General features: G+C 54.3%; 61 protein-coding genes, 4 long non-coding RNA genes and 3 other non-coding genes across 110 annotated transcripts; 42 read left to right on the forward strand and 26 right to left on the reverse strand.

Annotated features, from left to right (window-relative positions):
• Nucleotides 1–23054: 23054 nt before the first annotated feature.
• On the forward strand, nt 23055–26951 carry IFNLR1 (interferon lambda receptor 1). The gene is made up of 7 exons (XM_066564999.1): nt 23055–23166; nt 23792–23915; nt 24157–24338; nt 24727–24869; nt 25311–25467; nt 25749–25873; nt 26070–26951. The coding sequence occupies exons 1-7, from the start codon at nt 23055–23057 to the stop codon at nt 26949–26951; spliced, it is 1725 nt and encodes a 574-aa protein (XP_066421096.1).
• Nucleotides 26952–30137: 3186 nt separating this feature from the next.
• On the forward strand, nt 30138–36676 carry IL22RA1 (interleukin 22 receptor subunit alpha 1). Its single transcript, XM_066565026.1, has 7 exons — nt 30138–30180; nt 32353–32485; nt 32796–32968; nt 33844–34028; nt 34486–34621; nt 34813–34934; nt 35711–36676. The coding sequence occupies exons 1-7, from the start codon at nt 30138–30140 to the stop codon at nt 36674–36676; spliced, it is 1758 nt and encodes a 585-aa protein (XP_066421123.1).
• Nucleotides 36677–43951: 7275 nt separating this feature from the next.
• Nucleotides 43952–65671, forward strand: MYOM3 (myomesin 3). Its single transcript, XM_066564847.1, has 36 exons — nt 43952–44058; nt 44199–44273; nt 44853–45018; nt 45383–45540; nt 46880–46975; nt 47600–47688; nt 49179–49223; nt 49421–49561; nt 50060–50221; nt 50473–50614; nt 50703–50902; nt 51160–51213; nt 51356–51483; nt 52083–52266; nt 54100–54274; nt 54818–54939; nt 55462–55649; nt 55760–55886; nt 56286–56464; nt 56539–56653; nt 56924–57080; nt 57393–57502; nt 57943–57987; nt 58110–58246; nt 59295–59439; nt 59923–59982; nt 60650–60717; nt 60947–61057; nt 61678–61765; nt 62383–62421; nt 62585–62690; nt 63425–63588; nt 64146–64182; nt 64291–64313; nt 64401–64456; nt 65375–65671. Exons 1-36 carry the CDS (start codon nt 43952–43954, stop codon nt 65669–65671), a joined length of 4296 nt encoding a protein of 1431 aa, XP_066420944.1.
• A 1397-nt stretch (nt 65672–67068) lies between these two features.
• LOC136565804 (fatty acid-binding protein, liver-like) lies at nt 67069–69029 on the forward strand. Its single transcript, XM_066564611.1, has 4 exons — nt 67069–67135; nt 68118–68290; nt 68599–68688; nt 68979–69029. The coding sequence occupies exons 1-4, from the start codon at nt 67069–67071 to the stop codon at nt 69027–69029; spliced, it is 381 nt and encodes a 126-aa protein (XP_066420708.1).
• A 3845-nt stretch (nt 69030–72874) lies between these two features.
• SRSF10 (serine and arginine rich splicing factor 10) lies at nt 72875–83236 on the forward strand. 5 transcript variants are annotated; one of them, XM_066565012.1, is made up of 7 exons: nt 72877–73094; nt 74843–74947; nt 76618–76721; nt 78226–78388; nt 78664–78717; nt 78892–78993; nt 82040–83236. In XM_066565012.1, the coding sequence occupies exons 1-7, from the start codon at nt 73030–73032 to the stop codon at nt 82056–82058; spliced, it is 612 nt and encodes a 203-aa protein (XP_066421109.1). In that variant the 5' UTR covers nt 72877–73029; the 3' UTR covers nt 82059–83236. The 5 variants fall into 5 exon arrangements, with proteins under 5 accessions (XP_066421108.1, XP_066421106.1, XP_066421109.1 ...); XM_066565011.1 differs by lacking the exon at nt 82040–83236 and having other exon boundaries at nt 72875–73094; nt 78667–78717; nt 78892–81618; XM_066565009.1 differs by lacking the exon at nt 82040–83236 and having other exon boundaries at nt 72876–73094; nt 78892–81618.
• A 232-nt stretch (nt 83237–83468) lies between these two features.
• Nucleotides 83469–87356, reverse strand: PNRC2 (proline rich nuclear receptor coactivator 2). 3 transcript variants are annotated; one of them, XM_066565017.1, is made up of 3 exons: nt 87213–87356; nt 86164–86365; nt 83469–85688 (listed from the first exon to the last, which is right to left on the reverse strand). In XM_066565017.1, the coding sequence occupies exon 3, from the start codon at nt 85668–85670 to the stop codon at nt 85248–85250; it is 423 nt and encodes a 140-aa protein (XP_066421114.1). In that variant the 5' UTR covers nt 85671–85688; nt 86164–86365; nt 87213–87356; the 3' UTR covers nt 83469–85247. The 3 variants fall into 3 exon arrangements, with proteins under 3 accessions (XP_066421114.1, XP_066421112.1, XP_066421113.1); XM_066565015.1 differs by having other exon boundaries at nt 86164–86368; XM_066565016.1 differs by lacking the exon at nt 87213–87356 and adding an exon at nt 87070–87143 and having other exon boundaries at nt 86164–86368.
• A 5968-nt stretch (nt 87357–93324) lies between these two features.
• CNR2 (cannabinoid receptor 2) lies at nt 93325–99181 on the forward strand. The gene is made up of 2 exons (XM_066564943.1): nt 93325–93430; nt 97893–99181. Exon 2 carries the CDS (start codon nt 97959–97961, stop codon nt 99006–99008), a length of 1050 nt encoding a protein of 349 aa, XP_066421040.1. The 5' UTR covers nt 93325–93430; nt 97893–97958; the 3' UTR covers nt 99009–99181.
• A 1276-nt stretch (nt 99182–100457) lies between these two features.
• Nucleotides 100458–104924, forward strand: FUCA1 (alpha-L-fucosidase 1). Its single transcript, XM_066564890.1, has 8 exons — nt 100458–100806; nt 101446–101580; nt 101772–101909; nt 102530–102635; nt 102979–103179; nt 103320–103510; nt 103694–103793; nt 104680–104924. The coding sequence occupies exons 1-8, from the start codon at nt 100463–100465 to the stop codon at nt 104818–104820; spliced, it is 1356 nt and encodes a 451-aa protein (XP_066420987.1). The 5' UTR covers nt 100458–100462; the 3' UTR covers nt 104821–104924.
• Nucleotides 104925–105129: 205 nt separating this feature from the next.
• On the forward strand, nt 105130–110309 carry HMGCL (3-hydroxy-3-methylglutaryl-CoA lyase). Of its 2 annotated transcripts, none has more exons than XM_066564892.1 (9): nt 105130–105745; nt 106270–106359; nt 106568–106675; nt 107026–107121; nt 107642–107790; nt 108086–108149; nt 108510–108698; nt 109341–109466; nt 109745–110309. In XM_066564892.1, the coding sequence occupies exons 1-9, from the start codon at nt 105695–105697 to the stop codon at nt 109844–109846; spliced, it is 975 nt and encodes a 324-aa protein (XP_066420989.1). In that variant the 5' UTR covers nt 105130–105694; the 3' UTR covers nt 109847–110309. The 2 variants fall into 2 exon arrangements, with proteins under 2 accessions (XP_066420989.1, XP_066420988.1); XM_066564891.1 differs by lacking the exon at nt 105130–105745 and adding an exon at nt 105875–105944.
• Nucleotides 110310–110922: 613 nt separating this feature from the next.
• Nucleotides 110923–114482, forward strand: GALE (UDP-galactose-4-epimerase). 2 transcript variants are annotated; one of them, XR_010784937.1, is made up of 11 exons: nt 110923–110962; nt 111693–111818; nt 111898–112013; nt 112192–112305; nt 112427–112603; nt 112725–112838; nt 112918–112984; nt 113058–113143; nt 113255–113332; nt 113427–113584; nt 113661–114482. XR_010784937.1 is itself a non-coding variant. In XM_066564769.1 (11 exons), exons 2-11 carry the CDS (start codon nt 111698–111700, stop codon nt 113714–113716), a joined length of 1044 nt encoding a protein of 347 aa, XP_066420866.1. In that variant the 5' UTR covers nt 110923–110962; nt 111693–111697; the 3' UTR covers nt 113717–114482. The 2 variants fall into 2 exon arrangements, 1 of the variants encoding a protein (XP_066420866.1); XM_066564769.1 differs by having other exon boundaries at nt 113470–113584.
• A 303-nt stretch (nt 114483–114785) lies between these two features.
• On the reverse strand, nt 114786–122031 carry LYPLA2 (lysophospholipase 2). Of its 2 annotated transcripts, none has more exons than XM_066565021.1 (10): nt 121952–122031; nt 119793–119896; nt 118986–119017; nt 118343–118408; nt 117963–118010; nt 117720–117790; nt 117438–117511; nt 117231–117332; nt 116943–117119; nt 114786–116516 (listed from the first exon to the last, which is right to left on the reverse strand). In XM_066565021.1, exons 2-10 carry the CDS (start codon nt 119868–119870, stop codon nt 116466–116468), a joined length of 699 nt encoding a protein of 232 aa, XP_066421118.1. In that variant the 5' UTR covers nt 119871–119896; nt 121952–122031; the 3' UTR covers nt 114786–116465. The 2 variants fall into 2 exon arrangements, with proteins under 2 accessions (XP_066421118.1, XP_066421117.1); XM_066565020.1 differs by lacking the exon at nt 121952–122031 and adding an exon at nt 121561–121752.
• A 278-nt stretch (nt 122032–122309) lies between these two features.
• On the reverse strand, nt 122310–124486 carry PITHD1 (PITH domain containing 1). Its single transcript, XM_066565022.1, has 6 exons — nt 124275–124486; nt 123545–123588; nt 123336–123413; nt 123102–123206; nt 122696–122804; nt 122310–122582 (listed from the first exon to the last, which is right to left on the reverse strand). The coding sequence occupies exons 1-6, from the start codon at nt 124455–124457 to the stop codon at nt 122481–122483; spliced, it is 621 nt and encodes a 206-aa protein (XP_066421119.1). The 5' UTR covers nt 124458–124486; the 3' UTR covers nt 122310–122480.
• A 505-nt stretch (nt 124487–124991) lies between these two features.
• Nucleotides 124992–139874, reverse strand: ELOA (elongin A). 2 transcript variants are annotated; one of them, XM_066565019.1, is made up of 11 exons: nt 139722–139874; nt 134731–134787; nt 134004–134122; nt 131990–133196; nt 131092–131206; nt 130596–130748; nt 130134–130231; nt 129311–129491; nt 128755–128866; nt 128360–128511; nt 124992–127852 (listed from the first exon to the last, which is right to left on the reverse strand). In XM_066565019.1, exons 1-11 carry the CDS (start codon nt 139791–139793, stop codon nt 127791–127793), a joined length of 2328 nt encoding a protein of 775 aa, XP_066421116.1. In that variant the 5' UTR covers nt 139794–139874; the 3' UTR covers nt 124992–127790. The 2 variants fall into 2 exon arrangements, with proteins under 2 accessions (XP_066421116.1, XP_066421115.1); XM_066565018.1 differs by having other exon boundaries at nt 130596–130751.
• Nucleotides 139875–141365: 1491 nt separating this feature from the next.
• On the reverse strand, nt 141366–144218 carry RPL11 (ribosomal protein L11). Its single transcript, XM_066564774.1, has 6 exons — nt 144173–144218; nt 143649–143799; nt 143217–143323; nt 142735–142866; nt 142301–142411; nt 141366–141441 (listed from the first exon to the last, which is right to left on the reverse strand). The coding sequence occupies exons 1-6, from the start codon at nt 144176–144178 to the stop codon at nt 141412–141414; spliced, it is 537 nt and encodes a 178-aa protein (XP_066420871.1). The 5' UTR covers nt 144179–144218; the 3' UTR covers nt 141366–141411.
• Nucleotides 144219–147577: 3359 nt separating this feature from the next.
• PPT1 (palmitoyl-protein thioesterase 1) lies at nt 147578–153455 on the forward strand. The gene is made up of 9 exons (XM_066564662.1): nt 147578–147684; nt 147921–148030; nt 148780–148907; nt 149436–149506; nt 150195–150297; nt 151711–151801; nt 151911–152009; nt 152180–152251; nt 152574–153455. Exons 1-9 carry the CDS (start codon nt 147585–147587, stop codon nt 152694–152696), a joined length of 897 nt encoding a protein of 298 aa, XP_066420759.1. The 5' UTR covers nt 147578–147584; the 3' UTR covers nt 152697–153455.
• Nucleotides 153321–166847, reverse strand: CAP1 (cyclase associated actin cytoskeleton regulatory protein 1). Its single transcript, XM_066564661.1, has 13 exons — nt 166786–166847; nt 161416–161528; nt 161096–161196; nt 160625–160702; nt 158255–158398; nt 158081–158166; nt 157472–157577; nt 157217–157388; nt 156198–156373; nt 155887–156010; nt 155704–155786; nt 155086–155229; nt 153321–154692 (listed from the first exon to the last, which is right to left on the reverse strand). The coding sequence occupies exons 2-13, from the start codon at nt 161507–161509 to the stop codon at nt 154609–154611; spliced, it is 1392 nt and encodes a 463-aa protein (XP_066420758.1). The 5' UTR covers nt 161510–161528; nt 166786–166847; the 3' UTR covers nt 153321–154608.
• An 8257-nt stretch (nt 166848–175104) lies between these two features.
• Nucleotides 175105–185798, reverse strand: MFSD2A (MFSD2 lysolipid transporter A, lysophospholipid). The gene is made up of 14 exons (XM_066564741.1): nt 185671–185798; nt 185459–185581; nt 184677–184801; nt 181562–181685; nt 181335–181413; nt 180927–181099; nt 180720–180810; nt 180164–180285; nt 179608–179691; nt 178322–178405; nt 177308–177420; nt 176613–176756; nt 176080–176256; nt 175105–175741 (listed from the first exon to the last, which is right to left on the reverse strand). The coding sequence occupies exons 1-14, from the start codon at nt 185746–185748 to the stop codon at nt 175684–175686; spliced, it is 1575 nt and encodes a 524-aa protein (XP_066420838.1). The 5' UTR covers nt 185749–185798; the 3' UTR covers nt 175105–175683.
• Nucleotides 185799–190952: 5154 nt separating this feature from the next.
• Nucleotides 190953–194418, forward strand: MYCL (MYCL proto-oncogene, bHLH transcription factor). Its single transcript, XM_066564966.1, has 2 exons — nt 190953–191531; nt 193853–194418. The coding sequence occupies exons 1-2, from the start codon at nt 191027–191029 to the stop codon at nt 194416–194418; spliced, it is 1071 nt and encodes a 356-aa protein (XP_066421063.1). The 5' UTR covers nt 190953–191026.
• A 3386-nt stretch (nt 194419–197804) lies between these two features.
• On the forward strand, nt 197805–211806 carry TRIT1 (tRNA isopentenyltransferase 1). Of its 2 annotated transcripts, XM_066564723.1 has the most exons (11): nt 197805–197966; nt 202929–203069; nt 203460–203558; nt 203742–203890; nt 204665–204807; nt 205046–205157; nt 205237–205349; nt 206334–206411; nt 207959–208068; nt 208372–208486; nt 211215–211806. In XM_066564723.1, exons 1-11 carry the CDS (start codon nt 197811–197813, stop codon nt 211352–211354), a joined length of 1356 nt encoding a protein of 451 aa, XP_066420820.1. In that variant the 5' UTR covers nt 197805–197810; the 3' UTR covers nt 211355–211806. The 2 variants fall into 2 exon arrangements, with proteins under 2 accessions (XP_066420820.1, XP_066420819.1); XM_066564722.1 differs by lacking the exons at nt 202929–203069; nt 203460–203558.
• Nucleotides 211807–215730: 3924 nt separating this feature from the next.
• On the reverse strand, nt 215731–225190 carry LOC136565989 (CYFIP-related Rac1 interactor A-like). 3 transcript variants are annotated; one of them, XM_066564912.1, is made up of 13 exons: nt 225044–225190; nt 222514–222598; nt 221895–221975; nt 220680–220759; nt 220078–220199; nt 218400–218505; nt 217922–218058; nt 217740–217817; nt 217516–217632; nt 217342–217421; nt 217120–217246; nt 216383–216453; nt 215731–216302 (listed from the first exon to the last, which is right to left on the reverse strand). In XM_066564912.1, exons 4-13 carry the CDS (start codon nt 220750–220752, stop codon nt 216239–216241), a joined length of 975 nt encoding a protein of 324 aa, XP_066421009.1. In that variant the 5' UTR covers nt 220753–220759; nt 221895–221975; nt 222514–222598; nt 225044–225190; the 3' UTR covers nt 215731–216238. The 3 variants fall into 3 exon arrangements, with proteins under 3 accessions (XP_066421009.1, XP_066421010.1, XP_066421008.1); XM_066564913.1 differs by lacking the exon at nt 220680–220759; XM_066564911.1 differs by lacking the exons at nt 221895–221975; nt 222514–222598; nt 225044–225190 and having other exon boundaries at nt 220680–220864.
• Nucleotides 225191–227689: 2499 nt separating this feature from the next.
• HPCAL4 (hippocalcin like 4) lies at nt 227690–232213 on the forward strand. The gene is made up of 4 exons (XM_066564685.1): nt 227690–227794; nt 229855–230025; nt 230128–230343; nt 230977–232213. The coding sequence occupies exons 2-4, from the start codon at nt 229864–229866 to the stop codon at nt 231172–231174; spliced, it is 576 nt and encodes a 191-aa protein (XP_066420782.1). The 5' UTR covers nt 227690–227794; nt 229855–229863; the 3' UTR covers nt 231175–232213.
• A 1729-nt stretch (nt 232214–233942) lies between these two features.
• NT5C1A (5'-nucleotidase, cytosolic IA) lies at nt 233943–243974 on the forward strand. The gene is made up of 6 exons (XM_066564775.1): nt 233943–234105; nt 239906–240073; nt 240869–240998; nt 241259–241381; nt 241813–241997; nt 242587–243974. Exons 1-6 carry the CDS (start codon nt 234010–234012, stop codon nt 242953–242955), a joined length of 1071 nt encoding a protein of 356 aa, XP_066420872.1. The 5' UTR covers nt 233943–234009; the 3' UTR covers nt 242956–243974.
• Nucleotides 243975–257955: 13981 nt separating this feature from the next.
• HEYL (hes related family bHLH transcription factor with YRPW motif like) lies at nt 257956–266692 on the forward strand. 3 transcript variants are annotated; one of them, XR_010784948.1, is made up of 6 exons: nt 257956–258210; nt 261713–261779; nt 262129–262212; nt 262666–262747; nt 264123–266254; nt 266367–266692. XR_010784948.1 is itself a non-coding variant. In XM_066564915.1 (5 exons), exons 1-5 carry the CDS (start codon nt 258131–258133, stop codon nt 264800–264802), a joined length of 993 nt encoding a protein of 330 aa, XP_066421012.1. In that variant the 5' UTR covers nt 257956–258130; the 3' UTR covers nt 264803–266692. The 3 variants fall into 3 exon arrangements, 1 of the variants encoding a protein (XP_066421012.1); XR_010784949.1 differs by having other exon boundaries at nt 264123–266238; XM_066564915.1 differs by having other exon boundaries at nt 264123–266692.
• A 3591-nt stretch (nt 266693–270283) lies between these two features.
• On the forward strand, nt 270284–284656 carry PABPC4 (poly(A) binding protein cytoplasmic 4). 2 transcript variants are annotated; one of them, XM_066564935.1, is made up of 16 exons: nt 270284–270362; nt 270643–271204; nt 276580–276773; nt 277563–277678; nt 278145–278284; nt 278463–278557; nt 279152–279289; nt 279876–279971; nt 280431–280703; nt 280941–281028; nt 281761–281877; nt 282365–282492; nt 283064–283157; nt 283251–283381; nt 283459–283558; nt 284304–284656. In XM_066564935.1, exons 2-15 carry the CDS (start codon nt 271012–271014, stop codon nt 283543–283545), a joined length of 1890 nt encoding a protein of 629 aa, XP_066421032.1. In that variant the 5' UTR covers nt 270284–270362; nt 270643–271011; the 3' UTR covers nt 283546–283558; nt 284304–284656. The 2 variants fall into 2 exon arrangements, 1 of the variants encoding a protein (XP_066421032.1); XR_010784952.1 differs by lacking the exons at nt 280941–281028; nt 283251–283381; nt 283459–283558; nt 284304–284656 and having other exon boundaries at nt 283064–283156.
• On the forward strand, nt 279586–279721 carry LOC136566073 (small nucleolar RNA SNORA55). Its single transcript, XR_010784980.1, has one exon. It is a non-coding gene; the product is annotated as a small nucleolar RNA SNORA55 (small nucleolar RNA).
• Nucleotides 280216–280343, forward strand: LOC136566080 (small nucleolar RNA SNORA55). The gene has a single exon (XR_010784987.1). It is a non-coding gene; the product is annotated as a small nucleolar RNA SNORA55 (small nucleolar RNA).
• On the forward strand, nt 281977–282109 carry LOC136566072 (small nucleolar RNA SNORA55). Its single transcript, XR_010784979.1, has one exon. It is a non-coding gene; the product is annotated as a small nucleolar RNA SNORA55 (small nucleolar RNA).
• Nucleotides 284657–286319: 1663 nt separating the features above from the next.
• Nucleotides 286320–290261, forward strand: PPIE (peptidylprolyl isomerase E). Its single transcript, XM_066564692.1, has 10 exons — nt 286320–286383; nt 286461–286559; nt 286974–287017; nt 287577–287603; nt 287784–287865; nt 287977–288077; nt 288184–288307; nt 288423–288608; nt 289684–289826; nt 289924–290261. The coding sequence occupies exons 1-10, from the start codon at nt 286353–286355 to the stop codon at nt 289990–289992; spliced, it is 906 nt and encodes a 301-aa protein (XP_066420789.1). The 5' UTR covers nt 286320–286352; the 3' UTR covers nt 289993–290261.
• A 1459-nt stretch (nt 290262–291720) lies between these two features.
• LOC136565898 (bone morphogenetic protein 8B-like) lies at nt 291721–304176 on the reverse strand. The gene is made up of 7 exons (XM_066564776.1): nt 303777–304176; nt 297504–297696; nt 296433–296581; nt 295690–295884; nt 295046–295125; nt 294622–294732; nt 291721–292892 (listed from the first exon to the last, which is right to left on the reverse strand). The coding sequence occupies exons 1-7, from the start codon at nt 304174–304176 to the stop codon at nt 292743–292745; spliced, it is 1278 nt and encodes a 425-aa protein (XP_066420873.1). The 3' UTR covers nt 291721–292742.
• A 1429-nt stretch (nt 304177–305605) lies between these two features.
• LOC136566045 (microtubule-actin cross-linking factor 1-like) lies at nt 305606–447265 on the reverse strand. 4 transcript variants are annotated; one of them, XM_066564996.1, is made up of 100 exons: nt 447188–447265; nt 445707–445980; nt 413080–413141; nt 411827–411916; nt 408928–409005; nt 407457–407549; nt 401330–401496; nt 400616–400728; nt 400417–400523; nt 399923–400042; nt 399722–399817; nt 399353–399480; nt 399177–399270; nt 397808–397962; nt 396502–396778; nt 395900–396028; nt 395595–395672; nt 395332–395493; nt 394684–394788; nt 394061–394156; nt 393606–393731; nt 391534–391686; nt 390900–391054; nt 390429–390555; nt 389813–389996; nt 389065–389234; nt 388506–388684; nt 388176–388314; nt 387494–387687; nt 387193–387355; nt 386637–386720; nt 386440–386547; nt 385691–385789; nt 385378–385530; nt 385189–385277; nt 384673–384808; nt 376739–381994; nt 376090–376239; nt 375535–375750; nt 375303–375452; nt 373881–374114; nt 372438–372581; nt 372119–372352; nt 371382–371597; nt 370402–370917; nt 369929–370105; nt 369352–369475; nt 368846–369054; nt 367774–368091; nt 366531–366697; nt 365282–365438; nt 364520–364637; nt 363206–363268; nt 362248–362489; nt 361400–361529; nt 360401–360600; nt 359232–359727; nt 357198–358669; nt 338320–338481; nt 338022–338192; nt 336813–336979; nt 335715–335874; nt 334976–335302; nt 334178–334262; nt 333004–333245; nt 332719–332925; nt 331724–331843; nt 330545–330652; nt 330001–330219; nt 329231–329434; nt 327061–327292; nt 326034–326260; nt 324647–324769; nt 324458–324559; nt 324025–324126; nt 323750–323923; nt 323499–323654; nt 323157–323354; nt 322689–322817; nt 322215–322388; nt 320963–321118; nt 320636–320842; nt 320404–320523; nt 320040–320209; nt 319764–319923; nt 319202–319396; nt 318462–318590; nt 318238–318381; nt 317947–318135; nt 317520–317637; nt 316886–317049; nt 315682–315844; nt 315439–315593; nt 315129–315203; nt 314412–314429; nt 312392–312509; nt 310890–311101; nt 310273–310383; nt 308467–308590; nt 305606–307294 (listed from the first exon to the last, which is right to left on the reverse strand). In XM_066564996.1, exons 2-100 carry the CDS (start codon nt 445924–445926, stop codon nt 307038–307040), a joined length of 22392 nt encoding a protein of 7463 aa, XP_066421093.1. In that variant the 5' UTR covers nt 445927–445980; nt 447188–447265; the 3' UTR covers nt 305606–307037. The 4 variants fall into 4 exon arrangements, with proteins under 4 accessions (XP_066421093.1, XP_066421089.1, XP_066421090.1 ...); XM_066564992.1 differs by lacking the exons at nt 373881–374114; nt 375303–375452; nt 375535–375750; ... (6 more) ...; nt 445707–445980; nt 447188–447265 and adding exons at nt 316534–316548; nt 404016–405176; XM_066564993.1 differs by lacking the exons at nt 373881–374114; nt 375303–375452; nt 375535–375750; ... (6 more) ...; nt 445707–445980; nt 447188–447265 and adding an exon at nt 404016–405175.
• LOC136566046 (microtubule-actin cross-linking factor 1, isoforms 6/7-like) lies at nt 341200–344626 on the reverse strand. The gene has a single exon (XM_066564997.1). It carries the CDS (start codon nt 344391–344393, stop codon nt 341250–341252), a length of 3144 nt encoding a protein of 1047 aa, XP_066421094.1. The 5' UTR covers nt 344394–344626; the 3' UTR covers nt 341200–341249.
• A 5453-nt stretch (nt 447266–452718) lies between the features above and the next one.
• Nucleotides 452719–453877, reverse strand: NDUFS5 (NADH:ubiquinone oxidoreductase subunit S5). Its single transcript, XM_066564885.1, has 2 exons — nt 453593–453877; nt 452719–452971 (listed from the first exon to the last, which is right to left on the reverse strand). The coding sequence occupies exons 1-2, from the start codon at nt 453806–453808 to the stop codon at nt 452867–452869; spliced, it is 321 nt and encodes a 106-aa protein (XP_066420982.1). The 5' UTR covers nt 453809–453877; the 3' UTR covers nt 452719–452866.
• A 2815-nt stretch (nt 453878–456692) lies between these two features.
• LOC136565805 (proline-rich protein HaeIII subfamily 1-like) lies at nt 456693–465854 on the forward strand. The gene is made up of 5 exons (XM_066564612.1): nt 456693–456749; nt 457829–458140; nt 464506–464704; nt 464871–465164; nt 465397–465854. Exons 1-5 carry the CDS (start codon nt 456693–456695, stop codon nt 465852–465854), a joined length of 1320 nt encoding a protein of 439 aa, XP_066420709.1.
• Nucleotides 465855–466442: 588 nt separating this feature from the next.
• AZIN2 (antizyme inhibitor 2) lies at nt 466443–475314 on the reverse strand. Of its 3 annotated transcripts, none has more exons than XM_066564865.1 (11): nt 475201–475314; nt 474529–474642; nt 472923–473097; nt 472674–472847; nt 471788–471960; nt 470772–470903; nt 470106–470271; nt 469823–469985; nt 469184–469296; nt 468687–468907; nt 466443–468025 (listed from the first exon to the last, which is right to left on the reverse strand). In XM_066564865.1, the coding sequence occupies exons 3-11, from the start codon at nt 473019–473021 to the stop codon at nt 467884–467886; spliced, it is 1383 nt and encodes a 460-aa protein (XP_066420962.1). In that variant the 5' UTR covers nt 473022–473097; nt 474529–474642; nt 475201–475314; the 3' UTR covers nt 466443–467883. The 3 variants fall into 3 exon arrangements, with proteins under 3 accessions (XP_066420962.1, XP_066420961.1, XP_066420963.1); XM_066564864.1 differs by lacking the exon at nt 475201–475314 and adding an exon at nt 474804–474962; XM_066564866.1 differs by lacking the exons at nt 474529–474642; nt 475201–475314 and adding an exon at nt 474804–474962.
• Nucleotides 475315–476569: 1255 nt separating this feature from the next.
• Nucleotides 476570–483421, forward strand: AK2 (adenylate kinase 2). 3 transcript variants are annotated; one of them, XM_066564948.1, is made up of 7 exons: nt 476570–476683; nt 477077–477202; nt 478993–479103; nt 479206–479300; nt 479870–479942; nt 480440–480635; nt 483015–483421. In XM_066564948.1, exons 1-7 carry the CDS (start codon nt 476570–476572, stop codon nt 483329–483331), a joined length of 1032 nt encoding a protein of 343 aa, XP_066421045.1. In that variant the 3' UTR covers nt 483332–483421. The 3 variants fall into 3 exon arrangements, with proteins under 3 accessions (XP_066421045.1, XP_066421047.1, XP_066421046.1); XM_066564950.1 differs by having other exon boundaries at nt 482592–483127; XM_066564949.1 differs by lacking the exon at nt 483015–483421 and having other exon boundaries at nt 480440–481507.
• A 2120-nt stretch (nt 483422–485541) lies between these two features.
• Nucleotides 485542–512792, forward strand: RNF19B (ring finger protein 19B). The gene is made up of 10 exons (XM_066564876.1): nt 485542–485618; nt 498815–499500; nt 504794–504999; nt 507320–507464; nt 508126–508288; nt 508716–508830; nt 509281–509421; nt 509579–509786; nt 511251–511382; nt 512004–512792. Exons 2-10 carry the CDS (start codon nt 498926–498928, stop codon nt 512476–512478), a joined length of 2160 nt encoding a protein of 719 aa, XP_066420973.1. The 5' UTR covers nt 485542–485618; nt 498815–498925; the 3' UTR covers nt 512479–512792.
• Nucleotides 512793–513706: 914 nt separating this feature from the next.
• Nucleotides 513707–515832, forward strand: TMEM54 (transmembrane protein 54). The gene is made up of 6 exons (XM_066565007.1): nt 513707–513719; nt 514232–514425; nt 515007–515066; nt 515200–515388; nt 515464–515598; nt 515740–515832. The coding sequence occupies exons 1-6, from the start codon at nt 513707–513709 to the stop codon at nt 515830–515832; spliced, it is 684 nt and encodes a 227-aa protein (XP_066421104.1).
• Nucleotides 515833–516480: 648 nt separating this feature from the next.
• Nucleotides 516481–517831, reverse strand: HPCA (hippocalcin). The gene is made up of 3 exons (XM_066564840.1): nt 517408–517831; nt 516784–516889; nt 516481–516592 (listed from the first exon to the last, which is right to left on the reverse strand). Exons 1-3 carry the CDS (start codon nt 517783–517785, stop codon nt 516495–516497), a joined length of 582 nt encoding a protein of 193 aa, XP_066420937.1. The 5' UTR covers nt 517786–517831; the 3' UTR covers nt 516481–516494.
• An 8738-nt stretch (nt 517832–526569) lies between these two features.
• On the forward strand, nt 526570–541727 carry FNDC5 (fibronectin type III domain containing 5). The gene is made up of 6 exons (XM_066564953.1): nt 526570–526681; nt 534853–534968; nt 535266–535464; nt 536860–536952; nt 539307–539440; nt 540051–541727. Exons 1-6 carry the CDS (start codon nt 526603–526605, stop codon nt 540090–540092), a joined length of 663 nt encoding a protein of 220 aa, XP_066421050.1. The 5' UTR covers nt 526570–526602; the 3' UTR covers nt 540093–541727.
• Nucleotides 541728–551468: 9741 nt separating this feature from the next.
• On the reverse strand, nt 551469–552855 carry LOC136566017 (uncharacterized). Its single transcript, XR_010784957.1, has 3 exons — nt 552522–552855; nt 552234–552331; nt 551469–551562 (listed from the first exon to the last, which is right to left on the reverse strand). It is a non-coding gene; the product is annotated as an uncharacterized lncRNA (long non-coding RNA).
• A 1996-nt stretch (nt 552856–554851) lies between these two features.
• Nucleotides 554852–560350, forward strand: YARS1 (tyrosyl-tRNA synthetase 1). The gene is made up of 14 exons (XM_066564761.1): nt 554852–554914; nt 555016–555080; nt 555480–555626; nt 555706–555881; nt 556767–556896; nt 557147–557227; nt 557503–557595; nt 557790–557925; nt 558099–558184; nt 558518–558653; nt 558969–559063; nt 559176–559369; nt 559464–559605; nt 559724–560350. Exons 1-14 carry the CDS (start codon nt 554899–554901, stop codon nt 559832–559834), a joined length of 1608 nt encoding a protein of 535 aa, XP_066420858.1. The 5' UTR covers nt 554852–554898; the 3' UTR covers nt 559835–560350.
• A 164-nt stretch (nt 560351–560514) lies between these two features.
• NHSL3 (NHS like 3) lies at nt 560515–582509 on the reverse strand. Of its 3 annotated transcripts, none has more exons than XM_066564758.1 (7): nt 582302–582509; nt 566379–566534; nt 566120–566175; nt 564962–565079; nt 564491–564607; nt 561554–564403; nt 560515–561334 (listed from the first exon to the last, which is right to left on the reverse strand). In XM_066564758.1, exons 1-7 carry the CDS (start codon nt 582507–582509, stop codon nt 561312–561314), a joined length of 3528 nt encoding a protein of 1175 aa, XP_066420855.1. In that variant the 3' UTR covers nt 560515–561311. The 3 variants fall into 3 exon arrangements, with proteins under 3 accessions (XP_066420855.1, XP_066420856.1, XP_066420857.1); XM_066564759.1 differs by lacking the exon at nt 582302–582509 and adding an exon at nt 575444–575635; XM_066564760.1 differs by lacking the exon at nt 582302–582509 and adding an exon at nt 567924–568165.
• Nucleotides 582510–588969: 6460 nt separating this feature from the next.
• Nucleotides 588970–595056, forward strand: SYNC (syncoilin, intermediate filament protein). Its single transcript, XM_066564645.1, has 4 exons — nt 588970–589075; nt 590305–591736; nt 592873–592997; nt 594492–595056. The coding sequence occupies exons 1-4, from the start codon at nt 589032–589034 to the stop codon at nt 594553–594555; spliced, it is 1665 nt and encodes a 554-aa protein (XP_066420742.1). The 5' UTR covers nt 588970–589031; the 3' UTR covers nt 594556–595056.
• Nucleotides 595057–595402: 346 nt separating this feature from the next.
• RBBP4 (RB binding protein 4, chromatin remodeling factor) lies at nt 595403–604790 on the reverse strand. 3 transcript variants are annotated; one of them, XM_066564647.1, is made up of 12 exons: nt 604656–604790; nt 603359–603503; nt 602952–603097; nt 601799–601972; nt 600564–600679; nt 600116–600276; nt 599080–599206; nt 598895–598972; nt 597573–597649; nt 597401–597458; nt 597194–597304; nt 595403–596496 (listed from the first exon to the last, which is right to left on the reverse strand). In XM_066564647.1, exons 1-12 carry the CDS (start codon nt 604669–604671, stop codon nt 596431–596433), a joined length of 1275 nt encoding a protein of 424 aa, XP_066420744.1. In that variant the 5' UTR covers nt 604672–604790; the 3' UTR covers nt 595403–596430. The 3 variants fall into 3 exon arrangements, with proteins under 3 accessions (XP_066420744.1, XP_066420743.1, XP_066420745.1); XM_066564646.1 differs by having other exon boundaries at nt 603359–603506; XM_066564648.1 differs by lacking the exon at nt 604656–604790 and adding an exon at nt 604317–604426 and having other exon boundaries at nt 603359–603506.
• A 136-nt stretch (nt 604791–604926) lies between these two features.
• ZBTB8OS (zinc finger and BTB domain containing 8 opposite strand) lies at nt 604927–611441 on the forward strand. 3 transcript variants are annotated; one of them, XM_066564695.1, is made up of 10 exons: nt 604927–605122; nt 605228–605327; nt 606370–606392; nt 606432–606558; nt 607866–607890; nt 608715–608836; nt 609026–609108; nt 609366–609418; nt 609586–609622; nt 610239–611441. In XM_066564695.1, the coding sequence occupies exons 4-10, from the start codon at nt 606471–606473 to the stop codon at nt 610323–610325; spliced, it is 495 nt and encodes a 164-aa protein (XP_066420792.1). In that variant the 5' UTR covers nt 604927–605122; nt 605228–605327; nt 606370–606392; nt 606432–606470; the 3' UTR covers nt 610326–611441. The 3 variants fall into 3 exon arrangements, with proteins under 3 accessions (XP_066420792.1, XP_066420791.1, XP_066420793.1); XM_066564694.1 differs by having other exon boundaries at nt 606370–606558; XM_066564696.1 differs by having other exon boundaries at nt 605228–605239; nt 606370–606558.
• Nucleotides 611442–613682: 2241 nt separating this feature from the next.
• Nucleotides 613683–621553, reverse strand: LOC136565876 (zinc finger and BTB domain-containing protein 8A-like). Of its 3 annotated transcripts, none has more exons than XM_066564743.1 (4): nt 620566–621553; nt 618208–619175; nt 615979–616148; nt 613683–614745 (listed from the first exon to the last, which is right to left on the reverse strand). In XM_066564743.1, the coding sequence occupies exons 2-4, from the start codon at nt 619145–619147 to the stop codon at nt 614413–614415; spliced, it is 1443 nt and encodes a 480-aa protein (XP_066420840.1). In that variant the 5' UTR covers nt 619148–619175; nt 620566–621553; the 3' UTR covers nt 613683–614412. The 3 variants fall into 3 exon arrangements, with proteins under 3 accessions (XP_066420840.1, XP_066420843.1, XP_066420842.1); XM_066564746.1 differs by lacking the exon at nt 620566–621553 and adding an exon at nt 620241–620365; XM_066564745.1 differs by lacking the exon at nt 620566–621553 and adding an exon at nt 619920–620009.
• A 362-nt stretch (nt 621554–621915) lies between these two features.
• Nucleotides 621916–630344, reverse strand: LOC136565817 (zinc finger and BTB domain-containing protein 8A-like). The gene is made up of 4 exons (XM_066564638.1): nt 630224–630344; nt 628216–629198; nt 627500–627669; nt 621916–625715 (listed from the first exon to the last, which is right to left on the reverse strand). The coding sequence occupies exons 2-4, from the start codon at nt 629168–629170 to the stop codon at nt 625383–625385; spliced, it is 1458 nt and encodes a 485-aa protein (XP_066420735.1). The 5' UTR covers nt 629171–629198; nt 630224–630344; the 3' UTR covers nt 621916–625382.
• Nucleotides 630064–633209, forward strand: LOC136565819 (uncharacterized). Its single transcript, XR_010784932.1, has 2 exons — nt 630064–630375; nt 630597–633209. It is a non-coding gene; the product is annotated as an uncharacterized lncRNA (long non-coding RNA).
• Nucleotides 633210–634542: 1333 nt separating this feature from the next.
• Nucleotides 634543–642697, reverse strand: ZBTB8B (zinc finger and BTB domain containing 8B). The gene is made up of 4 exons (XM_066564639.1): nt 642636–642697; nt 641106–641975; nt 638503–638681; nt 634543–637042 (listed from the first exon to the last, which is right to left on the reverse strand). Exons 2-4 carry the CDS (start codon nt 641971–641973, stop codon nt 636731–636733), a joined length of 1359 nt encoding a protein of 452 aa, XP_066420736.1. The 5' UTR covers nt 641974–641975; nt 642636–642697; the 3' UTR covers nt 634543–636730.
• An 81-nt stretch (nt 642698–642778) lies between these two features.
• Nucleotides 642779–651609, forward strand: BSDC1 (BSD domain containing 1). The gene is made up of 11 exons (XM_066564683.1): nt 642779–642810; nt 643614–643674; nt 644218–644334; nt 645013–645180; nt 645262–645316; nt 645860–645975; nt 646168–646236; nt 646383–646464; nt 647155–647676; nt 648792–648895; nt 649906–651609. The coding sequence occupies exons 1-11, from the start codon at nt 642800–642802 to the stop codon at nt 649936–649938; spliced, it is 1338 nt and encodes a 445-aa protein (XP_066420780.1). The 5' UTR covers nt 642779–642799; the 3' UTR covers nt 649939–651609.
• A 722-nt stretch (nt 651610–652331) lies between these two features.
• Nucleotides 652332–673121, forward strand: KPNA6 (karyopherin subunit alpha 6). Its single transcript, XM_066564676.1, has 14 exons — nt 652332–652381; nt 661722–661831; nt 663118–663213; nt 664076–664175; nt 664455–664549; nt 666088–666219; nt 666392–666480; nt 667757–667856; nt 668635–668798; nt 669425–669503; nt 669594–669719; nt 670228–670355; nt 671145–671323; nt 672913–673121. Exons 1-14 carry the CDS (start codon nt 652378–652380, stop codon nt 673095–673097), a joined length of 1587 nt encoding a protein of 528 aa, XP_066420773.1. The 5' UTR covers nt 652332–652377; the 3' UTR covers nt 673098–673121.
• Nucleotides 673122–675083: 1962 nt separating this feature from the next.
• On the forward strand, nt 675084–694215 carry LOC136566041 (alpha-taxilin-like). 3 transcript variants are annotated; one of them, XM_066564989.1, is made up of 21 exons: nt 675084–675270; nt 676272–676405; nt 678060–678374; nt 679399–679490; nt 680632–680802; nt 682188–682382; nt 683031–683150; nt 683331–683405; nt 683753–683845; nt 684032–684127; nt 684687–684802; nt 688623–688771; nt 688905–689059; nt 689569–689723; nt 689826–689848; nt 690033–690280; nt 690658–690801; nt 690899–690958; nt 691502–691919; nt 692508–692617; nt 693241–694215. In XM_066564989.1, exons 2-21 carry the CDS (start codon nt 676297–676299, stop codon nt 693355–693357), a joined length of 2961 nt encoding a protein of 986 aa, XP_066421086.1. In that variant the 5' UTR covers nt 675084–675270; nt 676272–676296; the 3' UTR covers nt 693358–694215. The 3 variants fall into 3 exon arrangements, with proteins under 3 accessions (XP_066421086.1, XP_066421085.1, XP_066421084.1); XM_066564988.1 differs by lacking the exons at nt 688623–688771; nt 688905–689059; nt 689569–689723; ... (5 more) ...; nt 692508–692617; nt 693241–694215 and adding an exon at nt 685181–686582 and having other exon boundaries at nt 675086–675270; nt 684687–684791; XM_066564987.1 differs by lacking the exons at nt 675084–675270; nt 688623–688771; nt 688905–689059; ... (6 more) ...; nt 692508–692617; nt 693241–694215 and adding an exon at nt 675752–675929 and having other exon boundaries at nt 684687–685174.
• A 708-nt stretch (nt 694216–694923) lies between these two features.
• TMEM234 (transmembrane protein 234) lies at nt 694924–698490 on the reverse strand. Its single transcript, XM_066564991.1, has 5 exons — nt 698461–698490; nt 697215–697366; nt 695990–696056; nt 695772–695864; nt 694924–695249 (listed from the first exon to the last, which is right to left on the reverse strand). Exons 1-5 carry the CDS (start codon nt 698471–698473, stop codon nt 695188–695190), a joined length of 387 nt encoding a protein of 128 aa, XP_066421088.1. The 5' UTR covers nt 698474–698490; the 3' UTR covers nt 694924–695187.
• EIF3I (eukaryotic translation initiation factor 3 subunit I) lies at nt 698472–703981 on the forward strand. The gene is given in 12 exon segments (XM_066564990.1): nt 698472–698508; nt 698511–698602; nt 698808–698900; nt 698985–699072; nt 699559–699624; nt 700462–700611; nt 701342–701469; nt 702088–702198; nt 702476–702565; nt 702982–703055; nt 703239–703331; nt 703618–703981. Coding segments are annotated over 12 exon segments (1104 nt in total). The 3' UTR covers nt 703700–703981.
• Nucleotides 703982–705038: 1057 nt separating this feature from the next.
• LOC136565964 (myotubularin-related protein 9-like) lies at nt 705039–710030 on the reverse strand. Of its 2 annotated transcripts, XM_066564881.1 has the most exons (11): nt 709849–710030; nt 709599–709658; nt 709319–709427; nt 709037–709162; nt 708769–708942; nt 707713–707930; nt 706202–706363; nt 705983–706124; nt 705685–705905; nt 705442–705593; nt 705039–705336 (listed from the first exon to the last, which is right to left on the reverse strand). In XM_066564881.1, exons 1-11 carry the CDS (start codon nt 710028–710030, stop codon nt 705152–705154), a joined length of 1731 nt encoding a protein of 576 aa, XP_066420978.1. In that variant the 3' UTR covers nt 705039–705151. The 2 variants fall into 2 exon arrangements, with proteins under 2 accessions (XP_066420978.1, XP_066420979.1); XM_066564882.1 differs by lacking the exon at nt 709599–709658.
• A 1583-nt stretch (nt 710031–711613) lies between these two features.
• On the forward strand, nt 711614–712763 carry FAM167B (family with sequence similarity 167 member B). Its single transcript, XM_066564977.1, has 2 exons — nt 711614–711886; nt 712230–712763. The coding sequence occupies exons 1-2, from the start codon at nt 711614–711616 to the stop codon at nt 712491–712493; spliced, it is 537 nt and encodes a 178-aa protein (XP_066421074.1). The 3' UTR covers nt 712494–712763.
• Nucleotides 712764–714608: 1845 nt separating this feature from the next.
• Nucleotides 714609–725095, forward strand: LCK (LCK proto-oncogene, Src family tyrosine kinase). Its single transcript, XM_066564689.1, has 13 exons — nt 714609–714663; nt 718576–718682; nt 718803–718884; nt 718969–719059; nt 719223–719321; nt 719691–719794; nt 719889–720038; nt 720908–721060; nt 721958–722137; nt 722923–722999; nt 723100–723253; nt 723525–723656; nt 724893–725095. Exons 2-13 carry the CDS (start codon nt 718581–718583, stop codon nt 725093–725095), a joined length of 1527 nt encoding a protein of 508 aa, XP_066420786.1. The 5' UTR covers nt 714609–714663; nt 718576–718580.
• Nucleotides 725096–726126: 1031 nt separating this feature from the next.
• On the forward strand, nt 726127–744533 carry HDAC1 (histone deacetylase 1). The gene is made up of 14 exons (XM_066564968.1): nt 726127–726221; nt 731420–731532; nt 731922–732039; nt 733242–733316; nt 735521–735659; nt 736923–737064; nt 737993–738085; nt 738617–738725; nt 739576–739716; nt 741318–741426; nt 741514–741644; nt 742996–743142; nt 743387–743456; nt 744394–744533. The coding sequence occupies exons 1-14, from the start codon at nt 726173–726175 to the stop codon at nt 744419–744421; spliced, it is 1464 nt and encodes a 487-aa protein (XP_066421065.1). The 5' UTR covers nt 726127–726172; the 3' UTR covers nt 744422–744533.
• Nucleotides 744534–751940: 7407 nt separating this feature from the next.
• Nucleotides 751941–754781, reverse strand: MARCKSL1 (MARCKS like 1). Its single transcript, XM_066564941.1, has 2 exons — nt 754657–754781; nt 751941–753939 (listed from the first exon to the last, which is right to left on the reverse strand). The coding sequence occupies exons 1-2, from the start codon at nt 754717–754719 to the stop codon at nt 753376–753378; spliced, it is 627 nt and encodes a 208-aa protein (XP_066421038.1). The 5' UTR covers nt 754720–754781; the 3' UTR covers nt 751941–753375.
• A 7359-nt stretch (nt 754782–762140) lies between these two features.
• LOC136566002 (uncharacterized) lies at nt 762141–764432 on the forward strand. Its single transcript, XR_010784951.1, has 3 exons — nt 762141–762241; nt 762693–763074; nt 763843–764432. It is a non-coding gene; the product is annotated as an uncharacterized lncRNA (long non-coding RNA).
• Nucleotides 764433–764551: 119 nt separating this feature from the next.
• Nucleotides 764552–766673, forward strand: LOC136566019 (uncharacterized). Its single transcript, XR_010784958.1, has 2 exons — nt 764552–765747; nt 765899–766673. It is a non-coding gene; the product is annotated as an uncharacterized lncRNA (long non-coding RNA).
• A 2954-nt stretch (nt 766674–769627) lies between these two features.
• On the reverse strand, nt 769628–786414 carry TMEM39B (transmembrane protein 39B). Of its 2 annotated transcripts, XM_066564602.1 has the most exons (10): nt 786371–786414; nt 783480–783550; nt 775696–775880; nt 774020–774239; nt 773669–773752; nt 772934–773088; nt 771890–772226; nt 770880–771067; nt 770243–770363; nt 769628–770026 (listed from the first exon to the last, which is right to left on the reverse strand). In XM_066564602.1, exons 3-10 carry the CDS (start codon nt 775821–775823, stop codon nt 769790–769792), a joined length of 1470 nt encoding a protein of 489 aa, XP_066420699.1. In that variant the 5' UTR covers nt 775824–775880; nt 783480–783550; nt 786371–786414; the 3' UTR covers nt 769628–769789. The 2 variants fall into 2 exon arrangements, with proteins under 2 accessions (XP_066420699.1, XP_066420698.1); XM_066564601.1 differs by lacking the exons at nt 783480–783550; nt 786371–786414 and adding an exon at nt 778240–778260.
• Nucleotides 780557–802479, reverse strand: KHDRBS1 (KH RNA binding domain containing, signal transduction associated 1). Of its 2 annotated transcripts, XR_010784930.1 has the most exons (11): nt 802215–802479; nt 796800–796927; nt 795509–795625; nt 793982–794128; nt 792575–792711; nt 790664–790883; nt 790079–790146; nt 789279–789337; nt 786371–786566; nt 783480–783550; nt 780557–781885 (listed from the first exon to the last, which is right to left on the reverse strand). XR_010784930.1 is itself a non-coding variant. In XM_066564603.1 (9 exons), the coding sequence occupies exons 1-9, from the start codon at nt 802477–802479 to the stop codon at nt 786469–786471; spliced, it is 1239 nt and encodes a 412-aa protein (XP_066420700.1). In that variant the 3' UTR covers nt 785116–786468. The 2 variants fall into 2 exon arrangements, 1 of the variants encoding a protein (XP_066420700.1); XM_066564603.1 differs by lacking the exons at nt 780557–781885; nt 783480–783550 and having other exon boundaries at nt 785116–786566.
• A 12740-nt stretch (nt 802480–815219) lies between these two features.
• On the forward strand, nt 815220–828989 carry PTP4A2 (protein tyrosine phosphatase 4A2). The gene is made up of 5 exons (XM_066564813.1): nt 815220–815763; nt 817307–817399; nt 823540–823670; nt 825497–825571; nt 826338–828989. Exons 1-5 carry the CDS (start codon nt 815668–815670, stop codon nt 826444–826446), a joined length of 504 nt encoding a protein of 167 aa, XP_066420910.1. The 5' UTR covers nt 815220–815667; the 3' UTR covers nt 826447–828989.
• A 59228-nt stretch (nt 828990–888217) lies between these two features.
• Nucleotides 888218–926021, forward strand: ADGRB2 (adhesion G protein-coupled receptor B2). 7 transcript variants are annotated; one of them, XM_066564619.1, is made up of 31 exons: nt 888218–888324; nt 895569–896370; nt 903045–903128; nt 904879–905043; nt 908333–908500; nt 910998–911162; nt 911238–911339; nt 911894–912000; nt 913047–913241; nt 913353–913421; nt 913537–913645; nt 914305–914451; nt 915166–915241; nt 915311–915413; nt 916451–916494; nt 918209–918335; nt 919048–919151; nt 919823–919925; nt 920168–920318; nt 920945–921014; nt 921147–921213; nt 921317–921402; nt 921960–922058; nt 922822–922993; nt 923066–923161; nt 923292–923331; nt 923463–924121; nt 924386–924421; nt 924708–924812; nt 924952–925005; nt 925096–926021. In XM_066564619.1, the coding sequence occupies exons 2-31, from the start codon at nt 895584–895586 to the stop codon at nt 925288–925290; spliced, it is 4485 nt and encodes a 1494-aa protein (XP_066420716.1). In that variant the 5' UTR covers nt 888218–888324; nt 895569–895583; the 3' UTR covers nt 925291–926021. The 7 variants fall into 7 exon arrangements, with proteins under 7 accessions (XP_066420716.1, XP_066420719.1, XP_066420721.1 ...); XM_066564622.1 differs by having other exon boundaries at nt 911001–911162; XM_066564621.1 differs by lacking the exon at nt 888218–888324 and adding an exon at nt 889500–889507.
• Nucleotides 926022–929845: 3824 nt separating this feature from the next.
• COL16A1 (collagen type XVI alpha 1 chain) lies at nt 929846–956530 on the forward strand. Its single transcript, XM_066564805.1, has 71 exons — nt 929846–929886; nt 930729–930841; nt 933339–933401; nt 933517–933634; nt 935300–935423; nt 935506–935781; nt 936245–936325; nt 936762–936893; nt 937766–937819; nt 939199–939234; nt 939575–939601; nt 940113–940175; nt 940307–940348; nt 940434–940478; nt 941042–941077; nt 941214–941276; nt 941387–941431; nt 941520–941615; nt 941749–941787; nt 942041–942085; nt 942679–942714; nt 942909–943028; nt 943109–943144; nt 943225–943260; nt 943337–943411; nt 943537–943581; nt 943665–943700; nt 943792–943845; nt 944167–944283; nt 944378–944413; nt 944523–944630; nt 944718–944861; nt 944933–944986; nt 945088–945129; nt 945213–945248; nt 945398–945451; nt 946331–946399; nt 946493–946537; nt 947272–947298; nt 947378–947443; nt 947527–947580; nt 947654–947707; nt 947783–947836; nt 947933–947977; nt 948064–948180; nt 948814–948849; nt 949006–949080; nt 949199–949243; nt 949532–949576; nt 950667–950720; nt 950820–950873; nt 951452–951505; nt 951634–951678; nt 951770–951823; nt 951912–951947; nt 952453–952515; nt 952647–952718; nt 953156–953209; nt 953289–953333; nt 953542–953586; nt 953672–953725; nt 953806–953859; nt 953943–953993; nt 954152–954241; nt 954337–954372; nt 954477–954521; nt 954603–954791; nt 954946–955012; nt 955124–955300; nt 956150–956227; nt 956328–956530. The coding sequence occupies exons 2-71, from the start codon at nt 930766–930768 to the stop codon at nt 956528–956530; spliced, it is 4842 nt and encodes a 1613-aa protein (XP_066420902.1). The 5' UTR covers nt 929846–929886; nt 930729–930765.
• Nucleotides 956531–957604: 1074 nt separating this feature from the next.
• Nucleotides 957605–961019, forward strand: PEF1 (penta-EF-hand domain containing 1). The gene is made up of 5 exons (XM_066564825.1): nt 957605–957641; nt 958240–958405; nt 958969–959124; nt 959575–959718; nt 960216–961019. Exons 1-5 carry the CDS (start codon nt 957624–957626, stop codon nt 960443–960445), a joined length of 714 nt encoding a protein of 237 aa, XP_066420922.1. The 5' UTR covers nt 957605–957623; the 3' UTR covers nt 960446–961019.
• A 2129-nt stretch (nt 961020–963148) lies between these two features.
• Nucleotides 963149–971171, reverse strand: TINAGL1 (tubulointerstitial nephritis antigen like 1). Its single transcript, XM_066564867.1, has 11 exons — nt 970859–971171; nt 970156–970219; nt 968523–968615; nt 968327–968441; nt 967227–967350; nt 966835–966985; nt 966041–966224; nt 965739–965784; nt 965185–965308; nt 964271–964316; nt 963149–964156 (listed from the first exon to the last, which is right to left on the reverse strand). The coding sequence occupies exons 1-11, from the start codon at nt 971169–971171 to the stop codon at nt 964016–964018; spliced, it is 1401 nt and encodes a 466-aa protein (XP_066420964.1). The 3' UTR covers nt 963149–964015.
• Between the last annotated feature and the right edge of the window lie 3782 nt (nt 971172–974953).

A 974953-nucleotide genomic window follows, 5' to 3' on the forward strand; every position in this document is an offset into this window, starting at 1 on the left:
GGATTAATCACTGCCAGTGAAAACTGCTCTGATTTTCAGCATAGAATGAAATAATTTTAGGATAAATTAGAAAAATCTAATCTGAGTCCGAGCCAGGACAGCACAGCCCCCTTCAGACTCAGTGGAGAGGCAAAGTTGGAGAGTGGGCCCAGATAAAGGATGCCAGATGGTTGCTGAAAGCCTTGCTCTAAGAATTTCAATGTATTTTATCCATTCTTGAATAAAAGGTGAGAGAAATGAGACCTGAGGCTCCCACCTGGCCTTGCCTGTGTCTCCACTGGTGTCCCTGCACCTGAAGGTGCTCAGGAATGGGACATTCCCTGCCCTAGGTCTGCAGTGCCTTTGCATTCCAGGGATGGGATGGATGGCAAACCTTGCCCAGGAGCAGGGAGGGGAACACAGCACGACCTGAGGAGCTTTCCTTGCTCCCAGCTGCTGAATCCACCCCGTGAGAGGCTCTTTGGGGAGCCCAGCCTTGACCCTTCAGTGGAGACCAGGCCAGACAGGGCAGTGCAGGGGGTTCTGGAGTGGGGATGGTCCTTCCCTCCCACACAAGGACACAGTGCCCCTGGCAGTGGCAGCTGGGGGTCCCCGGGGCTCTCCCCTTGACCCGAGTGTGACACTTGGCTGACATTGCTCCAGAGCCCATCCCTGCACTATCTGATCCTTGGCCCTGTGATCTCCCAGCCCCAGCGACCCCGGGCAGCCCCCCTGGCTACCAGGAACCCAGATGGGATTGTGGCCCCAGGGGAGGCTGTAAAACAGCCCCAGAGTGGCCCGAGAGGCAGATGTACCAATTAGGGAAAGCCTGGGTGGCAGTTCCGAGCACGGCGCTTTTAATAACTGCAGGGATGTTGAGAGGCAAATAAATTATATGATGAAAGTCTAGCAGGCTGCAGAACCCAGATATGTAATAAGCAAGACTGGCACCAAGACTGAAATTTTGCCCCCTGGGCTTGGCATTTTGTCTGATTGCCTTTGCAGATGGGAAGGGATCCGGAGCTTCCGGTCCTGCTTGGCAGGAAGGGATTTCTCAACAGCAGCCTGGAGAATGCTCCTGGGAAGGCTGGAATGAGGGAGCTCCCCGGCACTCAGGGAGGAACAGCCGGGTTTTTCACCAGGAAAGAGGGGACAAGGTTTCCCTCCTGACTTTTGGGTTCAAAGCATGGATTGAAATGATAGAGAAGCGTTAAATGGGTTTAATATTGGAGGGAGGCAGCTGGGTAAGGCTGTGTTGTTCCCCTGCTGGTGCACAGGTGAGGGCTCCAGGGCTCTGGGTTGATTGATCTCCATCTCCTCTGACCCCATGGGTGCTCCATTCTCTCATGGCTTCTCTTCCCAGCACTCTCAGGGCAGGGACACCTCCCACTGTCCCAGGTGCTCCAGCCCCAGTGTCCAGCCTGGCCTTGGGCACTGCCAGGGACCCAGGACAGCTTCTCTGGGCACCCTGTGCCAGGGCCTATCACCCTCACAATTCCTTCCTAAAGGTGACTTAATCCCCAAAATCACCACAGCTTTCACCCAGGGTGGATTCTGCTCATAATCAAATTCCCCCCAGTCAAATGAGGAGCAGCTCTGCTCCCCTGCCCAGGAGCCAGGCAGGCTGGGGAATGTCCCTGCCCAGGGAAGGAGCACAGCAGTGTCTGCAGCCCCTCAGAGCTCCCAGCCCAGCCCCACACCGTTCTTGTCCATGGCAATTACAGCTCTTCTTTCCAGGGCTGGACAAGGAAAGGAGGAAGAGCTGCCCTGGCTTCATTGTGCCAGGGAAATCTCTGCTTGGACAGGTCTCAGCCCACTCCAATTCACTTTTAATTCTCCTGTAGGAATAACACAGGGAGCCTGTGGCCTTTGCACGGGGATCTGGGAGCAGCACCTGTTTTGGGAATAATCAGCCCAGGAAAAGTTTTTCTCGAGTATTTGCATTTTTGACCTCGTCTGAGCACGATAATGGTGCACTCTGTCAATCTTGCAGGGCTCTGTGAGTGACTCCTGCCTGGCTCTATTATGATTTCTCAAAAGACCTCCCATAAGGGTTAAATGACCTCACATTAGCTCTAATTTGGGGCTAGCTTTCCTATTCAGAACTTAACAAAGCCACGGGTGTTTACCCAAGTCCCATAAAGGGACAGGGACCACACACAACCCTCAGCACTCAGCCTGGACACTGACAAATCCCTGGGACAGAGGGGGATGGAAAAGCTTCACCCAGCCTGAATGAACACCCAGCAGAGACCCCGAGGGAGCTGTGCTGCTGTCCCCAGTGAGAAGGGACAGCGGCCACTCCTGCCCGGACAGAGGGGATGGAAAATCTTCATCCAGCCTGAATGAACACCCAGCAGAGACCCCGAGGGCGCTGTCCCCAGCAGGGAGGGCCAGCGGCCCCCCCTTTGTTCCCCTCCATGCCCCAGCCCGCTGGGTCCTGGAGCATCCCAGCACTCCCTGCCTCATTCCTGGGCTGGTCTCGCTGTTCTCGCTGAGCTCCGATGAGCGCGGTGTTGGTAAATCACCAGCACAGCCAAAGGGTTCAATGTCTCACTGGGAAAGGCTCAGGGAAAGCTGCACCTTGGGAAGAAGCATCTCCAGCCCCATCCCAGCTCCCGGCCGGGATTGGTGCCACTCGCAATGGAAATAACAACAAACCCCACTCGGTGTTCCCAGCACCGAGACAGAGCCGGGGCTCTGCTCCAGGGAATCGGGGCTGAGCACCTGACAGGGACCCGGGACAGAGCCGGCTCCGAGGATGGAGGTTTCCCCCTTCCCGCTGCAATTAAAGGTCAAAAAAACCAAATAAAGAGGGAGCACAAACATGTTATTGGCCGGTGAGTAAACATTTCAGCCCTTGTGCAATCGCTAATGACAGCGCCCGGCGTGTGTGAACTTCCTGTCACTGTCCTGCACTTCATCCTCCATTCACCACGGCAATTAGGCTGCCTTTTATGCAAGGGCTGAAATTCGCCCGGATTGATTTAACGAGGATAATTTCCTCTCTGGGACTGCTGGAAATTAATCATCACTTCTCCAAGCTCCATCTGGAATTCACTCGTCAGCACTACGCGGGGCTCTGCTGGTGGCACCTTCCTGCTGCCCCACTGGGGGTGGCTTTGGGCAGGGATTTCCTACACTGGGAACAGCAAAAATCCCAAATATGCAGCAAAGTCAACGACCTCAGAGCAGCAGCCAGGCAATAAACCCGATTCTCTCCCTGTTCACAGCAGTTTTCACTGAAGATGCAGTTTATTTACACTGACCCTAATTTGCAGCAAGTGAGAGTGGCAGAAAGAACTGGTGGAGTGTCTGAAAGAGAAATTAAATATACACCTAAGCAGTTACATATCCAAGAAGCTGCCCTTGCACATAGAAATGTCAATTTGTGCATGCAGAGTGGGTAAGGAGGCAGCAATTCCCCATTTCTAGAGCTCCCTGCCCTGTTTGATGTCCAGGTGAAGGATTTGGGGAGCTGAGAGCAGTGAATGTCTCTGAGGAAGGACTGGACTCCCAAAAAACCATCTCAAACTCAATAAAAACCTAAAAACTAAGTCAGAGGAAGGAAAAACAAAAGGAATCATAGCATAGGGAGACACAGTAAGGGATTGGCAGCTAGAAGGGCAGAAAGCTCTGGAAAGAAAACTGTTTTGTTTATTAAAACAATTACTACAGCTTAAAAGGAAGAGCTCGGGAGGAGTGTGAATGAACTGCCCTGCTCAAAACTGAGGTGTGGCTGCTCCAGAGGTTTTCCCAGCATTTTGGTGTCTTTTGATGTAAACCACAGAAACTAAACTATATGAATTAAAATCAGGGCTCCTTAAAATTCACCAGTTCCAGGATTATTCTCGGGAGCTGACCCATCCCTGAACACCCCACAGGGGTACAGTCACAAAGGAACTGACATGAAAGTTGCAGCAAGTCTTTGTTGACTTCTTCCACCCCAATGTTGACCCATTTCCAGCCATCAGGAGTTCTCAACCTCTCTTAGATGAAGAGCTCTCTAAATTTTCCATTCTTCTCCATAAAACCAGTTCAAGCCAACTGACAAGAACCTTCCCTTTCCCAGTTACCCCCTGCAGAAGCCAGGCAAACCCCCTGGGAGTCTGTGGTTCAAGGAATTGATCCCCATCCCTCTATTCCTCCTCTCTTGGGAAGAGCCAGGCCTTCCTTCAGAATAATTTTTCTCTGGGCAATAAAAGCTCTGCCTCAGAGAGCTGCAGATTGGAAATGCTCTACCTAATCAAAGATTGCAGCATCCCTGGGATATTTATCAATTCTTGATTCTATTGGTAACTGGGAAAACAGAGTCACAGCTGAGAGAGCAGCAGAGCCAAGATAACAACTCCTGGTTTCAGATTGTGGCTGGGACTGGGGGGAAAATCCTCAGATCTTCCTTCTGCAAAGCTTCTGCCTCTCTTTGGAGCAAGGACAGCTGGAAATTAAATGAAAATATCTTCCTCTTAAAAGACCTCCATCCAGTTTTGCAAATAAACACACGAGCAGCCACCCAGTGGGGGAACAAGATCATAACCAGCTGGGGCTGGGATGCACAAAGGTGTGGAGGAAATGTTTTTGAAGGATGGCAAAAAGGGATGTGTAGGAGACGGAATTACAGACGTTCCTAATATGGGAAAGGAAAGTCTGAACTTCCTGTGAAAAATGAAAACCACAAACAAATCTGGGAGATTCTCAGAGCCGGGGAGAAAGGAGAGGCGGGGTAAAACTGCCACGGAAAACGGAGCTTGAAACGTCTCCCCTTTTGTCTGGAGGGCTTTGGGGAAGAATGGAGCGAGAGGGAGTAACGAGCAGAGGCGCTAATGGCGTGGAGCATCTCCGTGGAGCTGCAGATTAAAGCCCGCAGCACCTCGGGGCAGAGGGAATCTGTAGATCTCGGAGTCAGTCTGTGGGGCAGGCAGCTGCAGCCTTTGTTACCGACCTGCCTCCCTTCCCCATCTGATCGTGGAAATGAGAGCTGCGAGTGCTGCAGCTTCCAGCCCCAATGGGAGCCGGCATCTCTGCAGAGATGGGTTTATTTACATGTCCCGAGTTATCGCTGCCCAGCATCTGAGAGGGGCCCTCCACATCTGGAGAGCCCTGATGAAAGTAAAAACATCACACTGGGGATTTCTGTTTGTGCTCCTGGCACTGAAGGGCAGAGCCTGAGCCTCTTCCACACCCCCAGCAGCAGCTCTGGTTCCTCTGCTCCCAGAGCACCTCCTGACACTGAACCTGACTTTTCAGGGGACAACCAGGGCCAGGTTTGGTCTGGTTTGCTTCAGGGACCCCCCTGCCATGGCAAAGGTGGGAGAACCAAGCAGGGAGAAACATCCCCGGCCTCCAGCTGGGCTCTGGGAGTCACCTGCCTGTCCTGGCTGCAGGGTGAGGGCAGCCCAGCACCGCTGCATCCATCACTGCTCACACCATTGTGTGTCCTCTGCCCCTGCAGCCCTGCCAGGATTTGCTTTTGGAGAGTCCATGAACCCAGCAGGGCTTTCCCTGCCAGCAAAGCTTCAATCCCACCCTGTGCCTCACTGCCAGGACGGGAGCAGGGCAGAAAAAAGACAAAAGCAGGACCAGGAAAACAGAAAAATCTCCACTAAAGCAGCCCCTGAGAGCCTGTGGAGCTGTACCAGCAGGGCTGGCAGGCATGGCAGTGCCTCAGCAGGGCCCTGCCTCTCTCCAGCAGGAATTCCCAACTTTTGTCCCCATCCCAGGCCACTGAGGACCCTCCTTTACTCAGTGTAGAGCCCCTTCCCAGCCTGGTGCTTCCCCAAATCCAGCACCCAGCAGAGCACACACAGAAACTGCCGGGGCCTGCAGCAGCTCCAGTCCCTGTGGATGCAGAAACTCAGGGGAGCAAATCCTGGATCTCCTCCTTTTCCCATGCTGCTCCTTTCCCTTCTGGGTGGATTGCCCCACAGAAATACCTGCTCCAGAGTCACTCACACCCTCCCTGCCTCACTGGCTGCCACCCTGGCTCACAGGACATTCCACAAGCTGCTTGTACTTCCCTCTGCTACCACAGCAGCCACTCCTGGGCATCCTCCTGGGTGCTCTTGCTTTCCATAATATTTTTTCTTTGGAATGAAAAGATTCCACGTGCTTCTCTCCAGACCCTTGCAAAGCCCTCAGCTGGAAGGGAGTTCTCAGCCTTATTTACTGGAAAGGAATACAAAATCTAGACCCAAAGAACAAATAAGGCTAAATTGATCCCACGGTTTCCACAGTGTTTCCTGACAGGGTGGGCTCCTATGGGGAGCTGTGTCCAGAGCACAGGAATTTGCAGCTGCAGGAAGGAGACTGAGACAAACAACAACGTTTGGGTTTCAAACTGGAGCTGGAAAGTTTTACAGCTGCAAATAACACTGGCAGTCCTGTAACCCAAGGGGAGAATGGGGGTCATGAAAGCTCCTGCTTGAGGGCACGAGCTGGTGGCAAGGGAGGAATTTTTCCTCCCATTCACAGCATTGCTCAAGTGGCTGGGTACATTCTGCAAGAGTTTCACCATCCATGGAAATACCAGGTAAAAGACAAAGGTCCTGCACTGGACAAGCCCCTGGCTGTGGGACTGATTTTAAATTCCCACCTTTGGTGCTTGAAGACTGGATCTGTGGCTGGATCTGGGCTCCTCCTCCTCCTGAACCCTCCCCATCGACTGACACAGGGAGGGCAGGAGGTTTGCTGGGTGTTTCCAGAACGTTTCATCTGTGGTGGGCAGAAAAATCAGTCAGGGTCATCCTAAATTCACTTCAAATTCATCACATCACAATTGTCCTTCCTCTGAAAAGTGTCTTTTCCCCCTGCCAGAGCTCAGAGATCCCCAAAGCACTCCCAGGCCCTTCCCTGCTTTTGTTGTCTCCAAATTAAACATTCCCTGTTTGTAGCTGATCAGTTATTAATCCCCGAATACCTGAATTTGCATTTTTGTGCTTTGAATGCCAAGTGTCTTCTGCTGCTCTGGTCCTGAGGGTGACTCTGCTCTTTTCACAGAATGCTCTGACTCTCCCCTGCTTTTGATGATAAAATCTGGACAAGAGTCATCAGATTTTATCAGTCCATACTAAAAAAAATGCATAAAATTGAGGCCAAAAATTATCCTGGAAGTAGCCTTGTTCCTGCTCAGTGCTTTCCACATTTACCTGTGGGATGAATCCCTTTGCCTCAGTTTTCCTGAATGCTTTGAGTGAATTCCCACATCCAGACCAAATCCCATTCTGACGAGGTCTCAGGCACAGGCTCCCCCATAATAAACAGATTAAACCCCAGGCATGAGGACTCGAGAACCCCACAAGCTCTTGTGCCCCAGAACACTTCCAGCAGCCCCAAAGCCACGGGCATCCAGAGGGCTTGGGTGGTTTTTGGGCCCAGCTTTCCCTGCAGGGCCCCAGCTCTGTCGCTCATCATTCCTGTCAGGCCAGTTCAGAGCTCTCTGCCCTGATGGGCTGGATTAAGGGCTGCCTGAGCAGTTCTTGTCTCCTGCCTTGTTGTTTGGAGATGGGGCTGCAGAGGGGAATGGATTACAGCAGGTAAATACATCCAGCTGTCACCCCAGCATTCACTGGGACCTCCTGGAATCAGCGAAATGGCAAGAGAGGAAAGTGCCACAGAGGGAATCTCTGCTCTCCCTCTCGTGGATGCATCAACACAGCCATCGTTTTTCTTCCTAGTAATTAATTTCAGTGTATGGTTAATTGTAATAAGCATCAATGTCTAATGAACACACGGGATGCTGGAGCACAGCTGTCCCAATTAAAGTAACTGTAGGGTGCCCTGAGCAGCGGCTCCGTCCCTCCAGCTCCTCCCTCCAGATCCCAGCCCAAAGCTCTCATGGCCAGGGAGAAACCCAGGAATTCCAGGGTCTCTGAGGATGATTTCATACAGGACTTGGAGGAAAAGTCTCTTTCCCTCCATCCCAGCTGGTTTATTTGGAGGGCAGCTTGTTCAGAATGCAGGGATGATTCAAATGTGAAGCAAAGAGGATCCAAAGGTTTCCAGGATCCACCATGGGCTGTCTGCTGAGAAGAAATGTCCTGGGGAATCCTGCTGAAAATGTCTTCAAAAAAAGACCCAAGTTAGAGCCACAGAATCACAAAATCATGGAACCACAGAATCCCAAAATCATGGAACCATTAAGGTGGAGAAATATCTCCAAGGTCATGGAGTCCAACTGTGACTGATCCTCACCTTGTGAGGTGAGACCCCAGAGCTCTGAGTGCCACCTCCAGGGATGGGCACTCCAAACCTCTCTGGGCAGCTCTGCCAAGGCCTGAGCCCCCTTTCCATGGGGAAATCCCTGCAGTGCCCACCCTGGCCCTGCCTGAGGCCGTTCCCTCTGCTCCTGTCCCCGTTCCCTGGAGCACAGCCCAGGGCTGTGCCCTCCTGGCAGGAGCTGTGCAGATGTCAGGAGGCAATGACACAGCTGAGGGCTCAATGCAGACTCCCAGAGGGGTGTTTGTCACTTCCCCTGCACGGCTTCATCAGCTAGAACCAAAACAAGGGATTGCTCCATGTGCCATCAGCCTCCTGCTCCTCACACCACGCACACTGTAATCAAACACAGAGAAACAAGCAGCAATTACAGCATAAATATCTTAGTCACTGGCCTGATCAAAACAAAAGCCAGGAATTCTAGCACCAAACACTCCAAGGAGAAGCAAGAAAGCTGCAGGAACAGGTTGATGACACATCCCATCGTAGCTGAGCTCTTTGGACAGGGATTTCTGAGCTGGTCCAGCTCCAGACAGGGGTCCTGTGCTACAACAGCAATTAAGTTCCCATTAAGGTACATTTCCTCATTATCAGAGGTAATAGTTGTCATTATTACAGCAAAATACACAAAGGCAAGTCAGTAAATGTATCAATTAATGATTTTCTTCCATGTTGCCTCAAAGAAAACATTCTGGGAATGGCATCAAGGAGCCAAAGCAGTGAAAAAGATCAGTAATGTTGGGGGCAGAATTAAGGATGTGATGTTGGAGCACATCCCCTACAGAGCAGAAATGCTGTCTGTGTGAGGCTGTGAGGAGCCCCCCTGCAGATGGGAGCATTTCCTGGGCTCAGGCAGGCAGGAGCTGCAGTGAGGGGGGGTCTCCCTCTCCAGGATTAACACTTCAGGCAGGCAAAGATCCCAAGGGAGAGGTGTTCTCTTCCCTGAGCACCTGCCAGCACTGCAGAGCAGAGATGGGCACTCACACCCATCCACATCTGGATCTGCAACAAATTTCAAGCTGTTTTCAGGCCAAGAAAATTGTTTGGTTTAGTGAAACTGTGGTGGTCAATGGACAGAGACAGAGTGGTGAAGTGTGTGCCTGCCAGCACAAGCTCCTGGGGTTTTCCTGATGGACTCCCAGGCTGGGAGCTGCCCTTTGTGTTGGCTCACAGGGGAGGCCAGGGCAGTGTGGCCTGAGCTGGGCAGTCACTGGCTGCTTGGAGCTGTGGGCAGCTCTTCCCTTACTCATTTCCGTGCTCTGACACTGCTGATTTACCTGCCCTCAGCAGGTACAATGTTATCACCTCCCAGAGTTGTTTGAATGAAATTTTTGGGCTCTGCACTATGACCCAACCAAATGGTTTAGAACAACAGGTGAATCTCAGGATCTGAGCTGTTGTAACCTCCCTCCTCCCCTGTGAGTCTCCTCCCCTTTGTTTACTGCAATCCCTCGGATTTTGGGGTGGTTCAAGCAGGGCTGTACTACCCTCGTTCCTCCTGGGCTTCATAAAGAACCATTTGCATCCAGTGGGAGACTTCCCTGACCCAGGACTCGCTCAAGAGCGGTGGGATCAAGATTAAACTCATTTGCATACATGTAAATTTTTGCCATTTGCTGTGCAAAAAATATCCTGTCTCTGAGATACGGGAAAACAGGGTTCTGACTCAGAATTGATGCTATCGCTGCTGTCAAGATTAGAGTCTGAATTGTGCAATCCAACTTAACTCTCAGTATCACTTGCTATGCAAAAGACAGTGTTTCATACAGAGGTGTGGCCTTTCCAGTGATTGCAGCAAATCCACACCACAGCTGGCACTTCCATCCAGTACAGTTGGAAAGCACAGCCAATTCTTCAGCTTTGATCCTAAAAGAACTTGATTGTTCCTCGTGAGGTACAGGGAAAACCGTGGGGGAATGAAGAGGATGAAGAGATTTGTAACACCTGTCATGAAACTGTCCTTGGAGAAAAAAAAACAAAACAAAACAAAAAACCAAACCAAAAACCAAACAGAAAAGGTGAAAGCACTTAGAAAAAAAAGAAGAAGAAGAAAAAAACCTTTTTTCCCACAGGAAACTTCCATCAATATCGCATTTTCCCTAAGGACATTTCTGTATCTGTCACTAGAAATTACTGCTGTCAGCGGGAATGCATCAGCCCAAAGCAGAGGGCTGGGCTTTGGTGGGCTGAAAAGGGACATAAACCACAGCTGCTTTTAACCACCAGCTCACCTTAGCTAGAGTGAACACCTTGTTTATGCAATAAATCCAATTTTGTCTGGAGGAAAAATGATGTTGGAAGGGCAAAGGGAGCTGCTGTTTTCACAAGCAAATGCCTGATGCCTAATCAAGGCTGAGAGAGGCATTTCACTCACGTAGGGCTGAGAAGGTGCCAAAACACAGGTAGGAGAAAGGTATTTCACAGGGAAACAGCTGCAGGTGGATGCCAAAACATCCAGAAACAGCAAAACTCTCCCAGCAGAGCCCCTAAATTTGTGCACTCCAATTGGAGTGGCAAAAGAAACAAGCCTAAAACAGATTTCCTCCATAAAGTGAAATGACACCCTAGAAAATTACACTCCAATAAAAAGCTAATGAAAAGGTGCACTGGGAACAGTTTTGCCCTCCAGATAACTTGTCCCTCCTGATCTTAATGAATTCACTGGCAATTCTGACAAGCTTTTATTACAGTGGTACTCAGTGCCCTGGAAGCTGGGTGCAAGTGCTGTTCAAAGGGATGGGCTTTGTCCCAGGGAACACGGGCAAATCCTGCAAAAGGCAGGGATGGAGGGTGCTGATTATTCATTGTCTGCACAGGGAATAAAAGAGGTTTATATGGAACAGATGTATGGGTAAGTGTCAGTGTCATTAGCAGTAATTAGAGTAAGTGCCTCTGTGATCCTCCTCTGGTATATCTGAGGCAGGCTTCATTTCATAACTACAGGTTTGGCTGCTCAAAATCCTCTTTCCCAACAGAGAGCCCATGGCTGCTGCACCCTGCTCTCCTCTGGGCTCTCACTAGAGGGGGGCCACAGTTCTGTTCTCCCCTCAGATGTGCCCATGGAGAGTTTTACACTGAGAGGTTTATTGCCAGAAAAGTGGAATTCAAATTACCCAAGAGAAGGGGCAGTGGAAGGCCCTGACCTGGTTTTGTGCAGGTCCAGCTCTCCTTCAGACAGGAGGAAAAGTTTCCTCTGCTCGGTGCCTGTTGCTGGGGAAGGGCAGGGTGAGATGAGATGGAGAGGGACAGGGAAGGGGATCTGCCCGGGGGGCTCAGCACCATCCCCGGCCCCAAACAGGGACAGAGGTTCCCTCTCTGAGCCTGGAGAGCTCCAGACACCCCTGGGGCTGGGTCCAGTCCCTGCTGAGTGCTCTGCATGGACCAGGGCAGGGGACAGAGGGGACAGAGGGGACAGAGGGGACAGAGGGGACAGAGGTTCCCTCTCTGTGCCTGGAGAGCTCCAGACACCCCCGGGGGGCTCAGCACCATCCCCTGCCCCAAAGAGGGACAGAGGTTCCCTCTCTGAGCCTGGGGCTGGGTCCAGTCCCCATGAGCCGGTGCCAGAGCGCTCTGCATGTCCCAGGGCAGGGGACAGAGGGGACAGAGGGGACAGAGGGGACAGAGGGGACAGAGGGGACACCTCTGGGGGGCTCAGCGCCATCCCCTGCCCCAAAGAGGGACAGCCCCGGCCACCCCCGGCCACCGTGCAGGTGCCAGGGCAGGCACTGTGCAGGGGCCGGGGCAGGAGCGGGGCAGGAACCCTGCAGGTGCCGGGGCAGGAGCGGGGCAGGAACCGTGCAGGAGCGGGGTAGGCACCGTGCAGGGGCCGGGACAGGAGCGGGGCAGGGGCCGGGGCAGGAGCAGGGCAGGCTCCGTGCAGGGGCCGGGGCAGGAGCGGGGCAGGCACCGTGCAGGGGCCGGGGCAGGAGCGGGGCAGGAGCAGGGCAGGAGCGGGGCAGGAGCAGGGCAGGGGCTGGGGCAGGAGCGGGGCAGGAACCCTGCAGGTGCCGGGGCAGGAGCAGGGCAGGCTCCGTGCAGGGGCCGGGGCAGGAGCGCTGCGCTGCCCGTGCCCACCCCGCGGCGCCCAGGGCGGGGCTGTTTGTCCTGCAGGGCACCCCAGGAACCCACAAAGAGCGCGGCCCCAGCGCCCCTGAGTGCCCTAATGAGGTTAATTAGAGCAGCTAATGGGCTGCCCGCTGCTGGTTGTGCAGACGCTGTTGTAATCCCTCGCCTTGTTTTGCAGAGGCTGCGGGAAACAGGGAAAAAAACCCACGTGGCTTAGCCAAGGAAAAAAGGACATTTTTGTCCAATTTAAGGCACTGACCCCGTAGAAATGAGGGCTGGTGATGTAAAACTGCAAATATATAATTAGCACTCAAACAGCCCCATTCATCTCCAGAAGAAATCTCTAACACACAGGGTGGGAAACTATAAAAAAATTTGATTTTCTGTTTTTGCTCAGAAGGAGGGGGGAAAATTTAAAGGAAATTTGTCTTCGGTATTTATTTCTTTTAAACAACAACTATAAAAAATTGTTTTACCTTAAAGTTTTTTTACACACTTTATATAATAGGGGAAATACTGCTCTGATAGGGCAGTGGATTTCCCAAAACCAGAAAGGGAGGAAGGAAAACCCAATGGTTTCACCCATGAGGAACACAGAACTCCCTCTGCCACGTCCAAGCTTTTATAGTGACAAAAATACAAAATTACAGCATTTAATGGCACTTGAGAAATGCTGCCTTGGGGTGTAAGGCATTCCCAAAGCAGCCCTTGCTGTTCCCATGCTTTGCTCACAATTCTGCTTTGGGCTGGGCTGCAAACCAAGCCTGAAAGGCTCTTTCAGAGTTTTCCCAGCAGAACCACTTGGCAGAGGACAAAGCTGCTCTCCTGAGGCTGAAATAACTCTGGTGTCCCTGGCCAGCCCGCGGGTGCTCCCAGTCACTGTGCTGAGGTGTATCCCAGGGTGAGCAAACACCAGCAGCTCCCAGCTGCCACATTTCTGCACTGGGGCTCAGCAGAGCCCAGGGCACACATCCAATGTTGTCTTTGTGTCTACAAACCCACCACAAAAAAAAAAAAAAAAATAATTCAAGCACGAGGCCTGATTTTTTTTCCTTAGTTCCTTTCAAGAAAGGTTAGAAGCGAAAATCTGAGGCCCCTTTAACAACTCCCCCTGGATTATTTTTGCAGGACAGGTGAGGCTTTAGATTTCATTTCATTTTCTCAAGAGGTGACATTTTTGTTGGCTGCTGGAAGGGGAAGGTGTCTCCTGCCTTTCTAAAGATCTTCTCATGCATGAGCAGGGCAGGGAGCAGGCACAGCCCCTGCCCTGCCCACCAGAGAGGCTGGGACTGCTCTGAGGGGCAGAAAAAGCTTCTGAGCAGGGTCACCAGGAGGAAAAAGCAGTGTCTGGGGTGAGGGCAGAGGGTTTGCCTGTTTGCTGAGAGATCCTGTGGGATTTGTGGCAAAAGCAGGGTGGGAGCAGCTGTGTCTGTTCCTGTGCTCAGGAATGTCCCTGAACTCAGTGGCAAAATCCAGGCCAAGGCTGCTTGGGCTCCTTCCCTTCTCCTCATTTTCCACCTTCCCCCACACTGGGAGGTGCCAGGGGCTGTCCTGGGTGCCAGAGGGGTACAGGACACAGCTGGGGCTGATGTTCCACTGAGGCAGCTGGGACGGAGCTGCTCCTAAAGGACAGTGACAGGAAATCCCTGCCTGTCCCTCCTCAGGCAGGCTGGGCACGGCCCCTGGGAGCTGCTGCTCCTCTGTCCCCACTCTGAGGCCACAGGAATGTCCCTCTTGTCCCCCTGCTCTGCCATCAAGGCCCAGTGGCTGTTCTGGGGTGCTTCCCAGAGCTCACACCAGCATCTCCCCCAGTCTGGCTGCCTCACTCCTCTCCCAAGGAGCTGAAGGCTGTGAAAATCTCTGGAGGTCCAGAGGAGTCTGTTCAGATAGGCCCTGAAACTCCCTGAGCTTGGAGGATATTTAGGGGAATAATCTGAGTTCATGGATATCATTTAATTTAGGTCAGTAAAATGGCAGTGAACTCAGGGCAAAATCATAACCAAGCCATTTAATCTGAAATCACTTTCCATTAAATTACAGTAAATCCAAGGAATTCCAGCTGGATTATTTTATTCTAATTGAGCCTCCAACTCTAATGGAATCCAGAGGGATTTGAAGGGCTCATTTGGAGTTCACACTTCTGAGACACTGCCAGAGGAAGGCTGGAAAACACAAAATGTTCTCAAAGAAGGAGACAGAGAAGTGCAAAATCCCAGAACGGGTCAGGCAGGAAATGAGCACTGACCAGCAGCTATCAGGATGAGCTGGATCCACGAGGAACCAGTGGCAGCAGGGAAAAATGATCATATGGGGACCCCACTGAGCTGAGTTCGAGGCACCCAAGCCTGGCCACAAAGATTTTGTGTTCCCACAGGTGCCTCACCTCCAGGTTAACCCCAGACACCTCCTGCACAACAAACCTGTGTAAGAAATGTGTGTTTTAATGCAAACACATTCCTAGGAGCACAGGACATTTCCTCCTTGCTGGGTGCTTGCCCAGGTGCCATCGGCACTCAAGAGCCTGGCAAGATCCCTCCTTTGGGGTGGAGATTGTAGGGTGATTCTCAGAGATCAAGACCTCTCATTTCAAATCTCTGACATTTCACACTTCCAGTTCAGCTGTGAGCTTGTAAAGTCACTGAAGAAAGTGAAAATCAGCACCAAAAGAAGCAGAAGTAGGTGCAATTTCCCTCTCAGCCTTGGCAATGCCCCTGCTCTCACTTAACTGAACTCTTGAGCAACTTTTTGTCTCTGACCATTCCCAAATTGGTTTCTTACAACATCAAAACTGATTTTCTTTGGGACTTATCTGATAGAGTTAAAAGAAAACACCCTGGCAATGCCACTGCATCACAAGGGAGGCTTTGATCATCTGGGGCTGCCAACGCACCTTGGAGTGTGTTAAACTCATCTGATTGCATCTGCCTCTTGCCATCAAGTGGCCCTGCAGGAGCCACCCTCGGGGAAGGGGCACCAAGGGCACAAATGACTTGGCCTTGGGTTCCTGGGCACTCCTGGAGGCTTTTCCTAGGAGGAACTTGAGGACTTTGTGCTGAGCAGGTCACCCAGCTCAGGTGAAAGTGCATTTCTGCATTTTGGAAAGAGCAGATCTTTGAAAGAGGAACCTCCCAGCAGTAAAAATCCTCTGTGGTGCTCATGTAATCTCCAGGGATGGGGTTCAGTCCCTGGGTCCATGTGGGGGATCCAGAATTCCACTGCAGTGCTGGGGATGGATCCCTCCCATCCCCTGCAAAGACTCTCCCAGCTAAAACCAGCTCTAAGCCAGCCAGAGCACAGATTTCAGAGTCAGCTTTGAAAGGTTCAGATTAGGGGAGCAGATACGAGTGGGAGATGCACTGCTGGTGAAATGCTGACACTTCAACTCAATCCTTGTGTTTCAGAAACCACAGTTTTGGTTAAAAAAGAAGAGTAACCCATTTGCATCAGCATTTTATTCCCTGATAAGGGTTCAAGACGTCTCCCAGTTACCCTCTGCAGCACAAACAGCAGGGGCACCCCATGCCCTGCCCTGGGGGAGGAAGCAGGGGAGAAGGAGGCTGGGGTGCCATGCAGAGGATTCTCATTAATTTTGGAAGGAGTTATAAAAAGTGAGCTTGAAAGTCTGTCCCAAAGAGGAGGATTCAGCTGATTGAGAACTCATCTGCCTCTATCTCTTGGCTAATCGTGAATGCTGCTTCTGCTGTGTCACTTCAAAGGCCCAGCACAGCTGGGAGGGTTTTCATCAAAGCTCCTGCATGTCTGGGGGAGGTTTTCCCCCCCATGAATATACATCACTGGAGGCTCCTTTTCCCAGCTTTTCCCATGCCTCTCTCTGATTGATCCTCATTTCATTCAGATGAGCTCTTCCTCTCTGGATGGCTAAAGGGCAAGAGACAGCTCTCTCCAGAGCTTTCCCACTCGCCTGGGTGCCTCTCCGAAAGACTTTCCTCTCATCACAGTGGGGGAGGGAGGGAGGGAGCTGTTCAGACAAGAGATTGAGCCTTTAAATTAAATTCTTGTCATCTGAGGGCTGGGCCTGATAGCAGCGGGGGTGGGAAGAGAATTCTCCCAGTATCAGGATTCTGGCCAGAGCCCGGTGCGGTGTAAATGTGCCATGGACTGATCTCAGCAGTCCTGTCATCAAAACTCTGAGCTCTCAGAGGTGCTGGGCAGCAGCTTGGCAGTGACAGCAGCCTCATGCCCCGTGTGGCTGCCCCGGCTTCCACCTGGGCTCCCCAGGCTCAGAACTCACTGGAATTGCTCAATTCCCCTCTTTTTGCAGTGGGGAAGGAGGGCCGGGCAGCTGGGAGGAATTTCAAGCACTCAGGCACCCTCAGCCAGGCTGGGATTTCACAGGAGCCCAGACCCTGGGTGCACCCAGCACGTGCAGAGCTCCTGGAGATCTGGGCCCTCCAGAGCTGGGATGGGAGCTCAGCCCTCCTGGAACCCCTGGGCCCGCTGCCACTTGGTTACAGCACGTCTGTCTGTCTGTCTGTCTGTCTGCTGCCTGGGGGCCAGGCAGAGCTCAGCCCAGTCCAGCCCAGTTCAGCCCAGCCCAGCTCAGCCCAGCTCAGCCCAGCCCAGCTCAGCCCAGTCCAGCTCAGCCCAGCTCAGCCCAGCTCAGCCCAGTCCAGCCCAGCTCAGCCCAGTCCAGCCCAGCCCAGCTCAGCCCAGCCCAGCTCAGCCCAGTCCAGCCCAGCTCAGCCCAGCTCAGCCCAGCCCAGCCCAGCCCAGCTCAGCCCAGCTCAGCCCAGTCCAGTCCAGCCCAGCTCAGCCCAGCTCAGCTCAGCCCAGTCCAGCCCAGCTCAGCCCAGCTCAGCTCAGCCCAGTCCAGCCCAGCTCAGCTCAGCTCAGCCCAGTCCAGCCCAGCTCAGCTCAGCTCAGCCCAGTCCAGCCCAGCTCAGCCCAGCCCAGCCCAGCTCAGCCCAGTTCAGCCCAGCTCAGCCCAGTCCAGCCCAGCTCAGCTCAGCCCAGCTCAGCCCAGCTCAGCTCAGCCCAGTCCAGCCCAGCCCAGCTCAGCTCAGCTCAGTCCAGCCCAGCTCAGCCCAGCCCAGCTCAGCCCTGCCCTCCAGCCTGTACTTTCCTGTTCCCCAGGGCAGAGTGACCCCAGCCCTGCCAGGTCAGGCCACTGCTCCTTCCTGCAGCCCACAGCCATGGAGGGCGATGGTCCTTGTCACAAATGTCACACATCTCCTGAGCAGGGACGATGCCTCGTGGCCCTCAGAGAGGGGAGATGATGGCAGATGTCGGGCATTACCCATGGCTGGGTGTCCTGTGAGACCTTTCCCCGTTCCACTGCAGCCCTCAGCAGTCAGGGACCCTCTGTGGGGGCACAACTGCCACACTTGTGTCCTTACAGCCTCCTCTCAGCTCAGAGTCCCACAAACCCCACCCTGGAGCTTTACCAGGAAGGTCAAACCAGGTCCCCAAGGATGTCACCCTCACGGGGACCCTTCCAGCACCAAAACCTCTCCTGGCACTGGTAAATCCTGTGGTGTTCCCTCCACAGCAGGATCCTCTGGAGGCATTCAAGGCTGGTCACTTTATGGGATCAGGACATTCCTTCCCCCCAGCCAGGGCTGGGATTTTCCCTCTGCAGCCCCAGAATAGTTACTGGGACTGTGAATGGTTTATCACTTCTTTCACTGGGGTGTGTGGCTGGATTCACTTTGACACAAGCCCCTTTCTGAATTGCAAGTTGGCAACAATAAAAGGGAGAAGTCTTTAATTAGTTATCTGGCTAATTAACTTTTACAGCACTGCATAGCTTTGGCATCCAAATACTGCAATGCAAAACATTGCAAACATTCAAAGACTTCCCACCCCACCAGGGAGCTGCTGCCACTGGTGGTTGCGGGGGAAAAGCATCTGGAAATGCTCCCTGGGCTCCCTGCACATCCTCCTCTGCAGGGAACTCACCTGCTCCTGCTGCTGTTCCCCTTAAAGACACAGAGCATTCACGGCATGCCCGTGCTCTGGAATCCTCAAGGGTGGAAAAGATCTTTAAGATTGTCACTGCCCCAGCAGTGCCACCATGTCCCCAAGTGCCACGTTGACCTGAACACTTCCAGGGATGGTGACTCCACCTCTTCCCTGGGCAGCCTGCTCCAATGTTTACACCCCTGTCAGTGAAGAAGTTTTCCTTAATATCTGATCTAAAACTCCCCTGTGCCACTGGGAGCTGTTTGCTCTTGTGCTGTCCCTGGGAGAAGAGACTGAAACCACCTCAGTGCAGCCGCCTGTCAGGGACTTGTGGAGAGTGAGAAGGTGCCTCCTGAGCCTCCTGAGCCTCCTGAGCCTCCTGAGCTCCAGGCTGAGCCCTCCCAGCTCTCTCAGCCTCTCCTGGTGCTCCAGCCCCTTGCCAGCTCTGTTCCCTGCTCTGGACACCCCACTCCTCCTTCCCAGTGTGTGCACTCACTCTGCTAAAATCCACGCAAGACCAAGTTTATCTCCTGCTTGTGCAGAGATCCCTGCTCCTCCTGCCACCCAGGCAGGGCAGGGTTTCCCAGCCAGGAAATTCCAGCTCCCACTGTCCCGAGCCAGGAGAGAAACCCCTCCCAGCGAGGTGACACCAGATCCCCAGGCAGGAGATGCTCCCAACGCTCCGAGTGCTGTGGGGTGACCCCAGGAGCGCAGCTTGGCTCGGGGAGCAGCAGAGGCTGCTCTGAAGCCTCTCTCTGTCGGGACATGCAGGGTCCCCAGCCGCTTTCCCACGCTGCTGGGGGAGGGGGGTTTCGGGAGTGCCCCGGGGCCGTTCCGTGGGGCTGGATCTGCTCCCTGTGGCCAAGCACGTGCTGTGCTCCCCCGGCTGGGCTCCAGTTTCGCCGGGGCTGCGTGTCCAGGCAGCTCCCAGGGCTCCCAGCCCCGCTGCAAAGGCAAGGGAAGGGAAGGGAAGGGAAGGGAAGGGAAGGGAAGGGAAGGGAAGGGAAGGGAAGGGAAGGGAAGGGAAGGGAAGGGAAGGGAAGGGACAGGTTTCAGGGGAAGAGAGAGAAGCAGCCTAAAGCAGGTGATCAGCTGGGGCTGCCCTTCCACACATCCCAGGGAAAAGTCTGTCTGTGAGCAAGGCATGATCCTAACCTGTCTCGTCTGTTGTAGTTTGGACTTTAAGTGAGACCTGTTTAACTGAACTGTTCAGTGGTAGGAAAGGATTCAGCTCATTGCAGAACTCAACCAGGAGCCCCCTGTGCCAGTCCCTGTGGGATCTGGGAATCAGCTGAACTTCCAGAGGAGCTGCCTTTGCTGCCCTTAATGTTCCACAGACACTTCCAGGATTCCAGATTCCATGTTTGCACACCTCAGATTGCACCCAAAAAGCTGCAGGTCCCAGCCAAGGTAAATGGAGCCAGCTCAGAGCTGCAGCACCAACCAGGAACTGCTGCTGCCAGGGGTGCAGGGCCCTCCCAGCATCCCAGAAATGTGGCCCAAATACTGTCCCATAAATCCTGACTACAGGGTCCAGGGGTCCTCAGAGCATTCCCTGTATTCTCCTCACCTTTAGGAACTCTTAAATGTACAGGCTCTTTAATCATGGCCAGCTCCAGTTCCTGTGCCCAGGCAAAGCCCCAGGTTCCTGTAAAACCCTTCCCCGGAAGAAAAAATAAAGGAGATGAAATGATTCATGGCATTTGTATGGGGAACCAAAAGTATGGGGTTGATTTTGCTTTTGCTTTTCATTTTAAGTCTTTTCAGACTCAATTTAAAAAACAAACCAAGCCCATTCTCTTCCCTTCCTCCTGGTGACAGGCTGCCCAAATGCCTGTCTGGGTCAAGGGGACACTGCTGTATTTTGTTTTACCATCTGGCATCCCCAGCTCTGCAGATTTTTTTAACCTTTTAATTCTCAGTAGCATTTCATCCTTTGCTAATCCCATCATTTCCCCTGTGTTTGCTTTGTGAACCTTCCATAATAATTCCACTCAAATCCAACCATCAGCAGCCTGTGTGTCAGGGCTGCTCCTGAGCAAGAAGAGGGAAAAAATTCCACATTCAGAGTCAGAACTGAGCCTCCAACAAAGATTTCCCAGGGGTAGAGAAGAAGGCTGAGGCTCCCTGCAGCCAGGATGGGGCTGCTGGAGCTGCTGTCCCTGGGATCTGTCTGCTCCTGCCAGGGCAGGGCTGTGTCCAGTTCCTGGGTGGCTCCGGTGTCTTGGCTGCACAACTCATCCCACAGAGCCACAGGAGCCAGGGGAGGGAAGGGAGAGCTGGCTGCAAGAACTGCCAGAGGTGTCCTCTTGGTGCCCTCTTGGGACAGGGGAGAAATCCGGGGACTTTGTGTTGTTTGAAAACTTTCTGCTCTTCCCTTAATGTGTGTTCAGTATGTTCTACCCCAACATTACAAGAGAAAACTTTGGAGCTGAGTGAGGTCTCACTCTCAGTCTCAGAATATGTATTTTTGTTTCATTTTGGGGCTAAGGGATATTTTCTCATGCTCATTCACTTATGGATCAGGGGTTTGGTTTCCCATGGTGCCATCTGTACCAGGAATGCCCTGTTACAAGTTTTAATCTGGTTTTTTGATGCCTGGGCTCAGTCTCTGTGCCCAGCTCCCAGCTTGCAGCACACACAGCTCTGCCAGAGCAGCTCCTGGGTGAGCTGAGAGCAAACAGAAGGAGCTGGGGTGGCATTGCAGCACTTGGTGCTGCCTGCTGCCTCCAAGGGTTTCACAAAGCCCAACCAGCGTGCCTTCCTCACCCTGGATTTCCTGCAGTGCCCTTCCTCAGGAGGGCAGACACCCAGCACTGACTCAGGGAGGGTTGCAGGGTTTGCCCTCCTGTGCTGAATCATCTGCTGCACGCAGGGAGGGAGCAGTGGAAAATGGGGGGAGTCCCCTGGGGATCCTGGGAGTCACAGAGCGAGGGTGGGTGAGACATTGTGCCATGGAATGACAGCCAAAGTCACCCCAAAGCATTTCACAGCACCACAGAGGGACTCAGGGTGGAAAGGGCCACAGTGGGGCCAAGCAGGGTCCTGCTGAAGCCCAGTGCACAGGATTGTGTCCAGCTGGTTTGTGGATAAGAATATTTGAATATTGATGCTCCACAGGAGTGCACCAGTGGGGGCACAGCTGGGTGATTTGCCCAAGGCTGAATGAAGGCTGTTATCAGTCCTCTGCAGCAGCACCATCCCCGCCTGCATCCTAAAGGCACCACGAGGCTCCATCCACAGCAGGTCCCAGAGCACTGATGGTACAGCCCTGTGTCCTCCTGTCACACACAGGGCACGGTCCCGCTCCTGCCAGCACCCGATCCGGCCCCTTCCTGCCCCCCAGCCAGAGGCAGAGGCTGGAGGGGCAGGAGAGCAGAGCCCTGGGTGCGCTGTGCCCCCTGTGCCAGGATGCTCCGGGAATCACCGCAGCCTCAGCAGGAGTTTTTGCTGTTCCCGGAGTTTTCAGCCGCAGTGGTTTGGAGAAAAGCACGTTTTGTTTGACAGGCAGCGACACCTCGTGGCATCGGCCACCCCAGCGCGGCGGGGACAGCGGCACCTCGGCCCCTCCCGGGACAGCCCAGAGTCCAGCGCGGCTGCTCCACAGGAGAGGACGGTGACGATGGTGATGTGATGGTGATGATGGTGATGTGATGGTGATGATGATGATGATGGTGATGTGATGATGATGATGATAAGATTCCCCTCTTGTGAACGCTTAATAAAATCCCAGTCACCTTGAGGCGGAGCTGCCCGAGGGCTCTGAGGCAGAACCGAGGGAGTGGCCCTGGAACCGCCCCCGGTCCCGTCCGGGCTGATGGGGAAGCACAAGAGCCGTGGCTCGGGTGTGGCTCTGCAGTTCGGGTGCTGAAGGGGGACGGACCCTCCAGACCCTTCACTTTGCTGTTTTCCTTAGAAAGGATTACAGTTCTTCTTTTCACAAGAAAGTCCATAAAAATTAAATGAAATTCAATTAAACAGAGGTAGCAAAACAGCCACGGCAACAGAAACCCGTGGTGAGAGGAAATGGAGATTTTTGGAGGAAATGGAGACTTTGTACCCAGAAGCTGCCACTGCCAGGTTCCAAGGTTCAGAGGGTTGTCAAGGGCTGCCTGCTGGGCTGGGAGAGTTTTCCACCTGGGGAAGACCTGGGAAAACCCCTTTGTCCAAGCTGCTGTAACTCTCCTGTGAGGTGAATTCACTGATCCATTCCTGCACTGATGGCTCAGGCCTGGGGTGCCTGTGATGGAAGGCAGGAGAGCTGAGGTGCCAAACAATCCCTGCTCCAGGGATTTCCCCCTTTCCTGCAGTGGCACAGCCATCCCAAGCACACGCCTGGCACCCTGCACTTGGCAGCGTGGCAGAGATCCAGGTCCTCTCGTGTGCCCACATGGGAGGGGGCAGATCCCTGTCCTATCTCTGCACTTTACCCCCCCAGCTGTAAAGTGCAGTAATTCCCTAACTCCCAAAAAACATTGTGCTACCATAAACTAAGAGCAACTCTTTGATCTCCTGTAAACACCAGGCTAGAAGAGTCTCCCTTCCCGCTGCTTTTATTTTTTGTTGCTAGGTTATGAATAGCTCCCTCCTGCACTGAAACTTTATTTAAATGCTATTAATATTTCACAGCCACAGGTAAGTACCAAAGGTCAGAGTTTTACTGAGGTGTCTCACAAGATGAGGCAGCTCTTCCCCTGTGCCAGGGCTCACTGGAGGGTGCAGTGCTGCAAGTTTCACCTTTGCTGTCCTCCAAAAGCCTCTCTCACCTGCTCCTCTGCCAGGCACACGTGCAGGGCTGTACCAGGAAGAGGGGCAGGGCGCATGTGTGCAGCTCCTGGGCTCCTCAATCCTCTGGAATTCACACAGGAAACACGATGAGAATGGATCAAGGAAAAGCGTTGATGACAAATGGGAAGCTCTGCTCTGTCCTGTGTGGCTGGAGAGTGGGAGCCCTGGTGGCTCTGTGTCTCCTGCAGCAGGCTCGAGGTATGTGAACACCTGAGTGTTACTCTTCATTATATGGCTTTGTTGGTAGGAGGAGGGAGAAGTTTGGATCAGTTTAAATGGGAATGACTCACATAAAGTGAAATATTCCGTGGTAAAGAAGTGACAGTTTAAAATCTGTCTGTGGGAGGTGTCCTACTGAGGGCTAGTGATGGACATGGTGATCTGCTGGAAAAAAGAGGGGCAGGAAAATATACAGGCCAAACCTGCAGCTCTGAACTCCTGGTAGGATCTGCCCTTGGAGGATTGGGATTGTATGAGAAGCGTGGGACAGCCGTGTCTGCCCTGTCCAGGGAGTCAGGCAGAGTTTGTGGGTTGTAAATCACTGAAATGCAGTGAGAGCACAGGGAAAGCAATTGGAAATTATAAAACATATTGTTCATAGAAACAATTCTAAATTGAGTCCTAATTCTAAAAGCTGTTGAGATGAAGATGCTTTATGAGAGACAAGGAAAACATTGCACCACATCTGCTGCCAGAGCCAATTTCCAGCCTTTAATGAAAGGCTCAGCCTCAGATATTGACACCACCTTAGTGAGAACCAAATGGTACTTCCTGTCCCCAAAGATACTTTTGAATCATTCACATAATTTTCCCTCTTGACCAGGTCATGTTCAACTTCTCCCTCCTCAAAATGTGACCCTGCTGTCCAAGGATTTTGCCATGATTTTGACCTGGGCTCCAGGGGAAGGCTCTCCCCCAGATGTGACCTACACTGTGAGGTATGAAAGGTAAGAGCTCCAAACCGTGTCTGATCAAAGGGGTGGCACAGGGACAACCACTGGGCATCTCTCCTGATTAATGAGTGTCCTAATCATCAGTGACCTTCCACCAAAAGAAAACATCATCCACGTGGGAAACGTTCCAAACTCTGAGCCCCCCTTGCTCCCCACCCTCCCAAACCCCTCCTTCTCTTGCTCTGTAAATCCCAGCAGAACGTGTTTCACATTTTGGTGTGGCTGTTCCTTCCAGCCAGGATCGCCTGGACAAATGGAGGAAGGTTCCTCACTGCAGAAACATCCCCAGGTCCTCCTGCAATCTGACTTGTGCCCTCTCCAACCTCTACGTTAAGGTCCGGGCCCGGGTGAAGGCGGTTTGGGGCCGGTCCCAGTCGCCCTGGGTGAAATCCCAGTTCAAGGATTACTACTCAGATGGTGAGTGCCTGCCAGGTGACAGCCTGGATGGAAGGAATTCCCACAGACACACAGACCACACCCCACAGCCAGCCAGGAGCCTTAGGGCTGGCAGAGACTTGAGTGAGCAGGAGCAGTAAGGGGCTGGGATCATTGAGGATGAATTTTGTAGCAAGTGTCAGAATTTGTTCATCAGCTGAGCAAAGTGGCTCCAAGGGTGTTTTAGTTAAAGAGGTGTCCTCTGTGGCTGTGAACACTGTCCCAGGGCTCTCTGGGGTATTTTAGATAAAGAGGTGTCCTTTGCTTCCCTCTTATCACAAGATAACAGCTGGAAGTGAGGCCCAGCCATCACTGCAGGAAGGTAAGAGCCAAGCCAGCCCCACTCTCACTGCTGCTCCCTCCATTGCAGTGGAACTGGCTCCCCCTGTGCTGACCCTGAAGGTCAGGGACAATTCCATCCTTGTCAGTGCCTCCTTCCCTCTGCCCACCTGTGTGGAGAACCTCACCTGGAAATATGACTTGAACCTCTGGGAAGCAGGATCTGAAGACAAGGTCAGTACAAGTGGCTCTTTTTAGATGAAACTGAGGAACTGAAAAAGCTTCAAAGTCTGGGCAGAGAGAGAGGGACTGGATCCAGGGCCTGGAGGAAATGAACCAGCCAAACCCGAGCTAACCAAAGCCAGAGACAAAAAGTAGAAGTGTGTGTATGCATCCTTATTTTTTTGGTAGTTCCCTGTTTTTATCAGGAAGGGGAGGCTACACTACAGTCAGTCTGAAGGCCTGAGGTTTAAAACAACCAATGCAGGTGCCACTGGCAGCATTCCCTGGCAGAGCAGAGCCCAGCACTGCTGCAATCCCCACCTGGATCCATCGGCCCTGGGGGAGATGTCAGACATGGGGTCACACAAGGGATCCATGGGCTGAGGTGATACAGAAACATCACCCCAAAAGTGAAAGAATCACCTCTCAACCCTCTGCTTTGTCTCTCAGCAGAAGAAATATGAGGGTTACTTCAGGAAGGACACAGTGACCATCAACACCACTGCCCTCAGAGGCAATTACTGCTTCAGTGCCAGGGCTCTCTATGAAAGCATCGACTTGAAGCACAGTGAATTCTCCCAGCCTGTGTGTGTGCTGTTAAACCACAAAGGTATGGCCCTTCTCAGGAAAGGATGTGGGAGACATTCAGTGGGATGAGGGCAAGGCAAAGATTTCCACTAAAATCAGGTTTTCACCACAAAAAAAAACAACTTCCTGTTAAAGGGACTGGTTGGATTTTCTGGTGAGTGGTTCCTGCTTTCTGTAGAAACAGTTTCATTTTAAAAAGCCTGAAATGTTTTCTGTAAACTCTGAGTATTGTATGTCAGTGTAGAGCCCATAATTCCTATAAAATTACCACTCACAAGAGATTATTTCTGTCTTTTTCATCAGCACAGTGGAAGTTCCCACTTCTGGTTGTGATCCCTCTGTTTGTCCTCCCCATCTTTGTGGCCAGTCCCTTCATCTGCTGCCTGGTGAAACAGGAGGCCAAGCAAAGGAAGATGCCTCAGGTTTTGGTATGGCCCGAATTCTGAGGTCCCCTCCTGAGCCAGAGTCTTGCTGGTTTTCAGAGGGTAACTGGGGAGGAGTGGGGGGTTCTGCACTTCTCAGTTTTACATTTGTAATTCCCATTTTTGAAATAACCTTTCTGACATCCAGATTTTTCTTTTGGAAGCATCACAGGCTCACTGTTTGATTCCTTCTCCCTGGTAGGATTTCTCTCAATTTAAAGCTGCTGGACCAACCTTCCACGTGGAGCTCGGTGAAAAGGAATTCTGCAGTGACAATCTGAGCTGCTCAGAGAAGCCAGTGCCTCAAAGGAGGACAAACAGAGCTTTAGGAGGACACCAGCTGCTATGGATGGCTTCTTTCCCATCATCATCATCACTGTCATCATCGTGGTCAGAGGATGAGGAGGAGGAAGACAGCAGCACTTTGATCCCATACCGTGAAATGCCTCGGTATCCAAAGAGAGGTCTCAGCTCTCAGCCATGCCCAGCAGCTCTGGGGGGAAGCAGCCTGGATTCAGGATCTGGAGATCCCTCTGTGGCATCTGTGCTTGACCTCAGAGCCCTGGGTTTCACCCTCTTTGCAGAGAGGAAGGGTGAGGGGGACACCTCGGGGTCCCAGGCTAACGAGGAGCCCTCCCTGTATCTCTGCTCCTCCTTGGAAAGGATCTCCCTCACTGAGGTGACATTCCCAGGTGCCCCAGAGCAGGGCCAGGACGATGGACACAGGGAGGAGAGGCTGGGAATGAGCCCCCTTCACCCCCTGCTGGGGGGGATTGGTGCTGAAGCCCACGAGCTGAACCCCAGGAAGGCTCCTCATTCCTGCAGGGGTTACCAGAAATGCATCCTCGATCTGCAGCTCCAGGAGGATCCCAGCAGGCAGCTGCTCATCCCCCTGTGGACACTGCAGCTGGCGGAGGATGAAGGCATTGCCAGTGACTGTGGCAGTGACAGCTTCACAGAAGGGACCCCTCCCGAGTCCACAGTGCTCAGTGATGCTTTGGGGACTTCAGTTACAAAGGGAAAAGGTGATCCAAAGCTGCAATTCCCAGGCTACGAGCACTCACATTACTTGGGAAGGATCTGAAGAGCCCAGCAGGTCTGGGGAGTGCCTGGAAATCCTGGAGAGCTCCAGATATCCGAGCAAGGATCCTTGAACAAAGACAAAAACTGATATCTGGCCTATCAAGGCAATGGCTTTAGGGACACAAAGGTGCATTTTATTGCTAAGTCACCTCTGTACTGCCACTGTCCCTCTGAAAAGGTGCTCAGCCAGGGCTGAGGGAGGCAGGGACATCTCTGAGGGGCCACCCAGCCAACAGGCACTGCCTGGGGCTCACCTCACAACAAGGGCCAGAAAATGCAGTGTTGTGCCTGCACGTGGATTTGGAGCAGATCTTGAACTGCTTTGTGTCACTTTTGCTTCCTTTAAGTCCAGAGCTTGAGTGGAAGTTCCTTACAGAGACATTCAGCAAGATGTGGTTTTTGTGGCATGAAGAGTTCTCCACCTCATCCTGCAGAAATCACCTTCTGTGTTCCAACAGAGGGAACCAAAGCCAAAGTGTGCAGCATGCTTGTTTATTTATTTTTATTTTATATTTATTGAAGTTGAAATTCCTTCTGCTGTGCAGAATGTCTGAGAGCAATGATATTTTGATATAAATCTCCATGTGTACGTGGTTTTGTTTTCCAGAGCTACAAAGGGGGACTGCAGCTCATCCTGAAAAAAAATTACCTCTAAAACAGGACCCCATCCTGGGCTGGGGTGGGATTCTGAGACTTCCCAGCCAGGTCACTTTGGTCACTACTGAACAAAGAATCACAGAATGGTTTGGTGGGAAGGGATCCTGAAGTTCATCCCACTGCACCCCTGCCATGGCAGGGACACCTCCCACTGTCCCAGGTGGCTCCAAGCCTGTCCCTGGCACTGCCAGGGCTCCAGGGGCAGCCCCAGCTGCTCTGGGCACCCTGTGCCAGGGCCTGCCCACCCTCAAAGGGAAGGATTTCAGTCCAGTATCTAATCTAGATCTCCCCTCTGGCAGTTTACAGCCATCACCTTTGTCCCATCACCTCATGTCCTTGTGAAAGCATTTTATACTCCAGTATCAAAAGGAGCCTTTGTGTAAAGGGCTCACAGGAAAGCAAAGCAGTAAAAGAAAGAGGAAAACACTCCCCAGCCATTCTCTGCACTCAGGGAGAGGGCTCAGATGAGGGGAGGCTGTTGATGGAGGGTATGAAAGCTGAAATCTTTTGAGAAGCAGAAAAAAAGAAGTGAGGGGTGGTAGGAGGGAGTGGGAACTGCTTTGCAGCAAGATGTTCTCATTGAGGTCCTGAATGAAGTCCAAAGGAGAGGTGGGGGAAGGATTCACCAGCTGGACTATTCCTCTGCCCTCTGCAGTGTCCTTGGGTTCATCCTGCATTGTTATCCCTCCAGTTCATTTGGAAAGACACAGATGATGCACACATAATCACCACCCAATTTCTTGTGCAATCCAGGAAAACCCCCCAGGCTTTGATTTACAGGAAGCTCTGCAGTTGAGTAATGTCTACAGAATGCTTTTGACATGTCCCAGCTCTGCAAACTCAGCCTGGGATCAGTTCTTGCCCTGTCCAGGGGGCAGAGGGACAGGCTGCAGGCCAGGTGATGGCAGCATCCAACTCTTCATTTCCTTTCAGCAGGGCTTGAGAGCTGCTTTCCTCTGCACAAGGGTCAGTCCTGGCCAGAGCACAGTGCTCCTCTCCCAGAGCAGCTGCTCCAGCTGTTATCACAGCATCAGGGAATCATTTCCTTAGGAAAACACCTTGGGGATCATCGAGTCCAACTGGGAACCCACCCTGTCCCCAGGGCCACATCCACACATGGAGGGTTCATGCCCAGCACTCACCAGGTTTGCTGCAGTCCCCACACACCGGGAGGAAATCAAAAGTTTGAGAGAATTTGGAAGATAAAACCCTAATTTTAAACTTGAAAGTCGAGTTTTGGACATCTTCAGGTCCCCAAAGATTCAGAGAGGTGTGTCCTGGGCTGTTCAAAAGGAGACACCTTGCTAGAAATAAGGGCAGAAGTAAAGTTTGAAGTTCTATTGTCAGAACTGAAGGCTCAGGTGCACACCAAGGTCCCTCAGCTCTGCCCCATCACCCAGCAGGAGTGTGAGGCAGTGATGTGAGGGAAGGGAAAACAGAAATACTTTTATCAGGCTGTTCAGGAAACACCCTGACAAACAGTTGTGCTTAATTAGACACTGGTGGATAGGTGTGTCTGCTCTAACAAACCTGAGGCCTCTGCCTTTGTCCAGGTGAGCTGAGAAAGACAAAATGCCAGCGATGCCCCATGGCAGGGCTGCAGGCACAGAGCCCTCCCACACCCAGGCAGGGCAGGGAACAGAAACAGCATCAGGAAATCCACAGATGAGGAGGGAAGCAGAAGGGGTTTGTGAATTCCATCACATGTTTGGCCACAAGGATGGAGCAGTGAAATCAGCGTTCAGAAGCACGCAGGGTTTGTATTTTGAAAACATAACAACGCCCTAAAAGCTGCACACGTTGTGGAAAAGGGACTGTATCCCTTTCTTCCTGTCCATACAAACTCCCGGGTCTTATCACGTGGATTCAGTAACAGGACTTTACACTGTACAACAGCCACAAAAATAAACATTGTAGGTGTACAATAGTCCCTGCCAAAAGCTGTGGGACAGCAGCTGCTCCTCCTGTGGAAAGGCCACCACTCTTCTACCTCTTGCCCACATCAGGTGAAAAACCCCAGTGCTCTGGTTGACTTTCATTGTAAGAAAGTATTCAGGAGTACTTTTGGAGGAAACAGGTGCACTGCTTGCAGCAGGTATTGAACCAACCAGGTGCACAGCTCTGAGTTTTAATGTCTAGAGTTGTAACAAGCTCAAGTTACTCGACCAGAAAAGCAAACCTCAAACCCCAGGAACCTCAGGGAGGGCTTTCAGGCAGGAAGCTCTCAGCAAAAAGGTATTTGGCTCTTTTTCAGGAGCTGGGGATTTTCTCAGCCTCTGGCTCGTGCACCTTTGTACAGTCAGGTGTGCACTGGAGGAGAGAAGTGCTCCTGCTGTCACTCTGCAGTGTCACACATGCGCAGGGCTCCGGGCAGCCCAGAGCCAGGGAAGGCAGGACAGGAGCTCTGCTTTGCTCTGTTACTGAGCAACAAATCCAACCTGGCCTGGCAAGAGAGAATTCAGCCAAAAGGTGATTCACCTGCACACAGGAGCAGCTGCCTGCTCTCACAGCCCAGCCTGCAGAGTCATTCATGAAGGGATTTCTGCTCGTCCTGGCTGGAGTTTCAGTGCTGGGTAAGTCCTGAGCTCTCCTCTGCTGTCGCTGGTTGTGGGATTCTGTTTGATACTGGACTCTGCACTTCACTCCTGTTTCCTGAATTATCACCTGGAGAATGAGCTGCTGTCTGAGTTTTCTTCTCAGTTCTCTTCTCTCTCCTTGTAGTAACTCCCATGTGTGGCTGGTATGCTCGGCACTTAAGGGATTAGTAGGGAGAGGGGAAGATTCAGTCACTTCAAAGGGTTTGTCACTGTGCTAGGACCCAAATCCTGCAGCAGTGAAGGACATTCCCTGGTGTCAGGGGGCTTTGGATCAGTCTCCTCATGTCTTCAGCAAAGGCACAAATGAATACACCAACAGTCCTGATTTTAAAGGAGGTACAAACAAATAATGGAATCTTAAAGTGAGGGAGTCATCGTAGAGTGGTTGGGTTGGAAGGGACTTAAAGCTCATCTCATCCCACCCCTGCCATGGCAGGGACCCCTTCCCCTGTCCCAGGCTGCTCCAAGCCTGTCCAGCCTGGCCTTGGGCACTGCCAGAGATGGGGCAGCCCCAGCTGCTCTGGGCACCCCGTGCCAGGACCTCCCCAAACAATTTCTCCCTGATATCTAATGTAGATCTACCCTCTAAAGCCATTGAATCCTACTCCAGATGTGGCAAGCTCACTGCTGGGTGAATGAAGGATAAACCTGCTCTTTCCAGACCCCAGCTTTTCAGCATTCAGCCGTGCCATTCATCTGCTGTGTCTGCCATCTCACCCTGTGGAACTCCTCAGCCCAAGGACTGTATTTCACATTGTAAAATATCCTGGTTTTCCCCTGCCCACACTTGACTGTGCTTGTGTTATGCTGCTTTGCATAAGTGTTCCAGCATGGATAAATATGGGAAGACAGATTTCCTACTCCTGATAAGATCAGGGTACTTGTGACTCAGTTTTCAGGGTGCTCGGAGAGGGGATCCCACTCCTCCATAGCCACACTGCTGCTCCTGCTGAGCCTGGGGTGGGCAGAGGCAAATGTGGAGCTGCAGATGAAGTCAGGACAACATCTGGGGCAGCCAGCAGCCCATTTCTGCACCACCTTCCTGCCCAAATGCCACATACAGGGCTGAGAGGGGATCTGTGCCCCTCTGCCTAACCCTCCTCCATGCAGCCAGCAGACTGAACTGCTCACACTCAGTTCTGCTCCATGGGGGAAAGCCTGGAGCGAGGATCCAGCTGGGATTTATAATCTCTGCTCAATGTGATCTTGTCCAAGGCAGCTCCATCCCAGTGCTCAGTTTGCCCATCTGTGCTATTTTCAATTGCTCACTTTTTCACCATTTTTCCCATTGTTCACTGCAGGCTGAAGCCCTGACATGCCCCAGGTGTTCATCAGTGCCACAAGCCCAGAGCTGAATAATGTATAAATGCTTTACCTTTGAGGGTCTGCCCATAATCTGAATTCAGAGTTTATAAATCCTGAAGTTAGAAACTCTTGTGGATCAGCCTTGGGAAAGATTTGCACTGTGTTTTCTCTTGGTAAGAGAGACACAAAATCCTCGAGGACTTTTCTGCAGCAGCCCAGAGCCAGTTTGCTGCAGGGGGGCCAAGGTGGGGTCCTGCTGTGCAGGGACGTGTTTGCAGGGACAGGTGACATTCCTGACCCCAAGGGAAGAGCAGCAGGGCTCAGAAAGCAGGGAGCTGGGCTGAGTTGTTTGCTGTCACCCTGGCACACCCAGGCCAGAGTCCAGACACTGGGTGTCACACTGTACAGGCACTTTCCATCCAATAAAACATGGAGCACGAGAGGAGAACAGAGCCACATCTTCAGGAGGTGACACTGAGCTCTGCATGTCACTTCCTTGAGCAGGGGCAGAAAGCAGAGACATTCACAGACCTGATTCTGGGCTTGAAAACAGATTAGTGGTCTTATTTTACCACCCATGTAAAGGCTCTTAAAGAAACCTAGCTAGAATTCCAGGATTCTCTTTCTGATTTGTGTTTTTGAGGCTTTTCTGTATAAATTCCTGATTTCTTTGGGATGAGTCAGTTGTCTGCAAGAGTGTGATGTGAACACAGTTTGAAGTCTTGTTCTGCTCAAGCTCCTTCTTTTCAGCCCAGCTTTAGCAAAATACCACAAGATCCATTTTCATCTGAGGGCTGAGATGTCAGAAGAGGTTTTTTAATACCAGTTTCTCTGCTCCTCCAGGTATTGGGACTACAGAGAGATCATCATGTCTGAAACGTGCAGCATTTTCTTCCACAAACTTTGAGAACATCCTGACATGGGAAACAGAGGCAGATATTCCCCCTGGCACTGTGTTTGATGTCCAGTACAAACAGTATGTGAAGTTTGCTTCTTTTGGGCTGTTCTTAGGGGTCTCAGAGAGAGAAGGGCCAAGAGAGAAAAGGTGATTTTGCTGTTTATGGTTTTTGCTGTATTATGGTTCATATAATGGTTCATATAATCCTATGAATATTCCAGGATTATTCAAAGTGGGGGATGATGCTCATTTAAGCAAATATTTTCCATCTTGGGTTGCTTTGCTCCATTACCGAGCTAGTCACGCCTTCAGCAACTTCCTTCTCTCTATTCCATTTTCCTCCACTGCTGTCCAACCAAACCACTCCAAATCCTTGTTTTGTTCTCAGGTATGGAGAGAAATCCTGGCTCACCAAGCAGGAGTGCCAGAGCATCACCCAGCTCTTCTGCAACCTCAGCAGGGAGACAGAGAACTTCACAGAGCATTTCTACGGGCGGGTGCGGGCGCGGGGCTGCTCCTCCAGCTGGGTGCGCTCCGAGCGCTTCGAGCCCCGCAAGGAGAGTGAGTCCCAGCTCCCAAAGCTCCTGCCCCTGCAGGGCAGCATTTCCCCACCGTGCAGACTTGCAAGGCTCTGTGCTGCTGGGGCAGAGTGAAACTTTGGAGGTTTGGTGTTTTGGGCAAGGAGGTGAATGAGAAATGGGCAGGGTCCCAGCTGGGAGCTGGGGGTCAGAGAAAGGAAAGGCCTGGTGTGATGGGAGGGAGAGCTGCTGGTGAGAGAACAGAGAAATGAGTGAGGGACATCATGGGCAACCTGGGGACAGGGAGTTCCAGCAGCTGTGAAATGGGAACACTGGGATAAGCATCCATTCCAGTGGGTACTTGGTGTCCCAAGCCCAAAGTGAGCCCTACTGCAGACAGAACGCAGCCCTTGGGGGCCTCATTGGCTCTGTGGCTAAAACTTCCCACTGAAAAATCACCAAGAATAATTCAAAGTGGCATCAGCAGCCAATGCTTGTGTAGAGCCTTCAGATCTTTGCACCAAAAAAGCTGTGAGAACTTAAAGCTCTTTGCAGTGCTGGGTGTAGTGTGTGCCTACACCAGAGACCAGTGCAGGCACAAATCCCTGTAAATCCGGTGTAGGACGGGAACTGGGATTTGGGCAGCTGCTACCTGAGTGCCTGTGGTGGGATTTCACATACACACAAAGGAGGACACCCTGCACAGGGACAGGGAACATGGAGCTGGAAAAGCCTGGGATGAGAATTCCTGGGGACAAGAACCCCAAACCACCTCTGTCTGCAGTGTCCTGACTCCTGCCGTGCTCACACAGCTCAGACACCTTTTGGACAAACAGAAAGGCCATTTCAGCGAGCCTGGGCTGTGTTTGACATCAGCTGATGCCAGCACGGCTGACAGAGCCTGTTGTGCCTTTCCAGCCATCATAGGGGCCCCCCAGGTGGAACACGTCCCCCACGCCCGCTCCATCAGGTTCCTGGTGCGGCCGCCCCTGACGCCCCTGCGGGGGGAGGACCAGCAGCCGCTCACTGTGGAGGACATCTACAGCAAATTTGGGGCTGTGGATTATCACCTGACAATATTCAACCAGAGGACACAGCAGCAGGTAAAGCACAGCCTCGGGCTCTGGGATGCTGTAAATCCCATTTCAGATCAGCTGGGGAAGGATCTCAGTTTACACAGGATGGGGGAGATTTCTGATGTACAAGGGAAAGTCTTGGAGCCTTTGACTTGCAGGACAACAGGACTTTAAGCTTTCTTCTTAAACCCAAAGGACTTTCTAAGAGTACTGTATAAGTAGCAAAAAATAAAACCATTGGTGGCTAAAAATTACTTAAGAAGTTCAAGTCTTAAGAAACTGAAATGCAGAATTAAATACAGCAATAATGGAAAGCAAAATCATATAAATATGATTCAGAAAAAAATCAGAGTTCCATACACACAGAATAATTAGAGCCCTGTAAGACCTCATTAGTAAATAATATTTTATGCTGAATTTTGCAATCTGAATTGAAGAAAATTTCATCTTGCCCAAATACAGATTTTACCTTTCTTTTCAACAGTGGACAAAGAATGAGCACAACAAAGAATTTGAAGTTTCCAACTTGGACCCAGACACTGAATACAACGGGACAGTTTATATCTGCCTGCTCCAGAGAAGGAGCAAACCTCAGGTGTTTTGGGTCAAAACACTGGCAGGTGAGGCTGTTAACTCTGCTGAAAGCTGGAAAGTCCAGCTGGGATATTGCATACACAAAATGCATTGATTTTCAGCACAGAACATTTTAACAATTTAAAAATTAATTCCTGTGAGACTAAACCTGTGACATCACCTAGCTAATTGTGACATTTTTCTAATCCAGCTCTTTTTCCACTTGTTCTTTCCCCAGACAAGACGTGGATTCTCTACTGTCTGGTGGCCTTGGCCTTCTGTGCTGGGCTGGTTTTTGCTGCCACTGCTTATGTGAGCTACAAATACATCAAACAGCGCAGTGCCCAGCCCAGGGCCCTGGTGAGTGCCCTCAGCCACTGCTGCAAATGCTCAGGGATCGAGCTCAGCTTGCAGATCACAGAATCAGCCCTGCCTGGGGCTGGCAAGGTCATTTAGTCCATGCCACTGTCCCAGGTGTTCCCAGCCCCAGTGTCCAGCCTGGCCTTGGACACTGCTGGGGATGCAGGAGCAGCCAGAGCTGCTCTGTGCCAGGGCCTCAGCACTCTCTGAGTGAAACATTTCTCCCCAGAATCCAATCTAAACCCACCCTCCTTCATTTAAAGGGTTAAGGAGCTTGGTCGAGGCAATCACTGCAGGTTACTGGTATTTTAAAGTGCTCAGAACCTGCCCCAAACTGAGCCCCTCGGGTTAGGCAGCTAAACCTGAGGCATCCCAAATCCCCAGCTCCCCTTGAAACCCTGGGATTCTCACCTATCCCTCATCTCCCACAGCAAGAATTGGGTTTCATGCTGATGAGCTCAAGGATTTTCATGCTACTTTCATGCTGCAGGGCTTAGGACAAATCTTGCAAAAGTGAAAGCAGGAGATTTTCTTCCTCATATTTCAAGGCTGCTCAGATAATACACACTGAGAAATGTCTGTGTTCCTGTGAATGGTCATTTTCCAGCAGAAAAAAGAAAAAAAAGCAGAGCTCTTTAGTCAGCAGAGCAGATCCCTGGTGGCTGTTACTGGCTTTTACTGACACTTCTCCAAAGACAATGCTACAGTAACTACAGCAAACCCTCGAGGTCACAGCTTCTTGGGAATAACTCGCGCTCTTTTATCTACTCCACCAGGACTTCAGAGGGATTCCATCGTTCCAGCCTCTCACACTGACGGTGGAGCACATCATAAAGCCCCTCAGCTTCTCCAAACCTTCCCCTTTCATCCCTGAAGTGCAGCTGGCCCAGATGAGCCAACACTTGGACTGGTCCCTGGAGCCAGCACGGCCCTCCTGTCCCTACCAGCAGCAGGTGGCTGTTCCAGCACTGCAGCTGCCCCCTCAGCCCTGCCAGGTGGAGATGCCAGCCCCCATCACTGCCTACACTCCTCAGAAAGCTGAGCAGGGCATTGCTGCTGCCCCAGGCGGCTCCAGCCTGGCCCTGACCTACGGGCTGTGCGTGGAGGGCACGGACAGGAGCTCCCAGCCCGAGCAAAGGCTGAAGGAATCTTCTCCAGATCGTTCTGAGGATGCAGAGCTCCGAAGCCACGTGCTGGGAAAGAGCTGCAGCCACTGGGATTACAAAGAGCAGCAGCCAAAGGTGGCCCTGTGGAAGAGCAGGGACAGACTGGAGTCGGTGGTGATCCAGGGGAGCCCTGGGCAGACCCCGCTGCTGCTGCAGAGCGAGGAGCTGGAGGATCCCGAGCTGTCCCAGCTGTCCCTGGCCTTGCTGGAGCAGGGAGGATGCTACAGACAGCAGGCAGCGCTGCCCCTGCCGCTGCCCGCGGGGAAAGCCGCCCCAGGCTACGCTGCCCAGCAGGGGCTGCTGGCACCTCTGCTGCTCTCGCTCCGGACTGGGGGCCACGGGGAGCGCTGGGAGCTGCCGGAGCCCTTCCCACGCCCTGCGGCCCCAGCACAGCTCCCGGCGACCGCAGCCACGCAAATGCTGCCAGCAGCGAAGGGGCCGGGCTGCACAGAGCTCGGCGAGTCCCCAGCCAGCAGCCCGGGCCGCGACAGCGACAGCGCCACTCCTCTCACCATGCTCTTCAAGGATTTGGACCTGAAAGTGCAGTGGGATGAGGAGAGCACGGAACTTTATTAGGATGACTTAATGGTATTTAAATCCAGATGGTGTTTTCTTGTATGGACCAGAAGGAATGCAAACCCACAGCTGATCCTGGCTGTACGAACAGAGCTCAGGGCTGTCACACTGTTCCATTGTCACACTGCTCCATTGTCACACTGTTCCATTGTCACACTGCTCCATTGTCATTGTCACACTGTTCCATTGTCACACTGCTCCATTGTCACACTGCTCCATTGTCACACTGCTCCATTTGGTGCCCTTACTGATAGAACTGCTCCTTGTTACACTGCCATGCTGTACCTTTGCACTTAAACAACAGGTCTTTATTTCTAGCATATTCTCAAATTGATTATGAATTGGATTACTTTAAAAGATCAGTGAAGATTCAATTTTCCATCCCAGCTTCAGTTTACTGAAAATTTAGCAAAATTCACAAACTCTATGTGCTCTTTACCAACACCTAAGATAGATGTAACTCCCTTTGAAGAAATTCAGGTATGCAAACCTAGAAGTATTTCATGTACCACGCTACAGTAAAAGAAGTAAATAGTTACTGGTGTTCTATCCTTGGATAAATGACTTGGAAAAGAATATTCCACCTTCCTGGAATGGACTTTGCCTCCAAAGGAGTCATTGAAACTGAGTAACAGCTCCTGATGCAGCAGTTCTGTGATATTTGTCCCTGTCCCCTGTGCTTTTTAATACTTGTACAAAGATAAAGCCTTTTTTAATACCTGTACAAAGATAAAGCCTTTTTCATCTCAGCACAGATTAATGCAGCCTTGCCCTAGTTCTGAGCTTTCTCAGCTGCTGCTCCTTTCTTCCTCTGCACATTCACACATTCTCTTCCTCCCCTGAGGTCCCCAGGGATGGAGCGGCTGGGATCACACTCCAGGCAGGCAGGGATGTGAGGATTGCAGCACTCCCAGTTCAGCCCTCAGTCCCAGTTTATCCCAATCCCAATCCATGCACCAGTGATCCATGGAGGAGCCCGGGGAGGTCTGGAGCTCTCCCTGCTCCCCGTTCCTGGCACATCCTCCAGAGCTGCCATGACCATTTTTTGGGAGTCAAAATCCTTGGAGCACTTGGACCCCCACCCAAAGGAAGGTAAATTCTAATTCCGGGGCCAGAGGAGGTGATTATTTTTCATTCAGAGGAAAGCACAGTTCAGCCTGTTCATTTCCACTGCTGTGGTGGAAAAAACGTGTCTGAGGACATTGGTTTTAGGGAAGTGAAAGCATTTACAGAAATAAGCAAGGTTTGACTGGTATGGGGAAGTATTTACTCAAAGAGACCAATCTGACCTGGGGTAAAATTCAGCTGCTCCCACTCCAAATGCACTTGGGGCTTTTCTCAGCCCAGGAAAGCTGAGGCTAAAGGTGAAATTCCACTTGCTTTGGGGTGATTTTGCAAATAAGCCATAGGCTCATGAAGTGAAGATTTTTGATGATTCAACCCAGGATTAAAGGAATAGTCTTAGAAACTTTACAGGCCAAGGTCCAGCCCTGAGCTCCAGCCCCAACAACTGCTGAAGGACCACAGCCCTGTGAGGCCAAAAGGGCAAAATTCCAAGTGTGCTGAAGAAATGTGAGGGTATCACAGACTGAAATAGGTGCATGGCTTGGGCAGTGACCAGCAGGACATTCCCAGGGAGCTCCCTCCATTCCATTCACCACCAAAGGCTTTGTGGAATGTGCTTTGATCTGGTTCCTGTACTCTGTGCCCCAAAAAACAACACAGAGAAATGCTGCAGCTCCTGGAGCTGTTCCCAAGGACTGGGAGACACCAGGGGTAACATTTTTTTCCACTAAACCCCCCTGGAGAGGCATTTAAAGGCAGTGATGCCAATTACCTTGTTCAGAGTTGCCTGTGAGCTGCATATCTTGTGTCAACACCATTCCAGAGATGCTGCCCAGGGAACAATCAACATTTTGGGTTGTGTTGTGAAACACAACCCCCAGCAGAGGATGAGTATGGGCAGAGTCGTGTGCAAGGGATGGGGCCCTTGGGAGAGCATTGGAATCTGCTGCTAAAATGAGGTTCTTTTCTATTTTAAAAGCCTTTCCAAATCCCTCCTGCCACGGGGTCTGATCATGCCCAGACTGTAATAAATGTCTCATCCTGCTGGAGGACAGGTGGAGAGCCTGGGAATGGATTTTTAGAATGCACAGAGGTGCCTAAAGAAGCAAAGTGTCCCCAAGCTGAGACATCCACCTCCCCTTCAGGCCCTTAAACACCTTCAGGGCTGCATTACCCCTGCCTGAACGAAAGGCAGGAATGATTGCAGCCCCAGCCCATCCTCCCAGCAGCTCCACTGCCCAGAGATCACAGGCAGGAGAGCCCTGTCCTGCTGCAATATCCTCAACTTCCTGCTTTCGTCATGGCTTAGTCAATATTGATTTTTGAGGCCTGGATGTTCTGAGCTGAGGGAAATTGATTCTTGTCTCATGAGTCACCTCCTAAATTTAACACACAGATCATCCCTTCTCATGCTGCTTCTCTTTGGAAAAGCTTGGAAAGAAATGTTGATGCTGTTGAATTGTATTGGAGCAAGGAACACGTCATCCCTGCTGACCTCACTGCCATCTTCTGAAAAATCCTTTCCTGGGGATTCTTCCTCCTGAGAAGCTGAGAGGCCTCGGGAACAAAATGTAACCAATGGCTATCTGCTGCTGTGGGATGCAACAGGTGCATCTGGGATTGGGCTCATGTGGTTGTTTCTAATTCATGGCCAATCACAGCCCAGCTGTCCAGACTATCTCAGTCAGCCACAAGCCTTTGTTATCATTCTTTCCTTTTCTATTCTTAGCCAGCCTTCTGATGAAATCCTTTCTTCTATTCTTTTAGTATAGTTTCAATATAATATATACCATAAAATAATAAATCAGCCTTGTGAAACATGGAGTCAGATCCTCCTCTCTTCCCTCATCCTCAGACCCTGTGAACACGGTCACCCTGCTCAGAACCAAACAGATCCATTTGTGTCAAACAGCTGCTCCAGAACCTCCTTTTCTCCATCTCCTCCTGGGTAGGAACATTTCCAGACAAACAGCAGGATTTCAACATTGCTCCAAAGGTCTCCCCATGCAAGCCACGTGTGCCCAGCAGTGCTCTCCTCTTCAGCCATTCTCTGAATCCAGCTCTGAGCTCTGGGCTGTGGGAACCCAGCACATCCCTCTGGCTGCCCAGGATGGCCAAGAGCCCTGCCAGGGGGATCAGAGACCCTGGCACAGAGCCCAGAATGCCCCTGTGGTTTTGATTATGACCTGTGGAGCAAGTTACCAGCCTTAGATGAAGATCTGCAAGCCATGACAAATTAAGTACAATAATAGTGAAGTTATCACGGGGTGGAAAAGTAGATTTTGGGGTTTTTGGTATGGGGGTTCAGGGGGCAAGATGGAGGGAACTGGGCATGTCCAGCCTTTCTCCTTCTTCTTCTTCTTGGCCTCCATCTCCTGCTGGGATGGTGGCACTGACAGATTGGTTTAGAGTAGAAGCTCACTGTCTAACATGGGTGATGGGTATTGGGAAGTTATTGTAAACATTGTAGATGTAGTTTTTAGAATAAAGACATAACCCTGCCCTGGGGCAGGCAGAGTGCCTGGAACTGCCCTGCTGGACAGACCTCGGCAGGGCTGGAGAAAGAATTTTATAGATAAGAAACAATAAACAACCTTGAGACCAAGAAATGAAGAGCCCTGACTCCTTCTTCAAGCGCCAGGCTGGGAAAAGAGATTTTGGAACTTTTCTCGGGGTCACTGTGAGCAGCTAAAGATCCCACACTGGGCAATAAAAGCTCCCCTTGCCTCAGGGAGTGCGTGTCCCTGCCCATGTCCCAGCGGTGACAGGTGAGCGCCGCAGCCCCGCTGTCACAAGGCCAGCAGAGCAGCAGGTGGCAGCTGTAACCCTAGAGCAGAGCTCTGCTCTTTGTCTTCCGCGCTAAATCTGGGAGTTGGCGCTGCTCACCCCCTCCCCAGCAGCCCCGAGGGATCCCTGCCCAGGCCTGAGCACTCTGCAAGCCAAGGATCCCATTCCCCCTCCCTTTTGTTCCTTTCTTTTGGCACTGGAGGGTGTTGGAACACCATGAAAAATCACTGGTGAGTTTTTAACAAGTTCTAGGAGGAAAATCTTACACAAGGGACAAAAGGAAAGCTCCAGGTTCTGGAGACAGAATGAAGGAGAGCTCTCAGAATCTCAGAATTTCCTGAGCTGGAAGGGACCACAGGGATGATTAAATTCAACTCCTGGCCCTGCACAGACACCCCAACAACCCCACTTGTGCTTAGAGCATTGTCCAAGCACTCCTGGAGCTCTGGCAGCCTCGGGCTGTGCCCATTCCCTGGGCAGCCTGGGCAGTGCCAGCACCTCTGGGGGCAGAACCTTGCCCTAAATCCAACCTAAACCCCCCTGAGCCAGCTCCAGGCATTCCCTCAGTCCTGTCCCTGCTCACAGTGACCAAAGATCAGTGCCCGCCCCTCTAAATTAAACAAATTTTGTAACAGAGGGTTGATGTGACAAAATGAAAGAAATTGTTGATTTTAAGCAGAATAGATTGTAATTACACATTACTTCTCATAATGCAAAATTCAGGGAAGCACTGGAGTGGCCATGGATTCAAAACCAACGAAAGGGGAGTGCTCCTTCCCTTTGACAGCTCAGCTCACCCCAAAGTGCTTCAGACACGCCAGCCCATCCCTCCTGTTTATTCTCTCCTAGGAATGTCACAAACTCAGCCACCAAAGGGACTTCACAGCTGAAGTGTGGTGCTGATCCTGCTGGGTTTCACCTTTGTTTGGATGGTGAAGCAAACAAGGTTCCTAGAAATGGCTCCTACTGGTGCTGTGCCAGATTTGATGGTGGAATTCATTCCCACACCTCAAGAACATCACCTGCTCCTCACGTTGCTGGGAAGGGTTTTCCCTGAATTCTGGAACTGCAGGAGCACCTCAAATAAATGGAAAATCAGCAATCTCTGCAATCTGCCCCTGCCCCAAACTCTCAGACACCACCACAGGCTGCTGGATACACAAAGCTCCCCTGCTCTGAGGCACCAAGCCTTTGTTTGCTGGAAAAAGGAAATAAAACAGTGCCAGCCCACCAAAACCTGAGCTGCTGGAGCTGCTGCTGCAATCAGACACTGCCAGGATTTGCCTGGAGCTGGCATTCCCTAAAGAGATGTCAAAGCAAATGCCTTCCCTCTGTCAGGCAGCAATGGCGAGGTTACCCCAAGGCCATTCCTGGACAGGGTTAACATATCCCGAATCCAGTTCAGATGCTCTGTGAGCTGTGTCCCAAAGGAGCAGAGCACAGGGCAGTGCTGTGGATTCGCAGGCACCTGTCCCAGGGCAGGGACCGGGCAGGGGGCGCTGGGTGGGCACTGCAGGAGCAGTGAGTGTCCCCAGCTGGGCCATCCCCATTGTCCAGGGAGGGCTGGCAGGGCTATATTTGACTGCAGGGTGGGCACTCCAACATGGGCAGCATTCCTCTGGGGACAGTCATCCTCGTGTCACCAGCAGGACAAGGAAACCTCCTTTGTCCCTTGCCTTGCCTGGGGACAGGGGCTCTCCCTGCAGCCTTCACCGGTGAGTTGGGTTTATCTGCCAATAAATTGCTGTTTATGCTGGATTTTGTAGGATCTCCAGGGCAGCATCAGTTGTTTTTGTGACAGCTTTGCACTGCAGAAGTGGATTGTGCTTTGTGATTGTATCTGCTTTAATGATTGTTTTTCCAGTGGTGTTATGAAAATCCTGGTTTGCTTCATGTTTTCTCACCAGACGCTGCTCTGCTTTACTGGCATGTTTAGAAAATAATCTGCATTTGAACTGAAAAGTGTAGGTTTTAATAGTGATTATAAAACAATGAAATTTGTTCAGGGAAAAATAAAACCCATTATTTAGTAAAAATGAATCTGTATCAGTAATTATTCATGAGCATGGAAACAAGGCTCTGATGCCCAGGCTGACAGGGCTCATTCTGCAGCTGAATCACTTCTGAAGACAGCAGAAACTATGAAATTACTTTTTTTTTTTCTCATAAAAGCCTGCTTCATTTTCTTCTTTTACTTGTCAGCATTTGTTGTTTCTTCCAAAGTTTGTGCCCACAAAGCAAACATTATCAAGATAATTCTGTATTTTCATTTGCATGTTGGGATATTTTGCATTTACCACAACAACCCTGCTTTTCCATGGACTGTTTATAAGAAATTTATTTACATCAACAGAAGCCTGTACAAGTAAAAAAACTGTACAAGAAAATTATACTGGGAAAAGCTGAGGGTCTGTATTTTTATCAGGTTCAGATTTGAAAGCAGCAAAGCCCAAATCCAGGTGGAAAATTTGCCAAGGGAAAATTTCAGTCATGGAACACGAGCTAGGGAAAGATTTACAGCTATGCTTGAACAAATTCTATTCAGCAACAATTACATTTGCAAAGCTGCTTTTCCAAAGTAACCTGAGCTTTTAGAGCCTGTGAACGTGCCAGGGCCAGGATCCTGCTGGGTGGTTGGGATTTAACTGTAGGGACAGGGAGATGAAGAGGAATCCACTTTAAAAATTGCCTTTAATGCCCACCCATTAGTCAGAGACTAAAAGCAGAGAGCTGTGGGTTCCAGAGCAGAGGCTGGGAACAGGATGGGAGCCAGGAGTGCCAATGTTTGCCCCTGTGCTCCACCTGTGCACTGGGATTTCTTTGGGAAGCTTTCCTTGGGAAAATCCTGCTGCTCCTGAGCCCTTCCTTGCAGGCTGACATTTGGGAGGATGCTGTTTGCTCCATGATCTTTCATCCTTTCCCTAAGAGCTCAGCAGAAACACTCAGTGATCCCTCAGGATGCAAAGGACTGCATAAAGCATTTTCCTCTTGGAGTGCTGAGCTGGGACTGCTCTGTGTGCAGCCTGGCCAAGGGGAATCACACATCTGTACCTGGGGCAGGAGGGAGAGCTCTGCTTCAGCACCTGGAACTGCTGGAGCAGCCTGGTTTGGTGGGAGCTGTCCCTGCCCATCAGATGGGCTTTAGCTTCCAAGCCAAACCATTCCAGGAGTCCTGATGAGAAACAGGAGAAACAGGAGAAAAAGCTGCCTTGAGAGACTCCATTCCTCCCCCTGATCCCACTTTCCACAGAAGCAGCATGGAGCAAACCCCTCTCACAGCATCGATGTCAGAAAATATTTTTCTATGAACTTCACTCACAGCCCCTGAACACCAAAGCCAGGACTTTAAAAGATTCTGTTGAAGTGTCTGATTTGAATGTTTTGATCTATTCCAGTAAGAAAGTTTGGCTTTGACATCCCACCATGGGAACCAGAGCCTTTTTCCACCACAGAGAGGAGGAGCAGAAGGAGGAGAGGAAACACAGCTTGGAAATGAGCTCCACAACCACGAAAAAAAGGTTTAAAACCAGGTAAGTCCCAGAGTCAGGGACAGGTTGAGTCCATCAGGTGCACACAGGCCTTTCTACACATTCATGGCTTTGTAGAATGCTGAGTTTGTGAAATGATGGAACATTATCTGGATTCTTTTCCATGAACCTGCACCTGGAAGTGAGGAAGAGGAGACCTTCAGCCTTTCAGACCTGTCGATAGCAGCTGCCCTTGCCTTGACCTCTGAAAGAGCTCAGTAAGTCAGGAATTACTGTAACTCCAATATAACCATTGTGGGCCACACTGCAGCTCTGCACCAGGGGCACAGCTCCCAACTTATTCTGCTGGAAACAAAAAGAGCAGGCTCAATCCAGAGGTTCTTCCTTTAAAAACACCAGGCCTCAACTAAAATGCAGGAAATGAAATGATGCTGCCATGTGATAATGAGGAACATTGCCCTGCTCACATGTAGGGCTGTGAGAGAAACCAGATTTTAAAGGAATAAATGGAAAATACTGACAGATTTAATTAATGAATAGTAACAAATGGGACTCTCCCTCTTTCCCAGAAAATCTCAGCCACATCTCTCCTCCCTTTGATCCTTTTCCCAGCTTCCTCCCCAGGATTAGAAGTGGCCAAACAGTCCCCACGGAAATCTGATCTCTTCTGGGGGTGCTGGTTCCTGTGGGGGATCATTCCCTGACATTCCTCCCCACACTCCATCAGCCGGTGGTTTTGTCCTTACCACTCCTGACTTAAGCAAACAAAAAAACACCCCTATAAAAAGAGAAAAAAAGTTTTATCTTGACTTCTGTTGGCTTTTACCATCATGCAGTTCCAGGGAGTACAACCTGAGAAGGGAAGCTGAGCTCCTGGAGCTGGAACAGAGGGGGCAGAAGAGGACTCGTTTTGGGAATGACATGGAGAAGATGGAAGAGGAGCTCATCAGGATCTGCAGGCAGCTCCGAGTGAGGGCTGACAGGAAGGGCCTGCGCAGGAAGGTTAGAACAGACCCCTCTGCTGGCACCAGCAGGGCTAAAGCTGTGATCCTGCACCAAAACAGGTGTTAGGACAACCCCAAAATCTGGCACCAGATGCCAACAGGGCTAAAGCTGTGATCCTGCACCAAAACAGGTGTTAGGACAACCCCAAACTCTGGCACCAGATGCCAACAGGGCTAAAGCTGTGATCCTGCACCAAAACAGGTGTTAGGACAACCCCAAAATCCCCCAACCAAAGGCCTTGCACCCCTGCCACTGAAACACAAGCAGAGGTCCCTGGTGTCAGAGAGTTTGTGTGAGATCCCCCTGCCCTGGCCTGGCCTGGCCTGGCCTGGCCTGCCCTGAGCCGTGTCTCCCTGCTCAGGCTCTGCACAAGGCCTGCCTGCAGAAGGAGCTGCTGGAGCTGCGCGCGGCGCGGGCGCCCCTGCTCTGGATCCCGCTGCGGGCACACGCTGTCTGGGAGAGCATGGATGTCACCCTGGCATGCACCGCCCTGGGCAGCCCCCTGCCACAGGCCACCTGGTATGGCACTGCCAGCACAGCCTGCCCTGGCACCGCGAGGGAGGGAGAGCTGCAGGGGGCACAGCAAACACCTCAGGGGCCAGAGGGGTTGGAGCAGCAGGGACATGGGGGCCTGAGCAGTGACAGTCCCGTGAGATCCTTCTGGGACAGGGCTGGTGCTCATGGAGGATTCCCTGGATATTCCTGTGGGATCCTTCTGGGACAGGGCTGGTGTTGGTGGAGGATTCCCTGGATATTCCTGTGGGACCCTTCTGGGACAGGGCTGGTGTTGGTGGAGGATTCCCTGGATATTCCTGTGAGATCCTTCTGGGACGGGGCTGGTGCTCATGGAGGATTCCCTGGATATTCCTGTGGGACCCTTCTGGGACGGGGCTGGTGCTCATGGAGGATTCCCTGGATATTCCTGTGAGATCCTTCTGGAACAGGGCTGGTGCTCATGGAGGATTCCCTGGATATTCCTGTGGGATCCTTCTGGGACGGGGCTGGTGCTCATGGAGGTTTCCTTGTTTCCTGAACACTCCTACAAGGCTCATTCTGGAACAGGGCTGGTGCTCATGGAGGATTCCCTGGACATTCCTGTGGAACCCTTCTGGAACAGAGCTGATGGAGGTTTCTCTGTTTGCTTTTCCCACAGGCAGACTTGGGATTTAAGTCTCAAAAAGCAGAACCTCCTCTCAGCACTAAATCACCACAACCATGCCCCAACAAGGCCTGGCTGCCTTGGACACCATGAGAGTGTCAGCATTAAACTGCTGCTGCTTCTACAGTTTGTAAAATACAACACAACTGTCACTTACTCCCTTTGTATATTAACCAACCTCAGGGGAGAGTGTTATGGACTGTGCCTGAGTGCAGCACACTCCATAAATACCAGAAATAAATGAAAGATCACCTCGAAAGCCCAATTTGCACAGTGTATTTTGATCAGTTTGAAGCGATTGGCCATTCCTCCTCTGGAAGGTTCAAGTGTGCAAACATTTGCATTACTAATGACTCGTGGGCAGCAGCTCTGCCACTGTGGGAGCTCTGCATGTCCTGTGTCCTTCCAGAACGACCTCCCTGAATTATTCAGAGAGCAAAGAGAATCTGAACCTCCCACACATCCCTGGGAACACAAGGAAGAGACATCTGTGAACTCACTCACAGGAGCTGCAGGGCAGGGGATGTAAAGCCAGGGCTGAGCAGCCACACAGGACCATGGAGGGCTCTGGGTTTCACTGCCAGACTGGTTTGGATTGAAGAGGGAGATCTGTAAAAGAGGGAATTGTGTCTGCTCCTCTTTCCTGCGCTGTTTGATGTGGGTCCTTCCCTCACAGCCAATTTCCTTCTTTTCCACCAGGTATAAAAACGGAATCCCCATCGATCCCCGCCGAGCCCCAGCAGGAAAATACAAGATGAAGAATCAGTTTGGGATGCTGACCCTGCACATCAGCAGGTAAGGGCTGTGCCCTTGGCTGAGCTGCTCCTTCAGCTGAGTGAGCCCTGCTCGCCCTAAATTCCCAGTCTGTGTGTGATAAACAATCCCAGTAATCCTTCAGGAATCCGACCTTGCCTGCCTTTAGGCTGTTGTGTTTGAGCTAAACCTTTGCTAATCTCCACAGCAGTTCACAAGGTTTAAAAAATCTATGAAAAATAAACCAAAACCAAACAAAATTAAATTGCTCAATTTACTTCTGCCCTTCTTTTTATGTATCAGCAACACGTTTTCCTTCAGGGTAAGGAATGCACATTAAGCACTTCATCAGACAAAAAAATGTGATTTGGGATGGATCAGTGTAATCAGAGCAACATTAGTTCTGATCTATGAATTATCAGTGACAGACAAATGCAAATCTTCAGTGCAATCAAGTGTTCCACAGGCCTTTTGCTTCTTCAGTACTTAAAATATTTTCCTTCTGGGTCTCAAGAGAAAAAATTGATGACAAAGTACCAAAAATCCTTGTAATTGAAAGGAAACGCAGCTCCTGGATGAAAAGCAAACATCCCTGGGATTAAAGGTGAACCTCTTTGAATTTGTCCTGTGAAATATGAAGGAGGGGAAATTTATTTTTTTTTTCAGATGCTCCATGGAAGATTCTGCTGAGTACAGTGTGGAGGTGAAGAATCCATATGGTGAAGCTTATTCCTTTGCTACAGTGCTTGTCAGGAGTAAGTACAAATATTCTTTTGGGTTTCAACTTTCCAACACTGCAGGGTCTTCCAAACATTTCCATTATTGGATAGGCACACACAGGCACTCTGGAAAAGGACAGAACAGCTTCTCTTCCTCAGTCACTTCTGGGCCCAGCCAAAGGTTTTCCTTTCAGATTCCATATGGACACAGATGTCCTTTCAGTGGGATAAAATTGTACTAAATTTAGGTGCTTATTTCTTCTATGAACCAGCCCCATGGTGGAACTCAACAGGCTCAAGAGAGTCTGCTAAAGATAAGCAAGAAATGGTTCCCCAAGAACTGTGGCTCTCAGTGGGACCTCTCAGGGCATTACTGCAGAGAATGTCCCATTCTTTCCTGAAATCAGCACCTACCAAGGGCAAATGCAAGATTTTCCTCTTGGATTTGGGCTGTTCTTAAAATGACTGGCACAAACTCCATAGGTACAAACCGTGCACAGCCAAAGCCAGACGTGGGGAAGGAAGTAAATAAACCACCAGCACTTAAAAAGGAAAATAATCTCAAGCTTTAGGAAATATGCAGAGCAGTCTTGCAGGATCACGGTTTAGCTGTTCATATTCCATCTATTTTTATTCCTGGTGCCCAGGCAGGCCCTGGCATCTCCTCCCCTGGCCCTGGCTGCCTGCAAAGGCCTCGATGCCAGGGGAGGGTCCTGGGATCCCCTTTCCCTGAGGCATCCCCGAGGGTCTCACAGGGCTCTTTCAGCTCCAGGGCTTTGTATTTCCCTCCTCTCCAGTGGTCACACTCCCCCTCATTGTTTGGTCTGCTACAGCCAAACTTCACCACTGGAAGCACAGGCTTTATTCTATGGGCACTGGTTGTGACTTGAGAGAAAAGTGCCTCAGTTTCATCCTGAGTGCAGCAGTTCTTGGCTTTCAGGCCCAGATGATTTCAGCATCACATTGTGCTGTGATGCCAAGAGGCCAGAGCAGGTGGAGGAGCTGTGACACCTCCAGAGAGCCCAGAACAGCTGATTTGGGGACATCCTTCCCTGAGCTCCAGAACTGCCTCTGTCTCAGCACAAACAGCCTTTCCTTTGGTTAAATCCTGAGCTCCCAGCCACTGGTGGTTTCCAAGAATCCCACATCATCCTCTGGGAATGCTGTTAGAACCCAGGGGTTGCTTTACTCAAATCTTTATTTAATTTGGTTTTAACTTGCCTGCTTGAAAAGGCAGAAGGCAAAGTGACAAAGCCCTCCTTAGCTCTGAATAACTGAGAGCATTTGGAGCAGGATTGCATCCCCTGGAACATTCATGGAACAATTCCTCTGCAGACACATCCCCAGAGGCTCGTGAAGGGCATCAGGGGTCAAATGAATTGAACTTTGAGCCCATGGTGACACTTTAAAGGTTCAAATCAAGGGCTGGCTTGAGGGAAAAACAGTTTGCTGAGCATCACTGGGTGTTATTAAGAAGATAAACACTCCATGAGATTGGCTAAATGTGTTTTCCTCTTCTCTTATAGAATATTATGGAAAGGCATCAGGATTTGATTCAGAAATATACAAAAGTGAGTAAATAATTGGTGTTATTATTAATTATTTTTATAGCCTGATGCAATTTGATTATTTTTTTCCCTGAGAGCTTTTCTTGTCAGCCTGACTGCACATGCAAAGTGTGCAAGGCTCACTCTAAATATATGACAATAAAAATACTGCAGGAGGAAGACTCTGAAGTCTCTTCATCATGCTGACTTTCATTGCACAGGATCCCTTCTGGCCAGAGAGGCAGATTTTGCTTTTCCACTGAAACCCTTATTTGCAAGAGAAAAGGAGCCTTTCACCCTCTCCTGTTACTTCTCCTCTGATTTACTGGAGCACCAAGGAGGCATCACCTGGTTCAGAGATGGTTTGTAGGCAACAGCTGAGTTTATGTGCATTTACCTCTGGGAATACCCCACTGGAATTCACAGCTAGGATTGAATGTTCACAGAAAAAAAAAAAAAAGAAAATTATTAAAATCCAGGATTGCTGAGCTGTTCTCAGCTCTGCTCAAGCTACAGGTGTTGCTATTTAATGTTTGTCTTTTCCCCATTGGTAAAGGATGATGCCATTGAAACGTTTTGGAGGTAATGACATTCCTGTTCATAAGAATATTTGAAGAGCCTTAGTTTGAAAAGCCTGTGGTTCTCCTGTGAGAAAAACTTCTGCATTCTCTGTGTTGTTCTGCTTGGGTCTTTCTGTGGATCAGAGTCCACAGCTGCAATTTGGAGGCACAAAAATAATCCAGGAATGTCTTAGAGATCCCTCATCCCATTTTGTGCTTTTTGAGGCATTTGGGAATAAATATCACCACTCCTAACCAGGCAAATCCAGGTGAATTTCCTTCCCCTTCTCTGCTCCACAGGGGAGCTGCTGCAGGACTCAGAGGGTCAGGAGCTGAGGTGCCAGGGGTCTGAGGCCTCTCTAACAGTGCTGTGTGCTCACAAGGAGGACGAGGGCTTCTACACCATCCGTGTCCCCTCGCTGCAGGGATACAAGGAACAGACCACTTATGTGTTTGTCAGAGGTACCTGCAGATCTCCTTTCCTAAGGTCTTGGCATAAAGGAATTCCTCCCCCCACACACAAGGAAACAGCTCCTAATTTTGTGTGTGGATACAATTATCGCAATGACCAAATCTTATTTTCATTGATGATTTCAGTATTAAAACATTGTGTTACTGGGATAGGCCCTTAAACACTTAAAATTAATCTCCTCAATGAAAATTCTGGAAGAGAAAAGAACAGAAGCTACCCAGCCTCCCCTGGTGTTTTGCAGATGCTGCAGCACTGACAGCTGGTGCCCCAGGATCCCCCCTCAACGTGAGGTGCCACGATGTGAACAAAGACTGCCTGGTCCTTTCCTGGGTAGCACCCAGTGATGATGGGGGAAGCCCCATCCTGGGCTACCTCATTGAAAGGTCTGTAAGGCATCGTGTCAGAGCTAAGAGCCCCCATTTTATGGTGGAAATAGAAGCAAGGAGCCCCGTGGGCCGTGTGTCCTTGCAGGTGTGAGGCTGGCTCGGAGCAGTGGGTGCAGTGCAGTGCCCAGCCTGTGAAGGGCTGCAGGTGCCCAGTGCTGGGCCTGGCAGAGGGACAGACGTACCAGTTCCGGGTCAAGGCTGTCAACAAGGCTGGCACCAGCCACCCTTCAAGGGCCAGTGACCCTGTCACCACCCAGGACTCCAGCAGGGACAAGAGAGTGACAGGTTGGTACCAAACCCTCAGAACCACGGGAGGCTGCAGGAGTAACTGAGTGCAGAGTGTCCAGATCGTCCCCATTCCCACAAAAGCCTCTGCCGAGCCCATCTTGGGAGTATTCTGAACAGAAAGAGCTCAAAATGCCATTGTTTGTGACATAAAATGTCTATAATTGTGCACAGAACCAATGAGCCAGCCCTGGGTTCTGTCTTTCTCCCCAGGCACCTCCTGTGGGTGGGTAATTCTGCCCTGTTTGTCATTGCAGTGATTCCATATGATCAGGGCAGGACCATAGAAATATCCAAGGATGACCTGGAGGGTGAGTTCAAATTTCCCCAAAGTGTTTGTCTCCTTCTTTATACTGAAGAATCTTAATTTATAGTGGGAGAACAGAATCCACTGTAAAAGAACTTTAATTTTCCTGCCACATTATCACTAAAGCCTTTTCTGCCTTCCCATAGGACACATTAAAATTCCCTTGCCACCCACCAATGTCCGTGCAAGTGAGGTCAGAGAGGATTATGTGGCTTTGGCCTGGGATGAACCAGATCCAAGAGGCAGAGAGCCACTGAATTACTATGTGGAAAAGGTAAGAAAATAATAACATCACACAGGAGGGGAGCTGCAGAGCAGAACCATTTCTGTCTCAAGCAGGACATGATACAGGTGAGGCCATTCCCAGAGAGGAACTGGGGAGATCCAGCCTCAAATCCAGCTGGTTCAGCCTCCTCCAGCCCCACAGGTGCCCTGAGCCATGGCCCTGACTCTGACACAGCTCAAGGACTAATGATTAACAAGGAATGGACGAGGAATTTTAACACCACAGAACAGTGGCAGAATTCTAACAGGAGGAACTGTTCCTGCCCTACAGCCCTGAAAGTGGAAAAGCTGTGAAGAACTGAGAATATCTCACTGTCCTGTTCCCCACTAATCACTCTGTTGGTTAATTAACGTCTTCTGCCCGTCTCCATTTATGCATCCTTACTTCTAACCTCCTGTAGCAAAGGGGCCCTCTGCTGCCAAGGGTGAAAAGTGTGGGTACATCAACAAGAAATATATAATTTATGGCTTTGGTTTGTGTTTTGGAGCTTTTTAAAATTCCTTTCCTACAAAGCCCAGCTTTGTTATTGGTCAGGAGGGTTTTGTGCTCACTTTAGGAGTTGTAAATCATCTCCTTTTCCTTTGCAGTGTCTCGTAGGCAGCAGCTCCTGGCAGATGGTGAACCTGGAGACGCCAGCGAATTCCCCAAGATTTGCACTCTTCGGGCTGGAGAAGGGAAAATCCTTCCGGTTCCGCGTGCGCTCCGTCAACAAGTTCGGCATCAGCAATCCCTCGGTGCCCAGCGCGCCCGTCCCCGCCGGGACACAGCCCGGTAACAGCAGCGCTGCTCTGCCGTGCCTGCGCCAGCCTGCAGAGGGATGGGCTGCCGGGAATGAGGGAATTCCCTCTAAACCTCATGGTTTTAACTCCTGCACCAGCCTGCAGAGGGATGGGCTGCCGGGAATGAGGGAATTCCCTCTAAACCTCATGGTTTTAACTTCTGCACCAGCCCTGCAGAGGGATGGGCTGCCGGGAACAGGGGGGGATGCTCTCTAATTTCATGGTTTTAACTTCTGCACCAGCCTGCAGAGGGATGGGCTGCCGGGAATGAGGGAATTCCATCTAAACCTCATGGTTTTAACTTCTGCACCAGCCCTGCAGAGGGATGGCCTGCCAGGAATAGGGGGGAATTCCCTCTAAACCTCATGGTTTTAACTCCTGTACCAGCCCTGCAGAGGGATGGCCTGCCAGGAATAGGGGGGAATTCCCTCTAAACTTCATGGTTTTAACTCCTGCACCAGCCCTGCAGAGGGATGGGCTGCCGGGAATGGGGGGATCCCCTCTAAACCTCATGGTTTTAACTCCTGTACCAGCCCTGCAGAGGGATGGGCTGCCGGGAATGAGGGGGATCCTCTCTCTAAACCTCATGGTTTTAACTCCTGTACCAGCCCTGCAGAGGGATGGGCTGCCGGGAATGAGGGGGATCCTCTCTCTAAACCTCATGGTTTTAACTCCTGTACCAGCCTGCAGAGGGCATGGCCTGCCGGGAATAGGGGGGGATCCCCTCTAAACCTCATGGTTTTAACTCTGCTCTGCCGTGCCTGCCCCAACCCAGGGATGGGGGGCATCCCCTCTAAACTCAGGGTTTTAACTCCTGCACTAACCCTGCAGAGGGTTCCTAGTGCAAGGCAAGTAAAATAAAACTCCAAACGTCACGGTTTTAACTCCTGCACCAGCCCCACAGAGGGCTGGGCTGCCAGCAATGAGGGGGATCCCCTGCCCACGCTCCCCTCTAAACTTCATGGTCTATGGTTACACAGCAGTACTTTGATATAAGGAAATCTCTTGAAGCCCTAAATCCTCCTTTAATTGGTTTGCAGTTGGTCAGGGCAGTGTTAATCTGAGCAAGCAGTGAGCGGGGAATTACATTTAATAGAACAGGAACAGTGGAAGCCTGTGTTTAATCCAAGGATGCTTCCAGCATGGTGTGAGGGAGGTGACAGTGTGGAAGGAATGCCAGGAGCCTCTGCAGGGCTGCTTTGGGCTGTTTTCTCCCTGGACTGAGATTACAGAAAGAGGGCCACAGGCTCCTGCTGGTGTTTCTCTTCTGCAGAGGGATGAGCACTGATCTTTATTTGTGTGCTGTCCCACACTGAAGCTGCTCCAGGGTTCACTCATAGATGGAAATGCAGAGGGGAGCAGGTCCCAGTTCAGGGTGGAGCCAAGGACAATCAACAGATGAGCTTTGTTTTTCCTCTGCTTCAGAGGAGGCTGTGTGAGGTAACTACAGGAATCAGTGAGAGAGGAAGAAGTCATCTGGCAAACCAAGCACAGATCCTGTAGAGTAGAGACCCCTGTCCATGGCATTTTGCTCTAATTCCACTGAATCCCAGAATGGTTTGGGTTGGAAGGGACCTCAGAGCTCATCCACAGGCAGGGACCTTCCACTGTCCCAGATTGCTCCAGCCCCATCCAGCCTGGCCTTGGGCATTTCTAGGGATGGGGCAGCCAGAGCTTCCCTGGGCAACAATTTGAAAATGGTGCTGTGGAAAAGGTGAATAAATCAAACAGGCCAACTTATTTATAATACTTTGGACTTTTTTAAATTATAGATTTTAACCCTCACTACTTTTGTCTTGTGTTTTTTGTTTCTTCCCTTTTTTAGCTCCTCCACCTCCACCATCTCAGGTTTTGGCCTTCAGAGACACCAAGACATCTGTTGTTGTGCAGTGGGACAAGCCCAAGGAGGGCCCAGAGCCCCTTGGGTATTACATCTACTGCCGGGAGACGGGCACGGAGCAGTGGCAAACAGTCAATAACAAACCAGTGACAGGCAGCCAGTGAGTGCAGCTCTCTGCTCTGCTGAGGGATGCCAGGGGCCCAACCTGGATTCCTCTGTTTCTGCCTGGAGTCGTGTTTCAGATAAAAAAAGACCTTCCTACAGTCCCCAGGCACAGGCTGGCAGGCACAGCAACAGCAGGGCCTCTCAGAGGGTTCAGGATTGCTCCAGGCCTGGGCTGTACAGCCCCACTGAGCCTGGGGCACCAGCAGAACCACATTCCATGGGTTGGCCTGTTTTCCACTAGAGTAAGTTGGTGTCAGTCACATGCAGAATTTACAGTCACTCTCCAGCTGTGGGGGTCACATAGCAAGCAGAAAAAGTCCATTAAAAAGTGCTGTTTATCTCCCTGCCCAGGGTGATTCATCTCCATCTGATCCATACCCACTGTGAGTTATCTGGAGCCATTTCATGTGACACATTCATTTGTAATGACAAATAATGATTTTGCAAGAACTAAGCCTTATTAAAGTGTGTTGATATCTGTTTCAGCGCTGTTTACCTGTGCACAGGCAAACACAAACATATTAATTTGCTCTCCCAGATTTACTGTTCCTGGGCTGCAGCCTGGAAAGGAATATGTGTTTTGTGTGAAATCTGTCAGTGATGCAGGACTGAGTGAGAGCTCACCAGAAACAGATCCCATCGTTGTCAGGCCAGCAATTGGTGAGTAGTGACCAAAATGAAACCCCTCCAACCCTACCTGTCAGGCACAGCCACCACTGCCTGCTATGGTGACAGTGTCTGAGAAACAAAACAAAAGGGAACTCATTTTCCTGTACCCTGCAGCTTCTGCCATCAATTACACTTGCCAAGCGTGGACAGAGTTAACTAATTAGCATTTTGTCCTAGCAGTGTGTTACATCTGTGGTGTTAACTTGGCTCTGGGTACAAGTGACCATTTAAAGTGCTCAGTTGTGTGATGTCTGGAAACCAACATTGGGAATTTCCCAGGAAAATTAGAAAATCCTACAACGACACCATCCATGAGCTAACCCTCCACGTCCCCCATTTTATCAACCCCCTGCTCCCACCTTTTCTGCCACACAAACCCTAAAGCACCAGGCAAGGGACCTCGTGAGACACATCCGAGGCTTTTGCTGTGACTCCCAGGTGAGACCGTGGACGTTGTGCTGACACTGCTGTTCTGTCTGTCCCCTGCTGTTCCGTCTGTCCCTCTGTGCCCAGCCTGTCCCTCGGCCCCTCGGGACTTTGTGCTGCTGCACTGTGGCAAGGCTGAGATGACCATTGGCTGGAAAGCGCCGAAGCACAAAGGAGGAACAAAGATCCTGGGATATTTCCTGGACCAGCACGAGCACTCGGAGCCCGACTGGCACGAAGTCAACGCTCGGCCGATTCCTGGGCGCGTCTGCACGGTATCCATCCGGGGCACAGCTGGGAACAGCTGCACCGAGGGTGAGCTGGGCTGCTTCTGCTCCTTCAGTGTCCTGCTGGACTGACCATGCCTGTCCTTCTGCACCCCAAGGTCAGCAGCCTGCAGGAGGGGCACCTGTACGAGTTCCGTGCCCGTGCCATGAACAGGGCTGGAGTTGGGGACGTGTCCGAGCCCAGTGACCTGTTCAGATGTGAGGAATGGACAATGCCAGAGCCAGGTATCCCTCGTGGAAAACCATCCAGGAAAATGTCACCAGCTGAGCTGGTTATCTCCTCACTCTTCCAAGGGATTTCTACCACAGAAATGGTTGCTCCCAGGACAGAAAAGCACAAAACACTTCCAAGGGTGTTGTGATGCAGGGTGTTGTTCCATACATAGAGCACCCAGGTATTTTTAATAATATTGTTTCCAGAGAATGAAGAATCAGGATCTAAACTCTAAATCCTTTTCCTTACACCACAGCAAATACCATTAAGGCAGCTGGTGATGCCATTTCATAAACCTACCCCTAATTACCATAGAAACCATCCCCTACAGACCCACTACTCAAGTGCTACCCCAAGCTGTGCTCTCTGACCCCAGCCCAACTGCAGTTTCCCTGTTCCCTCTGTGCCAGGCCCTCCTTACGATGTCAGGTGCACGGAGGTGAGGGACTCCTCCCTGCAGCTGCACTGGGAAGCTCCTCTGTACCTGGGGGCAGGGCCGGTCACAGGGTATTTCATAGACCTGTGCGAAGAAGGCTCAGAAGAGTGGAAACAGATGAACAAGCAGCCCACAGCCAGCACCCACATGAAGGTCTGTACCTGCCCTTAGTGTCCTAGTGCTGCTTGTCCTACTCTGACATGAATTCCTGGTGGTGTTCCCTGCAGGTGTCACACCTGGAAACAGGCAAGTGCTACATTTTCCGAGTACGAGCGCTGAACAAGGCTGGAGTTGGACCCCCTTCGCTCCCCTCCGACCCTGTGGTGGCTAAAACCAAACCTGGTATGAAGCTAAAAGCCATGAGACTGGGCCACTCTGTAAATAAATGTATGACCTGGGTGAAAATCTGCTTTGTGATGCATCAGCTGCTTGTTTCACAGCAAGAAACACTCAGTAAAACGATGATGAACAAATCAAGCTGCCCAAATTAATTAGCTCTAACTGTGCTCTGTGTGGTTTGGTTTTGGGGGTTGTTTTTTGAGTCAGACGTGCAGAAGCTCAGCCCTGATCTGCTTTGGTAAGGAATGTTTTGTGGGTTTTTCACACATCCAGGCACAAATGAAATTGAAGTCGGGGTGGATGAAGAGGGTTTCATTTACATGGCCTTTGAAGCTCCTGAGAAGAATGACTCCTCTGAATTTATCTGGTCAAAGGACTATGAGGGACCTCCAGATCCTGAGCGAGTCCAGATTGAAGAGAAAGGCAATAGGTGAGTATCTAATGCACACTGAGAAAATGCACTGGTGAGTAAAGAACACATTGAACACCAAGAAAAGCCTGAAGCCAAAAGTTTCCCTGTCCCTTCCCTGACTGCCAGCCCTGGAGCCCATGAATGAGCTGGTCAGTGCCATCTGGGAGTAGCTGCCATCCTGTCCCCAATATCTTTACCTTGCTCCTCAGAGTCAGTTATAAATTCCAATGAGTTCCACACTTCCTGTTCTGGGTGTATCAAATTCTGTCCCAGGAGACATCATTTCTGAGGAAAAGATATAATTTTTGCTATTATTCTTTTTACTTCTAGATCAAAACTGATACTGAAAGAACCCTCAGAAAAGGACCTGGGTGTGTATTCAGTGGAAGTCACAGATGTAGATGATGATATCTCTGCCAGCTGCACTTTAACAAAAGAAGGTAAAAACTGCTAATTGCCAACAACAAAAAACTAAGGTGCCCTCATTTTCTAATCTTAGATGTTTAGAGGAAAGTTTCCTGCAGAAGGATAGTGAGTGACTAATGTCACTTAATGGTATCACTAAAAAGATGTTTCCCATTCCTTGAAGGCTCAAGGGCAGTTTCTTTTACAGTCCCCTAAGGAAAGATTCCATGCTCCTGCAAAGTCATTTTTCCACTGCAGTTCAGATTTCACATTTGGCTACACTGTGACAATGATTTATAACTTCAGCACGCTCCCTGAATTGATCCCAACAATTCCCTTCACCACCTTTTCTAGTCCTCCCCATTACGGAATGTTTTATCTTCTCTTTGACGTGAAGTTCATCAACCAATTAAATTAAAATGATACAATTAATTTGTTTTGGCTGAGTGTTGACTTTTAATTCTCTGCATTTCAGATCTGGACAAGTTATTGAAACGTAGCCACGAAATCAGGAACCCACGTAAGTTGAAGCGGCAAAAAGCCACGAGCAGGGGCCAGCCTGGGAAAAGGGAAGCCAGCAGAGGCCTGGCTGGGCCAGGAGCTGGGCCTGGGATTCCCCTGGTGCTTCTCTCTGCTCCCCAGTGATCAGGCTGATATCTGGCTGGAACATCGACGTCCTGGAGAAAGGGGAAGTGAGGCTGTGGCTGGAGGTGGAGAAGCTGTCCCCGAACGCTGAGCTGCACCTGATCTTCAACGACAAGGAGCTCACCAGTACCCCAGTAGGTTTTATTCTGCATTTCATCCTGACTTACTTCCCCACTGCTGGACATGGCACATTCCCAGTTTTCTGAATTGCCATCAGATATTTTGATGGGGATTTTGAACTGAATGCAGGCAAATCTCATGAATTCTAAGAGCAGATGGGAGAGATTTATTTCTCAGTCCAAAGCACTGAAAATAACCCTGTGTGTTACAGCACCCTCCAACCTCCTCAAACATCCACAAAAATGTTCAGGCCTCCTCCTTGTCCTCCCATATCAAATTAATATTAGAACATTTAAAAAATACTTGGAATGAGAGGACCAGAGGGGAGAACAGTTGAGAATGAAGCACAAATATAAATCATGGGCTGTCAGCTCAGTGCAGAGCAGCAGTGCCCAGACAACAACCAGGACCCCCAGAACAAAGGACAGGTCCAGGCCAGAGCAGTTCAGAGCTGTCAGTGCCCTGCTGGGGGGGTTAAATCAACATGTAACACGTTCATCCAAGGCTTTATCTCTTCTAAAATCTGTCTCCTCTCCACTGGAGAGCTGACAGGGATCTGCACCGTTTATGAGGCTCCTTGCAAGGACAATATTTGCTCAGAGCAAACAGGCAGTGAGGCAGAGTGACGATGTTTGTGTTCAGGCACTCCTGGTGCAGGAGCTCAGTGGTACCTGCACCTCAGCAAGAGGGGAAATATTCCTCACCCTGGCCAAGTGTGGAAGTGCACATCACAGATTACAGCCAAATGCAACACTCCCATGCCTCTGACAATCACAGCTACTCTGGTTTCAGCCCTGTAGTACCCATGAGGGAAGGATGGTCTGGGTTAGGTGGTTTTCCAGGACTTTGTCTCTGCTGGAAGCAATTCTACCATTCCTACACACATAAATAACAGATGAATCCCACAGCCTGGCACAGCACAGAGCTCTGCCTTCCTCATCCTGTAACATGAGGGGAGTTTATAAGGATACAGGTATAAAATAACTGCAACATCTGCTGTGCCAGGAGCAGCTCCACTGTGGAAATCTCTTCAGTTTCTCCTATTTCCTCTGTTTTACACAGACACACAAAATCAACTTTGTGAAAGAGAAAGGTCTCGTGGAACTGATAATCCAGGATTTCTGTGCTGATGACAAAGGGATGTACACAGCCCAGCTCAAAGATGGGAAAGCCAAAAATCAATTCACTCTTGCTCTCATAGATGAATGTAAGTGAAATTCAGGATCAAATATAGACTGCCATGCTCAGTGGAAACTTTGTGAGGCACTTAAGGCGCCAAAGTATTTCCAACAGTTCTAATGGCACACTGGGAATGGGGAGAGCAAATTTTAGCCCAGATTTAAAGTCCAGGAATCATTTAAGAAATGATCTGAATCTCCCTTTACCATAAATTAAAGCTTTTAGTCTTATAAATAGGTGCTTGATGATAAAAGCAGTGTGCTGAAGTGGAATGCTCAGTTCTTCCTTCCAAACATTTTACATATTAGCTTGCAGTGGTGAACTGTGCCTTGGCAGCAGAGTGGAGACTGTGTAGTCATTTATCTCAGGGCAGGATCAGCCTGGAAATTCAGTGTATTTAGCAGCAGGTTCGCTGCACTAAAGGTAATAAGGACAAGGAGGAAATATCTCTATTGTAGAGGGAATATCCAATAATGGGGGGTTGTTGACTTTGTCCTTTGCTGTTCCATAGCTTTTGCTAAAGTGGCAGAAGAAGCTGAAGCAAAACGGAGACAATGGAAGAAAAAGCAGGGTAAGGTCAGCCAGAGGTTAAGGACTTGTCAGAATGAGGCCAGGATGGCAAAAATGAATTTATTTCACTCCATCATCTTTTTAAACACAGTATTCAAGCTGATTAGGACACCAGGATAAGACTCCTTGTTTTCACATACTTTGCCCTGCCCTTAAAAATCAAATAATGAACTAGTTTTAGCCAAGCTAGGCAGATTTATCAGTGGAGATCTTCTGCACCAGTGCTGTGGCACTGAACACTTTCAAACTCTGAAAACTGCCCAACCTGAATACACATTCTGTAATTAAAAACCGGGATTTCTAGCTACGTTTGTAAAGATCCATGCATTCCACTTTCACCTCCCATCTTATGTTGATAAATAAAGAAGTTTATAAAACAAGTTCATTGGAAAAATACCACAATTGGAAATGTGATTCCCTGCTAGTGAGGCTAAAAATATTCGCTTGTTAGTGCCTGTGACAGCACGTTATAAATCCAGTCTCTTCTCGGGTTCAAAGCTGCCCAGAATGGGGTGAAAGGATCCAAAGGAATTTATTTCAGCTTCCCCTCCCTGTTCGCTCGAACCTCGGGAATTCCCAGGTGCACTGCGGGAATCCAGCACTAGATGGAACCATTCCCGCAGGAACTCGCCAAAGGCACCACGAGAGAGATTTCATTTCTTTTCCAGGTCCACATTTCATAGAGAACCTGACATGGAAAGTTTTGGAGAGCTGTGAAGTGCTCCTCACCTGCAAGGTAACAGAATTCCTTCAGCACTCAGTTTTAGGTGCAATTTTCAGAGGATATGAGCAGTGCAAATGCTTTGCTGCAGTGACTTTAAGGAGATGGTTTCTTTTGGGCAGAAACTTTAACAAAGAAGGGAAATTCTCAGATTCTGGAGTAATGTAAGTGATGATTCATATTAGGACATCCAAGAATTAAGAAATCAAATGGATTTTGACTTCTAAATATTGACTTCAAACAGGCAACAAACCTGAGGAAGGACACCAGCTTCCAGTGGTTCTTCAATCACAAGGCACGAGCTGGTGGAGTGTTTGATCCACAGACTGGGATGGGAACTCTGCAGATCCCAAAGGTGAAACACCAAACAGCTCAGGGGTCCACAGGAAAATGGCAAAAAGAAAAAATGGGCTGGTCTTATTCATATTCCATGTGGGTTCTGGGCAATGCCCACTGAGTGAAAGAAACGCTGAGAAAAGCAAAGCAGGAGAAAGTTCTCATGTTCCAGTCAGGCTCTGAATCTGAGGTCAAATGCAGTTCGTGGCAGGGGGTTGGAACTAAACAATCTTTAAGGTCCCTGTCCAGGCTGTGGTTTGAAGCTCCTAATAGGAAATCAGATGTTTGTAACAGTGGGTGGCCGTTCCATGTTGAACCCACCCTGAGGGGCTGGAAAGAGCCAGTTTCACACAGGGACTGAGGCAAAAGCTGAGCTACTGACCCCCAAAACCAACAGCTTCTGAACCAGACCCCCTCTCCTTTCACGGGAGCTTTTGGGACAAATTTACCCTTTTCCCCCTCATTTCTGCTCAGTTCAACCAAACTCACTGGGAAGGAATGAATCTCAGCTTTTTCCCTTTTCCAAATCCTGCCCTGTTTCAGTGATAGGGGAGATTTCTGTGGGAGGGGTGTTGTTTGTTTTGGCCTTTGTGTGGGTTATTTCAATCAATATTACACACGCACACACGTGTTTGGTAGGTAACCAAAGCAGACGAGGGCCTGTACAAAGCAGTGGTTTCAGATAACCGAGGAGAGGACTCCACCCAGCTGGACCTCACCAAAGGGGGTAAGAGCACCTTGGGTCACACAGTAAGACACGTTCACACCCCTGCCGTGAGTTCGTTTTGGATTTAAACCCAAATATCCTCACTTTCTGTAAAACCTACATGTCCTAAGTGCTTTTACAGGAGTTAAAACCCACACAAAAAAATGACTGGTCAAATTTAAAGAGTTTCCTGCTCTACATGCTGCTGTCATTTCCACCTGCAGTCATTTCTCCAGCCAGGACTGCATCATAAATTCTGCCAAGCCCCACAGATAAAAGCTCAGGGATGTTTCAGTCACTCCAACCCAGAATCAATCAGAAGGTTCTGCTGCCCAAGATTAATTGCTGCCCCCACATCTGGAATCCATCCTGTGAACCTGGTACATAAATCTCCTGTCTAGGAGGCACATGGTGAGTGGGAAGGAAGATAGGAGCATCTAAATTTAGTAAGAAATGCCCAGCATCTGAAAACAAATGAATCAGAGGCAAAAACTCCACTCCCAGTGAGCTCTGCCACAGAAAAAGACAGCAAATAACCCGTGGATATAAAACACCCCAAGCACAGTGAAATTCATTGGCAGATTGGAGGTGCTTTGCTGTGATTTGTGTTTCTAGACACTTCAATCTTTGTCTTTCAGCCTTTGAGGAGCTTCTGAAGGAGCTGTGCAGGATCAGCGGTACGTGAGCTCCCAGCAGAGGGGAGAGCTGGGAAGGCACAGCCGTCCCTGGCTGTGGAAGCAGCACAGCTCCAGCCCTCCCTGCTCCTTGGCTGGGGTTTTGTCCTGAGCAGGGCAATCTGGGCATTCCTCCTCGATTTCAGTCTCTGTCTTACACCACCAGCTCTTTCTGCCACACCTCTGAGAATTCAGCCTACTGAGGAGGGCATCAAAATCTACACAGATGTCAAGTACTACACAGACTACATGAAAACCACCTGGTACCACAAGTAAGTCCCAAAAAATATCTGCAAAGCTTCTGGAGGGCTGTTCCTTGGAACTGTTTTTCCAAAATTAAACATTTGGGCCTGAGCCCATAAACTTTTTCAGGCAGCTGTGGATTTGTCTGAGTAAGGGCTGAAATCCACAATTCACTCCCATCCTGGAACATGTCTGGGAATTCCAGAGTGCAAAGTCATGTTATTTTTATGGTAGCACTGCAGAAATATTTAGAAGTGATCATCTTTCCTAGAATAATAATGATGCTGCACTTATGATACTGCTCAGTTACAGCCTCCTTGGTTACAGACAGAATTTTTTCAAACACTTTATTTTTACTACTTCATCTTTTCCTAAACCACTTTCTTCCCCCACTCTGAATAAAAAATATTCCCAAAATGACAAAATTCTTCCCAAACACTGAATAATTTAGCCTCATAACGTCTTCCTAAATAGAGAGCTGGTGTTTTATTAGATACCACCCACACATGTAGATAAGGAGGTGAACTTTTAATAACATTCAAGGGCTAAATACTTACAAATATTCAACATCTAAATGGGATTTAATCCCTTAAATAAGAACGAGGAGGTCTTTTGTAGAGTTTATGAAGCTCTGGCAAACTGCCTCCAAGTCCAGCCCCATGGGATTTCCTCTTTCCATGAAATGAATCCGGACTCCCACTAGAAAAAAGTGATTTCTCAGCTCTGCTAACCAGGACTGAAATGCCATCCCTCGCTCACTCAGGGAGAAACAACTGGAAAGCCGTGACAGGACGAGAGCTGGGAGCACCATGAACCAGATCTGGCTGCACATCCTGGAGCCCAGGGAGGCTGACAAGGGCAGATACACCCTGGAGATGTTCGATGGCAACAGCTCCCACAAACTGTCAGCAGACCTGGCTGGGCAAGGTGAGCTGAGGCACTCCTGAGCTGCTGTCCAGGAGCCCTCAAAGCTGGGCAGGGATTCCCCTCTCCCTTCTGGAGCTGGAGCTGATTTCCAAGTGGAATCCTCGTGGAATTGGGGTGAGGAGGACAGGGAAGAGGCCACAGAACATGGAGAGAGGGGAAGTGGGCAGGAGAAAGGACTGAGGCCTTTAGGGAGCCTTGGCAGTGCTGGGGAGAGGATGAGAGCAGGGCAGCTGCTCCTGGATGGGTCCAAACCCTCCCCTGGACAACGGAGCTCACAGGTGGCATCTGGGAAAAGAGAACTCCCAGGTTTACAAAGGCTTTCCCAAACTGTTGGAGGTTCTTTCTCCTCTGAACTTCTCTTTGGGAAGAGAGAACTCACTCCCACTTATTTCAACAGTACACAGAGCTGTGATTCCTTCAGGCAGGGGCAGGTACCATCTAGAGGATAATTACATTTATCCACGTAATCCCAGCACTGGTAACAACAACATAATGCTGAATCTACTGAGTCAAACAAAACTAAAGGCAACTTTCCCTAAAACCTTTCATTCTTGCAGCTTTTGAAGATGCCCTGGCTGAGCACAAGAGGCTAAAGTAAGTTCCTCCTAAATATTTTCACAGCTAAATCTATTTGGAGTCTCACATTGTACATTAGTATAATGGCTAATAAATAAAACCACAATCATTTTCTCTCCCTTTCAGGGAAGCAGCAATAGCAGAGAAGCGTAAGTAAATGAATCTCTTCCCTTCAGTGAAACAAAGGCAGGTTTGCTGATAAGAAAAACCAAAAGGTTCTATTTGTTCACTCCCAGGCCGTGCCAGAGTTGTTCAAGGTCTGCCAGATGTTGCCACCATCATGGAGGACAAGGTAATATTGAGTAACTCCATTCATTCCTTGCACAGCCACAGAGGGATCACTGAGGGGAGGAAAGATCCTTCCTGCAGCTTTTCTGAGCTGCTGCACTGCCTGAGGTGGGAAGTGGTGCCCTCCTGGCTCACCTTCACTGCCAGACCCTTTCTGTTGTCCCCCCTTTTCACAGGATTGGACTCTGAAGGCCTTCAGGTGCTGGGCCTGATTCTCCCATCAGCCCAACTCCCTGCTTTCATTTCTGAGTCACACTTCCCTTTACTCAGGCAGCACAAAACCCCTGCCAAGTAACTGCAAACTCACCATGAGCCTGTTTCAGTGCCACCTGACAGCACAGGGAGCTATAAAAAACCAGTGAGACAAACACCAGTCAGGCCCAGTGAATTCAGACAGGTTAATCCTGATTGTACTGGAGAAAATCAGGAAAAGGAATATCAGATATCAGTGTTGGAATGTCACCTAATGAAAATGTGAGAACGGATTTTTATTGTTCTTCACTTAAAAGATGTGTGGATGTGGCACTTGGGGACAAGGTTCGGTGGTGGCCTTGGCAGGGCCTCAATTTTAAAGATTTTTTCCAATCTAAATGATGCTGATTCTATGAACTGAATTTCCCTGCACATTTACAGCTCCACAATCCATTTCTGTTCTATGAACTGAATTTCCCTGCACATTTACAGCTCCACAATCCATTTCTGTTCTATGAACTGAATTTCCCTGCACATTTACAGCTCCACAATCCATTTCTGTTCTATGAACTGAATTTCCCTGCACATTTACAGCTCCACAATCCATTTCTGTTCTATGAACTGAATTTCCCTGCACATTTACAGCTCCACAATCCATTTCTGTTCTATGAACTGAATTTCCCTGCACATTTACAGCTCCACAATCCATTTCTGTTCTGTCTCACCACAGACCCTGTGCTTAACTTGTTGTGTGTCTGGAGACCCCTACCCAGAGATCACCTGGTTCAAAAACGAGAAGGCCATCGAGTTCAAGGACAGATACAAGATGGATGTGAAGGGCTCAATGGTCACAATCACCATAGAGAGAGTCTGCAATGAAGACACAGGAAAATACAGCATCTATGTCAAGAATAAATATGGCTCTGAAACAGGGCAGGTCACCATCAGTGTCTATAAACACGGGGAGATCCCAATAGCAACAGAGCAGGAAGTCCCAGCTGGGATTACCACAAAAAAGCCAAAATGAATGAATTGTTTCCTTGAATTTGAAAGGAATTTAACTCCTTCAGATGCCTTTTGGTGTCTGTGTTTATTGTAGCAATATTTCAGTGGTTTGGCAGTTGTTACAGAACAATTCTGTGTGTGTGTGTGTGTGTGTGTTCACATGTGTGTACACTGCATGTTCACCTTCCACAGAGACTCTGCCCTGGTAAATCTGTGTGGGAAATACCAGAGGATCCACACGTGGGGCTTTCAGCGGAGGGTTTTTGTATGAAATCACTACATGTAACAGATTTTCTTGTAGCCTGTGTGTGTGTGATTAAACTCAACCCCTTGGTTACACCTCAGCACTGCTGTGAGTACATCCATGGTGAAATCACTCCACCTGTGGGTGCATGGGAAGTCAGCACATGTTCCACACATAAAAATGACCCTGCAAATCAGGAATCCTCACAGGTAAATGTAATTACAAATCTGGTTCTTTCTGTGTGAACCTTCTTTAAAATTACCTACTAAAAAAGGGGGGTGAGTTGGTAAGAGAAAGCTGAGCATTGGGTCTCTATTTAAATAGAATGAAAAGCTAACTTAGAGAGGTCACCCACCCCTGGGATACAGGCTCTGTTTGAATTAAGCAATCTAATTGCAAGACACATCTAATGAAAGCCTTCCAAAATCAACAGTGAGGCCTGCACAGACAGCAAGGAACAGCACTCGAGAGCTGGAGTGAGTGAAGAAATCCTTGTGCAGTTGGTGAGAAGAAAAAATAACACATCCTATTTGCTTCCTGCATTCACTCTCCAAGCAATGTTCCATGTTTTATCTTTTATCTTCTATTAAAATAAAAATTTAAAAGAAACTGAGTTGAATTCAATTCCATTAGATGCACATCACTGACATCTGCTGGATAAAATCATCATTCATGTCCCACTCCAATATGATTTTGCCTGTCCTCAAGCCATGGGAGGCCCACAATTTTAAAAGAAATAGAATGATTTTATTCATTTATTTTATTCTTTCATTAAGGTTCAAGTGCTCACAGCAGAGAACACTGTTATAATTAGGAACTTCCTGCTGTACAATACCAATCACCTTGATCCACTGTAACTTTATCTGAAGAGTTCTACTCAAGACACAGAGGATGTGTTAAACACAGAAGTTGTGAATAAAAAGCAAACAAATGAAGCTGCACTGCAACACTTTCCAACGAGGCTGGACAGGAGGTCAGTAACCCACAACCAACACAGCATCCCAAGCCTCAAGGTAAGAGCAGCGTGAACCAGAGGTTATGATCACTCAGAACAAATAACTCATTAATGATTGCTGTGCCCAGTTAATCATTAGCCCTCTGACAGTCGGGGCTGGCCTCTGTGTTTCCATAAGTAGCATCCCCGTGGGCAGGGGCAGCCCTTGCTGTGTCCCACCATGGCGTTCGCTGGCACCTGGCACATCTACGCTCAGGAGAACCTCGAGCCCTTCCTCAAGGCTCTGGGTAAGTGCCTGCTCCTCCCCGATCACTGCCCCCACAGCTCTGACTGCTGCACTTCCATGGATCTTGGCCTTTGCTTTCTGTGGCAAACTGCCCTGCTTGGTTCAGGCTGTTTGATCAAATTTGGATGTGAAAAGAAGCTGAAAGTTGCATAAATTGATGGAGAAAGGTTACAGATAACCCCCAAGGAAGAGCTGCTGTGTTGATTACCTGTAATTTTATAAACACATATAAGTAGAAACAGGCAATCCATTACTTATTCAGCCTCCCAATTATTGGTAGAGAAGCCTTTTGTGAGCACAAATGTTGTCAGTAATCTGTGAACAATTAACACGTGGGGAAAGCGGTCAGTAACCTGTCAGTGCTTATCCAGTGTGCTAATGTCAGTAATCTCTGAGTGATTATCAAATCCAATCTGTGAGGATTAGGAGGTGCTACACCAATAAATGTGCACTTACCTTTGCCAACAAAACGTTCCTGTTGGGGTTTTAGAGTCAACAGGAGATGTTCAGGAGAGTGAGATCCAGTTCCAGCTGAAAAGCCTGGTCTGACAGCGTGACAGAACCAAACCCTCTCCTGGTGACAATGACACCTTCAAATCATGCCAGGGACACCCCAAAAAGGGAGTTTGAGGTACTCCCACTGTTCCAGCTCTGACTGGACAGAAAATCCCCCAACTCCCTGGGAAAACAAAGCAATGCACATGTGGTTCTTTTCATGGAGCATTGTCACCCCATGGGCAGCCCTTAGGAGAAGAAACTGCAGAATCTGCCACATCACCAAATATCACAGCAAAACCTAACCAGACTAGAAGGAATGGAGCAAAAAACTCCTAGAGAACAGAGGAATCCAAACCAGGATTTGTCTTTTAACTTGGACATCGCCTTCCAGTACTGCTGTGGATCTTTTGTGCCTTTGTTGGAAGGCACAATTTGCTATTTTGCTATTTCCATAACAAAAAGTTCTGTTTTGCCCATTTTTGCAGGGTTGCCAGATGACACCATCAAAATGGCCAAAGATATTAAGCCTGTTGTTGAAATACAACAAAAAGGCAACGACTTTGTTGTGACTTCCAAAACACCCAACAAATCTGTAACCAACTCCTTTACACTGGGCAAGGAGGCTGACATCACCACCATGGATGGCAGGAAGCTGAAGGTAAAGCATTCCAAGGATAGGACATCTTCATTTATCCCTAAACCTCAGACATCTTCATTTATCCCTAAACCTCTGTTTATGTGTGAGTGGAATTTGTTTGTACCACTTCCATTTGCAAATATTTCTACCACTTTAACAAACAGAAATGTTCCTAAAACTCCTATTCAAATGCTGTGCTCTCTAGTTTAAATTAAAAGCTGTCCTTATGAAACATCAGTGTAATTTATTTTCTATTTATTAGTCCTCTACTTACTCGAATTGAATCCAAAATCTAAATTTTTAAAAATGTTTTTTAAATGTTCCAACAGTGCACTGTGAACTTGGTCAATGGGAAGCTGGTGTGCAAATCAGATAAATTCTCTCATGAGCAGGAAGTAAAAGGAAATGAAATGGTGGAGGTAAGTGCAAATAAGTGAAAATAAAGGCACTTGCAGAAAAATGCTGAAGGAAAAAAATGTTGATTAGCTCATAGTGCCTACAGAGTGTCCCTGTGGATAAAGGCTGCTCCGAGGGCACAACCAACTCCAACTCTTCCTTCATGCAAATGTTGTACATATATTTAAGTGTTGTACATATATTTACAGGCAGGTGCTGTGATTGTGTTTTCTTGTGGACTAGGATGGATTTATGCATGAATTACAGACACTTCTGCCACTTTGCTATAAAAATGTGTATTTGTCTCCCACAGACCATAACATACGGTGGAGTAACACTTGTCAGAAGAGGCAAGAAAGCCTAAAGACAGATCCCCTCCTCTGTGACACCTTTACATACCTGAAATAAAGTGCACTTTCCACAAGCTGTGATCTCTGTTTTATCTGAACAAACACCATAGGAAATCATGATGATTTCTGCTCTCCTTTCTCACAGCAGCCCCTTGTTACAGGACTGTGTTTTCCCCTCTGTCCTCAGAGTGACAGAAATTTGCCTCCCAGACAACCCAAGCTGGACATAAATCACACAGCTCCAGCTCAGCACAGTAATCCTTGGGAGCAGCCAAAAGCTACAGAAATGCTCCTTGATTTCTCACACCCAGACTGAACACACTCAGCCTTGGTCCCTGCTTCTGTTGAAGGTTAGTCTTTAACCAAAGCCCTTCTCTATGACCTGGCCAGCACAGAACAATCAGGCATTTGTTGAGCTGATCTGTACCACATGGCCCAGCAATAAAACAGCAATATTTGAAAAGCTGTGAAGCACTCAGCAGTCATTAACAATAGGGATGGCTGTTCTTAAACTGAATTACACAGAAGTACAATTAAGAGGCACTACAAGAGCAAAGAGAATTAAACATTCTTCCAATTTGCAGTGAACTCCCGGAGTCTTGTCATGGCCCAAGTCTGTGAGGCTGAAGTAAACCAGACTTTGCTCAGACCCTGTGTCTCCATTAAGTATAAAACACACAGGAGCTGTGCCTAGAACCATTTCTCTGCTGATTAGATCCTATTAATGTGTTAGCAGCCCCATTTCATAACTGAAGTCGCTGCAGATTTGTTAGAATTGGTTTGAGGTGCAAGACCTCCATGAACAAAGTTGCTGGACTGCTAATGCCATTTAAACCCCTCACGGGGAGGTTTTATCCCAGGGGAGAGTGCTGAGTTCCCATCTCCCCGTGCTAGAAGAGCAGTTGGTGAGGGGAGAAGTTGTGTTTTATTAACAACACAATGGGATACAAGCAATTTGGGAAGTGTATTCTCATCCTGGGATGAGGCTGCTCTCAGGGGGAGTTTCACTGGCATAAAGGATCATTGTGCTCATTCTGCTTCCCAGGCAGCTCCAATGCCAAGCACAGCCCTGCAGCCAGAATTCAATTCCATGTGAGTTACACAGAAATAAGATCAGCAGCACAGAAACCGGGGCTGGTAAAACCCAGGGAGGAGGAGGAGGAGGAGGAGGAGGGGGGTGCTTTAAAGCTGCTTTAAAGCACTGGTGCTGCAAAAAGCCACGCAAGACCTCAGCACCCTTCTCTCTGGGAGTTGCTGGGGAACTGCTGCAAACACACCCTGAAACCAAACCAAACCAAACCAAACCCAACCCACGCTGTGGTTTTCCAGCAGGAAATCCACAGAATGCTGCAGGTCTGCAAGGATCAGAGGCTGTGCCTGCAAACTGGAGCATGGAACATGCAAGACACTTCAGGTTTATTTCTAAACCAAGGCAGAGATCCTCCATTACTCATTTCAAACCTGTTACTAAAGGATTATTGGAGATACCACACACAAAAAGCACAATGACCTTATTTAGAACTTCAACTCAGGCCAAGTAATTCTAATGGCTAAAATTCTAAAAAATTAAAAGAACACTTCACCTGGCTTTCTTCACAACTGCAATGACTTCATTTTTCCAGCAATGGTGCCAATCTTTCCCATCCTTCTGGCAATGTCCTTCTGCCACAGGGCACCCCAGACTTGGGTGGAATATTCAGTGCAGGTCCTCATGTGAAGCAGTCAAAACCTGAAGGATTTTGATCAGACTGAGATCTGTGTCCCATGGCCCAAAGGAATGAACATTCCTCAATGGCAGAACAGCCTGGGATGGCAGCTCTGGATTCACTATTCCACAAAAACAATTTTTCTGTGCATTTTTCTGTGAAGGACTCCACTGGAGTATTTATAATTGAACTTGGATCTTGTTCAAAGTTTTGATTCCCAATCTGACAAGCTCTGACAAGGTAATCCTGGCAGCATGGATTCCTATCCATCAAAGTCCACTCTCTGGTAAATTAATTGTTTTCAGAATGTCTGTAAAATATTTTTTTTTCTTTTTTGTTCTGTGCCAAGCACTCCCACCACAACTCCAGTCTCTGATGCGTGCTCTTGGCTTGATTTTTAGGTTCTTTTAATGATTTGTGTGAGCAGATCTGTGTTTATATTGCACAAGGTAACAACCCGACCTGCTGCTTGCATACAGAAAAATGCTAACTGTAAATATTTAATGCAAAAAACATGGTCAGAGATCCTCATCCCTTCTCTGTTGAGTCCTGCACACAGACCATGAACATACAAGCACATAAATTCCTTGTTTTGGAGGTGTATATGTCTGCACATCTCCTGTGTTAGTGACTGAACTTCACCTGCCATTCAAACTTGAATCATCTGTCATTCAAAACCTGTAAAAATCAGGCACTTCTTAATGTGAGATTGCCAAGATATGAACAGCAATGTCCACCCACCAGTTTTCATTCATGAATATTAAAAATAAAGATGAAAATACCCTGGTGGCAGACACCAGGGCTGCATCAGCTCCAAGTCTTTCTGTCCCTGCAGGAGTTTGCTGAAAATCCCTCACATGAAAATGAAAATACTTCTCACTGAACTCTTCACCAAACCCTGTGACTGTGGGGTCAGATGTGCCTTTTATCCACCTTTATGTAAGTCACACATGAGCATGGTGAGAAATAATCTCTCCACCCAGCAACTGGATTGTTTTCATCACACAAACAACTTTAATGGAAAGGGCTGGTCCTGTGCAAACAGCCTGGTGAAAACTCCTGGGGCTCAGCAGGACAGTGGGTAACAGTGTTCTCCACAAAAATTGCATTAATTACTCCGTGTGCAACAATAGCTACACACTCCAGAGAGACACTGGTCATTTATTTCAGTGTTGCACAGCTGGGGACCTGTGGGATTCCACAAATCGAGCTCACCGATGATCAAAATTTATTACTATTTACACATTTTAGCAAACAAAGGAATTAGTGTCCCTTGGCTACAGGTCACATAGTTCTGAAATAGTATTCTATCTTCTGTTGGTTAATTATTCTGTGGTTTCTCATGCTAACTAGTCCCGTTCTGTCCTTTTGGGCCAGTGGTCTGTGGGTTGATGGTCATGACCCACCCCTGCAGATGTAAAATTACATTTTACCCAGCTGGAGATCATTTCAGCACGGTTGCTGAGTTGGGTTTATTAGTTTCTTCCTTATCTTCAGAGTTCTTGCCAGATGGCCCATAAATTCTGTATTCTTTGTGTCCTCTATCAGCGGGCATCCTTTTTTCTCAAGCTTTGTTAACCTCCCCCTAGGTCCGAGATCATCGAAGCATGTCCAGCCCTCAACTTTAACAAGGCAGTTCTACCAATCTGTTATTCTAACACAGGCACATCGCTTAGAGCTCGTTGCCTGCCGTTTCACGGGTTACATCTGCCTTCTTGTTGATTAGGCTAGAAGGCATGAAAACCTCAAACATCAAAGAACACCTTTTCTTAACAGAACTTATACATACTCCACATTTTGCAACAGCAATGCCACGGGACAGCGATCCCTTGAGCCTCAGGAAGGGCGTTAGAGCCCGAGGCGGTGTCAGCTGGCTGCACAGGAGGGAGCCACGGCGCCGTGAGGAGGCCGCACAAGGCCGGGCCGCGCTCTCCCCTCACGGCGGGGGCGCCGCCGCCATCTTGCCCCGCGCGCGCTCCCCCTTCCCGCTCTTTCGGCGGGAAAAGCGAGAGGGGAGGGAGGGGGGAGCAGCGCGCATGCGCGGCGCGCGCCGGCGGACCCGCGAGCTCCCGCGCGGGGCCGAGGCGCATGCGCGCTGCCGGAGCGGGGCAGGATTTTGGCGCCGCGTTTCGCTCTCGCCGGAAGCCCCCCCGGGAAGTCTCGCGAGAGGCGGCGCGCGGGCGGGCGGTGCAGCTCCCCCAGGGTCGCCTCAGCCGCTCCCGCCGCGCCCGGGCCGCGCTCGCTCCTTCCCTCCCTCCTTCCTTCCTTCCCTCCTCTCCTTCCTGCCGTCCGCCCCGGCGCTGCCGACATGTCCCGCTACCTGCGGCCCCCCAACACCTCGCTCTTCGTGCGAAACGTGGCCGACGACACCCGGTGAGTGGGGGCGGAGCGGGGGCTCGCGCAGGCTTTGGCGGGCTCGCTAGGCCGCGGGCGCGGGGGTCCCCCCGCAGCCGGGGGAGGGGAAGGAAGGGGGCGAGCCCGGCCCGCTCCTTTCCTCCGCTTTGCCTTCTCCCTTCTCCCTGCCCTGCCTTCCATTTTCCTCGCGATGCTGCTGCTCGCTCCCCGCCTCTCCACGCGGGTTCGTTTCCAAACAGCGTCCAGACAGAACAAAGCTGGGCCGCAACAAAGTGAAACTCCCCGCAGCCCTTGGAGTGTGTCCAGCGGGATGTGGCACCGGGGCCATGCCGGACAGCCGCTGCACTTTGGGATGCTCCTCTGGAATTACAGTATTGCTGCTAGATGGGAGGAAATAGAGCGTTTGTGCCCAAAATTCTGGCGTGCCCGGTCCCGTTAGTGCGGGACTGCTGCCGGTGTGTTCTGCCGTGCTTGTTGTGTACCGGGGCCTCTCGGGACGCTCAGTCCGGAGTCGAGGGAAGCGATGCTTGGTCTCCGTTATAATCGTGTGGTTCCGAGAGCCCGTAAGGACTAAACGTGTGCAGTGAAAGAACTTCTCGTAGGGAGTTGAAACAACAAAAACAGAGCGTTGCACAGGTTCTTATTTATTCCTTATATGCTTTTAGTGAGCTGCTGGTTTTCTTCATTTCACTTGGGCAGTTTAGTGACCAAAACCACCTTTGGTGTTTGTTATTGTTTGTGGAACATTTACACATCGTCCTGTGGGCACGATGGAATGGAGTGAAAGTAAAATTTTTACTTTTTTTTTTCCCCTTGAATTTGTTCATTTTTCCAGTAGTTTATTTTACTTTAAGAACAGCTGAGGATGATCACTTCCAAATTCTCTACAATAATGTGGATCCTGTTGAGGATTCACCTCAAGCACTGAGTTCTTGGAGGTGTTTTCATTGTGAGATCTCCATGCTGGTGGTAGTTCCCTTCTGCCAGCACTGACTCTGGAGATTTGTTTCCCAACTGGTGCAAGAGAAAGGAAAAAATGTTAAAACCCAGTAGTAACTCTCACATACCACCTAAATATGGTATTGCATCAATCTTCTCGTGCAGGTTTTTGTCCTCAAATTAAATGTGAGGAGCTGATGTGAATAAGAAGCCTCTGTTGAGGAGAGGCTGTTGCAGGGCTGGCTGCAGCTGAGCAGTTTTGTCTCAGCTCTCTAAAGCCAACTCTTTGGAAAAACTATCCCGAGGGCATGAGTGGCTGCTCACTGAGATCTGTTCTGTTTGATGTGGTTGTGAGTATTGATTATTCTATGGAAATGAGTTTGGGTGACTGGTTTGGTCTCACAATGTTTATTTGGATCTCGTAATTGATGTTTGTGTGTTGCAAAATCACTGTCGAGGTGCTTGAATAATAATAACGATAATTTAATCCTTTCTTCCACTTTCTGCCAACCTTGCATTGAATGAAGTGGTGTGCATCGCTTCTCAGTTGACATTTTTGTTTTAGGTTGTGCTGAAGGCTGGTTTCAAACTGCCGGGGTGTACTTGAGCATCCCGAGGGTTTCAGAAAAGCTCCGTGTGCTCCCAGCACTGCCCAAACGCTTCTTCCCCCAAAAACGCCACTTTCATCCTCCACCAAATGCTTCCAAAACCCAAGGATGCTGATATCAACTGTCGATTTGATTTTTTGCCGTTCAGTCTCATTCTGGTGGGTGTTTTGTGGCACTCAGGCAGTGCCAAAGCCATATCAGGTGTTTGTGGTGTTGCAGGTCCGAAGACTTGCGCCGGGAGTTTGGGCGTTATGGGCCTATAGTTGATGTTTACGTTCCCCTTGACTTCTACACTCGTCGTCCCCGAGGATTTGCCTATGTTCAATATCCTTTCTTCAGATGGCTCATTAGTGAGGGGTGTTGAAGTTTGAAATTCAAGTTTGTGTAAGAGGTAACCAATCTCCATGAAAAAGCAGTTTACTTTTGTGTTGTATCTAATAAGTGTCTTACTTATGTCATGATGTTTCGTTATTTTTGAAGATTTAACTTCTCTCAATTGTTCTTTGCCTTTTTTGCAAAACTTAAATCCAGTAATATAAAAGCTTGCTTATGCCACTGAAATTAATACTATATGATTTAAATGAAAATTTATCACTGACTCAAAATTGTCTAGCACGTTTTTATTATCACTGGTGTGTAAGTAAAGTTGTGCTTAGCAAAATGTGGCTGCTATTCATTGTTAATTTAACAAATGGAAACTGGAATCACTTGATCAAAATCAGATTGTATAAAAAATGAGGTGAACTTCTTTCTTTAATATTGTCCCCTAATTTGCTGTCCTCTGTTGTTGCCTCAGAATGTAAAGCTGTACAGTAATGGCGACCCCAAAGAGAAAGCATGAAAGAACCTTTAGAGTAGAGTTCAACAATTAAGGCAAGTAGACAAGCCAAAGACCTCTTAAGGATCAGGCTTGAAGAGAAGGGAGAGTTTGGGAAAAGAAAAAATAAAGAAAAGCTGGAAGAAGGACAAGCCATAATGGGAGACAAAGCTGCGCTTTATCTACAAAAGGGGGAAAAGGTTGTTTTTCAAAGTTAAAGATAAAGCCATCTGTCATTTTTGGCCAAGCATCTCATGACAAGTCCTTCTGACAAGCACTTAAAGAGTTAAAGGTCAAGATGAAGTTGAATGGTGGCCAAGATTAAAGGAGTCATACCTGATGTATCCTACAGAGTAACAGTTTTTCTTCTGTCTGTCATGTAAGCAGTAATTTGATGAATTATTCTGGTTTAGTCCATTGACAAAACCTGTAATATTTCTCTTGTGAGTGCTACTGTAACTGTGGTCTGAATGAAATGGAAGTTTCTCTCCTGCAGAGATGATGCTGCTGAGACATGAGTGGCCTGGAGGGGAAAGGCAGCTCATTGTTTTGGGTCCCACGAGCTGGAATTAGGGGTGTAAATTGCAGCATTAAAACAAATGTCTGTCACTGTACCTTGGCCCCGAGTGGCAGTGCAGGGCTCCCAGTGTCTGCTCTCCTCTCACACTGGGGAGGCTGTCTCTGCACACAGGGCTGTGACATAGCATCAGTTAAACCTAAAATCAGTTGTTTAAAACAAAAAGAAAAGCTTTATTCCAATTCCAAAGTCAGTAGTTAATATTTACTGTTGGTACGTCCAACATAATTTAAGAACTAGGGCTTAATTTTAATAAACTCAATACAGTGGAGAGAACTAAATGACCATTAACAAGTGTGTTTTGAAAGGATACCTTTGTTTTCTTTGCATAAGTACAAGTGGGAGAAGAAAAAAAATTAAGAGTATCACATAGCAAGTGCTTGCTGATGGATAAATTCATGGTCATATTACAAGATTTTAATTTTATAACAGGAGTTCTCAGCTAGCTGGTGTTAATTAAAGAAAACATTAGTGTGTAGAGTAGCATGACTAAAAAACTTAAACCATGGCTGTAAAATGAGAAAATAACTTGCAAATTTTTATTTTAAATACCAAATGTGTTAAACTGCTCAAATTGCCAAGTACCTTAACACTGGCCACATTTGAAGATGTCCGTGATGCAGAAGATGCTCTCCATAACCTGGATCGGAAGTGGATTTGTGGTCGGCAAATAGAAATCCAGTTTGCACAGGGGGACCGCAAGAGTGAGTGCCTGCATTTCCTCCTCTCCCTGCATTTCCTCCTCTCCCTGCATTTCCTCCTCTCCCTGCATTTCCTCCTCTCCCTGCATTTCCTCATCTCCCTGCATTTCCTCCTCTCCCTGCATTTCCTCCTCTCCCTGCATTTCATCTCCCTCATTTCAGCACCCAGCCCTGCACGTGCTGCTCATTGTTGTGATGTGTTCTTACTGTATATAAATAGCACATGGATGTTCTGCCTTTCATCCAGTGACTGTTAATGACTCGTTTAATTATAAATGGCTAACTAAGTACAGCAGTCACCACAGTCATTCTTCAGAGCTTTCTGTGCAGCTCTCTGTGATTTCCAGGATTGAGGTAATGTCTTCATTTTCATTTGGCTTCAGGATAAAAGTCAGTTTCAAGTTATCTCAATTCAAGGTGGAGCAGAACTTGTATTTTCTGAACAGATAAATGCAGAGAGAATTTGGGTCTTTTAAATCTGTTGTTTGTGTGCATAGTCTTAATTTGCAGGGAGATACAGATTTGTAAAACCTGGCTCAGCCCTGTTGGAATAAAGCAGGACTGTAATACTCATGTGATGCCTGGAAATAAAGAGACCTTAAAGGGCTTTAGTTACAGCTCTCAGAGAAACAACCTGACTGTCCAGTTCTCCCTCAGGTCCTCTCAATTAACTTTAATGGAGTCAGTGGAAATTCTACACTCCAAAGGACAACTTTCTGCCCTGTGTATAAACATTGGGATTTCTAACAAGTTTCTGAGCAAAATTAACTAAATCCACCTTAGTGTGTTGCAAGCAGCACTAAAAACTTGGAATTTGAAGCTGTTTAGTACAGAGGATGTTTGTTCCAGCATGTTTAAATACTTAGAGCATGAATTTCATACAAAGGAAGGATAGCTGTGCTGCTGAGAGGAAATACAGTGGAAGACTAATAGGTTCATTCATTCTTAATTACTTTAATAACTAAGCTGCAGAGTGAAAGTGAATTGTTTTATTGGGGGGTTCCTTTTGGAATCAGACTTCCCTTTGTGTGGCATCCACCAAAGCCTTTGTGTAAGCTGGGCCTTTAATCATCACAGACAGCTGTGGATCAGGTGTGAGGATGGTGCTGTGCAGCCAGGAGAAAGTGTTTAATTAGCTTTCACTCACTGGGTAAATTCGGGAATGTCAGAATGTGTCAGTCATGGCTCTGACCTGCTGTACCAGTTTCCAGCTGGCCTGAGATCACCTTGGCCAGCTCTGTGTTCTGGTTTTATGGAGCATTAGTCCTTTCTGACTGGTTTTGAGGTTTTTTGTTTGTTTGTTTTGCTTTCTAGATTTACAGTGCCCCCAAGGCTGCATTAATTTGTGTCCAGTGGCTCAAGTGGCACAGAGCAGCCTCTCACCTGTCCCTTCATAAGCATCAAATCACAAATGAACCTTTCTGCTCAACACCAAATACACGGCTTAAACCTTGAGGGGGAAAAAGTAGGGTATCATCTTCACCTGCAAATATTGCTATTTTTACAGCACCAAACCAAATGAAAGCCAAGGAAGGGAGAAACCTGTACAGCTCCTCTCGTTACGATGACTATGACAGATACAGGCGGTCTCGGAGTCGCAGCTACGAGCGCAGGCGGTCGAGGAGTCGCTCCTTTGATTACAGCTACAGAAGATCCTATAGTCCCAGAAAGTAAGTGTAGTGTGTGGGGCTGGCCTCAGCTGCACAGCCCAGACACAGCACGCTCACTATTTCATTGGCACACTTTGCAAGAATCCTTTTTTTCTATCGTGGGAGTTGCGTACCTTGCATGCTGCATCTGATCAGGAATAATGAATGAAACCTTTCTGTGCTGCATTGGAGAGTAGCTAAAAGCAAATGCACAGCTTGAAAATAGAATGTGTAAAGTATTTGTACGTTTACCTAGGTATTTGTCACCGTTTACTTTTTCTGATGTACCTTTTTAGCAGTAGACCTACTGGAAGACCCCGTCGTAGCAGAAGCCATTCGGACAATGATAGGTAAAAATCACTTTTTACACCCTTTAAATTGCAAGCTAGATCACTGTATTCCTTTAACTATAGGTTTAAAAAAAAAGTTTCTCCTGCAAAAACGGTAAACAATTTTTAATGTACTAGATGTCTAAGAATAGTGTTTTTACATTCAAATCTCCTCTCTCCCCTTTATTCTGCTAGGTTCAAACACCGCAATCGATCTTTTTCAAGATCTAAGTCCAATTCAAGATCACGATCCAAGTCACAGCCCAAGAAAGAAATGAAGGCTAAATCACGGTCTAGGTCTGCATCTCACACCAAATCTAGAGGCACCTCTAAAACAGATTCTAAAACACACTATAAGTCCAGCTCAAGATATGAGAAGGAGTCGAGAAAAAAAGAACCAGCTAGATCCAAATCACAGTCAAGATCACATTCTAGATCTAGGTCAAAATCCAGATCGAGGTCTTGGACTAGTCCCAAGTCCAGTGGCCACTAACAGTGTATCCATGTTGGTTTAGGCATGTAAGATTCATTTACACACAGTTCAGTTTACTTAAATTATCAGGAATATGATGTTGCAACAGTGCTAAAAAATATTTTCTTTGTCAGTTTTCCCTGTAGCCGACAATGGTTGAAACTAAAACAGTGTTGAGAAGCCACAGAGAGAGAGAGAGAGGGAGAGAGATTGTCCACTTGGTTAAATGTCATGGGCAGCTACTGATTTGGTTGTGGTGTCTCTATGTATATTTTTGTAAAGATTTGCATTTTTAATGCTTAGATATTTGGTGATGACTTGATTGATCGTAACTTGCAACATTGTCCTTTTACAAATGTCACACCCATAGAGAAATTGGTACCAGTTTGTGCTGGGCAGTTAAACCAGCTGTTGAACTGGTTCTTCAACTCACTAAACTTTGTGAGGAAAAGGAAAACTGGACAGCTGTAGTGCAACACTGGCTGCTGGGAAATCAGCCTGGCAGAGTTTGTTTCCATGGCTCCAGGGCAGGTTTCGGTGCTCTCCGTGCCCCCCAGCCCCAGCAGGTTGGCACATGGAGCTCTGTGGAGGGAGATTTGGGAGATTTCTCTTTAGCCTGCTGTCTGGAGAGATGGTACTAACCTTGCATGTTCCACACGGGCAGAGAGAGCTGCTCTTGGAGCTCGCTCAGAGCCCCGGGATAGAGGAGAGGCTTCACTGCCTCTGCCCTGGCTGCTGGTGCTGAAAGTGAGGGAGAAACCCACCTTGAAATGGAAAATCGAAATTCAGATTTCAGCAAACGGCAGAGAAACTAAATATTAGGTTGTGTGTACATTTTATGCAGTTTTTTGTATCTATTCTCAGTTTTAGTGAGCAGTTAACCATAAAGTTGCTTAGTTTTCCTGCTGTTAGATACAAGTAGATCGTTTCGAGTTGTGTGTGTACAGTATATAAGAACTAAACTTTTATGCCAATGACTCCTGTGGTTAGTTGGTGTATTCATAGGTATCAAACTGTAGCCATCTCCCTGGGTTACCAGGCTTGCTTGCTTTTTACACAGCAAAAAAAGCAGTTGGTCAAGCAAGCCTGAATCACTCCTTCCTCAGAATGGATAGTGGTTTGGTTAAAAGATTTCATTTTCCTTCAGAACAAATGTTTGAAGTTGGATATGAACAAGAGCTGCATCTCTAGTTATGTAGTTTATCACTAATACAGTATATTTAGAAAATTGAACGTGAAAAATAACAAACCCAGTGTGTAATCTTACCAGTATTTCTCTAGGAGGCAAGATCCTTTGTTATGGAAATGGCTTTTGGCATTGGTTTTTTTTTCTCTTTACCTTCAAAAGCCACCATCAAACACTTAATGTTCCTCGCTGTCTGATGTCTGTAGCATATAAAGACATTGATTTCCAAAAGTTCTTTTTTAGAGAAATGTTTTAGGGTTTGGGTTTAGTGTTTCAGCAGGGCCTTTAAAGAAGCGCAGATGGCTTTGGGGTCTCGTCAGCGGAACGTGCTTAGGGGTTGATCCTAGAACCTTTGTACATTTAATAGTATTTCTAACTTTTTCTTTACTGTTTGCAGTTTAATGTTCATGTTCTGCTATGCAATCATTTATATGCACGTTCCTTTAATTTTGTAGACTTTCCTGGATGTATAGTTTAAAAACAGCAAAAAGTCTATTTAAAACTGTAGCAGTTAGCGTGCAGCTCTAGCAGAGGAAAGTTGTGGGATTAAACTTTGTATTTCCTTTCTTATAGAGGCTTCTAAAAAGGTATTTTTATATGTTCTTTTTAACAAATATTGTGTACTACCTTTAAAACATCGATGTTTTGATCAAAATAACTAAAGACCCAGCTTATTTTCTGCTTGCTGTAAATTTAGCAAACATGCTGTAATAAAAAAATGAAGGAAATACTGATCCACTGGAATTATTGTAGCATTAGAATTTGACTCCAGAGCATGGTTAGGAGTAGAGCTATGCATCCCTTATGGAGTAAAATCCTTGCTATGGTATTTCAGTAAGGGCAGGAATTTTTCATTTAGTGTCTGAATAAATAATGTCACTTCACATTTTTTAAGGGGTACAAGACAAACTGAGAACACTAAGCATAAGTTGTACTCTAATATATTGAATTTTCTTTGCCATTAACTTTCATTATTGCTGGATGGACTTGCCCCATAGGTTATAATTCAGATATTATTAGCCAGGTTATGAAACTACTTAAAAGCAAAGACTAAAGGTTCATACAGAATCAAAATTATGGTATCACCATAACAATTTATAATTGCCATATCCAAACTGATGCCAGCAGTGGTTCTGTGGGAGGTGGCAGCAGGGCTGGAGCTGCCTCCTGGCACTGGTGTGTGCCCAGCTGAAGGTTCTGCCCTGCAAGACAAAAATCCTCTGTAAAGCACTGCATTGCTTTCATAAAGCCACTGTCACCCTTTCTAAGTTGAGCTGTGATTATTTCTGCTTCTAGCAGCAGAAACCCCCACTCTTTTCAGCTTTATAGAGTTATATACATATAAACATAGTCTTCATGGCCAACTGCTGCTTGAGAGGGGTCCTGGTGCCTGCGTGGTGGGGAGAGCGTGGCTGTGTCTGCCAGGCCCTGCAGGGATTGCTGTGCTTGGTGCTGCTGCTGCTCCAGCTGCACTTGGAGCTGGAAGGGTGGGAGGAGGGAGGAGAAATCTCCATGTCCAGGCAGAGTAACAGTAACTATTCCTTAACTGTTGTGTCAGCATGTCCTTATATTGTGTGCCTCAGCGTTTATGTATAGCACAGTTTAATTTTTGTTTTGAAAAGCCAGATCATTGCAAGTATAATGTAGTGTCTGCCAGTTCTGATGGTTCTTTCTTTCTCTCCCAGAGGTAGGACTAAACTTTGACTTGACTTGTGTATATGAACAAGCCAGAAAAGCCGAACACAAACCCACGATGTTTCAAGAGTGCATGAATAAAGATGTTGTCCTAGTTCTTGCTCCCATGGAAAAATTGTGAAGAAGCTGTTCTGTGGGCCTTTCAGTTGGGGACGAGTTAGCAGGATGTGGCCAAAAGGGCAGGGAATGTTTATGCATTCATGCAAATCAAGCCACAGCCCATCTAGATAACATCTCCCTTCCTTGATGCAGGTATCCCAGTCCTGCCCTAAAAAAAGCAGGAGCCTGTCTTGTGCAAGCTTCCTGCAGGTTATGCACAGCTGGAATGCAAGAACTTTGCAGGCTACAAAAGATCATGTCTAGATATCTTTCTTTTGGAGTCTCAAGAACGGTGGGAATTACGTTTTTCTGTGGTAAATCTAGATTTTGTCATTCCTGCAAAATTTGTAGAATTGAAGTAGTGTGTATAAAAAAAACCTCTGCTGAAATTAATGGCTGTGCTCCAAAATATCTGCAGCGAATCGATTGGTGTCAGCAGTCATAGAAGGCTCTATTGGAACTTCTTTTTCACCTAAAGTCCATGCACCCACCTGGTAATTAAAAATCTTCAATTTAGTGGTTAAGTAGCTGGGTGTTTAATTAGGGACTCTGATAGACTGGTCTCTGAAAGCTCAATGTTATCCTTTCTATGTCTTCTCAAGATGTTTAATGTACAGTATCATGGTTTTACTCAAAGTGGAATCTTTTGGTTTCAATGTTGTTTGGAGCTCTCTGCTTGGACAGAGCTTTTTTTCCTGCCTGTTGATTCTGGTGCCAGCTGGGGTGTGCTCAGAGCAGGGCAGTGCAGCCTCACCCAGCACTGCTGCTCGGGCCTTGCCAGGCAAGTACAAAGGGATACAATTGACACATTTTTAGGACATAATCACCCATTAAGAATTGCTGGTTTTCTCCATTTATCTTGTAACTTGCTTAAAAAAGTCTGTAGTCCATTGCTATAATTAATATTTGTCTAAAGATGCTCTTGCTGCTGAGACTATTGTAGGAAGGGAAGACTCTGTACCCTGTAGTGTGTTTGATCGGAGATGCTGATGTTTTATTCACCCACATCCTTTCTTCTTGAGTTTTGTGTTCCATCTGTGCAAATAACCCTGTGAATTGGGAATAAAATGTACAAGTTTTGACTATAACTTGAGAGCACCTTCTGACTTAATTAATCCAGCTGTAGTGTGTGGGAGATGGAGCCCCAAGCTTTTGGTTTTGTCAGGAACGTTAATTAGTGTTAATTCTCCAGCCCTGTGTTCCCTAACCACTGCAAAGGCATCAAGAGAAGGCTGCAGTTAAGGAAACCTCCCTTGAGAAGGGAACTGCCAAAATGAGGTCATCCCACTTTTCCATTTCCATCTGAAAACAAAGGAATGCTTTTAGGGGGTAAAAAAAAAAAGTTTATTTATGTTTTGTTTCCAATTTGTACAAACATCATCAGTAATTGACAATTTGAAGTAGAGAATAGATAATTAACTGGGATACAGCTCAGACTCTGGTGAAGGTCCAGGTCACAACACAAGTTTAGAGACTGCCAATTCCGTGTGATTCGGAGCAAGAATTTTGTAAACATTCAGCTCAGCTGCCACTGCATTTGGAATGGACAGAAAGACACCTCCAAACATTTCACAATCTGCAAAAGGCCCGTTCAAATTAAAGCACTTTGGTTTTTTTAGTAAATCCTTGTCTTTTGAAAGAAGCCTGGTTGCTCCTGAGCTGTCACCGTCCAGCTGATCCTGCCGGGGGTGACAGCTCAGGAGCCACCTGCCCTGCCCCTCTGCCGAGGGACTGCAGCAGACTGGGACAAAATGTTGTTTTACAGAGCAGTGATGCATTTCAGAAACACAGAATGATTCCAATCCTTCAGTTTTATCCAGCACCTGAACCCAGGCATTTGCATTTCTTGTGAAACACTTGATTTGAACACTTCAGTGGTTTTTTCATCACTGAACACACTCCTCTCCTACACATTCACAACAGGAGGATCTGGGATCTGAAACTCCAGCAGCTTTTTTTTTTTAAGTTTTTTTTTCTTTAATTAAAAAAAAAATCTAAATAAGCATTTTTTCACTGATTTTACTTAAAAAAAAAAAAGATCAGAACCAAATACAATGTGCATATTCATTGCATGTGAAGTGCAAGGGCACAGCCACAAATGTCTTTTTTTTTTTTGTTAATTTTTTTTTTAAACAAAATATCATTTTTTTTAAACCAGGCCACGTACTCAACATGGTCATCTTACATTCAGCAGTTTTGTACTAAAAATACTTCTGTGCAGGAAAGCCCAGCAGAAATTTACATATGCTACAATGTTTTACATGTATTTACATGGCTCTGTCTTCCCTGTGAGAACATCTAACACCTGCCCCAAACTATTCATTGTTACAGGGGAACCAATTTAACACCAAACTAAAGAACTACTCCACCTTTTTTATAAAAACTGATAGAAAAATGTGGTTTGGAACTCCTCAGTGCAGTGGGCACACAAAGGATCTGGGGGAGCTTTTTTGGCAGTCACCTGGCAATGCAAGGTCTTTAGCTGGCACTCATGGAGATTCCTGGGAAGCACAGCTGGGTCTGCCCGGGGAGTTCTTCCACACCCTTCCAGAACATTCCAGATGGGAGTCAGGGGCTTGAAACGCTCACCCACCACTGCAGGAGTGCCACTAAAGCTCCCAGGGCAGGGCAGGGATCAGCTGTGCCTCCCCGGGTGCCCAGGTGGAGGTTTCTGCTCTGCAGAGTGTTTAGCAAATCTCACACCAGCCTGAAAAGGAGCAAATCACCTGACTAAAGTTTTCAGTGCGTTTTTATTTTCAGTTCATGCTGCATTAAGTTAGGTAAAAGGTGGTTTTCTAACAATTCAAAGCCACAATTCCAATTTTGGCACACAGTCCCATTTATTCTTAAATACAGTAAATGGTGACTGCTCAGGATTTGATTGATTTACAAGAAAATATCTATTTCACAGTGAGGTGAACACAGCACTGAACTTTTGAGGTAAAAGATGAGGGGAATGTAAACTTTCACCCTCTCCAAGTGACTAACTACATGCAGCAAGAACACCTGGTCCTGGCACACCTGGAGTTTGGAATAACAATGCTCAAATCTGAAACCCTGACAGTTGAAATCACTTCTGAAAATCACACAAGTTGTACCTCAGGCCTGGACTTTCAGTAAGGTTTTGAGCTGAAATGTCATTATTTCCTTATCAGAAGGTTTAAAAGAAACAGGTACCCAGTGGCTTGGTGGCTTAGGCAGAACACTTGGGGAGGGTGGCTCGCTGAACTTGGCTCCAGCATAGTTCTGGTTGCTCTGAGGGGTGAACAACAGGTTGTGATTGGACAGAGCAGCATTCCAGTTGGGATTCTTGGGGAAGTGAACGTTGTTCTTCCCCCCTTTCTGCATGGCCTGCCATGCACCAGGAGAGGAGCTGCAGCCGTGGCCTCTTTCCTTCTTCACGTAGGTTTTCATCTGAGAATTGGGGTCTTTGCTCTTCTGCCTGTTTTTAAGTTGCTGATGGTTCTTGGTGGTGTTTCTAGACTGGGGAACGGGAATGTTGTATCTTTCTCCACCGCCCATCTTCAACTTAAATGTCACCTGGAAAAACAAGGGGAGTCAGGATAAGTCTTTATTACTCTTTTATTTAAAACAAAGTATAACAGAGAATGATTAGATTTCAAGCAAAGGGATAAAAAACAACCTAACCAGAACTGGCTCTAAACACACCACGCCTCTCCTCAGAAAAGGTCTAACTGGAGGAATGGGACTGACAAAACCTTGGCCGGAAAAGGCAGAGCCAGATTTTATCAGTCAATATTGAGTGCTGGAGACATTTAAATTCAGCCTGTTAGCACCTTAAGACTGGGCAAAGTTTGCACTGATAAGGCCACTGCCCAAACTCCTGGTAACTGTAAATTGCTCTGATAAACTCAAAATGAACCGAAAAGCACCTCAAGTGGAGCAGATTACGTGCAATTCCCAAAGCCCATGTCCAGCCTCCAGCACAGCATACTCAGCACTTCCCTGCTGGCTCTCCTGCAAGGTTTATTTCCCCTCTCCCACCTCCATTTACCTCTCAGTGGTCTTCTCCGATTCCACACTCTCCAACTCTTGTCCCCTTTCTTGCTTCCAAGCCTGAAAGAAGAGGTGCTGCCTTGTGCTGGACTCCTTCCTTTGGCTGGGAATAGAAGTTCTCATGGGCTGATCTGCTGTCTTCAGCCAGGGAGCCGAGCCCAACATCGGATTCTCGGCACAGAAGCTCCAAGGGAGAAGTCCTGCTGCAGAAACGAGAAAAAAATTTCAATCCAGATTATGGAAATAGTTGTTTCACTTCGGGGTGGAAAGAAGAGCAAGCGGAAATAATTCAGAGTCTGCTGTTCTGTTTATATGTTAAAGACGACAACATCCTACAAACAAAACCCCAAAACCCCACCCAAAAAAGACACAGCTTTGTCTTTCTCTACTTACATAAAGTTCACGACCATATTTAGCATATCCCAAGTAACATTTTGCTCGTGCTCTGTCTTACAAAGCATTTTAACAGACAAACAAGAACTTTATCCCTTTCCTTTTAGTAGGGAAAAAGTAAAGTACAATTTAAAATACTTTGGGAACTGGGACAATACAGGAACTGCCCACACACTGCCCAAACCTTCCCCAGCCATTACAGAGCTCCATTTGTCTCTGTCAGCTGTTTCTTTAATCTTCGTTAGCCAAGTAATTCCTTAATAACTCTTACACTAATTTCCTGTTTTACTCATGCCTAGTCTTTCCTGGGATCTCTGAGATTTTAATCTTGACACACTCTAGTCTGTTCAGCTCCTGTCGCTCCCCAAACTCAGCAGCCCCCTGCCCATCCCTCACAGAGCTCCAGAGGAGCCGCCCATCTCCATTTCCAGCTTCCGCCTTGTTTGGACTGAAAGCAAAAGCCGAGATAACGTCACCGGTCCCGGCCCAGCTGCCCTCTGCTCCCGCTGACCGGAGCTTCTTCGCCTCCGAACTTTCTCCCTTTTCTCACCGACACCTGGGGGGAGCCGGGACCCCCCGTTCCCCCTTCCCCAACAACGGAGCACAACATGGCGGCGGCCGCGCCCGGCCCTTCCCGCACCGCTCCGCCCTTACCGACTTCTGTCCGCTCCGCTCTCCCACAAGCACGGACACACACACGGCCCTCCGGGAACCGACCCCGCGCTGCTCCGCCGTCACCGTCCGACCCCCGCCCCCAGAGCTCGCTCGGCTCCGCTCCGCGCCGCCCCTCACTCTCCCTCACAAAATGGCGGCCGCGTCCTGCGCCGTTTAACACCCTCTCCCTCCTCCCTCCTCCGCGGGGCCGCGGGGCCGCAGCCAATGGGAGCGCGCCTCTTGCGCGCTCCGCCAATGGGAGCCAAGCCCCGCCTGTTGCCAGGCGGGCCCGGGGCAGAGGGGCCGTGGCGCGCGGGCGGGCGGGGCCGCCATTTGAATCCCCTCACGGAGGGCAGCGCGGGAGCGGCCGCTGCTCTTTGTCCCGCCCGGGCCGGCCCCGCCGCCCGGCACCGCCCGGGGGCCCCTCCGACCCCTCGCCACAGCCCCCGGCCCCGCTGCCAGCCCCGCCCCGCCCGCGAATTAGCACAACAAACATCGCGGGGAACGCCCGCGCCAGCTGCCGCTGGGGGCTTCAAAGAGGTGAAATAATTAACAACAACAAAAAAGAGAAAGGCACAAAAAACACCCGGCTGTGCGAGCGAGGGGCGTCGAGAGAAGGGATTCAGCGAACAAAGAGTAAAATCCGGCCCCCCGGAGATGGCCGCAGCGCTCTGGTGTTAAATGGACGGTGTCGGGTGTGTTGTACCCATTCCCCAGCCTGCATTTTGTTAAACTATTTAATGTTTAAATTTAAAGTATTGAAAATGTTGTAGAGTGATATTTCAGGTCAAAAGACAGGGAAAAGATTTCCCAGGTTTAAAACAGAGCTGTGGGTATGCGGAGCCCCTGCCAGTGGCTGCACTTTGTGTTTATATTCACATTCCCTTATTGTGCCTCAAAGGATCGTTTCAAAGAAAAAACCTACACTTTGCCATGTGTAGAATGATTAAAAATTAGGTATACATAAGAAATTCACACATGTGAGACTGTTCCCTGCCCACCACTGTGAGGCCAGTCTAGCACTGTGCACCACATTAAAGGCTGAAAAAAAGAAGTTTCAAAGAAAGTGGAAAAGAAAGAGTTCAGTTCCAACCCCACCAAGTCAGGTTTTGAAGTAAACCCTCTGGTTTCATTGAGTAACCCTGCATTCTTAACTACAGAAGGGAAAAAATCCTGTTTTATCCCTAAAACAAAACTGTTTCCTTACTGACCTGGTGTTACAGGGCTCTGACCCAACCCAGGACAAGGTAAAGAGTCTAACAGAAGTTTGTATTCATCCTGAAGTTATTTAAAAAGCCAGCATATATTTTAATACACAAGATGTGTTGACATACCTAAGCCCAGACCTTTGTTCCTGTTCTTTATTGTACGTTAGAACAAAGCCAGCTGAAATTAATTTGTTTTTCTCCCTTTGCTTTGGATTTCTTGGCACAATGTAATAGCTGAGGTCCTTATAGCAGCTTTTTTTGCCTTTACATGGAAGACAACAATATCTGCTGTAAGCCTGGAAATTCCACTCATTAATTAACAGCTCTCCTCCAATGCACATCGGCAGATTTTTGCTTTGTTTCTATCTCCAGTGTGTTTATTTCTGCTAAAGCACGATCTCACCCCAGCGTGTGGAGGTTCTCAAGCCAGGACGTGTCAGTGGGATTGAGAAACAGCATTTTGCAGGCTGCAAATGTTCTGCTCTTGTCTGGGCAGCACAACAGCGTGTACTTTTCAGTTCAGAACAAGGATGACACAAGGTCTGGCTGTTTGTCCTCACTATCTCTGAGATAATTAAAGAAACGTCTTTCAGAGCTGGTTTCGGGGTCAGGCTGACACATTCAGCCTGGGGGAGCAGGAAATGTCAGTGATAAGCCGTTCCTGTATTTGTGCAGGAACTGTTCCACTGAAACAAGTGGAGTCATTTGGAGGCCAAGCAGGAACATGAGGGTATTTTTTAAATCAAAGGGACAAATACCCCAAACACCACAAAGTCCAGCTTCCAAAGTTCTGATTCACCCTTCAGCTGTTCGAGCCCTGGGCTGATTTCCTCCCCTGCAGTGGAAGGAAAGGAGATGTTCCTAGGGCTGTGGAAATCACAACACAGAGAGAAGCACTCGAGTTCCTGCTGCATCCTAAAGACTCAGCACAGACTGAACCCTGAGGTTCTGTCTCAATCCTTTATCATCACCACCCGAGATTCCTTCAACAGGAGCGACTTCACTCCTTCAAATGCTGATTTTTAAACCCCCTTCCTTTTCAAAGGTCTCGATGTAACATCTGTGACTCCTAAGCATGTGACACTACATCGACCTCAGGTACTCACGGGCAGGCTGGGATGCTGTAGCTGCTCCAGGATCGTGCTGTGCTCACCCTGATGTCCTGCAGCCCTGCAGGTGCTGCAGACCCAGTTCCAGAGGCAGAACCCTCAAACGCTGCTGAACAGGACAGTGCTTCCAAACCCACCCTGCTGTGACACGTGGTGCCACAGACTCAGTGACCTCCACTGCATCCTCTCGTAACCTGCACACAGCACAGGCAGGAGTTTTCTATTGTGCAAGTGTCTGCCCTGTCTGGATGATTCCACTTCCTCCAGGCAGTCCAAAGATGGCTGCAATAAATCCCAGCTTCCCTCGTGTTCCCAGGGAGCTTTGTTACCCAAATCCTCCTCAGCTCCCCACCACGCTCCTGCTGCCACAGTGACAGCACCTCAAGGAATTCCCCAGCCACTTTTATTTTTCACTCAGCACCTCCACTCCCTCTCAGAGCAAACATTAATCCAGCTCAGGGATGCAGCTCCATCTGTGCTGGCACTGCCCCAACCAGCAAGACCCAGTGAAGACAAAGCCTCCAGAGCTTCATTAGCCCCAAATTAAGATGCTCCCAGCTGTGGCTGAGCTGGATCTCAGCACACACACACACTCCTGGCCGAGTGTTTCAGTGGAGCTGCTGAGCGTGGATGCTGCAGGAAGTCTGCAGCACGGATGACTCATTTGTTAAATCAATAGTGAACCATTGCCCCAGTTTTATTTCACAGTGACGAGTTTCCGGCAGTGGGTGACTTTCAGTAAACCCAAGATATTTACATTTTGTGGCTCCAAGAGCCCCATGACACACTTGAAACTCGTTAGACGTTTCCACCTGAGCCAAACATTAACCAGATTGTTAATCTAAGTTTCCTTATGAGGGAAACGTGTGAGCTTGTGTTTTCTTTAAAATCTGCATGGAAGCCCTGGGTGTACAGTAATGTTTAGAATATCCTTTATTCTGCCTGGCAGAGGACCCGTGTTCATTAAATGAAGCTCAGGATATTCACAGCAGTGAGCTACAGGAACTGAGCACACATTTGAACCTCTGCAGGGTAAATAGAGAAGAGGCTCAAGAACCCAAACAATGTGATAAAACTACGCATTTTTATTGTTTAAATCTCATTATAAGTATATTGATATACGCTTTAGACGTGAATTAAGGTGGTGTCCACCAGCACCTGAGTCAGATCAGCTCCAGAACACGAGTTCCATCCTCTGCACTGCTGGATCTCGTGAGTGTGAGATCACATCCAGCCCTGCACTGTGCGTTGGTGCGTGGGGTGTGCACAGCACCCAGCAAACAGCACCAGGAGTAAAACCCCCCTGGACACCGACAGAGCACTCAGCCAAAGCCCGAGCCCAGGGGGTGTAAAGGGCTTGTGCTGAAGCAGCTTTGTCACAGCTGACAGCTTTTCCCACTCTGGAAAACAAACACATCCAGGCACGACTGCCGAGTCACACCCTGTTTTCTGCCTCAACAGCGCCTCGTTCAGAACCCACACCGGCTCTGAGTCACAGAGCCCTGCAGGAACCTTCAGCCCATGTAAATCAATATGCCTGGTTCACGTCCTGTCAGCAGGGAAAACAGTTCTACCTGAACCCTCCTCCCTCCACGAGAGCAGCAGAGGTGTTTGTGCACAGGAGAATCCCTCAGCCAAGCCCCAAACTCCTGTTTGCTCTCAGGAGCTGTGCTGAACACGGCAGTAAAGATGGGTTGTTGTTTTTTTTCTGAGCATTTTCACTATGAGTGCAGTAGAGTCACTCACCATGGCTCTCTGAGTCACACCTTATCAAGGTGAGCAGTGCCCGACCCTCAGCCCTATCTGCACCACCCAGTTTTTAAATTCAGCCCAGCAAACACAACAGTCAAAGGAGGAGGAGCAATCCCTGTCCTCCCACAGAGCACGGACACCCTTCCAGCAGGGGCTGGTGTCTGAGTGTCCCAGCACAGCCCCAGGGCTCTTCACTCTGCTCTGGGACAGAAACTCCTGCACTCCTGAACGATACCAGGCTCACAGTCCCTTTCCTTGAAGCATTGCTTCAACCCCGAGCATGGGGCTGTTCCCACAGCAGGCTTATTCCAGCAAAAACCCTTTACATTACAACAATCAGCTCTGATGGTTTTCCTTTAGTCTGGCAGGACAATTTTTGCTATAAATCAGAGTCAATTCAAAAGCTTCTAACTATGCTGCCATAATAATATATCTTTCCTGTGACACAACAGTTCTCCCTGCAGACAGAGGAAACTTGGGTGCATGTTTCACAGGATGCTGCTGGATGTGAAGCTGTGTCAGAGCAGGGAATGATTTGGAGCTAGGTGCTGCTGTTGGAACTCAGGACCAGCATAAATAATCTTTCTGTTTCTCACCTGCTCTTTACAATCTTGCACCTGCTCCTGCAAAATTTCTCAGTTCCTGGAAACAAGAATGGAAGAATTATTTTTTAGGACAGAGCTGACAACCCATCATCTCCTGTGCTTCCATCCCAGCCCGTGATGCCTCTCATGGTTATTGTGGTTTCCAGACCCCCTCCCAGCCCCGGAAGGCTCGGGCAGTTCCCTGCAGAGCCGGGGAACCCCCTTTTCCCGGCCGGGGGCCAGGAGGAAGCGCCGAGTTCCCGGTTCTGCCTCCTCCTCAAGCTTTCCCCGGGCGCTGTCCGGGTTTCCCTGGAGAGGGCAGCCGAGCACCGCTGAGCTCCGGCGGCTGCTGCCGAACCCCGGAGCCGCACGCGGTGCTCGAGGGCGAGGAGGCAAAGCGGGCTTTGGAGAGGACGGGGTGTAACCGCTCGTAATGCCACCGAGTGAGGGAACTGGGATGCCAGCAGGAGGGAAAGTCGAGTTCCCAGCTGGGGAACCGCGCTGCTGGGGCTGGGATGGGGCTGTGGGGTGGCTCTGAGGGTGGCAGAGCCAGGTAAGGAGCAGCCAAGGGTTAAAGATCACGTCCTTGCTTCGCCTCCAAGGTCCTCACTACAGCCTGGATGGTCACATCCAGCCACAATGCGGCCAGCTCCTTTGGGATTTGGGGCCAGCTTGCCTGTCCCCGCTGACCGGTGATACTGTCCCAGGTGTCACCCAGCAGGGAAAGCTGTCCCTGCTCTCCAGCGGCACCAGCACAGCCCAGCCCAGCCGAGGGGGGAAGTGGTCACTGGAGGAAGGATGGATGGATGGATGGATGGATGGATGGATGGATGGATGGATGGATGGATGGATGGATGGATGAGAGCAGGTACAGCAGCACTACAGCCTCTGCAGCCCCGGGTCCTTCCTGACCACACGGATTGTGGAGCTGAAGACCTTGATTTTCCTTCCACTTGAAGAGAGAAAATCACCTCGTTCCTCTGGCATGAGTGGACTGTGTACAGAGATATTCAGGGGCACAGGTGAGGTTTGTGCTGCTCGTGGAGCTGCAGGCACAGACAGCAGATTTCTGATCCTGCCCTTAGACCTGCACACAGCCAGGTACATCCAGATTCTTCCACATCTGCCTCCTTGCTTTTTTTCCCCCCCATACTTTTCCATGTTCCCAGGGAAATCAGAAGGAGGACCTGAATGTCTCTTGCCTCAAAGTCTGCAGTTACAAGGAGAAATGAGAGGGACTGGGAGGACAATTTCAGCAAGCCGGAGGGTTTGGGTGGTTGTAGATGTGGCACGAGCAGGCAGCAGAACACAACACCCAGAGGAGAAGGGAGGAAGGAAAGAAAACCCGACACACATTCTCCGAAAGAATGTGACAGAGAGCAAGGAAGCAGAGGAAGGATTCACACTGATGGATTTCCAACCCAGGGGAATAAACCAGAATGGTTCAAGAAACGCAGACGAAACCAGAAGTGCCGTGAGAGGAGAGGGAAGCAGGCGCTGTCCGCAGCTGCAGCAGCTGCCCTGAGAGCCCGAGCCATGGGAAGCCCCAGAGCATCGGTGGGGAGGTGAGTGGTTTGTGTTTGCTGACCCACAGCATCCTGCAGCCCTGAGCCCTTTTTTCATATCACCCCTGAGAGCCCTCGGTGCTGCCGTGCACAAGGCAGGCTGGGGAGACTCGGCTGCACGGGAGATTCCTGGGATTCTCTATCAGCTCTTTGGGATGAACTGCAAGGCAATGTGTAACAGAGGCTGGGAAACTGGTTTTTAGGATGGATCCTTTCTTAAGGAATGAAAAGTAAGTGCTTCATAGCAGGCTGTGGGTTAGCTCTTTACAGCTGATTTTGGGAATTGTTAATGTTGGAACTGGAGTGACAGGACAAGGGGGAATGGGTTCCAAGAAATATTTCCCTGTGAGGGTGGGGAGGCCCTGGCACAGGGTGCCCAGAGCGGCTGTGGCTGCCCCTGGATCCCTGGAAGTGTCCAAGGCCAGGCTGGATGGGGTTTGAAGCAACATGGGATGGTGGAAGGATGGCACTAGCCAGGCTTTAAGGTCCCTTCCAGCCCACAGCATTCCCTGATTCTCTGGCAGAGGTATTTCCAAATGTCTCACAGGGATGTGACGCTGAGTTCAGTGTTTGTGATGGTTTTGGTGCAGTGAGAGCAGCCCTGGTTTGCCCTGCTTTGTACCCAAAGTTGCACTTGCAGCTGCTCTGCACCCACCCCGTCCTGGGTTTCACTGTCCCTCAGGCAGGCACAATGGGCAGAGCTGATAAAGAATCAAATAATCTTCAGTGTGGCATTTGAGGCAGACAGGTCTTACATCAGGGAGGGAATTCCACTCGGCGTCATTTAATGTGGTCAGGACAAACCAGGATGAGCAGCTGATTCCAAAATAATGGAAAAACTTCTGCAACTAAACCAGGAAATCACATATAAACTAAAATGTTTGTAAAGCAAAAGATACTTTGTTTCTTCAGCAAGTGAAATTTGCAAGCATTAGTGACAATTTTTTGCATAAATCGCTGCACATGTTCGTAGTAGGTGATCATTTAGGACATTTTATTTTACTGTAAAGCTCAAAACTCTCAGATATTCTGAACATGAAATATTCAAGAGCACTTTCAGAGTGCTGCAGGCACAATGCACTGGCTGATTGCAGCAGGAAAATTTAATTTTACATTATCTAAGCAACTGGTACATAACTTTTTAATCAGCAGGATGCTGTGGTGGCTCTGTGAGGGCAGAGCCATCCCAAGTGGAGCAGGATTGGTGCTGCTGTGTGCAGGGCACTGCCAGCCCCACAGCTGGAATCAGTCACAGCGAGGCACTGAGAGGGAAAAGGACTCCTTCATTTGGAAATTGAATTTCCCCCAAAGCCTTTGGAGCTGTTAGGCTGGAGTGAGTGGGCTTGCAGCAGATCTGATGGGAGGGGAGGTTTCCCTCTGCAGTCACTGGGGTGCATCAGGAATATGTTGCATTCCCAAGTATCTGATCTGGGCTCTGTTCCTGATAACTCACTCCTTGTTCATTCCCTGCTGTTTGCTGGGGCTCTGATCTTGTTGCCAAGGGGGTCTGATCTTGTTGCCAAGGGGGGTCCCTATTGCAAGGCCACCTTATTTTGGCAATTATTCCCTACCCTGGGCCTTCCTGCTGGCAGGAGATGCCGTGCTGTGATCAGAGAGTTCATCCTGTGCAGAAGCCCAGGGAATCTCAGCTCCTCTGTGCCACAGCCCCTGGAGCTAAGGGCCAGACTTGGCTCTTTCTTGTGGAGCTGAGCTCTCAGCCCATGGGGCTGGGACTCCCTGGGCTTGCCAGGCTGGATGCACAGCTATGCCTGGGGCTGGAATTCCTGAGGAAGTGGAGATCTGCTCTTGGCAAGGGGTTTCCACCCTGGAAGTGGGACTTGTCCCATGGAGGATGCTGCAGGTCAGCTCTCCCCTAGGAACCAGATATGGGCTGGCACTTTTCCCAGGAGCTAAGGCAGGCAGGGGGCAGAGGCCACGGTCAAACAAATCCAGGGGCCCATCTGACAAGAGGAAAATGTCCCCTGGGCAGGGAAAAGCAGCTTTGTGGCCAAAAAAGCAAAAAAAAGGAGGGACAGGCAGTGCAAGGAGAGGAGCTCTTGGCACTGCCTGTGTTTTCATGCTTGTGCAGAGGAGACCTTTAGCTGGAACAAGCTCTGTGCTTCCCTCATGGACACAGGAGCTGCAAGGAGGGTCTGGGGAGCAGAGATCTGTCCTTGTTATTCAGCCTGAGACAGAACAGATGTGGAAGAGGAAGATCAGGGCTGGCTGATTGCTGTGAGCCCAGCACACGACTTTGAACTGAGCCTTATCTGAGTTTTTACAGCGTAGTGGAGAGAGCTGGGCCAGGACAGGCAGCACAGAAGTTATTTTAACATTATAAGCAGGTTCTCTCCCCTAGCAGCATAACATCAGGGATGGCATTTTGCTACCTTGACTCCCTTGCCTGGTGTTCAGTGGTTTCCAGGCTCCTAAGGATGTTAGCTGGATATTGCACAACTGCAGGTTTGAGGATTTATGGTGGTCCTGGGAATGCTGGCTGCAGGTAATGGATGCCAAGGTGATGCTGGAGGCTGCTTAATGAAGAAATGTCTTGGTTTGGATGCTGGGGTTTGGTTGGGGAGGTTTGGAAACTCGAGGCAGTTGGTCCCTGGTGAGCCCTGCTGTATGAGAAGTCCATCTGCCTGCTAAATCCATCTCCCTCCAGAGGGAGGGATGTTGTCAGGTTTAATAACAGCAGTTGGTAATTCCTGCTGCCTGGGAGGTGTTCCTGAGAAGGGCTGCAGGAAACAGCAGCACTGAGATCTGAGGGCAACATCCGCTCCTGTGTTGTTACCCCATGCAGGAGCCTGATGTAAGAGGAGGGCAGCTTGCTGCAACACTCAGCCCAAAGTCCAGGACTCCTCCAGCCTGGAACACCAAGAAATCCCAGTCAGGAAATCAGGATTGCCCTGCTGTGCCTGAAACCTGCACTGAACAGCCACCACTGTCCCAGCCCTGACCGGCAGCAGGAGTCAAATGTGGGGCTGGGGCTCTTCTCTGTCACCTCCTGGGCAGCCTCTCGAGTCATTGGGGTATTTTGCAACTCCTGAAACACAGGATGAGAGATGAGTGTTGGTGGAATCAGTGGGGAAGGAAGTCCCCAGGCCAGTTAAAACACCCATGTTTTATAAACCCATCTCTGCTGAGATGTCACGGACTGAGGTTTGCTGGGCAGTGCTGGCTGCTGTCACCTCCAGCAGCAGCTGAATTTCACATTGCAGGCAGGAGAGGGGCACAGGAGGCTGGAACCCACAGCCCTGCCCTTGCTCTGTGGCTGTCACACATCCTGGCCGTGCCTCGGGTGTTTGGGACATTTCCTCTTTCACAAGAGAGCCCAGGGCAGCGAGGGACAGTGAATTGTTTGTTCTGGGGGAAAGGGAACGCTGTCAGCTCAGTGCTCTCCTCCAGCAGAGGGAACTCACGATCCCATTGCCTGCATGAGGGATCCTGGAAGCTTTTAGGAAGGGGGGTCCTGTTCCATGGGCTTGGGCACAGCATTTTACTGTAATCCAGGCAGGTTTGGGGTACCCCACAGCTGCCTCTTCGCCTGCTTGTTGTAGTGTGTTTTTACACAAGTGTGTTTTTACACAAGTCCACGATGACCTTGTTCCCTGAAATCCAAGGCTGCACAACTTGCTTTAAACACCTTTCTGTGCAATCCACAGAAAGAATGGGAGAAAATAACACCTCAAGGAGAGGTTATGAAGATGAAGGGGGTTAAATTGAGCTGCAGAACTGCAGAGAAAAACCCAGCTCTTGCTCAGAGTGCACGGAGTAGCTCAGCATCTGCCCCGTGTAAAATCAGGCACTTCCTTCCATCACACCTCTGCTGAAGCTAAAAGTGTTGATGAAATTACCCTCATTCTGGGTGTGGACGGGGGTTCTTAAGCTCAGGTGGTCTCAGTCCTGCATGTCCCCATTTGTATGTCCAAGCTGTACTCCAATATCGATCTCTAATTAATCTCTAATAATATCTATTAATCACTCTGACAACACTAATCCTAACCCTAGGCAGGAAGAGCAGTCCTGGCCTGGGGCTGCTAGCAATGAAAAAGCCGTGCAGGCAGCCATGTTGTGGCAGCTTTGCACTCCCCTTGGGATGCCTTTCGCAGCTGTGGTGTCCCCTGAGCCACCCCTTCCAGTGCTGCTGGCCCTGAGCAGTGAGTCCTGGAGGAGTGGTAAGACCTGGCTCAGGATTTGTACAATTCTCAGGGGTGCTGCTTCCCTCTTGTGGTGTCCCACCGAGGTGGTACAGCCAGGGTTCCCCTGGGCTGTAGGAAATGGGTCTCAGCCAAACAACCAGCTGGGAAAAGCATGGAAGTTGGCTCCAGTGGTTGGGCAGTGGACCTGAAAGCAGCTCTCTGTGGGCTGATTTCATTTTCCTTACTTGCCTCTACAGGGAAGAAAGTATCTTGGGTAAATGTATTGCTTGTTAAGTCCTCTTCACCTCCACCTTTTCCAGAGCACCTGAAGAAGTGCAGAGGGAAGCAGCAGGCTCTCTGTGAGCTCCCAGCTCCAGGTAACCGCCATGGATTCTTGCAGGATACCTGCAAACGCCTCCAAGTGCAGCGGGAACACCATGGAGTGCTTCATGGTGCTCAGCACGCAGGCACAGAAAATAAGCATTGGTATCCTGTGTGGCCTCTTTGGGACAATGTGTGTTTTTGAGAACTCCCTGGTGCTCTACCTGATTTTCTCATCCCCTGGGATCAGGAAGAAGCCTTCCTACCTCTTCATCGGCAGCCTGGCCCTGGCTGACATCCTGGCCAGCATCATCTTTGTCTGCAGCTTCGTGAACTTCCACGTGTTCAACGAGGCTGGTTTCTCCAAGGAGGTGTTCCTGCTGCAGCTGGGAGGGGTGAACACGTCCTTCTCTGCCTCCCTCAGCAGCCTGCTGCTCACAGCCCTGGACCGCTACCTCTCCATCAGCCGGCCCTCGGAGTACAAGCTCCTGATGACCAGGAAAAGGGCCTGGACAGCCCTGGCCGTGCTCTGGCTGACCTGTGCCATCATTGCTGGCCTGCCCCTGCTGGGCTGGAACTGCTGCACGCTGGATTCTGCCTGCTCCGAGCTGTTCCCCTTTGTGGATGACAATTACCTGTCGGGCTGGATCTGCTTCGTCGTGGTGCTGCTGGGCTGCATCGTCTGCGCCTACGCCCACGTGCTCTGGAGGGCTCGCCAGCACGTGGCCTACATGGAGAAGCACCAGGCACAGGCAGAGAGGCAAACCAGCCGCATGAGGATGGACGTGATGCTGGCCAAGACCCTGGCCATGGTGCTGGCTGTCCTCATGCTCTGCTGGTCCCCCGTGCTCGTGCTGATGATCTACAGCATCTTCGGCAGGCTGAGCGACCGCCTGCGCAAGGTGTTCGCCTTCTGCAGCACCCTCTGCCTGCTCAACTCCATGGTCAACCCCATCATCTACGCCCTGAGGAGCAAGGAGCTCTTCTCCTCCCTGAGGAGGGTGTTGTCCCACTTCAGGAGGCAGCTGAAGGCCCCTGAGGAGAGCCCAGAAGCAGAGAGCACCCACAAGTCCTCGGTGATAGAGACCGTCTGCGAGGACACTCATGCCATGTAGGGAGGCACCGGGGGAGATCCACCCACTCAGCCTGGAAGGAACAATCTGGATCACTTTTCTTTTTATTTTCCCTTCTGATGGGAGTTGAGGGAAGCTGTGATGGGGAGACAGCTCCTGCTGATGTCACCCTTCAACACTGGGGCATGAAGTGCACAGACTTTACTCTCAGGCACAGGTTGGGATTGTTGGGGTGTCCTGTGCAGGGCCAGGACTGGATGGTCCTTGGGGTGTCCCTTCCAGCTCAGGATATTCCATGATCCCATGATAATCTCCCCCCAGGGAAGGTTCAGGTTGGACATCAGCAGGAATTTCTTCATGGAAAACCTTTGGAAGGAGCTGCCCAGGGAGGTTTGGAGTCCCCATCCCTGCAGGTGTCACCTGGACATGGCACTCAGTGCTCTGGGCTTAAGGACTTGGCCAGAGCTGGGGCAGACAGGACCTTGCAGGCAGCACATTTCTTCCAGCAGATTTCAGGAGAACTGACTGAACCACACAGGTGTTTGTGGGATGTTATGTGATTAAACATACAAGCCATTTTCCAGGGTTTTCTTCCTTTTCTTTCCTGGTGTACAAAGTTCTCCAGGTGACAAGTTTAAGCCCAAACTGGGGCAGATACTTTGAGCATGAGGAACTCGTTTGGGGTTGTTTTTCTGCAAATTACGCAAAAGCAGCACTTTTAGCTGACGGACAATGAAGTGGGACAGGGCCCTTCGGCGGTGACCTGGAGCAGCTGGGCTCCTGCCAGCTCCAAAATGCCTCCAGCAGGGATGAGCCTGGCTGGGGCACGGCCTCGAGGCCCTTGCACTCTGCCCTGTGTCCCAGGGGATGCACTGCCCAGGCTCCCCAGGGAACGGGCACAGGCCCGAGGCTGCCAGAGCCCCAGGAGTGTTTGGGCACCGCTCCAGGGATGCACAGGGTGGATTGTTGGGGTTATCCCTATGTTCCTCCATCCCTTCCCAGGATATTCCTCAATTATTTGGGTTATCCCTCCATCCCTTCCCAGGATATTCCCTGGTTGTTGGGGTTATCCTCGAGGTCTCTACATCCCTCCCTGGGATATTCCCTGATGGTTGGGGTTGTCCATGATGTCTCTCCATCCCTCTCTGGGGTATTCCCCGATTTTTGGGCCATCCCCGGTGTCCCTCCATCGCTCCCCGGGACATTCCCCGATTGTTGGGCCATCCCCGGTGTCCCTCCATCGCTCCCCGGGACATTGCCCGATTTTTGGGCCATCCCCGGTGTCCCTCCATCCCTCCCCGGGACATTGCCCGATTTTTGGGCCATCCCCGGTGTCCCTCCATCGCTCCCCGGGACATTCCCCGATTGTTGGGCCATCCCCGGTGTCCCTCCATCGCTCCCCGGGACATTCCCCGCCGTGCCCGCGGGCAGCGGTCGGGCCGCAGCCTCGAACCCGCGGCCCCAGGGAGCCGCGGCGCTGGTGACGTCACGGGGCCATGGCGGCGCTGGCCCTGCTCGGTGTGGCGGCCGCGCTGGGCCCGGGCCTGGCCGCGCCCCGCTACCGCCCGGACTGGGCCAGCCTGGACGCGCGGCCGCTGCCGGCCTGGTTCGACCGGGCCAAGGTGGGGGTGTTCGTGCACTGGGGGGTGTTCTCCGTGCCGGCCTGGGGCTCCGAGTGGTTCTGGTGGCACTGGCAGGGCCAGCACGATGCCGCCTACGAGAGCTTCGTGCGCCGCCGCTTCCCGCCCGGCACCACCTACGCGGAGTTCGCGCCTCATTTCACCGCCCACGACTTCCAGCCCCGACAGTGGGCACAGCTCTTCCAGCGGGCCGGGGCCAGGTCAGCGCCGGGATGGCCGGAGCTGGGGACCCTGAGGGGATAGGGGTCCCTGAGGAGATGGGTGCCATGGCCGGGGGTCCCTGAGGAGATGGGTGCCATGGCCGGGGGTTCCTGAGGGGATAGGGGTCCCTGAGGAGATGAGTGCCATGGCCGGGGGTCCCTGAGGGGATGGGTGCCATGGCCGGGGGTCCCTGAGGGGATGGGGGATCCCTGAGGGGATGGGTGCCATGGCCGGGGGTCCCTGAGGGGATGGAAAAGCTTGGGAAGCATATGGGGCTGTTCCCAAGAGGATGCAGGGGTCCCTGAGGGGATGGGAGGGGCAAATCTGGGGATTCCTGAGGGATTGGGGGTCCCTGAACAGTGCTGGGCGTCCCTGAGTGGTCGTGCCCAGGGTGCTGAGGAGATGACAGGTCTTGGTCCTTGCTAAGTACTTACTGTTCATTCTTTCCCAGCATTAAAATCCACTGAAAGCCTCTCTTATTCTTGTATTTGCTTCTAAGTCCAAGGGATAGTGTCAGAGGGCTCCTCACAGCGTGGTTATCCAGTGCCTTGCTGTTTTAGTGACTGGCTTTGCAGTGGGGCTGGGAAATGCCTCATTTGCTCCTTTGCCATCCCAACCAAGTCCTTTTCTCCTCTCAGATACGTGGTCCTGACCACCAAGCACCACGAGGGCTTCACCAACTGGGGGTCACCAGTGTCCTGGAACTGGAATTCTGTGGATACAGGGCCCCACCGGGACCTGGTGGGAGAGCTGGGAGAGGCCCTCAGGGAGAGGTAAGGCCCTGCCAGGGAGCTCTGCTCTGAGAGCAGTGACGCCTCCTGGCTCTGCCTGACAAACAGCAGAAGACCCTGTGAAAAATGGAGTGCTTGCAAATGATGAAAAATTATAATGCCAGTAATTTAATTTCCACTGCTTCTCAATCCCCACTGAAGCCTCACTCTTCCCTCTGTGTTTTGTCCTTCAGCAACCTCCGTTATGGGCTGTATCACTCCCTGATGGAGTGGTTTAATCCTCTCTACCTCGCTGACAAACAAAATGACTTCAAGACCCAGAGCTTCGTTTTAAAGAAGACGATGCCAGAACTTTATGACCTTGTCTTAAAGTAAGAGCCACATCCAGTTCAGAATCACCAGCATTTCCTGGTTTCAGTTCTCTAGAGAAAGGTGCAAAGTGGGTGCAAAGAAGAGAAATGTTGATTTTTGATGAGGCAAATTCTCTTTGCTAAGCAGTAATGATTTGTGGTAATTAGAAAAGGGGTTCACTTTTAACCTGTGGAAGGTCTAATCTGTAGAATAAGGCAGGGACAAATTTTTCCTGCAAAAGCAATTCCTTTTAATCCTGCCTTTGTGCAGAGGGGCTGGAAGTGGAACAAACTGTTCAGTATTTAGTAGACTAGAAAAGTGATTTCACTGGGAATTTACATCCTTGCCTTGCTTCCCCTTGCTGACAAAAATAAAAGGCTTGGGCTTGTGAGTCGTTGTCCCAGCTCAAGAATGTGCACTTTGAGGTGCCAGATTCTGGATTTTTGGGGAGAACTGCACCCTGTTTTGAGCTGTGCATCAACACCTTGTTCTTTGCTGCTGCAAGAACCTCCCTTAGAGCTTTGTGTGAAGCAGAAAATGAAGCAAAAACCTCCTGGTGATGCCAGGCAGTGGGAAGGGGAAGAAACAGAGTGTGGCAGGAGCAGATGAGCCTTTATGAAACAACATCTGTCTCCCTTAGATACAAACCAGACCTGATCTGGTCGGATGGGGATTGGGAAGCTCCAGATTCCTACTGGAATTCCACCTCTTTCCTTGCCTGGCTCTACAATGACAGCCCTGTCAAGGTACCAGTGCCTGCTGCCCCTCCTGGCATCGGGTGGGTGTGGAAGGGCAGGAAGCTGTGGGGTGTGTGATCAAACCAGAAACCTCCTTGACTTTTGCCAAATGTGTTTTATTCTCTGACAAAAAGAGAACCTTGACTGTGCTGCTGGGACAGCTCCACCGACCTTTGATGGATGCTCAGCTTTGTTGCCTCAGCTCCTACCTGAGCAGAGGGAGGGATTCAGCCTTCTCAGGAGGGTTTCCATTACACAGGGCATTTTTAGGGGCTTCCTCAGGGGCGTGGCTGCCAGCTGGACAGCCCAAGAACAAAGGGATCTGTGCCCTGAGCTGTTTTCCTTCTCTCAGGACACCGTGGTCGTCAACGATCGCTGGGGTCGGGGCTGCTCCTGCCGCCACGGGGGTTTCTACAACTGTGCTGACAAGTACAGGCCAGGCACCCTGCCAGAGCACAAGTGGGAGATGTGCTCCTCCCTGGACAGGCTCTCCTGGGGCTACCGCAGCAACATGAGCCTGCCTGAGGTGATGGATGAGATGAGCGTGATTGAGGTGAGAAACCTGACATCAAAACAGCCTGGGGGAGGATTGCTGGGAGTGAGGGGCTTCTGGAGCAGCTGATGAGGGTAAAACTGCTCAGTTTCTGTGTTGTCTGAGGTGAAGATAATGTTATCTTGCGTTATCTGCCACAGGAGCTGGTGCAGACTGTGAGTCTGGGTGGCAACTACCTCCTCAATGTGGGACCTACAAAAGAAGGGGTGATTGTCCCCATCTTCCAAGAGAGACTCCTGGCCCTTGGGAGGTGGCTGGACACCAATGGGGAGGCGATTTATGAATCCCAGCCTTGGAGGGTGCAGGTGGAGAACACCACAGACACAGTCTGGTAAGGGCTCTGCTGCTCAGACAGCTGAGCTGATGTTTATTTCTCCTCTTTTCCTAAATTTGGAGTTGGGGGCAGTGGGTGACCCCTGTGTGGTGACAGAGGGCACAATTGTGTTCTTGTGCTGCCTGGAAAGGTGGGGTTTGTGTCTGGTGCCCTTCACCTGCTGAACTCCTGCTCTCCCAGGTACACCTCCAAGGGACCAGTGGTCTTTGCCATCTTCCTGCTCTGGCCTCGGGACAATGTCCTGCACCTGTCCTCACCCATTCCATCCCCAGGCACACAGGTAAGGGACTGAACACACACTGAGACCCATCTGGGAGTGTTTGTGTGTGGGAAGGGCCAGCCTGGATTTGTTCAGGAGCTGGGGGAGTGGGGAGGTGTGGTGGTGTTCACAGGGGTCTTAAGATGAGGGAAGAGAATCTTGACTCCATGTTTCAGAAGGTTTGATTCATTATTTTATGATATATATTATATTAAAACTATACTAAAAGAATAGAAGAAAGGATTTCTTCAGAAGGCTGGCTAAGAATAGAAAAAGAAAGAATGAATAACAAAGGCTTGTGACTGACTGAGACAGTCTGGACAGCTGGGCTGTGATTGGCCATTAATTAGAAACAACCACATGAGCCCAATCCCAGATGCCCCTGTTGCATTCCATAGCAGCAGATAACCATTGGGTACAGTTTGTTCCTGAGGCCTCTCAGCTTCTCAGGAGGAACAATCCCAAGGAAAGGATTTTCCATAAAAGATCATGGCTGCAGGGAGGTTGTGTGCCCTGGGCTCCTTGCAGCACCCCAGGCTTTGGCTCACGTGGCCCAGGAGCTGCCAGCAGAGATTCCTGCCCTGGAGAGTGTTGATCCTGTTGGTGCAGGGGAGGGAAGCAGATGCCCCCCGAGCAGGAGGGGCTGTGCTGCAGCCCGGGTGCAGTGCCCTGCTGCTGGCAGATGGCGCCGTGACGCAAATGTCGCAGTGGCCTTTGCTCTGAACAAACAGGGGCAAAGCATCAGCAACAAACAAACCCCAAACAACAAACTGCAGCCTGCTGCGGCCTCCAAACACCCCGTGTCACCCCTGTGCCACGTGAGCCGTTCCTGGGACCTGCAGGGGCTGTGGGCTGTGCAGAGGGGCCTGCTGAGCTCCAGCTGAGTGTCCCCTTCCTTCCTCTGCAGGTGACACTGCTGGGGTTTGCTGGCACTCTGGAGTGGCAGATCCAGCCAGGGACAGGGATGCTCATAACCCTGCCCTACATGCTCCCATCTCCTCTCCCTCCTCAGTCTGGCTGGGTGGTGAAGCTCGAGGGTGTGAAGTGATGCCTGTGGGGGGATTACAGCATCTCCCACCGCCTTTCTTTTTGACTGAACCCAAGAGGATTTTTATGTTTCACGTTGAATACATTGTTTTTCACTTGAAAGGATCTCTCCTCCAGTCTCTGTTGCCTTGTGTTACTTCAGTGTTGGTTGGAACAGTTGTGATCAGCTACTTCCATGATTAATAAATCTAATGGAAGCTTGCTGGAAGAGATCATCTGTAAAAAATATACAAACCCATGAACAAACTTATATTGATATTCTGCTGGAGACAGCTACAACAAAAGGTTTTGTTCTTAGAGAATTGAAGAGACTCCACCGCTGTGAATTGCACTGGTGACTTCTGCTTGCACTCCTGAACTTGTGAACTTTGAGTTCCAGTGAGAGCAGGGCTCCTGCGTGGATGTTGAGCTTCTCATGAAGGGTTGAACAATGTGGGTGTGAGCGATGGGACTGCTCCCAAGGGCACAGGTGCTTGTGCAGGCACCACAGCATCGCAGGCAGGCTGTGTTTTGTTCCTGTCCCAGGACACTCCGAGCTGGGCTGGAGCAGAGCCCCGGGGCAGGGCCGCACGCGGAGCCGGTGCCGTGGGCGCTGTTACCCAAGCAAGGGACAAACATCACCGGCCGCGAGTGCCAGCACCCGCTCGCGGGAGCGCCGCCGGTGGCGCCGTTACAAACAAAAAAAATGGGACAAACAGGGACAACGGAGCGATGGCCTCTGCCTCACTGCCCCATCACCGCTGCCCGTGACCCCTGGCGCGTTGCGGGGCCCGCCCCAAACAAACAGCTCCGTGTTTACTCGGCGCACCGGGCACCGGCAAAGCGCCGCTATAAGTGCGCGGCGGGCGCGGCGGCGGGCAGAGGCGCAGGGGAAGATGCCGCGCTGTGACACGGGCTGCGCGCCGCGGGACGGCGCCGCGGGACAGGTACGGGCACGGAGGGGCCGCGGCGGCAGCGCCGGTGCCGGTGCCACGCGGGGAGCGCGGCGGGGGCTGCGCTCACGTGACCGCGGCAGCCACGCCCCCGGTGGTGTCACGTGCCGGGGGTGTGTGCGGTCACGTGAGCGCGGCGGACATGGCGGCGGCGCGGAGGCTCCTGCCGCGCTGGGCGGGATCGCTGCGGCCCGTGAGGGACCGGGGACACCGGGACCGGGACAGAGGGACCGGGACAGAGGGACCGGGGGGATTGGGACCGGGGGCACCAGAACCGCGGGCAGAGGGACCAGGAGGGGATCGGAACCGGGGGTACCGGGACCAGAGGGGATCGGAACCGGGGGCACCGGGACTGGGGGATCGGAACCGGTGGCAGAAGAAGAACCGGAGGCACCGGGACTGAGCCAAACGGGGCCAGTGTGGGAGTATCGGTACCGGGCCAGGGCTAAACGGGGCTGTGGCTGGGGCACAGCGGGGCCGGGGCTCCGGGGCTCGGCTGACTCTGCCCTCCGTGCCAGGTGAGCTCCGCTGCGGCGGCGAGCGGGGCGTACCCGAAGCGAGTGAAGGTGGTGGAGGTGGGACCCCGCGACGGGCTCCAGAACGAGAAGGTAACGGTGGCTCCGGGCTCCCGGCACCTCCCGGGGGCGTTCTCCAGCCCAATCCCCCAAACGCCCCCCTGTGCCCGCCAATGGGGCAGTTTTTCTTTAAATGCTTTTTTTATGTTGAAAATTCGCTTTTTTTTTTTTCAGTGGTGGAAGAGTTTACTGTGTAAATAATAATAACTTTAAGTTATTTTTCTTTTCTTGTTCTTCTTAGAATCTTGTGCCCACCCCAGTGAAGATCAATTTAATCAACATGCTGTCAGAGACAGGGCTGCAGGTCATAGAGGCCACCAGCTTCGTGTCCCCCAAGTGGGTTCCTCAGGTCAGTGTTCAGACAGGATTTGCAGTGCTGTGCTCTAAAAGTGCAGCAATCCCGTGGTTCTACTGGCTCCCAAGTCTCTGTTACTGGGCAAGAACCAGCAGAGGAGTTAAAATATCCCAGAGCTTCCCTTTGGACCCTGCACAGAGCAGAGGGACAGACAGGTCACGCACAAACACTGTTTGTGTCTGGCTGGGTGACCCCTGACCCCTCCCAGGCTGCAGCTCTGTTTGCTTGGAGAGGCTCTGTCCCTACACATTTCTGTTCCCTTTACAAAAAGGAGTTTTTGTGATGATTTCCTGGCAGGCAGAAGGGGCAGCTGTGACCCCCACAGATGTTTCTTTGCTTTGCAGATGGCTGATCACACCGAGGTCCTGCAGGGCATCAAGAAATCGCCTGGGATCAGTTACCCCGTGCTCACCCCAAACCTCAGGGGCTTCCAGGCAGCGGTAAGGGCTGGCAGCACCCCAAGATCCACCCTGGGGCTCTGCACTCCCCCCTGCTCCTTTGCCCCTCTGCCTTCACCCTCTCCAAGGCAAGCTCAGGTGTGCCCTGGTGGTTTTGCTGCAGAATGAGCTGAGGGAAGGATTGGGTTGTTTGGGGCAGAAATGCTTTTGTAAAATGAGAGAGCTGTAGTCAGGGATTGCAGATCACATCGAGGAGGAGAAGAGCTCCAAGAGCTTCAAGTCTAAATAAGCAAGGCAGATTTATTTGGGAACAGAAGAGCCTCTGAAGGGAGATGTTTATGGGCTGGTTTGAGACATCCCTACCAAGAGATTCCTCTGAAACCCTTGAATTAACTCTTGGCCGTGGAATCCTGAAGTTGTGGCTCTGTTTGTCATTTCCCTCACAAGAGAAATCCCCTGGCTTTGATTTAAGTGCTGGGGTAAGGCTTGGACCTGCTGATCTCATCGCTCTTTTCCAGCCTCAGTGGTGCTGTGGTTCCAGGTTGGGATTTTTTATTTGCAGGTGGCAGCAGGGGCCAAAGAGGTGTCGATCTTTGGGGCAGCATCTGAACTCTTCACCCAGAAAAACATCAACTGCTCCATCGAGGAGAGCCTGGAGAGGTTTGAGGAGGTGATGAGGGCAGCGAAGGAAGCCAGCATTCCTGTCAGGGGGTAAGGGCTTCCTGCTGGAACTCACCCACATTCATCTGGGATCAGATTTTCTTGGCCAACATCCCAGATGGAAGTGCACAGATCACACCCCCAGCAGCCCTCTGGGCTCATCTTGGCAAATTTTACACCCATGGAAGAAAAAATTGGTGAAATCCTGTAACCTTTGGCCACTGGAATATAAAATTGATTCTCCCAACTTACAGACATGGAAGATGCACAAGTCCTGACTGGTTTGGCCAGTAGAATCCCATTTCTCCTTTCCAGCTAAAAGTTTGTTTGTTTTTTTTAACCACAGGTATGTCTCCTGTGTCCTTGGATGTCCCTATGAAGGGAAGATTTCTGCAGCTAAAGTTGCAGAGGTGAGTCACTCATAAATACAGCCAGGACTCCTGAGGGGGTTCTGATTGATTTTGAGGGATGTGGAGTGGGCACTGGGATATAAGGGGGGATATATAAGGGGATATCCAGGTTCTCAGAGGCTGAAATGGGGAACTGAGGGGGGTTTGGGCACCTGCAGGTTTTTAATCTCAGAGAGGAGTGCCCAGGGCATGATGGTGCAGCAGGAATCAGCTCTGGGAGGGGAGGAGGAGTGTCCAGGGAATAATTGCACAGCAGGAATGAGCTCTGGGGAGGGAATGAGTGTCCAGGGGATTGCTGTACAGCAGGAATGGGCTCTGGGAGGGAGGCTGCCCTCTCAGTGCCCTGCTGCTCTGGCCCAGGTCTCCAAGAAGATGTACTCCATGGGGTGCTACGAGATCTCCCTGGGGGACACCATCGGCGTGGGCACCCCGGGCAGCATGAGGGAGATGCTGGCAGTGGTGATGAAGGAGGTGCCCGTGGGGGCTCTGGCTGTTCACTGCCACGACACCTATGGCCAGGCCCTGGCCAACATCCTGGTGGCCCTGCAGGTAGGATCCCTGCTCTGCACCTCAGATCCTGCCAGGGTTGGGTTGGAAGGACCTTAAAGCCCATCTAGTGCCACCCCCTGCCCATCTCCCACTGTCCCAGTGTGACAGTGTCACAGGGGTTTTCAGGATGAGGGAAGAGAGGTAGATTTGACTCTATATTTCAGAAGGCTTGATTTATTATTTTATGATATATATATTACATTATAACTATAGTAAAAAGAATAGAAGGAAAAGCTTCATCTCAGAAGGCTGGCTAAGCTAAAAACAGAATAGAAAAGAATGAAAACAAAGGTCTGAGGCTCAGTGAGAGCCAGCTCTGCTGTGAGTGGTCACTAATTGTAAACATCCACACCAGACCAATCCCAGATGCACCTGTTGCATTCAGCAGATAACCATTGGTTACATTTTGTCTCTGAGGCCTCTCAGCTTCTCAGAAGGGAAAAAATCCTAAGAAAGGATTTTCATAAACGGATGTCTGCGACATCCCAGGCTGCTCCAAGCCCCACCCAGCCTATCCTGGGGCACTTCCAGGGATGGGGCAGCCACACAAATGGAGCAGCTTCCCTTGGGGGATTTTGGGCTTGCTGGGAATTGCAGATTTTGTGCTCCCAGAGCAGCCCCTGACTCGGGGTTTGTTTGCAGATGGGAGTGAGCGTGGTGGACGCCTCCGTGGCCGGCCTTGGGGGGTGTCCCTATGCCCAGGGAGCCTCTGGGAATGTGGCCACAGAGGACCTGGTGTACATGCTCAACGGGCTGGGCATCCACACGGTGAGTGCCACCCCAGGCTCTGCTCAGGCCTCAGCTCGGGGCAGGAGCCTGAGCGTGCTGGGGACAGGACAGGGGGAATGGCTTCCCCTTGACAGAGGGAGTGTGAGATGGGATATCAGGGAAAAATATCCCTGGGAGGGTGGGCAGGCCTGGCACAGGGTGCCCAGAGCAGCTGTGGCTGCCCCTGGAGTGCCCAAGGCCAGGTTGGACGGGGTATGGGGCAGCCTGGGATGGGGGGAGATGTCCCTCAAGGCATGTCCTGGGCCTTTGCCATGCAGGGCGTGGATCTGCAGAAGCTGATGGACACAGGAACCTTCATCTGCAATGCCCTGAACAGAAAAACCAACTCCAAGGTGTCTCAGGCCTCCTGCAGACTGTGACACCGAGTGGGAATTCTCCTTGGATCAAGAAATCGAGGATCCAGCCCTGGCTGGGATTCCTGTCTGACCTCCTGAGCTCCTTCCTGGCTCAGCATTTGAGAGGAAGCTCAAAATCCACCAGAATTAGGAAGAAGTGAGAGAATATCCTGTTAGATTGTGTTCTATTGGACCTTGAGGCTGTCCCCATGTGCCTTGGAGAGGGGAGGACGTGGAGGGGCAGAGGAGAGGCCTGGGCAGAGCAGCAGCTCCTGCCTGCAGGGCCAAGGACAAGCACAGATTTTGCAGTTGGAGCACAGCTCCAGCTCAGCCTGGCCTTCCTCCCTTCTCCCCTCCACAAACAGCCAAAGGCTGAGCCCAAACCTCCCCTGGTGCCACCTCAGCCTTCAGGGGTGTGCTGCTGCACTATGTATCTGTTGTAAGATACTCATCACACCAGGACTAATAAACACATTATTTAATAGTCTGAACTGTGAAAAACTTGATTCAGCTGAACCAGCACAGGAGCTTTGGCTGCTGGTTTAGTTCCAAGTGCTTCTTGTACATGGAAACTCTGCACCATCATGGGCTGGGGGTGAGGAATTCCTTCCACCCTGAGAGCTGAGAGTGTGATACTCCTCAGGTGATCAGGTCCTTGGGAACCACCCCCAACTCTTCTTTTTAAAGTAATTTATTGAGCAGTTTATTTGTGAGAATGGAGAGCACAGGAGCTTTGTCCTTTCAGGGCGAGAACAGGGGTGAGGCTGCGTGTGCCTCCTCTCCACAGGACTTCAATAAACTGTAACAGTTACCAAACCTTCGCTAATGAACGCCGCAGAAAAGAGGCGGAATGGGGCAGTAATTCGGGGTTTGGGGGTAATAATTCGGGATTTGGGGGCAACCTCCTCCTCCGGTCCTCAGGGGGCGCTGCGGTCCCGAGCTCCCCGAGGTGGCTCCGCCCCCTCCCGCGCGCACCAATGGCCGCCATCGCCCGCGGAGTTTTGTCCCCGCCGCCGCCCCGTAGCCCTGACACGTTTCCATGGAGGGGCCGCGCGCGTGGCGCCGAGGGGCGGGGCCAAGGCCCGGCCTTAAAGGGGCCGCGCCCCTCACGGGGCTGAGCGGGAGCGGCGGCAGCGGCGGGTGAGAGACCGGGGGGGAGCCGGGGGGGAACGGCAGGAACGGGCAGGGGGACGGGTGTGCTGCCCTGCCCTGCCCTGCCCTGTCGCTTTTGGTAGGGACAGCCCGAACCCCCGCTGCTTGGGGCACCCCTGGGCTCTAGAGCGATTCCAGTCCCCGGGTACGTTCTGCCCCCCGGCCCCGGGACCCTCCGCTCCTCCCGGGCCCGTCCCCGCTCCCGGCTGAAATCCGCCACAGTTTTGCCTTTCACCGGGCCCGGTGCTGTTTCCCCAGCCCCGGGAGTTTGGGGTCTCCGGCTGGGGCCGCAGCTCCGGAGGGAAATGTCCCGGTCCGGGTCCTCCCGGTGCTCCCGCCCCTCCCCGGGCCGGGGGTCCCGCAGGTACCGCCGGCTGTCCCCGAGCCCTTCCTGCGGGGCTGGGGAAACAGGGAGCGGCTGAAGGGCAGGGCTGGTACTCTGCGGAGACCACCCCAATTCATTCATTCATTAATGAATTAATGAGTTAATTAACAGCGAGAACTGCTGCCCTGAGGGGCAGGGGTGAGCCCAGGGCTGGGTTTAACAGGAACAACCAGGGCTCATCTCCGGGAGGTGCCACCCCCGTGTCCGGGAGGTGTGACCGGCCCTGCCCCGCCCGTCCCTCGGGCAGCACCGACCTGGCCGGGCCGGGCCACACCGGGCGGTGCCGTACCTGGCCGTGCCGTGCCCACCCCCGGCTCTGGGCTTTCCCCGCAGGAGCCATGGCCGAGACCATCCTGGTGACGGGCGGCGCCGGCTACATCGGCAGCCACTGCGTGCTGGAGCTGCTGCAGGCGGGCTACGAGCCCGTGGTCATCGACAACTTCCACAACGCCATCCGAGGTACGGCAGCCCCGTCCCGGCCCCGTGCCCGGGCTGGGCCCGGCTCCAGCCCCCCTCACTCCCCTCCATCCATCCCCAGGCTCCGAGGAGCTCCCCGAGAGCCTCCGGCGGGTGCAGGAGATCGCGCACCGGCCCGTGCTCTTCCAGGAGCTCGACATCACGGACCGGGCGGCGCTCCAGGAGCTCTTCAGGAAGGTGAGAGCAGGAGCTGCAGGGCCCGGGGTCCCTGTCAGGGGTGGGAGCCACGGGAGCAGGGAGGGAACGCAGTGCCCGCTCCTGTGGGAGCGCCCCGGGCTGGCCGGACGGGGATCCTGGGGGGATCCCGGCTGGTTCCTGCTGCCGTGCCTCTGATCCCAGCCCGTTCCCCCTGCAGCACCGCTTCTCGGCCGTGATGCACTTTGCGGGGCTCAAGGCCGTGGGGGAGTCGGTGCAGAAGCCTCTGGAATATTACAGAGTGAACCTCACCGGGACCATCGGGCTGCTGGAGGTGAGAGGGGCCGGTGGCGATCCGGGGCTGCTCCCTCTGCCCTGCCCAGGCCCTGCCAGCGCTCCTGGAGGGCTGGCACAGGGCACAGATCTGCATCAGTGCTGCCCATTGCCCCTGGCAGACCATGAAGGCCCACGGCGTGAGGAACATCGTGTTCAGCAGCTCTGCCACCGTCTACGGGGACCCCAAGTACCTCCCCCTGGACGAGAAGCACCCTGTGGGAGGCTGCACCAACCCCTACGGCAAATCCAAGTTCTTCATTGAGGAGATGATCCGGGATCTCTGCAGAGCAGAGAGGGTGAGGAGCCGCCCCAAGGGGCTGTGTCCCCCACACGAGGGCTGTCCCCACACCGGGGGTGTCCCCACATTGGCTGTGGCCCCACGGGGGTGACCTGGCAGCCCTGTCCGTGTGTCCCCAGGACTGGAACGCTGTCCTGCTGCGCTACTTCAACCCCATCGGCGCCCACGAGTCGGGGATGATCGGGGAGGACCCTCAGGGCATCCCCAACAACCTCATGCCCTACGTGGCTCAGGTACAGCCCCACAGCCCCTGGGGGTCCCAGGGAGGGGACACAGGGTGCCGGGGCTCCATGGGGCTGTCCCTCTGTGCAGGTGGCAGTGGGACGCCGGGAATTCCTGAGCGTCTTTGGGAACGACTACAAGACAGACGATGGAACGGGTGCGTCACGGGACAGGGGGAGTTTGGGATTCCCAGACCCCTGGCCCTGCCCTCACCCTCTGTGTCCCCTCAGGAGTCAGGGATTACATCCATGTCGTGGATCTGGCCAAGGGCCACATCGCTGCTCTGAAGAAGCTCAAGGAGAACTGCGGCTGCAAGGTGCCAACCTCGGGGTGCTGCCAGCCCTGGGGGCGTGTGGGGGTGCCAATGGGGGCTGAAGGGGCACCTGGCCCTTCTCCCCTTGATCCCTGTCCTTTATCCTCCTCCCAGATCTACAACCTGGGCACAGGCACCGGCTACTCCGTGCTGCAGATGGTCCGGGCCATGGAGAAAGCCTCGGGGAGGGAGGTAAGGTCAGAGCTGCAGGCTCACGGGCAGAGGGGCAGCAGCTGCTCCCCACAGGGCCTTGCTCCCCCCGGCAGCCCTGGCACCGTTCCCTCAGCCCCCTGGGACCCCCCGAGCCCTCGGTGCTGCTCTCCCTGCAGATCAAGTACCGGATCACGGCCCGGCGCGAGGGGGACGTGGCCTCCTGCTACGCTGACCCCGCGCTGGCCGAGCGGGAGCTGGGCTGGAAAGCTGCCTTTGGCCTGGACAAGATGTGTAAGGGCATCCCCTCCCTGGCACAGCGGGCGCTGCCAGCCCCCTGCCCTCCCTCACCTCCCTCCTCCTGTTCCAGGTGAGGACCTGTGGCGGTGGCAGCTGCAGAACCCCACGGGCTTCAGCAAGAACTGAGCTGTGACCAAGGGCTGGCTGAGCCCAGGGCTGCTCTGAGCCAGCCCTGCCTCCTTCCCCGAGGGTTGTCACCATCCTGGGAGGGCACTTCCAGCTCCCCCTCCTGCCTCTGGCACGGGGCAGGAAGGCTGGAGCATCCTCAGCCTCCCCCCTCCTCATCCTCATCCCCCAGGTCTTTGCATCTCACAGAGCAGAACCACAATGAACAGAGAACAGAGCCAGGTTTGGCACCACGGGCATGGAACCCCCATGGGAACCCTCAGGGGCTGCAGCCAGCTCGGGCTGGGAGCTCCTGGGCCCTCCCTGTGCCCTGTGCATCCAGCACTGGGACAGCAGAGTCCTGCTGAGCCCAAACTGTTCCCTCCTGCCCCACCTGGCTCAGGGGGAGCCCAAGGCACCTCTGCCCCTGCCCTGGCACAGAGAAGGCACCAGGAACCTCCCACAGGGACCACTCACATTCCAAGGCTTCCTCCACTCCCCCTCTTTATCCCAAGCATGGTTTTGGGGACCAAAATCTCATCTCCCCCCTCTCCTGCTGAGCTGGAGAAGCCCCTGCCCAGGGCTCCTGTGGCAGCCACTCCCCAGAGCCCTTTGCCAAAGGCTGCCAGGAGCCAGCTCTGCCCTCCTGTCCCACACTGCTCCTGTTTATTTCTGGCAGCTCCCAGGGCAGGGATGACGCAGCCGGCCCCGTGTGCTGTCGGCTGGATGAATAACTTATGAATTGAGCTTTTGATTTGTTTTTAAAATAAACTTTCCTACTTTCTAAGTGGCAGCTTTGTTCTGCTTCCCCTCAGCCAGAGCTGCTGCCTCTAAAAATGGCACCCTGGGGCCTCATGGAACCGAAATCCACCCCAAATCTCCCATCCTGCCTGGCCAGGGATGACGCCAGCTCAGCTCCGGGATAAGTTGAGGATTTATTTCACCTTGGTTCTCTGTGGAACGCACACACACACACAAAAAAACCCCAAACATGTACAAGGAAGACAAGAGAGAGAAGAAAAACAACCAAAAAAACAAAAAAACCAAAAAAAAAACCAAACCCAAAAGAAAAAAAAAAAAAAAACAGAAGAAAAAACCTAAAGCTGTACTGAGGAATGGAGAGAAGCCGTTCTCCCAGCACTGCTCGGGCAGGGAGTGAGCAGGAATGCTCTGCACAGGGATGGGCCCGGGCCCCCGTCACACACGGTTCCAGTTCACAGTCACACAGGTCAGTCTGTCCATCTCCAGCCCTTGGTGTCCCCAGGGAGCTGCCATCCCACCCCTGCCAGCCTCAGCAGCATTAAAACACAGCATCCAAGAGCCCAGGGCAGGGCAGAGCTGGGCTGCCCCCAGTGCCAGCAGCAGCTTTGCTGCTTTCAGACTTCCTAAAAGGAGCAAAAATGAAAATCCCAAGGCCAGAGGCCAGGCAGGGTGGGCCCCACGATGCACTCTCCAGAGGGCAGTTATTGCTTTGCACAGCCCGGGCACGAGGGGCAGGGCTGGAGCAGAACTGCTGGGGCTGAGCCCCCCCGGGCAGCCCCCACCTCTCTGGCCCTGGGGCAGGGCAGGGGGAGCAGGGCCAGCCCTGGGGAATGTGGGGGTGTTCTAAAAGCCGTGATCAGCCCCGAGTGGGGGCTCAGCCCAGGGAAAGGGGGGTGAGGGCAGAGCTGCTCCACAGCCACTGCCCTGGGCCCTGTGGGAGGGGAGGGTCAGCCAGGAGCCCCCCCAGAGGAGACATTCGGGGCCCCAGCACGAAGCCAGCACTCGGGAGGGGACGAGCCACAGGTGATTGTACATGGGGGGGAGCAGGGACACCCCCGGGGGCACAGAGGGAGGAGCACAGCAGCACCCAGGCTCAGATGCTGCTCAGATGATGGCTGGGAGCAAAGCTGCTCCTTCCAGCTGCACCAGGAGCCAAACCCGGGGTGCAGGGACCCCCCCTCCCCGAGCCAGCCCAAGTCCAAAGGGAAGGACGAGTAGCAGCAAGAGAAGACATTGAAGACGGGGCCGGTGGCTCCTTGAGTGTAAACGAAGCTTTGGGGCTCCCAGGTGCAGAGCTGGGCTGGGAGGAGGGGAAGATGCCTCTAGGATGGAGATTGTAAAAGCAACAAGAGGAGGAGGAGCAGGAGGAAGGAGGTGATTATCTCAGGAGCTGCCCCGATGGCTGAGGGGAGTGTGCGTGTGTGACAGGCGGGGCCGTGCGGGAGGTGCGGGAGCTGCGCTGGCCCTCCCCGCCGGCCCCGGGCAGCCTTTGGCGGTGCCAGCCCAGGGCCGAGCCTGCCCCGGGGCCTGCAGGCGTCCGCAGGGGAGTCCCGGGTTCCTGAGCTCTGACTGAAAACCCCTGAGCGGAGGCCAGGGCAGAGCTCCGAGCCCCGGGGGTGCCCCAGCCCCGCCCCGCTCCTCCCGCCGCAGCCGGGCACGTCCCGCCCCTAATACTGGTACAAAAACCCCAAACCCAAAACCTCACCCGCGCCGTGCCAGCCCCGCGGGGCGCCGAGGCCACGGTGACCTTCCCTCGGGAACCGCCCGCAGCCAGAGCAGGAGAGAAAAGGCCACTCCCAGGCTCGCCTTAGGCAGCTCCGGTGTGGGCTCCGGGAGCAGCGGGAGAGCCGGGCACCCCGGCCGGGGGGGACGCGGTGCGAGGGCGCGGGCACGGGGGGTGCGGCGGGAGGTGCGCTGGGGGGGCCATGGCTTCCGTTGGCAGCGGGCGGGTCACAGGGACACACGGGACCTCGGCACCCTCCCCTGCGACAGTCCCGAGGGGCTCGGCTCAGATCCGGGGCAGCAGCTTCTCGATGAACTCCTTCACCGCCATCATCTCCTGCGGGCGGCGCACGGCCGTCACACCGGGGCTGCCCAGGCCGGGCTGGGCCCCGGGAACGGGGCTCTGCAGCCTCCCCAAAGGCCAAGAAGGGGCACATGGGTTCTGCAGCCTCCCAGAGCAAGTCAGGAACAAATGTATCCCATGTGTTCTCCACCATGACTGACCTGCAGTGCTGGGGTTGGTCCCAAAGGAAAGGGACCCACAGGGATCATCCAGCCCAGCCCTCCCCAGACCCCCTCAGCGATCCCTGGCAGCACTGCCCAAAGGCTCCTGGAGCTCTGGCAGCCTTGGGGCCGTGCCCAGCACCCTCTGGGGGAAGAACCTTTCCCTGAAATCCATCCCAGCCCTCCCCAGCACAGCTCCAGGCCATTCCCACGGGCCCATCCCTGATCACCACCCCCTCCCTCCACGGCCAGCACTGACCTGAGGACAGGAACTGTGCATCACTCCAGGGTAGGTTTTGAACTGCACCTTGGTGGGGGTGACCACAGACTTGAGCTTCTCGGCAGTGAGGGCCCCGAAGCGCACGGGGATCATGGGGTCCAGCTCCCCGTGGCACTGCAGGATGGCAATGTCCTTGTTCACGCCGTTGTTCGCCGCCTGCCACCAGGAGGGAGGGGACACTCAGGCGAGGGGTGCTTTGTGCCCCCAGCACGAGCCAGCAGACCCCTCCTGATGAGGGAGGGAGCAGCATGCCCAGGGCAGGGGTACCTGAGGGAAGGCCTTGTGCAGCGGGAGCCAGCAGCTGAGCGCCACGATCCCGGCCAGCTGGTGCTGGCACGTGAGAGCCGTGTACAGCGACAAGGCACCGCCCTGCAGGGGGAACAGGCACTCACTGTGGACCCACGGGGGTGCAGGGACACCCTCAGGCCCAGCTCACACCCTGGGACAGGTGCAGCAGGAACTGGGGACCCTCACCTGTGAGAAGCCCCCCAGGATGATGCGGTTGGGGGGGATCCCGTTCTTCATCTCGTGCTCAATGATTGCTTTAACTGGAAGGAGATGGAGAAACGGGTCAGCGGAAAGGGAAAAGGGCTGAAAAGCATCATCCCATGCTTCAGGGTGCACATCAGGGACAGGGGAAAGGTTTGCTGGGATCACAGGCCAGCAGAAACAAAGGAGAGGTGGAAGGACCTGCTGCAGTCACAGCAAGGGAGAGGCACACAGCAGCTCACCACCTCCCCTCACACAGCTCCTTACTGTTTTCTGCAGCTTTCTTGATCCCAGCTTCATCCTCAGGTGCATCTGGAGTCAATCCCATCAGGTCAAACCTGGGGGAAGCAGCAGGGTCAGCCAAAGCCTCTCCCAGCACCCGAGTGTGGGGAGGCAGGAGCTGGGGGTGCTCTGCCCTTCCCTGGCCCCCACAGGACAGTGGATTTTGTCCCCCCATCCCTCTCACTCCCCAAAAAGGTCCCACCCAGCCCTGTCCCCCAAAGCACTGACCAGGAAGGCATCACCATCTTCATGTTGAGGGTCACCGGGATCCGGGGCCTGTGGAGGAACATTTTGGGGGTTGAGTCAAGTCTGAGGGGAGCAGGAAGGCTGAGACCTCTCCCCTCCCTGCTGAGCCCCCTCCTGCCTGAGCAGGGATGCACAGGAAGCTCCAGAGCCTTTGTTTGTCTCTCCCTGCAGCCACCAGGGATAAACAAGACGGGAAGGGAAAGAAAAGAGCCTCTGGTGCTGCTCACACTGTGGGAGCAGCTCTGCCTGCAGCAGGAGCTGACCATGGCAGCAGAGCTGGGCAGCCCTGCAGGGCTCAGGCCTCCCCCAGCAGCCTTGGCAGCCTCAGGGCCCCCCAAGAAGCCCCCCAGGGCAGCACTCACGCGTGAGGGCAGATGTACTTCACGTAGGGGAGGCGGATGGAGGACAGAGCATCGGCCCAGCTGTGCCTGGGGAGGGACAGGAGAGGAGTCCAAGGCTTGTCTGAGCCATTTTCCCAAACCCTGCTGCCCCCCAACCCCTCCCCTGAGCTTCCATCAGCCTGAACCCCCCATGAAACCCCCCAGCACTGACCCCATCTGGGGGGACACCACAAAGCCCCAAAGCTGCAGGCAGGGAAGACAGGGAGGAGGGAATGTCCAGACAGGGATGTGGGAATGTCCTGGACAGGGAGGAGCCCTTTGTCACCACCACGGAACCCCCAGGTGGCCTTGCAGAGCAGGGATGCCCTCGAGCAGGCCCAGCCCAGCTGCCAGCCCTGGAAAAGCTGCAGTGCTTATCAGCAGTGCTTATCAGCAATCCCCAAAGGCAGCACAAAATCCACCCGCGGGGGGTGGGGGGCTGCCAGGCTGCCGGGATCATAAATATTCAAGAGCAGACAGCTCTGCCAGCAGCAATTCCCTGCCATTCCCTGCCAGGCTGGTGCAGGAATGGCTGCAGACCCCAGCCCAAAGCCCCACACAGATCCTGGGATCTGCATCTGGCAATCCACACATGCCAGGCAGAGCCAGCTCCAGGGACACTCACCCCGTGTCTCCAAGGCCATGGAGGAAAATGACCTGTTAAACACAGAAGGAAGGGAATTAGCTGGTGTGACAGTCACAGGGGGCAGGGCTGGGCTGGGCTGCGCTGGCAGGGAGGGAGGTGGCAAATGGACACTTAGTCACCAACGGGAAGAGGCTGAAATTAGCGTGGGGCAGCTGATGGGTGGGTCAGGGATGTGGTGTCATCCTGCCAACAGAGCTGCCACGGGCAGGTCCCAGCTCCTCTGCACAGCACAGGGACAAGGAGTGACAGATCATCCCACCAGGACTGGCACCAGAGCACAGGCCCAGCCTGAACCCCAGAATGGGCTGGAAGGGATCTCAGAGCCTCTCCAGTGCCACCCCTGCCATGGCAGGGACACCTCCCACTGTCCCAGGCTGCTCCCAGCCCCATCCAAGCTGGCCTAGAACACTGCCAGGGGCAGCCACAGCTGCTCTGGGCACCCGTGCCAGGGCCTGCCCACCCTCCCAGGGAGGAATTCCTGGAATCACAAATCCACCTCCACAGGCTTTTCATCTCAGGCTCCAGCAACCCCTAAACCTCGGGGAGCAGAGGGGAGGCAGCCTGCAGCTCCCAGGGAAGGACAGAGCAGGGGGGGGGTTCCTCTGGGAGATTTGCTTTTAAAATCTTAAACAGCCCCACCAGCCCTAAGCCCCAGTGCCTTGACAAGCTGAGCTCCCACCCTGGAGCAGACAGCACAGAGCTGGCCCTGCCATGCTGGAGCTCATGGAAGCAGCTCTGTTTTCCACGGGGGAAGGAAGGAGGGAGGGAGGGAGGGGCAGCCCTTACCGCGGCAGTCTCCCGCTCTGCCCCTGACACGGTGACAGCGTCGGCGAGGAGAGGGACAGACATGTTGTTACCACACATACACCGAGAGGGGTCGGCACTGGCACCTGCGGGACACAGCCTGAGGTGAGGCAGGAGAACAAAAAACAAACCTCCCACCCCCCCTTCGGCAGTGCTGCACCCACAGGCTGGGGGGAAATAAAGAGCAGGTGAAGGCTCTGATGGTGGAACACCCCACGGTGTGGCCTGGCAGTGCTGGAGAGCCAGGAGCAGCCAACACTCCACGCGTGGGGTGCTGGAAGTGTTAAAATTAGCCTGGAAATTACACCTCAGAGCCAAAGTTGTTCCTGTGGCTGCACCAGCGTGGGCAGAGGGTGGTCAGGCAGCCCAGCCTCAGCATCCCTTCATCCCTGCAGCCCTGCCCTGAGCTGTGCAGGAGCCTGACCCACATCTGCTCCGAGCGGGAAGCAGGAAACCCTCAGCATGCAGCAGCACAGGCTCTGCTGCCCCCACAAAGGTCCAGCCCTGCTTTATGGGGCTGGTTAGGATGAACCAGAGCACTGGGAGCTGCTCTGAGCCCCCCAGTGATGGAAGACAGCCTTGTGGCTCCCCAGGGCAGCAGGCAGGGTCACCACTGCTGTCCTGTCACTGCCAGATGCCACAGAGCACCCAGCCCTCAGCCACGACAGCCCACGGTGTTTGCTCCCACGGCACCACAAAGCACAGCTCCCCACGAGGCTGCCCTAACCCCGCTGACCCACCAGCACTAATTAGATCAGAGCTTGTTTAGGGCACTGCCTTTATCCCCCAGGAACAGGATCAGCCTCCAGAGCACCATCACAGAATATCCCGAGCTGGAAGGGATGAAGGATCATCCATCCAACCCCAAACCCTGCACAGATGCCCCAAAAACCCACCCTGAGCATTTCTGATGTCCAAACACTCCTGGAGCTCTGGCAGCCTCAGGGCTGTGCCGGCACCCTCTGAGGAAAAACCTTCCCCTGAAATCCAACCTAAACCTGCCCTGGCACAGCTCCAGCCTCTCCAAGGTCCTGTCTCTGTCCTTTCCTCATCACACTCTGCCCCAGCTTCACCTCCCACAGCAGCACCATCCCAGATCACCCCAAAGCTTCCCAAAAGTGCCAGCAGCCAGCCTTACCCAGGAGAAACAGCCTGCTCTGTCTCACAGCCCGGCCAGGACCTGCCCGACTCGTTCCACCCACTGCTCGTCAGCAGCTTCCCCACTCAAATAAAAATAAAACACCGGGAACAGAGCAGCTCCCCGGATCTGACACAGCCACACGGCCCACGTGCAAAACAACCGGCCAGGAGAGAAACCACACCTGCCAAAAACCCCGCCAGGGAGACGCAGGGACAGCCAGGAATAACAGCACCGTCCCCTGGCAGGGGTGGGACACGGTCCCGGCTGGGGAGGCTCCAGGGAAACCTGGGATGCTCAGAGCTGCCCCAAACATTCCTGCTGGAATTCCTGCTGGGAATCCTCAAATTCCTCCTGGGAATCCCCAGAGATTCCTCATGGGAATCACCACGCATTCCTCCTGGGAATCCCCAAACATTCCTCCTGGGAATGCCCAAAATTCCTCCTGGGAATTCCTGCCCCGCTCCTGGAGGGAGCACAATGGGGATGAAACCCCTCAGCTGTGCCCGTGTGGGTGTAAAGGCACAAACACAGAACCAGGAGGTGAATTTGGGTCCGATCCCCGCCGTGTCGCACCACGGGTACCACCGGACATTAATTAGCGTTAATTACCGTGCCTCAGCCTCGCCTCCGGCCCCACAGCCCCGCAGCGAGCGGAATCCAGCGGGGGCTGCAGCGATGGAGGCGGGATCCCCACAGCCGGGAGCGCCGGTTTTCCGCCAGAACCGGGGCTCCCTGCAGGCTGCGAGATCCCGGGGACGGAAAGACGCAGCCCCATTATCTCACCGAGGCCCGCGGAGCCAGAACCGCGTCCCTGCACCGCCGTTAATCCCCGTTAAAGGCCCCGCCGCCCCCCCCCATCCCCGCGGCCCTCACGGAATCCCCCCCCACCCTCCCGCAGCAGTGGTACGTCCCCCCCGCCGCGCCGCCGCCCGGTTGCACCCCAGCCGCCCCCCCCCGGCAGTGGCCGGTGGTACGTGCCGCCCCCCACTCCTCCCCGCACCTCTCCCGGGCCCGGCGCGCGCGCTCCTCGCGGCTCCCCCGACGCGCTCCCACAGGAACTTCCGGCTGCGCGGCGGAAGTGACGCAAACAGCGCCGGGAGAGACCGGGCGGCCATGATGGAAACGGGAACCGGATCACGCTCGGAACCGCGGCCGGGCCCTCAGGGATTATCGGTGACACGGCCCTGCCACGCCCCTCGGAACCGCGGCCGGGCCCTCAGGGATTATCGGTGACACGGCCCGGCCCCACCCTTCCCGCAGCGCCCTGAGGCGGCTGACCGGTTACGGGGACCCGCCGCTCTCCCCGCCTCAGCGCCGGTGCCACCCAGGAGGGCCGCGACTCAGGGACAGCGCACAGCTCTGCACCGCAGCGTGTTTATTGTCAGTCACAGCCGGTACCGGCCCCGTACACGGCTCGGTGGAGCCTCCAGAGCGGCCCCGCCGCCCCCGGGATGCCTCGCACCGACCGCGCCGCCGTGTCTGTCCCACAGCCGCGGAGCTGCTCCGGTCCTGCCCCGGGCGGGCTCCCGTTAGGAGATGAAGTGAGTCTGGGGGGTGATCTGTTCCAGCTTGTGGTCGGCCGGGTTCGCTGAGGCTTCGTAGTTGCAGATGGTGACTTCGTGGCGATGAGCCTGGGTGGAGACGGGACGTTTAAAATCCGGGAAAAGCAGAATCCCACTGGGAAAAGCTGGATCCCACAGAGAAAGCAGGATCCCAGCCCCTCCCACACTCTGCTCTCACTCACCTCCGTCCACTCCCCCTTCAGGCCTATATAAAAAATCTTGGTTGTCTCAGCTCCGAAGTTCTTTGGGAAGTGCATGGAGAGGTGGTAAACGTTGGAGAAACGGGCAATTCTGCAGGAAAACACACCCTGAGACCAGAGCTGCTGCTCCTGCAGCCCTCCCTGATCCCAGCAAGGGGGGTTCCCACACACCATGATGGGGGTACAGGACACCAGGATGATCCTTCACCCCAGGAATTCCTGCCCCAGGCTCTGGGATGGAAGTTTCAGAGGACAGGACAGAGCTGGGGAGGATAAATCCTCCTGAGGGCAGCTGGGAGCTCTGCCCTGTGCTGCCCCTGCCCCAAATGTGGGCAGAGCTCCTGTGGCAGGCAGGAGCAGCCCCCAGGGCCCAGGGTTTGGCTCATACTTGGTGGGATATTCCAGCTCTCCCAGGGGATCCCGGCTCAGGCTGAAGGTCTGCTCTGGCTCCTTGGCTGTGTCATCAAAGGACATGTGAGGAATGTTCCTGAACCTGGCAGGACAGGGAGTAATTAACAGCAGGTTAATTGGATTGCATCCATTAACGCTGCCCAGCTTCTTCTCCACAGAGAAATGGATTTATTTTGTGTCCCCTGTGAGGAGGGGAGCTGGTGTTACTCACAGCCTCATCTCAGCTGGGTGTGTCCCATCATCCTCGCCCATCACAATGATTCCTTTCAACTTCACACTGCCTGTGAACCTGCTCACACACACGGAGAGGGTGCTCAGACACACGGAGCAGGGTGCTCACCCCTGTGCTCTCCAGGCAGCCCCAGGGCAGGGGAAGGAGCCCTGGCAGCAGCCAGGATGGTGGCAAGGGATGGAACTCACGGGATGTTGAAGAGCAGCTCCTCATCATCATCGCTTTCCACGAACTGGGGACAGAGAAGAGCAGGTCAGGGCTGGCCTGGGGTGTGCAGGGGGTGGTGAGGACAGCTGGAGTTTAGGGGGCCCTGATTCTCTTGCTCAGAGAATCCCAGATGTTTAGGATTGGACGGGACTCTGGAGCTATCCCAGCCCAACCCCTGTCCAGGCAGGGTCACCAGGTGGCACAGGGACACGTCCAGGTGGGTTTGGGATGTCCCCACAGAGGGAGACTCCAGCCCTCCCTGGGCAGCTGGTCCAGGGCTCTGCCACCCTCATGGAAAGAAGTTCTTCCTCACGTTGAGGTAGAACTTGTGTTTTACTTTATGGTCCTTACTCATTGTCCTGTCCCTGAACAGAGCCTGGCACTGTCCTCTGACACCCCTTGGGGTATTTTATGGGTTTATGGGATGCCCTCTGACACCCCTTGGGGTATTTTATGGGTTGTCCTCTCAGCCTTCCCTCCTCCAGACTGACCAGGCCCAGCTCCCGCACTCTCCCCTCATCAGGGACACGCTCCAGACCCAAAATCATCTTTGTGGCCTCCTCTGGACCCCCTCCAGCAGCTCCTCCCGTCCTGAGCGGCCCAGACCCGGACACCGCGCTCAGCTGAGCCCCCCTGGGGCCGAGCCGAGGGCAGGATCCCCTCCGTGCCCCGCTGCCCACCCCGCTCCCCGGGCCCTGCTCCCGGTCCCACCTGCGAGCGGTCCCCGCGCTCCTCCCAGGGCCGGAACACGGTGGCTCCGGAGCCCTCGCGGCGCTCGTTGAGGCACTGCAGGCGCTGCCGGTCGATGCGCAGGTAGAGCCCCCAGGCCGCGCCGCGCTCCGCCGCCTCCTCCCCGCAGCAGCGGCACCGGCCGGGCCCGTGCCCGTGCGCCATGGCCGCGCCGGCACCGCCCAGCGCGCATGCGCGACGCTCAGACACGCCCACACGGCAGCGAGGGCACGCCCCTCTGTCACCGAAACCACGCCCACAGTGCGCATAGGGCACGCCCGTCTCGCTGACGTCACATTATAGATTAATTGGACACGCCCTTGTACCCATAGCCGCGCCCATGTAAGCCGGTGATTGGTCCGATATGTTATAGTCACGCCCACATGGGCGTGGCCTAGCTCTGCACGTGCTGAGCCCGTGAACCGCCCGCTGCTCCCGGGGAGGGGTCCCGGTGCTCCCGGAGAGAGGTCCCGGTTCTCCCACCCCGCCTGGGGAATGGCGAAGCTGCTTTGCTAGAAAGGCTCCGGCCGTATTATCCGCGGGGATCGTTCCAAACAGCGCAGGAACGGAAGCAGCACCCCCGCGGGGCTACCGGGAACGGGATACCGGGAACGGGATACCGGAGCATCACGCTCCGAGTAGCCACGGAGTTCCCCCATGGTGTGTTGTCGTTGTGAACGTCAGGAAAGAACGAGCAGGCACAGTCCAGTGGTGGGCTTTTATTGAGACATGATTCTCCTCTTTTTTCATATAACTTATCTAATTAAAATATTCATCTTAGTTACCACAAAAAAAGGAACATAGAAAATTGTATATATACACAGTTTGGGACCAAAATACAAATACGAGTCCGAGTCACTCCCCCTCCTCCTGCCCTTACTCATCCTGTATGGGGTGGGAGGGGGAAGAGGCAGCTCTGCTCCACCTTCAGCGTGTGGAGGAGCACAGAACAACCGCACAGTGTCACAGCCCGAGCCCGGGAAGGAGCACTTGGATCCCAGACTTTGCCTAGAGCGTCCCCCAGGGAAATATCCCTGCTCTGCTCCCCGCTGAGGGCCGCTGCCCGCCCCTCCTCAGGCTGGATTTAGTGCCTGGGCAAAAGAAAGGGAAGGAGGAGGGGCTGGCATCGCCCCTGTGAGAGCAGAGTGACACCAGTGTCACCTCCCTGCAGTGCCACAAACAGAACATGGACACAGCTGGCAAAGCCTGGAGCAAAGGGGGAGCTCTGAGAGGGAAGGAGCATCTCCCCAGAACAGCAATGCTCACAGCTGAGTGTGGAGCTGTGAGATCAATTAATTGGCAGTTTAGCAGTGCCCAGAATTGTCCTTGGGCATCGTCCAGATCCTTTGCTCAAAGCTCCACCGTGTCTGAACAACACCAGGCTCTGCTTCCCTCCCCTCTGCCCCCACCCCGAGTACAGAGGAGAAATAAACAGTAGCACAACGGTCAGCAGAAGAGAATATATTGTTATCTAATTAAAAATACAGCAAAATTAAATACAGCAAAAACACAGGAGAGTAAGGAGCCGTTATCTTACAGCACAACACGCACTGAAATGCTGCACGGGAACATTAAAGCATCTGGGACTGTAACAAACTTACAGCACATGAGAGTCTGAGAACATTTTTCCAAGAATTCCAAACTAAACAAAGAACACACCAAATAAACAGGAGACAGGTGTTCAGAATGGTTTTAAAGAAAGACATGTCTTTTAAAGGAGGAGGGAAAAAAAAGGAAAGAAACAAACAACTCAACAGAAACCAGAAGCAAAACAGGGATTTTTCTAGAGCCCTCCAGGGAGGACCCTTCACAGCAAGGTTTCCCCCGGTCAGTGCACACAGACAACTCCACCGGTTTGGGATTTGGCAGCCACGGAAAGCCAACAGCAGAGCTTCTCAGGAGCTGCCAACAACAACAGCATCCACCACCAGCATCTTTTCCACCCAGGCAGCAAAGTCCTAGGGCAGCAAATATGGCTTGGAACAGGAGAATCCCTCCCCTCCCTGACCCTGTCAGACCCCAGAGCCCTCCCAGAGAGGCCTGGGGTCTCTCCCCAGCCCCATCCTGTGCTTGCAGCACCCCTGGGGCTCCCTTTGGGGCAGACAAAACACGAGCAGAAACCTTCCCCAGACACACCCCACAAGCAGAAACCTTCCCACAGCACAGCACAGCTCCTGGCTGTGTCCAGCCCTGGCGAGCCCAGCTGCCATCCCCACATCCCCAGCAGGGCTCTGACCTCTCCTGGGGCTCCAGGGCACCCCCTGACACCCCCATCCAGCCCCTTCTCCTTCCTGAGCTCCAGCTCCTCACACAGCAGGCACAAGGGAGCCTTTGGAACTCCAGCTCTGAAGGACACACACGTGTTACGACAGCCACATCCCCTTGCTCACTTCCCTCCAACCTCATTCAAGTGGTTTCAGGTTCAAGGACCAAAATCCTTGGATTTTTCCAAAGAAGGGACAGAGCAAAACCTACAGGGAAAAGACTTTAGGATTTAGGCACCAGCTTCCCAACTGGAAATAAATCCTTTGCAATTCCACACAGAAAACAAGACAGAAGAATTCCTTCCTGCTTCCCACTAAAAGAGGCAAACGATGCCTTCACTGGTATTTAAAAACTGGCTTCCATTGCAAAGTCCCCTATCTCTCTCCAGATAAAAAGTTAAAATCTGACTTGATGCACAGTAAAAGTTCTCCCAGATCCCTGGCAGTTCCATTCCCAGTAGCCAGCAGAAGACAACAGCAGCAGAGGAAACGTCCCCAAAGCCTCTTGGCATCCCTGCAGGACCACAAAAGCACCTGTACAGGATCTACAGCAACAGCACAGAGAGGGTCAAGAGCTCAGATTTTATTGACACACACGAGCAGGGAGCAAAGCCTCAGGGCTGGATGCATTTGCCAAAGGACTGGCAAGTGGCTGGGCCACTGGTCCTGCCTGTCCCAGAGTCTCCAGGTGAGACTTTGGGCCCAGCAGGTACCAGGTGACAGGAAAGGCTCCTGTGACACCCAGTGTCCACTCAGATGGATTCCAGCTCGAGTCACCAAGGCTGACCCCAGGGCTGGGTTGGGAGGGGAGGGACTACTGGGAGCAACATAAATAATGCAACAGGGTAGAGGGGCAAAATATTAATTAAAACCATTTTATAATTTATTAAGAGGTTAAATAATTGTAAATAAGTCTCTGGATCTTCCATTCTCAGCAGGTGCCAAGATTTCACATTTTCCTGTGTCAGGAGATTCTGTACACCCTTCTTTCGAGGGATGACAAAGCCAGAAACAGAATGCTGGGGACAGGGGGTAAAAGAGGGGGGCTTGACACTGAGAAAGGGACCAGAATAAAAGATAAAATACTGTGCCGTCATCTTGTGCAGATCAAAGCTTCTCCCAGCAGCTGCAGCCTCCAAAGAGTTCAAAGATAAGGAAGGGCTGTTTGGGTGCCTTCTCCCCCTCCAGTGCCACTCCTCCCCAAGAGAGAAAGGCCCAGCTCAGCACTGCAAACTTATCTCCGAGAGAACCTGTTTTTGAAAGCTTTGATAGTCTTTGCCATCATTGGTGCAATTTCTGCAAAAGAAAAAGAAAACCAAACCACCTCTGAATCAAACAAAAAAGCCCCCACATGAAAGGAAAAGTGATAGAGGAAGAGCAGAGAGCAATTGGAAGCTGCAGCCTGGCAGACAGGAGTGTTTGAGCGGGGCCCATCAGAGTTTTTAGGTCACAGACTGAGGAGGAGGCACTGCTTTCTGCACTGCACCAACACTGATCCCTGGTTAAACCCTCCTGAGACAGCTGCACTCCAATTCCAAACAGCTGGACAGACACAGGGCAGCAGGAGGACAGACAGAGGTTCTGCCTCACTGGCACCATCAGGACAGGCTGATCCAGTCAGCTCTGAGTGGGTGAATCAAATATTTCCCTTTGCTGTTCCTCATGCAACAAGTTTGAACAGAGAGAGGAGAGACACCAACACCAACCCTCGGGCACAGCCTGGAATTCTCCCCCAGCAGAAGCAGCTGTTTGGGCAGGAGAAGCTCTAAGAGGCCACAGGGATGTGCTGAAGGCTGTACTTACTCTTCACAGGGGGTTTCCTGGGGTCGTAGGAGGAGAAGGTGCTACCTGAAGACGGGACCGAGTGGGCGCTGCTGGTGCTGGGCCCATCGTAGGACTGCTCGTCACTGGCCCGAGCGTGGCTTTTGCTGGGTGTGTACAGGACTGGTTTTATTCTGGAACAGACACAGGACAGGCATTGCCATGAAGGATTCACTTTGAGGGATTCTACAGATACAAGGCAGGTTTGTAACAGCAGCAGGGCTGATACAAGGTGGAACCAGCAGTGACCCCGATCTCTGCACTTCCCAGGCGATTAGAGTTACAAGTTTCCCTGCAAAAGGAGCTCCCAGACACACAGTATCCTCTCCTGAGCTTCAAGGGGCCCTGAGCAGCAAGTGCTACAGAGAAACACTCACTTGGTCTTCTCTGGCAGAAGAGGGCCTCCAGTTCCAAACTTCTCCTGTCTCCTCCGAACGTCCCGAGGGGGCTTCGCTGCAGAGTTCACAAACGCCATCTTGGCCACTCTCCCTGCAAGAGGCCAGAGGGAAACGTCACTTACATCCAGCTGGCTATAAAGGAGGCTCCTCACTGCTTGTCTTACTACTGATACTTCATCCACCTCTCCCCATTCCATCCATTCCAAAGAAATAGGGACAGTTTCCTTCCTAAGGTCTGGACCTCTCACAGTGAGAAATCAGACTGATCAGCTCAGCAGTTCTCATCATGTTCACCCAAAAACCAGAAATGTTTTCCCCCACCCTGGTTCTTTTCCATGCCAGCACGGAGAAGCCACATGGGAACAGGAGCCTGCTCATCCATTGCTGTAAAATATTGAGCTGCATCAACACCATCGTGGATGAAATCAAGACACCGCTAAACCACGAAACAAGGGAGCACACAGAGCTAAGCCTGGTTAAACCTTCCAGAGAGAACTGGACCGGTTTTAACCCAGCTGGGCTCCCCCAGCCCCACCTTTGGGTTTGTTGGCGTGGGCAGAGCCGATGTTGCGCGCCAGCATGAGCAGGCGCTGCTCGCGCGCGTCGTGCAGCCGCAGGTACATCTCCCGCCACGACTCGAACTCCTCGGGCTTCTCGTTCTTGAAGTCTCGCAGGCAGTGGTTGTGCCACAGCTGATCCGTGTCCTCCACCAGCACCTGAAGCAAACCCACACAGAGCTGGGATCCCTCCTGATTGCTCATTTCCCTCAGCACCAGCTCAGTGCTGGTGGAATTCCAGCAGGGCCCATGTGCTGCAATGTAGGAATGTGTTTTCTCACAAAACTGTCTTTTGTCTCTTTAAAAAGGAAAAAGCTCAGAAGTTTCTCTCTTTGATTAGGTAAAAAGACACCTCATAAGACCTGGGGGACTTCACCTCAAACTTAAGGATGGCCAATTGGACAGGAGCCAGAAAGTCCCACCTGAGCAATTTAGGAGAAAAAGAAGGTAACAAATAAACCAATTGCTTTTGTGAGGTGTTTTACCAAGAACAAGAACCTCTTGCACCTGGCTCAGTTCTTCTCTGTAAAGAGTTTTGTTATTTTGCCTTTTATTAAAACTTTTCTGTTTCCAACACTACCACAGAAGCCATCCTGCTGATTTTGTGCCTTCTAAGGTAGCTGAGCTATCTTGGGTGTCATATAAATCTCCAAGAGCTTATGAGACCTAGCTCAAGGAAAGCTAGATATCACTGCAATGCCAGGAACTCAGGACTAGCAAAAGCCAATGAAAAGAGCAATGAAAAGCTCTCATAGGTGAGGACAGCCCTGCACATCCCTTGTCCCAGGCCAAGGCACTCACATGGTTGCATTCCTCGATGCGATACAGCTGCTCCGGGGTGCACCTCTCCAACACCGGCTCCAGCACAGAGAAAGGGACACCACCCACTTCATAGATTGCTAGAGAGAAGCAAGAAGCACAGGGTATTAATTATCCTGCTCCTTCCTTGCCAAGGAAAGGGCTTGACACCTTGAAACACGGTGAAAAAACTGCAATGTTGCACAACACCATTCAGGATGAGGGGAGGAGAAAGGAACCTCAGGCACTAATATCTCCAAGTTGAGAAATATTTGTGCAAGCTCAATTTGCCATAATTCCCAGTGCTTTAGCATTGCTTGAAAGCATTCTTGGTGCTGATCCCTGCAGCACCTGGGCTTCCAGTGGGATTTATCCCATATTTGTACCAGGGGGAACTGCTGGGGTCTGTATCAAGTTGCCAAAATGTCAGTGCACAGTGACTCAGAGACAAGGACAGGTACTCACAGTCGATGTTGTTACTGAGGACCCTGATACACTGCTGGTACAGGGACATCATCTTTGGGAGGTAGGCAGTTTTGGAGCCAGAGTACACCTGCATTTTGGAATTTAACCGGCGGCCTGTGAAACCAGCTTCGCTCTCCTCCACTGGCGAGGACACTGCTGTGGAGGGAAACCATTGCAGTGAGGAAGGGACAGAGAAAAGAAAGAGCCTGTCCTGATAAATGGCACAGGAGCCACAAATTGGAGTCACCCAGAAGTGACCTAAAGGGCAAAGTCTTCTCCAAGTGCAGAGCAAGTTCAGGAAGGGCAAGCCCAAAGCCTGAGTGCCAAAGAAGCGTCAGTGAAGGATTTTTCTTATTTCTGATGGAGCACGTGGGAAGCAGCTGCTTTTTTATCTGAAACCTCTGACCCTGGCAGACCCCAAAGAAAAGACTTGAAGCCACTCCTGCTCTCTCCCCCAGTCTGGCTCATTCCAAACCCATTTTCCTGCCCAACATACCTTTCCTTTTTGTCTGGGAGCAGGTGATGGACTCGATGGAGGGAAGAGGACGATAATTGGCCTGGATGGGGGGCAGGGGGATGTCTGGTAACGTTGGGACCACATCTAAAATTATCTGGAAGGAGAGCATGGACATGGAATAAGAGAAGGAATACAGCAGAATGTGACATTCCACAGGGTACAAACAGCACTGAACTGTGGGGGTTTTTGCATATTTTGAATAAGCCACTCAATGCTGTTAAGTTTGCACCAGGGAACAACCTCAGGGGGTGGCTGCCAATAGGAAGAAGCCAAAATCTGGGATCTGAATCATTCCAGAAAGAGCCATCCATGTTTTTAACCTATTCAGGACAAGCAGAAGCATTTCCTTGATCTCAAACACTCATTTACCAGTTCTGCCTCTTCTCCTCTTCTGTAAAAAACTTTGCACTGGTGGAGGAGAAGGGAACCTCAGAAACTGAGGGAAAATGAAAACTTTGATATGGAGTTTTATGAAGCACTTACTAGAATGAGTGGCAAAGCAGGATTTGTAAGTTAAACCTTATAAAAAACACTTTGTGAAGAGCCAAGTGTTTCAAAGTTGAGTAAAAAGATGAAACAGTAAAGATTTTACATATTAGTCCCTATTTATACACCAAACCCTGGCACCCATGTGACAAAGGATCTGCACAGAAATATTGCTCATTTTCCAGGCTTTCACAAAAGAAGGTTTGTCTTCTGGAATGAACTGCCTTGTACTACCAGTTCTCCCAGTTCTGACCACTAAAAAAGGTCCATTTTAGAGAAGCATAAATACTTGAGAGGGGAGACATGGGAACCTCTTTAGCAGGAGATGCACTGCAAACTGGGCTGGATTCTAAGCTCACATCCACAGATACTCTTTCTTACCAAACCTTACCCTCTTTGGTTTAGGAGGCTCTGGGGTTTTCTTCTCTGCCTTTTTCTCACTTGTTCTCTTGTGGCTTGGACTTTTCTGACTGGAGCTCGAGCTGTTGGTAGTGGCTTTGGATCCATTCTGTTTGCTGTGCCCTCTGTCTTTGTCCCCAGCTGACCCAGCTGAGGGTTTCACCACTTTCTTTTTCTTTTTCTGGGGCTGGTCATAGCTGAGATATGACTCAAACGACATTGTAGGTTGTTCAAACTCATCCTCTGCTTCCCCCTCCCCAGAATTTGAGGAAAAACCCACTGATTTCTTGTCCACATCGGAGATTTTGCGCTTCCCCTCCGAAGACTTTAAGCTCCCAGAACCCCCCTTTTCCTTGACCCTATTGCCTGAGTCACTCTCAGCTTTCCGTTTCTCTGAGTTAGAGCTCTCCAGGCTCTGCTTGGACTTTTCCAATTTGCTCTTCTCAGAGTCCCGATGCTTTTGCTTCTTGACGTGGTTCTCCAAAGATTCCTCCGGGTGCGGCAACGAGTGCGGCTTCTCCTTCCTGGAGGCGCCGCTTTCCCGATTCTTCTCCTTTTTGCTGCCCTCTGACGTCCTCTGCTTCTCCTTGCTGCCTGCTGCCACGGGGGATTCTCGGAGCTGCTCCTTAAAGGAAGCCTTGTGCAACCTCTCAGGGCTGAAGGCAGAGCTCCTGTCATCCCCTCTGCCATCGAGCCGCTGCTTCTTGTGCGAGGATTTGTGCTCTTTGCTCCGGCTCGCGTTCCCTTTGTCGCAGAAATCGCTGCGCTCCCGGCCTGCCCCGAGCTTCTCCTGGAAGCTGTGCCCTTTATTTGCTTTCCTAGGGAATTGTGCTGGTTCTTCCTGCTCCTCAGAGGCATAAGGGTCTGTGTCCACATCCTGAGGGCTCTCACTGGGCTCAGGGGACACAGCTTGCCCACAGTCCGAGTACTCCTGGTCTGAAGAGAGCACCGGGGAGGATCTGCCCCAACCCTTCCCCTGGTGGCTGCCATAGCTGTAAGTCTCATAGGCTCTCTCAGGCCTAGGATATCTTTTGGACTTCTTTTCCCTATGATCTGGGCTATAGGACTGGCTGCAAGAAGGCTGGAAGGGTTCTGAGTATTCCTGATCAGCCTCCTCATCCTCCCTGAGGGAGGATTCCTGATGCCTTTTGCTTGAGCTGCTCCTCTCATAGTCCCGGTCTTCAGAGTCCAGGTTATTTCTGAAGGGAGAAGGAACCAAAAAGAGTGAGATTAATACTGCCCAACATGAATGAAAAGAGCCATTCCCTGGACTGGAACACCCCTCATGGAAGACCAAGGTTGTATTTGGTAGCTTTGTGTCAAAAATCCCACTAAATCTCTTAAGGAACAGCAACAATCAGGGATTTAAAAACTGCACTTCTAGTGCAAGAATTGATGAAGCATTTTTACTAGAACTAGAGACAGAACCTTGTCTGTGCCATCACACACTCCTGGCTGTGTGATGCTGTGGGAAATGTCCCCCAGTTCCCCAGTTCAACACGTGGGAATACCACTCCTTTAAATTCCCATTAATAACTGGGCTTTTATCACTCAAATCTGTTTGATCTCTGCTGGGTTCAACACAGCTTTGTTACTGCCACATGCCTGCTAGCAATAACTTCCAGTTTCCATAGGATTCTGGCTCATGAAAGCATTCTTTCAATTTACTTGGGCCTAGAACTTCCTGCCTTCAGAATCATAAAATGGGAAACAAGCAGATTGCATCTTTTGCTTTATTAAAGGCACTTTTTTTGGCATCTCCTATTAATTTCTTCATCAAACTGCAAATTCTTGAAAGTTGGCCCCAACTTCCACATGAAACTGCAGCTGTCATCATCCCAACACTCCAGAGCCAGCAAAGGCAGGAAGTTTCTGCCAAAACAAGGCAAAACCCCCAGGCAGAGTTCACATATTGGTTTTACAAGTTTTTCCAGAGCCTTGGCCAGAGAGGTTTGAACTATCCACTGAGAAAACATTCCCCAAGCTCATCCATAGGGCTCACTCACCGCTCTGCCTCCTGCGCCACCGGCACCAGCTTCTTCCACCTGGCCACCAGGTCCTTGGCAAAGTCTCCCACCAGCTCATGTTTCCTCAGGCTGTTCACAGTCTTCCCAACTCCTGTCTCCTTCAGGAGAGAGCCAGGAATCCATCTTAGCAAAACAGGAATTCTCACCCCTGCTAAACTCCCTAAGGAGTCAATGAAATCAACACACTCCCTGCTGCTGTGAGGGAGAAAGTTCCTAACAGCAAAGATATCACTTTTATTATGTCTTCAGCTGCTTTGTATCACTCACTACTTGTAAATCAAAGGTTAATTCCACCTTAGACAAACAGTAATTATTTGTATTAATAACCCAAGTCAGTACTTACCACGAGAGCTGGCAAGTTTGAAGACAGAAGCTATTAAAACCTGTAAGGATTAGCACTTCCTCATTTCCTGCTGATTTGTTATTGCTGGGATCTGCTCCAGCTCCCTTATCCCAGTCAGGTGTTAAGCTTTTGGGAGAACTGAGCGTGACAAACTGTCCTCCGTGGCTTCCCACCTGCCCTGGCATGCTCCTTCCATGTGCCTGGCACTTGCAGAACCTTATCACAATTACACCTGTGTCACTGGGCTGGAGCAGGTGGCTGAGACAACACACCCTGTTCCAGGGAAAGCAGCATTTCATGGGAAACAGCCCTCCCTGACTCCACAGACACGAGGAAAAGCCCCAGAGATTTCACAGCTCTTACCACGAGAATGTCAACTGTGATGGGTAACTCTGACAGCCTCTTCAGACTCTTCAGCAGCTGTGGAGACAAGAGGAGAAGGGTGCAGAGTTGTCACACAGAACCACAGACAGGGATTGGGGAGGAAGAAAATGCTGCACTGCCTGAGAGCTTGTTAGGAAGATGCAAGTGGCTGACAGCTGCTGTCTTGCTCCAAAAAAGCTCCTGAGAAGCTGAACATGAGGGCCAACTGCAAAAAAATCCCATCTCTACCCACAAGAACCCACCAGAAAGTCTTGTAACACACCCAAATATTAACGTTTGCAGCTTCAGTCTGGCTTAAAGCACTGGGAACACAAAAACACAGCAAGAGGAAGAAAGGACTTGGAAGCCTCTCAGAAGGTGGTGGTGGAATCACAGCCCTTGGCAATATAAAGGGGAAGGAAGATTTCTAGATGCTCTTAAAGACCTAAGAGGGGAACCTGTGTCTCCACAGCCAACAGGCTCTCTTCAATCAGGTGCTAAGACAACACCTGATCCCTTCCAAATTCCCTCCCTCTTGCTCCACTCTTTTCTCTTCACCAAACACCAGAGAAGTGTTTTTTCCTCCACACACCCCAAGCAAGGTTCTGCCAGCATCTTCAGCTGCTCCATGGGACAGGGTGGGACAAGGAGCCCTCTCCAAGGAGGAGCTGGAGGAGTTTGACAAGAAAAAACAGCCTCAAGCTGAACCAGGTGAGTTTCAGGTTGGACACCAGGAGAAAGTCCTTCAGGAAAGGGTGGCCAGGCATGGGAATGGACTGCCCAGGGAGGTGGTGGAGTCACCATGCCTGCAGGTGTTGAAGGATTGACCAGACACGGGGCTCTGGGCTGGCTGACAAGGTGGGGATCAGTCACAGCTTGGACCCAGTGATCCTGGAGGTCCTTTCCAACCCTAATGATTGTGGGATTCTAAGTGAAGGGGATGTTCCTGTACCTGTGTGAGCCAGGTGCTTTGGGACATGGCCTCACCACGATGCCTGTTGGCTCTGTAGCTACAGTACATGGTAGAACACATCTGACAGCACTGTTGCCCCTCACATCATTTCCCACAGCTCAGCTATAGCCACAGTCCAGCCTCATCAGCATTCCCATTATTATAGCCCCTATACAGCCCAGGCTGTGCTCAGCACTCCTATGCTATATGCCATACAAAGGGCTGCCCCTGATCCAGAAGATCTTCTCTTTAAAGCACTGTGCTCGTGCTCAAATCAGCACTGTCAGCCTGAGCTGACACCCAGGCACCCCCACAGCCACCCTGCAAGGCCCAGACAGGTCTGCAGGTCTCCTTCCTCTGGAGGGAAATGAGTTCCTTGAACCTGTTTGAGGAGGGTTCTTGCTTTCAGAGAGGAAACACTCCTCGACACCCAGAGAAGGGTTCCACTGACATAAGCAAAACCACAACTTCTGCTCACTAGAAACCACTCCTTTATATTTAGGACCTAATAACTGTGACAGAAGGTTTCGGTTTTCTTGGTTTAGAAGAGTGAAACACTGATACCAAGAGTGGCTGCTGTTGCCTTGCCAGCACAGCTGCTCAACAAGTGCACTGGCAACTGAAGCCACCAAAGCAAAGGCAGCAGAGACAGAGCCCAACTCTGCTGCCTCTCCTCGGGCTGCCTGCCACAGTTCAGGGGTCAGGATCCCTCTGGGAAGGCCAAAATCCTTCTGGGATTGGTAATAAAGGAGTTTGGACTTGTGTGCACAAAGGGGACAGGAAGGGAAATAAGGATGGATTTTTGTACTAGATAGAAAAAGCGTAAACCAGGACAATATTAAAGCAACAGCATCTCTGTGTGTAATTAAATTCATAGAAAAGTTTCTTCAGAGCTTACAAAATCCCACTGTGAGAGTAAGAACCCAAGAAGAACTCATTCTGATGTCCCTAAATATTTTCTAGCTACACCCCAGTGTAGCATCTCCCACAGTTCTGTTTGCTCTTTAGTTATTTGCTGCCTTCAGGGCTGAATTCCAGGAAGAGAAGTGCTGCTCTCAATGGGAATGCTGTTCTCAGTGTGGTTGCAGACCAGGAGAGGCACACACTTGATCCAGAACATGTCTCACCAGGAGCTGAGTTATTCCACAGCCACTGCAGTCAGCTCCTCCATGGAACACAGGTCCTTCTGCATGAGATGCACCAAGTGAGACAACTTGGATGCAGTGAGGCTTAAAAACTCGTACTAAACTTCATTTCCTTTGGAAACAAGCTGATGGAGTTCATCCCACTGAGGCTTACAGGGACATCAGGAGGAATTTTGGACAACAGGAGGAATTTCTTCACAGAAAGGTGGTCAGGCATTGGAGGGAGGTGGTGGAGTCCCCATCCCTGGATGTGTTCAAGAAACAACTCAGTGTGGAACTCAGTTGATATGGAAGGGTTCCATCAAAGGTTGGACTTGATCCTGGAGGTCTTTTCCCACCTGTAACAATCTTGGGATTCTAAATCTGGCAGCTCATCTTGGGAATAACCAAGATCATACAAATCCCGCGAGGAAAAGGTGACCAGGTGGGAGACAGAAAACACCAGGCTCATGTCTTGTGAGACACACACGACAAAGCTCTTCTAAAACACCCCAGAACAGGGCAGGGCTTCAGTCAATCAAGACACAACCCATAAAACTGAGCTCCAGCTCCAATCAAGTCCTGTTGAACATGGGTGGATCGTTTTCTTTCCCTGAAAGAAGGCAGCCAGACCGTTTCGACACTACAAACACACTCTAATATCAGATTGCTCCGGCACAGCCTGGCCTCCATGAAGATGCTCTTGTTCATGTTTTCCTTCTCCTCTTTCTTCCCATAGCCCTGGAGCAGAACTTGTACCTCCTCTGCTGGAAAAAAAGGACATTTTCCAAACCATGACAGCACTGTCCAAGATTTCACTCGCACTGTTCTGTGCCAGCAGCCAAATTTTTACCCAAAACCAGGAATAACAACACTTTACACCTTTCAGCAAGGCAGTGAGTTGTGCATGATACTGGGCAAATATTATTCTTTCACATTCCTGATAAAATATTTTGAAACGATCAGGCAAGAAAAGTGAGGACTGGAAATGGTGTAAGGGTGGGCAGCACCCAGGGATGCTGTGGATTTGTCCTGCTGATGGGGTAAAATTTCTTCAACAGGAAGGTCCTGACAAGATCCATCAAGACAATGCAATGGCAACTAAATTCAGGCTTTAAACCACTAATGCTTCCGAGGATATGGTTGGAAAAGTATCAGAAATAAAGAATATAGGTCACAGGGCCTTTCTGCTGCAGAAGAAAAGAGCTTTTCAAGTCATTACCCTGCTTTACCTCCTCTGCCTGCCCTTGCAAAACCGCCCAGGATCAACAGAGCAAGAAACGACTTCACACCACGAGGTCACTGCAGAAAGAGTCGGGCTGTGCAAACACTGCCCGGGGCTTGCAGTGCTCCAGAAACACTCCAGCACTTCTTGCCCCGAGCTCACACAAGGGGCTGGGAACAGTAGAGCTAATTCTCTGTGCACAGAGTGCTGAAACAATATTACAAGTCTTGCCCGTGATCTCAGAAAGCTCAGACCCCCTGGATCTGCCTCCTTGGCAGTCCCTCAGCTCCATTTGGGGCTCCACCAGTTAAACCCTGCTCCGGTCCTGGCTGAGAGGGTGAGAAGAGTAATCAGATCCCATTGCATCACCCCCAGCCAGGCTGGAGCTCCTGCAGGGGCTCCCATTTCAAAGGGTCAGCACTCCAGCATCCTCTCCTCCTCCTGGGTGGTGGGAGATCTCGGGAAGCGAGTTCTGCAGGTGTTTGTTTCGGCGAAACAGAGTCAGCCCAGCACGGAGCAGCTGCACAGCCCTGCCTGCCTCCTCTTTCACCTGAATTACACAAAACGCGAACCCGACACGTGTGAATACTCCCAGCAGATGCTCCCCCTTTCAAACAGGGGAATGGAGTAACAGCACGCCCGAGTTCAACCAGAATTCCAAATCTCACTAGAAAAACCAGCTCTGGTGCCCGGCAGGACAGTCACTGTCACCAGCCGAATGTCACCGAGCACAGCGAGGCCGAGGCAGGTCGGGGCAGCACCGCAGCTGCTGCGGGCAGAGCATTTTGGCAGCGGGCACGTTCCCTCGTGGAGAGGGGCGAGAGGAGCCAAGCGATCCCCCAAGGCCAGAGGGAACGGAGGCGACAGGAGGGGGAGCCCCGGCCCCCAGCCCCGCGGCGGTGCCTCCCTGCGTGGGCTCACAGGCGCCGCGGCTCCGCCACCCAACACGTCACCGGGACAAGGCTCTTCCGGAGAGTTCTCCCTCCGCTGCCCAGCCGGGCCCCGGCCCGGCCACCGGGCACCCCTAAAGGGACCCCGGCACGCTACTGCCAGGGGAGACCCCAAAAGGGAAACCCCAAAAGGGACCCCTGCCTGCCACTGCCACGGGGCACCCCAAAAGGGAGACCCCAAAAGGGAAACCCCAAAAGGGACCCCTGCCTGCCACTGCCACGGGGCACCCCAAAAGGGAGACTCCAAAAGGGAAACCCCAAAAGGAAGACCCCAAAAAGGACCCCGGCCCGTCACTGCCAAGGGACACCCCAAAAGGGAGACCCCAAAAGGGACTCCTGCTCGTCACTACCAGGGGAGACCCCAAAAGAGATCCATGCCTGCCACTGCCAAGGGAGACCCCAAAGGGACCCGTGCCCGCCACTGCCACGGGGGGACCCGCCACGAGACCCCTGCCACCACCCCAAGGCTGCCGCGGGGGGACCCTAAAAAGGGACGCCCGCCCACCGCTGCCACGGGGGCACCCCCCAAACGACACCGGCCCGCCGCCACGGGACCCCCAGGGCCGCGAGCCGGGCACAAGCCCCGGGCAGCCCGCACGTCTCAGTCCACGCAGCGCGGCCCCGGCCGGGCACGGAGCTGCCCGCAGGGAAAGCCCCGGCGGAGGGAGGCCCTGCCCCGCGCACTCCCGAACCCCGTCCCCACCGCTGGCACCCCGGCGGGCTGAGGCAGCCCCCATCACCTTCTTGGGCTCGGCGCTGCCCGCCAGCCGCGCCTGGAGCCGGCCCACAACTTCCAGCACCGACTCCGCCATTTTTACTGCTGGAGAGCCGGCGGCGGCGGAAGCGGCTTCAGCGGCCGCCGGGCCCACGGCGCTGCCCCGCCGCCGCCGCCATCTTGGCTGCGGGCAGGAAGCGGAAGCGGAGCCGCGCGGCCTCGGCCATGGCGGGTGAGGGCAGAGGGCGGCGGGCGCCATGTTGGAGGCTGGCAGCGGCGCCATCTTGAGTGCTGGCAGCGCCGCGCTGAGGGGAGCGCGGCCCCGCGGCAATGCCGGCCCTGCCCTCAGGAGGGGCTGCCACAATCCCGGAGGAGCTGCGGTTCTGGAGATGTCCCAGCCCAACCCCTGCCCAGGCAGGGTCACCAGGTGGCACAGGGACACGTCCAGGTGGGTTTGGGATGTCGCCACAGAAGGAGACTCCAGCCCTCCCTGGGCAGCTGTCCCAGGGCTTGGCCACTCTCATGGAAAGAAGTTCTTCCTCATGTTGAGGTGGAACTCGTTGTGTTTTATTTTATGGCCATTGCTCCTCATCCTGTCCCTGAACAGAGCCTGGTACCATCCTCTGACAGACCTTAGGGATATTTTATGGGGTCCCCTCCCAACATTCCCTTCTCCAGCCTGACCAGGCCCAGCTCCCATAGACTGTTCATCGAGGAGATTCTCCAGTCCTTTAATCATCTTTGTTCCCTCTTTTAGAACCACTCCAGCAGCTCCTCATCTTTATTGACCTGAGGAGCGCTGAACTGGACATATTTTTTCCCAGACCCAATGTCACTTCACACCTATTCCTGTTGCCTCCCAATGGCTGCTTTTCTTTGGGATGTTTGGCAGCTGTCTCAGCTGAGTCTGGACCTGAGTCCAGCCCTTTCCAGGTCTGAGTGTGGATCTGAGTCCAGCCCTTTCTGTGCCCCTGGGACTCAGTGAGGGTGGCTGAGCTCACAGCACCCCAAAAGGCTGCTGGAAGTGTAGAAGTGATAAGAGTACTCAGCTGGCTGGGAGGATGTTGTATGGGGAAAGCTGAGGGTCTGTGCCTCAACCTGCAAATCCTGGTGTTAGGCACAGCTTCCCCCTGCACAAACCTGTCTGAGAGCAAGGTAAGAGCAGCCCCAGCCTGTGTGTGAGTCACAGAGAGCCAGGACACACCTGGCAGCACTAGCAGAGACCTTGTGTGGGGCTGGGAGCTGCTGAATAATGGAAAATGGGGGAAAAGCCTTTGTTGTTTTCTAAAACGGGGCTGAAGGAATTATTAGCAGCAATGGAGTGCCTGGAGCAGCAGTGCCCAGGTATTTTCCAGGCTGGCTGGGAGTTGGCTGTGACTGAACCCACCTGCAGGAAGAACACCAAGCTCAGGGGTGTGGGACAGCTGGCTAAGGAGGCACACTGATGTGTGGGGTCACTGCAAACTTTGGGAGCTAGGAAATTGTCCCCTGAGCTGCCTCCATCTCCATCTCAAAGCTGAAGCAGGGAATGCAGACACAGAAGAAATTACAGAAGAGTGTTTCTCCCCAGGCTGCAGCACTGGATTGCAGCAGGGATTGGAAAATACAAAAAGGGAAAAAAGAAGGACCCTCACTCCCATCAGCTTCCCCACAAAATTCACAACACATGTTAGGGGTTAGAAAAATTTATTTACTTCTCTGGCAACAGGAACTGCTCATTTACCAGGAAGGATGATGCCATCATACTGTGAGGGGAAGAAATAAAAACAAAGAACCAAGTGAGAAATCACCATGAGGTAAAAGTACAGTGCTGCTGTGCAGAAAACCTGAATCACCAGAGACATTCCAAGCCAACATGGACATGGCAGAGCAGTTTTCCTGCAGCCAGCTGCCTCTGTGCTGTAATGTCCAAGGGGCTGTGCTCAGATAAAATCCCTGGAACAAGCAGCCACACCCTCCACGGGCTGGTCGGAGCAGCCCAAAATCTGGGCCCTGAGGGCAACTGTGCCACATTAACACAACCAGGCAGGATGGGGGAAAACAGGAATTCAGCAAGATCAGGCAGAGACCTCCCTGACAGGGTGTGACCTGTGTGGGTCAGGCAGACTCCACACTTTTTATTAAAAACAAAAACCTAAGAAACTATCAGCAGTCCCCACCTCTGAGATTTCCAACCCAGCTTTCAGCATCTCCCATTCATTATATGGACAGATAAGCCCAAAATTTTGTTTTATTTGTGGATCTCTCCATCCTCCAAGTGTGACAGCTGAGCCTGGAGCTGTGTCAGACCAACAAATCCTAACCCTGCCTCCTCACTCATGATCCCCAAACTCCAAAAACTCTGGGAGCCATTTACACAAGAGCTGGTCATTCCTCCCAGCTCTCCTGCCAAGAGCTGTTCTCTCAGTTCAGCACACCCAAAAAAAGCACAAATGTTTCTATTCAGTAGCAGCAGCTTCTACTGCTCTGGGACAGCAAAATCCACATTTCAGCACTCATCAAGATGTGACCAGTGATTTGCTCCAGACTTTCCAGGAGGCAATCTGCTGCTCCTTGGATCCTCTTGGGATACTCCAGGGATACAAACTGGAGATGGGACTGTACCTTCTGCTGGAACCAGCGCATGGCCTCCTCCTTCCCAATCCTGTGCTTGGCCCCGATGTTGCCAGTCCTGCGTTTCTTGTCAGCAATGCTGAAACCCGGCCTGCCCAGCACCTGCAGGACAAAGCCAACAGCACTGCTTCATCCTGGCACCTTCTGCTTCCCTAAACTAAATTCCAGTTTTCCAGGAGGGAAGCCTGGAGTTTCCTCATCAGTGATGCCTTGCTGCCATTTCTGTGTTATCCCAGGAGTTGCTTCTGAAGAAGCTTTGTGAGATTTGTCATAAATCAGGGATTTTACGGCAGCTCTGGGAATCTCAGATTAGAAAAATGTCAGCAAAACCCAAATTTATCTTCCAGCAAGTCCATGGGAGCCAGTGCTCGTTCCAGGCTCCTTCTGGAACCTTCCCACAAGGCCAGCAAACAGGGAATACTCACCACGTAGAAATCCAGGCCGTAGATCCCGATACTGGGATCGTATTTAATGCCCAGATCGATGTGTTCCTGGATCCCAAAGCCAAAGTTCCCCGTGTCTGAGAAGTTGTTTTTCCTCAACTCGTATTCTCGCACCTGAAACGTTGGTTCTTGGTTGTTATTTTGTTCCTGACTGGAAGCAGAATTAAAACTCCTGCCCACTGCTACCAGACCCCCAACTCGCTCACAAGCTATTGACTCTTTATCCCAAAAATTTTACTTCCAAATCCCAGCAGCAAAGACAAAAAGCAAAAGAAATCAGCTGCTGCACCAATTAGTTCTTAAATAAGGCCGAAACAGCACCCAGATAAACAGTGTGAACACTTCATACCGTGTATCTGACCTGTGCCTAAAACAGGTACAACATTTCAGAGCACACACCCCTTCAGTCAGAAAGGGAAAGTTCTGTGATTTCACAAAGCAAAGATCCAGCCCAAAATCCTCACCTTCAACCCCTTCTCCAGAATCTCCTCTGCTTTGGCCCCACGAACCGTGCAGTGAACAGCGATTTTCTCGTTTCTCCTGATCCCGAAGGACCTCACCGTGTACCGGGCTGTGGGCAGCAACAGTTACACTGAGGGGACAGCCAGAGAATTCCCACCCGGGGGATGCGGAGCTTCTCAACACCCAATAAATTCAAGGGAATCACAAAGAACGACGCAGCCCCACACTTCGTGTTAAGGGATGCTGGCAAAGTAGCAGCCTGAGTTTGGAGACAGAACTAGAACGCACAAACGCGCACGAATCCCTGAATATTGAAGCCCCCCAATTCTCCAGCAGCTCTTCCGACACAAGGAGCCCTTTCCTGGGAACCGCACCCAGGGGAAAGGACCGAAAACACCCGAGGGAACAGCGAGGGCTCCTGGGCAGGCGCTCACCTTTGGAGAACACGGGGGTCTGCCCCGTGAGCTGCTCCAGCACCTTGGCGGCGCGGGTGAGCCGATCCCCGCTCTCCCCGACGCAGATGTTGAGGCAGAGTTTGCGGATCCGCAGCTCCCGCATCGGGTTCTCCTTCTCACCCTGGTCTTGCTGCGGAGAGACCACACCGGGGGTAACCGGGGCTGCCCTGGCCGCGGCCCGCCGCCCGCCCCGGCAGCCCCAGGACGCTCCGCCGGGGGTCCGCGGAAAGGTTTCCGCAGGCGGACACCGCGCCCCGCTCCCCGCCGAGCCCGAACTCCGGCACCGCGGCCCCTTCTGGAGCGCCGCCGCCACTGGGCGGGCCGCGGCCTGTCACGGCAGCCGCCCCACCGGCTCCTCCGCGCCCATCCCGCCCCCGCGCCGCTCCCGTCGGCCTTCCCCGCTCCCGCCCGCACGGGCCGCGGCCGGGCGAGCCTCTCCGAGCGCGGATGGCGGCGGATGCAGACGGCCCGGCCCGGTCCCGGCCCGCGGCTCCGGCACTCACCGCCATGATGGAGGCGGGGAAGAGGCAGGCGGGGCGCGGCCGCGGGGAATTGTGGGAGCGCGCGGGGCTGCGGCGCCCCCTGGCGGGCGGAGGGCCGGGTTGCCATGGCAACCGCCGTTAATTAATGCTCATTATTGAAAACAAAGCCAAATACGGTAATTACGGTAAATATTGACAGTAATTACAATTAACCGAGAGAGGAAAAAACAACCCGAACATGCGATGGGCAATGCAGTTGTTCACCGCGCTCTGGTTGATGCCCAGAACTCTTCCTGAACCCCAATTTCTATGCTGGGAATGACTTTCCCTCTGTGGGATATTCCTTTGTGATCAGCTGTCCCAGCTACACTCCCTCTCGGGTTCTTTTGGGAACCCCCTCACTGGCACAGCATGAAACCAAAAAAATAGAAAAGAAGAAATAAGAGTTCTTGACTTAGGATAGACATGACTTAGCGAAAATCCAAACCAAAGTTCATTCTTCCTTGGAGCAAGGATCAGGGGAAGTCAGGCTCAGATCCCCAGAGCAGTTATAGTTTAATACCATTTAATTCATTGGCTGTTCTCACCCAAAATAAAATCCCCAGCAGCAGCTTTGGTGGGAGATGCTGTACCCAATATTGGAGCAGCTCTCAGCGAGTGTGGTAATTAGAGCCTCTCACACTCTCGCAGCCCCAAATTCCTTGAACCAGACCAGGAACGCAGTCCAGTTTCACTTCAGTCTTTCAGGAAAGTGCTGGTGGGTTTCAAGAGCTCAGTCTGAGATCTGGATCCTCTTTTTGTACCACTTGGGAGGCCGGCAGCCCATTCCCTGCTGCACTCAGCTTCACTCACACCACTTTGGAGTCCAAAGTTCTCTTCAGTGGCCACATCCTGAGCAGAAAATGCCTTCAATGAGGCTCACACTCAGTGAGGATGGCAGCAGCTCAGGGCTTTCCCTGTTTATCCCCTTTCCCTGCCTCCCCAAGGCCGTGCTCAGGGCTGCCAGCTCAAGCTCTGTAATGCCATCAATTATTTTTTGCCTCAGTTGCTTTTAAGCGGGGATGAAGGATAAATGAATAACCAGCTTGTCTCATTAAGGAGAGGAAAAAAAAGCGTCAGGAGTCTCGGTGCAGAGGGTGTGAAAAGCCTCTGGTTAAACAGTAACATTGCTGCTTCATTATGGATTTCCTTCATCCAAGAACAGCTCTGCTGGAAATAGCTGCAGGCTGGGCTGGCTTCCAGCTCCCAGCAATCCATGGGTCCAATGGATTCCAGCAATCCAGGACCAATTCCTGTGGGATGTGGCTGCGCTGCAGGGCTGCTCCCCACGGGCACAGGGGGCTGGGGGTGCTGTGCTGTGCCCCCTCCCCTCTCCAGAGCAGGGCTCTCCTTTGCCCAGCAGGGATGGTCTGGCTGTGGCCAAGATCAAAGAAGCTGAGTGTCACGATAGGACAGGAAAGAACACAAGCACACACTGCTGCTCTCAAGGTGAAGAAAAGGGAAGTTTATTTCCTGACTCCAACATTTATAGTTTTCCAAAAGCAACAGTGGATTGGAGGGTGACAGTGCCATCTCTCCAATGGAGAAACCAACAGTCCTTCAGATTTCTCCTCCTCCATAAAAGAATGCAAAACAATCAGTTATTTACAGAAAGTGTGTGAGAAAGTTTGTTACAAAATGTCAACATCGGAAGGCTTAGAAAATCTTAAAAAATCAAGGCAACAGCTGAGGGCTGCAGAGAGGGAGGAGGAATTGTTCCAGCCACTCTGGGGATGCTGGGGGACAGCACGGAGCTCAGGGTGTCACCCTTCCCTTTGTCTCTGTGTGACCACCCGATGGTGTGAGCTCATCCCATCCTCTGCTCCTGACTCCTGCCAGCAGCAAAGAGCTTTGCTCGACTCCAGACACAGAGAATCAGAGAATTATGGGGTACTTCAGGTTGGAAGGGACCTGAAAGCCCCTCCAGTGCCAGCCCTGCCATGGCAGGGACACTTTCCACTGTCCCAGGGTGCTCCAAGCTCCATCCAGCCTGGCCTTGGGCACTGCCAGGGATCCAGGGGCTGCTCTAGGCACCTCTGCCAGGGCTTTGCGCCCTCACAGGGAAGAATTGCCACATCCTCTCTTGCTGCAGAGACATTTCCTCCCTTGGCATTTCTCTGCTGAATTCAGGAAGCTTTCCGTGCCTGGCACAGAGCTTCCCACTCACCACTCCCTCAACCCTTTCCCCATCTCCAGATCCATCCAGATGGGTCCCACAGGGAGCTCTTCCTGCTCTGAGTCATCCCTGTCCCCAGAATAGTCCCGAGCTCTGCTTTGCCAGGTGCCACCACACATTTTCTCTGCGAGAGGGGGTGGGCTCCGTGTCTTGATTCTCTGCAAAGAAAGGAATTTTCTTCTTTCATTGCTGAGAGCAGGTTTGGGTTTATCCAGGGATGTGCTGCTGGTTTCTGGCCCCAAGTTTTCACCTGGCTGATGAGAAATCCAGCTGCAGGGCAGCACTGATCCTGCCACTGTGCCAAAGGAGTTTGTGAGTCCCAGCAGGACAGAGAGAGAGAGCAGAGATTTCCTGAGCGAGACAGGGAGAAAACTGTCACAGGGAGGGAGAGGAGCGGGTGCTTCCTGTCCCTTCCCTCACTGCAGGAACGCTGCCTGGGGCGCTGAGCAATGTACCTGCCAGAATGGGGGGGATTTTAAGGCTTTATTTTATGTCCCTGCAAGAATGGGGGGGATTTTAAGCCTTTATTTCACCCCTTAACTTCCAATGCCAGCAGAAGAAAGGGGAGAGCAGGAATTGCAGAGGGGCTGCAGGAATTGCTCGTGGGACAGGAAAATGGAAGGACACAGAGCCAGAGAGGGCAGAGATGTGCGATATCCACGTGTTTGATGTTGATGCCTGCCCCTGGCACGCTGATTATTGCCAAGGCCACTTGAGAAGGACCAAAACAACCGCGGGACTGCAGCCAAGGCACCAGGGAGGGGCTGGGAGCAGCATCCCCCGGGAGGAAACGGGAAGTGCTTTACAGCAGTGTGCTGGAAGGGCTGGCTGGCCGATGAAGGCTTCTCCTCCCTCGGTGCTGAGAAAAACTTCCCGGCGGCTGCAGCGCCGAGTGCCGCCGCTGCGAGAGGAAACCAGCCAGGGTGTGCCCAGCCCATTCCCAACGCAGGCAGGGCACAGAGGATGCAGTGCCACGTGGGCAGCACGCAAGCAGCGGCCTCGTGGGTTTCCCGGCTGCGTGTCCCGGGGGCAGCGGGATGCGGCCGCAAATTTGGGCAAATTCAGGATTTCTGGGCGCGATCGGGACCGGCGGGACTCGAACCCGCGGTCCTGGGGAGCCCCGCGGCCACGCCCCGTTTGTGATCCACGCCCCTGATTGGTCCCGCCCCCAGACCCCGCCCCTCCCCTTGCCGCCGGCGGGTCATGTGACGAGCCAAGATGGCGGCGCTCAGGGCGGCGGTGCCGGTGCTGGCGCTGCTCGGGCTGTGCCCGGGCCCCGCGGCCGCCGCCGCGCCCCTGGTGATCTGGCACGGCATGGGTGAGCCGGGACCCTCCGCCAGGGCCGCGGGGGGCGGCGGGGCTGGGCTGAGAACCGGGCAGGACCGAGGGGCGCTCGCTCCGGTGCCCCCTTCCTCCGGACCGCCGGTCTCGGCGGGCACCGGGAGGTGCTGGCCCTCCCTCTGCCGTGGCAGCGGGGCTGGCGGTGTGTCTGTGGAGGTGAGGTGAGGCCCGCGGCCGTGGCGTGGTGGCGCATCTCGGTGTTCTCTCTGGCAGGAGACAGCTGCTGCAATCCGGTGAGCATGGGCTACATCAAAAAACTGGTGGAGAAAAAAATCCCGGGGATTTACGTCCTGTCGCTCAAGATCGGGAGCAGCCTGATCCAGGTGAGCCGCGTGTCACCCGCGGGGTTGCGGGCGGGGTGGGGCTGAGCCGCTGCAGCTCGTGCTTCTAACAGGATTCCACCGGGATTCCTGCCCTGCTTCCCGGCCAATTTTCTGTTCTCGCTGAGGTAAACAGCTTTGACAGGTAGAACCCGATAAAGTCCAGCTAATGCCTGCAGAAAAGCACTGGGGGAAAACAAATCCCTGACCTAAATTGGATTAATATGCAAATCCAGTGATTAGCACACTCAACCAGTGCAGGTAGTGCGTGGGGTGGAGGCTGTGCTGAGGCAGGGATTTATCCCTGGTCATGCTTTTCCATCTGCAAACATTTATTTATTTCAGTGTAATCAATCACACGCTGCTGCACCTTCATGGGTTTTGACAGGTTTTTGTAGTGCTGTGGAATTTCTTTAAATAGTTTCTCAGGGTAATGTGGGGTGTAGGTGGTTTTCTGGGTTCTGGAGAAGTTTGATTTTTAATTTTTATATTGATATGAACAAAATCTGAAGCGATTCAAGTTGAGAAGAAGTTTGGGGAAATGTCAATTCCCCATGTGAGACAGTTCTGCCAACCAGAGCAGGAAGGGAAAGGGAAGTGGAGGTAAAGAGAAGCCTCAGAACAGGAATTTCACTTCTGTCCCTGCCAAAGCTCAGGTCCCCTTGGTAAACCACAAATGTCAGTGATGTGTTTGCAGAGCTTAGAGCAGCCACAGCCAAGGTACAAATGCTGCACCCTGCTCTGATCCCCAGGACATGGAGAACAGCTTCTTCATGAATGTCAACGAGCAGGTGAGCGAGGTGTGCAGGCAGCTGGCCCAGGACCCCCAGCTCCAGCGAGGCTACAACGCCATGGGCTTCTCCCAGGGAGGCCAGTTCCTGTAAGTCTGCACTCTGCTCCAGCTCAGGGGCTCTGGGGGATTCAAATCCTCATTTTTGACCCTTCAGAAGTGCTCAACAGACACAAAATGTTAAATTCCTGAAGGCAGGAGTGCTCCAAGGGGGCAGGTTGTATTTCCCTGCTCTTGGAAGAGCAGGAAAATTCCAGGGCAGGGTTAAATCCCAGTGGCCAAGCCCACACAGAACCTGCACAGAATAACTGTCACAATCAGAGGACACAGGCTCAAGCTACACCAGGGGAAATACAGGTTGGATACCAGGAAAATTATTTTTACACAAATGGTGGTAAAGTTCTGGAATGTTCTGCCCAGGGAGGTGGTAGAGTCACCATCCCTGGGTGTGTTTAACAAAGCCTGGATGTGGCACTGGGGGCCAGGGTTTGGTTGAGGGGTTTGGGCTGGGTTGGACTCCATGATCTTTGAGGTCTTTTCCAACCCAGTGATTCTGTGATTTTGTGAATTCTCTGATTCTGGGCAGGCTCAGCTCAGCTCTTTGCTCTTTCCCCACAGGAGGGCTGTGGCCCAGAGGTGCCCTGCTCCTGCCATGCTCAGCCTCATCTCCATTGGAGGACAGCACCAAGGTAGTGTCTGCCCCCTGGCACAGCTCCTGGGCACCTTTTGGGGCTCTTCCCTAAACTCTGATCACTTTCTCACCGATTAAATTGTCCCTTTGTTCCTGGCTGGATCTGGTGATGTGTTTGGCCCAATTAGTGTTTGCTGATTTCATTATCTTGATCTTTCTTAATTGGCAATGGAAAGCTCTGCTCTGCTCTGCTCTGTCAGCAGCTGGCTTCTCTGCCTGGGTAGGATTCTTACACATCTTGGGAGCTCTTGGGATGAGTTATTTTGTGGGAAATTACTACAGGAATTGTGAAAATTCTCCAGTTGTGAAGCTGAACCTCCTGGGTCACGAGGGTATTTTACAATCAGCATCCTGAAAGGCCAAAGCCCCAAGGAAAGGGAGTTGTGAAAAGGAACTAAAGGAGTGGGGAGTTAAGAGTGTCTGGCAATGAATTTCAGATACTCTGCCCTGAGAGTCCCACAGCTCCTGGAGTTGTTTGTGTGTAGTGGAGAGGGAGGATCCCTCCATCCCCTCCATCCCTTATCTGTGCCACAGCTCCTGGGGCAGGAGGGGCTGTCTGAGAGCTTGCAGGGCTAAAACCTGCCTGATTACCTGGGTAACTCTGCTCCTGCTGTGCAAGAGGAGGTTCTGGTGCAGCAGGAGGGCTGCAGGGCCCCAGGTTGGTGACTGGGCTCTGTCCTGCCCAGGCGTTTATGGATTCCCTCGCTGCCCTGGGGAGAGCTCCCACCTCTGTGACTGGATCCGCAAAACCCTGGACCTGGGGGCCTACAGCAAGGCAGTGCAGGAGCAGTGAGTACATCCCCAGTATTGCCAATCTTCCCCCTCTGGAGCTCCACAGGCTCCCAGCTGCCAGTGGAGGTTCAGCACAGAAACAAAAGGCAGCAGCACGGGCCTGGGGGGGAACTGGGGGAACTTTATTTGACTTTATTTAACTTTATTTAATGGTAAAACTCCCCGAGTCCAGGATCCCAGGCCCCAAACTGAGGGCAACACTTTTTTGTCTAGGGGTATTTTTACTTGTTTTGTGACTAGGTTGATAAATCATAGCTGGAGGGTTGAGAGTCAGGGTTGGTTGTGCTGGTGTTCACAGGGGTCTGAGGATGAGGGAAGAGACGAGGATCTGACTCCATGTTTCAGAAGGCTGATTTATTATTTTATCATATATATTATATTAAAACTGTACTAAAAGAATAGAAGAAAGGATTTCATCAGAAGGCTGGCTAAGAATAGAATAGGAAAGAATGATAACAAAGGCTCTGTCTTGGACTCTCTGTCTGAACCAGCTGGGCTGTGATTGGCCATTAATTAGAAACAACCACATGAGCCCAATCCCAGATGCACCTGTTGCATTCCACAGCAGCAGATAACCATTGGTTACATTTTGTTCCTGAGGCCTCTCAGCTTCTCAGGAGGCAAAATCCTAAGGAAAGGATTTTCCATAAAAGATGTCTGTGACAGTAATTCATCAGTTGTCTAGGGGGGGTAGTAAGAGAGCTGGGAATGTTATTGAGATGAGAATTTGTGGGATTCTTAGGAAGGATGGGCTTGAAAATCAGCCAAAGAAGCTTAAGTTCATGGGGGTAGTGCTTGGAGCAATGGGTGGTTTGCTGGAGGGGGGATTTATTGGTACCAATGACAGAGGTTTGGGTCAGATAATTAAAGAGAAAATGAGTCATGAAGGGAGCATGATAAAAAATCAGGGGCTGGGGTTTAGTTGAGGCATACCTAGTTGAGGCATCCATAGTTTGAGGGCAAACAACAGTTTATAAACAGGGGGAGGTCTCAGGGGAGGATAAAATCTCTAGCTAGGGGTGGAACACAAGGCAGGGAATACAATGTGTAAACCAATGAAGGATTGCAAGGGAGGAGAACAGCTTAAGTAAACTAATGGGGTTTGGAAGGATACAAAACTGAGGGAGAGTAAGAAAGGTTCTGGGGAAAGGGGCAGGAGGAGGGGGTTTGAAACTTGGCAGGGAGTAGGGAGGTAACAAACAAAGAAACTAAACTGAATAACTAAATAACTAAACTGAATAACAAGAGCAAGTCTGTGCCACTCTAAAGACAGGGGGAGGAAAACACAGAGGGATTACAAAAGTACAAATTAAACAGCAAACATGCCAAATAAAAACAAAAACACACTACAACACCCCAGGGCAGGCCAGGCTCAGGAGCAGCTCTGCCTTTCCATTGTCCCCTCTGCAGCTTGGTGCAAGCAGAGTATTGGCATGACCCACTGAAGGAGGAGGAATACAGGAAAAACAGCATTTTCCTGGCTGACATCAACCAGGAGAGGGTAAGGACACTCTGCCCTGTGAGCAGCAGCCTGGGAAGGCTCCAGCTGAGGAGTTCCCCTCTCTCTGGGCTCTCCAGTGGCTTGGATGTGTTCTCCTGCTTCCATCCAGGGCATCAACGAGACCTACAAGAAAAACCTGATGGCTCTGAAGAAGTTTGTGATGGTGAAATTCCTCAATGATACCATGGTGGACCCTCCAATCTCTGAGGTGAGGAAGGCAGAGCAGCTCCTGGGGCTTCCCTGTCTCTGGTTTGTCCTTTGGTGGCAGAGGGGCAGGCTGGGCACAAGCACAGGCCTGACACTGTCCTGGAAGCCTGCTTGGGGCTCCTGGGAACCCTTCAGCAGCTCTTCCTTCATTTTTTATCCATTTTAATGCAGTGGTTTGGGTTTTACAAAAGTGGCCAAGCCAAGGAGACCATCCCACTGCAGGAGACCTCACTGTACAAAGAGGTGAGTGAGTGCTGGGGGCTGGGGGCTTCTGCTGTGTCCCCTTTCCTGTCCCTGGGGTCCCACAGCCCTGCTCCTGTCACTCCTGGGGCCTTGCCTCCCCTGCCAGGAGCTGCTTGTTTGGGGGGACATTTCCCTGCAGCTATTCCTGGCACTGCTGGAACCCAGGGAATGACACTGGAGGTTCCTGCCTGGCCCAGGGTCCCCCTCAGTGCCTCATGAGCTCTGCTCCTGTTCCAAGCTTTGCTCCAGGAATCCCCTGGAATCCTTTTTCTCCCTCCACGAGGAGGAGAGCAGAGGTGGAGTCTCCCCCTTCTCCCCACAGGATCGCCTGGGGCTGCAGGAGATGGACAAAGCAGGGAAGTTGGTGTTCCTGGGGGTGCAGGGGGATCACCTGCACTTCTCAGAAGAGTGGTTTGACAGCACCATCCTCCCCTTCCTGCAGTGAAGCTCCCTGGGCAGGGCTTTCCACTGTAACCAACACCAGCCACTGTGCACAGCACTCAGTGCATCCAGGCCTGCAGGGACTTGGGGAGGGGAACACGAGGGGTTTGGCTCAGGGGGCTTTGCCAGGGTGGAATTGCACTCCCAGCTGGGCTGAGCCTTGCCCTGACTCTGCCCCAGGGCTGGTGAATCCACCCCAGTGCTCAGAGCTGCTCTCCACCCCCAGTTCCTGCAGGGCACCCTGGCAGTATTAACCCAGCTCACTGGTGCAAGACTCTCATGGGCTGTAGGCAGGGCAATCATGTCACAGCCCCTGCTTCAGCAGGGGGGAAAAGGCCAAATTTAGGGGTTTCTGGGAAAAAAAAAAGGGTTTAGAATTCAGCAGTATTAACAGCTTGAACAGTTTTCAACTAATGGCTTGGTTTATGTTCTTTTGTACAACTGAAATCAATAAAGAAGTTGCCATCTAACCAACTAAATAAAAGCTTGGACAACTGCTGACTGTGTTTGGAGGGAGCTGAGGAAATTCTGGGAATATTCCAAGGAATCAAGGCAGGGTCAGGCAGAGAGGGGGAACTTGTCCTGCCTGAGCTCACTTGTGCCCCCAAAAATGAGACAAGAGCCACAGTAATGAGCAAGTTGGCATTAACTTTATTCTATCTTCTGTATAATCTTAAGTACATAAGAAAGGTTTTTTCACAAGCCTCAGGAGAAGACAAGTACAAGTCACAGGACAGTTTCAAAATAAAAAAAAATTGCATAATTCTTCCTTTTTTTTTGTTTTTTGTAAGTTTTGTACTAGAGAAAAAGAACATTGACACTTTACAGAAGAAATGCATTTCAGATATGCTTATGCCACCCGAGGCATTGGAAAAATGAAGGTCAAAGCACGTGCAGCTCCCTTTGTGGGTCAGTACAGTACTGTGTGATCCATCCCTCTGCTCCAGGGCCCTGGAACTGAGGCTACAAGCTTCCACCAAAATAAAGAGCCAAGCAAGAGGAGGGGATAAAAGGGGGAGGACTCAGAGGGGGCTGATTGCAGATGAGGAAGAGAGTGATGAACCGACTTGATCCAACTCTGGTATTTACAGCTCTGCACTGCTGACCTGGAATGGAGGAGCTCCTTCCTCTGGGGAAGGGCACAGCTTGAGAAAAACCGTCCTGGCAGACTGAACCTGAGCTCAGCTGCTCCAGGAAGGAAGCCCTGGGGCAAAGGTTGCCTTGTGAAGGTGGAGGGCTCATGGAATGAGAGGTGCTCAGCTCCAAGCTACCAGCCAGGCTGCTGGGTGGCCATGGTGGCACCAACTGCAGCCTTCCTGTGGCACTGGGGCATGAAAGCCTCCTGTCATGGCACAATCAGGAATGCACTGAGCTAGTGGGAATGATGGAAGAGAAATCAGGGTGGAATTGGCCCAGGTCCTCAGCCTTTGGTCCGACAAAACCGTTCCCATGTCCTGTGGTGCCAGCAGCTGCTCCAGAGAGCTGGAGGGAGCAGCCTGCAGGAGCTTCCCAGGACAGCTGGGTGCTGTGGCCTCTGACAGACACTGTCACTTGTTAAAAAAGGGGACAACATTCCTCTCACATGGAACAGTTTTGCTTAAAGGCAATACAAAAACAATACTCTGGGAGCCAACTGCCAGGACTGGCTGTGAAGTTCACCGAGACTCTGATCGATGGGTGCAGTTAGATGGGACAAGGGCAGAGAAAAAGAACCTTCCTGCTGAGAGAGGTGACAACCACCACCTACCCCAAGCCCCAGGCAGAGGAACCTCAGTGATGGCAGGCAGCTGTGTCTCTCGGGTAGAAGAGAAGCAGTTTGAGAGCAGAAAGGTACAAGAAATCTAAGAGAATCATCTGAAAGCAGATTTGTCCCACAGCAGGGCCAGGGGAGGGTGTGAGCCTTGGAGCTTTTCGGCTTAGCCAGCAATTTCTGTCACAGTGGTAACCAACTTCTGACCATTCCACACTGTCTTGAACTGTTCTGGGACAGGGAATTCAGTCTGGAGGGTAAAAACAAAGAACTGTTGTCAAAAATCAGTTTATGGCTGACATTAGTAACCACTCCCACTGCTTCAGGCATTTCTTTTCTCAGCTTTGTGCTGTTACCTCCTGTACCACCACTGGTGCCTGTTCTGCCCCTAGGAGATCCTGAGGAAGAAGCAGCTCTCACAAACCAACAACAATCTTATTTACAGATGGTTTTTTGCTATTTTTACAACTCAGATCATCATTCACAACCTCCAAACTCCACAAACTTCCCCCCGCTGTAACTAACACTCCCCGCAGGGCTTTGTCAAGACACAACTCCTGCATCCCCCAGCCCCAGCAGGGCTGCAGGAGGATTCCAAAGCAGCATTTACAAAGTTTTCCACTTTCCCAAGGACTGCACTTACAAAGTCCCCCCCCTCGGTGGGGATGAGCACGTTCATCTCCGAGGACTTGGCACTGACGATCTCGCAGTCGAGGGAGCTCTTGCTCAGGTACACGTGGCACCCATCTGTCTTGTTGATGGAAATCGTTGGCACTTTACCCATGACCTGGCAGGGCCAGAGAAGAATTAGCCTAAACTAGACAGCCACAGCATTTTTTTGGGGTGTTTTCTTTCAAGGCGAGAGGTTTGAGTCCAAGCCCTCCCCGTGACGATCGCACAGGATTCAAATATTCCCACCTTTAGCAAAAATCCAAAGATTTGTTTGTAATTTTCCCCAATTTCTCGTTCTGATCTCTTTAGAACAAAACCTGAGCCAGCACTGGGCAAACTGACCATCCCAAATCAGATGGCCAAGCTAAACTGGAATAAAACCTGCTGCTGGCCTCCTGCTTTGGCAGCCAAATGTGCTCCCTACCTCACAGAGCCTCAGCTCTTACCCAACCCTGAAACAGCTCAAAGACACAAATTTCAGCCCTTTCCCAAGGGACAGATGGTGTTCCATGGGTATTCTCCACAGCTGCACACTCCTGGTCAGGAAATGCAACTGCTCCAGAGCCAGGAGAGAGCACAGGGCACTCACCTGAACTTTAACGTCCCTGCTGTTGATGATCTCCACAATGCCCACCACGTCATCAAACACCAGACCCAGCTTCTTGCAGTTGTCTGCAAAGAAAAGCAGATCAGGGCACAGAGGTTTTGGAGGCTCCAGCTCCTGCACACACAGCAGCAGGCAGGAGCAGCTCTCAGGGCTCTCCCCACTCACCCAGGGTGATGGAGTTGATCTTGCCTTTGATTTGGAGTGTACTGTTTGTGCACTTGAAAACATATGCTACCTGCTTCAGTTCTGTGTCACTGATGACCAGGTTGGTGGCATTCTCCTGGTTTTCCTGAAAAGGCAGGGGAAACACACTTCATTTTCTGAATGCAGAGCAATTAAACAATGAAAATCCCTTTAAAAACAAACAGGTGCCTTCAGGCTGGTGTCTCTTAGGAGAAAGTTCTCCACAAGAGCCCCCTTTGCTTCTCCAAAGCTCCCATCCCTCCAACCCACTCCTGCCAGCACCAGGCACTCACCACTCTCCACTTTTTGCCTTCTAATTCTAGCAAAGGAGGTGCCTTGGGGGAGGGATTTGCATTACAGGCTGGTTTGGGAGCAGTGAAAGGTTTGGGGCCACTTCTCACAGGGCCCCCCTGGTTCTTCAGGGCTGGATTCTTGTGGGTTTTCATGTCATCTGAGACGTGCCTTAAGCCTGCAAGAGAAGGCAAAGCTGAGAGCCAGCTCCCCTCCAGGAATGCAGCTCCCCAAACACCAGGCATCAGAGCTTACACCAGCCAAGAAAACTCTTGTTGAAACACAAATAAACTCCTGAGGCTGGGGCTAAGTTGAGCCCAAGTGTGAGTGACAGGAAGGGAAGGAGGAAGCAGGAAATGCTGCTGCAATATTGACAAGAACACAACATGAACCACAGAACCAGAGTGTGCCACAGCTCTTCCACTCTGCAGCTGGAAAAAGCCCCAAGCCCAGCACCTCCTGAACTGATGTGCTCACCAGGGGACACAAAAAAGGGGAAAATTCTGTGCAAGCAACAGCTGCCAAATTGCACTTTTTGTACCAGAAAGATGCAGGCAACCAAAGGGATCAGCCTCAGGTGTTTCCAGCTGGAAGTTCATGCCTTGCTCCACCTGCCAGATGAGGGTGACAATCCTCATCTCAGTAACATTCCCAGCTCTCTTACTACCCTCCCTAGACAATTGAATCACTGACCCACTCTCAGCCCTCCAGCTATGGCTTATCAACCTAGTCACAAAACAACTCATAATACCCCTAGACAAAAAGGACACAAATGAGACCTAATTTTAACATCCCTCATAATCTTCCTCCTACTCATTAACCTCCTAGGGCTGCTACCCTCCACATTTACCCCACATTTACCCTACACATTTGTCCCTGGGAAAGCGCCAGCCCCAGCCTGGGACCAGGTAGGATTTTGAGTACTTTTTAAGCAGGTGCATTGAGGGGCAGCAGGAAACAAGGAGCAGCAGCAGCAGGAGCAGCAGCAGAGCAGTCCCTCCCTCCCTGAGCCCCCACATACCCGAGGTGATCCCTTCTCCCCGGTTGATCTGCGCGAAGAGCGCCGAGCGCGAGGCCGAGTCGTCTGTGCTGGAGCTCACGGGGGCAGGAGGAGGGGGAGGCCCTGGAGGTGGGGGTGCAAGCCCAGCCGGGGGGGCAGGCGCTGCTTTAGCCCCTGCTGTGGCCACAGGACCCTGGAAGAGCAGGGAAGAGGAAAGGAGGTGGCACCGGCTCTGCTGCTGCCCCACTGAGCCCTCCCTGCTGCAGCAGCACTCACTGTTTTGCTCCAGGTCAGCCCTGTGGTGTGGAACTCTTTGATGTAGGCCTGCAGCTCTGTCCAGATGCTCAGGTAAGCTTTCACCCAGTCCACTTGTTTTTTATCTCTGAGAACACAAAGAGGACGAATTAAAGGCTGAGGAAAGCAGCTGTGGGCAGATGCTGGAGCAGTCCTGTCACAGACACCTTTTCTGAAAAACCCTTTCCTTAGGATTTTTTCTCCTGAGAAGCTGAGAAGCCTCAGGAACAAAATGTAACCAATGGTTATCTGCTGCGGTGGAATGCAACAGGTGCATCTGGGATTGGGCTCATGTGGTTGTTTCTAATTCATGGCCAATCACAGCCCAGCTGGCTCAGACTGTCTCAGTCAGCCACAAACCTTTGTTATCATTCCATTCTTTTTCTATCCTTAGCCAGCCTTCTGATGAAATCCTTTCTTCTATTCTTTTAGTACAACTTTAATATAATATATATGATAAAATAATAAATCAGCCTTCTGAAACATGGAGTCAGATCCTCCTCTCTTCCCTCATCCTCAGACCCTGTGAACACTCACACAGCCCCAGCTGGCCAAGCTCAACACCAGCCCTAGGAGAAAAGGTGAACTTACACATCCTTGTACTCCTTGAGGATCCTGTTGGTGTAAAACATGGCAGCATCAGTCATCTCCTTCACGTAAGGACCGGGCTTTGGAGCCTAGAGCAGAGAGAACACGTTGGCCCTGAGCAGCCCACCAGAACCTCCCCAGCAGCCCGAGGAAAAGCCCTTCCCAAGGAGTCCTCACCATGGCCACCCAGCCCAGGGCTGGGATGCTCTCACTGACTGCTGACAAGTGGTTGAAGAGTTTGCTGCCACGGTTCTTCTCCCTGAAGTTCTGCACAGCCTGGATCTGCTCCGAGATGGGCTTGAGGAGCTCTGAGAAGGCGTTCTGCAAACCACACACAGGGACAGCGACAATTAACGAGATTAATTAGCACGGCTCTGGAATGGCTGCACAGCTGAGCTGATGGAGACTCAGAACAAGATTCCAACTGGCAGCAGTGACTGCTCAGCTCCTGTCCAGGCCTGGCCCTGTCCAAGCCAGCCTTGGTCCCACAGCCCAGCTCCTCCAGGCTGAAGTCATTGCTCCCATCGGATCGGCACCGTGGGAGAACGCCAAGAACTGTGACTCATGTTCAATCCAGGAGACACTGACAAAGCTTGTTAGTAACGAGGACAGAAATAGCATTTGCCTTTCCTGGGTTCCTTTGTTCCAACACAGTTTGTTAGGTTTTTCCTCTCCTCCACGAACCCTCAGAGAAAGGGGTGCTGGGCAGGTTTGGCACCCACAGCCTGACCCACAACCAGAGTCCCAGCAAGTCCTAAGGTCACCCCCACCAAGCCAGATTTGAGGATTCCAGTTATTTATCAAGTCAATCCTTCAGTATTTGGATGGTAAAAATTTGTTCCTGTGTGCTGTTCCCTTGGAATGCTGACTGGAAGTGCCAGAAGCGCTCTGGGGTCAGAGCACAGCAAAGAGCCAATTCCACATCTCCAGAGATGCCTCTGAGGAAACTTTCCCTTCCTTTAGCACCGGAGAGTCTCCTGCTGGTGGCAGCAGAGAGAGACAAATTTGGGCAAAACTTGCCTTCCAAAACCTCAGCTTCTGCTTTTGCTGCTTTTTTCATCTCTGTTTAGATGAAAACTGAGCGGTCCCAAGCACTGCTGGCCAGGCCACACTTTCAGAAGCTGCAGCCCAGCAGCACATTCCAGTCACAGGATGGGGAAATTCTTCAGCACAAGCACTGAGAGTTCCTACACATTTTGCATTTTAAACTGGCTGCTCCAGAATTAGACTCCTGCCAGACAACCTGCACAAAGAGCTACCCTAGATGAAGGCTGTTCTTTGTTCATAATCCTTTATTTAAATAACGTGTCCCTGGGATTTGTCAGCAGGTTCTCAGGCTAGAGGCTGCACAGAGCTGCATCCCAGCAAGCCTGGTGGAACATAACAACCCTCCAACGCTGACTTTGGGGGAAAAAATGCAGATCTATTTTGCAGTGAACAGGAAAGGAGCACAGAAATCCAGCTCCCACAATGTAACAGTAGAAGCCACGACTGAGCGAGATAATAACTGCAAAGAAAAGCAAGGTGGGATCCTGTTGCTCAGGAAAATACAGTTCTCAGCAGGGAAAAGCCAATGCATTCAGGATCAGATTCTCAGCCACACATCCTGCTGAGAAGCAGCAGCCCAGGGTAAAGTGTTAAATTACCTGCTAAGGACAAATCAATCCTAAAAGCCCAGCCATTATTCAGAGGCCATTCAGCAGAGACAAGTGTCTGCTCTGCTCCTGGAGGAGTTTGATGCCTGAAAGTCTCTGAGCAGCATCACATATTGAAAAGCAGGAGCTACACAAATCCCAGGGTGGCTCCTGGCTCAGACAAGCTCCTGTCTGCAGCTTCTCAGGGAGCACTGATTGAGCAGAGCTGGTGCCAGGTGAAACTGGAGACAGAGGCTGGGAGCTGAACAGCCCCGGGCTGCTCTGACAGCTCCACAGCTGCTGTAACAAATGGGAAATGCCAGTTCTGCAGCTCCCAGAACCAACATCCAGGGTTCTGCCCAATATTGGGGAGCACCCAGAGCAGTTCATGCCTTCAGAGTGTGGGAAATCCCTGATCAGAAACCTCTGCCCTAAGGTCAGGGGTAGCTGTGAGTGTTGGGGGAACCTGGGCTGTCACAGCTGGGCTGTAGCCATGATATTTTATGAAAAATCCTTTCCTCAGGATTTTTTCTCCTGAGAAGCTGAGAGGCCTCAGGAACAAAATGTAACCAATGGTTATCTGCTGCTGTGGAATGCAACAGGTGCATCTGGGATTGGGCTCATGTGGTTGTTTCTAATTCATGGCCAATCACAGCCCAGCTGGCTCAGACTCTGTCTGAGACACAAGCCTTTGTTATCATTCCATTCTTTTTCTATCCTTAGCCAGCCTTCTGATGAAATCCTTTCTTCTATTCTTTTAGTATAGTTTTAATATAATATATATGATAAAATAATAAATCAGCCTTCTGAAACATGGAGTCAGATCCTCCTCTCTTCCCTCATCCTCAGACCCCTGTGAGCACGGCCACAGCTGGGCCAGAAGAGGAACTGGAGGAGGAGTGGGGACACTCACCTCTGCTGGCTGCTGATGCTGAGATGCCACCACCAGAAGAGCCCTCTCGCTCATCAAGCCTGCATGGACCATCTCAGCCTGAGGACAGACACAAACGTGAGGGAGGTTCCCTTGTGGCACGTGAACAAATGACCCCAGCTGTGAGGAACCGGCCACACCGAGCCCAAAGCACATTCCTGGAGGAACCCATCCCCAGAGGAACCTCAGCAGAGCTGCACAGCTCAGGGCTGGGGGGCTTTCAGGCCTCCTAAAGGAGGTCTGGACACAGCCAGGCACTTCAGGATTTCCAGAAGTTTGATTCACCCCGAGTGTGTAGGTGGCAACCTGGAGGTTATCCGGGCATCTGCTTTGAATCCTCTAAAGGTCCTGGGATACAGTGTTAGAGGAATGCAGACCTGACAGCAAATTTGGCCCTTCCAGCCCTAAGGAGAGGCAGCACCTCTGGAGCAGGGGGGGAACGGGAGTCCTTACGTGCTTCTGCACATCCCCACCAACTTCTCTGCTGATCCTGCTGTACTCAGCCACTGGCCCAGCCAGAAGGGCATCGAAAGCCTGCACGTACTGAGCCACTCCTGTGGAAAAAACCAGAGCACAGAGATCACCAGGAGCACCCCACAGGCTGCCACAGCCCCGGGCTGCACCTCCCACCTGCAGGAGGCTGAGCCCAGGGCTGAGGAAGTGCTGCAGGCACGGAGTTTTCATCCCCACGGGGCAGCCCCCTCCAGCCTGGCTCCCCCAGAGCGAGCCCTGTGCCAGCTCTGCACTGCCCTGGGAGGTGCCCTGGGCCTCACCTTTGGCAGAGGCATCTCCACACATGCCAGGGCCTTGGCACACGTTCTCCAGGCGCTCCACAGCCTTCTCCAGCCGCTCCACCAGCCTCTCCATGTCTGCTGCTGTCCACAACCTGCACGGACAGGACACAATTACTGCATCCCCAGGTGCCACAGAGGGTTTATGGCTGGCTGCTACAAGCTCTCCCAGTTCCAGGAGAATCATTCCAGCCCAGCTCTGCACCCTGAGGAGGGCCAGCAGTGCACCCTGCCATTAGCACAGACAGCTGGGTTACACAACAGCCTCTTGCTGTTGCCACACTCGCTCCTTGATAGTTTCTATTCCATTTTAAGGGCTCCTTACATGTGTAAGGACATGAAACTCCCAGCATCTAACCTGGTAGTGACACCACTCAGTTACACAAGGGTCTGCCCAGGCTCTCACTGCAGTCAGCCCCTGGCCAAAGTCCCAGCTGTGAGCACACGGTCACTGCTCTGCTGGGAGCTCACACACTCCTGGTGAAAACCACCGGGTTTGAGTCTGCAAATGCATCTGCAAGGACCTCCCGGAGTCCTGAATTGCTCCCAGGAGCATCTGTAAGCTCAGGATCAGAGCCTGAGCCACCCTGGCACACGCCAAGGGAGCAGCTGCATGAGCTGAGGCAGCAGAGCTGCTTCTGCAACAACAGCCCCTGTTCTTCCTCTGCAGCTCTGCAGAGCCTCCTCTGCAGCCACCACACAGGAAAGAGGCCCAGGCACGCAAGCCATTTGCTGCATGTCATCTGGAAAAAGTCTTAAAAGTCACATAAACTTTCCATTAATTACTGCTTTGCACCGAGCAACAAGACAGGTCAGGCTCCCTGCACAGTAATGGCCAGGGAATGCAGGGAGGGAGCAGCAAAGTCACTGGGGCATTTTTATCTTATCAGCACTCATCAAAAAGATTTTACAGCATGAATCACTACGGTGGCCTGGACACAGCTCCCTTCTGAAGGGTTGCTGCAGCCTGCAGAAGCTCAAAGCCCTGTCTGGAGGAGGGGATCCTTCCCAGAACATCCCCAGAGTGCTCCAGGAGGAAGGCAGGGTTTACTCAGCTGAGCTGACACTGGATCCCCTCTGAGAGGAAACCTCCAGTTCTCACTCTGAGTTTTGCTTTTGTTCACAAGCCCTCTCAGCCCTGCTGCTTCAAAAGTGCACGTTTTCACCTCATTTCCAGAGGATGTGGGGCAGATCCAGCATTAGTCACGAGCCCAGCACTGATGTCACAAGACAAACAAGGCCTTTTTCCACCCCTTTGCTGCCTGCTTGCAGCAGGAGAGGCAGCTCTGCTGCGGGGGGCAGGGGAGAGGAGGAAGAGGAGCAGCTTCCTCCTCTGTCCACACTGAACCAGGGGACACACTGTGCACAAAACCCCACTGGATGGCTTCCAGATCCACGGCAAAAAAGAGTCCAGAGACGCTGAAACTCTGCAGCATCAGAGCAATGAACAGCTCTGCATCTTTAATTGGGAGCCCTGCATCTTTAACTGGGAGCTCTGCATCTTTAATTGGGAGCCCTGCATCTTTAACTGGGAGCCCTGCATCTTTAACTGGGAGCCCTGCATCTTTCACTATTTGGGGGCCCCGCATCTTTCACTATTTGGGGGCCCTGCATCTTTCACTATTTGGGGGCCCCACATCTTTCACTATTTGGGGGCCCCGCATCTTTCACTATTTGGGGGCCCTGCATTTAAGTGTTGCAGCAGATGGAAGTGAAGCCCAGAGAACAGATTATGGTTGTGCTTGCAGGATCCATGAGCAAAGTAGCACTGGAAATGTCATCACAGTGATCTCTCCAAACTGATTTGCTCATGGATCCTGCAAGCACAACCAGAATCTGTTCTCTGGGCTTCACTTCCATCTGCTGCAACATTTAAATCACATCATGGCCTTTTACATGGCCTGGTCATCCAGAGAGCTGCTCTGGAGGAGAAATCTGTCCAAGCTCTGCCCCATGGTCTTGTTTGAGATCCCACTGTCACCTCTGCTTGGCACTACCAGGAGAGCTACCAGTTAATCTTGGCTTTGCCTTTGTGACAGCAAAACTGGGGAAATTTGACACTTAACAAAGCACCTGACTTCACTGGCAACCAAATTATTATTGTTTATTACAGGTTTTTGGGGGCTGCACATAGCTGTGGTCTCCTGAGCAAATCAATCTGAAAATGCTGTAAAGACCAGTCCCCTTCTGACCACACAGCAGGGCAGCCTGCGCTGAAATCAGCTCTCTTAAAAACCAGCCTGACTGAAACTCAGATCAAACTGACTCAAACAAAGCTCTGCAGCACTGATCCCCAGCAAGGCTCTAATCTGATCAGCCCCACTGCCCCAAGTGCAGCTCTGAGCAGGATTACTGGGCAGAAAATCCAGATGGAGAACTGGAAAACTGCTCCCTACCCCAGCAGTGGCAAACTGCAGCTCTGAGCAGGATTACCAGGCAGAAAATCCAGATGGAAAACTGCTTCCTACCCCTGGCAGCAAAGGAAGCTGCTGGAGGAGCACATCCCTCAGCTCTGGGTGGGATTAACACCCCAAAGTCACCAAAATCAGCGTTTCTTGGCACTCCCATGCTCCCTCTCCCTGCATTTGACAAGTCCTGCCTTGTTTATCCATCAGCTCCCAGTGCCCCACAGCAGCTTGGCAAACCTGCTGCTGTCAGGCAGATGGTGAACTCATTTTAATTTCCTTTTAATGGGTGGCATTAGGGCAACTTAAAAGATAAGTCAGTTGGTAAATTGGCAGCAAAATGAGAGCTAAGTGCAGGCAACCCAAAGTCCTGGATGTCAGTCCCTCCTCCTGACTCACCCTCCCTGTGCTCTTTGCCCTGTGGATGAAGTTATTTCTGCTGCCTGGATACCCACACGGAGGGAAATAAAACGATTGAGCTGTAACTAAATCAGAGATTAACACTCAGCAAGGAAAATAAAAACAACCACACAGCGGACCTGCCCCGACTGCACCTAGACAGTGTTTTGTCTACTGGCCTGTAAATATAAAATAATTCCACAGAAAGTGACAAATCAACTTCACAGGTCTCAGTGCAAATGATCAGACCTCGTTTCCCTTCTCTGAAGAGGAAGATGAGACACACAGACCATCCAAAAATAATTTTTTTTTGTTGTTGTTCTACAAATCATCCAGGAGTAATTTTTGCTGTGCACATCACCCAGTGCTCCAGAGGGATGAGGGAGACCTTCCCAGCTCCCTGTGCAGCGCTGGGATGAGCTCTCCCTTCCAGGACAACAACACAGGATTTAAATCTCGTTCCAATTCAATTGAACTCTGATTAGCAGTGGAGCAGAAGCAGCAAACACAGTTTCACCCAGGGCCAGAGGGGCCATTCCTTTTCACAGCACATTTGTTCATCCATCAACTGCCCTTTATTCCCATCTCAGCCTGGGACATGCTGTGCCATAAACAGGCTGAGCAGAGCAATAAAATAAAAGGATTTTATTGGTAAAAACATCATTTAGCCCAAACCCTGCACATCCCAGCAAGAGGAGCTTCCTGTTTAGGGAAGGAGCTGGCCTGGTCCCAGCCTCAGAGTGAGCAAATTCTCAAAAAAACCACCAAAAAATGAAATTATTTCCTTGCCTGAGACAGCAAATGAACCTGAGCCCTTCCTTAGACGTTCTGGAAGACAGAAATGTTGGTTTTATAGGCAAAGCAAGTCAAACCTACGCTTGTGCTCACACCGAGCCCGACACACTGCTGTCAGCACCACCACATTTGCATCAGCTACTTCCTGTTTCTACAGGCAAAAGAAATAAAGATGGGACAACTAAATTAGGAACATACCACAGTTTATTTCTGAGCTGACACTGGAATATCTCAGGGGATCAGCTACCAGATGATTTCCAACGTTTAGATCTGCCAAAAGCCAGAATAGTTTTTTTTTTTCTTTTTTAAACAGTTCAGCTCCTCGAGGCAGGGATGATTTGAAGCGAGGCAGGAGTCAAAAGCCTGAATTTTGCCAGTGGTCAGGAGCAGCCATGAACACAAGACAGCTATTGCTGGTCCCAGCAGCTGCCAGGACAGAGATCTCAGCTGTTTAGAGTCCAACAATACTTGCTGACACTGCGCCAGAACCCGTGCTGGCTGCTCCTGCTATTTCAGACCCACTTTATTTAGAAAACCAAGAGTGCTTTAAAAAAAAATTAAAAAAAAAAATCCATCTGGCCCCTGTTCCAGCTTTCCCATACAACAAACCCTCCTGAAGCCATTGAAAATGTTATTTGGTGTTTTACTCACAGGTTAAGAGAGGGTTAAAGCTCGGCACTGGAGCAAAGGCTCCTTTTTCAGCACAATCATCTGAATTAGGAGGTTTGTGCCTGCCAGCCTCAGCTGCCACCCTCCTCTCACTTCCTCTCCCTGCCAGGGTGATGAATCCACCAGGGAGGTAACCAAGGATGTGGGCTCTGAGCAGGGCTGGGTGCAGCAGGGAGCTCCAGATCAGGAATTCCGAGCCTGGGAGCAGCTCAGCATCCCTCCCGTGCCTGCCCCAGCACGGGCTGAACTCTCTGCATGAATAATTTGGGGTATTTTTGGCTTTCAGAGAGCTCAGCAATATCCCCGGGACACAGGGCTGGCCCTGGAACAGAACGGGCACACACAGCAGTGTCCTGATGCCACGGATCCCCGGGTTCTCAGGGCACCTGGGGGGATTCCAGAACCCCGGGATGTGCCAAACAACTCTGGAATTATTCGAATTTTCCCTTTGGCCAGCACGGAATGCTTTGGAATCACAGAATGATCCCATCCCAGGCACCCGCACAATGCAGAGGAGGAACCGGCAACCACCCGGGGATGGAGAGGGAGCCTGGGCCGTGGGAGAACAAAAATCCCCGCCGCAGGGTACGGGGAAAAACCGGATCAGCCACGCCTGCCCGTCCCGGTGAGCCCCGGTAACCGAGAGAGCCCCGCGGGGGTGTTCGCACTGTTCTGTGCCAAATTAACCCCAAACCGCCGCCTTTGGGGGATCCACCCCCATCAACCGGGCCGGGGCTTCTCCCGCCACCCGGCCCGGCATCGCCCACCGGCCCCGGGAGCGGCCGCGGTCCTGCGGTCCCCGGTCCCGGCTCGCCGGTCCTGCTCCCGGGGCTGGGCCGGGTCCTGCGCCCGGTGCTCGGTCCTGATCCCGGTGCCCGCCCACTCTCGCCGGTACCGCCCCCAGATCTGGCCGTGTCCCGATCCCGATCCTCGCTCAGACCCGGCCATGCCCGGTGCCCGGTGCCGGTGCGGTACCGCTCACTCCCACCCACGGACCCTCGGATCTTCAGCCCGGGCCGTGCCGGGTGCCGGTACCGTTCACGCCCACCCTCAGATCCCCAGCCAGGCCGTGCCCGGTGCTCACCCCCGGCCGCTCCCGCTCCGCCGCTCCCGGCGCCGCCCAGCCCCGCCGCGCCCGCCGCTTCCGGCCCCCGCCCCGCGCGCCGGATGTGCGCACGGCGCGGCGCGGCGGGGGGCGGGGCTTCAGGAGAGCCGCCACGCGATTGGCGGGCGGGGGCGGAGGCGTGGTCATAACGGTTGAGGGGTGTGGCGAAGGGGGTGGAGCTTCGGAGCGGATTCTGCCCTGCGATTGGTGAATTGAATGGAAGGCGCGGTTCATTAATATGTGGGCGGAGTCATGGGCGTGGTCTCGTGTGTGGGCGGGGCCAATGGGCCGGATGGGGCCCGGGACCCCCGGGGGATTCGGGACCCTCGGAGGGGCTGGGGGGCTCCAGGATCAGTTCAGGGTCACACTGAGGGGCTGAGGGGGCTCCGGGACCCCCGCAGGGTCACACCGAGGGGCTGGGGGGGTCTGAGAGCCCCAGCAGGGCCAGCTGGGACCCCCCCCCGGGTGGGCTGTTCACCCCCCAGAAGGGGCTGCTGGGGTAGGGGGTACTCAGGAGGTTTGGGACCCCCGAAAGGGGTTGGGGTGCTTTGGGAGCCTCCGGGAGAGGGGCAAGGCTGGAGGTTGGGGGAGGAACGGGACGGCGTTCCGGTAAGGATCGGACGCTGTCCGGTAATGGCTGGGACACGTTGCCAGGCTGGCGAGCAGGAGGAGGAGGAGAAGCCGCGGCCGCCGCTTCCTGCCCGGCTGCGCTACCAAAGATGGTCACGGCTCGGGGATGGGGCTCGGAGCCGGCGGCGGAGCTCTGCTGACACCCAGTGGGACTCTGAGACACCGGTGAGGCTCTGCTGTCACAGACATCTTTCATGAAAAATCCTTTCCTCAGGATTTTTCCTCCTGAGAAGCTGAGAGGCCTCGGGAACAAAATATAAACAATGATTATCTGCTGTTGTGGAATGCAACAGGTGGATCTTTGATTGGCCCATGTTGGTTGTTTCTAATTAATGGCCAATCACAGTCAGCTGGCTCAGACAGAGAGTCCAAGACAGAGCCTTTGTTATCATTCTTTCCTAATTCTATTCTCAGCCAGCCTTCTGATGAAATTCTTTCTTCTATTCTTTTAGTATAGTTTTAATATAATATATATCATAAAATAATAAATCAGCCTTCTGAAACATGGAGTCAGATCCTCATCTCTTCCCTCATCCTCAGACCCCTGTGAACACGGTCACACTCTGCAGCTCCTGGCTCTGGAACACGGAACCCTCCGAGGCTTCGATCTCCCTGTGCTGCCAGGGAGATGCGGGTACGGGATGGGGGGCACCCAGCTCACGGTCACCCCCTTTCCTCGGAGCATCCTTCCAGCTCCCCACCCTGCCCTGGCAGAGCTCTCAGAGCCCCGCAGATCCCCCTGCCCGCAGCTCCCACACTCACTGAGGCTTTTTGCCATTTCCCTGCAGGTAACGAGGGGGTTTATTCCTTTATTCCTCACTCTCTGCAAGGAGAGACTCTTCACACTTCCATTTTTCCCCTGCAGGGTAAACAGACTCAGCTGTCACCTCTGGAATTGTCCCTGCAGTCCCTCCTCCTGCCCCCTTTGCTTTCTGGTTTTCTCGGCTCGTTCTCCGCCTTGCCCACGCCTGCTGTGCCCCCTGCCCCGTCTCCACCACCACGAGACGTGATGCAAAATAGAAAATAAGAAATAAGAAGAAAATAACTTGTGTTTTTCAGCATCCTAAAAATCGCTGTGGGGAAGAAGCAGCCAGGTGCAGGGGGGAATCCAGATGGGCAGCACCCGTAGGGAGAGAAAGGAGAAATCCCAGAGAACAGGGAGAGAACAAAAAAATAACCCGAGAATGGGGAAGAGGAGAGCAGGGCTGCCCTGCCCAGGTCATCCTCCGTGGTTCCTGGAGGAATTAAAATTGAGTTCCTGGAACAGCTGGGGCACGGAGGAGTGGCGTGTGTCAGTGACCTGCTCCATCCCTGCCCTGTGCCTGGTGCTCATCCCCCTTTTCTCCAAGCACCCTGGGAATATTTGCTTCATGTTTCACCCCTGGTTTTTCTAACACGTCTCTGCCTCCCTCAGACAGCAGCCTTTGGGTTTTTGCAGCCACAGGAGAGGAAAAACCCAAAGGTTTTTGTGTCCCTCGTGGTGGGGTGATGGGGCACTGCAGCCCAGCTTCATCCTTGGGAAAATGAATTTATTTGTTTTTAATTTTTTTTCAGCAGGAAATCACATCACTGCCCCATCGTTTCTGCCCATGTGCAGCAGCCCTGGGGCTGCTAACAAGCTTGGGAACAGAGGCTTTTGCAAAATATTAACCAAAGCCCACCAAAACACGTCAGCCCGTGTTTGCAGATGACAAGAGTGACCTCAGTCTGGTGGCACAGACAGGGTGACCCCTGGGGACAGCTGTGACACCCATCCTGCACAGCTGGGCTGGGTTAACTCTGCTGTCCCCAAGTGGGCACAGAGCCCAGCAGAGCTGAGCTCCAGCATTCCCACTGCTCCTTCCCTGAGCTGATTTCCAGCTGGATCTGTCCCCCGATCCAGCCTCCCTGGGGACTCTGGGGTGACATCCCTTCCTGTGGGAACCTGTGCTTGGCTCAGCTTGAGGTGTTTGGAACCAGCCCTGGGCAATTCCTGCTGCTCCAGGATCCTTCCAAGCTCAGGGAAATCCATCCTCACCCCTGGGGTGTTTCACAAACCCTGCTGCCAGATAAACCCCAGGATTTTTACCCATTTCCTGGAGATCAGGAGGGGGTTTATTCCTCACCTTCTGCAAGGAGAAAATCTTCACACTCCCACTTTTCCCCTGTAGGGTAAATAAACTGTCACCTCTGGAATTGTCCCTGCAGTCACTCCTCCTGCCTGAGCCACTGAGGTCCTGCCCCTTGGAGTTCTGCAGGTCCACGTGCTGCTTTTTTGTTTGATTTTGTCCCCTTTGCACTCATCTGGTCCCCAGAGCAGACCAGAACCTTCTGCTCCCCTCCTGCACAGTCCCCCCACATTCAGGGCTGGCTCAGGAGCCTGTGGGACCCTCAGCTGGGATTCAGGGCTGATTTCCAGCCCAGCCCTGAGAGGCAGCTGGAAATGCACCCTGCTTTTTCCACCTCCTGCCTCTGATTCCCTGCCCCTCACCCCAAGGATGTGGCATCCCTGGCACCCCAGCTCTGCAGGGAGATGCTTCCCAGCACCTGGATGCATTTTCTCTGTGCCCAAGGTGTGTCTGGATTAAGCCAGAGCACAGCTGTAGGTACAGGCAACACCTCCCTGTGTGGCTTTTTCCACCCATTCCTTCTCTCTGCTTGGAGTGAAGCCCTCTGTGTCCAAACTGGAGCACAATCCCAGCTCCCAGGCTGGAGCTCTGCCCAGGGCTTGAGTGTTATCAACTCTCATGGTCACTCTCCCCCCCACACATCTCGTTTTCTTCAAAGCCTCAAACAGAGGAGGCATGCTTAGTGAGGAATATCCCACAGTTCAAGCTCCTCTGGATGGTTTTAGTCTCTTGGGCTGGCTGAAAAAACCCAGAGACTCCTCCTTGTGAATTCCACAGAGCCAAAAAAAACAAGGAGGCAAAGAATAAAGTGTCCCTTATTTCTGTCTTTGAGAAAAAACAAAGGCTCTCAGCAATCTTTGCAAGCCTTGGAGCAGCAGCACTGCCCACACCCTTCAGAGGCAGCCAAGTCATGGCCATGGCTGGGATAACTCCTGGCCAGGAGCAGTGCAGGGTCAGAACATTCCCAACAGCCCTGAGCTCTCTTGGCTGGGGCCTTCCTCCTCCTCCTCCTCCTCCTCCTCTTGCTGAGGATGCTCCTGACACCCACCTGCCCCACCACAGGGGCTGCAGAGGGAGCTGGCTTTGTCCCCCTGCTGTCCTGCCCTAGAAACTCCCCAGCCCCAGCCATGGGGCCCTGCTGAGCACAAAACCAGCTCCCATCCCTCATCCCCCATCCCACCCCTCTGCCTTTTTTTCTGGGAGCATTCCCAGCTGATCCCTCTGGCTATTTTTATACCCCATCCTCATTCCTGTCCTTTGTTCCACATTTGGGTACAAAGGATGAGCCACATCCTTCCCCCCAAACTCTCCACTCTCAGCTCAGCCCCGGCCCCAGCAGCTTCTCAGTGTGACCAATGGGCTCAACAAAAGGCAGCAGCCCTGGCCCTTTGGGGACAATTCACCCCATCCATGGAGGTGGCTGCTTCCAGCACCTTTTCTCCAGCCCCACTTGCTGCCAGAGGCACTGGGGAGGGCAGGGCTCTCCCCCTTTCTGCTGTGGGAGCAGGGAATTTGAGGGGGGGGGGGGGTATAAATATCCAGGGAGATTAGGGCTCCCCAGCACTCTGCCAGTCCCTTAACTTATAATTTAAAAAATAAAATTAATTAAAAATAAATGAAAAACAAAATAAAAACTGTAAAGTGCTGTAAAAGTTCCATAAAAGGAAGTGCTGTAAAGCATAACTGTCATAAAACTGCGTAAAGCACACCAAAATAAAAAAATAAAAAGCTTTAGAAATAGAAAAATTAAAAATAAAAATGAAATAAAAAATAACTTATAATTTAAAAATAAAATTAATTAGAAATAAATGAAAAACAAAATAAAAACTGTAAAGTGCTGTAAAAGTTCCATAAAAGGAAGTGCTGTAAAGCATAACTGTCATAAAACTGCGTAAAGCACACCAAAATAAAAAAATAAAAAGCTTTAGAAATAGAAAAATTAAAAATAAAAATGAAATAAAAAATAACTTATAATTTAAAAATAAAATTAATTAAAAATAAATGAAAAACAAAATAAAAACTGTAAAGTGCTGTAAAAGTTCCATAAAAGGAAGTGCTGTAAAGCACAATTGTCATAAAACTGCATAAAGCACACCAAAATAAAAAAATAAAAAGCTTTAGAAATAGAAAAATTAAAAATAAAAATGAAATTTAAAAAATCTTATAATTTAAAAAATAAAATTAATTAAAAATAAATGAAAAACAGAATAAAAACAGTGAAGTGCTGTAAAGCACAACTGTCGTAAAACTGCCGTAAAGCGCGAGTGACGTCGTGCCGTAGTGTCGTAAAGCGCGACTGTCGCAAAAGGTGCCGTAAAGCGCGACTGTCGCAAAACTGCCGTAAAGCGCGACTGTCGCAAAAGTGCCGCAAAGCGCGACTGTCGTAAAAGGTGCCGTAAAGCGCGACTGTCGCAAAAGGTGCCGTAAAGCGCGACTGTCGCAAAAGGTGCCGTAAAGCGCGACTGTCGTAAAAGGCGCCGTAGAGCGCGACTGTCGTAAAAGGTGCCGTAAAGCGAGACTGTCGTAAACGGGGCCGTAAAGCGCGACTGTCGCAAAAGGTGCCGTAAAGCGCGACTGTCGTAAAAGGTGTCGTAAAGCGCGACTGTCGTAAACGAGGCCGTAAAGCGCGACTGTCGCAAAAGGTGCCGTAAAGCGCGACTGTCGCAAAAGGTGCCGTAAAGCGAGACTGTCGTAAACGGGGCCGTAAAGCGCGACTGTCGTAAAAGGCGCCGTAAAGCGCGACTGTCGCAAAACTGCCGTAAAGCGCGACTGTCGTAAAGTGTCGTAAAAGGGGTCGTAAAGCGCGACTGTCGCAAAACAGCCTTAAAGCGCCATAAAGCAAGACTTGCAAAACTGCTGTAAACCGTGACTGTCTTTAACAGAGACTTTTAGGACACAGGTGTTTAAAGCACTTTATTAATATTTCCTGCCGGGCCATGGCTGCCGGGGAAGCTGCTCCCAGCTTGCAGGGCGCTGCTTGAGCCGTGTTTGCTGCACGGGGGACGCCCGCAGCAGCCGCCCCGCCGAGCTCCGCCCCTGCTGCGACTCCGCCCCTTGCCGCCGCGAGTCTTCAACAGGACACGCCCCCCCCCTCCCGTCGGACCCCACGGCTCCGGTACCCGCAGTCCTGCTCGGCCCCGCCCCCTGCCCCCCGCTCCCACCCTCCCCGCCTTTGCCATCCCGTTGGTCCCTGCTGTCCCGGCTGTAGTGGTCCCCGCGCCCGGTTTCGCCATCCTCACGGCCCCGTCCCTCAATTCCCGCCTCTACGAGCCCGCCCACCAACGTCACCGCGGCCCCACCCCCTTCCCCCCGCCGAGCCCGCCGCTTTCCCCTCCCCCGCTACCCCTGAGCTCGGCGGCTTCTCCCGCCCCCCAAGTCCCCCTCGCCCCCTTTGCCGACACAGCGGCGCCGGTGCTGCCCAGGTCCCGTCGCTGCTGCGTCCTTGCAGTCCCCTGCGGCTCCCGGATCTGCGGTGCCGAGCACGCCTGGCGCGGCCGCGCTGGCGTCCTCAGCGCCCCCTGCGGACGTTGCCGCGGGAAGCCCCCCTACCCCGGCGTTCAAGCGCGCGCAGCGCACCCCGAGCTGCCCACGGGCTCCGCGCAGGGCAGACGCCCACGGCTGAACCCGCCCCTGCCGGCGTTTGGCCGCAATCCCCCGGTTCCGGCACGGCACCGCTTGCGCCGGGACCGGGGCGCCCCAGCCCGCTGAGCCGCCCCGTGCCGGCGCCGCGGCATCCGCACCGGTGGCTGCAGCCCCTCCCGTGCCTGCCGCCGCTCCTGCCCAGCCCCTCCCGTGCCTGCCGCCGCTCCAGCCCAGCCTCACCAGCCTCCCGTGCCTGCCGCCGCTCCTGCCCAGCCCCTCCCGTGCCTGCCGCCGCTCCTGCCCAGCCTCCCGTGCCTGCCGCCGCTCCTGCCCAGCCCCTCCCGTGCCTGCCGCCGCTCCTGCCCAGCCCCTCCCGTGCCTGCCGCCGCTCCTGCCCAGCCCCTCCCGTGCCTGCCGCCGCTCCTGCCCAGCCTCCGGTCCGCGCCGCCCCTGCCCGCCGGGCCAGCCGCCGCCCCAGCCCCCAGCGGCTGCACGCCGCGCTCCAGCCGCCGCCTCCCCCGCCGCCCGCCATGCCCCCCCCCCCGCAGCAGACTCCCGCCGCCTCCACGCCGCCCCTCCCGGGATCATCTCCCCGCCTCCCGCCACCCCGGGATCATCTCCCGCTGACGAGGCCGCCCCGCCGCCTCCCGTGGTCGGTTTCTCGCTCCTGCCGCCGCTCCATGGCGGGCCGAGCCGCGTCTTCCACACCGCAGCCCCCGCTTCAGAGCTGCTGGATGGCGCGGCTCCGCCGCCTCCTGCAACCACGGACGTCCCGGCGTTCCGGCCGCAGCCGCAGGCGCAGCTCCGGCTCCCGTTCCCGCAGCTCCGCCACCTCCCGCGCCCGCCCGCCGTGCGGCCCCCGCCCGCCATGGTTCCCACGCCGCCCTAGTGACACAAGCCACGCATTCACGGTTGCTACAACCCCGCACCAGCGATGTCCAACCCCAGCGCTGCTTCCGGGATCAGCCGCACGCATGCGCAGTTCTATCTCCACGGCGCCGCCGCCACCCCCCCACTGCTTTCGCCGCAGCTTTGGTACAGCCCGGTCCCGGTTCCGAGCCGCTGCGTGCCGCTGTCCGGCCACAGCGGCCATCCCTGTGCCCTGTCGCGCCGCTTCCGCCGCCACCGGGTCCGTACACGGCACCACAGCAGGCGAAAACTGCAGCGCCTGGCATGTATCCTTCCGCGTCTCTCCCTCTGCCGGAACTTGAGGACCCGGGCGCGGCAGCATCACCGAGAGATCCCTCCGCAGCGCGGGACCCTGCACACCCCACACCTGGTGTGCCTCCGCGGGACCCTGCACACCCCACACCTGGTGTGCCTCCGCGGGACCCTGCACACCCCACACCTGGTGTGCCTCCGCGGGACCCTGCACAACCCACACCTGGTGTGCCTCCGAGCTTTCGCCTTCAACACTCCTAGCACCGAGTGGGACTACTTTGTGTCACGATTCGGCCGCACAGCCACATCCACGCACACAAACCGTGCAACGGGGGGGGGGGGGGGGGGGGCTGGAATATGACAGCTGCTTTAATAAATACAGGACAGACAGAGAATTATTTCGCCCCTGCAACTGCCAACCCTTTGATCCCAACACAAAAGAATTTGGAAAAAGAACTGTTCCCAAATACCTTCAGAGTCCCCCCAGTGTCCCTTTCTCTCCGCTCCCCAGCTGCCTCTCGTGTTTCCAGCCTGGAGTTCACAATCCCTGCTGGCAGCACTTTGATTTCATTCCTCCCTGCACCCCCCTCTTGAAAAGGAGGAAATAATGGAGCCTTTGTTGGGTGCAGGCACCGAGCAAGGAGCTGCACGGGGACAAGGGGCTGAGCACAGCCTCCTGCCTGGATTATGGCATTCCTGCACCAGGGCTCAGGAAAAGTCAATCCTGCACCCCATGGTGTCTGAAGGGACCCTGGGCTTGCTGACAGCCGTGAAAAATCCCGGCTGAGTGAAAAAAAGGAATTCTTCACGCCCGCCGCCGACTTCCCCCACTTTAATGTAAATTAATATTAACAAGTCCTCGGGTTTGGGCTTTGTACAGATATATACAATCAGGAAACACCTCCATATTTACATCATTAAGTTAATTAGGCTGTGTAAAAAAAGCACAGGTCTCACATTAGTGCCCTCTGAAGAGACAGCAGAGGTGAGCTCACGTCCTGGGCACAGTGTAATGTACACTAACGATCACCCCCAGGCAGGCAGGGCACTGGGCACAGCTGATCCAGGCAAAACCAACCCAGGCTGGGCTTCCCTGCCCTCCAGAGCCCCGCAGGGAGATGCTTGTCCCTGGGGAGGCACCACCATGTGTGTAATGTACACTACCAGTGCTCTGTGGGCCCCATGCAAGGCACAGGACAGGCACAGATCCTGAGTTCTGGGCAGTGGATGCTCCCCACGGCTCCTCCAGCACCTCCAGGGCCCCGTGCAAGGTGCAGGACAGGCACAGATCCCGAGTTCTGGGCAGTGGATGCTCCCCATGGCTCCTCCAGCACCTCCAGCCCGGGGGGGACGAGCCCTGGGGCGGCCCAGGGTGAGCAGGCAGACCCAGCCCGGGTCACACGATGCTGGCCAGTTCTGTGTTGTCCGACTCTGAGCTGCTGTTGCTCTCCTCCCTGGGGGAAAAGAGTTGGGAATGAGGCGTGGATTAACCCACAGGAGCGAGGGCTGCAGCCCAGTAATGTTTGCCTTGGGGAGCAGGAGCTTCCAGAGGGATGTCAGCACCTCGTGGGGTGTGCACCCCACACGAGCAGCTGGGGCAGGTCCCTGCTGATCTCCCAGCACTTCACACCATCCCTCTGGGAGCTGGGATTGGGAAAACAAGTCAGCGCTTCCCTCACACCACCGCCCACGGGGCCTGGAGGATTCCTGGACAAGCCCCAGTGTGTCCCAACCCGCCTGGTCCTGCCCCCACACACACCCCCACAGGCTGTGTTTGCTGCCTGGTGCTCACCTTAAATCCTGCAGGGCTTTCTTGTTCTTGCTCCTCTTCTCCTCGTCGATGGGGTAGAGCTTGAAGAGCAGCAGGCTCAGCAGGATCAGCCCCACGGGCACAGCAGACACCAACATCTTCAGGGTGAAATGCACCTGGCCAGGCTGGGAGCAGCCCCTGGTCTGGTACCCTGCAAAGCTGTGGGCACAAAGGCACCTTCAGACAAAGGAAATGGGGTTTGCAGGGGCTCCCTGGGAAACCAGGGAGAGTTTTGGGGTAACAGCTGAGGTTGGAGCCCATCAATCCCCTCCCAGAGGCTGGGAAGCGCCTCCCTCCCTGTCCCCCCCTCAGCCCCCAGGCAGGAACTCAGGTCTGGTACCCTGCAAAGCTGTGGGCACAAAAGCACCTTCAGACAGAGGAAATGGGGTTTGCAGGGCCTCTCTGCTCCCTGTGGGGAGGGTTTTGGGGCAACAGCTGGGTTTGGAGCCCATCAATCCCCTCCCAGAGGTTGGGAAGTGCCTCCCTCCCTGTTCCCTCCTCAGCCAGGAACTCACTCCAGGCTGAGCGTGGAGATGCCCAGGGACACCCCAGCAGTGAACTTGGTGAAGAAGACATAGAAGGAGAAGAAGATGGCCTCGTGGCCACGGGAGCTGGGGTGCTGCAGCTTGAAGTCATCGATGACATCTGGCAGCATGGACCTGTGCAGAGACAGGGACAGTGACCACCAGGGCTGGCACAACAAAGCCACCTGTCGCAGACATCTTGTATGGAAAAATCCTTTCTTTAGGATTTTTTCTTCCTGAAAAGCTGAGAAGCCTCAAGAACAAAATGTAAATATTGCTTATCTGCTGCTGTGGAATGCAACAGGTGGATCTTTGATTGGCCCATGTTGGATGTTTGTAATTAATGGCCAATCACAGCCCAGCTGGCTCAGACAGAGAGCCAAGCCACAAACCTTTGTTATCATTCTTTCCTATTCTACTCTTAGCCAGCCTTCTGATGAAATCCTTCCCTCTATTCTTTTAGTATAGTTTCAATGTAATATATATCATAAAATAATAAATCAAGCCTTCTGAAACATGGAGTCAGATCCTCGTCTCTTCCCTCATCCTGAGACCCCAGTGAACACGGTCACAGCCACCCCCTCTCTGCTGAGAGCATTTCCCTCAGGAGCCCCACCTGGGGCTGCAAACACTGCAAACAAACCCTTCTGGGGGTTTCTAAGGCTCTGGAAGCCCCTCAGACTCACCAGGGCAGGAGGAAGGCGGCTGCCACGCTGATGCCAGCGGCGACGGCCACCAGGTAGGTGACAAAGAGGTTACTGTCCAGGACAACCACGAGGATGAGGAAGGGGATGGCAGACTGCAAGGGGGACAGAGAACAGGTTGGCATCCCCAGGGCCTGGCCCAGACCCCCTGGCTTCCCCCTCTCCCACACTTCCCAGCCCTCCAGGGTGCCAGAGGTGCAGTGTCCCTCCCTGAGCCCCAGGACAGCACAAACAGCAGCAGGAGGATGTCACCATGGTGTTGTATGAAAAATCCCATCGCCAGGATTTTTCTCCTTAGAAGCTGGGAAACTTCAGCTCCTCCATGTTTTGCTACTTGGGAATGTGATTTGGAGAATTGTTTACCCAGCATGTGAATTGTTTTAATTTAATGTCCAATCACAGCCAGCTGTGCTGGACTCTCTGAGTCTGTCACAGGTTTTTATTATCATTCTTGTCCAGCCTTCTGATGTCTCCTTTCTCTTTCTTTAGTTTAGTTTTAGTATATCATCTCTTTTGATATAATAAATAAATTTATTATTATATTTATTATGAGATATCATAAAATCATAGCTATAATAAATAATACAATATCATAATATAATAAACAATATATATTTATATATTTATTATAAATTTATACATCTATATAATAAAATAATATACATTAATATAATAAATAATGTGTATTTATATTATTTATATTATATATTATATTATCTATTATTTTATTATTCCATAATATAATAACTATTATAATATTTTTATTATATATTAATATGATATATATTGAATATAATATTATAATAAATCAGCCTTCTGAGAGCTTGGAGTCAATTCTCATCTCACCTCGTCCTGGGGACCCTCACAAACACCACCACAGGAGGACAGGCACCAAATTGGCATTAGCAGCAGGGGGAAACTCTTTTGGGGGAACTCTGCTCATCCCTCGTGGTAAAGACCATCCCCACATGCACCCCACACTGAGGGGACACTCACTGAGATGCCCACGTAGACAGCTCTCTTCTTCCCAAAACGGGTCAGGAACCACTGCCAGAAGGGAATGGTCAGGGTGGCCGAGAGCTGTGGGGACAGAAGGGTCATGGAGGTGCCTCTTGTCTGCTGGAAAGGCCCTTCCCAGCTCCTCCCACCCCAATTCCAGCACCTGGGATTGCCACACGCTCCCGGGGCTGGCACGAAGCCACACGTGGCCTGTGGGGCCACGTCCTCCCCCAGAGCAGAGCCCTGGCACCACACCTGCCCTGAGAGAGGAGGATCTGACTCAGTCCTGGGGGCTGAGAGGGGACCTGTGTCACAGACACATTCTATGAAAAACCCTTTCCTCAGGATTTTTCCTCCTGAGAAGCTGAGAGGCCTCAGGAACAAAATGCAAACAATGGTTATCTGCTGCTGTGGAATGCAACAGGTGCATCTGGGATTGGGCTCATGTGGTTGTTTCTAATTAATGGCCAATCACAGCCCAGCTGGCTCAGACGCTGTCTTCTGTCATTCATTCCTTCTTTTTCTATACTTAGCCAGCCTTCTGATGAAATCCTTTCTTCTATTCTTTTAGTATCGTTTTAATATTTAATAATATATATTTAATAATATATAATAAAATAATAAATTATATATATTATATAATAATGTATATCTTAATAATAAATATATAAATAATATAATAAATGTATATTTAATATAACAAATATATATTAACTATATATTGTTATATAACATATATATTTGATAACATATACCATAAAACAATAAATCAAGCCTTCTGAAACATGGAGTCAAATCCTCATCTCTTCCCTCATCCTAAGACCCCTGTGAACACGGTCACAGACCTGATCTTGTCACCTGCCCACACATGGCCAGGAGCCAGGCTCTGTGGGCACCATGGCACCTTGGGCCTTCCCACCCCACGAGGAGAGGCTGGGAAGTGCTTCCAGGAATGAGGAAAGCTGCAAAGAGCTCTCAGGGAGCTGCTGTGCTCTGTGTTCCTGGCAGCAAACACTGAGATCCTTTTCTCAGAGCAGGGAGGGGAGGGAGACAAGTGGCAGGATTTGGACAAAAGGCTCCCAAGGCTCCTGGTGTCCCCCATCTGTGGCCTTGCTCACGCAGGAACAAAGGCCCCGCTGTTCCTGCCAACCCACCCGGCCTCTGCAGGACGTCTGGCAGCTTCTTCTCGCTGCCCTTGTCCCAGGGGATCACTGTCCCTGTCCCTCAGCCCATGCCAGCCCCCAGGGAGCCCCCCATGGCCTGCAGGACAGGGCCGTACCCACCATGATGGCCAGGAGAATGTTCTGGAAGTCGTTGCGGAAGCCCAGGGTGTAGGTGCAGAAGAGGGCAAAGTTTCCCTCCAGCAGCTGTGGGAAAGGCACAGGCAGGGCTCAGGGGGGACACGTCTGTCCTCACAGACAGGACAGGCACAGCCCCAGTGCAGGCAGGGTCAGGGGGGACACGGGGACACGTCTGTCCTCACACAGCCACACTCCCATCACAGACAGGGGTCAGGGGGACACGTCTGTCCTCACACAGCCACACTCCCATCACAGACAGGGGTCAAAGGGGACACCCAGACACCCTGGGGGGACACGTCTGTCCTCACAGTCACACTCCTAGCACAGACAGGGGGTTGGGGGGACATGTCTGTCCTCACACAGCCACACCCCCAGCACAGACAGGGGAAGAAAGCAGCCATTGAGCCATTTACCGAGGGCAAGAGGCCACATCCTCTTCCTCCTGCCCGGGGCAGCTCTGGCTCACCCACCACGTGCTCCCAGCCCCTGGGATGGTCCCCACAGCCACCCCCAGTGCTGCTCCCTGTCCCCAGCTCACCATGAAGGCCAGCGAGGTGAAGAGGAAGCCAGCGATGAGCTTGATGTAGGGCCCGTGGTTCATCACCAGCTTCAGCCCCTGGAAGAAGGAGACAGGCTCGTCCGACTGCAGCTCACAGGACTCTGGGGAGCAGAGATCAGCCCAGCGTTAGAGCCCCCCCAAAACAGCACCCAGGGTGCCCCATCCTGCTGCTCAGCACCCTCCAGAACCCCTGCCCACCCACAGCACCCTCCAGAACCCCTGCCTCACCCACAGCATCCCAGCCCCGGCCCACCCAGGGGTCCCTCAGCCCCATGGAGCAGCCTGGCTGATTCCCCCAGGGAGAGGGAAGGACACAAGTTTGGATATCACATCCCCCCGGGATGCCCTGGTTGGCACTGGCAAACTTGGCCAGCCAAAAATGGGTGAGATAAAGGTTATCTAACAGACCCCAGAGGTGCTCTGGCCTCCTGCAGCACCTCCCCAGACCCAGAGCTCAGCTCCACCTGCCCCTCTCCTCGTGGAGACAGGAGCATTTCCACAAATCCTGAGCATTCCAAGCCCTGTCCAGCCTCACCTCTCCTCTCCTTCACGCCCAGCACCAGGATGAGGGCACAGAGGATGTAGAGCCCCCCGATGACCCCTGCAGCGATCATGTAGGCATTTCTCTGTGCGAGAGAGGGAGCAGCAGTCAGGCCAGGGGCTCAGCCCTGCAGCCAGGGGAAAGGGGAAGGGGCTCAGCCCTGCCCCAAAGGGAGCACACATCAGGGCACCCCCAGCTTACAGTGTCTGTGAGACCCCTGGTGTCGTGGGTCATGTTCAGCTCCTCCATGGCCACCGAGGAGTTGGTCAAGCCAAAGAAGAAGGGGCTGCCCACGCAGGGAGTGTCCACCTTGCCAACGATCTGGCCCTGGATGGCAGTGCCCAGCACGGTGCCCAGCACCTCCACGGTCATTCCTGCAGGGAGAGGCCAGCACTGAGCACAGCCCCTGTCCCCAGCAGAGCATCCCCAGCTGGGATTCACTGCCCTTCAAGGGGAGAAACGAGCTCCAGATCCCCGAGGGATAAAGGGAAAAGGGACGGGGGGAAAAAGGGAAGGAAGGAGGGGAAAAGAAAGGGGAAAGGGGAAAGGAAAAAGAATAAAGAAAGGAAAAGAAGGAAAGGGGAAAGGCAAAGAAAGGGGAGCTCTCACGGTAGGCAGTGGCCGAGTCCCGCTCGCTCTGCTCCCTGCTGATGAACATGGTGAGGGCTGAGTAAGGCACGTGGAAGCACTGCAATGGCACAAGGAGAACTGGCTCAGGGAGGATACCACAGCCCAAGGAGGGACCTGGGGCAGGGTGGTTTCTGCCCCTCTGTGCAGCTCAGGCATTGGCAGGGGCTGGCAGCCTCTGTGCCAGGTGTGAGCAGAGCCTGACTCACCGTCACGAGGGTCTGGAAGGCACAGTAGAAGACAAGGTACCACATCACTTGTCCTGTGGAGATGTCCGGCACAAACCAGATGAGGAAGTAGGAGATGATGGCGAAAGGGGTGGAGAACATGATCCTTTGAGAGAACAATGTGTCAGCCTGAGCAGCCCAGCTCTCCCCACACATCCCGTGAACTTCGGGCAGCTGATCTGGGGGCTCCTGAGCTGCCCCAGGGCTGATCCGAACCAGCCTGGAGGCAGCGGCTCAGGTCTCACAGGGTCAGAAGAGCTGACTCAGAGTTCCAGGGAAGAGCTTTCCTTGCACTAACAGAGGAGTCTCCTTCTACAGAAGTGATTGATCTGCTCTTGCCTTGGGCTTCCACCCCCAGTCCCGACCTCTCCCCCAGGCAGCACTGCTGTGTTCAGCAGGATGTAATCACCCCCCTGGTCCTGGCAAGGGCCGGGGAGCAGCTGGGGAACAGCTCAGCCCTGCTCCCCAGCAGCCAAAAACCTCTCACCAGCTTGGCTTTGCTGCCAAGGCCCCCCAGGCCCTGGTCCTGGGGTCAGCCCTGCTCTGCTGGCAGCAGTGGAGTGAACCAGCAGCAGGCTGGCTCCTTCCTCCACCTCTGCCCAGCCTTCCAGAGCTGCAGGAGCAGGGACATGGGATGCAAAACACAACAGAGGATCAGAGGGGACTGCTCAAGTGCTGGGCCTTAGCAGCAATTCCTGCAGGATCTGCCAGCAAGGGCATCTGCCCTCTTCATCCCGTGGCTCTCATAACCCCTGCCCTGCTGCAGGACAGCCAGGACACAGCTCTGCCCTGCTCCAGCACCCCAGGGACACCCCAGGCACCCAGGGCCCCCCATCCCTCAGGGGAGGAGGGGAGAAGGAAGGAGGGAAGCCAGCCAGGTGCTGAGGTTAGACCCACATCTGTTTAGAAGATGGATTTTGCTGGGGAATTTGTGAGCACCCTGCGTTCCACAAACCCCAGGACAGACTGTGAGGTCCTGGAGCGAGTCCAGCAGACCTGGACATGGGACAGGGCCACTCATGGCCTGAGCTGGCCCTTCCCCTGCCAGGGTACAGCGAGATCTTTCCGAGATCTTTCCGTCTGGGCTGACGTACAGGACACAAAGCTTAAAGTGAAAGTCAGGGAGGGAGCGGGGAGAGCGAGAAACAGAAACTCCATGGATGGAGAGCAGCGACAGAGGCTGCACAGGACCCAACACATTTTTGCACACCCACGTCACCCCTGCAGGGGAAGGAGGGGGGAGGAAAGCGCCCAGCAGCTCCAGCCCCTCCTGCTGCTGCTTATCTGCCCTCCCATATGCGGAGCTGAGGGAAACACGGAGCCAAATGCTGAATGAAAGCACCGGGAGAGGACAGAGCAGCATCATGCTGGCCATCCCATGAGCGTCAGATGAGCCAATTCCCCCCAGCATCGGGCAGCTGAGCCCCAGCCAGGGCTGACCACAGCTCCTGGCAGGCTGTGGAGTGACTGAGAGTAACCCCTGACCCAGGGCGAGGTGATTAAGGAGCTCGGAGGCGGCTGTGACGTGCCCCGGCGCTCATTGGCCCCGCTGGATGGTGTGTTCCTTTGTGCCTCTCGCACACCCCTTCCCAGCCAGCCCGAGCTGCTGGAAAACGGCTGGAGAAGGTCAAGGCCAGGGGTTTCTCACTCACAGACACCTCAAGGAAAAAGTTCAGTCAGCGGGAAGTCCGCTGTGGTCACGGAAATGCGGATCCCAGCTCGGAGCTGGGCACAGGCTGGGGGGAAAGGAGGAAGCAGACAGCGTGGATGAGCTGGTGGATGGAAATGTGCCAAAAAATGCGTTTCAAAGAGAGAGCGCTGAAAGGCAGAGAGGTGGTGGCCCTCAGGGAAGGCGTCCTCTCCCTTCCAAGGAATGGAACAGCCACAGGCTTTGTGCTGGAGCCAGCTGGGCTTGGTCCCACAGATCAAGCCTCACACACGGCAGGGTCACACCTCACAGGTGCTCAGGGTTGGGGTCAGGCAGAAGCCTTGAGACCACCCCAGTGCCTGCAGCTCCTGCCTTTGCACACAGGGAAACTGAGGCAGCCACAGCGGCACCACCAGCCTGGGGCCGGCAGAGCCAGAAAAACCTGGGTTTAAGAGGTTTAAAATCAGCTCGGCTCCATCCAAATGGGGCTCAGCGGGCAGCCCTTGAGCCATGCACAATAGCAGCGAGCTGTGGGGCCCAGCACAAGCAGAAAGAGCTCTGGCTAATTTTAACGAAGCAGGAGCTGCTCGGAGGAATGCGGCCACTTCAGTCCCACCCCCTGCCTGGAGATTAGGGCGAGCGGAGCCGTCCCCGCACGCCCAGCCTGCCCCGCGCTAATCTCCGGACCCCAGACCCTGCTGCAGGCAGGCAGAAGCTATTTCAGGCCACGTGTGTGCAGCCTGCCTTCACCAACTGCCTGCTGCTGCTGCTGCTGCTGCCCAGAGCTATTCCAGGAAAGCCAGGAAGCAGAGGGTATAATTCTGTGGGGGACAGCACTGCGTCCCTGCAGCTCCACTCACTCCCCCCGTGCCCACCCTCGCTGTGTTTCAGCCATCCCACAGGCACACGAGGTTATTTTAGCCACCCTGTCCCCTGCTGAGGCATTAAAGCTCCACATCCCATGCAGGAACAGGTGTTCAGGGATGTCCTGAGCCATATGAGGGCTCACAAAGCCCATCCCTGCTCCCAAGGGCACAGGGAGCACCCCGTGCAGACACCCAGATCCAGCACAGCTGTTTCCCTGCAGTCTCGTGACTGTCAGCCACCACCACGGATCTGTCACACACACCCCCAACCCTCCTCCCCGTGGTGCCACCTGCCCTGGCTGCCACCACGGCACCACAGGAACAAAGTCCACCACGTTGGAGCTTGCAGGTGCAGTGACATTTAGGTCAGCCAGGCTCAGCAAGAGCAACGGGCACAAACTTGAGGCCACCCAGCTGTCAGTGGCACCCGGGGCTTTTTGGAGCTCTTGGCACCACACCTGGGCGAGCCAGGGCGTCAGCACATCCTGCCCTGCACTGCTACATGCCAGGAGATACCCAAAGCTGACTGGAAGAGCTGTGACACAGCAGGCAGGGAATGCAGGGTGCTACCAGCAGCTCTTACCAGGGCATCAGGCGGCCGAAGCGAGTCCAGGAAGTTTTGCTGATGAAGAACCCCACCATGGGGTCCGTGATGGCATCCCACACTCGTCCCACAAATAGGATGATGGAGGCATAGAAAGCGTCCACCTGCAGGAGGAGGAACTTGGGTCAGGAAATGCAAACCCTCAATGCTCTCAGGGCCCCTCCTGAGCCCCTCAGGACCATCCCAGCCCTACCCACTGTGACCCCCCCCAACCAGTTGGGAGCAGTCCCTCGGTCTCTCCCCTTCCTTCAGAGGGATTTGAGGCTCCCAGAACCTCCGAGTGGAATTCCCACATCTCAGAGCCGAGTCCCCAAACCCAGCACAAGGCAGCCCAGGGGTTCGCCCTCCACAGTTTCCTTCCCTCTGCGTTTCACACTGACCCGGCCCGCTGTAGGATGGGTCCTGTGCCCCCCAAAACCACCACCACGACCCCGCTTTGTCCCGCACGGCAACAACAACACGCGTGGGACCGGCCCGGGGGAAACTCGCAGCCCCCGGGGGTCGGGGCAGCTCCATCCCCGGGGCAAAGCGGCACCGGGGGTCGGGGCAGCTCCATCCCCGGGGCAAAGCGGCACCGGGAGCTCCGGGACCTGGGGCAGCTCCATCCCCGGGGCAAAGCGGCACCGGGAGCTCCGGGACCCGCATCCCGGGGGTTGGGGCACTACCAAGGCCCCGCAGCTCCATCCCCGGGGGCAAAGCGGCACCGGGAGCTCCGGGACCAGCAGCTCCGGTGCCAATCCCGCCCTCCAGCCCGGCCGTACCTGCGCCACGTCCAGGAGGTAGATCTGGAGGAAGAAGCCGAGGGCGCAGCCCGTGATCTGGTACGGAGCCCCCCCGACGGCGTAGCACAGCTTGCTGCACACCGACAGCCGCTCCCGGCTCTCCTGCAAACCGGGACGGGCATTAGCGACCCCGGGCAGCGCCCCCCGCCCCGAACCGGCCCGGATCCCCCCCAGCCTGCCCCGGGGCTCACCCTGCGGCGGTGCTGGCGGAGCGCGGGCGGCAGGAGCCCCCCGGCCCCGGGCCGCTCCGCTCCGCCGCCCCCGGCCATGCCGTGCGCGATGAATGGAGCGAGCCTCCGCCCGCCCGACCGCCCTTGTACCGGGGGTCCCGCCCCGAGATGGGCAGCGCCGGCCCGCCCCCACCCGCCTCCGCCGCCTCCTCCTCCTCCTGCTGCTGTCCCAGCCCTTCCCGGCGTTCCTCTCCCCTGAGTCCTGGTGCTTTCGTTGCCTCTCGTCTGTCCCACATCCCTCCAATCCCCCGTTCTTCATCCCTCAGCCCCCCACTCCATCCCTGCCCTCCATTCCCCCGTTCTTCATGCCTCAGCCCCCGCTCCCTCCCTGCCCTCCATCCCTCAGAATGGCAGAACGGTTTGGGTTGGAAGGGGCCTTAGAGCCCATCTCCTGTGACCTCCCAGCCAGGTTCTCCGAGCTCCATCCTCCCTGGCCTTGAGCACTGCCAGGAATGGAGCATCCACCACCTCTCTGGGCAGCCTGTGCCAGTGCCCCACCACCCTCATCCTTAAAAACTTTCTTTATATCTCACTGAAATCTCCCCTCTTTCAGTTTAAACCATCACCCCCGTGTCCTGTCACGACAGGCCCTGCTAGAAAGGGTGCAGGGGACTCTCAGTGTCCTCCCTGGCTGGATGGCCACATGGAGCTCCATCCCAAATCAGAAACACAAAACACCCTGAAACAAGAGAGGAGTGGATAAAGTTTCTCTTTTCCTCAGGGAAAATCTCTTGCCCAGGAGCAGAGGGGACTCCTGTGGTGGCACCTGACCGTGCTCTAGGGACCAGACTCCGCAGCTGTGTGTGACCCCAGCACCATTACCCTGTTCCCTTTGTCCCAGGGGCTCCTCAGCTCCTGGGAATGCTTTTGGCATTCCCGTCCTTGAGCAGAGCTGCCTCCTGGGCAAACAGGGCTTTAGGGGAACAAAGAGAGGCCTTTGAGACAGAGATTGTGCAGAAAGACCACAGATAGGGGAGCCCAGCCTTGCATATGAACAGGAGACGTAGACAGACCAGGATTTCCCTGGATTAGGAGGATTTTCTCCCCCAGATCTGCTATTGCACAATTTCCTGTGGGGGATTTGAGCCCTTCCTCTGGGGGCAGGTGCTCTGGGGGATCCTCATGGTGATAAATGACCCACCAAGGGCTGACCCCAGCAGGGATGTCCCTACAGCAGCTCCTGCCAAGCCTGGGGACTCTGGGGACCCACAGTAGTTGGGGTAGGGCCACTCACAGGGTGACCAGAACCACTTCAGTGACACCACACGGGCCTGGCCTCCACATCCCCCAGCTGGGGACACCTCTGGGGCCTCCTGGGGGATGGGTCCCAAATTCTGGCCCTGGGGACATGGAAGGGTGGAGGCTCCAGTGCAGGATGCCATCCCTGCTGCCACCCACCCCTCCCACTGTCACACATCCGGCACAGCCTGGAGCAGGATCTGAGCAAGTGTGAGAGCACCCGAAACCAGACAGCCCTGCCAGGCTGGGCCAGCCCTGCCAGGGAGCGTGGGCTTGGGGGCAAACAGCACACAGGTGATCCCAGAGCTTTTGGAGGCCTGAGTGTGGGGACGGCACTGCCTGACACCACAGAGCTTCCCCAGGGCTCAGGGCACCTCCTCTGTCGGGCAGGGAGTGACAGTGACAAAATGAGTGGAGGGAACGAGGAGGCAGCAGGGCTGGAACCAATGGTGCATTTTCCTCTCCTCCTTTTCTCTGCACGCCCAGGGAGCTGGGGCTGGTGTGACCCCGGGGCTGTGGGCACTGTCCCCATCCCTGTCAGGCTGGGCAGTTTTTAGTGGTGTTCCTGCAGCCCACAGGGGTTTGGGATGGCATTCTGCAAACCTCCAGCCAGGCTCTGTGCCTGCTGCCCAACAGCTTCTTGGGGACAAAGGGGACTCATTGCAGGGCTACACGTGGTGTGTCACAGGGCAGAGAGGGACAAGATAGGGCCAAGATGTGTTGGCACAGCCTCTGCTGTGCCTTTCCTGGGCATCCAAGCCTCCCATGGGCATGGCAGAGTGGCTCGAAGGCTGCAGTGGGTTGGGGATATGTCACAGACATCTTTTATGAAAAATCTTTATTTTAGGATTTTTCCTCATGAGAAGCTGAGAAGCCTCAGGAACAAAATGTACCCAATGGTTATCTGCTGCTGTGGAATGCAACAGGTGCATCTGGGATTGATCTCATAGAGTTGTTTCTAATTAATGGCCAATCGCAGTCAGCTGGCTCAGACTCTCTGTCTGAAACACAAGCCTTTGTTATCATTCTTTCCTATTCTATTCTTAGCCAGCCTTCTGATGAAATCCTTTCTTCTATTCTTTTAGTATAGTTTTAATATAATATATATCATAAAATAATAAATCAAGCCTTCTGAAACACGGAGTCAGATCCTCATCTCTTCCCTCATCCTCAGACCCAGTGAACACGGTCACAGGGACATCCAGAGACAGACCCCAGGACACTCCTGAGACACCTGCCAGGCTCTGGGGGTGGCTGCCCACTGTGGGGAAGCCCTCTGGGCTCTGCAGCTTCAAACCCCAGCTCTGCTGGAAGTGGGGATCCAAAGGGCACGGGGCCACCAGGAGCTGCCCTTGCATCATGTGTGGAGCCGTGCCAGCTGCCAGCAGGGCCACGGCAGCTCCCGAGGGCTGTGCCAGCACCGGGGACACGCACTCGGCGCTGCCTGGGGACCTGTGCCAGCACCCTGCGGCAGGGACAGGTTATTCTGTCCCTCTGTCGCTGTCCCCGCAGCCCCCGGGGCAGTCACACCCCCCTGTTTGCACAGCCGGCGGCTCTCGGGGCTGTTTGCCCAGCGCTGGAGAGGTGGGGATCAAAGGGCTCCGGCTCTTCCCGGCGCTGCTTCTGCACCTTCAAAGCACCCGGAGCCCCTTGGAGCCCGGACAAGCTCCTGCCTCGCCCTGGGAAAAGCTGGGGCCGTCCCGGAGGCCACGGGGAGGAAGGAAAGGAGGGAGGAAGGAGACGTGGCCGGGCGCTATAGGCTGGGGGAGAGCGTGTTCCTGCTGGAACAGGCAGCTCGGAACGGGGACAGTGCCAGGGTGTCCCCAGCCATGGCCACTTGTCACTGCAGGTGCTGGCTCAGCACAAACCTGGGCGGCAGCTCAGTCCCTGCCCTCAGTGCAGGGCGATTTGTTTCCTAAGGGAGAAGAGAGAGCTTCACCCGCGCTTCCCAGGGAGGGAGAAGGGTGGCAGCAGACCGGAGGTGGCAGGGCTGCGGCTGGTGACACCCTGGGGACACGCCCGGGGCTTCCAGCGTGGGGACTGGGGGCAAAGCTGAGCCCGGAGTGCAAAGGGAACCTCAGCCCGGAGCCCACCGGGATTCCCGACCCCGCAGCTCCTGCCCCATCCCGCGGATTCCCGATCCCGCAGCTCCTGCCCCATCCCGCAGCAGCTTTGGGATGCTCGGGGCTGCTCTGGAAGGGCCAGGAGAGCATTTAGGGCGCTGCGGCCATCGCGGGGACCCCAGAGCTGGGAAATCTCAGCCCCGAGCCAGCGATCTCACAGGGGCTGGAGCTGGCAAAGCTTTGCGGGGTCCGCCGAGCCCCGAGCTAGCAAGGGAAGGGCCGGAGCTGCCCCGGGACATACCGGGACACCCCGGGACACACCGGGACACACCGGGACAGCCGCCAGCCCTGCTCCTCTGCCTGCCCAGTGCCCGCTGGCGATGGGGAAACTGAGGCACGCAGTGGTGGCAGCGCTGTCCCCCTGGCGGGGGGCGCCCGCTGCGGTGTCACCCGCGCGTCCCCGTCCCCGCCGCCCCACGGGCTCTGCTCCCGGGGCCCAGCAGGTGGCGCCCCGAGCCCGGCGGTGCCGGCGGACGGGGACCGGGACCGGGGGGAACCGGGGAGAACCGGGGAGAGCGTGATGGACCCGACTGGGCTGGATTTGGCTTGTTTGTGCTGGTCTACACTGGACTGAGTGCACTGGACTTTACTGGGCTGTGCTGGTCCATGAAGAGCACTGCAGTGCTGGGCTGTACTGGGCTATACTGGGCTGTACTGGGCGCTGGACTGGGACAGTTTTCTCCCTCCAGAACTGGTGCTGCACCCCGGGCACCAGTTCCCAACCTCCCAATCCCTCCGGCGCTGCCGGCTGGGGCAGATCCCGTGGCCTCATCAATGCACACTGGGTGAGAAAGGAGGGTGCTAGGGCTGAAGTGGGTTCACTCGCACTGTGAGGGGAATCTGTTGGTTCAGGGTGGACTTTGCACCTCTCTGTGCGTGTGTGAGTAACAATTAAGGGCAGGAGGGAAAGCCCCACTGTGTTTTCACAACAATTATTGCCCTTTCTAGGAGGAACTTGGCATTGGAGAGATGCAGCATCCTGTGCTGCATGGGCAAAATGCTGCTGGGTGGGAGCTCTGTGTGTCCCAGACACCCCAACTTCCATCCAGCCTGTGGCTCCTGACATCCCCAGGGGCTCCCAACCCCTCCATGGCCCTTCCTCTGTGCACAGACCTCATTTCTCATGAGCACTGTGGCCCCCAGCTCTGTTTTCCTGGTGTCCCCACAGCCCCTCCGTGTTCTAGCCCCTCCTTTTTGCTGAAGTTGGTGCCTTTCGGGGGAGGAATGCTCCCAGCTGGGCCTGTCAGGGCTTTGGGGAGGAGCAGGGATGTCTCCAGGTGGCATCCAGGGTGGCACCGTGAGCTGGACACAAGCACTGAGTGACCCCAATGCTGCCCCGTGCTGAGGCCCTCTCCTGCCTGTGGTGTGAGTAGCGGTGGCTGACAGCCAAGAGGATGAGAAAGAGCCCTCAAAAATCATCCCCGCCAGCACAACGATGCCTCCTTGTGACTTGTCCCCTCTTCCCCAGTTGGCTTTGCCCCGGTCCCCGGGCTGGTGGCTCAGCTGCGTGTCCCTCCCCAGCCCTTGCAGAGGGGGATCCCCCAAACCCTGCCCCTCTTGGGGGTCCAAGGACGGCGCTGGGAGCCCCCGGGGCGCTCCTGGGGGCGGCGAGGAGCCCCCAGCCCAGCGCACGGCGGGGCTGCTGGTCCAGAACCCCGTGAGCATCCCCGGTAGCTACACCGGGGACCCCCGGGGGGACCTCGCACCCCCCTCCCCGTGTCCCTTCGGGGGGCGGGGCACAGAGCACGACCACGCCCTTTATGCAAATCCTCACGCGGCGATTGGCGGGGGCGGGCCCGGGCTCCGCGGCCGGGCTATAAGAACGGGGGAACAATGCGCCCGCGGTCCCGGCTCGGGGGCTGGCGCCGGGGTGGGGGTCCCCCCTCATCCCTGGGGCTGCCCCTCTTCTGAACGCCCGCTCTTGTGTCGGCCGCCCCCTTTCCCCGTGAGCCGAGATGGAGTTTGACTCGTACCAGCACTACTTCTACGATCACGACGCCCAGGAGGATTTCCACCGCTCCACGGCGCCCAGCGAGGACATCTGGAAGAAGTTCGAGCTGGTCCCCACGCCCCCGCTGTCCCCGCTGGGCACCCCCGGGGACAAGGGGGGATGCTCGGGGGCGGAGGAGCGCCCGGGATGGCTCTCCCGGTACTGCCTCGCCGGGGAAGAGCCGGAGTATCTCATAGGGACGGGGCAGATCTTCGGGAACCTGAGCGCTTTCATCCTCAAGGATTGCATGTGGAGCGGTTTCTCAGCGCGGGAGAGGCTGGAGAAGGCGATGACAGAGAAACTTTCCACGGGCACGCAGAGAGCCACGCCGCACAAGCCGTCCTTCGCGCAGGATTTTGGCTTCAGCAGCTCCGTCAGCGAGTGCGTGGATCCCGCCGCCGTCTTCCTTTGCCCGCTGGCCGAGAGCAAGATCCCCGCATCCTCGGGATCCGAGGGCCAGAGCGATTCCGGTAAGGGACGGAGCTGGAGCCCGGCGCGGGGAACACGCGTGTCCGCACATGTGTGTGCAGGGAGCCTCCCAGCCGGGCTGCGCCTTTGTTGAGACTCCGAGCGAGCCCCGGTCCCGGCCCCACGAACAAAGCGGGCTCGGCTGTTCCCCTTTCCCGCGGGGTCTCTGCTCCGCGATCCCCCGTCCCCCTCGGGAGGGTGCGTGGAGCTGCCTCCGGCTCTTGCGTGGGACTCTGCTGCTCCCTTTCCCTCGTCCCGGCCCCACGGAAACCTCGTGGGGAGGTTGAAGGGCAAGTTTGCATCTCGCCGTGCGAAGTTTGGGGCTCTGAGCGCCGCACCGCGCTCTGCTCGGCCCGGGAATTCGCCCGCTCCCTCTTCTTCCTCCCACGGCCCACCCGGGACGGGCTTCCCTCGGGACAAAAGGCAAACTGTGCCCTGTGGGCAGCAGGTTTGGGAGCAGCGGCGCGTCCCCCGGGGCGGCGGCTCGGTCGGACGGGCAGGAACAGCCGCCCCGGTTGCGGCGCGTCCCAGCCCAGCCCCGGGGCGCGTCTGTCCGTCTGTCCCGCGTGGGGAGCGTGCCGGTGTTCACACGGGGGTCCCGCTGGGACGGGGATACCCCCGAACCCCCCCCACAGATGCCGCTGCCCCGCATCTCTCCAATGTCACGCCAATTTTCGGTGTTTATTTGCAAACACCCTGCGGCTCTGCGCAACCCCGCAGCCCCGCCGGGGCCCGTGCGTTGTTTCCGTGGCTCCCGCGGAGGCCGGGCTGACTCGGAGCTGCCGTGGGAGCGCTGCCGCGGTGCCGTGACCCCGTTAATAAATCTGCCGGTGGCCGCCACCTGCGCCGGTGAGTCACGGCGCGGGGCTTAATGCCATTAGTAGCCCGGGAACTGTAAGCCAGGTCGCGGGCCTTAAGAGGCTTAACCCAAATATGCGGGGGCCTTCGGGGGCCGCGGGGATGCCGCTGGGGTCCCGGTACCGCGGGGGTCCCGGAGGGGTCCGGCCGCGCCACGTGGGCGCCGAACAAAAAGCAACAGATTGCAAACAATGAGAGGGGCCGCGCTGATGGACGGGAGCACGGACCAATGGGGTGGCAGGACAGCCGGCCGGCCCCGTGGGACAGCCAATGGGAGGCTGCTGGAGGCGGGGCTAGGCGGTCTGAGTTTTATTAATGAGCGTGTGTGTGTGTACGGGGCTGGGACCGCGCGGGTTGTGACACTGATGAGTGTCCCCAAGCCCAGGAGCTCCAATATCGGGGGGTTTGGGCTTCCTGGGCCGAACCCCAAAGCCTGGAGGGTTCGGGGCATCGGCTGGGGTCGCCATCAGAAGCCCAGAGCTGTCACCCTCGCAGGGGAGTGGGGACCAGGCCTCTGCCCACGATGCTGGTGAGGGTTTGAGCGTCTCAACGTTTTGCGAGTGGCTGTGTTTCCCCCCTCAAAATTAAGGAAAAAACTGGAGGCCCATCCCCTAAAGTGAGGGCAATCACAGCGGATGTGTCCGGAGCCTGCTCACCTCCCTGTCCCCAAAGCCACTGGGCTTTGCTGGGATGGGACAACAGCAGTGCCAACAGGCAGAATGGGACCAATTATGCTTTATTTAGGTCTTTCTGTTTCTGGGCTTGAGATGCCTTTGAGGTTCAGAGTCTGCTGTAGGGACCTCTTCACCTCTCGCTCCCTCCCTGCACAGTGGGGAATTGTCCCCTCTGTCCCCGGGAAGCCGGGCCTGAATGGGCTTTATCACTTGTGAAAAGTAACAAGTCACCGAGGTGGGAAGCTGCAGCCGAGGGGAACAAAGGGTACTTCTGCCCTTATATCCCTCATTTACAATTCCAATGGGCCATGAAAGCACCCGACCGGGATGAACTTTGGAACTAGGCTGTCCCAGCATCCTGCTCCTCCAGCTTCCCCCCACCTCGCGGGAGGGCTCGGGTGTTTCTTTCCTGATGATCCTTTATGATGAACACATGTTGCTCCTGGTGCTGAAGTGAGGCGGAATTAAAGCCTCCCAGTCCATTTTTGGGGGACCAGGTGCATGAAACAGGGAGGGAATTCCACTCCTTCCCACGTGATGGTATTGAAGGGGCACTTAAATCACTCAATCCCTTCTGGATTTCTAGTTTTCCTCCTTTTAAGTGGTTTTAGTGGCAAGGAAGGGCAGAGAGCCCTGGCTGGGCTGGGAGAAGGCTTCTGGAGGTCGCAGAGTTTGCACTGCATGAGCAAACTTTAGTGGGGACATTTTCCAGGGAGCTGTGGAAAGGTGACAAAGGGTGACAGAGCATTCCCATCTGATGGAGTTTCGTTCTTTCTTTTCCGCGGGAGCAGAAGGTGAAGAGATCGACGTGGTGACGGTGGACAAGAGGCAATCTCTCAGCCTGAGGAAGCCAGTCACCATCACACTCCGTGCCGACCCCCTGGACCCCTGCATGAAGCGTTTCCACATCTCTGTCCACCAGCAGCAGCACAACTACGCCGCCCGCTCGCCCCCAGACCCCTGCCCGCCTCCCGAGTCCCCCCAGCAGGACCAGGAGGAGGATGAACCACCCAGCAATGTGGAGCCAACCCCCGCCGTGCCCCTGCCTGAGCCTGGCTTGCCAAAACCCAGCAGCAGCCCCGGCTCCGACAGCGAGGACGTGGCCAAGAGGAAAAACCACAACTACCTGGAGCGCAAGCGGCGCAACGACCTCCGCTCGCGCTTCCTGGCCCTGCGGGACCAGGTGCCCGGGCTGGCCAGCTGCCCCAAGACCCCCAAAGTGGTGATCCTGAGCAAATCCTCCGAGTACCTGCAGTCCCTCATCAGCGCCGAGAGGAGGATGGCGGCAGAGAAGCGGCAGCTGCAGCTGCGCCGGACCCAGCTGCTCAAAAGGATTGCTCACCTTAAGGGGCACTAGCATGCCGTGTGCCCCCCATCCTGGTCCCCACAAACCCCCAGCTCCTTCTCAATTTGCACATTTTTTCTTTTTATTTTTTGGTTGCTTGTGGAGTTGTTGGCCCTGGGGGCTGGAGCACGTGGCAGTGGTTGTGGGAATGGGTCCACAGCAGAGACCCCAACAGTGTCACCTACCTGGGGTTGGTTCCTGGCACTGGTTGTTCCAAGTTTTCCCTTGTCCTTGCTGTGAAGCTTCCTCAGTGACTGCTCCAGTTCAAGAGCTCAGATTTATTCCCCCTCTCCAGCAGCCTCTGCCACCGACAGCATCGCTGGGAGCTACCCCTGGGCACCCACCAGCCCTAAAAACCCCAAGCAACCACGTCTGTCTTGGCTCCTGGAAGCAGGGCAGACTCAGAGCCCAGCACGGGGCTCACCTCTGGAGAGATCCCATGGAGGTGGCGATGGCAGGATGTGCCTCTCACCCCCTTGCTCGGCTGGACCGTACCTCACTTCCTTGTGTCACTTCACGCAGTAGCTGGTCCTGGATTTTATGTTCTAGAAACTCTGCTGCTGTAACTGCGAGTCTTATACTGGAGGCTGTGTTTTTATACTGTATTTTTGTACCACTTTTTGAGAAGTATTTGGTAAAGAGTTTGCTTTTTTATATATATATAAATATATAAAAACTTTTTTTTTTTAAGGGGGATTTCCTGCTGTGGGGGAGGGCTCAGTCCTGCTGCACTTTAGGGAGATCAGGAAGGGGCTGGTTCCTGCTGGACCCTTGAGCTGAGTCCTCGCAGAGGCCATTCACCCCCTTGCAGCTCTCCAAACCACCCATTTGCAATAACAGGGAATTTTATCCCTTTCCCATCCTTGTGAGCATCCTTGTGATCCCTTTTCCCACCTTTGTGAGTTCTCTTTCACCAGCAGCCACTTAAAATCCCCAGCAAAGCTCCGGGTTTTGCAGGGGGCTGCTCTGCCTGCCCTGTCTGCGCCCTCCTGCTGCCCGGTCTGGGGGTGTGGGGGTGGCAGAGTCCCCTGTCCCCTCCCATGGGTGCTGGCAGGGGTGGTCCCGCAGGATGGCACCCTGGGGTCCCTGCTGACCTGCTGAGGACTGTTAGAGTTAACACTGGTTGGATTTAGCACTTTCTTCATTACCTCATACTTCATAAATAAATAAGTTTGCAACAGCCTGGGTTGGCTTTTTCCATGCTGTGGGTTTCCATGCATCACCTTAGTGCTCCTGTGGGGGGGCTGCTGTGGCTCCTGGCTTTTGGGGTATCCTGGACATTAATAAAAATTAATGAATCTATTTTTTCCCCAAGGCTCAGCTGCATCAAGACTGAGCTCTTTGTCCTGGTTTTCTCCCGGCGCTTGAAGAAGAAGTGGTCGTGGTGGTGGGGCCAGGGAAATGAATCACCTGGATTATTTTTCCTCCTTTCAAGTGGTTTTAGTGGCAAGGAAGGGCAGAGAGCCCAGGCTGGGCTGGGAGAAGGCTTTGATGTAACTGTAAACCCCCCCTAATGGGGTTTGGGGCAGGGGGTGTGGGGTGATCACTGCCCCACGGGTCAGGGGCTGGGGCTGTGTCTGGCAGTAACCCTATAGGGAGTGGGGAATGCAATCCACTCGCTTCCAGAGAGCTCCACATCCCAGATCTGCCAAGTGGATGAAATTATATATATGTGTGTTCTCCCTGCTGCCCCCAAACCTGACACGTTTGGGTTTCCTTTGTCCTGGCAGCAAAAGTCTTACTCTAAATGCAGGAGGGATGTGGGATTATGTTACTGCTGAGGACTCAGGAGCCAGGAGCTGCTGCTGGAGCCTCAATCACCAGGGGGAAAACCAGCCTTAAACAGCAATGGTGCTACACAGAAGCCCTTAAACACCCATCCCCTTCGTTGCCAGCAGCGTTTCGCACTCTGTGTTGCATCACACGGTGTCACAGCCTTTCAGAGCTGCATTAAAAGGTGCTCCCATGACCCACAGCTTAACCAGGGAGCGGGGTGACCTAAATCTGACACCTCGCCCATGCGCAGGAGACACAGCCCAGATGTACCAGCCCCTCAAACGGTTATTTTTGTTGTGGTTTTGTGACACTCACACTCGCAGTCTCTCCTCTTTTCTCAGCTCAAGGTGACCCTCCTGAAATTCCTTTTTGTGCTGAAGGTACCTAGGAAGTTTAAATCATTAATTATCTTTCTTGGAAGTGATGAGCAGATCCGCAGCCTGAGCCTGAGCAGGAGATGGCCCCAAAGCCCAAACCAAACTGAAGAATTGAGTTGCAGTTTGTAAACACCTTTGGGTTCTCCTGCCTAAAGCCTGCATTCATGTGCATCTACCTGAAGCTTCCCTGGTTACTGGAGCACGTGTCTCCTCTCATATTGTCGCGGTCAGGATGAGGGAAGGAGACTGACAGTGCTGTGAAGTGAAGAAAATAAGCACACAGGGCTTTCCTTCTCGCCTGTTCAGCACTGCAATTTGTGAGTGTCAGCTGCAACCATCACAAGTCGGCACTGCCAGGGCCTGAATTAGTTATTTTTTTAATGCACCCTGCCCTGCTGACACCCTGCTCTTTGCTGTGCCCCCCAAACCACTTCTGCTTGCCCACCACATCTTCCCTCCCATCCCTGTGCTGGCCCGGGGGTGTTGTGGGCACGATGCCGCCTTCACGCCTGGGCTGGCAAATTTTTAGGACAGTTTCCCGAGGCGGCGATAATCCCTTCCCTGCCGAGGGGGGCCGCCTGCCCGCACCCCCCTGGCCCGCAGCCTCCCTCTCCCTGTTGCCATGGCGAGGGATGTGTGTTGCCAGGGAGAGCAGCACCGCGGAGGTGCCTTGGCAACGGCCTCCCCTTTTCCCTCCCCTCTGTTGCCACGGGGACAGCGGCCCCTCTCCCCATCCCCTCCTGTTGCCGTGGCGATGGGAAGGACGAGCCTCCGTGGAAGCTGCGGTCGCCACGGCAACACGCTCCTCTCCGTTGCCATGGCAGCAGCCCCCGCGCATCATCCTACTCTGCCCCGTTGCTATGGCAACAGCCCCGCTCCCCATCGCTTTGCCCCGTTGCTATGGCAACAGCATCCTTCCCACTCGCTCCTGTAAAAGGGACCACGGGCCAGAGCCCCACGCCTGGGCAAGGGCGTGAGAGGCTTGGGGCGGTAACGGGGGACCCGAAAAGGGCCCGCGGGACTGGGGATGGGTTTGGGCACCCGGGACACCGCGAGGGGACCGGGCTGGCTGTGGGGACCCGGGGCACGGAGTGGCGGGGACACAGGGACACGGAGGGGGCTGGGGGGGAGAGGACCCCGGGCGGGCAGCGGCGCACGGAGCTCGGGGCCCGGCCCCGTCCTCCCCGCGGGCGGCCCCGGCCCCGGCCCCGGCCCGCCCCCGTCCCGCCCGTGCCCGTCCCCGGCCGGGCCATGGCGGCGGCGGCCGCGCTGTGCCTGGGCCGGGCCCCGCGGCCGCCGCTGCCGCTCGTGGTGATCCTGGGGGCCACCGGCACCGGGAAATCGGCGCTGGCGCTGCAGCTCGGGCTGCGCCTCGGCGGGGAGATCGTCAGCGCCGACTCCATGCAGGTACGGCCGGCGCCGGGCACCGGGGAGGCCGCGGCCGGGCCTGGGCCGGGAGGAGCCGCGACCGGAGCCCGGTGGGGCCTGGGCCTGGGCCGGGGGCTGGGAGGCGGCTCGGCCTGTACCGGGGGCGGCCGGGGCTGCACCGGGAGGGCTCCGAGCTGTACCGGGGGAGGTCCGGCCTGTACCGGGGCCTCCCGGCCTGTACCGGGGGCGGCCTGGGCTGCACCGGGAGGGCTCCGAGCTGTACCGGGAGGGCTCCGAGCTCTGCCGGGAGGGGTCTGAGCTCTACCGGGAGGGGTCTGAGCTCTACCGGGGGAGGTCCGGCCTGTACCGGGGCCTCCCGGCCTGCACCGGGGGCCGCCCGGGCTGTACCGGGGAAAGTCCGAGCTGGGCCTGGAGGGGCAGCAGGGCCCGGTCGGGGCCTGGAAAAGCTCAGTCCCGGCGGCTCCGGGCAGGTTCCCTCCGGTTCCTCCGGGCCCCGTGTCCAGGTGCGGGTAGGGGAGGGCCCACGGGATGGAGGCTGCCTGTTGAATGCGCTCCCGGTGTCGCTGTCCTGTCCCAATGTCCCTGTCCCCGTATCCCTGTCCTATTCCCAGTGTCCCTGTCCTGTTCTCGGTGCCCCCGTCCCAGCCCTGGAACCCATCCTGGTGCCCCTGTGCCAGGTCCAGTGTCCCTGTCCCAGTGTCCCTGTGCTGTCCCCAGTTCCCCGGTCCCAGTGCTCCTGTCCCACTGGGCAGTTGTTCCGTTACTGTGGCAGTGCCTCTGTGTCCCCTCCCTGCCCTGTGGGCTCTGAACACAACCAAAAATGCGGAGTTTGTTCAAAGTGTTTGTTTAAGCCCCCCCATCCCCAATAAATTCACCTTTTGGCATGAAACCAGAGCGAAGGTGTTTTAATTTTAACCCACCAGAAGCTGCAGGGAGGTGTAAAGGGTTGAGTAAGGGGAGGCAGCAGCTGGAGTAACTTGGTAGTGAGCAACACACAGGGTGGTGTCCTCTGGCATCAGCAAAGGGACACCAAGAGATTTGGGGAAGAGTGTTAAAAATTATACTTTCTCCTTGCCAGTGACAGTGTCTGTGGTCTCATCTCTCACTGCAAGCAGCAGTGTGGAATATATCAGTTGTGTGGTTGGGATAAATCAACAGCAAGGAGCCAAAACTCTTTTTTTTTGGTCTTAATTTTGTTCAGCTACAAGAGCTTTGCCACAGGATGGACATTTCAGCCACCACAAGAATAACAATTTTGCTGTTGCTTAGCAAAATATTTTCCTTACTGATTCACACTTTCACTGTTTGCGTCCTATAGGGTGTGAACTTTCCATCAAGTTTAATGTTAAATGTGTTTATTATTCTACATAAAAAAGTGTTTTCTGCCAGCAACACCCTTTGTGCTGCTCAGAGATCAACTCCCACTATCCTGTGCCCACCTCCCTGTTTCCTGGTCACTCTTTGTGTCCCACTGAGCTAAATTTAAAACCTCACTCTCCTGAATTTGGGGCAAGCAATCAGAAAGCAATTTCTTGGAATATTTCCCTTAAGCTCTTGGGGAAAGAGTGAGGCCTGAGCTGAACTGAAATCCTGAGAGGGCAAAACGTGAAGAGCAGGAGCTTTGCCCATCTTTAATATTGCAGGAGTGGCTGCTGGCTTGGGCCATGCTGTGGCCACGAGGCTCCTGCTGCATCCTGAGCTCTGCAGGTGTGTTTGGAGCCTCCTAAATGTCTGCTGGTGGATATTTAGGAGCTGAATCCCTGCTGGTGGATGTTTAGAGCTGAATCCCCACTGGTGGATATTTAGGAGCTGAATTCTGCTGGTGGATGTTAAGGAGCTGAATCTGCTGGTGGATGTTTCGGAGCTGAATCCCTGCTCATGGATATTTAGGAGCTGAATTGCCACTGGTGGATATTTAGGAGCTGAATTGCCACTGGTGGATATTTAGGAGCTGAATCCCTGCTTGTGGATGTTTCGGAGCGTGCGTTCTGTGCCCTGCTCCTTTCAGGCCCCACCATGGGAATGCAGGCAGTGTGGGGAGGACCCTGCTGCAGGCGCCCGAAGGCATCCAGGCTCCAGTGGCTCTTGTCCTGCTTTCCTTTTAATCTCATTCTAGCGTGACTGTGGAGCCAGGGCCCAGCAGCTCGGCTGCTTTATCCCGTAATGCAGCGTGCTGCCGAGGCGGGGCAGCCCCCGGTGCCCCCCAGCCGGGGCTCCTTTCTCTCTGCCTTTGTTCCCCGTGCCCTGTCCCCCTGCCACGCAGGGCTGGCTCTGCTGTCCTCGCAGGAGACTCGCCAGGGTTTGGAAATCCCGTTGCTGGTCGGGGATTGACAGCTGCCAGCGACCGTGTCGCCCTCAGCCCCCTCTGTGCATTCATTGCCGGGCTCTGAGCAGCGCTGACAAATGCTGGCAGTGTTTTGGGCAGCTGCTGGAGCGGGAGCCAGGCCGGGGAAGGGGCTGGGGAGCCCCGAGCCCACCTGTTCCCACACACAGGCACCCCTCTATCCATCTCCAGGGTGTTTTCGTCATGGCTCTGAGTCGCTGTGCTCAAATTACAGACTTAACTGCTGCCTGCTTGCAGCTCAGGAGCTCTGGTTAATCTGCTGGCCTCTTAATCTTTCTTTTTGTCCTTTCTGTTGCTGTTTGTCATCCCAGTGAGTTTGGTTGAGGAGTAAATAATTCCTTGGAGAGCCAGGCAGGGTGAAGCCAGTCGTGTTTCTTCATTTCTTCATTCCTGGCAGTGAACGTGCAGGGATCCCTGTGCCAGCTTGAGGAGGGCCCCATCCACTCATGATCCCACTGTGCCTTCTAGATTCCAATGTCCCATCTGGATCCCACTGTCCCTTGGGAGTGGTGATGCAGTTGCTGTAGCACACGCTTGCCAGTCAGTGTGTGCAGTCAGGACATCTCCAGAGCCTTTGCAGGAATCAGGGCAGGGAGTCAATCGTGCTCTCCTTGGCTTGGGTCCTCCATGCCCCTCTCCAGCATGGCCCCTGTGAAATCCTGATGTTTTCCTGGCCGTAGATACTAGTGCCAGAACAAAGATTTGGGAGAACCTGCCCTTCCCAGGCCTGCAGATCCTAAAAATCATGGGGATTTACGTGTCCTGCCTCAGTTTCCCCACCTTTTCCAGAGGGGCAGCTCTGCCCTCCCAGCCCAGCACGGGGGCTCAGCGCAGAGGCGGGAGGACGCCCTCAAGGCTAAGCATCTTTAGTGCTGCCTTGTGCTCCGTGTCTCGGAGCCCGGCTGCTCCAGGCTGCTGCTAATCTGTTTTGGGGCCTTAGAAAGCAACAAAGGCTTATCTGAGCCGCTGGCTGAAAATAGAAATGAGTGTCAGGAGGACGTCTCGGTGCGAGGCCCTGCCGACAGCCAGCTGGTGGAAACCTTCTCGGGGCTTACTGCCTGTGTGTAAAAGGCTGCCTTTGTTTCCTCCCAGCCCACACACTGACACTGCATTCCTCCCCTTGTTGCCAGATATTCCAGGAGCTCTCGGTGTTTAATCTCCAGGAGAAGCTGGGGATGGCAGCCTGAGTTCTGTATCCTGGATGTGCCCGTGCGGGGCACTGGGAGCTGCTGGCTGACTCTGAGCAGCCTGTCAGCCCTCTGTGCTCACTGGGGTTGCAGGCAGGCAGTGGGAATTGGAGGAGCTGGAGGGTTGGGAATGGGGAGAACAGGCAGGGAGCCAAAGCTCACTGAATTCAAAGCCTTTCTGTGCCGGCTGGAGCCCGTGTTGAATGGAGCTGCCAGCCCAGGGATCAATAAGCTGCCCGCAGCCACGGGGCACGTTGGCAGAGCTGCCTGTGGGCCCGTCCTGCCTGCTCACCATCCCCTGGGGCAGCTGCCTTTCTGCAGGCTTTGGTTGCCCTCCCTCTCCCCCTCGCTTCCTGCCCCCCGGGGGAGCCTTTTGGGATGGGAGCAGGAGCCAGCCCTGCCTCTCCCAGGGCTGCAGTTGAGCAAGGTGGGAGCAGAGCTGGTTCAGCAGCTCCAGCAGCTCCTCGCATGACTGCTCCAGGCAGGGCTTGGGCTTCCCTGCTCCACTAACCTCATCCCTCTGTGCCTGGTGCCCGTGGGTCACCTCTGTGTCACCTTGTCCTCCTGTCTGGGACCAGGGGAGCAGTGGGTGGAGGCCACGCTGCAGCAGGAGGCTTGGCAGCTTCTCAGAGGGGATTAAGGGGAAATTTATTTCTTGTAGTCTGGCTGGGGTGGTTTCTGGGGGGATGGAGAAGGAAATGAGTACAGCCATTTCCAGTCCTTTTCCCCATCATCCCGGTTTATCCCATGCTGGGAGACTTCTCTTAAGCAGGAAGGCTCTGAGAACGAAACACATCCTTCCAAAGCACCTCCTTTGCCACCTCCTGCTCAGTCCTGGGCACAGCACAGAGCTGGGCTGGACACAGAGGCTTTATGTGCCCCACTGTGAGCTGCCAGTGCTGAGGAGGGTTGTGTTTGCATGGGAAGCAGGGTGAGGAGCTGTCCTCATTTCCCCTGCCTGGAATCTGCTCTGTGTTGCAGGCAGCAGTGATCCTTGTCCCCACAAGGAGAACAGCACACCTGAGCTTTTAGCTGCAGCAGCAGATGAGGGGGTGGCAGCTTGGAGGCCCTAATTCTGGAGCTCTGTGCCAGGCTGGTGACACTGCCAAGGCTCTGGCTGCATCGTCCAAGAGCTCAGTCAGCCCTCCCAGCCCTAATGACAGAGTTGTGTCAAAGCAGGAAAGCAGTCACGAGCGGTTGGACTCCACGGTTCATCTGCTGTGGGCAGGAACAAACAGCAGAGAGAGGCAGCTTGGCCCTGGCAGGAGCAGGTGTTGGCAGGATTCCTGCTGCCCTGCCTGAACGTGGCACGTGCCCCTGCTGTGCCCCTGCTGTGCCCTGCCTGTGCCGCCCCAGCAGGGGCTGGGAGGGGTGACTGGCACAGGGGGAAGGGGTCAGTGCAGGTCTCACAGGACACAGAGGTGAAGGACAGGCTCTTCTCTTCCCCAGGTGTACAAGGGCTTGGACATCATCACCAACAAGGTTTCCCCTCAGGAGCAGCGTCTCTGCAGGCACCACATGATCAGCTTTGTGGATCCCCTCGTCTCCAACTACACTGTGGTGGATTTCAGGGACAAAGCTGTGCCTCTGATATCCTGTCATGCTGCAGCCTGCCTGGCTGAGCAGGAATGGGCTTCCCACCTCCATGGCCAGAGGGATGCATGTTTGGGCTCTCCACATTCCTCTGTTTTTCCAGAGGATTCTGCTGGTGAGAGGGACTTGGGGCTTCTTTTGCCCAGCTAACCCTCAGGACAGCCCAGGGAAGATCTGTGCTGAGTGTTGTCCTCCCTGGCAGTCCTGGGGTGTCCCTGAGTTCTGGAGCTGACAGAGAGCAATGAGAGATGAGGGACACCTCTAACCCTGTCCTGCAGCCTTACTGGCTCCCTGAGGCTGGGAGAGTGGGATCTGAGCCCCAGCCTGCTGCTCCCACAGCCTTCCCCCCCTGCTCTCCTCTCTGCTTCTGCTCCTTGACTCTGGCACATTGAAGATATCTTTGCCCGGGACAAGATCCCCATAGTTGTGGGAGGAACCAACTACTACATTGAGTCCCTGCTCTGGAAGGTCCTTATCAACACCAAGGTACTGTGGGGGGCTGTGAATCCCTCTGGGAAAGGATGAATCCCATGTTTAGGGCAGACTTCCTGCAATTTGGCACGGTACTGTCCCTGCTGGAGAGCGGCAAGGAGACCCTAAAGCCCCTCCTTCACCCCATGGCTCTGAGGGATTGTGTTGCTTGGTTCAGGGCTGTCCTGTGCCCCACAGGAGAAGGCCAGCAGTGTCCCCAGGCCGGACAGTGACAGGAAAGTGGAGCTGGAGCAGCTGGACAGTGCTGAGCTCCATCGGCGCCTGAGCCAGGTGGACCCGGAGATGGCGGCCAAGCTGCACCCCCACGACAAGCGCAAGGTGGCCAGGTGAGCACCCCTCAGCCCTTCCTGAGGGAATTGTGTGCCTGGGAGCACGGCAGGATGAGCACTCCCACCCCAGTGGGTGCTCCTGGGCTCTTGGTGCTGGGGACTCTGTGGGATCTGAGCCCTTTGGCCACACAGCCCCAGCCTGAGCTGCCTCTGGGGTGCTGGGCTGTGCTCTGGGGCTGCTCCTGCTCCGTGCCCCAGCAGCAGAGGGTTTGTCTGGAGCTATTTAAAGAGCAAGCTGCCCTGCTGGCTGAGTTACATAGCTGAGCTCTGTGGGAACAGCACGGCAGCAAGACCAGGCTTGCTGCTCCGTCCCAGCCGAGCCCTGGCCCCGGGGAGCAGAACACCGCCCACCCCATTCGCACGGTGCAGGGGCATGGAGGGTGGGGCACCAGCACAGCTCCCTCCCTGCCTGGGCTGGGCAAAGCTCCACAGCAGCATCTCAGCGCTGGTGCCGTGTCCCTGCAGCCCTGCCTGGCTGGAAAGGGCAGGGCTGGAGCCAGATCCCTGTCCCCTGCAGGACTTGTCCCTGTGCCAGGCAGGAGTGGGTGGCTGTGCTCTCGGCTCCTCGGGTGCCAGCACTGCACCCCCAGGACCTGGGTGTGCGTGGATGCCGGGCACGGGACGGGGCTGGGACCTGCCCTCCCCCCACATGAGAGGGTTGGATCTCGGCGAGTGTCTGCGGTTCCCTCTGCTGGAGCCCCCGGGGCTGCTGGGGGAATGGGAACGCTGGTTCTCACCCAGCCTCTGAGCTCTGTGTGTCTCTGCTTCCAGGAGCCTCCAAGTGTTTGAAGAGACGGGGATCCCCCACAGTCAAATCCTGCACCAGCAGCAGGAGGAGGAAGGCGGGGGGCCCTTAGGTGGGCCCCTGAAATACCCACATTCCTGCATCCTGTGGCTCCACGCAGACCAGGCAGGTGAGAGCGGGCTCCTGGCTGGCTGAGGAAGGGCTGACTCCCTGCTCCTGCCCCAGCCTCCTCCCTGGAGAAGGCAGCAATTCCTCTGGCAGCAGTGGGTGTGACAGAGAACTGCCAGGCTCTGCCTTCCTCAGGTGGAGCAGCAGCCTGGCAGTGCTGACTCCTGTCCTGGCAGGCTGTGCAGCCCCCCAGGACATGGCTCCCTGCAGCTCAGCCATGTCCTGCTGTCCTCCTGCAGCTCTGGATGCACGGCTGGACAAGAGGGTGGATGACATGGTGGCTGCAGGGCTGCTGGAGGAGCTGCGGGACTTCCACCGCCGCTACAACCAGCAGAAGGTGGCAGAGAACCGGTGGGTGAGCAGCCAGATCCTCTCTGCTCCTCCCTCTGGAGGTCTCCCACTGTGAGCCCTGCCTTTGGTTCTCCTCCAGGCAGGATTACCAGCACGGCATCTTCCAGTCCATTGGCTTCAAGGAATTCCACGAGTACCTCGTCAGCGAAGGGAATTGCTCACCCGAGACCAGTGCCCTGCTGCTGGAGAAAGGTGAGGGCAGCACCTCGTGTGCCCCACAAAGCTCCAGGTGACACCACAAGGTGCTCTAAACCAAAGTCACAGCCCCAGCTGCACCTTTCTCTCTGCATTTCCCACTTCTGCCAGCCCAGAGGGGCAGGGACTCGTTTTCCAGTGATTGGAGAGCATCTCTGAGCACACCCAGAGCAGCCCTTCCCTCCCCTCAGGCCTCCTTGCAGGGTGCACAGGGTACAGGTGACCTGGGATCTGGAGCAGGTCCACTTGGGCGATGGGATCCCAGCTGGGGTGTGAATGCTGTGGAGAGCAGGGCTGGAAAAGAGGAATGAAGCAGAACTCAGCATGTCAGCAGCTCTGTGGTGGTGAGGAATGTGGGGATCAGTCAGCAGGGATGCAGCCTTTGGTGCTGTGTTATTGTGGAATGTCTGGGCTGATGTTGGAGGGGAGCTGCTCTCCACACAGGGAGGGCCCAGGCAAAGTCCATCCGTGCCAAGGAGGGTTCAGTGTGGAAGAAGAGACTGAAGAAACCACAGAAATGATAAAAGGCTTGAAAACAAGTTTGATGCAGAAGGAACTTGTTGTGTCTGCTCAGGAGACGATTAGGAGGGATTTGATAAGCCTGGTACTAAATATTGAGCAGTTGTAGAGTGGTAAATCATCCTCTGCTGGGTGGGATGAGCAGTCCTGGGCTCCATTGTGCAGAGAATTGGGCATTATGAGAGCAGTGCAGCACTTGAACAGGTTATCCTACCTGCTAAAGCTTCAGGGTGGAGGGTTTGGGCTCTTTGCACCCTCTGTTTATTCAGGGATATTTGGGGTACCTTGTCCAGCCCCTTCTCAGTGCAGGCACAGACCCCCAGACTGACAGTAAAAATAATTCTCATAGTGCCACCCAGCATAAACTTCTTTCTTGTGTGATTTCCCTCCCCTGGAGCTGACAGCCTCTTCTCACTGACCTTTGGGGTTTTTTTTCCTCCTGTTTAATCCCCTGTTCCAAAGGGATCCAGGCCCTGAAGCAGGTGACCAAGAGATACGCCCGGAGGCAGAACAAATGGGTCCGGAACCGCTTCCTGAAACGTGAGTCCTCTGCTCCCAGCTCTCCTCATGCTCCATCTCAGCTCCACCGGGGACTCTGGGGCTTTGGGGCAGCCTGTGTTTGGGGGTCTGCTCCCAGCTAGACCCTCCAGGAGCCACCCAGTGTCCCCATCCACCCACAAGGCTCTGCCTTTCCCACTGGTTTGGGTTGCAGAGTGGATCTCCTGCCCCTCCTGAGATGTGTCCAGGCAGGATCTCCTGCCCCTCCTGAGATGTGTCCTGCCCACAGCCTCTCATCCGAGACACTCAAGAGCCAGCTCTGTCTCCTGTACCCCTGGACCCCATCCCCTCCCAGCCATCAGGAGGGATAAATCCCAAGCAGAGGCTCAGCCCCGTGTCAGGCACTGTTAGATGATGATGATGATGATGGTCACAAACATCCCTGCAGCTTATCCTGCCAAATGCTCCTGAGGGGCTCAGGGAGGGGGTCCCCACGCACCCACACATGCTCCTGGCGGGGAGCAAGCAAAGCCCATTTGACAGCTGCCCTCCAGATTAGGAGCAGCAGCCCCGTGGCCATGCTCTGGGTGGTGGCAGGGAGCCAGCAGGACTTCCCCATCCCAGCCCCAGCCTTGGAGCAGGGCCAGCAGCAGCAGCTGGGAGCCGGGCACTTGTTGAAAGGTGCTCAGTAGGGGCAAAACAACAATAAAATAAATAATAGTAAAAAAAAAAAAAAATAAAGAGAAGGCAGGGAGAAACTCGAGTCAAAAAAAGACGGACTTTGAAGGAGGCCGCAGGAGTTTTGGCAGAGTGGCTCAGCTCACCTTTCTGGTGGCAGGTGTGCTTCAGATGGGCCTGTCAGGGGCTAGTTTGTGGGCACAGCAATAAAAGCAGCACCTGCTGGGGACTGGCACGTGGAGCCTTTGATGGCTTTGTCCAGGCAGGGACAGCCAGGGCCCGTGGAGGGCAGGTGAGCCATGGAGAGCAGCCAGGTCACCCGGGGAGCAGGTGCTCTCTGCTGGCAGCTGTTCCACCCTGTCCTGGCTGCAGCCAGTGCCCTGTGTCCTGGCATTGGGCCAGGGCAGACCAGAGGGGTGGCTGTGAACCTGTCCCTTGTCATTAGCAAAGCATCTCCTGCCAGGAGCCAGGAGCATCAGCCCCTGCACAGTCAGTTCCAGCTCTGAGTGGGAATCTGCACGCTCAGATCCCTCATCCAGGCTCCATGCCTGCATCTCCTTGTCAGCCTGCTGTGGTGGCTTTGTGCCTGCATCCAGCTCTTCCATCCTCCCAGCCTCCTGTGCACCAGGGCTGGGCTGAGGTGGTGGTTGTTGTGATGGGCTGCTGGCATGCTCAGATTCCAGAACATTCTCCCAAGGGCAGCCAGCTGTGAAGATGCTTCCCTGAGTCCTGAGGTGTTCCTGCTGCTTGCAGGAGGGAATTTTGGCTCTGGACAGCCTGGTGCTGTTGGCTTCTGAATGCTGATAGGAAAAAGCAGATCCCTCTGCTCCCCCTGGGTTCTGGAAGGGGGTGCTGAGGGTTTCTGGTGCTGAGGGTTTCTGGTGCTGAGCTGCCTCGTGGTGTTTCTGTAGGTCCTGGGCCCAACGTGCCCCCAGTTTATGGCTTGGAGGTGTCTGATGCGCATCGGTGGGAGGAGGATGTGCTGAAACCTGCCCTGGAGATCGTGGAGAGCTTCATCCAGGTACTGGGGAGCTGGCCTTTGCCTGCCTCACTTCTCTGTGCTCTCCAGGCCCCCTGGCTTGGCACACAGTCTGTCCCTGGAGCAGGGCTGGCTGCTCACATGCCCAGCCTTGGCATTTCCTTGCAGCAGTAGATTTGTTGTCTCAGCTGAACATTTTCCCCAATGCCCAGTGCTGCGCTTGGTAAAACTCTCTGTCTACCTTGCCAGCCCGTGTCTGAGTCTGCCAAGCTCCCATCCCAAACTCTGTGAAAGTGAACAAATTTTGGTGGCAGAGCCCAGCTTGAGGCATTATTTGATCTGCAGGGCCGTGAGCCCCCGGCAGAGCCCCTGAGGATGGAGCAGGACGAGGAGAACAAGCGGAGCCATCGCGTGTGTGAGCTCTGTGCCAGACTCATCATCGGCGACAGGGAGTGGGCAGGTAGGGCCCTCACAGGGCACAGGAGGGCACCTGGGAGGGCTGAGCTTCTGTGGGCTGCTGGAGCAGCTGCCCTGTGGCCAGATGACCCCCAGCTCGTGATCCTGGCCTCGCAGGGGTTGTTTGCAGGAGCTGTGCCACAGGAACCATCTGTCAGGATTCCCTCCTTCCCTGGGCTTCCCCCCCTTCCCAGCACCCAGAAAACACAGAGAGCATCACACCAGGGATCTGTATGTGGCATCAAGCTCAGAGCTTGATGTTTATTCAGGGCTCCTGGTCCTTCACAGCACTGTGGATGCTTCTTCAAAAAGCACAGAGCAAATCTCCTCTAAAATTCTGTTGTGTAAATGAAAATTTCATAATGTTTCTAATAGTTCAGCTCTAATATTTCCTACTTATGTGTGGGGTTTTTTTTTCTTTTTAAACTATTCCTAGCTGTAATAGAAAGGGATTTTCTATTTTCCATAGACTTACTTTAAAAGAGCTCAGCTGGAATCAGATTAAGTCAGTGAATTTATCTGTGCTGGGAGGCTCATGCTGAGAACCAGAAACAAAAAGTCATGGAGAAACCTGCTGCAGAAATGAAACTGGTAAATCTCCATGTGTTGCCCAAATACAGGATGTGCAGGGTCATGGTTTAACCCCAGCATCTGAGCCCCCCACAGCCACTCCCCCACTCTCTGTCTCTGGGAGAGAGAATTGCAAGGGTAAAAGTGAGAAAAATTGTTGGTTGAGTTAAAGTTTAATAGAGAAAGCAAAGCAAAACTAGGAATTAATTCACTGCTTGCCATGGTTGGGCAGATGCTCAGCCATCCCCAGGAAATCTGGGCTCCATCACATCTGACACGACATTGGGAAGACAAATGCCATCATCCCCATGTCCCCCCCTTTCCTTCCCCCCAGGAAGTGTGAGCTGCATGGCCTGGGCTGTCCCTGGGGTAAGCTGGGGTCAGCTGTGTCCCCTCCAACCCCCTGTGCACCCCCAGCTCCCTCTCTGTTGCTGTGAGGAGCAGAAAAGGCCTTGACTCAGTTCCAGAGCTCCCAGCGACAACAAAACATCCCCGAGTTATCAACCCTGTGCTCAGCACGAATCCAAACACAGCCCCAGAGCAGCTACTGTGAGGGAAATCAACTCTGCCCCAGCCAAAACAAGCAGATGAGACTCAACCAAAGATAAATTTCCCAGGTTGTTGGGTTTGAAGGAGTTGCTTATTCCTGATTGAGGTAGGGAAGTGCTGAAGGCAAAGGCTGGAGCTGCTCTTTGGGGGAGGCTCCTTGCAGTGAGATCAGTTAAGTGCAGTTGTTGTTTTATCTATTTTAGCCGTCTCAGGAGGTGCTTTGAAGGAGCTCTGTTTGTCCAGAACTGAAAACTCTCCAGGCCCCTGGCATCCTTTAGGTCCAGAAAGTTCTGTGACTCAGTGGGAGCTCCTTGGGGTCCCCCCAAATGCCTCCATGTCCTTAGGGATGTCACCCCAGACACCAGTCAATGGTGACAGTGCCTCCCTCAGCCAAGACCAGCTGTTATTCTCTGTATCCAGCTGAACTGGGCTCAGATCCACAGATGGTGGGAGAAAAATGCTCCAAAGCCTGGGTGTTACTTGTACCTGCAAAATGGACAAAAAGGAAGGTGAAAACAGTGGTGGGAGCTGGGTGGATCTGCACTCTGGTCTGTTTTCTTAGGTCAGGTGACAGAGAGTTTTTGGAACTGCTTCCCAGCACCCTGCTGGCTCTGGGGGATTTTAAAATTGTATCTGATTTTACAATTTATATGGACTTCAAGAGCACAACTCCCAGACAGCTGCAGCAATTGGCACTTCCTCAGCCACTGTAGCTTTGGTGTTGCTTGTGACAAATTGCAGGAGGTGAGACTTTATCTCAGGGTGAGGGTGACCCTCCAGCATTGTGATAAAGCAGCTGCTTTGCATGTGATTTCATCCTTTGGGAGAAAAAGAATGGCTGGAAAACACCTGAGGGCCTTGATTCAGCAGAGCACATACCCTCATTTAATTAAGGCCCTGCTTGAAAAGTTTGTGCTTTAATTGCTGCTCTGATCTCTTGGAAAAGGCAAAACCACCCTGCCAAGATGGTCAGACAAATCCTCCCCTGAGATAAAACCGCTGATAAGGAGGTTTGGCTGTCCTTAAGGATGTGATTTCATGGAGAAATGCAGCTCCTGCTGCTCCAAGCTGAATCCCTGGGATTACCCCTCTGTTTCCATCTGACTCCTGCTGCAGTGCTCTCATGGCTGGGGCACTGCCCTGGAGTTATCCAGAAGTTTAATTCTGCTCCAGGCTTTTCCCTGGCTGCCCTGTAGGATGCACAGCATCTTCCCAGTGCTGTGGTGCAGGGATCCAGTCCTACAAATGATCCTGGCAGCTCTCCATGGGGAGCAAGCAGGGAGTTGCACAACCTCACCTGCAGCCTGCAAAGTGCCACCTCTTGGGAAACACATTCCCACTTCCCTGGAGAGGCTGGAGTGACAGCCTGGAATCTTCTGCCCACACAGAACCAGGATTTTCCCCTCTCTCAGTTCTTCCTTTGTCCTCTTCTGAGCCCTGATAGTTTGGCCTGGAAGTGTCCAGAGGAGCAGCCAGGGCCGGGTTTGGGAATTCGCTTTTCTCTGGGAGTGAATTGTGCTGGGAAGGGAGGGTGCTCTGCCCTGCGTGGGGGGTTTGGCTGTTTCCTCCTCCAAATTCCACAGATTAAAGGCTCTGTTTGCCTCTTCCTCCAGCTCACACACGTTCCAAATCCCACCTGCACCACCTGAAGAAGAGGAGGAAGCTGGAGGCGTCCGGCCGTGCCGGAGGGACCGTGGGGGACAGTGGGGACACAGAGAGCTCGGACGAGGATGGCAGCCTGCCTGTGCCTTAGGCCTGGAAAAGGGAGCAGCTGTGCATCCACCTGCATGGAGAGGAAGCTCCTTAGTGCTGGGCAGCCTTGAACCAAGGAGCTGAGTCATTTTTCTGGGGGGTGAGGCAGGTGTGTGACGGCAAAGGCTGCATGGGATCCTCTTCATGTGGCCTCATCCCGCTGTGTTCCCATGCTCCCCCAGCCCTGCCTGGAACGGGCTGGGCCCCGGGGCAAGGCTGCTGGGAGCCTCCTCCCATGCAAAGTGTGAATTCCTGCCAGAGCTGCATCCTTGGAATGGCTGAGCTGCTGCTCTGTGGTTGTGTGGATCTCAGAGACAGAAATACCCCGACTCCTCCAGCTTGGCCGGGGGTGCAGCTCCGGAGCCGAGCGAACTCTGCCTGCCTTTATTGTGGAGAGGATTTTTTTTTTGTTCTTTTACATGCAAATAAAGTTGCAGGATTATTGTGGGTTTCCCTCCCTGTTAACAAGCGCGGTTTCCTTGCTCTCTGATTCTACCTGGCCCATGTTCCCTGCTCTGGGCACAGGGCAGGAGATCTGGTTCCTTCTCCCAGTCACCTTTTCCACATCTCCTGAGGGAGCTGAGCAGATGTTCCCAGCCTGGTGGGGGCAGGGAGCCCTGTGCACACAGCAGGTGCAGGAGGAGCCTGGCACCTGTTAAACAGGAACTTGGAAATGATCTCATCGAGTTTGCAACAGATGAGCCTGTCCTAGTTAAGGCAGAATTCCCGGGGGGTTACACTGTGGTTTGGCACTGGGAACCAGCCCTGAATTTGAATCCAAAGCTACTGAGCAGCAAATTCCTGGTGCTGTGTCCGCCAGGCAGTTGGTGTCCCACTGTTGTTCCTGGAGGATGTGAGTGCCATTTGTGCCTGGAATGCTGCTCTGGTGAAACCAGGACAGCCTTTGGGATTCTCCTGGCAAATTCAGAGTCAGGAGGGTTTGAGGGTTGGTAGAGCACAAGTTTTTCCTTGTGCTGTGCCATGTGGCAAGAGCCAGGGCTCATCCTGCCGGGGAAGAGCTGCGTGGGTGGATTTGCCGGCGTGGGCTCTGGAGATTCCTGCTTTGGTGGGGATTAGATTAAACCTCCAGTTTGTGTTCCTCAGAGTGGAATTATTCCTGCAGGGCCCCGTGGGGTGCCTGCCTCGAGCTGTGGGAGCTCATGTGCAGGAAAGAGCTGGGAATTTGGCACTGGGCAGAGCTGGGCACCAGCTTTGGAATGCTGGGCACTGCGGTGCTGCTGGGTCTGTGCAGTGCCAGCTGAGCCTCTTCTCCAGCCCAGACTTGTTTGCCATCCATGCTGACTCAACCCAAGGATGTGGGCTCAGCCCAGTGCTGGAGCACATGGGCACGAGGTCGTGGCATGGAATTGTGTTCTCCCAGCCTGAAGTGTGAGCTGGGAGTGCAGGCCCGTGTGCTGAGCTGGTTTGTGACAGACAGCTCTGAGATGTTGAGTCATCTCCCCAGGCCAGGCTGGGATCACTGGGGCAGCACTGGGAAGGAGGGCTGGGATTATCTGCTCTGGCTCCTGAGTGCAGTCAGATGTCCATACTGTTAGAGGTGGATTAAATATCCTTAATCGGTTTAATATGAACTTTGTTATCCCCACAGATTCGTGTTATTCCTCTTGCCCAGCAGCCTGTTCTCTTCAGGAGCCTGTTTGGGACGGGCTGTGCTGAGCAGGGGGAGGCAGGGGCTCCCAGGCCTTGGTTCCCAGGTGTTCCAGGTGAACAGGGTGTGCCACACTTCCTTGTCCATGCAGTGGAGGACGGACACCTGCCCTGATCCTATCAGCACCACAATACAGGTGGGATTTCTTCCTTGGAGAGCTGGGGGCTGCCATTGAGAGCAGGTGATTTGGGCAGAGCCAGGGCAGCATTCCTGCCGGGGGTTGCTCTCCAAGGGAGGTCACTCTCGGTGCGTTGTGCCTCTGCTGTTTGCAGGTCTCCAGGCAGGGGCTGGGATGGAGCTCCTGGCAGGGTCACACCAGTTCTTGGTGCTGGCAGCAGCTCCTGCTGCTCTGGGCCCTGCAGAAGGGACAAACAATGCAGGAATCGCTCGCCAGTCCCAGCCAGGGCTCGCTGAGAAAGTTGTTGTGGTCTCAGGTTTCAGGCTGCTGTCAGTGCCGGGAGGTTTGGGAATGGGGAATGGCACTTCACTCCATCTGCCCTCCGCTAATCCCCAGACAAACGCGGCTCTTCCATCTGTGCAGCCGGAGCCGCCGAGCCCATCACACCAGCCACTTAATCTAAATGGCTTTGGCCAAAGATAAGGTCATTAATTACACTGGGATTAGAAAACAGCCCCGGCGTGGCTTGGCTCGCCATCAATTAAAGCCCTCGGCACCCTGGTCTGGCTGAGCATGGAGCCGAGAGCCTGAGCTGGGGGAGCTCCCTGTCCTTGCTGAGCAGGCACCATCCCGGTGGTGGCACTGCCTGTCCCCGGGGCAGTCCCCTCCCTTGGACACCGGCATTTTGACACGGTGCTGGCAGTCTGGGTGCCAGGCAGAGCAGAGGCAGATCCAGGGCTCCAGGGGGACTCAAATCCTCGTGTCCAGCAGTGAGAGGTGCACGGGCAGCACCTCCCGATCTGCATCCTGCTGTGTGCTGCCTCCAGCAGCCCCTGCCAGGGCTCCAGCCCTGACTGCTGCCCACATGGGTGGCACTGTCCCCAGAGCTCTGAGCTCTGATGCTCAAGGTGCTGTACATCCCCTTTGGTTCCCTTTTCTCACCCGGTTTTGGCTCTGAAATGCTCCCACAGGAAAAGCCTCACCCATGCAGTGCTGCCCTTTGCCAGGGTGGCACATGCCACCTGCTCTGCCCTGAAAATGCCACCTTGGGGACAGTCAGGGCTGGGACGTGGCACGAATTTGGCCTCATCCCTCCCCTCACGAGCAAGGGGCACCACAGGGGGGATGTTATGGGCTCTGTGCCAGGGCCTGACCGGCACAGGGACACTGGGACACAGCTGCCACCTTCTCCCAGCACCGGTGACCAGCTGGTGTCTGTGCCCACACCCTCTGGTGGCTTTAAAGCATCCTGGTGGCGAGTCCCGCGTGGTGACGCTGTCCTGCCTCTTCCCAGCCCGGTTCCCACGCTGCAGGGACACTCCTGGGATGGGCCAGGGACCGTCTGGGGGACGGTGTCACTTAGGGACAGCAGCTCCTGCAGACACACGGCAGCTGCAGCCACCACAGAGCCTGTCCTGGCCCCGTCCTCAGCTCCCAGGTGGGATCCTTGTCCTGAGGGGGGATTTAATGGGACCCTTTGGGCTCCATTTGGGCTCAGCAGGGCTTGGCTGGCACCGCTGCCACCACAGGGCCAGTGGGTCAAAGGAACTCACGGGGAAACTGAGGCACGAGCGTGGAGCAGCTCGGGAGCAGGGCAGGGCTCTGGGGAGCCCGTGCCCCATCCGATGCCTTGGCAGCATTTCAGGTGGCTGTGGCAAAGCCAAATGTCGCAAGAGGCTAAAAATAAAAGGAGCTGTTGGCCGGGGTTGTGCAAGAGCCGTGTCCCTGTCCCGCCCCGCGCGGGAGCTCGGCGCGTTTGGCGGCAAAGCCGGCCGGGCACGGCAGGATCCTGGCACCAATCCCGGGAAATGCCGCTGCCCAAGGGGCTGGGGGCTGTCCCCCCTCCTCTCTGTCCCCTCTGGGCAGCCCTGGGGCTGGGGAGGGGGTCCGTGGAGGTTTGGGGTCCCCATGGCGGCACCCTGAGGAATTCCATCTCAGGGACGCTGCCCATGTGCCCCCAGCACGCACGGGGGGCAGCGGGGAAACTGAGGCAGAGCCTGCCAGAGCCGCCTTGCAGGAGGCTCTGGGGCTGTGGTGTCACCCGTGGGGTGTCATTGTCATCCCCCGGACAGGCAGGACAGAGAGGGGGGGTCACGGTGCCCGTTCCTGCCCTGTGCCAGGCGGGAAAGGCGGCGGGAAGGAGCGGGCTGGCAGGACACCAAACCCCAGGGCACCCGATCGGAGCCACCCTGAGGGTCCCCTGGGGATGGGGGCTGTGTCACCCAGGGGCTGGCACGGGGTCCTGCCCTGGGGGAGCCTCCCCCAGCTCGGGGGGCTGCGGGTGCGAGGCCGGGTGGGCGCCCCCAGGGCTGCCTTGGCACGGGTGGGGCCAGCCGGGCTGCGCTGTCGCGGTGTCACAGGGCCATCTGCCGGCAAAGACAGCGGCCCCGGCAGCCAGAACCGGCCTCCAGCCCCAGTCCTCCCAGTCTGCAGCTGCACTGGGGAAGGAGGGAGCTGGGCTGGGCTGGCTCGGGGGGCACCTTGTCCCTCTTGTCGCTCCTGGTCACTGTGGGAGGTGGCGTTTGTCCCGCAGGGTGTCACGGAGAGGGGCGACGGTGGTGGCACGGGATGGGACACAGCTGCAGCCACGAACAGATTAAATGTCATTTTATTTCACACCCAAAAAAAAATGTAGAAAAGAAGAGGTGAGTGTGGATTTAATTGCTCATATTAAAAATCTACCAGGTGAGACTGAGCCGTTTCCTCCAGAGTCAGTGCAGATCCACAGGGATACTTCTTCCTCCTCCTCCTCCTCCTCCTCCTCCTCCTCTTGGGGACCAGGATGGGGACAGGGGCACCACCTGCCCCCTCCCCAGGGTGCCCCCGTGCCATGGGCACCCTGCTGCCAGCCCCACCAGCATTGCCTTGCCCGGGTCTCTCCTGCCTGGCCTCTGTCCCGTGTCCCCACGGTGCCACCCACACCTCGTGTCCAGGAGCAGGTGCTGATTTGGGGGCGGGAAGGGGAAGGGGAGAGGGGCAGGAGCCCAGGCCCGTTTTGATTTGTTTTTAGCATTTCTGTGCGTTCCTCGCTGTCCCTTTTCCCTCTGTACAAAATGAGCTGTATGGTCATGGGTGACACGGTGACTGCGGCCCCGCCCTCACTGCAGCAGGGCCCGGATCTGTTTGGACGTGGTGTCGTCGTTGAGGTGCCGAGTGGTGTACCTGGATGGGGAGGGGACACCGGTCACAGCCCCCCGCCCTCTCTGCTGTCCCCAAGCCGTGTCCCCAAGCCCCCGTCTCACCTCAGAGCGTTCAGGAGCCCCTCGGTGCTGGTTGAGGGTTGGTCTTTCAGGACTTTAATGCAGCCTTTCATCTGTTGGGGGCACAGAGAGGGGCTGTGATGTCACAGACACATTTTACGAAAAAATCCTTTCCTTAGGATTGTTCCTCCTGAGAAGCTGAGAGGCCTCAGGAACAAAATGTAACCAATGGTTATCTGCTGCTGTGGAATGCAACAGGTGCATCTGGGATTGGGCTCATGTGGTTGTTTCTAATTAATTGCCAATCACAGCCCAGCTGTCCGGACTCTCTGGTCAGCCACAAGATTTTATTATCATTCCATTCTTTTCTATTGCTTGCCAGCCTTCTGATGAAATCCTTTCTTCTATTCTTTTAGTATAGTATTAATATCTAATATCTATATTATATATTATATAGTAATATATAATAATATACAATAATATATAATAAAAGATTTATCATAATAGTAAATTATAATATAATAATATATCATAATATATATTATAATGTATATCATAATATAATATATATCATAAAATAATATATATCATAAAATAATAAATCAGCCTTCTGAAACATGGAGTCAAGATTCCCATCTCTCCCCTCGTCCTGAGGCCCCCAGTGACCACCACCACCCTGAGACCCCTGGGATCCCCCTTCCTCCCCATCCTCAAGCCCAGGGATCACAGCTGCTGTGGCACGGCTGTGACCCCACAGCTGTGACCCCAAGACCACTCACATCAATCTTGGAGGTCTTGGCAAAGGCCCCCACGGGGTGGACGTGGTCGTAGAGGATGATGACACCAACCATCACCCTCATGCAGAAGAGCAGGGTCTCGGTGTTGGTGAAGCGGCTCCGGTACTCCCTGGGCGAGCAGAGAGGCTGCCTGAGCCTGGCAGGGGTGGCACAGGGACCCCAGGACCAAGATGTCCCCCCCAGACCCCAAAGTGGGGCACTCACGGGGTCTCCAGCATCACCCTGCACACGCAGGCCATGGTGCTCAGGCAGTCGGTTGTGTCCTCGATCGGGAGGGTCTTGTTCTGAAACCCAACAGGTCCCAGCTGCTCTTTCCCCCATGTGTGGTGGCTGGAGGGGGTTTCTGCCCCTCCTGAGGGTCCCCCCAGCCCCCCTCACCTCTGAAACGAACTTGGTGGTGGCGTTGCTGAGGGTTTTCAGCATGGGGGTGGCCTCGGCGTAGAACAGGGACATCCTGTTGGCCATCTCGTTGTTCACCTCGCTCTCTGCATCCAGCTGGGGGGGTGTGCTGGGGGTCACTGCGGTGGCCAAGCCCCCCCCAAAGCCATCCCCAGCCCTGTGAACCCCTGGGGGAGGCCGGGGGAGCAGCAGAGTCCTCCCACCTGCAGGTTGTTGATGCGGTTCCGGCTGATGGTCCGTCTGTAGTAGCTGAAGTCGTTCTGGATGGCAGGGTTGGTCATCTGAGGGGGGGACACACCAGGGTTAGGGGACCCAAGGGACTCTGCTGGTTCGCAGGGTCCTGGTGTGGGGACCCCCCTCGCTGTCACCCCGCACGGGGAGGCACCTTGAGCTCGTCGAAGCTGAGGGTGAAGTGCAGGATCTCGGCGAACTGCTTGGCCAGGGCCTGCTCCCGCTCCAGGTGCTGGGTCGGGGCGTAGGGGGGGCTGGTGAGCGCCTCCAGCAGGCTCCGCAGGGCGTTCTCTGGGGACAGAGCACCCCCGGTCCCCCTCTGCACCGCCACCTCACCTCCTCCCTCATCCTGCGGCCCCCAGTGAGCACCACCACCCTGAGACCCCCGGGATCCCCCTTCCTCCCCATCCTCAAGCCAGGGAGAGGGACCCCAGGTATCCCAGCTGCTGTGGCACGGCTGCGACCCCACAGCTGTGACCCCAAGACCGCTCACATCGATCTTGGAGGTCTTGGTGAAGGCCCCCACGGGCCGAGGGGAAACTGAGGCACGGCGCAGCATCCCGAGCTGAGCAGGCGCTCCACGGGCAGGCCTGGGGATGCGCAGGGGGACGCAGGGGAGCTCGGGCACTCACCCAGCCGCAGGGAGAACTCGTAGAAGCGTTTCAGCTTGGCGACCAGGGGGCACACGGCGCTCCAGGCGCGCTCCTGCAGCCGCAGGTCCCCGGGGTTCTGGATGGCCTGCGAGGGGAGCGTTGGGGAAGATGAAACAGGAGAGCCTCATAAATATGATTGTCTGGCAAAGATTTTGAGAATATGGAAACTACAAGCGAGATTGAAATGAAAGCAAGCTTTGAGATCCCTCAGTTACTGAACAATGAGAAAACAATGGCATGGACAGCTGAAGGTGATCCCCTTTTGATGAAACAATACCCTCTGCTTGCAGGCAGCCCCAAGGGTCTGAGCAGACCCTGCCAGCTTGGCAGAAGGGGCCCAAAGAGGAGTTTTTAGGGTTTAAAATGTAGCACAGTATGGTAATGTAGTGATTCTTATAGGCTGTATAGAAATGCTATAGAATTTGTGTATTGTACTAGATTGGTTCGTAAGAATCAGAATATTCAACACAGAAGATGATTTATTGTATTGTAACAGGAACTTCACTCCCTTGCCTTTTACTCTCTTACCCCTTTTACTCTCTTACGCTTTTACTCTCTCACCCTCTCATCCTCTCTCCCCCTCTCTTCTCTCAGGCCTGCTCCGAGCTGTGCCTGGCAGCTCCCAGCAGGGCCCAGGCCCTTTGCAATAAACCGCAAGTTCCACAACCTGGCTGCAGAGATCTCTCATCTCCGTCTGTCCCGACCGTGCTACCCCTGATGCTCCTACAGGGAGGGCGCCAGCGCTTGCCCCGAGCCCCGGAGGGTGTGCGGGCCCCGGGGCTGCGCTGAGGCAGAGTGGAAATTTTCCAGGGTAGAAATGCATTTTTATTTAGGTGAAATGTACGTTTTTGAGTCGAGTCTGTGGTTAGAAAGCATAGCTCTGTAGCCTGACTGCAAGGCCTAGGCTCAGAGAAACTGCTTCAGTGAAAGACAAAGATATGGGGGGGAGAGACAGAAGGTGATAGAGAGAGACAGAGACTGCTGTGAGAGCAGCTCAACCTGTCCTAGGAATTCTTTCTGATAAAGAAGAACTAGCAGCAAATGTCACACGAAATTCATAAAAATGAATATGTATGAACCTATTGTGAAATTGTGTGCATATGTATTTGAGAGGGGGATAAGAAGAGACCTGAAGTTCCCAGAAGTACACATGACATTTTAGGGGAACGATTCCCACATGCGTCCAGCGCTGTAATAAACACACCTGTGATGGTGTTCACAGGGGTCTCAGGTTGAGGGAAGAGACGAGGATCTGACTCCATGTTTCAGAAGGCTGATTTATTATTTTATGATATATATTACATTAAAACTATACTAAAAGAATAGAAGAAAAGGATTTCATCAGAAGGCTGGCTACGAATAGAATAGGAAGGAATGATAACAAAGGTTTGTGGCTTGGACTCTCTGTCCGAGCCAGCTGGGCTGTGATTGGCCATTAATTAAAAACAACCACATGAGACCAATCCCAGATGCATCTGTTGCATTCCACAGCAGCAGATAACCATTGCTTACATTTTGTTCCTGAGGCCTCTCAGCTTCTCAGGAGGAAAAATCCTAAGGAAAGGATTTTTCATAAAAGATGTCTGCGACACATACCAGCTTTACAACTTTCACAAAAGTTGTCGAGTTTTGATTATCTCCACAAAACAGCACCCACCTCTCGGATCTCCTGCCCGGCGCCTGTGTAGGACTGCAGCTCGGCCAGGATGGTCTGCGCCTCCTCCAGCACGGCGTTCACCTGGTTCCACACCGCCGTCTCGGCCTCCGTGGGCTGCGCATCTGCAGGGCAGCGCCCCGGGGAGAGAAACCCGGAGGGCTCTGAGCGGGGCCCGGGGAGGACAGAGCCAGAGCGGGGTGCCAGCACCCCCGGCCGCGGCTCCCCCGCCGGCCCGCAGCCCTTCCTGGCCGGATTTGCCCCTGCTCCGTTCTCCTTGCCCCAGCTCAAGTCAAGCCGTGGAGCGGGGGGCGGCTGGGGGTGAGTCCTGGCTGCCCTGTGCCCGCGGTGCTGCTCACCACGAGGGATCCCCTCGGCCCCAAGGGGCTGCAAAGAGCCCCGGAGGGAGAGGTGAGGAGCGACAGCCCCCGGCCACGGGCCTGGCCCCCCTCCCCGGGGACACCCCCGGATGGCAAAGGTGGGGGAGGACGTCTGGGATGGGCGCGATGCGATGGGCGACTGGGGACAAAGAACTCAAAATGGTGTGGATGTGGAACTCAGGATTAAGTACGGAACGAAAACGGAAAATAAAAATCCCATCTCACTTTCAAAGTCAAGGAAAAAATTAGGGCCTTGGTCAAGTTCGTTATAAGTCAACACTTTTAGAAGGTTCCCCATGTGAAACCTGCAAGAGAAGAAACAAGAGGAAAAAAGCATGATGGTGAGGTGGAGCCCGGGGAAGAGGTGCTGGGCTGGGGGCAGCGGCGGCGGCCGGAGCCCCGTCCTCCCCCCGCTGCTCCCCGGGGGTGACCCCGCAGCCGCTCCCGGCCCCGGGTGCAGCCTCTTCCCCCCCGATGGTGATGAGCGCTGGCGGATGGGTGATGGAGAGGGAGGAGCGAAGGGAGGAGAAGCCGCCGAGAAATCCCTGAAGTCCCTGGAGTTTGGCAACAGCCAAACCCCTACTCTAGTGCAGAGGGGTCCTGGGGAGCCCCCAGAACTGTGCCGGGGGGCTGTGGAGGGGGCTGGAGGCAGGAGAAGGTTGTGCTGCCTCAAAGGAGCCAGGAGGAGCAGGAAGGTTCCTCGCCGTGGGAGTGGGGGGCTGTGTGTCCCCAGCCCTGGGCGTTTTGGGGGGTGCTGGAGTCAGAGGTGGCGCGGGGAGCTGTGCATCCGCTGGGGATGGAGCTGGGGCGGGCAGATGCCACTGAACTCTTTTCACCCTCCTCAATCCTGCTCTGAGCTGTGCCCTGGGAGGAATTGCAGGAGCCAGGGGAGCCCTGGGGCCTGGCATCCTGCTCCCCCATGCCCAGCCTGGGAGGCCCAGAGCTGTCCTTTCCTGGCCCTCAGCCCCGATCCACGGGAAGCTGAGGCAGGTCCCTGCTCCCCTTCCCTCGGTGCAGGCTGCAGCTGCCGCACTGACCTTCCCAGCAGTGCAGGTGGCACGGATCACTCCCTCCTCCTGGATCACTCCCTCCTCCTGGATCACTCCCTCCCCCTGGATCACTCCCTCCTCCTGGAGCACTCCCTCCTCCTTTCCCCGCCCGCAGGCTGTCCCTGTCCTGGCGCTGTCACGGGACATCAGCTAATAGCACTGGGTGTGTGCCTGCTGCATCCTGCATCCCACCACTCTGCCAGGACATCTGCCCCACTCTGAGGGATGGAGTCCCAGAACCCTGCCCCATTTTGGAGATTTTTTCAGGGCCCCAAAGCACCTGGAGACATGGGGCTGCTTGGGGACACTGTGGCTGTCCCCATCCTCTGGACAGCAGCTGCGGTGGCAGCCCTGGCGCCCTCCCCATGCCCACCCTGCTCATGGGACTTACTTTCAAAATCCAGGAAAAAATGAGGACAGTTTTCTAAATCTTTGCCCAATACCTTTATCAGGTTGCCCATGGCCAGCAGACCTGAGCGAGAGAAACAGAACAGAGTGGAACAGCACCGGTGCCACCAGCTGGACACCCCAGCACCCCTGAGCCCCCAGGGGACACGAGCCAGACACCCCAGCACCCCCGAGCCCCCAAGGGCCACCACCATGGCACCCCCGAGCCCCCAGGGCCACCACCACGGCACCTCCCTGTGCCCACCCCGATTCCTCCTGGCCGGGCACACAGCCGTGAGCATTCCCTGGAATGTGACAGCTCTCCCAGCACTTCTGACAGCTCCAGAGGTGGGAAGGGAAGAGGGGTGAGGGCCTTGTGCTCCTGGGGCAGCCCTGGCCAGGCTGCCACCCCTGAGACACCCCAGTTCCCCAGCCCTGGCGTCCCCAAGGGATGGGGGGCTGCCCCATGGTGTCATGGCATTCCCCTGGGTTATGGGGCTGGGCATCCCCCATGGACAGGGGAAGACCCCAATGGGAATTGTGCCCCACAGACCCTGTTTGGGGCTCCGCTGCCTGTGCCAGAGCATCCCACCCACCCCACAGCCCTGCTCTCGGGTCCTTACCTCAGTGCCTGGTGTGGCAGCGGTGGCTACGGCAGGAGCAGGGGCTGTGCCACCCACCCGGGTCACTTCATGGGCCAGCAAGGACCTGTGGGCAGGAGGGCAGGAGGGTCAGGGCAGCCCCCTGGGCACCTCCCTGTCCTGGGGACCCATGGGTGGGTGACCAGGAGGGGAAGCACAGTGGGACACTGGATGTCCCCTCCATCTCCTGCTGCCACCAGCCTTTGCCTTATTTCCCTTGGTTGTTTTTTACTGGCACCGGGAGCTCAGCAGGCATCGGGCTGAGCGTCCCCTGTCCCTCATCACCCCTTGTGGGACCTGCCAGCAGCTCGGGGACAACTCCAGAGTGGAGCCATCTGTCCCCATCCCTCCTCGGAGAGGCCAAGATCCCCAGGGATGACTTTGCCAGCTCCAGTGCTTGGGTTTGCTCTTTCCTGAGCGCTGTGTGAAGATCCCTTTACGCTGCCGATGAGCCACAACCCAAATCCTGCAGGCAACGGGGCTCTCCCCCAATTCCCTGCACCCCACCTTTCCTACATGGATGGAGGGGGTCAGGATTGGCCCCACGGTGTCAGCAGGCACCAGGAAGCAGCCACGGGACTCAGCAGGTTGTAATTAAGTGCTGGGGTTTAATTAATGAGGCTGGGGAAGGGGAGAGGCAGAGCTGGAGCAGCAGGGGAGGGATGGGGTGGCCTCGTGCCTGGAATGGGGCTGTGTCCCCCCCAGCCCAGCCCAGACCCTTGGCATCAACAGTGATGGCTCTGCCTTCCTCCTCCTCCTCCTCCTCCCAGGCCCACTAAGTGGTGGCTTTGCACTGGGGCTGCACAAGCCTGAATGCAGCTGGATTTTGGGGTAACTGGGGTGCACCAAACGCACCGAGAGCTGCTCTGGTGCGGTGACCCCGAGGCTCATCCTGCTGAGCACTGGGCTGTTCTTAAAGGGTGCTGGGGAGGTCCCTGGGGTGCCAGGGGGGTCCCTGGGGTGGGAGATTGGCCCCTGGCCCTGGCACACAGGCTGTGACCGGCGTGCGGGCGTCCTCGTGCCTGTGCCACCGTTGTCCTTGACGGGCAGCTTGGGGCTGGGATTTGTCACTGCTGAACTCTGCCTGTGCCCAGGGAAGGGGCACGGGTGGGTCCTCGGTGTGAGGACACCCCGGGGTGACCCCAGAGCCCTGGTGCAGGGGTTTGGTGCCAGGGGCTGGTTTGGGGATTGCTGCAGCCCCTGGGGTTGGGGTAAGGGGAGCGCCCCTTGGGGTTCAGCCCCTGTTTTACCCCTTTTCCTTGGTCCCAGGTGCTTAAACCCCCCAGTGACACTTGGCCCGGGGGGCCACAGCACATCCCTCCCAGGGGGGCTGCGGGAGAGGGCGAGGGGCTCCCCCCAGTGCTGCTCACTGCTGAACTGGGGGAATTGTGCACCCCAAATCCGCTGGGAGAGTCACCCCCAAACCGGCAGCGCTCACAGAGGAACGCGCTGCCACAGGAGGGCTGGGAACAGCCGGTTCCCTGTCCCCAGCCACACCCGAGGTGGCCCCGGCTCCTGTCCCTCCCTGCGGTGGCCTCGTTGCACCCCAGCCCCGCTCCAGACCCTGCCCCCGTTCCCGCAGCGCCGCCTCCCCCTGCTCCCCACGAGCATCCTGCCCCACGGGGACCCACGGCGGTGTCACCTCCATGGGGACAACCCAGCCGGCGGGCTGAACCCGCACTCCTGCTCCAGGCAGGACCAAATGCTGCATCCAGGAGCATCCCTCCCCTGAGCCGGCAGTGCCCGGAGGGGCAGCGATGTCCCCGGGCTCAGGCCGTGTCACCGTTTTAGGGCTGTGTCCCTTTGCAGCATCGCCCTGGGCACCGCAGCCTGGTGCAGCGCCGCAGCCCCGGCCGGGGGCTCCCTGCCCCTTCCCCTTGACCAGGCCCCGCTCCCCGCAGCCCCTCGCCCGCCCGGTGCCCACCGGGTGCCCCCCGCCGCCGCCGCGCCCCCCCGGCCGCTGCCCCCCGCCCATGGCCGCGCCGGCGCCGCCGCAGCCGCCGCAGGCTCGGACGAGCGGTGCCCGAAGGATTTTCAATGGGGGGAGGGCACAGCTCATGCCGGGAATGGGTGCGGGGGCCAGATCTCACCCCAGGATCAACCGGGGCAGGGTGGAGCTGGGGGTCCCGGCGCGGTGCCCCCTCCCCGCTTCGGGCAGCTCCGTGTCCGGAGGGATGAGGAAGCTGAGCCCCCCTCGAGTGGGGCCGGGGGGCTGCGGGGCTCCCCCGTGCCCGGCTGCGGCTGCGGCTGAGCCGCGCATTTACCGCAGGGCCGCCTGCCGGGAGCCGAGCCGCAGCACCCACCGAGCGCCCGCACCCTCCGGGGACCCTGCAGCAGCCCCGGGCGGGGCGAACCCAGCCCGGCATCGCCCAGCCCGGCATCGCCCAGCGCCCCATCCCCGCTCCCGGGGCTGCAAAGCGCGGAGAGGGGCGGCTCTCGGCGGGGTCCCTGGGGGACACCCCCCGCCCTGCCCTGTCCCCGGGCCTGCTGGCAGCCCTGTCCCCGCGCTCACCGTGGCCGTGGGAGCCCGCGGCGTGGGCAGGCGGTGGCGGCGGTCGGGAGTGCGCGGATGCTGCGGGACGAGCCGCCCGCCGTGTGCGTGAGCCGCCCTGCGCCAGCTGCCGAATGCACCACAAAGACCACCATAGCCCCCCGGCCCCCCCACGCCACTGGTGACGGTGACGTCTCAAGTGTGAGCGAGACGGGGATGTTTAACCCCCTGCGTGCCGGCCGGCAGAGCGCTGCGGCCTGGCGGGGAGAGGGGTCTGCGTGCTGCTCGCTGGGTTTGGGGGATGCGGGGACATCGAGAGGGTCGCCCCACATCAGAGCCAGACCCAGCTCACACAAGGGGGAGGGAAAATCCAAATATTCCTTTGCTCCTGCCCCAGCCTGTGGGTGGCGCCGCTTGGTCCGGTCCCCTCTCAGGGGAGGGGGACAGGCACCGACCCCACGTGGTGCCACCGCAGCGAGGACAAACCCGACCCCCGTGCCAGGACCCCTGTTTGAGGCAGGCAGCACCTTCTGTGCCTCACCAGCTCCCCCAGGACGGGGCAGAAAGGGTTTGGGGGCAAGAACCAGCACAGAGCTGTTCCCTCAGGGGTGATGAAGGAGGAAAGGAACCCCCAAATTGGGTTATTTCTGCTTTTCTACCCCAACTCCCCCCTTTTCCCAGGCCAGCGCTGGGCATGACAGTGGGGACATCAGGAGGCACCCCCAGTGTTAGGGTCACCCCGGGTCCAGCTTGCCCAGTGGCACCCAGAGCTGTCCCTCAGGGCCATGGGGTGGGTGACAACAGCTCCTCACTCCTTTACAGGCAATTTTGTGCTGGGGGGGGGTCTCGGAGGGCCTGGCAGTGCCCCGAGCACCGGCAGCGTCACCGCTGGCTGAGGGACAGGAGCTGTCGGGATTCTGGGGTAAGCAGCCGTGATTCCTGCTCCCCAAGCCCCCGCGGTTTGTGGGGGACTGCGGAGGCAGAGGGGGCTGCGGGGTCTCCCCCATCGGGCACAGCCCCCCCGGGCCGTGCTGCTGCCGCCCGCAGCCGCTGGGGGAAGCTGCAGCCCTGTGCATTCCTCGGAGCCGCTGCATGGGGAGGTTTTGGAGGTTTTCAGGAACCGGCAGCGCCCCGACAGCTCCGCGCCCCGGGGGTGGGTGTTGGGGGATGCTGCTGCAGGAGTGGGGAGGGAAAAGCTGTGGCTGAGGCAGCGCTGCCCGCACGGCTGTGTCCCCTCCAGACACCCTGTTGTCCCCTCTGCAAACCCAGGGCCAATATCCCATTCGGACCCGGGCTCATGCAGGTTTTGGGGTGCCCCAGTTTGGGTGCTGGGCTCAGCTGGGTGCTCCAGTGGGTGCTCTGTCGGTGTGGTCAGCCCTCCACGACCCCCAGCACCGCGGCTTGGGGTGTCAGGGCCCCAAAAGGGACATCCCAGGACCACACCGTCACCCTGATCCTCATCCCAAGGGCATCCCTGGGGCTCCCCTGCCTCTCCCAGCCCCTCCGGCTCCCCCTTCCCGTAGGCTGAGCCGGGCCGCTCTCAGCCCTGGCAGCCTGCGCTGCTTCAATTAAGCCCTCATTAATTTTTCAGTTCCCCGGAGCACCCCGGGCACGGGCGGTTTGCAGAGCTGCTAACTGGTGTCTTCTCTACTCCACATCCCAGAACCGCCCGAGGGGCCGGGGGGGCTCATCCCTCCCCCGGCTCTCGGGGACGCTCACGGAGAGGCTTTGGGGCCACACGGAGCCCAGCAGAGGCTGTGGAGGTGACCCAAAATCCGTGGGGCAGAATCACCTCATTCCAGGTGGGGTCCAGCCCTGGCCGGGGACATGGCACAAGGATGCCACGTCCAGCCCTGGGGGGGAGGAGGATGAAGCCCTTCAGCCCCACTGCTACAAAAAAAAACACAGATATTCGTGGTTTTTGTAACCCAGCCCTGTCTCACCTGCAGCTGGGGCATTTTCTGCTCCTTCCTGCAGCCCCCAGTGCAGAAAAGGTGGGTGCACCTGAGGGCAGCTGCCTTGGAGAAGGGCTGAGCACCCCATGGCACCCCACAGCTCACTGGGGATGAGATGGATGGGATGGGATCCATGGGATGGGGTGGGATGGGGTGGGATGGGGTGGGATGGGGTGGGATCCATAGGATGGGATGGGATGGGGTGGGATGGGATGGGATCCATAGGATGGGATGGGATGGGGAGCAGCCCTGGCTGGCCAAAGACTTCATGCAGGCCCGGTGGGCAGCAGATGCAGAGGGGCAGCTTCGGACGGGCCCAGTGTCCCTGGGATCACAGCAGGACGCCAAGGTCACCGGGAAAAGCGCTCGGCGATCTCCATGGAAACATTCCACGTTTGGTTCTGGAGATCAAAGTGGTTTTCTTGTCCCTGTCTCCTGTGTGCTTCAGCCGCGCCTGTGCCAAGCCATGAGCCCCTGGCGTGTCCCAGTGTCCCCAGGGCAGGCGGTGAGGGGGCGGCATCCCCGGGATCCCACTGCCCCCGGTCCCTGCATCCCGGCCCCATTTCCCCTCCCAGCATCCCAGTACCCCCCAGCACCCCACCTCGACCCCCACCCCCGGCCCCTCCCGCCTGATTGACAGCTCTCCCAGCCAATGGACGAGCGTCGCCGCCGGGGGGGCGGGGGGCCCGCGGCTACAAGAGGGGCGGGAGCGGCGCGGGCAGAGCCGGCGGCTGGACCGCGGCCCCTCCGGTACCGGCAGCGGCTCCGCGCCCCGCCCGGCCCCGCCGAGCCGCCGCCTGCCCGCGCCGCAGCACAGGTAAGGGCTGGAGCCGCACCCGCGGGGCCGGGACGCGGTTCAGCCGTCGGAGCAGGTGCCGGGAGATGCTCCCGGGAGCCGCTTCCAGCGGGGGTCGGGGCCGGTGGCCCGGAGCCGTCCCATGGTGCGGGTGGGGAGAGCATCCCCGAGCCCCCACCCAGCCCCGGGGCCCGTCCCTGCTCCCTGGGTGCCATCCAGGGGTGCTGCTGCAGGCTGGGGGGGACACCCGTAGTGCCACCCCTCTGTCCGGTTTTGGGAGCAGCAGCTGCTGAACAATTGGTGCTTTGGGGTGAGCGTGTGGTTCCCTCCTGGGCGCTGTCCCCTGCCCTGGCATGGCTGGGTGCTGCTTGGAAAAGGGATTTGAGGGCTGTGGAGCTCAGGATGCTGCTCTGGAGTCCCAGCCACTGCATCCTCCATCCGTGGGAGGACTTGGATCATGGCAGATCTGCCCGTGTAGAGTGCCTGGCATGGTTTATGATCAATGCCAGCAATTTAGAGCCAGACCACAGTGCCAGGGGGGGTTTGTGGAGCCGAGCTGGGGTCGCTGGGGATGCCTCGTGCTCTGTGGGTGTCTGGACACTCCCGGGGCTGCCAGGGCTGGTTGGGCTCCGTGCTTCCACGGCAGACGGTGACAGATGCTGGTGGGATGATGGGGCAGGAAGGAGCTGCTGCCTGTGGGATTGGCTGGGAGCACGAGGAACCCCACATCCTCCATCCCAGGGTCCCCCCCATGTGTCCCTGGCCAACACAGCCAGCACAGCAAACCCCTGGGAGGACATGGCGCTTGGTTGGGCTCCAGGTGAACTTCTCCTCAACTTCATGGAGAGAGAAGCTCCAGGAGCTCCCGGAGAACCATCTGCTGCTCGGGCTGAGCGGCGCTGGCAGCCGGGGATGCGTGGGAGCGGGCACGGCGCGTATCGGAGCGGGCTCTGCTCACTGCCCACACAGCCAGGGCCTGCCAGGGCTCCCTGCTGCTGCTGCACACCACGGACCAGGGCTGCTTCCAAGGAAAAAGCTGTGGTAGAAGCCATGTTGTGGCAGTTTTGGGTTCCCCTTGGGATGCCTTTGGCAGCTGCAGGGTGCCTGGAGCTCTGGGCTTTGTGGTTTAAAAACCCTAACCCTAACCCTAGGCAGGAATAGCAGCCTTAGGCTAAGGCTGGTTCCAAGGAAAAAGCTGTGGTGGAAGCCATATTTTGGCAATTTTGTGTTCCCCTTGGGATGCCTTTGGCAGCTGCAGGGTGCCTGGAGCTCTGGGCTTTGTGGTTTAAAAACCCTAACCCTAGGTATAACCCTAAACCCTAACCCTAGGCAGGAATAGCAGCCTTAGGCTAAGGCTGGTTCCAAGGAAAAGGCCATGGAGGCAGCCATGTTGTGGAAATTCTGTGTTCTCTTTGGGAAGCCTTTGGCAGCTGGGGTGTGCCTGGAGCTCTGGGCTTTGTGGTTTCCAAACCCTAACCCCTGGTGTAACCCTAAACCCTAACCCTAGGAGTAACCCTAGCCTGAAGCAGTAAATGGAGCCTTACAGACCCTGTCTTCCCCAAGGAGGAGGATTGGCATCTCTCTGGCCAGTGGGATGCTGCACGGCCTGTGGCACCAGGGACATTTTTACATGCCCTAATAGCAGATTCTTTGTTGTCCCACCCTTAGAGAAGGGCTGGTCAGAGGTGTTCCTTGTCATGGCAATGTGGCTGGAGCTAAATGAGGTCCTTTCCAACCCAAACCATTCTAGCATTCTGTGATTGTGCTCTGGCAAAGGCAGTGGGAGGAGTTCTGAGTTTTCAGTTGCTTTCTGAGTGTTTTCCTTCAGCCCAAAATGAGCCCAGGGGATGGGGTGATGCTGATGGCTGCCCTGGTGGGCTGTCCCAAGGCCAGCTCCTGTACACCTCCAGGAGCAAAGGCCAAAGCCACATCTCCATTGCAACAGCTGCTGTCCTTCATGGACACCCATCAGCCAGGTGGATCAGCTCCAGCAAGGAGAAGAGGGATGCAGGATCATCCAGGCTGGATGAGGGCCTGGGAGGAGCATCCCTCTCCAGCCTGGCGTGGATTTTCCTTTCCAGGGGGCAGCCATGGGCAAGCACAGCAGCAAGCTGGCCCCGGAGATGCTGGATGACCTGGTGAGGAGCACGGAGTTCAGCGAGCAGGAGCTGAAGCAGTGGTACAAGGGCTTCCTCAAGGACTGCCCCACCGGCATCCTCAACCTGGAGGAGTTCCAGCAGCTCTACATCAAGGTGGGCTCCAGCTGGGGCTCTGAGTGCTGCCTGGGGGGCTGGAGCAGCCTCCATGCCGAGCTCCCCCTCCTCATTTCCATTCCTCTTCTCTCCTTCCCGCAGTTTTTCCCCTATGGAGACGCCTCCAAGTTTGCCCAGCACGCGTTCCGCACCTTTGACAAGAACGGGGATGGCACCATCGACTTCAGGGAGTTCATCTGTGCCCTGTCTGTCACCTCCAGGGGCACCTTTGAGCAGAAACTCAACTGGGCCTTCGAGATGTACGACCTGGACGGGGATGGGAAGATCACGCGCCTGGAGATGCTGGAGATCATTGAGGTACCAGTGCTTCAAACCAGCGGGGATCGTTTGTTTTTCCCAGGCTTTTCACACATATGGGGTCCCTTTTAGCACCAAAGAATGAATTTTCCTACCCAGAGCTGTGACCCTGTTCACAGGAGTCTTAGGATGAGGGAAGAGACGAGGATCTGACTCCATGTTTCAGAAGGCTTGATTTATTATTTTATGGTATATATTATATTAAAGCTATACTAAAAGAATAGAAGGAAGGATTTTATCAGAAGGCTGGCTAAGAATAGAAAAATAAAGAATGATGGCAAAGGTTTGTGGCTCGGACAGAGAGTCTGAGCCAGCTGACTGTGATTGGCCATTAATTAGAAACAACCACATGAGCCCAATCCCAGATGCACCTGTTGCATTCCACAGCAGCAGATAACCATTGGTTACATTTTGTTCCTGAGGCCTCTCAGCTTCTCAGGAGGAACAATCCTAAGGAAAGGATTTTTCATAAAATGTTTCTGTGGCGCAGAGCCTTGTCTGAAAGGTGCTTGGTGTGGATCTGGTGGAACAGGGTCCCAACAGAGCAGCAACCCTGTCCCCATCCCCTGCCTTGCCCTGGGGTCTCGTGTCCTTCCAACATTCCCTCTGATTCCCGCTCTCATCCTCCTCCAGGCCATTTACAAGATGGTGGGGACTGTGATCATGATGAGGATGAACCAGGACGGGCTGACCCCCCAGCAGCGAGTGGACAAGATCTTCACAAAGATGGACAAGGACAAGGATGACCAGATCTCCCTGGAGGAGTTCAAGGAGGCCGCAAAGAGTGACCCCTCCATCGTCCTGCTCCTGCAGTGTGACATGCAAAAATAGAGCCCTGGCGCTCAGGGCTGGACTGGCTGCAGCCAAACTCTGCCCCCTGTGATGGTTTCAATCCCCTTTTTTCCCCCCATTTGGCCCCAGGCATGAGCCACCTTCCATCCCTCCTGCTGCCCCTGCTCCGGCTGCATCCTGGGCAGTTGCACACCCTGGAGGTCAGAGCTTGCTCTGAGCACTGTCAGCCCTCTCCCAGCCTGGAGATGGATGCCCTGCAGCCCCTGGTGTGTCCTGGCTGACCAGGGCCAGCTGTTCCCACATCCCTGCTGCTTTCTCCCTGCTTTCCCCCACTGCTCCACCTGCCCCATTCCCTGATCCTAACTGAGACCAGCTCTGTCCCATTTCTGCTGTTTTCTCCCCTCTTCTTGGCTTGTGAAGTCTCCAGGGAGGCTGAAAAGCCCCAAGTCCTGCTCCTGGTCCTTCCTTCACTGGCAGTTCCCTGGAAGGCTGCCTGGAGAGGCCAGGGCAGGGTCTTGCACCAGCTTTAGCTCTTCCACCTCTATTTTCCCTGCTGGGAACAGCCAGGCTTGGTCAGGACACTCCAGCAGAGAACAGAAGTGTCCAAAGCCAGCCCTGGATGTCCCATCCCAGCAGCCACCCTCCATCCCATCAGGTGGGTGATGTCCCCATCTGCCCTGGGTGCTCTGTGGCATTTCTGACCCTCCTGGAAACGGAGGTGAGGCCTGCAGTCCCAAGCTGGAGGCAGGCTCAGGGTTGTGGGTGTGGAAGGCAGGTCCTGGTGCTGCTCCTGGGTGCGTGGCACTGCTGTGGGGACAGCTGGCTGCTGGGTGGGGGCTCTGGGGAGGTGTGGATGGGTCCTGTTCCTGCTGAGCCTCCTGGAAAGGCTCTGAGGCCACAAGAAACAAATCTGTCTCCTTCCTCCCCGCTCCCAGCCTGCTGCATCCACCCCTCCTGTCCCAGGTCGGTGTTTAGTCCGCACATTGTGGTGTTGGTGGCTGTGGTGTCTGTTAGGAGATGGTGAAGTCCTTACTTATTTTTTTAAGGGAAAAATAAACTGTTCCCTGTGTGTGGTGCCCCCCTCTGGATGGTTTATTGAGGACAGTGAGGTGACAGCACTGCACTGCTGAGAATATTTTAGGGGTCTCATCCAAGCCTGTGACACCCCAAGGGGTGGAGAAACCCTTGGGGACAGCACAGGCTGGGGAGCCTTGGAGGTTGAAACCCTTCAGTGGTGCAGGCAGCTCTGGGGAAGAGAATGTCCCTTTTGGGGTGGGGAGCCTCAGAGCCCAAACCTCTCTGGAAATGGGTCTCCTTTGCCAGCCAGGAGCTGGCCCTGGCTGTGCCCTTCCCTCAGGGCTGGTGGCTTTGTCCTGGGCTCCACCTGTCAGCAACTGGGCCCTGCTCTCTGTGCATCTTTGTCCTTCTTTCCTCCACCCCCATCTTCCCAGCCCAGATTTTCCTCCGGCCGCTCCTCTCCCTCAGCAGCCTGCACAGACAGTGACTGTTGCTAAGGAGCTCTCACCAAATTTTAATCCTTCTCTGGAATCAATCTGGCAGGGCTGGCTCCCAGCTCACCCCATCCCACCTGCATCCTGCAATTCCCCAGCCTTTGGTGTGTCCAGCACGGGATGGGGAGGGTGCCAAAACCACGGCAGGGAGGGTATTTTTAGGAGAGCTGCTGATGGCAGAGCTCTGCCCCTCGGCTTTGGCCGCTGTGCTTTCCAGGAGCACGTGTGAGTTTGCAGCTCAGCAGTGCCTGGGGAAGAGGGAACAGGGAAGGTTCTCCCACCCTGCAGGAGCTGGGGACGTGCCAGGGCTGCTGCCTGAAAGGGCAGCAACTCAAAAGCTCCAGAGAGAACGCCAAGAATAGCCTGGTGATCCTGGAGCCCGCCAAGCTCCCTCATTGCACCCCGAAGGAAGCTCAGGTGTTCCCCAGCAGGGAGCTGCAAAGGCCCTGGGGAAAGGAAATCTGTGAGGCTGAAACGGTGCTGAATTCCCAGAGGGTTTGGGGCTGCTGGTGCCAGCCCTGCTCACCGGCACACAGATGGCTCTGCTCTCCTCGTTTGGACCTCGGTGTTGGATTGGTCTCATGGACCATACAGGGCTGTGGTCTGTAGGGAGGGTTTTTCTTTAGCTGGAGCACAGGGATTTGGGTAAAACCCTGTCCTGTGAGATCTCCATCCCTTGCCCCTTCCTGGCTTTTGGGTTTTGGTCTCTGGGATGCACCCCCTGCTCCCCAAGGGTTTCTGGGGGGCTGCTGACGGCGGTGGAATTTTTAACCTGAGCTGAGCGTGCGGCTCTGCGGCTGCTCCCACCAGCACTCCCGGCAGAGGAGAGCCTTAATTAACACCCGCACCACGGGATCACCATGAACCAGTGAACGGCACAGGTCACCCTGGCGCGGAGCGGGGTCCCACCACCCCTCTGTCCTCCCTGAGTGTCCCCCCTGTGCTCCCAAGGATGCCCCAACCCCAGACCCTGGGGACAGCAGGAGCAGCGACCAACCGGGCACGGAGCAGCGTCCCCAGAGCTGCCCCACCGCTCCCGCTCCGTGTCCTGCTGATGCCACCTTTGTCGCCAGCCCCTTCCCCTCGCTCCCGGCCGTTCTGTGCCCCGGAGCGGGGGCTCCCCCCGCCTCAGTTCCCCGCAGCTCCCCGGTGTCACCGGGCGGAGCGCGGCGGCGAGGAGCGCTCGGTCCCGAAGAGGTTAACGCGTGTCCCGGCGGACTCAAAGCCCGGAGCTTCATGGGATGCCATATAAAGCGCGTTCCGCCGGGCCGGCCCCGGCTCCGGGAGCTGCCGGGACGCGCGGAGCGGAGCCGCGCACGGAGCGGAGCCGCCGGTGCCGCCGGTGCCCCGGAGCTGCCGGGCCATGGAGCCGCCGGGCCCCGCCGGGGCGCCGGGCCGGCCCTGGGATGAAGCCAAGGCTTTCTACGACAACCTCGCCCCCAAGAAGAAACCCAAATCGGTGAGAGCCCCCGCGCTCCCCGCCTGCCCCATCCCCTGCCGGGGCTCTCCAGGTGTCCCAGCTCCTGCGGGTTCGCATCTTCCCTGGATTCCCCCATGGAACCCCCCGGGTGTCTGTGGGTGCCCCATCTCCTCCAGGATCCCTCCTGGTGCCCCATTTCCTCCAGGATCTCTAGGATCCCTCCCGGTGCCCCATTTCCCCCACGAGTTTTGGGGTCCCCCGAGTGTCTCCCATGTTCCCCATTTCCTCCAGGCTCTCTGGGGTCCCCCCGGTGCCCCATTTCCTCCAGGATCTCTGGGGTCCCTCCTGGTGCCCCATTTCCCCCACGAGTTTTGGGGTCCCCCTGAGTGTCTCCATGTTCCCCATTTCCTCCAGGATCCCTCCCCGTGCCCCATTTCCCCCACGAGTTTTGGGGTCCCCCTGAGTGTCTCCATGTTCCCCATCTCCTCCGGGCTCTGTGGGGTCCCCCGTGGTGTCTCTGGTGTTTCTCTGACCCCCCCTGCCTCCATCCAGCTCCTTGGGGATGCCCCAGCTCTCTCCAGGTGCTCCCACTGGCTCCTCCATGGCGTCGCTCGGTTCCTGGGGTCTCTCCAGATCCCCCCGGTCTCCCTGGGTTCCCGCAGGTCCCTGTGGTGCTCCTGGCTCCCTCCTGGGCTGAGCTGTCCTTGCAGAGTGGCCCGGTGCCCCATGAGCTGCCTGTCCCTTGTGCCAAGGCGGGAGGCCCTGGCAGGGACAGGAGGGGTGGCACTGACAGAGCTGGGGACAGGCAGGAGCCGCTGGGCCAGGGGTGTCACAGGGTGTCACAGGGTGTCACAGGGGTGTCGCTGCCCCTCGCTGCCCCGGGAGATCAGAGGGACAGCCTGTGTTATCTAACGAGGGCTGAGCTGCCGCCTTTAACCACGGGAGTGCCTGGAAGTGCGGCCGTGTCCCGCAATGGCAGCGAGGCTGGCAGGGCTGGGGGCTGTGCCCGCCTGTCCCTGCAGCCTCTGAGCCCCCCAGACACAGCCACAGCCACCCTTGGGGCCGTGGGACCCCCAAAACCTGGGGTCTGGCAGAGGGGCTGGACCTGGTGACAGCTGGCACCTCCTGTGGCACCTCCTGTGGCACCTTCTATGCTGGCACCTCCTGTGACACTCTCCTTGCTGGCATCTCCTGTGGCAAAGCCCTGGGTGTGAGCTCTCCACGAGGGGACACGTCCAAGCCCTCATTTGGGGCAGCCCTTGTGCCTTCCCTTCCCTCAGCCCTGTTGCTGGACCCTGTGCCAGCTGACATTGCTGCTGCCTGCGCCCTTCCCAGAGCAGGGGCACAGCCTGGCTTGGTGGCAGGATGCAGCTCCTGCTCTTTCATGCCCGTGCTTTGCCCATGGATGCCAGCCCAGGCTCCTCCTCTTCCTCTCCTTGGAGCCAGCTCGCTGACCAGGGGAAACTGAGGCACGGGGAGGGGGGCAGCCATGTGCTTTGCAAAGTGAGATCTGGGCGCTCACATCCTGCAGCTGGGCTGTGCCCTGTGGGGCTGGGGGTGATGCCAGGCGCTGTGCCAGCCTCTCCTGGGGGCTGTGGGCAGCCAGCTCAGCTGCCCTCACACAGCTGCCAGCCCCTGATGGACGGCTGCAGGGCGCTTTTCTGCAGTATAAATAATGTTCTTGGAAAACTCCAAACCAGCCTGAACTTTAATCTGATCCCGAGCAGGGGGCTGGTGGTGCCCGGGGCTCCTTCAGGAAATGGGGTTTGGTGTCATCTGTCTGTGCCCTTGGGGTGCCAGGTCTGTCTGTCTGCCTGTCCGTCCTCCTGGCCCTACAGGAGCAGGAGAGAGCTGGGAGGTGATTTTGGGAAGCCATTCCTGGCTGGGGAATGGGTTCATGGGGCATTCCTGCTTTGCAGTGGTCGCAGCTCTGCCCACAGCCTGGCTCCTGCCAGGGAGGTCAGCAATGAGACCTGTCACCCTTCAGCAATGCTGGAAATGTCCCCAGCCTCTCTGGTGACAGTGGGAGCTGGTTTTCTGCTGGCTGCCTTCCTCTGGGCGCCCTTTGGGACCCATCCCTCTCACCCACGTGCGATTTTTGGGATGCAGGAGTGGGGACAATGCTTGACCGTGGAGCAAACCCTTCTTCCTCCCTTTCCATGTCCAAAATCCTCTGAATATTGAATTAATCACTAGAATTTGGTGTTCTGCAGCACCCAGGGAAGTGCCCAGAATTCCTGCAGGATTTTAGGATGGAGTTGGGTTCAAGCAAAAGGATCCAGGGGTGCAGAATGGGGTCCCCAGTGTGGCTCCTCCAGGGGTGGCAGTGGAGCTTCTGGGGTTGGGTGGTACCGAGGGCACCTCTGGCTCTCATGGGTGGGAGGACACTGCACGTCCTGGGAGCCTGTGGGATTTCCAAATATCTGCCTCTAATCCTTGGGGGGCTGCTGGGGATTTACTGATTAGAGCAGCGATTTAAAGGCTGCCAGCTGTTGGATCTGCAGGCAGAAAATTGGGCTGTTTGCAGTCACTCCTGAAATGCACCTTCACCCCAAAACTGGGGGGTTTGGGGTCTGGGCTGGGGTTTGCACTCAGTGGAGCTGGAGCCTGCTGGAAAGGTCTTTTTACACTTCTCAGGTGGGGTTTGGGCCTTGTGGACCTCCTGGAGCTGTGCCGGTGGCTGATGTTCCTCTGACATGTCCCTGGTTGTCCCTCCTGTTTGGCTGAACCTAGGGATGGAGCCAGGATTGGGATGGGACCTTCCCCACACCCTCACACTCCTCTTAGACCCATCATTAATCTCTTGCTCAAGGTTCAGGAGGGGGCTGGACCTGACCTTCCCATGGGAAGGAAGAGGAGCTCACCACGAATCCCCAAATTCAGTTGGATTCAGCTGAGCAGAGCCTGGACTTGTGTTGGATGAGCTTTCACCGACCTTGGCTGACCTTGGATGCTGCTTTGAGGGGAAAACAGAGTTTGTGATTCAGCCCAAAGCCTGAAGGGCTGAGGCAGCCAGAGCAGGAGGCTGTGGTGGGATGGAGGCTGTGGGACCAAATCCAGCCCAGCCAGGGCTGGGAGTGCGACCCCTCCCATGCACACATTTCCTGTTGCAAAAGGAGAATATTTGCCTTGAAACATCTCAATTTCTGGGGAAAAGTGGGGTTGGGTGGGCTGTTAGCAGCACTCAGAGGGAGGGTTTGAGGTGCTGTGGTTCCTGAGGCTTTTTAAAGCTCATTTTGGAGCATTGCAATGACCATCTGCAGCACTAATGGGGACAGAGAGGCATCCAAACAAGCTCGAGGAGGGAATGCTTCCAAATGAAATCCACTTCAAAGAAATGTCAAAATGCAGATCCCTCCTCGCAGTGCAGAATCGCCTCATTTTTCCAAATGTCAGCATTTCCCAGGGAACAGCAGGGCTGTTCCAGCCCAGCCAGAGCTGGGAGCTGCCTTAGCACCCGCGTGAGACTTTCCTGCCCCGAGTGCTCCACAAGGTGCAAATCTTCCTTGGCAGGATCCCATTCCCAGAGCTCCCTGCCCTCGGGCCCCTGGGGCTCCAGCTGCCCACGCCGGGGCAGAGGCAGGGCCTGGAGCCCAGGGTTATTTTTATTGCTCTGTTTATTGCCTCTTAAATGAACCTCCCCGAGGGCTGGTGCCTTTCAGAGGCGGGGAAGGGACCTTGAGCAGCCGGGGCTGTTGTGCAAGGTGTGGAGAGGGAGGTGGAAATTCCCTCTGGGCGCCCAGCTTGGCTTGTGGCCCCAAACATCCTTCTCACCCCCTTGAACACGCCTCAGTGCTGTTACATCTGGGCTGCTGACCTGTTTTCTCTCCTGGGAATCTCCCTGCAGGGCTGACCCCGGTCCAGGATCAGGGAGCAAACACCTGGAAGATTTCCTGGCCAGCCAGCACTGCAGGGACTCTGGAGCAGGATGGAGCAGCAGGACTCCAGCTCATGGCCGGATGTCCCAAGACCTTTCAGAGTTATTAATATTTTCAGCTAATAAATGGCCCATGACTCCAGAGTTACTAATTAATGAGCTGAAGTGCCAAGGCTTGGCCTGTGACCAGTTAATAGCTGACACTCCTTGGGGACCTGGCTGTGGTTCACTTGGAGCAGTGCTGGTGTCATGGATCAGGTCCTGCCTGTCCTGGGGGTTGCTCCCCTGCTTTCCTAAAACAGCCACTTCCAAACAGGACCTGATTCCCTGAAAATGCTGTGGGAGAGGGATCCCTGTGCCCACACTGATCTTCTCAGCCCCAGCTAATCTGGGTCTCGTCCTAATGCCCGCTGTTTAACCGCTTTGCTGGGGATTTGGGGGATTTTGGGAGTGGATGCAGCCTCTGGAGAGGTGCCTGGGATGGATCTGCTGTGGGGCTGGTGCTGGGAATGTCGTGGAGGCTCCCACTGACTCATTGCTGGGTGGGGCTGGGGGCAGAGCCAGCCCCAGGGCGAGCCCAGTGTGGATGGGGCACCCTGGCCTTGCAAAGTTCAGCCCCGGGCAGGGTGGGAGCTTGAACTTTGGAGCACCTGGAGGAGGCACCCTCCACCCTGAGCAAATGGCATTGCCAGGGGATTACTCACGGCTCAGAGGATCCTGGAAGGCACAGAGGAGCAGGGGGTGAGGTGTTCCTGCAGTGCTCACAGACAGGATTTCTCAGAGAGCCCCCAAGCCCTGTCCTGCTCGCTGGACTCCTCTGCAGGGGACAGGAGCTCCCTGTGCCACTGTCCCTCTGTAGGATTTGCTGTCCTGGCAGCCAGGATTGCTCACTGGCCATCGGTAATTAACTTATTTTTGTGCTTGCAAGTGAGTGATGGGGATTAACAGGGGACAGAGGGAGGGTGGGTGGGGGTCAAGATGAGCTTGACTTTCCCTCTGTCCCCTCTGTCCCTGCCACGTTCCTCTGGAGGTGCCTCACTGGCTTCAGCTGGAGGAGGTTTTGGATTTGGGTTTTGGATGGAGCCCTCAAACATCAATAATAATGACTCATAAATCGTTGCTTGCACCACCTGTTTGTCATGTTTCCACCCACAATAGCTGTATCAAGTGTTTGGAGGAGCTGAGCTGGCACGGGCTGTTTGTCACATCTGGACGGCATCACGGGATGCGGATCTGGCTCAGCCGCAGAGCGCGGCTCGTTCCTGCCTGGGGGGTGGGAAAAGCCACACAAATTCCATCTGCACGGCCTTCAGCAGCTCCTCCTGGGGTCTGCACGGGTTCTGGGAGCCTGTTTGCAGTGGGAGGGCTTGGCAGTGGGATCTGAGGTGTCCCAGATGTGTGGGGATGGAGCATCAGGGCTTTGTGACCGTGTTCACAGGGGTCTCAGGATGAGGGAAGAGACGAGGATCTGACTCCATGTTTCAGAAGGCTTGATTTATTCTTTTATGATATATATTATATTAAAACTATCCTAAAAGAATAGAAGAAGGGATTTCATCAGAAGGCTGGCTAAGAATAGAATAGGAAAGAATGATAACAAAGGTTTGTGGCTTGTACTCTCTGTCCAAGCCAGCTGGGCTGTGATTGGCCATTAATTAGAAACAACCACATGAGGCCAATCCCAGATGCACCTGTTGCATTCCACAGCAGCAGATAACCATTGGTTACGTTTTGTTCCTGAGGCCTCTCAGCTTCTCAGGAGGAACAATCCTAAGGAAAGGATTTTCCATAAAAGATGTCTGCGACAGGGCTTCATCTGTGGAAGTGCTGGGATGCAGCCGCTCTGTCCTTCTCCAAATCATTTCAGAGGTGTCACCCACCTTGTGGCCTTTCATGCTGGGGGATCCACCTAGGGGCTTCCTCCCTAATTTGTCCCTCCCTAACTGGTCCCTGTGCCCACAGCCCAAGCCTGAGAACGCCATCACCATCGCCGTGTCCTCGCGGGCGCTGTTCCGCATGGAGGAGGAGCAGAAGATCTACACGGAGCAGGGCGTGGAGGCCTATGTGAAATACCAGCTGGACCACGAGAATGAGCCCTTCCTCCCCGGGGCTGCCTTCCCCTTCGTCAAGGTGAGCAGCCACAGCTCCCCAGAAATCCTGGGGAGGGGACAGAGCTCATGTGGGGCCAGGATGGACACGAGCCACGGAGCAAACGGAGGGCAGACAAACCTCCCAGCAAGTGATGTGCTGTTTCCAGGGCTGGATTTTTCATCCTGAGCCCAAGAATTGAACAAATCATCTCCTTGGATCACATTTAAAGTTTCCCTTTAGGGAATTGTCTTTTTTTTTTTTTTTTGTAGTTATGATTATTATTACAATTTATTTATTCTTGTGAATTGGCTGAGTTTAGCCTTGCTCCCGAGTCGGCCAATTTCTAATCCTGACATGTTGAAATGATGCATTTCAAACTTGAAAATTATTTTCTAACTCCTGTAGCAATTAGTGCAGTTTTGGGAGCTGGAGCCCATTCCCAATAAATAGATTAATCAGCTCAGTGGGGCAGGACTTGTTTCTGATTGCTTGAAAAACACTTTTCTGTAACTTGGAGCTAATTTATCCTCATTTAATAAATCCAAACCTTTTATGTTTAAAAACAGAGAAGTTGCTAGGTGGAATTTTTCTTCCCCCCCACTAAAATGAATCTATTTTTTCCCAGCTGATGCCAGCTTGGCTCGGGGTGTAGTTGAGGTGGGGATTTTGGTGACCAGGAGCATTTTGTTGATGGGAAGGGCTGAGCACCACACCTGGGGCTGGCCAGATTTGTGGATTTGGTGACCAGGAGTGCTTTGCTGGGTGGGAAGGGGGTCAGGGCCATGCCTGGGGGGGCCTGGCTGACACCCACCCCCTCTCCCTGGGGTGCTGCAGGCTCTGGAGGCAGTGAATGCTCAGCTCCGTGAGCTCTACCCCGACAGCGAGGAGCTCTTCGACATCGTCCTCATGACCAACAACCACGCCCAGGTTGGGGTTCGCTTGATCAACAGCATCAACCACTATGGTGAGATGGGGACACAGCTGGCCTTGGTGGCTTTTGGGTGGTGGCATTGCTGGGCACCAAGAAAAGGAGATGTTTTCTCCCGTTTTTTTACGCTTCTCCCGGATTTTCTGGGCGTTGAGCAGGAACTGGATGGTGGGGAGGAACTCTGGCTGCTGGCCCTGCTGTTGGGCAGCAGAACCAGGATTAACCCCAGCCCTCCCAGCACCAAGGCTGGGTCTGGGGGGCAGCCAGGCTCACCCCAGGGTCCCTCTTGCCCCCAGATCTGTTCATCGAGAGGTTCTGCATGACGGGAGGGAACAGCCCCATCTGTTACCTCAAGGCCTATCACACCAACCTCTACCTCTCCTCCGACGCCGAGAAAGTGAGTGGGGCCATTGAAGAGGGTGAGTCTGGGGTCCAGCTCAAGGAGGGGGGCAGTGGGGGGAGCCTGGAGCCCTCAGGGGGTTGTTCCCAGGAAGGATAACTCCAATTTCCATGTCCCTAATCCAACGTGCACTTAAGGTTTGCCTCGCCCCACATCTCTGACGCTCCAAAGAGCCTCCAGTTTCCATAGAAATGAGCCTTTCCTCCAGCTCCACAGCTCTCCCGAGGCAAAGGAGGTGTTTTTCCTCCTTAATTCTTGTATGCAAAGGGTGATTTGTCATCTGGGGGGTTGTTTTTGCTGTGGAAGCTCTCGGGCCTGAGCTGCAGGGGCTCCTGCTCGCGTTTCCTTGCGGCGCTTTGCTCCCAGCCCGTCGTGTTTTGCTCTGCTCCTCCGTGGCTGAGCCACGAGGCCGGATCCTTGGATAACTGCCACCTCCTGCCTCATCCTCAGGGATTGCTGCAGCCACCATCTTCAGCCCCAGCAGAGACCTGGAGGTGTCAGAGAAGCAGCTGAGGGTGGCGTTCGACGGGGACGCCGTGCTCTTCTCGGATGAGTCGGAGCAGATCGTGAAGGCTCACGGCCTGGACATGTTCTTTGAGCATGAGAAGGCTCACGAGAACAAGCCCCTGGCACAGGTACAGCTGGGCTAAGGGCAGGAGAAAGCTCTGGGAGTGAGGCAGCCCCCATGGGATGCTCCAAACTCTGGGATCAAGCCACAGTGGGGTGCGAGGTTGTGACCATGTTCACAGGGTCTGAGGATGAGGGAAGAGATGAGGATCTGACTCCATGTTTCAGAAGGCTTGATTTATTCTTTTATGATATATATTATATTAAAACTGTCCTAAAAGAATAGAAGAAAGGATTTCATCAGAAGGCTGGCTAAGAATAGAATAGGAAGGAATGATAACAAAGGTTTGTGGCTCTGACTCTGTCTGAGCCAGCTGGGCTGTGATTGGCCATTAATTAGAAACAACCACATGAGACCAATCCCAGATGCACCTGTTGCATTCCACAGCAGCAGATAACCATTGGTTACATTTTGTTCCTGAAGCCTCTCAGCTTCTCAGGAGGAAAAATCCCAAGGAAAGGATTTTTCATAAAAGATGTCTGTGACGCGAGGTGGTGGCACAGGGGATGGTTTGGGGTCGTTTTTGGGGCGGCTCACAGGGTGATGACATGAAGCTGGTGATTGAAAGGCTGACAGAAGGTTTCTCGCTCTCTCAGGGCCCTCTGAAGGGCTTCCTGGAGGCTCTGGGGAAGCTGCAGAAGAAGTTCTACTCCAAGGGGCTGAGGCTGGAGTGTCCCATCCGCACGTACCTGGTGACGGCGCGCAGCGCGGCCAGCTCGGGCGCCCGCGCCCTAAAGACTCTGCGCAGCTGGGGCCTGGAGACGGACGAGGCTCTGTTCCTGGCAGGGGCTCCCAAGGGCCCTCTGCTCAGGAAGATCAGGCCCCACATCTTCTTCGACGACCAGATGTTCCACGTGGAGGGAGCGCAGGAGATGGGCGCCGTGGCCGCCCACGTCCCCTACGGCGTGGCCCAGAAGCACAAGCGGCCGGCGCAGGAGAAGCAGCAGACCCCAAACAGCAAATAGTGGGGTTGGGGGGATCCCCCAGAGCCCAGCGTGGACCTCATCCCGTGAGCCAGGCTCCCTGCTCGTGCAGGGAGTGTTTGTTCTGGGAATGGGGGCTCATCCCCCCCGGGTTAGGGGCAGGAGAGAGGAGCAAAATGTCCTTGGTGCCTCTGTTTGCTGCTGTTCCTCCTGGGGCTGGGGGCTCCTCTGTGCCAGGAGATGTTTTCCCGGTTCATCTGTGCACTCTGCACTTGCCTCGGGCAAAAACCCCTCGAGGATGGGTCTGCCTTGTGTGGAATCTTTGTGCCAGGCAGGTTTAACCTATTTATTTTAACCTATTTATTTAAAACCCCCAGTGACTCCCAAAGCCTTCTGGCTTTCCCAAGCAAATGTTTAGGCTGAACTGGAAAATTGGGAGCACTCAAAAGCCTTCCAAGCAGCTTTGGAACAAAATTTTGTCCCTTTGAACTGGAATTAAACCGTGATATTGTTCCTTCACAGCCCCAGCTGCTGCTCTCCAACCAGAAAATACTCAGTGTCTGTCCTTTCACCAAGATTTTGCCAGCTTAAATCTGGAAAAATAGAAACAAATACTTAACATACTAAAAAAAAAAAAAAAAAAAAAAAATCCTGTTTCCTGCTTGGAGCTTTGGGCTGGAGTATTGTTGGGCCAGGTTTTTATATTTGGGTTTCACACTTGCATGGTTTAGCACTTAAAACTAATAATCTCAGTGAGCACCCAAAGCCCAGCTTGTCCAAGGGCTGCAGACGCATGCCCAGGGCTTGAATTAAGTTAAAAGCAGGCCTTGATATATTAGGGACATCATTTGAAGTCCATTTAGGTAAATCTGCACAGAATTTCAGCCTGGGGATTTCAATTAAAGGATTTTTTCCTCCCTTTCCAGGCTGAGCCCATATGAGTTGATAATCTTTTTCTCCTCAGCTTCTTAAAACCTCTGGTGTTTCCTAAAATAGACACCTCTGTTAGCGACGCTGTGAGAGAACCAAATCTCTGATTAAAAAACAGGATGGGAAATCAATGGGAGAGAAACTGGTGTGAAAATCACGCTGACATTTCTGCTCAAAGCCCTGTCCCAAAGGAGACACTCGGGAGGAAAATGTAAAGATTGTTTCTTCCTCGTGGGTTTTTCTTTTCCTCTCTTTTTTTTTTTTTTTTTTTTTTTTTTTTTTTTTTTTTTTTTTTGCACAGCATCCCATGGCTGAGCAGGAAGGGTGCTCAATATTATCAGCCGGTTTTCTACAAATACCATGGGCTGAAATTTTCCATGTTGTGTGTCTGGCTCTTTCCAGGGAAGTTTCAGCTCAGACAGTGAGGCTGGAGCTGGAGTTATCACTCTTTTGAGGAATATGTAAATAACCAAGCTGGTGTTGCCTCCAGTGGCTCTGCAGATTTTTCTCATTGCACTAAATCCTGCTCTAGCAGTGAAAAGCAAATTGCACTTTTTTCCCCCCCGAAAAAAAAATTCTTTGGCAGACTGTTAACTGTCACATCTGGGTGACAAACACCTCGGAGGAAGGTCTGAAATCCAAACAAACAAACGAAAAATCTTGGGAGAAATGAGTTTCTGAGTGTCACATCCTCCAGCACTCAGGTTTATAGACAGGTCTCGTCTTTTTTCATGTGAACCCAGGATTTTGGGATCTGAGCTGGATCTTGGAGGCCTCTCTGGCAGCTGGGAGGGGGAGCACAGCCAGTAAACATTTCCAAGGTGTTTCCTGAAGATGGTGGAAGCCCAGCCGAGCCCAGCTTGTGCAGGGGAGAGGATGCTGCAGGAGGAATGGGATTGTCAGCCAGCCCTGGGGAGCAGGGCAGGGTGCCAGTGGGGCTGGGGACAGGGGCATGTGTCCATGGGATGATCCAGAGGTGATGCTGCTGCTGGCAGGGGGAGATGGATGCCCAGGGAAGCGCTGGGCTGTGGTTTTGGGGTAGAACCCTGGATCTGAGCAGATTCCTGCTGCCTCTCCAGGCCCTGAGGTGCGCAGGGAGCTGGGGACAGGCTTTCAGTGACCCTGCTTTGGGTCCTCCTGCTGCCAGGGCAGTTCAGGGGCCCCCTGGGAGGTGTGGGGCTCAGGAATGGGCCCCAGCTGAGCCAGACCTCCCCATATCCCCCCCAAGCAGGGAGGATTTTCCACTCCCACCATGGCTGCCCCTTTTGCTTTTATCCACGTGGCTCCCTCTGCTTTTGTTTTTTTTATTTTTCCTCCTCCATCCCTGCAACTGGAGGACAAGGACTTGCTGTTTGTGCACTTCCCTCAGGTCCCCTGGGGCTGGGCAGTGTCCCTGGGGTCACCCCCTGGGATGGGCACTGCTCTCACAGGGCCCTGCCTGTCCTGGCTGACAACTGGACTTTTCCTGCTGTGTGTTGTTGCTGTGGATTTCGCTTCATTGTCCCCCGGTGGTTTTTTGCCATGTAAATGGGATCCCTCGGGGTGTTTTTCCATAATAAAACCGTGCTGGTCCCCGCCCTGCTCCCTCTGTTCTCACAATGCGTGTTTGGCTCCCTGCTTGGGACCTCCCAGGTTTTATGGTGATGGGGCGGGTGTGACAAGAAGGAAAAAAGGGGTTTTGGGGGTTTAAGGGAATTCAGAAAATGTGATTCAAGCTCCTGCTTTGGGACTGGAGACCTGTGGGAGAGGTGGGATTCCAGGGGTGGGATGTGCTGTGATCCAAACACCTCCCTGTGCTTCGTGAGCAGCTTCTGTGGGGCACCTGGGCTCGTGATGGAGCCCTGGATAAAAATACAGCTTGGCAGGAGACTTTTGTCAGCTTGATCTTCTCCCAGCCAACAGGTGGGAGGCAGCACAGGCTCAGCAGAGGAGATTTATGAGATTTATGGCTGCTCCATCCGAGCAGCAGCGACACTGCAGCTCCTCCCTGCCAGTCAGGGGAACAGATGGACTGAGGGGAAGCAGCGAATTCTCCATCCATCACCAAATATAGCCAAGGAATGTCCGTGGGCCCCGGGGCAGCATCCCTGCTCTGGGTGTTCACTGAAGGGATGGATGGCCCTCAGCAGAGTGTTCCTGCCTCCCCCCAGCCCAGCCCCAGCCCTGCTGTGTTCTTCCACCAGATGCTTGGAGGGGGGAAAAAAATAAAAATAAATCAAATTCCAGCACAGATTCCAGCCTGTGATGCAGCGGGGAAAGCCCAGGTGTGTCCACGCAGCCCTGGGAGGTCGGGATGTCCACAGCAAAGCCAAAAGCTGCGAGGACAACCCCAAGCCCTTGGTTGTGAGACACCGAGGGACAGGGGGAGCTTTGTGCAGGTGGATTTGGGATTTGCTGCAAGCCTGAGGTTTTGATTCTGCTGCCTGTCCTCCAAGCTTTTCCCTCGATCAGGCATGGCAGGGCTTTGCAGGGAGCGTGCTTTGAAACGAAGCCCGTGCAGGAGGAGGAGGAGGAGGAGGAGGCGGAGGCAGAGCTGGTGGGAATTATGCTGCCACTCAGCGATTGTCAGCACAGATGTTCCCGAGGTAATCACCACCCTGAATAGCAGGAGCTGCTGCTCATGACAGATCAGGATTTAACCCCCAGGACTCGTGGGGTGTCTTGAGAGAGTGGGACACCCCTGATGAGTGTGGCAGGGAGGTTGGGCAGAGCCTGGACTCTGCTCTCCTGGTCCTTTTCTGGGCACCAGGGGGGTTGTGAGACATCCCTGCCTCAGTTTCCCCATCACCGTGGCAGAATCATGGAATCCCAGACTGGTTTGGGAAGGGAACTTAAAGATCACCCAGTGCCCCTTAAAGATCACCCAGTGCCACTCCCTGCCATGGGCAGGGACACTCCCACTGTCCCAGGGTGCTCCAAGCCCTGTCCAACCTGGCCTTGAGCACTTCCTAGGACGGTGAATCTAAATCTGATGAATGCTCCAGAGGGAACAGAGGATGATTCCAGCTCCTTAGGGAGGGAAAGCAGAAACCCAGAAGTGCTCTGGAGTGCAGTGCAGCCCCTGCAGATCCTGGTGTGCGGGGCTCACACAAATCCAGGTCTGTCCTGTGGCCCAGCTGGGAGCCCCTCTGCAGCATGTTCAGTTTTACATCCTCCCTGGAGGGCAGAACAGGCACCAACAACCCCGAGCAGGAGCCTGCAGGATAAAATATCAGGGCAGGGGACCTGGTGACAGGGTGACAGAATCGCCCCGAGCTGGAAGGACAGATAAGGGGACCTGGAGGCAGGAGAACAAGCAAAGGGCACTCGCTATCAGCACCGCCGGGGCCGTGCCAGGATTTGAGCAGCCCGACCATCTCGTCCCTTCAACACCGCTATTTTTAGCCGTGCTCGCTGACACCTCTGTCACCAGTGCCTAAAATGGTCCCCCCTGAGCACAGCCAGGGCCACCATCGGAGCCGTGACTCAACGGGGCGGGCGTGGAGCTGCTGCTGGAGCCTCCCTGCCAAGAAGCAGCTCCGAGCTGGGCCAGCTCCTCGGGAGATGCTCTCTCGGGAGTTCTGCTGTTAATTGAGCCCCCCCCAGACACGTGAAAAGTCTCTGCTTCCACCCACACGTTCAAAGAAGGAATTGGAGTTCTTCAGTTTTCGGTCTCAGAGTTGTTTATTGTATCTTATCTATAAAAATTTTTCTCCTGTCCTGTGACGGTGCTCACAGGGGTTCTTGGATGAGGGAAGAGATGAGGATCTGACTCCGTGTTTCAGAAGGCTTGATTTATTATTTTATGATATATATTACATTAAAACTATACTAAAAGAATAGAAGAGAAGGTTCTCATCAGAAAGCTAGCTAAGCTAAGAATAGAAAAGAATGATAACACAGGCTTGTGGCTCGGACAGAGAGCCCGAGCCAGCTGGGCTGTGATTGGCCATTAATTACAAACAACTCTATGAGCCCAATCCCAGATGCACCTGTTGCATTCCACAGCAGCAGATAACCATTGTTTATGTTTTGTTCCTGAGGCCTCTCAGCTGCTCAGGAGGAAAAATCCTAAAGAAAAGATTTTTCATGCAAAGATGCCTGTGACACTGTCCAGCCGAGGTCTGCTCAGCAGGGCAGCCAGAGGCACTCTGAACATCCTCTTTATCCTTTTGTCTCTTTATACTACAAACCACATATAACGTGTTTACAATCACCTATGTTAGACAGTGAACTTAGACAGGGATTTTGGTATGGGGGTTATGGGGACAAGATGGAGGGACCTGGGCATGTCCAGCCTTTCTCCTTCTCCTTCTTGTTCTCCATTTTCTGCAGTGCTGTTGGCACTTTGGGGTTGGTTTAGAGCAGAAGTGCACTGTCTAACACAGGTGATAGGTATTGGGAATTAAGTGTAAATATGTTATATGTAGTTTGTAGTATAAAAGGACAACACCACCCTTGGGGCGGTCAGAGTGCCTGTGGCTGCCCTGCTGAGCAGACCTCGGCTGGGCAGAAGGAAAATTTTATAGATAAGAATTAATAAACAACCTCAAGAGTGAAAAGTGAAGAGTCCAGACTCGTTCTTCAGCCGCACGGGCCGAAGCAGAGACACCCTGCACATCTCAGGGCAGCAATCAACAACCAAAACCCGAGAGGGCTGGAGCCAGAGGGCAAAGATCTTGGACACACAGAGCAAACCCACCCTGCTCCCCCTTCCTGGAGATCTCCTTTTAGGAAAAGCTGCCTGGTTTTCCCAGCTCTGCCCACGGGGGCGGGGATCTGCCCGTGCTGGCGCTTTCCCATTCCTGCAGCGAGGGCTCCGTTACCGGGGCTGCGTTCAAAGCTCTGCTGGCAGCGCTGTGCCGGATGGGGCTGTGCCATAATCCCCCCTAGGAGGGCAGCAGAGCAGAGCAGGGGGGGTCTCGGGACCTTCTGGGGCTGCAGGAGAGCTGGAGAGGGACTTGGACAAAGGCACGGAGTGATAGGGTGAGGGAGAGTGGGTTTAAATTGAAGAAATGTAGATTTCGATTGGATATTGGGAAGAAATCCTTCCCTCTGAGAGTGGTGAGGCCCTGGCACCAGTTGCCCAGAGAAGCTGAGGATGCCAGGGGACGATAAATGAGAGAAAATCTGCTTCTAATGCACTGTGAGGGAAGCGTGGCTTCCCCGGCCTGCGCTGACTTTTGGTGGGAGTCGGAGCACGAGTGGACATTGCTGTCCGTGCTGGAATTCGGGCCCACCCTGATGGGGATGCGTCTGCCCAGGGATGGGGACCGGGACAGGCACAGGGACAGGGACAGTTGTGGTGCTGAGCAGGTGCCACGAGAGGGCGTGGAGGGCTGCGAGCGCCGCCAGGGGTGACCTGGTGCCCGATGTCCCCTCCCTTGGTGCCCTAATGGCATCCCCGCCCTCCCCTGGTGCTCCTTCCCTTCGGGTGCGTGTCTGGGGCGTGTGAACGGGCATCTCTGCCACCTGAGCCCCCGGAATGTCCCCAGCCCACCCCCCTCCACGGGGAGGGGCAGTGCTTGAAGCCCACCAAGCTGGGCGAGCAGAGATTTTCCTCAGCGCCAATTCTGGCGCGGGGCACGCGTCCCCTCGAGTGGCACCTCAGGCACTTTGTCACCCAGGGTGACCCGGCTGGGGGGGCTGTGGGGCCACCCCATATGGCAGGGGCGGGGTGATGGGGGCTTGTCCTGCTGGCTGCACAAACAGGCCTCCTCCTCCTCCTCCTCCTCCTCCAGGTGCGGCTGGGAATCATTAGGAGCTCTCTGCGCCGGCTGAGTGTGGGAACTGGAAGGGAAAGCTGGAGAGAGGCCTTCTTTCATCTCCCCACTCCCTCCTCCCCCCGTGTCTGCCAAGCCTGGCTTCCTTTTGAATCCTTTAGCTTGTGCCAAGCGAGGGAGAGGAGGAGGAGGGGGGAAGAAAGAGAAAAAGGGAAAAAAAAAAAAAAAACAACCAACAACCACAGGAATGTGTCCAGGGATCTGGCTTCATTCAGGCTCTGAGCCCTGAATACCCCGGCTCCACTCGGGGAGCTGGAGGGAGGCAGCAGTGGGAAAACAAACAGGGAAGGGCTGTGATGTGGGGACAAAGGGTATCGGGGAGGGGGACACGTCCCCTGCCATGGTACCAGCAGTTAGCGTGCCACGGGTCCCATGCTGGGAGCAGAGCTCCGTGTCTGGGTGAATCCTGGCTGTGCTCCCTCCCGGGATGGGGACACAGTGCCCACCCCACCACCCTGGGGACGCGGTGCCCCTGTGCCAGCCTGTCCCTCTGCACAAAGGCAGCGGGGCTGCTGCCAGGGGAGCCTGGGAGCCTTTCCTCCAGCACATCGGGAGAAGGATGGTCTTTGACTCGCTGCCGACTTTATTCCCAGCAAATTAATAATTTCCTCTTGTGGCAGCAGCGTTGGCCTGAGCGTGTGCGTGCTGGTGGCTCCCACTGCCCTCCCGGAGGGTCCGGGCCGCACCTCCCTCCATCCCCATCCTCAGCTGGGCTCCCTCCAGCTGTGCGGAGCTGTCAGATCCAGCCCAGCTGTGCCGGCCGCGGCCTCGGGAGCATCCCGGCGGGAGCAGGGGCCCGGCTGTGAACTGATGCTGCGAGTGCCGAGCGCCGGAGGTGGCGGGGAAGCGCCTTGGGTGGCGGCGAGGGAGGCGCAGCTCCAGGAGGGAGCTCTCGCTGCCTCTTGGCTTCGCAGCAGCTCTGGCAGCGCTGGGAGAAACGGGGGAAAAAGCAGCGAGGGAGCCGCCAGCACAGCCCGGACTCTGTCCTGGGGACACGGGGCGGCTGCTGGACAATCCCAGCGCAGGGTGGGAGCGCTGGGCACCCCGGCAGAAAGATGGGGTTTGGCACCCGAGTCCTCGCGGAGCTCCCCGTGCGCTCGCCGCTCCTCCCCGTGCGCTCCGTGCATCCCCTCCGCGCTGCCGGGGCTGTCCGTGTGTCCGGCCGCGGCACTGACACCTCTCCCCGGCGCGGGCACTCGCTATCGGCATATCTGCTGGGAACGCCAGCCACTCCTCGGGCAGCGATTGTGTTTTGTTCCTTATTTATATCCCCGGGGTGGTGCCACAGGTGGGCGATTGTTCCAGCTGACAGCCTGGAAGGCGAAGGAACGAGACTGAACTTCCTGCTATTCAATTAGAGAAAGTGAGCATTCAGCAGCAGCTGCTGGCTGCTGGCAGCAGCCGAACCCCGGTGGGCGCAGGAAAAGGCAGGAAAAGCTGCCTGATGCCATGGGCACGGCGGGCTCCGCAGCACCTCGGGCTGCCGCTGCTCTCTCCTCTGAGTTTGTATTTTTAGGAGGAGATTTCCTGATCAAAGCAGCTCCATGGAGCAGAATTGGGATGAGGAGGAGCTGGGGGGGCTCAGCCTGGAGAAAAGGGGGCTCAGGGGGGACCCCCGGGCTCTGCACAACTCCCTGACAGGAGGGGACAGGCAGGAGGGGGGTCAGGCTCTGCTCCTAGGGAACAGGATGAGAGGAAACAGCATCAGGGGAAGTTTAGATTGGATAATAGGAAAAAAAAAATTCCTCACTGAAAGGGTGGTCAGGCACTGGAATGAGCTGCCCAGGGCAGTAGAGGAATCACCATCCCTGGAAGTGTTCAAAACCACACAGATGTGGCACTCGGGGACAGGGTTTAATGGAGAGCGTGGCAGTGCTGGGTTAATGGTTGGACTCGATTTTAAGGGTCTCTCACAGCTTTAATGACTCCGTGGGAAGCAGCAGCGTGGAAAACAGCAGCGTGTGGTGGTGGGGGACACTCTGAGTGGGGAGAGGCCGTGCCAGGAGGCAAAGCCAGGAGCTGGAAGTGCCGGAGGCAGCAGCTTCCCCCCGGGCCTGCAGCTTCGCCCCTGCCCTGAACTCTGCGTGATCCCTGACCCTGGGGCCTCTGTGCTGGAGGGCTGGTGGCTTTGGAAGCCCTCTGGATGTGCACTTCCCCTCCTCTGTGCTGGAGGGCCCGGGGGATGATCCCTTTCCCTGCTGGCTGGGAGCCTCCTTGTCCCTGTCTCCCCAGACATGTCTGTGTCCCCTCCTGGAGGCCGGCAAGGGAGGGAGGAGTGTGTGCTCCTGTGAGCTCCACATGGGGAACAAACCTCTCTCCCTCCTCCCCTCACTGCCTGGGTCCCTTTTGAAGCACCCAGGGCCCTGTGGAAGCCCCTGCAGCACCCAGGGTGCAGTGAGATTTTAGGGTCTCCATGTGCCAGGAGCCCAAGGCCATCCCTGCTCCATTTCCTTCCCTCACTCTTCCCCTCCTGGGGCCGATCCAATTGCAGAGGAGTCTCCTGCTGACGCCTCTCCCTGCCCCTTCCCCGTGCCATCTGTCCCCAGCACGGTGACAACCTCACTGGTGGCATCGCCGCTCCAGAGCCTCCCATGCACCCCCGTGTCACAGACGTGTTTTATGAAAAATCCTTTCCTTAGGATTGTTCCTCCTGAGAAGCTGAGAGGCCACAAAGTGCAACCAATGGTTATCTGCTGCTGTGGAATGCAACAGGTGCATCTGGGATTGGACTCATGTGGTTGTTTCTAATTAATGGCCAATCACAGCCCAGCCATCCGGACTGTCTCAGTCAAGCACAAGCCTTTGTTATCATTCTTTCTTTTTCTATTCTTAGCCAGCCTTCTGATGAAATCCTTTCTTCTATTCTTTTAGTATAGTTTTAATATAATATATATCATAAAAGAATAAATCAAGCCTTCTGAAACATGGAGTCAGATCCTCATCTCTTCCCTCACCCTCAGACCCCTGTGAACACCATCACACCCCTGAGCTCTCTGTTTTCAATCCATCTGTTCCCCCCGGGCTCGGGGTGTCTCCCAGGCTGGCTGTGATCATCAGGACATGATCTGCACACACAGAGAGCCCCAGATGCCTCCACGCACGCCAGACCCGCAGCTCCATCACCCCGAGGGTGGGACCGGGCTGAGCTCAGCACCTCGCACGAACATCGAACATCGGTGACACTGCAGCCGAGGCAATCAGCGCCAATTAGCCCCTTTTGGGAGCTCGGCCTGAAAGCTGCAGAGGCTTTTCCGTGCGTGCCGATGCTTTGGAAGTGATGGGGGTTGGACGTGCCAAAGCTGCGGCCACGTCTGAGCAAGGCTCGGTGCCTCGTGTCACTTCCAGGAGGCTGGGAGGGCTCGGGGGTGATGTCTGTGAATGTTAAAGGCACTTGTGTAGCCAAGCAGCACAGGCACATGCTGTCACTGCCTCTGCAGTGCCATCTGGCCAGCAGCGACGCAGCTAGAACCAGGGCTGTGTGCAGGAGAACATTTTACAACAGAAAGCAATTAACAGAATAAAGCCCTTTTTAAAATCCAGTAATTAAAAACAGTCCCTCCCCCTTGTTTTCCTTTTAAGCTGAAAGTTGCTGTTTACTCATTTGCTTTACAAAGTGTGCCTTGTTGTGGCTTCAGAAGAAATGAAAGTTTGAAGTGGTTAGAGAAGAAAGGCTTTGGGGCTGCTGCGTTCCAGGCAGGGCGGAGGGGCAGGGGCTCTCCAGCCCGGCTTGTTTGTATTTGTTCTTGTCTACTCACAAGATCGCTAAACACACATTTAACAAGTGGTGAAACTGTCTACCAGCCCGATCTCTCCCAGGGTTCATGAGAAGAGGCCTGGCACATTAGCATTGCTGGGGGAAGGGGGGGAGGACAGGCCTTTTGAAGGGTTGGTGTTTTGGGGCTGAGCAGGGAGGGAAGGGCTCCTTGCACAGGCCAAGTCCCAATCAAAGGCATTGTGCTCCCCGGAGCCCTGGGGACTGGCCCCAGGGGAAGGCCAGGACCTTGCCTCACCAGCCACGGGTTTTCCCATCCCAGCTCCTCTTGTTTCCTAGCAGGAGTGCAGCCCTAGGGCTATCCAAGGCTCTCCAGAGGCGGGAGCGGGGCTGGCACCTCCAGGGCTGGTTCATCCCATCCCTGAGAGGGAGAACCAGGGCTGCAGGATGGTCATGGGGACCCTCACCTGTGCCACAGCAACTCACCTGTGCCCCACCACCCTCACCTCGTCCCCACCACCCTCACCTTGTCTTCACCATCCTCATCTTGTCCCCATCACCTTCATCTTTTCCCCACCACCCTCACCTTGTCTTCACCATCCTCATCTTGTCCCCACCACCCTCACCTGTGCCCCATCACCATCACCTTGTCTCCACCACCCTCACCTTGTCCCCACCACCCTCACCTTGTCTTCACCATCCTCATCTTGTCCCCATCACCTTCACCTTTTCCCCACCACCCTCACCTTGTCCCCATCACCCTCATCTTGTCCCCACCACCCTCTCTGGTATTTTGTACCCAGTGTCCAGTGGCCACAAGTCTTCAGTCCTCTCTGGGTGGCCACAGGGGAGCCCTGATCTCAGGGGGTTCCTGGACATGCAGTGACCCTGTCTGTGGGCAGGTTTGGTGCAATATCAATTATTACTCGTTGTGGCTTCTCTGTAAAGCGAGTGCCAGCAGCACCATTATGGGTGGGGAAACTGAGGCACAACCCACGGGTGGTGTCTGATGCTAAACCATCAGGATGGTGATCCTGTCCCTCAGCCCCACCACCCTGGTGACACAGGGTGGCACAGACTCAAGGGGACAGCAGCAGCTGCAGGGTGTCCCAGCTGTGAGCTCAGCAGGTGCAGCCTCTGGAGCCCCATCCCATGGGATTGCAGGGCTGAGCCACATTCCCAGACCCGCCGTGGGGCAATAGGTGTGAGGACACAGCCAGCCCTGCCAGGGTGGTGAGGGCAGCGCTGAATTCCAGCTCCCTGTCCCTGCCTGGGGAAGGGTGAGGCCACGGCTTTGTGGGAAAATGTTGTTTTTCCCTCCCCTGGACTGCCCGTTGCAGTCGGCTGGGCGGGCTCTGGATTGCGTGGGCCGGGGAAGTGGGGGGGACTTTGCAATTGTGGTGCCTCTGGCTTGGAGCAGAGCCACGGCAAACAATCCTCTCCTGGCCCTGCTCCAGGCCTGACAGAGCACCGAGGTGATACCGTATTCATCCCTCCACGCTTTCATCCCAAATCACCTCCTGAAAGCCCTGCCTGGCTCTCCTGCCCCTGCTGGATCTGCTTAGCCACAGAGGGAGGCAGCCTGTCCACAGCCAGGAATCCTGCCCAGCATCCCTGTGAGGCCTCTGCCTTGGAAATTACAGCTGTGGGACCTGAGGTTAGGAGGTGATGTTGACTGAAGATGTGAGGACAGGGCATTCCAGGCACGCACGGGGTTAAATCAGAGGTGTCAGTTCACAGGGAGGTAACAGATAAGTCCTGCTCCTCGGCTGCCTCTGGCTTTCCAGAAGCCTTGCCCTCCCTCCCACATTCCAGCTGCTGCAGCTTTTCACAGCTGGCCGCTCTCCTGGGACATTTCCCAGAGCTGGGAAGGCAGGGAGGGGAGGGAGCAGCGTGGTCCCGGCCTGCGAGGAGGGTTGGTGGCTGGGCTGACCATTGCTCCTCCAGGGACACTTAGTCTGGAGCCTTTCACCCCCAGGACAGGCCTGGCACAGGCAAACCCAGGCAATCCCAGGTCCCTGGCAGGGATCCACCCTCAGCCCCGGCCCGGAGAGTTTTTCCTGCTGCAGAGAAGGGACATCAATCTTTGCAGCTCACTTATTCCTTGGCCTCTGAAGCAGGGTAGCCAATTAGTGCTGGGTGTGATGGATGGCTTAGCCCCGTCCTCGTGACACCCATCCTCTGGAAACGGTTCCCACCATGGAGAGGCACGGCCAGCCAGAGCAGGGGACAGCTCTCAGCAGCTCCTGAGTCCCTGAGGGTCTCGCAGGGGTCCCAGGGATGGGGACAGGCATTGCAGCAATGCCTGCTGTGATTGAAGAGGGGAAACAGCCCCGAGCACGGGGCCAGCGCTGTTAATTCAGGGCTTGGGGAGAGATTTCCTCTGATAATTCCCTGGCTTGGCTGTGGCAAAGCCTGGAGCTCTCCAGGGAAGAGCAAATCAGCACTGGGCAGAGGTTGGTCACCCACTGCTTGTGGCTCTGCTCTCGGGGTCACTGTACCGTGGGAATTGGCTGCAAAGACGCCCAGTGAGAGGCCAGGAGGGGCAGAACCCCCATTTCTGCACCCCTTGCCCACAGGGGGGACATCTGGCTGCTCCCTCCCGTGGGACGTGGGTGACACTCCCAAAACCAGCTCCCCTCACACAGCTAAGCCCATTTAATCCTTCCCTGTCGTCTCCCCTGAACCATCCCATGAGGGGTCTCTGCTCCATCTGGGGTGGCTCAGATGTCCCTCTCAATCCCCCCTGGGATCCCTGGGGTCGATTAGAAACGACTCTCCAGGAGCACAGGCTGGAGAACGGATCCGATTACAGGAGAAGTGGGTTTGGGGGCCCCTGCTCTGTTCATAATGAAGTGTAATCCTAGAAAAACATGTTGCCAATTACACTTCAATTGAACCCAGATAATGATGCTTAGACAGGGCCCAGAAAAGATGGAGTCTGGACAGTGAATTCCTTTCTAATGGAGAAGAAAAGTGTTCCTCTGTGGCAGGTCTGGGCTCGGCTTGGTTCAGGCTCGCTGTGATATGAGCAAGAGCCTGAAACAACCAATCTCAGGATCCCATTTAAATGGTTTTATCAGTGGAAAGAGTATTAATCTCTCAAAAACACATGTTTATGGGAAGTTTGGTTTGGAGATGTATGTGTTTCTAACTGAAATCACTTTGGAAAGGGAGGAGGAGCGGGTCTCAAAACTGCTAAAACAACACTTTTCTAATTCTTCTGGTTCAAAGTAACTCTTCATTTGGAAATGTAAGCTAATAACAGCTCGGCTTCTTGACCACTTCTCACAGTGAAAACAAAACACCAGAATTAGAGTAACAAAGTGCTGTGACCTAAAGGTTTTACTCCCTTTTTTTCAGTTTACAAACACTGCCGAGATCTCCGTGCTCCACTCCAGCCCAGCACGGCTGCTTCAGGTCCCCTCTGCTTCACTTCAGAAGGGAGGATGGTGCGGTTCAGTCCCGAAAACTGCTCGGGGGTGGGTCTGTGTTTTGCTCAGCCGGGGCAGGCGTGGGCGAAGGGCAGGCAGGAGCCGGGATTTGGCTTTTCCGGAGCTGCTGGGGAATCGCAGACACCTCGGTGGGTGAGCTGGCAGAGATGGCTGAGGGAGATAGGGAGCACCCCGGGAGGCGACGGGCTCTTATCGCCGCCACGGTCTCTGCAGAAGGGCTTTGGGAAACCCACGTGTTGCCAGATCTCAGCGCTGATTATTTTCTTCAAAATAAAAGGCATTATTTTCGTACTGGGAACCCCCACTTCAGCGCTCTCCCTCCTCCCTTCTCTCTGTCTCTCTCCCACACGCACACGTTTTTGCTGCCTTGGGGGATTTTAGCAGCAGCAGCAGCAGGGCTCTGAAAAACAGATTCCTGCAGGAGCGGGGAAAGGGAGATGCTCGCTCGGTGCAGGGCCGTGGGTTAAAGTTTCCAGCATTGTGAAAAGAGACCCGAAAACAGCGATTCATCCCAGCGTTACTAAGCCTAAAGTTGGGCTTCGGCCGTTTTGTCTCGCAGGGTAGGTGTCAAACGCCCTGGCAGCGCCGGGAGCTGGCACTCGAAGAGGCTCCAAGGCTGTGGGAGCGTGGCAGGGTGCCGAGCTCCCGGTGGCACCAGACCCGGCCCGAGCGCGGTGCCACCGCTGCCACCCGGCCCTCGCCGTGGCCACCGATTGATGGCAGCGCCTTGAGCGGCGTCCCCGACCCGAAGGAGCCGCTCTCCATCCGAGCCCCGAGCCCCGCGCCGAGCCGGGCAGACATGTGTGTGCGTGTGGGGCTGGATGTTGATTTTTCCCTGAAACAACTCAAGGCTTTATCAGTCCCATCTCTTTCCCACGGTTTTCTGTTGCCAGTGAGGTCACTGGTCCCTTTAAACTGGGGCTGAGGCCAATGTGCAGCGGGTGGAAGGGGGGCCGTGGGCAGGAGCGGGGGGGACATGAGACGGTTCACACAGACTGTTCCTTTTACAGGAAGACTTGGGATTTCGACCAGCGAGCGGGAGGAGGCGGCGGGGCGAGGAGGGGGGGCCCTGGGAACCGGGGAGCGCCGGCGCGGCCGCGTAATCCGTCACTCCCGGGAGATGGTGGCTCATTAACCCATTACCCGGGAGGTGGGGACGTGCCGGGAGGGAGCCAGGCAAGGAGAGCCGGGGGTGGGAGAGGCACAGCGGGCAGGGGAGGAGCCGTGCGGGGCCGGAGCGGCGGAGCCCGGGCAGGGACAGAGCGCTGCCCCGAGCGCGGCGGGCAAGGACGGCGGCGGCCACCGGGGCCACGCGTGGGGCGACCTCGCCGAGCCCAGCGGCCTCTCCCCGTGCCAGGATGAAGCGGCTCTGCGAGGAGAGCTCGTCCGACACGGAGTCTGACGGCACCATCGACGTGGGCCGGGAGGAGGAGTACAGGTGAGGGCAGGCTCCGTCCCACGCGGGGTTTGGGGTAAAAAAACCCCAAAACCCCAGCACCGCTCCCCGAGAGCTGCGAGGGGCGGCAGCGCTCGGTGCCTGCCTGGGCACGGCACGGGAGGGGCACCGGGGCTGCCACGACTGCACCGGGCACGGCACGGGAGGGCACCGGGGAGGGCACCGGGGCTGCCACGGGAGGGCACCGGGTCTGGCACGGCTGCACCGGGCACGGCACGGCTGCACCGGGTCTGGCACGGCTGCACCGGGCACGGCACGGGAGGGCACCGGCGCTGTCACCGCCGCACCGGGAGTTCCCTCGCACCTCGCTCAACCCCTCGGGGTCGGGCTGGTCCTGCGGGGACCGGCAGGATGAGCCCAGAGTGCCGGCCAGGGCTGGTGCTGGCCATGGGGTGACCCTGCAAGGAAACCCAAGTGGCCATACAAGCGTTAAAGCTGCGTTAGGAGCTTCAGGAGAATCCCATCAAAGCCAGCGCGGTGGCTTCTCCTGCCAGGTGGGAGAAGGGCAGTGGGAGCCCGTTCTGTTCTCTGCACCCCGAGATGGGACAGCCCCCCAGAGCAGAGGCACCCACAGCCCTGCACTCAGGGAACCCGAGGGCTCCCAGGGAATGTGGAAGAAACGAGAGGGTTTGCATGAGAAGAACGCTTCTGCTGTGCTGATGCAGTGGTAAGGCAGCAGCTGGGGCTGTGATGTGCTAGGGAAGGGCTGCCCCGGTGCCCCTCGGCAGCGCAGGCTCTGTCCCATCACTGCTGAGCTGCACTTTCGGCTTTGCAGTTTGTGAGGGAATGGTGAGGACAGGAGCCGTGTGTGGCTCCCCAGGCGATGCCCTCAGGCTCCCCTGGCACCGGGCATCCCAGGCTGGGTCAGCCCTCCCAGGCTCCGAGGGTGCAGGAGGCACAGGGGATGAAGGAAAGGCTCTGTTGTTTGTTCCCATCCAAAAATCAGCTGCTTTTGAACTCTTGTTTCAGTAGCCAAGTGTTTCCCCTCCCTCAGCGTCCAGCGAGGCCTTGGATTAATTCATTCCCTCTTGCTCTTTGGTATCCTGAGTGGAGAAACTGCCTGGCTGGTGCCAAGCTCAGCTCCTCATGGGACTAAATTCATGAATCTGCTTCTGATACAGTCGCAGCAGAGTCGGGCACATCTTACACAAAATGTCCTGCAGAAATTCCCCGAGCCCTTATGCGTTTCCGAGTGCATCAATATTTAAGCTGCTTTCCTGCTGCAGCTGAAATGTATCCCACCTCCTCACATCAGTGTAGCACAGAGTCCATAGGACCCAGAGGGATAAAACACTGGAATTGTCACAATATTTTATTTTCATGACCAGTAATGATGAACTTTTAATCACTCTGTAGTGCTGCTAATGTGTTTGCCTTCTCGAGCCAGTGGTGGAAGCAGGCTGGCTGTGATCTGGTGATATTTGTATAGGTGGATGTTGTTCCTCATGCCACGCAAATCTACGGCCAACAGAGCTGTTCCTGCCCTGCTGGGGTCACACCCCAAGTAATGCCAACCTGCATGGGATGCTGGTGCACCCAGAAAAATCAAACATTTCCAGGTGGGGAGTGAGGAGGAGGAGTGATTAGAGCAGAGAGAGGCTGCCTGGCTGGGGTTGCCAGCCCATTACCCATCGGTTGAGTGGTTTGGGCAAACCAGTTTCCCTGTAGTGAGGGGATGAGTCACGCCGGGTGTGAGGCTTGGATCAGTGCGTGGAGCAAGTTTAGGCTGCGGGGTCACTGCAGAAGTGCAACATCTGCTCAGTTCACAGCCAAAGTTATGCTGTGGGTGATAAAACCAAGCAAAGAGCCATGCAGAAATTTTAATCATTGGAGAATATACTCATGCTATCTTCTATGTGGTTCAAATGCACCAGATGTATTTTTAAAATACATTTTGCAGTGAGATGGGTGTTGAAATCCACATCACCAAGAGCAAAGCATTCAGACAACTCTACAAAGAGAGTTTCAAAAATCCCTATTCCTCTTTGGGTGCCTACTTTGCATTTCCAGGTGAATTCAGCACCTACCCCCTGCACCTAAAACACCCTGGTGTCCATACAGAACCCGTTTTCACACCAAAATTGCTCATTCTCTATGTGTCTGTGTAGCTGGTGACGCATGTTAGTACTTGTGGAGCCAGCCAGCACCTCTGCTCAGAGAGAGCCCACCCAGCAGACATTCAAATAGGGGACCTGTATGGAGATGAGCAGAGCAGGCAGTAGGAGAACGTGTTATTGTGTAAAACCACTTCTGAAAGCACCTCGCTTGGGCCTATTTTTAATAGGCTGCTCTGGGTCGGCTCGCTGCAGACAGCACTGTCTGTGCAGGAAAATCCTTAATAGACTCTTATTAAATGCTTTGTCAAACTGAAAAACATTTGGACTGGGGTGAACCCAAGTGCCCCTTTTCCAGATTTGGGTGTGTGACACCAGCTCTGCTCCCTGCGGCGCGCTGGGCCGGCCGGGATTGCAGGCGTGTTCGCATCCCTGCTCCGAGTGAGTTTCGTAAGGCACAGGAACAGCCCTGGGCCAGCTGCCCTTTCCAGAGGGACAAACCCTGCTTGGGGGAGGTGGGAGGTGGCCCAGCCAGCCTCATCCCCCTCCTCAGCCTCAGGGTTCTTGCTGCAGGGAGTTTCCCATGCCTGGTTATCCGTGGTTATGGAGACTTCACCTCCATGGGGGCCTGAGGGTTGAACTTTGCCTTCCTCTGTGTGCCTTGTGCTGACCTTTGGTGCTTTTAGCCAGGCAGGCACAGGGTGGTTTGTGGGGCCCTGTCCCTTAGATTGTCCCCACGGCGTCCCTGGTCCCCTGAGCAGAGCTGTGAGCCAGCAGGAGGGTCCCTGCTCTGTCACCTCCTGCCAGGTGTCCTCTCTGAATGGTTCAGGGGTGTCCGTGAGTTCAGAACATCCCAGCCCACCCCGAAAATTGCGGTTTGGGAAGCGACTGCTCTGGGAAGCCCTCAGAAACCACATCAGTGCCAGCACTGGCCTCACCCCGAGGAGCAGCCAGCCCTCCCTGGGTGGGAGCTGGGATCCCAGGGCTCAGATCCCTCCTGCTATCGCGGTTCCAGGATGCAAAGCCCTGCAGACAGGGCAGGCTCAGACACGAGAGACGGGAGGTTCACACATGGAGGAAAAAAGGCCGTGACTCCAGAGCTCAGATCGCTGCTTTTCCAGCCCCGTGGAGATGCCATCACGGGCTGGGATGGAGGAATTGTGCCTGGGAGTGGATGGACAGTTTGGTGCAGAAATCTGTCCCAGGCTGGTAGGAGATTCTCAGAGGGGAGAGAGCGGGACTCAAGTCTCTGCTTTTCTCCCCATCCCCAATTCCTGAGCTCTGTGTTGTGGGTAAAAATGAGATGGGAACCACAGAAGACATTTTTTTGGGGTGGGGGTTGGAGACTGCAGATGGCAAACGTGTGTAGAACATATGTGCAACAGAGGTTGCTCTCCAGCCAGAAATGATCCCCTCTCCTTCCTTTCCAGCCATGTTTCCAGGTCTGTGTCTCCCACCACGACATCTCAGATACAAGCCAGGAAGAAGAGGAGAGGGGTGAGTGTCCTTTATGATGATCAGGGCAGCTGTGTCCCCTGGTCAGGCTGGCCCTATGTGCCAGGGGAGCACTGGGGAGCTGTTGGCCATTCCTTACTGTTAAAATCACCTTTACACTGCTCCTGCTCCACCTCCTGCAGAACTCTCCCAAAAAGCCAAAAAAAGGGCAGAAAAGGGGAGAGCAATTTCACCTGGGCTGACCACACCAGCCCACGTTTCCCCACCCAACTTCTGCACCCCAAAACATTGACACACACGGCCCTTCCAAAGCACCTGGAGGGCTTTAGACCTGTGAGCTGTGGCTGTAAGTGACCGTGGTTCCTTCTGTCTGCTTGGGAATCTCCCACAGATCATCGAGAAGCGGCGCCGTGACCGCATCAACAGCAGCCTCTCAGAGCTGCGGCGCCTGGTGCCCACGGCCTTCGAGAAGCAGGTGTGTGTTTGGGCTTGGTGAGCCCCTGGTGCCCCCTGGGACGTGCAGGGTTTGGGGTACAGCCCCCAGAATGAGGCAGTCTGGAGCAAGGCTTTGCCTTTCTTATCCTCCTCACTGCGGGGAGTAAGTAGGTGGTGGGAATGGGGTGGTGAAATGATATTAGCAAATATTCAGGGGCTCTGGGGAGGATCAAATCAATCTAGGAAGTGTTTTGCAGATATGAGGAAGCACAGAAATGGGGTTTTTTCAATCTGCATCATGAAGGAGCTCTTTTTTCCTGCTCACTTGATGTAAAAAGCAGAGCCCTGGTGGATGCCCTGCGCCATTCTGAGCACTCCTGGGCTTCGGGGAGGTTTCAGGGAGGAAATCATTGGTCAGGCCCTGGCTCCTGAGAGGCACAAAGCCCTGGACCATAAAATGACAAATGGCTTTTCCTTTCTGCTCCCAACACAGGGGTCTTCCAAGCTGGAGAAGGCAGAAATTCTGCAAATGACAGTGGATCACTTGAAAATGCTTCACGCCACAGGAGGAGCAGGTAAGAGCTGCTCTTATGAGCACATGGGTGAGGTGAAGGTGCAAACCTGGAAGGAAAATTCCTCACTGGAATTTGGGGAGCTGCCTCCAGCCAGCTCTGCTTGCTTTCCAAGGGAAACACCTTTTGAGGGAGGGCAGATGGGCATTTTCCTACAGATGGGTCAGCATCCCATGCATGCATTTGGGAGTCTGGGGTATGTGAGATGCTGAACCCCCAGCCCCACAGGGACAGCACTGTTGGTGTCACACCCCCTGCAAAAAGCTCTTTTGCCAGAGACTCATTTATTCCTGCTCAGAAATGGAGCCTGCTTCCAGAAAAACCATATTAAACTCTTTACCTCCTCCCTGGGATACATTTCCTGCGGAGGCTGAATTCTGCATGAGGACTCTGCAAATAAACAAGGCTTTTTTTTCCCTTTCTGTTCTTTTTTTTTTTTTTTTTTTTTTTTTTGTCTGTGTGTCTCTTGGTTGTTATAAGAAGAGAGAGGGAGCCCTGTGCAAAATCCAACAAAGGTCTTATTTGTACTGAGACCTCAGTACAGACCCTCTGTCCTGTTCCAGTTAACAGGATGGAGATCACAGCTCCAGTAAAGAAGCCTCTGGCTTGCTTACCACCCAGTTTTGGCTTGCTGGGGACATTGCTGGCATCCAGGCTTTGGTTCAGGGCTGTAACTTGGTCTGGAACATTTGTTTAGATATTCAGTTTGACTGCACTGCAACAAAGGGCTGCATTGTCACGAGAGACCCCATCAAGCACAGTGGTCCAGCACTTCACTGTGCTGTGACATTCTCTGCTTTATTGCTTATGGTCTCATGAAACTGCAAGTTGGGAGCAGAAGCCTGAAAATCAGCGGTCGGTTGGTGATTTCTGTGGCTTTGAGCTTTCTCAGCCCAGCTGCTTTGGTTCTGACACTGCTTTAAAGGGTGTGTAAATTTTGGGAGCCAGGCAGAAGGAAATGGTGCTCAGCTGTGCGTTGAGGAGACACTGTCCTGAGTGGAATATCCCACTGGCAAAGGCAGCCCAACCCCAGTGCCCATCTATCCCACAGCCACATCTCCAGCATCACTGATAGGATCCAACAGGAAAAAACCCTTCCCTCCTGAGCACAGCTAATGAAACCTCCTTGTGGTCTCACAGCAGTGAGAGGCTGCCTGACCCTGGTGGGTTTATCCCTCCGAGATAACCGCGGATGCCTCTCTCATGCACACAAACCTCCAGTCCCTTGGGACACCCACTTGGCTGCCTGCTTCAGGAATATCACACGGCAGCAAAGTGCCTCAAGTGAGATACACAGTGCATTAGAGAGGGCACTGAAATCCAAGCACATTCCTGAGCTCTGCACGGTTTTACTGTCACCCATGTCCTCTCCCTCCAGGCTTCCTGGATGCCCGGGCTCTGGCTGTGGATTACAGAAGCATCGGCTTCCGCGAGTGTCTCACCGAAGTTGTCAGGTACCTGGGCATCCTCGAGGGCCAGAACGCCGCCGACCCCATCCGGCTGCGACTCCTCTCCCACCTGAATAATTACGTGGCAGAAATGGAGCCTTCCCCCGTGGCCACCTCCCTGCTGCCCATCCAGAGCTGGCCCTGGTCCTTCCTGCACAGCGCCGCCGGGCCTGTGCAGATGCCCAGGAGGGAGGCTGCTCCCGCTGCTCCGCTTGTTTTGACTGCATCTTCCCTGCCTTACCCCAGCCCTGCAGTGAGGCCGGCCCCTCTCCGCCGTGTCCCCGGTGAGATGCTGCCCTCCCGCCGGAGCTTCCTGGCCAGCAGGATGGGCTCCTCCAGCCGGAGGGCCCGTGGTGCTGGCTCGGCCACAGCCGTGCCAGCCGTGCCAGCCGTGCCCAGGATGGCATCACCAGCGGGAGCACTGAGAGAGGGCTCATCCAAGAGCAGCCAAATCGCCACATTCCTCTTCTCCCCGGCCTCTGCGGGCATCCCTGTGCCGCCAGCTTACGCGGCACCTCCCGTCTTGGGCGCTGCCACGCAGGGATCAGGGATCAGGGTTGGGACATCCAGGATCTGCCGCTCCTGGGCGACGGAAATCGGGGCTTTCTGACCCTCCCTCGCCCTCCGGAGACAGGAGTTCTTCAGTGTTCATCACCCACAGGGCTGAGAACAAACTCGGTTGAAAAGGCATCTTTCCTGCTTTGCAGAAGCCAAGGATCCGTAGAGAAAATTCTCTCTGCTCTTGCCTCCCTCCTTGCGCCGCCCTCCTCGCCTCACCATCACATGTCCTCTCCCCTCGTGATGCCTGCAAACATAAATCACATCCAGTTCCATGCACTTGTCTTGCACGAGGCCACGCTCCAGACCCTTCTGGATACGAGGGAGGGGGCACAGGCAGATCCCAGCCCCGTTCCTCCTCCAGCAAACCCCTCTGCAGAACCCAGCCTCGCTCTCCTCTGGAAAACAGCCAGCCTTGAAATCCTGTCTTTATTTCCCCGGGGACTCGGAGCTGCCAGCCAGACTTGCTCGTGCTGATTCCCTGCGACACATCCCCCAGCTGCAGCACCTAATTTTGGTGTGGTGGGATGGACACGGCTCACACCCCATGCCCAGCACTGCTGGCACCCTCAAGGCAGGCTCCAGCCCCCCCCCAGCTCCCGAAGAGAACTGGCTACCTGCTAATCCCTGTGCTTTCCTCTCTGCATTACCAGCTTTTCCCACTTATGTGCCCTTAAGGTGGAGTGAGGCAGCGGCTTAGCAGGACTCGTTCCCACAGCCTGGCTGAGATCCTGCCGTGGCTGCAGGGCCTGTGCTGAGTTTCCAGCACAAACCCTGCTGGAGAAGCCGGCCAGGCTGCCTGGGCACAGCCCCTGCCCCGCACTGAGGTGTGAAGAGGTGAGACAGAGGATTTCAAAGGGATGCCTGTCACCGAGGGGAAGGCTCTATCTGCCAAAGTGAGAAGAAAATGCCTTTCCCTCTGCCAGCCTCCCTGCTGGAGCTGTCTCTCCTCCACCCCCTGCTGAACAGCCGTGACTGCAAAGGGGGAAAATGGGTTGGAGCAGCCTGAATTTGAAGTGCCTCCCTTGTTCTCTCTGAGCTCAGCATCCCTCACACTCCCCTCCCACGATGTCTCTGTTTTCTTTCTCCAGCACTATGTTTGGGTCTCATACATCTCAGCCCCTTCCTAGGCCGGGACCAAAACGCACTGAGGTGTCACTGCACTTGTCCTGAGCCCTGAGAGCTCTCCCTGCCTTGCCCTGTGTGCCCCATGATGACTGCCACAGCAGATCACAACTCTGCTCCAGCAGCTGGCCTCCCCTCCTCTCCTCTTTGGGCAGAAAGAACAGAAGCTTGAAGCTTTCAAGCCACGCTTGTGCCACATCCCATGGTGGCAGGGCAGGGTGTCCCAGTGCTCCCCCTCACCTGAACAACACCCTGCATTTGTGCCTTGACTTGCTGGGATACACGTGCAGAATATTCTGGACCCAGCTGCATGCCCAACACTTGCCCACCTCTACAGCACTCCGACGTGGAAAGGGAGAAGAGGTCAGTGCAAAGAAAGGTAAAAAAGAGGGAGAAGATCTCTTTTGAATGGGAGAAACTCTTCCCATGCCTCAGGTGAGAGGTGCAGCCAGTTGGGCTGTGTGGATGAGCTGTTGATTTCCTTCCTGCAGATGGTATCTGCCTTGTGCATGTCAATGTATGTATCTGCCATTGTTTGGGAAGTGAGCCCCTCCCAGCTGTTCTGGTGGAAGTCATCGCACTTAACACACAGAAATGCCTCTGCTGCTTTTCACCCTTGTCCTCAAGCGCTGGAATCAGCCAGGAACAACATATTCCCTTTTAATAAAGTCACAGGAGGGAAATCCTCGTGGGCCCTGGCTGTTCCTGCAGCTGGTTTGTGCACTAGAGCTCACGGCCTCACTTTACACTGTGCAGTGCTCTTAGATTCACGAGCTGTGACATCAGCAAAGGTGTCAAATAAAGTCTTTCAAACCCCTGTTCTGGTTGTGCAATGTAGTGTTGAAGTGAATCCAATCTGCTGGGATCACGGAAGGGACCTGGGAAGGTCATTGGTGAGTAATTTTGTGCCAGGTTTTGATCTCTGAAAAGCTTCAAACAAAAGGTAAGATGCAGATTTTAAGGTGACATCCCCTCTGATTGTTTTATAGCTCTTGGTCATTCTGGCCCCAAGACTTTTTACTTTGGCAAACGAGTCAAAATCAGACGGGTATTCACCAAGGCTTGCCCTGAGATTGGCAGTAGAAGAAATAATTTCATTTAATGTCTAGAAAAGTGTCAGGGAAGAGATGGGGTCTGGCAGAGCCTTGCAGCCAGACTGAGGGCTCGCCCTGGTCTCCTGACCCTTTGCAGCCAGGACCAGAATAACCCCTGTGGCATCTCACTGTGGGGAAATGCTTTGGACTAAACAAAGAGCCACAGCTGAGAGCCTGTCTCTGTTTTGAGGAAAAGACCAGTAAATGATCCCTCTTCGTGAAAGATGCTGGGGAGAATTTTACTGGGGAATGGTGGGAACTCAACTTCCTTTCCCATAACTCCTTCTCGCTGCAAAATGCCTTTCAAAACCGCCCATAAATCCCTTCCTTAAGTGCCGTGTGGGGAATTGCTGGAAGGGAGCAACTGCAGCTGTGATGGAGTAATGCAGCATCCGTCTGGGAGCGGGGAGAAACTTCAAGAGCAATAATGGGGCTATTGATGAAGGCTCGTCCCGCTGGTGCCTGGGCTGCCCTGACCCGGCTGGAGGTGGCGGTGGGAGCTCAGTGCTCTGCTGTGGCCTCGGCCAGAGAGAGGAACCAAAACCAAATTCCCCTCCGTGGGAGGCAGCCACACAAACCGGCCCCGCGGGCTACAGGGCTAAAACAAAACAGAGACAGTGGAAAAAAAAAGAAAAACAACCAAACCCACTTCCTGATCTCCGCGGATCAAACGGGAGCCAGGGTGGGTGGAAGGGCATCGGTTCAGGCCCGTGGGGTTTTCTCCCCACAGCAACACGGTGATTACAGAGCAGTAGCTCAGGACTGCAGCTTCATTTTATTATTTTTTTTTTCCCAGGGTTTTCTTTAGCCTAAACCCTAATACATCCTGGCAGCTTTTGATCTACCCTGCAGGGGAAATCCCCGAACTCTTGGTGCACTCCCTTCATCCTTGTTCTTCAGGCAAAAAAAAAAAATCCTGATGGAGAAGGCTGTGGGAAGGCGTGGGCAGCTCGGTGGCACAGCAGCGTTAAACAAGGCTCCCACCCAACATGGAACAAAACAGGGTCCTGATGAACGAGCTTGGAGGGGACAGGGACACTCCCAGGCCGTGGGAGATCTGCTGTGCAGCAGGTGCTGCAGGAGCCAGCCCTGCTCTCCCAAATTCCCCCGCATGACAAACATTGCTTATCTCAGCTCTGCCGCTGGCTGCCCCGGGTGAAATGTTCTCCCTCCTCCCTGCTCGTGGAGCAATCCCGCCCTGCCATCTGCTGGTGAAACCCTAAAGCCGAGGAGGAGAAACCCTAAACCAGGGGCAGCATTTGGTGGAAAACCGGCCATCTGTGCTGAGAATTGGCTGATCTTTCAGGGTGACCATCGAGGGCTGAGGCACAGCTCAGACACACGGTGGCACAGCAGCTTGGGAGGCCTCTGGATGATGGATGGGTCACCCACCAGCACCATCGATGGGCATGGATTGGCCAGATAAAGCCATTAACAGATGTCCCCTCTGCTCCAGGCGCTGCTGAAGGTCCTGAGAGGGCCAGCTGGGAGCATCTCAGGTATCTCAGGTCAACAGGAGCAGCTGCACTCGTGTGCTGAGGGCACCAAGAGCAGGGGGTCCCTGGGGCAGTTTTGTACCCCCAGCCTGTCAGTCCGTGTGGGGAGTGAAAAGGATGGAGCAGGACACAGGACTGTGGCTGTCTGCACCAAGTCCCCTGGGAGGGAGCACAAATGTCACTGAATATGTTTCAAATCAGAGCCACAGCGGCTGCTGCAGCCAAAGGGCGTTTTATGTGGAAACATGCTCTTTGAGCTGGGCTGTGTTTTGACTTTAGCTGTCAAAGCAGGATCTGAACACTTGCACAGCGACATGCCTGTGTCATGTCCCTGGTTTCCCAGCAGAGGAGGTGCCAGCTGTGAAGGACGGAGCACAAAACAGTGGCAGGTGTGATCCCACCATTGCGGCCTCGCAGCACCCTCAGCTGCTGGGAGAATGATGAGAGCAGGAGGAGGAGGATTTGTGTCATTCGTGTTTTTCAAGACAGAAAATATTACAAATCACTACAATTTGCTTTGCTATTTTTACCTTTTTTCTGCTGCTCTTGATTATTCCACTGTAGTGGAAGATTATTCCACTGAAGGGGAAGATATCATATCCCATTTTTATGATAACGTTGTATCCCGCTTTTAAAGCAAATTAAAGGCAATTTAACAATTGAAAAGCCACAATGCCCAGCTAACCAGTGTCTACAGATTATCTTAGTCCCCCTTAACAGGACAGCCATAGAGCCTGAAGGTCACTGATGAATCACTGAATCCTGCACTGCTGTGTCCTCACACTCCGCTGAAGATGCTGGAAATAGATAATTACGGATCTCCCCGGAGCTGATCTCGTGAGTGTGAAGCCACGGGACAGCAGCAGAGGGGGGTGAATCCCTCTCCCTTTCCAGCAGCTTTCTGCTGGGAGCTGTTTAAGCCTCACCCTGGGAAGGGGGACTGACAGCTCACTTTCCATGGGGAAACATTGGGATAGGGCAGCCCATGATGGGAGCTGGCACAGCACCAGGGCTGCCACAGGAACTCGTGCTAATTTGGGGGAAAATGATGCTCTGAAGAGGAGGAGGAGGTTGTGGGAACAGCTCCAGCTCCGACCGCTCCTCATCCCACTGCCACTGACACCTCCAGAACCAGAGCTTGGAGCAGCAAGAAGAAAAATCCCAGAGGAATTGTTCGCTCTCCTGGTGCATTCCTCTGCTCCATGGCCCTGCTTTCCCCAGGATGCTTCCCTGGACTTTTTTGTGTTTTATGGTGGGACTGAGCTGTCCTGTGAGGCATCTGCACATATAGGGTGGGGTGGGAGTGAAAACAACCCCAGAAACTCTTCTGGGGTTTGTTGCTGTGGATCCATCTCTCTGCCAGCTGCCCACAGGGGATTCATCCCTCAATCTGTTGAGATGAAACTTGTGTTTTAGCTTATGGCTATTGCTCCATGTTGGGAACAATGAACAATCTGGCACATTCCTCTGTGGAATTTTATGGATTTATGGGATCCCCTCTCAGCCTTCCCTCCTCCAGGCCCACCTCCTGCAGCCTCCCCTCCTGAGGGCGATGCTCCAGACCCCAAACCATCTTTGCGACCTCTGCCGTACCCCCCTCCAGCATCTCCTTTCCTTTATTACCCTAAATCTAATCACGCAAGCGACACCGTTTCCAAAACAATTAACTTTAATCATTCCCAAAGCGGCCCGTTCTCCTGCGGCGCCCCCGAAATGGCGGGAGCCGGCCGGGTCCTCCCGCCCGCTGGGGAGCGCTGCGTGCGGCGCGGGGCGCTCCGGCCCGGGCCCGGCCGCCTCCTCTCGGCGGCACCGCGGCCCACTCGCGCCGCCGCGGCGCCTATAAAGGGCCGCTCGCCGCCCGAAACCGCTGCGTCTCCGCCCGCCGCGGCCGCACCGCGTGAGTCGGGGTCGGGACCGGGACCGGCGCCGCCGAGCCCGCCCCGGGTCGGCGCCGCGGGGTAGGGAGCGCTCGGGGGAGCGCAGCGCGCTGGGAGAGCGCGGCGGCCGCGCCCTGCCCGGAGCGCCCGCCCGCCCTCAGGCCGCCGCGTGCCGCGCTGGTTTATTTATAATACCTTCGGGCTATCAAGCCGAGCCAGATTTAAGAGAAATAGTTGTATTAGTGCGTGTTAGAGCTTTATTTATTTGTTTATATAGTTGTTTGTTTTTTATTTCCTCAGAAAATCAACGGGCCGCCGCTCTGCAGAATCTGGGCTAAATCGAAGCGAAAGATAAAGGGACGTTGGGTTTTTAGGAGGTTTTTGCCTCAAAGCGCTCGGGAGCCGGCGGATGAATTTTGGCGTCTTATCCTCTCCAGGAGGCTTAACTTTGGGGTGTTTTTGCTGATTTTTCAAGCTTGCACAACCCTCTCGGCTGCTCCGTGTCCTGGTGCCAGCCCCCCTTGTCCCAAGCTTCTGCCGGCCGCAGCTTAGGCTTTAATTAAGAGTTTTGAGTGTTCCCCCCAGAATTAATATTTCTAAGAAGCTTGACTTGAGACCCCCCCCCCCCCCAAGTGAAAAACCCCCGTGGTCGAGAGCGCCGAGGGGAAGATGAACACGGCCGCCAGCAGTTACCCCATGGCCTCGCTGTACGTGGGGGACCTGCACCCCGATATCACCGAGGCCATGCTCTACGAGAAGTTCAGCCCGGCTGGCCCCGTGCTGTCCATTCGGGTCTGCAGGGACATGATCACCCGCCGCTCCCTGGGCTACGCCTACGTCAACTTCCAGCAGCCCGCAGATGGTAAGTGACAATTGCAGCCACATCCATGGCTTTTTTTTCCCCTTCTTATTTTAACTCGTTTTTCCCCACTAATTCACGTAGCTGCCCATCACAGCGTTACAGGGTGAGTCGTCTCTTTCTGGTGATGGGAGCTGGAATATTTTTTTTTACTGCTTGGTGTCTACGAAATACGCTTCTCACTAACATCTCTAATTTTAGACAGGCCTGTTTCTTGCACTGATAGTAAATTTCAGAGATTTGTAGTTTTTCCTCTCATGAGAAAATAATCCCCGTGGTGTTTCCCTTCATTCTGGGGTAGTTTGGGGCTGTTTCTGTGGGATTTGTGCAGCCAGTCCTAGCAGAGAAAGTTCAGAGTAGGCTGAGTGCTCAGTTAAGTGACTGATCTGTGGCTGCTCCACACACTCCCAGTTTAATAAATTTAATATCTCCTGTTGTTCGAGCAGCTGGATGTGCCTCCCAGCTGGGGAAGTGGTGTTATTGCTTTAAAGTGAAATAAAACACTTTGTTCAATGTGTGGAGAACCAGACTGTCTCATGTGCAGAAGCCACATTTGCTTTGCTCTTGCCAGACTCTCTTTTTTCCACGCTTTGTTTCCTTCTCAAAGGCAGGTGTTGCAGAGCTGAAGCAGCACATGAAAGATGGGACAGGAGAGGTCATTTTGGAACACGTCTTTTCTGGAAGGAAAATGGGTCAGCGTTTTCTGCCCCAGTTTTCAGAGCTCTGCCTGCTGACTGCTGCAAGTTTATTGCTCCGTGCTGGGATTTAGCAGCATCTCTGTGTGATAGAGGCATCCAAGTAGAGATAAGAGTGATCTTTTCCCTTGAGTTCAGAATGAGTTTACAGCAGCACAGATTTCAGCAACAAGTAAACTTTGCTTTACATTTTTGCAGAGTTTCTATCCTCTCCCAGGGCAGTTCCTTGCGATGCCATTTCCTTGGGCTGGTCTGACTGAGCACTTTCTTTTGGTCCTTTCCCTTGTCATGCTGATTAAAAGCTGACTTGCACCCCATTGCATAATTTCTCATTCATAGCACAAAAAAGCTGCTTTTTTTTGTTTTGTTTTGTTTTTTGGCAGTGTATTTGTGTTTTAAAGATTCTCAATGAGAAGGAAGGAACCTGAGGGCCTGTATAAAACCACCTTGGTCCATTTATGTCCTGAAAGTTATCCCAGCTCACCTGCCTTCCTTTTAGGCTCTGATCTCATTTTGCAGGATCACAGACATAAAAACAAGCAGCACAAACAAAGCCAGGAAGGAACTCCAGCTTGAATTAGATGAATTTTGGGGAGATGGGCTGCAGAAATGTAGCTAAAGTTCTCTCAGAGCCGAGAAGAGTGATCTCAGAAGGGATCAGTGGCTTGTCCCATGTGCTTTAGCAGAAGCACTCTGCACCTTGTACAACTGGGGCCTTCCCAATATATTCCAAGGTAATCTTTTATGGTAATAAATAGGCAGGAATTTAGGGGGAGGTTGCACCATTCTGGGCTGCTGGGGAGGCAGCAGACATTTTAGGAAGCTCCTGGGCTTGAAGTGATACTTGGAGCTAGTAGGTGGTGTCTTGTTACTGCTAGGTCTTAGAAGGTCAAGTGGTTTAAACCTAATCATTGAGTGAATATTGGGACAGGGAAATGGTCAAACTCCTCCTGCCCTCGTGAAGAGATGTGAATTTTTGAATTTCTCCTGTCAAACTGCTGTGTGTGTTACCCTGCATAAATAAAAAACCCAGCTGCTGCCCTCCATGTAATGCAGCAGGACATGGAGAGAGATAGTTTGGAAAAGGGCTGTGGTCTCTCCAAAACAAACTTGACTATGAAGAATATAATTTTTTTTTGTTGTAAAATGCAGAAATTTGGACTGTTTTCAAGGTGGCACTTGCCTGCATGAGGCTTCCTGAGGAGGAGGGGGGATTCTGTGTTTTCTTCCAGGAATGCATAATCAGAAATGCACTTGGCTTCATCCCACTAAATCTGAGAAGCTGAGGGGAGCACTGTAGGATCTGATTGGATTTATGGTTGAGAGTAGGTGCTTACAGTAATCAGGAGGCTTTGTGCTCTGCAGACTTCTTGTGGGCACGTGGTACGTCTGAACTGGTAGGTGTTAAAAAGGTTGATAAGTGATGGTTTGCATTTCCCTCGCACCTTTTGTGGAAGGGCTTTGTAAATCTGAAGAAAGCAGTGGTTTTAAACTTTATTTTGGTGTGTTCTAAAGCAGGACTCTGCCCCTGTGTCCACAGAGCAAATCAAGCAGTCAGAACTTTTCCCCATTTCAGGGCCATGAGGAGCTCACTGTCACATCCTGAGCATGCTCTGCCCTTCCAGGTTCCTGTGTCCAGAAACTGGGCCAGAACTTGTGTTATTTTTTACAGTTTTTTTAGGTGCTGGAGTGATGCTGGACAGGCATTGTCTAACTGGCAGCAGTCTGCTGCAGAGAGGTTATTTTTAGGGAAAATGAGCTCTGCTGGTTTTGATTGCAGCTCCTCGCTGTAGTAACCAGGGAATGCTGAATTCTGAGCCTGTCATCCTGTGATAGGCAGGGTGAGGAAACACTTCAAAGTTCTGGCTAGTTCAGGCTCAGCAGTGGTTGTTAATATTTATTCTTTTTGACTGTGCGGAAGGGAAAGAAAACAAACTCAACAAACAAGCTGAATTTCTCTTTTCATGTGTTCCATGGAATTGGATTCCAAACATTGACAGTCACAAAAATCAGCTCAGGGCAATGAAGCAGAGAAACTTCAGTTTGGCTGCAGAGATAAGGTGTTCTGAAAGTGTAGGGAAAACAGAATGTTTCCCAAGCTGAGGAGGATCCCAGGGCTGGAAATAGATCTGTGTTTCTGTAGGAAAGGGTAAATAAACTTGTTTGTTCTCCTCCTTGAGGACAGTGTAAAGGAGGAGCTGTGTAAAGCAAATTGTGAAGTTCAAAGGGAAGAGTTGGTACTGCCAGAAGTTTCATTGCAGCAGCATTTTGTTGTAACCTCAGTGATTGAGGAATTTAATTCTTTTGAATATGCACCATCTCTTCTTTTTAAAAAAAATAAGTGGCTGAATTTGCTCTGGGTGGTTTCCTTGTCAGGACTTTTTTTGCTGAGTGACCTAAGTGAGAGCCTGGAGGTTTGGGGAGAACGAAACTCCTTGTGTGGAGTTTCTCCTGGGTGAATCTTGGGGTGTGAGGTTGGTTATTGATCTTCATGCTGTTCAACCACAGCCACTAATTCCAGCATTTTGTTAACTCTGCATCTAAGGGAGGTTAATGAGGTTTATTGCTCTTGAGGCCTGAGGCAAACTGCACTGAGCGTTCAGGTGCTCTCCCTGTCCAGAAAGGGAATGAAAATCAAGCCTGAAAGGGGCTGTGAGTGTTTTATGTTCTGTATGAGCCGCAGTTGAGTCTGCTGGAAGGATGACAGGAACCAGTGGGAGAGAAACAGATACAGGAACTGAAATGGCTGAAGCTTTGTGGCTTAAATAGAAGAAAACGAGAAGGTGTTTGCTCAGATGAAGGAAATGAATCAGATGTGCTTGGTGTGAGTCATTCACAGAGCTCTTGCAGATCCTTCGCAGGTTTTCTGAGGTCCCGGTGTAGAGGGGTTGCACCTCCACCTGTGGGTGTGGCACAGATCCCTGGGGGAATCCTTGTAGGGCTTTCACAGCTCACCACAAGTGCCTGGGTGTAATAATAGAGTGGAACAGTAGCGACCTGTTGAAAGAGCAGTGCAATAGTATCTGCTCGGGGAGAACCGGGAGGAACTTCCTAACACCTCTGGAGTTGGGTGCTGGCTGTGGAGCCATCGCACTCCTCCTGCCCACAGCCACTGCCTGATCTGCTGTCGCCTTCCAGCAGCAGCCCGTTCCTGCTGCAAATGGCATTATCCACCCAGTGGTGCCCTTGCCAGCACATGCTTCTGCAGGACCTCTGCCTGCTATAAATAAACACTGCCAAATTTGACGAGCTGCACCGGCTCTCCTGCTGAGCTGCCTACACCACGAAAGGACTGCAGGAAGAGCCTGGCTTGCATGGGCTTGGAGCAGCAGCTGAGGAATCGTTTTAGCCTGGCAGTTAATTGCATTTAACACCTTGGTCTAAGCAGAGCTGTTGGAGTCCTTAAATTATTTTTTTTTTCCCAAGCAGAGCTTGTTTCCAACTGGATTTGTGTGTGGGGAGAACAGTGATGGTCTCACTTCAAGTTAAGAAGCAGCAAGAGCAAAAAACACATTTCAAAGCACATGAAAAATTCTGAGCAACCTCCATGCAGTAGTGGGGGCTGGCATTGGGGGTGGGGAGTGCAGGCTTTGGTGGGCAGCGTTCCATTGGAATTCCTGGAGGTACTTTTGGGACATGCTGAGTAGTTAACCAGGCTGCACGAGCCAAGTCACGTGCAAGGTGTTCAGATTGGCTTTTTCCTTGAATTTCCTGCTCCTGAAATCTAATCAGCAAATACCACAGGGTGAAGGTGGCCTGGGAGAACTGAGCCAAACAAATTTGGAAAACTTGGGTTCTGCCCTGTTAATTTTCCTTGATTTTAATGCATGTCTTTCCATCTCTTTCCCTGCTCCATGCTGGGAATTAAGACTCTTTCTTTCTTCTCTGCTCGCTCCATGCTGGGAGTGTTTCCTGGCACAGAACAGTGCAAGCATCTCAATTTTATGAACAAGATCCTGATGTGTGTATGTAATGATCCTTTTAATACACCAGTAGGCAGCAGAAATAGCCTCGTGGAGGGGGGTTTCAGTGCAGGTTAGAATGACAGTGCTGGTGTTTGAGAGCTCAGATAAACACTTCCCTGTTAATCAGATGGGGTGTACAGACCTTTTTCCCCCCCAGAATTTTCTCAACTCTCTTGTCATCTTTAGCTTGAGCAACTTGGGAATCATTTTTTGGCCACATAAGTTATGTAGAGGCTGACTCATGTCCTCACAGCCAGCCATGTGTTTGTGCACATTTTCCCTGACCTGACAGGGAGATGATCCTTCTCTCTGAATAGAAATGAGGATGGGGAGATGTGAGCTTCATGAAAAGCAAAACAGCTACAGAGTCACTCCTTTTACTTCATTTTTTTTACCAGTTTCCTGATTTTTCTTTCCTTCTTTGAGTGGAGTAATTTACCTTTATAATAATTCAGAATATGACTAATAAACCAGGCATTTTGATATCAGTTTTGCTGTGGTGGTGAATATATTGGTATAATATAAATTTAAAGTCTGTGAAACCTTTAGTGACTGTGCTGCAAAGACTTCCCTTGAAACATTGAGTTAAAAGTCATTGATCACCTCTGATAATAACCCAGATGAGCTGAGTAAAATTCAAAGAAAAGAATCACCCACCCACTGGAAACCTTCATTTTCTAACCAACCACAGAAAATCTGTTCTTGGTTTCTCTTGCAGCTGAGCGAGCTCTCGATACCATGAATTTTGATGTGATCAAAGGGAAGCCCATTCGCATCATGTGGTCCCAGAGGGACCCTTCCCTGAGGAAGTCAGGAGTTGGGAATGTCTTCATCAAGAACCTGGACAAATCCATTGATAACAAGGCACTTTACGACACATTCTCAGCGTTTGGAAACATTTTGTCCTGCAAGGTGAGGTGTGGTTACATTGTCCAGTTCTTTTAGGGTGGGGACATGATCAGAGATTTGAGTGTGGGTGGTGAAAGGGACACAAGTGTAAGGAGCAGAATTACAGAATATTCTGAGCTGGGACACACAAAGCTCATCAAGTCCAACTCTTTAAATGAACCGTGCCTACAGAGATCAAACCTTGGTGTTAAAACAGAATCTCTGAAAGACAGGGTTGACCAAAAGCTGAAATTACATCAGATTTGGTCATGAAGTGCAGGAATCTGACCCTTGTCAGGAGCTGACCCTTGTCAGGTGTGATGGTGTTCACTGGGGTCTGAGGATGAGGGAAGAGACGAGGATCTGACTCCATGTTTCAGAAGGCTTGATTTATTATTTTATGATATATATTATATTAAAACTATACTAAAAGAATAGAAGATAGGAGACAGGATTTCATCAGAAGGCTGGCTAAGAATAGAAAAAGAATGGAATGATGATAAAAGCTTGTGTCTCCCACAGAGAGTCTGAGCTTGTGTCTCGGACAGAGTCTGAGCCAGCTGACTGTGATTGGCCATTCATTAGAAACAACCACATGAGACCAATCACAGATCCACCTGTTGCATTCCACAGCAGCAGATAACCATTGGTTACATCTTGTTCCTGAGAGAAAAAGATCCTAAGGAAAGGATTTTTCATAAAATGTGTCTGTGACAGTGGGGATCTGCCCGGTGCTGCCCCTTGGCAGTGACACATTTTCACCCTGTGGCAGAGGAGGGACGCTGACAGCTGCCTTTGCTCCCTCTCCTGCAGGTGGTGTGTGATGAGAATGGCTCTAAGGGCTACGCCTTTGTGCACTTTGAGACGCAGGATGCTGCAGATAGGGCCATCGAGAAGATGAACGGCATGCTGCTCAACGACCGCAAAGTGTGAGTGTCACAGGCGGCAGCAGCAGCGCTCACATGCTCCGGGATGCATCTCGGTATTAACAGGGACACACAAGGCACTGGTTCTCCTGGCCCAAGCCTTGGCCTGCTGCCTCTCCACTCCAGGGCTGGTGAGTGACCCTGCCCAAGCCATGGCCTGCTACCCCTCCATTCCAGGACTGCTGGGTTTCCCTGACCCAGCCTTGATTTGCCACCTCTCTGCGAGCGGGCTGGGGTGGGTTCTGTCTAGGGCCACTGGGACTCCTTGGCCAGCCACAGCACAGGTGATTTTTCTGGTTGGTCTGTGGCCTGTTTGTTGTCCTCTGCTGTCACCCTTTCTTGTCCCCATTCCCAGCTCCTACTGCACACTCATTTTTTTTTGCCTCGCCGCAAGTCACACATTATTTTTTTGCTCTTGGAACCAATCTGTTTATTGGGATTTTCTTTTTTTTTTTTTTTTATCTTACAGATTTGTTGGGAGATTCAAGTCTCGTAAAGAGAGGGAGGCTGAGCTGGGAGCCAAGGCAAAGGAATTCACCAATGTCTATATTAAAAACTTTGGGGATGACATGGATGATGAAAGACTAAAGGAGCTCTTTGGCAAATATGGTAAATACAGAAATACTTTTATTAAGGCTGTGAATTTCATGAAATGTGGTAGATTGAGTGCTGCTGTGTAGTTGCTACCTGGGTCACTTGAAGGCTGAGGACATGAGGAGATATTACATGGAATTTAATAATCTTGAAATGCTTTTGATATTTTACTAACCCTGTCCCTTGGTAACAGGTAAAACTCTGAGTGTTAAAGTGATGACAGACCCCACTGGAAAATCCAAAGGCTTTGGCTTTGTAAGCTTTGAAAAGCATGAAGAGGCCAACAAGGTATGACCAGTTTTTATGTTGCTTAGATAACTTCAGAGAAGAAAAACTTGGTTTATCTTGGGAGCCTGTTTCTGAAATGGAAGGAAATTCTGCCTAGGGCATGACCTCTTCTAGATGTGGGAACTTGGAAACCTTTTGCACCTTAATAGCTTGACATTCAAGGGTAGCTTGGCATCCCTCCAGTTTCCTAGATCCACACAGTGGTATAATCAAGAATGTTAATTGCTGAAGAAATACTACAGTGCAGGGCTGGAGGAGGAGGAGGAGGGCACCTAGAGTGAGAACATTGCTCAAAAATGGTCTTTTCTAAGCAGAATGCTCGTTAAAGTGTAGTTTTAATTACAAGAAAGAGAGAGGATGAATTTCCAAGTTAGTTCAGCACTCTGTGGCGTGTCAGCTCGATCTGTGTGGCAACTTCAGCTTGTCTTTAATGAGCCTGTTGTTAGCAGGAAAAGTGCAAAGGTAACAGGCAAACTCTGATTTATTGACTGACAGGCAGGGACTCAGTGTCAGCCCTGGGCAGTCCTGCTCTGACAGGATCAGGGGCTGTCCTGCTGCAGCAGCTGAGAGTTTCCTCTTGAACCCTCTGTGCAGGCAGTGGAAGAAATGAATGGGAAGGACATCAATGGGAAAATGCTCTTTGTGGGCAGAGCACAGAAGAAGGCTGAGCGCCAGGCAGAGCTGAAAAGAAGGTTTGAACAGCTAAAACAGGAGAGGCTCAGCCGGTACCAGGTGAATAATGTTTATTTTTCTCAATTTAAGCACTATTTTTCTGATCTGTTGAAGGAGTTCCCAGAGCAGTTATTATCCTGTGAGACATCCTGGCTTAAAGCACAGAGGTGTCTCTGTGGTATTTGGTGGCAGAGGGGGCATCAGGGCTTAGTTTTGGTACTGAAAATGTTTAGGAGGACAACAGGCATGAAGTCTCCTTGACTTTCAAATGGAGATCCCTGGAGGGATGGGAAGAGACAGCACAACTCTGCACTGCTCTCTGTAATTTGTGGCAGAACTGGGTCGTGTCAGGGGTGGCATCTGAAACTCCCCCACTCCCTGAGGTGCACTGCTGGGCTGGGGACATCTCATGATGCCACAGGAAGGCAGAGGAAATCCAGACAAGTTCCCTTTCACCACAGTGGGACTTGTCTCTACGCCTTTGCAACATTTATCACCTTCAGCTTTGGGTGGTGTGGAAGGGAACATGATGCTAAATTAAGAGTTTTCAGATAAATTACAGCTCTGGCAGATGGATAACAGTTGATGTGCTTAAGAATTTTTTTTTTTAATGTTGTGAATGTCATGCTGTTCTTTCCCTTTCCAGGGTGTTAACCTGTACATTAAAAACCTAGATGACACTATAGATGATGAAAAACTGAGGAAGGAGTTCTCACCTTTTGGGTCAATAACGAGTGCCAAGGTACTGTGGGATTTTGGGGGTCATTTGGATTTTAAAGCCTGAAGAAGGAATTTTTGTCTGCCATGGGATTAAAGGGCTGTTCTTAACCTGTGGCTATTGTGATTCTGAAAACACCTTGGCTAGTAAATAGTAGGATTTTACTAAAAACTTCATTCCCTTACTAAAAGGGGAGGAAGGAAGTGGCAACCATGCTTGCTTGAGGTGGTAAGCATGAAATGACACTTTCCTCTGTGCATTTAGGACTGCACCAAATCTTTCCCATTCCTTACTGTGCAGTGTGGGCCTGGGGACACATGGTGCTGACAGCAACGCAGAGCAAATCCAGACAGGTGGCTCTTCATGAGAACCTGTCTCTACACCTCTGCAACAAGTTATATACTACCTAAAATCTAAAAAAAACCCAGAGATTCTTCAGCTCAGTTGTACTGCTACCCCATTAGCAATTGATCTTTACTGCAGGTGATGCTGGAAGATGGACGGAGCAAAGGCTTTGGCTTTGTCTGCTTTTCCTCTCCAGAGGAGGCCACCAAAGCCGTGACAGAGATGAACGGGCGCATCGTGGGCTCCAAGCCCCTCTACGTGGCTCTGGCCCAGAGGAAGGAGGAGAGGAAGGCCCATCTCACCAACCAGTACATGCAGCGCATCGCTGGCATGAGGGCCTTGCCTGCCAACACCATCATCAACCAGTTCCAGCCCGCTGCTGGCGGCTATTTCATGCCTGCTGTGCCCCAGGTGAGCTCCCGTGGGGTTTTTAACCTGTGTTAATCTCACTGAGCCCTTCTCATGCCTGGAAGCAACGAGTCCTAATGAGGGGTGCAGCAGTGGAGTTAATTCTGGGACTTGCCAGCTGCCTGTTCTCTTAACCCGACCCGAGTGTTGAGTCCTGGCAACGGCTGCCAAAACACGTTGTAAACAAATGTTTGTGATGCACTTGGATGTTGCCTCTGAGCTTATCTGATCTTCCTCCAGGCTCAGAGCAGACCCACTTACTATGCACCCAACCAAATGACACAGATGAGACCCAACCCACGATGGCAGCAAGGAGGGAGACCTCAAGGTGAGAGTGCCAGAGGCTGTTTTGGTTGTAGAACCCTTTGGGAGCTGTACTTCCCAACAGGAACAATTGATGCTTTCCTTTGTGGGAATGGTCCTGTGCAGGGCCAGGAGCTGGACTCTGATCCTTGTGTGTCCCTTCCAACTCAGCATATTCTGTGATTCTCTGATGCTCCCTGTGCACTGTGGTGTGGTGTTCACAGGGGTCCCAGGATGAGGGAAGAGAGGAGAATCTTGAGTCCATGTTTCAGAAGGCTGATTTATTATTTTATGATATATATTAAAATAAAATTATATATTAAAACTACACTAAAGAATAGAAGAAAAGGATTTGATCAGGCTAGCAAGGAAAGGAAAGGAATGGAATGAAATGATAATAAAATCTTGTGACTGACCAGACAGTCCGAGACAGCTGGACTGTGATTGGCCATTAATTAAAAACAACCACATGAGACCAATCCCAGATGCACCTGTTGCATTCCACAGCAGCAGATAACCATTGTTTACATTTTGTTCCTGAGGCCTCTCAGCTTCTCAGGAGGAAAAGATCCTAAGGAAAGGATTTTTCAGAAAATATCATGGCTACAGTGCACCACCCCTGTAGCTGACTGTAGGAAGGGATTTTTCAGAAAATACCATGGCAACAGTGCACCACCTGTAGCACACCCCTGTAGCTGACTGTCCTGCCTTGCCAGCTGGTTCTCTTGTGAGGATTCCCCCTCTTTCCCTCCTTTAGGTTTCCAGGGAATGCCCAACGCCATGCGCCAGTCAGGGCCCCGGCCCGCCCTGCGCCACCTGGCCCCCGCCAATGCCCCGGCCTCCCGTGGCCTCCCCGCTGCTGCCCAGAGAGTTGGTAAGATGGGGTCTCTTCCTGGGCTTTTGCCCTTCTCTGGGAGGGAGGAGGGTGCTGTGGAGACTTGGCTTCTTGTCCCAAAGATGGTTGTTAGAGCCAGCACCTGCTGCTTTCCTGTTCCTCGCTGCGCGGTGCGGGTCTGGGGGCACTCGGTGCTACAGCACAGCAGTGGAAATCCAGATGGGTTCTTCTCCACTGGTTTGGGACTTATCTCTACACCCCTGCAACACCACCCAAAAATCTCTGCGACTTAGGGGTTTTGCTTTCAGAGGAGAGCACCCAAATTCATTTTTTCCCTGCTGGTAAATAAAAGGTGTGGAATCTATGGATCGGTTCTAGGCAGAAGAACATCCCCTTCTTGAAGTAGCCAGCTACACTTTCTAAAGAAGTATCACCATGCAGGGCATAATTTGAATTAAAACCAGGCATCCCACCTTGTTAGCATGCTGCTGCAGGTGTTTGTCACAGCGTTCTCCTTCCTTTGCAGGTGTTGGCACAGCAGCACAGAATTTGGCTCCCCGTCCTCCTGTAGCTGCCCCTGCTCCCAGGGCTGTCCCTCCTTACAAATATGCCTCAAGTGTCCGCAGCCCGCACCCAGGTGTCCAACCTCTGCAGGTACCACCAGGGCTGGGCTGGGCTGGGAACTCCCTGCAGTTTCACATGCTACTTTTATAGAGACTTCAAGCTCCTTTTATGACCCAGACAATCCTAATTTGGAATTTAAAAACCTGGCAGTTGTGCCTTTGCCAGGGGCACCCTGCTTGGTTTATCTGTCTCGTGCTCACGAGCCCTTTTGTAGCCAGACTGGTGTAAGGATTTTTTTTTCCTTGGTTCTTTGTTCCTGTTCTGAAACCATTTAAGTCTCTCTCCTCTTTGCCAAGTTCTCACTGGGGTATCATTAAGAGAAAGAGTACCATCTACACCTGGCTTTCTCAACATCTCATGATGTTTGATCCAGTTTTTTGCAAGATATTTATGGTGTTCCTGTGTGGCATTCCTGAGTTTTGAGCTCAAGACTTGCAGGGAGTGTTTGTGAACCAAGGGCACCTTACCTGCCCTTTTCTGAAGCTGAGGTGTTCTGTAGGCTTGACAGAGATTGTGTTTTAGCAGTGAGCATCTTAGAATTGTCTAAATACGAAGCAATCAGCCTCATCCTTATTTCAAAGCCCTCATCTTCCCTTTTCAGGCACCTCAGCCTGCAGTGCATGTGCAGGGCCAGGAGCCACTGACAGCCTCCATGCTGGCTGCTGCCCCTCCCCAGGAGCAGAAACAGATGCTGGGTGAGTAAAACCCCACTCCTCACCCATCATTTTTCATCCCTCGAGGTTTCAAAGATCCACGCTCATCCACCTGAACTCCTTTTTCTCCCTCAGGAGAACGTTTGTTCCCTCTGATCCAAGCTATGCACCCCAGCCTGGCTGGGAAGATCACAGGAATGCTGCTAGAGATTGACAACTCAGAGCTGCTGCACATGCTGGAATCTCCAGAGTCCCTCCGCTCCAAGGTGAGCTGCTGGGTCCCTTTTGTGTCTAGAAAGGGCCTCTGAGCAGGGAGAAAATCTCACTGGGTTTGTGTCCCCAGGTGGAGGAGGCTGTGGCAGTGCTGCAGGCTCACCAAGCCAAGAAAGAAGCTGCCCAAAAAGTGGGTGTGGTTGCTGCTACCTCTTGAACCAGGATGACTGGTGAGTGTCTCAGTCCTCAGCTTCAGTGAAAAGCTTCCAGAATCAGTAAATAAAACACAGTTGGTAGTGAACAATTCACGTGGGTCTGTGACCAGCACTCACCTGATTGCAGTCCACTCTTCAACAACAAAAAGCTCCTGATGTAGTTTCTCCCAGCAGAATACTTGTGTAGAAGTTAAGAAGTGTTCATTCTGATGCTTATTTAAGGGATCTAAAGGTATTGAAGTCCCTGAGGTGTTGTGGAACTGCTAATGTGGGAAATAGCCACATTTTGAGGCTAGGCAGGCTCTTAGTGCCCATTCCTTATCCTGGAAACCACCTGCCTTCAGGATATAATAAATGCTGAAAATGTTTCACTGGATAGGTCTGTCACACAAGTGGTGTCACCTGTGTTTGGGGTTGGCTCTTGTTTAGTTTATGAATAAGGATTTTGCCTCTTGTGTTTCTCATGATCCATTTTTCTGTGCGTTGTCTGGAATTGCCATCTCCAGGACTTTTTCTGCTGCTGTTTATGATCAGATGTCACAACTCAAGCTGGTGAAGAATTCTTATTTTCACTGGGTGGTCTGGCAAAAGAATTTGAGTTTCTTGTGGATAATAACAATTTCTGATCATCTGACCACCACGAGCAGCTTCTCTGTACCTTCCCAATTATATTGGAATCCTTATTCCTTGCAATGCTGGAATATTCCCTAGCCTGGAGCAGGGATGCTGTGAATAACTTCTCTCCCTTTTTCCCCTCTAGGATACAAAGAAGCCAAATAGCCCCTTCCTAGACATCAGCTCAAGATGTTTGAAGATCCTTCACTGCCCTGCAGATCTCAAGGCCATGCATTGTATCACATAGTTATATTGCATTTTGTAAATTAATCTTAAAAGATCTTATTTAAAAAGCCAACTCTGAAGCTTGAGGTTTCCAAAACCAGAATCTGGGGGGTTTGCAAGCTTTTCCTTTGCCAGAACAGAGCTGCCCCTTGTGTCTTCTAAAGAGGACGTTGAGGATTTTAGGCTGGAAGTATTTTTGTGAGTTTGTGTTTAATTGAACAATCCAGTTTGGAAAGTTTGGGAAACATTTATCAATAAAGGAATAAACTTGCACTGTGTTTGTCATCGTTTCTCTCTGTTGGATAAATAAATGTGGTGTGGTTTTGTGAAATTGAACTGATGGGCAGTTACTGGGGGGGTGAACACATTAAGCAGGGATTTGACTTACTCTGCTTGCTCATTTTGGATAATGAGTATTTAAAATCATGCCTGGGGCTGTGTCTCAAGGGGTGATGGCTGTAAACAGTGATCTGAGAAGAGCTTGGGGAGGTGTTTTCAAGTGAAGGGTTTGGCCTGGTTTTGTCGTGTGCTGTTCCTTGTTTACAATTCTGCATTTTCAGCTGCATTTTTAGTGGTCCTCTGCTATTTTATACTCCAAAGCTGGCTGAGTTTTACCACGGGCATCGACAAATCCTTTACAAACTTATTTTGGGTGAGCCTTTTGGATAAAAAGCATTATTCAGACAAACACAGAGCATGCACTGAGCTGGGAGAAATCCTCCCCAGTCAAAGCTCCACCACCTCACTCAGGCTGGAGCTGAAGGGCTCGGAGGCTTTGGGAAAGCCTGGGATGGGGTGGAAGGAGAGTGCAGCTGGGAAAAACACCAATCACTTGTTTTAAAAATTTTAAGTTTTTAACAGTAATAAAATGGTTATAAAAATAGCAATATAATCAGAGTAATAAAAATTTTGGACTATTTGATTTAGGACAATATGAGACAATAGAAACAAAGAGTTATGGACATCTGGGTACCTTTTTCTGGGCAGCACAAGCCCAAAAAAGGACACAGGTTAACAGAGGATTAACCCTTAAAAACAGTAACCTGTTGCATATTCATACAGCTCATACATGATGCATAAATTCCATTCAAACACAGGATTCTGTCTGGTCAGTGTAAACTTCTTCCTCATAATCCTAACAGCATCGTTCTGGCTGAGCAAGGCAGGAAGAAATTCGTTTCTCCTGATAATGGAGCAATGAATTCTCTTTCTCTGAAAGATTCAGGTGTCCTGTGGCTTCTACCTCGCCTTTCTTTAGGAAAAAAGTATCCTACATAGCATAGTTTCTATTTTAACATTTTATTATAACCCAAAACTATATTTACCCCACTGCTTAAGAGAATTAACACAGCATCACTTTCTAACACAACACATTAAATATTCATCTTAATATTTGCAAAAAGCCAAGCATAAAATACGCATTTTTTTTTTCACACAGAGATGTGTGACCGTGTTCACAGGGGTCTGAGGATGAGGGAAGAGAGGAGGATCTGACTCCATGTTTCAGAAAGCTTGATTTATTATTTTATGATATATATTATATTAAAACTATCCTAAAAGAATAGAAGACAGGATTTCATCAGAAGGCTGGCTAAGAACAGAATAGGAAAGAATGAAAACAAAAGCTTGTGTGTCGGACAGAGAGTCTGAGCCAGCTGGGCTGTGATTGGCCATTAATTAGAAACAACCACATGAGCCCAATCCCAGATGCACCTGTTGCATTCCACAGCAGCAGATAACCATTGGGTACATTTTGTTCCTGAGGCCTCTCAGCTTCTCAGGAGGAACAATCCCAAGGAAAGGATTTTCCATGAACCATGTCTGTGCCGGGGGTGCACAGCGCCGCCTCCGCTGTCCCGTGGCCGATCCGAGCCGGGCTCCATCGCTCGGCGCCGGCGGAGGGCGGAGCGCTGCGGCCGTTCCGGGGCGGGCCGAGCCGGGCCGAGCCCTTCCGGGGCACCGGGGCACGATGGCGGCCACCAAGCGGGTGCTGTACGTGGGTGAGTGGCCGGGCTGGGGGACCCCCGAGGGGCCGGGGCCGCCGGCGGTGCCCGGTGACCGCTTGGCCGCCCCGCAGGCGGGCTGGCCGAGGAGGTGGACGAGAAGGTGCTGCACGCTGCCTTCATCCCCTTCGGAGACATCACCGACATCCAGATCCCGCTGGACTACGAGACCGGTGCGTGCCGGGGCGGCTGGAGCGTTCCCAGGGTATTTTGGGGTGGCACCGTCCCCCGTGGGATCGGCCCGAGCATCCCCGGGTGCGGGTTTGGGGTGGGACCCCACCGGAGCATCCTCGGGTGCGGGTTTGGGGTGGGACCGGCCCGAGCATCCCCAGGTGCGGGTTTTGGGTGGGACCCCACCGGAGCATCCCCGGGTGCGGGTTTGGGTTAAGATCCCCCCATAGGGACCGGCCCGAGCATCCCCGGGTGCGGGTTTGGGGTGGGACCGGCCCGAGCATCCCCGGGTGCGGGTTTGGGGTGGGACCGGCCCGAGCATCCCTGGGTGCGTGTTTGGGGTGGGACCCCTGCCCCACCATGGGGCCGGTGTGTCCGTGCTGGCCCTGACCCATCGTTTCCTTCTTTCCCTCCAGAAAAGCACCGAGGATTCGCCTTCGTGGAGTTTGAGCTGGCAGAGGTGAGTGCTTGAGCCATTTGGGGGTTTTGGTCCCCTTTGGGGTTTTGGGATGGATCCTCCTCCTGCTGGAGGAATCTGTGAAATTGCATATGGGTTACCCACCACAACGTTCAGATGTTGTTCTGCTCTTCCAAGTCTCCACTTTTCCCGTTTTCTCCTGGGCTGAATTCCCACTTTTCCTGTTTCCAACCCAAACTGCTCCCCTGCTACCGTCCCTGGCTGGGTTTCTTGGTTTCATGGGCTGTCATATATTTGTCCTCTGATTGTCTGTCCTGGGTTTCATACACAAATCTCTCCTCTCCCAAATGCTCATGGCAGCAATAAAACATCTTAAATACAAGGGGTTAATGGGTTTTTCAAATATGAGACCCACATGGGGTTTGGAAACCCCACATGGATGGCGTTTGGATATGGCTTTTACAAAACCCATCAGTTCATACATCCCTGGGATAAATGGGGTTTAGGAAAACTTGGCAGTTGTCTTTATAATGAGATGTTATGCTGGACCTTCAGAATAAATGTTAATAATTATTTTATTTTGATTTTTTTTTTTTGGCAGGATGCAGCAGCAGCTATTGACAACATGGTATGGACCCTGCTCCCACTCCTGCTCCCTGCTCCTTGGGGATGTGTGGCTTTGCTGCCCTGGGTGCTGTGGGCTACAGAGGGAGCAGAAGCTCTGTCCTCTGAGCTCTGCAGGGCTTTGGGGGGCACGGTGGTTTTATACCTTTTGGTGGGCTTTGCTGTGCTTTTTTCCCCTCTGCAGAACGAGTCTGAGCTCTTTGGCAGGACAATCAGAGTGAACCTGGCCAAACCCATGAGGATTAAGGAAGGATCATCCAGGCCTGGTGAGCTGGGGAACAGAACATCCCTGGGCATGCTTGGAGCTCTGTGCATAAACTGAGCTGTGGCCCTTTGGGTCAATTCCTGTGCTCTGACCTTTCCTTTTGTGGCCACAGTCTGGTCAGACGATGAGTGGCTGAAGAAGTTTTCAGGGAAGACTTTGGAGGAGAACAAGGAGGAGGGAGGAGCAGAGGCCCCCAAAGCAGAGGCACAGGAGGTAGGAAAAACAACCAGAGCCATCTGTATCCCCGTTATCCCAAAGGATGGCAATGCAAAGCTGAGAAATGTCACCTCAACCCGCTTTTCTTTCTTTCCCTGCCCAGGAGGAGCCTCCTGCCAAGAAATCCCGGGTGAACCCCCAGGTTTACATGGACATCAAGATTGGGAACAAGCCCGCGGGGCGGCTGCGGATCCTGCTGCGCTCCGACGTGGTGCCCATGACTGCAGGTTGCACACGCACACACCTCACGCCTGGTGTGAGGAGAGGGCTCAGCCTCCCCTCCCGGGCACCCCCAGGGGCGCCCAGCTCTCACCTCCCTCCCCTTTGCCCCCCAACGCACAGAGAATTTCCGCTGCCTCTGCACCCACGAGAAAGGGTTTGGCTTCAAGGGCAGCAGCTTCCACCGCATCATCCCCCAGTTCATGTGCCAGGCCGGAGACTTCACCAACCACAACGGCACCGGCGGCAAATCCATCTACGGGAAGAAGTTTGATGATGAAAACTTCATCCTCAAGCACACAGGGCCAGGTAAACCCATCTCCAGGAGAGAAAATGGCTCAGCATCACATGGGGCTGTTTTAGCCGTGTTGATAGCAGCAGTCCTGAGTTATAATTATAATTATAATTATTATCATCTGCATTGGCCAGATTTTTCTGCCATATTCAGACCCTTGTGTCACAGATGTATTTTATGAAAAATCCTTTTGCCAGGATCTTTTCTCCTGAGGAGCTGAGAAGTTTCAGCTTCTCCATGTTTTGCTGCTTTGGAATGTGACTTGAAGAATTGTTTACCCAGCATGTGAAATTGTTTTTACTTCATGATCAATGACAACAGCCACCTGTGTCGAGGCTGTGAGCAGTCACAAGATTTTATTATCATTCTATTCCTAAAGTCTTGTGAGATTTTATTATCATTCTATTCCTACAATATTATGAGATTTTATTATCATTCTATTCCTAAAATCTTGTGAGCAGTCACAAGATTCTATTATCATTCTATTCCTTTTCCTTGCTAGCCTTCTGATGAAATCCTTTCTTCTATTCTTTTAGTATAGTTTTAATATATAATTTTCTTTTAATATAATATATATAATAAAATAATAAATCAGCCTTCTGAAACATGCAGTCAAGATTCTCATCTCTTCCCTCGTCCTGAGACCCCTGCAAACACCACCACAGATAGCAGCAACCCTGAAATTATAATTATTATCATCTACATTGGGCAGATTTTTCTGCCACACTCAACCCTTCTGTCTCACCAAATGCATCGTTCCCTCTCCATCCACTTTATCTGCAGTATTACGTAAAGGAAAAACAATTTCAAAGCTGCTTTTCCTGCTTGATTTTAAACGAGGAGTGTCACAGCACGACTGTGAAAGGCAGGAGCAAGCAAATAGGTTTATCTCCATACAAACAGCTTTGCTGTTACTGCAGCTAAAAATAGCTGAGCATCTTTCACACTTGCAAGTGTTTCTGAGCATAATTGAATTCCAGGAGTTTCTGTGGATTTTGATATCCAGCAGCGTTCTGTGGGACATGGGAAGGGGCTGGGCTGAAGGAGCAGCTCCTGACTCAGCCCTAACTCTGCATTTTCTGACCCCAGGGATGGTGTCCATGGCAAACTCGGGCCCAAACACCAACGGCTCCCAGTTCTTCATCACCTGTGACAAAACAGACTGGCTGGACGGGAAGCACGTGGTGTTCGGGGAGGTGACGGAGGGCATGGACGTGGTGAGGGAAATCGAGGTAGGTGAGGGCAGGGGGGAGCTGGGGGCAGAGCCCACTCCCTTGCTGCCCTGAGCATTCATTCACCCCTGGAATTGCTGCTGCTGTTTCCTCCAAGGCTCAGGGCACCAAGGATGGGAAGCCAAAGCAGAAGGTGATCATCTCGGACTGCGGGGAGTGCGCCTGAGCTCGCGCTCGGCGGGGCTGCATGGGGGAGCCTGGCCTGGAGGGACAGGGAACCAGCAGGGATGGGGCACCCCAGGGACCCCCCAGCACTGCCCATCCTGCAGCTTCCATAGGAATTCCCCTACCTAGGGGGGAGGATTTATCCTTCCTGGGATAAATCCCAAATCCCTTCCCAGCCTGCGCTGCCCGAGCTGGGCTGGGCTGGTCCTGCTGCCGTGTTCTGGAAAAAAATTATGTTTATGGTAAAAATAAAACCTAGTTTTGAAAATACTGAGGGCCTGGCTGTTGAATTGACTCTGTGGAAGGCTGGTCTTTGCACAAAGATTTTTTTTTTATTTTTATTTTTGTGTATTTGCCCTCATCTTTGTGAATCCTGTGCCTAAATCCTGGCTCCGGTACCTGTGTGAGGGAGAGCAGAGCAGAGAGCAGAGCTGAACCTCTCGTGTTTGTTGCACAGCAGCATCTCCTGGAGGTGTTTTTGGCTCTGTAGTGTCCTTTTCCAGCAGCAGAGGGAGGCAGGTCCCTGGCTGGTGTCTCTCCTGCTGGTCCAGCTCCATCCCCATCCCCGGGGGAGGGCGTTCACTGGAGAACACCAGGAAACGAGGGAGCCCTTTGGGTGATGAAGAAGAATAAAAACCCAGAGTGGTGAGGCTGTGGGAAGGGATTTCCAGCCTGCAGAGTGGGATAAACCACATGGATTTGTAGTTCCTGTGGTGGGCAGCCCTGGCTTTGCACTTGGAGGTGATTTTGGGTTTTCCTGTGGAATTATGGAAGGGGTGTTTGGTTCTGAGCTTGTGCAGGTATTGGCAGGAGGGATTGGGCTGCTGAGGTGGAGAGGAAGAACTGAAGTTCAGATTTTGGGGATGTTTGGAAGTGCTTGTGCCATTGAGGATTTTGGGGTTGCCCAGCCCAGCCCCTCACAAATGATGGTGTTGTTTTTCCATAAAAAAAACAACTTTTCACTGCCTGGTTTCCTAGGGTGGCTGTGGGCTGTGCATTGTCCTAAAACTGAGACAAGGTGAGATTCAAGGATCTGATTCCTGACAAACCAGCCCAGCTTTCCCTTTCCTTGCTCCCTTCTTTTTGTTTAAATCCCACATTTTTTAAAGTCAGCCCTTGCAGGCGCCTTCAGCAAGACCTGAAAGGGAGAATCCAGAGTCAGTGCCAGGCCTGGGTGTTCTCCCTGCTGGAGGCACCGAATCCCACAGAGCCAGGATTGCATCCTGAGCTGGATTTTGTGTGGAATTCATATTAGAGGCATGAGCCCACTAATTCTTAGTTAATTAATTATTAATTAAATACCCAGAGAAGCAAAACCTTTCCGTGGGAAGCTGGGCACTGACAGGGAGCAAATCTTGGGGTTTTATTGGGATTTTTCCCTGACTGTGCCAGGTTCTTTCCTTGTTTATTGCTGTAAGGTTCCCCAGGTATCCGAGCTGAGAACCAGGACAGGCCTTTTCCTTTTAAAATCAGAGCAAATAAATAATTTAATTGTGCAAATAACCTGGGGAAGCTGCCTGGGACCGGTCACAGCCCAGCCGGGAGCCCACGGGATGGGCACAGCCTGACCTAAAACTCACATCAGGGCTCATTTTCAAGCAAATAGGTACAATTTTAGCCAATTCTGAGTCTTTTTTTTATTGCAAAAGGCCCTCTGAACAGAGCCCTGTTGTGCTGTGACATTAAAAAACAAAGAGCAAGAGAAACTCCGTGTTTACTTTCCAAACTTTGCGTTTATTTTATAACAGTGCTGTAGCTCAATATGGATATTTTATTCTTTTTTTCCAACTGGCTGAGTTTGGTGAACTTTGGGTAAACAGGAGGGGGTTAGTCAGCCAGCTACTTAATTGGCTGATGATATTTTCATTAAGGGAATTAAAAGCACTTGGGTAGAGGTGGGTTAGTGGAGAAATACACAGCTAGAAACAGCTCAGTCCCAGAGCAACCTGGATGCTGCCTCCCCCCTCCAAAAACTGCCTCCAGCACAGGGAAAACTCATCAGTCACAGATAAAACAGAATCAGCCAAAAATCCTCTCTTTCCTATATATATATATGTGTTTGTATATATCTGTGTGTCACCAAGCAGGATAAGAAAAAGGAAGTTTTATATTATTTACATCCACTTCTAGAAAGGGGTGGGAGGGGTTTATTTTTGGCTTTTATTATTAGTTATTATTATTATTATTAAAGGATTTTGCTCTGATGCAGCCCACAAAGCTCCTCTTCCATGCATGCAGCAGAAACCCAGGGTCACATTGCTCTGGAGGGAATGGGAGGGGACACTCAGGGGTGGGAATGGGACATCCAGGAGTGGGAATGGGACACCCAGGAGTGGGGATGGGACACTCAGAGGTGGGAATGGGGCATCCAGGGATGGGAATGGGACACTCAGGGACGGGAATGGGACACTCAGGGACGGGAATGGGATATCCAAGGATGGGAATGGGGCATCCAGGGATGGGAATGGGACAGTCAGGAGTGGGAATGGGACACTCAGGGGTGGGGATGGGACATCCAGGGATGGGAATGGGACACTCAGGGACGGGAATGGGACACTCAGGGACGGGAATGGGATATCCAAGGATGGGAATGGGGCATCCAGGGATGGGAATGGGACAGTCAGGAGTGGGAATGGGACACTCAGGGGTGGGGATGGGACATCCAGGGATGGGAATGGGACACTCAGGGATGGGAATTGGGCATCCAGGGATGGGAATGGGACACTCAGGGGTGGGAAAGGGACCTGTCCATCAGTGGCAGCCGCAGGATTTCACCACCATGTTCCGGTGCTTTTTGAGGATGACGTTGTTGTTGCTGTCGTAGTAGAGGACAGAGGTGGCACTGAGCTTGGTGGGGGCACAGCACGCCTTGGGCACGGCCTCAGGCTTCATCAGGTGGACCTGGGGGATGGATGGAGCCCGTCAGAGCCAGCAAACGTGGCTCCAGGCAACAACCCAACCAAAAAACCCCGGGTGAATGGGGGGATTATTTCCATCTTTTTGCAAAAATATTTGTTCTAAACTCCAGGCAGTCCCTGCTGCGGTTTATATTGGATCAGGGCTCATGGCACTGCGTGGGCCAGGCAGCCCCTTCATTAATTTGGGATTTCAGGGCCCTTTTTCTCACAAAAATAGACAAATGAATAAAAAAACACCAAACCCATAAATCAGCGCAGCGCGGGTCAGGCTCTGGGGTGGACGGGGGGCGCTGGGTGTTGCTCCAACAGAGATTCTCCCCCCCAAACTTAAACCCTAAACTCCACAACACCTCTGTGAGCAGGACTGCACTCGGGGATGGTTTTTCCCTGCTGGGGCCAGGCGTTATCCCGGATTTTCCCTGCAGGGCAGGGGCTGGGGGAGTCTGGCAGGACACGGGAGCCCCGGTGGCTGCCCCGACATGTGCGATTCATTTACAGCAGGGGCAGCCGAGCTCTCCCAGCTCGGAAGTCCGGTGTTTTTGCTGTCCAACCCTGCTATTTGCAGCTCAGGCTGGGGCTGGCACGGCTCCACAGCCGCCTTTGCCCTGGCTCTTCCCAGAAGGGCTGGATCCAGGTGATTCACATCCTGCCCCAGCAGCTCCGTTTTGGGAACAGCGCTGGGTTTGGGGGTGATGGGTGGGCGTAGGGGGGGTGAAAAGAGCCCCTCCCTGGATGGTTCCCAGCCCCTGGAAGTTTTGTTAATGTCAAAATTAAACCCAGCCAGGCGACACCTTCAAAGGCTGGGCCGAGGGCTCGGCGCTCCCTGTAATTAACCACGAGCACCGGAGCCGGGGTGGCTCTGCCATTGGGAAACCAAAACACTCACAGGGCAGGAAATTCCAGAAATTAAAGCTCTGGCTGGGATGTGGGGTGGGTTTGGGAAAAAAAACAAACCCAAGGCATTAAAGCTTTTCTTGCTGGGAATATGCTGAGCCCAATGTTTGGGTGCTGGGGTTGTGGGTAAACCCTCAGGAACAGCTGGAGAGGAGGATGCAGGGATGACACTGAGAGTTTTTTGGGGGGCTCTGGTGTGCCCTGGGCTTGTCTCTGCTCCCCAGCTCGCTGCCAGGGGAGAGGAATCATTAATCTGCCAGAAACCATCAGTTTTGCCCCAGCTGCTGCGAAACTGGAGCAGGATGGTGTCAGAAAATTAAGAGGTGAGGGGGATCTGGGATGACAAAATTCTGCTTCTGGTTGAGGATGAGGGACAGAGCTCTGTGCCCTCACTCTGGGTCTGTCCACAAATGCCTTGAAATTCCATATTGGAACCTCCTGTCACAGCCTGTGGTGGGGGCCAGCCCGTGGGCAGCCACCCAGATGTGTGAGCATTTACCCAGATGGGCACGAACCCACCCAGATGTGCATGAACCCACCCAGATGTGCGAGCACCCACCCAGATGTGTGAGCACCCACCCAGATGTGCATGAACCCACCTAGATGTGCGAGCACCCACCCAGATGTGCATGCACCCACCCAGATGTGCATGCACCCACGAACTCTTTATTTCAATCAGGAGCCCAACTGCGCCCTCCCAGCTGAACGCCCTCAAGCCCAGCCTTGCTCTTCCCAAAATCCCAGCTCTTCCTCAGGACCTGAGTGCTCCCCAGGAGCCTGGAAGTCCCCCCAGGGCTGCCCTGGTGGGCTGCACTGACCAGGGACTGCAGGATGGCGTGGTTGGTGGCGTTCATGCAGGAGTCCAGGGGGAATGCACACTCCCCCTCACAGTAGTAGGCTGAGTATCCCTGTGGAGCAATCACCCAGTCCTGCAAAAATAACCAAAAAAAAAAAGGATTACATGGAGGGCTTCACCCTTCTGTGCCCCCTCGTCCATTCCCCACCTGCATAAACAGCTCAGCAAGGGTTTATTTTGGATTTTTGGATCAGCCATGAGTTTGTTCGGGGTCGCCGGTGGGGTTTGGGGTTGTGGCCGTTCCTGTTTGCCTTCCCAGCTCCTGGGATGGTTTCATGGGCAGGAGAATCCAGCCTGGGAGGGAGCCCAGGATGGGGAAATGGAATGATGGGGAGTTTTTTGGGTTTGTTTTTTTTTGTCATTTACTTCTCCCAGCAGACAAGTACCAGCCAGCCAAGGTCCTGGAAGCTGACGTAGAGCTCGTGGCGCCGGCAGACCTGCCGCCCATCCGTGGGGTGGACATCATCTGTGGGAAAAGGGGACAGGGATTTCAGCCCTGGAATTCCCCCTCAGAGGTGGGATTCAGCCCCTGGGACTGGGATTAGCCCGGGAGAGCCAAAGGAGAGGAGCCTTTGCTGCTGCACAAAGGGAAAAGCAGCTCCAGACTGGCCTATAAATTGATATTCCAATATTGGGATAAAGGAATTCAGCCTTGGAAGGGCTAAACCCCAGCTTTGCTCACTTTGAGGGTTTCCCAAACTCAGGCCTTCCTGCTCCCCTCCTGCCTGAGCTTTCTGGAGCTGTGACACCTTCCCAAGGCTCCAAAGCCAAGGGCAATGAGGCAAAAATTCCAATATTCAGTAATCCTGACACGCTCACAAAACACCATTTCCTTGAGGGCATCCAACCCAAACCCTCTCTGCACCTCCCATACTTCAAAAACCTCCAATCCTAAAACCTCAGAACTTTTCGCTCTGTTTCCCTTGGGCCAAAAATATTGGGACTTCAAGGTGCTGACAAGCAGAGCCTCGTGTTTTCCACAGGGGCATCCCTCCTCCTCCTCCTCCTCCTGCAGCAGAAAACACCTCACCAAAAATTCCTGGGAGCTTGTTGGGGTGGGGGAGGTCGTTGGATTTCTTGTGCTGTCGCCTCCTCTGGGGTTTGGCTGCTCGTGTGACACGGGAGGGGCTGGGGCTGGCCCGGAAAAATGTCACCATGAAGGGCTGCTTGGAGCGGGGTCCCCTTCGCCCCAGGAGCCCGGCTGAGCCCGGATCCACGCTGTGCCCTGCGGGGACAGGACCATCTTTGGGGTTTGGCCTCAAATGGAACTCGTTTGGTTAAAGCAGAGATGAGAAATAGGGGAAATCTGCAGCAGGAGATGTGGTTTTGGCATGCCAAGGGGTTGGAGCCTCCTGTTCCAGCATGAAATGGTGACACGGGGCTGTTCAGGGGTTAAAAGGGGTTTTGTCCTTCACCCCAAGGAATGGATGGGGCTGTGATTCCTCCTCCCATGGAAGAGGAGCTGCTCTCTGTGTGCCTTCCCACCTGGAAAAGGCACTGCTGGAGCAGATTTAATCCCGTGGGGAAAAGAGGGTTAATCCTCTGCCCCACACACAGAGGATGCCTCCAGGTAAGGAGTTCATTAACTATTAATGAGGTTAATTACAGTCCACGCCATCAGAACCTGCAAACCCAGACTGCTGGCACCCATCAGAGCTGGAAATTTAAAATTGCACTGAGATCAACCCCCCCCCAGCACATCCACAGCACTGAGAGGGCTCCAGTTCCTGGGAATTTGTCCCCAAACTCTGCAGGGAGGTCGGGCAGGCTCACCATCATCTGTCTCCACATAGAGCCGCAGCCCCAGGGTGTATTTCTGCTCCACTGACCAGTGGTTGCTGGCAGCTGTGACATCAAACACCAGCCAGCCCTCAGTCCCAGCACACAGGTCCTGCACATCCAGCAGGAACAGGTCAGATTCCCTGCAGGAACAGGGGAAAGGAGCGGGTGAGTAACAGCCCCCGAAGGGCTGCAGCAGGAGGGGTAATGAATGGGGATGACTCCTGAGAGCTGTGTCTGGGCAGATCCCAGCTCCTGGGTGCTGGACACCACGGGGGTGTCCTGGGAAAAGCTCCCTCCCTGGCCAGGTGGGGATGCCAGGGCGTGGCACTGCCCTGGGGAAGGTGTGGGAGCCGCCGGACACGGCGGGGCCGCTGCGGGTGGGGTGGGGAGGGACAGCCTGGGGCTGCTCCCCATTCCTGCCTCCATCTTCATCCCAGTTCCCATCCCCACCACCCCACTCCCCTCTTCTTCAGCACCATTCCCATTGCCTTCATTTGCATTCCCATTCCCATCTTCATTCCTGTACCCACGCCCATTCCCATCATCTTCATCCCCATTCCCATTTTCATTCCTGTACCTATCACCATCCCCATTAACCTTGTTTCCATTCCCACTCCCATCTTGTTCATTCCCTTACCCACTCACATTTTCATTCCCACTCCCATTCCCATCATCCCCATCACCTTCATCCTCACCCCCATTCCTATTATCTTCACCCCATCCTTGTTCCCTTCCCATCTCCTTCATTCCCACACCCTTTTCCACCCCCATCACCTCCATCCTCACCCCCATTCCCATCATCTCCACTCCTATCCCCATTGTCCTCCCATCCTCTTCATTCCCACCCCCATCACCTTCATCCTCACCCCCATTCCCATCATCTTCATTCCCTTCCAATCTCCTTCATTCCCACCTTCATCCTCACCCCCATTCCCATCCCCATCACCCCACACCATTTTCTCCACACCATCCCCACTCCCCCCACCTCCATCCCCACTCCCACCCTCCTCATCCTCATTCCCACCCCCTTTCCTGCCACCCCTGCCTTTCCCAGCCCCTGACCTGTTGGAATGCTGGGCAGCCACCTCGTAGATGCTGACGTGGAGGCTGCTGTTGCCGTGCCTGGGGACGCCCCGGGATTTGTAGATGCGGAACTCGGCGGCCGTCACGGCCTCTCCTACCGGCACCTGGGTCAGGTCGAACCTGAACTCCTTCCAGTAGGGCTTGGGTGACAAAAGATCCCGGTCCTGCTCCACTGAGGAGAAAACAAAAAGGGCTCAGGGATGGCTGAGCCAAGCCTGGAACCTCCCCACTGAGCCCCACCAAGTGGATTTTGGGGATAAACCCACGGGTTTTGAGCCGCTCGCCCTTGGTTGGAATCTCCCGTCCCCTGAGGGTTTGGATCTGGATCAGCCTCCCCTATTTCTGCAATTTATTTTGATGCAAACCCACCAGCTTTCCCTCCCAGCCCTCTTCCTTTATTATTAATTAAAATAAAAATAAATTAAAATTAAAACGCAAAGGCTGGCTATGGGAGGAGCACAGGGAATGTGACAGGCTTTAGGAGCTGCTTCACCAAAAGGTGAAAAACACGTTCAAAATGTTGAGATTTTGTGGCTCAGCAGGGCCATCTGGAGCAAAAATTGGGGTTTTCCAAACTTTTCTTGCAGCAGACAAGCCCAGGGCTCATCAGGGCCATCACTGGATATCACAGGTCCACAAGCAAAGATTTGTCTACAAGCAAAAACTTAGCCACAAATAAAAATTTTTATCCTGTGTGTTTTTGGGGAGTTGGGAGGGATTATCAGGTCACTCTTCTGTAAAAAAAACCCTCACTTTTTCCTGCAAACACCTCATTTCTCCATCACACTGGGATAGGAAAAATCTGATTTTATTTTGTTCGTCCATAAAGAATAAACCTTCCTTTCTCTATGGTAATGCAACCCCCACAGTTTTGCTAATGTGCAATTATTTGCTTCAAATTGTTCTTTAAAAATACCCCAATCTTCCTGGTCTGAGTGTAATTAAAGTTTATTATTAAATATGATTCAATGTGACTAAAGCTTCTCCTGCTTCAGGCTCAAAAACAACGTAACCTGGCACTTACTTTTAAATCTAAAACCAAATAATTAACTAAATAAAAAAATAAACATGTAAATCCATTTTTAACCAATTCCAGGGGGGAAATATTCCAAATTTAATCCACCATAAGCTTGCCATTCCCATATATATATATTATATAAATATATAAAGTTTATGATTGAATCATATTTTATGTGACTAAAGCTTCTCCTGCTTTGGGCGCAAACGTAAATCTGGTGCTTACTTTTAAAACTAAAACTAAATCAAAAATAAACATTTAAAATGCATTTTTTAACCAATTCCAGGGGGGAAATGTTCCAAATTTAGTCCACCATAAGCTTGCCATTCCCATATATATAAATATATATATATATATAATATATATATGTATATATATATGAATTATAATATATATTTATATATTATATATTATATAAATTATAATTAAAAATTTAATTTAAAAATAATTTTAATTTAAATATAATTTTTAAAAATTTATAAATTATAAAAATATATAAATAAATATATTATATATATAATTATATATACATTATATATAATTTTATATATTTATATATTTGTATATAAATATACAAATATATAAATAATATAATTATATATAATAAATATAGTATATATTTATATTATTTATATATTTGTATATTCATATATTTATATATAATCTATATATTTAAAATTATATTTTATATAAATATATATTATTTTGTTTATTTTATATATATATTGGATGGAGCAGTGCATCCCTCCAAACCCAACCCCGAGATTTTACTTACATACCCACAAGTTTTTTTTTTCCTTCTTATTTTTTCTTCCCTTTTTTTTTTTTTTTTGCCCCTTTTTTTTCCTTTTTTCTTTTTTTTTTTTTTTTCGTTTCGTTTTGTTTTGTTTTTCAAATCCCACATTCCCTGCAGCTCCCGGCCTCACCACAAGCCGTGTTATAAAAAGAGCGCGGGGCAGGGCGGATGCGGAGAGCGCTTCCTGCCCTGCTGGTGGCTGCCAGCTGGGCCGGAGGATGCTGTGGGCACCTGACCCAGCCCCTGTCCCCCTCGGGGGGGGACACGGAGCCCCCCCAAACCCTCTGCAGTCCCTCAGGCTCTTCCCTCTTTCCCATTTCTTCCACCACCCCGTCCTGGGGTGGTTTTACTCCCCTGGATTTTTGGTGCTGCCAAAGCTGCCGAGGCCTCGTGGTGCTCACAAAAATCCTTCAATTCCCCCCAGAATGTGAGTAGAGGAGTCACCTCTGGTTTTTTAGCACTGATAATCCCCCTGATGTGAGTGTCCCACACCAGTCCAGGGGACTCTCCAGGGGTCCCCTTGTGTGTTTTTGGTCACTTTGCTCCAAAATCTTTGGCTGCAGCTGGACCCTCAGCCAGGGATGTGCAGAAGGGTTTTTTGTCAGAGCCACAGAGGTCACAGAGACCCCACACCACATAAAAAAGCCAAAAAGGTGATTTTTGTCCCTAGAGAAGAGTGAAAGCCTCTGCTAAAATTTTTTTTTAAATGAAAATTTCCTGTTGCTGTGGAGGTGATGGAGGGAGGGGTCCAGGGGTGAAGGCAGAGGAGGGGATTCGGTGGGAGGGGAGCCCAGGGACACCTTGACAGCAGGAGAAATGCAAAAATCAGATGAGCTGCAATTAGCTGAGCCCTTTGAGGAACCAATAAGCTGGATCTGTCTGGGATGGAATCCTGGGAGGAATCCCTGAATTCTCTGCTGCTTCAGAGAGGAAAAAAGGGAACCCCTTTGGAGGGGGAGGACTGAGAGAGAATCTTCGCCTTCTGTGCCACCACTGGTGCACAAGCAGCAGCTTGGAGCACCCCAAACACGAGTTTGGAGCAGTTTGGAGTTTTCGGAGCAGCCTCAACCTCCCCGTGCTCGCTCCTAAAATCAAAATTGCTGTGAAATGAGAGCCCTGCAGTCCCCCCTGAGCACCCAGCAGAGCTGTGGGTGCTCAGATGCTGCTGGGGGTGCGCTGGAGGTGCCCCCCCGGGTGCTTTGGGGAGCCCAGGGTGCCTGGGAACCTGCCCCTGCTCCGGGTTGACTCAGCCACACCACCAACCCTCAATTATCTGTGGGTGGATGATCTGGATTGCAGAGGAGAGGCACAAAAAAAGCCCAACCCAGGAGCTTTGCTCTCCTTTCCCCTTCCTTTGGCATCATCCCCAGGAGCTGCTGCACCTTCCCCCCAAAGCTGAGTGCCCTGCTGTGCTCCTATCACCCCCAAAAATAATATTAAAATTATTATAAACGAATATAAACAGCCTTTGGGCTGCTCCCCTGGCAGGGGATGCCCAGCTCCATCTCAGCTGAGCCTCCTGGTGTCTCCCAGTCCCTGAGCATTCCCAGATCTCTTCCCAGGTCCCAACCCTTCCTCCTGCTCCCCAGGTTATTCTTAGCTGCACGTTTTTGCTTCTATAAACTTCTACAAACCGTGCTTCAGTCGTAATTACCAGGCCTGGCTTCTCCCCATGGGTCCCCACGATCATTTTGGACACCAAATTAAAAGGAAATGCCAGGATATTCAACCACATCAAGTGCCCTGCATCCTAAAATAGGTTTAAAGGAGATGCAGGGAAGATGCTGTCCTTTCCTAGCAAGCAGGGGAAAAAAATAAGCTCTGGAGGCTTTCTGAAGTGGGGAGGGATTTAGGAGCTGTCCCAACACATCCAGACTCCCACTTTGCTTCCTCCATCCTCCTGGGATGAGCAGCGGGAGCTGCAGGACACAGAGCTCAGCCAGGAGCGCCCTGTCCCAGGTGGATCCCAGGATTTATCTGGGAAGTTTTTCCCATTAAAATGCACGCAGAGGGTCCATGGAGGGCACCGACACCTCTGCACAGGATGCTCCCAGGAGAGGAGGCTCCAACGGCTGCAAAATGGAGCCAGGGCTGGGAAAATCCCGACAGCAGCTGGGTTGCAGTGGTAATTGTGTGGGGTGATGGCAGTGAGAGGTGAACTTCCAAAGTGGAGTGGAGCAGCACTTCCCAACTCCTAAAATTCCATTAAAGAGGCTGCCCTGAGCTCCCACCCCACACTTGGGGTGCCCTGGGGTGCTGTGGCTGTTTTTGGGTTCCTCTCCAGTGTTCCCTGGATTTTCCAGGATGTTTGGCTGTGGGCACATCTGAAACAGCCACGGGGGAATCACAGACTCCTTTGGGTTGGAAGGAACTTTAAAATCATCTAATTCCACCCCCTTGCCATGGGACACCTCCCAGTAAATCGGGAGCCAGCAGGGAAAGGGGAATGTGTGCGCTGTGGTGCCCTGGGGGCTCAGGAACGCTGGGAGCCCTCACCCCCTTCCCGCCCCACATCTCCCCGCTCCACAATCACACCCTGCCCGTATCCACGGCCCACAGCTGAGGAGAAATCCCAAAGCCCATCCTCACCCCGGGCTTAAAAACCCCAAACCCCGCCGGGCTGCTGCAGGGAGGGCGCAGAAACAGCACAGACCGGGCTTCGTCCCCGCTCCGGGAGGAGCAGAAAGGGTGGCATGGGCGGATCCACCGGCCCGGGACGCAGCTGGGGCTGCCCCTGTCCCCAGACCGGGCCGCGTTGTGGGATTTTTGTCACTCCCCCTTCCCAGGAACAAGGAGTGCCTCGGGACCGGCTCACACAGGTCCAAAGAGGTCCAAGTGCCCAATGGGGCACAGACTTTGCCCCATTTGCATGTCCCCATCGGGATAATTGTGCAGCTAATTATGCATGTAAATGAGAGCTGGCCTTCTCCCACAAAAAAAAAAACTTATTTAATTAACATGAAGGGGCTGAGGAAGCCGCAGAAATCAAAGCCATTCAAATGGAAGGCTGGAGCTGTGCTCCACAACTCTCCTGGCTACTCCAGGAGCACTGGGAAGGGCAGCAGTGCCCCTGTACCTGCAGTGATCCCTCCCAAAGGCTCCCCTGAGCATCCCACCCTGGTTACCACCAAACCTGACCATTTTAAAGCCCTTTTTGGTGCCTGGGTGTTGTCCCAAGTGCCGAGGGGATTTGGCGCTTCAGTTTTTGTCTCCATCGCTCTCAGCTTTCCCAGGATGCGGAACTCCACCAGTTCCCTCAGGGCTCTGGGTGCCTGCACCTGTGGCTCTGTCCCAGGGAGATTCCTCACACCCACACGTGGTCCGGGGGGCGTAGGAATGAGCAGGAGAGACCTCCACAGCTCCTCCATCGCCTAAACCTCCTGCCAAGGCTGCAGATCCCCCTCCCTGCCTCCCATCTCCAAGGAGGGATTCTCCCCATCCTCAGAGGTTGTGGGGGATTTTCTGCTTGGGGCACCCGAACATCCCTTAAAGCAACGAGCAGGGACAGGGAAAAGCTCCTTATCCGAACTCCTGGTCTGCAAATCCCACTGGGTTCAGCCCTGGGAGAGGATTTATCCCACCCCGAGTTTTTGTGGCCCCGCTGATGCTGGGATCAGCTCTGTTGCCTGGAAATACGAGGGATGCTGGAGCCTGGTAACCAGCTGGACGGGATTCCAGCAGTAATTAGCAGCCTGGAGGATTTTATTTGGAGCCGTGATTCGGTGTCCCACCGAGGGTCGCCCTGCTGCTGGCACCAGAGCCGCTGTCCCGCCTGCCCCGAGCCCCGTTCGCTGCCCGCCTTGTGCCCGCTGAAACGGGGACAGCGGCGTGGAGGAGCCTCCCTCGGCTCCTTCTTGCTGCAGGACGTTCCCCTTCTCCATTTCCCCTTTTTAAGGGGAGTTGGGATTCATCCCGGCCACTTTCAGCCGACACTCGTGTCCCTCACTGCCACCGTGTCCCTCACGGCCGCTCCCCCGTTACTGAGCTCAACTTTGGGCAAAAAAGTTCCTTATTTGAGCAAGGGCTGAGAAACCACTCCGAGGGATGCTCGGAGCTGCCGGTGCCACGGTCACGGACCAGGAGTTGGGGTTGGGTCAGCTCAGCCCCGTGCCCGTCCCGCCGGGGCTGTCCCCCGGTGTCCCCCGGTGCCTTCCCGGCTTTGCCGCCGCCTCCTCGCCGGTCCTGCCCGTCCCCTCCTGTCTGCTTCGATCGCCCCAGTCCCTCCGTGTGCCCCGGTCCCCCCCGGTCCAGCCTAAACCACCCGGATCATCTCGGTGCGCTCCGATCGTCCCGGTGCCCCCGGTCCAGCCAAACCCGCCGGGATCCTGCCCGCACATCCCGGTACCGCCGGTGCCCCTCGGGGCGCTCCGGTCCTCCCGGTGCCCCGCACATCCCGGTACCCCCCCGGTACCCCCCGGTGCCCCGCGCCGGTTCTCACCCATATTAACGAGGCTGACCACGGTGTCTGCCCGGCTCACGACGCTGCCGGGCGGGGGGCTCTGCGTGCTGAGCCCGGTGAGCACCGGGCGCGACACCGCCGCTTCCTCACCCTCCTCCTCCTCCTCCTCGCCGGCCACGGCGTGGTACAGATCGAGCATGAAGAGCGGCGCGGCGGCGGCGGGGGCGCGGGCGGGGGCGCGGGGCCGGGGCCGGCCGGGCAGCCCCAGCACGGCCAGGATCTCCCGCTGCACGTCCCGCCGCTCGCCGCCGCTCAGCCGCCGCTGCGGGACCCCGGCGGCGTGGAGCCGGCGGCGGAGGACGCTGCCGCTGCCCAGCTGGCACAGCACGGCCGCCACCCAGAGCAGCGCCACGGCCCCACGCCGCCCCCCGCGCCCCATGGCACCGCCGGGACCCCCCGCCCGCCCGGTGCGGAGCGGCCCCGGGCACCGGCACGGCCCCGGCTCCGGCCCCGGCCCGCCCCGGCGGGGAGAGGGAAAGGGACGGTCCCTGCAGCGGCACCGCCCCGGCCCTCCCCGCCCGGTGGCTGCGGGGCACGGGGAGCATCGCTGGGCATGAGAAGCGGCAGGAGCTCAAAGCTGTGGAGACCCAAATTCATGGGAATCCACCCCTGGGGATGCTTGTCCTCATGGGCACCCAAAGCTGTGGAGACCCAAATTCATGGGAATCCACCCCTGGGGATGCTTGTCCTCATGGGCACCCAAAGCTGTGGAGACCCAAATTCATGGGAATCCACCCCTGGGGATGCTTGTCCTCATGGGCACCCAAAGTCGTGGAGACCCAAATTCATGGGAATCCATCCCTGGGCATGGTTATCCTCAGGGGCACCCAAAGTCGTGGAGACCCAAATTCATGGGAATCCATCCCTGGGCATGGTTATCCTCAGGGGCACCCAAAGTCGTGGAGACCCAAATTCATGGGAATCCATCCCTGGGCATGGTTATCCTCAGGGGCACCCAAAGTCGTGGAGACCCAAATTCGTGGGAATCCATCCCTGGGGATGCTTTTCCTCAGGGGCACCCAAAGCACTGGGTTCCCACCCCCACTCACACCCAAAACCATCCCTAGGGATGCTCCTGCTCAATGGGTGCACGAATGCATGGAGATCCATTCCTAGGGATGCTCACCCCATGGGCACCCACCTCTAAGGAGGCTCCCCCTTGTAGGCAACCAAACCCAGGGGCACCCACCCTCACTGGCACCCAAATTCCTGAACAAACACACCTGGGGACACTCACCCTTGAGGGAAACCAAATCACTGGCACCAAAATCCATGGACAAACACACCTGGGGATACTGACCCTTGTGAGAACCCAAACCCAGGGGTACCCACCCTCACTGGCACCCAAATCCATGAATACTCACACCTGGGGACACTCACCCTTGAGGGAAACCAAATCACTGGCACCAAAATCCATGAACAAACACACCTGGGGATACTGACCCTTGTGAGAACCCAAACCCAGGGGTACCCACCCTCACTGGCACCCAAATCCATGAATACTCACACCTGGGGACACTCACCCACCTGGGAATCCACTCCCAAGGCCACCCAAACTCTTGGACACCCCCTTGCATCCCTTCCCCTCACAGGTAACCACTTCCCCACCCCACTGAACACCTCACCAGCCCCACCCACCCACCTGGACCACTTTAATTTTGGGGCTGGGTGGTTCCCTGCTCCATCCCACAAGAAAACCTGGGTGCAGTCACCCCCTGCCTTCCACAGCCACTGCCTTCCCAGACGGGATAAGCAGCTCCAGCTCATCCTGACAAAGCTAACACTGGGGAATAAAGCAGGAGGCAAGATTGTTTATTACCGCAAGCAATTTTAATACAAAAATGTGTCTGGTTCTTTTAAACAATTCATTGGTAGAGCTTCGGTTTTGCCTCAATTTGAAACCAATTGAGAGAATCACACAGCAACATGGTCGGAGCCGGAGAGGAACAATATTTAATAAATACAGGAGCTGTGCAGAGCCCTCGTCTCCTGGTCACTTGGTCAAGTTGGATTTTATTACAAAGAAAAAGGAGCGTACAAAAGCGAGACAGGACTTGCAGCGAGTGTGCTGGTGAGACTCATTTCAAGGACAAGCAACTGTGCGTGTAAGTCCAGATTTCTCCTAGGAGCAGAGTTCACATCAATCTCAGCCTGGCTGGAAGTGGAATGACCAGTTAAATAATAAATAGGAAAACAAAGAGATGCAGATAAAACAGTGATTGTGTAAGGAACGCCTCGGGGCGGGCTGGTTAAGCCATCAATCCAGAAGATTCCTTGATTTTGGAGGGCCCACCACCTCTAAGGGATGCATCCCAGTGATCCAGACCTGCAATCCTACCCCGCATCCTCCAGTGTGAAGCCCCTCCTCAAACCCCTCCCCAAACCCTTCACCCTCGGTTTGTTCTCTAAAAACAAAGTTGTCAGGACAGTATTTTCAAGACAGCAAAATTGTCACGGCCTTTGCTGTAGTGTGTGCAAATTTTATTAAAGTCAAACTCCGCTTTCTTCAGATAAAACCACATAGCTTTAAAAAAAATGGAAACATAAGCCCCAAGTCCCCTCACCTCATGTTTCTCTGGTTGAGGTATCTGTGATTTACAAAAAGAGAGTTCCTTGAACACTGCAGGATTCAGGTCTTTGCTTTTAAATATAATTTACCTTGCTGAGACAGCAAGTTAAGTTTATAAAGATGCATTTAGGAAACAATCCTAAAAGATAAAGCAGGTTCACACCCTGCACCGCGCAGAAATCCTATTTATATTTTAGTTTTTCTTTACACTTTCACATCTTGACCTTTTTTTTTTTTGCTTCCTTTTTTTTTTTAATCTTTTTCTTGATTTTTTTTTTCTTTCTCTCCCACATTTCAGTTTTCCAGGCCCCTCTCTAAACAGGGGTCACCGAGAGGCAATTTTTTTTTTATCTACATAAATATTCACATGAAAATAGTAACTTACAAAAAAGAAAAAAAAAAACCAAAAAACCAAAAAAAACTAAAAACAAAAAAAAAAAACCCCAAAAGAAATAAACCAAATAAGGCAGCTTCATAACACAACTTTTCTTTTACACTTTTAACAATATAGTTTCTCCCATTTAGAATAAATATACATCCAATGTAGGGTTAAAAACTGGACACAGGTTGGGTGCTTTTTTTTTTTTTCCCCGTTTGTTTTTTTGTTGTTGTTTGTTTGTTTGTTTGTTTGCTTCTCCTTCCTCTCCCTCGGGAGGGTGGCGGGTACAGTATTATCTCTTAGGGCCGGGAGTTTTTGGGGTGGCAGCGGGCGTTTTCTTGGACATGGTGGGGATTTTGGAGGGCTTGGCGGCGGCGCCGCGGCGGGAGCCCTGCCCGCCGGCCGCGCTGCTCTCCGAGGTGTCCGAGCAGGCCGACTGCGTCTCCAGCAGGTCGAAGTCGGAGGCGTCGCTGCCCCGCCGGCTGCTGGCCCTGCTCCCCGTGCGGCTCCCGGCGCGGCTCGTGGGACGGCTGGCGGCCTTCTTGGGGTCTGCAGGGAGAGCCCCCAGAGCTGTGGCAAGGAAGGGCTTGTTCCCCCTGACGCCCTAAGGTTTGTTCCTCCCGCTGCCCTAAGGTTTGTTCCCCCGATGCCCTTTGTTCCTCCTGATGCCCTAAGGTTTGTTCCTCCCGCTGCCTCTGGTTCCTACTGATGCCCTTTGTTCCCTATGATGCCTTCAGTTTTGCTCCTCTCCACGCCTTTTGTCCCACATGCCCTAAGTTTTCTTCCCCCATGCCTTAAGTTTTGCTCCTCCCGAGGCCCTTTGTTCCTCCTGATGCCCTAATTTTGCTCTTCCTGATGCTCTTAGTTCCTACTGATGCCCTAAGGTTTGTTCCCCCCAATGCCCATCGTCCTGATGCCCTAAGTTTTGTTCCTCCCAATGCCTTTTGCTCCTCCCGATCCTTAAGTTTTGCTCCCCCGATGCCTTTTGCTCCTAATGATGCCCTTTGTTCCTCCTGATGCCCTAAGTTTTGCTCTTCCCAATGCCCTTTGTTCCTCCTGATGCCTTAAGTTTTGATCCTCCCAGTGCCTTAAGTTTTGTTCCCCCTGATGCCCTAAGTTTTGTTTCTCCTGATGCCCTAAATTTTATTTCTCCCGATGCCATTTGTTCCTCCTGATGCCCTCCCTAAGTTTTGTTTCTCCCAGTGCCATTTGCTCCTCTTGATGCTTTAAGTTTTGTTCCTCCTGATGCCTTTTGTTCCTCCTGATGCCCTTTTTTCCTCTTGATGCCCTAAGGTTTGTTCCTCCTGATGCCTTAAGTTTTGCTCCTCCCAATGCCCTTTGTTCCTTCTGATGCCCTAAGTTTTGTTCCTCTTGATGCCCTAAGATTTGTTCCCCCTGATGCCCCTTGCTCTTCCTCCTGATGCCATTTGTTCCTCCTGATGCCTCCCTAAGTTTTGTTTCTCCCAATGCCATTTGCTCCTCTTGATGCTTTAAGTTTTGTTCCTCCTGATGCCATTTGTTCCTCCTGATGCCCTCCCTAAGTTTTGCTCCTCCTGATGCCTGAAGTTCTGTTCATCCCAATGCCCCAAGTTTTGCTCCTCCTGATGCCCTAAGCTGCAGAGCTGTGCCAGCCTCTCCTCCCCCACCACCCATCCCTCAAATATTCCGTATTTCCTCCAGTGCACCGGTGGGGAGTTTTTCCATCTTTTCCCCTCACTCACCTGCCCGAGTGGTTTTGGCACCTGTTGAGACTGGGGAGGAGCTGTTACTGGTGTCCCCAGCCAGGGAGGTCCGGCTGGAGTGGAAGGTGGGGCGCTTCAGCTTGCTGCCAGCCGAGGGGGTCACCTTGGGAGGAAGCACACACAGGACATCCTTCAGCTGTCACCTGCACCCTGGCAGGCCCAGGTCACAGCCCAGATCAGGTCCTCAGCAAAAATCCGGGCATTTAAGGAACCCCCATCTCAATGGTCAGGGAAGGCACAAGCTGCTGTTTCAGTGGTTTATAAAAGGGAAAAGCCCAAATGCTGAGAATTTGGAGGGGAATGGCAGTTTGTGAGCTGCAGGCTGAAAAAGAAAATTCTGAGTAAAGCTGTTAAGAGGCAGCATCAGCCGGGCTGGAAGCCTCCACAAAGGGAATGTGGAATATGGGAAAAATAGGGATTTTAGCATCCAAGCAGCTCAGGAGCATTTTGGAAGGTCAGGTACAACTCGGGATCTTGAGTAGCACAACCCATTGTGGGCAGAGGTGCAGGGACACCCTGGTGCTGATGTTCACACCGCTCCCAGTGCCCAGAGGCAGCCAAATTGGAGAAGTGATGGACAGGGACACAAACCACAGCAGCTCAGCTCTTTGCACGGTGCCTTTCCCGACCTTTAAGATGTTGGAAGTGCAGCTGGTGTGGGGTGAAGCAGCACAACAGGCAACTCTGCTCCCACTGCTGCTGCAGGAAGCCAAGGGGAAGGTGCCAGCAGGGCGAGGGCACCTGGATCCAGCTGGAAAAGGCAGCTCCAGTTCCAGTTCACCATCCAAAGCTCTGGGTTTGGGGCAGAGCTGCAGGAAAGTACCTGCCTATGGTGTCCCCAGCCCTGGGGTTTTAGGGGTGCTGCATCCCTGGAGAGATGCACAGATCCCACAGGGCATTTCTCACAGCTGGAGGGGTTTTCCTCCATCCCCTGCAATTTTGTGATTTTTGGGAACCTCAGAAATGTTGGAATGTGATGAAACTGGAGCTGCAGGGAGAGAGGGGCAGCTGAGGGAATCAAAATCCATTAAGACGCGATTTTCGAGGTGCCACTGTCATCATCAGAGATTTCGATTCTCATCCTTGATCCTATTTTAAAATAGGCAGCAAGCATCAATTTGGGGCAATTGGGGAAGTGCTCCTGACCTCCTGGTGAATCAAATGAATCCATTTTCCACATGGAAGCACCGCTGAGCAAGACATAGGGAACCACCGGGACCTACCCGGTGCTTCTCATCACCCACTCGGCAAGGGCAGGAAAAGTCCATGAGGAGGCCGAAAACTTTAGGAAAACCAAAGCCTCAGCCCAAATTCATCCTCCTGGGAGCATCAAGGCGGTGGCTGGACACACCAGACGTGCTTGAACACGGTGATAAACACAAGCTCTCCATAAAACTGAGGCGGGTGTGCTTACGGTGCATGCGCTGTAGCTGATTTTCAAGTCTCAACTCGGCCGCTGGATTTCAATTTTTGGGAAGCCAAACACGGCCCCTTTCCAATAAAGCTCGGAAAATTAATACATTTTTCAAAGCACCAGAGGATTAGCACTGTTTGGAAGCAGGTGAGGGTGAATTGAAAGCGTCGTGCTTCACTTTGAAGCTGATACTTAAATTTTAATCCGAGTTGGAGACTCGTGAAAAACCAACAGCCGGAGCGTTAGCGGTGCTACAAGCGCTGCTCTACCAGGAGGAAAGCGTTAGGAGCAGGCAGGGCAGTGGGATGGCTCCGTGCCAGGGGCACTCCAGCCTGCCAGCAGCTCCTGGGGGCTGGCAGACCATACTCTACCTCAGTGCTGGGGAGCTGGAAGTCGGAATAATCGATTCCCCTCAGGGGGGTGCTCGCTTTACTGTTTATCAACCAGGGTTTGTCATAACATCGGGAGAAGTGGTGTGGAGTCTGTGAAATGGAAAAGCCAAGGAAAGGGGGGGGAGAGGTGGGATGAGTGGTAAAAAAATGAAATAAAAAAAAAAAAAAGAGAAATGGGAGAGTATCTGGAAAATGAGGGGGGGAAACGGCACTAAAATGGAGCGAGAACCAAACAGGAATTACATAAATTAAAATAAAGGGAAAAAACCCAAAAGGTGATGAAATAATGACATGGTGGGGAAGGAGAGATGAGGGGTGATGGTTTCCTTCTGACACCACAGCCCTGCCTCGGGCACCAGGAGCCTTCAGCTGCACGGCGAGCGCTGGGGACCCTCCTGTGGAGCCACAGCAGGGCTGGAAACCTGGAAATCTGTCCTGCAGCATCCCACCCCCATCCCACCTGGACACCAAGGAGCACCTTCCAGAGCCCTCCTCAAGCCCCCAACCTTCCTCCTCCCTACACCTGCAGCTCCTCATCTGGGTTTTGGAGACTTCCAGTCCCTAAAGGGAAGGGAAAACGTCCCCCCTGCTCCCACCTTGGCTCCACTGGCTGGGGTGGCTGGAGAGGAGGGCATGGAGGCGCAGCTGTGGTTGCTCTGGCTGGCACTGGAGCTGGATCTGGTTGGGGAGGCTGCTCTGGAGGAGGGTTTGGATCTGCGGCCCCGCGACCGGAACGGGGTCATCCCCTGCGAGGCTCCCTCGGGCAGGATGAACTTCTCCCGCAGCTCCAGGTTGGTCCTTCCCCGTGCTGCAAGGGAGAGAGGAAGGAGAACTCAGCTTTGGAGGGATTCAACATCCTCATCAGGGCTCAGGAGGCTCCAGGGCTGGGAGCAGCTTCTTTGGGCATTTCCCCAAGCCCATCTCTGAGAGCAGCAAGGTTCTCCTGCTCTGCCTTAAAACCATGGATCAGCTCTTTGAGAAACTGGCTGATTAAAAGCTGCCCCAGGGCCAGGAATTCACACAGGATGCTCAGTTCCTCTCTTGTGGAAAAGCATCCTGATGGCTTTTAAACTCACCATGTCACAACAGCGGCCAGTGTGATCTTTAACGTGGCTTAAAAATAGCAAAAGCAGCTTTGAAGAGTTGGGATTCTTGAGGATCTGAGAGAGACTCTGCTCTCTCACAGCCCTCCACTCATTTTTCGGGGAGGGAGGAGAGAAAACCACCTTCCCAACTTTTCCAACCAGCCACTGAAAACCGACTTCTCAAAAATCTTTCATCCAAACGCCTCAAAGAGCTGGAGGGTCTCCTTTTGACAAGCAAGGGGGCAACCAAGCAGGGAGAAGGTCTGTGGGCTTCAGCTGACATGTGCCAGAGTGCTCCATGCTCAGGGGTGCTCAAACAGAGGGCGAGGGCATGCACTGAGCCTTACGGGACACCGGAGGAATTCCGGAGCCAGAGAAAGCAATGGCAGGAGGGAAGCACCACGCTGAGATAAGCAAGGGACAGAAACAACCTCGATGTCAGCGCTGCAGAACATCTGCTGCAAAGCGTGAAGGGCGGAGGAGGAGCAGGAAAAGCCTGAGGGCTCTCCCCGGAGCTCAGCTCGCTGTAAATCATGCTGCTTTCAGCAACAGCCGTCGGGCAGCCGGAGCACGGAATGCAGCAGCTTGAACAAGACACAGCCGAAGCAATTAACACCCCAGAGACCCCAGGGAAACACGGAGCACTCTCCAAAACACGCTCCAGTCCTGGCCAGCCCCTGGCTAATCCTGCTCTGCCCCCTGGGCATGGCTCTGGTCCAGCCCAGTGGCTCTGATCACTGCCAAACCTCCAGGTTTTAGGGAGGAGGTGACCCCAGTTCCACTTGCTGAGGTCTTAAAACCAAGGAAAACACAGCCCTTCCCTCTTTGCCTGGATAAACACTGCCAGGTTAGCTGCAGCATCACCAAATCTGGTGATTCCAAATTCTTGGTTTGCTTTGGATCTGTTTTTTCCAGCTCCTGCCCATCTGGACAATGACCCACGCTGGTGACCCAGCCACAGCATCCAAACTCCCCTCCGTGGGTGGGAGGACTCAGACTGCATCAAGCCTTACCTCTGCACGGGTCATTCTTCACTAGAAACTCATCCAGGGCCATCCATCCTCCTCCCACACGGACCATGACCGTGCTCCTCAGGATCCGGACCAGCCGCAGCTGCTGGGAATCGCCGAACTGTGGGGCAAGGAAAGGGTCAGGGAAAGGGGAACAGCCAGGGCCACACGGCCCCTTCCCTCCCCAGGCTGCACCAAAGGCTTTCAGCCACCTATTCCTCAGTTTAAAGGCTTCTCCAGACAGGTTCTTCTGGAATAAGTGAGAGGTAAATCCCCAGCTGATGAGGAGTTTTCCTGCTTGGTTTGAAGATGATGCAACCAACCCAAATGCTTTAATTTTAAAGCTGTTAAAGGAGATTTTAGAATTTGGGGTTGGATGGGTTTTCTCAACCAGAATTCTAGGTTTTTTTCCTCTTTGTTTTTTTTTTTTTGTGTGAAGGAAATAGAGGCTGGCAATGCCCTGACCCTCCTGGTGCAGCCCACGTGGGAAGGAGCCGGCTGATTCAGCAGGACAAGCCGAGCCAGACACCTCTGATCACCACCAACCAAGTCTGAAATCCAGGGATTCCCCTGAGCCTCAGACTTGACCCCACCAGCCACAAAGCCCCTGCTGCAGCAATGGCCCAGTGAGGATGTTTGGATGAGTGCAGAGTGATGGGAATCCAGGCAGGAGTCCCCAGCAATGCTGATTAGTGATTGCGATGTTCATTAGTGGTTTGAAATGCCTGTGATATCAAAAAAAGTGCACCCCAGATCAACAGCATGTGTTTATAAAGCTCCCCTAAATCTCCTGGACACCCAAGCCCAGGCTCCTGGGTGTCTGCCAGACCTGGGAGGGACATGGAGAGCCTGGCTTGGATGTGGCAGCTCTGCATCCAGGTCTGCAGAGCACCTGCTGGGATGAGAAGACAGGAGAACCAGGTTTTGGAGGCAAGACCCTCTCCAGAATGATTAAAAAAAGGGGGAAAAAAATCCCAAACAGGAACATTTTCTGTGGGTGGAGACGTAAAATTAGAGATTCAATGAAAACAGAGAATGCAAAGTGTCTGGGACGGGTCAGGGCAGGAGGTGACATCTCTGACCCACGGGGATAGGGGACCTGGACCATTGGTGGATCTCCCTGCTCGAGGGTCCTACCAAGCTGTCCTTGTCTCAGTTAAAGAGCTGCCACTGTGCTCACAGGCAGGAAAGGGAGCAGGGAAACTTTTTCCCTCTCTCCAGGCTCCCCAGGAGGTGCCCTTCAAGAGCCAACCCCAGGGACAAATCAATTCTCATTGTTTTTCAGTTTTTGTTGAAGATATTTCTGTAATCACTGCCTAAATGAAAGCCAGAGCTCTCAGGAGTCATCCACTTCCAACATCCAAGTTTGTTTCATTCTGGGCATCTTTTGGGGCATCTTTTTGGGTGGGAACCATCACTGCATATGAAAAAGAAGCTTTTTTTTTTTTTATCTGGGCAGGGGCAGTGGGGACATCAGAGGGACACAGGGTGCTCCAGCCCTGCTCAAAAGGAGGCTGGGCTCATTTCAGGTCACAACACTCTCAGGATACATGCAGGTTCTGGGAGGGGTGCCCCAGTGAGGAGTTACTCAGTGGGAGTAGCAGGGATGAGGGTTTAGCTGTCCTACAGGATTACTCGGTGCTCTCATTCCATGGTGATTGCAGTCCAAACCCACCCCGAGCCTGGTGCAGGTTGTACCCCCTGGGCTGGCTTTGCCCCACAGGAGAACACATCCAGTGACCATAATTCACCACCATGAACAACCCCAACAAATCCAGGGGAGGATCCCAGAGAGAAAAATCTCTGCATTTTTGCCAAATCCTGCTTTTTCCATTGAAATTTTTCTTTTTTTTCTGCCCAATCTTGTTTATTTTTGGGGGTGGCACTCCTCTGTACCAGGCTCTGCTGAGCAGAGCTCCCAGATCACATCCTCCCACAGCACCACAGGACAGAGCAGCATCACAACACACAGGGGTTAAAAAAATTCCAGAGGTGAGAGACAGCACCACGAGGTAAACTGTACCTGATTGCCGAGGAAGAACTATGGAGGGAGAGGGAAGGGGGAGAGGGGAGGAAAGTCCAGAGGAAGAGGAGGGGAAAGAAAAAACAAGAAAAACATTTATGGGATTAACAGTGCAATAATCATGAAATCTGTTAACTGCAGGAGTTAGAAATCCGGGGGGGTTTGGGCTATCTGGGGGGAAGGAGAAGCTCTGGGAGCTTGGGGCCGGTGCTGCTGGAGGGGGATCAGCTCCTCCCAGCTGGAACATCAACCCCAAACCCGGCTGGGGCAGGAAAGTGGGAATTCTGCCGCCACTTCACCTCGGTGAAGGGTTTGAAACGCAACCAGCAGCTGGTTACAAAGAGATTCTGTCAGGAAATTCTTCTCCCTTCTTCGGGAGCGAGCTAAGAAAAACACAGGCACAAGGTACACTCATCCAGGAGGGAAACTTCAAGGGCGGCTCCAGCCCAGTGAATGCAGCATTTCATGGGGCCCCTGGGCTGCCTGCCCCAGAACAGGGACACTTTTATGTTCTCCCAGCTCAGGGAACGCCCTGGGGCCAAGGATGGAGCTGGGAAAACACATCCCGGCCACCTCTGCCAGTGCCAGGGAACAAGGTCTCTGCCTCACCCCAAGTCCCCACCCTGTGCCAAGCTGGGCACCCCCTGGGTGATGCCCCCTCCCTCAGTGGGAAGGGGGAGGAGGATTTGGGGGGGTTTCCATCCCCCTCTGCCTTACCCGGTATTTGTTCTCGCCGATCTGCTCCACTTGGAATCTCTTGGCACACTTGCACTGGGCCACTTGCCTGGTGACCTGCCACCACCAACACGAGAGGTGAGCAACCAGGATTTTGGGAGCCTCCCCCAGCACAAATCACTGCTCTGATAAAACAGCCCCAAGCAGCCTTTCCTTCTCAGTTCCAACCAATTAACTTGGCTCAGCACCACCCAAATCTTCTTTTAATCGAATTTTTCTCTTCCCCACTGCAAACCTGCAGCCTGAAACCACCCCCAAACCTGCTGTGCACCCCCTTTTTTTGGTGCTTCACCTCATCCTCGATCTTGTCAGCATCAGTGGTGGGTCTGTAGGCGTCCTTGTTGGGATGGAGGGCAGCCACAAACTCGTAGTAGTCGATGTAGCCGTCACCATCACGGTCAAAGATATCGGCCACCGCCGTCATCTCCAGCTTGGTGGTGGGGAATTCTGGAAGGAGAAGGAAATGAGGGAAGGATGAGCTCCTCAGTCAGGGACAGGCATGCAGGAGCAGCAAGGCTGTTTCCCAGGGACTCACTGGAAGCCAGGATGCCGTCGATGAATTCCTGCCGGGTGATTTTCCCGTCCTGGTCCTTGTCGATGCGCCGGAAGAAATCCATCACCCGGGACTTCTTGTGGTTCATCCAGCGCATGTACTTCTTCCTCCACACGTCAAAGTCGAAGTTTGCAAACTCCTTCAACTGGAAGGAAAACCCAGGGGGAGTCACTGGGGGAAATCCCGAAGGAGCAGCACTCACAGATCCACCCCAAAACGCCCCTGGGTGAGCTCCCGGCGCCACCGCTCCCTGCCTGCCCTCCTGGGAAGCTTTATCTGGATTTTTCCAGACAATTCCCAGCGAGGGCTTTGCCCAAACTGAATTCCCAGCACAGGAGACACAGCGGAGCCAACAGCCAGCAGGTGGATTGTGCATCCCAGGAGCTGGGGATGCAGCGCTGCCCACGCTGCTGTGGGGACACACAGGCAGGGAGGATCAGCAACAGACACACACACACACCCCGTCTGCTCAGCCTTCCTCACCCCAGCGACTTGCCAGGGAGGAATTCCCACTGCCAGCATCAATCTGGGCACAGATCTCCCCTCTCCCTTTCCCTCTGAGCAGCCAAGAAGGGATTTCTTGCTCATCTTCCAACTTTACAAGTCCCAGCCTAACACCCTCCAATTCAAACACCCTTCTTATCTCCCCACCCCAAAAGGACCCCATCAGCTCAAGCAGCTCACACCAAGGTAACACAACAATTTTAAGGGTTTTTTTTTTTTTTGTCTCTCTCTAAACATTCTTGGGGTGAAAAGCAACGAAGAAAAAACATGGATACGAAGGAACTGAACTGACCTACAGCAAAAGCAACAGAAAACAAAAAAACCACTCACTTCTGGGCATAGCTGCTTTGTTAAGCATAAATAAAAACAAAAATGACATTAGATGGTTGGATAAAATAGAGACAGTAATTGTTAAACTAATTACTAGGAGGAAAGCAGGACCTGGCTGTCATTAACTCTACAGATACCAAATACAGGGGCATAAAGCTGGTTAATGTGCAGTTAATTACTTAATCACCAAAGGGTTTTTTTAGCCTTAATATTTTAGGAATATTTGATTTCTGAAAAGGCAGCAGGAACTGCCTGTAAGAGCTGGGGCAACACTGCTTTAAAATGCTTCTTGCACCTCTCTGGGGATGAACTCCCAGCTCCCACCCTGCCCAGAGCAGCCAGGGGCTGTTACCTCCTCCAGCCTGTCCAGGGCATCGTTGAGCTTCCTCTGCCTCTCCAGGGCCAGCAGCCAGACCTGCTGCCAGCGTGCTGAGAGCTGGTTTATCCTGGGATTCTTCGTTTCTGACTGGGAGATAATGGGCATGCTGGGGGGAGCAGCCTGCCCCAAGCATTTCCCTGGAAAAAAAGGGAGAGGAGTTGTTTGAGGTGCTGTTCGTGGCGTCTGAAGAGCAGCAGTGAAATGTGTTTTGGTTTTTTGGAAGGGAAAACCTCCCACAGCCTTGCTGGCTGCTGTCCCCAGGTAGGAGGACGGGGTGACAGACAGCTCTACACCCACATCCCCCAGCACTCAGGAATTCACACTGGACTCTGGCTTCGAGAAACCACATAAAAAGACCCCAAAACTTCATCTCAGAGAGAGAGAGAGAGGGAGAGGGGAGCAGTGCTGGCCCAAGCACCCCAGGAACAGGAACAGCACCCCCAGCACGGCTGCTTTGGAAGATGTCACCTGGATTCTCCCCTCCTGACGAGGCTCAGCGCCTTCCTGGTGGCTGTTAGCGCAGGATGCCTCGTTAATTGATAATCAAAGCTAATTATCTCCCTAGGAATTTCATTTCCTGCCATCCTAGGACCCAAAGCAGACTCACTGTTGCTGCGGGATTTGTCGATGAAGGGCCCGTGGGGAGGCTCAGTCGCTTTTCTTTTGTAGGTTTTCGTCACCCGGTCCACGTCCGGCTGTTTCCGTGTCATCTCCTCCATAAAGGACTGTCAAAACACAGAAAGGATAAAAAAAAAAATCCCTTTGTAATTTCAGCCTTTTTTTGCTTTCCAGCCCTCACTGGGACATGCCAGGCCTGTAGAGGGAGGTGAGCATCAAGCACCAGTGATTGGGGACTGTGGCTAAACTGCTGCTCAGGGCTGGCTTGGGTTTGCCAGGGCTGGAGATCATCCCTGGGCTGGTTTTGCTCCAGTTGGGAATAGGGAATTCCAGGAGAAGGCAGTGCCTCCCTCACCCAGGGAGCCAGGGGAAGCCTCCCTCCCCTGCCCCTCTCCTGAGCTCAGCTTGGGGCTCACCTGGTGCTCAGAGATGAGCGCTTTGACCTGATCAATATTCTGGGGGATGGGGTCCTGGTCTCGCTGGATCAGGGTGGTCTCAGCCCACTGGATCCAAGCCAGGAGCTCCTCCAGAAGCTCTGCATTGGCCACCAGCTCGGAAAGTGCTGACTCCAGCCTCTGCTGGTGCTGCTTTGCCCATGTGAGAACCTGTTGGAAACACGGGGTGACCACTCAGTGTAGGAAACCTGGAGCAGGACCCAGGACTCCCTGGAACCACCGCCAGCCTGGAACTAGCCCTGCAGGACTCACCTCCTCAAACCTGGCTCGGATGATGGTGATCCAGTGCTTGATGGTGGTGATGCAGTCGGGGTGGCAGGCGCCCAGGATGACCTCGCCCATCCCCACCGCCGCGTTCACGTCCACCCTCTTTTCCTCCACTTTCTTCATGAACTCCTGCAAGCCACAAAGGAATTATTTACTGATGCTCCCGCCTCTAAACTTGCCCTGGATTGTGTTTTGGAGCTCCCCTTTACCTTGTGGGCATCGATGAGGGCCTGCAGGGCCTCGGCGTCGTCGGGCAGCGCTCCCCGAAAGCGCAGGGACTGCTCTGCTTCTGAGAGCCACTCCAGCAGCATGTGCACGGCTGTCCTGAACTCCTCAGCCTGCAGCAACAACAGCACAGGCTTTGCTCAGCCCTCCTCCTCCCCAAACAGGCTGCTGCATTCACTCCTGGCAGCTGGAGGGCTGAAAAGGGCTTTAAAAATACTAAAAAAGGGGGAAAAAGCCCTGTTTGGGGCTGCCGGGTACTCTGGCACCTCCCTCCCCTCAGCATCAGCTGCTCTGAAGAAGGAAATGTTTTTAAAAACAGCACAAGTGCTGTATCCTGAGCAATTTGGCACCTGGGTAGTTTATTCTGTAAATTGCCTACTTGAAGTAAAAGCTGCTTAAGAGCCTTTGACCTTTTTGGTTGGTGGTTTTTTTTCATTTTTTTTAGCTCCAATCGAGTCTCTCTGGACAGCGGCAAACACCGGCCTGGCCTGTCTGATCACTGCTGTGCGCATCAGTGAGATCTTTCCATCCTCCCTTTTTCAAACCAGCCTTTATCTGCTCATTTTTTGGGAAAAAACAACCAGGAACAGCCTGATACCACGCCACTGCTTCACAGGAGCCACTGCAGGGCTGCCGTGTCCTGCCTGGAGAGGACAAAACCTCTTCTTCCCCTGGAGCCCGGCAAAGCACCCCGAGAGTTCCCAGCCGTGGTTTTTCTCCTCACCTGCTTGAGGGCCTGCTCCAGGCGGGTTTGTTTGGACACAGACAGCTTGCACACCGTGTCCCAGCGGTTGCTCAGCTCCTGCAGCTGCACCTTCACCCAGGTGGTGTCGTCCCGGCTGTTGTCGATGAGCTCCCGGCCCGAGCGCTTCAGCACCTGCACCGTCCCCGTGCGCTTCCCCAGCTCCTTCTGGAACACCTGCGTGGACACAGCAGAAGCTGAGCAAGGTCAGGCAGCTCCACTGCTGTCACCTTTCCACTAATGTGAAAGTTCTCCCCGTTTTTTTTGCTGTTTTTTTCCTCTTTTTATCCACTGCCGGAAAGCAGGGCAAGCAGCAAAGCATCAGCTCTGCGTCTGCTCTTTGGCTCTTGGGGAGGACGAATCAATTCTCATTATTTTTCAGTTTTTGTTGAAGACATTTCTATAATCACTGCCTAAATGAAAGCCAGAGCTCTCAGGAGTCATCCACTTCCAACATCCAAGTTTGTTTCATTCTGGGCATCTTTTGGGGCATCTTTTTGCCCCAGTCAGGACTTGGAGAAGAGCTGGGGAAAGCTGCTCTCACCTTGTGAGCGTCCATCAGGTTCATGACCAGATCCAGGTCCCCGTGGACAGGCTGGTCCTCAGCTAACTGGGGTTCCACCTTGTAGAGCCAGTCCACCAGAGCCTGCAGAGCATCCATGAACTGCCCAGAGAACAGGAGGGCCTCCTCCAGCTTGTGCTGCCTGGAAAACAAACATTCCCAGTGAACATCATGAGCAAACTCACCTCTTTCTGTCACACCCCAGGGACACCACACCCTCCCTGTGGCACTGCTGGTGCAGCTTGGGGCTGGGCTCACCTTTCCACGGATTTTCCACACACTGTGTCCCACTTATCCCGGACTTCTCCCAGCAAATTGTCCAGTTTTTGAGTGTCATCTGGAAGCAAGGCTTTTTCTTTGAGGGCTCTGCCTGTCCTGATGGTGGTGTCATACACAGGCTGCTTCCCACCCAGCGTCTTCTGGAACTCCTGGGAAATGGAGAGAAGACAGAACTGCTTCAGAAAGCCTGGAAATCCTGTGAGGATTCCCAGATTTCCATGGCAATGGGAGGCATGGACAGGCTTTTCTCCTGTCCTGCCAGAGGAGATGTTACCATGCTCATCCTCCCAACAGAGCCCCTTCCACCCCATCCAGCACCAGCCTGGCTTTGGCAGAGCTTCACCTTGTGTTTGGAGAGCTGCAGCTTGATTTTGTCAGGATCATTGGAGATCTCCAGCTCTGAGTCCAGGTGATTCTCTGCATCCTCCAGCCAATCAATCAGCTTCTTCCAGGCTTCGTGGAACTGCAAGGCAACGCAAGCAAGCCTGAAACGTCACACTGGTGGTGTCCCCAGGCCCTTTATGGTCCTGCTGGCCCTTCCTTGGGGTCTGCCACACCTTTCCCATGCCCCTCACCTGCTTGGCTCTCTTCCTGGCATCATCAAGAGCCCGTCCCCGCTCCACTGAGCGCTGCACCACCTTCTCCCAGCGGGACTGGACGCTGACCAGCAGGTTCTTGATCAGCACCACGTCCTGCTTCTGGCTGAGGAACTTCAGCTGGTTCCCAGTCTGGTCCAGCTCGATGATGCGATCCCGGTGCGCGTTCACCTCGTTGGCGAACACCTGCCAACACCAAAGGGTGTCCCACGTGTCAGAGGGGATGGGTGTGACCTCCAGGGGCCAGAGGAGAGGTGAGGAGCCACCCTGGCTCCCTCCATCTCAGGGATGGAGCCCTTGGGGTACCTTGTGCTCGTCGATCTGGGCCAGCACCGCGGCCAGGATGAGGCTGGGGGGCGGTGCAATGTTCAGGCTCTGCTCAGCCAGGGTCAGCCAGTTGATGAAATCCTGGAGGGAGTTCTGGAAGTCTGTGGCCAGGGCCAATGCCTCCTCCAGCTTCGCCTGTGGCAGCGGGGAAGGGGGAGAAAGAGAGGAAAAAACACAACACAGAGGGGTGAGAGCTCTGATGTGCACACAGAGGCAGCCTTTGTGTCCCTGCAACAGGAACCTCATCACCCCAGCCCAGAAACGCCACTGCTGTGCCAAGGGAGGGGGCTGCACTGAAAGGCAAGGCTTTCTCTCCAAACAAGAATGGTCCCTGAAAGAGGAGCCCTTCCTCAGCACACGAGCAGCTGCGTCACCCTCAGCTTCCTGGGAAAGGGATCTCCGTGGGGACAGGGCTGGCTGGATGGGGGATGAGGTTCTGATGGCAGCAGCTGCAGATTTATTCTGGGCCCAGGCCACCACGGCCCTTGTTTTATCTCATCCCCAGCCAAAAGCTGACGATGGAGTCAGCTCGGAGGAGGGTTTGGCTGGACCAACAAAGCCTGTCTTTGAGAGCTGCAGGAGGCTTCTTCCCACCTCCCTGAATTAACCCAAAACACCATTTCACCCTCATCTTCTGTGTGATTTAACCAATTCTGATGACTACATAAAAAACCCCACGCCAACAGCTTGACACTCAGCACCACCTGAGAAACAGAACCAACCTTTACAACCAAGGGAGATGGATTAAAAAACCCCAAATTCCAACTTTGTGTGGGAAAACAGGGAGCAGCTGCTGTCAGACCATCACAGACAACTTTTATGAAAAATCCTTTCCTTAGGATTTTTCCTCCTGAGAAGCTGAGAGGCTTCAGGAACAAAATGCAAACAATGGTTATCTGCTGCTGTGGAATGCAACAGGTGCATCTGGGATTGGTCTCATGTGGTTGTTCCTAATTAATGGCCAATCACAGCCCAACTGGCTCGGACAGAGTCTGAGCCACAAGCCTTTGTTATCATTCTTTCCTATTCTATTCTTAGCCAGCCTTCTGATGAAATCCTTTCTTCTATTCTTTTAGTATAGTTTTAATGTAATATATATCATAAAATAATAAACCAAGCCTTCTGAAACATGGAGTCAGATCCTCATCTCTTCCCTCATCCTCAGACCCTGTGAACACCGTCACAGTCAGACCATGGGGCAAGGCTGGATGCATTTTCCCCTCAATGTTACCTTTCTCTCCTCCATCTTGGTGCTGACCAGGCACCATTTCTGCTCCAGCAGGGCCACGCTCTGCTCTGTCTTCGAGCTGGAGCCGGAGTCGTCGCGGTTGAGCAGCATCAGCCTCCCCTTGGCCAGCAGCTGGCTGTAGACATCCTCCTTGGCTTTGAGCTGGCTGTACAGCTCCTGCAAAGAGCCACCAGCCAAGGGTTAGGCAGAGAAAAGCTCAGGGAGGGAACATGTCGTGCTGCAAGGCTGCAGGTGATGGGAACACGAGGCTGGGAAGTGACAGCAGAGCGACACTTTGAGCTGAGGTTGTTCCAGGCATCAAATGCAAAATGATCTCTAAGAGGAGACCAGAGCAGCCTGTTCTCCCCATCACATACAGAAAGGAGAAGTTTTGATGCTGATATGTGACAGACACTTGCTGAATTAAAAGCTTTAAAGAGAAAAAAAAAAAAAAAAAAATCTCTCCTGAGAAATTACCATGTGGGCATTGAGCTGTTCCCGGGCAGTTTCTGGCAGACCTCCCGTGGGTTTTGAGGCTGACAATTGGCTCTCCATCCTCGTTAGCCACAGGAGGAAGTCTTCAATCTCACCATGGAAACCCTGAGCCTGTTGGGGAACAGAGAACCGGCCCCGGATCAGATGACATCAGCCACCATTGATCAAGCGCCAGGGGTAACGCTGTGTTTGCTTTGAAAGCAGATAAAGAGGCAGAGCTGGACGTGCCAGCGTGCTCAGGAGGGTGAAACTGGTGTGTCCACAAGCCACAGGTGTGCCTGGTCCCCAGTGCACTTCTGGGCAGGCACTGAACCACAGCAGTTACAGAAAAACTTCCACAAAAAAGTCCCAGTGTTGTCCCAACCCTTTCCCCCCTTTTATTTCTCCCTAAAACAAAGGGGGAAGTGGCGCCCACAGCACAGGGGGGTATTCCCAGTGCCTCTTGCTGACCTGCTGGAGGGTGGACTGCAGCTGCTGCTCCCTCTCCTCTGTTTTCTGCAGCACTGATTCCCAGCAGGAGTTCAGCTTCTCCAGGCGGTTCCGCAGGCTGCTGGCATCGTCCCCTGCACTCGACTCCAGCAGCTCATTCCCTGCTTTGTTCACTGTCTCCACAGTTGCTTGGTGGGCCAGGACGTCGTTCTTCAGCACCTGCACGAGGTGGGTTAAGGTTGGACACCTCTCCTGGACGTCCTGCTTGCTCCCAGGGATCAAAACAGCTCAAATCCTTCATGAGAAATTGAGCGCTGCCGTGGATATGGGCTAAAAACGTATCTGGAGTGGGAAAATACTCACGTGGTGCTTTGCAAGTTCCACCTCGATGACTTTTGGGTCCCCATTGATGGGTTTCTGGGCATCCAGCAGCTCCTCAGTGTGGGTCAGCCAGGCCATCAGCTCTGCCAGGGCGTGCTGGAACTGGCCCAGTGCCAGCAGGGCGGCTTCCAGCTTGTGCTGGGCAAGGACAGGGATGGAAAAGGGGAGTTTTAAAGGGTTGGGGAGCACCAGAGCCAGTTTCATCCTGTGGCAGCCCCAGGTGTTCACTCTACCTGTCTGTGAGCAATTTTCTCGCCCAAGTTCTCCCAGAGATGCTTGAGCTCTGTCAGTGGTTCCTTGATGATGTCTCTGTCTGTCTCATCCGTAGCCTTTTTTAGCATCAGTTCACCTTGGTGATTAAGCTTTTCCATCTCAATCTGCTGCTGGTAAACCTCCATTTTAAACTCCTGCCAAGACAAGCAGGACAAAAACCAGAGGCAGAGTGAATCACTGGAGCTCTGTGAGGCAAAGCAGCACCACAGGAACCTCTCCCTCCCCTCCCAGGTACCTTCATCTCGTTCATCTGCTCCTTGACCGTGCTCAGGTCGGTGCCCACAGGGGACATGTTGCACAGTTTGATCACAGCGTTGTCCAGCCAGTCAAACATGGCCTGGAAGGAGCAAGGACAATGTGAGGGAATGGCCAAGTGTCCCCCCTGCAGCTGGTCAGGGGATGAAGATGAAACAGCCATGACACTCCTCTGTCAGGGCAGCTCTGTCCAGCTCCCTCCTGCCTTCCCTCATCCTGAACCAAGCTTTGGGAAGAGCAATGCAGTCAAATATCTGCTCCTCCTCAGGCTGAGCTCAGGCTCCCTCTGAGCTCTCACCCAGGAGATGTCTCCTGCTTTATGGCAGTGCAAATCCCAGCACAGCTCCATGGAGAGGGCTCACACTGGTGCTCCCAAGGCCCACCCACTCCACACCAGCAGCCCTGCCTCTTACTTGGAGTGTGTCTTGGTACTGCACAGCTGACTGCATGGCTTCCTCCAGCTTCTCCAGCCTCTCCTTCCATGTCTTGTTTAGGTTTTCCCACGCGTTGTTCATCTGAGCAACACAAAACCCGTCAGGCTCCACAACCAGAGCTCCCACTTGCTCCCACCTGATTTTATCTGGAGGGGAAGCTCTCCCTACCTCATCAATGCTCTTCTTCACTTCTGGCTTCTCAGTCTCACCACAGGCAAAGATGAGATCAGTCCCCAGGAGGCGGATGAACTCCAGCTCCTCGTGCAACCCGTCTGTCTCCTCCTTGATAGTCTGCAGAGGCACAGCCACAGAAGGAAAACTCTTTTTGATCAAACCCTCTTCCAAAACTGCTCCATGAGCAGGAGGGTCCTTCCTGCTCCAGTGCCCTGCACCTTGGCCAGGAGCCCAACTCCAAGCCCCAAGAGCAGGTGACACAGTGCTGCTGCTGAGATGGTCACACAGAACAATTCTGGAAATAATAAATTCTGAAATATACGCAATTTCAGAAGGCTTCTCTCATCACTCTCTGCTTCAAGATCCCCAAATCTTGATTGTAACAGCATGCTGTCTTTTATACCTTCCCTCAAAGTTTATGCTTTACTCACTGGTTACAACAGATCAAGACAGGGTTCATTGGTACAAAGCAGTTTCCACCACTGTTTTCAGCTAACAACCAACTGCAGGTTTCTTTCGTTTATCTTTTTTTCTCCTCAGTTTCCATGTCAACAACCTTGGTAGAATTCCTTTCAGGGGTAAATGTGAACCTTATCAGCTTCTTTTTCTGCTAACCCTTGCTGGCTCACAGAGCAGCTGTCAGCCCCTTCCACAACAGAGAGCAGGTGGCCACTTTTGTCACCACCACCACCACCCTGCTCTGCTCCCACCTCTGGGACTAAAATAACAACATCTGTATTTAGCTGTGAGCCTGAACTGTCCTGGCTGAAGATGTTGTTTACAGGAGATGGGTGTTTACAGGAGCGTTTTGTCAATACAGGAGTGAGGGTTTTGAGGTTCAAAAGGTACAAAGCAGAGTTAGAATGGTTATGAAAAGGGAGCAGCAAGGCTAAACTTAGCAAAGCATAAAGAAACAGCCCTGCCTCTCAAGGCCTGAGTCAACTCAAACCCACCTGAGGTGGATTTTGCCACTTGAAGCAACCAGCAACAGACAAATCCAAGCACTTATCTCTGCTCTGACCAAAATCTAAATATAATCTTCCCAAGCCAGCCAGCCTCTGGCTTGGGTTGGGAGCAGAGCCCTGCAAGCCTCCACATCACTGCAAGCAAGTGGGCACAGAGCTCTGACCACACAGAGCTCCGTGTGCTTCCCAAAACAGCAGCAGATAATGTGATTTAAGGTGAAGGATATGTGAAATCCACTTCTGTTTCTTTCCCTGCAGCTCCAAACTGCAATGGAAGTAACTCTTCATAATCTGCCTGACTGCCCACAAAACTGATTTACCTCTGGGCCACAGTCATGATCTAAGATCTTCCCAATTTAGCAGATAAGCTGAGGGCAGACAAGCTCCAGACTGAGGAACTGCCCCATGGGCCTCACCTCTGCTGCTTCCACCTGCTGCTTGATGATGGAGGGGTCAATGCCTGGGCTCTCCAGGTCGTGGACAATGTCCTGGGTGTCCTTGATGGTTGTCAGGAGCGCTGCCATGTCGTACCAGAACTTCTCTGCCAGCTCCAGGACATCAAGGAACTTCATCTCACGTTCCTCGGTCCGAGCTTTGATGTCTTCCCAGAAGAAAACCATCTGATCCAACTTGTCCTGGATGACTGTGGAAGGAAATTAAAGTGTTCAGTGAAGAAGGAAACCTTTTGACAATGCAAGAGCATTTTGAAAGCACTCAGAAACAGCCAACAGAATATCCAGAGGGGAATAAAGATGGCCAGGGCTATCAGAGCATTAACTCAGAGGGACGTGAGAAACTCCAGCTTGCAGAAAAGCCTTTATTTATGTGCAAGCTCAGGGCAAATTTGCCCACGCACTCTCCCTCCAACAAACCTCTGTTCTGGCCACCTCTAGCATGAAGTCCCTGCTCACTCAGTGCATGAGCTGCCTGTTGATCTGCCAAAGAAGGTGCCAATTAGTGCCAATCGTGCTGACGGGCTTTTTGTGCTGGGGGATGTCCCTCTCCTCCATTAGATGCTGAAGGGACAGCAACAAATCCTGTCCCAGGGGCCACCAACAAGAGGCCAGCTGGGCTGAGAAGCCACAAATGCTTCTTTTCTCTTCTGATTGATGCCAGCCTGTCTGCTCCAGATGGAAGCACATCCATCCATCCATCCATCCATCCATCCATCCATCCATCCATCCATCCATCCATCCATCCATCCATCCATCCATCCGACTCATCCTTGGTCCTAAAGCCAGGAGAACCTCCTAAATCCATACAGAGGACCCAATCTTGGTCCTAAGTCTAGGAGAACCTCCCAAATCCATCCAGAAGACTCATCCTTCCTCCTAAAGCCAGAAGAACCTCCAGAACACGCCCCTGTGACATCAAAGCCTCGCCAGCAGCGATGGAGCCATGGTTTGGGGGAGAAATCAGACACTTAAATCCACCCAGCGCTACCTTTGGCTGCCAGGTCCTTGTCTGCTCCCTGGGAGCGGGCGATGAGCTCCTCCCCACGGCGTTTGAGGGCCTCGAAGGAGGGCTGCAGCTTCTCCAGCTCCACCGTGGAGTTTTTGTTCTCGCTGATGCACTCGCGGATCTTGTCGACCTCGGCGGGGATCAGGGGCGGCAGCCGCAGGCGGGAGGAGAGGCTCTCCAGGGTCTCCAGCATGGGCTCGATCTTGTCGTGGAACTGCAGAAGAGCAAAGCCATTAGGGCAGGAGGGAGGGGACAAAGTGACACTGCAGAGCCACCAGCACGAGCGACAGCCCCGAGTGCCGCGCCGCCCCGGAGGGGGGACGGACAAACGCCCGCGACAGCAGCAACGCCACCTCTGCAGCAGCAACGCCACCTCTGCAGCAGCAACGCCACCTCTGCAGCAGCAACGCCACCCCTGCAGCAGCAACGCCACCCCTGCAGCAGCAATGCCACCCCTGCAGCAGCAACGCCACCTCTGCAGCAGCAACGCCACCCCTGCAGCAGCAATGCCACCCCTGCAGCCTCCTGATCACACCTGCCCTCCTCCAGCAGAGCCCACAGACACTCACGGAGCACCTGTTACCCAAACACGGCAGTGCCCTGTAAATTTTTCGCTTTTTTTTGCCACTGTCTCTGTTTTGGTGGCTGGGCACAAAACCTCAGTGTTGGTTGAGGGAATAGCCAGACGAAAAAAAAGCTGCTGGAAAAGCGCCCGTGTTTGGTGCTGATGGGAATCTCCACATGGTGCAAGGCCAGTGGAAACCCCTCCCAGTTTTTTAGGATTAGCAGGAGCTGCATGCGGGTGGGGAGGAGCTGCCATGGAGCTGCGGCCTCAAAAGCAGAACCAGAAAGCCAGGAGTGAGGGAGGGAGGGGGTCTAGCAGGGTTTATTTTTTTTTTTTTTTAAGAGAGAAGTCAACTTTGGCCTTAAAGATCCCAAACTGTCTCTGCTGGTGGGAAGGACAGCTCAGCACTGGGGCTGCTCCTGTCCCTCTCCCAGTTCCTGCTGGGAACACACCAGTGCAGGTGCCCAGCAAACCCCAGCAGAGAAGGGCTGGGGCTCTTGGTGCAAAGTTGATCAGGACAGACTGGCTCAGCCAACAAGCAGGAGCAAGCCAGCATATCCAGCTGGAGCAGTGTGAACCCTTCCAGAAGCAAAACCTCTGCCCTTCAGGAAGCATTCCCAGCAGAAGCTGAGACCAGGCATCAACGCAACCAAAGCCATCCCAAAAATGTGATTCCAGCCCCATCCCCGGCGTTAAATTTGAAGCAAGTTCTGCTGAGCTGTGCATGGACCAGAAACGAAAGTCTAGGTGTCAAATAGAATCAGGCCAGGGAGGGTAAATGAACATCTGTGGAGGGGGGACTCGCTTACCTCCGAAATCTGCAATGGTGGGGCGCAGTCAACACAAGAATGAAATGGGACCATGTGGGGAGGACGGGCACAGGCAGCAACACACACAGACAACACATTCCACAATGGGAGTGAGAGATGAGAGGGGAGGGGAATGTGGGGGGGGGAAAAACTCGGAGTTAATACAAGTGCAAACCAAGAGAAGTGACTACACAATACAGGAATTAAGAAAATAAACACCCAGGACGTGACAAAAACCAACTGCGCTACGGTAACACGGGGTGAAATGAAACAGAGCTGGGGGTCAGCAACCCTCAGCAGCAGGAGCACTTCACCCCCCTTCTGGACTTTACCACCTCCAGTCTCTGCCCTTCCTTGCCTATTTCTCCTCCTGCACTCACCCACCTCCTCAGGAGATGCCCAGACCCCAGAGACATCCATTACCTCTCCCATACAAAGCATCCCATGGCTGCTCACTGCACTCACAGCTTATCACAACTGAAAATTATCTCTTCAAGCTCTTTCAAGAGGCCCTTCCAACCTTGGGTGGATGCCAGAGCAGCCCCTTTGAACCAGCATCATTACTGAGGTCATAAAAATTTACGACCCCATTTACCGTGTGGAGCCTCAAACGCCTTCTCCTCTGCTCCCACAGCCACAGGAAACTACCCTGGAGGTGCCTGACCATGTTATCCCTTATAGAGGGCTTTTACAGGGGGAATAAAACCACATTCCAGAGCACGTGGCTCTCCCAGGGGGCTGTGGGAGGAAGATTCACCTCCCTGGCACCCTGGCGTACCTGGGTGGACTGTGAGAACGCCTCGTCCAGCGCCAGGGCCCGCAGGCAAACCTCCTCCTTGATTTTGGCATACAAGGCTTCAGCCCTGGAGTATTTTTCCTGCACCATCTCCCCTTCCTCGGGGTTGAGGTCCTTGAGCTGGGGCCCAATTTTCAGCAGCTTGTCGATGTGAGGTTTGTGCTCGGCGATGGACTCTCTCAGTTGCTAGGGAATAGAGGGGGGGGGGGGGGAAAAAACACATTTGTTTAGAAATCTGCTGCAAGCCACTGCCTATTTATTCCAAACAGCACTCCAAGAGCAGGGATGGTATCTGGGAGGAACTCACACCCTGGATTTCATGCCCCAGCATCTGCCAAGCACATGGCACTCGGCTCTTCCCAACATGGCTATGGCACAGTGCCTGGCACGGGTCCTTCCCCAGCCTCTGACCCTCCCCACAGCTCCACGGAGGACGCCACTGGGAATTTTTTGCTTTGCAGTCTCTACCCAAAAAGCACAAAGTGTTTTTTCTTCCTGCCACGAGCAGGAAGGAGATCCAAAAGCAGCCAGGTTTCCTTGGAAGCAAGCTGAGTTTTGGTAAGGAGTGTTCCAACATAACAAGGGATTTTCATGTGGCACTCTTGCATAACACAAGCAAACCCCCCAAAAAGAACAGAAAAGGGGGGGGAAATGGAGGAAAATTCAGAAGAAAAAGGTGCTCTTGCCCTGTGTTGATGGACAGGAGGCGCAAACTCTGCATCCTCTTACCCTCATGCTCTGCAACCTCTTACCCTCATGTCATCCTGCTGCTGCTTGAGCTGCTCGTGGTCGATGGCTGGGGGTGGCAGCTGGGAGATGAGGGCTTGGGTCTCCTCAATCCATGGGTTCAGCTCCTCGTAGGTCTCCCAGAACTGGTTCACCAGGACCTGGGCACGCTCCAAGCGGGCGTAACGCTCCGAGTTGAGCTGGCTCACAGCCTCATACTGCTGCACCAGGGACTCAGTTTTCTCCTAAAAAAAATAGGGAGGAGTAATGAGGAGGGATGCAAAAGGGCCCAGGAAAAGGGCCAGCTCCATGCTGAGAGCTGGAAAGGAAGGAGGTGCCTTTGGTGGCCTTCCACGCTGTAATTCCAATTCAAGCAGCCTCGGGAATCTCCCCCTCCCCATCCCCAAACCTTGCAATAAAAACAGGCAATAAAGGAGAGTCATAAATGTAAAGAGATTTCTGCTAACACTGGTGGGAATTACTGAAGATGGAGTCATTTTAAACTCCTCCAGCCCGTGCAAGGGCTGAGGATTCACCTCTCTGTTGCAGTCAATAGCAGAGGGGGCTCACCTGGAGAACAGCTTTTTGCTCCTCCCCACAGGTGCCAAAGATCTCGTGGCGCTGGCTGAAGAGCTCGTCCATGGAGTCTTTGTGCCGGATGATGTCGATGGAAAATGCCTGAAAAGAGAAAGGGGAGAACTCAGAGCTGAGCCCAGCCTCCCCCCAGCCCATCCACAGCACCCTCCTGCCAAAGAGACCCTGCAAAACTCAGAGCAAGCATCCTGTGGCAAACTGAAAGTCTGGCTGAGAGTGCAGATTCCTGCCTGTTTTCCTCATCTACACCAGCTTCTCTCTTTCAAAAACCCAAAACCAGCTCTTAAAATTAGATATAATCCACACCCAAGGTCCTCAGTGGAGGAAAAGCTCCATCATCCATTTGTTAGTGAATGTTATCCCACAAAATGATGCTCTCCAGAGCTGCATCCACCAATAACTTTGCCATTCCCAAGGTCCACGAGATTAACAGTGGGAAGCTGAGCTCAATTTAACTTAATGCTCGATGGTTCAATCCCCCCTCTCTTACAACACTGTCTTATTTTCCTTTTTTTTTCTTTAATTTTAAATCCAATAAGCCTGTGTGCTGCTCTGATCGCCCAGGCAGAGGGAAGAAAAGGGTTTATTTAAAGTCCACGTTCTTTCAGGCATGAGCTCATCTCAAAGATACATAGAAAAAAAACCAACAATCCCAACCCCTCCAGCACCTCTTTGTTCCACGTCTGGCTGCTGGGAGGGAACTGTGGAGTCCCTCACTGCAGGGAACAATGAGCAAAAAGCAAATGGAAACCACCCTCATTAATCAATATATACATTTCTCTAAACCCTGCCTGCTGCCAGCTCCGGTGAGACCCTGGCAGAGCTTGGAAAGGCTTCCATAGGAGCAGCTCTCCCAAGGGAGACCAAAGCAAAGCACCCATCAAGCCCTAAATGGCTCCTGTGAACAGACAGGAAGCTTTTTCCTTTGGTAGCCAAACACTTGGATGATTTACAGCACTTTTTTCCTTTGTTTTTTTTTTTTTTTTTTGTTCCTTTCACATCTCAAGGACAAGTGCTGCATCTCTCCTGCTGCTCTGAGCTCAGCGCTGCACACCTCAGGGTAAAGCTGCTCCCCCAAAATGCATCCCATGACCCAAACTGGACCATCCCTCCTTGGTGCCCACCCCCAGCAGCCATCAGGGAGTGCACACAGACCTTCTGCACCTGCAGCTGAGCCGTTGTCTGGTCCTGCTCCAGGCGGATGGGACCCAGAGCCATCAGCTTCCTCTTGGTCTCAGCCACCCAGGCCAGCTCTGCATCAGCTGCCTGCTCATACTGGCACAGGGGACAGGAGGGGCAGTGGTCAGTGCTGGGCAGCAGGGATGGGGCACACGGGGAGCTGGGGACAGTGGGAATGACAGAGGGACCCAGCAGGGACAAACTCCTCGCCCCAGTGTGGGGAGAAGGGGACACTGGCGTGGGGCTCAGGTTTTGTGGCTCCTGCAGTTGGTTTTGGGGCAAGCTGGAGCAGCCACCTCTCCCCACACCCTCCCTGCCTGCAGGGAAAGGGACATGCCTATAAACAGGAGCATTTCCTTGGCTCCTCCATGGAGAACTGACTCCAATGGAGTGAGGTCAGATATTCCCAGCACTCCACAGCCTCCAGTCCATGCAGGACAAGCCTTTTTGGGGAGGACTGTTGGCCTGGAACAAATCCCTGTGCTCTCCCAGTGGGGGATGATGTTTTGCCAGCTTTGACAGTCACCCATCACCAGTTTCACACCATCCACATCACCCCTGCAGGCAGAAGCTCACAGGCACGACAACACAGCGCAGCTCCAGAGTTATCCCATCCCAAAACCACACACCAGGACAGGTCAGCCACCCCAAAAACACACACCAGGACAGGTCAGCCATCCCAAAAACACACACCAGGACAGGTCAGCCACCCCAAAAACACACACCAGGACAGGTCAGCCACCCCAAAAACACACACCAGGACGGGTCAGCCATCCCAAAAACACACACCAGGACGGGTCAGCCACCATCCCTGCTGCCACAGCTGCTGCTGGGGTCCATTCCTTGGCATTCCTGATGGGATTTGCCCTTTGCCTGTGCCTGCCATCCCTCCCACTGCCACTGGTGTTGAGCAGGGCCTGGCTGCTGGCTCCTGCTCTCCCAAGCAAACCCTGCAGGGGTTCTTCACTCACCTGCTGAGACCTCTGAATAGCAGCATCGATCTCCTCCACCCTCTGCCTGATGGTGTCACTGACCAGCTTGTAGCGCTCGTTGGTGTCCGACACCAGCTTGTCCAGCCCCTCCCGGGCTCTCCAGGGAACCAGCTCCAGCAGAGCCCTGCTCACCTCATTCACCGTGTCCAGCACGAGCCTGTGCTCCATCACCTCCTTCTTCAGCTCCTGTGGAAGGCACCCATGGATGTGTGTCCTCCCCAGCCTCCCAAAGCAGAGAACAAACCACCCCTGCTCCTCTCCCACCTTTTGTCGCTGCTGGAACTGGGGGATCTGCTCTCCAGCAGGGGATTGTGCCCCACTGGAGGCCAGCTCCTCCTCCACCTTGCTCATCCACCCAGTGAGCTCCTCGTGGGTGGACTGGAATTTGGTGGCCAGCTGCCGGGCCTGCTCCAGCGTGCGCAGGGCCTTGGAGCTGGCGGCGGTGATGTCGGAGTAGCGGGTCTTGATTCCATCCAGCTTCTCCTGGATCAGCAGCACCTCCTCCCCTGCAGCAGGGGGAAAATGATGCTGGGCTCCGGGGCCTTCAGGAGTCACCCCAGGAGGCTTCAGGAGCCACTTGCTCTGTTTCTCCTCCTTTTAATTTCAGCCTCACTTTTCTTTGTATTAATGCGGCTTCAGCCTGGTTTTAGTAAGAGTTGACATCTTCCACCAGCACAACATCCACCTCATGCCTGGGATGGGATGGGATGGGATGGGATGGGATGGGATGGGATGGGATGGGATGGGATGGGATGGGATGGGATGCAAAGCCTGGTTTTGTCACAAGCCACCCCAAACCCAAGCTGGTTCTCCAACCCCAACCCAACTCAGTTCTCATCAACGCGTCACAGCTCCAAAAGGGTCAGTTCACCCCTCGCTGCTGTTTCCAAGAGGACACAGAGCTGCCTGCCAAATCCTTTGTAATCACTCTTCCTGCTCCACAGCTCCCACAAGGACACAGGGCTGTACATCTGCTCTGAGCAGACCACATCTGAAGGAAACGCAGCGCCCCGACCTCTCTTCCCACTCATAAACACAAACTCACACCCACGTGGCAACAGCCACAACTGCTCAGTCTGGGAAAGCAGTATCAGGAGAGGGCTGGGGGTATTTTTAACCTCTTTTCCATGTGATTTAGCAGCTGGCTGCAGTGAGAAAAGCCTCCCTCAGCACTGAGCATCCCCACAGCAGCAGTGGGAATCACCCACTCCCCAAGCTGGGAGGTTGGGATTTTGGGACCAAGCAAATCTTAAGCTGGGGTGCTTGTGGCTTAGCATCCAAACCTGGATGCAAACCAGCTACTCTGGGAGTTTCCAAAAGGAAATGAAGACCTGAGGGAGAAAAGCCTCCACCCAACAGAGCATGGACTTCCCAAGGAAAGGCATGTGGAGGATGGATTCCCAGACCCCCCACATTTCCCAGATCTCCTCTGTGTTACCTGTGGTTTGCTTCAGGAGAGCTTGTCCATTTCTAATGGCTTGGTCCACATTCTTCTTCCTGTTCACAATTTCATCATTCAGAGCCTGAAGAAAAAAGGCAAATTTGGGTTACTCTGCTGCAGGCAGGTTCCTGTGTCCTGCCAGCCAGAGATGCTGTGGGGAACATGAACTTCCCTACTGAGCACAGGCAGGCTGGACAACCCGTCTGAAAATTGTCCAGTCATTCTGCTATGGGAATTATTGGGGTTTTTGGGACTCAAAGGCCCAAATCCCAGAGCAAACCCAACCCAACCCAACCCAACCCAACCCATTGGATCTGTGTCACCAAAGGACTCGCCCTTGTATTAGACAGAACCTCACTCTTGAAAAGAGGCTGCACAGCCCCAGGGAGCGGATGCAGAGGCTTCCTCAGTGGCCAGCCCAGCTCCAAAAACCCACCAGACTTTTCCAGCTCTCGGTTTTGGAAACAGCATCCAGCTTTCTGAAGGCACAGGGTGGCCAAACTGGCTCAGACACTGTTCACAAATCAAACAAACCATCTGAAGTTCTCCCGCCTTGAGAAACTCATTTTTTTTTGGAGGGGGGCTGGGGGCCACAATTGTTGTTTATAACACATGAAATCTCTTTACACTCCTCTCCAAACCTCAGACAGACCCAGCAGCAGAAGGAGCTTCGCAAAATTAAAACCAGGCCCCAGAAACATAAACAAAACCAGCTAAAATGCAACAAAACAAACAACACAAACATGGAAGAAGAAAAAAACAACAAACAAAAAACCAAAAATAAAGGGGAAATACCAGCTGGTCGGCATGCTGCTTCTGCAGGACGTCCCGTTTGAAATCCTTTACGGACACTGAGCCCAGCTTGTCCTCCACCTCAGCCAGCCAGTTGAGCACTTCCACCTCCTCCTCCCCAAAAATCCTGGCGTTGGCCAGAGCCTGGTCCAGCAGTGCTGCCTTGCGGCCGCACCGCTCCCGGACCTCGCCGTAGCGGCTCTGCAGAGCCTCTAATTTCTCTGCCAGCAGCCTCTGCTCAGCAGCACAGCTCAGGGAGGACAGAGACTGCCCGACCCCCAGCGCCCGAGACACGTCGGTGGAGTGGCTCTCTATGTCCTCCTCGAGAGCCTGAATGGTGGAGGGTAGAATGGACAACAGGGGAAAAAAAAACATGAGCGGAGAATGAGGAGAATGAAATAAACGCAACTTAAAAGGGGGAACGCAACAATGAACGTAACTGAAAAATGGAGGAGACATAAAAGCCACCCCTGAATGGGTAAACTGAGGAGAAATTAAAAAGAAACACATGAATGGGGATGGTTTTTTCTATCCAAATCTGCTGGGAGGTGCAAGGACACCGGTTTAATGTTTACCCACGCTGGTGGGTCAGGGCTTGCAGCCTTCTCTGTACATAAAACAGCCTGGATAACTCCTCCACTCCTTGTTTGTGCCAAAACCCTCTCTGGTTGTGGTGGAAACAACACCACTGGAGCGGGAACTGACTCCAACCACCTCCATCCTGCTCCTGCACGGGTCCTACCTTGTGGCGGCTGATCTGCTGCTGGATTTTGGCAGTCTGGGTGCCAATGGGCTCAGAGTTGGCCAATTTCTTCTCTGTCACCGACAGCCAGTCAGACACGGGCTCCGTGGTTTCGTGGAACTGCTTTGCCAGCACCAAGATATCCTCCAGCTGCTTCTGCCTATAAAAAGTAATCATAAAATTAGAAGGAAATAATTGTTCAAGGCCAGGTTGGAGCGACCTGGGGAAGGTGTCCCTGCTCGCAGCAGGGGGTTGGAACAAGATGGTTTTTCAGGTCCCCTCCAACCAAAACCAGTCTGTGATTCTTTGAGTCAGTGAAAACCCTAAGGAGCAGCTCCCAGTTGGAGCCAGGCATGGGAAGCAGCTTCAGGTATTTGGAGGAAGCAGCTCTGTTCAGAGCAAGGTGAGACACAATTGTCAGGCAATCTACAATGGCAAAGATAAAAACCAGTGTGGAGGAACTGCAAAATAAGCTTTTCCTGCAGCTGTGCCTTTAGTTTATTGCTCTGTGAAGGTAGCAGGAGGGCTTCCCCATTGTGCAGCTCTTCATGAAACAGTTTGAGACGGAAAGGACCTTGAAGATCATTTAGTTCCATTTGGTCCACCCCTATCACTGTCTTGGAGATCCCTCCACCAGGCTCTTGGTCTTTCAGAGCTTCTGGTTAAAGACAATCCAGGATGGACAGTCCAGCTTGCTGGCAATGATTAAAAACATGGAGAAAGGACCAATCTGGCCTCAGAAGTGACTTCATAACCTCAAACATCAGCTTAGGTAGAAATAAGTAACTCATAAACAAAATTCTGGCAGCATAAAGGTGTCAACAGGATGTTGCTTTAACAACAATTCCTTGTTAAAGCTTACAGGAATAAAAATAACATCCCTCCCCTGCAGGGAAATTATTTAATCTCAGCTCTTCCCTGCCATTGTAAACCACTGCTATCAGCACCAGCATTCCCGGCCAGCCTTTGATTCCTCGTGTTTTCCAGCTGTTTCCAGGATGTACCTGCACCGAAACCTCCGCCAGCTTCCCCAACGCTGTCACCCCATGCTCCAGGGCACGGGGACCCACGGGATGAGCTGCTCCCAGTGCCCCTCACCTGGCAGCTGCCCTGCCCAGCAGCCCTGCCCAGCGCCGGGCCAGGCTCTCCAGCTGCCCCACGATCTTGTCCCGGTCCGCGGGCTCGGCCGACTGCGCGATCCGGTCGCCCTCGGCCTGGATCATCTCCACCGTGGCTTTGCGATCGTCCAGGAGGCGCTGGAGCAGCTTGGGGCAGGCAAAGGAAGGGGGAAGTTACCAGATTGGGGCAGCAGAACCAAATCCAGCCCTTGGAGGGGTCACATCTCTAATTGTGGCTCAGAACTGCTGCCAGCACAGGGCTGAGACCAGGCCCAGCCCAGGGGCACGGCTCCGCCTTCAAAACCAGCTCAAAAAATTATAGAGTTATATTATATTGTTATATTACATTATAATAATCACATGCTTTGATTTGGGCAGCCCTGAAGTGGTCAGGCAGCTGGACAGGGTGATCATTGTACGTCCCATCCAACTTTCATTTCATTTCATTTCATTTCATTTCATTTCATTTCATTTCATTTCATTTCTTCTATTCTATTCTATTCTATTCTATTCTATTCTATTCTATTCTATTCTATTCTATTCCATTCCATTTTCCCTTTTCACTTTCCCCTTTTATTTCCCCTTCCTTCCCCCTTCCCTCTCTTACACTACTCAAGATCCAAACCACTTCTGTGCCAGAAGAGTTTTCCGAGTCTTTCCCACCAACCCCCTCCAACTTATCAAGTTTTTAACTTCCACTTGAAGCACATTTCCTCTTGCAACCTCCACAAGCCTGGGTAAGAATTCATTTCTAAAATATTTCCCCATGACCACACTTGACCTCCCCTCCTCCCACTCGGAGGGCAGGCGCCGACCCCGGGCTGTTATCTCAGCAAACACCGGCACACCTTGGGGCTGCTCTCACACTTTGTAACGTTCCCTTTGTCCAAACACCCAAACCAGGCCCTGCACCACCACCAGCTCGCTCCTGACACAGCAGAATTATCAGCACAAAGCAAAACTCAGGGCTGGAAAAACACGGCCAACCAGCAAAACCAACTTCAAGAGGCAGCGGGACAACGAAGGGACGCGGTGATTTAGGTGATGGAGATTCTTGAGTGTGGGCAAACTGCTCTTTGCACTGGGCTGTGAGGAACTGAGATCCACCAGGAGAGAAGTATGGACATCCCAGCTGGACCCCCAAAATCTTGTCCGGTTGTCCTGAGCTCCCTTCCCAGTGCTCACTCACCTTCTGCTCTTGGATCTGGGCTTTCACCACCTTGTACTCAGCAGAGGGAGGTTTCTGGTTGGAGATGAGCTCCTCGGTGTCTGCCAGCCAGCTCAGCAGTGGCTCCAGGGCATCCTGGAACTTCCCGCAGTGCAACAGGGCCTCCTGCAGCTGGGCCACTCGCTGGGCCACCTGCACCCCAAAAACAACCCCACTGCAGTGTCAGGCACTGGCACCAGAGCCTCAGCTCCCTGCCTGGGATCCCCTCCTTCCCCCAGACCCCAGAAAAGCCAGGAGCAGCTCCTCCCCATGCTCCCACCTTCTTGTTGAGGGTGTTCCAGCGGGTGTTGATTTCTTCCATGTCATGCTCCAGCCCTTGGACATCACAGTTTTTCCCGGCGCTTTGGATGAGTCCCTGACCAACTCCATTGACTTGCTGCAGCTTTAGCTGGAGGGGATCCACTTGCTCCTTCTGGAATTGCTGTGGGGTGGAAAAGGTGGGAGAGAAAAGGTGATTTATAAGCTGTGAGCTGCTCTTCCAGCCACTCAGTCTTTCCATGGATACAACAGGCTTTCCTCTCTAGGGAAGATGCAGAGCCACTTGCACTGATTTTACTGGAATTGTGCAAGTTTGTCTAAACTCCTCCCTTGCCTTGACCTAGTGACACAGATGTCACAGGAATCTGCTGGTTTGGAGCACAACTCAGTGTCTATCCACATCCACCTCTGGTTTTAAATGGGTAAATCCCATTTTTCCTGGGAAAAGCACTGGAGTGAGGTAAAAGGAGAAAACTGAGGAAGAAATGAGAGCATCGTCTCCAACTCGCCATCAGATTGGGAAATAATGCTCCTGGGGAAAAACCCCAAGCAATTCTCACAGTGAAGCTATTGAGAACAGAGACCTGACATCATATGAGTTTTGTTAACCACGAAATTACAGGCAGCGAGGAGCTCGCTGCATTTCGAAAGACAAAGGCAATAGGCAATTAATGTGCGAGTCGTTCACCACGGATTTGGCACGGTCCTGCCTGGGAATCCTGTGGGGAAAAGCTTTCTAAACCGAAAAAAGATTTGATAGGGAAGGGGGAGGAGAGCGAATGAAGCTCCCCATTGTCAGGAGAGGCAGGAGGGAGAATCCTGTTCCTCTGGAGGAGAGAAATGTTCTTTATCAGAGCTGGGGATCTGCTGGAACCACGCGTGCTGCCCGTGCAGTCCTTCCCCACCAGTCCCAAGGGACAAGCCTGCCCTGTGCCCCACAGCAAACTCCCCAAAACTAGGGAGCAGATTGCTGGCTGGCTCTGCTGCCCTGGCCCAGGAGCCCATGCAGAGCACAGGTCACCCCACAGCCAGCACTGGGCAGCAGCAGAGCCCTTGGCCCTGTCGTGTTTTCCCGTTGGGAAGCAGAGGGGATGGCAAGCAGCCACCTGCTCCCTGTGCCCAAGAATGCAGGGGCACCGCCTGCACTGAAAAATTCCTCCTTGGATGCAAGATCTCCCCCAGCAGAGCAGCAGCTCGTGGAGGACACAGCTCTCTGCGCCCAGCGATCGCTTTGCTCCAGAGGAGCACGAATCAAAACTCCCTAAAAACACCAAAATCCCCCAAAACACACAGGCACAGCTCCCAGCCTGAGCAAGAGGCACTGCTTCGACTTTCCCTGCCTCATTTCCAAAGGAAAAAAAAAGCTACTTTTTCCCAGCAGAGCCCAGGAACTGGAGGGCAGGGAGGTCCCTCCAGGACAGAGCGAAGGGTGAGCTGGCAGACACTGTCCAGAGCTGTTTGCTCATGGAGAATTCTGCCACGGTTGTAAGAAATAAATGGGGACTTGGAATCGCCAATTCCTGGGCTGTTCTCCTGTTACTGTTTATATATGGAGCTGCTGGGTACAAGAGCCAAACCCACAAAAGGATCAGGCTGATAAGCCTGGCATGCCAGGCTGGTCTGAGCTCTCCATGTACTGCAAAACAAACTCCAAAGGAGCCAGGCAGGGAGGGAGCCCTGTGGAAAAGCCTGGATGATCCAGCTAGGGGTACCTGCAACACAGGTATCAGCCAGCTTGAGAGCCCAGAACTCCCTGAGGAGCCTGACAAAAATAATCCCAGCAACAGCCTGAGGGTGAGCGTGTCCAACACACTTGTTTTCCTTTGCTCATGAAAGATTCCAGTGATTTAGCTCATTAACCTCACTGTGACTCAGCTTGGAAACAAATATTTAATGACTCCCCTTTGCTGTGGAGCAAGGTGTCCTGCCTTGGACAGACATTTGGGGAGAGCAGAAGGACATCTGCTCCGCCACACCTCCTCCTCCTCACTCCCAGAAAGGCTTCCCAAAGCATCCCTTTGCTTTCTGCTTCCCTCATCTCCCTTAACCCCTCTGCTGCTGGATTGTGGAATTCCAGGAAGCATCTCCAGCAATGCTTGGAGCAAGGGGGAAGGTTTGTGGGGTTAACAATCAGAGGTGCTGAACCTAAAATAAGGTTCCCCCTCACTGAATTTCAAAAAACAGAAACAACTATGGCAAGGACCCAATGGTTTTTCCCTCACCCAGGTCCCCTCTGGGTGTCCCAGCCTGTGCTCACGTGGACCCCCATGTGAAACCACCTCTCCAAGCCCCTCCACGTGCGTATCTCAAAGGGGTGGTACAGCCCAAAGGATGAGTAATTGCCACCAAATCGGGATTTTTGGTGCTGACTAACTTCTGATGTCTCCTTAGTGATATTTCTCCTGTTCCAGATGGCAGGAAATCAGCGCTGGGCTGTGGGAACTCCAGCACCGAGGTCTCTCCAGGCAAGAGAGCAACACAAATCCCCAAACACCAGAGGGAATCTGAGCCCCTTCCCAAGCACCTTCTGAGCCTCAGCACCTCAATGCTCACAGAAAAAAACTACAGGCAGCGATGACTGCACAGGGCAGGAATTGCTTGCACTTAATTCATTTTACAGGTTTCTCTTCCCTGATAGATTTTCTGCTTCAAAGATGGGAACTCCCTGCCAGGAGCCAGCGAGAAGGTTTTTTTCTAAAGTCCGCGATTTCCATCTGAGTGACCACAATGTACTTTAATAAGCCAAAAAAGTGTAAGTCAACATTTCAGGTCATCGAGCAGCGAGAATCTTTTGCCTCCCTTACTTACACAATCACACAATGCCCCCCCCACACCCCACGCCCCCCCAGAAAAAAACCCCAAACTTTTTTGCCTGCCAAATTCAAGCCGATCTCAGGAGGGAGAAGGCTGTTTGGAAGCCCAGATCGTGCGTTACTGAGTGGGCTCCCACCTCCCACCCATCCCTGGAGTGCAAAATAAAGCAAATTCTGTGCCTGGAGCCCCGGCTGCGGGAGCCTGAGCAACAAATACCTCGTTATCTGGAACGAATCCATCTGGGAGAGCTGGGGGCCCTTCTGCCATGGCAGCAGCACCGAGGGGTCCCTCCGTGCCCGGTGTCCTCTGTCCCTCGCTGGGACAGAGGGAAAGGGCACCCCCACAGCTGCGGGGACGGAGGGGGCCCCTCAACACAGCCCTGGGGAGGGTTTGTGCCCTGGCTGCTGTGGAAAAGGGTGTCCCCAGCACCCTTCTGGGGCCTTCTGGGAGGGGTGAGAAGGCACCAGGGGGACCCTCCCAAGCTGCCACCCCTGCTGCAGGTAAGCTCCCAACGGGGTCGTCCTCCAAAGCCACCACTTCAGCAGGCAGGTGCTCCAGGATGGGCGGCACAACCGTGATGGCAAAGTCATCTGTATCCTCCAAGGAGACCACCAATGGCACGGGGTCACCACTGAGGTCCCTGGCACCCGAGGTGAGTGGCTCAGCTGCTGGTGGTGGCACAGTGGCAACAGGCACGTCAGCAAAGGGCGGTGGGGCTTCCAGAAGCTCCTCCACCATCAAGGGCATGGCGGTGGTGGTGGCCCCTGGAGGTTCCTCAGCATCCATGGTAGGATCCCTGGTGGCTGGTGGCATCCCCTGAGCCTGGGGCTCCAGGACAGCCACATCTCCTGCTGAAAGTGGGTGGGTTGGAGCAGAAAGCTCCCCAAAATCCCACGGGATGGCAGGCCCTGCAATGGACAATGTGCCAGGAAGCTCTTCAGGGGCGGCTGGGCTGGCAGGACATGGAACCTCCCAGCTGGGGGCAAACAACAAGTCCACATCTCCTGGCTGCAGGATGGCTGCTGGTGTCCCCCCATGTGTGACCATGCCCTCTGTGTGGGCAGCCCCTTCCAGAGACAGGGCATGGCCCAGGGAAACCATTTCCCATGGGAGGTCCTCAGCAGGCACTGGGAATGTTGTCGGAGCCTTGGAGCCTGGCTCTGATGCAGAGCCAGCGTGGAAAGGCAGCAGAGAACCACAGCAAACATCCCCACTCCCTGCTGGACGAGTCCAGCCCTCAGCTCCACTCCCTGATCCCAAATCTGTGGCTTCATCCTCAGAAACCAGTTCTGGGACATCCCAGTTGGCGACCTCAGTCCTTCCAGGCAGAAGGTGATGGGTCCTGAAGGGATCCATGTCCTCAATGCCAGCCTGGCTGTGCCCTGGGGGGGACCCCAGCTCCTCCATGGCTGGGGCTGGGGGCTGGCAGGGGGACACTGGGCCAGGACAGGTCCCCTCGGGAAGCAAGTCTTGGTTATCTTCACCCCACCCCTCTGGAGCACTGGGGTACCCATCTCCCCCCAGTCCAGCAGCTGCATGTGCCCCTGTGCGGGATGTGACCCCAGCAGCCACAAACTCCGGGTCCATGAGAGGGTCAGGATCAGCCTCCCCCAGCAGCGCTGGGGAGCACTCCAGGAGGGACCCCAGCCCTGCCATGGCCATGGGGCTGGGGGAGGCCCCTCCGTCCGAGTCTGTCGGGGTGACAGCCAAGGTGTCCCTTTCTGAGAAGGGCTCTGTCAAGGGCTCCAGCGTGCTCAGCACCTGGGAGCTGCAGGTGATATCAAAGTCCTCCAGATCTGACACAACGGCAGAGTCTGAGGCGCTGATATCCAAGGGGACCCTGTGTTGACCCCCTTCAACCACCAACCCAGCCAGCTTGGCCGAATCTGGGTCCAGCCCCTCTGAGTCCATTGGGGACATCTGAATCTCCAGGCAGCTGGGGACAGCTCCATCACCCCCGTCCTCATTCAGGCACTGCTCTTCCAGCTCCAGGAACATCTGCACCGAGTCCGTGTCGGACAGCTCGGGGCCCGTGGGGCTGGTTGAGCGCTCAAAAACTGGAGCAAAGTCCTCAACCCCGCATTGCACCGCCACGTCCTCCGTGCAGCATGCACTGCCACCACCCCCAGGGGACGTGCAGGGCTGGGAGGTCCCCGGGCTGGGGGCAGAGCCGTCCTCCGGAGCAGTGGATTGTTCCCTTTCTTCAGAAATATCTGCCAAGCAACAGCTCCTCTTCTCCTCTGCCAGCAGAACAGCCTTTCCTCTCTCTGACAGCGTCGCCTCCTCCCACTCCTCCATCATCACCCAGCGCTCGTCCTCCTCAAATCTCAGCTCAGACTCCGTTTTCTCCCTGAGATTGGAGGTGATGAGAATATCCAGTCCCGTATCCAGCAGCTCTTCACTAAGGCACGGAGAGAGGTTGACGTTCTCCACTGTAGAGTCCGACTCGGAGGCCTCCAGGGTCTCCTGGTGCCCATCGTTGAAGTTGCCCCTGATGAAATTCTTCCTGGCCCGTGGCCAGGTGGCACTGGGGAGCCGGCGGGCCCTGGCCAGGTCCCTAGCACGGCTGTCACCGGCGCTCAGCAGGGCCTGGCACTCGTCCCGGGGACCTCCATAGCCATCCACGCTGAACTGCTTGGCCCCCAGAGCCTCTGCCGCGCCAGATGCCTTGGAGACGTGCTCCAAGGTGAGAAACTCCGACATGGGCTCGCCGTGCTCGGGCTGGCCCGGCTGCTCGGCCAGCATGGCGCTGGAATCCCGCTTATCCCGCAGGGAAGGGTTGGAAGCGCCCGCCTCCGACACCTCGCTGAGAGAAGCCCCCATCCTTTCAGCGAATTCAGTGAAGTTGGGAGGCATGAAGGACTTCCACGAGCGCCGGTTGACGTTCTCCTTCTTCTCGGGGTTCGGCCGCCGCTTCGGCGGAGCCGGCGCCGGCTTGGAGACGTCGCTGCTGAGCTTCAGCTGGTCGAAGATGACTCGCTCATCCAGCTTCTTGGGTTCTGGTGGCCTGGACTCGAAGACGTTGGCAGCTCCCAGAGTCCCATTGCTGGATATGGTGCTGCCATCCCCCTTGCCCAGGGTGCTCTTGGAGAGCTGGTTGAGCTTCGATCCCTGATCGATCTGCTCGTTAATTCTCATGGTGTCGTATATCGATCTCTGGGGCACGTAGCAATCCTCTATATAACCATCCTCATCCTCGCCCTTCCCCAGGCAAGTGCGGTTCTGCCGTAAACAGTCTGGCCGGCTCAGTGGTTTGCCCATACTCTCGTCCTTAGGGATGACGGAACCACCCCGGCAACCTTTCGCCCGCCACGGCAGGAAGCATCACACGGCCAGCAGGTCCCAAACCCGCCGCCAGGGCAGCCTCTAATCCCAAAGTGACACTGCGGGGATGGGAAGGGGGACCGGCTCAGCAGCCCGAGCGGCAGTCCCGAGCAGTGAAACAACCCATCTCATCCGCCCGGCCCCCCTAAAAAACCCCATCCATCAGCGGCTCATCCAAAATCCAACGGCTCCGGTAAAAATATTCCAAGCGGCTCGCGACAGAAACGGCGGAAGAGTTTGAAGCTCTTAAATTATCCCGTCCGTCCTTCTTTACTAACAAAGGCACTGCTTGTCCCGGCCGCTCCCGGCTGGCAGGGGCGAGCGGCTCCGCGCGTTTTCTGCCCAGCTCCGAGCGCCGTGCAAGTCCAGCTGGTCCGAATTAGCCTCTCCCCCCGACTCTCGTGTTTTCATTTGAACCGAGCTTGTCAGCGGATATTCGTACAACTTTAAACACAGGAAGTTCTTCATTCAGGGCAAACTCAGAGGTTTCCTGTCTCAAAAACATGATGGCATTGTCGCTGCCGTCACCTCGCCCGGTGCCACAGCCAGTGGCGGAACCCCCAAAATCCAGCCGGTGGGTGCGCGGCGGCGGCGGCACGGCCGCGGACTCCGGAGGTGGAGGAAGGCTGCTGGGTCTTGGCTTTATTTTTTTTTTTTTTTTTTTGCTTTCTCCCCAGGGAAAAAAAAAAAAAATTGGCTATAAAACGCATCCAAAAATGGCAAAGGGACGGAGCGGGATGGAATCCCCTGAGTTGACTCCGGGAGCCGACGGGGGGGACGGGGAGCAGCCGCGGCTGGAGGCGGCTGTTGCCGCCGCTGCTGCTGCTTCTGCTTCTTCTTCTTCTTCCTCCTCCTCCTGCTGCTGCTGCTGCCGGCCCCGCTCTCACTAACTTTCCCGGCGGCCGGTGTCGGGCTGCGGCGGCTCCGCGCCACCGGGCGGCCCGGCCATGGCGGGGCGGGGGGCGGCGGGGCCGGTAGCGGCGGCGATGCGGGGCGGACCGGGGATGGGGCGGGTACACACAGACACACACGCACACACCCCGGGGCCGGGGCCGCCCTCCCGTTCCCCTTCCCCGCCGCTCTCTCCCCTTTTGTGCGCGGCTTCAGCGGCCGGGCCGGGGGCGGGGGGCTCCGCGCCGCCCCCGCGGGCAGCCCCCGGCCGGCGCGGCGGGATGCATGGCCGCTGCCTTCCTCCTCCTCCTCCTCCTCCTCCTGCTGTTCCTGCTCGTCCTCCCGCTGCCGGCCGCCGCCGCCCGCTCTCCTTCCCGCCGGCGGAACAAAAGGCCGAGCCGCGCAGGCCGCCGCACGCCCCGGCCCCGCCGCCGCCGCCAGCACCGGCTCCCGCGGAGCTCCAGCCCCGGCGGAGGGCGGGGGGACGCGGGGGCGGGCGGGGGGCGGCGCCGCGGGGCGGGGCGGCAGCGCCGGGGCCGCCCCCTCCCCGAGCGCCGCGGTGCCTCCCGCACCCCCCCCCAGCACCGACCCCCCCCTCCCCCGGCGGCCCCGGGATGCGGGGAGCGGAGCGCGACCCGGCCCCGGGGAGCGGGGGGGATGCTCGGAGGAGGCAGCGCGGGGGTGGTCCCCGCCCGCCCCGCCGGGGATGGCCCCTCCTCCGGGGGGAGGCGGCAGCCCCCGACAAAGAGCAGCAACGCCCTGGCTCGGCGGCGGCTCCGGCTCCGGCTCCCGCCGCCACCGGCCCCGCTCCCCCTCCGGCCCTTTGTCCGCTGCTCCCCGAGCCGGAGCTGGCAGGGAGATGGCGACCCCGCCGCACACACACACACATCGGGCGTCCCTCTGCTCCTCACACCCGCCCGCGCACAAAGAACCGAGTTTCGAATTCAGCGGAGAAACGCACCCGGAACACCCCCAAACTACCAATTCTGCCTCCCCCCATCGCTCTGCCAAAAAGCCACCCGCGACTCGCCACCGTTCCCCTCAAGCACTGCAGGCTCTTTTCGTAAAAATCATGATTTTTATAGCCCCAGCTCTTGGGTAGCATCCTGCTCCTCCCGAGTCCTGTCACCCTCTTTTCCTCCCCCAAAACCCTTGGGTTTAGGAGATGGGGAACATTGGAAGTGGGGAGGGAGGCAGCCCGGGTGCGTGAATCACCGCTGCGAAGTGATGCTGAGGGAAGTCACAGACTTGGGAGAGAAAACAGGAGGGTTGGGAACAGCCTCCACGCATCTCCAGGCAACAACCCGCCCCACCAGCCACCCGGCCTGCTACTTTGGGATGAATTATGGCATCGGGATAAAAATACAAGGTGTTTAATACAGAAAAACGTGCAGCATTGCACTCCAAAAGCACCAACACTGCGAGAATCAGAGCTCGGTCTGTGCCTTGCTGTGCCACAGCTTCACCAAAAGCCTTCCCACCTGGCCATGGAGAGCCACAGCCAAGGAAGATGAAATCCCGAATATTTTTTGATGCACTGCCATCCTGAGAACACCGAGGCACTGCCAAAGCCATGGTATGGTGTGGTGGGAGCCCGGCTCCCACATCCCCAAGCTCTCAGCCCCTGCATCCCCACGTCCTGACACCAACTGCCCATGCAGCAGCTCCAGCACGGCATTCCCAAAGCTTTGTTTTGCTTTGGAGAGATGGGAACGGATGTTTTCTGGAAGGGGAGGGGTCGGGGGAAATTGCCCATTCAATGGCCCGAAGTGCTCCTCAGATGGAGATTTTTGCACAGTGGGAAACCTTTGGAACCCCTTTTTTCCACCATCAAATATAACCAAGGGAAAGAGCAGGGGGCAGGGAGGGAGTGGGGATCTGAGAGGGGATCCCAAACATCCCCCAGGGACCCCCTCTGCCCATCCAGGCCCTGTCCCCTCCCGGTCCCTCCCGGACAGACAGCCGGACATTCATCCCTGCAGCCTCCTCCATCCACCCCCAGCTGCCAACACTGCCAGAGTGTCCCCACGCCTGGATTTCTCCCCTTGGCGGGGGACACCGCAGCTCCTGGTCGCTGCTATTAATCCAGAGCAGCTGAAACAACAAGAGGACAACGGAGCCGTGCCAGCATCGCCGCCCCGGCTGCTCCTCAACCACCTTGGCCGGGAGCTGCCGGAGCTGCTCCGTTACCGCTCCGGGGCCCCTCCGCCAGGAATCCCAGGCATCCGGGCTGGGGCGAGGAGGCTTTTTTGTTCCACTGCGAAGAAGGAACGATCTCTCTCCTCTCTCTCTCTCGACGTGGAGCTGCCCCGTTTCACAGCCAGAAATTCTTTTCCCATTTCCTCACCGAATCACGTGCCAGGAGCGAGCCGAGCCTTCCTCAGACACATTCTCCCCCCAACCAATAATTTCTGAAAGCATTAGGGAAATATTGGGCAGGGATGAAAGCCAACTGGAAAGCCAAAGATCCCAGCCACAGCTCCTGGAGGTTCCTCAAATCACGGCTTTAAGCCTCCAAGTGCCACCCCAGTGACGGGGACAGGAGCCAAACAGGACTGGGAATTGCAAGGTCAGGGCTTTGCTTGAGCTTTGTGTCGGTGCAAGGGATGGATGTGGAAAGACATGAAGGTCCTGCCTGATTTTTTGTCCTTTCTGGTGTTTCCAAGTGACCACCAAGACCCCAGATTTGGCTTTTGCTCTGTCCCCAAACCACTCCTGTCACCTAACCCAGACCTGCACCTACCACAGGTCACGTCCTGCAGATAAAACACCCTCAGCTAAAAACCCACCCAGAGGCTTTCCAAGACCTTTTCCAAGCAGGAACATCCCCATTTGTCTCCTGAACCTGCTGATTTCAAGCTTTCCTCACACGGCCACCAGCCCCAGCGTGTGGGGCTGCGTGCTGTCCCTGTCACAGGCTGGTGTCACCCTGTTTATGGCTGTGCTGCACCCCCTGCCACCTCTGCCACTACTGTTTACATGGCACAGCACTCTTTGGAAAAACCAATGGATTTTTAGCTTTCTTTTAAAGCCTCTCAGCAGCTGGAAGCGAGGGACCTGTTTTATGTGGGGAGCAAGAGAGATCAGAGGCAGCTCAAAATCTCTGATGGACGGGTCATTTATGAGATCAGGGTGAAACCAAGGGTCTCCTTCACCCTCAAAGCTTCTTTAAAGTCCACCTCGGTGCCCTTCTGCCCTGGGAGTGCAGGCTGGATGGAGGAGAGCTCCTAGCTTGGCACTATGAGCTTTGTCCCTGCAGGTCTTGCTGACCATGTCGTAAAATGGAATCGTTTGTGTTGGAAGCACAGGAAAACTCATCTTTGTCCCACTCCCTGCTCTGGGCAGGGACACTTTCCACCAGACCAGCCTGCTCCAGCCTGGCCTTGAGGGATTGCCCAGCTTCTCTGGGCAACCTGCTCCCTGTGTCTGCCATCGTGTGGGTCACTGTGCCCCCAGATGTGACTCCACGAGTGCCACCCCGGGGCTGGGACACTGTGCCACGTCCAAGCAAGGCAGAGTGGATCATCCCCACTGCCTCCAGCCCAGCAGAAGGACTGAGGGCGCGTTCCACCCTCCCTCAGACACTGCAATAAAAGCACAAAGCCAAATCAAGCACACACAAAATCTCCCTTAGAAACGGCGCTTTGGGTTGCGCTGGGATATTTTAGCAGAGGATTCATGTTTTTTAAAGCTTTTGCTGCATTTGTCAGAAGGTCAGAGGGACTTCTTTCTTTCCCTCTTGCTCTCCTCCTAATTCATTCCTTTTCCCAAATCTTTGTGATTGCCATTCCAGCTCCTGACCCAGGCAGGAGCACTGGGGCTATTCCCACCCCGCTGTGCTGCTCCGGGTGCTCCCTGATCCCTTTGGCTCACAGCTGACTTCAAACCAACCTCACATCAGGGCTCTGCCACCACTCAATCCCTCTTCAAAGGCTCCAGCTGCTCGGGATGCAGGGAGCCAGCACATCTTTAAATCAGCCATTTGGAACCTGTTCATTCAGGACTCTCCTCCACAGGGCTGTGGGAGGAAACCTCAGCAGGCACTGTGGGGGTCTGCACCTCCACGGGGAAACTTTTAGGAAGAGGTTAAAATCCAAACTCCCAGAGAAACCTCCTGCACTTTGGATGCACAGCTGCAGTAAGTGCTATGCAAAAAAAAAAAAAAAAAAAAAGAAAAATTAAATTAATTTTGCTCTTCCAAGAGTGCAGGAGCTGCGCTGCAGCGCTCTCCCTGCAAGGCAGCTAATATAGATGTTGGTATAAATAATTCTCCAGAATGAAGCCTGGAGCCCACGTGTTACAGCAGAGCTCAGGCACAGCCCCACAGCACTCAGCGTTCCCATGGAACCCCCAGAGCACCCCAAAACTCCCTGGCAGCAACCTGAGATGGACTGTGAGACAAGGGCAGAGCCAGGGCCCTCAAAATGCCCATTTTTGTCCTTAGCTGCTCCATTTCTCTGCAAATTGAAGCACCCTGGGCACCCCACTCCCACCCCACTGCCCACAAAATGCAGAAGCTGCTCCCCAGAGCAAAGGGGGACAACAGGGATGGGGTGAGTAACAAACTGCTCTGAGGCTCTTTAGGAAGTGAGGTAAGTGTGTTATCATCCTGAGAATCCCCTGGATAGGAGACATCTGAACCACTCCTTCAGCAGGAGAACTGGCAATTGTTCTTGAAAGGCTGCAGTGACTAATCCTAAGCCTGAGTCCTTCCCTGCTCAGTGGCCACGTTCCCTCCCTTCCCAGGCCTGGCTTGGATGCTGTGGGTGATGGCAATGCCCCCACAGATCCCCCCTCCATGGCTGCATCCTGCCAGGACCAGGCTCCTCTCCCTCCTCTGCTCAGCCCTTGCAGACAAAAACCTTCCCATCTCTCCTCCCTCGGATCCTCAGCTCTCCTGGTCTTATGCAAAGCTGGTATTTTTAGTATCTCCTGGAAGCACTGTGAAGTGTCATCAGCAGCAGCTAACAGAGCCCTGGGGAGAGGACATTCCTCTGGCCATCCCCCTCGGCTCAGGCCTGCCAGGGTCACCAAAGCATCTGCAAGTGGGTGGCTTCTGGAGCCCTGACCCAAGGCAGCTCCTGAAAGGCACCATTTGATCATCGCAGCCTGATTGTTTCACGGTCAAGAAAAGAAAAGGAGGAGGGAAAAGGAAAAAAAAAAAAAAAACTACGATTTGGTTGATCTCAGCAACTCTTGGCTTAATTCACTCTTGTTCTCAGGATCGGGGAAGCCTCTGCTGACACGTCAAGGTCAAAGCCCACCCGTGGTTTGCTGATGAACCAGCACACAGCAGCTTTCCCTCTAGGAAGGAGGAGCTCCAGGGCTACCTTTGCTCTTCCCTCACTGCTAAAATTTACTCCCAAGGAGAGAAGAGGCTGCCAAGGCCACTGGTGCTGCTGTGCAAGCACAAGATGGCCAGGTTAGAAATGAGGGCCAGGTTAGAAATGGGGGCCAGGTTAGAAATGAGCCCTACCAGGGCTCTGCAGCTTGGGCCACTCTCCCTTGGTGACAGCCCTGTCACCCAGCACAGCCCCTGCTTATCACCCCCATTTATCATCCCCTTCCCCAACGAGAGGAGATGGTGCCTTTAAGGCAGCTTAACAGCTGTCAGAGAGGAGGCATTTCTGCCTGTGCTGCTGATGCTGAAAATACAAGCCAGAGATACTTTAAGTAGGTCTGGAAAGCGTTCAGCGAGGAGACACCGTCACGCAGCCTGTCCCCACTCCCAGCCCAGTCCCACCCAGCTGCTCCCAGCCCCACGACTGTCGGGAGCCACACGCATTCCTCCGGGGGCACACAAGGGTTAAAAATACCCTGGGGCACAGCAAGTGGCAGAGCGTCCCTTCCCTGCCACATCCCATTCTCAGAAACCCACCTCCCCTCGCCCACCTGCCGGGGGTTTGGCTGCTTGATGGGGTGGGGAGGGCCCAGAAAAGCTCCTGGCCAGCCCATCCCTCCATCACCAAGGTTGTTTTCCCCTCCCTGTGGTTCTCCCAGTGGGAAATCTCTGTTTTCCAATAAAACTAAAGTGGCTTTATCCATGTTCCATTCTAAGAAGCCATTACCCAAATCCAGTGGCAGCATGGTCTGGAAGCTCCTAGGTTGGGTGCTGGGTGCCTGTGTGACCACTTGTCCTGCCCAAGGACCACTCTTGTCCTGCTGCCTCCAGAAATCAAGGGTTTGAGTCTCAGTACCTTGTGCCATCAGCACATGGAGTCACTCTCCAGTCCAGCCCTGCAATCCCAAAATGGGATGCTGCTTTTCCTCTCTGCTCTCCTTCGGAGGGCTGGAATGAGGTGATCTTTAAGGTCCCTTCCAACCCAGACCACTCTCTGGTCTCCAAGAGAAGCTCTGCAGTGGCAGGAGCAGAGCTATCAGTCCTGGGGAGAACCACAAAAATCACTGAGGCTGGAAAAGACCCTCAAGATCACCCAACAAAGGAAGGTCACAAAATGCCACTAAGGGACCACAAGCATCAAACCTAAAGGGGCTAAAACTTCTAGGGGGAGAAACCCAAACTCTGATCCTCCTGCAAAATATCCTCAGTGAAACAGTGCAGGATGATGGATGCAGGATGCTGGGCAGTCCCCATCCCATCCCTATTTCATTGTGTTCCACCCCATCCAATTCTCTTCCATTCCCATTTCATCTTGTCCCATATTGTCCCATCCCATCCCATCTTGTCCCTATCCCATCCCATTCCCATTTCATCTTATCCCATAACACCCTGCCCCATTCCATTCCATCCCATCCCATCCTCTGACATCAATGGCTCATGAGGTCACATCAGTGGCAGCCCCCTCTCCAAAACCTCTCCAAAACCTCAGGCAGTGACACCTGGGACATTTCTGACATCACCACTGAGTCAGCTCCCAGGTGGAAAGGTTGGGGGAATTACGAGTCATAAATGAAGCGCTGAGAGAAGCTGACAGCCCCCAGGCAGGAAGGGGGGCAGGATGAGGGCACAGGAGCCTGTGTGGGCTCCCCAGCCCTGGCTAGGCTGCTGCCTTCTCCAGGGAGGACCTGGAGCAGGGTCAGACAGCACCACTGGAAGAGCCAGATGAGTAATTCTGGTCTGGGCCTCACTCAGTGCATCACCACTCCCGGGATTTCTTTGCTGATTTTTTTCTTTTTTTTTATTGAAGCAGACAAAGAGGGTGCTGGAGGCACAATGGCTGTGTGGGCCCTGGCTGACCTGACCTACTCTGAAATAAAGCACTGAGGCTTCAGTTACTGCTGTCTAGGGATTCTCCCTCCCCCTCTTCATCATCCAGCATTAAACCTTTATTGGTGTGACACAGCACTGCCAGAGTTCACCACACTGAGCAACTCCAGTTTTCAAAAACCTCCCCAAAAACGCCAGGATCCCAAAATCCCATCTCTTCCCTCCTCTGCCTTGGCTAAGCCATCACCCACTGAAGGCTGGATGCTGGAGACCCCCTCCTGCTCCTCCCTCCTCTCTGGGGTGGGGTTTAATTAACTCTGGGAGGCAGATTTGGGATAAACAGCCCGGCTGTGCCAGCTGCAGCAGGTCCTGGCTCGCCACATTCCTGTGCCCTGCCCCAGCGCCACCCAGCTCAGCTGTGGTGACAGCAGGAGCCACCAGCCAAGCACAGACACCTCACCAGGTGTCCCCCCCATCAGCCAACTGCACCTGCAGCCACCCCAAAGCGATGGCAACCTTTGGCTGGGCCAAGTTTGATGTTATTTTTCTCCTTGGGTTTCATTTTGGGGGAGGTTTCATTTTGTGGCTGTTGAGCACAGCTGGGAAGGAATGCAGAGTTGGATCCTGCTCTCATCTTCCTCACAGGGACAAAGTGTCCCCTGGCACGATACAGCTGAGATTCTTCCTGGAGGAAATGCCCACAGAAGCTGCCTCATCCCTGGAAGAGTTCAAGGGCAGGGTTTGGAGCAAGCTGGGAGAGTGGAAGGCGTCCGTGCCCCTTCTCACCCAAACCATTCCATGGTTCCATGACTGGGGAGGCACCAGGATCCTTCACTCCTGAGCACTGTGAGGCAGAGAGCCCAGAAATCCCTTCCAGCTGACCCAGGGCCGAGCTTTAATGCTGTGAATCTCGTAGGTGAAATGTGACAACGTTAAGGGTTTGTCCAAAAACAACACCGTGAACCAAGAAGGGTCCCAGCTCAGAACTGCCAACGCCAAGCACAAGCCACGCTTTGAAACCCAAGTTCAAAATCCACTGTGTAAAAGATAAACAAAAGCCAGGCTTAGGCTTGCTTAGCCAGGAGGCCAAGCTACCCCAGCACAGATGTCTCCCCCCAGAACACCCAAGAATTTGATTCCATCAGCCCTGTGGCCCGGGCTGATGGGTTCTCCTTGGCCAGACAGGACAAGCCCATGCCTGGGGCTTTCTGGCACCTCTGCTCCCAGCCAGAAAAGCTCACCTCTGCTTCTTCAGCGTGTAAAGGAGCCTGAGCCACTTGCACTGAGCAGCACAAGCTCCATCCCATTAGTTCCACCTTTTTTGGGGTGAAGAGTTCTCACTTAGGGTTTTCCAGCTGATCAGGGGCTGCTGATGATGGAGACAAAGCAATGCAGAAACCCCCTCTGCCTTCACGTGAGTGACCCCCCTGTCTCCTCTGTACCTGGGGAATCATTTCCCTGGGGAATTCTGCTGTTTGCCAAACTGAATCCACAGAGCTGTTATGTTTAGAAACATCTCAACTGTAGCTCATTTGATTCCAGTCATTAAAATTTAATATTAGCGTAAGCTTTGAGAAACCTGAGCTGACAGCAGAGACAGTGGGGGGGGAAGAAGTGCCCCAGCCTGGAAACTCCTACAAGCAGCTCTTGCTGCTGCCTGGCACTTGTCCCTCGTGCTGAAGAGCCCAGCTTGGCTGTGTGAAGCTCAGCACAAAGGTCCTCCTGACTTTCAGCACCTTTTTACACAACACAGAGGCTCCTCAGAGAGGCAGCAATGGAACCAGAGCCACTTGGGTTAAACTCCTGCTGGAGATCAGGAGTTAAAGATGAGGTTCCTTTGCTCTGACAGTTCTACATGAGCTAAACTCACATTATTTCTTCTGTGGCACAGCTGGATCTGAAGCGATCCATGGGGATGTCCATATAAGCACAGGCTCCAAACCACAGAAATGCCTTTCAGCTGCACTTGATCTCACCAGAAAACTCAGGGCTCAATCTGATGACCCCTTAAAGTCTCCTCCAGATGGGCTTTCTTAACAATCCAGCTACAACCAACCAGTCCCTGCCTGGTTTTCCCACACTCCCAGAACTCCAGCTCCACCCTGGATCCTTGTCCTGGCTCCTGATGGCCGTGGGAGCTGGTGAGGACCTGTCCCCAAAATCACATTTTGCTGAAGCAAAATCCCCTCCTGCAAACAAAGCTTCCCCCTGAGCATGATCTGACAGCTGCTTCCCAGCCTCCTGCCTCGGAGGAACCCAGCCAGGAGGAAAACTTACAGCAGGAGAGGGCTCATCCATCCCAAAGCCAGGATTAGTCCCTCTGTGACCTGGGAAAGGGGCTGGGGGGATAGAGAGGAAATGCACAAATGGCAGTTTTCCAAAAGTTAAGGAGGTTGTGGCCTTTTGGGGAAAGAAAAGGGAAAAGAAAAATACATGGGAAGCTTCAAATGTGAGCTGCTTCCAAAGCCATCCGTTCCCAGCCTCCACCAGAGCCTTCAATGTTTCTTCTTTATTAAAATCTGGACACAATGAGTCCAGAAGTGCCCACCTTTGTCAGGGCTCTATTGGCAACTTGCCTGGAGCCCCCGGGGCCATGCCTAATTTGCATCTCATTTACACAGATGTTCATTAAAATTAATGCCTTAAGACATAATATCTGCCTGCATTTGAGCCTTCTGGACAGACAGAGCGCGACCGCTCCCAGGGAGCCCCCGTCACCCCATCCCTCACCCCATCCCTCACCCCATCCTCCCCCCAGAGCACTGACAGCATGAGCAGCTCCTCTGCTCCACCAGGACACTCCGGGCACGCCCCTGGTTTGCAATCCAAGGAGGGCAAGAGTTGTGATATTGTCTTAAGAGAGAGAATTTGTTGGGAAATAAAAGGCGCAAGCACGAGGAGCCCCCCGAGCTCCCCACAGGGCACCAGCCAGGCTTTTGCACAGCCAGGCTTTTGCACAGCCAGGCTTTTGCACAGCCAGGCTTTTGCACAGCTCTCCCTCCAGTGCCTGCTGATGCCCTTCCACGTGCAGATCAGGATCTGGGACTGTATCCCCCTCAGGTAGGAGCAGGAGGTGAAGCTTTGCCAAGATCAGCTCTGCAACCTTTAGGATTTGTGCAGAAATCCCCGGGGATGAGCCTTGCACGGGAGGAAAGGAGGAATGAAGGAATGCTGCTGTAACCACGATTGCTCCATCCTCCAGCCCTGCTTCTCCCCCATTTTCACTCCCAGCCATTACACAGCAAAACCTTCCCACCACTGCTGCCACTTTCACTTTCCCACCCACAAAGGCCCCAAATGCTCCACGTGGCCTCGATGGCCAGGGAATGACTTTTGGTAAGGACACCTCAGAGCCCCAAAGCCCCTTGGCTCAGGTCACCCATGCCCTAAGGGGTCATCCTCAAGGTCACTGAGCTGTGCACCACGTGCAAAGCCCACGGTGGGTTCAGCTGCTCCTGCCCAGCCTGGGTTTTGTCATCGTTCCTAATGAGAGCTGCTCAGCTGGGAATAATCCCATGTTCTGCAGGAAAGGTTCACTGATTTTAAGGACTAAAACCTCCTTTTTGGATGTATTTGTTCCAAGTGACTCTGTGGTGTTTAATGGTGAATTTAAATCCTTTCCACTGATATCAGCTCAAAGCAAACTGCCCAACACAAGCAACACCATCAGGTGAGGTTGAATTTGTCCCATAAATACACTTCAGCTCTTTTTTTTTTTGGATAGGCAAACCCCAAACCAGAAACACCTTGTCCTGGTGAAGGTTCCACAGAGCTGCTCAAGTGGTGGAACGGGATCAATTAACCATGAGATGAAAAGTAAATGGCTGTAAAACTGCCTCTCCCTCCCACCTCCCCATTAACACCAGGAAACAAGCAGCCAGATGTAAATCAGCCCAATCATCAACTCCTGAGCACATCAGGAATAAAAGTTTCACAGCAAGAGAATTTCTAAGCCGTGTTAATATAATTAATGGAGTGTTACAGCATGACCCAACATGATAATACTGTATAGAAATATATCAAACACACTCCAACTCTTCCCTCTCTCAGTGCTTCCTGCAAGCCTTGATGGCCTCCATCAGCTCCTTGCTGGAAATGTGAACAGCCCCATAAAACTTCACCTTGGTTTTATTTCCTTGTCTCACAGTTTATCTGCGGCTCTTTTTGTACCCAAGGATCCCAAAATGGATGTAATGTGTGACCCAGGTGGAATGAACAACAAACAGAACAGTGGGCCAGGCAGAGCCAGACCTACAGGATGACCTGATGTGGGCTAGACTCTCAAACAGTGCAAATTCACAGCTCAAGTGGACTCAAATCCCTCCCTTCCTCCCCCAAAATCTAAATGCCACCCACCTCTACCAGCCCACGAGCTGCTGGCACGCCAACCTCACACATCACCAGGAGAACGGGGATTTTCCTGCCAATCCCACGATCTTTCCACACCTTTTCACCACAGACTATCAAGTCCACCAGCAGGATTTCACACCCTCCAGAGCAAGGACGTTTCAGTGCAAACCCACTCAACAAAATCACAGCAACAAAAACCACGGAGACGCCACGGCTTGAAACCCACCAAAAAAAAAAACCCAAAAAAACCCACAACGCCAAAAACCACTTAAAAAAAAACCCCAAAAAAAAAACCCCAAAAAACCCCCAAACCATCATGGAATCAAACTTACCTTGAAGTCTGCCAGCTGCTGGTTGATGGTTTCCACCTCTGTCCCCACCACCCACTGCAGGGCCTCGTTCTCCTCGGCCGCTGTGGTCATGTGGCTGAGCTCCTTCAGGCGGCTGTAGAAGTCCTCCACGCGGGACAGCGTGGTCTCCACCTGCTCCTGCCGGTTCCTCCCCCTCTCTGTCAGCTTGCTGCACTGCTTGCTCAGCGTCTCCAGCTCCCTCTTCAGCCCCAGCAGGTCGGGGCTGCCCTCGTCCTCCAGCATTTTCTTGCACTCGCTCTCGGAGGATTCGATGTCGCATTTCAGCCGGTGGAGCTTGCCCAGGAAGGCACGGACGTCCTCAGCCTGGGACTGGAGGCTGTCAGAGTCTCTCCCGATGGGGCCCATGCTGTCCAGCTCATCATCCAGATCTGCCAGCTGGGAGAACATCTCCCTGACCCTGCTGTTGAACTGGCCGATCCCTTCCAGCTTGTTCTCCATGAGAGCGCAGCAATCGTTGATTTTCTGCTTCACGGCCTTGAAGTCCTGCTGAGCCACCTCAGCTTGGCTGAGGAGCTGGGAGCAGTCGGATCCATCTGGAGCATCTTCTACCAGGCCTTGAGTGAGGTTTTTCAGATAATCCACTTGTGGCTCCAGCGCCTGCAGCACCTCCTGCTGTGCCCTGAGCTTCTCCAAATTCTTGTTGCTGCAGGCTTGTGGCCCCAGGGCATCGTAGATCTCCAGCTGGTGCTTTGCCCCTTCCAGCTTCTTCTCGATGTTCTTGAAGCTCTCCTGGAACTCCTTGAGCCTCTGGGACATTTCTTCAATGGAGCCAGTCTTGGTTTGCAGCTCTTCTGTGATGGCATCCATCTTCTGGTTGATGGCAGCCTTCTCATCCCGGATGTCATCCTCGTCCGTCTGGGAAGCGTCAGTCAGGATGTCAGCAGCACTGTTGAGCATCTCCAGCAGGGACCGGCGCTTCTCCACGTCACTCAGCATGGCCTTGGACCTCAGAAGAGTGGCCTCCAGCTGCACTGGATCCAGGGTTACCTCCAGCTCTGCCATCCTCGCCTTGCAGTCCTCCACCCAGGGCAGGAGGTCGTCGGCGTGCCGCTGGTACTTCTGAGCTTTCTGCAAGCAGTCCTTGAGCTTGGAGTGCCTGTCAGCAGCCTGCTTGCTGAGCTCCTCCCAGTGTGTTTTCAGGCTCACCAGCTGGTTCTGCAGAGTGGTCTTCTCCTCCCCAGGCTGGACAGACAGCAGCAAAGATTCTCCCTCGGCCACAATCATCTCGTAGGAGCCGCTGTGTTGGTTGAGGCTCTTCTGGAACTCTTCTTGCTCCTGGATTTGGCTCTGCAGCCTCTCCAGCTTAGCAGAGATCGGTTGGCTCTGGGCTTGCTGGCACCTTTTGTCATCCAGCCAGGTCCTGAGCTCATCAAACATGTGCTGGAACTGCTGGGAGCTGGCGAGCGCAGTCTGCAGCCGGTTCATCCGGTCGGCTGCAACGGCAACGAGATTAGGAGGCGACAATTAAGCTCAAATCAAATAAGCGAAGTGCAATTATTTAAAATCATCTCAGATGCACCAACTGTGTTTTGATTAACAGGAAGGAGCTTTCCATTGCATCACCAGCCTTTTTTTCCCCTAACTGATTCATAAATTTCTTAAGTAGTAAGAGGCAGCGGTAATGCAGAAGTCTCAGCTCTCCTGACCAGTCTCTAAATGTGAACTCTGAGAAATCAGGATCAGAGGGTGGCCACTGGGGTTTCTTCATGCCCCAATCTGAATTTAGGAACCTAGGTTTTTTTTCCAAGCACATGCTTGGTGAAGTCATGTCAGTAGGGCTAAGCACCTCTGCTCCCTCTCCAGGCTCAGGTATTGCTGCAGTTGGAACTCTCCCATGCTTAGTGCCACATAAAACACCCAAGAAAAACCCTAAAAAGTGATAAATGGTGCTTCCCCTATTATTTTCATAAAGCCAGTGGTGGGAGAGCCCTTTGGCAAAGAACAGGGGTGCAGCTTGACATCCTAACATCTCAAGCAACTTCTCCTCTATCTCACCTGCCAGATCTTCCAGCCCTTTGAGGGGAAGTGCCACGGTCTCCAGACGTTTCCTCAACTCATCCTTGAGGTACTGCTCCCCAATCAGGACGGAGAGGTCATCACAGAGGGTCTGAGCCTCTGAGATCTCCTCTTCCAGCTGCTCCAGGTCCGAGCGGATCTCGCTGGTCTCCTCCAGCTGCTGTTTGACAGCATCAGGCTGGGTGCTGATGGCAGACTGGCTGCTCAGGCGCTGCCCAACAGCCTTCACCTTCTCTGAGAGGCCCTGGAGAAGCTCCTGGTACTGGGTGCTCTTTACTATGGCTTGGTCAATCTGGCTGGAGCGGGAGTTGAGGCGCTCGGTGAGCTCGGACCATTTCTGGTTGACCCCTTGGAGCTCATCCTGCACCTGGCTGGTGGATGGGGAAACATCTCCAGGGCCAGTCAGGATGCTCTGAGCTGCCTGGTTGAGCTGCTCGTGCTGCTGTCGGCGAGCTTCGAATTCCTTCAGCATAAACTGCAACAGAAATAACATAAAAATGTTTGCATAAAAGTGACAGCTCCGAGTACACACAGTCAAAACAAACCAGACCTCCAGGGGCTTCATCCAGCCCATGGAATCAGCAGGAACGGGCCCTGGGGTGGGACAGCAGTTGGGCTGGGTAGCCCAGGATTTACTGTGACCTTGGGAGTTAAAAGCTGGGAGGGGTCTGTGACTCCTGGACTTTGCTCTCTCTCTTATTTGTCTTATAATGTAGCATAAACCACTTAGATGAGATGAAAATCTAATTACCTCCACTGGGGCTTTTTTTGCTCCATGATGTGGCTGCTTAGAGCCATGTTAGGATTTGGAAGCAGGAGGAATGGAAGGGCCAGGCTGGCAGGCAGAGGGGCAGCATTAGCAAGTCCTGCAGAGTGTCAGCACAGGCCTTGTTTAAAGCAATTTCACTCTCCAAGAGGGGCCAAGTGACTCACTGCTGAGTCAATGCAGCGCAGGAAGGGAGCTCAGCACTGCACCCTTTTCAAGTTACTCACAGCAGTTTGGGGTTTGGAGGACTTGGAAGAGGAGCCATGAGGTCTCTGAGCACTCAGAGTGCTCACAAGACCAGCACAACCTTCCAGGTCCCTCCTGGGCCAGACGCTCTCCTCCATCCTGAGCCCCACCATGATGGCACAAACCCCCCCCTTACCTGCACCTGCTGCTTCTGAGCATTCAGCATGTTGGGGTCGATGGAGAGGGGGCCCAGCACGCTCATCATCAGCTCCTTCTCCATCAGCCAGGGCCTCAGCTGGGCCTCAGTGGCCTGGAACGTGGCCAGCTGGGTCGCCGACTCCTCCAGCTTCTGCTGCCGTGCAGCCGTGGCCTGGCTGGCCCTCTCCCACCTGCAATCTGAAGCATCACCTCTGTTGGCCGTGGTCAAGCTCCTGGCCAGCCCACCCTTCCATCACCAAGGCAGTTTTCCCCTCCCTGTGGTTTTCCCCATGGGAGATCTCTGTTTTCCAATAAAACTGGAGTGGCTCTATCCACTCTCCATCTAAGGAGCCATAACCCAAATCTAGTGGCTTTCTCCTAGGAGCTCCTGGAAGCTCTAAGGAGAAAACCCTGCAAGCAGGATTTCTGTGCTCTAGTCACTGCTGCCATGACCTTGGGTGAGACATCTCACATCCCTGATAAATGAGGGTGCTCTCATGTGTACCCATCCTCACACAGCACACTCAGAACTCCTGGATGGAGTCAACACATTCCTGATACTTCAAAGGAGGGAATCTCTGGGCTTCTTTGTGAACACACAGCCTTGTTTAGTCAACACTTAATTACCTAGGGTAGCCTCACTAATGACTAGAATTTTATATCAAGCAGTGAAGCTTTTAATCAAAACAATCAACCTGTGCTGCTAACACATTCCACATTCCCCCCCCCCCTTTTTTTTTTTTTTTTTTTTAAAGGAGCAATTTAAGGAGGCAATCCTTTAAAATCCACATCCATCACTGAGATTTCATTAATCACGACAGGGCTCATCTCAGGAACACCTTCCACACCAGACAGCTCAGAGATAGGTTTGCTGTTTACTGAATTTTAATTAGAAGTGACTCTGCTCTAGCGTGACTTTGGGATTGCCCCTCACTCCTGAACCACCTCTAACGTGATGTCTGGAGACAGAAGCCTCATTAATGCTTCAGGCACTTACTCAGGTCTTCCTGCATCTTCTTCCAGTTCGCTGCTTCTGGGGAATCTGGATATTTCTCCAGCAAGCCAGAAAGTGCTTCCTTCACCTTCTGGATCTTCCCAGAATTCTGTTCCAATTCAGCCAGAAATGCCTGGAAAAGAATGATTTGAACTTCCTCAGGTACAGGGCAGAAGAATCAACGAGCAGGAACGAAGCAGCACCTACAAGCTGGAGCTGGATGATTTCTGTTCTTTGCTCTTTAGTTAAATCACTTTTTTAGCACTATTGTGACCTAACTTGGCTGCAAGGGCAGGGAAAGGCTGGGAACTGCTTTCCAGGAGAAGTTGGAGTGACCCAGCAGCAAGGGCTCCAAATCATCTCTTTTTCCCTCAGCCTGACATCAACAGGTCTAAAAGCAAAATGGAACTTTGGGAATCTGCCTGGAATTCACAGAATCACCAGGCTGGAAAAGACCTTCAAGATCATTGAGTCCAACCCAGTCCTAACACCTCGACTAAACCATGGCACTAAGTGCCACATCCAGGCTTTTTGAAACACATCCAGGGATGGTGATGGTGACTCCACCACCTCCCTGGGCAGCCATTCCAGAACTTTATCACCATTTCTGTAAAAAGCTTTTTCCTAATATCCAACTTACACTTCCCTTGGTGCAGCTTAAGACTGTGTCTGGGAATGCCCTTCTTTAACTCAGGGCAAATTGTGCTCATTTGTGGCTTGTGGCTAATTCTGTGCAATAAAGCCCATCCCTGGGATCCTTTGGGAGATGCACAGCAGAGGGGTGGAACTGGATGACCTTTAAGGTCCATTTTGTGATCCTGTGACCCCAGGAAGTCGGGAAGAGCAATCACCTTGTTGTGCTCAGCCTGGGCTCTCATCGTCTCCGTCTTGGTGGGCGAGGAGGAGGCGTCCAGCTCGGACAGCATCCTTTCCTTGGACTCCAGCCACTTGAGCATGGAGCTGGCCTCCTCCTGCACCTCCTGCATGCTGTCCAGCATGGCTGAGAGCTGCTGCAGGCGCTCCTGCAGGGCTGCACCCAGAGCCTGGTACCGCCGGCTCACGTCCGACACGTCGCACTGGATCTCCGTCAGATCTGCACCCAAAAAACCAGCCCAGGGTCAGCACCACTGCCCCCAGCCTCCACCTCAGACTATCAGGTTCTAACCCAGCCCCAGGCAGACACAGATAGCTGAGATGAGGAGTAAAGAGGCCACGCTCTGCCTGTGGAGTGACGTCGCATCATCCTCACCTCTCCTGCCACGGGGGATTTTCCACTTATCCCCCCTATGCCCTTTGACAGTTTACAAACAAAGCTCTCTGTTGGTGAGCTTGATGCAAACTGAGCCCCCTTTTCATAAAGCCACTGCTAATACAAGGTTAAACAATTTGGCAGCAAGATATGAAGCCATTTTTATGCACCTATTATCTCGTTGAACCAGAGAACTAACAGCAGATAACGGGCAATAATTAAAATTGCTCTTCAAACTAGAGGGTTGGATGCTGTTATAATCCCACAGAACCAATAAATTTAATTGCAGGCCTTAAAATGATCTCGCATTTATCAGCTCCTAACACCACCTGAGGAGGTGTCAGGGTGCTGTCACTCCCCAAGGCTGCTCCTCTCCGTCCTTCAGCCCGACCTCCACCCTCCACTGCAGCAGCTGAGAATTCCCAACCCCTTGCCAAGCTCGTTTCCCTTCTGCTGGGATGCTGGCAGTGCCACACTGAGGTTTGCATTCCCAGGGAATGGAAATGCATGGATGAAGAAGGGACAGGGGGATGGCTCTGTGGTGCTGAGAGCCAGCTCACCTTTGCAGGTGTGGTATCCGTTCACGCTGCCTCCTGAGCCTCCTGGAGTGGGCAGAGTGGCACCTGGGCAGAGGGGACAGGGACAAGAGGGACAAGAGGGACAAGAGGGAAGTGTTAGGGATGCAGACAGCAAGTGGTGAATGGCTGCTGCATGACAGGGACCACCAAGCACTGACGTGGTGCCTCCACCACCCACCTGCCCAGCACAGGGCATTAATTTGGTTTGGAGCTCCTTTGTCTCTACTCCTCCTGCTCCCCTCACTTTCCTGGAGCTGTTCCTGCCTTTCTGGAGCTTCTGGAGCTGGGCAGCTCTCCCAGCATCCCAACATCACCCAGAGAGTAGGGATAATGTGGGCTGGGGGACCACAGGCGTCTTGCCACTCCTGGGAAGCTGCTACCCTGAGCATGATTTTGTGACTTACACCCAATAAAACTGCTGAATGCCTTCCCTGGAGGGATTAATTCCCCCATATCCTCCTTTTTTATGGGATGAAACTATTCAAAGCAGCCCTGTGTTCATGCTGTCTTTGCCCAGAGATGCAGGATGCACCAGTGTCCCCTTCTTTGGACACCGGATCTCACAACCAAAGGCAGATTCACATTTTCAGGCAGGTCTTTCTTTTCTAACCACATATTTTAAAGCTTTCATGGACATAAGGGGCTGCACCTTTGGGCACCCTCAAGCCTCTCCCCACTTCTCCTGATGGTTTTCCTGAGAACTGCTCATGAACTTAATCCTAACAAACAAATCCAGACCATAAATTGCCATAAATTCTCATCAGTGATGAGAGTCCAGGGACTTGTTCTCACAAGCTGGAAGACATCTTTGAGCTGGTTTCCAAATGAACCAGACATAATCTCATTGGTTCACAGACTTGAAGCCAAAAGGGAGACCAGTAAATCACATCTGACTATCACAGCCCCAAATGTCATCCAGATATGAAACTCAAATGCTGGAGGTTGATTAAAACACCCCAGCCCTCAAGAGGCTGAAGAACATCACCAGGAGAGAGCAGGAGCCACTTCCATGAGCTCCCCAGCTCTACCAGAGAGTGATATGTGTCCCCAAAGCAAACACAGGGCAATTCAGAGCTCGTTAGGCTACAGTTAATTAAGCCAAGTTAGGATGATGCATTGAAGCAATGAGTGACAATGACTCAACCACTGGGCTGAGCCTCTCAATACTCAGATCACCACAGGCCCTCTGAATTTGGTTATAAGGAGGAAATAACCCCATTTTTTGCTGAAGGCAGGCTCAGAGAAGATGCAGTGCTGACAGCAGGGTTGTCCTCAGGAGCGCTGGCCACAACTCACCTGCCTTGGGAGGGGTGTTGGGGGCTGTGATCTCCACGATCAGGTTCTCCAGGAGGGTCCCTCTGCGGCCAATCTCCTCCACCTGGGGGCCCTTCCCCTTCCACTCCTCCAGGAGATCCTGCTCAAAAGCCAAGTTTGGGATTGGAGGCCACACTTGCCCGGCCACAGCCCTTCCTTCCCTGTCTGTCCCCTCTCTCTGTGGTGACACCAGGACACAGCAGGCAGGGAACCAGCTCATGGCTGCACTGGGGGAAGTGGGTGTGACGCATCTATTTCTGCCAGGGGGGGAACCAAACAGCAAAAAAAGCTCTTCCCAACTAATGGGTCTGCTGAAGGAAACCTTCTCCCTCCCACCATTGTGGGGACATCCCTCCTCCCCCTCCCTGCAGAGCCCAGCATGGCTGAATCCTGGGTGCTGAGGGGTGTGAGGGCTGCGGATGATTCAGCAGAGCTGAGTCAAAGCCCAGCACATCCTGATTTATCACATCCCTCTGCTGGAGCACAGCGGGGGCTCGGGTGACAGGAGGCCACCTTCCACATCCACCATGGGAAACACTCATTAAAAACCAGTGAGTTCAGGTCCTAAATCCCAACCAGAGCAGGCACAGGGAGTGACAGGAAGCCAGGCAGGAATCTCTCACACTGCTCCCTGCTCTGCAAGCCACTGGATGCATGCTGAGACCACCTGCAAGCCTCTGCTTCCTGGGGTTTGTTTCACATTCCAGCATTTCAAGGCCTTCCCAGTGTGATTCCAGCTCCCACCTGGATCTGCTGCCTGTGCTGCTGCAGCTCCTGGGTGCCCAGGGAGGTCTCAGCAGGAGGAATTTTGCCTTCAGTCTCCCTCAGCCACTTCCTGACGGCGCCAACCAGATTCCGAAACTCATCCAGTTGCTCCTGGCAGGATGAGGCATCCTTTTCTCTGGGAGTGAAAAGGTTTTGGAGAGTCAGAGCTCGTGCTCTGCCTTGTAATTACCCCCTCCCGAATGTGGCACGGTTGTGTCCTTAGGAGCCCTTTTTTAAATTATTATTATTATCAGATGTTGCCAGGGAACAGCACAAAATGGGGTGCACCCAGTGCCAGCCCCTCACTGCTGCTGACCCCCTCAAGTCCTGGCTGGTGGCACTTTTGGGCACTCCAGTGGTGGCCAACAGCCATGGGACCACCACTGCCAGCCTGCCCAGGCTCTTTGTCCTGGCAAAAGTGACACTTTTGGGAAGACAGGGCTCATTCATGCCGTGTCCCCCCAGGCACCTACATCCCTGGGGAGCTCAGGCTGTGCTGCTCCTCCTCCCTGGCCATAGCTCCATCCATCCATCCAGCCCATCCTGGGGGAACAAGGCAGCCCCTGGATGGGGGTTCTGAGCCCTTCTGGCCCATCCTTGCTGGCCACAGCTGTGAGCACAGCCCTGAATTACTGGGGATTATTGGGAGTTTCATCTGCCACCTTCCCTGCATCCCACAGCTCCATCCATCCAGCCCATCCTGGGGGAACAAGGCAGCCCCTGGATGGGGTCATGAGCCCCTCTGGCTCATCCTTGCTGGCCACAGCTGTGTGCAGCCTGCACAGCCCTGAATTACTGGGGATTATTGGGAATTTCATCTGCTTTTTCCCCACCACCTCCCCTGCATCCTGCAGGGATTTTGGGCATACAGAGAGGGGTGGCTCCCAGGGATGCTGCTGCTCTGACCCTGCTCAAGCTCCCTTTTACCCCCATTTCAGGGCACTCCAGGCTGCTCTGCTGCTCCCCATCCTCCCAGCAGGATGCTCAGGGCTGGAGCTGGGAAATGCAGAGCTCCTGCTCCTGCTGCAGCACCAGGAATTTTTCACAACGCCCCCAGCCAAGGCTTTTTTTAAAGCGTCAGCTGGAGCAGAGCTGCCTCAGGATCCTGGCGTGGGAGGAGGGTGGCAGGAAGAGCTGGCTCATGGCCCCCCCTCCTTGGAAAGGAGATCTCCACAGGGCCTTGCTCGGACCATGAAGCCACCCCCAAGCTCCCCTCCTTGGGGCTCACCTGTCTTTTGCCACCTTCTGCAGCTGCAGGAAATCTTTCTTCAGGCTCTGCAGCTTCTCCTGCTGCTGGAAGGAGCTGGGGGTGAAGCCACAGGAGCTCAGCTCCTCAGCCAGGTGCTCCAGGGTGGCCAGGTCCTCCTGGTGCTGCCTCATCTCCGAGTTCAGCTCCTGCCAAGAGCAAAGGGGTGATGCTGGCCACGTTCCCCAGCAGCAGAGGGGATGGACTGGGCACTCCCACACCCTGCTGAGCTCTGTGGGCAGTGCCACGTGTGGCACCAGTGCCAAATGTTGGGCACAGCTCGCTGCCACCTGCTCCTCCAGCTCAGCAAATACTTGGAGCAGCTGCAGGGGCAAATCCCACTTTCCCCAGTGCTGGTGACTGGGATGGGATGAGATGGGATGGGGGGCCCCAGACCAAGGCAAATCAACCCCTGCCACAGCACAGGTGTCTGGTTTCGTGTCATCTTCCAGCATTTCTGAGTGGATGAAGCACCCCCTGTGCCAGGACACTTGTGGGAAGCCAGAGGGAGGAATCCTGCACAGCCACCATGGCCCACAACACCCCTGGAAATATCCAAGGCAACCCTGAGCAACCTGGTCTAGTGGAAAGTGTTCCTGTCCCCGAGAGGGGGCATGGAATGCGATGATCTTTAGGGTCTTTTTCAACCCAAACCATTCCAGGATTAAAACACTCCAGCCCTCAGGAGGCTGAAGAACATCACCAGCAGAGAGCAGGAACCACTTCCATGAGCTCCCAAGCTCTACCAGAGAGTGATGGCTCTGAAACCTCCAGGGTCTCTGGCTCTGAAACCTCCAGGCTCTGTGGCTCTGAAACCTCCAGGCTCTGTGGCTCTGAAACCTCCAGGCTCTGTGGCTCTGAAACCTCCAGGCTCTCTGGCTCTGAAACCTCCAGGCTCTCTGGCTCTGAAACCTCCAGGCTCTCTGGCTCTGAAACCTCCAGGCTCTCTGGCTCTGAAACCTCCAGGCTCTCTGGCTCTGAAACCTCCAGGGCCTCTGTCACATCCTGCACTGCCCTCACAGGGATATTTTGCTGTATTAACCCCATGGAGGTCTTTAATTGATAAAATCCTGCTACATTTGGACTGGATCCTAAAAGACCCCATCGGAAAACCAGCCTGGGAAACACCACCCCCCTTTTCCCACAGCTGGGAAGGGCTGGATCCCGCCAGCCTGGACCTTCCTCAGAGCCCTGGTGCAGGTGGAGCTCCTCCCCAGGGCCTCACCTGGATGTGCTGGGAGAAGTGAGCGATGTCGTGGTCCGGCTGATTCCCGGACGCCAACAGCCGCGTCCTGCTCTCCGTGAACTGCTGCAGCTTCTCCCACAGCTGCTCATACTGCTCCACCTTGGGCAGGAGGCCCTTGAGGGCGTCCTCCCGCTGCTGCTGCTGCTGGCACAGCCTCCCAAAGTGTTCTGTCACCTGGGCCAGCTTGTCCTGCAGCGTGGAGGCCGCGGGGCTGTCGGCGGCCTCGGTGAAGCGCGTCACCATCTCCCTGGTGGCTTCCAGGCAGCTCCTCTGCCTGGCAATGTCCTGCTTCAGCTTCTGTGGGGAGCACACGAGGAGAGAGAGGGATTTTTAAGGAAGGTTCCACAGCAGAACTAACTGGGCTGCCCTCGGGAGAAGCAGCAGGTGCTTTGACACAACCAGAGTTGGGAAAAAATAGTTTTGTATCCCTGTTTTCCTTTCCTTTCTGACATGCCCAACATGCTCTGCTTTTCCCCGTGTCTGAAGTCTTGTTAGCAAAGAAAAAAGGAGATTTTCAACAAGTCTGTGACCTTGGACAGTTTGCCCAGAGATGCTGGAGCTGCCCCCATCCTTGGAAATGCCTAAGGCCAGATTGTACAGGGCCCTGAGCAAGCTGGTCCAGTGCAAGGTGTCCCTGCCCATGGCAGGGCGTTGGAATTAGATGGAGTTTACGGTTCCTTCCCACCCAAACCATCCAGAGATTCTATATAAATAAAATAAAATAAAATAAAATAATAAAATATATAAAATATATAAAATAAAAAAAAATAAAAGAATAAAAATAATAAAATAAAAATAAAATTAAAAAAATAAAATAAGATAAAATAAAAATAAAATAAAAATAAAATAGAAATAAAAATAAGATAAAATAAAGAAAAATAAAATAAAGAAAAACAAAGAAAAATAAAATAAAATAAAATAAAATAAAATAGTTCTAGTCATATTCCTTTTTAGGGTTTTTTTTGGTGCTTTCAGCACTCAGCAGTTACCCCTGCATGGTGCAGGTGCTGCTCTGGGGTGTTTGGTGTGAGGGAGCCAGGCCAAGCCTTACCACACTCGTGGCAAGCGAGTCCTGGATGGAGGCAGAGGTGAGCACAGCTGGCTGGTCCTTCTCCAGGCTCTTCTCAATCTCAGCCACGGACTGGAGGAGGCTCTCCAGGCTCTCCTGGACGCTCTGGGACTGGGCAATGGATTTCTGCAGCAGGTCTGAGCGCTCGGACATCTGCTGGGAGAGGCTCTGGAAGCGGCTCACGATGGCATCTGCAGGGTTCAGCACAGAGGAAACCCAGTGGCACAGAGCTCCAAGTGCTCAGAGAGCAGCCAGGGTCACCTTTGGCTCCCCCAAAACTCTCAGTGATGACAAATCCCTGTCCCCAAACTCAGCAGTGGGACTGGGGGACGCAACACAAGCGGCCACATCCCTCTCCACATGCAAGCCCTGAGGATACACTGCCATGTGATTACCCCCAAATTCCCCCAAAAAAGTGATTTCTTTTTGCCCCCTCTGGCTCGTTCCCACTCTCCCCAGCCCTCCCTGCCAGCTGCTTTGCTCTGTACCTGTTGTTTCCTGGATGTGGCCGTGGTCTGGGGCTGGCTCCCCTTGGATGTCCAGCAGGGTCCGAGCTGCTTTCTGGAGCTTCTCCACTGGCACCTGGTGCTCAGCCAGGTCTCCTTGCAGTTGCTGTTTTCACACAAGACAAGCCAAAATCAGAGATGGGTCCCAGGTGGGATTGCCACACTCGTGGAGCTCAGGGCTCCTTTTACACCCTCTGAGGGATCCTCTGCAATTCATCACTGAATCGTTAAGAAATTATGGAAAAATCTACCTTGACACTGCAGGCAGAGCTGGATCAGAGGGTTTGGGCTGTCCCAGTGCTCTGGCACCCTCATGGGGGAGGAATGTCCCTCTCTATGTCCCTCTGGGGTGTCTGTGACTGCAGCCCCTAAGCACCTCTCCCAGAAATCTGACCCCACCTGAACTGCAGCACAGAACCTGCTACACCTGCAGGCGCATCTTTGCCCTCAACCAGCAAAAAAAACCACCAAGGGGTGAAGTCTCCCTGCTGCTGACTGCTCAGAGCAGCCAAATTCCCATCCAGGCTCCAGCATTTCCCAGGAGATCCCCCAAGAGTACCTTGGTGCTGGCGAGCTGCTTCTGCAGCACGGCCAGATCAGAGGAAACTGTCTCTGAGAGCAGCTTCCCCAGGGCAGCTTCACTCTCCTGCAGCCACGTCCTGAGAGACTCTGCCACCTCCTGGAACTGCTGGTAGTGATCCAGCAAGGTGTTCAGGTGGGAGCCCAGCTTGGAGCACTGCAAAGGAGCAACGAGAGGTGACAGGGATGCACATAAATGCTGAGCAGTCCCTGGGAAAAGGAACAGGAATCAGCAAGAAAGAAAAAGCAATTGAAAAAAAAAAAAATCAATCTTGCCACAGGTTAAATGAATTACCAGGGGTAGCATGCAGACCCACAGCAAGACAAGGGTATTGCCCAAGCCCTGATGAAGACAATCCTTGTCCTACAGTCTATAAATGTCCTGGCAGCTGGGACAAATATCCCTCCCTGCCTAGGAGGCAAAGAGCCCCCAGCTGACAGCCCTTCCCATACCTTGGAGTGCAGCGTGGTGTATCTCTGCGTGGCATCCTCCAGCTTGCTCTTGACCACACTCCTGGACATCACCAGCTGGGATTCAGCATCCCCAGCATCCCCATCCAGAAACTTCTCCCCCGACATGGTGACAAAGCGCAGGTCACCCTTGTGGGAGATGACATCCTCTGCAAAGCTCCCCTGGCGCCGCAGCAGCTGCCTCAGGGAGTCAGGGTCACTGTCCCCCTTGTACATCCCCTGCAGGTCCTGCTCTGCCTGCTCCAGCCAGGCCTGGAACTCCCCGTGGTCCTGCAGGAACTTCTGGAGCTCCTCCCTGAGGAGCTGCACCCGTTTCAGCCGTGTCTCAGCGTGTGCCAGCGACGCCGGGTACCGCTCCCGCAGCTGTGCCAGCTGTGCCTGCAGCCTCTCCTGCTCCTCCCCTGCCAGGCTGGGCCCCTGCTTGTCCAGGAAAGCCTGTGCTGCCTGCGTGGCCAGGATGACGTCCTGCTGCTGGGACAGCAGCTCCCGGTGCTGGGCCTGGAAGATGCAGGGATAAAGGTGAAGCTCGGTGCTCAGGGGCTCTGCTCGCCTCTGCAGTTGTGGCTGGGCCAGCTCTGGAAGGGTTTAAGGAAAGAGTGGAGCAGCCTGGTCTAGTGGAAGGTGGGAGTGGAACAGGATGATCTTCAAGGTCCTTTCCAAGCCAATTATTTTCATGATTCTGTGACAAAGCATCAGCAGGGTTGGGAAAACTGGGAATGTCCCAGGTTGGGCTACAGGAGTACAGAGTGAGCCCTTCTGTGGCCATCACGGGCACCTGCTGGACCCTGATTCCACCTTGTGGGTGGGCACACACCCACCACACATCCTGCATCTCCTGCAGGAAGCTGGGCAGGGCCTTTCTGAGCTTCCCACATGGAGAATCCCATGCTTCAGACCCAGCTAACAGCAGGGACAGGGCGTGGGGCAGGAGGCTTTGGGGGGGACAAGGTGTCAGTGCTGACCTTCAGCCTCTCGTAGTGCTCATCCAGGCTCTCAGCAGCACTGTCTGCTCCCACAGTGTGGCCATCAGGGACATCCCCAGTGCTTTTCCCTGTGCCTGGACTGACAGGGTGTGGTCTGTACTCTGGGAGCTCTCCCTTCTGCTCCAGCGATGCCACCCAGCTCAGAAGGGAATCGATCTTATTGCTGTTCTCCTCCAGCTCTTTGGCAGCTTTCACCTGAAAGCACAAGGGCTCCAGATAAGAATGACCCAGTTCTTGCAGGTTCAGCAAACTGCTGCACGGGGGAGGGAGACAAAAATCAGCAGAAGGAGAAAAAAAACCAAAAAACCCGAGGAGTTTCCCAGCCTCAGCAAATGCCTGAGACACCTCCAGACCCTTTGTGGCTCTCTGGAAGGTGCAGAAAAGCTGTGAAAAATCTCAGCCTCGCTGCTACATTGAATTTCTCATCCCATACGACCCAAAGGGGCTGGGATGTGATTGACAAGCCTCATCCATTAGGGGTCACCCCAAAGGCAGAGTAAGGGACCTTTTCCTCCCCCATTCCCTCCACAACCAGCTCATCCCTGGCTGCAACTCCCAAAACATTTAAAGACAGAAATATCTGGGGGAAACCTCACCTGGGGAACACCCAGCAAGGAACCACAAATTGCTCTGTGCTGCATCACCCAGATGGGCTCCCAGGACCTCACAGCCCCCTCGAGCAAAGCCTGGAGGCTCTGCAGCTCCTGGCACGTTACCTTCTCAGTCTCCTGCTGCACTGCAGCACTCACAGCACTCTCCAGCTCCTTCTGGGCCACCTCTGTCCTCTCCTGCAGGGACTGGTACTGCTCCTTGGCACGCTGCAGGTCCTGCTGCAGTGCTGCCAGCTCCCCAGGCTCCAGCTTGGCCTTGTTCTCCTCCAAAAACTGCTCCGTGCTCTTCAGGACACCGGCAAAGGAGGCGGCTCTGCTGTGCATGCTCCTCTGCAGCTCCTGCGTGGGTGAATTCATGAGGCCCTGGGCACTCCCGAGGTGAAACCTCTCCACCTCTGCCCCCCAAAATTTAAATATCGCCGACCTTAACATCGCTTTGCCTCTGCTGCAGGGCAGGCAGGTCCCCTTCTGCTCTCTGCTGCTCTGCCAGGGTGTCCTCAGCCTGGCCCAGCCAGCGGCTCAGCTCGGCCAGGCTCTGTGCCCGGGCTGCCTGCTGCTCCTGCAGCGTCTGTGGGCACAGCAAAGGGGACAGGGGGACAGGGGACAGTCAGGGCCAGCCCTGCACCTCCTCTCACGCTGCTGAAAGGCAAGGTGAGGTTACAGCTGGAGCAGTTCCTGGAGGGGAGGATGCAGCACAGAAAACTTTGTGGCTCTCCAGGTGCTCCCTGTCCGGCAGCAGGTGACACTCAGGTCCCTGCCAAGCTGGTGGCACCTTTGTCACCACTGGAGGTTTCTCTCTGAGCTGCAAGATGGAGCTGCACTGCTCTCCCAGGAAAACTCAGCCACGAGTTTCTGCGCATTTTCCATTCCACCTTACAAACATTAAAACTGCAGCAGAAACTCATTGAATGAGAGGCAACAACGGCCTGGGTCAGGCAGCGCCACTGTGGAGCCCCAGAAAACCCCAAATGAGGGATTTTTTTTAATGATTTGGGATTGGAAAGGGAGCCCTGGAGAGGGAAAGTGTTTCTGTAGCTGATCCAGCTCCTCCTTTTGCTGCCAGAGCACAACACAGAAGCGCCTGTTTGAGCAATTGAGCATGATGTGACCTGAGAGTCCCTGTGACACCCCTGTCCCCCTCTGCCAGGGGGGATAAAAGGGTTCTGAGATTTTCACTGGGCATTTCAGCAAGGTGATGTACAAACTTGTGCAAAACACTGTGCCTGTTTCTCCCAGTCATAAGATAAAACAACAGAAGCAAATTGAAAGAGCCTTCTTAAGAGCTCTTCAGCTGCAAAGCGAGTTCTTCCTGGGTTAGGATGGGCTCAATCTGAAAAGGCAAAGCAAACTGGTTAATACACACACACACTCCAGAGAGGACAGGCAAGAGTTACAGAGAGCAATTGTTAATAAAAAAACCACATTAATCCTGTCTTGGATGAGAGGATCCATGCAGTGCTGGGTGCTGCTCAGAGATCTGAGGACTTGTTTTTGTCCTTGCCAGCTGTTTCCCTGGGACAGCAATGCCTGATGTGTGCAGTGGAAATAGGACATTGGGTGTCTGGGGTGGCCCTTCTGCTCAGGGATTTTGGGGGTAATTACAGGGTTTACTCCACCCAGCCCCAAACAATTCCATATCTAGCAGAGAACTGCTACCCAGACCTCGGCAGGGCTCCACATTTTGGGAGCAAAGCAACTTTCTGTCTGGTAGGAAGAAGAAAGACTTTTAGAGGAAGCTCATGATGTGCAGTGAGGACTCCTGAACTGGGAGTGGCATGCAGGGGAAATCCCAAGTTGGAGGTGCTTTAGCTGCTGTTCCTGTGGCTGGGAAGCACTTCAGCAAGCAAAGGAGGAGACGTCTCACAACCTTCACCTGCTCCGTCTGCTCCACTTGCTGGAGACAGAGCTGCAGCACCTCCAGCCGTGCTGTCACACGCTCTGACAGGTCCCTGAAGGCTTTCTGCAGCTCATTGAGCAGCCTCAGCAGCTGCCTGCTCTGCTGGGGGGTTAAATCCTGCGCGTGCTCCGAGATGAGGAACTGGATGTCGAAGGCAGTGGCGTCCAGCTCAGCCTTGGTGTCAGCCAGGGGCTCCTTCAGCTCCTGAATGGGAGAGGAAAAAACAGCTAAAATGACCCTAAAAATGACCAGGGTTCTGCTGCACTGCTTCCCATCTGCAGGTGCCACATGAAATATATTCCAGAAACACCAAACTCTCCCAAAACAGCACTCAGCATGGAGGTGAGTGTCACAGACATCTTCCATGAAAAATCCTTTCCTTAGGATTGTTCCTCCTGAGAAGCTGAGAGGCCTCAGGAGCAAAATGTAACCAATGGTTATCTGCTGCTGTGGGATGCAACAGGTGCATCTGGGATTGGCTCATGTGGTTGTTTCTAATTAATGGCCAATCACAGCCCAGCTGGCTCAGACTCTGTCCGAGACAGAAGCTTTTGTTATCATTCCTTCTTTTTCTATTCTTAGCCAGCCTTCTGATGAAATCCTTTCTTCTATTCTTTTAGTATAGTTTTAATATAATATATATCATAAAATAATAAATCAAGCCTTCTGAAACATGGAGTCAGATCCTTGTCTCTTCCCTCATCCTGAGACCCCTGTGAACACCATCACAGGTGAGAGTGTCTCACCACAGGGATTTTCCAACCTCCCTCTGCACCAGGTGCTGGAGGCACCTCACCAAGAGGTTCCTTGGATGTGTATAGGGCTGCCCTTGGGTCTGAAGATGACCCAGACCCGGCCACAGGGTCTCCATGTGCCACCACCAGCTCTCAAAGCCTTCAATCCCCTGATTTCCATGCCAAGATGCCACCACCAAGCTTGGAAACAAATCTTTATAGCCAGAAGATGGATTAGGAGACTGGGCTGCTCGTACAGGTGATGGAGACCAGGGCAGGTGTGATGGAGCAGCCACCACCAAACTTGGAAATAATCTTTATTGCTAGAAAATAGATTAGGAGACTGGGCTGCTCATCCAGGTGATGGAGACCAGGGCAGGTGTGATGGAGCAGCTTCCCAGAGGCTGCAGCCTGACAGGAATCTCCCCAGGTCACTCAGCCACCACAGGAACACCCCTGCACAGGAGCATTTCAAACAACCAAACCAGGCTGTGTATTGTGGAAATAAATGCCTTTAGAGAACACCCAGCACAGCAGCTCCTGCTGCAACACAAGCTAAGGGCAAACCCTGGGAGAGAAGCAGGATTAAAAGCTTCTCCTCTGTGCAGAGGGCAGCAAGTTCATCAGGCTGCAGGATTAGGGGCATTGCCATGGTTACCTTGTAGTGCTGCAGGCAGTGACTCAAGCTGCTGCCATCGGTGGCCTGCTGGAAATCTCTGTCATCCAGGGCCTCCGTGGTGCCAGAGACCCAGCTCAGCAGCTCCTGCAGCCTGCCCTCAAGAGCCTCGTGCTGGGCCAGGATTTTAGCCTTAAAAGCAGAAATTCATCGTTTAAAGGAGGAATTTTAGGGAGCTTTTGGGGCAGCAGGGGGGGGCAGTTGCCAGCTCTACCTTTTCAGCTTCTGCTGCCCCACGAAGGTTTTGCAGCCGGGACTGCAGGACTTCACTTGCAGAGCTCAGAGACTTCTGGAGGTTCTTGGCATCCTTCTCCAAAGCCTTCAGTAACTGCTCAGGGACTTCTTCAGGGGGGTTGGCCACAATCCTCTGCACAGCATCCAGCTCCTGATTCACTGGGAAGCTCAGCTCCTGCAGCTCAGAGCCCAGAGCCTGAGACAAAGACAGCACGAGAGGGTGACTTCACCTCCCTGCTGCCAAAACCCAGCAGGGGCTTTGGAGAGGCAGCTCCAAACACTCAGCCTAGAAAAATTCATCCCACCCTCCAGCCCTGCTCAGCTGCCAGCACTCTCCTGCCTTCTCTCCAGGCTGTAAAATTCCAGTCAGCCAAGCTCAGGTTGTTGTAGGAGGGATGAGGTTTGATATAAAAGCCTATTAAAGCTGAGACAAAACTCCCAGAAGCAGGGAGGGGTGCAAGGGCTGTGCAGGAAGCTGGGGAGAGGGGGAAAAGCTCTGTCTAACACCAGCCAAGCCTGGCCCAGCCTCACTCACCTCTGCTTGCTGCCTCAGGTCGTGCAGGGCTGCCAAATTCTGCTCTGCTGGCTGCACACGTTTGATTCTCATCTCGATGTCTCGGAGCATGGAGAGATAAGATATCAGCCTCTGGTCGTGCTCCAGACACATCTTCTTGCTGAACTTGATCTGCAGAATCAGACAGGAAATCAAAGCTTCAAACTTGGGCAGAAAAGAAGACAAACTGTTATATAAAATCCTTTTTTTTTTTTTCCCCAAAGGAGAAATTTGTTAATAACATTCCCGCTCATGGACTCGCCACTTGCCAGCCTTATCTACAAGATTTACTACAGGAGAAATAAAACACATGGTTCTTTTTCCAACATAAGCTTATAAATGGCAAGAGATCTCTTGGTGTTGCAGCAAAAGTGCCAAAAAAAAAAAAAAAAAGAGTTCTACTTGTTAGTCATTTAGCAGTAATGCTCCAGCAAAAGGAGCCACAACTCAGCCCTGAGTGTTTCCAGTTGTACATCACCAGCTCCTTTGCCAAATCCACTGCAGCTGATACTGCAACATCCACTCCTCGTGCTTCAGCTGCCCTCTGTGCCGAGGACCTCAGACAGATTTAGCACCAAACGTCCACAAATAGCTCAGAAAAATTGCCTAAATAGCAAAAATATTCACTGACCTGGGCTGGCCTCGTGGACTCCCTCGAGGTTTCCAGCAGCTCCCCCTCCACGATCACAGGCAAGAGCAAACCCCGATCACCTGGACCTGGCTGCCTGCTCCTCTCTTGGAGGGGTTCTTCTTGGGATTTTGGGGGAGCAGAGGCACCTCCTTGGTCGGCTCTGAGCTCAGCTCTTTGCTCGTGCCGTTTCTCCTCTCCAAGCTCCAGGACTGAGGAGGTTTCCTGAATTTCCGTGGGCTCCTCTGTGATAATTAAGTCCTGGGGCAGCTCCTGTGCCATGGTGGCTGTGCTGGGCACATGCTGGGTGGTTTCCATCCTCATGTCTGCCTCAGCCATTCTTTCCTCCAGACTCAGGGCCACCAAGGAATCTTGACCATCCCCGGTCACACCTTTCACCACTTCTTGAGCTTCCCCATGCTCAGGGGGCACAGGGAGCACCTGAACCTCTCTGGGCGTTTCTTTATCTTTCCCAGGAATTGTTTTCTTCCCTTTTCCACCCTTGTGCTTGGCTGTGTCTTGTGCCAACCCAGCAGCAGTCTCAGTGCTGGATTCGTGTTTTGGCTCTGGCACCCGGGAGACAAAGTGCTCCTCCTCACCCTTTTTCCTTGGAATTTCTTGGGAAACCAGAGAAGGAAGGAGCTGCTTCTCTGCAGGTTTCTCTGGCTGAATGCTGTCTCCTGGAATGCTGCCCTGCTTCGCTTTCTTTTTCTTGCTTTTCTTTTTCTGGGTAGGTTTTAGCTCAGTTTCACTTGTTTTTTCCTGATCAATGGCACCTTCTGTGTGAGGGGTTTCTCTTCCTGTGTGTTTGGCAGCTTTTTTCCCTGCAAGCTCATCTCCCACAGGAACACCAAGCTCAGGGGGTTCTCCAGACCCTGCAGGACTCATCCCTCCCTTCCCTGGGCCCACACTGACAGATTCCCTTGGGGCTGCTGGTGCCTCCTGGACCACACTGGTCACTCTCTCTCCTTGCCCAGAAATCGCCACTGCACCTTCTCCACCTGCCACAACTCCCTCTGCACTTACAAACTCTCTCCTCCTCCTCCTCTCCTCACCATCCTCCTCCTCGTGAAGCACCTCTGCGCCCAACTGCTCCTTCTCCAAGCCCAGTCTCTCAACTTTCTCTGTCCTTCCATCCACTTCTTCCCTCAGTTCCTTGCCCTGGGCTGCTCTCACCTGGGAGATGCCTTTTGGGATCCCTTTTTCCACAGCCCCTGCCACCTCTGCCTCTTCAGGAAGGGACACTGTCCCCAGCACTGAGGGGTGCTCTGGAGTCGCCTCAGCCTTTGCCTGGGGGTGATGAAGATGATGATGTTCATCTTGGGGATGGACAGCACCCTCTGAAGCTTCCTGGGGTTTTAATTTCCTTTCTGTCTGTGCTTTGGGGGATTTCTCAGTGGCAGCAGCTGCACTCTGAGCTGTGTCATAGCTCACAGCTTTAGGATGAGCTTTGGGCTCAGCACCATCAGACCTGGCAGGGAGGATGACACCCTCCTCTTTTGGAGATAGTTTTTCTGTTTTTTCCTGCAAAAGTTGCAATTTTTCTACTTTGAAGACCTCAGAGCCAACTTTCTCCTCGGATATTCGCACATCCCGAAGACCAGCAGCTAATTTTTGGCTAATCAGTCCCTTTCCAACAGCTTCCTTCACAGTCAACCTTTTCCCACCGGGGGCATCAACGATTCCCCCAGCCCTGAGCTGGTTGGTGGCGATGACTTTGGCCATGGCCTCATCCAGCATCCCCTGCTCCACAGCCGCCCTCAGGGACAGCCTCTTGCTGACAGAGCCCTCCACCACCCCTCCACTGTCTGCCTGTGCCTGCAGCAGCCTCAGGGTGGGCAGGGGGTCCACCTTGCCCAGCCTCACCGCCTCAGCACACGGCAGCTTGGTCCCCGTCACCTCATCCCCGACGGCCTGGAAGGGATGGACCTCCAGGTACCTCTGGCCGGATTCAATGTCGATTTTACACTTCTTCAGGAAATCTGAGTAGGGGGTGATCTTGCAGGTCTCGGGGTCTACGATGCCTTCTCTCATTTCTGGAGATGACAGGGCTTTCTCCACCACCTGCTGGGGCACCAGGCCCTCCTGCACCGCCTGACTCAGCGCCAGTCGCCGGCCAGAAGCTGGATCGAGGATGCTTCCACTCTCAGCCTGGATTTCCTGCACTTTCCTCTGGAATTCTGGGCTAAGGAGCCCCAGTGACACTGCCTGGGGCAAGGGCAGCTTCTCCTTTGTAGCTGGATGCACAAAGTCCTGCAGGACCACACTTTCAGCTTTCCTGAGCTCCTTGCACAGGTCTGGACTGATCAAACCGTGTTTCATGGCATTGTCCACCGAAAGCCTCATCCCAGACACGTGATGGATGATCCCCCCATCAGCCACCTGCTTGGTCAAGAGCTGAAAAGCTTTTTCCTTCTCCAGGAGCCCTTTTTCAACAGACTCTGCCACAGTCAAAGGCTGTTTGCTTGCAGGATCCACAATCCCACTGGTCTCAGCCTGCAAATTAATGAGCTTCTGCCTGGTCACCTCATCAGTGCCTTTCCCCTTGGAAGCCTTCTCCAGCTTCACCAGCTCTGTCTGATTCGTTGGCTCTATGAGGCCCAGATTTGAAGCCAAAGTCACTGACACCTTTTTGCCACGTTTCAAGTCAACAATGCCCCCAGTAACCACCTGCCCTTCCAAGATCCTCATGGCTGTCTCCTTGTCCAGAAGGCCAACAGCAGCAGCATCCTTGATGGAGTAGACAAAGTTGTTGCCCGGGTCAAGGACACCACTTATGGCTTTGTCGGACGTGAGGACCTTCTGGAGCAGCTCCTCATCCATCAGACCTTCTTCAATCACGTCCTCAGTGGTCAAGGATTCACATGCCTGAGGGTCAAAGAAGCCGCTGAACATCCTCATCCTCTCCATGAGTTTCACAGCTGTGTGGCCAGACACCACTCCAGAGGCCACAGCCTCATCCAGCAGCAGGGTCCTGCCCGTCTGCTCATGGGTGATGCCACCACTTTGGAGCTGCATCAGGAGCTTTTCCAGAGTGTCCTCTGCTTCCTGCTCCTCAGGGGCCGCCGGGGCTGGTTCCTCAACGCCCTCATCACCCAACACTTCTTCCTGCTCTCCTTCTTCCACTTCCAGCACAGTTTCCATGTCCTTGCTTTGCCTCTCTGCTGGTGCTGCCTCCGCACATGCAGGGCGCACAGTCTCCTCTCCTCCCAGCACACCATTTTCAACTGTTCCCTCCTTCAGCAAATAAACCTCTCTCACATCTTCTGCCTCTCGTTCAGGCTCCCTCACACCCTGAGACCTCTCTGCCACCATTTTCAATCTGTCTCTACTTTCTGGAACACCCATTGTTATGCAGATTTCACTTTTCACAACCACTGCCCCACTTTCCAATGCCTTCTTCTGATATTCAGGACCTTCCACTCCATCTGCTGCAGGAGGCTTGGACTCTTCTTCTGCCTCAATCATCATTTCCTCTTTTTCTCTGATTAATCCACTATCAAGGTCACTGGGAGGTTCTGGCATCAATAATTTTACCTGATGTTTATCCTTGGTTGTAAAAGTCACCTGTTCTTTTCCAAATTCAGTATCAGTTTCACTCCTCATGGTCTCCTGTTCAGTGGAAATCTGCTCCTGCTCTTCCACATGCAGGAAATCCTCTGCATCCTCCAAGAGGAGACTTTGAGGTCCCGCCACCACCTCTCCATTCTCCAGAGCAGTTCTGGGTGGTAGGATCCTCTCACTTTCACCTTTTGAAGGAGCAAATTGAAGCTCAAGCTGCTGCAAAGCCAAACCATTGCAAGGTTTGCTCTCAAGAGCTGCCTCTGCCTCTGTCTCCTCAAAGCCTTCCAACACCTGTGCACAGGATCCATTTTCCTGGCTTTGGATGAGAGCTTTAGTGAGGTTGTTCAACTCTGCATCCACCAAGAGCACCTTCTGGCCATCGTGGATGTTGATGTAGCTGTGTGTCATCAAGTGGAACGCCAGCCTTTCCTCAGCACTCCTCAGCAGAGGCTCCTCCTGACCCGTGGGGCTCCTTCCAGGGGAGCTCTGGCCCTGCCTGCTCCTGCTTGGAGACCCAGAGAGCTGCACGCTGGCCAGGACATCAGGGATGGCTGTTGACTTCAGCTCCTTCGCCACCTCTCTCTCCAGGATGCCCTGCTCCACTGCCTTCTGCCAGGACACCACCTCTGTGGCGTCCGGGATAAAAACAGCCTGGAGGAGCTGCCTCTTGCTGAGAGCCTCCTCAATCAGCTCCGTGGAGAGCATCCCCTGCTCCAAGGCGTCTGCAACAGGGATGATCTCCCCCGTCTCTGGCCACAGCAGCCCCATGAAGGACCACAGGGATTCCAGGACCAGCAGCGCAGTCCTTGGAGCTACCAAACCCTTTCTTAGGGCTTCATCCATGGTCAGCCTCTCTCCCATGGTGGTGTCCACGATCCCACCGGTCCGGAGCTGCCGGAGCAGGAGCGTGCAGGCCAAATCCTGGTCAATCAAATGATGCCTGACAGCCTCATCCACAGTCAGCCTGTGGCCTGTCCTGGGGTCAACAATGCCACCAGCAAAGAGGTGGGCTTCCAGCAGCCTGATGGTCACCTGCCTGTCTATCAGCCCCTCCTGGACTGCACGGAAGATGCTGACCTCCCTGCCTGACCTCAAGCTCACCATCCCACCCGCCAGCTGCTTGACAGGGAGCAGCCTCAGCCCAGTCTCTTGGTGGATGATGCACCTGTCCAGGAGCTCAGGCAGACTGATCTTCTCAGCAGTGTTGGGGTCAATCAAATCCTTGCCACCCTCCAGGTGAGACAGGAGCCTGGAGTGAAGCTGGGGGGGAAGGAGCCTTTCTTGCTCTGCTGTCTCCATGCTGATTCTGCCCTGCTGGAATCTAAAGCCCCCAGTGAGGAGCTCAGCCTCAAGAATCTTCAGCCCAGCGCTCTCACTGATCCTCCCCTCCGCTATGGCAGCAGCGACGGGGAGGAGCTGCCTCCCTTCACATCTGATTTCTTCCACCTGCTGGAGAGCATCCTTCAGTTCCTGCAGCACCTGGAATGCCCTGAGATCAATGATGTTTCTTGCCAGAGCTTTCTCCAAGGAGAGTTTCTCACTGGTCTCTGGGACAACTAAGTCAGAGGAGATCACCTGGGCCTCCAGGAGGACCAGGCCTGTGTCCTGATCTATAAGACCTCTCTGCATGGCACCAAAGACAGGGAATATTTCTACCGTGCCAAGATCGATCACTCCTGCCACGGCTTCGCTGCCCTAGAAGAGAAAGAGAAGGAAAAGAATTAAATCAGAATCCAGCATTTCCAGCACTCACTGCATGAGTTTCAGGGAGGTCTCAGTTAAAAAAACAAAACAAAATAAAACAAAACAAAAAAAAACTTAAAATCCCCAAACAGGCTAGAAAGTCCTAAAGTGTTTGAAATCTAGTCCATCACCAGGGCAGCACCAAGATGCTTCCAATATCCACCAGCAGTAATGCAGCAAAGCAGCAAGCACCAAAACTCAGACTCATTCCTAATGCTCCACAGAAAAGAGGGCAGGAAACCAAGAAGCACAACAAAGCCCTTCAACAACTCCAGCTTCAAAAAGTAAAGACAACACAAATCCCACTCATGGGGAAGAAACCCCCCCAAAACCACCCACTGTGGGGTAAAGAGGAACCTTTCCCAGCACAGCCTCCATGCTGATTCCTGCCATGCTGAAAATCCTGCACTTCCCAAGCAAATCCCAAGTGCCAGGATGGGTGGGGAACAGCACAGAGCCCCGTGCCATGGAGCAGCTCCCAGCCATGCATCAGGGCAGGAGCAGGACAGCTCCCCAGGCATGGCCATGGTCCCACTCCAGCACCTCTAAGCTGCTCCTCAGACAGGGCCAGGGGAGAAATGGAACAAGTTGGAGGTTCCAGCATGAAAACAGTGACAAACTGGGACCACACCAACTACTGTGGTGTTTTTTGGAGGGGCTTTTCTTGCAGCTATCCCCACAGGGAGGGTGATAATTTAGGTGAGAAAGTGTCTCTGTTCACAGGCTCTTTGGACGTTTGGGTTTCTCCCAGTGCCACTGGCTGGGTATAAGGCTGGCCCAAGCACTCCAAGATTTTTGTGGGGACAGCAAGGAGGGAATCAGGACTATGGAATGAATTCCTTTTGCATCCCAACACCCTGCTGTGGGGACAGGAGGAACCTGCTGGGACAACCTCAGCTCTCCACCACCATCGCCAGACCCTGACGTGCATACTCAGAGACATGGAAAGACAGAGAAAAGAGGGAAAGGGGGGAAAACAAAAGAGCAAGATCAAAAAAGGAGATGGATGGGAGGGAGGGGAGTAAAAGGCTTTTACTTACCGACTTGCAGGGTGTGCCTTGAGCAGTTAAAGACAGAGCCTTATGGAGCAGTTCAGCCGTATCACACACAGTGTAAAGCTTGGGGTTAGCGTCCAGCATGCGACTGTTTTGCTTTGCAAAAAGAACCCCACACACAGGTCCGTCCTCTTTCCCTTTTGTGTGTTTTGTTTGTTTGTTTAAATCCCAGGGGGGTTAGTTAAACTTGTAAGCAAGGATGTCAGTTAATCTTAAAAACAGTTGACATGAAACACAAACCATACAGGGACACATCATGCTCAATTTAGCGCGCTCTGCTTTGCATTTTTCTGGTCTTTTGTAACTTCTTTCTGACAGTTGGATGTTTCCAGCAAGCAAATGTTAAAGAGTTCTTCATGCTCCCTCTACAGTGAAGCAACAGCTCCGCAGCAGAGCTGCAGGGATGGTTTTGCAGATGGGGATTTAAGGTGAAGCCCCACTGCCATCTCTTGTTTTGCTGCCTGGGCTTCATCAAATCTGTGAGTGAAAACTGTTCCAGCCCCAAAGCAGCCTCGTGCTGTACCAAAACAGCTTGACAAGCCCTGGAGAAGGCTTTTGCTCTAAAATAATTTTCCTGACCAAAAGGGAGGAAAAGGGAAAGGAAAAAAAAAAAGCATCCATTCCACAGGGAGGCTGCACCAAATCTGTGATGGCTTAACAAAATGATTTGTTCACCTTTCTGCTGCCAGCACAAGGGCTAAAGGGCTTGCAATAAAATAAATCATTTCCTGCTCTGAAACACCTGGAACGTGCTGTAAAGTCCAGTTTGGAGCAAAACACTACATTTTTAGGTTAAAGCTGGACAGGAAGATCTCAAAAAAAAAAAAAAGCAGCTCTGCCACCTTCTCCCCATGAGTGGCTTGAACAGGGCTTCACTCACAGACCTGAGAGCCAAAACCTGCATCTCACAGCCAGATGTGAGCGGGCTGTTGCTTCAGGGTACAGGGAGCCAGCAAGCAAACACACAAAAATATCCATTGACACATGAATATACACTTAGAGAACAGGCACACGTAAATCTGTGAATGACAGCTGGAACAGAGGCAATAAGGATGTGCTTCCAGCCCTCCCTGCAAGGATGGGGCTGGTGGATGCGAACAGGGAACAGGTCCTGAAGGTCTCCCAGCTCAGCTGAGGGGCTGGATAGTGTAATTGCCTTCCACATGGAAGAGCTGCTGAGAAAAACCCTTGGCCAGACCCTGAGTGAGTCCCACCTTCCTGCAGCCCCTGCCCGCAGTGGGACCGAGCCCTCTGAGCTCACAGCCCTCAGAGGACACAGATTTCCTCAAGGGGACATTTCCAGGGCAGAACTCCTTCTGCCACCCTGCTCACCAAGCACTAACAAGCCTCGTGCAGAGGGCAGGGCCCTGATGGCAACCAAAGGACAACTCTCACAACAGCTCCTGCTTGGCCTCCAGGCACCACCAGATGCTGTGGGTGACCATGAACAGGAGAGAAGGCTCGTGCAAGAGGCTGTGAGTGGCCAGTGGCCAGAGAAACCCAACAAAATGAAACCTTTTCCACATCCTGAGGAGGGAAGGTGAGGAGTGAACAGGGCTGAGCAGGGAGCAGTACCTTGTGCTCTGTCTCCTGAGCCAGCTGGCTCTGGAGCTGCTGGAGCTGCTCCGTGGAGTAGCTGCAGAGAGCCTGGTAGGTTTCCTTCAGAGCACCAATCTGAGCAGAAATCTGGTCCTTTTCTGGTTGGGAAAGCCTGCCAGGGGAAGGGGAAATATCTCAGGGTACTGCCCAAACCACAGAATTACCACATCCTTCCAAGCACAGGAAAAGGCCAAATCCACCATGAGTCCCTTCCTCTCCCTGCCCTGCTCACTAAAACCTGCCAGGTTAACCAACCTGAATTGTAACAATCAAATCCTCCAATATATGTGTCTGCATCTCAACTAAAGAGGATTAATACTGTCCCACAGCATAAATGAGTGCACATTTCACAGATCTCATTGCAGACAATAAAGAAGAAAACTGTGGTGTGCAGCTCATTGTTTTTAACTGGAGTCAGGCGCTGGATCCCATGGACCCACAGCTCTAAGGAATCTCATCTCCAGCCCCTGTTCTCTCCCTGGTCACACTCACTTGTGGCTGTGTTTTGCCAGGAAGATTTGGGAAGTTTTGATGGCCTCAGAGACCTGCTCCTTCTTTCCAATCAGCTCCTCATTCAGGGCCTGGAAAAAAAATGTAAAAAAGAAAGAAAGCAGCTTAATGCAGCTGTGAAAAAAAAGAGCAGAAGTTAAACCTCAGGGTCTGGTGTCAGCCCTGCTTTACCTGCTGCTCTGAGATGGATTTCTCAATGTCTCCCAGCTCTCTGCTCCCAGCAGCAGCTGTCCTGCCCTGCACACTCTGCTTCAAGCCCAGGGCCCAGCCCAGGAGCTCCTTCACCTTGTCCACGTGCTCCTGCTTCTCCTCCTCCACCACTTTCTGCAAAAAGAGGAGGAAGGAGCAAGACAACCACGTCAAAAGGGACCTCCAAAGGGGGAGCAAAGGGAGATGCTGCTCCCTCAGCACGGAGCAGCACCCTGGGGGATGTGGGGGATGTGGGGGATGTGGGGACAGGCCCAGGTGTGCCCCATGCCCTCACCTCCTCCTCCTCCAGGCGCCGCAGAGCGTCGCTGATGTACTTCACGTGCTGGGTGGTCAGAGTCACCAGGGCCGTGTAACGAGTCCTCAAATCCATGAACTGCCAAGGGACAGAGGGGAGAACAGAGGGAAAAGGGAGTGCATCAGCCCTGCTGGCAGATCCAGAGTGTCACCCTTCACAGTACATGACATGGATGAGGCACCTCTGGCTCAGGAGCCCCCCAGGGCACCTGGCAGAGCCGGGATGGCACCAATGGAATGCAGCCAGTCTGCTGGGGAGGGTGGTGGTGGCCACACAAGGCATGCTGCACGACACTGGAGCGAGGGGACACTCCTGCCACGGACACTGGGGCGGGTGCTCGACTCTTACAGAGGGCTGCTGGGATCTCTGATATATCCACACAGAGCAGACAGGAGCTCGGGGCCCTAAAAGGTTCTCATCCCAAAGATGCACACACAGCAACACTGCATGGTGCTCTGGTTATTTACCTCGAGCAAGGCTGAAGGGCTGAGCCGACCCTGCTGGATTTGACCCAGGGGTTCCCAGGAGTCAAGGTATGGCATACCTGGTGCTTAGGGCACTAAGCCATCCTCTCTGGCTATTGGAAAAAACAGCGAGGGTGGAAACTTTATTTATACAAGAGAGTTCAGCAGGAAGGAGCTCATTTCACAGAGGCTGCTGGGTGGTTTTGCTGGGCGTGGAAGAACACCCCAAAATTTTCCCCCTGCTGAGCTGAGGTGGGTTCCTACCTCCTGGGTGATGGCATCTGAGGAGGAGAGCATCCGCCGGCGCTTCATGGGCGACTTCTGCTGCGACTCCACGAAGGCCCTGTAGGTCATCAGCTGCAGCTCATAGTCCTGAAAAGGTGGGGAGATGTGGAGCCTGTGAGATCTGCAAACTCTGCCAGGGCTGCTCCTGCCCAGCCCACCCCAGCCAGGAGCTGTACCTTGACAGCAGCCGAGTACTGCTGGGAGAATTTCTGACACTGGTCCAGCTTGGCTTGGTTTTTCTCAATTTCTGCAGCCAAAGCCTTCAAGGAAATTCAAAGTAAAAATGGTTGTCAGAATAGATTGGCTGAGTTGCTGCCCAGAGAAGCTGTGGATGCCCCAACCCTGGAAGCGTTCAGGGTCAGGTTGGACTGAGCTTGGAGCAATCTGGGATAGTGGAAGGCGTCCTTGCCCGTGGGAGGAGGATGGAAACAAGACAATCTTGGAGATCCCTTCCAACCCAACCTTTCTAGGATCCTCTGACAGCAGCCATGGGGACGTGAGCAGAATTCTGGTTCACATCCCTGCACTTTTGGGTAAAATCTTTACACTCTCCAATTTTTCACACAAGACCTCATCTGCACCTTGAGCCAAGCAGGGCTCCTCCACTTCCCAGACACCCAGCTCAGGCCTGCAGCCCCTTCCCTGCTGCTGCTTTTCATATTCCCAAGCTCAGAGATGAAAAGAAGTGACACGGTCACGGCAGCAAGGAGACATCACGAGGTCCTGCCTCACCGTTTGCTGGCTGAGCTGCTCCGACAGCACCCGGCTGTCCTCAGCCTGGCCAGGCTTCATCAGCTCCTGCTGGGCTGTGATCTCCTCAATCCACTGGATCAGGGCGCTGTGGCACTGCCGGTAATCGCTCAGCACCTCCTGGATGCTCTCCAGCTCCGTGTGGCTGAGAGGAAAACCACCACAGGTAAGAGGAGAGGGGGTGAAATCCCAGCAGGAAAAATTTCACCTCCACCAAGCCTGACCCAAGGTGTCAGCTGAAGGGTGAGAGTCAATGTGGCAGCGGAGGGAGGAGGTGCCTCACCGGGTCTCGATCTGGGTGCACACTCGCTGCCAGCGGTCCCACAGCTGGCTCCCCTTCTCCTGGAAGCGCTCCAGGTCAATGCTGCGCTCCTGCCTCAGCCTGAACAGCTGCTCCCCCACCTCCTTTGCCTTCACCATCTCCTCTTCCAGCGTGGAGAACACTGAGCCCTTGTCCTTCACCTCCCCGAGCCATTGCTGCAAAAGGAGACAGCACTGGGTCAGTGTCACTGAAAGCAGAAGGGACCAAGCCAGAGATGTCCTCCCAGCCAGAGGTGACACACTGGGAAGGGATTAATGGGTTTATTTTGCCCCTCTCCTTAACCTGCAAAGAACTGGGAGGTGTAGAATGAAGGGGAACATGCTCCCAGGTCAGATTGGTGCAGGTCATACCCTACAGCAGCAGACAAAGCACAAGCCACAGCACCTCCTCTACACTCACTAAGCAATCAGGGCTCTCAGATCAGCAGCACAAAACCCTCTAATAAAAATGTATCAAGGCAAGAAAAACGTCCCACAGTCCAAATTCAGCAGAAAAAAATTTGCTCCTAGTCCTAAACACATTCATACTCTTAACAGTAACAACACTCTCCACCCCCATCCTATTTCCACTTGTATCCAACAACCTCAAGAACACCCCCAACACAATTACAAACACAGCCAAAACCTCCTTCTTAATCACCAACCTGCAGGGCTGTCCTGTGGGTCTGAATGGCTGCCAGGTCAGCAGGAACAGCCTCCTCCTGGCTCAGCTTCACCTCGTAGCCTTTGACCAGGGATTCTGCTCCTTGGGTGCTGCGGATAATGATGTCAACCGTCTTCAACCTGGCAAATCAAACAGAACACAGTGGCATCATCCCAGGCGTGGCACGGATCTGGAGGCTGCACCACGTGCTGCAGGGGGATGGATTCAGCTACATCCACCACAAGGTGTGTTGGAGGGGCAGAATAAGGCCTTTAGTGAACTGGGAACACTCAAAAGGGCGTTTGGGAACAGAGGCACGTCCCCAACTCACTTTTCCAGGTAGATGGAAGACAGCCCATGTGTCTGCTCCATCTTGTTCACCACCAAGTCCAGCTCTGAGCGCAGGTGGGGCGTGCTGGGCCCTGCAGGAGCTTTGTCCAGGAAGCTGTAGCACCTCTCAGACACAACCCGGAGCTCTGACTGCAGCTGCTGCAGATCCTCCTGTGTGCGCTGCAGGGGGACAGACAGCGTGAAAGGAGAGCCCAAAGAGGCAGGGAAAAGGCAAGGAAAAGGGGAAATAGGCAGGGAAAACAGGGAAACGGGCAGGGGAAAAAAGCAGGGAAAAAAAGCAGGGAAAAAAAGCAGGATTGCCCTTGGCTAAGGAGCTGTCAGGAAATGAAGCAGGCTGCCCACCTGCTGAGCTTCCCTGCTGCCTTCTGCACAGCCAGATTCCCTCAAAACCCCAAGATCCCCTCAAACCCCAAGATCCCCTCAAACCCCAGGATCCCCTCAAACCCCAGGATCCCCTCACACACAGAGGAGCCACAGCTATTTTTGGGCGCGTGTTCCTCTCAGCCCTGCCCTGCCCAGCTGCCAGCAGCAGGCCTGACCTCCTGCTCTGCCATGCGCAGGGTGTTCTCCTGGATGGTGTCCCCGTCTGCCCGGGCGCCGCTCGGGGCCTGGATGCGGCTCACGAGCCGCTGCTCACACTCCTCCAGCCGCAGGCGGATGTTCTTCAGCTCAGACAGGTACGTCCTGGCAACGGTCTCATCCTTGTCCTCTGCAAGGCAGAGACACACAGAACAGCAGCTCAAGCAGTGCTGGTCAGTAGCTGTCCCAAACGGGACCTGCTGGAAAGCCCAGAGCTGAGTGCAGCCTCTGAGCATCTCTGCTCAGGTAGAAAACACCTTAATTGGACACCTCCATTTCTGAGCTCAGGTGGAAAACACCTGAATTAAATCATTAAATCATCTCCTTCTGGAAGTGAGTCCAGCCACAGGACCGGAGTCTTGGCTCCTGGTGGGACTCACGGTGTCACAAGTGCCACCACCACGTGTATTATCCCAAAGACTAACTGCAGGAAGAGCTCCTTGCTTGGAATGCATCCCCTCTGCCAACACTCCAAGGGGAAGAGGACTCAGCAGCCCAGCTGAAGCTGCAAAGCCAAGGCCTCTCTTCAGGAGCAGTGCTGGACAAAGGCCGAACACTTGGATGGATAGATGGAGGAATAATGGGAGCAGCTGCTCACACCATCAACCAGCTAGCTCAGGAAAAGGAGAACACGAAGCCATCCCATAAATCCTTTGTGTATGAGCTCCCACAGCTCCTGGTTAAAGCATCAGGCCCTTTGAAGCTCACCGTTCTCCATGGACTCCAGCAGCTGCCGGATGTGTTCCTTGGAAGACTCCACTTCCTCCTCCAGGCGCAGCCGGTCCGACACGGAGAAGAGCTCTGAGTCCCGGCTGTCCTGCAGGAAATCCTCGTAGTGGCCCTGCAGGCTCTTCAGGGCTTGCTGACACTCCCCTTGAGCCAAGGATCTCAGCTGTGAGTGGAAAAAGAGGCACGTCCAAACATCAGGAACAACATCCTGCATGCCAACTGAACCGCCTTCATCTGTCCCAGGAGTATTTTCAGAGGGGGAAGAGGTAAATCCTCCATGCCTCCCCCCAGCCATGCTCACTCCCTAATGAAATGTTCAATCCACAATCTCTCAGCAGCAGCAAACTCCTAATGCTCTTTTTATTGGGAAAAGCTGCAATCCTTTTGCACAGCACCCTCAAACTCAGGTTTTCAAGGTGTAAACTGTTCCCCTTTTCCCTATAGCTGTAAACCGTGACCCTTTTCAAGGTGTGCGCTGTTCCAGGTGTAAAGACCCTTGATTTCCCCACTCCCTGGTTTTCCCCTCTCTTTGGCCACACAGAGAAGCCTGGAGAGCAGCACAACCCCAGAACCAGGCAGGGAAGTTCCTCTGTACCTTTTCCATGCTGAAGCTCTGCACCAGGGCTATGTCCTTCCTCAGGTAGTTCCAGGAGATGAGGCTCTTTGTGTTCATGTGCAGCTGGTGCCAGAGAGCCATCACTTTCTGGTACAGCTGCTCCACCCTGCAAGGGGAAAGGAGCAGCTCCATCAGCCCTGGATCTTCCCAGCAAACCCAGCCCTGACCCTGCTAATCCTCCAGCCATCACTGGCAGAGAGCAGCCCGTCAGCCCAGTGACCCCAGTCTGGCACCACACAGGGAGTGATGCTCCTGCTGTTCAGTGCCAGAGATCCCTGGGGGGATCCCTCCTCCCAAATTGTCTTTTTTTTTCATTTTGCAAGCTACAGCAGCAGTCTCTGCAATGGAGTTTGCAGCTGTAGAACCAGGAGGGATTCCCTTCCTCACCACAAACCACCTTCACACCTCCATCCCCACCATCCCATCTCTTTGTGACTGTCACCAAGTTACCTGTTGGCCATCTCGATGGCCTCTTTGTTGGGTGGGGGGATCAGGAAGCAGACAGAAGGCACCATGGCCTCATTCCCTGTGGGGCTGATCACCTTCCACTTGGTCCTCTGGGAATTGTCCTCCAGGACACACTCGTCGTTCCTGCAGATGGTGATCTGCGACAGCACCAGCACCAGGAGCCCATCAGAAACCAGCAGCAGGGCTGTGCACGCCTGTCCCTGCTGCCAGCCCCTCTCCTGGGGGTGAGCCAGCTCCCAGAAATCCACAGATGGATGTGTTTTAATGGAGCAGCAGCCTGGAACGGCGCCAGGCAGTGCGGCAGGCTCGTGCCGGGAGAGGAAGGGACAGGGAAGTCACAGGGAGGAGCTGGCTGCCACCCACGGGCTTGTTTGGCTCAGCCTGATGAAGCCCATCCTCCTTGGAAGGGGAAAGGACTCCAGCTCCTGCCCAGAATAAATCTGAGACGTGGAAATCTGCTCCAGGAAAAACATCCCTGCTGTTTCCCTCCCCCTGTCTTCCCACTCCTGCTTTCCACTGACAGATCCTACAGCTCTCATCCTAAACCACCCCGGGTGTCACTCCCTTGTCCCTGCCTTCCCTTCCCAAGTGCCACCAGCACCCTGGCAGCCCTCACCTCGATCTGCCTGTAGTCACAGACAGCCTTGATGGGGATGGTGCTCTTCACAGCGTGCTCTGGGTTCCTGGGCCGGAGCTGGACGATGCTTTTGGACCGTCCCACCAGGCTGGCAACAGAGCTCTTGGACTGGATCAGCTGCTCCTTCTCATCCTGGCAGGGACAAGGAGGATGGGCTGCTCAAGGGTGGTGAGGGGAGGCCTGTGCCAGGCAGCTCAGCTCGCCCCCCACCCCAGTGCTGGCCTGCAAGGGCTGAGCAAACGCCTCAGGAGATCCTGCTGCCCTGGCAGGGTGGGAAGAGGGCTCAGGAGATGGGATGGGACATCACTGCTACTCCCACTGCCCTGCAAAGCCACATGCACACCTCTGCCTCTCTGGCTGGTAGGACAAGAAAATGTTTTCTTTCAAAAGGGAAAAAAAAAAAAACCCAAAAGAACACAACATCCACCAAAACAAAGTCCCAGGAGCTGTGAGGGGCTGAGAGCAGGACAATGTCCAGCCCAAAGCTGGGGATGTTTGGCTGCCTGCAAGAGAGCCCAGGGAAGCATGCTCCCTCTCTAAAGCAAAGGATGAAAGGGTGTTTAAACCAACGGCTGGAATGGGAGATGATGAATTATGGGGATCAAACATCTCAGGAGAAGGGGCTCGGGGTGGAGCGATCGCACAGGCCTCTGGCTTTGGGGAGAAATCTGCCAGCTGCAGGAAATTTTATTCCTACAAATCCCTGCTGGGTGAGGTGATGGCGCCAGCCCAGGGGGGAATGGTGGCAAAGCTCCCCTGGAACAGCCTCTGGAGACATGTGCAGATCACAACACTGGCAGCTCGTGTGAGTAGTGACAGCTCAGCCCCTGCTGGCTGCGGCAAAGGTTTCAAAAACAAAGGATCCCAGAAAAGGTTCTCCCTCATGCTTGGTACTCTGGGGTTGGTTAGTGTGCTAAAACAGTGGAGGAGAATTTCATGGTTAAAAAAAATAAAATTAAATAAAATTAAAATAAAAGAATAAATGATTAAATAAACTACCTGTGCCTGTCTCCCAGGGAGCATGATTGGAAGAAATACAACTTTCACTTATTAGGTAAGAAAGAGTAATATAGCTGAGCTCAGGGCAGCTGCCCCAGTCCTGGGTTTGTGGCCACTCTCTGGCTGCCCAGAACAGCCTCTCCCACCCCAGATGTGCCAGGGCTCCCAAACACAGACCCTGGGAGCCAGCCTGGCTGCTCCAGGTCCTGGCAGCACCAGAGACAGACCAGGACTACCCTGAGAGAGGATGGGGGAGCCCCCAGGCCTCCAGGAGAGAAGCCAGTGCTGATGCACCCATCACCCCCAGTAAGGGCACCCCAGTGCCTCTGGGGACAGCCTGCTGTGCCCTTCTGGGTGACCACCTGCCTCCACACTCTCAGTGTCACCTCCTGACCCTGCCACCACAGCTCAGCACTTCAGCCACAGCCCAGATCCTCCCCTGACCCTGCTGTCCAACACCAGCTGATGCTTTGCTCCTTGGGGGTTGTTTTTAGGTTGGTTTTTTTTCAGGCCAAATCGGGCAAGAAGGTGACAGTGCCACGGCCTGGGCTCTGCTCTGCTCAGCTAAGCCAGGCCACGTGTTCAGAGATCACAGCCAGGCTGCCCTGGCTCTCCCCCCATCCAGCAGCATGGATTAACACAGGATTTGGGCTGGATAAAGAGCAGGCATTTCTCCACCAGCTCCAAAAAGCAGAACCAGGAGCATCCTAGAGGCCCTGCCTTGGTCAGCAGGACTCCAGCAGGATGGGCACGGCTGGGGCAGGAGCAGCTCAGGTTGTGATCTTGCACAGCCTGCTCCTCACCCTGAGGACACACAGAGGTCAGATGGTGCCTCCAAATGACAGTGGCCAACCCCAGCTACACCACACAGCTGTGGCCAGCACAGCCTGCAGCAGCTCATTCAGCAGCTCCAAGGGCAAGCAAATCACTGCCTGAGGTGGAACACAAACCGCATCCCACCAAACTGTGGGGATAAAGAGCTCAGCTCTCCCTGGGGAGCAAAGAGGTGTCCCAGGCAACCAGAGCAGGGTGCTGGGTGTCAGAGAACCCACCATGGAGTCCTGCAGGAGGTCCTCCAGCCGCGTCAGGCTCGTGTTGTGGTCGCAGGAATATTTCCTTTTGATGGAGTCCTGCAGGTTCCGCAGGTACGCCTCCGACTCCCGGGCGTCGCTGAAGAACTGCCAAAGCAAAAAGGGTCACGGGGACCTGGGCAAGCCCCCTGAGCAGCCTGGAGACAGCCAAGGAGCACCCCAAAGGCTCAGCCAGCAGCTCCTGACACTGCTCTCTGGCTTTAGGGCTGCAAGGGTAGGACCATCCCACGTGGATGAGCAGAACTACAGGGAATTGTTGATCCCTTTTTCCCCTAGAAATGCCCAGGGAGCAGCTAAACAGATATTCCAGAGGGAAAAAAAATCCCTTCTTCCTCTCCATCAAGGACAACAGCAGTGTGAGGAGCTCATGGAGTGGGATTCAGCAGATGGGACTGAGGGAATCTGGCCCCAAATACCTGGAAATAGGCAGCGTTCTCCTTGACGTGCTGCTCCACGCACAGGCAGAGCTGCTTGATCCACTGCCACTGGGTGTGCACAGCAGCACTGTAGGCCTGTGGAAAACACAGGAAAAGGCACTGGAATAGGGAATTGACAGCCAGGAGGGAAACAGCAAGGATACAGGAGCCTGAGGGAGGGACAGAAATGACCAAAATCTGGCTGCAGCCAGGAGGGGTTGGACACAGGAGATGGCAGACCCTGTCTCAGTGTCCCCATGTCACCCACGATGCCAGAGGCAGGAACAGTTTTGCTTTTACCCCATGGAAAAGGTTCCCACAGCCCTTTGCTTCACCACCACAGTGTCCCTGGAAGCCTGGATGACCCCAGGGCAGCCAAGGCCATTCTCTGCACCACCTCTCTGTGGGAAAGGCTCATGCTCTGTGTGTTTGTGCCCTAATTTGAGGTGGCGATTATTTGGGAATGGCCACTTCCCAAAATCCCAAAATTAAGAAGCTCCACCACTGCACTGATGTCCTGCCACCACAAAACACCTCATCAGGCACTGTGGGGTGAGGCAGTGACTCTCCCAGTTCCAGCTGAGGTGATTTGACCCTTGGGAACCGCCCAGGTTCCTGCTCACCTCCACGGTTTGCTTGGCCGGGTGGTTCTCCAGGGAGAGCAGCTCAGCCGTGTCCTGGAGGGAACGGAAGATGTCCTGCTTCTCTTCCAGCTCTGCTGTCAGCTCCTGCAGGAGGGAAAGCCCAAATCTCAGCCCTGGGACCTCACTCAGACCACGTGTCCAACCAACACAGCGTGGAAGCTCTAAAGGAGGTACCGGTGGATGCCAGGGAATCCAGCACGGCACCACAGCCCCGTTCCCTACAGGAATCTGCCTCCTGTGCTCCAAACAGGCACTGGAAGCCTGCCCAGGGACCTCTTCAGCTTCACACAGTGATTGTGGAAAGATGGGAATTTGTTTATACTGCTGTAAAGAGGAATCAATTTTCCTCTTTGGCTCAGACTTACCCCCCTCGCCCCCGCTAGTTCAAGATGTCTTGAGCTCTAAAATAATGCTAAAAATACATCTCTGGATGCCTCTTTGATTGCAATTCAATTGAACAACACATTCATTTCACTTTCTGCTCTGGGGAGAGCTTCCATCAGCTCTGTTCAGGCACAACAAGCTCAGGGAGCTGGGAAGGAGCATCCAGCCTCAGGATTTCGGGTCTGTTGGGAGCTGAGGGCTCCACAGAGGACCAAAAGCAGCACCTGCCCTCCCAGCACTCACTGAGAAGTAATTCTTCTTGGCTGCAATGTTGGGGTTGTTGTCACTCCAGTCGTAGGCCAGTTCCTCCTCCTCCTTCTCATTCAGCCAGATCAGCTCAGCAGTGGCCCTGGACACGAATCCATGCAGGCTCTGCAGGTGCCTCAGCCTGAAGCTGGAGGTTTCCTGGACACCAAGAATGGTTTATTATTCCTCCTCCCTGCTCTGTTCTGATGGTTTTTTTCCCCTCTCCCTAGCCTAGGAGCAGGGAGGGCCCCCAGACTCACCATCAGTTTGCAGTACTGAGTCTCCAGCTTGCCCAGTGTCTCTGTGTAGCTGGCACGGAAATTCGGAGACATTTTGCCCTGAAGGATGAGAAATGCTCCTGTTACCCTTCACAGGACAGGATCACCCAGAAACCCATCCCCAAATCTTTCTCCACAGCTCTGCATGAGGAAGGGGAGGGTGGAGAGGATGGCTCAGGGCAGCACTGCATCAATTTAGAAGCTCCAGCCTTAAAAATCCTCTGTCCTGGGAAAGTGACCCACAAGAGCTGATCCCAATTTCCCACGCCTGGTGTCCCCCACCATACCTCATACATCCTGGCCTCCTTCACGCTGGAGCCCAGGTCCTCCACGCTGGCGTGGATGTGCCTCTGGGTCTCCAGCTGGGATTCCACACTTGGCAGGTCAGTGCCCCACTCTGCCCGCTCCAGCCTCATCTGAAACCAAGAGGCTCAGGTCAGCACTGCTCATTCTGCTCTCAAAGGGACACCAGGAATCCTCCCAGGTCACTCCAGAGGGAACAAACACCTCCCAGTCTTGGTAGAAGATCCTAAGCCAGTGCTCCAACTCTGAATATTTCTGGGACAGCCTACACAAGGTTCCCACCCACGTGGGAAAGTGACTGCATCAGCACAGATCTGCTTCCAGCTTTGAAAGGCTCCTGTGATCCCCACTGGCCAGCAGGACCACAAGAGAGAAAACCCAGCTCCAGCTTTGAGAGGCTCCTGTGATCCCCACTGGCCAGCAGGACCACAAGAGAGAAAACCCAGCTCCAGACAGAAGCCTCAGATCTCCAAAAACGACAAACCACCAAAGCAACTATTCACAGATAAAGGCAGGAAAAGGCCTGGGGGCAGCTTCCCACATCAGCCTGAGCACAGGCAGGAGGTTTGGCCCAGCATCTCCTCACCTGCATCTCCTCCACCCAGGCCAGCAGCTCGTAGACGAAGCGAAGGCTGCCTTCATCTTCAGAGGAGGAGATGGCCACCAGCTCTGTCCTGGTCATGGGCTTCCTGAACCAGGAGGCCGAGGAGGTGTGGAGCCCCTTGGTCAGGGACTCGCCCTTCAGGTGTGTCGTGCTCAGTGTGGACGTGGGCACCAGCTCCAGGGTGGAGAAATGGCCCTTCCTGTACAGGTTGGTGCACTCCAGCCTCAGCGTCACCAGCTCGTCCTGCAGCCTCATGATCCTGGGGAAGCAAGCAAGGAGTGGGTAAGGATGGGAATGTGTCACAGAGCAACAGAACTCTCCTTGGTCTCCTTGAAAAGGAAATAAGCCCAGAAGTTTCTCTCCTCCATTAGATAAAGACACCTCATAGCACCTGGGGGACTTCACCTCAAACTTAAGGGTGGCCAGTTGGGCAGGAGCCAAAAAGTCCCACCTGAGCAATTTACTAGAAAAAGAATATAACAAATAAACTAATTGCTTTTGTGAGGTGTTTTAGTAGGAGCAAGGATCTCTTGCACCTGGCTGGGTTTTTCTCTGTAAAGAGTTTTGTTATTTTGCCTTTTAATAAAACTTTTCTGTTTCCAACACTACCACAGAATCCATCCTGCTGATTTTGTGCCTTCTAAGGCAGCTGAGCTATCTTGGGTGTGAAATAAATCTCCAAGAGCTTATGAGACCTGGCTTGAGGAGACCATATATCAGGTAAGGAGATGGACACGTGTGTCACCATAATATTTTCTGAAAAATCCCTTTGCCAGGACTTTCCTCCCGAGAAGCTGAGAAGCCTCAGGAAAAAAAAGTAAACAATAATTACCTGATTGCTTGGAATGTGGTTTGGGGGTTGCTTACCAACAAGTGCATTTTGGATTGGTTCCATGTGAATTGTTTTAATTTAATAAACAATCCCTGTCCAGCTGTGTCAGGACTCTGATCAGTCACAAGTTTTTATTCTCATTCTTGTCTAAACTTCTGATGTCTCCTTTCTCTTTCTTTAGTATAGTTTTAATATATCAATATAATATAATATAATATAATATAAGTATAATATAATATAATATATCATAAAATAACAAATCAGCCTTCTCATTTGTTATTTTATGATATGATTTGGAGTCAATTCTCATCTCTCACTTCATCCTGGGGACCCTCAAAACACCACAGCAATCGGTGACCACACACGTGCCCCACACAGAGGGGCTGTGCAGCCCCCGAGGGGCTGTGCCCCACACAGAGGGGCTGTGCAGGCCCTGAGGAAGCTTCTCAAGGTCACCTGAACACCAGCTCCTCCAGCTGGTAGTAGTTCTCGTCGCGGAGGATCTGCACGTCCACCTGGAGCTGGCGGATGAGCCCCTCGCTCTCCTGCAGGAACGCCACCACGTCCGCCTCGTGCTGCACCGGCTGGCCTGCCTCCAGGTGAGCAGCATCCTGCGGGGACAGGGGACGCTCAGGATGAGTCCCCTCAGCCCTGAGTGGGGCTGAGAGGCACAGGGTGCTGGGTCACAGCATCCCCTGCCACCGCCCCCCGTCACGTCCTTCTCCGCACCCTTCCCTTTTCCCCCAACGTGGAGCTGCTCCATGGCTGGAGGTCAGGGACAGAGAGAGCTCCTCTCCAAGTGTTTTCCTGCTTCTTAAGTTGGTGTTTTTTACAACACCTCCAGGTGGAGCTCCCCTGCCACACCTGCAGCCCCAACAAGAGATAGTGGTGGTGGTGTGTTACAGACACATTTTCATGAAAAATCTTTTTGTTAGGATTTTTTTCTCCTGAGAAGCTGAGAGGTCTTAGAAACAAAATGTAAACAATGATTTTCTGCTGCTGTGGAATGCAACAGGGGCACTTTGATTGGTTTCGTGTGGTTGTTTTTAATTAATGGCCAATCACAGTCCAGCTGTCTCAGACTCTCTAATCAATCACAAAATTTTATTATCATTCCATTCCTTTCTTTTCAAGCCTTCTGATGAAATCCTTTCTTCTATTCTTTAGTGTAGTTTTAATAAATCATTTTCTTTTAATATAATATGTATAATAAAATAATAAATCAGCCTTCTGAAACATGGAGTCAAGATTCTCATCCTGAGAGCCCTGTAAACACCACCACAGTGGTCCCTTCTCACTGCCCACCCTGGGTGCTGCTGGGTGGCAGTGACCATTCCAGAAGCCCCAGGTGTCCGAGAGTTTTGGGGCTCCTGGTATCTCTTTTCTCCTATAACAAAGAAAATCTCTTCAGAAACCTGTTCCCTACCCAGGGTCTGCCACTGAGTCCTTTCCACCAGGCAAATAAAACAGATTTTGGGGGTTTTAAGCCTCATTATACAACAAAAAATATTCAACAAGCTGTTCCAGAAGTGCTGTTCTCCTCCACACCAGCACCACTGCAGATGTCCAGCCCCACTTACTGCATTCCCAGAGACAAAACCATTCCCCATCCCTGTCCTCAAGGTCATCTGTGGATCACCAAATCTCTGCCACCACCTCTACAGCACCTCTGGGACAGGCTCAAGGGCAGAAAAGAAAGGAAAACGTTCCAGGGGGAACCCACCACCCCAGGCAGAAGAGAGGAGAGGAGATGGACACAAAACAAGAGCAGGAAAACAAACAAATCAATAAAATCAGGAGGGGCAAACCCCCACTCCCCACTCACCGCCTGTAGCGTGTTCTTCGCCAGGGTGAGCTTTTCTTCACAGCTCAGAGCACCATTCTGGATTTTGTTAGCGATTTGTAGCAGCAATTCCAGCCTGGAATGACAGAGGGAGGTGAGAGAGGGGTTTTGGAAGAGGAAGGAGCAGGGGACGTCCCTGCCAGGGGCACAGCACCCACCTCTCCACCGCCGGCCGCAGGAGCTTCTCGCGCTCCAGCATCTCAATGATGAGCTTGCCCCACTCCTCCTCCACATCGTTGGGGTGGTAGCCCTGGGGCAGCTTGATGCGTCCAAATTCAATCCAAACCTGAGGGAAACATCAGCAGAATTGCATTTCCCACCTCTGCCTTGAGCTGCCTGGGGATCACAGCAAGGGAAGAGGGGCTCTGCCTCAGCTCCTGCAGTGAGCTGCTCACTGCCTGGTTTATCCTGAGGGGTGTTCCCACTTCTCCACTCCAAAATAAACCTGAACTGAGCACAGTTCAGTCTTGCTGAAAAAGCACAGCATTCCCACCTACCAGCCTCCGGGCAGCCAGGATGATCCTTACCTCTAGCAGTTTGTAGAGCTCCTCTATCTGTCCTTTTTCCTGCTCCTTTGCTGGGATTTCAGTTTCTTTGAAGTGTATGTACTGGTTATAAAGTGCCTGGGATGAGAAAGGCTCATCAGGAACCACCCTGGGGATTGCCACCACCCATCCCTCAGCACTGGACACGGCACACACTGAGGAGAGACCTTGTCCAGGACCTACCTTTAGCTCTACAGGGTTCTGGGGGAAGGATTTGTCTGACATGAGTATCGTGTGCTGCTTGATCCACGAGATGAGGGACTCCACACGGGTCTGGTACTCCAGCCACCTCGAATCCACCTCCTGTGGGGCGAGAGTGTCTTTGCCAGCACTGCTGGTGGGCAAATCACAGAGAACTGAGGTGCTACAGACAAACTACAGGGTGGATCGTGTGCCAGGGCTTCCCTGCTGTGATGCCATCCCAAGTACAGAGAGGAGGAGGAGGATCCTCCTTGCCAGTTGCTCTCTCTAAGCTCAGCTTTTTTCCTCCAGAGCCTGGGCAGTGCTGTGGCTTTACAGACACCCCAGCAGTTCATAGGGCAGACACCATAAGGGGGTCCTCCTCCCTCTCCTCAGCCCTCTTCCACAGGCAACAGACCCTTCCCCAAACCCTGCCCACAACCCCCAGCTGCCTCCCAAAAGGCTGTCCCAGCCTCCCAGCCCTCAGCAGTGCTTACAATGGCGCTGATCCCTTCTCCTCCCTCAGGGACTTTGGGAAAGGCATCGTAGATTGAAGACACGTAAGTTATCACAGATTTCTCATCTGGAGAGGGAACGTCCACATCTGGCAGGAGAGAATCAGAAAGGCAGTGAGGAAAGGGAGTGGGAAGAGAAGCTGGCATGTCCCTGCACTGGTCTCATGCCCTGGGCCCCCACCTTCAGCATCCAGCAGCCGTGTGACCCCCAGGCGCTCGGCGATCTCAAAGGCCTGCTCCAGGTTCTCCCGGTTGCTCTGGATCTGCACCCTCTCCATGTCCACCAGATCTGGCCTGCAAGACACGCCCCAGAGTGACAACCAGCACCAGGTGGCCAGGGCAGAGCGTCCTGGGTGGGCATCACTGCCATGGGTGGCTCCCAGGGTTGGTCTGAGCTCCTGCTCCAGGGTGGGGGCTCTCCAAGGGGACTGGGCTGCAGCACTTCCCTGGCTCATCCCCCTTGGGAAGGGGGGTTCAGGCTGCAAAGAAAAACCTCTTGGTGCCAGCTGGGGAAGAAGGAATCAAGAGAGGATTAACTGCTGCTTGGGAGACCTCCAAGATCCTTGGATAAAAGCATGGATGGAAATGCTGCTGTTCATGGAGAGCAAAAGGGCAGCACTGCAACACTCAAGAGTTTTAAAGCTTTTCATTTCTGCCTCTCTCCCCAGCCTCAACAAGATTTTTTTCCCTGATGTATCTTTTGCTCATTCCAAGCATCCCCCCCTCCACAGCTACCTGGCAGAAGAGAGAATTCCAGGTATAAAAGACATTCCTCCCTGCCACATCTCCAAGCAAGCCAGCCCATCACTGAACCACAGTGGTGGGCAGAGACCCCTGGGAGATCCTCATCCCTTCTCCCACCCTCATGACACTCCCACTGCTGCTTCCTGCCTACCTGTATCTGTGGATGAGGGCGTTGAACATCTTGCCATCGCTCCAGCAGGAGGAGAAGTTGGTGCACTTCAGCCCGATGTAACCTGCTGTCACCTTCTGTGTCCACAGCAGGAGCTTCTCCTTGGCTGACATATCCCCCAGCTCCCCACTGATGTAGATGTCAGAGATCTGTAAGGAAGCAGCACAGCCATGGGAGGATGCAGGAGCAGGGAAGCCTCCACCAGGCACATCCAGTTCCTGTGAACTTGCCCCAGACCTGGCTACCAGAAAGGGCAGGAGGCAACTTGTGGTCACCATGGGGAGAGGGGACCCTGTGGCCAAGGAACTTGGGAAGGGACCACAGGATCTGCACGGTGTGGTTTGGGCAGGCTGGAGATCCAAACAGGCAGAGCCAGACATTCTCTAAGCCCATTTCACAGGGCCACCAGGTGCTGCTTGGCCACACAGCCCAGCCCAGCCAGGACCCAAGCTGACACCACCAAACCCCAGCTCCCAACAACCACCAGAGCCACTCCCTCTGCACCATCCCTGTCCCCACAGACAGGGACACACCTCACTGGGAACACAATGTCCTGGAGAGAGGAGGCTCCAGGCAGGTCCCTTCCTGCCTCTCCCTGCTCCAAACACACCGTGCACCCTCCTGTACCCTCACTGCTCCTGCCCAGCACCCAGCACCCTCAGACAACCGGGGCTCCTGGAATGGTCTCTGCCACCCAGCAGCACCCAGGGTGGGCAAGGAGAAGGGACCACCACCAATATCTCTTGTTGGGGCTGCAGGTGTGGCAGGGGAGCTCCACCTGGAGCAGCCTGTTGTAAAAAACACCAACTTAAGAAGCGGGAAAACACCTGGAGAGGAGCTCTCCAACCTCCAGCCATGGAGCAGCTCCACGTTGGGGGAAAAGGGAAGGAAGGGGAGAAGGATGTGACATCCCCCCCTCTGCCCGGCTGGTGGCAGGGGGTGCTGTGACCCAGTTCCCAACAAAAGACGGCGACAGTCACGGACCCCTCAGACAGGACTGGCTGCGAATCCCAGACTGGCACGTGACACCACGCACGTGTCCCCGCATGCCAGCAAATTCCCAACTGGCACGGCTTCCTCCTCACCCTCCCCTCCCCAGCTCCCCACTTAGTACAATTACCTCCCCTTAATTAAGGGGAGGACAAAGGGGAGGGTGGGAGCCGCTCGGATTTAACGGGGTGCCCACGGAAAGGCAACGCAGGCTGTTTGCTTCCCGGATTCCTCCTCTCGGCATCGCAGGAGCAGGTGTGCCAGCACCCAGCCCTGAAAACACCCAAATCCCTCCCCAAAACACGCTCAGCTGGGTACTGGCAGCGCTCGGGGCTGTCAGACATCCCTGAGCAGGCAGGAGACAGGGACCTGCGGGATTAGCGTCTGTCCCGCCCCGCCGGTGTCATTGGTATGCTGCAGCTCACCTCCCTCTCCAGCCTGACATGCTCATCACACATAAAACTGCTCTTTGTCAGCTGCTGCCACGCTGCTGGAGCTGCCTTTAACTCCTCCAGCCCCGGGGCTGCCTTTCCCCAGGGGTGTGGAGAACGGGCACCTGGTGGCAGAGCTGGGATGGATGGGATCAGGTGCTGGGTGAGCAGCAGGATGGGACCCTCCACACCTCCAGGGAGGACCCACAAAGCTCCCTCTGCTCAGCACCCCTTTATTAATTACCTGATGGCTCTTAATGAAGAGCAGAATGAACCCTACTGTGAACCCACCCACCAGCTGTGCCCCACCCAGGGCTCTCCAGCAGTGCTGCCCATCCAGGAGCCCCTCACAGCACCCTGATCTGATAAATCCTTTATTTTTAATCCCTGACACAGCACTGGGGGTCTCCAAGCACTGGGCCCGTTCCCTGAGAGCATCCTTGAGGGAAACTCTCCCAGAGATGTGCTTATGGAGGTGCAGGGTGTGGCACCAGCTCCACCCTCCTTTCTTCACATGTCTGTGACAGGACAAAGATTTAGGGAGGCACCAGCAAGAAAAGAGAGTGGAAACTCGCAGGACTTGGGGCCAAACCCTTCCAGCAACAGCTTTGTGCATCAAGCAACTGGTGGCAGGATGCTGAAGGCCACATGGTGGCTGTGACAGTGGTCCCAACCTGACAAAGGCATCAGGGCCACAGCCCCTTGGACCACACACTTGTCCTGGGGCATTCACAGCTTGACCAGACCCAAGGGCACCTTTGCCCCACGCTGTCACCCCCAAAACAGTGACCAGCAAGCAGCAACAGGCTCTGAAACACAGCACCAATCCCTCCTGTTCCTCCTGGAGACCCCTCAGAGCAGGCAGAGCCCCCACGTCTCCATGCTCATCCTGCTGCCATCCATCCTGCATGGGCAGCAGGAAGGGGACACCCCAAATTCACACCCTGAGGGCACGAGTGGCAGTGGTGACAGCAGCCACCAGCCGCACCCACTGGATCCAGGAGCTGTCACTCCCAGCCTGCCTGTGCCAGGAGCAGGGGACAGGACAGCTCAGCCCCCAAGGGACACTTTCCCAGTGGAGATGCTGCAGGGGAAAAGCCTCAGGAGCTTTCTGCCCCTGCCACAGCACAAGACTGTCCCATTGCCGAAATGACCGTACGCAGGAGCCACCAAGATCTGGGGATCCCTGAGCCAGGTCCCCCCCACCCCGCTCCGGAAAGGGGGCTTGGGCACACTCACACACTGACCATTGCTCCGGCTGTCCCCGAGCTCCCCCTGCAAGCCCGGCCCTCCAGAGCGAGCCTGAGGCCACCATCGGAGGGTGACACCGTGGTCCCACCAGCTCCTGTGCCCTTGGCCGGCCGCTCGCTGCCGTACCCCGAGGAGCTCCGGGCCGCGCTGCCGCTGAAGGAGGAGGGGCTGCGGGAAGCCGCCAGCCCGGCACCATCTCCCTCCGAGGGCAGCCCCGAGCTTCTCCCCACGCTGGGGTTTTCCAGCTGATCCACCATGGGGGACGGCGTGGACAGCTCGGACACGGTGCCCGGCTCTGCGGCGGAGGAGCAGGTCCAGGCGGCGCTGGAGCTGGGATCATCGCTGCCTCCTTTCCCCCACGCATCCCTGGCCGCTGGCTCCTGGCCGGGCACGGCGCTGGCCGGGGACAGGAGTGTCCCAGCACGGCCATCGGTCCCTGCGCGCAGCGGCAGCAGCACAGCCCGGCAGCTGCCGCTCCTCTGCAGCTCGACCAGGCGGCTCACCGCCTTCTCGCAGTCCCTCTCGGCCGGGTTCTCCAGCAGGCGGGCGATGACGGTGGTGCCTTCCTCCCGGGCAGCTCCCGCCACACCCGGCCGCTGCGGCTCCAGCACCAGGCGCGCTTTCTGCAGCTCGCCCTGGAAGCGCTCCTTCACCTGCACGATGATGCCGGGGTGCAGCGACCCCGCATCGGGGTCCCGGCTGCCGGAGGGCTCCTCCTCTCCTCCCTCCTGCCCTGGGGATGCCTTCGATTTGAGCGCCTCATCCTCATCCTCGGCCACCTCCAGCGCCGGCGGCTCCTCCTGCGGGGCTGCCTCGGGCATCGCTCTCCTCTTCCCTCTCCGCCTCCGTTTGAAGCGCACCCTTTTTTTGGGAGACAGCGGTGCCTTCCCCACAGCTTTTTCCTTCTGCTCTTTAACGCAGCCCAGCGAATTCCCCATCTCCTCCTGCTCGGTGCCGGCAGGAAGGCAGCTGAGCGAGTCGCCGGCTCCCGAATAAATCCCAACCCGGGCTTCATCGGATCAAACGCGGCGTTCCACCGAGTGCCCCTTGTCGCCGTCCCCTCCCGCCAGCCCTGCCGCCACCGCCGCCGCTCCAGACAGCCATCTTACAGCCTGGGCGCTGCGAGAAGACAAATTCAAAGCATCTCACTGCAGTTCAGAAATCACTTGACCTAAAAGCAGAGGGAGCGGGGATTGGCTGCGGCGTCCTTCTCTCCAAATATGAGGTAATTGGAGCACGGCCCTTGCCAACACAAACAGGGGAGCAGGAATCAGGCGGCGGAGCGAGGAGGGGAGAGCGGGAGAGGGTGGGGAAGACGGGGATAAAACACAGAACCTAAGGAAGGTTGGCAAAGGTAGAATAAAGGAAGGGGTGGGAGAGAAATGGGAAGGGAAAAAAAAAAAAAAAAAAAAAAGCAGGGAGGAGTCAGAGTGACTCTGCATGCTCGCCAGCCGGCTCCGCAGGGCTGCTTCTCTCCAGTTCGGAAGGTTTGCTCCTTCATTCTTCATTCTGGATTCCGGGAGCCCCAAAAGCCCAACTCATGTGCTCACTGTGCTGCCAGGCTCACCCAGTCTGGGGCGCAGAGGTGCCCTGGGGACCCAGCATCGCTCCAGGGAGCTGCAGCCAGAGGGTCCCAGCAGGAACGGGAGGGTGATGCTGCCCAGCCCAGTCTGGCCCCAGTCCTGCCTCTCTCCTGGGGTTCCTGCCCCAAACGCCTCCCAGGGCAGGGGTTTGAGGGGCATGGAGCACCCCAACTCTGCCTGCCAGCTCAGAGGGACCAGGGTAGGGTAACACGCACCAAAAGTGGGGGTGAGACAAAAATTGGGGAGCAGGGGGCATAAAGATGGGGGGACTGAGCTCAGCCCCAGGAAGCAGGGAGACATTCAATGAGGAAATGCTCAACGAGGAAATGCTCAACACGGAGCAATCCAGAAGATGACTAAGGGAAACCAGTGAGCACAAGAGCTCTCAGGACACGAGGAAAAGCCCCCAGGGCACCAAGGCACCCTCCTCATCTTCACCACGCCAGACTGGCAGAGCCTGAGCTCCACAGCAGCACCATCCCATCCCCAAACCTCCTCTCTGGGGCTCTCCCAGCCGCCTGCCCCCAGGCAGCAGCACTGGGACACTAAAGGAGATTAAGAGGTTCACAATGGAGCTACAACCCCAGAAAAAATCCCGTTAGTGCAGCGGGAGCAGGACACACAGGCTCGCAGCACCCGCCCCGCTCCCGTGTCACCCACGCCAGGGTGGCAGTGTCCCCTCCCAGCCAGGCACGGAGGGCACCCAGGATCTCCTGATGTCCCTCTCCTGCAACAGAGGATGCACCAGGGCTGGTTGGCCACAGGGACAGCGGGGACAAGATGCCACAGCCAGGGCCCCACGGAGGAGATGACAGTGACTCATCAGCATCCAGAGCCTGACCCCTGGGAAGAGCCTCGTCAGCAGCCCCACACCCAGCTCAGCCCCAGGCTGCCACCAAAAGCCTCTCCCTGAGGCACTGCCCAGCCTCCAAAACATACAATCTTCCAGTGCAATCTTCCTTAAGAGTCTCACAGCCAGCACGAGTCCTGTCTGGAGGATGCCAGCAGGGATAAGGCAGGGAGCTGGGATACAGCAAATCCTACAGAGCTGATGCCACATGGCCAACGAGCTGCTGACAGCAGCACTGCCCAGCAAACCCTAAATGCCAACTCACTGATGGGCACACATCACCCCCCGAGGCCATCACACCCCAAATGCCAACTCACTGATGGGCACATGTCACCCCCTGAGGCCATCACACCCCAAATGCCAACTCAATGATGGGCACACGTCACCCCCTGAGGCCATCAAACCCCAAATGCCAATTCAATGATGGGCACATATCACGCCCCTGAGGCCATCAAACCCCAAATGCCAACTCAATGATGGGCACACGTCACCCCCCGAGGCCATCAGAGCTACAACTGGATAATTTGAAGCTACTGAAGACCCAAAACTCCGCTTTCCCAACACCATCTCTAACACACAATTGCTGGAGACAGTCCCAGGTCAGGGCACTTCTGCCATCCCTGTGCTGTCACCCAGCTGACACATTCCATCCCAGTGAGAAGTTCTGTGGCTGCACTGACCACCCAAAGGGCCAGGAGTGCCTTGGGATAAAAGCCCTGGCCCCTTCCAAATTTGCTCTTCCCCTCCAGAGACTCCAGCTGAGCAAACAGGCACGGCCAACAACCCCGGGAGGCCACGGCACACAACCCCATCATTAATGATTTCATTATGCAAATGACGAGGGGAGGCTGCTGCTGTTCTCCCAGCATGGTCTCCATGACACTGCCACAAACCTCCAGACCCATCCATGTGCTGACATCTCCATGGAAAATGCAGAAAAACAAGGATTCCATAGCTCCAGACACCCGCCCCGCGCCCTCCAGCAGGAAAATCCCATGTCCTACCTGGAAGTGGAGGATGATGGTCCAGATGAGCCCCAGGGTGAGCTTGGGGTTGCCATCTGTGATGTCATCATTGCGGATATTCACCAGTTTCACCTGGAAAAAAAAAGGCAAACGGGGTTAAAGCTTCCCATCAGCCTCGCCCGGAGAGCAGGGGGACACGTCCCCACCACGCTGTCCCCAGGGCCACCCCTGGCACTCCAGTGAGGAACAGGCACACAGGAAGATCCCAGGGCTTCCCAAAGAGGCAGGGATGCCACCTCATCTCCCGGCTTGGGGAGGATTTTTCCATGTCTCCAGCACTCTCCATCCTGAAGTGCTTTCCCAGCACTTAATGGCTTTACTTCAGCTCACAGAGCAGAGTCCCCAAAGCCCTGAGCACTGGTGCATAATTGAACAGCTACAGAGCACAGAGAGTGGGCAAAAAGGGGATGACCAAGCTTTAACTCCAGCCTGGGCTCAAAACCCAGCTCTAATGAAGGCAGGAACACCCTCACTCCTCCCCTGGGGGAGTCTCCTCTCCCCAGCACTCCAGGGACCCCACGGATCATTCCCTGGCAGGAGTTCTGGGCTAAGATCCCAGCAAGGCCACCACACTTCAAAGGAAAAAGCTGTTTCATCCAAGTGGAGAAACAAGTTCCCCAGAGCCCTTGGCAAAATGTCTCTATCAAGAAGCTGTGGAGGAGGAGGAGGAGGAGGAGGAGGAGGAGGAGGAGGGGGGCTGGAAGCAGCTCGCCCTCCCTGGAGTAGGGAATGTGCTCAAATTTATTCCATGCCCTCAGGCCAGCAGCGAGGGAGAAAAGTCTCTGCTTCAGCATGAACTGGTACCATTTATCATCACCATCATCATCATCACCTTGGCATATCTGGGAGCATCACGGTGGGGAGGACCTGGCCCAACAGGCAGAACGGGACACCCAGCCCCTGGGGCTGTGGGGGTTCCACCTGCAGAGCCAGCAAGTCTCGGGATGCATCCCATTGCTCTGCCCAGGGCTGTGCAGCTCCCAAAAGCCTGGTGGAGAGAGCCTGTCCTCCAGAAACTGGGGGATAATAAGTCCATGCTGATCTCCAGAGGAGTGCCAGCCCCGAGGTCAAGGCTGTGTGGGCTGGGCAGAGCCAGCTGCCACATGTCCCCAGAAACTGGTGGGAAGGCCCGGACGTGCCACAGCCACCCATCCCCACAGCCAGGGAGCCCCAGGGGAGCCTTTCTGGGGTGCAGAAGTGACATTTGCCAACCCCTTCTCAGAGCTGGGGTCAGGTCCCTTTTCCACAGTGGTTTTTGTGTGCAGGGGTGGTTTCCAGAGGCACGACAGCCACAGGGAAAATCCCCCTGCAATCCATCCTCTCCATCAGCGCCGCAGAGACGGGCACACCCCAGCACAGGCTGCTCCTCCGCTCCTTCCAAAGCCTCAGACAAGACAAAGGATGCACAGAACCACCCAGCTCTGCTGGATGAGCTTTTATCAGCCCTCACCTGTCGCTGCTTCAGGAAATCCAGGGCAATCTGCACGTTCTGCAGGCGGTGGAAGCGCATCCGCCCCTTCTCACGCGGCTGCAAGACACAAGGCAGCGATTTTAGGTCAGGCTGCTGGTGGGGCCGGGCTGGCAGCACCCCACATGCACAGTGACCCCCCTGGGAGCTGTCAGCGTGCTGCTGTGACCCCCTGTGCCCCCCACCACGTCCTGCTCTGCCTTGTTCTGGAGGAAATGAGGTCATTGCTGTGCACAATCCTGCTGGAAGAAGGTTAAAATGCCCTGCTGGGAGATGGAGGTGGGAAGGTGCTGAGATCCAGACCTCTGCTGACGCCCTGAGGGGCTGTGTCCAGGCCTGGCTCAACCTCTGAGATCCCAGGGCAGGATCTTGCCCAGCTCATGGACAGCCAGACCAGCTGGGAAGAGGGTTCAGCAAAGAACTCAAACAGGACCAGAGTTCAGTTTGTCCAGGTGGAAGAAGAGGCAGGACAGGGGGACTCAGGACAGGGGGACTCAGGACAGGGGGACTCAGGACAATGGGACTCAGGACTGCAGGTCCCCACTGATGGCAGAGGAACCCTGAGCTCAGCACCAGCCCCTGCAGCTCTTCCCACACATGGCAGGGGCTGCTGCTCCAGGTACCTCTGAACCCCTTGGGAAGGGGCACAAGGGACACTCTGGGCCTTGCCCATCTCTGCTGAAATTGAGGGATTTCCAGAAGTTTCCATCAGCTGAGCCACGGCCAGGGAAAGGGGATGGGAGGCTTTGAATCAGCAGGAGCAGGAGGAACAACACCCAAAACCAAATCCCAGCCTCAAGATGAGGAATCACCAGGATGTTCATGGAATCACAGGAGCTTTGGGTTGGAAGGGACCTTAAAGACCATCTGATTCCAGCCATGGTGGGGGGACACAGCCCACAGCCACGTTCTGAACTGCTGGGACACCCCAAGGGCTCTGAGTCACCCTCCTGTTCCAGCCTGAAGGGAAGAGCTGTCCCAGCAGGGAAGAGTTGTATTTGCAAGGGGTAAAGCTGTCCCTGAAAAGGGAAAATCTGCTCCTGCATGGGGAAAATCTGCCCCTGCCAAGGGAAAATCTGCCCGTGCATGGGGAAAATCTGCCCCTGCCAAGGGAAAATCTGCCCGTGCATGGGGAAAATCTGCCCCTGCCAAGGGAAAATCTGCCCCTGCCAAGGGAAAATCTGCCCCTGCAAGGGGAAAATCTGCCCCTGCCAAGGGTAAAGCTGTCCCTGCCAAGGGAAAATCTGTCCCTGCATGGGGAAAATCTGCCCCTGCCAAGGGAAAATCTGCCCCTGCCAAGGGTAAAGCTGTCCCTGCCAAGGGAAAGAGCTGTCCCTGCAAGGGGAACACCGCCAGGGCTGCAGGGGACCATCAGGAAGGTGCCACAGCCCCTCCTGCAGCACTCCAGGGAGGTGACAGTGCACAAGGGCATTGTCACCCCAAGCACAAGGGCTGACGAACACATCTGGGCACATTCTGGGCTCTGACCCTCAGCTGGGGCTGTGCTGTGCTCGCTCCCACCCCAGTCCCATGCAGGATCCCAGAAGGTGCCCGTGCCCAGAGCCTGCCCATGCAGTGCCAGGTGTGCAGCCCTCACACGGCCCCGAGCAGCGTGCAGGACCTGTCCCTGTCCCCTCCCGCCCCGTGGAGGGGACACATGCTGTCACAGCAGGTGGGTGGCGTGTCCTGCCTGCAGGCTGACCCCGCAGTGCACACACAGAGCCCAGGAGCACATCCCTGCCCCAGCAGAGCACCCAGGGCTGGGTTTTATCCCAAACCCCCACTGGGATGGCACTGGACGATCTGGTGGCACTGCCAGGGAGCTGCTGCTGTGGCCAGGGGCAGGCTCAACCTACTTCTTCATCATCATCATCTTCCTCCTCCTCGCTGCTCGCACGGCACCAGGCTGGTGCTGTCACCAGGCGAAGGCTCCACTGAGCTGGTGGCTCTACAGGCTAAGGAGGATGGGGAGGGTGGCACACAGGGCAGGGACACAGAATGGAAACCAAAATGTGACACCCAGGCACGAGAAAAAAAACGAAAAGAAAAAAGACAGCAACAGGAGAAACACCCAGAAACAAAAAATAAAAGATGGCAACAGCACAGGGTGAGGGTGGCTGAGTCTCCAGCACGCCCTGGGTTCCAACACTGGAATTTCCTCCTGATTTTGGAAGCTGAGGAGCAGGAAGCTGTCTGGATCACAAGTGGAGTGATCCAAGTTTGCAGCCCCCGCAAAATCGGATTTGGCGTCTCCGGAGGGTGCGGAGGGATGTAGGAGATCTTTGCCCAGATCCTATTTTTGGGGGAAACTAAAATAATTCCTGCTGTGCTACGGCAATGGGGATCTTCCCAGAGCTGAGGGAATGTGTCAGTCAGAGGGAAGAGGAGGAGGAGGAGGAGGAGGAGGAGGAAGGAGGGGGAACTCTACGATGCTCCAGGCACCAGTGACTGCTACAAACCCAGGAGCTGAGCACGAGGCAGGAGCGTCACATCTGAGATAAACTGCTGGGCACGCTGCCACAGAAGCAGTTTTCGGTTAAATTCTGCTGTTTTCCATGATTTTAAATATGGAGCCGCATCTGGAAGGTGAAGGTGTGTAAAACTTGGCAAGAAGAGGGCTTTGCCCAAGGCACCATAATCAGATGACAAACCAGCCTGGGGAACAGGGGGTTTGAGTAAAAAGAAATAAATAAAAAATACAGTGAAAAATATAATAGTAAATAATAAAATTCATGATAATAAAAGAAACAATGACGGACATTTGAAACTGAAACCATGGGGTAAGAAAAGACAGCAGATGGCTGGGGGTGAAGAGGAGCAGGGAGAGGATGGAGGGGGTTTAGGGGCACTCCAGAATCCCAGCCCAGCCCTGGGGACTCACCAGCTTCACTCCTGACAGCACTTCCAGGAGGGAGATGAGGTTGTGACCATCTCTCAGGTCTTCATAGAGGTCATTGATGTGCTTGCGCACCTGGGGAGGGGAAAAGCCATCGGTGATGCCAAAATCATCAGCAGGGAAAGGAAAATCATCACCAGGAAAAGCAAAATCATGACCAGGAAAAGCAAAATCATCATCAGGAAAAGCAAAATCATCAGCAGGGAAAGGAAAACCATCAGCAGGGAAAGCAAAATCATCACAAGGGAAAGCAAAATCATGACCAGGAAAAGCAAAATTATGACCAGGAAAAGCAAAATCATGACCAGGAAAAGCAAAATCATCAGCAGGAAAAGCAGCCTCCCCCTTCCCAAAGGGCCTGGCAGAAGCTGCTGCCAATTTCACACACAACATCCAACTGTGACACCATCTGCGCCCCAGGTAACCCCATGATTTTAACTTCTGAATTTAACTTCTCACATTGCTCACATTCCTCCCAAAACGCAGCTCCCACCTGGCACCAGAGCAGCTTTCCCTGGGCACCAGGCGCAGCCTCTCTTCCCCCAACACCCAGGGCTTGTCCTGGGGTTTTACCCACTTGGGAATCCCTGGATGTTCTCCCCCAGCAGCCTCAAGATTTTTCTCTGTTTTCCCCTCCTCTGCAAGGTTTAGGAAGCAGCCAAAAGCTTGGCACAGAGCTTTGCAAAGCTGGCAGGAAAACACAGCTGGGACACCTAGTGCTCAAACCATTTTTTTCCCCTCCTTTTTAATTTTTTTTTTTTTTTTGGCAAATGGAGAATTAATTCAAACCCACCCAGCACTAACCAAGAAAGCAGGAGGCACCTCGTGGTGCCACGTTAATCCTGCTTAACAAACTTTGGATCTTGTCTCCATCCTGGAGCATCCTTCAAAGGACAAAAATGACCCCTTTTTCCTGGCTAGGGGATGAGAGGGGGGATTCAGGATCCCCTCCTTTCCCCCCAGGATGCACAAACCTCATGTTAAGCAAGGAACGGGTGCCCAGGAGGGAAAGGCAAGAAAAGGGATCTGTGGTGATGCTACAGTGCCCTCCAAAGGCTCCAGCACATTTCCAGCACATCCTGCTCTGCTCTGACTCACATGAACACTCAAAACAAACAGTCCTGGCATTAAAGAAAACTTTAAAACCCTTAAAAAGGCATTTATCTGCCAGTCCTGAGCTGCAGCAGGCACAGGGATGGTCATTTCAGTGGCTTTATAACAAAATCCGTGACTCTTACCTTCATCAAGTGTTTATTGACCCATTTAGTGAAGGTTTTCTTTTGGACTCTGTCCCGTTCATCTGTCAAAAGGAGACAAAGGCAGCTCTTGGTCAGTGGTTCTCATGCAGAAACTCAAAGGGCTTTGAAATGAGGGGAAGAGACAGAGGGATGGCCGGCGGTGCCAGCCCAGGGCACAGGGAACAGAGGCAGCTTTTTCAGGGAATGCTGCGGGATGGGGCCGTTCACGAGGCTCCAGCACGGCCCCGGGGTAGGGAAATGCCAGGCACAACCAAATACACCTTTTCTTTTTTTTCTTTTTCCCTGCTGAGAATAAGGATACTCAAGGAAAGCAGCGTGGATGAGTGGGATAGGTACAACCAGAATTCACCCCCTGTGCGCCTCCTCACCTCCCCCAGGGGCAGCACAGGGGGGTTTGCCCAATTTGAGGAGGGTGTCCCCCCCTCTCCTGCCCACTCCTGGAAGGCTTTAGGGTGTTACATAAACCCCCAGATGTCCCGTAACGGGTCCTGGCCGGGTGTGCAATTAGCAGCTTATTCTGCCCCTGTATTTTTGGTTCATTGGATTGCCAGGATTTAATGTTTATTTCTGTCCCACAGCTCAGCCCTGGCCGGACACTGGGAGCTCTGAGTGCTGCCAGGACAGGGTGACAATGTGGGTGCCATCCCCAGGGGTGGCAGGGGGACGGGATGGGACATTTGTGGTGACGCCAAGCAGCGGTGGGGGAGCTCCAGGCAGGCTTTTTGCTCCATGAAAAAAATAATACCAGGGGAAAAGCACAGGCAAACAGGCGAAAGGAGATGGTCCCACAGGGCAGGGGGGTCCCACTCAGCTCCCCAGGTAGTGAGGGGGGCTCAGGGCAGCCCTGTGTCCAGCAGGACTCAACAATGGAGCACAGAGAGATCCCCAGCACCAACCCATGGCACACAACCCCGAGCACTGCATCTCCAGCCCGGAGCACCCCATGGATATTTCAGGAAAGGATGAGCCTTGCTCACCCAAAACACGTCTCTGACATCAGGGTCTACCAGGCAGCAGCACCCCCTGCTTTGTTTTTAAGTCAAAAATCGAGAAAAAGGAAAAAAAAAAACCAGCATTTCCCAGGCCAAGCTCCCTAGGACAGCCCCAGAACCCCCTCCTGGGATTGGGGGGGGTCACTGGGGGTCCCTGCACAGCCCCAGGGACCCTGGGGAAAACCTCCCGATGCCTCCATCCACGCAGACTGGAAAGCACCACCCAACGGCTCTTCCTCTTCCTCACGCACCCTGCGGCTTCCCCCTCTGAGAGCACGGCACACACGTGGCACACGGTGACACGAGCGTCCCCTCCCTGCGTCCCACTCCATCCCCAGGCCACGGCACAGGAACCAGGAGCCAAAAACCACCCGTGGGCTGAGCCACATCCACCCTCAGCTCCCATCCTGCCAGGCTCCAGCCGTAGGAAGCTGTGTCACCCCCATTTTTGGTTTTAGGGATTTTCCTGCACCAGACCCCTCCAGATCCACGGTGTCACGTCCCTTCCCAACTCTGGGGAAGCTGTGTCACCTCCGTTTTTGTTTTTAGGGATTTTCCTGCACCAGACCCCTCCAGATCCACGGTGTCACGTCCCTTCCCAACTCCAGGGAAGCTGTGTCACCCCCACTTCTGTTTTTAGGGATCTCCTGCACCAGACCCCTCCAGATCCGCGGTATCGCATCCCTTCCCAACTCCAGTGCCCGCCGGGGATGGATGGAGCCCGTGGGGATGGACGGAGCCCGTGTGCCCGGGCAGGCAGGGGGTACTGACCGATGCAGCACATCCGGCACACCAGGCAGGCGCTGAGCCGCCTCTTCTCCCCGGCCAGGAGCCGCCTCTCCATGGTCCCGGCCCGGGACGGCGAGCGCTGCTCCCGGCAAAGCCGCAGCACCTGGGGAAGGGTCCTCAGCCGGCACCTCCCGCTGGCCGAGCTCGACCCCGGCGGGTGCGGACGGATGAGTTCAGGGCCACAGCTCCTCCCACCGAGCCACTTCCTACCCTCGGTGCCCTCGGCAAAGCGGGCAGAGGCCGTTCCTCCTCCTCCTCCGCGCCATCGCCGCCGACCTCGCACCGCTCCCGGCTCCTCCGGCTGCTCCCGGCTCTGCAGAACCCTCCCGAAGCCGGCAGAGCAGCTCGGAGCGCTCCCAGCAGCGAAGGACAGAGCTGCTGCTCCCTCCGGTTCGTGGGGATGAAAGCGATGCCGAGCGCGGTGCGGCTCCCGCAGCCCAAAGCGCGGCGGGGCCGGGATGCGGGACCGGGATGCGGGGCCGGGATGCGGGACCGGGATGCGGGACCGGGATGCGGGGCCGGGATGCGGGACCGGGACGCGGGACCGGGATGCGGGGCCGGGATGCGGGACCGGGATGCGGGGCCGGGATGCGGGAGCGGGATGCGGGAGCGGGATGCGGGCACGGGATGCGGGAGCGGGATGCGGGCACGGGCTGGTCCCGCAGAGCCGGGCACTGCCCGCTGGCCCCCGCTCTTGGCTTGTTTTTCCTCCTCTTGTTTTCCAGTTAATTGCACCAGGGACGGGAGGGACAATGCCGGGCTGTTCTCTCCCGCCAGCCCGAGGCTTCTGCCCAAATCATGTCCCGGTGCTGGAGCTCGGCACGCGGGGAGATAACGGGGGCCGCCTTATCACCGCCTCCCTTCCTCTTCTTCTAAATATAATCCCCCCGCAGCCCTTCTGCCGGCTGCTGCCCCGGCCTGGAGGGCGAGAGGAGCCGCGCTGCTGCCCCCGAGCATCGCACAGGGACAGAGGATGGATGGATGTCACCATGGATGTCACCATGGATGTCACCATGGATGTCACCGGGTCCCACACGGACAGTTGGCACTCCAGCGCTGCATCCCAGAAGTGCCCACAGCCCAAAGGCTGCTCCACGAGATCCCTCTTCCCATGTCCTGCAGAAATGGGGGGTTTTCCTCCGGTTTTTTTGCCCTGATTCACCTCCTCCGGGTGGTTCCCGGGCTCTAACCAGATTAAACCTCCCCAGCCCCGGGGCCCGTGCTATCAGCTGAGCTAATAATAATGCTGGTTACTGCTTACTAACAATATTAAGGCATTGCAAGCTTATCTCTGCCCAGCTAATCTTTTCCAGAGTCACCCTGACAAATAACTTGTTGCAATCCCCCCCATGCTCCTTCTCTCCCTGGTCTAGCAGAGGTTTGCTGGCCCCAGCCACCACAAACCCACCCTGTCACCATCCAGGGACAGTCAGCAGGCAGGTAGGGCAGGGAGAGAGGGAAGATTACGGGGAAAAGGAAAGGAAAATCTGTCCCACTCCAAAGACAAGGTAGTGGCAGGAAAAGGGACTGCAGAGCCTCAGGTCCCTCACACACAGGGCTGGTGGCAGTGACACAGGGAGCACCAGCAGCCAACAGAGACCATGAACAGGATCACACGTGGTTTAATTCCCTCCCCACCTCTTCTCCTAACACTGCTCACCAGAGGTCAGCTCACTGCATCCCCAAAAATGGGGATCCCAAAGGAGCAGGGCCACTGTGGCACAAATCCCCCACAGAGGCTCAAGGGGCACTGGCGGCTGCTCAAGGGGAAGGTGAGGCCTGGGGGTTTTGTTCTGCTACTGAACTCACTCAGCGAAAGGAAACAGGGAGAACCATCCTGCCCCACAGCTGCTGAGGCATCAGCTGAGCACAGACAGAAAAACTCCCACTCCCCATCCTGCCGGACCTCAGCATCCCCAGGCACTTTCCATCGTCACAGGGATGGCTCCCACAGGCGCTGGCTGCCAGAGAACCCCTCCAGCACCACCACAAGGCCCTGCACAGACAATTCCCATCCCATTTGCCTGCAGCAACCTCTGTCCTGGCAGCTCCTGCCTGTCCCCAGCAGCTCCCAACACATCTGGCCAGGAGCTGCTGCTCCCCCCCCAGATCTCTCCTCCATCATCACCAGCCCTGCTCGCTGTCCCACTCCATCCCTGTGTGTCTCCTCCTGCCTCAGGCTGCTGCCAGAGTCCAGCCCCAGCCCCAGGAACCAGCAGGATAAAAGGTTCCTGGCCAGGCACCATCCCTAATCCCAACCCTGCCTTGGCACCCTCCATCCCACCAACACCCAGTGCTCCCTGGCAGGGCCTTTTACCATCCTTGGGAGGGAACCAGGGGGTTTGGTGCTCCTGGAATAAAGTTGGGAAGTGATTCCCAAACTTCCTCCTGCTGTTAAATCCAAAGGAACACAGGAGACATCAGACAGGGCACTGATCTCACAGAGATCTCGAGGATATCTCCAAGCCCACGCCCAGTGTGAATGTGGGATTAAATAAGAGACAACCATGGCCTAAAGGAGGGGTTGGTTACTTTAAAAAGCCAAAATTCCAAATTTTTAAGCATTGAAACCCAGAGTTTTCCCTTCAAAACAAGCAAAGAATGAGATTGTGCAGGGGGCTTTTTGAACCTGGCACTTCTGAGAGGGGGGATATGCAAAAAAATCTGGCTGGCTGAGGAGCACAAGGTATTTAAAACATGCTGGCTGCCAACTTGAGAGCTGACATAATCCATCATGACAACAGAGCCAACAGGGCAGGATTTACAGAGCCTTTCACCCAGGGAGAGGAAACGGAGCCTGATTCAGCCTGGAAGAATGCACAAGAGATACCTGTGGTGGAAAAGTATCCAACACCCAGATATTTAATGAGGGAGACACCTGAGATGTGGTGATGCAAAGGAGAGCAGGGCAGATGCTCAGCAGAGCTGTCTGAGCATCACAGAGCAAAAAAAACCTGCTGCAAAATGATTCTGCTCTCCCAGGATTGGGCTTTACCTTCACTTTTCTGGGAAAAAAAGTAGTGAAAAAAACCCAGGTTTTGAATATCCTTGCTGCTTGCAACACTGACTCCAGGATTTTTTCAAAAAGGGGTGGAAACATCCCTCCAAGTAGGATGAAGCAGCAGATCAGCATGAGGAAGAAATAGTCCAGTTGGGAAGAATCTAAGAGGTCCCCAAATGGAGCCAAGAACATCCCTGGACAACACCACCCAGCCATGGAGATAAATTAAGGGGGAGGAATTGCAGCAAGGCTGCGTTTAGTGGGTGACAGGGTGCATTCTGCATGACACTTGTGCAATTCCCTCTCAACCTCCCTCTCCCCCAGTAGCTCAGAGGGAGAAAGGAAGAAGCGGATCCCAAAGCGGCATCCAGGGAAAAGCCTGCAGGCGCTGCCCGGCTGCGCAGTCCCGCCCCTTTGCAAGGAAAAAAAAGGGAAAGAAAAGAGGGAATCGGTCATGGACGCGGGGAAAGGGCCCCATGCGGAGGCACCGGCGAGAACAAGCACGGCTGGAAAGAAAAGAGCGAGGAATCAAAACAAACAAATCCCAGGGGGAAGAGGTCGGGACGGAGAAGGCGCTACTGAGTCCCCGTCTGGGGCCTGGAGCTATCCCACACCCCTGTAACGAATCCTTGCCCTCCTTGAGCAGTCATGTGCGGGCCCTATTTTGGGAAACTGAGGCAGGGTCAGCCCCAGCTGCTCGGAGAGGCCGTGCCAGCCCCAGGAGAAGCTCCCAGGGCCGTGTCTGCCGGTGCTGGGAGCTGACGGAGACGCCGCTGCCACGGACAGGGCTGGGAGGCACCGGGGCACAAGGGAAGGCAGAACCCCGGCCACGCGTGGTGGGATTGTGCCAGACAAAAAGCAAACTCATCTCCCCTCATCCCGGTCACCCCCAGCCCCACACAGGCCGGGAATGGGTGGTGAGGCCGAATTTAGGCTCTCAAATTCTCCCCATTCGGGTTCAGAGCCCCATTTGGGTTCAGAGCCCACGGAGCGTTCCCCGTTGCCGTGTCCTCCTCCCTCCTCCCCACAGCCACGCCTGTCCCTGTCCCTGTCCCTGTCGCGGCTCCTGGGGAGGGACAACAACCCGTGCCAGGTCGTGCCGGCCATTTTAGCACTCCGTGCCCCCCCAGCACCCCCCTTTCCCTGCCCTACCTTCCCTGCTCCGGCTCCTCCAGTACAGGACGCCGGCGATGCCCAGGACGTGGCTCAGGACAAAGGCAGCGGGTGGCAGATAGGAGCTCTCCGAGAGAGGCATCGCTTCCTATTCCCGGCCCCTTAACCCGAGCCTTTCCTCCTCCTGCTGGAGCCCGGCATCGCCGGGAGGGCGAGGGGATGGATGGGTGGGTGGGTGGATGGATGGGGGGCTGAGCAGAAACTTCCAAAACTCCCTGCGTGTGCCTCTGCCCGCAGCTGGCCGTGTCCCGTCCCCGGAGCTGGCAGGGCTTGGGACAGCCAGCGCCGCTGGGACTGGGAGATTTGGGAGCTCCAAGAGGGGGCGGGTAAAGGGAGAAAAGCGAGCGTCAGGCCGGCTCAAACATCTTTGCTCGGAGTTCTCGCGGCCAAACTTCGTCGTCGTCGTCCCCCCCCCTCCTCCTTCCCTTCCCCGCTTGAACGTCATCTCCTCAATATCCATTCCCGGCCCCGCTGGGAAGGAGCCGCGGCCGAGGGGATATCGGCGGCGGCAGCCGCCGTGGAGGCATCGCCACAACGCCCCTGAATTCACCGGGGGGGGTTTGGGACAGGCACAAAACCTCAGTGACCCCCCCCCCCCCCCATATGGGTGACAGTCAGCAGCGTCCCCTGCCAGCAGCAGCCGGAGGTGCCAAGCGCAGCCGGGACACGGAGACAGCACTTCAGGGGCTTCCAGGCTGGATCCAGCCGTGTCTGCACGCAGGAAACTCTGCCCAGCAAGGGGGTGAAAGCAACGGTGACAAAATTTGGCCTTTTGGGGGTTGAGGAGCACAAGCACATCCCCATCACCCTCCCTGGATGCTCTGAATAATGTAAGAAAACCCTACCGTGAGGAAACATCCCAAAAGATGCTCCAACAGCAGAGGTTTGTGCACTTCCCGTGGTGGGTGGGAGAGTGACAAAATTTGGCCTTCTGGGGGTTGAGGAGCACAAGCACATCCCCATCACCCTCCCTGGATGCTCTGAATAACTTAAGAACACCCCAGCGTGAGGAAATACCCCAAAAGATGCTCCAACAGCAGAGGTTTGTGCACTCCCCCACCCTTCCCGTGGCTGTGTGTTCTGCCTGCCCTCAGCGTGGCAGACTGTGCAGCCCAGCCCCATTTACTAACGGTTTGCACCGTGGTGTTGGGCGTTACTCGGGGTTTCGGTTCTGTTCGGAAACGCTTCCGCTGCCGGCGGTGCCAGGAACGGCGCAGGGAAACCGAGAGCAGCCGGTGCCTACCCGGCCCCTCCGCCCTTGTAACCGCAAGCAAACGGGCTGGGGAGGCTCCCACAAAGCCTGGATTGATCTCACAGCCCCTCACACGCAGCACTGCCAGCTCCACGGGGAGAAAGTGGCTCTTGGATGGAGGCTGTGCGGAATTAAAGGCTCATTTTTCACTGTTTCTGTCTCCCCAGGGCTCAGACAAGAGGGGGTTGTTCTGCTGGGGCTCAGGGAGTTGTTCAGGTGAGGGTGGCACAGGGCAGAGCATCAGCCTGGCTCAGGATTTACTGCTGGGAGAGCCAGGAATCCCAGCTCAGGACTTACTGACCAGGAGATGCAGCATCAGATGCCATCCCACAACTCCTGCTCCACGTTGGGGAAAACCCCATGAGGTCCAGGGTTTCATCCAGGTGCAAACAGAAATTTATACGATATTTACAACCCTGAGTTGTAAATTACAGTTCCCCAAACCCAACAGCCACCAGCTAGTCAGGCACACAAAGAAAACCGTATCAAGCAAACACTGATATAGACCCAAACACTGCCTGAAACATTCCAAAACCTGGCACAGGGTGCCCAGAGAAGCTGTGGCTGCCCCTGGATCCCTGGAAGTGCCCAAGGCCAAGTTGGACAGGGCTCGGAGCACCCTTGGGATGGTGGAAGGTGTCCCTGCCCATGGCAGAGGGGATGGAATGAGATGATCTTTAAGGTCCCTTCCATCCAACCATCCCATGATCCTATAATTGCATCCATCCCTGGGGTTCCTGCAGCCCCCACATCTTTTGGGACAAGGAGATGGGTGATAAAAAAATACAGAATTACCCCGGGGCTCGGCGCTGTTGCAATATATTCTCCAGAGCTCCATCCCTGCCTGGATGATAAATATCCTGGCATAGTTTTCCCCCAAGGAGGTCTGCTTTCTGTTAAAGCTGCAGGAGGAATGACCCACCACGAGGCAGGCACGAGGCCACCATAAATGGGCCCGTGGTCCAACCTGAGAGGGGCAAAGAGCCTCCTGCAAGGCAGATGAGAGCTGGTGACGTGATGGAGCTGGGATGTGCCAGAGGAAAAGGGTCCAGGAAGCAGGAGCTGGGTTCCCACATCCCCTCACCCCAGCTGCAACCACGGGGGCTCAGCTGCTCTTGGGCTTCCCCGGGTGTTTCCTGCACAGAGGGGATGATAAAATGCACTGAGTGCTGCCAGCTGCTCCAGCTGGAGAAGGCTGTGGGTGAAATAAATTCTTAAAATATATATAATTGTATGTAAATATATGTTTTTATTTCTTTTTATGCATATGAATAGGATTTGATGGAATCGCAGAATGCCCTGACTTGGAAAAGACCCACAAGGATCACCAAGCCCAACTTTTGAATATATTTATATGAATGTATTTTTATATCAATACATCCCTCAGCTGCATCAGGACATCCTGGGGATTCCTGTGATCCCAAATTCCTCCAGCTCAGTTTAAAACCATCACCCCACTCTCCTCTCCCCACTGCAGGAAGCTGATAGGGCAGGAAGGATGCGCCTGCCCTGGGGTGTTAGGAGCCAACGTCGGGTTTTGGGATGACTCTGCCAGGCTCTGGGGACCACCCAGCCCCGGATGCAGCCACCAGCTCCCACACCCCCCCTCCCTGCCATGGAAACCACCCCGAGCACCCAAAACACAAACAGCTCATTTTTAGTTCCTTGCAAGGCGGCTTTGCCCGGAAAGGAAAGGGGTGGGGAGAGGACACATCTCCTGCCCACGCAGGAATCTGGGGAGGGGAGAGGCCCTGCCCTCCCACAGGGGGGTCTGCACCTTGCAGGGCACCCCCTTGCTTCACAGGGTGCCCTGGGCAGCATTTTGCACCACCCACAACGGTGAGACCCCAGCACTGGGTTTAGGGTACTGCCCCCCACCTGGGTTTAGGGTACCCCATAGGGTCCCCCATGGGGCAGCTGGGGGGACTCAGATCCTGGCTCCCCTTGCCTGGAGCTGAGTCATGCCAAGCTCTGGGTGTCCTGGGCTGTTCCTCCCCCCTCCATGTGCCTCCCCAGTGAGTAATGCTCAGGCGACAGAGATCAGCTCCCAGCTCAGCTCCCGGCTCCGGCATCTCCTTATATGACCGGGGAAGCTGCGGGGCAGCGTCACACAGGAACCGAGCACAGCCCCGTGCCCTGGCACCACTCAGGGCATGGAGGCACCCTGGCATCGGCGTGGGCAAAGCCTCTGGGCTGCTCCTTCATCCCCCTGGCTGCTGTGGCCTCGCAGAAGGCAGCAAAAGCTCTGTGAGCTCTGTGTCCCAGCCCGGGGAGGGGGCAGCCAGGTGGCACTGTGGAAACGCTGCAGTGGGCACGGCTGTGACAGAGCCAGAGCTGGCACCCCGCAGCACTGAGCTGGGGTGAAGCATCACTCCGGGGCTCTACCTGTGCCCAGGTGGGTGGCAGGGCTGCCAGTGCCCCCCAGCCTAGCCCAGCAAAGCCCCCCCATTGCTGCCAGCAGGAAAAACTGGGCATGGGAGCAGCTGGGAATGCCCTGCAGGGCTTCTCTGCCCCAAAGGGTCACCAGGGTCACCCCACTCTGCCCAGCAGGCACCCCACCTCCCACAGCAGGTAAAGGGCCTGTCCAGCAGCAGTGCTGAGCACACACAAACTCGTGACTGCAGGACAGGAGCCAGGTTTCCTGCCGTGCTTCCTCAGCAAAGCTTTTCCCCTTTCTGTTGGTTTTTTTCCTCCTTTCTGAGAGCTTTAGGAGCAAATCTCAGTGTCGCTTAGGGCAGCAGCTGAAAATCGACCAGGAGGGGAAGGAGAATCCAAGTTTTAGATCAGGGGTGCCCTGGTAAATCACAGACAGCATCACCCAGGGGCAGAGGTGGGTTGAGATAGCATCACCCAGGGGCAGAGGTGGGTCGAGGAGTCTGTCTGGGCTTCCAGGGGGGCTGGAGGGGGGCACAGGGCTGGAACAAACACAGCTCTTAACCCTTAACCAGGGGATGAGCACATCCAGGGGATGGAGCACATCCAGAGGATGGAGCACATCCCTCCCCTCCAGAGCTCAGCTGAGATCATTCCCCCCCTCTGCAGCGTCACACCCTCCTGGCAAACCACAGCAAAGGCAGCTGCGGACAGACAGACAGACAGACAGACAGCCAGCTCAGCAAGGCACATCCCTGGCTGCCGCACGTGCCCGTTCTGCCCGGCAAGCACGGGCAGGGCCCCGGCGGGGTGCGGAGCCCCGCTCCACCCTGCCCGCGGCGCCAGCGGCCTTGGGAAAGGAAAGCCAGAACAAAGGTGACGTTTCTTCTGATCCGGGCTATTAAAAACAAGGTGGAACGAGGCAGGTCACAGCTCCCGACGCTGCCCAGCTCCTCGGCTCCTGCCGGTGAATCACCGGGAGCGTGTGCGGGCACAGCCGGGGAGCCCTCGCCAGCCGGCTCCTGGCACAGAGGGCGCATTCCCCACCTTCAACATTTCCTTCTGGCTTTCATCATCCCCCCCCGGCGGCCACATTCCTGATGGGAGGGACAGGGAAAAGCCCGAGGGGTCCGGTGCCGGCCCCTGGGCATCAACACCAAATCGGGACTATGGAAAGACAGACAGCAAAGCTCTTGTGGCCCTGGAAAACCAACGTCCCAAACACAGGGGATTGTGTAAACATGGATTTTGGCTCTGAGGATCCCTCCACTGCTCCCCATTTACACAGGAATAGTGGGAGCTCGAGCTGGGATTCATCTGGATTAACCAGAGCAGCTCCATCCCACCCAGGGCTGGGGGCTGTGCTGCACCACTCCCCCATTCTGCACCGTGAGGGCAGCACAAATCAATATTTGCCTGCAAATGTCTCACAGAGGAGCTTCCAAAGGTCAACAAAACAAGGGGAGAGACAAGGGGCTGGGAGGAAACCCTGGAACCCCCCCAGGCACCATCAGTGGTAAAATCAGAACTGAGCGAAAGGAAGCTCCAGTGATAACAACGGAGATGTTCCCTTTTCCAGCAGACGTCTGGGCACCAAAATTAGAATAATATCTTTGAAAAAAGACAAGACTTCCCTTCCCACAGCAGGGCTGGCAGTGCTGCATGGGGGGGACGTGGGAAAGCACCCCAGGACCCCCTTGCTGTGGGATACAGAGGGGGAGGGCAGGGTAAGGAGGTTGGAGGCAAGGCTGGAAGCAAACATCATTCCTGTGGCTTTCATCCTGCAAAGGCAAACAGCTGAGCTGGCTGGCCACCTGCTCATGACTTAATCATTCCCCAGCAGCATGAACTCCTGCTGCCAGGCTGGAGGGCAAATCCCCCAGCACACCAGCAGTTATGGGGTCTACAGGAATGTGACATCCCAACGGGGGCCACCCAAAGGGACCAACTCCACTGAGATGGACAGAGCCAACAGGAGAACCCAGGGCCTCAAGAACCTCAAAAATAACTCAGGAGGAGACCGTTCCCCTCACAGCAGGATCAGGAAGAGGCTCCCACATTTCCTGCAGGAAGAGCAGTTGGCAATCCCAAGGCATCACCTTCCTTTCCTCAGCGGGGCTCACTTTTTGGTGCCCCAGATTGAGCACCTTTCCTGGGGCATCCAGAGCCAGCAGCACTTCCAGCAGGGTGCCCAGCCCTCCATGCATCCCCCAGAGTGACCCAGCTCCCTGTGCCCAGCAGAACCTTGCCCATGAGCCACGTGCACACAGAGCCAGCCTGGACACATCTCATTCCCAACTCTCCCCAGCACTGCCTGGCCTTGGGAACTCTCCCTGAGCCCCTAACACAGATCCAAACAGACCCTTGCCCACATGCACACAAATCCAGCCTGGACACATCTCAATCCAACCATCCCCAGCACTGCCTGGCCTTGGGAACTCTCCCTGAGCCTCTAACACAGATCCCAGCAGATCCCCAACACAGATCCCTTGCTCACGAGCCACGTGCACACAAATCCAGCCTGGACACATCTCAATCCAACTCTCCCCAGCACTGCCTGGCCTTGGGAACTCTCCCTGCAGCCCGGGATGAGCGTCATGCTGGAGGGGGGTGATCTCACCGCTGCTTTCCCAGCATGACAAACCTCCCTCCATCCGCCCTCCCCAAGGCTGCTGGGATCCTGCTGACGCAGCAGCTCAGGCATTATTTCATCGCTTCCCACTTCTCGGAAGCCTCCCCTGGTTTGTCACCCCTCCGAGGACGCTGGCAGCTCCTGCTCGTTGAGCGATGCCATGAAATTCACCCTGGAAAGCGCCGAACCCCGTGGAGCTGGCACGGACTTGGTGGCATCGTCCTGCACGGGGAGGGCAGGAGGGAACAGGGACAGGCTTTGACAGATCGAAGCTGCATGGAGAGATTGGAGCCGTCCTGGATGCACTTGGAAATGCTGGGTGAGAGGGAAGAGGTGAGGATGAGGATGCACAAGGAAAGAACAGCAAAGGTTGTTCCAGCAGAAAACAGCGCGGGCTCTTTGAGAGGGAGCAGCACCAGCCCTGGGCAGAGGAAGGCTTGCTCGCACACCCACGTGCAAGAGGACACACACATCTGCACGCCTTCCCAGGGGCCTGTGCTGACACGAGAGGTGGCTTCTTTCCCAGGCCGGGGGAGGAGGAGGAAGGCGATGCCATCTCCTGGTCCCTCCCTGCCCCTCCGGCCACGGGGACACCTCCACAGAGCCGCTGTCTCCTCTCCATGGCTGGGTAAACACCAGCTCAGGAATTCCCAGCACACCCCGGCAGCGGGGGGAGAAAGCCATGAAAAAACAAATCACAAAAAAATCCTCCCCACAAGGAGATTTGATGGAAACCCCAGCAGAGGGGAGAAGCACAGGAGAGCAACCCAAAGCCCAAATCCTGCACCCGCTGCTACTGTCTGCACAGGAGCCGAGCAGCAGGAACGCACTGAATGCTGAAAAAATCCCCCAAATGCTGGAAATATCCCCCCAAACGGTGGAAAAATCCCCCAAATGAAGTCTCAGACCTCAGCCCCTCTTGGAGGAGGCAGACCTCGCTGCGCTGTGGCTGCTCAGGGTGCGGAGCTGCCTGGGGGAGCAGTGGGGAGCCGGATCAGAGTGGAAGCACTGGGATCATCCCCGGCAGCTCAAGTCCAAGCTTTGCACTTCCCACAGCAGCGGCTTAGGGAGCAGGAAAGCCAGGGGGCGGAGGGATGGCCGGCATCAAAACTCCTTTTCTGCCAGCTAACAAAAGAGCCGGTGTCTCCACAGAGAGGCTCTCGTTATTCCAACGCCAAGCAGAGGCTGCCTGGCAGCGGGGGAAATAGGCAAATGTTGGGCTAGTGGGAACTGGCTGGGCTTTGTTTGGGGGCTGCTGTGTTTGCACAGGCCCCACACAATGGGGCTGTTGGGGCCAGGGGGGTCAGGGCCGGGCTGTCCCCTGGTATGGCCACCAGCTCTCATGGTGGCCTTGTCCTGCTCCCCACAAATAAAGCACAGAGGTGCTGTTAAAAAGTTGTGGGTCCCCCCTTTTTTCTGGCTGCAGCTCTCCAGGTGTGCCCCAAAAGGCAGCTCAAAACATCACCTTCTGCCCAAGGTGCTGTTAGGAAGTTGTGGGTTCCCCAGGTGAGCCCCAAAAGGCAGCTCAGGGTCTCCCCAGCCTCGCCAGGCTGCGAACACGAGGGCAGTGGTGGAGTCGGAGATTTGCAAAGCCTGCTCTGAGAAATGGAGGTCAAAGAGAAGGAAGCAGACGATTCCCTCCTCTTCCTCTGCAGATGGAGGGCAGGCAGCAACCTTGAGCCCTGATCTCATTAGATGTCCCAAACTAAGCAGTGTGAAACCTGATTAGCGCCGGGCGGGAGGCGGGAGAAGGAGCGGCGGCTTGTTCTGCCAACCAGCCCCAGCACCCTGCCTCTGGAGAGGGGGGTCTGAGGAGCTCAGCACCCACAGCTGCCTCCCCACAGCACCCAGGACCGGGTCCTGCTCCTTCCAAGCTCGATCACACCCCAGGTCATGGCTGTGCTGTGCCCTGAAGTGATGCTTCATCCCAGCTGCTCCCGCCAGCTCTTGGCCAGTTGGCCTTGGCGTGCAGCAGCACAGAGAAATGTAGGATTAAAAAAAAAAAGGGGGGAGGCAGGAGCCCAAAACTTCTGTTCCCTAGAGACCTGCTCTCCTGCAGAGAAACTTAATCCCTGTTAAAAAGCAAATGAAATAATCCAGTTGCTAACACTGCTCTGGCCGCTCCGTTCAAGCCCCAGATCCGCTGGACCCCTCCAGCCTGGCCCAAGCCCAGCAGATTCCCTCAGCAGGGCTGAGCTCGACCTCTCTGGGGCTAAAACCATCCCCGGCACCACAAAGCAGTGGTGGGAAAGCTGTAAATCAGCAGAGATCCTCACTCAGGGCACAGCCTGTGCGTGTCCCTGCCTGGCAGGGCTGCCCAGGGGACACCTCACCGGGTGACCGAGCTGGAAAAGTGTCCCTCACCCTTTCCCAGGGGACACCTGCCCCATCCTCCTCATGCACAGGGCTGGCAGAGCCAAAACTCACCAGGGCCTCCACCCAGGGCAGCCAGGGAAGATGTTGGCCCTGGATCTCTTATCACACCCGGCCACCTTGGGCGGCCCCGTCTGCTCCTCGGGGAAGCCACCACACGATGGGACGAAAGCAAACAGTGACAAGGGGACAAGCTGTGGCAGCACTGTGGCACACAGCAGGGCAGGATGCTGCTCCTGCCTCCTGCTCTGACCCCACACATCCCTCAGGCAGCACCCAACACCCAAATCCCTCCTTTTTAACAGCAGAAACTCAGCGGAGCTGCAAAATTCCTCACCGCGGGCACATGTGGCACAGTGAGGTGACAGGAACAAGCATGGACCCACTCCTTGGTCACAGGGGAAAATCTGAGCCTGGGTCCCCTGGGGAAAGCACGTGGCAGCTCCAAGGTCAGATGGGCCAGATTAGCTGGCAATGCACGGCCAGGGCCCAGGAGATGCCAGGTTTGAGCCGGCCACCAAGTAAACAACAAAACTCCTCAGAAAGCGAAACCAACCGGCCTCGTGCTCGCTGGTAAAATTAACCCAGCAATAAATTTGTAATCTAATGGCTTTCCTCAGCCAAGCCCAAAGGATCTGGTCATCTCAGGGCCGTGACCAATGCTGCCCTGGGAAACTCAAGATGGAAACTGTGTGGAAAGTCTGGGTGACCCCACACCCACCAGGGCAGGGTCCTTTGTCCCCAGCATGGAGACAGGGATCTGGCAGGGCCCCCCAGCCCCATCCCAGCTGGGCGGGCTGGGGGCACTGGGATGCTCTCCAAGCCCCTTGGAGGGCTGACAGGGATGGATGCTGGCACGGAGCCGGGGGGTCAGGGGCCTGGACTTGCACACACGAGCATTTACATATGAAACACTCCCAGCTCCAATATCCGCTGCTGCCTCCACCTCCCCGGGGAGATGAATAGAGATGAGGGGGGAGAAGGGAAAAGAAACCTCTCCAGCAATAAAACCTTGTTTTCCTCCAGCTCTGGCCAGCCCTGTAGCTCAAGGGCAGGCTGGGCTGGCTGTTCTCAGTGCTGGGAGCACACTTAGATCCATGGCAATGCCAAACAGTGACAGCAGGATGCACGGCACAGCATCCCCACGCCAGTGAGCACCACAGAGCCAAACATTCCCTGTGGGCACCCCTTTTGTGCTTGGATGCACTGGGAAGCCCCACAGCAGCATGAAAGGGCTCAAACTGTGCTGGTTCAAGCAGCATTTGGCCTCCTCCAAGCAGAGAATCCCAGACTGGTTTGGTTGGAAGGGACCTTAAAGGCCACTTCAGCCCCACGGGCAGGAACACCTTCCACCAGACCAGGTTGGACACCTCCAGCCTCCACCACCCCACTGAACTAAAACCACAAAGGGCTGTGGTAAACACAGCTGGTGACAGACAAAGTCGTCATCACTGGGTCTAGAGGCAGCAAAACAGACCAAAACCCACAGACTGGGCTTCTCAGGGATGTGCCACCCATGTTCCCATGTCCTTGTTCCGGGCTGGCGGGAACGGAAAGTGCCACGAGCTCTGGGATGTGGGAGCCAGCACAGGAGCCAAGGCTCCCAGCAGGGCTCTGGGCAGCACCTGGAGAGGGGAAGGCTGCCAGCTCAGCTCCTGCAAGCAGTCACCTTGTAAACACGATTAATAATGTCATCTTGGCTGCCTGCACCTCGCTCTGGCGGGCACGACGGGAACTCACCGAGCTGCAGCTGGAGACGGGGCTGGGGAGAGCTTCAGCAGCAGCCCCAAAACACACAGTGGGGCTCAATGGCACCCAAACCCCGCACCTAAACCCAGCACCCATCGCTGCTCTGGCTGCCCAAGGGGCTGGAGATGGAGGGGACAGAGCTGGCCACCACCCCTGGCACACCCAGCCAGCACATGGCCACTCAGGGCCTCCTCTTACATTGATTCCCAGTGCCAGCTGCAGCGAGGCTCAGGAAAAATGCATGATGGACACCAGGGCAGCGTAAGAAAGTGAATTACATTCCTCCCAGACTCGATAACTCAGGGCAGCTGTCAGCACAGAGCTGTGGGATTAACCCTTCGCAGCGGCGGCACAGGAGGGTGGGGACACTGCCAGCCCGCCGGTGACAACTCCCTTGGCTCCCTGCTAAATTAAACATGGAATTGATTCACCTTTGTTATACAATGGGATCAGCTGGTAAAGCCCAGCCGAGGCCTTGCTGTAAAAAGGGGCAAGTCAATGACAGCATTGTTGGGTGACAGGCGATGGCATTCCAGGTGCCTTCTGCTCTCCTCTCCTCTCCCTCTAGCAGAACTCCTGCAGCAGGATGAGGCTGGCTGGGAATTCCAGAGGAAAAAAGCTCCTCTGACAGCAGGGAGGATAAAAAAAAAAAAACCAGAGAAACAAAGGGGAGAAAAAGCATTGTCAGAGCTCCAGGTAAGCTGAGCTGCTCTCGCGCAGCCCGGGCTCACTGCTTGTGACCGTGGGACAAGGGCTGCGTGCCTCCAGCCACCTGCCAGGGGCCAGCCCTGCACGATCGGGTGTCCCAGCTGCCTCTCCAGGGACAGCCTGAGAGGCAGGAGAGGGCAGAGCACCGGGAAAGAGCTTTAGAAAGAACTGAAGTGGGAAAACAGCAATCTGCACCCGGGCGCCACCGTCTACCTGCAGCCGCGTGGTGAAAACACCCTCAGCAGAGCAGGATCAGCCCCCAGCCCATGGGAACAGCAGCCTGCTCTCCCCTGGAGCAGAAATTTCAGCTCAGAATTTCCCAGTGATTTGCCAAGCAGCTTGCCCAGGCTCCCTGAGCTGCCCCAGAGCTCCTTTGTGCCCAGCTCCAAAGGCAAAGGAGACAAAAGAGGGAAGTGCAGGAGCCCTGGGAGCAGCTCCCCTCCCTCCCCAGCAGCTCCTCCTGGCCCTGCCTCGATCAGGGGTCGATGGCAGATGGTGGCACCCATCTGCTCAGCCTCCCCCTGCCGTGGGTCACAAATACCTCTGAGGGTGCCCAGTCCATCCAGGAACTTCTTGTACTTCTCCAAGTTCATCTTGCAGCCCAAGGCACCCCGCTGCTCAGCTGGGTGGCATCGGGGCACCCGGCGGCTCCAGGCACTGTCCCCAGCTCAGCATTCCTGCTGGACTCCTCTCCCTCGCCCTTTGACCACTGGCAGTGTTTCCTTATTTGCTGAAAGCCTCCCAGGGCTGAGGCCAGCCCCCTTTTTGCAAATGAGCCCAGCAACTGCCCTGCACCACCAGGGCCCCCCGGCATCCCCTTCCCACCCCTCCACAGCAGAGCTTGCAGAGATTGGGTGTCCTGGGGATATTTCCAGCAGGGAGAGTGGTCGAGGGAATTGGGAGGGGGAAGGAAAAACAAAAAAAAAAAAAAAAAAATGGGATTTAAGGCAGGGGCAGATGGGTTCCCATCCTTGTGGGAAAAGCCACCCTGGTGACTGACACCAGGCTGACAGCCATCAGAAAAGTGCCATAAAATGTTGGAAAAATGGGCCAGGTGAGAGGCAGGAGCAGATGGGGAGCAGATCCTTCCTGTCTCTGCCCCCCGACACTGCCACATGTTCACCTCGCCCTGGCTGCAAGGGGCTTACAAAGCTGAAAAGGAGATTTACTGGTTTGAAAGGAATTTTTGGCAGCAGGAACCAGCCCAGAGCGATCCAAGGGGGATGGATCCAAGTGCCTGACCTGCTCATTGCTGCCCTTCAGCAGGACTGGTGTCCACCAGGCACGGACCAGGACTTCTGTTAAATCAAATAATAGAGACAATAATGACAATGATAATTGTAGTAATATCATCATCATCAGTAGTGTTGAAACGTGCTGTCATGGAGGTAGATCCTGCTCTCCCCATTCCCTCTCTGGAAAGATCCCAGCAGATTGAGCAAGACCCACCACACGGTGCAGGATCATCCTGCCTGGGCTCCCACACAGCATTCCAGCTTTGCCAGAGGAAGGGAGAGAAACAGAGCAAGGATGTGCTGCAGGAGCCAAATCTCCCCCCAAAAAGCAGGGGGGAAGCTCCCTGAAACTCAGGGTAGTGAGAAGATTCCCCTCGTCCACGGGCACATGAATCCCTGGCTCTTTCACTGTGTTGAGATGCATCCCCAGAGCAACCCACATCCCACAGTAAATTATCCATAAAAATATCAATTAAAAAAAAAAAAAACCTCATGGAAGCAACCCTGCATCCACCTCCTCCACAGCTCCAGGACAGACAGCCACTTCTCCAGGGACAGACACACGCCGGGGGTATCCCTTTGCATGGGGAGCAGAGCAAACCCAGCAGGCCAGTGGGAACCAGGGAGCCAAAAACCCCTCTGGGAGCTCCCAGCTGGAAAGGGGGGCACTGGCGAGGTGCCTCCTCCACACTCTGGGCACCCCAGCACCCTGGGCACCCCTGGGGATGGAGGTGACATCCTCAGCTCCCAGCCAGGAGCTGATCCAGGAGCTCATCCAGCCCTCATGAAGAGCCTGGATTTAGGAGCTGGAGGTTCCTGGTGCCCTCTGCGTCCCTGGCATCTCAGGACCATTCCCAGTCATTCTGGTGCCCTCTGCATCCCTGGGGATGGAGGTGACATCCATTCATCCCAGCAAGGAGCTGATCCAGGAGCTCATGCAGCCACCAGGGAGTGGCCCCATGAAGAGCCTGGATTTAGGAGCTGGAGGTTCCTGGTGCCCTCTGCATCCCTGGCATCTCAGGACCATTCCCAGCCTTCCTGGTGCCCTCTGCATCCCTGGCACCTCAGGGCCATTCCCAGCCATCCCCCCCTGCGCCCGTCAGCAGCAGAATAGAAGTTGTTGGGAGAAGCCAAGTTGTCACCACTAAAAATAGCACAATGGAATTTTCCTCTAAAGGAAGAAAAAAAAAAAAAAAAGGAAAAAAAAATCCTGATCCTTGCTGACAAAGGTGAGAAGGAAGGGTGGGAACAGCCCCATGGAGGGGACATGAGGGGACACCAGGTCCTTCCTCTCCAACAGCCCCAAACAGGCACGGAGAGCTGAGCCCATTGTGGGGGAACAGTGAGATCCCACTTCATTTATCTCCATCCTCTCCTTCCTGGCAAAGGGAAGAGACCAAACCCCTCCAGGATGGCAGGCAGCTGCTCCAAAATGCCAGCAGCAGGAGGGAGATGGGGGGAAACTCACCCCAGAACCCACTGAGCTCCCCCAAACCCTGCCCTGAGGGGGAGAAGGACCCTTCCCTCCTCCAGCCCCGAGGGGGTTAATGGGAAGCGGCTCTGACGCCACCAGATCCCATCCCCAGGCATCCCAGCTCCTCTCCCCTCTGCCAGAACGCCAGGAATTCCTGCAGGAGGGAGGATCAGGAGGGAGGATCGCTCCAGCTGGCTCCAGGGGGGGAGTCAGGGGAGCCCCCCCAGCTCCCGAAACATCCAGGAATCCCAGATCTCCCAGCACAGCAACTGCAGGAACGAGAGGCATCCCAAAAAACAGCTGGCCAGGATGGAATATCCCAAATATCCCCGGGCAGCAGCGTCTGGAGGGGCCTGCACTGAAACCTGCACTGAAACCTGCATGAAACCTGCACTGAAACCTGCACTGAAACCTGCACTGAAACCTGCATGAAACCTGCATGAAACCTGCACTGAAACCTGCACTGAAACCTGCATGAAACCTGCACTGAAACCTGCACTGAAACCTGCACTGAAACCTGCACTGAAACCTGCATGAAACCTGCATGAAACCTGCATGAAACCTGCACTGAAACCTGCACTGAAACCTGTACTGAAACCTGCACTGAAACCTGCACTGAAACCTGCACTGAAACCTGCACTGAAACCTGCATGAAACCTGCACTGAAACCTGCATGAAACCTGCACTGAAACCTGCACTGAAACCTGTACTGAAACCTGCACTGAAACCTGTACTGAAACCTGCATGAAACCTGCATGAAACCTGCATGAAACCTGCACTGAAACCTGCACTGAAACCTGTACTGAAACCTGCATGAAACCTGCATGAAACCTGCACTGAAACCTGCACTGAAACCTGCATGAAACCTGCACTGAACCTGCACTGAAACCTGCACTGAAACCTGCACTGGGCCACCCCTGGATGTCCCCAGCGCTGTCACCCCGGAGCTGGGGGGATGCTGGGACATCCCAAAAAACAGCTGGCCAGGATGGAATATCCCAAATAACCCCCAGGCAGCAGCATCTGGAGGGGCCTGCACTGAAACCTGCATTGAAATCTGCACTGAAACCTGCACTGAAACCTGCACTGAAACCTGCACTGAAACCTGCACTGAAACCTGCACTGAAACCTGCATGAAACCTGCACTGAAACCTGCACTGAAACCTGCATGAAACCTGCACTGGGCCACCCCTGGATGTCCCCAGCGCTGTCACCCGGAGCTGGGGGGATGCTGGGGCACCCCAGCAGCCTCAGGAGAGGGGATGGGGCTGTTCAAGCCATGCCAAGGGCGTTGCCAGAGCCAGGGAATGGATCCTGGACACGTCTGGGGTGGATTTATTTAGGGGCAGCCTTAAGGCTTGCCCTGGCGAGCCCCCAGTGAGGTCACAGGGCCACAGCAGCTGTCCCCAGCATCACTGTGGGCACTGAGCACGCCTGAAGCACAGGGGTGGTGCACTAATTAACAGTCGTTAATGTGTGTTAATGAGGACCACCAGGCTGGGAAGACCTCCCGACCCCACCCTGCATGGAAAGGAGTCGCTCCCACGGGATTTACCAGGAGCAAAACTGCCCAAGGTCAGCTGGAATCTGCCAGCCAAGGGAGCCCTTGTGTACAGTTTCCTGCAGGGAAAAATAAGGTGCTGGCAAAAGCATTTCTGTAGGGCCACAACGGACCTGAATAAGGATTAATAAAAAGCAAGATGAGCTTGGTGTGGCCTGATAGGACACAAAAATCCCACTGGGATCAAGGCACAGCTTCAGGGCTGTGCAGGATTGAGGTGCAAGGGCAGAGCAAGAGATTTGGACAAGGAGCTGTTTTCAGTCCCAGCCATGCCAGGATTACGCCCCCCAACCTGGGCAGGGGTCCCAGCAGAGCCTGAGGAAGGGGAAAAGGCTCCCAGCAGAGCTCAAGGTGGGCAAAACAGAAGCTGGGAGAGAACACAGCCCACGCAGGTGCTGCAGATGTGCAAAACACAGCACTCATCACCTGTGGGAGGCTGGAAAAGCTTCTCCAGCATCATTAAAAAAAAATGTTCATCTGAGCAGAGGAGGGCAGGCAGGGCACGCTAGGACTCAGCAGAGGGAAACAGGGCTCGGCAGGAAATGAAAAATGGAAATGCAGCCTTGTCACGCACAGGAAAACAACAAAATAAACACAATTGTGGCCTCCCAGCGCCCGGAGCTCGCTGGCTCAGAGCACTGATAAACAGTGGGTGACAAAGGGACGCTCCAGGGACCAGCACAGGCCCTGCAGCCAGAGCTGTCCCACCTCTGCTGGCAGCCACAGAGCCAGGCTGGGCTCTGAGAGCCACGGGGAGCTGCAGCCCCGTCCTGCTGGGATCAGCATCCTGCTTCTCACCCCGAATCTCCCAAACCATCTCGCCCAAAAGAGCCCCCCCCCCACTTCCCCCCCTCTTCCAGGAATCCCTGGGCTTATCTGACCCAGGAGCAGGACACACAGATCACATCCCAGCACTCATTTCACCCTGCCCACGGCCAAACACACACCAAATCTGATCACTCAGCCCCACCACACATCCCCAGGGGAAGGAAGCTGAGGCTGGAGGATCCCCCTCCCCGCCGGGTGAGATCCATCCAGACACACAAAACCCCACGACAAGAGCTTGGAAGTGAAACTTCCCAGCTCATTAACACCAGCAAGGAATTTCCTTGGCAGTTCCCCTCTCCGAGCTGGAGGGTGTTTGAAGCCCCCCAGACCCCGCAGCCAGGGCAGTGCTGAGAGATTAAATCTGGAATTTCCTGGGAGAAAGAGCGTCTGGAAGGAAAGGCAGCTCTCCAGGACAGCATCCAGCAGGGATCAGGGGTGTGCTGGGCAGATCAGCTCCCTGCCTGCACCTCCCAGCACCGGCTCTGCTGGTTCCCACCCCACGGGATGGGATGGGATGGGAAAGGTGTGAGCAATCACGGTTTGCTGCTCCTGCCCATGGCCCTGCGAGGGCTCACCCACTGCCGGGGGGCACGGCAGGGCTGACCAGCCCCAGCAGTCGGGGTTCCTGCTGTGTCCCCGCTGCCGGCCCCATCCCAGGTGTGCCGCCTCTCCCCAGGGCAGAGATTGCCTCACCTGGCGTTGCTAAGATCCGGCCACAGCACTGCAGAGCCACGGAGAGGATTGGGAAGGGCTGGATTGTTGGAGCTCAGGGAGTGGGGGCCCTCCCAGGGCTTCTCTGTGCTGCTTCCCAGCTGCTCCGAGCATCCTCCTGCTGCAGCAGGCAGAGAAACACTGCCCCGTGCAGGAACCAGCCACATGGTCCAGGCAGGGCTCACAGCCCCTCTGGGCAGGAGGATGGAGCTGGATCCAGAGATCCCAGCACGGACCAGCTCCTTTTTGTCCACCCTGAGCTCCAGCACAGCCTCTCCCCGCAGGAAGACAGGAGGAACTGGAACCTGCAGCACCCTGCTGCTCCCACAGCCTGGATTTACCCATTTCAGACCCATAAAAAAGGCACTTATCAGCCGGGTATTCAAACAATGGTGTGAAGACACTTGAAATTTAAATAAAACCTCTTGTTTTACTTCCCTCTGGGAGGTTCCTTGCCACTGGCATCAGCCACGGTATGTCCAGAGCAGTCTAAACTTAGCTGACACAGGCGAGACCAGCCTGGAAAGGAGGTTGGCTCCGACCCAGCAGACGGAGGTCAAAGACTCCAGTCTCGCCCCGGAGCATGAGCCGGGAAGGAAAAGGCTCCACGGGAATGCAGAGCTGAGCAGAGCAGGCAGGGAACAGCCCCAGCCCCTTGCAGAGGCTGCTGAGAGCAGATCAAAGCCTTCCGGCACAGCCCCGCTCACATCCTGGTGCCATCCCGGGTGAGGCCAGCGAGGCTCAGCCACCCCCTGCCCTCCCAGGGGATCTTCTCACACACGTGGGAAGGAGGAGAAGCAGCCAAGAGCTGCAGGAGCTGCGAGAGCAGGGCTCAGCCACGGTTCTGGGTCATCAGCAGGGCACCAGGACAATGCCAGCCGTGGATCCACTGATCCCAGGGAGGCTGGCGGGATGGGGGCGGCACACACGGCCTGGCAATGCCAGCCTGGGGGGCACCTCTGGGCCTTGGCATGGGGGTGGCTCCACACAGAGAGCCAGCCAGGCCAGGTGGATGCTGTCCCCTGCAACAGGGGTGGATCCTGTCACCTGCAACACCACCAGCCCCGTTTCCCCGCTGGCCAAAACAAAACAGCTCCTGCACCCAGTGCTGCGGCTCCACCTCACACACCCAGGGCTGCCCCACCTTCCTGACCCCCCTTTTGCCTCTGGTTCCCTCCCCCCATGCCAGAAAAGCCACTGACTCCCCTACAAACCTCCCCAAAATCAGGGTTATTCACCCAATGATGGAAAATCCCTTGGCTTCCAGCCCAGCTTCCCCCCCACATTTCTCCAGCCAGGGACTCTCCACTCCAAAAGTGGAACTTGGCCAGCCCTGCTCCCGAGGGATGAAGAGGAAGAAGGGCTTCCTCTCCCCCAGTGAGGAGTCACCACCACACCACCAGCCCCAGCAGTGATCTCAGAGGCCACAGAGGCCTCGTGCAGCCCACTCAGGAGTGATGTTTGTCCTCGTGGGATGGATCTCCCGGCAATCTCTTGCATCAGGAGGTGGCTGCACGCTGGCAGAGCTGCTTGGCTCAAGGAACAAGGCACCTCCGAGTCCTCAGACACCTCCAGGTGCGTTTGTTGTGGCACAACACCAGCCACAAGTGGGAAAAAACGAGGTTCTTCAGAGATGGGCATGGCCAGGAATGCCACCCACCACCAGCAAGGCTCCAGTCCCAACTGGAATCAATCCTGGTTGATTTATACAAGGGTCCCACTGCTCTCCCACCACCCCAGGGTCTCCTCCAGTCCTTGGGAGGTTGTCCCCTCCCTAACTGAAGACCGTGTACTCAATCAAGGTGACAAACCACCCTGTACTGTCCCAGTCCAAACAAGCCAGGCCACGTGCTGGGCACCACGGAGCAGCCAGAGACAGCACCGGGAGCGGGGAAAAGCTTTTGAGGTGCCACAGCCCCAGGTTTTCTACCCCCAATCCCAAAAAACCGCCAGTTAATTACGAGAAAGAAAGGATTTCAGCAGGATTGATTAGTTAATGTTTACAGCAGGGGAAGCATGACCTGTGTTCTGAGCTTGGCAGAGATGTCGGCACCCTTGAGCTGCCAGGGGCTGCTCAGCAGTGATTTCCACATCTGGCTCCTGATTTTCCAGGTGTGGGTCAGCACACCCAAAACACAACAGGAGGCTGCCATGGGGAATGGAGAGGGGCCTCAGCTGCTGGGGCTTGCTCAGGGTGACAGAGCCACAACAGAGAGGTGTCCAAAAAGCTCCACCACCAGCGTCACCCCCCGCGCCGATTCCATCATTCCCACCGGGATCCGCAGCAGATCCTGGCACGTGCCAGGGATGAGGCAAGAGGGGCTGGATCCCCACAGGGAGCTGGCCTGCTGGCTTCCAGCGGTGCCACACAGGTGAAGGTGGTGGCACTGGGGACCTCCCAGCTGCAGGTGTGGGGTTTTCTCCAGACGGGACAACCCCAAGGATGGCGCGGCTGAAGGAAGCGACAGCAACGAAACGCTGAGACATCCCCAGAGTCACCACCCCCAAAACGGCCACTTTTAGCCCCATCCTCTGGTTGCAGCCACCCCCTCGGAAGCAGGGCAGAGCAGGTGGGTGTCCCTGCAGCGCTGATGGCAATGTCCTCCCCCAGGGGATCGGGAGCATCCCCGAGCCCCGGCGCCGCAGCGCTGCGGCAGCTCCCGCACCCCACTGCCGAGGGTGGGTGTTCTTAGAAAGAAAGGAATCACGGGGATCTGCCAGCTGCTTCACTCCTGCTCACCAGGGAAATTCAGGACTCACAGCCCGCTCTGGGATCCTCCCCGTGCTGCTGCTCTGTTTCTCTCCGAACCTGTCCCAGCTCGCTCGACAGCAGAGGCCTCGCTGCTCAAATTGGGGTGTTTTAGGGTATTTAGTGGTGCTGGCTAGGAGAAATGCACTTGCAATCCTGGCCCTGGCAGTGCCAAGTGTCCTCCTTGCCCTTCTTGCCGCCGGTGCCAGGTCCTGGATGTGGCAGGTCCGGGGTGGCCGCCACAAGAGCACCACAGGTCTCCCCGCTCAGCAGCCACATTTCAGTGAAAACTCCTTTTTTGCAGGATTAAGAGGAGGAGGGGATGAGCCAGTGGAAAACTTGTTCTGGACAGGAAAAACCAAACGGTTTGCAGGAGCTGCAGTGGGGAATAACAGGGAAGAGACAACATATCCACCAACTCAAACCCAAACAACCCAAACTGGGGCTCCCACTCAGCCCTTGCAGCGCTGGTGGGATGCCCCAGGAGGGGTGGGGAGCTGGGAAGGGGTCAAAAGCAAAGAAAAGCTTTTATGGAGTATAAACACTCATTTCCCCTACACCACAAACAAGCTCTGACAACACCCAGCAGGGTATTTCCAAGTTATCCAGCTTTCTACCATATCCCAGTGCAAAAATCAGGAATTCCCTAGAAAAACTCCTTCCCAAAAGAACCCAACCGCTCATGGAAGGCACCAACAGCCAGAGCAGGGAGCGGGCAAGGGGAGCCCAGGTGCCAGGGGTGCTCCAGCTGGACCAAGTGCATTACAGGCCCTGGAATTTCCATTTTTTTTTTTCTGGAACAAAGCAAACCCGATGCAAACAGCAGCTCCTTCCACGCCAGCGTCTCCACGCTGAACCCAACTACATCAAAGCATCTTTTGATTAATAAAAAAGTTTGTCAAGTACTTGGACAAGCCCAAGTCACGTTTCCAGTGCCTTTTCCAAGGCACCCGAGGAGGTTTCATTCCCTGCTCCCTGCAGAGGCTGCGCGTCTCTCCCACCTCGGGCATGTCTGAGTGGCACCCCCTGAACCAGGGAGCCAGGGAATCCATTATTCCCCTTTTTCCGCAGGAAAAAAAAGAGGAAAAGGAAACAGGCACTGGCTCCTCTCAGCCCGGCCATCCGCATTTTAAAGAGACTTGGCTGCTAAACTCATAAACCGGAGCACTGGGAGCCCTGTGGGGCTGGAATCTGGGCTCCAGGACAAGCCGAGCGCTGCAGCGGGGAGGAGGAGGAGGAGGAGGGGAAAAAAAAATAATAATAACAAGCAAAAGAATGGGAACGCACACACAGCTGCCGGGGACGAGCCGCTGCCATCAAAACTGCACACTCACTGCCGGTACCGGCACCGGCAGCACCTGGGGCCCGCATCCCTGGCCGCGGGGGGGACCGCGGGGACACCGAGGGGTCCCCACATCCCTGGTGGCACCGCGGGTGAGGGCGCGGGGATGAAGGATGCTGTGCTGCTCGGGGCGCCCGGCTGGGATGCTGGAAGGGACACGGGGACCCCAAAACTCTGCGAAAGGCACCGAGGGGAGGTGGTGGGGATCACGGAGGACTCGGAGCGCCCCCGGACACCCCACGCTGGCGACTGCAGTGTCGCTCATCCCTTGGGCACCCCACGCAGGGATGCTGAGCCCGCGGGCAGCCCACGCAGGAGCGGCGGCACCCAGGAAGCCCACGCGGGGATGGAGCTCCCGCACGGAGCCCACGGGAACGCGGGACACCCCACGCAGGGATGGAGCTCCCGCACGGAGCCCACGGGAACAGCCCACGCTGGGGACACCTGGGGCGCTCAGACGCTGTCCCCAAGCTGGGGACACCCGGAGCGGGGCACCCCAAGCGCAACCCGAGGATGCTGCCCCTGAGCATCCAGCCCGGAAAACCGAGAAAACACCGGGAAAACACCGAGAAAACACCGGGAAAACACCGGGAAGGCTCCGGGAAGGCTCCGGGACGGCGCCGGTTGAGCCCCGCGGGGCGGCCCCGGCGCGCTCCAGGCCCGGCGGCGGGGCCCGGCGGGCTCGGTACCTTTGTATCGCTCCAGCACGTCCTCGTAGGCCTGCACGAACTCCTTCTCCTGGCTGCGGTTGGCCGGGACCAGCCCCGGCACGTAGCCGGCCATGGCGGCCTTTGTGCCCGCGCTGGGCGCAGCTGCCGGCGGCGCGGCCAGGGCCCGTCTGTGCCGGGGCCGCTTCCGCCGCGCCCGGCCCGGCACCGGGACCCGCCCATCGGCACCGGGACCCGCCCCGGGACCCGCCCATCGGCACCGGGACCCGCCCCGGGACCCGCCCATCGGCACCGGGACCCGCCCCGGGACCCGCCCATCGCCACCGGGACCCGCCCATCGGCACCGGGACCCGCCCATCGGCACCGGGACCCGCCCCTCGCCACGGGGACACGCCCCAGGACACGCCCCTCGCCACCAGGACCCCCCCGCTGGCACGGGACATGCCCCGGAACACGCTCCGTGACTCGCCCACCAGGGGGACACGCCCTTGGGTCGTGCCCACCGACAGGGACACGCCCCCAGACACGCTCGTGTCTCCCGGGACCCCCCCCACACCGGCCCGGTAACCGGGATGCGTGGATGGTGACACTGCCAAGGGTGGGGACACGCCCCTGGACGCGCCCCAGAGTCCGGAATTATCATAACCGCGCCCAGGGCCACGCCCGTCTAAAGTCTCCGCCCATCTGGCCGTGTTTGCTCCGCCCCTGAACAGGCCCCGCCCCCTCGTTCCCGCCCCCGGGCCCGTCCTGACCCCTGGCGACCGCTCGGGCCAGCACCGGGAGGGGACAACGGGGGTGACATCGGGGATTATACTGGGGGTGACATCAGGGTGACAGAGGGGTGACACCAGGGATTATACTGAGGGTGACACAGGGGTGACATCGGGGTGACACTGGGGATTATACTGGGGGTGACATAGGGGTGACACCGGGGGTGACATCGGGATGACACTGGGGATTGTACTGGGGGTGACATCAGGGTGACACAGGGGTGACACCAGGGATTATAATGGGGGTGACACAGGGGTGACATCGGGGTGACACAGGGGTGACACTGGGGATTGTACTGGGGGTGATATCAAGGTGACATCAGGGTGAAACCGGGGATTATACTGGGGGTGACACCGGGGATGACAACGGCTGTGATACCAGGAACGACACCAGGGGTGTGATGACACTGTGTGTGACATCAGGGGGTGACACTGGGAGCGATACTGGAGGTGATACCGAGAACGACACCAGGGAGTGACACTGGGAGTGACATTGGGGACAACACAGGAGGGTGGCTGGCACAGACAGTGGCACCGGAGGGTGACACAGAAGGGTGGCAGCGGGGCTGACACCAGAGGTGACACCTTCCACTGCCTGGAGGGGCCGGGGTGGAGTGGGGACCCCTCAGCATCACCTGTCGAGGGATGGGCAGGGAAAAGGGGGCCCTGAGAATCAGCTGGAGGACTTTGGAGGGGATGGAAAGGCCCCACCAAGGGGAGCAGTGGGGCAGAGCCAAACCCCACCGGGTTTGGGAAATGGGGGTTCAGGGCCAAACCTGCCTGGCACTCCCATCCCCACAGAAACCCCACTCAGGCCCCCAAATCCCAGCCAAGCTGATGGAGCAAAACCTCCCGTGGAAACAGGAGGGCACGAGGGTGGCTGTCCCCAGGCCAGGGGACACCCCAGTCCCCCCAGCCCCGCTGAGCCCACAGGACACCCCCTCGCCATGACCCTGCCAGACCCAGCCCCCCCCAGTGGGGCAAATCCTGGCCCTTTTTTGGCCATCTCAAGATGTTGCTTTTTCACCCCGATGCGCCGTTCCCATGGCAACTGGAGGGCCTGGCTGGGTAACCATGGCAACGAGAAAAGCCCCATCCTGCTCAGACAGACACCCTGTGTGTCCCCACCGTCACCCAGGGACCCCCGAGCCCTCTCAGGGTGGGGGGGCTGCGCCCCTCATCCCTCCAGGGAATGAAGAAGGACCAGGGGCAGCACCTCCATCTTCCTCCTCCTCCTCCTCCTCCTCCTCCTCCTCCTCCTCCTCTTCCCACAGCTCCCGGCCTGGGGTGGGGTTACACAAATCACCCCCCTTATCCTGATTTTGGAGGCACCTCCCTTTCAGCTTGGCGCCTTAATTAGGAAAAGTAATTAACGTGGTGCCCGGCTGCATCCCCGGCAGAGCCTCCATGGATGGGGAGGACGGAAGGTTTCGATCGCCGCGACCTCGTGGCAGGGCCTTTGTGCCCGGCGGTGCCAGGCACGCATCCTCAGCGGAGCATCCCCCCGGGAACGGCCCGAGAATCCCCCGGGAACGGCCAGAGAATCCCCCGGGAACGGCCCCAGGGCCGCAGCTCTGCCCGCGGAGCCGCCTCCGGCGTGAAGCCCTGCAGAGGTGCCACATCCCTCTGACCCAAAAACGCGTTCCCAGGGAAAGGGAAAGCTGTGCGGGCCAGCTGGCACTCAGCGATTCCTCCTCGGGCAGCGGGAGCGCTGCTCGGAACCGGCCCCGAGCTCCCAAGGCAGCGAGAACAAGGGGGTTTGTTCCCGTGTCCCCGGGGATGAAGCTCAGCTCCCTCCCTCAGCCAGCGCCGGCTCTGCCAGCGGCGCGGGTGACGCGCCCGGGTGACAAAGGACTCCCAGGAACCTTTTCAAAGAGCCCTTGGAAAGCCTCAGCGACGCCTCGTCCATCACCCCTGCCCGCTCACCCCTGGCATCCCGGAGTGCCCCGGCCCCTCCTGGCCCGGCAGCGCCCCAGCACGGCCCTGGCAGCACCAGATTTCGGATAAAAGAGCCCTTTTTTCCCCCAAAAGCAGCCACCCCCGCCCTCCCTCACCCTCTGCCAAGTGCCTGGAGGGAGACAGAGCAAGGCAGGGCCAAGGGTCACACTCTGACCCTCCACGTCCTGCTCCCCCCTCCCCTCCCACCGCTGCCTTCCCAGGAGATGCCAGAAAAGCTCCAGAGCTGCCTGGAGACCTGGGCCAGCCCTCCCTGGGCTGTGTCCTCCTTTCCTTGGTTTTGAGGGCCAGAAGGGATGCAGACACTGCTGGACCCCACAGATAGAAAGGAGGAAGAGCCCCCAAGATCTGTGTGTCCCCCCCAAAACCAAGATCCCTGTGTCCCTCAAACCCACAAAGGTGCCACTCCTTGTGTCATCTCTGCAAGGATGGGCCCAGATGATGCCCAGGCTCCACCCCCAGGCCCTGGTGCCCCTTCCTGGGGATCCCAAAAAGCCAGGCCCCCATCACCCTGCCCTGAATGTGCCAGGGCCCCCAGGGCACATTCCTCAGGCCACCATCCCTGGTCCCAAGCCTGATCCCAGTGGGATCAGAAGAGGCACTGGGGCAGCCAGCGCCCCGCAGACATTCCCACTGAATAATGCAAGGATCTGAATCAATATTTCAGCTCATTTTCAAACTTGGTGACACAAAACTGTCTCCGAACTCTTCTTTTTTTTCCCCAGCTCAGCACTGTCTCGCTGCACCTCCTGAGTTATTTTTAATGGGCAATCTGCATGAGACCGAATTTTGTGACATCCCCCTGCCTTTCATCACGGGCTGGATCCAGCTGGGTGATGACAAACACTCGGCATTCCGGGCAGAAATGGAGCTGGGGAATGGCTGGGCCTGGGCAGAATCCATCCCTGAGGTGTGGGAGGATGGAGATTTTGGGGCAGAGCAGGTCCATGAGAAGCAGTGAACACGGCAGGATCCTGGTACCCCTCCATCTCCCAGCCCCAGGGATTTGGGATTTGGGATTTGGGGCAGGCCCAGCCACACCCTGCACATTTGCCTGTCCCAGCCCCAGACAGTGCATTCTCAAGAGCCATCATTTGAATCAACTGGTTCTTCCAGCCCCGGCATTCCCAGGCTGGCACGGCGGCACTGCCAGATCCCCACGCACCCCACGCCATGGGGCAGGCAGGGAGAGAGACAGGGAGCAGCACCCCACAACCACCCCTGAGCTGCTGGCACCTGCCCCTGTGCCAGGTATGTCCCTCCTCCCCAGTGCTCCCAGTCTGTGTCCCCACAGGATGGGGCTGGTTTGGTCACCAATTGGGGGCTGGCAGGGCAGAGCGGGCACCTCAGGGCTTTGTCACCCTTGTGCCCACTCCCAGCAGAGAGATTAAAACCCAAACCCGGGTTTCTCCTGGAGCAACAGCCAGGAACAGCCTGGCCAGGGCTCAGCAGGGGTCCCTCAGCACGGCCCTGATTCCCAAATCCCCGTTTGCTCCAGCAGGGGCAGATCAAAGGCGCCCGGAGCGCCGGGAGATGTGGACAGAGCCCGGCAGACAGAGATCAAAGCCCTTGATGGCCGTTTGGCCCCAGTGAAGAATGAGACCCCAGCTCTGGTGCCTGGAGCCACCACCCCGAGCAGATTCCCCCGTGGAGCAGGGTCCCCACCGCCCCCAGGAGCCCTCGGCCAAGGTGGGTCCAGCCCTGCCTTTGTTTCTGCCTCCCAGCCCCGCTCCTTCCCCGGAGCTGCGACCGGGTCAGCAGCACAGCCGGCAAAGGGACACACGGGGCACTGTCCCCTCCACACGGGGACACCAGCGTGTCCCAGTGACCACCGCGGTGGAGCTGCTGATGGGCACCACAAAGGAGCAGCCCCGGCTCCATCAGCCGGGCGGGAATCCCAAACCTCCCCGGGCAAATTCCTCCCCGGAGTTCAGCCGAGGGCATTGTTCCACCAAGGAGCCATTCAGTCCTTAATTAAGCATTTTAATGTCACCCAAGCCGCAGTTGGAGGTGCCCAGTCATCCCTTAACCCCAGTGCCGAGGGGATGAACCACCCGGGGCCCGCCTGGAGAGGACAAAGCCATGGCAGAGACAAACCACCACCCTGCTCCTCGGCCACCAGAGCCACCTCCATCCCTCCCCTCCTCTCCCCATCCACCCCCAGGCTCCCTGAGGAGCAGCGGGGCACAGAGGTGACCCCAAGATCATCTTAGTCACGTCGTGGGGAGCCCCGGGAACCCCCGGGGGGAACCAACAAGGCGCTGCCTTACCTGCGACCCTGACGACAGCCCTCTCGGCCGGGTCCAGCACCGAATCCTGACTCTTCCTCTTCCTCTGCTCATGGAGGGGTAAATTCCAGGGCAAGGTGTCCCCGGGGGGGCAGGGGGAGAGGCTGCCCGAGCGCTCGCTGCGGTAGGAGCGCTCGCTCCGGCACGACCGCTCGCTCCGGCAGGAGCGCTCGCTGAGGGTCTCCTCGTCGGAGGACGACATGGCCCAGGGCACGGCCAGGAGGGCGGGCAGGACGTCCCCGCGGGCAGCAGCACCCTGGAGAAGGAGCAAACAGCGTGTGACACCGGGCCACCGGTGCTGGGGGTGATGGAGGAGGGATCGTCCACCATGGGTGTCTCAGCCCTCCTGGAGGTTGCTGATGCTGCCTCAGTTTCCCCCTTGCTGGGGTTCCCAGGGATGGGGATGCTGGCACGGCTGCCCCTCTACCAGCAAAGCTCACACTGGCATCCCTGAGCTCACTCCCACAAAGCCAAGTCCAATCTTTTGGGCTCGATTTCTTTGTGCTCGGTGCAGGAAGGAGCATCGGCTCAGCTCTGCCCTTTGTACCTGCAGGTTTTTCCCCTCTGAGAACGGGGATGGATTTAAAAATCTTATTAATCATGGCAGAGGAAGATGGTAGGGCTTTCTGGAGCACGCCGGGAGTGAGCTGTGCCGCGTACACACGCTGGGCAAATAAGCACCTTGCATGAGACATATTTAAAATAAATCTCATTGTGTCCTCTAGCACGGCCAGGAAAAATGCCTGAGACTCCTACAACCGATGTGCCGCGGCGCAGGAGCCGCCTCCATCACGCCGAGCCTTTCCTTATTCCCATCATTTAATCAGCAAAACAGGAACAAAGAGACCCAAAAAAACATTGAAAGGAACGGAGAAAGGATTCCATGAGTCATTCACCCCCCATTGAAAAGCTGCGAAAAAATGAATCGCGGCCCAAAACCGCGGCTCCCCCGGTAGCCCCGAGGGGCTCAGCCCGCGCCCCGTTTTTGGGGGACCCGCGGGTGTGGGGCTGGGGGGGCCGGGCGGGGTTCGGTGCCCAGGGAGCGGCAGGGCCGGGGGCTGCGGGGGTTGGAGCCGGGTTTGCGGCACGGGCGGGGGGGCAGCAGGTGCAGGAGGCAGCGGGGTGCGGGCACGGCTCTGCGGGGGCACACGGGGCCGGTGTGGCCCCCCCGGCTCCTGCTCCCACCTGGTCCTACCCCCCCTCCCCGGCACCCTCCGGTGCCCGCAGCTCCAGCCCAGCCCCGGCGGTGCTGCCCCGTTTTCCCGGTCCTTCCCCATCCCCGCCCGCCGCCCTTCCGCGCTCCATCCCCGCTGCATCTCCGTGTCCTGCCCTTCCCGCTTCATCCCCCGCTCATCTCCCGCTCTGACCCTGCGCTTCCCCGCTCCATCCCCGGCCCATCCCCGCTCCATCCGCCGCCCTTCCCCGGTCCCTCCCCGGTGCGCAGCCCCCCCGGCCCCGCTCACCCCCCGCCGGCGCTCCGGTACCGACTCGGCGCGGGCAGGACACGGCGCTTCGGTGCCGGCCCGGCCCCGCCGTGCGCTCCCGGTCCGGCCGCTCCCGGCCCCGCCGTGCGCTCCCGCCGCCGCGGCGCCTCCCCCGGCCCGGCCCGGCCCTGCCCACCGGGCGGCGGGGAGCGGCGGGGGGGTCCCGGCCGCCTCCCGCCCCGCGCAGCCCCGGGACCGGCCCCGCCGCCTGCCCCTGCGCCGGCACAACCGGCACCTCCACCCCGGGCACCCCCGGGCAACCCCCTCGGGGCTCCCAGGCTGCGCCCTCCAACCTGCCCGTGCTCCTCAGGACCCCCCAGCGCCTGCTGCCTCCCCACCCTGCGCCCCCATTGTACAGGGGGTCCCCCCAAACCACCCAGCAGCTCCCTGCACCCCGCAGAGCCCCCCCGGCATCCTGTCAGCATCCCCGACCCATCCTCATCCTCCGGATCCCCCCAGGCCCAGGGTAATTAGAGCAGCCATCGATCGGGGATCGGGGCCAGCAGGCGCAGCGCATCGCGGGGGACACGAGCAGGGTGCGGGGACACGAGCAGGGTGCAGGGACAACAGCAGGGTGCGGGGGACAACAGCAGGGTCGCGGGGGACACCAGCAGGGTGCGGGGACACCAGCAGGGTGCGGGGACACGAGCAGGGTGCGGGGACACGAGCAGGGTGCAGGGACAACAGCAGGGTGGGGGGGACAACAGCAGAGTGCGGGGGACACCAGCAGGGTGCGGGGGACACCAGCAGGGTGCGGGGGACACCAGAAGGGGTGCGGGGACACCAGCAGGGTGCGGGGACACGAGCAGGGTGCGGGGACAGGCTCGGGAAGGTCCGGAGGGCCGCGCTGGGAGAGCCGTGAGCTGCCCAGGGCCTCACCTGCGGGGCAGCCGGGCATCCCAGGCGCAGCCGAACGTGTCCCAGCGCCAGGCGCGGCGCGGGCAGGGACACCAGGAGCAGCCCGAAGGGGTGGCGGAGCTGCAGGACAGCCCCAGCAGCCTGGCAGGAGTGAAGCAGGCTAAACCGCTCCGGCTGACGGCAGATCCAGCCGCCCCGCACCGACGACGGCATCCAACGAGCAGCAGCGGCGGCGGCAGCGGCTCCGTGCCACGGCCCCGGGCCAGCGCGGCCGCTCCCGCGGCGCCGCACCCGACCCGGCCAAGCTCGGCGCCCCAGTCCCCCCGGGGTCTCGGCGCACCCGAGCGCCCCGTGGGCATCTCTCCCCCGCCGGTTTTCAGATCTCATCCCAACACTTCTGCTTCCCCGGTGTGTGTTTTGCTGAGTGCTTCCAGCGACGGGGGTGGGACGAGGTGCAGGACACTCGGCTGTGGGGTGTGGTGACACCTGGACGCAGCTTGGGACGTGGCTGGAGAGGAGCACGTGTTGCCCTGCGGCCCTGCCCGCTCGGATGCAGCGATGGGGAGGAAATGCTTGGCCAAAACCCGCCCGGGTGTGGATACACCAGCGGGGTGACCCCACAGATGCAAGGGCAAGGCCTCGAAGAGCTGAACTCCAGCTGGGAATGAGTTCTGGGATCTGGGAATGAGTTCTGGGATCTAGAAACCCTCATGGGATGCAGCCAGGCCAGACTGGTGCTGGGGAACTTGGGGCAGAGTAAAGGGTGTACAGGAAAAGGGTGTGCTTGTGGGCTGGCACCAGTCCCACCACCCCAATGATGGTGACAGTGACAGGGCCATCACCCTGGTGCCACCCTGACCCTGCTTTCTCTGCAGTGTGGTCAGGTTCGTTCTGGACATTGATGGATAAACACACTCAAAGAGGGGCTGTGGTTCCCATCACTATGGGGGACCCCAAAACCCGTGAGAGAGGAGCAGGGGAGGCTCAGCCCGGCAGAGCCGGCGGCCCCAGAGGCGCTGGGAGGAGGGAAGTGCCTGGAGATGCAGACGCTGCCGCAGCGCCGTTCCCAAAGCTCCCGGACGGGTTGGGCGGCTCTGCCGCGTGTCTGCAGCGCTGCCGGCCCCGAGAGCGCGGCCACGGCCGGGCCCGGCCCCGGGCACCCGCTGGGGGGATGCTGTGACACCCTCGGTCACCTCTGCTGCCCGCCTTGGTGACCGGGCACCGCTCGCCCCGGGCACAGCACGCAGGGTTCCCAAGCCGGCCGGCTGCGGCAGGGCCGGGGCTGGCTGTGGGATGCCGCCTGCCTTTGTCACCCCGTGTGTCACCCCGTGTGTCACCAGCCTCCTCCCTCACGGTGCTCCGGGAGCAAACGCAGCCAATTCCAGCCGCGCTGAATCCCGGGGGAGCGCGGGTGGCTGGGAGACGGCGGCGCCTGTTCCAGCCCGTGTGGATCTCGCACCCGGAACGCGCTTCCCGAAATCCCTCGCAGCGCCGGGAGCTGCTGGATTATTTGTGCTGCTGCGAAATCTGGGTTAGGATCGTGCCTTGTTTTGCCGACGTGGAGACAGGGAATCGTTATTTCGGGAGGAAGGGGGAGGCGGGTCCTCCCTAAATCATTGCATTTCCCTGCTCCTGTGCAGCTCAGCAGGATTGAGGGCACCCCTGGGACCCCGAGTGCCGAGACCTTGGACATCCACAGGGATGCAGGGAGATGTCTCCTGGTGCAAATCAGCCAGAACCCAGCTCTGCCCCAAGAATGGTCCCCTCTCCCTCATTAAAACCTTCTGCCCAAGCCCAGGGCTGAAATCTGCCTTTTCCCTTGACTTTTGATAAATTATTCATCTCCTGAGAGTTGTTTGTTCCCCCTCTCTGAGGCAGAGAGGAGCTGCAGATGATGCACAGCACATCCAGGGCTGTGGGAGCTGCAGGAGGTGGGGGCTCATCCCCAATTCCCAATCCTGGGGGCTAAGGGTTGTAGGAAAATGGGAATGAGGGGCTGGGGGGACGGATGGTGCTCTGGCCTCACCAGTTCCTGCCCAGCCAAGGCAGAAGCAGCTCCCCATGGGGATCTCCCACCCCATCCCAACCCCGGTGCCTCCCACCCAGCTGGGACGTGGCATCACCCCCTGCCAAAAAAGCGACAAAAAAGGCAAAGAGCAAAATATAAATTTGGAACTACTACAGGCTGGATATGGATCCTGTTCAGGCTTGGTGGTGAACCACACTGTGGAGCTGAGGATGCTCCAAATAAATCCCTTTGCCCAGGGGAACTCGGTCAGGAGCATCGGATCCATTTTCAATCCCTGCTGCTCAGCCAGAGCCTCGGCCTCAGTCTCCTCCCAGCAGAGCAGGGAGGTGTTTTTATTTTAATCTCTCCATAAATTTGATTGTTTTCATCAGGTCTTTGATTATCCCCTTTATGGGTGAAATTCCTGACAGAGCTTTTAACTCAGGCAGATGGATCCTCCTGGCTGTGGCTGCGATCGCCGGAGCAATTTGATTTTGAAGGGATCTAAAGAGCCCCTGGGGAGCCAGGAGTGTTCAGATCCATCCCAATATTTCCTCTGACATCTGCATGGGATGAGTCACTCTCCACACTGCCAGGCTTTTTGCTGAGCCTGGTTTTTTCCCCTTCCTCTCCCTGGAAAAGCAACATTTCTAATCAAAACAGGGGTTTTTTCCCCAAAATTCCTGGGAGCGTTGCCCCGTGCTGCTGCACGGCTCTGGGTGCCACCAGCCCTCACATCCAGCTTGGGAGGAAGTTGTGATGCCACTGGCAAGTTCTCCACCAGAAAAGTCACCCCCAAAGTCTTCTCCGCACTCCTCCACCAGTGCACATCTCTTTGGGAAAGATAATTGATAATAATTAATCATCATCCTTAATGAGCGATTGCAAGTGTGGAAGCTCATGAGGGTTTGACCTCCTGGCTGCCTCTGCTTCCCAAATTTCCATCCATGGCTGAAACCCAGGGATTGCCCTGGGCAGTTGCAGGGTGGCTTGGAGGGAAATCAGCTCCTGGAATAGCTGAGCCCTGCTCAGACCTTCTGGGTGTTCCATGTGGGTCCCCAAATCCCCCAGGCACAGTCCCATCCCCTCCCTCATTCCTTCTCCCCAGATCCCCCTGGGACAGTTCACTGAGGATAAGTAACTCCAATGGACAATTCATGAGGATAAATAACTCCAACAGCTCCATGGCACTGCTCAATTTCCATCCCCAGCACCATTCTCCCTCTTTATCCATCCCTTATTTGTTCTGGCAGCTCTGGAGCCTCCCCAGTCCTTTTCCACCCGAAGCCATTCCCTTTTCCTCACGTGGTTCCCATATTTTTTCCATATTTGCACCTAAAACCATTCCCTTTCCCATATTTTCCCTGGGTTTCCCTCCTCCTTGCCCATTTTTACAGCTGGAATACTGAGATCCATGGAGCACTGATATCCTGATGTTGGTTTTCCTCTGCTCAAACTCATCACCAGCAGAGTTTTCATATTTAAAGCAGCAATCAGAATCCCTGAGGATTATCATTCTCCATCAGTTACTGCAAGGACAGCCAGGAATTAGCCAGGATCCAGCCAGGATGGGGTCTTGGGTCATTTATTCCTGCTTTGGGCAGGAAGCAGGAGAAAAATATAAAAACTGATGAAAAAAAAATTTCAAAGGACATTATTTCCAGAGTTATGTAAATTAGAGGGATGACAAATGGCAGAGTGTGATCAGCAGTGCCAAACCAAGAAGAGCCAGTCCTGGGACAGGGATGTGCCCCTGGCTGAGAGGATTTGAGCCCAGAGTGGGAATTTGGAGCTCTCCAGTGCCACCATCCCCCAGTGCAGGGAGAATGGTGGCTGTGACTCAGGCAGAGCACAGGGAATCCATCTGGGCTGGAGCAAAGGATCCATCTGGGCCTGGGGGAAGGGACAAACCTCGGGCAGGGCTGCTGTAGCGGGGGGCTGAGGGGCAGGAGCAGCAGAAATGCCAGGGAAAGCTCAAACCCTGCTGGATGGCTCCTGTGAAATCCAGGAAAGGGCTTTTTGCAGTGCACTTTGGTCCAGGAGGAAATAACAGAGCTCTCTCCTGGCTCAGATCCCTGCCCTGGACACTCTGGGGTGGCTCAGAGCCCCCCCCAAAACCAGCACCCAGCTGTGATCCAAGGGCTCAGCAATCCCAGCAGTCAGGGATCCATGGGAACTCCTCTTGTGCCCAACATGAAGCAGGGGGTCTGGAACGTCCCTGCCTCCTGGAGTGTCCCTTGTGTCACATCCCTGCCCTCAGAGGTCACCCTGGGCTCAGCCTATGCCATCCCAGCAGGGGGATTTGGGATCAGGAATCTCCCAGCAAAGATCCAGCAGTATTAAGAACGTGGATTAAAGCACAGAGCTGGCCACTCTCCACTTCCAGGGACTCTCCTGCTTCAGTGCTGCTCCAAAACTGAGGGAATGGAAGGAAAAAATCTCCTTGGGAGGGATGAACCCCCTGGGCTGTGCCAGGGCCTCCATGGATCCTGCTGGAATGTGGGATTTCAAAGCCCCCAGTGAGGAAATCTGCCTCCCACACACTGAAAACCGCAGAGAGATCCTGAATCCATCCACTTCCACTCTGAATCCATGTGGAAACGAGGTGTTTTACCCCCAAAAAAAGAGGAGACAGAGGCAAGGAGACATTCCAAAGGGATATTTACTGCCCCAGCAATGCCCAGCCTGAGGCTGCTCCCCTCCAGCCACAGCAGGGCCCCTGCCCCCTGCTCTGGGGGTTTTCTTCCAAGAGGAATTTTTCTTTTTTCTTCCAAGAGGGATTCCAGAGGCAATCAGGGCCTGGGCTCCTCCTTGCCCATGTGATGCTCGGGGGGTGTGTACTTCCCCTGCTTGATCATCCTGTCCCGCTGCTCCAGGATGGTCCGGAGCCGCTGAGTCTGCCAGGGACACAGGGGGGTCTCAGGGGGTCCCCAGGGCAGCCCCCCAGATGTGCAGCCCCCACTAACCCCACCCTGGGGCTCCTCACTCCAGTTCGAGGCTCTTCTCAAAGATTTTGGGGCTTTCAGGACGTGCTGTACTGATGAGATTTGGGGTTCCAGCCCCATTTTCTGACCAGGGTTTTGTCCTGGATGCTGCCGGAGGAGCGCTGGGGGCAGGGACAAAGGTCGGCTCCACACTGCTCCAAAACATGGAATGGTTTGGTTGGGAGGGAACTAAAATCCCATCCAAGAGGCAGGGATAACTTCCACTAAGCTCCAAGCTGGGCTGGAACTCTTCCAGGAGCGGGGCAGCCGCAGCTTCCCGGGGCTCCTGCAGCCCCCACAGCCCGGGGGAAGGGGCTGCTGCGGGGCCAGACCCCCCCTCAGTCTGGGAACGACCAAGCAGCGCTCCCACCCTGGGCTGGAGCCCCCAGACCTTCCCCAGAGCATGGCCAGGACCCTCTGCACCGCTCTCCAACACCTGGAGTCCCCCCAGCCCGCACCTGCTGCCCCCCTTTGTAGAACCCCCAGGCCCCCCGTGTCCCCGCAAGGCCCCGCGGGGTCCCCCCGCTCACCCACCAGCTTGGTGCGCTTCATGCACTCCATGAAATCCTCGTACTCGAGCTGACACTCGCGCCGGGCGCGGGTCTGGCCCAGCCCGTGCCCGCATTCCACCCACTCGCGCTCGAAGGCGTGGCAGACCGCGGCCTGGCCGTGCGGCTGCGGCATGCTCTGCCGCAGCAGGAAGGTGTCCACATCGATACCCAGCTGCTTCTGCAGGCCCCAGAACGGCATGGCTGCGCTCCTGTCGCGACACCGCCGCCCGCCGCCCCCCCCTCACGGGCCCGCCGCCGTCCTTCACGGGCCTTTCGCGACGCCCCCGCCGTTAAGCGCGACCGACGGCGCGGCACCGCGGTGCGCTCTACGGCTGGGCGGAGTCAGGGAGAAGAGCGGCACCAGCGCGCCTCTCCTTGCGCTGCAGCGCCCTCTGCCGGCTGGAAGGACTCGCTGCACGCCGCGCCCCAGCGCTCTCTGGTGGCCACGGTGCGCAAGGCGCTCCCAGTGCCCTCCCAGTGCTCCCAGTGCCCTCCCAGTGCTCCCAGTGTCCTCTCAGTGCCCTCCCAGTGCCCTCTCAGTGCCCCAGGGTCCTGCCTCTGTCCTCCTCCCAGTGCTCCCAGTGCTCCCAGCACCCTCCCAGCACCCTCCCAGTGCCCTCCCAATCCTCCCAGTGCCCTTCCAGTGCTCCCAGTGTCCTCCCAGTGTCCTCCCAGTGCCCCAGAGTCCTCCCTCTGTCCTCCTCTCAGTGCTCCCAGTGCCCTCCCAGTTCCCTCCCAGTGTCCTCCCAGTGCCCCCCAGTTCTCCCAGTGCCCCCCAGTTCACCCAGTACCCACCAGCTCTCCCAGTTCCTGGCACAGGGAAGAGCCAGGGCCTTCCTCACCCAACCCCTCAAGCCACCCTGGGCTATCAGTGATCACCACCACCCCTAAAAACAGAACCCAAACCTGCCAAACCCCTTTGGACGGCACGGGGACACCACAGGAGCTGGAGGAGCAGGATTTATGGGACAGGACAACACAGACAGAATTCTGTGTTCGAATGGAATTTATGCATCATGTCTGAGGTGTAGGAATATGCAACAGGTTATTGTTTTTAAGGGTTAACCTGTGTCCTTTTTCGGGCTTGTGCTGCCCAGAAAAAGGTACCCAGACATCCGTAACTCTTTGTATTTATTGTCTCATATTGTCCTAATTCAAATTGTCCAAATTATTATTACTCTAATTGTATTCCTATTTTTATAACAATTTTATTACTATTAAACTTTTAAAATTTTAAAAACAAGTGATTGGCGTTTTTCACAGGGAGGGTGGAATATCACAGCTGCTTTAATAAATACAGGACAGACAGAGAATTATTTCACCCCTGCAAATGTGCAAATGCCAACCCTTTGATCCCAACACAAAAGAATTTGGAAAAAGAACTGTTCCCAAATAGTTCCAGAGTCCCCTCAGTGTCTAACAGACTGGGATGAAGTCAGAGGCCAGATTTGCAAAGAAGAAATTCTAAATCCTTTAGCTGTGCCTGTGCTATTCAGCCAGCAAGCCGGTGGTCCTAGAACATGGGTGGCTATCCCACCTCATGAGATAAAAGAATTGTGAAAAGCAATAAGGGACGGTGGCATCTGCTCCCCATATTTCAAGCAACTGCTGAAAAGCACCCTGGAAGGACAAACACTCACACCAAATGACTGTAAAAATCCTGCTAGTATAATTCTCACAGCCTCACAATATATGCTATGGGAACTCAAATGGAAAAGACTGCTCACAGGGGTACTAGCCACTTACAGACAGAGTACTGACGCAGGCCTTCGTACCCTTGTCATGTCCAAGCTGACTGGTGACCCTCCTGATGATCAGAATGATAATCAAGTGAATTTACCCAAACCAGCGTTAGATGACATTAAAAAGATGGCTCACAGAGCCTTTTTGCAAATTCAGCCTGCAGGAAGTTTTGAAAAAGCCTATAATCTGATTAGCCAAGACTCGTCTGAACCATTTACCACATTTGTGGACCGGGTAATGCAAGGAGCAGAAAGACAATGCGGCGATGATATAGCTCACCCAATAATGATACAGGACATTATTGAAAATAAAGGCAATGCAGAATGTAAAAGAGTTATCAAAGCCCTAGGAAAAGAAAAACCCACAGTGCCTGAAATGATTGATGCCTGTAACAAAATTGGGAGTCCACAGCAAGTGGCAATTATCCAGGCAAATGAACTTGGAAAAACTCTAGGAGAAAAAAATTGAAAAGGCTCTTACAGCTCAAACAGCGCAAGCAGTCACACAGGCAGCACAAACAGAAGCTTTACCTGTAAATCTACCAAAGACAAATGTCTGGGCTGCTTTAGCCAGGTCTGCAGGCTCCAATACCATCTGTCTGTCTGACACAAGCCCTGACAAACCTTTTTCAGCCTGTCTAGTTGGAGTACCTTTCCCAAAGGGTTTTGATAATGTTACTCCTGATAAATATTGGCCATATGATGATCATCATGTATCTCCAACTCCCAGCCAGAAACACCAAACTTATATTGATAATTCTAAAGCTGATAAATCTGACCTTCAAGAGCTAGAAATCCTAGGCTCATTAACTATGGATACCTGTTACTTCTTTCATTTCCTAGGAGAAGATGGCCCTCATTTAAATGTTACCCCATATCACCCAGCTTATAGCAATATGACTTCTGGGTGTAATCAAACTGAGCTTCTTACGTATGACGAACCTCACACAGATCATTTTAACAAACTTCCAATTCCATTCCCTAGAGGAATCTGGCTTATCTGTGGAGACAGGGCCTGGCAAGGTATACCCTCAAAAATAGATGGTGGCCCTTGTGCCTTGGGACAACTTACAATAATTGCTCCCAGTGTCAAAGAGGTAGTCAAAAAGAAAAGCAGAAAGATTAGATCCTCCTGGGGACATCAATCTGAAAGCAACTGTGACAGCGATTTTCACTCTTGGAACTCTGGAAAATCAATTGTTGCAAGCATTTTTCTACCTCAGTGGGGCTCCTCAGCTGCATTGACACAATTAAACAAGTTAGGGTGCTGGCTCAGCAAAGAAGTAAATGCCCACCCGTGAGTCCCCTCCAGCAGCATACAGGAGCCCGAACCCTCGGAGGATGGCGCAGCTCTCGCAGCAGGACAACACCCAAGCAAGACAGGCAGGGACAACGTCTGTGGGCTGCAGGGTGTCACAAGGGGCTGCGGGCTGAGGGGTGGGTGGCACAGAGGATGGGGGGAGCTGAGAGGCAGAAGGGGGCTTTAGGAGCAACTGGGGGGCTCCAGGGTGGCACAGAGATGCTGAGAGGCTGAGGGCGGGGAACTTGAGGGTGACAAGAAGAGGGTGAGAGGAAGCAGATGCCTTGAGGGGCAAAGTGGGGGCTGCTTGAGGGTGACAGGTGAAGCAGCCCTCACACCACCCCTAACCTTACCTAAAAACCACCCCTGACCTGCTTGTTTCTGCAGGATGGGACAGTCATTGTAAGGAAATCAATCAAGGGAAATTTATCCCCTTGGAAAGATGATTGGTGAGTAATCCCTGCTGGGATTTCAGTCTCTGATTTTAAGGAGCTGCATGGGCTTCAGTGAGATTGAGGTGGAAGTGACTAATGTGGGTCTTTGTAGCTGTACAAAACATTTGCTAAATAATTGGATCTGGAAACTCTGGTTTCTGGTGGAAAAGCCTCTGTGGTTGTGTTCTGTGGGTTCTGTGTGGAAATCAGCCTGTGGTAGACACCAAAGTGAAGCATGAGCTGTGTTAAGAGTACAAATGTTTCTGGAGGAGGAAAGGGAGAGCTGCAAGGTAAGCAAGTGTGGGGAGATATCGCGAGATCTCAAGATATCGTGAGGTCTCAAGATATCGCAATGTTACGCATAGGCGGAACCCCTCCCCTTTTACCGTTAACTGACTGTTACCCCCTGTTATAAATGACCCTGCCTAACCGTTAATAAATGCCAGTTACCGTCCACCACATTGGTGTATGCGTGTGCTTGGCCCATGTGGCAGAGGGGCTGCCACTGAACCATCCTCGACCTGAGATGCCACGCGAGGATTCCTTTCCAGTTTGATCCTTTTGATTCCATTGACGAGTGGACAAAACGACTCATTCTGTCTCTGGGCTGAATGTGCTTGGGGATCCCGAAGTGCCTGGGAGACCTTTGGGCATGCAAGAGCCGCAAAAACCGGGCTGTTCCCAAAGCCTGGGAACTCCCGCTGTGAGACGGGGATTTATCCCAGACTCCTCCATCCCTTCAGCCGCTGCCCGGCGGGATCGGGGGCACCCGCAGCCCCGCACGGGCCCGGGGAGGCGGCGCTGGGGGCCAGGCCAGGCTGGGCCGGGCGGCCCTGGGGAGGCACCTGCGGCGGCGGGGCTGTGCCGGGGCTCCCTCCGGCCGCAGCGGCACCGGGCTCCCCGTGGCAGCGGCGGGGCTGGGCTGGGCTGGGCTGGGCAGCTCCGCGCCGGGGAAGGGGCGGGAGCGGCGGCGGGGGCAGCCCCGCAGCCCCGGCGGGCGGATGGAGCCGGAGCCGCTGCGGCAGCGCCGGAGCCCCGAGCCCGCAGCATCCTCCGTGAGTAGCGCCGGCTGTGGGTCGGGTGTAGGAACCGCTCTGAATGGGGATCATTGTAACCTTTCTGCCCTAAAACGGTCACTTTCTGCCCTAAAACTCTCTTCCTTTCTGCCTAAAGCTCTGTTCCTTTCCGCCCTGTTCCAAGCGATGGTTTTAATGTATGTTTTAGCAGCAGCTCAACCTGGGCAGCTCATGCCAGAACCTGAGAAAATGCTTATGTAAAGGTGCTGCCCTGACATGGGGACACTCAGGCTCACACAGGGAGGGTTGTTTGCCTCAGGGAGTGTTAATGGTAGATGAGTGTTGTTTTCTGTGTGCTTTTGTTGTTTTGGGTTTCCTGTAACAATAAATCAACATGTAATGAAAATAGAAAAGGTTATAATCTTGTGTTAATATGTGTTTTGTGTTGTACTGCTCTGTATTGCAGTGTGAGCACAGGGTGAACTCTCTCCTCCTTGCTGTGACACCTGGGCTGGCAGGGATGACACAGTGACCTCGGCCAGCTGATGCTGCCTGTGCCATCACCTGGCACTGACATGTTTGATGAAAATCCTTTTGCTGGGATTTTTCTCCTGAGAAGCCTCAGAACAGAAACGGAACCAATAAGGATCTGCTGGCTGTGGAGTGTGGGCTGGAGATGGTTTAGCAACAGGGGCATCGTAGATTGGTCTCCTGTGCATTGTTTCTATTTGATGACCAATCATGGTCCAGCTGTGTCGGGGCTGTGAGCAGTCCCAGTTTTTTTATTATTCATTCCTTTCCAGCTTTCTGATGTCTCCTTGCTCTTTTAGTATAGTTCTAATATCTCATTTTCTTTTAAAATAATAGAGATCATAAAATAATAAATCAGCCTTTTGAAAGGTGAAGTCAAGATTCTCATCTCTTCCCTCGTCCTGGGGACCCTCAAATACCACCACAATCACCGGCTTGAGCTGGTCTGGGCAGCACCAAATGAAAAAAAATAAAAAGCTTTAAAAATAGAAAAAGTAAAAATAAAAATGAAAAAAAAACTTTTAATTAAAAAAATAAAATTAATTAAAAATAAATGAAAAACAAACAAAAAAAACCTGTAAAGTGCTGTAAAAGTTCCATAAAAGGAAATGCTGTAAAGCACGTGTCATAAAACTGCCGTAAAGCACACCAAAATAAAAAAAAATAAAAAGCTTAAGAAATAGAAAAATTAAAAATAAAAATGAAATAAAAAATGACTTATAGTTAAAAAAGCCAATTAATTAAAAATAAGTGAAAAACAAAATAAAAACTGTAAAGTGCTGTAAAAGTTCCATAAAAGGAAGTGCTGTAAAGCCCAACTGTCATAAAACTGCCGTAAAGCACACCAAAATTAAAAAAAGCTTTAAAAATAGAAAAATAAAAATAAAAATGAAATAAAAAATAACTTAGAATTTAAAAAATAAAATTAATTTAAAAAAAATTAAAAAACCCCAAAACAGAAAAATGCTGTAAAAGTTCCATAAAAGGAAGGGCTGTAAAGCACAACTGTCGTAAAACTGCTGTAAAGCACACCAAAATAAAAAAAATAAAAAGCTTTAGAAATAAAAAAATAAAAATAAAAATGAAATAATAAATAACTTAGAATTTAAAAAATAAAATTAATTAAAAATAAATGAAAAACAAAATAAAAACGGTAAAGTGCTGTAAAAGTTCCATAAAAGGAAGTGCTGTAAAGCACAACTGTCGTAAAACTGCCGTAAAGCACACCAAAATAAAAAAAAATTAAAAGCGTTAAAAATAGAAAAATTAAAAATAAAAATGAAAAAAAAACCTTAGAATTTAAAAAATAAAAGAATTAAAAATAAATGAAAAACAAAATAAAAACGGTAAAGTGCTGTAAAAGTTCCATAAAAGGAAGTGCTGTACAGCACAACTGTCGTAAAACTGCCGTAAAGCACACCAAAATAAAAAAATATTAAAAGCGTTAAAAATAGAAAAATTAAAAATAAAAATGAAAAAAAAACCTTAGTATTTAAAAAATAAAAGAATTAAAAATAAAAGAAAAACAAAATAAAAACGGTAAAGTGCTGTAAAAGTTCCATAAAAGGAAGTGCTGTAAAGCACAACTGTCGTAAAACTGCCGTAAAGCACACCAAAATAAAAAAATATTAAAAGCGTTAAAAATAGAAAAATTAAAAATAAAAATGAAAAAAAAACCTTAGTATTTAAAAAATAAAAGAATTAAAAATAAATGAAAAACAAAATAAAAACGGTAAAATGCTGTAAAAGTTCCATAAAAGGAAGTGCTGTACAGCACAACTGTCGTAAAACTGCCGTAAAGCACACCAAAATAAAAAAATTAAAAGCGTTAAAAATAGAAAAAAAAAAAAAAAAGAAATAAAAAATAACTTAGAATATAAAAAATAAAATTAATTAAAGATAAATGAAAAACAAAATAAAAACGGTAAAGTGCTGTAAAAGTTCCATAAAAGGAAGTGCTGTACAGCACAACTGTCGTAAAACTGCCGTAAAGCACACCAAAATAAAAAAATTAAAAGCGTTAAAAATAGAAAAAATAAAAATAAAAATGAAATAAAAAATAACTTAGAATTTAAAAAATAAAATTAATTAAAGATAAAAGAAAAACAAAATAAAAACGGTAAAGTGCTGTAAAAGTTCCATAAAAGGAAGTGCTGTACAGCACAACTGTCGTAAAACTGCCGTAAAGCACACCAAAATAAAAAAATTAAAAGCGTTAAAAATAGAAAAAATAAAAATAAAAATGAAATAAAAAATAACTTAGAATTTAAAAAATAAAATTAATTAAAGATAAATGAAAAACAAAATAAAAACGGTAAAGTGCTGTAAAAGTTCCATAAAAGGAAGTGCTGTACAGCACAACTGTCGTAAAACTGCCGTAAAGCACACCAAAATAAAAAAATTAAAAGCGTTAAAAATAGAAAAAAAAAAAAAAAAGAAATAAAAAATAACTTAGAATATAAAAAATAAAATTAATTAAAGATAAATGAAAAACAAAATAAAAACGGTAAAGTGCTGTAAAAGTTCCATAAAAGGAAGTGCTGTACAGCACAACTGTCGTAAAACTGCCGTAAAGCACACCAAAATAAAAAAATTAAAAGCGTTAAAAATAGAAAAAATAAAAATAAAAATGAAATAAAAAATAACTTAGAATTTAAAAAATAAAATTAATTAAAGATAAAAGAAAAACAAAATAAAAACGGTAAAGTGCTGTAAAAGTTCCATAAAAGGAAGTGCTGTACAGCACAACTGTCGTAAAACTGCCGTAAAGCACACCAAAATAAAAAAATTAAAAGCGTTAAAAATAGAAAAAATAAAAATAAAAATGAAATAAAAAATAACTTAGAATTTAAAAAATAAAATTAATTAAAGATAAATGAAAAACAAAATAAAAACGGTAAAGTGCTGTAAAAGTTCCATAAAAGGAAGTGCTGTACAGCACAACTGTCGTAAAACTGCCGTAAAGCACACCAAAATAAAAAAATTAAAAGCGTTAAAAATAGAAAAAATAAAAATAAAAATGAAATAAAAAATAACTTAGAATTTAAAAAATAAAATTAATTAAAGATAAATGAAAAACAAAATAAAAACGGTAAAGTGCTGTAAAAGTTCCATAAAAGGAAATGCTGTACAGCACAACTGTCGTAAAACTGCCGTAAAGCACACCAAAATAAAAAAATTAAAAGCGTTAAAAATAGAAAAAATAAAAATAAAAATGAAATAAAAAATAACTTAGAATTTAAAAAATAAAATTAATTAAAGATAAATGAAAAACAAAATAAAAACGGTAAAATGCTGTAAAAGTTCCATAAAAGGAAGTGCTGTACAGCACAACTGTCGTAAAACTGCCGTAAAGCACACCAAAATAAAAAAATTAAAAGCGTTAAAAATAGAAAAAATAAAAATAAAAATGAAATAAAAAATAACTTAGAATTTAAAAAATAAAATTAATTAAAGATAAATGAAAAACAAAATAAAAACGGTAAAATGCTGTAAAAGTTCCATAAAAGGAAGTGCTGTACAGCACAACTGTCGTAAAACTGCCGTAAAGCACACCAAAATAAAAAAATTAAAAGCGTTAAAAATAGAAAAAATAAAAATAAAAATGAAATAAAAAATAACTTAGAATTTAAAAAATAAAATTAATTAAAGATAAATGAAAAACAAAATAAAAACGGTAAAATGCTGTAAAAGTTCCATAAAAGGAAGTGCTGTACAGCACAACTGTCGTAAAACTGCCGTAAAGCACACCAAAATAAAAAAATTAAAAGCGTTAAAAATAGAAAAAATAAAAATAAAAATGAAATAAAAAATAACTTAGAATTTAAAAAATAAAATTAATTAAAGATAAATGAAAAACAAAATAAAAACGGTAAAATGCTGTAAAAGTTCCATAAAAGGAAGTGCTGTACAGCACAACTGTCGTAAAACTGCCGTAAAGCACACCAAAATAAAAAAATTAAAAGCGTTAAAAATAGAAAAAATAAAAATAAAAATGAAATAAAAAATAACTTAGAATTTAAAAAATAAAATTAATTAAAAATAAATGAAAAACAAAATAAAAACGGTAAAATGCTGTAAAAGTTCCATAAAAGGAAATGCTGTACAGCACAACTGTCGTAAAACTGCCGTAAAGCACACCAAAATAAAAAAATTAAAAGCGTTAAAAATAGAAAAAATAAAAATAAAAATGAAATAAAAAATAACTTAGAATTTAAAAAATAAAATTAATTAAAGATAAATGAAAAACAAAATAAAAACGGTAAAATGCTGTAAAAGTTCCATAAAAGGAAGTGCTGTACAGCACAACTGTCGTAAAACTGCCGTAAAGCACACCAAAATAAAAAAATTAAAAGCGTTAAAAATAGAAAAAATAAAAATAAAAATGAAATAAAAAATAACTTAGAATTTAAAAAATAAAATTAATTAAAGATAAAAGAAAAACAAAATAAAAACGGTAAAATGCTGTAAAGCACAACTGTCGTAAAACTGCCGTAAAGCACACCAAAATAAAAAAATTAAAAGCGTTAAAAATAGAAAAAATAAAAATAAAAATGAAATAAAAAATAACTTGGAATTTAAAAAATAAAATTAATTAAAAATAAATTAAAAACAAAATAAAAACGGTAAAATGCTGTAAAGCACAACTGTCGTAAAACTGCCGTAAAGCACACCAAAATAAAAAAATTAAAAGCGCTAAAAATAGAAAAAATAAAAATAAAAATGAAATAAAAATTAACTTTGAATTATAAAAATAAAATTAATTAAAAATAAATGAAAATAAAATAAAAACGGTAAAATGCTGTAAAAGTTCCATAAAAAGAAGTGCTGTACAGCCCAACTGTCGTAAAACTGCCGTAAAGCATCACTGTCGTAAAGTGTCGTAAAAGGCGCCGTAAAGCGCGACTGTCGTGAAACTGCCGTAAAGCGCGACTGTCGTAAACGCGGCCGTAAAGCGTGACTGTCGTAAAAGGTGCCGTAAAGCGCGACTGCCGTAAACGCGGCCGTAAAGCGCGACTGTCGCAAAAGGTGCCGTAAATCATCACTGTCGTAAAAGGTGCCGTAAAGCGCGACTGTCGCAAAACTGCCGTAAAGCGCGACTGTCGTAAAAGGTGCCGTAAAGCGCGACTGTCATAAAAGGTGCCGTAAAGTGCGACTGTCGTAAAAGGTGCCGTAAAGCGCGACTGTCGTAAAAGGTGCCGTAAAGCGCGACTGCCGTAAAGGGCGACTGTCGTAAAATGTACCGTAAAGCGCGACTGTCGTAAAAGGTGCCGTAAAGCACGACTGTCGTAAAAGCTGCCGTAAAGCGCGACTGTCGTAAAAGGTGCCGTAAAGCGCGACTGTCGTAAAAGCTGCCGTAAAGCGCGACTGTCGTAAAAGGTGCCGTAAAGCACGACTGTCGTAAAAGGCGCCGTAAAGTGCGACTGTCGTAAACGCGGCCGTAAAGCGCGACTGTCGTAAAAGGTGTCATAAAACGCGGTGTGTCGTAAAAGGTGCCGTAAAGCGCGACTGTCGTAAAAGGTGCCGTAAAGCACGACTGTCGTAAAACGTGCCGTAAAGCGCGACTGTCGTAAAGTGTCGTAAAAGGTGTTGTAAAGCATGACTGTCATAAAACAGCCGTAAAGCGCTGTAAAGCGAGACTGTTGCAAAACTTCCATAAACCACGACTGTCTTTAACAGAGACTTTTAGGACAGATGCGTTTAAAGCACTTTATTAGTATTTCCTGCCGGGCCATGGCTGCCGGGGAGCTCCTCCCAGCTTGCAGGGCGCTGCTTGAGCCGTGTTTGCTGCACGGGGGACGCCCGCAGCAGCCGCCCCGCCGAGCTCCGCCCCTGCTGCGACTCCGCCCCTTGCCGCCGCGAGTCTTCAACAGGACACGCCCCCCCCCTCCCGTCGGACCCCACGGCTCCGGTACCCGCAGTCCTGCTCGGCCCCGCCCCCCGCTCCCACCCTCCCCGCCTTTGCCACCCCGTTGGTCCCTGCTGTCCCGGCTGTAGTGGTCCCCGCGCCCGGTTTCGCCATCCTCACGGCCCCGTCCCTCAATTCCCGCCTCTACGAGCCCGCCCACCAACGTCACCGCGGCCCCACCCCCTTCCCCCCGCCGAGCCCGCCGCTTTCCCCTCCCCCGCTACCCCTGAGCTCGGCGGCTTCTCCCGCCCCCCAAGTCCCCCTCGCCCCCTTTGCCGACACAGGGGCGCCGGTGCTGGCCCAGGTCCCGTCGCTGCTGCGTCCTTGCAGTCCCCTGCGGCTCCCGGATCTGCGGTGCCGAGCACGCCTGGCGCGGCCGCGCTGGCGTCCTCAGCGCCCCCTGCGGACGTTGCCGCGGGAAGCCCCCCTACCCCGGCGTTCAAGCGCGCGCAGCGCACCCCGAGCTGCCCACGGGCTCCGCGCAGGGCAGACGCCCACGGCTGAACCCGCCCCTGCCGGCGTTTGGCTGCAATCCCCCGGTTCCGGCACGGCACCGCTTGCGCCGGGACCGGGGCGCCCCAGCCCGCCGAGCCGCCCCGTGCCGGCGCCGCGGCATCCGCACCGGTGGCTGCAGCCCCTCCCGTGCCTGCCGCCGCTCCTGCCCAGCCCCTCCCGTGCCTGCCGCCGCTCCTGCCCAGCCTCCCGTGCCTGCCGCCGCTCCTGCCCAGCCCCTCCCGTGCCTGCCGCCGCTCCTGCCCAGCCCCTCCCGTGCCTGCCGCCGCTCCTGCCCAGCCCCTCCCGTGCCTGCCGCCGCTCCTGCCCAGCCCCTCCCGTGCCTGCCGCCGCTCCTGCCCAGCCTCCGGTCCGCGCCGCCCCTGCCCGCCGGGCCAGCCGCCGCCCCAGCCCCCAGCGGCTGCACGCCGCGCTCCAGCCGCCGCCTCCCCCGCCGCCCGCCATGCCCCCCCCCCGCAGCAGACTCCCGCCGCCTCCACGCCGCCCCTCCCGGGATCATCTCCCCGCCTCCCGCCACCCCGGGATCATCTCCCGCTGACGAGGCCGCCCCGCCGCCTCCCGTGGTCGGTTTCTCGCTCCTGCCGCCGCTCCATGGCGGGCCGAGCCGCGTCTTCCACACCGCAGCCCCCCTCTTCAGAGCTGCTGGATGGCGCGGCTCCGCCGCCTCCTGCAACCACGGACGTCCCGGCGTTCCGGCCGCAGCCGCAGGCGCAGCTCCGGCTCCCGTTCCCGCAGCTCCGCCACCTCCCGCGCCCGCCCGCCGTGCGGCCCCCGCCCGCCATGGTTCCCACGCCGCCCTAGTGACACAAGCCACGCATTCACGGTTGCTACAACCCCGCACCAGCGATGTCCAACCCCAGCGCTGCTTCCGGGATCAGCCGCACGCATGCGCAGTTCTATCTCCACGGCGCCGCCGCCACCCCCCCACTGCTTTCGCCGCAGCTTTGGTACAGCCCGGTCCCGGTTCCGAGCCGCTGCGTGCCGCTGTCCGGCCACAGCGGCCATCCCTGTGCCCTGTCGCGCCGCTTCCGCCGCCACCGGGTCCGTACACGGCACCACAGCAGGCGAAAACTGCAGCGCCTGGCATGTATCCTTCCGCGTCTCTCCCTCTGCCGGAACTTGAGGACCCGGGCGCGGCAGCATCACCGAGAGATCCCTCCGCAGCGCGGGACCCTGCACACCCCACACCTGGTGTGCCTCCGCGGGACCCTGCACACCCCACACCTGGTGTGCCTCCGCGGGACCCTGCACACCCCACACCTGGTGTGCCTCCGCTTTTTCGCCTTCCGCGCTCCTAGCACCGAGTGGGACTACTTTGTGTCACGATTCGGCCGCACAGCCACATCCACGCACACAAACCGTGCAACGGGGGGGGGGGGGGCGGGAGGCTGGAATATGACAGCTGCTTTAATAAATACAGGACAGACAGAGAATTATTTCGCCCCTGCAAATGCCAACCCTTTGATCCCAACACAAAAGAATTTGGAAAAAGAACTGTTCCCAAATAGCTCCAGAGTCCCCCCAATGTTTGGGACAGATTCAGACCCTGAAAATTCGGCAGCATTAATCCCAAATTAGAAAACTCACAAAAATCTTTTTATAATTTTCAACGAACAGACTGGGATGAAGTCAGAGGCCAGATTTGCAAAGAAGAAATTCTAAATCCTTTAGCTGTGCCTGTGCTATTCAGCCAGCAAGCCGGTGGTCCTAGAACATGGGTGGCTGTCCCGCCTCATGAGATAAAAGAATTGTGAAAAACAATAAGGGACGGTGGCATCTGCTCCCCATATTTTATGGGGATACAAACCAAAACTACTTCAAAATATTACAGAGTATAAAAATGCACTACAACACATGAGAGCACAGTGGACAATGCCAGAGGATTTAAAAAATCCCACTTTTCCCACTGTAGGATTTTTTATCCCTCCAGCACCACTGTGGGACCTTTTCCCCTGGTGCTGTAATGGGATTTTTCCCACCCCGATACCATTATGGGACATTTCCCACCCCAATACCATTATGGGACATTTCCCCTGGTGCTGCCATGGGATTTTTCCCCACCCCAACACCATTATGGGACATTTCCCACCCCAATACCATTATGGGACATTTCCCCTGGTGCTGCCATGGGATTTTTCCCACCCTAATGTCCCTAATACTATTATAGGATATTTCCCCTGGTGCTGCCATGGGATTTTTCCCACCCCAACACCATTATAAGACATCTCCCACCCCAGCACCATTATAGGACATTTCCCACCCCAATATCATTATGGGACATTTCCCCTGGTGCTGCCATGGGATTTTCCCCACTCCAATACCATTATAGGACATTTCCCACCCCAATACCATGATGGGACATTTCCCACCCCAATACCATTATGGGACATTTCCCACCCCAATACCATTATAGGACATTTCCCACCTCAATACCATTATGAGACATTTCTCACCCTAATACCATGATGGGACATTTCCCCTGGTGCTGTAATGGGATTTTTCCCCACCCCAACACCATTATGGGACATTTCCCACCCCAATATCATCATGGGACATTTCCCCTGGTGCTGCCATGGGATTTTTCCCACCCCAACACCATTATGGGACATTTCCCACCCCAATATCATCATGGGACATTTCCCCTGGTGCTGCCATGGAATTTTTCCCACCCCAACACCATTATAGGACATTTCCCACCCCAACACCATTATGGGAAATTTCCCCTGGTGCTGTAATGGGATTTTTCCCCACCCCAACACCACTATGGGACATTTCTCCTGCCAGTACCACCACAGGACCTTTCCCAGCGTGGCTCCTGCCCCAGAGCTGCTCAGATGATGCCAGCTGGAGCGAAGACAGGGGTGACACAAAGCGTCTCTGCCATCTCCCAGCCACAGGACAGGGGCGTGCAGAGGCTCTCACGCTCATCTTCGGTCTGGGGTGGCTTTCCCTGGAACAGCTGGATGGTTTTCCTGCAAGGGGAGACAGCCAAGGGGGAGGAGCAGCCCCTTGAGAATGGGATGGGGACACTCCAGGGCTCTCCTGTCCCCCAGAACGACAGCCAGAGGTGAGCTGGCTCTCTTTTCTCCACTAAAAGACTGCCTCAAGTTTGGTAATATTAAAAAAAAAAAAAAGATTTTTTTGCCTCTGAAGCCATGATTTCACCCTGAATTTCCAGGTTTTGGAACTCAGATTTCTCAGGTGGAAGAGAAGGCTCAAGTTTAAGACATTAATATTATTATTATATTAAATATTAATATTAATATTAATATTAATAAATTTAATTTAAAATTTAATATAATAATAATATTTTTAAAATAGGATTTTTGCCTCTGAGGCCATGATTTCACCCTGAATTTCCAAATTTTGGAACTCAGATTTCTCAGGTGGAAGAGAAGGCTCAAGACATTAATTAAGACATTAAATAATAATAATAATAATAATAATAATAATAATAATAATAATAATAATAATAATAATAATAATAATAATAAAAAATATTTTTTTTCCTCTGAGGCCATGATTTCAATCTAAATTTCCAGGCTCTGGCTCTCAGATTTCCCTCTCTCCCTTGGGCCCAGGTGGATGGGAAGCCCTTGCCTGGCACAGGACCCATCCCTGCCCATCCCTTACCAGGCCATGCGGGACATGGCGTAGGTGACGCGAGCCTGGGCCCCCCCGGCTGTGAGCAGGGATGCTGTTGGCGTGCTGTAGGCTCCCATGTCCCCAAAGATCAGCCAGTCCCCCACGTGCAGCTGGGGCAGCTGCAGCCCCTCGGCGATGCTGGGATCCTCGCCAGGCCCCCGCGGGCCCCGCAGGCTGCAGCTGTGCCAGGGCTGCTCCGGGCACGGCCTCTGCAGGAAAAAACAGGGGGTGAGGGTGTCCCAGGGGCACACTGAGCCCCAAATTCAACCCCACAGACTGGGTGCAGCCTCCACTGTGGCAGGAGGGTGGCTGAGGGACATCCTGAGCTGTCCCCAAGGGTCTCTGTGGGATGAGCATGTCCCAGTGCCACACTGAACCCCAAATTCAGCTCCACAGGCTGGGTGCAGCCTCCCCCATGGCAGGAGGGTGGCTGCCCCAATGTGAGGGACATGCCAGGCTGTCCCCAGGCCAGGTGAGCCCCTCACCTTGTGCAGCCGGGGCCTGGGGCAGGGGCTGTCGAACAGGAGGCAGCTGAAGGCGCCGTAGATGCCATCGCTGAGGTGATAGACCAGGCTCTTCTTGCTGCCACACTCTTCCTCTGGAAGGGATGGGGGAGAGGGCTCAGGGGGGCTCAGGGACACAGGGGACACATCAGGGAACAGGGAGAGGGCTCAGGGCACAAACTGGGGAGTGGGGAGAGGGCTCAGGGACACAGGGGATACATCAGGGAGAGGACTCAGAGGGGCTCAGGGACACCTCAGGGAATAGGGAAAGGGTTCAAGGGGTCTCAGGGACACAGGAAACACATTGGGGAATGGGGAGAGGGCTCAGGGACATGGGGACACCTCAGGGAATGGGGAGAGGGCTCAGGGGGGCTCAGGGACACAGGAGACACATCAGGGAACAGGGAGAGGGCTCAGGGACAGAGGGGACACATCAGGGAGTGGGGAGAGGGCTCAGGGACAGAGGGGACACAGGGGACACATTGAGGAGCAGGGAGAGGGCTCAGGAACACATTGGGGAGCAGGGAGAGGGCTCAGGGACAGAGGGGACACCTCAGGGAATAGGGAAAGGGTTCAAGGGGTCTCAGGGACACAGGGGACACCCCCTGCTGTCACACCTACCATCAGAGCCAGGCTGCTCCACGGGGATCTCCTCCAAGGCAGTGATGCTGACAGCCAAGGTGAAGGCAGAGGTGACGTAGTAACGCCCAGGCCTGGCAATAATTTCCACCCCACTGCCCTCAGGGAAGTACAAATCCAAGGCAGAGTTTATCCCAGCAGCGATCTGTGAGGGAAGAAAAAGAACCTTCCTGTTGGTTAGCTGGGAATTCTGCAGGGATCCAAACCCAGGGAGAGCTCCAAGCTCATTCTCTGCCTGCCGAGGGCAGAGCTTGGAGGTTTGTACCTCTTCCAGCGGGGCTCTGGTGTCCTCAGTGGCGGGGAAGCCCCCCCCGATGTCCAGGAGGTGCATGTGGTGTCCCAGCTCTGTCCCCATGTCAAACACCAGCTGTGCTGTGGCCACAGCCTGGGCCCAGGCCTGGGGCTCCAGCCCACGGCTCCCCAGGTGGAAGCTGAGGGCACAAACCCCATCTCAGCAGGGTCTGATCACCCCCAGAGCAGAGGGGACACGGCCCTAGGGTTGGCACTCACACAGCTTCCCACACACCGTGCCAAGCCAGACCCACAGAGCCCCATGGAGCCTTTCCTGGGGTCAAACCTGCCCCAAATTGGTCCCAACAAGGTAAAATTCCTGCCTTGACCTCACTCCCAATGACCCAAGCCAGACCCACAGAGCCCCATGGAGCCTTTCCTGGGGTCAAACCTGCCCCAAATTGGCCCCACCAAGATCAAATCCCTGCCTTCACCTCACTCCCAATGACCCAAGCCAGACCCACAGAGCCTTTCCTGGGGTCAAATCTGCCCCAAATTGGCCCCACCAAGATCAAATCCCTGCCTTCACCTCACTCCCAAGCAGAGCAGCTGCAGCACTGTTGTTCCAGCAGGGCAGAGCTCCCCAGATCCCCATCCAGAGGGGCTGAGCACCCCTAGGGAAGGAGGCCCAGGGCTGTACCTGATGCCAACAACCTCCACAGCCTGGTCCTTGGCTGTCTGCAGCAGGTGCCCACAGGATTCCAGCGTGGTCCCAAAGCTCAGGCTCGGGTGGGCAGCAGGGATGGAGTCAGCATTGATTCCCAACAACATCCTGCACAGCAAAGCCACCAAAGCTGGGTTAAAGAGTCTTGGAATAACAGGATCGTGAAAGGAAAAGCCTTTGAGGGCTGGAAAAGCCCTCAATAATCACTGAGCCCAAATATTAACCCCAAGTATTAAGTCCAGCACTAAACCATGTCCCTGAGAACCACATCTACAAGTTGTTTTAACTTTTGCCCCGGTGCTGCCATGGGATTTTTTCCCACCCCAATACCATGATGGGACATTTCCCACCCCAATACCATGATGGCACATTTCCCCTGCTGCTGCCATGGGATTTTTCTCACCCCAGTATCATTATGGGACATTTCTCCTGGTGCTGTTGTGGGATTTTTCCCACCCCAATACTGTTATGGGACATTTCCCCTGGTGCTACCATGGGATTTATCCCACCCCAATACCATGATGGGATTTTTCCCACCCCAATACCATTATGGGACATTTCCCACCCCAATACCATGATGGGATATTTCTCCTGGTGCTGTTGTGGGATCTTTCCCACCCCAATACCATTATGGGACATTTCCCACCCCAATACCATTATGGGACATTTCCCCTGGTGCTGCCATGGGATTTATCCCACCCCAACACCATGATGGGATTTTTCCCACCCCAGTACCATTATGGGACATTTCCCCTGGTGCTGCCATGGTGATCCCACCCCTTCCCTGGGCAGCCTGTTCCACTGCCTGGTGACACATTCAGTGATCCAATTTTCCCCCATATCCAATCCAAACTTCCCCTGGCACAGCTTGAGGCCGTTCCCCTTCTCCTATCACTTGGCAGAAGAGACTCACACCTACCTTGTCCAACCTCCTCTTGCCCCCCACAGCCCCCTGCCCATTCCCCACTCCTGTGGCACTGCCAGGCACCCACCTGGCACGGGGGTGGCTCCTGGCCACCTTGCTCAGCTCCACCTCGTTGTCAAAGGCCATCAGCCTGACCCCGTGGGTGGCTGCATACCTGAGGTGGGCAACCTGCTTGCAGGGGCTGCTGTAGAAGATCCTGTCTGGTGGCACCCCAATGCCTTGGACACGGGTGATCTCTGCCTGCAGGGACAAGGGGACACGTGCAGCAGGTCCCCAGGAGCTGGGTGAGGACCAGCCACCAGTGCTGAGGAGTGTCACAGCCTGGGCTTTTCCAGGGAAAAGCTACCAGAGCTCAAAGGGATCACAGTGGACTTTGTCCTGGCATGGACAGGTTTAAAAACACCAGAGAATGGGAGAGGAGACAAGTGGGGTTAGCAGGCTTGGGGCTGACTCCTGGTCTGAGCTGTGACAACTCTTGCCCTTTCTCCTCCTATTAATTTATATAAATATATATTTATATAAATATATATATTATATAATATATAATATATAAATATATATTTTATATATATAATATATAATTTATAATTATATAAATTAATATAATTTAAATCCTATTTAATTACATAAAAGTAAGTGATTTAATTTTGCCTCTTCTCTGGAAGTCTGGCTGTTAAAAATGACAAGCAGGAGGGAGCAAAAAAGCTTTAGATTCAGCCCTAAGGACACCAAGAGCTGGACAGCTGTGACAGTGACACCCCAGGGATGTGCTGTGCCACCAGCCAGGACAGCAGCTCCAGGGACAGGAACGAGGACAACAAAGATGGGACAAGGAATTCTGGGCTGTGACAGCAGAGGGAAATGTCACCTGGAGCACAGACTTAGGAAAGGAGGGTGAGCTCTGCCACTCCCCCACGAGCATTTCCCCTGGAGCTGTCCTCCCACAGCCCTACCTTGTTGGCACAGGCAAAGCCTGCCCCCAGCTCTGCCAGCAGCCTGAGCACCCCTTCAGTGCCGTTGCATTTCACTGGGAAATAGGGCTTCACCCGGGGCAGGGCCTTCAGGAAACACAGGTGCTTCTTCACAATGTCCCCCAGGTCTGCCACGAAGACGGCCTGCTGCTGGCTCTAGGGGACAGCTGGAGTGAGCAGCAGCTCCAGGAGTGCCCTTTGCAAAGGCAGCAGCAGAGCATCAGCCCTCACCTCCTGGCACAGCTCTCCCAGGAGGTTCTCCAGGAGGTCTCTGGTGGTGAAGCCCTCCTCCACCATCAGGAAATTGGATTCGTTCAAGAACCCGTTCATGGTGTGATGTTCTGGGTGTGGGGATGCCCCTTGAAAGACTCCTGGAGTTGAGGATGGATTCTAAGGATGAGACACACTGTAAAAAGGAAAGGAATATGTGACAGTGTTCACAGGGGTCTGAGGATGAGGGAAGAGACGAGAATCTGACTCTGTTTCAGAAGGCTTGATTTATTATTTTATGATATATATTACATTAAAACTATACTAAAAGAATAGAAGAAAGTATTTCATCAGAAGATTAGCTAAGAATAGAATAAGAAAGAATCAATAACAAAGGCTCTGTCTTGGACTCTCTGTCCGAGCTAGCTGGGCTGTGATTGGCCATTAATTAGAAACAACCACATGAGACCAATCCCAGATGCACCTGTTGCATTCCACAGCAGCAGATAATCAATGTTTGCATTTTGTTCCTGAGGCCTCTCAGCTTCTCAGGAGGAAAAAATCCTAAGGAAAGGATTTTTCATAAGAGATGTCTACAACAGGAATATTTAGAGGAAGGGTCCAGAAGCTCCATCAGCATGGACCACCCCTCCCACAGCCAGGGTAGAGCTCTGTGCTGCTCTGCTCCAAACCTGCAGCTCAGCAGAGCCCTGCTCTGGCTTACAGCATCTTCCCTGGGGGAGGAGACACATTTCTCTGCAGTTCAGAGCTGTTTTGGCACACAGCAGCCTTGTCTCCATCAGCAGGCACCAGCACAAAGCCAAGTGCACCACAAAGAGCAGAGATGCCTCTCTAGGCCAAGAGAGGCCCCTTCATGGCCTGGAATCTGCAGAGTGCTCAGTGGGGTGAACATCCCAGATGGATCCCAAACAGCTGAGGGCTCCTGGACCCACCTTCCCAGGGGAAAGGCCCAGCACAGGGCACTCACTGACACCATCCAGCCTCAGGGCAGCCTGGATCCCTGCTGTGGATGCAGTTCTGTGGCTGTCCCGTGACACAGGGTGTGGAACAAGGGGACAATTGAGCAGCACAGAGTTTTCTGGCTCATCCTAGCAAAGCTTTCATTTTGAGCTCACACCCTGAGCTTTAACAAACCCCTGCCCTGGATCCAGGCTGACCCATAACCCAGGGAGCTGGTGAGCTAGCAGGGAACATTTCCACTCCAATAATCCAGGTTTAGCTCCAGGGCTCTTCCAGGAGCACGGTCTCTCTGATTTGAAGTGAGCAGGAGGCAGAGGTTTCATCTCTCAGAGCTGCACACCCCCTCCTCCCCACAGACACCTCCTGACAGCATTCCAGGGGGCACTGGGAGAAAGACCACGCTGACCCTGGAGCAGCAGGATGTTGTAATGCATTGAGCAAGCACCAGCAGCCAATCCCACAGACAGGAATGGGATGAAAAAACACGTTTTGAACTCTTAGAAGGAAAGGGGAGCAACTCCTTCAGCTTTACCCTTCAGTCCCCATCACCAAACAGCACCAGCCCACCCTGGCTGGGCACAGATGGGATGAAATGGGTCACTCCTGTCAGGACTCATGCCCCAGCCTGGGACATTCCCCTCCTTACCAGGGTCCAGATGTCCCTCCCAGGTGTCCTGGTGTGCTGTCAGGGGGGCTCCCCGAGGAACACCAAGCTCCTGCAGCAGCCTGAGGTGTAGCTGTGCCTGGGGGTCCGGGGTTTCTGGGGAGAAGCAGTGCAGGGGCTTAGAGAGGGAGAGGGGCACTGACAGCACAATGCCCTTCATCCCCATCCTTAAATTAGCAACCACAGGCACTCCACAGCTCCCTTCTCACTGTGCCAGGCAAAGCAGCTCCCCCACAGCCCCCCCAAAGCCCCCTTACCTCGGAAAGCATTTAAACAGACTCTGCCATGGGTATCCCAGGAGAATGAACCAGCTCCAGGGCCGGCTGTTTGTCCTGCCCCAGCTCCCTGCCTGGCCCGAGCCCCTGCAGAGGATGGGGGTGCTCTGCACCCCTTCTCTCCCAGCGCTGCCTCCCTGCTCTGCCTCCCAACCGTAGCCATGACAACCAAATCCAGCCACCCCATTGGCTGAGCCGCCTCCGAGCATCCTTCATCCCTTTTGGAGGAGGCTCCCCCTCCTCGCCCACCCTCTGCAAAGGCTGGGGCTGCCCCCTGCAGCCACCCCGGGCTCTCACCGCGTCCCTGCAGCTCATCCCCAGCCCGCAGCCCGGCCCTGCCTCCCGCGGGGACCCTCGGGGGCAAGAGAGCCCGAAATACCTCGGAAATGCCGCTGCCAGGGAAACCAGGCTTCCTGCAGATGAAAGGCTGAGCGGTGTTTGGCTGGGAATCCGGAGAGGGGGAGGGAGTTGGGAAGATGTCAGGGACTGATCCTGCCCTTGCTGAGCTGCTGCTGGTTCTGGTGGGTGCCCCAGGGGCAGATCCAGCTCTGCCATCAGTGCAGATGCTCTGTGTGATCTGTGAGACCTGGATCTTGGACATGGTGTCACTGCTCCATCCCACAATTTTATTTTTTTTTTAAACGCTTCTTGTTAAATGTGCAGGTCTCTCTCTGGTGCTGCTGAGAAACCAATGTTCTGTCTGTGGAGGGGTGGCTGTCCCCTCTGAGGGGGGAGTGAGAAGGACCAACTTATCCTGAGTTTCTCTATTCAACACTGTGGTCTTGGCTTTGCCACAGACTCTCCTGGCAACCAGGGCCAAGGAAGTTCTTGTCTGCTGTGAGATCCTGGCTGGTTTTGCCTGTGCTCTGGCCCATCCCCAGTGCTGGACTGTGCTCTGTGGGGTGTGGGGACCATGCAGAGAGGCTGGGAGAGCAGAGAGGGGCAGAGCCCTGCAGTGCCAGCCCCCCCTGGATGTGCTGGGCAGTGTTATGATGCAGAGCCCTTGCAGAGCAGGGCACTGAGCCCATCCCACGCAACGCCAGGGCAAGCACAGCTCAGAATCCCAGGATCAATTAGGCTGGAAAAGATCTCTGAGATCACAAAGTCCAATTCTGACCAGACACCACCGTGTCAGCTGGCCCACAGCACCAAGTGCCACATACAGTCTTTCCGTAAATACTTCCAAGGGTGGTGACTCCACCATTTCCAGGGAAACTCCTTTCAATGCCTAATCTTCCTGTGAAGAAATTCTTCCTAATGTCCAACCTTGTGCCCTTGTGTAGCTCAAGACTGTGTCCTCTTGCCCTGTCACCAGCTGCCTGGGAGGCAAACCCTGCCCTCACGTGGCTCCAAACTCCTTTCAGGTAGTTTGGGCAGCCCTGAACCTCCTTTTCTCCTGGCTCAGCTACCTCAGCCGCTCCCCATCAGATTTGTACTCCAGCTCCCTTGCCGTTCTCTAGACACATTCCAGCAGCCCAATGTCCTCCTTGAGCCGAGTGACCCAGAGCTGGACGCAGCTCCCGGGGCTTGGGGACAGCCCGGGGCAAACGCGGCGACACCGAGCGATCCACGTGGCGCGCAAAGCCCCGCCCACCTCCGCTATATCCCCGCCCACCTCCCCATAACCCCGCCCACTTCATGTAAAGCGCGCTATATTTGCATATTATATCTAATTTTCATAGCCCCGCCCAGCGGCGCTGTCCCCGCCCACGAGGCGCGGGCCGGGCGCGCAGTTGGCGGCGGCGGCCATGGCTCCGAGCGCTCAGGCGGGCCCGGGCCGCGGGCAGGCCCCGGCCGCGGGGATCCGCCACGGCATCCGCGCCGTGCTGCTGGGCCCGCCCGGCGCCGGCAAGGGCACGCAGGTGAGGGCGATGCGGGCGGCACCGGCCGGCGGGACCTTCCCCACTGCCGGCGCTCAGCGTGTGACCCCCGCGTGGAGGGACGCGGGTGTCCGGCCTTGGGCTGCCCGCTGACGGGTCGCGGTGCGCGGTGTGTCCGTGTGGGCCCGGCTGTCCCCTACGCGGGGGCTCGGTTCTATCCCGCCTCCAGGGCCCCGCTCGCCGCGGCTCTTTGTCCCCGATCCCTTTGTCCCGGACTCGGACCGGGTGTCGCTGAGCTCCGGGGCTCCGTGCCGGGCCCTGCCACGTGCTGGCCGGTCAACGACTGTCCCGCTGCCGCCACGGGGGGACGAGGCCCCGCCGGGCCGGGGATCCTCAGCCTCCGAGGGCCGCTCTCACCTCTGTCCTCTCCCGCAGGCCCCGAAGCTGGCCGAGACCTACTGCGTGTGTCACCTGGCTACCGGCGACATGCTGCGGGCCATGGTGGCCTCGGGCTCCGAGCTGGGCAAGCGGCTCAAGGAGACGATGGATTCGGGGAAGCTGGTGGGTCCTGGGGAATGTGCAGGGAGGGGAGACGGGCTGGCAGCATCTGGAATGAGAGCAGACAAAATCCATCTCCTAATTAGGATTCTTTAATTAGCGTAGGAATGCAGATTGCAGGGTGAAGGCAGATTGCAGGGTGAAGGTAGGGATGGGGGCTTTCCTTCTATCACCCTGCAGGAGAAGCATCCTATACAAACATCCTTCCTCTTCAAAATTACTGTTTGCTTACCAGCAGCTTGTTGCCCTGGGTTGTTTTTATTTTTTAGGGGGTGCAGTCTGGCTGGTAATTTTCTGGCTCCTGAACACTGAGGTCACAGTGTATCCTTGGAGCTGCAGGATGTTACAGCCGGGCTTTGAGGCTCCTGTGTCTCTTCACTTGATACCTGAGCTCCAGGTATCACTTCAAAGGGTTCATCTGCATCCCAGCTCTTGCATAAGCTCGATTCACCTGTAACTGTGAGGTGAAAATGGACCTGAAGGTGTTGCTGTGGTAGTTACAGCAGCTGCTGTGTGACAGAGACACTTTGGATTCTCAAGGGACACAAGTTAGAATCTCTGACATTCTTTTTCTGAGGGTCTCATTATCTCACCCTAACGACTGAAATATCTCAGGGAAACTCAAGGGACCACAAATTGCAGTGACTTGCCCCAATGTGGGGCAGATCTCAAGCATCCCTGTGGCTGCCACGGCCTCCTAACACCCCAGGGAGAATCTGCAGGCCGCAGATGGGGAGAGCAGCCTTATCTGACTTCTGCTCAGAGCTCATTGCAACACCGAGCCTGCAATACCCAGCTGGTTATGAAAGATAGGGACGTTATCTGGCCAGGCTGGTGGTATCTGCCACGTGTGTTTGTGTGTGGCAGGCAGCTCCAGGCTGCTCCACAGGCACATCCCACAGCCCTGTGATAACTCAGCTGGGAGCACACCAGCATTTCAGGATGGCCTTTATGCTCAGGATCTTTTTTTTCTCCAAAGGGTGTAATCAGGAAGGCACAGAAGTGACTTGTTGCTTACTTCCCCTGCCTGCAGGGTTGTTGTTTGTGTGTTGTGACAGCCTGGTCCCCAGTCCTGCTGGGTCCCAGTTGTGTGTGCTGGAGAAAACAGAGCTGCTCCCAAATAAACAGCTATTGTTGGGGCTGCAGCATCTGTGAGTGCTGCAGTGTGGAAAAGGCACTAATCCCAGTGGTATGCTGAGATTGTTAGATGGGGAAAAAAACTATCCAGTGAAGCCAGAGCTTGTCAGCAACTCTTGGGCTTTTACCTTTGTATGAGGTTTATGGGAGTCAATGAGCAACTCGCCTGCTCTGCCCTTCCTGCCCAGGCCTGCCTCCCGAGGTGGTTGTGTAGGTGAAGGTACAAAGTAACAGGAAATCAAGGTTATGTTGATACTTTGTATTGTGAATTGGTTAAAAAGAATAATAATCTAAGGAGTTTGAGCTGACAGCGTTCCTTGCAATACAGCAACCTTTGTAACAGTGAAGTTACAGTGCTGGTCCAAGTCCCTGCGTAGGCTGGAGTGTCCCTGGAGTGAAATGTGGCATTGCCCTTGTCCTGGTGTTGCAGGGAGTGCTGCCCTGATGTGGGCAGGCCTGAACAGGCAGCCTGAGAGTTGACATGAATTATGGAATCACAGAATATCCTGACACACAAGAATTGGAAGGGACACACAATAATTATTGAGCCCAGCCCTTGGCCCTGCACAGGATGACTCCAAAAATCCCACCCTGTCCACAGCTGTGTGTAAATTCAGGGTGCCCTTCCTGACAACATACCTGTCTCATCTCTGCAGGTGAGTGATGAGATGGTGGTGGAGCTGATTGAGAACAACCTGGACTCCCCTCCCTGCAAGAACGGGTTCCTCCTGGACGGCTTCCCACGCACAGTGAAACAGGCAGAGATGGTATGGGAGCCCCTGCTCGGGGGCTGCTCCAGCACCCCCTTCCCTGGAACCCAGGGGTCCCTGCTCCCTCAGCCCCTCTGAGGTGGGTGTTTGCTGTTGCAGCTGGATGAGCTCCTGGAGAAGAGGAGGGAGAAGCTCGACTCCGTCATTGAGTTCAGCATCCCCGACTCGTTGCTGATCCGGAGGATCACGGGACGGTAAATCCTCCTGTCCCCGTGCTCAGGGCTTGGGATTTCCTAGTCCATGGAAGAGCATCCTCATTTCAGATCCCAGGTTGTCCTCATGGTGCTTAAGGCTGGCTGTGCTGCTGGTCTCTATTTCTTCCCTATGCCTGGGCCAGCCTTGAGCAGAGCACCTTCCTTGCCCTATAAATCAGGGATTTCTATAGAAAATCTAGAAAATCTCAGCTCATTCTAAGTTCGTCCTTCTGCAAAGCTGTAATTGCTCCCCTGGAGCAATTACAGAGGACCCTGAATACATTTGGGCACCAGTAAACTTCCTCCAGGGTCAGGAGTGTGTTCTCTTGCACTGTTTTCCAGACCCCTTTCCCAGCAGAGCAGGATGTAAAACTCCCCTTCTCCATCTCCCAGCGCAGCTGCTTTTCCAAACTGAAGAGGCCCTTGGTACAGAAATAACTGGAGAGAATTTTCTTACAAGTGAAAGGCTAATGGTGCTGCAGTGGCAGATGTTTCTGTGCTGATGAGTGGCAGGTTCAGGAGATCTTGTCCTGACCAGCTGCTTTGCTGACACTTCTTTTCTGTCTCAGGCTCATTCACCCAGCGAGTGGCCGCTCGTATCACGAGGAGTTCAGACCCCCGAAAGAGCACATGAAGGACGATGTATGTGAGCTCCCAAGGCTGCAGCTTACCTTCCTTTGGGTTTAGCTGATGCTTTGCAGTCTCTCCCTGGAAAAACTCATTTCTTTCCTTCTCTTATACCTTCCTGTCCTGGCTTTCTGGGGAGCGTGGGGAGCTGCTTGGGCAGCCTGAGCCGACGGCACTGCGGGGAGCGAGGCCTGGAGGGATGGATGGATGGATTGGATGAAGGGCATGGCCAGTCTGCAGAGCTCAAATTGTGACTGGTTTCATCCTGGGGAGCAGCTGTAGCTGGTGCCTGCTCTTGAGGCTCCTTTTAGAGACAGAATGGTGTGTGGGGAAAAAGACCACGGTGCTGAGCCCTTCTCTCTTCAGTGACTGCTCTGGGACTTGTTCTGGCTGCCCTGGGTTCGCTCCATCTCCTCTGCAGCACCACCCTGGATGAGGAGGGGAGCAGGGAGAGAAGGGGGGGAGCGTGCCAGGCTGCAGCTGGCTGGAGAATGTCGCCTTGCTTCTCCCAGGTCACTGGAGAGCCCCTGATCCGCCGCTCGGACGATAACGAAACGGCCCTGAAAACCCGGCTGAAGGCCTATCACACCCAGACCTCCCCCCTGGTGTCCTACTACAGCAAGAGAGGGATCCATACGGCCGTGGATGCCTCCCAGTCCCCCGACGTGGTGTTTGCCAGCATCCTGGCAGCCTTCACCAAAGCAACATGTAAAGACCTGGTTATGTTCATTTAAAGCTCCATCCCAGGATGGGCTTCTCCTTTTATTTTTTTTTTTTTCCTCTCTCTTTCTCTGTCTCTGTCTCTCTGGGGCCAAGGAGGGTGAAGAGCTGAGCAGAGTAGAAGGGGAAGGGATGAGGTGATGCAGCCCAAGGCAGGGCTGTGCTAATTCTCTAATTTAATTAAACGAGCTGTTAACGGTTTCTATGTGGCTATATGTGAACGTCAGTCTGTGTGTAGATGTTGGGATTTTTGGCCTCTAGAGGCCGCAGCGAGCCCATGCTCCAGCTGCCCGAAATGGGCACTGCACTCCTTTGGGTGAAACAGCCTTTGTTTCATCCTAGAAATGCTCCTCTCTGAAAGGAACTGTACTTCCAGCTCCTCCCAGCTACCCCACAGGAGCCTTGCAGAAGGTTGGGGATGTGGGGGAAGGATTTCCCAGGGCATGTGAAGCTGCAGGATTGAAACCTGGAGTTGCTCTGTGTGTGTGTTGCTGTGGGACAGCCTGGCTGCTGCTCGGGGCTGGATGATGATGTGTTCTCCTTGTATGTGTTTTATTCCCTGTGGGGTAGCAGGTTCCTGTTCTGATGGCACTTGGGGGGCAGAAAGAGGGTGGGGGGGTTTCAACCTTTATTTATTTGTGGGATTTATAGCAGATTAGTGAGATGCTTCTTTTTAATGTGAAATCTGTGGTCAGAGTCTGACAGTTACTGTGTGGTAGGTTGGGATGTCCTGAGGATAAGAAAAGAACTTTGGTTTTAACTCTTCACTCTTGCCTTGGTTTTGACCAAGGAGAGGAAGATGCATTGAGCTTCTCCTGATTCCAAAGTCTAAATAAAATAAAGCCTTATTGCAAAACAAATGATTTCTCAAGGCTCAAGAGACAGAGTTATTAAGCACTGGCTCCATGTGCCCTTGAGCTAACGACCTTCGTTGTGAGCTCATGGAAATGTTCCTGTTTCTTGAGCAAATCCAGCAGCTCCATCAGGCTGTGTTTGAGGACACTGTGTGTGCTCAGAGCCTTTCCAGGGCATTGTGCTGCTGTGTGGTGACACTGCAGGGCTGGCACTGACCTTTGGCCATGAGGGATTCCAGCCCTTCCTAGAGGACCCTGCTGTAAATATGGATTGGCCCAGAGGAAACTTTGTCCTTTGGCATTCCATGTGTGTTTACTGATTGTTATTGAGTATCCTCCTCTCTCTCTCTCTCTGGGGATGGCCCACTCCATCCTGTGCACTGAGCTGCTGTGAGCTCTGTGGCCAGAGCAGATGTTTAATCCTCAGGAATCCCTTGCTCTTTTCCTTTATAACCTCTTTTGCGTGACAATCCCCTCTCTGTCATCACACATCCTTTCCAGGGACAGAACCTCTTCCCTTCCAGCAAACTGGGAACCAAAAGCAGTTGACTTGTTGCTCTAGAAAGCACATGACTGAGGAGAAAGGCTCTGACAGTAAACAGGGCTGGGTTTGCCAGCCTATTGTCCCCTAGGATTCCCAGACAGCCCTTGCTCTGTCTCTGGGTTTCCTGTGGAAGGATAACCTGGAATTGGTGTGCTGGGAGGTTGGGATAGCATTTAGGGTAGGACTGCTGTGCCCCAGGGAGTGGGAAAGTGTGTGGGTTACAGCTGCCCTGGCATCTTGGTGATGAAAGAAGTCGTGTGGAAGCGGCTCTTATGTGAGAGCCAAAGGGAGAGCTGCAGCTCCCTACACTCTGGGAAGGGTTCCCAGCCAGTTGGCATGCCTGGATTTGGTCAAGGTTTTACTCTACAGCAAGAGCAAGATGTTCCCCCACTCTTCATTCCTTTCCTCCCTTGTGCTCTCTTCACATCCAGCTCACCAGCCTTTGTTTGGGTTTTGTTTTTTTTTTTTTACCATAAACCATGCTTAATTTTGTTTGTTTGTTTTTCCCTAAATATTTTTTTTTCTCTCTGTTCCCATTTATTCCAGCTGAGTGACTCCATCAAGCAGATGAGACACCACCAAACGCTGCACACTCTGCTACATCACCCATTGCAGCCCTTCCCTGGGTGCAGGGAGGGCAGCTGGGAAGGGGGGGTATGATTGATGGGAGGGGGGGAAGGAGGTGCTAGACAAGGGGTTGGGGGGCTGATTTGGTTGGGTTTTGGTTGGATTTCTTACTTGGCAGAATCATTGTGAAGAGGAGGCGGCCTTCTCCTTAGAAATCATGTTTGTGGAGGCAAAACAATTGTGGAGAGGGAAACGTCTCTCAGTGATCAGCTGCAGGTCCTTGACCTGTTGGAGGGCAGGGCTAGATGTTACTCCAGGCTTCTCCAGGACTTTCAGGGCTTGTCTCGTGGGCTCTTGGTACTCTGAGGCCACTGAAAGGTTTGCTGTGATTTTTTTCTAAAGTTGCTTCCTATCAGCGAGGACCAAAAGGAACAAATGATTCATCATCATCATCATGTGTGAAATGGAAAGGAAAAAAAGATGCCGTGCTCTTTTCCTGGAAGTTCTGTTTTTCTTGTTCTGCTGCATTCCTAAACCCTGGCATAAAGACTTCTCAAGGATTCTCTGCTGCTGAACAGAGGGGCTGTGCCTCTAGTCCAAACCTGCCTTACTTGGGAATGGGGTGGCTTTTCTGTGATCATGACCAAGCTGGAATTCACACAATGCTGAAGAAATGCAAAAGAGACTTTTTCTTAATTGCCTGCAAAAATAACACTTAATTTGGGGTTTTTTTTTGCATTTCTTTTTAGATCAAATGGTGCCTTGTCTAACCTCTGAATCAATAATAAAATAACCCCTTTACATTTGTATCTGGTGCTGTGTCCTCTTTGACCTGCAGACAGCGTGGAGGATGAGGAGGCAGATGACAGCATCAACTAACAATTGAGCTGGGTGGATCCTGGGGCCTGATCCTATCTCAAGGATGTTCTGTGCAGCTGGAAATGTGGCTTGTAATTCCTTTTATCTCTTCTCCTTGCTGAGTGTGTCCAATGCTTTAGATCACCATAGCAATGGTGATTTTTTGCTGGTCCTCTCTCCTGTTTCTTCCTGTGTGAGGCTGAAAGCACCGAGCCCCTGAGTATCCTCTCTGTCCAGAGCTCCTTGCAGTATTTTAACTGATGTAATCCCTTTTTTCCTCCTCCCTTTGAATCTCCAGTGTGTGGAGGAGCTGATGTTATTTCCTTCTCTCCTCCTGCAGCAACTGGAAGCCACATTATTGTGTCTTCTGTTTCTGCCTTTCATACTTTGCTGCATCCTTTCCTCTCTAAATTCCCGGTGAAAATTCTGTCCTAATGCAGGGAATGAGAGCATTTCCTGGCCTCCCTTTCTCCTGCCTCCACAGGGACTCTGCCCCTCTGTGGTATCCCAGAGGAGGCTGTTCCTGATGGACTGATGGAGGTTTGTTGTTTATCCACGATTCTTCCAGCCCTGCATGTGTTCAGGCACCAGAAAGGGCTGGACTGCTTGTACTCATTTCCTGCAGAAATTATTGGTTTTCCAGCATAATTGGGCTCTCCTGCTCCTCCACCATTGTGTCTCTGTGCTCAGGTGTTTTCATTACCTCTCTGTACCTCCCATTACCATTCTTGTGTGCCTCTGGCCTTTGTGGTGTTCTTCCCTTGTTCTTTTTGATGGTGGATGTTAAACCGTGCTCTTCCTCCTTGTCTGGGATTGTGTCCTCTGCTCCTTGCCTGCTGGTTTAAAAACCTGTTCTGCCTGCTCCTCCTGGCTTTCTGGTCTGTGGGATGGAGGAGTCCTGGCTCCTCTGAGCTGGGCTGCCTCTGTTTGATCCTTACCTGAGTGGAGCATGAAATGGATTGTTGGGGAGCTGTGGGGAGGCTGCAGTGGGGAGTCTGTGAGCTCAAGCCTGGCTCCTGTGGAGCTGGATCTGTGCTGTGACCTGTCTCTCTCAGGCTGACCTTGAATGTTTTCCACAGCACACAATGCTCTGCAGGTGCTGTAAATTCCTTCTGCTCAACCATTTCGTTCCAGCAAGCTGCTTATCAGGCACTCTTTTGAAAACTGTGTTCATATTTCATACACACAATTATTCAGCAACTATAAAAGGGGAAAATTCCTATTTATAGCACAAGGACCAGCATCAAATAGGACACTGAATTCTCACTGATAGAGGAAGTGACCTGTTCTCTAATGCAGCAATATTTCTGCTGAAAAGAAACAGCATCTTGAATGGGGGGAGGGATGAAAGCCCTGGGCCATCTCTTTCCATTAAAAATGTGCTGCAGTCCTAAAAATGTATCTGCCCTTCTCCCTTCCCAATGAAGCTGCTGGCGACAGGGATTGCAGGCAAACCTTTCACTGTGGGTTTGTGGTTAGTGGTAATGAACCCACCGACTCCTGATGGTCTGTTTGGAGCTGGGCTTAAGTTTCTGATCAATAACCTGATCTTTGACCTTGATGTGGGGGCGAGGAGAAGCCGCTGCAGAGATGTCTGTGGGGACTTGGTGCCATCACGGTGCTGATGTGCACAGCCCTGAAGGAGCTGAGGAACAAAGAACTGATGGAGGGAGCGGGAAGGTGGGCAGAGCTCAGGGGCTGGGGGTGGAACTGCTGCGGGTAAGGTGAGAGCCTGTTTGCTCTGAGCCTGCTTCCCCTGGCTCCCCCTGCTCTCTCTCCCTTCCCTTCCAGGTTTGTTGAGCCACTGGCCGCTCCCTGCTGCTGTCCCCTGCTGTCGCCCTGTCCTTCCCGCTGTCTCTTTGGGAAGAGCTGCAGTGGGTGATACCAAGCGAGGCCCTGGGAGGTGGAGGAGCAGAGGATGGGATTCCCCTGCTGTCGCTGTGGCAACGCTGGGCAGGGAAGCAGCAGCAGCAGCAGCGGGATGCGATGGGCGGCTGCGTGGCGTGGAGGGTGCGCTGGGGAGGCTGCGGGGGCCGGGCTGCGCTGACATCACGCGGGGAGGTGGCGCAGAGGGAAGGGGAGTGGGAAAGGGAGAGCGGGGAGACTGCGGAGGGGAGAGCGCGGCACCGGAGTGGGCTCCGGGGACAGGTAAGGGATGCCCGGGGGCAGGGGGGGCTCTGCTGTGGGATCAGCGCCTGCCTCGGCATCTCTCGGGGGGTTGTGGTGCTGGGGGGTGGCTCCTGGGCAGCGGGAATGTTATACAATGCCCCAAGAGCCTGGCACAGCAGGGCTTGGCTGTGGGACAGGGAGAGCAGGTCAGAGCCCAGCTGGCTGGTGCAGAAACTGGTGCAGATGCTTCCCCCCAGGACAGCAGCGTGTGTGGCACTGGGAACAGCCAGGAGTACCAGCACTTCCAGAACAGGATAAAGGGGCTGGAGAGCAGCCCTGGTCCCTGGCTGGAGAAGGGGAGCAGAGTTCTCCCTGGGGATTACAGCACGGATCATTGATGAAATTCATCAGAAGTTTGAGACTCCATCCCCTGAGCTGCATCTAAGAGGAGGCTGTGAGCAGAGCTGGTGCACTGGGACCGAGCCCAGCAGCGCGTTTGTGGTGGGAATCCTAAACTGCACATCCCCAGCAGGCTCAGCACTTCCCCTGCCTGTGCAATAGTTCTGGGGAAGGCAGCCAGGTGCACGGGTACTGCCAGCAGCTCTCTGCATGTGGATCCTGGGGATTGCAGACCTGGGAGGCAAAACAACAAAGTCCTTGAAGCCTCTCTGGGTGTCGTGTTGCCTTTTAGCACAAGGGTTGCATAACAGGATCTGTTTTGTTAGCAGAGGGAGTGAGGGTGACAGTCACCTCTGCCCAGCAGTACCTGTGTGCTGTGCTGGCCCGTGGTCTTGGGGGGAATTTAATCTTTTTCTTAATCCAAGAGTTGGGCTGGTTCCTTGCTGCTTGTGGGATCCCACAGCAGTGGGGTGTAGGGACTCTACACCTACACTTAGGTTACACAGCCTTAGCAAAGTAGAAAATGAGTTTGTGAGCACCCCACTCATCTGTGCTGAGCTGATTCTGGCCTGTCAGGATTCTCAGTGTGTACCTGACTGAGGAAAACACAGCTGGGGTCAAAAACCCGGTGTTGCTGACCCCTGTGGGTGTCAGAAACCAGTATGGGGGTGGAGATGGAAGAGGCACAAAGTAGAAACCTTGCTTGAAACCCAAGAACAGGGAGAGGCCAATGGTCCTGTCACGACCATTTTGTTGAACCAACACTTTTCCGAGGCATTTAAAGGGCTGGGGGCTGTGACCCAGTGGGACCATGGAGAAATGCAGCCAGGAGTGCTTGAGAGTGTAACTGCAACAAGAAGCATAAACATGCTTTAACTGGGGAAGCAATTGCTGTGTGAGGCACAGTCCCTCCCCACCAAGGCACACGTGCTGGCCCTACTGGGACCACACTGCTGCTTGTGGGATGGAAAGTGCCAACAGCAACAGCTTGTGCTGCTCTGTGGGGCTTCTCTGGGAGCAAGGGGTGGGAGCTCCATGCTGGGAGGGTGACAGGCAGTGCTGTCACCCAGGTGGCTGCAGGGCCAGCTGCATTCCAAGCCTCTGGCATGGGCAGGCAGGGAGGGGAGGGCCCGTCAGCTGCTCTGTGCCAGCCCTCAGCTCTGCCCAGGGCAGCTGTGCTGGGAGGGAGCCAGCTCTGCATGGGCCCCTGTGCCCCAACGGGGACCTCACTGGGCACAGCCTGAGCTGGGCTCCCAGGGCCAGCTTGGGAAGGGTGCAGGGAGGAGTTAACACTGCTGTTCTTCTGCAGTTTCATTCCCCAGGTTGTGGTTCTGCATGACCAGCAGCAAGACTGCTTCAAAGTCACGTTCCAACTTGATTTTTTTCAAGGTTATTCAAAATTCAGTGCAGGAACGGCACCAGGGCCTCTCACAAACAGAAAGGCCAAGTCACCCCCTCCTAGTCCTTGACCTTCTCCGTGGCTCAGCTGGCTCTCTTTGCTTTCCCCCATACTTGCCTACACTGCAAAAGGGATGATCATGTGAATATTACAAAGCCTGGCATCTGCACATCAGCTGCAGCAGCTGAGGCTCTGACACGCTCCCGGTGCCTTGGTGTGACCCTGTCCCCACAGCCATGCTCTGTCACCTGTGTGTTCAGCCCCCACCACAGACTGCCACTGGCAGGCACACAAAAATACAGAAATACATTAACTGGGAACTCGTGCTCCCTCCTGGGAAAAGTGCTATGGACCTGTGAGCCTCTGCAGAGACCTGGAGCAGCAGGAGGAGCTGCCTTTGTGCCAGTGTCCAGAGAAGGCCCTGGGAGCTGAGCCAGGTCCTGTGAGACATTTTAATCCTGCCTATTTCACAGGCTGTCTTGGCCACGACTCCACTGCAGTGAACATTTTCCCCTTCCTTTGTCAGGGGCACTCACAGGCACCTACCTGGTGTTTGTTTTCACTCCTTATCTGGTGCCACTGGGAGCAGGCAGGGCAGCAGTGCAGCAAGGAGAGTCAAGGAGAGTGGGAATACACATTCCCACTGGCTGCCTGGCCACCCTGGAGACCCCTTGATCCTCTCCCTAAAGCCAGGCTGAAATTTCTTTCTGCTGAGGTAGCTGTTTGTTAAATAGTTGAGGTTACTTGAGTAATCAATAGTTCTCTGGTTCCCAACAGAAATATTATCCCGTTGGCCAAATCAGCTTTTCTATCTTTGCTATAAACCTGCTCCTGGCTCTCAGCTGTTGAAGGATGGAGGTGCATTCCTGATTTACCTGCACAGAACCCCACTCCTCTTCTTTCCTCCTGCCAGCACCACTTTTTCTCTCTGAGGTTGAGCTGTAAGGGCTGGAAGCACACGGAGAAATCACTGGAGTCATTCAGTCTCAGCCCTTCTCTTGGCCCTGCCCCAACAGCTCCTTCTCTGTGCTTGCTTCTCCAAGGAGAGAGGTGAGAGTCAATGGGATCCTCATGGCCAAGGGCACTGCTGACACAACTCCCAGTCCATGGACTCCAAAACAACTTGGCTCAGCTGCTGCCAGCTGAAGAAAAATTGTTCCCATCCCACAGCAGGAGCTGTATCCCAGAGAACCAGGGCTGGAGGACAAGGCACATAGTGAGGTTCCATGGCTGCACATAAATTTTCCTTGCAAACAGGCAAAGGCACCAACTCCCAGGAGCTGGATTCCTGGTTCCACCTCGGCAGCCAAAGGCTGGGCTGTGGCTCTGGGCTCCAATTCCTTGTGACTGAAGGAGGCCACGAGGTTTGTTTGCTGCTGGGGCAGTGGAAACAGCCTTGCTGTGCATTGTGAGCATCTCTGCACATCTCTGTTCTTTCCAAACCAGAAAAGGTCACAGAGACCCAAGACAAACCCACTTCCCTCCTTCACTGAACTCCTTCTGCCTCGCACATGCTTTTGTTGCCATCCTTTGCTTGCCAAAGGCAGGAACAAACACTGGGGTTTGGCAGGGCTCAGAGCCTTGGCGTGTTGGATGGGAAAGAGGCATTCTTGGTCCTCAGCCCGGGGACAGGGCTCTGCTCCATGTCCTCTGCCAGATTTTCCAGCTGTGATTTCGCTGCTCATCCCATGCTGAGGGCACCGTCCTGGGGATGGGGAGCACCCCTGGGTGCTGGGCTGTGGATCCTGCAGGAGATCCATGGAAGGGAGAGGGAATAGCTGGAGCAGCACCCAGAGCTGTGTGAACTCCTGCATGCTGCTGAGCTGAGCTTCACATCCAGGGGAAAGCACAGGAGCTGGTGCTGCCCTGAGAGGCTTTTCCCAAAAAATGCCCAATTCCAGAGGAGCAGGGAAAGGCAGAGGGAGGCCATGTAAAGCCAGGCTGTCTCTGCTTTGGTTAAATAGGGCTGGTTTTGCTGACAGCTCCTCCTGAGAGCCTGCAGGGAGGGATTCTGTAACTCAGTGGTAGCTGAGAGGCTCTTGGCAGCTACTGCTGTTTCAGTGTCAGGCACTGGACTTTTTCTGGTGCTCAGGGGAAAAGGGATGGCAGGGCTGGGCAGATGAGAGGCTGCTGCCTCCCTGTTAGAAGGATGCTCTGGAGCAACAGCAGGGCCTGATTTCAGAGAAGCATTTGAGGTCTCAGTGCACACTGATTGCCCCAGAAACCTCCTACTCAATTTTCTGCTGTGCACAGCCCAGCCTGAGGCAGCACAGGGGGCAGTTTGCTCCAACATTGGTTAAGACAGCCCACAGATGACAAGCCCCAGCGAGGGATGAGTGTTTCTCATGGTGGTAAAGGGCTGAGGGAGAAGAGGAATTTCCTGGTTGTGGTAAAGGTGGGTTGTGCTTCAAGTTAGAGAGAATGGGCTTGTGGTCACTGCATCAAGGAAGGTGTGGGTCAGCAGCAAAACCCAACAGAACAAACCCCATTTGCCTTCCCATGCCAGCCCAGGAATGAAGGACAAACTACAGCTCCTCTCTCCCTTTGCCCACCTTGTTGTGCTGCAGAGAACACAGCACAGGGGGAACAGCCCTGGGCTGAGCTGGGGACAGGGGCCTGGCAGCCAAGGGAAAGATCTCAGCTGAGACAAGGGAACCCTGAGCAAGCACATGTTCAGAGTGAGAGGCTCACACATTCCCCACCCGGTTAATGCTGGCTCAGCCCTCTGGAAAATGACAAAAGTTTTCCTTGCTGTGGGGCCAGAGGGCTGTGCTGGGAGCTCTCTCTGCTCCCCCAGCCCGGCTGCAGGCAAGAGGTGCTGCTGGCAGGGTCCAGAATCGCTGTTCTTTCCCCTTTTCACAGCTGTTGCTGGTTATGAAAGTGGGACTGTTCCCCAGGCAGTTCTCAGCAGGAACTGCCCTTTCCAGGGCTGACCACATGGGCTCTTTCTCCCTCTTCCCACCTCCAGACAGCAGCCACAGTTTTGGGTACGTTCTAGTCTTGGCAAAGCACTGCCCTTCCCTGCTCCTCTTCCTCACATGACACACAGGAGGGAGGCTGTGGCCTGTGGAAGGGGAATGTTTGTTCCTGGACTGAGATCAATACAATTCTTGAGCCAGTCCTCCTCCCAAAGCTCAGAGAGAGACAGAAGAAAAGTTGGGATCAGCCTCACACAGTGGGGATTTACACCCCAAACTGGTGTACTGCACCCAGTCTGTGCCTGGCACAGAGATCCTGACACCAGCTCTCCTTTTCCCAGGGCAGCATGGGGAGGCAGAGCTTGCAGGAACACCAGGGCATGTTGTGGAACATTATTTCACACCTGATGCAGTGTCTATAGCACAAAGGGACACTGGGCAAAGCTTAGGGAGGGCAGGAAGGAGGCAGCAGGGCTTGCTGCTGCTGGAAGCTGAGGGTCAAACACCTCTGCAGGCAGTGAGACTGTGCAGGAGTTACCACAGCTTTCAGGGTGGGAAACCCCAGGGTTCAGAGCTTAGGTCAGTTTCTAAGAGAAAAGAGCTGGACTAGCAGGAAAGGGGAATGATTCCAGGCCACCTTTCTGGCAGTGCTGGATACTCAGAGGACACTGATGGCACAGAAGGGGGTGGGTTTGGGCCACATCCCAGCCAGGAGCTTGGGAGTCCTTTGGAAAACCCAAATAATGCAACTGAGCTAAATCAGAGAGGAGTGGTCTGGCTAAGGCCAGTCTGAATAATTCCTTCCACTCTCTCTTCTGCTTTTGTGCAGTGAGGCAGGAAGCTGAAAATTCTCTGGCTGATTTTGGGAGTCCAGAGGTCAGTGACCACTGATCATGCTGGCTCTGAGGAACAGATGAGTGTGTTAGCACCCAGCCCTCCTCTCAGCTCCCTCCTGACTCCTTAGCACACATCCACAGAATTTCCTGGCTTTTTGTTTCAAAACTCAGGGAAAATTCCTGCCACCAGCGCTGAGTTAAATTGAAAGTTGGTAAATTCAGGAGGCTTCTTTTGACAAGGGACTAACCTTTGGAATTGCCTCAAGAGCTGGTAAAGTCAAAGAATAACTGGCTTGGAAAATCCTGATGGTTTTATGACCTTTCACAATGTCTGTACTTCTGTACCCAGACAAGGGTCACCACACTGCTCCAAGGCATGACCAGTGGGATAAAGGAAGAGTTCTCTTCCTGTCTTTCCCTGTCCTGGTGTGATTGCCATTGCTCAGCTCTGTAAAGCACAGGAATTACTCCAGGCCAGAGCAGAGTGGCTGGAGTGCTGAGCCTGTTCCCATAAACCCCACTTTGGGATGAGAATTCAGGTCTCTCCACGACCTCCTGACAAGTGAGGGAATGTGGATGTGGCCATTGCTGAAGGGGCTTCAGAAGACCCTGCTGAGGGCAGTTTGTGCTCTTGTCCTTGGAGCTTCTGCTGAGACCTTTCCCTTTCCAGGTGCTTTGTGGGATTGAAGCCCAAACCTCCTTGGAGGCCAGGCAGCCACAGGGACAGGCTTCATCCACCACCTGCCCATGGCAGCAGGTCCCAGTGGTGCTCAGGTCACTGGAGCTTTCTCCCACCAGCAGGTCCCTGTGAACAGTGGATTATGCCCTGGCAATAGGGACACTGCAACATGCAAGCCCCAAAACTGCAGTGCCTGCTCCACTACACAGCAAAATAGGTCGTGCATCAGCAAATGAAAAAGGACAGATGGTGTCTGCTAATACAGCTTAGTTTATGGCCTGCAGGATTAACTCACTAGTTGTCATGTCTGCAGAAAATAGGAAATGGGTGGGTCAGCTGGAGGAAACGTGTGGTGTGCCCAGCCCTACCTGTGCTGTGGGATGCACCAGCTGGAGAGGATGTCAGAGATCCTGTGAGGTTTTGAGATGTTGCTGAAGGGCTGCCAGTGTCTTTGGGGGGCTCCAGGCACTGGAGATGGTGCCTTGTACCAAGCCTTCCTGCCCATCTTGGATTCCACAGTCCCACTGCAAAGGTCAGCGCTGCAGGGACTGATGTGAGCTGAGCAGGGATCTCCAGCAGACACGGGGACACCCTCTGTGGTCTCTGCTCCAGCAGCTCTGCAGGAGGAGCCCACAGCTTCCTGTCCTGTGCCAGCTGCAGCACAGCCTCCAGTTCAGCCTTTTGAACTCCCCAGCACCCACGTGTCTGCAGGAGTAAGACCGAAAGCTGAGGCAGAAGCCTCAGGTCTTTTCAATGCCTCCTCTGTGACACACTGTTCTCCTTTCCTGGAAACCAGGCCAGTGCCTCACTCTGTTCTCCTTGCAGAAATCCAAGCCCGTGCCAGAGCTCTGCCTTGTGCATCTGCTCTCTGAAGGGCAGGACAAACTCTGCCTTAGCTCTCCATGGGTGCTCCTTCTGAAGATTTCGCTTTGATCTTGCTGCTTCTGCTGTGGCCAGGTTTGCTCGTGTCCTGCAAGATGCTGAGCATCCCAAAAAGCAGCTGGCATCAGGGAGATACTCCAGAGCCAGGAGCATGCCATGCCATGCCATGCCATGCCATGCCATCTCCATGCCTCTTGGCCTTCTGCTGTCACAGGTGTTTGTCACCACCACCTTCTAACCACAGCCAGCCATCACAGGCACTGAGGTTTTCTCCAGTGACTAATTTGCCTGTGTTTACGCCAACACCAAACACTTAATTGTCTACTCAATGACTCAGGTGAGGAGGGAGTCTGGCTCCTTCCTCCTGCCATAGGGATCTGGCCAGCCCTATCCTGATGGCAGCACCCTACAGCGCTAAACCTTCTCAGTTATAAATCCCCCATCATTAAGGGTAGCAGGTCAGTGGCGAGAGTGACTTGAGAGCGGGGATCATTGTCACTTCTATCCCCAAAGCTGTTCAGTGAGCGTGGAGGTGAATAAAGAACACAGAACAGCCTGTGCTTTTATTACAAAAGGAAATGCTGCTTTTTGTGGAGGGGAAAAGCATGTCAGATTACTATTATAAGTAATTGCTTAATGGTCCCTACCTCTGCGTCATTGCTGAAGTACATCCGAGTCCCTTTTTGGGGTCTCTCCTCACTGCACGTGTGTCACCAACGGGGCCAAGCCCGTGGCCATCCCAGCTGTGGGAGCCCTGCAGGAGACAGGACGGGGGAGCTGTGTGGGCACCAGAGCCTCCACATCCTTCCCCCTCGAAATCTCCCCACCTCCCACCTCTTTTATCAGCTGCTGACAAGACTTGCCATGTGTGTAGGCGGCTCCCAAGCTTCCAAGACGATTCCCCGCTCCCCCCAGCTCCCAGCCGTGAGAGGAGCGCCCAGGATTTCGGGGAGGGGGAGCTCGGCGCTCCTCCGGCTGCCGGCCTGCTCTGCAGGGCCTCTTGTGATGCTTTCTGAGAGCTCCATGTGGTAACTCTATCGCTCTCTCTCTCTCTCTCTCTCTCTCCCAGGATTTCACATGACAGCCTCTTCCCCAGAAAGTCACAGCAGGGAGTGGAAGATTGCTGTGTGGGTGTTAGGAGGGAGAAGAGTGGGATGGGGAGATGGAGGGGAGAGGAGGTGTAACCACAGACTAAACCAGAACAAATCCTCTTGGAAGAGCCTTGCATTTCTGATCCCAAGGCTCTCATCTCCTGCCTCTTCCTCTTCATTTAAAAGAATGTCAATCCTTGTTAAGTCCAGCAGAGAAAAGAGGAGTCAAGCACAATCATCTCCTTCCTTCCCTGAACACATCTCAGGGGACCAGGAGAGGCAAACAGAACACGAACTAAGTGGAGAGAGGCAGAGATGTGCACACTGGGGAGAGCTCTCCCCAGCCACGGGTGTCTTCCCTGGAGAGACATGAGTGGCCGTTAATGACCTCTCCATCTGACAAACGATCACAGTGCATGTCATTATGAGCCAGTGCTTCCCCGGGGCCCTGGCAGAAAATGACCCCAATGAGCTTCAGTTCTTGCAATCACAGCTGCTCCCCGTGAACATTCAGTGTTCCTAGTGCAGAGCTCCGGGCTCTCGGGGTTAAACCTCGCCAAATGCCTCGGGCAAGCCGAGATTGACATCCCTGCCCTGGAGCTGGGACCCCTAAAAGAGGAGTAGGGACGCCCACGTGCCTCTGGCACAACTCTCCAGGGCAGGGAGCTGGGGGGCACCTCTCAGTGCACTTCTGAGAGGTTTAAAATTACCTCTGTGCTACTTAAATCTGTCTGCCCCTCTCATCTTCCTCCAGATGCTGTGAGTGCAGCACATCTCAGGTGGGGCCCGTGGTGGCTCCTCAGCAGAGAGACCCCTGAAACTGCCATCTGCATTTTGGCATCCTGATGCACCTGGATCACTTTAACAGCCCTGGCTGTCCCACGTGAATAGGGCCAAAGGTCTCAGCCTGCCCAGTAAAATCAGAGCTGAGTCATTCTCGAGCCTCCCTGTGCAAAAACGAGGAAGAATTCCTGGTGTAAAGCTGCTCCCCTCTTTCCTGCATTTCATCAGCAAGCAGCAACACGAGCTGGGTTTTCTCTAAACTCTGCAATGCAGCCTGTCCCCCTTGAATAAGCCCCAATCCCTGCCTGGGAAAAGTGGGAGAAACCCTGAGGAGACCCACGGACTTCCAGAGAAAAGAGGCAGTGCTAGGGAGGGGTTCACACCTCAGTGCCTGCATTCCAGAGGTTTAAGGCAGATTGGATCTTTGTGTGTCCTGAAACAGATGTTTCAACACCCCCTGTGTCCTGCACGCCAGGGAGGAGAGCACCAGGCAGGTATTTCCCGTACCTGTGATATTTGGGTCACCAGGAAGGGGGGAAAGGTGGGCAAAAGGGATGTGGTAGGAGCTGGAATTTCAATTTTATCAGCTGCAAACACAAACGGACATGCCTCCTGCCACAGCGATATTCCTGGCCAGGCACACCCCGGTTCCTCCATGCAGTCTGACTTTCACAATCCCTTCCCAGCAGCTCAGCCTCTGCTTTCACTCTCTGAATTACCAAGGGGAATTTTCATTACATCACCAGAGGCGCTTCCTCCTCGACAGTGACAGAGCTGTCGCTCTGCTTTGCAGGGGGTTTTTGGGCTGTGGGTGACGAGGATATTTCTCTGGAAAGAGAAATACCTCCCAAAAGCAGATCCAGCCCAGCTCAGCCTCCCCCAGTGGCTCCATCCAGGCTGGGAACGGCACTGGGCAGTGTGGGGTGGCTCCAACCGGTGTCTGGACAAAGCCTTCTCCCTGGAAGCCTTCCTGGGGGACACAGAGCTTTCAGGCAGCTTTAAAAGCCGCCTGTGCCAAATCCAGCGGGGTCGGAAGTCAGCAATCTTCCAGCTTTCTGCCAGCGTAAGCAAAAGCAAATTTGCCTATTGGAGCTGGGATTTGCAGAACGATTCGCTGCAGCGTTTGAATCCCCCCCCCCCCCCGCCACGCCCCCGCCTTCTGTGTCTTCGTTGTTTGTTTGTTTGGTTTGGGTTTATCTTTTCAAATATCCCCCAGTTTAACGGTCAGGCTTGGTGGCAGCTTCCCCGCAGCTCCGGGGAGGGGCTGATCTGATCTCACTCCCAAGCCGGTGACTTCCCAATCAGCCTCTTTCCTCCCTGGCAGCTTGCTTTCCTGCCCTCTGCCTCCAGTTCCTGGCTGTTTGTCTTGGCGTGGTTTTGTTGGTTGTTTTTTGGGATTTTTTTTTTGAATCAAAACAAACTACCGGGTTCAAACTGCTCGTCGGGAACACGCTGAGCCGGAGCCTTTGCTCCTGGCAAGGGCTGTGGAAACACACCATGGAGAAACACCTCTGCCATGGAGAACTTGTTTTTAAGTAGCTGGGACCACAGTGGGGTCCGGACAGTTGGAAATCTGTATCTCAGAGCTCCATAAAAGCACTGAGTTCCCTCAGATGCATAACCACTGGCAAGAGCTGTGCACAGCTTGGGAGGAGGGAAGATGGCTCTGAAGTCACTCGGATTTACCGTGGCCTCCCCCAGCCTTGCTGGTATTGTGATTCCTCATATAAGGCAGTGAAGAGTCATTTCTGCCCCATCAGCCCATCCTTTCCCAGGAGCTCCAGATGGTTTTGCTCCCTGTCTCTCTTATGTCTGCACTACTGGTAATTCAGGCCTGTCTCACATTAGCTCTTGAGCTGAAACCTTCCCACAATTAGTTCGAGTCTGCTTCTGCGCTGCAGAGGACGTAGGGCTGAGCTGGCACAGCGCTGTCTGGGAGATCCGTCCCACACAAGTCCTGTTCAGGTTTCTCTATTTCAGTCAAGAGTGTGATTTTTCTAGTGAAATCATCAAAGCAAGACAGTCTCTGCTACAGATGGGCAGCGACAGCCATTTGAAAATGCCTCATACCTGGCTTGTCTCAAGACAGGAGTAGTTAATTTCAATATAATCTCGTTTTACACCACTATAACATCTCTCCCTTCTTCATCTAGCTCTCCTTTCCCAAGGAAAAGGGTCCTTTTCCTCTGGGAGCTCCACACCACAAAGTATCAGGGAAATCTTCATGCCTGCCCAAGGACCACAGCTCAGCAACTCACTGCTCAGGGAAAATGTGCTCCACAGACACCCTGGAAGCATCCCTGCTTCTCTTGGAGCAGAGCTGTTTGGCCCTTGCCAAATTTACTTGCTAATAAACAGGGTTTTTTTGATCCCAGGCAGGAATTTACCACTCTGAGGCCAAACTTAAATGTGGTCCAAAACTTCCAGCTGGTCCAAAGCCCTGTGTGCTGTGGCAGGAACGTGAAGGGCTGACAAATGTCTGGGGAATGCAATCTCTGGGGAAGGACTTGGGTGTAGCAGACATCTTGGGATAAGCAGCTAGGGAGGGTGTAGGGCAGGCACAGAATTAATGGAGAAGGAGCACAGGGAAAAGCAGGATTGCTGCAGGGCATTTAGGACAGGAGGAAGCTTCATTTGTGCAGGTGATTTACTCCTTCTGTGCCTTCATTCACCCATCAGACAGGGAAGTGTCATCATTATCCTCGCGGTGCCGGCAGATCTGGGGTCTTTGCCTACAGCAATCCAGCAGCACCAGCACCGAAATGCTGGTTCCTTGTTCCCATCCCAGTTCTTGGAAGGATCCTGCTAATCATAATCATGCAAACAGGCTTTGCTGAGGGAGATGATTTCAGGAATGGTGATAGCTGGGAGACAGTGATGGAGCCACACTTGTCACATGAATAACCACAGTCTGTCCAGGCAGAGCTGACAGTCTAAGGCAAGGCAGCTCCTTCTGTGCTGATTTAAGAGGCTCTTCGTAGACACAGCAGATCTTTCTGCTTCATCTCCCCTGCATAATAAGAAGCAGCATCCTTCCTGTTAGTTTATCTGCCTTTGGATGGGATGTGAGGCTGGCAGACCCCTCTGGGCACAGGGGAACCCTGGAAGGAAACGAAGGCTTTTAACTTTCTGCATGAATGCAGCGAGAATGTGGGTTGTAGTTTCAGTGCCTCTAAACCTGGCACTCGGGGAGGAGTTCCCAGCTGAGTAAATCTTTATGTGATCTTCAGAAACCTTATCAAGAAGGGACACACAGCAGGGGACAAGGTGCTTCACTGGGATGGATGGATTTAGAGGAGGCTCCTGAGGTTATAGACACCCCTCAACAACAAGAGATGTTAAAAAGCAAACTGCCCCAGGGTTCTTTTTAAATAGAAACCGTTTTGGTTTTTTTTCTGCACAATCCAGCCAGGTTCCCCCTATTCCAGGCCCTAGGTGAGGCAGCCATGGCAGTACTGAGTGAGGGATGTTGAGGAGATGTAAAGCTGAAGGGAGAATCATAGAATAAGCCGAGACAGAAGGGACCTATCAGGAACATCGAGTCCAACTCCTGGCCTTATGCAGGACCCCATGAATGCCACCACGTGCCTGAGAGTGTTACCCAAATATTCCCAAACATTGAGGGAATCGGGGCGCTGAGGGGAAAACGGGAGCGCTGAGGGGACCCAGGGGCTGAGGGGAGCCGGGTGTTGAGAGGAGCCAAGGGTGCTGAGGGGAAATGGAAGGGAGACAGGGGTGTTTAGGGGACATGGGAGCACTGAGGGGAGCAGGGGGTGCTGATGGAACCGGGAAGCTGAGGAGAGTCGGGCGCTGAGGGGAGCCAGGGGCTGAGGAGAGCAATGGCGCTGAGGGGAGCAGGGACTGAGGGGAGCAATGGCGCTGAGGGGAGCAGGGACTGAGGGGAGCAGGGACTGAGGAGAGCAATGGCGCTGAGGGGAGCAGGGACTGAGGGGAGCCGGGGACTGAGGAGAGCAATGGCGCTGAAGGGAGCAGGGACTGAGGGGAACAGGGACTGAGGAGAGCAATGGCGCTGAGGGGCGGGGGACACTGAGGGGAGCCCAGAAGCAGAGCGGAGGCTCAGCTCTACCTCACTGAGACGCTTCAGAGCCACTTTCGGGCACCGCAGGCTCCGGGACTGCCCGGGGGCGGTGCCCACAACCGAAATGGCGGCGGCGGCGGCCGCGCCCGGTGCGGGGCGGGACGAGGCGGGGCCGCGCTCACCCGGCCCCGGCGCCGCTCTCGTTACAGCGCGGCCGAGGCAGCGCCCGGCGGGACGCGGCGCCCGGAGCCCCCGCACTGATCCGCTGCCTCCACCTCGGACCCCGCCGCCGGTGACACCGCCGGGCTAACCTCGCCGCCATGGGCTCCGAGCGGGACTCCGAATCGCCGCGCTCCTCATCCATCCACTCGGCCGCCGCCAAGTGCCCCAAGCCCGGCCGCCGCCGCCGCCTCTCCTTCCAGAGCGTCTTCTCCGCCGCCGCCGCCTCCGCCGCGGGCGGCCGCCGCCGCGCCAAGGCCGAGCCGCCCCCGGCCGCCCCGCCGCCGCCCCCCGCCGCCCCGCCGGCCCCTCCGCCGCCGCCACCGCCGCCGCCGCCGCCGCCGCCCCCCGAGGAGGCTCCGGTGGTCCCGGAGGGCGAGGAGGAGCTGGAGTGCCCGCTGTGCCTGGTGCGGCAGCCGGCGGAGAACGCGCCGCGGCTGCTGTCGTGCCCGCACCGGTCGTGCGGGGCCTGCCTGCGGCAGTACCTGCGCATCGAGATCACCGAGTCCCGCGTCAACATCTGCTGCCCCGAGTGCAGCGAGCGCCTCAACCCCGCCGACATCCGCCGCCTGCTCCGCGACTCCCCGCACCTCGTCGCCAAGTACGAGGAGTTCATGCTGCGCCGCTGCCTCGCCGCCGATCCCGACTGCCGCTGGTGTCCGGCCCCCGACTGCGGGTGAGTGATGCGGGGAACGAGCGGTGGCCGTGGGGTGATGCCGCTCCGTGCTGGGACAGCCCGGGCAGAGGGGGACCTGCTTGTGTCTCCGTCCTGGGACAGCCTGGGGAGTGGGGAACAGCTGTGCCCTAGGGTTCTGTCCTCCTGTCCTCTCTATCCTGGCACAGCGTGTCCTTTACATCGTGGGACAGCTTGGCAGGGGAAACCTGCTGTCTCCTTAGGGTGCTGCCCCGTCTGTCTGTCCTGGGGTGTGTTGGGAAGGTAGACCCTGTCCTGGAGGGATGCTGCCTGTCCCCAACACGTGCTGGGATGCTGGGATAGCTGGGTGAAGCGGAACCCGCTGTGCCTGCTGCCTCTCCCCAGCAGGTCCTGCGGATGGCATCCCGGCCGGGATGGCACTGGGATTCACTGTCCTGCCCGTGCCCACGTGGGTCCCAGGACAGCACCGAGAGCGCTGGCTCACCCTCAGCAGGGTGCTGCTGATGATACACGACTGGTCCTGCTGTGTCCCATGAAGAGCCCTCGCTGCAGGGGTTCTTTGCTTATCTGCAGTCTGTACAGGACAGCTGAGAGGCCTTGGGTACCAAAATTCCATCTATCCCCATTATCTCGCAAGAGCTGCAGGAGTTGACCTTGGGGGTTGTGAAAACACAGATTGGGTAGGAGTGATATCACTTGAAGGGGGTTTTAGCAGAGCCATCGCTTCCCTAATAGAACAGAAACCTTTTCTCCTGCACTAATGGTAAGTGTGGACTTTCCCAGCTGGACTCTGCCGGTCCTGGGGACAGTGCATGGGGACAAGGCTGCAGCCCCCAGTAGTGGGGAAGAAGGAACAGTAACCAGTCACTTTTTCCCGATGAGGACAACAATACACAGCAGAGAGGAGTGATGTTGACTCACTGTCCATTTCCCAAGTGAGGAAACGTCTGTGTGTCCAGAAGTCAGCCCAGCCAAGCCTGATGACTGTGTAGTTACGAACGTGTTGCTTTCATTTTCTCTTCCCTTTTCTTTTAAACGAACTCTGGTAGGTTTCTGTTTCGGGCGTGAGCCAAAGCTGCCTGGAAAAGGGCTTGGTCGGGGAACTTAAGAGAAGTGCTGTGAAGTTGAGCTACGACTCAGCTTGGATGGCAATTTTGGGTAGCAAGAACATGAAAGGAAAGTCTGACCTAGTAGTCGGAATGGAAAAGTTGGTGGGAGGATTGTGAAGATTTAATCAGAGCCTTGTAATAGGCATCCTATGCAAATCAGTGAACCTGGCTCAGGTTACCCATTTCACGGCCTCTCGAGCATCCTGTATGAGGGCTTGTTCCTTCAGAGGGTGAAGTTAACAGCAAACAACACCTTTGCTCCTTTCTGAAGCCAAATCAAGTGCAAGATCTCGACGTTTCAGCAGCGCTGGGGATAAGATCAGGGAGATAGAGCAGCCACGGGGGGAATGCCTCTGCTGCTAACCGGCTAGAGAAAATCCGGTTCCTGCTCACCGAATCTCAGCTCCCTGACTGTTGTGATGTTATCTGTGCCCAGGATAAGGTGTACGAACAGCGGCGTCACCCGGGCTGGCTGGTTGGAAGGAGCCAGCTCCAGCACGGCCCGGAGGGCGTTGCCTCTGTGACAGCAGCGCAGCCTGATCCCTTCCTCTGGGGGGGTTTGGGCAGGCTGGTGCCACGCACGGCTCTTTCTCTGAGCTAAAGCCTCCTCCCTGGCTTCTCGGGGAGCAGGATGGGCCGGGTGACATGCTGGCATCCTCCTCGCAGCTGCCCAGAAGAGCAAGAAGCGACCCCGGGGCTGTTGGAGATGTTGGAGACAGCTCTAGTGGACCAGCGCTGCTGGTGTGTCTGTAGCGCTCGAACAAAGGCTGTTGGAATCAGCCCTCCGGCAGGGAGAGGAATTAATCACCCTATTCATTCTTCCCAGCAGAGCTTGTGTGGCTGTGCTTATGTAAAATCAGGGTATGAATTATTTACAGCGGGCTTTCCCCGCTGTAGTAGTGCCGGAGTAGTACGGAGTGTAGGGCTGGGGGCACGGCAGGGTGATGTCTGGCACTGGATGTCACCCACCACTGTCACCCCGAACTGAAACTCTTTCAGGGTCAGAGAATCAAGGCATTCCTTTATTCTGGCCAGGATGTGCAGCAGAAATCATTTCATCCACACATGCCTGGCTTGTGCAGTGAAAAATCCCCTCACCCCACCTGGTTCTTTACCAGACTTTTCACATATTTACACATTAAAAACCCCAAAGAAATTCACTGTTGGTCTTAAATTCCAAAATTATTCCATCTCCTATTGGCTATTGATCCCTTCGATGCTAATTCAGTCCTCATTCTTCGGTTCTCTTATCGATCTTTCCCCAGACCAGGTGTCTCCAGCCTCACCAGGGGGTGATGTTTGTTGATGTCCCTTTACTTCCTCTGTTTCTCCTGGCTCCTCCCAATCTGTTGATGTTCAGCTCATGAGGCCTCACCCGGCCTTTTGAAGAGAAACTTCAATTCCCCTCCCCCTGGGCAAAGGCCAACAAAACCCCTGAGTGAAGTCACAACAAAAAATGCTAAAAGTTGTATTATTTCCGATGCCACCGAGCCGCCCCACAAGGGCTGGGGTGGCGTTCTCTGGTCACCCCCACCGAGGTGGCAGCACCAAGGGGCTGCAGGGCTGTGACAGGACCCTAAAAACATCCTGTGCCTTCCTCCTGCATCCCACAGCATTTCCTAAATGAAAGAGCCTGGCTGTGCTGCCCGGGAGAAGGAGGAGGAGGAGGAGGAGGGCAACACAACACCGGTGCGTGTTGCCATGGAAACGCTGGTCAATTGATGCGCCATCAATCGCAAAACAAATCATTTTCTGTGTTTGCAGCTCTGGTTTTTGTTGTTTTTTTTTCCCCCCTTTGCTACAATCGGGTGGTATCGCTGTCTAGTGTTTGTCACACTGCAGCCTTCCCAAAAGCTTGGGAGAAAAACAGAACCTTTAAAGAAAACGGAGGTGTGTGGGCTGAGATCCGTGAATGGGCAGGAGGAGGGACAGAGGAGACTCGTGGCCATCCAAGCAGGGGGCTGGAAATGGAGCTGTGCCATTCCTGGGGTCTCAGAAAGACACTCACGTTGCTTTGTGGGGAAAACTCAGGCAGGAGAACTCAGTTTCTCTTCTTACCTGAAGGAATTGAGCCTAAAAATGGTCATTTAAGCCAGCAATATGGCAGAGGTCAGTGGGAGAGGAGAATCCTGCCATGACTGTTCCTCAGCATTTCACTTCAAAACCCACTTTCCAGTTGACCTTGACGTGGAGATGTGTTATTTCCATCCCCACTAGACAGTCCTGGAGCTTCTTTCCCCACAGCTGTGGGCTTGTGCATGGTATTTATCATTTCAGCTCCAGCAATAAAATATAAATGCTGATGATTTAAATTTCTTGAGTGTTTAAAAAAACGCAACATTTTGAGTGAGGAGTTAATTTAGAGTGTGCTTAATATATTACACTGAGCTCTCCTAGACTGCTGTTCTGGTTTGAAAAAGCAGTGTCACAACACAGCTGGGCAAATGAAGCTTTTCCTTTCTGTTTTGCCAAGGGCAGGGTGAGGAAGTTTAGTGAGATATTCCTTAGACAAGATGCACAGGAATCAAATTCATCCCTCCCAACCCCCTGGGTCATTTCCATCACAGAATTATCATATAGGAACAGAGTGGTTTGGGGTGGAATGGACCTTAAAATTCATCCACTCATGGGCTGAATTAATTGCCAAGGGCAGACCAGGGCGTAGTGGCAGGGTGAAGAAGTTTAATGGGATATTCCTTAGACAAGATGCACAGGAATCAAATTCATCCCTCCCAACCCCCTGGGTCATTTCCATCACAGAATTATCATATAGGAACAGAGTGGTTTGGGGTGGAATGGACCTTAAAATTCATCCAGTCATGGGCTAGGACACTTCCAGGGCTGGAGTTTTCCCACCTCCCCTGCTGCTGGGCTCAGGTGCAGGTGTGTGGATGCACAGGTAGAGCTGCAGTCGTGCCTGGCAGCCCTCAGATGTTGTTTCTCTGGCGATGCTGTCGTAGCCTGGCAGGATGAAGTTGCTCAAACTCCCACGGGATATGAATCATTGTGGTATGACACATTCAGTGGTTCTCACGCTGCTGCCTCGGAGAAGAAGAGGCAAAATACAACTCGAGCCACACAAGCTCTAAATATGAAACCTTAAATAGGAGTTATTCTCCTCTGACCACTAACAAAAATACCCTTTTTGCCATATGGGTGTTGCAGGACTGGGAAGGCGCTTCTGCAATTGCTCATGTCAGCCCCTGCCAATGGAAACAGCCTCATCCTCAGTGCCTGTCAGTCAGATTTCTGCAGCACTGCTTGGTGATGCTGCTTAGGCTTCTGTGTACACAGGACACTTCCTTCTGGGCGTGTCACGCTGCTGTCACAGTGAGCTGGTTGAGCTTGGCCTCTCTGTCTTGCACAGTTGGTTATTTCACTCCAGTTTTGGCTTGTTCCAAAAGCAGGGCATTGTTCTTCACCACTCTTTGGAAAAGGAAGCTCTGAGGAGCTCGCTTGTTGACTTAGCTACATATGGAACTGTTATTCTGGATCTGTTATTCCACTTTTTTAGGATCATTCAGTTGATAGAAGTGCCCAGGACAAGCTCAGCTTTCCTGGACTCCTCTGGGCCATCCATAGATCTGTCCTAAGGAAATGAGGGATGCCTGGAAAGAGCAGCTGGGAGGAAACAGCAAGGAGTTAGCTGGGCACACTGGGCCAGACAAATCTGCCCTGTGTGAGCTGCCAGTGAGAACTGCCAGCAGTTACTGAGGAGAGAACAACTCAGCATCTCAAGCTGCCTGCATGAAAGGTCCCTGCCCTGAGTAACCCAATTAGCACTGCTTAATTCCAGGCCCTGCAGAGCCCAGGAATGTGTCTGGTGTGGAGGCTGATGACCAGGAACGAGGTGGGCTGGTGGCTCTGGGTGTGAATGAAGGAACCCTCACTTGGGAACTTTATAAAAGCAACTCTCACTTGGGAACTTTATAAAAGCAACTCTCACTTGGGAACTTTATAAAAACAACTCTCACTTGGGGACTTTATAAAAGCAACTCTTGCTTGGGAACTTTTATAAAAGCAACTCTTGCTTGGTGACTTTATAAAAGCGACTCTCACTTGGTGACTTTATAAAAGCGACTCTCGCTTGGTGACTTTATAAAAGCGACTCTCACTTGGTGACTTTATAAAAGCAACTCTTGCTTGGGAACTTTTATAAAAGCAACTCTCACTTGGGAACTCTGTGTTTCGCTTCCTGCCCGCAGGTACGCAGTGATCGCCTACGGCTGTGCCAGCTGCCCCAAGCTGACCTGTGAGAGGGAGGGCTGCCAGACAGAGTTCTGCTACCACTGCAAGCAGATCTGGCACCCCAACCAAACGTGTGACATGGCCCGGCAGCAGCGGGCACAGACCCTGCGCGTACGCACCAAGCACACCTCGGGCCTCAGCTACGGCCAGGAGTCCGGGCCAGGTATGGATTCGCCCTTTTTTCCATAAAATATCCTCTTGGGAAGGGTGAAAGTTTGACAAGAAAGTCTCTCTCAGGTGTGTGTGCTTGGCAGAAAGATTTTTGAATGTGGAATCGGGAGAAGGAATAGGAATAAAAGCAAGTTTTGAGATAGAAGAAAAGAGTTGCTAAGCCAGTCTTAGTGGATAAACCAAGGAGGCAAAGGGTGTGTTAGTCAGAAGGGGTTGAAAGAGCCTCAAAACAAAAATATATTTTTACTAAGCAGAAAGATAGCACAGGCAAACAAGCCTGCCAATGTTGCAAGTAGAAAAAAGGGCTCAGAATTTTCCACTGCAAGAAAACCGAAAAACAACTTCTAGCTTAAACTGTAATGTGCTAACTTTTAGTGATCGGAGAACAGTACCATGAATATGGTAATTATAGTAGTTATGATGGGCTATAGATAAAAGTTAAGGTATGGATTGGTTCTGCCATATTGAGATGCTCAGCAAAGAAAAGTAAATAATGCATTGTAACCAAAAGAAAAGTATATAATGCATTTGTAACCTAAAAAAAAGTAAATAATGCATTTGTAACCAAAAGAAAAATATATAATGCATTGTAACCTAAAAGAAAGTATAGAATGCATTTGTAACCAAAAGAAAAGTCCATAATGCATTGTAACCAAACCCAAAGGGTCTCCAGGCCTGCCTGCAGCTGGAGCTGACAGCTGTGGGCACAGCTCTGTCACCCACCACCCTGGACTGCTGGAACCTCTTGGATACAATAAACTGCATTTTGAAGAACCCACCCATCCCTCATTTTGGCTCTTACAATATCCCAAGTTCAGAGAGACCCACTAGGCTCCAGTTCCTTGCCCTGCAAGAGTCACACCCTGATTTTTTGGCTGCTTGGCTCTTGTGTGTGTGTGTGTGTGTGATGAGGAAGCAGCACCACTGTGCAAACCTCCTCCCCTCGAAGTTCTCCAGCAGCTGTGAAACTCAGAGTCATTTCCCCTCCTCCTGTGTGTTAGAACACATCTGATCTCTTCCAGCAGCAGCAAATAGATCAGTAGGTGATGATGTGCTTTGGGTCCTTTTGTGTCACAGCTCTGCTTGTGGCTCCTTTGATCTTGGATGTTCTTGCTTTTTTGCTGATCTAAACCCTGAACAAGCAGTCACGTTTTTACTGTTGCAGCTTCAAAGTTGCCTGGTGGTGAAGAGCAGCATTCATGGCCAGCTGAGCGTGGGGAGCTCTGCTCTGTGCACTGTTAGGTCTTGGTAATGGCAGCTACCAAAAAAATGCCAACCCACAGAACTCCTCCACTGCCTGGTTGGAGCTGCTGTGTCTGCTGAGTTTGTGTTCCTTAAAAATAACTGTATTTACTCTGGAAGTGGGCAGTGAGGCCATTTGTTAAAGCTCTGCCCTACCCCCAAACAAAATACCCTGGTTTTCCTTCTGTGTGAGGAGTTTAAATATTAATTCACCCAGCGTGGAGCTGTCGTGGGTGGTTCTGAGGTGGCTTAGTGGTGTGCTGAGGTCCAACATGCCCAAATTTAGAGAACCCTAAGAACGGACAGCATAGATGCTGCCCCAGCCAGCAGAAAAACCCAGTTTTTCTATGCTGTTAAAGAGATCCCTGCCAGGAAGGGCACTTAGCCATGGGAAGGGAGGTTTTTGAGACAGTGGTTTCTCCCCACCCTGCCGTGCTGGATCCAGCATGGTGATTAATAAGGTGTGAGCTGGGCTCACAGCTGGATTTCATCTTGCTGAGCTTTGCAGGGGCCAGCAGAGCCCTGAACCACGGCACAGCCATTGCATAACCACGATCAGATGATGCCTGAATTAAGGAAGGGATGAAAACCCCTTATCCTGCTCTGCCAGCAGCAGGCTGGGGCCTGGGCAGCCTCTGCAGCTGTGTGTGGCTGCAGCCCCTGCTCCCCTAAAGGCCAGGTTTGGGGTTTCTCCAGTGCCTGTTCTCCCAGCTGTTGTGTTGTTCTTGGCCCATGAATCACCTGCATGGAGCAATTCAATAATGGCTCCTTGTGCTGGGCAGGTAGGACTTGTTCCCTGTGTTTAAGCACGAATTCTGGAGTACATCCCGTTCAAGATTAGAACGAAGCTTTTAAAAGTGGCTGTTGTTCCCAGTCCCTGCTGTTGGTGGGGTCTGTCACATCAAAATTATCTTCTCTGAGATAAATTGAAGACACCCCATCCCCTGCGAGCAGCAGAGGTGTTCTGCTAGTGAGCAAATAAAGATTCCAATCCTTGATGGGAATGCCCTGGCTGATTGCTGGCTCTGAGAGCAGCGATGCCACCTGGATCCCCTGTTTCCTCCCCTCAGCTGATGACATCAAGCCGTGCCCGCGCTGCAGCGCTTACATCATCAAGATGAACGATGGCAGCTGCAACCACATGACGTGCGCCGTGTGCGGCTGCGAGTTCTGCTGGCTCTGCATGAAGGAGATCTCAGACCTGCATTACCTCAGGTGAGCAGGGCACCAGCACGTGCCTCTCCCAGCCTCTGTGGAGGAGTTCACTGCCCCTGCTGGACTTTCACCCTCCTGCTTCAGCCAAATGTTATTGTTTCTGACCCAAAGAGATGAACTCTGGTCCCACTTTGCAGCACTCAGATGCTCTTCCCACACCAAACAAAGCTCCTGATGCGATTACCTTTGGGAGCTCTTGGTGTACTGACTATTAAACATGGACCCAATAGTGTGATAATCACCTTTTGGGGGAAAAAAAGACAGAAAACTTATTTGTGTTCTCTACCTCCTTCCTAAGTTTTGGGGGTAGAAAAGACAGAAAACTTATTTGTGTTGTCTATCTCCTTCCTAAGTTCTGGTATAAAAAAGACAGAAAACTTGTTTGTGTTCTCTACCTCCTTCCTAAGTTTGGGGGTAAAAAAGACAGAAAACTTGTGTTCTCTACCTCCTTCCTAAGTTCTGGTATAAAAAAGACAGAAAACTTATTTGTGTTCTCTACCTCCTTCCTAAGTTTGGGGGTAGAAAAGACAGAAAACTTATTTGTGTTGTCTACCTGCTTCCTAAATTTTGGATGTTATTCACGTGCAAGTTGACCTTGGGGTTCTCAGGAGCTTACAGGAATTGCTGGAGTGCTCATGTCATTTTTTTCCCTTCCATGAAGCCCCTCTGGCTGTACATTCTGGGGCAAAAAGCCATGGAGTCGTAAAAAGAAGATTCTCTGGCAGCTGGGCACGTTGATTGGAGCTCCTGTGGGCATTTCCCTCATTGCTGGCATTGCCATCCCTGCCATGGTCATTGGCATCCCTGTGTACGTGGGGAGGAAGGTGAGTGTGGGGAGCAGAAGGGTTTGGGGTGTTCTCTGTGCTGACCAGAAATTTAGAGCTGATAGGAAGGGTGGATCTTCTCATAGGACCCAAATTCAGTTTTCTTTTCTAAAGCTTCTCTTATCTCCTGGGCTTTGTGTGTGCAGGGGAAGGTGGTGGCTGATAGTCCTGGCGCATTTTGCATTTCTTTTGTGCCTCTGCCTCGACCCAGGAGCACCCAGGGCGTCCCTTTTGAGCCCATCAGCCCTGTACTCGTTGTTGCTGCTTTTTCTTCAACACAGACCCTCCTGCCAGGTCTGCTCTGTGAGGAGATCTGTGCTCAAAATGAGGCTCTTCAAGGGCTCTGGCAGCTGGCAGAGCTGTAAAATCACTTCTTAATGTCCTCTGGGACTCTGCTGTTCTCACCTGGTGCATTTTCTTCCACCAGATCCACAGCAGGTATGAGGGGAAGAAAACCTCCAAGCACAAGAGGAACTTGGCCATCACTGGTGGGGTCACCCTGTCTGTCATTGCCTCCCCAGTCATTGCTGCTGTCAGTGTTGGTAAGTGGGCTCAGCCCTGTCCCTTCTGCTGGCCCAGGAGCCACTGAGACAAGTGGGTGGCCCAGCCCAGTGCCATGGGGGTGGCCAAAGGACAATTTGCAGAGTGTGGCTCTCTGTGGCTTTGGGCACAATGCTGTCTCACATCCTGGTGTGCTCAGGCTGGCCCACAGCCAGCACAGGGCTTGTCTGCACCACCACAGCCCATCCTGGAGTCCCTTTGTCACACAGAGCTGTCTCCTGTCATGCTTTGGTGGCTGATGCCTTGGGGGTTCAGTGCTCTTGGGGTTCCCCCACTCAGCCCACAGTGCTCCTCCACTCTCTGTCTGCATAATTGTGAATTGGAGCCTTTAAAAGCAACAAAAACACGACTGAGAGAGTCTCTAAAAAATCTTTTCTGTCTGCCCAACACATCTTTAAGCTCCTCTTAACCCAGCTCATCCTCCTCTGCAGGAATTGGGGTCCCCATCATGCTGGCCTACGTCTATGGGGTCGTGCCCATCTCGCTGTGCCGGGGTGGCGGCTGCGGGGTCAGCACAGCCAATGGAAAGGGGGTGAAAATCGAGTTTGATGAAGATGATGGACCCATCACAGGTAATAACTGGTGATGGGAAGGGGGTGAAGCAAAATGCTCTTGTTGTTGCCTCTTGTCATCAAATGCTTTGAGGTCCTGATGTCTCCCAAATCTGAGACATCACAGCCGAGCGCTCCCACTGCCAATTCCAACCCCCTGTGCTCTCCTTCCCCGCAGTGGCCGACGCCTGGAGAGCCCTGAAGAACCCCAGCATTGGAGAGAGCAGCATTGAGGGGCTGACCAGTGTGCTGAGCACCAGTGGCAGCCCCACAGACGGGCTCAGTGTCATCCAGGGCAACTACAGCGAGACCGCCAGCTTTGCTGCCCTGTCCGGGGGCACCCTGAGCGGGGGAGTCCTCTCGGGGAGCAAGGGGAAGTACAGCAGGTAACTGGGCTCTGGGGAGAGCAGAGGGCTCCCCAAGGGCTGTGTGGGTGTTGGCTCACTTCAGTGAGCCTACAGGCTCGGCTTAAAAATCGTGGGTAAATGATTTTTGGATAAATGATAAATGGAGGTTAAAAATCATGGATAAATTCTTCATTGGATATGAAAAGTTGTATTTTTTTTTTTACCTCTTTTTTTATTTATTTCCATTCCATGGGAGGGTTAGACACATTTCTTTCTGGAGTAATCCCCCCCAGCAGAGTTCCTGGAGGTTTGAAAGCAGCCATGTCCACAAGGGCAGGCCTCAATGTGACCTTCCAGTGCTTAAAGAGTCTTAGTAAAAAGCTGGAGAACAACTAATTGCAAAGGAAGATAGTTATAGGACAAGGGGGAATGGCTTTAAACTGAAAGAGAAAAAATTTAGATCATATGTGAGGAAGAAATTCTCCCCTGTGAGGGTGGCAAGGCCCTGGCACAGGATGCCCAGAGGAGCTGGGGCTGCCCCTGGATCCCTGGAAGTATCCAAGGACAGGTTGGATGGGGCTTGGAGCACCCTGGGACAGTGGGAAGTGTGTTTGATAGTGGATAGTGGGTTTGTTTTGGGGAGTTTCCCAGGAGTGTGAGTGAAGCTGCTTGGATCTAGGGGTTGTGTCGTGGTGTTTTGTCTGGGTCTGCTGTAGAATAACCAGGTCTAGGAGATCACTTAGGATGATCTGGAACCCAGAGCCAGTCAGGGTGGGGAGACACTGGCACAGATTGCCCAGAGAGGTTGTGGGGTCCCCATCCTTGGAGATATTCCAAGACCTGGTTGGATGGGGCTCTGAGCAGCCTGGTCTAGGAGAAAGCGTTCCTGTATATGGGGGTTGGAACTGGATGATCTTTAAAGTCCTTTCCAAACCCAAACCATTCCATGATTCTGTTTCTAGTCCTTGCAAGGAGGACAGATCCCTCCTGAGCTCCTTGAGACCACAGAGCTGATGCTTCAGCTGAATTTGGAACAGCACAGAGCTCCTGCCTGCCCTGCTTAAAGCTATTCCAGCCCTGTTATCCCAGCCTGGAGGCTTTGATGCTTCCTGTTCTGCAGGCAGGATCATGGCTCTCCAAGTCAGGAGGTTACACCACAGTTTTCCTCCTAACTTGCCTGTGAGTCAGTTTGCTGGGTAATTAGAGCCACGTGTTGATGTGGCAGCCAGGATGTAATCACGGCTCTGTGAGATCCATGGAAATCAGCTCTGAGCAGGAATCGTGTGAGTCATGGATGTAAACACGGCCTTACTTTCGTCATGGAAAACAGAATGGATCTGCCTAAATGCAGCCAAAAATGAGCCTCAACGAGAGCAGCCACTGGGCTTAAACTGCTGTCACACTGACCTGGGCCAGCTCACGGGGATTCTTGCTTTCCCTTGAGGAGCAGGGATGGGTTGGTGCCCCTAAAGCATTTCTGAGGAACCCTCTTCTTTCCTGCAGGCTGGAAGTCCAGGCAGATGTGCAGAAGGAGATTTTCCCCAAAGACTCAGTCAGTTTGGGGGCCATCAGTGACAACGCCAGCACCCGAGCCATGGCTGGTTCCATCATCAGCTCCTACAACCCCCAGGACAGGTAGGAGGACCTGGAGTGCTGGGGAGAGCGTTGGTGGAGGCTGTCCTGGAAAAATGCAGGCTCTGTGGGTGGTGGGATGGCTGTGTTTGCACAGGGATCCATCCTTCTAGCACAGGAGGAGGGCTGGGGACAGTTTGGGAGCAGCCTCCATGTGTGGGGAGGGGATCTGCAGCCCAGCACCCTCAGGAGCTGTTCTGGCACTTTGAGGGGACTCTGGAGCTTTCCCAGCCCAGCCCCAGGCTCAGTTTTGGGATGATCTTGGCTCTGTTGGGAGGATTCAAGGAGAGCAGTGAGTTGTGGGGTGATGAGCAGCTTCGTGCTCGTGTTTGGGGGGTGTGATCCTCCATCCTTCTAGCACAGGAGAAGGGCTGGGACAGTTTGGGAGCAGCCTCCATGTGTGGGGAGGGGATCTGCAGCCCAGCACCCTCAGGGGCTGTTCTGGCAGTTTGAGGGGACTCTGGAGCTTTCCTTGGCTCATCTTTGGGATGATCTTGGCTCTGTTGGGAGGATTCAAGGAGAGCAGTGGGTTGTGGGGTGATGAGCAGCATCTTGCTCCTGTTTGGGGGGGTGTGATCCTCCCAGTTGAGCCCAGTAACGTGAGGGTGGTGGTTGTCCCTGCAGGGAGTGCAATAACATGGAGATCCAGGTGGACATTGAAGCCAAACCCAGTCACTACCAGCTGACCAGCGGCAGCAGCACAGAGGACTCCCTGCACGTCCACACCCAGATGGCAGAGAACGAGGAAGAGGAGGAGGACGAGGAGGAGGAGGAGGACAACAAGCAGGAGCAGACGTGCAAACACCAAAGCTGTGAGCAAAAGGACTGCATTGGCAGCCAGACGTGGGACATCACCCTGGCCCAGCCCGAGAGCATCCGCAGCGACCTGGAGAGCTCGGACAGCCAGTCTGACGACGTGCCCGACCTTACCTCGGACGAGTGCGAGTCCCCCCAGTGCCAGACTGCAGCAGGCTGCCCCCAAACCCCCCGAGCAAGAGGTGCCCAGAGCCCAAGTGCCCACCTGAGCCACTGTGCCCAAGCCGAGGGCTGCCGGCTGGACGAGATGGTCCAGCTGGAATGCATCGAGGCCAGAGTGTGAGCTGAGCACACTCCCACTGTCACTCTGCAGCTTCTGGGCCAGGGCTGTGTCCCTGTTGGCTTCTGTTTGCCATCCTCCAGCTGGCTCCCCCAGCCTCGCCTTGGGGAGTTGTTTCTTACACGACAGAAAAAGGAAAAAAAAAAAGGAAAGGAAAAAAAAAAAACAGAAATCCCCCTCGCCCTCTTTTTGTTTTAATTTATTGGTTCAAACTCTGTGAGGTGTGTAAGAGTGTAAATATGTACGTGTGTCTGTATGTCTGCAACCATCCTAAGGGACTCTTGGAATAAAGACTCTTGGTTGTCGTTCGACCTGAATCCAGCTCGTCCTTTCCAAAGCTGCAGGGAAATCTTCCAGCTGCCTTTGCCCACGTGAATGCTGTTCCCAAAGGCTTGGGAAGAGGAGAGGTCTCTCTTCTCCCTCTCCCTGTGCAGCAGGGCTGGGTACAGGTGAAAGGAGGGCAAGAACAGGAGAAAAAGGCAAATTTCCAGCACTTTGTGGGTGTGTGGGAGCTGAGGATGCTGAGAGCAGTGGCCCAGGTGGGACGTTGGGGACAATGCTTTCCCCAGAGCAGCCCCAGGAACCAGAGTTGTCCCTGGAATTAAATTGTTGGACCCCACGGGCCCTCCCACAGCCACCCCTGCAAGGCCCTGTCCCCATCCCAGTGCCTGGGATTTCCCTGGAAGCTCCCTGAGGGCAATGGCCACCAAAGCAGCTCCTCTGAGTCACCTTTGGCCAAGTCACCACCGCCCTGGCCCCTCTGCTTTGCCCTGGCCCTGCAGGGCAGTCCCTGGCACTGCTGCCCTGTGGCCTGGCAGTGTCCCAGCCCCAGGGCTGCCCCTTCCCAGACCCTCAGCTGTGGCCTGGGACCTGCCTGGCTGCTCCCAGCCTGCTGCCATGGCTTCGGGGGGTGCTGGGGGCGTGGGGAGGGGGTGAGGAAGCGCGGAATGGTGAAATGGCACAGCATGGCACGGCACGGCATGGCAGGGCATGTCACGGCACGGCTGCTGGCCCGGCAGCAAGGGGAGGGCAGGGGTGGGACACGCAGGAAAAGGTGGAGTTATCCCTTTGTCCCGGGGAGCTGGTCTGACAGGAATTGGAGCAGCAGGAGGGTGGCTCCGGGTGGCCCCGGTGTCCCGGTCCTGCCCCGTGCCAGACCCGATGGATCCGGAGGCTGAGGGCAGGGCAGGGCACCGGAGGGCTCTGAGGGGCTGATCCCGGCCCGGTGAGGATGTGCCGAGTGGGTGAGTCCGGCTCTGGGTGGGGATCACAACAGGAGGGCTCCATCTCTGCCCTCTGCAGGGGAAACTGAGGCAGGGAGGGAGGGAGAGGAGGGCTCAGATCGCTCAGGGGAGGAGCTGGCTGAGCCCTGGTGGTGATGGCTCTGTGAGGGTGGGTTCCAGAGGGGGAGCAGCCCCACTCCTCCGAGTGCTGGCTGCCAGAACCCAGCCCTGGCGCTGCCGTTTGGGGCCAGCTGCTCTCCCAGAGCTTCCTCATCATCACCCTGAGCAGCCCCAGCTCTTCCCAGCCCCACAGGGACCTGTCCCCATGGCCACTGGCCCCACACCTTTGCTCCAGTCCCAGGAGAGCTGGCTGGACCAGTGGTCTGCATACCTGGGCTACCGGTGGCTTCCACATCACCTCATCCCTCTGCCAGCGCGGGCCACGTCCTCTGGGGCTGTCCCCAAATTCCCGTGCCAGGCAGGGACAGCTCGGTGCTGGCCACCCCACACGCCCTCCTCTCCTTTTGTCTCAGGCCACCTCGACCCCGGCAGCCACCGAACGGTGCTGATGAAAACGGGGCTCATCCTCCTCATCGTCGGGCACCTCATCTTCATCAGCGGGGCGCTGGTGCACGGCACCGTGCTGCGCTTCGTGCTCACCGCCCGCGACGCCACCTCCCTGCACTACGGGGTCACCAACAGCGCCGCTGCCATCGCTGCGCTGCTGGTACGGCCGGGAACGGCGCTGGGGACACGGGGGGACGTGGGGAGGGATGGAGGGTGGGGAGGTGGGATGCAGGATGGACACTGCTCTGTCCCCCCTTCCCCACCCGAAACAAACCTTTCCTGGGGGATCCAACCCTCCTTTCCTGGGGGATCTAACCCTCCTTTCCTAGGGATTTCAGCCCTCCTTTCCTGGGGGATCCAACCCTCCTTTCCTGGGGGATCCAAACCTCCTTCCCTGGGGGAATCCAACCCTCCTTTCCCTGGGGGGTCCAACCCTCCTTTCCTGGGGGATCCAACCCTCCTTCCCTGGGGGATCCAGCCCTCCTTCCCTGGGGGATCCAGCCCTCCTTTCCTGGGGGATCCAACCCTCCTTCCCTGGGGGATCCAGCCCTCCTTCCCTGGGGGATCCAGCCCTCCTTTCCTGGGGAGTTCAACGCTCCGGGTCTCATTGCTGGGTGAGGCTGTGGGAGGTGAAGCTCTGCCCCCCCGGATGAGATCCCAGGGACATTCCCAGCAGGGAGAGGATCTCGGTGTCCCTGGGGCAGGGGCTGCTCCTGCCTGATCCCCCGTTTTTCCCCACAGACCATCTCCTGTGGAGTCTGTGCCCTGCTGCTCTCCCGGTACCTCGGCCCCGCTGCCCTGGTAAGCACCCCCAGCCCCTCTCCCATCACCCAGGGAGCCTGCACAGCCCCCACAGCCCCTCTCTGGGGTCCCTCCTGGGCAGGGGACATCCCCCTGTCCCCGCACTGCCTCTCCTCTCCTTTCCCCCCTGCAGAAATGGGCTCTGCTGGCCCTGAGCGCCTGCAGCAGCCTCTGCTGCCTGTGCTGCCTGCTGGGGCTGCTCGTGGCCATCGGGCTGACCCTGGGCACCCAGGGCCGGGTGCTGCTGGGCCCCTGCTCCGTCGGCAGTGCCACCCTGGCCCCCGTGTCCCGCGAGTGCCCCTTCGACCCCACCCGCGTCTACGTGAGTGCCCCGGGGCTGGGGATGTGCCCGGGGTGGGGAGGATGTGCAGGGGCTGATGCTCCTCCTGTCTCCCAGAGCTCCACGCTGTCCCTCTGGGTCATCTCCCTCCTGCTGGAGGCCATGGGGATCTTCTTCAGCATCCGCTGCCTCCTGCTCACCCTGGAGCTCCTGCGCCTGGGCTGCTGCTGCCGCGGGATGCTCCGGATGAAGGTGATTTCTGATTGATGGGCTCACCCCAACCCCTCCCCTGCAGGGCTGGGGCAGACCTGGCTGTGCCCAGGGGTGACCTGTGGATCCAAGGCTTCCACCCACCCCTCTGCTCCCACTCTCATCCTTCTCTCTGGCTTCCAGGTCTCCCTGCAGGAAGCCCCTGTGGAGAGCCCCGGCCCTGGACAGTGCCTGGCCTTGCTGAGACTGGACAGTGGAGAAATTGCCCGGCTCTGAGGGATAAATGACCCTGTGGATGTGTCCTGGCTGTTCCTGCCGCATTCCAGCACCAGCACAGCCCCAGGACAGGACTCAGCTGCCTCCCAGGATGTGTGGACACATCCCCTGGAACAGGAGCCCATCCCGTGGCCTGGGGCTGCAGGGAGGGATGGAACTGGGCTGGATCCAGAGCCCGCAGGGCTGAACTTTCCCCAGGGGCTCCGTGTCCCCTTTCCCAGCACGGACTGCACTGACACAAACTTTATTCTGCAGGTATTAAAGCCCAGAAGTCTGGCTCAGCCCCTCTGCAGCCCACCCTGTGGGGAAGGGGCTGAACCAGCCCTGCCCATGGTGGGGTCTCCATGTGGGGCTGGGTGCTGGGGACCCCCAGCCACGGGGGCTTTGTCCCCACACCTGTCCCACCAGGCTGGGCTGTCCCTGCTCCCAGCCCCGGTGCTGGGGGCTCTGTCCTCACTCAGGGCACACCCTGCCTCCACCCTCCCACCAGTGAAACCAGTGCAGGACCCCCAGGGATGGGGACTGACCCCCAGGCCCCCTCACCCCAATACCAGCCAGGCTCCATCTCTCATCCCACAGGGGCTGCGGGGGCACAGCGGGGACTGGGCGAGGGACAGCGACCATCAGCAGGGTGGGGGGTGGCAGGGGGGGCTCTGGGGGGCTCAGAACTGCATGGCCCCGCTGGGGTCGCACTGCAGCAGGCGCACGATGGACGGGTCGCTCTTGGCCCCTCTGATGAACTCCTCCAGCGAGAGCTTCCCTGTGGGGAAGGGGACACAGCTCAGGCACCTCCCGGCACCAGAGACCACCCAGAGCAGCCCACGGACCCCTCCCCACCCGCGGGGAGCACCCAGCACCCCTCGGACATGAGCCATTTAATCAGCTCCTCCTGATAGCCCTGGATTTAGCCATGAGACCTTTCCCTAATCCCCTGCAGCTCCTCTCATTTACCATCGTTATTAGTGTCCATCTGTCGGAAGATTTTGTCCGTCCTTTTCTCCGGGGTGGATTCGTCTTCAGGCATGTTCATGACAGAGGAGACCATTTTGTAGATGGCCTGGGGGAAGGACAGGGGGTCAGGGTGGGGTCCTGGCTTTGCCCACCTGGGACAGAGAAAGAGCTCTGGGCTTTGTTTTCCTGGGCGTGGGGCTGGTGTTTATCACCCTTCCCATGGGATCAGGGCTTCAGCTCCCAGGAGCTGCTCCTGCAGGCAGGATTTGGCCACTGGGATGTCCCTGAGAATCACCAGGTTGGGATCAGGGCAAGGAGAGCATCTCCTGCCCGTTTGCCAACACCGCCAGGCGTGCAGGGGGACGAGTGCCCGCCCTGGAAGCAGGGGAGAGCCCCGGGATGAGGTGACAAAGGGACATCCAGGCAGGGAAGGACTCGGGATGCTCCAGGATAAAACAACCCCTGCACCCACAGCTGCAAGGCAGCAACAGCTTCATCCCTGCCGCTGCAAAACCCTGCCCGGGGCGTTCCGCGGGGAGAAATCCCCAACCCAGCCGCCCTCCGGGAGCCGCGGCGGGGCAGGGCAGGGCAGGGCAGGGCAGGGCGGGACAGCCCGGCCGGTACCTGCACGATCTCCAGCATCTCCTCCCGGCTGATGTAGCCGTTGCCGTCCAGGTCGTACATGCTGAAGGCCCACATGAGCTTCTGCTCGAGCTTGCCGCGGGAGGTGACGCTCAGGGCGATGATGAACTCCCTGAAGTCGATGGTGCCGTCGCCGTTGGTGTCGAAGGTGCGGAAAACGTGCTCGGCGAACTTGGAGGCGTCGCCGTAGGGGAAGAAGTTGGCGTAGATCTTCTTGAACTCCTCCACGTCCAGCATGCCCGAGGGACAGTCCTTCAGGAACCCCTTGTACCAGCCCTGCAGCTCCAGGTCGGAGAACTCCGTGTTTTCCCGCAGGTCCTGGAGCATCTCCGGGCGGAGTTTGCTGTTCTGCTTCCCCATCGCGTTGGGACAGGGGACAGCGCTGCGGGGACAGGGGCCTGGCCGGGCTCGGGGGGTCCCTGTGCGCTACAGGAGGGGACAGGGACGGGGCAGAGCTCGCTGGCAGCCCCCGGACACCCGGCCGGACGCCGATGCTGCCGCCTCCATCCCCGCCGGCCGCTCTGAGCGCTCGGGGCCGGCCCCGGGGAGCTCCAGGCAGCGCCAGCCCCCTCCTGTTTGCGTAATTATCCCTTAGAGCTCATTTGCATAATAGATAGGTGATATATAGGTGGGATCAGGCGGCGCCCGAGGAGGGACAGAGCCGTGCCTGCGGTTCTGGGTCCGGCCCAGCTTTGGGATGGCCGGATCTGGGTCAGATCCCTCGGAGCTGGGTTATTTTCAGCTCCTCCGCTCTCTCCGTTAATATTTGGCGCCTCCGGCGGGCTCTGGAGCCCCAGGAAGGGCTGGGGGTGGCTGGGACCTGCTCGGGGCTCTGTGTCCCCAGCCCGGATCAGCTCACAGGGACCGTGTCCAGCACCCACCCTGGGGACTCCGTGGTGACCCTGACCCGCTGCCACCATCCAGGGGTGCCCGGGGTGCAGTGGAGGCTTCAGTGCCGAGAGCTGCCCTATCCAGAGGAGGGAGAGACCCCAGCACCCCCAAATTCCCCAAAAATTCCTTCGGGTCTCGGGGCAAACCGGACTCCCAGGAGGAGCAGCCAGGACCCCCCAGTTATGGGGGGCTGGGACCCCACAGGGTCTCTCCATTCCCCCCCCCACGGCTCCAGCAGCCTGAGGAGGGGTCTGCGTGTCCCCCCCCCACTCAGGGGTCCCCGGTTTTGTCCCCCCGGGGCTGCCACGACCCCCACCCCCAATGCCCGGGGTCTGTGACCCCTCCCCGCAGCCTGGGGGAGCCGAGGGGCAGGGGGGCACCGGCACAGGGGGCACCACCGGCAGCATCACTGGGAATACTGGGAGCACTGGGAACACTGGGAACACTGGGAACACTGGATGGTTTTCAGGCACTGGGAACAGTGAGGACGCTGGGAGGTTTTTGGGCACTGAGAACACTGGGAATACTGGGAGCACTGGGAACACCGGGAGGTTTTCAGGCACTGGGAGCACTGTGAGAACTGGAAGGTCTTGGGGAATGGGAAGGCTCAGAGCACTGGGAGCACTGGGAAGGAGCACTGGGAGCACTGGGAAGGAGCACTGGGAGCACTGGAAGGTCTTTGGGCACTGGGAACACTGAGAAATCTTGGGGGACTGGGAGCACTGGGAGAACTGGGAGGGCACTGGGAACACTGGGACACGCTGTCTCCACTGGCCCCAGAAGGTGCCAGGCCAGGCTTTTTGGGACTAGAAAGGGACATTTTTGGACTAGAAAGGGACATTTTGGGCTGGCTGTCCCCAGGACTCGGGTGAGAGCAGCAAAGCATCCCCAGTGAGTCCAGCAAGGAGCAAAGTGGCTTTGGGAGCCAGGGAAAGGGCTGCAGTGGGGACAGATGCTGCCCATGAGGAGCTGCCACTCCCAGCTGGGTTCCCAGGAGCAGCTCCCTCCTCTGCAGAGCCCTGGGCAGCAGATGGCAGGGGCAGATGGGAGCAGGAGCCACTCTCCTTGGAATTACACAAACAAAAATGCATCAAGGGATTAAAGCCAGGGCCCCATGGGGGAGCAGGGATGTGCTGGGGTGGCTGCTCCACCATGGGGAGCTGGGGGGAAGGAGCCAACACGGGGTTAATTCACCCCAAAATCTCCTGGGCATTAAAAAACTGTGGCTGACCCTCCCAGCCCTCGGGTTTTGGTTGCGGCACTGGGTGAGTTTCCAACCCAAACCAGGCCATGGTCAGTGAGGCTGAGGGGCTTTGGGCACCTCCTGGCACCTCCAGGCCTCAAAGCCAGGGCAGGAGACAGGGAGCAGTCCTGGCACAGCACCCAAACCCCTGAGGTCTGCTATGGAACACCAGTGAGCAGCTCTGGACCAAGGAGAGATGGAGAACAGGAGCAGCCCAGGCCCTGAGGAGCACAGGGACCTGACACAGCACAGGAATGAAAAATTCCCACTCAGGAACCTGGGAACCCTCCCTGAGCTCCAGGTTTGGGCACTGGGAACCCTCCCTGAGCTCCAGGTTTGGGCACTGGGAACTCTCCCTGAGCTCCAGGTGGGGGATTTGGGCAGTGGGAACTCTCCCTGTGCTCCAGGTTTGGGGTTTGGGCACTGGGAACTCTCCCCGTGCTCCAGGTGGGGGATTTGGGCACTGGGAACCCTCCCTGAGCTCCAGGCAGGGATTTAGGCACTGGGAACTCTCCCTGAGCTCCAGGTTTGGGGTTTGGGCACTGGGATCCAGCCCTGAGCTCCAGGCAGGGGTTTGGGCACTGGGATCCAGCCCAGTGCAGCATTTTGGGAACGGGATTGTGCTGGGAACACAGGAACAGGGGAGGGGAGGTGCTGCAGTGGTGATTTCTGCTCTCCTGTCATAGAAAGAGATTTGGGGAGGGGGTGGGATGGGGTGTGAGCAGAAAGGTGAGGAGAAGGGAGATGTTTGTGACATCCTGGGGGGCTGGAGCTGAGCACCCCACAGGCAGCAGTGCCAGGGCTGGCTGGGGGAGAGTGGGGCCCCCAAGGTGGGGGTGCCAGCCCCCCTCTGATAATCTTCATATCTATTTTAATCCCCCTGGGCATGAGTGGCAGAGGCACAAGTGACGCAGGCTGATTTGCAAACATCCCATTTCCGACTCCAACCCGACCCTAAACCCAAATAATCCCCGAGCTGGAAGGGATTGCAGGAGGGACAGGGAGGATAATGCCCAGGAGGGGGGCACAGAAGGGGACACCAACCCCCAGGGATTTATGGGGTCCCTGGCACGGGGGGCGGCTCATCCTGCCTGGCTCCCACCCCCTCCACCCCAAAATTTTGTGGGTTTCTGGCTGGAGCCCCCTCAGCCCCCCCTGCACCGGGATGGGCAGCAGCTCGTGGTGCCCTGGGGGTGCCAGGGCTGGTCCTGCTGGCCCGGAGGTGCCGCCAGGAGAGGCTGAAACAGCCACAGGTGCCACGGTGGCATTGTCCCCATTGTCCCAAAGCTGCTGGGGACACACTGGGGCGCTGCCCGTGCCTGCCCGGCGTTTTCCTCTTGGTTTTTCCTCCTCCTTGCAGGGATTTCGGTGGGAATTTCCTGCGTTGCCATGGCAGCCGTGAAGCCCCCGAGGCTTCGCTGCGGCAGAGCTGGGTGGGGCTGCAGGGAGGGGACACGGCGGGAAGGGACATCCCGGGAAGGGACACCTCGGGAAGGGGACACCTCGGGAAGGGGACACCTCGGGAAGGGGACCCCGGGAAGGGGACCCCGCGGTGTCCCCGTGCCCCAGGACGGGGTTCAGGGCTCCCACACAGCTCTGTGTGCCCAGGGCAGTGCGTGGTGGCCTCGGCCCGGCCCTGGCTGTGGTCCCCAAGCTGATGGGGCTCGGTGATGCTCAGGGTGCTCAGAGCTCGGGGATTTGGGGTCCAGCATCATCCTCACCGCCCTCATCACCCCCCAGTGCCCACGGGAGAGTCCTCGTGGGTGCCCACAGGGCCTGGGTGGCACTGAAGGAGCCCGGGTGTGTCCAGGGGCGTTTGGTGCTCAGCACACGACAGACACCGTCCCTAAAACCTTCTGGGGTACTGGGACAAACCGGGATGGGGCACAGCAGGAGGGGCTCAGCCCCTCGTTGTATCAGTGAGCACAACCAGGGTGCCCCAAATACCCCACAGACCCCTCCCCACGGGCCCACGCTGTCCCAGGAGCGTGTCCCTGTCCCCAGGGCCTGGCCCTGTCCTGTGACACACGGGGAAGGTAAGCGGGGCAGGGTGGGGCAGGGGCTGCGGGAAGAGCCGGGGATTAAGAGCAAATACCGAGATAATGAGGATCTTTGGGAAAAAGCCCATTTGTATAATTTAAACCTCTAATAGGCTTCCTGGAATACAAAGCCCTTTGTGATGCCCCATCTCATCGGGATCAGGAGCCACTCTCTCGCTAAACCTGGACGTTTCATAACATTTCATAACGGAGCGGCTCCATCCCGTGTCCCCGTGTCCCCCGTGTTCCTGTGTCCTTGTGTCCCCCATATCACCATGTTCCTATGTCCCCATTTCCCCGCGTCCCCTGTATCCCCATGTCCCCCATGTCCTCATGTCTCTGTGTACCCCGTGTCCCCATCTCTGTGTCCCTCTGTGTCCCTGTGTCTCTCTGTCCCCATGACCCTGTGTCCCCATGTCTCCATGCCCCCTGTGTCCCCATATCCCCCATGTCCCCCATGTCCCTGTATCCCCATGTCCCCGTGCCCTTGTGTCCCCATATCCCCATGTCCCCATGTCCCCCGTGTCCCCCATGTTCCCGTGTCCCCTGTATCCCTGTGTCCCCATGTCCCCATATCTCCCATGTCCCCATGTCCCTGTGTCCCCATATTCCCATGTCCCCCTGTCCCCATATCCCCCATGTCCCCATGTCCCCTGTATCCCCATGTCCCCGTGTCCCCATGTCCCCATGCCCCCTGTATCCCCATGTCCCCTGTATCCCCATGTCCCCCATGTCCCCGTGTCCCCATGTCCCCTGTATCCCCATGTCCCCCATGTCCCCGTGTCCCCTGTATCCCCATGTCCCCGTGTCCCCATGTCCCCATGCCCCCTGTATCCCCATGTCCCCTGTATCCCCATGTCCCCCATGTCCCCGTGTCCCCATGTCCCCTGTATCCCCATGTCCCCCATGTCCCCGTGTCCCCATGTCCCCGTGTCCCCATGGTGCCACCCTGCAGCACGTCCCACTCCTCTCTCCCTGCCAGCCAAGGTCGGGGCTCCTGGGGACACTGTGTGGCACCTGGCCACGTGCCCTCAGTGTCACTGCTGTGCCCGGCGTTTTGGGGCACTTTGGGCACAGTCCTGTCCCTGTCCCCAGTTCCCCCAGTTTGGGCCCTGCTGGGGGGTCAGGCCATGCCCGGGGCTGCCTGGGGGCTGCAGCTCGTCCCTGTGTGTCCCACCCTGGGGACTGAGGGTGCGGAGGTGGCACTGCCACCCTGGCAAGGGCACGGTCCCATCGCGCAGGAATGGGCGACACTGGGAGGGCTCTGCACCCAGACTTGTCCCTTGTCCCCCCGCCAAAAGGAACGCAGGGGTTAAACGCCACCGCCAGCGCCACCACCAGCGCCACCGCTGTCCCCAGCGCAGCGGCCACGCGCGGGCCCCGGGCTCCCTCTCGTGGCTTCTCGTCCCTTCCCATGGGGTGACCGAGGGAGCCCCGGGGACGCGGCGGGGCAGCGGCAGCCGGGACAGCGGGGCCGGGGGGCTCGGCCGGGGGTCCCCGAGCCGGGGGGCTCCGAGCGGGGACACCCCTGTGCCCTCCTGTCCCCTCCTGTGCCCTCCTGTGCCCTCCTGTGCCCTCCTGTGCCCTCCTGTGCCCTCCTGTCCGCAGCCCCTGCGGCGGAACCCGCGGGACACAGCGGGGCCGGGGTGCGGATCCCGTGCCGGGGGTGCCGGGGGATGTTGGGGGGTCCCGGCTGTGCCCCCCATCCCCTCCCTGCGCCCCGCGGGGCCGGAGCCGGCGCGGTGTCGGCAGATGGCAGCAGCGGCTTTCGGCAGCGCCGGCATGCGGGGGCTGCCCGCGCTGCCCGCACCTCCTGAGGCCCCCGAACCCCCTGAACCCCCTAAACCCCCTGAAACCCCTGTATCCTGCACCTTCAGAGCCCCCCGAACTCCCTGAACCCCCTGAAACCCCTTTATCCCGCACCTCCTGAGGCCCCCGAACCCCCTAAACCCCCTGAACCCCCCATATCCTGCACCTCCTGAACTCCCTGAACCCCCTGAACCCCCTGAACCCTCTGTATCCTGCACCTCCTGAGCCCCCTGAACGCCCTGCACCCCCTGAAACCCCTGCACCTCCTGAACCCTCTGTATCCTGCACCTCCTGAACCCCCTGAGCCCCCTTTATCCTGCACCCCCTGAACCCCCTGAACCTCCTGCACCTCCTGTACCCCTCATTCCCTGCACCTCCTGTACCCCCTGAACCCCGCACTTTCTGCACTTCCTGAACCCCCTGAACCCCCTGTACCCCCGGTACCCCGCACCCCCCGCACCCCCCGCTTCTTCTGAACCCCCTGCCCCCACCCCAGTGCACCCCTCTGTGCCACCACATCCCCCCAGAGCTGGGACTGTCCCTTTTGGGGGACACTCACCCCCATTTCCCCCGTGGCCTGCACGGAAAGCCCCTCCCAAGGGCCACGACACCGATTTAGGGACAATTTTTTGGTGTCACCGGGCTGCGGGCTCGGTGCTCGGCCCCAGCAGAGCCCGGCGCGGTGAGGAGGGCTGGCTGTGAGGGGTGGGACAGCTGGCGGCTCCCAGGTGTCCGTCTGGAGCGTCTGCGGAGCCTGAGTGCGTAATTAGAGCTGCGACTTAATTGGCAGACGGGGGGACGCGTGACGGGCGTCGTGTGACTTGAATAGTGATGGGCTGGGGAGGTGACGGAGGCTCAGAGGGAGCCCAGAGGGACCAGGACGCCCCGAAAAGCTTTGGCAGGTGGTGGGAAAGGAGAGGGGACAGGGAAAGGACAAACACAGCGTGGGCTGTCCCGGGGAACCCGGGGCCTGAGCCCCCAGAGGGGACATGAGCGCGGTGGTGACATCCCAGGGCAGCGGCTGGGCGTGGCAGATGTCGTGGGGATGGAATAGAGCGATGTTCCTCCGTTATTTGGAAAGGGGGAAAGGAAAAAGCCAAGGCGTTGTGGTGCTAGCTGTGTTCAGCCTCTGGAAAAATACCAGGACACATCCAAAACCCTCCTGTGGGAGCCTGGGAGGCAGTGGGATGACAGGGACCAGCCTTGTCACATCTGCCAGGAGCCACTGGGGCAAAACACTCCCTGTCCCACGTGTGGGGCTCAGCCTTGGCCCAGGATGGGGTCCAGGCAGGCAGGGAATCCTCGAGTTTCTGTGCCAATCCCTGCATCTCACTGCTGGGGGACCTGGAATTCCCTCTGCGGAACGGGGAAGCTGCTGCTGCTGCTGCTGCTGCTGGCACCTCAGCTTTGCCTTCCTGGAGCTGTTCTGGCATCACTGGTAGCAGAACTCAGGGTTGTGGTGCTGCTGCAGGTGTGCAGCCCATGGAGGAGGCACCACCAGCAGCCTGAGCCCGGCAGCGTCTCCTGCCCAGCCTCGTGTTCTGGGGAAGGAAGGCCCAGGGGACGCAGCAGCCTGGCCTGGAGCCACCTCCCTGCATGGCTGTGCCCAAATCCTGCTCCTTCCAGCCCAGTAATCCCTGCATGGCTGTGCCCAAATCCTGCTCCTTCCAGCCCCAGGACAGTGCCCAAATCCTGCTCCTTCCAGCCCCAGGACAGTGCCCAAATCCTGCTCCTTCCAGCCCAGGCTGGATTTGGGGTCCCCCAAGCTCAGTTCAGGCAGTTCCAGCGAAGGGCTGAACCCCACCCTGTCCATCCTGGGGCTCCTGCTCCTCCCCTGCACCTTCTCCAGCGCTGAATTGATGAAATTTTAAATCTGCTGCCAGGCAGGGATGAAAGGGAGGCACCACAGGCACTTCCCTGGATGCAGCAGGGGCTGAGGCACAGACACCGTGCTGGAATCGTCATCACCCAGGCTGGGGAAAGAGCTGGAGTGGCACAGCTTTGGCAGGACAGGGCTGTCCCCTGGCTGTCCCCTGGCTCTGGCAGAGGATTTTGGCTCTCCCTTGTCCAGGAAGGATCTTTGGGGACTCCTCAGCTGGGGCGGGGGGCTCTCACTGTGTCCGTGCATGGCCAGAGGGAGGGTGGCAAGGGGAGGGTGGCAAGGGGAGGGTGGCAGGGGCTGCCAGAGCCCCCCCACTCCTGTTTCACCCCCCTCTCCATCCAGAGCAGGGAAAAACCACCAGGCCATAAACCAAACCATAGGGACCAGGATTGCCAAAAATATGGGACACCAGTGATGCTCCTGGGAGTCCCCAGCACACGCGGGCAGGTGGCAGATGGACACCTGGGACAGACAGACAGACAGTGAGGGACACACAGCCAGCACTGCCCACCCTCAGCACGGGTGGGTGCCCCATTCAGGGCTGTCCCTGGGTTCTGGAAGGTGCCACCCGTGCCCGGAGCCACCCAGGGCCAGAACACCCCATTGCTGGTCGGGGGGGTCACAGCAGGGCCCCCCTCCAGTGTCGCAGGATTTGGCAGCTGAGCTGGGACTTGGATTCTGTTCCCATCGCCAGCATCAATCAGAGGGTGCCGCTGAATTGCCCTGGAGGCACGGCTGATTGCAGAGGCTCCTCGGATCCTCTTCCCCCGGAACCCAGCGCCCGCTGCCCCGCAGGGCTGTGTGAGACCCCGGGGGTGCCAGGTCCCCTCCGCTGTGCCCCCAGGGCTGCTCCCGGCCGGGATGGGACCCCCGGTGTCCGAGGGGACGGGGAAACGGCTGTGCCGGGACCCCGGCGGGGGCGGGACGGGGAAACTGAGGCAGCGAGCGGGGCCGTGCTGGGCGGGGGGCCCGAGCCGCCCCCGTCCCGCCGCCCCCGGGGCCGGGGGAGGGACCGGAGCGGGGCTGCCCGGCGCTGCAGCGGGCGGAGCCGGGGCTCGGCGGGGCCGCCTCCCGGTCGAGCCCAGCCGTACCGAACCGTACCGACCCGTACCGTGCCGTACCGAACCGAGCCAAGCCGAGGCGAGCCGGGCGGAGCGGAGCCCAGCCGAGCCGAACCGCGCCGCACCGGGCGGCACCGGCGGTACCGGCGGCCCCGGCGCTCTCCGCGGTGCTGAACGGCTCCGCCGAGCCCGCAGGACGCGCCGCCGGCGGGGCCCGGCCCGGCCCGGCCCGGCCCCGAGCGGCCGCGGGGGATGGAGCCCTTCCTCGGCTGCACCGGCGCCGCGCTCCTGCTCTGCTTCAGCTACGCCGGTCTGCGCCCGGTGGAGGCAGGTACGGGCGGCCGGGCCCCGGGAGCGGCTGCCGGAGCCGTGGGGAGCGGGTTCGGTGCCAGGAGAGACCCCCGGGGGCAGCGGAGGGAGCGGGCAGGGCTGCGCGGAGGGGCCGGAGTTTGGGGGGACTTTGGCGGGATTTGGGTGCGGGAGAGGCGGCGATTTGGGACACGCAGCCCCCGGCACCGGGCTCGGGAGCTCGCGGCATCCCCGGGAACGGAGGTGTGGGAAAGGGGAGAGGGAGAGGAGACGAGGAGGGAGAGGGGCAGGGGGAGCTTTGGGGCACCTGAGCAGCGGCTCTGGTTGGTGTCACGGGGCTGAACCGGAGCGGAGGGGGCAAAGCCGGGTTTGCTCTGTCCATGTCCCTTCCCAGCTGTCCAGGGCCCAGCCGGGCTCTGCTGGGAGCTCTGTGAACGCTGGGGAAGCACCAGAGGAGCCCGGGTGGTCCCAGAGGAACCCCGGGGGCCCCAGAGGAAGCACCTCTCCGGGGGCACTGCACATCCCAGCCACAAAAGCCAGGCCCCTCCGAGCTGAGCAGCTCACCTGGAGTGGGGATCTTTGGTGAAGGCAGTGGTCCCTTGAGCTGGAGCTAATTTTGGAGCTACCAGGATGGACTCGAGTCCATTCTTGCCTTCACTGGCCCCAGGAGCCCCTGTGTGGGTGTCAAGTGGGCAGTGCTGGGGGAGCTCCCCAGCCCCAAGCAGCTGAGGGCTGGCTGCTTTGCTGGCTGCAAGATGTTGGTGGAACAGCTGCTTTGATTTGCAGCCTGCTGATTGCCAGGGTATCTCGCATTCCAGGAGGCTGGGGGTGATTATTAGGGATGCAGAGCTCTGGGGAGTGGAGATTCCTCCCCTCCAGCCATCCCTGGAAGTTGCTGGAGTTCCATTTGGGGTCACACACAGGGCTGCAGCAAGCCCTGGATGCCTTCAGCTCTGCCACCCGTCCTTGGCCAGGCACTGACTCCTGAAGTTGCTGTTTCACAACTGCCAGATCTGGGGAGATTAATGAAACCTTCCCAAAGGGAGGGAGGGATGAGGAAAACACCGTGGAAAACACAATGGAGGCGTCTGCAGTTGTGACAGCACTCGGGGTTTCTGTCAACGGGGCCACTTCCCTGCTCTTCCTTATCCTTGGATCACCTCACCCAGCACCCCAGAGTAGACAGGGAGTTGTGTCCCTGCCCAAAACCTCCCCCTGCTCCTGCCTGGGCTGGGAGGTGTCTGTGCCATGTCCCCAGTGAGCTGTGTCACTTTGGGGTGCTGCCATGCACCCCCACCGCCTCCTGCTCCTGTGTCACCCGTGCCAAGGGTCCTGATGGGCTCTCCCTGCACCAGGTGAGGCAGAGGGTTTGTGCTGTCCCCGTTTCCCAGGGATGAGGGCACAGAGTGATTTTCCCAAGGTCACACAGAGGTAGTGGCAGCGTCACCACCATGACAGCTCCGTGTCCCCAGCCCTGCTGATGATGTGGCCACCAGGCCACCCAAGGCACACGAGCCCAGAGTCACTGGAAAAGCCCATGGGGAGGAAATCAGTCCCAGGCAGGGATGGAGGCTCCAGGGTCTGTCCCCTTTGCACCCAGAGCTTGTGTGAGTGGGTTTAAAATAATTCCTGTCATGAGAGATTAAAGCTGCCATGCCCAGGAGGGACTGGTGCAAATTCCCCCCTGGCAATGCCAGGGCAAGGGCTGGTGAGTGGCACCGAGCACAGGCCCTGCTCTGAATTCAGGGATTTTGGCCAGGCAGGACCATTTTTTGCCAAGGTGATGCCAAGGTGAGTGAGGAGGGGAAGCAGGAGCAGGAGCATGAGGTGGCTGAGAAACAACCTTCACACCAATGCCCCTTGGCAACCCCAAATCCCAGCCGGGTGGGTGATGCCCTCCCATCGCTCCCCCTGCTCCAGAAGGTCCCTGAGGAAACACTCAGGATGGTTGGCAAGTCAGGAATAGGATTTAATTTTGTCCCCTCCTCATTAGGCTGAGCTAACGAAGAGAGGGGAGCTGGGCTGGGCTCAGGGCACTGCTGAGGGCGCAAAGAGCAGGGGGGTGATGATGGCAGATCCCAAAATAGGCCACAGCCCCTGTGCCTTGCAAACAGCCTCACTGGGAGGTGCCAGCCCGTGGAGCAGCTCAGGTCAGGTTTATTTTTGTCAGCTGGAGAGCAGAGGTGACACAGCTCAGGTAAAACCTCCCCTGCCAGCACAGCCCTGGGCCAGCCCTTGGGACCAGGACGAGCTCTGGTTTGAGGAGCCCCTTCACAGCTGCCCCACCTCACCAAACCCCCCTAGCTGGGTTCTGAAGCGTGTCCTCACCCCCTGAGCCACTTCCAAGCAGCCTCAGCCCCTCCCCAGGCAGCCCCCCAGCCCTGTGGGGGGAAGGAGAGCACAGCAAAGGCACCAATCTGGCTCCAGGCGCTGCCCAAGCTGGATGTGCTCCCCAGGGAGCTGGGATCAGCCGTGGATCAGGGTGAGCAACAAGCTCAGCAGGCTCAGGAGAGCAGCAAAAGGTGTCTCAGCAATCTGGAAGCAACAATGCAGCCCATTGCAGCCTCTCCCTCCATCCCAGAGGCCGGGGAGGTTCCTGCCTGGCTGGGGATGGTGTGAGAGCTTTATTGATTGCTGTGCTCGGCGTGGGAGGGATTTAATTGGCATGGGGAGGTTTCTCACCCTGTGTCAGGCTCTCAGCAGGGCTGGTGCTGTGAGAGGCGGCCAAGGTTGAGCCATCCTCTTCCAAATGCTGTTTCCTGCTGGGATTCTGCTTGTGGGAAAGGGAGATTCCTCCCAGAGAGATGTGCTTGCAGTGCCATGCACGTTGCTGCTCCTGGATTCATCCTCACCCTTTGGATGCTCACTGCTAAACAAACTCTTGCTGGTTTATGAAGTGCCCAAAGGCTCAATTAGGGCCTGGATCAAGTATAATTCAGTTAAAAGCAGGAATGTGTTGAGCAATGAAACTGCAAACCTTCATGTGTGCAGTAAAAAGTGGGATCCAGGAGCAGAGCTGGGCCAGGAACTGGCAGCACAATCCTGGGAAAGGTCTGGTGTCAGCATCCAGCACTGTCCAGGAAATCCCCAGGCTTCCTCACCCCCTCTGATTGCTCTGATACTACAGAGGTGTGGGATAAGAGGAGCTAGAAAAGCCTGTGGGACCCAGTTCTCTGTGGATATTTAGATCCTGGATTAAAAATGCCATGATGGGAATGACTCTGCTCTGAGCTGGACGCATTTAAACCCAAACTGTGGCATTGGGGAGACCTGAGAGAATCCTGCCTGTCTCTGGGACTCTGCAGGGTAGAAATATTCCATTCTGCAGCCCCAAGGAATTCCCAGTGGTTGGCTGGCCACAGTCTCTGCGCTCCCTGGAAAGGCTCCACACTCCTGGCAGCATTTCCAGCACGTTTGGGCAGCTGCTCCCTGGGGAATCAGCCACAGAGCCAAGGGGTGGGCAGGAGGGGGCTGGGGGCCTATTAATATCCCATTTTTATAGGGAAGTGAATGGTCAGCAGGGAATAATTGCCTCTTTCCCAGCTAAAGAGCCACCAGTTGGCCTCTCTGCTCTTTGAAATCTCTGGATCTTAGCAAACAGCTCTGCTTCCCGTGGGGCTGGGAGCAGCAATGATCCCACACATCCCCCTGGGGCTCCCTTCATCAAAACCCTTGGGAATGCTGAGCAATGTGCCAGCCCTTCCCACACAGCCCATAAAACCCACAAGCAATTACAGCCACGGATGGGATCCATGCTGGGAGAGCACAGAGAAAGCAGCAAAAGCAGCTCTGTGTGAATCCACACCCAGGGAAAGGGCAGAAAACAGCACGTGGATTTTAGGGATGCTCCTTCCAGGTCGTGTCCTTTCACCTCCTGCATCTCCAGGGAAGGTTGTGGTGCAGAAATCAAGAGATGCTGGGAATTAAGGCTGGGATTCATTGCTTGCTGCAGGAAAGCAGGGAATGAGCTGCTCCAGAGCCTCAGCTCACCGGACCATGGCCCTGGGGCTCTGAGGCAGCTCAAGCCCTTCCCAGCAGGGAAGGAGCTGCTTGGGAGAGGAGCTGAGTGAGTTGGGAAACGCTGGGAATACAGCACAGCCTCGGCAAGGATGCAACTCCAAGCAGCTCCACGGGAGAGGTGAATTCAGGGGGTTTTGGGCACCCCTTGGCTGGGGAGATAAATGCAGAAATACACTTTATTCCAGACCTGTGGAATTCTGGACTTGGCTGGCCTGAGGTGACCCCAAGGGTGTGACATCCCCACAGGTTCCTTCTTTCCTTCAGTGATGCTGCTGTGGCCTGGGTACCTCCCTGATCCTCCCAGACACCCCAAGGTTTGGACACCCCAGTATTCAGCATCTTCCCCATTCCCAGGTGACAGCAGCAGTGGAACAAAACTTTTCCCCTGCTCTTTTTCCCACCCCTCCCATCCATGCCAGAGCTCCCATGAGGAATCCAGCTCGCAGGGAAGCAGGGGTGGGGCTCCTCTTCCTCATGCCCCTTGCACCCAACATGAGCTGCAAAGCGTGAGCCGTGTTCCCCTCTCTCCAATTAAAGTCCAACAATAACGAGGAAAACATTTAATGGAAGGCTGGGAGGGGTTCTGAGCACGGGGAAGGGATGAAGGATCATCTCCAGGGCTCAGGATTTCTTGGTGCACAGCGGAGGCTCCGACCTGCTCCTGCCAAAGGCGCCCCAGGTGCGGCGGAATCGGAGAGGGCTGGGATACAAGGGCCTGGGGGATGAGAGATTCCTGACTCTGTGGGAAGGAAACCAGATGGGATTTTAGAAACCCTCTGTTTTTAAGCTGCTATTCATGTTTAAAAGTCCAGATTTCAGCTGAAGTCATCAGGGTTTCCCTTAATGAGGGGTGGGGTGATTTTCTGCTGACATGAAAATGAGAATTTTTTTTTTTTCAATCTAAATTTGGGTAAATATCCTCTGTCAGTTTGGAGGGTGGGATTTGCTCCAGCATCCTGCACTGGAATGAAGTTAAAGTGCTAAACCAGGAATCTTGCACCATTCCCTAATGGAGCAGACAAGGAATGTGCTGCCCTCAGCAGCTCTGGAATAAACAGGCACAAAAATAAAAACCTTGATCCACAACCCATTCCCCGCTATCCCTGCAGCATTCCCACCCTCTGTGCCCACTCCCAGAACACCAGCAGCTTTCCTGGCTGCCACAGGCACAGAAGCAAAGTTTCCAGGAGTTGCACATGACTCTAGAAGGAAACAAAAATTTGGATTTGGCACCTTGAGGCCCCGCTCGAGCTGCTGACCCCCTGCAGCCAGCTGGGAAATTACAGGAATTGCACCTTTTCCACCTGATCTCAGCCAGGCTGGCACTGACAAAGAGCTGCAACGGGGCCAGGGAGCCAAAAGTCCTGTGGAATATCTTGGAACAGTGTTTTAGGTCTTAGGAAGTCGTGATCTCATCATTTCATCTCTTGGGAACAGGGAGAAAAGCAACCTCATGGATGAAAATTTTGGTTCCAAATTATCCCCGCAGCTCTGGGAGCAGGAAATTCATTTTCCTGGGTTTGTATTTCTGTCAAACACGGTTTAATTCTCTTTTTAGTGTTTTTATGCTGGTTTGACACCACTGATTTGGGTGTAGCAGTGCAAGGGAAGGCACATTGGGATCTGCTGTCCTGGATTCCTGGATTTTAGAGCTGCTGCCTTCACTACCCCATCCCTCTCTCAGGTACTCCTACAAAGAAAGGTTCTAGAATGTTCCTGACCACCCACTCCAGGGGGATTCTCCCTCACCTCCATCCAGATTCCAGTTTTGGAGGCTTGGAGCTCTGGCTTTCAGCTTTGCCGAGTGTTTCCCTCCTGCCTCACAGCTCTCCACCCTCTCCCACCTCTTCCCAGGAGAGTTTTTTGCTCTCCTCCAGCTCTTCAAGGTCCTCCCAACTCCCCCACATCTTATGCCATCAGGAAACTCGGACACTTTTTATGCTGTGCCTCCCTCAAGGTCACAAATTTCAAAGGGGACCTGAACACTCCGAGTGCTGTTCCCTTTTCCCGGCTTTTTTTTTTTTTTTCCGTGATCTCTGCTCTCTGTTCCTGCGGGGTTAATTCATCTCTTTTCAAAGCCCTCCTCCAACTGAAGCTGGCTAAATCAGTGGTAGCTCCTAAAAAAAAAAAAAATTAAAATTTAGCTCCTAAAAATACCCAGGGAAGACAACCAGGGCGGGACTGAGCTCTGCAGCCGGGAAGGGCCGAGTGCTTGGCTGCAGCTGGAGAATGTTTTGTCTCCCATCCCTCAACTCCGTCATGTCCTCCGTATGTTCCAGCAAATTCATCAGGCATGACTCACAGACCTTCCCCGTGCACATTCCTGTCTGCTGACCGCCCCTTCCTAAAATTAGACTCGACTTTTGTTGCTTCAGTCACGGGGGAAGGTGAAGAGCTGCAGACCCACGTCCCTTCCTCGTGTCACAGCCGGCTTTGGAAGGGACTTTTATTCCAGGACGGGGAGGATGATTTGTCTCCTTCCTCAGCTTGTCATTGGCACTGCTGCTGCAGGGAGGGTGAGGAGGGTGAGGGATCCCATCCTCCAAGAGGAAGGCTGGGGAATTCTGCCTCATTCCATGAGGGCAGAGATGAGAATGCTTCGGGTCGACACCGACTCCATTGTTAGTCCAGAGAGGAATGACATCCCTCTGTGGAATCACAGACTTGCTGCTCCTCCTAAAGTCCTAAATTTGTGTGAATTCAGCCATTCAGTGACTTTTTTTCTTACTGAGAATCAGTCCTAAATTTGTGTGAATTCAGCCATTCAGTGACTTTTTTTTTGTTTACTGAGAATCAGTCTGGCTCGAATGGCTTCTCCAGACATTTTATTCCTAAGGCTCTACCTGCTGGCTGTGAAAGGAACGAGGGATCACTGTGCCAAGTGACCTTCAGCTGGGGAATTCTGGGCTCCTCTGTTCCCAGGGGGAGCATTCACCAGGAGTGATGTCAGACACTGACACTACAGCTTGAGTATTTTCAGCTCCATCCAGGCGGCTGGGAATGACCATAAATCCAACAAGTGTCACTGGAGATGGGCACAGGTGCACCCCTCTTGTACTGGTGACCTGTACCAGCCACAAAGGGGTGGTTATCATGAAATAAAAGTATTAATTTCTCATAAAAATTGGAATAAAATTACTCTTCCCTACCTTACTGACCTCCTGGGGCTACTCAGAGCATTCATTGCTTTGGGTTCAGAGCAAAGCTGAAGATTGTGAATTAAATCTCACCAGAGTGGGAACAGAGTCCAGCTGGAAGAGCTGTGCCAAAACCTTCCCTTGAGATGCCAGGGAGGGCTTTGGAGTGGGCAGCTCCCTTGGGAAGAGGCTCCTGGGGAGGTTGTGCAGGAGCTCAGCTCTCCTCCTGGGGGATTCTACTGGAAATTCAGCTGTGCTCTGGAACTGGGAATAAACACAGAGCCTCAGGCTCCTGCTCTCCTGGCCTGCCCTTTCCACATTGCAGGATCCACCAGGTCCTGGCAGCTCCAAGTGGATGCTCGCTGGATGTGCTCTGACATCAGCCACAAAACATTGTAAGGAACCATTTTCTGCCAGGGAAAAACAAAATAAACTCTCACAGTTATTTCACTCCTGTGTTTCAAACCTCCAGAATGCTCCTCAAAGCATTCTGAGTGCACACGTCCATGGCAGAGCTGGAATTTCCTCCCAGCTGTCACTGTCAGACTGTGACAGGCAAAAATGTGGCTGGGGAGGATGGCATGAATGAGCTGCTCAGGGCTTGGCTGTGGTGGTCAACAAATTCCTCCCAAGGGTTGGGTATTTCACACATGGAGTCATGGAATGGTTTGGGTTGGAAGTCCCATGGGCAGGGACACTTTGCGCTCTCCCAGGTTGCTCCAACCTGGCCTTGGACACTTCCAGGGATCCAGAGGAAGCCGCAGCTGCTCTGGGCAACCTCCACCACCCTCCCAGGGAAGGATTTCTTCCCTATATTTAACTTAAATTTCCCCTCTATCCGTTGGAACCCATGTTGAATGTAACTCTTATTCTCAGCTGACATCTCCTAGCTCCACACTGGAATTGAGACCTGGAGTGGCTGCAATTTCCAGGTCACAAATCCAAAGCAGATCCTGGAGAAGGTCCTTTGCCACTCCTCTCCTTGCCCTTGCTGTGTGTCCTGTCCCTGTAAAGGCTCTGCTCTCCCTCCTTGCAGACAGCCCTTCGGCTCCAGTCAATGTCACAGTCAAACACCTGAAAGCCAACTCGGCCGTGGTCACTTGGGATGTCCTGGAAGACGAAGTTGTCATTGGATTTGCAATTTCCCAGCAGGTACCGTGCCTAGAATGACCCAGTTCCAGCCATGTCCATCTCCCCCCAGGTGCCCTTGGTTCCCAAATCCTCTTGCTGCAGTTTAAGCCCATTCCTTCAGGTCCTGTCCCTCGTGGTCCCGGAGGGGATTTGGCTCCCCCATCCCCTTTGCAGCAGTGGCTGCAGAGAGGGAAGGATCCTGACGGTTCCTCCACATCCACGCTGGTGGGCAGGGCAGGAATCAGTGGCCTTAGGTGACAACAAATGCACGTGGAGAAGCCTCTCCACCACTCTGTGCTCTCCTCTCTCGGCTTCCAGAAGAAGGACGTGCGGATGCTGCGCTTCATCCAGGAGGTGAACACCACCACCCGCTCCTGTGCCCTCTGGGACCTAGAGGAGGACACTGAGTACATTGTGCATGTCCAGTCCATCAGCATCCAAGGCCAGAGCCCTGCCAGTGAGCCAGTCCTCTTCAAGACCCCCAGGGAAGCTGAGAAACTAGCCTCTAAAAATAAAGGCAAGTGTGGGTGAGTTCCTATGTGGCCCCTGGGACACAGGGCTCTGCAGAGAGGAACCAGGATCCTGTGTGCTGAGAGGAGCTGGGAGAATAAATAGGTGACAAATACATAAACGCTGTGAGATAAACACTCATGGGGCTGAGTGTCCTCTCAGGATGGGCTGAGGGGGCACAAGGTGCCAGGGAGGTGCTGCTGGAGGTGGCTGCTCCTTCTCCCATCTCAGATGAGATCTAACAAAGTGAGGAAGAGGAAGTTTGCAGCTCTGTGTCCTGCTCCCTACAAGTGGAGAATGCCAGGGGGAATTCCTGGCCAGCCTGTGAACTCATGTGGAATCCCACTGTGCTCACAGGGCACTTGTGGGATTCACAGCACCTCCTGTGCTTGGGTTTCAGGGAAAAAAATACCTAGAGGCTCCCACTTTTCTTACATTTTCAATATTTCTGCCAAATCACAGAGAGATGAGCTTGGAAGGGACCTCACCCAGGCAGGGTCAAGCAGAGCAGGTTGTGCAGGATCAGATCCAGCTGGGTTTTCCATATCTCCAGGGGGAAAATCAGGCACTTCCTCACTGGCAACTCCTTCACTTGCTCCTCTTTAGCCCAACCAGGCTCTTGAGGGTTTTCTGTCAGCTCCAAGGAGGGCCTGGCAGTGCAGGGCTGTGGGGACACCCAGGTCCCCCCCTGCCTGCTGAGGGCCCAGCCTGTTCCAGGGCTTTTGGCCGTGGTTCTGAGGATGTGAGTCCTTGACTCTCTTTATTAAACTGATTTGGAGGCTGTAAATCCTGAATTGCTGTTTATCTGGAAGCACTAAGAGGAGCACTGCTCCTTTCCTGGGGGCCTGAACTGTAATCTCCTTAATGCTTTGAAGCCAAGGAGGCGAATTATGCCCTGCAAAAAGGCTCTGCTCCTTTCTGAATCCCAGAGCTCTGCTGAAAAATATCCTGCCAGGCTCTCCACACTCCTGAGCTGGAGCTGCTGGAGCATGCCAGGCTTTGGGACAGGTGCAGATGGCACTAACAGGGACAGGGACAGCAGAGAGAGCAGCCATGGGGACAGATAACACTGCCCTGTCCCCTCAGGGTGTCACAGGATGAATCCTGGAATCCCAGCCTGGTTTGGGTTGGAAGGGACATGAAGCTCATCCTATGCCATGAGCAGGGACATTTCCACTATCCCAGAGTGCTCCAAGCCCCATCCAAGCTGGCCTTGGACACTTCCAGGGATGGAGCAGCCACAGCTTCTCTGGGAAATCCATTCCAGCCTCTCTCACAGGGAAAAATTCCTTCCTAAATCCCAACCCAAGTGCCCTGAGGAGTGTCAGGACTCTGTCAGCACTCCTAAGCCAGGCTCTGAGCTGGCCTTGGGGTCTCACGGTGTCTCTTTGCCCTTGTGCAGATGAGGTGACAATGAAGGAGATGGCGAAGAAAAACCAACAGCTGCGAGCGGGGGAAGTTCTCATCATTGTTGTGGTGTTGTTCATGTGGGCAGGTCAGTCCCAATTCCTGTCAAATTTAATATCCACAGGATATCCATCCTCAGGAATGCCTGGCTGCACATGGAACCTTGGAAGAAACCCTTCCTCCCAAAAAAAACCCCAGAGTTTTCACTGTAAGGGCACCTCAAGTTGGGTTTTGCAGCTCGAGTTGGGTCCACCAGGAAGCAGAAAATGGATTTGATGGAAGCAATTCCCTATGGCTAATCCTGTAATCTCATTTTTTTCCAGACTGCCCTGATTATGATGCTCTCGGCCACAGAATCATGGAATGGTTTGGGTTGGAAGGGACATAAAGATCATTTTGTTCCACCCAACCTTCCAGCCGAGCAGGTTGCTCCAAGCCCTGTCCTGGAACATTTCCAGGAATCCAAATATCCAACAGGATATGCCTTGAATCCTTCAGATATTACAGGTTGCAGTAATTTTCTGGATATTATAAGACTCCAGTGCTCAGGCAAAATAGAGATTTAGAGTCCTGCTCTCCACACTCACTATTTATATTTTTATATATTTATATTTATATTTATATTTATATTTATATTTATATTTATATTTATATTTATATTTATATTTATATTTATATTTAATCTGTCTTTATGTTATTGTAGATATTTGTATATTTCTATCCTTTAGATGTAAATTTATTTATATATTTATATTTAATATATTTTTATATTTATAACTTTTCCACAGAAATTTCCCCATCACAGAAAGGGATGCAGGAATCCAGGTGACACTGCATCAGATCCATGTATAATAATATTTTGTTCCCCCTGATTTGCATCTCCAGAAACTGGACAGCAATTATTCCTAAAGCAAACAATCACATGAAAATCGAAATGAACTCAGAAGATTTCCAGAACCTCTAGGCCGTTATTTTTTCAGCATTTATGCCATGTTTTAGTTGTGCACATCCCAGTTTCAATGCCCTGCCAGGGAAAATAATCATGAATAATTACATGGGGTGACTGAACAACTGATTCATCTCCTGCTGTAGAATAATCTGAGACTGGGATCAGCTGGGAACAAAGAATTTGCTAATCCCACAATTTCCCTTCCAGACAAATTGCTTACATTTAAAAAGCAAAAGGGGTGTGGGGAGAATCTCTCTACATCAAATGGGTTCTTTAAAAAGTCTCAATACACAAACACCTCCTTCCAGCTTTTCACCTGTCCTGTGTGACAATATTTGGGAAAATCCAAATGGAACCAGTCCATTCCCAGAGCTCTGGACTGAGCCAAGACCCAGCTCTTGTGTTCCTGGAATTTTTCATGGCATTTTCCTTCTTTGTGTGTCAGTTTTACCCAAGGAAATCACACCAGGAATGGCTGTGGCAGATGTTAACGCCTTTTCTCCTGGAATCAGCCACTTACCCACATTCCCAAAGAAAGAATTTGGGCCACTATGTTTATCAGTAAAGCCTGGGGGCAACTGCCACGCTGGTTTTATAGAGCAGGATGCTGGAAGATTTAAATATATTTTGCTATTAAGGAAGATTTTTTTCAAGGAGGGAAAAGCAGCATCTGCCTGGATCCACTTCACCTACGTGTCTGGAATGTGCAGGCAGAGAGGTTATTTGATGGAAACATCACATAAAAGCTTCTCAGACAGACATTTGCAGTCATCTTCCGTGCCAGGGCTGCCCCTGCTTCCCTCTCCACGTGCCTGGGGCTGTGGGGGAGGAAATTTCCACTTGCAGCTTGTGCTGGTGCCCATTTGCAGGTGCTGGAGGGTTCAGAACCTCTCCTCTGCCAGGTCCGGGTCCTGAGGACAGGGAGGAGAGGACAGGGAGGACAAGGAGCAGAGGACAAGGAGGAGAGGACAGGGAGGAGAGGACAGGGAGGACAAGGAGCAGAGGACAAGGAGGAGAGGACAGGGAGGAGAGGACAGGGAGGACAAGGAGCAGAGGACAAGGAGGAGAGGACAGGGAGGAGAGGACAGGGAGGACAAGGAGCAGAGGACAAGGAGGAGAGGACAAGGAGGAGAGGACAAGGAGGAGAGGACAAGAAGCAGAGGACAAGGAGCAGAGGACAAGGAGCAGAGGACACATTTTCACCAGGCAGAAATTCCAGCAGCTCCAGTGCTCACTGAACCACGGGGTTGGTGTTGGTCGAGGTCCAAATGCAGAGCTTAAAACACTTCATAACAGGGAGGCTGGAATCGAATTAATCTTCTGTCGTCCTGTCTAACTAGTTTAGCATGGAATTGAGGGAAGGGAAGAGCCAGAGGGCAGCCTGGCCGCGGTCTGGGAGGAACTGGGAACGCTGCCGAGGCGGGCCAGAGGGATCTGTGATCTCTGCAGGCTGCCGAGCTGCTGGGTGTGATGGTGATGCTCTCTCCCGGCAGGGGTGATCGCCCTGTTCTGCAGACAATACGATATCATCAAAGATAACGAGCCCAACAACAGCAAGGAGAAAGCCAAGAGCGCCTCGGAGAACAGCACACCCGAGCACCAGGGCGGGGGCCTCCTGCGGAGCAAGGTGAGTGCCCGATTTGTGCTAAATCAGCCCAAAAAAGCTCTGTTCGAAATCCTCCCCCCGCAGGGAACACCCTCCACACCCACGGCTCTGCTGATCAGGACGGCAGCGCTTCGCTCCCACCTCCGGGATCCTGCGTGGCCGCCAGAAATCAGATTTCGAGCCACGTTTCTGGATGATCTGAGCGTCTCTGGAGGAAAAAAAAAAAAAACGAGTTCCTCGGGTCCTCCCACAGCAGCACGTGGCAAAGAGGACACTGCTGCTGTAATTAACTGGAGAGTTAATCAGCAGGAGCAAAGATGGTAACACAATGCCGAAGTGTAAATAGGTCAAGCCTTTCATTTATCCTAACTTTTTTCAATTAATGTAACTTCCTCGTGTTTCTGTTCACGTTCCCGCCATATTTATTCATTATTTTAAATAGTTCACTGGTTTTTGATGGTTCAGAAGCAGCGATGAGCCCCACAAGCCTAAAACCTCAAACCTTTCTCATCACCATGAAGGTGTGGGAAGGAGAATTTTCACAAAACACAACCTGCAGACTGCACTGAGCTCTGATGTGATTTTTCCCTTCTACACATCCGTTTTTTTTTTCCTTTGTTTCCTCTCCCAGTTTCCAAAAAACAAGCCCTCAGTGAACATCATCGAAGCATGACAGCCTGACACCTGAGAGATGGACTCCATGCCTCACTCTCACTCTGCCTCTGAGCCGTGATGACTGGGGAGGTGAAACATTGTCGGAGCGATTTGCAAAACAAGACCTCGTGATTGTCACTCGCTGGCATCCACCTCCTCATCCGTGTTTCTGCAAAGCATCTGGCCAGGAAAGGAAATCCTGCAAAAACAAAAAAAAAACAAAACCAACAAACCAAACCCTGACACCCAAACAAAGAAGATGGAGAAGAATCAGTGATGCTGGAGTGATCTGTGAATCAGATTGGAGCAACGTCTCCCACGCTCACGCTCCATCTTCTGGGACAGTTTTCCTGGTTTTTGGGAATGCACAAGGTTCTGTTGTGTCTTTCTCACTGTCACTCCATCCCTGGCAGTACTGCCAGGCATCAGGCACATCCCTCTCTGAGCAGGAATGGAGGGAAGCTCATGGCAAACACCACCGAGAAGCCAAATTTTGGCTGCAGCGCGCTCGGGCCTCGCTTCGTCCATCGATGTGTGTCGTGTACCACGTCCTGCAGGTGGGTTTTTCAAAGGAAAAAGGCATCCCCCGGTTTCCATTTCCACCAGGAGAACTTCCCTGGCTGTTCTCCAGCTGGGCTGCAGCACATTCTCCACTGCTGCTGTCTCTCCTCTCTCACACTGGTGCTCTTCACCTCAGACAAGTCGGGGAACACTGAGGCACAGACCAACATGAGGGGAAACACCAGAAGCTGTTCTTTAGCTTCCAGGATAATTTCAACCATTTCCTTTGTGCTATTTTCAGATGGGCCTGACTCCACCACCAATGGGATAAAAGGTCCATAAAAATGTAGCCAGTCAGCAAAAAAAAAAAAACAAAAAAAAAAATACAGAAAAAGACAAAATACCTGATGATACCGGTTGCTATGCAAGGTCTCCAGGGGCAGGAGCTGTTTATTGTGGAAGGCTCTGGCCTGAGGGGCCTTTTTTTTGAGGGCTTAAGTTCTTAAAATGCTTCTTTTAGTAAAGTTTCTGTGTGGGAAGGGCTGCTTCTCCTGGAATGGCAGGAGTCTGCTGGAGACAGCCCTTCCCAAAAAGGGATGAGGATGGAGGGGGAAAGGGCTGAGCTTCTCCTCTCTCTTAACAAGTGCTGGATGTTTGTAAGCTGACAGGATCCCTGGGGATTGCTGGTGCTCTGGAAAGCTGGGAGATGCAGGACCATGACATGGAAAAGATTTATTCTTTGTAGTGTGCCATGGGGTATCTGTGTTTATTTAACTCCTCCACAAGACCACTCCACATGCACTTAGGGGATGAGGTAGGATCCGAATTGTTCCATCAAAAGCCAACAGAGGCTGGCCTGAGGAAGCTTTGGAGAAGCCTGGGTGGGAGCTCCTGAGCAGGAACAGCCTGGCAGTGAGGAGCTGCCACCTCTCCTCTTCCCCTGCCACCAGCTTTTCCCAAAGAGCTGGTTTGGGAAAAAGGCACCGGGAAGTTCTCCTGAAGATGTTCCTGCTTCCAGGCAGGCCAACCCCAAAGGTGGCTCCAGGATCCTTTGCCTGAACAGATTCTTCCATCACCAAGAAGGAGAGGTCACCACCTCTGATACAGACAGAGCAATAAACATTTTATAATGTACAATAAAAGATTAAAGGCATCTCTTGTGTCCTTGTAATTCCTGAATTTAATTATTTTATATTCACTTGCTTTGAGCAGCACACACAGCCTAAAACTTTGTATTTCCCAGACCTAAAACTTTAACAGATCTACAAAATTAAATATTTTCTCAGTGTCTGGGTGGAGAAAACCAGGGAGGGTTCTGGCTGCAGGACTAAAAAAACTTACACCATAAATAGCACCCCAGCCCTACCTAACAAAATTCTTCAGCCACGTCTGTTATCTCCCAAGGAAGAAACAGCATTTGGAATGCACAGCCCTACAAAGGGAGATTTAGGACAGATGGTACAGCATGTGCAAAATGATAAGGGAGATGCTCTCTCCTAATCCTGGGGCAGAGAGCTGCTCCAGAGGAAATCCAGCCTGGTAATTTGGCAGGTCTGGGGGTCGTGCGGCTGTTTTAAAGCCACTTGTCCCTGGGAATTCAGACCATATCCCTGTTTTTCCACAGTTGTTGCTCCCTAGGGACGGGTTTAAGCAATTTCCTTCCTGACAGAGATGTGATCACTCATTTGGTAGAGCAGAATTAAATTTGAAGTGTCAGTGAGGGGCAGAGTTCAATATTCACATGTGGCAGGAGGTGCCAGGGTTATTTTGATAACCTGCATTTGGTAACCTATAACTGCAGGCTTGGAGAGTAAGGAAATGTTATTTGTGAGGAGAAACAAATGTGGGCTGGCAGAATTCAGCTCAGACAGGGACTCCAAACCTCTCAGTCCAAGTGATTCCCTTCAAGGAAATTTTCCTGCCACTCTGAAGTGAAGTGAAGAGTAAATCCACACTTTAGGGAAAGGTTATAGGAGAATAAAGTTACTTAAAACGCTGCTGTTCAGAGGGTCATAAACATCAAAGCTTTAACTGCTGTCTGGGTACTAAATTCCACTGTAACCCATCAGAGTCAGCCACTGTGTGAGCTCAACCCTAAACCCATCTTTAGAACTGAGACCTCACTCCCATCAGCAGCTGCCAAAAGATCCTCCTGAGGTGTTTTACAGTCAATAAAGGCAAGAGAAGAAGCAAAAATAAACCCAAGCCGCACTGAGGGAAGTCATGCTGGGCCACGGCACAGCCCACCCTCCTGACCACCCACTCCCCCCACGTGTTTTTGCCCCGAGTGCTGATTTTGACTCATTGTTGGAAGCGGGAGCTGCAAAAAGGGAGGTTTCAAGAAATACTAAAAAGCAGCAAGTGGGAGTGGGCTGCTGTGCCAGGGATGCCAGAGAGGCCGGTTCCCCGCCGAGGTCTGAAAGCAAAGCCCTCCCGGCTGGCTCGGGATGAATCCCATGGATTTCCAAGAACCACCGGAGCAGAGATTTGGGGCACAATAGGAGCAGGGAGCTGCAAACAAAACCCTTTGGCAGCGCACTCAGGGCGTGTTTGGAGTTGAGCACGGCTCTCCTCCCTCCTTCCCAGCACTGTAATATTATGCCTACAAAGTACAATTTAACCAATAGATTCCTCCCCCACGAGTTTTAGCAAAAAGAGGAGCCGCGGGAGGAAGTGTGGAGCAAACAATCCTGCACAGCGTGTCCTTCCAACTCACAACACAGCCCCAGCCACTTGTCACCCCCTCCCCCGGGCCACCAGGCACCGGCACAGCTCCTGCTCCCAGGAAAAACGGCAACACGAGGCGCTTCTGAGGCGCTGCCACTTCAATGCAAAGCGAGGAGGAAACACCTACACGGAGGGAAGTGTTAGCACAATCTCAGCTGGTGATGGAGATGCCAAGGGAGAGGAACAGGCTGCTGGTGGCGGCGCTTGCCAAAGACGGGAGAGGTGACATCGCTGCAAAGCCAATGTCACAGCTGCACATCCATTCTGCCCGGCCAAACGCGGCACCTCGGCGAGGCCTGAGCTTCCCGAGGAGGGAGCTGAAGATGACACCATATGTTGCACCAAATGTAATTTCCCCCAGATTCGCAGCAAAAAAAGCTTCCTAACGACGTGTAATGAGCTATTACAGCCTCGTCTGGAAGCAGAGCTGACCAAATTCAATCGGCTCTTCCAGCTTTTGTTCAAAAGCTGCCCCATCAAGGCACTTGTTATGCTAAAATATTTTCTGTTTGCTCCACAAATCTGGCGTCTAATTGAATTTGTCTGGTGACCTCAGGCATTGAAATGATGCTGTTCCCCCTTGGTGGGGCTGCAGCCCACACGTCTGGAGGAAAGAGGAGCTGGCTTCTCCTTCAGCCTCAGTGTTGGTTAAGTAAGTTCCAAATGAAGGATCTTCAATATTAGTGACAGAGCAGGGGAAGGCACAGCTTGAATTTCAGATTCCCAGATGGAGGCAGCAAAGCTGGCAGCCAGAAAAAATCTTCTTTTTCCTTGCAATTTGGACATGCTGGATGCAGAGCGTTGAGTGGCAATAATGAGGGAGCCCCACGATGCCATTTGACACTTTGCAGCGTCTTTGTCCCTTTGAACTCACAAAACCCTCACCTTTAATGCCACCAACTGCTAAATAAAACCCATTTATACCATCCAGACCTGTTCTGCACCTAAATATCCTCCCAAACCAAAGGGAGAATTTTATCAGCTTCCGCTATTTCCCGTTTGAGGATGTAATTTCTTCCTCTTTACAGGCAAGAGCTGGTTAGTTTTTGAGAGGAAGGCAGAAAAAAAGCCCCCACACAGTGGTTTCATTTCAGTCTCCTTGTTTTCCAGCTGCAATGCATTGATGAACACTGTTAAATTTTTAATTGTGATGCATTTTGTCAGAGCTCACGCAGGGCTCACACAAAGCCAGTTTTATTCCAGTTTTTATTGATATCACTGGGTTCTACCCCAGCAAAAATCATCAGCAGGGCCCTTGGCTACTCTCTAAGAGCAAATACAGTAAAACTGTCTGTCTGTCTGTCCTTCCATGGAGGCTTAACCCACATTCCCTCCCTCCCTCCTCTCTGCACCATTCAGTTGTGGATCACTTGCAGTGTCAAAGAAGGAAATTTGCAGCCCCAAATCCTTCCCAAAGGGCAGAGCTGCTTCATGGCAGAGTTTTTTACACTCCCGAAGAACACAAACCCGAGGGGATGATGGAGCCACCGTCAGCACCTCCCTGGCACGGGCAGGAGCTGCTTGCTGGGAATTTCCATGCCTGGAAGTGTTCAAGGCTGGGTTGGACAGGGGCTGGAGCAAACTGGGAGAGTGGGAGGTGTCCCTGCCCTGACTGAGATGATCTGGATGATCTTTGTGCCCCTTTAAACCCAAACCACCCTGGGATTCCATGGGTATCAGTGAAATTGTCCCCAGACCACAGGTAAAGGATTCCTTTTCCAAAGAACTGAATTTGTGGGGTTCACTGGTTTGAAATCCACGAACCACCACGTGCTGCCAACTCCCCTGTGCTTCCAAGGGATTCCTCCTTCTCCCTCAGTGCAAAGCTCTTTGTAAATAGAATTTACAGAGGTAAAACTCACATCACAAAGCCCTGACAGTGGCCATGCCCCAGCCCCAAAAGTGCCGTCCATGGGTTCCTTCCTGCCTGGATTCTGGGATTTCTGGGATTTTCTGCAGCCAAGCTCTGCTCCAAGCTTCACTGCTGATCCTTTGGACAAACGAGTTCCATTCTCCCTGTCTCAGGCACTGCACATTCAGGGCAGGGAGAAACTTTGCCTGTTTTCCAAAGTTTCTGTCCCACCCTGGGCGTCACAAAATAAAATCTATGAACCAAAAGGTTAAAAAACTTCAGTGCTGAGCTGAAATTTTGATTTCTTTAAGATCACATGGGCCAAAAGCATCTCCAAAAATAGTCAGATTGTGATGATAAAAATATGAGATGATTTGCTGCCTGAATAAACTTAATTTGCTCTCCAAAATTCCACTTATAAATACCTAAAGGAGTCACAAGGCCCTGCTGGCACCCCTGAGAGGAACATTGGGAAGATCAACCCATCCACCTCCAACTCATTTGGAGTTGCTCAGTAGCACAGGAAAGAAGAAAATGACATCTAAAAGCTGCAAAATATTTATAAACTCAAGTGCAAATCTCATGAAATGCTTTTGCAGAAGGAGTTACAAATGAAACTTCAAACCACTGAAAACCAGACCAATTAACACCTCTAAATGCAGAACAAGAACCAGCACAGCCCCTCAGCAGCAAAATCCAATGGGGTTGCACTGGAAGTGCTCAGGAATTCTCTGGAAATTGTGGTTTGGCCAAGTTCTCGCTCACCCACTGGGATGGGTTGGAATTTGGGGAATTTCTGCAAAAAAAGTGGGTGAAAAAGTTAAAACAAACACAAGAGGAGCTCTGAAAACAAATCTCCATTTCCTTGGTGCCGGCAGCTGGTACCTGATTTTCTTGGTAGGAGCTTTTCAAAGTGAAACCACATCCTCAGAAGGCACCTTGAGAAGTGAGAACATCAAAGTTCCTTTCAGGAATTCTGCCCGGTGCTTCATCCCCACCTTTGCAAAGCTCCTTCTCCCTGGCCCACCACAAAGGCTGAAGGTTCAGCTTCAAACAAAAAGGAAATTTTCCTCACAAAGTGCTGCACCCACCTTCAATCCTCTCATTTGCACTTCCTGAAATAGCAAGACAAAACCCCACCAACATGAGGCAGCCTCAGAAAAACAAGATTAAAACCCAAATTACTTCAAGGGACTTGGTTATCTGCAGGCCTCAGAGTGCTACAAAGCTTTGCCCCATCTGTGTTTTGGAAAAAAAATCCAACTTTGCTGCCTTATTTTGATGTTGTTTATGCGCAGGGATGAGCCTAACTCAGGAAATCACATTTCTGAACTGCAAATCCATCTGGTTTTCAAAGCAAAATCCAACCATGGGGGTCACTCCTGCAAAACCACTGTCCAGACATCTGGTTTGGAGCAGGGCCAGCTGCCTAGCACCGGGCTGTCACCTCTGTCACAGCACAGTTTTGTATTTTCACTGCTCAGCAAGCGACCAGAAGGGCTCCAATGAAAGCAGCTTGGCCTGGATTCCACTCAGAGCTCAGGGAAAGGCCAATTCCCTGGAATTCTGCCCTTCCCAGAGTCCAAACTCCCAAGATTTTCCATCCTGCAGTCATGGGAGGGATGTGAATCACAGCTCCTCTCCCCAGCAATCCCAGCCTCCTTCATGAAGTGCAGGATCAGCTCCTGCTTACCCAAAGGAACAACTTCTTGCCAAAACCTGATACTTCTAGAAGGGATTTTTAGAAGTTTTTCTTGAGAAATCCACGGGCTGTGTGGGAGGAAGGGAGGTTCTCCAAGGCAAACTCTCGCTGTACACAGCAGTTCCCATTGTCTGCAGCAAATGTAGAAGAAATCCCAACTTTATTTTACAGCTTTGGAGCCTTCCTACATCTCAGTTGCCTCCCTTGGCCTTCTGAGTCAGAGGTGAAATGGGTCATAAAAACAGAGGGTACATTTCCTGCTGCCAGGGGTGCACTTTTCAGCCCTGAGGAGAGACAAGGACTTGCACAAACTTTCACCCTGAGTCACTCCAGGAAAGGATTTGAGCTCCTCTCCAACAGGGGAAGTCCCAGGGGCAAACTAATCCCACCAAATATTTGGAGAAACTGATCCCAGGGCCTCAGCATCCACCCCAGGGCTCAGAGGCCTTTTGGCCTGAGGAAAGGGGGCTGGAGAAACTCAGCTGCCATGGGACAGTGCTTAAAACCCTTAAAAAAAGATAAAAAAGATACTTCTTTCTCCTTGGGCACATCCTCATTCCTTCCACAGCAGTCAAGACCAAACTACAGTTTTGGGAGGAGGTTTTCAGGCAAGTTCCACTCATTTAGGACCCAGGAGCTCTGATTATTTCAGCTTTGTCATTAGAAAAGTCCCTGGACCAGGAGTTTGCCCCTCTGAAACCAGGGAACTTCTTATTCCCCTCACCATAAACTTAGAAATCCACTTTATCAGTTCTTACTCCATCCCACATCTCTTGAAATGTAGGGTTTGGAGGTGGATTTCATTTGCTTTGAAGTGAAATCTCCCTCCTGAGCTCAGCCACTAAATGGAATTCTTTCCTTTATGTCAGCACAGCCCCAGCCCTGCACCTTCTCTGCCCACTCTCCATCCAAGCAAAATTAATTTGGGCAGGTAGAAACTGCTTTAAGATTAAGGATTTTTCCTTCCCCTCAGCCAGCTCAGCATCAATCAAGAGACCAGAGTCTTTCAAGGCAGAGTCTGCTAGCAAAGAGTTCATTTGTGTTTCACAGATTTGTTTCTCCATCTGTTCCCTGACTCTGCTATCCCTTTCCATCACCTTAAACACACTGTCTGGTTTTTTTGAAGATATTGATCTTTGTTATTACAGTAAAACCAGATGGTTTGTGCCTCTTTATAAGGTATTTCCTCCTCCATTCCCTTTGATTCCAAGGAGATCCAAGGAAATAATTTATCAGCTTTCTGCCAGGTTGTGAGAAAGGCTGATAAAATTTCTAAAAGCATCAAAAACCTCTAGCAAGCACACCAAGCCTCGAGGAGAGCTCCTGATGGAGTCCTGGTTGGGGAAAAAAATGGATGGAGGTCAGACAGGAGCCAGCTGAGCTTCCCAGAGGTGCCTGGAGCAGTGGAAAGTTCCCTGCCCATGGCAGGGGGTGGAACAGGATCACTCTAAGGTCCCTTCCAACCCAAGCCATTCTGTGATTCTGCTCCAAATAACAGAGTTTTAGGAGCCTCATTATTTGTGCAGCTGATCCAGCCCCAGGATTGCCAAGGAGGATCTCATCAGGAAGGAAATAATTCCATTTGCTGCTGGATAAAGGGCAATAACAAAGTGCAAACACTGACAAATGGTCAGCTGGCAGAAATCTTGTGTGGTCAATTATCAGCCCCCCATTGCCAAGCAGATGCTCAAATCACAGCTCATTTTTACATCTGCTCCAGCACAGCCTCAGCAGCATTTAAATTCTTAGGGGAAGCTGCAGATAAATGAATATATTAGGATTTAACAGCATCTAGAAAGCAGAATGAGAGGAAGCACAAGTCGAGCCACGGGGGTCTCTCCCAACACACTGGAGATGGCTCAATGGGAGAAGTTTGTTCTGAATATAAAAGGATTTTTTTCCAACTAGTCAGTGTGACTTTTAGCACTCAATCACCCAATATAAGAATACATATGAGATATATGCAGATATAAAAGATATATATATATAAAAAAAATGGATTTGATAGAGATGGAAGTTGTATTTTTATATATGAAAATTCTATTTCCTGCAAGTGCAAGGCAGCGTGCAGATAAGGGAAAAGACAAAATCTCTCCTGTAGCCAGCTTGGAATTCCCTCAGACAGCACAGCAGCAAGAGCCAGGATCCAAGGAAGAACAGACAGATTACGTAAAAGATGGGATAGCAAAGCAAACATTACCCTGAGACAAATGCCAGGAGATTTGCAACTCAAAACAGAGCTGAAGATTTGTAGCAGCAATATATTAGTTACAGCATCCCAGAAGGAATTCCCTTGCTGGCTCTAAACCTGCTGATTTTTCCTTCCTTCATGAATTCCTCGGGATCACTCAGCACTTCCCATGCAGCTGGCACAGACAGGGCATGGCAGGGCACGGCTCCCAGGGCACTGCCAGCCCACCCTGGAGCTTTTTGCACCTGGGACAAACCTGGCCCAGCCCACGCTGCCTGCTGGGCTGAGCTCCAAGCCTACAGCTATTTGCAATAAGAAAGGTTTGCACTAATAAGAAAATCAAATTGTGTGCATCACAGACAATGTTCTTGCCCAGCAAAAGAGAGCTGGGTTTCACTTGTCAGCCAGGCTCGTTCAGAGCTCCTTGCCTGATTTTTTGTGACTCACAACATACGTCTTGCATTTTTAATTGGAAAGCAAGAGAAAACAGGCCATTTTAGCTTTCCCTGCCTGTCCCCTCTGCATTACTTATGCTGGATTCATCCTCTGGAAGCAGCCCTGTGGCGATGCAGCTGCTCCTGCTGCCTGCCTAAGTGCAGGCTCCACACACACAACTGTCAGCTCCTTGTGCCTCACAAGAAATGGCAATTATTGCACCCATGAACACTCTAAATAACCACAGGGAGCCGTGGCTGGAAGCTACCAGAATATTTTGGCTCTCAGAATATCCCAGTCGGATGCATCAGGTTTTAGCATTTCTATTTTTCAGGTTCTGTGCTGTTTTAGTGTGTAGTTCTGAGATTCATGTTAGGGGATGGTGAGCTCTCTGCACAGAGCAGGGAGACAAAACAATTCATTCTCTAGCTGGAGACCAAGGACAAATTATCCAAATCTCAGGTTTAAGAGCATAAACAACATGGACTGAAGAGAGAAAAACAAGGCTGGGACTGCATAACCCAAAGCTGGAATTGGACAATTAACTCCAATATGCAAACAGCACAGAAATTATAAAAGTCAGAGAACCCATGACCAGGTGTGCATTTTGTGACCATTTTGGTTCATCTTGGGTGCAGCCCTGGCTGGGCTCTTGTGCTGCCCAAAGTGCCATTGAGGCCTTTAATAAATCCCTAATTTATTCTTAAACTCAGCCTCGCCTCTGTTCTGGGTCAGCCTTCACAAGGATCAAAAGGGACAGAAAAACACCTGGAAACCCTCCTGGGGCAGAGCCAGGGGAACACCCAGCTCTGCAGTCTGGAAGGTGTCCCAAGAACCCCCGGAGCTGCCAGAGACACGTGGGTGGGTGAAGGGATATTCTGTTCAGCACCTAAGGTAGGTGTGAGGGGTGTTTTGTACTCCAATCCAGGCAGGGTGCAGTGCTCCCCATCTCCCCTGCTGGCAGTCAGGGAAACGCTCTCTGAGAACTGAGGCTGGATTGCAGTGCTGCTGGTGAAACACCAGCAGGGGTGGTGCAAGGGTTAACTCCTGATGCTGCGACTTTGAAGGGTCAGGGATTTAAATTTCGTCTCTTCTTCCTCTCCCTCTCTCCCTGGTTTTATTTAATTTCTACTCATAACTGTTAAAACCTGGGGTGTACATTCTCCTGTGAGTGTTTTAATAATAATACCCCAAAAGTTGTCCCCTGGGATTAATACTGAGAAATTGGGGAGAGCTTACCAGGGGGGGAGTCATTGTTTTTAAAAATCCAAACTTATCAAGACTCTCAGAAAAGATCTGGCACCACCCCCGCCCCCCAGGAGCTGAAATCCAAACCTCTTTGAAACCCAACCACCTTCCTTTCCACACCCCCACAGTCGGTGCCTCTTGGATGACACCACTGAGCCAAACACAGAGAAGGTGTCAAAAATAAACTCAAAAATCTCAGCACTTGAGCTCAATTCCCCCAGTCTGAGTCCAAATCTCAGCATTTGAGCTCAATATTGCCCCAGTGTGAGGTTTCAGGGAGGTGCTGCAGTCCTGGAGGTGGCACTCAGAGCTCTGGGCTGGTGAGAAGGTGGGAACTTGGTGTTCTTGGAGGTGTTTTCCAATGTTGATGATTCTGGGATAGTTGTGAACTGACAAGGCCAAGTTAATCCCCAACAGAACAAGGCAGAACTCAGCTCTGCTTTTCCCATGGAATACAAACCTGCTTTGGTATTTTCCTGATTTTCTGATTTTCCTCACCAAACCCCCTTCACAACATTTCCCAGATAATCTGTAAAACTCCTCTGAGCCAGCCCTGGAGCCAGGCTGATTCCTGTGCAGGAATTTTGTGTGTGGCAGTGCACAAATTGTCACAGGCACTTTTTATTCCCCTCTGAAAACAAACACACTCCAAATAAAGAACTCAAGTCCAGCCAGGAGCTGAATTTTCCCCTCCCCACCAGCCTCATCCCCTCCCACCTGGGGGTTACCTGAGGTAATAGCCACACTTTTCCTCACTTGGATTGGCACAGCCTGGAGAGAAACGTCTCTTTTGCTCAGGCTGTGCTTCTGAAATGCAGCTCCATTGTTTTAGCCTTGAAAATAATAAATTGTGTTAATTTTTAATTTTTTTTTTTTTAGGTTATTTGTTAAATCAGGTTACAGTTCACAGAGAGGGCAAAGAGCCCTGCAGAACTATGGCAGATGTGACATTCTTGTAGCACTGTTTTGGGATGGAAAAAAAAAAAATGAAAGTATTTATTTGAGTAAAGCTGCCAAAGATCAACCACGCCGAGAGCAAAGCAGCTGAGCCACCCAGGCGGTCACTGCCCTGCTGACCACAACGGCAACGCGCAGGGAGCTCTCAAAAGCAGGAAAAAGCTTTTTTTTCCACGCAATAGGAATGGACATGGCCCAGAATGAGGGGGGAAAGCCCCGATGTGCCGCCTCCAGGAGCGGGGAAGAGCAGGAGCAGCGTCCCGACCCGCTCTGCTGCTGCCACCTGCAGGGAACGGCTCCGCGAGGAGCAGCCAGGGAGGCACAAACGTCCCCTCCTCTCCTGCCTGCAAACCGCGGCCCAAAATCGCCTCACCCACCTCCTTTGCCACTTCCCGATATTCTTTCCCCTCTTCCGGTATCTTACAGGGTGAAATATTTCTTGTTTTCCCACTGTTTCAGTGCGATTTAATTTAAAAATAGAAATAAACCCAGGGGTGGAGGAAACAGCTGGGATGGGTTTTAAAGTGCGGATTTGCTAAGAAATTACCTTTCTTCCTCCTCCTGTGGGACAGGAATTACTTTGCCACTTTTCTTCCCACGGGGTGGCTCTTCCTGCCCACTCTGGCCTACAGCTGTGTCCCTTAACTGGAAAGGGAAGGAAAAAGGGGATTAACATGTAATAAAACTTCTCCATGTACATTTTGCTTTTAGAGTTACATAAAAATCCACTTGAAAAACCTCCCCTGTATCAACACAGCACTTGTGTGCACATGGACAAATCCAAAGGGATGGGATTAAAAACATTCAAGTTCCAAGAATGAAGATGTGAGTTTACTTTAGTGCTGCCTGCTGGCTGCTCAGCTCCTCTGGATTCCCCTTCAGCATCCTCTGGAGAGCCTGATTTCCTTGACAAACAGCTCAGTGTTGCTTTGGGAAGTTCTTTTTTGGGTGGCAACACAGATGCTGGACTCTCATCCCCTGTGCTCTGGCCACAGGGAAGGCTGGATGAGGGCAGGGATTTTCCCAGGCAATCCTGAGCCAGGCTTTCCTGATCTTTAGGCATCACCCTTTCCAAGGATTTCTCAGGAATGCAGCTCCCAGCAGCTGTGGAATATCCCAAGCAATCATCTATCATGGCATCCAAAGTTTCTCTTTCCAGGTTGTTTTCCTCCAGAGCTTCATCAGCACAGGCAGCAGTGAACGGGCTCAGGCTCAGCAGCTCCTGCAGGTCAAGGTCCAGCTCCTGCTGCAGCCTCTGGGCCCCATCCAGAGCAGCAGTGCCACTCAAAAAGCCAGGATCACAGCCAGAGCTGCCTGAGGGATGCTCCTGGGGCTCCTCTGCTTCCTGGGTGACCTCGCTGAGCGATGTCCCCTGGTCGCTCTTCCCACTCTCACTTTGGCTCGGGTGGCTTTCACCAGGGAGGTTCTGCTGCTGCTCAGCTTCCATGGAATCATCTGCCAAGATTTCCTGGATCTCTTCCTCGGTGTAATCAAAGGGAGAGTTGCCTTTCTCACTGCCTGACAGCTCCAGCAGGGAATCATCCAGCTCGCTGTCGTCGAAGCACCTGCTGATGTCCAGGGAAATGGCCACGTCGTCGTACTTGGCCACGGAAAAACTGGCCCCAAGCTCATCCTGCCCACTCTCATCCAGGAAAAGGGAGCAGCCAGAGCCTGGGGAAGGGAGCAGGGGATTCCCTGCTGGCTTTGGGGTGCTGCAGTCACAGCTCAGCACGCAGGCTTTCTTGGCTGACTGCAGGGCCTGCACCTGCACCGTGGAATCCGAGAGCCTCTTGGCCCTGGGGACTGGATCCTGCCTGAAGCCCTGATGGAGGCCAGGGGAGGGAGGGCAGCTCTCTGCCATGGTTCTGTGCCTTCCTGCAGCTCTGCTTCCAGCTCTACAGGCTCATCTGCTGCTGCTGCTGCTGCTGGCCTTTGATCAGCCCTTCCAGAGGAGGGATCAGCAGGAGTCAGCTCCAACCTGCCAGCAAAAGCAACGTCCTCAGTGAAAGGAGCTCAGCTGTATCCCTAAAATGCTGGGATTTAACAGGGAGGGAAAAATCACCACAATTTGATCTCTGTTCTTGACTGTTTTAGGTCCCAAACAATCCTTCATCCCCGAGTGTTCCCTCGAGCAGGAAACCCCAATGATTGGAAACACCTTCAGGCTGTGCCCTCTCCTCCCAAAGTGCTGCCAGTCCCTCACAGCAGACCCCAGGAATCCCAAATCACAGCTTTAAACTGCAGAACACGCCTGAAGCATTAAATAAAATCTCCAAGTGTCTCAACCCCCACCTCCGCCCTTCAGAGATACAAATAAACACATTTAAAAAAAAACCAAAACTTTTTTTGACTTGGGAAAACTGAGTAAAGGAAGAGGAACTCTGTCAGGGAATTAGTCATTGAGACACTCTCACAAAATCCTTCATTTGGGTGTAGCCCTGGCTGGGCTCTTGTGCTGCCCAAGGTGGATCCATTGAGGCCTTTTAATAAATCCCTACTTTATTCTTTAATTCTGTCTCGCCTCTGTTTTAGGCCTTCACAAGGCATCAGCTTCGCTGAGCAATCTGGAACCTCACTGCCCTCACAGAGAGGAATTTTCCCCAATATCCCCTCTCCCCTCGCAGTGGGAGCCTTCCCTGTGTCCTGTCCCTCAGGCCCTTGTCCTACATCCAGCTTAGAGCCCCTCGAGCCACCAAAAACCCGCACTTGGCTCACCCTGGAGCCTTTCCCTATGCAGTCTAAAACCTCAGGAGGCGGCACCGCGTCGCTCTCCCCTCACCGAGGGTTTGACGGCAACACCGCCCCCGCCTCTCTCCGTCAGGGACCCGCCCGTCCCACAGCGGGCACCGCGCAACCGGCGCCTCAACGGCACCGCCCCAAGGCGGGGCCTAGCCCGCCCCGCCCCTGGCTCCTCCTCCCGGCCCACCCCAACACAGGGAGCTCCCCGAGCCCCGGAAAAAAACGGGTAAAACCGCCCAAAATAAACGAAGGAGAATTAAATTGCGCTGAGGCAAAGCAGCGGCCGCGGCCCGGCCGGGCCTGGCGGGAAAGGCGCTCACCCGCCGCCATCTTAACGGCGCCAAGGCCACGCCCACAGGAGCGCGAGACGCCCTCTGATTGGAGGAGCGTGCCCCCTCTTCCTGCTCTTTGCATCAGTCCCACTCGGCGCTCGGCAGGTCTTAGGCGTGGTAGTCAAGCGCCGAGTGGGGCTGATGCAACCCGGGGCAGGTCGGTGGGACCGGGCGGGGAGCCGGGGAGGGAAACGGGGAGAACCGGGGGGGGTACCAGGAGGAACCGGGGCTCCGGTAACCGCGTGTCCTGCCCTGCAGCCGCCGCCATGGAGCCCGCGCCCGGCCCGCAGGAGAAATATCAGCTCATCACGCGGAACCTGCAGGTACCGGGAGGCGGATGGGGCCGGGCCGGCGGCATCGGGGCTGGGCCGGGGTCGGGCGGAGGAATCGGGGCTGATCTGAGGGACGAGCGGGGCTGGGCCGGGGTCCGGCGGAGGAATTGGGGCTGGATCTGAGGGACGAGCGGGGATGGATCGGGGTCGGGCGGCGGAATCCAGGCTGGCCGGGTTGGTTGAGGCTGGAGCGGGGGCGATTGGGGCAGGATGGGGGTACCGGGGGGAGTACGGCAGGATTGCGGTCGGAGAGGGGGAACGGGGCGGAATCGGGGCATGGGGAGGCCGGGATGGGGGGACCTGAGGCAGGGCAGGCCCCGGGACACGGCGTGCGGGATTTGTCCCAGTGGGATTTGTCCCTGCAGCTCTGCGTGTTCTGTCCCCTGGCAGGAGGTGCTGGGCGAGGAGAAGCTCATGTCCATCTTGAAGGAGCGGGAGCTGAAGATCTACTGGGGCACGGCCACCACGGGCAAGCCACACGTGGCCTATTTCGTGCCCATGTCCAAGATCGCCGATTTCCTGAAGGCTGGCTGCGAGGTGGGGCACTGCCACCCTGCTGGGTGGCACCTGCAGCCAGCAGGGACAGCTCCCCTGACCCCGCTGTCTCCTGTCCTAGGTGACAATCCTCTTTGCTGACCTCCACGCCTACCTGGACAACATGAAGGCTCCATGGGAGCTGCTGGAGCTGCGGACCCGGTACTATGAGGAGATCATCAAAGCCATGCTGGAGAGCATCGGGGTGCCCCTGGAGAAGCTCAGATTCGTCCGGGGCACCGATTACCAGCTCAGCAAGTGAGTCCTGGGCAGCCAGGGGTGCCCTGGGAGGCTAAGCTAGGACAGAGGCTGGGTGGAGTTAAAGAATAAAGTAGGGATTTATTAGGAATATCAAATATTATATATATTTATCTAATATTATCACATATAATACAATATTATCCCTAAAAGTAGGGATTTATTAGAAGTATCTAATATTGTGTGTGTGTATATATACATATATATACATATATAAAATCATTATATATTATTTATTATTATTTATTAATTATATATTTTATATATGTACCTAATATTAGAAGTATCTAATATATATATTTTTTATATATATGTGTCTAATAATATATAGTAGTATTATCCAGTATTATTGTTAAAAGTACAAATTTATTAGAATTATCTAATATTTTATATCTATAAATATAGATATATGTAAAATATGTATATATGTTATAGATAGATAGATAGATAGATGTAATATATAAATATAGAAGTATCTAATACTATTATATATAATATGGTATTATCCCTAAAAGTAGGGATTTATTAAAAGGCCTCAATGGATCCACCTTGGGCAGCACAAGAGCCCAGCCAGGGCTACACCCAAGATGAACCAAAATGGTCACAAAATGGACACTTGGTCACAAAACCTCTCGCTTTTATAAGTTCTGCTCCATTTGCATATTGGACTTAATTGTCCAATTACAGCTCCAACCATGAAGCCAAATCCTTCTTCAGCCCACGTTATTTCTGCTCTTGGGCCTGAGATTTGGATCATTTGTCCTTGGTCCTCAGCTGGAGTAGGAATTGTTTTGTCTCCCTACTCTGCCTGTGGTGACAGTGGCATGGCCAGGAGCAGCTGTCAGAGCTGTCCCCATGCCCCTGGTGACAGTGCTGTCCCTACAGGGAGTACACCCTGGACGTGTACCGCCTCTCCTCCGTGGTGACGCAGCACGACACCAAGAAGGCAGGGGCAGAGGTGGTGAAGCAGGTGGAGCATCCCTTGCTGAGTGGTTTGCTCTACCCAGGCCTGCAGGTGAGGCAGGGGTGGTGGCCAGGGAGGTGCTGGCACAGCCAGGGCCACGGGGGTGTTTGGGGCTGAGTGCCAAGGTCGTTGTTGTCCACCCCAATGTCACAGCTGGCGGTGGCACAAAGGCTGGCCTGAGCACAGAGCAAACAGTCTGGAATGTTTCTGACTTTCCCTGGCTGGGAGCGGCCCAGGAGAGGCTGAGGGACAGGCCAGGACTGTTCTGGGTCCAGCCTCGAGGCTCTGTGTCTCTCCACAGGCATTGGATGAGGAATATCTCAAGGTGGATGCGCAGTTTGGAGGGGTGGATCAGAGGAAGATCTTCACCTTTGCAGAGAAGGTCAGGAATGGGGGGATTTCTGCCAGACTGGGGCCTGAGGGAGGCCTTGGCCGCTCCCAAATCCATTGGGAGAAGGGTGTGGGATTTTGGTTGATGTCACAGCTCTCTGTGCTGCTCCTGTGCTCTGTGCAGCCACACATCCCTGGCTGGGACCCTGCCCTTCCTGGGTGCTGTTACCCCACATCCCAAAGTTACCTGGAGCCAGGAGCAAACAGGGGTTGGGAATTAAAGCTGAATCAGGCTTGTGTCTGACTCGCCTCCTCGTGTTTTCCCAGTGCCTCCCTTCCCTGGGCTATGCCAAGCGCGTCCATTTGATGAACCCCATGGTTCCTGGGCTGACAGGCGGCAAAATGAGCTCATCAGAAGAGGTTGGTCCTGGGTCTGGCTGTGCTCAGGGGGCTCTGGGGGGACAGTTTGGTGGCTGGGGGCTGAGAGGGAACCATCCCAGGGAAGGTGAGATCTTCCTCCCCATTCACATGGGTTCTAAGAAGGTGCAGCAACTCCAGCATGAATTTCCTGGGTAAAAGCTTGGATGGAGGGCTGAGGAAATCTCTTGCTGCAGGACTCCAAGATTGATCTTCTGGACCGCAAGGAGGACGTGAAGAAGAAGCTGAAGAAGGCTTTCTGTGAGCCAGGGAATGTGGAGAACAATGGTGTCCTCTCCTTTATCAAGCACGTCCTCTTCCCCCTCAAGTCAGGTGAGGGGGTCCCCACACTGGGGTGTGGATAAGAGGAGGGGACAGGAGTGTGTCCCCTGAGACAAAGCTGTCCCTGAGTGCCACCTGCCCAGCCCCTGCTCTTCGGCAGGGTGGGGTGAGTGGTTTAGCTGAGCCTTGAGTTAATCTGAGCTTTAAAACCTGTTTTGTCCCAGAGTTTGTGGTCCTGCGAGAGGAAAAATGGGGAGGAAACAAAACCTACACGGCCTACGAGGCCCTGGAGAAGGACTTTGCTGAGCAGGTGAGTGCTGGGAGGGGCTGAACCTTCTGCCTGAGGTTCCTGGGAGCAATTTGGGAGATGGAAATCTGCACTGGGAGGAGGTGTGGAGTGTGGCTGGTAGTGTGGGATGCTCCCAGGCAGGAGAGCGTGAGTGAAGGGTGTGAGGTCAGGACAGCAGCACATCAGAGCAGAGCAGCACTTCAACCCTTCCCAGCTGTTCCCAGCAGAGGCTGGAGGTAGAAGTGTCCAGAAACTTCTGATGACCAAGGGGAATCAGGTCAAGGGTTTGGGATTCATCTTCCCACCTGTTTGGTCTCCGTGGCCTCAAACAGGAACATCTTTGTCCTGACACAGGTTGTGCACCCTGGAGACCTAAAGAACTCTGTGGAAGTGGCCCTGAACAAACTGCTTGACCCCATCAGAGAGAAATTCAACTGCCCAGAGCTGAAGAAGCTGAGCAGTGCTGCATATCCCACCCCATCCAAAGCCAGTAAGGAGGGGCTGGGAGCCTGGGGAAGGGGGGCCTTGGGAGCTCAGGGAAATGGGGCTCTGGCCATGCAGGGCTGAGTGGGACAGCTCCCTCCAGGAGCTGAGGTCAGAGAAAAGTTTTGAAGCTCCAGACTCAAAAGCACCCATGGAGAACACTGGGAAAGGTGAGGAAAGCCAGCACAGGAGGGACTCTGCTCTCTGGTACAGGGACAAGGATGGAATTCCCTGCAGGGAATTACCCCCAGGGCCTGCATTTGGGGCTGAGCACGTGCCTGGGTTTGTGCTGAGTGTTGTGACCATTCCCTTCACCCTGCAGAGCCTGGAGAGAAGAGCACCAAGAACTCAGAGCCAGAGGACGTGATCCCATCCCGGCTGGACATCCGTGTGGGCAAAGTGATCAGTGTGGAAAAGGTACGGGGAGAGGAGAGGGGAGGAACCCTGCCTTGTGGTGACATTTGGGGTGTGCCTGGTGGGACTGGCACCTTTTCAGCCACCCCATTCCCACCCCTGCTCCCCCTGGCAGCACCCAGATGCCGACAGCCTGTACGTGGAGAAGATCGACGTGGGCGAGGCCGAGCCCCGGACCGTGGTCAGCGGCCTGGTGCACTTTGTCCCCAAGGAGCAGCTGCAGGACAGGCTCGTGGTGCTGCTCTGCAACCTCAAACCCCAGAAGATGAGGGGGGTGGAGTCGCAGGGCATGGTGCTGTGTGCCTCCAGGTGAGGGACACGGGGCACTCCGGGGCTGGAGCACCCCTCCTGCCTCAGGGCCAGCACCCTGGGGTGACCCTGGTGTCTCCACACCTCTCCTTAGTGTGGGGGAGCCCCGTCAAGTGGAGCCCCTGGACCCCCCCGCTGGGTGCTGTGCTGGGGAGCGCGTCTACGTGGAGGGCTACGAGGGTGGGGAGCCCGACGAGGAGCTCAAACCCAAGAAAAAGGTCTTTGAGAAGCTGCAGGTGAGGCCTGGGAGTGGCTGGAGTTCCACACTGTCCCCACCTCTGGGTGACCCCAGATGTTACTGTGGAGGAGATGAACCTTCCCAGGGCTCACCCTGCTCCCTGTTGTGCTCCCCAGGCCGATTTCTGCATCTCTGAGGATTGTGTGGCGCAGTGGAAGCAGAGAAACTTCCTGACCAAGCTGGGGTGTGTCTCCTGTAAAAGCCTGAGGGGTGGCAGCATCAGCTAACAAGTGCCAGGGCTGCTCTGGTGCCTCCTGCCTGACTCCTGCAGCTCAGCCAGGCTCCTCCCAGTCATCTCCCCACCAGTGCTCGGCCCTGGGGGCTCTGGGACTGAACTTGCAGCCTCTCGCCCAGAGCTGCCTCCATCATCCATCCCCCTGGGCCTCTGAGGACTGGAGGTGCCACCACGCCCAAGGGCCTCATGTGACTCATCCCCATGGCCTTGGGGCCACCCAGCTGTGCCACAGACTGGACTCCCTGCCCGCTGGGGTGCCGTGTGTGGCTGCTGTGGTGAGGGCAGAAGGGAAAAGCTGCTTCTCCAACCTTATGTTGCTGCTACCAGAGCTGGGGACAGCCCGGCAGGCCCCGTCCCCTGCTCCACCCCCAGCCCACTGGTGCTGCTCTTTGGCCAGGAGCCCAGGCAGCACCCGTGGGGCTGTCCTGAGCCTGTGGAGGGTGTGGGCCTTAAACACTGACTCGGGAACCATCTGTCTGTCATCAAACCCAATAAAATGTCGAGCTGACTGCACGTGGCTGTGCCCATCTGTCCAGGGGAGCTGGCAGCCAGCCCTGCCCTGGAGTTTTACTGGGCAGTGGTGCTGGGAGCCAGCCCAGGAGTTTCCCTGGAGCTCAGCAGCACCAGAAGGGACCTGCAACCATAAGCCAGGAAGAACAGGAGGCAGCAAGCTTCGGTCATCATTTTTACCAGCCAGGTACAGAGCTCTGAGCAGCTACTCGGCGGCAGAGGGTCAGTTGCTTTTGGTTTGGTTTGGTTGGGTTTGTTGTTTTGTTTGGTTTTTGTTTCGTTTTTTTTTACAATCAAAGAAATCAAAATGTGACCCGAGTTTACAGAAACAGAATCAAGGCTCTACCCCAGAGCCCAGGGCCAGCTCAAGGGGCAGCCAGGCCCTTCCTCCTGTTGGGCAGTGGTGAGTGGCCAGAGCCAGTGCTGACCACGAGCCCCTCTGGCCTTTCCATCAAGAGCCAAAGCCCTGATCCTTCCCCACCAGCACCTCCATCCCCTCCTGTTCCTGTTTTCATCTCCCCAGGTGCTGTCGTGGCCAAAGCCTTCCCATTCTTTGTCCAAAGTGCTTCCATTCCTCGTGGGCCTGCCTGGCCAGCAGCAGTGGCTCCAGCTCCAGCATCTTCGGCCCCAGCTCCGATGTCTTTGGCCCCCAAACTCCTCTGGGTGTGGCTGCTCAGCTCCACACACCCACACCGAGCATCAGCTTAGCAGGGAGGAGGTGCTGGCTCTGGGCACGGGCCTCGAGTCCAGTAAAAAAAAAAGCAAAATAAAGCTGTAGTACTTAGGAAAGTGAAACCAACACCATTTTTGCATAAATATCATCAAGGCCGTGGAGGCTAAGGCTGTTTGCTTCCTGTATTAAGTTAGTTGCCAGTTCCACACTCGTCCGTTGACCTGCCCAGGTCCCTGAGAGATTTGGATTCCTGTCCGTGGGGGCTCCAGTCCTGCAGTGTCATCCTTCAGGCCATCTCTCCCCGTCTGTCTGCAAAGCAGGAGGAAAGAGCCCATCAGCCACCCCAAATCCCAGCTTCCCACAGCCCTACCAGGCTCCGTCCCTGCCGTCCCAGTGCTTCCCAGCTGGAACACAACCCAGGAGCCGTGCTGGGTGTCCAATTTATCCCTTGGGAATGCATAGCTCAGGATGCTGAGCAGCGAGGCTGAACCTCCAGCAGCATCATCCCGTGGCTCCCACCCCACGTACCTTGTGCAGGGAGGCTCTGAGCCGGCGGCTCCGCGCCATTCCTGCCCTCTGTCCTTGCCAGCTCGCTCTTAGTCCTGCTCTCCTCCACCTTGGCATCCCCGTCCAACACCTCTGCCCCCGGTGCCTTCGGGGAAGGAGCCGGCCCCGAGCCCAGCGAAGGCTTCTTGGCTACTGGAGGGGGGATCTTGCCGGGTTTCCTCTGGGTTTGCGCCTTCCCGGGGCCCTGCGGGGCGGCAGCAGCCGGGGCTGCCGAGCGCTGCCCCGAGAAATTCATCAGCTCGGCCACCAAGTTCCTCTTCAGGTCGGCCTGTGCCTCGGGGGACGAGGCCGTCTCGATCACCAGCTTCCTGGAGCTCTTGGCGAAGATGAAGCTGGCGGTGGAGGCCGGCGATTTGCTCCTGGGGGACAGCTGCCCATCCCCGGCGGGGCCCTCAGGGCCGGGCTGGGCCGCTCGGCCGCCCGGCGGCTTCTCCGCGGCCTCTGCGGAGGCCAAGGCGGCGGCCTTGAGGTGCACGGCGTGGTGGAGCTGCTTGGAAGGCACCGCGTCTTGGGCGGGAGGCGGCTGCCGGTTGGACAGGGAGCGCCGGACGGGCTTCTGAGGGGCCGGACGCTCCTCGGGCCCGGCCGCGGCCCCTGCTCCGGCCCCGGCCGCGGGCTCCACGCTGACGGAGCGCAGCCGCACCATCTGCAGCAGCGAGGGGGTGACGATGGGCAGGCTGGCATCCTCCTTGGCCGCCGGGCCACTCTTGCTCCGCGACACCGGCTCCTTCTTGGCCTCCGCCCGGGGGCCGTTGGCCGCCTTCTTAAGGCTGATTTGGGGCGGCAGGGCCGGAGCCGAGGGCGGCGGGAGAGGCGGCGGCGGTGGCGGGGGCACGGGGGCCGTGGGAAGGGGCTCGGCGGGGTGTGGAGGCTGTGGAGCCCCGGTGGGTGGCTCTTGCTGCTGAGATGGTGAAGAAGCAGCCCCCGGGCTCGGTGTCGCCGTCTGCCCGTCCGCCGGGGCCGAGGTGGCCTCGGGCAGGCTGCAGAGATAGGATTCTTCCGGAGGGGGGAAGTCTGCCATGGACAGGTCGTGCTCCTCGGGGGTCGGCGGTGGTGGCGGGGGCCAGGCGGTGTCGGCGGGGGGCTCACTGCTGCTCTGGGGGCTCCCCTCCACCTTCTTGGCCGGCGGGGGAGGCGGGTGGTAGGCAGGCGGCGGTGATGGCGGTGGGGATTTGCTGCTGGGCTTGGCCGAGGTCTCCTGGCCGGCAGTGCTGGGCGCTGGGGGGGTTTGTAAGGGCTGCAGGGGGCCGGCGGGGGCCGGGGGCTGCTGGGGCTTGGTGGGTGGCGGGGAGAAGGGAGCAGGAACCTTGGGGTGCGGTGGGATGATGAACCGGTCTGAGCGAGTGGTCGGCACCTCGGGGGGGGTCGGGTCCGAGGCTGAGGAGGAGATGGAGGTGAGGGAGGAGGACACGGAGAGCGCAGGCGACTGCAGGGAGCAGACCCGGTCTGGCTTCTGGGGCTGAGACTTGCCCGGCGACACAGCCGGGGGTCCCAAGCCCTTGGTGGGCAGTGTGGGCGTCCCGCTCTGGCTGGAGTAGCCGCTGGAGGGGGACATGGTGCGGTCAGAGCCATCGGGGCAGCTCCACTTGGCCTGAGCTTGGGGCTCCCTCAGCACCACCGTCACCCCGGGCCGGCCCCGAGGGGCCTCGGGGGAGCTGGCTCCGGCCAGGCTCTCGGAGCGGAGGCTGCTGGTCTCGCTCAGCGCTGGGGAGAACACCTCATCCTCCCCCGTGGGGCTGAAGGGCTCGGGGCGCGGGGACCAGGGCGCGCTGCTCTCCCGCTGGGGCCGCCGCTCGGGCCTGGGGGGCAGCCCCAGCACCTTGGGCTCCCCGTCAGCCTTCTGGTGCAGCGAGTAGGTCCTGCGGGGAGGGGCCGGGGGCTTCTTCATCTTCCTGAGGGACACGCTGCGGGTGGAGGAGCGCTCGCTGGCCAGGCTGGCCGTGTCCGAGCCCTCCGCCTGGCTGCTCGTGCTGTAGGCAGGGGATGCACGGCCGCTGCCCACGCCCAGGAGCCCAGGGGCTGTGGGAGCGAGGCTGGCAGCAGGCTTGGAGCAGGAGCTGGCGAAGCTGGTGGAGCTGTAGATGCTGATTTGGTCGGTGTCAGAGCGAGCTGCTGCGTCTGCCTCACCGTGCGGCCCCGCCTCGGGCTGCCGGTGGTCACAGCCACCCTGGGAGGAGATGGTGGAGCTGTTGGACACGATGGTCTCCGTGGACTGCGAGTGGCTCCAGTTGTCGCTGGAGGAGGAGGGCTCACGGCTGCGGGGGCCGCGCTCCGAGAAGCGGGACAGGGAGCGCACCGAGGCCGGGCTGGACGACACGAGGCTGCAGCGGCTCAGCGTCCGCACGCTGCTGCTCGTCAGGGCCACCACGTCCACCATGGGCGGCAGGATGGCGTTGGGGATGATCTTGGACATGTAGGTGCCCTGGGGCGAGATGGACATGACGGGGCCCACCAGCATCTCCGGGGGGTTGGCGTAGGTGGTCATGCCCGGCACGGCCAGCGACTTCGGCCTCACCATGGGTGACAGTTTGGCTGCTGTCTTCCTCCCCAGCAAGCTGTCATCGTAGTAAACCCTGTTGATGTGCTTCTGCAGGGCTGCATCAGCCTCCTCCAGCACTCCCAGGCAGACGCGGGCTCCGCCGGCTGCGGGCAGGGGCTGCAGCTTCCCGTCGATGGTGGGGATGCGGATGGCATCACCCGACACCTGCCCCCCGTTCAGCAGGGGCTGCACTGCCTGGCTGTCCCCACAGCCTGCTGGCCCTCGCCCATCCACCTCAGGATGTCCCTTGGCTCCATGGCTGTTCCTGAGACCTGGGAGCAGGGAGAGATGACCTCAGTGTGATGCCAAGGGAAAGCAAACAGATCCTAAAAATCCCCCCTTGCTCCCCCAAAGCTTACCCAGCTCCCTATGGACGTGCTGGGGGATGCCCAGCACTGTCGTCCTCCTCTCCTTCCTCTTCTTGCCAGCCCTCTCTGAGGATTTGGGAAAGGAGTCGTGTGGTCGGAAGGTGGAACCTGCAAGAGGTGTGAGAGGGTCCAGCTGGTGTGGGGGAGGCCCTGGCCAGAGTGTCCCCAGTGTCCCCAGTATCCCCAGCACTTCCCACTGCCAGAGGTGCTCTGGGCTAAGCCAGGCTGAGGCACTGGAACAGGCACCAACTGAACAGTCTGAGCAGGGAGGAGACACTGTCTGTCTGTCCGTCCATCCCCCTCACCCAGCCCCAACGCTCTGACTCAGCCAGAGCTGCTCTCATCTCTCCCAAGGGCCCCCAAATCCCTGTGCTGGCTCGTGGGCACACCAGGGCAGAGCCCAGCTCCCTGCCCCACTCCCCAGCCCCCCTGGCAGCCCCCTGGCACAGCCCAGCCGGGTACCTTTGCGCTGGATCATCTCGGAGCGGATGGAGAGCGCATCCTCAGAGGCGCTGTCCGTGGCACAGGAGGCTGCCCGGCTCCGGAAGGACAGGCTGTCATCCTCCGAGGATGCACAGGACTGTGGGGACACAGAGGGCTCAGCAGAGCCCGGGCTGTGGGGACAGAGCTGCCCCAGCCCCGGCCAGGCCCCTTCCCCGCCGCGAACTGACTCTGCAGCGAGACAAAAGCTCTTCCGAGGGCCAAAGGCTGAGTCAGCCACGCCGGCATCCAGAGTCCTCCCACCAGGAGCAGGGCTGGGAGCAGCCCCTGGGACCCTGCATGGCTCTGCAGCCCCCCCCGAGGGCAGGAGAGAGGGGGCTGGAGTGTGCAAGGAGCACCTGAAGGAGCTGCCCCCATGCCAAGCCCAAAATGACTCCGTGGGTGCTCCCAGCCCTGCGGTGCCCCAGAGCCCAGGGCTGGAGGGCTGCCATGGCTGGGAGAGGGGTGTGGGACAGGGACAGGGAGGATCCCCAGCACTCCCTGGACACAGCCCCGTGCTGTTTCCCCATCCCTCCAAAGCAGCCCTGGCACAGGCAGAGGTTGGGAAGAGACACTTCAGAGTTAACCTGAAGTTAACTTCACTGCCCCTGTGGCTCTGCCCATCCTGGGGTTCCCAGTCCCCCACTTCCAAGGGGTTAGAGGGGCTGAGAGCCAACCAGAGGCAGCAGCTTGAGCAAACACAAACAGGGTGAGGCACTGGCAGCGGGGTCAGAGCCCAGGGATTGCCAAAGCTCAGCCAAAGGAGGGGGAGTTTCCCCTCGTCAGCAGCCAGGGAGGGGCAGGGGCACCAGGCTGGGTATGGCCAACAGTCCCCATGTGCCGCCAGGTCACTCTTCCTCAGTCAGGGCTCCCAGGGGACACCAGTGGGGAAGGGACAGGGGGATGCAGGCACAGGGGGGGCCATGGCAGAGCCCCACAGGGCAGAGCAGGACGTGCCAAGGCTGAGGATGAGGAAAACAGCTCCTCATGCGGCAAAAGGGACAATGCCAAGGGACACACGGCCAGTTCCAGCCCCACAACCCCCCTGGACATGGTCCTGCCCCCAAACACCACCCAGAGAGGACAGAAGAGCCCCCCTGTGTCCCCTCACCCCCAGGAGGGCCACTTGGCAGGGCTCACCTGGAGGCTGCTGGTGTCCCCGTGGTCCCAGGCACTTTTGGTCTGTTTCTGCTTCTCTGTGGAGGGAAGACAGAAGGTGAATCCCTCCAGGGGATCCGAAGGAAGCAGCTGCTGAGCTGGCAGTGCCCCCTGCACAGCCCAGCCACCAGCACTGGACTCTGCTCAGCCCCGTGCGCCGCCCACACCACCGGCCAGCCAGGAGCTGGGGCCAGCCCTTCCGCCGTGTCCCCAAGGCCACCCTGGAGCTGGGGGCACCTACCCTGGTGCTGCAGGGACTTCAGCCCCTGCTGGGCCTGGTTGTGCAGCTCCTCCAGGTGCGGGGGCCGCGTGCTGGGGAAGAAGACGTTGTCGGGACATTCCTGGCCCGCCGTGTACTGCACGCTCAGCCGCTTCTCACCCTCGCCCTTGGCAGCACCTGTGGGGACAGCAGGGTCAGCTGGGCCGGGGGGACATGGCCACGCTGCCACCCAACCCACAGGGGACAGCACCGGGTGGTGACAGCCACCCTGGGGTGATGTTATCCCGCTCAGCTCCAAAACGGGCGCTGGGAACACCGAGAGAAATCCCATCCCATTCCGGTCGATATTCTGGAGTCAGGATGTCTCTGCTGCTTTTCTCCCTGGGATTGTGGGACCACCCTCCTCCCCCAGTGCCTTCGTTAGGAGCTAACAAGGTAACAGGACCTCGTTATTCACCCCTGAATTGTGTGGGGCTGGGGGGAGCCGAGCAGGGAAGGGGCAGCACAGCAGGGGATTAAATGTGGAGGGAATGAGCATGAGGATGACTTTCCCTTCGGAGCATTGCATCATTCCCAGGCTTTGCTCATCACCCCAAGAGCAGGGACTCCCCCCATGCCCTGGCAGGCTGGGAACTGCACAGGAGAGGGAAACTGAGGCACATCCAGGGGTAGAGGTCCCAGAGGAGCCAAATCCTTGCTGCAAACCCTGCTGGATGCTGAACACCCCATCAGCCACGCCTGGGGCAGCACAGAGCCTCCAGTCCCAGCCTGGCAGCCCCCTCCCCACAACCACCACCAGTACCCAGGGGCTACCCTGGCATCACCCAGCCCTGGCACTGCAGCACCGTGGCACAGCCCTGCCTGCTCCATGCCTGAGCGAAGCCTCAAACTCTTCCTGCCCAGAAAAAAACCAAAAACAATCTTGAGGAAGGGAAGGGCGAGCGCAGGAAACCGTCGGGGCTGGCACCCCGGGGCCAGGGGCACCTGCTGCTCACATCGCCAGCAGCACACACCACCCCTCGTCCCCCGTGCCCCCCGTGTCCCTGCATCGCCAAGGGCCAGCCCAGGCAGGCAGCGAGGCAGCCGTGCTGTGTCTCCAGCACACAAAGGAGCAGGCCTGGAACAATGGAGCCTCCCGCCCTGCCGCCATGCCGGCCTCTGCCTCCGCCAACACCGGCGCTGCGAGCGGGCACGGGGGCACGGCCCGCCCGGCACGGCTGCCACACCGATCCCCTGTGCCGGTGCAAAATCCCTGCAGGGGACACAAAACACCCACAGCCCCCCCAGCATCACGTCCCTCATCCGCTTTTCTCCCCCAGTTTCGGCAGCCCCTCTCCTGACACCCCCCAGACGTGCTGGGGAGAGGAGCGCAGTGATTTATTCCGGTAACTCCGCGCCGGGAGAGGCCAGGGCGGGGGTGACCTTCGCTGCTCTCCCCCGGGGATGGCAGCGCCCCTGCCCGCTGCGGGTGGGCGAGCATCCCGGGCCGGGGGGTCCCGGCGGGCAGGGGTTGTGTAAGGACAAGGCTCTGCTCCCTGCCTCCCTCCCTGCCCGCTGCTCACTCACCCTTCTTCTTGAAGAAAGCCAGGAGCGAGGAGAGGTTCCTGCCCATGAAAACCACCATGGTGGCCGGGGGAAGAGGGTCTGGTCCCCAGGGAACGGGGGGGCTCCGCAGCCCCCCGAGGATGCTCAGCCTCTTGTGCTGGGGCTGCTCTCACCCGGCGTGTACCGGCGGGGCGGATGCCGGCGGCCCCCGGCTCCCTCCCTCCGTCCTCATCCGCACGGGCGCGAGGATGCTCGGCCAGGCGAAGAGGCTCCGCCGCAGCTGCTCGCGAGCAGGGAGCAGCCTGAGCCGGGGACGGCTGCGCGGTGGCAGGAGGGGACAGTCCCCGGCAGGAGGGGACAGTCCCAGCTGCGCCCACCGCGCTCCGCGGCCGCGGGAGAAGGGAAGAGGGGGCCCCTCCTCTGGCCCCCGGCCCTCCCGCCTCCTCCCACGCACGGCACAGACCACAGGGATCTGTTCTTCCAGGCTCGGGGCCAGCATTTCCCCTACTCCTCCCTCTTGGACCCTCGGGACTCCCCAGGACCCTGCTGGGCACAAACCAGTCGCTCCCTTCCACACCAGTGCAGCCAACTGGGAGGAACTGGGAGGCTTTTGCACCTTGGCTATGACACAGCACAGGCAGCAGGGTGACATTCCCCATCCCAGCCTGTCCCCAGTGCCCCCAGGACCCTGCCAGGAGAGCCCCATTCCAGGCAGGAACACAGGACAGGGCCAAGGCTGTTTGTCCTTAGGGACAGGGCCACGTCACGGTCACAAGGGCTGGCAGCACCGGGGGAAAACCAGCTCTGGGACCAGTCTAACCAGTAGCTCCAGCTGCTGCTGCGGAGGCAGGTGAAAGCTGGGGCAGAAATGCCACGTGGTCACACAGTGGCACTGCCCTGGCACTGCCGGTCACTGTCCCCACCATGGAGGGCAGTGGGTGCCCAGCACCTCTGGGAGCTCCATCCCCCTCATTTACAGGGGTTTTACCCCAAAAAGTGAACAGCACCCAGTGTTTACCCAGCAGGCAGCCGTGTCCTTGTGCCAAACCCTCTGTCCCTACCCTGCAGCTCCCCACGGGCTGTGCCAGGGTCTGTTCCAGCACGATGCAGGGTGGGCTCACCCAGTGCAGGGTCCCAGCAGTGCCTGTGCAGCCCAAGGGACAGTTTGACCTTGTGAAGGACATCTCTGTCTCCCCAGCCAGGCAGCTCTGGGCTCAGTGAGGATTTCTTCCCTGGAATTCCAGCATGGCCATGGCCCCAAACAGCAGCAGCTCCCTGGCTGTGCCTGAGCCAGCACCTTCTCCTGCCCACAGGCAGGATGGGCCCTGCTGCCCACACGACCCCCAGAAGGTGGGGGTGGGCAGATGCTCCCCACCTCTTTTCACAGCACAAGTGGAAAAGGGACATAATTAAAGGGCTGAGGATGCACAAAGCAGGCAGCCACATGCTGAGCTGAGCCCTGCCCTCTGCTCTGGGCAGCCTGAGCCCAGAGAGGGCCAGGGGTGGTGGCAGCTGTCAGGGACACTGCTCCTGGCTCCACAGGTCAGGGTCCAGCCTTCCAGCTCTGCCCACAGGGATGGGACTGCAACAGGACCCCCTCCATGGCACCAGGGACTGCAACAGGACCCCCTCCATGGCACCAGGGACTGCAACAGGACCCCCTCCATAGCACCAAGGATTGCAACAGGACCCCCTCCATGGCACCACGGACTGCAACAGGACCCCCTCCATGGCACCAGGGACTGCAGCAGGACCCCCTCCATGGCACCACGGACTGCAACAGGACCCCCTCCATGGCACCACGGACTGCAACAGGACCCCCTCCATGGCACCAGGGACTGCAGCAGGACCCCCTCCATGGCACCACGGACTGCAACAGGACCCCCTCCATAGCACCAAGGATTGCAACAGGACCCCCTCCATGGCACCAGGGACTGCAACAGGACCCCCTCCATGGCACCAGGAGCACCCCCAGTAAAGGGACACAGCCCCTCCTGAGCTGCTGCTGCAGGGCCCAGGCACAGCTGAGCTCAGCCCCGTGGATCTGCTGATGGCAGCCCAGGTGGAAGCTCCTTCCAGGGCTCTGAGGACATTCCAGGTGCTGGCAGCCAGGCTGGCCCTGCTCCACCTCCCTGCCTGTGGCCCATTGCCCACGCAGAGGACCTGGAGAACATCCCTCACTGATGGAGACGTGTCCCTCTCCAGTGTGACACCGCTGAGGAGGAGCTGCAACCTCCCAGAAGAAAATCCAGGGCTGAGCCAGGGCCCGACGCTGCCCAGGCACGGAGGAGCCTCGTGGCAGCTCCGCTTCTCCCACTCCCTGTGACCTTCGCTACCTCATCATCCTCACCCGGCCAGCCTCACCCCGGCTCTGTCAACACACGGTGAAAGCTGCTGGAAACGGGGGGAATGCAGCAGGGAAAGGGGTCCCGGCGGGCTGGGGAAGCCGCTGCAGCTGCAGCCGCTGCCGGTAGCAACACGCCCGGCTGCAGCCGGTGTCCCGGCCCCTGTGCATTCCTTGGTGCAGCCCGGATCTCCCCGTGCCCTCCGGGCTGGGCTGACACACGTGCCTGGGCCACACGTGGCAGCGGGGTTCTCCCAGATAAGGAGGCAGGCACTCCTCAAGGATGGGCTCCCCAGCTGGGAGCTGGTACCTGCTGCTGAGGGAGCAGAGCATCCCCGGAGCAAGGCCCAGGGAGGCACAGGGACCCCCAAGCACCCTGCCTGAGACAGGCTGGAGGTTCCAGAGTGGGAATGGGCTCCACAAGGGCTGAGACCCCACGGGAGCACGGCCAGGGCCGCCCAGCCCGATGCTGCAAGCAGAACTCGGTGCTGGCCCAGCTCTCACTCTGCTGCTCTTCGCCTGGAGAGAGCCAGGGGAGAAAATCCCATCTCCTGTCCCCCTCCTCGGCAGGCCTGTGCCTCCTGCGAGCAGCAGGTTTGGCCGGGCTGGGCTGCAAACATCCATCTCTGCCTGCTCGGCACTGCCCCGACTTGCCTGCTCCGCGGGTCCTGCGGCGGCAGCCGCGGCTCCTGCCCGCCCCTCCACCGCCACTGACTCACCGCCCAAAAATGGGGAGGAGGGGGAGCTGCCAGGCGGGCGGGAAGGGGCTGCGAGGTCCCCAAGGGGACCCGAGTCCTGCTCTCAGCGCCTTCTCCCGGCAGCCCGAGCAGCCAGAAGCCCCCCTGGTCCACGGGGCTGGGGCTCTCCCACCTCTCTGGGGGCCCTGGATGGGCCTCCCCCATCCAGGCCTGGGGACTGCTCTGCTTGATAACAGCAGTGGGGTGCACCATGGACCCCATTCCTCAGAGCTCCATGGAGCTGTCAGGACATGGCTGGACCCTGATGGAGCTCTGCTCCAGTATCACAGAATATTCTGATTTGGAAGGGATCTTATCCAGCCCTTCTGCTCCAGCATCCTGTCCCTCTGCTGCCTTTGCAACCTTGAACTCTTTAGGGTGTCTGGGAGCCCCTAAAGGCAACGAATCTGTTTCTCAAACCCTTGTCTCAGCACAGCATCCACGCCCTGGAACACCCTGGGGGACCCTGAGCTCTCCAGGCAGGGTGAGAGCACAATAATATTGACAGTGGCTCTGGCTACACAGCCCCTGCTGCCAGCCTGCCCTGGGCCACACCTGGGGGCCGCTCCAGCCAGGAAAACATCTCCAGCAAGCAAATAAACACCACCCCATCCCTGCTGCTGGCTCGGCTCTCAAACACGATCCCACGCAGAGCCTGAACTAAAATTAATTTCAACTGGGAAAACAAACTTGGATTGTTTTTTTCTTCCTCTAAATCTCAGTGCAGAAAGCTGCTTGGTGTCACCTCGGTGAGCCAGCAGGGCCTGGAGAAGGAGCTGGTGCAGGGTGAAATCCCACTTGGAGCAGAGCCGTGGCTCCAGTCGCCTCCAGCCACGGCTCCTGTCGTGACAGGAGCGCTCGGGGTTGTGCAACGGGCCCTGACCTCGCTGCTGTCCCACGGTGCCCCACAGCCAGCCCTGAGGTGGCACAGAGTGTCCCCTGCTCCCTGAGTTATCCCAGACGCGGGTAGCAGACCAGAGGGGCTCCTGGGGCAGGGCCCCCCCAGTGCCCGGCTGTGCCTCATCCCTGCAGAGCCTCCAGCCCACCACGTCCCCACCCCGGAGAAGCCACCAAACAGGTTTGAAGGTAAATAACAGCGTTCCCCAGGCAGGAGCAGGAGCCGGATCCGGGCGGGAACATCCCAGCTGGGGAGCGCAGGGCGGGAGAGGGAAGGGGACACAGAGGGTGACACCGGTGGCGCTGTGACCAGGGGCGGGCCACCAACACCTCCTCCTTCCATTCCCCAGAGCTTCATCGCTCCTGATGGCCTCCCCTCGGTGTCTGCAGCCCCTCCGGTGCTCCGGGCTGGCTGTGCCGGCCCGTGCCGGTGTTTGCAGGGCACCGGGTGCTCTTGCCGCGGCAGAGGCGTTGCCTGTCACAGCAGGCACCTGGCTCCCCGCAGGAGCCAGCCCGGCAGACGGATTAAGGACAAGACGTTGCAGGTTTTTTTCCGTGCACGGATCCCCCGTCCTTGCAAGCAGCTCCCAACCCCGCGGGGCTTTTCCAGGGAAAGCTGCGGAGGTGCCGATCCTCCCATGGGGACGGACACGGAGAGGAGCTGCCACCAAGACGGGGCGGGGGATAACCCAGAGGCACAGAGCAGGTGCCAAGGCGGCAGGGCACGGCATGGCACGGCAGGCACGGCACGGCCCGGCACGGCACGGCAGGCACGGCGTGTCAGAGCCGAGCTGCCTGCCCGGGACAGCCGCGGATCGCTCCTGCCCTGCCCCGGGAGCAGGAGGGGCACCGGGAAGGGCTCGGTGTCCCGGACACAGCGGGATGCTGGCTGGAGGAAGCGCCTGTGTAAATCTCGCATTTGTGTCCCCCGCCGGGACCGGGCCCTGCTCTCATCCGCCCCCCGGGTGTTTGCGGAGCCGGCCCAGCGTGGCGCTGGCACGGGCAGAGCTCAGAGCTGCTCAGCCCACCCTGGAGCTGCCCCGCAGGAGCCGGCACTGCCGAGGGGCTCCACGGCTGCTGCTGCTGCTGCTGCTGCTGCTGCTGGGGGCGTTCACAGCCACAGGAAACCCTGGGGCATTCGGATACCCCATCCCTGGAAGTGTTCCAGGCCAGGCTGGAGCAGCCTGGGATAATGGAAGATGTCCCTGCCCGTGGAGTGGAACGCGATGAGCTTCAAGGTCCCTTCCAAATCAAACAATTTCATGGTTGTTTTTTTTTTTTCCCTGCGAGCCACCCCAGCTGCCACCGAGGGGAGGCGGGTGCGGGGTGACCCCACACCCAGAGCTCCATGGCCGCTGACTCCGCGGGGCGCAGCCTGGCCCGCAGCCACGTTCCTGCGCCCTGACTCAGCAGGGCCCGGCGGGGAGTCCCGATAAGGAGGCGATAAGAGGCTCCGGTCTCCCTGGGGCTCAAGGACCTTCCCCAGCATGGGCGAGAGGCTGGGGATGCCCCCGGAGCGAGCCAGGCCCCGCTGTGGCATGGGGAGGTGGGCACGGGGTGCGTGCGTTTGGCACCGCTGGGCAGAGTTTGGGTGGGCTCAGCGTCAGAGCCACCCCGGAGCCCTCGGCCGTGCCCACCCTGCCCCTGGGGACCCCCGCTCTGTCCCCTCAGCACCCAAAGGCTTGGGTGTCACCCTCAGCACCCACACCTCTGCACACATGGCACAAGCACAAAACCTCCTGCCAGTGCCTGCCCAGGGCTGGTGTGCCAACACCGGGCACGGCAGGGCCAAATTAATTTCCAGTCACCAAAGAGGCAGGAACTGGGGACACTGGTCCAGCCGCCCGCCATATGCAATAATTCCCCAGCCCGAAATCCAGAGGCACCCAGGGTCGTGCAGGGGGAGAGGGCAGCGGCGGCGGGGCCCGGCACACCCAGCCCCCAGCCGGTGATCCCGGCTGCGCCCTCCGAAACGCTGAAGCGACACAATGCAAATTCTTTGGCTTTGTGGCCGCCGCGCCGTTGCCATGGAGCCGTGGCAGAGAACAAACACAACTCGCCCCATGTTTTCTCAGCACCTTCCACCCCACGGCCTTCGGCCCCAGAGGCAGCCCTCGCCTGCCGGGGTCTGCCCCGGCTGTGCCAGTCCCACATCCCGCCCGTTCCAGGGCATCCCGGGTGGAGCAGGGCTCGGGATTGACAAGGGACAGCCAAGGCTGTCGGGGGTGGAGAGGAGATGGAGGTCTGGGCAGGAATGGCACGTGGAAAGGGCGAGGATGTGCCGGGGATCGCAGCTCCAGCCCAGCCTGGCCAATGGCACCGAGCCCTTCCTGCACGGAGAGCGCGACCAGAGGAGCCTGCAGCCGCCCAGAGGAGGGTGTGGAGAGCCTGCAGTGAAGGAGGCGCTGTCCCAGCACGGCCATGGCTGATGTGTGACCTCCTGCCTCAGTTTCCCCAAGCACTGAGCGGATTTCGCAGCCAGGACATTCCTGCTCCCTCTCCCTGTGCACCTGCGGGGTCTCCCCATGGCCGGCCCCACCTCTGGGATGGTTTTGCTCCGATGGTTTTGTCCCCAGGCCTGTGCAGAGTTGACTCCAGGCCCTGTTCACCCTGGGCTCTCACACCTGCCCGCAAAGGGAAACAGGGCAGGAGGGACAGCAGGGCCAAGGATCCCACAGGGCTGGTGGGGGAAAAGCCCCAGTTACCCCTGGGTCCTGCTAAGCTGCTCCTGTGCTCCTGCCCACGCACCCACCAAGGCTGCTCCTTGCCTCGGGCTGGGCTGGGGACACGGGGACAGTTTAATGACACCACTGGGACAGTCAGCAAGCCCGGGATGGGGACGGTGTTACTGTGAGAGACCTTCCCTGCTGGCATCCCCCTGCTCTGATGGGGGGACCACGGAGGGAGCTCTCCAGGCACCCCACGGGGTTCACTGAGCCGCGAGTGGGTCCAGCCTGGTGTGGGACCCTTTCCCTGCAGGAAAGATCTCAAAAGATCTCAACCCCTGCTTCCTGCTGGGCTTTCCAGCATCCGTAGAGACGCAGTATAAAGCAGTGGGGCAATCGGTGTGTGGACAGACGGACAGAGAGACAGACGCGCAGAGCGAGGGGGGAGCAGCCCCTGCAAACACTCCCGGATCCCCGCGGCACAGAGAGAGAAGCTGAGGCACGGGGCGGGAGCGGGGGGCCGAGGAGGAAGGCAGCGCTGGGATCCCACTTGGAAAACAAATCAGTCACTGATTGGGATCCCACTTGGAAAACAAATCGGTCACTAATCCAGCTGATCCCGTGCCGATAGCGCGGCCAGCCCACGGCTGCTCCCGGCACAGCCCTGCCCGCAGCCAGGGGGGCTCCCCCAGCCCCACACCGGGCTCGGGGGCCGCTCCTGCCCCCCCAGCACCGGGAGGGCACAGCGAAACCTCCCCTGGCCCCCAACTCCTGCCCATCCCAGCCGAACAGGAGAACTTTCCCACTTTCCCAGAGCGATCCCTTCCAGCTCCCGGAGCGGGGACCCCCATCCCCAGGTGTCCCCCAGGTGTCCCCAGGTATCCCCAGGGCTCCTACCTGCCCTGGGCTTCCCGGCGCGGCCGAAGGGCCAGGAGGAGCCGGGCTTGGTGCCCGCCGGGCTCCTCTTGCGGTGCGCGTTGCCCATGAGGCCGCTGCCGCCTCCACCGCGGCCGGGTGGAGGGCACCGCGGTGCTACATGGCCGAGCCGAGCCGAGCCGTGCAGGGACAGCCGAGGCCGGCCACGGCTCAGCCGCCGGCTCCCATCGCCCCGGCCCCGGCGGAGCCGAGCGCTCGCTCGCAGGCGGCCGTGCCGGAGCCAATGGTGCGGGCAGAGAGGAGGGGCCTGCCGGGATCAGCCGGCGGATCGCAGCACCCTCCCAGCCCCATCCCTGCGCCGGGGATGCCTGGGTGATGCCGAGAGGCTGAGCGGGCTCAGGGAGACGCCCCGGTGGCCAAAGAGCCCCGAGCAGGGCGAGAGCAGCGCGGGGATTTCGCCTCCAGCCGCGCTCGCCGCTCCCCGGAGGTCGCCACGCTGCCCCCGCTCCTGGCTGTCCCCAGCTCCAGGTGCTACAAACCTCCCCCCTCGGTGGGATTTGGGGATGGGGAGACCTCACCCAGCCCGGGACAGAACCACCAAGGCTGGAGCAAAGCGCCCGAGGCCACGGGCTGGGTCCTGCCGCTGCCCAAAGCTGGGGCGAGCACCCACACGCCAGCCTGGCGTGGGTGGCAACCCCCGGCGCCCTCCCCATGGCCACTCCTGGCTCTGGGGAGAGTCACGAGCGCCTTGCTCACACTGCCGGCACCTTCCTACCCTCTCCCGTGCACCTCAGCCTCTCCCTGCTGCAGCAGCAGCCAGGGCTGGCAGGGGGAAACCACGGGAATTGCTGCTCCAAAATCTGCCCACATCAGCCGGCCAAGCCCCTCCACGGCCCCTTCCCGAAGGCCACTTTTCCCTCCTGGATTTTAATTAGAACATTAAATGCTGCGAGGGCAGGGAGGGGTCAGCCAGGCAGGCAGTGGTGGGCAATTCCTGCTGGCAATGTTTATGTTCCTTAGGTGATTCATCAAAGGCCGGGATAAATAGGAAGGAGGGTTTTGTGGGAAAGGCACAGAACCGGGGAGGTGGTGCAAGAAAGAAAGGAAAAAATTAAAGATCAACCAGCAGCTTTGTCCTGACCTCCCGAGGTGATCGGCACCAAATTAATCTTTGGACTTCAGTCTCCTCCTCAGCAATGGAAATATTGATGGTTCAGCTCCTCAGCAGCTTGGTTGGGTGCCCAGGGCACACTCAGCTGGGCCTGTGGGTTTGCTGCCCCATCTGCTGTGGGAGCTGTTAAGGAGATGAGGGCATCCAGTGGGAAATATTCCCCGTTTTCCACTCCTGTTCACAGGACAGCCCTTCCACCTCGGGGCAGCGGGGATGAAACGAGGCCATGGTCACACGAGCAGCAGATCAGAGTGACTGTGTGCCATCATTTCTCCTCTGGTCACCCAGGCTGGGACGAGGCTTCCTCCCACTGCCCAGCATCCCTGGGATGCCCATCCCAAAACACGGACCCACCCAGTGCCCCAGGGGGCTCCTCTGCAGCCGCCCAGAACAAATCTCCCGGTGCTGCTCTTGTGTTTCTCTCCCTGGGAGAAGCAGAGGCTGGAGCCTGCCCCAGATCCAGGGAGACACTTCCCCCTCCACTCCCAAAACAGACGCCCTCCCTCCCTCCCTCCCTCCCTCCCTCCGTGCCAGCACTTGCTCAGGGAACGAACGCGGCCACCGAGGCGTCGCCGCCCCCGGGCTGTGCCCGGGCTGTGCCGGCAGAGCTCCGGGAGGAGCCAGCCCCGGGCACCCCGCGAGTGCCACAAATACCGAGTGGCTTCTCTGTGATGGGGTAACACAGCCACGGGGAGCTGCAGCTCCACCTGCGCCTCGCGGTTCAGTCCCTGCTGGATTTGGGGGGCTGGGAGCAGCATGGGGAGCTCCAGCATCCCCACGGACCCCATTGCTGCTGAAAGCTGAGGGCAGCACTGCTCTGACCCTGCATGCCAGGGCTGATGTTGCTGCGAGCAGAAATCTGGCTCAGGGAGCCTGGAGACAGCTGAGCACCCCAGCTCCCTGCTCTGTGTTAGAACCTCAGTGCAGCCCAAAGGGGAGGGGAGGGGAGGGAGGGGAAACACCCTGAGCCTCCCATGGGGAGCTGGGGGCCAGAGATTCCAGGCAGAATCTCTTCTCCAGGCCAGAAATCCCGGGTTTGATTCACTGAGAGAGCTCTGATAAGAGCTTGGAGCAGCAGAGAAGCTGTTCATGAGATACAGATCTGGTCAGCACAGCGTGACTGCCCCAAGCACATCTGATCTTCACAGTCACACATTGCCTCGGTCAGAGAGGCCAGTCCAGGCATGGGGACCCCTCTGTGCTGTCACAGGGGGCAGATCTGTCCCTCCTGGTGCTCTGTCCATCCCTCCTGCTGTTTCACCCCCTCCTTCTGGAGATTTCTAAACCTGACCCCATCTCCCAGCAAACACAGAGCAGGAGCTGAGCTGCCTGAATGAGAAAGGAATTCAGCCCTTGTTCCCTTCACGGGGAAGTAAAGCTCAGCGAGGCAAAGGTAACGCAAAAACCCCACTTGAGATCCCCAATCATTAACAGAAATACATAACCAGAAGGGTTTCAAATGATTTCCTGCTCCAGCCGGAGTCCAGACCGGCTCTGCTGATGACAGGTCCAGCTCCAGCCCCCAGAGGTGGAGGGAGAGCAGCTCCTGCTCAGGGTCAGGTGGATTTTATCCATGCACAGCACGCCCAGCCCAAGGCTCTGGCTCCTGCTTGGCAGGGAAATGGTTTTTCACTTCATCCTTGCCCAGCTCTTCACCTTGCAGCGGGTTCTGTTCCCATCGCTGCCGGGGCTGGAGTCAATGATGATATTGTCTTATGAAACCAGAGCTCCCTTCCACGGGGGAAACATGACCCCGCTGAAATCGCTTTATCGGATCTTACGGAACGTTATTCTCAGGAGAAATCCTCCCAGTTGTCTCCAGGTGGAATAGCTGTGGTTGCAGACACACCTCTCTTTGTTCGCCGGTGCCAGGCCAGGCCAGCCAGGGGATTCCTGCTGCTCACATTTGCTGAAGTGTCACTCTGTGCCTCTGGCAGATTAACAAACTCATTCCCACACACACACACGGAGCAATCCCCACGCCTCTCCCCTCTCCTCGGAGCTCAACTGTGTTTACACCAAACCCTGCGTGGCAGCAGAGGATGGAGGAAATAATTGTCCAGGGAGATTCCACAGCTCAGCCCCACATTTCCCCGAGGGCTCGCGTGCACCCTGTGGCATCAAATGGCACCAGCACAGAATCGCGGAATTATTAAGGTTGGAAAAACCCTCCAAGATCATCAAAGCCAACCTGTGATCAAACCCCACCTTGTCAGCCAGCCCAGAGCACTGAGTGCCACGTCCAGCTGTTTCTTGAACGCCTCCCAGTGCTTAAAAACCCTTTCCATGAAGGAACTGAGCACGATCCCCACCACAGCCCAGCCCCTCCACCCTCTGCTCACCCTGCACATGGCAAATCCCCAGTCCCAACAAGCACTTGCTGCTGCTACAAAGCAGCTGTGAGCATTGAAAGCTTTATTTTTAACATCACTATCCTCCACCCCGGTTCAGGAAATCATTGCTGCTGGACTAAACTGGCATCAAAAAAAAAAAGGAAAAAAAAAAGGAAAAAAAAAAGGAAAAAAAAAAGCCAACCTTAATTCCCTAATTTAATATTTCTGGAACATCGATTCCTTTACTTCATCAAGGAATTAAGAGGAATGTTGTGAAAGCTGGATAAAGCAGCAGCCAAAAAAAACCAGACTAAAAGCACCGGACCCCAGCAGCAGCAGCTCATCCTTCATCCCAGAGCTGTGTTCACACCTCTGCACCCAGAAATGCAGCCCAGGGAGTGGCAGCAGCCGGGCACCCCAAATCCCTGCTCTGCTTGACCCTTGGCACGGCCCAGCTGCTCAGCTCCCACCCCGGGGCTCGGTCACTGCTCTGCACTGCTCTTTATTTCTATTGTGGAAATAAACACGGCTGGAAGGGCTGGGACAGCACCTGCAGCCAGCAGGGCCCATCCACCCAAACAGGGCCCAGCATCCAGAGGATGCGATTCCAGCTGGGATGGAGCCACCCCCGCTCCCAGAGCCGCTGGTGTCCCCCAGAGGCGGCTGATGGAGGGGGATTAGGGAGCCTTTCCTCACAGCTCAGCTGTTTGGGCAGCCAGAGATGGGATTGCTGATAGCCAGGGAGCCACGGGATTGATCCAAAGTGGGAATGTTCTCATCCTCCCCCTGCCTGCTTTCAGTGCTGAGCAATGCCAGCCTTACCAGCACCCACAGCACAGCAGGTGGATGCTCAGGATGATCCACGTGCCCTGGGATGAATTCTGAATTCTCTCTCTCTCTCCCATCCCTTGGAACCCTCCCCACCCCAGCATGGTCAGACACGGCCTGTCCCAAACCCACCTGGGGAAGGGCAGGGTGATGGGCCTCGGGCCTGATCCAACATTCCTGGCACCACACGGACACAGGGAACGCTGAGGGCACTCAGAGCTCACCACAGCTCCCCCCTCTCCCCCTCCCACAGCTCCCAGCTGATGTTTGGAAGAATTCCCAGCCGGTCCCGCTGCAGGAAGGCTCGGCTGGTGCTGCTCCCCAGAAAACACCCCTAGGGCTGACACTCCTTCCTTCCCACAGCCCTGCCCAGCACCTTGAGGCATCCTCCAGGGATGCTCCTGAGGCATCCTGAGCCCCATCCCCCGGGGAAACGCCGTCCCCATCCCGGGGATGGATGGATGGATGGATGGATGGATGGATGGATGGATGGATGGATGGATGGATGGATGGATGGATGGATGGATGGATGGATGCCGGTAACCCCGGCTGTGCTGGAGGGCGCAGCGGAGCCGGAGGCACTGGAGCAGGGAGGGGTTCCTGGCGTGCTCTCTGTGCTGGAACTGCACGGGGAGGCTGATTCAGTCACACGGGCAAGCTGCAACCGCTGCACATCCGTGCTGCTGCACCAGGGGAGGTGTGAGGGAATTTGGGGCACCTCCCATCCCAAAAGTGCAGACAGAGGGGAAGAGTCCCCGAGGCTGGGGCACTGAACGGCCCCTCCATCACCAGCACGGGCTGTGGGCACTCAGGAGAGCTCTCCTGGATGTATCTGATGGGACAGCAGGGTGGCAGTGCAGTGACAGAGCCCTGGCTGCCACAGCGAGGTCCCCGAGCTGTGACCCTGACAGGCCGTGACTTGGCATTTTGAGGATTAGCTGGTGAACGGTACAACTTCAGGGGAAGGAAAAAAAAATGGAAAAAAAGGGCTGGCAGAGCTGCTGGGGGCGTTTCTGCCGTGAGGAGGAACATCACATGCTCCAGCACATCTCGTTTTTTCTGCTCAGGTTTCAGTGCTGGGCTGTGGCAGCGGCGTCCACACACGGAAGGCTGGGAAGGAACCACCAGCAGCATCTGATGGATCAGCCCAGGAGAGATCTCAGCTCCTCCCAAGCCTCCTTTCCCTTTCCACGGCCACTCCTGTCCTAGCACAGATCCCTGTGTGCTTCTCCACACACCATGCAGGCTCGGATGCCTGGAAATTCACTCCCTGGAGCAAATTGAGGAAGAAAGTCCCAGCTGACACCCTGCTGTGCTTGAGTGCCACAGGAGAGGCCTCTCCCTTGGCAAAAGAGCCAAAACATCCCTGCCAGAGGTGCCTGCAGGGAGGGCAGGGGTGTGACACAGACGGTGTCCCCGACAGTGTGGGGTGGGACGGGTTTTTGGGGTGATACCTCCCTCATTGGGACATCCACTACTGCCAAAGGAGCGCTGAGGAGAGGAGCATGACCAGACAAGCCAGCAGCCATGGCTCTGCCAAAGCTCCCTGGCTGAGCCCTTGGATCCCCAAAACAGCTCCAGGATGAGGGGACCCAGAGCAGCTTCCCTGCAGGATTGTCCTGGCCAAGGTGGCGGGGACGTGAGCGGGCAATGGAGGCAGCAGCCACCACGGGGCTGGGGTGAGGGCCCTATCTGGGACAGGAAGGGCCACACCTGGAGCACGCAAACACCCTGCCCAGGAGGAGGAGGAGGAGGAGGTGGCAGGGGCTGGCATCCCTCCAGATTTCCCTCAGCCCCAGTGACCTTCTGACTCAGCGCAGGAGAACCTACCCAGTGAACCGGCACCAGCCCTCGGGGCCGGCGCCAGATCGTGCCAGGGACTGCCGGATCCATCCTGCTGCCACCACGGCCACCACGGCCACCATGGCCACCATGGCCACTGCCACCACCACTGCCACCTCCTTCACCCACTGCTGCCACCACGGCCAGCAGCTCCACCCCACCTCTGCCCCTCCTGTGCCCCCTCTTTAGCCACATCCGTGGTCGCCACCTCAACTCCTGTTCAGCCACCACGGTGACCCCTCCTTGGCCACCTCCAGGGTCAGCAGCCTGGCCCTCCTTGGCTTCCACTCTAACACCTCCTCGGCCTCCATGGCCACCACCTTGACCTCTCCTTCACCACCTCCTCCATGGCCACTGCTGTGACTCCTCCATGGCCACAGCCACCACCCTGAGCCCTCCACAGCCACCAGCCTCATTCCTCCTCACCCACTGCCTTGGCCACCACTGTGAACACCGCGCCAACACCTCCTCTCCCACTCCCTTGGCCACCACCCAACACTTTGCCATCACTCCAACCCCAATGTGGCCACCACCATGATCCTCCTTAGCCACTACCACCTCGACACCTCTTTGAGCAGCACCCTGAAATCTCCTCATCCGCCTCCGCCGTGGCCACCACCGTGACCCCTCCTTGGGTGCCACCGTGGCCACCACCGTGACCCCTCCTTGGGTGCCACCGTGGCCACCTCCCCGCCCGCTCCTCACCTGCTCCCTCCGTCCCTCCCGAGCCGCCGCCGTCCTTGGGCGGCCGCCGCCGGCCCCGGAGCCAGCTGAACGCCCGGCGCAGCGAGTTCGCCCGGGCCTTCTTCTTCCGGGGGGGATCCCCGGGAGCCCCCTCCGAGCCGCCGCCGCCGCCGCCGCCCCGCTCCGGGTCCCGCTCGCCGCCCGCCGCAGGTGCAGCCCCGGCGGACATGGCCGCGGGCAGCGCCCCGCACCGCCCCGCACCGCCGGCAGCCGCTGCCCATAGGGCCGGGCCCGCCCGGCTCGGCTCGGCTCGGCTCGGCTCGGCTCGGCTCGGCTCGGCTCGGCTCCGGCTGCGGCCCCGGCCCCGCTCCGGGCTCCCGCCGAGCGCCCGGCGCCGACGGAAAGTTTCTGTGCGGGGCGGGGCCGGGCTGCGGGAGCTCCGCCCGCACCGGCCCCCGCCCCTCCGTCACCCGCAGGTGGCCCCGGGGGCGTGGGGACCGGGGACCCTCCCCTTGGTGGCACCGGGGGCGCTGCCGCGGCTGCCGGAGCTCCCCGAGGTATTCGGCCCCTGGCCCGGTGAGTCCCGGCTTTGTCCCCTCGCTCTGCGTGCGGGGGGCGGTGCGGGGACAGCGGGGGTCGGTGCCGGCCCTTGGGACTCTCTGTGGTCCCCGCCCGAGGCGCTGAGCATCAGCGGGAGACGAGAGCAGGAAAACAGAGAAACAGCGAGCGGGAGAGCGGAATTCCAGCATCGTCATCCCGGGGCGGCGTCCGCTCATCCCGGGGGGGCTGGCGCTGGATCCCGGTCCTGGCCCCGGTCCCGGCCCCGGGAGAGAAGCCGGAGCTGGCAGCCCTGTCCTGCCCTGGCCCTCCCATCCCGCAGCCGCCACCGGTTCCTCACCTGACGGCCCCGGGGGTGACGCTCGCCCTGTCACCGCCGGTGGCAGCGCCCAGGGGGACACGGGGCTCCATCCTGGGCACACCTGAGGCCACCAAGGCGCTGCCTGCAGCCTGTGCCACGCTGCTGCTTGCTGCTGGTGACAAATCAGCTCCTGAAAATGGAATGACACAGGGTGAGGGGGGGTCCAGCTCTCCAGGCTCTGCCTGGGGCTGCCTGGGAAAGGGAATCTGGGGAAGGATTTCACTGCCCTGGTGCTGCTCAGGAGCGTGATCACTCCAATCTGATCTAGATTCGATTTCAGGAGGAAATCCTCCCCTAGGAGGGTGGGCAGGCCTGGCACAGGGTGCCCACAGCAGCTGGGGCTGCCCTGGATCCCCGGCAGTGCCCAAGGCCAGGCTGGATGGGGCTTGGAGCACCTGGGACAGTGCAGGGTGTCCCTGCCATGGCAAGGGGTTGGAACAAGATGAGTTTTAAGTTCCCTCCCAGCACAAACCATTCCATGATTCTCTGATCCAGCTGAGAGGGGACAAGAGGACGAGCAGGGACTGGGCTGGAGCAGCAGCAGGTCGGTGACAGGAACGTGCCAAAGCCAAGGCAAGGATCCCAACAAGAGCTCAGCTGCTTTCTGCTGCATTTCCAGGCTCCTGGCTCCCAGGGGTTCGGGTTCCTGTGTTTCCTGCTGGCTGTGTTGGAGCCACATCCTTCCCGGACGCTCCCAGGGCCTGGCCACGCTCCCAGAGGAGTTTGCCAGCTGCTGGAAATGCCTGGAAGGGTTTCTGAAGCAAGAAGCCTCCCCATCCCTCAGCCTTCCCAGCACATCAGCATCTCCTGTGGGATTCAGGCCCTGGCATCTTGTGGGCTGTGCAAACCTGAGCATCCTGCTGCTTCCCAGGAGCAGCAGTCACCAGGGGCGGGGATTTGGCTCCAAATCCAGGGAGGAAAGGTCGGGATTTGCTGGGGTTTTGTGTCCCTGCCTCACATCCCCCCTCCCCTTCACCCATCTGAACCCAAACTCAAGGTTGAAATCAGCACTGGAAGGAGTTGGGCAGAAATTTCTGTGCCCCTCCATGGTGCCAGGGGGTCGATTCCTTTGCAGGATGAAGGTTGAGAGTGTCACTGCTCCCTGGGCTTTGCTGGCCCACATCGAGCTGAGCTGCACTGAGGAGACCCTAACCCCAATGAAGGTGCTTGTGTTGAATTTCTGCTGCTGGCTCCGACTTCTGAGTCATTAACCTCCAAAAAAAAAAACCCCAAAAATCCCATTTTTCATCTTTCCCCTCCTCGTGTGGCAGCAGAACCAGTTTGAAAAATATTTCTGCCCAGAGTAATGGAGCATTGTCCAAATAATCAGTGAGAGAGGGAGAAAGGATCAGTTACACTGTGGGGGGAGCTTCCATCAGAGGGGCGAGGGAAGCACAGCAGGAAAGTGAAGAGGAAGGTGAAGAGGAAGGTTGTCCCAGCCCTAGAAATTCCAGGACTTCATGGAGAGCCCCAGAAATCTCCCAGAGAGCTCCAGCAGGGTCCCCAGCTGGGTAATTCATTTCCAGGATGATCACAGGACCCTCCTGGGGACAGCAGCTCCCACAAGAGCTCAGCTCCCACCAGGCACGGGGGAGGCAGAGACTCTGCCACGTCCCCCCGGCGAAATGGGGACCCCTGGGAAGGGAAACCCAGAATAAAGCACCCACACCATCGTTTGGCAGCGGTGCCATCACACGCTTGAGCAGCCACGGCAGCTCCTGCAGCCGGGCTGGGCTCATCCCGCCCCTGCCTCCATTTCCATGCCCTGGCGGGGACACGGAGCCCTGGCTGCTCCCTCATTACTCATTAACGCCGGGACAAGGTCCTCCCGCATCCCTCCGAGCCCCGTGCGTGCCCCGAGCAGGAGCTGCTGGCCCCCGAACCCCTCCTGCTCCCCGTTTCTTGCCCCAGGGCATGGAAAAAGCCAGCGCGGAGCCTGGGCCGCGATCGTTGGGACGCGGGGACTGCTGGTGAATCAGCTCAATTGTAAAAATGGGTTTTAAAAATGTCACAGGCAAAGGGAGGCACTGGTGTCCTTGCCCAGGGGTCGGGCACACGGAATGGGATGAATAAACAGCAATTAGGGTCTTTCCTTCCCAGCTCCGTCGCGGTGACAGGGACAGCCCTGGCACAGCCCAGGAGCATCGCCCATGTCGCGGTGACAGGGACAGGCGGCCACAAGAGGCATCTCCCGCTCCTGTGCGAGCATCCCGAACCTCTCCGGGAAGAGAAAATCCCGAGGGATTGTCAGCACAACCTCGGCGCCGTGCGGGACACATCAGAGCTGCCCCCAGCGCCAGCCTGGGGTGTGAAATCCCCTCGGGTGTGACACAGGTGACGCCCGGGGCTGCCGCGGCAGCAGGTGTTGGGGCAGATGTTTAATCCCGATATCCGAGCGGGATTCCCCGCTGCTGGAACCGCCCTCAGCCCCTCTGCCTCCCTGGCCGGGCCGGGGTCTCCTGAGGAGCTGCTGCGAGGTTTCCTCATCCCCCTCCCCGCAGGACCCAGCAGGACCCAGCAGGACCCAGACAAGCGGGAGCCGCTGGCGCCGGTGGCACCGGGGCACGGCCTGGCCCTGCCGCCCTGGAGATCCCCAGGTCCCTGCGGGGCAGACGGCGCCTCCGGGCTCCCCTTTCATCCCTGCCTCGGCTGGGCACATGCCCACGTTTCACTCCCCATCCTCCTCCTCCTCCATCCCTGCTGGGCACCCTCCCCTCCCTCTCCAGGGTCCAACTCTTACTGGGGAAACTGAGGCACGAGGCGAAGCAAACCAGGTGCGCTCCCGAGGGGACAGTGGCATCCAAGCCCTCAAAGCTGGGTGAATGCCCCCAGGGAGTCACCGGGGACCCCTCACCCGGCCAGGGCACCGGGAGTGGCGCACGGTGCCACCGCCCTCGGAGCCGGGACCTTCCCTGGGAGCGCTGCCGGCTCCAGGGATGAATCACGCGTTCCCTGGGATCAGATTGCAGCTCCTGCACTCGAGGGGCCGGACCTGGCACCCCCCGCGCCCTCGGCAAACAGAGCGAGCCCGGGCACAGCGCTGCCAGAGCCGCGATCCTAAACCCCTTCCACGCTGGGATCCCACCGGGAGCTGGGATCCCATTGTGGGACACCCCACGGGGCTGCCAGCGCTGCTCCTAAATCCCTTCCACGCTGGGATCCCACCGGGAGCTGGAATCCCATCGTGGGACACCCCACAGGGCTGCCAGAGCCCCGAAGTCGGGCTGGTCCTTCCAGCCTGTCCCTAAAGATCGTGCAAAGATTGGGAGAAAATGTTCTTTTTGCAGAGCATTGATGCATTTCAGAAGCACAGAATGGTTCCAATCCTTCCCCTTTATCAAGCACCTGAACCCGGGCATTTGCATTTCTTGTGAAACTCTTGACTTGGAACATTTCGGTGTTTTTTCGTCACTGAGCACACTCCTCTCCTCCACATTCCCAACAGGAGGATCTGAAATCCAGCAGGATCTGAAACCCGGGGACGGAGCTGCCGTGGCAGTGCCAGGCTGGTGCCACCCTGGTGCCAGGGGCAGATCTGCCGAGCGTGACGAGAAGGAAAAACCCACCAGGGAGGGAGAGACAGCCCCAGGGCACCAGAGAGGGGGCGCAGCCGCTCTTTGCCCCCACTGCCCCTCACGCTGTGCTGGCAGCGCTGCCGCCCATCCCGACAGCCGCATCTCAAACTCTCCGTCTCTCCAGCTCTCTCCAGCTCTCCCCAACTCTCCCCTGACTTCTTCCTCGCCTCTGGCAGCGCCGGTGCCGCTCCACCAGCTCTGTTTACCGGAGCAAAGTCCGCGTTGTTCGCTGCCGGCGGCGTCTCCCTGCACGGCCCGGCCCTGCCGGGGACACCGGGGACACCGGGGACACCGGAGCCGGCTGTTGCCTGGTTATATCCACAAAACATCCCCGTGCCGGGGCCTGGGCCGGGGTATCCGCTTACGGGGAACAGCTGAGCCTCCTCACTCCCCACCCTGCCCTTGGCAGCTCAGCAGATGAAGCCCAGCCCGGGGCTCGGCGCTGTCATTGTCCCCTCCAGGCCCTACAAGGGTTGTTGGACCCCGCCCGTGTGATCCGCAGGTTTCTCCCCTTGGCAGTCGCAGCTTTAGATAGATATTTATACACCCAACTTGTGCGAATTAACGGCATTCCTCTCCGATTGAGTCAAAAATAGAGGCGCTTCATGGAAAAAAAAAAGAGGGAGAAAAAGAAGGTGTGTCGCGCTGAAAAAAGCAACGGGATCCAAAAAAAGAGAAGGAAAAAAAAAAAACAAACCCACTCAAATCTCCCTTTTCCTTTTAAAGCTCTGTTCCCGAAGGATGGCCCAGCGCTGGTGTTTTAAACCTGATTTCTGCAGCCCCGTGGCCAGCGCGCCATGGGCGAGGTGACGGTGCCAGCGCCGGCGGGGTGGCACCGGCGATGTCACACGCTCTGCTGGGCGCTGCTGGCGGCTCCTGGGGCGCGTTAGAGCCGAAACTTCCTGAGAGGCGAGTGCCGACTTCCTGGGCACGGCAGGAGAGGCGGCGGGCAGAGGTAGGCTCGGGGGGCAGCACCACCACCGCCAGGACAAACGGTGACCCCAGGATGATGCACCCACGCCCACGTGGCAAAATATATCGAAATCTGGGGGTTTAGATAAATATTTGTTGGCGATATGATGGATAAATGTGGGGTTAGGGTCCACAGAGTGGGGAGAATGTGGATGGGAGCCATGGGAGGGAAGAGCTGGGAAACCAAGAGGGTGAGGGCAGAGTTGCTGTTGGACACCCAGGAGCGTGACCACGGCCACCACGGGCCTTTGCAGAGAGAAATGTCACCTTGTGCATCCCCAAAACAGAGGCAAAAGGGTGGCAGAGATCGGTTGTGGGGCGGAAGAGGAAGCAGAGGCTGTGCTCTGCCATTACTGGGGTTTGTGGGTTTGTGGGGCGTAGGAAGGACCCCGAGATACTGGGATTGAATCCATGGATAATCAATTCCTGAGGAGTGCAGCCTCAGAAATCCCATTCCACCCCCCCGTGGCATTTGAGGGCCCCGAGCTGCATCCTCTGGCATTTCCCCTCCCACCGCAGCCAAACCCCACAGCCCCGGGGGACCCCACCGAGGCACCCCATGATCCCCATCCCATTATCCCCATCCCATTATCCCCACCCCATTATCCCCACCCCATTATCCCCACCCCATTATCCCCATCCCATTATCCCCACCCCATTATCCCCACCCCATTATCCCCACCCCATTATCCCCATCCCATGATCCCCACCCCATTACCCCCATCCCCATGATCCCCACCCCATTATTCCCACCCCATTATCCCCACCCCAATATCCCCACCCCATGATCCCCACCCCATGATCCCCATCCCATTATCCCCATCCCATTATCCCCACCCCATGATCCCCACCCCATTATCCCCACCCCATTATCCCCATCCCATGATCCCCACCCCATTATTCCCATCCCATTATCCTCATCCCAGCCTGCCCAGGATCCCGGCGGGATGGGGACCTGCGGATCCGCCAGTGGCTCGGGAAGGGGCCACAAAACCCAGCTCGCCCATAAATCAGGGCTGGGAACAGCCGGGGCGGGATGGGGGCTGCGGGCTGGCTGCAGCCCGTCCCTGCGGCTGCCTCTGCCAGGGATGCAGCCAGCCGGGCCTTCCCCGCCCTCCTCCTCCTCCTCCTCCTCCTCCTCCTCCTCCTCCTCCTCCTCCTCCTCCTCCTCCTCTCCTCCTCCTCCTCCTCTCTCCTCCTCCCTCCTCCTCTCCTCCTCCTCCCTCGGGGAGTCTGATTTCCAGCGCTGTTTATTAATAACCCCTCTCCGCCCCATGCTCAGCCCATGTGCAGCGCAGAGCCGGCGGCGCTGGGCTCCAGGGGAGGAAGGTAAGAGCCCACCCGGGCCGGGAGGACGGGGCCGGGGTCCTGGGGGGGTCCCGTGAGTGCGGGATCCTCGGCGAGGTGGGGCAGGGATGGGGTGGGGGGATCGGGCGTTCAGCGTTCCTGGATCCTCAGGAATGATCAGGTGGGGGGGGGGGAAGGTCCCTCTGGGGCACGCAGGAGTTTTGGGGGGCTCTGGGGTGAGGGGCAGAGCCCCCCCGGGCCGCTGGGCAGGCAGGACACGGTGCCCTCCCCTCCCGTCCCGGCCGTGCCAAGCGGCTCCAAGAACTTCCAAAAACAAGCCCGGGCAGCGGGGAGGGCAGGGAAAATCGGGGCAGAGGAGCCTTTTCCCCACCTTTGCAGGGGCTGCCCCCTTCTCCAGCCGCCCGGCCGCTGAGCCCGAGGCTGCGATGTGTCAGCGGTGCCGAAAACTGCCTTATTAGGAGAGAAACTATCGGGGAAAATCAGTTCTTTGCTCAAAGCCGTTGCTCCGAGCCCAGGGCTGCCTGTGAGTGCCAGCCTGCGCTCATTCCTCAGGGAATGACGAGACATGAGCTCAGCAGCGTGGCCGAGAGGTGAGAGCATCCTCCCACCGATCCCACCGATCCTGGCGGCAGCAGGAAAACCCCGGCTCGTCCCCGAGCTCTGTCGTGTCCATCCTACCCCAAGCAGCGGCCGGGAGGAGGCACAGAGAGGGTTTGGCCGCGGTGGCAGCCGCAGGTGCCGTGGTGGGGACAATGATGGGATCGGATGACTCGGCAAAGCGGCTCCTGCTGCAGGCGCTGCCGCTCGCCCCGGGGCTCCGCGTGTGGGGTTTGCTCCGTCTCCGTCATCCCGGAGCCTGCCGGGCTTCCAGCAGCGCATTCCCTTGCCGTGAGGTTATGGCACAGCGAGAAAATCCCGGCGAGTTTTCCAGGGAGTGCTTGCACGGGGCAGGTCGGTGCTGCTGGCGGGGGTTGGTGCTGACAGGAGCAGTTCTGGGGTTTGGGGTCTGGGTTTGCATCCCTCACTCCTCCTCCGTGGCACTCAGACGCTTGAATAGGGTTTTAATGGGGTTTTCTTTCCTTGTTTTCCGGGCCCAAGTTGTCACCAGGGTGTTGTGTGGGTGACACGGGGATGGTCACAGCAGCAGGGCCATGGTGGGACCCCCTGGCTCTGGGGTCTCACAGGGTGGGGAGGAAAGGCTGAGACCTGTTACACTCATTGCTCTGGTTCACATCCCCTCTCCTTCCCAGGGACCTGATGGCACAGCCCGAGCCCCCTCCAGAGCTGCCGCTGGATGAAGCCAGAGCATCCCCAGCCCCGCAGGGAGCAGCTGAAGGAGCTGCTCCACACCCAGAACGTCCTCACAGCCCGTTGGACCCAGCAGGGAATGGATCTAAACCCCTGCACAGGGGCAGCCCAGACTCCAGGCAGGAGCTGCAGGCTGCCAGCAGAGATCCTTCCTTGGAGATGAGCACACCAGGAGCTCAGCTGGGTGAGGGTGCAGCCGGGGCTGGGATCCCGCTGGACGTGGATGGAGATGGGACAGGAACCCCGCTGGACATGGATGCAGATGGGACAGGAATCCCACTGGACATGGATGCAGACAGGGTAGAGATTCCACTGGACGTGGATGAAGGTGGGACAGGGATCCCAGTGGACAAGGACACAGCAGGAATTCCGCTGGACGGGGCTGAAGGTGGGACAGGGATCCCACTGGATGAGGATACAGCAGGAATTCTGCTGGATGTGGATGAAGGTGGGACAGGGATCCCACTGGATGAGGATACAGCAGGAATTCTGCTGGATGTGGATGAAGGTGGGACAGGGATCCCACTGGCCATGGACACAGACAGGGCAGGGATCCCAGATGATGCAGATGGGGCAGGGATCCCGCTGGACATGGACACAGAGGGAGCAGGCGGCCCTCTGGACGCTGATACCACAGAGCACCGATGCCTGAGCCTGGAAGAGCTGGGGAATTATTTCCAGGAGTGCATCGAGGTGGTGGAGCAGCTGGAGAGCGAGAGGGACAGGCTGATCTCGGAGCTGGCGCAGCTGCGCGAGCCGGCGCTGCAGGAGATCCGCCATGCCCACGAGGAGATCCAGGCTGCCTGCAGGCTGCTGGCCAAGGTGGAGCTGGAGAGGGACAACCTGCGCGATGAGATCCGCCAGATCAAGCAGAAACTCTTCAGGGTGACCAAGGAGTGCGTGGCCTGCCAGTACCAGCTGGAGAGCCGCAGGCACGACCTCTCCCAGCACGCCGCCTACCAGGGCGAGCTGCAGAGCCAGGCGGGGCAGCTCTCGGGGGAGCTGTCCCAGCTGAAGGAGACCTGCGAGAAGGAGAAGGAAGTTCTGAGGCAGCGCCTGGAGGCTCCTCCCTGCCGCCAGGACAACCTGTACCTGCAGGAGAGCCGCAGGCTGTCGCTGGAATTCGAGAGCTTCGTGGCCCAGAGCCGGCGGGGGCTGGAGGAGCACTACGAGCCGCAGCTGCTGCGGCTGCTGGAGCGGCGTGAGGCCGGGGCCAAGGCTCTGCAGGAGATGCAGGGGGAGATCCAGGGCATGAAGGAAGCCCTGAGGCCCCTGCAGGGCGAGGTCAGCCGGCTGAGGATGCAGAACCGCAGCCTGGAGGAGCAGATCGTGCTGGTCAAGCAGAAAAGGGACGAGGAGGTCGGGCAGTACCGGGTACGTGCCCCAAAGGGCACCGGCTCCATCCTCTTGGGAGAGTGGGAGCTGGGCTTGGCATCCAGGATTTGATTGTAGGGCCCAGGGAAACGGGGTGGATGAGGATGGGGAGGATGTGGAATATCTCCTGCTGGTTGGAATCAAAATTATCCCACAGCCTGGCACGGGCCAGGTGAAACAGCAGCTCCCAGGCATAAGATGTGGTGAGCTCCCACCAGAGATGTGGTGGGGCTTCACCCAGCTTGGAAAATAGGTTTCTCCTGAATATATTCACTTGGTTTTGGCCTCTCAGAAACGGCTCCAGGGATGAGGTGGAAGGGATGGGGGATTTGTTCCCAAAGCTCAGCAATGCTGCTGAGCACAGGCACCAGACAGTTGCCACAGCTCCTCTGAGCACAGCACTGAGCCAAGAAAAGCCAGTTTTAAACGCAGGTGGCTTTTCTTACAAATCCCCTTCCTGCTGGGGCAGGTTCTGCCCTCCCTGCTGCCAGGAAGGGTCTCCCCCATGTCCCCAGAGCCCCAGGCCAGGCTGCCTCCTGGGAGGCTCATTTGGCTGGGCCAGGCATCCCCTTGGCCTGAGGGACAAGGCAATTCAATCTCTCCAAGAGCACATTTGGCAAAGAGGCCCCACAATTAATCTCCCCCCTTTCAACACTCCCAGTTCTCGGCTCACAATCGCTGCCTCCTCCCAGCAGTTTCTGGAAGCTGCCATTGCCCTTCTTCCATCCCAGCTCCTCCCTGCTGGGATGGGGATCGGAGCCACCAGCACCCACACCAGGGCTTGGCCTGGGTTTTCAGGGTCTTTTGGACCCCTGGTGCGCCTCTCCACATTTTCCTTTTCCCAAATTCCTCATTTATCTCCTTGTGACTCACGGGTTTATACAGCTCTGGCAGCTTCTCAAAACACACAGCAAGTGGTTCAGGGGACAAAACCAAGCAGCCAGGAGAAGCCTGAGGACAAAACACAGCCCAGCCCAGCCTAAATCCCCACCTTTGTGTTAAAGGTTTATTTTGCAGAGGTTTTTAGAGAGGGTGGTTGGGCAGGGGCAGCCTGGCTGTGCTTGTCCCGAGCAGCAGCACGAACAGGGAGATCCCTGAGGAGAATAATCAGCTCTGCACCCATTTTCTCCCTGCAGGAGCAGGTGGAGGAGCTGGAGGACAGGCTGAAGGAGCTCAAGAACGGGGTCCAGCTCCAGCAACGCAAGAACCAGGAGCTGGAGGAGCTCAGGACCAGCCTCCATCGGGAGCTCTCCATCTACAAGTGAGCTTGGGTCTCATCCCTGCGGGGCAGAGGGGCTGGGAACAGGAGAGGGATGGTGGGGAGGAACCCACAGTGGGGTCACAGGGCTGGGAGAAGGGAAGGGATGCAGGGGAGGAGCCCACAGTGGGGTCACAGGGCTGGGGAGGAACCCACAATGGGGTCACAGGGCTGGGAACAGGAGAGGGATGGTGGGGAGGAACCCACAGTGGGGTCACAGGGATGGGGAGGAGCCCACAATGGGGTCATGGGGATGGGAGGAACAGAGGGATGGTGGGGAGGAGCCCACAGTGGGGTCACAGGGCTGGGAGGAGGAGAGGGATGGTGGGGAGGAGCCCACAGTGGGGTCACAGGGCTGGGAACAGGAGAGGGATGGTGGGGAGGAACCCACAGTGGGGTCATGGGGATGGGAGGAACAGAGGGATGGTGAAGAGGAGCCCACAGTGGAGTCACAGGGCTGGGAGGAACAGAGGGATGGTGAAGAGGAGCCCACAGTGGGGTCACAGGGATGGTGAAGAGGAGCCCACAGTGGGGTCACAGGGATGGTGAAGAGGAGCCCACAGCGGGGTCACACAGCTCAGGGACACCACAGGCTCCTGCTCCTGGTCCCCAGCAGCAATTCCAGCTCCTTTGCACAACAGCACAGAGGGATTTGCTGGGAACTCCCACAGAGGAGTGGAGTGGCTTCCCAAGGAGCAGGTGTGGCAGCTTAAGTGGTGGTTTCCTCAGGAATATGTGGAAAGGAGCTGAGGTTTGGCTTTGGGAAGCTGGGCTGGGATGCTGGAGCTGTTCTCTCCTGGTTTCACTCAGTGAGTGATGTGCAATGGGAATTTCTAAAGCTCCAGAAAACGTCCATGAGTTTGTGGGTTGTATTACTCATCCAGCTTGGAGCTGCTGTGTTATTCCAGCCTCAGCTGGACACACTCCTAAGCATTTTCTGCAGCCTTTCCTGTAGCATTCCCTTTTTCCCCTTCTCCACCCAGGAGCACATTAAAACCCCAAAGGTTTTTTATCCCAGCACAGGGATGAGCTCTCAGCCTGCAAACTGCATTTAGGGTTCAGCCCAGATCCCAGCAGCCCCCTGTCCTTGCAGCCTGGGGTTCTCCTAAATCACAGCCCAACATTTAATCCCAAATACAGCAGTGGAGTCTCCTAAACTCCTGCAATTCACAAATTGCCATCCCTGGAAGTGACACCTTTAAATGAGCTTTCACATTTGCTCTGGGGAGCTCAGAGTTAAGTGCAGTTCTGAGCTGCCTTTTCCATGAGCTCCCCCCAAAAATGACATTTCCTTCTGCTAAATCCTGTTTGCCAAGGGCTCTGGAAGGGCTGGGCTGGGCTCACACACTCCAGACCATGGACTGAGCCCCTTCAAGTGTTTCCCAATTCCTTTTTCTTCCATATTATGAAAAGAACTTTTTTTTCCCCCCCTCTTTTCTCCAGCCAAAGCACTGATGTAAATATTCCACAGCCTCAATTTCCTTTCTCCCCTCACAGGAGCTGCTTAGAAATCTACGGCCACCTCTGCAAATCGGAGGAAAAAGCAGAGCAGGACTCTTAGAACCACAGAATTTTCCTCTTTGTAGCAAAAAACCAACGGCCAGAGGATGCAAGGGACGTCTCCTCGTGCTGCTTTACCCTGCCTGATGTGCAGCAGCTGCCTGGAGCTGGGAATTCCAATCCTTTCCCTGGGCATTTCCCCAGGTGCTGCTGCTGCTGCTGCTCTTGTAGTCAAAGTGCTTTTCCCCAGAGGAGCAGAGCAAACAATCTTGGTACTGAACAAAGAATATGGATGAGGAGTAACTGATTGATGTTTTGCTGTGTTTGGGAAAATGTTGAGTTGTTCAAGCCTGCACGGAAAGTTCTGGGAGCTGGTGTTAGGAGGGGTTTGACTTTTACAGTTTACATGCAAGAGAAGCTTTCTCCTTTGAAGAGGATTTTCTTTTGGATTTCAAGAGTTTCTGCTGTAGTGGGAGATGCTCCACAGAAATGAGGTGGTGGGGAAGAGGTTTCCACTTTATATCGAGTCTCACACTGAAAATAAAAGGTCAGAGTTTAAGGAGCCTTTTCGCTGTCAGAGCTGTGTCTCAAAAGCCCAAATTTGTCAAACTGAGGTGTTTGTGTCAAAGTCCTGCTGCAGGATAACAAAAAAGCCTTGTGCAAAGGGCAGAGTTAAAATGCAGAAAGCAGCAGGGCTAGAGGGGAACAACAATTGCTTGAGTGCTCATTAATTTATCTCACAAAGCAGCAGAAATGAGAGGGGGAGAAATGTCCAATTTAATGTCTTAAAACATTAAAATCTATCCCTACCAGCACCCAAAACCTCATGGACACACATAGGCAGAGACCACCCTGAAAATACCCTCAACAAAGCAGGAAATGCAGAAAGAGCACAAAACTCCTCAACCTTGGCAGCATTTCTGTAGAAAAACTTTATTCCAACTGAAGAACACGCAATTAGTCACGAGGAGATGGAGAGAACAGGCTGCTGGTGGCACTGGACACCCGAGTGGAAGACGTGCAGGACCTCGTGGTCAAGGACTAAACTCCTAAAAAAAGCTGAGTTTATCCACATTTCACTTGTTTTCCACCAGCTGCCAAGGCTGCTGAGGGCACTGGGGTCACCCTTGGTACAAACAAACACCTTTTACGACTTGAGGGCTCCCCCAAGTTTCAAAAACCATTTCACAGAAAGGAAAGAAACATGATGTGAAAACACAGCTCGAGAAACACTCAACAGAGCAAAAAACATGGGAGCTGAGAGAGGCTCTGCAGGAATAGCTAAAACCAAATTGCTGGCACCCAGCAGGAGGGAGGAAAGGGAAAAGGAAGGAAGGAATGAAAAACCCAGAACTGCCAGGAGAGAGAGGAAAAATAAAGAAAAAAAGGAAAATTTCAGTTCAAGTCAGAACTTGCAGGTCTTGTATCTGCAAAGGCAGAAAAAGCCACAAAGTAGAGATAAGTAAAGGAATTCCAAGGTCTCTGAGTTGTACTGAGGAGGACAAGACCTTCCACACCATTTCTGAGCTGTCAGGGCATTAACACTTGGATCATCTCTGTTGGCTCAAGCCCACTCGGGCAGCTCTGCCAATTTAACTTTTGTTTAAATTAGGCAAAAAGCCTGTGGCTGCAGCAAGCAAAAGAGAGGAAAAAAAAACTAATCCCAAGCATGAAGGCAGTAAAAAGGGGCCAGGCAGACCAATAAAGGAGGCAGCTGTAGGAATTTTGGAGCCACAGCAGGGACCTGGCTGAGCCCTTTATTTTCTCTTTTTTGGGTGGTGGGATCTCAGTGTGTGGGTGGAAAAGGCTGTGATGGGATCTACAGGGGGATGGCTGAACACAAAGTCAAGGTGTGTGTCTCAAAACCAGTGTTGAGTCAATCTCAGGGCTGAGAGGGAGGAGAAGGACAAAGACTAAAGCAGGGAGAAGTTGCCATCTAGGATCCTTGGCCTTCTGGATCCACGCTTCCTTCAGGATCTTCATCGTTGTAGATGTTCTCTGCCTGCAGGACAGGGATGGAGACACTCAGGGAGCATTTCCCACCCCTCTGGACAGGATTCCACCCCCAGGAATTTTTAATTTGCAGGTGTGGATCACCCATGCCTGACTGACATTGCAGCAGCAACACAAACAATCTTATCTAGAAACCCACGACTCAAAAAATGTCCTGTGAAAAGGGATCTGCTAAAGGAGACTCCACTGCAGGACTTACAAAAGAGTTTCAAGTATTTGTTTTGTAGATCCTCTACTCAGCAGCACTTTCTGGAAGAATTACACAGAAAGCAGGCAAGAAGAAAATTTAGAGATAAACAAAAAAGGAAAATGGTCTTGTCAAAGGTCAAGATTGTTTTCCAAAACCTTCAACAGCTGGGAATGTAGGGGCCAGCAAACTGTTCCTGTTCACCAGCACCTTTTTCATCTTTGGAGAATGAAATCTCAAATATTCTTTAATAATAATAATACAGAAACCTCAATTTCATTCTTGGTTCTCATACACTGTTTTCATTCAAACACAGAAGGGAAAAATTTCCTTCTGCACCAGCAATTCCTTTTTTTTTAACACAAAACTAAAGGGGATTTCACTGCCCCCTTTGAGATTTTAGCAGTGCTACAGACTGGGGAATTCTGAGGGCTGTAAATAAAAGCAGGAATGCTGAAATCCAGGAATTTCAGCACCATCACCCACCCTAAGAACTCACCATTTGCCAGACTTGCATGATATTATCTTCTGATACAGAACAAATGACCCAGGGCTCATTGGGATTCCAGGAGAAATCCGAGATCTTTGCAGTGTGACCACCATGGATAAACTGGGATTGGGGAAACAAAAAGGGGAATGGTTTGAAATTTGCACTGCAGGGTGAGTAAAAAGTGAAATTAATTCATGAGAGTGAAAAAAGACTCACCAAGAGCTCTGGGGGACCATCCTCAGCATCCTCAGGGGATTGCTCCTCTCCAATTTTACTGTAAAATAAAGGGAGGAAAAAAAAGAAAAGGTGAGGGTTGAGGGGTTTTTTTGTTTGTCTTTTAAGGTGTGATGGAATGAATCAGTAATATTTTGAGGAATTTGGGATTTACCTCAAGTCCCAAACGTTTAGCCTGCGGTCTGTGCCACTGGAGGCCAGGATGGTTTCATTATGGGGAGACCACTGAACCTGCAGACAGGGATCAATTTAAAGTGAGTTTTAAAAAATTTATTTAATTTAATTTATTAAATATCATTTAATTTATTAAATTTCATTTAATTTATTAAATTCAATTTAATTTATTAAATTCAATTTAATTTATTAAATATCATTTAATTTATTAAATTTAATTTAATTCTTTAAATATCATTTAATTTATTAAATTTCATTTAATTTAATAATATACTTATTTATTCAATTTAAAAGTGAGTTTTAAGAAGCTCTAACATTCCCCAACGCTTCATTTTGTGCCCTGAAAGCTCTACAAGAACTCAGATTGGTACCAACACAAATACAAACAGTGTAAAATAACATTTATCACAGGAAGAATTGTGAATATTCACACACACAAAAAAACCCAACATTTCAGCAGAAAGGTGCCACCTGGAGCTTGTCCTCTAACAAAACCCACGTGTTCCCAGTGCAAACAGCTCCCAAGGGTATTGGCTGCTCCTTATCTTAATCAGGATTGCACAAACAGAACCCCCAGACTCCTTCAGCAGCAGGCACAGCTCTCACATGAAAAGAAATCACTGTAATTAAGCTTAACTGCCCAAAAGCTCACATTTACTGCTTCTGCTGGAGATAAAGCTCTCCTGAACACACCACTCATAATAGGATCACAGGATTAGGAAGGAACACAGAATTCTGCCCACTAATGTGGCATTTCAGGATTCTGTAATTTTATTTAGACATAACACAGTCTGAACTGATAATCCCTCCACCAAAAAAAAACCTCCTACATATTTTTCCTCTGATTAAGGCACGAGTTGGAGATGGAAATATTTAATCTGCTAAGCAGGTGCTGCCCATGGAGTGAACATTCTCCATCTACAGCAGCAAGATCAGCAATTATCTTTTGTCAGAGAGTGTTAAAGCTTCCTGCAGGACCAGGCTGAGGAGATGCAAACACTGCAGCCATTTCCCTGGGCCTCCTGCTTCAATCTGCTGCCATGAATAATTTAATGGGCTCTGCACTGCTACCATTTCATCCTCCTGCTGTGGTTAAAGCTCCACAGCATTTCCCTGATCCCTTTCTGGACTCTGGGAGCTCTGCAGGTCCACAATAACAACACCCAGAAAAACAGAAGCAGGTAAAATAACAGAATATGAGTTTTTAAGTGTAAAAACATTGTGGAAGAATTACTTTCTTTTTCCAGGCTGGTGAGTAGAATCAAGTCTGTGAGGATAAAAGATAAATGCTATTCTTTATACCTGAAATATTTCATCTTTATGTGATTCAAAGGAGTGCAGCTTCAGTTTCAGGTTCCTCAAGTCCCATAGAGCGACGGTCTGGGGGGGGGGGGGAAAAAAAAAAAAAAAAATTTTGTTGAAGTAACCAACACGTAGATCCACCCCAGAGAGCGAGCAAGGATGCTGCAGGATGCAGGCAGAAATACCTTATCAGCTGATCCCGTGGCCAGGATGAACTCACTGTAGGGGTTGAAGGAGAGGCAGTTCACCTCGGCCGTGTGAGCATCCACGGAATGGCTGGGTTTGGAGGTGTTGTTCGACCGCGTGTCCCAGCTGCGAGGGGAAAACACGGAATTTACAAAGGTTTGTGCCTCATTTCGCTGATTACAGGGGCGCTGGGGTCACCTGTGGGATCTCAGCACATCGCTCCCCATGTCCAGAGATGCCAGGAGAACCCTTGGGGGGTCTCGGAAATCCTGGAATGTTGCCAGGAGTGTTTGGTGGCTTGATTTTGATCCATCCACAGAAGTGACAGCAGTTTGAGGACATGAGAATCACTTTAGAGTGAAGGGTGTAAAAGGGACACATTTATAGGGTGAAATATAAACTTTAAGGTTTTTGGTACAGGGGGGTTATGGAGACAAGATGGAGGGATCAGGGCGTGTCTCGTCCTTCTTCTTTCTTCTTCTTGTCCTCCATCTCCTGTGGTGATGTTGGCACTTGGGGATTGGTTTATGGTGAAGGTGCACTTGCTAACATGGGTGAAAAGCATTGGAAAATAAAGATAAATATCATGTACGTAGATTTTAGTATAAAAAGACAAGACCGCCCCGTGGGTGGTCAGAGAGTGCCTGTGACTGCTTGCAGATCAGACCTCTGTTGGGCAGACAGAAAATTGTGTAGATAAGAAACAATAAACAATCTGAAGATGGAAAAGCTGAAGAGTCCAGACTCGTCCTTTGAAACGCGGCTGCCCCAGAACCACCCTACCCGTGTCGGGGCAGAGACAGACAGACGGACCCGACAGTCACCCTTGGTACAAACAAACAAACAAACAAACAAACAAACAAACAAACAAACACCTTTTATTGCTTGAGGGCTCAGGTTTCAAAAACCATTTGATAGAAATGAAAGAAATATTATGTGAAAACACAGCTCGAGAAACACACAACAGAACAAAAAACATGGGAGCTGAGAGAGGTGAGGGGCAGAAAGAACTTGGGAAGGGGTTCCCCCACTTACATCATGAGCTTCTGATCATCAGCAACAGATCCAAAGAGGGATTCATGGAGCAGGTGCCAGGACACATCTTCCACCACTGCTGTGTGTCCCGTGAAGATGGTCTTGGCATCCACCACTTTGCCTTCTTTGGGAACAGCACTGATATCCCACAAGCAAATGGTCTTTAAAACAACAAGAAAGTAAAAATTTTACATCTTCAGACTCTCTTTCCCTCCTCCCCCTCAAAACCAGGATGTATCCCAGAAGCAAATAGTCTTTAAAACAACATAAATATCAAACATGGCACTTTCAGACCCCCTTCCCCCTCAGGATGTATCCCACAAGCAAATGGTCTTTAAAAGACCATAAATATCAAACATGGCACTTTCAGACCCCCTTCCCGCTCAAAGCCAGGATGTTTTTGCCCTTCCCAGGGCCCAGCAGGTGCAGCTGTGCCCCAGGGACTCACGTGGTCATCAGAAGCGCTGAGCAGGTGCCCGCTGAGGTTGGGGTTCCAGGACAGCCCGTACCCCTCCTTCTGGTGCCCGCGCAGGCGCAGGTCGGGGTTGCACTCCCCAGAAGGATCTGCAACAAGGCAGGGGAAGGATTCCAGGGCCTGCAATCATCCCCAGCACATCCTGGAACACCTGGCTTCAAGTTTATTCAATTTACTGGACACCCCCATGCTTTGGCCTGAGTTCCAGCTGCAGCTCAGCTGTTACTGCTCAAAGAACTCAGCAAGTGAGGAAGGCACTTCTGATCCTCCCCACAAGCAGCAAAAGGAATTATTTTAAACAAGCTTGATGAGTTCATAGGTAAAGGACTGTTGATAGATTTACAGCATATCAGGGGAAAGGCTCAGCTGCCCACCAAAGCAATCATAGCCAACAAAAATCCACCTTCTACCACCTGGAATAGCTCACAGTGTGGAAGTGCAGGAAAAGGTTTCCTTTCCCAAGGATGCATTTGGATATGTCTGTTTAAACCTCATACAAAATAACCTCTTGAATAAACACCCACATGTCCTTAAAATCCCAAATAAGAGGCAACCCACACCATTTTTGACTCTTTTTTGAGTGCCCACACAGGTCGGGGTTGCACTCCCCAGAAAGATCTGCAAGAAGGCAGGGGAAGGATTCCATGGCCTGGAATCATCCTGAAATACCTGGCATTAAGTTTATTAAATTTACTTTAACCCAGCAGCCACCTCCTCCATGCTTTGGCCTGAGTTCCAGCAGCAGCTCAGCAGTTACTGCTCATAAAACTCAGAAATACAAGGTGGGATATTTTTCTTCCTCCCATTTGCATTTCTGAAGTGAGGAAGGCACTTCTGATCCTCCCCACGTGCAGCAAAAGGAATTATTTTAAACAAGCTTGATGAGTTCATAGGTAAAGAACTGTTGATAGATTTACAGCATATCAGGGGAAAGGCTCAGCTGCCCACCAAAGCAATCATAGCCAACAAAAATCCACCTTCTACCACCTGGAATAGCTCACAGTGAGGTGACAAAAGCAGTGGAAGTGCAGGAAAAGGTTTCCTTTCCCAAGGATGCCTTTGGATATATCTGTTGAAACCTCATACAAAATAACCTCTTGAATAAACACCCACACATCCCTAAAATCCCAAATAAAGGGCAAGCCACAGCATTTTTTGAGCTCTTTTTTGACCTCTGTGGGATGAGTGGCTGCTCTCTGAGCACAGACCTGGTTTGGAGGGGTGTTTGGTGTAATCAAAGACCAGGACATCACTGGAGGGAGTCTTGGTGGCAATGATGCAGGGGTTCTGGGGCATGTAACGGGCTCTGTTCACCTCTCCCTCGTGGTTTATCTTGATCTCAATTTCAATTTTTCCACTTACTGAGCCAAAGCCTCCAAACTCTAGGAAAAAAGAGAGTTGTGAATAATAAAGTCACTTTCAGAACAAGGCACAAAGAGTTGGTTCAAGGTTTGCTACCAAGCTCCCAGAATAGACAAAGCTGTGGTAAAAACAAACTGCAATTTTAGGACTGTGATACAATTTGTTAAAGCTCCCTTGTCTTTATACATAAAATAGCTTAATAATTCAGAAAACTGAAAAATTTGGGCAAAAAGAATGGGGATGGGATTGTTTCAGAATTCATTTAAAATATTTTTGAGAAATACTGAACTACAATATAAACACATATTTGTTAGACAACCCTGTGTGCATAAATAACTTTAAGAAGCCCAAAGATCAAAATACTCATTGCACAATCCAAACTGCCTGTAAAAAGCAGAGCAAACATTGGATCATGAAGGACTTTCACCAGGTGGAAACACTGATTCAGCCAAGCAAACAGGAGAAATGTCTGACTTGGGACAGCCACAAAGATTACAAAGCACCAAATTCAAGTCTGATACATGGAATAAAACAGAATTTCACCCCAAGATGGGCTGGGACAGCAATCAGGCAGCAAAACTCACAGAGAAATGGAGAATGTTTGAAATGTTACAACCCTCTGAAATAAAAATATTCTTTTACATGAGTTTGTGTGAAAATGTTTTGAGTGACTTTGCATAATGCAAATGTGGTAATAAAAATACCAATTAAAAGCAGTGTGTGGGAATCCAGGTCAGTTCCTGAGAAACAGGGAAGGGAGAGGCTTTCCCACACAAATAATTTTGCAATTAACCTTTACAGTCTGTTTCCATCATTAGAAATATTAGATTGGGAACACATTCAAGAAACAGAGAATTTGTCTATTAAGGAGGCACCACTTAGAAATAAATTTTTTTAGGAGTAAAATCTGAACTTTGCTGCCTGAACTTCAGGGAAAGGCAAATTTTCTACAGAGAAAAGAAGGGGAAAATGGTTCAAATCCCCTTTTTGGGCTCTCACCTCCTTTCTCACTGTCATAGTGGGAAGCATCAAACTGGGCATCATCGTTGGGCAGCTGCACACTGGCAATCACCAGGTGGTTCTGCTCATCTGAGGTGTGGGTGCCCAGCACCAACCTGTGGATGCTGAAATCTTTGCCTTCAGGCCTGCAGGGGAAGAGGAACAAAACAAAAGGGATCACAAAATCTCCTCCCTGTGAGGATGGGGAGGTGCTGGCACAGGAGAAGTTGCGGCTGTCACATCACTGGAAGTGTCCAAGGCCAGGCTGGAAAGGGCTTGGAGTAACCTGGGCTAGTGGGAAGTGTCCCTGAATGAGTTTGGGACAGTTTGGGATTCTGTGATCTCAACCTAGAAGTCAGCCCAAGGCTGGAGTTGCTGTTTATTCTGCTTGAAAGGGGTCCCTTTACCTTGTGACATCAGGAAGCCACTGAGCAGTGAGGCTGGGCCACTCCAGGGCGTGGGTCATCACCAGATCATACAGGAAAGGGGTGTTCTTCTTCCATATCTTGTACTCCTCGTTGATCACACGCTCTTCCACTGCATCATCAAAGGCTGCTGAAGTGGTTTTTCAAGAAATACATACAATTAATTATTTATAAATGGATTTACAGGCACACAGCGCTGTGGGCAGGCAATGGATTAGAGTCAAGTACATCAATCACACCTTAGTTTGCTATTTGCTGTATTGGAGTAGTTGCTAAATGGTTAAAAACCCCCTGTTGCACATGCTAATACTTTTTTTCTGCATATATGGCTGGGAATTAATATTAATTATGTCAAATTTCATGCCTGGAAGTGTCCCAGGACAGGCTGGACAGGGCTTGGAGCAACCTGGGATAGTGGAAGGTGCTCCAGGCATGGCAGGGATGTAATGGAATGAGTTTAAGCTTCCTTCCAACCCAACCCATTCTGGGATGATTTGATGGTGATCATCATCAAATCTGTTAGAGCAGCACAATAAAATCCTGAGACTCAGAGCACAGGGAAGCAAACCCCAGACTTGGAACGATGTTTAAACACAGGAGATCCAACAACTGCTGTTAACAGACCGGTCTGGGAGCAGCCTTGAACTACTTATTCCCAAAACCCAGTTTCCCAAGGCTCCTTCTGCTGCCTTGTCGCTCTCCAACGCTTTCTCAGCCCATCTGTCACCAACCTCCGGTGCAGGGACGGCGACGGGCAGAGCTGGGGGAGCTCACGGGCAGAACGGGGACACCCCCATGGAAACGGGGGACACCTCCATAGAACGGGGACACCCCCATGGAAACGGGAGGGCACCTCCACAGAACGGAGGGCAGCCCCATGGCAACGGGGGGACACCCCCATGGAAACGGAGCTCGCCCACGGGACGGGAGCGGAGCTCACCCATGGAACGGAGGCGCCCCGGCCGAACCGGGGCACCCTCAGGGCCGGTGCCACCTCTTTGTCCGCCCGCTCCCCACGCAGGGCACGGCTCGGCTCTCCCGGCCTCACAAACACCTCCTAGGGGCACAGGGCCGGGCAGAAGGTCCCGGCCCGGGCCGCTCGCCCCGCTCGGTGCCGCGGGCGCGGGGAGGCAGCGGCGGCCATGACCGGGAGGCCCTCAGGCCCCGCCCCCGCGCGCCCCCTGGCGGCGCCGCCCCGCTCCCCTTACGCCGTACCGACCGCGGGGGGGGCACCCCGCGCCTCACGGCGGAGGCCGCGCCGCCCATACGGAGCCTTTACCTTCCTTGTCCGCCATGGCGGGGCCGCGGGGCGCTCGGCGGGGCGGGCTGGGCGAGGCGGGCGGGCAGTTCCGGCGCTCCCTGCTCCGACCCCTCCGGCCGCGGCTCCGTCTATTGTTTCCTGCCCCCGCTGCGTGCGGCTCCCGGCGCCGCGCACCCCTTCGCGCGCCAACGCCGCCCAATCAGCGCCCGCCGCCGGGAGGCGCCGGCCAATCGGAGGAGAGCAAGGGGGCGGGGACGGGAGCGCGCGCGGCGGTCACGTGGGCGGGCTCCCCGCGGGAGCCGCCATTTTCCGGAGCGCCCCCGGCGCGCTCTTAAAGGGGCCGCGCCCCGCGCTGAGGGCGGTGGGGTCCTGGTTCGGTTTCGGTTCTCGCTTCTGGTCCCCGGTTTGGAAGAACCGGTGGTTGCGGCTCCTCCGGTCACCACAGACGTGGGCAGAGCGTATTGGGGCGGGAGCGGACCGGAGCGGTGCGTGTGTGGGCCGAGGCCTCCTTCCAGGGCCGCCCTGCACCATCGGGGATTCTCGGCGTTATTAATTCTCTGTATTCACGAATATTTTCCCTTTTTCCACAGTTCAGTGCCGCGGTGAGTTTTAGAGGTGTCAAATTTGCTGGTTCTGCTCCGCTGCTGAGGGTAACCCAGGACCTGACTGTCCCCAGCTGAGGCTTAACAGGTTTAAAATCAAATATCAAATCAATTTCTGGGTTTATTCCTCAAGGAAGTTCTCAATTCCTGCCCGAGTTCTCAATTTCAGACTCTTTTCAAGACACTTAGATTTTAGCAGAAATTAAAAATTGGAAATGCTGTGTCTTGTTTCTAAGCCTTGGAGTAAGAAGCAACTCCTTGGTAAAAGTTAAGGGTATCTGTAAATTATTTGTGTTGTTTGGGTGCAGCTGTGGATAATTCTTATAATGTATAAAAATATTAAAGAATGGTTATGATGGCTGGAAATCTAGAGAGGAAAATTAATTAGCCTGAAGTTAATCGGGTTTTTCAGTTTGTTGGGTTTACAAAAGAACAGCAAAACAGCAATTTGTGAGATCGGGTGTGAGAATCTGACCTTTCAATGAGGAAGTTGAAACAGTTATTTTTGTTTTATTTAAAAATATTTTAAATTAAAATTAGTTAAAATTTTAAAATTCCTTTAAAAGATTTTTTTTTAATTTTGAAAATATTGAAAAAAATAGTAAAAATCAGCCAGAAAAGGAACACAGGAACTCCTGACACTTGGGTGACAGCTGGATTTATGCTTTGAGGTTTGGAGGTTTAAATATAATCTTTGACCTAAGAGGACATAACTTTTTTTTCCTGAAGAAAAATCCTCTGTAAAGTCACATCAGGGGTTTTGGGAGCAGTCACACTTCAGGTGTGTGATGTACAATGGGCTGAGCACCTTCAAAAATTAATTAGAAAATTAAAATTTACCTAAAGCATAGAAGTTTAATCCACTTTTACAGCTGTTCCCATCAGGGCTGTATTTTATTATTTATGAATGAATGGAATTTTCAGTGTACACAAGGAGGACAAAACACAATTCCTCCCAGAAAAGGCCAAAGTCCACAGTTCCCATAAGGAACATTTTCCCTTGGCTCTGCTGGCTGAACGAACTTCACTCCATGCATTGAACTCCCAATTTCCTCATTTCCCAGTGTGACACAAACCACCTGAAATGACTCCAATTTAGCCCTGAGAGGATCCCTCCCTGTTCTCCACAGGTTGAATAATTCCGTGGGGAAGCCAGGAAGGGAGGGAGGAGAATTCTGGCTCTGCCCAGCTGCAGGAAGGGAGGGATTCAATTCCTGTGGAGCCCTCAGCCATGGCAGCTGAGGACAGGGACTACAACCTGACCCAGGAGCAGAAGGCTGTGAAAGACAAGTACCCCCCTCTCTGCAAGAAATATGAATGTGAGTATTTGAATTTTTAACAATTTTTTAAATTCAAAATTTTATTTTATTTTTAAAAAATGAAATGTAATTATTTTAATAATTTTAAAATAATGAATTTTTAAAAAATGCAGCGTGGGTGTGGCAGTGCTGTTGTGAGGGTAAGGAAGATAAATGGAAATTTAGGAATGAAAAATCAATTTTCTTCATCGTGCTTTCCTCGTATGGGCGCTGAAAAAAATAATCACAATGGAAATAAATTACTTAAATCTCACCCTGAAAACTTTTCCTCTTCTCAGCCAGTTCTTAGCAGGTTTTGTGCCTCTCGTGTAGGAAGGGATATTCAGAAGTGTGCTGGTTTGATGTGTGGTGTTTTTATTCTGCTTAAAGATGATTTTCTCCCTTTCCCCAGCCCTGAATGTCCCCTAAGAGGATGTGGGTGGCAGCCCAAGGGCCAGCTCGAGGCAGGGGACAATTCCCTGCCTGGTTTTTGTGTCACCAGTGCCTGTCTGGAGGGACAGCCTCTGTTATCTGTGATAAAATTTCTATTTATAGGCTGTCTTCAGGTCTTATTTTGATAAAAGTGCAGCAATTGTGCCACACCACAGCAGCCATGCAGTTTCCATAACTGCAGGAGGTTTTATCCCTCTTTTGCATGCAGAGGAATTTGTTTGCTTTAGAGACTGTTGTTGAGAACCCTTTAGTAGTGTGTGTTCTCTTCAAACAGCACCAGAATCATTTCTCATTTGAAATGAGCATTTCCCAATTTAGTTCTGCTGGAAGTTTGCATTTCTTTCATTCCTCTGAATAAATATAAATGAGGTTCATGTACAGCTGGATGCATGGGATGTTAATCGTGCCCCATGAGTGAAGTTTGCCTTCTGTTTTATATTCCATCCTCTGGTTTAAATTCCTCTCTTTGCATAATGGCTGCTCTTGGGTGTGGACAGGTAGATTTCCTCACTGAGCTGGAAATATTTGCAAATCTCCTCTGCATGAATAACTTCCAGTCCTGCAGGCTTCAGCATAAACTCTTTACTCCTGGTGAAAGTTTCTTTTTATTGCAGTGAACTTGTGGAAGCCTGTTGGGTTACAGCAGCCTGCACTGACATAATCCCATTAAACTTGGGTTGTTTTTGACAGAAATAATCCAAAATTGCACCTGTCCTAAATTTTTCTAATATACTACAAAACAGATTTATCACATCTGCAGATGAATGTAAAAGTGTTCTGTTAGAAAATCAGATATTTATGGTGTTTCTTTTTTAATCCTCATGTTATAAATACTTTTGCTGACATCATTCCTTTTTCTTTTTGCTTCCCCTCAGATTTGGATCACACGGCAGACGTGCAGTAAGTGTGGGCAGCTGAGATTTCTCAGGGTGACAAATTGATTATTTCTTACACTTTGCAGATGTGGAGCTCTGAAATTTCACTCACTGGGTGCTTTGATATGGTCAATTTTATTCCTGCTTTTGGGACACCATAGAATTATCTTTGGTTTCCTTTTTAGTATTTCAGTGGTGCTTCTGTGTTATTTGGAAATATCTTTTGAAATCTCCTTTTAAACAAAATTCCTTCTGTGTGGTTTACTTTTATAGACCCCAATTAGCCACATTAGGAAAGAACTTCCTTGGTGGCTGCTAAAACATTTATTTTCCATATTCTCCCAAGAAACTCTTCTGCCAAACTCCTTCGAGAAAAACCAGGTGGTTTTCTGCTTATTCCATGTTCTGATTTCTCACCTGCATATGACTTTGGGGCTGTTTCTTTCTGGTGTGATCCAGAATTTTATTGCAGTGGTTATTCCATGTGGTTTTAGTTTCCAGTGATTATTCCATGTGGTTTTTAGGCTCTAGTGATTATTCCATGTGGTTTTTAGGTTCCAGTGATTATTCCATGTGTTTTTTGATTCTAGTGATTATTCCATGTGTTTTTTGATTCTAGTGATTATTCCATGTGTTTTTTGATTCTAGTGATTATTCCATGTGTTTTTTAGGCTCTAGTGATTATTCCATGTGTTTTTTGATTCTAGTGATTATTCCATGTGTTTTTGATTCTAGTGATTATTCCATGTGTTTTTTTAGGCTCCAGTGATTGTTCCATGTGGTTTTTTAGGCTCCAGTGATTGTTCCATGTGGTTTTTTGATTCCAGAGATTGTTCCATGTGTTTTTAGGCTCCATGCCTGGGGGGACACGTTGGAAGAAGCCTTTGAGCAGTGTGCCATGGCCATGTTTGGCTACATGACAGACACAGGCACTGTGGAACCTGTGGATACAGTGGAGGTAGAGGCAGAAGGTGAGGCCTGCACTTCTCCTATGGGGAGCTAAAAGAGAGAGAGAAAGGCACCAAAAATCTCAATCTTTACACATAGCCTTAGTGCAGTTCATTGAAATATAATTAAGCATTGTTAGCTGAATCTCCTGAACATCTGAGGTGCTCTTAAAAATGTTTTTTTCTGAGACAATCTCTGCTTCAACCACACAGGGCATGACCTGTTGTCTCTTCTCTTCCACTTCCTGGATGAGTGGCTGTATAAATTCAGTGCTGATGAGTTTTTTATACCCAGGGTGAGTGTTGTGGATTCAGTTTTTTTCCATTTCTAGGACAAAGCTGTTCCCTGATAATCCCAGCTCTGAATGCAATGGTATTTTAGGGGAAAAGGAACACAAAAATACAAGGCCAGGCTGGATGGGGCTTGGGGCAAGCTGGGCTGGTGGAAGGTGTCTAAAGAGTGGGAAATAACCTTTGTAAGTGGGATTTAGTGGGAATTTCTGCCTGAAGGTAGAAGGTGTGACTGACACACTTCTCCTCCCACTCTCTGCAGGAAGTGAAAGTGCTTCACATTGACCGAAGGCAGTTCAAGATAAGATCAATTGGGTGAGCTTAAAGCCTTGGCTGAAAATGGATTGTGGACTTTTCTTGCTTCCTTTGAGGCTTGAAATGAAAATCTCACTCTTCTGTGCTCATCACTGAAACTAATTACAGCATTTGGTAAATATTACCAAAATTACAACACCTCTCTTGTATTTTTTTTGCCTTTACAGGTGGGGAGAAGAGTTCTCTTTAGAGAAACACCCACAGGTAGGCAGTGGTTCCTCTTTTCCATTTTAGGGGGAGGAGGTGTGGTGTCCCTTAAATCAGACCTCTGAATTCTGCACAGATTAAAATATAAAAGTGGCTGAAGTACCACTGAACTCCATATCTCAGTTCCTGCATGGTTTGGTGAAACTGTCCCTGAAACTGAGCATGACATTTCCTCAAAACTCAACAAATGAACTCAGTTGGCTTCCTTTTTGTGATATTGATAACACAGAAAATCAGTCTATATTCAGAATTTATTGGTACAGATTTCTGCTTAGTCAGTTTTTGCTTTTTTCTTCTTTCTTTTTTTCCTAAAGAATTGTTAGAAGCAAAATCGGATGTCTTGCTCTGTGTCATTTTTAGCAGAGCAAATGTTGATGGTCTGTCAGAGGTAAAAGAAGGAATTTGTGATATTAAGAGGCAATAAAATAAGGGAAGAGTTCCCTTTTCACTATTTGACCTGGCAGCTTCCTTATTCATCAGAACAAATATAGCTACAGCTTTTTTTGGGGAAAAAAATGGATAGCATTTGAGAAGAGTGATGAGAACTGGGGATTCTGAACTGGTAAAAGGGATAAAATTTATTTCTAAATTCTGGTTTGTGTCTCTTTCCTAGGGCACAGAGGTCAAAGCCATAACTTACTCAGCAATGCAGATCTGTGAGGATGAAAAGCCAGAAGTCTTTGTCATCATTGATATTTAAAGCAAGAACGGTGTGGTTGAGTGGATATTGGTCATCACCTGGCAAAAGCCCCCTAAAACTGTAATCCCTGTGGAAAAAGCTCAGGAATTGGCCAGTCAAAATCAGAAACTGAAGGGAATAATTGCAGGGAATGTCAGACTGTTTTTCCTGAGACAGAGAATAAGAATTATTTGAAGTTTAGGGGGTATGGAGAAGGAGAAGTTTGTACAGGTTGGAGGAGTCCCAGGAATGCTGGCAGCTTTTCAGGCTGGTACATGTGCTAGGGGCTGTATGAAATGCAGAAATTGGTGGAGTTGATAACTAAAATACTCCCTTTTTGCAGCCTGGCAGGAGATGATGTTCATCTAGATTGATTTCATTTGCATATTTCGTGTTCTAATTCTGAGCTGACATCCCTCCTCCATATTACATCAATCCAAAATAGCTGCAGTGGCTCAGATGTAATGTGGGAAAAAAAATCTGAGTGTTTAAAATTAGACACTTAAAAAATGATGCCAATTAAACAAACTAACCACCACATCTTTTAAGCTACTTTAAAAAGAAGTCATGCCAGCAGGTGGTGCTGAATTGCTGTAAATAAATTGCCACGTGAAATCCTAAAACATGTGACTGTGTATCTGAAATGCTTTTATCACCTATGATAACTTTAAAAAGTTGGCAGCTTTGCTGCTGTGCTGGAAGGGAATGGAAAGGGATGTCCCAGGTTCTCCCTGGGTTCACTCTCAAATTCTGAAAATTGAGTCTTTTTTAAAAATCATGGTTTGGATCAGCCTAATTTTCTTTTAAAGAGAATAGTACAGACAATCCTTAAATATCAGAGGATTATGGACTTGACTGAATCAAAAAGAATCAAAAGTGTGTTGGTTTTTTTTTTAAATCATAGGATTGCAAATGTGCATTGCCTGCTGTTTTAATTTAATTTAAATGTGAGGAGCATAGGCCTGGCCTGCTCTGTTACCATAAATGCTCCAAGTGCCTCACTGTGGTAGCTCATCTTATAAAATCATCTGAAATAGTTCTGGGTTTATTTCCATGCTGTAAAGACTGAGGGATAAAACATCTCTCATTTTTTAAGCAAGCCTCAATACCAAAATAAAACTTGGACTGAAACATTAATGGCTCTGTGAGTGATCTTGACCGGTCAATTCAGACACAAATGAATTGCACTTGTCCTTTTTTCCCTGCTAAGGTGAGCAGACTCATTTTTATCAGTAAGAATTGCAACATATTAGTTTAATCGTACAAAATAAGTGTGATTTTTGACAGCTTTGGGGTTTCTTTCTCCTCACGCAGAGCCCCAAGGGCAGTGAGGGCGTGGCCGCCATTGGGGCCCCTCAGGGGCCGTGCTGGAACTGGGTGGGTCACGTGACTGCGCTTGGCCAATCAGGCATCGAGTTGAGGCGGCTCGTGTTGTCCACGGGCTGAGGGGGCTGAGGGGAGATGGACACCGAGGGACTGAGGGTCAGTGGTGAGAGGAGATGGACACGGACTGAGGGGCTGAGGGTCAGTGGTGTGGAGAGATGGACACAACTGAGGGTCAGTGGGTGTGAGGAGATGGACACTGACTGAGGGACTGAGGGTCAGTGGTGTGGGGAGGTGGACACTGAGGGGCTGAGCTGGGACTGAGGGGCAGTGGTGTGGAGAGATGGACACGGACTGAGGGTCAGTGGTGTGGGGAGATGGACACTGAGGGGCTGAGCTGGGGCTGAGGGTCAGTGGTGAGAGGAGATGAACACGGACCGAGGGTCAGTGGTGTGGGGAGGTGGACACTGAGGGGCTGAGGGTCAGTGGTGTGGGGAGATGGACACTGAGGGGCTGAGCTGGGGCTGAGGGTCAGTGGTGAGAGGAGATGAACACGGACCGAGGGTCAGTGGTGTGGGGAGGTGGACACTGAGGGGCTGAGGGTCAGTGGTGTGGGGAGATGGACACTGAGGGACTGAGGGTCAGTGGTGAGAGGAGATGGACACTGAGGGACTGAGGGTCAGTGGTGTGGGGAGATGGACACGGACTGAGGGTCAATGGTGTGGGGAGATGGACACTGAGGGTCAGTGGTGTGGGGAGATAGACATGGACCGAAGGGCTGTGAGTGAGCGACTGAGGGGGAGCTGGGCAAGGACCTGAGTCGGGGCTATGGGGAGGTGAGTGAGGGGCTGGGGCTATGGGGAGATGGGCAAGGAATTCAGGGGAGATGGGTGTAGGAGCTGAGGGCAGCCTTCCTTTAGCCCAGCTCTCTAAAACATGAGAAAATAAATTGATGTGGTTAAATTTTAACTTTGCAGACAAACGCTGAGGTGCCCCAAGATCAGTCTCAGACTATAGTAACACACTGAAGTGCTCTACTTATTGAAATGCTGACAGGAGCTTGCTAAGAAAACATTTGGAATTAACTAAGTAAGTGTCACTAATCAATTTTTTTTTCAATATTTATTAAGTACTTACTATAAAACAGGCCTTAAATCCACCTTGTTCGATTTGCACAGCTGTGGCAGGGGCAAGTTTCAGCTTACAGTGCTGTTCTCTCAGGGCTTTACAGGAGGCCACTGAAAGTGGGTCATTAAAAAACACCCTTAGACTGCAAACCCTTCTGGGGGTGCCAGAGGATCCTGCAGATACAGGAAATTCATGGATAGAGTGGTGAACGACTTGGAAAAGACCTGCATTGGTGGTTACTAAAGGTACAAATCTCAAGGAGAACTGAAAAAGGCTGGAGACTGGGAGAGCATTAGGGAATTATTCCAGAATCTTGCCCCATTCTCACTTTTGCCAAGGTTAATGGCAGCTGTTGGAGGCAGAACCTGGCTGTGCATCCATGTGGCTGTTCTCAAATTCTCCGTGGGGAATTTCTGCTTTCTTGGCAGGAACCTCAGGCTCCAGATGCTGCTAAACGGGAAAGGAAACCCAGCATCAAATGAGACATGAGACCAAACAGTGGCTCTTTACCAGGAGTACCCACTGGGAATGCCATTCTCTGCTCTCAGGCAGAAGGTTTCTCCTGTGCACTCCTTGAGCTTTTCTTTTTTAATAACTCAATAGTGAGCATTTTTAGTTTCTCTACCAAATGCAGGTTCTCTGATCCAAGTGGCTGGGGAAATAAATATGACTAGAAAAGCTTAAGAGACTCCAGAATTACAAGAGGTAGCTTAACCTCTGAGGGAAATAGTGCTGTAAAAAATGTTTTTATGCTGTCAAGCACCCTAAAATTATACAAGCAGCAGAGCCTTTCCAAAGTAGCTCCATGATCTCAAGTCACAAATGTCCCACTGAAATTCAAGGGACTTATTCCTAGAGCAAGAGAGATGGGTTTAAGCAAATCTTGCATCAATCCTGGGAAAAAAAAAATTGAAAAAACCTGACAACTGCACTTCCAGTGATTGCACTTTTATTTCCTTGGAACCACGTTGGTGTATCTTTCTATAATATTCACAGTACAAAAAAAAGGCAATTTCATACTATCCAAGTGCACTACAGATGCTCTGCTCACCTACTCTACTCTGGCTGTGGGAGTTCCTAAATCATGCTTTTCTCAACTATAAGAAGCTGGAAAGTTCACTGAAAAAACAAAAGTAAAAAGGTTCTTCAACAGGAAGAACTCCACTTGTTTCCCTCGCTCCTTTCTTAGGAAGTTTCTGATGTGTTATGTACAAATTAATTACAATATCAGCAAAAAAAAAAAAAGTTGAACATTTCTCAGCTGCTCACCTCACTAAGAGTTTTTCCAAAGCAAATTAACAATATTTGGTTTTTAAAAATCTGTTTCATACAGAACCTTTGTAGAACTGTAAGCTGGTTCACAGCAGGAGTTCTTTGATGAAATATAAAACAATTCTTCTAAATAATTTCCAGATAATAAGCGAGCAGCTGGACTTCAGTGTTCCTTGTGGGTCCCTTTCAACTCAGGCTATTTTATGATCCTCATTTCTGGATGACATTTAGAAGCAATTACACTGTTCCATGTCTGCAAAACACCTTCTTTTAGTCCAAATGTTGCTTCTCAGAACAGAATTTTAACAATACTTCATTTTATTAAAAGCAGAATACCAGCATTGTCATTTAATCTTGAACACAACAACAACAAATCCACAAAGCCCTACCTAAGATTTGGCTTCACCTTTTCCTTTACCTCCTCCGCAATATCATCGCTATTGTGCCGCACAACCAAATTATAGGGCTCCTCCTCCCCTGTCTCTTCCTCTGACTTCTGCTCCTCCTCCAGATCCCATTTGGGCCGTTTATTTCCCGTGGAGGAGACAGGAGAACGTTCAGCTGGGTTGAAATCCTCGGGGATGCTGTCGGAATTGGCCTCTGCCAAGCACTTGTGGCACAGTCTGTAGCGCCGGGTGCCCTGCTGCACCACGCAGCCCGTCAGCTCCGTCACCTGCCGCTTGCACTTCCTGCAGATCAGCTTGCCAGCCTGGTGGATCTGAAAGGGTTAACATTCACGGCAGGATCTTTAGCTCGTCAGCTAAAAAAGTTCCAAAGTTTCTTTTCCCAGCCTGGTGTTTGAAGAAGGAGTCAGGGCTCTTCATTTCTCGGTCTCAAGGTTGTTTATTGTTTCTTATCTATAAAATTCTTTCTCCTGTCCTGCCGAGGTCTGTCCAGCAGGACAGTTCCAGGCACTCTGCCTGCCCCCAGGGCAGGGTTATGACTTTATTCTAAAAACTACATGTACAATATTTACAATTACCTTCCAATACCCATCACCCATGTTAGACACTGAGCTTCTACTCTAAACCAATCTAAAAGTGCCACCATCACAGCCAAGAAGAAGAAGGAGAAAGGCTGGACCTGCCCACTTCCCTCCATCTTTCCTCCTGAACCCCCATACCAAAAACCCCAAAATCTACTTTTCCACCCCATGATAACTTCACTATTATTCTACCTAAACTGTTGTGGCTTGCTGAGCTTCATCTAAGGTGGGTAATTTGCTCCATGGGTCAGAATCAAACCCACAGGGGCATTCTGGGCTCTGTGCCAGGGTCTCTGAGACCCTTGGCAGGGGTCTGGGCTGTTCAGGACAGCCAGAGGGATGTCCTGGTTCTGGCACAGTCAGCCTTCATCCTTTTATTTTAGACCATAACCTTTGTCACAGAGAGCACAGACAATTTTCCCAGGCGTCGTTCTGGGAAAGGCTGTGAGAAGCTCAGAGAAAAGAGTGAGAAACAATTCTTAACTTGCTGCACCTGTGGAATGTGTTATGGAGATTTGTTTACCAAAGCGTGGTTTATTAATTAGCCAATAGTGATGGTGTTTTAATTAAAGGACCAATTAGGTCCACCTGCAGCACACTAGGGTATAAAAGCATGGGTTTCTTAATAAAGATTATTATGAGCCTTCTGTAAATGTGTGGAGTCTTTGTCAATTATTACCCGGTCCTGGCTTATTGGGCTGACAGAGAATCGTGCTAAAAAATTAAATTTTAAATACAATTTGCCACATTTAAATAACGAATAATTAAATAATTAAATAGTAATAATGAATAATTCAAGCTGATGCTCTGCTTTGCTGGTGTTGAGTTTGGAGCTGCCACCACCGAATTGATTCACACTTCCACAACGAGCAGAGTCTTTGCTGAATAACTCTAAACCAATTCTCCTAAACGCTTAACCTCCGAGTGGAGATTGTGCTATAAAAAATGCTTGGGTGCTTTTCCTACCGTCTGGAAGTGGTTGCGGAGGTGCTCCAGGCGGGTGAACCTCTTCCCGCACGCCTCGCAGGGGTAGGGCCGCTCCCCGGTGTGACACCGCAGGTGGCGCTTCAGGTCCGCCCGCCGCTTCACCGTGTGCGTGCAGAACGGGCACTTGAAACGCATCCGGGGCAGGTCACCTGCACGGACAGGGCACACGGCACAGCTTTAGTCCTGTACTTCCATCAGTTTGCAGCACAACATATTTAACAGCTCAAATTTCCTTTAATTACGAAAAATCCCCAATATTTGGATGCTTATATATTATAATTATATCATGTGGGTGCAGAACGGGCACTTGAAATGCATCCGGGGCAGGTCACCTGCACAGACAGGGCACACAGCACAGCTTTAGTCCTGTACTTCCATCAGTTTGCAGCACAACATATTTAACAGCTCAAATTTCCTTTAAATACGAAAAATCCCCAATATTTGGATGCTTATAATTATATCATGTGCATGCAGAACGGGCACTTGAAACGCATCCGGGGCAGGTCACCTGCACAGACAGGGCACACAGCACAGCTTTACTCCTGTACTTCCATCAGTTTGCAGCACAAAATTCATCACAGCTCTAGTTTTCTTCAAATAGGAAAAATCCCCAATATTTGGATGCTTATGTATTATAATTATATAATAATTATATCATGTGGGTGCAGAACGGGCACATGAAGTGCATCCAGGGCAGGTCACCTGGCACACAGCAGAGCCTTCTTGCTGTACTTTCATCAGTTTGCAGCACAAAATATTTAACAGCTCAAATTTCCTTTAAATATGAAAAATTCCCAATATTTGGGATATTTGGATGCTTATATATTACATAATAATTATATCATGTGCTTGCAGAACAGGCACATGAAGTGCATCCAGGGCAGGTCACCTGGCACACAGCACAGCCTTCTTGCTGTACTTTCATCAGTTTGCAGCTTAAAATATGTAACAGCTCAAATTTTCTTTAAATAAGAAAAATCCCCAATATTTGGGATATTTGGATGCTTATGTATTATATTATATAATAATTATATCATGTGGGTGCAGAATGGGCACGTGAAATGCATCCAGGGAAGTCACCTGGCAGGGACAGGGCACACAGCAGAGCTTTCTCACTGCACTCTGATCAATTTGCAGTTTAAAATACATGACAGCTCAAATTTTCTTTAAATAGGAAAAATCCCCAGTATTTGGGATATTTGGATGCTTATATAGGTATGTATTATATTAGATATAGTATATAATGGTACATAAAATACAGGCTTTGGGGGATGTGGGAAATGGATTTATAGAAAATTTTCAAAGTTTGATAGAAAGTTGACAAAATATGTATTTGTATGTAAACTTTGAGATAAGAAATGTGGATTTAGAAATGTTATGGAATAAGATATCGCTGAGAGAGAAATTGAACTAAAATTAAGTTTTAAAAGATGGTTTGATAAATAAGGGGGATATAGATTTGTTAAATCTATATCTTGTATATCCCCCAGCTTGCATTTTTATTCTTATTTAACATGCTAATTGACCACTTGATAGTGTTTTCCTCCTGACAGCATTTTTTAGATATAAAGGTTATCATAAATATGCAGCTGTTTATACATAGCCATCATATCTGACTCTTCCACCAGCTAATGGTTCATAGCTTTGACATTTATCATCTCTGTGTGATATATAAAGATGTCTTTGGAATATGCAGTTATGATCTACAGATGTGCTCATTCCCAAAGGAATGCACATGGCAATAAACCTGTCGGCTTTGTTCCACCCCCTCAGGCAGGTGTTGGCAGAAGTTTGGGCTGGTTGGACCCCAAAATGCAACATCCCAGCAATGCCAGGACCTCTCGTGTGAAGGACTTGGATTGGGGTGAGATCAAACACTCCTGTGATTGCCAGATATTGGAGAAACTCAGTCCTTCAGGTCCCCAAGCCAATTGCAGCCCTTAAGGTTTCATTAAACTCCACTTGGGCCCGAATAATCAGGCATGTTTTGGCTGAAATGTACCAAATACCTGGGTCAGTCCCATTCCAATTCCCATGCCCCGTTCTGCCTTCAAAATCTCAGTGTTAGCACCAAAATTGAGCCGATAAAATCACCTCTAATTCCAGGCACATTTCTGGTTTCCATGCAGCCGTACAAATTCCTTCCAAATCACCACCTGAATTCTCCTAAATAAAACCAAACTTTTCCAAGCGGTTTCTATTGTTTACCTTCATTCCAGCTACTCATCACCCCTAAAATTGTGGGCATCGAGGTGTACAGTTCTTCTGCCTTTAACTCCATGAACTCAGGAGTTCTGGAAAGTTCTTGTTCTAGCTGAGCAACCGACCACCTCTTGGCTGCGGCCTCTGCTCCAAAGTCATCCTGATCCACCTCGTTCTCGGCATCAAACTCGGCCTCCTCTCCGCTGCCCTGGGAGCTGTGGGCGGGATCCGAGGCTCCGGCTCGCTCGGCTCTGTCCGATTTGCACCCTCCCAGCTCCCGGCCCTGCGACAGCCCCAGGTGCTTGCGGCGCTTCCTCGTGGAGCTCTGTTTCCTGCCTCTTTTGGCCAGCTGCGTCTCTGCCCGCTGCAGGATCACCTGTGAGGACAGGTAGCTGCTGTAACTGCTCCAGGAGTTTTCATTCCCGTTGGGTTTTTCATCCGGGATCGAGTAGGAACGCCGGGGGTTGCTCTTTGCTTTCCTTCTGGAGCGATAAAGAGCAGGGCGGGCAGGGGTGGGCTCAGTGCTCGCACTTTTGGCCGAGAGGCTGAGGTAATGATCCTTTTCCTTTTCATTAATATCCAATGAGGACTTAATGAAGGTCTTGCAGACATTGAGGATATCTGTCATCTGCAGATAGCTGGCAGCTGACATGACTTCGATCACATTCTGACCCGTTAAAGACAATATCCCTGAATACACAAAGTCCAGGATGACCATGAACGTCTCTGGAGAGAAGACCTCAAACGTGGCTATTGTTGGCTGACTCGTCTCCTTCGAGCTCTGCGAAAGGAGCATTTTGAAGTAGCCACTGCTGGCAAACAGCACATTGCGATGGGCTTTGAAGACCTTGCCCTCCACCAGGATGCTGCAGTCACAGAACAAGTCCTGCTTCCGCTGCTCGTTCAGCTGCTCCAGGAGGCGAGACTGGTGGGAAGAAATCTCCATTCCAGGCGGGGAGGAAGAGGAAGGTTCGCTGTAAAGGAAAAAACATCATCATGATCATCTAAATCAATGATGCTGAATCCTAATTCAAAGAGATGAGCTCTCTTTTAAAAAGCGCTATCACATTCCCAAAGTATTTCAAATCTCCCTGCGGCCGCTACTCTGCATAACAAGAGAGAAGAAACTTAACTCCAAAAGAGGTGAAAAGATGTCCCAGCGGGATTACTCCGTATCCCAAAAGAATGAAAATTATGTCGACCAAGCCATGATGGTTCTCAGACTCTGCAAGAGAACTTGGCCCTCCCGCCCTGGGCAGAGCCGCGGCTGACGCGGGCGCACGGTGGGCGCAGCCTCCGCCCCGGCGCACCGGGACCGCTCGAGTGCGGCGGCAGCGCCCCGGGGTCGCCGCCCTCCCGTCCCGAAACCCCCGGCATTGGCCGCGGCCGCCGTCACTCACCCGCCCGCCCGGCCGAATTGGCCGCTCGCTCCCCGGCAGCCCGGGACGCCCGACGGCGCCGGAGCCGCTCCGCCAGCGCGGAGGCGCCTCCCGGTCCCGCTCCCGCTCCCGCTCCCGGTCCCGCTCCCGGTCCCGCTCCCGCCGCGGGGAGCGCAGCGCCCGCCTGTCCCGGCCGGCTGCGCGCTGCTCTCCGCCCGCACGGACCGCCCCGCCTCGGGCCGGGCGTGCCGCCCGCAGCCACCCCCGGGAACGGAGCCGCGGCTGCCTCTCCGCCAGAGCCCCCCGTGTGTCCGCCCGCTGCCGGGCGCCCGTGGTTACCCCGGCCGGTCCCGGTCCCGTTCCCGTCCCGCCGCTCCCTCTCGCCTCCGCCGGCAGCGCCCCCGCCGCCCCCTCTCGCCGCCGCCCGCCCCGCGCAGCCCCTTTGTGTCCGCGCCCGGGGCTGCAAATGGCGCCCGCCGGGGACGCGGCAGCGCCGGCACCGAGCGGCTCCGGGCGGCCCCGAGCGGCACCGGGCGGCCCGAGGCACCCGCGGCCACTGCGGAGCCCCGCGCCCTCCTCGCCGCCGCCCGCTCGTAGCCGCCGTCAGCCCCAACGCCCGCCCGGTCCTTCCCATCAGCGCGGAGCACAACGGGCACTCACCGGCGGGGAGCTGCGGGCGGCTGCCGCCGAGCCGGGGGGAGCGGGCGGTGGCTGCGGGATCCCCGGCCCCGCCTCGGGGCTCGCCGTGCCTCCAGGCGCCGCTGCTCCCGCAGCCCCGAGCCCTGCGAGCCCGAACGGCACAGAAACAAAAGGTATTTGCTGACGTGGGCGTTGGACAGAGACGCCCGAGGGCTGGGGACACAATTAAAGGGGCAACGCAGCGATTGCAGCCGCAGCCCAGCGCCTGCCTCGGCCCCAGCGCCCCGCACACCCGCATGCTGCTCCGAGCCGCTGCCCCGCTCACACCGCGCTTTGTTGTTGCTACCTTTGTGTTTGCAAAGGGAAGGCGCCACCTGAACGGGAACGGCAGAGATGCGGAGCTCCGCGGTGTAGGATTAATGATATTAACTCGATATCGCAGCATTTTTATAACGGGATTTTGGTATTCAAACAATGAGGGTAATCCCAAAGCAAAGCGCTGCACTGTAGGAGTGCAATACACAGATTGTCCTGTTTTCCCTTCTGGGTGGTAAATGGAATCAGGATGCTTGTTAGAAGACAAGACACTTTCAAATTCGTGCCTGTTAGATGAGAGTCTTTCAGTCTTTTCAGTCTTATTCCTGGAGATCATGGAATCATTTTGGGAAGGAAGCCCTGCAGTCATCGGTACAGTTCCCTCCTCAGAGCAGGCTGCAAGAACCTGGCAAAGAACAGTTCCCATTTCCACAGCAAGGTCGGGTGAGATCTTCAATAGTGTTTAATTTATTCCAGCAGCTAAGCCAAGACTCTAAGAGGGAAGGCTCTTTCCAGCCACTCCTCCCAATTTTCCTTACAAAATCTCTTGTTCTGTGTTCTTGCTCTGTTTAAAATTCCTGATGCACTGAATAAGCCTCCTCTTTGCATTTCATGAGTTAAATAGGATGAAAGGTTACGCCTCCATTGTAGAAAGGTTTTAAGTTAAACAGTATAGAAAATATTTAACTAAATGATATTACAAGCTTTTCTTAGTAGCTTATCAACTTAAACCCATCACTCAACAGTGTTGGCACGAATTTGTACCTAATGGAAAAATTCTGCAAGGCAAGGGCTGAAGGATTAGAACATCCTTTTCTTGAAAAGTCAATCTTTTAGGCAGAATTGCAGATTTTTTCTTCTATTTCATTTTTGTACTTGTTGCCTCCAACCAACAGTAACTAAAACATAAGAGAGGTAGACATTGGCATGGCTTGAGATGGATCCCAAAATCCTGGAGGATGGAACATTGTGCAGAGCCAGGAGTGAGGCAAGGATACCTGCAGCAGTCAGAGCCAGCCCTCTGTGAGGTCTGTGGGCTTCCAGTATTTTCAAAGCCACCCTAAATCAATATTTTTGGGGTTTTTTTTCTTATGTCAGTTCTTCAGAACTGGAATAGAATCTAAGTTACAAAAGGTTGGAAAGGGAGATTGATTCTAAAGTCAGTCTTTGACATCTTTTTTTTTTTTTTTTTAAGTGGGGCTACCCAACTGTTTAACCTTTAAGATAAGGACAAATTACATTTTTTGGATAGCAAATATGGATGTTTAGGTAATTTAATGGCAATCAAAAAAAAAAAAAAGTGAAATTCTGTGAAAGAACTAATCAAGCATCACACAAGTCAGAGGTTTTTTGGGGCAGAGAGAATTCTGTAAGAAACACCTGAAAAGGAAGAGAGGGGTTTTTTTAATTCAGCATTTCAGCCTTTGAAAGGATGGGAAGATATTGTCAGAAATAAGGATAGTTAAGAGACATTAATCAGAGAATGATGAACTTCACTCTTGACTGTGGTTTTGTGAATCGAAAGTAAACACAAACCAAGCAAAAATAATCACAGGATTCTTTGAAAAGACCCCCTAAGATCAAATCCAGCACTAAACCCTGTCCCTAAGAGACATAAAGATGAAAGAAATACAAGGAAATAAATAAATTCAATGGGAACATCCCTGTGTGGTCTTTACTTTCCTCCTTGACAGGAAATGTTCCTTGAGCTGATGAGGGCCATGTGATGCTCACAGAAATGTGAAGAAGACAATCAGAGGCAATGGAAGGAGACAAAAAGAAAAATACTTTCATTTAGAGAAAAAAAAAAAAAAGGAAAATATAGGAGTGTAAAATGAAGAACGTGGAAAACAGAAGGCACTTAACATTTATCTTGTCTTGCAATACAAAAGGAAGGAAACAATGACCAAAATTAAGACAACAAATGTAAAAATGGGTAACTTTTAAAAACCAGAAAAACATCATTGACTGTGGGAATCGCAGCCTTGAGCTAAACCTCCAAGCTTAATATGATACTTCAAAACTTACTACAGATATCTAGTTATACTAATGAGAATAACAACATATAAATCCAGAAAAAAGCCCTTATTTGCCCAGCAAATCAACAATTAATCTGTGTTTAAAGAGTAAAAGTGTTCCTGTGGATAGATTGCTCCATTTGCCCATTTAGAGCCGCTTCAGATCTCATTCTGAAGCATCTGCTCCTCAGTATTGTTAGATTTATGACCTCTAATTAAATTGAGTATTGATCCAAAAATCCCTTTGCTTCTAAAAACACCCCCACTATTAAGAATCACTTAATAGTGTGACCTTTGCAGTTGGCAGTGAAGAATTCAGGTCTGGAGAGAACAGTTCATTTTCCCCTCCCCTTCATCCATCCCCAGACAAACCCAGCCCACGTTTTTACCCTGGGACAGCAGGCACTGATACCTGGGATTTGTTGTCAAACTGTTTAATGGAAAGGCAAAGGGAAACATCTATGAAATTGGAGCAAAGTTACTCCATATCCTTTGAAATATTTCTTGTTCTGTGTATTTGATTTAGTCCAGGTTGCTCAGGAATATTTCTAAGCCATTTAATAACAGGCATTTTAGGAGTTTAAAAGCTCCAAGAAATTAAATGTCTGTTTTCACATCAAGTCCATTTTTGGGCTGCTGACCAAGTGTCCCATAAAATCAAGTGTAAGTCTTGTTTAAGATGTTTTCATCTGGGTCATCACCAAGATTTTTAAGTCACCCCCTCCCCAAACCTAAGCCAATAAATTATAATTTTTGTAGGAACAATAAAACACCGTTTCTTGTGTCCTTGGGATGCTTCCCATGAAGAGGAGGGTGCATAATGCTTACACTGAATTTAACATGAAGTTCTCAAGTTGTCATTTGTTGGTCACCTGCAGCCTGGAATGAAAATTCTGCACTCTCTGGTCATGATGATACAAGAAAGTTATACAGTTTTTACACAACTAAAAAGAAAATAGTGACTTTTTAGCTGTCCCTGGGAAGGGTTATATAGCATATATACATATACATATATATTTATATATATGTATGTGGGATTGTTGTGTAAGAAACCCCAGGGTTCAGCCAAACATGCTTACAAAGCTGTAAAAAAGAAAAAAAAAAAATAGAGAGAATTTTCTAAGTCTACAGCCATTGAGTTCCATGATCCCAAGAGCTGGAATAACACTCAGGTGTGTCCAAGGAATGCAGAGCAGCAGCACCCCAGGAGCATCTCCTGCTCCTCTCCTCTCGACAGTGCTGGGCAAGAAAAACTCACCAAGCAGCAAAACCAAGCTTATTTTGTTAGAGAAGTAAAATTTCTTCATCAGTACTCATCTCTGTAGCTTAATTGTGGGTGAAATGACACAATATGGTGTCTAGAACTTCCAGTAAATCTTGGTTTTACTGGCACAAACTGGAAAAGGTGTACAGAATTCAATATGCTGAGCTGGAGGGGACCCACAAGGATCATCCAAATCCAACTCCTGGCCCTGCACACCCACAATCCCACCATGTCTGGGCACTTTTGAGAGGTTTCCAAATATAAAAAAAGAGTATTTTAATAGTCCTTACTAAAACAGCCCTGTCTGAGATCCTAATTTTGAGACTAAAACATCTACTGCCATCAATGAATGATCCAAATTTTTAATCAGTTTGTCTCTGATGTGTTAAGCATTTATGTGCTTATTTTCTTTGAAAGAAATAAGTCTTGAACATATGACCTACTAAAGATTCATCTCATCCTAATAAATTTTACAGAAATCCTTTTCCAGACAAAAGTGCCAAAACATTTAAATGTTCTTTCTTAATTAGCTGCTGTTTTCCTTATAATAACAAGAAGATTTCATGACATTTCATGGATAATTCTCTTCACTTCTGAACACTCAAGAGAGGTTGGTGTGGGGGTTTTATACTTTGTTTATAGCCCAGTGATATAAACCCCATCTCTCTGCAAGTGTAAAAAATGGGCAATTTACAATAATCTGTGACTTTTAAAAAGTATTTAAACCTCCTTGCAAGAGGCTTTGAGGTGTGCCCCATTGCCTGCTATAAAACTTATTATTCACATAATTCTGCAGTTTCCTTGTTTAGCCATAATTTCAGGATGGATCTTTTTTAACCAAAAAAGACATGGGGGTTCTGCCATAAAAATTATCCACATAATTCTGCAGTTTCCTTGTTTATCCATAATTTCAGGATGGATCTTTTTTAACCAAAAAACACATGGGGGTTCTGCTATAAAAATTATCCACATAATTCTGCAGTTTCCTTCTTCATCCATAATTTTAGGATGGATCTTTTTTAACCAAACAACACATGGGGGTTCTGCTATAAAACTTATCCACTAATTCTGCAGTTTCCTTGTTTATCCATAATTTTAGGATGGATCTTTTTAACCAAGCAACGCATGGGGGTTCTGCTATAAAAATTATCCACTAATTCTGCAGTTTCCTTGTTTATCCATAATTTTAGGATGGATCTTTTTAACCAAAAAACACATGGGGGTTCTGCTATAAAAATTATCCACTAATTCTGCAGTTTCCTTCTTTATCCATAATTTTAGGATGGATCTTTTTAACCAAACAACGCATGGGGGTTCTGCTATAAAAATTATCCACTAATTCTGCAGTTTCCTTGTTTATCCATAATTTTAGGATGGATCTTTTTAACCAAACAACACATGGGGGTTCTGCTAACAAACCAGCATGGCCTCAATGACGTGTCCATAAATACATGCAAGTCTGGACCTGTTCAACCACGTGTCCCTGTAGGATCAGCTGGCAGAGGGCATTTGCTCACAGTACATCCTCCTCCCTCTTCCACAAAACTCCCAATCCTCGTCTTCCAACTACCTAATGTTTGGTTTCACTTCCTTCTCCTCCGCTTCATCCTCGCTGTCATCCACCTGCTGGATGACCAAGTCGTTGGAGCCGTCCTCCACGATCTCCACGTCAGACCTGTTGTCCTCCCCGTAGTGCCACCTGGAGTCCTTGTCCCCGTCCTGGGGGAACTCCAGAGGTGCCTCGGCCTCCAAGTCAATGCGGATGCTGTCGATGCCGGCCTCTGCCAGGCACTCGTTGCACAGTCTGTAGCGCCGCGTGCCCTCCTGCACCACCTGGCCCGTCAGCTCCGTCACGTGCCGCTTGCACTTCCTGCAGATGGGCTTGCACGCCTGGTGGATCTGGGCAAAGCACAAGGGATGCAGTTGGCTTGGGATTTCAACGTTTACCTCGGAAACTCGGCTCCTCCCGTGATGATTTCCTGCAGGGTGTGTCGATCACCTCTCCCTTCCCTTCCCTTGCCCCTTGCTGAGTACTGTCTGTCAATCTCCAGTGACTGGCAGGCTCCAAGGATGCCCTCTACCCCTGGGGGGGCATTGGGCCACCCGGGTGTCCTTTGTCCCTTGAGACCTCCCCTCCTGTACCTGCTTGGTGCCTCCCTACCCCTTCCCTCCCCCTCTGCCCTGGGGTGTCACACACATCTTTTATGAAAAATCCTTTCCTTAGGATTTTTTCTCCTGAGAAGCTGAGAGGCCTCAGGAACAAAATGTAACCAATGGTTATCTGCTGCTGTGGAATGCAACAGGTGCATCTGGGATTGGGCTCATGTGGTTGTTTCTAATTAATGGCCAATCACAGCCCAGCTGGCTCGGACTCTCTGTCCGAGCCACAAGCTTTTGTTATCATTCCTTCTTTTTCTACTCTTAGCCAGCCTTCTGATGAAATCCTTCCTTCTATTCTTTTAGTATAGTTTTAATATAATATATATAATAAAATAATAAATCAGCCTTCTGAAACATGGAGTCAGATCCTCATCTCTTCCCTCATCCTTGGACCCCTGTGAACACGGTCACACCGGAGTTAAAAGGAGCAACAGCCACGGGCTCAGGGAGTTCTGTTGGAGCTGGTGCTGCCTTCAGAGCCCTGTGGGCCAGAATGAAGCTCTGGATCCAAACCCTCCATCAGAACCGACTCCTTTCCTTCACCATCGCCTTAAAACACCACAGTGCTGCTGTTTGGTTCAGACCCAGGGGCCAGAAAAGCTCAGGCACATCCCATCTGGCAATATTGGTAATATTCCAATAGAGAACTTTGTTTCTTTCTTATGACCAATGGGCAGTGAATGTGTCTGTTAAGTAAATGTAAATATCTTGAAAAACTATAAAGGCAATGTGTTGCTATAAAAAATCTCTCTTATGCACCCTTCTAATGGAGTCTCGGTGCTTTACGCCGTGTTGCACTCTATAGTGACAGACTGTCACCGTCATATTTTCTGAAAAATCCCTTCACCAGGATTTCTTTTCCTGGGAAGCTGAGAAGCCTCAGAGAAAAATGAAAACAATAATTATCTGATCTGCTTCTCCTGTGTTTTGCTGCTTTGGAATGTGGTTTGGACATTGTTACCCACTGGTCATGGTTTGATTGGTTTCATATGAATTGTTTTGACTGAATGACCAATCACCATCAGCTGTGTCAGACTCTGAGGAGAGAGTCAGGAATTTTTCATTATTATCTTTTAGCCTTGTGTCTGTATCCTTTCTGTATTCTTTAGTATAGTTTAGTATAACATTCTATCATATCATAGCATAATGAATTAGCCTTCTAAGAACATGGAGTCAGATTCACCATTTCCTCCCAACAACAGGGGACTCAGAAAATACCACACACAGCATTGCCTCAATTTGAGAGACATCAAACACTGAACTGCACCAGCCCAGGCACAGTAATTGCCCACTGGAGCTCTCACAGGCTGCAGAGAGCAGAACCTCTGCAAGCCATCAATTAACCAACAAATTCCTCCCCTTTCCTGCAAATTATCCTTCAATTCGACTGCAACCAAAAGAAATTAATTTTCTATTCCCCTCTTCTTTACGGGAGTCATTAGATCAACCAGATACACTCACACTGTGTTTAATTAGCTAGATTTACACGTTAAATAAATCATGCACTTGCTAAAAATACTCACAGTTCGAAAATGGCTGCTGAGGTGATCCAGCCTGCTGAATCTCTTCCCACACGCCTCGCAGGGGTACGGCCGCTCTCCCGTGTGACAGCGAAGGTGACGCTTCAGGTCAGCTTTTCTCTTCACCACGTGGCTGCAGAACGGACACTTGAACCTCATCCTGGCCAGGTCATCTGTCAGAAAATAACGGGATTAAAAAAATTCAAAATTGTGTCGTGCAATGCTCTAGGAAAAAGTGTTTTATGAGAAGAATAGCACATCACTTTTATTAAAATAATATTCATGGATTGTTTGGAGCACAAAGTTTTGTGTTTGCCTGTAGATAACACAGGAGTGCAACAAAGGAGGAGTGGACCATTAACACAGACCTGGCAAAGCCAGCCTGGACAGGGCTTGAAGCAACCTGGGATAGTGGGAGGTGCCCCTGCCCATGGCAGGGAGTGAAGCAAAATGAGCTTTAAGGTCCTTTCCAACCCAAACTATTCTGTGATTTCACGAAAATGAGCTTAAAAATATCCCAACTTATATTTATTTTTAAATTTAATACCCCAGCTACTTCAAGAACTCAAAATTATTTCAAGATCATGAGTTAAACTTTCCAAACGTACATTTCTGGACAATACATCTGTCTTTTTGGCAATTGTGCTTTCCTATTGAGCAAGACCTATTTTCTCAGAGCCGGAAGAGAGAGGATTCACAGGTGTCCAAGCCCCACTCACCTTCAGCCCAGTTCCCCATGACTCCCAGGATGGAGGGCATGCTCCCGTACTGCTCCTCAGCTTTGGAGGACTTGGACTTGCTGGAGGAGCGGGGTGACTCGTGCTCCTGCTGCGACACAGCCAAGGCCCTGGGCATCACCTCAGCCCCCTGGCTGAACTGGTAACCCACGTGAGGAGGAGCTTCCACCTCGGTGTCAATGTGAACTTGCTCCTCGGGCGGCGCGGCGTGGCCGGCAGGCTCGGCAGCCCTGTCCTCCAGCTTGCTCGATTTATAGTGGGGGATGTCTGAAGGCTGCTGCAGCCCCAGGTGCCGGGATTTCTTGATGGAATCCTGCCGCTGCTCGTGTTTGGACAGCTGCTGCTGCTGCTGCTGCTGGGCATTTCTTTGAGAGCTGGGGTAATAGTTGAAATTGCTCCAAGCGTTGCCGCCCATCATGCAAGTCCCAGGGTCTGGGCTGGAGTGGGGATGTGGGGGGCTGCTCTCTGCCCTCCACCCTCCGCTGTACACACAGGATCGCTCCACGCCGTTGGAGCTCACATCTTTGTCTGACAGGCTGAAGTAGCGATCCTTCTCCTTCTCACTGATGTCCAGCGACGACTTGATGAAGGTTTTACACACGCTGATCACATCGGTCATCTGCAGATAGCTGGCGGCTGACATGACTTCGATCACATTCTGACCAGTGAGGGACAGTTTGCCTGAATACACAAAATCCAGGATAACTGTGAAGGTGTCAGGAGAAAAGGCCTGGAAAGTGGCTGTGGTGGACTGACTCGTCTCCTTCGAGCTCTGCGAAAGGAGCATTTTGAAGTAGCCACTGCTGGCAAACAGCACATTGCGATGGGCTTTGAAGACCTTGCCCTCCACCAGGATGTTGCAGTCACAGAACAAGTCCTGCCTGCGCTGCTCATTTAGTTGCTGCAAGAGGTGAAACTGATGAGAAGAAATCTCCATCCCAGAAAAGGTGAAATGAAACGTTGCTCTAAAAAAATGAAGAAAATGATTACACTCTTGACTTCAATGCTGTGTAACTCAGCCAAAAATGTCAGACGCAATTTTACGGCTATCTTTAAAAATAGTCGCATTTCTTGAAATCTACCAATATATTTAAACCACGATATGCTCAACCATGGATTCATTTTCCAACAGGACAAGAGGGATGACAAAGCCAAGCCCGCGTTATTTGGCACAGACGGGTGTGCTCCAGCCGGGAGCATCCCCATGCCCAGGATGCGGGGCTGGATGCGGGGCTGGAGCCGTGCCGCCCGCTGGAGCTGCGCAGCCTTCAGGCAGCTCCGGGAAGACGAGGAGCCAAGAGCAGCTGCGGCTGCGACCGCGGCCGAGCCTCGAACCGGCGCTTCCGCCTCGCCCCGCTCCGCCCGGGCCGCGCCGCCGCCGCCGAAAGCTCCGGGAGCGACGCTCGGCGGCAGCGCCCCGGCCCCCCCGGCACTGGCCGCCGTCACTCACCCGCCCGGCCGGTCCCCGGCGGCCCGGGACGCCCGACGGTGCCGGAGCCGCCCGGTCCCGCTCCCGCCTTGGGGACCGCAGCGCCCGCCAGCCCCGGCCGGGCTGCGCTGCCTTCCGCCCGCACGGACCGCCCAGGGCCGGGCGCGCCGCCCGCGGGAACGGAGCCGCGGCTCCGCCAGAGCCCCCCGTGTGTCCCCCCCGCCCGGTGCCCGGTGCCCAGCGCCCGGTGCCGCTCCCGGCCCGCCGCCCGCAGCCCCTTCCGCCGGCAGCGCCCCCGCCCGCCCCGCGCAGCCCCTTTGTGTCCGCGCCCGGGGCTGCAAATGGCGCCCGCCGGGGACGCGGCAGCGCCGGCACCGAGCGGCTCCGGGCGGCCCCGGGCGGCTCCGGGCGGCACCGATCGGCACCGAAGCGCCCGTGGCCGCTGCGGAGCCCCGCGCCCTCCTCGCCGCCCTCCTCGCAAGCCGGGCTGGCTGCGGGGCCCGTTCCGCCCCAAACCCAGCGCCCTGCCCGGCCTACCGGCGTGCGGGAGCCGCCACTCACCGGCGGGGAGCTGCGGGCGGCTGCCGCCGAGCCGGGGGGAGCGGGCGGTGGCTGCGGGATCCCCGGCCCCGCCTCGGGGCTCGCCGTGCCTCCAGGCGCCGCTGCTCCCGCAGCCCCGAGCCCTGCGAGCCCGAACGGCACAGAAACAAAAGGTATTTGCTGACGTGGGCGTTGGACAGAGACGCCCGAGGGCTGGGGACACAATTAAAGGGGCAACGCAGCGATTGCAGCCGCAGCCCAGCGCCTGCCTCGGCCCCAGCACCCACATGCTGCCCGCGAGGGGAGGGGATGGGATGCCCCAGATGCCTCCTTTTCACACCTTTGTCCATAGCAGGGGCCTCGATGACCCAAATCCTTCTCCTTTCTCTTGCAGCATCCTCCAAAGGAGATGTGACATCCTCTTTTCTCTGTTGGTATCTGTTATCTTCTGAAGAAAGCATGGCTGAAAACGAAACCTGAACCTCTCACCTTCTCTCCCTCGAAGTTTCGTATCTTTCTCCTTCCTCTTCTTACCACCAGGGTCTTTTCTGTGATTTTGACGCCCTAGTTATTTTTCATAAATATTTATTTTCCCATGGAAACCGTTCTTCCTTAACCGAGCTCTTTGCGGCCTTTTTGGCCTTCCCTTCTCTAACTTCAGACATTCCACCTTGAAAGAATTTATCTTTCTTTCCCCCGCGTAGCAAAATTAACTAAAGGCTTTTTCTAAAGATAACAATCCAAAGACTCCTTCCTTTAATCATTAGAACCACTCTCCCACTAATTCATATACATTTATTAATCTCCAATTTATATCCATTATATATATATATATGTAATAATATTCTTTTCCAAAATTCCCCATTTTTCATAAATTTTATTAGTTTTGTAGATTTTCCTTTCCAACCCAGGCCATGATCTTAAAATCTTCATGAGACCCATTCTGCTTCTGTGAGATTCTAAATTCTTGAACATGAAACAACTGGAATTCACCCCAGTTTCTCACAGCTCTTACCACTGAGAAATAAAGAATATAATCAACTAAACAGCCAGATTGTTTAATATATAAACCAGAACATTTATTTGTAGTATCAGGTTTTAATACCACTTGAATTCATTCCTTTAAAGTTTATTTTTGCCTGTCAAGCCAAGTAAGTAGCAGCTTTTTTAATTTAACATGGAATCACAGAATCCCAGGATGGTTTGGGCTGGAAAGGACCTTAAAGACCGTGGGCAGGGACACCTTGTTGCTCAACATTCTACATATTTTTTTTCCACATTTCTGCCCAAATTATTTCATCAGCTGAAAGCTTCCCTTGGAAAAGAATTATCTGGAGGTATTTGTTCTGTTTGACTTGCCTGGGTGGTGCTTTCACTCCTGTCACTGGGGCTTTGTGTCAATGTCAACAGGAGCTTGAGGGTTCTCCTTCTGCCAGGAACAGGCAAGAGAATTTAAAAAACATGGGGGGGAAATTTCAGTGTTATCTGGAGTAGCTTAATTAGAATTTTTACAGATGCTGCAAGTGCTTTCCTCAGAGCACCTCCTGCTCGCTGCTATGCTCTGGATCCAGGAACAGCCACAGAACAAACTTTGGTTTCCTCATCCATGGGGTTGGTTTCATCCTGTTGTGCACAGTAATGCATCCCAAACAATCCCAGACATCAGAGAGGGGTTTTTTTTTTTAGGTTGTGTTTCTAAATTTTAGAGCTAATTTCAGCTGAGAAAGTTCCACTTGAGATGCAGTTTGGAGAGTTTATCCAGAGGGAATGTGCTTGGCAGCTGTGTGAAGGAGGTGAAGGAGCTGCTCCTCACAGCCAGGGTGCAAAGAGTCTGCTCTTCAGAGAATAATCACACTAAAAAATTACATCTTTCTTGCTCATAGAAAAATTAACATGCACTTCTCTTTGGGTTTGGTAACTAAATAGGATTAACAATAATAATATATCATGGTATAGTGTAATATATTATAATAGTTCAATTAACAGTGGCGCCAATTAAAAGATTTCAGTTCTCCTCAAAATAAATATTCCTCATGAATCACAGCCTTCAGTGATGGGTGCATCTTCTAACTTTAATTATCCAGGGATATTTTTTGCCAAGGAAAACTCAAGAGCCTATACTAGAACAACTTAAGGAACTGTTCAAAGTCTAGAAATGAATTAGGAATGAGATTTCAATTTTCGTGTCATCACTGCCAGCTTGGATTTGGGTTTTCTTCATTTGTATCATCGTTCCTGTCCTCAGCTTTGCCAAGGACCAAGCCAGGAGAGCTGAATCACGCAGGGTTTGAGCTCCACCTCTGTGTCCCAGCACAAACCCAAATCTCTGAGTACAAACCCGTGGAGTAGCAGGGGGTCTCTTCCTTTCTCAAAATGAGCAGGAAATCAGAATGTCCTGCCCTAAACCCCCGGTCCAGGGAGGAACCTTCCCCCGGCAGCAGCAACGTCCAGTTTAGGAAAAGCCCGAGATTTGGTGGAAGCCCAAATCTTAACCCTGTTCCAGCAGCACAATTAAAGCCTCGTTAAGCTCTTATCTCACCCAGTTTCCTGGAACACCCAAATGCCCCACGTTTGCATACAGCTCACCTCGATGGCTTAGGGCTGGACCCAAACAATTCCCAAATCCTCCCCAAATCCTTCCCGACTTCTCTGACACCCTCTGACCCCTGCTCTCCTCCTCCTTCCCCCACAAAAAATCCTTTTCACCAAGGGTGGAGATAACCACACTCATCCCCTCTCGAGTTCTTCAGTGTCTCACATCTTCCATGGAAAGAAAAAAGGAAAAATTGTCTACTTGCAGCGAGATTTTTTTTTGGTCAAATATTCAATATCATTTAAAATTTTCTGGAAAGGATATTTGGGATGTTGTCCTCCCCACGTGCATCTCCTTCTAACTAGGATCAGTGTCTGCTTCCCAGCTTGAAAAATGAGAAGTTGAAAAAGTTGAATTAACATAAAACTACAAAGACTGTTTAAAAAATTAATAAAATATTTTCTAAAAATCTCACTTGGCTGGGGTTTAAGTGAACAGAATCCTTTTAGTCCTTTCCTTCCAAAATCCTTATTTTTCTTGCAATCCAGCTGTCCCCAAAAATTGATATGTTGATTTTTAAACCAAATTAATGAAATGGAAACATGAATTATTTCATTTTAATGCCAGAAATTGAAAGGTGAGCCTCAATCTAGACACTCTCAGGTTTACTCAGTCAACATTTGAACGGTAAAAAAAATCAAAGCAACCCTCTCAGAGAGTTTTATTTTCTAGACAATCAAAAAACTCCAGAATGCTCCAAGATCCACAAATATAGTTCAGTCACTTCCACAAATAAGGGTCAGTTTATAAGAATTTGTCATTGTTACTGGACTAAAGGACTTCAGTTATGAAACTGTCTTACAAAACATCAGGAAATTCAACGACCACATTTGGAAGATTTACAAGGGCTTTGCACCAAGAGGTTAAATGCACTACAAACACCAGTGCAGCATGTATTCCTTCAGTGAAATACAGTGCATTTCTGTGCAAAAATACATTAAAATGTGTATTCCTAAACAAAGTCAAGTACAACGAGCTAAGTTTTAAGATATGTCATCTTCACGGCCTTTAAAAACCTTTGAGAAAGAGATTCTATTAGAAATAGCTCCCCTAAAAAGATGATTTTTGATTCTTCCTCAAGCACCACAGGAAGGTTTTTTGTTTTTTGTTTTTTTTTTAAACAGCCAACATCATTTTCTCAAAGCTTGTAGAGGCTGGATCTACAAATGGAAGATTTCAGGAAAAAACATCCAGAAAACGAAGTGGAAAGCACAAGCAAAAACGGATTTACATGAACACCCCGGTCACAAGCATGTGGGTAAATAAACTCCATCCTCTTCTACATCCAAAGGCTGAAAAGACTCCACAGAAAACAAAAACAAAGCAGCACAAAATGACAATTGAACAGGAACCACCGAGTCTGGTGGAAATTTCCCTGTGGAAAATCCTCCCCCCGCCCGCCCCGGCCCCCTGACAGCTCCATTCTCTAGGCACAAACACACAAGGACAATCTCTAAGAGCAAAGACAGCAGGGTGAAGGAGAAAGTCTCTGCAGCCATTCCTGCAGCTTCCAAAGGGTTCGTTTTCCCTGCTCCAAGTGTCTCCACAGGCTCAGTCAGCAGAGTTCAGCCACACCAGGAGCTTCCCAGCCTTGTGGAGCACGAGCCGGGAGCAGCTCAGGTGATACTCCAGGTCTTGTGGCTTCTACCAGTATTTACAATGAGGTGGAATCTTCGTGATTCTAAATATTCATCTGATCCCTCTTTACATTCCTGCCCCACTTCCATCAGTGAGTCTCCCAAAAAAAAAAAAAAAAAAAAAAAATCAGATTTATCCATGGCTCTCAAGGCAGAAAGTCCCTCCTTCATCACCTTTATCGCCCTGTGGTTTTGGGTGGACTCAGCAAAAATCCAGCAGTCCAAAAGACGAGCCCTGGGAGGCTGGAAGGTGCTTTTCCAAACATCCCAGCAAGGTTTACAAACCCCACACTTTGCTCAAGAGCTCCAAGGAGCCAAAAGCACAGCAGGAATTTCAGAGGAGCTCCACTCCAAAGGTGGCACCTCCACGGGCTGTCCCTTCAATGTCCCTTAATTCAGATTGACCAAACCAGGGGCTCTAGAGCAGGGAATTCTGTAAAGGTCTTGTCCTGTGCTCCAGCTCCTACAAACTCAAATTTCCAGCTGATCTGGAACAGGAATGACTGAAAATCACCCAAATTAAGGGACAGAGAATAAACCCAGCACATTACGTGGTGACACTCATCAAGAACTTGGGACCACACCACTCCAAAAGAAATCTCTTCACCTTCTTCTCTTTGCAGCAGCCACCAATAAAGAGAATTCTTTAAAAACAACTTTGATTCTTCTTTCCTCATCCTACCTGGCGTGGCAAGGAACCCTTGGCTGCACTTGTGAGAGCAGAATCACCTCTCACAAATAAACCTGACATGACAGTGGGGCAGTTTCACCAGAGGGAGAAGCTGAATTGTTCTTTTTCAACGCGGACAAGAAAAGCACGAGGTATGCAGAACAAACCCTGGTTAAATCAAAAGGCTCTTGGGTCTTTTAGGTTTGCCAAGTGGAAAATCTTTACACCAAAAACCCTCAGGAAACAGCACCAAGTGGGAGGAACTGCTCACTCTTTGTCAGCCAAATCTGTCTAAAAAAAATTCTGCTCCAGCCAAAAAAGACTCATCAAATTTGCCTTTTCGTGAAACACTTAGGAACAGCAGAGTGAAGAAGCATTAACAGTCTTATTTCACAGTACATTTCAGTTTTGTCCCTTTGTCAGGGAACAGGAGGTCACCCCTAAGCAAACAGGCTTTCTGGTGGTGCTGGGTTTTCTTCTAAAGCTTCCCAGCCTGAGTTTTCATAGCTCTTAAAAACCTGCTGCTGGAAAGGTGACAAAATCTCACCTCCTTTGTGAAGCTTTAGCTGCCCCAGCGAAGAAACAGGAGGTCCACAGTGGAGGTTTTTAAAAAAAAAACAAATATTGGATAAAATCACCAAACATAAGTCATGAGAGGATCCCTGAATTTGAAAAGAAATTACAGGAAAAAAAGGAAGAAAATTATTCCAATAGGGCATCCAGAGCTCTTTTATAGCTCAGATATTTCACTGCTCCTCAGCTACACCAGGTGTGGGTCTGGTTATTCAATCTGCCACAGTCAGAATTCCCAAGGAACCTGCCTGACAGCTTTTAACTCCTATTGTAAAAAGCTGAAAAGAATTTGGGCTTTTCTCTTGGTCCTGGCCACTAAAACACCATTATTTGTGCTTAATATTTAAGCCAAGACTACTGAATTCTGAGTGACATTAAAGACACAGCTGAAGATGTACAGCCTGAGCTCTCAGGAGAGGAAGATGCAGTAAAAATTCAGAAAGAAAAGCTTGATCTATAAATTATTGCAATTAATTACATGAAACAGATGGATTCTTCCTGTCTATCCTTTCAGCAGCAGCATATTTTTGTGGGGTTTTTCTTGTTATCCTGGTTTTTCTGCCCTGGTTTCCAGGTCAAACCCAGTCTCAGCAAACATTTATGGTTCATCATTTAGCTAACACTGTCCTAAGACAGAAGAATCACAGATTAGCTTGGAAAAGTCCCAAGGTAAGAGATGTAAACCACATTTTATGTCATCTTCAGAGGAAAGGTGGTGTCCCTTCCAGATCAGGGATTAAGGACCATGACTCATTATTTGAAAAAAACCTGTCCCCAAAACAACCCAGAGGTGTTCCACCTGCAAACCCCAAACCAGCAGGCAGAGAAACTGCTCAAGTCCAACTTCTGTGAGCCCCAGACTGGAGATCCTTCACAGATTTCTGGTGCACAGCACTGAAAACCTAAAAAGTATCAAAAAATCCAGTTCTCCTCACAATTGAATTAAAACCCAGAATAATAAAAACCAGCACAGTGTCACTGATTGAGCAAATGTGCAGTTTTCTGTCACAGACACTGCCAGGGAACCTCTCGGTGCTCCCCCTCTCCTCTCACTGCTACATCAAAGTCTCTCTGTCTGACAAACTGCGGTGGATTTCCTGCTTGTCATCGCCATCATCATCCTCAGCTGGGTCATTTTCCTCTCCAGACTCCACGTAGATGGGCCAATCATTGTCAGCATCTCCTTTTTCCTGCCCTTCTGAGGCCGTTTCCACCAGGCTGAGGTTGATGGGCAGGGAGTCCTCGTGGGTGGTGGTGACACAGGTGCAGCTGTCACAGAGCCCGAAGCGCCGCAGCCCCTGGGACAGGCTGTTGGTGAAGGTCCTCCTGCAGCCCTTGCAGATGATGGGCTTGTTGGAGCGATGGACCTGCGGGGAAAACAGCAAATTTGGAGAAAAAAAGAGGCAATTTGCTGCTTTGGAGAGATTGCCACAACAGGAACACAGCCACGCTTCAGCTAAAGGAGTCCCATCCTGATTCTGGGCTACCCAAGTGTAGCAATCATGGAATGGTTTGGGTTGGAAGGATCTTAGAGCTTGTCCAGCCCATGGACACCTTCCACAATTCCAGGTTGCTCCAAGTCCCGTCCAACCTGGCCTGGGATGCTTCCAGAAATGAGGAATCCACACCTTCACCACCCTCACAGGGCAGAATTCCTTCCTGAAATCGTATCTAACAGATTGGGAAGATAAAATGCCCCTGCATCATTTAGCATAGCATAGTATAGTACAAAATAGTAATAGTAATAGGTACAGTATAGTATCTAGTGTAGTATAGTACAGAATAGTATGGTACAGTATATAGTGTAGTGTAGTGTAGTGTAGCATACTATAGTATAGTAATAGTATAGTATTAAATAACAGTCTAGTAATAGTATAGTATAGTATAGTAACAGTATAGTATTAAATAACATAGCATAGTAATAGTATAGTATAGTAATAGTATAGTATAGTAATAGTATAGTATAGTAATAGTATAGTATACTATAGAATAGTATAGCATAGTGTAGTATAGCATAGAATAGTATAGTATAGAACAGAATAGTATGGTATAGTATGGTATAATATAGAATAGTATATAGATTAGTATAGAATAGAATAGTATAGAATAGTATACAGTGTAGTGTAGTATAGTACAGCACAGTATAGTATACAATAGTAATAGTATAGTACTAGTATAGTAATAGAATAGTATGGTATGATATGGTATAGAATAGAATAGAATAGTATAGATTAGTATAAAATAGTATATCATAGTGTATAGTATAGAACAGAATAATATGGTATAGTATGGTATAATATAGAATAGTATATGGTGTAGTATAGAATAGAATAGTACAGAATAGTATACAGTGTAGTGTACTATAGTATAGTATAAAATAGTAATAGTTTAGTACTAATATAGTAATAGAATAGTATAGTATGATATGGTATAGAATAGAATAGTATAGATTAGCATAAAATAGTATATCATAGTGTAGTATAGTATAGAATAGTATAGCATAGTATAAAATAGTATAGCATAGTATAGAATAGTATAGCATAGTATAGAATAGCATAGTATAGTATAGTATAGTATCTCTCTGTAATATAGCTGCAATGTCCTATAATATCGTTTTAATGAGGCCAGCGTTCAGCATTCCAAAGCCTCGAGTCAGATGCCAATCACTTCCCAGACTTGGGGTCACCTCGCAATTCCCATAACCACCCCCTAACACGAACCCCAGACCCACCCACTAAAGAACTGCGAATCCTAAACCCCGGGGCAGCCTCCCGGGCCCGTGCCCCCCTCTAACCCCGCAGGTGAGCAGGGCGTGGCAGGGACTCACGCTGAGGGCGTGGCTGCGCAGGTGCTCCTGGCGGGTGAAGCGCTTCCCGCAGGTCTCGCAGGGGTACGGCCGCTCCCCGGTGTGCGAGCGGATGTGGCGCTTCAGGATCCCCTTCTGCTTGGCCGTGTAGGGGCAGAAGGGGCACTTGTGCAGCTTGATGGGCACCACCAGCACGTCACCTTGGGGACAAAACACAGGCTGTGAGCTCGGGCGCCCGCTGAGATGCTGCTGCTCAGGCTCCTCGCGCTGCTGCTCGCTGCAAACCTGAGCTGGGAACTGCGTTTTCCCTCATCTGGGGGTTCCTCGGCTGTGCCATTGCAGAATTCATGCAGCTGCAGTGCCCTGGAAAATCAGCCTGTCTGTTGTTCAAGACAGCAAAACATTCATTTAATTTTAGGAAGCCTTTTAGTTAAGTACCAATAATCTGCTTCTAGTCAAGTGGGGTCTCTGCTCCATCTCAGCCACTTCTTTTTTTTTTTAAATTATTAAACCATTAGCATCAGAAACTAAAACCTTAAACACAAACTGCAGGCAGAAATAGCACATTTTGGCTATTCCTTTTTTAAAAAATTATTAAACCATTAGCATCAGAAACTAAAACCTTAAACACAAACTGCAGGCAGAAATAGCACATTTTGGCTATTCCTTTTTTTAAAAATTATTAAACCATTAGCATCAGAAACTAAAACCTTTAACACAAGCTGCAGGCAGAAAGAGCACATTTTGGCCATGTTCTTTCATATTTAGGTATGAAAATATGACTCTGTTTCTACTCCCTTCCTGTTGGGAATAACGAGGTGAAGGACTCCAATATATTTCCTGACAATACTTTACTGTTCCAAAAACCAAACCACAAGTAATACACAATTTATGGAGTCAGGTGCAAGAACAGAATTCAATTTGAAGATCCCATTTTACAGAAAGGTGGGCACTGCCAAGTTTTTCAGCACCAGCTTCCCTTCCAGCAGAAAGGTGGAGATGTGATGCCAAAGGATTCATTTTCCCTGTTCCAGGCCCTGACTGAGGGAAATGTTTTGTGTGTCAAGCAGGTGAGACTGCAGAGCACCCCCTGTCTTAAGGTTTACCCAACTCACTATCACAAAAAGCGTGTCTGGTATCAATGATGTGAGTGAGAGTCTTGGAGGTTCCCAAGGGATTGCAAATCCCTGCTGGGCATTTAGAGCTTCATTTAAACCCAGTTCTTAGTCCTGCCTTGCTTCCAGTGCTCTACAGGTGCCAGTTTTCCCTCCTTCTGCTGTGAGGGATGACTGGAACAGAGATGGAAACGTGAAAAAAAGTGAAATTTATCTCATCTCCTAACCTGAGTGCACCATTCTTTTATCAGGAGTTTGTATTTCTCATTTCTGGTGCCTTGCGAAGAAGCTGAGGCAGCAGCAGCACTGAAAGCTGAGAAACTCCCACTCTCCTCACTGCTACAAAGTCCTGTTTTAGCACAGAAACAGAAGGAATAGAAGGTTTGGTTTCTTTTCCTTCACTCCTACTCAAACCCCATCTCTCACCAACATTTCTGATACACTGTCAGGACTCCTGATGTTCCCCATCAAACTCTGGAAGCATTTCCCTTTTAATGACTCATGAACAGCCTGGAGATGTTGAGAGAGGAAAAAGAGAAGTGAAATTTGTGTGTTGGATGTTCTTGCCTTGGCACACATCAAAAAGCACCAGCGTGAGTGGTGACAGCCCTGCTCTGAGAGTAAACCTGCAGTTGTGATTTTATCAGTGCCCTGCTTGAGAGGATTTGTCACTTTTATTGGCTTTAAAGTCACACAGGCAGCTTGAGCTGCAGATGACAGGAAAATAAATTTGCTGGCTACAGTCAGTGCCAGCCCTGTGGCATTTGTCACATCCTCAGCACCTGTGGCACTCAACAGTCTGTCAGAGCCAGCTCCTGTCCTCACAAAGCTGTTTGGACAAGGCACTTATGAAAAACCAGATAAAATGCCCAAATCTTTATTGTCCACATCAGGAGAAATGCACATGGGCATGGTTTTCCTGAGAGTGCTGCCAGGAAATATTCCTGAGATATTCCAGCTGGTGCTGGGCTCGGGGCAGCTGGAAAGTGAAAAAAGCCTCATTTTTATGCCATGCCAGGGAACTGAAAGCTTTCAGTGCTCCTGAAGGACTTGCAGGAGTCCCTCAGTGTTGGATAAAACTGATTCCTGCCCTCTGAAGTTGCAAACAGAGCAGCACTGGCAGGAGCTGGGATGGGATGAGCTCCTGCTGCTGCACCAGGTCCTGCAGCAGATCCCTCCTGCGGCAGCTCAGCTCCTGCTGGATTACTCCTTATGACCATCAGGAGGGAAAAATCCTCTTTAAAAACATTCATCGAGGTCCCAGTGAGTCTGTTCATGAAAGAAGAATCACCCCAAGTGAAGGCTGGGGTGATTTGGGAGCTGCAGAGCTGTCAGCAATACTCACCTGCCATGGGCTGCACCAAACAAACAAGTACAGCTGCTTTCAAAGTGCACAACAAGAGTTTATTTCACCGTGCCAAAAATTCAGCAAAATATTCTTGGACAAGAATAACAAAAGGAGCCCAACAAAGCTGTTCCCTCCTGCCCTGCACCCCAGAGTCCTCTCACCTGTGTCCTCACCATACCAGTCGCTGTGAATGTCCACCATGGAGCTCATGGGCACTCCAGCATCCTCAGCCCTACCCTCAAATCCCCGGACCAAGTGATGCACCACGTCCTCCTTCCTCGGGGCCGAGCTGTTGCGCAGCAGAGCCTCCAGGAACTGCTTCATGTGCAAATTATTGCAGGCCAGCTCCAGGGGCTGCCCCTCTTCCATGGGCTCCAGCGCCGCCGCGCCCGCGGGCTCGGGGTCAAACTCCACCTTGGGTTCCACCCTCCTGCAGCCATCGGGGGAGCCACTGCTCTGAGGGTCCCTGGCCGCCACCTCCAGGGGGTGACAGCCACTGCAGTCCCCGCAGGGAGGGTCCCTCTGGCATTCCAGAACCTTCTCCTGCATGGAGGACACGGAGGCAGCGCCCTTGGAGCCCGCGGAGGGGCCCTCCCTGGCCGAGCTGCCGCTGTCAGCCTGGTAGAACACCACAGCCTCCCTCTCCATCTTCCTGCAGATGTCCAGCGAGGACCTGATGTAGCTCTTGCAGAAGTTGACCACGTCGGTCATCTGCAGGTAGCTGGCCGCCGACATCACCTCGATGACGTTGTCCCCGCACAGATCCAGCTTCCCCGAGTAGAGGAAATCCAGGATGACGGAGAAAGCCTCGGAGGTGACGATGTCCAGCGAGGCCGTGCTGTGGCGCCCGCTGTCCTGGATGTAGTGGATGAGCAGCGCTCGGAAGTAGCCGCTGTTGGCGAACAGGATGTTCTTGTGGGCTTTGAAGATCCTGCCCTCCACGATGATGCTGCAGTCGCAGAAGAAATCCCGCTTGCGCTGCTCGTTCAGCTCCCCCAGCAGCTTGGTGTAGTAGGACTGAACCTCCATGGCTGGGGGGACAGAGGAGAGTCAGTGCCAGGACAGGGGACAGCAGAGACAGAGGAGAGTCAGAATCGGGACAGGGAGACAGCAGGACAGGGGGACAGCAGGACAGGGGGATAGCAGGGACAGAGGAGACTCAGTGCCAGGACAGGGGACAGCGGGACAGGGGGGACACCACCACCCCCAGGGACACCGGCACCGCGGGGACATCGCCACTGCCACTCCTTCCCAGCGCTGCGGGGACACCGGGACAGGCGGGGACACCACAAAGGATCGTCCTGCCCGGCCCCTGGGGTCCGTCCTGCCCGGTACCGGGGGTTCCACGCCTCTTCCCGCCCGGTACCGCGTCTCCGCTCTGCCCGGTCCCAGAAGTCCCGCACCCCGCCATGGACCGTCCCGCCCGGTACCGAGAGTCCCTCCTGCCCGGTACCCACCGGATGTCCCGGAACACCAAGGACCGTCCTGCCCAGTACCAGCATCCCCTAGAACGCCAAGGGCCACCCTGCCCGGTGCCGGGATCCCCCGCCGCGCCAAGCACCGACCTCCCGGTGGCGGCATCGCCCGTTACCGGGAGCCCTCCCTGCTGTAAGCACCGCCTTGCCCGGTACAGGGGTGCCCCGGAACGCGTCCCCGCCCGCCCCGGGCAGCGCTCGGTGCCCATCGCTCACCTCCGCCCAGCCGCGCTCCCGGTCCCGCTCCCGGTCCCGCCCGGCCGCCGTACCCGGGCCGCGCCCCCGGGGCGGGACAGGAAGTGACGTCAGAAGGGCCGGGCTCCGGGGCGGGGCCCGCGGGGTGAGGGGTCGGTAAATATTGGTGACGTCACACCGCCAAGATGGCGGAGGGGTGAGCGGGGCACGGCCGGGGGGGCGGCGGGACCGGGGGGGAACGAGAACGGGACGGGACACGGACCCCATGGGCAGGGGGCGGCGAGAGGGGATCGGACAGCGGGGCCGGGGTCTGGGGGGTGGGAGCTGGGACCGGGGTCTGGGATGGAATCGGGGGTTGGAATCTGGGGTTGGGGCTTTGGGTTGGGGTCTGGATCTGGGGTCTGGGATGGAATCGGGGGTTGGAACTTGGGGTTGGGGTCTGATCTGCGGTTGGGGTCTGGATCTGGGTCTGGGGTTGGGATCCGGGATCGGGGTCTGGGGATAGAATGTGTGGTTGGGGTCTGAATTTGGGTTAGGAGTCAGAATCGGGGATCTGGATCTGGGGTTGGGGATGGAATCTGGGGTTGGAATCTGGGGTTGGGGTCTGAATTTGGGTTAGAAGTCGGGATCTGGGTTTGGGGTTGGGATCTGGGGTTGGGGTCTGAATTTGGGCTGGGATTTGGGATCTGGGGTCGGGGTGGGGATCTGGGTCTAGGTTTGGAATCTGGGGTCAGGATCTGGGATTGGAGTCTGGGGTTGGGATCTGGGGTCAGGGTCTGAAGCTGGGGTTGGGATCTGGATCTGTGCTCTGGGGTCTGTGTATGGGGTTGGGATTTGGGTCTGGAATCAAAATATAGCATCTGAATCTGGGGTCAGGATATGGGATTTGGGATCTGGGTCTTGGAGCTCGTTCTGGGACCCTGGTTTGGGGTCGGGCTCTGGCTCTGGGTTCGGGCTCTGTGTGTGGCCGTGTGCTGACGCCGTGCCTGTCCCGCGCAGGGAGGATGGCGGCTGGTGGCGGAGCTGGCTCCAGCAGAGCTACCAGGCCGTCAAGGAGAAGGTGAGAACCGGTGGGAGCTGCCGGGAGCCCCCGGGAACAGCCAGGAACCTCTGGGAGCCGCCAGGAGCGGGAGGGCGGGGCCTGCGGGCCGGCCCCGGGAGCCCAGTGAGGCTCCGGGAGGGTCTCCCCGAAGTGGGATTGGGATGGATTTGCTGTGGATCGAGCAAACACTGGGTCATGCTGGGCTCTGTCATGTGGGAATCACCCCCTGAGCAGGGGGGTTGTGCTTCCAGCACGGCTCTGTGGTGTGTAACTTCCTGCTGTGACAGCATTGCCTGTGTTAATTAGACACAAAATTTAAACTCAGGCTTCTCCCAGCCTGTGTTTTTCCTAGTCTTGGCTTCAGAGCCTCCTGGAATGTGTTTTGGGCAGAGCAGATGCTGTTGCTGTTCAGGTTATTCTGGTTTTATGCATTGCCCAGGTTGGGGTGAGGGTTCATCTGGGCTAAACTCTCCCACCTGAGTTTTTGTAACGTGCTGGGAGCAATCCCAGCTTTGTTGGGGAGCCAAAAGTCTGGAGAATCCATCTTCTGTCTCCTTGCAGTCCACAGAGGCTTTGGAGTTCATGAAGAGGGACCTGGCTGAGTTCACCCAGGTGGTGCAGCACGACACCGCCTGCACCATCGCCGCCACGGCCAGCGTGGTCAAGGACAGGCTGGCAGTGAGTAGGGGCTGGGAGAGCTTCAGCACCACCCAGTGCCACCCCTGCCGTGGGCAGGGACACCTTCCACCCTCCCAGGCTGCTCCAAACCCCGTCTGGGATAACTCCAGGCATGGCACAGTCACAGCTTCTCTGGGAATTCCATCCCAGTGCCCTCACAGGGAAGGATTTCTTCCCAGTATCCCATCTAACCCCACTTTCTACATTAAAGCCATTCCCCCTTTTCCTGTTACCCTCGTGGTTCCCTCTCCACTGTGCTGAGCAGGGGGACACTGGCAGTGTCACTGTAGGGGAGACACTGTCAGTGTCACTGTAGGGGGACACAGGTGCTGTCACTGTGGGAGGGACACTGGCAGTGTCACTGTAGCGGGGACACAGGCTCTCCACACGAGCTGTGAGCCTCAGCCCTGCACAGCTGCTGCTGGCACAGCCCCACCCCACACCAGGCAGCCCCAAACCTGGCTGTGCTTCCCCCACAAAGCCCCAAACCTGGCTGTGCTTCCCCCACAAAGCCCCAAACCTGGCTGTGCTTCTCCCACGAAGCCTCAGCTCAGTTCCTCAGTTCCCCTCAGGTGCCTCCCACCTCACCCTTCCTGAAGGGGCAGATCCTGCTTCCTTAAGGATCTTACCCATAAATCCTGGGATGTTACTGACCCTGTGCTGCCTCTTCCCTTGAAGAGGGCAGAAGGCTCAGGTGCCACTGAGAAGGTGAGGAAGGGCCTGTCTGACTTCCTGGGGGTCATCTCGGACACCTTCGCTCCCTCTCCGGACAAGACCATTGACTGTGACGTTATCACCCTGATGGCAACGCCCTCAGGTACCACTGAGCCCTACGACAGTGCCAAGGTCAGTGTGGCACCCTGAGCCCTGGCCCCTGGCCCTGCTGCTGTCCCTCCCCTCACAGCTGTCCCTGTGTGTCCCCTCCAGGCCCGTCTCTACAGCCTCCAGTCCGACCCAGCCACCTACTGCAACGAGCCCGATGGTATGGGGGGTTCAGGGGGCTGCCCTAGGGGGTTCAGGGGCTCCAGGGTGCTGCCCTTGGGGGTTCAGGGGCTCCAGGGTGCTGCCCTAAGGGGTTCAGGGGGTCCAGGGTGCTGCCCTAGGGGGTTCAGGGGCTCCAGGGTGCAGCCCTAGGGGGTTCAGGGGGTCCAGGGTGCAGCCCTAGGGCGTTCAGGGGCTCCAGGGTGCAGCCCTAGGGGGTTCAGGGGGTCCAGGGTGCTGCCCTTGAGGTGTTCAGGGGCTCCAGGGTGCTGCCCTAGGGGGTTCAGGGGCTCCAGGGTGCTGCCCTAGGGGGTTTAGGGGCCAGCTGGAATTCCCTGAAGCCTTTGGCCAGCAGGGCTTGGCTGCAGAAGAGCAGATCTGTCTCTTACCTCAAGGACCAGCTTAGGCTGAATTTCTAGCCCAATTTAACCTGGGCCTTGAGCTGGCAGAGCATTTCTGAGCCCTGTGTCTCCCTCCTCCTGTGCCCCAGCACCTCCAGTGAAACCTCCCCAAACTCAAGGATTCTTATCCCTGTCCCAAACAGGCCCTGCTGAGCTGCTGGAGGCCTGGCTGGCTCAGTTCAGCCTGGAGGAGAAGAAAGGGGAGATTGCAGAGCTGCTGGCCACCAGCCCTTCCATCAGGGCACTCTACACCAAAATGGTGAGACCCTGCCTGGGCAACTCCTGACGTGGGGAATGCTGCAGGAAAGCCCTGAGCTGTTTGTGCCCTGCAGCTGGAGTGGAAACTATGGAAAAATGGATGGAATAAAATGGGAGCTGCAAGCTTTGGGAGGATAGAGGGGCACAGCTCTCCCTCTGAGGGGCTCATCCCTTTCTCTGATCCCTTTCTCAGGTCCCTGTGGCTGTTTCCCACTTGGAGTTCTGGCAGCGCTATTTTTACAAACTGCATCGCCTGGAGCAGGTGGGTCAGGCTGGGGGGGGGGTCCCTGGGGGGCTTTTCCTGGGCAAACTGGGATCTGGGCTGAGCCTTGGAGTCAGTGAAGCTGAAATGCCTGGGGGAGGAAAGGGGCTGGGCATGTGAGCAGCTGCTGTGTTGGATTCCTGCAGGATGAAGCCCGGAGGGAGGCTCTGAAGCAGCGAGCAGAGCAGAGCATGCAGCAAGAGGAGCCAGGCTGGGAGGAGGATGAAGGTGGGACAGGTTTTGGGGCTTTCATGGGGTGGTGGCTCCTCCTCACTGCCACAAATCACAGTGGGCAGTGAAGGGGCAGCTCTGATCTCTGCTCTGTGGTCAGTGGTGGGATCTGAGGGAATTTCTGGAGCTGTGTCAGGGTGGTTGAGGTTGGAAATCAGGAAATGTTCTCCCCCCAGAGGGTGCTGGGCACTGCCCAGGCTCCCCAGGGAATGGGCACAGCCCCACAGCTGGCACAGCTCCAGGACAAGGCTCTCAGGAATGCCCAGGGTGGGATTTTTGGGATGTCTGTGCAGGGCCAGGGCTTGGACTGGGTGATCCCTGTGGGTCCCTCCCAGCTCAGGATGTTCTGTGATTCTGTGAAATCCAGCTCAGAGCATTCTGTGATTCTGTGAAATCCAGCTCAGAGCATTCTGTGATTCTGTGAAATCCAGCTCAGGGCATTCTGTGGTTCTGTGAAATCCAGCTCAGGATGTTCTGTGATTCTGTGAAATCCAGCTCAGGGCATTCTGTGGTTCTGTGAAATCCAGCTCAGGGCATTCTGTGGTTCTGTGAAATCCAGCTCAGGACATGCTGTGGTTCTGTGAAATCCAGCTCAGGGCATTCTGTGGTTCTGTGAAATCCAGCTCCCAGCCCAGCTGCTGCTGCCCTTCCTGAAACATCTCTCACTTCTCTTCTGCCTCCCTACAGAGGAGTTCTTGGGGATGTCCCCCCTGCCTTGTGCAAACATCACGTTTCCAGGAGCAGCACAGAAAGCACCCAGCTCAGAGGGACACCAGGCTGCTGCCCCCAAGGCTCCCTGTGGGGAGAGCTGGGCTGTGCTGCCCCCAGAGCTGGTGCCAGGGGAGCAGAGCCCCTCGGAGAGCAGCGAGAGCGTGTCCCTTGTGACTCAGATTGCAAACCCTGCCCCTGTGCCTGCCACCCAGCTACAGACTGCAGCTCCAGCCCTGCCCCTCTCCCAGAGGCTGCAGGAGGCCACCTTGGAAGAGCAGAGCTCCCTGCCAAAGCCCCCAGAAGCTGCTCAGCCTTGTGCACCTGCCCAGCCATCAGCAGCACCCTCGGAGCTGGCAGCTGGAACGGAGCTCAGGGAGCTGGAGAGCAAAGGGCAGGGCAGGACAGAGACTCTGAGGGAGGAAGGACCCACAGATCTGAGAGTCTTCGAGCTCAACTCGGACAGTGGCAAATCCACCCCCTCCAACAACGGCAAGAAAGGTTTGTGTGGGGCTGGGAAAACCCTGGGAGGGCCCCTGGGGAAAGCTCTGGGTTTATGGTGCTGAGGGAGAGGAAAGGGAAAGAAATCAGTGATCTGCTGGCTGAGCAGTGTGACAGTGTTCACAGGGGATGAGGGAAGAGATGAGGATCTGACTCCATGTTTCAGAAGGCTTGATTTATTATTTTATGATATGTATTATATTATGTATCATAAATATTCTATATTTATTAATATCATATTATACTATATTATATATTAATATTTCATATATTATAATATTATATATTAATATAGTATATATTATTATATTCATTATATAATATATTATATTAAAATATATTAATATATTATTATTTATTATAAATTATAATATATTATACATTATATATTATATTATTTATTATATTATATTATTATGATATATATTATATTAATAATTCTAACAGCTGGTAGTTTTGTAACAATTACTTTCTCCAAAACTATACTAAAAGAACAGAAGAAAGGATTTCATCAGAAGGCTGGCTAAGAATAGAAGAGGAAAGAATGATAACAAAGGCTTGTGTCTGGGACAGAGAGTCCGAGCCAGCTGGGCTGTGATTGGCCATTAATTAGAAACAACCACATGAGCCAAATCCCAGATGCCCCTGTTGCCTTCCACAGCAGCAGATAACCATTGGTTACATTTTGTTCCTGAGGCCTCTCAGCTTCTCAGGAGGAACAATCCTAAGGAAAGGATTTTTCATAAAATGTGTCTGTGACAGAGCAGACCAGGCCTTGGTCCCTGGCTGCCAGGAAAGGCTGAGCTCCCTGGAGGGGATGTGGTGATTCCTCCTCTCTGCCCTGCTGGGACAATGACAGTCCCCATATCAAAGTCCCTCCTGTCATTCCTTATCTCCTGCATTTTCTGTGTGGCTGGAACCTGACACATCCCAGTTCTCCCAGGCCAGAGGAGAAAATCCTCCAGCACCCACCTCTCCCCCTGGTTGTGTACCAGCCCTGGCTGTGAGGGGAGCAGGCTCAGCCCACCCCATCTCTGATCCTGGCAATGTGGAGGCTCTGAGCCCTGGGAATTCCGGGAGCTCTGGTGGCTCAGTGGGGACATTTGTGCTTCCAGGCTCCAGCACGGATATCAGCGAGGACTGGGAAAAGGACTTTGATCTGGACATGACAGAGGAGGAGGTGCAGCTGGCACTGTCCAAGGTGGAAATGTCTGGGGAGGTGAGTCAGGGCAGGCAAAACTGCCCCCCAAAAGCATCACCAGCCCCTCAGGGTGGGGTGTTTGTGAGGGTCCCCAGCACGAGGTGAGAGATGAGAATCTGACTCCCAAGTTCTCAGAAGGCTGATATATTATATTATATTATATTATATTATATTATATTATATTATATTATATTATATTATATTATATTATATTATATTATATTACATTACATTATATTATATTATTATAATATATTATATTATATATGATATAAAATAATATCATATTTTATTTATTATATTTATTTTATTAATATAATATAATATAAATAATAAAATAAATAAATTAAAAATATATGGATATGATATAATGTAATATATTTATTCTAGTCTATTTATTATATCCATTCTATTTATTACATCCATTCTATATATTATATTATATTATATTATATTATATTATATTATATTATATTATATTATATTATATTATATTATATTATATTATATTATATTATATTATATTATATTCATTATTTTTATTATATTAATTATATTATATTTATTTATTATATTTATTATATTGAATGCTATACTAAAACTATACTAAAGAAAGAGAAAGGAGACATCAGAAAGTTTAAGAATGAATAATAAAAGCTATGACTGACTCAGAGAGTCTGACACAGCTGATGGTGATTGGTCATTAAGTAAAAACAATTCACATGGAACCAATCAGGCATTCACCTGTTGGTAAACATGTCCAGGCCACATTCCAAAGCAGCAAAACACAGGAGCAGCAAGCAGATAATTATTGTTTTCATTCCTCTCTGAGGCTTCTCAGTTTCCCAGGAGAAACCCCTGGGCAAAGAGGATTTTTCAGAAAAGGTGCTGGTGACACTCAGGGTGGTGCTGCATGAGCAGAGAGGGGCTGGTGGGGGGAGTGTGCAGCTGTCCCAAGGGGGAATCTGTTGTGTTACAGAAACAAACAGTTGAAAGCAGCTCAGAAGTGAATTTCCTCTTGTTTGCAGCTGGAAGATGAAGAGTGGGAAGACTGGGAATAAAGCAGCTGCTTGCAGTGTGTGTCACAGGCTCATTTCCACACCGAACGTGAATCCAACCTCGGACCAGCTGTTCCTTTGTGTGTGACTGTGCTGGGGTTGCACCCCCAGCCTGCAGGAGTTCCCATTCCTGCAAAAACCTGGGGGCAACTCAAGTGACCCCTCCAGCTCCAGGAGGAGGAAGCAGGAGGTCACTGGCACACAGGAGCCTGACTTCTCCACAGGTCCTAGAGACTGGCCAAGCCAAAACTGACCCTGCTGTGTTGGGAAGAGGCAGAGTGAGGGGTCCCTGGGGCCACCTGGGCACTCAGAGCCCTGCCAGCTGTGCTGGGTGCTGCCAGGCTGCCAGCTGGCTCCTTCCCTGCTTGTGTGTGCACGTGGAACCCTCAGCTGAGAGGCTCCTGGACGTGGCTGTGCCTGCTCTGCTCGCTGCTCTGCAATTCCCACCCAGGGAGGGCCTGAGGCCTGGAGGTGCTGCACAAAAAAGCACTTGGCTCGTGGCTTTGACCCTGGAAGGAGCCAAACCCCCTGCCAAACCCTCAGCTTCTGCCTGGCTTTTTGTCTTGGAAGCTTTTTCTCATGGAAATTCCCATTTCCAGCAGTTTCTCCAGAAGAGCCAAGGCCCGCTGCTCTCCCCTTTTGCAGCTGCACCACCTTCCTGCACTGGGTTTTGTGTCTTTCTAGTTAAATTCTCCAAGCAAAATCCTCCTGGCTTGCTCTTACTGCTGGGCTGGCACTGGTTTGGGTCAGCTGGGGACAGAGCCCCAGTGTTGGTGGCACTGGTTTGGGTCAGCTGGGGACAGAGCCCCAGTGTTGGTGGCACTGGTTTGGGTCAGCTGGGGACAGAGCCCCAGTGTTGGTGGCCACTTGCAAAGGTCCAACCTGGCCCCACTTCAACCTCAGCTTGGCCAGCCTGGAGGGGACAGAGGCTCCCAAATTGGGGTGTCCCTGTTGTGTGTCCCCATCTGAGCCCTGTCCCACCCGTGCCAGCCCCTGCAGCCACCACGAGCTTTGGGTTCCTTCCCTTCAGCCCCTGGCACTGTTTGTTTCACTCCCTTCAGCCCCACGACTCCTTTTTGGGGCAGTTTCACGTCACAACAGGAGATGCTGCTCATGCACAGTTACCCCCAGGGGACAGTGCCCTCCCTGGCCCTTGGGGTGCTGAGGTGACACTTTCTGCCTTTGTCCTGCCCCTTCCAGGGCTGGGGGTTTCCTGCTGGCTTTGGACAGCACTAAACGAGGTGCACTTGGAAGAGTTGGGGTTTTGGGGTTGGGTTTTCCTTCTTTAGGGCGATTCCTGCTGGGAGCATCCCTGTCCTGCCAAAGCCCTGGGTCCAGCAGAGCCTCTCCTTGTCCTGGCTGGGATTGTGGTGGGCAGGGGACACAGGGGACACCAGTGGGGACCTGGGGCTGCTGTGAGCTCCAGCTGATCCCACAGCAGAGCTCGAGGCTGCAGCATCTGTGTCACTTTCTTTCCTTCTTTTAGTGGAATTAACCGTGGGGTTGGTTGTGCAATATTCTCTGTTCTTGAACTATTCCGCATCTCCCTGAGCCTTTTCTAGCTGGGGTGACAAACCAGGAACAATTCTAACAGCTGGTAGTTTTGTAACAATGACTTTCTCCAAACCTTTTACAGACTTGCAGTTAACAGCAATTAAAGGAGTTCTCAGAGTCTCTGCCGTGTTCTCATTTCCTCCGGGGTGGGGATGACACAAATTTTCCTTTCCTCCCATCTCCCTCAGGAGAGGGAAAGGAGCCCCCGCTGCCCCAGGCTCCTCAGGCTCTGAGTGACCCCATAAAAGCAGCCAGTCCTCAAACTGTGACCCCATAAAACCAGCCAGTCCTCAAACTCTGTCCCCCAATTTTCGGGGCTCTGAGTGACCCCATAAAACCAGCCAGTCCTCAAACTCTGTCCCTGCTTTTTTGGGGCTCTGAGTGACCCCATAAATCCACCGGGTGTGCCCCAGAGCTCGTCTCTGCCTGGCACAGCTCCCAGGGTGGGTGACAAACACCAACCCAGTCCCTCCCAGTGGGGACATTCAGGGTTCCAGGGGCTGCTGGCACCGCAGGAGTTGGTCCCGAGGGTTCCTCAGGGATCTTCCTGGGGCAGCGCTGGGCTGCAGCAGCTCCTTCCCTTCCTGCAGCCAAGGGAACCGGACACGAGTGTCAGGATGGAGGGGACACATGAGAGGGGACACGAGTGACAGGACACGAGTGACAAAACCCGAATGAGGGGACGCGAGTGACAAGACACGAGTGACAGGATGCGACCGCCCCTGCAGTTCCATCCCCGCTCGCTGGGGGCGCCCTAGCACCGCCCCCGCCGCTCTCCGCGCGCACAGGTTTGGCCCCGCGCGGCCGCCGTCCGGCCCGCGCCCCGCCCGCCGCCGCCATATTTTGGCCGCCGCCGCCACCACCGGAGCCGCCGCCGCAGCCGCCGCGATGGGTGAGGGCCCTAAGGGGCGGGCGCGGCCCGGGGGAGCTCCGGGCACGGCCGAGGGCGTGGGGTGCAGCCGGAGAAGCCGTCCCGAGGCCGGGCAGCGCGCACAGCCCGTTCCGCACCGCGCTGCCGCCGCCCTCGCCTTTCACCGGCGTCCCGGGCGCTGCCGGGGCTGAAAGTGGCGGAGCCGGCGCGGCCGCTGAGTCATCCCGGGGCCTCTCCTGGGGGCGGGGGGGTCTTTGGGGCTCTCGGTGAGGGTGGCCCGGGGGTTGTGACCGCTTTGGGCAGCGCCGACAGCGCCTTTGGGGAGCTCCGGGTGGGGCGGGAGCTGCGGGGGGTGTTCAGGGTGGGATACCCCGGGTTTGGGGGTGCCAGGGTGAGATACCCCGGGTTTGGGGGTACCGGAGTGGGATACGCCGGGTTTGGGGGTGCCAGGGCTGTAAGAACTCGAGTTTGGGCATGCCAGGGTGGAATACGCCGGGTTTGGGGATGTTTAGGGTGCGATACCCCGGGTTTGGGGGTACCAGGGCTCCAGTGTCCAGCTTTGGGGTGTGAGAGCTGTAAGAGCCCGGTTTTGGGGTGTCACTGTTTCACTTTGGGGTATTTGGGGTCTCACCTGGCTGTCAGATCCCTGCCCTGTTTAAATTCTCCCCCAGTGCTGGAGTTCAGTTCTGAGCTCCCCCAGAGCTCGGGGCTCAGGGCAGAACCCCACAAACCTCTCCTGGGTTCTGGTAACCCAGAGGGGCTCTGGGTGTTGGGATTTTTATTAAAATCCGTCCTGAGCCCTCAGTGCCACCGTGGGTGTCCCTGTGCCACCGTGGGTGACACCACACTGCTAGGGAGCAATGGCATCTGTTACAGGCAGGTCTCTGTCCCCTGCAAATAAATCCCTGCTCTGTTTCCTCTTCAAAAAAAGTGTTTTAATTCCAGCAGCTTTTAGTTTTGATGTGCCTGATGTGGGAGGTCCCAGCTCAGGGAGGAATGGTGGATTTTATTTTATTTATTTTTATTTTTTTAAGATTCCTGTGAGGCTCTACTGGAAATAAAGATTAAAATGTTTCCATTTTCCACCTGCAATGTTGTCTTTCAACCAGAGCTCCTTCAGAAGCTTAATGGCTTTAAAGTGGCAAGGTTAGATTGGATATTGGGAAGAAATTTTTCTCTGTGAGGGGCTGGGATGGATTTCCCAGAGAAGCTGTGGCTGGAATTATCCCAGGCCAGGTTGGAGCAGCCTGGGACAGTGGAAAATGTCCTTGCCCATGGCAGGGGTGGCACTGGATGAGTTTTCAGCTCCTTCCAAACCAGGGAAGCTTCACAAATGCTCTGTAATCATTTTAAAATGATCATTTAAAATGATCTTGCTTGTCAGGATCTCACCAGGAACTTTTCTTCCCCCTCCAAACCCTCCTGTGGTGCTCTAGGAGAAGTCAGTGACCAGGTCTGTGTGTGGCTGCTGCCCTGAACAGCTTGGAAAAATTCAGATGTAAAACCTGGAGTGGCAGCTCTGAGGAGAAGAATGTCCTGGGGCCTGCTGGGAATATCTGGAAATTCTTGGGGCAGTTTTATGTGGAGCTGAGAATTTCGGTTTTATGTTTTGTGTGGAGCTGAGAACTTTGTGCACAGGAGCTTCCCCACCCCATAAGAGTTGAATCTCCCCCTTGTTTTAATTATCCTCATGTAACTTTATTATTTTTTTTAAACAAGCTAAGGCTGTTTTTTTTTTTCATTATTTTAAGTTAATGATATTGCTGGAAATTGTCATCAGTTCATTCCTTGTTTGCCATGCAAATGAGCCCTTTAAATGCCTTTTTTAGTGCTGTTTAACCCATGGAGCAGCGTTAATGCTCAATTCTCAATAAAACCCCCGTGGCTGATGAATTTAACAGTTAATTGGCTGCTCTGCTCTGTTTGCTTTAGTTCAGCAGAGCAAACATGAACTTTGTCAAGGGGGAGAGTTTGATCATTAAAATCCTGCGAGAGTGAAAGTCCTGATTCCTTCAGGCTTTCAGTCCTGCTGAGCTCCAGGTAAATCTGCTCAGCAAATCACACACTCCTGCTTGTTGCTGAGGCAGAGCACATGTTGGAAGGGATGGATTTCCTGGAATTTCGTATTTCTCTGTAATTATCTCTGGTTGGTTTTAATCTGGAGCTCTGCTGGCTCGAGTTTGAGTGGATGAAGTTGTTCCCTGTTTTAGGGACTGTTCTCAGCTCACACCTGTGCTTGATCTGTCCATTTTTGAGGGAAATCTGGATGGACAAACCAGCTTGGAGAGAACTTGAAACCCTCAAATTTGGGGATGAAAAGATTAAATCAGGAGTAGGAAGCTTTGAGAACTGGACTGAGGAGTTGCTGGGTTCCTTTTCCAGCAGGGCAGGGATATTCCAAAAAGATTCCTAATTTTGTTTTAACCCTGGGACACGAACCAGCTTGGAGAGAACTTAAAGCCCTCAAATTTTGGGATGAAAAGATTAAATCAGGAGTAGGAAGCTTTGAGAACTGGACTGAGGAGTTACTGAGTTCTTTTTTCAGCAGGGCAGGGATATTCCAAAAATATTCCTAATCTTATTGTAAACGTGGGATACAAACCAGCTTGGAGAGAACTTAAAGCCCTCAAATTTTGGGATGAAAAGATAAATCAGGAGTAGGAAACATTGAGAACTGGACTGAGGAGTGCTGGGTTCCTTTTCCAGCAGCAGGGCAGGGACATTCCAAAAGGATTCCTGTGATCATTTAAAATGATCTTGCTTGTCAGGATCTCACCAGGATCCTTATAATAATATCCTAACTTAATAATATATATTAGATATATACAATAATATATCCTAATAATCTTGCTTTAACCCTAGGACACGAACCAGAGTGAAGAGAATTTAAAGCCCTCAAATTTTGGGATGAAAAGATAAATCAGGAGTAGGAATCTTTGAGAACTGGCCTGAGGAGTTGCTGGGTTCCTTTTTCCAGCAGCAGGGCAGGGACATTCCAAAAGGGTTCCTGTGATCATTTTGAAATGATCATTTAAAATGATCTTGCTTGTCAGGATCCTTTTAATAACATATCCTAATATAATAATATATATTAGATATATATATATAATAATATATCCTGATAATCTTGTTTTAACCCTGAGCAACAAACCAGCTTGAAGAGAACTTAAAGCCCTCAAGAAAAGATAAATCAGGAGTAGGAAGCTTTGAGAATTGGACTGAGCAGTGCTGGGTTCCTTTTCCAGCAGGGCAGGGACATTCCAGAAAGATTCCTAATTTTGTTTTAACCCTGGGACATGAACCAGCTTGAAGAGAACTTAAAGCCCTCAAATTTTGGGATGAAAAAATATTCAGGAGTAGGAATCTTTGAGAACTGGACTGAGGAGTTGCTGGGTTCCTTTTTCCAGCAGCAGGGCAGGGACATTCCAAAAGGGTTCCTGTGATCATTTTGAAATGATCATTTAAAATGATCTTGCTTGTCAGGATCCTTTTAATAACATATCCTAATATAATAATATCTATTAGCTATATATATATATAATAATATATCCTAATAATTTTGTTTTAACCCTGAGCAACGAACCAGCTTGAAGAGAGCTTAAAACCCTTAAATTTTGGGATGAAAAAATCCAATTGGGGTAGGAATCTTTGAGAACTGGACTGAGGAGTGCTGGGTTAGCAGGGCAGGGACATTCCAAAGGGATTCCTGATCTTGTTTTAACCCTGGGGCACGAACCAGAGTGAAGAGAACTGAAAACCCTCAGGTGTTGGGATGGACTGAGCAGTTGCTGGGTTCCTTTTTCCAGCAGCTCGGGGACATTCCAAAAAGATTCCTGGTTTTGTTTTAGCCCTGGCACACGAGCAGCAGACTCTGCCTGCCACTGAACTTTCCCCAAAGAGAATTTTCTGCCTGTCCCTTCCCCCTGTGAGCGCTGCACATTCCAGGCTGATATCACATCCCTGCCTGCCAGGGCTTATTGGACAGGAATTTTTATTTATTTTTTGTGTGTAGCTGTTCTGTTTAGCTTCATTTGTTGTGTCTTCTGAGCAAACAAAGTGAATTTTTTTCCTTTATTTTTTTTTTTCTACTAATAACTGCTTATGTAGTTATTCACATTCAATAATATTTATGTAGTTATTTGATTTGGATTTAAGTAGTAAATGGGGTAGTTGGGGTTATTTGACAGGATTTTTCTTGGGTAGCTGTTCTCCTGTTGAGCTTCGTTTGTTGTGTCTTCTGAGCAAACAAAGTGAAATTTTTTCCTTTTATTTTTTTTCTATTAATTCACTGCAAAACTATCACTGACAGTTTTAAAAAAAGTGATTTTGAGTGATTTCTGCCAGCAGCTCAGAGCTGTTCTTTTACACATGAATTCAGCTATTTTTATGGAGTTACTCATTTGATTTGGATTTAAGTAGTCCAGATGATTTAGTCTTTTTTTTGTAGGGTTTCAATTCACTTAATAAAGTTGTCCTGGACACATTTTTCTTTCTAGAAGAGTCCTCTGGAGTTGTTAATGATGGGAGGATCCTCTGGGATTTCAGGGAATTGGAAATAGATGAGGAATGAGGTGAAACTCAGCAGTTCACTCCATTTATTTTACTGCAATTTGTCTAAATTTGTCCAGGAATTTAAATAGTTTAAAATTTTAAAATTGATTTTAAAGTTTATTTTAATAAAGTAAAATAAATTAAAGAAATAAATATATTTTAATTTATTTTACTTTATTTTAAAGTAAAGTTTAAAATAAAGTTTAAAATAAATTTTAAAGTTTAAAATTTAAAAAATTATATTATTTTAATAAAATTAATAAATTAAATAAATAAATAAATTTTATTTTAAAGCTTAAAATAAGTTGAAAATAAATTTCTCTAGGACTTTAAATAGTTTAAAATAAAGTTTAAAATAAATTTTAAAGTTTAAAATTTAAAAAATTATATTATTTTAATAAAATTAAATAAATAAATTTTATTTTATTTTAATTTAAAGCTTAAAATAAGTTGAAAATAAATTTGTCCAGGACTTTAAATCGTTTAAAATTTTAAACTTTCAAATTTATTTTAAAGTTTATTTTATTTTAATCAAATAAATAAATTAAATAAATAAATTTTATTTTATTTTAATTTAAAGCTTAAAATAAGTTGAAAATAAATTTGTCCAGGACTATAAATACTTTAAAATTTGAAACTTTCAAATTTATTTTAAAGTTTATTTTAATAAAATAAATAAAATAAATAAATTTTATTTTATTTTAAATTTTAAATAAATAAAATTTAAATGAAAATAATAAATTTATTTATTCATTTAATATAATTTAAATAAAATAAAATAAATTTTAAATAAATAAAATTTAAATAAAAATAATAAATTTATTTATTCATTTAATATAATTTAAATAAAATAAAATAAATTTTAAATAAATAAAATTTAAATAAAAATAATAAATTTATTTATTCATTTAATATAATTTAAATAAAATAAAATAAATTTAAAATGAATTTGTCCAGGAGTTTAAATTGTAAATCACCAACTTTATCCCATTCCAAGGGGAAATTTGAGTGGAAAGGTCCTTTGGAGGTCACCTGGGAGCGTCCCCATGGGGCACTAATGGGTGCTGCTGGAGTTCCTCAAGTGTATTTATTTCCACTTGCATAATTCCCAGAGCAGGGAGCAGCTGCTGAGTGCTCAGAGCCACCTTGGGAAGGTTCCCCGTGGAATATTTGGAATATTCCTGGAATCTCCCCCCTGGGAAGGGACATTTTGGCTCCAGGAGAGCCCGGTCAGGCCTGGCCGTGCCCTGGCCCTGACTCAGCAGCACAGAATCCTGCAGTGACTCAGCTCCAGGCCTTCAGCACCCGAAGGAAAGGTTCAAATCCAATTTTTCTTGTCTTGGAAAAAACAAAAATAAAAAATTCCCCACCCAGGAGCATCCAGAAGCTGTTGGAGTAACAATTCTGGAATTCCGGTTTCCTGCTGTACTTTGTGCTGCATTTACAGGGATTTCAGGGCCCTGCTGAGCCTTCCAAGTCAAAATTTCACCTCATTTTTCCTTTCTTTCAAGTGGGAAATACCTTCTCACCCTCCAGTTTATGGATGGGGCAGCTTGGAATTGTAATGCTTTGACAGCTGCAGGAATTTTGAAAATTTTTACCCTCAGTGAGGACAAGCCTGCAGTGACAGCTCCCAGGGCCTCAGCAGCAGTGAAGAAAAGGTTGAAAGCAAATTTTTCTTGTCCTGAAAAAAAATTTAAAAAGAATCAGACTTGGATTTCCCCCCTCAGGAGCATCCAGAAGCTGTTGGAGTAACAATTCTGGAAATCCGGTTTCTTGTTGTACTTTGTGCTGCGTTTACAGGGATTTCAGGGCCCTGCTGAGCCTTCCAAGTCAAAATTTCACCTCATTTTTCCTTTATTTCAAGTGGGAAATACCTTCTCACCCTCCAGTTTATGAGTGGGGCAGCTTGGAATTGTAATGCTTTGACAGCTGCAGGAATTTTTTACCCTCAGTGAAAGCAAGAGGGGCCAAATTCCTTCCAGCTCCTGAGGGAGTTTCATTTGCACAGGAGATTGGGAAAGTTCAGTTTCATCCTTAAGTTTCTGCAAATACTGATTTTTTAAAAAAATTATTTTAAATCTATTAATTAATTAATTTTAAATTTTAATTTATTTTAATTTTTTATTTATTTAATTTATTTTTAAAATGTATTTATTATTTTTTATTTAATTAATTAATTTTAAAATTTTAATTAATTTATTTATAAAATTTATTTTATTATCTATTAATTTATTTTAAAATTTATTCTAAATTTATTTTTATTTAATGTATTTATTTTAAAATTTATTTAATTATTATTTAATTTATTTATTACTAAAATTTAATTTATTATTAAATGTATTCATTTATTTATATTTTATTTCTTTCATTAATTTATTAATTTTTAAATTTAATTTTTTTTTATTATTATTTTTTTGCTGGAGCTATGAATGAAGTGCACTAATCCAGGGAGCCACAAAAGGCACAGCTTGGGGAACTGTGGGATTCCCAAAGCAGAAGCGATGTTTTGTCCAAGCTTTTGGATCAGAACTTTTTAAATTTAATTAAATCTTGGAAGATCTGTTGTTTTCTTGAGTGAAATCTCTGAGTTCAGTGCCCACTGGCACTTCTTTTGTAAAAGCAAATCTCTCCAGAATAAAGTGAAAATCTGTGACTGGAATCTCTTCCTTAGGAGCAGCAGTTTTTATATTTATTTATTTATTTATTTATTTATTTATCTATTTATCTATTTATCTATTTATTTATTTATAATAATTTAAATATAATATATAAATAAAATTTTAATTATAAATTATAAAATATAAAATATAAACAACACAAATATAAATACTATAAATATAATTTTTATATTTGTGTATAATAAATGCATATAAATATATAAATATGAATATAAAAATATATTTATATATGAATATATATGGGTTTATATATTTATATATAATAAATATATATGTATGTATTCCCTATTCCTGAGAGCCCAGTGCTCCCAGATCCTGATTAATGGGTTTGGGGATATTCCCACAGATGGAATTGGAGTTTAAATGAACTGAGTATTTGGTACTGAAATATTCCAAACACAGAATTTTTCCTGCTGTGTTTCATTCCGTGGCTTTGGTCCTGCTGCAGCCCAGAGCTCCCTGGGAGCTCCTGATCCTGCATTTCTCCCACCCTATAAAACCCTAAAGTTGCCATGGAAATGGGCTGGAATGTCCCAAATCAGCATTCTCCTGCCAAAAGATGATGGGCTGGGAGGAAAAAAAAAAACAAAAAAAACCCCAAAAATCAATGGGAATCATCTGCAGGGCTAAACTGTGGGATAAAAACCAGGGAATTTTGTTACAGCAGCCCTGAAGAATTCTCTTTGGGGTTTCCCTGCAGGGTGAGAATTATGGGTGCTCTGGGACAGAAAATAAAATCCCTTAAAGGAGGAGGTGCTGAGTGTCCCTGGGTCTGGCCCAGCCGGGCTGGAGCAGCTGAGCTGTCCTGAGTCCCTGGGCTATTCATGGCACTCCTGGGCGTCCTCGCTTCTCCTTCCTCCTCCTCCTCCTCCTCCTCCAAACCACCTTTTAACTGGAGGCTTTGCTTTCCAAAAGGAGGATGAAATCCTTAATTTGTTTGGAGAATTAAGCTGTCGATTCCGGCTCTCCCCTGTGGCTGCGTGAGGCACAACGGGGTGGAAATACAAATAAAAACCTAACAGTGCTGCTTCAGTAGATTTTCTGAATGAAAATTGACACCTGGCTGTTGTATGGTCAGATATAAACCCCTAAAGTCTGTAGATTTCTCTCTTTTTTCAGTGTCTTTTTAGCTGGTTTTGGGAAATCACAGAACTGAAAGTATTTTGTTTCCTCTCCCGTTAAAATATTAATTTTTTCCAGTTGTTTTCTCTCTCCTTAGTAATGAAAAGCTGGATATTTGTATTTAGTAGATGTTTTTTCTTGGGTTGGCTGTGGACTTTTGGTTCTGACACTTCTGCAGTTGATCTTGGAAGGGCTCCAGAGTGGCTGGAGGTTGTTGATAAGTGAGACTGAAACTTTCTGTGAGCCACGAAATGAGGAGGAGATAAAACTGCAAACTTCCTCCCTGCAGCTGGGAAAAAAAAAAACCCACAAAAATACTGCTTTTCAAATGAGTTCTGAAGGAGTGACTCGGTCCAGGGCTAGTTGAGCCTCTGAGGTTTGTCCTGAGGAAGGCACAAATGTGCAAATAATGTCAGAAATGAGAGAGTTTGGGGAATTCCTGCCCTGCTGGGGCAGTCAGGGGCTGCCGTCCTCAGTTACAGCTTGGCCCTGGCTGCCTTCAGCTGTGCCAGACGTTGGAGTGTCCCTTCCCTGGCAGGGAGGGAGCAAAAACAAACCGGGAGGGAAATTGTGTAGGAATCGGGTTGGAATTGCTGCATGTTTCAGAAGTGGGGGCAAACACAAACTGGGAGGGAAATTGTGTAGGAATCGGGTTGGAATTGCTGCATTTTTCAGAAGTGGGGGCAAACACAAACCGGGAGGGAAATTGTGTAGGAATCGGGTTGGAATTGCTGCATGTTTCAGAAGTGGGTCAGGTCCTGCACACCTGGTGGGACACAGGGCCTGTGCCTCACTGCAGCTCTGCTCTGGTGTTATAAACTCCATTCCTTGCTCCCTGGGAATAAATATCTGGGAAAAATGCTGTGCTGCTGGCAGGGAAATAGGAATTGCTGCTGAAAACCGAGGAGTAAATAAAGGTATTCCATCTGGTTATCCCATGGGAAGGACACACAGAGGCAGTGCAGGAGCCCTGGGGCAGAATTGCAGAATCCCTCCTGTTTTCACAGAAAACTATCGAATGAAGAGCTACAAGAACAAAGCCCTGAACCCCGAGGAGATGCGCAGGAGGAGGGAGGAGGAGGGGATTCAGCTGAGGAAGCAGAAACGGGAGCAGCAGGTAAATCACTCAGCTCAGCCTCACACAGCCCGGACTGGCGGAACCTCCAAGGATCTGGGCATTAAAATTTGTCTGCAATCTTTATTTTTTCTGTTCTGACTGAGATCTTGCAGGTAACTCACCTGGAGAGGCTGGGTCAGCCTTAACTGCTGCAGCCTTCAAGGTTCTGTGCATTAAACTTTGTTTGCAGTCTTTATTTTTTATGTTCTGAGATCTTGCAGGTAACTCACCTGTACCAGGTTGTGTCAGTCCTAACTGCTGCAATTTTCAAGGATCTGTGCATTAAACTTTGTTTGCAGTCTTTATTTTTTCTGTTCTGACTGAGATCTTGCAGCAGGTAACTCACCTGGAGAGGCTGGGTCAGCCCAGAGTGCTGCAGTCTTCAAGGTTCTGTGCATTAAAGTTTGTTTGCAGTCTTTATTTTTTTCTGTTCTGAGACCTTACAGCAAGTAACTCACCCACCTGAGCAGGCTGGGTCAGCCCAGAGTGCTGCAATCTTCAATTTTCTGTCAATTAAAGTTTGTTTGCAGTCTTTATTTTTCCTGTTCTGACTGGGATCTTGTAGGGAACTCACCTGTACCAGGTTGTGTCAGCCTCAGCACAGCCCAGACTGCTGCAATCTTCAAGGTTCTGTTCATTAACATTTGTTTGCAGTCATGTTTTCTATTCTAACTGAGCTCTTGCTTTTTTCCCTTTCTTTTCTCTGGGCCCAGCTCACATGGAGAGCTTCCCAAGCCTTTTGTTCTTGGGCTACTCGAGTTGTTTTTTGCTTGGTTTGGGATTTTTTGGTTTTGGTTTTTTTTTCCCCCACAGATCTTTGATTTTAAAGGTGGGTTTTGGTTTTTTTTTTAGATATAATTAGTAAATAGGATTATTTCCTGGAGAAACAGGAAGAGCAAGTGAAAGCATGGCCTCAACCCTGGGTGCATTTCTTTTTTGGAAGCACGAGGTGATTCCCAAGTGATATGTCTGGAACTAAATATTTCCTTAATTAGCACCTTATCCAAGCTACTTTTTTGCCCATTTTTCCGGATTTTGGTCAAATTCTGCACTTGCCTTCCCTTGTGGCTCAGTGATTTGGACATTTGAATATCTGAGAGCAAGAATTAACCCTTAGTTTGTGTGCCAGACTGTCCCTGAGAGTGCAGAGCTGACATTAATGACCCCTTTTTATTCAGGTTGCTTCAGTCCAGGAGGGATCTTGGTTGAGGAACAAGAAAATCGAGTTGTGGAGCCTGTTCATGGTTATTTTCTAATAACAATCCCTGTGTTCTGCTCCCCACCAGCTCTTCAAGAGAAGGAATGTGGAGCTGATCAGTGAGGATGACTCCATGTTTGACACTCTCCTGGTGGATTCCTATGTCACTTCCACAACGTGTGGGGTAAGGTGCCTTCAGACAGATTTCATTAATTAGATTTAATTTAATGTCATGTTTTGGGGCCCTGCAGAGATTCCCAGACAAGCTGTGGCTGCCCCATCCCTGGAATTATCCCAGATTGGATGGGGCTGGAGCACCCTGGGGTAGTGCAAGATGTCCCTGCCCTTGGACAGGAACTTGGATGATTTTTAAGCTCCTTCCAACCCAAACCATCCTGGGATTCTGTGCTTCCATGGAACTGCCAAAATCCAATGGTTTTATTCCTTTACTGTCAACAATGTTTGTGTAAGTTGGTGCAGGCAGCTGGGACAGCCACAAACCCTTGGCTAAAATGCAAAGAGGAGATTTATTCCTGAGGGGGAAATCCTATTCCTGAGGGGGAAATACTATTCCTGAGGGGGAAATCCTATTCCTGAGGGGAAAATCCTATTCCTGAGGGGGAAATACTATTCCTGAGGGGAAAATCCTATTCCTGAGGGGAAAATCCTGTTCCTGAGGGGAAAATTCATTCCTGAGGGATCCAGAGGGACACCAATAGAGCCATGAGCCTTGCATAGCTCAGCCCATGCCAGGAAATCCTCATCCCACAGCTCACTCTGATTTATCAAGGGTTATTCCCAGCTGCAAAATCCTCAAAATCCTCTTCCAGTGTCCTTTTATTCCATTTTATCCCCTCTCCTCCCCTTTTATCCCATTCCCCCCAGCACTGCAAATGTGAACTGGGGGATTTCTGCTGTGCTGGGATCCCCAGGTTTGAATCTTTGGATTTCTGGCTAAGCCCAAATTGTTGGATGTGATGTCTGTGGTGCCTGGAATAATCCCAGTCTGAAATGAAACCGTTCCTGTTTCCTCTGCCTCTTTTCAGGAGGGGTTGATCACAGGAGAGATGGTGGAAATGCTGTTCTCAGATGACCCTGACCTCCAGCTAGCAACCACTCAAAAATTCAGGAAATTACTCTCCAAAGGTAAAAATAACTCATCCCTGCCCAGCATCCAACAGAGACTTTTACAGGGATTTGTACACAAAGCTTTGCAGGTTGGGGAGAAAAAAAACATCCATAATTGAGAAATGTGATCATTTTTTGTATCACTGATCATTGCCAGTTGTGATTGGTACAGAAAATAATTCTGCCAAGCTGCCCTGATGAGTTCAGCCCAATTTGAGATAATTTAATTAACTCTTCAGGCTTGTTAGTCCCCTGCAGGAGACCTGTTCACTCCCTGACACTGCCTTGCTGTTTCAGAGCCAAATCCTCCAATAGATGAGGTGATAAACACTCAGGGAGTGGTGGAGAGGTTCGTGGAATTCCTGAAAAGAAGTGAAAATTGCACATTACAGGTAAAGGAAATTCTGTTATCAATTCTTCGGGGTGTGGAGCTGTTTATCCTGTGAACCCACAGGTGCTGTGAGGGGAAAATGAAATTTTGAACCCTAAAAATGTGATCTATGGGAGAAGGCAAAACTAGTCTGTAATGCTCAGGCAAAAAAAAAAATTAAATTGTAAATTGCTCTGAATTAAATTATTGGGAAAAAAAAAATTAATTCTGGCAAAAAAATAATTTAATTCTGTCAAAAATCACCTAATTCAGCTGCAGCAGAAAAGAGTTTGGCCTTCCTGTAGCTGATATTTCTTCTGGGAGCTGGTGGAGCCATGGGATGAAGCTGCAGGAGGAAAATGTGTGAGGGAAAACAATCCTGGTTTCTTTGGAGGGGTTAAAGAGACTCCCATACATGGAATTTCATCCAATTTTTATGACTGCTTTCCTCTTTCTCCCTGCCCTCTGGCCCCATGGACCAAAGGGAATTCATTTCCAGGAGAGCTGGATGGAAATCTGGTTTTAAACCAAAATCAGGGAATTTCTGCTCAGCTTCCCTTGAACTCACAGCATCTTTGGGGTGTTGGATGAAATATAGAAAATTTTCTATTTTGTGTGTTCCTGCACTGGGAAATGGTTGTGGAAGAGAAATGAGGTGGTGGTGCCATCTCTTGCTCATCCTTTGTAGCTCTTTTATTGCTCAAGAAAATAAAATCCTTTGAGTGCTGAGACATTCTCCTCCTTTCTCTCCCAAAACCTTTGTAGGAGTTGTAGCCAGAATGTCATGAGAGCTGCTTTGCTGAATCAGGCTGATTTCATTCCTTTATTCTGCTGAATCAGGATGGTTTTATTCCTTTATTTTTCAGGATCAGGCTAATTTTATTCCTTTATTTTTCTGAATCACACTGATTTTATTCCTTTATTTTTCTGGATCAAGCTGATTTTACCCCTTTATTTTTCTAAATCAAGCTGGTTTTATACCTTTCTTTTGCTGGATCAGGCTGATTTTATTCCTTTGTTTTGCTGGATCAGGCTAGTTTTATTCCAGGCTGATTTTATTTCTTTATTTTTCTGAATCACACTGGTTTTATTCCTTTATTTTGCTGGCTCAGGCTGATTTTATTCCTTTATTTTTCTGAATCACACTGATTTCATTCCTTTCTTTTTCTGGATCAGGCTGGTTTTATTCCTTTATTTTTCTGAATCACACTGATTTCATTCCTTTCTTTTTCTGGATCAGGCTGGTTTTATTCCTTTATTTTTCTGAATCACACTGATTTCATTTCTTTCTTTTTCTGGCTCAGGCTGATTTTATTCCTTTATTTTTCTGAATCACACTGATTTCATTTCTTTCTTTTGCTGGCTCAGGCTGATTTTATTCCTTTATTTTTCTGAATCACACTGATTTCATTCCTTTCTTTTGCTGGATCAGGCTGGTTTTATTCCTTTATTTTTCTGAATCACACTGATTTCATTCCTTTCTTTTTCTGGACCAGGCTGGTTTTATTCCTTTATTTTGCTGGCTCAGGCTGATTTTATTCCCTTTATCCCTCCTTTCAGTTTGAGGCTGCCTGGGCCCTGACGAACATCGCCTCGGGCACCTCCCAACAAACCAAAATAGTCATCGAGGCTGGGGCAGTTCCCATCTTTATAGAGCTCCTAAACTCTGACTTTGAGGATGTTCAGGAGCAGGTAAGATCCCTCCTCACTTTGGGATTTTGGGGAGAACCACATATTCAAAATGCAGTGTTCAAATGGAGTGATCCCAGCTGCCTGGAGTTGCAGGAAAATCGCTTTTTCAGCACAGTGCCTGTGTTCTCCCTGTCAGAAAATGAATGCTGAAGCTGTTGCTGTTTCCTTTCAGGCTGTCTGGGCGTTGGGGAACATTGCTGGAGACAGCTCTGTGTGCAGAGATTATGTCCTGAACTGTGCCATTCTCCCTCCCTTGTTAATGTGAGTAGCCATGAGCAGCTCTGGGAGTGCCACTGTACCAGGGGGCAGGGTTGGAGCTGGGCCACGGATTGTCTGGGGATGAAACCTGCCTCAGGGGAGTGGGATTTTGTGGAGAAAACATTCCCTACAGAGTCCCTGGGAATCAAACCTCTGGTTCTGAGTGGGATTTTGTGGATAAAGTTCCTCACAGATTCCCTGTCACTGTGGGATCCCTGGGAATCAAAGCTCTGCCTCAGGGGAGTGAGATTGTGTGGAGAACATTCCCTGCAGAGTCCCTGGGAATCAAAAGTCTGGTTCTCAGTGGGATTTTGTGGATAACATTCCTCACAGATTCCCTGTCACTGTGGGATCCCTCAGAATCAAACCTCTGCCTCAGAGGAGTGGGATTGTGTGGAGAACGTTCCCTACAGAGTCCCTGGGAATCAAAACTCTGGTTTTGAGTGAGATTTTGTGGGTAACATTCCTTACAGATTCCCTGTTAGTGTGGGATCCCTGGGAATCAAAGCTCTGCCTCAGGGGAGTGGGATTTTGTAGAGAACATTCCCTAGAGAGTCCCTGGGTATCAAACCTCTGGTTCTGAGTGGGATTTTGTGGAGAACATTCCTTAGAGATTCCCTGGGAATCAAACCTCTGGTTCTGAGTGGGATTTTGTGGAGAGCATTCCCTACAGAGTCCCTGGGAATCAAACCTCTGGTTCTGAGTGGGATTTTGTGGAGAGCATTCCTTAGAGAGTCCCTGGGAATCAAACCTCTGGTTCTGAGTGGGATTTTGTGGATAACGTTCCTCACAGATTCCCTGTCACTGTGGGATCCCTCAGAATCAAACCTCTGCCTCAGAGGAGTGAGATTTTTGTGGATAAAACTCCTTCATGCTGCTCTAGGGTGCTGCTCCTTGTGGAGTCACAGGGTGTCCCTCAGCTCCTGCTCTCTGTGGATTTTTGGGGTTGGAGCAGGATCAGGTCTCTCACACCACCTCCCTCAGTGGTGATAGAGTTCTGTCAGGCCTGGGCTCTTGTTGCTCAAGAATTAATCCTCTCTCCACCCTGGAAAAGTGAGGTTTTGTCCCACAAATCTGATTTTGCTGCTCCTAGTGTCAGACTGGCTCCTCACCCCACAGGACTCTGAGCTCAGGCTGAGCAGTTTGTGTCACTTGGTTTCTGGTGATAACTGGGAGCGTTCTCCTGGGCTGAACTGGAGCTAAATATTTTTAGTTTTAATTCTTTTGGTTCCTTCTCTTCCACACCAAGGACAATAATCCCTGCTGATTCTCTCTTCAGGCTCCTCACCACGTCCACCAGGCTGACAATGACACGAAACGCTGTCTGGGCCTTGTCAAACCTGTGCAGAGGGAAGAGTCCTCCTCCTGAATTTGATAAGGTGAGAAGAAATGCCCTGATGGCAGCCAGGAGATGGGGAGACACCACTTAAGAGCTTTGCCTGGGTTATTTTGGGCTGTTGAACTCGAGGAGGGCACAGGATGAGGTTTTTCCTTCCTGCTGAGGTTTTTTTCTGCATGTTTCATTTTTCCCAACATTTCTGCTGCACCCCTCAAATGAGGGACAGGCCCAGGCTTCCCTAGAAAGTTTCTCTAAACCATTTTCTTCTGAACTTTAGAATTTTGAAACTTCAGTTATGATCAACAACTACTCTGAGACCTGGAAATGATAAAAACCAGAATTCCTGAGCTGTGATATTACAGCTGTGAGCTGTGATACCTTCCCTTTCCCTGTTCAGGGAACCTAACTAAAGGTCCTGCTGCCTTTTCAGCTATCTCATCCTCCTTTGGCAACACAAAAATGTTTTTAAAAAAAAGTGCAAACATGCTGATTTAAGTGAAACCTCACATATCAAAGCTGAGGAGCCTTTGGTGAGGGGTGAAATCTGAATTGAGTGTAAATATAAACCCACTTAGAAATGATTGAGGTGAACATTGAGAGTCAGAAATGGAGCAGAAGGAGCCCCTGAAGCTCAGTGTAACTCCTCAGTGTAATTTAAGTGTAGCAACCAAGCTTGAGGTGCCTTTGGAGCTGTGCAAGAAGGGATCTGTGGCCATGCAGGGCTTGACCTGAGCAGAGAGCAGGAGCAGGGGGTGTTTTCCTGCAGCTGTGGAGCTTCTGGCCTGCTGACTAACCCTGGGTGGTGGCTGTTGTTGCAGGTGTCCCCCTGCCTGCCAGTGTTGTCCCGATTGTTGTTCAACAGTGACTCTGACCTGCTGGCAGACGCGTGCTGGGCTCTGTCCTACCTGTCCGATGGTCCCAACGAGAAGATCCAGGCTGTGGTGGACTCTGGGGTGTGCAGAAGGCTGGTGGAGCTCTTAATGTGAGTGACAACCCATCTAAATCCATCTAAATCCCACCAAACGCCCCCTGCACACGGGATCCAGGCACCCCAGGAGGGTCTGGAGCAGGTTCACAGCTGGGATTTGCTGGCTTGGCTTCCTGAGCTGGAGATTTTCCAGTTCTACTCTACACTGTGAAAAGATACCTGTGTTGGTCTCAACATCTGCCTCAAAAATTACAAATTCATTGATAAAACAAATATTATCCCTATAAATTTCTGAATTCAGCCAATTTTTGAGTGTGGGCCAACTGCCCAGACAACTGGGAAGAACTTTCTCCTTTCCCAGATTTCCTTAATGATTGCAGAGTGTTGTGTGCTCTCAAACTTCAGATGGAAGCCTGGTTACGAGGCACATCAAAACCAGTGGCTAGGAGAAATCAGCTTGGCTTTGTTTCTCCAAAACCTCTGTGGAGAAGGGGATGGAGTCGGGATGCAAAGGCTCCAACTGAGCTGCAGCTTTGTTTTCAGTGGCTTTATGCCGTGTCCTGTGTGGCAGGGGACGGGATCCTAAGGAAATCCTGCAGATGGGATCCTGGGGAGGGAACATGGTGAATATCCCAGTGATCTGATGGAGCTGGGTTTGTCTCTGCCCACTTTTCCTGCAGGCACAACGATTACAAAGTGGCCTCTCCAGCTCTGAGAGCAGTTGGCAACATCGTGACAGGGGATGACATCCAGACCCAGGTGAGAGGGGAGGGGAGGAGAGGAATTCCCTGCAGGGAATGCAGTGCCTGCTACTGGTGATCTCACCTGTGCTTCCTTTTCCCCCCAAAGGTGATCCTAAACTGCTCAGCCCTGCCTTGCCTCCTCCATTTATTGAGCAGTCCCAAGGAATCCATCAGGAAAGAGGCGTGCTGGACCATATCCAACATCACAGCAGGGAACAGAGCACAAATCCAGGTACAGTCTTCTCCAGCCTGCCTGCAGTGATCCCACATTCCAAGCTCAGCATTAAGGATTTGCAGCTTTTTCCTTCTCCTGACCCTCAGAGGCTGGATTGGTTCATTTCTCTTATTCTGCAGCCAAATGAGCTAAAAAATGGGGATGAAAATTAGGGAATGGCAGCAGCACATGGAGTGAACCTCACAGCCTGGATCATGGGAATTAGAGGAGATACAGCCCCTATTTGTCCATCCTCAATCCCTTGGAAGAGCTGGAGCTCCTTGAGGTTTAATTAATCTTTTCCTGACCTCCACAAGCAGAGCAGAGATCTCAGAATTCCTCCAGTGTTGCTGCAATTCCAGGGTGCTGGTTGTGGAATATCTGCTTTTCATGGGATTTGGCTGAGGAATAAACCCTTCAGCTGGGGATGTTCTTCACGTGGGGGCCATGGAAATGAAGGTTTCTTTCAGGAAGCCTTTTGGGAAGTGCTGCCAATGCCAAGGCCTCTCCTGCCCTCTCTTCCCAGGCAGTGATTGATGCCAACATTTTCCCGGTGCTGATCGAGATCCTGCAGAAGGCAGAATTCCGCACCAGGAAAGAGGCGGCCTGGGCCATCACCAACGCCACCTCAGGAGGGACCCCCGAGCAGATCAGGTATTCCTGAGCCTCTGCCTCAGCTCCTGGGAGCTTTGCCTGCAGGGGAATTGCCAGGCAAAGGAGGAATTTGGAGGGATTCCAGAGAGTAACTGAGCCAGGCAGAGCTGGGGTGTAATTTGTGATTGATTTCCTTCTGGATGGGGATAATTTAATCCCAAATTTCTTCCATCCTTCTTTGGGTAGTTGAGGCTAAATGTCCAAATTTATTGACAGATAAAATTCCAGTGTGGACTTAAATGAGCAGCACCTGGATTTCAGAAGTGGCAGTGTATAGGGTAGTTGAGGTGGTTGAGGCTTTGGGTAGTTGAGGCTAAATATCCAAATTTAATGACAGATAAAATTCCAGTGTGGGCTTAATTTGAGCAGCACCTGGATTTCAGAAGTGGCAGTGTGTAGGGTAGTTGAGGTGGTTGAGGCTTTGGGTAGTTGAGGCTAAATGTCCAAATTTATTGACAGATTAAATTCCAGTGTGGACTTGACTTAATTTGAGCAGCACCTGGATTTCAGAAGGCGTTAGGTGAGGCTAAATGTCCGAATTTAATGACAGATAAAATTCCAGTGTGGAGTTAATTGAGCAGCACCTGGATTTCAGAAGTGGCTCCTTTCCTTAAAAAAAACAAAAATTCAGAAAATAGGGTTGCATGCAATGCAAATAAATGGATCGAAATTAACCTTGCAGAGCAGTAAATGTGTATTTTAAGGTAAATTTCTGGATTTTAGTTGGACTCATCTCCTTTGCTTTCCCATGGAGCAGGCAGTGATGCTGGTGCTGCTCTCTCCCTGCAGGTACCTGGTGAATTTGGGTTGTATCAAGCCCCTGTGTGACCTGCTGACTGTCATGGACTCCAAGATTGTCCTGGTGGCACTGAACGGGCTGGAGAACATCCTGAGGCTGGGAGAGCAGGAAGCCAACCAGAGTGGGACTGGGATCAACCCCTACTGCAGCCTGATTGAGGAGGCCTATGGTACGTGGGGCCTTGGGCACTGCAGGTGCTTTTCTGCTCTGTCCAAGGGTTTTTTGTATTCCAAAGTAGCCAATATTTGTTCCAAAATCTTCTCAAACTCATTTAGTGGGTGATGAGAAAATACTTGGAAGTAAAAACTCTGACCTGGAGTCCAAGCTGGAAATCGTGGCTTGCACCAGGTGGGAATATGAACCAGAAATGAGCTGAGCTAAGGAAAAAGTGACAGTTCTGGCTCTAAAATTGCTCTGAATCTACCCAGATTTACGCTTTAAACCCAGGGAGACTTTGCTTTTCCCTGGAGTGACTTAATTTGGTGCTGATGGATTTATTTTTTTATTGGTCCTGCTCTGGATGCTTCGAGGAGGAACAAGTTCCTATTTTGGTCTGAAGCTCCCTGTGGGCCGGCAGTGGCTGCTTTGCCCTCTCATTACTCTGAGTGTCCTGATTCTCCCTGGAAGGACAATTCCTGGAATTCCTGAGGGTGCAGTGTGCATGGATGTTTGCTGTGCTCACTGCACTCAGCTGGGGCAGCTGGAGGCTCCTGGGACCTGCTCCTGTAGCTACCAAATCCCTCATCTCTAATCCCACTGGAATTTGGGACCATCCTGCAGCTGGGAGCACATCTGGATGGGCTAAACCTGAGATCCAGAGCTTTGGCACAGCTGGGTTTGTGTGGTTGTGCTCACAGGGGTCCCAGGATGAGGGAAGAGATGAGACTCTTGACTCCATGTTTCAGAAGGCTGATTTATTATTTTATTATAAATATAATATTCTATCTATATAATAACTTAGGAAATAATATATATAAATTATATCTTTACATAGAAATATATTTTTATATAAATAAATATAAAAATTTATAAATAATAATTATATGTAATATTATATATAATTTATCTTAATAAATAATAGATAAATATATTTATATAGAAATAGATGTTTATGAAATTTATAAATAATAATTCTATATTATATATAATATATATTAAGAAATAATATATATAAATTATATATTTTATATAAATATATTTATGTATAAATAAATATTTATATATTTATATAACTATATATAAGTATTTATAAAAATTATATATCTATATATAAATATATGATTTTATGTTATTTATTAATATATTATATATGGAATATTATACTTACTAAATATATACTATATGTATTTATATATATATAAATATAATATATTAAGGGAAAATGATATATTTAAACTACACTAAAAGAATAGAAGTGAGGATTTCATTAGAAGGAAAGGAATGGAATGAAATTATAATAAAATCTTGTGACTGATCAGAGAGTCCAAGCCAGCTGGGCTGTGATTGGCCATTAATTAGAAACAACTACATGAGACCAATCAAAGATGCACCTTTTGCATTCCACAGCAGCAAATAATTATTGTTTACATTTAATTTCTGAGGCTTCTCAGGAGAAAAAGATCTCAGCAAAAAAGATTTTCCATAAAATACCATAGGGCCAGGTTTGGCTCTGTGGATTTGTTCTGCTCACAGAATTCTTTAGAGGACAGAGAGTGAATTTCTGCCTTTCATCCCATTCCACTTCTTTTTCTTCCAAAGGTTTGGATAAGATAGAATTCCTCCAGAGCCACGAGAACCAGGAGATCTACCAGAAAGCCTTTGATTTGATCGAGCACTACTTTGGGGTGGAGGAGGACGCAGCGGTGGCTCCGCAGGTGGACGAGAACCAGCAGCAATACATCTTCCAGCAAGCTGAGGCTCCCATGGAAGGCTTCCAGCTATAATCCTGGGGGAAAAACTCAACAAAACCCCCCAAAAAACCCACCACAAACTCTCTGGAAAGTTTGGGAGAGCAGCTGCTGGTCCTGGCTGGGAAGGTTTGGACACCCACTGCACCTGTTTAGGAAAACTCTGCAAATACCAAGAGCTCCTGGAGAGAAGGGGAATTTCTGCTCCTGGTTCCTTTGGGTGCTGCTCACCTTGGCTTTGGAGGCAGGAAGGACACTGAGGTGACAGGTGACACCTCTTGGTGGCTTCTTCTTTGTGGTGGTGTCTCCCCAGTGCAGTTTTTACCTCGTTGGGTGAGGACACAGAGAGGAGGGAGCTGTTCTGGCCATAGTAATTCTGCAAAACCTGGCTTGATCTATTTAAATTTTCTTTTTTTTTTCTTTTTTGTCTTTTTTTTTCTTTTTTTTTTTTTGCACATGTTACTCTTTATTAAAGACTCTTTAATATGCCAAGAGCAAAAATTTAGCCCTGGCCTTCCTCCTTCAGGTGGACAGTCCTGGTGAAGCTAGGACCAGTTCCCTGATGAAAAATACTGAAAATGGACAGAAAAAATGAGAAGTTCTCTCACTGCTGGGAAGTTAATTTTTTTCTGCTGCTTCCCTTTGTCTAGATTTTTGTTTTGTTTTTTGTTTTTGTTTTGGTTTTTTTGGTTTGTGTTTTTTTTTTTTTTTTTGAAGAACTGCTAGTGGTATTTCCAAGGATTAAAAACAAAACAAAACAAAAAAAAAAAAAAAGCAAAAGCAAAAAGCAACAAGAGCCCAAAGATGGGAACTGGGGTGGATTTTTTTGGAGCAGGAAGCACAGCTGCTGTTGCACAGGTTTGGTTTGCATTGTACTGACTGATCTGAGAGCTCTGAAATGCTGAAACCCACCTTCATCTTTACTTGAAATACTTTATTTGCCATGAGAAACATGGGCTGAATTCTGGGTTTTTCCTGCCTTGGGGTGGTTTGGGGTGGAGGAAGATTTGGCTCCACCTGCCAGCGGTGATGGGAGCTCCAGCAGCACCAGGTTTTCAGGTTTACCTCCTGCTCACAGTCAGATAAATGCACATTTTACTTCCAAAACCAACAAATCTCTGTATTTTTTATATTATAGATAGGGAGATATTTGTCTAATTGGGCCACAGAGAAAACTATATGAAATTTCTGTGATTGCTGTACATGAGCACTGTGAGGCAGGCACACCTGCAAACCCCCGGGCTCGGGGCTGCCCCGCCGCTCCTCCCGCGGTGCTCACGGAGCTCCCCGAGCCCCCGCGGCGCTTTTTGGGCCACTTTGCCACGATTTCGGTCAAAGCAGAGGAGCAAACCCCGGTTCTGGGGTGTCCCTTGTTGTGGAACGAATAAACTGCACCAGTGCAGGTGTCCGGCTGTGCTGTGCTGGGGGTACCGGGGGTGATCGGTGACCTTGGGAGGGGTTCCCGGTGCCCGGTAACGGCGGGGGCGCGCGGGCCATGCTGGGAGTTGTGGTCTCGGGGGTGGGCACGCACAGGGCATGCTGGGAGTTGTAGGCCACGCTTTTCCCTCCTCCTCCACTCCCTTCCCTTCTTCCCCCTCCTTCCTCCTCATCTCCTTTTTCTTCCAGAGGAGCAGGGCGGGAATTGTTGTCCTCAGGGATGCGCCAGGCATGCTGGGAGTTGTAGGCCACAGTCTCCCTTCTCATCCTCTTCTTTCCCAACCGCGGGGCATGACGGTAGTTGTAGGATACAGTTTCTTTCCCTCTTCCCTTCCTCCTCCTCCTCTTCCTCATCCTCTTCTTCGAGCCCTACAGAGCTGGAGTTCCTGTGGTGGGCCCCGCGCTGAGCATGCCGGGAGCTGTAGTTCCTGTGGCCGCTCTCTCGCGGAGCATGCCGGGAGCTGTAGTGCCCTCAGCGCCTCCCGCCGCGCTTGCCGCGTCTCCCCGGTGCTTCCCGGCAGCCCCCGCGCGGCGGGCGCTGATTGGGCGGCGGCGCGGGCGGGCGCACGCGCGGCCGTTGGAGGCCCCGGGCCGAGCCGCTCCCTCAGCGCCGGTACCGCCGGAACCGCCACAACCGCCGCCACAGCGGCACCGGCCGGGCACCGGCACCCAGCGCCCCGCCGATGCGCCGGGCCCCCGCCGGGCCCTGCGCGCCCGTTGGCTGAGGAGTGAGGCGACACCTGCGTCAGACCGCCGGCGCTGACGTCACGGGGTGCGCGCGTGACGTCACGGCGGTTCGGGGAGGGGGCAGGGCCGGGCCGCTTTAACCGGGGGGGAGGCAGAGGCTGCACCGGGGGCTCGGCCGCGCCCGGGGCCATAACGGGGCTGGGGGGGGCCGGGTCCCGCTGGAACGGGGGCAGCGGGGCTGGGCTTGGCGGACCGGGGCTGCCGGTGCCGAGGGAGCCATGGGCCGGGGGCTCCGGGGGGCTGCGGGGCTGGGTCACCCCCGAACCCTGTTATCCCCCCCCCCCGTACCCCGGTTATTATCACCTCCGTATCCCGGTTATCGCCCCTGTATCCCGGTTATTATCGCCCCCGTGGCCCGGTTATCGTCCCCCGTACCCCGGTTCTGGCCCCCCGGTTCTCGCCCCCGTGCCCCGGTTCTGGCCCCGGAGCTGCGCGGGTGCAGCAGCGGAAAAGGAGCGCCCGGGGCGCGGGGCAGGTGCCGGTGAAGGTGAAGGGCGCTGCCCGGACACCCACACGTGGGTCGGGCTCTGCCGCCGCTGTGCCCGCGGGTTTCCCTTCCCGGAACGCCGGTAACTCCCAGTATAACCGGGGACCCTTCTTTCCCTCGGGACCAGCAGGAGCAGCACCCCCAGCTCCTCATTAGGGTGATAATGGGAAAGCTGAGAACATCCAAACCCCTCAGAGGTGAGGATGAGGATGAGCTGGGATTTCAGCCAGGGAATTCAGCAGGAATTGACCTCTGTGCTGTGCCAGCTCTGATTTCTGGGTCAGGTTTGAAATCCCAGACTTGGGAAGGGCTGAGGGGATGTTCCCAGTGGGAAAATCCTGTTATCTGTGGGTTGGGAGGTGCTGCCTTGCTCCAGAGGGAGATTCCACCAGGAATTATCCTGACACAAACTGGGAATCAAGAGATGCTTTCCTCAGCACTGAGCTGCTGCTGAGAACAGGCTCCTTCCTGCCAGCCAGGGCTGATGACTCCTAAAATCCTGCAGATGTCCTCAAAACCTCTCCCTTCTGTCTCTGCAGAGCCTGACAGGGTGCAAAGGCTGTGATGAAGAACCAGGGAGTGGAGACCAAGGCAGCTCCACGTCCTTCCAGAACGAGCAGCGGGATGGGGCTGGAAGAGGGAGACTCGCCAGAGGCTGCAGCTCCCCCAGAAGGTGGGGAGAAAATCCTGGTTTTCCAGGCCAGAAAATATTGGGTTTCCAGGCAGAGAATCCTGGTTTTCCAGGGCAGAAAATTGTGGCTTTTCAAGGGCAGAAAATCTTGGGTTTCCAGGCCAGAAAATCCCGGGTTTCCTGGGCAGAAAATTGTGGGTTTCCAAGCTAGAAGATCCTGGTTTTCCAGGGCAGAAAATCCTGGGCAGAAAATCCTGTTTTTCCAGGCAGAAAATCCTGAGTTTCCTGGGCAGAAAGTTGCAGTTTTCCAGGGCAGAAAATCCTGGGTTTCCAGGCCAGAAAACTGTGATTTTTCTAGGCCAGAAATTCCAGGTTTCCCTGGGCAGAAAAATCCAGGTTTCCCTGGGCAGAGGATCCTGGTTTCCCTGGGTAGAAAATCCTGGTTTTCCAGGCCAGAACATCCTGGTTTTCCAGGGCAGAGAATCCTGGTTTCCCTGGCCAGAAAATCCTGGGTTTCCTGGTGAGAAAATCCTGGTTTTCCAGGCCAGAAAATCCTGGTTTTCCTGGGCAGAGAATTCTGGTTTTCCTGGGCAGAAAATCCTGGTTTTCCAGAGCAGAAAACTGTGGGTTTTTTTCCCTATTTTATTGTGTGTGCATCCTGGAGGAGTTGCCCTCTCCTGCCTGCTGCCAGGATTTTGTGCCTGCTCCATCCTGGTTTGATCCCAGCTGCTCTTACCCAGGTTTCAGATCCATTCTCATGCTAAAAATCCCAGCCCTGGAGCTTCCAATTCCTCTGGAGGGGGGGAAAACTCACACACAACCTGCTTTCCTTTAAAAAAAAAATAGAGGGGAGAGGGGGGAATTCTTCCTCTTGACAGATGTCAGGGGCTTGGTCATGCTCTGCTGATCAAAGGAGAGGCTGTTGGGCATGGAACAAAGCAATTTATCCTGCTGCAAATCCAGCCAGGAAAAACCCCCTGTTTCCTGCAGGGTGAGAGGAAGGGGGGAAAAAATCCCAATTTATAGGAATGTGCCCCCTTGATGGAGTGACAAAAGTGTCTTTTGTCCCCTTAAAAAGGAAATAAGCTCAGAAGTTTCTCTCTTTAATTAGGTAAAAAGAAATCTCATAGGACTTGGGGGACTTCACCACAAACGTAAGGATGGACAATTGGACAGGAGCAAAAAAATTGCCTGAGCAATTTAGTAGAAAAAGAAGAGAACAAAGAAACTAATTGCTTTTGTGAGGTGTTTTACCAGGAGCAAGAACCTCTTGCACCTGGCTGGGTTTTTCTCTGTAAAGAGTTTTGTTATTTTGCCTTTTATTAAGTCTGATTTTTCCCCTATTTCTGTTTTCCTGGAGGAGTTCCCCTCTCCTGCCTGCTGCCAGGATGTTCTGCCTGCTCCATCCCCAGCTGCTCTTACCCAGGTTTCAAATCCATTCTCATGCTAAAAAGCTCCAAGCTCACACACAAAAAAAAAAAAAAATGAAGAAGGGAGAGGGGAAATTCTCCCTTTTGACAGATGTCAGGGGCTTGGTTTCCAACACTCCCACAGAACCCATCCTGCTGATTTTATACCTTCTAAGGTAGCTGAGCTATCTTGGGTGTGATATAAACCTCCAGGAGCTTATGAGAGCTGGCTGGAGGAGAACAAACCAATTAATGAATCCATTTTTCTGTTCGTTTTGCCCTCCCAGCTCCCCAGGAGGATCCCAAATCCTCTCGCGACGTCTCAGAGGAGCTGAGCCGGCAGCTGGAGGACATCCTGAGCACCTACTGTGTGGATGCCAGCCAGGAGAACCCAGGGGAGGATGGGGGGCACGGGGAAACCCCCGAGGAGCCCGACAAGGGCCGCAGTGACTCCCCCAGGAACGGGGAGCAGGAGCCGGGGGGCCCCGAGATCAACGGCGAGAAGGAGAACTCCAAGGGCAGCGAGGAGTTCCGGCCTGGAGAGGACGCTGGGGACAGGGACCAGAAGAAAACTCAGGAGAAAAAGAAAGCCAAGGGTTTAGGTGAGAGATGTTCAACTCCTCAGGGGTTTAGGGGAAGGATTCTCTGCTCCCCAAGGGTTTAGGTGAGGGATTTCCAACTCCTCAGGGGTTTAGATGAAGGATTCCCTGCTCCCCAAGGGTTTAGGTGAGGGATTTCCAAATCCTCAGGGGTTTAGATGAAGGATTCCCTGCTCCCCAAGGGTTTAGGTGAGGGATTTCCAAATCCTCAGGGGTTTAGGGGAAGGAATCTCTGCTCCCCAAGGGTTTAGGTGAGGGATTTCCAACTCCTCAGGGGTTTAAATGAAGGATTCTCTGCTCCCCAAGGGTTATGGGGAAGGATTCCCTGCTCCCCAAGGGTTTAGATAAGGGATTCCCAGCTCCTCAAGGGTTTAAGTGAAGGATTCCCAGCTCCCCAAAGGTTTAGGTGAAGGATTCTCTGCTCCCCAAGGGTTATGGGGAAAGATTTCCTGCTCCCCAAGGGTTATGGGGAAGGATTCCCAGCTCCTCAGGGGTTTAGGGGAAGGATTCCCAGCTCCTCAAGGGTTTAGATTAAGGATTCTCTGCTCCCTAAGGGTTTAGATAGGGGATTCCCTGTTCCTCAGGGGTTATGGGGAAGGATTCCCAGCTCCCCAAGGGTTTAGGGGAAGGATTCCCTGCTCCACCTGTTCCTGAGGATATCAGTGCATGGATAAATGGATTTTGTCCATTTAAGGTGGATAAAATTGGGGATAAGTGCGTTTTATCCACTGGGGGAAGTCAGAGCCTTGATGTGTTTGGGAGCATCCTCCCATTCTGTTCTGCACCCAGTGCAGCCTCTGAATTCTATGGGTTTGTCTTCTGCTGGGCACAGCTGGCTCCAGCCAGCCCAGGGATGGTTTTCCCCTCCAAAATCAACAAAATCCAGCTGCTCCAGCTGTTCTTCCACCATGGGGAGATCCTGGGAATGCACTGGGAACCTGCTCAGCCCCTCCTTTTTCCACCTTTCCAAGCCAGATCTCTGTGTAAAGCCATTTTTATGCCATTTATTACATCATTCCCCTTCCAGGCAAGGAAATCACTTTGCTGATGCAGACCCTGAACACCCTGAGCACATCAGAGGAGAAACTGGCAGCTCTGTGCAAGAAATACGCTGAGCTGGTGAGTGCTGGGGCTGGGGGAGGCAGGAGAGCCCTTTGAGAGGGACATTCCAGGGTCACACTGGAGTTTTGTGGTGTCCTGGCATCCCTGCAGGGCTGCATCCCTGCCCAGGAGAGGGTGGGTGTTGCTGGGTGAAGCCTGGTGGTGTTTGTGGAAGGGATTTTGGCAAATCTGGGTGCAAGAGGAGCTCAGTTTGAGCCACACAAAGCCTGATCCCACGTTTAACCAGAGCCAAGGTGGAGTTCCAAGCATGGATGTGGAGCTGGAGGAGGTTTGGGGCTGCCTGTGCATGTCCAAAGTGCCCCATGGGTGGCTTTTCCCTGTGCTGGGGGAGCGTGGAGCTCCTTCCAATTCCAGCAGGGTGGGAATTGAGGAAGGAGAAAAGGAAAAGCCCTTGGGCTCTGTGTCACTGCTGCTCTGCCCTGAGGCGTCACAAACCTGCTGGCCTTGGGACACACAGCCAGATAGTGTCCCCTCAGGGGGAGGATGGTGTCCCCTCAAGTGTCCCCTCAGGGGTGCTGATGGTGTCCCCTTAGGAGGGTAAATGCTGTCCCCTCAGGCGTCCCCTCAGGAAGGAAGATGGCGTCCCCTCAGGGGGGGAGATGGTGTCCCCTCAGAAAGGAAGATGGCGTCCCCTCAGGGGGGGAGATGGTGTCCTCTCAGAAAGGAAGATGGCGTCCCCTCAGGTGTCCCCTCAGGAAGGAAGATGGAGACCCTGAACACCCTGAGCATTTACCCTTAGGAGGGTAAATGGTGTCTCCTCAGGGGAGCTGATGGTGTCCCCTCAGGAAGGAAGATGGCGTCCCCTCAGGGGGGGAGATGGTGCCCCCTCAGAAAGGAAGATGGTGTCCCCTTAGGAGGGTAAATGGCGTCCCCTCAGGTGTCCCCTCAGCAGGGTACATGGTGTCCCCTCAGGTGTCCCCTCAGGAAGGAAGATGGCGTCCCCTCAGGGGGGGAGATGGTGTTCCCTCAGGAAGGAAGATGGTGTCCCCTTAGGAGGGTAAATGGCGTCCCCTCAGGTGTCCCCTCAGCAGGGTACATGGTGTCCCCTCAGGTGTCCCCTCAGCAGGGTACATGGTGTCCCCTCATGGGGACACCTCTGCCCTGCTGCCCCCCTAGCCTGTGCTCTGCCCTGTCGCAGCTGGAGGAGCACAGGACCTCGCAGAAGCAGATGAGGATGCTGCAGAAGAAGCAGAGCCAGCTGGTGCAGGAGAAGGATCACCTGCAGAGCGAGCACAGCAAGGCCATCCTGGCACGCAGCAAGCTGGAGAGCCTGTGCCGGGAGCTGCAGAGGCACAACCGCACCCTCAAGGTGCTCCCAGGGGTGCCCCCGCTCTGGGGCAGGGCAGGGTTTGGGGTTTGGGGTGGTTTTGGGGTGGATCACCTGCAGATTGAGGCCATCCTGGCACGCAGCAAGCTGGAGAGCCTGTGCCGGGAGCTGCAGAGACACAACCGCACCCTCAGGGTGCTCCCTCATCCTGCCCTACCCCTGGGCTGCTCCCCGGGGGCCATCTGGGCACCCTCACCCCTCTGGGGCAGGGTTTGGGGTTTGGGGTTTGGGGTTTGGGGTTGGGCCATCATTGCCTGCAGTGTCTGAGGTGGTGTCTCAGGGTTTGTGCCCTGGAGGGAGGGAAGGGGGAGAGCCCAGAGTCCTTTCCTGAGGGGTGGAAGGAGTCGTGGGAGGCTGAGTGGGGTGGGAACATCATCTTGGGATTCCTTATATCCATTCCTGATGATATAAGGAATAATGGGAGGCTGAGTGGATTAGGAACATCATTTGGGAAGTTTTCCTGAGGGATATAAGGACATAATTTTGGGAAGTTTTCCTGAGGGATACAAGGAATAACAGGAGGCTGAATGGGTTAGGAACATTTAGGCAAATTTTCCTGATGGATGTAAAAACAGCATTTAGGGAAATTTTTCTTATGGAAATAAGGAATAATGGGAGGCTGAATTGATTTGGAACATAATTTTGGGAAGTTTTCCTCATGGATGTAAGAACAGCATTTTGGGAAGTTTTTCTTATAAGGAATAATGGGAGGCTGGATGGGTTGGGAAAATCATTTAGGGAAGTTTTTCTTATGGAAATAAGGAATAATGGGAGGCTGAATTCATTGAGAACATAATTTTGGAAGGTTTTCCTGATGGAAATAAGAACATAATTTTGGGAAATTTTCCTCATGGATATAAGGAATGAGGCTGAATGGGTTAGGAACATTTAGGGAAGTTTTCCTGATGGATGTAAGAACATAATTTTGGGAAGTTTTTCTTAAAGATATAAGGAGGCTGAATGGGTTGGGAATATAATTTTGGGAAGTTTTTCTGAGGGATAGAAGGAATAATGGGAGGATGGATAAGTTGGGAACATAATTTTGGGAAGTTTTTCTTGTGGATATAAGGAATAACAGGAGGCTGAATGGGTTGTGAACATCATTTTGGGAAGATTTCCTGATGGTTATAAGGACATCATTTTGGGAGGTTTTTCTTATGGATATAAGGAGTAATTTTGGGAAGTTTTCCTGATGGAAATAAGGAGTAATGGGAGGCTGAATGGGTTGTGAACACAGTTTTAGGAAGGTTTTGTGGTGGACATAAGGACATCGTTTTGGGATGGATATAAGGAATAACGGGAGACCAGATAGGTTGGAAACATAAGTTTGGGGAGTCCCTCCCTTACCTGCCCCATCCCTGCTGCAGGAGGAGGGCGTCCAGCGTGCCAGGGAGGAGGAGGAGAAGAGGAAGGAGGTGACCTCTCACTTCCAGGTGACCCTGAACGACATCCAGCTGCAGATGGAGCAGCACAACGAGCGCAACTCGAAGCTGCGCCAGGAGAACATGGAGCTGGCCGAGAGGCTCAAGAAGCTCATCGAGCAGTACGAGCTCAGGGAGGAGGTGGGTCAGCTTCTCCACAGCCTCTCATGGCCACAGGCACGCTGAGATACAGAAAACTTCTTTTTCTTAGCCTGGCAGTTGACAGAGTCAGGGTTCTTTTGTGTTTATTGTTTATTATTTCTTATTTATAGCATTATTTCTCTGACTCGCCCTAGGTGTGTCTGGCAGGGTTGAGGCACACTGGTGTTATCTTTTTATACTAAAAACTACATGTACAATATTTACTATAACTTCTTAATGCCTATTACCTATGTTAGACAGTGAGCTTCTACTCTAAACTAATCTAAAAGTGCCACCATCACAGTGGGAGGTGGAGACTAAGAAGAAGAAGGAGAAAGAAGAATCCAAGTGTGTCCAGTCTATCTTGCTTCTTGAACTCTCATTCTAAAAACCCCAAAAAAATCTATTTTACACCCTGTGATAAATTCACTGTCATTCTGCCTAAACTCTCTTGACTTGTAATTCTTCATGCAAAGGTGGGAATTGTTTATTCTAAGGGCTAAAATCAAAGGCACAGCTGGTTTTGACTCTGAGCCCCCCAGGCAGGGGCTGGAGGCCTTCAGGGCAGGCAGAGGAATTTTGTGGTCAGGACTGGGAGCCTTTCCTGGTGCTCTGGGTGTGCCCTGAGCTGTGCTGTTCCCCCTGCAGCACATTGACAAGGTGTTCAAGCACAAGGAGCTGCAGCAGCAGCTGGTGGATGCCAAACTGCAGCAGGCCCAGGAGATGCTGAAGGAGGCAGAGGAGAGGCACCAGCGGGAGAAGGATTTTGTAAGTGTTGGAGCAGTTGATTGAGGCACTTTTGGGGTCTTAGTGTGGATCCCTGGGTGTTGTCCCAGATCTTGGCAGGTCCAGGAGCCAGGCTGGAGCCCTGCTGTGCTCCTCGTGCCTCTCCTGAGCAGGGCTGGGCCAGGAGCATTCCCAGGTAATTCCTTTGCTCTCCTTCCCCAGCTGCTGAAGGAAGCTGTGGAATCACAGAGGATGTGTGAGCTGATGAAGCAGCAGGAGACCCACCTCAAGCAGCAGGTGAGTTCCCTGCTCAGCTTGTCTTGTTTGGGGATTTCCCTCCTTCCCTCCCTGAACAACCCAAAGCTCTTTAATCTGGAAAACAGAGGGGCAGGATCCCTGCTGGCTTTGGTTTTATGAGCTGAGACTTTGTTCAGGGGTTGTTTCCCAGTGCTGGGAGCAGTCAGGGGATCAGCCAGGAGGAGTTTGTGGAACTCTGTGCTCTCAGGATGTTTCCCTGGGACAGAATTTGCCTTTGGCAGAGCAGCTCCTGCTGTTTGTCCTTGTCCCAGGGCAGCAGCTCAGCCCTGGCTGGGCTCTCCCCTCTGCAGGCCCTGGTGCCATGAGCTCCCTGTGTCTCCCCACAGCTGGCTCTGTACACTGAGAAGTTTGAGGAGTTCCAGAACACCCTTTCCAAAAGCAGTGAAGTGTTCACAACGTTCAAACAGGAGATGGAGAAGGTGGGTGATGCTTTTTCCCCCTGCTCCAAATTTCATTAATTTTAGGTCTACACCCAAAGTCTGGGGTGACACATGAGGACCTGTGGGATGTCACTGCACTGCTCTCCCTGGGGTTTGTTTCTTTTGATCCCTGTGGGGATCAGGACATTTTGTGACTCGATTTGTGCCCTTTCTGTGCTTCTGTAGATGACCAAGAAAATCAAGAAGCTGGAGAAGGAGACCACCATGTACCGCTCCCGCTGGGAGAGCAGCAACAAGGCCCTGCTGGAGATGGCAGAGGAGGTGAGGGAGGCTCTGGAGCAGCTGGGGAGGGTGGGATGGGGACAGGACAGGCCCTGCCTCGTGCTCTGTGAGGGCAGAGGGAGGAGGAAGCTCCTTGGTGCTTTGGGTGCTGAGGGTTTGCTTGGTTTCCCCAGAATCAGTCATGGAATGGTTTGGGTTGAAAGTTCATCCCATTCCACCCCTGCCGTGGGCAGGGACACCTTCAGTTATCCCAGGTTTCTCCAAGCCTGGCCTTGGACACTTCAGGGATCCACAGCCTCTCTGGGCACCCTGTGCCAGGGCCTGCCCACCTTCACAGGCAGGAATTCCATCCCAATATCCACCTAACCCTGCCCTCCCTGCATTTCAAACCTGTCCCTATCCCCTCCGTTCCCTCTGGGGTTCCACATCTCCCTCTGTGCCTCTCTCCCTGCAGAAAACCCTGCGGGACAAGGAGCTGGAGCACCCTGTGCCAGCCAAGATCCCACCTAACCCTGCCCTCCCTGCATTTCAAACCTGTCCCCGTTCTCTCCTGTCCCTTTTGAGGTTTCAGCTCTCCCTCTGTGCCTCTCTCCTGCAGAAAACCCTGCGGGACAAGGAGCTGGAGGGGCTGCAGGTGAAGATCCAGCGCCTGGAGAAGCTGTGCCGGGCGCTGCAGACGGAGCGCAACGACCTCAACAAGAAGGTGCAGGACCTGTGTGCCCACACTGAGCTGCTGGAGCCCCTGAAGGAGCCACCACGGGACAGCTCTGAGGCAGCTCCAGACTCCCTGAGCCCAGGAAAGGCCCCACAGAGCCCGGATCCCACAGGAGCCCTGGCAGAACTGAGCACGGGGGCAGCAGGGCAGAGCGGGACTGAGCAGGGCACTGACTGAGCCCCAGCTGGGGGAGGGAGGGTGACCTGGGAGCTGCTTTAGATTCCACTCTCCCTGTCCTGGGACAGCTGGGAAAGGACAGGACACAGCCCTCCTGGGGATGGGAGATTTCCTAGTTTAGGTTTTTGGAGGGTTTTTTTTTTAAGATTTTATATATATATATACATATATATATATATAAGATATATAAAAATGTGCAGGGCAACACTTTATATCTATGGATATCCATAAGAAGCAGAAGGGCCCAGCTCCCTGCCGTGTGAATATTGAAAATATGGAGCCTCAGCTGATTGTCCCTCTCACTAAAGGACCTGGTCACTGGCAGGGACAAGCACAGGGACAAAGGACACGCCTCCACCATCACAAGGACTCCACCCTGAAGTGACAGCAGAGCTGGGAGAATTCCAGAACATTCCCAGCACTGGATTCTCCCTCTTCCCCCTGCCAGGCAGGAGGGAGCTCCTGGTCTGGCTCTGCTGGCAGCTCGTGTGTGAGCTGAGGGCACAAGAGGCCGTTCCCTGCTCTCCGTGGGCTCTGTGTCTGCAATGGGGACCAGGAGAAGCAGCAAAAGGGGGTGCCTGGTCCCACCCTTGGGAATTTTTTGCTCTTGCCAGGCCCTGCTAATCTCAAAACCGCCTTATAATTCACAGTTGCCTCTTTGCTGAACGCACACGTGCACAAAGTGTATTAAACAGTTATCCCAAAGGTCTCATTCCCAAGTGTTTGCATCGTTGTGCACAGGGTCTGGGGAGGTGCCCCCCGGCCCTGGAGGCATCCACGGAGCTGGGGCTGCAGGAGGATCAGATCAAACCTCAGAGCTGTGTGAGCTCCTGGAGCTGTGTGAGCTCCTGGAGCTGCTGCTCCAGCCGGGATCAGCTCCTGGATTGCACCTGGGGCTGCTCCTGGGGGTGCCTGTGCTACCCCAGCCCCACCTCTGCTTTCCCTCCCTGCTTGGAACAGCATCTCCCCAGTGCTGCCTCACCCCAGGGGCCTGCGTGTGCTGGGAGGGAGTTTGGGGACAGCTGTGGCACCTGCTGGCACCGGGGTTTGGGATTTTCCTTGGTTTGTCAGGACTTTGTCTTTCCCTGATCTTTTGGAAGACTCGGCTCGCTTGGAACCTCGCTGCAGCTTCTGTTTGTGACAGACTTCACTCCCAGCATTGCCTCCCTCGTGCTGGGAGCTGATCCCCACCCTGGGTGTATCCAGTGGATCCCTCTGGGACTCTCCTCTGGCACCACAGCTGCTCTCACATCTCCCCTCCATGAAGGACCTGCCTCCACATCTCCTTTTCCTCCTGGGAATCCAGATCTGAGGAGGGCAGCATGGACGGGCTCTGAGGCTCCACAGAGCCCTGCTGGACATGCACTGGGACAGTCCCTGGAGCTGTGGTGGCTTTGTCTTCCAGCCCCTGCTGGTTCCTCTGGGCTGATCCATGAATGTAACCCAGCCAGGCTGAGCAGGGCTGCTGCTGACATCCGGACTGCAGAAAAAGCAAAACCCCTTAGAAATTCACCAAACCCCCTTTTTCTCTGTCTTTTCCCTGTTAAGGTACAGAAACCTCCTCGTGTGTATCCTGTATCCAATAGAAACACTCCCAACCTCGCTGCTGCCTCTGGTGTCTCTCTCTTCTTTACTTTGTACCCCTCACGTTCATGCAGGGCACCTGTGTGCCCTCTGTGCCCTTTGGTCAGCACAGCTGGGCACTGCATGGCTCACCTGCTGTTCACAGCTGGGCTCATTGGGGAGCAGCCCCACTCCCAAATCCCCACAAACTGTGTACCCCACTCCCAAACCCCACAAACTGTGTACCCCAAACCCCACAAACTGTGTACCCCACTCCCAAACCCCACGAACTGTACCTGCACACAGCCCCAATTCCAAACCCCACAAACTGTGTACCCCAAACCCCCCCCCAAACCCCACAAACTGTGTTCCTACACACAGCCCCTGTTCCAATCCCCACAAACTGTGTACCCCAAACCCCACAAACTGTGTACCCCACTCCCAAACCCCACAAACTGTGTACCCCAAAGCCCACAAACTGTGTTCCTACACACAGACCCCAATCCCCACAAGCTCTTTTCCTACACACAGCCCCACTCCCAAACCCCACAAACTCCTCCTGCCGTGTCCCAGAGCTCTGCTCCTCCTTTCCCCGGCAATGAGCTGCGGGAGGCTGGCAGGGATTGCACAGCTTTGCTGCGGTGGGGATGGGACGTCCCTGCTCAGGTGTCCCCAGTCCCTGGCATGTCCCATCCCGGGACGCTGCAGCCACCAAGAGCCACCAGCCCTGAGGGTCCCGGCCCTGGGGGTACCAACCCCCCCCTCCCGGCTGGTCCCTTGTGCTCCCATCGGCTCCAGAATGTCCAAGATGGGTTAAAAATCCTGCCGGGATTTACAGGAGCAGCCGCGCTCGGGCTGGAACGGGGGGGGACGGACGGGATTTGTTAATCCCGGCTCTGCGCCAGGGCTGGAGGCCCTTCCCGGCTGCTCCAGCAGGGACGGATCCCGCGGCGCTGCGGGGACACCGGAGGGGACTCGGGGTGAAGCCCGCGGGGACACCGGAGGGGACTCGGGGTAAAGCCGCGGCCGGGGGGCGGCGGGAGCGACCCGGGGGCTCCGCGGGCTCGGGGAGCGGATCCTGCCCCGTTCCCGATCTGCGGGATGCTGATCCCGGGGCTGATCCCGGGGCCGATCCCGGGGCCGATCCCGGGTCACGTCCGCGGATCCGCGGATCCTGCGGAGGGAAAGGGAACTCCCGGAGGAAGTTCCCTTTCCCTTTAAATGCAAATCCCGGCTGTGCGGACGGTGTCCATCGGGCGGGGGGCGTCCGGTGGGTCGGGGTGTCCATCGGGATCGGGGTGTCCATCGGGATCGGGGTGTCCGGTGGGTCGGGGTGTCCATCGGGATCGGGGTGTCCATCGGGATCGGGGCGTCCGGTGGGTCGGGGTGTGCATCGGGATCGGGGTGTCCGGTGGGGTCGGGGTGTCCATCGGGTCCCGGAGGCCGGAGCGGGCCTGGCTCAGGTCAGTCCCGGCCGTGGCGCTCCGGACGGCGGCCCGAGATTGCGGACAAAAGGTTCAAAGGGGACAAAGAGGCTCCGCACCGGAGCTGCCCCGTCCCGGCGCCGCGCGGGGCTCGGAGGGGCCCGGCGGGACAAAGGGGTGACGGTCCCCATGCGGTCCCCTGTGCTCCGCTCTCGCCGGGGTGTTTTGGGGCCGAAATCCACTTTTCCATCTCGCCGGGGCCCTGCCAGAGCTGCGGCTGCGGTTCAGGCCCCGGCCGAGCTCCTGCGGGGATGCTCCGGGCGCGGGGAGGGAGCGGAGCCCCCCGGGAACGGGCACCGAGCTCCTGCTCCGGTCCTGCCGCCGCCAGCGAGCCCCGGGGCGGCTCGGGGTGCCCGTGGGCGTCACTGCTTAACCCGGAGGTCCCGGTGCCCCTGGCTGTGTCCCCTTGTCCAGGGGCTCCCCCAGCCCCTCCGCTGTCCCTGGGGTCCCCCGGCCCCTCCGCCGTGCCCCGGGCAGCCGCATCCTCTCCCCGTTATCTCCGTGCAGGGAAGGAGCCTCCACACGCCGTGTCCGCCGCACGCCGGGTCTCGGTCCCGGTCTCGGTCCCGGTCCTGGTGCCATCGCCCCCATGGAGGAGCGCAGGAAGAAGCGGAGCCCTCAGAGCTGCCTGGCCCAGCCGCCGCCCGCCGGGGCCCCGCGCCCGCTGCCCCCGAGCAAGAGCGCGTCCTTCGCGCTGCCGCTGCCCGCCCTGCCCTCGCCCCGGCAGCGCCCGCGGCCCCGCCGGTCAGTGCGGCCCGGGGGCACCGGGGGCACCGGGGGCAGCGGGGCGGCCCCGAGCGGGAGGTACCGGTGTCGGTGCCGGTGCTGATGCTGATGCCGGTACCGGTGCCGGTGCTGATGCCGCGTTCCCCGGCAGGGCCAGCAAGGAGCGGGCACGGGTGGGCGCAGGGGGCTCCCGGGGGGCCCCGCTCCAGCACAGCTTCCTCACGGATGTGTCCGACGTGTGCGAGATGGAGCGGGGGCTGCTCAGCCTCCTCAGCGACTTCCACTCGGGAAAGCTGCAGGCGTTCGGTGAGGGAAGGGGTGGGGTCCGTGGGGTGGGAACCATGGAATGGGATCCATTGGATCCATGGGATGGGATGGGATGGGATCCATGGAATGGGATCCATGGGGTGGGATGTGGTGGGATGGGATAAGATGGGGTTTGATCCATGGGATGGGATCTATGAGGTGGGATGGGCACAGGGAAGGAGCAGACTGGGGAATTTTGGGGCTGGGGAATTTTGGATCCACGGGGAAGGAGTGGGATGGGGAAAATGTTGGATTGAAGGGAAGGAATGGGCTGGATGAACAGATGATGGATGGATGGATGGATGGATGGATGGATGGATGGATGGATGGATGGATGGATGGATGGATGGATGGATGGATGGATGGATGGATGGATGGATGGATGGATGGATGGATGGATCCACAGAGCAGGGACAGGCTGGGGACTGGGATTGATCCACAGGGAAGGTGCTCTGGGGCTGTGCTGGAGCCTCCCCAGGGATGTTCTGGAAGGTTCTGGGTGCCCCCAGGGAAGGAGTGCTCCTTCGAGCAGCTGGAGCACGTGCGGGAGATGCAGGAGAAGCTGGCACGGCTGCACTTCGGGCTGGACGTGTGCGTGGAGGAGCTCCCTGAGGAGCAGAAGAAGGCGGCGGCTGACAGGAACCTGGACCAGCTGCTGGCACACGTGAGTGGCACCCTGTGACCTCTGTGACACCCCTGTCCCATGCCAGGCCTGGCACACCCCGGCGTCCCCTCCGCTCCCTCAGCTCTGCCTTTGCTCCCACAGCTGGAAGAGCTCAGCAGTTCCATGTATCCTTGGCTGGTGACAGTGGCAGTGGCAGGGGTGGCACTGGCAGTGGTGATAGTGGCAGGGTTGGCAGTGATGGTGGTGATGGGTGGCAATGCTGGCAGTGAATGGAGGTGGCAGTGACGATGGTGGCAGTGACAGTGGTGGCAGTGACGGTGCTGGCGCTTCCCCTTGACCCGCTCTCAGACAGAAGCTGCACCTGGCCGAGAGCTCGGACCCCGAGGACGCGGGGCCCTGACCCCGGCCCCGTCTCCGCCACCCCCGGGAGCCCCGCGCGGGCCGGGCCGGGCCCCTGTCCCCGCCATGGCGGCGGCGGTCGCGGTTTGATGACGTCAGCAGGCGGCGCCGGGGCCATGGCGGCCGCGCCGGGCCCGCGGGCCGGGGCTGAGGCTGAGGGGCGGCGGCGGCTCCTGCGCTCCGTGACCCGGCTGCAGGTGCGGGACGGGCCCGGGGGAACGGCGGGGAGCGGGGAAAGGAAGGGGAGAGGTGGATGGGGCCTTTGGGGGGCACTTCGGGATGAGACCCCTGGGGTGGCACATCTGGAGCGGGCAGTGAGGGCACCCCCGGGCGGGCGGGCAGCTCCGTAGGGGCACCTCGGGGCGGGCGCCTCCATGAGGGCACCCTCGTGAGGGCACCCCCGTGAGAGGGCACCCCCGGGCGGGCGGGCAGCTCTATGAGGGCACCTCCATGAGGGCACCCCCGGGCGGGCGATGCTGCAGCCGGCGCTGCCGCCCGGGCTCGGCCGCGCTCGGTGCCGGTGCCCGGTTGGGTTCGGTTCGGTTCCAGCGCTGTCCTCCTCGGGCCGTGCCAGGCCTGTGCCAGGGGGTTCCTGCTGCGGAGGCGGCTGCGGAGCGTGCGGGAGGAGTTCGAGGCCGTGGTGCTGGAGATCGAGGGCGACCTGAGGCAGCTGTGCTGGAGCGGCCGCGTTCTGCAGCGGCCGCGCTTCGGCCCCGAGGTCCGTGAGCCCCGGGGCACCGGGAGCGGCACCGGGAGCATCCCCGGGGCGGGGGTTGTGCCCTTTGGCAGCGCTGACCGTGTGCCCCTGCCCGCAGGACGCTCCCGGCCCTGTCCCCGCAGGATTTGGCGCTCCAGGTGCAGCCCGGCCTGCCCAGGTGATTGATTCCCCTCCCTGTCCCACCTGTCCTGAGCCCAGGAAAGTTTGGGATGGCTCAAACCAGAGCAGCAGAGCCATGTTCCAGACCTTTCTATTTTTTAAAATATATTTTATTTTGTTTATTGTAATATTTTCTTCGATATTTCTTTGATTTTTGATACTTCTTTATATATTACATATTTCCTCTATTTTAATATTTTCTTTGGTATGTTTAAATTTATTTATATTTTCTTGTATATATTGTATTTTAATATTTTCTTTTATATTTCTTTGATATTTTTTTTGATATTTCTTTGATATTCCTTAATATTTTCCTTTATATTTTCTTTTATATTCCTCTATATTTCTTTATATTTTCTTTTATATTTCTTTATATTCCTTTATTTCTTCTTCCTATTTTCTTCCTATTCATCTTCATTTTTTCTTCCTATTCCTCTCATATTCTTGATTTTTTGAAAATATTTTTCTCATATTTTTTCCCTCTCCCATTGTATTGGGATTTTTTTTTCCTCTTTTCCTTTTTTTTTTTCCTCTTTTCCAGCCCTCTCCAGGGAAACCCTCGGATCCAGGGGAGGCTGCAGAGAACAAAAAAAGAAAAAACCAGGAAAAGCCAAATCCTGGTGGAGCAGAGCGGGGTGGGAGCTGTGGGAACATCCCCCCTCCGAACCCCAAAAACGCCAAACCCCCCCCAAAGCCCCCAGATTTGGGGTGTGGTGCTGCAGAGAACAAAACCATTCCCAGAAAAACCCGGGAGAAGCTGAATCCTGGTGGAGCAGAGCGGGGTGGGAACATCCCCCCCTCAGCCCCCCTGCCCCGGGGCACAACCCCAAACCCCAAAAACCCCAAAACCACCCCAAAGCCCCCGGATTTGGGGTGTGGTGCTGCTGAAAGCCCCGAGGAGGAAGAGGAGGGAGCCCTAGAGTGGGACAGTGACAGCAGCGAGCTGGGAGCCAGCCCAGGTGAGGGACACAGAAACTCAGGAATATTTTGGGAATGCTGGGCTGAGCTTTGGGGTTCTCACCTGGTAGCCAGCCCAGGTGAGGGGCACCAAATATTTTGGGAATATTTTGGGAAGGCTGGAGCAGCTCCCACAGGGCTGAGTTTTGGGGTTATCACCTGGGAGCCAGCCCAGGTGAGGGACACAAAAACTCAGGGATATTTTGGGAAGGCTGGAGCAGCTCCCACAGGGCTGAGCTTTGGGGTTTTCCTGGTTTTTGGGCAGAAATCCCAGAGGATTTGGGGTGTGGTGCTGCTCAAAACCCCTCAGATTTGGGGTGTGGCGTTGCTCAGAGCCTTGAGGAAGAAGAGGGAGCCCTGGGGTGGGCCAGGGCCAGCAGTGAGCTGGGAGCCACTGGTGAGGGACACAAGGGACACAAAAACCCAGGTGAGGGACACAGAAACTCAGGGATATTTGGGAATGCTGGAGCAGCCCCCACAGGGCTGAGTTTTGGGTTTTTTCCTGCTTTTTTTTGCAGGAATCCCAGAGGAGCTGCAGGGGCTGCCCCCACAGGGCTGAGTTTTGGGATTTTTCCTGTTTTTTTTTTTAGGAATCCCAGAGGAGCTGCAGGGGCTGCCCCGCTGGGAGCTGCAGGCCCTCAGGACTCAGCTCCTGCTGGAGCTGCTGTGGGTCCAACAGGCCATTGCCAGCAGGAAACACGTGAGGGACAGGGCTGGGGACCTGGGGGTCTGGGGTGGGGAGTGGAGGGAATGGAAAAGGAAATATGGAGGAATATGAAGGAAAATAGAAAGGAGATATCAAAGAAAATATAAAGGAAATATCAAAGAAAATATAAAGGAAAATATAAAAAAAATAAGAAATATCAAGGCAAATATTAAAAAACATAAAGGAATATCAAAGAAAATAGAAAGGAAATATCAAAGAAAATAGAAAGGAAAATATATATAAAAATAAAGAAATATCAAGGAAAATATGAAAAAATATAAAGGAATATAAAAGAAAATAGAAAGGAAATATCAAAGAAAATGAAAATAGAAAGAAAATATAAAGCAATGTCAAAGACAATAGAAAAGGAAATAGAAAATATAAAAGAAAATAGAAAGAAAATAGAAAATATAAGGAAATATCAAAGACAATAGAAAAGGAAATAGAAAAGAAAATATAAAAGAAAATAGAAAGAAAATAGAAAATATAAGGAAATATCAAAGACAATAGAAAAGGAAATAGAAAATATAAAGGGATATAAAGGAAAATGTAAATAAATAGATAGGAAATACGAAGCAGTGTAAAGGCAGTGCACAGCAGGCTGTGTGTCCCTGCAGTTCCTGCTGCTGAAGCAGAAGCTGGGGGTTCCTGCCCATCCCAGCAGCATTCCCGAGTTCCTGGCCTGCTGTGGAGAAGCCCTGGAGCTGCAGCAGCAGCAGCAGCAGCAGCCCTGATGGCACAGGGACAGCTGGGGATGTCTCACTCCAGAGAAATGGAACAAAATCCTGCTGGGGACGTGTGGTGTGAGCAGGACTGAGCAGCAGCAGCCGTGGGGAGTGTCCTGGAGGGATCCACCCCTGCCAGGAGATCCCTGCTGTGGCTGAGCTGGAGGATCCAGGTGGGACACGAGGATTGGCACTCCCAGCAGGTGCTGTGGAGGAGCTGGAGCTGCAGGAAGGAGCTCTTCCCACAGAACTGTGGGGATTCCGTGGGGGAATCTGGGTTTGGGGTGGCTCTGCACTATCCTGGGTGTCCCAGGGGATTTTTGGGAGTGCTGAGTGGGGAGGGAGAGCCAGCCCCTGATCCTTGGGATGAGGCTCATTCCTGCCTGGGAATTCTCTCCTGGGCAGAGGCAGGAAAGCACCTGGTGCTTTGGGAATTCCTTCAGCTCAGGGACATCCCAGGTCCATCAGAAAGGGACCTCCAGGGACATCCCAGGTCCCTCACAAAGGGACATCCAGGGACATCCCAGATCCCTGACAAAGGGACATCCAAGGACATCCCAAGTCCCTCAGAAAGGAACATAGAGGGGACATCCCAGGTCCCTCACAAAGGGACATCCAGGGACATCCCAGATCCATCAGAAAGGGACATCCAGGGACATCCCAGGTCCCTCACAAAGGGACATAGAGGGGACATCCCAGGTCCCTCACAAAGGGACATCCAGGGACATCCCAGCTCCCTCAGGGACTTTCCCCATGGTGCTGTGCTCCCCTGCCCTGACCCCACTGCAGATGTGGATCCTTCTGCTCTGGAATTCTGAAATTCTTTTTATTTTTTGGGAATAAAAAAAATCTTTTCCTGATGCTGAAGCTGTTCCTGCCTGGCTCGCTGGTGTGTCCACGGGTGAGGGGAGGTGGCCAGGACAGGACAGGACCTTTGGGACTTCCCAAACTGTGACAGGGAGGTGACAGGACCTGGGCAGGGGGGGGACACAAGCTGCTGATCCAGAAATCCTGGTGGGAACGTGCCAGGATCAGATCCTGGGGGACAAATCCTGCAGGATCAGAGATCCCTGTGCTTCCTGCTGCTCTGGGGGTGTTGGATGTGGCCACAACTTCTGCTGCTGCCTCTGCATCCATGGGAGCTGGGCTGGGCTCAGCAGGGAGGGTTTGGGGTGGGCAGGAGGATGCACAGGAGGGTTTGGGGTGCTCAGGAGAGTTTGGGGTGATCAGGAGGGTTTGGGGTGCTCAGGAGAGTTTGGGGTGGGCAGGAGGATGCACAGGAGGGTTTGGGGTGCTCAGGAGAGTTTGGGATTGCCAGAAGGGTTTGGTTTGGGCTTGGCAGAAGGGTTTGGGCTCAGTGAGGGGCTGCTTGGAAGGGTTTAGGGTGGCTGGAAGGATTTGGGCTCAGTGAGGGGCTGGTTGAAGGTTTTGGGGTGCTCAGGAGGGTTTGGGGTGGCCAGAAGGGTTTGGTTTGGGCTTTGCAGAGGAGTTTGGGCTCAGTGAGGGGCTGGTTGAAGGGTTTAGGGGTGCTCAGAAGGGTTTGGGCTAATCAAAAAATCCATCAGTGCCAGGAGGTCACACTGGATAATTTATTAACCCTTTCTTACCCCCCTTCAGTGCTGGACAAGACACGGTGGCCTTTGGTCACTGTGGCCTTCAAAAAGCCACCAAAATCCCCTCAAGGCACAAACCTGGCTGCTGTCCCTGCAGTGGGGCCACCCTGGGGGTGCAGCCCATGGGTTTTGTTTGGGATCCATCCCAAAACCCCTTCCCAGGTGGGGCTGGGCCAGGAGCGCCCCCAGGCCCGGGCAGGACCCTGGGTCAGCCTCTGCTGCTGCCTCAGGCCCCAGCCAGGCAGAGGGACACCCCCAGCATGGTGAGCAGCATTCCTGCCACAGCTCCTGGAAGGAACAAATCCAGAATCAGTGAATGGGGAAAAACTGGGAATCTGCCCCAAACAACCACCTCCAGCTCCTGCAGTTTGAAATTCCCCAATTTCCTGCTTTTTCCTGACCACCTGAGCAGGGCACGTTGGCTTTTGGGCCACTCTTTTTCCATGGTGGGCATTTTACTCATGGTTAAACATCTCCTGAGGGAAATTTAAATCCTTTTAGCTTTAAACAGCCAATTCTGACTTTAAATTCACCAGTCCTGCCCAAAAATCTGTTTCAATTCCCTTTCCCTTTTCAATGGGAAAAAAAAAATCCCATTTTCCATTCCCATTTCAATTCCCTGCAGCCAAAGCTGCTCTGACCCAGTTCAAGCCTTGTGGGGTATTTGGTGTCCTCAGATTAGATTATAAATTAAATTATACATTAAAATCAAATCCCCCACATTAAAAATCAAATTCCCACATTACAAATCAAATAATCTCAATCCAATAAAAGCTGATTTCTTGAGGAAATGCTGGAAGTGGGACTCACTTTTCCCCCCAATGTCCTCTCCCAGGATTTTCCCAGTCACCAAGGTCACAACCAAAGCCAGGGAGTTGCAGAGTGGCACTGCCACGGACAGGTCTGAAATGCAAGATCCAGATGGAGAAATTTGATTTATTTGGGATTATTCCAAGGCAGCTGTTTGGCTGAATCACTGACCCATAAAATCCCATCAAACCACCCCAAAACAAGCAGCAGGAGCTGACCTGTGGAGGCCAAGGTGAGGTAGAAGAGCAGAGATCCAGCCTGGTTGAGCAGGAAGGGCACCAGGTACTGCAGGAGAACACGGAGCTGCCTGAGGGTCCCACCTGGCACTCACTGCTCCAAACTGGTTCCAGTTTCAATGCTGGGCTCAGTCTTGGAGGTTTTTCCCAACCCCGGTGATGCCAGGATTCCCCAAATCCCAGAGGGAAGCACTGAAGGGCTCTGGTTTTGGTTTCTCTGGTTTCCCTCCCCTGCAGGTGGTGCTGGGAGGAGGGCAGGAGGCCATGGATGTGACCACAACCTCCACCAGGATTGGCAAATTCGAGGCCAGGTTGGTCCTTCTCCCTGTGGCAGGGAAAATCCTCACCCAGAGCACCCCAGGGATTGCTCTTCCCTTTCCTTTGGGAACTTGGCAGTGCTGGAGAAACCCTTGAGCTCTTTTTTTTTTTGTTTTTTCTTTTGTTTTTGAGGATTCTGTGGTTTTGTCAGTGCCAGTGCCAGCCCAGGGTCGGGGGGATTGGCCAGGACACCTGGGAGAGGTGGGAATTCTGCAGGAATAACCCCCTGAGGATGGGGAATTGTGGATACTGGACTTTCAGCAAGGATACTAAACTTTCAGCAAAGTTTACTTTTTCTCTTGATGTCCTGGTTCTTGTTACTGTTACCTTATGATTCAGATAAGGCAGTCCACAAATACCTTGAACTAACAGAGCTATTTTACACTATTATGTGAGTTAGTTCCACAAATAAAAGTATTTAACAGCACATAGTTTCTACTTTAATAGCATGAGAAGGTCTAAGCTATATTTATCACATCATTATTTATATAAACTACACAGTGCATACAAAAACTGATTATATAATATTTATATTATATTATAACATTACCTTACATATAATTACTTTATATTAATTATATTATATATTATATTAACATATAATAATTACATTATATATTATCTATTACATTGATTTATTATTATATATTATATTATATTATATTATATTATATTATATTATATTATATTATACATTAGATTAATATCTAATAATTATATTATATTATATTATATCATATCATATATCATATCATATTACAGTCAAAAGGGATTACAAATTGCACTATATCAGGATCTTTGTGATTAGTAATAACTTGCAGAAGCCAACACACCAAGGAGAAAGAACGCCATTAGTGATATTTATAATTTATAACGGGCGGGCTCTCACCTGGCAGTTGAGGCTGAGGAAGCGCAGCTCTGCCAGCAGCTGCCGCAGGCGGCCCCGGCCCTGCAGCTCCTCCATGCCCGCCGCCGCCGCCCTCAGGAACGGCCCGGTACCGCCCCACAGCGCGGCCACCAGCGCCAGGGCCAGCGCCTGCCCTGCGGAACAGCGGGCTCAGAGCCATGGAGCCAGCCCAGCCTCTGGAACACCAGGGTCAGAGCCATGGGGCCAGCCCAGCCTCTGGAACACCGGGCTCAGAGCCATGGAGCCAGCCCGGCCCCGGGAACACCGGGGTCAGAGCCATGGAGCCAGCCCAGCCTCTGGAACACCAGGGTCAGAGCCATGGAGCCAGCCCAGCCCTGGGAACATTGGGGTCAGAGCCATGGAGCCAGCCCGGCCTCTGGAACAGAGGGCTCAGAGCCATGGGGCCAGCCCAGCCCTGGGAACATTGGGGTCAGAGCCATGGAGCCAGCCCAGCCTCTGGAACACCAGGGTCAGAGCCATGGGGCCAGCCCAGCCCTGGGAACAGCGGGCTCAGAGCCATGGGGCCAGCCCAGCCCTGGGAACATTGGGGTCAGAGCCATGGAGCCAGCCCGGTCTCAGCCCCCTTGATGCCTTCAGTTTTAGGTTTTATATTTTTCATACTCTGCACTGCCTCAGGGTGGGACTCTGAACACAGTGTTTTAGGAAGTTCTCCTCACAGCTCAGTCCCACAAGCAGTTTCCAGCCCCACAACCAAGGACACCGCTGCAGTCTCAGCCCCAAAAAGTGCAAACAGCAGGAATGGAGAGGAGCAAACTGGGAGGGTGGGACTGCATCACCTGGAGCTGGAATTGGACAGTTAACCCCATATGGAAATGGACCAAAACTTATAAAAGTGTGAAAACTCGTGACTCAGGGTCCATCTTGGGTGTAGCCACAGCCAGGCTCTTGTACTGCCCAGGATGTACGCTTTGAAGGATTTTCAATAAATCCCTGTTTTATTCTTTAACTGCGTCCAGCCTCTGCTCCAGGGAGTCCCTCAAGGCATCACCCTCAGCACCGGCCAGAGCCCGAGGCCCGGCCGGATGGCGCTCGGAGCAGCCCCAGCCGTCCCCGCCCGCGGGACTGACAGCTCCGCTCTACGCTCCCGTCCTGCCACAAGAGCCCGACCCCCCCTCCCCAACTTCCTCGCACCCCCTCAGGCCCCCCCAGCCACGTTTCCCCCCTTCCCAACCAAACCCTCCCCGCGCCGCCATCACTTCCCCCTCACCCGCGGTCGCCATGGCAACGCCGCCGCACTTCCTGCTTTTACCGGAAGCGCCGTTGTTACCATGGAGACAGCGACGTATTTCCGGCGCGCCGCCGCCATCCCGGAAGTGCCGCCCCCCGCAGACCTCAGCGTGGCCGCCATGGTGAGAGCGGGATGGCCGCGGGCTCGGGGGCCGCGAGGTTTGGTCCCACCGATGATTTAGCGGCTCCGCGTCCCCGGTCCGAGACTCCTGGGCGTGAGGGGGCGGCTTGGCCGCCCCCCCGCGTCCCAGGAGCCTCGGACCAGGGGCTGCGCTCGCCCCCCCACCCCGTCCTCACCCTCATTAATTATTTAATCATTAATTACAGAAGCCCATCCTGCTGCAAGGCCATGAGCGCTCCATCACTCAGATCAAATACAACCGCGAGGGAGACCTGCTGTTCACTGTGGCCAAGGATCCCGTGAGTGCTCCCCACCCCCGCTAATTAACCGTCCATTAATTAATCCTTAATTTTAATATCTTTTTTTTTCCCTCCTCCTCGCAGATTGTCAATGTTTGGTATTCGGTGAACGGCGAGAGGTTGGGAACCTACAATGGGCACACGGGAGCTGTGTGGTGTGTGGATGCTGACTGTATCCTTTGATCCCAAAAACCGGTTTTATTTCATATTTTAGTGTCTGAATCATTCCCGGTGCTTCCTCCCGGCTGCTCCTCATATTCCTCTCCAAGAGCAGCATTTAAATTCTTCTTTTAAACTGAATCCATTCCTTCTGCTGCCTCTTCTTTTCCCATTTTTTGGGTGTTTTCCCATTTGAAATAACATTCCAATGGATTTCTAGGTTTGTTGTGCCTTTTGCTGCTTCTCTGGATATTTGGGGAAGTTTTCCACAGGCTGCAGAGATAAAAGTGTGGAAAAATTGTTTAAATGTAAAAAACTGAACCCTTTCTTTTAAATTTCATGGGGAAAAGATGGGGTTTGCCATGAGAACACTTGTGCTCTGTATTCCTTTCCCTGGGGCAGATTTTGGCCCAAAATTCCCTTTTTTTGGGTTCAGAACCGTTCTGTGAGTGCCCAGGCAGTGGAATTTGGGGCTGATTTTCCCTTAATGGTGGCCCAGGGGACACCAGGCACGTCCTCACCGGCTCTGCAGACAACAGCTGCCGCCTGTGGGACTGTGAGACAGGTGAGGCCAGCCCAGATCCCCCTGGGGGACACAACTGGGACACAACTGGGACATCCCTGGGCCTGGGGGACACAGCTGGGACTCTTCCCCTCCCCTGTTAAAATCTGAGGCTCCCCCAAGCAAGGCTGGAACTGACACAGAGCAGGGACCTGGAACTGAATCCATTCCTAAATTCCCTCCCCACCCAAACCATTCCAGGATTTTATTCCATGTTCTCCCAAGGTGTTTTTAATGAGGAAATCACTTTGCAGCTCCCTGAAAATTCCTCTTCCCCTCTTCTGCTAAAATCTGAGGCTGCCCTGAGCGAGGCTGGGATTGACACCTCAGCAGAAGGTGTGGAACTGAATCCATTCCTAAATTCCCACCCAGAGCATTCCAGGTTCCATTCTATTCCAGCACCTTCTCCCAATGAGGATGGGTGTTTTGAATGAGAGAATCATTTCCCAGCTCCATGAAAATTCCTCCTCCCCTGATCTGGTAAAATCTGAGCGAGGCTGGAACTGACACCTCAGTGCAGGGTGTGGAACTGAATCCACTCCTTAATTCCCACCCAGAGCATTCCAGGATTTTATTCCATGCTCTCCCAAGGTGTTTTTTTAATGAGGAAATCCCTCCCCAGCTCCCTCAAAACTCCTCTTCCCCTCTCCTTTTTAAAGTTTGAGGTTCCCCTGGGCGAGGCTGGAATTGTCGCAGCGCAGAGACGCGGAATTGAATCCGCTGCTTAATTCCCACCCAGACCATTCCAGCTTCCATTCCATGCTCTCCCGAGGTGTTTTCAATTAGGAAATCCCTTCCCAGCTCCCTGAAAAATCCCTTTTCCCCTGCTCTGCTCCCCAGGGAAGCAGCTGGCCCTGGTGAAGACCAGCTCGGCCGTGAGGACGTGCGGCTTCGACTTTGGAGGGAACATCATCATGTTCTCCACGGACAAGCAGATGGGCTACCAGTGCTTTGTCAGCTTCTTCGACCTCAGGGACCCCAGCCAGATCGGTGAGGGGCCAGGGGAATCCCCCTCTGGGGTCCCACTGTGCTTTTTGGGGTTAAACCTCACCCCATTCCCATGGGCAGGGATTCCTTTCCCTATCCCAAGTTGCTCTAACCTGGAGCGTTTTCAGGGATGGAGCAGAGGGGATGCTGCCCTAAAAAATCTCTTTGCTGGATGATTTGGAGTGGTTGTGGGGTGATCACATCAGCAAGGACACAATTCTTTCATCCCCTTTCCTTATGGGATTCCAAAATGCTGCCCCTGAGCTCCCTGGAAATCTGAGCTCCATAAATAAAAATCACCAAGGAATCCACCTTGAAATGCTGGAAAAGCCCAAATCCAAGCTAAGCATGGGACATAAAAGGATAAATCTTAATTTTATAGGGGATTATAAAGCTCCCAAACAAACCCCTTTTACCTCAGGAGCATCAGGAACAGGGAAGAGCCAATTTGTGGGAATGCTGCAGCAGGGGGTTCACCCTGAATTCCTGCATGTGAAAATTGAATTTCCCTAAAAAAATCTCTTTGCTGGGAGGGGGGTGATCACATCAGCAAGGACACAATTCCTTCATCCTCTTCCCTACGAGATTCCAAAATGCTGCCCCTGGAAATCTGAGCTCCATAAATAAAAATCCGCCTTGAAATGCTGGAAAAATCCCAAATCCAGGCTGAGCATGGGGCACAAAGGGATCAATGGTGGCTGTGGGTGGCTTGATTGCTCCTTCCCTGCCCCAGAGAACAACGAGCCCTACATGAAGATTCCCTGCAGTGACTCCAAGATCACCAGCGCCGTGTGGGGCCCGCTCGGGGAGTTCATCATTGCTGGCCACGAGAACGGGGAGCTCAACCAGTTCAGTGCCAAGGTCAGGGCCTGGGCAGCATTCCTGGGGGGATCAGGGCTGGGATGTGGGATTTGGGGGCTCCAAACAGCAGCTTCAGCAAGGATCATTGAAATACGGGGGTGCCCTGAGTGAGGCTGGAGTCGGCACAGCACAGGGTGCGGAACTGAATCCCTTCCTGAATTCCCTTCCTGAATTCCCTTCCTGAATTCCCTTCCTGAATTCCCTTCCTAAATTCCCTTCCAGCCCAGAGCATTCCAGGTTTTATTCCATCATCTCTTCTGTTCCATGTTGATTTTAATGAGGGCTTCACTTCCCAGCTCCCTGAAAATTCCTCTTCCCTTTCCCTGTTTAAATCTGAGGCTCCCCTGAGCGAGGCTGGAATTGTCACAGCACAGAGACGTGGAACTGAATCCATTCCTAAATTCCCACCCTGAGCATTCCCTGTTCCATTCCATGTTATTTTTAATGAGGGAATCACTTCCAGGGTTCCATTCCATGTAATTTTTAATGAGGGAATCACTTCCAGGGTTCCATTCCATGTTATTTTTAATGAGGGAATCACTTCCAGGGTTCCATTCCATGTAATTTTTAATGAGGGAATCACTTCCCAGCTCCCTGAAAACTCCCTTTCCCCTCCAGTCAGGGGAGCAGCTCTCCAATATCAAGGAGCACACCAAGCAAATCAACGACATCCAGACCTCCAGGGACATGACCATGTTCATCACTGCTTCCAAGGATAACACAGCCAAGGTGAGCTTTTCCTGCACATTTCCTGGCAGGATCTCTCCTCACAGTTTTTTTTTTTCCATTGGGAATGTTCAGTGAGAAAGGGAATGAACAGCCAAGCATTGAAAATGAAATATTTTGGTATTTCCGTAGAACATTTGCAGTTTAAATTCTGGAAGGTGGAAGATTTCCCTTTCTGGGGGAATATTTTTGGGATTTGATCTTGGAGAGGGAACATCCACGCAGGTGAGGCCCAGCAGCTGGAGATAATTAATGAATTGATCTCTTTTTTCCCCTGCAGCTCTTTGACTGCACATCCCTGGAGCACCTGAAGACGTTCCGCACGGAGCGGCCGGTGAACTCTGCTGCCCTTTCCCCCATCTTTGACCACGTAAGGATGAGCTCCCTCAGGCTGTCACTGATCCTGGCATTCCTGCATCGTGGCTCTTCCCAGTCCAGCCCAAAACCAGGGCTCTGCAATGAACCTGGGGAGTTTTTGCTGGGTCAGGCACTGGGAGCAAAGTCTGGTGTGCTCTGATGGAACGTGCCAGGGAGGGGGGAATTCCTCAGGGGGCTGGAGCCTGCTGGTGGCTTTGTGGCATTTGTGGGAAGTGCTGGAGGCAGTCACCACCTCTGGAAGTGGCCAGGGAACCTCTGGGCCAGGCACTCACTGCCCTAAACTGGTTTCAAGGTGGAGATCAGTGTTGGAGGTTTTTCCCAACCCCGGTGATGCCAGGATTCCCCCAATCCCAGAGGGAAGCACTGAAGGGCTCTGGTTTTGGTTTCTCTGGTTTCCCTCCCCTGCAGGTGGTGCTGGGAGGAGGGCAGGAGGCCATGGATGTGACCACAACCTCCACCAGGATTGGCAAATTCGAGGCCAGGTTGGTCCTTCTCCCTGTGGCAGGGAAAATCCTCACCCAGAGCACCCCAGGGATTGCTCTTCCCTTTCCTTTGGGAACTTGGCAGTGCTGGAGAAACCCTTGAGCTCTTTTTCTTTTGTTTTTGAGGATTCTGTGGTTTTGTCCCTCCCGGGTTTGTGACAATTTCAATCTTCCTCCTCCCAGGTTCTTCCACTTGGCTTTTGAGGAGGAGTTTGGCAGAGTCAAGGGACACTTTGGGCCCATCAACAGCGTGGCCTTCCACCCTGATGGGAAGAGGTGAGAGCCTTGCAGTGTCCCCAGTCCACCCAGTTCCACTTTTGAACTGGGATGTGACCAGACTCAGGCTGGGAATGGAACCAGGCCCTGAATTCTCCCATCCTGAGCCAGCCCAGGGAGTCGCCCACACCCTGCCCCACGCTTGGGCCACATCCCTGATTTTTGTTTTCCGCTTTGTGATTCCTGTATCAGTTTCAGGAGTGGGTGGGAAGGCCAAACTTCCTGGTTTTGCTGCCAGCAGCATTCCTGACTTTGCCATTCCTGACTTTTCCTTTCCTCCCTGCAGCTACAGCAGTGGGGGTGAGGACGGCTACGTCCGCATCCATTACTTCGATCCCCAGTACTTCGAGTTCGAGTTTGAAGCCTGAAGGAGGAATTTCCCTCTCCTCTCCTCTTCTTTTCCCTTCTCCAACCCCTTGCCCAGCCCAGGGGCTCCACCACAGGACTGCAGGAAAGGCCTGAAGTTGTTCTTGGCAGCGATTTTGGGGGGAGCTGTGGGAAATTGGGGAAGTGGGAACTCCAGTGGCTTTTACTGGGGCAAGAGTGAAGGGAACTGGGTTGGCTGCCTGCCCTGCTGGGCATATTTATAAACCAGGGGGTGGGGAAAAAAAGAGGAAATAAATAGAAATATTTTCTAAACACAAGGAAAAGCGCCTCTGTGGGGTTTTTTTTTAGGTTGGTTTTCCCCATCTGGATCAAAATGAACCCAAGGACTTTGTTTTGCCAGCTCTGTTGTCATTTGTTCCACACCCTTGGAGCAGTGCTGCTCCTCCTGGGACCTCTTCCCATCCATGAACTCCCTCCCAGGGAGGCTCCACAGCCTCAGGCCCTGCCCTGGAGTGTGAAGAAGCTGCAAAAGCAGCAGCCAGGAATTGTTTTGCACGCGCCTGGCCCTGCTGCTCCGTTATCTGCTGGGCTGACCCCGAGCCAGCTCCCTCATGGAACAGATATTTCCTTTTCCTGCCCTGGGAGCTCCTGTGCAGATCCTCACCCTCCCACCCTCCTGGCTCTTTTATGTTGTTCCTTTTTCCTTCCTCAAAACTGGGCTCAAGGGCAGAATTCCCAGGCTGGCTCTGGGCTCGGAGCTGCTGGCACCACAGAGGCTGCAGCCTGTGGGATTTCGGGGGCAGATGTTGGGTTTGTGTGTCCTGGTGGGGTTTTTTTGGTGATTTTTTGGGGTTTTTTTTGGTGTGATCTGCTGGGGGGTTTTCCTGTGTGATCTGCTGGGGTTTTGTGTGATCTTTTGGGGTTTTTGATGTGATCTCCTGGGGTTTATCAGTGTGATCTCCTGGGGTTTTTTGGTGTGATTGTTGGTTTTTTTTGGTGTTATCTGCTGGGGTTCTTGGGGATCTTGGTGTGATCTCCTGGGGTTTCTTGGTGTGATTGTTGGGCTTTTTCAGTGTGATCTGCTGGAGTTTTTTTGGTGTGATCTGCTGGGGTTTTTTTTTTTTTGAGATCTAGGGGCTTTTTCAGTGTGATCTGCTGGGTTTTTTTGGTGTGATCCGCTGGGGGTTTTTTTGGTGTGTTCTGCTGGATTTTTTTGGTATGATCTGCTGGATTTTTTGGTGTGATCTGCTGGGGTTTTCTGTGTGATCTCCTGGATTTTTGGTGTCATCTGCTGCCCTTCAGCCCCAGAACCATCCACGGGCCCTGCTGCAATCCCAGTGGGGAGAAGCAGCTTCCTTATGGAAGAGCAGGACACAGGCAAAGGCTGGGAGAGAAATTTACTGAAACAAGCTCAGGTTGGGCAGCTGAAGGCTGGGAAAGCTCTGCCCACGGGCTCTGTGTCCTGCACAGCCCTTCCATGGGACAATCCAGTGTCACCTTGTCCCTGCTGTCCCCAGTTCACCATTCCCTGTCCCTGCAGGGGGCTCAGGGAGGGGCTGGCTCTGCCTTTTCCCTGTGCTCTCCTGGAGGGAGGAGCTGTTCCCCTGCACCAACCTCCGGATCTGCCCCCAGGCCTCCTCCAGGTGCTGGGAGGGACGGATCCACCGCAGGAAAAAGCCTGGAGAGAGGAGGGACTGGGGCTGAGCTCAGCCCTGTCAGAGAGGGAGAGGCAGAGCAGCCGCCCCTGAGCTCTGAGGGTGGATTTTGGGAGGATCCCACTCACCCTGCCACAGCTGGATGCTCTGGGGCTCCACGCAGGGCCAGATCACCAAGGGGTTGTGTGAGTACAGAGGGTTCAGGTACTTGTGCCTCTCCTCGGGCTGGTTCAGCCATGCCCACAGCGAGTGGGTGCTTTCCTTCACCTTACACAGGCTCCTGTGGGGGCACAGGGGGGACCCATCCCAGTCCCCAGCAGGGTTTGGTGTCACCTGAGCTGTGACAGGAGGGGTTTGTCCCCCGCACCCACCTCTCCCTCTCGTTATTGCACAGGAAGGTGCCGTAGGCCGAGGCGTAGGCGTTGTCAAAGAGGGTGAGCAGCAGCTGCTCCCCAAATTCCAGGGAGAGGGGGAACTGCCGGCTCAGCTGCCACACGCAGTCCAGGAAGAGGAGGAAAACGGGAGCCTCCTGCTTGCCCCGGGCGTGGGAGGAGGCGGAGCGGGCGCAGCGCAGCTGGAAGGGGTGCCCGGCCTGTGGGACCCCCATGGTGACCCAGAGTGCGGCCCCCGGCCAGGCTGGGCCCCCCACCCTGCTCAGAACTCCCTCACCTGGATCCATTCCCGCTCCAGCAGCCCCTGGAAGCCGTCCAGGGTGCGGCAGGCGGGGTCCAGGATCAGCTGGGCCAGCGCCGTCACCAGCAGCGTGGTGTCCGTGCCCTCGGCGCCGTGCACCAGCACCGTGCAGCCCTCCCTGCGGGGCCAGCCCGGCTTTGGGGTCATGCTGGGGGCTCACAGAGGGGCAGGGCGGGCGAGCTGGGGCTCCCTTACCTGTCCAGGCACTGGGCAGCCAGGCAGGCCGTGCTCAGGGCGGCCTTGACGTGGCCGAGCCAGCGGCTGCTGTCCAGGCGGCCCAGCCAGCGCTCCATGGTCACAGCAGGGTCACTGCAGAGCTCCACCAGCCTGGAGAAACTGTCCTGCAGCACACGGCCCCTGGGGACACGGGGACACTGTCACACACGGGGGACACTGTCACACACAGGGATCACTGTCACACACGGGGACACTGTCACACACGGGGACACTGTCACACACGGGGGACACTGTCACACACAGGGATCACTGTCACACACGGGGGACACTGTCACACACGGGGACACTGTCACACACGGGGGACACTGTCACACACGGGGACACTGCAGAGCTCCACCAGCCTGGAGAAACTGTCCTGCAGCACACGGCCCCTGGGGACACGGGGACACTGTCACACACGGGGATCACTGTCACACACGGGGACACTGCAGAGCTCCACCAGCCTGGAGAAACTGTCCTGCAGCACACGGCCCCTGGGGACACGGGGACACTGTCACACACGGGGGACACTGTCACACACGGGGATCACTGTCACAGCTCCACCAGCCTGGAGAAACTGTCCTGCAGCACACGGCCCCTGGGGACACAGGGGACAGGGGGGACACGGTGGCACTGTCACACAGGGGACAGCACCCTGCCCTACCCTGTGGTATTTGTGACGGTCCCCAGGATGAAGGAGGAATTGAGGATCTGACTCCATGTACTCAGAAGGCTGATTTATTATTGTATTGTATTGTATAATTTCTATTTTATATTACAGTATATTACATTATATTTTACATTACATTTTATTTCATATTATATGTTATATATTATATGTTATATGTTATATGTTATATTTTATATTTTATATTTTATGTTGTATTTTATGTTATATTTTATGTTATATTTATATATTACATTATATTTTATATTATATATTACATTATATTCTATACTATGTATTATGTTTTGTATTATAGATTATATTGTATTGTATTATTCTATATTATGTATTATGTATTATTGTATTATATAATATTGTATTATTATACTATATTATATAGTACAATAATATTTATATTATATATTTATATTATTAGTTATATTGTATATTTATATTCTATATTTATGTATTTATTTATGTATTTATGTATGTATTTATTTATGTATTTATTTAGATATTTATTTAGATATTCATTTAGATATTTACATTATATGAACGCTATACTAAAGTATCCTAAAGAATAGAGAAAGGATACTTACAGAAGGCTTAACAAGAATGTCAGTGCAAGCTGGTGACTCCTCAGAGCCTCGACCCATCTGGCCGTGTCTGGCCATGAAGTTAAAACAATTCCCATGCTGGATAAACCAGCTCCAGCCCACATCCCGGAGCAGCAACGCAGGAGGAGCTGAGGCTTCCCAGCTCCCCAGGAGCAAATCCCGGCGAGGAGGGGATTTTCCCCGAGCTGTGGCAGCGCCGTCCTCACCTGTCCAGGGCGCGGTGCAGCCGCCGCCAGCCGGGGTAGGCGGATTTGTGCTCGGTGCCGCCGCCGCTGATCCGCGCCTGCTTGGCCGCCTGCGCCGAGCGCGTGTCCAGGACAAAGCCGCGCTCGCCCTCGGCCAGGATCGTCCCCAGGAGCTGCTCGTCCTCACGGCTGCGCCGCCGGTTGGGGCCTGTCAGCGGCTGGCTGCTGCGGAGCAGGGCCTGGGGACAGGGGACACGGCTGGGGACGGGCGAGAGGGCGCCAGGGGGGCCTCAGAGAGCCTGAAGGGGCTCCAGGAGGGCTGGAGAGGGATTTGGGATAAGGGATTGGGGAACAGGACACAGGGAATGTCCACCTGGAGGAGAGAGGGCTCCAGGGTGTGACCTTAGAGAGTCTGAAGGGGATCCAGGAGGGCTGGAGAGGGATTTGGGATAATGGATTGGGGAACAGGACACAGGGAATGTCCACCTGGAGGAGAGAGGGCTCCAGGGTGTGACCTTAGAGAGCCTAAAGGGGATCCAGAAGGGCTGGAGAGGGATTTGGGATAAGGGATTGCACAGCTGGGAATATCCAGTCTGGAGGAGAGAGGGCTCCAGGAGGGCTGAAGAGGGATTTGGGAATAAGAGACTGGGGAACAGGACACAGGGAATGTCCACCTGGAGGAGAGAGGTCTCCAGGGTGTGACCTTAGAGAGCCTAAAGTGGGTCCAGGAGGGCTGGAGAGGGATTTGGGGTAAGAGATTGGGGACAGGACACAGGGAATGGCTTCCCACTGGCAGAGGGCAGGGATGGATGGGATGTTGGGAAGGAATTCTTCCCTGGGAGGGGGTGGAATGGTTTTCCCAGAGCAGCTGTGGCTGCCCCTGGATCCCTGGCAGTGCCCAAGGCCAGGCTGGAACACCCTGGGACAGTGGGAGGTGTCCCTGCCATGGCAGGGGTGGGGCTGGATGAGCTCTAGGATCCCTTCCCACCCAATTCTGGAATCCTCAGACGATGGAATCCCCCTTTGGAGAGGCCGGGGGCTGTAGCGGGGGCCGGCAGAGGGGCGGCCCGGACTCACGGTGCCGTTTTTGGGGTGGAAGTAGCTGAGGACGGGGAAGCGCCCGCCCTGCCGGAACCGCGCCGCCCTCGCCACGGTGTCATCGGCCACGGCCGCGGGCACCAGCACGGCGGGCGGGTACGAGGGGCAGGCGCTGAAATCGCTGTTCACGGTGCTCAGCCGCCAGCGGCTCGTCTGGGGGAGAGGCGACATCAGCGACATCAGCGACATCAGCGACACGAGCGGCAGAGCGCGGGGAAGGCGGCGGGTCCGAGCCGGGCGGGCTCACCTGCGAGGCCACCCGCTGGAAGTGGCGCTCGGGGACACGGAGGTGCCAACCCTGCTGGAGCTGCAGGCTCGGGGGGCGGTAGAAGAACGGGTACAGCATCATCACCGAGTCCACCGAGGACAGCGCCTGCTCGGGGACACCGGGGCTGCTCGGGGACACCGGGGCTGGCACTGTCCCCGTGTGCCAGCGCCGTGTGCCAGCGCCGTGTTTACCCAGTTAATGCCGGACCCAGAGCAAACACGGCAGCGCTTTTCCAACCCTTTGCTGCCCGGCCGGGCTCACCTCGATGGAGCTGGCGATGTTCAGACACTCCTCCATGCCCGGGATCTCCAGCTGCAGCACCTGCAGGTCCTTGCAGCGCAGCGTGATGGTGCCGGAGGAGCCGCAGACCCTGCGGGAGCGGGGTCAGGGCTGCTTTGGGGACAGTCGGGGCTGCTTTGGGGACACGGCGACAGCACCGAGCCGCCCTCTTCCCCCCCCCCGGGGGCCGTGCCGGATTTGAGGCTCTCATCTGCCACCGCAGCCGGGATGGGGCGAGGGGACAGAGCCAAAAAAGCCAAACCTGGTGTCCCGCAGGGAGCCGCCGCTCCGGGGGGGTTGGTACCAGCCTAAATTCTGCACTCTGAGGAGGAGGAGGAGGAGAGGGGGCAATGCCCGCTCTGCCCCCCCCGGGAGGAAGAGGAGGAGGAAGAGGAAGGACGCGGTGCCCGGGCGCAGCGCGGTGCCCGTGGGGAGCCCACCGGGAGAGGGGGGGGATCCTCCAGCTCAGGGACAGGGACAGGGGACAGGGACAGCCCTGGGGACATCCCCACCTCTTCTCCACGGCGTCCACGTTGCGGATGAGCAGCCAGAGCTCCAGCTCGCCGCGGGGGCAGGAGGAGAGCAGCAGGTGGTGGCTGGTGATGCACAGCGTGCCCCGCACCGCGGGCAGCCCCTGTCGCGACAGCAGCACGTCCTCCACTGTCGCCGTCTTGATCAGCTCCGAGAACTCCATGGGCGCCGCCTGGGCCCGGCCGGGGAAGAAGGAAAGGGAAAAAAAAAAAGAAAAAAAAAAAAAAAAAAGGGGAAATCCTGCGGTTCTGGGCCCGCCTGGAAACCCCTGCCCTGCGCGTCAGGCGGCGCGCTGTCCCCTCTCCGTGGTGACATTGCCACCTCCAGCACGCGGCATGGCCCCGCCAGGCAGCGGGGAAACTGAGGCACGGAGGGCTGAGCTGGCTGTGCTGGAGGGGATTTATGGGGGCGATTTTTGGGATCGCAGGGAGCAGCTCCCGCTCCTTCCCCGCCCCTCTGGGCTGGACCCCGTTAGCGACCCCGGTCCCCACGGGCTCTGCTGTCCCCAAAGCCACCCCCGGGGCTGGGGACGGGGCAGGAGAGGAGGAGGAGGAAGAGGAGGAGGAGGGTGGGTGGCGGTGCTGCTGCCCGGGCACCCCTCTGCTTACCTGCTCGGGCTGGGTGGCAGGTGGGGACCTGGGGGGACAAGCCGGGACCTCAGAGCGCCAACAGGGACCTGCCGGCCGTAAGGAGAGGACTTTTGGGGCACAAACGGGAATTTTAGGGGACAAGGAAGAGCTCAGAGCGCAAGGAGGGGATTGGGGGTGCAAGGAGGGGACCCCGGGGTGGCAGCGGGGGAGCTCGGGGTGCTCGGGCGGGGGTTTGGGGCTGCGGGAGGGGCAGCTGGGGCATCTCGGCATGGAAGGGGGGGTGGCGATGTCCCCGCACAGCCCGGCCCGGCCCGGCCCGGCTGGCGGATGTCGGGTTTAAGGTGGCCCGGCCCGGAGGGAGGCGGCGATGCCCGGGGCTGGGTTTGGGGCTGGGTTTGGGGCTGGGTTTGGGGTCCCTGCGTGCGCTGCGACAGCGAGGGGACCCGGGGGGGCCGCGGGAGGGGACACGCGAGGGGACAGCGGGACTGGGGAGCGGCGCGGGGGGAGCACGGGGGGGATTTTGGGGATACTCTGGGGGGGCTGGAGGGGATGAGGGTGGGCAGGTGAGACCCCTGAGCCACCCCCGCTGCCCCTGGAGCCCGGCGGGCACGGGGGAGGTGGCGCAGGACAGATCCGGACGCGGCTCCACCTTAAGGTCCCGTCCGGGTGCGGGACCCCGGCTGCCCCCCCTGGGCACCCCCCCCCCCCGGTTCTTTTTCCTTCCTCGGTTTTTTTTTTTTGGGCCCCCCCAAGAAGCGGGGAGGGGCGGCTGAGGCCGCGGATAAATCATGAAATCATTCCCGCTCCTCCGTGCCTGGCGAAGGCTCCGTCCGGGAACGGGGAGGCTCCTCCCAGGCGGAGACAATGATGTTAAAAAAGAAAAGAAAAGGAAAAAAAAATAAAAAATAAAAAAAGCTACCAAAAAAAACCCCAAAAAAAAAACAACGCAACAAGCCAAAAATACTCCTCTAGATAAGGAAATTCCTGCCCATCGGATTTGTCCTCGAGGGGTGGATAAATAGCCGGGAAGCGGGCGCAGCTGGGGCAGGGAGTGGGTGGGTGGTCGCGGGCAGGGCGGGGGCTTCATTCACCCGTGGGGAGGCGTTGAGGGCGCAGAGATCCGCGGGGTTTTGGGGCCGCTCCGCTCTGTCCCACCATGGCTTTCAGGCAGCTGAAATTCAAGGAACTGGGCGAGGAGGAGCCCACCTGGGAGCAGGAGAACCTGGAGAGCCTGAAGGCGCTGGCGGCCAAGCTGAAGCTGCAGACGCGGCGCCCCTCGTACCTGGAGTGGGAGGCGCGGGTGAGGGGGCAGCGCTGGGGCACCCCCGGGGCACCGCAGAGCCCCCCGCACCCCCAGGAGCAGCAGCCTGGTGGCGTTTGTGGCTTTGCCACCGTGGAGGCGGCTCTGGAGTGGCTCAGGACGGAGCTGGTGAGTGGCGCGGGGACACGGAGCGGTGGGGACGCCGGGCACGGCAGCGTCAGGGGCTCTGGGCTCCTCTGCTCGCCTTGCTGGGCGCGCAGGGATCGGATTTTCCCGAGGTTTTTGTGGCTCTGGGGTGCCACAGCCCTGCCGGGGTCGTGGCCTTGTGGGGGTCACCCCCTCGTCACCCCGTCCTGCCGCTCTGGGGGTGGCACGGAGGGCACGATCCGAGCCGTGGCCGTGCCCAGCCTGGCACCGCGGGGCGGTCGCGGGTTTGTGGCCTGGCCGAGCGCCGTCCCCGCTGCCCGGGCACCGCTCCCGCGGCTCCACGGTGGTTCCCTTGTCCCCCCAGCGGGAGATGCAGGCCCTGGACCAGCGGCTGGCGCAGCAGCTGATGCGGCTGCGGGCGCGGCTGCACCGGCTGAAGGTGGAGCAGGCCTGCCACCAGCACAAGGAGATGCTGGACGACGCCACCTTCGGCCTCGAGGGCTGCGAGGAAGACTCGGATCTGCTGTGCACCATCCCCCCCAAGGCCGCCTTCCTGCTCTCCACGCCGCTCAAGCACATCGGCGTCACCCGCATGAACATCAACTCCCGCCGCTTCTCGCTGTGCTGAGCCCGCCCCGCCCGGGGCACCGCGGGCATTTCGGGGCCCTCGGGACTCTGGGGGCAGCGACACGCTGCGGTGACAGCGGAGTGTCACCGTGCCCGTGGGTGCCACCGTTGCCCCCAGGGCATCGGGGATGTCACCATCCCTGTGGGGCACAGGAGCGTCACCAACCCTGTGGGGCACTGGGAGTGTCACCATCGTCCCCAGGGCATGGCAATGTCACTATCCCCAGGGCACGGGAATGTCACCATCCCAGAGTGTCACCATCCCCACAGGTGTCACCATCCCCACGGGCACAGGAGCGTCACCATCCCCACAGGTGTCACCATCCCCATGGGCACAGGAGTGTCACCACCCCCCCGAGGCGTTTTGGGGCCCGGCCCTGGGGTTGTTGGGGTTCAGCCCCGTGGGCAATGTGGGGTTCAGCGCTTTGAGGTGGAATAAAAGGAGCTGAGGCTGGGAGCCGATGGCTTTTCCTCATCTGTGCCTCCAGATGTGACTCCCGCCCTTTTTTTGGCGGGTGACACCTCCAGGTGCCACTTGGGGATGCGACTTTCACAGAGCCCCGGGTGAAGCAGCGCCAGGGGAGCCTTGGGGATCATTTTGATCATTTTGGGGGCCGCTCCTCCCTCCCAGGACACGAGCAGAGCCCGAATGTGCCCCCAGGCTGCCGCATCCCCCCTGCCCTGTCACCTCTGCACTTCCTGCCTGTGCCTGCGGCTTCCCGCCCGATCAAAGCAGCCAGCACAATGTCGCTGTGGTCGCTGTCCCTAAAACAGCGCTGCCACCCCCGGGGCCACCGCGGCTCCCCTCCGCTCCTTGTCACCGCGGCTCTCAGGCTGCCCAGGGCGGCGGTGACACGGCGGTGACAGCCCAAGGGGGCTCCGAGCAGTGTCCCACCGCACACAGGGGACATTGGGGCACAGGGAGGAGGGTGGCAGTGCCAGGAGGGGACACTGGGGGGGAACAGGGAGAGCGCAGGGTGGCCCAGAGGGGGAAGCACAGGGACAGCGCAGGGACAGAGCGGGGACAGCGCAGGGACAGAGGGGACAGCGCAGGGACAGAGCGGGGACAGCGCAGGGACAGAGGGGCGCTGGCAGCAGGTGCCACCCCCGGGGCTCTCAGCGTGCCCTCGCCACGGGACCGGCGGTGGCAGGAAGCCATCGGGGTTTGTCACTCGCTGCTCTTGCGGTCGGGGGCGAGCTGAGAACGGCTCCGGGCTCCTCTCGGCTCCGCTCATGAGGCGGAAACCGGGGCGAGGCGGGGACAGCGGCGGCGCAGCGGGGCCGGGGGCTCCGCTCCGCTCCCCAAAACACCCGGGGGGCTCCGCTCCGCACCCCAAAACACCCGGGGGGCTCCGCTCCGCACCCCAAAAGGATCGAGGGACTCCGCTTTGCACCCCAAAAGATCCGGGGGGGCTCCGCTCTGCACCCCACAAGGTTCGAGGGGCTCTGCTTTGCACTCCGTAAGGCTCGGGGGGATCCTCTCTGCACCCCAAAAGGCTCGAGGGACTCTGCACCCCACAAGGTTAGAGGGGCTCTTCTCTGCATCCCATCTGGCTTGGGAGACTCTGCTCTGCACCCCACAAGGTTCTGGGGGCTCCTCTCCACACCCCACAAGGCTTGGGGGACTCTGCTCTGCACTCCATAAGGACCTGGGGGCTCCTCTCCGCACCCCAAAAGGCTCGAGGGACTCTGCTTTGCACCCCACAAGGCTCAGGGGGCTCCTCTCTGCATCCCACCCGGCTTGGGGGACTCTGCTCTGCACCCCAAAGGACCCGGGGGCTCTGCTCCGCACCCCACAAGGTTTGGGAGGCTCCGCTTTTCACCCCGAAAGGCTCGGGAGGATCCTCTCCGCACCCCACAAGGCTTGGGGGGCTCTGCTCTGCACCCCTAAGGGCTCGGGGGGCTCCTCTCCACACCCCACAAACCTCTGGGGGCTCCGCTCTGAGCCCGCCCAGCTCGGGGGGCTCCTCTCCGCACAGCAAAAGGATCGGGTGACTCCACTGTGCACCCCAACAGACCCGGGGGCTCCTCTGCGCACCCCACAGGGCTCAGGGCCTCCTCTCTGCCCCTCTCCCGGCCCGGGGGGCTCCTCCGCGGCTGCCGAGGATGAGGAGGATGTGACGGGCGCAGGACATGGCTCAGTGACAGCGGCCGCTCCTCTCCCTCACCAGGTGAGAGCCGGGCAGGGGGCCCGGCCCCGGCGGGGTTTGGGGGGCACCTGTGGGGCGGGAGGGATGGGAATGGGGGCTCGGGTTCGTTCCGAGCCGGGCTGGGCCCCGCATCCCCCGGGGCATCCCGGGATGGCGGCCCCAGGGCGCTGTCCCCGCGTCCCCCGCCCGCCTGGGGGCCCTGCCGGGGCCGGGGCCCTCCCCAGAGCTCCATGTCCAGGGCACAGCAGCGACTCCGTGCCCAGGGCTGTGCCCGAGCGACCCGCGGCAGCCCCGCGCTGCCTTCTCAAGGTTGGTGACAAATGTGGGGCTTCGGGCACTCAGAAATTCCCATTTTTGGTGCCCAGTTTGGGAATTTCCTGTTTTTGGTGCCCAGTTTGGGGTTCGGGTGCTCAGAAATTCCCATTTTTGGTGCCCAGTTCACATTTTTGATGCCAAATTTGGGGCTTCAGGCCCTCAGAAATTCCCATTTTTGGTGGTCAATTCCCGTTTTTGATGCCCAATTTGGGTTTCAGGCCCTCAGAAATTCCCATTTTTGGTGCCCAATTCCCATTTTTGGTGCCAAATTTGGGGCTTCAGGCCCTCAGAAATTCCCATTTTTGGTACCCAATTCTCATTTTTGGTGCCCAATTTGGGCTTCAAGCCCTCAGAAATTCCCATTTTTGGTGCCCAATGTGGGCTTCAGGCCCTCAGAAATTCCTATTTTTGATGCCCAATTCCCATTTTTGATGCCAAATTCCCATTTTTGGTACCCAATTCTCATTTTTGGTGCCCAATTTGGGCTTCAGGCCCTCAGAAATTCCCATTTTTGGTGCCCAATTCCCACTTTTGGTGCCCAGTTTGGGTCTCAGGCCCTCAGAACTCCCATTTTCGCTGCCGGCTCGGTGCCCGGCTCAGCGGCAGCACTGGGGGCACGGCCCTGGTGGCCCTGCCAGGCTGTGCCAGCCCCGGGTGCCCATCCCGAGGGCTCCCAGCTGGCTCAGGCTGGCACCAGGGATGGGGACAACGCAGATCTCAGCCCTCCCACCCCGGTGACAAAGCAGCAGGGCCACGTGGGAGGAAGGGACAGCACAGGGAGCCCAAACCCAGAGGAAACAAAACCCAAAAATTGAAGCACACACCTGGCAGAGACACCCGTGCCCACCTGGACACGCTCGGGGGGCACCTCCCTGCCAGCCCCTTTGGCACAAAGAAATTCGGTTGCACCAAAAGAGAAAAAAACCCACAACTTCAAACACCCTTTTTTGGGGTTTTTTGTTTTTGTTTTTTTTTGGTTTTTCTTTTTCTCGTGAAACGGCTGCTGGGTGGAAATTACGCTGTGGCTTGGGGCCGGGAGGAAAAAAGAAAAGCACAATAGCAGCACCTCCCTCCTCACCCTGGGAGGAAAAAACAGAAAAGCAGCTCCTGGAGGGGTCTGAAGGGCTCTGGGGAGTGGGTTTGGGATCTCTCAGCTGTCCTGTAGCTCTGGGTAAGAAATGTGGGCACTTTGCTGCTGTTCTGGTCCTTAAAAGCTGAACTTGAGCTGGGTCCTGCTCAAAAAAGGCCTCAAAATGTTGGTGAATTTTTGATTTTTTACTTTTCTGGTTACCTGGCTGAGATGTGGGCACTTTGATGCTGTTTTTGTCCATAAAAGCTGAGCCTGAGCTGGGTCCTGCTCAAAAAAGGCCTCGAAATGTTGGTGAATTTTGGATTTTTTGCTCTCCTGGTTACCTGGCTGAGATGTGGGCACTTTGAGGTTGTTCTGGTCCTTAGATCTGGGCCTGAGTTGGGTCCTGCTCAAAAAAGGCCTCGAAATGTTGGTGAATTTTTGGATTTTTTTGCTCTCCTGGTTACCTGGATGAGATGTAGGAGGTCTTGGTGGTGCTGGGAGTTGTAAAGAAAGAGTCAGCAAAAGGAAATTTGTGTTTGGAAACCGTGACCCTTCCTGCAGTGTGGCCAGAGCCCTTCCTGGGTGCCAAAATGTGTCCCCAGATGTGTCCCCAGATGTGGCCCCAGGGGCTGAAGGCACCGGGGTGGGTTTGGGGTGCCCAAAGCAGCGCTGTAGGGTGTGGGGACCTCACTCCTGAGTGTCCCCCCGGCCAGAATCAGCTGTCACCTGCTCCTCTGGCACTGTGGGGACAGTCCTGGGGCTCCTGTCACCTCTGGGCTCCTCACAAATCAAACCTGGAAGTGCAGGATGGGGGTTAGACTGGCAACCCTGGGACCCCAAACCCTCCCTGGGGTCCCCAAACCCTCCTTAAGGGCCTCGAATCCTCCTTAGGGAGCCTAAACTCTCCTTAAGAACCTCAAACCCTTCTGAAGGACCCCAAACCATCCTTAGGGATCCCAAACCCTCCTTGGACAGCCCAAACCCGCCCTGGGGACCCCAAACTCTCTTTAAGGGCCCCAAACCCTCCTTAAGGACCTCAAATCCTCCTTAGGGACCCCAAACCCTTCCTAGGAATCCCAAACACTCCTTCAGGACCCCAAACCCTCCTTAAAGACCTCAAACCCTCCTTAGGGACCCCAAACCCTCCCTGGGGACCCCAAACTCGCCCTGGGGACCCCAAACTCTCTTTAAGGGCCCCAAACCCTCCTTAAGGACCTCAAATCCTCCTTAGGAATCCCAAACACTCCTTAGGGACCCCAAACTCTCCTTAAGGACCCTGAACCCTCCTTAGGGACCCCAAATCCTTCCTAGGAATCCCAAACACTCCTTAAGGACCCCAAACCCTTCCTAGGAATCCCAAACCCTCCTTAAGGACCCCAAACCCTCCCTGGGGACCCCAAACCCTCACTGAACAGGCCCCACGTGCCCTGGCTGCCACGTCAGGGGCCACAGCTGGGGCTGTGACACACCTGGGCTGGCTGGTGGCCGGAAGTCACACCTGGGATGAGGGGTTGGGGACAAATCCTGGCCCCGTGGGCGTGGGGGATTCTGCAGAAGAGACTTTTCCGGGGCCCACGCGCCACTGCCGGGGTTTGTGCCACGCTCAGCGTTTTTGGGAAAGCCAAAGGTGCCCACGGGGTTTGTGCCACGCTCAGCACTCTCAGGAAAGCCAGAGGTGCCCAAATTTGTGCCATGCTCAGCATTTTGGGAAGGCCAGAGGTGCCCACGGGGTTTGTGCCATGCTCAGCGTTTTTGGGAATGCCAGAGGTGCCCACGGGGTTTGTGCCACTCTCAGTGTTCTCACCCAGAGGTGCCTGTAGGGTTTGTGCCACTCTCAGGAATCCCAGAGGTGCCCGTGGGGTTTGCAGAGATCCTGACAAAGGTGCCCACACCCTGGTGCCATCGTGGGGACACCGTTGTCACCGTGGCTGAGCCTCGAGGGCATTGCAGGACTGGGGGTTTAGGAACAGCCCTGCTGCAGCAGGAATGGGGCTGGGTGGGATGTGGGATGGGAATTTGTAGGAAAAGGAGTTTGGACGTGCCCACATCCGGCTGTGAGATGGGTTTTAGGGTCGGGGAGGTGCTTGCCCAGCCAGAGCTTGTTAAAGGCGAGCTGCAGGAGCGTGTTAATTGCTATGTTAATTGCTAATGGGATGTTAATGAGGAGGTTGTTATGTGCAGGGAGAGCAGAGGGATCAGCCCCAGGGTGGCACAGCAGGGAGGAGCTGGCACAGAGGAGCCTCAGGCTGGGCACTAATTGCCTTCAGTGGTTTTAATTAACGAAGGCAGGATAGATTAGGAGGAAATAACGGCTGGTGACAGTCAGGGAATGTCCCAGGGAATGGATGGATGGATGGATGGATGGATGGATGGATGGATGGATGGATGGATGGATGGATGGATGGATGGATGGATGGATGGATCCATGGACAGATGGATGGATCCATGGATGGATCCATGGATGGATGGATGCAGGATTGGGGATGTCCTGGAGCAGTAGGAGAGCCACTGATGGGGCTGCCCTGTGTCCCCTGTGTCCCCCACAGCCACCATGGGCTGCTGCTGCAGCTCAGACTACGACGAGGACTGGATCGAGAACATCGACATCTGCGAGCACTGCAATTACCCCATCGAGCCCGACAGCAAGCGCCAGGTGAGGAGGGGTGACAGACCCTGATCCCGGTGCCCAGACACCCCCAGAGGTGCCCAAACACCCCCAGAGGTGCCCAAACCCCACGAGCTGGGGGCTCACGAGGCTCCTGTCCCCTGGCAGAGGCCGATCCGCAACGGCTCCGAGGTCCGAGACCCCCTGGTGTCCTACGAGTCCTTGTCACCTCCGTGCTCCCCCAGGCAAGGTGAGGCATGGCTGTGGCCTGGGGGGGGACTGTGACACCCCCAGAGCGGTCACTGCCACCCTGTCCCTCCTCTTGTCCCCACAGACAAGCTGGTGGTGGCCCTGTACAACTATGAGCCCAAGCACGACGGGGACCTGGGGCTGCGCAAGGGGGAGAAGCTGCGAGTGCTGGAAGAGTGAGGAGCCTCAGAGGGGCTGGGGCAGGGCCTGGGGGTCTCACTGAGGGCTTGGGGGGCTCATTGAGGGTCTGGGGGGCTCATTGAGGATCTGGGGGGCTCATTGAGGGTCTGGGGGGTTTCACTGAGGGCCTGGGGGTCTCACTGAGCTCTGTCCCTGCAGGAACGGGGAGTGGTGGAAGGCGCAGTCGCTCACCACGGGCCAGGAGGGGCTGATCCCGCACAACTTCGTGGCCTTGGTGAACAGCCTGGAGCCCGAGCCGTGAGTGGGGAGGGAGGGATGGATGGATGGAAGGAAGGAAGGATGGTCAAACAAAGGGATGGATGGATGGATGGATGGATGGATGGATGGATGGATGGATGGATGGATCCATGGAGAGACGGATGAATCCCTGGATGGATGGATCCATGGATGGACAAAGGGGTGGATGGATGGATGGATGGATCCATGGATGATGGATGGATGGATCCATGGAGAGTTGGATGGATGGATGGATGGATGGATGGATGGATGGATGGATGGATGGATGGATGTGTCCCGGCGGGATCTGATCTCTGGGAAGGAGCCTGCAGCACCCCACAAATCCCCAGTGGCCGGGTCCCCTGTGCCCTGACCCTGCCGTGTCCCCAGGTGGTTCTTCAAGAACATCAGCCGCAAGGACGCCGAGCGGCAGCTCCTGGCCTCGGGCAACACCCACGGCTCCTTCCTCATCCGCGAGAGCGAGACCTCCAAAGGTGCTGCCCGCGGGTCCCTGGGGCTTGGGGGGCTCGGGAGGGCTCGGGGGTCCCCGGGAGGGCTCGGGGGTCCCACGCGTGTCCCTGTCCCCAGGCTCGTACTCGCTGTCCGTGCGGGACCTGGACGAGAGCCAGGGAGAGACAGTGAAGCACTACAAGATCCGGAACCTGGACAACGGCGGCTTCTACATCTCCCCCCGCGCCCCCTTCAGCAGCCTCAGGGAGCTGGTGCAGCACTACACACGTGGGAACGGGAATGGGAACGGGAACGGGATGGGAATGGGAATGAGAACGGGATGGGAATGGGAATGGGAATGGGGCGGGAATGGGATGGGAATGGGAACGGGGCAGGAACAGGAGGGAATGGGCAGGAACGGGAATGGGGCGGGAACCGGCGGGAATGGGATGGGATGGGACAGGACAATATGGGACAAGATGAAATGGGAATGGAAGAGAATTGGATGGGGCGGAACACAATGGAATTGGGATGGGATGGGATGGGAATCGAAGAGAATAAGAGGGGATGGTACAGGATGGGATGGGACTGGAGGGGATGGCACCAAATAGGATGGAATGGGATAGGATGGGATAGGAAAGTTGTGGGGTGGGATGGGAAGGGAGTGGGATGGGACAGGACAGGATGGGATGGGGCAGGGTGATATGGGACAAGATGAAATGGGAATGGGAGAGAATTGGATGGAGTAGAACATGATGGAATGGGAATGGGATATGATGGGATAATGGGAATAGGAGAGAATAAGAGGGGATGGTACAGGATGGGAATGGGATGGGATGGGAAAGTTGTGCGATGGGAAGGGAGTGGGATGGGACAGGACAGAATGGGATGGGGCAGGGTGATATGGGACAAGATGAAATGGAGATGGAATGGAATGAGATGGGATGGGATAGGATGATGTGGGACAAGATGAAATGGGAATGGAAGAGAAGAAAATTGGATGGGATGAAACAGGAAGGAATGGAAATGGGACGGGACAGGATGGGATGGGATGGGACGGGATGCGATGAGCAGGACCCGCTGCTCCCGCTGCCCCAGGCCAGCCCTGGCTCTGCCGGGTGCCGGCGCTGGCCCAGCTCTGCCTCCCCGTGGCCCAGGCAGCTCCGACGGGCTCTGCTGCCGCCTGGGCAAGCCCTGCCAGACGCAGAAGCCGCAGAAGCCGTGGTGGCAGGACGAGTGGGAGGTGCCGCGGGAGTCGCTGAAGCTGGTGGAGAAGCTGGGAGCAGGGCAGTTCGGAGAGGTCTGGATGGGTGAGTCAGGGTGAAACTGAGGCACAGGGAGAGCAGCGGGATCCTCCAGCTGGGATCTCACACTCCGGACACTTCAGAGATGGACATTTCACTTAAAACGGATTTCTGCTCTAGAAAATTTCTACTCTGTAGTTTCCAAACTACAGACTTAAAGATGGACATTTCACCTAAATCAAAATGGATCTCTACTCGAGAAATTTTCTAGAGTAGAAATCCATTTCCAGTTTTCAAACTACAGACTGAACTCAAAGATGTGCATTTCACTTAAATCCAAATGGATTTCTACTCTAGAAACTTCTACTCTGTAGTTTTCAAACTACAGACTGAACTCAAAGATGTACATTTCACTTAAATCCAAATGGATCTCTACTCTAGAAAGTTTCTAAATTTCTACTCTGTAGTTTTCAAACTACAGACAATTCAAAGATGTACATTTCACTTAAAATGGATTTCTGCTCTAGAAAATTTCTGCTCTGTAGTTTCCAAACTACAGACTTAAAGATGGACATTTCACTTAAATCAAAATGGATTTCTACTCTAGAAAAATTCTGCTCTGTAGTTTTCAAACTACAGACTTAACTCAAAGTTTACATTTCATTTAAATCAGAATGGATTTCTACTCTAGAAAATTTCTACTCTGTAGTTTTCAAACTACAGACTGAACTCAAAGATGCACATTTCACCTAAATCAAAACAGATTTCTACTCTAGAAAATTTATACTCTGTAGTTTTTAAACTGGAGACTTAAAGATGTACATTTCACTTAAATCAAAATGGATTTCTACTCTAGAAGAATTCTACTCTGTAGTTTTCAAACTACAAACTTAAAGATGGACATTTCACCTAAATCAAAGTGGATTTCTACTCTAGAAAATTTCTACTCCGTGTCACCCCAAGGTTTCTACAACGGGCACACGAAGGTGGCAGTGAAGAGCCTCAAGGCTGGCAGCATGTCCCCCAGTGCCTTCCTGGCCGAGGCCAACCTGATGAAGAAGCTGCAGCACCCGCGGCTGGTGCGGCTCTACGCCGTGGTCACCAAGGAGCCCATCTACATCATCACCGAGTTCATGGAGAAGGGTGAGGCCACCCCGGGGGGCTCCAGGCGCTGCCCCGTCCTCGGGGATGTGGCCACGGAGGTCTGGGGTTTTAAGGTTGGAAAAGCTCTTTGGGATAAAGTTCAAGCTGGGAAAAATTCCCATTTAAACTGGCAGAGTGATGTGTGCTGGGCATTGTCCTGGCAGGGGTCACCAATCTTAGGGGGGTCCTTGTGGCCCAAATTGGGTCCTGGGTGTTGTCCTGGCAAGGGTCACAGAGCCTGAGGTGGTCCCTGTGGCCCAAAATGGGTTCTGGGCATTGTCCTGGAAGGAATGACCAAGCCTGGTGTGGTCCCTGTGGCCCAAAATGGGTCCTGGGCATTGTCCTGGCAAGGGTGACCAAGCCTGGGGTGGTCCCTAAAACCTGGAGTGACCCAAAATGGGTCCTGGGCATTGTCCTGGCAGGGGTGACCAATCTTAGGGGGGTCCCTGTGGTCCAAACTGGGTCCTGGGCACTGTCCTGGCAGGGACACAGTGCTGTGCTTGTCATTCCTTAATCCCCTCCAGGGATGTGACTGCAGCACCTCCCAGTGCAGGCTCCAAAACCAGTGAAAATGAAAGATTGGCAAGGTGGAAATTTGTTAATTTTAGAGATTGTTTTGCCTCCAGCCCCGGGGAAGCTTTGCCTTTGTTCTCTCCCACCTCCAGTTTGGGCGAAAATCCCTTTGTGTGTTCTCCTGGCCACAGTCCCAGAGCTTTTTGGGGGGGACAGTGTCCTTGTGACCCCCCAGAGCCCCCAGGAGCTGAGATCTGCTGCTTTCATCTCAGGCAGCCTCGTGGATTTCCTCAAGACCTCGGAAGGAGTCAAGCTCAGCATCAACAAACTCCTGGACATGGCAGCTCAGGTGAGGGCAGAGCAGAGAGATGGGGACGGAGCTGAGAGAGCTCTGCACGGCTGGAGCCGTTAATTAACGACTGCAACTCATTAATAATCACAAACCCCAGGTTGCTGAAGGCATGGCTTTCATCGAGGCCAAGAATTACATCCACAGGGACCTGAGGGCCGCCAACATCCTGGTGTCGGACACTCTGTGCTGCAAAATCGCCGATTTTGGGCTGGCCCGGCTCATCGAGGACAACGAGTACACGGCTCGGGAGGGTGAGCCCCGCCCGGCCCGGGGGTCACAGGGCTTGGGGACATGGGGACAGGGGCCCTGGATCTTCGGGGAGCTGCAGGAGAGGAGTGCAAGGATGATTGTCCCTTTTCCACCTCGCCGCCCGCAGCTGCAGCGGGGCTCCTGCTTTGCGCGGCTGCCACCAAAGCGCAGCGACAGAGCCCGCCCGGGTCTGGGGACTGTCCCCGGGATTAACGCTGCGATTCCCGCTCAGCCTGGGCGCTTCATCCCCTCCCTTCGCCTCCCTCCTCGCAGGAGCCAAATTCCCCATTAAGTGGACGGCGCCCGAGGCCATCAACTACGGCACGTTCACCATCAAGTCGGACGTGTGGTCCTTCGGCATCCTGCTCACCGAGATCGTCACCTACGGCCGCATCCCGTATCCAGGTCGGGATTCTGGGGCAGCTGCGGGGCTGGCACGCCCTCGGTGTGCGTGTCTGTGTGTCCGCCTGTGGGTGTGCGTGTCTGTGTGTCTGTCTGTGGGCGTGTGTGTGTGTGCATGCAGTGCTGCACGCACGCCACTGCCAGCCTGGCTCCCTGCCCAACGGGGCTGCACCGGGCACCGGAGCCACCTGGGGAGGGGTTTCGGGGGTGGGAGGTGTGCCCCCGATGCGGGGTTTGGGAGGGTGGGGTGGCAGCTGTGACCCAAATTGGGTTCTGGGCACTGTCCTGGCAGGGGTGACCAGTCTTAGGGGGGTCCCTGCCACCCAAAATGGGTCCTGGGCATTGTCCTGGCAGGAATGACAAATCCTGGGGTGGTCCCTAAAACCTGGGGTGACCCAAAATGGGTCCTGGGCATTGTTCTGGCAGGGGTGACCAATCTTAGGGGGGTCCCTGCCACCCAAAGTGGGTCCTGGGCATTGTCCTTGCAGGGATGACCAACCCTAAGCTGGTCCCTAAAACCTGGGGCTGACCCAAAATAAGTCCTGGGCATTGTCCTGGCAAGGGTGGCTGACCCCAGGATGGTCCCTGCCACCCAAAATGGGTTCTGGGCGTTGTCCTGGCAGGAATGGCCAATCCTGGAGTGGTCCCTAAAACCTGGGGTGACCCAAAATGGGTCCTGGGCATTGTTCTGGCAGGGGTGACCAATCTTAGGGGGGTCCCTGCCACCCAAAGTGGGTCCTGGGCATTGTCCTTGCAGGGATGACCAACCCTAAGCTGGTCCCTAAAACCTGGGGCTGACCCAAAATAAGTCCTGGGCATTGTCCTGGCAAGGGCGACTGACCCCAGGATGGTCCCTGCCACCCAAAATGGGTTCTGGGTGTTGTCCTGGCAAGGGTGACCAAGCCTGGGGTGGTCCCTAAAACCTGAAGTGACCTAAACTGGGTCCTGGGCATTGTCCTGGCAGGAATGGCCAATCCTGGAGTGGTCCCTGTGGCCCAAATTGGGTCCTGGGCATTGTCCAGGCAGGGGTGAGAGCAACTCTGGCATGGTTCCTGTGACCCAAACTGGGTCCTGGCAGGGATGACCAACCCCGGGATGGTCTCTGTAACATTGGGGTGACCCAAACCGAGTCCTGGGGGTGACCCAAACTGGGTCCTGGCAGGGATGACCAACCCCAGGGTGTCCCCTCCACCACAGGGGTGACCCACCCTGATCCCCACATCATTCCCCTCCCTCCAGGCATGACGAACCCCGAGGTGATCCAGAACCTGGAGCGGGGTTACCGCATGCCGCAGCCCGAGCAGTGCCCGCCGGAGCTGTACGAGCTGATGAGGCAGTGCTGGAAGGAGAACCCCGAGGAGCGCCCCACCTTCGACTTCCTCAGGAGCGTCCTCGAGGACTTCTTCACTGCCACCGAGGGCCAGTACCAGCAGCAGCCCTGAGCCTTTGGGGTCCCCACAGACCCCATGGACGCCGCCCCAGCCTGGGGGTGAACTCTGTGAACATTTGCAGCGCTCCAGAGCTTGGGAGCAGCAGATTTGACTCCTTCAGGAGGGGCTGAGCAGACCCCCAAGCGCTGGGGGATGGCACAGGGTGCCCACCCTGCTGTCCCTGCCCTTTCCAGGGGCACACCCAGGCAGGCCCCAGCCCCTCAGGGCTCCCCTCAGCCCACTCTGTGCCCCCTTCACCCCCTGGGCATGGCCAGAACAGACCCCCAAATGCTAAGGGATGGCACAGGGTGCCCAAAGGGTGCCCACCCTGCTATCCGGTGCCCACTTTGCTGTCCCTGCCCTTCCCTGGGCCGCATCCCGGCCCCAGCCCCTCAGGGCTCCCCTCAGCCCGCTCTGTGCCCCCTTCACCCTTCAGTGATGGCAGGAGCCCCCCCAACAGCGCTGCCCACTGCACCCCCTTGGCTGCGGGACGCTCCCTCTCCCCCTGCCCCAGGGTGTTTGCAGGACCTCTCCCACAATAATTTTGGGGAAATAAAGGCCATTTCAGCGGTGGGGGCCTCGCAGGGCCGGACTGCCATGGGATGGGGTATGTGGGGTGATGCCCGCGGCGCACGGACCCCACTGGGGGTACACGGACCCCACTCGCACCAACCCAGCCCGGGGAGCCCCTGGGACCCCCCTGACCCCACCTCAGCCCTGGGAGCCCCCCCAGACCCTCCCTCGCCCACCCCCTGCCCTGGGGTCCCCCCTCCCCTAGGATGGTTCAGCCCCCCCTTAACCCCCCACCTCAGGGAATGGTTCCTCCCCGCCCACCTGGACACCCCTCAGCGATGGTACATCCTCCCCCCCCCGTTCCCCGCCTCAGTGGTACAGCCCAAGCTCCCCCGGCGCTCAGCCTAACTTGCTAGGTGCCGCTGCGGCTTGCGATTGGTCAGCTGGCGAGAGGGGGCGGAACGGAGAGCTGCGATTGGACGAAACGGCGCGGGAGGCGGGGCCGCGGGCCCGGGGCGGGCAGGGTTGGTTGCGCGGCGCGGCGGCGGGTCGGGCGCTGTGAGGGGAGGCAGGAAAATGGCGCTGACGCAGGGCACGAAGCGCAAAGTCTGCTACTACTACGATGGTGAGGGGCTGCGGGCACCCGCCGGGGCCGCCGGGCCGCGGGAGAGCCGTCCCAGGGCGGGGGGGAGTGGGGGGCTGAGGGGGCGGGGTTGAGAGGTGAGGGGAGAATGGGGGGGGTGAGGGCGAGGGGTCACTGAGGGGGAATGGGGAGGGGGGGTGAGGGTAATGGGGTCACTGAGGGAGGATGGGGGTGCTGGGGGTGGGATGAGAGGTTGGGAATGGGGGATCATTGGGGTCATGGAGGTGAGGGGGGGTTTAAAGGTTTGGGGATGGATCTTGGGGGTATTGATGGGCAGGGGAGGTCAGGGCAAGGGGATCAAGGGTAGTGTGGGAGGGCATGGCAGGGATGTGGGGAGCACTGGGGAGGAGAATGGGATGAGAGGGGAAGATTGGGCGTGTGGGATGAGGAAAGGGGGAGATTTGGGGGAAGATCACGGGGGGTGAGGAAATGGGAAGATCTGGGAATTCGGGGGAAGATCAGGGGAATGAGGAAATGTGAGGATTTAGGGGAAGATCAGGGGGATGGGATGGGGAAATAGGGAGATCTGGGGATTTGGGAGAAGATCAGGGAGATGGGGAAATTTGGGGTTTTGGGAGATGGGGAAATGTGGCGATTTGGGGATTTGGGAGATGGGAAAGGCAGGGAAATGTCCAGGTTGGTGAGAGGGGCTCGAGGCCAGGAGAGGCTTTGGGGACTGAGATGCTGGAGGAGGATTTTGGGGAGGTGCTGGACGGGCTCTGAGGAGACTGAGCCACTCCTGGGACAGCGCTTTGGGGTCAGGAGGGGACAAAAAGGATTTGGGAGCCGGGCTGGCTGTGTGTGCAGGGAGCCAGGAACGTCCTTCAGCTCTGGCTCCTTTTGGGGCTCCCTGAGCAGCAGAAAAATCCCAAACCCTTCCCTGGGTGTCCTGTGGGGCTGAGAAATCCCAGTCCTGCCCCTCTCCCTTCCCCTGCTCCTTTTTCACTGGCTCTGGGCTCCCCCTGTGTCAGAGACCTTGTGCAATCCTCTGAAATCAAATAAAAACTTCTTCTTGCTGCTTTTTCCCCCTCAAAGGATGTGCCCAGTGCAGGAGAAAATCCTATCCTATTTTTTTCCCCTCTAAAATATGATTTTTTTCCCTCTAAAATGTGATTTTTTTTTCTCTCTAAAAATATGATTTTTTCCCACTAAAAATGTGGGGTTTTTTTTCCCTCTAAAAATGTGATTTTTTTCCCTCTAAAAATGTGATTTTTTTCCCCTCTAAAAATATAATTTTTTCCCTCTAAAAATGTGGGGTTTTTCCCTCTAAAAATGTGATTTTTTTTCCCTCTAAATTGTGATTTTTTCCCTTTAAATGTGATTTTTTCCCTCTAAAAATGTGTGATTTTTTCCCTCTGAAATGTGATTTTTTCCCCTCTAAAATGTGATTTTTTTCCCTCTAAAATGTGATTTTTTCCCCCCTTAAATGGGAGATTTTCAGCCCTGCTGGGTTCTAATTTTTAAAGGCATTTAATTCTATCTGAAATATGAAATAAGAGCAGCTGTTTTGTTTGAAATGCTGCTGCTGCCCTGCAGGTCTTTGCTGCACAAGAATTTCACAAATGTGAGTTCCATACTTTGTGGTGAGATTTTAGTGCCTTTTTTTTTATTATTTTTTAACTTTTAGTGCCTTTAATATTTTTAACTTTTAGTGCCTTTTTTTTTGGTGATTTTTAAATTTTTTTTTTTTGCTTTTTCACTGTTCATTTCTGAGCAGCTTTTGAACATCCACAGCTGAGGGGGTAAAAAAACTGAGAGGAAATAAATCATTTGTTCGTTTTTTTCCACCCTGGGAGGTTAAAACAGCCCAACCTGCTGGTGAGAATTCCCTGAATTTTATGGGATGAAGGAATTGGGGTGTGAGGGAAGCTTTGGATGGAATTTCTCCTTTCAGAGCTGCCTTTGGAGGGATTTAACCCCAGCAGATCCTGCTAAATTCACACTTTTTAATCTGCTCTGACATCCAGGGATGTGCTCAGCACAGGGAACACGAGCTCAGCCTTGGCCCATTCAAAAATGGGGATTTTTTAAAAAAGCTTCACTGAGTTCTCTGCTTGTATTTTCTCTCTGCAGAACCTCAAATATCTCTTGAAAGTTCCCCCAAATTTTGATTTTTGAGGTGGTAAAATACATCCCTGAAAGTGGCACGGTGTGGATTGGCAACATTTCAGAAAATGGAATTATTTCCAGTGGGGAAAAAAAAAAAAGTATTTAGATTAAAAAAAAAAAAAAAATCTGTTTAGTGAAAGAACATTCCCCCAGAGCTCCACAAACAGGAGCAGATTTGCCTGAATGTGGGATTTGCACTTCTGGCATCTCCTGAAAATCCATCCGTGGCCAGAGGAGGGAAAACTGCTTGTGCTGAAGGTGCAGGGTGCTGATGAAATCTGAATTCTGCTCTCTGAGTCACTGGCCAGACTGGATTGGAGCTCCTGCTTCCCAAAAGGAGCAGGAACAGCTTGCTCTGCTTCCCCAGGAAAATGAGGCTTGGGAGAGATTCCTGCTCCCTGCAGCCAAAGGTGAAATCTGAAAGGGAAATTGCTGGGAATTTCAGGGAAATGAGCGCCCCAGGGAAAGGAGGTGGGGTAAAAATCCCATTTCTCAGTTTGGAGCAGGAAATCCACATCAGGAGGGGACTTTGGGGCTGTAAAAGAATTCCTGAGGGGTGGCTGGGAATGCTCTGGGGGGATTGGAAGGAATAAAAAGGGGTGAAAAGAAGAGTGGGGCTGTAAAAGCAGAGCTGGGTGGTGTTTGCAGAGTTCAGAGTTCCCTGGATCCCATTTCCCTTGGGTAAACAGGAGGAAAGTGAGGCTCAGGCTGGGTGTTCCTGGGCTGAGTCACTCCCTGAGCTGGGATGAACTGCAGGGCTCCTGCTGGGGCTGGGAAACATCTCTGGGAGTGAGCTCTGACCCTAAACCTGGGAAACATCCCTGGGACTGACCCCAAACCTGGGAAACATCCCTGGGACTGACCCCAAACCTGGGAAACATCCCTGGGACTGAGCCCTGACCCTAAACCTGGGAAACATCCCTGGCACTGACCCCAAACCTGGGAAACATCCCTGGGTGTGAGCCCTGACCCTAAACCTGGGAAACAGCCCTGGGACTGACCCCAAACCTGGGAAACATCCCTGGGACTGACCCCAAACCTGGGAAACATCCCTGGGACTGAGCCCTGACCCTAAACCTGGGAAACATCCCTGGGACTGACCCCAAACCTGGGAAACATCCCTGGCACTGACCCTAAACCTGGGAAACATCCCTGGAACTGACCCCAAACCTGGGAAACATCCCTGGAACTGAGCCCTGACCCCAAACCTGGGAAACATCCCTGGAACTGAGCCCTGACCCTAAACCTGGGAAACATCCCTGGGACTGAGCCCTGACCCTAAACCTGGGAAACATCCCTGGGACTGACCCCAAACCTGGGAAACATCCCTGGAACTGAGCCCTGACCCTAAACCTGGGAAACATCCCTGGGACTGAGCCCTGACCCTAAACCTGGGAAACATCCCTGGGACTGACCCCAAACCTGGGAAACATCCCTGGAACTGAGATCCTCTGAGCCCAAACCTGGGAAACAGCCCTGGCACTAAACCCTGACCCCAAACCTGGGAAACATCCCTGGGACTGACCCCAAACCTGGGAAACATCCCTGGAACTGAGATCCTCTGAGCCCAAACCTGGGAAACAGCCCTGGCACTAAACCCTGACCCCAAACCTGGGAAACATCCCTGGGACTGAGCACTGACCCTAAACCTGGGAAACAGCCCTGGCACTAAACCCTGACCCTAAACCTGGGAAACATCCCTGGAACTGAGCCCTGACCCTAAACCTGGGAAACTTCCCTGGGACTGAGATCCTCTGAGCTCAAACCTGGGAAACAGCCCTGGCACTAAACCCTGAGCCCCTCTGACCCCAAATTTGGGAGAACATCCCTGGCACTGAGCCCTGAGCCCCTCTGAGCCCAAAGCTGGCAGGATTCCTCCCCTGCACTGCCCCAGCCATGCCATGGGTTGGGCTGGGAGATGATCCAGCCCCTTTCCAAAGGCAGGGACACCTTGCACTGGTGGCATTCCAAGTTCCCTGGCTCAGATTTGAGGGGCAGCCCTGAATCCATGGATATCCCTGGAGATTCCCAATCTTGGAGATTCTTCCTCTGCACTGCCATGGGATGGTTTGGGTTGGGAGCCATGGAATGGGTTGGGTTGGGAGCCATGGAATGGTTTGGATTGGGAGCCATGGAATGGTTTGGATTGGGAGCCATGGAATGGTTTGGGTTGGCAGCCATGGAATGGTTTGGATTGGGAGCCATGGAATGGTTTGGATTCAGAGCCATGGAATGGTTTGGGAGCCATGGAATGGTTTGGATTGGGAGCCATGGAATGGTTTGGGTTCAGAGCCATGGAATGGTTTGGATTGGGAGCTGTGGAATGGTTTGGATTGGGAGCTGTGGAATGGTTTGGATTCAGAGCCATGGAATGGTTTGGATTCAGAGCCATGGGATGGTTTGGATTCAGAGCCATGGGATGGTTTGGGCTGGGAGCCATGGAATGATTTGGATTCAGAGCCATGGGATGGTTTGGATTCAGAGCCATGGAATGGTTTGGGTTCAGAGCCATGGAATGGTTTGGATTGGGAGCCATGGAATGGTTTGGATTCAGAGCCATGGAATGGTTTGGATTCAGAGCCATGGAATGGTTTGGGTTCAGAGCCATGGAATGGTTTGGGTTCAGAGCCATGGAATGGTTTGGGAGCCATGGAATGGTTTGGGTTCAGAGCCATGGAATGGTTTGGGTTCAGAGCCATGGAATGGGTTGGGTTGGCAGCCATGGGATGGTTTGGATTCAGAACCATGGGATGGTTTGGGTTCAGAGCCGTGGAATGGTTTGGGAGCCATGGAATGGTTTGGATTGGGAGCTGTGGAATGGTTTGGGTTGGCAGCCATGGGATGGTTTGGGTTGGGAGATGATCCAGCAGCACTGATCCAATTCCAGCCCCTTTCCTCTAGTGGCATTCCAAATTCCCTGTCTGAAATTTGAGGGTGAAAACCCTGAATCCATGGATTTCCCTGTGCCAGGAAGGTGGGAAATCCCAGTCACTGCTGGAGGAGAAACAAATCCCAGAGGAGCTGATGATTCCCCCTGCAGGAATTGCTGACAAACTCCTTTCTGCTTCCAGGGGATGTTGGGAATTATTATTATGGCCAAGGACATCCCATGAAACCCCACAGGATCCGCATGACCCACAACCTCCTGCTCAATTATGGCCTCTACAGGAAGATGGAGATCTATGTAAGCTCATTATTGGATGTCATAATTGATGTTTCATGCTTTAATTGTGGAGCTTTTCTCTGGGAGGAAAGGAACAAACCCCAATCCATTGTGTTGGTGCATTTCTGGTTTCTTCTCAGAAAGTGAGGGGTTCTGTGCTTCAGAGAGGCTTTGCAGACAGCAAAACTGATTTTAATCCTTGAAATTAAATTTATTTCCACGTCTGCCTATGTAACACTCACCAACAGTGCCATTCTTACCTTTCAAATTCACTTTTTCTCCCTTAGCACTGCTGCTTTGATACTTTTCACAGTTCCTGGGGGGAAATGGGAACTGGAAATGGGAGCTGGGGAGGGAATCAATCCCAAAGCAAATCCCAAAGCAGCCTTGCTGTGTTGCTGTCCTTGCAGCGCCCCCACAAGGCCAATGCAGAGGAGATGACCAAGTACCACAGCGATGATTACATCAAATTCCTGAGGTCCATCCGCCCTGACAACATGTCTGAGTACAGCAAGCAGATGCAGAGATGTGAGTGATGCTGCAGCTGAAAACCTGGAAGTTTGGGATAAATTTCTGACTTTGCTTTTTTTTTTTTGGGGGGGATTTTTCTGGTGAATAAAGAATTTAAAACCAGGTCCCACTCCCCAGCTCAAGGAGCTGAGGGAAATCCTCTCACCTGGTTGTATTTTGGGGGGGTTTTTTTGTTGCCTAAATTTCTTTCCTGGTTGGAGATGACAGAATTGCTCCATTTCTGACCTGTGTGGAGTTTGTGTTTGTGCTCATCTTCAACCAGAAGAGTTGGTTTAAAACCAGCAAATTTAAAACCAGCAAATTAAAAAAGCCCCAAATCCTCAATTCTACCCCAAATCTGAAGGATTTTCAGGGCAGGGTGAGATACTCATCAATACCTGATGATTTTATGGGTTAATTTCTTATTCCAACCTCTCCAATCCACGGAGCAGCTCTTTAATGGCACAAAACCCTGGCTTTGGTGTCTCAGCCACTCTGAGCTGATGTTTTTATGGCAAAATAAATTTCTAACCAGCCCTGACAACCAGTGGGGAGAGCTCAAGCTTCATTTAAACAACATTTCACTCTTGGAAACCCCCTGAGAGCTGAAGGGGACAGATATTTCTGCACGAGGTTCGTGATTAATACACACTGAAAGCCTCCCCCCAGCCCATGATGTTCTTTAATCCACCAAATGACATCCAGCAAAATGGATTTTTGTACCCAAAGTGACCTGTTTACCCCTGGAGCAGCCACAGCTCATGAACACTCAGCTCTCTCTGGTGCTCAGTGTTTTCTGCACTGTTTGTTATTCCAGCAAAAGTCAAAATGTGAAAATGAAACATGCAAAGGACAGAGCTTTTCTTCAACAAAACCTGCTGGAGCAGTCTCTAATTCCATTTTGGCATGCCAGGCTTGGGCAGAGTAAATCAAAGGGCCTGAAGTTTAATTTCTGGTAATGAGTGACTATTTTTAATAGTGGAATTAATTACAGCAAAAATTTATTGAGGCTAAAACTCCAGTAGTGCTGAGAAGCCAAAGCTGTGGGATTTGAAGTCAAAGGAGTGTGCAAAGTGTCAGCCACACATTTCCATTGCATCATTTGATCTCTGCATTTTCTTTAACGCTTTTGGCCACTTTACAAATCCAAATATTGGTGTAAAATTCTGATTTTATTTCTGCTTTTATTTTAATGATTTTTTTTTCCCATTCTCTTCCAGTTAATGTTGGGGAGGACTGCCCTGTGTTTGATGGGCTCTTTGAGTTCTGTCAGCTCTCTGCTGGAGGCTCTGTTGGTAAGATCACAAATCCTGTGGATTTTTTATTGTGTTTTATTTTCTGTCTCTGTGAACCTATTGCTGATTTAATGATGAAATCCAGGTTTCTCCAAGCTCTCTGTCTGTTGAATCCCTTTTCATTTGTTAATCACTAATTTGGGTTACCTCCCTGAAGGAGTGAGGAGCTCTGTAACAACACCAGTGAGTTAAAACAAAACAGAAAGAGTTCAAGAGTTAAAACAAAACCACAACAGCACAGTTGAATAAAAAAAAAATCAACCTGAGCTTTACATTCAAATAAAAGTTGTAAAAGTCTCACTCTGAGCAGGCACAACCTGAAAAGGAAAGACCAGTGTGGCTTAGGTGCTGTTTTAAAAAAACCCACCAACTCTGGACATGAGGCAAAGCAGAAACTGAAAGGTTTGAGAGCTGGAACATTGAAATTTTGGTTTTTTTTTTTATTTTCTCACAAGTCCCAGCAGAGCTGTTTGTGTGCACAGCCTGAGCTCTGTGGCTGCTGCTGCCACAGTGACACCTCCAGCCTGGATTTCCTGTGCCAGCAGCAGCCCAGCACTGACTGTAGCAGCTTCTGAAGCAGCTCTGTGCTCTCTCTGCTCCCAGGGCTGCAGAATTCCACAGAATTCCTGATTTATTGGGATCCTGGCAGGTTCCAGAACGTGCACAAAGTTGGTGGAAGGGGCTGGGGTAGGGGAACTTCCTCTGGGTGCATTTTCACTCCATGACCTGAACAAATCTCAGCTCAAACCTTGCTCTGCTCAGGGCTCTGAGAAACCAGGGTGACCCCAGCTGGGTGCTGGGTTTGTGGGGATTTTCCTGCTCTGAGGCAAAAGTGGGAAAGGATGAGAAATATTTCCCATTTCCCTTTGGTTTATGGGGACATCCAGGATCAAACCTTTGATTCCCAGTCAAAACTGGGAAAAAAAGATGAGAAATATTTCCCATTTTCCCTTGATTTATGGGGACATCCAGAGTCAAACCCTGGAGCAGGAGTCCCCCAAAACCCCAGGGAGGAGCTGGAGCTTCAACCTCAGGCTCTGTTTGAGGTTTTCCCTCCTGCTTTAACCTGTGTGGGATTTCTTCCTCAAACCTTGCTCTGCTCTGAGAAACCCAGATTATCTCAGGGTGAGCCCAGCTGGGTGCTGGGTTTGTGGGGATTTTCCTGCTCTGAGGCAAAAGTGGGAAATATTTCCCATTTTCCCTTTGTTTATGGGGACATCCAGAGTCAAACCCTGGAGCAGGACCTTTGTGAATCCCCCAAAAACTCCAGGGGTTTCTGGAGCCCCCAGAACCCCAGGGAGGAGCTGGAGCTTCAACCTCAGGCTCTGATTGAGGCTTTTCCCTCCTGCCTTAATTTCTTGTAATTGGGATTTCCTCCTGTGTGGGATTTCCTCCTCAAGCCTTGCCCTGTTCAGGGCTCTGAGAAACCCAGATTATCTCAGTGTGACCCCAGCTGGGTGCTGATTTTTGGGGATTTTCCTGCTCTGAGGAAAAAATGAGAAACATTTCCCATTTTCCCTTGATTTTTGGAGACACCCTGGAGCAGGTAGCCCCCAAAAACCCCTTGAGTTTCTGGAGCTCCCAAAAACCCCTGGGAGGAGCTGGAGCTTCAACCTCAGGCTGTGTTTGAGGTTTTCCCTCCTGCCTTAATTTCTTGTAATTGGGATTTCCTCCTCAAACCTTGCTCTGTTCAGGGCTCTGAGAAACCCAGATTGTCTCAGTGTGACCCCAGCTGGGTGCTGATTTTTGGGGATTTTCCTGCTCTGAGGAAAAAATGAGAAATATTTCCCATTTTCCCTTGATTTTTGGAGACACCTTGGAGAAACTCACCCCCTGAGTTTCTGGAGCCCCCAAAAACCCCAGGGAGGAGCTGGAGCTTCCCCTCAGGCTCTGTTTGAGGTTTTTCCCTCCTGCTTTAACCTGTGTGGGATTTCCTCCTCAAACCTTGCTCTGCTCAGGGCTCTGAGAAACCCAGATTGTCTCCAGTGTGACCCCAGCTGGGTTTGTGGGGATTTTCCTGCTCTGAGGCCAAAGTGGGAAGGGATGAGAAATATTTCCCATTTTCCCTTGGTTTGTGGGGACATCCAGAGTCAAACCCTGGAGCAGAGCCCCCAAAAACCCCAGGGAGGAGCTGGAGCTTCCCCTCAGGCTCTGTGTGAGGTTTTTCCCTCCTGCTTTAACCTGTGTGGGATTTCCTCCCCCAGCCAGTGCTGTGAAGCTGAACAAGCAGCAGACAGACATTGCAGTCAACTGGGCTGGAGGTCTCCACCACGCCAAGAAATCAGAAGCCTCTGGGTTCTGCTACGTCAACGACATCGTGCTGGCCATCCTGGAGCTCCTCAAGTACGGGCAGCGCCTCTGCCTCCTCTTCCTCACTGCTTCTCCTCAGCATTTTTCATTTATTCTGGGTTTTTTTCTGGTTTTTTTGGGCTCTGCTCCCCTCTCTCCCAAAAGGGATTTTGGAAAAAAAAAACTCCAAAATGTTTGGGAATATAATATATAATATGTGATATATAATATGTGATATATAATATGTGATATATAATATATAATATACGATATATAATATATAATATATAATATGTGACATATAATATATAATATATAACATATAATATATAATATATAATAATTTAGTATATGCCATGCCATGACATTATATAATATAATATATAATATATGATAATATGATAATATATAATATGCAAAATATAATATAATATAATATAGTATATGCCATGCCATGACATTATATTATATATTATATATAATATATGATATTTTATAACATATAATATATAATGTATAATGTATAATATATAATATGATACAATGTGATATAATGTAATATTATATATTATAATATAATAAATATATAATATATACTATAATATACTATAACATTACACAGCATAACATTTAGAAAAATATATAATAATATGCATAATATAATATATAAGATATACAATTATAATCATTATAATACAGATTATTATGTACTATAGTTATCTATTTTATTAGAAATAATTATAATATTTTTACTATTACCATAAATATACTCATTATAATATTATTATAAATATTATAAAAATTATATTACATTTATTGTAAATTAATTAAATTCTAATTTGGGGGGATTGTAAATCAATCCCAGCTCCTCTGGGATTTATTTCTCCCCCAGCAGTAGCTGGGCTCTCCCTGGCACAGGGAAATTCATGGATTCAGGGCTGCCCCTGAAATAAGAGAGGGAATTTGGAATTCCACCAGGGCAGGGTTTGCCTCAGCAGGAGCAGAGGATTTTTGGGGTTTTTGGGTGTCACATTATTTTGCTGCTGTTCTTTGTCCCACTCATGGCTGTGTGACAGCCTCTGGCTCCAGGCAAACCTCGCTGTGGGAGGCTTGGGCAGAAAAATGTGCAGAAAAATGTGCAGAAAAAAAAGTGCATAAAAATCCAATTTATTGGCTGAATCTGAACCAAACTCAGCAGCAAAAGTCACTTGATTTTCTGTCCCACTGCTGTCCCTTCCCCTGTAGATCCTGGCCTGAATTCCCTGCTCTGGAGGCAGTTTTTCCCATAAATAAATGCAATATTCTGATTTTTTCCAGGTACCACCAGCGAGTGCTGTACATTGACATCGACATCCACCACGGGGATGGGGTGGAGGAGGCTTTTTACACCACAGACAGGGTCATGACCGTGTCCTTCCACAAATATGGAGAATATTTCCCAGGAACTGGGGACCTGAGGGTGAGAGCCACCAAATTCCCAGGAGATTTGGGGTTTTTTTTTTTCCAGCTTTTTTGGGGATTTTTTCCAGCTTTTTTGGTTTTTTTTTTCCAGCTTTTTGGGGGTTTTTTCCAGCTTTTTTGGTTTTTTTTTTCCAGCTTTTTTGGGGTTTTTTTCCAGCTTTTTGGGGATTTTTTTCCTTTTTTTTTTTGGGTTTTTTTCCAGCTTTTCCACCCTGTCCCTGTGTGACACCCATTTGCTGAGGGCAGAGGGGTGGATGATCATTTTTTAAAGCCAAATCTTCGCTCTCAGTCTCTCTGGTGGGGTTGTGCTCACAAAAATGACTCCAAATGTGACATTTTGGTGGCTTTGCAGCCCCAGCTTGGTGACACAAACTCTTGGTGAAGGTTTCTGAGGGAGTGGATTTTTATTGGCACTTCCTGCAGTGACTCAGAGTGTCACCTGTGACTTGTGACATTACCAGAACTTCTGTTCTCAGGGGTGAAAGGTTCTTTACTTATTTTTAAGGGATTTTTACAAGAATTGTGATTTTTTTTTTGGTCTAAATCCTCTCATCTTTCACATGGGATTTGTATTTTTTCAGCCCTACCAAGAACTTGGTGCTGCACCATAAATGAAAAAAAAACCCAATTTTTAATAAACCACTTGTCTGTGAACGTGATAAAAACCTTAAAATATATAATATTTTAGTGCAGAATATTTTATTTTTATTTAAAAGCAGAATTCAGTGACTGAATAAATTCAGTGACTGCCCTGCCCAGCCCAGCCCAGCTGCCTGCTGCTCGTGTCTGCAGTAAATCGTTAATATTTAACAATATTAATTACTCTGGCTTAATATCTGGATGAGGCTGGGTTCCAAGCTTCCTTTCCCAGTTTGGGGCAGGATTTGGGTTTCTGGTGAGCTCAGTTCTGCTCTCTCAACCCGCAGGACATTGGGGCAGGCAAAGGGAAATACTACGCTGTCAATTATCCCCTGCGGGACGGCATCGACGACGAGTCCTACGAAGCCATTTTCAAACCTGTGAGTGAAACCTCCTCTGCTCAGGGATCCTCTGTGCTCCCACTTTGTCCTCAGGGCCATTCTTTAGGGGATTTTATTGAGTTTTTGTGGGATTTTTTTTTTTTTTTAATGGGACAAGGTTCAACCAAGGGCTCTGTTCTCCCCCCAGAACAATCGGGGTCTGTGTGGGAGCTCCTGGGTGTGAGAGCCCCAGTGTTGGCTGGGGATTGAATTGTGCTGGGGATTGAATTGTGCTGGGGATTGAATTGTGGAAAAGCCCAGAGCTGAGCAGGGTCCATGAGCTCTGCATGAGGAGGATGTTGGGTTTCAATCCAAGGATTTGGCCCCCTTGGGTTGTGGGGACACCCAGAGTCAAACCCTTGGGCTGGAGCTTTGTGGATCCCCCACAAACCCCAGGGAGGGGCTGGAGCTTCACCTCAGGCTCTGTCCCAGCTGTGGGAGCAGCAGGCATGGCCTGACACGCCTGGCTGTCACTGTGCTGCTGTGACAGTGGCCTGTGGGCAGGGGGGTGACAGAGCCTTTGTTTTTTAGGTGATCTCCAAGGTGATGGAGACGTTCCAGCCCAGCGCTGTCGTCCTGCAGTGTGGCTCTGATTCCCTGTCTGGGGACAGGCTGGGCTGCTTCAACCTCACCATCAAAGGTAGGAGCTGAGCTGCTGCTCAGCAGGAATGCCATGGAAAAGCTGGCATGTTGGGAAGGATGAAAGTTTGACAAAAAAGTCTCACAGATGTGTGTGCTTGGCAGAAAGATTTTTAAATGTAGAGTCTGATGAAGGAATAGAGATGGAAGCAAGTTCTGGTATAGAAGAAAAGAATTGCTGAGCCAGTCTGACTGGATAACCAAGGAGGCAAAGGGGGTGTGAGTTATTATGAGGGGTTTTTATGGCTTAGAGCAAAGGATAAACCCACCCCAAACAAGAAGATGTTTTTAACAAGCAGAAAGAGAGCACAGGCAAACAAGGCAGAAAATGAGGCAAGGAGAAAATGCTCTCAGAATGCAAGAAAACTGAAAACCAACTTCTACCTTAAACTGCAATGCACTGACTGTTAGTGATTGGAGAACAGTAACATGAATATGGTAATTACAGCAGTTATGATAGGCTGTAGATAAAAGTTCAGGTATAGATTGGTTCTGCTGTGTTGAGATGCTCAGCAAAGAAAAGTATAGAATGCATTGTGACCTAAAGAAAAGTATAGAATGCATTGTGACCTAAAGAAAAGTATAGAATGCATTGTGACCAAAATAAAAGTATAGAATGCATTGTGACCAAACCCAAAGGGTCTCCAGGCCTGCCTGCAGCTGGAGCTGACAGCTGTAGGCACAGGCTCTGTCACCCACCACCCTGGACTGCTGGAACCTCTTGGATACAATAAACTGCATTTTGGATACAATAAACTGCATTTGGAGAGCCCCTGGAGTCCCACATCCCTCATTTTGGCTCTTACACTGGCATTTATACCACGAGTGTGACCTTTTTATTTGCACTGCAGGCCATGCCAAGTGTGTGGAGTTTGTGAAGAGCTTTAACCTGCCCATGCTGATGCTGGGAGGAGGGGGGTACACGATCCGCAACGTGGCGCGCTGCTGGACCTACGAGACTGCTGTGGCTCTGGACACTGAGATCCCCAATGGTAACTCCCCCCCTGCAGCCCTGGGGCAGGCCTGGCCTCACTGAGACCCCCCTGCCTCACTTTGGAAAGCCAGGAGGCTGCTGAGGAAGGCAGGAGCCTCCCCTGAAATGGAGAATGTGAACCCTCCCCACCCCTCTGAAGTGTTATAAATTTTAAATTAAGGGGCTCTCAGGGAAAATTATGGGAGCAGGAAATAACAGTTCTTGAATAGGGAAGAAAATGAAAAAGATAAAATGAACAATGCAGTGCACTAGAACAACAGTGCCAGAGTCAGAGCCCAGCCTGGCACCCTGTGGGTCAGGCTGGTGGCAGCAGAACCATTGGAATTGTGGCTCAGCCCTCCTGCAGTGCCAGGGCTGGTTCTGCTGGAGCAGGGATCCTGGAGAAAGGTGCAGTCTCTGCCTCTGCAGATCCAGGGCAAGAGGCAGCTGCTGTTCCTCTGGGCAATCCAGTGCAGAAGCCGTGCTGGTGTTCCAGAATCTCCAGATTATATCTGGGTAGGAATGTTTGAAATCTCAGATTACATCCAGGTAGGAATGTTTGAAATCTGAGATTCTATCCAGGTAGGAATGTGTGAAATCTCCAGATTATATCTGGGTAGGAATGTTTGAAATCCCCATATTATATCCAGGTAGGAATATTTGAAATCTCAGATTATATCCAGGAAGGAATGTTTGAAATCTCAGATTCTATCCGGGTAGGAATGCTTGGCTCCTCCCTCTGGGCTCCCATCTGCCAATGGGATGCTGTAGTTCTTATCAGCCATGCAGGGACATTCCAGAGCTGTTATCAGCAGGTGTCCCCTCCCAGAGAGGTGTGACTGTGGTCACTCAGAGAGAGAGATAAGGCAAACTGCCCACTTGACCAAGGCAATCTGCCATGCAGATGGTAACAGAGTCCATCCTGCCTTGCAGTCTGGAACACCCCAAGAGCTCAGGTGTAGAATTTGCAGGCAACCCCAACAAGGGAAGAGATGAGAATCTCGACTCCATGTTTCAGAAGGCTGATTTATTATTTTATGATCTGTATTATATTAAAAGAAAATTATATACTAAAACTATACTAAAGAATAGAAGGGAAGAGAAGGAGAAAGGAAAGGAAAGGAAAGGAAAGGAAAGGAAAGGAAAGGAAAGGAAAGGAAAGGAAAGGAAAGGAAAGGAAAGGAAAGGAAAGGAAAGGAAAGGAAAGGAAAGGAAAGGAAAGGAAAGGGAAAGGAAAGGGAAAGGAAAGGGAAAGGAAAGGAAAGGAAAGGAAAGGAAAGGAAAGGAAAGGGAAAGGGAAAGGGAAAAGAATGATAATAAAATCTTGTGACTGAGCCAGTTGGGCTGTGATTGGCCATTAATTAGAAACAACCACATGAGGCCAATCCCAGATGCACCTGTTGCATCCCACAGCACAGATAACCATTGGTTACATTTTGTTCCTGAGGCCTCTCAGGAGGAACAATCCTAAGGAAAGGATTTTCCATAAAATGTGTCTGTGACACTCAGGGCCGTGCTGCTGCTGCTGGGCTTCTCTTACCTCTGCATGTTCCCTTTTGGATTCCTGAGTGCTGCACCCTGCTGAGAATCTGGTGTTAATTACCATTAATTTCCCCTCAGAACTTCCATACAACGACTACTTTGAGTACTTTGGGCCAGACTTTAAGCTCCACATCAGCCCCTCCAACATGACCAACCAGAACACCAACGAGTACCTGGAGAAAATCAAGTGAGCACCGGGGGAACGGCCCTTCCACGGGGGCTGGGGGCCTCGGTGGCCCTTGGTGACAAAGTGTCCTTCCCTGGCTGGCTCTAGGCAGAGGCTCTTTGAGAACCTGAGGATGCTCCCTCACGCTCCTGGCGTCCAGATGCAGCCAATTCCTGAGGATGCGGTCCAGGAGGACAGCGGGGATGAGGAGGAGGATGATCCTGAAAAACGCATCTCAGGTAGGTGCTGGGGTTGGGTTAGAACTGGGCTGGGGATGGGATTGGGCTGGGGAATGGAATTGTGCTGGGAATTGTGCTGGGAATTGTGCTGGGGATGGGATTGGGCTGGGAATTGTGCTGGGAATTGTGCTGGGGATGGGATTGGGCTGGGAATTGTGCTGGGAATTGGATTGTACTGGGAATTGCATTGGGGATGGGATTGGGCTGGGAATTGTATTGGGGATGGGATTGGGCTGGGAATTGTGCTGGGAATGGGATTGTACTGGGAATTGTGCTGGGAATTGTGCTGGGGATGGGATTGTACTGGGAATTGTGCTGGGGATGGGATTGGGCTGGGAATTGTATTGGGGATGGAATTGTACTGGGAATTGTACTGGGAATGGGATTGTACTGGGAATTGTGCTGGGATTGTGCTGGGAATTGTATTGGGGATGGAATTGTGCTGGGATTGTGCTGGGAATGGAATTGTGCTGGGGATGGAATTGTGCTGGGATTGTGCTGGGAATTGTACTGGGAATTGTACTGGGATTGTGCTGGGATTGTGCTGGGAATGGAATTGTGCTGGGAATTGTGCTGGGAATGGAATTGTGCTGGGAATTGTACTGGGATTGGGATTGTACTGGGAATTGTGCTGGGAATTGTACTGGGATTGTGCTGGGATTGTGCTGGGAATGGAATTGTGCTGGGAATTGTGCTGGGATTGTGCTGGGAATTGTACTGGGAATACCCCAGAGCTGAGCAGGGTCCATGAGCTCTGCATGAGGAGGATGTTGGGTTTCAATCCAAGGATTTGGCCCCCTTGGGTTGTGGGGACACCCAGAGTCAAACCCTTGGGCTGGAGCTTCGTGGATCCCCCACAAACCCCAGGGAGGGGCTGGGGCTTCACTCAGGCTCTGTCCCAGGGTTTCCACTCCTCTTTCACCCTCTCTGCTTTGAATCCATGCCCACCTCCCTGCTGGGTTTCTGTAGGACAGGGCCCTGCAGGATCTCTCCTGCCCGCTGATTTCCATGATGGGAAAAACTTGGATTTTTAAGGGAGAATTCCAGCAGTTGCTGAGGGCTGGGACAGAATCCTTGGGAGAATCCTGGGTGTGAAAATTTGAGTTTTCTCTCCAGCCTGGGGTCTGGCAGACAGATTTGGCAGTGTCAGGTCTGGACATCCCACTGTGCCTAATCCCACTTGCCCACATGATTTTGGAGCAGGTGGGGAAGGGATGAGCTCAAAGATTCATCAGCTGCCACAAAAAGTGCTTTGATCACACCCTCACCCTGATTTCTGTGAGCTCCACTCAGACAACGAATGCTGGGAACCTCCTGAGGTTGAAATCTGCTCTGTGCTCTCCCCTTCCAGTCCGAAATTCCAACAAGAGAATCTCCTGTGATGAGGAATTCTCGGACTCCGAGGACGAGGGCGAGGGAGGCCGCAAGAACGTGGCCAACTTCAAAAAAGCCAAACGTGTGAAGGCAGAGGAGGAGAAGGAGGAGCAGGAGAAGAAAGGTGAGCAGCAGAGCTGCCTGCAAGTTTTCCTCCTCTGTGTCTTTAATTTCATTTTTTCCTCCTCTGTGTCTTTAATTTTTTCCTCCTCTGTGTCTTTAATTTCACTTTTTCCTCCTCTGTGTCTTTAATTTCATTTTTTCCTCCTCTGTGTCTTTAATTTCACTTTTTCCTCCTCTGTGTCTTTAATTTCATTTTTTCCTCCTCTTTGTCTTTAATTTAATTTTGATTTTTTTTTCCCCCCCAGATGAGAAAGAAGAGGAAAAAGCAAAAGAGGAAAAAGCAGCAGCAGCAACAGCAGCAGCAGAACCCAAAGGGTGAGCCTGGCTCCTCCTGCCATGCCCAGGGGGTTTAGGAGGATTCAAGGGCTGATGTGACAATTTGGGTGAATTTGTCACAAATTCCTCATGAGAAGTTTGCAGGTGTTGAGAGGGCTGAAAAATCAAAATATTGCCCTTTCTTTCAGCAATGGATGAAAAAATCGGATTTTTAATATGTTAAATATAATTGGTAATAGATTTAAATTATAAAGGAATAATAATTAAATGAATATTAGTTAATTAAAATAATAAAATAGTGAAATGAATTAATTAACTTAATAATGAGTATATTAATTAATTAAAATAATAAAAGTTAATTAATTAACTTAATAATTATTAGAGTAATCAAAATAATACATTAGTTAAATAAATTAATTGAATTAATAATGATTAATTATTTTAAAATAATAAAATAATTACATAAATTAATTGAATTAATAATGATTAGATTGATTAATTAAAATAATAAAATAATTACATAAAATCTTAAATTAATGGTTAAATTAATAACATTTCATTAACAATATATTTTAAATATTAAATATATTAAAAGAATATATTTTAATATAATTAATAATATATTTTAAATATTATTAGATATATTAAAAGAATATATTTTAATATAATTAATAATATATTTTAAATATTATTAGATATATTGAAATAATACATTTTAATATAATTATTAATATATTTTAAATACTATTAAATCTATTAAAATAATATATTTTAATATATTTAAATTAAATTAAATTTTAGCTGAAAATCAACCAAATAAGCAACACTTTTAATCCTTGTTATTCCATCCAAACCCAAATTAAATGAAATTTTAGCTGAAAATGAACAAATAAGCAACACTTTTAATCCTTGCTGTTAGATCCAAACCCAAATGATCGATTTCAACCAAATCCTTCTCTTGTTTTTGCTTCCCCAGGGTGAAGGAAGAGACAAAATCCACCTGAGTGGCTGCTCTGCCTGGCTGCTGTGGGTTCAGCTCCTGGGCTGCCCCCTCCCCACAGGATTTCTATTTTATATATGTTTTCTGTATATATTTCTATAGAATTGTACAAATGACTGGAGAACTGTAAATTATTCCTCGCTGCAGCCCTGGGAGCAGCCAGGGGAGGATTCTGAGCAGCCCAGCTCTGGTGCCCAGGGAGTTTCACCCTTTGCCTTCCACCTCCCTCCTTGGTGTGGCTCTACAAACACAAAAATCACTTCCTGCCCTTGCCTTTCTCCAAAATAACCTTGGAAAAGAATAATTGAAGTAGAAGTAGTGTCTGCATTTCAGCTTAGGTGGAAAGATGGCCATCAATTCTTGGTTTTCTTGGAATTTATTTTCTTTTTTTTTTTTTTTTTTTTTGCTGTTTTTAATGGGAAAATTCCCAAACGAAGCCTGGGAGAGACTTTTGTGGTTTCCAGTTAAAATTCCACCGAGAGAAAAAAAGAAAAAAACAAAATCCTGCCCAGCTGGTGCCACTTCTCAGGGTCAAAATTGTGCAGTTCTTGAACAGAGTTGGCTCCTCCCTGCAGCAAACCTGGGGAAAGAGATGAAGCAGCTGAAAAGAAACCTGAAAAATTCCCTTTTTTTGTCACGTTTTTGGTTTATTTTTTTAAAAGCGAAGCAGCCCCAGATCTGGAAAATAGAAAATTATCCAATGCAAATCACCCTCAGGGGGTGGCTCAGTTTTCCAAGATGTGCATCCAGGGATTGTGGCAGCGTTTGCTGCAGCTCCAGGGAGGAGAGGGCTGGGATGTTTTACCTGGGTTTTTATTCCCTTCTCTGGGAAGGGAGAAAATTCCTCCCCTTGTGGCTTCATTTTTCTCCTGAAAGCCCAGAAATCCCTCAAAGCCAGCCCAGAGCCCGGCTGCCATCTTTTCTTCATGTGTGCCCTTAAAGAAAATTTAAAACCCAATTTTTTCCTGATTTTTAAGCCAAGTTTTCCAACTGAATTTCCCTCCCAAGGCCGGTAAATCCCAAACTTTTAATCCTGCTGCAACAGCAGATGGGGCTCTGGGCATTTTCCCAGCTCCTCTCCTTCCTCCCACACCATCCTCACCCTCAGATCTCCTCTGGGACCTTTTTCCTTCTCCTTTTTTACAGCATGGACTGAAAAAAAAAAAAAAAAAAAACAACCAAAAAACCCCAATTTTTATGGGGGGATAAAATTCGGATTTTTAAAAAAAAAAAAATTAAATTTTTTTTTTTAAATTTTTTTTTCAGGCAATTCCCATTCTCTGCTCTCCTTTCTCAGGGGAGGGAGGGGGGATCCCTGTGGAATTCTGGAATTTTGGAATTCCAGAATTTTGGAATTCTGGAATTTTGGAATTCCAGAATTTTGGAATTCTGGAATTTTGGAATTCTGGAATTTTGGAATTGTGGAATTTTGGAATTCTGGAATTTTGGAATTGTGGAATTCTGGAATTCCGGAATTTTGGAATTTTGGAATTCTGGAATTTTGGAATTCCGGAATTTTGGAATTCCAGAATTTTGGAATTCCAGAATTTTGGAATTCTGGAATTTTGGAATTCCGGAATTTTGGAATTCCAGGGGTTTTGCACCCTCCCACGGGGGCCCTGCTGAGGTTTCAACTCCGATAATGCTGCTAAAAACTCCCCACAGCTTCTTCTTCAAAGGGTTTATTTTTTTAATTCCTCCTTTTTCTCCCCCTTTTTTTCCCCCCTCACCGTGGAGTTTTTTAATCTCTTTGCGGTCTGGGTGAGGTTTTCACTCTGATTTTCGGTGGTTTTATGTGAAACAAGGGAGAGATCAGTGGAACTTTTTGTGTCTGGGCAAGGTGGGAGGGACGGGAGGAGAGGGGAAAATCTCTTGGGGTTTTTTAAAGAAGCGTTTATTTTGAATTTTCAGAACCTTTGTAATAAAACTGCTCCATTTCTAGGCTTGGTCTGCTTTGTCCTTAATTAATTCCTTCGTTTTCACAGCTTTTTTTTTTTTTGGTTTTTTTGGGTTTCATGGAGATCCCAACAAAAAAAAAATTAGAGGTGGAATTAAGATTGGAAAAATGAGGCATTAATAATTAATTAAGATGAGAAAAATAAGGCATTAATAACTAATTAAGAGAAGAAAAATAAGGCATTAATAATTAATTAAGATTTGAAAAATAAGGCATTAATAATTAATTAAGAGAAGAAAAATAAGGCATGAATTCCCCCCTCCTTCGAGGAATGTTGGTTGAATTCCATCCACCAAAACATTTCGTGTATTTATTTATCCTACACTTGAAAATCTGCTGGGATCTCTTCTGTAAATTGTTATTTCCTTTGGAAATGATTTGGGGTTTTTATTTTTAAGAAACACCCTTGAGATTCTCCCTGGGTCTGGAAAAAGGAGCTCAGAACACAATGAATTTAGGGGATTTTTGGGGTTTTTTTGGGTGATTTTATTCCCAAATTCCACCTGGGCCCCCACCCCTGCCCCAGGCTGGTTCTGTGGTTGGAATGGAACAATTTGGGAATAATAAATTAATGGGAAAGGATGGATTTCATTCATCTTTGAGCTGAATTTAAGGGATTTTATCCAGAATTCAGGAGGATAAAAATTCCTTTATTTAATTAGGGGCAGCAGTTGTGGAGCTGAGTGCGGATCCCACCTGAAACGGCCACAAAACCCCAAATCTGCTCTTTTTGGAGTCAAAAAAAAGCAAATTTTTGTGTGTGCCCGGCTCACTTTGGGTGCTGGAGCAGCCCCATCCTCCCCTTCTGGAGCAAAACCTCTGGAATTCCAACGGGATCTCCCCGAATTCCCCTTTTCCAGCGTCCCTAAAATGGCTGCCAGATGCTCCCAAACCCCCTCCAAAATTGGGTTAAAAAACCCCATTTATTTCACCCCTCTGCTCTAACAAACAAATCCCTTTGAGGAGCAGATCCCTGATTTTGGTTTCCTTGCATCAAATATGGGAAATTTTGGGGTATTCCCACCAACCTCGAGCCTGGATGCTCCCAAATCCTTCAAAATTGGGTTAAAAAACTCATTTATTGCACCCTTCAGCTCAAAGAAATGAATCCATGGGGGAAGCAGATCCTTGATTTTGGTTTCCTTGCACAAAACGTGGAATTTTTAGGATATTCCCACTTACCTTGAGCCCAGATGCTCCCAAATCCCACTTTGCTCTCAAAATTGGGTTAAAAACCCCATTTATTTCATCCTTCTGCTCAAAGAAATGAATCCCATCAGGAAGCAAATCCAGAATTTTGGCTTTCTTGCATAGAAGATGAAATTTCTGGATATTCCCACCTACCTGGAGGCTCGGGAAGAGCCCAAATCCCAATTTCCTTTCAAAATTGGGTAAAAAAACCCCATTTATTTCACTGTTCTACTCAAAGAAATGAATCTCACCAGGAAAAAAAAAAAAATCCATCATTTTGGTTCCCTTGCAGAAAACCTGGAATTTTGGGATATTCCCACCTACCTGGAGGCTCAGGAAGAGCCTGGATGCTCCCAAATCCCCTTCAAAACTGGGTTAAAAACCCATTTATTTCATCTTCTGCTCAAAAGAAATGAACCCATTTGGGAAGCAGATCCTTGATTTTGGTTTCCTTGCACAAAACGTGGAATTTTTTTCGGTATTTCCACCTACCTTGAGGTGGAATCCCAGTTTGCTCCCAAATCCCAGTTTGCCTTCAAAACTGGGTTAAAAACCCATTTCTCTGACACTTCAGCTCCAACAAACGAATCCATTTGGGAAGCAGATCCCTGATTTTGGTTTCCTCGCACAAAACATGGAATTTTTGGATATTCCCACCTACCTCGGGGCTCAGGAAGTGCCCAGATGCTCCCCAATCCCACTTTCCCTCCAAAATTGGGTTAAAAACCCTATTTATTTCACCCTTCTGCTCAAAGAAATGAATCTCAGCAGGAAGCAAATCCAGAATTTTGGTTTCCTTGCACAGAACATGGAATTTTTGGGGTGTTCCCACCTACCCTGAGCCCGGATGCTCTCAAATCCCCACTTGGCTCTCAAAATTGGGTAAAAAAATCCATTTATTTCACCCCTCTGCTCGAAGAAATCAACCCCTTTGAGAAACAGATCCCAGATTTTTGTTTCCCTGCACAAAACATGGGAATTTTTGGGGTGTTCCACCTACCTCGAGCCTGGATGCTCCCAAATCCCAATTTCCTTTCAAAACTGGGTGAAAAAAAATCCATTTATTGCATACACACCTCTGCTCAAAGAAATGAACCCATTTGGGAAAAATATCCCTGATTTTGGCTGCCTTGAACAGAACAGGGAATTTCTGGATATTCCCAACTACCTTGAGCCTGGATGCTCCCAAATCCCACTTTGCCTTCAAAATTGGGTTAAAAACCCAATTATTTCACACTTCTGCTCAAAGAAATGAATCCCCTTGGGAAGCAGATCCCAGATTTTGGTTTCCTTGCACAAAACGTGGAATTTTTTGATATCCCCACCTACCTGGACCCCGGCTGCTCCGAAATCCCAAACCCCCTTCAAAATTGGGTTAAAAACCCCATTTTTTTCACTGTTCTGCTCAAAGAAATGAACCCATTTGGGAAGCAGATCCCAGATTTTGGCTCTTTTGCACAAAACATGGAATTTTTGGATATTGCCACCTACCTCAAGCACAGATGTTCCCAAATCCCACTTTGCTCTCAAAGTTGGGTAAAAATCCCATTTATTTCACCTTTCTACTCAAAGAATTCAATCCCTTTGAGGAGCAGATCCCAGATTTTGGCTCTTTTGCACAAAACATGGAATTTCTGGATATCCCCACCTACCTGGACCCCGGATACTCCTAAATCCCAAACCCCCTTCAAAATTGGGTTAAAACCCCATTTATTCACACTTCTGCTCAAAGAAATGAATCCCATCAGGAAGCAAATCCATCATTTTGGCTCTTTTGCATAAAACATGGAATTTTTGGATATTGATGAATACCTCAAGCCTAGATGTTCCCAAATCCCACTTTGCTCTCAAAGTTGGGTTAAAAACCCCAATTATTTCACACTTCTGCTCAAAGAATTCAATCCCTTTGAGGAGCAGATCCCAGATTTTGGCTCCCTGGCATAAAATATGGAATTTCTGGATATTCCCAACTACCTCAAGGCTTGGAAAGATCCCAGATGCTCCCAAATCCCACGTTGCCTTCAAAACTGGGGTAAAAACCCCATTTATTTCATCTTTCTACTCAAAGAATTCAATCCCTTTGAGGAGCAGATCCCAGATTTTGGTTTCCTTGCATAAAACACGGAATTTTTTGGATATCCCCACCTACCTGGACCCCGGCTGCTCCGAAATCCCAAACCCCCTTCAAAACTGGGTTAAAAACCCCATTTATTTCACACTTCTGCTCAAAGAAATGAATCCCATCAGGAAGCAAATCCATCATTTTGGCTCTTTTGCATAAAACATGGAATTTTTGGATATTGATGAATACCTCAAGCCTAGATGTTCCCAAATCCCACTTTGCTCTCAAAGTTGGGTTAAAAACCCCAATTATTTCACACTTCTGCTCAAAGAATTCAATCCCTTTGAGGAGCAGATCCCAGATTTTGGCTCCCTGGCATAAAATATGGAATTTCTGGGTATTCCCAACTACCTCAAGGCTTGGAAAGATCCCAGATGCTCCCAAATCCCACTTTGCCTTCAAAACTGGGTTAAAAACCCCATTTATTTCACACTTCTACTCAAAGAATTCAATCCCTTTGAGGAGCAGATCCCAGATTTTGGTTTCCCTGCAAAAAACATGGAATTTTTTGGATATCCCCACCTACCTGGACCGCGGCTGGTCCGAAATCCCAAACCCCCTTCAAAATTGGGTTAAAAACCCATTTATTTCACACTTCTGCTCAAAGAAATGAATCCCCTTGGGAAGCAGATCCCAGATTTTGGTTTCCCTGCACAAAACATGGAATTTTTGGATATTGATGAATACCTCAAGCCTGGATCCTCCCAAATCCCACTTTGCTCTCAAAGTTGGGTAAAAACCCCATTTATTTCACACTTCTGCTCAAAGGATTCAATCCCTTTGAGGAGCAGATCCCAGATTTTGGTTTCCCTGCACAAAACATGGAATTTTTTTGGATATTCCCCCCTACCCGGACCCTGGCTGCTCCTTGCCTTTGCCAGGGTGCAAACAATGCCTCGGGATTTCATTTTTTTTTCCGCTTTTCTCCCACCAAACCATCAGGGGCAGGGGCTGGGCGCACTGGGAGCAAAGGCACGAAATGGAGGAGCTGCCATGGAAAACCAGGGGAAAACCCAGCCCGGTGCAGGTGACAGGAGCAGGGACAGAGGCTCCATTGTCGCCTCCCTGTCCCTTTGTTCGGGAAATCTTCGCTCCCAGCCCTCGCCTTTTGTGCTCCTTTCAGCCCACAGCAGCTAATCCCGCTCTAAGAAAAAAAAAAAAATTATTTAAATTGAAAGAAACCAAGCTTCAAATCGGGAATTTCGCCTCATCGCGGGTAAAATCCCCATAATAATAATAATTATTATTTATTATTGTTAATAATTTAATTAGTTTTAGTTAAGAAAATGATTTTTTTTTAAATTTTTTCTGGGGAAATAAATTAAAAAAAGAGGGATTGGGAGGAGAAAAGGTGCAGAGCAGGCAGCTGAGCAGCGATGGGGATGGGCTGGGAAAGTCCTTTGTGGCCGGGGCTGCATCTGCTGCCAGTCAATTAACGGCGAGCGCTGATTAAAGGCAGCAGCTGCTGGGCTAAATGAGCGGCTGCCATCTTCCCTCGCCGGCTCTCGGGACAAGAAGGACTCGAGCTCTCCCGAAAAGGGGTCACCATTTATTCCTTTCAAATGTTACAGCTTTTGTTTGGTGGTTTGGTTGGTTTTGTTTTGTTTTTTTTTTTTCCCTTTCTTTTTTTTTTTTTTTTTTTGTATTTTTTTTACAAGTTAGAAAATTGCAAATCAAGCGGTTTTTGTTTTTTGTTTTTTTTTTGGCCATTAAAAAAATTATTTACAGTGAAAAAAAAACACCAAAAAAAAAACCGAAAAAAAAAAAGAAAACAATGTTGGCTTCACATTATACAGCTGGCAGGGCCCCCTCTGACCACCCCACACCCTAAAAGTTATCCCTTAAAGCAGAATTAAACACAGCGGACTTACAAGCTTTATGGTTTTAAGCCAATAGAAGACATTATAAAAAACTAACCAGATTAGCTTTTTAAACCATCGATTTCTATAGGAAAAAAAAAAAAAAAAAAGCACGAAATACTCGAAAATGAAAAGGTCAGAACCGGGAATGTAAACTGAGAAATAAAGAGAAAAATAAAACGAAAAAAAAAATTAAAAAAAAAAAAATCAAAAAATTCCATGGAACAGTCAGTGGGAGCGGGAGGAGAGGGGACAGTCTGGAGGCTGCAGAGATCCAGAGCAGGATTTGGGATCCGGGTTCTTACAAACTGTAAACTCCAGTGGCGTCCGGGACGAATCTTCCTCCCCAGTTGGTTGATTATTTTATTTTGTTTTGTTGTTGTTGTTATTGTCGGGTTTTTTTTTTGTTGTTTTTTTTCCATTTCCCAAGGAATTCAGCTCAAACTACTCCAAGTGGCGGCGGTGGTGGGAATCCAAACCAGCTTTTTCTACCGGGAACGGGGGAGGGAGAGACAGAGAGAGAGGGAGAGAGGAGGGAGAAAAAACCCAGCGTGGGTGGGGAGGGCGTGCGGGGTGTGCGCTCAGTCCGGGGGTGCGGGGGAGCCCGGGGGAGACAGAGACCCCGGTGAGGGCGATCCGGGATCGGGGCAGGTGACAGAGACCCCGGTGAGGGCGATCCGGGATCGGGGCAGGTGACAGAGACCCCGGTGAGGGCGATCCGGGATCGGGGCAGGTGACAGAGACCCCGGTGAGGGCGATCCGGGATCGGGGCAGGTGACAGAGACCCCGGTGAGGGCGATCCGGGATCGGGGCAGGTGACAGAGACCCCGGTGAGGGCGATCCGGGATCGGGGCAGGTGACAGAGACCCCGGTGAGGGCGATCCGGGATCGGAGAAGGTGACAGAGACCCCGGTGAGGGCGATCCGGGATCGGGGCAGGTGACAGAGACCCCGGTGGTGACGATCCGGGGATCGGGGCTGGGTCCTCGGTGAGAACGAGAACGGTCCGGGCTGCTCGGGGATGGTCTGAGAGCCCCCGCTGAGGGCGATCAACGATCCGGGCTGCTCGGGGAGGGTCCTGGGCAGTGTGAGAGCCCCCGGGCTGCTCGGGGAGGGTCCTGGGCAGTGTGAGAGCCCCCGGGCTGCTCGGGGAGGGTCCTGGGCAGTGTGAGAGCCCCCGGGCTGCTCGGAGAGGGTCGAGGGTGGTGTGAGAGTCCCCGGTGAGGACGGAGGGCGGTGCTCGAGCCCGCGGTGAGGGCGATCCGGAGCTGCTCGGGGGGGATCAGGGGCGGTGCGAGAGTCCCCGGTGATGCCGGTCCGGGCTGCTCAGGGAGGGTCGAGGATGGCGAGAGCCCCTGGTGAGGACGATCAATGATCCGGGCTGCTCGGGGAGGGTCCTGGGTGGTGCGAGAGCCCCCGGAGAGGACGATCCGGGCTGCTCAGGGAGGGTCGAGGACGATCCGGGCTGCTCGGGGAGGGTTTAAGAGCCCCCGGTGAGAACGGAGGGCGGTGTGAGAGCCCCGGGGAGGAGGATCCGGGCTGCTCGGGGAGGGTCCTGGGCAGTGAGAGAGCCCCCGGTGAGGGCAGAGGGTCGCGGGTGGTGTGAGAGCCCCGGAGAGGAGGATCCAAGGCTGCTCGGGGAGGGTCGCGGGTGGTGTGAGAGCCCCCGGGCTGCTCGGGGAGGGTCCCCGGTAAGAACGAGCCGGGCTGCTCGGGGAGGCTTGAGGACGGCGAGAGTCCCCGGTGAGGGCGATCCGGGCTGCTCGGGGAGGGTCGCGGGTGGTGTGAGAGCCCCCGGGGTCCCCGCTGAGGACGATGCCCGAGCGGTCTCTACTCTTCCTTCTGCTCCTCCGGGCTCGCTGCGGGCTCCGGCCCCGCGCCTTTCGAGGGCTCCTCGGCTTTGGCGGTGTCTCCGTGGCTCTCCCCTCCCTGCTGCTGCTGCTGTTTCTCCTCCTCCTCCTCCTCCTGGCTGCCCGCGGCTTCTCCTCCCTGCTCGGGCTCGCCGCCCTCCTGCCCCTCCTCGGGGGGCGCCGAGGGCTGCAGCCCCCCCGGCGGGGGCTCCTCGCTCCTGCCCTGCTCCTCGGTGGGCGAGGAGCCCGAGGAGTCCCCGGCTTCCTTCTTGTTCTTGCGGAAGGAGATCCCGCTCAGCTTGAAGGGTTTCTTGAAGGAGAATTTCTTCTTCTTTTTAGGGGCGTCCTTGGGGGTCGCGGCCCCTTCGCCTTTGGGCTCGGCGGGCTCGGCGGCGGCCGGGGCGGGCTCGATGCTGTCCGCACCTCCCGCTTCGCCCTCGCTCTCCTCCTTGGGGGGTTCCGCCGAGCCGTTCCCGTTCTGGGGGGGCGCCTCGACCCCCGCCTTGGGCGTCATGTCCCCGTTGTAGATCACGTGGCCGTTCTCCTGCGGGGGGGAGCGCGTCAGGCACCGCCGGGACCCCCGAGCCCCCTCCCCAAACCCCCCGCACCCCACAACAAAGGGCGCCCGGCCGGGAGAACGGGGGGCACCGAGCACGGGGGGATCCACCGGGGAGAACGGGGGGCACCGAGCACGGGGGGATCCACCGGGGAGAACGGGGGGCACCGAGCACGGGGGGATCCACGGGGGAGAACGGGGGGCACCGAGCACGGGGGGATCCACCGGGGAGAAGGAGACGGGGATGGGGGCACCGAGCACGGGGACAAGGGGGGGGTTTGGAGCCGCTGGAAACGGGGAGCACCGGGCACCGAGCGGGGCTCTCCCGAGGAAAGGAGCGCACCGGGAGGTGCCGAGCCACAAAAAGGGGGTGCAAAGAGCCTGGCTTGGGGTCTCACGGGGGGATCCGCTCGGTGTGGGGGGGGGCCCAGCGCGCTACCACCGGGCGGCGCCCGCGCTCCACTCCCGGAACCGGGCGCGGCGGCGGACGGGACCCGCCCGGTGCCGGGGGGAGCCCGGGGCGCGGCGCGGGCGGTGCCGCATCCCCCGGTACCCGCCGGGCTGGAGAGTCCCCCCCGGGGGCTGGAAGGTTCCCCTCGGCCCCATCACGGCTCCAGCACCGCGCCCTCCCCGCCGCGCCTTTGTCCGCGCCGCCGCCCGTCCCGGCGGGGCGCACGGAGCCCCCCCGGTGCCCCCGGTACCCACCTGCCCGTTGGCTTTGGCGGTGTCGGCGTCGCCGCCCGCCGCCTTGGAGCCCTGGCTGCCCATGGTGCGGCACTTGGGGAGGTGCCGGCCCCGCCGCGGCGGCTGCGCTGGGCGGGAGTGGGGCGAGCCCCCCGCCGGTCCCTGATAAGGCGAGGGGCGGGGGCGGGACGGTGCCGAGCCCGCCCCGGGGGCGGGGGGAGCGCGGTGGAGCCGCCGCCCCGCCCGCACCGGGGGCTTCTGGCGGCCGCCGAGCCCTCGAGCCGCCTGTGCGGCCCCGAAGGTCGGGGCAGGTGGGGTGGGGTCACCCCCGCTCCTGGGTGGGGTCTCACGGCAGCTCCGTCACCACCGCGGTGCTGCTCGCCCGTCCCTGACACCTTTGGGGTGTCTGTGCCTCGGCCTCCATCACCCTTGGGTGCTGCTCACCCAGCCCTGACGCCCTTAGGGCGCTGCTCCCCCCAAGCCCAGAACCCCCGGGAGCCTCTGCCCCCATCACCAGCACCCCTGCAGTGCCCGTGCCCCCAGCCCCGGCACCCTTGGGGTGCCCTCACCCCATCCCTGTCACCCTTGGGGTGCTCTCACCCCATCCCTGTCACCCCTGGGGTGCCCTCACCCCATCCCTGTCACCCCTTGGGTGCTCTCACCCCATCCCTGTCACCCCTGGGGTGCTGCTCTAACCCCATCCCTGTCACCCGTCACTGTGGGACGGTCCCATGGTGACACTTGGCCCCTTCCTGTCCCCCCCAGGACTGTCCTGGTGCAGGTGGCCTCAGCGCTGTCACCCCATGGTTCTGTCACCCCAGGGTCCTGCTCGTCCCAGCCCCATCATCCCTGGGGTGTTCTGCTGTGGGGACAGGCCCTGCTGTGGGGACAGGGCTCTGCTGTGTCACCCTGTGTCCCCCCCATCCCCCTGAGCAGCCTGGCTCGCGCACAGGGAGGTTTTCCCCCTCTGGGTGATTCCTCCTCTCTGATTTCCCGGAATTGGAGAACTGAGGGGAAAGGAAAATGGGACTGAGCTGTTGGGCTGTTTGCACTGGATCCCTGCCAGGACCCAGCAGTGCCTTTCACTCCCTGCAGCACCCAGACACTGCTGGATTCACTCAGTGCTCCCCAAATCCCTTTTTTTCCCTCCCCAGCCACCAACGCTCCCCGAGGGCAGCTCCCAAGCGCCAAATCCCGAGCTCTGCGCTTTCCCTGCCCTTTTCCAGGCGCCCTGCTCCCACCAGGGCTGGCAGGACCCCCTGTCCCCAGCACCCAGCTGTGCCACCAGCCCAGCAGCATCCAAGGCCAGACCGAGAGGGGAAAACAATGTCCCGCTGTGTGTGAAGCACCAACAAGGTCATGTTTTGTCTCTGGCCTCCCTCCCTCCCCCCTGCACACGGCTCAGCCCCGGCAGAGCGAAATTGCTGTTAATTAAAACAGGCGGCATCTTCCTGATTGACTTTTGGGTGCCGGTTGATAAAGAGCCCTTGGCCGGCTGCCGGGCTGGCCCTGAGGGCGCGGGGTGTCCCCAGCAGCCACGGGAGCTGGGCAGGGTGTTCCCTGCTGGGAACAGAGCTCCAGGGAGGCTCCTGCCTTCGGGAGGATCAGGAGTCTGGGACACTGGGGGATTGCTGGGCACACGGTGTTTGTTCCCGGTGCCAGCTCCAGGCTGCTGTTCCTGGGGGAGGAAAAAGGGCTGGGGAGAACTTCCTGGTGTCCCAGCAGCCTTGGGAGATATCCACAGTGGGTTCACACTTCCCTTCCCACCTTCATTTCATTCTGGAATGTGAGCAGGCCTTGTGCTGCTGTGCTGTGCCGTCCTATCCCATCCCGTCCTGTCCTATCCCATCCCATCCCCTCCCATCCTATCCAATTCTCTTCCATTCCCATTTCATCTTGTCCCATAACACCCTGCCCCATCCCATCCTATCCCATCCCATCCCAATTCCATTGTGTTCCACACCATCCAATTCTCTTCCATCCCCATTTCATTTTGTCCCATATTGTCCTGTCCATCCCATCCTGTCCCTATGCCATTCCCATTTCATCTTGTCCCATAACGCCCTGCCCCATCCCATCCCATTCCACCCCATCCAATTCTCTTCCATCCCCATTTCATCCTGTCCCATAACACCGTGCCCATTCCATCCCATCCCACTCCCTTCCCATCCCATCCCATCCTGTTTGGTGCCATCCCCTCTGGTCCCATCCCCATCCCATCCCCTTCTGGCTGTGCCCAAACCACCTCAAGCACCTCCAGCCCTCACAGCACCCCCCCCCCAAATCCGTCCCTCCACACGACAGCCCCGAGACATTCCCGTCTCCCATCCCAAAGCCACGGGAACCCCAAATGGGACTGGCACCAGCAGCTCACCCCCCTGGACCATTCCCACTCCTGGTGGCAGCCCCAGTGTGGCTCTGGTTGTTGGGATGGGGACCCCAAAGTGCTCCCTGTGCTTGTGGGGAGGAGTTTCCTTGCATTTAAGGGGATTTATGGGGCTGGGATCAGCAGCCAGCCCATGGACACTTCACCTGCTCCGTGTTTTTCCATCCCCTGTCCCAGAGGAGCAGGGCCGGGGTGTGATGTGTGCAGCACAACCTGCAGCAGGGCTGGGCAGGACGAGGGACACAGCCGGGGGTGACAGTGCCGGTGACAGTGCCCACCCTGCCAGGCCCTGCTGGAAGAGCTTTCCCAGCTCCTTCCATGCCCAGGAATTCCCTCCCCATCCCGGCTTCTCCAGCAGATCCTCTCCCGCAGGGCTGTGGTTATAAACAACCAACTCCCGGTGGATCCTCCCCTTCCAGGGCACATCTCCGTCCTTCTGTCCTTCTGTCCTTCCCTGCTCCTCCCTGCCCGATCTGCTGCCCCTGCAGCGGCCACGGCAGCCCTGGAGCTCCAGGCCCTGGCTGTCCCCAGGCACATCCACGGCTGCTTTCCCTGCTCCTGCCTTTTCCATCTTCCAGCTTTCCCAGTTTTCCCTGCTCCCAGCTTTTCCAGCTTTCCCAAGTCCCAGTTTTTCCACCTCCCAGCTTGCCCATCTCCCAGATTTTCCATCTCCCAGATTTTCCAGCTTTCCCAGCTCCCACTTTTCTCAGCTCCCACCTTTCCCAGTTCCCACCTTTCCCCCCTTTCCCAGCTCCCCGTGTGCCTGGGGACGCGTGGTGACGCCAGGGTGGAGGACACAGGGACCCATCAGAAACCAGAAATCACCAAACTCCACCATAACCCAATCGCCACCAACCCCTCCCAGTGCAAACCAGTGCAAACCAGTGCAAACCAGTGCAAACCAGTGCAAACCAGTGCAAACCAGTGCAAACCAGCGCCCACCAGCCCCGAGCTGGGTCCCAACCCTGCCCTGCTGCCTCCTCCAGGGACCTGGGCATGCTCCAAATGCAGCAGGAGCTTCGGAAGGAGCAGGAATTTGCAGGATCCCCGCAGACAGACAGACAGACGGACAGATTAGGGTCTGTCTGCTCCTCCGGCAGATGGACAGGCAGACAAATCTCTGCTGCTCCTGCCCGCCAGGCCAGATCCTCTCGGATGTTGTTTTCCACTTTCCAGACCTACTTAAACTGCGGCTGATTATTAATTTATTGGGTGTTAAGGAGGCTGCAGGGCAGAGCTGGGAGCTCCGCAGAGGGGCAGGAGGGACCGGCCCAGGCCCGAATTCCCCCGGTCCTTAACGAGCAATTAAGGTAATTAATTATTCATGGGCCCGGCTCATCCTCTCCGGGATTTTATCCCGAGTTAAAGGGGCCCAGCCAGGGCGAGCGACAGCGCTGGGAATAAAAGCAGAGGGATTTCCACATCGATTTATCAATAGCGAGGGAATTAAACTAATTAGATCTCTCTGGGGAGAGAATTCCAGCGGGGAGAGTTGGCCTGGAGGGATGGGGGAGGCTTCTGCCAGCAGGGCAGGGATGGGGACAGCCCTTGGGGACAGCCTAGAGCTGCTTTAGGGTCTGGGGGCTGCAGTGATGGGGACAGCCCTTGGTGACAGCCCAGAGGTGCTTTAGGGTCTGGGGGCTGCCCCTGTAGGGTCTGGGGGTTCTCCTGTGGAGTCTGGGGCTGCCCCTTCCATCCTGCAGCACTTTGGCCTTCCCAGGACGTGCAAATTCCCCTGGGATGCTCCAGGTTTGCATCCCACGGGGGTCCAGGGCGAAGGGGCTGAGCTTCCCCAGCTGCAGCAGGAAAACCCTCGGTGCTGGGGGATTCCTGGTGGGAGCAGGGCCCAGCAGGAGGAGCGGGGAATCTCTGCCCTGTGCCAAGCAGAAGCTCCGGGCACAGCTCTTGGTGCACCTGGGAAAATCCTCCTGGAGCAAGCGCAGCTCTCCTGGGAATCCAGCAGGGCTCCCAAATCCTTCCTGCCCTGGGCAGGGCTCCAGCCCGGGAGGCTCTGCAGAGGCTCTGACTTCCCATAGAAACCATGAAAGGGCCCCTTCTTGTGTTTGCCAGAGCCCCAGCCATTTTTGGTTGTGCAGATCCCATGGCAACCAGCGCCTTCTGCAACTGCGCTCGCTGCTCCCGGGCTGCCGCTCCCCTCCTGTGGGATCATCCCGTGGGACCAGCCCCAGCCCAGGGCCCTTCCCAGCCCCTCACCCCCTGCCCTGCTCCTGCTGAGGTGCTGGGAGTGACAGAGCAGGGAAGAGAGAGGAATCTGCTCCTGTCTTATCTCGGAGCCCATCTGCCCCTCCTTGGGCTCAGGAGTTGGGATTTTTGCAAACAGAGCCCGGCCCCAAACCCAGAATTGGGATTTTTGCAAACAGAGCCCGGCCCCAAACCCAGAATTGGGATTTTTTTTGCAAACAGAGCCCGGCCCCAAACCCAGAATTGGGATTTTTTTTGCAAACAGAGCCCGGCCCCAAACCCAGAATTGGGATTTTTTTTGCAAACAGAGCCCGGCCCCAGCCCCAAACCCCTCCAGGCTCCCCCTCAGGCCGGGCTGTGCACCCCAGGGTGACAATGGGGACACGGCGGGACACACTCTGGGGCAGTTTGGGCGTTTTGGGGATCAACACCCCAACATGGCCTTTCCCAGCCTGCAGATCCCTCCTGGCACAGGACAGGAACCCCCAAGGCCCCCGCCCGCTCATCCCCCGTTCCTTATCTCCCTCTCCCGGCTGATAAGAGCTGCCTGACCCTGAGCTGCGGCTCGGGAGCTCTGCAGAAAGCCGGGAATGTTCATCCAGCGGGGCTGGGCGGGCTCTGCTGCCCTGACCCGGGCAGGGACAGCGTCCCGAGCATCCTTCCTGCCCACGGGGAAGTTTATAACGGGAACAAAAGCCCGGCTCGCTCCAAGCGCAGCTTTTCCTGTGCTGTTTCCTGGCTCCCGCACGCCACGGCGGGACAAGACAGGACAGGAGGGGTGGGTGTGATTTGGGACCCCGATATCCCAGCCAGCCCTGCCCTCCGGCCCTGGGGAACCATTCCCGTCACTCCAGGGCTTTGTCCAAACCCCTGCAACTCTCTTGGAGCCCCTGGAAGGGCTTTGAGCCTTCCCCTCTGCAGGTGGGCACCCCCAGCTCTCCCTTGGAGCATCCCTGGGCTCTCTCTGGCAATTCCAGACCCTCCCGGTGCCCCAGGGGCTGCCGGCGGCTCCGCAGGTGCGGCCTCACCTGGGCCGGGCACACAGGGACAACCCCCGCGACCGCTGGGTGCCCACCCCACAGACCCCAGAGACCCCAGAGACCCCACAGACCCCACAGACCCCAGAGATCCCAGAGATCCCACAGACCCTACAGGTCCTATGGATCTCGAGACCCCCTGGATCCCACAGACCCCACGGACCCTACAGATCCCACAGGTCCCACAAATCAAACAAACTCCACAGACCCCACAGACCCCACAGGTCCCACGGATGCTGCAGACCCCACAGACCCCATAGACTCCACAGGTCCCACGGACTCCACACACCTCACAGATATCCCAGGTTCCACAGTTCCCACAAACCCTACAGACCCCACAGTTTCCACAGACCCCACAAACTCCACAGACACCACAGGTCCCACAGACACCACAGATCCCAGAAACGCCCAGAGATCCCACAGGTCCCATGGACCCCAGAGACCCCATTGAGCCCACAAAACCCACAGACCCCTCGGACACCCCACCGCGCCCCTCCCGCCCCCTTTCTTTGCCCGGTCCCCGGGCCCGGTGGCCGCCGCCGGCCGGGAGTGGGAGCGGAGCGGGGCCGGGGGCAGCAGGACCGGGACCGGGGCAGGGACCAGGAACGGGGCAGGGGCAGGGACCGGGGCAGGGACCGGGACCGGGGCAGGGACCAGGAACGGGGCAGGGACCGGGCCCGGGCGCTGCGGGGCCGCGCTGCCTCCCCCGGGAGCCCCGCGATGTGAGGGCCCCTTTCTCCCCGGCGCTCAATGCGGTTTTTTGTTGCGCTGCCGGGGCCGATAGCGCCGAGCGGGGACAGACAATAGGTGCCATTGTTCCCTTTCAGCGACATCTGACGGGCCCGGGCGCGGAGAAGAGGCCGCTGTGTGCCCGGGATGAGGGGGGAAGGGACAGCACGACGGACAGGGACACCCAAACCGACCCTGGGTGCCGGCATGGGCAGCACCGGAGGGATGCTGGAGTCTAAAATCACCTCGGTGTGGGTTATTAGGGAGTTTGAGGAGCGTTCAGGGGATGGGGGTGCTGTTTGTGGTGCTGGGAAATCAGAGCCACGGAGTTCCCACCCTGCTCGTCCTGTGCAATATTAATTATTAAACCTCATCAGGAACCTGTAACAGCAGCACCACCAACGCTCCCGCTGCTGCTCCCTCTCCCCCAGGTCCTGGCGGTGCCTGAACCCCCGGGAAATCCGGGCAAAAACCTCACCCCGAAATCCCACACGGCTGAGGTGGGGCAGGGGCTCCAGAGGAGCCGGGAGCAGAGCCCGGGCCGGGGAATCCCGGCCGTGCCAGGCCTGGCTGCAACTTTCCACCAGAAATCCCCTCCTTCCCTTCATCCCGGGCTGGCCCCGGCCGGGATTGCTTCATCGCCGCCCCTTGGCCTCCGAGCAAACCGGGAGCAAACGCAGAGCTCCGGGGAGGGGTTTGGGGAGCGCTTTGCCCTTCCAGCCGCGCCCCGTGAGCTCCCATCCCCCTGGGAGCGGGCACAGAGGGGTTTGGGACCCTCCGGAGTCAGGCGCTGCTCCCACCGCCCTCACTCCCGCTGGGCTGTCAGGGTCGGGGGGTCCCCCCTGGCAGGGGCTGCGCAGCCCCCCCGGTCCCAGCCGCTCTGGGTGAGCCCCCGGAGGGGTCTCCAGGCGCTTTCGGGGTCGGCCGGGGAGGGCTGGGGGCAGCGGGGCCGTCCCCGCCCCCACGGCTCGCAGGGATGCAGCGGCGGATGCAGCTCGGGCAGACTTGCATGGCCGTAACCATGGCAACGGCAGCGCGGGGGGATGCGGGGGGATGAGGAGGGTGGGAGGGGATGCGGGGAGAGCCGGGGGCACCGGGGGGAGCCGGGGCTGCAGCGCTGCCATCGCACCCAGGCTCGGCCCGGCCGCGTCCGGGGTCCCCCCACATCTGGGTTTGCTCACATCTGGGATCCGGCTTTCCCCGGGCCTGGATTCACCCATTTCTGGATTCACCCGCATCTGGTTTTACCCAGGTCTGGCTTTTCCCAGGTCTGGGCTCGCCCAGGTCTGAGTTCGGCCCCTCCCAATCCGTTTTTTTCCACGTCCAGATTCACCCCACATCTGGGGTCACCCCACATCAGGATCCCTCACACATCTGGCTTCTCCCGGGTCTGGGTTCATCCCCCATCTGGCTTTCCCCAGCTCTGGGCTCACCCCACATTTAGCTTCACCCCACATCTGGCCGCACCCCAAACCCTCCTGGTCCCCTCTCCGTGTCCCCCGGGCGGGTTCCCCGCACTCCGCAGCCGCCGGGCACGGGGTTGTGCCCCCATCCCGGGCTTCGGGGGGGTTCAGAGCCCCGGGAGGGGCGGGCGGGGCGCGGGGGGGCCCCGCGGGTGCCGCCAAAGCCGCCGCTGTTTGTTTTGGCGCGGCCGCGCTTCGGCTCCTCATTCCCTTTGAACCGCGGCCGTTTTTCCTCTCCAGGACTCTGAACCTCGGGGTGCTGCCCCCCAACCCCCCCCAGCACCACGAGGGGCTGCAGAGACCCCTCCCCACAACAGGGAACGGGACCCTGATCCCCTGCCCGACGGGATCCCGCTCCTGCCAGCGCTGGGGACACCACGGGGACACTGAGGGGTGGCCGTGCCAGGCCCGTGCTGCCCACCTGGGCTGGGCCCCCCCCCGGCCGGCCCAGCCCCCGCGCCGCCAGCCCCGGCCGCGTTTGGCAGCGCAGCGGCTCAGCCGGAGAAAAGCCTGCGGCGCTGGAGTGACCCACTAACCTTCTTCTCCTGAAAAATGCATGAAATGCAGGCGGCGGCCGCGGGGGCTCGCACATGCACCGGGGCGGGCACGGGCGGGGGCTCGGGTGGGCACCGGGACGGGCACGGGCGGGGGCTCGGGTGGGCACCGGGGTGGGAGCCCCCTCCGGGGAGGGAAAGGGGGGTGCGATGGTCAGGCTGCCCAAATTCGCAGCAGATTTTGGGGTGAGGTTTTTCCCTGGGGCTGGCGGGGTTTGGGTTGGATTTGGCGCGGGTGGCACGGGGCAGCTGGCAGCAGGACGTGGGCACGGCGTGGCGGAGCGGAATCCCCCCGGAACGGCAGCTCCAGGGACATAGCAAAGAGCCATCCCCGCTCCTCGGTGCCACCCGAGCGTCCCGCGGGTGGCACGGGAGGGTGGCACGGTCCTGGCAGGCGGGCACAGCCTCGCCCCGGCGCTGCCATCCCAGCCCTGACCTCGTTTCTCTGCGGCTCCTCCTCGCCTCGAACACGCCCGGAGCAGATGGCAGCAAGCCGGGAGGGGCAGCGGGGAGGACGCAGAGCCCCCGCGCTCCGAGCACCCCGTGTGTCCCCACCCCGGACACCTCCCCGGGCTGGCAAGGGTTAACAGCTCCTGTCGCATGCGGCTGATTTAATTTCGGTCTCGTTTGCATGGCTGATTGCGGCTGCAACACCTCCGTGAAGACGCGGGGATATTTTTAGCTGCTCTGGCTGCGGCTGAGCGGCCCCCGGGCAGCCCCCGGGGCCGTGTCCGACCCCAGCGTCCCCTCGGAGAGGGACAAACACCCGCGGCCTTGGCTGGGAAGAGAGGAGGATTTGCAGGATTAAAGTTTTGCCTTTGTTTCTGCGGTCACAGCCCCGTCTGGAGAAGGAGAAACAACCCCGGCAAGCGACAGCAGCGCAAGCTGGGTTGAGTAAACAACGGAGCTGCTCCATCCTCGGCCGGATCCGTGGTTCCCATCCTTTTCCCTCCGAAATTCCCAGCCTGGCCGCCGCGTGCTGCTGCCGCCGTCACCCGAACAGGCTGAGAAAGGAGGAAATCACAGCTCGGGGCTTTCCAGGGCCTTTTGGAAATCCCTGGGGCTTCCTGCGGGCTCCCAGCCCTGACTCACCGGGCACGGGGGGCGAGGCAGGGCTGGGAGCGCCCTCGGGGGGCTCCGCGCTGCTGCCCCGGCCCCTCCAGCCCCACGCGTGTCCCCCCAGCCAGGTGGCAGAGCCAGCAGCGTCGCCACTCCCCCCGCCCCCGGCTAATTAGCATAAATTGACACTGACTAATTAAGCGTCCCGCCTCATTAGAGCCCGGATGCCGCATCCCGGGGAGATGCCCCGCTATCAGCGCGTCCCACCCGCGCCAGGCAGCGGCCACCGCTGTCCCCCCCAGCCCTGTCCCCGTCACTGTCCCCATCCCACGGCCCTGGCGAGGCTGCCAGCAGCGATAACGAGATTGGCTCCTAATCCACTTATTCCTGGCTGGAGCAGCCGCTCCCAACACCCGCAGGGCGCTGAACCCTCTCGGCCCCGGCACCGGGCGGGGGAAAAACCCGGCTGGTCCCGGCCCAGGAGGGGCTGGTGGGGACACACGGGGAGCCGAACCCTCGGGGGAGGTGCCGCCATCAGCAGCACGGCCCTGGGGAGCAGCAGAACGAGCAAATCTTGCATCAGCGTGGAAGGGAGATAAGAGCCCGGCCCAGCCCTCACCCGGAGCCGGGAGGGAGCGGCGGGGAGGGGATGCTGGAGTGCAGGGGAAGGTCACCCCAAGGCGGTGACACCCAGCTCGGCGGGAGGAAGGAAAAGGAAAATTTTTCACTTCCCTGTTGGCGGGGGCCCCGCTCAGGTCCCGTCCTGCCGCTGCCACCGCGGCTGAGTCACCGCTTTTGTCACCGTGTCCCCCCCCCCCGCCCCGTCCGACCGGTTTGGGGGGGACACCCTCGGGCTCAGCGTGGGAATGTCCTGCCCTCAGCAGCACCCCCGAGCCGGGAGCAGCCCCGGGGGCTCTCGGCTCCCCAAAATCTCCCCTCGGAGAGGGTGGGGATGCTCCGGGAAAGCTCCCGCTCGTCCCCAGCGCCCTGCGAGCCGTCCCCGAGCGGGGATTAGAAACTGGGTCAGCGGGAGAGCCCCAAAAATGATTGGAATCGGGGAATTGCCGCTCCCTGGGGTGAGCCCCGGGGCAGATCCGATCCGTTCCGTGCTTTTCCCGCTGAGCTGGGAGGGAGCTGCCGGTGGAACGGGGACCCCCGGGACGGGGACGGGTCCCACGTGGACCTTTGGGGACCGAGAGGGGCGCAGGGACCTGGGACAGAGGCTGGGGACACGCATCGAGGCCGGGTCCCCCCGTGTGGAGCTGGGGAAGGATGGAAAAGCCGGGAATGCTGAGCCGGCGGGCAGGAAGCGGGGCCGGGGCAGGAAGGCAGCCCCGGCTCCGGGCTCGGCGGAAAAGCGGAGGAAGAGCGGAGGAAAGGCTCGAGGCCACCGTGGTGGCGGAGGGAGGAAGCCCGGCCCCGGCCAGGAGCGGTCCCGGTGCGCGTTGTCCCCGCGGTGGGACCGAAACTCGCCCGTTCCCGGCTGCAAACGCCCTTCGTGGGCTGCAGGTCCCGGCGTGCCCCGTGCCAGCCGCACCTCGGGACTCGCAGCCTCGTGGGAGATCCCAAAAGTGGGGAACGGGACCCTTGGGACGCCCCTTTGGTGGCCGTGGAGGTGGCACTGCCACTGAGGGGTGCCCGGCTGGGGTCGGACCAAGGGCTGGAACCTCCTGGGGTTTGGGGTGAGTTTGGGTGGGTTTGGGGCTTATTGTGTCCTTTTAGAGTTCTGTGAGGGCTTTTGGGGCTCAGCCTGGGATGGGGCTCAGCCCCATTGCTGACACTGCCCCCCTTCTTCTCCACATTTTGGGAAATGTCCCAACAAACGCCCTCCAGAGCCTCCATTCGCCACCTTTCAGCACCTCCAGCTCAGACCAGCGGGAACATTCAGCTCAAACCGCCCTGGGGCCGTGTCGCCCCCATGCCCAGGATGTCCCCGCGGTGTCTCCCCCATGCCCAGGATGTCCCCGCGGTGTCCCCAGCCCGGAGCACCGGATCGGGAGCACCGGGAGCCGCCGTCCCCGCTCCTGCCGGCTCGGGAGCGGAGCTGTTCCATGTTTCCAGCGGCTGCCGGGGAAAATGGCAGCGGAAGCGGAGGGGGGACCACGGGCGGGAGGGTCCATCTGGCCCCCGCCTCGGAGCCGCCATCTGGTCCCCGCAGGAGCCGCTGAGGGGGGCCCGGGGCGCTGCGGGCGCTGTCCCCGCTGTCCTGAGCGGCTTTGGTGGCCTCGGGTGATGGGAGAGGCCTGGGGGGTCCCCTCCAGCTCCTGGGTCCCCACCGCGGGCTCGTTTGAGTGAGGAAATGAGGACGTGGGTGTCACTGTTAATGAGGATGCGCGGATGCTAATTAAGGGGTTGCAATTACGGCGGGACGGGGTCGTGGCCTGCCCAGGTTTTGGGGTTGTTGTGGCCAGCTCGGCTCAGTGCAGCAGCTCCAAAATTTGGGTGTCCCAAGGGGACCCCGCGGCTCTGGGGGGATGCTCAGGGGTTCCCCAGCCCGGGGGATGGTGACAGGATCAGCTCTGGGATATTTTTCCCTCCCTGATGCTTTTCCCCACCTTTGTCTCACCCCAAACCTGCTGCAGTGTGAGTAAATGATTCCTTAATTAACCACTTTGGGGATCTGGCTTTATTAATGCAAAAAATCTTTATTAGGGAGGAATTAAAGCTGCCGGTCTCTGGGTACAGGGTGGCACAGCTCAGATGGGATCACCTTTGCTTTTGGGGGATGCTCCTGTCCCTCCCCACCTTCTTGTCCACATCAGGAGCTGCTGGGTGCTGGATTTGGCAGTGAAGCAGCCAGGGATGGGCTGCGGGTTTGGGATGGATGAGGAGGAGCTGGGAGGTCTCCAGTGAGGGGGTTGAGCTGCAGGATCCCCCAGAAATGCGGGGTGCAGCAGCCGAGGATCACCCAGAACTCCAGGATCCGGCAATCCTTCATCTGTGCCGAGCTGGGCTGGGGCCAGGCTGGAATTGGCTGCTCGGAGCTCCCAGGAACTGGGATAAGGGTGGGAACCGCGGCCTCCCAGGAATGCTGGGATGGGCTTTTAGGGGAAAACGAGCACTTCCCATCAGCTGCATCCGCTGGGAAGCGGGAGGGGATTCCCGGCGGGCAGCAGGAGGGTGAAGCTTTCCCATTTCGGAGGGAATTTCTGCCGGCAATTTTGCTCCAGCGTGGCCGCTGTCCCTGGGCTTCTGTGCTTGGGGACACCCCAGGATGTGTCCTGGGGTTGCTGCCCTGGGGTTCCGTGCTTGGGGACACCCCAGGATGGGTCCTGGAGTTGCTGTCCTGGGGTTCCGTGCCTGGGGACACCCCAGGATGTGTCCTGGCAGATGTGGGCTCCCTGTCCCCGCTGTCCCGCTGGCCGGGGGACCCCAGGCTCGGGTGGGATTGGCCACAATTCCTGCACTTCGATGCCACCACCTCCTCCCCGGGGATCCTCGCTACCTGCGGCAAACCTGCCCCTGGCATCTGGCTGCTAATCCCGGGATTAGCGGCCGCGGGGAGCGGCAGATGGAGCCCGGGACCTCCCCCGGGGGAGCAGCCCGCGATCCCCGGCGTGACCACGGCAGCCGAGCCCCCGGCGGAGCCACCTCCGTGGTGCTGCCGGGGGAATTCCCAGCGGGATCCCCCCACCCCGGGACATCATCCCCGCGCTGGGAAAGCCCCGGTTCACGGGAAATGAGACGGCGACAGCTCTGCCCGCCTGCGGGAGCGGCGTTTCTGGGAAAGCCGAGAATCCCCGTGTCCAGCCCCCCGAAATACCCGCAGCGCTCTCGGGGTGGGAAAAAGGGAAGGAGAGGAGGAAATGGCCGCGTGTCTCCATCCTTTGCTCCCCCCTCAAATCCGGCTTCTTCCTTCTTGGCCAGGAAGAGGGGAATAAGGGAGATGCCCCCAGGGCTGTGTCGGGGGCTCTGCCCCCCAATTCCCAGCCGGGCCCCCCGTCCTGTCCTGCGCCCCACGGCTGCGTGCTAACCCCAGGGTCCCCGCTCAATGGGAGGAAGGAAATCCTCATCCTCGGGAAAGGCTGGACACGGCCGCTTCCTCCCGCCGTGCCGGGCAGGGGCCCGGGGCCCCGACATCACCAGGGTGGAAATCCCGGCCGGACACCGGGCTCGGTGCTGGTGGGGTCACACGGGAAACAGGGACAGGCGGGGGGGCCGCTCTGTGCCCCCCAAACCCGCAGGGTCTGCCGGGGGGGCTCGGGGGGTCCAGCAGCGGAGCCCCTCGGTGTCCCCGGGAACTGGGGGGGTCCCGCTCCCTGCCGGTGCCGGTGCGGGGTGGGGGTGAGGGAAGGCACAATCCCGCGGGCTCGCCCGCCTCTGGCTCCCCTCCAGCCTTCGCTATTCCCGCTGCTCCTTCCTCCTCCTCGCCCTTTGCCCGCTGACGGCAGTGCTGAGAAACGGCGGCGGCGCCGCTCCGGTGGCTTCGGTACCGCCCTGTCCCCGCCGTGTCCCCGCCGTCCCTCGGGGCTCTGCCGGGCACCGACACCCCCGTTCCCCTCCCCGGCGCCACGGACGATGCTGCTACGGGTCCCGGTCCTGTCCTGATCCCGATCCCGGTCCCGGTTCCTCCGGACCGGCTCCGGTGCTTGATCTCCGCTTTCAGCGGCAAAAATTCCCCCGGCGTGGTCGGGGCTGAATCGGGAGCGGTGTCGGGAGCGGGACCAGCACCAGGACCGGATTGGGATTGGGATGGGAATCGAGACCGGAATCTGGATGAGGACCGGGATCAGAGAGTCAGGATTGGGATGGGGACAGGGACGGGGACCGGGACCGGGACCGGGATCAGGATTGGAACCGGGACCGGCAGCGCGCGCCTGGCGCCCCCTGGCGGCCGCGTGGCCCTGGCGGAACAAAGGCCGGACCCGGGACCCCCCCGAGCCCCCCGGGACCACTTTAGGACCCCCGAGACCCCTTTAGAACCCCCGGAACCTCTTCTGGGACCCCTCGGGACCCTCCCGCGGGCAGGGGGAGCCCGGAGCCCCCGCAGCGGCCGCTGCTCCCGGCAGCGGGGACGGTCCCCGGGCCGGGGCTCTCGGGGATGCGCTGCGTCCCTTCCTCCTCATCCCCCTCCTCTTCCTCCTCCCTTCCTCCCCCTCCTCCTCTTCCTCCCCCGGCCCTGACGGGCAGGTTGGGCAGGAGGAGCCTGGGGAGAACGCCCGAGCCGCGGGTAAAGGAGCAAAGGGGAGCGGCTGGGGCTCCCCCAAACCCCCTCAGCTCCCCCCGTGTCCCCTCATCCACAGGGGACCCCTCAGAGCCGGGAGCTGCAGCAGTTGGGGCTCAGCAATTTGAAAATAAACATTTCAGAGAAATGGCATCACCTTTGCATGGGGAGGGGGCACAGGAGCTCCTGGGGACCCCCAAAAGGACGGGATGAGGGTTCACCCCCTCCTAAAGGAACCCAGCTGGGAGCTTTAACACGCCTGTAATTCTCACCTTCCTCCTCCCTCTCCACTTCTGTAAACCCTCAACACCATTAAAAAAACCTCTCCTCACACCCATCCAGCAGCAAACCTTTTGTTGAAGGCGAATCCAAACAACAAACACACAAACAACTTGTTGGGAGTAAAAAAATATGTTTTTTTTTTCTTTTCCTTTTAATTACATCAGTTATCAAAGAAAACGACGACAAAAAAAAAGCAGTGGTAACAAAAATACAAAGCTCTGAGGGTTTCTCGTTTTTTGTTTGTTCTGTAATAGGCTGAGAGCATCAGTGCAATTGTTTTAATTTAACTTCTGCTCTGAGTCCCTGCTGGCAGCATAGGAGTAGGCTTTGCCCAGCACCAGGCGGTCCCGCAGCAGCTTGAAGAAGGCGTAGTAATTGCTGAAGAGGATCAGAGCCAGGGAGATCGTCTGGTGCCACTTCTCCGAGGAAATCAGCGAGTAGAGCTGGTAGAAGATGACAGCTCCTTCCAGCAGGACCAGGATGTTGAGGATTCGGAGTGGTTTGCTGAAAAAGAACTGTGGGAGAGCGGGGTGAGGCACCGGGCGGGAGGGGAAAGCTTTGGGTGAGGATTCCTCTGGCTCTGGATGGAGTCACCCTTGTGGCACAGGGCTGAGATCCCACCCTGGGCACTGAACCCCCCCAGCTCCACCAGCCTGAGGTGTCCAGGCCAGCAGGAAGGAGCAGGACCCTGCTGAGGTACCCCTGCTGCCGGGAGGGACAGGGGGGCTTACGTGGAATCGGAAGTGGGAGACGTCCGAGGGCACGGCCACGTTGTAGTGGCCCACGGCCTTGTAGACGTTCTTGCTGTGCTTCACCAGCACCCCCTGAGGCCACATGCACTCCTCAGTCCACCTGCAGGGAACAAGAGATTCCTTAATTCCACCTGTAGGGACCAAGAGGTGCCTTAACCCCACCTGCAGGGGACAAGAGATTCTTTAACCCCACCTACAGGGGACAGGAGATGCATTAACCCCACCTGCAGGGACCAACAGATTCCTTAACCCCACCTGCATGGGACAAGAAATTCCTTAATCCCACCTGCATGGGACAGGAGATTCCTTAATCCCACCTGCATGGGGCACTGGGCTCTGCTGCCTCCCCAGCAGCAGTGAGGAGTACGGGAATTGTGCTCCCAGTTTGGAATTGTCACCATGGCAGTGACAAAGTGCAGGTAGCTCTGGCCAGGAGCAGCAGGCACCTTGCAAAAAATCAGCTCTGCCCTGGCAGGGGACAGTGCCCAGAGTGTTTGTGCTGCTGGATGTGTCAGCCAACAACTCTGCCCTCACTTTTCCCTGGTTTATTTAAGGCTGAGCTCCCCACCCACCCACCCAGCCAGCAAAAGGAAAACTCCAGGAGAGAATTCCTTACTGATGCTGCAGCACGTTGGAGCAGAGGGCTGGGTCCACCTTCTGCCAGCAGCCCAGGTGTGCTGCAGCTTTGTGGAGCAGGTCACAGTAGCGTGCAGGGAGCAGGTACTGCATGAGGATCACCGAGGTGCTGATGGAAACCAGCAGGAAGAGCTCACAGGACCAGCGTTTGTCGTAGTACTGAGTGTTCTGGGGGGACAGCAAGGTGGGACAGAGTTTGGACACTGTGGGACAGCCTCACCTGCCCGAGGTGTCGCCACACAAAGCACTCAGGCAGGTAAAACGAGGGCTCTGTGTGGAGCTGTTGATCCTGCCTGGAAAGGAAGAACCCACATGGGATGTGGGATGGAGAATTCCTGCAAAATATTTGTGCCATCAGCACCAAAAGCAGGGAGGCAGCTCCTGATGCTCAGCTGATGGAGCACCAGCTCCTCAGGCAACAGGGACAGCCTCACCCCATTCACCACCAGACATTCAGAATTCAGTCACCACAAGCAAGGACTGTGACCCCTCTCTGTGCCACAATCACCACAAGCAAGGACTGTGACCCTCATTGTGCCACAATCACCTCAAGCAAGGACTGTGACCCCTCTCTGTGCCACAGTCACCACAAGGAAGGACTGTCACCCCTCATTGTGCCACAATCACCACAAGCAAGGACTGTGACCCCTCTCTGTGCCACAGTCACCACAAGGAAGGACTGTCACCCTCATTGTGCCACAATCACCACAAGCAAGGACTGTCACCCCTCACTGTGCCTCACAAGCAAGGACTGTGACCCCTCTCTGTGCCACAATCACCAAAAGCAAGGACTGTGACCCCTCTCTGTGCCACAGTCACCACAAGCAAAAACTGTCACCCCTCATTGTGCCACAATCACCACAAGCAAGGACTGTCACCCTCATTGTGCCACAATCACCACAAGGAAGGACTGTCACCCCTCACTGTGCCTCACAAGCAAGGACTGTCACCCTCACTGTGCCCCAGTGTCCCCTCCCAGCCAGGCCTCACCTTGACAAACCACACAGGCACGAAGGCCACGTAGTAGGCACTGAGCATGGAGCTCACCAGCACCTCCTTCATGCGCCAGTTGAAGTCCATCTTCAGGAACTCCACCTCGTTGCGGATCAGGTCGGGGGACAGGCAGCAGGCGTGGCTGGGCATGGCCTCCATGCCGTACATCTGCCTCGTGTGCTGCTTCCAGGTCTCCTTGAGCACTGTCAGGTAGTCCCTGCCCCTGGCTGTCACCTCCCCCGTGTCCCTGGGGCCAATGTTGGTCACCTGGGTGAAGAGCCCGGCCTTCCGAAAGTCACAGTTCAGCTGGAGGAAGGGGATGTACATCCCAAACCTGGAAAGGCACAGAGCTCAGGATCTGCCTCCCATCCCACTGGGATCCCATCCCAAACTCCCCTGTGGGGTTCAGGAGCTGGATGAGTTCAAGGTTTGGAGCAACCTGGGATAGTGGAAGGTGTCCCTGCCACTGCTGAATGATCCCAAACCGGTCTGGGATTCCACGATTCCAAAGGGAAACTCCCAAAAAGAGCTCTGAGCTCAAACACAGGCAGCAAATCTCTGGAGATGTTTCCCCTTGCAGCAAATCCCTGCGGATCTTTCCCCCTGCAGCAAATCTCTGAGGATATTTCCTCCTGCATCTACCAGGGAGGAGGGAACTCTTTCCACTCCCAACATTTCCTTTTGATAGGTACCAAAACCCAGGAGCTGTTTGAATCCCTTCACCTGGCAGAGGAGCCCAGGAACAAAGAGAAAACAAAGCCCCGAGTTTTGTGAGGGCCATGGGAGAAGCACACAACCCTTTTCATGAGTAACAATTAATGCTGACATCAAGCTGAAAGGGGGCTGAGTGTCACAGATGTGTCCTGCCACCATGGAATGTGATACAGCAGGAGGGAGAGGTGCAGGGTAAACTCTGTGTCCATGCACAAGCCCAGGTTGCTCCGAGCCTTGGAGACTCCCAGCTCAGAACCCCAGAGGGCTGCAGGGAGCCTCCCCCTGGATTTTGGGGGGATGCCCCATCCCTGAGGCAGGAATACTCACGGGTAGCACAGGAAGAGGAGGTTGAGGAAGGAGTAGGTCCTGAAGAGGTGGATGATGGAGCGACACAAACTCCAGCCCGTGCCCGTGAGCACGGCGAAGCGAGTGAGCACCAGGAAGATGGAGCGTGGCAGGGAGACTTTGCCACTCTGGGAAGCCTGTGGGACACAGGGCACAGCTGGGCACAGCTGGGCACAGCTGGGCACTCCCTCTTCTTAAAGGAAAAATACTGTGTAAAACCATAGCTAAGAAGGAAATGGCAGCGCCCAGCTGACACCAGGACAGGGAGGGTTTCTGGGGAATCTGGGCTCTCCAAAACCTCTGGAATCTGGGCTTTACTGCTCAGGGAGTGAGGAGAGATTCCAGGTAAGGTGTGGGAGTCACCATGCCCAGCACACTCTCCTGGCACCGCTCCCCATGGGATGCTGCCACAGTGAGCATCCCTGGCTCTTCTCTAGGGAAGGCTGGAGTGATGGAGAGAGCAGGAAAAGAGGCAAAAGGGAGGAGGGAATCAGTCACTACAGTGGCTGAGACAGAAATTCAGAGAGTCAGAGAAGGACACAGACCCAGGAGGTCGGGGGAGCTCAGTTCTGTTCTCTGCTCCTCTCACTGGAAACCTCGCCTGGGATTCTGACTTAGGAACACCACAGAGGTTTTTAGGGAAGGATAGGGGGGTTTGGAATGGCAAAAGGGACCCAGAGCTTTACAGATCTCCTGGAGGGAGAGCCCTGACTTTACCTCCTTGACGACAGCACCGATGAGGCGCCGTGCCAGGACGATGGTTGTCACCGTCAGCACGTTGAAGTCAATGAGGTGAAAGTTCTGTGGGGACAAAACCCAAATGATTCCATTTCCATCAGCACCAGGAACCCGCATTCAACACAGAAATAGTCCCAGATTATTCTCTTTGGAGAATCTCTCTTCCAAGAGAATGCCAAAAAGACAACCAGAGCCCAAAATGCGGGAAATGGAGCGGAAGGAGCAACCCTGAAGGGTCAGATGAAGTTTTTATCAAACATTATCTCTAAAACTTAAGATTCAGTGACCCAAGGGACAGCCTGGGAGCTGCAGCTGCCCTTTGGTGCTTACCAGGGAGGTGTGAGAAGGAGGGTGGGAGGGTGGGTACCACCACACTGTCTTGTAGATGTTGATGTAGTGGACGAAGAGGGCGACGAGGTGGCAGAAGAAGAGCTGCAGCTCGAACAGGACGCTCCTCTCCACGGGCAGCTCGGGGATCTTGCAGTGCCGCAGGGGGACCACGGTCTGAGCTGCCAGAGGGGGGCTGGACAGGCCTGTCCCCGAGCCACTCCTGCCAGGGGGAGTCAGGAGTGAGCAGGGCAACGTCCTCCAGCTCCCCCCACAGCTCTGAGGTTGATGGGGAAACTCAAGCTATGGGTGGCTGGAACAAATCACAAATCTCAGGCAGATGTGAGCAGGGGTTTGCCCACACAAAGGAATATTTGGACCCAATTTAATTGATATGAAATCCCCTGTGTTGTTCAGAACCAGGGTTGTGTTGTGCTACGCAGTGGCTCTCTCAATTAATTGGAGGCTTTCAGAGATCAAGCTGGTGTTTACATATCTAAGAGTGCTTGAACATGAAAGGCAGAGCAATTACACACAAGCCCTTGTTCATTCTTCACCTTCTGTTCACCTGAGGAGGAAAAACGAGTTTAGCCAGAGGAGCCTCTTCCTGTGTGAGCAGGCACAGGATCCCAGACTGATCCTCTGCATCAAAGGGAATTAATATCTCCAAGATTGAGCTGCAATCTCTAAATAAAAACAGGCAAAAGAATCTGGGTGTGGGCCTCAAAGGAACTGCAGAGCACAAAGTGTCCCTGTAAACCCCCAAATTAAATTGTGGATCCAGGGGGATGCACGGGGATCAGGCCATGGTTTAAAACAGCAGATGGAGAAACTAAAACAAGGCCATGAGTGAGGGGAAACCTGAGGAGTCTCCCTGAAATGCCCAGATTCCCAAAGTCAGGGTGATTCAGATCCTCAGGACTGACAAACCATGGAATCACAGAGTGCTTTGGGCTGGAGGGGACAGCAAGGATCACCCAGGCCACGGGCAGGGACATCCTCCCCTATCCCAGGCGGCTCCAAGCCCCACCCAGGTCAGAGAATGGGATGAGATTTAAAATCAGGGAATGGGATGGGCTTTAAAATCAGGGAATGGGATGAGATTTAAGATGAAGGAATGGGATGAGTTTTAAGGCTGGGGAATGAGATGGGCTTTATGGTCAGAGAACGGGGTGAGCTTTAAGCTCAAGGAACAGGACGAGCTTTAAGGTCAGGGATTGGGACGAGTTTTAAGGTTGGGGAATGGGATGAGCTTTAAAATCAGGGAATAGAACAAGCTTTAAAATCAGGGAATAGAACGAGCTTTAAGCTCAAGGAATGGGACAAGCTTGAAGGTCAGAGAATGGGGTGAGCTTTAAGGTCAGGGAATGGGATGAGCTTTAAGGTCAGGGAATGGGATGAGCTTTAAGCTCAAGGAATGGGACAAGTTTTAAGATCAAGAAACGCGATGGTCAGAGAATGGGACGAGCTTTAAGCTCAAGGAACAGGACGAGCTTTAAGGTCAGCGAATGGGATGAGCTTTAAAGTCAGGGAATGGGACGAGCTTTAAGACCAGAGAACGGGACAAGTTTTACGATCAAGGGACAGGACGGTCAGAGAATGGGACAAGCTCTAAGCTCAGGGAACAGGACGAGCTCTGTCAGCAAGGACCACGAGGAACCCCAGCCCCGGTGCCGTACCTGGTGCGGGAGCGCACGCCGGTGACCGAGGAGCCCGAGGAGTGGCCGGCGGCGCCCGCGGCCCCGGGCTCGCACAGCGGGGTCCGGCAGTAGGAGCTCCTGTTGGGACCCCGGCGTCCCCCGGCCATGCCCGGGACTGAGGGGGGTCCTGGCTGCTCACTGCGGGCTGGGCTCGGCCCCCACCACTGCAGGGACACACGGACAGGGGCGCAATTAGCGGGGATTCATTAGCATTTCTTAGGGAGCCTCGCTGTCACCACCCCGTCAGTCCCAACTTCCCCAAATTCGAGTTTTGGAGCCCCTTGCTCCAGGATAACCCAAATTTTCTCCAAATTTGATTTTTGGAGCCCCTTGCTCCAGGATAACCCAAATTCCTCCAAATTTGATTTTTGGAGCCTGTCACTCCAGGATAACCCAAATTTTCTCCATATTTGATTTTTGCAGCCCGTTGCTCCAGGATAATCCAAATTTTCTCCACATTTGATTTTTGGAGCCCTTTGCTCCAGGATAACCCAAATTTCTCCACATTTGATTTTTGCAGCCTGTCGCTCCAGGATAACCCAAATTTCTCCAAATTTGATTTCTGCAGCCCGTCGCTCCAGGATAACCCAAATTTCTCCATATTTGATTTCTGCAGCTTGTCACTCCAGGATAACCCAAATTTCCTCCAAATTTTATTTTTGGAGCCTGTCGCTCCAGGATAACCCAAATTTTCTCCAAATTTGATTTTTGGAGCCTGTCGCTCCAGTAAATCCAAATTTGCTCCAGGACAATCCAAATTCACTCCAGGATAAACCAAATTTCTCCACCTATTTTTTTCCTCTGTCTCTCATATTACCCCAGGTCAAGGATGCAAAATCAGGGAGCTCCAGCCTTGCTGAGGTGCTGGGAATTTGTCACTTTACAAGGAATTCCATCTGCATCCCCTGTGGTGGAATCATCAGGGTGTGTGGTCATCCCTGTTTTCCATATTAATTAGCATTTCTTATGGAGCATTCCAGGCCTCACTGTCACCAGGATAATCGCAATTTCCCCAAATTTAATTTTTGGAGCTCATCGCTCCAGGATAATCCAAATTTCTCCGAATTTAATTTTTGGAGCTCGTTGATCCAGGATATTCCAAATTTCTCCACCTATTTTTTCCCTCTGTCTCCCACATTTCTCCAGGTCAAGGATGCAACCTCTAGGAGGGGTTGAGAATTCATCACTGTACAAGGAATTCCATCTCCATCCCTGTGGTGTCATCCCTGTTTTTCAGACTCGAGACATGCTCAACAACTGGCCCCAAAAATTCAGAAATTTGGGATATTTTGCTATCATTTTGTGTTGGAACTGAAGGTTACGGCTTTTTAAAATTGTTATTTTATTTTTGCCTTTTTAAGATGGGGAAAAAAAAGCACATTTTTAGGCTATTTGCTGTTTTATGTTTTGATGGCACTGAGGTCAATGGGGTGAGTCCAAATTCAGCTTTTCCAGTGCTTGTTTGCCACACACAAAACTCATCCCAAGCTTTTTCAAACTTCCTCTGGATCCTGTTAACCTCAGGAGAATCCACACCAGCGATAAAAAAAAATCCCCATTTCCAAGTGAAATCTGAGCTGTGAGGGAAACTCAGGCACATTCCTTCTCCTGGTGGATCATTTCCAGCTTTGGAATTTGCATCTGGAGCCACAAAATGTGTGCTGGAGGTTTAGAAACCGATCCCAAGGGAGTTTTAAAGAGGATGTTTTAAAGCTGAGCTCGGGAGTTCTCCAAAATCCCCGTCCTGGAGCTGGGTCTGGAGGGAGCTGCTGATTTTAGGAGATGCTGGGATGGTTTTGGGGAACTCTGGGAGCAGTGGAAGCTTTGAGGGCAAACAATGGGGGAATTTGGGGTCCAGGAAGGAGCCACGAGGCTCCAGGAGGGAAACTGGAAATGTGGGGGCTGTAAAGGGAAATTTGGGGGTAAAATTTGGGGTCTGGGGGAGCAGCAGGGGCTGTGCAAGGGAAATGTGGGAGCACAGGTGGGGCTGCAGGAGAACCCTGGGGGCCACAGGAACTCTGAGGGAGCTGTGAAGGAGAAATCTGGGGGCACAGGTGGGGCTGCAGGAGAACAATGGGGACCCCAGAAGCTCTGAGGGAGAAATTTGGGGGCTCTGAGGAGAGCACTGGGAGCTCTGGGGGAGCTCCGAGGGAGAAATTTGGGGGCACAGGTGGGGCTGCACAAAAGCTGAGAGGGCCCCTGGTGCTCTGAGGGCACACCGGGACCCTCAGCAGCTCTGAAAACCCCACCGAGCTACTCCGGACCCGCCCGGGAGCGCCACGGAAGGCTCCGTGAAGGCTCCGTGAGCGCTCCCCGAGCCCGCGGGGCTTTGAGGGGCTCCGGGCGAGGCCGCGGCGCGGGAGCCGCCCCCCTCCTCGCGGCGGGGCGGGGCGAACCGCGGGGCTCTCCCGCGCTCCGCCCGCCGCCCTGGCCGCTCTCCGCCGGCTGCCGGGCGGGTCCCCCCCCCAGCCCGTTCCGCCTGTTCCCCCCCGGCCGCGCTGCCCCCGGCCCGGCCTCCCTCACCCATCGCCGGCCGCCGCTCCGCCTGCGCCGGGCACAATATGGCGGGCGGGGCGCGACGGCGGCCGGCGTGGGACAAGCTGGTGCGGGGCGAGAACGCGCAGAAAACCACGCCCCCTTTGCATGTGACCACGCCCATAGGACCACGCCCATCGGGCAGCGCGGTGTCATCTCCCGGTGTCACCTCCCGGTGTCACCGCTGCCAACGGCAGCAATCGCAGCCGCCAGCTATCCTGGCAACCCGTTATGGCAGGGGATGAGTAATCCCTGGCACCTGCGCGGCTCCACCTCCGCTCCTGGAGGGGTTTCAGCATCTCTGCAATTTTGGGGTTTTTTTCCCCAATTATTTGCTGGGCTTTGTGGGGTTGGTGCTTCAGCACTGATGGTTACACAAAGATGAGAGGCAGCCCTGCCTGTGCTGGAGGAAAATCGGTCCTGGAATGAATGGACTTGCAGAAAGACAAAATTTGCTGGTTTTTTGGTATTTATTTTTTTGGCTGGTTTGGAGTGTCCAGCCCTGGAGGTGTCCAAGGAGTGACTGGTCACAGAGCTTGGAGGGCTTTTCCAAGTTAAATTGATTCTGGGACTGTGGAAAAGCATCAAAAATCAGGAGTGGCCACACACCTGATGTTTAAGGGAATCCTCTAAAGGTACCAGGATATCCCTAAAAACGCAGTCTGGCCAAAAAATGTATCTGGAATGTGATGGATGAACCTTTTTTGGTCCAAAATCGGTGGTAAAATTCCAAATTCAGCGGTAAAATGAACACCTCCATCGGGAAACAGTTTATATTTCAGTTTTCCAACAGGCAGCTGGAGATCCAGGGGAGTTCCCAGGATCCAAGGGAGGCTCTGGTGTTCTCCAACACTCCCAAAAAAAACCTGGCAGATTCCCATTTTCCGCTCACAGCAAACAGAGCTTGAACCCATCCTCTGGAATCAGCTCCCTCTTGGCAAAAGGAGCAAAAGGAGCGCGGAAAAACATTCCCATGGAAACATATGGAGGGCTCAGCTGAGCTGTGCTCACACCAGGGAGATTCCTGAGGGGAAAAATGAGGGAAAAACATCTCCATGCCAGCTGGGAGCCCCCTGGACACTGCCCAGCCTGCAGGAATTCCACCCACGGCTCATCCGAGGTGATGGAGTCTGATCCATGGAGGAGAAATTCCCTGATCCATGGAGGAATTCCCTGATCCATGGAGGAGAAATTCCCTGATCCATGGAGGAATTCCCTGATCCATGGAGGAGAAATATCCTTAACCACAGAGGAGAAATTCCCTGATCCATGGAGGAATTCCCTGATCCACGGAGGAGAAATATCCTTAACCACGGAGGAGGAATTCCCTGATCCAGGGAGAAAGAATTCCCTGATCCATGGAAAAGAAATTCCCTGATGCATGAGGGAGAAATTCCCTCATCCATGGAGGAGGAATTCCCTGATCCATGAGGGAGAAATTCCCTGATCCACAGAGAAGAAATTCCCTGATCCATGGGGGGAAATTCCCTGATCCATGGAAGAGAAATTCCCTGATCCATGAGGGGGAAATTCCCTGATCCATGACGGAGAAATTCCTTATCCATGGAGGAGAAATTCCATGATCCATGGAGGAGAATTCCCTGATCCATGAGGGAGAAACTCCCTGATCCATGAGGGAGAAATTCCCTGATCTATGAGGGGGAAATTCCCTGATTCATGGAGGAATTCCCTGATTCGTGAGGGGGGAATTCCCTTATCCCTAGAGGAATTTCCTGATCCATGGAGGAGAAATTCCCTGATCCAGGGAGGAGAAATTCGCTGATCCATGAGGGGGGAATTCCCTTATCCCTAGAGGAATTCCCTGATCCATGAGGGAGGAATTCCCTGAGAAATTTTCCTCCCCAAAGCTCTAGCTGGAGCATTCCCTGCTCTCCTTTTCCTCCTCCAGGGTCTCTCCAGGCTGCTGGAATCCCCCTGATCCCAAATTTTCTTTGGGAGAGCAGCAGGAGGGCTTAAGGAGGTAAAAATGCACATTCCAGCTGTTTTTTTTTTTTTTGTTTTCCTTGGCTCTGCTTGTGGCAGATGCTCTCATCTAAAATTCAGATTTGTTCCAATCCGGACAGGGAATCCAGCTGTGCTCTCCAACTCTGCTGATCCAAGCTGGAATTTTGGAGGTAAAAGATCAAAACCACTGTGCCTTCAGTGAGGCTGGGAGATAAAAAAAATCCCAGAAATTCCCATCCCTGGAGTGCTGGGATAGTGGAAGTGGCCCTGCCATGGGACTGGAGCAGCTTTAAGGTCCCTCCCACCCCGGAGCATTCCCTAAATCCATGATTCCATCGAATGAAGCTCGCAGCCACTGGCTTTATTGAAATAATGCAAACAGAAAATGGAAAGCAGGGGTAAGGAAGGGGCAGGGGGTGAGGCTCCTTCCAGGAAAAGCTGCTGGGGACACCTCTGGAATTCCAGCTGGAGCGTTTTCCTGGGATTCACTCCTCACAAAGGACAAAATCCAGGTTTGGGCCAGCTCAGAGCAGGGCCAGGCTGGGGTTTGACACCTCAGGGCTGCACTGGAGGAGCTGCTCCCACTCAGGGAAAAGGCCTGGGTGCCACCATGACATTCTCTAAAAAATCCCTTTGCCAGGATTTTTCTCCTGAGAAGCTGAGAAACCTCAGAAAAAAAATGTAAACCATGATTATCTGATTGCTTGGAATGTGGTCTGGAGGTTACCAACAAGTGCACCTTTGATTGGTTCCATGTTAATTTTTTTTTAATTTAATGACCAATCTCAGGCCAGCTGTGTCAGACTCTGGTCAGTCACGAGTTTTTATTCTCATTCTTGTTTAATCTTCTGATGTCTCTTTTTTTCTTTCTTTAGTGTAGTTTTAGTATATATATTTAGTATTTAGTATATATACTAGTTTTAGTATATAATATTCTTTTAATATAATATCATAAAATAATAAATCAGCCTTCTGAGAACCTGGGGAGTCAAATCCTCATCTCTCACCTCACAAGCACCACAGCAGCCTGGGAAGATGGGAATGCTGAGCCATGGAGCAGGGGGCTGTTCCCAGCCTGACAAAACCAGGATTTTGTTGGGAAACACTCAGGAGATGTGAACAGAGCCAAGAACAACGGGGGATTTTCTCTGGATCGGGGTCATGCCCAAAATCCTACAAATAACAAGATGTGGATGGGAAAACAGGGAGAGGAGGAGATCCCTGGCACTTGGGAGCAGAATTCCAGCAGGGAAGGGAAAGTTCTGCAGGTAACTGAGGTGACTCAGGCTCCCAGGAATCTCCATCCCTCCCAAATCCCTGCCTCACCCCGGAATCTTTGGCTGCTTCTGAAGCTGAGGGGTTATTTTGGGATCCCAAATGAGCTCTGGCAGCCTCCAGGGCTAAATTCTGCCTGGAAAAGTGCTGGGAGAGGGAGGGAGGGAAGGAGGGAGCTGTCTGATCCAAGGGATGTTTGCAAAACACTCCCAAGCCCATCCAGTTATTTCAATATTTTCACATTTCCATCCTTTCCCCATCAGCATCCCACAAAAAGCAAGGCACGAGCTGGGTTATTCCACAGGCAGCAGCATCACAAGATCCATTTGGGAATAAATTGCTTGCTAAGAGATGATCTCTATCAAATCTTTTCCACTTGATCTAAAAGCTGGGCCTATTAAGGAGAGAAATGGGAGAGATTGGTGCATTGCCATAAAAAATTGATGCTCCAATTCCACGGGAAATGAAGATGGATTTGATAAGCACAAATCCAGGGCTGTTATCATTTCCCTCCTGCCAGGAGGGAAATTCAATTTTCAGGGAATTCAGGGTGAACTCCCTGCTGAAGCATTCCCACAAATTGGCTTTTCCCTGTTCCTTGATGCTCCTGAGGTAAAAGAGAGCTTTATAATCCCTTATAAAATTAAGATTTATCCTTTTATGTCCCGTGCTTCGGTTGGATTTGGGCTTTTCCAGCATTTCAGGGGTGGATTCCTTGGTGGTTTTAATTTGTGGAGCTCAGATTTCCAGGGGCAGCATTTTGGAATCCCATAAGGAAAGGGGATGAAGGAATTGTGTCCTTGCTGATGTGATCATCTCCCTACCACTCCCAATCATCCAGCAAAGAGATTTTTTTTAAGGGAAATTCAATTTTCAAGTGCAGGAATTCAGGGTGAACCCCCTGCTGCAGCATTCCCACAAATTGGCTCTTCCCTGCTCCTGATGCTCCTGAGTAAAAAGGGCTCATTTGGGAGCTTTATAACCCCCTATAAAATTAAGATTTATCCTTTTATGTCCCATGCTCAGCTTGGATTTGGGCTTTTCCAGCATTTCAAGGTGGATTTTTATTTGTGGAGCTCAGACTTCCAGGGGCAGCATTTTGGAATCCCATAAGGAAAGGGGATGAAGGAATTGTGTCCTTGCTGATGTGATCACCCCACAACCACTCCAAATCATCCAGCAAAGAGATTTTTTAGGGAATCATCCCCTCTGCTCCATCCCTGAAAATGTTCCAGGTTAGAGCAACTTGGGACAGGGGAAGGAATCCCTGCCCATGGGAATGGGGTAAGATTAATCTAAATCATCAAGCCAACAACCATCAAATGCTTTCCAAATTCAGATTTCTGGCCCAAAACCGCTTTCAGCAACTTCCAGGGGGTGCAAAGCAACTTCTTTTGTCTTTTTCGTGTTTTTTAAAATAAATCTAAGCTTCACAAGCTCAAAAAATTTTTGTTTTGTCACGAGAATTACCGAAAAAAACCATCATTTTTTGGGGTTTGAAAGCCCCAAAAATCACTGTGGGGAGATTCCCTGGCAGGATTCCATCAAAGCCACTCCCAGCAGCCACATCCCATTCCAGAGGCTGTGCATGAGAAGTGGAAGGGGTGGGAAGTGGCCAGGAAAGCTCCAGCAGCCTGGAATTCTTCCTGGATTTTCCTGAATTGTGGCCTCCAGAGGGAATTCCTTGAGCATGGGGGGGGAAAAAAAAAAAATATCCCAAAGTTTGGGAAGCACAGAACCTTCCAGAGCTGCCATGAAATTCCTGCGTGCCAAAATCCCTTAAAATCCCCCCAAAAATCTCAGCTCAGGAGCCTCCTCCACGCTGTGACCTCAGGGGAGCAGCTTTCCCCTTTGGTTTTTTGGTGTGGATCCAAGGGAAAAAAAAGAAAAAAAAAAAAAATTGGAATTTAGCAGCTCAGATGGTGCCACCCCCACGCTGGGAACTCAACAAGGGGTTGTAAAAAAATCCCCCAAAAGTCCAAACTCACCCAGCTGGCGCTGGCCCTGCTCTTCCTCCTCCTCCTCCTCCTCCTCCTGTTGAGTCACGGGCCCCCAATTCCTGCAAATCAAAGGAAAAAAATGGTGAGGATCCTCACAAAGAGATAGCAGAAAAAAAAAAAAAAATTAAAAATAATAAAAAAAGGGAAAAAGAAAGAAAGAGATTCCTGCATGCAATTACACATGAAGGAAAAACATGCAAGTTCAGCTGAGCTATGGACATTTCACAGGAAACAGCAATTCTGGGGGGGCTAAAAATTGAGATTTTCAAACAACTGAGCAGAATTTGGTTTTTTTTTTTTTTTCTTTTTCTTTTTTTTTTGTTTTGGCAGTAGCAGGACTAGCTTGGATTCATGTTCATTTTACATCTTTTGTCCTTTAAAAAAATCCAGGGTATTTAAAGATCCCTTTTGGCCCACATTCCATCCCAGTGCATCTGCCAAGGGCACATTATTAAAAGTTATTGCTAATTTATGCCACGTGGGTTGGTTTAAATGTTTATATTTAAAACATCTTTTTTTTTTTTTTTGGTTGGTTTTTTTTCCCCTTTTTTACATTAAATTAACATCTGAAGGGTCGGCTGGGTAAGAAGTTTACGTCACAGGTTTATGGAAAAGAGAAATGTGCTGGATTAAAATCAGACATTTAGGGTTTTACCTTTCGGGCTTTGCGGTGCCTGTTTTACACATCCTGAATTCTCCTGCTGATAATTTTCCTTTAAAAGGGGGGGCATAGGCTGAGCTTTTCATCACATTATGCCCTGAAAGCTGACTCCAAACCAGTGTTGAAAATTCAGTTATTTGCATTTTAATAACAATCTACAAATACAACTTTTGTGCGTTTTTTTTTTTTTTTTAAATTATTTTTAAATATTCCCCTCGGTTCATGCGCTGCAGTTTTTGGTTTTTTGTTGTTTGTTTTGTTTTGTTTTTTTTTTCCCTAAAATTTTATTTTTCACCCCCGAGCAGTTTAATCCTCTCCCCCTAAAATTCCAAATTCATCTGCTGGATGGGAAATAACAAACCACGAAGCATTGATTTTTAAAAATAGAAATATATTAAATATCTCTACATCCACACCCTCTCAGAAATGATTTAAGGAGCAGCTGCAGCACCGTCCACCAACAAAAAAAAATTCATTTTTAAAGTGGTTTTTCCAAGGAAAAGCTGCTTGGAAGCATCATCTAAACCAAAGGGGGGGTTACAGAAAGGAAATTCCTTGGAATTCTCAGCATTCCTACTTAAACCAGCTCTGGAATATTCTCTGAGGCCACCTGAAATCTGAATCATCAAGCAAAAAACAATCAAATGCTTCCCAAATTCAGATTTCTGCCTCCAAACTGCTTTCAGCAACTTCCAGGGGGTGAAAAACAATTTTTTTTTCTTTTTTTGTATTTTTCATATTTTTTAAAATAAATTTAACCTTGACAAGCTCGAGAAATTTTTGTTTTGTCACGAGAATTACCAAAAAACCACCATTTTTTTGAAATGCCTCCACGGTTTTAAAATAAATAATAATCATAAAATAATAATAATAATAACAAAAAGACAAATTAAGTTTAGCATGGATTTAAAGTCGTTTGCAAAAAATAAAAAAACCTCCAAAAACAAATGACAATTCATCACATTTACTTTGATTAAAAAAGGACTAAACTTTATTGACAGATTGAGACAGACATTTTGACACGTTTTGAGCTACCTAGTTAGGCAGACTTTACACAAAATGTAGCATTTTTCTCTTCCAGAACAGAGTGGGAGGACAGTGTAACAAATCCAATTAGGACTTTATATCTTATGTACAAAGTGAAATTTGGGGTTGGTTTTTGTCTGGTTTCTTGTTTTTAATTTTGTTTTGTTTTTTTTTTGTTTTAGAGCTGCAGTGTCCCTTTTTATGCAAAGCTCGTGCTGAGATACACTTGAAGTGGCTGGGACTGCTTGAAATTGAGATTTTTTTGGGGTGAGGTTGAAATTTTCATCAGATTCTCTGCCCCAAAGGGGCTACAAAAAATCAGAATTTTACAGGCCTACCCATGGAATATTCTTTTTATCAAACACTGGGTAATTTGAGCCATATTTTGGTTTTTTTTTCCCCTTAAAAATTGTTAATTTAGAATTAAACTAAAACCCCTTTCCACTGGAAAAATATTCCCAAGCATATCTCAACACTGCAGGGGGGGCTAGATTTCAAAATCCACATAAGAAAAGTCAATTTTTTACCAACCTAATTTTTCTTTTTAAGTCAATTCTCTTTAAAAAATGCTATTTAATTTGTTTGGAGGATCCTTTGAGTTAAAATTTAAACTTCAAGATTCACCAGCCATCTCCTTTTAAAGGTTTGGCATCTGAAGTTATTTTTTTGTTGTTTTTTTTTTAATGGTGGCAGCCACTACTGTTACATTATGATTTTAATTCTTAAAAAATAACCCTGAATTTTGAAATGTAGCCTACTTTGGGATTCTGCAACTACAACCTTTATGGGTTCCTTTAAAACAAACTTTAAAAGTTTTAACAAAACCTTAATTTCAGAACTAAGCAAAGCATGTCACTTTTGGAAACTAACATTTTTTTTAACTTGCTTTTTAGGGTTTTTTTTGTCTTTTTTTTCCTTAAAAAAGGTACAGTTTGGTTTTTTTTTGTTTGTTTTTTTTTTTACCCTAAAACAACAAAGAAAGAAAAGCCATCTACACACTGAAAGAAGAAAAAAAATAATAAAAATAATAAAAATTAAAAAGTTTTTTTTTTGTTGTTTTGTTTTTTTTTTTCCCCTCTAAATCTATTTAAATTCATCAAGAAATCACTACATACAGAAGCCAAAATGCAGGGTGAGGATGGAGTGGGAGGAGGAAAAAAAGGGCCAGGAAGAAAAACAGGGAGACAATTACTTGTCTGCTGTGGGTAAAGCAACGGGAATCCCGGGAGATACAAGAACCAGTAACAAGAGTTTGCTCCTAAATTGGGATTTTTTGCCCCGTTTTTGGGGTCAGTAGCGGCCGTAGGGGTGCTCTCTGTAGCCCCCCTTGACTGGCCGGGCTGGGGGGGCCTTCAGGGAGGGCCGGGTTCCATTCCAGTCATCTTGGCCTGTGGGGAAAAGGAAGAGAAAAAAGGTCAGGGTTGGGTGGAGGGAGGTGGGGGAAAGGGGCTGGAAATGGGGTGGGAGAGGCAAAAGGGCAGGTGGGGATGGGGGAGAATGGCTGCTCAAAATAGGTCCTGATCCCCCCAAAACAGCTCCTCAAAACAGGTCCCACAAACAGCTCCTGATCCCCAAAAGCAGCTCCTGATTCCTCAAAACAGCGCCTCAAAACAGCTCCTCATTCCTCAAAAACAGCTCCTCAAAACAGCGCCTCAAAACAGCTCCTCATTCCCCAAAAACAGGTCCAGATCCTCAAAAACAGTTCCCCAAAACCAGCTCCTGATCCCTCAAAAGAGCTCCTCATTCCTCAAAAACAGCTCCTCAAAAACAGGTCCCACAAACAGCTCCTGATCCCCAAAACCAGCTCCTGATTCCTCCAAACAGCTCCTCAAAACAGCTCCTCATTCCTCAAAAACAGCTCCTCAAAAACAGCTCCTCATTCCCCAAAAACAGCTCCTCAAAAACAGGTCCAGATCCTCAAAAACAGTTCCCCAAAACCAGCTCCTGATCCCTCAAAACAGCTCCTCATTCCTCAAAAACAGCTCCTCAAAACAGGTCCCACAAAACAGCTCCTGATTCCTCAAAAACAGCTCCTCAAAACAGGTCCCACAAAACAGCTCCTGATTCCTCAAAACAGCTCCTCAAAACAGCTCCTCATTCCCCAATAATAGCTCCTCAAAAACAGGTCCAGATCCTCAAAAACAGGTCCTCAAAAGAAGGTCCTCATTCCTCAAAAACAGCTCCTCAAAAACAGGTCCCACAAAACAGCTCCTGATCCCCAAAACCAGCTCCCCAAAAACAGGTCCTCATTCCTCAAAACCAGCTCCCCAAAACCAGCTCCTGATTCTTCAAAACAGCTCCTCAAAACAGGTCCTCATTCCCCAAAAACAGCTCCCCAAAAACAGGTCCAGATCCTCAAAAACAGTTCCCCAAAACCAGCTCCTGATCCCTCAAAACAGCTCCTCATTCCCACAAAAACAGCTCCCCAAAAACAGGTCCAGATCCTCAAAAACAGGTCCTCAAAAGAAGGTCCTCATTCCTCAAAAACAGCTCCCCAAAACCAGCTCCCAATCCCCCAAAACAGCTCTGCAAAACCAGCTCCTGATCCCCAAAAACAGGTCCCCAAAACCAGCTCCTGATCCCCAAAACAAGCTCCCCAAAAGCAGCTCCTGATCCTCCAAAATCCAGTTTGTGATCCAGCAAAACAGCTTGACCAAAATCGCTCCTGATCCCCAAAACAGCTCCCCAAAACCACCTCCTGATCCCCCAAAACAGCTCCTCAGAACCAGCTCCTGATCCCCCAAAACAGCTCTGCAAAAACAGCTCCTGATCCCCCAAAATCCAGCGAAACAGCTCCACCAAAACAGGTGCTGATCCCCCAAACAGCTCCTGATCCCCCAAAACAGCTCCCCCCAAACACCTCCTGATCCCCCAAACAGCTCCTGATCCCCCAAAACAGCTGCTGGTCCCCAAGGGACTCGTTCCAGCCACATGGAATCCCACCTTTAAGGGGAGCTTTGGGAATTTGGGATTTCACCTGGTCTGGAAAATTCCTTGGGGTCCCCTCCCAAATTCCCCGTGTGAGGAGCAGGAAAAGGTTTTGGATGTGCCTAAGCCCTGCCCAGCAACAGCAAAACTCCAGAGTCAGTCCCAGAGCAGCCCTGGGGAGGAAAATGAAGCCTGGCCCAGGCCAGAGCAGCTCTGGGGACAGGGGACAGTGATTCCTTGTCCTTGTCACAGCCAGGCCAGAGCAGCTCTGGGGACAGGGGACAGTGATTCCTTGTCCTTGTCACAGCCAGGCCAGAGCAGCTCTGGGGACAGGGGACAGTGATTCCTTCTCCTTGTCACAGCCAGGCCAGAGCAGCTCTGGGGACAGGGGACAGTGATTCCTTCTCCTTGTCACAGCCAGATGCCATCCCCAGCCTGGACACGGGAACTGCCCTCAAAAAGAAACAAATGCAGCCACAGCTGAGGGCAGCAGGAGGCAGGGAGGGACCTCTGGAATGTCTTCCCAAGGAAGCAGGGAATGGATTCCTTGGTTTATTTTGCTTTTCCGGGTGAACTTTATCCCAGCCCGTTCATTCCCTCACTTTTACCCTCCCAGTTCTCTCCCTGTCCCATGGGTGGGGAGTGAGAGTGGGGTGTGGTTGCCCTTTGGGGTTAAATCACAACATTTTGGCTCAGCCCAGCTTAAATTGGGAGTTTTACATGATTGAGATTAGCTAAGCTTTGCCTACTGAGTCAAAGTGGCTGCACAGAGCCAAGGAGAGGCTCCCTCATGACATTTAAATGCAATTTTGGAGCAGATTTACAGAGTCAGGCTCAGGGTTTGTGAGGATAAAGGAAGCAGATGGAACCATGTAAAACCCAGCCCATGAAAACCAGACTACAGCACAAGTGCTGTGGGTGGAAATCCAGACCTCCTGAAAATATTCTAAAGCTACAAGGAAATTTAAACATTTCCAAAGATAAAAAATGGATTTTTTTGTAAAGCATCACCTTTGAGAAAATCAAGATTGAGAAGAACCTAAACCCACAGAAAAGGTTGTTCAGACCTAAATAAAAACACTCAGTTTTTTTTTATCCAGACATAGGAAAACAACAAAATTGACCAAAAGCAATTCCCAACCCCTCCCTTATCCCCAAATTCCCAGACATACCATAAGCTTCATAGGTTTCCTGTGCCTCCCCATGTCCATAATCATAATATTCTGTATCCCTGCAAAAACAATGAGGTGGTTACACACAGGGAAATCCCATTCCACTGCCACAAAAAACCAGGAAAAGAGAAGATGCTCTGAGCCCTGGATTCCAGCAGAACTCTGCAGCTCCACTGGCTTCAAATGGGATTAAATAAGAGGGGAAAAAAGGGGGAAAAGGCCATGTAGGATTCCTTTGGGAAAAGGGAATCCCATTCACCCTTGGCCCTGGCTGTAGCAGCTCAGGAATGTTTTCATTGGCTTCAAATGGGATTAAAAAAAAAGGGAAAGAGGGGGAAAAAGGGAAAGAGGGGAAAAAAAGGGAAAAGAGGGGAAAAAAAGGGAAAAGAGGGGAAAAAAAGGGGAAAGAGGCCATGCAGGATTGCTTTGGGAAGAGGGAATCCCACTCACCCTTGGCCCTGGCTGTAGCAGCTCAGGAATGTTTCCATTGGCTTCAAATGGGATTTGAAAAAGGGGAAAGAGGGGGAAAAAGGGGAAAAAAAGGGGGAAAAGGGAAAAAAAAGGCGAAAAAGGGGGAAAAAAGGGGAAAGAGGCCATGCAGGATTGCTTTGGGAAGTGGGAATCCAACTCACCCGTGGCCCTGGCTGTAGCAGCTCAGGAATGTTTCCACTGGCTTCAAATGGGATTTGAAAAAGGGGAAAGAGGGGGGAAAAAAAGGGAAAAGAGGGGGAAAAAAGGGAAAAGAGGGGGAAAAGAGGGAAAAAAGCAAGATTGCTTTGGGAAGAGGGAATGCCACTCACCCTTGGCCCTGGCTGTAGTAGCCCTCGTAGCCCTCGTAGCTCTGCTCTGCGTACGTGTCATCGTAGCCCTGTGAGGATGGGGACAGAAAAGTGTCACAGCCCCAACACCATCCCAATGGTGATCCCAGAACCAGGAGTCAGTGGGATCCCAACGCCATTCCCAGCAGTCCTTGGTGATCTCAGCCCCATCTCACTGATCCCTGGCAATCCCAGCACCATCTCAGTGATCCCTGGCGATCCCACTGATCCCTGGTGATCCCAGAATCACCTCGCTGATCCCTGGTGATCCCAGAATCACCTCACTGACCCCTGGTGATCCCACCGCTATCCCACTGACCCCTGGTGATCCCAGTACCATCCCACTGATCCCAGCCCCATCCCACTGACTCCTGGTGATCCCAGTACCATCCCACTGATCCCAGCCCCACCCCACTGATCCCTGGTGATCCCACTGATCCCTGGTGACCCCAGCCCCACCCCACTGACCCCTGGTGACCCCCATCCCCCCACCTCCCCTCACCCCCACCAGCCCACCCCCCACCCGTGGTTAACCCCGTTAATCAGCAGCAATGAACCCCTGCTCACATATTCCTCGTAGCTCTCTGGCACGGGCGGAGGGGGCAGGGGGATCCTCTGGATGCCAGCTGCCCGTGCCCGGGGCGCAGGGGCTCCCCTGACGGCCGGGGGAGGGGGCACCCCCCGGGCCATGGCAGCGCCCCGGGCCAGGGCCCCGCGCACGGGGGCTCCCCGCACCAGGGCACCCCTGGGGGGAGGAGGAGGAGGAGGGGGACCCACCCCACGGCCCCTGTGGAGACACAGAAAGGTTGGTCAGGAGCTGCTGCTGCTGCTGCTCTGGACAGCCCCAGGATGGGGATGTGGCACTGTCCTGTGTTCTAGAGAGCCCCAGGATGGGGATGTGTCACTGTCCTGTGTCCTGGACAGCCCCAGGATGGGGATGTGGCACTGTCCTGTGTTCTAGAGAGCCCCAGGATGGGGATGTGGCACTGTCCTGTGTTCTAGAGAGCCCCAGGATGGGGATGTGGCACTGTAATGCTTTCTGAAAAATCCCCTTTGCTCAGGATGGGGATGTGGCACTGTCCTGTGTCCTGGAGAGCCCCAGGATGGGGATGTGGCACTGTCACACTTTCTGGAGTGCCCCATGATGGGGATGTGTCACTGTCATGTTTTCTGAAAAATCCTCTTTGCCCAGGATTTTTTCTCCTGAGAATCCTCAGCTTTGCTGTTTTGCTGCTTTGGAATGTGGTCTGAACTTTGGGCAGGGAATTTCACTTTAAAGGACCCTCCCACCCACCTGGGATCACTCCAGGTCCCTCAGGACCCCTGAGGACACGGACCCTCCAGGCAGAGGGAGAAGCACCAGCCCATGGATCAGGGAGTGGAGGAACAGTTTTGGTGCCAATTTATCGCCAAGCTTTGCCAGAACGATGCTCTGCAAGGATGGGCACTTCAAGGTGAGAATGCTGAAGGGTTACAGCACATCCACCAGCAGCCAGGCCCTTCCTGAGAGCTTCCTTTATAAAACTATTGATGGGACCAGTGATGGGACCAGTGATGGGACCACTCATGAAACCATTGATGGAACCATGGATGGAACCATGGATGAACCTATTGATGGGACTATCGATGGAACCAGTGATGGAACCAGTGATGGGACCAGTGATGGAACCATTGGTGGAACCATGGATGGAACTATGGATGAACCTATTGATGAAACCATTGATGGAACCAGTGATGGAACCAGTGATGGGACCACTCATGAAACCATTGGTGGAACCATTGATGGAACCATTGGTGGAACCATTGATGGAACCAGTGATGAAACCAGTGATGAAACCAGTGATGGGACTATGGATAAACCTATTGATGGAACCAGTGATGGAACCACTCATGAAACCATTGATGGGACCATGGATGGAACCATGGATGGAACCATGGATGGAACCACGGATGGAACTATGGATGAACCTATTGATGAAACCATTGCTGGAACCATGGATGGAACTATTGATGGGACCACTCATGAAACCATTGATGGGACCATTGATGGAACCATTGGTGGAACCACGGATGGAACCACGGATGAACCTATTGATGAAACCATTGATGGAACCATTGATGAACCTATTGATGAAACCATTGATAGAACCATTGATGAACCTATTGATGAACCTATTGATGAAACCACTGATGGAATCATTGATGAAACCCTTGATGGAACCATTGATGAACCTATTGATGAACCTATTGATGAAACCATTGATGTACCTATTGATGAACCTATTGATGAAACCACTGATGAAACCATGGATGGAACCACGGATGGGAACCATTGATGAAACCCAGCCCAAATCCCGCCCAGTGTGATGCTCTGAGCCAGAATCCCAAAGTCAGGCCTAGCTGAGCAGCAGTTTAAGCCCTGAGACAGCCCAGCTGTGGGTGAAGGCAGCACTCCCAGGGCTGGGATTTTGGGAATACCTTGGCACAGGGGGAGGGGGAGGTGGGGCTGCCCCCCGGCCCCGCCCGGGGACGCCTCGGCCGCGGTTGGGCTCCGGGACCCCGTTGAGATAGGAGAGCTCCAGGAACTGCTCCTGGCAGATATCATCCATCATGTCCTGCAGAAAGGACAGAAATGAGGATAAAAAGAAGGGCAAATAAGGAGATAAAGGGTCAGCTCCAGAGAACAGCTCTGGGATACCACAGCCTGCTGTGCTGCGATGAAATAACTGCACGGGCCGCAGGAAAATCTGCTTTTAGTGGCATTTCCTGCAGCTTTTTCCAAGATTCCAGCCCTGCAGCTCCAGGTGGTGCTCCCAGACTGCCAGGGATGCCAGAAGGATTCATGGGGGAGAGCCCAGGCAGGACTCAGCCCACAGCTCCTGTTTATAGGGGCAGTGAGCCCACAGAAGGTGACCCTGCAGCGCTCCCGTTCCCCAAGGAAAGGGCTGGGATGCAGAGCGTGCCTGGCAGATCCCTGCAGATCCCTTCCCTGGGGACTAAAGGGCCACAGGAGATACCCAGAAGCATTCCCAGTGGTCCCTGGACATCCCAGAACCATCCCACTGATTCCCAGTGATCCCAAAACCATCCCAGTGCTCCTGGAGATCCCAGAACCACCCCAGTGATTCCTGAACCATCCCAGAACCATCCCAGTGATTCCTGAACCATCCCAGTGCTCCTGGTGATCCCAAAACCATCCCAGTGCTCCTGGAGATCCCAGAACCACCCCAGTGATTCCTGAACCATCCCAGTGCTCCTGGAGATCCCAGAACCACCCCAGTGATTCCTGAACCATCCCAGTGCTCCCTGGAGATCCCAGAACTACCCCAGTGATTCCTGAACCATCCCAGAGCTTCCTGGAGATCCCAGAACCATCCCAGTGGTTCCCAGTGATCCCAAAACCATCCCAGTCCTCCCTGGAGATCCCAAAACCACCCCAGTGATTCCTGAACCATCCGAGTGCTCCTGGTGATCTCAGAACCACCCCAGTGATTCCTGAACCATCCCAGTGCTCCCTGGAGATCCCAGAACCACTCCAGTGATTCCTGAACCATCCCAGTGATTCCTGGAGATCCCAAAACCATCCCAGTGGTTCCCAGTGATCCCAAAACCATCCCAGTCCTCCCTGGAGATCCCAAAACCACCCCAGTGATTCCTGAACCATCCCAGTGATTCCTGGAGATCCCAAAACCATTCCAGTGGTCCCTGAACCATCCCAGAGCTCCCTGGAGATCCCAGCACCATCCCGGCGATCCCAGCACCATCCCAGAGCTCCCTGGAGTGATCTCCCTCCCACCAGACGTGCGAACCTCCTCCATTTTTCTCCCCGATTTTAATTTGAATTTTCAGTTTGGAAGAGGCTCCTGCGAGGAGCAGGAAACTCACAGGGACCAGGAATTTCTTGACCTCCTCCATGGCGTGGGCCATGAGGGCGTAGGCCTCGCACGGGGGCCCGAAGACCTCGATGAAGACGTGCAGGTCCATGTGCAGGTGGGCGTACTTGGGGTCCCCCCCTTTGCGCAGCTCCTCCTCCTGCAATAACCACACAGAATTATTAAAAAATGGAATTTGGGGAGAGTTTTTAAATTTAATATAAACCACGCATATAGCTTGCGTGGTTTTGTACATCTGTGTGTAAACACTGAGATAAGATTTTTACTTTTTAATTGTATTTATTAAAAAAAAAATTAAATTTTAATGTTTATTTTTAAAAATATTTTTAGTTTTAAATTTTATGTATTTTGAAATATTTTATTTTAAAATCTATTTTTATTTTATTTATATTTATTTTTATTTGGGTCCCTCCCTTTGCGCATCTCCTCCTCCTGCAAAAACCCCACAGAATTATTAAAAAATGGAATTTAGGGAGAGTTTTTAAATTTTATATAAACCATGCATATAGCTTGCATAGTTTTGTACATCTGTGTGTAAACACTAAGATTTTTACTTTTTAATTGTATTTATTTAAAAAAAAATTAAATTTTAATATTTATTTTTATTTTTAAAAAATATTTTTAGTTTTAAATTTTATGTATTTTGAAATATTTTATTTTAAAATCTACTTTTATTATTTTTCATTTTATTTGTATTTATTTGTATTTGGGATTCCCCCTTTGCGCAGCTCCTCCTCCTGCACAAACCCCACAGAATTATTAAAAAATGGAATTTGGGAAGAGTTTTTAAATTTTATAGGAAGCTTGCATGGTTTTGTACATCTGTGTGTAAACACTGAAATAAGATTTTTATTTAAAAATGTTATTTTAAAAAATTTTATTTTAATTTTTATTTTTTCAATTATTTTTACTATTTTTAATTATGTATTTTTATTCTTTTTATTTTACTATTTTATATTTAATTTATGCTATTTTACTTTTTTAAACTTTATTATTTTACTTCTTTATTTTTAATTTTTTTCAAGATACCTTGAAGATATTTCTGTTTCTCAGGTTGTTTTGCAGTAATTTAAGAAATTAGTATAAAACCTTTTTGTGCTGCTCAAGTAAAATCAGAATTAAGCTACAGCTCTGCTCAAAATAAGCAGGAAGAAACAAAAATCGTATTTTTCCCATTCTTTTCATTATTTTTTTTTTCTGTTTAAAAACCTCTCCTGGTACATTGTGAATCAAAATTTTTGTGACCAAAAATTATCAGGAACACATTGCTCCAACATCTGCACTGCACCAGAAGAATTTCAAGATTTCAGAGCAGCTAAAAAAGGGATTTTAATCTTTTTACAGAGAGGAAAAAAAAATCCCTTTAGTGAATGGCTCTTGAGGAGAATAATCCTTATTTTAACAATTTTCAAATTAATCTTTAATTGAAGTTTTTTTTTTTTTCTAGTTTAATTTTTAATAAAATGCTTGGAGAGCTGCTAATTCTCGCCACAAGAAATGGAATTTTATTTTTCCTTACCTTGGCTTTGTCCCTCATGGAGCCTTTCCCCAGTACCGAGATTTTAGCACCAGTTTCTTCCTGAAGTCTCTTAATGGTGTTGCCCTGGGGTCCCAAAATCTTCCCAACAAAGTTGAACTGGAAATTAAGGAAAAAAACCCAACAAAATATAAATCAGAGCTCAAAAACTTCAAGAAAAAATTTTCTGAATTTTTTATCGGTTGACCAAAGGGAAAAAAAAAATCACATTCCATTTTCTCCTCACTTTACCAAAAAAATGCACAGGAAAATTTAAGTTCTGAAAGGAAAATTTAAGTTTTGAAAAGAAAATTCAAGTGTCAAAAGGAAAATCCGAGTTTCAAGAGGAAAATCCAAGCTTTGAAATGAAAATTCAGGTTTTAAAAGGAAAATTCAAATTTCAAAAGGAAAATCCAGGTTTCAAAAGGAAAATCCAGGTTTCAAAAGGAAAATCCAAGGTTCAAAAGGAAAATCCAGGTTTCAAAAGGAAAATCCAAGGTTCAAAAGGAAAATCCAGGTTTCAAAAGGAAAATTCAAGGTTCAAAAGGAAAATTTAAGTTTTGAAAAGGAAAATCCAAGTTTCAAGAGGAAAATTCAGGTTTCAAGAGGAAAATCCAGGTTCCAAAAGGAAAATTCAGGTTTCAAGAGGAAAATCCAGGTTTCAAGAGGAAAATTCAGGTTTCTAAAGGAAAATCCAGATTTCAAAAGGAAAATCCAGGTTTCAAGAGGAAAATTCAGGTTTCAAGAGGAAAATTCAGGTTTCAAGAGGAAAATCCAGGTTTCAAGAGGAAAATCCAGGTTTCAAGAGGAAAATTCAGGTTTCTAAAGGAAAATCCAGATTTCAAAAGGAAAATCCAGGTTTCAAGAGGAAAATTCAGGTTTCAAGAGGAAAATCCAGATTTCTAATCTTTCTTTTAATGAAAAAGACCAAATGCTCCAGCAGAAAAATCAAGTTAAATTAAGTGGTTCAATCCCAACATCTGCAGCAGCTTTCCAGCAAATCTTTAAGGAATTAAATGTAAAAAAAAAAAAACATAAAAAAAGCTCCAGCCATGGAATTGTCTGTTCCAGCAATCCAAGATGCCAGCTGTGCATCACCAAGATATTCCAAAAATTCAATATATTCCAAATAAAAACCCTGCAGGTCTGGGAAAAAAACCCCAAACAAGTCCTTATTTTTGAAAAGAAATCTCTTGAATTTTGGTTTAAAATGAAGATTGAACTCCTGCAGCTACAAAATCCCACAGAAAAGAAGAAAATCTCAGAGATTTGGTTGATTTTTTTCTGGCCTCACCTTGGGGTATTGTTTGACAGGGATCAGAACTCGTTCCTTCAGTTTCATGTTCTTGTGGGAAAATAAATCCAGGTAGTTCTCCTCCTCATCCTTCTTTGTTGTCTCTCCCTTCTGAATTTTTTCAATTTCTAAGTAAAAATTAAATTAAATGAATCGAAATAATAATATAAAATTAAAATGATACAAATGCATTGTTAGAAATATAAATGCTAGAATTATAAATAAAAATATTAATAGCATAAAATTTAAATAATAGAAATATATTCTTATAAACATGAATACTAGAATTATGAATAATAATGCAAAGTATAAATAATAATATGAAATTAAAATAATAGAAATCTAATCATACTATGAATATAAAAATGACAATATAAATATAAATAATAATATAGAAATAGGGCTGCTTTGTATTTTCCTTAAACAATCATCAGGTCACAGATGGAATCACAAGGGCAGAACCCTACAAATACCAGAAGGGAGAGGGGGAGGCACTGCCAGGGGAAGGGCACGGGCAGGGAAAGGTGAGATTTGGGATGGAGAACAGGGGAGAAACTCCTGGGATGGGAATGGGAACGGGAACGGGAATGGGCACAGCAGCAGGAATGGGCACAAAGGTGGGAATGGGCACTGAGGTGGGAATGGGCACTGAGGTGGGAATGGGCACTGAGGTGGGAACGGGCACTGAGGTGGGAAGGGAATGGGCACAAAGGTGGGAATGGGCACTGAGGTGGGAACGGGCACTGAGGTGGGAAGGGAATGGGCACAAAGGTGGGAATGGGCACTGAGGTGGGAATGGGCACAAAGGTGGGAATGGGAATGGGCACAAAGGTGGGAATGGGCACTGAGGTGGGAATGGGCACAAAGGCGGGAATGGGAATGGGCACAAAGGTGGGAACAGGCACTGAGGTGGGAATGGGAATGGGCACTGAGGTGGGAATGGGAATGGGCACTGAGGTGGGAATGGGCACTGAGGTGGGAATGGGCACAAAGGTGGGAACGGGCACAAAGGTGGGAATGGGCACTGAGGTGGGAATGGGCACTGAGGTGGGAATGGGCATTGAGGTGGGAACGGGCACTGAGGTGGGAACGGGCACTGAGGTGGGAACGGGCACTGAGGTGGGAATGGGCACAAAGGTGGGAATGGGAATGGGCACAAAGGTGGGAACGGGCACTGAGGTGGGAATGGGCACAAAGGCGGGAATGGGAATGGGCACAAAGGTGGGAATGGGCACTGAGGTGGGAATGGGAATGGGCACAAAGGTGGGAATGGGCACAAAGGCGGGAATGGGAATGGGCACTGAGGTGGGAATGGGCACTGAGGTGGGAATGGGCACAAAGGTGGGAAGGGAATGGGCACAAAGGTGGGAATGGCCACTGAGGTGGGAATAGGAATGATCACAGCAGCAGGAGTGGCCACAGATGTGGGAATGGGAATGGCCACAGCAGCAGGAATGGTCACTGAGGTGGGAATGGGAATGGCCACAGCAGCAGGAATGGTTGCTGAGGTGGGAATGGGAATGGCCACAGAGGTGGGAATGGGAATGGCCACAGCAGCAGGAATGGTCGCTGAGGTGGGAATGGGAATGGCCACGGAGGTGGGAATGGGAATGGCCACAGCTTTGGAAATGGCCACAGCTTTGAGAATGGGAATGGCCACAGCAGCGGGAATGGTCACTGAGGTGGGAATGGCCACAGCTCTGGGAATAGGAACGGCCACTGAGGTGGGAACAGGAGTGGCCACAGCTCTGGGATCGGGAATGGCCACTGAGATGGGATCGGGAATGGCCACTGAGGTGGGAACAGGAATGGCCACAGCTCTGGGATGGGGAATGGCCACAGCTCTGGGATCGGGAATGGCCACTGAGGTGGGAACAGGAATGGCCGCAGCTCTGGGATGGGGAATGGCCACAGCGGTGCCAGCAGTTGAGAACGTTGCCAAAATGGTTGAACAAAACAGAAGTTGCAAAGTGCAAGGTGAAATGGTTTCAGGACAATCCAGCCCGAGACAGCAGGGACAGTTTCAGGTGGCAGTGGTGGCAGTGTGGGGACAGGATATCCACTGGAAGGGCAGGAACTGAGGGAATTATTTGAGAGAGATATTTCCAGGAGAGCCTGGAAATGCTCCAGCACCCTGGACTCCCTCTCACCTCAGTGACCTCGGCCCTCTCCAATCCCTGCGGGGTCCCAGGAGCCACCACCAGCCCTGGGACACTCCCAGGAATGCACAGCCTGGAGCTGGCCTGAATCCAGCAGGGAATTCCCTGGGGGAGTCCCCCAGCTCCTCCCTGCTCCCATTCCCACAGCTCACACACCCTTGGGAAGCTCAGCTTGGAGCTTTTCCATGAAATAAACCCAGCTAAAATTCCCAAAACAACCCCAAACCCACAGCTGGCTGACACACAGGTGGGATATTTCCCATTTTCCCAAAGCTGGGAAGCAGAGAGGGCTGTGCCCTTCACACCTCCCCTGCTCTTTCAAAAAAAAAAGGGATTTTCTTGTTCCTATGGAAAAAGGAAGATCACACAGACCCCAAATCCCAGGAGGGAAATGTGGATTATATTTGAAAATGCAAGAAAACCCAGATTTCAGTTTCTCTTTAGGATAAGAGAAGCCTCAATGCAGCCACTTCCATGCCAGAGTCCATGGAATCGATAAAAATCCCATCACTGCCAGGCCCTCGCTCCCAAAAAAAAAAAGCCAAAAAAATAAAAATTTTCCCTCTAAAAATACAGAACCACCACAGTATTTTAGACAACTTTAAAATGTTGTTTAAAATAAATGGATGCAGAATTCCAGCAGGGTTCCCTCCCTGAGGCAGGCAGGCTGAGCAACTTCCACTTCTGGGAGGGGAAAAAAGGCTGGGATAAGAATTTTGCTGACGCTCAGGAGCATTTGTGGCTCTGGAAATGATTTTGCTGGAGTTGTGCAGCACAGCTTTGGCCCAGGCTGAAATTCCAAGGAATCCAGAGCAATCTGGGGCTCATCTAGGCAAAAAAAAATCACCTAAATCCACCATTTTACCTCAAATTCTTGCTCATTGTTTTCCTGCTCAGCTCACCCTGAACTGAGACTGGGAAGAATTATTATTATTATTACTATTAGTATTATTAACTAATTATTATAATATTAAATATTAATATTTTTTAAAAAGTTATTTTCAAAATACCCACAGCTGTAGCTGCTCCAATTTTAAATCCCCCACAGCTGCAATCATTACATTAATAAATTAATTAAAGAATAATTAATTGAAATAAAAAACCCTCCTAAATCCTTGTTACCCCCCCTCAGGCTTTGCAGGATGCTGCTCTTTGTGGGGGAATTTGCAAATTCCTTGGATTTCCTTTGCCTGGGAGACATCAGAGCTGAGCTGGATGAAGAATTTTATTCATCAGAACCATTAAAGTGATGGGAAATGGGATTAGAAAACTCATTTATTTAGATGAAGATGCTGATGGGTGATGCTGTGATGGGTTCTTTGCAAAATTGGAGAGACAGCAATTCCCAAGAATTATTCCCTGCATAGGACAAGCTCCTGAAACCTCCAGAACTGCACCAAAACTCTGCATTTTTAAGCCGTGACAAAATAAATATTTTTTTAAAAAGCAGGCGGAGAAAGAAATAATTTTAAAAATTCCAATTAATAATTTAAAATTATGAATTTAAAGAATTGAATTAAATAAATTGTTATTAAATAAATTCTTATGGAGTAAATTCTTATTGAGTAAATTCTTACTGAGCAAATTATAGTTAAATAATTTAATTAATTAAAAATTAATATTTTAATTAATTGAAATAATTTAACTATTCCAATAAATATTTTAAAATCACAATACAAATTACTGAAATTAAATAAATTACGGATAATAATATTAATTATAGTAATCGCGTTATTAATAATAAAATAAGAATAAAAGAATAGAAATTAAATAATAATGATAGTAATAGTAAGAACAATTTTTAAAAGCACCGGTGGAAATAATAATAATAATGGTAGTAATAATAATAATAGGTGGAAAAATTTTAAGCACTGGTGGAAATAATAATAATAATAATAATAATAATAATAATAATAATAATAATAATAATAATAATAATAATAATAATAATAATAATTTTTTTAAATCACCGATGGAGATGAAATCTGAGCAGATCCTTGCTCTGGGAGCCTCCCAGCTCCCGGGCAAGCAGAGATTGGGAATTTTTGAACTGTGGCCGTTTTTGAGCCTCCTCCAAGGCCGGGGGTGCGGAACGGGCGGGCGGAGGGGGAGAGCCGGGAAGGGAAGGGAAGGGAAGGGAAGGGAAGGGAAGGGAAGGCTGGGCACAGAACAAAGGCTGCCATTTCCATTTCCATCCCAGCCCTTTCCCTGCATTTCCAGCAGGGAAAATTCCCCGCGTGGCTCTTTCAGGTTCAATTTTAGCTCCTCTGTCCCCCAGGGGTGCAAGGGCTGCCCTGATTTCGGCGGGGACAGAGCTGCTGTTCTTCCCGACAGCTGTTTGTAGGGATTTTTATGGGAATCACGTTTCCAACAGCCTGGCGTGCTGCATTTAACCCTTGTCAGGAAAGGAGAGGAGCTGTCCCCAGAGCAGGACAGGTCACCCGAACGGTCCAAAGGGACATTCCATCCTCAGGACCGCCACTGCCACCCTGGATCTGGAAGGAGCTCGGGGATGGGGTGGTAAAGAACCGGGCATCGCTTGTTCCTACTCTCTCCCAACATCACAATTATCATTATTTAGCAGCGTATTTACTATTACCATCACGTTTTAATTCAATTATTAAACGCTTCTCTCACGGATTTAATTATTAAACGGTTCTCTCACTGCCACCCTGGATCTGGAAGGAGCTCGGGGATGGGGGGGTGAAGAACCGGGCATCGCTTGTTCCTACTCCCTCCCAACATCACAATTATCATTATTTATCACCTTATTTACTATTACCATCACGTTATAATTCAATTATTAAACGCTTCTCTCAAGGGTTTTGATTCTCTCCATTCTCCTGTCTGGCTGAGGCCACATCACAAGAACACAATATAATACAACAAAAGCACCAATAAAACACACGCAAAACTCGCGGCTCTGCGGATTAAGCTGCGATTACACAGGGAAATATCTCATTTTAACAAGGAAATATCTCATTTTAACAGGGAAATATCTCATATTAACAGGGAAATATTTCATTTTAACAAGGAAATATCTCATTTTAACAAGGAAATATTTCATTTTAACAGGGAAATATCTCATATTAACAAGGAAATGTTTCATTTTAACAGGGAAATATCTCATTTTAACAAGGAAATAGCTCATTTTAACAAGGAAATAGCTCATTTTAACAGGAAAATAGCTCATTTTAACCTCGGAGCCAGAACGGCCACAGGGCCCCGCCGCCCCGCCCGTGCCCGGTGCCGGTACCTGCGGTCAGGAGCTGCATGGCGTGCGTGAAGGACGGGTCCAGGCTGTCCTTCTCTGCCATCAGCTCGGGCAGGTACTTGTTCTCGGGCTCCATCTTACCGGCGCCTGAAGCCCCGCCGGCTGCGGCCCCACCGGGCGGCGGCTGCGCTCCGCTGGCGGCCCCGCGGGCCCCTCCGCCACGGGGCGCTCGGCGCGGCGGCGGCGCGCGGCCGCCGGGGCCCTGTCCCCGCGATAAGCGACCGGCGGGGTCGTCGCGACGCTGCATGAGGCGGTGCCGGGGACGGGAGGCGGGGGCCGGGCCGGGCCGGGCCGGGCCGGGGACGGCGGCGGCGGGAGCGCAGCGGCCACACCGCCCGCGCAGCGGCCGGGCCGGAAGTGCCGCGCCGGAAGCTCCGCCCTCTACCGGTGTCGGTGTCACTGTGTGACTGTGTGTGTGTGTGTGTGTGTGTGTGTGTGTGTGTGTGTGTGTGTGTGTGTGTGTGTGTGTGTGTGTGTGTGTGTGTGTGTGTGTGTGTGTGTGTGTGTGAGTGTGAGTGTAAGGGGGGATCCGCGGCGGGAGCGCCCCGCACATGCGCCGCGTGCCCCCGCGGGAATGGCGCGGGGCCGGGAGCGGCGGCGTGAGGGGAGCGGGGGATGATGGAGGCAGGGAATCGTGGAGGTGGGAATCATTCATCCAGTCTGCACGGCGCTGCTGTTGGAATCCCTCAACCCCGCCTCTAAACGCGGGGACTCCATCACCTCCCCAAGCAGCCCCTCCCAATGTGTAGCTGCACAGAGTGCGAAAAAAAAATCTTAATATTTGCTGTGAATCTGCCCTGTCTCAGCTTGAGGCCGTTTGCTCTCACTCTTCACACAGTAGAAGAGACCGGCCCCACCTCACCACAAGCTCCTGGCATTTTGTGCCTGGTTTTGTAGCTGGTTTTGGCAGGTGCTTGTGGAGAGCAATGAGGTTCCTCTTCAGTCTCCTCTTAAGACTAAACCCAGCTCCCCCAGTCGCTCCTCACAAGGCATTTTCTTCGATCTTTCACGAACCTTTGAGGGGTCCAAAACTGTACTAGAGTACACTTATTATCTTTATATATATAATCTTTATCCATAGAATCATAAAATCAAAGTTGCGAGAGAACAGACGATGGCATGGGGAGCGCGGGCGGGATTCGAACCGTGGCCGCACGCGAACCGCCGAGTGCAGGACTCGAACCCGCGGCGCTGCCCGCACTGCACCCCGGCCGTGCCGCGCATGCGCACTCCGCATTCCCGCCAGGCGGCGGCGCTGAGGCGCGGGAAGGGGCTGAGGGGGAACCGGCACCGGGCCATGGGGACCGAGATTTGGCCTGCCCGGGGCACAGCGCTGCCCTGAGGTACAGGGGTAGTGCTGCTGTGAGTGCTCAGCGTGTTCCCCGGCCTCCAGAGTCCAGCAGTGCCCTGTGGGAGCTGAGCCTTCCCTCCCTGCCCTCACGGTCCTGTGAGGCACAGCCTGCTCTGGGGACAATCCCTCAGTGTCCCCGAAGGACGAAGCTGCTCTTATCACACAGTGCTGAAGGAGGAAAGAAAAGAGCCCTAATGCCTGTGATTATCAGAGTTTATGTGACTCCAGTTATAACTTTGCAGAGCCATTAAACCCAGCAAAGTGGCACTGAGCAGCTTCTCTGTGTATTTTGAATGACAAAGGTTTGCTGGCTCCTTTTTTCTCACCCTCCGTTTTGCCCCTTCATGGATGATTCTTAGAGTTTCTTCGCTAATGGGTTTGGGCAAGGAGTTGGACTTGGTGGCCTTTATGGGTCCCTCCCAACTTGAGGTATTCCATGATTCTATAAATACAAAAAGTCTTTTTTGCAGAGGTTTCTGTTATTGTGTGTGGAGGCAGCACTTCACTAGCACACGTTCCAGGCGCTGCAGCTGCTTAAATTAGTACAGAACATAGCCATGTATTAAAAATTCCACAGTCAGACCATGGGAAATGGGAAGACAACAACTTTTATAATTGGGGAAATCACACATCTCCTCCAGCCCGTGCAGGAAACAAGGGATCTTTATTAATCCACCTCTCCCTGCGCTGTGAGGAGATGTCACCCGATGTTGGGGACACCGCGCTGGCTCCACGTGGCACTCGGTGGCCCCAGCTGGCACCGCTGGCTCTGAGCGGGTTCTGGCACAGGATTGTGACGGGAACTGCCTCCCTTTTCCAGGTGGGATCGGGAGCAGGTGTTGCACAAGCACTGTCACACCTGGCCACGCCGCAGGGGTGTCCCCTCGGGTCCCCTGAGGCCCGCCACGCTCTGACACACGGAACGCCGCGCTCCAGCAGGGAGCGGATCCACGGATCACTGATTCTACCGCGGGCTGCGCTCCCGGGGGACGCAGGGCTTCCACGGGGGACAGGGCTGGACGCACCCCGTGTGTTCTGTACCCAGGAACCGGTTCCCAAATCCCGGTCCCGCCGCGGGCTGAGGGAAGCGGAAGCCGTAGGAACACCCCCCACCCCCCCCCCCCCCCCCCCCCCCCCCGGCCCCAGAGGACCGAACCACTGACGGCAGTGGGGAGGAGCGGGCTGTACCACTGCGCTGGCGGGGGGGGATGCTGGCGTGGAAGGCTCCGTGTGCACGTGCGGCCGGAGAGCCGGTCCAAGTGTGGGAGGGCTGCGGGGGGGTCCGGGATGTACCAAGGGAGGGCGAGCCGCCCCGGGCTATACCAATGCCCAAAGTGGGGGGGAGAGGCCTGAACCATGGGATATAAGGGGGGTTGCTATGAGGTATGGAAGGATGCGTGGAGAGGGGGCACGTCCTGTTAGAGCGGGTTGCTGAAGGTATTATCTAACCTGGCTGCGAATAATTCCAGGCTCGGGGCATTCCACGCCCTGTGCCAGTGCCTGGCCACGCTCACAGAGAGGAACTTCCTCCTAATACCTAACCTCTATTGTTGCCTGTCTTATCACTGCAGTTCGTGACAAAGGATCCCCCTCCGTCTTCCCTGGAGGCCCCTCCAGACACTCCAAAGTGCTGCGAGTTCCTCACGCAGCCCTCCATTCCCCATTCGCCATCTCCCCCCCCCCCCCCCCCTCCACGCCTGGAATGGACGCGCCCAGCGCGCTGCCCCGGGGCGTGTGGGGGCGGACCGTACCACTGTGGCGGCCGTGGGTGTGAGGGGCGGGCCGTACCACGGGGCGGCGGGCGGGAGGGGGGGGCGCGGCCTGTGCGCGAGGAGCCGTGTGGCGGCGCGCGGGCTCTCGGTGTCTCCGGCCGGACCGGGCCCAGCGCAGCCCCAGCCCCGTCACGGGCCCCGCCGCCCGCCCGCGACCCTGCCCGACCCCGCCCGGCCCCCGGCCCGCTCAATGCCCACGGTGAGGGGGCAGCCCAGGGGCTTCGGGGGGAACGGAGGGGAGCGGGGAGAGGCCGGAGGCGCCGCCCCGGGAGCTGGGGAACGGGGGGGAATCCCGGGTGTGTTTGGAGGGGATTCCCTGCTCAGAGGGGGCCTCTCTGGCCAGGAGAATCTCCTCAGGCCCTTGTGGGTGGTTTGGAGGGGTTTTGTGCTCTGGGGGCCAGTTTGGGAGGGTTTTAGGGCTGCAGGAGTCTGAGGCGTTGGTTTGGGGTGGGCTTGAGGGTGCAGGAGGTTCCCTCTGGGCTGAAGGGCCCTTATGGAGGGGGATTTGGGGCTCCACGAGGCTCTGCCTGGGTCCAGGGGCTGCTTCGGGGACTCCTTCCTGTTACGGAGGAAATTCCCGGCCTGTGGGGTTTGTTTGGGGGGCTTTGAGGGCTCCCTGTGTGCGAGCAGGGGCTTTGGGGGCAGCTCAGACCTTTGGGGTCCCTCCTGAGCTTGGGGGGCTGCTCTGGGGCTGGTTGGGGACAGTGGCCCTGAGCTGCAGCTTTGGGGGTCCCATTTCCCTGCAGGGCTGCTTTGGGGGGTCCTCCTCACCTGTGGGGTGTGAGGGGCTCAGTGCCCACCCCTGCAGCTTTGGGGGTCCCTGCAGGGCTGCTTTGGGGGATATTCTCTCACCTGTGGGATGTGGGGGGCTCAGTGCCCACCCCCAGCCTTGTGGGGGTCCCCAAGTGTCCCCCCCGCCCTTGCAGCCGGTTTTGGGGGGGATGTTCAGGAAATGAGGGGCATTTCCTGGGGGATTGAAACAGTGGGGGGACAGGGAGGCTGCAGGAGGGATGAATTTGGGGTTCTTACCGTGGCTTTGGGGGGAATTTTTTACCTGTTTTTTGAGGGGGTTGTACCTAACTTTGGGGGGAATTTGCACCTGGTTTTAGTGGGGTTTGCACCTGGCTTTGGGGGGAATTTATACCTGGTTTTGGGGGGAATTTGTACCTGGTTTTTGAAGGGGTTGCTCCTGGTTTTGAGGGGGACTTTGCACCTGGTGTTGGGGGGATTTTACCTGGTTTTTATTTTATTTTTATCTGGCGTTGGGGGGACATTTTCATCAGTGTTTCGAGGGGAGGGGTGTTACTGATTCCTGTGTGGATGAGGAACAAGTTTGATAAAAATTGGGGATTTTTTTTTGGGGGGGGGGTGGGAAAGGGAAGCCTCGCGGTGATCTGTAAAGGCTGAAAGGTTTTTGGGGTTTTTTTTTTTGTGTTTAGGGCTGGAAAAAGCTTGGGGGGTGCCATTTCTCAGGCTGCAGGGGGGCAGGAAGGGAAGGGTGTCCAGGATGTGGTGGTTTTCCTGGGCTGGGAATGGGGGCAGGGCTGTGGGGCCGGTTTGTCTGGATAAAGGGCTGCCCTGTGGGATTTGGGGCTGGGGAAAAAAGGGATAGGGGGGGGTCGAGCCGATGGATTCTGGGACAAGCAACGCCTCGGGAAAAGTCCTGCGAGAGCGACCTGCGGGAAGGTCTGAGTCAGGGAGGGGAGGATTTCTGGGCAGTGTCAGCTCGGGGCTGTGCTTTGGGCTGAGGAGGGGCTGAGCTTGGGGGATTTGGGGGCTTTGGAGGGCAGGTGAAGCTGTGGGGAAGTGCTGGAAGTGGTTTCCTTCTGTCTCATGATGGTTCCTGGGTGTGATTAGTCACGATCTGCATTTTCTCCCGGGGCAGTGTGTGCTCTCTGCTGGTTTCGGGGTGAGGAGGAGGAGGAGGGGAGGCAGAAATTTGGCTTTGAAAAGCTCCTGTATAAATGGAAACTCGCCTCGAAACTCCCCGAATGAACCAGGCAGGGTCTGACTCAGAACTGCAGTTAGGATTTAAAGGAGAGGGAAAAAAAAATTAAAAAAAAAAAGAAAAAAATAAAGAGAAACCCACCACTAGCAGCAGCCAGAAAACTCTGTCTCCTTATGACTCAACATGTAGAAATACTTGGATTTAATCAACTCAGCTGGAGCTAAGGTAGGAGTGAGGATGCACAGCCAGGAATGTGGGTCTTACTCGGGGTCTAGTTGTGATTTTTAATTAAAAAAACCCCAAAAAAACCAAACTGATAAACTCCAGAGAATGAATTCCCTGCAGAGCTGCATCCTCCTCTTCCCCAGGGCAGGGCAGAGCTCAGGGTGCTCCTGCCTGGACTTTGTCCCCTCTGCAATTCCAGGGCTGTTCCCTGTGGAGCAGATCCGGGGGGTTCAGGGAAAGGAGCCCTGGGGGTGCAGGGCAAGCAGGGAGTGCCAGGGTGAGAGGGAATTCCAGCATGAGGGGGAATTCCGGGATGAGAGGGAATTCTGGGATGAGAGGGAATTCCAGCATGAGAGGGAATTCCGGGATGAGAGGGAATTCCAGCATGAGGGGGAATTCCGGGATGAGAGGGAATTCCGGGATGAGAGGGAATTCCGGGATGAGAGGGAATTCCAGCATGAGAGGGAATTCCAGCATGAGGGGGAAACCACGCCATCCTGGCCACCCTTCCTTTGCTGCCCCTCCATCCTGAGAAATGGCACCCCTCGGTCCCTGTGAAAAACGCCAAGCGCTTGTTTTTAAAATTTTTACAAGTTTAATAGTAATGAAGTGGTTATAAAAATAGTGATACAATTAGAGTAATAATAATTTGGACAAACTGAATTAGGACAATATGAGACAATAAAAACAAAGAGTTACAGACAGTCCAGGTACCTTTTGGGCAGCACGAGCCCAAAAAAGGCCCCACGTTAACAGAGGATTAACCCTTAAAAGCAACAGCCTGTTGCATATTCATACACCTCAGACATGGTGCATAAATTCCATTCAAACACAGGATTCTGTCTGGGCACTGTCAGCTTCTTCCTCTGAATCCTGACAGAACCTTCGAGGTGGGAAGAAGTTAATTTCTTCTGATAAGAGGGCAATAAATTCCTTTTCTCTGAAAGATTCAGGTGTCCTGTGGCTGCTATCTGGTGCAAGTCCTTTCATTTTAAAAAGAATATCCTACATAGCATCATTTCTATTTTTACAATTTTTATAACCTAAAACTATATTTAACACACTACTTAAGAGAATGAATACAGCATTACTTTCTAACACAACACATCTAATATTCACTTTAATATTTGTGAAAAGCCAGTCATAAAATACATGCATTTTTCACAGTCCTGAACATTTTTCCAGCCCTAAAGACACAAAAAACAACCCCTTCACCCTTTACAGATCACCTCGAGGCTTCCCTTTCCCAGCCCAAAACAAAAACCACTGCCAGAGAGTGGGTTTGGAGGTGGGAAAGAATTCCCTGTGCGGTGCTGAGGGATGGAATTCCCAGAGAAGCTCTGGAATTCGTTCCCGAGGCCGCTGGGGTCACCTGGAGGTGCCTGAATCCACCTGAGCCGCGCTGCGGTTCCAGGTTCTGTTTGTGGGCTGTGCGTTTTGGGAGGGAAAACCCCATTTTCAGGGGCAGAGGGGTGTTCGTGATTCCTGTGTGGACGGGGAACAAGTTTGATAAAAGCTGGGGATTGTTTTTTTTTTTGGGGGGGTGGGAAAGGGAAGCCTCGAGGTGCTCGGTAAAGGGTGAAGGGTTTTGTGTTCAAGCCCGGGGGTGCCATTTCTGGGGCTGCAGCGGGGCAGGAAGGGGAGCGTGTCCAGGCTGGGGGGTTTTCCTGGGCTGGCTGCTCTGGGTGCCTCTGGCTTCCTCTGGCAGCTCATGAGAACCTTGGAATTGAGCCCCGTGCCCTGGAGCTCGCTCTTTTTGGGGCACCTCTTAAATAAGAAATATCAAATGCCTTCAGAGTGAGGTGCCTGGGATCGTCTCGCAGCCTCCTTGTGCTGATTGTCGGCGGCTCGGGGGGTGTGAAATGTCCTTTCCCAGCCCTCGGAGCTCTCCAGGTTGGCTCCACTGTTACTTGTAGCTTTTTTGTTGCCCCTTGTTTCTCTTCAGAGAGTTCAGCTCTCGCTGCAAACCGAGCTGTGCCCCTGAGGCTGGGCCGGGCCTGGGAACAATCGGGACTTTGTGGAGGGCCCTGACATTTATCAGTGAGCCCCAGGCTCGGCTCTCAGCCTGCTTTAACTTCAACTGCTCGGCTCCAAACGCGGGCAGAGCTGCGTGGAAACTCGGATGAGGGAGATGAGCAGGGTGCGAGTGACTCAGCTCTGCAGCTTCTGTGCTTTCTGCGCGATTTCTGGAGTGGCTTTCAAGTCCTGCTGCACTCGTTAATGGGCTCTTGCTGCTGGGTTTGATATTTGCTGGGAGAACGTTTAGGCTGAGCTGTTGATCAGGCAGGGCCTTGTTTTCAAAGCCCAGCTTAGCTCAGCCTTCTGACTTTTAGGAAGGACTTATTGATGTTGCAAACAAATCGCTGCAAGTAAGTTTTGATTTCACTTGAATGTAGTTCCGTGCCTTAAACAGGATTGTAGCTCAAGTTTTAATTCTTTTTAGCAGAGCCTTTTGCTTTTGACTTCAAACGCTTTAAACAACTTTGACTTCAAACACTTTTAGCAACTTTCAACTTTAAAAACTTCAGAGATGGGTGGGGAAGGTGTTGTTTTTTAAAGAATAATCCCAGTCTCAGAGCAGCGCTGACAGAGAAGAGCATGAAGCACTTTCCTGGGAGACCCGTGGCAGTGTCCAGCGATTCCCAGTGTTCCTAGGGTGATTTTCCCATCCATTCCCAGTCAGGCACTCCTTTGCCTCAGGCCTGTGTCCCCCCCCTTGGGCAGGTGACAATTGTCACCATTTCCTGACGTGTCACTGTCACTCGAGGCTTCTTTGAGGCTTTCTTGTTCCTGCTGGGGCAGATCCGTATCCACACTTATTGATGTTGCAAACAAATTGCTACAAGTAATTTTTGATTTCACTTGAATATAATTCCGTGCCTTAAACAGGATTGTAGCTCAAGTTTTAATTTTTTAATTTTTTTTTAAAATTTTTTTAGCAGAGCCTTTTGCTTTTGACTTCAAACACTTTAAACAACTTTGACTTCAAACACTTTTAGCAACTTTCAACTTTTTGGGTATGGAATGCAAATACCATTCAAACATGGTATTAAGAGATGGGTGGGGAAGGTGTTGTTTTTTAAAGAATAATCCCAGTCTCAGAGCAGCACTGACAGGGAAGAGCATGAAGCACTTTCCTGGGAGACCCTGGCAGTGTCCAGCAATTCCCAGTGTTCCCAGTATTCCCAGTGTTCCCAGGGTGATTTTCCCATCCATTCCCAGTCAGGCACTCGGCCCAGCTTTGGCAGCTTTGCCTCAGGCCTGTGTCCCCCCCCCTTGGGCAGGTGACAATTGTCACCATTTCCTGACGTGTCACTGTCACTCGAGGCTTCTTTGAGGCTTTCTTGTTCCTGCTGGGGCAGATCCGTATCTGCAGAGGAAACGAGTGAGTCAGCCCCGAACTGGGAGGGACTGGGAGGGACTGGGAGGGAGCTGCAGCCGCCCGCGGGGGTGGACAGGGTGGAACAGTCAAAATTTTTTGACCTCACCCCTCTCCAGGCACGTGTCAGTCTGAGCAAGCTTCCTTCAGCCAGGAGTTCATCCAGAACCATTTAATTCCAGGGTTTTTTTTTTTTTCCTCCTTGAGAGGATATTTTAGAATTATTTTTTTTTAAATTTTTTTTTTCTTCTTGGCTGATTTGTGGTTTAGGTTTGAAGGCTCCTTTTGGAGAGATCTCTGGTTTGTTTCACATAGAAAATGTTGCAGGTGAAGTATTTTGGCGGTGTAGGGATGGAGAAGGGAATTTTCAGGAAGGGGAAGTAAAACCTGGCATGGGCAGAGTGGCAGGAAAAGGCAAAATCCTGAGGCAGGATGGAAATCTGATGGGATCCGTTTGTGGTGCTGATTTAATCTGATGGGATCCGTTTGTGGTGCTGATTTAATGTGTGAAAATTCCAGAGATTCCAGGGAAAAGGAAAATCCAGCAGCTCATGGATTCAACGTGGATCCTCCCTGAGGGGAACAGAATGATTTGGGATTTCTCATTCTCCCTTAGGGGAACAGAATGATTTGGGATTTCTCATTCTCCCTTAGGGGAACAGAATGATTTGGGATTTCTCATTCTCCCTTAGGGGAACAGACTGGTTTGGGGTTGCCCATTCTCCCTTACAGGAACAGAATGGTTTGGGATTTCTCATTCTCCCTTACAGGAACAGAATGATTTGGGGTTGCCCATCCTCCCTTAGGGGAACAGACTGGTTTGGGGTTGCCCATTCTCCCTTAGGGGAACAGAATGGTTTGGGATTGCCCATTGTCCCTTACAGGAACAGAACGATTTGGGGTTGCCCATTCTCCCTCAAAGGAACAGAATGGTTTGGGGTTGCCCATCCTCCCTTACAGGAACAGACTGGTTTGGGGTTGCCCATCCTCCCTTAGGGGAACAGACTGGTTTGGGGTTGCCCATCCTCCCTTAGGGGAACAGACTGGTTTGGGGTTGCCCATTCTCCCTTAGGGGAACAGACTGGTTTGGGGTTGCCCATCCTCCCTTAGGGGAACAGACTGGTTTGGGGTTGCCCATTCTCCCTTAGGGGAACAGAATGGTTTGGGGTTGCCCATCCTCCCTTAGGGGAACAGACTGGTTTGGGGTTGCCCATCCTCCCTTAGGGGAACAGAATGATTTGGGATTGCCCATTGTCCCTTAGGGGAACAGAATGATTTGGGATTGCCCATCCTCCCTTACAGGAACAGACTGGTTTGGGGTTGCCCATTCTCCCTCAAAGGAACAGAATGATTTGGGATTGCCCATTCTCCCTTAGGGGAACAGAATGATTTGGGATTTCTCATTCTCCCTTACAGGAACAGAACGATTTGGGGTTGCCCATCCTCCCTTACAGGAACAGAATGATTTGGGATTTCTCATTCTCCCTTACAGGAACAGAATGATTTGGGGTTGCCCATCCTCCCTTAGGGGAACAGAATGGTTTGGGATTGCCCATTCTCCCTTAGGGGAACAGAATGATTTGGGATTGCCCATTCTCCCTTAGGGGAACAGACTGGTTTGGGATTGCCCATTCTCCCTTAAGGGAACAGACTGGTTTGGGGTTGCCCATTCTCCCTTAAGGGAACAGACTGGTTTGGGGTTGCCCATTCTCCCTTAAGGGAACAGACTGGTTTGGGGTTGCCCATCCTCCCTTAGGGGAACAGACTGGTTTGGGGTTGCCCATCCTCCCTTACAGGAACAGACTGGTTTGGGGTTGCCCATTCTCCCTTAGGGGAACAGAATGGTTTGGGGTTGCCTGAGCCCTCCCAAGGATCCTTTCCATTCGCTGACAGATGAGCAGCCCTGCTGTGCATCCTGTGCCCCGGTGCCCTTTCCAGGGGGATCCTGTTCTGCAGTCCCTGCAGGCTGCAGCTGCTCTGGGCTGCTCCTCTCCCCCTCTCTCCTCTGCTGGAGCTGGGAATTCCTCACGTTGTCGTTCCTTGGGTTTCCTTTCCCCTGGCTCAGCTGGAGTCTCAGGTTTAGGAATCCTGAGCTGGGGGTTCTGGGTGTTTGGGATTTCACTCCCAGCCATCTCCAGCTCCTGTCAAGGCAGGAATTCATTTCTCTCTCCTGATCAGTTGTTACCTTGATTAATTAATTTATGCTGTTTAATGCCTTCCCTTCCCAGAGGTTTTCAGCTCAGTTTTGCCCATTTGAGAAGAAATTCCTCTCAGGTTTACCTCGGATCAGGCTGGGTGTGAGGGGAGGGATCTGAGCGTGTGTTCAGCTAAAAAAATCCCAAAATCCCAAAATCCCTCCCGCCTGCATGGGTGGCACCTGGATGGGGCAGGGGGCACCTGGATTGATCAGGTGGGACCTGGATTGATCAGATAACAGCTGGACTGATCAGGTGGCACCAGGATTGATCAGGTCACACCTGGATTGATCAGATAACAGCTGGATGGGGCAGGGGGCACCTGGATTGATCAGATCACACCAGGATTGATCAGATTACACCTGGATTGATCAGGTGGCCCCTGGATTGATCAGATGGCCCTGGGTTGATCAGGTCACACCAGGGTTGATCAGATCACACCAGCATTGATCAGATCACACCAGGATTGATCAGGATTGATCAGATCACACCAGGATTGATCAGGTTACACCTGCATTGATCAGGTCACACCAGGATTGATCAGATCACACCTGGATTGATCAGGTCACACCAGGATTGATCAGGTGGCCCCTGGATTGATCAGATCACACCTGCATTGATCAGATCACATCTGGATTGATCAGGATTGCTCAGGTCACACCTGCATTGATCAGCATTGATCAGATCACACCAGGATTGCTCAGGTCACACCTGCATTGATCAGCATTGATCAGATCACACCAGGATTGATCAGATCACACCTGCATTGATCAGCATTGATCAGATCACACCAGGATTGATCAGATCACACCTGCATTGATCAGGTCACACCAGGATTGATCAGGTCACACCTGCATTGATCAGCATTGATCAGATCACACCTGCATTGATCAGATCACACCTGCATTGATCAGCATTGATCAGATCACACCAGGATTGATCAGATCACACCTGCATTGATCAGGTCACACCAGGATTGATCAGGATTGATCAGATCACACCTGCATTGATCAGATCACACCTGCATTGATCAGGATTGATCAGATCACACCTGCATTGATCAGAATTCCCCCATGGCACCAGCAGGAGCTGCCTCCAGCCCCAGGGGTTTTCATTCCCTCTTTCTCTGCTGCCTCTCTGCCTTTTCTCCCTTTTCCAGCCCAGCCTCTGTCACTTTTTGGTTCCTCTCCGTGCCTTATTTCACTTTCTGACTAGAAAATCTGGAGGTTAATTGGCTGCAAAGCCACCACGGACCTGGTTGCAATTTATTCTCATCCCTTCTTTTGGGATTTTGAAGTGCAAATTTACTTGGTGACACAGGGTTTAAAAAAAAATGATTATTTTAATTTTATTCACAATATTTAGAATTATATCTATCAGGACTTCAATTTTTTTTAATGGTAATTTTATTCACAATATTTATGATTAGACCCTTCAGGACTTTCATTTATTTGCGTTTTTTTAATGATAATTTTAATTTTATTCACAATATTTATGATTAGACCTATCCGCACTTTCATTTCTTTGTGTTTTTTAATGATAATTTTAATTTCACTGTCTCAGGGGTGGGGATCATTGTGGTCCCAGCACCCTCCAACCCTTTTCCCTCTGTTTTTCCCCCATTCCAGGAGCAGGAATTACCAACAAATCCCAAGAGAATATTCACAATATTTATAATTTATTTATTCACAATATTTATAATTTATTTATTCACAATATTTAGAATTAGACCTATCCGGACTTTCATTTATTTGGGTTTTTAAAAAATGATAATTTTAATTTTATTCACAATATTTATGATTAGACCTATCCGCACTTTCATTTATTTGTGTTTTTTAATGATAATTTTAATTTCACTGTCTCAGGGGTGGGGATCATTGTGGTCCCAGCACCCTCCAACCCTTTTCCCTGTGTTTTTCCCCCGTTCCAGGTGTTCTGGTGGAGGATCCTTGGCACATTTATGGCGATTCTGAGCGTCAGGGCAGACTTCTGCCAGGCCCAGCACAGCACCCTGGCTGCCAAGTGAGCTCACAGGGGGCTCCCAACCTCTTTGTGCTGCCACACAAAAATTCCCAGGTTTTTTTTGTTTTTTTTTTGTTTTTTTCCTTTTTCCTTTTTTTTTTTTTTTACCCTCCAAGACTCCGGGACCTGGCTCAGATTTATGGGATTTCTCCTGGCCCAGGGAAGAACCAAGTGGAGACAAAGCCCTGCCCTCACCTCACCAGTGCCTCCATGCAGGCCAGGCTGCCCTGCCTGTGCTCTGCTCTGGGAATTTTGGGAGCCTGAAGGACACCAGCCCTGCCAGCAGCTGAGGATTTGGAAGCAAACCTGCTTTTTCTAGGAGCAAAGATTGAGGAACAAACCCATCAAAGCAAGCTCTGATCAATCCCAGGCATCTTAGTGCTCTTTTTGATGTTTTCTGCTGTGAAACGTTTCCAAGGTCATTGATTTTATTTTTTGTTTTGTTTTATTTTTCCCCCTTTAATTTTGATTTTTTTTTATTATTATTATTTTTGGGTTGTTTTTTTTGGTTTTTTTGGCCCCTCACACCATTTTTTTGCCATTATGAACCGTCCAGCCCCCGTGGAAATTACTTACGAAAATCTGCGTTTCCTGATCACTCACAACCCGACCAATGCAACCCTCAGCAAGTTCATCGAGGTAAGGAGTCCCAAAAATTCCCAAATCCCTCCAAATTCCTGGCCAGGAATCTGCTGACCTGTCCTTCCTCACCTCTGCAAGGAAATTTAAGGGGTTTTTGTCTTTATTGCTCACATTCTCCTCACAGTATGAGAGCAGAATTCACTGTGGTAGGTTTGGTTTGTTTTTGGTTTTTTTTTTGGTGATTTTCTGCATTTTTCAGCCTGGATGAGTTTCAATTTTGGGATACAAACACATCCCCCTTTCCATCAATGTATCCTTGGACAAAAAGAATGGGTTCAAACAGAAAAATTGAGGTTAAAAATACAGGGAATTCCTGCCTGGGAGGGATGGAATTCCCAGAGGATCCCTGGAAATGTCCCAGGCCAAGTTGGTGTCCCCAGCCAAAGGAGTGGAACTGGATCCCCATCCAAACCACCCCATTATAAAAATATTGTGATTTTGTGACTCTAAATATTCTTTTTCATTTAGCAATGAAAATAAAGAAGAAAATTAAGCAATTTTTAATAAATAAGTCAACCATTGCTGAGTTAAGAGTTGGAGCTGAGCTTTCTCCTCCCTCAGAAAATGAAATACAAATTAAGTTTGGGTTCACAGGATGAGTTGTTTAACTCCAGTGTCTAATTAAGAAAGGATACTTAGATTATTGTTTTCTTTTAACTCAATAATTGATTTTTTGAAGCTTGTAATGTGGACTTGTCTAATTACAAAACATCACTTAAATCTATGAAGAAGAAGGAAAAAGAAGGTAAAGAGCAACTTGCTCCTACCTTAAAACTTCTATTTTGCTTCGTATTTATTTTGATATTCTAAAATCTTTAAGTTTTTTACTTTGTGATATTGCACACTTGTAATCTCAGTACTATCAATTAATTTTAGAACAAATTAATTCGTTTGTTCTATGACTTTAGGTCAAGTGCAGTGTTCCCCTGTGGGTCTGTGCCTTTGAGCACAGAAATTTAAAAATTCTCATAATCTAGGATTCTAACACCCCAATTATTGAGAATTTTTATTTAGAATTTCCTCCCTTTTTCAGCGCTCCCTGCAATGGATATTCCTGCTAATTCTGAGGTGCAATTCAGCCCCAAACAGCAGCAGAAATTCTGATTTTTGTGTGCCTTCAGAGTGAGCTGGAGCAGCTTTTGTTTGATGCTCTGGTTCTTTATCTGGCACCGGGTGCTACTTTTAGTGCATTACCAGGAAGCTGGGCCATGGTGGGGTGTGTGTTCTGTTCCTCCAAATGTCAACACTGGCTGAAGCAAACAGTGCCAGGCTTCTATTTAAAGAGGAGAAGAAGCTGCATGGAGCATTTAAGCAGCTATTTTAGTACTCTTATAATTGCAATTTTCCTCTTATAAAAATTCCAATTTTTCCCCCCTTTAGAAACATTTTTTCTGTCCCTTTTGAATTTCCTCACAAATTTTATCCCTTTGCTCCTTCCACGCGCAGTGCCCTAAAAATGTGGAAAATGTTGATTTTTAGAGCTGATAGAAAGAGAGATTTCTTCATTATTCAGTGCTCAGGTGTTCCATTTCTCTTCCAGGAGCTGAAGAAGTACGGGGTGACAACCTTGGTGCGAGTTTGTGATGCCACTTATGATCAAGCTCCAATCGAGAAAGAAGGAATCCAAGTTCTAGTGAGTTGCCTTTAAAACTGGCTAAAAATATGAATTTTCATCTCTAGAACTTGTGGGGATCCCTTCAGTGCTTGGGGATGGTCCAGCATGGCCAAAACCAAAATTTAGCACCAGGTAAAGGTGGGTTTAAAAAAACTCAATGGATTTTTGTGTGGTTTTTGGATTTGTTGAGATATTTTGTGTGGGTTTTTTTTTAGGGATTATTTTGGTGATATTTGGTGCTCAGCCCTGTGGTTGAAGCTTGGTTTGCTTCTTGTCTCTGTCCCCACAGCATTTTTTGGCTTTGCTGTTGGATAAAATTCCCTCTCCTTGCTGTTACAGAAAGTGCCACTTTTGAGCCTGTGGGTGACAAATTGCCACAAATCTCTGTGGCAGGAGGGAACCATAGAATCCTGGAATGTTTTGGGTTGGAAACCCTTAAAATTCATCCACACCATGGCCAGGTGTGGATCAATATCCAGATTAATCCAACCTGGCCTTGAATTCTCTTGGAGCAGCCACAAATTCTCTGGGAAATCCATCCCAAAAACCCCTGGGGCAGCCACAGATTCTCTGGGAAATCCACCCCAAAAACCCCTGGGGCAGCCACAGATTCTCTGGGAAATCCACCCCAAAAACCCCTCCTCACCCTCAGAGGGAAGAATTCCTCCCAAAATCCCCTCCTGAGCCCTGAGTTGCCACAAATCTCTGTGGCAGGAGGGAGCCATGGAATCCTGGAATGTTTTGGGTTGGAAACCCTTAAAATTCATCCACACCATGGCCAGGTGTGGATCAATATCCAGATTAATCCAACCTGGCCTTGAATTCTCTTGGAGCAGCTACAAATTCTCTGGGAAATCCATCCCAAAAACCCCTCCTCACCCTCAGAGGGAAGAATTCCTCCCCAAATCCCTTCCTGAGCCCTGAGTGGAGCTCAGCAGGTGGAATTCCTGCCCTTTCTCCCATTGCCATTGTGCAATGGTGTCTGGCTGAGCCAGGGAGGTTTTTTTAAGAGGTGTGTGCTCACCCCGAGCTTCCAGCAGTGTTTTTCCAAGCAATACTTGGGAATTACTAGAGTAACTGATAAAATCAGTTGATTTTGTTGGAGTGAGTAACAACAGCCTGGTGGTGTGAGGGCAGAAATTGCACCTCAGCCTTCCTGCAGCTTTGCGTGACTCAGCTACAGGAAAACTCCTGCAGTTTTCCATGAGGGGAAAAATAAAATTATTGTGGCTTATAAATGAAAATTTTGCATCCAGGTCAGTCAGGTTTCTTGGCTTCCACAGGAAAAATGCAGTTTTCCATGAGGAAAAGAAAATTTTTATCCTGGCATATCAGTGAAAATTCCACGTGCAGGTCAGTCAGGGTTTGTGGCTTCCACAGGGAAACTCCTGCAGTTTTCCATGAGGGAAAAAAAGATTATTGTGACATATCAATGAAAATTCCACATGCAGGTCAGTCAGGGTTTGTGGCTTCCACAAGAAACCTTCCACTGCATTTTCCTGCAGTTATCCATGAGGAGAAAAAATATTTATTGTGACATATCAATGAAAATTCCACATGCAGGTCAGTCAGGGTTTGTAGCAAAACTCCTGCAGTTTTCCATGAGGAGAAAATTTTTTTTTTCCATGGAGAAAAAGATTTTTATCCTGGAATATCAAATTCCACATCCAGGTCAGTCAGGGTTTGCGGCTTGCACAGGAAAACTCCTGCAGTTTTCCATGAGGGAAAAATAAAATTATTGTGGCATATCAATGAAAATTTTGCATCCAGGTCAGCCAAGTTTCTTGGCTTCCACAGGAAAACTCCTGCAGTTTTCCATGAGGAGAAAAAAAATTTATTGTGGCATATCAATGAAAATTCCACGTGCAGGTCAGTCAGGTTTCTTGGCTTCTACAGGAAAAATGCAGTTTTCCATGAGGAGAAAAAAATTTTTATCCTGGCATATCAGTGAAAATTCCACATGCAGGTCAGTCAGGGTTTGTGGCAAAACTCCTGCAGTTTTCCATGAGGAGAAATTTTTTTTTTTCCATGGAGAAAAAGATTTTTATCCTAGAATATCAAATTCCACATCCAGGTCAGTCAGGTTTTGCGGCTTGCACAGGAAAACTCCTGCAGTTTTCCATGAAGGAAAAATAAAATTATTGTGGCTTATAAATGAAAATTTTGCATCCAGGTCAGTCAAGCTTCTTGGCTTCCACAGGAAAACTCCTGCAGTTTTCCATGAGGAGAAATTTTTTTTTTTTCCATGGAGAAAAAGATTTTTATCCTAGAATCTCAAATTCCACATCCAGGTCAGTCAGGTTTTGCGGCTTCCACAGGAGAATTCATGCAGTTTTCCATGCAGAAAATAAACCTCAAAACCATGGAAAAACTCCTGCAGTTTTCCATGAGGAGAAGATAATTTTCTTGTGGCATATCAGTGAAAATTCCACGTGCAGGTCAGTCAGATTTCCTGGCTCCCAGCCCTGCTGAGCTTTTATTCCAGTTCCAGGCAGCCACGTGGTTGGAAAAGTCCCTCCTTGCAGGGCTGCCCTCTGGAATTGTGTTTTTCCTCCTTCCAGAGGGCACTGGGAGGATTAAATTAAATTAAATTAAATTAAATTTGTGCTGTGGAATCCCTCTGAGCCCTGAGTTAAGCTGGGGCTTGGGGGAGAGAGAATTCCTATTCCAGAGGGGAAATTCCTCCCAGGGCAGCCATGGGATGGAATTCCCACCTTCTCCAGGCCTTGGAGTTTGTATTTCTAAAATAATTCAAGTTTTTTTTTGCTTCTCAGGAAGCTTTAAAACCTCAATTTTGAGCTGAAAGCTGCTCTTTGAGGAAGCTTTGCTAAAAAAAAAAAACCCAAAAAGCAAAAACTGGGAATGGGATTTGCTGCAGCTCTGCCCTGGTGTGGAGAGCAAAATCTCTTTGTTTGGAGATATTTCATCCTAAAAAGCCTCGGGACGCTGCTCCAGAAGGGAGATAAATCCAGCTCCTTTTCCCCATGAATTCCTGCTTTTTATTTTCCAGCCAGAGTCCTCTTGCTGCTCTGAAATGGGATTGAGTGACCCCCGGCTGAGAAAATAACACCTCGCTATTTCGAGCTAATATTTGCCTGTGAAAAATAACATTCAGCATTAAAAACACAGCCTGGGGCAAGGTTAGCGCCTCTTTTAGCACCATTTAATGGCTGTTTTAGCACTGCCGAGGTCAAAAATGTGGTGAAACCCCTGAAAATGGAAATGTTTTGGCAAACCTGGGACTGGGTCATGGGTAAAATGTGGTGGCTCCAGAGTTGGTTTTTTTTTCCCAGATGGCAGAAAATAGGGAATGAGCTGTTCCTGGGGCTGGGCTGCAATTCCCTGCAGGGATGGATTTAATTCCTTGGGCTGCACAAAAATTCAGGAGCACAAAATCAGGAAAACCAGGAATTTTTAATTTTTTTTTTATTTTTTTTTTCTGAGGATTTTTGGCTTCCAGAGGGGCTGTGCTGGCTTTGTTCATCTTCAATTTCTTTTTTCTGAGGTGATTTTTGGCACTTTTTGGCTTCCAGAGGTGGCTTTGTTCATCTTCAGTATTTTCTTTTTTTCTGAGGTGATTTTTGGCACTTTTTTGGTTTCCAGAGGGGCCTGTGGTGGCTTTGTTCATCTTCAGCATTTTCTTTTTTCTGAGGGGATTTTTGGTACTTTTTGCCTTCCAGAAAGGCTGTGCTGGCTTTGTTCATGTTCAATTTATTTTTTCTGAGGTGATTTTTGGCACTTTTTGGCATCCAGAGATGTCTTTGTTCATCTTCAGTATTTTCTTTTTTTTTCTGAGGTGATTTTTGGCATTTTTTGGCTTCCAGAGGTGGCTTTGTTCATCTTCAGTATTTTCTTTTTTTTCTGAGGTGATTTTTGGCACTTTTTGGCTTCCAGAGATGTCTTTGTTCATCTCCATGATCCAAGGGATATTTCCTTGTCTTTTTCTCACTCTTTCATTTATTGGATCAGCTTTTTTTACCCTCTGTGCCCCCCAAGAGCCACCACCAGGCTGGCACAGGGAGGTGGAAATTCCTTGCTTGGAATTCCTTGGGGCTCCTAAATCCTCTATTTTTGAAGTAAAACTTCTTTATCACCTCCAAGTTCTGTCACTTCACCACCTGTGTGGCCATTCCTGGAGCTGTTGTGCCATTCCAAAAAAAAGGCAAAAAATGATAAATCCCTTTCCTGCCTCTCCCCCTTTGTGCAATCCTGGTTTTTAATCACCGTGCACCTCAGAATTTGCTTTTTATTTTCCTGTCCAACCGGAACCCAGAGGTGGCAGAGCTCAGAACAAGGGGAAAAAAAAAAATTCCTGCAAAACTTTGTTGCAGCTCCATCCCTGATGCCGGAATTATTTTGTCCCTGTGTGTTTTATCAGTGCTGGGATTGATTCAGGCCAGCCCAGGAGTTGTGTGGATACGAAGGAAAAGATTGAATTTCAATTAAACACAGAAAATCCTCTTTCAGAAGCAGCATCCTGCTGTCTGTCCCTCTCTTCCTGGGACAGGGGGTGCCACAGACCTGAAATAACCCAGCAGCACTGTGGGATTGGCTGGAAAATCCCTTAAAAACCTTTTCTTAGAAAAAAGAGCAAAGTTTGATTTGTAGTTTTATTCCTGTGGCCTTTCCCTTTGCCGTGTTGTCCTAGATATTTTTAATTTTCCAAGGACTTTAACAAAGGATTTCTCTGCACTCTTCAAGCTCGGTGAATTAATCCCATATAAAATTATTTTGGTATTTTTGGGTTTCGTTTTTTATTTTTAACAGCACATTTCTGAGCTGTGTTTGCTCTTCAGGAAGTGCTGAGTGCATCTCAGAATGAAAACTCTGGTGGTTTGTGCTGTTTCCAGGTTTTAGAGAATTTTATTTCATCAGAACTTCTTCTTAAAGTGCTCCAGGAAAGAGAATTTTAGTCCTAAGGAGGGGAGAGGGCTCTTTTTAAAGCAATTTCCATCCATTTTCATTGGTTCTGCAATAATCCAGGACCCTGCCATGAGTTTTGCTGCTAAAATACATCACAATCACCTAAAGAAAAGTGTTAAATAATCACTAAATACTATTTTATAATCACTAAATACTATTTTATAATTACTAAATACTGTTTTGATTCCCTTTACATCCTTTCTCCAGCACTCCCTACATCCGAGAAAATTATAAACTCTGGGATGTTGTGCTTGGGCCTGAAAGGAAAGATGTGAAGTACAAATTCCAGGAAAGTTGGGTGAGGAAAAATGAAAGCTGCTTCCATGGCAAAAAAAATATCAATTTTTGATTATTGATAGTAAATATAGCCTGGATTTAATGGGGGCTGCCCCTTCAACAGCAAAAAATGTGAATTTCTGCCATTATTTGAGCACCTTTCTCCTCATAAAAGTGGGGTTTTTTGGGTTTTTTTTCAAATTGAAACTGCCATTATTTGAGCACCTTTCTCCTCATAAAAGTGGGGTTGTTTTGTTTGTTTTTTTTTTTTTTTTTCAAATTGAAACTGCCATTATTTGAGCACCTTTCTCCTCATAAAAGTGGGTTTTTTTTGTTTTTTTTTTCAAATTGAAACTGCCATTATTTGAGCACCTTTCTCCTCATAAAAGTGGGTTTTTTTTGGTTTTTTTTTCAAATTGAAACTGCCATTATTTGAGCACCTTTCTCCTCATAAAAGTGGGGTTTTTTGGGGTTTTTTTCAAATTGAAAACACCCAGGTGTTTGGGAACTCCCTGAATTCCTGGAGGGAGCTGCTCCTCTGGAATTGGGAATTTTTAGGAGCAGCTTCACCCCCTCAGAGCCTGGAGCATAAATGGGATTTTCAGCCACCAGCAGAGCTCTGCAGAGTTCTTCTCTCTCCCCGTGTTTATCTGAAAATACCTATTGATTTTCACCTCTTTTTTTAATAAAATGGCATTTCAAGGGCAGGGATTTCTCTTAAAAATTCTTTATTGCAGAGGAGTTCAGCTGGGGCTGCAGTGCCAAGTGCAATTAAATGGTTGTTAAACATTTAACGTTGCATTTTATCGACCTGCCAACTCCTGTGCCACCAGGAAAAAAAAAAAAAACCACCAAAATTGTCTTTATTATCCTTTTTTTTTTTTGTTTGTTTGTTTTGCTAAATGTAGGATTTCTGTCCCTGCTGCAGGCTGTGGGTTTAAAGGATTTTTTCCCCTCAGGACTGGCCCTTTGATGATGGAGCACCACCCCCCAGCCAGATCGTGGAGGATTGGCTGAACCTTTTGAAAACCAAATTTCGGGAGGAGCCCGGCTGCTGCGTGGCTGTTCACTGTGTGGCAGGGCTGGGAAGGTCAGTGCCCCGAAATTGGCTGAAATAATAACGAATTTAATGAAAATATTAGTGAATTGTCATTTCTTTCAAGATTCGATGTATTAGTATTTATTGTTATTATTTGATTGTATTAAATAATACATTTAAATACGAAATTATTATATTATTAACACTTGTATAGTCATTAATCAATATAATTAATTTAATGATTAATAGTAAGTCAACTAATTATTTAATTAGATTAAATTTATTAGTTAAAATAATTAAATAAGTAATTTTGTATTGAGTTTATTAATAAATTTAAATACAGAACTAATATAATTATTAACAATTTTATATTAATAAATCGATATAATTAATATAATAATAGCAAATAAAATAATTATTTAATTAAATAAGATAATAAATTTATATACTAAATTAATATAATTATCAATAATTTCATATCAAATCAACATAATTAATTTAATAATTAATAGTAAATCAACTAATTATTTAATTAGATTAAATTTATTAGTTAAAATAATTAAATAAGTAATTTTGTATTGAGTTTATTAATAAATTTAAATACAGAATTAATATAATTATTAACAATTTTATATTAATAAATCAATATGATTAATATAATAATAGCAAATAAAATAATTATTTAATTAGATAAGATAATAAATTTATATACTAAATTAATATAATTATCAATAATTTCATATCAAATCAATATAATTAATGTAATAATTAATAGTAGATAAACGAATTATTTAATTATATTAAATGATAAATTTATATACTAAATTAATGTAATTATTAATACTTTTATATTGATAATATAATTATTAATCGTGGATCAACTAATTATTTAATTATATTAAATAGTTAATTTAATAAATGCAATAATAAGCTTCATTAATTTGGCAGGAAGGTGTTCAACAAACCCCAGCTTCTCAGTTTTCTCCCAAATAATTTAAACCAACATCAAATTTGTGTCATGAAAGCAACAGGGACTTCATGCAGCTTTGAAGTATTAATTCACTAATTTCAATTTAAATAATAAATTATTATATGCATACAGTGTATTATATTCATACATGACATGAATTAATTGATTCATTTCATAATTGATTAAAAACTTTGGGGGACACTTGTGCTAATCATGAATTCAGTGATTTCAAAGTGTTGTGAATGGATCAAATTCACCCTTGGAGAATGAATAATTGTATTTATTCAGATGCAGGGTAATAGTGGGGGTTATTCCTCCTGAATTTTCTCATTTTAGCCACAGGAACTGGCCCAATTCTGGCACCTCTTTAATTCTTCTTTACACCACCCTTAAGATGCCCCTTGCATTGTGGGGTGGAGAAAATTCGATGTATTTTGGGATTCCTGGGTGTTAAAACCCCATTTTTTTTACCCTTAACTGACTTCTGAAATGAAGATCCCAAAGTAGAAAATTCTACTTCTCCCTGCTCCTTGAGAGAATTAGTTAAAAAAGAAAAATACATAAATATCTCTAAAGCCATAGCTCAGTGTCTGCACAGCTCACTCCACACTCAAAAGCATTCAGGAGATGTCAAAAACCAGAAAATGAGGTTAAAGGGAGATAAAACCCCAGAATTATTCTCATACCCCAACCACTAAAGAGCTGCTATTGATTTTTATTTCCTTTGCAAGCAGAATCCCTTCCAAAAAAAGTCATTTTACATCGGGCAAAACACCTTTCTATAGGAAATGCTGAGGGAAAAAACCCTTCAGCTGCTTGTTTGGGGAGAGGAATTGGATGAGATGTGAAGGATTCCATTTATTATTTCTGTGCTTCTCCCTTAAATATTGATTTTTTTTTCCTGCAGGGCTCCCGTTCTGGTCGCGCTTGCTCTCATTGAATGTGGAATGAAGTATGAGGATGCAGTTCAGTTTATAAGGCAGTAAGTGAAAAGTCTCTTTTTTTTTTTTCCTTCCCCAGGAATCTTTTATTCTGTGGTTTTTGACCTGCCTGAACCTGTAAAGGAAGAGATTTGGGGTTTTTTATGAGTTTTATATTAAAATAAATAATATCTCATTAAAATTTGTGTTTAAATGTGAAGAAAAAACTGAAATATCTTGAATTTTATGAGGTGAAAATCTGCCTGAAGTGAGCATAAAGGTGCTTTTTTCCCATTTTTCCACCTTTTTTGTGTTTTTTTAGGAAAAGGAGGGGAGCTTTCAATAATATTACTTCATCTATTTTGAATATTGTTAAGTATAAAAACATTCTTAAAATATGAATTAATTTAAATTAAAACCAATCTGCCTGAAGTGAGCATAAAGGTGGATTTTTCCCATTGATATCCACCTTTTTTGTGTTTTTATAGGAAAAGGAGGGGAGCTTTCAATGATATTTATTATTTCATCTATTTTGAATATTGTTAAGTATAAAAACATTCTTAAAATATGAATTAATTTAAATTAAAACCAATCTGCCTGAAGTGAGCATAAAGGTGGATTTTTCCCATTGATATCCACCTTTTTTATGTTTTTTTAGGAAAAGAAGGGGAGCTTTCAATAATTATTATTTAATATATTTTGAATATTATTAAATATAAAAACATTCTTAAAATATTAATTTAAATTAAAACTAATCTGCCTGAAGTGAGCAAAAAAGTGCTTTTTTCCCCATTGATATCCACCTTTTTTGTGGTTTTTATTTTTTAGGAAAAGGAGGGGAGCTTTCAATTCCAAACAGCTGCTTTATCTGGAGAAATACCGGCCCAAGATGAGATTACGCTTCAAAGATGCCAACGGTCACTGCTGTGTTCAATAAATAAACACAAAAACCAAAATGTTGATCTCAAAAGGAAGGCAGAAGTGAGCGGGGGGCTCTTCTCTGGACTCTTGGCACCTGGAAATGTGAATCTGGAATCAAAAAAAAAAAGAAAAAAAAAGAAAAAAATGTCATTAAATTAGTGGTGGAGTCAATGCTCCTGAACCTCTGTCCTTAAAAAAAAAGGGTGATGATGATTGAGAGGAAAAAAAAAACCCCAAAATTAGAAAAATATATAATAATAATAATAATAATAAAAAAGCCAATTAAGAGAAACATTTCAGTGAAGGATTGTTTTCTCCTTAAGCTGCAACCTGCAAGGAGAAAAGCAGTTTCTGAACCTTCTGTATTTTTAACTTTTTAAGAAAAGAAATAAAGTCAACTTTATGTCTAAGGAAAAGCAGCAGAGCATTGCCTTGTGCAGAAAGGATTTTCTCGAGGTGAGAAAAGCACCCCCATATCTCAGGAATGTGAATGTGAATTCCTGAGATATTAATTCCTTTTTAAACTCTTTAAAAAAAGGAAATTTTTTTTTTGTTTTTAACGAGGGACATGAGGAGGAGCTGGCCTGGAACAGCCTGACAGCCTTAAGCCCCTTTTTTGGGCACATCCCAGGGATTTTGGGGGATGTTTTCCATGGAATTCTGACTCCTGGGGGGCTTGAACAGGACCCTCACTGCCTAAACCCTGTGGTGAATCTGTTTTTTTGGGAGTGTGTGTGTGATCCTCTGTGTGTGTCACTCTGATTTTTCCCAAAGAATTCGGCTGAAATGTTAATTTGAGACAGAAAATCCATCCTGGCACACAAGACTGATGTTCCAAAGCGTCCTGGGCGAGCGAGGGGCGATTCAAACAAGGGTTTAAAATTAATTTCTCTGTCAGAAAGATGGAAAAGGCTTTTTTATTTTAATTTTTTTTTGCTGCTGTCCACGTGCCCGGCCTTGCTGAGCACGGGAAATTGAGATTTTGAGGGAAGGCCTCACTTGGTGTGAGGGGGAATTTTCTCAGCTGAGCCTCTGATTCTTTTTTATTGGGGTTTTTGGGAGGGAGAATCCCAATTTCCACCCCAAAATCCTGACACCCTCCGTCAGCACACCCTAAAAATTTGGATTTTTGGAGATCTTTGTGTGGGGCTGCCAGGGAACAAATGGAAGGATTTGAGGAGCAATTTTGGCCAGGCTGCTCCTGCCAGGCCCATTTTTCATTTTGGTTGCCCCAGGGGTTACTTTGAGTACCTTGTCCTGGTAATTTTCCATAATATTCACGTTTTTTTCCATAATATCAATATTTTTCCCCATAATACCCAGTTTTAGAAGGGTTTGGATCCACCTTGCAGAGCACAGGAAATTGGGATTTTGAGGGAAGGCCTCACTTGGTGTGAGGGGGAATTTTCTCAGCTGAGCCTCTGATTCTTTTTTATTGGGGTTTTTGGGAGGGAGAATCCCAATTTCCACCCCAAAATCCTGTCACCCTTCATCAGCACACCCTAAAAATTTGGATTTTTGGAGATCTTTTTGTGGGGCTGCCAGGGAACAAATGGAAGGATTTAAGGAGCAGTTTTGGCCAGGCTGCTTCTACCAGACACAATTTTAATTTTGGCTGCCCCAGATGGGATCTTGCACGTTCTCCTGGGTAATTTTCCACAATATCCATATTTTTTCCATAATATCCATATATTTCCCCATAATACCCAGCCTTGGATGGGTTTGGTTCCAGGTTTTGGGCCCTGTTCCCTCAGGATATTTTGAAATTTGGGTTTTTTTGAGTTGTACCTGCAGCAAGTGAGGTTTCATCCCCATCCCTTCCTCATCCTCCCTTTCTCAGGATTTCCCCTTTTCCCAAACTCCTGCAGGAGCCTTTCCAGAACACAGAAAATGGATTTTAGGAATTCCAGCCTTGGCAGAGATTTTAATAAATTGACCCAGAAAATGTCAATGCTTGTCAAAGTCCCTCAGGTGAGCTCCCCAAACCCTCCCTGCCTCCAGGCTGTGCTGAATTCACTCCTCCCTGTGGAATATTCTGATTTTTCCGTGGACCAAGGAGAGCTGGAAGTGTTTTTTGGGGTGGGTGCTGCCCTGAGGAGGGAGGGAAATGGTGCTGAAATCCCAATTCTGCCCTTTGCCTTCCCCTCCCACCCTCAGAGCCTGAGCAGTCAATAAAAACGGACCTTTCTGCGAAGAGAAAAAAAAAAAAAAGGAATTTTTAGCCAAAGGTATCGTGGTTTTTAAACCAATTTGACAAATTCTGGAATTCAGATGAGAGGGGACGGTGCTGAGCTGAACACAAACCCCAACTCCTCCTGAAGAACAATAAAATAAACCAAATTTTAAATGCTCCATGTATAACTTCACATTCTTCCCCCTGTTCCCCTAATTCCCCCCTTTGATTTATGATGTCCTAATTATCATATCCAGCCTTAATTAGACGGGGAAATGCAGATTGTCCCGGTGTCCCCAGGAGCTGGGGGTGTCACTGTGCCCCAGGCGCAGCTCCTGGCTCAGCACTTGAACCTGGTGCAATAAAGTTCTTGCAGTAAAAATCTCTTTTTCCTCTGCCTCTCGATGCATTTATTGCAGCTCATTCATGGTCAATAATCACCTTTAATTGAGTTTAATTATCTCCAAGAGTTCGTGCCCCCGTGGTTTGGAGTTGCTGCTGGGAAAAGCTGATTTTTTAGCAGGGAAAAAGGAACAATTCTCTTCTTTTATCTCTTTAAAAAGTCTTTTAAAATTATTTTTAAATTATTTTACAAATTCTTTTAAAATTCTTTAAAAATTATTCTTAAAATTCTTTTAAAATTTAAAAATTCTTTAAAAATTATTTTAAAACTATTTTTAAAATTCTTCTAAAATTCTTTAAAAATTCTTTAATCTCTTAAAAAAAATAAAGTGGAAACTTACCTTGAGCAACCCAAACAACAGCTCTGACCTTTCCCAGGAGCTGTTGCCAAAACTTTTCTGGACAAAGCTTGACCTGGCAGCACCTGAATGGCGGAATTGTTTTGGGGTGAAAACAGGGGAATTTTGAGGTCCTGAATATCAATATTTTCTCCTTTTTTAGCACTGAAATGCTGTTGTTCTATTTAATTAATTTAAATATTTTCAGGTGCTTTTTTTTCCTGGATTTTTTTTTTCACAGAAGTTGAGCTGTTTAATTTATTTAAATTAATTTCAGGTGTTTCTTTTCCCTGGGTTTTCACTGATAATGATCAGCTTTGCTCTGCTGCCGTCAGAGAAATCTCCTCCTTGCAAAGGGGTTTTGGATTTCCAACATTTATCAGATTTTTCCCACTCCAGAACAATTTTTTAATCCCTGTTGGCTGTGAGAGAATAAAACCCCTGGGAGGGGAGACTGGAAGTTCCAGCTCCTCTTTTTTACCTTTTTTTGTTTTTTAACAACAAACTCTTGTTTGTTTTTCCAAATGTCTGGGTTTTTTTTTTTAATTACCACTCCTAAAAGTGAAATGTCCTGCTAATTAAAGGCTATTTAGGAAAAAAACAATTAGCAGGCCCTTAATTGGAGCTGAGATATTCTTGTGTGATAGGAATCACTTTTTTCCTCTGGATAATTTTTTTTCCACCAAAATCCAGGCAGCTGGAATTAAATTTATATTATTTTATTTCTATTTTATTTCTATTTAATTTTATCTATTTTATCTTTTTTATTTCTATTTAATTTATATTTTGTTATAAATTATTTTATTTAATTTACATTTATATTTAATTAATTTATATCACTTAAAATTCTGGGTTTGGGTATTACTTATTTTATTTCTATTTAATTTATATTTTAATTTTTTTAAATTTATATTTTATTTTGAATTTATATCCCTTCAAATGCTGGTTTTGGAGCAATTAAGGCTGATGAGCACAGTGGGAGCTGCAGGAATCACTTCAGAGAATTCCAGGCTGGAATTGGAGGGGGGAACCATCAGGATCAGCTCATTCCAGAGCCTCCAACCAGCCCAGGATGCTCTGAAATAAAAGATAATAAATCATTTTATCCAATTTTAATTTTCTTTACCAGGTTTATCCTCCCCAGACAGATCAGCTCCAGGCAGGGCCTCTCCCAGCCCTTCCCTGCTCCTTCCCTGCTCCATCCCTGCTCCTTTCCTCTTCCATCCCTGCTCCATCCCTGCTCCTTCCCTGCTCCTTCCCTGCTCCATCCCTGCTCCTTTCCTCTTCCATCCCTGCTCCATCCCTGCTCTTTCCCTCCTCCTCCTCCCTCAGAATGTTCCCTGTTCCCTCCACAGGGATGTTTCAAGGGCACCCAGGAATGCTGAGGGCAGGGACTTTACAAATTTGGGTGTTGCCCTCAGGCTCTGCACAATTTGCACTTGGGACGAGCTCTGGCTCTGGCTGGGCCTCCTAATTCCAAGATCTGGGCATCTCCTAATCCCAACATTTGGGATGCCCATACAATTTTGCACCACAAAATCGGGATTTGGGATCCCCAAATCCCAAATGGGGATTCCCAGAGCAGCTGTGGCCGCCCCTGGATCCCAAGGCCAGGCTGGACGGGGCTGGGACAGTGGGAGGTGTCCCTGCCCTGACAGGGCTGGAATGGGACGATCCCTCAGGTCCCATTTCCTGAGGGAATCAAATCCCTCAGGTCCCATTTCCTGAGGGGATGGGACGATCCCTCAGGTCCCACTTCCTGAGGGATTAGGATGATCCCTCAGGTCCCATTTCCTGAGGGATTGGGATGATCCCTCAGGTCCCATTTCCTGAGGGAATGGGACAATCCCTCAGGCCCCACTTCCTGAGGGAACGGGACGATCCCTCGGGTCCCATTTCCTGAGGGAATGGGACGATCCCTTGGGTCCCATTTCCTGAGGGAATGGGATGATCCCTCAGGCCCCACTTCCTGAGGGAATCAAATCCCTCAGATCCCATTTCCTGAGGGAACGGGACGATCCCTCAGGCCCCATTTCCTGAGGGAACGGGACGATCCCTCAGGTCCCATTTCCTGAGGGAATCAAATCCCTCAGGTCCCATTTCCTGAGGGAATCAAATCCCTCAGGTCCCATTTCCTGAGGGAATGGGACGATCCCTCAGATCCCATTTCCTGAGGGAACGGGACGATCCCTCAGATCCCATTTCCTGAGGGAATGGGACGATCCCTCAGGTCCCATTTCCTGAGGGATTTGATTCCCTGCTTTTCCAGGCAGGCCTTTTTGCCCAGGGTGGGGTTTCCAGGCTGGTGGGTGTTTCTAGGGGGGGATCAGTGATGCCCCAGCTCTCCCTTTCTCCCCAGCTCCCCCTTCCTGAGTGACTTTTAAAAAAGCTGTGGCGCATCCCTGGAGCCCCATCCTGCAGGGAACACGGCAGCAGGGTGGGAATGGATCCTGAAAAGCTGGGGAAGGAGAGGGATTGGCCTGCGTGGGAAGGGGCCTTGGTACAGCCACGAAAAACTGGGGGAAAAAAAAGGGAATCTGTCATTTGTTTGGCGTTTCCTTGCCGGTTTTCTCACCTCCCTCCCTCTGCCTGACTCACAAACCTGCTGCTCTGCATTTCTGGGATTCATCCTGCAGCTCTGCATCCTCCCTGGAATTGCTCAGCAGGATCGATCCCAGCCCATGGGGAAGTTTTTTTTTCCCTTGATTGCTGTTTAATTAACAACAATTCACGCGTTCCTCCAGCCCTGGGAATGGCCCGGAGGGGATTTTATTTCCAGCTCTCCGTGCTTTATTCCCGAGGCTGGGATGGGTTGATCCCGGGGATTCCCATAATCCCTCAGAATTCCCATAAAACCCTCAGAAAATTCACTTTGGGAAGTGGACCTGGATAAATCCACAGACACAGAAGGGTCAGGGACAAATCCGGGACATTTCAGGCAGCAGGGAGAAAACAAAATTTCATCCAAGGGTTTTTTTTTCTTTCTTTCTTTTTTTTTTTTTAATTCCATAGAGAAACTGATAATGAAGCTCCCTGCTTCCCAAAGCGTTGCCATGGCAACCGGCAGGATGCAGGGATGGATGGGAAGTGTCACCCTCGAGGGGGGAGTGGGGACAGCTGCTGCCTGTGGGCACCTGGGATGGGGGTTACAGGTGGAATAATGGGGTTACAGGGGGAATAAAGGGGTTAAAGGTGGGATAAATGGGGGTACAGGGGGAATAAAAGGGTTAAAGGTGGGATAAATGGGGGTACAGGGGGAATAATGGGGTTACAGGTGGAATAAAAGGGTTACAGGTGGAATAAAGGGGTTAAAGGTAGAATGATGGGTTTAGAGATGGAATAATGGGGGTTTCAGCTGGAATAAAAGGGTTACACATGGAATAATGGGGGTTACAGGTGGAATAATGGGGTTACAGGTGGAATTAAGGGGTTCCAGGTGGAATAAAGGGGTTACAGAAAGAATAATCAGGTTCTAGGTGGAATAAAAGGGTTACAGATGGAATAATGGGGTTACAGATGGAATGAAGGTGTTCCAGGTGGAATAAAGGGGTTACAGATGGAATAATGGGGTTACAGATGGAATTAAGGGGTTCCAGGTGGAATTAAGGGGTTACAGCAAGAATTCCAGCTGGAGTAAAGGGGTTCTAGGTGGAATAGAGGGGCTGTAGCAGGAAATAAAAGAATTCCACCTGGAACGAGGGTGTTCCAGGAAGGATTCCAGCTGGAATAAAGGATTCCAGCTGGAATAGAGGGGTTCCAGCTGGAATAGAGGGGTTCCTGTTGGAAGAAAGGGGTTCCAGCTGGAATAGAGGGGTTCCTGTTGGAATAAAGGGGTTCCAGCAAGGCTTCCAGCTGGGATAAGGGGGTTCCAGCTGGAATAAGGAGCTTCCAGGTGGAACAAAGGATTGCAGCTGGGATGAAGTGTTCCAGCTGAAGGACACCCTGCAGGGGAGCAGTGCTGATCCCAGTTCCTGCTCCATTCAGGGAGGAAGAGGTTCCCTGTGTTTCCTTCACCCCACCCAAAACCCCCTGCACCTCCTGATATTCCAGATTTTTGTCAAATTCTTTCCCCACTTCTGGGCGGAGCTTTGGGATCAAACCCCAGTGCTTTGAACCAGAGCCAGGTCCAGGAACCCAGGAGGGGCTGGGAGGATGAAGATCCAGCGGGATCCCATCCCAAATCCCTGCTGGAAGTGGGACCGTGCCACCCTCAGCTCTCAGGGCAGCGCCACTGATGGGGACAAGGCAGGAGCCGCTCAGGGAGGGCCGGACCCGCCTTGTTCAGCAGGTAAAACATCCAGGAACATCTTTTTTCCCTGGGAATGGCTGTCAGGGAGCAGCAGGAGATGGAAAGGAGCCAGCCTGGAGCTGCTCAGGGCTGGAGCCAGGCCCGGGAGGCTCCCTGAGAGGGGCAGCAGCTTTTCCCTGGCTCTTGCTTTTCCAGCCTTTCCCTCCTGTTAAAAAGGCTGGAAAATTCCTGGGAGTTCTCCTCCAGAGGCTGGAATTGCAGAGTTTGCAAGGGCTGGAGATCTCCTCCGTGCCTCCTTGCTCTGGGGTGGAAGATGAAAAAAATAAATCCGGGAATCAGAGCAGGGAAAAATCCCTCCAGGAGCTGGAAATTGGGAATCTCCTCAGGGGTGTGATGGATTTTCCTGGTTATCCCACAGCCTGCCAGCATCCCCTGCCCTCGTGTCCTTGATTGCCAGGGCTGGGGTGGGAATCTGGGAAAAGCTCCTGGATCTCCTGCAGAGGCAGGGGCTGGGGCAGAGCAGATGGTGCCCTGGTTTCCCAGGGTGGCAATCCTGGGAGCAGGGTCTGGGATTCATCCCAGCCAGCTCAGCCTCTGCCTTTTGGAATAAACAAATCCCTTTGGTGGGGTTGTGTGTGGCTTTAGTGTGGGCACGTTGATCCAGCAGGTGGAAAATCTCCAGGTATTCCCACCAAAAACTCCTGGAGAAGTGGCCCTTCCATATTCCAGACCCCAATTCCATATTCCAGACCCCAATTCCATATTCCAGACCCCAATTCCATGTTCCAGACCCTGATTCTACATTGCAGACCCCAAATTTTACATTCCAGACCCCACTTCTACATTCCATTCCCCAGTTTCCCATTCCATTCCCCAGTTTCCCATTCCAGACCCAAATTTCCCATTTCATTCCCCAATTCCACGCTCCAGACCTCAATTTCACACTCCATTCCCCAATTTCCTATTCCAGACCCAAATTCCACATTCCAGATCTCAATTTCACATTCCAGACCCAAATTTCACATTCCAGACCCAAATTTCACGTTCCATTCCCCATTTTCACATTCCAGACTCCAATTCCACATTCCAGATCCCAATCTGAGACCCCAGTTCCCCATTCCATTCCCCAGTTCCCCATTCCATTCCCCAGTTCCCCACTCCAACCCCATCCCTGCGGAAATCTTCCCCAAACCAGTAAAAACTGAGGACATTTTCCCCTCGTTTCCCTTTCCTGCTGCAAGGATTCCCTGCTCTGCCTGTGAACATCTGCTTCTCCTCGAATTCTTGGATTTCTTGGCTCCAGGAGCTTCTCCCGGGAGCTTGGCCACGTTTTGCTTCATGCTGGAGCTTTGTGAGGGGTTCAGCTCCAGGGAAATCGGGCTTGGAGCTGAATTCCTGCTCCTGCCTGGGAAATAACTTCATTCCTGGAGTGGCCTGCTGGAAAATGGGGATTTGGGGAGGTGAAGGGAGCAGGTCTGGAGAGAAAGGAAAACTCTGGAATTTTCTGTTGGAAAATGAGGGTTTTTATGGGGTAGTAATGGGAAACAGGGAATGTTCCCAGATCTAGGAAAGCAGGAAAATTTGGGAATGTTCTGCTGGAAAATGTGGATTTTTGGGGGGCTAATAATGGGAAGCAAGGAGCATTCCCAGTTGTGGAGAGGCAGGAATAGTCAGGAATTTTCTGCTGGAAAATGAGGATTTTTGGGAGGTAATGGGAATAGGGAGTGTTCCCAGGTCTGGAGAAGCAGGAAAACGCCTGGAATGTTCTGCTGGAAAACGGGGCCGTGCAGGGAGAGAGCAGAGGCTGAGGAGGGCTGTGGTAATTAGGGCAGGGATGGGGCAGGCAGATGAGTCACTCAGGGATTAGGGAAATCTCGGCAGGATTATTCCCAGGGAAAATCCGGCAGCTGCTGGGTCTGGGCAGCCTCGGGGCAGGGACACCTTCCCCTGCCCCAGCTCCTTCCAAACCCTCCCAGCCCCGCCCTGGACACTCCTGCCAGGAAAATCCATCCACAAACAGCAGAGGTTTGTGTCCAAAAAGGAGACAGAGGAGTCCTGGGACTTTATTCCAATCAAGGCAGAGGCCATGGGGCATTCCCTGGGGTCTCTCCAGTTTTTGGAGGATGCAGCCTCCTTTATATCCCAATTTCCCAGCTGCATTTCCCTTCTCTCTTTCCCCATTTCTGAGGTACTTGAGAGGTTCAGACTTCCCAAAGATTCCTCTCTAATGTACAACCCTCCCTTTTAATTTTTAATTCCTATGGAATTTAGGGATTTTTCCCCATTTCTGAGGTACTTGAGAGGTTCAGAGTTCCCAGAACACCTGATCCCAAAGATTCCCCTCTGATGTACAACCCTCCCTTTTCATTTTTAATTCCTATGGAATTTAGGGCTCTTTCCCCATTTCTGAGGTACTTGAGAGATTCAGACTCCCTGATATGCCTGATACCAAAGATTTACGGAAGTCTTCCTTCTAATGTATAACCTTCATTTTTAATTTTTAATTCTTATGGAATTTAGGGTTTTTCCCCCATTTTTGAGGTACTTGAGAGGTTCAGACTTCCCAGAACACCTGATCCCAAAGATTTCCCTCTAATGTACAACCCTGCCTTTTAATTCTTATGGAATTTAGAGGTTTTTCTTCCCCATTGTTCCTTTCATCTCTCAATATCCAATTTCATTTCTCAGCAAACCTAAAGTTTATTTGTAAAAGCAAATCTCTTTTCCCATTCACCCATCAGTGAAATCCTTCCCATGGTTTCTTTTCTCTCCCAGTGCTGGTTTTATCTCCCAGCAGACCCACAGCTGCTTTGGGAAGACAAATTTGCTTTTCCTGTCGTTTCCAGGGATGTTTGCAGGGCTGGAGGGGACAATCCCTGAATCCCTCCTGTGTCCCCACCCTCCTCATCCCATTGGCACCTCCCAAAAAAACCCATCCCTCTCTCCAAAGGGATTTTCCCATGCCTTTTATCCCTGCCTGGAGCTCGGAGCGGGGTGGTGGCACTGGGTGATGTCCCCTCCGTGTCCCCCTTGTGCTGGTGTCCCCAAAGTGTCACCTCCTGTCCCCCGGGCTGTGCCCTTTGCCCAGCAGACATTTCCCGTGGCTGTGTAAATAATGCAGATTAATTAAGAGGGGAAATCAAATCTAGCCTCGTTTATAATCAGATCATCCACAGGCTTAATTAATTATGTTAATAGGGCCTGGAGGGACATGCAGGGATGGGCACAGCGGGTGCTGGATGGGATTGGGAGCAGAGGGAATTCGGGATGTGTGGATGGGGGTGCTGGTCCCCGTGTGGGGGTGTCCCTGGTCCTGTCCCTGCTGTGGGGACCGGTGTCCTTGTCCCACTCATGGAATGAGGCACGTCCCCTCCCGAGGGGGCTCAGCTGAAGGAGTTTCCCAGCCCCAAGGGGTTTTTAGCCCTTTTCTCCTGGTTCCCCCTGGAGCCCTCGCTGTGTCCCTGTGCCCCAGTTCTGCCTCTCCTGGCACTGGGAGATCCCCAGGACATGGATCCCTCCTGCAGCTCCTGCAGAGCATTTCCCTGTGCTGGGCCGGGAAATTGGCCTGGCTGGGCTGGGGGGAGCAGCCTTGTCCTGGGATCCCAGAGCATCCTGACCCCAGATCCCTGAGCATCCCTGTCCTGGGATCCAGAGCAGCCCTGACCCCCGATCCCAAAGCAGCCGGTCCTGGGATCCAGAGCATCCTGATCCTAAATCCCAGAGCAGCCCTGTCCTGGGATCCCAGAGCATCCTGACCCTAAATCCCAGAGCATCCCTGTCCGGGGATCCAGAGTAGCCCTGACCCTGGATCCCAGAGCATCCTGGTCCTAAATCCCAGAGCAGCCCTGACCCCCGATCCCAAAGCAGCCTTGTCCTGGGATCCAGAGCATCCTGATCCTAAATCCCAGAGCAGCCTGTCCTGGGATCCCAGAGCATCCTGACCCCAGATCCCAAAGCAGATTTGTCCTGGGATCCAGAGAAGCCTAACCCTGGATCCCAGAGCATCCTGACCCTGGATCCCAGAACATCCTTGACTTGGGATCCAGAGCATCCCTGACCCCGGATCCCACAGCACCCTTGTCCTGGGATCCAGAGCACTTTGTTTGGGGTGCAGAGCCCACCCATGGTTCCCACAGCAGCCGGGCCGTGCTGGGAGCAGCTGGGTCCCGACAGGAGCCTTTCCCAGAGCAGCAGCATTCCCGACAGGAGCAGTGAATTCCCAGGGCAGCATTCCCGGCAGGAGCAGTGAATTCCCAGAGCAGCAGCATTCCCGACAGGAGCAGTGAATTCCCAGGGCAGCATTCCCGGCAGGAGCAGTGAATTCCCAGAGCAGCAGCATTCCCGGCAGGAGCAGTGAATTCCCAGGGCAGCATTCCCGATAGGAGCAGTGAATTCCCCGGCAGCGGCCTCCCCGCGGCAGAGGGCAGCAGCAGCCTGGGCACGGCGGGCGGCCGGAGCCTTTGCCGCGGCTTTGGGGGCTCTGGGACACGGGATGGGCGCCCCGGGACGGGGTTTGGATTCCCAGAGGGGGATTTGTGGCAGGGGGAAACTCAGGGCCTGCAGCAGAACGGGGACTGAGCTTCCCTCTGCTCGGATCTGTCCCCTCCTGTCCTAGGAGAGGCATGAGCACAGCAGGATGTGATTCCTTTCCTTCCTCCTTTCCTTTCCTTTCCTTTCCTTTCCTTTCCTTTCCTTTCCTTTCCTTTCCTTTCCTTCTTCCTTTCCTTTCCGAAACTCCAGAATGGCAACTTTATAGCCCAAAACTCCATAAAAGCAGAGCCAGAATTACCTCGTTCTCCTCGGGAAACAATTCCAGGTTTTATCTGTGGGTAATAAAAGGGGATGATTGTGCAGTGAAGTTAAATATATAATTTTATAAAAATATATGTTATTTAATCTTTATAGATCTGGGCAGCTCTGGCAGCCTCCCTGGGATTGGAGAGGGGATTGGGAGAAGGATTTGGGGGGGAATTTGGGGTTGTGGTAAGGAGCTGGAGACCCTTCCCAGCTTTCCTGGGATAAAGTTTAAGGAATGGGGAGGACCCTGGCTTGGCCTCACCCACTCCCGGAGCCGCGGCACGGTTCTAATCCCAGGTAATTGGATTTGCAGGGAGCGCTGTATCCAATTACAGAGCCCTAATTAGCGGCCCGCGGTTACAAGTGCGCCGTGCCTCGCTCGCAGCACTTGGGATTAATGTTTCCAGGATCCACAGGCGGCCGCTGAGGCGGGATCCGAGCGGAATGCGGAAAATCCAGCACGAGGAGGAGGAGGCACAGACACTGCCAGGGGTGATGGGCACAGCCCTGGAATTGGAGGATCCTGCTGGCCCCTCCCTGGAGTGAGGAGGATGAGGAATTGCTGGAGCAAACCCAGAGGAGGCCGTGGGGATGCTCCAGGAGCTGCTCTGGAGCCAGGAATGTGGCAGAGCTGGGAACGTTCCCCTGGAGAGGAGAAGGATCCAGGGGGAGCTCAGAGCCTGAAGGGGCTCCAGGAGAGCTGGGCAGGGACTGGGGACAAAGGATGGAGGGACAGGAGACGGGGAATGGCTTCAAACTGGGAAAGGGGAGATCTGGGGGGGATATTGGGGAGGAATTCCTGGAAAAGCTGAGGCTGCCCCATCCCTGGAGTGTCCAAGGCCAGCTTGGAGCAGCCTAGGACAGTGGGAGGTGTCCCTGCCCATGGAAGGAGATGGGTTTTAAGATCCTTTCCAAACCAAACCATGAAGCCCTGGAATTGCCAGAGATCCCCTGGGATATTCCCAAGCAGGGACACACCAGATCTCCGTGTGGGGCACCCCCTTTTCTGCTCTTCCAGCCCCTCTCCAGCACTTCCCGCCTTTCCCTGGGGGTGTTCATTCTTTATCCCTCCCTGCTGGATCGAGCCATTCCCAGGAAAAGGCCTGAATTTGGGAATTTGCTTTATTCCATGGCAATCCTTGGCTGTGGAGCTGCTGCAGCAGTGCTGGGATTCATCCCCTGGGGAAAAAAAATAAAATCCCAAAGTTACAAGAGCCTGAGGAATCTTCACCACTCCAGCATTCCCTGGGGTTTTCCTGCATCCCAAGGGGCAGCAGGGCTCTGGGATTCCCTGCCAGGCATCAGTTGCCCCATCTCTGGGTCAGAACAAGGGGATTGTCCAAGAATCCTGGAGTTCCCGGCCGTGGAAAAGCAGCGGGATCGCTTCTCCTCGTGGCTCTGTTTGCAGCTCCTCTTTGTGATGTCCCCAAGCATCCTCCAGTTCCCAGCTTGGGACGTGAACCCAGCACAAACCAGAGGCTTGTCCAAACAGGGAATCTTCCTCGGTGGTTTCAAACTAAACTTGAGAAATCCTTCATAAAAGAAGAAGGGATTTCATCTCCAAGAGGAGCTGGGGAGGGACGAGGAGCTGCACGTCTTCATCTGCTCCTGGATTCTCCCCCGAGCTGCACCTTCCCTCCTGCTCCCAATGGGTTTTTTCCTGCTGGTGGAGAAATCCCAGCCTGGGGATGTCCCCAAGGCCCTGGCCCTGGCTTTGGTGTCCCACAGGAGCTGGGATTTGGTTCTGGATCTGGGGATGTGTGGGAAGCACTGATGGACTTCAGGCTGTCCCTTCCTGGGATCATCCCACCAGCGTGACAAGTGGGGACACCTGCCTGTGTCCCTGCCCTCCCGAGCCCTTGATTCCCAGATTTGGGAGTGGCAGGATGGGAAAAGCACCGAATTTGGCAACAGGGACATTCCTTGGCTGCTCTGGTGCTCCGGGAAGCTCCAGCAGATCCCTCAGATCCGCACCTCCGGCCTCTCCATCTTTTTATTCCCAACCCTCTCTGCCTTCCTCTCCCTCTCCGAGCCCCCCCAGCTCCTCAGGCAGGGCTTTGATCTCGGGCAAGCCCCTTCCTCTCTCTGGAACCCTCTGGAATGCTCATTAAAATGGATGAGGCTCCCTTTGATCGCCGCGGTGCTCGCAGGACCTTTCCCAGCTCAGCTCTTCCCTTTCATCCCCGCTCCGGGCTGGGGAGCGGGAGCTGCTCCTCATTCCTGGGAAATCTAGGGGATCCCGGCCCTTGGGGAGCCCACCCGGGTGGAGCAGGGTCCTGCTGGGTCCCTGGAAGCTCGGCAGGGAAAAGCTGGAGGGATTTTGGGGAACCTGGCAGGGACGTGGTGCGGGAACTCTGGGGAGAACGGGAAAGGGAAGGGGGAGAAAAAAGGAAAAGGTTGGGAAGGAAAAGGAGAAGGAGGAGGAGGCCAAGGGCAGCTGCTCCCCCAGGGCACAGCTCGTCAGGCCTTTGGCTGGGTTGGATAAATCAGGAATAATTAATTAATTAATTAATCATCTTCCTGTTCCCATCCCTGGATTGGGGTCTGGGCGCTCCCTGCTCTGGGAGGGGCTGCGGGAGCTGGGATGGGAATTGGGATGGGACCTGGGGACATGGGGGGGTGAGGGTGCAGAGACACAGGGATTTGGGGGCGCAGGGAATGGGAATGAGGGTTTGCAGACGCAGGGGATGTGGAATGCGGGGATGTGGGTGACATTCCTTTGTCCCACCATGGCCTCTTGTCCTATCATGGTCCCTCTGTCCCTCCAGGGTCCCCTTATCCCACCCTAGGCCTTTGTTCCATCATTGTCCCACTTTTGTCCCTTGTCCCATCATTGTCTCTCCATCCCATCACGGTCTCTTGTCCCATCATTGTCCCAGTATCATCCCAATATTGTCCCATCATTGTCTCTCTGTCCCCTTATCCCACCAGGCTCCTTTGTCCTACCATCCTCCCACCATTGTCCCTTCATCCCATCATGGTCCCTTGTCCCCTCATTGTCCCATCATTTTCCCACCATTATCCATTGTCCCGATATTGTCCCATCATTGTCCTTTGTCCATCATTGTCCCTCCATCCCATCACGGTCCCTTGTCCCATCATTGTCCCAGTATTGTCCCATCATTGTTCCACCATTGTCCCTTGTCCCATCATTGTCCCTTCATCCCATCAGGGTCCATTGTCCCCTCATTGTCCCCTCATTGTCCCCTGTCTCACCATTGTCCCACCATTATCCCATCATTATCTCTTGTTGCATCATTGTCCCATCGTTGTCCTTCTGTCCCATCACCTTCCCTTCGTTGTCCCTTCATCCCATCACGGTCCCTTGTCCCCTCATTGTCCCCTCATTGTCCCATCATTCTCCCTTATCCCCTCACTGTCTGTCTGTCCCATCACCTTCCCTTGTCCCACCATTGTCCCTTCATCCCATCACGGTCCCTTGTCCCCTCATTGTCCCACCATTTTCCCACCATTCTCCCTGTCCCCTCACTGTCCGTCTGTCCCAGCACGGTCCCGGCTGGCAGAGCCCGCGCCGAGCCCTTAATAAGCCGTGATTCACACCCTGTGCTTAATTAGCAATTCAGTTAACGGTTTGTAATTCAGGCACGACCCTGATTGCATCCGAACGCTGCTTTATTTCTTCTCTGCCGCTCGCATTCTGAGCACTAATTACGCCTCTTTGGATGCTAATTGCTTCCCAGCCCTCTGCCGCTGTCTTTCCTCGGCAACATTTATTTTTCATGCGTCCGTGTGTTTAAACTGAGAGGAGCCGGGAGGGAGGTGGGAGGAGGGAACGCTCCGAGGCTTCTCCGGGATCAAACGTGCCAGGGAAGGTGAGCTGGGAAGGGAGGAGTGTGGGAAAGAGAGGGATTCCTCCTCCTCTTCCTCTTCCTCCTCCTCCTCCTCCTCCTCTGCTCCCAACCCCTCTGTGCCCCGCGGGATGGGGGGCCCGGGGTGGGCAGGGATTCACCGGGAATTCACCGGGAATTCACCGGGTTCCTCTGGGACATCCCGGCCTGGGAAGGGTTCATTCCACAGGGATGGAGCCCTGGGGCATCGGGACGGGGCGCTGGAGTAGGGAGGAGATTCCGAGGAAATGAGGATGGGGGTGTAGGATTAGGGATGAAACTTTGGGGGGATCAGGATGGGGCGATGGATTTGGGGTGAAATTTTTGGGAGATCAAGATGGGGTGCTGGGTTAGGGATGGAGCCCTAAGGGATCAGAAGGGGGCCCTGGATTAGGGATGAAATCCCAGGGAGATCAGGATGGGGTGCTGGATTAGGGATGAAATTTTGGGGGGGATCAGAACGGAGCGCTGGGTTGGGGAAGAAACCTTGGGGAGCTCAATCTGGGGTGCTGGATTAGGGATGAAACTTTGGAGGGGATCAGAGGGGGCCCTGGATTAGGGATGAAACTTTGGAGGGGATCAGGATGGGGTGCAGCCTTAAGGATGGAACCCTGGGGGATCAGAATGGGGTGCTGGATTAGGGATGAAACCCTGAAGGGAGTTCAGATTTGGGTCTGGTTTTGGGGTGAAGCCTTGAAGGGGGTTCAGATTTGGGTCTGGATTTCTGATGAAGCCCTGGAGACTCAGGTTGTGGTGCTGGATTCGGGACAAATCCCTGGTGGGTTCAAATTTGGGTCAGGATTTGGGATGAAGCCCTGGGAGCTCAGGCTCGGGAGATGCCCCGGCTGGGAGGGGACATCTGGGGACAGCGACCCCTCGGGTGACCCTCCCAGGATTGGCACTGTCCCTCCTGCTGTCGCCGAGCCACCCGAGCATGTGGAAAAGCCTCTCCCGCTTTTTTCCAGCTGGGAAATCCCGGCCCCGCAGGTGTCCCGGCTGGGCTTTGATGGGCCCCGCTAATGAGTGGATCATTAACAGAGGTTTAATTAGCTCAGCCACTCAGTGACGCCGCTGTGGCGAAGCGGTGCCAGCTCCGAGTGTCACCAACAGCCGGAGCCGGCGGTGTCACCTCCCTGTCCCGCTCCGTGCCTCAGTTTCCCCGCACAGAGCAGGGCACGGCGGCAGATCCCGGTGGCAGCGCCAGCTCTGGGGTATTCCAGGGAAATTCCAGGGAAATTCTAGAGATATTCCAGGGAAATTCCAGGGAAATTCAGGGAAATTCTAGACAAATTCCACGGAAATTCTAGGGAAATTCCAGAGAAATTCAGGGATATTTCGGGGGAATTCAGGAAAATTCTAGAGATATTCCAGGGAAATTCTAGAGATATTCCAGGGAAATTCAGGGATATTCCAGGGGGGCTGAAGATTGTGACTGCCCAAGGTCACAGCGTGGGTGTCCCGCTGTCCCTGGAACCCCAAAATCCGGGAAGATGAAGGCACAAATCCATTTTTTTCTGCCTTTTCCAGCATTTCTGCACCTGGCACGGCACGGGAGGATCGATGCCAGGCCTGCAGGTGCCCATTCCCGGGCCAAACCCCCCGGAATTTGCATTTTTCCTGGCGTTCAGTGGATGGTTAATGGCGAGAGGCCACAGGAGGGTCCCGCAGCAGCGGGGAAAATATTCCATGAATATTCAACGGCGGCCAGAGACGGCTTTGAGTGACAGCTGTCAATCACCCGGCCCTGGGCACCCCTGCGGGGAGGACGTGTCTGGCACGGCGATGTGGGGTCCTGGTATGGGGATTTGGGGGATCTTGGCTTGGAAATTTGGGGTCCTGGCGCTGGGGTTTGGGATATGGGCTCTGGAATTTGGGGGATCCTGGCGCAGGGATTGAGGGGAATTTGGCTTGGGGATTTGGGGTCCTGGCACTGGGATTTGGGAGGTCCTGGAATGGGGATTTGGGGGATCCTGGCACTGAGGTTTTTGGGATCTGGGCACTGGGATTTGGGGCCCTAGCACGGGGATTTGGAGGGTCCTGGTACTGGGATATGGGAGGTCCTGGAATGGGGGTTTAAGGGCTCCTGGCACGGGGATTTTGGATCTGAGCGCAGGGGTTTGGGGTGCTGGTACCAGAATTTGAGGGATCCTGGCAATGGGGTTTGGGGGATTTTGGCCCTGGGATTTGGGGGATCCTGGCTTGGGGATTTGGGAGGTCCTGGATGGGGATTTTGGGGATCCCGGCACGGTGGTTTTTGGGGTCCTGGTACGGGGATTTGCGAGATCCAGGTACTGGGATTTGGGGGGTTTTGGCACAGGGATTTGGGATCCGGACACGCAAGGGGATTTGGGGGATCCTGGCACTGGGATTTGGGGATGCAGAAGGTGGCACCAACCTTCCAGCCCCGAGATTTAGGACCTCCGTGAGAGGCCGGGCACAGCCCGCGAAGGGTTAAAATCCAGGATGGAGGTGGGAGATGGGAACAGCATCCTTTAATTAGCGCCTGCATTGCGGGCCATTAACGCAGAGCTTTATCAAGCCGCCCTTTCCCAGCCATGCTCCCGACAAATCCCCTCATTCCCGGCTTTTCTAGGACCGAGCTCGGGCTCATCCCGCCGTGCTCGGGCTGGGGCTGGAGCGCACCTGCGAGGCTCCCGCTGCTCTCCATTGACGCAATCCTGTTTATTTATTTAAAATATTTGGCAGCGGCCTAGGGAGCCGAGGAAGGCGAAAAATCCCATTTGCATCGGATTCCTACGGAACGGCCCCGCCACCCTGGCGGGCTCTGGCCAATTAAAAATCCATCAGGAGCGAGGAAAACAAACTCCTGGATGCACGGGAAAAGTTAATAATAGAGGCGGCACCTGCAGCGGGAGAGGGGAGCTCGGAGCAGGGCAGGGAATGGAGGAGGGAGAAATTAACGGGCAGGAAAAATGAGGGGGAGCAATCAGGAGAGGAATCGTGCAATGGTTTGGGGTGGGAAGGGACACAAAGCTCGTCCCGTGCCACCCCTGCCAAAATTTCAGCGCCCCCAGAGCCTGATCCCAAAATCCTGGGATTCCCCAGAGCCTGATCCTGAAGTGTCCAGAGCTTGATCCCAAAATCTCCAGACGCCAATCCCAAAATCCTGGGATCCCCAGAGCCCTATCCCAAAATCCTGGGATCCCCAGGGCCCAATCCCAAAATCTCCAGAGCCTGATCCCAAAGCCACAGGATCCCCAGAGCCTGATTCCAAAAGCCCAGGATCCCCAGAGCCTGATCCCAAAATCCCAGGTTTCCCAAAGCCTGATCCCAACATCTTGTGATCCCCAGAGCCTGATCCCAAAATTTCCAGAGCCTGATCCTAAAATCCCTAGAATCTGATCCCAAAATTCTGGGATCCCCAGAGCCTGATCCCAAAACCTTGGGATCCCCAGAGCCTGATTGCAAAACCTCCAGAGCCCTATCCCAAAACCTTGGGATCCCCAGAGCCTGATCCCAAAATCCCCAGATCCCAATCCCAAAACCCTGGGATCCCCGGGATTCCCACCAGGCATGCTTGGCAGGAAGGGAGAGATAAATTAGGACCGGTTTTAACAAAGCCAGGCTCGTTTTTAATCAAGGCCGGAGCCATTTTTCTCCGTCCTCTTCATGCGGAGCCGATTTCCCCTGAAAAATGGGGGAATTTTCATCTCCCACGGCTGGAAATGAATTAATTCCTGCCAGCCCTGGTGCTTAATGGGGATAAAAACCCCATTAATTCTGCCCCAGACAGTTCCCTCCGGGCTGGATTATCCCAAATCCTTCCCCCAGTGAAACACCGGGAGAGGAGGGGACGGGGATTCTCCATCCGCCCCTTTCCCATCCCTGAGTGGGAAAATGTGGGGTTCGGGGTGGATCCAAAATTCAAATTTGGGTGGGGAAAATGTGGGGTTGGGAGTGGATCCAAATCCCAAATTTGGGTTGGAAAAGGTGGGATTTGGGGTGGATCCAAAATCCAAGTTTGGGTGGGGAAATGTGGGATTTGGGGTGGATCTCTGGATTGGTGGACCCAGACCTCAAATTTGGTGGGGAAAATGTGGGATTTGGGAGTGGATCCAAACCCCAGATTTGGGTGGGAAAATGTGGGATTTGGGAGTGGATCCAAACCCCAGATTTGGGTGGGAAAATGTGGGATTTGGGAGTGGATCCAAACCCCAAATTTGTGTGGGGAAATGTAGGATTTGGGCATGGATCCATGGATTGGTGGGTCCAAAACCCCAAACCCCAAATTTGATGGGGAAAATGTGGGATTTGGGGGTGGTTCTCTGGATTGGTGCATCCAAACCCCAAATTTGGTGGGGAAAATGTGGGATTTGGGGCTGGATCTGTGTTTTGGTAGATCCCAAACCCCAAATTTGGTGGGGAAAATGGGATTTGGGAGTGGATCCAAACCCCAAATTTGGATGGGGAAAATGTGGGATTTGGGGTGGATCCAAAATTCAAATTTGGGTGGGAAAATGTGGGATTTGGGGTGGATCCAAAATTCAAATTTGCTGGGGGAAATGTGGGGTTGGGAGTGGATCCAAAACCCAAATTTGGATGGGGAAAATGTGGGATTTGGGGCTGGATCCAGAACCCAAATTTGTTGGGGGACAAATGTGGGATATGGGGCTTAGTCCAACCCCCAATTTTGGGGTGGGGAAAATATGGGATTTGGGGATAGATCCAAAATTCAAATTTGGATGGGGAAAACGTGGGGTTTGGGGCTGGATCCGTGTTTTGGTGGATCCAGAACCCAAATCTGGTGAGGAAAATGGGATTTGGGGGTGGATTCAACTCCCGAATTCGCGTAGGAAAATGTGGGATTTGTTTCTTTTAAACTTTGAGACCCACCCCAAAACCTCTTTTATTTTTATTTTAAACTTTTTTAAAAGCTCCTCTGCCCCCCCTGACCCCCCTGAGCCGCCGCTGCTGCTGTCGGGAAAGGTTCCTTTAATCAAGGCTAATTTGGTGCCTCATTAATGGCAGGGCCTTGATTAGAGGGAAGGAAAGTTCAGCTGAGGGGAAGATGAAAGGAGGAGGCGGTCGGGGAAGGGGGTTTGGGGTTTTTTGGGGGGCAGTTTTGGGGGTATTTTGAAGATTTTTTGGGTTTTGGGGGGAGGATTTTTTGGAGGGGTTTTTTTGGGTCTTTTGGGGGGGTTTGGGAGAGTTTTAGGGGTTTTGGGGGGTATTTTGGGGGGTTTTGGGGGCATTTTGGAGGGTTTTTTTGTAGGGTAAAACCCCTGATAAAAATACGGTAAAATCCCTGATAAAAACCCCATATAAAAGGGGTTTTGTAGGGTAAAATCCCCTGATAAAAATAGGGTAAAATCACTGATAAAAATAGGGTAAAACCCCTGATAAAAACCCCAACAGAAGGGGTTTTGTAGGGTAAAACCCCATATAAAAATGGGGTAAAAACCCTGATAAAAACCCCAATAAAAGGGGTTTTATAGGGTAAAACCCCATATGAAAATGGGTTAAAACCCTGTTAAAAATGGGGTAAAACCCCGATAAAAGGGGTTTTATAGGGTCAACCCCCTGATAAAAATAAGGTAAAACCCCTGATAAAAACCCCAATAGAAGGGGTTTTGTAGGGTAAACCCCCATATAAAAATGGGGTAAAAACCCCGATAAAAGGGGTTTTGTAGGGTAAAACCCCCGATAAAAATAGGGTAAAACCCCTGATAAAAACCCCAATAGAAGGGGTTTTGTAGGGTAAAACCCCATATGAAAATGGGGTAAAAACCCTGATAAAACCCTGATAAAAATGGGGTAAAACCCTGATAAAAACCCCAATAAAAGCGGTTTTATAGGGCAAAACCCCTGATTAAAACCAGGAGATTCCTGCATCCCTCAGGGATGGAGAACCGGGGGCTGGGAAGGGGGAAAAAATCCCTGTGGGATCTCCCTGCGGAGCTCGCACGTTCCCCGAGGAGCCGCGAATCCCCCGGCGGGGCAGCGCTGATGAGCACGAAATAAATTCGGGGTAATTGGATGAAAACAGCGCCGCGCCTTTGTTCCCTCGCTGCCGCCGCCAGGTGCGGGGACAGGGGCGGTGCCCGTTGTCACCTCTGTCACCTCTGCCCCTGGGCTGGCTCGGAAATGTCACAGGAGTTAAGAGGTGGATGTGTAATTAAATCCCATTTTTCCCCCCTCTCGTTGTCCCCTCTCCTCGGCCTGGTGTCCATCCAGCGCCAGCTCCAAACTTGGAATAAAAATAAAATGGAAAATAAAAATGAAATAACCCCCAAAAGTTTATAAAATTATAAAATAAAATAACACGCAAAAGTTTATCAAAATAGAAAATAAAATAACCCCCCCCCCAAAGTTTTTAAAAATATGAAATGAAATGAAATAAAATAAATAAAATAACGCCCCAAACGTTTTTAAGAATATAAAATAAAATGAAATAAAATAAATGAAATAAAATAGCCCCCCCCCCAAGTTTTTAAAAAAAATAAAATAAAATAAAATAAATGAAATAAAATAAAATAACCCCCCAATTTTTTTTTAAAAAATATAAAATGAAATGAAATAAAATAAATGAAATAAAATAAATAAAACTTGTCCCAGCCCCATTAATGTCCCAAAGGACCCCCGGGAGAAATTCCCACCCTTTTTCCCTGGAATGACTCGGCATTTTGAGCCACAGAGGCCTTTTAAAAACAGGAAATAACCCATAAATCCAAATATTTCAGGACACAATTGCCTTTTTTCCCTCCCAAACCCGTCCAACCTCATAAATATGCATTTTCCCATTTTCACTTCCTACAAATCTATTATTGTTTTTGCCGGCTGCGGGAGGCCGCGGTTGGCATTGGGAATGCGTAATTTATCATTAAAATGTAATTTATAACGTCGAGAGCGGAGCATAATAAAGTCTGGATGAGGTGATGGATGGTTGGGAAGCATGTGTTTAAAGGGAATCGTGTTTACATCCTTGTAGGTCTGCACAGAAAAGGGAATGGGACGGTTGGGAAATAATTACCGAGGGGTTTTTTAATTAAATTAAAAAAAAAAAAAAACCCAAAACGTCTTTTCCCGTGGGCTCCTGCCTGCTCCTGCTGCCTCCCAGCTCCCCGGAGAGCACCTGGGGGAGGGCTTGGGCATGGAATTGCTGAGGTTTGTGGGGGTTTGGGGGAGAGGGGGAGAAGGGAGAAGGGGAGAAGGGAGAGGATCCAGGGAGGGATGGGGATCCAGGGAAATGTGAGGATCCAGGGATGAGGATGGGGATTCAGGGAGGGATGAGGATCCAGGGAGGGATGGGGATCCAGGGATGAGGATGGGGATCCAGGGATGAGGATGGGGATTCAGGGAGGGATGAGGATCCAGGGAGGGATGGGGATCCAGGGATGAGGATGGGGATTCAGGGAGGGATGAGGATCCAGGGAAGGATGGGGATCCAGGGATGAGGGTCCAGGGATGAGGATGGGGATTCAGGGAGGGATGAGGATCCAGGGAGGGATGGGAATCCAGGGATGAGGATCCGGGGATGGGGATCCAGGGACGAGGATCCAGGGGAAGAAGGGTTTGGAATATTATCCACATCACACTGCAACAGGAGGGGATTCAGGGATGAGGATCAAGGGAAGGATGGGAATTCGGGGGGAGAGGATCCAGGGATGGGGATCCAGGCAGGGAGAGGGTCCAGGGGAGGGAGGGGATCCAGGGAAATGTGAGGATCCAGGGAGGGAGAGGATCCAGGGATGGGGATCCAGGGGAGGGAGAAGATCCAGGGAAAGGAGGAGATCCAGGGGAGGGAGAGGATCCAAGGAAAGGTGAGGATCCAGGGAAAGGTGAGGATCCAGGAAGGGAGAAGATCCAGGGAAAGGTGAGCACCCAGGAAAGGTGAGCAGCCAGGGCAGAGAGGGCGCCAAGGGAAGGGAGAATCCAGGGAAGGAAGAAGATCCAAGGAAGGGAGAAAATCCAGAGAAGGGAGAGCATCCTAGGAAGGGAAAGTGGCGTGGAAAAGACAAGAATATCCAGGGGAAAGAGAACATCCAGGGGAGGGAAAGTAGACTGGAAAAGATCAGCAGCCAGGAGAAGAGAAGCATTCATGGAAGAAGGAACGTCCAGAGAAAAGAGAGAACCCAGGGGAGGAAGAAGATTCAAGGAAGGGAGAGAATCCCGGGAAGGCTGAGCACTGAGGGAAGGGAGAGCACCCAGGGAAAAGAGAGCATCCAGGGAAGGTGAGAATCCAGGGAATGTGAGCACCCAGGGAAAGGTGAGGGTCCAGGAAAGGGAGCACCAGCACTTGGCAGCAGCTCCGTTTTTCATGGAAACCAGGAAAATCGTCCTTTATAAATCCCTGGATGCTGCTCCTGCTGCTTCCTCCCTCTGCCTCCTCTTCCCTAAAAAAACCCTCCAGGGCTGTGGGAGCAGAATGTGCCAGGTGGGTCCCTCTGCTTTTTCTTCCCTAAAAATCAAATCAGCTCCAGGGATGCAGCAGCAGGATGGGGCTCATCCATCAGGGAGCTGAAAGAAGAAATTTGGGAATTCTGTGAGAAACATCCACTGGAGCAGCCTCCCCAGGGAGTGCTCGGGGTGGGATTTTTGGGATCGGGATCCTTGTGGGCCCCTTCCCAGCGGGAATATCCACCGGGATGCTCCTCCCCTCGGGCCGGGGCATCCCCTGGGCGCTGACTTTGGCAATTCCAGGCTCTCCATCGGCGGCTTGGGAATCCCGCAGGGCCCAGCTGATCCCGCCCGGGATCCTGGCGTCATTCCCGAGCCCAATCCGGCCCATTGTTTTCCATCCGTCTGCCTTCAAATTGCTCCTAAATAACACAGTTTATCTTTGGCTGATTGAGTCGAAGAATTTTGCAATTACCCACAAACAAGGACATTCAGCAGCCCATGTTATTTGCATTTTTAAGGACCGAGGATTTTTTTTTTTTTTTTTCATCCCTCTCTCTCCACGGGATTTTAGCTAATGATGTTTTGGGTTGGAAATCAGGATTTCAAACATTTCAAACGCCATCACCTGCAGTGGCTCCTCTCCCTCAGACCCCAAAACTCCCTCCAGCCCCATCCCATGAGCCCTCAGGCAGCTGGGGGAAAAAATTTAACCCTAAATTTAACCCTAAATTTAACCCTAAATTTAACTCTAAATTCTGCTTTTTTTTTTTTTTTTTTTGGCCGTTTCCCCATTATTTCCAGCTCTAAACTGCATTTAGGAGGGAAGAGCATCTTTGGAGCCAGCAGCAAGCCCAGCACTGGTGGAACTGGTCCCAGTTTCCCTCTGGTGCACTCAGCCAGGGGTCAGCGGCCACGTTCGGGCTTTTATTCAATTTTTTATCCTTTTTTTATTCCCTTTTCTTCTCCCCCCTGACCTCCCTCCCGCTTGCTCCATTAGGCCGGGCCGCCTCCTCCAGGCCCCTTTTTCTGCTCCAATTCCCTCCCCTCATTGATCACCTTGTCCAAACTTGTGCGGGGCTGCGGCGGGCGAGGAAGAGGAGCTGGAGAGGAGCGGAGAGGCTCAATTCCTGCCCGCGCCGGCCGCCGGGGGTCCCAGAGCTGTATAAATGATTAATTACAGCCCGGCTGCAGCGCTGCTAATGCACTGAGTGCTCTCCCCTGCGAAATACCTGCGGGGAGAGGGGGGAATTGCGGGGGGAAACGCCTGGAACAGACCCAGCCCTGCCCCAGTTCTGAGTTTTCGGGAGTTTCCCAAGTTCCCTGTGAGGGGAATGGTGTGGATTTGTCCTTCCAAGCTGTTGGGAGGGATGAAAGCTTGACAAGAAAGTCTCACGGATAGGCGTGCCTGGCAGAAAGAAATCAGGATTTCAAACATTCCAAACCTCATCCGCTCCCTCAGACCCCCAAAACTCCCTCCAGCCCCACCCCATCAGTCCTCAGGCAGCTGGGGGAGAAAAATCCACTCCTGAATTCTGCTCTTTTTTTGGCTGTTTCCCCACTGTTGATGTGGGGAATGTGGAATCTGAAAATTGAAATGTAGAATCTGAAAAGGAGCAGAGATGGGGTGGGATCCATGGGACGGGGTGGGATGAAAAAGGGATAAAAAAGGGGGGAATGTTATGGGATGGGACAGGACGGAGGGATCCAAAGGGGGAATACGATGGGGGGACGAGTGTGGGAATGTGATGGGATGTGGTGGGATATTATGGGATGTGATGGGGGAACCCTGGGGGATGAGGTGGGGACGTGTTGGGATTGGTGGGGTGGGCAAAGAGGGGATTTGATGAGGGATAGGACGGGGGGGGGGATGAGATGGGAGAACGGGGACGTGATGTGGGGGGATATTATGGGATGCAGTGCAGGGCCAGCACACCCCACGGTCCAGAGCAGCAGGACACATCTGTGGGGACACCTGGCCGGGGAGGGGACACCTGGCCGGGGAGGGGACCCTGCTGCCACCTCGGGGCCCCTCCGCCCCCGGGCTGCCCGAGCCCGGCGCTTTTGTCTGCACATCCATTAGCGGAGCAGCTTTTGACTGGAGCGGGGATCGCCTCTCTGGCCTTCAGCAAATGGCTTTTTCAAGGTGAACATCAGCTTTCTGCCAGAGCCAGAGCTTTTGGGAGCTTTTCAAAGAGCTGCCTTTATTCGGCTGTGGCGGCAGCTGCGCTCCCTCAGAGGGATCGGGGAGAGCAAATCCCCGGCAGGAGGAGGAGGAAAAGGGGAAAAAGCCAGGCGGGGGAATGAGAGGAGGGGGAAAAGGGGAAAAAGCCAGGCGGGGGAATGAGAGGAGGGGGAAAAGGGGAAAAAGCCAGGCAGGGGAATGAGAGGAGAGGGAAAAGGGGAATGAGAAGAGAGGGACAGGAGGAGGAGGAGGAGGAAAAGGGAAAAAACCCAGGCAGGGGAATGAGAGGAGGGGGAAAAGGGGAATGAGAGGAGAGGGGCAGGAGCAGGGAAGGCCCTGGGGGTGCATCCATGGGGATGTCCCGCGCTGTGCAGCCGTGTAGGGAGATCACACACGGTGCAGGGATTTTGGAGAGAAGGAGGGAGGGAGGGAGTGGAATCACTGCTGGGCAGGGACAAGGACAGAGCCAGTCCTTGGTGGCCCAGAGGCTGCTCCGGTGGCCCAGAGGCCGCTCCATTCGCAGCTCTCGGGGTGAGAGAGAGGTGAGAACAAAACGCGGAGATCAAAAGGGCAGCGAGCGCGGCAGGGAGGAAGAGGAGCCGGCAGGGAGGAAGAGCCGGCGGGGAGGAAGAGGAGCCGGCAGGGAGGAAGAGGAGCCGGCGGGGAGGAAGGGCTGACGCTGGCAGTGACGTCGGTGCCACCTCCCCGGTGCCCTCCGGGCCGTGCCCATCCCGTGCCCGCTCTCCGCGGGGAGCGGAGCCGCCGCCCCCGGGCAGGAGGGGCAGGAGGAGCCCGAGCGTTTCTGCATGAGCGGCGCCTCGGCTCACGCACAAGTGCTCCATTATCCCCTGCATGGGCGGCCAAGCGAGCCCAGCCGGCCCCGGGGGTGCCCCACAGCCACCCCCGGCCCCTCCTGTGCCCCGTGGGGGTGTTGGTGCATCAGGGTGGGGCTCGGATCCCGCCCTGGGAGCTTCCTTAGAGGCCAGAATTGCGGAATTTTTTGGGTGGTTTGGGATCCTGGGGAAGGGAAGGGAAGGGTTGGTGGGGACCTGGGATTTCTGCAGGAGGTGCGAAACTGGGGTGAGGGAGGAAAATCCCTGAGTGGGAGCATCAGGAATTGCTTGGGGATGGGGTCTGTGAGCCCCTCGGGGACTGGGGTGGCCCAGAGGTGAGCAGGAACTGGGGATGGGCTGTTCTGTGGGATTTAGGGAGAGCAGGAACTGGGGACGGGCTGTTCTGTGGGATTTAGGGAGAGCAGGAACCAGGGACAGGCTGTTCTGTGGGATTTAGGGAGAGCAGGAACCAGGGACAGGCTGTTCTGTGGGATCTAGGGAGAGCAGGAACCAGGGACAGGCTGTTCTGTGGGATTTAGGGAGAGAAGGAACCAGGGACAGGTTGTTCTGTGGGATTTAGGGACAAAGGGAGAGGATGAACTGAATTCCAGTTCGGGAGCAGCTGTGGGAGCTGGGATCCAGCACCAGCACTGCCCCTGCAGTGTGATCCTGGCATCATTTCAGCATCACCCCAGTATCGCCCCACTGTGACCCCAGTATCACCCCAGCATTGTCCCAGCATCACCCAGCACCATCCCAGTATGATCCCAGCACCACCCCACCAGCCCAGTGCCATCCCAGCACCATCCCAGCACCATCCCAGTATGATTCCAGCACTACCCCAGCATCATCCAGCACCATCCCAGTATGATTCCAGTATCCCAGCATTACCCAAGCACCATCCCAGCGCCATCCCAGTATGATCCCAGTGCCACCCCAGCAGCCCAGTGCCATCCCATCACCATCCCAGCACCATCCCAGTATGATTCCAGTATCCCAGCATTACCCAAGCACCATCCCAGTGCCATCCCAGCACCATCCCATTATCACCCAGCCCCACCCCAGCAGCCCAGTGCCATCCCAGTGCCATCCCAGTGCCATCCCAGCGCCATCCCAGTGCCATCCCAGCACCATCCCAGTATGATTCCAGTATCCCAGCATTACCCAAGCGCCATCCCAGTGTCATCCCAGCACCATCCTAGTATCACCCAGCCCCACCCCAGCAGCCCAGTGCCATCCCAGTGCCATCCCAGCACCATCCCAGTGCCATCCCAGCACCATCCCAGTATCACCCAGCCCCACCCCAGCACCCCAGGCAGGACCCCCGTTCCCTCCCGAGCCGGGAGCAGCGGCAGCACCTGGCTGCTCTGTTTAGGGCTATATTTAGGAGGAATGTAGGGCAGGCTGGAGCATCCCAGGCCATCTCCTCCCCGCACGGAGCGCGGCATGTGAGGGCTGGGCCGGGCGCAGGGGGGCCCGAGGGGGCTGCTGCCCATCCGTGTGTGCCGGCACGCTCCCGCTCCCGCTCCCGCTCCCGCCAGCTGGCCCAGGGCTCCGGAGGCTTCTTCCCAAGGATTTTTGCCGTGGGCGAGCGGTAACGAGGCTGTGAAGCACCCAGAATGAGCCCCAAATCTCCGGGGGTGCGCGGCGCCCCCCACCCCGCTGCTCCTCCTTCCTGCTCCTGCTCCAGGGTTTGTTATTGCAGCTCGGTCACGCTGATCTCCTCTCAACAGAAGCCTTTGTTCTGCTGCTCCGGAGAGGTTTAATTCCCGTTGTTGTCATTACCATAGGAGTACAATGAAAGGTGAAGGGAGAAAATGGCTCCTGTCCCCCAGTTCCCTGGATCTCTGCAGTGGAGAGCAGGAGGGAGCTGCCAGTCCCGGGTCAGGAAGGATTTGACACCTGGGAGGGTGCTGGGGATCCCAGCTCAGCCAGGGGAGCAGGAGGTGCCAGCCTGCCAGCTTCAATGCTGAGTGCTGCACATGGACACTGCCCTTGGCTGGGCATGGTGGGAGCCCTTGGCTGCAACCCAGCAGCTCCCGGACCTCTGGGAAGCTGCTCCGGCCTTGTCTGCATCCTTGTGTTCATCCCTGTTCCCTGTGTTCATCCCATTCCCTGTGTTCATCCCTATTTCCTGTGTTCATCCCTGTTCCCTGTGTTCATCCCTATTTCCTGTGTTCATCCCCATCCCTATTCCCTGTGTTCATCCCATTCTCCGTGTTCATCCCATTCCCTGTGTTCATCGCATTCCTTGTGCCCATCCCATTCCTTGTGCCCATCCCTGTTCCCTGTGTTCATCCCTGTTCCCTGTGTTCATCGCATTCCTTGTGCCCATCCCATTCCTTGTGTTCATCCCCATTCCTTGTGTTCATCCCCATTCCTTGTGTTCATCCCCATTCTCTGTGTTCATCCCATTCCTTGTGCCCATCCCATTCCCTGTCCTCATTCCATTCCATGTGCCCATCCCTATTTCTTGTGTTCATCCTGGTCTTTGTGCTCATTCTTATCCTTGTGCCCATTCCCATTCCCTGTGTTCATCCCATTCCTTGTGCCCATCCCCATTCCCTCTGTCCATCCCATTCTTTGTGCTCATTCTTATCCCTGTCCTCACCTCATCCCTGCCCTCATCCCATTCCCTGCCCTCACCCCATTCCCTGTGCCCATCCCCATGTCCATCCCTATTCCCTGTGCCCATCCCATTCCCTGTGCCATCCCCATCCCTGTGCCCATCCCCATCCCTGCCCTCACCCCATTCCCTGTTCCCATCCCTGTTCCCATCCCTGCCCTCACCTCCAGCACCTCCCCTGCCTCTCCATTCCCATTTTTCCCCCATGTTTTCGGTGGAATGGAGCCCATCACCCCCATCTCCCCCAGGCTTGGCTTTGGCTGCCCAGAGGTGCCCGGCTGTGCCCTGTCCCCACTGTGGTGACATTCCCACTGCTCCTCTCCCTCATCCCAGCCAACCCCTGCCCTGTCCCTCCACCCCCCATCCCTGGCTGTGCCACCTCTGCTGTCCCCTCCACGCTGGTGGCCCTGATCCGGTGTCACCACAGGATTTGCTCCGCTGTAGGGTCCCTGTGGCACTGGGGTCACTCTGGGGGAGCTCCTGGGGATCCCGGGCTTTGGGATGTCCTGGATTGTGTGTGGCAGATGCCACCAGCCCTGAGGCCACCACGCCCGGTATTTCTGGGCTGTTCCCACGGAAGGAGAGAAAACGGCACCGCCCGAGAAACGCTGGATTTTTTAATTTTTTTTTTAATTTTTATTTTAATTTTTTCGGGACTTTCTGGCTGCTGCAAAGAGCCCCAGCCTTGAAATCCTGAAATTCCAGCGAGGGATTTCCCCCCCTCCTGCCGCTCTCCAGCCCTGCGGGCCCGGCCGGGGCGGAGTGGCCCCCGCAGATGGAGCCGATGGGGGCATTAAATTTAAAGAGCTGATTAAGTGCAATGAAAACCGTGTCAGCTCCTTGTCAGCCAGGAGAATGCGCCAGGGCTGCGGATTAGAGGCTGAGTGATGGCCGGGGATTGCAGGCAGACAGGCGATCCATCAGCCGGGGAGATCAGAGGGGAGCATTCCCGATCCTGGCATTCCCCATCCTGGCATTCCTGATCCTGGCATTCCCCATCCTGGCATTCCCCATCCTGCCATTCCCTGCGGCTCCCTGGTCTCTGTCCCTGCCCTTTGTCACAGGTGTGGTGGCACCAGGCTGAGCGGGCAGCATGGATGGAAAGAGGGAAGAGCCAGATGTTTTCCAAAGGGTCATTCCTGCTCCTTGCTGAGCCCAGAAATGCCCCAAAAATCTCTTTATGGGATTCACCTGCCCACGTTCCCCCAGTCCCTGTCCTGCAGAGATGAGGGGACAATGTGACAATGGGGACACGTGGGGGTGGTGACAGAGGAAGCCCAGGTGAGGTGGATCCACAGCATTTCCATCTCTCCCCATTTCCATCTCTCCCCTTTTCCATCTCTCCCCTTTTCCATCTCTCCACATTTCCACCTCTCCACATTTCCATCTCTCTACATTTCCATCTCTTCCCATTTCACCTCTTCCCATTTCCATCTTCTCCATTTCCACTTCCACTTTTCCACCTCCACTTTTCCACCTCTCCCCATTTCCACCTCTCCACTTTTCCATCTCTCATTTCAACCTCTCCACTTTTCCACCTCTCCCCTTTTCCACCTCTCTCCATTTTCATCTCTCCCCATTTCCACCTCTCCCCATTTCCACCTCTCCACTTTTCCATCTCTCTCCATTTCCATCTCTCCCCATTTCCACCTCTCTCCATTTCCATCTCTCCCCATTTCCATCTCTCCCCATTTCCCCCTCTCTCCATTTCCATTTTTCCACCTGGCTCCTCCTTCCCCCACCGAATTCATCCCCAGATCTGTCCCAGATTCCCAGGGAAGGCTCCAAGGATGCCCACCTCGTGCTGCCAACACTCCCCACACCCAAACAGCCGAGCGGGGCTTGGATTTGGTGACAAACCCGCAGGGATCGGCCCACGCCGAGCTCTCCCTCCAATCCAGGGGCTCATCCAGAGCCTGCGGCTGCTCCTGGCAGCGCTCCTGGATCGTCACCACTTCACACCCTCCCTGCAATTCTCAGCTGGGAAAGCGGGGATGGGCGCGGGGCCCTCCCACCCATCCCGTGGAAATGCAGATCCCAGGCAGCTCCAGCTTTTTTCCTGCTCTATTCCCCACCTGGAACATCTGGAGAAGCTGAGCTTGGGGTGATGGCCCAGCCCTGGCAGCCCCTGGAGCTGACTTGCCCTGAATCTGGGTATTATTTATAACAGAAATAATAAATACTAAAAAATCAACCTCTCTGTTCTTCACGGGGGCTCCAGCCCTTTCCCTCTCTTTCCCCTCGGTTAATTAATTTAATGGCTTTTTGATTGCGGAGGGATTAGCTGGGAGCTATAGAATCTATATATAGAGGGGCCTATAGATAGCACAGCGGAGTGAGAGCAGCCCCCACTCCCCTGGAACTGGGGACTTTGTGTCAGGAAAATCCATCCAAAACACCAGAGGTTTGTGTCCAAAAAGGAGACAGAGCAGTCCTGGAATTTTATTCCAATCAAGGCAGAGGCCATGGGGCGTTCTCCTGGGGTCTCTCCCATTTTTATCCCAATTTCCCAGCTGCATTTCCCTTCTCTCTTTCCCCATTGCTGAGGTACTTGAGAGATTCAGAGTTCCCAGAACACCTGATCCCAAAGATTCCGCTCTAATGTACAACCCTCCCTTTTCATTTTTAATTCCTATGGAATTTAGGGTTTTTCCCCATTTCTGAGGTACTTGAAACATTCAGACTCCCCGATATGCCTGAAACCAAAGACTTCCTGAAGTCTTCCCTCTAATGCATAACCTTCATTTTTAATTTTTAATTCCTATGGAGTTTAGGGATTTTTCCCCATTTCTGAGGTACTTGAGAGGTTCAGACTTCCCAGAACACCTGATCCCAAAGATTCCCCTCTAATGAACAACCCTCCCTTTTAATTCTTAATTTTTATGGAATGAAGGGGTTTTTCTCCATTTCTGAGGTACTTGAGAGGTTCAGAATTCCCCGGTACGCCTGATCCCAAAGATTCCCCTCTGATGTATAACCTTCATTTTTGATTATTAATTCTTACAGAATTTAGGGATTTTTCCCCATTTCTGAGGTACTTGAGAGGTTCAGGCTCCCCGATACACCCGATCCCAAAGATTCCCCTCTGATGTACAACCTTCATTTTTAATTATTGATTCTTACGGAATTCAGGGGGTTTTTCTTCCCCAGGATTTGCACCACAGGGGAGGGTGGGAGGCGCTGGGGCCATCCCGGGGCGCTGCCCCTGAGCCCGCTCGGGTGCCGCGGTCCCGCTGGAGCCTCCGCAGGCGCCGAGGCGCAGATCGGCTCTGACAAACACGGCCCGGGAGCTGCGTCCCGGCGGATGCAAATTGTTCAGCAGCTCCCGGGAAAAACGCGCAGTGACAGCCCGTGCCGGGGGGAGGGAGAGGGGCTGTGACACCCTGTCATGTCCCCTGTCACGTCCCCTGTCACGTCCCCCGTCAGTCACATCCCCCGTCAGTCACATCCCCCGTCAGTCACATCCCCTGCCAGCCGCAGCTGCGCTGTGCCCCCGCCGCCGGCACGCCCCTGCCACCAAGAGAGGGGGGCACGGGCGTGGGGGTCCCCAAAGGAGAGGCTGGGAGGTGACAAAAGGGGGTTTGGCCAAAGGATGGAGGTGACAGAGGATGCGGGGACAGTGAGGGCGCTGAGGAGCTCCGTGTGCATGGCCAGGCAGGCTGGGGAGAGACCCAGAGCATCCCAGAGCATCCCAGAGCATCCCAGTGCATCCCAGTGCATCCCAGAGCATCCCAGTGCATCCCAGAGCATCCCAGTGCATCCCAGAGCATCCCAGTTCATTCCAGTGCATCCCAGTTCAGCCCAGAGCATCCCAGAGCATCCCAGAGCATTCCAGTGTATTCCAGTGCATTCCAGTGCATCCCAGTGCATCCCAGAGCATCCCAGTTCATTCCAGTGGATCCCAGTTCAGCCCAGAGCAGCCCAAAGCATCCCAGAGCATCCCAGTTCATCCCAGTGCATCCCAGAGCATCCCAGTGCAGCCCAGTTCATCCCAGTGCTGTCCCAGTTCAGCCCAGTTCATCTCAGTGGATCCCAGTGCAGCCCAGTTCATTCCAGAGCATCCCAGAGCATTCTAGTGCATTCCAGAACATCCGAGAGCATCCCAGTGCATCCCAGAACTTCCCAGTGCATTCCAGAACATCCCAGTTCATCCCAGTGCATCCCAGTTCAGCACAATGCATCCCAGAGCATCCCAGTTCATCCCAGAGCTTCCCAGTACATCCCAGAGCTTGCCAGTGCATGCCAGAGCACCCCAGTTCATCCCAGTACATCCCAGTTCATCCCAGGATTGTGCTTTGCCCCATGGGGCCGGGCTGAGTGAGGAATCAAGCTCAGGGCTGTTGGGGAATTGGCCAGGAGCTGATAACAGAGATAAGGATCTGGAAGGCGTCCCCATCTGATTCCCAGGATCACTTTCCTGACCTGATTCCCCAGGTGCTGGGCAGGTGGATGTGGCAGGAAAATCTGTTCCCAGCTGAGGCTCAATTCACACCCAGAAAATAAAGAAATCAATCACTCCTGGCCTCGATCCTCCCCAGGGACGTCCCCAAGTGGGTGACATTGGGACTGGACACCTCAGCTTTCTCCAGGCTCTTCTGGACCCAAAAATCCTCTGTTCCCATGAAGAAATTCAGGTTTTGAGGCCACCCCCTGCCCCCTGCCCCATCCCCAGGCTGACACATTTTGCGTGGCCCCACAAAATCCGAAGGCCTGGCGAATTCCTGGGATCGAGGATGCAAATCCTGAGGAGCAGAACGAGGAGGGGGGAGAAGCTGTTCCCAGCCAATCCCTCTCGGAGGTGGCATTTAAGCAGATGGAGGAGTGGAGTGGAGTGGAGTGGAGTGGAGTGGAGTGGAGTGGAGTGGAGTGGAGTGGAGCTGTCTGAGGAGGATGTGATGGAAATGTGAATATGGAGAGGAGGCTCTGGCTGCCTGCTGGGAGCTGGGATCTCCCTGGAACAACATCTGCCCCCCAGCCAGCTCCTCATGCTGGCCCTTGGGAAAGGCAGGAGCTGATTTTAGGGGTCATTAAAGGGTCTGTGGGGTTCCCCTCGATTTTTGGGAGGTGGATGGGGCTGGAGCAGCCTTTGGAATGGCTGCCCTGGTGATCCCTGGGAGCAGACGGGGAAGGTGGCACAGGAGTGATGCCAATCCCATGCCAGGAATTGCCAGGACAGCAGAGCCCACTCTGGTGGCTGCACCACACTCAGGAGCTGATTTTAGGGGTCATTAAAGGGTTTGTGGTGTTCCCCTCGATTTTAGGGATGTGGATGGGGCTGGAGCAGCCTTTGGAAATGCTGATTGCTGGGAGCTGGGATCTCCCTGGAACAACATCCCCCCACTCCAGCCCTTTGGAAAGGCAGGAGCTGATTTTAGGGATCATTAAAGGGTTTGTGGGGTTCCCTTCGATTTTTGGGAGGTGGATGGGGCTGGAGCAGCCTTTGGAGAGCAGACAGGGAGGGTGGCACAGGGGTGATGCCAATCCCGTGCCAGGAATTGCGAGGACAGCAGAGCCACTCTGGTGCCTGCACCACAGTCAGGACGGGCTCCTGTGCCAAACCCTCCACTCTCCAAGCCGAATCCTCGTTCCTGAGGGTTTGTAATTAATATTTATCTATCAGCAGTGCTAATTAGGCCTCTCAACGATGCTCCTGGCCTGCGTTGGAGCCGATGAGATGCGGGTGATGAGCGAGAGGAGCCATGGGCTGGCTCAGGGATGTGCTTCGCCTCCAGATCAATTCCAGGGCCGGGTGAAAATTTTCCATCATGTTTTCCTCATGTTCTGCTTCTCCTGCTGCCCTGCCTCGCTCAGGGAGGGGGACACGAGGTGGGAGTTGTGATTTTCCCCCTCCAGGTGTTCCCCCATATTCCTGTGTCCCAGGGACGTGGCAGGGCCAGGGATGAGGGAGGATTCCTCCTGGATCCCCTCTCCATGCTGCTTCCCATCTGCTGGATTATTTCAGCATTTAATTATTTACTGCAGGCTGTGTGGGCAGCTGTACAGAGGCAGTTATTGCTTAATTGAGCTACTTGACTCCAGCGCTGCCAAAATAGGAATGGGAATGGAAAAAAAAAGGATCCCCCCCTTGTAGGGCAGCAGGGACAGCGCAATTCCCTGGGAAAATCCGGGTTTTCAGGGGAGATTTGGGGTGATGCCACCTTCATCCCATCTCATCCCTCTCTCCTGACTCCAAACCCGGCCCTGAGGGAGAGGGGTGCTCTGGGATGAACTGGGATGCTGTGGGATGAACTGAGATGCACTGGGATGCACTGGGATGCACTGGGGTGCTCTGGGAAGCTCTGGGATGCTCTGGGATGCTCTGGGATGCTCTGGGAAGCTCTGGGATGCACTGGGATACTCTGGGATGCTCTGGGATGCACTGGCATGCACTGGACAGCACTGGGATGAACTGGGAAGCTCTGGGATGCTCTAGGATGAACTGGGACATACTGGGATGCTCTGGCATACTCTGGGATGAACTGGGGTGCTCTGGCATGCACTGGGATGCACTGGGATGCTGTGGGATGAACTGGGAAGCTCTGGGATGCTCTGGGATGCTCTGGGTCTCTCCCCAGCCTGCCTGGCCATGCACACGGAGCTCCTCAGCCCCAGGCCGTCCCCTCCCCTCCCACCTCCGTGACCTCCCCATCTGTCACCCAGCCCGGTGTCCCCAGCACCACCCCGGCCCCATCCATCTCCATTTCCCCGGGAACACAGAGCTCCGTGGATGAAAGCTCGGGATAATTGATATCATTATGGAATCCAGCAGGATGCAGATTGGCACCGAGCAAACATCTGCCTGCCTGCTGCTCCTCGGGGAGCCCAGGCAGGCAGGAGGGACAGGGGCTGGTCCCAATTTTCCTCTGGAACGCTGGTGGGAGGGAGGATGAAGTGGGGGAAACCCCAGGAGAGTTTTGGGATGTGAGGGGGTGCAGCCCCTGGGCTGTGGGATTTGGGGTGGGGTCACGGGGGGCGTCGCGTCCCCCTGAGGATGCACAAGGGGTGAGTGACACTGAGCTGCCAACCCCCTGGGAATTCGGGGTGTCACAAGGCCCATGGTGACCCCAGCTCCACCCCTGGTCCTGTATGGATCCCTGTCCCCTCAGCGTTTTGGGGTTCAGAGCAGGGAGGGTGATCCCAGTGTGGGGTGATCCCAGTTAGGGTCAGCACAAAGTGTTGGGACCCTAATGAGACCCTAATGAGACCCTAATGAGCAGGACTGGGTGGGTTGGGGTGGATTTACTGCCCATCCACAGGCCCAGCTGTGCTGGGAGGATGAGGATGAGGATGAGGATGAGGATGATTAGGATGAAGCTGGAGGAATTTCCTGCCCAGTTTGGGGAAGCTCAGAGCAGCTCCCATCATGGGAGGATGAGGATGAGGATGATTAGGATGAAGCTGGAGGAATTTCCTGCCCAGTTTGGGGAAGCTCAGAGCAGCTCTCTCCCTGCCTGGGACCCCATGGTGGCCAAACTGGGCCACCAAAATAGGCCACTGGGCCAAGCCATTGGGATGTGGGGACGTGAGGAGGAGGAGGATGGGAGCCAGGCTGCGCTTGGGGTCACCCCGGGCTCCCACGGAGCTCCCCAGGGAGCACCGAGCTGCGTGTGCAGCAATAAATTAACTAAAGCCATCAAATAAAGCCTCACAACAGCCCCAGAGGAATCCGTGCTGGTTGTGTCGAGGGATTAATGCCCTGCCGGGATGGGTTGGCATTCCCAGCCTTTAATCCCGGTTTCGTGCTCGCCGGGAGCGGCGCTGTCAGCTCGCATCGCTCTCCGGAGCATCCCGGCAGCGCTCCCAGCCCGTCCCGCTCCGCCGGGGACCCCGCGGGGCCGGGATCGAACGGAACCAGCGGGGAAAGATCCAGGGAAAACCGAGAGATCCCCGGGGACCCCGCGGGGCCGGGATCGAACGGAACCAGCGGGGAAAGATCCAGGGAAAACCGAGAGATCCCCGGGGACCCCGCGGGGCCGGGATCGAACGGAACCAGCGGGGAAAAATCCAGGGAAAACCGAGAGATCCCCGGGGACCCCGCGGGGCCGGGATCGAACGGAACCAGCGGGGAAAGATCCAGGGAAAACCGAGAGATCCCCCCCGATCCCCGCCCGATCCCCCCGGAGAGCCGGGATGGGGAAGGGGGAGAGCGCGGCGGGGAAAAGATTCGGGGTTTTGGTAAATTGTTGAGTGTTGTGGGTTTTGATAAATTGTCGATAATTCCGAGGATAAATGGGAAAGGGACACTGAGCGTTGCAGCAAGAAAAGGGTTTTGGACATCAGCCCTAAAAGCACCCCCAAAATGCCAGGAGCTGGCGGGATCCTCGGCTCCGTGCAGGGAAAGGAAGGATCCCGAATCCCGCAGCTCCGGCGAGGGTTTTGGTGGGATTGGGGATGGGAAGGGTGGGATGGTGCTGCTGGGCCGTGTCCCCAGTCCTGGTTTGTGTCCCAATCCATCGCCAGGCTCAAATCCACCTCTGGAAAAGGTCACCGATGTCACCGAGCCCGGCTGGCCCCGTCCCCTCCCGCCAGGATGGCATCCAGGGAAGGACAAGCATGATTTATTGGGATATTGCAGCTTAATGAGTCGTTAATTTAGGGATTTTAGGGATTAGGAGTGGGAAACCAAACCAGGGAAAGGAAAGGAAAGGAAAGGAAAGGAAAGGAAAGGAAAGGAAAGGAAAGGAAAGGAAAGGAAAGGAAAGGAAAGGAAAGGAAAGGAAAGGAAAGGAAAGGAAAGGAAAGGAAAGGGTGAAAGGGAAGGGGAAGGGAGGGGAGAACAGGAAGGAAGTGGGGGAAAAAGGAAGGAAGTGAAAGAGAATGGAAGGAATTGGGAAAAAAGGAAGGGAAGGGGAAAACAGGAAGGAAAGGGAAATAAAGGAAGGGAAGGGAACGGAAAGGGATAAAAAAAGAAGGGAAGGGGGAAAAAGGAAAAAGGGAAGGGGAAAAGAGGCAGGGAAAGGAAAGGGGAAAAAGGAAGGAAATGGAAAGAGAATGGGGACGGAATGGGGAAAACAGGAAGGGGTGGGGAAAAAAAAAGAAGGGAAGGGAAAGGGGAAAAAAAGAAGGGAAGGGGGAACAAAAGGGAGAAGGGAAGAGTGTGGTGGAGCAGCTCCAGCGCTGTTTTGGTGCCGGGAGTTTCCCAGCGCCAGGATCCCCAAGGCCCCATCGGGAGCAGCCGTCCCGCCGGGTTTGTCTCGCTGCCAGCTCCTGCCCGGCGCTCCCGCGCGGCAGCTTGTGCTGCTAATTGTCTGTTAATTGTAATGGAGCTGTAGTCGGGGGTGCTTTAATTAGCGCCGTGCCTCATCCAGGGAGCGGCACACCGGAGCTCCTGCGGCGCTCAGGGATGGAGATGGGCAGGAAGTGGCGTGGGAAGTGCAAGGAAATCTCTGGGAAAAGCGTTGGGATGAGCAAGGGTGGCGGATTAGGCCTTTTTATGACCCAGAGATGGGGCAACAGAGAGGCGTTTTAAAACCTTTGGTGTTTTGAAATAAAAAAGGAGCTGGGATGGCTGGATCCGCGCAGGAGAGTCTCTCCCAGCCTCCCCAAAACCAGTTACCAGTGCTGCTTTGTGCTTCCCCTGTATTTTCCCACCCGTAAAACTCCCGGTAACTGCAATTATCCCGTTTTTTATCTTTACGGCCCTGGAGATATTGGATCCATATCGGAGCGCAAGAGGACATGAAAAAAGCTCCCAAAGCCGAGAGGAGATCACTCACGGGGCTTTGATGAAGCATCCTCAGCTAAGCCAGGTGGAATTTATGGCCCTTAAAATGCGCTTCACCCAGAGCCAGCAGCTGGATCCATTGGAGAGCCCGGGATTGGAGTAATGGGGAGTGGGAACACCCTCAGGGACCCCCCAAAAACCCCTCAGGACTCGGTTCTGGGAGGGTGAGAAGCGATTTGGTTGTGCTGGGATGGAGGGAGGTGACAACGAGTGACAGAGGAGGAGGATTCCAGGAGCTGGGATTTAATTCCTGCTGGGGTTGGGATCCTGTCCTGTGGCTGTGGGGGTGCTGGCACCCCCCCCCCGAGCCCACCTGGGCACATTTTGGGGTGGTTTTGGGGCTGATATCCAACCCTTTTCTTGCTGGAACCCTCACTGTCCCTTTTCCATTTATCCAGGGAAGTTTTTAAAATAAAAAAGGCGTTTTTTGGGGTGTTTTTAGGGCTGCTGTCCAACCCCTCTTCTTGCTGGAACGCTCAGTGTCCCTTTTCCATTTATCCAGGGATATTTTATGCTCCTCATCCCTTCCCTGTGCTGATCCAGGTGTTTGTGATCCCGCCGGGGTTATGATGTGTATTAAAATAAAAAAGAAAGTCAATAGGAAAGGGCCAGCGGGGATGGCAGCTCTCATCCATCACCGTCACCAGCGCCCAGGGTTATCCCGGGAAAAGGAGCCTGGAGCTGCTCAGCTCCTCCTGGGAAAGGGGGGGTTTGGTCACCCCCTGGTCATCTGTCACCTGGCCCAGGGCAGGATGGGACAGCCATGGAGGGATTTGGGATTTGTGGGGAGGATGGGACGAGGCCCTGGGAGGGATTTGGGATTTGTGGGGAAGGTGGGGCGAGGCCCTGGGAGGGATTTGGGATTTGTGGGGAAGGTGGGGCGAGGCCCTGGGAGGGATTTGGGATTTGTGGGGAGGATGGGACGAGGCCCTGGGAGGGATTTGGGATTTGTGGGGAGGATGGGGCGAGGCCTTGGGAGGGATGAGGGGGATTTGGGGTGCGGGACAGCGCGGGAGGGGCTCCCACCCCACTGCAGCCCCAATGGTGCTGCTCTGGGAGGGGCTGGGGGACAGTGGGGAGGGTGGGAGTGTGGGGTATGGATGGGTATGGGTGGGATATTGGTGAGTATTGGTGGGTATTGATGGATATTGGTGGTTATTGGTGGGTATTGGTGGGTATTGGTGGATATTGGTGGGTATTGGTGGGTATTGGTGGGTATTGATGGATATTGGTGGGTATTGGTGGATATTGGTGGGTATTGGTGGGTATTGGTAGGTATTGATGGATATTGGTGGGTATTGGTGGATATTGGTGGGTATTGGTGGGTATTGATGGATATTGGTGGGTATTGGTGGATATTGGTGGGCATTGGTGGTTATTGGGGGATATTGGTGGTTATTGGTGGTTATTGGTGGATATTGGTGGGTATTGATGGTTATTGGGGGATGTTGGTGGATATTGGGTGGTTATTGGTAGGTATTGGTGGGCACTGGTGGGTATTGATGGATATGGATGGATATTGATGGATATTGATGGTAATTGATGGACATCCGTGGATACCGATGGATATTGGTGGATATTGACAGATATTGATGGTTATCGATGGACATCCATGGATACTGATGGATATTGATGGTTATTGATGGATATTGATGGATATCCATGGATATTCATGGGTATTGATGGATATTGATGATTATTGATGGATATCAATGGATATTGATGAATATCAATGGATATCGATGAATATTGATGGATATCAATGGATATTGATGGATATCGATGGATATCAATGGATATCGATGGATATTGATGGATATCAATGGATATCAATGGATATTGATGAATATTGATGGATATCGATGGATATCGATGGATATCGATGGATATCGATGGATATCGATGGATATCAATGGATATCAATGGATATCAATGGATATCGATGGACGGAGGCCACTGGGACTCGGGTCCAGGCCCAGGTGTCCCCCCCAGCCCCCGGGTGCTGAGGGTGGGGCGCTGCTGCCTCTGCTCCTGGCTACCCTGGGAGGAAGATCCAAGAATTTTCCTGAATTATCCAACAGAAAGGTGGCATTGCAAGAGCTCTGATGCTGCTTGGGATGTCCCCCAGAGCTTGGTGGCTCTGACTTTGTCCCTCCCCACCCATTTTCGGGGAGTTTTGGGGCTCTTTGCTTTGGTTGCTGCCTCTGTTTTGGGGTGAGCAGCGAGGGAGGACGAGGGAAATCAGCCGGGATTGTCCCCCCCAAAAAAAAGGTGGTTCCTGGCACCTCTGGTTTATCCCAAATCCCACCCCGGAGAGCCTGGAATGTGCCTTCCTGGTGGGGAAAGAGCCACCCCTGCGGCGCTCCGGGGGTGGGGACTGTCACTTAACAGCGCTTAATGAGCACTTCCAGCATTATGGAAATTCGCTCTTCACCCCGAGGGATCCGAACAAGAGCGGGCGCCTTTCTTTTTTTTTTTTTTTTCTTATTTTTTTTTTTTTTCTTTTTTTTTGTCCTTTTCCCCTTTAATCTCGTCACGGATCGCTCTTTTCTTTTCTCCTCTCTGCTCCCTTTCATTTAGCAGCAAAGCAGGCGGGAGACGACGACGATTCCAGGGGGGACCTGCACATTCCAGAGGCCGGCACCACCGGGATACCTGAGACCTCCCCACACGAGGCCTTTCCCTCGGTCCTGATCCTTTAAATCCCTCCCTAAACCCCCTCAGCACCTGGGCACGAACATCAGGAAACGCTGGAGAAGCTTCTGGACCCTCAGCATTCGCAGCTCCAGGAAAAATCCTGCGTGTCCCCATCCCTGGAAGTGCCCAAGGCCGGGCTGGATGGGGCTTGGAGCAACCTGGGATGGTGAAAGGTGAAACCAGATGGGTTTTAAGGCCTCTCCTGACCTAAAATTATCCCTGAAGAGCCCCAAAATCCCATCCATCAGCCCATTTTGGGGTGGTTTTAGGGCTGATGTCCAACCCTTCTCTTGCCAGAACCCTCGGTGTCCCTTTTCCATTTATCCCAAGGATTTTTAATGCTTCCTCATCGTGCTGGATCAACCCCTTGGATCAACCCCTTGCACGTGCTGGATCAACCCCTTGGAAAAACACTTGGCTTCGTGCACATCCGCCTCCTGGAAGTACTTTTAGCTCCTTCCCTTTGTAATTATTCCCGCGATGAGCAGGCAGCTCCAAGACCTGGGAGGAAATGTGTCAGTCACTGAATGATTTCCTTGAGGTTCTTTATCTTTTTTTTCCCCCCCTCCTCTCCCCACTCCCCCCTTCAAATGAAAGTTGGCTAATGGCTCGTTATGAAAAAAATAATTGCCACTGATTTCTCCAAATTGCAGAAAATGTATTAATGACGCTTTTTTTTTTTTCTTTTTTCTTTTTTTTTTTTTTTTTTTTTTCCCGAGACAGAAATAACGCAATTTGCATTTAAATGCGGCCGATCTTTGGGTGTTTTCTTACAGCCACATAAAAATACCGAGCGATTTCAGCGCAGGTGCCGGGGGTGGGGACAGCGGGTGGCTTCAGCTCGACGTGGTGGCACTGCCAGCCCCGCTGCCACCGGGATTTTGGGATTGCGGCAGGAATCCACCTGGGAATCTCCAAACCTGTCCCCGTGCTGCCAGAGGGGAGCTGATTCTCTTCATTAATAACTTCAGCCATAATTTTATTGCTGCTTTATTAGCCAGACCCCCCCCGGGAATGGTAAAACCACGGATTTGTGGAGTGGGACACAAATCCTTTGGGATGGGGGCGCTCCAGGAGTGACCCCATAAGGCAGGGTGAGGATTTTGGGGTTTCTTGGTAACTGTGGGTGAGCAGATGAGGCGGTTTGGGGTCACCAGGGCCCTTTCTTGCCTTTCTGCCCCACTGGGATCCCACTGGGAGGTGATGTGGGAGCGGGGTAGGGATTTGGGATCATCCCCTGCACCCCCGCCCGCTCCTCCATTGCCGCTGCCGTGATTTAATTCCTGATCAGGCAGAAAATCGCTCGGTTTTAGGAGATCAGGACGGGCTCAGAACTGTGGAAATTGGGCTTTTCCCTGGATTTGGCAGGGCTGAGGAGCTGAGAGTGGAATCCCCCCCCTGGCAGTTTCAGTGGGAAATGAGGAGCCAAGTGATGAGGATGAATCCTTGCTCTAATCTTCCTCTTCCCTGAGCTCCTTGTGCCCAGCTGGGTGGGGAAACCGAGGCACGGGCCCCTGGGGAGGATTTAGGGGCTTAAGAGAAGATTTCCCTGTGGATCAGGGTCTCCCTGTCCCCTGGGATTCCTCCCTCCCGCCCCTTCTTGTGGGACAAACGCTTTTATCCGGAGAAGGGAAATATTTGCTCTATCCATGGAAAAAGAGCTCGGTTTTCCCCATCTGTGGGGTCACTGCTTGTGACCCTTCCTGGGGAATCATTTCCTGGGAATTCCTGGCTCTGCCTTGAAAGGAAAACCGGGAAGGAGAAATTCCAGGCGGGCCAGAGGGATTTGCCTGGCTGGGAGCTGGTGACTCCCTTCCCCTTCCATCCAGGGGGGTTTCCAGGATCTGTTCCGTCCCAGAGGGAGCAGATTTGGGGTGCAGGGTGCTGGGAGGTGCTGGGAATTCTGGCTGCCCTCGGTTGGATTCACCCGGTTGTGTTTGATGTGCAGCTCCCTCGGCTCCATAAAAAGCAAACTGCTGCCCTAAAAGCTGAAAGGAGGAGGAAAAACATTCCCTGGCTCATTCCCTGCTTCATTCCCTGCCCTCTCCTGCCTGGATCTTTCCAACAGCTTTTTCTCTTTTTCTCTTCTCCCTCCTCCTCCTTGAGGGGTTGCAAAACCTACGGAGAGGCCAAAAAAAAAAAAAAAAAAAAAAGGAGGCCGAAAAATCCCTCTTGGAGTTGGTTTTGGGATCATTCCTGAGCTTCCCAGCACCCTGGGGTCAGGGCTCATCCCGGGTGTTCCCAGTCCTTGGAGGGCACAGGAGGCTCAGGATGCCCCAGCCCAGGGTGTGTTTCCATGGTGTGCACGAGGTTCCCTGGAAAGAGGATCAGGATGCAATTCCAAGGGGTTTTTTGGTGTGTCCCCATGGCAGGGGGGACCTCTCCAGCCTCTCTCTCTCTCCCCTCCCCAAGTTCTCCCTCCCTTCTCTCCCCTTGTGTTTTCCTTGCAAACAGCCTCGCCTTTGAAATTCAAATGTTGCCGTGGCCCTTTCCTCACCCTCCGCAGGAATATCTCCCTTTTCATCTGAAAATAATTAACAAATGAACAAAACTCCTGTGTGAAATTAAAATTCATGCCCAGAGGTGACCTTTGAAGCCCAGCACTGCTGCTGGCTTGGGTTGGGTTTTTATATTTTCCCTTCTCTCTCTTTTTTTTTTAAATTTTTTTTTTTATATTTCTCATGCTCTCTGCAGCTCCAGAGGGCTCCTTTCCACCTCCTTTCCCCCCTCTCTTTTTTTTTAAATTTGCCATAAATTGCATTTCTCCAGGGATTCTCCAGCCCTGGATGTCCCCATCAGCTCCAAGATCTGCTCCCACAGGGCTTGGGCACAACGTGTGGGATTTCTTTGGGATCAATAAGGTCCCTAAATCCCACACCACGGGGTCGGGGTCAGCTGCCATGGGAGGTTAATTGCTTATAATTAATTACAGAGAGATTTGTGCTGGAGCCCTGCCCTGAGCAGGGAACTCCCCATGGGGATGGAGATGTCTCATCCCTGCTCCTTGGATACTCAAGGATTTGCTGGGATTCGCTTTGGGATCCTCTTGCTTGCTGGGATGGAGTTTTCCAGGGTCCTCCATGGAGAATTCAACCCCAAACTGGTTTTGTCCTGGGAGAGGGGGGAAATGTTGAGCTGGGAATGGTTCCAGGTGCAGGGGATGGATGGATGGATGGATGGAGGGATGGACGGACGGACGGACGGATGGATGGATGGATGGATGGATGGATGGATGGATGGATGGATGGATGGATGGATGGATGGATGAGAAGGAGCAGGGATGGAGCAGAGAAGGAGCAGAGAAGGAGCAGGGATGGAGAAAGGAAGGAGCAGGGAAGGAGCAGGGATGGAGCAGGGATGGAGCAGGGATGGAGCAGGGATGGAGCAGAGAAGGAGCAGGGATGGAGCAGGGATGGAGCAGAGAAGAAGCAGCAGGGATGGAGGAAGGAAGGAGCAGGGATGGAGCAGGGATGGAGCAGGGATGGAGCAGAGATAGAGCAGGGATGGAGCAGGGATGGAGCAGGGATGGAGCAGGGATGGAGCAGGGATGGAGCAGAGAAGGAGCAGGGATGGAGCAGGGATGGAGCAGAGAAGGAGCAGGGATGGAGCAGGGATGGAGCAGGGATGGAGCAGGGATGGAGGAAGGAAGGAGCAGGGATGGAGCAGGGATGGAGCAGGGATGGAGGAAGGAAGGAGCAGGGATGGAGCAGGGATGGAGCAGGGATGGAGCAGAGATAGAGCAGGGATGGAGCAGGGATGGAGCAGGGATGGAGCAGGGATGGAGCAGGGATGGAGCAGAGATAGAGCAGGGATGGAGCAGGGATGGAGCAGGGATGGAGCAGAGAAGAAGCAGCAGGGATGGAGGAAGGAAGGAGCAGGGATGGAGCAGGGATGGAGCAGGGATGGAGCAGAGAAGAAGCAGCAGGGATGGAGGAAGGAAGGAGCAGGGATGGAGCAGGGATGGAGCAGGGATGGAGCAGAGATGGAGCAGGGATGGAGCAGGGAAGGAGCAGGGATGGAGCAGAGAAGAAGCAGCAGGGATGGAGGAAGGAAGGAGCAGGGATGGAGCAGGGATGGAGCAGGGATGGAGCAGGGATGGAGCAGAGAAGAAGCAGCAGGGATGGAGGAAGGAAGGAGCAGGGATGGAGCAGGGATGGAGCAGAGATAGAGCAGGGATGGAGCAGGGATGGAGCAGGGATGGAGCAGAGATAGAGCAGGGATGGAGCAGGGATGGAGCAGGGATGGAGCAGAGAAGAAGCAGCAGGGATGGAGGAAGGAAGGAGCAGGGATGGAGCAGACCCCGGCCCCCCCGCGGAGGCACAGCCGCTCTGTAATTAAGCCAAGTGGGAAAGGTTGCCATGGCACCAGGAGCAAAGAAGCGAAGCTGCACCTTTGTGGCTGCTCGGGAGCCTCGGGGCGTTCCCAGCCCCTCTGCCCGGGGCTCCGGGAGGCCGCGGGGCACAGGGGACCCTGAGCCAGCCCCTGGGCCCTGCCCTGCGCGGGTGGAGGGGCAGAGGCGCTGCCGTGTGGCCGTGCCGTGGCTGATGCTGCGGGATCTGGGCTGTCCCGGCGGGCTCCGTCCCGCTCTTCCCCCGCTGTGCCCCGTGCCCGCGTCCCTGCCCGTGCCCGCCGGGTGCTGGTGGCACTTGGGGGCTTCTCCTCCCGACCTGAGACTCGGGGGGCTCCCCCCATCACCCCAAAGCTGCCCCCACATCCCAACACCCCGGAGCCGGCCCTGCTGGAGGAGGACGAGGAGGAGGAGGAGGCTCCATCACATCGCGTTGTCCTGGCAACAGGCGAGGATGCTGCGGAGCCGGGCCTGGCCTGTCCCCTCCGGCTCCGGGAATGTCCCCCCTGCTCCGCTTTTCCCAGCCAAGCCGGGATGTGCTGCCTGTCCCCTCCTCAGCCCCACAGCGCACACGGGACTGGGGTGTTTGGGGACATTTGTGTCCCTTTGTCCCGCCCAGCTGAGGAGCAAAGCAGAGCCGGGGGCCGTGACAAAGCAGGACGGAGCCATTCCCGTGCCCGGGGTTTATTTTCCTCCCTCTGTCCCACATTCCGAGCCTTTCCTTGCCCTTTCTCTGGCCTTGCACTCCTGTTGTGGTTCTGCCGCGACAGAAATAGCCCGGGAGGTGCTAAAATAGAATTAAGGATATGTAAATGCTGTTTGTGCTCGCCCTGTTGCCTCCTTCTTTTCAGCAGCAATGATGATTTCCCTGCCAACCTCAGCCCGGGGAGGCGTTTGGGATCAGGGAATGCCAGGACACGGAGCTTTGCCCGGGGCTGGGATGGATTTGTGAGCTCCCCTTGGCACCATTGACCCTTTCCCCAGAAGCTCCTCTAAATCCTGGGGGTTTCCACCCAAATTTGGCCAAGAACCATCACCAGCTCCCTTTGGTCAAGCCGGGGGGAGCTCAGCATTCCAGGCTGGGGGAGGCTCTGAATTCAGGATCTTCCCAGCAGGAATTTGGGGGGGATCAGGTTCTGAACTCAGGATATTCCCAGCAGGAATTTGGAGGGGATCAGGCTCTGAACTCGGCATTTTCCTGGCAGGAATTTGGGGGGTTCAGGCTCTACACTCAGCATCTTCCCCCTGGCAGGAATTTGGGGGAGATCAGGCTCTGCCCTCAACATATTCCCAGCAGGAATTTGGGGGAATCTTCCTGGCAGGAATTTGGGGGGGATCAGGCTCTGAACTCGGCATTTTCCAGGCAGAAATTTGTGGGGTTCAGGCTCTGCATTCAGGATCTTCCCAGCAGGATTTTGTGGGATTCAGGCTCTGCACTCAGGATATTCCCAGCAGGAATTTGGGGGAATCTTCCTGGCAGGATTTGGAGGGGATCAGGCTCTGAACTCAGGGTATTCCCAGCAGGAATTTGGGGGAATCTTCCTGGCAGGAATTTGGGGAAGATCGGGCTCTGCACTCGGCATTTTCCTGGCAGGAATGTCGGGGGGATCAGGCAGGAATTTGGGGGAGATCAGATTCTGTACTCAGCATCTTCCTGGCTGGAATTTGGGGGGATCAGGCTCTGCCCCGAGGCAGGGGTTGGATTTTGGTGGAGGCAGAAGCCTCGCAGCTCCCTCGCTGCCTCCTCACGCGGCGAGGGAGGGATAACTCGGGAGCTCTGCCATGAATCTCCGCTGCTCCCGCGGCTGCCGAGGGGAAGGAATTAAGGGGAAGGAATTAAGCACTTTGAGAAGCTGGCAAAGATCCCTCTGGGAGCCCTGCGGCGGCTTCTTCAAACCCATCCTCCCCTCAGAAGTTCCAACACGCGGCCAGCGCCGATCCCAGCCCCGCTTCCCGTCCCACATCCCCGGCTCCAGGGGCGCCGTTATCCCGTTCCTGAGACCCGGCAGAGCCCTGAATTCCTGCCAAAACCTCCCGTCCCCCTTCCCCCGGCCTGCTGGGGAGGCTGGCAGGGCTCGGGGCCGTGGGTGTGAGCTCTGCCAGCCGGCGCAGATGCCGGGCTCGCTCACACGACAGCTCCGCTTCCCCTCTCCAGATTTTGCCCTGGAAAAGTAGGGCGCAGCCACGGCTGCCCACGTCCTCCTCATCCTCCCCATCCCTGGCATCTGCTGCTCCTCGTGCTGGGGATGGGGATAGGATTTGGGGCATTGGATTTGGGATGCGACCCCAAAAGTGGCTCCTCCTCATCCCCCCCTGCATCCCTGGCATCTGCTGCTCCTCGTGCTGGGGATGGGCTTGGATTTGGGCGTTGGATTTGGGATGCGACCCCAAAAGTGGCTTCTCCTCATCCCCCCCTGCATCCCTGGCATCTGCTGCTCCTCGTGCTGGGGATGGGATGGGATTTGGGGCATTGGATTTGGGATGCGACCCCAAAAGTGGCTTCTCCTCATCCTCCCCATCCCTGGCATCTGCTGCTCCTCGTGCTGGGGATGGGATGGGATTTGTGGGCTTGGATTTGGGATGCGACCCCAAAAGTGGCTTCTCCTCATCCCCCCCTGCATCCCTGGCATCTGCTGCTCCTCCTGCTGGGGATGGATTTGGGATGAGACCCCAGAGCGGCTCCCTTGGCGGGCAGGGTGGCACTCCCTGGCAGTGCCACCGCTCTGTGTCACCTCCCAGCTTGGGGAAGCAGCATCGGGGACCTCCAGGTGCTCTGTGGGGACAGGATGAGGTCCCAGCACGGCCCCGCAGCCACCCCCGGGCTCGGCACCAGGCTGGTGCAGGGAGGCAGCACCATCTGCATGGAAATGGGGATATTTAAAGCCGGAGCCGGGTGGGAAGAGAAGGAATCAATTTCCCAAGTGGGAGGGCGGGGTGTTATTTTTACATCGCGCTGGATACGCAGCTTAAATCTGGCCCTGGGAGATGGAGGGGAAGCGGGGCGGGCGGGGAAGGAGAATCGCGTCCCTTCGGCAGCGCTGCCATCCCCGCACGGTTCCTCTGGGAGGTGGCAGGAGGGGACAGGGAGCTCCGCGTGCTCTTTTTGGTGTCCCCGTTGGGTCCCCAGCTCTTTCTGTGTCACCGCTGGGCACGGCCTGCATCCGTGGGCGTCCTCACGGAGCCGTGGCTGCTCTTCCAGCAGCGCCGCCGGCTTTGGAGGTGGGCAGGGGCTCCTTTTGTGCTCGTGGTTAATTAAGAGGATCATTCAGAGCCACTCGTAGTGTAGTGTGTTGTCTTCTAATAGTTGCGATTCTGTCCCTGTGCCAGCTTCCATTAGCAACAAAACCCACTTATCTTGTTCTTCCCTATCTCTTCCCTTTATATTTTTATCCTCCCCTCTCCCTGCAAGTCTCTCTCTCTCTCTCTCTCCTCTTTTTTTCCCCAGCCCCGGCACCGCAGCAATAATTCCACCGGTCGTCATCTCGCTTGACAAAACACTGGTGATGTGACAGCTCCGAGCTATGAAATCTCCCTCACCGCTCGATAATTAATTTACTAATTGCGTGCTCTGCATGGCCCCGGGCCAGCTCCGAGGGCAGCGGTGCCACCCTGACCCCGCCGTGCCCGGGGTGTCCCCTGGGGTGTCCCCTTGGGAGGACGTGGCTCTCCTGGGAATGGGGAATTGGGGTGGAGGGAAGGGGGTGAGGTGCTGGGAAGTGTCCCCAGTGCCACCAGTGCCACCAGTGCCACCAGAGACACCCAGAATGGGGGAATTGGGATGCAGGGAAGTGTCCCCAGTGTCACCAGGGCCACCAGTGACACCAGTGCCACCCAGAATGGGGGAATTGGGGTGGAGGGAAGGGGGTGAGATGCAGGAAAGTGCCTCCAGTGCCACCAGTGCCACCAGTGCCACCTGGAATGGGGAACTGGGATGCAGGGAAGTGTCCCCAGTGCCCCCAGTGCCACCCAGAATGAGGTAATTGGGATGCAGGAAAGTGTCCCCAGTGTCCCCAGTGCCACCAGAGATACCCAGAATGCGGGAATCGGGGTGGAGGGAAGTGTCCCCAGTGCCACCAGAGATACCCAGAATGCGGGAATCGGGGTGGAGGGAAGTGTCCCCAGTGCCACCAGTGCCACTCAGAATGGGGGAATTAAGATGGAGAGAAAGGGATGGGATGCAGGGAAATGTCCCCAGTGCCACCTGTGCCACCAAGAATGGGGAACTGGGATGCAGGGAAATGTCCCCAGTGCCACCCAGAATGAGGCAATTGGGATGCCGAGAAGTGTCCCCAGTGCCAGCAGTGCCGCCAGTGCCACCAGGAATGGGGGGATTGGGATGGAGGGAAAGGGATGGGATGCTGGGGCTGCTGGGGAAGGCTGAGTGCCCCCAGTGCCCCCCGCTTTTCTGCCCGGGTGAGCTGCCAGCGCTGCCAGCCACGCTTGGGTGCCTTAACGTGTCACCTCCATCGTGTCTCACTGCAGAGAAGGTTTCAAAACCGCTCCATCGGCTGGGGAAAAAAAAAAAAAAACAAAACCCCAAAAACCACCAAACCGACCCTTTTCTGCCTCTATCCCGGTGGATAAATGAGCTTTTCCTGGTCCCAGTGCGGGATGGGATTTGCCACTGCCTTCCCATGGCGTCCCCAAAACCCCTTTGAGCTGGAGTCTCCTCATGCCGTAGGTTTGGAACGTTGATGGAGGGAGATCCGAGGTTTTTTTCCCTCCTTCCCAAACCCCTCCAGGCCCCTCCCATTCCCTCCCGGTGCTTCCAGCAGAATGTTTGGATCTGCCCTGATTGCAGGAGTCGGAACGAGCGAACTCTGCCGGGGCCCGGTGACATCTCTCACTCCGACACCGCATTCCTGCAGGGAAATGCTGGGTTTTGCCTTGTTTTGCTGGTTTTTATCGGTGTTTTTTTTCTTTTTCCCCGCTCCCTTCGCTGTCTCAAAGCCCAGACGGTGCTTTGTCATGGGCAGGAGAGCTTCGTGTGGCCGGTGGGAGGGATGGGGCAGCGCCTCCGCCGGGCAGGGGCTTCAATTGCTCTGTCAGGGGTGAAACCACCTCTGTTTGGGGCTAAAACCTCCTTATTTGGGATAAACCCAGGGGAAAACTCAGTATTTGGGGTTAAACCCTCCTATTTGGGGTTAAAATCTCCCTATTTGGGGTTAACCCCCCTATTTGGGGCTGACCAAGGGGCTAAGACTCCATATTTGGGGTTAACCCCCCCTTTTTGGTGTTAACCATGGGGTTAAACCCTGGTATTTAGGGTTAACCCAGGGACTAAGAGTCCATATTTGGGGTTAACCCCCCCCCCTATTTGGGGTTTACACAGGGGTTGCACCCTCATATTTGGGATTAAACCCTCCCTATGTGGGGTAAACCCAGGGGTTGAAATTCCATATTTGGGGTTAACCCTGATATTTGGGGTTAAATCCCCTTATTTGGGGTTAACCCCTCCCTCCCTATTTGGGATTAACCCAAGGGTTAAAACTTCATATTTGGGGTTAAACCCCCCTATTTGGGGCTAAAATCTCCATATTTGGGGTTAACCCAAGGGTTAAAACTTCATTTTTGGGGTTAAACCCCCCTATTTGGGGCTAAAATCTCCATATTTGGGGTTAACCCAAGGGTTAAAACTTCATATTTGAGGTTAAACCCCCTTATTTGGGGTTGTCCCCTCCTGTTTGGGGCTGAGGGAAGAGGACAGACCCAACCCACAGAAAATCCACCACGGGCTGGTTTAGGAACGGCTGGGACTTTTTCCTCCTCGAAATTTGCATCCAGGGAGGCTCCACGAGCCGGGAAGGAAAGGAAAGGAGATGAAAAAGGGAAACTGAGGCACGGCCAGTGAAATTTGATGTCCCGGCCCCTGGGCACGGCGCTGGCCGCGCCAAATGTCACCGTCACGGCCACTTGACGGGGGCCTAAGCGCCCTGTCCCCGGTGCCAGCAGCATTCCAGGGCCGCCACCTCGGTGAATGAACAACGTGTGGCCTCCGCCGCCGCGGGGCTGCCGGAGCCGTAATTGCTTTTTGGGAGCCGCAATTACCGGGCAATGTTGCGGAACGTGTCAGTGCCTGCGGGGCCGGAGCGCGCTCCCGCCGGGACCCGAGCCTGGCCCGGCCCTGGTGGCAGCTGGTGACACCCCCGGGGGCACCGAGGGCACCAGGATCTGAGCCTGGCCCGGCCCTGGTGACAGCCCCGAGGGCACCGAGGGCATCGGGACCCGAGCCTGGCCCAGCCCTGGTGACACCCCCGGGGGCACTGGGATCCGAGCCCGGCCCAGCCCTGGTGGCGCCCCCGGGGACACTGGGATCCGAGCCTGGCCCGGCCCTGGGGACACGCCCGGGGGCACCGAGGGCATCGGGATCTGAGCCTGGCCCAGCCCTGGTGACAGCCCCGAGGGCACTGAGGGCACCAGGATCCGAGCCCGGCCCAGCCCTGGTGGCAGCTGGTGACAGCCCCGAGGGCATCGGGATCCGAGCCCAGCCCAGCCCTTGTGGCAGACCCGAGGGCACTGAGGGCACCGGGATCTGAGCCTGGCCCAGCCCTGGTGGCACTGGGATCAGAGCCTGGCCCAGCCCTGGTGACACCCCCGAGGGCACCGAGGCCACCGGGACCCGAGCCCGGCCCAGCCCTGGTGGCAGCTGGTGACACCCCCGGGGGCACCGAGGGCATCAGGACCCGAGCCTGGCCCAGCCCTGGTGACAGCCCCAAGGGCACCGAGGGCACCGAGGGCACCGGGACCCAAGCCCGGCCCAGCCCTGGTGGCGCCCCCGGGGGCACCGAGGGCATGGTTGAGCTGTGGGTGCTGCTCGGTGGCACCGCCCTGCTCTGAGCTGGGCTCCCTGAGCATCCCAATCCTCTCCTGACCCCACTCCAGGTGGGCTTTGCCCCATAAGGGGGCAGGATCATGGTCCCCATCTCCTCCCAGATCCCTTTCCACATCTTCAGGCCGTCAAAGCCCACAAGGACAAGATTGGGATGCTCAGGATGAGAATCCCCATTTCCTCCCAGCTCCCTTCCCTCTTCTTCCGGGGGGAAAATCCACCTGGAGTGAGGTCAGGAGAGGATTGGGATGCTCAGGGTCACCATCCCCATCCTCTCCCAAACCCTGGAGGCGCTGCCTGGCTCCGGGAAGGTTTTTCCTGCTGGTTTTGGGGTGGTTTGGGAGAAATGTGCTCAGCTCGGTGTGGGGCTGTCCCTGCTCTGGAGGGGGCTGTGGATCCTCCTGGTGGCAGCCAGGGATCACCCCTGGGATTTTGGGTCACACCTCCCTCCAGGGCTTTGGATTTTTGGGATAATCCAGTGGGAATCTCCTCAAGATTCCCAGAGAATCCAGCCCAGCGGGGAGAGGGAGAGTGACAGATCCTGCCGGGAACATTTTTTTTCGGGGGAAAAAAAAAGCCCAAAATTCTTCATATTTTAAATATTTTTAATATTTATATTTTAAATAAAAATATTGAAACAAATAATAAAATTAAAATAATAAAATAATTTAATATTTCTATTATTTTAAATATTTTATATGTTTATATTTAAATATTTTAAATATTTTAAGTATTTTAAATATTTTTATATTTTTATATTTTTATATTTTTATATTTTAAACATTTTTATATTTTAATATTCTTAATATTTTAAAATATTTTTATATTTTAAATAGTTTTATTTTTAATTAAAATATCGAAATAAATAACAAAACTAAAATAATAAAAATATTTTAATAATTTTTTAAAAAATATTTTCCAATATTTTTATTCCTGATCATCCCAGCTCCATTCACCTCCCGTGGCAGGACACTCACTATGGATTAGCAGAGCTTCCCTATTGGAAGCAGCACCCCCTGCCCTGCAGGATGGTGACACCTGGGGACCTGGGACAACCTGGGGACACCTCACCATCCTCTGGAGAGGCAGCAGGAGCCTAGGGAAGCAGCAGGAGGGGATTTTTGGGATGGAGCTGTGTCCCTGCAGGAGCCAGGGGCTCTGGGGAGCAGCTCCAACCTGTGCCGGGGCCGTGGAACACCTCATTTACCGGGATATTTCTTCTGCTGGAACGGGAGGAAGCAGCTGCTATCTGTACAAACAAAATTAGGCCAAAGGAGGAAAGTAATTTTGTCAAAGAAATGAGGAGATGCATGGGGGAGATGGAGAGGAGACAGATGAATAAACACAATCTACATAGGAACTGATAAAAATTCAATTTCTGCTCACACACGTCCCGGTCTCACTCACACCCTTCCTCTCCTCCTCTCCACGCGCTCCCCGGCGTTGTCTGCATCCATCTGGGATGTGGGAGGCAAACACAATGATCCTCTTCTGTCTTCAGCATGCTGGAAAATTTTTTCCTTTAATTATGGTGCTTGAATTCCCATCCAGCTCCAGCTTTCTATCCCGCACTCTGCCCTGCTGAGCAGGGCCAGCCTGGGAGAGGGGATGGCCCCGGCATGGGGGGGTCCTGTGGGGGTGACCCCGTTCCCACTGGGATCCCAGTATGGGGATCTGGGATTGGGGATGGGAGAGGTGGAAGGAATTGGTGATTCCTGGGAGTTATCCCGGCTCTCCCTGTGGATTCCTGCTGGAGCTGTGGGAGCACAAAGGGCTCTCCTGGATGGGTTTTTAGGGCATTTTGATGTGGTTTATACAAAAAAACATCACTTCCAAAATCTTCATGGGGTCACTTGTGCCCCATGGTTAATCTGGAAGCCGGGATGGTGCGCTCAGAGAAGGAAAGATGTTCAGAGGGAAGGACAAACTTGGGGAGTGGGGACTCTGCTCCAATCCCTTCCTGGAGGGTTCGAGAGGCTCCAAATAGAGCTGGGAGAGGAGACAGAGGGTGTGAGGCACCCACATCCCTCCCTGCACACCCAGGTCCCTCCTGCACACCCCCGTTTCCCTGCACACCCCCGTGCGCGGGGGCTGAGCTGAGCTGCAGCCCCGTTTCCCTAGGAAACCAAGCGGAGCCCAAAATCCCGCAGGGAAGCGCTGGAGGGGCTCCAGGAGGAGGCTGGGAGAGCTCTGCACCCCGGCAGCCCCACTGTCCCAGCGCTGCTGCGGGGACACCGTGACAGTGACAGTGACCGTGACAGTGACCGTGACAGTGACCGTGACAGTGACAGTGACAGTGACAGTGTGGTGGCACTCGGGGACGTGCTGGTGGCGGGCTGGGGGGGTTGGAAAGGGGCATTTGGTGCTGTCCCCACCCAGAGGATCCCCTCCTGAGGCACAAGGATTTTGGGGGCTGTCCCTGCCACCCCGAGCCTGGGTTGCTGCTGCCACGGGGGGAATTTTGCTGGGAATGGCCCTGGGTGAGGGGGAGCAAGGAGCGCCTTGTTCTGGGATTGATCCCTGGGGACCGGAGAGGGAAGAGCCTCTCTCGAGGGTGGCAGGGTCACACCTTCACCCTCTGTGCCTCCTCCTCCTCCCCTCCTCCTCCTCCTCCCCGGGCCATTCACACCCTGCCAAGCGAAGCTGCATTTACCGGGGCTGCACGCTCCGAAAGTTGCTCCTCTCCCCTGCAGGCAATTAAAGGGAAGCTATTTCTCCTCAATCAGGCGTATTTGAATATGGAAATGATTTTTAATTACTCAGAGTCAATATCATTTTATCACCCAAATGTGTTTGAACGAGGTTCGCCCGTATTTGCAGGGTGTCTAATAAGCGGAATGCAAATTCCCCCTCGCTCCTCAGGTTCTCTGTGTCCCGCTGAGCCACACGGAGGTGCTGCCCTTTGGAAATTCATTCCCAGGCTCCTGACGGGACAGGGAATGCCGGTTAACCCCTGCCCCGATGGGAAAATCCAAGGGAAGGGACACGGGGACATCAAGTCGCGGCCATCGCCCCGAACATGCCCGGGGTCAGCTCCGTGCGGAGCCGGTGACAGCTCGGCAGCCTCAGATCCCCGGCTATTGTCTGCTGATTAATTTGCTAATTATGTTCTGCTTTAATCCGAGGGCCTGGCGGCGGTGTGGAAATGTCAGGCACTTGTTTATGCCCCGGGTTGCTGGCGGCGTGACAAAGGCAGCGTCCCGCAGGTGGCACCGCGCCTCACCTGGCTCTGAGCTCTGCCTCCGCCACCTCCCACGGCCCTGGCGCTGCCCCTCTGCCTCAGTTTCCCCCACAGGAGCTGGGAATACCTGGATCCACCCCTGTGCCTGCTCTGGGGTGGGGAGTGCTGGCACCACAGCCTCAGTGCCAGCTGTCACCAGCGCTGTCACGGGTGCTGGGCATGTCCCTGTCCCCACTGCCGTGGCTTTGTGCAGGATTGGCACTGCTCAAAGCTGGCCCTGAATGTCCCCTCTGGAGCCATGGGGGGTTTGGGCTATTTTAGATCCACACCCAAAGGGGATCGGGCCTGGCTGCTGTCCCTGTGCCTCTGTGGGGCTGTCACAGGGGGTGCAAAGGTGACCAGGGCAGCTTCCCTTGGCTCCCACTGTCCCCATTTAGGTCTTATCCAGCTCCAGCCCTCTGGGGAGATGCCACCTCCTCGCTAACAAGGTGACAAAGGACGCGGCTGAGCGCTTTCCCAACATCCAACCTCTGGGTTTTCCTGCTGTGCAAAACCCATCAGGTGTCGGGGTTGAGCTCCTTCCTGCCAGGCTGAGCAGCCGCTGCAGCCGGGCTTTCTGCAGCCCTCATGTTTATTAATCGCCATGAATATTTATGCAAAGTTCCTCCAGCTTCTGGAGCGGCTGCTCGAATGCAGGCGTGATCTGCCTGGCTGGGCAGTGAGATGGCTCCGCTGCAAAAGGGGCTGAGGGTGGCATTGCTCCTCGCCAGGCTGCTCTGGACCAGGGAGGATCTCCCAGGAAGCAGCTGGAGGTGAAAACCCCATGGTTGTCCCAGTGGTGTTGTGCTCATCTCTCAGTCCTACAGGCCCAGCAGGGAGGTCAGCTCCTTATCCGGCTGAAATTCCTCCAATTTTCCCCCAAATCTCACCCCTGCATGCCCAGCCTGGCCCTTCCTGGTGCCCTGCCCTGTGGCACAGCATCACCTGGCACCGCTGGGCAAGGACCAGCCCTGATCCATCGCTGACTGCAAAAAGAGCCTGGGAACACCAGGATGGGGATGCTGAGCTGAAATCCATCTCCCTGAGCACAGCAACACATCCAGAGGCCCGGGAGCCACCTGGGAAGGGTTTCTGGCCGTGCCCACAGTCTGGAACAACCACAAAGTGAAATTTATTCCATGGCTTGTCCTTCCTCTTGCTTCTCATCACCTCGCTCGTATTTCCTGGGCTTTTCTCCCTGGCCACCAGCGGGAGAAAGCTCCACGTGAAGGTCCCTGGGCAGGGCAGGTCCCTCCATCGCGGTGAGAGCTCCCATCAGAGCAGATTAGATTATCCTGCAACCCCAAACTCCCCTGTTTGCGGCTGGTTTTGTTTTCCCGCTGGAGCAATTCGCCGCCGCGTTTACGGGAAGCGATTCCGACAAGCGGCTGTCGTTACCGGCTGCTCTCGGGGGCCGCGTCCCCTCCCGCTTCGCCCCTTCTTCCACCCGAGGTGGTCCCGATGAACCTTTCCGAAAAGCCACAGCTCAGGGGGGACAATCCCTGGGGATGGAGCCCAGCGGGGGCGGGATGAGCATCCCCACCCCCGCGGCCAGGAGCTCTCAACTCTTCCCCGAATCCTCACGGGGGCACAGAGCAGCTGCCACCTCGGTGACTCTCCCTGGCCCTGATTTCTGTGCCAAATGAAGGGGAAACGAGAGCTCTGTGCTGGAAGCAGCAGCGCCGGGTGCCTGGGGAGCCCCTGCCCTGCTCGGCTGTCCCGGTGTGCCCGGTCCCCGCGGCGCTGGAGGCCGCTAATGACAGCGGTGGCACCGGGGACCTCGTGTCAGCCTGGCAGGGTTGTTATGGCCCTAATGGACGGCTCTGATTCCCAGCGAGCCAGAAAGCCCCGGTGTCACCACCTCCGCTCGCTGCTCTAATTACACCCTGCGAGGAGCTCTGCTCAGCCCAGCCCCCCAGCCCCAATCCCAACCCTTCGCGCACAGAGCGGTGTTTCCCCACATCCCAGCAGCTCACGGCGGTGAGGAGGAGGAGGATGAAGACTCGGAGCCTTCACACGCTGGGGGGGGGGGGGGGGTCTCCAGTGCTTTTCCAAGCTGTGCCTGCGGGGCTGGGGGGGGTGAGCACGCCCCTGGTTGGGGATTTGGTGGCAGCGGCGGCGCCGGGGGAGGTTTGCAGGGATGCAGCAGCAGCACAAGCAGCTCTGGAGAGCAGCACCCAGTTGTCCTGGTAACGGTGGGTGCCTCCCGCTCCCACAGCTCAGCCCCCCCAGAGCCGGAGCCCCCCAGCTCCTCTTTGCCCTCCCGGGGCAGAGGGGACTGGGCAGGGAGGGGACACAGAGAGCAGGCACGGCTCCCGGGCTGGGCGGGCAGCAGCAGGGCATGGTGGCCCTGTGGGACAGGGTGACACGAGCCAGGGTGTGCCACAGCTTTGGGGAAGTCCCCACGGGCATCGCATCCATCCTGCGCCACAACCTGTGTTGCATCCAGTATTGCATCCTGCATCCCGCACTGCATCTCATGTTGCATTCTGCAGTGCATTCCACGTTGGATCCTGCATCCCCCATCAATCCCACATTGCATCCTGCATCCCACATCAATCCCACACTGCATCCTGCATCCCCCATCAATCCCACATTGCATCCTGCATCCCACATTGCATCCTGCATCCCACATCCTGCATCCCATACCAATCCCACACTGCATCCTGCATCCCACACCATTCCCACACCAATCCCATGCCGTGTCCTGCGCTCCTTGCAGGGCAGTGGCAGCCGGTGCAGGAGATCCCTTTGGAAGTCCCCAGTGCCCTCAGCCGTGCTGGGCTGCTTGGCTGAGGGAGCAAACACCTCGTGGGAAGCTGGGAATGGCCCGGGGAGCCGTGGGTTTGGGGTTGTTCATCCACAGAGCTGTGCTGAGCTGTATTTACAGAGCCAGGCTCGGGAATATCCTCCAGCTCCAGCGGAGCTAATGCTGCTTTTCTCCTCGGGATAAAGACCAGCCTGAAAAGCTGGTTTGCTTCCTCCCAGCCTTGACCTGCAGGGCGCCAGTGTCTGCCTGGGGATGCTGGGTCAGGCACCCAGGGACTGCAGGGAAGCGCTGGGAATAGGGAATGCCAGGAAGGGAAAGAGCTGAGCTGCATGAAGCCCTGGGGTGGATGAGATCCTGCACTTCCAGCAGCACCGAGCTGGATCAGAGCCGGTGCTGAGCCACAGATCCCCAGGGTGCTGCACAGTTGTCCTAGAGCTGCCTCCTGGACTTTCTACCCATGGTGTCCAGCCCGGCTGGAGGGGACAGGGGACAGCTGTGAGCTGAGACAGCTGAGAGCAGCCCTGGCAGCAGCAGCAGCGCTGGGCAGGATGTGTCCGGCAGAGGTGGACAGGCAGCAGAGGGAATGTGCTGCATTTCCAGCTGCGCTGCTCCCGCAGCGTGGCAGCCAGGCCCTGCCGCATCCTGCTGAGCTTCTGCTGCATGCCCGGGGCTCAGGGGCCCTGACACCCCATCCCCTGCCAGCCAGAGCTCCTGGAGAGCTGCAGTGGAGCCTCTGTGCCAGTGGCTCAGTCGCCCCACGGAGCACCAAGATCCTCAAGTTTATCCTGCCTGTGCTTCCCCTCTGGGTGTGAAACCGCAGCTCTGCAGCCCCCCGAGGTCCTGGGGGCCCGGCAGGCTCCGTGTCACCCCCACACGTGCCACATCTGTGGTTGTGGCAGCCCCGTTTCTCAGCATCCCTGCGCCCCACACTCCCCTGCAGAACTCCCCGAGGCCTGCACACGTGTGGGGACACACACGGGACACACACACACACACACACACGGGACACACACGGGACACACACACACACACACACACGGGACACACACACACACACACACACGGGACACACACACACACACACACACACGGGACACACACACACACACGGGACACACACACACACACACACACGGGACACACACACACACACGACACACACGGGACACACACACACACACACACACAGCTCCACGTGCTTTGCACACGCTTGTGCAAACCCTCACCACCACGGCAGATCCCACCCAGCATTCACACCCCTCCAGCCGTGCACACACAGCCACAACCCCCCCGTGCCCGTGCACACCCACTCCACGCGTGTGACACGGCTGGGGGGGAGCCCCGTGTCACACGCGTGGAGTGGGTGTGCACACAGCCCCGTGTGCGTGTGCGCCGCTCCCCCTGTCCCCCCAGCGCTGCAGCAGCACCAGAACCCGGGGGTCTCCTCCCCTTGCACACACACGGCGGGGGCAGCAGAGAGGGGACAGTGAGGGGGGGTCCCCGCCGTGCCCGGTGCCCGGTACTGTCACACACCATGCCCGGTACTGTCACACAACGTGCCCGGTGCTGTCACACACCCGGTGCCCGGTACTGTCACACACCCGGTGCCTGGTACTGTCACACACCCGGTGCCCGGTACTGTCACACACCGTGCCCGGTGCTGTCACACACCCGGTGCCCGGTACTGTCACACACCCGGTGCCCGGTGCTGTCACACCCGGTGCCCGGTGCTGTCACACACCCGGTGCCCGTTGCTGTCACACACCCGGTGCCCGGTGCTGTCACACAAGCGGGGCCCGGTACTGTCACACAAGCGGGGCCCGGTACTGTCACACCCGGTGCCCGTTGCTGTCACACACCCGGTGCCCGGTGCTGTCACACCCGGTGCCCGGTGCTGTCACACACCCGGTGCCCGGTGCTGTCACACACCCAATGCCCGTTGCTGTCACACACCCGGTGCCCGTTGCTGTCACACACCCGGTGCCCGGTGCTGTCACACACCCAATGCCCGGTGCTGTCACACACCCGGTGCCCGGTGCTGTCACACACCCGGTGCCCGTTGCTGTCACACACCCAATGCCCGGTGCTGTCACACACCCGGTGCCCGGTGCTGTCACACACCCGGTGCCCGGTGCTGTCACACACCGCCCCGCGCCCGGCGCATGCAGCAAGTGCCCGAGCGGCGCGCGCCGCCGCCGCCCCCGCGCCCCCCGCTCCCCCAGCCCCCCCCTCTCCCTTCCCCTCCCCACCGCATCCGCCGCCGCCGCCGCCGCCACCGGGGCCCGGCGCGCTGCGCGCCCGCTCCCGGCCCCGCTCCCGGCCCCGCGCCCGCTCCCGGCCCCGCGCGCTGCCGCCGCCGCCGCCGCCGCGCTCCCCCGGGCGCGCCCGGGCACCGGCAGCCACCGCCGCCACCGCCGCCGCCGCCGCCGCTCGGGGATGGCCAGCCCGCTGCTCGCCGCGCCGCGCCGGGGCTACACGCGCTGCTAACGGAGCGCAGGTAAGGGCGGCCACAACCCGATATCTCCCCCCTCTCCGGTGACCCGGCACCCCCCCGTTATCGGTGAACCCCCCCCCCCCCGCCCTCCACCTCTTCCCCGGTGCGGCGGCTCCGCTCCCCCCCGGCGCGGCGCAGCGGGGGCGGCAGCTCGCCGGCGATGCGGGCTGCGGCGGCCGGTGCTGCCGCTTGGCAGAGCCCCGGTTCCACCGGGGGGATCCCCCCCCCCGGCTCTCACCCCAACCGCGGCCAACTTTGCTGCCCCGGCGGCGGCGGCGGCGGGGCTGCGGGAACGGGAGTTGCGGCCGCGCCGCGACACCGCGGGTGCCCCGTGCCCGGTGCTCGGCGCGGGCAGCGGCATCCCCGAGGCGGCCCCGGCCCTGCCGGGAAGTTGCGCGGGGCTGCGGCGGCGCGGAGGGCTCGGCACCGGGGCTGGCTGAGAGCCGCGGCGTGCCCGGAGCTGCCGCTCCTTCCCTCGGGGCGCCGCTCCCCCGCTCTCCCGGCGCTGCGATCTCCTCCTCCCGCTCTGCCGGTCCCCCCTCCCCGGTGGTTCCCGCTTCTTCCCCCCTCTGCCGCTTCTCCCCTCGGCTCCGCCGGTTCCCCGGGGACCCCCGTGCCCCCCTCCAGGCTCCGTTTCCTCCCGCGGGGTGCCGGTTCCTCCCGGTAGAACAGTGCCCGGCTCCGACAGCCCCACGGCGGAGGGGCTGCGCGCGTGTCCGCGGGCACACGTGTGTTCCCGGGCACACGTGTGGCACCGCGGTGCGTGTTACACAGCAAGCAAGGCCACGGGTGGGTGCAGGGCTCCCTGCTGGCATCCCCGCTGTGGGCACACGCGTGGATTGTGCCAGCCTGGCCAGCGTGGGTGCTCGGGGGGCTTTGGTCACCCCGCGTTGTCGCCCCTCGGGCAGGGCCCCGGGGGCTGCGTGGGCGAACCCCGGCCGTGGGTGGGTGGGTGGGTTGTGGGTGGGTTCTCAGCCCTCCCCTGCGTGCCGAGGCTTTGTTCGGTGCCAGCGTGGGGCGGCTGCCGTGCCACGGCACCCGGGGCCCGTGGGCGTGCGGGAGGGCACACGTGGGCACCCGGCGTGTGCCACCGCGGGCACGTGCGGCACGCAGGTGGCAGCCGGGGCTCGGGGGGAGCCGGGGGAGACCTGCGAGCCCTGCGAGCGGTGGCACGGAGCGGTGCCAGGTGCGCCTCCCGCGTGTGCCCGCGCCGGTCACTTGTTGAGGACGGGGGAGGTTTTTGCGCAGCCGGCGCGGGGGGGACTGGCGGCAGCGCGGCGTGTGAACAACCCTTCCCTTTTCTAGGTCATGTCACTGCTGGCTGTGCCGGCTGCCGCCTGGCAGCCGGGGCCGCCGGTGACGAGGGGAGGCGGCCCCGGGGCGGCCGGGCTGTGGCGGAGCGCCCGGCCGGGGGTTCGGTGCGGGGCGCACGTGGAGCCGGTGGCACGGGGCTGGCTCTGAGCTGCGCCGCTGGGACGGTTCCCAGGGCTTGGGGACAGCTCTGTCCCTCCTTTGAAGGCCGTGGCTGAGCTGAGGGGGGTCGTGGGGAGGCACCCGGCTCCGTGGGCTCACACGGGGAGGAGCGGGGTGGCGCAGCTGTTGTCACTGTCACCGTCACCGTCACCTGGCTGCTCTCCAGCCGCCCTCGGCAGGGAGGGTCTGCTCCCCGCTCCCAGCAGGGCTCCTTGGTGATGGCACGGTGGTGGCAGTGGATGTGGAGCTGGCCGTGTGGCAGTGCCAGCCCTGCTGTGCCAGAGCACGGAGCCTGGCAGCAGCTCCTCTCCCAGGCCTGCCCAGTTGCCTGTCAGGCCTTGTCACCGGCCCCAGCTTTGATCCAAGGAGCCAGGATCCTACAAATTTGGGCTGTGCTGGAGAGAAAACGGACACGGAGCGGGCACAGCGGGATCTCACTCTCCAGCTGGGAGCCGCGTGGCACAGGGGCTCCAGAGCTGGCTGGGACACGCTGCCAGCTCTTCCCAGCTCCTTCTGGTTCTTCTCCACACCTCCAAGGACCTTTGGCAGTGGAATTTTCTCCCTGGAGTCGCTCCCTGCCATGCTGGAGATGGCACTGGGGGAGAGCTCTGCCCTGGCACCGAGCTCACCGCTGTGGGATGAGATGGGATTTCCACCAGCCAGGGTGCCCCCATTGCTGCCACATCCCCACATCCCACGGGGATCTTCAGATGGGATGGGAGCTGCAGGATGGATTCCCCATTTCCTGGAGGAAGATGATGCTCCAGCCTTGCTCCAGCCCTGCGCTGCTGTGATGCCTCCACGCTTCTCCATGGGAATTTGGACTGAGGCCCTGCAAACTCATTTCCTACCACGGGCCCGTCCTCTAATGGGGACGGGGTTGGCTCAGGGCCACCTGGCTCGGTTGCCAAATGTCAGAAGCTCTACAGCTCCTCGCTGCTCACGAGGGCCATCGTGTCCCCCCTGTGCTGCTCCTGTCTGTTCCTTCTTGATGTCCTCCAAGAGCAGGATGGAGCCAGGCCCCTTCTCTCCCTGGAGCACCTCGGAGGCTCACGGTGGGGCTGGATCTCATGAGATGATGGGTACAAATACAAAATCCCCTTCTGAGGTGAGAACAGATCCTGCTGCCAGCACTGGAACTCTGAACCCCTCTTTGGAGCCTTCCCGGGTCTCCCAGCCCTCCGGAATGGAGCTGATGGAAAAGAGGGACTCACATCCCAAAGATGTGCAAGAAACTCCTTGGAAGAGGCTGTGGGAGCACCGTGGTTGCTGCAGCTGAGGGGGGGCTGTGACTCCAGGGACCCCCCAAGCCGTGCAGGGCCGGGGGGGAGGCAGCACACGCCGTTCCCTGGCTGAGCAAATCCCCAATCCCGGCAGAGATTCCTCTGTGCTGTCTCCCGGCCTTGCTTTTTGGAGTGGAGTTTTACCAACAGCAGTTAAGTAAAATAAATAAAGGGGCCTGTGCCTGCCAGTGCTCGCGAGGCCGCGCCAGGGATTGGCAGAGCGGCACCATTAATTACAGCTCGGCACCGCTGCCAGCCTGCCGGCTCCAGGAGGGGCCGTGGCAGCACGCCGGGGAGCCAGAGGGACAAGGGAGACGTGGAATCATGGAAGGGAGGGGAAACGTGCTCCTGGATGCTGAGGGAATTGTGCCAGAGAGGGTGGAAGCAGCTGGGAGATCGCTGTGCCCCGCTGGGTGTCTGTGTGTGCACATGCTTGCACACACATGTGCCGAGCAGGGATCTGTGTTTTCGGGGGGATTGCAGGGGAGTTTTTCCCGGGAGTGGTGCTGGTGTGTTGGTGGAGGGGCTGGGAAGGCTCAGGACACCCCATGGAGATGCTTTGGGGCAGCTTTGGAGTCCCCGGATGCCTTTGAATGCCGGGGGTTGGAGGGCGCTGGGAATTTGTGGTGCTGCCTTTGTCACTGTCACCTCTGGAGGGGCAGGGATGGCATCCCATGGGATGGAGCCCCACTGCCGGAGAGGGTGGAAGCAGCTGGGAGATCCCTGTCCCCGCTGGGTGTCTGTGTGTGCACACGGGTGTGCAAGCCTGTGCCGAGCAGGGATCCGCGTTTTCCGGCTGGAGGATGGGATTGCAGAGGAGTTTTCCCCAGAAATGGTGCTGGTGTGTTGGTGGAGGGGCTGGGAAGGCTCGGGACACCCCGTGGAGGTGTTTTGGGGCAGCTTTGGAGTCCCTGGATGCCTTTGAACGGCCGGGGAAGATCCCCGGGGATTGGAAGGTGCTGGGAATTGGGAAGAGCCTGGGGATGGGAGGGTGGTGGGAATTTGTGGTGCTGCCTTTGTCACTGTCACCTCTGGGTGGGCAGGGATGGCATCGCATGGGATGGAGCCCCACAGCTCTGCTGTGCCTGTTCCTTTTGTCAGGGAAGAGAGGCTGTTCCCTGCTGGATCAACCACCCAGGATGCCCCAGCCCTTCCTCACTTTTTATTCCTTTATCCTAAGCCATGCTCACGTTAGGAATTTTCCTGCATCAGGTCCCTGTTTTTTTCCCATGGATTTTATATTTTCTACAGCCTGTTAAAAGAACGGTTGGGTTAAAAACCACATCCCTCCACCCCCAAATCTCCTTTGCTCTGCCGTTAATCGTTTCTCAGATTATTGATGCCGAGGGCTTTGGTGCTGCCCATTTATCACTTTTTTGCGGACTGGTCGGTTGTCCTTGGCTTTTCCTGATCACCATCTGAACTCCTGCCGTGCCGGGATGATGGAGCTGGACGGGGATCCAGCCAAAATCCAGGCAAAACATCCTCAGGGAAACAACCTGTGTGTGCGTGGGGAGCAGTGCCGTGCCGTGGCCGGGGAGAGCCGAGCCGCGGTCGGATCCTGCTTTTCCCGGAGCGATATTCCAGCAGGGATGCAGAGAAACCTCGCTAAGAGCACGGGGGAGCCCGGGCTGTCGCTTCCTCCCGCCCGGCCGCTTTCCCAGCTCTGTGATGGCTCTTTAAAAGCTTTAATTAAAGCTTTAAACCCACCCCCTTCCCTGCGCCCGGGCGGGAACAAAGGCAGATGGAAGGGGCTGGAGCGGGCGCCTGCGGCGGGCGAGCGTGCCAGGCTGTGCCCGCCGTGCTCCGGGTGACATCGCTGTCCCCAGGGAGCACCAGCCGCCCCCGGCGGGGCGCAGGGTGGCCGCCAGCTGCCCCCAGGGACCCGGGTGGTTCATCCCGCCCGGAGCGAGGAGGTTCTGGGGGCAGCGGGGGTGATGCCAGCGCGGCCGTGCCCTGGCACCGCGGCCGGGCTGGGCTCCCCCGAGCCGGGGAGCGCAGACGGTGACGCTGCAGGGCGCCAGGTCCCCGCCGAGCTGATGGCCGGGGCTGATGGTGACCCCTGGGCAGCTCCAGCCGGGTGACTCCGCGGCACAGATGTTAAAAACCTCCTCGGCCCCCTCGCAGATCAGTGAAATATTTTCACTGCAGCAGCAGCAGCGGCGGCGGCGGCGGCGGAGGAAGCTCGGGCGCTGCAGGGAGCGGGGCCGGTGCCCAGCGAGCTCCGGCAGCTCCGGCTCAGCCCCGACCGTGGCTCCGTTCAGGCAGCCGCAGCGCGGAGGTTTTGGGGCTGGGAGGAAGCTCCTGATATCCCAGAACAGCTGGATCATGCGTGCCTGGAGAGGTGAGGCGTGGGCTGTGTCCATCCCCGAGCCTTCCAGCGGGCGGGATGGGTGGAGGATGCATGGATGGAGGGATGGATGGATGGATGGATGGATGGATGGATGGATGGATGGATGGATGGATGGATGGATGGATGGATGGATAGATGGTGCTGCCGGAGCGTCGCTGCTGCTGGCCGAGGGAAGCAAGCACCATCTTGTGTCCCTGCCAGGCTGCGGGAGCCCCAGGAGCTCGCTGCAGAGCAGCAGCGTGTCCCTGCCTGACCTCCTCCTCCTCTCCCTCCTCCTCCTCCTCCTCCTCCTCCTCCCTCCCCCCACTCCCGGCTCTCCCGGAGCAGCCGAGGGGGCCGCGACTCTCGGGGGGACCCCAGCTCCTCGGTGGCCGCTCGAGTAGCACCGGAGGGGGATGCCCCGCTCCGGCTGCAGTTGGAATTCGGGGCTTTTGGGTCTCTCCTGTTGCATTTCCTGGGGGCTCTGGCTGGAGACCAGAGGAACCAGAGGGTTTTACTCCGGGAAAGTGGGGTTTTCTTTCACCCCAGATCGCCCTGCTGGCATCGGGGGGATCCAGCCCGGTCTGCTCCTGCTGGATCCCTCCCAGCGCCTCTCCCCCGTGGCCTGGAGGGGGGATCCAGCCCCGAGCCCTCCCCTCGGTGCTGCAGGAGCCAGCGCCAGCCTGTTGCATGAGAATCGGGATATTTTTAGCTCTCTAATGTCCCCGGAGTGGCTCCAGCGCAGGCTCGGCCAAATGTCCCTCCCGATGAGCCGGGGGATGCCCCAGAACCAGCACCTCTGCGAGGGATGGCTCGGGAGCAGGATTTGGTGTTTGAGGGTGACTCAGGAGCAGGACTTGGTGTTTGAGGGTGTTTTGGAGCAGGATTTGGTGTTTGAGGAGCAGGATTTGGTGTTTGAGGGTGTTTTGGGAGCAGGATTTGGTGTTAGAGAGCAGTTTGGGAGTAGGATTTGCTGTTTGAGGGTGACTCAGGAGCAGGATTTGGTGTTTGAGGGTGTTTAAGGAGCAGGATTTGGTGTTTGAGGGTGGTTTTGGAGCAGGATTTGGTGTTTGAGGGCAGTTTTAGAGCAGGATTTGGTGTTTGAGGGCAGTTTTAGAGCAGGATTTGGTGTTTGAGGGCGGTTTGGGAGCAGGATTTGGTGTTTGAGGGCAGTTTTAGAGCAGGATTTGGTGTTTGAGGGTGGTTTTGGAGCAGGATTTGGTGTTTGAGGGCGGTTTTGGAGCAGGATTTGCTGTTTGAGGGTGAGGAAGAGCATCCCCCGTGCTGTGCCAACGCTCGGCATCCCCAGCACACGGCTGGGCGGAGACCTCAGCGATTTTGGAATCAACCTCAGCCATGGCATGTGGCCCTGTGGCCACCTCCTGGATGTCCCCTGATGTCCCCAGGGCTGTCCCTTTGCCACCGCTGCCCTGGGCACGCGCTGAGTGATGCTGACACGTGCGCGGCAGCCTCGGCCTCTGTAGAGCCGTGCTCCGGGCTCACTTAATAAGGCCACGGCGTGCATTATTTTATTAATGAGGTATTAAAAAGCTGTTCATGGCCATGCTCTGCATTCCCAGAGAGGCATCCAAGAAATCTGTACTGAGCAGTGGCTGCCCACGCTGTGCTTGGTTCTTAGGACAGCTGTGGGGACACCACGCTGCTGGCGTGTCACCGTGCACCCCCAGCACGTCACCCTGAGCTGCCAGCCTGTCCCCACCGTGCTCCAGGGCACCAGGATGAGCTCCAAGGGCTTTTGTAGCCCTGTCTGAAGTTGTTTGGTGGCTCCATGCTCAGGCTGTGCTTGGCCAGGGGTGAGCTGAGGGTGGGAAGGTCATTGCAGGGGGACCTGCAGGGCCGGGACTCTGCTCTGGTGGTTTTGGGGTGAAATCCTCGCTCTGTGCTGCGCTGTTCCCAGCCTGGGCACTCATTGGCACAGCAAGGAGTCCCCTGTAACCCTGCAAGGTGGTAGATGGGGACAGGGACCAGATGGGGACAGGGACCAGGTGGGGACATGAATCAGGAGGGGACAGGGGGTGACCGGGATGCTGCTCGCACACCGGCGGGGCTCAGGGCAGGGCACTGACCCCCAGCCCAGCTCCACAGCGGCCAAACCTCCGGGTAAGCCTCTGTCCGTGTGTCCATCTGTCTGTCTGCAGGGCAAATGCCATAGGATGACCGCTGCTGGTCCCCTCTTACTGGCTGTGATTTCGTCTGTCCTGTGGCTCACGCGGGGCTTCGACCCGGCTCCCAGCGCCTGCTCCGCCCTGGCCTCTGGCGTCCTCTACGGCTCCTTCTCCCTCAAGGACCTGTTCCCCACCATCTCCTCGGGCTGCTCCTGGACCCTGGAGAACCCCGACCCCACCAAGTACTCGCTCTACCTCCGCTTCAACCGGGAGGAGCAGGTCTGCACCCACTTCTCGCCCATGGTGCTGCCGCTCGACCACTACCTGGCCAACTACACCTGCGACCCCCGGGGCGAGGCCAGCCCTGCGCCCACCCCCCAGCACCCGGAGCAGCAACAGGAGGAGGAGGAGGAGGACGAGGAAGCCGAGCTGGAGCTGTGCGAGGGCACAGGACCATTCACTTTCCTGCACTTCGACAAGAACTTCGTGCAGCTGTGCCTGGCGGCCGAGCCCGAGGCGGCCCCGCGGCTGCTGGAGCCGCAGGCGCTGGAGTTCCGCTTCGTGGAGGTGCTGCTCATCAACAACAACAACTCCAGCCAGTTCACCTGCAGCGTGCTGTGCCGCTGGCTCGAGGAGTGCCTGCAGGCTCCCGGCGCCCGCCGCTGCGGCTTCACCCACGCCGGCTGCAGCTGCCAGGCCGAGAGCCCCCCGGCCCCCCGGCGCAACGGCACCCGGCCCCCCACGCCCACCCCGCTGCCCGCCGCACCCGACTGCTGCCCCACCGAGCTGCATCCTGCCAGTGCCAACGAGCTCGAGCTGCCCGAGGTGCCACACGGTGAGCGGGGAGCGGGGATGGGCCCCCGGTGCGGTGATGGGGGTCTCTGGGTGATGCTCGTGCTGGTGGGATGGGTGGGCTCTGCCCGTGCGGGGTCCACGGGGAATGGGGAGGGTGGGAGTTGTGCAGGGGGTGGATCCAGCTTGTGTGAGCTCTGTGGGGCTGGAATGTGCCAGATGGGGACTGGGAATGGGGCAGGGAATGGTGAAATGGGTGGATCCTGGGGCTGGAGGTGCCAGCTGGGAATTGGGAATGGGGCAGGGGATCTGTGCAATGGATGGATCCTGGGGATGGAGGTGCCAGTGTGGCACTGGGAATGGTGAAATGGATGGATCCTGGGGCGGAGGTGCCAGTGGGACACTGGGAATGGTGAAATGGATGGATCCTGGGCGGAGGTGCCAGTGGGACACTGGGAATGGTGAAATGGATGGATCCTGGGGCGGGAGGTGCCAGTGTGGCACTGGGAATGGTGAAATGGATGGATCCTGGGGCGGAGCTGCCAGTGGGACACTTGGAATGGTGAAATGGATGGATCCTGGGCGGAGGTGCCAGTGGGACACTGGGAATGGTGAAATGGATGGATCCTGGGGCGGGAGGTGCCAGTGTGGCACTGGGAATGGTGAAATGGATGGATCCTGGGGCGGAGCTGCCAGTGGGACACTTGGAATGGTGAAATGGATGGATCCTGGGGCTGGATGTGCCAGTGTGGCACTGGGAATGGTGAAATGGATGGATCCTGGGGCGGGAGGTGCCAGTGTGGCACTGGGAATGGTGAAATGGGTGGATCCTGGGGCAGGAGGTGCCAGCTGGGAACTGGGCATGGGGCAAGGAATGGTGAAATGGATGGATCCTGGGGCTGCAGGTGCCAGTGGGGCACTGGAAATGGTGAAATGGATGGATCCTGGGGCGGAGGTGCCAGTGGGACACTGGGAATGGTGAAATGGATGGATCCTGGGGCTGGAGGTGCCAGTGGGACCCTGGGAATGGTGAAATGGATGGATCCTGGGGCTGGAGGTGCCAGTGGGACACTGGGAATGGTGAAATGGATGGATCCTGGGGCTGGAGGTGCCAGTGGGGCACTGGGAATGGGGCAGGGAATCTGTGCAATGGATGGATCCCACCCATGCACACTTCTGGGGTAGGATTGCTGCCAGCTGGATGGCATGGAGCAGGGAAATCATGCCATGGGTGAATCCTTCCCACGCACACTCCGTAGGGCTGGAAGGCGCAACTGGGCGCTCTGCATGGAGCAGGAAAACTGGTGCATGGAGCAGGGAACCCATGGGATGGGTGAATCCTGCCTGAGCACACTCCTTGGGGCAGGAGGGAGCTGTGAATGGAGCAGGGAACCCATGGGATGGGTGAATCCTGCCTGAGCACACTCCTTGGGGCAGGAGGGAGCTGTGAATGGAGCAGGGAACCCATGGGATGGATGAATCTTCTCCGAGCCTACTCCCATGGCAGGATGGTGCCAATTGGGCACTGGGCATGGAGCAGGGAACCCATGGGATGGATGAATCTTCTCTGAGCCTACTCCCATGGCAGGATGGTGCCAATTGGGCACTGGGCATGGAGCAGGGAACCCATGGGATGGGTGAATCCTGCCTGAGCACGCTCCTTAGGGCAGGAGGGAGCTGTGCATGGAGCAGGGAACCCATGGGATGGGTGAATCCTGCCTCAGCATGCACCCTTAGGGCTGGAAGTTTCCAGTGGGACGCTGAGCATGGAGCAGGGAGTCCCTGCATGGAGCAGGGAATCCATATGAGTTCAAATCCGTGGAGCTGCAGCTTGCTCTGCCCTTGCCACGGCCCAGCCATCGCTGGGAACGCCACGGTGACCCCACCACTGCCAGGGCTGGTGCCACGGCTGCTCTGGCACGTCCCACGTGGCTCCCTGGCCTCCCTGGCACGGGGCAGGAGCAGGAGCCAACTCGCTCTGCCCCGCTGGAGACGTGGAAAACAATTTGCAGGTAAAATGACCCTTTGCCGTGGCAAATTACCCTTGACTGCTGCAGCCCCGGCGCTTGTTATTCCAGGCAGGGTGTCACGGCCGGGCTATTAACCAGGCGGAATGAGGCCATTTGCTCGTTCCGGGATTGTGGGAACGGCTGAGGATAAAGGAGCCGGCCCCGGGATCCGCCTGGCCCTGGGGTGTGAACGTGTTCACAGGTTGAGGGAAGAGATGAGGATCTGACTCCATGTTTCAGAAGGCTTGATTTATTATTTTATGATATATATTATGTTAAAACTATAATAAAAGAATAGAAGAAAGGATTTCATCAGAAAGCAAGCTAAAAATAGAATAAGTAAGAATGATAACAAAAGTTCTGTCTCGGACTCTCTGTCCGAGCCAGCTGGGCTGTGATTGGCCATTAATTAGAAACAACCACATGAGCCCAATCCCAGATGCACCTGTTGCATTCCACAGCAGCAGATAACCATTGGTTACATTTTGTTCCTGAGGCCTCTCAGCTTCTCAGGAGGAAAAATCCTGAAAAAAAAAGATTTTTCATAAAAGATGCCTGCGACACTGGGGTTCTGCCCGTGCCTGTGGTGCCGAGCCCGGCGAGGCGATGAGGGGATTTTGGGACACATCTGGCCAGATGTTTTCCCTTCAGCAGCCTCAGGGTGATGTGTGGGCAGGAGCAATCCCCGGCTGGGCTGTGCGGGGTCTTTATCCGGCAGATTAGGTGGCGGGGCCGGGGGTGGGTGTAGAGATAATTTCATTGGGCTTTAGCATTTATTTCAGGAGCTAAATGTCATTACGGGCAGATCCCCCACTAAATCCCCGGTCCCTTACAGCTGCAGGGCTCTAAATCGCCTCATCCCGAGGGGAGCTGCTTGAGCTGGTTTCATTTTTCATTTTATGGGGTTTTTTTCCTGTTTTGTTTTATTTTCCCCCCTTTAAAAGCCACTCCCCGTGGGTGATTAAGAGCTCAGAGCCGGGGTCAGGTGCCAGCCCCAAGGTCAGCCTGGCTGACCCTGTGCCCGAGGGGTGACACCGGCGGTGGCTGGGGCTGCCTGTGGAGAAGGGAGATCAGGATGGGATTGGGAATTGGGATCTGTGATGGAGAAGGAGGATCCAGGATGGGATTGGGATTTAGGATCCAGGATGGGATTGGGAACTGGGATGCAGGATGGGATGGAGAAGGGGGATGCAGGATGGGATTGAGAATTGGGATTCAGGATGGGATTGAGAATTGGGATGCAGGATGGGATTGAGAATTGGGATGCAGGATGGGATGGAGAAGGGGGATGCAGAACTGGGTGGAATAGTGGGATTCAGGATGGGATTGAGAATCGTGATCCAGGATGGGATTGAGAATTAGGATCCAGGATGAGATTGAGAATTGTGATCCAGAATGGGATTGAGAACAGGGATGCAGGATGGGATGGAGAAGGGGGATCCAGAATGGGATTGAGATTTAGGATGCAGGATGGGATGGAGAATTGGGATCCATGATGGAGAATTGGGATGCAGGATGGGATGGAGGAGGGGGATCCAGGATGGGATGGAGAATTGGGATGCTCCTTCAGGGGACCCAGCACATCCCCAGGGGTGGCTCGGTGGGGTTGTTTCCCCCGAGCCTGACACAGGGCGCTGGCCCTGGGGGTCCCTGCAGAGCTGGCAGGGCTCAGTGCCACATTCCGCCTCTCTCTGGCTGCCACGGCCGCAAACTCCGGCTCCTTCTCCAAATTACATTTGACATTCAATTAAAGGCCGGAGCGCCCGGAGGCTCAGTGTTATTGCAGTGCCAGAGCCACGGGGGTGACGCGCTGCCACGGCCGCCCCTCGTGCCACGCCGCTGCCACCGTCCCCGCCGGGTGTCACCGCGCCGAGCCACATCCCAGAGCACCCTTCATGCGGCTGGGGAGGGCCCCAGCTCCCACCTGGCCTCCCCCCAGCCCCCGGGGGTGGAGAATGGTCCCCTTTGAGGGGGATGGATGGTGGCACGCAGGGCCGGGGGGCTGAATGGCGCCTGTGAGCCGAGGCTTGGCGGGCGCCCAGCACTGATCTCAGCGGCTCCTCCGCCGCAGCGACGTGGGGCTGGCGCCCGCCCAGAGCCTCCCCACAGCCCTGACCCCGGGGTCCCTGGTGCCCACGTCATCCCCGCTCCCCCAGGGGGTTCAGGGATGAGGTCGGAGATATGTGGGCAGGCTGGAGGTTTGTGGGGTGACTTTGGGTGTGTTTGATGCCCTGACTCCAAGGTCCCTGGTGCCCGCGTCATCCCCACTCTGCCAGGGGGGTTCAGGATGAGGTTGGAGCCACGTGGGTGAGCTGGAGGTTTGTGGGGTGACTTTGGGTTTGTTCGATGCCCTGACCCCGGGGTCCCTGGTGTCACCCCCACTCTGCCAGGGGGGTTCAGGATGAGGTTGGAGGTACGTGGGCAGGTTGGAGTTTTGTGGGGTGATTTTGGGTGGGTTCCACACCCTGACCCTGGGGTCCCCAGTGCCCACGTCATCCCCACTCTGCCAGGGGGGTTCAGGGATGAGGTTGGAGCCACGTGGGTGAGCTGGAGGTTTGTGGGGTGACTTTGGGTGTGTTCGATGCCCTGACCCCGAGGTCCCCGGTGCCCACGTCATCCCCACTCCCCCAGGGGGATTCAGGGCTTATGTTCAGCTCCCACCCTGCTAACCCCTTGCTGAGGGATACAAGACCTTTGGTTCCAGCCCTTCTGCCCCAGACCAGGTGTCCCCTGTCTCTGTTCCCCTCTGGGCACCTTGGTCCCGTTCCTTTTATGATACAAATCCACGCTGTATCGAGTCCCATCCTTTTAAAAGGCCCTGGGGTGCTGTGAGCTTTCAGAGCCATTGGGGATCCCTGGGGTATCCCTGGGGATGTGGGGAGGGACAGTGACAGGCTGGCAGTGCTCTACCAGCACCGTGGTGACAATCAGAGATCTGTTGCTCAGCGAGTCCGTGACGTTGGGCCCTCGTCCTTTGGAGATTTCTGTGATGTTCAAACCATCAGAAGGGCTCCATGCTCCAACCTGAGAGGAAGCAAAGCAAAAGAGTGAACCCCCCCCATCTCCAATTCCTCAATCCCTTCCTGCATTCCTTAATCCCTGCCTTGCATTCCTCACTTGCTCCCACGTGGGTGGGTTGGAGTTTTGTGGGGTGACTTTGGGTGTGTTCGACCCTGCTGCTCCACGATCCAGGTGGTGTGACCCCTCTGAAGACCCCCAAAGGTGTGACCCCCCTCTTTTTGCTGTGTCGAGGCCAAGCAGCTCCAATTTTGGGTTTCCCCCACCCCGAACCCATCCCTGCTCAGAAACCAACCCCCAGTGAGGTGCTGCTGGGACAAGGACACAGCCAGCCTGGAAATTCACCTTGAGGTCCCCAAAAAACACCCCCGATGTCCCCAAAATCCCCTCCCATCCTTGTCCCCACCAGCTGTGCTGTGGTGGGGTGCTGGGGGGACCCCAGGGCAGGGCGGGGTGTGGTGTTGGGGTTGGCTGCAGCCTCCTGGTGGTGACAGGCAAGGATTTAGTGCTCTCCGAAGGAAATTGAATTTGGTGTCTCTGTCGAACACAGCCAGGGAGAACGCCCTCGTATATCCTCGGGATTTATGGCTTTCCCCAGGCTCTTGCTGTGCCGTGTGTGATTCTGCTGTGGCGCTCCCAGAGGGGGTGGCCCTGTGGGGAATTCACCGTGGTGGCCCCCACAGACCCGCCCTGGGTATCCCCTCAGGGTGCCCAGGTCCCCCTGTGCCTCCCATGCCCCCGGGAGTTCCGCAGTGCGATGTCCAAGGACAGGATCTGAGGGTGCCAGCAGGGAGCCCTGAAGGGTTACCCCGAGTCAAGGCAAAACTCAGTGAATTTGGGGCTTTTTGACAGCACAAGCAGTGCCAGAGCAGGCTGTGCTCCCTGCCTGGGGCTGGGTGTCCCTGCTCTGTGTCCCAGTGGGTGCCACCATGTGCCCAAAGCACGCTGGCAGCGCCAGGTGTCCCCATGCCACCTCCCCTGCATCCCTTGGGGACATGGCTGTGTTTGGCTGGCAGGTGCTTGTGCCATCCCTGGCTGCTCTCCTGGCTGTTACAGCAGTGGAGTGACCACAGCATTTCTGGGGGTGACATCCCTGGGGTGGCACCGATGCTGCTGTCCCTCTTGTCCCCATGGCAGGAGCAGCTGGGATGGATCCACAGGAGCTCCAGGGCCCGGATTTGGGGACAGGAGTCCCTCTGGAGGACTGGGAGGTGGCCCGGGGGTGTGGGGGAGGCTGAGGGAGGTGTCCCCCTGTGCCTGCAGCCGCGTCCCCCGCCGGGCCCCGCACATGCCAGTTAATTTCACGCCAAGTGCCCTTGATGGATCACTTGTTATTTTTGGTGAGCCGAGCCATAAATTTGTGCCACCTCGCTGCAGCGAGCTGATAAGTGGGGACAGGAGAGCGCCTCTGCTTGGCACTGTGGGGACATGGGCACCCTGCCTGCAGCAGGGACGTGGCACCCCGGGCTGGGGTCCAGCTGCCACCCCTGGGACATTTTGGGGTAGCTGTGACACATTTGGGGTGCTGGGGGTGTGCTCAGTGATGCTCCACCAGGTCTTGCTCCCAGGGGTGTCAGCATGGGGCCAGGCACCCCTGTATTCACCTGGAATGTCCTGTGCTGGCCTGTCCCCATCCCTGTCCCCATCCCTGTCCCCTGCCCACTCTCACCTGGGCATTTCTCTCTCCTAGGCAATGCAGTCGAGGAGAACCAGAAGGTGAAGACCCAGTGGCCACGGTCAGCAGATGAACCCGGGGTCTACATGGCCCAGACAGGTACCAGGAGCAGGCAGGGGGACACTGGTGACACCAGGCTCGTGCACCTGGGCAGGGGTGACAGAGATGGAGCGACTCCCTTTAGCTTCCTTCCCACGGACTGCCTTAATTTGCTCCATTTATAAATTTTTGCCTCTGCACTTTCCTCCGAGGGTTGTAAAGCAAAAGCAGGGGAAAAAAAAAAATCTATTAATTGTTTCGTTCAAACGTATTTATTTGGCAAATCCATCTGGGTAATTTGAACGTGCTGCTCCCCCCTCCCCGGCCTCCCTGATTTATGGTCGGAGGGCTCGGAGGCGAGCAGGGAGATGGATGGGCCCCGGCTCTGCTCCACATGCAGAATTCCCACCACACTCGGCTGCTCACGGGGTTCCTGCCCCACTGGGAGCTCCTGGGTGACCCCGGTGGTGGCCCTGTCCTGCTCCTGTGACAGGGAGCAGCCCCAGCACGTTGTCACCGCCGCGGGTGACGCGGAGCCCACGTTCTGCTTGTCTCCAGGACAAACGGTCCCCTTTGGAGCCCTCCCCCATCTATCCCTGTTTAATTTAAACGGATGGGCTCTGCTGCTGGGCTGTCCAAGAGCCTCAGAGACATCATCAACCTTAATAAGAGCCGGTTGTTGTAAATGTCAGCGTGTGACGGGGTGGGGAGAGGGAGCCGCGGAGGGCTGCCCGTGCTGCCCGTGCTGCCCGTGCTGCCCACCCTGCCCTGCTCACCCTGTCTGTGCTGCCCGTGCTGCCCACCCTGCCCGTGCTGCCCGTGCTGCCCACCCTGCCCGTGCTGCCCATGCTGCCCACCCTGTCCGTGCTGCCCGTGCTGCCCGTGCTGCCCACCCTGTCCGTGCTGCCCGTGCTGCCCGTGCTGCCCATGCTGCCCACCCTGCCCTGCTCACCCTGTCCGTGCTGCCCGTGCTGTCTGTGCTGCCCACCCTGCCCATGCTGCCCACCCTGCCCGTGCTGCCCGTACTGCCCACCCTGTCTGTGCTGCCCACCCTGTCCGTGCTGCCCATTGCCCACCCTGCCCACTCTGTCTGTGCTGCCCACTGCCCACCCTGTCTGTGCTGCCCACCCTGTCCGTGCTGCCCACCCTGTCTGTGCTGCCCACCCTGTCCGTGCTGCCCATTGCCCACCCTGCCCACTCTGTCTGTGCTGCCCACTGCCCACCATGGCTGTGCTGCCCACCCTGTCCGTGCTGCCCACTGACCACTCTGCCCTGCTCATCCTGCCTGTGCTGCCCACCCACTCACCCTGTCCATGCTGTCTGTGCTGCCCACTGCCCACTGTGCCCACCCTGCCCACCATGGCTGTGCTGCCCACTGCCCACCCTGCCCACCCTGCCCACTCTGTCCACGCTGTCCACCCTGCTCACCCAGCTCATCCTGTCCGTGCTGTCTGTGCTGCCCACCCTGCTCACACTGTCCATGTCGTCCGTGCTGCCCACTGCCCACTCTGTCCACCCCACTCACCCTGTCCCCGATGCCCACTGCCCACCCTGCGCTGCCCACCCTGCCTGCGCTGCCATCCCCTCCCAGGACAGACCCTGTCCCTCGCACCAGCTGCCATCCCGTGCCCCAATCCCTTCCCCACCTCTCCCCCAGACCTCACCTCACTGACACCCACACCCCCTCATCCTCCCCTCTGTGCTCCCCGCTGCCACCTCCCTGTCCCTGTCCCTGTCCGTGTCCCTGTCCGTGTCCCTGCTGGCATGTCCCCTGTCCCCCGCGGCCTCTCAGGCTCGCTGTCTCCCTCAGGGGACCCCGCGGCGGAGGAGTGGTCGCAGTGGAGCGTGTGCTCGCTGACGTGCGGCCAGGGCTCCCAGGTGCGGACGCGCTCCTGCGTCTCCTCTCCCTACGGGACGCTGTGCAGCGGGCTGCTCCGGGAGACCCGCACCTGCAACAACACCGCCACCTGCCCAGGTACGGGGCACAGCAGCGGGGACAGCGCGGGGACAGCGCGGGGCTGCGCTGCCGGCTCCCCGCAGGCGGGTGGGGACAGAGAGGATGCGTTGCTGGGACGTTTCTGGGGTGTCTCCGGGGTGCTGTGGTGGATGGGAAGGGTGGCTTGGCGTGGTTGTGGTGCCCAGCCTGTGCTGGGATGCTCCGAGTGCTGTTGGCATCCCTCCATCCTCTCTCGGGGAGGTGTCTGGAATGGGTGCCTGCACCCTGTGCCCTGTCAGGGGTGCTGCTGCCAGGGATTTACCTCGGGATCTCCTTTCCATCCTCTCTCCTGGTGAGCTGTGGGCTCCTCCTGGGTGTCCCCGAGGTTTGTGCTGGAGCCTGAGGGATTTGCAGCATTCCAAGGGGTTCCCCTTGATGTGGGGCAGGAAGGGGCTGAGCTGCTCGGTGACTCGAGCAGGATGCTGAGGATCTCCTGTCTGTCCATGGTGGTGTCCGTGTGTCTCATGTGGGACACAGGCGGGACCTCAGGGTGCCACAGTGGCAGCCACACTGCCCTGTCCTAATCTGGGGTGTTTCAAGGGGACATTTTCACCCTCGGGACATGCAGTGTGCATACCGGGGAGTGCAGCCCTGTCCTGGCACCCCGAGGATGTCAGAGCTGGAGTAGGAGCATCCTTTAGGATGGTCCCTGGTGCTTTCCTGTGGATGTGAGGGGCAGACGGTGCTGGGTGCGCTGACAGGGATCAGGGAGACCCGTGTGTGTGGCTTTGGGGGGACACGCGCCGCCAGTGCCAGCACCCCACAAGGGAGGCTGGAGCATTGCTGCCAGCTCAGGGATTTGGGATAACAAATTCGGGAGCTGTGCCCGGCTGAGCACTGGGCAGGGCACAAGGGGTCTGCTGTGCCAGGACCCCTCGGTGCCAGGGCCCCCCAGAGGCTGGAGTGGCTGCGGTGGCAAAGGGACAGCCCTGGGGACATCAGGGGACATCCAGGAGGTGGCCACAGGGCCAGATGCCATGGCTGAGGTTGATTCCAAAATCGCTGAGGTCTCCGCCCAGCCGTGTGCTGGGGATGCCGAGCGTTGGCACAGCACGGGGGATGCTCTTCCTCACCCTCAAACAGCAAATCCTGCTCCAAAACCACTCTCAAACAGCAAATCCTTCTCCAAAACCGCCCTCAAACACCAAATCCTGCTCCTGAGTCACCCTCAAACAGCAAATTCTGCTATCAAACTGCCTTCAAACAGCAAATCCTGCTCCTTAAACACCCTCAAACAGCAAATCCTGCTCCTTAAACACCCTCAAACAGCAAATCCTGCTCCCAAACCGCCCTCAAACAGCAACCCCCCCTGGGCTGTGCTGTGTTGCAGCTGCTGGCGCATGGCAGGAGTGGTCCCCGTGGAGCCTGTGCTCGGTGACCTGCGGGCGCGGCGCCAGGACCAGGACGCGGCGCTGCGCGGCCCCGCGGCGCCCAGGGAAGGCCTGCGAGGGCCCCCAGCTGCAGGCCAAGCCCTGCAATATCCAGAGCTGCCCCAGTCAGTACCTCCCTCCTCTCCCCACGCTCCTTCTTCCCGCTGGGAATGCCAGGAGATGGTGCCAGCTGAGCGCCAGGGCTGCTGCTGGTGCTGGCGTGGATGGGTGGCACCGCCACGGGCTGCTGTGACACTCGGTGTCGCACCGTCCCGTCCCTGCTGGAGATCCAAGAGGAAATTTGGTGCTGTTGGCTGTGCCGGGGTCTCAGGACCCCATCATGGGCAGGGCACCACAGAGGAGGCGGCTCCTTCCCTCCCCTCTGCCGTGCCTGGCACTGGGGTGGCACAGGGACATTGTGGGGCACAGGGAGGTGACAAAGGGGGTTGGCTGAAGGGTCTGCCTGCGCACAGGTGGCAGTGCCACAGCTGTCCCTTCCTCCTGCGTGCCACGAGTGTCCGTGGTGGCGGCTGTGGGGTTTCTGTGCTGACGGGCAGGGATGCCGTGTCTCAGATGTTGTTCCTGTGGGGACACCACGTGTGATGTGGGGCAGCCGGAGCAGGAGGGAACGCGGGAGCTGCTCCTGCAGCAGCTCTGACAGGGATGTGGCACCCATGGCACGCAGCTTTGGCCATGGCTGTCCTGTGGAGACGCTGCTGGAGTCTTGAGCTTGGCAGGGAATGATGCCAGGGCTGCTGGATTTGGTTGGAAGTGATGCCAAGGTTTCTGGATTTGGCAGGACTGATGACAGGGATTCTGGATTTGGTTGGACGCAATGCCAGGGATGCTGGATTTGGTAAAAAGCAATGCCAGGGATGCTGGATTTGGCCAGAAGCGATGCCAGGGATGCTGGGTGTGGTTAGAAGTGATGCCAGGGCTGCTGGGTTTGGCAGGACCGATGCCAGAGACGCTGGGTTTGGTTGGAAGCAACACCAAGGCTGCCAGAAACGCCAAGTTTGGTGCGAGCAACACCAAGGTCCCCACCCTGAGCGTGTCCCTTGTGTCCCAGCCGGCGCAGGGGCCGGTCCCAGTGACAATCCCCCCTCCCAGCATTGCCTGGCCAGGATGAGCTGGCACATCTGTGGCTTGGACCCATTGCCCAGCGAGCCTGAGCCGGGGCCGCAGTGCAGCGGGAGCTGACACCTGTCAGAAAGCAAGGCAGCAAATAATGGATCTGACTCCACTGATATCAGAAGCAAAATTAATTGCTTTATTGTGCTATATTATTCTATACTATATCACACTGTATTACACTGAATCTGCCAAGCACTCAGCTCCACTTAACTGCCCAAAATCTCCTGATTGTCTGTGACAGTGTTCACAGGGGTCTGAGGATGAGGGAAGAGACGAGGATCTGACTCCATGTTTCAGAAGGCTTGATTTATTATTTTATTATATATATTGTATTAAAACTATACTAAAAGAATAGAAGAAAGGATTTCATCAGAAGGCTGGCTAAGAATAGAATAGGAAAGAATGATAACAAAGGCTTGTGGCTCAGACAGAGAGTCCGAGCCAGCTGGGCTGTGATTGGCCATTAATTAGAAACAACCACATGAGCCCAATCCCAGATGCACCTGTTGCATTCCACAGCAGCAGATAATCAATGTTTACATTTTGTTCCTGAGGCCTCTCAGCTTCTCAGGAGGAAAAATCCTAAGGAAAGGATTTTTCATGAAAAGTTGTCTGCGACAAATGTGAATCCCAGTGGGAAGCTGTGCCTCGCTTTTCTCTGTGAAGGGAAAGTGAATCCCCGCAAACATCCTGGGGAAGCTGTGCCTCGCTTTTCTCTGTGAAGAGAACCGCGGCTACAGACGCCGCTCTCCTTGTCCCCGCAGTGGAAGGGCAGTGGCTGCAGTGGGGCGCCTGGAGCCGCTGCTCCGTCACCTGTGCCAACGGCACCCAGCAGCGGACGCGCAGGTGCAGCGTCTCAGCCCCCCAGGGCTGGGCCGAGTGCCGGGGGGCCCACGCCGACGCCCGGGAGTGCTCCAACCCCACCTGTCCCAGTAAGGCCCCGCGCGCTGGGGGGGGAGCGGGGAAACGGCACCGCGCACCCAGCACGGGACACGGACAGGGGAACAGGGACACGGACAGGGGAACAGGGACATGGACAGGGGAACAGGGACACGGACAGGGGAACAAACAGGGACATGGAGAAGGGAACAGGGACACGGACAGGGGACAGTCACAGGGGAACAGGGACACGGACAGGGGAACAGGGACATGGACAGGGGACAGTCACAGGGGAACAGGGACACGGACAGGGGAACAGGGACACGGACAGGGGAACAGGGACATGGACAGGGGACAGTCACAGGGAAACAGGGACACAGACAGGGGAACAGGGACATGGACAGGGGAACAGGGACATGGACAGGGGAACAAACAGGGACATGGAGAAGGGAACAGGGACACAGACAGGGGAACAGGGACACGGACAGGGGAACAGGGACATGGACAGGGGACAGTCACAGGGGAACAGGGACACGGACAGGGGAACAGGGACACGGACAGGGGAACAGGGACATGGACAGGGGACAGTCACAGGGGAACAGGGACACGGACAGGGGAACAGGGACATGGAGAGGGGAACAGGGACACGGACAGGGGAACAGGGACACGGACTGGGGAACAAACAGGGACATGGAGAAGGGAACAGGGACACGGACAGGGGACAGTCACAGGGGAACAGGGACACGGACAGGGGAACAGGGACATGGACAGAGGAACAAACAGGGACATGGACAGGGGAACAGGGACATGGAGAAGGGAACAGGGACACAGACAGGGGAACAGGGACACGGACTGGGGACAGCCACAGGGGAACAGGGACACAGACAGGGGAACAGGGACAGGGAAACAGGGACACAGACAGGGGAACAGGGACATGGACAGGGGAACAGGGACATGGACAGGGGACAGCCACAGGGGAACATGGACATGGACAGGGGACACAGACAGGGGAACAGGGACATGGACAGGGGACAGTCACAGGGGAACAGGGACACGGAGAGGAGGACAGGGGCAGGGGACGGCAACACAGACAGGAACACAGGGGCAGCAATGCCACCTTCAGGACTGTGATGGGGACAGGGGGACAGCAGTGCCAGGTCCAGGACAGGGACAGCGACACAGGGACAGGGGACATGGACAGCAACAAGGGGACAGGGACACGGAGAGGAGGACGGGGCAGGGGATGACAACACGGACAGGGACAGAGGGACAGCAATGCCACCTCTGGGACTGTGATGGGGACAGGGACAGGGGACAGCAGTGCCATGTCCAGGACAGGGACAGTGACAGGAGGACACGGACGTGTGTCACACAGGGTGACAGGGGCAGCAACAGTGGGACAGGGACAGAGGGACACCCCTGGGGTGGGGACGGGGGGACGGCAGTGCCACCCCCGGGAGGGGGACACGGGGACAAGGACAGGAACTGGGACAGGAGAGTCCCAGTGCCACCCCCACAGTGTCCCCGCGGTGTCTCCGCAGTGTCCCCGTCCCTCCCAGCGCTACCAGCTCGGGGCCAGGGGCCGGTCCCCACCCCCGGGAATTCCTTGGGAATTTTTCGGGAATTGGGGGGGTCCCCACGGGCTGGGGGGTCCCGGCTGGGCCTTGGGGTGTCCCCGCGGTGACCTCGCGGTGTCGCGGCTCAATAAAGGTCCCTGTGCCTCCTGAACTGGGAATACCGGGAATTTCGGGAATACCGGGAATGTCGGTGATGCCAGGGATCACCGGGCACATCTCAGCTGGAGGAGCCGGGGGTTGGCACTGTCCTCGTCATGGGCCGCGTTGGGGACCCGTCGGTGCCAGGTGGCGGCGGGTCCCGCCGTGCTTTGGGCGTACAAGCACGAGGGAGATGTCACCGTGCACACGGGGCTGGGGACAGCGCTGGGCGTGGGGACACCGGGCAGAGGATGGACCATGAGGTCCTCGTTCTGTCCTTTGAGCCGCTCCTTGTTTGTGGGAGAGGTGGTGGCACCGGTGGCAGCCACAGGGCGGGAGGTGGTGGCTGTGTAAGGTGGCTTTTTCTACACTTCCCACAAATTTCTCCTGAGGAAATCCACAATATTCAGTTTTGGGACAAAGTAGGGCATGAATTGATAACCTTGGGAAAGTCTGGGAATGCGTCCTCAGTTAAATTCGTGTTGTGGAGTCGACAAGTTTGAGCAGCCTTGCTCAAACAAAGGGAAATGGAGAAAAAGCCAAATAACAAGGAATGTACATGGATGGTGGCAGGGAATGAGGGGCATCTGCAGCAGGATGGGCATCATCTGCAGCAGGATGGGCATCATCTGCAGCAGGATGGGCATCTGCAGCAGGATGCCAGTCTGCTCTAAAAGAGATTTGAGATTTCAATCACTGATCAACGCATTTCACACCCCGCGGGATTGCGGCTCACAGCGCGTGGGGCAGCGCCGAGGGTGCCCCATCCCTGTCCCCACGGGTGCCACTCTCTGTGAGCGGAGCCAGGTGTCCCACAGTGTCCCCATCCCCACAGCAGACAGCAAGTGGGGCCCTTGGAACCACTGGAGCCTCTGCTCCAAGACCTGCGACACCGGCTGGCAGCGGCGCTTCCGCATGTGCGAGGGCACGGGCATGCAGGGCTACCCCTGCGAGGGCACCGGCGAGGAGGTGAAGACCTGCAACGAGAAGAAATGCCCAGGTATGGGGTACCCCCCACCCCACAGCGGCCCTCGCCCCACATCTGGGCTGTGCTGATCCCCCCTTCCCCGCCCAGCCTACCACGAGATGTGCAAGGATGAGTACGTGATGCTGATGACCTGGAAGAAGACGGCTGCAGGGGAGATCATCTACAACAAATGTCCCCCCAACGCCACAGGTGAGCCCAGATGTCCCCAGGGCTGGCACAGGGTGGTGGGTGGCTGGGCACCCCAAACCCCAGGGCCAGTGGGTGGCATGAGGGACAAATGGCCCAAACCCCTCTGGCCTGGAGCAGAGTGGGGGGTGTGGGTGGCATTTGGGTTGAGCTACCCCAAAGCCCCAGGGGCAGGGGGTGGCATTGGGGTCAAGGCATCTGGAGGAGGGCAGGGGGTGGTGGGTGATGCTGGGGTCAAGCACCCCTAAATCCCCTGGAGGAGGGCAGGGGGTGGTGGGTGATACTGGAGTCAAACACCCCTAAATCCCCTAGAGCAGGGCAGGGGGTGGTGGGTGATGCTGGAGTCAAACACCCCTAAATCCCCTAGAGCAGGGCAGGGGGTGGTGGGTGATGCTGGGGTCAAGCACCCCTAAATCCCCTGGAGCAGGGCAGGGGGTGGTGGGTGATGCTGGGGTCAAGCAGCCCTAAATCCCCTGGCCCCGGAGTTGCTCAGGGTGGCATGGGGGTGCCAGGGAGGGGGTGGCAGTGCCAGCCCCAATCCCAAATCTCTGTCGCAGGGACTGCCAGCCGCCGGTGCCTGCTGAGCCCCCACGGGGTCGCCTATTGGGGTGTGCCCAGCTTCGCCCGCTGCGTGTCCCACGAGTACAGATACTTGCATCTCTCAGTAGGTGCCCACTCTGGCACGGCCCCTTCTGTCCCCTGTCCCTGTCCCTGGGGCTCTGTCCCATCCCTGGTGCTCCAAGAGCCACCTGACCTCATTGGCATGGGGAAACTGAGGCACGGCTCCGTGGGTGGGCAGGAAAAGGGGGAAATGGTTCTTGGGATGGGAAGGTTCCCTCAGATCCCCATGGAATCCCCTGTGGGGTGGGAAGAGGGATCCCATCCCAGAGCTGGAGGGGGGTTCTGCTTGGAGTTGTGTTCCTGTGTGTTTGGGAAAAGGCTTTTGGGATGGACAGGATGCCCCTTGACCCCCATGGATGTCCCCAGATTTTTGTGACCACCCACAGATCTCTGTGGGCTTGGAAAAATATCCCAGTCCCAGAGTGGCGTGTTTGAGTTGCGTTCCCACGGGTTTGGGAAAAATGTGGACAATGACCCCAGACCCCATGGATGCCCCCAAACCTCTGTGAATGTTCCCAGACCCCATGGATGCCCCCAAACCCCTGTGAATGTCCCCAAACCACCCTGGATGTCCCCAAACCCCTGTGAATATCCCCAGACCCACCTGGATGTCCCCAAACATCTGTGAATGTCCCCAAACCACCCTGGATGCCCCCAAACCCCTGTGGATGTCCCCAGACCCACCTGGATGTCCCCAAACCCCTGTGAATGTCCCCAAACCACCCTGGATGTCCCCAAACCCCTGTGGATGTCCCCAGACCCACCTGGATGTCCCCAAACCCCTGTGGATGTCCCCAGACCCACCTGGATGTCCCCAAACCCCTGTGAATGTCCCCAAACCACCCTGGATGTCCCCAAACCCCTGTGGATGTCCCCAGACCCACCTGGATGTCCCCAAACCCCTGTGAATGTCCCCAGACCCACCTGGATGTCCCCAAACCCCTGCGGACTCCCTCAACCTGCACATCCTTGCACCTGCCTTAGTTAACTCCGCAGTGTCCCCCGGGGCTCTGGGGACAACAAGGGACACTCAGCACCGCTGTGGGGTGGTGGCAGCGAGGTGACACCGCTGTCCCCTCCCTGTGCCAGCTGCGGGAGCACCTGGCCAAGGGCCAGCGGGTGCTGGCAGGGGAGGGCATGTCCCAGGTGGTGCGGAGCCTGCTGGAGCTCATGGCCCGCAAGAGCTACTACAGCGGGGACCTGCTCTTCTCCGTGGACATCCTGCGCAACGTCACCGACACCTTCAAGAGGGCCACCTACATCCCGTCCTCCGAGGACGTGCAGGTAGCGGGCAGGGGGACGGAGAGGGTCCCCCCAATCCCCGGGGAGGTGGCGGTCTGTCGGTCGGCTGGTCCGTCGGTCTGTCCCCAGCCCCGCTGAGCCCCGTCCCCGCAGCGCTTCTTCCAGGTGGTGAGCTACATGGTGGATGCTGAGAACCGGGAGAAGTGGGAGGATGCGCAGCAGGTGAGTGGCACAGGGGTGGTGGTGGCAGCTGGGATGTCCCCACCACGGGGGTGTCCCCACCACGGGGGTGTCCCCACTGTGGTGACAAATCCGGAGCTGCTCCCATCTCCCGCAGGTCTCTCCCGGCTCCGTGCACCTGATGAAGGTGGTGGAGGACTTCATCCACCTGGTGGGGAACGCGCTGAAGGCTTTCCAGAGCTCCCTCATTGTCACTGACAACCTGGGTGAGTGGCAGGGTGTGACAGTGCTCACAGGGGTCTGAGGATGAGGGAGGAGACGAGGATCTGACTCCATGTTTCAGAAGGCTTGATTTATTATTTTATGATATATATTATATTAAAACTATACTAAAAGAATAGAAGAAAGGATTTCATCAGAAGGCTGGCTAAGAATAGAAAAGAAGGAATGAATAACAAAGCCTTGTGGCTCAGACAGAGAGTCCGAGCCAGCTGGGCTGTGATTGGCCATTAATTAGAAACAACCACATGAGCCCAATCCCAGATGCACCTGTTGCATTCCACAGCAGCAGATAACCATTGGTTACATTTTATTCCTGAGGCCTCTCAGCTTCTCAGGAGGAACAATCCTAAGGAAAGGATTTTTCATAAAACATGTCTGTGACAGCAGGACACGTGCGGAGCCATGATATTTTCTGAAAAATCCTTTCCTATATATATTATATATATATATATAATATATATTATATATATATTATATATTATATATATTATATTTTATATATATATATAAAAAATAATAAGTTCAATCCGAAACATGGAGTCAACATTCTCACCTCTTCCCTCATCCTGGGGCCACCACCACCCGAGTGTGGGGGCCTGAGGGGACCCAGGAGCGGGGAGGTGACCCCGGTGTCCCCTGACAGTGACCAGCATCCAGCGGGAGCCCGTGTCGGCCGTGTCCAGCGACATCAACTTCCCGATGCGGGGCCGGCGGGGGATGAAGGACTGGGCCCGCAGCTCCGAGGACAAGCTCTTCATCCCCAGGGAGGTGCTGAGCCTCGCCTCGGCAGGTGAGCGGGGGGAGCCCAGCTGTGGGCACATCTGGCGGGGCGCGCACAGCTGGAGGCGGGAATCTGTCCACCTGAATGCTGCTGCACGGCCGGGACAGCGCACAGGTGTGTGCTTGCACATCTGGAGCTGTGCGTGGTGGGAGCGTGCAGGTGTGTGCATGAACATCTGGCTGGGCACAGGTGTGTGAGCCTGCACACCTGGGGATCAATGAGTGTGCACATCTGGAGATCAATGAGTGTGTGTATCTGGGAGCGTGCAGGTGTGCGCACAGGTGTGAAGGTGAACATCTGGCTGTGCACAGGTGCGTGAGCCTGCACATCTGGAGGTGGGCACGTCTGGGAGTGTGCAGGTGTGTGCACCGGTGTGAGCCGGTACATCTGGAACTGTGCATGTTGGGAGTGTGCAGGTGTGCGCACAGGTGTGAAAGTGCACATGTGAGTGCACATCTGGGAGTGCACACACGCCTGCACATCTGGGAGTGTACACACATGAGCGTGTGCATCTGGAGGTGTCCACAAAGTGCACACCTGCTGCAGGTGTGGGCTCACATCTGGCTCCCATTCACACACACGTGAGCTGCACCCCCGGGCGTGTGCAGGTGACCACGTGTGCTCTCGAGCCGTGTGCCAGCGCACATCTGGGCGCACATCTGGCCTGCCCTGCGTGTCCCCCACTCCGTGTCACCCAGCCTGTGGCTCTCTCTGTCTCTGCAGAAGCCGAGGAATCGTCGCACTTTGTCATCGGGGCGGTGCTGTACCGCACGCTGGGGCTCATCCTGCCCCCGCCCAGGTGAGTGGCGCCGCCCGCCGTGTCCCCTGCTGTCCCCGGGCCTGTCACAGCCCGTGTCCCTTCCCACAGGAGCCCCCTGGCCGTCACCTCCAAGGTGCTGACGGTGACGGTGCGCCCGCCCACCCGGCCCGCGGAGCCGCTCGTGCTGGTGGAGCTGTCCCACATCATCAACGTGAGTGTCCCCTCCCGTGTCACCAGGAGTGTCCCTTCCCACGTCATCAACGTGAGTGTCCCCTCCCCATGTCACCATGAACGTCCCTTCCCGTGTAATCAACGTGAGTGTCCCCTCCCGTGTCACCAGGAGTGTCCCTTCCACATCATCAATGTGAGTGTCACCTCCCATGGTATCACGAGTGTCCCTTCTATGTCACCATGTACCCCTTCCCATGTTACCAGTGTGAGTGTCACTCTTCCATGTCACCAACATGAATCCCATGTCATCAATGTGAGTGTCCCCTCCCATGTCACCGGAGATGTCCCTTCCCACGTCACCATGTTCCCATTCCCATGTCACCAGTGTCAGTGTCCCTGTCCCATGTCACCGTGAATGTCCCGTCCCATGCCACCAACATGAATGTCCCTCTCCCCATGTCACCAGTGTGAGTGTCCTTGTCCCATGTCACCGTGAATGTCCCTTGCCACGTCACCAATGTGTCTCCTCCCACGACATCAACCTAAGTGTCCCCCTCCAATGTCATCAATGTGTCCCCTCCCCATATCATCAGCCGGTGTCCCCCCTGCCACGTCTGTGTGACTGTTCGTGTCCCTCACCATCACTGAGTGTCCCCTCCCATGTCACTGTGAGCGTCCCCCTCTGTGTCATCCACACAGGAGTCCCTTGTCCCACATTGCCATCATGACTGTCCCCTCCCGTGGCGTTGCCCTTCCTCATCATCAACCCTCCTGTGCCATCAACGAGTTCCTTCACCACCGCCATGAGTGTCCCCTCCCACGCCATCCATGTGTCACCCTGCTGTCACATCACTGTCCCATCACCGTGTCCCCTCCCAGTGCCATGTGGGTCCCTGTCACCTGCAGGCACTGAGCCGGGCAGGGACCAGCAGTTCCCAATTCATGGCACGGTCCCTGTGCCCACGGTGGGGACATGCCACCCCTGGGACACCCAGGGAATGTCCCCAAGGGGTGGCATGTCCCTCGTGGGGCGGGGACAGGGCTGGGGGCAGCTCTAACCTGTCCCTGTGTCCGCAGGGCACCTCCCACCCGCAGTGTGTCACCTGGGACTACTCGAGGACGTGAGTGAGGGGCAGGGACACGGGGACACGGGGACACTCTGGGGACAGGGTGGGGCTGGCAGTGCCAGGGGGCTGCTGGGGGAAAGGGGAGAAGGGACTGGGGGAAAGGGATGGGGACAGGGAGGGGAACAGAGATGGGAACAGGGATGGGGACAGGGAACAGGGATGGGGAAACAGGGAACAGAGATGGGGAAACAGGGATGGAAACAGGGACAGGGAACAGGGACAGGGAGCAGGGATGGGAACAGGGATGGGGATGGGGACAAGAAAGAGGGATGGGAACAGGGATGGGAACAGGGATGGGGACAGGGAACAGCAAACAGGGACAGGGAGCAGGGATGGGGACAGGGATGGGAGCAGGGACAGGGAACGGGGATGGGGGAACAGGGATCAAAACAGGGACAGGGAACGGGGACGGGGAGCAGGGATGGGAACAGGGATGGGAACAGGGATGGGGAACAGGGATGGGAACAGGGACAGAAAGCAGGGATGGATACAGGGATGGGGGAGCAGGGATATGGGAGCAGGGATGGGAGCAGGGATGAGAACCAGGGATGAGGAGCCAGGACCGTCCTTTGCCGCATCCCAGCCCCACTGGCACGGGTGAATTGAGCTCCCACGGGATCGATGTGGCCCCGGAGCCGCTGCCAGGCTGCCAGATGTGATTTGTTAGCGCTGGCAGGAATGAGGGAAAGTAGGGCAGGAAGGGGGGCGGGCAGCGCTGCGGGCTGGGGGAGGGCACTGCCAGCCCCCCTGCCCAGGTAGCCACGGGAACCCCACAGTTTGGGGTCACTGGTTCCATTCACCCCCCAAAGCGGTGGGGAGGTGCTGGCTGTGATGAGCATGGCAGGTCTCAGCCCTGCCCCAGGGACAGTCCCCAGCTGTCCCACAGACACAGTTCCCGGTTTTCCTGACGTGCTGGAAGCTGTGGCTGCTCTCCCAGGGCGTGGCAGTGCCACCCCGCTCTCTGCCCCCTCACTGGGGGCATCCCCTGTGGGGTCCCTGTGACAGGAAAGGTCCCCAGGGTGGAGAAATCCCTTTAACAGGAAGGGTCCCCATGGCAGGAGGGGTCCCTGTGACAGGAAGGGTCCCCAAGGTGGAGAAATCCCTTTAATACAAAGGATCCCCATGGCAGGAGGGTCCCCAAGGGGGTGGGTCCCCATTAAAGGGTGGTCCCCATAGTGGAGAGATCTCTCTAACAGGAGAGACCCCATGACAGAAGGGTCCTCAAGGGTGGGAGGGGTCCCTAAGGCTGGGAGGGGTCCCCAAGGGCAAGAGAGGTCTCAAAGACAGGGGTCCCCATAATAAGGGATCCCCATAATGAGGGATCCCAAAGACAGACGGGTCCCCATAATGAGGACCCCATGGAGGGAGGGGTCCCCATGGAAAGAGGGAATCATCGCCCCCCTGGGAGGGGACACAGGTGCCAGGGGGCTCTTGGGGCTGTTCCTGCCCCTCCTGGCACTGCCCAGCCTCTCTCTGTGATGTTTCTTCCCTCCCAAATCTCTGTGGGATGATTGAACCCGAAGCCTTCCAGGGCAGGGATGGCTTCACCCCTGTCCCCAAGCTCGGGAGGGTCCCCTGGCAGTGCCCCCTCGGTGCCCTCCCCCTGGGCAAGGCCAGGAAGGGGTTAACTCCGGAGAGGCGCGAGGGGCTGCCGTGTGTTTGATCATTTCAAATTGCTCTCCCTCTGCTCTCTCCTGCCATTAATCAGGGATGCTGGCTTGGGAAACTGGGACACGGAGAGCTGCCAAACCCTGGAGACCCTCCCGGCGCACACCAAGTGCCAGTGCCGCCAGCTCGCCACCTTCGCCGTGCTCGCCCAGCTGCCCAGAGACCTGGTAGGGGACAGGGACGGGCTGGGGACAGCCACCAGCCCACTGGGGACACAGGAAGTGGCTGGGGGGTGACCCCTGAGCTGGGCAGAGGGGGTCCTGAGGGAAGGTGGGGATGGGCACAGAGCATTTCTAGGATGAGGTGGGTGCTGGAGGGTGGGGATGGGCACGGAGCATTTCTAGGATGAGGTGGGCACTGGAAGGTGGGGATGGACATGGAGCATTTCTAGGATGAGGTGGGTGCTGGAAGGTGGGGATGGGCACGGAGCATTTCTAGGATGAGGTGGGCACTGGAGGGTAGGGATGGGCACAGAGCATTTCTAGGATGAGGTGGGCACTGGAGGGTGGGGATGGGCACGGAGCAGTTCTAGGATGGGGTGGGTGATGGAGGGTGGGGGTGTCCCCAGCAGCAAGGGAAGGGTCCCAGCACCCCCCAGCACCCCCAGCACGCCCAGCAGGGTGGGATTGTGTGGGCAGGGGCTGCCGTGGTTCCTAGAGCTCAATACCGGGCACTGCTGTGTGCCAGGAGGGGAGGGGGCACCCATTGCTATTCCTCCCGTGTCCCCTGTTGGCACAGAGTCCCCTCTGGCTGTGCCACCGCTGCCACCGACCCCTTCTGGCACCCGGGGGCCCCAATGAGGGGCTGGAGGGCACAGAGGGGCTGGCAGGGAGCAGTGGGGAGGGGGCTGGGCTCAGCCTGTGTTGTGTCCCCCCCCAGGCCATGGACCCCTCGGGGACGCCGTCGGTGCCACTGATGATCGGCTGCGCCGTGTCCTGCATGGCCCTGCTGACCCTGCTGGTGATCTACGCCGCCTTCTGGAGGTGACCCCAGGGCACATGGGGACCTGGGGGGCTCCTGGAGCCTGGGGCGGTGTGAGGAGGGGGTGGCAAAGGGGGACAGGGCACCGGGGAAGGCTCAACATCAATGGGATTAATGGGAATGGAAAATCTGGGTGGGAGAAGATGCCTGGGACTGTCCCCGCCCCAGGAGAGTGCCCACCCTGTGGCAGCATGGGACAAGGGATGGGGACATGGGACAAGGACAAGGGACAAGGGACATGGAACAAGGACATAGGACAGGGACAGGGACAGGGACATGGGACAGGGACAGGGACAAGGGAGAGGGACAAGGACAAGGGATGGGGACATGGGACAAGGGACAGGGACATGGGACATGGAACATGGGACAGGGACAAGGGACAGGGACAAGGGACATGGGATAGGGACAAGGGACAGGGACAGGGACATGGGATAGGGACATGGGACAGGGACAGGGACATGGGACAGGGACATGGACACAGGACAAGCGACAGGGACATGGACAGGGATATGGGACAAGGACAAGGAGCAGGGACATGGGACAGGGAAAAGGGACAAGTGACAGGGACAAGGGACAAGAGATAGGGACAGGGACATGGGACAGGGACATGGGAAAGGGACAGGCTCAGGGACAGGGACAGGGACAGGCTGGCCCCACGCCGCTCCTGCCGCAGGTTCATCAAGTCGGAGCGCTCCATCATCCTGCTCAACTTCTGCGTCTCCATCCTGGCTTCCAACATCCTCATCCTCGTGGGCCAGTCCCAGATGCTCAGCAAGGTGGGTGCCACCATCCTGCCACCACCCTGCCACCACCCTGCCACCTTTGGCGGGGTCCCAGGCCACTCGCCTGGTCCCCTGCCGGTTCCCAGCTGCAGATTGGATTTGGATTAACTCGATCCCGGGATTAAATCCCCCGCGCCCGCCCCTGGCTTTGACACAAACCTCGCCGGGCGTGGGGGTTTAACCACCGCGGTGCCAGACACGCTGTCCCTGTGATGTCCCCGTGTCCCCCCCTGCAGGGCGTGTGCACCATGACCGCCGCCTTCCTCCACTTCTTCTTCCTCTCGTCCTTCTGCTGGGTGCTGACCGAGGCCTGGCAGTCCTACCTGGCGGTGATCGGCCGGATCCGGACACGCCTGGTCAGGAAGCGCTTCCTGTGCTTGGGATGGGGTAAGAGCCCGGCCTGGCTGGCAGGGGGGCACCCCTCACCTGTCCCTGGTACCCCCAGGCTCATCAGTGTGACCGTGTTCACAGGGGTACGAGGATGAGGGGAGAGACAAGGATCTGACTCCGTGTTTGAGAAGGCTTGATTGATTATTTTATGATATATATTGTATTAAAACTATACTAAAAGAACAGAAGAAAGGATTTCATCAGAAGGCTGGCTAAGAATAGAATAGGAAAGAATGATAACAAAGGCTTGTGGCTCTCTGTCCGAGCCAGCTGGGCTGTGATTGGCCATTAATTAGAAACAACCACATGAGGCCAATCCCAGATGCCCCTGTTGCATTCCACAGCAGCAGATAACCATTGGTTACATTTTGTTCCTGAGGCCTCTCAGCTTCTCAGGAGGAAAAATCCTAAGGAAAGGATTTTTCATAAAAGATGTCTGCGACACATCAGAGGGGAAACTGAGGCACAGCAGAGGAAAGCACACCCAGGTGTCTCAGCTGTGGCACCCTCAGGCTGTGGGGAGCTGTCAGAGGAGCTCCATCACTGTCCCCACCCCTGGGTCTGGCACAGGGGGGACAGTGCCACCTTCCTCCAGCTTCTCCAGCCCTGTGTCCCCTCTCCAGGGTTGCCAGCCCTCGTGGTCGCCGTCTCTGTTGGATTCACGCGGACCAAAGGCTACGGCACAGCGAGCTAGTACGTGGGGACAGGGGCCATGGGGTGGGGACAGGGGACACAGGGTGGGGCACGGTGGCTGCTGCGGGCGTGCTGGGAGCAAGGGACAACCACAGCGCTGTCCCCTGACACGCCACCCTCTGTCCCCTACAGCTGCTGGCTCTCCCTGGAGGGCGGTTTGCTCTACGCCTTCGTGGGACCCGCTGCTGTCATCGTGCTGGTGAGCCCTGGAACCCCCCAAAACCCACCCTGGGGGGGGGCTCATGGCAGCTGCTGCCGTGGGCAGGGGGCTCCGTGCCAGCCCTGAGCCCACCCTCCCGCAGGTGAACATGCTGGTGGGCATCATCGTCTTCAACAAGCTCATGTCCCGCGACGGCATTTCAGATAAGTCCAAAAAGCAGCGAGCTGGGTAAGTGCCCTGCGCCCCACGAGGGGGGGGGGGGGGGGTCCCGGGGCTGCCCCCCGACCCCCACAGCCTGCCGGGGGCTGGGCATGGGGTGCCCAAGCAGCGGGCACGGGCTGGGGCAGATTTCATCAGTGGGCGGCGGGGGCCAAGCCCGGGGTGAGCACAGCCCCTCCTTGTCGGGGGCTGCTGGAGGGGCAGAATTTGGGGGGCAGCCCCTCGGGGAAAAGGGGGGGGGGTCCGCAGGCCGCAGCCCCCCCTCCGTGCCCGCCCCCTCCCCTGCCGCTTGGCCACCCCCCCTCGCCATTAACAGCCGCCGCCCTCGACTAACCCGACGCTCTCTTTCTCTTTCTCTTTCTCTCTCTCTTTCTTCTCCTCCTCCCATTTGCTTCTTGCCTGTGTCCGTCCATCCCTCCATCCATCTGTCCGTCCATCTGTCCATCCTCCCCGCCCTCCTGCCTTGCTCCCTCCCCTCTCCCCGTGCCTGCATCCCTCCTCCTCCTCCTCCTCCCCGCGTGGCCCGGTCCTGGCCGCGGGGCGCCGGGGGGGCGCTGGGCTCGTAGCTCCAAGCCCCCCCCGTGCGGCAGCCTGCTGCTGAAATGCACCAAGTGCGGCGTGGTGTCCAGCGCGGCCATGACCTCCGCCACCGCCAGCAGTGCCATGTTAGTGCCCGTCCCGCGCCCCCCGCCCCGAGCACAGCGCGGCGAGGGGGCTCTGGGCATCTTATGGGGCGGGCTGGGGGTCCCCGAGGGGAAGGAAGGAAGGAAGGAAGGAAGGAAGGAAGGAAGGAAGGAAGGAAGGAAGGAAGGAAGGAAGGAAGGAAGGAAGGAAGGAAGGAAGGAAGGAAGGAAGGAAGGAAGGAAGGAAGGGTGACGCTGTGTGCTCGGGGCGGGGTGTCCCATCACGTCTGCATGGCATGGCTTCCCATGGCAGGTCACCTCATCGCTGGGGTTGGGGGGCTCGTCTGGCCTCTGGGTGGGGGGGCAGCAGCTCGGGATGTCCCCTCCTCCTGGAGCGTGGCTGCCAAAGTCCCTGCTCACGGGGGTTTGGTCACAACACAGGCAGCCCCAAAATTCTCGACTAAAAATATAAAAAATCAAAACAAATCCCCTCTGTGCTGTTCTGGTGGCCGTGGGAGGGTGGCGGTGTCCCCCACGTCCCCCCAGCACCCTGTGGCTGTGTGGGAACAGGGACACACCCGGGGGGCTGGAGCCCGCAGATCCGCTCAACCCTCAGTTCCCAGCCAGCGCTGGCTTGGGGACACCGAGGGAGAGGGGACAGCTGTGTCACACAGCCCCGGCCGTGCTTGTGGGGCGCGGGGCAAAGCTCGGGGGGCTGCTGTGGGGAGGGGGGCGATGCTCGGGGGGCTGTCCCAGGGCAGCCCCACCCGTTGGGCTCACCCCGGCCCCTCTCTCCCTGCGCCAGGGCATCGCTGTGGAGCTCCTGCGTGGTCCTGCCTCTGCTGGCGCTGACCTGGATGTCGGCCGTGCTCGCCATGACCGACCGGCGCTCCATCCTCTTCCAGGTCCTCTTCGCCGTCTTCAACTCCGTCCAGGGCTTCGTCATCATCACCGTGCACGGCTTCCTGCGCCGAGAGGTGGGGGCGGCGCCGGAGGGGCGCCGGGGGACAGCCCTGGCCGCGGGGCCGTGACCGGCTCTGTCCCCGCAGGTCCAGGACGTGGTCAAGTGTCAGATGGGGGGGTGCAGGAGCGAGGAGAATGAAAACTCGCCCGACTCCTGCAAGAACGGGCAGGTGCAGATCCTGGTGAGTGGGTCCCCCCCTGGAGACCCCCGCCGCTGCCCGTGCCCGGCCATGGTCCTTCATTTCCCCGTCTCTGTCCCTCTCTTTCTCTCCTCTCTGTCTCGCTCTCTCCCTTCTTTCTGGATTTTTATAGACAGATTTTGAAAAGGACGTTGACCTGGCGTGTCAGACAGGTGAGCTCCCCCCTGTTGTCGCCGTGCCACACCTGGGAGGGACAGGCAGCACGGGGGGGAGGGTCTCTCCTGTGCCCCCCACCCTCCGTGGGACCCTCAGGGCCGGCTCTGACCCCGCTCCCCGCCCACAGTGCTGTTCAAAGAGGTGAACACCTGCAACCCCGCCACCATCACGGGCACCTTGTCCCGCATCTCCCTGGACGGGGACGAAGACCCCAAGCTCAACACCACCTCGGAGGGCGGCCTGGGCTTCTCCAGCCTGCCCGGGAACATCCCCCCCGCCAGCATCCTGGTGCAGGTGCCCAAGATGACGCCGAACGTGGTGGCGGGTCTGACCGAGCTGGGCGAGCCGCCGGCGCAGCAGCTCGGCCTGGAGGCGCCGGGTCCCGTTTACCTGTGCACCGAGAGCAGCCTGAGGCCCCTGGAATACGGCTGGATCCGGGCTCCCGAGCCCCCCCGAGAGAGCGATTACATGATGCTGCCCCGCCGCACCGGCAGCCTCAAGCCCTTCCCCCGCGAGGAGGGAACGCTCGGTGCCGGCGCGGAGGAGGCGGTGCCCGGCGGGACGGGGCGCCCGGCGGCCGAAGGGGACGCCTATCCCGGCTTTGTGGCCGTGGATCACGTCAATGTGAACCTCAACCAGCCCTACGCCACGGTGAAGGCGCCCTACGGCCTCCAGTTCAAGCAGCACCCCACGGTGAGGCAGATCCTGGCCTCGGAGCTGTCGGAGCGCAGCCGCACCATGCCCCGCACCGTGCCCGGCTCTGCCATGAAAGTGGGGTCCCTGGAGGTGAGCGGGGGGCTGGTGCCCGTGTGCAGGCGTGTGGGGAGGGATCCGTGTGCCCGGGACACGAGTGCACGTGTAGGGTTGCATGAATTCCCCCCTGTGCTGCCCCCTGGCCATCCCAGGTGGGATGAGCTCCGTGTCCCCGGCCGGGCATGGATTGGGGCTGGCATGAGCCCCTAAACCCTGTTCCCCCTCATCCTGGCCCTGCAAAGAACTTTCCCTTTTCTTCTCCATCTCCTCCCCTGCTCCTGCCTGTCCCCCTGCCAGAGGAAGAGGTTGCGGTACTCTGACCTGGACTTCGAGGTAAGTCCTGCCATGGAGGTGGCACCGGTGCCATCGTGGGGGACTGATCCAGGTTGTCCCCACTCCCTTTGCTCCGCCAGCAGCTCCTGAGCTCTGAGGGGTTTAGACCAGGCAGTACCAAGCGTTGGCTCTGGATTCAAACACCCGTGATGAGCCTGGAGCGGGCTCTGCTGCTGGTCTGGGGTGCGCCAGGAAGGCAGGGATGGGGACAGGGATGGGGACAGGGGGCAGTGCCGAGGGACAGCGGGCAGAGCCGATGGCCACAGGCCCTGCTCTGCCCCCGCAGAAGGTGATGCACACACGGAAACGCCACTCCGAGCTCTACCACGAGCTCAACCAGAAATTCCACACGCTGGACCGGTACCGGGCTCCGTCCACCGGCTCCTCCAAGGTGAGGTCCTGGAGGCCCCGTCCTGCCCTGGTGTGCACCCTGCCAGCCTTTTCCTCCTCCTGCATGGACTGTGGCACCCCGGGGACACTCAGGGCACCCAGGGGCGCCGCCGGGGCTGAGCGCTGGGGTTTTTCTGCAGCGAGAAAAGCGGTGGAGCGTCTCCTCGGGCGGCGGGGACAAGAGCACGGCCAACGTAAGTCCTGGCTCCCCCTGGGGGTGCTGTGGAGAGGGCAGGAGGTGGCTGTGCGACAGAGCCTGGCCACAGCTGCCCCTCACCGTGCAGGATGTGACCAGCCCCGAGGAGCAGCGGCCGAAAGCTCCGGCAGCGCCGCCCAAGCCGTGGAGCACATTCAAGGCGATGACGCTGGGCTCGCTGCCCAGCGCCCAGCGGGACCGGCTGGAGCTGTGCAGGGCAGACTGGGACAGCCCCTGCGCTGGCCTGGATGCGGCCGACGGCGATTTCCAGACGGAGGTGTGAGCCCCGGGGGTGTGAGCCCCGGGGGTGTGAGCCCCGCGCCCGCCGCCGCCGCCGCCGCCGCCGCCCCGTGCGCGGCCCCGCTGGTTTTGCTCCGTGCTCCGGGGCAGCCGGGGGGTCCCTGTCCCCCGACAGAGCCGCCTCCCACTCGTCCTCGCGCGGTTCCTCCTCCTGCCACCCCCAGGACGCGGGTGTGGAGGGGACCCGCGCCCTCTCCCCCCTCCCCAAAATGCTCACCCACGCTCACGCCTGCACCCCAACCCCCGGGGCAGGACCGGCCCGTGGAGGCCCTCAGACCTTTGTTCTTTTCTACCGGGATGTTTCTTCACGCCGTGCACCGTGTGCACGCGAGCGGCCGCCCCCCGGGACCCCCCCCGACCCCGGGAGCCCCGCGGCCGCCCCCTCCCAGCCCTCCCCACCGTCCCCCACCCCACGGGGCAGGTGCTGTCGTTGTTGGAAATAAAAGTTCACTCTCTGTGGTGCCGTGGGGCAGCGGCCGCCGCCTCGTGTTTCGCCTGGGGGTGGCTGTCACCCATTGTCACCCAGTGTCACCCATTGTCACCCAGTGTCACCCAGTGTCACCCTGCTCTGCCTGCACCCCCCTGCCCCAAAAAAACCCCCCCTGAGCAGGGCTGATCCTGCACCCCCCGTGCTGCAAATGAGCGCCTGATCATGGGAGCCAGGAGTGGTAATTATAGAGTAATTAATCTGTGAGTAAATGAAGGAATTTCGGAGGTCATCACCACGTGGAGTCGCTCCAGGTGGGCTGCACAGCACTGTGGGAGCTTCCCGGCATCCAGAGATGGAGGTGGGAGCTCCAGCGGGAGCAGCAGCTGAGTGTGGGAATGCCCAGAGCAGGAGCTGGGTCAGGACATCTCTGCTGGTGGCTCCGGGCGCATCTGGGATGAGAGATTCGGATCCATGGTGGGACCACAGCACCAAAACCCTCCTGCTGTGAGTGCCATGGCTGTGCCGTGGTGGGAGCAGATCCCTTTCCCTCTGGGAAAAGCCTCCTGAGCTTCCTGAGGGCTTCCCTTGGACAGGACAGGCTTGGGAGGAGCAAAGGGCACAGGCCAGGCTGGGCTGGTGGCCACTGACCATGGGACAGGACAGGACAGGGCTGGGACACTGGGACAGGATGTGACCCTTGGAGTGGGGGTCCTCTCCCCAGCCACCCCAGGGCATGGAAATCCCAATTTCATAACCCAGTTCATCCCAGCAGTGCCCAGTTCAGGTCTGGGGCTCTGGAAGAAGCCATTTGGGTTCCCACGTGGTGATGGGAGTGACGAGGAGGGGGTGGAAGGAGCCAAATTGTTCCACTGCCACCTCCTAAGGGGGATCCAGCTGTGTGGGGAGGGGGCTGGCACAAGCACAGACATTTTTGGCTGCCCATGCCAGGGGGTCAGAATCACGAGTGGCTGCTGTGGGGCTCCCAGCCCCATGGAGGGTGCGGGTCAGGGGCACCATCCCCTCCTTGGGGTGTCCCCCCCTGCTGGTCCCTGTAATTCTGCTGGAAAATTCTGCTGGAAATTAATTCTGCTGGAAATTAATTCTGCTGGAAATTAGTTCTGCTGGAATTCTGCAGCCACATCCTCCAGCTCTGGTTTCTCAGAGCTGCCACGCACTGGGATCCCCCTGCCCGCTCCCCCTCCCTGCTTTGGGGGATCCGGGGCCTGCTCCAGCTCCCCTCCTCTCCTTTCCCAGCCAAACACAGCCGCGAGAGGCAGCGTCAGGGTTTCCTGGGGCATCTGTTGGCAATTAGCAGCTTTTATTACTCATGGAGACGCCAGATGGGGCGAGGGAACGGAGCCCGGGCCAGAGGCACAGGCCCGTGGAGTGTCCCAGCATGAGGGGACAAGGGACAGCCCCCAGCCCTGCCGGACAGGGGGGACAGGGTGGGTCAGAGCAGATCCCAGAGCTCTGGAGCCGCTTTCCATCAGCCGGACTGAGTCCCTCCAGTGCCAAAAATGTGAATTTTGGGGGGCGGAAATGATGGAGAAGCGGCTCTGAGGCTGCGCGTCCGCGGGGGGAACGGGAGCTCGCATCGGAGCTTCTCCCCCCGCTCCCCGTGGAAGAAACTTCACCAAAAAGAGGCAAAAAGTGCTGTTCTAGCACCGCGGCTACAGACGGCCCAGGGAAACTGGAAAGAATTCCTGCAGCGCTTTCCTTCCTGGCTGGAATTAGGCAGGGAGGAGCGGGGAATTGTGCCTGGATTGGAGCAGAAATTAATGCTGAGCCGCTGAAGCCCTCAGTCCTGCCAGACAGGGGGTACGGGGTGAGTCAGAGCAGATCCCAGAGCTCTGGAGCCGTTTTCCATCTGCAGCTCCCATCGGAGCCGTGCTGAGTCCCCCCAGTGCCAAAAATGTGAATTCTGGGGGGCGGAAATGGTGGAGAAGCGGCTCTGAGGCTTCTCCCTCGGCTCCCCGCGGAAGAAACTTCACCAAAAAGAGGCAAAAAGTGCTGTTCTAGCACCGCGGCTACAAACAGCCCTGGGAAGCTGGAAAGAATTCCTGCAGGCGCTTTCCTTCCTGGCTGGAATTAGGCGGGGAGGAGGGGGGAATTTGTGCCTGGATTGGAGCAGAAATTAATGCTGAGCCTCTGAAATCCTCACCGCAGGAATTCCCTCCTGTGCCTTGCCCAGGCCGGCAGCTGCCTCTGAGCCAGCGCGGTCCGGACGGCGTCATCCCAACCCTCATTCCATGGATTTGGGGAGCCTTTCGGGGGAGGGCTGAGCTCGGGGTGAGACGTGGGGAGCCCCAGGGTAACAAAACCGCCGCGTTGCTCGGAGGCAAAATTGTCTCCAGCCCCGAAATTGCCGGGCTCTGCTCCGGCTCGTGTTTTTTGGCAGGCGGCGCGGCAGTTTCTTGGAAGCGCAGCGCGCCTCTGCTTTTTCCATGATGGGATGGAGGGTGGGCAGGGGCTGCTTGCTGCAGGATCCTGCTTTCCATCCCCCCGCTGGGCGCCGCTCCAAGCCCGAGGTCTGGGGAGGCGGGATCCGGCTCCTTTCTCCCTCTGGAAATGCCGATCCCGTGCTCTGGAACAGCCAAGGGAAGCAGGAGCTGCACGGAGCCGGGGTTTTCCACGCCGCTGCCACCCCTGGGGATGTCGGGGTCGCTTCGTGCCACCGGGCTGGGGACAACGAACCCAGGGGAGCACCCTGGGAAGTGAGGGGAGCTCCATTGTAAACCCTCCCAAGTGTTTTGCAGATGGACTGAGGGTCCTGGGAGATGCAGAGGATGGGACGAGGCTTCATCCCTGCTCTGCTCTGGGCTTGGGGTGGGATGTGGGGCCAGTTTTGGGGCCGTGCCCCGCACCCACAGGACACACAAACCCAAGTTTGTGGCCCCAAACAAAGAACAGCTCGAGGAGAACAGTCATCCCAAACGAGAGAACAGAGGAAAATTCGCTGTGTTTTCATTCCCACTTGCTTTAATTACCCTTAATTACCTCAGCAGGCACCTCGCGGGAGCGTTGTCACCACGTCGCCGGGACTGGCTGGGCTTGCCCACGACAGCTTATTTACTGCCTGTGCACAAGCAGCAGTTGTTAATTAGCGACTTTATTGAGATCCATGCGTCCCTCACGCGTCTCTAAAGCTGCCGCCTGAATAGATCCATCACAATTTGGGAGAAAACGCAGCTGGGCCATCCTGAGGGTCCCTGTGCCACCCCAGCGCGGTGACACAGCCATGGCGATGCCAGGGGATGCTTTGCACCCTCCAGATCTAAAATTGCACGAGCTGAGCTCGTTCCCTGCCTGTTTTTGGGGGGTCAGGGCGGCCTGGCACGCACGGGAACGGAAGGATGGGGCAGCCAGGCCCCGGGGCAGCATTCCAGGCTGGCACATCCCGGCTGGGATGGGCCGGGATCCCTCCAGGGCTTGGCAGGGCTCTGGGAAATCAGCAGGACGCGGGAGCGGCGGCGGTGGCAGCGGCAGGGATGGTGGCAGCGGTCCCGTCTCGTCGCTCTGACCCCGGGCACCTCGCCCTGAGCCAGACTGTCCCCAAGCCACCCCCGAGGCTCAGGGAGGGGACAGCAGCTCCGTGTCACACGGCGGGATGGCCTCGGGGGTCTGCCCGGAGCTGCTCCGGGGGCCGTGCCCGTGCAGGAGCATCCTTGAGGGACACCCTCCTTCCTTGGGGACATATTCTGGGCAGCGCTGCCACCAGCGCTGCCACCCCCGGGTGCCCTCAGCTCCCTGTGGGCAGGAACAGCCGCTCCACAGGGGGGACAGCCAGGGAATGGGATCCCCCCCAAATCTGGGATTGGGGCCGGAGGGGGGAAGGAGGGCGGGGAGGGAGCGGAGGCGCTGCCGGGGGAGGCGCCCGGAGGAGGAGGAGGAGGAGGAGGGCGGGGATGCGAAGGCGGCCCCCCGGGTTTGGGGGGGGGTGCGGGGGGCGGGCAGCGCTTGGGGGGCGGCTCGGGCTCCCCTCGGAGGGAGGCGGGGAAGGCGGCGGGGGCGGCGCGGCGGCTCCCGGTGTCCCGCACTGCACCGGAGTTCCCGGTGTCCCGCACTGCACCGGAGGTCCCGGTGTCCCGCGGTGGAGCTCCCGGTGTCCCGCACCCCCGCAGAGCCCCGTCCCCGCCGAGCCCCGCGCAGGTGAGCCCCGGGCAGCGCCGCACCGGGGGCGGACGGAGCCCCGGCCCTGCGGCGGGACAGGACGGGACGGGACGGGACGGGACGAGGGGGGATTCCCCGTTAATCCCCGGCGTGAATCACGCCCCGGGGCCGCGGGGACCCGCCGGTGCGGAGGGTGCGGCGCGGGGAAGGCGGGGAGCGGCCGGGGGGAGCTGCGGGGGTGGGCGAGGGCAGTGCCAGGCCAGCGGAGCCGAGGGGCAGCACAAGAGACAAGCGGTGAAGGGGGGCTGGAAAGAAGAGCTGGGGGTGCCAGAGAGCCCCGGGCAGGCAGGGCAGGGGTGGCCCCGCTGCCGGGGGTGCCGGGGGCTGTGCGTGGGTGAAGGACGGGGATGTCCCGCTCCGGTAGCAGCTCCGGAGCCGAGGGTGTCCGTCTGTCCCGGCTCCGGGCCCCGCTGCAGCCCCAGCTTGCCTCGTGGCAGGAAGCAGGAGGGAGGCCAGGTCGGGGTGACCTGCAGGGACACCCCCGGGGATCCACACGGGACCGGGAGATGGAACGGGAGGTGCTGAGCCCTTCCCGGGCGGGTACACCCGGTTCCACTCTGGGGAGCTCCAGTCACTGAATTGTTGGAGTAAATTGTTGAGTGTTTGGAGTAAATTCGGGTGCTGGCCTTTGACACCCAGGGATGCTGGGATGCTGCAGCTTGGGCTGGGTGTGGAGCAGAGGGATGGGGGCCACAGTGACCCCCCCAAAACATCACCGAGCCATGGCCAGGAGGGTCAGTGCCACTCCATGCTGGTGGCTTCCCTGGTGTGGGCAACCTCATGGGCCACCAGGTGCCCATCTCGGGGTCTCTCCCTTGCAGGTGGCCCTGAGGGCCCTGAGCCTCTGCCACAGGCACCATGAGCAGTCTCTGGGCCCTGGTGCTTGCCGGGCTCCTCAGCGCCTGCCAGGGGATGGAGCTGCTGCCAGCAGAAGGTAAGGACCAGCGGGGGCTTGGGAGCCACCTCCCTCCTCCTCTGTCCCTGCCACAGCTGGGTCAGTGCCAGGGGTGGCAGGGCAGAGATGACAGACACTGTGAGCTGTGCCAGGACCCGAGTGATGGCTCCAGACTGAGCTCTGGGCTTTGCTCAGCATCCCCCGTGGGCAGGGGGCCAGGGAGAGCAGATCCGAGTGATCCCGGCTGCGGGGAGCCAGCCCGGGACACCCCAACACCGCCCCCACAGCCTGGCCATGGGCAGGGATGGATGGGGCTGGGCCACTCTGGGGACACTCGGTGACAGCCGGGACAGCGCGGCTGGAGCCGGGTCCAGGCGGGGCAGGTGAGCCAGGACAGGGCAGGGTGAGGATGCACGGAGCTCCCGAGGGAGGTTTGGCCATGACCCACACCGTGGTGGAGGGCTGGGGAGGGTCCAGGTGCAGCTGGGGACACGGGGATGGTGGCAGAGGATGGGAACAGGGATGGGAGCAGGGATAGGGAACAGAGATAGGGGAATGGGGATTGGGGAATGGGGATGGGGACAGGGAACAGGGATGGGGTTGGGAACAGGGATGGGAGCAGGGATAGGGAATAGGGATGGGGGAATGGGGATTGGGGAATGGGGATGGGGACAGGGAACAGGGATGGGGGAACAGGGATGGGGAAATGAGGATGGGAAAAGGGATGGGGGTACAGGGATGGGGACAGGGAACAGGGACAGGGAACAGGGATGGGGACAGGGACAGGGAACAAGGATGGGAGCAGGGATGGGGAGAGGGATGGGGGAACGGGGATGGGGACAAGGACAAGGAGCAGGGATGGGGGAACAAGGATAGGAATAGGGATAGGGAACAGGGATGGGAACAGGGATGGGAACAGGGATGGAAACAGGGATGGGAACAGGGACCGGAACAGAGATGGGTCCCGGTGTGGGATGAGCCCCGGGCCCCGGGGGAGGAGCCGCTGGAAGCGACACCGGGGTTGCATCAGGCTCGGTGGGGGTGGAGCGGTGGCTCGGCCCGCGGGGTCTGCCTGGGAGGGGACACTGACACTGTCACTGTCACTGTCACTGTCACTGTCACTGTCACTGTCACTGTCACCTGCTCCTGCTGCCCGGCACGGTGTGGGCTCGTGTGTCCTGGCCTTTCCTAAGGGACAGACGGTTGGACAGGCAGGATTTTCCCTTCCCAGTGCTGGGAGAGGCTGCAGAGCGATGGCATGGGGTGGTTTAGGCTCCTTGGTGTCCCCTGCCCTGCTGAGGGTGATGTCAGCGCCGGCAGGAGGGGACACTGCCCTGGCTGTGACATTCTCTGCTGTAACATTGGCCCAGGCATGTCCCCACATCGCTGCTGGCTCCTGGTCAGCCTGGGCCACAAGCCACGGTGGTGCCAAGCTCCTGACAGAAGTGGGGAGGGTCTGGAGGGCGTCAGAGACCCCCAGGAACATCCTAGGAAGGGATGGGAGAATCTTTGGTGCCCATCCTGCTCCAGGGCCGCTCTGCATGGAGACAAAACCAATCCTTCCCTCCCCCCTTGTTTACTCCTTTATCTCGCACCTCCCAACATCTGGCGCATCTGGAGGTGGCTCGGTGCTGCCGGGGCTGGGATTTATCCCTGCAAGCAGCAGCAGCAGCACCCCCGTGACCGCTGCTGACACGGCATTTCCTGCTCCTCAGCCTCGGGCTGGACCCTCACGCCTGTCCCCGAGGGCCACCGGCTCTGAGCTGTCACCGGGAAGGGGCAGGAAGGGACAGATGTCGATGGCGCTGTGGGTGTCCCTGGCAGCCGTCCCAGTCTCCTGACGCTGATTGCAGCCGCGGGGCTGTCTGCAGGCAAAGCAGCCAGGGCTGGGAAAGCGTTTCACCTGTGGGAGGCAGCAGCGCCAGCTCTGTCCCCTCCCAAGCTCTGTCCCCTCCCAATCTCTGTCCCCTCCCAAGCTCTGTCCCTTCCCAATCTCTGTCCCCTCCCAACCTCTGTCCCCTCCAAAGCTCTGTCCCCTCCCAATCTCTGTTCCCTCTGAAGCTCTGTCCCCTCCCATCTCTGTTCCCTCTGAAGCTCTGTCCCCTCCCAGTCTCTGTCCCCTCCCAAGCTCTGTCCCCTCCAAAGCTCTGTCCCCTCCCAGTCTCTGTCCCCTCCCAAGCTCTGTCCCCTCCCAATCTCTGTCCCCTCTGAAGCTCTGTCCCCTCCCAGTCTCTGTCCCCTCCCAAGCTCTGTCCCCTCCCAATCTCTGTCCCCTCTGAAGCTCTGTCCCCTCCCAATCTCTGTCCCCTCTGAAGCTCTGTCCCCTCCCAGCTGCTCCTGGAGCACTCCAGCCTCCTCCTCCCGACTCCCGCGATTGGGATTTGCTTGGTCAGCGCTGCCTCGGGAAGCTGGGGCTGGCTCCTGGCAGCACCCCCAGACGCTCCAGGGCTTGGGGAGCTCTGTGCAGTGCCACCCTGCTCATCCCACCGTGCCTGGGGACACGGCAGTGACAGTGATGTGCTGGTTTGCCTCACAGGAGAGCTGTGCCCGCCGCTCTGGGACGAGGATCTGGTTGGGGACAAGTACGAGAATGTCACAGGTAAGGAAAGGCCCTCTCAGGGATCCTCTGACACCCCAGGATGGGCTCTGTGACCTGCCTGGGGACTGTCACCTGTGCCAGGGCCAGGTCTCATGTCCCCTGCTCTGTCCTGCAGGTTTTAACCTGGTTAAAAGGTTTGACCTGCTGAAGATCTCGTCGGTCAAGAAGATCCGCAGTGCCCGGGGGCCGGTGGTGCTGCGCCTGGGCACCGTGCCCCTGGTCCAGCCCACGCAGTGAGTGACCCTGGGTGACCTTTCAGGTGGCCTTGGGTGACCTGTGGGGTGGCCCTGAGTGACCCTCAGGTGACCCAAAACTCCTCCAGGTGTAAATTTGGGGTCTGGATGCAGCTGGGTGTTCACAGGGGTCTGAGGATGAGGGAAGAGACGAGGATCTGACTCCATGTTGGAGAAGGCTTGATTTATTATTTTATGATATATATTATATTAAAACTATACTAAAAGAACAGAAGAAAGGATTTCATCAGAAGGCTGGCTAAGAATAGAATAGGAAAGAATGATAACAAAGGCTTGTGGCTCTCTGTCCGAGCCAGCTGGGCTGTGATTGGCCATTAATTAGAAACAACCACATGAGGCCAATCCCAGATGCACCTGTTGCATTCCACAGCAGCAGATAACCATTGTTTCCATTTTGTTCCTGAGGCCTCTCAGCTTCTCAGGAGGAACAATCCTAAGGAAAGGATTTTCCATAAAAGATGTCTGCGACACTGGGTGGGCTTTGCCCTTAGCTCATGCCAGGGATGCCAGGCAGCTCCGTGTCACCCCTGGGGACACTGAGGACCCCGAGGCTGCCCCAACACCTTTCTCCTCGAAAGGAAACCCCAGGCTGCCAGGGCTCTGCTGGCTGGTGGCCAAGCCTTGCGCAAGCAGGGCTCTGTGGCTGATCTGTGGTTGCTCTTGGCAGAGCCTGCAGGGTCCAGACGAGCTCCAGAGGCTCTGAGCAGGCACTGCCGGGTGTGTGGGGGGCTGCTGGGGGGCACACGGGGCCTGGCCCTTGTCCCCTCAGTGCCCGCGCTGCCAGGGCTGGCAGGGACAGTGCAGCGTGGCAGGGCGGGAGCAGATCCATGTCCTTGGGAGCTGCTCCTGCAGGAAATGGCTGTGGCGTGTCCCCACATTGCCCCGGGGCTGGCACAGAGCTGTGCCGGGCATGGGGCTCTCCAGAGGGCCAGGAGATCCAGCCTGGGCAGCCAAATCCTTGGATGGCTGCGGGTGGATGGTGGAGAATCCAGACTGGTGTTGCTCTTGGCTGGGGCATCCCAAATCCAGCTTTGGGGAGTCTGGAGATGGGCACAGCCCAGGCTGTGAGGTCCCATGGGTGCCCACCCACCTCAGCGCCCTGTCAGGGTGTCCCCGTGCCCCATGGAGAGCAGAGGGCACCGCTGGCCCTGTCCCAGTGCCCATCCCTTGGTCCAGCTCCAGAGCAGTGGCTTGGAAAGCTGCGGGTGCGGAGCCAAGGCTGGGAGCGGAGCGGAGCCCGGAGCAAATATTTCCAGTGGTTGAATGGGCTGTGGGAGAGCTGGGAAAGGCTGCCAGGGCCTCCCTGGGGATGATGGATGCATTTCCTGGCTGCCCTGGGACAAAATTTTGGGATAAGAGCTGCAGCCACACCAGCAGGGGTGACAGTGAGGGGCAGAACCCACTGTGATGCCATCTGGGGTGCCACCGGTGGGGACAGCTCATGGCAGGACCCACAGGGGGTTGTTGGGGTGGTGCTGCCACTGTAGGTGCCCTACGGATGGGTGCCACCGGTGGGCACAGCTCATGGCAGGACCCATTGGGGTTGCTGGGATGGTGCCACCACCTGTAAGTGCCCTACGGATGGGTGCCACCCTCCTGGGTGCCAGCTCCGTCCCCAGAGCACCCCAAGAGCTGTCCCCACAGGCAGGTGTTCCCGCGGGGGCTGCCCCCCACCTTCACCCTGGTCCTCACCTTGCTGCTGAAGAAGAACAGCACCGGGGAGCACTGGTACCTCTTCCAGGTCACCGACCGCCAGGGATACCCCCAGGTACACCCCGGGGACATGGGGGGACACCCCAGGAATGAGCAGGAGCCGTCCCTGAGCGCGCCACTGTCCCCTCTGTGCCCAGCTCTCCCTGTCCGTGCACGGCCCCGAGAGAAGCCTGGAGTTCCAGGCGCGGGCACCGGGTGCCAGCTTCGTCAGCGCCACCTTCGCGGGCAAGGCGGTGGCGTCGCTGTTCGACGGGCGCTGGCACAAGGTGGTGGTGGCCGTGCAGGGCCACGCCGTGTCTGTGCACCTGGACTGCGCCTCCATCGCCTCCAAGCCGCTGGGGCCGCGGAGAGCCCTGGCACCCGAGGGCAACGCCTTCCTGGGGCTGGACGCCGTGCGTGGCACCCCGGTCAGGGTGAGTCGGAGGGGTCAGTGCCCCTGAGTGCCAATGAGTGCCAGTGAGTGCCAATGAGTGCCAATGAGTGCCCGAGTGCCCCTGAGTGCCCCTGAGTGCTCCTGAGTGTCACTGAGTGCCAATGAGTGCCCCTGAGTGCCAATGAGTGTCCCCGAGTGCCCCTGAGTGCCCCTGAGTGCCACTGAGTGCCAATGAATGCCAATGAGTGCTAATGAGTGCCAATGAGTGCCAATGAGTGTCACTGAGTGCCAATGAGTGCCCCTGAGTGCCAATGAGTGCCAATGAGTGCCCCTGTGTCAGCGCCCCCGAGTGCCAATGAGTGCCAATGAGTGCCAATGAGTGCCCCTGACTGCCCCTGAGTGCCAATGGGTGCCCCTGAGTGCTCCTGAGTGCCAATGAGTGCCCCTGGCTCTGCCTGCGGTGTCAGGGCCACCCCTGACCTGTCACCCGTGTCCTGCTGCAGTTTGACATCCAGCAAGCTCAGATCTACTGCGACGCCGAGCTGGCCAGGCAGGAGGGGTGCTGCGAGATCTCGGCCAGCGGGGTGAGTGCCCTGAATGCCACTGAGTGTCCCTGAGTGCCCCTGAGCATCCCTGAGTGCCCCTGAGCGTCCCTGAGTGCCAACGAGTGTCCCTCAGGGCCCAGGAGTGCCCCTGAGTGCCCCTGAGTGCTCCTGAATGCCACTGAGCTCTCCTGAGTGCTCCTGAGCATCCCTGAGTGCCACTGAGTGTCCCTGAGTGCCCCTGAGTGCCCCTGAGTGCTCCTGAGTGACCCTGAGCACCCCTGAGCACCCCTAAGTGTCTCCACCCCAACCGCAGACCCTGGAGCTGTCCTGTCCACACTCAGGGTTTTCCCCACAGGGGAAACTGAGGCGCAGTGAGGGCAGGTCTGTCCCCTTTGTGTCACCGCCTCGTGCTGCCCGTCCCCAGGAGCTGGCTGTCCCCCGGCAGCCTCCCCGTGACCCTGCTGTCTCCCTGCAGTGCCAGACAGAAACGCCCAAGACCCGCCGGCAAGCGGAGCTGATGCAGAGCAGCAACCTGATCGAGATGGTGCCGCAGCCCGAGGGCAGGGTGTTCACCCGCTGCTTCTGCCTGGAGGAGCCGCTGGGCACCGTGAGCTCTGCCAGTGCCACCCCAGCCCCATCCCAGTCTCCATCCTCACCCCGTGCCCATCCCGGCCCCTGTTCCCATCTCCATCCCCATCCCAGTCCATCCCCAAGCCAATCCCCATCCCAGTCCATCCCAGTCCCCATCCCCGAGCTCAGCTCCATCTCCATCACCAATCTCATCCCAGTCCCCATCCCCATTCCTATGTCTGTTCCTATCTCCATCCCAGTCCCATCCCAGTCCCCATTCCCAGTCCCCATCCCCATCCCAGTCCATCCCCAAGCCAATCCCCATCCCATCCCATCCCAGTCCCCATCCCATCCCATCCCATCCCATCCCATCCCATCCCATCCCATCCCATCCCATCCCATCCCATCCCATCCCATCCCATCCCATCCCATCCCATCCCAGTCCCCATCCCATCCCATCCCATCCCATCCCATCCCATCCCATCCCATCCCATCCCATCCCATCCCATCTCCATCTCCATCCCAGTCCCCATCCCTGTTTCCATCCCCGTTCCTATCCCAGTCCCCATCCCCATCCCCATCCCATACCTGGCCGGTGCAGCCACCTTGCTCCAGCCCCTGGAAAATCCTTCCTTACTTTTTCCAGTTTGAAGCTGGGGAGGGAGGGAGGGAGAGAGGGAGGTGTCTGTGACCTGAGGGGACAAGGGACAGGAAGGTCCCACCTGGGCAGGGAGGTCCCGGTCCCACCTGGGCAGGGAGGTGTGTGTGACCCGAGGGGCTGAGGGACAGGAAGGTGCCACCGCTGCCTCCTCCTCCTCCCTGGCTTCCTGAGCAGGACAAACCCAGGATTCACGGACAGGGCTGGGATGCTCCAGGCAGGTGCCAGCACCAGCTCTTCCCTCCCTGCAGGAGCCGGGCAGAGCCTCGGGAAGGAGCAGCCTGAGGGATGATGCCAAGGACAAGGTGAGCGTGTGCCAGCCCTGCTCCCCTTCCAGTGCCACCCACGGTGCCACCCTCTGTCCCACACCCTGGCTGCCTCTGTCCCTGCCAATCTGGGATCTCCCAGCGCTGCAGGGACGCCGTGAGGAGCGGCTGCTCTGCTCCCCCCGAGCAGGGATTGAGGCCCCACTGGCTCCGTGCTGCTGCTGGAGCCATCCCAGCTCTGGCCAAGGGCCTCTTTGTTCCCTCCGAGCGACTCCAGAGCACTGCCAGAGCTGGGAAATGTCTCCAGAGCTCCTGTTCCTCATCCCTGAATGTTTCTGGGATGCCTCATCCCCGTGGTGATGGTCCCAGGGTGCAGATCAGGGTGGGGGGTGATACATGGTCTCATAAGCTCTTGGAGATCTATTTCACACCCAAGATAGCTCAGCTAAATTAGAAGGTATAAAATCAGCAGGGTGGCTTCTGTGGGAGTGGTGGAAACAAAAAAGTTTTAGTAAAAGGCAAAATAAAATAATTCTTTACAGAGAAAAACCGAGCCAGGTGCAAAAGGTTCTTGCTCTTGGTAAAACACCTCACAAAAGCAATTAGTGTCTTTGTTCTCTTCTTTTTCTAGTAAATTGCTCAGGCAGTTTTTTGGTTTCTGTCCAATTGGCCATCCTTAAGTTTGAGGGGAAGTCCCCCAAGTCCTATGAGGTGTCTTTTCAACTAATTAAGGAGATAAATTTCTGAGCTTTTTTAAGGAGACAAAGATCATTTTGTCACTCCATCGATGGGGCTGGAGGTCTTGGGGACAGAGCCACATCCTGCCTGTCCTCAGTCCCATGGGTGTCCCCAGTCCCGTGGATGCTGTGGGGTTTGGGGTGCTCTGGGTTGGAGTGCTCTGGGGTTTTGGGGGTGCTGTGATGTTTTGGATGCTCTGGGGTTTAGGGAGCTCTGGGGTTTTGGTTCACGGGGGTTTTGGGAGTGCTGTGGGGTTTGGGGTGCTGTGGGGTTTTGGCTGCTGTGGGGTTTTGGGTGCTGTGGGTTTTGGCTGCTGTGGGGTTTTGGGGCATTGTGGAGTTTTGGGTGCTGTGGGGTTTGGAAGTGCTGTGGGGTTTGGGGGTTGCTGTGGAGTTTGAGGGTGCTGTGGGGTTTTGGGGTGTTATGGGGTTTGGGGCATTGTGGAGTTTTGGAGTTCTGTGGGGTTAGGGGTTCTCTGGGGTTTGGGGGTGATGTGGGGTTTGGATTGTTGTGGGGTTTAGGGCATTGTGGAGTTTTGGAGTTCTGTGGGGTTTAGGGGCGCTGTGGGGTTTAGGGGTGCTCTTGGTCTTTGGGTGCTCTGGCATTTGGGGTGCCTGGTGTTTGGGGTGCCAGGGGCAGTGCGTGCAGCTGCCCCAAGCTCCCATCCCTGTCTCTTCCAGTGCCCTCCCTGCTCGCCCCAGGTGGCACCAGGAAATGTGAGTGTGGCACCGGCCATGGGGACCCCGAGCTGGCCAGGCTGGGCTGTGACCTGGGGGTGGCAAAAGCCACCGGGGTGCTGTCACCAGCCCCCCATGACCCCACAGGTTCTCCAGGCCCTACAACATCTGGAAGGCCCCTGATCCTTTCCAGATGTGGCCCCATTCCTACAGCAACCTCTGGCTGGGGTTTGGGGGGATGGCAGGGGGTGGCAGCCATTGGGACACCTCATGCCCCATGGAGGCACTTGGGGACAGAGTGCTGGGACAGTGGGGACTGTGCTGGGCTCAGGGCTCTGCTGCTGCCACCTTGGGGGACACCTTTCTCCTGTGTCCACAGGTCACCCTCGGTCCCCCAGGTCCAAAGGTTGGTTTGTCACCTCCCAGGACACCCAGCGCTCCCGCAGGAATGTGGGGATGCTGTGCCAGAGCATCCCTGCCCGGAGCTGTGGGCACACACGGGGACATGGGGACGCCCTGTGTCTGTCACCTGTGCCCATTTCCACCCATCCTGTGCCCACTTGTCCCCCTCCCTGTGTCTGTTTGTCCCCCACCCTGTGTCTGTTTGTCCCCCACCCTGTACCTGTTTGTCCCCCACCCTGTGTCTGTTTGTCCCCCACCCTGTGTCTGTCACCCTCCCTGCGCCCGTTTTTCACCCACCCTGTGCCCGTTTGTCACTCATCCTGTGCCCATTTGTCCCCCACCCTGTGCCCATTTGTCCCCCACCCTGTGCCCATTTTTCACCCACCCTGTGCCCATTTTTCACCCTCCCTGTGCCCATTTGTCACCCACCCTGTGCCCATTTTTCCCCCACCCTGTGCCCGTTTTTCACCCACCCCGTGCCCCTTTGCCCCCCTCCCTCCCTCCCTCTCTTGCAGGGCACCAAGGGCGAGCGGGGCCTCCCTGGCGCGGCGGGTGGCAAAGGGGAGAAGGGTGACCGTGTGAGTGTCCCCGGTGTCCCTGTCCTGCCTGTCCCCTCCTGCTGGCTCCCTGGCACACAGGGACGCCCTGGGGGTGCCCCTGTGCCCCCAAAGCCCCCACCCTGTCCCTGAGCCACCTCCCCCCTCCGCAGGGCATGGACTGTGTGCGCACCCACCCCGATGGCCCCGTGCAGGTGAGACCCCCCCAAACCCTCCCCAAAGCCCCTCCCCATCCCTCCCTGCCCTCTCACCTCCTCCTCCTCCTCCTCTTCCTCCCAGTGTGCCGAGGGGCCGCGGGGTGAGAAGGGGCAGCGTGGGCAGGTGGTAAGTGACGCTGCGGGGACACTGTGGGGACACTATGGGGACACTGCGGGGACACTGCGGGGACACTGCGGGGACACTGTGGGGACACTATGGGGACACTGTGGGGACACTGTGGGGGCATTGCGGGGACACTGCGGGGGCACTGTGGGGACATTATGGGGACACTGTGGGGACACTATGGGGACACTGTGGGGACACTGCGGGGACACTGCGGGGGCACTCTGGGGGCACTGTGGGGGCACTGTGAGGGCACTGTGGGGGCACTGCGGGGGTCCCCCTGCCCTGGGATGGGATGGGGGGTCCAGCTCTGCGGGTCCAGCTCCGTGTGGGCATGAGAGGAGCAGGAGGTGACCCTGCATGAGCCCACCTGGGCACCCTCATGAGCCCACCTGGGCACCCTCATCACGAGCCCACCTGGGCACCTGCATGAGTCCACTTGGGCACCCACCCAAGCCCACCTGGGCACCCTGCAGGAGCTCACCTGGGCACCCTCATCAGGAGCCCACCTGGGCACCTGTACGAGCCCACCTGGGCACCCTCTTTGTCCCCTTTTTCCTGTGCAGGGACTCCCAGGCCTGGCTGGCACTGAGGGGCAGAAGGTGAGTCCAGCCCACCTGGGGTCCTGGCATGGCAGGAGGGACACCTGGGATGGTGGCAGAGGTGCCAGGACCTGCCAGTACCAACCTTGGGTGACACCACAGGTGACACCAGAGGTGACATCTGTCTGTCCTGCAGGGCCAGAAGGGTGAGAAGGGTGACGGGGGCCTGCAGGGCAAGCCCGGGCGCCCTGGGCGTGATGTGAGTAGTGCTGGGGGGTACCTGGGCACCCCCTGGGCACCCCCTGGGCATCCCCCAGGCCAGGGGGGTCTGGCCACAGGAGCCTTCAGACCCCACTCCCCTCCTGGCAGGGCCGGCCCGGAGAGATCTGCGTGGTGGGACCCAAGGGACAGAAGGTACCAGGGGGGTTTGGGGGTGACAGGGGGGACATGGGGCACCTGGTGGCACTGCCAGCACGGCCACCCTCCCCTCAATGTCCTGCAGGGTGACCCCGGCCTCGTGGGACCAGAGGGTTTGGCTGGTGAACCAGGACCCCCGGGCATGCCAGGCTCTCCAGGGGTTGGCATTCCAGGGAAGCCGGTGAGGAGCCCTGTGCCAGGGTGGTGTCCCCACGGTGGGCATTGCCATGGGAAGGGCAAGGTGCCACCCCACAGCCAGAGCTGGCTGGCCACGGCACCCCAGCAGGGTTAACACCTCCCTTTGTCCCTTTCAGGGTGACCCTGGTGGCCCTCCAGGTCCGAAGGGAAAGAAGGTGAGTGCAGGGAAAGGGGTCCCAGGTGCGCCCCAGTGCTGGGAATCCCATCCAGAGCTGGATCCACCAGAGCTGAGCTGCACCTCAACCACTGTGGGTGGCCCAAGGACCTGGCTTGGGGGGCAGGACACCCCCGGGGGGACAGGGGTGTCACACCCAGGGCTGTGGTGTCACCCCCATGGGGACAGGGGTGTCACACCCAGGGCTGTGGTGTCCCCTGGCTGAGCTCAGGATTTCCCATCTCTGGCTCCAGGGCAGCCCGGGAGCTCCTGGACCCGGAGGATCGCCTGGGACACCCGTGAGTAGCAGAGGCAGGAGCCAAAGCCGGGGTCAGGGCCGGGTTTTTGGCTCGGGGTTGGGGCTGCTTGGCCAGAGAGGGGCTGGGATCAGAGCCCAGGAGCTGAGAGGGCTTTGGGAAATGAGGGAGCTGAGAGGACTTGGGAAAAGTGGGAGCTGAGAGGGATTTGGGAAAAGCGGGAGCTGAGAGGGCTCTGGGAAATGAGGGAGCTGAGAGGGCTTTGGGAAAAGCAGGAGCTGAGAGGATTTTGGAAAAATGGGAGCTGAGAGGGCTCTGGGAAAAGCAGGAGCCATGAGGACTTTGGAAAAGTGGGAGCTGAGAGGGCTTTGGGAAAAGTGGGAGTCGAGAGGGCTTTGGGAAAAGAGGGAGCTGAGCCAAGAGGGCTTTGGGAAAAGTGGGAGTCGAGAGGGCTTTGGAAAACCAGGAGCCAAGAGGGCTTTGGGAAAAGAGGGAGCTTTGGGAAAACCGGGAGCGTTGCTCGGGGCCGGCATCACCCATGACGGGGCTGGTGGCCAGCTGAGGGTGCAGGGTGGCACTGCTGGGGCACAGCGTGGCCTCCCTGGAGCAGCCCCGTCCCCGCTTTGCTCCTGCAGGGTCCCCCCGGCGCACTGGGGCCGAAAGGAGACAAGGTGGGTGCAGTGACGGGGTGGGTACGGTGACACACGGTGACACCACGGGTACGGTGACACACGGTGACACCACGGGTACGGTGACACCACGGGTACGGTGACACGGTGGCCACGGGCACAATCCCCGGCCCTGGGGCTGCCTGGGACGTCCTGGGGGCCACCACAGGCTCTGTGTCACTGCTGTCACCGGGCAGGGCGAGCCGTGCCAGGCGTGTCCCGCCGAGGGGACGCTCGGTGCCATCGGAATTCCCGGAATTCCCGGCCAGCCGGGGCCGCGGGGGGAGCCCGGAGCGCCCGGCAGGGACGGGATCTCGGTGAGTCTGAACCCGGGGATGGGGGGCAGAGCGGTGTCACCTCAGCATCCCTGATGTTCCCTCTGTTTCCCCCTTCCCAGGACACACCCGGCCCCGCAGGACCCAAAGGGGACAGGGTAGGTGACACGGGCTGGGCTGGCTTGTCCCCACCTGGGCGACACCGAGCCAGCGCCCATCTCCTGCTTTTCCTTCTCAGGGCGATCCCGGCATCCAGGGCATGAAAGGCGACAAGGTGAGTGTGTGACCCTCCGTGCCACCCCTTGCTCGGCCACTGCAGCCCCTGAGCTGTCCCCTGCTGTCCCCACCAGGGGGACTCGTGCCAGCCCTGCGATCATCTCCGCGTCCTCGCCGCGCTGCGCCTCGAGGGGGAGCCGGGGCTGCCGGTGAGCGGCGGGGAGGGACCCCCCTGTCCCGGGCTGGGGTTGGGACCTGGGTGTTGTCACCTGGGCAGGGTGACAACCTGGGATGCTCTGGGTGCCGGGACAGTGACCACACGTGTGTCCAGCAGGGCCAGGAGGGGCTGTCCGAGCTGGCCGGGATCAAGGGTGACAAGGTGAGTGACCCCTGTCCCCTCTGGACATCCCAGGCTTGGCTGATCCCGAGCCTAATTCTGATCCTGGCCCTGCTCTCTTTCAGGGGGACAGTGGCCATGTGGGACCCACGGGCAGGCCGGTGAGTGGGGACACTGTGGGGGTGGGTCTGGGGTGTCAGAGCTGAGTTTTGGGGACCGTGGTGTCACCTGTGCTGTGGATTCTCCGTGCAGGGAATGCCAGGAGAGAAGGGAGACCCAGGTGTGAGGGGGCTCAAGGGAGAGAAGGTGGGTGCAGCACTGGGGACACCCCTGTCCCTGCCCTGTCCCTGCCCTGTCCCTGCCCTGTCCCTGCTCTGTCCCTGCTCTGTCCCTGCCTTGTCCCTGCTCTGTCCCTGCTCTGTCCCTGCCTTGTCCCTGCCTTGTCCCTGTCTTGTCCCTGCCCTGTCCCTGCTCTGTCCCTGCTCTCTCCCTGCTCTGTCCCTGCTCTCTCCCTGCCCTGTCCCTGCCCTGTCCCTGCCCTGTCCCTGCTGAAATCTGGGTTGGAGAGGTCAGGGGGCCGTGTCCAGGTCCCCAAGGCCACCTCCCAGCCAGGATGTCCCCCTGCAGGGTGACCAATGCGGGCAGTGCCCTCCCACCCCTCAAGCCCTCCAAGGGACAGCGACAGTGGTGGCAGTGCCGGGGCCACCGGGTGAGAGGGGTCCTGCTGGCCCCCCGGGCAGAGCGGTGAGTGCCCCCCGTGCCCCCCGTGCCCCCCGTGCCCCCCGTGCCCGTTTTTGGGGGGGATGCCCCACCCTGACCCCTTGCTGCGTTTCCCCAGGGCAGACCCGGCGAGGCTGGTGACAAGGGACAGAAGGTGAGCAGAGGGGCTCGGGGTGGCTCAGCAGTGACAGAGGGCACTGTGACCTCTGTGTGTTGTGTGTCCCCTCCCTCCCCACGCCACCTTTGTCCCCTCTCTTTGCCAGGGTGACGCTGGCAGCCCGGGGGACCCGGGCACGCCGGGCATGGCTGGTGTCCCAGGGCTGGCGGGTGAGCCTGGCATCAGGGGACCAGCCGGTCCTAAAGGTAACAAGGTGAGGACAGCCCCAGTTCTGGGCAGCTGGACCCTGTCCCTGCAGTGCCACCCACCCCTCTGTCACTCTCCTGTCCCCTCCCTGCAGGGAGAACCATGTGAGCCTCACCCCGCCATGCTTGGGCACCTCCTGGACGCCGAGGGCATCCCGGGAAAAGCCGTGGGCATCCCAGGAAAAGCTGGGCCCAAAGGGGAGCAGGGCCCGCCGGGCATCGGGCAGCCTGGCAGACCCGTGAGTGTCCCCTCCCCATGGCCACAGAGCCCCTGGCACCGTGCCCTCGGGGTGACCCTGCTGTGTTTTAGGGCAAGCCGGGGCTGCCGGGGGTGCGGGGTCCTGCCGGGCCCAAGGGGCTGCAGGTGAGTGGGGTGCAGGGGTGGGGTGCTGGGGACAGCTCAGTGTCCCCTCTGTGTCCCCAGTGGGGTCCTGGGGACACCTCCCTGCCCCTCTGTGTCCATAGGGTGAGCCAGGACCTCGGGGGATCAGCCAGCCAGGACCACAGGTGGGTTTTGGGGTGCCTGTGCTGTCCCCTGCTGTCCCCTGCCGGGTGGCTCTGGTGCCTTTCACACCCTCTGCTTTCCCCAGGGAGACCCCGGGAGCCCCGGACCCCCTGGACCCCCTGTGAGTAGAGTTTGGGGTGGGCTTTTGGGGTGCCCAGCCCTGGCTGATGGGGTCACACCCCTGCCAGCCCTCTGTGTGCCTCGTGGTGGCTCTGGGGACAGCATTGTCCCCTCCATGGAGGGGGAACCAACACCCTGTCCTGCCCCCAGGGCCCCCCAGGACCGCAGGGACCCCCAGGGATGGCAGCAGAGAAAGGTGCCAAGGTAAGGGAGCGTCCCCCAGCCCTCGGTGTGCCCTTGGTGTGTCTCCTGTCTCACACAGGAAGGCAGGAGCCTCCCCTGAAATGGAGAATGTGAACCCTCCCCACCCCTCTGAATTGCTATAAACTTTAAATTAAGGGGCTCTCAGGCAAAAAATATGGGAGCAGGAAATAACAGTTCTTTAATAGGGAAAAGAAAAAAATAAAAGGATAAAAAGGATAAAATGAACAATGCAGTACACTAGAACAACAGTGCCAGAGTCAGAACCCAGCCTGACACCCTGTGGGTCAGGCTGGTGGCAGCAGAACCATTGGAATTGTGGCTCAGCCCTCCTGCAGTGCCAGGGCTGGTTCTGCTGGAGCAGGGATCCTGGAGAAAGGTGCAGTCTCTGCCTCTGCAGATCCAGGGCAAGAGGCAGCTGCTGTTCCTCTGGGCAATCCAGTGCAGAAGCCGTGCTGGTGTTCCAGAATCTCCAGAGTATATCTGGTTAAGAATGTTTGAAATCTCCAGGTTATATCCAGGTAGGAATGTTTGTAATCTCAGATTATATCCAGGTAGGAATGTTTGAAATCTCAGATTATATCCAGGAAGGAATGTTTGAAATCTCAGATTCTATCCAGGTAGGAATGCTTGGCTCCTCCCTCTGGGCTCCCATCTGCCAATGGGATGCTGTAGTTCTTATCAGCCATGCAGGGACATTCCAGAGCTGTTATCAGCAATGTCCCCTCCCAAGGGAGGTGTGACTGTGGTCACTCAGAGAGAGAGATAAGGCAAACTGCCCACTTGACCAAGGCAATCTGCCATGCAGATGGTTATAGAAAACATCTTTCATTGCAATCTTCAACACCCCTGCTCCCCATTCCTGCTGTCCTTCCTCTGCAGGGCTCTCCGGGCCCCAAAGGTGCCACGGGACCCCCTGGGCCACCAGGGAGCAGCGTCACAGGGCCACCGGTAGGTCCTGCCCTGGGGGTGGGCAGTGCCACCCTGCTGGCACCTTGATCCTGGTGCAGCCAAGCACTTCCCTCACCCTCCTCTTCCTCGCAGGGCCCCGAGGGGCAGCGGGGGCTCCCTGGCTCCAGCGGGCAGCCGGTAGGTGAGGGGGGTGCCAGGAGGGGGTGCCAGGGGTGTGGGGGGTGTGACCGTGTTCACAGGGGTCCCAGGATGAGGGAAGAGACGAGGATCTGACTCCATGTTTGAGAAGGCTTGATTTATTACTTTATGGTATATATTACATTAAATATATATAATGTATTATATTATATATAATATATATTATATAATATATTAATATGTATTATATTATATATATATAATATATATTTAATGTATATTATAATACATATAATATATATAATTCTATAATAATATTATAGAATTATATATAATATATAATTTATATAAAACATATATAATATAATACAATACAATACAATACAATACAATATAATATAATATATTAAAACTATACTAGAAGAATAGAAGAAAGGATTTCATCAGAAGGTTAGCTAAGAATAGAAAAAGAAGGAATGATAACAGAGGCCTGTGTCTCAGACAGAGAGTCCGAGCCAGCTGGGCTGTGATTTGCCATTAATTAGAAACAACCACATGAGCCCAATCCCAGATGCAGCTGTTGCATTCCACAGCAGCAGATAATCAATGTTTGCATTTTGTTCCTGAGGCCTCTCAGCTTCTCAGGAGGAAAAATCCTAAGGAAAGGGATTTTCCATAAAATGTGTCTGTGACAGGGGGGCACTGGGGGTTGCCCTCACTGTGATTGGCCCTTAATTAATGCTCTAACACCCATCTCTGTTTCCCTCTGGCAGGGGGAGAAGGGTGCCCAAGGAGAGAAGGTGAGTGGGGGTGTCCGGGTGGAGCCGTGCCCCCCGTGCCACCCCAAACCCACCCTGCCCTCACCCCCTGTGCCCACAGGGAGACCCTGGCGAGTGCTCCTGCCCCTCCAGCCCCCGCCAGGACCCCAGCTACAACGGGATGCCGGTGAGTGTCACCCCCCTGGCACCGTGCCACCCTCATGGGCACCCCCAGCCCCGTTCCACCCTCTGGGATTCTCTCACCCCCAGGGAGCACCAGGATTATGGACTGGGATGTCCTGGCAGCCCCAGCCTGGCCCTCAGGTCGGTGCCACGCCTGTCACCCCCTCACCCCTCACCCCTCACCCCTCTCTGATTGGTTTTTGGGGTCTTTCAGGGCCCTCCTGGAGCTCCTGGTCCCCCCGGGCCGCCCGGTGCCCCCGGTCGCCAGGTGAGCGCTGGGAGAGGGGAGCGGGGCCCATCCTGAGCTTTCAGGGCAGGGTTTGAATATTCCCCTGGGATTTAGGGAATGCCAGGACACAACGGCCTGCCCGGACTGCCTGGACCAGCTGGAGACCTGGTAGGTGGTGGCAATTCCCGTGGCAATGTCCCCCTGTCCCCATGGCGGGGACAATCCCTCCCTCCATCCCTCCCTCCATCCCTCCCTCTCTTCCAGGGACCTCTGGCCGTCATGGCTGAGAGGAACATCGAGGTGCTGAAGGTGAGAGGGTGGGGACGGGGTCACCCTCCTGCCTTTGGGGACCCCTCAGGGCACCCCCTGACTCCCCTTTTCCCCCCCTTTTCCAGACTCTCTGCGGGGACTGTGCCCAGCTGCAGGCAGCCCTGGAAGCTCCTGAGGGAGTGGAGGGGGAGAAAGGGGATGGAGGCATGCCAGGCGCCCCTGGCAGTGAGAACTGTGCCAGGGTGAGTTTCTGAGTGAGGATTTGGGTGCCAGGATGTGCGGGGTGGGGTTGGAGAGACGCCCCCAAGTCCCAGGGAATTGGATTTGGTGGCAGTTGGGGTGGAGGGGGAGAAAGGGGATGGGGACGAGGGAAGAGATGAGAATCTTGACTCCATGTTTCAGAAGGCTGATTTATTATTTTATGATATATATTATAGTAAAACTATCCCAAAAGAATAGAAGAAAGGATTTCATCAGAAGGCTAGCAAGGAATAGAAAAGAATGATAATAAAATCTTGTGACTGACCAGAGAGTCTGAGACAGCTGGGCTGTGATTGGCCATTAATTAGAAACAACCACATGAGCCCAATCCCAGATGCACCTGTTGCATTCCACAGCAGCAGATAACCATTGGTTACATTTTGTTCCTGAGGCCTCTCAGCTTCTCAGGAGAAAAAAAAAATCCTGGCAGAAAGATTTTTCATCAAACGTGTCTGCGACACCGGGGAATTGGAATTGGTGGGATCTGGGGGAAGTGTCGCCCTCTGGGGACACTGGCCCCTCTGGGAACGTGGGCACAGCCCCAGGGAGGATGCCAGGGAGGAGGGACAGGCGGGTCCTTTGTCGCGCTGGGTGACTCCGGGGCTCTCTTGCAGTGCCTTGCGCAGTTCCCGCGAGCGGAGGAGGCGCGGGTGAGTGGCAAGAATTAAATTGTTTAACCAGTCCTGGTGCCCAGGGACGGCCCCTGCCGGGCACCCAGCACCGTGGGGGCTTTGGGGGGGCTTGGCAGGGCTCAGCGTGGGTGGCAGCGCCACCTCGGTGTGCTGACGTGTCCCCACCCTCCGCAGGGTGACAGCCCTGACTGCGCGGGTCACCCCGGGCTGCCGGGAGCGCCGGGGATGCCAGGAGAGCGAGGAGAGCAGGTGGGTGAGCCCCGACCCATCCTCCCTGCCAGCCCAGCCCTTCCTGGGCGCTGTGCCACGTCCCGTGGTGCTGTGCCCACCTCGGTGGTCACACCTGGCACCTCCATCCCCACCTCAGGGCTCCCCAGGGCTGCGTGGACCCCCAGGACCACCCGGACCCATTGTGAGTACCCCTACCCGGGCTGGGGGGGTCTGGGGGGCTCAGAGCCCCTCAAAGCAAAGGTTGCCAAAGGGACCTGGCACCCTGCCCTGAGGCAGAGGGCCATGGCCGTGGTGAGGTGTGACATGGCACGGCACGGATGTCCCCACGGATGTCCCCAGGGAGGCTGGAGAAGGAGGTGACGCTGCTGCCAGCCCGGAGGTGGAGCAGGAGCTCTGTGGCACCCCCAGGGCTCAGGCCAGGCTCCCCAGCTCCTTTTCCAAGCTGTGACCTCCCTGTTTCTCCCCTCAGGGCCCCCCAGGCTTTCCCGGAACGCCGGGCGCCCCCGGACTGCCCGTAAGAACCCAGCACGGCTCCGCTCTGTGCCCCTTGTGTCGCTGCCGCTTGGTTTGGCTGTGTCCCCTGTCCCTGTCCCTGCTGGGGACAGCCCAGCACAGCTGCGCCTCCCCTTCCACTCCATCTCCATCCCACCATTCCCGCTCCTCCATCCCAAAGCAGGGGGTCCCGGCGGGCCCGGATTTGTCTGGGATGATTTGGGGATGATCTTCCTCAGCTCAGGGACCTGGTGGTGGCACTCGCCACCTGCTGGGTCCCCTCGGCACCGCGGGAGCTGGTGTGGCTCCAGGGAGGTGCCACCTGGGCCAGGTGACCCTGTCACAGCTCCCCTGATGGCCACCAGGGACACCAGGAGGATCCCGTGTGCGGCCTGAGCTCCTCCTCTGGTCACTCCTGTGTGGTCACTCAGCCTCCACCTCCATCTCCATCTTCATCTCCATCCTCATCCTCACCTCCACCACCATCTCCATCTTCATCTCCATCTTCATCCTCACCTCCATCTCCATCTTCATCTCCATCCTCATCCTCCCCTCCACCTCCATCTCCACCCTCCTGCTGCCCCCTGCTCACTGCCCACAGGAGCTGGTGGCGGGGCTGTGCCGGCGGCTCTCGGAGGATCCCGCGCTCCTGCTCGTGTCCCCTCGTCCACTAATGTCACCGTCACCCCAGGGCCTCTCTGGGGCTCTCTGTGGGCCGTGCTCTGCGGTGTGCCAGCGTGTCCTGTCCTTCTCTGTCCCCTCGGTGCCACATCACCCCACTAACCCACCCCGTGGCGCCCCAGGCTGTCCCTGTGTCACCCTGGGAGGACGGGGAGCACCAGGCTGGAGCTGAGGGCTGCAGCCAGACCTGGGCACCCCACACAGCCCCCCCAGGGCTGGCATTTCCATGGCACCAGGGTTTGAGCGTCCCCACCACGCCTGGGCACCCACCCCGGTGCCTGCAGGGGTGGAGGGAGCCCAGGCAGGTCCCAGCAGGCTGGCAGAGGTCACCGAGCCCACGGGCTGTGCCCAGGTCCTGCTGCCAGGTGGGCACAGCCCTGGGAGGGGCTCTGGGAGGACCCTCCTGCATCTCCTCTCTTCTCCCCACCAAGGGTCTGCAAGGGGAGCGTGGCCCTGCCGGGCTGGCTGGAGCCAAGGGGGAGCCGGTGAGTGCTGTGGGACCAGGGGACAGGGGACACTGGTGGCCCATGGGGTGGCACCTGGCCGGGGCGCTGCAGGTGCTTCAATGTCATCCTCACACACAGGGACCTCCAGGACAACCCGGATACCCCGGGGCCACGGGGCCCCCCGGCCTTCCTGTGAGTGCTGGGGGGACCAGGCAGCCCCTGCCAGCCCCCATGCCCCAACCCGGCCTCAAATCCCACCCCTGCCCCAAATCCCACCCATGTGGAAAGTCCTGTTCATGCCCTATGTCACACCCATGCCCCAAACCCCACCCATGCCCCAAATCCCATCCCTGTGCCATGTCCTATCCATGCCCCAAATCCCATCCCTGCCCCACATCCCACATGTACCCCAAATCCCACCCATGTCCCAAATCCCATGCATGCCCCAAATCCTACCCATATGCTATATCCTGCCCGTAGCCTGAATTCCTCCCGTAACCCAAATCCCACCCATGCCCCATATCCCATCCATACCTCAAATCCCACCTGTACCCCATATCCCATCCCTGCCCCAAATCACATCCCAGTGCCATGTCCTATCCATGCCCCATATCCCAAATCCCACCTGTACCCCAAATTCCACCTATGCCCAAATCCCTCCCATGCCCCAAATCCCTCCCAGGCCCCAAATCCCACCTGTACCCCAAATTCCCCCCATGCCCCAAATCCCACCCATGCCCCACATTCCCACCCTGTCCCTCCCCTCGCAGGGCATCAAAGGCGAGCGAGGCTACGTGGGTCCCCCCGGCGAGAAAGGGGAGCTGGTGAGTCCCTCAGGGCCCCGCTCTGGGGGCAGTGGGGCGGGGGGCTCCCCCAGGTGCCCCCTCTCCGTGGGCACCGGGGCTGGCACCTCCCATCCGCCTCCACCTGATCCCATTCCCGTCCTTCCCAGGGACCCCCCGGCGTGGACGGGCTGCCCGGTCCCGTGGGGCCAGCGGTAGGTGCCCCCCCCGGGGGCTGTGGGGAGGGAGGGGGGTGGCTGGGGGGGTTTCGGGGTGCTCCCACCACCCCATCCCATCTCTTTGCAGGGTCCCAGGGGTGAGCGTGGGCTGCCAGGAAGTGCCGGAGAGAAGGGGGACCAGGTGAGTGTCCCCAAAGGGGACAGGACCCCCAGGAGCCCCCCCCTCACCATGGGCTGTGGGGTCCAGCTCAGCTCCTGTCTCTCCTCAGGGTTTCCAGGGCCAGCCTGGCTTCCCGGGACCACCGGTGAGTAAATCCCACTGGGAATTCTGAGTAAATCCCACTGGGAATTGAGTAAACCCCACTGGGAGTTCTGAGTAACCCCACCAGGAATTCTGAGTAAACCCCATTGGGAATTCTGAGTAAATCCTGCTGGGAATTGTGAGTAAATCCCACTGGGAAGTCTGAATAAATCCCACTGGGAATTCTGAGTCAATCCCGCCGGGAATTCTGAGTAAATCCGACTGGGAATTCTGAGTAAACCCCACTGGGAATTCTGAGTGCACTCCATTGAGAATTCTGAGTAAATCCTTCTGGGAATTCCAGCACCCTGGGAGATAGATCTCATTCCTGGCTGTGTGTCCCCATGTCCCCACAGCACCAGGGATGGGGACAGGGGGTTCCACAAGGGGGACACGAGTGGGCTGAGGAGTAGGGAGCAGCCCCAGATCAATCCCATAAAATCAAGCCGGGAAAGAGCGGGATTTATGGGCTGGGATCCCCCTTCACTCAGCACCCCTCTCCTCTTCAGGGCCCTCCTGGTTTCCCAGGAAAGGTTGGTCCAGCCGGGCCACCAGGGCCTGTGGCAGAGAAGGTGAGTGCCACCTTCAGAGAAGGTGAGTGCCGCAGGTGCCACCGGGCAGTGGCTCCGTGCTGTCCCCACCTGTCCCTCGGGCTGGGACCGGGTTTGGTGGCCCTGCCTGTGACCTCCTGTGGCTCTTGCAGGGCAGCGAGGGCATGCGGGGCCCCACGGGGATGCCAGGGCCCCCCGGGCCCCCTGGACCCCCCGGAATCCAGGTATGACCCCCCCATGTGCCACCCTCAGGTGCTCCTGAGGCTGTTCCCATCCCCAGGGACTTGTTCCCATTCCCAAGGATCTGTTCCCATCCCCTGGGGTCTGTTTCCACTCCCAGGGATCTGTTCCCGTTCCCAAGGATCTTTTCCTATTCCCGGGGATCTGTTCCTATTTGCAAGGACCTGTTCCCATCCCCAGGGACTTGTTCCCATTCCCAAGGATCTGTTCCCATCCCCTGGGGTCTGTTCCCATCCCCTGGACCTGTTGCCATCTCCAGGGACCCATTCCCATTCCCAAGGACCTGTTCCCATCCCCAGGGACCTGTTCCCATTCCTGGGATCTATTCCCATGGCCTGGGGTGCCCTGAGCAAGTCCCTCAGGCACCCCCAGAGCTCCCCAATGCCTCCCTCCCTCTGTCACTGTCACCTTGTCCCCACAGGGCCCTGCTGGCTTGGAAGGACTGGATGGCAAGGATGGCAAGCCAGGGCTGAGGGTGAGGCTGGGTTTGGGTGGGGGGCAGCCACCCTGCACCCCCCAGGACACCCCCAACCCCTGTCTCTCTCTGTCCCCAGGGTGACCCCGGTCCCCCCGGGCCACCAGGGATGATGGGTCCTCCGGTGAGTGACAGCCTTCCTTGTCACCTCTCGCTAGTGCTCCGTGCCTGGCATGTCCCTTCAGCCAAGCCAGGCTCCCCTGAGCCAGGACTGTTCCCTGTCATGTTCCTGCTGACACCGAGCTGAGGGTGGTGGCCCTGGACCAGCACTGCAGGGTCAGGGTCACCGGGCATCACCTTGGCACCCCCACCCAGCTCTTTTCTCTCTCCAGGGCTTCAAGGGCAAGACAGGACACCCAGGGCTGCCAGGACCGAAGGTGAGCCCTGGTGATACTGCCTGGTGACATCCGCAGGGACCTCAGGCCTGGCCAGGACTCCCCTCACTGTCCCTTCTCCTTTTAGGGTGACTGTGGCAAACCCGGCCCCCCGGGCAGCATGGGCCGGCCGGGAGCTGAGGTGAGCGAGGCCTGGGTGACCCCGGGCACCCCCTTGTCACCATCCCCTCTTCTTCCTCATCCTCACCTTGCCTTCCTCAGGGTGACCCCGGACCCATGGGACCCCAAGGCCGGCAGGGACCCCCAGGGCTCATCGTAAGTTGCTGCCCCCATCATGGGGGGATCCCTTGGGGACACCACCTGTGACCCCCAGCTGACCCCCCTGTCTCTGTCCCCAGGGTCCCCCTGGCAGCCCAGGACAGCCGGGGCCCGCTGGCCTGGCTGGGGTGGTGAGTACAGCCAGGGCTGGAGCTTTGGGGGTTTGGGACCCCCTGATCCTGGTGCTCCTGGTGCTCCTGGTCCCTCCTCCCTGCAGGGGCTTTGGGGGTGGGGATTTGGGGGTTTGGGACCCCCTGATCCCGGTGCTCCCGGTCCCTCCTCCCCACAGGGGCTGAAGGGTGAGCGTGGCTCCGTGGGCGAGCGGGGTCTGCCGGGAATGCCAGGACAGCCGGGACCCCCGGGACACCCAGGACCACCGGTGAGCACAGCAGGACCCTGTACCCTGGAGCGTGGGGACCTCGGGGGTGGCCCCGTGGTGTCACCACCTCACGCTGCCCCTCTTTGTGCCCGTAGGGAGAGCAGGGACCGGACGGACCCATTGGGAAGGAGGTGAGCAGGGTTCTCTGGAGCCTTTCTGCCCTGCTGGACACAGATTTTGTCACCCCCTGGCCTGGGTGGGGTCACACCCCTGTCACACTGCTCCTGTTTTCCAGGGACCCCCAGGAAAACCGGGCATTGCGGGCCCAGCCGGACAGAAGGTGAGGCTGTGACACCTGGCAGTGCCACCACGGCCACCACAGCTGTCCCGGCACACCAGGACTGACCTTTCCCATCCACAGGGTGACGCTGGAGCTCCCGGCGAGCGCGGCTACCCCGGGGAGAAGGGCAGAGCTGGAATGCCCGGGGGGCCGGGCAAAAGCGGCTCCATGGGGCTGGTGGGGCCGCGGGGACCCGCGGGGGAGAGGGGACCCCCGGGCTCGCCGGGCCCCGCGGGCAGCCCCGGCCTGCCGGGACCCCCGGGCATGATGGTAAGGACAGTGGGTGACCCTGCTGGGGGGCAGGACGATGTCCCTGTGGCGGGCCTGGTGGCCGTGTCCCCTCGTGTCCCCTCACCTGTCCCCTCCTGTGTCCCCTCGCGTGTCCCCTCCTGTGCCCCTGGCGTGTCCCCTCGTGTCCCCACAGGGAGACGTGGTCAATTACGACGAGGTCAAGCGCTTCATCCGCCAGGAGCTGAACAAGATGTTTGATGGTAACGGGGGGGGGGGGGGGGGGGGTGGTGACCCTCCCCGTGTCCCCACCCTGTCCCCGCCGTGTCCCCGCCGGCTGAGCTCGGTTTTTGTCCCCGTTTTTGTCCCCGTAGAGCGGATGGCGTATTACACCTCCCGGCTGCACTTCCCGGTGGAGATGGTGGCGTCCCCGGGCAGGCCCGGTCCCCCCGGCAAGGACGGGCTGCCCGGCCGGCCGGGACCCCCCGGCTCCCCGGGGCTGCCGGGGCAGATCGGCAGAGAGGGGCGGCAGGGCGTGCCGGGCATGCGGGGTACGCGCTGCTCCCCGGGGCGTCACCGGAGTCCCTGTGGTGTTCCTGGTGTCCCCAAAAATTCCTGGTGTCCCCATCATGTTCTCGATGTCCCTGGGGCGTTCCCGGTGTCCCTGTGGTGTCCCTGTGGTGTTCCTGCTGTCCCCATCATGTTCTCGATGTCCCTGGGGTGTTCCTGGTGTCCCTGGGGTGTTCCCGGTGTCCCCAGGATGTTCCCAGTGCTCCTGGGCTGTTCCCAGTGTCCCCATCGTGTTCTTGATGTCCCTGGGGTGTTTCCAGTGTTCCCAGGACCTTCCCCATGTCCCTGGGATATTTCTCAGTGTCCCTGGGGTGTTCCCATTGTCTCCATCATGTTCTCAATGTCCCTGGAGTGTTCCAAGTGTCTCTGGGTGCTCCCAGTGTCCCCAGCATGTTACCAGTGTCCCCATCATGTTCTCGATGTCCCTTGGGCATTCTCACTGTCCCTGCAGTGTTCCCGGTGTCCCCAAGATGTTCTCAATGTCTCTGTGGTGTTCCCAGTGTCCCCATCATGTTCCCAGTGCTCCTGGGGTGTTCCCAAAGTCCGCAGCACCTTCCCGGTGTCCCCGGGGCCTTCCCGGTGTCCCTGGGGCATTCCCGGTGTCCCTGGGGCATTCCCAGTGTCCCTGCGGTGTTCCCAGTGTCCCCAGAATGTTCCCAGTGCTCCTGGGCTGTTCCCAGTGTCCCCAGTTCATTCCCAGTGTCCCAGGGCTGTTCCCAGTGTCCCCAGTTCATTCCCAGTGTCCCTGGGCTGTTCCCGGTGTCCCTGGCACTGGGATGCTGTGGCTGTCCCAGGTTCTCACCCCTCCTCTCCCTCCACCTCTCCCCCAGGTGAGCCGGGTGCCAAAGGAGAGAAAGGCGAGAAGGGCGTGGGGCTGATGGGGGACAGCGGCCCCCCGGGACCCCCAGGTGAGCCCCCTCCCTCTGCCTGGCCCCCAGCCCCACTCTGACCTTTGCTGCCACCCCCTCACCGTGTCATCCCACTTTTCTTTCACTCCATCTCTTCCAGGTCCCCAAGGGCCACCAGGCTACGGCAAGATGGGTCCCCCGGGCCCCGTGGGGCAGCAGGGCATCCCCGGCATCCCCGGCCCTCCCGGTGCCACGGGGCAGCCGGGCAAGACGGGGCACTGCAGCCCTGCCGAGTGCCTGGGGGCTGTGCCCATGGAGCAGCCGCTCTTCCAGCCCAAGAACGTCAAGGGTCCCTTTGGCTGAGCCCCCCGTGCCCCCCGAGCCCCCCCAGATTTGCTGTTAATATTGTTCATGTTGTTCCCCCGCTGTGCCGGGGCCGTGCCCGTGGTAGGGGGCTCGGGGCTTGTACAGGCAATGGTGGGGGCAGGTGGATCCTGCCCCAAAAATACACCTGTGAGTGGACACGGGTGGGTCTGTGCCTCATCCCCTGCCTGTCCCCAGCCCTGTCACCACCCTGTCCCCATGGTGGGGGCTCAGGGCTTGTACAGCTCTACGGCAATGACAGGGGCGGGTGGATCCTGCCCCAAAAATACACCTGTGAGTGGACACGGGTGGGTCTGTGCCTCCTCCCCTGCCTGTCCCCAGCCTGTCCCCAGCCTATCCCCAGCCTGTCACCAAGGGATGCTGCTCGGGCTGGTTCTTGGGCCACTCTGGTTGGGGACATGGTGACCCTGAGCTCCCTGGGATGGATGGGGGAGTGCCAGTCCTGATGCCAGGGGATCCTGGTGCTGTCTCAGGGCAATCCCAGCCGTGATTTGGGGGTATCCCAGCGCCGTTCCTGGAGAGATCCCGCTCTCATCCCAGTTCCAGATCTAGGATGGGTGGGATCCCAGCCTTGCCTCTGGAGGAATCCCAAACTAATTCCCGTGGTCTTGTGGGGTTGCCAGCCCTACTCTCAGGCTGACCCCAGCGCTGCTCTTGGATTTTCTGGAATCCCAGAAAATTTTGCCATCCCAGCCCTGCTCCTGGAGGGATCTCGGTCCTACTGCCAGGGGAATCCCAGCCCTCATTTTGTGGGGTCGCCAGCCCCATTCCCGGGCAGATCCCGGCTGAGCTCCCGGGGAATTCCAGCCCCATTCCCGGGCTGATCCCGGCTGATCTCCCGGGGAATTCCAGCTCCGCTCCTGGGTTGCTCCCGGCACTATCCCCGCTCCCGGTGGGCCCCACCCCGCCCAGGCGCCGTTGCCGCTTTAAGGCCTCCCTCGGGCGCGCGCTTCCCGCGCGTCACCGCTCTGCCTCCGCCCCGCCCAGGGGCGTGGTCACCGGCAACCGTAGCCAATGTGTGCGTGTCGTTTGTGTGACGTCATCTGGGCGTGGTCGGGGCGGAAGACCCGCTATGGCGTACCCGGGGCAGGTGCGGGACCGGGACCGGGACGGGGACCAGGACGGGGACCAGGACGGGGACCGGGACCGGGACGAGGACCAGGACCAGGAGCGGCGGCGGGGAACGGGAACTGGGACCGGGACCGGAGGAGTGGGAGGGGCGGCAGGGACCCCGACCGGGACCGGGGGGCAGGGAATGGGGACCGGGGAGCGGAACCAGAGAGGCAGCGGAGAGTGGGACCGGGGAGAGGGACCGGAACCCGGAGCGACGCCGGGAACCAGGGACCAGGATGGGGACTGTGACCGGGACTGGGACTGTGACCGGGATCGGGAGTGTGATCGGGACCGTGACGGCGATCCGGACTGTGACCGGGATCGGGATCGGGATCGGGGTCGGGGTCGCGACCGGGGTCCGGACCGTGACCGGGAGCGGGACTGTGACCGTGACCGTGACCGGGACCGGGATGTGACCAGGGCGGGGGTCGGACCGGGGGCTGGTCCTGGGGTCGGACCGGGGGAGGCGCGCGGGTCTCCAGGGTGAGCGACACCAGCTCCGTCCCCGCGCCCATCCCGGTGCCCGGTGCCCGGTGTCCGGTGCCCGCCTCACACCGGCTCTGTCCCCTCCCCAGGGCTACCCCGGCGCAGGACAGCCCCCCCCGGTCGGGCCCTACCCCGGGGCTCCCTACGGCGGGGGGCCACCCCCGGGACCCTATGGGCACCCCCCGCCCGGGGGTCCCTACGGCGGCCCCTACGGCGGCCCCCAGCCCGGGCCCTACGGCGGGCCGGCCCCGGGAGGTGAGTCCGGGGGTCTCCGGTACCGGGACAAGGCGGGGAGAGATGGGGTTCCCAGCCCGGTGCGGGGTCGGGGGGCTGGGGAGTCCCCACCCCGGTGCCCGGGTGGGGGTTGAGGGGGTCCCCAGCTCAGCAGAAGCCACCACGAGGATGAAATTGGGTGTCCCGGTTTATTATTTTGAAATCCTGGAGGAGGAGGAGGAGGAGAGGGAGGAGAAGGAAGAGGAGGAGGAAAAAGAAAAAGGGGAGGAAGAGGAAGTGCCAGGCAGCCCTAAAACTTTCACCCCACACCAATCTCCCGGCGCTGCCGGCTTTGTGGGGCAGCACCGTGGCTCTCTGTCCACCCCAGGGCTCCACCAGGCTCAGGTTCCCAGCCCATTCCCGGCTCCAGCTGCTCCGTGCCCATCCCAGCCCTTCCTGCCCCGTTCTCCCGGGGAATTTTACCGGGCTGTAAATCCCGTGGGAGGAGAAGCTCTGCCCGGCCCTGAGAGCCACCCCCAGGGCCAGCCCAGCCCGTGGCCTGTGCGAGGGGAAGGTGACAGCTCCGATGGCCTCTCCCCGAGCAGGGAATGCCCCCCCAGGGGTGGATCCCGAGGCGTTTTCCTGGTTCCAGACGGTGGATACGGATCACAGCGGGTTCATCTCCGTCAAGGAGCTGAAGCAGGCTCTGGTCAACAACAACTGGTCCTCGTTCAACGATGAGACCTGTCTGCTCATGATCAGTGAGTTTGGGGTCTCCTTCCCCTCTTCTCATCTGGTTTGGTTGGATTTGGGGTGAAGCCCATCCTGGCAGAATTCCCTTTTTTCCCTGGGTATCGTTCCTGGCTGGAGCTGGGCAAACCAAGCAGTTCCCAGTGGTGCAGGATAGAGGTGAAGGGCCCAAAATCCTGCTTGGGAAAGGAAATCCCAGCTCTGCACAAGCCCCAGATCCCAGAAAAAACAGGGAGGAAAGGGAGGAAAGCCCAAAAAATGCAGAGATTCACCCAAAGCTTGCCCAAACCTCAGCTTTTGGTGCCGATTCTTACCAGCCTTGGGGCTTGAATGGTCCCAGACGATTGCAGTCCTGGCCAGGGGGATTTTTGGGATCAGAGCTGGATTCCAGGGAGCCACGGCGTGGATCCTGAGCTCCCTGGAAGCTTCTGCAGCTTTTCCACTCCCTCCTCCCTGCCCAGACATGTTTGACAAGACGCAGTCGGGGCGCATCGACGTCTACGGCTTCTCCGCCCTGCTGCGCTTCATCCAGCAGTGGAGGAGCCTCTTCCAGCAGTATGACCGGGACCAGTCCGGCTCCATCAGCTTCAGCGAGCTCCAGCAAGGTGGGTGAGGGGCACAGCCACCAGCCTGGCCCCTCCAGACCCCCTCCCCATAAGCACTGCCAGGCTCTGTTCCCAGCTGGAAACTGGAGTTCCTGCTGGAGTGGTCCCTGCAGCCAGGCTGGAGGGCTCTGAGCTCCTGGGAGGTTTCCTTGGGAATTGTCCACGGGATAAACCAGGAGCTTCTCAGGGGACAGGAGGTGATGAGCTGGAGCAGGGGTGGGGCACAAAGTTCCTTCAGGAAGCTCAGAATTCCCCCTCAACGATGAGTGGCTGGAGCCTGGTTTTTGGGGAGGAGCTCCTGGGTGTGTGTAAAAGGGAAAAATGCCTGGAATTTGTGGCTTGATTCCTCTGGAGAGCCCTGCCCGTGCACACCCTGAGTGGGAAGTGTGGGAAGGGTGGTGGGAGTGGGAGATGGGGTGTGTGGGGCACGGGGGAGGAGGACACAGCCACTCCCTCTCCATTTGGGAAGGTTGAATCCGAGTTTTTCTTCCTCCCAGCTTTCTCCCAGATGGGCTACAACCTGAGCCCCCAGTTCAGCCAGCTGCTGCTGGCCCGGTACGCCCAGCGTTCCCCCAATCCCAGTATCCAACTGGACCGGTTCATCCACATCTGCATGCAGCTGCAGAGCCTCACCGACGCCTTCCGGGAGAAGGACACGGCCATGGTGGGGAATGTCCGCCTCAGCTACGAGGATTTCCTCGCCATGGTGGTGACACGGATGCTCTGACGTCCCCACTCCAAAGGCTGGCGACTCTGGAGCTCTCCAGAAGCTTCAGCCGTCCTCATCTTCGCTGTTGGATGATGCTGAGCCCTTCTGAGAGCTCCCCCCGGGGCCAAATTTCCGGCTTGATCCACCCCAAATCCTGCTGGGGTTTTCCTGGCTTGGATTCCTTGTGTCCGTTTTGTGGGAGTCAGGGTGAATCCCACGCCAAACTGGGACGGCCAAAACAGCTTAGATCCCATGCCAACCCCAAATTCCAGCTTCATCCCGAGGTGCCTGCAGCAGAACGTCCCCGTTTCGGGGAGGAAGAGCTGAGCCTTGGGTTTGGAAGCAGCAGGAAAAGGGGAAAAGTGAGGACAAAGCTCCTTCCTTCCCTCCCTGAGTACCCTGGGAGCGCATCCCACCCTGGGAATGCATTCCTGGGGGTCTCATCCCTGTTTTTACAGGGGCTGCTGGAGTGGGATGTGCTGCTGCAGCCCCATGGGATCGTCCTCTCGCTGTTGCCAATCCTGAAGCCAAATCCAGACAAAGTTCAGAGCTCAGTTTTTCCAGCTTTGGAATAAAATGTGTTCTGCTCCGAGTGCTCTGTGGTCTCTGTGTCCAGGGGGGGCTCCAGGGGACATCAGGTGCCTCCCGTCCCCTGTGGTGGCACCAGGGGACACGTCCCAGGGCTGGACACCATTCCCTAAAATCAATTCCTAGGAGTTTCATGTCCAAATATAGGAAATAAAGAATCGGGGGAGGCTCCAGAGGCACAGAAAAATCCCATCAATGCCGGAGTTTTCTTCCCGAGTGATGAGCCTGGAATTTACCCTGAGGAATCTCCAAGAGCTTTGGAGGAATTCTTAAGGAATGAAAAGTTCAAAGGTCTGAGATGAGCAGGAGGAGCCCAGGCTCGGTGTTTTCTGTGACCTCGGTGTTTTCCAGCCCCGGGCAGGACTGGCTGTTCCCAACCATCCCCAAGCATTCCAAGGATATTTTCCCCTGAGCATTTCCAATATTTCTGTTGAGTCAGAGCTCAGCCCTGCTTGGGCTTGAGGCAGAGGGGTTGTAAATACATATAAATATATTTATATGTATACATATATTTATAAAAATATAAATATCTATTTCATAGATGTATGTTATATATTTTATACATGCATATATGTATTTTAATATATTTTATGTGCTATATATATATATTAAATACATATATGTAAAATATATATAAAATACATATAAATATATTTAAAAATACATACCTGCATTATATATTTGTATATATATTTACATATAAACACACATACAGTATACATACACTGGTGTACATATAAATACATATATAGGTGTGTATAGATGCATATTTTCACGTATAAATATATATATAGACTTTTAAAAATATATATATGCATGTACATATATAGGTACACATAAACATATAAAAACCTGTTTACATGTATATATACACATGTAAATATATATAAAGGAATGTGTTTATATATATATTTACATGTGTATATGTAAATACATAGACACACACGTTTTGTATTTAATATATTAAATATATTATAAATGACATATAATATATTTTATATCTTATATAATATACATAATATATATTATATACTATATACTATGTTATACATAATCTATAATGCATAATACATTATATATTATATTATATATTTTTTATATTATGTATATTATATCTGTGTTATTACATGTATGTATATACACATATAAAAATATATACAGGGTGGGTTTTTTTGCATATATACAAATATACAGGTATATATACACACAGAGAGATGTATATATATAGACATATTGATACCTATATCTAGATATATATTGATATATATATATATAGATATACAAAGGGTAGTGTTCACGTCTGAACACAAACAGCCACCTGTATATATATATATAGATATATATATAGACATATATAGATATATATATAGATATATATATAGATATAGATATACACATCTGTATCTCTATCTATACATAATAGAGATATTTTTTCATATTTTAAAATATATAAATATATAAATATATAAATATATAAATATATAAATATATAAATATATAAATATATAAATATATAAATATATAAATATATACGCGCCCATCCCTGCAGTTGCACGCAGCCACCACCAGGTGGCACCGCCCTCCACCCTGTGAGTGTCCCCTGCGGGGGGACCCGGGGGTGACCGAGGGAGGGGACGCGGACAGGGACCGCCAGCAAAACGGGCCTTTGGAAAAGGCGACAACGGCCCCAGCGCCACCCCAGGGAGGGCGCGGGGTGGCTGCGGGGACACGGGAGCTGTGGGGACAGCGTGGATGTGGTGGCGCATTTCACTGTGGTGGCACTTGGGGTGGCACATTTCATTGTGGTGGCACTTGCAGCTGGCATTTGGCCGCCCAGCTGCACGGTGGCTGTGGTGGCAATAGCTGGCTGTGGTGGCACAGCTGGGTGCGGTGGCACAGCTGGCCGTGGTGACATAGGTGGCCATGGTGACATAGGCGGCAGCCGTGGTGGCCGGAGTGGCTGCGCGTGGCCAGCGCTGGCCGCGGTGACCGGAGCGGCGGGGCCGGAAGGTGGACAATGAGCGGGGCCTTATCTCACCCCCCCAGCCCTTCCCGCGGCCACGCTGGGCCCCCACACGGGGGTGACAGGGGCCACGTGTCCCCCTCGGAGCACTGAGTGCACCCTCTGGCCTCTGAGGCTTCCATAACTTTATTTACAAACAATAAAAAGCAAAATAAATACAAAAAAATTGTCTTAAAAGTACAGCCCTTGGGTTGGGGGGGAGGGGGCTGTGCTGGCTGCGTGGACCCCATTTGTGCCCCCCAGGACATGGGGACACCACGGGGCTGAGCCCTCCCTTGTCCCTGCTGTCCCCCAGGGGGGTGGCAGGGCCATAGCACCATAGGGACGGGCTGGGGGGGACGGTGGGGACCCCATCCTGGCGACACCCAGCCCTGGGGGCTCAGGGGACCCCCGCCACGGGGTTATTTCACCCCCGAACTCCAGCGCTGCCCTGCTGGGGGGAGCTGCTGGGGCCAGGACGGGAAGGGCAGGAATATGGGGGGGAAAAGGGGGGGGAAAATCCCACAGCCAGGATTGGGGAGGGGGGTGCAGCTGCCTTTGAAGAGCCCCCGGCCACCACCGCAGCCCGGCCGAGCCCCGGGGCAGGGGGGATTAGCGGGCAAATCCCATGGGAGACGGGAGCAGCCCCCGGGGCACCCCCCTCGCACGCCCCACTGCCCCCAGCCGCTGTGTCAGCACGGCGGGGACACGCAGCCCCCTCCAGGGGACACGGGGGACAGCGCCAGCCACCTCCAGGGGACAGCGCCAGCCCCTCCAGGGGACACGGGGGACAGCGCCAGCCCTGGCCAGGGGACACGGGGGACAGCGCCAGCCTCCTCCAGGGGACAGCGCCAGCCCCTCCAGGGGACACAGGGGACAGCGCCAGCCCTGGCCAGGGGACACGGGGGACACGCAGCCCCCTCCAGGGGACACGGGGGACAGCCCAGCGTGCTGTGAGCTGGGCGGGGCGGCGCTGGGGACATCGGGGCGGGGGGGGCTCACTTGTGGGGCATGTCCTCCATGCTGACGCGGCCCCAAACCCCCACCACGAAAGTCTCCACCTCGCACTCGTTGACGCCGCGGGCGATGCGAAAGTGGCCGCCCTCGCCCCACGCCGTGCCCCACGAGTTGGCCGCCGTCTGCAGAGGGGACAGGGGACACGGTCAGAGCGGTGACACCCCCGCCAAAAAAAGCCAAGCATGGGTGCAGGGAATGGCAGCGCCCCCGTGGCTGAGCGTCCCCCCCAAACTCACCCAATATTTTTGGGTCTGGCCATCAGGCAGCTGCTCCTCTCCCCACCTGCAGAGGGACAGGACAGTGAGCGGGTCCCCAAGCACCCCCAGACTTTGGGGTCCCCCCAAGCACCTCCAGACCATGAGGTCCTCAAGCTTCCCCAGGCTGTGGGGTCCCCAAGCTCCCCCAGACTGTGGGGAGGATTCCCAAGCACCCCCAGACCATGGAGTCCCCCCCAAGCTCCCCCAGACTGTGGGGTCCCCAAGCACCCCCAGACTTTGGGGTCCCCCCACCCAGCACCGTGGTGGGATTGGGGCACGGGGGGGCTGACCCTGCTCATTTCCTGCTCCCGGCACCTCCCCAGGGCCAGGCCGAGGTTGGGACATCCGCTCCCGGAATAGGGGCAGGAATATTTAACCACGGCAGGAGGAAGGAAACAGCACAGGGCAGATCCATCCCCTGCCCGGTGTCTGCACCTCCAAACTCCCCCTTTTCCAGGGTGCTGAGCATCACACTTGTGTCCCTTGTGTCATCATTCCCATCCCTGCTCCCTTTCCCAGCTCGGGGACACCCAAAGGGAACATTTTTGCCACCCTGAATGGGATAGGGAATGGGATAGGAAAGTTGTGGGGTGGGATGGGAAGGGAGTGGGATGGGACAGGACAGGATGGAATGGGGCAGGGTGATATGGGACAAGATGAAATGGGAATGGGAGAGAATCGGATGGGGTGGAACACGAAGGAGTGGGGATGGGATGGGATGGGATGGGATGGGATGGGATGGGATGGGGTGGGATGGGGTGGGATGGGGTGGGATGGGGTGGGATGGGGTGGGATGGGGTGGGATGGGGTGGGATGGGGTGGGATGGAGCGGGATGGAGCGGGATGGGGCGGGATGGGGTGGCTCACCCCCCTGTGAGCCCCCCCAGACCTACCCAGTGATTTTCACCGAGTGGGTCCCGTGCCTCTGGTGCTTCGGCCCCTTCCCCTCGGCCACAGGCGTGTGCCGATAGATCCCGCTCTTGTACATGAAGAAATCCTCGTGCACCTCCAGGATGGCTGTGGGGATGGCCAGAGGGTTTGGGGACACTGCCCCTATTCCCGAGGGAAGGGGATCTGTGTCCCCGTGGGCACAGAGGGGTGTGGGGGCATCGAATTCCAAACGGGAGGGGAGGCAGCAGCCGGAGCCTCCCCGGGGCCATGCAGCAACACTCCCAGGAGGTTTCAAAAAGCACAAATAAAGTTTAAACAAACGCAGCTGCCAAGGCGGTGATTAAATCTCAGGAGTTAATGAGCAACCCAGTGCCCGCCGGGGTGGGCAGCGTGACGGGCACTGGGGCAGCCCCGCCCGGGCACGCAGGGGGAGCAGCTCAGGGGGGTTCTGGCTGCCACCACAGCTCCCCCAGCATGGACAGAGCCGTTTCCCCCTCCTACTTTGTCCCCCCGACCTTTTGGGGTGCACAGAGAGGTGCCCCTGCCTCCCCCATACCTTGCACGGGGCCGTTCTCCAGCAGCTCCTTCATGATCTCCTTCTCCTGCAAGCACAGAACAGGGTGGCAGCGGGTGGCAGCGAGGCCGGGACCCCCGGCACTGCCCTCCCCAGCCCCGGGGATGCAGCAGAGCAGCTCCAGCACCCACAGGCGGCTGCCGGGGAGGAGCCGCTCCCCGCGGGCTCCGCAGCGGGGTTTTCCCAGCCGCATTCCCAGCCTCGGTTCTCCCAGGTAAAGCAGCCCGAGCCAAGCCCCCTCCCGCTCCCGAGGGCTCCCGCTCCGCCCCGGGCCCGGCGCTCACGCTGGAGGAGAGGCGGTAGGCGGGGGTGGACTGGTAGATCTCGTTGGAGTGGGTCCGGGGGTTGGGGCAGCGCGCTGTCGCCTGTCGCTTGCCCCGGCCCGTGGAGCGGCTGTGCATCATGCAGAGCGGCGCCGCGGGCTGGCTCTGCTGGCTCGTGAACGGGTAGCACTCGTCTGTCACCACCCTGGGATGCAGGAGGGGAAGGACCGGCTCCATCCTCATCCCAAACCGAACTTCCAGTCCCATCCCAATCCCATCCCCATAGCGAACCTACTCTCCATCCTCACACCAAATCCCTCTTCCATTCCCATCCCAAAACCCGCTCTCATCCCAATCCCAAACCCCACTCCCATCTCCACTCTGATCCCCACTCCCATCCTGATCCCAAACCCCACTGTCAATCCCTGTCCCAAACCCCACTGTCCATCCTGCCCTGGCAGCCTCATTCCCCAGCTGTCCAAGGCACAGGATGAGCATGGGGATCCCATCCCATCCCATCCCATCCCATCGTGTTCCACCCCATCCAATTCTCTCCCATTCCCATTTCATCTTGTCCCATATCACCCTGCCCCATCCCATCCTGTCCTGTCCCATCCCACTCCCTTCCCATCCCACCCCACAACTTTCCTATCCCATCCTATCCCGTTCCATCCTGTTTGGTGCCCTCCCCTCCAATCCCATCCCATTCCCATCCCATCCCGTACCATCCCCTCTTATTCTCTCCTATTCCCATTTCAGCTTGTCCCATCCCATTATCCCATTATCCCACCCCATTATCCCATTATCCCACTCACCCCCTCCTGCGCAGGTACCACCAGGCTCCGTCCAGGCGCCCCCCGCTGCAGCCGCGCTGGTTTCGGGTGTCACAGGACAGGAGATTTTGGGGGGACAGCGCGGGGGTCATGTGGCCCATGGAGTGGATGGAGATGCGGTCCGAGGCCACGGCTGGGGAGGAGCCGCGGCTCAGGGGGAGGCGGCTCCGTCCCTGTCCCCGCATCCCAGGGGGAGGCGGCTCCATCCCTGTCCCCGCTGTCCCCAGAGCTCAGAGGGACGTGGCTCTGCCCCTGTTCCCGCTGTCCCCGCAGCTCAGGGGGAGGCGGCTCCATCCCTGTCCCCGCTGTCCCCGCAGGTCAAGGGGAGGTGGCTCTGCCCCTGTCCCCGCTGTCCCCGCCCCGCCGCCCCTCACCGGCCGTGGAGAAGGCCCAGGAGCCGGCGCAGTTCCCCTGGTCCAGGGGCTCGTGGATCATCCCGGGCCACTTCTCAGCAGCGTCGAAGTGACGCGGCAGCACCTCGTTGGAGTCCATGTTCATCTGCGGGCCAGAGATGGGGGGCTCAGCTCACCAGGACCCCCCCAGCTCCTCCTGCCACCCAGCCATCCTTTGAGATGGTCCCCAGTGAGCTTTAGTGTCCCCCAGTCCCACTGTGGGACCCCATGTCCTCCTCCTGCCACCCAACCATCCTTTGAGATGCTCCCCAGTGAGCTTTAGTGTCCCCAGCCCTGCTCCTCCTCCTGCCACCTCTGAGCAGTGTCCCCACCCAGTTTTGTGTCCCCCAGCCCCACTGTGGGACCCCATGTCCTCCTCCTGCCACCCCAGCCATCCCCTGAGATGGTCCCCAGTGAGCTCTAGTGTCCCCAGCCCCCTATGGGACCCCTCAGGACAGGGAGGTCACCCTGAGAGACAAAGATTTGGGTTCCCCGTTATCCCAGAAGGGCCACACCCCTCAATTTCCCCTAAATTTGGGCTCCACATCCCCAGCAGCTCCTTAGAGAGCACCAGCACCCCATGTCCCATCCCAGAGCCCAGCAAGGCCCTCGGTGGCCGCCCCGAGGGTGACCCAGCCCCTCAGGGTGGCCTCTGGCCCTGCCTTTCCTCCCTGGAGCGGGGACAGAGCCCCCGCCCTGGCCTTCCTGGGGAGGACAGGGCCACCGCTGCCCGCAGGAAACGCCTCTAAAATTAAACCTCGGGCTCTAGAGCGCGGGGCTGGGGGTGCACCAAGCCCTGCCAGCACCCCGGGGACCCCCGGCGGGTGCCCAGCCCGGGTTTGGGTGCGGGCAGAGGCAAAGAGAGGCGGCTCTGCTGAGTCAGCAGCGGCGGGGCCGGCGTTCCGATGGGAAACCAGCACGGAGGAGAGGGGGAAAAAACAACACTGGCAGCCCGGGGATTGTCCGGGGGAATTTGCTGAGCTGCTGTCTCCAAACACGAGGGCTGCCCTGCCTGCCCCCCTGCTCTGGGAGCCCCTTCGCAGCCGTGGGCGTGCCTCAGTTTCCCCCCCGGGGGCACTCACGTGCATCTCGTTCATGTTCATGACGGTGGGAGAGGGACGGAAGGTGCCCAGGCGGTGCCGGATCCCGTCCTCCAGGGTCATCCCCCAGAACTGGCTGTAGTTGGCGGCTCTCCAGCTGCGCGGGGAGCGGGGACACGGCTCAGGGGTCACCCCGAAAAGCACCGAGGGGTGCAGCATCCCTGTGCCCGCTCCTTACCCGTAACTGCCCCTGTTGACGGCATCGATGAGCTCCCCATCCATCAGGCAGGCGTGGTCCTCGCACTGCCACTGCCCGCCGGGCCCGCAGGTGCTGCAGAGGGGACAGGCGGCGAGAAATGATGTCCCCAGGGTGACCGGGGGGACACTGAGTGGGCGTTGCCCTTCCCAAACTGGCTGCTTCTGTTAGGGGTCACCAGAGCCTGGCACCTCACAGCGGGGTGAAGCCGTGGGCAGCCCTCTGGGTGCCTCCGAGTGGCCTTTGGGTGACACTGGTGGCCTTTGGGTGACACTGAGTGGCCTTTGGGTGACACTGAGTGGCCTCTGGGTGACACTGAGTGGCCTCTGGGTGGCCCTGGGAGCTGTCCCCCCCTGCCCCAGCCCCCGCAGGAGCCCCGAGGGCAGCCAGGCCATGGGACAGAAAACCTGAAAAGCTGCCAGGGCTGCAGACATCAGAGAGGGGCTTGGACAGCAGCCCGGGGCTGGGGGTCAGGGCTGGCTGTCCCCATGGGTGACCCACAGTGACCAGGGCACCCCATGGGGACAGCTGGGCCAAGGGGGGGGCTCTGGGGGTGTGGTGGGTCCCCAGGGGAGCCCCGGGCTGTGCTCCCCCCGTGCACTGAGCAATGCTTGGCATGCTCAGATCCCGGCACATTTCCCTTTTATGGAGCTGAGCGAGGCCGTGTCCCGCCAGACACCCCCATCCCGATCCCGGGGCAGCACCTGGATTCCAGCCTTCCCCCATCCATCCCTGAGCGCTCCCGGTGCTCTGGGTGACACCTGGGGGCTTGGGAGCACGTCAGGGTGCCACCAGATGGGTGCCACACACACCCTGTGTCACCCCGCCATGGGTTTTGTCCCCTGGCACCCCCCCAGTGGGACCCCAGCAGGGACAGGGCTGGGGGTGACACTGCAGAAATTCCTCTTCTCCCGGCACCAAGTGTGGGGGAGGAGGGTTTGGAAGGGTTAGGAAGGGAAGAGATGGGTCAGAGATGCTCCCCCAGCAGCAGAGAGGTGACATCCACCTGCGGGGCTCGGGGACATTCCCAGGGGAACGGGGACCTCCTCCATCCCTGAGTGCTCCGTGCCACGATCCCGGATAAACTCCCCAGAGCTGCGGGGAGGCTCGGGCTGGCTTTTCACCCGCAGCCCCAGCGCACACACACATGTTCCCACACGTGCCCCTGCCCACGCCCCAGACGCTGCCTTTGATTTCCGCTTATCTGCAGCAGCATCGCCCCTCGGGCTGCAATCCTCGTCTCCAATCCCCCACCTCCGCATGCCAGCAATACCAGTACAGGAACAGCAGAATTCCCAGTTAACCCCGAGCTCCGGGAGCGCCCAGCAGGAGGCACAGCTGGCACGGAACCCCGGTCAGGCTTGGGCAAGCTGGGCTGGGACCAGCGTGGCCAAAACGCCCCTTGGGCAGCGCCGGGGCGAGCGGCTCCCACGCAGGCGTGCGCTGGAACCCGGGAGAGGCTCAAGGCCCTTTTTGGCTCCGGATTTGTTGGAGCAAAGGCATTTTGGCAGCAGCTCCCGCCACCCAGCTCGGGCCTCGCTCGCTGAGGTTTACAGGAGCATGACACCTTCCTCTGGTGACATGCTGGTGACATGCCACAGGTGCCCGCACTCACCACAGGTTGCAGTTCTCCCGGTACGTGGCTCCCGTGGGATAATTGTGTCCGGCACGGGCACAGCCTGCAGGGGAATGGGAGAGCCCCTGGTGAGTGCTCGGGGTCCCACCAGCCCCCCAAATTCCCCCAAATTCCCGGGGCGGGGGGAGCAAACCAAAGGGAAAATCAACGCTGTTCTTAAATCCAGGCTGCACCTGGGCACCCCAAAGTTCTGCTGGGGGTCCGTGGGTGCAGGGCGGCAGCCTGGCTCGGCGCCGGGAGGGTTAAATGTGCTCAGCCTGGCGGGACAGGGGATAAAGGGGCCGGTTGTGCCCGGGAGCTGGCTCTGCTCCGCTGCTGGGACTTCTGAGACAGCCTTGTGCTGGGAGCCGGGGGCTGCCCGTGCCCCCAGCTGCCGGCAGGGTTAAGCCAGGGCCAGCATCTGCCTGCCCCAGACGTGACCGGGCAAGCTGGGATGGTGTCCCCTCGTGTCCCCCTTCGTCCCTGCTCTGCCTGCAGGCACTGATGGGAACGGGCTCTGGGATCACCGGCTGCTCCCACACCTCTTTTTGAGGGAATCTGTCCCCATCCCGGACACTCTGTAGGAGTTCCCACGGCTTCGAGGGCTCTGCAGCGAGGGCAGGACCGCGGGGTGCCACATCCATCCCCCCGAGCAGCAGCAGCAGCACCCCAGGGCTGAACCCCAGCACCTGGGTGCACTCACCGGGGGCTTTGGGGAAAGGGGCTGGAATTCCCAGGCAGTACTCCCAGAAGTCGGGGCAGCAGTCGGACACGGTGCGGTTGCAGAAGAGGTCGCAGTAGCAGAGGGTGTCGTGGTAGGGCACGGTGCAGCCGTCGTCGCGGCCGTGGCAGCACACGTCCCCGCGCTGGCAGTAGGAGCCGCCCGCGTCGTAGACGCCGTGCTGGTACAAACCGGGACCCAGCTCCCGGCGGGCGCGGACCCGCGAGGACAGGGCCACCCGGGCCACCTGGGCCACCAGCCAGAGGCACAGCAAGGCCCGCATGTCCCCGCTCATGTCCCCACACCTGCGGAGGGAGGGCGGTGAGGGCACGGCGGGGTGGGCGCTGCTCCCACCCTGCCCTCCCCAGGCTCCTCAGGGCATTCCGGTTTTGTAACTCCCCTTGTGACCACGCAGCTCAAGCTCCAAAACAGCCTTTCCTTCACCCATTCCTTCACTCCCGGCTCCAAAACCAAACCCCCACGGGAAGGGGCTCCCTGGACACTCGGGGCGCTGCCCGGGGCCGTCCCCAAAGCCACCCCCAATCCCCACCGCGGGCAGCGCCATGAGCTGCCAAATCTCAGCCCGCGGGCTTCGGGGGGTGATGGGGGACCCCAAAACGGGGCGGTGGGGACAATCCGGGGTCACACGGGGAAGGACCCCCTCCTGCCGCCTCCGTCCCGCGGCTGTGCAGCCTGGGGGCTCCCGGGACCCCGATAAAGCGGAGAAGGTGACCCAAAACCCCACGGGGACCCCAAGGGTGGCACCCCCCTCCCCGTTCCCGGCCGTACCTGCCGCGCCCGCCGCGCAGAGACCCCGGGAGAGGAGCGGAGGGTCCGGTGCTGGATCCCTCACGGAACTCATGGGGCGGGACCCCCGTTCTCCTCCTGCCTGGCACCCCCCCAGCCCCACCGCGTCCCCCCCGAGCCCGTACCGTACCTGCCGCTCCCGCCGCTGCCGCCGCCCCGCGCCCGCCGCCGGCCCCGCCGCTCCTTATAGCCGCGCCCCGGCCGGGGGGGCGCGGGGAGGCGCCGAGACAGCCGCGACCGGCCCGGGGCGGAGCGCAGCGGGGCGGGGGTCGGGCCTGGGGCTGCAGAGAGGAGCCCCGAACCTATGGCCCGCTCTGTCCCCGCGGGGCCGGGGTGTCCCCGGTTCCTCATCCCCTCCTCCCGGTGCCCCCCGGCAGTGCCCTCGCCAAATGGGGGGGATCCCGGCTATCGGGGCAGCCCCCCCTGCTCCGTGCAGGGCCGGGAGCTGTCCTGGGGAGCTTCCCCATTGCCCAGGTGTGCGCAGAGGAGGGGAGGGGGCTGCATTCCTGCCCCTTCCAGGGGTCCAGCTGCGACAGGGACACCCCAGGCCGGCCCAGGGCACGGGGCTGGTGTCACTTGGATCCAGCCCGGCTGTCAGCGCCCAGCCTCGCCCTCAGGGACCACAACAGAGGGGGGCTCTTGGCCACCCCCGCGGCTCCAGCACCTGCTGCGGGACCTCGGCCGCCCACGCGGGGCTCCGGCTGTCCCCGCCCGGCCGGGAGCGTCTCCAAAGGATTCCTCGAGGATGCCTCACGGCAGCCAGGACGGGAGCACCGCGGCGTTCCCCGGGCGGCCACGGGCCAGGGGCTCCGGGGGGATGCCGCGGCCAGGGTGGGCTTCACGCCGGGCCAAGTGGGGAGCACCAAATCCCGCCGGGCTCGGGGGCTGCCTGCTCCCCGGGCTGCTCTGGGCGCCTGCACCGGGGTCCTGTGGAGCCCCCTCGGCAGGGAGCCCCTGTTCCAAGCGCTCTTGGAAGGGCCTTTTCCTGTGAGCGCGTCCTTGGGCAGCGCACGCAACGCGGAGCTGGAGCTGCGCAGGAAGGAACTGAGTCCAGCCCAGTCCGTCTCCAGCATGACTGGACTCGCAGGAATCCACAGTGAGTCACGAATTCCCCCAAGACCCCCGGAGAACAAAGCAAAGCCACTGGCACAAAGGACATCCCCGGCCGCTGCTCTGTGTCCTTGTGCCCCCGCCAGCTCCCTGACAGCTCAGAGACGCCGGGGGAGCAGCTGAGCGTTCCCGTAACAACCCTGTCCCCCTGCCAGCTGATAAGAAAGAGGCGCAGAGCGGAGGCGGCAGCGGCGGCGGTCCAAGTGTTTGGAGCATCCCCTCACCCCGTTCCTGCGGCTGGGCTCCGGCGGGATGCGGCCAGCTGGCCCTGCCAGGTCACAGCTCCCTCTCTGTGTCACTCTGCGCGTCCCCCCGGCGGGGAGTGGCAGCCTCGGCACACGTGGGGTAACCAAGGTGCAGAGGGACAAAGTCCTGCCGGGGCACCTTGCGCCCGTGTGACGGCGGGAGGCAGAGCCGAGGGCTGGCACAGGGCCCCTGTCCTGCCCGTGCCACCGTGCTGGGGGAGGGACAAGCTGCCAGCACCCCGTCCCCACTGCTCAGAGCCACGGGAAGACCCCACAGCCGGCTGGCTGTGAAGACCCCACTGCTGCAGGGATGAATCCCCCCAAACCCACCCGGGAAAGCCGCCCGCCCCTCTGGTGGGTGGTGCAGTGCCCCCAAAGCCAGCCCCCCACTGACCGCACCCCACACATCGTGCTCTGAGCGGAACCGGGCTGCTGGAGCCCCCCCGAGCCCCCAGCCCCGGGCAGGGCAGCTCTGGGGCGCTGCCCCCGCAGGGCTCGGCTCCGAGGCGATCCTGGAGAAAATTTCTTGGCAGGAGGCAGCCAGGAAAGGCAGGGACCGAGCCGCGGCCAGCCCCGGCTTCCTCCCCGGCCAGCGGCACGGGAAGGAGCCGCCTCAGCCCCGGCATCGCTGCAGGACGTGCTGTCCCCCAGGGGTGAAGCTTTGCTGTCCCCACAGGGGTCTGGGGGCTCCTGGGGGAGGGGGCTCCACCCTCACCTCCCTGGGGTGGCCTTGGGGACATCGCAGCGATGTCGCCATTGGAGGGGGACACACCAAACAGGCAGGGGGGGCACAGCCCTTCCCGGGGCAGCGACCTTTCCCTGTAAGGTGCCAAAAAATCAGGGCACGGGTCCTTCTGCAGTGACACCAACCCTGCACCCCTGCACGGACAGGAGGGAGCTGGAGCTGCGCTCTCAGCCCCATCTCGGTGGCTTTAAGGGGTCAGGGAGGCGTCCGGATATTTGTGTCCCCTGCTGGATACTTGTGTCATCATCCGGACATTTCTGACCCCTGCTGGACATTCGTGTCCCCTGCTGGACATTCGTGTCCCCTGCCGGACATTTGTGTCCCCTGCTGGACATTCGTGTCCCCTGCTGGACATTTGTGCCCCTGGCTGGACGTTTGTGTCCCCTGCCGGTCATTTGTGTCCCTGGCCGGACATTTGCGTCGTGTCCCCGTCCGGTCATTTGTGTCCCCTGGCCGCGGCTCGGTGGCAGGGCTGCAGTGCCACCTCTCGGGAGACAGACGGCAGCAGGCGGGCGGCCTCTACTCCAAATTTTAATGAAACAAATAAATTAATAAGTTAATCAAGTGAGGTAACTACCGCTGGCTCTGGGCGGGGGGGGGATCTGCGGGGACCAGCCAGCCCCGGCAGGGGGGTTCTAAAGGGTTAAAATTCCTGCGTGCGGCTGCGGGCAAAGCTGTCACATTGTCACATGCACCTCGCCCAGCGCTGTCCCCTGGTGCGGCACGGCCCGGGCACCCGCGGGATGGGGGGGTTCGAGCAGCCCTGGCACGGCCCGCGCTGGCCACATGCACTGATGGGGAGAGGGGACGAGCAGGGTCGGGAGCGGGAGAACCTGGAGCAAATCCCGCTGTGCCAAACGCAGAGAGGGGGAGCGGTGGGAGCAGCCCAGGACAGGTCCTGGCACTGTGGGGTGACCACTGAGCCCCCCCTGGAGCCGCTCGGGCACAGCCCCAGCGTTGCTGGGCAGCGCAGGCGGCTGGGGCAGCGCGGGAGCGGTGGTGGCGCTGCTGTAGGTGACATGCAGGGACACCACCACCCTGTGGCAGGTCCCCTCCGGGCCCGGCCCGTGCTCCCCGGACCACAGAGGAGACAGGGACGGGGACAGGGACAAACTGAGCACCGCAGGACCCAGCCGGGAGGAAATCCCCTAAGCAGGAGCAGGGGCACAG

The sequence above is a fragment of the Molothrus aeneus genome, chromosome 23, assembly GCF_037042795.1.
Source record: "Molothrus aeneus isolate 106 chromosome 23, BPBGC_Maene_1.0, whole genome shotgun sequence".
Classification (NCBI taxonomy): Eukaryota; Metazoa; Chordata; class Aves; order Passeriformes; family Icteridae; genus Molothrus; species Molothrus aeneus.

Bases quoted from the DNA above. Each gene is read 5' to 3' on its own strand.
- IFNLR1 (XM_066564999.1), top strand. From the start codon at position 23,055: ATGAGAATGGATCAAGGAAAAGCGTTGATGACAAATGGGAAGCTCTGC. The intron at 24,870-25,310 runs GTCAGTACAAGT...GTCTCTCAGCAG, and splicing joins AAGCAGGATCTGAAGACAAG to AAGAAATATGAGGGTTACTT. The intron at 25,468-25,748 runs GTATGGCCCTTC...CTTTTTCATCAG, and splicing joins TGTGCTGTTAAACCACAAAG to CACAGTGGAAGTTCCCACTT.
- IL22RA1 (XM_066565026.1), top strand. From the start codon at position 30,138: ATGAAGGGATTTCTGCTCGTCCTGGCTGGAGTTTCAGTGCTGG. The intron at 30,181-32,352 runs GTAAGTCCTGAG...CTGCTCCTCCAG, and splicing joins GGCTGGAGTTTCAGTGCTGG to GTATTGGGACTACAGAGAGA. The intron at 34,029-34,485 runs GTAAAGCACAGC...TCTTTTCAACAG, and splicing joins ACCAGAGGACACAGCAGCAG to TGGACAAAGAATGAGCACAA.
- MYOM3 (XM_066564847.1), top strand. From the start codon at position 43,952: ATGGGAACCAGAGCCTTTTTCCACCACAGAGAGGAGGAGCAGAAGGAG. The intron at 57,503-57,942 runs GTAAAAACTGCT...TCTGCATTTCAG, and splicing joins CTGCACTTTAACAAAAGAAG to ATCTGGACAAGTTATTGAAA. The intron at 61,058-61,677 runs GTGAAACACCAA...CGTGTTTGGTAG, and splicing joins GAACTCTGCAGATCCCAAAG to GTAACCAAAGCAGACGAGGG.
- LOC136565804 (XM_066564611.1), top strand. From the start codon at position 67,069: ATGGCGTTCGCTGGCACCTGGCACATCTACGCTCAGGAGAACCTCGAG. The intron at 67,136-68,117 runs GTAAGTGCCTGC...CCATTTTTGCAG, and splicing joins GCCCTTCCTCAAGGCTCTGG to GGTTGCCAGATGACACCATC. The intron at 68,689-68,978 runs GTAAGTGCAAAT...TGTCTCCCACAG, and splicing joins AAGGAAATGAAATGGTGGAG to ACCATAACATACGGTGGAGT.
- SRSF10 (XM_066565009.1), top strand. From the start codon at position 73,030: ATGTCCCGCTACCTGCGGCCCCCCAACACCTCGCTCTTCGTGCGAAAC. The intron at 73,095-74,842 runs GTGAGTGGGGGC...GTGGTGTTGCAG, and splicing joins AACGTGGCCGACGACACCCG to GTCCGAAGACTTGCGCCGGG. The intron at 78,389-78,663 runs GTAAGTGTAGTG...GTACCTTTTTAG, and splicing joins AGATCCTATAGTCCCAGAAA to CAGTAGACCTACTGGAAGAC.
- PNRC2 (XM_066565017.1), bottom strand. From the start codon at position 85,670: ATGGGCGGTGGAGAAAGATACAACATTCCCGTTCCCCAGTCTAGAAAC.
- CNR2 (XM_066564943.1), top strand. From the start codon at position 97,959: ATGGATTCTTGCAGGATACCTGCAAACGCCTCCAAGTGCAGCGGGAAC.
- FUCA1 (XM_066564890.1), top strand. From the start codon at position 100,463: ATGGCGGCGCTGGCCCTGCTCGGTGTGGCGGCCGCGCTGGGCCCGGGC. The intron at 101,581-101,771 runs GTAAGGCCCTGC...TTTGTCCTTCAG, and splicing joins GGAGAGGCCCTCAGGGAGAG to CAACCTCCGTTATGGGCTGT. The intron at 103,180-103,319 runs GTGAGAAACCTG...TATCTGCCACAG, and splicing joins ATGAGATGAGCGTGATTGAG to GAGCTGGTGCAGACTGTGAG.
- HMGCL (XM_066564892.1), top strand. From the start codon at position 105,695: ATGCCGCGCTGTGACACGGGCTGCGCGCCGCGGGACGGCGCCGCGGGA. The intron at 106,676-107,025 runs GTCAGTGTTCAG...TTTGCTTTGCAG, and splicing joins CCCCCAAGTGGGTTCCTCAG to ATGGCTGATCACACCGAGGT. The intron at 108,150-108,509 runs GTGAGTCACTCA...GCTCTGGCCCAG, and splicing joins CTGCAGCTAAAGTTGCAGAG to GTCTCCAAGAAGATGTACTC.
- GALE (XM_066564769.1), top strand. From the start codon at position 111,698: ATGGCCGAGACCATCCTGGTGACGGGCGGCGCCGGCTACATCGGCAGC. The intron at 112,014-112,191 runs GTGAGAGCAGGA...TTCCCCCTGCAG, and splicing joins TCCAGGAGCTCTTCAGGAAG to CACCGCTTCTCGGCCGTGAT. The intron at 112,839-112,917 runs GTACAGCCCCAC...CCCTCTGTGCAG, and splicing joins TCATGCCCTACGTGGCTCAG to GTGGCAGTGGGACGCCGGGA.
- LYPLA2 (XM_066565020.1), bottom strand. From the start codon at position 121,726: ATGGGGCTGCGTCTTTCCGTCCCCGGGATCTCGCAGCCTGCAGGGAGC. The intron at 119,897-121,560 runs GTAATTAACGCT...TGTGTCCCGCAG, and splicing joins GGAGGCGAGGCTGAGGCACG to GTGCCAGTGCCGACCCCTCT. The intron at 117,333-117,437 runs GTGAGGGTCCCC...TTCCCCCTGCAG, and splicing joins TCCTGGGGGGCTTCTCACAG to GGCGGTGCCTTGTCGCTGTA.
- PITHD1 (XM_066565022.1), bottom strand. From the start codon at position 124,457: ATGGCGCACGGGCACGGGCCCGGCCGGTGCCGCTGCTGCGGGGAGGAG. The intron at 123,589-124,274 runs GTGGGACCGGGA...CTCTGTCCCCAG, and splicing joins AGCGCGGGGACCGCTCGCAG to TTCGTGGAAAGCGATGATGA. The intron at 123,207-123,335 runs GTGAGTAACACC...CTGTCCTGCCAG, and splicing joins CACCCAGCTGAGATGAGGCT to GTTCAGGAACATTCCTCACA.
- ELOA (XM_066565018.1), bottom strand. From the start codon at position 139,793: ATGGCGGAGTCGGTGCTGGAAGTTGTGGGCCGGCTCCAGGCGCGGCTG. The intron at 134,123-134,730 runs GTAAGAGCTGTG...TCTCTCCTGAAG, and splicing joins TCACAGTTGACATTCTCGTG to GAGACAGGAGTTGGGAAGAC. The intron at 133,197-134,003 runs GTGAGTGAGCCC...TTCTCCCTTCAG, and splicing joins GTGGCGCAGGAGGCAGAGCG to AAATAACCTGGACTCTGAAG.
- RPL11 (XM_066564774.1), bottom strand. The intron at 142,412-142,734 runs GTGAGTATTCCC...TTTGTCCTGCAG, and splicing joins ACGGCCTGGATTTCTACGTG to GTGCTGGGCAGGCCGGGTTT. The intron at 141,442-142,300 runs GTACAGTCCCAT...TTCCCCTCACAG, and splicing joins TGCGCTGGTTCCAGCAGAAG to TATGATGGCATCATCCTTCC.
- PPT1 (XM_066564662.1), top strand. From the start codon at position 147,585: ATGGCGGCGCTCAGGGCGGCGGTGCCGGTGCTGGCGCTGCTCGGGCTG. The intron at 147,685-147,920 runs GTGAGCCGGGAC...TCTCTCTGGCAG, and splicing joins GGTGATCTGGCACGGCATGG to GAGACAGCTGCTGCAATCCG. The intron at 148,031-148,779 runs GTGAGCCGCGTG...TCTGATCCCCAG, and splicing joins TCGGGAGCAGCCTGATCCAG to GACATGGAGAACAGCTTCTT.
- CAP1 (XM_066564661.1), bottom strand. From the start codon at position 161,509: ATGGAGAGGCTGGTGGAGCGGCTGGAGAAGGCTGTGGAGCGCCTGGAG. The intron at 161,197-161,415 runs GTGAGGCCCAGG...TTTTTTCCACAG, and splicing joins TGGAGATGCCTCTGCCAAAG to GAGTGGCTCAGTACGTGCAG. The intron at 154,693-155,085 runs GTAAGTGCAGTC...TTTACCCTCCAG, and splicing joins CCACCGAGGGGGGGGACTTT to ACTGAATTCCCTGTCCCAGA.
- MFSD2A (XM_066564741.1), bottom strand. From the start codon at position 185,748: ATGGCCGGGGGCGGCGGAGCGGAGCGGCCCGGGGCCGGGGGGCTCCTG. The intron at 184,802-185,458 runs GTACGGCCGGGC...CTCCTCCTGCAG, and splicing joins ACCTCCTGGACGTGGCGCAG to GTGGACGCTTTCTATGCCTC. The intron at 181,100-181,334 runs GTGAGAGCTCCC...CTCTCCCTGCAG, and splicing joins GGACTCGGCCACTGCCTACC to GAATGACCGTGGAGGTGCTG.
- MYCL (XM_066564966.1), top strand. From the start codon at position 191,027: ATGGAGTTTGACTCGTACCAGCACTACTTCTACGATCACGACGCCCAG. The intron at 191,532-193,852 runs GTAAGGGACGGA...CCGCGGGAGCAG, and splicing joins CGAGGGCCAGAGCGATTCCG to AAGGTGAAGAGATCGACGTG.
- TRIT1 (XM_066564723.1), top strand. From the start codon at position 197,811: ATGGCGGCGGCGGCCGCGCTGTGCCTGGGCCGGGCCCCGCGGCCGCCG. The intron at 204,808-205,045 runs GTGAGAGCGGGC...GTCCTCCTGCAG, and splicing joins GCTCCACGCAGACCAGGCAG to CTCTGGATGCACGGCTGGAC. The intron at 208,069-208,371 runs GTACTGGGGAGC...TTTGATCTGCAG, and splicing joins TCGTGGAGAGCTTCATCCAG to GGCCGTGAGCCCCCGGCAGA.
- LOC136565989 (XM_066564911.1), bottom strand. From the start codon at position 220,791: ATGCTTTTTTCCTCTTGTTTCTTCTCTTGCAGGTTTCACATGGGGAAC. The intron at 220,200-220,679 runs GTGAGATGGGAT...GCTGCCCTGCAG, and splicing joins TTTTTTCCTTGACTTTGAAA to ATGCGCAGCCCACGGAGGCC. The intron at 218,059-218,399 runs GTGAGTGCCCGA...CTCTGTCCCCAG, and splicing joins CGAGTTCTCCCTGCGGCTGG to AGAACGCCCTGCGGAGCCTG.
- HPCAL4 (XM_066564685.1), top strand. From the start codon at position 229,864: ATGGGCAAGCACAGCAGCAAGCTGGCCCCGGAGATGCTGGATGACCTG. The intron at 230,026-230,127 runs GTGGGCTCCAGC...TCCTTCCCGCAG, and splicing joins TCCAGCAGCTCTACATCAAG to TTTTTCCCCTATGGAGACGC. The intron at 230,344-230,976 runs GTACCAGTGCTT...ATCCTCCTCCAG, and splicing joins AGATGCTGGAGATCATTGAG to GCCATTTACAAGATGGTGGG.
- NT5C1A (XM_066564775.1), top strand. From the start codon at position 234,010: ATGGAGCCGCCGGGCCCCGCCGGGGCGCCGGGCCGGCCCTGGGATGAA. The intron at 240,074-240,868 runs GTGAGCAGCCAC...GGGGTGCTGCAG, and splicing joins CTGCCTTCCCCTTCGTCAAG to GCTCTGGAGGCAGTGAATGC. The intron at 241,382-241,812 runs GTGAGTCTGGGG...CCTCATCCTCAG, and splicing joins GAGTGGGGCCATTGAAGAGG to GGATTGCTGCAGCCACCATC.
- HEYL (XM_066564915.1), top strand. From the start codon at position 258,131: ATGAAGCGGCTCTGCGAGGAGAGCTCGTCCGACACGGAGTCTGACGGC. The intron at 262,213-262,665 runs GTGTGTGTTTGG...CTCCCAACACAG, and splicing joins CCACGGCCTTCGAGAAGCAG to GGGTCTTCCAAGCTGGAGAA. The intron at 262,748-264,122 runs GTAAGAGCTGCT...CTCTCCCTCCAG, and splicing joins TCACGCCACAGGAGGAGCAG to GCTTCCTGGATGCCCGGGCT.
- PABPC4 (XM_066564935.1), top strand. From the start codon at position 271,012: ATGAACACGGCCGCCAGCAGTTACCCCATGGCCTCGCTGTACGTGGGG. The intron at 281,878-282,364 runs GTAAGATGGGGT...CTTCCTTTGCAG, and splicing joins CGCTGCTGCCCAGAGAGTTG to GTGTTGGCACAGCAGCACAG. The intron at 283,382-283,458 runs GTGAGCTGCTGG...TTGTGTCCCCAG, and splicing joins CAGAGTCCCTCCGCTCCAAG to GTGGAGGAGGCTGTGGCAGT.
- PPIE (XM_066564692.1), top strand. From the start codon at position 286,353: ATGGCGGCCACCAAGCGGGTGCTGTACGTGG. The intron at 286,560-286,973 runs GTGCGTGCCGGG...CTTTCCCTCCAG, and splicing joins CCCGCTGGACTACGAGACCG to AAAAGCACCGAGGATTCGCC. The intron at 289,827-289,923 runs GTAGGTGAGGGC...GTTTCCTCCAAG, and splicing joins ACGTGGTGAGGGAAATCGAG to GCTCAGGGCACCAAGGATGG.
- LOC136565898 (XM_066564776.1), bottom strand. From the start codon at position 304,176: ATGGGGCGCGGGGGGCGGCGTGGGGCCGTGGCGCTGCTCTGGGTGGCG. The intron at 297,697-303,776 runs GTGAGAACCGGC...TTTTCTCCTCAG, and splicing joins GGTCAGCCTCGTTAATATGG to TGGAGCAGGACCGGGATCTT. The intron at 295,126-295,689 runs GTGAGGTGTTTT...CTTTTCCCACAG, and splicing joins CAAGCTCCCAGGAATTTTTG to ATGATGTCCACCCCACGGAT.
- LOC136566046 (XM_066564997.1), bottom strand. From the start codon at position 344,393: ATGGGCAAACCACTGAGCCGGCCAGACTGTTTACGGCAGAACCGCACT.
- LOC136566045 (XM_066564996.1), bottom strand. From the start codon at position 445,926: ATGTCGTCCTCCGACGAGGAGACCCTCAGCGAGCGCTCCTGCCGGAGC. The intron at 400,043-400,416 runs GTAAGCACTGCT...CTCGCCCCACAG, and splicing joins GAGAAGGGATCAGCGCCATT to GAGGTGGATTCGAGGTGGCT. The intron at 338,482-357,197 runs GTAAGTTTGATT...TCCACCCCACAG, and splicing joins AGCAGCTGGCAGACTTCAAG to CAATTCCAGAAGGAGCAAGT.
- NDUFS5 (XM_066564885.1), bottom strand. From the start codon at position 453,808: ATGCCGTTCTGGGGCCTGCAGAAGCAGCTGGGTATCGATGTGGACACC. The intron at 452,972-453,592 runs GTGGGTGAGCGG...TGTCCCTGGCAG, and splicing joins GCATGAAGCGCACCAAGCTG to ACTCAGCGGCTCCGGACCAT.
- LOC136565805 (XM_066564612.1), top strand. From the start codon at position 456,693: ATGGCGCAGCTCTCGCAGCAGGACAACACCCAAGCAAGACAGGCAGGG. The intron at 456,750-457,828 runs GTGGGCTGCAGG...CCATCCCTTCAG, and splicing joins GACAGGCAGGGACAACGTCT to CCGCTGCCCGGCGGGATCGG. The intron at 458,141-464,505 runs GTGAGTAGCGCC...AGTCTTCAACAG, and splicing joins CCGAGCCCGCAGCATCCTCC to GACACGCCCCCCCCCTCCCG.
- AZIN2 (XM_066564865.1), bottom strand. From the start codon at position 473,021: ATGAACGGGTTCTTGAACGAATCCAATTTCCTGATGGTGGAGGAGGGC. The intron at 470,904-471,787 runs GTGGGTGCCTGG...TTTGCTGTGCAG, and splicing joins AGGAGCCACCCCCGTGCCAG to GATGTTGTTGGGAATCAATG. The intron at 468,026-468,686 runs GTAAGGGATGGG...CTCCCCTTGCAG, and splicing joins GCCATGTCCCGCATGGCCTG to GAAAACCATCCAGCTGTTCC.
- AK2 (XM_066564948.1), top strand. From the start codon at position 476,570: ATGGCTCCGAGCGCTCAGGCGGGCCCGGGCCGCGGGCAGGCCCCGGCC. The intron at 479,301-479,869 runs GTAAATCCTCCT...TTTCTGTCTCAG, and splicing joins ATCCGGAGGATCACGGGACG to GCTCATTCACCCAGCGAGTG. The intron at 480,636-483,014 runs GTAAAGACCTGG...TTTTTTCTAAAG, and splicing joins AGCCTTCACCAAAGCAACAT to TTGCTTCCTATCAGCGAGGA.
- RNF19B (XM_066564876.1), top strand. From the start codon at position 498,926: ATGGGCTCCGAGCGGGACTCCGAATCGCCGCGCTCCTCATCCATCCAC. The intron at 505,000-507,319 runs GTATGGATTCGC...TCCTCCCCTCAG, and splicing joins CGGCCAGGAGTCCGGGCCAG to CTGATGACATCAAGCCGTGC. The intron at 509,422-509,578 runs GTAATAACTGGT...CCTTCCCCGCAG, and splicing joins AGATGATGGACCCATCACAG to TGGCCGACGCCTGGAGAGCC.
- TMEM54 (XM_066565007.1), top strand. The intron at 514,426-515,006 runs GTACGGCCGGGA...TTTTCCCCACAG, and splicing joins CTGCCATCGCTGCGCTGCTG to ACCATCTCCTGTGGAGTCTG. The intron at 515,067-515,199 runs GTAAGCACCCCC...TCCCCCCTGCAG, and splicing joins ACCTCGGCCCCGCTGCCCTG to AAATGGGCTCTGCTGGCCCT.
- HPCA (XM_066564840.1), bottom strand. From the start codon at position 517,785: ATGGGGAAGCAGAACAGCAAACTCCGCCCGGAGATGCTCCAGGACCTG. The intron at 516,890-517,407 runs GTACCGGCCGGG...TCCTTCCCCCAG, and splicing joins AGATGCTGGAGATCGTGCAG to GCCATCTACAAAATGGTCTC. The intron at 516,593-516,783 runs GTAAATGAGAGG...CCTTCCCCACAG, and splicing joins GATGGACACTAATAACGATG to GGAAGCTCTCGCTGGAGGAG.
- FNDC5 (XM_066564953.1), top strand. From the start codon at position 526,603: ATGGAGCCCTTCCTCGGCTGCACCGGCGCCGCGCTCCTGCTCTGCTTC. The intron at 536,953-539,306 runs GTCAGTCCCAAT...CTCTCCCGGCAG, and splicing joins GGTGTTGTTCATGTGGGCAG to GGGTGATCGCCCTGTTCTGC. The intron at 539,441-540,050 runs GTGAGTGCCCGA...TTCCTCTCCCAG, and splicing joins GGGGCCTCCTGCGGAGCAAG to TTTCCAAAAAACAAGCCCTC.
- YARS1 (XM_066564761.1), top strand. The intron at 559,064-559,175 runs GTACGGGGAGAG...TCCCCCTGGCAG, and splicing joins AAGTGATCAGTGTGGAAAAG to CACCCAGATGCCGACAGCCT. The intron at 559,370-559,463 runs GTGAGGGACACG...ACCTCTCCTTAG, and splicing joins ATGGTGCTGTGTGCCTCCAG to TGTGGGGGAGCCCCGTCAAG.
- NHSL3 (XM_066564758.1), bottom strand. From the start codon at position 582,509: ATGTCCGCCGGGGCTGCACCTGCGGCGGGCGGCGAGCGGGACCCGGAG. The intron at 566,535-582,301 runs GTGAGGAGCGGG...CTGTCCCCACAG, and splicing joins GGGAGGGACGGAGGGAGCAG to GTGCTGCCAAGGGCGAGGGT. The intron at 566,176-566,378 runs GTAGGTGCCCCC...TTCCCTCCACAG, and splicing joins GAAGTCCCTGCAGCACCAGG to AGAAGCAGAAACAGACCAAA.
- SYNC (XM_066564645.1), top strand. From the start codon at position 589,032: ATGTGCAGCGCAGAGCCGGCGGCGCTGGGCTCCAGGGGAGGAAG. The intron at 589,076-590,304 runs GTAAGAGCCCAC...TCTCCTTCCCAG, and splicing joins CTGGGCTCCAGGGGAGGAAG to GGACCTGATGGCACAGCCCG. The intron at 592,998-594,491 runs GTGAGCTTGGGT...CTCCCCTCACAG, and splicing joins CGGGAGCTCTCCATCTACAA to GAGCTGCTTAGAAATCTACG.
- RBBP4 (XM_066564646.1), bottom strand. The intron at 603,098-603,358 runs GTAAAGGGACCC...CTTCCCCTGCAG, and splicing joins TGGCTTCCTGATGTCACAAG to GCCTGAAGGCAAAGATTTCA. The intron at 600,680-601,798 runs GTCTGTGCTCAG...GCCTTGTTGCAG, and splicing joins CAAACACCCCTCCAAACCAG to ATCCTTCTGGGGAGTGCAAC.
- ZBTB8OS (XM_066564694.1), top strand. From the start codon at position 606,471: ATGGCAGCTGAGGACAGGGACTACAACCTGACCCAGGAGCAGAAGGCT. The intron at 607,891-608,714 runs GTAAGTGTGGGC...ATGTGTTTTTAG, and splicing joins GATCACACGGCAGACGTGCA to GCTCCATGCCTGGGGGGACA. The intron at 609,419-609,585 runs GTGAGCTTAAAG...TTGCCTTTACAG, and splicing joins TTCAAGATAAGATCAATTGG to GTGGGGAGAAGAGTTCTCTT.
- LOC136565876 (XM_066564743.1), bottom strand. From the start codon at position 619,147: ATGGAGATTTCTTCCCACCAGTCTCGCCTCCTGGAGCAGCTGAACGAG. The intron at 616,149-618,207 runs GTAAACAATAGA...CTGTCCGTGCAG, and splicing joins GATGAGTAGCTGGAATGAAG to GTGACCTGCCCCGGATGCGT. The intron at 614,746-615,978 runs GTAGGAAAAGCA...TAACCCTTTCAG, and splicing joins TCCGCAACCACTTCCAGACG to ATCCACCAGGCTGGCAAGCT.
- LOC136565817 (XM_066564638.1), bottom strand. From the start codon at position 629,170: ATGGAGATTTCTTCTCATCAGTTTCACCTCTTGCAGCAACTAAATGAG. The intron at 627,670-628,215 runs GTGAGTGGGGCT...ATTTTCTGACAG, and splicing joins CATGGGGAACTGGGCTGAAG to ATGACCTGGCCAGGATGAGG. The intron at 625,716-627,499 runs GTGAGTATTTTT...TGCTTTGCCCAG, and splicing joins TCAGCAGCCATTTTCGAACT to ATCCACCAGGCGTGCAAGCC.
- ZBTB8B (XM_066564639.1), bottom strand. From the start codon at position 641,973: ATGGAGGTTCAGTCCTACTACACCAAGCTGCTGGGGGAGCTGAACGAG. The intron at 638,682-641,105 runs GTGAGAGGACTC...TTTGTCCCCAAG, and splicing joins CTGGTATGGTGAGGACACAG to GTGACGTGCTGGTGGTGCCC. The intron at 637,043-638,502 runs GTGAGTCCCTGC...TTTTCCCCGCAG, and splicing joins TGCGCAGCCACGCCCTCAGC to GTCCATCGCTCCAACAAGCC.
- BSDC1 (XM_066564683.1), top strand. The intron at 645,976-646,167 runs GTGAGACCCTGC...TCCCTTTCTCAG, and splicing joins GGGCACTCTACACCAAAATG to GTCCCTGTGGCTGTTTCCCA. The intron at 647,677-648,791 runs GTTTGTGTGGGG...TTGTGCTTCCAG, and splicing joins CTCCAACAACGGCAAGAAAG to GCTCCAGCACGGATATCAGC.
- KPNA6 (XM_066564676.1), top strand. The intron at 661,832-663,117 runs GTAAATCACTCA...GCTCCCCACCAG, and splicing joins AGCAGAAACGGGAGCAGCAG to CTCTTCAAGAGAAGGAATGT. The intron at 666,220-666,391 runs GTAAGATCCCTC...GTTTCCTTTCAG, and splicing joins TTGAGGATGTTCAGGAGCAG to GCTGTCTGGGCGTTGGGGAA.
- LOC136566041 (XM_066564989.1), top strand. From the start codon at position 676,297: ATGAAGAACCAGGGAGTGGAGACCAAGGCAGCTCCACGTCCTTCCAGA. The intron at 683,151-683,330 runs GTAAGTGTTGGA...CTCCTTCCCCAG, and splicing joins ACCAGCGGGAGAAGGATTTT to CTGCTGAAGGAAGCTGTGGA. The intron at 690,281-690,657 runs GTGCGGGACGGG...GGGCCGTGCCAG, and splicing joins GCTCCGTGACCCGGCTGCAG to GCCTGTGCCAGGGGGTTCCT.
- TMEM234 (XM_066564991.1), bottom strand. The intron at 695,865-695,989 runs GTCAGCTCCTGC...CTTGCATTTCAG, and splicing joins CCTCACCTTGGCCTCCACAG to ACCTGTCCGTGGCAGTGCCA. The intron at 695,250-695,771 runs GTGAGTCCCACT...TGTTCCTTCCAG, and splicing joins AGAGGACATTGGGGGGAAAA to GAGCTGTGGCAGGAATGCTG.
- LOC136565964 (XM_066564881.1), bottom strand. From the start codon at position 710,030: ATGGAGTTCTCGGAGCTGATCAAGACGGCGACAGTGGAGGACGTGCTG. The intron at 706,125-706,201 runs GTAAGGGAGCCC...CTGGCCCCGCAG, and splicing joins GCTGCCCAGTGCCTGGACAG to GGAGGGCTGCACGGTGCTGG. The intron at 705,594-705,684 runs GTGGGTGCGGGG...GTGCCCCCACAG, and splicing joins TGCAATAACGAGAGGGAGAG to GAGCCTGTGTAAGGTGAAGG.
- FAM167B (XM_066564977.1), top strand. From the start codon at position 711,614: ATGGCTTTCAGGCAGCTGAAATTCAAGGAACTGGGCGAGGAGGAGCCC. The intron at 711,887-712,229 runs GTGAGTGGCGCG...TTGTCCCCCCAG, and splicing joins AGTGGCTCAGGACGGAGCTG to CGGGAGATGCAGGCCCTGGA.
- LCK (XM_066564689.1), top strand. From the start codon at position 718,581: ATGGGCTGCTGCTGCAGCTCAGACTACGACGAGGACTGGATCGAGAAC. The intron at 718,885-718,968 runs GTGAGGCATGGC...TTGTCCCCACAG, and splicing joins TCCGTGCTCCCCCAGGCAAG to ACAAGCTGGTGGTGGCCCTG. The intron at 719,322-719,690 runs GTGAGTGGGGAG...CCGTGTCCCCAG, and splicing joins AACAGCCTGGAGCCCGAGCC to GTGGTTCTTCAAGAACATCA.
- HDAC1 (XM_066564968.1), top strand. From the start codon at position 726,173: ATGGCGCTGACGCAGGGCACGAAGCGCAAAGTCTGCTACTACTACGAT. The intron at 731,533-731,921 runs GTAAGCTCATTA...CTGTCCTTGCAG, and splicing joins ACAGGAAGATGGAGATCTAT to CGCCCCCACAAGGCCAATGC. The intron at 735,660-736,922 runs GTACGGGCAGCG...GATTTTTTCCAG, and splicing joins GCCATCCTGGAGCTCCTCAA to GTACCACCAGCGAGTGCTGT.
- MARCKSL1 (XM_066564941.1), bottom strand. From the start codon at position 754,719: ATGGGCAGCCAGGGCTCCAAGGCGGCGGGCGGCGACGCCGACACCGCC. The intron at 753,940-754,656 runs GTGGGTACCGGG...TCCCCCCCGCAG, and splicing joins CCGCCAAAGCCAACGGGCAG to GAGAACGGCCACGTGATCTA.
- TMEM39B (XM_066564602.1), bottom strand. From the start codon at position 775,823: ATGGCCGGGGGACGCCGGGGTCCCAACAGGAGCTCCTACTGCCGGACC. The intron at 774,240-775,695 runs GTACGGCACCGG...TCCCCCTGGCAG, and splicing joins GGCGTGCGCTCCCGCACCAG to GAGTGGCTCGGGGACAGGCC. The intron at 773,089-773,668 runs GTAAAGTCAGGG...TGTGTCCCACAG, and splicing joins TCGGTGCTGTCGTCAAGGAG to GCTTCCCAGAGTGGCAAAGT.
- KHDRBS1 (XM_066564603.1), bottom strand. From the start codon at position 802,479: ATGCAGCGTCGCGACGACCCCGCCGGTCGCTTATCGCGGGGACAGGGC. The intron at 796,928-802,214 runs GTACCGGCACCG...ATTTTTACTTAG, and splicing joins CATGCAGCTCCTGACCGCAG to AAATTGAAAAAATTCAGAAG. The intron at 790,147-790,663 runs GTGAGCAGGGGT...CCATCCTCACAG, and splicing joins CAGAGAGCTACGAGGAATAT to GGCTACGATGACACGTACGC.
- PTP4A2 (XM_066564813.1), top strand. From the start codon at position 815,668: ATGAACCGTCCAGCCCCCGTGGAAATTACTTACGAAAATCTGCGTTTC. The intron at 815,764-817,306 runs GTAAGGAGTCCC...TTTCTCTTCCAG, and splicing joins CCCTCAGCAAGTTCATCGAG to GAGCTGAAGAAGTACGGGGT. The intron at 823,671-825,496 runs GTCAGTGCCCCG...TTTTTCCTGCAG, and splicing joins TGTGTGGCAGGGCTGGGAAG to GGCTCCCGTTCTGGTCGCGC.
- ADGRB2 (XM_066564619.1), top strand. From the start codon at position 895,584: ATGACCGCTGCTGGTCCCCTCTTACTGGCTGTGATTTCGTCTGTCCTG. The intron at 919,926-920,167 runs GTGGGTGCCACC...CCCCCCCTGCAG, and splicing joins AGTCCCAGATGCTCAGCAAG to GGCGTGTGCACCATGACCGC. The intron at 923,162-923,291 runs GTGAGTGGGTCC...GGATTTTTATAG, and splicing joins ACGGGCAGGTGCAGATCCTG to ACAGATTTTGAAAAGGACGT.
- COL16A1 (XM_066564805.1), top strand. From the start codon at position 930,766: ATGAGCAGTCTCTGGGCCCTGGTGCTTGCCGGGCTCCTCAGCGCCTGC. The intron at 933,635-935,299 runs GTGAGTGACCCT...CTGTCCCCACAG, and splicing joins CCCCTGGTCCAGCCCACGCA to GCAGGTGTTCCCGCGGGGGC. The intron at 943,582-943,664 runs GTGAGTGACCCC...GCTCTCTTTCAG, and splicing joins CCGGGATCAAGGGTGACAAG to GGGGACAGTGGCCATGTGGG.
- PEF1 (XM_066564825.1), top strand. The intron at 958,406-958,968 runs GTGAGTCCGGGG...CTCCCCGAGCAG, and splicing joins CGGCGGGCCGGCCCCGGGAG to GGAATGCCCCCCCAGGGGTG. The intron at 959,719-960,215 runs GTGGGTGAGGGG...TCTTCCTCCCAG, and splicing joins CTTCAGCGAGCTCCAGCAAG to CTTTCTCCCAGATGGGCTAC.
- TINAGL1 (XM_066564867.1), bottom strand. From the start codon at position 971,171: ATGAGCGGGGACATGCGGGCCTTGCTGTGCCTCTGGCTGGTGGCCCAG. The intron at 966,986-967,226 runs GTGAGGGGCGGC...GCTCCTCCCCAG, and splicing joins CTGGGCCTTCTCCACGGCCG to CCGTGGCCTCGGACCGCATC. The intron at 965,309-965,738 runs GTATGGGGGAGG...CCATCCCCACAG, and splicing joins GGAGAACGGCCCCGTGCAAG to CCATCCTGGAGGTGCACGAG.